The following is a 1088825-nucleotide window of genomic DNA, read 5'->3' on the forward strand; positions in this document are numbered from 1 at the left end:
ATGTCTCACTTCCCCAACAAGAAAATAATTGCCTTGACAATGGTAGTTTGGCCCTTATACCTATCCCAGTGCTGAGCACCACACGGGTAAGTGCTTGACATATATTTATTAAAGGTTACTATGAAGCAGATGCACAGCGTTAGGAATAGGAGCAGTCGACAACAGGAATTCTCGTTCAAGTAATTCCTCTGTGTTCTGAACCTGCGCCCAGGTGGCCAGTCCACAGGAGAACAAGCCATGTGATCTGGGAAGGTGCCCACATGACACAATTTATTTGGAAGATTGGGAATTGCTCTCCTTCCATATCGTGACTTGGCATTCCCAGTTAGTTTCTCACTCCTGTCAAAATTTTCAGTAAGGTTCATCTTTCACTGGGTGATAGGTGTTCCCCACGACCTCTCCCCTCACTCTAAGACCAAATATATTATAATAGTATTTATTAAGGTTGAGTCTAGCGTTTTGATGAGCTAAAAGGCATTTTCTGAAAGGCATGTGAATGGCCCTCCGAGCTGGGCGCCTTGTCATAGAGGATAGTTTCCTTCACCTGAGCGGTCAAGCCGTTTGATAACAGTACGGCAAACCCACCCCCCTCCCAGGGTGGAGGCCGCTGCCTCCTGCGGCCTGTGCAAGTGGTTGTTTTTTGTTATTTTTAATGAATATTTTGTTTTCTTATTTTTTTATTCAAGTACAATTAACATACAGTGTTATACCAGCTTCACGTGTACAATGTATTGATTCAACAATTCTATACATTCCTCAGTACTCATCAGTATAAGTGTACCCTTAACTCCCTTCATTTTGGTGGACAGATGGGTGGCTGGTCTGGTGGGCAGAGACAAGACGTACACTTGCACCCAGCAGACCAGCCTGCAATGACTCAGCGTTATTATCTGGGAGCTTTCGCACCTTTTGTGCTTCACTTGAAGTTCTGGCAAATTCTTTCCTTCTGTAGGTTGACATCAACATTGTTTGGCTTCCCGTTGCTGTTTACAAAAAAAAGCAAACACCCATATATCTGGAAATATAGGATTTATGTTTTACTACTGAGTCTCAACATTAGTTAGGGTGTTGGGAAAGAGCTTAATTTGGCTGCTGAGTGGAAACCAAGGGGCTGTGTCTTTGAAAAGATGACGCCAGTGGGCTCGGTGCCTAAGCGTCAGTGCCCGCGCAGATGGAGATTCCAAGGATACCCAGGAGTCCAGTCTTTGCGCAGGCTTCAGCACGGATGTCATCTGAAAAAGGGAGACATTTTTAAAGAAAGAGCACTAAGAAATATATTATTAGAGCGCAGCAAACCAATGTCTTTTTGTTCATGTTTTGACCGGGGGTGGGGCTGTACATGTATTTTCATGATCCCCAAGTTTTTAGCTATCCTTGTATTGCAAAGGATAGTAATAGCTTAACTTAAAGAAGACTGACAATTCCTAGAAGTGCTTTCTGGCTCTCTTTGATTGATGCTGTGACATTCTGCATTGGGGACCTGCCTGTGTGCTTTTACTTATGAGTACTAATGACCCCTATCAAAAGAAAAATGTCTTAAATTTTTTTTCCTGGAGGGTAAAAATGTCATAAATGCTAATTATTGTCTTTTTTCTCTACCTTCTACTGTTCTGGGGAGTTTACCTTTTCGTGTTCTCCATCTGTGGCCTGGCCTCTCTTTCCCTCTGGCCACTCTCCTGTGTTTGGAAACTTTGCATAAAATGCTAGTAATGACTGTAGTGATACACGTTACCTGGATGAATCAGGGCTTTCTACCTGTTGGTCAGTGCACTCTGCTTGCGCTTTCTAAGACTATCCTAGATTCCTAAATGTTTTTTAAAACTTTTTTGAAGAATAATTGACAAATGTATTTGCATGCATTTAAAGTGTACAAGGTGATGATTTGATATACATGCATATTATAGAATGATCACCAAGATCAAGATAACACATCCATCACCTCACAGAGTTAACGTAAGTAACTTGTTTGTATGTGTGTGTGGTAAGAATGCTTAAGATCTACTCTCAGCAACTTTCAAGTATACAGTACTGTTTTATTGACTCTGGTCACCATGCCTCATATTAGAGAATACAATAGTTTTTCCTTGGCACCCAGGACATTTTTAAATTTCGTCCTCTATGTTAACCCATCAACTTCTCCACCAGACTATGTGTTCCTTAGGGGCAGAGTTGTATTCGTTTCTGCATCTCCCTAACATTTAGCACAATTTCCACACATGGCAGGGGTATGAAATTCCCAAAGTAAACCGAATTGGGTCATGTTCCACGTTGATTTGCATTTCACACAACACCTAGCAGAGCGCCTCGCACATTGGAGCTTTCAGAAAATACGTGATGAAGGATTAATTTATTGGTACTCACGTGTCTTCTCCACCACGTCTCCCTTATACAGGGGGACATGACTGCAGAGCTGCTTGATGGGGGAGCCGAACAGGAACCAGTCTACATGAGTGATCAGAGACTGCAGTGGGCTGTACTTGACCCAGATGTATTTGTCCGAGTACATGTTTGTCAGAGCCTACAGTAGTATGGTAGGAGGGGATAGGATAAAGTAAGCTGACATCAACATGTGTGCCTTATGCTAAACTGACTTTTTCTTTTTCGTTTAATTAAGCAGAAGGCGGTCGGGAATCTCAAGATACCATCACTTTCTGAGCACTTAGTCTGCAGAGGGACCTCATTATTACCAATGTTATTTTACTGCTGGCGACAATAAAACCCAGAGAGGGTAAATCCCACGGCAAAGGTAGCACAGATGGGAAATTAGAGAGGGAGAATTAAACACCAGGTTCCTAGCCTTGTGTAGGGTTTGCTTATTCTCACTATCCTGTATTGTTTCTTCGCACCTTCATGTTGTTGGATATTATAACTTCACTCATTTTTCTGCCAATCACTATTTCTGAGAGTCCTGCTGTTCAGTCCTTTCTACAAAAACACTGGAATTTATTATAGGCTCTTGTATCGGGGGCTGTATGGTAGAAGTCAAGCTAAGAGGGGTGCCTGGGGGGCTCAGTGGATTAAACTTCCAACTCTTGATTTCAGCTCAGGTCATGATCTCATGGTTTGTGAGCTCCAGTCCAGCATCGGGCTCAGTGCTGACAGCATGGAGCCTGCTTGTGATTCTCTCTCTCCCCCTTATTCTCTGCCCTTCCCTTGCGCTCTCTCTCTCAGAATAAATAAATAACCTTTAAAAAAAAAAAAAAAAAAGAAATCAAGCTAAGAGATGCACTCCTGCTCCCAAAAACAATAAATGTGAAAACACTTTAACAGGTGGAAAGTACATAACCATGGTAAGATATATATCACGATCTTCCCCCTTACTCTCTTTGTTCCTGTACAGGTACCAGTTTTCCCCTGCTCAAGAACAGGAAATATGCAAGGGTACCACAGAGTTACCTTCCTCTCATAGATGTATCGTTTTAGTTGGTCCAGAGCAGGGATGGCTTTATGTTTCATGTCCAGGATGTAGCAGGCTCTTCGGGAGAGCACCCTGGATGCGATGTAGCCCTGAGACAGAAAGAGCACAGTTACTGGCCTTCCTGGTTCCCTGGGTTCTGAACTGGTGGGGATGGCATTTGAGCCTTGAGCTTGAACAATGAGTGCCAGTGACTGCTTTTCAATCTGCAATCCATTCCAGCCATGACTTCTTTTACACGGTAGTTTTGTTTTTTCCCTTGCCCTTTCTATCTCTAAAATTGTGCACCCCACTTGTCATGCTTTGCAACGAGGGCCTGTAGTTTGGGTTTAACAATTAAGAAGCATCAGCTCTCCGGAAGCCTGGGTGGCTCAGTCCGTTGTGCGTCTGACTTCAGCTCAGGTCATGATCTCACACTTTGTGAGTTCGAGCCCCACAATGGGCTCCCTGTTGTCAGCGCAGAGCCCCCTTCAGATCCTCTGACCCCCTCCCACCCCCGTCCCTCCCCTGCTTGTGCTCTCTCTCTCTCAAAAATAAATAAATATTTTTTTTTTAAAAAGAAGAAGCAACTCTCTGTCTCTTTCTGTTGATGTTGTTCTGCCTTTTCCTCAATTTGGAGTAAATTCAGTATTCTTTAGAACTGTGCTTTCCAATATGTTAATTACTAGCCACATGTGCTATTTAAATTTAAATTCAAGTTAAAGAAAATTTAAAACATATTTCCTCTGTCACATATCTCACGTGCTCAGTAACCACAAGCACCCAGTAGCTTCTCTACTGGAAAATGTAGATACAGGACATTTCCACCATCGTAGAAATTTCTACTGGACAGCGCTGCTGTCCTTGACATAACTTACTGCTAACACACACACACATGCTTCATCTATTCTCCCCTCCTTCACTGTCTTCTCTCCATCCTTTCTCCACCTCAGACCCAAGCTGGCCAGACAGGTACGAGCTGGAGGAAGGTAGGTTGAAAACAGCAATGGTGCGTGGGGCCCGTGGAGCCAGAAGGAACCAGAAGCCATCTAAGCTTCATCCTGAATGGAATTCTCTCTATGGAGTTCCAAATAATTATACAGTCTGTGAGGCTGTAAGTAATTAAAAAAACAAATTCTTCTAGTTCCTATTTTTCAATTCTCACAAATTGACAGTTCCTAAAATTCAAAAATAGACTGAGGCAAAGCCTGATGACAGTTGAAAAGGCTTAAACCAAGTCTTTACCACTCTTTTTTTTTTAAAGACCTTTTGGGGATTTCCTTGAAATCTGTTTTTAAAAACAACTTCAGTACAGCTTCCTTTAAAACTGTATCTTCCAAAGATTCTATACTTTCAAATGTGTCCTAGAACTCCCAACGCCGATGAGGGGGAGGAAGTAAGGAGGTTTCTACAAGAAAAGGAGAAGGAAAGCGTGTTCAAATGGTCGATCAGAGGGACTACAACCACAGCACATAGCTCTCTCCTGCAGGTCCCTAGTCAGGTGGTCCAAATGGAAAACAAACAAACAAATAAATAGATAAAGGACCGAATAACCTTTCTGAGCACGTTTGAGACTTGTTGTTAATACCAGCAACTGAAACTTGAAAATAGTTTGGAGTTGTTGGTTAACATGCTTTCCTTCTTCCCGAAGAAGTATGATTTATTGCATATCCTACTTACAGAGTTAAATGTGTACAGTTATTCTGGATTTCTGGTGTTCTGTGATGGTTTATTCTATAATCATTCTTTTTCTGCATAAGTGTCTGTATTAGAAGCCCTAAGTCATTCATTTATCCATTCAATGAATATTTCCGAGTGTGCCAGGGCTTGCTTTGGGCTTGGTCACCCTTCTAGGCACTTTCTGAGCCTGTAGTGAGACAATATCATTATGCTTCCAATTTCCACCTGAAAAGATCAAACAAGTGTGTATGTTTCCCGTCACACTTTTTTTTTATAAATGGTTTTGTTTGTTTTTCCATCAATCGCTTGGTTATCTAAAGGGAAAAGGAGAAGTCAGAAAATTCTGAAAGCATTGCCAGGATAGTTCTTGGAATTCAGATGCATAGGAAATGGCTACCCCATCATCCTTGAGAAACCCAGTATTGGGGAATGCAAAAATTCCCTTGCTGCTTACATGTTTATAGTCAAAAACCGTGGTAGAGGAGCATGATCCTGCATGGATGTTAATGATGGCGAAATTTTTTTCATTGTCAACTGTCACTGTCTCCTGAAGATTGCCGCCATTATTGTTTGGGCTGATGATGTTATAAACCTAGATTAACAACAAAGACATAATGGTTTCTCCATAAATCATATGCATTGGAAAGGCAACCCACCAGGTAAAATAAAGTCATCCACTTGCTGTGAATGGGAGATCGAAGCCTGAAACCTCTTCCCTGGCATCCTATACCAAAAGCCCATGCTTAAATAAGAATGTGAGGCTCTTCTTCATCGTTTACTATGTTATATATGGGAGAAGTAATGACATCACAGGAGAAATGAAATTGACCACATTTTACAGCAATGGGTTGCATTTTTGAAGACATTCCAGTTAGAAATAACCAACCTTATTGATTGCACTATTGGGTATTTCTAGGATTCCATCCCAAACAGGGCTCTCTCCTGTCCTTCAGATTATCTTGTATCTTCTTTTCTTCTCCCAATATCTCCAAGATATAAAGTCCATAATGAACCAACTTACCTCGTATCCATGAGATTGTGTCCCAAAGATGGCCAGCACCAGGCATACCACCTGAAAAACAGACCAGTTGCATCCATTCCACTGAGGGCAAAGACATAAGGAGACACTGGACAGGACAAATACAAGTATCTCACAAAGTATCTCACACCTAGAGACACAAGTGGGTGGTCATGAATGGTCAACAGTACATTTCCAAAATGTGAAAACGCATTCACTCATTTGACAGACATTTATAGAGTTCATGCTATTTGTCAAACATAAGATTCTACCTTTAATACCCAATTCCCAACGCTTCCCAACATTATAATCTTCTAGGTAGCATATGTTCTTATGCCAAGAACAACTTGGAGCAGGTGAATAGTGAGGAAGGATTTATTTTACTATGGGAATACCCTGGTGTGAGCCACACTAGATTTGGATTATAGGAGTCAAGTTGTGTTTTCTGGTCAAAAAAAGAATTACTTAATTCCTTGGGGTGGAGAGGGGAAAATAGACTTAAAATGGATTCATGGGTGACAGAAATACAATGGATTCCCAAGGAAAACATGACAATAGGGTGCTTGGAGGCATGGTTAATTTTTGAGGCTGACATTAAGGAAAGTTCTATATTCTTCTTAGTGATGCCATCAGACAAATAAATGTTAGGTTAACCGGCTGAGACTGACACTGAGGCAGTTCTGAAATTTTGCTGTAGTTATGTTAAGAGTTATCCAACATGTTGATCCTAGTTTTGTGCTCTCTTTTCTGAACATCACAGTGTATGGCACTTTCATTGCAAACCGTTTATGAAGGGAATCTGCAGGGAAGCAGATATTTTTAAGAACCATCAGTAGGACTTTTCTACTCCCCTAACAATCACCAATAACATTTCTCTTCTGATGACTGGGGGTGAAGTGTCTGACGAAAACCTGTGTGGAGATATCCAACCTGCCTACCTGCATAGCCACATACCTTCTCTGACTCCAGGCCAGATCTAGTAACCTTTGATGCTCCTCTGGATACTATAAAATGGGTCTACAGAGGTTTCAACAGATGGGTGGAGGACTGACCACCATAGTGATATAATTAGAGAAAGCTCAAAAAGTGTCCCCTGCCCCCAAATAACCACCCACCCAACATCATGATTAATACACCACGGTTACAGCTTTGTTTCGGTGATCGATCTCCTCTTGGAAAATCAAGAGACACCTGGGGAGAGGGAACTTTTTAAGTCAACCATCTTGAACACTTGATGGGGAGGAACTTATCATTTTGCTTTTTCCCTCAACAACTAAATGAAAATAGGGGATACATGACTGGGGAAAGGAGTTCTATTCTGGATCAAAACACAGTCCTCTGTTCATGGAGCACAGCAGTGTGGAACCATGGGAGACTGAGACCAGGGCTGGGATTGGCAGGAGGAGAGGTGGTCATAGCAGGAATGTTCCTGCCAGTGGGGTCTGCGAGGGGTACATTTCAAGTCTAAACCTCACATTTACTGGCATGGGAAAATCACATTCCTCTGTGCCTCAGTCTCCTCATCTGTGGAATGGGGTAATACTACTCAGCTCACAGAGTTGTGGAGTGAATAGATCAAAGTATTTATGTGAAGTGTGTAGCATAGGACCTAGTATGCACTTAGAAAAATGACAGCTATTATCTTTTTTTTAATTACCACTTCTTTTTTAAATAGTAAATGTTGCTGTCCTAAAATGCCTACAATCTTCCCAAGCTAATAATTATTTAAAATTCTCCAAATTAAAATTCTCTAGGTATTTCCAAACTCTTTCCTTGCATTTCTAAATAAACATCTCAGAAAATAGACGATGGAAAAGTAAATATCTGACTTAATATTCAACACTATCACTGCCAAAGACACTATTTAATTCAATCATAGAAGCTTAGAAGCATGCACAGTGTTCATCTAAGTCTTCTGAAATCAAAGGCACATTGGATTTGAACATTCTCTGCAAGAGCCACCACAAGAGTATAAAGAAGCATAAACAAATACTCACGAGGATTTTCATTTTGCCTGATGGGAAGAAGGTGCCCAAGCAAGTGAGGCTACCGGTGCAACTTCCACACTTTATATTAGCTTTAAGGTGTGGAAATCTCTTTCCAGAACAATTAATTTGGAAAAGGCCATGTCCATATATCTGACACACCCCAGCAAACACCTTTATCAGGATTGAGACCCAGTCACATAACCTGATATCAATAAAGTTCATTAGTCAGTAGTAAAAATTTACCACTTGGTCACTCAGTAAATATTCCTTACTTATCTGCATTATGTTGCAGTTAAGATTTCAATTTCCACCCTTTAAAAATATTACAGGATGCTTGTTCTACACCAACATCTTATAGACATACAAGGACACAGTCCTACTATCTGCCCCTAATGTTAAAGTCTTCCCTTAAGAATCTTCAATGTCTTTTCGGGTCTGTCCTGCATTTTGAATTCTTCTGCCCAAAGACTGGACATAAGACAAGAGTTGAACACTGGCTGGGGGAGGGGGTCCCTATGACCTTATTTCTTCTCCCTTTTGAAGTTGGTCCTAATTTCCAGAGATTCATGAGAAACAAGATTCAGATAGCACTCTGCCCAATTACCAGGATTAGCCAAATTTTTACATGTAGCATTGCCCAAAACTCCATAAAAACTGTGTTAAATATCTCTAGTTATCCTGAAATGCACTGAAAATTCCTCAAATTCAAAAAAAATAGAATAAAGTTGGATTTGTGTAATTTTTATAATGCCACGATAAAAAAAAATTTGGCTAGTGTTACGGTAGAATCATTAATTCAGAAGGCGGGGAAATACAAAAACAAACAGTACCTGTAAATGACAAAACTGTTAAATATTGAGAATCACTATGGTCAGCAGAGAAATAACGTAAATGATGTTCCTGTTCTACAGCTGGAATCACTTCCTAACTAGCTGCTTAAAATAAGAGGTTTTTCAAAAGCAGACATTGGGCATTTTGGGGGTTACCGACTTTACTGGAGTTCCCCTACCCTGGCTGGTTAGCTGGCGTGCATGTAAAACGTGCTGCTTTATTAAATCTTTTTGAGATACTGGCAGCAAGAAGGATTATAGTGTTGTAGTACAATTGCAAATTTTCTCCCATATCTGGTTCCCAAGCCCCCCAAAATCAAGCCAGCTCCCACACCTGAGGCAGACAGAGGTATTACATACTTGCATTTCTTCCTATCTTTGTCTGCCTTCTTTGTATTGATAGACTTCACATTCTTTTTTCCCCTTTTATTTCTGGAAGTTTTCAACTTTTTTATTATTTAGTTCTAACTTTGATATTCTAGCATGCATACTTAATTTATCACATTCCTTACAATCCAAAAGGTATCCTGCATTTTCGTCTTCTCAACAAAGACAAGAACTCAGTAACCTTTGACTAATTACTGAGCATTTTTCCATCCCCATATTGGTATATTTGTGCAGCATTTTACCTTCACCTTTATTAATTTATTTTTATTTTTTTTAATGTTTATTTTTGAAAGAGAGACAGAGTGTGAGTGGAGGAGGGGCAGAGAGAGGGAGACATGGAGTCTGAAGCAGGCTCCAGGCTCCCAGCTGTCAGCACAGAGCCAGATGCAGGGTTTGAACTCACCAACTGCGACCAACTGCGAAATCATGACCTGAGCCGAAGTCAGATGCTTAACCGACAGAGCCACCCAGGCGCCCCTTACTTTCACCTTTAAAAAATAGCACAAAAATACTTGTTTCCCATCAATAGATAATTAAATTAATCAAATTTTTGTGCTAATTCTCATTTTTTATATCCCCCAAGGTTTGTTTCCTCTTGGCTTAAGTATATCTTTTATAGTTCTTTTATTGAGATCCAATAGACACTAATTTTTTTTGTCTTTTTATGTTTAAAAATACCTTTATGTTTTTATCATCCAATATTGTATTTATTTAAAAAAATTTTTTTTAAAGTTTGTTTATTTTGAAAGAGAGAGCACAGGCAGGGGAGGGGCAGAGACAGAGGGAGAGAGAGAGAATTCCAAGCAGGCTCTGCACTATCTGTGTGGAGCCCAATGTGGCACTTGAAATCATAAACCACAAGATCATGACCTGAGCAGAAGTTGGACGCTTAACCGACTAAGCCACCCAGGCGCCCCACCCCCAACAAGATTTTATTTAAATTCAAGTTAGCATATTGTTGGTTTCAGGAGTAGAATCTAGTGATTCATCACTTACATACAACACCCAGTGCTCATCACAAGTACCCTCCTTAATGCCCATCATCCATCTAGCCCATTTCCCCACCCATCTCCCCTCCAGCAACCCTCAGTTTGCTATCTATGGTTACGAATTTCCTATGGTTTGCCTCTCTCTCTTTTTTAATCTTGTTTTATTTTTCCTTCCCTTCTCCTATGTTCATCCGTTTTGTTTCTTAAATTCTACACATGAGTAAAATCATATAGTATTTGTCTTTCTCTGACTGACTTATTTTACTTAGCATAATGCATTCTAGCTTCATCCATGTCATTGCAAATGGCAAGATTTCATTCTTTTTGATGGCAGAGTAATATTCCACTGTATATTCCACTGTGTGTGTGTGTGTATATATATATATATATATATATATATATATATATATATATACCATTTCTTTATCCATTCATCAGTCAATGGACATTTGAGCTGTTTCCATAATTTGGCTATTGTTGATAGTGCTGCTATAAACATTGGGGTTCATGTGCCCTTTTGAATCAGTAGAAAATGTCTTTATTTTCTTCTCACTTTAGAATTGTAGTTATAGGTTGACAGGTATTTTCCTTCTAGCACTTTAAAGATGTTACTCCATTGCTTTCTGGCATCCACTGTTGCTGATGTGAAACACGATATCAGCATGGTTGCAATGTTCCTAGTTTGTTCTTTTCCACAGTAATATGCTGTTCTATTTCTGCCAATTTTATTCTCATAATTTATTGTTCTTTTTTACAAATTTAATGCCTTCATTTATATCTGAAAGTATCTTAAACACATCCTTAGTTAATGTCTTTTTCTTACTATTTTGTTGTTCAAACCAAATAGTAAATCCATTTATTTCCACCTATTTACTGGGTTAGTTACCTTTATGTAAGTTGAAATCCACTTTAACTCTTACCTTGTTTTTTATAATCTTTTCTTTATTATGACTCTGGCCATTCTTTATCATGGTGCAGCCAATGAATTCATTACCAGGTCATTTTTGCCATATCTAAGAAAGGGCTGAAAACCTGCTGTTAGGGGGGAAAAGAGTTTCAATTCTAAATGGCCCTGGGATGAGGGTGTAGTTATTTAGGCAAGCTAATGTAGATCCTACCATAAGAAAAAAATTAATTCCAAGTTAATTTTTTAAATACATATAAGCATTGTACATATAATAAAAGAAGTCAAAAACAAAAGGAAAAAGGAACAAACTAGAGGAAAATACAGGTGAACTTTGATCTGATTTTCACAATGCGAAAGATTTCCTAAGCCTAAAAGTATTGGAATATATCACAAGAAAAAAATGTATAAGCCTCACTAATAATAAATGATCATTAGTTATTTAAAAAAAATTAAAGGCACATTTGGGACACCTGGGTGGCTTAGTCAGTTAAGCATCCGACTTCGGCTCAGCTCATGATCTCACAGTTCATGAGTTCAAGCCCACTTCAGGCTTTGTGCTGACAGCTCAGAGCCTGGAGCCTGCTTCGGATTCTGTGTCTCCCTCTCTCTCTGCCCCTCCCCCACTTCTGCTCTGTGTCTCTCTCTCTCTCAAAAGTAAATAAACATTAAAGAAAATTAAAGGCACACTTAAAACTCAGGAAAAATACTTTTAACACATATGAGAGACAAAGAGTAATATTTTCTTTGTTTATTTTTTTAGGATTGAATAACCTTTCTTATTTTTATTATTAAATAAACAGCCAAATGTTTATTAAAAATCTCCAAAAAGTAATAGTTTCAAGTTATAAACGGCTTTTACAAATTCAAAAGAAAATAGTGAATGCATGCAATGTTTTTTAATGGGCAAAGAACCTGATTACAGGAAGGGGCATTAATAGGAGATGATACAGAGTGAAGCTCGGAAAACACTCTGTCCAGATTTGAATTTCGAGTTCTCTAATTTCTCACCATGTGCTGCAAAATCTTCGTGAGGACAGAAGGAGAACAAAGTGCCTCTTCAGAGCATCCTTGGGAACGTGGATGAGCTCATATACACAACATACTTATAGTAGTCACTGGCGCAGAGTGAGCTTGCAATAAAATTTACCCAATATTATTAAACTATTTTCATAAGTAAAACATGTTCAAACTTGTAAATTATTAAATAATTGCAAATTCAAGAAGCTTTACTAAATTAAATATAAATGGAACCAAGACATCTGGAAAATCCCTAATTATCTGAACACTTTTTAAAAAACCACTTCCAAATAAATCATGGGTTAAAGAGGTAGTCACAAGGAAATTAGAAAATATTTTGAAGTTAAGGAAGTGAATATGCAACATATCAGAATTTGTGGATACAGAGAAAATCGTAGCACTGAATACTCATATCGGAAAAAAAAAGGCCTAAAATAAATGATCAAAGTATTCACCTTAAGAAACATGAAAACAAATATCAAATTAAACCTAAAGCAAGCACAAAACAAGAAATAATAAAGATAAGGACAGAAATAAATGAAATTGATTATAGAAAAATCAGGAAAAAAATCAATGAAAGATGCCAATGGTTTAAGTGATCAATCGATAAATCTCTAGCCAGACTGTTCAAGAGAAAAAAGGCATGAATTATTAATACCAGCAATAAAAAGGGAGCATTAATACATCAGTGCTGATTTTATAGCCATTAAAAGAATAATAAGAGAATATTCCAAACAACTTTATGTCCAAAATCAACAATCACATGAAGTCAACAATCTAAATGAAATAGACAAAATTCTTAAAAACCACAAACTATCAAAATTTACTCAAGAAGAAATAAATACCTTGAGTGAGCCTATATCAATCAAAGAAATTAAATTTGTAGTTAAAAACTTTCCAGGGTGCCTGGGTGGCTCGGTCAGTTACTCTTGATCTTGGCTCAGGTCATGATCTCACAGCTCCTGAGATGCAACCTTGTATTGGGCTCTGCGCTGATGTCACAGAGTGTGCTTGGGATTCTGTCTCTCCTTCTCTCTGCCCCTCCCCCACTTATGTGGTTTATTTTCAAAAAAATAAATAAATAAACTTAAAAAAAAAACTTTCCCACAAAGGGTCCCTGGGTGGCTCAGTTGGTTAAGTGTCCGACTCTTGATTTCGGCTCAAGTTGTGATGATTTCAGGGTTGTGAGATCGAGCCCCATGTGGGGCTTCACACTGAGCGTGGAGCCTGCTTGGGATTCTCTCCCTCCTTCTCTCTCAGCCCCTCCCCTGCTCACACATGCAAGCATGCCTGGGTGGCTCAGTCAGTTGAGCATCCGACTTTAGCTCAAATCATGATCTCATAGTGAGTTCCACCCTGCATCAGGTTCACTGCTGTCAGCACAGAGCCCACTTCGGATCCCCTGTCCCCTTCTCTCTCTGCCCCTCCCCCACAGGTTCTCTCTCTCTTTCAAAATAAATAAATAAACTTAAAAATAAAATAGGCAAAAGATTTATATGGTGGTTTACCAAGAAGGTATACAGATGGCAAATAGGTATATAAAAAGATGCTTAACCTCATTGGTAATCAGGGAAATGCAAATTAAAACCACCATACACCTATTTTGAATGGCTAAAAACCACAAACAAGCAAACAAGAGTGAACATTCCAAGTGTTGTCAAAGACTTGGAGCGAATAAAATTCAAGATATTATGACCACTTTGAAAAACCCTTTGGCAATTGCTCATAAAGTTGATGTAATTATCATAAGACCCAGAAAACTCACTTCTAGGTGTTTAACCAAGGGAAGCAAAACTATACGTGCACATTGGAACCTCTGGGTGAATATTTGTAATAGCTTGATTTGTAATCACCGAGTTTAGGAAACAACCCAAATGCCTTTCAACAGGTGATTGGAGAGTTAAACTGTGATATGTTTGTATAATGAAACAATAATAAAGGACCAACCCAATGATACATGACATAGTTGAATCTTAAATGCATTATACTGAGTGAAAATAGTAATAACAAAAAAGGCTCCCTACTGTTTAATCCCATTTATATGACAATTTGGAAAGGTAAGAGTAAAAGGGCAGGAAACAGATGAGTGGTTGACAGGGGCTAAGGATGAGGGGTAAGATTGGCTCTAAAGGGCACAGGGAAGCTTTGGGGGTGGCTCATGTTCTGCACTTGTTTTCCTGGTGGTTCATCACTGTGTGCATTTGCTAGAACACAGAACCATAGAGTCGTAAGGATAAACTTTACTGTTTATAAATTCTATTTCAATAAACCTGATTAGGAAAATACTATTCATTAAGTATAAAAATATAAGCAACATTAAAAACAAATTGAGGGGCGCCTGGGTGGCTCAGTCGATTAAGCGGCCGACTTCAGCTCAGGTCACGATCTCGCGGTCCGTGAGTTCGAGCCCCGCGTGGGGCTCTGTGCTGACAGCTCAGAGCCTGGAGCCTGTTTCAGATTCTGTGTCTCCCTCCCTCTCTGACCCTCCCCCGTTCATGCTCTGTCTCTCTCTGTCTGAAAAATAAATAAATGTTTAAAAAAAATAAAAATAAAAAATAAAAACAAATTGAAAACTGAAATATTCAACATATAACAGAAACAAATGGTACTATTCTCAACTTACTAAATGTTTTCTAAATCCACAGGAGAAAAAAATGAACACAGGTAATTTTTTTTTTAATGGGCAATGACCTGCTTTGAGGGAGCAAAGTAAGAGGAGATGGTTAAGAGTTGAGGCTTCTGACATTCTGCCTGAATTTCAATTTTTTAGGTACTCCCTGTGTGATCTTTGGCAAGTTATTTGGTCTCTGTGTACCTCAATATCCTCATCTGTAGGTAAAAAGCAATAAAATGGCTCCTCACAAGGTTGCTGTAAAGATTAAAGGAGGTCATGCATCTAAAGACTTGGAATAGCAGCTGACATGGTGGGTTCACAGTAAATGTTGTCAATTTATTGGTCACTATTTATTATAAATAAATATTTTTTATAAATAAAAAACATTCAATACCATTAATTATTAAGAAGCTGAAATGCAATAATTTAATAAGATACCACTGGTTTTAATTCTATAAAAAAATACCACACACTCAACATATGCGTGCACATACTAAAAATCAGATTTAAAAAAAATATGCAACTTCAGGTTTTCATTCCAACATATAATAGTGCTTAGACGTGACCACTCCTCTCCTTGCAAGAAATAAGCCAAATGAAGATCAACCAACTTTCCTTGAACCCATCAGAGAATTGAAGTCACTGGGCACACTGCCATGGCAAAATCAGAAGAGACAGGTGAACACAAAGCATCACAGCTGAGATAAGAGTACCTGAAGCTGAAGCCACCAGAGCCAAACTGATGGGAACATCTAAGTGGTAATTTTCACAAGCTTTTGAAGTCTGAGTGTGGACCAGGGTGAGAGTGACAAATTCCTGAACACCAAAACCATTTGTGGGTTTTCACTCCGGGAACCATACCAGGTTCTCATGGTGAAAAGACAAGAAAACCACCTCGGTTCTCTGTCAGGGAGAGAGGAAAAGTAACCATTTTGAAATATGCCAAGAACATTCTCTACAGCAAGACCTGATCTCCAGTGAAAAAAATTTCTCCAGAGCCTTATCTCATCTAGATAGAAAAGGGCAAATACCCAACTCCAGTGCCCTCTCGCTTTCTTGTTTCATCTCATTTAAGGAAAATAAGAAAAGAAAAACCTGGGGTGCCTGGGTGGTTCAGTCGGTTAAGTGTCCGACTCTTGACTTCGGCTCAGGTCATGATCTCACAGTTTCTGAGTTTGAGCCCTACATCGGGCTCTGTGCTGCCAGCCTGGGATTCTCTCTCTCCCTCTCTCTCTCTGCTCCTCTCTCTCTCTCTCTGTCAATAAATAAATAAGTAAACTTAAAAAAAAAAAAAGGCTAAGAAACACTTGTGAAGGTCACAGCCCAAAGACTCAGGCCCACTAAAAGACTGAGATTCAAATTATAGAACCCTTCTCTTTTGCAACTTCTTACTACTTCGTTAACAGGGTTCAAGTTTCACAACAGTGAATTACAGCTTTAAAAAACTGCAAGGCACAGACTCTATTTAAGAAGAAGATTTTAGAGAAACACAAAGGTGAGGGGGGGTGGGGACAAAAACTATGGGACTAAAGAAATTTAAAGCCCCTGAGGAGCAAATCTTAGCAACAGCAAACAGTTAACAGAGCACAACTCCAGCCACATTGACATAAAGCCTCATGCAAAAGGCTTATTTACCTCAAATCCTGATACCTTATGTCCTGCTTTCAACAAACAATGAAACATGAAGAGAAGAAAAGAACTAAAAGAAAAGATGGTGGAGCATATCCAAGAACTGTGGGACATTTTCTTTTTTTTTATGTTTATTTTTGAGAGAGTGCAAGCAGGGGAGGGGCAGACAGAGAAAGGGACAGGGGATTCAAAGCAGGCTCTGTGCTGACAGCAGCGAACCTGATGCAGGGCTTGAACTCACTAACTGTAATTGTAAAGTCTGGACTTTGGGTGATAATGAGTTGTCGGTGTAGGTTCATCAGTTGTAACAAATGCACCACTCGTGTTGATGTTGATAATGGGAGAGGCTGTGGATGTGTGGGAGCAGGGGTTATACAGGAAATCTCTGTACCTTCTGCTCAATTTTGCTGTTAACCTAAAACTTCTGTTTTAAAAAAAAGGCTATTAAATAAAACTGTTTTTAAAAACAGAAGGTGAAAAACAAGAAACAAAAACCAAGGGCGACAAGTGCAAAACACACCTATCTTGATTGTCTAGCAGTTAAAAATGGTAGATAATAGTCCAGCTATACCTATAATCCCTTAAATGTGAAGGATCTAAATACACCAAGTAGAAAACAAAGACTGTTTGAATGGATCAAAAAATAGGGCCCAACTGAATGCAAACTGGTGCAGCCACTGTGGAAGACAGCATGGAATTTCCTCAAAAAGTCACACTATTGGATATTTACCCAAAGAATACTAAAACACTAAGTCAAAGGGATAACTGCACACCTATGTTTATAGCAGCATTATTCACAATAACCAAGATATGAAAGCAGCCAAAGTGTCCATTGATTGATGAATGGATAAAGAACAACTGATACATATATATGTATATATATATATATATATGTGTGTGTGTGTGTGTGTGTGTGTGTGTATGTATATATACATATGATATATATTATGTATATATAAAATAATATATAATAGAATATTATTCAGCCTTAAAAAGGAATGAAATCTTGCCATTTGCAAGGATGGATTTCCATGGATGGACCTAGAGAGTATCATACTAAGCAAAATAAGTCAGTCAGAGAAAGACAAATACCATATGATTTCACTCACATGCGGAATTTAAGAAACAAAACAAATGAACGAAGGGGAAAAAAGAGAAAGAGAGAGACAAGCCAAGAAACAGACTTTTAACTATAGAGAACAAACTGATGGTGCCCGAGGAGAGGTGGGGGAGGGGGGCGGCATGGATGAAATAGGTGATGGAGATTAAGGAGGGCACTTGTTGTGATAAGCACTGGGTGATGTATGGAATTGTGGAGTCACTAAATTGTACACCTGAAACTATTGTAACCGTGTATGTTAACTATACTGGAATTTAAAATTTAACAAATAAAAATAAAAAGAAGACCGAACTATATGCTATATACAAAAGAAAAAGCCCTTTTACTATAAAGACACAGATAGGTTAAAAGTAAAGAGGTGAAGAAAGATGTACCATCTAATGTTAATTTTTTTAAAAAGCAGAGGTGCTTTTTTTATATTAATTTTAGACAAAGCTGACGTCAGAACAATAACAACAGCAACAAAAAAACATGATCAGGGATAAAAAGGGTGAATTCTTCAGAGAGATATGATCTTTGATACACATGTACCTAACAAAAGAGTATCAAAATACAAGAGGTTAAAAACTTAAGAGAAATGCAATGAGAAATAAAGAAACCCGCTCTTCTAGACTTTACTACCTCTTTTTCAGTATTGATAGATCAAACAGGCAGAAAATCAATAAGGAAATATATGAACTGAACAGCACCATCAATCAATTGCATCTAATTGACATGTAGAGTATTGCATTCGTAACATCAGTATACACATTCTTCTAAGCTCTTAGGAAACATTCACCAAGAAAGACCATATTCTGGGCCATAAAACACACCTTACCAATTTTAAAGAGTAGAATCATACAAGGCATATTCTCAGACCACAGTGGAATTAAATTAGTGATCAATAACAGAAAGGTAACTGGAAAATCCCCAAATATTTGAAGCCAAAATGATATACGTCTACATAACACATGGATCAAAAGAGGCTCAAAAGAAGTTAAAAGGAAATATGGTAAGAAGTTAATGAAGATTATTTCTCCATTGTAAAATGATATGTCTATTATTTGCTTTGATAATTTTCCATATTCTCCACAATTTCCTATGAGTTACTTTTATGATCGGGGGGGAAGGTTTTGATTATTTTTAAAAAGAAACACTGAAAAGGTAGCATTTACAGGCTCTGGGGACCAATTGTGTAAGGGAGAGAGGTGGTGAGGAAGCAGAGTTGAGGACAGCTGAGGTGCTTGTCTTGATGCGCTAGTAGTTAAAAATGCTATGAAACTAAATATAAGTTATAGAAACACAGCATGTTGGGGAACTAATGAAAATGTTTTGGTTTGGAGTCATCTAATATGCACATTTGTAAACTCATATCTGAAGCTTGGTAGGGTCTGATCTGTTCTTCAATCACATAGAGGTGGCTCATGTGTTCAGAATGGAGGAGCTTCCAGGGAAAATAAGAGGGAGGAGGATCAAGGGTAGGTCCAACACCAACATTAAAGGGACAGATGGAAGAAGAGAAGCAAGCAATTGTTCGGGTGGTGGAAGGAGCAAGTGGAGAGCAAATAGGAGAAAGGCGTGTCACAGATGTTAAGAGAGAAGAGAATTTCAAAAAAGAAGAGATGATCAGAGCGAAAAGGAGAAAGAGGTCTAGTCACATGAGTACTGAACAAATTGCAACACATCCGAGGTTTCAGGGTCAGGCTCCCTGCCCTGCTCGCTCTGAGCCCCAACATCACCAGCTGTGCCTGGGAGGTGAGGAAATGGAATCAGAAAATCTACATGATTCTTTTAAGAGATGTAAAGGGAAGTGGAGAAATAAGCTTCCTATATGAAGAAGGCAGGGTTAAGGGGAGGTTTTTATGTTTGGCTTTGGTTCATTTTTTTAGTATCAGGGAGATTTTCCATACAAACCAAAAAGAAGTAACAAACCAACAGGCAGATATTGAAATTTGAGGAAAAAAAGACATTTCCTGATGGAGAAAGGTGGGAATCAGCGGTGGAAGAGACAGAAAGTGGAACCACTTTCTGGTGCCTCCTCCATTGTCCCATTGGATTTAGTTATAAAACACAAACCAAAAAAAAAAAAAAACAAAAACAAAACAAAAAGAAAAATTTCCAGATGGTGACTGCAAAGCATTAAACTCAACGTATGGGGCTCTGAGTGTGAGTGCCGTGTGACTGCACTGGTCACATGTCCAGGAAGCCAGCCCTGTCTCTCATATGGATTGTAGGATCTTGGGGCATGAGCACTGGTTGTTTGGCAACTTTGAATCTTCTGTGGCGTTGAATTAGCTGGAGCATGGCGAATTGTATTTAATTAATTATTTTTCAGTATGAGGAAATGAATAAAAGGATTATAGGCTTGGTGACCCACTGCTGAGCAGCAAATGAAAAAATTTTTTCCTGGCCTGGATGAGGGGAGTTGGCTCTTTATTTAAACCCTGTGGGATCTCAGAAGAAAAAGTACACTCCAGAATAAGCCCCAGTGGATACGTTTCGTTAAGCATTTCCAGGAATTGGAGGCTGGGGTGTGGATAGGAAGAGTACATAATTGAATAAACATGGGAGCTCAGAATTCCCTGAGATACCTCTGAATATCCAATATGTTCATCTGAGCATGTGTTCCTCCAGAAGTGAAAACATACACATGTGTGTATATTTTCGACCTGGGATGTAGAAAGGAAAACCATTTCAGGTAAGTCACCCTGCACGAAACAATAATTCACAAAATCATGCTTTGCTGCTCAGTGGCCCTAAGGCAAGTCCTTTGCTTTGGCCTTCTTCTGCCAGGAAAGCCATGGAAGCAGTTCATTGCGGGGGTGCTGGGTCCTCACAAGACCTGGGCCCCAGGCGTGGCCCTCACAGCTGCTGCACGGTGGTCCTCCCCATTTGGGATCAGGTTTGCATCTTCCCGTGTTGAGTTGGGCTCTTCCCACACTTCCCTTCCCACTGCTGTGGTTGAAGGAACACACCTTCTGCGTGAGTGTTTTTACACCACTCTCTCTGAATTACTTCAGGGTGAACACTGAACAGGGAATACTTGTTCTTACTTCTGAATTATCTATGAAAGAATTATAAAAGCAAACATGTTACTTATCACTTTGCGATTCTGTTCCTCATACGGTCATATTTTCTCTGACTCCTTTTTAGGATAGAAGTACTTAACCAGGTTCGATTACCCTTCCTGATGATGAAAATGAAGTTATTTATCAATTTTATCATTATCTCTATTTTCATATATTTTATACAGGTGATGTCATCACTCAGGAGACCTTTTGGCGAGAATTTTCCAAACCATGTTCAAAATACTCTAACGCTCAAGGTTAACGACCGATCTGAGGCATAATATATCATGGGCTGCCTCGAAGAGGATCCCAAAGCTCTGGCAAATGCAACTGGACAGACACGCAAGCAATGACAGAAAGGCAGAGTTACATATATTTTGGAAAGCAGTGGTCTCTTGGAAACAACAAAAAAAGAAGGGCTCTAAGATGCCACAGGGGAGAGCTTCCTCCACTTTGCTGTAATTTGAAAAGAATTTCTTTCCTATACAAAAACAACTATGTAATAAGCATGGCTTTTCTGGAATTAGAAGCTTTCTAGCAATGATTAGTAATATGCTATTTTACACGTCCTTATTGCTATTTTTTTAGACATGACGTTCCTGTGGCCACAAGTACGTATGGAATATTTGACACCATAGAGCACTGGCCAGAGCCCTAGAAGCTGCAGCCATGGAACCATAAGGAGGGTCTGAGCTGCAGGCCAGTACAGAGAGGCTTTGGGAGCAGGCAGGAGATTCCTACTCCCCCGGGGGGGCCAAGTGTGTTCAGACCTCACAGTCACCACCTGACTTGGGACCGTCACAGGAATGTCAAACGGGTGTGCAGGGTGCTCAGAAAACAACAATAAAGGCAAAGAAACTGAAAAAGAATCTTTGCAGGAAGGGGCTTCCACACTCAAGCCAACACATTATAGAGGAGGTCAACTAGGCCAAAAGCTAACTGAACCCTAAATTTTAGAAAATGGAGGAAGGGTTAAAGGGAAAAGCAAGATTACTAAGGACGTCATGGATGCTAATCACTGCAAGGTCCGCCCATTAACACGTCTACACAGGAGAGGAATCTTGAATGAGGAGACTTAATGATGGAAAGGGCCCTGTAAGTAAACATTCTCTTCTACTCAGAGAAAAAGAAGGAAAATAAAAGGTTGATTTCTGGGGGGAAGTTCTGAAAGGCTCTCCAGATCTATGGGATGAGCATATCACATGCAGACTGCATTCACTGTTTGTTCCACATGTAGGGAGTTCCCACCCAGCTTGACACGATAGGGTGTGGGGTAAAATGAGACCTTGGGTGTGTGAGCCCTGAGATAAAATGATGATAGAGGCTTGCTCCGTGATGTGGCTCAGCAGCCAGCTCTGTGGGCAGGGCAGGCCCTATTTACTCATGGGTTGGTTTGCCCCACACTAATCCTGGGGCACTGGGCCACACCATCTTCTGGGACTCCCTGGGTAGGTAACCACAACCAGTGTAGGACAGCACCTCTTCAGCTGACTCCAAAAATCAGAATAAGTAAACATAATGCTCTTTTAATTCTTCTAGCCTGAGCACCCCCTTTAAGCAATTCTGTTTTTTTTTTAATTGTTATTGGGAGCACCATGCATGTGCCAGTATATTCTAGGTTCTATGGAGGTGACAAAAAAAATTCACATGTTCTGTCTTTCTCCCATGGAAGGACAAGAAACATACAAACATAGGTGGGAGGGAGCAAGAGACTTGCTCACACTTCCTTAGGACTTTTGGCCTTAGACAAGACAAGGGTCTTGCGGTTGGGGTTGATCCCCTAACCCTCCATCTACCGCCCAACTCTGCCACATTCATAAATACCACACCAAGTATAGAGGAAGAAGTTCTGGTTTCTGGAGCCATTGAAATAATATTGTATATAGGAGGAACTTCTTCTCTTTTACCCATAGGGAAACTAAGGCCTCGAGGGTAAAGGAGACTCCTAGAAAGGAAGCAGAACAGACTCTAGGTCTCCTGGCCCTTAGTTCCAACCAGTAGCTCCCCAAATGGATTTTCACATCCAGGATACATCCTCAGAGGCAGCACAACTTGTTGTTTCCCTAACGAAGGTACCCCCCAGGGATACTAACAGGTGTTAGGAAAAATAAATCAATAAAAAAGAAAAACAACCAGGTTCTATGGTCCATTAAGTTTAGGGGAATCTGAATGAAACAACATGACATAGATTTCTCCCCTAAAGATTTCACAGCACATTTGATGTATCAATGTAAATTGTCAATCTCTTAGGAGGGGCATTATTGGACTTTGAACACTACCTATCTATCTATCATCTACCTATCTATCTATGTTACTGTCTGTCTATTTCATGGCGTATCCTCCACATCAGCATTTCACAGACCTACTGGAAAAAAATGTCAACCTTGAATCTTTGGTAAGGTATGGCATGCAAAAATTGTACTAGAGTGTACCCATATACCAAAGTGAGCTGGGCTTAAAGCCACCATGCTGTCCCCTCTTTGACTTTGCAGTGATGTGGCAGTTCCTAAGGCAGAAGAAAATCTCTTCACATATGTCTTCACATATGCCTACTGATCTTTCGCAGCTAAAGGATAAGTTTGAAAGAAATTAGTGGACACATTAAAAAACAAAATCTAACCACAGCGATACTAATCCACTTACCTTTTCAAACAGGTGTTGCTAGTGAATCAAGATTTTTAACTATGTAACCCCATCCTAAGGTTCCAGTCCACACAGAAGAGGACAATCATGAACTCAAGAAGGCTTTCAAAGAGGAAACTTATTAATCAGTGATGACTGTAATACAGTTTTCCTCTTTAGCAAGTTGCTTTACTAGGTTCAGTGTATCAGAGAAGGTAGAAAAAAATAAAAACTTTAATTCAACCCCGAGACTGTTTTGAGCATTTCCTTGCTAGCCCAAGTGACAGTTTCTACTCTATGCTTTGATGAAAACATTTTTTAATCATTTTAACATAATTTCTGAAAAGCAAGTTTTCTATAAGTGAATAAAAGAACAGAGATTGCTTTCATAGCTCCAGGAAAAAAAGGAAGGTCCCCCTGAGATATGGGGAAGGTGTGTTGGGAGCAGTGGTATTTAAGCTGGGCTTTGATGAGTGAAAGGAAGTTTACTGACTAAAGAAAGCCAAGCGGGTAGCTCTCCAAGGTGGGAGAACAGCATGTGCAAAAGCATAGAGGCATGAAACATCCTGAATATTCCAGCAATAGTGGGAACTCTGGTGTAGCTGGAATATAGGAGTATAGCATGGAGCGATACAGCTGGGGGAGGGGCTTTGGAAACATTATTAGGGACATTCTATGCCGTTCCAATGAGTATCATGTCCATCTTGCAGGCTGCCAGTGAACATTTCTAAGCTTCGTAGAGTCATGTTTATTTATATATGTACTTTAGAGAGATAACTTTAGGGAAAATGGAGACGAATGTGCTGGAGTATGAGAGACTGGTGACCAGAGTGATTCATCACACAACTATTATAGAAGTTCTGGTGAAGGAAGCTGTAGGCAAGACCAGAGTTGAGAGGCAAATCTGGGACCAAATGACATGGTTTAGCACCTGACTGGATGTGGTGGTCAGAAGAAATTGCTGAAGATAGCCCCCAGGTTTACTGGCTGGAAGTACGGTACTCTCTGTGTACTATGTGTGGTACATGGAACCACTGAGAGAGCTCAAGATTGCAGAAAAGGGTGTAAGTTTGCTGGGAGTAGCTAGTAGAACATAGTTTGCTTACACAAAACCATCAGATGGGTTCGCATAAAGGTACAAAGAGGAAACCATTCCCACATCCTTATAGAAGCTATCTGCAAGGCCCAGCGTGCCCACAATTTCTCATCTGCAGTCTTGTTTGATTTTAGGGATTATTCTTCTCCTGAATCTGAGTGATCCCAATACATAAAATGTCCACACCCACAGCTTCAGTTGACCCAGAGGCTATCATTAATCATATTGAGTTTGCGGTGATATCTTCAACTTCAACCAATGATGAGTCAGCTCAGCTCCATGTCAAAATGCCTTGCTGACCAAGGAGATATTCCCAAAGGCTTCCTGGTATGCTGGATCATGGCACAGATATGGAAGCTGGAGAAAGATAAATCTTTGACCCCACCTAGTCACACCTAGTTTGAGTAAAGCTGGTTAAGTACAAATATGAGAAGGGCTCTCATCTGAGTTCATACCTGCCTTCTTCTCCACTCCATTGCTTTGGTGAAGCCAAGATGAAGCTTACAGTGAGTAGATTTTTCCTTTTGAATTCATTATCTGATGGCTAGAGACTGTTAATATTCTGAGCTAAGTGGGTCTGCTTCTTATGACAATCTCACCATAATGGAAAATTTATTTTGAAAAAAAAAACCTCCTTTCTTTTCATTGAATTGTGGCAAGTAAAAACATCTCTGAGGGCAGCCATAGTTATACTGGGAGCAGACAGCTCTGTGAGCATCGTATACCATGCTATCTTAATAAAATTACCTTTCAGTTCTCCTTGTTCAGGTCTGGTCATAAAGCAAGCAGTCCCTAAGTCCTAGAAAATATCTAATCTTTCCCCACATTGCTGAATACCTCTTTTGACCAAACTCCTGAACATGTTCAGGCAAGATAAAAGCTCATTATCAAATTAGATGGGTGAGAGACTTATTGTCACATTCTCTGCTGTGAAACAGAGGTCCAAGTGAGAAAGATTTGCTTGAACCCTGTCCATAGTCATTTACCCATGAAAAATACCTGAAGCGTGAAGCTAGTACAGTTTCTCACCTATGGCTCCAGATAAAAAGCTAAGAGTGGAGTAGGTACACCGTGAAATTCCACCAAAGGAACTGGTGGTGCTGTGTGTCACTTATAACAAGATGCAGAGGGGCTAGAAACCCGATGAATATTTTCATGTTTCAACATACTAAACACTATGTTACAGCAGTGTCTGCTTCGTAGTGGAGTTGCAAATGTAACATAATTATCTAGAATTTAGTTCTAATAACAGCAAGGTCAAAAAATTAAGAAAAAAAAAAAGTTCCCAACCCGGGTCAGATCTGGTTTCTCTCCTGGTTCTGCCGTGAACAAGGGGTACAATCTTAGCCGATACAACCTTGGCCACGTTACTGAACATCTGAAGCTCAGTTTCCTCATATGTGAATGGATTGTTATGTACTAGAGGATCTCTAAAATTTCCCCCATCTCTCACTGTTTAGGAGACTAATTTTTACCTCCTTCTTAAGCTATCAGGAGAAAAATTAAGCAAATAAAAGAATTACCTTAAATCACTAGAGCAGATCTCAAACCATTTTGTCCCAGGTAAAGGAAATGAGAACAGGTACTCAGAATTGGGCACCTGCATAAAGCTCCGTGTTCTGACAACTAATGTCATGTACCCGATGACAAATGACTAACCTAGGTATCCCCTGACAGTTACTGACTGCCTTTCTGCTAATCACACTTGACAGCCGGACCTCTCCATCCTCGGTCTCTCAATAGCAGCAGCTAGCCTGCTTACCAATCCATTGCTTTAAAAAAATTGTTTTAGATAAAAAGAGTCTTTTTTTATTAGGAGGTCAATGAAGGAAGGAAAGTATCCCAGATCAAAGAGGAAAATTAAATCGTTTTCAGACTTAATTCTCAGAACGTATATCCATCTTCATATTGTATATGCTATTCATTTTCAAATGTACTTTTCAATGTACCGATACTACATCAGTTTTTTATAAGACCTACATTGACAATTATTATTTTTCTTTTTTTAAAAAAATGTTTATTTATTTGGAAAGAGAGAGAGAGTGGGTGTGAGCAGGGGAGGGGCAGAGAGAGATGGAAAGGATCCCAAGCAGGCTCCGCACTGTCAGCACAGAGCCCGACATGCGGCTTGAACCCACAAACCGTGAAATCATGAGCTGAGCCGAAACCAAGAGTCAGATGCTTAACTGACTGAGCCACCCAGGTGCTCCTACATTAACAATTCTAAAACTATATACCACAATAACATGATTACTACAGTAATTAAGCTATAATCTTACATTATCATTAAAACTTTCTATGGTTGAAAAAAAATACAAGGTCAAAGAAGAAAGACAGATCATTTGACAGAGTGGTAAAATCGGTATTTTTTATAAGCTTGGGTAGAGAAAGAAGAGGACATTGTTTTGCCATGCGATAGTAAACCAATGTTATTTATGATTTTTAGATTGTCTTTGCCGGACTTCTTGGAGTCTTCCTGACCTCAGCCCTTGCTTTCACTGTAAGTATTACACTTTTTATTTTTAAAATTTTTTTTCAACGTTTTTAATTTATTTTTGGGACAGAGAGAGACAGAGCATGAACGGGGGAGGGGCAGAGAGAGAGGGAGACACAGAATCGGAAGCAGGCTCCAGGCTCCGAGCCATCAGCCCAGAGCCTGACGCAGGGCTCGAACTCACGGACCGCGAGATCGTGACCTGGCTGAAGTCGGACGCTTAACCGACTGCGCCACCCAGGCGCCCCAGTATTACACTTTTTAAAGCGTATTATTAAAATGCATTTGCAAAGAAATGTGGTCTTAAATCACCGTCAATTTCTTGTAAATTTCAGGATATCAACATTGGCGGTGCCAGCAACAGTGGTACAAGTGGGCAGCAGTCAGTGAGTGTCAACAATGAACATAATGTGGCCAATATTGACAATAACAATGGATGGGACTCCTGGAACGCCCTCTGGGATTACAATACTGTAGGTAGCCAACATGCAATTTCCGTTCTTTACAAATATGATGTTTCTTTTTTTATAACAACAACAAAAATGTCTGCTAACCATAAAAGAATTTAAAATAAAATAATTTCTAACTGCACATAAGCATAGAGTTGTAAGTCAAAGTGCCTACTTTGGTCACCCAGTTTCACTACTAGATATAACACTATTAATGTTTCCCACAATCAGTTAAAATTCAAAGCAATGAATTAGGATCCACTATGCCCACAGAATTGTGGGGCTGTTAGACAAATACAAACAACCTTCTGCCTTCTCTCGAGATACCCTCAGTAATGAGGAAAAACCTGCACAATATTACTGCTCCCTATTTCAGTCTATCTTCAATTTCCTTCCAAAAAGCCAGAGATGGACATTTCACCTGTAACTCGAAAGAAAAAAACAAACAAAGGAAATGTAGGTGACAATATTAACTGGTAAGAGAAACATAAAACAAAAACCAAACAAAAACAACACTTGACTCTGGTTAGGAGACCCACCTCTGCAATCACCAGCTTTGTTTGTAACAAATTTTGTACTTTTAATAAGCCCATTCTTTATTGTTTCAGTTTTATCCATGTGGTCAATTAGAAAACTAATCCCTGTCTTACCTGTCTCCTAGAAATGTTGTGAAGATCAAATGAGACTCAAATGTGATAGCAATTTGAAGTTTATTTCAGCAAAACGGACATATGTAGAATGACTCCATGTTAGAACTTGAAGAGAGAGCAACGAGTTAGACACTAGGTTCTTACAAACGTTAGCTATAGACATGATTGCAAAACAGGGCCAGATCTGATGTTCTTATCTAGGTTCATCCTTGAGTTCTATTTCCCTCTGCTGGTAAAACTGATGTCTGATAAAAAAAAAAAAAAAAAAAAACAACAAAAAAACCCTCCTTGGAGAACCTACTTCCTCCTACCTTTTTCTTTAACAGAACTTTGCCGCGATCAGACTCTTTAAAAAGAAGGTATGCATTGTGCACAGAATGAACAAGGATGTCATGCCCTCTCTTCATACTCTTGATGCAATGGTCAAGGAAAAGAAGGTATAAATAAAAGTCTTTTTGATTTTGTTCAAGGGAGGTCTTTTGGTTGCCAGTAAATAATGAGGTCACAGTCATTTCCTCTTGACCACAGTACATTGTAACGTGCAGCACAAAAAGGGAAGAGGAACTAGTACTTTCCTGAGGAGAGGCAGCTGCCACCACACTCAGTGCTGTGGCTCACACCTGCCTTTACTGTTCAAGGAGCAAAGCTCTGCTCAAGCCAACGGGAGTTGCCTGCACTTCTCCACTTGGAGTTACACAAAGTTACACAAAAGTTGGGTTGGGGTTATTAGATTTAGAAATAAAAATAGAGGATACCCAGTTAAGTTTGAGTTCCAGATAAACAATGGATAAGTTTTTGTTTTTGGTTTTTTTTAGCATAAGTATATCCTATGCAATATTTAGGACATACTTACACTGAAAAAATGATTTGTTTATCTAAAGTTTAAATATAACTGAGTGTCCTTTGTTTTACCTGGCAACCCTAGTTGGGTGGGGACAGAAGATGCATTGCTCTTTAAAATGTTTGCTTGAGTTCATATTTCTGTAACTGACAGATAGGTACCTTTCACCAACACAGTAGAGAAGATAAACTCCATTCTCAGAATCTGATTATTATATAGCTCAATCCAAAAAATGCCAAATGACCAAATGAGGTCCAAGCTTCAGAATAAATTTAGCCTCAGATTTCTGCTTTTATGAGAAACTGAGGTTTCACACCAGCTAAATCTTTTGGGACACAGAAATTCTGAGATACACGGGGTTGGAGTTGGCTCTTCAACTCCAACAGTCATTTTGATTATGAGAAAACGGTAGCCAAGCAATACCTCGTATTGGCCTTGTACCCGTCCCTCATCAACAAACTACTGAGCTGGGCATTCATTCCCTCTTTTCCTTTCCACACTCAGCTTCAGGGTAAAGGACCAGGGGGACCACCTCCCACGAGTCTGATATACTCAATCAACCCTGAGAGAGTCAGTGATCTGGAAAAGTTAGGAAAACCCATCGCTGGCATGTGCAGAGGGATTCCAACATACACAGCTGATGAGATTGAAGGTAAGTAGGCTTTCTATGGTGCATTGTGAGTTATTGCTGCTGATATGGTCAGACTATTCTCGGGCATGTCTACAGAAGACACCGGTTACTTAGCACTTGCTCTGTGCTTTAAGTGTGTGAAATTATTAACTCCTGCCAGCAGTCTTATGTGATAGGTATTGTTATTCCCACTTTCTGGATGAGGAAACTGAGGCACAGGGATAGGTCACAAATCCTTTGTCTGGGTCAGTCCCACGCATTTTGGCGCTGGATTCTGTGCTCTTCACCATTTGGAAATACGACCTTTCAAGAGTGGATCTGGAGTTACCACAAAATATATTTAAAGTGTTGCATGAATTTCTCAGTGAAAAAAGAATGCTAATAGAATCTATTGACTTGTTATAGCTCATTCACTTAATTTCTGGGCCTTCAAAGAATAACTTGCACAAAAACAAAGTATCCACCTACTTAACCTAATGGCAACTTTCCAGATCTCTGAAGTGATTGATTTAATCTAAATAGGTAGATGATAGATAGATCTTGAAATCTGTGCGTAGCTAGTTTGGAAACTGTAACCCCCCCCCCCCCCAAAAAAAAAAGTCCTTGAAAAGACATTGATATCAGTTTCTTTTCTTTTCTTTTTTTTTTTTTTTTAAATCAGGGGCAAGCCTGTTCTTTTACTCAAAAGCATGCCTCCGTGCTGATATACTCTGGATTCTGAGAATTTCCTTATGTGGAGAATTGGAGGTGTAAAAAGAAAAAAAAAGTCACTTTGAATTTAATGATCAGAATATTTTATGCAAAAAAAACCACATTGGGTTCTAAAGGTTTTTATCATGTCATTCTGAAATGTATTCTTCCAGTTATGTTTGGCTTCTTTAAGTTTCAATAAATCTACTCAGCACTAAATTCCTTATGATTTCTGTTTGGAATGCATAGGATCAAAAGTGCCATGTGGTGGTGGGTAGGCCGTCCAAGTGTATTAGACCCAACTGTTAGCCTATATTCAGGGCCTGTCCCTTATAAAGAACCCCTTCAGATGCTTTGGATACGACTAACCACGGTTCTGGGAATGAATCCAAGGCAATCTGACTGCTCTAAAAACTGTTCTACAGTTGATGTGCACAGTAACATTTCAGATCAGCAAGGGCAGAAATCCACTCACACAAGCTTACGCCAGAAAGGGAGGTTTACTGCAAGGATATTGGAGTATCTAAAATAATCTTAGGGCAAGAAAATCAAAGACACTGGAACCAGGAACCATATTGAGATCAAGACCCAAGTCTCCTCTCTCCTGGAAGCCACATATTAGTTCTTCTCTGCTCCTCTTTAAATTCTGCTTCTCTCTCTTCAATAAACATTTTTTTTTTTTTAATATTCTTTAGGGGCATCTGGGTGGCTCCGTCTGTTAAGCATTTGACTCTTGATTTTAGCTCAGGTCATGATCTCACAGTTCATGAGATCAAGAACCCAAGACAGGCTCTGCTCTACAGCACAGAGCCTGCTTGGGATTCTTTCTCTCTCAGCCCCTCCCCTGCTCTCTCTCTCTCTCTCACTCTCTCAAAATAAATAAATAAATAAATAAATAAACATTTAAATTCTGCTTCTATCCTCTTTCAATCTCGCAGATGGCTCTTTCCTTACTCATGCCAGAAGATGGCTGAGCCAAAATGTTAGCCTCATCTCCCATATTTCTACCTTTCCAGCTCAAGAGGTAATGTCTTATTCTTTTGACTCTCAATTCCAATTTTCCTTGACCCTGTTAAGTTCAAGGGCCCACAGCCTCCACTCACTGGCCAGTACAGATACAGCAATGCAGTCTCCAGTGAAGGAAAAAGATCTCAGAGAAAAATAGTCTCCAAATATTGTATGTGACGGTATGAAACTACAATTCAGTAAAAAACAAACAAACAAACAAACAAAAAAAACCCAAAAACTCCTACGCGTACTTTTTAAATCCTGATGCCACAAGAGGATAACTAATCCATTCTAATGTTTTCAGATGGGATACCCCTAAATAGCCATAACAACAACAACAACAAAATGAGGACACTGATTCTCACCATTTGTAAAAATGCAATATTTACCAGGCCTTATTGGAAAGCAATTACAATAATTTTCTTTATTTTGAGGCAATTTTATTGATGTTCACATGATGTGTACTACCAGAGCAGTAGAAATTTCAAAGTACCCTGAAGCCATGAAATGAGGACACCCATCAAAGATCAAGGCTTAGATACTGCCCTATCCCTGTGATCGAGAGACAAAGAAACCTGCGAGTCACAAACTGGATACAGTGTCATGTAACTGACTTTTGGGAGCTGATGAATCCCATGTTTCCTAGAATTGTCTAGTCACTATTTCAGGATAGGAAATTAAATTCACTAGGAAGATACAACAATTCTAGATCATATACACCTCTCAGAATATATTACAGAAAAGTTATACAAATTACAGGAGAATTTAATAACCTTACTGTTCTAGTTAAAGATTTTAACACATATTTTTCAATGACTTACAGATAAAGCAGCTAAGGATATAAAAACATTCAACAAAATTAACCAGCTTATTTTATTTTTTTTAATTTAAAAAAATTTTTTTTAATGTTTATTTATTTTTGAGACAGAGAGAGACAGAGCATGAGCAGGGAAGGGGCAGAGAGAGAGGGAGACACAGAATGTGAAGCAGGCTCCAGGCCCTGAGCTGTCAGCACAGAGCCCGACGCGGGGCTCGAACTCACGAACTGTGAGATCATAACCTAAGCTGAAGTTGGACGCTTAACCGACTGAGCCACCCAGGCGCCCCAACAAGCTTATTTTAGTGAACATATGTATAACACTTCAGAATACATATTATTCTAAAGTACTTATGGGACATTTGCAAATACTGATCATATGCTAAGACAGAAGTCAGATCTCAAAAAATTTCAAATGATTGGCATTATGAAACACACATTTTTCTAACTTCAATTTCATTAAGAGAACAAATATTCCCTTCCAAATAAAACAAGATAGCTGCATTTGTTTTGAAATTAGGCAGCATATTTTTAAATAACAAATGAACCAAAGAAGAATTCATGATGAAAGTGGAATGCATTTGAAACTGTGCAATAAGGAAAGCAGTACGTAGCAAAACCTGAGTAGTGGCTACAGCAAAGGATAAAAGAAATATTATTGTCTGAAATGTTCTATTCATCAAAGAAGAAAAGCTAAAAATTGAGTCAAAAATTCAACTTTAAAAATGAGGAAAAGCATAAAATATCCAAAATAAGTTAGGAAGAAAGAAGTATTATTGACAATATCAGAAGTTAATAAAATAGGAAAAAAATGTGCAATAGTAAGACTCAACAAACAAAGTCAAAACTTGGTTCTTTGGAAAGGCATAAAATTGACAAACTTTAGATAGAATTGACTATAAGTAAAAATAAATAAGTGGAATCTAAACAAAAACAAAAACAGGAGCTCCTCGGTGACTTAGTTAAGTGTCCAACTCTTGATTTCGGCTCAGGTCAAGATCTCAGGGCTCGTGAGATCGGGCCCTGCATCCGGCTCTGTGCTGACAGCACTTAGGATTCTCTCACTGTCTCTCTCTGCCCCTCCCTCTCTTTCTCTCTCTTATAAATAAGTAAGTAAGTAAATAAATAAATAAATAAACATTTGAAAAAAGTAAAAAAAAAAAAAAAAGCTTAAAAAACAAAACCAAAAACAAATGGATAAACAAACAAAAAGCAGAATTAGATCTAGAACTACAGAGAACAAACCGAAGGCTGCCAGAGGGGTCGGGGTAGGGAACTGGACAACACAGAAGGGGAGGGGGTGGCCCAGGCTTCCAGTTCCAGGATGAATAAGTCACAGGAATAAAAGGCACCGCGTCAGGAAGACAGTCAATGATACTGTAACAGCAACATAACAGGACAGAGGGTAGCTGCACTTGCGGTGAACAAAGCATAATGTACAAACTTGTCAAGCTGCTGAGTTACGCGTCTGAAACTAATGTAACATTGTGTGTCAAGTACACTCCAATTTTTTAAATTAATTAATTAAAAAAAAGAAACACTAAAAAAAAGGAGATAATTCGCAAGCAATGCTAAAAAGAAAAAAAGGATGCTGAGCCACAGATGCCATAGATTTAAAGATGTTCATAAAATGATATTGTGAACACCTTTATATCAATGAATTTGAAAGCTTAAGTTGAATTTCTTTTTTTTTTTAATTTCTTTTTGTTTTACTGTTTATATTTGGAAGAGAGACAGAGAGCGAGCAAGGGAGGGGCAGAGAGACAGAAACAGAATCTGAAGCGGGCTCCAGGCTCTGAGCTGTCAGCACAGAGCCCGACGTGGGGCTCGAACTCACAAACCACAAGATCATGACCCGAGCCGAAGTCAGGCTCCCAACTGACTGAGCCACCCAGGTGCTCCCAAATTTCCTAAGAAATAACCTACCAAAGATCACCCAAGAAGAAATATAGAGCCTGAATAATTCTACAACCAGTAATGGAAATGGTTCAGAAGTTTAAAAACTTTACACAAGAAAATTCCAGACCGAGGTGGTTTTTATACTGAGATTTAACAAACATCGAAAATACAGATTATTCTAATCTTACATAACTATTCAAATGTATAGGTTGGGGAGGAGGGAAGAGCGGAGTACTCTCCAATGCATTTCAGGAGAATATGAGTAACTCAATTCCAAAACCTGACAAGGATTGTATGGGAAAAGAAAAATACAAGGCAATCTCTGTTATGAATACAGATTACAGATGCAAAATGCCTTAACAAACGGATAGCAAATGAACTGAGCAAAGTGTTGAAAAGGTTGAATACAGCACGACTATGTTGGATTTTTCCTAGTAATGCAAATGGTCTGATACTAGGAAATTAATAACGTAATTTGCCACATTGAAAAATCAACAGACAACAATCTTATACCTCAATAGTAGCAAAAATAGTAATAAATAAACATAATAAAGTTAAATATTCATCATAATAAACAAGTATTCTCACAAGACTTAGAATTAAAAGAAACTAATCTAAGATTATCTGAAAATAAAAACTACTGTATCATGTAAAACAATGAAAACATTCCTCTTAAGACAAGAAATAAGACAAATGCCCGTCATCAAAACTTCTAGAAACATTGTACTGAAAGTTAGTAAAGAAAAAATAATTAAATATAAAGATTCGAAAGGAAGGAGGGAAAGAAAAAAAAAACTATCCTTATGCCCAAATGACATAGTTTTCTGTGTAAAAATACAAACAAATCTGTAGATTATTTATGGGAATCAGAGCATTTAGAAAGGTCCCTGCATATAAAATTGGCTATCAAATATGAGCTGCATTTCTATATATCAACAAACATATAGAAACTTTATTTTGTTTGGGTTTCTTTTTTAAATGCTTACTAATTTATTTTGAGAGAGAGAGAGCACACACGCACATACACAAGAGGGGAGGGAAGAAAAAGAGGGAGAGAGAGAATCCCAAGCAGGTTCTGTGCTATCAGCAGGGAGTCCGACATGGAACTCGATACCACAAATTGTGAGGTCATGACCTGAGCCAAAATCAAGAGTCAGATGACCAACCTAATGAGCCACCAGGCACCCCCAGAAACTTTATTTTGAAATAGTGTTTATATACCAGGAAAATATACGACAAAATTTGGAAAAAAATTACTTAATTTAAGTAATGTTTCTTAAGCAGTTTCTACATGCATAGCACTATTGCACACACTTGAAATCCATCAGCAAATAGAAATGCAAAGATCCTTGCCTCGTGTAGCTAATATTTTAGTTAAAGGAGGCAGAGATAAACAATCAATACAATTAAAATATAAATGAACAAATACATAAATGAACGGTGGGAAATTTGGTAGGATAGTATACTGTCCTACTATAGGCATGTAATACTATCCTACCAAATAGAAAATGACAAATATTAAGGGGAAAATGCAGAGCAGGGTAAGGGAAATCAAGAGTGACAGGAGGGAAGAGGCAGTTTGCAATTATTAACAGGTATGTAGGATAGGCGTCATTGAAAGGTGACATTTGAACAAAGACTGAAAGAGATTAAGCAGTTAGCCATGCCAATATTTCTGGGAAAAAAAAGCATTATGGGCAAAGGAAATAGTGCTACATGCTAAGACAGAAGTGTATCTGGACAAATTAAAAGTACAGCGTGGAGGGCACCTGGGTGGTTCAATCAGTTAAGCATCTGACTTTGGCTCACTTCATGATCTCCCAGTTCATGAGTTTGAGTCCCATGTCAGGCTCTGTGCTAACAGCTCAGAGCCTGGAGCCTGCTTCGGATTCTGTGTCTCCCTTTCTCTCTGCCGCTCCTCTGCTCACACTCTGTCTCTTTCAAAAATAAAAAAATTAAAAATAAATAAATAAATAAATAAATAAATAAATAAATAAATAAATAAAATAAAAGTACAGCATGGAAGTCAGTGTGGCTGAGGAAAATAAGTGAAACAGAGAGCAGAAGGAGATGAGAGCAAAGAGGCAATCGGGGACCAGATTGTGAGGAGTCCTGTAGGCCAGTGTTAGAACTTCAGGTATTATCCTGGGTAAAAGAGGAAGACACTGCAGGAATTTGAGCCAAGATAGGATATGATCTTACCAAGTAATATATTAAGCAAAATATGTGCTATACTGCTCTGGAAACTTTATTGAGAGACATTAATGTAGACTAAGTAAATGCAGAGAAACCATGGCTATGAATTAGAGGACGTGTTACTAAAAGAATGTGAGCTCTCCCTCAATCTATAGATTCAAAGCGATTCAAAACGAATTCCCAGCAGGCCAAGTGTGTGCATGTGTATGTGTGGACATAACAAGCTAAATTTATAATATGCATTCAAGATCAAGGGGCCAGTTGGAAGACAATTCTCCATGCCTCCTTGATGGTTCTATACATCTTATGAGTAGAAGCACTGACTCCTCTTTGTTCTCAACTTTTTTTTGCAAGGATGTTTGTATGACAAGCAGTCTTGGAAAATAGTGATAGTGTCTCTTTGGAGAGCAAAAAGTAGGCATGTTTACTGCCTATTATAAAATATTTGAGTTCTATAAGCTTACACCCTACTATGTAATATACCCCACCTGTGTGCAAGCTTCCCTCTGGGAAGCTCATGGACATGCACTGCCCTGTGAAGCTCATGGACAAGGAACCCTGACACAGACATGCTCCGGTGCAAACTACTTGCTGTGCTGTGGCTAACAAAGTCCTTTGTGTCTTAGCCAGGGGGCTCATGTCTTCTGTCGTCAACCACGAAACTGCAGCAGGCAACTTTACGGCTTTCAAGTAGGGTAAAATCTCAGACCCTTCTTGAAAGTGTCAAGAATAGCCAAATTACTGCCGTAGAACAACAAAATGGGTGAACTTGACCTACCATAATTATCATAAAGACATAGTAGTTAAGACAATGCAATGTGAGTACTGGGATATACAAATATATCAGTGGAATAAAATAGAAAGCCCGCAGATAGATCCACACATCTATAGGTGACTGAAATAGGATATAGACTGCCTTCCAAGTCTGTGGGGGAAAGATGGGCTTCTTCCATAAGTGATGTTAAAATAATTAGGTAGCCATATGGAATACAAAGAAATGGGAAAATACCACCACACACCCTGCCTTATACCATATATTTAAAAAACAATTTCATGTATGTTAAAAACCTAAATAAAGAAGGCAAAATAAAAAGCCTTAGAAGATAATATAGAACAATAACTTCAGGACTATTGACAGAGGGAAGGATTTGCTAAACTTTACAGAAAAAGCTCTAGCCATAAAGCAAAATATTAATAAATTTCTCTACATTAAAGATAAGAGTGTCCTTTTATCCATAGACACCAAAAATACAGCAGAAAGATAAGCCACAAACTAGTAGAGATAGATGCAACACATAAAGTGGATAAAAGTTCATTTAAAAAATTTCATAAAGAATTCCTACATATCAACAAGAAAAAGATGAATAAGAAGTAGAAAAGTAGATACAGGTATGTTTCTAGAAGAGGAACCCTGGATGGCGAATCTAGACAGGAAGAGATATTAACTTCATTATTAATAAGAAAAATGCATATTTAAATCATAGCGATAGATCATGTTATATGCAACCTATTGGCAGTTGAAAAAGTCTAGTATCGGGTGTTGGAGCGGGGTACAGAGTAACAGTACATGGCCAGGGCAGGCATGAATTGGCATAACAATTCAGCATTGTCCAATAACCTGAAGATATGAATTTCCTGCGATCCAACACTACCACTTTTAGGTATAGACCCCAAAGAAATTCTTGCCTATGGGCATCCAGAAACATGTACAAGAATGCTCATAGCAGCAGTGTTTGGAACAGCAAAAAAACTAGAAACAATCTGAATCTTTGCCAATAGAAGCATAGATAAATAAATTGTGATATGTTTACTTAGCAGAATACTAAACATCACAAAAAGAAAACCAAATTAATCACAGCCATACACAACAACATGCATGACTCTCTGGAAAACAATGTTGAGCCTGCCAAGCAAATCCTATTTACATAAAGTTCAAAAACATGCGAAACTAAACAACACATATATTCTATTTTAGAAATACCTTAATATGCGGTAAAACTATGACTCAAAGCAAGGGAATGATAACACAGAGCTCGCTATAATTGTGCACCCCTGAGGGGGATGGAAGTGTCCATGGAGGGGCAAATGGAAGGCTTCCAAGGTAACGGTAATGCCGTCCCTCTCCCTCAAATTAGATCGAGGGGAGGGGTGTTCGTGGGTATGTGCTGTGTCATTATTCTTTATACTCGGCCTACCTTCCTAAATAGTCTTATGCACTAACTCAAGACTTAAGGACAAGTTTTAAAAGTTAAAAGCACAAGAAGTAAGATAATGTTACGAAGACAAACAAGGGGTACACCTTTGGGAAAAGAACTGCCCTTTCTTTCCAACATAAAGCAGAGACCTCTCGCCTCTTGCTCAGCTCTGAGGCTTGTGGTTCCGAACACGCAGCCTTTGAGTCACGTCCCTGGAAGAGTCAAGTAAGCGAAAATGTGTTCACTCAGCACCAGGATGCCAAGAGGTCCGCGGAGAGAGGCCACCGTCCCTGTGCTGTGCTAGTGCCAAGCCTGCCCTCTGCAAGGCTCGAAATCGCTGCTTGGAAGCTTGTCACACAGGTTCCCATTTGCAGTTTTGTCTGCCTTGTGGATAACCCAAGTGACTCATACCGAACTTTGGCTCGCCCTATGCGCCTCGGCCCACTGGGGTCAGGAAGAGATGTAGGGAGCATGCAGGGCTGGCTTGCAGGGTCTTCAGAAGTTTTAGTGACTTCATAACCCCAAGAGGCACCAGAGAGGAGCAGACAATATCCTGTTACAAGCCCTTGCCCATTATTAGAATATCTTTCTGGACCTCCTCCCAACTGCACTTCTGATGTAACTGAACAGTTTAAACCAAACCTCCGGCGACTGATCCTTCTAGAACATCAACGAATAAATTTTAACCTAAAGTCAAATTTTCCAAGGAACTTTCATATCAAGAGACACATACATCCATTAACTTATTTTTACACTCACCAGATATCCAAAATAACCAATCAAGAATATCAGGAAGTACAACCAAATTAGAGCGAACATATGCCAAACCTTACAGTTAAATCACTGCTACCCAGATGTTCAAATTAGGCTTTCATCATCCTCTTTCCTGGTGTTGCTTTGGTCCACAAGATTCAAATCAGACAATAAAAATCATGGCTCGGCCCCCTTAACTAAGAGCATTATCAATAGCACACCCCATTTCAACTCTATGCCATTTATCTATCTATCTATCTATCTATCTATCTAACAAGTATTATTGAGCACCTCCTATGTGATAGACTTTTCTAGGCATAGAGATAAACTATGGGGAGAAAGCAATTAAAGTGCCTGACTTCACAAAGTTTACATCCAGTGGTGAAGAGAAACGATAAATACATAAGTACACAATACGAATAATGATGAAAACTCTTAAGAAGGGAACAGAATAATATGAGGGAAGAAGAACCATCAATAGAAAGTTGAGATGGGGGAAGGTTGCTGTTTTGTACTAGACAGGCAGGTGTATAATAAAGAATTTGGCTGGCCCCTGTCCCAGTTTCCTGGGAGGTGTTTTTTAAGTGATTGAGCATCTTTGTTATTGGTAGTGGTCCTCTCAGGCCACACCTGATAATTTATCTTAATGATGTGACTCAGGACCAGAGCAAGTTATGCCAGAAAGATTAACTATGTGATTAGACAGTTGGGTCTATAAGTCACATGTTAACAGCCAGGAGGCTAGAGACTGAGTCACATGACCAGTGATTTAATTAATCATCCCTATATAATGAAACCCCAATAAAAACCAGGGACACCAAAACTCAGGTAATCTCCTCTGGTTGGCAATAGTCCACGTCAATGTCACGAGGGTGACAATTTTGACTATTGAGAAAAGCAAAGGTATTAACTCTACTGAGAAAGGACAAAGAAAGCTTCCCAAAACTTGCCTTATGCATCTCCCTTTGGCTATTTCTGCTTTGCATCCCATTGTTATAATAAAACTGTTATAGTAATAATGCTTTGCTGAGTTCAGTTGTTCTAGTGAATTATTGAATCTGTAGGGGCAGTGGGAACTGCTAAATCTGTAGCCAGCTGGTCAGAAGTGAAAAATGACCCAGAGACTCTGGAACTCAGAACTTATATCCAAAGTGAAGTCATTCTTATAGAGATAATAAAATGTACAAATTTAACCATGTTGCTTTCTTTATTACATCATTTATATTCCATCTCTTCCCCCTCCCCTGCCAATTGTATTGGCTAGAACATTAGGAGAAATATAAAATACAAAACTAATAGCAGATATACTCAACTTATACCTCCATTTTTTTCACCATTAAACAGCATGCTAACAATCAGTTTGTCAAAGATGCATTGTTTTGTCTCATTTATGTAATAATTGTTAGATTGCCTTAACTTGGAAAAAAAGAAATTAATAAGATAACTCTAAAAAGTTTATATTTGGAATGAACTATCTTAAGTGATATAGGAGAATAAAACCTTGGTCAAATAGGAAAATGTTTTTATGATTTCAGCATCGTTAAAAAGTCTATTTCACAAAGCAAGATAAAACATGTAACTTAATCAGAAATGGGTCACAGCTTCTAATGAATTGTTCTTACGTAATTTGACTGGCCTGTTATGGGGCAAATAATGGCTCCCTGATCATATCTCAAAGTACCATACTTAAACCCCTCTTCCAACATTAGCAAAATTCCAATCTTTTTATCTCTATGGGGTCTTTCCCCTTCTGTGTCTTGACTGTGCTGGGGGTGTACTCACATTAAAGAGTTTTATTGGTTACTCTTACTTCTGCATGGAACCAGAGCCCCAGACATGCCCCACTGAGCCTAGAAGACTCTTCTATGGCTACTAGAACTTACTGAATTACAACCACCACTGTGCCCAAACAGGAGGTCTGGTTTGATGTGAAAATCTGGATACTCAAAAGAGGTGTCTTTGTCTGCTCTCACTTGCCACCCACAATGGAGTCAGTGCTCAAAGCTGATTCTTCTGAAACTTGTAACTGTCCAATGTGAGGCTAAGGCTGAACCTCCAGCTCTGCCAAGGTTTGGCTCCTGGTGTAGATTCCTGCTGAAGCTGCAATATAGTTCATCCAGATGACTTCTACAACCAAGTATGTGTCATCTAAACATTGGGCTCTGCTCCAAACCAAAGAATTAGCTCTAGGGTTTCTTTATTAGTTCTTCGCTTCAGTTTTATAATTTATCAAATTGTGCTTTTCAAAATATTATTTGGTAATTCTTACTCCCCTTAAGTTTATTTTGTTGCTTTCCTAAATTGTTGAGTTGGCTACTGAATTTATTTTTGCCTTTCTTTTCTTGGTTAAAGAATACAAAAATTTACCATTATTAATTTCTTCCTATCTGTAATTTGACCTCCTTCCTTAATGTTTGATATATATTCTTGACATTGTAGTTATTTATTTAAATAACCAATAATTGCATTTTTATTTCCTCATTGACAAAAAGACAGTATCTTGAATTCTCAGTTTTTTATATGTTATTTGTTCTTTAATTATTAATTTATAGTTTTATTTCATTGTGGTAAATGAATGTACCCTGTGAAATTTCTACTAACTGGAATTAAAAGAGTTTTTTTTTTAAGCCTAGGCTATTAACAACTTTTGAAAACATTCCAGGAATGTTTCTTTTTTTCTTTGTTTTTTATTTTATTTTAGAGACAGAAAGTACATGTGCAGGCACATGTGCAAGTAGGGTACAGGGGCAGAGGGAGAGGGAGAGAGAGAATCTTAAGCAGGCTCCACACTCAGCAGGGAGCCTGACATGGGGCTCAAACCCATAACACTGAGATCATAACCTGAGCCAAAATCAAGAGTCAGACGCTCAACTGACTGAGCCACCCAGGCTCAGGCACCCCCTTGAAAAAGAATGTGTGTCAGCTCCAAGATTCAGAGTAGAATGCAGAGTTATAGAAGGTGGATCCCTTGAACATGGTTTGACTCAGTGACTTGCTTCTAATAAACAGAGCATGGAAAAAGAAAAAGAGTAACTTTACAGACACCACCTTAATTAACTAAGTGATCGTGGTCGACATCACCAGTCATGTTGATATCATGCACCCTCTGATATGATGTGTCTTTCACCAGTCTGGTATTCCTCCCCCAAATCCATAACCCCAGGACAATCATAAGAAAACATCAGACAAACCCAAACTAATGGACGTTTTGCAAAGCATCTGGTCGCACTCTTCAAAGTTGTCAAGGTCTTTGTATTCGTTTTTCAGAGCTGCCACAACAAATGTGGCTTAAAATAGCACGTATTCAATCTTTTATAATTTTGGAAGCCCAAAGTCTGAAATCAAAGTGTCAGCAGGGTCACCTCCTTCCAAAGGCCGTAGGAAGAATCCCTCCTGGCTTCTTCCAGCATCTGGTGCTCCTGGTATTGCTTGGCTTGTGTCTGCATCACTCCAATCCCAGCCTCTGTCTTCAGGTGGCTTTCTTCCTTCTGTTTCTATGTCTCAAATGTTCCTTTCCTTTCTCCTATCAGGACAGCAGTCATTGGACTTCAGGTCCACCCTAAATCCCAAATGATCTTATCCTAAGATCCTTAACTTAATTACATCTGTAAAGACTCTTTTTCCAAATAAGATCATATTCACAGGCATCAAGCGTTAGAGAGTGGCCATATCTTTTTGGAAGACCCAATTCACTCTACTCCAAGGAGTAGGAGAAACTGTGACAGATTGCAGGAGACTAAGGAGATAGATGAGTCAACGCAATGTGGGATCCTGGATTGGATCCGGGGACAGAAAAGGGACATTAATGGAAAAACTGGTGAAAGCTAAATAAACTCTGCTGGTTAATTAATAATATTATGGCAATGTTAGTTTCTTAAATTATTTAATGTCATCTTTTTAATATTGCCTAAACATCAATTTCATGCTTCTGATCATCATGTTCTCTGAAAGATGTTCAGAAAGATGCTCTGAAAGATCATCATGATCTCTGAAAGATGTTCATTTATATCAGAGGAAGCTAAGTGAAGGGTATATAGGAACTCTCTGTACTATCATCACACTCCTCTAAAAATCTAAAAGTATTTGGAAATAAAAATTTTTAAGTGATAATATTAGACTATTTTATTAAAAGATAAAGACTCAGATTTTGTTTAAAAATCCAGGTAGTGGGGCGCCTGGGTGGCTCAGTAGGTTAAGCATCCGACTTCAGCTCAGGTCACAATCTCGCGGTCTGTGAGTCCGAGCCCCGCGTCAGGCTCTGGGCTGACAGCTCAGAGCCTGGAGCCTGTTTCAGATTCTGTGTCTCCCTCTCTCTCTGACCCTCCCCCATTCATGCTCTGTCTCTCTCTGTCTCAAAAATAAATAAAAACGTAAAAAAAAAATCCAGGTATTAGACAAGAAGAAACTAAAAGAAATACTGATACATGAAAAAAAATGGCAACAATATAAAAGTACATTTTAAATAATAAAGTTAGGGGGTTAATATTATTGTCAAAAAAGTACAATTTAGGGCAAAATCAGTAAATAAAATAACAGGAAGTCATTTATGATGCTAAAATATGCAATTCACATTGAAGACCTACCAATCGTAACATTTATTATACACCAAATTATGTAGATTCAAAGTATATAAAACAAACAAAAAACCCTATTGGAAATGCTAATAGAAGTCAGCAAAACTACAAAAGAGGGGAGACCTTATCATACCTATCATTTTTGACAGATCAAATACCCAAAAAGAAAATACGAAAAACTTTAATATTTAGGTGTTTTCACCTGGACATGGAATCACCATGAAATGCAGACTCATATAAATATCTGCAACCAATAGTGGGAATAATATGAGCATTGGTGACATGATTATCCTCAAGTGGCAAACATTTCCTGATAGAATTCTAAACTAAGAAAGTACTGTCTTCCTTCAATTTACACCCCTTCCTGCAAGTTACAGTGCCAACTAAGTGATTACAAAGTATCTTTATGTTTAAAACAAGTAAGTATCCAGACTCAGAAAACCATAAACAATCACATTGGACAAGTCTTCTCGGCATGTGCTATTAAGAACAACTGAATGGGGGCGCCTGGGTGACTCAGTTGGTTAAGTGTCTGACTTTGGCTCAGGTCATGATCTCTCAGTTTGTGAGTTTCAGCCCTGCATTGGGCTCTGTGCTGACAAGCTCAGAGCCTGGAGCCTGCTTCAGATTCTGTGTCTCCCTCTCTCTCTGCCCGTCCCTTTCTTGTGCTCTCTCTCTCTCAAAAACAAACATTAAAAAAAATGTTTTTAATGAAAATTTTAAAAAAAGAAAAAAATGAACTGAACAGAGTTCGCAGAGCATCCCTCCAAATGACTTTAGTATGAGTTTCCCCCAATTTAATTTTGACAAATAAAATTCCCCTACAATTTTCTTTTCTTCTTTTTTTTTCCCCCTTAACTTTCTTCATATGTGTTACCTGTGAGTAGTAAGGAGGGAGCTCCAAAACACAGCCTTAGCATGGTTGGGATATTTCAGTTGGGCACAAGGTTTTCTTTTTATGTCTTACTGCTTGAAGTTACCTGGGTCTTCTAATTAATAGGATTCTCTAGTTAGGGGATCATTGAAGCAATCGACATACTTGTTTTCTTATCATACTTTACCTGGTTGACCTGAGTGTGAAACTCCATCGCACTCTGTATGTCTTTTACTCTTGAGAACTCTGAAATAGCTGGCAGAACCATGCTTTGCCCCAAAGCACCTGCTCTCAGCTCCATCCTCCACCATTCTGAAAATGGCAGCTTTTGCATTGGGATAGAGATCTGGCCAGAGGCAGCCTTGGTTCTAGAAATGTCCACACTCCACCAGATGTTTTCTTTACTAGGCTTTGGTGGTAGTGCTGAAGTTAGCTTGGGCACTGGGCTCTTCCCTGCCTGGAATGGCAGTTTTCATTACAACTCTGTGGTTGAAATGTCTTGCAAGCCATCTGAGTGAAATGGAAACTAGGTTTGTTACTGTAGTCAGATGTTCTTGGGCCAGCATGGACCCATTCCTGAATCATTTTTATATTAGAGATTTGACTACATCTAAATATGCTCCTCATTACACCTTCACTTCCAGCCTCCTGGATTTGGATATTTCCTTATGTCCCATAAGTGCACTGTTTAGGCAATGTTTTCTTTTCTTTGCTGGAATCATGAATTGGTGGGTACTTCTCTCAGTCTGATCCTTTATCATACTACAGGTAACAACATCCTTCCGTCTTTTCTACTGCTAAAACCAACACTAGAGTTTGGAGGAGGACTTGGGAAGGAGAGCCTTCATGGGGTTCCTGCAAGCATTTCTCGGATTAATGTCACAGCTAAGGAGACATTCAAGTATCAAATCCTCTAATGTAAATGTTATCATTTTCTTGAGGGGACTCTCAATGCTATGATTAGACTGAGGGGGTCTGGGTTCCTAATCCCTTCCAAGGACCCCAGTGGTCTGGAGGAGATTGATTGGCTTTCCCAATGTCCATAGAGATAGATAGATAAGGTTTAGAAGTAACTCCTCTGTCTCTGAAACTCAATTTTTTGGATTATTTGGTCAGTTCAAAGGGAATCTGGAAGAGACAGGAGCCAATATATAGGCTTTAAATGCCACCTTGGACCAAGAGCTGAAGAGGAACCTGAGCCAATGTCAGATCCCACCAAGGCCTTGCCAAGGGGCTTTGAGGATGGCAAATGGCCAACGGGCCCAGAACCTAGGACAACGTGTGGTGACTCTGGAGCTGAGAGATGGGAGGGACAATTGTTGGAGCTGCTGATATCTCTGTCTACAGGTCTTACCTGGCTTCAGTGGACAGTGACCATATTAGCATTGGCCTGAACAGACTGAGGCCAGATAACAATAGAGGTAAGCCCCAAATGCATTTAAAAAAATGTTTTAATGTAAAATACGATAATTAAAAATCATCCTTCTGGGTTCTTGATATCCATTAATACGTTTTTTCCAGAAATATACAGATTCATTCACCCACTGGCAGTTTGATGAAGGTTTTATTTCTCCATCCACGGTGTCGTTTGCCCTTCATGGTGTTGGGGAGTTAAGGCAAGCATCATGATGCTTGAGTGGAAACTGAGCCCCCATGAGGTTAAAGGATCCATTCAGAACCAGGTAAAGGGATTTCTCTCACACACTTCATCACATAACATCATTCACTGAGAGAGCGAGCATGAGATGTGGAAAAGAGAACTTTAATCTGCATACATGTTAAAAGCCACGTCTTAGATGAAAGCCAGCTCCTCTGTTTATTCTCATTGTGTACAGTATCAATGTTAGAGCTATAAATTCCCAATCACACACACACAGAGTTATTCTTTATGAGACCAACGCCTTCCCAGGGCGTTCTGAGTCTTTTAGTTAACCACACAAGGCAGTCAAATCAACAATGCTGTCTTTCATGCTTGAGCTCTGTAGACGGGCCCTCCCTCCTCAGCTGTTCATCTCTTCAGTGGAAATTCCTCAGGAAACAACAAAACTCAGTGCAGCATCCCCCCAAAACCACACACACCCCAAGATAAAAGTGCTCAGCAATCTTTAAGAACTTCCTAGGGAAGCAATACAGAGAGGAGCCTTCCCACTCAGATCTCCTCCAGCTTCCCGCTACATGCCCACCAGGGCTGGGTAGGAGCTTGGTCACACTACCTTAGCCCATTTCCCGGAGTATCAGTGTAGCAGACAGTATGGGCTGCTAGATTAAGCCTAGCTGGATTTAAAAACTGATCGGGGCCTCAGGGGGAAAAAAAGGAGCTAATAATGCCTACTCTATTACTCAACAATGACAAACAACCACAGAATCTGAGTAGTATTCAATAATAAGCATTTGTTTTCACCCATCTATGGTCAGCTAGCTGGGAATTGGCTGACCTGGGCTGGGCTGGGCTGAACATCTCTGCTTCGAGTTATGAGTCCAGCTGGCTCTCCAGTCTGTTCCACCTGTCTGCTCCAGCTGGAAGAGGCACCACCTCCCTGGGAGGAATTCTCATGGTAAGGACAAAAGCACCAGAGAGCATAGCCAACCATACTCTCAGAAACAATGCAAGCATATTTCAAACCCCTGTTTGCATGACATCTCCTATCTTTCCATGGGCCAAAGTAAGTCATATGCCCAAGCCAAAAGTCAAGGAAGTACAGGGACGTACAAGCCCTGTGCTTTTGTACAGGGAGATAATCCCCTTGTGCATTTCTCATGTGAGAAGCACTGAAAGGTTACATTGCAAAGAGCTTGGATCCAGGGCCCAGTGAAGAATTGGAGCTGAAAAAAATCAATCTGCCACACTATTTTTTAGGGCTGTTGAAAATGTCAAATGTAATAATGTATGCAAAGATGTTGTTGCATCCTGAGCATTTAATGACCATTTGTTTCATTCCATTCCATACATACGCTGTTACTCTCTGACTGAAGTTTATTCAGGCTGCAGTAGATGCCTGAAATCTGGCCTCCATCAGTTCCTGACGTCACTATTTGGGCATGTTTTTCCTTGCCTCAAAAAGTAGAGCTTAATTCTCACTTTTCAGATCTAAGGTGACCTTAATGACTTCCCTTAACCAACAGAGAGAATCAGAAGTAATGCTCTGAGAATTCTGAAGGTCACATATAAGAAGACTTCCCACCTTTGCCTGAGTCCCTTGGAATGCTCACTCTTGAGCCACTTTCTCAGAGAACCCAGTCACCAAGAAGCGCATGCCACCTGTGGAGGACACATGTATACCTGAGCTCCCAGCCGGCAGCCGTCATCATTTGCTAGTCTTATGAAGGGGCCATTTGGACATCCAGCCCAGTTGATCCTTTCAATGGCTGCAGCCCAGCTGATACCTTGCTGTGACCACATAGGAGACCCCAAATTAGAGGTGCCCAGCTGAGCCCAAGTCAACCCACATTGCTGTGAGCAATGATAATCAATTTCCATTAAAGTCATTACATTTTGTAGCAGTAGGTGACCAGAATGCTGGCCAATGCTAATATCTCCACTGGCCACTGAAGTCAGGTAAGACCATGGTGGACAGAGAACCTGACACTTGATAATCTTCCCTTTCATCTCTGACGCACCACAGTTCACTCCTCGTTCTGGTCCTGCCTCCTTTTTACAGGACTGCCAAGGTTTTAGCACTAGCTCAGCTCCTTCCCCAGCCATTTTACTTCAAAGATAGTGACAGTGTCCACAACGTGCGAAGTAAACACGATTTGTTTGGCAGAACTCAGGGACAAGTGGACACACACAGGTTCAGTCCTCCCAGGAGCTGAAAGGGGATGGCTGTTGAGAGTTCTGTAAGCATGTACATTTCCCCGTCACTCCTCCTACAGGAAGACTCAGCCTCAGATGGACTGAACTGACCCTTAAGGCTTTTGACTCGTAGACAGTCTTTGCCTTTGACCCCAAACATACTTACTGCCATATTCAAGAGGCACTCTGAGAAGCTGATTCTCCAGAATTCTACATTGACCTTTCCTGTTTGATATGAGCTCTGAGAAACACAGGCTGACTTATGCGCAGCCATACTGGGCTCCACGGAGTGTGTGACAGCACCAACAAGGCCCTGGTGGATCTGGCTGCCTCTCAGACTCCATGAGGCCTCACCCGTCAGACTGGGGGCAGGGGCGGGGGTGTCCACAGGAACCCATTGACATTCTTGGAACCTGATGCAATTAGAACACTTACCTTCAAGGGGTTCTTCCCTGTTTGCTTGCTCTGTAGATCTGCTCTGCAGAGATGATTTTGCAGTAAAGAAAGCAGCAACCCCATGTTTGAATTCAAGGATGTTTGGCCCTGAGATAAGCCAAAAGAAGAAGCTTCTTCATCCACTTACCTAAACGCAATACAGTCATTTAAATGATTGAAAACATTTAGGTAGACTGTACAATGACGAGACAAAACCAATGTCCTGGCAGTAGAATAAAGAAATGTTAAAGTAAACACTCTGTTATGCCAAAGCACTGTGCTATAAATGGAATCCAGAAAGCAAGTTCCCAGGAACTCAAGTAGTGGATGAAAATTGCACAAAAAAAGATTATCAGGTTTAAACTTAATCTTTCAAAACGTCTTCTGTTCCTCATCTTCCCTCTTACAGATTTGTCTGCATCCTGCACACCGTCTCAAAGGGTCACACGGTGGAAAGAGCATAGATGAAAAAGCACAGGCCTGCATCCCAGCTCTATTGCCTATGGGCTGCATAGATGTTTAGAGAAAGTTATTTGACCTCTCTGAGCGTCAGGTTTTCACTCATGAAATGAGGATCGTAATGTCGAAGTCACAGTTGTTATGAGTGTGACATAAATACAACATCAGTGACCTCCTAGTAGAATTCCTGACATATACCAGTTCATTTCCTTGGCCCATGCTAACCTCTCCTTCTGTGCTCTGAAGGTCACCTTCCTCTTCATGCCAGCACTGCCTCTCTCCCCATCTCTCTCCCTGGTACTCTTTTTTCTCCTCCTTCTTCTACCTCTCTCTCTCCCTTCCTCTCTCCCTCTCCCTTCCTCTTTCCCTCCCCCTCCCTCTCTCTCCCTCTTTCCCTCTCCTTTCCTCTCTTCCTCTTTTCCTCTCTCTCCTCCCTTCCCTCTTTTCCTCTCTCTTCCTCTCCCTCTCTCCCCCACCCTCCCTTTCCCTCCTTCCCTCTCTTCCTCTCTCCCTCACTCTCCCGCCTCCCTCTCTCCTTCCCTTCATTTTTCTCCCTCCTACCCTCTCCCTCCCTCTTTTTCCCTTCTTTCCTCCCCTTCCCTCTCTCTCCCTCCCTCTCCCTCTCTCTCTCCCTCTAACCCTCAGCTTATACATTCCCTTCCTTCCTTCTCCAGTCCTGAATAGCAACTAAAGCAATCTCCAACTTAACAAAAAATCACATAAATGAGCAAACACAAAATCTCCTTCAACCTTGCAGGAGCGTTTCTTTCCCCCTCCACCTCCGTTACCCCAGCCGTTACCCCTTTACAGCTACACAGTTAATCTGTGACTAACTACATCCACGGTCTCTCCTTCAATTTACTCTTTTTGTTTCCCAAACTATTTGACTTGTAAAACTTACTTTTGTGCTCTTATCTACATGAATATTTTTCCTACTTGCCATCATAACCGACATATATTCTAAATGTTTCATGTAATAATGCACCATGAACACTTCCTCATGTTTTAGTCTTCATGTGTTTTATTTTTAATAGCTGAGTAATATACCATTTTGTTAACGATCCAAAACTTTTTATTTATTTTTATCATATTATTTTTTTTTTATTTGAGAGAGGGAGAGAGAATCTCAAGCAGGCTCCACGATCAGTGAGAAGCCAAACATAGGGTTCGATCCCACTACCCTGGGATCATGACCTGAGCCAAAATCAAGAATTGGATGCCCAACCAACTGAGCCACCCAGGTGCCCCATGATCCAAAACTTTTTAACTTTTGAAATCATTCTCCTAATGTTAGGAATTACTTTATATTTTAATTATAATTGGGTGTGGTTTTGTGTGTGTTTACTTATTTATTTACATATATTTACATACATAAAAACAGTAACTTATAAATATTAAAGGCAACACTAAAAATCATGTATAGAGTCATATATACTATGTATACCTATGATATATATATATAGATAGATTGTTTTTATGTTGCTTTTTAAGGTTGTATGTTTCCTTTAACATATACATATGATATATATGTGTGTATGTGTATAGATATGGTTTTTATTGCTTTAATGTTTATAAATTACTCTGTGCTCCATTTTTCAACTTTTCCATTTTTTAAACCATATTTTATAAATATCTCTGTGTATTGATATCTGATCCATAGGATTGTTACTTTTAAAGACAACATGGCATTCCATTGTGCTAATAACTATATAGAATGAAGCAAACTTAGCAGAATCTTTAGCAAAATCTGAAATATCCCATTTTAAAAAATATTTTAAGTTTTTACTCAAAATAATAAAAGCACATAGTTTAAAAACCAAACTGTCTAAAAGTACTATAACAGTGTTGCTGTTTTTTGTCCCATGAACTCCATGGCTCCCAGGCCCCATCCCCTTTCCACAATTTAGCTAATTCTGGCATTTACACATTGCCATGTTTCCAAATGATATGTACACACTGATCTATTTTGATTCATAAATCTCAAACATTCTCCACTGACTTTCTATTTTAGAGGTAAGATTTAGCTCACCTGTGTCAATCACATCAAGGTAACTATGGGTTTCTTTTTCCTCTGTGGCAGTGTACTTTTAGATCTTTGTTCTCCTATATGGATTGGCACCATCAGCATCCTGGGATGTCCCTTTGCTGTCATTCTAAGAATTCTTTGCCTTTGTCTTCACTTGATCTTAGCCAAAAGGCCGAGAAGCGATCTTTGCCTTTGTCTTGAGTTGGTACATTAGTCAGTGTTCTCCAGAGAAATAAAACCAACAAAATACATATAGAGAGAGAATCTATTTTGGTGAGATTTCTTTTAAGGAATTGTCTCATGCAATTGTGGGGGCTAGAAAATCTGAAATACGCAGAGTAGGCCAGCAGGCTGGAGTCCCAGGATAGAGGCAGAATTTCTTCTTTTTCAGGGAACTTCAATCTTGTCTCTCAAGATCTTTAAATGATTGGATAAGACCTATCCACAATATGAAATGTAATCTGCTTTATTCAAAGTCTATTGGTTTAAATGTTAATTACAACTAAAAAATACCTTCACAGCAACATCTAGATTGATGTTTGACCAAACAACTGGGCACCATAGCTTGGCCAAGTTGACAGATAGAATTATCCGTCACAGTTGGGCTCTGTGTTTCCTTGGTATTACATCTTCCCTCTTTGGTTTACTCCTTTACGTTGTTGGAGCTCCTCCAGTACCATCTTGAGAAAGTATATAAATATGTGGCAGGAAAATTTCTTGATATCTTCTGTGTTTGAACATGTCTTATTCTATACTGATATTTTATTGATAGTTGGCTGTGTGTAGAATTCTGGGCTGTAAATCATTTTCTTCAGAAGTTCAAAGGCTCGATTAACTAATGGATTCAGATGTTACTGTTGAGGAGTCCAAGGCTGTTCTGATTCCTATTCCTCTGTGTGTGACCTCATTTTTCCCTTGAGAGTCCTATGAAACTTTGTATCTGTCCTAAATTTCCTTAAATTTAATAATGAGCTTGAAGTAGATCTATTTTTAGCCCTCGTTCCAGAGACTCAGAGGGTCCTTTCCAAACTCCAAACTCATGTCCTTCATCCAAGAAATTTTCTTTGTGATGATTTCTTCTTTTCTCGCATTTTATAATTCTGTTATTCAGATGCTGGAACTCCTGCCCTTGTCTGTTACTTACTTAGCTTATGTTCTCTTGTCATCGTCATCTCGTTGCTTTTTGTTTGTTTGTTCATTGTTTTTTGGTTTACAGTTTTGGGGGTTTTGTTTTTATTTTTTTATTGTATTTGTTTGTTTTGCTCTGTCTTCAAGACTATTTTCCATTTTTTCTGTTGATTTTTTTCTTCGATTTTACAATTGTGCTTTAATTAGTAAGAGTTTTCTCTCTCTCTCTCTCTCTCTCTCTCTCTCTGAATGCTCCTTTTTTCCTGGCATCATTTCTACCTAGCTCTTTTCATGAAGGTCACCAAAGAACTCCTCGTTGTTAAATATTTTTTAAAGTTTATTTATTTTTGAGAAAGAGAAAGCACAAGTGGGAGACAGGAAGAGACAGAGGGAGAGAGAGAATCCCAAGCATGCTCTGTGCTGTCAACGCAGAGCCTGATGTGGGGCTCGATCCCACAAACTGTGAGATCATGACCTGAAATCCCAAGTTGGATGCTTAACCAACTGAGCCACCAGGTGCCCCTCCTGGCTGTTAAATCTAATGAATAGTTTTCAGTTTTTATATTCTCATACTCTCTACCCCAACTGAGACTCATGACTATTCCCTTCTAGAAATGTCTTATTTCCCTTCTTGTTTCCTCTCTGTGGAGCTCTGTAAGACTGCTAGTATATTCCCCTGGGATCTATCCTTGACTCTCATTTCTTATCATTGTCTTCACTAGCCCAGGGTAATATGCAAGCTTCCACTTACTTATACACTCATGGCTTCAGCCTAAGCATCATCCCTGTGTGTAAGAATCACATATATAAGTGTCTTTCGGATTCTAATTTTCCAATTAAATATGAATGACTATCAATTAAGAGTGAAGGAGGGAATATTGAAAACTTTGAGAGTTTGAGAAAACTTTCTCAGAGAGGAAGGAAGTAACCCAACTAAAGATACATAGTAGGACCATCAGTATATAACTGAACTATCGCAGTGATGAAGACTAAAAAATATAGCTATTGCTGCTTGCATTTTATGTTAGGAGAACCTGGTTTAGGGGAAACTATCAAAATGTGGAAAAAGTATTCCAAAAACGCTACTATATATGCATAGAGTTTGCCAGATTTGGATGCTTTTCTTCCTCTTTTTTCCCCCTCTTTCCCACAGTCTTGGAATTGACCACGTGATTAAGAACAGCATTTTAAGCTGATCTTATTACTAAATTTGTGATGAACTCCCTCCATACTTCAAGTTTATAGTTTCTGTTTTTGAGACACCAAATCATAAACTTTTCTTTTCTACCACTTGATTTCCGCCTGCCTCTGGGCAAATCTGATTTGTAGAGGACAGTATTCTGGGAATGGGTTTTATTTCTTCCTTGTTAGCTCTTAGATTTGTAACAATGACATTGGATTTTTCCTCCATTTCAACTCAAGATAATTCTTCTGTGCTTTAGGGGCTTTTAGTCATTTTATGTGTTTATTGACTGACTTTGCTATGTTCTTTGGCTTAAACTCACACTTTAAGTGCCTAAATTTATGACCATGATTAAGACTTCACAGTAGATCAGTCCTCAAACCTTGATGACAAATATGATTGAAAAGAAAACAAACCTGGGTAGTAGCACCATCCATGTCTTGAGCTCTACCTATTTTGAAAGGAGACGTCTCTAGCTTCGGGGATCAGTCCTATCCTAGCAGGTGTAGAGGCCCTCTCACAATGAATGACATAGGACTTCCCCACTGTTACTTTGGCCACAGTAAGGGCAAATGCTTTCATATTTGAGGTTCCAGGATGAGCCTGCTTCTTAGACATCTACCTTGGACACACATTTAATCGAGCCTGAAAACCTATGCCAGAAAACTAACCTAGGTCTGACTACCTGCCAAGCAGTTCCCTAAGGAGTCAATGCTCAGAGGCAAACTCATGAGGTGAATGCATACCTTGTTACTAGTTACAGCTGTACCCCCAAGCCCTTCTGTACCCTGGTGAGCTGTGATGGATTATGAATAGGGACAAGTATCCTGGGGATTCCTTAAGTAGCCCAGGCCTTGCTCTCTTTGCCATGGGCTCCTTCCTGATCACTTTTGGATCTACTTAAGGAAGGAGTATCTCATTACCAGTAGGAAAAAACATTTGTCATGTCTTAACTCATTCACATCCTGAGACAATCCAAAGAGTTATGGTTCAACAGTGCATCTCTGAAGATTCCATTATGTCAGACCTAGTTATCCTTGGAATTGGCATGGTAGGGCAGAAGGGACATGTTGAGTTTCCTCTAGAAGAGAGATTAAACACACTGTTGTACCAATACCTTCTTATGCATTTGTATATCCCAAGTAAATTATGCAAAGTCCAAGTTTTATTCATCGTTGTATCTTCATGTAGGCATAGGGCCTGCCCTAGAATAGGTATCCAAAAACAATTTTTTTAATGAATGAATGAGTTAATAAAGAGATGGAATAAAGATTCTTTTCTATGGATTGTTAGATCTCAAAAAAAAAAACAGCATCAGAAAAAGTGTCAATTATTATAACATTAGATCTCAAAAACCAGCATCAAAAAAAAAGCACCACTGATTATAACCATTTTCTCAGACATTTCTTTAGAGTTTAGCTATGTAGCATTCTTGGCTAGCAGAAACAGCATTGCTGCCAATAGATTTTTGATAGTTCCAAAGTATTTTTTCTGTTTGTTTTCTGCATGTATCCTAGGAAATCTTCAATTCCCAATAGTTCCTAGATGAGCCCAAATCTTCACCTTTGCATTTCTCAGAGTTGATAATATGAATGTCCGTGGTACAGAAACAGCTTTGTTTCATGGGTGGTAGGAAACTCAAACACCCTGAAAGTGTTTCTTCTAAATTATTCTTCCCAACTCTAGAAGAAATTCACATGCTATTTCCCAGAATCTCACAATAACAATAAAAGCCAACATTTATTGTGTGTTTCCTGAGGGCCACACATGACATGCATGATCTCACTGAAACCACGTAACAACCCAATAAGGTAGGTAGTATTTTTAACCTCATTTTGCAGATGGGAAGCTATGTTATGGACAAGTCATGTAACTTGTTAGTAATGTCACCCTGTTAGTAATTTGCCCCAAATAGGCTGGTGTGCAATTACGATGTTAATTAGTATGCTTTCCTGACCAGTACACAATTTATGGGAATTACCATTAATTCTACAATAAATCTAATCAGAGCTGTGTGTGTGAGGCAAGAGGGAAAAGAAATTGGTCACTTTAAGATTGTGTGTGTCCCTGAAACCCCCATATCTATTTCTGATATTGTACAGATACATGAATCTTGAAAAAGCTTCCATTGGTTATTACAGAGTGAGTAAACTTCTTTGTCTCCATCTTCCCCGTACCCCTTCCAAATATTCTTATCCATACACATATTCACACATGGTGAGAACCACTGGATTCTCTGGCTTGGGCCTTGGACACATTAGCAAAAGTGTCAAAGGAGTTATGGGCTTGACAGGCTGAGGTAGATTTCTTCTGATATCTTCCACAGTAAAGTGGTCTGAAGTCTCTGAATAAGACTTTGGTCTTAAATATGCTTAAATATGCCAGGGTTGAGCAGAACTAGGCCAAAAAAAAAAAAAAGGCTTATATTGGTCTTGTGTTTAGCTTTTTGCTAGCCTTGAGTTGTCTGATATAGTCTTTCATTGGGCATTTGTAAACTCTGGGCTTGTCAAGACCCTAGACTATACTGGTCCATTTTATCCCTCCTCTGGGTTCTAGGTTGGATTGGCCTTGTCTCTGATCTAGATGAAATGAACATTTTATTCAGCGAGGTTTTGAGTCCTTATGAGGATCTGCAATGGATTTTTAGGATATGTTGGCATGAGTTATGGATTATTCTCTTGGTTGAGACCTTGTAGGAATGTACCTTCCTACAAGCAAGCTGTGTTTGCTGTGTTAAGCTTTGAACTTTGGCCAGACTCTAGCTAGATTGGGCTAAGAGTGAGTTGGTGATTAAACTTCATGCTGGGCTTAGATGTGACTTAGGATGGATTGTGATGGTCTATAGGTTTAAGTGAGCTGTGTTGTAAACCAGATTAAACAGGATCTGTCTCTGGGCTGACATTGAATAATATATGAAATTAGCTCATTTTTTTTTTTACTCTGAATTGATCAGAGTTGGGTTGAGGCTGTGTTTAATAAGTTCTACTTATGCATTTGGGTGGCTGTTAACAGGATTTCAGGATGTGTATGGAACTGCCCTAAATTGAATCATGGGAGGTACTGGATTAAATTGATTTTCAAGTTAGACTGGGCTGGGCTTTGGGTAGGGTTATTAATGGAATACTGGATTCAATGAGGCTTTGTTTCTGAGCTGAGGTTGTGAATAACCTGGCCTATGCGATGCCATCAAGGTATTTGCTCTAGGTTACGATTTTGCCCTTGGGCTTAGAGTCATTACTAGCACCTTTGCTTTTCCTTTGACCAAAAGGAATTATTTAGCTAATTTAGATTCTTTAGAAACTTTGTTGTTCTGAATGATAAATTCCTTCTAGGAAGGCTGCCTTGGCTTTTTGCAAACAGAAGTCCTATGGAGGACAAGCATGAAGGAAATATCATGACAATGAAAGACTATTTTTACTAACTGATGTTTTGCCTTAGGAAGTTTTGGGGTGCCACCAAAACCCAAAGACCAGTGGGACCTGCAAGAACTTGGCAAACATTGGACCTACTTGGTTGACCCAAAATATGGTACAGGGTGTCACATATGTACATATTCTGTTCTTATTGTGGACAAATATTTCTAAGGAAAAAATTCCCAACTTTTCTTGGGTAGTGTGTGTTATCTGGAGCATTTTCCAGAACTTGTGTCAAGAACACAGACAAACGATTTAGTGTCCCTGAGACTCTTGAAGGTTTTTTTTAAACTTTTTTTTAATGTTTATTTATTTTTTAGAGAGAGAGACACACACACACAGAGCATGAGCAGGGGAGGGGCAGAGAGAGAGGAGACACAGAATCCGAAGCAGGCTCCAGGCTGTCAGCACAGAGCCTGACGCAGGGCTCGAACCCACGAGCTATGAGATCATAACCTGAGCTGATGTCGGACACCCAACCGACTGAGCCACCCAGGCGCCCCGAGACTCTTGAAGGTTAAACGGCAATGTTATCAAAACAACAAAATTTGCTTTTTGACAGCTTGGCAAAAGGGGCTCAGTCACATATTGGAGGTGGGGGGCAAGTATGGGACAGCAAGTTGCTGGAGGCCTGTAAACAGGCAGGTCATTCTTAATTTCTACCTCAAAGAAGGGAACCTGGAATAGTCAATTACAACAGTAGTGCACGACCAAACCCTTAAGATGATCAGTCTTGTAAGGCAAAAACTCTCCAATCTTTTGGAAGGCAGGGAACTTGAAATTCCTGGTATCCTTAAGTATCCTGGGATCCTTCCTTATAGCATTTAAACATTCAAACATTCACAAGTTACCACCTTATCCCACTCTATACTTGAAAGAGAAGTTCCCCTTCCTAATAACCCAGTGCAGTCCAACATCCAAAAGCACTACATCATTGGAATCTCCTTGGTGACACAATGACACGTTTCACATCATTGGGTTTTTCTTGGGGCTTATGCCCTTGACTTACACAACATGAGACACTCTTGACTGCTTCTTCCTCCAGGAAACTTTCCCTTGCCTTAGTTTCCAGGTTACCATTCAAATGTTTCCATGTACATGATTAGTTTGCCCTTGCACTTCTCCAACTCCAGAAACTTTTCTCCATAGCCTCAACATCACAGTCTATATCATTCTTCCACTGACTTGACTTTGAGGGGCAGAGGAGTTACTTCTAAACCTTATTTACTACTTCAGATTCCATGTCTCCCCCTCTCTCTACCCCTCCCCTGCTCATGCTCTGTGTTTCTCTGTCTCTCAATAATAAATAAACGTTAAAAAAAAATTAAAAAGTGGGGGGGCACCTAGGTGGCTCAGTTGGTTGAGCAACCAACTTCAGCTCAGGTCACGATCTCACAGTTTGTGAGTTCGAGCCCCACGTCGGGGTCTGTGCTGACAGCTCAGAGCCTGGAGCCTACTTCAGATTCTGTGTCTCCCCCTCTCTCTGCCCCTCCCCTGCTCATTCTCTGTGTCTGTCTCTCAATAATAAATAAACGTTAAAAAAAATTTAAACCTTATCTATCTATCTCTGTGGACCTTGGGAAAGTCAGTCAATCTCCTCAGAACACTCCTCCCAGACCACTGGGATCTTTGCAAGAGATTAGGAACTCAGACCCCCTCAGTCCAATCATAGCATTGAGAGTCCCCTCAAGCAAATGATAACATTTGCATTAGGGCATTTGATACTTGGATGTCTCTTAGCTGTGACACTAATCTGGGAAATGCTAGCAGGAAGCCAAAGAAGATTCTCCTTCCTACGTCCTCTTCCACCCCATTTCCCGACATGCTTTAATTATAAGGCTGCTATACCCCAACAACCAAAGGAAAATGTTGCCAGTTCAAAGAAGCTGATGTCTCCCCCTGCAGACTTGTTGAGCCATCATATTGCTAGTATACCAGGAGCTTCATTCACCCCTGTTATTGACTCTGGATATCTTTATTCTACTTTAAAGATATGGAGGAGCAAGAGTTGTGCAGTTTAGAGTATTTTAATCTTCTGCCAATTATTTTTTCCTGAGAGCAGTGATTCCCAAAGTGTAGGTGTCAATAGGTGTTATTTGAAAAGAACAGTTTCAGGATTGAGCAAGTCTAGGAAATACAGTTAAAGTTAAAAAAAAAAACTATCAAAGCTTTAATGTATAGGTATTTACTAGCTATCTATTATTGCATAACAAATTAACCCCCAAATTAGAGGCTTAAAACACCAATAAACCATAATTATCTCAAAATTTCTGTGGGTCAGGGCTCTGAGATTGGCTTAGTTGGGTGGTTGTGACTTGGGGTCTGTCATAAGACTGCAGTCAAGATGCTGACCAGGGCTGCAGTCATCTCTCAGCCTGACTAGGGCCGGAGGGTCCACTTTCAAGATGAGTCACTCACATGGTTGGCAAATTGTTGCTGGCTATCAGCAGGGCATCTAGCTTCTTGCCACATGGATGCCTCCATACAGCTGCTTGAGTGACCTTCTGACATGGCCACGGGCTCCTCAGAGCAAGTTATCCAAGAGAGCTAGAAGGAAACCACAATATCTTCTATGACGTAGCCTCAGAAGTCACACGTCATTTCTGCAATACCTTATCAACTACACACAAGTCAGTCTTATTCAGTGCGAGGAGGGGAGGGTGTGTTTGAATACCAGGGAAGGAAGGACATTGAGGATCATTTCGGAGGCAGGGTAGTGCAATGCTTTATGAATCCCCGAAACTTATCTGACAACAAAATTATTGTTTAATGAAGCATTCCGAGACACTAGGATTCCATGGTACACTGGTGGGGGGAAACCACCATGGATGGTAAGTGTCTTAGAGGATTACAAATGGAGGGGAGAAATCATGCTGGAAAATGGAGTGTAAGTGTGCACTGAGGACTCTCCAGGGGGCATCTATGAAGCTAAAACTGAGTTCCTGCCTTGATCGGCTCTTCCCTGCCAGTCCCAAACTATTTGGAAGGTCTATACTCTTGTGAACTGTTTACTCTCTCTGCCCTAATAGGGTGAAAAAGTCAAAGTTCACAGGCTGAAAAGAAGAACTTCTCACAGACTCTCTAAAATCTGGAGATGGGAGACAATCTAGAATGCCCGGCTGTTCCACGCCGGGAGCAGCCTTTTCTTTGGGACTGTTTATGCTATTCCCAGCCACGTCACTGGACCCCAACAGTCTCTTTTATGATCTGCACTAATAGTGCAGTAAGGTCACTGGAATGAATCAGATCACAAAGGCACCGTTCATCTCTACTTCATTTGCACAATGGCTCCTTTGCAAAGGTCCCAGCCCCAGGGTCGGAGCCAAGGTGCTTGGAGGAAGTAATTTCTCATCAAATGTTTACAGTGACCTTATCAACAGACGCAGCATAGGAAAGCAGAGGACAGGGATAAAAAGGCTAGAGAGTGAGCAAGAAGTAGGAGTGGGGAAGAAATAACGGAGAATGAAAGGGAAGGTACGTGAGAAGAAGGAAAGAATGAGAAAACACGCACAACCACACTCACGCGAATGCCAAAGGGCGCTTTCGCCATCTTCGGCCACAAGGTGGCACCCTTTGAACTTTCTTTCCGCCCCCCAAAAAAGGAGAAAGGGAGGAGAGAGGGGGGCAAGAGGAGGGAGAAAAGGCAAGGCAGTCTCCCAACCAAGAACAATCTGAAAACCCACCCCATAATATTTAAAAGCTGGGACAAAGAAGCGTCAGGACGAAGCTGCTTCCATTGCAAAACGTCAGCGCAGCCTCCCGAGCGGTCCGCCGCCAGAGTCTGGAGCAGCCCCTTTAAAAAAGCGGAGTACAGTATTGGGATTTTTGAAAACTGAAACCTAGAAACAGAATCGAAGCGGAAACCAGAAGGAAAGCCTTGAACTCCTCCAGACAATTGCTTCCGGGGAGTTCCAGGAGCGCGAGGGGGAATAAAGGGCCCGCGAGCAGGGCCCCTCGGATGGCGCGTCCCTGAGGGTCCAGACGAATTCGAGGCGCGTGGGAAGCAGAGGTCCCTACCCTCTCCCTGGGCTGCAGGTCATGGCCACCGTGGAGCAGAAAGCCCTCGGCATTGGCTTCAAGTGTCTCTCCTTGGCCACTTTTGTGCTCATCTGCGCCGGGCAAGGGGGACGCAGGGAGGAAGGGGGTCCAGCCTGCTACGGGGGATTTGACCTGTACTTCATTTTGGACAAGTAAGTGCCATGAGTTGTTGCACCCTGGGCTCGGCTGATGATGCTCGCTGCCGGGCTGGGCTTGTTGGCAGCGAGGCTTTGAGACAGGCACGCGTCTCCAGGGACCCAGAGGGACCGCGGGGGTGGCCGAGGCCCCGCGCTGCGCCTCTGTCGGGGAGCGCGCCTCCCCATCCTTCTTCGCTGCAGCGGGAGCCCGCAGGGGCGTCGCTGCTGGTTCGAGGGGAAAACCTACTTTCCGCCTAGCTTTCTGTGAATGAGGAGCCTGCAAAGGAGTGTGAGGATGTGTTGACCTAATACGTTTCTGTGAATCCTTTCCCTTTGCTTTAGAAACCTGGTGAGAAGGGCGTGCTTTGGAGAGGCAGAACTTCCAGGCAAGGCTGGAGTGGGCTTTTGAAAGTCAGTCCTGTCTTTGAAAACAAACAAACGACAACAAAAAAACCCCACATTCTGTCCTGCATAATGCATTGCCTTTGTTCCTAATAATACAGTGCACGCTGACTGGGCAATTAGTGAAAATATAAGGCGGATTTCTCAACTTAGACACTATTGGGTTTTAGGCTGGGGAATTCTTTGTTGGGCACCCTTGGCCTCTCCCAGTAACCCAGTACTTCCCCGCTCCATGCTCCCTCTCTTCTGCCCCCTTTCCCCCTGTCCCGCATTGGTAACAACCAAAATTGTTGCCAAACATTGCCAAAAGTCCCCTGTGGGTAAATTCCCACCTGCCCTGCCTTGGCTTGGGACCTCGGATACAGACTGAGTCAAGTTCTTGGTAATTCCACTGGTGGGCTACCTGGGAGGTGCAAGAGCCCTGGTTTCCTTAACAAAAAGGATGAGAGTTAGACTTCAGGTCTGCTCAAGGGAGAGCTGAACTCTCACCAATTAAACATTTCCCAAATCCCCTTAGATTTGCCAAGCCCACAGTCACTCCAGGAAGCTTTATGCTATCTACTAAAATCCAGCTTCAACAATAAAAAGCCCCTCAGAGAAGATCCATGCTCATTAAAACTATGTGAGCTCTCCGGTGCCAGGAGAGGCGCTTGCTGTTAACAGTGGTGGGGAGATGAATTTCACAGACTGGAAAGTATTTGGGAGTTGGAAAAAGAGTCCCGCAAAATAAGCTGGCCAGCTAGACACCAAATGTGCTTTGCAGTTGCCCCTGGAGTTTGATTTTTCCGTAAGGGCTGTTTTGAACTCCAGATTCTTTGGATGAAAAATGAAATCTCTTTCTTAGAGATTTATGAGAAGGTGGATACTGAGAATATACTCTAATACTAAGAAATGGAATTTCTTTTGTTACTTCTAGTGGCTGGGGGCAGAAGCTCACAAATTCAGAGACTGTCTGAAAGCAGTCAGAGGTGCCCATCATGGTGCTTCCCCCCCACCCCAAAAAGGCAGTTCAGAAGGACAAACAGGAAGACTTGAAAAGATGGACAGAACCACCATGCCCCTGAATGGATTGACTCCACACGGGAGAGATAATCAGTTCTCCCCCAAATTAATTTGAAGTGAATTAAACATTTAAATCAAAGTTCTGTAGGAATTTATTTTGGTGGTGAGAGGAATTTAATAAAATGACTCCGAGTTTATCTTAGAGAACAAAAAAACTGGTGAAAAAGAGTAAAACATTTTTAGAGAAAGATAATGAAGAAGTACTTATACCTCCAAATATTAAAATGTATTACAAGGCAAATGATTACAAACAGGACGGTAAAGGCCAAAGAATAGGTAGACAGAATAGAAAATCTAGAAGGAAATCCAAGAACATGTGAGCATTTAGTGGAAGTTCAAGTCAGTGGGGAATTAATTTGTTACTTTAAAAAATGATTCTTGGACAAATGGTTGGTAATATGGGGGGGGGGGAGGTGACATTTTTGTTTTACACCACAAACCAAAGTAAATTCCAGAAGGACTGAAAATTTAAATGTTTGCAATGAAAGGATGAAACAACCGGAAGAAAATTTAAACAAATATTACTGTAACCTTAGGTTTAGAGCTTTTAAAACAGGAAGACAGAAACAACAAAGAAAACTATGAAAATATTTAAATATGTTCAAATTTTCCCTTTCTATAAGCGAAAATATGTCAGAAATAAAAGATAATAAGAAGCTACAAAAACTTTGACAGCATAAATTATTGCTTAAAGATTGACCTTAATATATAAAAAGCAGTTTTAAAAAGATGATTCCAGGAGAAAATAGGCTTCGTACATAAATAATTCACCAAAAAACATATGAAAATCAGTAAATAAACAAAAAATTTCAACATCACTAGTAATCAAAGAAGTGAAAAAAGCAAACAAGATGTAATTTTTATTGTTAGTGGAGATTTTTTTTTAATTACAATATTCAATATCGGCCAACTTGTGGGAGGAAAGCACTGTCATATCTTACTAAGGAAAATACAAATTTGCATGGTCTTTCTAGGCTGGTGATGTCCAATAGAACTCTCTGTGATGATGGAAGTGTTCTATACCTGCTCTGGCCAGTATGGTGTCTACTAGCCATAAGTAGCTGTTGAGCCCTTGAAATGTGGCTAGTGTGAACAAGGAAGTGAACTTCTTATTTTATTTATTTTTAATCAATTTAAGTTTAAATAGCATGTGGCCACTGTATTGGATAGTGCAGGCAAGGAGGTAATATGGCAACATGTATCAAATGCTTTTTAAAAAAATGGGGTTCTACTTTTCCATCTAACAATTCTGTGTCCTAAAGGAAAAGTCAAATATACTCTCAAGCAAGTGACTAGATGTATGTTCATGGCAGTGCTGTTTATAATAATAAAGCTGAAAATTACCTAAATGTCTAACAACAGTGGATTTATTAAGTTAGGCATGATATTAGCAAAGCATTGAATATGCAGACTGTGCATGCTTGTAAGATATTTTAGGAGAAGTATCTAATGCTCATGATGTACTCTTAGGTGAATATTATATTATTATGTACTCTTAGGTGTATTAATGTACCCATATTATGTACATTAAGATTCTATCTTTGTAAAAAAAAAAAAAAAAAAGGTAAACACACACATGTGTATTTCTTGATTTACCTAATATGTAAGAGTATTCCTGTCTGGAGGATAAGATTTTTGAATTCTTTCCTTGTGTTTTTCTGAACTCTCAAAATTTTCTACAATGGGCATATGTTACTTCTGTATCCAACAAAAATAAGTTACTTTGACTTAAAAAAAATATTTCAAGTGTGAGGAGGTCTCTAACCAGCGTGCTGAGCCCCAAGCATATGATAATTATAGAGGCTGCTGCTTCTTTTGTATTTAAACCTGGAGAAAATTTCTAAATGCATCATAGGATGCTCTGCAGTGCATTGGGGACCCAGAAATGCTCTATGAAAGAAATGATGGGGGCCCCTTTGGAGGCACCTACCTTTATATTGAGGTGGACTCCTCTGACTTCTTTTAGTTGTCCAGTGGCTTGAAAAGAGAGGGTATTTTTGTGCTGAATGAAAAAATTGCTAGCACTTGATGGTGTGCACACTTCAGCTTGTGCTCTTGACCCAGGCCAATTGATCCGATTGTTGAACATAGGTGGGGGATGAGCCCAAAGGCAGTGATTGCAAGAGGCCCCTGGTGGTCTCTAAGACATGGTCTTCTGTCCTAGAAAGAACAGTGCTGTCCAGCACCCAACCACAGCAGAGCGGAAGGGAAAAGAATGCTGACTCACTTTTTCCTTGGGCATCTGAGATACTTTGGCTGGCTAGACACTGTCTACAGGCTGAAACTAAGGAATCCCAGGGCACTGAATTCACCTTTCTTTTTCCCACCCCTCGACTCCCTTTTCCCTGGTGAATGGTCCTCTTTTTTTCCATGACATTAAAACTCAGCCCATTCCACCTTCAAGCAGGATGCATCTCTGGTCTGGAGAGAACCCAGATTATACATTTAATGGAACGTCGTGTTTTCCCAACCAGGAGCAAGACTTCATAATGATAACCTAGACTACCACAGTAACACAATAGGGCATTATTAGCGGCTTTGGCGATGGGGCTGGTGGACTGGGCTTCACAAGGCTTTATACTGATGGAATTTCATCTTCATTTAAACATGCTTTTCTGGTTACAGTCAGGAAAAGTAGATTGCTGGGAATTCAATCAGGGATTTGAGGAGTCAGATTTGGAAGGCTTTATGCAGAGAAAAACAAGGAGAAGCTAGCTTCCTTTCACTTTTCCAGGGGTCCTCTAAGATTCATGCATCCTGTTGAGTGGTCCATGGACATAAATGTACCTCTCCTCTCTCCCAGGGCTCCCCTGCTATGATACTATACATTTATGTATCATACATTGGTCAGTTTTATAGGGAATGGTTAGTTACTTAAATGGAAAAAGTGGATTTTCCATCATGAGTCTTGGGAAAGTGCTGGCTATATTCATGAGTGCCCTAAAGACTTCAAATAGGGGCAACTGGGTGGCTCAATCTGTTAAACATCTTACCAGCTCAGGTCACGATCTCACAGTTCATGAGTTTGACCCCCATGTCGGGCTCTGTGCTGTCAGCTCAGAGCCTGGAGCCTGCTTCTGATTCTATGTCTCTCTCTCTCTGCCCCTCCCCCCACACATGCTCTCTCTCTCTCTCTCTCTCTCTCTCTCTCTCACTGTCTCTCAAAAAAAAAACAACCACATTTTTTTAAATAAAAAAAAGGACTTCAAATATAGGATGATGTCGATAGCAGGAGGCGTGGAGGAGACAGGGGGCTGGAGGGGACAGTAAGCACCAAATAACTTTATTGATAGGACTTTCCAAAACCACAGCCAATAATATATCCTTACATTTGTAAAGGCTCTCCACAGGCTCAGCATGTCTTCTTTTACCACTAGAGCCCTCTGCTATTTCCTTCCTGTTTGGTAGGAAGGAATTTTCTCTTTCTCTTCTCCCCATACAAGGAGACCCCATTGCCACTCACCCAGAGTTCTACCCTCAGCACCACAATTGGATGATCCCATAGTGGTGATGATCTGTAGGACCATTACCATGTGTTATACTCCAGGGACTTGGCCGTTAAATAGATTCTTGTAGCATTAGACTGGGAACTTCACCACTGGGTATGGTATTGTTTTCCTGAGAAAATACTTCTGGGTTCCCAACTACCAACTTACAAAAGAAATCTTTAGAGTCAAAACTGAAGTCTCCTGATACTTACACATTCTCACAAGTGCCCCAAAGACAACTTTTCTTGGTAGCTAAGGCAAGCACTAGTGTCCTTAGTTTACTGATGAACAAACCGTTAAACCTTTGTTCAACCCACTGGATTAAGTGACCTGCCCGAGGACCTAGGATTAGCTCATGACAGAGCTGGGCTGATGTCTGATCCTGACTCCGAGCCCCGCTTTCTCCACTCATCGCTGCCCTGTGTACTTGGGTTATAATGAGAAGCACATGGCAGTCCAACTAGAGGAACTGGGTGGGTTCCAGGAATGAAAAATCCCTGCATCAGAGTTTCAGTAAATGATGGTACATAAGGCAACCAACATTACTTAATTGAGGAACTACTGCTTTGCTAAATCAGCTATAGTTGATTGAAAGTTTCAAGGACTCCAGCCCCCTGCAGCCCACAGAGATGAGAGCTGATGGATAGGACTCTAAGGTGCATTCAGGATATCTGATTAGGATGCAGTTAACGGTCCAATAAATTGTTAATTTGTTCAGATTGAATCTGATGGAAAAAGGAAATTCAACTCTTGTAGACGTGTTGAATGTTTTCAGATGTAGCTTGTTTTCAGGAATACCTTGAAAGAGGGCTTTGAGTAATAAAAATGCAAAATTAGCTCTGAATAAGGAAAACAAAAAGTCCATTATAAGATATCTTGAAAATGCTACAATAATAGTTATGAGAGGCCTCATTTAAAGAAAAACAAAATTTCCTCAGGGGCCAGGAATCAATCAATCTCTCCCTTTCTCTTCTCTTTCTTCCCTTCCTTTTTCTCCTTTTTTCCCTCCTTCCTCCTCCCTCCCTCCCTCCCTCCCTTCCTTCCCAACTCTTTCTTTCTTAGTTTCTTTCTTTCTTTCTTTCTTTCTTTCTTTCTTTCTTTCTTTCCTTTTTTGTATTGAAATGGACTTTATGGTTGGTTTTAAATGTTTCTCCAGTTAGGCTCCAGGTTTGAAAAGGATGTATTAGACTAGTTAATAGTTGGTAGAACTGCCTACAAATTGGAGATTGGCATATGGGTCAAAAATAAAAATAAATAAGGCATAGGTGTTTTGTTTTGTATTTCTGTATGGATTAGCCAAGTAATTGCTTCTAGCTTCCTTAGCTATGGAGATCTGGTAAAACCCAGTGTCAAGTTGAGAATAGAATCCAAGAGTGTTGGAGGAAGGCGCCTGTCCTAAGATAACCTGTAATTATCTTCAAGTGCTAAAGGACTCCCAGAGGTCCAGAAACAAACTCTGGCATCCCTTAGCAAGGTTTGGCTGTCACATAAATGCAAATGGGATTTTCTCTCTGCTAATTTGGAATGTATGTCTATTTTTGATTTGTGGCCAAGAGACTGGATTTTGCCTTTCCCAGCGATCACTCAGCAACAAAAGACAAAATAAGTATTTGGACATCTCCTGACATGTTTCCCAGACATGCCAGTTTCATACTGAAAAAAGTAATCAGGTTTCTTCATTTTGGCTGATTCTTTCATTCATTTGGCATAAATACTTTCTCAGTTCCAATCACAAGTGTGTACTCAATTAAAGATATAGGTAACACAGAGTCTATTGCAAGCATGTCCCGTTCTGGGAGCTGCAAGGAATGGAAAAGAAGCAGGAAGCAGTTCCAGACTATTTGCTTTTTAGGCAGAAGGATATTAGAAGGATTCTAGGCAGCCAAAGCTAAAGGCTCCTGAGGATTTGGGGCAGGGGGCAAGTAAAGTCAATTTTAGATCAACAATAAAAAAAATAGTAAGTAACATTTACTGAGCCCTTGCTACCTGCCAGACACTGTGGTAAGTGCTTTTCTTGTATTACTCCATTTAGTTTTTACAACCACGTAAGGTTAGTACAGTCATGATCACCATTTGACACATGAGAAAATTGAGGTTTAGAAAGGTTAGCCAAGGTCACTCTAAGTGGTGAAACTCAGCCTCAAACCCAAGCCACTCTGACTCACGATCTACATACAAAGCTGAAAAAAATCTAAACATGCAAATGAACGTTGAATCAATCAGGATAGGTTAAGTTATGCTGTAATAACAAACAATTCCCAAAATCTCAGTGACTGAAAGCAACAAAGGTATAAACTTTTGTTTATAATCTCTGCCTACTCCACATGTTGGATGGGAGTCAGCAAGGGCTCTCTGCTCAGGGTAGTTGTTCTGGGAGCCAAGCTGGTGGAGACGTCATCTTAACACCAGCTTCCACCATGACAGCTACAAGAGAAGAAAGTGCTGGAGGGTCTCTCACTGGCAATGAAATGCTCCAGCAGAAACTGATACACATCCTTCCACTCACAACACATTGGTCAGAACTAGCTACTTGGCCTCAGCCTATGGAAAGAGGGTGAAAACGGTCATCTTCCCATGTCTAAAAGGAGAGGAAAGCCAGATATGGGTGGGCATTAAAAGCCTCTACTGCAAACCTATAATTATACACGGGTTTGGCCTGAGTAAGCAAGAAAGGAGTAGTCACTGAGAGAGGGCAGAGATACATAAGACAGATGGGAAACGGTTGGTTTTGAGCTAGATCTTGTATTTATTCATCAACCTGGGATTCCTGTCAGACATGATAGTTCAATCTGCCCATGAGGCAGTGATGGCTCCTGCTCTTTTCCCCCCTTCCCCATTTCCCACATCTTAGTGGGTAAGGAGTTAAATTAGATTAAATGGAAAGCAGAAATGGAGATTAGACAAGCTTTCCTGCCACCTTTGTATTACATGAACATCTGAAAACTAAGAATCTCTTTTTCCATAGTTTATAGGATATGAGGGAACTTGGGAGGCTGGCAAGGGAGAGCAGCCCCCGGACACTGCAGCAGCTGAGCCCAGAGGATGCCCATGTATTGAATAAACTTATCCAAAGCTTAAATCAAACACCAAATGTGTTTCTCAGTGAGGGTGCTGTTGACAATGTTAGTAGGACATTTTTTCAATGTGGGGATCTGTAGGATGCTTAACATTACTGATCCTTGCTTTGTAAATGCCAGTACCATATTGATCATTGTGATAACCAATAAATAAATGCTCCTACATTTATTTCTGAATGTCTTCTTATGAGATAGTACTGCCCAGGTCGAGAACCCCTGACTGAAAGACGGTCAGGTAGAGCAAGGCATGGCAATGATGTTGATTCCTAGCATCCCTGGACTGCAGCTGAGCAGGACGAGCATTTTGTCTGGAAGAAATGGGAAGGTTTCATTGATAAGGACAAGTGGAAATTGTAGACCTTGGAAATGAATGTGTTCAACCAGTAGTTCTTTTTTTTTTTTAATGTTTATTTATTTTTGAGAGAGACAGAGTGTGAGCGGGGAGGGGCAGAGAGAAAGGGAGACAGTCTGAAGCGGGCTCCAGGCTCTGAGCAAGGTGTCAGCACAGAACCTGACATGGGGCTCGAACTCACAAACTGTGAGATCATGACCTGAGCTGAAGTCAGACGCTTAACCGACTGAGCCACCCAGGGGCCCCTCAACCAGTAGTTCTTAACCAAGGGCCAGATCAAAACCTGAGAAGGCCAAGGCAAGCATGTATATTTTGGAAAAAATTCCCAGGTGATTCTGATGTGGGTCTCCCTCCCATAATAAGTAGTAAGAGTGAACAGGAAGACAAGGAAAGCTGCCCCATAATGATGTCCTTTCTCCTCTATGGTGAGATGTCGCTGAGGCAGCAGGCACCTCAGAACTGGACACCAAGCAGAGTTCTTATTTTAGGCAGTGGTAGAAAAGTCCAACCTGATGAGGAGAAGGAAGAGCAGAGATCAGACTATGCACTGCCCTTTAGTGTTACCAGGCCCTATCATGTGTGCATATATATCTAAGCCGTGTATTTGCCAGTACAGTCCTTTGTTCCCTTTCTATTGAGATGTCACACATGAAATGTGGCTCCAGTGCCTCAGGAGAATGAACCAAGGCTCAGGCATAAGCGTTAAGAAAGCCAACTTTGGAATCAGACATCTCTGGCTTTAAACACCAGCTCAGCCTTTTCACCAAGCTTTGTGACCTTGTTGAAAATTACTTAGCCTCTCTGAACCTCAGTCTTCTTATCAATAAAATAGGCCTTAAATTTCTGCCTCACAGAAGTGTTATAGAATAACATTAGATTAAAACCTGTAATGAAGCATTTGGTATGTGAGTACCCAAATGACAGATGGTAATGGTGATGGTGATGCTGCTGGTGGTGGTAATTACCCCCTGGAAAAAGAGGACGTGGGTCTCTAACAAAATACACCTCCCTAGATTCCAAGCAGGACTACCTGGCTAGGAGAAGGGATACACCAATTTAATGCAGAATTTTCAAACCGTGCTAAACTTCTGGAGATCTCTGGTTCTCAAAGATTTCACATTTTGGTAGAAGAGACAAAGGGCTAGGGAAACAGAGTTGGTAAAATAATTTTGGGTGAGATGTGAGAGGCCTAGGAGGCTTCATAGAGGAGGTAACTTTGGGGCTGGAACTTGAACATTGAGCGGGATTTTGCCAGGTAACCAAGTAAAGAAGAAGACATTGCTCGCAAAGGGGTAACATACAGGATAGCAAAGTGACCCACCTCCCTTGTGGTGTAAACATGACAGGGAGAGTGACAGGGAAAGAATCTAGGAAGAGTGGATTTTTTAATGTCAGCAATAGGTTATGGGATTAAAGTTTTCTAGAGACAAAAGTGGCAAGCTTCTATCTATATCCCACCTATTCTTGTAGTAGGAATGAGGAAGAGAATAGATGAAATTGAGAGCTCTTTTGTAGCAACAGGACCTGATGAACATGGGATGTGGAAGAGGAAAGAGTCTTGAGAGAGTAGGGAGGAGGTTTCAGAAGGAAAGAAGGCTTGGTGTGGATGTGTTGAGTCTGAACACGTAGGGCATTTGGGTGGAGATGCTGAGCAGGCAGTTGGATTTATACCCTGAGACTGAGAATAAAGATTTGAGTGTTGTTAGCCCAAGGGTAGTAGTCGAAAATGTGGATATGAATAATAAATAATACCGAGATGATACCAAGATAATCTCAGGATTTTTAAAATGTCAAGAAGAGGTGGAGTTTATTGACAGAGATGGCCAGGGTCCAACCTTAGAGGAGTTGCCAACAGGAATATCTGTGCCAAAGAAGAAACTCCACTAACTGAGAAGAAGTTTCCAGAACAGTCAGAAGAGAACCAGAGAAGAATTGTACCACCGAGGCAAGGAGAGAGAGAATTCCAGTGGAAGAATAATCCACTGTTTACCCCTTTATATCATCTTTTCCTCTATTTCTAGTCTTGGTGAATGACATCACCACAAACCCCAGCCACTTACACCAAAGATCTGGGAGTATCTTTCTCATACTGCAAGGCTGGACAACACCTGCCCTGACATCTGTCCTGTGATCATCCCACATGACCCCATTCTCTGCCTCCTCGGTGCCTTAGCTCAGGCCTTTCCCTTTTCTCAACCAGTTCGCTGAAATAGTCTCTAAATTGGTCTCCTTACCTGCTTTCTTTGCCCTTCCCCCACCCCACGTATTCTTGACAGTGGCACCAAATTAATCTTTTTAGAACACACATCTAATCTTGACATCATCTGACCCATCCTTTGACCTTTAAACACTTACCCAGAACTCTTTTAGAGTAAAATGTGAACTCTTTAGCAAGGTATTCAAGAGCCTTATTGCTCAGGCCACTATTTCCCTAGTTTCATCTCTTACCACAACCTACACCCTTGTAATTTCCAACAAAACTGTACCATGTGGTTCCCCGAACTAACTCATGCACTTTCTTGCCTTTAGCTAATGCCCTTTATCACCACTCCCATCTTTACATAGGTGATGCCCTCTCACCCTTATGAGATGATCATTAGTACTTGGCCCCCTCCTATCACTAGTTGTGGGCTCCCTGTAGTACAAAAAAAAAAAAAAAAAAAAAAAGAACAATCACCTCTCTACATCACATCTTCATTCAAAATCCCTTCCTTATTCAGAATGCCTCAACTCCATAACAACTCACATTGCACGATAAGCAGCAGGATGGTTGATTATCAAGAGATGGAAAGGAATAACCCTTAGTGTTCGTCCTCTGGGGTCTCATTCAGTGGCCTTATCTTCTTTGCCTCAAATCCTGATGCTCAACCATGTACAGCTCCAGTTAATAAATACCTGTAGGAACCACCTGGAACAGAGCTTTCCCAAGATCTTGGTGGCAAAGGATTATGATCAGAATCATAGTCATTCTGACATCATTTCTCACATACAAGGTAATGCAAATACCAAATTTATGGAAATCACATAGCAAATTTAAAAAGTGAAGTATCCTAACTGTACCTATACACCAGTCAAAATAATAAAAGGAAATTCAAGATGCCATTGGACAGCCATAATCTAACCACTAATCAATAAATCACGGCCCAGGACATTACTGGCTTATGCTTCTTGTCCCAGCACAATTATTAATGGTTTCTTATTTTACTTTTGAAAATGTCTGTTTGGATTTTAACGTATATGGCCATCCTGATTGTTAATTGTTGTAAAAGACAATATCAAAGAAACAAAAGGGGAGATGATTAAAGGCCAAACTGGTGAAGCTCCTTGTATGCTTTACTCCATTAAAATGGTCAACCAATACAGCACTCCTGGTTCTCCCCAAGTGCCCCAATTTTAAGCCCCAATTTTCCTGGGATACCCACTCCCACATTCCCATAAGAATTTGTGGAGATTTTCTAGCACTTCTCACTATTAATAACTAGCATTATAAATTGTAATTGTGCATTTCCTGACCCCTCCATGGGGAGGCAGTGTTGCATAGGTGTTAAAAGCCCAGGTTTAAACACCAGAAAGGAGACTGAACAGTGTTTAGACTAAGAGTGTGGACTCTAGAGCCAGACCACCTGAGTTCAGATTCCAACTCTACCATTTAACTAGTTGTGTGTCCTTGAGCAAGCTACTTAACCTCTTTGTGAACTCCGTTTCCTCATTTGTAAAAAGGGAGATAATATTATCACACGGGGTGGTTGTGCCTAGAACAGAACCCTATGAGCATGTAGAAAGTTCTCATGAAGTGTTAGCTACTATTACTAAGTGGTAATGTGGGTAAAGTGCTCACCACAATACCTGCTGCTTAGTAAGTACTTAATAAATATCAAGCGTTGGAATTATTAATCTTTATAGGTTCGAAAGGACCTAGTAGCATTCAAAAATCCATTTGTTGAAACAATAAATAGAGTGTGTTGTATTTATGCATATTATAAATACATCCAGCAAGATGAGAACTGAGAAAGGCCATATATTCTAGCAGAAATAAAGCATTGGCGACTTTTGGAAGTGCACTTTCAGGGTATCATAAATGCTGGAACTAAAATTTAATGAGCTGATGGTCTTAGTAGGAGATAAGAAAGTTTGTTTAGGATTTCTGAAAAGAAAGATGAACATACACAACTTCTCCTTCACCACCTCCCCCACTATCATCTACAACTGCCCCAATCCCCTAATAGAGAAAGTCTTAAGGAGGCATCTGGGGGCGGCCTGCATCAGGTCCAAAGACTAAAGATAGTGACATTGACATGCAGCACACTTGTAAGAAATTCCACTAGAAACAAAACAGATGGACTGAGTTTGAAGGATGTTAGCCAGGCTCTGCTTTCAACTCTGTTGCCAAGTTGTAGAAAACAGGGAGAGTAAGATTTGGGAGAAGGTACAAAAACAATCCCAAATCTAGAAGTGAGTTTGAAGTAAAGAGTGGGACATAAGAGTGATGAGAACCATCTCCTTGGAGCCCTTCTGCATTGTACAGAAGCCGCTACACTGGATAAGGAAGGGGCAATTAAGCCACAAAAGAGAGATCCCATGAGCCCCAGTCATCTTCATGACCCTGGTTCTGTCCAGCTTCACTGAGTCCTCCCCATAGATCCTGGACCTTCATAGATCCTGCACCTCCAGGGAAATGGCAGAGTTCTGTCTTTGATTCTGTGGATACAGTAAGGGCCAGGAAAGATGTCTGGTACAACAAAATATGAACCTGAAGTGAATACCAGGCCAAAAACCCCTACCAATGACAAGCTGGAATGGATGTAACCATGTCCAAATAAAAACATGCAAACCTTGTGAGGATGAAATTCATCTGTGGCAAATGGTAAGAGTCTATTCCATTCCCTATTCTTCTCTAAGTGATGGAACAATAACCTAAGCTTATTTTAGCCATCAAAAGCAACTCCCTTCTTCCGGATTAAGTTCTTAGAGAAGTTTATGAGTGTGAAATGAGGCAAAACAAAAACAAAAACAAAACACCACAAGAAACTATGTTGGAAGCAAATACCAGATCCAGCAACACCTTCCCACATTCAAGGATGACAATAGGGCCTATAAAATTTCAGCAACTTTAAAAGGGGATTAAACAAAATTCCCAAGGTGAAAGAAGAACATGTTTATACACAAAGAATTTTCAAAGCAAAAGAGGACAGTTTTGGCACCATATGTTTTGTAAATTAAATGATGTTAAATAAAATAAGAAATCTGTGAAATAGATAAAATATGAAACAAGGAGACAAGGAACCTAGAGCAGTTAACAAAATATGAAATAATAGGGAAAAATGTAAACTCACCTTAGAAGCAGTAAAGAGCCAAACCAACAATGGAGAAAATGAAATGAATTGATGAAGCCTTGTTTGAGAAATTCTCCAAATTTGAATAGGAAAATGGGTTAGATAAAGTGGTAAGAGAGAAGGTAAGAAATATTGAATGATGAAAATAGATATCCAATTATCCAACATACTGGATAATTTCAGTTGCTAAAGAATAGTCTAGAATAAACACTCAAAGATTGAATAGAACTTTCCTGATTTAAGAAAAACCTGAAAATGAAGATTGAATAGGCTTATCAAGAAGCAATAAAAGTTAGTTAATTAAAAGAGATGAGTACGTAGGTATGTCCTTGTGATCCTTTTTAATTTCAAAGACGAAGAATTTTACGAGTGGTAAAGACACGGGTTACCTACAAAGGTTCTGACACATTAAATGGTGGAGAATTTTGATGGATAAATTTATGACCTACAATGTTATATTCAGCAAAGATGTCACATGTGAAGAAAATAGGAAAACATTTTCAAATACATATGGATTCTTCTAAAAAAAAAAGGGAGTAGGGATAATTTTCAGGAAATTACCAAAAAGTGAATCAAGATTAAAGAAAACTTTAAATATAATAGTTATTATATAAAAGAAGTGGCAATGACCATTGAAGCCATTTAAGCAAATATATGTCCAGTTAGTATCATCAGTAAATTTTAGATAATAATACATCAACAAACAAGAGCAGCCTGTCAGGAAAAAGGAACATGCTGAAAATAAGAAGATTTTGGAAAGTATATTTCTGACTATTCAAATCCATTGGAAACAATGACCACCATATTGCAGAAAGTAAATTCAGTTCATCAGAAGACAGTTTAAGAAGTTATTCCCAGAACTCAAGCAGAAAGAATATAGAGTTGAAAATGATGAGACAGGAGATAGGTGCTAGGAACAGGATATATAAACACACACACACACACACACACACACACACACACACACATATATATATATACACAATAAAAAATATATCATTATAAACTATATACAATATATTTACTATAAAAATTCTAGGAAGAGAAAAGAGAACATTTAGAGGACCTACCAAATACTCAAACTAATTAATTTTTAAAAGGATCCACAACATACACAACCTTATAGATAAATTCTTAAAATATAAGATTAAATAGAAATGTCTACATTCCTCCAAAAAAGAAAAAAATTAGATTTCCCTCCCCCCCACAAAAAAAGCAAGACTCAGACTGATATTAGATTTTTTTTCTTTTTGGCCTACAACATTAAATGCTCAAAAAAAAAAAAAAACCCTCAGTAATTATAGAGTTCTGAGTCAAATGTGATATTTAAATTTCATAACTAGACTTTCAAAATTCAAAATGTGTGCCATCCACATACGCTTACTGAGAAAAATTGCTAGAAAATATTGACATCAAAATGTAGAGTATATTGGAAATAAAGAGCAAGAAAAAGATGTAGCATAAAAGAAACAGAGGTAATTGGCCCTGGAGAAGTTAATATGAGGTTATACAGACACGTAAAACTTAATGGATAGATTCTCAAAAGAGGAAGTGAAAAATAGAAATTTTTTACTCAGGATATAAAAAAAATTACTTCCACTACATTCATATACAAACAAAACAAAACAACAACAACAACAACAACAACAAACCAAAATGTAGTTTACTTTTAGCTCCCCAAACCCTCTTCTTCCTCCCAGGTCCACCTACTGAGTAGTAAGAGTTATGGAAATCCCTAAATTTTGAACCAAAGTGATAATAAGAGTCCAATGTTGCGATTTTAGAAAATTCAGTTAGGCAAAATGCTCGATCTTTCCAACTTTGCCTCCTCCACCCCCTCCCAGTAGAATGTGGACATTTGAGAGGGACTAGTTTGCCTTTGTGAGTAGGTCCTTTGGTTTTGGACCAGTGGGGTTTCATGGAAAGTTCTAGAAAAGTTCATCTTCAAGGAACAGAAAATTTCAGTATCACACTTTTCCAGAAAACAGAAAAAGATGGAGTCTCCCAGTTTATTTTAGGAAGCTTGTATATATCTGATATCAATATCTACTAAAGATAACATGTTCATATGCAAACCTTCTGACCAAACTGAATAAAAACTTTAAATCCAAAATCAAATATCATCAAAATAATACTAACAGTGTAGTAGAAGAAGAATATACCAAGACCAAGTAAAGTTTATCCTAGAAATGCAAGGGTGCTTCAATATTTAGGGAATGTATTAAGATAACTCTCATCTATTCTTGACTGCCGAAGATGAAAAACAAATCATTTTCTTAGTGGAATCTGAAAAGACATCTCTCTGAATACTTAAGTGTTCAAAGGACATAGAGGGTATGAATAATGAGGCTGTTTTAATACATATATTTTGAACCATATACCCCACAGAGAATAAACTCTCTTTTCAAATATCCATGAAATATTTATTAAGTTGCAAAGAATGCCTCCGTATATATCCCAAGGCACAATTTTTCTAGTGCACATTCTCAGCAATAAATAACAGGAAATAAGTAGCAAAAGTTTAGCTACCAGGAAAAATACACTAAAGTTTAGCTACACTCAAACTTTAGCTACCAGGAAAAATACATAGATTTTTGTGATGAGAAAAACTGAAAGAAAGTCACTGTCTAGGACAGAGGTTGGCAAACTATGGCCTGCAGACTGTTTTTGTAAATACAATTGTAGCATCACCACACTTTTTAAATTTATGTATTATCAGTGGCTGCTTTCAATGGTTGCTTTTGTGCTACAACAGCAGATTTGAGCAGTTGCCATGGGGACCATACTCTGCAAACCTGAAGTATTTACTGTCTGGCCCTCTACAGAGAGTTTGCTGACCGCTGGGCTAAGAAAACATTTGCACCCCAGTAGAAAATGGGCAAAGGATATTGATGGCAGGGTCAGCCTCACGGGCACATGGGACCTGTGCAGTCACCCAGGAGCCCGCACTTACAAAGGTCGGGCACTTGGTTTAATGCTCTGCTGTCACCATCTTGAAATTTTTAGTAATTTTTGAGCAAGAGGCTTTCCTTTTCATTTTGCACTGATTTCTGCAAATTATGTCGTTGGTACTAATTGATATTCAAGGGACACCTGGGTGGCTCAGTCGGTTAAGTGTCGGACTTCGGCTGAGGTCATGCTGAGGTCATGATCTCACAGCTTGTTGGTTCAAGCCCCATGTCAGGCTCTGTGCTGACAGCTCAGAGCCTGGAGCCTGCTTCGGATTCTGTATCTCTCTGTCTCTGTGCCCCTCCCCTGCTCACACTCTGTTTCTCTCTCTCTCTCAAAAATAAACATTAAAAAAAGAAAAGAATGCTTATTGATACTCAGTGTTTTTAAAACAGAAAGTGCACAATAAATATGAAAAAAATCTGTGGCTTATAATTAAGTCCATCCAAATAAAAATTGCAGTGAAGATCCATTTTCATCTATAAAACTTAGAGATATTTCAGAAAGAGGTAATCCCAGGTGTCAGTGATGGATAAGAAACGAGCACTTCAGATCTTACCCCTGGGACTTTAATAATCATGATGGTGGGAAGGGAGGTAGAGTGGCCACTGTCCTGTGTGCTCACTGTGTTTCAGGCAGGATACTTGGCACCTTGGGATCATTAGATTTAATCCTTAAAACAATCCTTATGAGATAGATACTATTATCCCCATTGTATAAAGGAGGAAGCTGAAGTGTAAGAAAGGAAAACATCTTGTTCAAATACCATACTAGTAAGTGGAAGAACAGGAAGGAGTCTGAACTCACATCAGGAGTTTAAACTCACATAGGCATTCACCAAGTCAGTGTTCATAACTGCTGGTCTGAACAGCCTCAAGAGTAAATTCCTGTATAAAGAAATGCAGTAATTACAAATATATGTATCCCAGGGTAGAAAAAAAACCCATTTTTACTGTACTTGGATATATAGAAAATAGTTTAAAGCTGCTTTTTTAATCCAAGAAAGACCTTCCTGCTGGGTGCAGGTGGGGTGAGCAGAAGAGACCACTTTTTTCCAAACTGGAAATCTTAGCCCAGTGCAAGAATTTAAACAGTCAGTATATCAAATTTGAGGTTTTGTCCCTCCCCGCCCTCCACTTCTCTCACTCACATGGCTTATTGTGTCCTCCTGGCATGCATGTGAAGGGCGCCTCTGACTTCCCTGGCAGCCACGTTACTGTCCTTGTCTGGTCATGGTCACCTAGTGGTCATCCACACATCATGTTGGTGGCTTTGGCTGGTAACCTTGGGGGGGGGGGTCTCACCTATCACATCTTAGTGTTCATTTTAATGAGGGGAAATACCTTTTGGACAACTAACCAATTTCTGTTTTCCAAACAACTCTAGTTTTGTGTTAAATTTGCACCAAACGTACGAATAGTTGGTATCAGATAATATTTTAGGTTTTTCCTGGTGTGTGTGTGTGTGTGTGTGTGTGTGTGTGTGCTGGAAAAGTCAAATTAATAGAGATGAAAGGAGTACTTATTTTGCTATAATATCCTTTTGCTCTGATTTGCAAGAGAAAATAACAGTTTACATCTATCTATCTATCTATCTATCTATCATATTACTTACATATAATTGACAAAAAGTTCCACACAGAATTACTTTCTGTTATAGCATGCAATAGATCCTAATATTTCTGTTCCATTCTGCCTCATTTTGTTTTTAATGTTGGCAATATCCTACCAAAATGATTTCCCAAATCACTAATAGGTTGCATTCTGCAGCTTGAAAGTCATTGTTTTTACAGCCATCAGTCAGATTGACTAAAGGAAAAATTCCTCACAAGTCAGCAGGGTGGGGCTGGGTGTCCTGGGCTGGGGTCTCCACAACATAAAGAGGAGCCCCCAAACTCAAAGTGGAGTGCTCAATGGTTTGGTTTGGGTCTGGACTGGTATCTGAAGAAGTTGGAATAGAGGCAAGAGTCAAGGTCAAGCTTTTTAAGCATGAGGAAGGCTTGGCCATGAACCCTGTCAGTAATAGGAGGATAAGGCGTGGGCTGGGTTTCGGGCTCCAGCCAATTTGAGTGCACTGTGAGGTTAGGAGGAATGAGGGAGGCCACGGAAGAAGCTGGGGAGCAGAGGGAGGGGGCCAATGAATGCTGGGCCTTTGACGGACTAACTAATTGCTTGTCCCACTTAATGGCGCCTGAGCCTGCGCACCCTTCCAGGATTAGCTGGGGACCTGGGTGGGTCACTTAGGACATCAGTGACTTCAGTTGGGTGGGGCTAAGGAAGAGTGGGACTGACAGTTTTATAATTTCCATCGTTAGAGCAACTCTCTCTTCCAGGACTAAAAGACTTGTGGGTGATGGCTTCAAAAATAAGCTCTGTTTTCCCTTTCGTCTTATTCTAACCCATGCGCAAAAGAAGGGGAGACAATTTAAACTCAGTTTGGCCCACTTGATTCTTTCTGACTCTGGTTGTGTGTGTGGCTAATGGAAAGAGCCTGTGTTTTCTAAGGAGCTTAACCACAGGGAGGTTTGGAAACTCACATAAGCACAAAAGAATGTATTTCAGAAAACAAATCAGAATGAGATTTAGAGTTCTTATTTTGCTCCTACTCTTTGCATATTAGACCTTTGGAAGTAATTGAGCAGTAATCTGAGGGTAATGCCAGGTTACATGTGAAATCCCTTGCTGGGAACTCATAATGAATGCAATGACACAAAAGTTTGTTGATTTCTTACTATGTTCCAAACATTGGAGAGGGCATAGAAAAACAAAAATAAGTAAGAAACTTTGGAGCTGCCCCCAGCACGCACTTCTTGTGGAGCTAGCAGTAAGGACTGGTGGCTTTGCCATCCCATAATCTGGGAAACCCTTCTCAAAGTCAAGTCAAAAAAGTGGTGTGAAAAAGGCATTGACTCTGATTTTTAGTGGACCCATGTATATCGAATGGATCTTCAAGCACGGAACTCTGTAGGACTGTATTCAAGCAGAATTCCTGGAGGCCCCTTGAATTCCAAATTCTGCTGAGACTTATACTGAACCAAGGCACAAAATCCCAATAAGGAGCCTGAATCCTCCACATTGTCCTGATACCCAGCTGAATTATGGAAATCTTCAGGGACTAGAATTGTATTTGAATTAAGATTTAATTAAGTCAAATATCAGGGACATTCCACATCTGCTGATTTTCTACAACATGGACATTTCAGCTCTCCATGACTATAGTTTGCCACCGACTTTGTCTTAAAAGCAGTTTTTTTAAACCCATGACAGAGTCCAGTGAAACATTTGCAAGTTCCTACATAATCTGGGCTAAGAAGCAGTTTTTATTTCTACCTTGGAGCTTTGGTAACAATGGCTGGGTGAGCCATTACTGCCTGAAGAGAACATCAGGACTCCATAGCTGGGATTTTAAGATCATTAACTATTAAATAGGTTGATATGATTAATGGTATGTTTTATACATTGTAGGGTGGATAGAAGCTGGAATTGAATTCACTCTCTACCATTTCCCCATCTAACACCCTATTTCTGGCTATGACCAGGAGGAATCCACTTAAGTCCTCAGGGTTGAGAGGAAGCCAATGATCCAAATATGGACACACCACCCTGGGTTGTACCTACTAGGTACAACTAGGTACTGGGAGTACCTACTAGGGCATATTCCAAGCCAGAAAACCAATTCATAAGGCAAAGTACAAGTGACACATGCATCTTTTAACACAAAGTCCAAATTCAGTCAAAGACCTATATCTATCCTAACATATCTATCCATGTGGCAGAACGACAGAAGTCTGGATGAGGTCACAGTGGATGGTTTCCAGAGGCCCCATGAATGATGTATTTAGAGTTCAGGGTTAGGAAGTCTAGCTATGACCACTGGGTGGTGATGAGGCAGGGAGCAGGACTATGGCACCAGGCAGGTAAGCCTTTTGCTCCTGCAGATTTGGGTTAAAGAAATACAAGCAGTACCCCCAACAAGCTCACCTCCATGGCTAAAACCACAAGCAACTGACATGGGGTTCTTTCCCTTCCCAGGGGGTAATATAACCTTGGGGTGAGACAGAGTGTGATTTTGCCAGTTAAGAAGACTCAGTAATAAGGACTAGAAGGATTCCAAGGCAGTGATATAGATAACCCTATATTCCTCTGCTCCTTGAGTAGGTTAGACCCCTTGGGGTCCCATGGTAACCCAGAGAAGACAAAACCAGTTTGGTTCCCAGAATATGAGAAGGTTATATTTACCCACACTTGAGGTAACAGACTAGGTACATTTCAAGTGTGTCCCCAAAACGGTATATTTTGGTCAAGGCTTATATAATTGCATAAAGAATGATGATGTTTAAGTATGAAACAACAAACTTCAACAGTCTCAGGGCAATTATTAGCAGAGTTGGGATAGGAGAAGCAAGCCTATCAAATATCTCCTTGCCTCCAGTTTTGTCTTAGGGGTCTCATTTTATTTTCTTCTTGAGAAAATACAGTCCCTGCCCATTAGCAAGAAGGTTTTCAGATAGATACAGACTTTTCTTTAACACCTGAGGTGATTTCTCAGATCTTGCCCTATTTGTGGCATCAACAAATCACATGAATACCAAATTGCGTACATTTTACATGCCAGTCAGATAGAAGAATCATGAAAAAGGAATGTTTTAAGACAGTGTGAAAGTGTGAGTTATTATTGAATGACCTATTTAAGTAAAGGGATGCAAATAGATTTGTAGCTGTTAAATAAAGACCATCCTTGAGAACAAAGAAATGGTAACCTGAGAATTTACTCCAAACCTCTCCTCCTTAGGCAAACAACCAAGAATAGTGCCTCAATTCTGATTCAAGTCCCTATTTCACCAACACTTTGCCTCCTCCTCTCCCTCCTATAGAATTCCCATGCTGTAGGACTTCTCTACTAATGAGAAAATCAAACTTGGGATGAAGAAAGTAGGGGATTCCTCTCTAATCACTAGGCATCTTCCACTATCCCTCAGATAGACCTTGTCCTGGTCACCTGGACCAACATACAACACTACATTTCAGAAGAGGTCACAGATGACCAGTGTTCAAGGAAATCTCCCAGTTCCAGTGAAAAGGATTTGTAGATTTCTAGATCGGACTATGGCTTATCATCAGTCATATGTTGCCTCTTCTGAGGCACTTATATAGCATTAACCCCAGAACCAGACCATTTACCCCATGGCTGAAGGAAAGCAGCTAGGACCAGTCTTTGAGATTTGAAGTATACAATTGAATCCTGTCCAGGATGATGTCCTGGATTCTAATGAAAGAGGATTTCCAAAGTTTTAAAAGCCCAGGGCTAGGATATGCAGTTCTGGTGAGCTCTTGGGAGACTTCCAGCTGCCAGTAGGTTCTTCTGTTGATGATTAGGTAGGTCCATTGACCAAGGAGCTGTGCTCTAGAGTCACTGGCCCATGTGGGAAGGCTTCTCGGGTTCACACAGCGTCACAGGAATTGGCTGGAGCTGTCTGAGTACCAAATTCAGAGTGTTTATCTAAATGAGGGCTGAAGAGCTGGTGTCCAGCTGGCAAAAGATCAAGAGGCTTCCTTGAGCAATCAAGGCTTCTTCTTTTCATGCTCTTCTTTCTTCTGCTGTACAAACAGGTTGATGCTGGAGAGGCAAATATCCCTAAATCCCTCACAGAGAGAGCAGATAGTAATGACTGAGAGATGTACATGGTGCCCCGAGAGCATGGAGCAGGGGCGATGAGCCCCATCTATGTCAGTCAAAGGCAAGAGGCAGAGACTGAGTTGAGTCTTAAAGAATCAGTAGGAGTTTACCAGTGTGGACCTGGAGTGTCCCAAGCAGCTGGAATATGTATAAAGGCTAAGAGGCCAGAATGGAAAAGGTTTATTTTTGAGAGGAGGGGTCCCCACCCCTCTCCTTGCCAGATTCCTTTCGCCATCTGTCCATCTCCTCACCCCCAACTCTGCAGGGCTCTATGCTGCCACCAGAGGAAATTTCTTGTTTTTCCCCAAACAATTGTTTAAATATGTATTTCTGTATTACCTAGAAGAGTTAAATGTTGTTCAAATGCTGATTTACTATCCTTTAGGGGATTGTGTGTTCTGATCCTTTGTCTATTTTTCTATTGTTTGCCTTTTTAATATTTACTTGTACCAATTATTTACACATCCTGGACACAAATTTTGTCTTTTTTATTTGCTGCAGACATCATTCTTTTCTTTTCTTTGAACCTGTTTATGGTACCAATTTTTCATTCAGAATTGTAGATGGTTCAGGTAGTCAAAATTATCCTTTTCATAAAAAATAATTCCTACTTTCTGTACCTGGCTGGAGAAACCCTTCACTAACCTGAGGACATAAAAGTCTCCTTCTATAATTCACTCAATGGTTTAAAGTTTTGTTTTTCCCATTAGGTTTTAATACATCTAGGGTTACATTTGGTATGAGACAGTGATCTAACTGGGTTTTTTCCCCAATTAGAAATCCACTGTCAAAACATCATTTATTAGGGGGTGAGTTCTCTGTCCTCAGTCTGAGTCACTTTTTCACTATATAGCAAAACTTCATGTAAGTTGAGGTTTGGGTTCTCTCTTCTACTCCATTGGCTCTACAGTTATTTCACGTGTCATGCATATGGAGTCATTATATCGGATAGGGCAAGCTTTCCAGCTTTATTATTATTTTTCACAATTTCTTTAATTATTTTTAGACATTTAATCTTCATTTCATTTTTAAAGTCAGTTTTTGAGTTTTACAAAACATCCTTTCAGAATATTTCCTAGAATTGAAGTTACAGATTAAGTTGGGAAAAATGAGATAGCCTTATGATACAGAGTCTTTCACTGTATGACCATAACATATTGTGCCCCTTTCTTCAGGTCAGATAAACACATCATTTTTGGATGTGGGGCAGAGACAAATAAATTCTCCTTATAGAGATGGAATATACTCAATCAGAAGAGAATTCTTGGGTTGTTGTGCCATGAAAATGAAAGCACAAAATCTATTGCACAGATCCATCTTAAATTTCCATAGGCTAGGGATGCCTAGGTAGCTCAGTCAGTTGAACGTCTGACTCTTGATTTCAGCTCAGGTCATGATCTCAGTCGTGGAATGGAGCCCCACAATGGGCTTTGCATTGAGCGTGGAGTTGCATGAGTCTCTCTCTCTCTCTCTCTCTCTCTCTCTCTCACTCACTCTTTCCCTCTCTCTCTCTCTCTCTCCCTCCCTCCCTCCCTCTCCCTTTGCACCTCCCCTGTGTGCATCCTCTCTCTAAAAAAAAAAATAAAATAAAAACATTAAAAAATTTATAAAATAGTCTGAAACAAAGGAAAAATAGCAACGAATAACCCTTTAGAAGTTAAAATTAAGGTAAATGAGTGAATAAAGTAATCTGAAACAAGTGGAAACTCTTTGTACAAAATGTCAGGGTAGAATGAATAAACTCCTAACCTCAACAATTATTAGAATGACAGGCAGAAGTGCAGTGCTCAGCTGAAACATATCCTCAAGTGAAAGGAAGTGGCATCGTAGCTACACAAAGAATGAGTTAGAACAGAAAAACCTACTATAAAGTCACTGCAACAGATTGAGAGTATTGGCATTGTGGAAAATACAAGCTGAAGTGAAGCAGTTAATAAATGATATCAGTAAAACAGAAGTCAATCTTGGGAAGTAAAGAAGACCCCTTCCAAATCTAAAATTCTGTAATTCCATATGTCCTAGAGAAAGCTTCCCTCTGCTTTAGGAAGAAGATTCCTTTTGAATATAATGAAAGGCTGTATAGTTTTTCTTCATTTTTTATTAGTATAAATAGTTACATTAAATGTTCTTAAACGTTGAACCATCCATGCATTCCTGAAATAAACTCCACCGGTTAATTAATCATTATTCTTTTGGATTCCTGCTGGATTTGTTTTGCTATCATCTTATTTAGAGATTTTGCATCTGTATTTGCAAATGAAACCTGACTCTTTGAGGAAGGGGATTTGTTTGTCTTTGTGTCTTTGGGCATCTAGTTTGTGCTAATTTCTTTAAATAAACTGGAATTGTTTTTCTTCCCTAATCAATGAATAATTTAAATTGCACAGAAACAATGGTTTCTTAAAGATTTGAAACTGACCTGTGAATCTGGGTAGGTCCAGGTATTGTTTTAGTGCATTAGTGTGTGGAGTGGGGGTGGAAGGGATGGAAGGGGGAGGGAAGGGAGATTCTTTAACAAAATTTTCAAGAACGCTAACATTGAGTCTAAACACCTTTCCAAATGATTGCCAAAGTTACAGAAGCTTCTGATAATGAGCCCAATTAATGTAAGATAATAGAACATAAAGAGAAATGATACAAGGTAAGGATGAATGAACACTTGATTAAGTGCCATCTGCTTTTGTTTTCCCAGATCAGGAAGTGTGCTGCACCACTGGAATGAAATCTATTACTTTGTGGAACAGTTGGCTCATAAATTCATCAGGTGAGAAACACAATGTATATATATATATAGTGCTCTGCCATGAGTAAAACTAGCCTACGTTTGCTATTCTGCTAACTACCAACTACTTTGGGCATGCTTTTTGACAAAGGTAGACCCTCAGATCTTTGACCAGAGACTTGACTTTGTTTTAATCTTTGCCGTGTTAGAATAACTTTTGGCTTTGTGTTTTCAGAAGGACCCTGATTTGGTTATAAGACCAAAATTTTACCGCTGTCTCTCTTATTGAACAATATATTCTTTCAGAAGGATCATTAACATTTTCTTCCACAGTGCACCACACTGGGCCATTTGGCTTATTCTAGCTGGACTCAGGTGTAAAAGGTGTAGGGTGAAAGGTGACCAATTCATTCCAGTGTGCCCAGAACTTTCCCTATGATAGCGCTGAAAATCTCACATTTTGAGATCTCTTCAGTCCCAAGGAAACCACCATGTTGGTCAGCCTGGCTGTGTGTCCTAACAGGTAGAATTCTCCGAGCATTCTTTATACCACTTTCCAAGGGAGGACAATGCAGTTTTGAACTGCACTATAAACGTTGCAGAGCCTGGGAGGTCCTACTTTCCAGTAAGTATCGATGTCCACTGGTAAAGAAAAGGAGGTCATTTTACCCTCCTTGGGTACAGTCTCCAAGGGAAGACACAACTGTGATAGCTTTCATGGATGTGCTTGAAGCCAGTTGTCAAGGTCTTTGGTAAAATTGTTCTGATCATCGTGAACTCTAAAGCAGCCCCACTCCTGTGTCATGGCATCGGTAAAGTCTTCCAGCCCATGTGAGTAACCATAAACTTCTTCTTTGAATAAGATTCTTTATCTCAGAAGACCCCTGAGACCAAAATAATGACAAACACATTCCCTCCAAATTCAGTTGACCTCTTACCTGCTTGCCTGATTGGAGGGGAAGGGTTAGGAGGTATCCTCTCTGTGATGTCAAAAATTAGAAGCTGCAGCAGGCAGCATCTAAACCCAGATTGTTGGAAAAAGCAGATGCCAAGAGGAGAGAGAGGGAGGGGAAAGAAGCAAATACATGAGTGGTATTAAAATCAAAGTATTTGGGAGAATTGTAGAAGCCTACAATTGAAAACAACGACTTCCCAAACTATCCTGAGACATTCGCTACCCTTAACTTGAATAGCGTTGGTGAGAAACTGCTACCTTTAGAGGCAAACAGCTCAATAGTTGGACAATTCCAGTTTCCAGAAAAGTCTTTTTGTTGTTGAGCCAACATGTCCTTCCTATACTCCCATCTATTATATCCATTATATCCTTTGAAGTGATATAAAACAAATCTGCCTCTAGACACTTGACAGTATCTGCTCTATTTCTATTTGCCCTTCTGGTCTTCTGTTCTTTCTGAAGCAGAGGAGTCTACTGGAAAAGGATTTGAAGTTAGGCAGATGTGGACTTGAATCCAAGCTCCATTGTGCAACCATAGCAATTGACTTACCTTGGTTGAACCCTGGTTTGCATGTGAAAATTAGAAGAGAAAACATGTGCAAACCAAGTAGCCCAGCACCTGGCTTAGAGTGGCCACTCAGCACTTCTCTCTCGCTGTTCCTTCAGCAATTCCAGATGCCTCACTGTCTTAGAATCAAAGACACTGAGAGGTAGGGGTGGAGGAACTAAGAAACCACTTAACCCAATCCTTTCATTTTATTGATAAAGAAACTGAGGAGGAGAAAAGTTGACATGGCTTAATCCAGACCACAAGACACTTTCTTCTGGTTGTCTCCTCTGGCCTTTCTTGTCTATGGACCCCCTCAGAGTGTAGCACCAAGATATCACTGTCACTGTCATGCAAATTCCAAGATTCAGGTACTGTATTTTGACTGCTGCAGCCCAAGTGCCTGTAATAGTATCTGACACATAGTACATGCTCAATCAATATTTTTGAATAAATGGATAGATTTTGAAAAGGAATGAATGATTTTTGTTTATTCACTCTTCTCTGTTTCCTTCAAGACCTCAACCCACACCTCTCACCCATCACTCTCAGCAAAGAACTTCACCTCCCGGTTTCACCAAGAGCCCTGTGAATAACAGAAAAGTGATTTCCTAAAGTTCCAGTCCTACTCTTAAAAGATGCATGCATGTCCTTCCCCTTACCTCTGAGATTCAAGTATTCCCCCTTTGAAGGCAATCCCTCCATTTTAGTCCATTTCATCCCATTGTCTCCAATCTTCTCCAGGTCTTTGTTTTTCTCTTGTATTTTTCTCTACCATTTCTACATCAATAGATGTAAACAAATCTCACCTGCCCCACATCTGAAAAAAAAAAAAACACAGAAAAAAACAAATCTCCAGATTATGTTCCTCTGTAGACACTATAGATACCTATTTCTTTGCTGGTTTCTCACTCAAATATCTTTAAAGACTCAGTATCACCATATCCTTACTTCCTATTCATTCCTTAACCCACTGCCATCTGGCTTCCATCCCCCCCTCCACCTGCTTGCTCTCACCAAAGTCCCTAACTAATACCCTAAGAGGACAAAGACAGAGAGTGTCTTGCAGTGCTTATTCTGCTGGATACAGGAGCTTCGTTTGATTGAGAGCTCCCTCTCTTCGAAATTCTTTCCTCCACCTTCTGGTTCTCCTTTCATCTCACTGACTAGAGCTGGCCCTTTAAATGTTAGTGTTGGTTCTAGATTTGGGTCACTTCCCTTCTCACTGCTAACACTGTCTTCGAACAATTCCACTCACATTAGTATGCTGAAAACTCCCAAATTATGTCTCTAGCCAAGACTCATATATCAAATATACTAGTTGCCTCTTGGAGCTGTACATTACCCACATTTCAAATTCAATTTTTTCTAGAGCTGAACTCTGTATAATTGTTTAGGAGCCCAAGTTCTAGAACCAGGAGCTTGGTTTTAAGTCCTGGGTCCACTACTTTCCCACTGTGTGACCTTGGGAACATTACTTTGTCCTTTAGAGTCTCAATTTCATTTTCTGGAAAACAGGAACAATAATAGTACTGATCTCATAAAGTTGTTACTGGTTTAATGAGCTAATATGTGCGCATCACTTAATGATAGTGCCTGATACATAGTGAGCACTTGATAAGGTTGACTGTTATTATAGTATTATGATAATTATGGTGTTTTGCTGATTAGCTGCAGTGAGGTGGTAATAGGAAGAATTGTGTCATGGACAGAGAACTGAGGTCTGTTTCAAGATACCGGCATTCAATTCATACTCCTTAGGCTCCTACCAAGTATTAAACACCATGATAAGGGTTTCCAAAGATGCATCAGATGTATGGTATTGAATGTAGACTTTATCCTAGAGGCAGTAGGAGCCATTGGAGATTTTTATAGCAGATGGATGACAGGTCTGACTTATATTTTAGGAAAATAGCTCGGGAAGCAGTGTGGAGAATGAATTGGAACAAAGACTGTTGACAGGCAAGGTCACCGGCCAGGAAATAATTGCAGTGGTCACATAGTTGAGGGCAAAGTCCTAAGCTAAGAAATGGAAAAGGAGGGAGGGTTTAGGAAATGTTGGAGGAGGTGGGAACTATAAGATATGGGGGCCAAATCAGGGGTGGGAGGGTAGTGCATGGTGAAGAAACAGGTTGACATTGTGACAGATGAACCAGTTGGCCACCCAGAGACAGTGCCTGACAGACAGCACTCTATTGGTGAATCCACTACAGTCTGATAGTCCATCTTTTCTTTTCTTTTTTTTTTAATGTTTATTTTTGATAGAGAAAGAGAAAGCATTAGCAGGGGAGGGGGACAGAGTACCTGAAGTGGGCTCTACACTGACAGCAGTGAGCCCGATGCAGGGCTCGAACTCATGAACCATGAGATTATGACCTGAACCAAAGTCGGACGCTTAAGCAACTGAGCTCCCCAAGTGCCCCGTCTTTTCTTTTCTTTTTTTTTTAAATGTCTGTTTTGCTTTTGTTATTTCTGGACAGTCCATCTTGCAGACAGAGAAACACGTTTGGTCCTCAACTGAGAGTTGTTCTGCCTCTAAGAGTGTGGATTTTATCCAGGATAAAGCTCCTGAGCACTGCCATAAACAAGCCATGCCACCATGTTCATTAATAATGAGAAGTATAAAACTACCAAGTGGAATAGATATTCTTGTGGCCCATCAGCACCTTCTCTCCTTCTGGGATCACCTGCTTGGGAAATCGAGAAGAAATTAAAAGTTGATGGTGATCCTGCTTTCAGAGCAAAGGGTGTTTATAGTATGATCTTAGCGGCTGATGGCACCAAGCTGCAACAGGTTTAGCCACTCCCCTCGTTAGAGGATACACTGGACTGCCCTGGAGACACTATCAAATTTCACCAATCAGGGTCCCCTTTTTATAAACACCATGCAGACCAGTCGTCTTCTAGAGTTACACTTCTTCAGACAGAGCATGGGGCAGTGATGAATGTTAGCTTTCCTATTTGTCACCCGCTGTCACTGAGCGGTGGTGTCAAATTCGAAGCAGCGCCCCCGAAAGACACTGCAGGTCTTCCCACTGGTCCACAGTTTCAAGTCGGCTACTGGCTAAATACTTGCGACACCAGCTGCGGGGTCTCTCTTAGGGTTGTAGGTCCTCAGCTCTGGCAGCCAGATAGGAGAGGAAAAACAGGGAAGATGACTGGAAGGAAATGGCATTCTACGGTCTTTCTATCTGCCCTAATAGAATTTCTTTTCCTTTCCAGCCCACAGCTAAGAATGTCTTTTATTGTCTTCTCTACTCGAGGAACAACCCTAATGAAGCTAACAGAAGACAGGTAAGGATGCTTCCCTTCCCTGTTGCTAAAAAGCCCACCTTTTCCTGAGTAGTTCTGGTATATGTGCCCTAGTGCCAGCCTTGACTGTCAGTCATTTTAAATTTAAATTTTTTTAAATGTTTATTTCTTTTTGAGAGAGAGAGAGCACAAGCAGGGGAGGGGCAGAGAGAAAGAGGGAGACACAGAATCCGAGCAGACTCCAGGCTCTGAGCTATCAGCACCGATAGCTCGAACTCAAGAACTGAGAGATCATGACCTTAGCCGAAGTCAGATGCTTAACTGATTGAGCCACCCAGGCGCCCCATCAGTCATTTTAATCATATAGTTCTTTCTTTCCACTGAAGCCTTGAACTTTGTACATTGACCCATCTGCTAGTTTACTCTGTGATGACTGATAGAATTTCCTGATGTTGGTGAAATTCTGTAAATGACTAAATCGCATTAAGGTAAATCTTACATTTGATTGGCAACTCAGTCTGCTAACTTCAAGCAGAATGTTAGCAAGCCAAATCCTTGGAGGATTATAGTTTCTTTTATTTAAATTAGATTTATTTTGTGGGTTAAGGTTTCAGAGATATAATAAGCATACTGTGAGAGAAGTAGGAACGTGAAATATTATTAAACATAATTGCCAAGGCAGGGAATAGAAAGGGAGGGTTTATGGTACCATGGAAAAAAGGAAATTTTGAATCAGGTGTGGCAAAATGTTGTTGACATACAAGGATTACTTAGACGTAGCTTAACAAAGATATTATTTGGGGTTTTACCACTTACCCATGAAAACTAGCAAAAATAGAGACATACCATTTGTTCATAATTAGGATGGTATGTTGGAAGTGGAGATAACGGTTTTCTTGAGTTAATAACACTTTTGTCCACTTTAAAAAAAAATGCAATAGTGACATGAGAGAAACATCATGGGGTGGGGGAGACACATGTGGGACTACTGACAGACTGTGTATGGACATGTAGGGAAAAGGAAAGGAGGAAGGGCAAGCACAGAGGACAGGGAGACTTTATAACATTATTCTTCCAGAAATCAGACTAGGACTAACAGGATGGAGTAAGGTTTTCTGGATTTTGCACTAACACAGCAAATCTGAGTTAGTCCTCATTTTTCTCCATGTCTTTGTTTCCCATGTGTAACAAAAAGAATTCTCTGTACCATGTAAAAGTTTTCAAGTCCTATTTCTTTTTTTTAAATTTTTTTTAACATTCATTTATTATTGAGAGACAGAGAGATACAGAGCATAAGCAGGGGAGGGGTAGACACTCCCCTCACTCTCACTCACTCCAGGGGTAGAGAGAGGGAGACACAGAATCCAAAGCAGGCTCCAGGCTCTGAGCTGTCAGCACAGAGCCCAATGTGGGGCTCAAACTCACGAACTATGAGATCATGACCTGAGCCGAAGTCAGTCGCCTAACCAACTGAGCCACCCAGGCGCCCCTCAAGTCCTATTTCTCCTTCAGCAGTATCTATTATTCATGCATGCCATTTGAAACCCCATTTTTAAAACAGGGGTTTCTTATTTCCTATTAACAGAAGAAGAAACTGAGGCCATATCGTATTCCTAAGGATACCAAGTAGAATGCACACTAGATGCAGGCTCCACATTCCTTCCACTCTCCCTTGCTGCCTTCTGTTAAACAGAGAATCCTAAAGCCCAAGAAACTTGAGAGATTTTTCCATCACTATTGGCCAAGGATTTTAAGAAGCTCTGAGAAAGTGTCTCTAGCCTATGAAAGACTCCTACTTTCTCTCAGTCTTTACATGATGACATCCATTATGCAGAGATGGCTTTGTTCAGAGAAGACTCCCCTCTCACCCATTCTTCACATCCTCCTACAACCCAGGCCGCCCGGTGCTGCTTCGCATTGACCCCACTCACTCCATTATTGAGTTTGGCCCAGAGACCTAGATCTCACACCTCTTGTGGGTATTTTGTGTGCTACTGCTCACAGCCTCTGGGAAGTGGGGAGGGCAGCCGAGGGGGTTACAGATTTATAAACGTTGTTAAAATGCTTAGGCTTTCAGACTCGTTTTGGTTATGCTAGCTCAAATTAGTCACCTGAATCCAATGTTTTTCACTTGAATCTAATGTTTTATGCCTTAACTTCACTACTCCTAGTTTCCTGTACCACGGAGAAGACAGAGGTTATGATCTCCACTTTGCTAGAAACAGCATTTAATATTTAAGGGCTGCATATGCATCAAACAGCCAAAAAATGCCTTGCTAAAAAGGATGTTTTGGTTTCATGTGGTGACTGCTTGGCCTAACCTATGGGTCAGCTGGCAAAGCATGAATGGATTACTGACACATCCCCAACATTATCAGCCTAGGGAGAAATGTGGACAAGCCTTCTCTCTCCAAAATACTTTTTCATGAGATTGGCTAAAAGAACTAGGCTTTCGGAGCTTCCAAACTGGTACTGTTTCTGAAAGATATGACTTCCAGTGTTTTAGTTGGCCACAGGAATGTTTACGTTTTTCTCTATATATCATCAGATTTTCACAATATCCCTATAAGACAGTAATAGATGCATTATTGTACCGATGTAATGACTGAGGAACCGTGTAAGTTAAAAAAAACTTGCTCAAAAACAGGACGTGAATTCAGAGACTCTCATTTCCACAAGAGCAAGAGATTGTGGGTAAACCACAAGAAATAATATCAAAGACATATTTGCATCCACTTCTTGGGATCAAATCCATATAAAGGAAACCACAGGAAGGCTGAAGAAATATAATAGAAAATAAATATGGTGTGTTGAGAGGTAGTAAAGGAATTACAATTTGAATAACAATACTTACCATTTGTGTCTTTTATCTGCTGAACATTTTACATATCATTTCTCACTTAACCTCATATAACCATTCAATCTCTAATGGGGTCTCCTTATTTTATATGGAATATACTATTTATCACTAACTGCTTTCAGCATTTTTTTCTTTAGCTCTCCTCAGCAGGTTGATGTGATCTATCTAGGCATGGTTTTCTTGGAGTTTTTCCTATTTTGGATTTGCTGAGGTTCTTGAATGTATAATTTGTCTTTCACCAAATTTGAGAAATTTGCGACCCTATTTTTCAACTATTTTTTCTGCACCACTTTCTCCTCTCCTTCTGGGACACCAGCGACAGAGATGTTAGACCATTTGATATGATTCCACATGTGCCTGAAGGTCAGTTCAATTCTTTTCCAATCTTTCTTCTTGCTATTTTTCAGATTAGATCATTCCTATTGATGTGTCTTCATGTTCACAGACTCCTTCCTCTGTCATCTCCATCCTGCTGCTGAGCTCATCTATTGAATTGTTTGTCATAGACATTGTGATTTTTCAGTCCCAAAATATCTATTTTGTTCCTTTTAAAAATTTTATTCCTCTGCTGAGATCATCTATCTTTCCATTTATTTCAAATGTATTTACCTTTACCTCATGGGAGCATAATTATAAAATAAATATATAAATACTTAAATATATAATATATAAAAACATATAATAAGATATAACATATAATGAAATATATCATATATATTTAGATATACAATGAGATTACATATGAGGTAAATATTTATGAGATCAACCATATGTAATATAATTAAATATAATATATAAAAACTATAAAGTAAACATATAAACCTTATATGCTTTAAATTCTTTGTCTGACAATTTCATAAGCTCAAGATTGGCATCTTAATTGTTTCTTTCCTGAGAATTGGTGCATTTTCTAGGTGCTTTGTATGTCGAGTAATTTTAGATTATATCCTAGAAACTTTTAATATTAGGTTGTTCAGACTCTTGAGTCATTTTCAAATCCTCTGGAGAATATTAATTTGTTTTCTCTGTTTGCACGAGGTTCAGACAACATGTTCTCTCTCTTCTTCTGTGGTTGGTGGTTTTTTTTTTCAGTTAAGTTTTCAAAGCCTTTGCTAAGCAGCTTCAAGCCTGTCCTACACATGTGCAGCTCAGAGATAAGCCCAGGACTTATACAGGTTCATACACAGAATTATTGGGACCCCCTTCTCCAGCTCTCTCTTCTGCAGGATTCCCCACACACTGTTTCCCACTGAGGCCGCCCTTTCCAAGTCCTCTAGTAAGAAAAGTGGGGTTTATCTTGGAGTTTGGCCTCCACATTGTCTCGTGTAGTTCTCTACTGAGGTCACCCATGGGGCAAAGGCAGAAGTAATCAAAGAGAAATGAAAGTTGGGATTCTCTCCACATTCTTTGAGCCACAGGGGGTCCCTTCCCCAGGGGCCTGATATATGGTGACCTCCCAGGCCACTACCATGTGACTGAGACCCACCCTCACGTTAAAGCTATGAAAGAAAAGAGCAGGGGGAATGTAGAATTCGTACTTGTCTGGGTTATTTGTCCAGGTTTTAACTACTCTTCCCAATACATCTGCTTTGTTTACTTTTCATAGTCCTTATTTGTTTGCATTTTTATTTTGTCCAGAGGTTTTGGCAATAATTGCCAGGAGAGATGAGATAGCCAGTAGCAAGTTTACTCCATCTTGCCTGCTATTGCTTCAATTTTGTAGATAAGGGGCACCGAGAATCTGATGTTAGATAACTTGCTATGGCCAAATAACAAAAATGGCAGAATTAGTAGTATGATTCTGGATTCTGGAATCAGTCCGACTCATATGTTTTGCATTATATCATGTTGCTCTTCCAAGATTTCATAGCTTCATCAGTTTGCAAAATGATTGATAAACTGCAACACATTTTTCAGGTTTCTTCAACAGCATCATAAAGGATCTAATGTTAATTTAAGTACTATTGGAATACATTATTTTAATGTTAACTACTGCACATGATTCCCTATGTACTCCCTGGACAGTCTTTTTCCTGATCTTGATTTAAATATTTTAGATGTCTCATCATTTGGAATGAGATCATGTCAAGGAAGTCCAACTCTTCCTTTAAAAGAAATCAGGAATAGATATTCAATTTAATCAAATGCATTTTTGGCATATATTAAGATGATCCTATTTTTTTCTTTGACCTACTAACACAGTGAAATGCATTTAAAATATTTTTTTTAATATTGGATCATTCTTGCATTTCTGGTTACACTTGGTTGTCATAGATTATTATTTTAATGTAGAGTCGAACTCTGTTTTCTGCATTTTATTTAGAAATTTAACATCAGTGTTCATAATTGTGATTGGGCTGCTATTGTCCTTTTATGACTACTTTTACTTACAGTATTTTTTATACTTTTTTTTTTACATGTAGAGCATTACTTCTAGAAATTCATCTGATGTAAGGTATAAGGCCAAGATCCATCCATTTTCTCTGAGTGCTTAGCCAGTTTTTCCAACATCATTTGCTGAATAATCATTTACTACCAATTTGAAAAATTAAACTCTTTGGTAGACATGGATCTACTGCTGTGTTTTCTATTCTGATACACTGCATTTCTGTTCCTAGCTAGGGCCACACCATTTTTATTAGTTTTAGCATCTGGGAGACCAGTCCTTCTTCATTTTTTTTTTTTTTTTTAACGTTTATTTATTTTTGAGACAGAGAGAGACAGAGCATGAACGGGGGAGGGGTAGAGAGAGAGGGAGACACAGAATCGGAAACAGGCTCCAGGCTCTGAGCCATCGGCCCAGAGCCTGACGCGGGGCTCGAACTCACGGACCGCGAGATCGTGACCTGAGCCGAAGTCGGACGCTCAACCGACTGAGCCACCCAGGCGCCCCTAGTCCTTCTTCATTTCTAATCATGAGTGAAAATCTCCCTGGTCTTTTGTAGTTTGTTTTTTTGTTTGCTTGTTTTACCATGGGAATTTACATAATTTGCTTAATGTACCAAAATATTCTTGGGGTTTTCACTTGAATTGTATAGAAAGTACAGAATCACCTTAGCAAAATGGCATTGCAATTTTATTGTATATATTTTCTTATTTAAAGATATATCCCTTCACTTATGTCTCTTACTAAGGTTTTATTGTTTTTTATTCAAATCCGTCTCATACAGTGTTATTAAGTGTTTTCCAAAGGCATTTTTAAGTTTTCCTTCCATTGTGAATGAGTTTCTTTTTTGTTTGTTTTCTTTTCTAAAATACTGGTTTATGTAATTTCTACTTTTAAAATTTATTAATTTTTGTTGGTTGATTAGTAAGTGATTAAATTTTACTTATCACCCATGGATGTTAGACCATATGTATACCTGATGGATAAAAATTTTTATATAGGAAATGTATTGATTAAATTTGTCAAATACCTTATATTTTTGTTTACTTGATCTGTGAGGACAGAGAGGTATTTTTAAACTTTCCACCATAACTTTTATTTGAATCTCCAACACATTGCTTTATAATTTATGCCATATTGTTTAGTTCACATGGGTTTGCATTATGGAGTATATGTCTAATCAACATAGAATACCTTTCTGTTACCTTTCATGCTTTTTAAGTCCTTTGTCAAAAAAATTTTTATAAACTTAAATTTTTAAAAACATTTTTCTGCTATATCTGTGTCCACTCATTTATCTTTTACCCTTCTTTGATATTTTAATTTTGCACCAGAAATTTGAAAAGTAGAATTTGCGGGGCGCCTGGGTGGCGCAGTCGGTTAAGCGTCCGACTTCAGCCAGGTCACGATCTCGCAGTCCCTGAGTTTGAGCCCCGCTTCAGGCTCTGGGCTGATGGCTCGGAGCCTGGAGCCTGTTTCCGATTCTGTGTCTCCCTCTCTCTCTGCCCCTCCCCAGTTCATGCTCTGTCTCTCTCTGTCCCAAAAATAAAATAAAAAACGTTGAAAAAAAAAATTAAAAAAAAAAAAAGTAGAATTTGAAGAAGTATAATTTCATTTTTATTCTAGCAACAGTTCCCAATGAATTTTGCTTGTCTTTACAATGGCAAGAATTAAATAATCTCATTTATTCTCCTTGCTGAATTTCTTTTTTTTTAAGTTTATTTATTTATTTTGAGAGAGAGAGAGAGACAGAGAGCACGTGCATGCAAGCAGGGAAGGGGCAGAGAGAGAGGGAGAGAGAGAATCCTAAGCAGGCTCAGCGCTGTCAGCATGGAACCCGACATGGGGCTCAATCCCAAGAGCCATGAAATCATGACCTGAGCCAAAACCAATAGTCAGAGGATTAACCAATTGAGCCACCCAGGCACCCCTCCTTGCTGAATTTCTTAAGAACTATTTGCATTATGTCTCATAAATACATACACATGCACACATACACATACATAGTTCCTTTCCAGTACTTGAAATTTTTACCTGATTTATTTTTTAATTTTTTAGTTGGCTGAGTCTTTTTCAGGTAAAATCTTCCTGAAAGGTATGTGAATATTAAGCTTTCCAAGTCCCAACTTATTTGAGAATTATTGCTATTCACCTCCATATAAACATTTTAATTGAATATGAAGTTCTTATACTCTGTCTTTTCCCCTAAATTTACTGACAATGACACTATGCCACCTTGCGTATATCCTATTCTACATTGCATACAGAAAAATGCCAATTTAGTACATTTCTCCTTTGTGAATAGTCTTTTTCTGCTTCTGGATGGATGCTTGTAAAAATATACTTCCTTAACCTTGGAATTAAAAAATAAGAACAAATATCTAGGTGTATGTTCTTTCATTAATTTTGGATAATACTTTGTATAGGATTTGAACCTTTTCATCAGGATATAACAAATATCTTGAACTTCAGAAATATTTTTCTATAATTTTTTATTATTACTTTTCTTTCGTCCTTAGGATTTTTAAATGTATTCTAAACTTTTTTGTGTTCTAGGCATAATTTTTTAATCTTTATCATTTTTCTTTGAGTTCTTGGAGAATTTTTCACTCTTGTCCTGTAATTCACCAATTTTTAACTTTGTTTGTATTCAACTTATTGTTTGCAGCTTCCACTGCAATTTTTTTATCATAGTAAAATATGCATGTCATAAAACTTACTATTTTAACCATTTTAAGAATACAATTCAGTGGCTTTACGTTGTGCCACCATCACACTACTATCCATCTCCAAAACTTCTTCATTATCCCAAACTGAAACTGTTGCCAGCTCCTGGTAACCTCCATTCTACTTTCTGTCTCTATGGATTTGTTTACTCTAGTTACCTCTTATAAGTGGATTCATATAATATTTTTTCTTTTCAATCTGGCTTATTTCACTTAGCATGTTTTTAAGGTCCATCTATGTTGTAGCATATTTCAGAATCTCATTCCTTTTTGAGGCAGAATAATATTACATTGTGTGTATGTTCCACATTTTGTTTATCCATTCATCTGTCAATGGACATTTGGCTTATTTCCATCTTTTGTCTGATGGGCATAATGCTGCTATGGACATTGGCATGTAAATGTCTGTTGAAGTCTCTGCTTTCAATTCTTTTGGGCATGTACCTAGAGGTAGAATTGCTAGATTATAGGGTAATTCTATATTTAAGTTTTTGAGGACCTACCAGACTGTTTTTCACAGTGGCTGCACTGTTTTACATTGTTACCAGTAATGTACAAAGATTCCAATTTCTCCACATCCTTGCTGACACTTGTTACTATGTTTCTTGTTTTTGTTTTTTAAATAACAGTCATTCTAATGGATGTGAAATGGTATTTCATTGTGGTTTCAATTTATATTTCCCTAATGTTTAGTGATATTGAGCATCTTTTCATGTGCTCATTGGCATATTTGTGTATCTTTAGAGAAATGTCTGTTGAAGTCCTCTGTCCATATTTTATTTGAGTTTTTTATTGTTGTCAACTTCTAAGAGTTCTTTATATATTCTGGATATTAATCCCTTAGTAGATATATGGTATGGAAATATTTTTCTCCCATTCTGTGGGTTACTTTTTCACTCTGTTAATGGTGCCCTTTGACACACAAAAGTTTTAATTTTGATGAGTCTAGTTTCGCCAGTTCGTTACTTGTTGCCCATGCTTTTGGTGTCATCTCCCAAGAAACTGTCAAATCCAACATCATGAAGCTTTTTCCCAATGATTTTTCTAAGGGTTTTCTAGTTTCAACTCTTACATTTAGGTCCCTGATCCACTTGGAATTAATTTTTGTATATGCTTTAAATAGTGTCCAACTTCATTTTATTGCAAATGGACATCCAGTTTTCCCAGACCATCTGTTGAAAAGATTGTCTTATCCCCATTGACTGGTTAGCACCCTTCTTGAAAGCTACTTGACTATATATCCAAAGTTTTCTTTTTGGGCCCTCTATACATCTGTCCTTATTCCAGTACCACACTATTTTGATTACTGTGGCTTTGTAGTAAATTTGAAATCAGAAAGTGTGAGTCTTCCAACTTTTGTCCTTCTTAGACAATTTTTTGGCTTTTTGGGGTCCCTTGAGATTCCATATAAATACTAGGATAAGTTTTTCTATTTCTGAAGAAAGATGTCATTAGAATTTTGATAGGGATTGAACTGAATCTGTATATCACTTCGGGTAGTATTATCACCTTAACAATTTTAAGTCTTCTGAACCATGAACACAGGCTGTCTACTTATTTATTTATGCTTGCTTTAATTTCTTTCATCTTTCATTTACTGTTTTCAGTGCCATTGCAGTTTTACCTGACAAATAATCTCTATGAATATCTATGAATCAACCCTATGAATGTTTTTCTGATCCTAAATTTTTCCTTTTGTGTATGTGTGTGGCACCCTGCTATTGTGTTGGAAATGGAATATCTTCATCATGAATATGAATTAGAATTGCTTTGTGTGCTCCCCTGTTTTTCAAATGAGTTTCTTTCAAAGGGGAAATTTTCTTAAATTCCTCAAATTGGTCCTCTTCTTCCCAACTCCTGAGACTTTCCTTAGCATAGTGACTCAAAACAGGAGCAACCAGGTTTTTCAGCACTGGCATTTGGGGTGAGTTCTGTCAGGGGTCATGAAAAAATCTTTGTTGAAAATGTGAAGATCCCAGGCGAAAGACAATGGGCTAACTTAGATGTGGTATAATTTTTGCTTGGAAAGAGTAGAGACCCAGTAGTGTGTCCAAGGTAAGAGGGAAGCTGGAGCCAAAAGAAGAATGTCAGGTGTAGGTTTTGGATCACTGTGGTAAGAAATGAACCCATCGCCAACCGCGGGCTTTTCATGTCCTAGAATTCCAGGCTGCTAGGCCCTTCCTCAACCTGATCTCAGCAACTCTACTTCTTGTAGGAATTATCCCAGGTACCTGGCATGTGTGTGGCACTCTTACCTATTTTCCACCACGGAAAAAAAACATTTCCCTGTATTAAACTAGTTTAGCTGTTTCTATAGCCTTTTGGAGGGAAAAAGGGGGGAAGTTAAATGTGTAGACCCAGAGCCACTGTTTTTACCTGGAAATTTCACCTTCCTTCTAAACTTTGCAAGATTAAAAAACAAAGCATAAGCAAACAACCATGAGTCAAAGAATTATTACATCTTATCCAACTCTCTCACTGGCCTCATTTCACTGCTCAGGAAAATTATTCTCAGAGAGATTGAATTATTTGCCCAAATTCATACAAGTCGTCAGTAGTGGTAGGATTTTTTTTTAACCAACAAAATTAAAAATTTTTAATCTAGTGATTTTTTCTACTACATTATTATATAATCCACCCAATTCACTGTGCTGCTATCTTTGGTTTCTTGTCTGTGAAATAGTTAAACAGAACCAGCCACTATGTATATGTGCAAATGCATGAGTAAACTTACTTTTGTGTCTATATACAATCTTTTATTAATGAATTATAATGTACCAATAACCTAGAATACTTTTCTCAACTATAGTAAGAGAAAATTGGTAATACCTACCTTGTTAGGTTGTTATGAGAATCATTTATTACATGTATTATGTAGATGGAGACTAAGTCAATGAATGCACAAGACCACTCTGCTGTAAAAGTGTAGGAACTTGGATTTGAATCCAGGCATGCTGTCCCCAATGTCCACATTCTTAATCACTATACTATAGAGTTTCCCACAGTTTTACAATTACATACAGTTTTAAGTTAAAAACAATTGCTAGCATAGACAATTCACCACCCAAACCCTCAGACCTCTTCCAGAAAACACGTCTCTGAAAACACATGCCCTCCCCACATTTTATCTTCAGGATTTTGTAACAACTTGAGCTTGGAAATACTCCTCACAAAGAGGTAAAGAGGTAGCATCAGCATTTCACAGATGGGGTTAAGAGGTTAAGCATTTTGCCTATTGCTTAAGGAGTTGGAGTGAAAGCCAAGAACTCTTGGCTCAAACTGCTGAGTGGAAACCAAGAGACCACACTTCTCCATCCCTCTCAGTCATCCTTTGGTTTGGTTGAGAGTGTGGTTTTGCCATTAGTGTCACAGGGGAAAATGACATACTCTGAACACATCGCTTGATTCCTGGAGCAGAATGATTACAGGCTGTCATTACCAAGAGACATAGTTCTAAAAGCCTTTTCTAAATTTAAAAATAACAAGAGAGAAAAAGAATCTCCAGATATTTTGCACTTGAAAGAACCTGGATTTGCTCCATTTTTAGGTACTCTTTATTTAGGTACAAGAAGTTTGGATGGCAAAATTAAGAGAAATGGAGGGAAGCATGTGTTTATTCTCTTGTCCTGTTGACTGAGAGAGAATATCCCAGGAGCTGGGTCCATGGGAAAGTTCCTTACCTCTCTGTGCCTGTTTCTTCGTCTATAAAATGAATAGAATGATAGTCTCTACTGCATAGAACTGTTAGAAGGATTAACAGTGCCAGGCACACAATAAGTATTGTTACTGTTGTGGTTCGGGTTTTGACAAACAGCTAAGGAATCACCCCAAATCCTCCTGGACACACCCTACTCAAATCATCATAGTAAACCCAACAGCAATCCAGAGAGCAAGCTCCCAGTTCTCCGTGGCTCACATCCTTCTCCGAAGTTTCTAACATTTGGCCAGTCTATCCCAATATAGCGGGATATAGGTAGAAAATACTGCTTCAGCATGAGGCTAGAGAAAAGGTTTTTTTTTTCCTTTGTGTAATGGTTCTAGCGAGACTTCTTCCAGACAGGAGCTCACAGGCAATATCTCTAGAGGAAGTTTGTCTCAGGCCTCCTTATACTGAATCTCAGTGATGGTAAAAAGAACCCACCTTGAAACAATTCAGCTGTTCTGGGAGCAGACTGATTTGTGAGAGTAGTGAGGTCCTGTACTTCTCACACTCTTCCTCTGGGGGTACAAAGTAAAGTATACCCCTGGGGCCCTAGCATATAGTTTGAATTGGCTTATCAAAAGCAAACTTTTTCTTCAATACCCTTTCATCTTTAAAATGCATGTACATTTGTATCCTATTTAATAATATACCAATGTTTAGATTTTATATAAAAATCATGTTGAGGTCTTTCCCAAATTATAGAGTACAACTTACACTCTGAAAAAAATACATATACATAGTGTGTGTGTGTGTGTGTGTGTGTGTGTGTGTATCCTGTGTCTTTGTGTACAGTAAACTGTCCTAGTCCAAGTATGGACACCCCAGATGCAGTAGAGACAATACAGACTTTGTACCCAGATCAGTTTGGGTTCCAGTCTGGGCTCCCCCAGCACAGCATGTTACTGAACTTCCCTGAATCTCTTTTCTCAAACGTACGATGAAGATAATGACGCCCACCTTGTGGTGTTGCTGTGAGGCTTTTGTAAATTACTGTATGGAAAGTGCCTGGCAGAGACCCTGGCACAGCCCAGATGCTCAGGAAATATCACCTCCCTTCCTCACCTGCTGTCCCGCGTGTGGCAGGCACACAGAAATAATAAAATCTGACAGAGCAGCTTGCAGAAACATTCTTGTCAGGATGAAGCCAGCAGGACAGACGACCCAAGTGGGCAGTGGAACCAGAGAACGGCAGGGTGCTCAGATCTGAATGAAGCAAGACAGCCAAAACCAACTGGTTCTCGGTGGCCTGGCAATGGCAAACCGCTATCAGCCGACATAGGCTAGCGCCACAGCACCGCCTGCCCATCACCTCATAGCCCTTGGCCTCTAGGGCTAAGCCTAAGATGTCCTGCTGCCCTTGAGCAGCTCTGACTGCCTCCTCATGAACTGCGGGCTCAGCCGCTGCTACTCACCCTCCACAACTTTTTTAAATTATTAAATATGTCAAATGTAACAAAAGTATACCAAAAAAGCATAGTAGACCCATTATCCACCACCAAGCTTATGAAACAAAATATTACAGGGGTTGACACCTCTGTGTACATTCCCCTTTCTTTTTCCTCACCAGAGATAATCACCATCCTGAATTTGGGGCTTATCATTCTAACGGATGCTGAATATTTTTGTATACCTGTGAGCAATACATTATATTTTTCAGATGAAACTCTATAATAAATGGTCATATTGTATGTATTTTTCTTGAACATGCTTTTACACGTAACATCATGTTTTTAAGACTTTTTCTGTGAAGATACACATAGCTGTGCTTGGTTCATCTTAACTAATGTATACTTTTCTCTTGCATCATACTGTATGGCTATGAGGTACCATCAGGTACTTATCTGTTCTCTTCTTCATGGACAGTTAGTTTATTTCTAACTCTTTGTTGTCATAAACAAACTTGCAATCAACATTCTTATACCTGTCCCCTTGGGGGTCAAAAGCAAGAATTTCTCTCTGATATACAACTAGGGATTGAATTGCTAGGTCTTGTGGTATGTGAATGTATAGCTTCACTAGGCATGATTTCATTGTTCTCCAAAGGGGCTGCACCAATTTTCATTCTCATTAGTGATTTATAAGAGTTCTCTTTGCCTCTCGACATTTATTTCATCCTCCAACTCTTCTTTTCAAACAGATTGTTCCCACCTATGACTTGTGGGTTGGGTTATCTGGTGTGAACATAACTTCTACCTCCTCCTGCCACCAGCCCAACATTGCTCCAAAGTGTGACAGGGAAGTCCTATCTTTGGAAGAAACTGTAACTTCCACCAGCCTATACTTAAAGAAATGTGGTCTGACCAAAACAAGATGCTTGCCGATCATCTTCCCTGGAGCACTCTCAGCTTCCATCCAAGAAGATGATTCTGGGCTCCACAGTCTCTGTTGCACAGGACTTGGCAGAGTGCCATTCCATCTTATGCCTCTGCAAACACTTGTTGTGGTCAGTGGTCCTGGGCTCAAGTACCTCAACCTGACCATTTTAGTTACTACCAGCACCCAAAGAGACCTAGTCTCTATTGAACTAAGAGGAACATGGAACAGAAGGTTCTCACAGGAGAAAGCTATATATTTGTGAAACCCTGAATACAGAACCCACTTTCCACCACTCCCACCTGCAGAATTTGGCTCAATAGGGGAAAAGGGATTTAGTGATGGGAAAGTTACAGATTCATTTTGAAAGTGAAGTGGTACCATAGGGACCTGCATGGTGAAAACCACTGCATGAATGAATAACCAACCAAAACAGAGTTGTGTAAAGAGGAGTTTGTTTGGACAAATTCATCATGTTGCCCTGTGATTAAACCATCACTCCTATTCTTTATGCCGGCTTAGGCTTAAACCTTTGGAAATTCCCTGATGGACTCCTCTTAGTGAACTTCAGTTACGGGTTTCCACTTGACCCTGTGCCACCCCATGGACTACTCCTATCTGCTGAGTATAGCCTTTCCGGTTCCCAGCAGATGCCCAGGCTCTTTAGTCCCTGCATAAAATCAGATACAGTATTCTGAGCTGGAAGGGAGCCACTAGATCTTACAGTTCCACACCTTCATTTTTACATTTGAGAAATCTAAAGTTGACATCCCTAGGAAGTGGCAGAAGTAAGTTTGAATCTCAAGTCTATCTTCTTCCGCAGGCCATGCTCCCTTGATTAGCACCAAAGTCTTGGGAAGAATGAAATTAACTACCTTGTAAAACAGTGTAGGTGTTGGGAATGGGGGAAGTCTGAGGGGAGTTCTGGGTCACTCAATCTTCAGAGTTCTAGAGGAGAAGGAAACCCTACAAGTGAAATATGAGAAAGAACAACTGATGAGGGAGATAAAGAGTGCACACCATAATGGAAATCAAGAAAAGAAAGCATTTTAGCTTGAAGGAGAGGATAACTGTGTCTGATGTTATAAGATGTTGAGTAAGAAGAAGCCAGAGAGGTGACTATTGGGTTGGCAACGTGGAGATGGTTGGAGACCAGCAGAGACGTGGAGATAAAAGTCAGAGAAGAATGGGTTAGAAGGGAAGGTTTTCCATTTTCGAATGGGGATAAAGACATTTTTACCCTTTCACATTCAGGAGAATGTGAAACAAAACCACAAAGCCCATCTTTGAGGACTCTAAGAAATATGTAAGCCATAAGAACACTATACATATGAGGGCAGAAAGAGGACAGAGGAGTGACAAATGAAGCAAGCAGTGTGGAGAAAAGTCAAATATAATCCTGCAGAATGAGATGCTGAAGAGAAACAAGTCTGAAGCCTAGCAGAACCCTAGAAAGATCAAAACCTGGAACTGTCAGATACTGCAGAAAGCAAGGAAGGGCTAACAAGGTGAAAACTGGACTATTGTTTCAGAGTTTATCTTAGGAGCTGTTCAACCTTCAGAACCACCACCTCCACTACCTGTGAAAATTACCTCTTCTCTAGCTGCACCAGAGAAGAGAGGTTTATTCTCTGGCCAAATTAGACAAGGATGGTTTCACCATCAGACACCAGGCCAGGGAAAGTTATGAAGACATCTGCATAACAAATGTGATTGCTTCCAGCCCTCCCCTTTGCCAATTCCAGACTAACAAGTAAGGAAAGAGTTTGAAAACTACTTTTATGTAGAAATAAACATCTCGGGGTGGGGGGGTGGGGGCAGAGGAATTTACATACACTGATGTTTGAGGGTCCCCAACCAAGAAGCCTGTTGAGAAAAGCTGGCCATCCACCAGTTGGCATGCCCCACCATGCACGCAAAGCTTTCAGCAAGTTTTTCTGTCTTGCTTATGTGCTATGAACAGACAGAACAACAGTAATCTCTGGATCACTCTACATTTGAAGAAAGTCTGCACCAAGAAAGACAGGGAAGTGGGGAAGCAAGTACTATTTCAGGAAGTTGTGCTGTGAAGAGAAATGCAAACAAATTGGTCAATAGCTAGAAGGAGATGTGGGGTCACAGATGATTTTTTTTTTTAAGATGAGAGATACTAGAGTATATTTATATGCTGGTAGTCAGCCTCTAGTTTTTTTCTTCCTGACTTGAAACAAATGTGTAGTCACAAATATTTAGAAAAAGCCTTCACAGTATTTCTGCTTCTGGTTAGGATGTAGAGGAATGTGAAGAACCTTCATTTCCATGGTCAACCAGAGAAGTCCTGATGAAATAAAACTCATATGTTTCTATGGGGCTAGCAGACACACAGGAAGCACTGATGAACAAGCCCTTTATAGCTGAGCAGAAATCTACAGAAGCTTCCATACTTGGTGATGGATGAGGTCTGGGTATGGGCAATTGGAAAAGTAGTTTAGCCATGGACAGAGACTTCTCAGAAATGAGGAAAAGTCAGCTGAACTGACATTGTTAATCAACAATGTGTGCCAGAGGGATGGATTATCTGAAGGAGCCCCAAATGAAAAAAAAAAAATCTGACAATTCTCCAGCTCACCTGCACCTCTGCATTTTTTCCAAGAAAGTAGCAGTGGAACTGCTTTTTTACTTTTTTGCTGAAAAGGAAAGAGAAATTGCATGATCCTATGGATCCTTGCAGTGCTTGAATTCTGGAGTTCTATCAGGGTTGAATCCAAAAGCCAAGCAAAAAAATAACTGAAGCTGTACCCAGCTCATTCCCAACTCAAATACTGAAAAGACCACAAAGGCAGGGCAGGGCAGAAGTCTGAGAATTAGGCTAATAACAGGGAACATACTCTAATTAAAGCTGTGACCCAACCCAAGCTCAACTTAACTCAAGGAGGAATCTAATCAGCTCTCCCAGCCCCCACCACCCTAGCTCACAAAGATAAAAGAGTCTGCAGTGAGTGAACAAAACAAATCAATGTTGTACCTAAGTTTCCACTGTTCTGTTTTTTTTTTTTTTTATTCACAATGTTTGAAACACAAATTAAAGATTATGAGGCATGGGAAAAGAGCAGGAAAATGTGACCCATAATCAAGAAAAAACACAGTAATGGAAGCAAACCACAGATCATTCAATGGTTGGAATTATCAGACAGGGATTTAAAGCAACTATTATAAACATGTTAAAGAATTTACAGGAAAAGGTGAATATAATGGAGACACAGGATATCAGAAAGGAAAAAAAAAAGAAAATTCTGAAGAACCAAGTGAAAACTATGGAATTGAAAAATACAACATCTGCAGAAAAGTGATTGATAAACTTAAAAACAGGTTAATAGAAATTATCGAAACTGAAAGAGACACGGAACACCTTGATGGCAGTCAGTTAAGTGTCTGACTCTTGATCTCAGCTCAGGTCATGATCTCACAGTGAGTTCAAGCCCCACATCAGGCTCTGTGCTGATGTTGTGAAGCCTATTTGGGATTCTGTCTCTCTTTCTCTCTGCCCCTCTCCCCCACTCGTGCTCTCTCTCTCTCTCAAAATAAATACACTTAAAAAAATTTTTTTAACTGAAAGAGACAGAAAAATGATCAAGAGGCAGAGTGGGGAGATGAACCAGCTCCTATGATTTGTGGGATAATATCAAGTGGTCTAATATATGTGTAATTGGAGTACTTTACATGGTATTCTGCACAAAGATTCAAAAATCTCAAAGAACCCCAAGCAGGACAAATACAAAAAATAAAAACAAATAAATAAATAAATACCATCACCTAAGTCAAAATAGTTGAATTTCTGAAAACCAGAACAAAGAGATAATCTTACAACATAGGGAGAAGGGAAAAGATATATTACAAAGAGAGAAGCAACAATGAAAATCACTTACTTTTCATCAGAAAAAAAAAAAAAAGACATGCAACCCAGAAGACAACAAATTGATGTCTTTAAAAAGATGAAATGAAATAAAGACAACTTAGAATTCTATATCTAGTGAAAATAACCTTAAAATTACAGACAAAAATTAAGACATTAAAAGGAAAAAAAGCCTGAAAAAGTCATCACCAGCAAACCTGCACCAAAAAAAAAAAAAAAAAAAGACTACTAAAGGAATTCTTCAGGCTAAAGGAAAATGATACCAGATGTAAACTAGATCTACAAAAAAAGGAAGGAGGAATAACAGAAATGATAAACATTTTCTTAGTTTCATAAAATGATGATTGTTTAAGATAGATATAATGACTGTATTTTTGAGCTTATTTCATATACAAAAGTAGAATATATGACAATAGTAGCATAAGGGGTGAGAGGTGATATATGGAAGAATATTAGAGGGTTCTTTAATTATATGAGAAGTGGCATAATATTAACTTATGGTAGCCTGTTATATAAAGTAAGGATGGAAATTGCAATCCATAGAGCATGCTACAGAGAAGATGTTACTACAGATCCTACAGATGTTAAAAGGTATTGAAGGAATAGTATGACAACTTTATAGAAAGAAATCCAGCAATTATAAAGGAAATGAATAAATATCTGTATGGATTACTGTATATAAATTATAGCTCACTAAAAATATATATACAGAGACAGAAAAGGATCTTTGGTTCAGCATGCATCATGAAATTATTAATCATGTTGGCCTCTCCTTAGGTAAAAGTCCCAAAGAGGCTATGATTTATATACATTATAAACAAATGATTAGAGTTGACTGTAAAACATTATGACTCCAGAAGTAGCAAGAAAATGTCTTTAATTAATCTATGATCTCTTGTTCTGTTCACTCTGTTCTGCTCACTCAGCAACTGGAGGCATAAGTCCATCTGGAAATGTTGTAAAGGCAGCATTAGTGGTAATAAATAGCGATGTGTGCTTACAATATAAGTTGAGGCTCCGAAGCCAATAACTGCCGGACAGTTGAGAAAAGTCCAATTCCACAGAAGCTCTTTTACTAAGAGGCAAGAAGTCGACAATGCAGAACTGATGTTGGGTTATTTTGGGGTGGCAGTGGAGATTGTTTTATAGACTGAAAATGTGGTAGACATTGCATAAGCCCAAGGAGGATTTTGCAGTAGGAACATCACTAGGACACTTAGGAGAAAAGCTTGTTGAATGAAATGCTTCTTGACGTGCTTAAGTGTGTTGATCCTTTAATGTTTTCGTCGGAAAATAATATCTAAATGTCACATCACAACCAGAATCTCGGAAAGTAATCTTCATTAAGTATGGGAAAATTCACTGTTCCCAAGGCAACAGAAAGTACAGCAGACACTGTGACTGTTCCTCCCACCTCCTACCCCTACCAACCAGTGTGGTGACGGGTGCATGGTGCATGCTCAGCAAATAGTTGGGGAAATGAAAGAATGGATGCATGGATGCATCTAAGCTGGAACCATTCATTCGACAACAGATCATCTACTCTGTGCCCATCATTAAGTGTTGCAGGGATTGTACAAGAAACACAAGACATGTGGCCTGAAAACCCTTCACTTATATGTAGGAACACTGGCAGACATGAAACCGCTAAGGAAAACAGGAGACTCTTTAATAGCAGCCTCTCTGTAGGATTCCCTGCCTCTCTCATTTCCCAGGAAGATAACATTTCATTTGGTAATAACCAAATCCTCAGAGAGGTTCTTATCAACCCCTTTCAAAGATCTTTCTCCCAGTTTGCTTCCGTTTCTAAGAGAGCATTTAAAAAAATAGGCCCTTATTAATAGTTCTATTGTCCCACAATTAAAACCAACCCACCATTCCCATGAAACCGTCTGTTTTGTTTGCTTAGATGTTGTAGGTGCTTTTAGAGAAGACGAAGGGAGTAGGGAGGTGGGGGCCGTAAGTCATTTGATCTTCTAACGAGGAAGGGTATTTTATGGAGAGATTGTGATCACTGCCTGGGCCTCGTGAGCTCCTATCTTGCCAGGCACCAAGTGTCAAGGAGAAGGACATTTTCCAAAACAGCTTTCGCTTGTTCTGGTACCAAAAAAATGGAAAGCTCAAGAAAATACTTGTAAAGTAAAGGAAATAGGCTTAGAGAAAACACCCCGGTTCCCAGACTTTATTTGGCAAAGAAAAAATACAATGAAGCCAAGGAACCTTTTCCACACCCCCAGGATGCCTTTTTTAACCCTCTTTTTTTAAGCTTCAGCCTTAACGTAATATTCCAATTTTAGTGTTGCCAAAATGTCCCAAACTTCACAAAGATAAGACCACATTTGCTTTTCTTTTTCACATTTACTTTTAATTCCCAATCTTTCTCACCTAATTATCAGATTAGCCCCTCCTCCTTAGTGCTCCCAACTATTCTGAGGGGCTACATGTGCCACCTCTGTGTGCTCGGGAACAAACCCCCATTTTCCTATCCCAACCTCACCTTCATATCCCAGTCTCACCCTCTTGCCACACTGCCATTGTCATTACCCTCACGAAACTGCTGACTGGCAGGGCAATACTGCTTCCTGCTGGGTGACTGATAATGCCACCCTCTTCCCACCCAATGGTGGCAGCAGTGAGGGACACGGCTTTCATCTTTATCTCCCCTTCTAATGCGCAGATATATGCCCTTTCCTATCACCAAATAACAGCGTTGAATTCGAGTCTAGAACTGGTAAGGGGAGGGTGGTAGCTAAACAAATCATGACATAATCAAATGTTATTGGTTATAAAATGCCCTAAGTGCTATGAAACGAAAATTGTTGGGTGCCATGAGAAAGCCTAATTGAGGGAGTAAATCTGAATAGGGGAAGTCAAATAAAGAAAGCTACTTTGAGCAACTGATATTTAGGTTGGGACTGAAGTCTGGGTAACAATTAGCCCAGTGAAGAGCTAGACAAATGGTATCTTCGGTCCACAGGCAGCAGTGATTGCAGGCGTCAAGGGCCTGTTGAAGAAAGTTGATTGGGAAGACTTGGGTGGGGGGCACGGGGCTCAAGTGAGGAGACTGGGGGCAAAGTCATACAGATAAGGCTGAACAGGGATGCAGAGAAGTCATCCCATATAGACCCTGGAAGCCATGGCAAGGATTTCAGATTTTATACCAAGTGTAATCAAGTGCTATTGAAGGATTTTGAGGAGGAGAGTGAATGGCATGTTTTGATCTGTATTTTAAGAATATTATGACAGCTATGTGGAGAATGAATGGAAGAAGGGCAAGAGGGCAGTCAAAAGATAGCAAGTGTCTTAATGGTCTAGGAAAGAGATGCTGATGGCTCAGACCATGGCATTGGCAGAAGAGATAGGGAAGTAGAGAAGTAGTCTAGAGTAGCACTGATGGACTTGATGACAGATTATGTAGGGGAAAGGAAGGAGAGAGGAGAGCGAAGGTGGACGATCCAGGAAGGCTTCTGGTTTCTGACTTGGGCAACTGGGCATGTGGTCTGATATCTGGGCACTGATAAGAAAAGTAGACAGGAGCACCTGGGTGGCTCAGCCAGTTAAGCATCCGACTCTTGATTTGAGCTCAGGTCATGATCTCATGGTGGTGAGATGGAGCCCCACCTTGGGCTCCCTGCTGACAACTTGGAGCCTGCCCCACTTGGGTTTTCTCTCTCCCTCTGCCCCTCTCCCCTGCTCATGCTCTCTCTCTCCACAAAAAAAAAAAAAAAAAAAAAAAAAAAAGGAAGGAGGGAGGGAGGGAAGAAGGAAGGAAGGAAGGAAGGAAGGAAGGAAGGAAGGAATAAATTACACTTTCTTGCCCTTTGGCAAGCAAGTGCCAAAGGCATGGTATGGAGCTATTTAAAAGACAGGAACATGGATATAGAATCTTAAATCCCAGAGAGAATGGTCCACAAAGATTCATTTTGGTCCCCAGACCATCCACATTTCCCACTACCAGTTGGACGTTTTCCCAGTGCCATAACCACTTCCCCTTTCTACCCTCCCCCACCACCTTGAGCAACCAGAGTAAGAAAACACAGGCACCAGCCCACAGAAAACACTCTTGGTTGTCCTGGAAAGCGTAGATTGCCTGGACTTTTATTTTCAAAGCTGACTACATGGTTTCCTTTGGCACATCCGTGCGGGTGGCAGAGTTTGCTCCGGACGCCCACCACTCCCACCCGCGGTCCCTGTGGCAGCCTTGCCCTGAGCTCTTGGTGTTCCCCTCTTTCCAACTCACATGAGCCATTTGCATCTTGATATAAAGTTGCCTGAGTTGTCATGTGTCCCCTCAGGAGCAGTTGCATTTTAGGATTCATCTCCAATGTAGAATGAAAACTTTATCCTGTTAAGGACAGAAAACTCTTCTGAGCAGGTGGATATTCCTGCAAAAGGCTCCTTTCTCTCAATCCTTGAGATTTCACTTACCCCGCACTACGGCTGACCCTGAATGGATAACTATAACTATAGTCTATAACTTTATAGTCTATAACTTTATAGTCTATAACTATAAAGACTTTTTCTCCGATAGGCTTTTGGGGGACCGTTGGGATAATATGGCAGTACCCACAGAGATAAGATAAAGGTTAATGCATCTGTCTATCCACAGGAAAGCATAAGAGGCTCTAAGAAGACTAACAGGGTGTCTTTGGATTTCAGGGAACAGATCCGTCAGGGCCTAGAAGAACTCCAGAAGGTCCTGCCGGGAGGAGACACTTACATGCATGAAGGATTTGAAAGGGTAATTTTAAAACCGTTTTCCACTCTAAATATAAAGTGTGACAGGGAAACATTAACATAAGGTTGGCTGATGAGATAAGACACATGTACCAGAACAACACCCAATGGCAAGAAGGTAAACAAATTTTTCCCGCAAGCTTGTACACTGTTAACCCTATCCAAAAGAAGTGAGTTTCCTTGATTCTTCCCTGATCCTGGTAAAGGACTTGTTAGCTAATGCTTGGCTGACACTTACGAATCATGCCACACACAAGTCCCCGGCATTCCCGGGGTAAACTTTTCTATATGGTGCATCAGTGGTTGAGACAGAATGTCAATGACTTCAGTCTTAAGGAAGACAGGTCCAAGTCTGTGACAAGTAAGAAATGGATCCACGTTCACAGGTATACGGGTTAAGTGTCAGGGTAACTTCAGATGAATGCCGTCGATTGATATTTGAGCGAAGCCTGGGTGCATCGCATAAAGAATCAAGACCGAGCCAGCCTATATATCGAGCATCAGAGCCCGCTGCCCACTATGGCGCTCGGAATGGCAAACAGAGGCTGTGTGTCTAACGTCTCTTCCGTGTGTTTTTCAGGCCAGTGAGCAGATTTATTATGAAAACAGTCAAGGTGAGACAATAATATGAATTATCCAACTTTTTTTTCTGTGTTTGCTTCTGATAAAGTGTCTCAGTAATTTCATGTTACAACAGGTTTATGTGACATTGCCCATAACCCTACACAGATCATCACATAGAAGGAAATGTATAGCAAGGTGACGCACACCAGGTCAAATTCTGTCTTGTTGATGCCAAAAAAAGTTATATAAAAATAATGAAAAAATTATGGGCCACAGTCTATAATGCCCATGAACAGCTTGCATGTTGAATTCATTAAACTAATAAATACTTGGAAAGGTTAGTAAATCTTGGATTCTTATGTCAAATTTAATTTTTTTTGTCCATTCCCAAGCTCCAAGCCTCTTCACTACTGTGATTGGCTATGATATTAAGATGGAGATACCAGTGTGATTTACATGAAAAAAAATGCATACGATGTACTTAACAGAGTATTTAACATACAGAAAAAATACTTGTTATAATTTTAGCTGTTATTACTATTACTGCAGTGTCCTTCATGGATAGTATTGCTTTATCTGAGGCAAATCTTTTGAAAGAGATCCAATATTACAGTGGGGACTTTTCTCCCAAGCCTGTAGAGGTATCTACTTCCTATTTCCCTCTCAACTACAACAAATAGAACAGACCCGGTATCGACACAAACACTTGTTAGTATAAACCAATCATCAGCAATGTTACTAGAAGTCTAAAAATCACTGAAAGAATTCTAGTAGGTTTTGCCAACTGCTATGATAACTTCCATTCAGCTTGTAAATCATGATGGCTATAACTCCTTGACCACTTCTTCAAGGGGTGATGTATAAGGTCAACTACAGCATGTGAGAAAGACTCCTGAACAGCCCAGGTGGTAGAGTTTCCTCCCAGGCCTTGACCTCAGTCACATGTGCTGTTAATAGAAAATAATAGAAATTTGATTCACTGAAGCTACTCCCAGATATCAGTCCAGGGACCATTCCAGCAGGTTTGGCCATTTTTTGGGATAAGACTGAGAGATCCACAAACAAAACCTACTCCCCCAAGAGTCGTCCCCACACGAAGATGCATGCTTCTCCATGCTGAACTTGCTTCTAGTCCTGAAAAAAAAGTTGCTGGTTCTCACGATATTGACCTCAGGTGATTGAGCTTATAAGAGATCAACTCCAGGGCTGAGGGGGTTTCCCTGCGTGCGGTGGGATGGACTGAGTGGGTCTGTGTTGTGTTGAGCAGGATACAGGACGGCCAGCGTCATCATTGCTTTGACCGATGGGGAACTCCATGAAGACCTCTTTTTCTATTCAGAGAGGGAGGTAAGCAATGGCCTGGCCTGTATCTAACACAGACATGGAAACAAGGCTTCTTCCTCCTCAAATGGGCTGCAATCTTTCTACTCAGACAACATGATCGGTGTCTTTGTAAAATCCCTGGGTAAAAATAGTGTGTCATTTGTAAAAAAAAAATAATAATAATGATAATAGTAGTAATAATTCATTTTTAAAAAGTGAACCCTTGTATCTTACACATGATAGATATTTTTCCCCTTTCAAAATATTTGCCTATTACTCTGTGTTTGGAGGGATAAAAGTTGTCTACCATGACTTTATTGAAAGCATTATATTTATCCGGCAGTTTTGAAATACTATATATCACCTTTAAACAAAAACATTGGTACCATTTTCTCTCCATTTCTACTAAAAACAGGAGGGGGGAAAAGAAGTACTTGACATATGTAAGAGCCAGTCTTGTTAGAACATACTAATCATGGAGATTCTCACTCTGAGAAGCAAAGTCGAACATTAATTGGTACAAAGGACATTGTAATTGCTCCTGCGGTGTTTCTTCTTCCTTTTCTTTATGTTCTCAAAAAGTACTCTTCAAAGCAAGTGAAAGAAAAAAATACTGTTTAAAGCAAGTGAAAGATTCTACATGAAGCCTTCGGTTTGTATAAAGAGTTTCAGGAAACTCTTTTATATTTATGTATTTATTCAGGAATTGAAAAGTAATGCTTATATTTAGGAAATCCTTTCCTTTTTAGTCTTAGATTTGAACTACATGTATAATTGGCCCAAGAAGCTAGTTCACCATTACCGACAAGGTGACAAAGGTTCATTCGGACCAAGTTAGAAAGAAATACAATAAGGAAAAAGGCAGTGAGGAAGGACATGCTGGCCTCTGGGGGAGCAGTTAATTAGAGCATTACACTTACCTCAAGTTCTTGACCATTGTTTGATTTAAATTCAGCTCTCTTGGCAAATAAGTATACATTCATTCATTCGTTTGTTCGTTTATTCATTCATTCAGTGCTAACTGAGAGCTCAGCATGTGTTGGGCACTTTGCCTGATACTAGGGAAATAGGTGAAGTTGCTGCCCATTACTTACCATGTAATGATGTTTGGCTTTTGGAAGCCTCTTCTAGGAAAGGGCATGAGGAAATGCGGTAGGTAAACGCGTTCCTTCCCCCCTACCCATAACTAGTACAAAAGATCTTTCACAATGGGGAAACACACAAGTAAATGTGACAGACCCTGCCTGAGTATTTGGAAAGTAATATATTTCTATATTCTGAAGTTGAAACTAACTATACAATGGGAATGCAGAATGCTTATTTTGGGTGCTAAACAATCATCAAGATAAAGTGAAAACCCTAATAAGGAAGTAACTGAATATAAAATAAATGATGGATGTCAGAGGCTTAAAATAGGGGTTAGTAGAAAAGAATTTTAGGTATGGCGCATACAAATTTGGAAAAATATTTGGAGTGCCAGTGCCAAGAGAAGGAGGCTTTCTGAAAAAGAAAGATAAAGCCCAAGATATATAAAGAAATAAATCATCCCATTTTTGATAATCCTATATAAAATCCAACTAGAGGGGAAAAGTCACAGAAGTTATTACAGATAAGTCTGAAGCTAGACTGTGTCTAAACGTTTGTTTTATCCTTAAAGCAACAAGGCATATTTGGAACATGAAGGAAAAAAAAAAAAAAAAAATATATATATATATATATATATATATATATATATATATATATATATATATATCTGAATACCAAGTAGGTCTGAATACTTAAGTGAGGGATGGGAGAGGAGCACAATTCAAATCAGTATGCATACATTGAGCACCTACTACATGTTTACTACCAATGATTTATTAAGCACCTACTATGTATTCCAATGATTTCCAATTTTTATTTTCTATTCTGAAACATAGAAGAACCTGGAAATAAGATATCAGAGACTTTACTAAAGCAAATATTAAAATCAAGCCAAAATATGGATGTTAATTCATTATGTTGTCCTCACAATACTTAATTGTAAATAAGGTCATGGGTTCACCTATTCAAATATAGACCGTAATTCCCATACCATTAAGCCAGTGTATTTTATGGGAACAAAAAAGGCCTTATTCACAAAGGGTGCTGACATTTATAAGTATCTGTGTTGTTCTAGGACTTGTATAGGGAGTTCTGCATATGTTATCTTGTTGAATCTTCAAACACTTTGCAGAGCAAAGCCAAACCTAGGTATATCGGGTTCCAAAGATCACATCCTTTCTATTAATACCATGCTGCTATTACAAAGGAAGAAAAATATGTCAATAAAAATTCTTCAGAGGAAAAGAATAATAATTTCCCCAGAATATTTTGTAAGACTTACCTTAGCCTACAGTCCCTTTTCCTCCCCTCCCCCTCCCCCCCCCACCCCACCCTGATCTTTTCATCAAGACTCTACTTCTATGGCTCTTTCCTAGTGCTTCCTGTTAGACTAATCACTCCCCTCATGTCCATCACACATTACATTAGGTTGTTATGTTTACTGGAGAATGAGCTCCCTGGGAACAGGGATTGCCCTCCCCACGATGGTATCTGGCACATGGGGAGTGCTTAATAAAAGCTGATCATTGGGGCACCTGGGTGGCTCAGTCAGTTGAGCGTCTGACTTCAGCTCAGGTCACAATCTCACAGTTCATGAGTTCAAGCCCCGCATTGGGCTTTGTGCTGACAGCACGGAGCCTGGAGCCTGCTTCAGGTACTCTGTCCCTCCTCCACTCGTGCTCTATCTCTCTGTCTCCAAAATAAGTAAACATTAAAAAAAGTTTTTTTTAAATAAATAAATAAATACCTGATCATGGAAGTTAGTCTGGTTAACCCAAAAGGAGTATGTTTGCCACTTCTCTTTCTAATGGCTTTTCTTCATTGACCCAGGCTAACAGATCCCGAGATCTTGGTGCAATTGTTTACTGTGTCGGTGTGAAGGATTTCAATGAAACACAGGTATGTGCATGGATTTCCTCAGGTTGGGGAGTATACTAAGCTTGTGAAGATAGAGAACATGTATTCGTGCAGAGGGTATATCAGCAGCATAAACACTCCTTAGATAGGTTATTTTTCCACAAATGTTGAGTAGGTGAGAATTATTGGATGTGTAAGGAACATGAAGCCACGCCAATGCACTTGGGGCCTTTGCACACAGACTATCCAGGCAGCATCTTCCTTGGTTGACTTTCTTGGTAGATATTAAATTGCCAAGGTGTCAAAACAGAGCTGAATACAATTAGAAAACTTGTTGGTTGGGTTTTTTTTTCATTTAATTTAATGAATCTAATTTTGTTTACATGTCAAACATCTCTTTTCTCCCATTAGAAATTCAGTGCATTTTCAATACAAGAAAATAAACATATGGTTGGGTCTTGAACAATGCAGGGGTTGGGGTACCAACCTCATGGCAAGTCAAAAATCCATGGACAGCTTTTGACTCTCCCAAAACTGAACTACTAACAGCCTACTATTGACTGGAAATAATATATAAACAGTTGATTAGTGCATATTCTGTATGTTATATGCATTATATACTGTATTCTCATAACACAGAAGCTAGACAAAAGAAAATGTTGTTGAGAAAACCATAAGGAAAATGCATTTGTAGTATTGTGCTGTATCGATTTTTAAAAAATCACATGTTAAGTGGACCCACTCAGTTCAAACCCGTTGTTCAAGGGTCAGTTGTAATTGGTAAGTGGACAAAAAGTATGTACTAGTATATATATGCAAAATGTGAAATTTTGCTAACAACTTATAAATGTCCCTCGATGTAGTTCATCATTTCTTTTTGCTTTAATGACATGGAAGAATGCTTATAATAAGTTATTAGGTCAATAAAATAGGGTTACAAAATAGTGGGAACAGTATGAGTACACTTTTAAAATAAATGTGTACCTTTGGGTAGGGGAAGTATGAAAGACTACATAGTGTATCAAATTAACAGTAATAGAAAAATGATGGATGGATGTTAGATAGATAGATGACAGATAGATAGGTAGGTAGGTAGATAGATAGATAGGTAGGTAGATAGAAACTTTTTTCCTTTATAACACTCCTGGGTTTTCTGAAACTTCCCATTGATTATGTGTTACTTTTGCAATCAGTGAAAGTCCTGGAACTGACTATGACTTAGCAGTGACAGAACTATAGAGATTTGGAGTAGAAAAGTCCACAGATCAGATTTTCCTTTCTCCTGTCCTCTGCTCCATAAAGCAGGAGAGCCAAACCAACTGCAAGGGTCCTTTCCTCAATGAGCAATTTGGGCAAAAGGTAAGGGTCTCCATTCATTGACCTCACCCAGCACCAAAGCTTGAATTTATTTTTAAAGTTGCTCTGAAAGGAAATTTGAGTCTATTTGATTCAAGCACAGTTGCCAACAGAAATTTGAGTGAATGGGAGAAAAATGAGCCAATGGCCTGTCCCCAAATCCATAAATACATCAACCCAGGCCAAATGTTCATCTAGCTGAGCAATCTTACCTCTTGTCCCAAGGAGAAAAGTATTAAAACAAATGTAAAAGCTGGAGCCAATCCTCTAGTCCTGCTCCAGAGAGGCTGCTGGTAATCTCATTATTACTAAGGGCTTTTCAGTGAGGCTCAAGGCCTCAAGTTCCTCTGGGTTCTAAAAGTAGATGGAGCCCCCTAGACTAAATTCTCTGTGGCCAAGCCTGACATATCTCCATGTGTGTTTGTGCGTTTGCTGTGTTCTCAGCTGGCCCGGATTGCGGACAGTAAGGACCATGTGTTTCCTGTAAATGACGGCTTTCAGGCTCTGCAAGGCATCATCCACTCGGTGAGTAGAGCACTTCCTCTAAAACTGGACATTGGACACATTCTGACCCTTGATCCACTGAAAATTCCCCAATCTCCTCCCTGGTGTTCTCTGTTTGAGACAGCACTCCTCTGAACATCTTTGTTATCTGTTATGTCTCACTTCTCCCTCCTGCCTTTCACGCATGTCTCTCTTCTCATTTTCCTATGCCAATTCTACCCTACAAGGTAAATTAAAAATTGAAGGAAACTGTGCTGTGGCAAGCCAAACTTCAGGTGCCTCCAGTTCTCATACTAGAAACATTGGTTGATGGTGTGCACTTGACCTCAGCTTTCCCAACCATGACTGAATGCAAACTGCCTTCAGAGCATTTGCAGGCTCAATCTATATCTTTTGATCACTGGAGGTAGTTTTGACCAGTGGTTCTTTACCTTGGCTGCCTACTGAGGTCATCTGGAGCAGGATTTTTAAGATCTTCTCAGGTGATGTTCCTGGAACCACAGCTTTAGACCTATCATCCCCACGTATGAGGGCTTCATTGTTCTCCAGGTTTCACAGTCACCATTCCTTCTTTCCACCCCAACCTAGGTTGGATGGAACAATCCCTCACACACAAAAGTGGTTTTTTAGCACCCTTTCCTGTCAGTGAACTAGACACTGGCTTCCATGGTCTCTCTTTCCTACTGCCATACGTAAGCCAGGCCCTTGGTTCAGCTGGACTATTGAATGATGCTGGTCTTGAAAGCCACAGCCAGAAGGCCTGTTTGTGTGCTGGACCTGTAACGAAGTCTAGAAGCACTGTTTCCTCCACTTTTAGGTTTTGTGATTGGGCAGATGGCCAGCAGTTTCTCTAGTGGAAGCCCACCAGACTCTAGACTCAGGGTCCAGAACACAAATTCAGAGCTCAGAGGATCACTATCTCCTTCAGATGTCAAGGGGATCTTAATCCAGAGGTTACTAGACAGTACCAGGATCTGTCCAGCTCCGCCAGACTGACCTAGGAAACCTCCGACGTGGCTGTACCATCAGGCCCCCTCTCTCTCCCTCCAAGGTTTGCAAAGAACTCCTGCAGGGTGAGAAATAAAACCTTTGGAGCTGATCATCTGAGTTTAAATACTGGCCCAATGGCTTAACCATTTGTAGATCCTTGGATGGGTTATCTCACTTGTTTCCTTATTTTAAAAAAAGGGATTGGTGGTAAGTCCTGTTTGAGGATTAAAAGGGATAACACTGGTAAAATTGCCTAATATTTTTCCAGGCACATAATAGGTACTCAAGACATATGAATCATTTCCTCTTCCACTTCCCTTCCCCATCATAAAATGGACGTTAATGTCAACTTCCCCCAAACCTCTAGATTTTCTTGAACATACATAAAAATCACCTGGGAACCTTGTTCACAATACCAATTTTCAGGCCCTACCCCAAAAGATTCTATTGCAGACAGTATGAGATGGTGCTCAGGAATCTGCATTTTTTTAATGTTTTTTGTTAATAAATCCCCCAGGTGCACTTTCAGAACATTGATACATGTGACCTTAAGTTTTCAGAATTGTGAAAAATAATCTCATCTCAGGTTGGGAACTCCTACCTTAAATATGTACAGATGACAGTCATCTTATTCAAGGTGTGTTTATTTATAAGGAACAGAAATCAACTCGAACTACTTTCACCAGAAAGTGGCAATTATTGAGAGATAGAGAATTATCAGTCCCAATAATGGATCCCCAGGTGAGGGAACCTTGCTCCGAATAATTTCTGGGATCAGTGTGGCATACTTGGTAATGTAAGCAACAAGAACTGCAATAAACATATAAAACAATACCCACATGGTGCAAAACATGATTAATAGCAGGTTCGGGGCTGATCATGAAGCTTAGAAGTGGATTATTGTGGGCTTGAGCCATCATGGGAAGGTGGGGCAGACCTGAATCCATAAAAGACCAAGGAGGAATGATGGGTAGCACCAGGGAAGAGATGACATGACCTCAGCCCAAAGTCTGGGAAAAGGAAAGGTATACTCTGAGGATAATAATAATAATAATAATAATAATAATAATAATACCTGTGTGTCTGGGGGTAGAGTTTGGGTAAAGGATCAGGAGTAATAAGAAATAAGCCTAGACATTGGTTTGGAACCAGACTGATAAAAGCTTTGAAGGAGTTTTGATTCCAACTTAGTAGGTGTGATCACTGAAACATTTGGAACATCTAACAAGTGATATTTAAGAAGAGAATCTGATGGTGGTGTCCATGTGTATAGGAAGAAGAATGGGAGGGGGTGGGGGGGGACATCTAGAGGTAAGAGCCCCCTGCAGCTACTGCACAGTCCTGCCTTCAGATGGCCGGATTCTGAACAGGGACAACTCTTACCTCTTCAAAGGTTCCTATGAACCATGTGCCCACATCATTCAAGAGTCAGTTCCTACCCAAAGGATTAGAATTGTTTCTATCTGCACAAATTGATGTTGTCCTTGAATATTTCAAGCTAAGCAACTCACCCAAGCTCAATGTGAGCCCGGATGTTTAGAAAGCTCTTCCCACCCCCAAAAGGAAATAACTCCAAAGTTGTTTAAGGAATTTCCACAAAATGGTCTCCCAAAAACAGGGGGGAAAATAATAATTTGAGACTCCAGTCTCCAAACTTGAGCTGAATGATAACATTCTTATGAGCTTTTATCTGGGATTTATGCTTGTGGTTTCCTTCCTTCCAACACTTGAAACCCATGTTTATGGCAGTTGTTAATTCATTTGCTTGGACAGAGAAAAGGGGACAAGTATGGCAGGGCTCATCTTTCTCAAGCCAGACAGAAATAATTAAGGCCTACAGTTGGCTATTTTTAAGACGTGGGTTCATTTCTCCTCTGGATACTAAAAAGAAAGCTCTTGTTTTCTCCCACCCCCCAATCGGAAGCATCTACTCCAGATTGTTCCCATGGATGTTGTTTTGTGGCTGGTTATTTTCTCATAATAAAATAGGGCTGGGCTTAATTATCCAAAACAGGAGTACGGAGCAGCTCTCATCAAGCTCAGATGGTTCATACGGTTTCCAGCCCATAATGACCTTGTGTTTAAATCCCAAATCAAGATGCAGAAGCTAATATTTACTCTTTTATCCAGTACTCACTGAAAACCTTCTAGAGTACACTCTTGCCATTCAGCTACAAGTAAAGTAGATGGAGCCCCTGGCCTGGTGGAGCGTACCAGCTAGTGGGAGGGATGCATAGAAACAAGTAACTAAACAAATATGTACAGTTAACATTGTGATAAAAGGCATAAAAAGTAGTAACAAACTACCAAGATGGAGAGTAAAGGGGTTGCCAAAGAGCCCAGGCCCCTTTGAAGAGATGACCTGAAAAAAGCGGTAGCACCATCCCACGGAGGAGCATGGGCATGTTCATTCCTGGCCGAGCACAGCCCTATGACGGAGCATAGCAGAATCAAGAGACAGCAGTGCTGAAGCGGAGAATGGCAGGACCGGAAGTGAGAAGGCAAAGGCTCGATCCCACACAGCCTAGAGGGCCATGCTATTTTACTCTAAGGACGGTGGGAACCTGTAGCCTGTAGCCAATACAAAGTCTGACAATAGAACAGTGATGCCTGAAATGAAGACTCTCAGGGAATCTAGAATCGTGGCAGTTTATCCGTATCTCCTCTAAATAATGAATAAACACACACTCAGTATCAATAGTGACGTTAGCCTGTGAAGAAAGGAAAATCACAACGCCTTATAGAGCATCTTCTGTCCACCAGCATTTCTGCTACACGCTTCCACAGCCACTCTCTGAAGAAGGTTTTATCCCAGTTGTACAGGCGAGGAATCTGAGGTGCAGGAAGGTCGGAGAAATTGCCCCAAGTCTGCCTGCCTATAATGGTTGAGAGGGGGAATTTGAACCCCGGCCTGGTTCCAGAGATCCTGCTCTTTCCATAATACTTAGCCGTGAATGTCAGGAAGTGGAAAATTACCACTGGATTACCAAGAGCTGATTATCCAGGGCCTGGATTCAGCAAATCCCAGGATTCTCTGCTTCCACAAACTGGTTCCTATGTTTTGGTCTCTCACCGTTCCCCAGTCCTTTCTACTCTAAGGGAGATGTACTTACCTATTAGATTTGTATAATGTGTTATTTTCACGTTCTCACTTGTTTCCCGTTTTAGTCTTTCTTCATTAGGACATAGGGAAAAGGCAGAGAGAAATCAACAGCTGCAGATAACGTATTTGGGACCAGACGTTGTTCATTTATCCCATTTCATATGATCCCATTTTAGCATCATAACAACACTGTGAAGAAAATGTTCTTATTCCTATTCCACAGATGAAGAAACTGAACCTCGGATAACTTTCCCAAGAACACATAGCTGTTAGGGGTCTGGGTTCGTCCTGCCTCTATTGCCTTAGGAGAGTAAAAATGACAGTGAGTTCTGAGGTTCTAGACACTGTGGAGATCATTTTACATAGGCATCTCATCAGATTCCCACGACCACCATTTAGCATGGATACCATTATCTCTTCTACGAAAGTAGATGCCATAAGGACAGAGATTAACTAGCTTATCCAAGGCCACATGGCAGTGAGCAGTGATCCAGAATACACTCACCTCCATCTCTAATGCCCACAATGTGAATGGCCAAAGGGCTCTACTCAATAGTGTGGGTAGGCCAGGAAGTAGCTCCATTTCAGAGAAGGGGACACTGAGGACCAAAAATGTGAAATGATGTGATGCAGTGCACATAGGCACAGCAGAGGCAAGGCCAAACCCCACGTGGTCTGACCAGAGTGCATAGTGGGTGGGCAGGGGAGCTCCTCAACTTTTACTATTAGATGGGGGAGCACTTTGGAAAATATCGATTTCTACTCAATAGATGAAGTTCTACCACCATGAGAAGCTGGCAGCTCAACACAGGCTGAAAAGAACGTCTTTCCTTCCACACATGCTCAGGACTCTACCTCTGAGGACAGAATTTCTACTTGCTTTTGCAGAATACGGTTGATAAATTTTAAGACAAACTTTGGGTGGTTGAAAGATTGTAGCCTTTAAAGCCAGTAAAACTGTAAAGGAAGAAACTATTCCTTTGCCTTCCCTTATTGTGGCTTCTTCGGGGAATTTCCACTGACCACAACTGGTAAGTGTAGCGCCAGCCCTCAAGCAAAAATATGAAGCAAAGGTCCAGCAAGTCTCCTGGGTCTTTGTTTGCCTTTGCAAAAGTGCTGCAGGCAGTGAAACGGGAACCTGCATGAAAGCTGGGTTCAGACACCACTGAAATAGGTCTTCAACTTTGAATCCCAACACTTGGCCTGGTTACCATGATGCCAGCTCCTCCCCCAAGCTGTGCCCACTTTGTGTGCAGTCTATGAGAAGGAGAACCCAATGGCCGGCACCAAGCCATGCCCATCTAGGAGTATTTCCCTGGAATAAATATTTCAGCCTGTCTTGGGCTTCCTATTAAGCGAGGGTAAATCAGTGCATAGAACATTCTGCATGTTTGATCAACAGTAAACAAGTATTGAGCAAACACAACTATATTTGCAAGGATTTCTCACAAGTTTTGGCACAAACATTCCAGTTATCAAGGAAGCTGTAAGATCAGTGAAACTGAAGAATAAATCTATTCCATGATGCATATGAAATAATTTTATTTATGAAAACCAGATTCTGTGCTGATTTCTCCCTTTCACTCATGGGAACTAGAAGACCTGTACCCCCTAGTCTGGCCCAGGTCCTAACAAAGCTATGACAAAAGGCAAAGCCCATCTTCCAAGACCTTTTCAGGAATTGCTAAGGGTTTTCCTCCAATCAAAATCTACATCGGATTCCCACAGTCCTGGAAAGTACCTGACTTTACTGAACAAACCCTTTTTCTAGAGCTAGCAGAGGGCGAGGCCCAATTCAGCAACAGCAGCCGTCCTCTTAAGTCAGGCTTGTTTGTGATCAGAGGAAATCCCCTTCTTTTCCTTTGCCCCATCTGAATCTTGTCCCAAAGCCTGTCTGGACCTCAAGGCCCTACTGAGTCCTGTCTTCTCCAAGGAGCCTGCCCTGGGCTCTCCTCTACTTTGAACCCTCCCTGCCTTGAACCCCAGTGGCACTAACTGTTGGCATCATTGGCTTGGCACTTGGACCTTTTTCATGCTATCTGCCGTTCATCCTGGTCAGATGCTAAACAGTGCAATCACAGAGACTGCCCCATTTGTTATATTTTTCATGGTGTCCAAAGCTATGCTTTGCATATTTATTCATTAGAAAGCAGCCCAGAGGGCTGCATGGCATTTGTGACCTACACTTCATGACAAGTGGGCAGCTTTGTGGCTGTTTCTTGCAAAATCCTCTCGGTCCTCCCCCCACCCTCTCTTCCAAGACTGCATCTATAAAACGATGGCATTTGGGGCTCCGTTCACATTAGCAGGCCTGGATACAAAACATAAATTAAGAATCAACTGTAGTTTCTGTAGTGAGCAGAAAATCTTTCTAAAAAACATTTGCCTCAGCAGTTACTAATTAGACTCAGGCATTGCAGACATTCAGGCCATTTCAACTAAGCTATTATTTCTATTTGGCTTATTGAAGGGTCCAAATGTAATAAAAATTCCCATAGCTTGACGCAGCTCCCAAGGTTGCAGAGGGGATGTTCGGTTACTCCTCAGGTCACCCCCACTCCTCCAGCGATTCCTCCTCATATCTAGGAATCTGTTAAGACCCATTGTAAAAGCAACACCAGAATTCAGAACAAAAACCGGTGAAATGCTGCAGGGTTCAGCTCTCAAGGAGGGCCACTGACTTCCCCAATATTCAGGAGGTCAGCAAGCTCATCTTCCTAAATAAACCACATTTTGGAGTTCACAGCTATCTGAGCTTTCCTCCTGCAAACAGGAGAGGAAAGTAGTTTAGTGGGGGGGAAAAATGAATTTCCTCAGTTTCATAATCTTGTTTGTGCTATGCTCCTTCACACCAGACCCTCACTGAATGTGAAGCTAATGGAGAGAAGAGTCGTATTTATTTAAGTGGGCTGGGTCCTCTCCCCTCAGACAAAAACTTGTGCATATTTTGAGGATAAGCCTTACTGTCTAAAATCCAGTAATCCATTTAAATTGTGTTTCTTGTGTCTTAGAGTATCTATTCGGCATAATGTCTGAGTATATGTAAAATCATATGTGAATCCCAGAAGGATGAGGGTATAATAGTAGGTTTTTATTTTAAATGCAGATTTTATACAACAGACAAGGATCTAGGATAATATCCATAGTTAACAATAGCTCTGATTATTGGTTTAAAGTGTGGAGTGGAATTTAATTAGGAAAGGTGACTATCTTTTTTAAAAAACACTTTGTTAGAGGGGCCCTGGGTGGCTCAGTCGGTTAAGCGTCCGACTTCGGCTCAGGTCACGATCTCGCGGTATGTGAGTTCGAGCCCCGCGTCGGGCTCTGTGCTGACTGCTCAGAGCCTGGAGCCTGTTTCAGATTCTGTGTCTCCCTCTCTCTCTGACCCTCCCCCGTTCATGCTCTGTCTCTCTCTGTCTCAAAAATAAATAAACGTTAAAAAATAAAATTAAAAAATAAATAAAAATAAAAAACACTTTGTTAGAGATCAAATAAAGTGAAAATTCATGGAGGAAACATTGCAAATCCTGAAGGCATGAATGACACAGTTGTATGTCCTAAGCGTTTTCTAAAAGCAGTGGTCCCCAGGCTTAGCCAATGTGCATTCCACCATCAGCTATAATAGTGTATGTGGCCCTCTGTGAGAGCCTGAGTCTCATCTCCCAAGCCCAGAGCTCTCCATTTTTCTCAAGCAAAGGGGTCAAGGCCTCTTACAAAATGGGCCAGTTTAGATCTTAGACATGGGGACATGATAGACCTATAGCATTACTGTTTGAGAAGATAAGCCATTAAAAAAAAATAGAGTTATTGAAATAGGTCATCTGGGAAAGCAGTGCCCAACAGTGGTGGTGCTTCATAAGAAAAGCGATGTGTGGGGGGCCTGGGTGGCTCAGTCAGTTAAGTAATCAACTCTTGATTTCAAGCTCAGGTCACGATCTCACGGTTTGTGAGATCAAGCCCTGCATCAGGCTCTGTACTGACAGTGCAGAGCCTGCTTGGAATTTTCTCTCTCCTTCTCTCTTTGCCCCTCCCTAGCTCATTCTCTCTCTCTCTCTCTCTCCCTCTCTCTCTCTCTCTCTGTCTCTCTCTCTCTCTCTAAATAAGCATATTTTAAAGATTAAAAATAAAAGAAGAGGGAGGTGTTACAAGTATAGTATATGGCCCTGTTATTTAAAAGACCCTAAAATTGCATTTATAGAGAAAAAGGAAAACCAATACCTAATATGCTAGAATGCCAGTTTATGAAGCCATGTAGATACAGCATTTATTCATTTATTCAATAAATATTTATTTAGTGGGGCGCCTGGGTGGCTCAGTCGGTTAGACGTCCGACTTCAGCCCAGGTCACGATCTCGCGGTCTGTGAGTTCGAGCCCCGCATCGGGCTCTGGGCTGATGGCTCAGAGCCTGGAGCCTGCTTCTAATTCTGTGTCTCCCTCTCTCTCTGCCCCTCCCCTGTTCATGCTCTGTCTCTCTCTGTCTCAAAAATAAATAAACGTTAAAAAAAAATTTTTTTTTAATAAATAAATAAATAAATGAATATTTATTTAGTGCCTCCTATGTTCCAGGTAGGCATTGTGATTGTAGTAATGGCTAAAACAAATGCAGTCCTCACCTCTAGAGTTCATAGTCTAAGGAGAAAGATAGACAATGACCAAACAATCAAAAAAAATAAATATATAATTATAAACTACAATAAGTCCTCTGAAGGATGGCAGTCTATACGAAAATGTGGATGGATGCAAAAATATTTTATTGGTAAAATCACCAGGGCATAGGCGGGGTGGCAAAATCTATATTCGGTTTGAAGGGTGATGGTGAGGTTAAGGACAGCTGCTAAGTTTTTTCTTGGAGAACCACATAGACGTAATCAGTCAAGAGGTGGTTGAACCACACTTGGACCAGCCTACTTCACGCTCCAGACACCTTAAAACCAGAATGTGCCTTTCATGACAATTAAGGCACCAAGGAACATGCTCTGAAAGACTTTCTGACAGATGCATGGAAGCAAAAGGCCCTATACTATGAATGGGTGAAAGAGGCTGGTCTTTATTACAGACACAAAAAAATCTTTTTTAAAAAATGTTTATTTATTTTTCAGAGAGAGAGAGAATAAGCAGGGGACAGGCAGAGAGAGAAGGGAACAGAGGATCCAAAGCAGGCTCTGTGCTGACAGTTGAGAGCTCAGCGCAGGGCTCAAACTGACAAACCTGAGCTGAAGTCAGACACCTAACTGACTGAGCCACCCAGGTGCCCCAACAAAAAAATATTTCAACAGGAAATTACCAAGTAGATAAAAACCGGTTGTTTGTTGGGGAAGGAGGCAGAGTAATTAGGGGGAAAAAATTAGGTGTGTGTATGGTAAGGGAGGGGTTCCTGATAACTCTATGTGAATATCCACAATTATTTAAGGATTCTTCAGAAATCCCTGCAGAAACTGCAAACTTTATAAAAAAAAGGACACTACAGTTTTAGGAACCAAAAAAAATAATAAACCTTTATATACAACCTGGACTGGTCCACAATAGATTTCACTTTAAATATATTAAATAGCTCTTATTACTTGGCAAAGTTCTTTTATATCTGTTGTTCCTCTTACTCCCCCAACAATCTAATGAAGTGAGCAAAAGTAACCATACCACATTGCATTTATATAGTTCTTTGTGGATTTCAAACGTGCCTCCCCATCTCTTCTTTTTGAAATCGGTCCAAAAGGTGGCAGGAAAATACTATTAGCCATCTTTTGGGTTTCTTTTTCAGCAGATATGATTAAGCAGGAGCCAGGGATGGGTGATGGAATAGAAGCATAGAATGAGCTACTGTCTTTGCCCAAGAGAAGTAGAAATAATAGTATTAACAAAAGTAATAATAACAGCTACCATTGTTTGATGGTATATATGTCAGACATTCTCCTAAGTGCTTTACTATTAAGATTGTTCTGATCACATTTCTTGGTACCTTATTTTCATGAAGGACACTTGTTGGCTGGTGGCCCAAGAGTCATTAAATGACTATCTACTGACCCTTTACATCTGTCTAGATCTGTCTGTAAGACCAAAACCCTTGCCAGTTTTCCTTGAACTCACTCCCTTCCTGACTCTCCAATCTGATATGAATTTGACCACCAAAGTCCAGTTGAGTTTACAAACTAAATGTCTCTGCATTTATGTCAGTCATTCATTTTACCATCATACAGCCCTTTGAGGTCAGTGTATTTCTTAATCCCCCTTTTACGGAAAAGGAAACTGAGCTTTAATAACTTGCCTAAGTCCACACGGCCAGTAAGTGGTAGCTCAGATTTGAACATAAATCTTTTCAGAGCTCAAATCTATCTCATCTGTCTCCAGGGCCCAAGTTCTTCAGAGTAATAGTTACCATTAGTTGAGAACTTTTGGGATTCCAGGTACTGTGCTATGGGCACTGCTGGTATTCTCATTTAACCTTCCCAACTCAACAACCTTATGCAGTAGGTACTGTTTATAAATGAGGAAACAGAGACTCAGAGAGGTTATGGAACTTGCCCAAGGTCACACTGCTCATGAGGGAGTTAACCCAAGCCATTTGATTCCAGATTCCAAGCTATCCTCAGTATGTTAAACTGCTCTCCAAAATTGGGATTCAGAGAAGTGAAAGGATTTGTATGACGATAGTTCAGGGCTTACAATCAGGGCCAAGACCCACTCCTCACGTTGGATTATACTTGAGACATATAGTGGTCTTAGCCCAGTCTCCATAAGAAGCCAGTTATACTGTCGCCTCTAACATCACCCTGACCCTGTATGAGTCCATTCCACTCCCTCAAGCAATTTCCCAATGTTCTATGCGAATCCTCCATGGCTACCACTGTTCAAGGTGGGGACAGATCCCCTGCCCCTACCACTCCTATCCAGTCTCCAGACTCTAAGCTAATCTATTGTCTACTGCAGCTCAGACAGACTGATTATAGTCTGGGCTGCTAATAACCAAGGGAACCCCCCAAATCCACCTACTGCCATTGTGACTTCCTACCTTTTGAAACCAGACATTTCAAACTAACATAAGCCGCAGTCCCAGACAAATCCTGCCCATCCCCCTCACTGATAAATTTTGCTCTATTGGCTGCAGTGTATCCCTTCCAGATGTTTCAAATTAAGATTGGGAAAGCTGTGTTTTTACTGGATTGAATCATAGAGCTTGGCTGACATTTTTTGGCCCTTCATACACTCCTTAGATTTATCAACTAATTGCAGACGCTTTGAGAGAATAATACAGCATGTGTTTATTATGACAAAACCTGCTAGTGTGTCTTTGTGGTCAGAGATTCACGGGTGTTTCCTCTACCGACCCCTGATTCAGTATTAAAGTTGGTTCAAAAATGTTGGTTCCAAGTCAGGAACGTACATGGGTGAAAATTTCATTTGTGTGTTTTGATGGAGATTGGGAATGGGGACAGGATAGATCCAATAGCTCAATTTTTATTCTTGGGCTATTTTGAAATCTTTAGTTGTGGATGATAAAACGATTTATTAAGAGATGCCATGTGCCTGAGGAATTTGATTTAAAACATAAAAAAAAAAATAGCTTTGTGTTGTTCTGATGCCACTGTTTACTAAGTTTCTCCATATGGGTTAATTCTGTTTCTTCCAATGTGGCCTGTTTGGAGGTTTGTGCCTCGGGACATGTGGAAAGGGGTGGCTACCTCCCTCAGTCAAGGCATCCACCAGCTGAAAGGAGGAAGAGCCCAGTGGCAGCAAATGTGGTTGGGAGTGGACAGTCATCATGATTCAAGTAGGACAATTGTCTTCTGGGATATGAGTCCCTGCACACCAGTATTCTAGCAAGCCCCAGCCCTAGGATGTTGCTACCTACGTAAGAGACCTAAAGGTCTGGATAAACCATGGAATGGGAAAGGTGGAGAAGCCGGAAGGGAAATACAGATGCCACACATACATCCTCGGGGGCCCTGATCTCAAGTCAAAGTGACAATGAAGGGGACTCAGGAGCTCAGTGGTGATACCAGGTACCCAGAGCCAGGTGTGTGAGGACCACTCACCCTACCCAAGATGGACATAGACGTGGGAATTTCGTTCTGCTGTCGGAACAGTCCCCGGCACTGGTGGGGATCTGAGGCTCTACCTGTGTTTGAGGTGGGCAGGAATGGCTGGGTAAAGCAGAAGCCAGAGAAACAAGGCAAATGCGGACAAAAAGGAACAAATTGCTTCCTACAGTGGTATCCTGTAGAAGCTGAAAACAAATAGAGAAATCAATGTACGACAATGCCTTTAAATTGTACAGGAGCGGGAAGGAATAAAAGTAGCTGGAAATCTGAATTCTAGAATTGTCAAAAAAAAAAAGAGATATTACTTCTTAGGACTTTTGGGTCTATAGAATTACTTAAAACACATGATTGTGAGAAAGCCTGTTTCAATGACTAAATTTTAGTGTGTTGTAATCTGCACATGAGATAAAGATTTTCTGAAGTATGGTCTTCATTTTATTCATTTCCTTTCACAATGCTTCTCTATGAGGATGCCCAGATTTCTCTCTGGAATGGGTAAATATTATCTCTTCTGAGAAACTGATTTGTTTTTTATTCCAGTGATTGAGAATCTCATAAAAATTGCCTGTCCTTCTCATTTGCTACTGGAAAGCTTAGAACTAAATCCATGAGCCATTCCTAGCAAGGACATAAGTTCTTCACAGTATATATTTTTTATGCTCTTCTCATTCTTTACTTCATCTTCCCCTTATTTTTTTTCTTTAACCCATTTTCTCCCCTTTTGTAATTTATTGTGTCTTATGGTGTCTGTATCACTTAAGCTGGGACAAAGAAGCATATATAAATACATCAATGCAAACAAATGGGTGTTTCCTAAAGCCAAAAGAAGCTTTTTTCCTTTTACAGACTTTAAATGTTATAATTTCACTATTAATTCCTTCAACAAATGCCCCTTTCATAAATAGAGACATAGTTTCCTTCAGCCCTCCGAACCATCTCAATTTCCAAATTAAGTAAGGCTCAAATAAGGAGATTTCATTTACTTGGTAAATTAACTCAGTGTCCTATACTTGTTTAAAATGCTTGGATGAAATTTGAGAATCAATATTCAACCAGACACAAGATTCATTAATGGTGGAGAGAAGCTTATGCCCTACCAGTCAGATAACCTGCTTTGACCAGAATCAGCTTTGATTAACTCCCTGTGTGGTGATGGGGTTGGTTCCTTGACACTCTTCTCTCAACCCTACAAGACACTCTTTTGGAGGGAGTGTCTTGCCCTCCTAGTGTTACTAGCCCTCCCTTGGTGATTTTCCCCCATGAACTCCACAGCTCCTAGTATCTGCTCTTTCACCCTGCACCTACCACAATGACAAGGCATTGTTATTTATCTTTTCAAGTGTAAGTCCCATTTCCCCAACTAGATGTTAAACCTTTCATAACCAAGACTGGCATATCTTAGACTCCCTAAGTATCTGCTGAAAGAACAAATGAATGAATAATTCTCATGGCATTTGGGACACCCAGAGGCATCTATCATAATGTTGGCTCATTAAATGTTTGATGTTGGCTCATTAAATGTTTGATGTTAATATTAGTAAAGATGTTACCACTCACCCACCCACTACAACATAATGTCCTTGAACCTTCCTATCATGGTAACTAAAAGCAAAACTCTGCTTCTAATAAAATAAGCTGTGCTTTGACTTTTTGATTTCCTCTCTTTCTAGATTTTGAAGAAGTCCTGCATCGAAATTTTAGCAGCTGAACCATCCACCATATGTGCTGGAGGTAAATTGAAATTAAGTGTTAATTGGTCTCATACAAATGATGGTATTTTGAGTTCAAATCACATGTTTATTTCATTGGTGGGGAGAAGGGGAGGGTGGAAAGAGGAATAGAAATTGCTAAATAAATTTGCTCCTAGGGAAAAAAGAAAAGAAAGAAGCAACATGACAGTTGTTTGACAAAGTCTGTCCAAATTCTCTTCTTTCACGGGAACTAATTACGAGAGTATCGCAGAAATACTGCATTCCCACACATCACCACCAACATCCTGCTCTGACTAGAAGTGGAACTGATCCAGAAGAACCTGTTAAGAAAAAGAATTGAAAAATCCTACCTTCTCAAATTTGACAAAAGCATATGACTACATGTACCCAGTGCCAGGGCCTTCTAAGAGGTCTGTGCAGTGAGGAGCTCAATTAGGGGTCGGGTCATTAGCTCAAGGTAAATCCACCTTCCCAATTTTTATACGTCCTTCATTTTAAAATAATTAGAAAATAGGGAGGTTCCTTAATTACGCAATTACCACATTCATGAAGAAAACCCAGACTTGGAGTTTAGCAATGTGCAAACTAGGTGTGTGGCAACCTTTTTGTGAATCAGAAAGTCTAAAGACAATTAAAACAATTCCTGTTAATTCATAACATAATCAATTCCCCTTCTTTAGGGTTCTTGCAGACAGAGAAAGAATCTTATCTGCCTAACAGAGTACCTGGCACTTAATAGATGGTCAGTCACTTAATGTTGGCTGAGTATCTTGATTCATTATTTCTCCAACAAACAATGCACTGATTTTTGCCTATTTGACCCTTACTAACTCCTTTCACTTAACCACAAGAAATTAACCTAGTACCTTTGAACTAATTAAAAATGAAGCAAAATCAGAAACTAATAGTCAAAGAGAGAACAAGGCCAAAGCAAGCAAACAACAAAAATCCCAACTACTTGGGCAACAGATAATAATTCTTGAATCACAGAGTAGTCAACCAACCTCTCCTTTATATATCACTGAGATTTGAGACAATGAAAATACCACATATATAAACTTGATGAAAATGGCACAGAAATATCAGAGTCTGATCCTAGCAAATTCACATATTTCAATGTTTCTTATAAAATGGAAAAGAAAAATAAGTAATTAAGAATGAAGTAAAAGATTTTTTTTTAAACTAAGGAACTACAAGGAAAAAAATTAAAATGCATTAATAAATTTAAACAGATGAGACCAATTCAACTGCAAATCATTGCAAGAGCTATTTCTTTGGTAGAACCCATAAAATAGACAAATCTCTGGTCAATCCAATCCAAGGGAGCTTTCTTTCGACATTTTTTAAATCTTTGGCATATCTGCAATACTGCATATTTTATAAACAAACAGTAATTTCCTGTATTAGAGTAAACTACCCAATTTGGTTTTCTTTTATTTTTTATAAAGAAAAAAAGATAAGACACAATAATGGAAGCTAGCCCTTGCTGTTGAAAAAGGCAAGCTCCCATCTCTCTTAAATGAGAACCATAAGGATTGAAACATGCTAATTAGAGAATAACGTTACTAAGGAGAAGAGGAAACTTCTGAAAGAAAGATATCCTTACACCAAAAGTTCTTCCATGGATTTTCCTGAAGGGCTACTGCTGATCATTCTCTAGAGTAAGTTGGGCTTTCCTGAAGGACTGGCACCCTTTTTATTGTCCACGGCAGTGAGCACCTGTCAGGTAGACCTGAGCAGACCCACTGTGTAATTTTCATTAGGCTACTGCAAAGACCCAGGGATTTACATCAAAGTGCTTTGAAAAACATAAACTGTTGTACAGAGCAAGGTGACATTATCATCAACATCATTGTAATGAGGATTGAAGGTCAATGCAAGAATCGTGATGTTGATAACATACTTAGATGAGAAAAACATGCCCGTATTTTTTCTTTACTTTATTTCTTTACTTTATTTCTTTCTTTACTGAAAGAAAATTGGGGAGAACATCAATAAAGCTCAGAGTACCTGCAAAAGGATGAACCCAATATGTGTGGGAGGTAAAAAGAAACAAGAAGTAACTGATTGCTCACATTTCTAAAGTAGAATGGTGGGACTGAGCCCTAGAAAAATTTGTGAAAAAAAGTAAAATTCACTTTCACCAGAAATCTTTCTTCTCAGCCCCCTCCCCTCTCTATGAATTGCGTCCCTTCCCTGGTCCCCAGAGCAGCCCCTGCTTCGGAGCTCCACCCAGGCCTGTCCTGGTCAAGGCACTCTATGCTGACAGTCCTGTTCCCCCAAGACAATGATCTCAGCTGGCTCTCACCAACAACTCAGCAACAGCCATAGTTCTGACAGCAAACTGAGCTCTGAGAGAGGCAGAGAGATAATGCACTGGGCAGACAACAAAACTGAGATCCAGCAAGATCTTTATATGTCAGGCTGCAAATAACAGGGTGAAATTTAATGGGGCAGATACAAAGTGTGGAACTTGGGTTCAAATGCCAATTTAGGGAAACCTGACTTAGTAGCAGTTCATGCAAGGAAAAAGAAAAAACAAGGACAGATAGCTATCTTCATAGCCAAAAAGAATACCTCTGAGGGAAAAAAAAAAAAAAAAAAAAGCTGACAAGATCTTTGGGTAAGTGTCCAGGGTAAGAGAGCTAATTTCATGTCTTACAATTCCATGTTTTTTTTTTTAATATGAAATTTATTGTCAAATTGGTTTCCATACAACACCCAGTGCTCATCCCAAAAGGTGCCCTCCTCGATACCCATCACCCACCCTCGCCTCCCTCCCACCCCCCATCAACCCTCAGTTTGTTCTCAGTTTTCAAGACTCTCTTATGCTTTGGCTCTCTCTCCCACTCTAACCTCTTTTTTTTTTCTTCCCCTCCCCCATAGACTTCTGTTAAGTTTCTCAGGATCCACATAAGACTGAAAACATATGGTATCTGTCTTTCTCTGTATGACTTATTTCACTTAACATAACACTGTCCATATTTAGACCATGGCCCAAGTCACACATTTTAAAAATGGCATTGACAAAGGCATGCCCATAGAAAAGGTGGTGGTGGATCTGGAAACAATACTAAAAATTCATTCACAGATTCTTTCCTTCCTTCCTCCCTCCCTCCCTTCCTTTTTTCCTCATCCTTCTTTCCTCCCTCCCTCCCTCTTTCTTTTCCTTGCTTGCTTTTCTTTTCCTTTATTTCTTTCCTTTCCTTCTTCTTTTCTTCCTAGCTTTCTTTCCTCTTTCTTTCCATCGATTCTTAGTGTCTACCATGTACCAAACAACATGAAAAGACATGAGCACACAAATGCATAGAGCTTGCTCCCAACCACCCACGAAATTCACAGTCTACTCTGGAAGATAGTCTTATGTTCAGATACAGTAGAAAACCACACATGAAGCTCTGCCGTGGAGATCTGCTCAAAGAGCAGTGGAACAATAATGAGATGCTGGTGGACTGAGGAAGGTCTGAAGTAACCATGGAGATTCACACACAGGATTGAGACCCTTGCAAGAGCATCTTCAGAAACTTACAGAATCCCCATGTGGAAAGGAATTATTATGCTTACTATGTGTAGCTTCTGGAGACCACCATGGAGAAGCTGGGGAGGAAATCAGGGAGGCGAATTTGGGTTTAACATTTACAAGGGAACATTTACAACTAAAGCTTTCTAGCAATGGAATGGATGGTCTGAATTTTCCACCCTTAGAATTATGTGAGCAGTGGCCATCTGTAACTAGATACTATCCCCCTTTGGGTGTCCTTTATAATTTTAAGTTTCTAAAGTCTTAATTCAATTTCAGCTAAGGCATAATTTCAGCTAATGGCTGATTTTTTTTAATGGCCAAGAATCCAGTATACCTGGAACTATTTTGCATTTTAACACAAAGTCCTAATGGGGAAAGGGAGTGAGAAGAATATTAATCTGCTCTGATCAGAAAGAATTTCATTCAGGGGCACCTGGGTGGCTCAGTTTGTTAAGGGTCCGACTCTCAATTTTGGCTCGGGTCGTGATCTCACATTCATGAGTTCAAGCGCTGAATAGGGCTCTGCACTGACAGCACGGAGCCTGCTTAAGATTCTGTTTCCCTCTCTCTCTTCCCCTCCCCCACTCACTCTCTCTGTCTCTTTCTCAAGATAAATAAATAAACTTAAAGAAAAAAAAGAATTTCCTTCAATGTCATGGGTTTAACTACTTGGAGAGAGAACCTTCCCTGAGGTTATAAATGGGCAGCCTATAAGCCCTCTCTGGTCTCCACACAGGTTCTTTTTGATCCACACTACATTTAAAAAAAAAAATCATAACTTAACTTTATTACCAACATTTAAGAATATGATTTTGCCTAAAAATTCAGATTTCTATCATGTCTTGAAAAATCATATCTAGTAACACTGGGCTTGTATTTATTGCAAGATAAAGATTATCGGAGACTGAATAACTTCCCTTTAAAAGAAGCATGTATTCTTTCCAGTTCACCATACTCCCCACCATTCCCCACTGTCACCCCGAGACACGGGCCAAGCATATGGTTAATATTTAGCATGGTGCATATGTCACTGTATTTATAGTTCGTGTTCTAAAACATGTAGGAATTCATCTGCTCAAGCACCTTTGACATTACCTGCATTTAAATAATTCTGTTTCCCTTCCAACATAGACTCTTTTAAAAAGTTCCTAATCAATATTTTTACAGATTAGCCTCTGTAATTAGGAGAGTTGACCCCTTGTTAGAGTGGCCCTGCCTAATTTAGCTCCTCCTCAGGAAATGCATGCTTTTGCCTAAGTACAATTTTCCTCTGGTCCCACTCAGTTGGCCTCAAACTTGAATAGCTCACAGTGTTCGATATAAGCAAGTTCTCCAGGAAGGAACTAATTGGAATCAAGTGTGCAAACTGCCAACTGTTCTACATTTGATGTTGTTGTACTCCAGAAACAGAAGATCATATTTAACTCCTCACATTGTCCTCACCATTCCTACTGTGCTGCTTCCCACCGTTGGTAGTAAAACTGCATGGGTTCGCACAGAAAGAAGGTAGTTTTAGGCTTCATGTTTGTCATTTGGAATTGGATGCTTAAAAGAGACACATTTAAGCAACATCAAACAGTGGTTTCATTTCTTTGACGTTTCATTGTTTTTCAAAGAGCTCGTGCCTGGCCCTTAGGCACCTCTTGGGAATGGCTTACTTAATTCTCAGCTTGGCCTTTCCTTCTCATTTAAAGATGTTTCTGTTTGGAGGAGGGACTCTCACACACTATTAGTGGAAATGTAAAATGACACAATCACTTTGGAAAGTAGTTCTGACCGTTTTCTTTAAAAATGAAACATACACCTATCATACGACCTGGCTGTTCTACTCCCAGGTATTTATCCAAGAGAAAAGGCAGTCTGTGTCCAGACGGAGACTTGGACACAGATGTTAATAACTGCTTCATTTTTAATAGTCAAGAACTGTGAAGAACTCAAATGTTCATCAACAGGCAATGGACAAACAACTTGCGGTTTATCCATATAGTGAATGATACTCAGCAATAAAAAGGAATAGACTATGCATAAATCTCAAAATAATTATGGGTGAATTTTTAAATAATTATGCTGGGTAAGAGAAGCCAGACAAAAAATGTATTTACTGTATGATGCCATTTACATAAAATTCTAGAAATTGCAAGCTAATCTACAACAACAGAGAGGGGATCAGTGGTTGCATGGTCATGGGGAGGGGCAGGAGGGAGATCTTACGAAGAAGCACTTGAAAACTTTTGAGAGTGATGGATGTGTTCAGTGTCTTGATTGTTGTATCGTCCCATGATTATATACATATGTCAAAATTTGTCAAGTAATATGCTTTATATGCAAGTTACTTATGTCAATTATACCACACTAAAGCTTTTATAATTAAATAGCTATAAAATCAGAAAGTTCTAGAATAATTAAGACATCAGAAGGTACTTCATACACACCAGTCTCTATTATATTTATGTTTCATGTCACATTAAGCATCTAATAGGAAAGAAAATTCAGACTAACTCACAAGGTGAAATATCAGTAACAATAATTTTGCACAAGTCTTAGGCAACCAGAGCAAATGGAGAATGTAAAGATGTCTCATTTTCAATACAGTGAATAATAAGTGATCTTTACTGAGATCATCGCAAAACTATGTGTTCCACATTTCAAAAAGAAAGAAAAGAAGGAAAGGAAAGGAAAGGAAAGGAAAGGAAAGGAAAGGAAAGGAAAGGAAAGGAAAGAAGGAAAGGAAAGGAAAGGAAAAGAAAAGAAAAACAAAGGGAGGGAACAGAATAAATTAAGTTTATCCAACTATTCATGGACTTTATTTTTTATTTTTTTAATTGAGCTATAATTCACATACTATAAAATTCACCCTTTCAAAAAGTGCAATCCAGTGGTTTTTGTTACATACACGAAGTTGTACAACCATAACCACCATCTAATTCCAGAATATTTTCATCACCCCAAAAAGAAACCCTATACCCATTAAGCAGTCACTCCCCATTTCCCTTCCCTCCAGCCCTGGCATCTGCCAGTTGAGTTTCTGTCTCTATGGATTTGCTGAACTTTTCGTATGGAAATGAAATGGAATGGAATCATGCATTATGTGGACTTTCACGTCTGGCTTCTTTCATTTGGCATAATGTTTTCAAGATTCATCCATGTCATGGCATGTGTCAGAACTTCATTCCTTTTATGGGTGAATAATATTCCATTGTATGAATACCATCTGCATAGTTGATGAACATTTGAATTGTTTCTGCTTTTTTGCTATTATGAATAATGCCATTATGCACATACATGTACAAGTTTTTGTGTAGACATGCACTTTCAGTTCTCTTGAGTACATACCTAGGAGCGAAATTTCTAGGTCATAAGAGAATTCTATGTTTACCTTTTTGAGGAGCCACCACACTATTTCACAGAGCAGGTGCCCCATTTCGCATTCCCAACAGCAAGGTAGAAGCGTTCTAATTCACTCACCAATGCTTGTTTTTGTCCATCCTTCTTATCACAGCCATTGTAGTGAGTATGGAGTGATATCTCATTGTGACCTTGATCTGCATTTCCCTAATGACTAATAGTGTCAAGCATCTCTTCATTCATTGACCTTATTAAGCCTCAGAAAACAAACAGGATTAGACCTGACTGTACATGAATAAATGACCATCTTTTCCCTCCTATTTATTCCCTTCCTGTACCAAGATGTGTCATTTATTTATTCTTTCAATACTGAGACTGGCTCAGCCCTGGATTAGGCACAGTCAAAAATTTTAAAGAACTAGGAACGATGGCCTCTACTCTCAGGAAGTTTAAATTATAATTGAGAATGAAGTGAAGAAAGAATCATAATAAACATATATCTTAAAGAATATATATCTTAAAAGATGAGATTAAAGATCATTTCCAAGTAGAAATTCCTCCCTAAAGCCCTACAATCCCTAGGCACTTCTTATAGGAGCAGTTACCCAACAGGCAAATCGCCTAAAAACACTTGGCTGTACATATTGTGAAAGGTGGGTTCGGGGCTCTCTGGATAAATGCACTTAAATCATCTGTCCCGGTTCTCACTTACTGGCAGATTCGCGAGACAGAGTTTTGTTACATAACTTGCATGTGTGAAGAGCTGACATTCCAGTCGGGCTGCAGGGGCAGATGTTTGGGCCCTTCTGGAAACCAAATGTGCGCACGAACACAGAAACCATACCCGGCAGGGTGGGAGCATGCCTCTGCTCTGGTGTGGTTCCCAGAGCGTCATTTCCTCCATCTTCTCCCAGGGGCCGAGGGGGTTAAGTTGTTCGCTTTCCACCATCGCCACGTCATGGATCGCGGCTGCCTTTCTTTCTAAACACCCTGAGGTCAGGCCAAGCAGACATGTGGGCAGCCTTTTTTATAGAGGACTCAGCAGCTGAACTGGTAATGCTAGAACATGGTGTTAGAGAAGAGAGCTTGGCACGTGGCCTGCATTTCCAGAGTCTTGTCTCCCACTGATGTTTGAGGAAACAAGAGAAGTAGCACAGCAGTGAGGCCGAAAACATTTTGCATCAGCAAAAGTGTCCAACTGAGGATTTCTGGATGTCTAACGTTCAAAATAAAAAACAGGAATAGGTTTCTATAGGCTTAAATGAGTAAAGGAGATACAATAAGATTCTTCCACAATGTTTGACACTTAATAGAATGCTTGTTGAAGTAACTGCGTCATCAGTCACATGCCCAGCAGACATCTAGAGAAAATCAAGTCCATCCTTCTAAACTTAGCAATTGCATAAAGATGCATATGTAAATTCTTAGTATTCATAGGACTTGTGGTCCTGAAAAACCATTTGCCCATGACCTTAATTACCATAGTTCAATACTAAAGCAGTGAACACTTGGATAGAGTTCCAGTTTTGCTGCCTACAAATCACATGACCTTGGGCAAGTCATTTAAAATGTCAGAATCTCAATTTTCTTATCATTAAGGTCCTTTTTACTTCTACAAAGCATTCTGTTCTAACTTGTACTCTTTGTGGCCATGTGGTGCCTCTGGGTTCTCTTGCTTGGGTTTTAATTTCTTGCCTCCCTATCCAGGCCAGCCCCACTTTTCTGCAAAACAGCAAACCCGTCTAAAACGAAAATAAAAGAAACTTTTTAAAAATCACAACTTCAGTCTCGAAGCTGATCATAGGTCACAAAACAATGAAGATCCTTTTCAGCCTAATAATGGCTGAGGCCGGGGGGGATGGCATTTGATGCCTGCCTGACAGACCAGGATACCGGCTCACCTCTGACAGCTGCTAGCCTGTGATGCGGGACCAATTACTTAACCTCACTAAGATCAGTTTTCTCATTTGTACCTCTCTGGACTGTAGTGAGGCTGAAATGACATTGGACATATACAAGGCTTATCACAGGGCTTGGCACACAGTGAGGGTGCGATTAGCATCCAGTATTATTATCTTGGCAAACACGATCTTTAAATTCGCTTCCTGGGAATGAAGGGGACTTTCACTCATGACATTTATTAAGTCTGGGAGTGATCCCTATGCTAGTTCTCTAACCCCCTTCTTCCTCCAACAAAAATGTCCATTTCGTATAGCAATTTACCATTCAAGATCCACTTTCACAAATATTGCATTTTCCTCTGACTTTTAGTCTATTTCTTTTTCATATATCACACATTTTTAAAGTTTATTTATTTTGAGAGACAGACAGAAAGCTAGTAGGGGAGGGGCAGAGAGAGAATCCCAAGGAGGCTCTGTGCTGTCAGCTCAGAGCCCAATGCGGGGCTTGAACCCACAAACCTGTGAGATCGTGACCTGAGCCGAAACCAAGAGTCATATGCTTAACTGACTGAGCCACCCAGGCACCCCCTAAGCCCCAATTTTTATACACAAAAGAATGACAAAGAAAGAAAGAAAGAAAGAAAGAAAGAAAGAAAGAAAGAAAGAAAGAAAGAAAGAAGAGCATGGACTATTAGTTACTATCAAACTTACGCAAATATTTCTAAATATTTAGTTAACAAATTAGCTGTTTTTTTCTTTTTGTAAGACTATCATAAAGGATCATGATTTTTACTTCATAAGAATTTTCTCAACCTACATGAGTTCTACATGCATTATGCCAATGTGAAATTGATAGGCAGGGCCAGAGACCTGCAAAATATATTCTTTCTATATAGAGAAAAGCAAGCACTACATTGAAGGGCCAAAGTCAGTTCAAGCAGATAAGGCTGGACAATGACCACTAGATAAGCAAGATTCTAATTTGTCACTAAGTACAACTATTCCTACATAATCCTAGGTGTGCCCAGTAGAGACAGGAGGACCTGAAGCAGCATCAAATAATTCCTGACCTAATGTACCATTTTGCTAGTTGTGGAAGAAAAGACACCACCTGACAGTTACATAATCACCTGCCACATCGTTGAGGACGGACCGTGAATGCCATAAGGCAGTGATTTTCAAAAAATTTGAGGCACCTTGGGCTCTAAAGAAAGCCTTTCAAGGGAACCCAGTATGTAAAACAGACACAAGAAATGCTGAGTTGATTGGAGGAGAGGTGGAGAGCCCCCTCCTCTGTGCCCCCACCCCAGCTGCAGAGATCACGGTTTCTTAAGCTGCCAGGACTTGAGAGATAGGTAAGATTTGAAGGGACAGAGAAGCGGGGAGGAGGGCATTCCAGTAGGAGGGAGAAGGCAAAGGCAAGAAGGCAGGAATTTAAAGCAAGAAATCATACACCTTCCCCATGTGCATCTGGTGAGACAGATGTGGTAAGCAAGTGGTAAAAGGCACTCTCGTGGCTGCTTTAGGTTTCCAACCTGAACCAACTTCCTAATATTTTAAGCCTGGTGAAACAGTTAACAAATGCCCTGCATCAGGGCAGATGGCAAACTTAAGGTTAACGGTCTGCAGTCAGATGACATGGCTTGTCCTTCCTCCTTTCAGAATCATTCCAAGTGGTCGTGAGAGGAAACGGCTTCAGGCATGCCCGAAACGTGGACAGGGTCCTCTGCAGCTTCAAGATCAACGAGTCAGTCACGCTCAGTAAGTTCTTGCAGACTTGTGGGTTTCTTCAGCCAGCTTCAGGGAAGGGTTTCCCAGCTCTCCATCTGCCAGCATGGCCTCCCACAGGGGACCGCACAGAGAAGGGCCTTCCCCGCCAGAGAGGCGTCCCGCAAAGGCACAGGTAGCCCCTAAGGTGTCCCATCAGGAAAGGCAGCAGGGCACTTGTTTCTCAGTCCACTGACGTCTATGCTAAGCTACTCCCTCTTTGGTGGCCATGCCAGTGCTGCTTGGTTAGAGCTTGGGAAGCTTGATGTTCCTGAACAAAGTACTAGGTACTGTCAAAAGTGAAAAATAGATGGCCTAAATTCATTAATTCTGAATAAACCAAAAAGCCAAACTGTTAGGCTTGCATGTGTAGATTCTGGAAGTCTTTCCAATCTGGATGATTCTTGCCTGGAGAAGCCAAGAAACTCTCATCATGGTGAATACCTGACATGAAATACAGGAATACGGAAGTAAAACTAAGGGCATTTCATGCGAACAATGAATTATTATAACACTGGCACTGTTACAAGACATTTGTAGCAGGCAAGTTCTTAATTTAAAGACATGTGTGATTCATGTAGCTGTCCAGGAGAGGTGGGGAAGTCTGGTTATGGAGGGGACAGATGGCCAGGAGCCCTGGTTATTATTCACATCTGGCATCCATCACACAGATAATTATTGATTCAGTATCTACAGTGATAAATGGTAATAATACACTGCATTTTGTATAATGCTATGTCCTTTTAAATGCTTCACATCTTTTTGCCACAATAGCACTAAGAGGTAGAAAGATCAAGGAGTATGGACAGACACATGTTTACTGACTCAGCAGTGGCTCTAGTGTCGACCTGATAGCCTTATAGCACAGGTGCTATTCTGCTTTTAAAAAGGAAGAATTGGGGGTGCCTGGATGGCTCAGTCCACCTCTTGATTTTGGCTTGACCTTGAGCATCCACCTCTTGATTTTGGCTCAGGTCATGATCCCAGGGTGGTGAGATCAAGCCCCACATCAGGTTCCACAGTGAGCCTGGAGCCTGCTTAAGATTCTCTCTCTCTCGGGGCGCCTGGGTGGCTCAGTTGGTTAAGCGGCCAACTTCGGCTCAGGTCATGATCTCGCAGTCCATGAGTTCGAGCCCCACGTCAGGCTCTGTGCTGACAGCTCAGAGCCTGGAGCCTGTTTCAGATTCTGTATCTCCCTCTCTCTGACTCTCCCTCATTCATGCTCTGTCTCTCTCTGTCTCAAAAATAAATAAATGTTTAAAAAAAAGATTCTCTCTCTCTCTCTCTCTCTCTCTCTCCTCCCCCACTTTGCCCTTCTCCCCTGGTCATGCTCTCTCTCTAAAATAAAAAATAATAATAATCAAAATAAAAAGGAAGAATTGAGGGGTATTTTTTTTTCCTCCTTAACATCTTAAAACCCACTTAAATATTTAAACAGAGATAGGCAATGGCTTCCTTACAAACATCTGGAATTCCTGGCCTTGGAATAGTTCCAAACATTTGAAACATTCAGTTAGTTTTCTTGATACTTGCCTTGAAATGCTCTCACATATCTAAAATGTACATGCTATTTGAAAACATTTTGAAAAGTCCCTGAATAGCCATAGTGTGAAAGTTAAATGTGTGCTCTCTACTGAGTTCTTCCTTTTTCTCCCCTTTCAACTGTGATGTTGCTCAAGTACACATTCCCTCTCTTCTTAGCCCAAATCTCAAATCTAACTAAGATCAGAAACTCTTGAGGGTTAACCTCCAAGACATCAAGCCTTCAAAGAAGGTTTCACACACAAGTGAGCCTTCACACCCAGCCCTTCTATAAGATGGATGGAAATGGGGTGTAGTGTTGCTGTTGCCTGAAAGGTTAGACAGAGATGCTATGTTAGCATAACATGAAATGCAAATTTACTTTGGATTTGTAGAGTGACATTCTGAAGGCCTGTTTTTCTAGCTTGTCCAGGAAATTTTCTTTCTTGGGAAACCCAGCTCATTCTCTTTCCCCTTCTTCCCTTCCTTTTCTAATATATCCTTGTAAACACCTGCACAGGCTTTCCATCTCATTCATATTCAAAACAAATAAAGGCCATAGCAGTAGGGATTTGGCTGAGGCCACAAGCCTAACTGTGCTTGCTGCACAATGCTACCAGTTTGGAGCAGAGGAGGGCAGTGACTCAACCATATTTCATCCCGCAAGCAACATTCCCAAACTCAAACATATGATTATTAGAAACATTCCAAGGGGAGGGGGCGCCTGGATGGTTCAGTCAGTTGAGCGTCTGACTTCGGCTCAGGTCATGATCTCACAGCTTGTGGGTTGAAGCCCCGCATCAGGCTCTATGCTGACAGCTCAGAGCCTGGAGCCTGTTTCAGATTCTGTGTCTCCCTCTCTCTCTGCCCCTTCCCCACTCATGTTCTGTCTCTGTCTCTCTTTCTCTCTCTCAAAAATAAATAAACATAGGGGCGCCTGGGTGGCGCAGTCGGTTAAGCGTCCGACTTCAGCCAGGTCACGATCTCGCGGTCCGTGAGTTCGAGCCCCGCGTCAGGCTCTGGGCTGATGGCTCGGAGCCTGGAGCCTGTTTCCGATTCTGTGTCTCCCTCTCTCTCTGCCCCTCCCCCGTTCATGCTCTGTCTCTCTCTGTCCCAAAAATAAATTAAAAAAAACGTTGAAAAAAAAATTTAAAAAAAAAATAAATAAACATAAAAAAATTTTTAAAAAGCATTCCAAGGGGAAAATGTTGGAATTTGAAAAAAAAAAATTGTCCTTCATATATTAATTCACCTGCTCATGTCCATTCAGTAAAGAATATGAACAAGAAACTACAGTGGACAGAAAAGATAAATAAATTTTAAAATACAACATAGTCAAATCTACATTCTTCTCTCAACCTTATGAACGTAACAGTCTCTATTGAGTCACCTCTGTGAAATAAAACAAATTTAGACCCCTTCACTTTTCCCATTCTCCTTTCCTATCTCTATATCCCAAGTTTTAAAATGTTATCCATTTTCATTTTTACAGTATGCATTTCCTCTTTCAAGATTTTTTCCTAAATGCTGCATTACCTTTTGTAACAGAAAGAGAACACAATGCCATTATTGATCAGAAAAAGATTAATTGATGGCTCAGTAATGAAGCTAGGGATGTTGTGACTCCAGCCAATTCAAACATGATTCAGGCCCTGGAGTCCTCCACAAATAACACAAGAGCAGATTATATGAAGCCAAACTGTTAAACAGAAAAGAACAAACTGAAAAATTATATTTATAGTGGGAGATGCTAACATGACTTTCCAAGTCTTTGAATGAATAATAAAAAATTAAAGATAGAGAGCAGATATATAGATATGTTTTTAAATGGCTATGAATATCCTTAAACATTTATGGCACTGACACAAATAAAATGCCAACATAGTAATGCCAAAAAGTAGAAGTTATTTAAATATGGTCTTTGATGATAAACATAACCAGAAAATAAAAATCATAGGTTAATACCTACTTCTCTCCCACTTTCCTTGCTTTCGCTTAAAAATAAAATAAACAAATCAACCACTTAGAAATCTAAAACAATTTCTGGACTTGCATTCAATATAATAGATCCAGGGGCGCCTGGGTGGCTCAGTCGGTTAAGCTTCCAACTTCAGCTCAGGTCATGATCTCGCGGTTCATGGGTTCGAGCCCCATGTCAGGTTCTGTGCTGATAGCTCAGAGCCTGGAGCCTGCTTCAGATTCTGTGTCTCCCTCTCTCTCTGCCCCTCCCCACTCATGCTCTGTTTCTCTCTGTCTCAAAAATAAATGAACATAAAAAATTTTTTAATATAATAGATCCAGAAATTCTGGATGAAATATGATTTTAAAAATCGTAATGTATGGCCCTGCTCAAAAGAAGGAAACCCTCAGGTATAGGAAACAAAAAGAAGGGAATGCAAAATCTAAGCAGAAAGCAAAGCCATGGAAGGTCCAGTCCTAGTGGTCTGAAGGCTGTGATCCCAATGCTGATGCAGACATAGAACATCAGCCTGTGCAAGGCAGTGGGCAAGAGCAGAGCACCCCTGCAGAAATCCAGCTCTAAGGGGCTGTACTGTACGTTAACTAAGACTGGAAAAGTTTCTCAGTGACTCAAATAAGCAGAGGAATAAAGATAAGATATTATATTACTCACATGATACGGAAACACCAAGTCAGGGCACAAACCCCAAAATGTGTCCATGATCATTCTGATCCCTGTGTCCCTGGCCGTGGCAATGCACAGCTAGTCCAACCTCCAGCACTCCTGCAGCCAACAACCCCCTCTGAGGTAGGGCTCACAGCACTAAATGCAAACATATGAAGTTGGATGGAAGAAACAAGAGAACAGGCAAGAAAAAGGGACTGGAGAACAATTTGAAAGAGAATATAAATAAACACATTTGAAGTATGTAAAGCGATTGCTTAGACCAAAGGGGAAGAATGTTCAACAAAGGCAGAACTACAAAGAACCTAGTATAAATTCTAGAGCTGAAAAAATGTATTCACTGTAATACAACTTAATGTATGAATTTAGCAGTGTGATTAGACACAGGTGAAGATGAAATGCATGAACTGGAAGAGAGAGACAAGAAAATCCAGCTAAAGCGCTGAAGCCAGATTTGTTTTACCCAAGTTCTACAAGACTTTAAGGGACAGAAGACCCATATCTAAAACATACAAAAAATAGAGAAAAAGCATCTTAATTCATTTTATAATAATTATATAATCTTCATTTTTTAATTGGACAAACACACTAGAGGTAGAGAATATTTGAGGATCAAGCTCATTATGACAAACATCTAATAAAATACTGACAAAATCCAATGATGTATCTAAAAAGAACCAGAATCGGTAAGACAATTTTGAAGGATGAGTGGGAATTTGTCTCTCACAGAGAAAAACTTTTTCATGCCAAGAAGATATGAAAATTCATTATCCATTCCAAAATTTAAAAATATGTGGTTTTACAAAACTAGGAATAGGGTCAAACTTCTTCAGCATAATAAAAAATATATCTAGATATTTGAATTCAAAACTCAACATCATTTCATAGTAAATCACTATGTAGAGGTATTTATAGTTGGGAAGAAAAAAGCAGGACAACCCGTTTCACCATTATTATATAATGTGGATGTGAAAGTTCTAGTAGCTGTCCAGTAGAACTTTCTGTGATGATGGAAATGTTCTAAAATGGTAGCTAAATGGTCGCCACAAGCCACATGTGGCTACTGGGGACTTGAAATGTGGCTAATGCGATGGAGGAACTCAAGTTTTAATTTCATTTAACTTCAGTGAAATTTAAACTTGTGTCAGTAGTCACGTGGCTAGTCACTATTATCACTAACCAGTAGTCACTGGGCAATGCCATAGGTATCACAAGAACACAAGAAAACTAGTGACAGGTGTCAGTACAGGAAAGAGGTCCAAACATCCTTACTTTAAAATGATGGTTGTATTCTTCTGAAAAACTAAAGAAAATCAATAAACCACTAGACTAGTTTAACAACTGGATGATTTCAAAATAAATACCTCCCTTATAGTAATCAATAGCTTTTCCAGAGTTCAGTAATAATCAGTTAGAAGGCATCCCAGGAGAAATAGAGCCACAACATAAAAAATTTAGTAAGAACTAATATAACCAAACTTGTGAAGATATAGAGGAAGAAAATCACAAAAGTTGGTGAGGGGTAGGAAGAAAGTGTAAATAAACGGAGAAACAGTACAGATTCATGCACAGGCACTGGAACCAAACCACCCAGGAAAAGAATCCTGGCCTAAGCCAATGTGACCATGGCGAGGTATTTAACATCTCCATGCCTCAGTCTCTCTCTCTGTAAAATGAGGATAGCAGTAACCGCACCTCTCTCATGGATTGCTTTGAGGTTTAAATGTGGGAAACAGGGCTTAGAACAGGGCCTTGCACACAGAAAGCAGTCAGTCAATGTTGGCTGCTGGTATTAATTAATAATTATGATTATCACTTTTATTATTAAATTATTATTTAATTATTAAATAGGGCAGCAAATGAGTATTGTGAAGACATCGATTGTCTTCAAATTAATATTTACTTTTAAAACAATCTCAATGAAAATTCCAATGGGACTTTTTAAGTTAACAAAATAATTCTAAAGTTTATATGGAAGAATAAACATTCAAGAATGGCCAAGAAAAATGTGGAAACCTGCCCTTGCTGATTTTAAGATGTATAAAAGAACCGCCGTAATTGAAATGATGTATAAACTGGTGCCACAAAAGGCAAACTGAGCATTGGAGCAGGAAACAAAGTCCATAAACAGAGCCAAACACTTATGTGAATTTCGTATAAAATAAAGTGACCTTTACAATCGGCAGGAAAGGAATGGATTATTCCCCCAAAATGGTGTTGAGACAACTGGCTAACCACTTGGAAAAACAATTCAGTTAGATTTTTATCTCACACCTTACCTCTAAACAAATTCCAGATGAAAATTTTAATGTGAACATGAAACTATAAAAGTTTTAGAAGGAAACGAAAATAAATATTTACATGATTTTCTAGTAGGGAGAGGCTTTTTAAGCCTTGGAGGGGAGATAGAATAAAGGGAAATTTTAATAGTTTGAGTATATATCTTTTTTTTATGTTTCTGTTCCCTCCCCCTCAAAATCTAAAGGAAAAAAGAAAACTACCAAAGTCTCTGTAGGGCATATAACATACAAAGAGTCAATAACCTTAATATATAGACTGCTCTTAAAATCAATAAAAAAACAAACAAAAAACAAAAAAGTAAGCACACCTCTGGGTAAAAGATATGAAAAGGAAATTTACAAGAACCATAGCGGTCAGGAAGCATATGGAAAACGCTTACCATAACCAAAAGAAATAACCAAATTGAAATAATCTATCAACCTGGCAAAGATTAACAAAAATACAATGCCTGGTATTAGCAAAAATATAGAGGAACAGGTGTTTTCATTCATCATTGGTGAGACACCATTAAATCTTTTAGAAGGCAACTCTTAAAATGAAGCAACTCCTTTTATACATTTTTGACCCAGGATTTCCCTTTCAACTTCATCAAGAAGAAATGATTGGGAATGTTTACAAGGACTTGGGTACAAGATGTTCGTCCTGATACTACTTATGATAGCAAAAGGAAAAAGAGAAAAAGAGAGAGAGAGAGAAGAAGGCGGAGGCAGCGGAGAAGGATAAGAAGAAAGAGGAAGAGGAGGAGGGAGAGAAGAAAAAAAGGAGGGAGGGAAGGAAGGAAGGGAGGGAGGGAGAAAGGAAAAACTGGAAGGAAGGCTGACCTGGGAAAATGTTAATAATATAGTTACAAAAGTTACAAAACAATACCTCCATGTTATTTCTGTTTTACGCACATACATTTATATACAGAAAGAGACTTGAAAACACATCAAAATGTTAACAGTAATTACCTCTGAATGAGAACACTGTTAATTTTTTCTGTTTTCTAAGTTTTCTACAATGTGTCTCTTATGTAACAAGAAAAAAATCCACAACAGTTGTTTAAAATTTAATTTTAAAATTCTTCTTAATTATTTAGGCCTAGCACACATCTTTAGCTCTCCAATCACCAGGCTGAACTCACTCCTGTCCAAGAAAATATCTTGGAAATCTTCACACAAACTTTATTTATTCTGGCTGCACTTTTTCCTACTCCAGGATTCAGCATATTGTGCCAAGAAAAGATCCACTTTCAACTGGACATACATTTGCAGAGAGATCAGAATGCTAAAAAGGAGACACTGGGATATGAGCTGAGAAATGATCCACTTTAATAAACAGTAAATTAAAAATGGGGTTTTTATTGATGCAATAATGAAAAACAACCTAGACCATCCCGGTGCTGTGTGGTGAGGTAGGAAGTAGGACTATAAACAAAGAGACTGATTTTTAACAAACTCACTAAAATTCAACTTCTAGGCCATGTGAGAAATCAGTTTCCTGGTTTTGTAGGCACACTTACTTTTTGATACAAAATATTATTTCCCAGCTTGATCTCCAATCTTATTCACTACGCATGGCTCTGATTTACCTTTTGTTCACACTCAAAGGATAAAACTTTCCTCCTTTGAAGATATTTTTTTCAAACTGAACATTGGTCATGGAGGCAGTTCTAAGAGTTCCAAAGAGGGGCTCAGCTTCCCAAGGGGACGAGAGACAACACTCACTCAAATGCAGAAGTTCCAGTGCGTTTGTTTTTTAAAATCTGTCCAATTATCTAGAAGCTATACTTCATCTTAGAAAACATCTGGGCCGTGGGGCTGCAGTGGGCACCCTAAGGAGATCATTGATGTGCACCTACGGTGGCAGATGGGGAGGGAAGACAGAGGGAAAGAGAATATTAAGTTCCCAAGTTTCCCTTCTCACTGGTTAGAGTATTGCATCTGTTGGTCAAAGGTACTTAGTGCAATGTGGATGCGTCCCTGGGGGGTTGATGTCATATGAAGATGGTGGAATGTCACTTTGTGTAACATAAAGGAGGATCTCCTCTCGTGGTGCCAAATCAGGCTGCACATCAGACTCTCCAGAGACCTTCATCTAAGTGACAGCAGCAATTGATTGCTGGGCCCTGTGCATTCACTGTACTATCTCATTCTGTCCTCACAGCCCCCCAGTGAGGGATGAGTTATGTGTATTGCTTTTTGCTAAGTAGGACATGAAAACTCAGAAGTGCCCAAGGTCAACCAGATGGCCAGAGGTAGAAGCAGTTTGGACCCTTGGGTGATCCAGAGGCTTTTGGCTACTTCTTGACTTTGCTTCCAAAACGAGGATCCCCACAGATCCTTGGGTCCCCTGATCCCAAATGCCCACATAACTCTGATGTATACCTGATTGGGAGGTGCTGATTCCCATGACTCCCCCACATTTTGTAGACAGGAAACCTCAGCTCAGAGAGATTTAGCTACTTGACCAAGGTCACAGAGCACATTAGTAGGGAGCCAAGACTAGAACCCAGGTTCAAGAGAAAAAGCCCTGGACCGGGGAAGGAAGAACCCAGGCTTCAGCATGTCAGTGTGTGCAGCTGACTGTATGTTCACAGGTAAAGCACATTCCCTGACTGGCCTCTCTTTCTTGAACGTCGGGAGTTTTGTGTTATCTGGCAGTGTTTCCCTCTTGCTCCCACTTTCAGAATGACTGGCTTTGCCAGTCATTTTGAAGTGGCTCCTGCCAAGACTGTATTAGTGGGTGTTCCCATCTTTAAGGTCCAAACAAAAATGTAGATAAGTGGAAATTTACTGGAGTTTTGCTTGGTCAGACAAAAGCCCCGGTAATCTCGGATGGAGTAGAAATAAAGGAGGAGTTGCTACCGGAGGGTAACTAGGTGGTAAAGATTTTCATTCTGGGGCAAAAGACCTTCTTGCAGGGGTGAGTTGACACAGCCCAAAGTTAGCTACAGCAGCGCCTGATAGACTCACCCTTGACAGTGCCCCTGCTCTACCACGTGTGCAGTTGCCTCCGAGCGAAAATTGTAAGCTACACATGGACTTAGCGTGCAGTGCACTTCTTTTGAGGCATGCCTAGAGGAGAGAATTGCTTGTGAACTTCCTGAGACAGTCATTGCCCCAGCCCTGCCTATCCTGCTGGGGAAAGTTGGCACCCTCGACTTCTGCACCAGATGGCTGGACTTTCATGAACGCTGCTTGTTCTCACAGAACACTGCTCCTTTGACACTTCAACACAACGGGGGAAGAGAAGGTGGCAAACACAGAGCTGGGCCAGACTTGTGAGAACCCCAGGCAGGCTAACAATCCATGCCATCTTCCGAATGACATTCTTTAAATATTTGCCCAACACCCATCTAGAGGAAAAGTTGGGGGCAGCTAAGGGAAAGGAAGAAAAAGAATGTTCTCTGTGGACCTCTTCCCCATGCCATTCAGCTCTTGCCCCAGCATGCACACTGCAGCAGCTTGCTGGCACCCACTATTACTCATATGTGTGCCTGGGGTCTCCTTCCCACCTCTTCTTTGAGTTTCTATATAGGTTTGTGTTCTTTAAAAGCAGTCCACATTTGCCATAATTAATAGTCATGACTGCATGGAGGGCTCTAGCCATTTTGGTAGACTTGCCCCTCAATACCAATTCCAAAGGTAAAACCCTCCCGAACCTAATTGGGCACAGCTGCAAGAGTTTGTGTGTCTGGAGACACATACCTTGTGCATGAAGCCTGAACTGTCTCCAACCAAGGGAAAATAAAGCTTTCAAAAATACATTTACTCTTAGTAAATTATAGCTGTCCTGAGTGCACCACTTGCTCTGACCTCAATTTTTAAAGGTTGGTGCTTCGCTTAGAAGATAATTTGTAAATTTTATAAACGCCAACCAGTCAAGAATTTTTTTGGTGTAGATTTATTGAGAGGACAAAATATTTTGCAAGAGTCCTGGGCCCTGTTACCTTCATTTAGTTTTCTTGCAATAACCCAGACCGCCCCTTTTAACTTCAGATGAAGATGAGTGCCAGATACCACATTATGGGTACTATGATCCCAATTATGCAAGAAATGATACGCATAGAAAACAATTCTGGAATAGTATATCCCAAAGCATTGACAGTGTTTGTCACTGGAAGTTAGGATTACCAAAGGTTTTCATTTCTTTTTTGTAAACTTCTCTGTATATCTCAGACTTCTCACTTCTCACTTCTCTCACTCTTCTTCTGAGTCTTCTATCACTAAACATGTATTACTTTTATAATTAATAAAAATAACAGAAAAATATGAGCAGGAAATAATTTACACCCCAAGAAATCAAACTAATTGTGCCAACGACCAGTTCCAAAAGCTGATGAGCCTAGGACCACAGAGGTCATAAGCATGTGTGGGACTGGGGAATGTATAAGCCCAAAAAAGGCAATCTGGAGGCCAGCAAGGCTGCTGGATCCCATCCCTGCACTCCTCTGGGAATGGACTCATGGTCCCTTGCTATTTACTTCCTCTCTTTCTGGGGCCATGATGTAATCTTGATCCTTATGTACACAGTGACCAGGATGACACTTCATTTTCTTCTAAGACTGCACTCAGCTCTGAGTCCTATATTACTATTTATTGATAAGGTGTTCTGACTCTACAGCCTTCCCACTCACAGCAGCTTAGAACCTTGGGCAGCAATCTAAGCCCCGCTTCTGGAGTGCCCCCATTTCAATTATAAAGCCCCACCAAGCAGAGTGGCTCAGGTGCTATCCCACCTACCTACCACCAGGAAAATCTGGACCTATGAAAGCCTGCATGGAGGCACTCGTCCTTACCCCAACCAAGTGTCTTGCAATAGCACTCAAGCTGTTACTCCCTCCTCTGTCCATCACTTTATGACACCTCTGAACTTGTCTGGACATTCTAACAGTACCCTGGGGGCTGTGAACCATCCAGTAATACCTAAAGGACCCTCTACAATGGGCAAAATAGATATATAAAGCCATGATAGACATTATACCAGGATTTCTGACCTTGGTACTATGGGGCCAGATAATTCTTTGTGGAGGGAAAGAAGGATGCCCTGTGTAGTACAGGATATTTAGCACCATCTCTGGTCTCTACTCACTAAATGCCAATATCACTTCTCCCCCAGTTTGGCAACCAGAACTGTCTCAGACATTGCCAGTTGTCTCCTGAGCTGCCATCAGAGAACCACTGCATTATATACATGTCCACACATCCTATTTGGATAGATGACTTGCCTCTCGTCACGCCTTTACCATATAGCCCTGACACAAGCTTGTAGATAAGTTATAAGACATAGTTTGCGCACGCATTCACATCTCGTGTTGTACAGGTGCCTCAGAGAAGGAGCCTAGTGGTACCTCACTTTAGTAATAATAGTTGACATGCAAGTGCTTATTAAGTGTTGAGCATTTAATCATATCATTTCATTCAAATTTACAACAGCTTATGAAATGAGTATGATTCCCATCTGATAGGCGAGAACTCTGGGTTGCAGATAGGGTGACCTAGGCAGTGGGTGGCAAAGCGGTGATGGAACTGAGCCTTGGCTCTTCATGTGCTCATTATTTCTCCATCCTAGTGCAACCTGCCCCAGAGAACAGGGAGGGAAACTAAAAGACATATCCTGGATACCCATAACCTACAGGAACTGGTAAAATAGTTACACGTAGGTGCACGGGACTTATCCGGGACCTGTGGGCCAAGCTCTTTGCCTGAGCTCATAGTAGTAGCCACTGAAGGCCTCCAAGGAAACCTTGCAACAATTCCAGGCTAGGGAAGGGGTGGGTAGATGTGGGTCATGCCTGAGGCAAAAGATGGTGGCCAACTCAGTTCTGCAACATTCAAGGTACTCCTCTGGCTTCAGCCGGGCATGAGAGGACATGCCAGTGGATGCACTATGTTCTGAGGATTATTCCCAACTTAGTCCCACCCACCTGCGCTTCACTACCATCTCTTCCCATTCTGTTTTGACTCTTGTTTCTCATTGCTCTGACCTCAGAACCCCTGGTCAGCCTCTCCAAGTAGAAGCCACTCTTCCACTTTCAAAATCTCTGCTCTGGCCCCTGATGTAGTTTACTGTTTAATGTCTTTCATCAAAAAATCCATAGGCTTGTTATCTCACCCATTTATGAAAACCTCCCCACCCAGGGCCTGACACGTAGGACATGCCCAAAAAATATTAATCTCCTTCCACTCTAAGCAGTGGGTTCCATTAAGCTTGGCAGTAAGATCCCCGTGTTTGTGAATTATCATCGCAGGAGCCCCAAGAGGGCAATCAACCACCTCCTTTCTGGCTGGGGCTCCAGAAAGCTCAACCCAGATGCTTTGAATTGCACCAACTTGGAGTCCTGCTGAATATCAGTTTATTTCAGGTTTTTGCACAGTATTTTAAAAACTTAACTTTTTAAAAAGCCGGTTACTTGAGAATTCAGTGAGAAGGTAGAAACATCCAGCGTAACTCCAGCCTGTCTATTCTCCATTCAGACACATTCCCAAACCAGCTGATAATTTGGTGCTGAACAGTTATGCTTGGCTCGAGGATGCCATGAAATGCTCTCTAGACCCAGTGGAGATTGGGAGAAAGAGCAGAGTGAGCTCATTTAGTCCCCTAACTTTCATTATTTTGTAACAGTAGGAATGTAAACTCTACTTTGGAACTTACATCAGCTTTTGGAGGGTTTCAACAAGCTCTCCCTGATAAGGCTAAAGGTTTTTCTTGTGCTGTTGGCCAGAAATAAATATTTATATCAAGAAAAGATTGCCAAGGCTTGAAAAGCATTTGAATTATTTAATCAGCCTATAAAAGGATTCACTGTGATTGGTGTTTGAATTAACTAATGAATTTTAATCCTGGTTTTATCTCAAATCTATTAGATAGTCACCAATGGCAGGGAAGAATTCTGGGAATTCCTTCAATCGTCTGAAAAGAATTACATTGATCCAAGGTCAAAACCTGGGAGTGTACATATTTGAGTGTATGATTCTGGAACATGGGTTCATTACAGTAGATCACTGTCTCTCAAAAGGTACCTGAACCTTACCACAGAGCTTTTCAATTCCTGTTCCCCTCTCATAGAAGACATGCCTCCTACGATTATCCAGCCTCACCCATGGAGCATCTTGACCATTTGCCTCCAAAGTGGTCAGGTATAAAAAGACTTAGCTCCTAGTATACTTCAGGCTAGCTATATCACAAAATTAGCTGTGACATTATGACAATGTAAGATGGCTAACTAGTTTAAATTACATCTGTAAAAAAACTAGCTGGGTTGACCTTGGGTAAATCATTTCAACAAAACCTGGGTTTGACTTTCAGCCCTGACATGTACTAGTGGTGCAACACTGATTCAATTAACTAACCTCTCTGAGCCAGTTTCCCAAATTGTAAATAATGAATAATAATAATGTCAAATGAGGCCATGAGTATCGTGTCAGACAGAATCAGAATAAATATATAGATATGGATTTAGATGTAGTGGATATACACATTTGTGGGAATATAGATGTGTGTGTGTGTGTGTGTGTGTGTGTGTGTGTGTGTGTGTGTACTCTGCCCCCCTCTGTGCCCTCTGTACTCATCTTCAGGGATGCCCAGCTCTCAAGCCTTGGGTGTTTGGCAATTTGGTATAATGATACTCATTGATCCCCCAAACCTGGGTTTAAATCAAGCTTCTGTTCTATTATTAGACTCTTACAAGCAAGTGTTTTAGATTAACCTATGTCGAGTGTATGCACTGAATTCTGAAATATCTTTGGTAAAAGGCAAGGAAATTTATATTTACAGATCATCTAAAAATTCCCTTAACTTCTGGTTTCAAACTCCCACCCCTCCCTAATTCTCTCCCCCTGTTGCCAACAAGCCAAGCGCTGGTCTCCTAGGTCCTGGTCTCCACTCCCCTGCCCACTCAATGCTAACGGACAGTGAAATGGCTGCCCACTGGACAGAGGAGCTGGGACTCAGTCGTCCTTGGGGTGGCTTATGGCCCCATAAACACCACTGGCTTTGGAAGAAGTGGCGGCAAGGTTGGCAGGGTCCCTGAGCCAAACGTGGCTCAGCCGAGGGGGAAGGCTTTGTGCCCTGCTTCCCAAGAGGACGTTCCAGGAAGAAGTCAGATGATCTGCGTTATGGAAACCAAATGGCCCTTCTTTGTTTAGAAAGAGAGAGAGAAAGAGAGAAAAAAAAGTCACTCATTTTTGTGGTAAAGTGAAAACAGGCTCCAAATCAAACAATCCCTCTCAGAGCAGAAGATGCCAGCTCCCCAGAGCAGGCCCACAGGCACAGAGCTGATAAACTGACAGAAGGCAGTGTTAAGGCTGCACCACAGCCTCAGCAAAGTGTCCTCAGTCCTCCCAGTGAGGTTTTCTTCTGCTTCGCTCCAGAAATATTTGGTCTCCTAAGCAGGAAAGGAAAATGAAGGGAGGGGAAAAGAACCAACTGATTGACCTAGGCCAGTCTTGTCCTCTCACCCCCTTCCAGTGGGATGGAGGGCAGAGAAGGAGCTGTTCAGAGAAAGCTCTAGAAGTGGCTTGGGCACTAATAGCCACATAGGCATACTGGGCCCGGAGCCTCCCTTGTGTCTCTGACTTGGATGCCCATTCTGTGTGACCAGCTCTTCCCACAGAATGCAGCCAAGAGTCACGAGGCCTCCTGTGGCCACTCTGTGGCTACCCCGTGGCTCCATGGGCAGGGATCTGCACTCCCAGGTATTACTAGCACATGTGAAGCAGGATAAGCCATGGCCAAGAGAAAATAAATACAGTTTCTAGTCAGCCATGCCTGTCCTGAGTTTGGTTTATTGTCTAATATAAGCCTTTCCTGGAATAGAGAGGCTCTTGGCAAGGGAAGAATAATGGAGAATTCACATCTAGTCCCGGCTTTGCCTCTGACTTGCTGTGCAACCATGGGTCACTGTTGCCTCTCTGAGCCTCCATTTTGCATCTGGGAAATGCGCCCAATGCCCTTGCCTTGCCTCAGTTCACAAGATCGTGTAGAAGGTGATAACGCATGGCTCTTATCAAGAGGTGGCAGCCAGACCACCTAGGTGTGGATCCAAGCTCCCCTGGGTAATGTTGGGCAAGTTTCTTCACCTCTCTACGTCTGCTCCTCACCTTTAAAATGAAGGGAAGTGGGGCGCCTGAGTGGCTTAGTCGGTTGAGTGTCCGACTTCGGCTGAGGTCATGATCTCACAGGTTGTGGGTTCGAGCCCTGCGTGAGGCTCTGTTCAGACAGCTCAGAGCCTGTGTCTCCCTCTCTCTCTCTGTCCTACCCCACTTACTCTCTCTCTCTCTCTCTCTCTCTCTCTGTCTCTCTGTCTCAAAAATAAACATTTTTTAATTAAAAAAAATCAATAAAATAAATAAATAAAATAAAGGGAAGAATATTCTTTCCTGGGAGCACAGCTAGCAGGTTATAAGTTCGATTATGTAGTACGCTCAAAGTGCATGGAGAGCACCGACACACAGGATGCCCTGGGAGAGTCTCACTGCCATTATTGTCACCAGAGACTGGGAAACACCTTGAAAATAAAAATGTTCAGTTCAGGATTGTATGATCCACCACTGTCACCATAAAGCTTCATAATTCCATTCAACATGCCTCCACTGCCCCAGCAACATTCCGTAATCTGCGAATGCTAGTTCTAAATATGAGGAGGGACCTCCAGTACCTTCCCGTCGCCCCACCATGGCCCACAAGGCCTTGATCATCTGGCCCTGCTGCCTTTTCTAGCCTCATTTTGAATCACTGTCTCACTCAACTTCAGCAGCCTTGTTGACCTCCTTTTAGCATTCAAAGCTAAAAGGCTCCTTCCTGCCCCAGGACATTTGCAGGGCTTCCTGCCTCACTCCATGTCCTCTTCACCTGACAATGGGTGTTAGCTTATATGGCTTCTCCTCTGGGAAGCATTTCCTGACCTTCTTTCTCTTTCTTTGCGCTCACCACAATTATAATGAAATAGTAACTTGTGTAGTTACTAGCATGTCAGCTCCTTAAGCGAGGTGCTTTCATCTGTTTTGTTCATTGCAAGGCCCTGACATGTGGAAGACATTCAAAAGAATATATTTTTCAATAAAAATGAAAGTACTCAATAACTATCCCCCCCCGCAGCTCCTATAAAATCCATTAAATCAGAGACCATGTTTCTCTTCTCGAAGCCTATGTCTCTAGCTCAAAGTAGGTCTTTAATAAATATTTGTTGAATGAATGAACAAAAGAATGAATGAATGAATGAATGAACAAATTAATGAATGGTTTGGAATAACCTAACTTTTCACCACTTGAGAATTTGCTTAGACATCAGAGGAGACTGTAACGGACCATCCTCTTCTTCCTGCTTCTATGGAGATACAGTGCTTAGCACTCAGACGTGTCCTCTAACTCCCACCCCCAGTGGCTCTGCTCCTTCAACCCAGGCATGGAGGGCACGAGGCTTCCTAATCCCCACTCAGGCAAGCATTTCGTGTCTGCCACAGTCCAATGTCATTAGACACATCAGTTTCATAACATGCCAATAGCAGAATACTGTCCTTCAATTATACATGTATTCCTTTCTGTCTTCTAGTGCAGGCATTCATATTCACAGCTGATTAAAGGGACTCGTTTTATTCATCTCCATCTCACCCACAGGTCCTACCGCAATTCTTGGCACAGAGCATGCACCCTTAAATGTTGCATCATGAAGGAACAAGTGCTATATACTGACTATAGTCAGTAACTTCTCAGCCCTGCTTCTGGCCCCAGAACCTGGGACACAATGACATTTTTAAGGAGCTCAAGATGAAACCTGCTTAAGATTTCCCCAGTCAACCCATAGAATAAGAGCAAGAACTTCCCACCTCTAGTGTCCCCCCACTTTCATCCATCTTTCACAGCTGCATCTGCTGAAACTTCCGAAATCATCACTTCAAGTTTTTCTCCCAAAGTCTCCAAAGATCTCTTCATGGCTAATAGACTTATGTCCAAATGCCTCAGTCTCACTCAAACTTCTTCCTATACTGATCTTTTCAAATCCTACTTCCCTCCTACCCTGGCATATGTCTTCTTTGTGCTCTGCCTTTACTCATGCAATTCCTCTTGCCATTCTCTTCACCAAAGTACATCTCAGGTTTTGTGTTTCCTGTCGCCTCACCACATCACCCACCTAAAGGGAGCTCTCTGTCTCCTGAAGTCAAATGATATTTTGGCTTAGCCACTTCTAATATGTCAGCAAACTTTTTCTTTTTTAAAAAATTGAGATACAATTGATAAATAGGTTTATGTTAGTTTCAGATATACAACACAGTGATTCAATATTTGTGTAGAAGGCGAAATGATCACCACAATAAATCTAGTTAACATCCATCCCCATACATAACTACAAGTTTTTTCTTGTGATGAGAACTTTTAAGATTTGCTATCTTAGCAACGTTCAAATATGCAGTACAGTATTGTTAACTATAGTTACCATGCTGTATATTACATCCTCATGATTTATTTGATAACTAGAAGTTTGTACCTTCTGACCACCTTCTCCCATTTCGCCCATCCCCCACCCCCACCCCCACCCTGGCAACAACCAATCTGTTCTCTGAATCTATGAGTTCATTTTTTTTCTTTTTTAGATTCAACAAAAAAAGTGAGATCATATGATATTTGTCTTTCCTCATCTGATGTATTTCACTTAGCATAATGCCCTCCAGGTCCATCCATGTTGTTACAAATGGCAAGATTTACTTTATTTATGACTGAATGATATATGTTGTGTGTGTGTGTGCGCGCACACACACACACACGATATATCATTGTATATATATATATATATATATATATATATATATATATACACAACGATATATATATATATACACTATATATATATATACACACACAATATATATATATACCATATATATATATATATATATATATATATATATATATATATAATATATATATAATATATATGCCACATTTTCTTTAGCCATTCATCCATGGATGGACAGTTAAGTTGTTTGCTTCCATGTCTTGGCTATTGTAAACAATGCTGCATCAGCAAACCTTCTCCATGAATATGACTTCTCTCTCAAACTAGACTCAGACCTGAAGCTCCCCTGGGGACCAGTCTTGTATCTTCTGGTTTCCCCTTCATTATGCTTGGTCTATGGTAAGAGCTCAGTTTCTATTTGTTCCCTGATTGACTCATCTGGATGTATGAAGTCAGAGACTAGTGTTCTGGCAGGAGACTGTAAGTGCGTTCACTTTAGTGGATTTTATGGCTCAAGGCTAGTTTCTATTTCAAATAGTTACTGCTTTTCTAGTGTCTCCCAGGAGTCGGTCTCTAGGAGTCACTGAATATGAAATTATAAAGTCACTTCACTCCTCTTAATCCAGTGACTTCCTTTTTACAGATGAGAAGCCCTTCACTGTGGAAGATACTTATTTGCTGTGTCCAGCACCTATCTTAAAAGAAGTTGGCATGTAAGTTTCCACCAGCAACTGAACCTCACAGCCAGGGAGGAGAGAGAAGGTAGAGGGGACAGAGGGAGAAGAAAACGTCTCTCTTTATTGTCATAATGCAGTCTTTGTCTAGACCTTTCCAGGTAATGATGATGGTGCCCATGTTTACAGTGAGCAGGGCACCAGGACAAATGTTTCACAAAGGGGATCTCACTTTATCCTCCCAAGTTCCCAAAGAACCAGGTACTCACGTCATCCCAGTTTTACAGATGTGGAATCTATGGCTGAGAGAATTTAAGTAGAATTTAAGTAGTTTGCCCAAGGTCACACTGCAGTAGTGGAACTGTCTAGATTTGAATAAAGGTGTGTCTCACACAACTACATTTCTAGAAAGCTCCCACACTTCCCTCTCACAAACTTTACCTTGCCCCGTCATCGTAATTTCCCTGCTAGATGATTATCTCCTCCTTAGAGATATGGAAGCTCAGAAAGGAAGCTCAAAGGGGCTAAGTGGGTCCAGAGCTGGTTGAAGACCCCAGGTTCAGACCTTCTGAGGCCAAGCTCAGTGCTCCTTCCTCTGAGCCTCTGCAGGTGTTCACCCAGACTGCACAAGGTTCTGTGAACTAATTTATGGGGGGAAATTCCATGGCAGTGCTATTATAATAGGTGGTGGTGAAGTGTGATGAAACTATTCAACAGAAGGAAGACAATTAGTACCCTAAGCAAGAAAAGAACTATGTGGGGAAGCAGAGAAGCTGTGTTTGTCAGAGAACACAAACTCATTTCTCTGTAAACATGTCTACAGCAGGCTAAAGATAGAATGGTGGTCTTGAGGAAACAATACTAAACATTTTCATCTAAATTCTGCTTTCGATCATTTGTTCTAATGGTAAAGCCTCCAACTCTGGTTGCCTAACACTGGTCTCCAAGTCCACTGATTCCACCAACTAACCCTGTATCCATACGGCCAAGTACAAGCAAAATGCAAGCTCAGGTTTCAGTGAGTCTCACAGAGATGGAAGGTGGGTGGAAGGTAACTCACCCACTGCTGTACCTCCGTGAGTTTGCCAGGATGGTCACAAACCCCCTCATCAGAATCAGTTACTGATAGCCCCAATAATAACAACAGAACATTAAGTTTACAGCGTGACAAGTTTATCCCCATAGACTCGAGCCATGTTTGGGGAACACTTCTTCCTATGACAATGTGACAGGTAAATTAAATGGCAGCAGGCTTTTCCCATTCAATGCAATTTGCTGCAATGTAAGAAGGGCCGAATGCAATGCCTTGATACACTAGCCAAGGGTATCCTGACGTCTCTAGAAGGTTACAGTCGATGGGCCCTAGAGACCTCCTCTACATTTTACAGGCCCCAGGGGAAGAGACCACAGTCTTTCCCCTGGGTAGTGAGGAGCAGGGCTTACAGGGGACCTCAGTGTCAGCTCAGGGGCCCCTGCTCTTTGTACACCTTGCTGAGCATCTCTGGCTCCTTTGTCATTGCAGGAAAGCAGCGCTTCAGGTCAGCATGAACGATGGTCTCTCTTTCATCTCCAGTTCTGTCATCATCACCACCACACGCTGTGTAAGTCACTTTCCCTTTCCTGAAGGCTTTATTGTCATTCTCATTTCCCTGGGAAGTTTCCAGTTCTGCATTCTGTTCACTGAGCTTTGATCCCAGCTCCGCAGGGCCAGCTGTAGGCTGGACCCCAGAGGGTATCGGGAATGCCTGTGCTGGGCTTCTCCAGGTTCCTCATCTCTGAGCAAGGGTGAGAGCTGAACACACCTGCATGTCTGGATGGTAAGATAGGGCCATTGTCTGTGCAGTAGTGACGGGAGATATCTGGGTAGACTGTGTCTAGGAGGAATTGTGCAGAAAGAAATTGGATGGCACACACAGAAAGCACATCTTAGGGAGTTTTTCTCTAAAAGGAAGCAGGGCAATAGGGCAGTAACTAAAGGGCAATGTGGAGTATAAGGAGAGTCTTGTTTAGAATGGGAGAAATTGCAGCTTGTTAATATGATGGTGGAAATAATCCTGGAGAAAATGGAAAACTGATGAAGCAGGGTGGGGGCTATGCCAAGGGGATTGTGAGGCAGGAGTGGGATTGTATTCTACCAACTCTTCAGACACTCCTTCTCTGGATCCTTAATGGCAGGTGGTTTTTTTCTGGCTACATATAAAATCACCTGGAAGACTTAAAAAAAAAATTATGATGCCCCCAGACTCGTCCCAGAACAATTGAAGCCAAGTCTGGAGTGGGCCCTAGCTTTGGTGGTTGCAAGGCCTCCTGGGAAGGTTCTTGCGTGTGACCATGGGTGGGAACCCTTGCGTCAGTGCAGCTGCTCCCTCCCGCTGTCAGTATGTCAGAGCTCAGCCCATCAGAGGACTGTCAGGGCTAAGTTAGCTTTTATACAGTCCTCAGCCCCTAGCATGAGTAGTTCCAAAATAACCTTTGTCTGAATATTCAGTTGTTGTCACCAAGTGCATTTCTTCCACTGAATCATTCTAAAGGCTAATGTGTTTGACCTGATGGTCAGCGTGGGCAGATACTATGGTCACATTCTGCCTGGGCACTGGAGGACATGTCATTAGAGCCCCCCACTAATTGGGGCTTGTATCCCTCATACTGTCACAGGTGGACAAGAACTAGCAGGCATGCACTGAAGCCAGACAAAATAAAAATGAGTCATCTCATAAATGAGCAGGAGATCCGGCCTCAGGATGGACAATCTCCCCTCCCAACTTGCCCCTCTGCCCACCTCCCACAACACAACACATTTCCATCCTGTGTTAGGAGCAAACCAGTTTTCTTAAAAGCAGGGTAAGCCAGTGCAATGGGTATGGAAAATGGAAGTTTTACTTTTGTTTTTTAATGTTTTATTTACTTTTGAGAGAACACAAGTGAGGGAGGGACAGAGAGAGAGGGGCAGAGGATCTGAAGTGGGTTCTGTGCTGACAGCAGCAAGCCTGATGTGGGGCTTAAACTCATGAACTATGAGACCATGACCTGAGCTGAAGTCAAACACTCAACCAGCTGAGCCACCCAGGTGCCCCAATGGAAAAGTTTTACTGGACCAAAGTAAGAAATTAGGGTTGTCACAGAAAAGTGTCACCACTGAGAAATGTCTGAGTCTCAGACACCCCTCAGTGGAACATCAAATCTGGAAACCAAATATGAAAACTTTCTGGAGAAGCAGTGAAATTTCAAGTGTACCCGCCTGCTTCTTTTAAAAATTGACCCTTCTGGAACTTGCCAACCTGCAGGAAATGATTAAAATACCCCAAACCTAACAACTCCATTCCAGATTCCTCCCTGCTTTGGAGTGATCCAGCAGTTTGGGCCTGCATTTCTCATTATGTCTGACCATACCACAGAGAAACAGCCATGCCCTTAAGGCCACAAGGGCATGAGGAGGCGGAAGGGAAACATCTCAGGACCAAACTTGTGGTATGGCAGATATAGGACTATGACTGATGGCTTAAGTCCTGGGCCTGTAAGCCAAGAAGAAAGGGTGTCCTCTAAGGTGCTGAAAAATGAAAAGAGCTCAGAGCCAAGTCCCCTCTACCTTCCCATCCCACTCCAGCCTTCATTTACATCTTATATCTCCCTTACCTGAGTGCTCATCGCTCAGTTTTCTGCTCAGTTGACCCTTGATAAACACCACCCCATCACATCTTATGTGCTATTGCCCTTTTCACCTGAAAATGCTATATGTCTACAACAAAATTATGAACACCCTAAGATTTGAGATCCAGGACCATTCGTTCATTTATTCAACAAATATTCATTGATCATGTATAACATGCCAGGCACTGTCCTGGGTATCTAAGTTGACTTTCACTGTCAGTTAGTTGTGTGGCCTTGACCAAGTGATTTAGCCCCTTTGTGCATCAATTTCCTAATCTGTAAAATTGTAATAATACTACTTTATCACTCTTAGCAGCATCATGAATGTTAAATGAAATGAAAAAGTTCTTGGCAGAAGGCCTGGCTCGTAGTAAGTGCTTAATAAATGTTAGCTGCTGTTCTAGTGGAAGCTGAGTTAAAATTATTGAACTCTTTGGAAATTCTCTCCAGAGAGTTGGCTCCCACTTCAGAGTCCCATAATAATAAAGGAACTCTTCTTAGATAAGATGGATCCCTAGGGGTATATGTTTGTTACTCAGCCAAGTCCAGGTGATTGAAAGGAGGTAGGCGAGATGGTCAAAATCATCCAGAGAAAGAAATGGACCTATATTCAAACATAAAACCCCCATCCCCAGCAGGACCCTACACAGAAGCTCCAATTAAAAAGACTGAAGCCACCTCTGGTCAAAACAGAGATGCAGGTGGAACGTGTGGTCATCCAGAATATGAAGTAAGGTCTTGGACTTGACGTTTGTTTCTTCAGCAGCTGGTTTGGAGGACAAGGTTTTTAGATTAGAAGTGATCCCCTGAGTCTGAGTAAAGGGTTAGTCCTGTCTGTGCCAGTCACAGCCTGCCCAGCCCATCACCTGGAACCAAAAATAATTCTAAAATATGTAGTTGAGTCTTTTCTTTTCTCGCTTTATTTGGTGCCCATTTGGATAACCATGCCACAGTTTTCAAGATCCACAATGAATAACTGTCGCCCCTGCCAGGAGCAGAAATTCCATGAAGTTTTACAGGAAAGAGTTTTTTCCATCCAAGAGCTAAAAGATTCCTATACAAATGGTAAACTTTACTGAGCTCCAGGACTCTAGAAAATGGTTTAACATCCAAAGTCCTCTTTCACCAGCATATGTGAATACATCCCCTTTCTTCCCCAACCTCTAAAAGTTGGGAGGGGAGGATCACTACTATGGTGCTGCTTTAGGGGAAATGGTTAAAAGAAGTTTGTCCTTTTTAGAGCAGAGCAAGCAAATGTTAGCCCCTTAAAGAAGTGTTCATGAAAGATTGTCCTCATTTAGATAAATGCCTTCAAATTTGATGATTTCCCAACCAAAGTGTATAAAAATCAGAATCATTCAACAAGTATTTCTTGACTTCCTACTGTGTCATCAGTGTTCCATTTACTTTTACAACATTGCTACCCTTAAGGAGCTTAAAATCCAGTTGGAGAAAGGAGCCCAACAAACACGTAAAAGAATATGTGAATAAAGAACAAAATTGTGTGAACCAGGTGTAAATGCAATAGAATTTCAGAGCAGGGAACAAGGAGTGAATTCAGGAAGAGACACAAGGGCTTCACAGAGGAGACAACCCAAGTGGGGACTTGAAAATGCTAATTTCAGTTCGTGAAGGTGGGAAGAGGCCATCCACTAAACAGAATCCAATCTGAGCAAGGACTAGATATGTCTATGAGCACAGTTTGTTTGTGGTCCCTCCTAGGGACCATTAACTCTTTTTCTCTCATTTTGTATCAGTTTCTGGTGCCTTCTGATTTGGGACCATTTCTCAGGTTGGCAACCATTTTCCTGGGATGCCCTAGTTCACACAGTATGTACAATGAGGCTCAGCTGATGCTCCTCCCTATTAACTATGATCAGGCTTTGATTTGTGTTGGTTTCCAGTGTATTAGAGCATCACCATCTTTGAAGAAAGGAAAGAGACAGAACATAAAGTTCTAAAATCAACACTAAATCAGCCGAGAACTCTGCCTTTTCCCCACTAACTTATATGGAAAACAGCCTGGCTTCAAGGGGCAGCAAGGTTGAGCAAATTTGAGAGGACCCATGTCAAGTCACTGTTCAGAGAAATTCTTTTCGAATGAAAATTAAAATGCCACCTACTCAGCCTTGAGAGATCACAACCAGAACAACTGCTTTGTAATTGTAGCACAATGGAGGAATAAAGAATACAGGATATTGAGTCAAAGTCCTAATTTCGAATCCCAGCCCCTCCACCTTGTAGGGTGATCTTGGGCACATTTGCCTGAGCTTGTCTCTGAGCCTGTCTGGCATGGTTGTTGCAAAGATTAAAGGCAAAGTGTATAAGGGGCTTAAGGTACCTGGTAATAAGTCAAAGAATGACAGTCGTTTACTAGTTTATTAAGATTGTCTTTCCTTGCCAAGTAAAAGTCTAATGGCCTGTCTCATTAAAAGATTTGCTGCTCATGCCCTGCAGAATATAAACAGGCAATGTTTCCCTGATGAAAAGTTATGATTCCTTTTGGGTCTATGATAAGCCTGTAATCTAGGAAGAGGCTAGGGAAAACTTTGAAGATGTTGCCTGCAGGCTAACTAGGGGAAACACCAGTAAATTAGATCTGGTGGTAAGTCAAATAGGATTAGGTTGCAGTCTCTTCACCATTTTTGAAAAAAGATTTTCTCAGTAAATGAATCATGTAAATAGTAACATAAGGGGAATATTTAGACCATTTCAAAGAATGAATTGAAACAACTATTTACTAAGGTTTATGCATTATTACCAAGTAAAAACTATTATCATTTAAAATGTTCTATCACGCCGAGCATGTTGGAAGGCATTTTATCAGAGGAGGTAACATTTCATGCAGAAGAGAAACACAGCTTCAGGAGGCATTTCACAACAGACTGAATCTTCCAGTGTTCCCCGAAATAGCCCCAACTCACCATGGTTTGGGAGTATGGTTTGGTTTCTATGAGGATGAACAGGATATTAACTTATTTCCCAAGGATTTTTTGAACCATTTTATCCTTCATATTTTCATGAATTCACACTGTTCTTTCTGAAGCTAGTAGTATTTTTCTACTTATATTTGTTTGAAAGAGAGAGACATCAACAATGCACAGGAGGGCCCCCACCCATGACAAAAAATTATCTTGTCCAAAATGTCAATCTAAAGAATCAGAATTTCTTGGAGGGAGCCCAGGATTCTGCATTCTTTTTTTTTTTTTAAGTTTATTTATTTATTTTGTGAGAGAGGGAGCAAGAGAGAGCATGAGCAGGGGAGGGACAGAGAGAGAGGGAGAGAGGATTCCAAGCAGGCCCTGCACTGCTAACGCAGAGCCCAACGCAGGGCTTGATCTCACAAACTGTGAGATCATGACCTAAGCCAAAATCAAGAGTCAAACACTTAAGCAACTGAGCCACCCAGGTGCCTCCAGGATTCTGCATTCTAATAAGTTTGCCAGGTAAATCTTGAACACACAGGACTCTTACATTATACTTACCTGACACTAATTGTCCTCCAAAGTTTAAAAAAAAATCATTAAAATCTATTTAAGAAAAATGATTTATTCTCTTGATTCACTCCCAATCCCATTCATTTAAGAATCCCAAGATTTTAAAATCAGACCCTCTGTTTTATGTTGCTTCTTTTGGACAATATTTTCTGGTATAAAAATAGGAATTTGCTGAAAAGGATAATTTTAGCTCAATGTGACCAGTCTAGGATCTTCTCCCTTTTGGGTTGCCAGGCACAGACTGTAAAACTTTGTCTCCAAATGCCCCTTTCCCATGTTCCAAGTCTTCCCTTTGTTTCCACCTCTCACACTAAGGCTTAGGGAGCCACAGACTTGGCTTCTTGTTTCAGGAAGAGAGAACCCAGTTAGCCTCAGTATTGTTTTTAACACTGAATGGCTCCCAATGTCTCACGAGAAAGTGGGCCTCCAACTGCCAAACAGAGATAGATTATAAGTTTGGAAACAAGTGAAGACTTGAAGTAAAACAAACAAAACAAACAAAAAACTCACAGACATTGGAAAGAATAATTGTCTCCCATGCACAGCATAGCACATGTGCTTCTTGAGGAAAAAAAGCAAAGATTGTGTCTTGTTCGCCATTGCAACCCAGCACCTGGCAGAATGCCTGCACATAGTATTCAGCAGATAGTTGATGGTTGAATGAATGAATGGACTCAATCAAGGGTCATACTGAGATCATGATGGTACCTGATGGTAGAAGAGAAAGGGAGCCAGAACACAGCAGGATTAGAACAGGGAGCACTGAGTTGGTTGAAAGATAGTTCAACAAAGAGGATGGCCAGCCAAGGAGCATGGTGCAAGATGCACATCCAAGGAGCATGGGGAGCTTGAGCATGATTTAAGAGGGACAAATCTATCAGCTGAGAAACTACAACCAGTGATTCCAGACAGGGCAATAGTCAAAGACCTCCTCAGAACAGCACCAGCTCCACTAGGAGCAGACTCTTGTCACGGGGTACAGACCTGGAGAAGGGGTCTAGAAATAGCCTTTTCAACTGGATCAAGATTCAGGCAGGCCTCCAATGCATGAAGGTGTATAGTACCAGGCTGGAAGCAAGGCAGAAACATAGAGACTGATACAGAATCTAGGTAGCTACATTTTTTAAATTATTATTTTATTTTTTATTTTTTAAAATTTATATCCAAATTAGTTAGCATATAGTGAAACAATGATTTCAGAACTAGATTCCTTAATGTCCCTTACCCATTTAGCCCATCCCCCCTCCCACAACCCCTCCAGTAACCAAATGTTTGTTCTCCATATTTATGAGTCTCTTCTGTTTGTCCACCTCCTTGTTTTTCTATTATTTTTGTTTCCCTTCCCTTATGTTCCTCTGTTTTGTCTCTTAAAGTCCTCATATGAGTGAAGTCATATGATTTTTGTCTTTCTCTGACTGACTGATTTCACTTAGCATAATACCCTCCAGTTCCATCCATGTAGTTGCAAATGGCAAGATTTCATCCTTTTTGATTGCCCAGTAATACTCCATTGTATATATACCACATCTTCTTTATCCATTCATCCATCGATGGACATTTGGGCTCTTTCCATACTTTGGCTATTGTTGATAGTGCTGCTATAGACATGGGGGTGCATGTGTCCCTTCGAAACAGCACACCTGTATCCTGTGGATAAATGCCTAGTAGTGCAATTGCTGGGTCATAGGGTAGTTCTATTTTTAGTTTTTTGAGGAACATCCATACTGTCTTCCAGAATGGCTGCACCAGCTTGCATTCCCACCAACAATGCAAAAGAGATCCTCTTTCTCTGCAGCCTCGCCAACATCTGTTGTTGCCTGAGTTGTTAATGTTAGCCATTCTGACAGGTGTAAGGTGGTATCTCATTGTGGTTTTGATTTTATTTCCCTGATGATGAGTGAAGTTGAGCATTTTTTCATGTGTTGGTTGGCCATCTGGATGTCTTCCTTGGAGAAGTGTCTATTCATGTCTTTTGCCCATTTCTTCACTGGATTATTTGTTTTTTGGGTGTTGAGTTTGATAAGTTCTTTATAGATTTTGGATACTAACCCTTTATCTGATATGTCATTTGCAAATATCTTCTCCCATTCTGTCGATTGCCTTTTTAGTTTTGCTGATTGTTTCCTTCACTGTGCAGAAGCTTTTTATTTTGATGAGGTCCCAGTATAGGTAACTACATTTGTTAAGTCCAAGGAGCACAAAGATATGAGACATGGGAAATAGACAAGTCTGGAAGGAATTGCAATTTAATGTGATAAGTTCTCTAATAGACAATTTAGCAATGAAGTAGAGTGTCTAGGAAATCCACAAACAGAAGAGATAATAAGTGAACTCAGTCAGGAGAGAGTAGGCATGGGCAAAGGCATGCTTTGGGCCACCATGGCTGTGATTGGTTGGGATGGGGTATTAGAAGAACAGGTCAGAGATGAAACAACTGGGCCCAGTTGGAAAGGCCTTCCTTATCTGCCATAGTTTGGAGTTTCTTTAATATTTAATTTAAACATTATATGTGATGCAGTTTTCATGTTAACTTCCAGTCTTTCCTAATTCAAGAAATAAAAACCTCTTATCTTCAGAAAAAAAAAAAATCTAAATAACTGCAGAAAAGCTGTGACTTGGAGAGCATTGGCATAGCCCGAGCTCACAATGGAATACCAGAAACTTAGGCTATGGCAGTTTACCCAGTCTGGATGCTGCCGGCAATAGCTGAGGGGTGCAGATTGCCCTGGTCGGGGCTGGCCCTGAAGGGGGTGTGCTGGAGCTCACAGGTAGAGGCTGCAGTGGCTTTACCTAAGATAGGCTGCAGAGAGGGGGTAAGGACCATTCCCCAGAACTGTCTTAAGAGTTCTGTCCTAGGCACATTCCCAGGTTCACTTTGTAAATCAGTTCAATTCTGTTACCAATTGCTTTGAAATAACTTGGGAAAATACAAATCCAGCCTGGTTTTGTAGTCATATGGCTATCTAGGTAAACAGACAGTTGGCATGGCTGTCCTTGCCAAAATTTCTTGAATTTCACCAGCCTGTTAGGGAATGAGTCCAGCAGCCTGTGCTGAGTGGCAATCTAGCCTTCCAACATAATAAAATATTATTGCATACTCCTCAGAAAAAAGTAGAAATCATAGAAGACTTTTTTCTTCTATTTCTTTTCCAAGGTCAGCAAAACAGTCCATCAATCAAAACAGGTAGCTATCTTTGGGATAGATACTTCATACCAATAGCTATGTAGGTCTCTTTAGTAAGGAAGGATGGGAAGGAAGGAGGTTGCTGGTGGCAAATGGGGTCAATGATCAGGATCAATGGGTATTAAAACAGTACTATAGGCAAAATGTTAAGGACTCAAAGAAGAATAGCCAGTCAATACCCTCCAGAACCCTACAACATAGGTGCCAAGGCAAGATATACACTCCAAGAGGTAAATATTTTACACTTTGGGGTACAAAAGGCAAATATCACACAGGAATCAGAAATTCCTCCATCTGTTCCAAAGACTCAGGAGGCTCCTCACAGGCCTTTGGAAAACTCACTTGATACACGCACTACACACTTTGAGGAGTGTCTACTTACTGGACCTAGTGCATTACATCACAGTTACCCAAGAATGTGCTCCCCCCATTCTTGCAAGAGAGAGCTGGACAAATGATTCCAGAAATTCAGGGAGAACAAGTAAGAAGCTCATGATTTACTCAGCCCAAAACCTTTACCCCATGAGTGTCCTTTCCCCAGTAAGACCCTCCCCAAACTGTTTCCCAATTCTAGGAAATGGCCCCTGGAGAAGACAAGTCCTTTCCAAACACCCAATCAAGGAGGACAGGACTAGGGCCCACACTCTGACTTTCCCCTATAGGTTTCTTCATCCTAACATTATTCTGGTTCCTGTGCAACTCACTCCCACACCCACCTCTCTCCTTGTTCATTGAGCTGCTGCCTATTCACACGGCCTGGAAGGGTAAGGGGAGACTGGATTGGAGGGAAAATAGGAGACTGACCTTGAAGAGGGTTTGAATGACAAACAGAAGGTGGAGTTTGGACAACGGGAAGTCATTCAAAAGAAGCAAAAAGCAATATTTTAGGAAGATCAGTCCCTAATTTGTATGTTCCAAGTATATTAACAAAATAGCATTAATTTGGATTAATTGATTTATAAATGTGTTCATTTGGAAAGGGAATAGGCTCTAGTTTACTTTTACATTATCTGAAGGGAACTTTGTACCAAAAATGGCCAACCCACAGCCCCAGGGCTACAGGTGACTCATTAACGTTTCATACTCAGCCCTGAAAAAGGATGGCCTTTACTTTATTGTTGTTGTAATTATAGGTAATATGTCCTTTGAAAGATGTGGCTTAACAAAATGTAGGAAACAGACTAGTTGGAGAAGTAAAGTGGGAACAAACTTGGGATCAGATCAATGTGGTGGCTGAAATCCTGGCCCTTAAACAGCTGGCCTGGTACACAATAGATACCCAGAGTTAGCTTCCTTACCCTGATGTTGTAAGCTCTGTGAGAATCAACACAGTGATGTGGTTTCCAAAGAGGCTCTGGCTTCTGAATTAACAGAAGTATCATATCCATGACTAAGAAAGTGACAGAACCTCTCAACTTGGTAGAGGTAAAATCTCATTTGCGTATTGTATGAAATACCAAGACGCTTCAAGGGAGATCCTAGAGAAACTGAATATGTGAAAAGTATTACCAAGTATGGTAGGTTGTGTAGAATATTCTATGGAAAAAATAATAATAGTAATAATAATAAAGAATATTCTATGGAATTGGGACTCTTTGATCTCAAGACAAGGAAAGACTTTGGCTATTTTTAGCATTTGCAGGGCTGTCCTGAGACAGGAGTGTCTGCTTTTATTGTATAGATCCAAGGACTAGAATAGGCTGATAGACAGTTTGTGGCTCAGTTTTTAAAACGGTCTTTATAACTAGCTGCTTCAGGGGGGAGTGAGCTCCCTGTTACAGCTGTAGTCAAGCACAGGTGAGTTGACAAGCTGGCAGAATTATGTAAACACCATTCATGTATCAGACAGGCAATTGGACAGGAAAAGCTCTCAGACTCCTTCCAACACTGAGAGTCTATAATTTTAAACCTAAAAATCAGCTGGTGAAGGAATAAGGTGAACATTATCAGTCCTATATAGTATAACAACTGAGTTTGGTTTTTGTATTCTGAAAATAAATATGAGATCCTTTTGTTGGCAATGCTAGAGACAGTGGGTCTTAGTGCAATTCAAATTGGCCAACCTCCACCTAATACAAAAAGAGATTATACTTCAGACCAAAGTGTGGTCCTTCTGAGCTCCTTCTGAGAACATCTTGTTTTCAAATAACCTCAAAACACACTTTCTAATTTACAAACATTGATATCCTAGTCATAAATCATTCTCATCTCTTTATTAGTCTCAGTAAAGCCATACTTAATTCAAGGTCTTTTTCACAATATCTAGTATTTTTGATTATTATTTTTTTAACAAAATGACCTGTGGTTTCTTGTACTGTCATTAGAAAGGGCAAAAGACCACAGGAGTATCAGAAGGCAGAACTCAGATATCAAATGTTGTTTATGAACTGAAATAAAAATAGTTTGCCAACATCTTTATTTTGATAACCCTTGTATGCATAAAAAATATCTTTTCAAATATGTTTTGGAGGATCCAAGCTGATTTGTTTTTCTTGGATGTTTGAGCAATTGACTTTCAATATTTTTATCTCAAAGTATTTTAAAGAATATGTTTTCCCTAAGTTTGAAATTTCCTTGTGTTGAGAATAAATGAGGGGAAAAAATTTTCTGAATCTATGCTCTTAAGAAACTCTGAGATAAGCACATATAAGATAGTAAAATTTATTTTTAGAAATAAGAGTTAAATCCAAATAATCCATAACCAACATAAATATAAAGGACCAAACTCAACAGTTAAAAAACACAGATTGAGGGGCTCCTGGGTGGCTCAGTCGGTTAAGCCGCCGACTTCGGCTCAGGTCATGATCTCACGGTCCGTGAGTTCGAGCCCCGCGTTGGGCTCTGTGCTGACTGCTCAGAGCCCGGAGCCTGTTTCAGATTCTGTGTCTCCCTCTCTCTGACCCTCCCCTGTTCATGCTCTGTCTCTCCCTGTCTCAAAAATAAATAAAACGTTAAAAAAAAATTAAAAAAAAAAAAAGATTGAAAAGTTGTGTTTAAAAAATATGCCACTGTACACTGTTTACAATAAAAAAATACATTCAATAAAATATAAGGGCACAGAAAGGTTGAAAATAAAAATATTAGAAAATTTATATCAGGAAAATACCAATGGAAAGCTAGTGTGGCTATGTTAATATGAGATAAAACAAACAAACTTTATAGTAAAAAAAAAAAGTTATTGGTATAAAGAGAACCATTACATAATATTAAAAGGAACACTTAACTTAGAGGGTATAATTCTGATCTGAGCTTAATGCTATATCCTCAGCATATATAAAACAAATATTGACAGAACTACAAAGAGAAATTGATAAATCTGCCACCACAAGAGATTTAAACACAACTCAGTAATTTATAAATTAAGCAATCCAAAGAAATTTAATAAAATATAAATGTTTGAATAATGCAGTTAAACATGATCTAGTAGGCACACAATGAGGCTACAGTAAAATGTTCTAAGAAGGGTCCAAAATTTTTTGGTTGCATAAAATAGGGCCTATGCAATTACAAGATTAATGGGAAAAAAACCTTATTTTATACATTCTGAGACCCACTTTTTGCACATTTTAACATCTCTAAAATTAGGATGTTTCAGATAATCAATAATGTATCATGATTTAATTGGCCGTGTTTTTCCCTAATGGCTAATAATCGGTTATCCCACAAGGATGCATTTTAAATTCAATGAAATATTTCCCATCGGTCTATACTGTGCCAAAAGTAAAAGAAAACTTGAACAAACGCTGAACAAAACTGATCAGTCACCTCCTCTCCACCATCCACCCCATCCACCATGGAAAAAGAGAACTCTAGCCACTCTATTTTGGAGAGTGAGAGATAGACAGAGGGCAGGAGCTGATCACCTACCACATTACAGCCAACTTCATGAGATAGCCAGTTAGCACTATTGCAGGGCTTACCATACTTAGGAAAAGCTCACATTTTTTGAAATACCAAACAGACATCTAACTTTTTTATAAGTCAAACCAAAGTCATAATGGAAATTAGGAAATACTTAAAATTAGTCAGTTATGAAGATGCCACATCACAAACCTTGTGCATGCAGCTAAAGTGGTTCTTCGAGGAAAATCTATAGTCTTAAATGTTTATATTAGAAAGGAAGGAAGTTGTAAGTCAATTAGCCAAGCACTGAACTCAAGACATTAGATAACAACAGAGTAACCCCTCTAAAAAATAGATAAAAGTATGAAAGTAAGAACAGATTAGAAAACAAGATAAATGGAGAAGGGGGCACCTGGCTGGACACAGTCAGTGGTGCGTGTGACTCTTGATTTCAGGGTTGTGAGTTTGAGCCCCACACTGGGTGTAGAGATTGCTTAAAAATAAAATCTTTTTTTTTTAAAAAGATACATAGAGAAGTACATAGAGTAGTACATAGAGAAGTAATAGGAAATATTATTTATTATATGTATGTAATAGGAAACTATTAGTTGGGGGCAAGGTAGATAAAAAAGAAAAATAGACAGTGTGTCTGATAACACACTGGTCAGTTCTGGATGGAGGACAGGTCACACTCACTGCTGTTACAAGTTGGATCAGTGCTGGAGGGAGATCATTAACCAAGGGAACCAAGAAAACACATGCTGATTGAGTTTATCTTTCACCTATGTCTGGGTCTATGGAAGCCTTTGTACACAAAATGGATGTTATAAAATACTGTACAGTGTTTACATGTTACTCTCCACCATTCTTATCATGAGCTATAATTTGCCAGGTTACTACAAAACCCCCGATTTCTGAGGCTGTTTGCCCTTCCAATCACTACGGTTTTTGAAGTTTATGGTTCTGCTTTTTCCAGCCTCTCATCTCTCAGTATTATACATGTGTCTTCTATTCTAGATGTCCTCTTTCTAATTTGACAGTTTAAGATATCAGATATCAGACAAGCTTCTATAATTTGTATATAAAGTGAGAAGTCCTAGTCTCTGACTAAGAAAGAACTTGAGATAAAGCGTATGCCCTAAGTATACAACCTTTAGTGTATGATCAGTGTGTCCATTCGTGCCTGCTCCTGGGTTATTGAGGCTATTACGAATGCTTGAGTCTTTTGGGTTGAGTGTTCTAGATTAACGAATCCAGTTGTGACAGACACAATTGTAGGAAGACGTGCACAATTTAAAGAGGATCCAAAAAGTGTGTATGAGTGGAAAGGAGGAGAAGGAGAGGTGGAATGACAGGGAGTGGGAGAGAGAAAGAGAGAGAAGAAGGAGGTGGTGGAGGAGGAGGAAGAGAATAGAGGTGTTGTAAGGAGAAGGAAGGAAGTGGAGGAAGAGGAGGAGGAAAAAGGAGGCGGAGAGGAAGGAGGAGGCAGGAAGAGGTGGAGGAGGAAGGAAGAGGTGGAGGAGGAGGAGTGGAAAGGAGGAGCAAAGGAAGCACTGATTACCAGTTTGGGAAATGGGCCAAAAAGAAGAGAGAGCCTGAAAGGATCTCCTTTCTGCCAACACTGAAGTAATTGCCAGTTCCTTAAATGGTCCAAAATTGGCAAAATCCACGGACTAGGCTATCACAGAACAGGAGGAGACAGCAGCCAAACCCAAACCGTATCATCCTGGTTGGCAATTTATGGTCACATTGCACCAAATCACAAGCTGCGCCACAGTCCTCACATGTCTTCTGATCTGGACATTGTTTGGGACTGATGTGACTTACATCGTTCGCAAGCTCTTCCTTCTGCTCCCTACAGAATGATAAAGTCTCACAAGAGTATATAAACACCTTTCCTTTTTGCAAAGCAACCAGCTCTCACCTATTCAGTAGGAAATTCAAAGGTCAGTGATTTAATTTATATTTCCCCAAAACAAGAGTCAGTCTGTGCCACAGGCAATACATAACTAGCATTCCTTTGCCATTACTGTGGTTGCTAGAACAGATGTTAGTGTAGTGCCCAAAGCAGTGGGCTTAATGTTTTGTTTCTTTAAAAAAAAAAATTAAAAAGTATTTGAATAAGTGACAACTAAAATATTCCTGGGTTTCTTTTACACACAACCCAGTGTCAGGAGAACTACTTCATTTGCAGGCCAAGGAAGTATGAAAGGTAACTTATTCTAAATTTATTAAATTGCTAAGGCAATTTATTTTACCTTCATTGCCCAAATTCATAGAATTGGAAAAAGATATCTAAAAGCTCAAGGTTTTGAGCTTGTGTATAAAAGGTACAAACTCAACCTAAATGAATATATAACAAATGTGGCTGATAGAGTCCAATATGGCAACCTTAGGTGGCCTTTACCTGCTAGGCTTAAAATTTGTCAATGCACTGACTCCTAATAAAGATGTTTGAGGATGATCAAAAACTTATATTCCATACTTCCTCACTCTAAGTAAAGTGATGTCTGTCCCTCCTTCGGTGCCTTTGATCACATTTCACTTTCCTTCTGGAATGCCCTCTCCTTTTCTCCACCTACCCACATTTCACTGTGGCTTCAAGGCCTGCCAAGTACTGCCTGGGCCTGCCCCAGGATGCCTCACTGACCTTGGCAAGCCTCCTGAACGCTCTCTGCTCTGAGCTCAAGCATTGTGGTTTGTAGCATCATTTCAAGTTTAAGCACACATACCCCATACTGCTCCTTGAGCGAGCCCTGTGAATCAGTCCTGAATAACTAACTGGACACTGATGACATCTTCCAAGAGCGGAGACTGACTGTGTTCATCTTTCTGTGTCTCCTGCTGCCGACCATGTGTTAGAAACTCAACAGAAAATGATTAGTTGGTTTCCAGATACTCTGTAATTCAGTTTAGAGACATAGTTTTGAGGAATCAATCATCATGGTCACCAATGGTAAGCATCTATCTCCGTGAGGCACCATCCAAATCATAGGCCTGGCTTCTACCTTTCCAAGTTTATAATCTAAGGCTAACAGTATATAGTAGGTATGCTTACTTGCTGATAATAGGTAATAATGATACTAATATGGGAGGGATGGCCAAGAAGTCCAGTTGAGCACATACATTAAATAAAGAGCTACATTAAAGGCAAGTAGACCAGTCCCTGTAATGGAACAAAAAATGAAAACAAGAAATTAGCCTTTCTTTTCCAGTGTCATCATATTTGAATATTACCAAGTAACTTTCTCTCTAATCCTATTTCAACAGCCCACTCACAGGAACTAAGGCATTTTGAGTACTAACGAGCCACATCTTGTCTGCATTATTCTCTAAAAACTGGTTTTGATTAACGAGCTATATGCATTTTAGGGAGAGAAAAGAAAGTGCTGAATGAATCCAAGATATACTTATTATCACCCTTCCCATCATAAGTGAGATGAAGTGTCTCTACTAGGTCAGGGTGACAAGAAGACCAAGATGATACTGGAAAACCTTGATATGGAGGGTCCTTCCATGACAAAGGACCTCAGAGCTTGAGTTTGAAAGAATATAGCATCAATTTTTCCCTTAATTGCATACTGACGATGGCTTATCTAGTGCTTCTGGTATTATTCATATAAGGCATAAAGCCATAAGATTTATAGCAAACTAGAATTTGCACATCCAAATGATTGCTGCTCCTTCAAAATATTTACCTTGGAAAGCCGTATACTTTGTCCAACAACGCTGTCACAATGCCAACTATGTTCTGCACTCCTGCTCTGAAATGACCATAACTTCAAAGTCACATAACTTTGAATATCCTCAATAGGGGAATAGGGAAACATCATCATCTGATATGAAAACCACCTCTAATAGTTGTGGGAACTGGGTCTAGTGAATGGTAGTTTATCAAGCTGGGAACCTCCTTGGTGAAAAGAAAAGCATGACTAAGAAGGTATAAGATTTTCTTTTCGTGGCCTACAAATTGGTTTCAGAAACAGTTCCAAGGGAGGTGTTTCAGAATGGCTTTGAGCAATGGCTGTGTCACTGGAGAGTCTCCAGCATCCAAAGCCACTAGTTTAGAGGGAATTAGATTCACTTGGATGTGGGGGGTTTGCTACGGCACTATAAGAACAACCTCATTACTTTATAGCCATACTTTTTAAGAAGAGTTCCACTAGGGTTTAGGTAATTCTCACCTCATATTTTCTCTATACTGCTTACTCGGTGGGTTAAGGAATCCAATGTCTTCGATGCCTATCAATTTGATTGCCATTTCTAGCCCAGGTAGATTACCTCTCAGGTGGCAGGAATGAAGCATAATGTTTGCTTATGTTTTACCAACATTAATATTTGATCACCTTTAATGAGAGCTATTAAATTTACCATCGGGAAACCCACTTGGGCTTCCCTTTCCTTGACACTGGTATGGATACCTGAGGGCATGTGGTTTCCCAAATACCTAACCTGCAGCCACCTAGTGACACCATAGCTCCAGCCACAGTTAGCAAGAGATTGTTTACAGGAATCAAATTCATTTGCCTAGGCCAAGCCCGGGCACATCACCAGGAACATGACGTGGTGTTGTGTGAAGCAAGGGGTGAAGCAAGGGGTGAACAGAAAGGGAAATCAGATCTATTGAAGGATGGCCATGTGTCAGGAGCTTTACATCTCTTACCTCATTAAGGATCAAATCAATCCTGGGAAGTAGGAATTATCTCAATTTCATATACATAGGGAAAAGGAAGTTTAAGAGAAGTTAAGTAACTTATCTAAAGTCTACATATTAATAAGTGGAAGAATGAGGATTTAAATGATCTTTTACTGGGTTACCTGGGCAGCTCAGTCAGTTGAGCATGTAACTTCTGATTTCAGCTCAGGTCATGATCCCAGGGTCATGGGATCAAGCCCTGCGTCAAGCTCCACGCTCAGCGTGGAGCCTGCTTGGGATTCTCTCTCTCTCTCTCTCTCTCTCTCTCTCTCTCTCTCTCTCTCTGTCTCCCTCCTTCCCTCCTTCCCTCTGCCCCTCTTTCCCACTTATGCTCTCTCTCTTTAAAAAATAAATAAATAAATCAAATAAATAAATAAATAATCTTTTCCTGATTCCAAAACCCAAGCTCTTTGCAGTGAAGTTAGTTTCCAGGGACAGGGCCATGGTGGGAGAGGTGAGCAGCCTCGGGCGACATCGGCTCCAGTGCCACTTCTGCCACCCACTAGCTATGGAAGGTGTTAGCCTGCTAAATTCTAATTTTCCTCCATCGAATAAATACTTGAGTGACTAGCCCTTTAATGTTTGAAACACTATGCTATGTCTCAAAATTACAAAGATGAGTCAAGTCAGACTTGAGTCATCTAGGGGCTCAGTGAGAGAGACAAATACGTAATGATATCATTTCTATAATATACAGTAGATGCTAAAGTAGACATATAAAATGAGAGCACAGACTCAGAGTTCATTGGTAGTATTTACTTGTCTGTGTTCCCCACTCAACTACAAGGTCTGCGATTGCAAAGACCATGTCCATCTTTTATGCCAGTGCCTGTAGAGGGCCTCACACAGTAGATGTTTAGTAGGTAGGCAAGGGAGGAATTAAAGGAGTGTTGCCTGAGCTAAGACTCGAAAGATGAGAAACAGCTACCCAAACAATACAAGGAATAAAGGGTGTTTCAGGGAGAAGAACATGAGAGAACAGTACAGTAAGGTGTGCCTAGGTTTACTTTTGTCAAAGCACAAAGTATAAGGAGGGAAGTGAAGAGGAGAGGAGGTTGGAGGAATAAGAGAGGCCAGGTGGTGTAGGGCCTTCAGGTAAGGGCCCATAATGAATTCTGGGGATTTGATGGACGCCCTGAAACTGTCATCAAAATTTGTGAGCTTGTGCGTAAACGTGAATGTGTACTTTTCTGAGCAAAGGGGTGTATCACTTTCATCAAATTCTCAAAGGATACAAACCTGTACAGACAATGAGGAGCTGTTAGGGCTATCAGAACAACATTCTAGACAGATGACTCTAGATGCAGCTGTAGAGGATGGAATTTGGGATAGCAAGATGGTGGTAGAGAAACCAGTGGAGAGCTGCCACTGTCCAGGAAAGAAATAATAAGGGTCTAACCCTGACCCGTAGTGTTGAGGGGGAGTAGACAGAGGCAGATCCAAGAAGAGGTTAGGTTGATAAGTAGTGCCATTGAATGAGGAGAGGAGAACAGGCAGGCTTGAAGGGGAGAACAACGAGCTCAGTTTGTTGACTCTGAGGCATCAGTAAGACCTGCCAGATACTTGAATGACCCCGATTGTAACACTGAAGCATAAAGAGAGATCTAGGCTAGAGATAAAGATGCAAGTCCTCAGTATTGAGATGAGAGTTTAAACTCTGAAGGGAAATGAGACAGCCCGTGGAAAGTGTCACACACAAAAAAACCAGCACAGATCAAGAGTGCATCCATGGGTTGCACAACACTGTAGATGTACTGAACGCTCCTGAATTGTACACTTGGAAACAGTTAAAACGGCAAATTTTATGTGTATATTTTTTACCATAATTTTTCAAAGCGAATTTAAAAAGCAGACACACTTCAAGCAAAATAAAAAGTATATACCTTTCTAAAAACAAAAAATGGATCCATAGTGCATGCAAATATTTAAGGGACTGCGTACAAGGAGGAGCCCGTGAGGAAGGTGGGTAAGGGATAGTCAGATAGGAGGAATGAAGTTCAGGACAGTCCAGTAACTGTCACAGATGCCAGAGGAATAGGACTCCAATAAAAATTCAGGGCGGTTTGGGTGGAGATGTTAGATAATCGCTAAGGTTGCTTCCAGAAATAACAGTCAGAATATATAAGCTATGAGAGAGAGAATCTTGGTCTCTGGGGCTTGCCTATCCGGACCGTCTCAGCAGCAATAAAATGACTTAAATTTCATCTTACAAAATAAAACCTGCCCGTGCTCCGCCAGTTTTGTCTGGGCAGGAAACAGAGCTCAGAGCAGCTGCTGAGAATGGTTCTATATTCCACTTCAGAGCACTGGAATGTGACACCTCCCAAGCGCCAGCCTGTGCCCTGGGAGGGAGGAAAGGAGCCTGGAGCCAAGGGGGCTGCAACAGGGAATGTAGGACCCCACCCCCCACCCCCCACAGCCTCCGTGGGGTCTCTCATCTGGAGAGGACAAGTCTCTTTGACTCTGCACATTTCCCTCTCGCCACGATGGCCTCTTCGGTATTTAGAACAAGCAGGTTGCCATGAGATCACAAGGTCATAGACCAGAACTGCCCCTGGAGAAAGGGTCATTTTCCCCTGAGGGCTTTCCAACAGTGTTTCAAACTCACCCTCACTCAGTACCAGAGAAAGAGGGTCGGGGGCTGGGGCGGGGGCGGGGGGAGAAGATGAAGAGGGGCCACTGGGTAGCCTCATGCAGTAGCAAACCCACCTCCCGCGTCCTGGACTGCCCTGTGGCATCATCGGTTACCAACTGAATCCAGGGAAATAGCATTGCCAGCTTTTAAGAAGCTTGAATGGATCATCAGCTATTTTCTTGTCATATTTTTGGCAGGGTTTGGCTGAGAGCCCTTCAATGTGGTAGAATAAACCTGCTAATTCATTCTTTCGTGTTAAATGTTTAAAAGATAGCCTAGTCTAACCACGTGGAAGGATCTGATATCTTCAGTAATTCAGTGTTAATACGCAGGATCTGTTAGACCTGGCATAGATCATTTAGAGCGACCGCAAACCCACCACCGTCACTGAGGCTCTCATAACCACTTGGTTAATAATCCATGTGAGCTGTTGTCAAACATAATAGTTACCAATGCCAGGGCCCATCCTGGGAAAAGTTAAAATAAGATATTAGAGGGGACATTGTAGTGGGGGCAATAGAGCATGTGAACAAACAGAAATGAGGCACCCCCCCCCCAAAATGGTATGTGAACTTCAGTATTGCCTTTACTATGGTAGGCTAAAGACTGACTGAGTGTGGCAGCAAATGGGCTGGAAACTGAAGCCCAGGATTAAATAGGTTTACCAGCCTCATCATGGGCAGGGGGCCTGTCCAGGGAAGACTTCAAGCCAGCAGCAGAGTTACTGGACCGCCGAGGTTTGAGCTGCAAGGTTGCTTATTTGAACGGGTCCCTCCTAGTTCTCCTACAGCTCTGGGAGGGGCCCTCATAATTGTGCAATTATACTTTTATGTTCTTTCTCTTAAAGAGGCACCCCCCTCAAAAAAATTGTATAAGCATCAGACCTCCTGGCAAAACCAGCTTGATATTGCAGAAGAGGAGAGAAGGCCCTGTCTCAGATGGCTAGCTCACAAGTTCAATGGGAGCCAGCCTCCCTGGGGGCTGCTCCCTGGGGGCAGCATGTTCTAGGAGTGACAGGGGGAACAGATCACATCGTGCTTGGTTTACTCTGGCCTTCTTTACCTAATGAGTAAAGTGGAAGAGAAGGTCTGCACACAGAGGGAGCCCTCAACATGGAAAGACGCACAGCAGTGAGGAAGAATGTTCCCTCCTTACCTAAGACACCTCACTGGCCACATAATAACCCATGCCGGGCAGCAGGCAGGATCCCAGTCCAAACCCAACTGTGAGATGAGGAATAGCACAAAGTTTCTTTAATTTGAGTCTCCCCCAGTCTCCCAATGATTCTTCTCAATGTTATCCTCCTCTCTTTACCATGGCAACCCACAAAACAAAACCGAAAGGAGCAGCAATGCTTGGTGCTCTGTTGTCCAGAGGCCTGCTTCTCTCTCATCACAGCACAAACAGGCCCAGGCCAGATCCCTCACACTCATGCCCTGCATCAGAAATCCAAAATTACCTACAACCTACCAAGTAAGAGATGCTTCCATTATTCAGGTTTCCAAATCTATATCCTTGAAGACAGTGCTTCCTTGTCTTAAAAGAGATGCCCTCATTTGGTGAGCTGGCAACAGAAGGAACTAAAGAAATCTATGATGCAGGGATTTGGACTTTCAAGCCAGGCAGCCCCCCGGGTTGGTTACCCTAACAATGAGGACCTGGCTGGAGGGAAGGAGCAGGGCTGAGCACCGCGCCTTCATATTTAAGAAGGCATGAAATTATTCACCGAAGGAAATGGATGATTACCCTCCCCCCGAACTGGAAGAGGCACCACCGCAGGCTGCCTGCGTTCCCACCTGCCTTTCAGCTCTATTCACATACCCCAGAACCCCCCCCCCACACCTGTAATTATTGTTTAATTAAAGGGCCCTGTTGGTGTTTTACAACTTTTCATTTTTTAAATAAAACAAGAATTTAACTTGTGTTGAGATTTAGGCTGTCAGAAAAATCACAGTGGTAGGAATCAATCTTTGCTATTTATCTGCTTCTTTTTTTTTCTCTGAAATCTTTTGAAGGTTTCCGGAAAATTACACACAAGAGCTGCCCAGCAAGGGCAGGCATCAGAGTCTAAGAGTTTGCTAAGCAAGTCAGCTCCTGCTCTCTTTGTGTCATAAAATCAGGTCCCTTCCCCTCCCCAGTGAGGGCTCTCAGAGAGCTTGGAGTATGTGTCTATGTCACCCTGGAGGCTGGTACCTGTTGAAATTACGAGGTCTCAGAAGGCACTTTGCTTTCTGTCAGCTAGCCATCCACAACAGGGCCCGTACAGACACAATTCCATAACAGGGCCACTGACCTAAATGGCCCCACTCAGTCCCGTGGTGCGACCGTGTGGGCCTGGGGGCGAGGGGGTCTCTTCAGTCTTGACCATCTTTGCCCTGGTGAAGGGGGAGAGCAGAGGCTAAGCCCACACACCTGTCCTAAGTCAGGATGAGAGAACAGACAGCCCACGACCCTCCTGGAATCATCCAGCAATAAGCTTTGGGGAGCAGGCCCACAGGGCATGCCAGCAGACCGTGAGCTGGGACACAGGAGGGCAGGCCAGTGGCTAGAGCCCAAGGAGTCAAGGCAATTGGTACCAGAGCAAAAGAATGGAGCCAGGCTCCATTGTGGGGGCTCTGAAACATTCCACATGCCTTCCAGCCAATGGCAGAGCCTGCTCCTTAGCACCCAAGAGGGTTCTTCATTTTGGCACTTGGTAAAGATGCAAAAGAACTGGTTTAGAATAAGTGGCTAATTTCGTGAATGAAGCAAATACCATTTACTAAACAGTGCAAATGTGTACGTGTTTGTATACTATATACTGATACATATTCAACAGGTTCTGTAGGGCCATCCTCACGTATGTTGTCAGTCCCTCCTCAACAAGGTAACGGAGTGAAACTGCAAGTCAAGACTATAAAGGGAAGGCGGGCCCTGCTGTGGTCCATTCCAGTTTTGCAACATTAAAATTGTGGGCATATAAATGTCTGTAAGTGGTTTGTATGTGGGAGGTCCCGGCTAAGGTCTTCGCTGAGTTTCCATTTTCCTCACCTGCAAAAAGGGAGTAACAATTCCTACAAGACTGCTCTCACAAGGCGCATTTAATTAAATGAGATAATACATACATCCGCTTTACATAGCACCAGCAACACAGGCAACACACAATAATGGTCAGCCATTGTTAGTAAAATCAGGGCCGAACTTGTCCATGAAAATGTAAACGTTTCCGAAGGGTGACCCTGTAAAGTGTCATCCTGAAAGAACCGGACAGCATTGCGGCAGGCCTCCACCTGGGCCTTTGACCCCCAATCTCTCCCTCCTTGAGGCCATACTCTAGAATGTCGAAAGCACTTCCTTCCCAAGAAACAAATACAATAACGGTGCACCGGAGTCCCCTTGGCTCCAAATAGAAGCCATGCTCCTCTGCTCAGCTTGCACAGCCTCTCACAGTGACGTCCCCACTTCCCTTCCACTCCTACCCAATGCCTTTCTCTGCAAGAATGGCAGCTTCTCCTCCACCCTGCAGGCCCAGAGCTCAGTGCCACCTCCCCTCGGAAGTAGTACCTCCCAAGAACTCGGTTCTTAGCACTTGCTGAAAGCAATAGACTGCTGGTTACACCTGTGAAGTGTGGAACCAAACATCCCAGGTTCAATTCCGCTTTCTTCCTGTGACGTAGCGAAGTTTCTTTACCTGTCCTCGCCTTAGTATTTCTATCTATAAGATGTGAGAAATAATATTATTAAATTCATTTGGTTGTTAATGAGAATTAAGTGAGGTAACATACAGAAAGCCTGTTAGTGCATACAGTTAGTCCCTGACACATAGTAAGTCCTCAGTTAATATTACCTGCGCTTATAGTAATTATCATCATCATCATCATTCCACAAGAATGTAAATTCTTTTTTTTTAATGGTTATTTATTTATTTTGAGGGAGAGAGAGAGAGAGAGAGCAGGGGAGGGTCATAGAAAGGGAGAAAGAGAATCCCAAGCAGGCTCCACACTATGGGCACAGAGCAGATGAACCATAAGATCATGACCTGAGCCAAAATCAAGAGTTGGATGCTTAATCAACTGAGCCACCCAGGTGTCCCCAAAATGTAAATTCTATAAGAATAGAGACTGTCTATATCGTTCACTGCCTGACACATGAAAGGTGCTCAGTGTACAGCTATTGAATAACACCCAGCCCCCGGCATGTGGTTCACTGTTTCTACAACTCCCTCAGCAGACTATGAGCGCCTTGGTTCTGTCTAATCAATCCTGCATCTCTGAGGTCTGCTCAGTGGGCACAGAACAGATCCTCAATAAACGCTTGCTGAATGAGGATGCAAAGGAACTCTGAGGTTACATGTGCATGCTATATCCCAGGAAAACATTGGCTCCAGGTCTAGGTTTATCAAAAATTCATACCCTAAGTTTGACGGTGACCCTTTTGCACTCGGTATATATGTAATGGTTGCGGGAAGATCTTGAAAAGCAGGCAGTGCATTTGGGGGCTGCTTCTGGGCCTGTCTCCAGAGCAGGACAAAGTGCCTCCAGGAGCTCCTGGCCCTGTGCATGCTCACTGCCCCCCCCCCCTTGCCCCCTCCTGAGCCCCACAGCTGTGCTCCTCCACAGCTGGGGAGAGCTGTGCCTGGTAAGGAGCAGACCAAGCCTGGCTGGAGGGAAGCCAAACATAGGTGGCTTCCTGGTCTCAATCCAGGAAGTCTTCCCCCAGTATGGAAGCCTCCTCTCTTTCCTGGTGGGCCAGGTCTTTCTCCCTCCCTGCTTCACAGGAAACCTTCTCCTTCTTCCAGAAGGAAGTATAAACATTTCCCCACAGTATCTGAGCTTTTCTGCTTCGGTTCTTCTATGTAAAGTGAAAAGAAAATCAGGAGGGTGGAGAGATTGAGTATAATGTGAATAAATGCAGTTTTTGCTAAATTATAACTCAATACCAAAAGACTGCTGTTTTATGAGACTTTCAGTAACCAAAACTATTTATTATTCTAAGTGCAAGCAGATTTATGATCTGAAACGCCCACCACGTTTGCTGTTCTGAGGAACTGGAGGGAGGGCGAGGTACAGTGCAGTGTTTGACATGATAGCCTTCATGCCAGCTGTGCGGCTGTGTCTACCGGCCCCTGAGGTAGCTCATCTGTCTTCCCGTCGGTGCAGTGGGGCAGCTGAGGGTTAGTATCTCCATTTATGGGTGTGGAACATAGAGACTGAGAGGTTAAGAGAGTTGTTCTTGACTAACAGTAAGTTTGGGAAACACACATGTGTCTCGCCGAGAGCATCCCTCTTGCTCATGCATAAGTGTTGTGGGTCCAGCAGCATCCTCCATACCATGGCCATGTCCCTCCTCCGGCCCCTGTGCTCTCTCCCCACCCACTGCCCAGCCCTGCACCTGCACCTGCGAGGGTGCACCTCCCTCAGGGGCCATCTGGCATTCCCAAGCCTTGGCTGGGCGGGGCCAGGGTGTTTAGTTCCCTGGCTTTTTGGTCAAAGACATTCCAGGGAGTAAGAGCTACCTTTAAACGGCTTCCAGTAGCCCCCGCCAAGCGCTCAGAGTGGGAGTGAGTCAAGTCCCAACTCTGCCATTAACCTGCTGTGCTGCCCTGAATAGGCCACCCAACCTCGCTCCTCATAAATGGGCTAGGGGGTGGGGGGCAGCTTGGAGAATCTGGTCATGCTGTGTGCAGTCTCCCCCTGAAAACACAGGCCCTGGAGATCATGAGTGTAATTTTGAGAGGGTCACAAGCTTCCATCCCCTTGAGCCCCTCTGTGTACCCCATAGGTCCACTGGCCCTGCGTAAGAACCTCTGGGCCAGTGAGCTTGGGCACCAAAGCATCCACCTGGAGCCCCAAGTACAGATTTTTAAAGAACAACTTCAGTAGTTTATCTTCTTACTACAAGTTGTTTTAAAAAAAAGAAAACGAGGGGCGCCTGGGTGGCTCAGTCGGTTAAGCGTCTGACTTCAGCTCAGGTCATGATCTCACAGTCCGTGAGTTCAAGCCCCACGTCGGGCTCTGTGCTGACAGCTCAGAGCCTGGAGCCTGTTTCGGATTCTGTGTCTCCCTCTCTCTCTGACCCTCCCCCCCCCCCCCATTCATGCTCTGTCTCTCTCTGTCTCAAAAATAAATAAACGTTAAAAAAAAAATTTAAAAAAAAAAAAAGAAAAAGAAAACGATTGGGACACCTGGAAGGCTCAGTCAGTTAAGCATCCGACTTCAGCTCAGGTTATGATCTCACAGTTCGGGAGTTCAAGCTCCAAGTCAGGCTCTGCTGATGACTCAGAGCCTGGAACCGGCTTCAGATTCTGTGTTTCCCTCTCTCTCTCTGCCCTTCCATCCCCCTCAAAAGTAATGAACATGAAAAAAATATTTTTTTAAAAAAGAAAACGATTTACAAAAAAAGAAAATTATCATAAACCCACTGCCTGCAAAACTACTATTAATAATATCCCTCAGTCTTTCTCTCTCACTAATTTATACATAAATCCACTTATGTCAGAAATGGTTTCACATGTCATTTAACTATTATTTGAAAACAGAAAACAATGTCTATACAGTAATTAGTTGCATGGGAGTTCTGTAATGTATTGTTAGCCATTCCCTAATTCAAAACAACATTTAGGTGGTTTTCCATGGCGATGCTTATGATCAGTTGTCATCATCTGTGCAAACATACCTGATTATTTTGGGGAACTAAAAGTGGAATTTCCAGCTTTACTCAGAAAGGGTACCATGACAACTAATACCTATGACAATTTGCTCCTCAACTTGCCCTCCCCCACCCTCACCCTCAAAAGTTGTGCCCCTTTTCACTCCCGCCAGCTGGAGGTGAGGGCGGGTGGAGGGGGCTTAAATCTGCTTCCTTGAACCAGCAGCCCTAGAATACTGACACCGAGTGGGATCTCTGCTAAAAGGTAACAACCATCTCAGACACAACCGTGTCTATTTGCAGTAACAACTGTGGCAGTAACAACCGTGTCTATTTGCAGGACCGGTCTAGGCACGTTTTGAAGTGGGTAAAATTTGTCTTTGGTGCCTGCCTTGCCCCCTGGCCGGAACTTGACAGCCACTTGATCTGACAGCAGCCTTGACTCAGCCACCACTCCCCTTGCCTCCCGGGTTCTCTATCAGCCGCACCACGCCCCATGCCTGGAATCCATCTGCCCTTTATTTCATCCTATCAGCTGGCTCTAGACTTTGCCTCCTGGATCAGTTCTGGGCATCCCTGGGAACGGGATGGGGGGAGCAGGCTGAATCCTGAGCAGAACTGTCCACAGCGCAAGGCAGGTGGTAGCAGGAACAGCAGACCCAGGGAGTAGGAGGATGTCACCAGGCAGAGGGTGATGGGCCAGAGGCAAAGGCAGTCGTCGGCCACCTCAATGCCTGGTTATGTGGGCAACCGCCCACCCTGGCTTTTGCAGGATTGGTCCTTCAGAATGCTGTTCCTAGAGGGGGCACCTGGGTGGCTCAGTCAGTTGAGCGTCAGAGCCTCTGACTCTTGATTTCGGCTCAGGTCATGATCTCACCATTGGTGGGATCAAGCCCCATGTCGGGCTCTGTACTGACAGTGCGTAGCCTGCTTGGGATCTTCTCTCTCCCTCTCTCTGCCCCTCCCCTCTCACTCTCTCTGTCTCTCTCAAAATAAACAAAATTTATATTATAGATGTAGATATAGATATAGATATACATACAGATATAGATAGATAGATAGATTTTGATATATATCAAAATAAACAAACATATATATAATATATATATATGTGTGTGTTCAGAGACGAGCAGGGCCTTCTGAAAAGACAAATGAAGGGCCATTTCTCGAGAGAATTGGCTATGTGGAGTGTGTTGTCCAGAATGTTCAGCAGAGTTTCAACCTTCTGTGTTTTGTGTTTTTTGTTTTTTGTTTTTGGCAAACTGTGCTCTTCTCTGGGCCTTAAGTCTGCATATCAGTGATGGGAATGCGGGGAGGGAGAGGCTACAGGTGTCTCTGGCTGCCCACATGGCTGACCCGCTGCTGACCACCCTCTTTCTTGGTCCCACAGTCGGATGGCTCCATCCTGGCAATTGCCCTGCTGATCCTGTTCCTGCTCCTGGCCCTGGCTCTCCTCTGGTGGTTCTGGCCCCTCTGCTGCACCGTGGTAAGTGCCCCAAGCTCCTCTTCCTCACCTCAGGCCTCAAGCAGAAGGTGACACAAGGTTAACAGGACCATCAGTAGGAGACAGTGACAAAAAACTACGTAAAGATTAAGGACAAATTTTGCATTGTTTATGTAATTTGTACAAAGTTGGCACAAACTAACATTGCTTGACGGAGCCGCAAGTCATTGGGAATCAGTACGGGTAGGGAGTGAGACTGCCAGCCTTTAGGTAGGGCCGCCCAGGTGGCCGCTCTGGTTCTAGTGCTCAGGAAGGACCCCCAGAATGTTGTAAATGGCGAGTGTTATTTGACATGAATCTCACACACACGCGCATGCATGCATGCACACACACGTTGAGTTGCACCTGCTAATACTCTTTCAAGACGACGCTGGCCTTAGCAGCCAGTCTGCCCATCTGCGGGAGTGCCGTTGACCTCTTTATTTTTAATAACAATGAGTGGCACCTGCCTTCATTTCATTACTTTTAGCTAACATTTATAGGACACATCTACCCCGTGCCCAGACTAGTCTAACCACTTAGGCTACGAGATGGATAAAAATCTGTCCCCTCCCCATCATGCTCGTCAGGAGCCACCACATGGCCCGGGCTAGTGTCTCCCCAAATAGCTTCAGGCCTGGCATAACCTGCCATCACCTGCTGCACCCAAAGGAGGAAATGTGCCGGTTTATCAATTTTTATTCCCTGGCCCCTAGACTAGGAGAAGCCCAAACAAAATCATATCCAAATGAAGGAAAATACCGTTTGTTTTCACATGCCTACTCCCAGCCCACACTCGGCCTTTATGTAGACTCAGAGGGTGCACTGTAAGCCCAGGCGGGTTTGAAGTGAGCGCTGCTGGACTGCCCGCCATCTGCCATTCCCTGTCTCTCAGTTCTTCCCCAGAGGGTCCCTCAGGGGAGGCAGTGAGCCTCTCCAGGCAAGAACTTGTCCTCATTTTCTCTCTGAGCATTCAGTCCACAGCGCGAGGAAACTCACATCTGCGTGTGGAACTGAGCTCAGCAAGGGCCCCAAACTCACAGAGCGCTGGGCTCAAAAAGGCAGGGAGAGGGCTTCGAATGACATTGGAAAGAGGTGGTGAAAGAAGGAGATGAGAAGCTTGACCGGGATGTGGATACATGTGGCAGGGACTTCTGGAAAGAAAGAGGCTCTTGCACCAGCAGAGGCCCTGGGTGTTGAGGGAAAGGGATGACTTTCAGTAGATCGGAACGTGTGCGCAGGCGGGACCCAGGACAGACTCAAGTCTCTGGTCAGCCGGTGCAAGCCAGACCGGACTGACTGGACTGACTCACCGTGACTGTGCACACACTCTTCCAGCAGCAGCCCCAAAAGTGAAATGGTGTTTTCAATACTTAAGGCTACACAACTGTTTTATTTTGAGGATAAAAACAAAACAAAACAAAACAAAACAAAACGCCATGAGTCAGCCAGGGTGCTATCTATGGTGATTCAAAAACAATTTTCAAGTCTGAAGTTCTAAGGAGGGAAAACCCCCCTCAGTGGGGTTCTTAAAGAAAAGGGTGGCCAGGGTCAGTGGTAGTGATGGTGGCCAGCAGTGAGCACCAGACCTTCTACTGGAGGCATCACCCTGTTCACCCAGTCCCTTGCATTCTTAAAAACAGTTAGTCCTGGGTGGGGATAGCTGGGAACAACAGAACAGCTAGCAGTCCTCCATCACGTATTAGCTGTGTGATCTGGGGCAAGTTACCTAACCTCTCTGAACTTGTTTCCTCATTGTATAATGAAGAGGATAAGAGCATCTCCTCCTCATAAGGAGATGGTGAAGATTAAAGGAGTCATATATACACTGCTTAGAACAGTACCTTTGCACATAGTAAATGCTGTGTATTATTATCACTATTAAAAAATATTTACTATAATAGGAATATACTACTGTACGTCATGGCATTCCATTCATATTGGTGCAAAATGTCTCTTTCTGACATATAACATTGCATAAGTTTGGGGCGCCTGGGTGGCTTGGTCGGTTGAGCGTCCGACTTTGGCTCAGGTCATGATCTCACGGTCCGTGAGTTCGAGCCCCGCGTCGGGCTGTGTGCTGACAGCTCAGAGCCTGGAGCCTGTTTCGGATTCTGAGTCTCCCTCTCTCTCTGACCCTCCCCTGTTCATGCTCTGTCTCTCTCTGTCTCAAAAATAAATAAACGTTAAAAAAAAAATAACATTGCATAAGTTTAAGGTATCCAACATAATGATTTGATACATGCATATATTGCAAAATGTTTACTATAATAAGTCTGATCAACATCCATCACCTCACAGTGTCACAAAGTTTTTTCCTTGTGATGAGAACTTTAAGATTTACTCCCTTAGCAGTTCTTAGCAGCTGTCAAATATACCATACAGTATTGTTAACTACGGTCACCATACTGTACCTTACATCCCCAGATTTTATTTATCTTAAACGTGGAGGTTTGTACCTTTTGACCCCCTTCTCCCAATTCCCCCACCACCCACCCCTCCAACCCCACCTCTGGCAACCACAAATCTGATCTGTTTCTACGAGTTGGGGTTTTTTTTAGATTCCACATATAAGTGACATCACACAGTATTTGTCTTTCTTCATTTGACTTACCTCACTTAGCATAATGCCCTCAAGTTATGTCCAGGTTATGGCAAATAGCAGGAGTTCCTTCCTTTTTATGGCTGAATAATATTCCATTATATGTGTGTACTACATTTTCTTTACCCATTCATCTATCGATGGACACTTGGGTTGTTTCCATGTCTTGGCTATTGCAAATAATGCTGCAGTGAACATGGGGGTTCAAGAAGAAGATACTTCTTCAGGATAATGATTTTATTTCCTTTGGAGATATACCCAGAAGCGGGATTGCTAGATCATATGGTAGTTCTATTTTTTATTTTTTAAGGAACCTCCATATCCAATTTACATTCTCACCAGCAGTGCACAAGGGTTCCCTTTTCTCCACATCCTCACCAGTGTTTGTTATCTTTTGTCTTTTTGATGACAGCTGACCATTCTAATTGTTGTGAGGTGATATCTCATTGTGGCTTTAATTTCCAGGGAAATGTCTCTGAAATAATGTCTTTTATTACTGGAAGCAGTGTCACCCAAGGCCAGATGTTTTGCAATATTCAAAATATTTTTCAATGAATTTATCTGGTAAAGTCCATGTTGCTTTGGAAAGCAGCCAAAATGTCTTAATGTGATCTGCTTTTGTAAGTCCCAAAGGATCTCTTTACAAGGGAAGATCTTGGAGATTAATTTTCCTGTTTATGATGTGTATAAAAACTGCCCTCACCCGTATTTCTGAAAGCTGGCCAGGGCTCTGATGCTTGGTGTGCCCCCAGAAACTACTTGTTGACCAGTGGCTTTCTTGAAGAGTGATGAGATACGAGGCGACAAGATAAAGTCATGTGTTTTCTAAAGGGAGTACACAGGAAGAGGGCAAACATCACCTCCCACCCCATTCCAGGATCCTGGTTCAGAAGATGCAGGAAGTTTCTCTCCCTTGAAGGATAACACCTCTAGCCACAGCTCTGGGACTAGCAGAGAGCATCCTTGTAAATGACAGTCCTGAAAGCTTCCTCTGTCATTCTCCCTGCCTTGTCCCAAGGAAATGCAGGAAATGCCCCCTGACCAGGTACTAAAGCAGCATCATGATGATGGGGAACAGCCATGGAGCAGAAGGGTCTTGCGAAATGTGGGGTACAAGAGGTTTGTCTCTGTTGCAAAGTTTTCTCCAGGAGTGATATGCAAAACATTTAACAACCTGCAAGACTCTCCACCCCAACTGAGCCAAATATCAACCCTTTAGTGGCTGGATATGGGGCAGGGGTGGGGGGCAGTCCACAAAATCCTGGAGGGTCGCTGGGGGTAGAAGGGCAGGCATTCAGATTGCTATTTACTGATCATAAGGAGCATTTTAAAATGTAATGACCAGTATGAGCAGACCAGACACAGTGGTTACTATCAGTCCTGCCCTCTGCCTCAGCATTCTTGCTTCTTGCTGGCCTTGTCTGGCAGAAGAAATCGGAGGGTGACCTGTGCTGCCTATTGCATTTTGTCTTTCTTAAAGGACCCCATTCCCTCTGGGCTCTTACCCTCCAGCTGAATGGAACCTGGGGTGACTTACTGCCCACATAGCATAGTATTGTCTATCCATCACAACTGATGGGAAGAGACAGGTAATTGGCTAGATAGATCCTGAATCAAAACTTTTTAGTGTTTCCCGAATCGGCCCTCAGGATCCCCAGGTAAACCTTTGGCTTCTAAGATTTCTACATTGATTCACTGGCACAAAAACACCCACACTGAAAGGGAAAGAGGTATTGGACTATATCACCCTGGACTTATTTGCATTTTCAAAAAGGGAATTCAAGGGTCAATACTTTACCAGAAAGAAATAAAGCTCTGCCTCAGTTCCACAAGGGGCATTGCAGAATGCCCCTTTAAATCATGTGGTGGCCACTCCATCTACTCATAAGTTTGATCCAATATTACTGAAATCTCTAAGTTGAACTTTAAAAAGAAGAAGATTAAGAAACCTAAATGAGAAGAGAATCATGAAAAAAAGAGCTGAAATGTATTAGAAAAGTAAATGTTTTGAATGACTTGAATGTGTAGAGAAAAAAGGTCAACAATGAATCAGTGATATGAGAGCACTACTATTCTAGAAAATGCAGGCAGTCCTGCATTTTATAAATTACATGGATGTTGCAATGTAATGTTTTATATGTATCAAATTACATAACAAAAGACATTTATGGCAGTTTCTTAAATAAAATCGTAGAAATGTGCCCACTTTCTTGGGAGGTTAATGGTATATCAGGAATCCCAAGTAAAAAGATCTTGCTGTATTTTGCCAGATAAAAAATTCTGGTGAGGCAGCTGGCTGATTCAGTCGGTAGAGGATGTGACTCTTGATCTCAGGGTTGTTAGTCTGAGCCTCCTGTTGGGTGTAGACATTACTTAAAAATAAAAATCTTAAAGGGGCACCTAGGTGGCTCAGTCGGTTGAGCATCTGACTTTTGATTTCAGCTCAGGTCATGATCTCACAGTTCATGGAATCGGGCCCCTTGTCAGGCTCTGTGCTGACAGCGTGGAGCCTGCTTGGGATTCTCTCTCTCCCTCTCTCTCTCTCTCTCTCTCTCTCTCTCTGCCCTCCCCCACTCGTGCTCACTCTCACACACTCTCTCTCAAAATAAATAATAGACATTTTTAAAAAAATAAAATAAAAAAATAAAATCTTAGGGGTGCCTGAGTGGCTAGTCGGTTGAGCATCCAACTCTTGATTTTGACTCCGGTCATGATCTTGCCGTTCGTGAGATCAAGCCTCACTTCAGGCTCCGCACTGACAGTGCAGGGCCTGCTTGGGATTCTCTCCCTCTCTCTCTCTGCCCTCCCCCCATTTATGCACGTTCTCTCTCTCTCTCAAAATAAATAAACTTTAAAAAAATAATAAAATCTTTTTAAAAAATTCTGGAGATTGGTTGCATAACAATGTGAATATACTTAACACTACTGGACTGTACACTTAAAAATGGTTAAAAGGGGCGCCTGGGTGGCTCAGTCGGTTAAGAGGCCGACTTCGGCTCAGGTCATGATCTCGCGGTCCGTGAGTTCAAGTCCCGTGTCGGGCTCTGTGCTGACAGCTCAGAGCCCGGAGCCTGTTTCAGATTCTGTGTCTCCCTCTCTCTGACCCTCCCCCGTTCATGCTCTGTCTCTCTCTGTCTCAAAAATAAATAAACGTTAAAAATTTAAAAAAAAAGAAAGAAAAAAATGGTTAAGATGATAAGTTTTAGGTTATGTGTTTTTTATCACAATTAGAAAGAAAAAAAAAAAAGAGACCCTGCTATAAAGTTACAGTTCTTCTGATCTTCTGAAATCCAACTATTTAAATGATGCTCTTTAGATGAAATCAAATCATTATATTTCTGTTCATATAAAGGCAAATATTTTTATTCAGTTTGTTGAGATAGGATAGTGTGCATGCATCCAGAGTTTTTCCCTATATAAGCAAAATTCTGCTCTGTTTTGTTTTGTTTGTAATGGCTTTGTAGGTATCTTATGAACAGTTTTTAAAGCACCGTAAAAAAGATCATGTCTCATTCACTTTATTAAATTTCAAGAACAGTTTAACAAATTAAGTCCCTTCGACATCCCCAATGACAACTTGCAAGGGACAAAAATTAATCAAGAACTTGATATGCCTTATTGAAATAAAGTCTTCAAATAATGCTTTCCACACCTTAAAGTATAATATTTAATTTGTAGGGCCAGGCAGCCAAGCTTAACATCAGCAAAGGGATTTACTGATAGTCTGTTTAATAGAAACCTGACTGGTGCAAACAGCTCCTTAGCCAAGCATCTTGAGCCTAGACTCATCCTGCTCTTTAGGTCCCTTTCCAGCCTCCACCCATTTCCATCTGGACACTCCTCACTCTGCAGCTTACAAGATTATTTCTCACTAGCATACAGAACTCTGCCATGGCCTGTCCTCACCCCTGCAGCTCTACACCACACACCGCATACACCCAGTGTGTTCCCATCTCTACCTTGCTTTGTGGCTTCCCTCATCCCTGCCAGGCTGGCCTTGTGACTTGCCTTATAATCCAGCCACTGCCATCCTCATGCTTGCTGGGTGAAATGAAAAGAGGTGAGCTGTCATTAAAGACAACTGGGTTCCAGTAGATATCTGCCTCTTCACTCACAGGATTGGGCAAATCCTTCCACCTTAACTTCCCCACTTGGAAAATTTAAAAACTGGAACCATATCGTCTCTAAAGTTGCTTCTTTATATTCTTACCTCCTATAAGTAAATCTATTCCTCCCTTTCGAGATTCCCTGGCCTGTGGTTCTCAAAACTGGGTACACATCAAAATGACCAGAGGATCATATGATGTAAGTAATCAGGGACAGCATGTCCAAACTATGTCCATGGAACAATAGTACCTACAAGATGTGAACAGGTATGCTTCAGAACAGGAGTATTTAGACAATGAGTTTGAAAGACACTATTAAACTAAATTGAATAACTGCCTTCACTGCAGGACTTCTCAGAATGTTTCATAAGATAATTTGAGCTGTGAATCCCCAAACTTATTTTGATGCTGGAATCCTTCCTTAGCCTGTCCCTATCCCCCCACCCTTCCAAATACCTATTAACATACAGACACCTGGAAGGGCACTAGTATTCTACCAAACACTGTTTGGGTAACATAGTCCCAGAGAATGCTCAAACAGTAGAAAGAGCAGATTCCTGAGTTCTGAGGGGCTGCCTCCTTCCTGGCCTGCTCAGAGGCTGCATCGAAGCCAACAAGCTTGACATGCTACGAACATCATTATGCCTTCCTGTTCCCTATGTGCCCTGCTCAGATCCTATAGGCACTACTCATGGCTGGAATCACCTTGCACGTAACCCAGGCAGACCAGACACTCCTTCTCCAAGCCTCAGGGAATCTGAATTCATGGATTTCTTTGAACTGTTTCACTTAATAGAGTTTTGTGGTGATGGGGACATATTATCTAATGGGGAATATACACAGTTATTCTTTTAAGTTACCATATAAGCCACATAGGCCTGATTGACTAATGTAAAATGCCTGCCACTCACTACTCTCATTTTAATTATCGAGACATTTGCCCTTTTAAGGCAAATTAGGCAAATAAGACCAGATGAGTCTTAAGAGAGATGAGTTGGGGGTGCCTGGGTGGCTCAGTTGGTTAAGCATCTGACTTCATCTCAGGTCACGATCTCATGGCTGGTGAGTTCAAGCCCCGCATGGGACTCTGTGCTGACAGCTCAGAGCCCAGAGCCTGCTTCGGATTCTGTATCTCCCTTTCTCTCTGTCTCTGCCCCTCCCCTGCTTGCTCTCTCTCTCTCTCTCTCTCTCTCTCTCTCAAAAATAAATAAACATTAAGAAAAAAAAATTTTTTAAGACAGATGAGTTGGGAGGCCAAAAACATTTGAAGTTTGAGTTCCAAATGCAAAAAAAGAAAAAAGTTGACCTCATTTCTTTGAAAATTTCTTGTACTACATTCTAGATCAACACCCTTGGCATTAGCCTTTGCTAAACAACAGGGTAAAATTACTGGGTCCAGGCAGTACTTGGACAGCACTAACCCACTCCAGTCAGCTGTGAGGTTTCTATTACATTTAGGTTGTTCGTATAGTAGAAAGATTGACTTCTCTGCCATTAGCTGGAATATCCTACTTCCTCAATGTTTTCCACATCAAGTTGCTCATTTTCCCTTGTTTTTTTTAGTTTTAATTAGAAGAATAGTTATTATAAAGTTTGGGTATCAGAATGGAAGTCTAGAATTTAAAGCATGAGAGCAAGCATCCCCTTCTACCTGTGAAATTGAAGCCCTTGTTAGATGGCTTTCAGAGCTCGACTGGCATTTCTTGTTTACATAGCTCTGTTCTGATAGCTTCTCCTCACACAGAACCTATGAGGCCATGAGACAGCAGAAGAGTTAGTGCTAAGAGATCAAGCCAGAAGTCTCAAGATAAGCAGTGTTTTAGATCTAAGGACCCAAAAATCTTTAGCCATCTACATACAATATTTATTTGAGCTAACCCCTCTAAGCATGCAAGAAGTAATCATTTGTGAAAAATAAATTACTCTCAATGGTGATATAGTGAGGACTACATAGCAAAACAAAGAAAAAAATTCCTACAAAAAAATATAATAAAAGTTGTTTCAAATATATATCCAGGCTCATCAGAAAACAGAAGACATTTCCAGGGCCAAAATAAAGAAGGATCTGGAAATCAGATGGTTTGCTGACCCTATAGCAGTGGCAGTCCTAGAGGGGGAAGATTTTCTGATCTCAATAACCTAGACATTTGGTTTAATAGTGTACATAAAAGTTTGGGAGTTGGAATGGAGTCTTCTGCCTAAAGCTGGGAACTTGCATATAAGGCTAGGCCATGGGCTTGGTGCATGTGTACATGTATGTCCCTAAGAACTCAAAACCATAATCTCTCAGTTTTAGAGTTCAAATGTGTCTTACCTGTGGTTCTGTAAATTGCAAGCCAAGAAAAGTTGTCAGTTTGGAAGTACTTAGGAATCTGCAGAAGGAAATTCGAATCCTCTGTGGCATGTTGATCCCTCAATGCAATCCTCATAGGATTCCCATAGGTAAATGCAAATTACCCAGGAGCTCACAATCCCAAATTACCAAATACCCAAGGAATATTATTACTCAGATTCCTTGAGGTTTTATAATACACATGGAAAGCACAAGGACCAGACTTTAGATAAGGAAGTCAGGCCCAGGGAGTGGTTCCTTTGTCCTCTCCAGAGTTAACAATGGTTAAGTAGCAGGTACATCAAAAGTTCTCTAAATACCATCATCTCTCCTATAACATGTGTCCCTAAAAATACCACTGCATTATGGAATTTGGGCTGCATGAAAATAACAGGACTAATGGGGGAAATGAGTTCAGAGGAGAGCATTCAAACCTGTGTAGTCTAATAAAACAATACACTTCAAAAAAATGAATAATAAACCCAATAAAACTCCGCCATTTTAAGCATCTTAGATTCTTAATTTAAATTATGCTACAGTAAATATACCACTTTGCCTCAATTTGCAAAAATAAACTCCTGAAGTTTCCCGGGGCATGTGAGTATGATGTAGCACTGTGGCTTTGAGTTACGGAGGCAGAACGGAAGGAAGGACATTCTTAGGACGAAGTGTCACGACACCAGAGGTGGACGGCTGTGACTCACTGTCTTGTTATTCCTTCTGCGCCAGCTTAAAATAGGAGTCCAGCTTTTGTTGTTTTGCCAGGTTCTTCTTTTCATAACAAAAGAAGACAATTTCTGTGGTTTCCAGTCAGACCTCATGCCACGAAAGTGCTGTTCTGCTGCTCACGGTGCGATAACCTTTTCTTCAATCCATGGCACGTGCCTCAATCCTCTTTAAGGCCAATGATGGCTCCCATTGAGTTCCATTCTCCTTTCTTTTGGTTCTGATGGCTCCCATTGAGTTCCATTCTCCTTTCTTTTGGTTCTTCAGTGTGGCCTCTGACGAAGCTCAGTGTGGGCACTTTTACTCGTGTTGGTCACAGGATGCCCCATCTTCTCTCATGTTACAAGCTTCTCCTCCACATGCTTAAGCCTCTCCTCCTTCATTCAATCCCTGGATTCTTATGAGCAGGACACACACTGGTTTTGAGGATGTATATTCAATGCTTTCATGAGGAAAAGCACATAAGCTCAGGAGCAAATATAACTTGCATTGAACAAGGGTAAACGGAAGTGAGAAAGCAGCCACGGTGTGTGGGGGTTTGTGTGTCCCTCCCAGGCCACTGCTGGCAGCTGGACAGCACCTTCACATTCACCCGATCCTATTCAGTGGCACCAAATAGAATTCCCTCACACTTTAATATGTTTAATGTTATGTTATGAGATTTTTACCACACAAAAAAAACTAATATAGGGGGGCCTGGGTGGCTCAGTCAGTTGGGCGTCCAACTTTGACTCAGGTCATTATCTCATGGTTTGTGGGTTCAAGCCCCACGTCAGGCTCTGTGCTGACAGCTCAGAGCCTGGAGCCTGCTTTGGATTCTGTATCTCCCTCTCTCTCCCCTCCCCTGCTTGTGTTCTATCTCTCAAAAATAAATATTTAAAAAGCTAATATATATATTATATATAATAAAACTATAAAACTAATAAAACTATAAAAACTAATATATATATATATGTATATATATATATATATATAAAATATTCTCTTTTGCCTCATGAAAAATCAAATTTTGAGGTACACTGATCTCATAGTTTACTGATTTTATGCCAAGTTTACCTACCACATATGAACAGATTCACATATTACATACCTGTATTGTAATAAAAGAGACTGCAATTGTCACCTTCAAATTTTCAGGAAGCCTTAATAGAAATTTAGTTTGGGACACTATGCTTGGAAAGTGGATTCTTGAACTACAGGCAAGTGAGTTTACTTGGAGGCTGGGGCTAGGGAATAGAATGGGGTATAGATGTATCCAATGAAGTACTATAATTAATATAAATCCAACCTATGACCCTAATGAGATCCTCGTGATGCATCTAAGTGTCACAACCGATTCTCAGCAGTTGGCACTGTTAGCATATTAACTGCTAAAGAAGCATTTATATGGACAGTTGAGAGACCAGTCCTGAATCTTGAATCATTCAAGTGCTTATCTGAGAGGCAAGGAAGTTTAGAATAATAAGGAATGCTTTCTTTATTTACCTTTTCCTCCGTGGGAATGCAAACCCATTCTTCCCAGAAATAGTGACTGAGTAACAAGCATTGAGCCCCATGCCAGGAGATAAAAGATGGCCAAGAACACACATGTCTTCTAGGGGCTGAGAGTCCAGTGCAGAAGAAAGATGCAAAGATGCAAACATGAACAGTTCAGTGAGTTCACTGCTGACAGTGCAGACTGTGAAAGCTAAGATCTGTGTCCTAACTCCCAGGGAACTATCTGGCTAGGATTGCTCCAGGGCCAGGTCCAAGAATCCAGGCCCTGCCAGCTCTGCAGGCAGATGAGCACAAACGCTCACTAGAGGAAGCAAGAGAGTGCCTGCAGGCAGAGCTGAGAGATTCCTCCAGAAACAGTTCCATGTCTTCCCCAATGCGCTGACAAACGGGCAATCGAGATCCCACAGTTCCTGACAATAGAACAGGGACACCATAATTGTTAGACTGAAACATTTTCGAAACCAGTGTTTTTAATCAGCCATAAGCAACTCTCAACAGGAATGTCTGACCTGAAGCAACAACATACCCCTGAATACCTAACTGAAGCTAGCATTGTTAGAAATAAGCTAATTCATAATTCTCAAAGTGTGGTCCATGGACCAGGAACATAAGCGTCATTTGAGAATTCGTTAGAAATACAAGGACCTCGCTCCAGACCAACTAATGAGAAACTACAGAATGCAGCCCAGAAATCTGTGTTTTAAGAAGCCCTCCAGGTACCTCTGACACTCAGTGAAGTTTAAAATTGAGTCCAAATTAGAGGACATGTTCCTAATTTTGTTAACAGAGTAGTATTTTTTAAGCGGTTCTCTTGAACTTGGTCTGGACAACACAACTGGTTGTGCATCAAGGAAGTGTCTCCTTTGCAACAAGAGAACCACACCTTCAGTGTAGAGGGGGTTGCGGGAGATGCTTCTCATCCAGGTTGTGTAAGGATACTGAACCCCTAAATACAGTTTATGGAGAAAGGGAACCCAAAAAGAAGTCCTCTGTTTTGTCCCACTTCTCAAGCCATAAGATGAACATCTGTCTAAAATGAGCTCATACAGCTTAGCCTACAGCCAACTGCTGCCACAGAGAGGAGTCAGAAAAGATAAAGGGGAGAAATGTGAAATGGGGTGGGGACATAGCAGGGGACCACATGGGAATAGCCCGGCCTGGCATCCTCCTGCTTCTCATGAGCATGTTGACCTGACTCACGGCTTTAAATGGAATGTCTGGTGAGCCAGTGTGGTTCTCATCGGGTAGAAGAGAGGTGCCTGTGTGAAAAACTGCGTAGATTACATTCTGCATTCCACTACACAGGACGGTAGCAGTAAAGTTAGCAAGAGCAAACAAAGTGGCAATGATCAAAATATACAAATTAGGAGCAAAACTTGAATACTGCTAGAGGAAAAAAAAAATAAGCAAAATAAACTCACCAGGTGCTATATTTCACCTTAACATTGTATAAAATTAATTTTCAAAGAGAGCATTACAGAGACCTAAACGGTTGAACTTGACTCATAAGACCGGAGTAAGGTTCCTAGGTATCAAACAGGACCTGGGTATATATGATCTTCCTACTGTGTTCATATCATGCCAGCTCTACCTCCACACCTTCATCATTACCATTTCCAGTAGCCAGACTCAGGGGTGTACGCAAAACTTTCATTTGTTTTGACTCAATGAGAAGTCGTCAGTAAGATTTCAGTTTAGTAAGTTTCTACCTGGTCTTTTCTTTCCTTTATCCATACAACAGCCTCTGTCAAATCCAACCCTATCTCATGTCTACCTACGCAAACATGGCTAAAAGTGATAAGAGGGGAGAGGGGGAATTTCTCCCAAGTCACAGCAGACATAGTTTCAAGAAATTCTCAGATAGCAAAGAAACACTAATAGAATTCAGAAGTCCATATTCCATCTCATTTTTCTTATCCCCTTTACCTCAAGACAGAATTTACATCAACGCAGAAGGATTTCCAGGGCAGTTCTCCCAAGGAAGCAAATGGTCACCTTCTGCCCTTTCAAAATACCCAAGCTAAAGACGGTAGTAGGTGGAGAAGTGCTGCCGGCCTCTGGAGGAAAAGCATGTCCCCAGATTTACCCCCCATTCAGTTCTGCCATGTTATTCCATAAATATGTTTATTGAATGTTCTCCTTTGAAACTTTAATTAAGGAGCTCTTCAACCTACCATCTTCTATGTGTCCCCCTAATGGGGAAGGATCTGACGAGCCCACTCACAACCAAGAGGAATCTCCCAGAACCTTCTAAGAAGGGCAGTGGGCCAAATCAAGCCTTCTCTTGGCAGTGCTTAGCGCTGGTTCTAACTTGCGTTCTAGTTAGAAATAAACACTTTCTAGTCACACTAGTTGGAAGCAAAGAAGTGTTGAATTAATCTGTTAATTAAAAGTGCTACAAAAGACACTGGGCTATGTGAGATCCCATAGAGGAGAGCTTGAGGGATAGCAAGCATTTAGGCTACAAGTGAGAAGCAATGGGGTGCATGGAAGAAGCAGAAAGGTGACCAAGACACTGAAGCTCAAAAAGTGAAGGGAAGAGTGAAGAGGGGTGAAGTGGAGAGGTGGGGCCACATCACACGGGCCTTGTGGAGATGCAGTTTGAGTTTTATCCAGTGGGCCCTGGGCCACTGTGCAGCAAGGCTGTGGTGGTACCGCAGGCTCAAGAGCGACACGGTATGTTGCCCGGCTGCTCTTCTAGGCATGAGCTCTGGTCTTCCGCAGGGGTGAGGTGGAGAGGGCCATTGTGCAGAGCACTCCTTTGGGGGGCCCATGTGCCGGTCTTGGCACGGGGCTTTGGCTCATTCACAGACAGCCCGTCCAGCTTCGCAGCTTGGAATAATCATGTCATGACTTCAACTTTGCCTGTCTGGACCAAGCTTTGAAACGCTCTCCTGCTGTCCTATGGCAAGCTGCTCCCTGTCCCAGGGGAGGAGGCTGGGTGGTGGTGGAGCTTGAAGCACCAGGAAGACTTCTTCCTCATTCCTGCTCAATGCAGCCAGACACCCAACCGGTAAGGCCAGATTGGAGGTGCCTAATCCTGTTTACCTGAACATGGTGGCATTTTTCCAGAAGCTCAGGTGCCCATTCACAGTGCGTAAGCATGGAATCTGGATTACAGATTAATACTTAATAAATTTTGTATCTTGGCATTGTCTTGTAGGTCCCCCTTCGGACATTCAATAGTGGATGTAGATGTAGAATTCAATAAATACTCAGTAAGTGACGCTGAATGGCAACCGCAGTTGGGTTGGTCTGAGTGATAGGCCACGTGGTGCTGCACTTCCTGGCTGATGTCATGTGCCTACACATATGTGGTGAAACATACTGATGCTCACCACCCTGAAGTCCCTGGTCACTCTCAAGCCCCCTGACCACTTTCTGAACACCAGCCTCCTGTCTTACTCATTTTATGAAGCTCTGGCTTGGAAACCACCATACATAGTCATTTAGTATATGCAGGGAGTCAAGTGAAACCTTCCTTAAAGGGGTAATAAAGGAGAGACAGAGAAAGGAGAAAGGAAAGAAAGGAAAAGGAGAATAATAATGCACACACCATTTACTGAACACCCACTCTTTACCAGATGTTTTACAAACATTATTGTTCATCATGACGCTACAAGGTCACATTATTCCCATCTAACAGATTAGGAGAGTAGAGCTCGGGGAGGTTCAAGGATTTGTCGAATCTTCACAATCAGAAAAAGGCAGGTCTAGGGTTCACATTGGACAACGATGCTGTACTTCCATGCAGTGAGGGAGGAAGCTGGTAGCACTGTGAAGACAGAAGCCCAGCTGTTCTGCATGGAACCTCTCTGTATGCCCAGCATACTTGCCATGCACACTGCCCACAGCACTCTTGTCAACATCTGTCTGGGTTTCCCAAATATCCTGCTCTCCCTCTCACTCCCCTCCCAACCCTGCCCTAAGAGAAGAGATGCATTCCAGATTGCCATCCCCAGCTCCTCACTCCTCCCTCCAATTTCTGGACATTTCCTGTTTTAAAATCAGTAATGGCCCTCCTCAGAGATTTCCCTTAAGGAATTCAGAGCCTTAATTGAGTGGGTGAGCAAAATCATGGCTTCGTGCTTTCCAAAGACCTTCAGAAGGCTTCCCACAGTGGCCAGGAAGTGGGGGCAGATGAAATGGCAGCTTGAAACCCCTGGAGCCCTTAATCTCTGCCTCTTAATTAATTGAATACCATCCTTTTAGATGGCTGGAGTCTTCGTTCCCTGACTGGTGTTAATACAACGTCAAGTCAGTAGCCTGTCTCAACATACAGAGATGACATTACAGATAATGGTAGTGTGGGTGAGAGCAGTGGGGATCAGAGCCCAAATGAGGCCCCAAATAATCATCAAATCAAAGGAGACATGTGCTCGTGAGGGAAAGGTGAGGAAGACCTTGATGCCCAATAGGCAGCCAGGTCAGCAACTGGGAGAGCTCTCCAACTAGAAGATTAAGGATCTGGTTCGTCCTGTGGGCAGTGCCTGAGCATCCGGGCATAAACAGCCCTGACACTAGGACATCAAGAGATATATAATAAGTCTGTATTTACCAGAATTGCCTAAGGAAAAGACTACACGTAGGGGACTCAAAATTCTAATAAGCATGGGGGGAGAGGAGGGAGCCCCCAGGGGACATGGCCAAGTCGCTATGTAAAAGACTCTAATATAATTAACTACAGGGGCTTTCCTTTTATGCATGGGGTGAGCAAACTGGGGACAAGCAAGAGGAGAAGCTGCTCACTGTCACAAACCATCCTCCTCCCATGTGTCGATCATCCTCTCATTGATTAGAAGGGGTTCCAGATCGCTTTCCCTGCCCAGACTGTCCACATATCTCTCTTCAGCCCTGATGATGGGGAAGTTGCAGCATACAATCTTATAGCATTGTAATGTAAATCTTTGTACCCCTTAAATGTCAGGGTCCTGAAAGAAATCCCTGGTTATCCCTCCTTTGCTGCCCTCTGTCGGGAATAGGTCTGACCATCACACTCTCCCTCCTGGGGCAGGTACCATTTGGGGCCGGCGACAGTTAACAAGACTGTAGTTTGAGTGTGGTCCATACCTGACCCATTTCTTCAGCATCATCTTAACTTATATTGGGTGTAGCTCTTTGTTAAATGTGTAGCAGTTTGGATGGGTAGATAGAGAATTTGATGCATGAATGACTGGATGCATAAGTGAGTGAATACATTTGCAAGATAGCAACCCTGGGATAAGAGATGAAACTTGTGGAATATTTTTTCTCTGTATAAAACAGACACAATTGAAAATGGAACCCTCAGTCTGGATCATGCTCTAACTAACTGAGCTATTCTGCCCAGAAAGACACATCATGGCATTGATTAAGCCTTTCTTGCTTGGGCCCATTGTGGTGGTAATTATGGCCATACTACCAAGGCATTTCTTGAGGACAGGCCTGTTGGAGAGCAGGTGGCCAAATATTTCCACTGACTTGTTCTCTTTTTTTTTCCCCCTTTTCAGATTATCAAGGAGGTCCCTCCACCCCCTGCTGAGGAGAGTGAGGTAAGTGACCAGAGCAGGGTGCAGCGGGATGGACAGAGTGGTAAAGTGGAGCAGAGAGTGGGCTGGGCTGGCCCAGGACTCAGGCCCCTGCAACACAGAGCTGAGTCAGGCCCAGGCTCCCATTGTATCTGAGGTAGCAGGGAGGGAAGTTTTTGGCCCTTCCCGAACCAAGGTTGAACAAACTGAACTGACCAAGGTTGAACAGAAACTGAACTGAACTGCAGCCATGAACAGAATAGTTTGGGAGCGTTTTCCACCTGCAAAGATAAAATCTGAGATGCAAATATAAATATTTTTATCAATACAATTTTTCCCTTTAAAACGGACATTTTAGGTTTCTCTTTTCCCTGCAGAGACTATGCTTCATGTATGTAGATCAGGGCAAATTTGAAACATTCTCCAAACAATTAGTGATTCTAGGAACAGCCTGATGCTGAAGTATTCCATTTTTCTTTAACACAATGCCTAAAGATTAGCCAGGCAGTAATAATAATGTAAGGGAGGGCGGGGGAGGTGGTGGTGGGAGAAGATATGCTAATATCCTGGCCTTGCTCCCAAATCTTCATCATTTGAGGGGGGAAAAACATCTTAGACTCCACCATAAATGGGCCAGTAAGCAGTTCTGGTGCAAGCGTGGCCTAGGGCAGAATATGGTAGAGGCATTAAAGGCTAATGGTGAGAAGGAGAATCCCTGGGCAGGAGTACCCGGCTGGTGGCTTTTCTGATCCTCTGATCACTCTCAGAGCAACAGGCCTCCTTTGGATGCATCACTCACCAATTTAGAAACCAGGGTACAGGTCTGAAAACAGTGGGATCAAAAGACATAGGGGTGACGATTCAAGTTCACAGTCCTCAATCCCTAAGGTCTATTGTATGCAAACTGAGCACTGCCCCCTGGCCATTCCTCTAACCAATGCTTTCATCAAGTTTCCTGCATACAGAAAGAATAATGATTGAATTTAACATTCCACGAGTCTGTTATATCCCGAACCATATGCATGTAAGCCAAGGGATTTAATAGCTGCACTCAATTAAAGCACATATTGTTGGAATGCTAACTTTTTGCCCAGAAATCAAGGGAGGAAATTACATTGCTGTGCAAAGAGGGAGGATAAAACCCTCTTTACATCCACAAAAGCCTTTCTTAATCCTTCAAGAGAAAGCACCATGGCTAGTTCCACGGGTTCCAATTTGGCTGTGTTTCTGTTATGTGCAGCTGTCTCTTATATTCCCAAAGGAAAATAGGGCAAGAGGCTTTTGCTTGATGAAGTTGCTCTGTTTGCCCCGAGGTGAAGAATGTTCCCTCCCCTTATTATGTTCAGTTAAAGGAGCTGTTGCCCTTTTTTCTGGTGCTGACTCTGCATTTGCCTTTGGAAGCAGCCACTGTGGTCGAAACACACCAGGGGATTTAGGTACAAGACCGTGGGGTGTGGTTTACCCAAAACCACCTAGTTTCATCTAATATTTCTATAGAAGTCCTACTTTTACCTGAAGAAGGCAGACCTGGCTTCTGAAACAGAAGGACAACCCTAGGATGCTTGAGATCTAAAGGGTTGTGTTAGACCTCAAGGAGCTTCTGGGCTGGCTGGGGCAGGCTGCAGGCTGTGCTGATCACTCAACATGTGTGTTGGCCTTGAAAGTTCCTTGGCCTTGTGAGTTAAGCAGCCCTAATCTCCTTCCTAATATGTTTCAGCAGAAAAAAAGAAAGAAAGAAAGAAATCCCACAGGAACAGATAACATAATCTATACCTACATAGTATCTTACACAGTGCCCTGAAAATCATAGTCTGAATCTAGACTTCTAGAACCCTCTCTATTCCAGCTCCCTGCATTTAAATCCTGTCAATCCTTCAGGTACAGCTCATGTGCTATTATCTCCACAAAACGCTCTATAATTCCTTCCATCAGGACTAATTTCTCATTTCCCCCTTCTCTGCATTCCCAGGGTATTTTATTGATCTTTTCTTCTGCATCAAAGGTTAAGTTCATTAGCTACTTGAAGGTCAGGATCTATATCTCATTAATCATGGATTTATCCCCGAAGAGCTTAACACAGTGTCTAACACTCAATAGCTCTCTGAAGTCAAATGCTCTGCCATATATGTGAACAAGTTCAGTATTATTTATCCAAGCTTTTATCAGTTCTATAAGCTTCATATCCTAAGGGAGACACATGTACTATTTAAATAGCTAAACTTAGAATGAACACAACTTTATAACGAGCTCTCAGTGGTCCTCTTTAATAAGGAATTATCAAAATGCATAATATAAAAAAGTGTGACTCTTCAAGATTCCACGCAACCAACAGTGATACTTCTATATAAAGAGAGGACAAAGAAAAATTTTGAGACCTCAACAAAAGCAAGAAGGCTCAATTTTAACAACTAAGATGCGTATTTCTTGGGTTGAGAATCCTCTCTAATTGGCAGCAGAGTGAGGATTCCTCATGAAGCCTCTAGCTACTCCAAAATACTGGCAGCTTAAGGGGGAACCCAATAGTGGAGTACTTCATCTGATGATTCAGTTCTAAATCACCTTCAATGGTTTTTCTGTTGGGGAGGGAGAGGGATGCATATTGAAGGCATTGACGGTGGGCATGCAATTAACCATAAGCACCTGGCCTTGAATAATGAACTTATTTTTAGGTTCATTATCATGCTCACTCATCCTAACAATTTCTCTGTGGCAAGAATGTTTTAGATGTGAAAACCGAACTATGGAAAAATTATACAACTTGTCTAGGAACAGACAAGTTGAACCCCTTCACAGCTATGTCTACACAGACAGCCAGAGTAGACCCCCACTCTGAAAGGCAGAAGGCCAAGCTACTGCCAGGCATCTTCTTTCCAGTGGTCATCAAGTACACACTCTCATGCGCACACACACACACACACACACACACACACACACACACGTACACCCCAAGCAGAAGTCCTAGAACAGTCCCAGAATTCAATATTCTGTATGTCAATAGTTTGAAAAAGGAACATCATTATTAAAAAAGTAAATACACTATCCTTCACTGAAGAATACAGGACAATCACAGTGCTGTCCTTAATCATTGCGTGTATTTGAAGAGATAGGATATGGGGTCATGACATGGTAAATGCAACTCAGAAGGGGGAAATCTCAAGTCAGTTGAGATTTTTTGTATTTACATAGAGAAGTGTTGTTGGATTTTTCTGACTTGCCAATTCACTCCTAGGAATTTATCTCCAAGACTGCCATTGAGGGTGACTTCTCTGGCTTCTCCCCAAAGACTTCAGATGAGACAGGATAGCTAGTTCTACCTCAGGTTCTGCCCCCCCAGAGCCTCGTGGGCCTGGGAGTTTCAGTGGCCTTGGTCCTTTACTCATGTCATCATCCTCACCAAACATGTTCCTCTATAAACGTGGACAATCTTGTTGACAGTTGTATTCCTTCCGTTGTCTTTATTTTTCTCAAAATATAGCACTGTGCTGGCAAGCAGTGGGGGCTCAACTCCAGTTGCTTGAGTAAATGAAGGAATAGACAAATAAGGGGCCGTTGTCGGTGGCCATATAGGGCTTATCATAAGGGTTTAAAATGTGTTACAGGTCAATGAAATGTTAAATGAAACCATTTCCTTGGGCTCAATTCTGTTTCAGGTCCATTCTCCTTTCCATAGATCATTCCCACTGGTACGTGCAGTGCAGTGAATTGAGGGTTGAGAGTCTGTTTGGCCCATGATAGAGCACTGAATCAAAGACTTCTTCACAGAATAGGTTACATGCCAGCGATATTCTAAATGATAAGTAGATGTAGAGGAAGGATGTTCTGAGCATATGGAGCCATGAATGCTGAAGCATGTGCTTGTACCTAAGCCTGGTATGACTAGAAAGATGGCAAAATTCAGTGTCCAAGGGCAGCACAGGACAAATCCAATTACGGGCTAACCAAATGCCTGTGTCAGATTCCATGTTCTAGAGCTATTTCTTCTGGGAGCAGGGCTGCCTGAGGACAAGCAGTTCAGAAGGGGCCTCTACCATCTGAGTAATGGTGCAGCCACTTTTACCCAAACAGCAGCCAACTACATGTCTGGGGCCACCACATCCGTTAAGATTTATACACAACTTCCCCTGATGGGAAACCAGCATCCTTCCCTAATCTCTGCGGTTTCTTCCGGCACCACTGACTCCTACCTCTTGCTTAGGCCTTATCTCATCTTCTTCATTTGCCAAACACCATCTTGCAAACCTGATTCCCACACTCCCCCCAAGGCATCCCTGGCACAAGACCGTCTGCAGAAGGGCCTTAAAAAAAGTACAAGGGTGAGTTGCAACACAGTTCACCAGGAGGCTCTTGGGGCCCTCTTCTCAGGTGGACCCTGGCAGTTTCCTGGCATCTCAGCTCCACTCTCTTGTGCCCATTTCTGCTGGCTGCCCACAAACCCTCCATCCCTACTACTTTGCTCACGCAAAGCAATGTGGCTTAGCCTGTCTGTCCTCCAGTAATCACAGAGGATTTGTGTACCAGAAGTTCTATCTCACCCTGCTAATGTTCTTGAAGGGCAGTGTGAGAGGGCCTCTGCAAGAGAGACTTTATACTTCATTCAAGGTAGAGATTCACTTCAGGTGCTGCCGATTTTCTTTGTGGCATTGCTGGGGACTGTGATTTTACTCCATCAGTTTTTGGCCAAATGAAAAGACACATCAAAGATTCCCTTCTCTTCTGAAGATTGCAAAACCCTCCCGTCTCTAGAATGTGTAAACAGAGCCATGGTAACTACAGGGAAATTCTGACTCTCCCGTTGGTCAAACCCTGGCCCTTTGTGTTGTCTTTGCTGTTGTTGTTTGAGTTTGGCAGGCGAGCTCGGGTCAGGGGATTACACGGCAGGCTTGGTGGAGCAGATTGAAGTCCCGGCATTTCCTGTTGTGGGAAGGCCAGCCCCTGCTGCACATGCTCAGGAGAGTGCAGACCAGAGGCTGCAGCAAGTCCGTGGTGGGAGGGAGGATGTAAGGAAGAGCAGCTCTGGGTGCAAATAGGGGGGAGATCCAGGCATCAGGGAACAGGACCAGAACTTCAACTCCACTGGTCCCTTCATTTCTCTGGATCTGACTGTCCTCTCCTGTGCAACGAAAAGGCCCTAGTAAATGGTCTCCAATGTTTGTACTCCTGTTCTTTAAAAAAATTAGGAGACTCATGAGACCATTTCAGTTCCCTGCTGAATAAGTCAGCTTTATTCTTGGAGTTTCTTACATGCTTGGTGCTGTTATGTTCAGTTTTGGGTGATATCATTTCATTTATCTCCTTTGGGAAAGAAACTGCACTAGACCAGGAGTGAAGCCACATTTCCTATATGACACACAGACACATACACCCACCTCCAGGGATACTTGAACCGTGTGTGTAAGATACGTAAGGGTCTTGGTTTAACATCCTAAGCCTTCTGAGATTCTATCATAAAGTAAAATAGTGTGAACGTGTTATTTGGGGCCCTTTGGTGTTATTTTACTATTTTATCATGTGCTACAGTCATAAATCTTCAAGATTAGCAGGTACAAGGGGGAAGAAGTAGAAAAGTAGCATTTATTTGGTACCACCAAATGACTGGAAAAGCAAAACCAAAGGACAAAACCCAGAACTTTGCCAACACTGAGAAACAAACGGGAGTGAGGCTACCTGGACTCGAAAGCAGTTCTGTCACCTATAAACTGGGTGACCTGAGACCCTTAATCTCTCTATTCCTCCTCCCTAAAATGAACATAATAGCACCACCTACCATGCCGCCTGCTGTGAGATTAAAAGGTTAATGTCAAGCACTTGGAAGAGTGACTGGCACATACATGGTAAAGATTTCCTAAATTCAACTGGTTATCATGAATTCGGTATCTGGTTATTGATCACCTCCTGTGAACCAGCTCCATACAAGACCTAGAATACAAGGGTCAACAAAATACACTCTGTGTTCAGGACCCACACTCCCTGGTGAAGAAAGACAGATCTGTTTTAAAGAGACAGAAAGACCAGCCCAGTATCAGCTGCCAAGATGTTGCAAATCCTCTGGTCTGCTGTGATCGTGTCTTTTAAGATATATAAATTTTTTTGATTTTCTAAAAAGAAGCCTGCCCGCCCCAAGCACAGTAAGTCACCCAGAGAGTCTCCATGTGTTACTGTTGTGTTTTGTCATCTCTGGGTCTCTGTATTGCTGACCACTTGTCCTTGCTTTGTTCCTTGCCTCCTGCATGGGATCCCCTTTCCACCCACTGATAGAATTGGCCCTACCTAGGACTCCAGTCTGAGTCCTTGACTCTCCAGTACCACCAACACAGGCTGTGGGAAGCAGGCTTGTTCTGAGGATTTTCAGCCTCTTTGGCTTATTCTTCTGTTTTGCAGACTCCTTTTTTGCAGCTTCCTTTCTTTACCCAGGAGGGAAATCATGCTACTCCTCTGTCACCCACCTGTGACTGTAGACGGTGGAGATTTTTCTCCTCTCAACAGGAATAATTACGGTGCCAAGATAAGGAGCAGTTTTGCTAATTATCCTTCTCTTTTCCATCCATAAAGTTACAAGTTCCTCTTGTTTTTTCCTTTCATCTTAAAAAATACAGTAAGCGCTAGCTTCCTGTCACTGAACTAAGTGGCAGACACTGAGTTAACTGCTTTATTTGAATCACTTCATTTAATTTGTTTGTAAATTCAACAGATAACTCTTGGGCACCTCCCACATTCTAGGTGCCATTCTAAAAGCTGAAAATGCAATGGTAAACATGACGAGTAAACAGAGGCTTCCATGGAACTTACACTCCAGCCAATAGTAAATAAATATGAAGGCATGAAAGGGTCCATAACTGAAACTGAAACAGACTGATGGGATGAGGAGACTGGGGCTGCTTTAGACGGATGTCCAGGGAAGTCCTCTCAAAGAGTGATAGGAAGGATCTGGCCATGAGAAGAGCAGGGCAAGAGCATTCTTGGGTCAGGGGACAGCTTGTGCACAGGCCTCGAGACAGGAATGTGCTCTTTGAGGGACAGAGGGAGGGCAAGCAGGCTGGAGTACAGGGAGGTGGAGTGTGGTAAGGAAGAAGGCTGGAGAGGTGAGCCAAGGCCAGAGCTCACAGGGCAGAGCTGGGTTTGGATTTTCCTCTGCTGCTTTGTGGAGAACGGATTGTAGGCGAGGAGCACAGCAGGGAAGCCAGTCAGTGGCTACTGCGGTATCCTACAGAAAGCGGAGGGGGCTTGGGACCAGTGTGGTGGGGTGGGGATGGAGGTGGAGGTGGAGAAGTCATAGCTGTGGGGTCTTTTAGAAGTAAGGTCAACAGAATCTGCTGGCAAATTGAGATGAGGTGGGGGGAGGGGGGATTCAAGGGTGCCTCCAGGCAGTGCGGAATACTGCAGGATGAGCAAGTTTAAGATGAGGAGATGATGGGGAGACTCCTCTTTGAACATTAGTCCCCTGAAGGGAGATGTCAATGTCGAGTCAGCAGTTGGGTTCAGAGGAATCGGGGATAAAGATAGAAACACAAGTCATCAGCATGTAGATGGGATTAGGTGAACCGCCCTATGAAAGAGTAGAGATGCAGCAGAGAATGGGTTCCTGGATTGTACTACAACCTAAGGAGGCAGGAGTGCTTTTACCCCCGCTTTACTGATAAGGAAGATAAACTCAGATAGCTTAAGTGACTTGCCCCACGGACGACCTAGGAAGCTCTGAGGTTTAACCCAGGCAGTCGATTCCCATCCACTTTGCCAAAGTGGACACGTACGTACAGCAGTGGTGCTTTGCTTCCTTCATATATGACAATCTCTCTGCAGGAAGAAGATGACGATGGTCTGCCCAAAAAAAAGTGGCCTACTGTAGATGCCTCTTACTACGGTGGGCGAGGCGTTGGAGGCATTAAAAGGATGGAGGTAAGATACAGCTTCAAGTACTCACATCTATGTGCCGACTACTCCGTGATGGAAAACCAGATAAAACTGGTGAAAGCTCATACTTGAGGTCTGGTGGGAATTTGGATTATAAGGCGTCAGATGGAGAGATGGCAGGTACACCCCTTTAACTGTGCACCCCCATATCTTGCCCACCACTTACAGTAATTTATCTGCTCAAACACCTCAGTGGTTTCCTCTCCCACTGGAATACAGTCCAAAGTTCTTTCTTGGGCCTGCAGGGCCTTTGTACATGCTGTCCCCAGCCTGGACAATTCCTCCCCTAAACATCCATCTGTGTGATTTGCTCTCCCTGCCCCTTCAAACCTCTCTCTTTCCCTTTTTCCACACCCTCCTCTTCCCTGGCCCTAAAAACCCAAAGGAATTGGGGAGTGGGTAGCACTCACATTGCACATCACACATGTATGTATGATGCCCATCTCCAGAGGCATTTTACTGTATTTTGTCATTTTGTTTTATTATATGTTATTTATTGTAGGTTCGCTGGGGAGAAAAGGGTTCCACAGAAGAAGGTGCTAAGTTGGAAAAAGCAAAGAATGCGAGAGTCAAGATGCCAGAGCAGGAGTACGAATTCCCCGAACCTCGAAATCTCAACAACAACATGCGTCGGCCCTCTTCCCCCCGGAAGTGGTACTCGCCAATCAAGGTGTGTCCCTTTCTACTCAGAAACCCATCATCTCTCCTGATAAAACGCTCACATAGTAAGACTCAGATTCTTTTGACATGATAAAATATCAAACCAAATCCCAGGTATCACAAAGGAACAAATTTCTAAAATCATGGACTTAAAAGTACACGTACTTATTTTCTCTATTTCCACATTATCAAAGTTGAAACTAGGCTTTTTAAAATCACCACAGCTGGGGTGCCTCATGGTTCAGTTAAGCGTCTGACTCTGAGTTTGGGCTCAGGTCACGATCTCACGGTTGGTGGGATCGAGTCCGGTATCAGACTTTGCACCGACAGCACGGAGCCTGCTTGGGATTCTCTCTCTCTCTCTCTCTCTCTCTCTCTCTCTCTTTCTCTCTCTCTCTCTGCAGCTCCCCCACTCATGCTCACTCTCTCTCTCTCTCTCAAAATAAATAAACATTTTTTAAAAATTACCATGGCAAACTAGCAGAATCCAAGTGGACTATGAGTCAAGAGACCGGAGTAGTAACCCCAGAAGATCACATAAATTCCTGTAACATCTCTCAGCTTCATTGGTAGACAGTTCCACTATCTAACAAAAATGGCAGCATTCCTCTTGATGCCTTATCTCTCTTCCTCTTGCCATAACACAAGCCAATTCCCCTTTCTCCAAGCTTCCCGCCAGTGCGTCATGTGTTGGCCATGGATTTAGGACTCACTCGTCCTGTCTGTGAGCAAAACCACCCCCCCCCCCCTTTTCTTTTCTCCACTATCTCTCTTCCCCTGTATATCTCCAGAGCTTAAATCTCTTTGGCTTATTAGGGAATTTCAGCTTATAGAAGGTAGCTAGTGCTTCCTGAAGACTTCTTTTCTCTTCCTCTTGTTCTTCCTCTATTTCTATACTGCAAACAGAAACTGGGCCAATTCCAAGGCCTCAAGTCAGAAAGACCCAGTTTAAGAGCCAGCTCGCATCACGCACATATACACATGCACCCACACAGTCTTACCCTTCTTCCAGTAAGAGCAAAAATACCATTCATCATCATTCACTGAGTTATTTGCTAATTAAAAAAAAATTTTTTTTAATGTTTTATTTATTCTTGAGAGAGGAAGAGAGACAGAGCATGAGTGAGGGAGGGGCAGAGAGAGAGAGGGACACAGAATCCGAAGCAGACTTCAGGCTCTGAGCTGTCAACACAGAGCCCGACATGGGGCTCGAACTCACGAGCCGAGCAGTGAGATCATGACCTGAGGCGAAGTCAGATGCTCAACAGACTGAGCCACCCAGGCACCCCAGTTATTTGCTAATTTTAGAGCAGCACTTCTCCTATGAAATCAAAAGAAATACATTTTTTTTAATTTTCTTTATTGCTTATTTATTTTTGAGAGAAAGAGAAAGAGACAGTATGAGCAGGGGAGAGGCAGAGAGAGAGGGAGACACAGAATCTGAAGCAGGCTCCAGGCTCTGAGCTGTCAGCACAGAGCCCGACGCAGGGTCGAACTGACAAACCACAAGATCATGACCTGAGCCAAAGTTGGACGCTTAACTGCCTGAGCCACGCAGGCGCCCGCAAAAGAAATAACCATTTTAAACAATGGAGTGACATTTCATTGGTAATTGTCTCTTCTCAGCCAAGCTGGCTCATGCTCACACTAATTGCAGTGTATTTTCGTTTTGGTTTGCTGTGTTTAAAGCAAGGAGATTCTTTTTTAAGATAAGTGCACCCACCCCCTCCCACCCCACCCCACCTCACCCCACCCCAGCCAATGGCTTGAACTCTGGAAAGATGTGGGCGAGACGTAGCTTGCTTAACTAACAGCTGGTTGCTTCTAATTATTTTCTAATGCAGAACATGCAATGGCGTGCATGCATGTGCAGACAGGAAGGAGCCAAATAGAACCTCAGAGATGAAGAAGAAAGGGAATTTTCTATTAGGTCGTTTTTAGGCATCTGTACCTTGTGACTAACATGACATATTTGGTTATCGCCAGGTTTTCATTTCTGTAATCCTGGACTTTGAAAGAACATTAATTCTGTTTGAAGAATCCAATTTCTGCTTGAGAGAATGTTATTCCTCCATCACCAGTGGTTTAGGACTGAGTTTTATGAAGTAAATAGGGATATAAACAACTAGATGCATACGTCTAAAAACATTCCCAACACCCACTTGGAGTTAGCATCAACGAGCGTTTGTTGTGTACCTAGTATGTGCTGGGTACTGCCAGATACTAAGTATACAGAGGTTCTCAACCCTGGCTGAGTATCAGAATCACCCTGAGAGCTTTAAAAATACAGATTCCCGGGCCTAATGACTTACTCTCACAAAAGGCTTTCATAGGCACACAGGCTGTCTGTCACAACTTGCTTTGCTTTTTCTCGGTGAAACTCCTTTTCCCCCCAGTGCCTACCTTTCTAACATCAAAACTCCCTAAGCCACACCCCTCTGTGGCCCCCAATTATCGTTACCTCCACAGCCTCTGCTCATGAGCCTCCTCCTTAGTCATTGTGTCCCACTGCTGGTTCTCACAGTGTGGTCCCTGGACCACCAACATCAACATCCCCCAGGAACTTGTTGGAAATGCACATTCTCAGGCCCAACCCAGATGTACTGAATCAACAACTTCAGGGGTGGGGCCCAGCCATCTGGGATTGAACAAGCCCACTTAAGAAATTGTCACCGAAGGGGCGCCTGGGTGGCTCAGTCAGTTGAGCGTCCGACTTCGGCTCAGGGCATGATCTCACAGTCTGTGGGTTCGAGCCCCGCATCGGGCTCTGTGCTAACAGCTCAGAGCCTGCAGCCTGCTTCCAATCCTGTGTCTCCCTCTCTCGCTGCCCTCTCCCCCACTCTCACTTTGTCTCATTCTGTCTCTCAAAAATAAATAAATGTAAAAAAAATTAAAAAAAAAAATTGTCACCTAAGGTTCCAGCCACACTGCCGTATAGAAGGTTCCCTGAGGGCAGGAACCTTGGCACCTGACCAAAAGATCATGACCATACCTCAGTAATTTGTCAGAAGTCTCTGCAAGGAGGCCCACGTTAGATTGCATAGCCTATTTCTACCACAGACGCAACTGCGGGATTAATGTTAAATGGTTGAGAATCTGAGTGTCAAGGAAGCCCCGGACAGCCAGATGGGAAAGACGTGTGATGTCGGTGGACGGGCACAGCCCCTCAGCAGTACTGTCATACTCTGACATGGGAACGGTCACTTTGCCTTCCTGCTGGTGGAGCAGCTCAAGCCAAGGCCTGCTCGGCTCCCTCTATACAATAGTCTGCTAGTGTGATTGCTCATGTGTGAGTCTTCTCTCCACCAGATTTGACCCCCTGGGGGCACCACTTCTGCTTAACTCATCTTTGAACCTGCAGGAAACAGCACTGTACCTGGCATAGCACAGGGACTCTGCCATCTCTTGTTACAGAGCTGACACATAAGTTTAATTACAAAACCACTCCCAGAGTGTCCTGCTGGTGAGACTATCTCCTGTGACGTGCACAGATCGCTTTGGTACCATCAGTTCAAGGAAGGTGACATTCTTCTTGCCATCCCTTTGAGGGGAGGAGAGAAAAAGAGGTCACCTTATGTGTTGAGGGAAGGGTGAGAACAAGGAGGTTTCAGAATAGAAGCACAGAAAGGAATTCAAAAGTAAAATTGTATACTGTCTCTCGAGAAGAAGGGCAGACTTGCTCCCAGAACATCAGCATTCATATTGTTTAACAAGTTTCATGCTCCATGATGAGCCCCATCTTAGCCATGGTGCCTGCGGATGTCACTGGGCCTTGGAGAAACATTTAGCCTCACATAGTGCTGTAAACTCTGCTTCCTTTTCATGAACCCTCTCGCTGGATTTGTCACAGTCTGGGCAGGAAATAGAAGCACACTCAAGAGGGTTGAACTTTTGGTGAGGGCAGGGTTAAGAGAACCCACAGAGATGGCCAGGGATTCAGGGACTGGCAACCAGTGAGAGCTGTTACCTCCCTAGGCCTGAAGGATAAGGACGGGAGATGGTATCATTTGAGCCAGTGACCAGAAGAGGCCACCCAGTGGGAGCTGTGGCCATAGCAAGGGAATCAGCAATCTAAATCTGCCCTACCGCCTGTTTTTTATATGACCCACAAACTAAGAGTGGTTTTTATTATTTTTAAATGGTTTTGTAAGTTCCTATATAATACCCTAGAGTTTGCCTCAAGCTACAAAGCTTAAAATATTTACTCTATGCCCTTTACAGAAAATGTTTACAGATCCCTCTCCTAAAAGAATGCAGCCACCGAGGAAGGCAGGGGGTCAGGGAGGGAACAGAAGGAATAAAAGCCCTGACCTCTCCTTCATCTTGCCCTCATCTCCTTCTGGTACACCTATCGGCCAAACCAAAGGGCAACCAGGTGGTGTTTTCTGTAGAGGTCAGGCCTCTGGGGCATAGAGCTAGGAGGACAGAGAAAGGCGGAGAGTGGATGGGGGCATGCAGCTCATGCAGAATGACCAGTCCATTCTCTGCCCCCACTATAAATAGGGAGAACACTCCCACCCAATGTAAAACTTTCAAGAGACACTGGAAAGACTTAGCTCCCCAGGGAAAGTGGTCAGAATCATACACATCTTTAAATGTATTGCATTCGACTCACTTTTTTCATGCATGTTATAAAATCGATATGAGAAGCAGAGAGGCAGGTGAGCGCATCTGCTAAGCAAACCCAGGAGGAACTCATCAAGAGACGAAGTCTCTGATTTAGGGCACTGACCACAGCAACCACACTTCACCCTTTCCTCATTCCAGGCTCATGACCAGGAAATTTTCCGATATTTGGCCTTAATTTTCCTTTGCTCCGTTTTCACCCCCTGGATTTACAGTACCCCATGCTTCTCATTAAATTGGGACTGACCATTTCAGACAAGTGAAGTAATGCCCAGATATATGGCCTCCAGATAGATTAAAACCAGGACTGTTTTCAGGTTTGCTGGAAGGCTTGCAGCCTTTAGAGAAACCATTTTCTCCCTTTCCAGTAGCTCCTCCACAGGACTGAAAATGGCAGAAGTGACAGCTGAAGGACAAAAGCCAGACCCTGGATGGCCAGGAAGACTGGCTGTTCTTTGCACGAGAGCCAGACCATGAAGGGGCAGGGTTAGGTCATACTCATTGTGAGGCCTGGGAGGGGGTGGGGGGGGTGGTGGTCTTCTGTTCTCTTCATTTTCTGTCAGGCCAACCTTCATCCCTGGCCTACAGCACCTTGACCTTATAATCAAGCAGCATTCAGTCATGAAACCATACTGGATGGAGCCCTATGTAGCCCAGTAAGACATACCAAAGCCTTAAGTATTGTCAGATGGGCTGTTGATGTTAAACAGACGTTTTTTTATCCCTTTCTGGCTACTTTTTATAATGGCTCCAAACTTTTTTTAAACAAAGACCAAAACTAAAAAAGAACAAAACAAAAATCACCCTGTGTGAGTGTGTGCTAGTGTGTGTGTGTGTGTGTGTGTGTTTCCAACGTTATGCATTAATTCATTTCATCTGAGGAGAAGCATGGGCTGCAATATTTACCATAGATTTTAAAGTGTAAAAATTCAGATGTTAGTCTCTAACAGCTCTATCGTTGACCTACCCTCAAAATTCTCCACCTCTGACTAACTTACAAGCAGCTCAGGCAGACAACCCAGAAGAGAAGACACAGCTGCTGCCTGGCCAAATTTTTTAAAAAGGAGAGAAAAAGAAGCTCAGCCACAAACCCCAGGCACCACGATGCTTTGAATGACGGCTGCGTAAACATTCCCCACCCTGCCTTATTGTTTAGGAAGAAACAAAATGGAGAGTTGACCTAGAACTCCCAGTTTGCCTGCCTTTGTGGATTGGAAGGTAGTCTGAGCATGAGGTACAGTGTGGAAGCCTGAAATTGGTAAATTTCTCATTTTATAGTGAAAATGTATCAATTTCCTATGAAAGAAAGCTATATTTAAATTCCAGCTAATATATTCTGACAGAGGGTCCCAAGGTTAATAGGGAAATCTTTATTTCCAGCTTCACAGAAGCAGTTGGGCATTTCTCCTGGGGAGGGACCATGTCTTGAATTGGGTCCTATGTAGAGGCCTGTGCATGATGGTCACTCAAATCTGAGATAAATAGGGAGTCAACTCAAAGTCTCCTTCCCTCCACCCCCAGACTTCGGGTAAATCCCAGGAACCGGTTGGAAAAATCCCCTGAGGCTCTTCACACCCCAAAGGGATATTATTAAAAACCTCATTAGCTGCTGTCTTGAAATGACAGCTTTCTGCCTCCATTCAGAAAAATAAAGGCACCAGCAGCTTTTGTTATGCACTTCTCTTTGACCTTAGGGGGTAATTTTGTATCCTCTTCTTGGTTAGAAACCCACTTTTCTAAAACTTCCTTCAGCTCTTGCATAAAAAGCTATAAAAAGCTGACGAGGGAGCAGAAGGAGAGGTTGGGTGTGTGGATTACCCAGATGGTGTCCTATGCCACAGAGGTGGGACTTTGGGCTCACTGGTGGCACCGCCAGAACTCAGAACACTGAGAATACAACTGGAACTAACTAACTGGTCTCACCTTGGCCAGAGGAACCCAAGGACAGCAGCTCACCTGGGTGAAATGCATACTGCAGGCCGGGCACAATTCCAGAGGCTTCCCACACACCACACTCTCGCTCCTTTATTTTACAACAACCCTCAAAAGTAGAAACTACTACTACTCCCATTTACAAATGGAAAAATTAAGGCACAGAGAGGTTAGGTGACTTGCCTAAATTCATACTGCTAGTAAGATGTTTCCTGGTTTATTTTATTAACTGCAAAGCATCCATTAGAGCTAGCAATGAAATCTATCATTAATCAAACAGGAGAGAGGACTGGGGGGGTGGGGGTGGGGGGGTGCCCGGAGGTAAAGGACCAATCAGGAAACCGTTGGCAGGATGAGTGACAGATGATGAGGGTCTGGGCCAGGCAGTAGCCATGGAGACAGTGGGGCAGGATGGACAGGAAGCAGTGACAGGAGAGCTGTGACAGGGAGAAAGTCCACAAGACATGGTTGGAGTTGAATATGAGGAGGTGGCAGAGGGCAAGGAGGTGACAGTGAGTCTCTGGTGTCCAGCTTGCCCGTGTGGATGTCGGCAGTGCCAGGAACCAAGCAGGGTATGCAAAAGGAGGAACGGGTTGGGGAAAGATAGCTAGTTCCGTTTTTAATACCTGTGATAACTTCTGCATGACAACTAAGATTTGGTAGGTGACTGGATTGGGAGCTCAGGAGAGGACTAAGCTGAAGGTAGAATTTGTGAGCCATCAGCAGAGAGATGGAAGTTAACCCCAGAGACTAGGTGAGAGCCTTCCAGGTGGATCACTCAGCCTGAGGGAGAGGCTTGAAGAGGGCTGAAGGGAGGACCAGGTAGAAGCTGAAGAGGCCTATCCGGGGAGGAAGGAAGGAGCAGGCAGAGGCTGATGGCACTGAGGCCAAGGGAAAGTGTAAAGAAAGGACAAGCCCAATGCATCAGATCGAAGAATCAAGTAAAATGCTGGGGCACCTGGGTGGCTCAGTCGGTTGAGCCTCCGACGTCGGCTCAGGTGATGGTCTCATAGTTTGTGGGTTCGAGCCCCGCACCAGGCTCTGTGCTGCCGCTTGCTCAGAGCCTGGACCCTGCTTCAGATTCTGTGTCTCCTTCTCTCTCTGCCCCTCCCCCGCTCACATTTTGTCTCACTCTGTTTCTCAAAAATAAATAAATGTAAAAAAAAAATTAAAAAAGAAAAATGAGACCCAACGGTGGCCAAGGCACTTGGCAGTTGGGATCCATTGGTGGCCTTAGCAAGTGCAGCTTGGTGAAGCACTGTGGCCAAACGCTGCAAGAGAGGCCAGCCCACAGCATGCTGGAGGGGAGTGAGAAGTGTGGCCTGAAGGAAGTGGGCAGGGGTTGGCCGAGCACAGAATGGAGGATGGATGGATACACGCTTGTCAAGTTCACATTATTGATTTCTTACACTCTATATTGCATTCTTTTCCATCTTTCTTCAGAGCCTCCCAAGTGATCATTTTCATGACTTTGCCATGATCATAGGTAACATTTAACGAATACTTTCTTTGAGCTAAGTATCTAACTTCAATATCTAACTGGGTAGTTACCTGATAGGGTAGATAGTACCATTGTGTCCATTTTAAAGATGAGAAAAGTGAGGCTTAGGGAGATGAAACAGCTCATCCACAGCTGCAGAACTGGGAGGGCCAGACCCCAAATACCAACTCAGGCAGTGTGAATTGTCACTTTTGGCTTAAACGTCACACTATGACCTGTTGCCACAAGAACACCTAACTTACTACCGATTCTCATGGTGTTATGCATCCAGGTGGTCTCTGCTCTTTTGCTCTGCCCATAGCTTCAGATATAAGTTTCTGCAAATATTCTTCCCATCCCCATCTTACTGCTCCTCATTTGTCAAGCAGTTGAGTGATTAGCACACAGAACGCTGTGGGTGGGCTGATTTACAAGGCTGAATACTGGGAGTCCCCCCAAAATAGGGAAAGAAAAAGAGGCATTCATCCAGGAAATCCACCTGGTTTCATCCTGAAATATAAATGCTTACCCCAAGGAACCTTCAAGGAAAACACTTAACTGATGATTGAAATGGCTTAATGCAGAAAACCGTGCTGAACCCAGCAGCAGTCCCCTCCAGCTTTCTAAAGTCATTTCAAAATATTTTTAGAGGCTTTTGTAAATACTTGGCCAAAAGAGATGAAAAACATAACACTTAGCAAGACAAAGTTTAACCCACAGAACTTGAGCAACAGTTGATAGAAGTTCAAGAGCACATTTTATTTGAATCTAACCCACCAGAAGAGAATGCCAGAACATGAAGTCTTCAAGATGACATTCTTAAATTGATGCTTCCTCTACAAAAGCTTTGTATCAAGGAACTTGAAGTCTCTGGACTTCCCCAGCCTCTCAGCACCATCCTTCAGGGTCCTCTTCCAGATCAGTATCTTCAAACATGCCTCACTGAGACCCAGTAGGAAATACAGTTTGGCTCAGTACATAAGTATGTGTGCGTTGAATGTGCGCTAAAACACTCACCAATATACACACACCCATACACATTTAACTGATACAAATTTGTCTCAAAATAATAGTTATCTTCGTTGTGTGCAAGTGACTCAAATATTCTCTTTCCTATTCTATTTTGTTTCTTAAGAATTCTGGTCCTAATACACAAAACTGCCTCATGAGGGATTGAAGAGTTGCAACCTACCATTTAGAAACCCTATTCTAAAGGATCTAAGTCCAAGTACTCCAGCCAGAAGATCTGCACAAGGAATATAATAGAAAGTATATGAGCTCTGGAATTACACAGCCATAGGGTCCAATCACACCTCCCAATTTACCAGCTGTGTGCTTTAGGCAAGTTAGTTGTTAGTCTGACCTTCCATTTCCTCTCCATAATCCTTTGGGAGTTTGGGAGAAGACGCATGTGAAAGCACCTAGCCCAGCACTTATTCAGTAGCACTGAATGCATGCATTCATCCAACCAAAATTTACTGAGCACTAGGGCTGGGGGTACAGCAACTAACAACCCAGTGACACCTCCGCTTTCATGGAATTGACATTCCAGGTGGCAGAGACAGACAATAGGCAAATAAACAGAGTACGTCAGGGATCAATAAAGCCTGTATTTGTTTCCTATTGCTGCTGTAACAAACTGCCACTAACTTAGTGACTTCAAACAACACAATTTTATTATTTTACAGTTCGGGAGGTCAGAAGCTCAAAATAGGTCTCACTGGGCTCAAATCAAGGCGAGGCCAGGGTGGCGTCTCTTTTGGAGGCTTTAGGAGAGAATCTGACTCTTTGTCTTTTCCAGAGACTAGAAGCTGCCCACACTCACTGGTTTATGGCCCCCTCCCTTCCCCAAAGCCAACAACCGTGGGTTGAATCTCACTCACGTGGAATCCCTCTGACTCTGTGTCTGTCGGCACAACTTCTCTGACTCTGATCCCCCTGCCTCCCTCTATCAAGGACCCACATGCTTAGGGTCCACCTGCATAACCCAGGATAATCTTCCCATCTCAAGATCCTGTATTTAATCACATCTGCAAAGTCTTTTGCCATGGCAGGTAACATATTAAGGGTTAATACGAAGAGCAAAATTCAATAAATGTCATTGTTGCATTTTAGTATTTGAGACAGGGGAAATGAGCCTCCATTCAGCATGTCTAGGGGACAAGAATGGCCAAAGGCATTAGGCTCCCTTCATCATATGCTGTGAAAACTTCACTGACAGACTCACCCTTCTCACATTCAGCCAATTACCTACAACTCCAAAGGGGTTGTGATTTTGGGTATTCTGAGATTTTTCATAATCTGTCCCTTGAGCCTGGGATTCCTGAGCAAGTCATAGGTGCCGAGTGAGCCCAGGGATCTGCATCCCAGGGGCCTTCAATTGGTCTGGCCCCATCAATAGTTCTGTTTAGTAGTTTTCCTGAATTTGTCATCATTGTTTCATTTGTGAACTCTGGGCATTAAGTGGGAAGAAAAAAACTTCAGTGGAAGTTGAAAAGATTGACTTTGGTGTGAGGATATGCCCAGAAACACAATGACAGCAAAAGCTGAGAGCCTGAATGCACTTCTCTGCGTTAGCAAATTTGGGACAGTACCGAAGTCTCATGCATGTATCCTGCATGCACATCAGGGTCTTGTTACATGTCTCTCCTGCAGCCCCCATTTTGAACTTAGGGCCTGGAGAGTCACTTATCCCGTTACGACCACATTGCCAGGGGTACGTTGTTCCCATGGCTGAAGAAGCATGGAAAGTTCCACATGTCTATGTTGGCCACTGCTCTGGTTTCACTTGTAATCTTGATGCATTTGGTGTTTTGTTTTGTTTTGTGTTTTCAGGGAAAACTGGATGCCTTGTGGGTCCTACTAAGGAAAGGATATGATCGTGTGTCTGTGATGCGTCCACAGCCAGGAGACACGGTAGGATTCATTAATGGTGTCATACATACTTTGTTTTTCTCTCTCACTCTGAATTTGGTGAGCTAGAATAACTCCAGATATATCAATCTAGCTGTTATTTCCTGTTGTGACAAATCAGATACTAATTTTCAAAATTCTGGGTTCTTTACAAGACCTTAAGTGTTGACTTGCTTTTCTGGAAAGGATCTTGACAGAAATAGGTTGAGTTAAACTTCCTAGGACTTGAGCTTCTTATGTTATAGGTACAGCGAGTGAAAGAGGCAGGAGTGGCCCTTCCCTAGGCTGTGCCAGGAGAGAGGCCTGCTGCTCCCCAGCAGCGGTGGCCGGTGGTGACCAACAAGATGCACAAGATGCCAGAGCCACAAGGTGGGGCAAGGGAATGGAGGCCACAGAAAACATCCACCCTCTTCCAGCAGGTGTCAGACCCAAATGGTCTAAGACCTCAGGAGGTCCTTTTACCCTGGTAAGGATTTGCCCCAAAACTGTCAGGGCCAAGCTTAGAGTGTCTCCAAATACAAGGAGGCAGAAAAGGAGGAGTCAGCAGAGACCGCTAGGAACCATCTAGTCCATCTCCATTTTGTGAATGAGAAAATGAAGGACAGGAGAAGCTGAATAACTTGTTCTGTTCCCAAAGTAACAGTGCTGGAAACAAATCCTGTTCTGCTGAAATCACACTGTTGCTCTGTCTTCTCCCTAAATTTTACAAAACAAACTTGGGACGAAATCCTCCCTCAACTACCAGCAAACCACATCTTCCATCCACTTCTCTGGATGTCAGGCACATAACCCAAAAGCAAAATAAAGGTGTCCGATTTGAAATTCCTTTCAAATCAGGTAGAGAACTTCCTTCTTGGCGGGAAAATTCCAGGCAAGTTACTTAACCTCTCTGAGCTCCATCTTTATAAAGTAAATGATACTGTGGCTGTTTGGAGAAGATACTTGTAACGAATCTGGCCCAATGTTGAACACCTAGGAATGCTCAATGGTGATTATGATGATTATTTACATCACGCTTTTCTACTGCCTGTGAAGGGCTGATACAAAAATTCAAAGCATATTGCAACTGACGTGTATCAGGTAAGCCCACAGCTTTACTTACCCTGCCCACTGTTCAACGAGGCACAGCTCGTAAAACACAAGAGCACAGCCTGTTAGGCAGGCCCCTCTTCCTTTGCACTGATGACAACGGGTGGTTTGTGGCTGAGGGGATTTGGTCTAAAGTTTCATAGCTTGTGCAATTAGCTTTCCTGCCCCCAGGTTGTGGCAAAAAGAAACCAGGTCATATAAATGCGGGGCTGACTTGGCCCTCATGGCATAAGGAATTTGTATTTTGTCTGTCAAAGTCAACAAGAACACACTGCAATGGCAAATGTTAAAGTACAAACTCTCCAGTTAACAAAAATGAGCCCAGGCCATAAACTTTGTACTCAGGGTGGTATTTGGCCTTATAAGTTATACATCTGGTTTCTGTGGGAAATTAAGGAATTGTTTTAGCATGCATGAGACTCATCTAACAGATCAAGAAAAAAACAATAAGATACCCTAAACTCAGGTTCAGCCATACTATTTTTCCGTGGCAGACTATGCTGGTCAAGCGTACAAGAACATTTTTTTCAGAGCACCTGAAAAACATCTCCACTAAAATTTGTTAACGTTCCATTCTCCACTGACCAGATTGGCAGAAACAAATTCATAAGCTGAGTCAACCTGAGAAGGAGTAGGGGATGTTATCACGGATAAGATACAGAACCAACACTGTTTGGCATGAAAAGGCTAAATGGATAAATCCAACAATGGAATGCAAACCGATGGAATGTCCTCCAATGAATCACGCCTAAACTGAATCTCTTGCTTACTAATTTTGACCAAACGTTTGCATTAACACTTGAAGATGTTCTCTACACTTTTGAGAAACACAATACCACCTTGAATTTTCATTCTCCAATCACACAAAATAATAGACTTGAAGTACAGAAGGTCTATGAATTAGGATACCTTTAACCATATGCTCAGCGTTGTCACAAGTTATGATTGTCCAGCCTACTTTTAAATGGGCTTGCTTTATAGAAATCCTGATAAAATGTTAAGACACGTGGGAGGAACAGATGCAGAGAACTGTGTCTTTGTAGGTCACGACACAACGATGGCCACAGACATCTTGATGTACACGGAGTTGTACAACAAAGGTCACAGATTAGGAAGGAATGGGCATTCAAAGCTGCCTTGTGGCAACTCAGGAAAGAGTTCCAGGTGAGGGAGGACTATGTCATAGCTGTGTCTACATGTGTATTCTTTTTTGTCCTGCATAACTGTAGGAGACTCCCTACAGATCTCCATTACTTGCATGGCAATGACTCTGTAAGAATTCCTCAGCACTGATTTATGGGGCTGACCACATTTTCCATAAACTCAAAATGACTACATCTAGGCATGTGCTCGTGAACAAGAGTCACAGGTTCTGAATTTTTCCTTTAAAACAAAAACAAAAACAAAAATCACCTAATTACATTCTCAGTTACATTCTGAATGGTTTCAAACACATGTTGACCTCACAGAAACCTGGCAATGCTTCCTCCTCTGTTCCTGTGTGCCCCATCCTCCCCACAGTTAACCCACCCCAGCCCTACAGATGCAGACAGGGGCCCACCAACAGAGCCTTTGAGGCTGCCTGCCGAAAGGGCTGAGTGCCTCCAGCCTCTACCACAGAGTTGAGGGCTGGGGGTGCCTAAGCCCAGAGCCACACCCTTCCCTGGGACTGGCGCCCACCTCCTCAGAGCCATCCAAGCCCCAAGTCAGGGAAAACACGAATGGGGCCACAGCAGGAGACATGAGCCTTCAGTCTGCCATCACCCTGTCTTCCTTCTTTCCGGGGTGGGCTCACAGTCCTATTGTTCCTTGGTACCCACCAGGAAATCCCTGAGCCAACATCCAACATCAAGTGCCAGAAGAAACCACTTAAATAGCAGGCCAGCAACACATCTGATCCTACAATGTAAAGAGTTCGCTAAGCATTTGCTGAAACCATCCCTCTGCTTCCAGTATATAGCTATGCCATGCTCTTTCTAAAACACATATGTGAACATGACATTCCAAGGCTTCAGACTTGCAAAGACCAGGAAAAAGCCCCCCGAAATTGCTTGATTTAGAAAGGCTCACCTAATTTTAAACAGAGATGTAAGGGAGCTTCAGAAATCAGGGTTCGTGGAATCTAGTGGTTTTCAACCTGGTTGCACATTGTGATAACCTGAAGAGCATTCAAACGCTGATACTGGGATCCCACCTCAAAGGTTCTATTTCACTTGTCTGGGATGAGGTCTGGACATTTGGGATTTTAGAAGCTCCCCAGGTGGTTCTAATGGCAACTGGGATGGAGAATCAGTGATCTGGTCCAATTCCCTATTTTTCATCCAAGACTGCATCTTCTCTTTCCTTCTCCACCAATTTGAAGGCAACTGTCCACACTGCTCCAGAGACAGGCATAAGGGAAATGGATGATTACCATCTTCATGGGCTTCCACCAGTCCCTTTCCTTCTAGGAAGATGATTAACATGGATTCAGGCTACTATCTTATTGTTTCTGCTTAGGGGGAAAGGATGGAGAAAAGGAAATATAACTCTGCCTCACATGTTTGGGTTTTTTTTCCCGGATAGAATTCAATCAATATATGGGCCAGTCTAAACCCTCTCCAGTTGTTTTTACCTCAGTTTGAGCCATCCCACTTCACGTGCTCTGGGAGGGACCCACTGGAGTTGGATGTCTTCTTTGTTTTCAGCTCCTCGGTTTCTCCCAGATCTGACATCAGAAGGCCGGTACATTCCATGACTATCAGCAAGAACAAAAAACTCAGGCACATTCTGAGCTTGTTTTGCAAGGCTGGGCCTCCTTGCAATCAGAAGAGACCCAGGAAAAGTACACACATAAATGTACATAAACAACGTTTGAAACTTATTTGAAGCTCAGCCCCAGAGGTTGTGAAATCCTCTCCTGGAGCTCCAGCCTCAGGCTGCTGTCTGTGCAGCTGCTTCCAGTAAGGGAGCTAGGCCAGTCACATGGGCACCATGTCTCCCTGCTGTCGCTGAGGCCGGAGTGAGCTGGGCAGGTTATCTCGTGCTCAGCCCAGTCCTTCGAAAGCAGATGAGCCTCCCGTAACATAAGCAAGTCAGAGAAAAGTGTCTGCATTCTGTTTCTCTCTGTCTCTTTTCTCCATTTTTCACATTCCCTGTGTTGCCTCTTTCTTCTTCCCTCTTTAACTTGGCTGCCTTCCCTCAAACATTCTTTGATCAAACAGCTATTATGTTCCCACTAGGAACCCATCATAGGGCCGGTACTAGGGATACCAATTAGAACGGGACTGAATTCTGGCTTCCTGGAGTTGAATGTAGGACTTGGAAGAGAAGAAAGGGTCAAGCATTGTCTCAACTGCAGATGCTTATAGAAGCACAAACCCATTCAGAGCAACTTGGGGAAGGATGTCGATCTCTGTTTACAGAGCAGAAACTGGGGCTTAGGGTACGTTATTAACTTTCTGGAGGGCACACTGCTAGTAAGGGGCAGATGAGGGGCTTGAATTCGGGACTGTCAGAGACTAGGGATTCCTAAAGTCCTTTATGCATTCGACAGATCCTTGTTGAGCACTTTCTATGCGACTAGCACTGTGGTTGTGCTGACTGCTCACTTGCAGTGTCCTCGCCCTTGAAGGTCAGGGACAACAGTCAAGTCTCCAAACATCGCCCATGTGAAAGGCTGTGTGATGGAGATGAGCATGTGAGGTATGAAGGATACACCTCATGTGGGTGTGAGGGATACACCTAGGAAGGGCATTTCACCAGACTGGAATCAAAACCGACTTCTGGAAGTGACATTTAAGCTGAGAGTGGGAGAGTTAAAAAGGGACAGTTATCCTAGTGAGAAGGAAGCTTAAACAAGGACCCTAAGGGGTCCTTCTGGGAGACACCAAGAGCGGGGTATGTTGGAAGACAGAGTGTGAGGCAGTGACAGCAGGCCACGTGGGCTGCTGGTTGTGGGGGCCCACTCTGAGGACAGTGGAGAATTACACAAGTGTTTTAAGCAGTGAAGTGATCAGATTTGTGTTTTAGAAAAGTCCCACTGGCTGCAGCGTGGAGACGGTGGCAGTGAGGGATGGTGAACAGAAGCAGTGGCGAACAACGAGGAGAGTCTGGATTCCATCCAGAACGACTGGATTTGGTAACCGGCTGGCTGTGGAGGATGAGAGAGGAGGAAGTGTCAAGAAGGACCCCCAGAGTGTGTCTGAGCCAACAGTGATGCCACCAGGATGAGGGCGGGAAGACAAGAGCTTTGGGGCTGAAGACGAAGAATTAGCCTCATAACTTAGCAAGTTTGAGGCACTGTGGGAGCATCTCCAGGCAGAGATGGCCAGGCATGGGGCCAGGAGGCACTCATTCTCAGGGCCAGCACCTGCTGAGACCCGGGAAGGAGCACCTCCTTCGGGTCTGTGCCCTAGACGCCCCACCGGCCTCATGCTAGTCCCCGCCTGTGTTGGAGGCAGTTCTGCTCAGTAAGAGTTCGGAGCTGGAGGCAAAAATTTGGGAGTCGTCAGCATGGCAGTTGTGACCAGTGTGAGTAGATGGGGAACTAGGGAGTGTGCGTAGACAGAGAAGAGAAATCGGTTAAGCAGTGAACCCCAGGGTCATGTCCTTTAAGTCAGGGTGGGGAAAGAAAAAGGGAACAAGAAGAAAACTAAGAGACCAGCCAGAGAATGAAAAGGTGCAACAGGAGAGTCTGGGATCATGGAAACGGAGAGAAGAAGATACATCACTGAGGAGGTCAGTGTCAAGTGCTATAAAATTTACACACAAGCTGGCACCGGTTCTTTAATTACACAAGGTTATGGTGACCTTGGTGACCTTGGTGACCTAGGTGACTTAGGTTCGGTGGAATGAAAGGGGCAGGAAGGAAGCTTTGTGGAAAATGGGAGGGGAGAGCCAAAGCAGTAGCTGGGATAGCGCTGGAGTTGAAATGTGTCTTCGTTTTATTAAGATGGGGCACTAGAGCTTGATTAAGTGCTCGTGACAGGCCCAGAGAGGGAGAGGTTGAGGAGAAGAGCTCGCTGATGGGCTGGAGCCCTTAAAAGCAGGGCTTAGAGGACCTGGAGCCCAGGAAGTGCCACTCTTCCATGTGAATTAGGTAGCAGAGCCCAGGTGGGCTCTCAGATGTGGGTGAGAGGGCAGGAAGCCGCAGCACCCATTTGATGACTTCTGTCTCTCCCACGATGATGCTAGAGGAGAGGGGTGAGTGAGGGCAGAGTTCCTGAGAAGGTCGGATGAGGAGAACCAGCCATACCTTTGGAATCCCGTCGCTCTTGTGGGTCAGCGCCTTCTTTAGTTCCAGGGTGGACGTCTCCACCGCATGCAAGAAACATGAGTAATTCCAGATGCAGTGTTACAAGCAATTCACTTCAAAACTCCACCCCCAAGCGAACCCCCTTTCTGGTCCCTTGAATATATTGCTGTAGGTTTTATTTCTCACACGCAGAATGGAAATAATGACCTAGTTTACCCACAACACTTAAAGAGCAGTGCTAACTGCTTTGGGGCTTTTTGTTTCGTTTTGGCACCGGAGGTCTCCCCCTGTCTAAGAAGTTAAAACCGTAATACCTGACAACTACTAACAAACTAGTTTCATACCGGTTTATAATCAGCTACGGTATAAATTACTAAAGAATGGGATCCTTGTCGTATATAAATACTGTGACGTAGCACCGTGTCCCACAGAAGAGGCATCAATAACTATTCTTGATCAGGATTAGCTTAAAGCAGCGATTCTGGAATCACTCCATTGCTTTGCCATGTACCAGCTGGGTGACCTTTTCAGCTCACTTTCCTTTTTAAGATCACTTCCATTTTTCCGAGGAGTTGTTTGCAGGGCACACGGGTGCCTAGTAATGCAGGCTGTGCCCATGTCGGAGGGCCAGCCTGTGCACGGCTACACATACAAGCTCCCCGGTACGGGCACACATTCCGCCTCAGACAGGAAGGCCTTTTCCTGATTCATTCAAAGGTACTGTGTGGGTTAGCGGTGGCCCCCACCATCTGAACACAGAAAGCAATTAATTTCCTCCCAAGCATTGCTTTAGATAAACATCGGAAGATATTGCTCAGTCCAGTGGGTTCTCCCAATATGATCATCCCCGGCAACATTTTTTTCACTATTTCTTGTGCTCACCAAAAAAGTGTTTGCTTAGTTAATAGAGTTTTTGCCCTATCTTATCTTTTTTCTTTCTTCAGTTGTGATCATACTGCAGATGAGTTAGTATTACATTCTTTCATTTTATCCTATAGGCATAAGGGGGAAATAATTTTTTAAATCACTTTGTTTCCTAAGCAATTAAAATAATTTAAAACTTTTATGTGTGCTGATAAGACGTCCCTTCCTGAATATTGGCAATTTTAAAGCAGATGCATGTCTGGGTCAAGAAATAAACATTCCCGTTTGAGTTGCTTGTTGGTGAAACCACAGATCCAATTGGCTTATGTGCGGGCACATCAAATTTCTAACACACGCCCAAACAAGCTGGTGAAAATTGATAATGTGGGCATCCAGAATAAAAAGGTTGGTTGACATACTCTAAGAAGTTCACCTAGATCCTGCAGTTCTTTTTTTTTTTTAAGATTTTATTTTTAAGGGGCACCTGGGTGGCTCAGTTGGGTAAGGCTCAGGTCATGATCTCACGGTTTGTGAGTTCGAGCCCTGCATCAGGCTCTGTGCTGACAGCTCAGAGCCTGGAGCCTGCTTTGGATTCTGTGTCTCCCTCTCTCTCTCTGCACCCCCCCCCTCAAAAATAAACAAACATTTAAAAAATCTTAAAAAAGAAAAAAAAGATTTTATTTTTAAATAATCTCTGACTGAGCCAACCAGGCACCCCAAACCTGCAATTCTTGTCTCATTTCCCTTTCACAGAGAAACCTTTTGCATCTGAAACTCCTACCTTTAGTTTTCCTCTGAATTTGCTTCATTGCATCTCTAATAAACTCTATTCTGACAACACTGATTGTTGAAAATAAAATGGAGGGTGGCTCAGTCTGTTGAGCATCCAGCTCTTGGTTTCAGCTCAGGTCATGATCTCACTGTTTATGAGTTTGAGCCCCAATTGGGCTCTGTGCTGATGGTGCAGAGCCTGCTTAGAATTCTCTCTCTTTGCCTCTCCCCCACTCATGCTTGCTCACTCTCTCTCACTCTCTTTCTCTCTCTTAAAATAAATATATAAAAACTTAAAAAAAAAAAAAACGAACAGGGCAAATCCAAAAGCTGGAAATATTTACTCAGTTGGCTAAGTATGATCATTATCAGCAAATGGCTGCTGAGGTGCCAGGAAGGGCTCTGTGGAAAACGCAGACAAGCATGAGATGTGGTCGTGACACCAAAGATTGGTTCAGGATATAGAACAGATGGCGGTCAAGGTCACTCCCTGGGCAGACCAAGAGAGAGCTGAAGGAAAGGAGAGCAACAGAGAAAGGGCAATCACTGGCAGCCTAAGGGGACAGGAGGCCTCCCTGGGGACTGGAAGGACTTGCCCTGGTGTTGGAGGCAAGTTGGGACTTAGTCAAGCAGACAGGATATAGAAGGGCTGAGGTCACAGGTCTCCAGAACCAGGATGCAGCCCATAAGTGCACATGGCCGACAGTGAGGACACATCTCAGGCTGGAGTGGAGGGAGTACATGGTCCCCCTAAGGCTGCAGGGTGCACATGAATGAGATTTCACCACCTTGAAGGTCAGACTAAAAAGTGTGGACCTAATTCTATTACCATTGCGAGCTAATCATCTGGGATAAATATTACGGTGCCAAAGTATATTGTATTTTAAGACATTTTATCTAATACAAGTTTAACTAGGTATTAATAGTGTTTGTAACTTATATATAAAATTTGGCCACAGATGTCTTGTCTTATAGAACAGCCAGATGAAAATTGTTCTACAACTCAGGAACAGTGGGTCTAATAATGTTGGGAACCAGTTAATAGGCTATTGTGATGAGCCAAGCATGGATCATGAGGCTTGAATTTAAATGGTGACACAGGGAATGAAAAGACAGATGGCAATGTCTGAAACCGGCTGCAACATTGCATGGAGAAAGAGATAAAAAAATTTTAGTATCGGGGGTCACCTGGGTGGCTCAGTCAGTTGAGCATCTGACTTCGGCTCAGATCATGATCTCACAGTCTGTGAGTGTGAGCCCCGCGTCGGGCTCTGTGCTGACAGCTCAGAGCCTGGAGCCTGCTTTGGATTCTGTGTCTCCCTCTCTCTCTGCCCTTCCCCTGCTCACATGCTCTCTCTCTCACTCTCTCTCTCTCTCTCTCTCTCTCCCTCTCTCCCTCAAGAATAAATAAACGTTAAAAAAAATTTTTTTTAACTTTTGTAAGAGTAGATCATTTAAGAAAAAGAAAAGAAAAGCAAATTATAGGAAATGTTCCTAGAGGGTGTGATTTATTTTGGCAGAGCACCTTCCCTGAATATTTGAATTCTCAGTAGTATTTATCCAGTTCTCACCCTTGGAAATCTTTCCTTCACTGTCTCATTGGAGAGGGACATGAGTACTTGGAATTCTTGGCTCACTTTCCTGAATTTAAAAGAGAAAAAGTTCAAGACACCCTATGTCCACAGCAAAAACCAAACTGCACCCAAAAGCTGCAGTTAGCTTTTTTCAGAAAAGTCAAACACAAAGTTGATGCTGCAAAATACACCATCAAATATACATCTTGAGGGTTTTTTTTTTTTTTTTGCACCAACTTCCTTCCCTACAGTAGGAGGTCTTTCCAAATAAATAGATGGGGAGGCAGCTGATGTGGTTGAAGACTCTCCCGCCTCCCTCTGCTCCCTCTACCTCTCTCTTCCAGTCCCCCACAACTTAACCTCCCTTTTTCCACATGCGCGCGCACACACACAGACACACACACACCCATCATCATCATCATCATCATCATCATCATCATCATCATATTATAGCTCCTCTTAGGACTTTCATGTTTGAATTGCCTCATCTCCCAAACAGCCGCAGCAACAGAAGCTCATGTCTTGGTTTCAAGTTGCAAATAGCAAACAGAGGAGAAGTAAATACTAGAAGCTGAACAAGACAGGGCTGGGTGATAAAGACATCCCTGTTCAAATTATCTGACCTCACTGTTTCCTTCCAAACAGAATCAGGATTGAGCAGGGCTTGGTTCTAGAGTCAGAATTGCGCCCAAGTACGTAACATTTCAGGAAGTTTGCTACTTTCCTCAAACACGATGTTTATGTCTAGCCACTCGGCTGCCACGAGCCTGTCCCTCCAGCTGAGGGCATTGGGAAAGATCATCTCTAGGGACAGCCTGCAACTCTGCAATAGGCTTCGGTTGAGAATCATCCTAACCCCAGCTGATGAGGAGTTCTGTTCTGGCTAGAAGTGTGGGTTGAATCATAGATGACAAAAGCTGACCCAAGAGATAGCCTTCCAGAATTCACAGTGTGGAGAGGAGCCAGCCTCCTGTGGAACATCCAGCACTCCCAAGTACATTTCTTAGTTTCTCCCTACCACCACCTTACCTTATCTCCTTTTTACATATTGGGAAGATGAGGCTTGGATAATAAGGTCCTTGCTCTGTTCAGGGTCACAAAGGGAATTAGTGGAAGTGGCAAGACTAGACCCCACCAGCCCTATGCTGCCTGGCTGTCCTGTGTCCTCACCCCATGCCAGGAGAGGAGGGTAGGGATCGTGAGTGGTCTTGATCTCTCGAAGAGAAGGTAGGACAAGATCCAATTTTGGAAGGCAGGGTGAATCCATGCCAGCTAACCAACCACCTCCTTTTCTGTCCTTCTCCCTCTCCCACCTCCCAACACCTTTCCATCTGCATCCTGCCTAAGATGACATAATCACTGGTGTTCCTTCCACACTGGTCTGCTTTCCTGCACAGTGTGCTGTGCTCACAAATTACCTCATGTTCTTTGCACTTCCTGATTCCACCTCTCCCTGTCTCCCCTTAACCACCAACACCATGACTAGGACAGAGTGCACCCACTCGTTCAACAATTAGATCTTGAACTCCTACTACATAGCAAGCACCAAGCTCCACAGCAGGGATTTCGCATGAATGAGGTGGAGTCCCGACTACTACAGAGTAGTCAGGAAAGGACTAAGTTATACTCAATGTGATAAGTGGTGTGGAAGGGGAGAGTTGGGGATTCCATGGGAGCATAGAGCAAGGAGAGGTAACCCAGACTAGGGGATCAGGGAAGACTTACAAAAGCAGAGATCATTTGACTGTGACCTGAAGAATGAGCTTTCCCAGTGAAGAAAGGAAAAGGACTTTCTGGTTGGGAGGAATAGCCTGTGTGAAGCCCCAGGTAGGAAAGGAACAGAAAGAGGAGGCCCAGGCTGACCTTGGAGAGAGGAAGGGGAAAGCAGTTCCACCCACCTCCTGGCTCTGGCTTCTCCACCCTTTTGTCTCCTCACATGTTTCGGGTGCTCAGCACTCAGCTGCAGCCCCACTTCCTCAAAGATTCCCCCCTCATCCCCATCTGGCCCCTCCTTTCTCGGCATTCACAGCTACTGCTACAAAGTTCAGCGCCATTTTAGTTTAAAGTCAATACTGACTTTCTTTCCTGGACACGCTGCGATTAGAGGAAAGAGACCAGGGCTTGTTTTCCCCACTTTCTCTCATGGCAGTGAGGATGTCTCACTTTGCCTTCTTGTCCCAGGGATTGTGACTCTCTGCAACCCCCAGGTGGTCACAGCTGATTGTCAACTTTTTTGATGTTCCCTTTGTAGGCAACCGCATTTGTATTTTCATAGTAGGCAAAGATGTTTCAATAAGCCAAATCCTCTGCCTTTTAAAGAAAAAGAAGGTTCACACTGTCTTCTAGGGTTAAGCTTTCTAGGGGGCATCTTCCAGTAAAACGAAGCTTAATAAGGGTTATTAAAACATTAAACTTTCATTACAATTGCTAGTCATATTTTTTGTCACTGCCATTTGTTAATAACGTTGACTTCTTAAGAAGTTTAGCAGAAAAACAACTCTCTGACTTTACTAGTCTCACTTTACAGATTCATTCTTATGATATTTGCTTAACGTTTCAGTGTTTTTCCATTTTTTCTTTTTGGCTAATACCACTGAAAGCAGTCATGTTCAGAGTCCACGATGCTAGCAGAGTTAGGTCCAGGGATGCTTACTCCTCTAGCGTTCGGCACCTCTGTGCCTTCTTGTGTTTCCTCCCAACATCTGGACTGGGATGCCTCATTGAAGAGCGTGGCCTTAGAGGCTGACACCTAGGCACTGGCATATCCACTTTTCAAGGACTCTGACTTGAATACAAGCCCTAAATGGGAGTGAATCTTGAGTAAGCTTTTCCATATTCTCTGCTGCTCACTAAAGGTGATTTGTAATGGCAAACTCTTAAATGTCACAGAGTCTGGAAAATTGGACATCATAACAGACATCCATTCGCCTTAGTGGTACAACTAACAAAAGTGAGACCACTGGAAATTCCACTGTGGGATCATCCCTGTTGCTACACAAGGTAGTGTACCCCTTCTCTTTCTAGCAAGGAAAGCAGTTCTGATTAAGAAAGGTGGAGTTTCTTAAACATGGAAGTAGACAGAAATAGACAGGAGACTGAGTGTCTTGCCCTTTGGTAGTGGAGGCAAGCTTACCAGAATCTATGAAGCCATTGCCTCAATGCCCCCACCACGCCTATAGACCGAGGGGTGCTATGTGGTTCTCCAGAGATGGCCAAGGCACCTGCAGAACTGAGGCCACCTTCCGTGCTTGTAAACAGTAAGCATCCCTCTGAATGAGGACTAAGTCCATGAGAACTCCCCAGAGGCCATGGTCCCCACTGCAGCCCATCAGCAGCACTACACTAGATCCTCTGTTGGTGGCCTAGTGTTGCAGGTGTGTTTGCTAATGGATCAAAGCAGAATCTCTTGGCAAAACTGGGCCTTCCGGGTAATTAGCATCAAGCAAACAACCCACATGTCTGCCATCCACACCAGGCCACTCATAAGCAACGTGAATAGAGGCTTCCGAAAAGGTTAACGTGCCCACGTGAAAATTCCAGGCTCATCCAGCAGGGCAGCTGCGCTTTCAGCTTGCTGTAGACTCTAACGCTGGAATGAGTCTTCGGTCCCTCAGAGGATCATCCATGGCCAGGCTGTGATGCCTGTCCTTTATAAAACTCGCCCAATCCATATCTAAACGGTCCAAGACAATTAATAAGAGACTTTTGTGTCAAAGGTGAACAATAATCTCTGGATAATTTTATTCTATAATAATTTTCCTGCTCTCTCCAGCCCATTCTGTTGATGACATGTTTAGTTCTAATCCATTTCCAAGTTGACTCTTTTTTAATAGCAACAATTTGATTAGTGAAATTCTCTAACTTTGTAAACCATGGAACAAACTGTCCCTCCCTGAAGAAACACGGCTTCTCATAAATCTTCCCCAGAAACACCAGAGTTAGAGGAGAGAAACACAATTTGATTTTAAATGAGTAGTCTTCCCAACTGTCACTTCCAGAAGATAGATAGATACATAGATGATAGACAGACAGATGCAATTTCAAATATAGTTTCACATGCCTTTAAAAGTCCCTGGAGATCAGAAGAGTACAAAATATCTTTTCAGTAATTTTTATATCGATTACATGTTGAAATGATAGCCTTCTAGACATATTGAGTTAAATAAGCTATATTATTAAAATTAACTTCACCTGTTTCTTTTCACTCTTCACAAATGTGGCTATGAGAGCCCTGAAAATTACCCATGTGGTTCACACTGTTTCTTCTGGACTAGAGGACTGACCTGGAAAATACTTATAAAGAGTGGGGGTGACATGACTTCATACAGGCCTTAAGTCCTCCAACCACTGGTATTTTGTGGACACAATGAAATTTTCAGAAATTATGGGCATCTGCCTGCCTTTCCTGGTTTTCTACTAGGTCAGCTGTGACTTTGCCTTTCTGGGCCAGTTCCTGTCCCAAACTTCATTTTCTTAGCCAGAAGTCTTGTATGCTCCAAACCGGCATGTTAGGGTTTTGTTTGATGCAAACAAGCATTTAAGGAGGTCTCTCTACTGCCTCTTTTCTCCACTATCATCACAGGGAAGAAAGGGCTTGCAACATTTAAAACTCTCTTCTAAGTATGTGTATGTCTATGGGACTATCTTTTCTAGCTTTGAAAAATTCCTAGAAAGCAAATATTATCCCCATTTTACCAAAAATGAAACTGACTCGACTTGAGCAATAATGTTAACTAGGACTTGCCAAGAGCCTTATAATTTGCAATTATTCTTTAATGTATTTTCTCTGATAACCTTTTGATGTAGGTGTTCTCATTCCCATTTTACAGATGAGGAAATTCTCCTTACAGAGGATTCAAGAGCGTAGGCTTTACAACTAGCATTTATTCATTCCACATGGGATTTATTTGTCATTCTAAGCCCTGGTGAACCAGGGGAGCTATGGTCCTTTCATGGCATCTATACTCTGAGATTCCCAGCACCCCAGTCTTCTATTAAGAACTAAATTACAGTTGTCTCCCCACCCTAACCCCAGGGGATATGTCCCAAGACCCCCAATAGATGCCTAAAACCATGAAACGTACTCTCTATTGCTTTTTCCCAAACATACATACCTATGATAAAGTTTCATTTCTAAATTAAGCACAGTGAAAGATAAATAACAATAATAAAATAAAACAATTATAATACTATATTGTAATAAAGTTATGTGACTGGTCTCTTTCTCTCTCTCAAAATACCCTATCATACTGTACTTACCCTTCTTGTGATGACATAAGAGGATAAAATGCCTACGTGATGAGCTGAAGGGAAGTGAATGACACAGGCACTGTGACAAAGTGTTAAGCTACTACCAACCTTCTGACAATACATCAAAAGGTCTGTTCTTGGAGCAGTGATTGGTGGAGGGGGTGCAGGGGGGAGGGGACCAAAACTGTGGAAAGCGAAATCACAGAAAAGGGGGCACTACTGGAGGATGACAGGAGAGAAGGAGAATGGGTATCTTGCCTGCATGGTCAGAAAAGCCATGTCTTTGGAGAGTTTGACGTTGAAGGTGAGATCGGAATGACCAGAAGGAACTGGCCATGTCAAGATCACAGGACAAACAACTAGGGCAAAACCTGCAAGGTTAGAGAGAGCGTGGCACGTTGGACAAAGTCAGAGGCTAGTACTAGTCAAGTGTAGTGGGAGACAAATGGGCAGGAAGGCCAAAGAGGAAGGCAGGGGCCATGGCAGGCAGGGCTTGTAAACCCAGGAAAGACATTTGGATTTTACTCTGGGTGTATCATGAAGGCTTCATGGTGTGGAGGATTGGCACAGGAGGGTCATGATCTAATTCATATTCTACAAAGACTGCCCTTGATGCTGTGGGAAGAATCAGTTGTAGGGAGACCAGAATGGAAGCCAGGAGAGGAGGTCTTGCAACTGTCCTGGGTGAGAGGCAGTGATGGTGCCCTAGCAGAGATGGAGTGGAAGTGACCAGGAGTGGATGGATTCTGGAAGTTTTGTGGAGATACAGCTGATAAGACTGGTTGATGGATACTTTCTCTTTCTTTTGACCTGATGGTCCATCCGGTGCTCCTGCACTGCCCAACCTCCTGCGGCTCTCTTCCTGACAGGCTCTGCTCTGGGAAATCTAATCCCCGTTCCCCCAGTAGTGGCCTCGCAATAATGCCTGAAAGCAGAATGAAACTCCAGCAGATCGTGTTGTCTATCACCCCGTTTTTGGTTTTTTTTTTTGCTGTGTTAATTCATTGTCCTGCCTAGCTGTTAGCCTCTTCGTGGTTCATACTGACCTTCAGAAACATATCCATGATGAACGAGGACTTGCTATATTCCAGAATCACTTCAATGGAAATAAAGCGAAGTGATTCCATTCTTTCTGTCTCATTTGGGGCTAGCAGGAGAGTGGATCCCTCGCACATTCACTTGCCCTCAGCAGTAAAGGTACTAGACCCCTGGGGGCACAGCACAGGGTAGGCACTGCTGAACTGGGAACAGAGAGGAAGGGGAAGGGAAATTGTATTTAAGAACCAGGTGGTGTATCATAAAGTGATTATTCGTGGGCTGCTGATAGTAAGATGAAGAAGAGCGAGACTGTGGGTGGAAAGGGCAAGCCAGAGGCCAGGATCAGTCTGCAAAGACTGCAGAGAAGAGAGATGACTTCAGCTTTTCCTTAAAGGATGCTCAGGCTTTGGCTAAACAAGGAAAAGCAGGAAGGATATGAGATCCAAAAGAGTTGTCAGTCAGCAAGTTTACATGTGCATGCGTATGTATACGCAACTCCTCGGGCCAGTGAAAACATTTTCTTGGCTTGTGCATTGAGTTTTCATTAATACCCCAGGGCAATAGATGCTCTCAGTGGTAAAGAAGGAAAACTCGCCCTTCTTCACCTACACAACGCAGTCTCTTCCCAGGAAAACAGAGGGCGATCGACCACTGTGGTAGCAGGTGTCTGACTCATCTGAATACACTCCACACCCACCTCTCAGATGAGAGGGAGTTTTTATTCCTTCACAGCAATGAACTTCGCTCCCTCTGAAACCTTCACTGGCTCCCACCGCCTGCCCACACAAGGTGTGTTTTTGCTGAGTGCTTATTCCACAACTGGTCATAGGATCAAATCAATTTGGAAAATGCCACACTTAACAATGTTAAACAGGGTTTTTCCTTTCCTCTGTCGGACATTTAATAAGCCAGTGTACGGTATTATCATGCAGGATTTCCCAAGCTTATGAATGACCGATCTGTTTTTATAGTACATCACTTGGGACTAATGCCCTTCAGAAGGCACTCTGGGAAATACTGGGCTAATCGGCATTTCGTCCATCACCCTCCACGGTCAGTCAGACCCTGCCTGCTTCTCCACAAGTCCCGACAAAGAAAACTGCCCTCTGAGGCACTGTTTCAGCTGACATACCTTTCGTATCCCCACCTCAAGAGCTTCACCAATGCCGTGCGCTGGCCCAAATTATCCTGGCCCTTCCTCCCCTCTCCTTGTAACTCAACTCAAGTCCTATCTTCTCTAGAAAGCTTCACTGGCCCCTTCCAGGACTTGGAGATGCCTCCTGCCTGTGAACCCCATCAATTGCTTCATGTCCCGTAGATTTAGCATTGCATAGCTGGTTTCTACCCCTTTCTGTCTCTAGTACCTTGCACATGGTAGGTATTAAAGAAGAGTAGAAGCAGGAAGGAGCTAAAGGAAGTGGAGAAGCACAGGGAAAGAGGTCAGGGAGGAGGAGGAGGACAAGAAAGAGGTAGAGGAAGAGCAGAGAAGAGCACAGGTGACAAAGTGAAAGAGAATTCCATAGGATCTTGGACATGGCACTTCCAGTGAGTGCAGGTGGAAGGGACCACTTCTGGAAAAGAAGATCCATAAAGTTCTCTTCTGTGACCCAGGGACATGGATCTGGCCCCAGGCCCCACTTGTAGGGCATCAGCTCTAACCAGAGGTGCTGTATCTGAGAATGGCACCCACTATGGTCCCTTAACCTGTGTTTAATAATAATAATAATAATAATAGTAATAATAATAATAATAACACTGTATATAAATGCACTATTAAGAAAAGTCTATGTATCTCTTTTTGTTTTTGAAAACAACATAAGACAGTATACAATACACGTTCAGTACTAGTCAACCAAATAAATAACCTTCAAAGTAAAAATTATATAATCCTGAAGCTATTGTTTCTGCTAAAGCCAGTGCCTGCCTTTTACACAGGAGAGCCTAAAACTCACAGAGCAGCTTGAACTGGGGCTTAATCCTTGAATTTGTAGACCAGCACACTCACTACCTAGACTGTTTGAAACTCTGCTTCCCATGGCTGAAGAGTCTGTGATCTCTCTCCTGGTCAAATGGCCACCTGCCAGAGATAGAGACACAAGAAACATACCCATGTCTGCTTCACGCTTCTAATTCACACAAAAGTGGCCACTAGTTTAACAAACCTGCTTTCCTAAACCAGACATTCTCTTCTTTACCCCTGTACATTTAGAAAATGCCAAACACAATGGCGTATGTTGTAAATAAGATTAAAAGCGCATCTTCCAAAAGAGCCCATCCTTTGTAAGTTGTCCGTCCACTTCCATTGACTTAGTTACCTTCTGCAAAGGCCAGGGGCCTTGCCAGGGTTCCACCCTGGAAAAGCTCATCCTATGGAAGCATAGCTTGGCGGGTTTACTAGACCCCGTCTCCAACACTCTGTTAAATGCCCAGATGTATTTCTTTTATGCTTGTGCAAAAATTCCATTTCAGAGTGTCAAGGCAACACCTAAATCAGTCTCCCAAATGTGGTTTGTGGAAAGAGCCTGAATGCCAAAAGGCCTGGGTTCCAGTCAACATTTCCTCTGACTTTTACAAGTTGTGAGCAGATGACCATGGCCCAAGTGCCAGCAGCCATGGGACGTGGGTGGGGGCACTGAACCCCAAACATAGTGGGCCAGTGCGGGGCGTGGGAGAGCGGTCGGCCCAGCTCCTCTGGTCCCTCCACCGGTCCCCAGAGGACTCGCAGTCAGGCAGGGCTCCACTAGGGCAGGATTGAGGCCAGAGCGAGAGCAGTCTCCACACTAAGTCACAGCCAGCCATGGAGGAGAAAAAGAGTTGAATGTGTGTGAGGAACTGAGTGTCTGTGAGAGCCTAGTCCCAGAGAGCATTTCTGTGCTGTGAGGAGGAAGAAGGAAAAAGGACACTGGAGTCTTCAGGTTCAAGGAAAGCAAGCCATCCCCCACCCTGTGGGTTAGATTAGTTCCTTGTTACCAGTACCACATAACTGTGGTTCTCTCCTTCTGAGCCCTGCTACCCTGGTATATGGAACAAGAAGACTTGTAACATGATCAAAATAAAACTTTCCTTTGTATTTGCTTGTATGCTTTGTTCGCTGAGAGATTTTTCTCCAGCCATCATATACAAACTTGGCAGGCACCATAACTGTTCAGCCCACTTAGGTTTCAGGCAGGTCCACAATCAAAACCACACTCTAAATTCAGTAGTTAGAAAGTCCAATCTGAGATCAATCAAGACCTCAAACCTGACTTAGCATTAAATCTTCCCTCCTCCCCCAGCTGGGCTGGACTCCCCTTGTAAAGGAGGCCGATGGGTGTCTCTCTGTTTCTCCACTTTGCTTTTCTCCTCCCAGCCCCCGTCCCAGCTTCTTGGCCACTTTCTCACATCTCCTTGGCTGGGACAGGTGAGCAGAGGTAGGGAGGAAGTAAGCTCCTCCTTGAACTGGGACCATCAAGCTGGCTTTGTGCTCTGTGGGCCCAGCACGGGTTTAATGTTGACTTGTTTCTCCTGTGGGGTGTTCTTTGGAGCTTCCTTCTGGGTCCTCTCTCCTGCAGTGGACAGATATCTCTTTTTGACATGGACAGATGTCTCTTTATACCCAATGTTTGCTTGTGGCTGCTTCCTCAATCTCTGGATCTGGTGGTCACCTCTATCTTCTTGCTGCTAAAGTCCTTTTATCCTAGTCAGTGGCTTTGGACAGGATCCAAGAAGACCCCACATTGACCTCCTTCCACACGGCCACCTCTGCTCCACAGGAGACATACACACAACACGTGGCCAGGCTAACCCTGTCACAGCTGTCTCTATCCAGTTCCCACAGGCTGCTCCCGCTTTCTCAGACATGAGACCTCTGTGTTCACTCTGGGATCAGTCTCATTCACCTCCCTGGGCTTGAGGGGAAGCCCATGGAAGCCTGCCCTCCCTAAGCCCCTCTACCTGGTGGCAGAGCCACTGGGGACTCACAGCACAAGGGCAGCTCTCTCCAAGAAGTACCTCTGCCAATCCTCCCCACCCTGACCCCTTTTAATATCTTTCACCTGGCTGAGGGGTCCAAGCTTCATGGGGCCAGTTTACAGACGTTGCCTTGGAATCTGCTTTGGGTGATTAGGCTCCTCATCAGAATTGTTTGCACCTTGGAGCCTAGTCAAAACTTCCATTTTAACATTCATTAGACACTTATGTCAGATTTTTAATTATGTGCTCATTTAAATATAAGCCCCATGGGGGCATGAACTTCATCTGGTTGATTCACTGCTATAGAATAGGCACTCGATGAATAATTGTTGAATTAATAAATTAATTTTTAAGCAAAGTTGGCCACCTTCCCCCAGACTATAAGCTTTGTGAGCAGAGCGACTGCAATTATTTTTACTCAATTTTTATCCCCAGTGTTTAGTAGCGTGCTGGCCAATAGTAGATAAATTAAAAAATAATCTTGAATGAACTAACAAACCTGGTGAAAGCCCATATTTCTCTAAGCAAGATTCATGCAGGCTCCACTGGCTGGCCCAAAGCATCCCTCCCTCCCTTCCTCAAATTCTTCACATGGCCACATGGCTTAAAACTCTATCAGTCAGAGATCCTCTCTGCCATCTGAGTCTTCTTTAACAACATAGCGGCTAAACGGAAGCCATCAGTCGCTGACACTTAAGAAGGCCATTTGCTACAAGGAGCTTCCAGGAACCTAGCTGTTGGGGACCTGCTAGGAGGGAGCACTACCAAGAGAGGAGATGCTGGCCTAGAGGTGGGGACACCTTTAGAGATTTGCCAGAGAGGCCGAGGACCAGGAGGTGAAAGGCAAATGAGAAATAAAGCCAATATTTCTTTGGAGACTGCCTTTAGCATTCTCTCCTCCTCCAGTACAATTTTTAAAAAGCACTTAAGGAGCGCCTGGGTGGCTCAGTCAGCTAAGCATCTGACTTCAGTTCAGGTCATGATCTCGCGGTCTGTGAGTTCGAGCCCCTCGTCAGGCTCTGTGCTGACAGCTCAGAGCCTGGAGCCTGTTTCGGATTCTGTGTCTCCCTCTCTCTCTGACCCTCCCCTGTTCATGCTCTGTCTCTGTCTCAAAAATAAACGTTAAAAAATTTAAAAAAAATAAAATAAAAATAAAAAGCACTTAATTTGGGGGGCGCCTAGGTGGCTCAGTCAGTTAAGCGTCCAACTTCAGGTCATGATCTCGTGGTCCATGGGTTCGAGCTCTGCGACAGGCTCTGTGCTGATAGCTCGGAGCCTGGAGCCTGCTTCAGATTCTGTGTCTCCTTCTCTCTCTATCCCTCCCCTACTCATGCTCTGTCCCTGTTTCTCTCTCAAAAAACATAAACGTTAAAAAAACTTTTTTAATAAAACCACTTAATTTTTAGAGCTAACAGGAATCTTAGATATCCTCAGAGTCTGCAGTTTTCAGGCATTTTTAACCAAAAAAAGAACTCCTTCTTTAAATGAAATCTTACCAGAACCCCAGTATGAAAAACAGATAAGACAGACGATCTGGTTCTAGATGGGCAATGGGCAGGAAACCAAAACACACACATGCAATCTTCCCACAGTAGGTCTTGGTACCTCCCCCTTAGAATGCCTAAGTGCTCATGAAACACAGTGTGTCCTCACATGGTACGAGACCTGTGCTCGTCCTGCCTGGATCATCACCATGACTGCGAGGCTGGGCACCAGAGGCCAAAAAAAAAAAAAGACAGTACTAGACCCAACTTCTCTTTCCCTTTGTCAAGAATCAGACCTGCTATTCCCTCCACCTCCCAAACTCATCTATTCTGTAATGTTTGCTAAATCAAAGAAAGAGCCCTTTCACGGGGCCACTAAAGACCTCCCCGGGAGTTTAATATGACCAACAAATATTTACTAAATGCTTGCTACACCCTTGACCCTGTGTTTGGCCCTCAGTACAAATGCCCACTGCTACATTAATCAGCACTCTGAACCTTCTCGGAACCATCTCAACTGCAACTGCAACATCCAACCCACATCTATCCATCTTTTCTCTAAATGTGCTGTGAGACATCGTGTGAAATGATTTGCTGAAACACAGATAAACTCCATCTGTCAGCCCCCATCTACAAATCTAGTAGGACTTGCAAAACTAAGTGAGGTTTGGCACGATTCTCTCTCTGCAAACCTTTGCTCACAGGGATGACCACCGTTTCCTGTCTTTGGAACTTAGAAGCCATCTGTGTAATAATCCGCTCTAGTTTCCTGCCAAGTTCTGACGTCCCTCTCACCAGTCAGCAGTTCCCACCAGAAATGCTCAGGGCCTCAGGGCCTCCCATCCCTCCACTGCCCCATGTCCAGGTCACAGAAATGGCTCCCTTGTCCCTCTTCATGTAACAAGACTGCAATGTGAAGCGTGGAGAGTTCAGTTTAGTGTGATTATTTCTGTATCAGCTCAGGATCGCTCAGCATAAGAACAGACTTCACCAGGAAGCACGCTAGCTTTGAAATCCAGCTCTGTCACGCATTGTGCAGTTTTAGCTAATTACCCTCCCTCTCTGACTCCACAAAATGAGCGCATGAGAAGGTTGAAGGATTGAACACAATATCGTACATGAAGTGCTTAGCACAGGAGTTGGCACATGTCATTGTCACTATAAGAAAATCACCTATTACATACAGGTCAGGGATGGAGACCAGGCAAGGCACAGGCCCAGAAGGAGGGTGTATGTGGGAGGGGCATATTCACAGGTATGCAATTTACGTATTTTTCTACACGTTAGTAAATCTACAGAAAAGACCCTCTTCCCTATGAAGCCTGGAGTCTCATAGAGAACAAATGATGAAAGATGTCTGCCCCCTTTTAGTCACATGGTTGTGAATTTACTGTCTTCAGGTCAGACTGAAGTCCTCAAAGACTGCCCCAGGCTGGTTCCTGGAACTGCTGTTCAGAAGGGTACATGGGTTATTTCAAGGGCAAGTTCTTCAGGTGGCTCCTAAACACCCAGAGAGCTCAGTACAAGGGATTCATTGCCTTTGAGCACTCCTAAGGAGACACAGAGGAACAGGGTAGAGGCCTCTCAAAAGAATGTCAACCCAAGAGGCAAAAGCTATCACAGGCCATGCTCCCAGTCTTCATGGGAAAACTGCAGAAGAGACATGCTCTGTGCCTTCATTGATTACAGTTAAGTTGGCAGGACTCAGCTACAGTGGATTTTAGAAGGTCTGGGTCTGTTTCTAAAGGTCATTTATCTTAAAAGTACTTGAACTAAAGGCTATAGTAATAGATGACAGCTGGGAATTTTAAATTTCATTTTCAGTTCCGAAAAAAAATAAGAGGGTTGGGTTTCCATTTATATTTTCATACTGAGGATAAGTCATAAGGGAAATTTCATTGTGTTTGTCAGTCTAAAAAACCATCAATTCAGTGTGCATAGTCACAGATTCAAGCTGCTTAGAAAACCCAGGAGAAGCAGCACTCCTCACCAGTCGCCATGAAAGTGACATGCGGAGGGTAAGAGCAGCAGCTGCGGGGAAGATCCTCTGAAGGGCAAGAGTCCCTGCCAGGTCCCTTTTTCATAAAGCTCCTCCTATTCCAGAACACCTGGAGGAGCCTGGAGCTCTGCTAGGAGGGGTGGTACTTCCAGACTTGACTTCGACCAACTTTATCAGGAGCCAGAAATCACAACGGGAACAAAACCACAACAGCCAGGAACCCAGCACCAACAGGGAGCCAGGAGCAGCCAGGTCCAGCCAGGAGCAGCTGGCTGCAGTGACTTACAGCTGTAGTGAAAGGCTAGCAGAAAAGCAGGGCCCTGCCCCACCTAGACTCACCACCTAACTGAGAAGGGGGCTCTCAGGGCAGAAGGGATATAAATGGTCCCAAAATCTAGAGAGCTTGGTCTAAAAGGCCCAGGTCCAATGAAAACAAGCCTGGAGCCTTAACAGCTGCCCTATTTTGATATCAGAAACCCATTCTTAGTTTTTCTAATGGCTGAAAATGTACAAAGTTTATGTTTTTATTTCATGGACTTAATTAATGCTTAAAAGAATTAAACCAGTAAGGCCCAAGACCACAGCTTCCTGGTCCACCATGGATGGGCTACTTTTCCCAGAGCCTGCCTCTTACTGAGAAGTCCTCCTGTTCCTTCTCAGGGTTGTGGTAGCCCTACTTTAAGATTTGAGGTGTGGTCAGAGCCTGCATGAGCCCAACAGGCTGTGGGCCCCTGCTGTGATCAGAAAACTTCTCTGTACATATGTATCTCCTCAAACTAATTACCAGAAATTCTCCAAAAGAAGGGTTCATCTGTTTGACTTAAGGACTTGAGCCTAGCTAACATCCCAGTGTCCACCAGCAGGAGAAATACACACACACACACACACACACACACACACACACACACACACACACACACCACTGAGGAAAATTAGGGTATCAGTTAGTCTCCCTTAACCAACTAGCAGAGTAAATCTTGTTCTTTTATTCATTCACCATTTTTTTATGTAGGTAATAATTGGATCCTTTACAATGAGCCAGGCACTATGCTATCTGCTTAAAAAATTTCATGATCTTCATGTATCACAAAACTTTCTGATTATAAATACTTTCAGAGTATACCGAAGTGACAGATCCCCTTGGTGATCCCGATGCTGTAGGTCCAGGCTTGGGTTTGGGCATCTGCGTTTTTAACAAGGAAGCCAGGTGATGCTTATGATCACGTAGCTCTCCTGGGAGGCTTCTCAGTTTGTCCACCTTGCCTTCTTGACTGAGGTGCCCCCAGTTTCCCAGCAGGTGTGATCTCATCACTGCAGAGCAAAATAAAGAAGGCTGGTCAGCTGAAGGAGGAGAGCCTACCTCCCAGTGTGGTCTGAAAATCCATTGGCTTCTCTTGGGCAGTCACACAACAGCCTCATGTTGAACAGACAGCCTGAAGCCCCTAGATCTTCTTCTCCTAGGCTGGGACTGGGCTGGGAGTCGCCCATAACAGTATCGATTTTCTTTACCTAAGTGGTAGACCTGGCTAGTAATCCTAAATAAAGAGTGGTCTCACAACCTCTCGCTCCAGCTTGTCCAGTTCTCTGCAGCATCCTTACTCCATTCTCCCCTGCATGAGGCTCCTCTCACCGCCAGGAGTCGTCAGTACATGTGGTAGAAAATGCCCATGTACCCTGTTGTCCATCTGAAGCAGGAGCTGAACTTGGCCACAGCCGCCTCCACCATCAGGAACCTGTCCAAAAGCTATCCTTCCTGTGTATTTTTTGAACAGGCTTTTAGCTATTAAAAACCAAAGTAGTACTCTGCAAGGAAATTTTTAATGGAGACAAACTATCCCAAACTGTACATACTGCCTTTTTTGATCTTATTAAATTCTCAGCATTAGTGCCATGATTTAAGGAAACGAGAGGCCAACTCACTTGAAGTCTGTTTTGGTTAACATTTATGTTGTTGATGGTCCCACCTATTGAAAAGGCAAAGAAATGTCTACGGAGGGAGCCAAGACAGTCTCATGGCTGCGAAGAAACCTTGGACCCGTGCCCTACCTTCCTCTTTGTGGCTCAGTTTTTCCAGCCACGTAAGGGAGCGATGATTCCTGTCACCTTCTCCTCATGAGGAACCCCTGAGGTAGCCATACGCAAGGCCGTGCTGGACTTTGAATTTCTGGGGCAAAAATTCAACAGTTGCTGTTGTAGTGTGGTTCCCCGAAACTGGGTTTCTTCATCCACCAAGTGTTACCACTGGTGTCTGGAATGATGAGAAATGCCTCAAAGTAGGTAATCAGGCAATTGAAGGAGACTTTTCCCACATGTTGTTGATGGAGCAACAAGTCATTGGGTCTGAAATCTCTAGGTCTGAGACACTAGGAAAATTACAGCTTGTGTCTATAACAGAAAAGGCCTCTTTGAATTATATAACATTTATAAATTATAATAATTGCTCTCAAAGCAAGTCTGTGTATATTGTTCTTTATTTTTTTAAAACAACTTTTCAACATTCCTTAGCTTCCATTGAATGTACTGCTTAGAATGAATTTATGTAGCAAGCATGTGACTCTCCTCTGATGGAAGGTGAGGCCAGTGTCCACTGTGTTCTCTCTGAGCAGAGACTGTAAGGGGCCGATCCTAGCTAACTATAAAACTGAAAGATGGAGCAGGGGATCCCCGGAGGTCCCTACGCTCCAATGATTCCTCTCCTCTGTATCAAATCTCTTGAAGAGATCATCATTACCTCAAATACAAAGGGTGATTTCATTTGATATGTTCTGGGAATACAGCTTATATGAACCATGATAACAAAATGATGACTGATTAAATCTATTAAATAAAACATCATTCAAGCAATATAGGAGATGGATGGAATGCCACAGGAGACTTAAACAATATTTATTCACTTATACACTGAGAAGTGGAAACACCTGGGAAAACACGGTGTGGGGCTTTTAAATAACACCACACATTTATAACAGCTGCTTGTTGACCAAGCGCTATAAAGAAACCCACCCTCAATTACAGAGGACCAAAAGCCAGTGGACACTCTCCCACAAAACAGTCATCACCCACTGAGACCTACTTAAGTAACCTTCCAAAAGTTTCCATACAATTTCATGCATCTAAAGTACACTAAAATCTCACATTAGGAGATATCAGAGTCTGGAGGTTTTATTAGTCGCTGTACCCAAATGAAAGATTATTTCTTTTAAATTCTCTAGATAAAGCCCCATCTTGTTCCCATATCATAATTCAACTTTTAAATTTTTTAAATTTTATGTATTTATTTTGAGAGAGACAGAGCAAGCAGGAGAGGGGCAGAGAGAAAGGGAGAGAGAGCATCCCAAGCAGACTCCACACTGCCAGCACAGAGTCTGATGCAGGGCTTGAACCCACAAACCATGAGATCATGACCTGAGCCAAAACCAAGAGTCAGACACTTAACCGACTGAGCCACCCAGGCACCCCTCATAATTCAACTTTTAATGTGAGTGAGAGTAAAGAGGGGACCTATATATAAAGTAGAACGCATTCAGTGGGGTCTCAGTCCTAATCCCAGGACAGCTTATCCAAGAGACACTGTCAGTTAGTCAATTAAATTTTGCCTGGACTCAGTTTCCCATCTAGAAATAAAAAAAAAGAAGAAGAAGAGGTGGATCCTTGTTTCCCTTGCATCACCCAAAATCAGTGGATCCACTGAAATGTGAAAATGGTGAGCTGTGGAAATAAACAAACAAACAGATAGTCCCCAAATATTAATAGTTGTCATGTTAGAATAGTGAGCCTGGGGTTTTCTTTTCTTTTTCTCCAAAAAATGTTAATGCCCTTAATTGCTTTTATCTAATGAGAGTGATGGTAATTTAAGAAAAGAGGGAGAAAGAAGCAGATGTGAGCTTTAAGGCATGATTGTAGAACTGGGCCTATGATGTCTGAGCTAGGCTCCCCAGTGGGTAGAAAAATGTTCTGGCTGATTACATCAGAAGGAGGAGGTGTGAGTGGTTGGTCATGCCAGGACACAGTGGTTCTCAGCCATGGTCCCCTCTGCTTACAGCACATCCAGCCTCCAGCACCACCTTTGCTCCCATGGCCCAGGTCTCCTAGGACTCTCATTTGCAAGGTCACTGTCATTAAAACTTATCCTCTGGTCTTCTTGTCACTCTATTTGTCTAGTGGTCTCCACGAGAGCCCCACTCAGAGCTGTGGGATGAAATTCAATCTTCATTCAGTTCATAATTTTTTTTTTCTTTACCCAGGGACAGAGTATGATGAGGTAATATTTTCTGGTGCGCTGGCCCAAGATCTGAACCGTTAAAAGTGAAAAATATTGAGAGCTTAAAAAGCCAGTGTCCAGTATTCTTTCAATGGTCTTGAGTGGACAGTGATGTTTTCCCAGATGTGAATTCCAGAGTCACAGAACCATCATTGTCCCCATCTGCACCCATTGCAAAATGATAGTCATTGTCTATAACAGTAGCAATGAACTCTAGTAATGAACAAACAACCCAAGAAAATTCTCCTTTCCCCCAGAGGCTATTTAGTGGGCTATTCTAATATCAGTCAGAATAATAGCAGACTGGAAGGGAGTAGGGAATGACCCTGAAATCACTTAATGGTGAGGAAGAGGATGAAGAGTGAAAAGGTGCCTACGTAGACCAGTAAATGCCCTACTTCAAAGTTTCAGAAAATGGGCTTGCATTCCATTCTTCTAGAAAGTGCCTACAACCCCCACCATTAACTTGGGCACTCTCTCCACAAGAACATAAGGATTGTCAGATGTCCTGCCACAACCCTGCATAGCAATCCTCAGATGCATACATCTCTTCGTTCATGTCCTGTTCTTCCCTTCTGGAAACATGTAGATGTGACAGCTTTGAAAACGTCCTTTTCCTCTGAAAAATGACACAAGGGGTGGAGGAGTTCAACCCCAATCCCTTTGATGAAAATATTCCTAAAATATTAACAACTTTGTGACTAGTCCACATTATACTGTGTGACTAACATAGGAACAAAAATCTCCTTGGAGATTAAACCAGTCTCTCTTGGGTCTTTGAACAAATTTGGGAAGGTAAGCACTAGATCGAAAGATGCATGGAATCTCTTTGTCCCCCTTTGTCTAGGACTCTCCCAGCCGAGGTGGATGAGCTCATGTGCTAACTTCCTTCAAATGCTCACCTCCCGCATGTGCTCACTCCTCTTTAAGTGCTCTGTGGCACACGTTCATCCTTTGCCTCCCCTCCATTCCCATCCACTGGGTCACTTTCACCACCACCCCCAGATTTAACGATCCTGAGTGACCTTTCCTTGGCCTCAAAAGGATGGCTCGTTGTGCTGGGTGTCAGCATTGAAGGGGTTTTCCCCCCAGGTAACATTTTGGCATTTTAAAAGGGATCTCCATGAGATGCCCACAGAGGACCCCTAATATTGAAAACAGCAGACCCAGTGACAGGCTGGACTTGTCTGGGGTGGAGGGTAGGAAGAGGATGTCTCAAGGCAAACAAGTTGGAGTTCTATTCAGCCGACTCCCAGAGGCATCCACATCCTACATGGGGAAGGCAAAGGGGAGAGGCTGGGGGAGAGAGCTGAGCTGAGAAAGAACAATGAGTTGGGAGAAGCCAACAACACAGGCCTCTTTGCAATGTGGTCTGTAACCCCTGTCAGACAGCTTATTTCTTGAACCCCTAGCAAGTGTCTGATGCTATTCCAGAAGCTTCTTTCAGACCAAATAATATGACAAAGTCTCTGTACTCAAAGAAAGAAAGCTGGAAAACATGGAGGGACCAGGTAGAAATCACGATGGCCAAAAAGGGGATAAGGATTATTGCAATTGCTACTGGGCTTTGTGCTGATTCCTTATTTTACCACTTCACAGCTGAAGCTCCCAGAAAAGCAGATAAGCTGTGGAGAACTGTGGCGTGTCTCCAAACTGCCTCAGTTTGCATTGCATTCTTCTGCCTCAGTCCCAGCCACATCTCTCAGCCTCAAGAATCCTCTTTCTCTCTGAACTGGGAGGAGGTGGTGAGCATGGCAGCAGAAGGGGGAGTGGGCCAAACCACTATACCCCCTGCACATTGCAGGGTCTTTCGAGACAGAACAAAGATGGCTCTTACTCAGCATGAGGTCACCTTTCTTTTCTCTGGACTGTCTGGATTCACAGGGTTTATTTGGGTTCTCTGCCTGAATTCACTCTGGAGCTGATCACTGTGAACAGGCCCGGGACCCAGCTAGGAGGCTCCCCTCCAGGTAGACACACATACACAAACACACACGCGCGTGCATGCACACACACACACACACACACACACAGAGTCTGTAACCAGGAGGCTGGGAAAGTACGAAGGGACACAGTTCAGAAGCAGCAGCATTAAGGGGAAAGCACAGAAGCCCCAGAGTCAGACCGACCTAGGTTGAAACCTGTCCCTGTCATTTACTATTTGTGTGGCCCTGGTCCTAGCCTTTGAGAGCCTCCATTTCTTTGTCTTTGAAATGGGGATAGTAATTCCTACCTTACAAGGTTGTGGTGAGGTTTTAGGATAACATAGATAGGGATTAGATAAATCATGGCTATTATAGTTATAACAGTGACCACCCTGTGCCCATTAGATAGGCTTTTAAGAGGCACCTGGGTGGCTCAGTAGGTTGAGTGTCCAACTCTTGGTTTTGGCTCAGGTCATGATCTCACGGTTCGTGAGACTGAGCCCCACATCAGGCTCCACACTGACCATGCGGAGCCTGCTTGACATTCTCTCTCCCTCTCTCTCTGCCCCTTCCCCACTTGTGTTCTGTCTCTCTCCCTCTCAAAATAAATAAATAAACACTTAAAAAAAGATAAGCTTTTTTTTAAAACATTTTTATTTATTTTTGAGAGAGAGAGAGAGAGAGAGAGAGAGAGACAGAGCATGAGTGGGGGAGGGGCAGAGAGAGAGGGAGACACAGAATCCCAAGCAGGCTCCAGGCTCTGAGCTGACAGCACAGAGCCCAATGAGGGACTCGAACTCACCAACTGTGAGATCATGACCTGAGCCGAAGTCAGACGCCTAACTGACTGACTGAGCCACTCAGGCGCCCCCAAAAAGATAAGTTTTTAAGCTTGTTCACAAGATACAAATAGGATCATAACATTCACAGGGCTTAATGCAGTATTTGACAAATGTTGCCCCATGTTCCTGGAAGCAAGACCTGCTCCTTCATTGCTATATTTTCCAAATGCTTTGGCAGCCCTCGGTGTGCCAGGTCCTGGGTGGTGAGGGGAATTCAATGGTCCAAAAAGGGCTCGCAGTATCATGGCAAAGAGCAAGACAAATAGACAAATAAATTATGACAAAGGTTGAAGAGGAAAGGGGCAGGAAACCATGAGAGAGATTACCAGGTGGGCCTGAATGAGATAGGATGTGGGCAGGCAAAACCTCTGTGAAGAAGTGACTAACCTGAGACATGAGTTATGAGTAGAATTTAGCCAAGCAAAGTTTGGAGGTAGCATGTTCCAGGAAGTGTATACGCAAAGGTCATGAAGCACACATGTCCATGAATTTGAAAGGAAGCCACAGGGCTGGCAGGTGAGGAGAAGGAGGGAGCATGGCAGGGGGTAAGGCTGATCATTCAGCACCTTGTCAGCCATGTTGGCATTTGGGATCTCAGCAGTAGGATGGACTGGGACAGGAGACCAGCAAGGCCTCAGACAGGCTAGCCAGGAGGCAGGAGATGATGGCAGATGGACCAGCTGGAGGAACAGGGTCTTTACCTTATGTTCACATCCAGTGTGGACCAGAGCCCCTTGGAAAACATGCCTTTCTCATGCTCCTCAGAGGTGAAGAACTTGGTCTTTACCTCTTCAGAGGTAAAGACAGCGTCTTGGAGACCTTCGCGTTCACACCTCTTACTGAGTCAGGAGGTGAAGGCTCTGTCTCCTGTGGTCCATGCAGCCTCCCCATCCCCAGCTCTCAATCCTTCCAAATCAGGTGAGCAGGAAGATGGCTTCTTTCCGCGTGGCAACTTACATTCCCAAACTGCCCTCGCCACACCAGCAGATGGATGTGTTTATACAGTCTAGCCTTCCTGAGTTAGATTTAAATTGAAGTAAGAGCCGAGGGGTCACAAGGCACATTAACCAAAAGTCTGGTTTGTCTGTGTGTCTCCGAAGCAGCCTCATTCCCGGCAGGTGAAAAAAAAGCCCCTGCTCTAGCCCAGTCCACAGCCACCCTCCCATAGAGCAGGGCCTGGTGAAAGGCTGGTTGACTGGGGAAGACACAGAGCAGGTCATGAAGCAAGGGGAGGCAAAGCTCAAGCTGGTTCCCAGGGTCTCACCGACACGCAGGAAGGGCAGAACCTGGGAGCCAGAGCAGTGTTCAAGAAGTGTGAAATGTTACCAGTCAGAAGCAGCAACATAACTAGTTGGGAGGAGACTGGGAAGAATTCTGAAGTTAGGCCCACGCAGGCCCCTGGGGTGACTTTTGCTATCCTGACCAGGAGGGAGCATTTAAATAGACGGAAGTGAAGCGGGGGATGCAACTCACGGTCTCTCCAAGTGGAGGCCTCTGTTGAGTCCACTTTTTCTGAACAAATAAGATTAACTGGTTATTGACAACATCTTTGATTTACAGTTAAGGTGCTGAGATCCCCAAAAGCTTTGCTATATTTGATAGTCTGCCTCTTTCCAAAGGATTCAAGGTGTACTATTTCTTCCTCTTAAAGATTCTTCCTACATTGTCACTAAATTATTACTGTAACAGGCCATTTCTTCCAGACCCTACAGAACATAAGCTCAGGTCAGCCTGGGGAGAATTATCACAAATATTTCATTAGCGCAGCCTGAATTCGTGAGATGTTTCCAAAATGGAAAGGAGGCACTTTGATACTGGGTCATGGTCTCACTTCAGATCCAACTCTACATGATCTCGTAATTAGGGAGAATATTGGGTCCCAGTGGAGGCCTGAAACCAATTTTGAGGTTGGATAACTTAAATTAATACTTTTTACTCCTAAATGAAACCCAGATTTTGAGTGCTATAAATTTTCCATTTGTGTGTCTGGCAAGTCTCAAACAGCAGCCATGATATTTCAGGGTTCTGACTACTGTCTTCCTTTAGTTTAGATTTGAGAGGCACTCTGGCAGGATCATACTAGCCCTTACCTGAAGAGAAGATGAGTCCAGGAAAATTGAGAAGGCTTCTCCAGGCCAGCTGGGTAGAGATCAGCCTATGTAAATTTGGACTAGGTACCCAACTACACGGTCAAAACTGAAGGGGCATGCAAAGGCCCAGCTAGCTCCCAGAAGATCAACAGGCTAGCCTGCCACAGCACTCCAAATGCCCAATACTGGGGAAACTCCTTTAGAATACCACACTGTGTTCAGGAGGTTCCTTTTAGGAATAGTATTATTTAGGTTAGAGGTCCGGCTGATCTAGCAAAATCTCAAAATAATATAAGGTTTGAACAGGATAAAACTTTTTTTCTCACACACATAACCCTCTGGGGAGAAGCTGTCCAGGGTCGGTATGATGGCTCCATGCTATTGGGCACCTAGGCTTCTTCTCATGTTTCTTCATCCCTACAGTGTGACTCTCATCTACACAGCCAAAAAAGAAAAAGGAAAAGAAAAAGAAAAGGGGAAGGTATACCCCTTCGATTTAAGGCACAACCTGGAATTTATACACATCACTTCTGCTCATATCCAACTGATGAGAACATAGGTTACATAGCCACACGTCAGTGCAGAGGAGGCCACCCCCATCTGCAAATTCATGCACCACAGTAGGTCAGACCTTTGAGCATCATTCATTGCCTCTTGAACTGATCTGTGCAAGGGAGGCTGGGAAATGTAATCAATGCTAGATGGTCATGTGCCCAATGAAATTCGAGGGTTCTACTACTGAAGGAAGAATGTGAAAATGGATATGGAAGATAACTGGCCATCTCTCTTACATGGAAAGAAAGCACCTTTGAGGAATAAACCTTCATAGTGGATCCAGCTCACGGATCAGATTAGAGATATGTCACATAGAAAGTAAAGAGAAGGAGTGAAAGGGACAGGCACACAGGACAAGCAAGCTTTGATTGAAAGGAAGAGTAAGACTCTGGGGCCCTTTTCCAGGAAATACAGCTGAAGGGCACTGAAATTCTGAAGAAGGAACAACCAGAGACGTGGAAAAAGCTGGAAGAGAATGATGGCAGCGGGGAAGTACTGGGACCCAAAACAAACTCTCCAATGTATATTATTACTGGTGGCCAACTCTTTTAAGTAGCCGTACTTCTTGATGCATTTTGCCCTACATGCATTCCAATCTAAAAGCACATGTTGCTCAAAAGAAAGAGAGTCAAACAGACCTGGATTCAAATCTCTACTCTATCATTGACTTGCAGAGAGACCCTGGGCAAATTCCTTTGTGTTCCAAGCCTGTTTCTACATTTTTAAATTGGGGTAGTAGTACTAACCACTCTTTCTATTAAGAGGGCAAAATGAGATGATGTATATAAAACAACTAGTGCCCAGCATGGCACAGTAGAAGCACTCAGCGAAAGGTAGATGTGGTTAGCATGAAACTTTTTGCTTCATAACCAGCACCAGTCTCTCAGATAGGGGGCTTAGCTTTGCAGACAGGGCTGTGGATAGGAAAATGGCATGTGTGTGAGGTACCGAAAATCTAAAGAACACATACCCATTTAGGATGCCACTCACTGGCACAATACAGTCATCATAGAAGTAAAATTGTTATCTTTTTAAATTAATATTCCCTCCACTCTGGGGAAAGCACTTTGGCAGCAACAGGCATAAGGGAAGAATTCATGCCTCACATTATACAAAAGAAGAAAACAGCCTTCATCCATGATCTTATATAAATGGAGCAGGATGAGGTTGGGGCTATACAGCAGATGAATAAGTAATTTCATAATTTTACATTTTGACAGCCAAGCTAAATAACGCTGTTGGCCAAGCCATCTCTGTCAGCTCATCTTCTGGCACCAATTTTTTTTTAATTTAATTTTTTTAATATTTATTTATTTTTTGAGAGAGAGAGATAGACAGACAGACAGTGCACGAGTCAGGGAGAGGCAGAGAGAGAGAGGGAGGTACAGAATCTAAAGCAGGCTCCAGGCTCCAGTCTCTGAGCTGTCAGCACAGATCCTGACCTGGGGCTTGAACTCACAAACTGTGAGATCATGACCTGAGTCGAAGTCAGAGGCTTAACCAGCTGAGCCACCCAGGCGCCCCTCACACCAATTTTTTAAGGCAAATACATCAACACAAATGAAATAATGATTGTATTAATGACAGTTCTAAGTAGTCAGAGCCGTTTAACTGGGGGACAGGGCAGTAAAACAAATTCTCAGGATTATTAACTGGGAGAGAAGACTCTGAAAAAAATTAGTTAGTCCTGGGTCAGTCTTCCACTCACTCAGCATGACCATGCCGCAGTGTTTTTTTAAATCTTAGAAAAGTACATTAAAACAACATTATTTCTCAGACTCATCCAAAATGTCAATTAAAACCAGGCTCTTTGGAGAAGTCACTGCTGCACTGCTTAGCAGGACCCATGGGGCATACGGTGGACTCCATGCGACCGAGGAAGAGAGGATGGTCAAGAGCAATGGCTGGTTTTTAAAAAGCAAAATGAAGAAACAGTATTTAGAGTATACTACACTGGCTCAGACCTCTCAGACCTACTTCCTCTTGAGCCAACAAACGTTTTCAACGAATTCCACCTCTCAAGCGTATTCTCCATGGTATCTCCGCACACATCTCTGTCTTGCTCTCCTGAAAGGGCTGAATTTTAGAGCCAATCCCACTAACGACACTTTGGCCACCTGATCACTTTTCCTGGATCTCCTGTCTCCAATTCTATTTTGTCTTCTTTTTTTAATTTGTCAGAACCAGACAGATGCAGACGAATGTGCCATGGTTTTATAGGATGATGAGACTTGAAAGAGAGAGTATTTAAGCATCAGAGTGTGAAGATTCATTTATAAAAAAAAAAACACAATTCCTTATGGTACCATGTGTGTTTCTGTCTTTGTCAGCTGCAGTGGTTTACTGAACTTTAAAGACTGTCGGCCCTGAAGGGCAATTTGAACATACGTGTTTCACTTGACTGCAGAATCAGGGCAGACTTTCCAACCTGGAGCTACCCACTGGCAGATAGGGTGTCTCCGGCCCAGCTCATATGAATGCACTTGCAAGTGTGGACACAGGCAAAGTCTTCTCATTATTGCAACACCTTTCCCAGTCCTCCCCCAGTTCAGCCTTTACTCATCATCATAACAGCCTATGTTTCATAATTAATAGCGGGGTAATATCAAGAAACAGAAGGGGAAATGTGTGATAGTTGCCTTTGAGGTACTATCTTTCTCTCATCCAGTGATCTTATCTCTCTCCAGGCGGCCCTTGGATTCTAGCGATGTGATTTTCTAGCTAAGGAGGCAATAAGGAGAGCGCACAGATCTGGCTCCTTCCCAGCAACTTTGGAAAAGGTGCCAAGTTAAGAGTCCAAAAAAAGGGGGGAAACCTACAACACCTCCTATTTTCAGCTCCACAAACCAGGAATGACCCTCCTAGACAAAGACAGGAGTTGCTGCTTGTTTCTGTATTACTCTGTAACAAAACACTGCAAAGCACACTGGCTTAAAACAACAATTTGCTGTTTTCTCTTACAGTTCTGTGGGTTGACCAGAATCAGCTGTATAATCTCATTTGGCATCTCTGATGAAGTTGTAGTCAGAGAGTGGCTAGGGCTGGAGTCATCAGAAGGTTGATTGGGCTGGACGTTCAAGAAGTTGCTTCCCTCACTTCTCTGTCGTCAGTGCTCCTCCACACGGAGAAGAGGAGAATAGAGTAGCCTCAGGGCACCAAATCCAGGAAGCAGAAAATTCCAGGCCTCTTTTCATTTTTTTTTAATGTTTATTTATTTTTGAGGGTGTGGGGGGAAGGGCAGAGAGAGAGGGAGACAGAGGACCCGAAGCAGAGTCTGTGCTGACAGCAAAGAGCCTGATGCAGGGCTTGAATTCATGAACCATGAGATCATGACCTGAGCCAAAGTCGGACACTTAACTGACTGAGCCACCCAGTCACCCCATTTGTTGAAAATTCCGGGTCAGGCACAAAGCTAGCATATCACTTCCATCACATTCCATTATTCAAAACTCTTACAAATCAACCCAGAGTCAAGGGAGTGGAGAAATAGACTCCTTCTCACGCAGGAGAGAAAGAATTAATGGCAGCCATCTTTTCAGACAAGCTACCACCAAACAGGAAGAGAGAAATTTTTAGAACATAAGAAATTCTCTGCCTCAACTGCTCTGAGGGAGGCCCACTCCCTGCTGCTCTTGAGTGGCCCGGTGACTAAACAGCAAAGTAAAATTTGAGCAAATATAATTGTTTAAAATATCAACAGGGAGTACTTAATAAACCCTTAGACTTTACTAGATCAAGCAGATTAAGTAAACAAACAAACAATATAAAGGCTTTACTCTAATAAACAATGATTAATGAATATTTATTTAATAGTGCAGCCATCAAATTAAGAACTCACATTATTTCTTAAATTTATAAAAATTACTAAGTCTAAGAGGAAATCAAAACTATAGTTACTGGGATTCTAGAAAATAATGACAGTTGGAACACCACAATTAAAAACTTCTGGAATTTGAAAAAATCATAGTCTTGAATTATTTCATTATTAAACAAGAAAAATGAAAATAAATGAGCTAAGTATTCAGTTAAAACTTAGAAAATAATATGGAACAAATCTACAGAAAGCAGAAATAAGGAATCTATGAATATAAGAACAATTAATGAAAATAAAGCAAAATCTGTAGAACTGAGAAATAAGTCTTAAAATTTTTTTGGAAATGCCAATATCATTGGCAAATTCTTGAAAGCCAAAAAAAAAGAACATGCAAATATGTATATTAGTGATTACAAAAGAGGTAACACCACAAATAGATTTAACTGTGAGAAATTTCCTTTGTGCAAAGCACAAACCTATGCAAATGCTTCAAAAGTCTTGATAAAATGGGGCAACTGGGTGGCTCAGTCAGTTGAGTGCCCAACTCTTGATTTCAACTCAGGTATAAATCCCAGGGTTGTGGTCTCAAGCACTACTTCAGGCTCCAAGATGAGTGTGGAGCCTGCTTAAGATATTCTCTCTGTCTCTCTGTCTCTGTCTCTCTCTCTCTCTTTCTCTCTGCCCCTCTCCCCCATTTGCATGCTCGCTGTCTCTATCTAAAAAAAAAAACAAACAAACAAAAAAAAACAACCTTGATAAAATGAATGGTTTTCTAAGAAAGGATAAATTATGGAAATGGACTCAGAAAGGGTACAAAACCTGAGTAGGTCAATACCTGTGGCAAAAACTTTTAAAGTCATCAAAGAACTGCACTCTAGAAAAACAGCATGTCCAGGAGCACCTGGGTGGTTCAGTCGGGTGAGCGTCCAACCTCTGGTCCGGTCATGATCTCACAGTTTGTGGGTTCAAGCCCAGCGTCAGGCTCTGTGCTGACAGCTCAGAGCCTGGAGCCTGCTTCTGATTCTGTATCTCCCTCTCTCTCTACTCCCTCCCCTGCTCACACTTTCTCTCTCTCTCTCTCAAAAATAAATAATAAACATTAAAAAAAGAAAAAGAAAAACAGGACATCCAGAACAATTTTGAGAGAATTTTCTCATGCTTTTAATGAACAAAGAATTCTTACACTATTTCAGAAATATAGAATATATTAGAAAATGAAAATCCTCCCCATTTCTTTTGTAAAGTTAACATAATCTTGATGACAAAAATAGCACACAACAAAAGAATAATGGCCAATCTCATATATGAAATTGGATACAAAAATCCCACGTCAAAGGTTAACTGTTGATTCTAGAGCTTACCAGAATTTATTATAGATGTGTTAGGGGAAAATTAGAAATTAGGTGGACTCTTAATGCCCACTAAAGAATTTGATAACTGCATTTGTGCTTTCATATGATAGAAGATTATGCAACCATTGCAAATCATATTGAAAATGGCAGGGGAGAAATGGTCACAGCATAGTATTTTAAAACTGGTTCAGAATGATCCCATTTTTGTAAATACATGCGTGTGTGTGTGTGTGTGTGTGTGTGTGTGTGTGTGTGTGTGTGGCCTGAAAGGAAGAGCACAAATGGTAACTCTCTGAGTGTTAAAACTTAAAATTCTTCTCTCCTCCTCTTCCTTCTTCCTTCTTTTGTACATTTTCCAGATTTTCCACAAAGAAAATGTGTTACTTTGTAATCAGATGAAAAACAGGGAATTTTATTCTTAAATAAGTCTTATCTCAGTAGTAATCCTTAACAAGTCCTATGTTTGCACGTCCCACTAAAGATGAGCCATTTTATTTCTGCCCCTTCGTTTTTCTAGTTTCCTCTTGTTACCAAATATTTCCTTTCTGCTTTCATCTTCCCCTCAGTTTTGGCATCCAAAGAGGTTACTGTGGAAAGCATGCCAGTATGTGTGTCAGCAAAATGAATCAAACAACTGAAAGAATTGACCTTGGATCCTTTTGCATGAACAGCACATAAAAGGCAGGCTGCTGTATGAGATTTATAGACAGGGCAAGTTTGAGGTGGAGGAAAGCAGTCAAAAAGGACTCTGGCATCACCACTCACAACACACCCTTCCCTTTGGCCCCGGCTCCAGCTTTGGGGAAGGGGAAAGAAGCAAGACAGGTGTCTCTGTGGCATTTTGTCCCTGTCATGGGCCCGGGAATGAATGTTGTCAAACAAAAAGCCAGAGTATGGTGGCTTCATTTCAAATGATGGACGAAAGCTGAATGTAGGGTTCAAAGAAAGAGGAAGAAATAGGATGGCTGAAAAAAATGCAAAGGGAGCAGGGACCTGTGCGTGCTGAGGACCTTGGTGATTTTCCTACAGAAAGTGGGGAGGCATTGAAGAGTTTATGCAGGAAGGCAACTTTGAATGTGCATCTATGTATGTATAAATGTTTACATATATAGGCATATGTACATCTTACATACATGTGCAAACATGTATATATGTATGTACATACACATTCTTATTTATGTGTGTATGTGGATACATTTTATATGGAAACCAAAATATAACTGGAAAAGAGAAAGGCTGAAAACAGGAAGGCCAGTTTATGTAGTAGCCCAAGTTATAGAAGACTGGCCCAGGTTGGGAGAAGTGAATGGATATAAAGGATCTTTTTTTTTTCCTTCTATTTAAAATTTTGATTTAAATTCTAGTTAGTTAACATATAGTATAATATTGGTTTCAGGAATAGATGAAGGATCTTTTCAATATAGAATCAGAACTCTGCTTCTCCCTGACTTTGCAGAAGACAACCACCCCAGTTCCTACTTTCATCCCCTCTATTCAACAGATCAAACCTAACCGACTGCCTCAGCTGGTAACTCAGTTGTAATTCCAAACTCATAAGAGAGAATCTGATTGGCCTAACTCAGATTAGGTGCCCACCTCTTGTCCAATCGACTACGGCCAAGGCCAGTGTCACAGAATGCAAACATGGTTGCTAGGGTCCATTTGTTTGTGGGATTAACAGACTGATATCTCTCTCCACCTGTGGACTACATTCTTCAATAGGGCAGGGACTATTTTTGGTTCCTTATCACTGAATTCAGCACCTTATTAGGTACCCGGGATGTAACCGGCACTCGGAAACCATTTGTATTTGTCAAAAGGATGAATGTACAAATAACAAATGGAGAGAAACATAGATGGGATAGAAGGCACTATTAAGTCATCCAATCCAGCCCTCCATCCATTCATTACTCATGTGTCTCCTTTATCACTGGAGCACCAACTTCAGCAGGATTACGTCAATTGCCTTCAATACACCAGTGAGCTTTTGTGGTCTAGTCTAAGGACCAACCCCCATTTGCAAGAGTGACTTAAGTGAGAAACTATGCTCCTAATTCTAAACAACTGACTTAAAACAAACTGTGGAAACCCAATCCATTTGTAACTTAAAAAATACCTCCATACAAGACAATCAATGGAAGAACTAAGCTGGAGAGAAAAGGTATCTGTCAGAAGAAACTTGGCATACATGTTACACTTTTTCCATCTGATTCTTTCAGTATTCTTCCTGTGGAATCCAATTTCCTTAAGTGACCTCTGTTCATAGGAAACTATTTGGTTTAATCTCTGGGAGCCATGGCATATTTTTAACCATCTCCAAAGGCCAGCTCCGTCTCCAATGAGCATGCCTGATACCCAAACAGATGTTTTATAACACTCAGCACACATGAGCTCACCACTGGCAAGTCTTTTGCACACAATCAGCCCACAGCTCTTCTCATTCTCCCCTTTCATACCACAAACTAAATTCAGGGCTCACAGGCAAGCTTGAGTCCTTACCACAGTAACCAAAGAGCAGAAGATGGAGATCCCAATTTTGAATTTTCAACTTATAAATATTTTAGAAATCTAATGATGAACCAAAAACTATGCAATACAAAGAGTTAGCCAAATTCAGGAGTATAAAAAGACTTGCAAACTGGCTGCCCCAAAAGAATTCAGATTCAAGTATCTGGGTAAAAGGTTCAAAAGCAACTCAAATTTTGATGGAGTTATAAAGCATGTTAACATTTCTAGTGTGGAAATCAAGGAGACCACATAGGACTCTTGCCACCCCTTCCCCAAAAGCCTAAAAGATCCCCAAAGAGACCACAAGGGGGTGACTAAGGAGACCTAAATAAACAATTGCAAGCTCATGGGGCTTTGATTCCTTGAGAACCTAAACCTGCAGGGAAAAATCTGAGCTTTTTAAGAAGGCTTGCTCCACCTCAGAAACCCTCAGAGATATAAGCAGTAGTTGTTGAGCACCAACTTAAACTTGAACCTATAAATATTTCAAGAGGAGAAGACCCAGAGGCTGCCTCAGAGACACTCATCCACACGTTGGGACCTATATATAAACTGGCACCTTAAAATGACAGCTATGTCAAGAGCTGATGGCTTCTGGCCAAGAGCTGTACGTTGTGTGATACCGTCTACAAGTGATCAAGAAAATATTTGCAAAAAAAAAAAAAAAAAGGAAAGAAAGAAAATATTTGCGTTTTTAGTCTATATTCAGGATAATGGAGTGAAGAGAGGATAAGTGCCTAAGGCAAGCAGAGCTGGTTTTAATCCCACTTTAACCATTTACCACCATATCATCTTGGGTGCAATATTTAAATAAGCCTGAACCCTCGGTCTCATGTCTGTACAGCAAAAATAATGAATAAAAATGACGTGCCTGGACAATTCTAATAATGCTTTCAACACCATTACATTCAGTCGTATCAAAATGGAACTTTCCAGCCTAGGAGAAAAGCCACCTAGCATCCTGCTAAGCCACCACTGAGCAGGAGATATTGCTGCATTTTCTCCTTTGAATTTAACCAGAGTATTTTGTTGCTAACGTGTGACAATAATTGGCACTCATAACTTTGTAAATGAGCAAACTGAGGTAAACTGAGGTCAAAGCCAAATGTTGGATCTGAATCAAACCACCCAAAAGCAATACTGCAGAGAATTTAACAGGGTTACAAAGACCAGTGTGCAGACTGAGAGCTTCGGTCGTCCTAGCAACCTTTTGAAGCAAACACTGGTGCAGATTTGCTGGCATATATGACACCGAGAACATCTGGTCTTTCTATTATCTTCTCACAAGCAAAAAATGATGTCGTGTAAACTGATCTTTAGACCAATTATATGGTCTAAGTGTTACAGTGTTTGTGTTGGCTCTTCTGGCTCCAGGTTTTAAGAACTTAATTTGTAGCCACACCCCTCCCTGAAGTCCTAATTGCATCTTACTGTAACTGACCCCAAGGATTTGTTTATGCCAAGTCTGCACCTTCCTTCAGGACGATAAGTATGTGTAAATGCATCATCAGTCAACTGTGCGTGCAAAGCGTGGTGGGAGGTCCTATAAGAATCAGTTACAGGAGTTTTGTGCAATGGGAAAGTAGAGACAGTGCCTAAGAGAGGAGGCTCTGGGGACTGCTCTGGTCATATATCCAAAGCTACATTTTTTCCCCTGTATACCAGTTTTGTTATGGAAGCCAGGTGTGGAGTACTGAGGCTCTAGTCTGCAGCTCACTTAGAAGGCACTAAACTAAGAGTCAGAAAACTGATACTACCTCCCACCTGGCCTTCCTACCCTAGACAAGGTCATTGTTGTGTCTGAGCATCTGTTTCTCCATCTAGACTCAACTTCATTTACAAACTCAACGTGGCAGGCACTGTTCCAAGGCCTTCATCAACATCGATTAAGTTAATCCTCATAATGACTCTAACTGGCAAGCAGTATTATTATTCCCACCCAATGTCACACAGCAGGGGCATGGCAGAGATTGTGAGCTTGCCCCCCGCCCTGCTCCAGCTGCTCGCTAAGAGCTCTGGGCTTCTGTGCTCAGCCCTAATGGACTGGGGTCTCTAATGAACCACAGCCTAGTGCTCTGGAGCAGGAGACCCATGGGTGCACCCCTGGACTGGTACTGACCACAGGAAAGGGGCTTCTTGCCTCTCTCCCTCCTCATCCCACCCCATCCTTCTGTTGCTATGGCCAAGAGGCCATGGCGGCAGCTGATGGGGCTGACCTAGGGAGGTCTTTCTCCCATTTCACTCCAACCCTCACCCCTACAGCCCACAGATAGATGTGAGGGGCCATCTTTTATTCTGTGGATCCTTTCCCACCTTTTTGAAGACATCTGGGGATCCTAATCTGGGTTATGAACAGAAGTATTGGTAGAAGAAGGCAGGGAGCTCCTGATTTTGTCTTTGGACAAAATAGCCTCTGGTAAATGTATTAGCATTACAGTGTGTGAAATAAGTAAATAGGCCTCTGAATTAACATGCTTCCTTGATCTACCACAGCCCCTCCCCCATCACTGACCCCTAAATGGAGGAAGGGAGTTGTGGGATGGCCAGCCCTTAGGGAAAACTGAAGCCTTATGGGGACTTGACCCCAGGCACCAGCAGCACCATCTTCAGGACCAGAAGTTTCCTTCGTCTTTAGAGGAAATGAATCTCTCGAGTCTCTTTATCTGACTTAGCATGTCTAGGAACAAAGGGCAGAATATGTAGTACAGTAAATCCCAACTCTGAGTTGTCCATTACAGGAATTTATCACAGATGGTAATCATTAGGACTTTAACATTCTTGAAGGAAAGAGCTTTATCCAGAATTATAAATAAACTATTCCCAAGGCTTAGATTTATAAAGCTGTGCTAAAAAAAATAAAATTCAAGTGAATAAAATTTAAATATCTCATTGGCTTTATTTAACAATTCGTGAATCAGGCTGCATCACATGTAGCAAACAGAAAGGAGCTCCGAGAAGCTGTACTAAATGGGAGACTTTTATAGGCAGAAGCAGGCAGGGATAGGGACAGGGAAAGAGTGGGTTACTTCATATTTCTTTGGGGGACAAAGGGGTCTATCAGGCATATTACCTCATTAATGCTAACCAGGAAATCCCAGATTGACTGGTTTAAGATTACATTTCTAGGAAAGTTTGAAACTGCAATTAGCCTAGATATTGAGTCTTAGTTTGTGGACATGGGGCTTAGCACAAGTGACTCCATTTGGAGCCTGTTGTTTCTCTCTCTCTTTTTTTTTTTTTAACAGCTGTTAGAGAGGGTTGCTTGGACAACTAGGACTTTACAGCCTGGGTTACAAAGTCAACCTAACTTGTGAAAGCTTGGCATTGATCTGGGAGTTCTGGGTAATGCCAAGAGAAGATGGGAACTTATTTTCTGCAGTTAGTGGGCTCCCAATCAGAACCTAACAAGGTTAGGTCCTGGTTTAAGCTCATGAAATGGAAGCTCACAGAAAATGGGTGCCAGCATCTAAATATGGCATTATAATTCCTAAACCAATAGTGGAGCAACAGTGTGCAGAACAAGGATGCTGCCTTCCAGAAGTTTCTCATCTAGTCAGGAAGGTAAGGCATTTACCAACCAAACAACTAGAGTTTGTAGGCTTCTGCATGTGGCATAGACTGTAACTAGAGAATGCAGGGAGGGAAGCAAAGGACACATGGAGGCTGGAGTCATCAAGAAAAGATGGGGCGGTGGGGGAAGGGACTGACTTAGGACTTGGATGAGTGGGGTGTGCACATGTAAGGCAAGGTTTGCTCAGCCCCACACCTCCGACAAACATGCATCACGTCCCTGCTGTGACTCTCAGTCTGAGCCAGGTCTCAAATCACACACTTGTGCCTCCTACAGGTGACTGAGCCTTAAATTCCAGACTCACCCTCTTCATTCCCCCTCGAACCTTCTTCTAAAGGCCTGAAAAGGGAAACTCCAGCCTCTCTGGACATATCCTATGGGGCAGATGCCACAGGATGGGCATCCATCCTGGAGGGTGAAGCCGGGGGAAAAACCCACACGCCAGCCACAGCCCCAGTGTAGAGCTGTATGGGGTTAGGGTGAGCAGGAGAGGGAGAAAGGGACAGGGCAGCCTCAAAGGCATGTGCCCCCCTGCCTCAGCTTCCGTGTGGCAAGATTCTGTAGGCATCCGGGAGACACAGTTGAGGGGACAATAAAATGCCCTGTAGGCACAGGAAGTTTGAAGGGAGGCTAGGACCCCAAAGTGGTCCACAGCCTGTCCAGGCAGTCCAGGAGGTTCTGATGGGAAAAGTGAAGGGCGCACAGGCACCAGAAGGAGAACGTCATCTGTTGGGGGTGCAGGGAGTGCAGGACTAACTTTGAAGCGCCAAGAGGTGACATCACAGAGGAGAATTACATAGGACTGGCTGCAGATTCTGGACTCTCTAAAGGCTGCTGTAGGGGTTCTGGGTATCTTCTCTGCATTGTCCAGTCAGGTGCCCAGGAAGGATGGTGAGAAAAGTAGAATTCAAGGTAGATGTGTGCTTTGCAATAAAATGTCCCCAGAACATAAGGGTGCCTGAGCAGGTGCAGCAGCATCTGGAAGAAGAGGGACTGCCTCAACCAGAGCAAGGGGAGGATAAATTGTTCATTACAGAGCTTTGGAGAAGGCAGGGGCATGGAGGGAGAAGCTGTATCGACTGGGGTCCTATTCACATCAGTAGGGAGAGCTGCCTCCTTAATTTACTACCCAGCACGAATGGTTGAAGGGAGCAGATGTTGATGAGGAGAGACAAATGCATGAGTGCCCCTGAGAATCACCCCAGTTTGCCATATTGGTGACAATGCAGATCACAGATTGATTCAGCACCCTTGAAGTATAGTATAGGAGAAGCTCGTGTTGTTAGCCTTCTACTGCCTCCAGAAGTGTAACTGAAATCAGTTGAAACAAGTTCCTTTCATTTAAAAAAAATTAGGGAACCCTCCTTAGAAGACATTAAAGTGTGGCAGGAAGAAGAGAGGTTCTGGAGCCTATCAGGGATTCCAGTCACCAACCCCACCTCTTCCTGGTTGTGTGGCCTCGGGAAAATGATTTCATCTTTTTGAGCCTCAGTTTCCCCATCTATGAAATGGAACATATGATAAAGGTACCTGGCTGGCAAGGCTATTGAAGAGATTAAATTTGATAACCTCTGTACATAGCTTGACCCCATGCATCCAACCTAGTTAAGGTCAGTCCCCTTCTCTTCTTCCTCTTTGAGAGAGAGACTCCAAGAAAATGAATTTTGACAAACAATTTTACACAGAAAGAAGAAATTTGTTGTCAAGCTCTATGGTATGCCAGAAGAGCACTGCCATAAACATCGCGTCTGCTTTCTACATATTTCTTTCAAGCTGCCCACCGTGCTTCCCAGCTGCCCTGCTCCAAATAGCAAGCATCAGCTCACATCCTTCTCTCTGATTCTCTTACAGGGGCGCTGTATCAACTTCACCAGAGTCAAGAACAATCAGCCCGCCAAGTACCCCCTCAACAACGCCTACCACACCACCTCGCCGCCTCCTGCCCCCATTTACACGCCCCCACCCCCTGCTCCCCACTGCCCTCCCCCACCCCCCAGTGCTCCCACCCCTCCAATTCCATCCCCACCTTCTACCCTTCCCCCTCCTCCTCAAGCTCCACCTCCCAACAGGGCGCCACCCCCCTCCCGACCTCCTCCCAGGCCTTCTGTCTAGAACCCAAAGTTCATGCTCTGGGCTCTTAGAAACTTTGGGGAGGAGGCTCCTCTGTGGTGTTAGAATAAGTCTTTCCAGTTAGGGGAGGCTTCTGCTTTGGAAATGAGTGGTGATAAAGCCCACTGATCTTCACACACCTTAAAAATTGGTTTGTAATGCCAATACATCGACAATTGTGATCAGCAGAAAGAAAGAGAAATTTTGAAATGCCTCTAAACAAATGATGAGGCAACTACAGTCACAATTATAGCCAGCCAGCCATCACCTCTAGAAGGTTCCAGAGACAGTGAAACTGCTGAGATGCTCTAAATGGGATTGTGTCTCATGGAGACCAATAAGAAAATCATTTCTCTGAGGGTGAAATGCAGAGTCGGATGGATGAGAAATAACACTGCTGGGTTTCTAAATGCTGCCTTCCCTCCTCCACTCCACCTCCATCACTTGACCCTGGACCCTTGGCCTAGGAACCAAGGAACCCTCGCCCAAGAAAGTGAAAACCCTTTGCCTACAACTTTGGGAAAAGCTTGGGTTCTCCATTGTGGCAAGAAACTCAACATCAGACAGGTATCTGACAGGTATCTGAACAAAAGCATGTTCGCCTGGGATTTGCAGAGGAATAAAAACATATGCCTTATTTTACTTTCAAATTCTCCCAGTTTCCAAGTGAGGGAGAGAGCAGGTGTTTACAGATGGAAAAAGGTATGTTGCCACGTTGCTGTGTAAGTGAAATCAGGTGTGTGCATTGAAAGGAGAGTACTGATGAGAGCATCAGACAGTTTCTAAAACCCACAGGCCATCAGCAGCTAGAGGTGGCTGGCTTTGGCCCGACATGGTCCGCTAAATCAACAGACATGGCATTGTTGAAGAGCAACCTGTTAATTATTCATCTTAAAAACCAAGATTTGGCTTCAGTTTAAATCACTTAAGATACGAAGAAGTGACTGATCCCATTTTTTAGAGACAAACATGAGTTGATCTTCCCAAAATGGTGTCACTAGCGCCTACCATACAATTTTGCTGGGTTTTTTTTTTTCTTTCTTTTTTGGTAAAGTTGTGTACCAGAGACTTCTATTCCAGCTGAGAGACAAGGGTCCTAACATAATATGGAAACCATCCCCACATGCTTTAATTAACCACCAAAAAAGTCATGTATGTGTAGATGTAAATATATTTCTCCTTGGCTTTTCAACATTCTCATAAATATCAGCTATCAACCCAGGAGGAATACACTAGATGTTCTGCCTGAAATTCCCACCAGGCCTGGGATCCACCCCATTCCTCCAAGTCTTTCTGAATCTGTTGTCATAAGTAAATCCTATAATCACTTTGTAAACATTGGGCTTCATCAACCAGGGTAAAAACAGAGGGCCATTGTTGAGCACCTCCTATACAATCCTATTCAAAATTATCTTCCCCTCCAGCTTCCCACAGGTCTTAAAATTCCTCTCCCAAAGTGCTCAAAGACTTAAATCTTTTCTGGAACAAAGCAGAATATAAAATAAATATGAACCTAGCACTTTGGGTTATGGTCTCCAAAGATCCTTTAAGAACCCATCAAGCCAGCCTGATTCTTGGACCGTACTTAGAGACATAAGGACCTGGTAGGCATTCCATAAACACCAGTTCTTGTAGACATTGTAGATATGGCAGACATTACTTATCAATCACAGCACTATCCATGAAGCCCAACAATTTCTTCAACAGTCCTCAGATCACAACTACAAAGAGCCTCCATTCATCAGTCAGAATTGAGAGAGAGATGAGCCCTATTTTCCATCCCTGCTTTAGAAATCAGAAACAAACAGGAATTGCATGGAGAAATGGGGAACTCTTGGGCAGCAAAGGTACAGTTGGGGGAAAATAGATCTAGGCAGAGTGCCTTATTGGGGGGCCATACGCACTAAATCTGCAGTGCCAATGCCAAACTGACACTTCTCCAAGTGTACTTCAGACCAGCCCTTCTCCTGACCTGCCACTTCCGAAGAATCTCCCAGCCATCGTCTAGAGCGAAAATCAGATATGGTTTCCAGGACTTATGAAAGCAACCTCCCTTTGGCACCCCCTCAACCTGGCCTATATTATCTATTTTTAGAACACTAGGCTTCTTCTTTAGTATAGTCCCTCATGAAGCAGGGGCCAGAATGTCTCAGCCACTTGCAGTGACATTGCTGGACTCCAGAAAACCATTCCATAGGAGAATGGGTTCCCCAGGCTCACAGCGTAGAGACGTTGAGCCCATGGCAACTGTTTTGACTGCTGGCAGTACAAAACGGTCCACCCCCCACCACTAGCCCCATGACTCACTGCGGCCATAAGAAAGTTCAAGCCAAGATGCTGACGTCATACAACAAGATGGCGGGCATCATTCAGGATCTCAACAGCACATCAGTCAGAAGCCCTGTGCAGTTTCCACAATGTTTTGGTGAACTTTTTGATGAATAGGGAACTGCAAATATATGATGATTTTGAAGAGGATTAGCAGGGTTTGTCCTTCAAACTGACTCATCATGTCATCCCTACTCATTTAGAATTACAGTTAAGAAGGTGAAACTTCTAGACTGTATGAACAAGGCAATAGTAGGCTAGTACAGACAAGAAAATTCTTTAACTGGTTTATAAAATCTATCAGTACTTGTGTCATTCCCTGTCAAAGGCAGCAGACATATGATTGTGATCAGACAAGAAAATTCTTTAACTGGTTTATAAAATCTATCAGTACTTGTATCATTCCCTGTCAAAGGCAGCAGACATATGATTGTGATCAGGAAACTGCACAAAACTATTGTTTCAACCCCCATGTTATTGTCCTTGTGAAGTTTTTTTTTTAATAAAAGCCAACTTTTTGTTGTATATATTCGTATTCCATGTGTTAGATGGAAGCATTTCCTATCCAGTGTGAATAAAAAAGAACAGTTGTAGTAAATTATTATAAAGCCAATGATATTTCATGGCAGGTTATTCTACCAAGCTGTGCTTGTTGGTTTTTCCCATGACTGTATTGCTTTTTGAAATGTACAAATAGTTACCGAAATGACGAGACCCTTGTTTGCACAGCATTAATAAGGACCTTGAGTTTCGTGGTCCCCTCTTTTGAAGACCAGCTCACAAGCAGTTTCTGGCCTGGAGCTTTGCACGTATTCCAGTGAGACTGGAAAAGTTCTCTGTTTTACCAAGATCAAGAACAGAGCTGGTGGACAAATTAATTAATAGTCTTGGATATCTGGCCATGGGTAACTTCATTGTAAATATCACTAAAATGGGCAGAGATGATTTTAATGTCTCATAAACACTAGAGTCCAAACACTGTCAGATGAGAAAAAAACCTATCAAAGAACTAGGAAAAAAATAATAATTATTATGAGATAGTGAGCAAGTTTCAGCCCAATGCCAACTCAATAAAAACAATTAATGCTGTGTAAAATGGGTTGAATTAGCTTGCAAACTATATAAAGATATATGCAGTGAAACACCTGTTAATGCACACAAGATGGGAATGAGGTGTTCTAGTCAATTGCCTTTTCTAGTTATCTGAGCTCTACTATATTATCATACTTGGATAACCAATTTAAAACAATTAGAATATGATTTTTTTAAATACACTTAACATTAAACTCTTCCTCTAATTCTTTCTCCTTTCTGTGATAATTCAGAACACAGTTATGGATCTCCAGTGAGTCATTGTTATAAAAAATGAGTTATCACTGTACTATGCTATAAGAGACTGGGCTAACCCTGCACAATGACAAACTCTGGAAGTTGCTTTTAAAAAAAATAATAATAACAATAAAATACTAAAATCATCTCTTTTACGGTTATTTGTCTCTTTGTTATAAAAATAAAGTGTAGACTGTTCAACTACTTAACATCTTGATGATAATAAAACAACTATTGTTATGCAAATTATATTTCTGAAATCATTATTATATTTCCAGTAAGTTCTTTACTCTCTTGATTATTGTCATTTTTTTCCTTAGCTGTCCAACATTCAAAATATTCTTTATTTCTTTTTTTTTTTTTTAATGTTTACTTATTTTTAAGAGAGAGGGAGAGAGGCCGAGAGGGGAGGGGCAGAGAGAGAGGAGAACAGAGGATCCAAAGAGGGCTCTGTCCTGACAGCAGAGAGCCCAGCATGGGGCTCAAACTCACAAACTGTGAGATCATGACCTGAAGTCGGACATTTAACTGACTGAGCCACCCAGGCACCCCTAAAATATTCTTTATTTCTAGTAACAGTTTTAAAATTTTAAATGGAATCCAAGCTAAATGAAAATATAAAGTAAAAAGTCGAGACGGAGAAACACACGGAAAAAAAAAAACGTAGTGGACCAGTCAGGATTGTTTCTGGCTGCCTGTAACAAGATTTGGGGCCATGACTGATTTGATTCTCACAGCAAGGACTCCAGAGGTTTGCAGCTGCTCAAGAAACCAGGCAGCATTACAGCCAGTGCTGCAGTAAGTACCTTTCCTTCCGTATACATCTCAAAATATTTTTATTATATCTGCAATTCTGATACAAACCACTTGATTCCTAGCATCTTCAATCCAGCTCCTTCACTGAAATTTTTGTGTAGGTAAGAGTGTCTCTTACTAGTTCCTGAATTTGTTTCTTTTACAAGTCTTCCTTCATCCCTGAATTCATCTTAATTGGAATAAAACCATCTGCAAACAGAAACCCATGCCACATTTTTTCCCAAGATTGCAATAGTATTTACTTTTTAATAGCTTTTTGGGCACATGCACATTTTTAAATTACATTCTTAATCATTAAATGGTTTTGAGATAACCGGCTAGCAATTTGGAAGGAAAAAGAAAACTTGGAGCTCTACTTCACTCCTTACACCAAAATTAACTTCAGCTGTATTTAATTTAAGTGTAACAAATAAAATGAAGAAAGTACTAGAAGTGGAAAAAATATTTACTGGATCATATGAAGAATTCTTAAATCCTGCATATTACCAACCAACCTTCTCATGAAATCGCTTCAACTACCCTGAGTAATGCTCCAATGCATTAAGTTGAATAAACAACAGAAATAAGGTCATTGATCAGGTACCGTGAACTTGAGCAGATCTACAATTTTCCATCACTAAATCCAATGTTCTGCCCTCAGATAAATGTATGTTTCTCTGGAGTCTCATTTAGGTATAGAACAACCAATACAACACTTTGTCCCTCTAAATACATTACAAACAAGGTCTAAGTGCTTACAATTACCAAGCACTGGGTATAAAGCTATGGAGTTGGTATCCGCAAAACAGATGAGTTTACTCTGATTACAATTGTTTTATTTTATTCTGATTACAACTGTATTATGTTGGCTTGAACCAACACATCCTCATCAAATTTATACCTAAACAAATTAGAAGTAATCTCTGATTCCTCCCCTTTTTATGTAACATTCAAATAGTCAGTTATATAGATTCTCCCATCTCTACTAAAAATGGGACCATTTTAATTGTTGGGGTTCGAAACTGTGCAACATCTCCTTTATTTAGTTTTAAATATCATCTCACAATGTACTTACAAGGCAACAGCTAACAAAGCTCTGCCTAAGTCACTTGAGAGCTCAAAACAAAGTTCTGTGTACCTTAGCTGGCATCTTTAGTTGCTAGTTGCTTATAAACATTAAAATAAATACAACTCGTAAAAGACATTTTCCTTTGTGTAGTGAAGTGGTTTGCATTCTTGCAAAACATTTTAAAGTTTATTTATTATTTTTGAGAGAGAGAGAGAGAGAGTGAGAGAGAGAGAGAGAGAGAGAGAGAGAGAACCAGTGGGGGAGGGGCTGGGGGTCCAAAGGATCTGAAGGGGGCTCTGTGCTGACAGCAGAGAGGAGGATGCGGGGCTTGAACCCATGAACTGTGAGATCATGACCTGAGCCGAAATCAAGAGTCAGATGCTTAACTGACTGAGCCACCTAGGTGCCCTACAAAACTTTTTTAAAGTACAAGAAATGTGGGGTATGAGTGCTAAGAGTCCAGAAAACATTAATTAACATTAATTTTCTTCTGAAAGAGAAGTCATAAGACAGGCCATCTCTCAGCCACCCATCACTAGTCCCTTTCAAAAATGCACCCTCAAGAGCCATGGAAGAATTACAGCCCTCTATCACATTTTTTAAAAAATACAAACATTTTGGGGCGCCTGGGTGGCTCAGTCGGTTAAGCATCCAACTTCAGCTCAGGTCACGATCTCGCGGTCCGTGAGTTCGAGCCCCGCATCGGGCTCTGGGCTGATGGCTCAGAGCCTGGAGCCTGCTTCCGATTCTGTGTCTCCCTCTCTCTCTGCCCCTCCCCTGTTCATGCTCTGTCTCTCTCTGTCTCAAAAATAAATAAACGTTAAAAAAAATTAAAAAAAAAATACAAACATTTTAACTTCCCCCTCCCTCTGAGGCACACCCTAACTTTGCAGGATACAGACCACCTGTCTTTTTGCTTAGTTTTACTCTTGAAAGTATTACAGGACACCTATAGATTCTCTAAGAGACTGGCTCAAAATTAATGATAATCTTCATTTTCAACCAAGATCTTATAGAAACAGATAAATATTCCACATGAATGGAAAGAGTGTTTCATAGATACGGTGATGCAGAAGCACTGACATTCATCTGAACTTGGAGGAAAGGGCTTCTCCCCAGCTGGGGTGGATTCCAAAAGGGAAGCAACCTGTCTCTGCCGCGGGTGGCCCACAGCGGTATTCAAAGGTCAGGCTCCAAAGGGTGGAAGGAAAGACAGCAGGAGCTAGGAAGGTGAGAGGAGCCAATCCAGGCAAGAGAGGCAAGAAGGAGGAAGTAGTGAATGAGGCTGCATAATTTCTGGCAATCCAACAACTGGAATTAAGTAGGGTGCAGATAAACTAGGGCTTGGGAGGTTAGCTCAGCTACATGTCCTGCTGGCTAAAAACAGCAGGCATGGTAATATAGTCACTAGCATATAACAAAAAACCAGGGCACCTGGGTGGCTCAGTCAGTTAAGTGTCCTGACTCTTGGTTTTTGGCTCAGGTCATGAAGTCACATTTCTTTAGTTCAAGCCCCTCCACAGGCTCTGTGCGGACAACATGGAGCCTACTTGCGCTTCTCTCTCTCCCTCTCTCTCTCTCTGCTCCTCCCCCCTCATGCAGCCTCTGTCTCTCTCAAGTAAAACTTAAAACAAACAAATAAACAAAGAACCAAGGGACTATTTTTCTGGCAGCAATAACCATACTGTTGAGTACGCCCCGGCTGAGGACAATACTGACATCTGATGACCTTGAGCAAAGTGAAAGTGCAGACAGACCCTGTTCAATTCCTTTCCTTTCAAATGGTCCTATAAAACCTCAGGTGAATAAATCCAACCTTAAGGGGAGTAGTGTGAGTTCAAGTCATCTCTTTAGGAAGATAATTTTCTTTCCTGCTTCAAACAAGCATGTAAGTTTTTGCTACAAATACTCCCTTCTAATGCCTCTGTTGACTGCCTTCTCCCCTCTCTGTGCAGACCTGGGTGTGGTGATCACCTCTAGGTGCTCACACGGACACATGGTCAGTGTCTGTGTAACACATGTTCCATTTCTGTGCTTTTGCTCCCTGTGTTTCATTAAGGCTATACAGACTTTCAGACCCATTTACATTTGTATCTCCTCCAATGATGTAATCACTGCTATAAGGAATATGACCTGCAGAGCTCCAGGAGAATTTGATTCCAACCTGACCCTTGTCAGACATTTCTGAGAGCCCCCAAAGCTACCAAAGTGAATGCTCACTCTGAATAGGCCCCTCCCACTCCCTATGTTACTTGCTGAGACTGTTGTTTCTTATAGCATTTTGATGTTTAACTGTTTTTTTTTAATTTTTTTAATTTTTTTAAATTTACATCCAAATTAGTTAGCATATAGTGAAACAATGATTTCAGGAGTAGATTCCTTAATGGCCCTTACCCATTTACCCCATCCCCCCCCCCACAACCCCTCCAGTAACCCTCAGTTTGTTCTCCATATTTATGAGTCTCTTATGTTTTGTCCCCTCCATGTTTTTATATTATTTTTGTTTCCCTTCCCTTATGTTCCCCTGTTTTGTCTCTTAAAGCCCTCATATGAGTGAAGTCATATGATTTTTGTCTTTCCCTGACTAATTTCACTTGGCATAATTCCCTCCAGTTCCATCCACGTAGTTGCAAATGGCAAGATTTCATTCTTTTTGATTGCCGAGTAATACTCCATTGTGTGTGTGTGTGTGTGTGTGTGTGTGTGTGTGTGTGTGTGTACCACATTTTCTTTAGCCATTCATCCATCGATGGACATTTGGACTCTTTCCATACTTTGGCTATTGTTGATAGTGCTGCTATAAACATGGGGGTGCATGTGTCCCTTCAAAACAGCACACCTGTATCCTGTGGATAAATACCTAGTAGTGCAATTGCTAGGTCGTAGGGTAGTTCTATTTTTGGTTTTTTGAGGAACCTCCACACTGTTTTCCAGAGTGGCTGCACCAGCTTACATGCCCATTAACTCTGTTTTTATAGGCTTTTCAATATTTTTTTAGGAGGTTCCTATAAGATAATTATCTTTATTTAATTTTGAACCATTAGTAAAAACGAGAAGAGATCCTGTCCAGCACTATGTGCCGGATATATTTTCTTGCTTTTAATTAATAGGAAATGGTAATTGATTTTTAAAAATGACTTTAATTTCCTTAGCAAGTTAGGAATAGGGGAAGAAAAAAAAAAGCTTCCTTAACCTGATAAAAAGGTATCCTCCAAACATTATACTTACTGTCGAATGCTAGGAGTATTCCCTCCACAATAAAAAAACAAGAAAAGATTCTAACCATCACCATTATTGTTCACCTTTGGTTCTAGCCAATGCAGTAACAAAAACAAAATTAAAAAGCAATTATAAATATCAGGAAGTAAAAAACTGTCATTATTTTTGGACAACATAACTGACTACCTGAAAATTCCATGGGAACCAACTTAAAACTTATTACAACTAATAAAAGAGGCCGGTAAGCTGGCCAGGTAAATGATCAGCACCATCACTGACTGTGACCAGTTAGAAAACTATCCATTCAGAATAGAAAAAATACATCAATCTTACATGTTTATATTATTAAATTATATGTAAATTCTATATAATTATATTATATAGTTATATTCTATATGTAAATTATATAAATATATAAATTAATTAGAAACAAACCTACCAAAAAATGTACAAAACCTATAGGAAGACAACTATAAAATTTTATGAACTCTCCTTACTAGATGGAGAGTGGTACTGCATTCCTGAATTGGAAAACTTAACACTGAAATGACATTAAGTTCTCCCACAAATAATCTACAAATCTAAATGAAGGCCAATAAATCACCTAGCAAGATTTTGAAGTAATTTCAAATGCAGATTCTAAGTTTTAATTAGAGGGGTGCCTGGGTGGCTCAGTTGGTTAAATATCTGACTTCGGCTCAGGTCATGATCTCACAGTCCGTGAGTTTGAGCCCCACATGAGGCACTGTACTGACAGCTCAGAGCCTTGGAGCCTACTTTGTCTCTCCCTCTCTCTCTGCTCCTCCCCTGGCTTGTGCTCTGTGTGTGTGTGTGTGTGTGTGTGTGTCTCTCAAAAATAAATAAACATTAAAAAAATTTTAAGTTTTAATTAGAAAAGTAAATGTACAATATAGCCAGTATATGGTAATACAACAGAACAATTTTCAGAAACAGACCTGTAAATATATGGAAGTTTAGTTTATGATAATGGTAGAATATCCAAGGACTAATTCTTTAATAAAGAGCTATCTAACTGGGGAGAGAAGATGAAATTTCTATCTCTACTGCATAGGAAAATAGATTTAAAAGAGAATACAAGAGAAGTACTTCTAATTAATAGTGACTGTGCCCTTAGAAGCACTATCCTCTGACTTGAAGCTTCATTTAATCTTACTAATTAGACAGGTCTCAACTCCTAGGAAAAAGCAAAAAAAAAAAAAAAGGTAGAGAGAAAAATGGAAGGGCAGGAGTTGTCAAGGTGAGAGTAAGGAGGAAAAGAAAAAGGGATCTCTCACCCCCACACTCGGGCACTACACTAGAACATATATTGGTGTAGCCTCTCCAGTAACAATTCTACACAATTGGTGCCTGTCACATGGTAGTTAACCAATGTTAGTTAAATGAACAAACATATAAATGAAGAATCTCAACATGTCCAAATGTTTATGAAAATCAACAATAGGAATGGAAGCTGTATCTGAGACAACGTTTTCTTTCAAGAACCAGAGGTAATAAGCAAGTTCTCATTTCCCCATTGCCTTTGAGCAAATATTCAAAGCATGGACTCTCACTGGGTGGTATTGAATGAATTCCTATAAAAATTCATTAACTTCGTCAGCTTACTGGATTGCTTTTCAATGCATACACATTCTTCCACATGCTATGTCAGTTGAGGTCAAGTCCTTTTTTGTAGTTGGTCTGGGAGGAAAAATAAGAATAGATGCCAGGAAGTTAGGGTAGGTGCCAGAAGGAAAAAAAAAAAGGCGCCAGCCCTGGCAGTCACCAGAACAATCCACTCCAATTTGCCTCGTTTGTTTATCAGATGTCCTGTCTCAGGACCAGATTCCCTGCCATTCTACAAATGCATAGAGCAAGACCCAACAGTTGTGTAATGGCTCATTGAGGAAACAGCAAGGATCCAGAATCAGCAGTCAAGATGTTGTGATCTTCATTAATGCATCCGTCAATAAAGCAGCTGTTTATTTGTAGATTTATCTTCTGATACTTCACAACTACCTGAAAGGGGCTTTGTTGAGCCCATGGTAAGGAGATCTCCTCACCTTGGCTTGCTGAGCACACCATCTATTAAATTCAGTCCCAACTACTGCTAATGTTGTTGCCTCTAGAACAGAAACTGATACTCACTTTCTTTTTTCTTTTTTTTTAATCAAAAGATTTTGGTTTTTTAGAAGAGTTTTAGGTTTACAGGAAAACTGACCAGATAATGTGGAGAATTCCCACATATCCCCTCTTCCCTGTACATAGTTCTCCCTATTATTAACATCTTGCATTAGTGTGGTACATTTGTTATAATTGATAAGTCAATATTAAGAGTCCATAGTTTACATTTGAGTTACTCTTTGTGTTACAAATGCACATGTATCCACCATGCATCACACAGTATCATGCTGAATAGTTCCATCACCATACAAATCCCCTGTGCTTCACCTCTTCATCCTGCCTCCTCTCTCCCCTTGAATCCCTGAAAACCTCTGATAGTTATACTGTCTCCATAGTCTTGCCTTTTCCAGAATACCATATAGCTGGAATCATACAGTGTGTAGACTTTTCAGATTGGTTTCTTTCCCTTAGCAATACGCATTTAAGCTTCTTCTATGTCTTTTCAATGCTTGATAGCTCATCTTTTCACTGCTGAGTAATATTCCACTGTCTGGATGTTTATCCATTCACCTACTGAAGGACACTGACATTCACTTTCTGACTGACTTGAACAGCTCATAGAGAGGAATCAGTGGTGTGGCTTTATGTAGTCCATAAACTACCTAAGATGTGTGTGTGTGTGTGTGTGTGTGTGTGTGTGTGTGTGTGTGTGTGTTTAAAAGATACAGGTTGGGAGAAAATGAAAGTTATCCGTTATTTCAACACCAACACAAAGCCTCTTAAACATCTTACTTTAACCCCTTTCAGTCCTTTTTTTTTATACATATGCCCATTTTAAAATATTGAAATCAGGGGCAACTGGCTGGCTCAGTCGGTAGAGCATGGCGACTCTCAATCTCAGTGTCATGAGTTTGAGTCCTACACTGGGTATGGAGCCTACTTTAAAAAATAATAAAAAGTAAAATATTGAAATAATATTATAAATACATTTTTAACCTTGTGTTTCTTAACATTATGAAAATGTGTAGTGGACAGTAGGATACTCTGCCCAGATCCCCTCTTCAAGGCTGACAAATGGCATACCCACCCCCAGTTGCTGGGAATATCAGCTGCTGTCCATAGTATTTTGTATTCCCCAGTCTCACTGCTATTTGTCTAAGGACAATTTTTGTTCCTATTGCTATAAATTTATTGGGCTTCCTGAAACTAAAAGTATGTATCTGTGTATTCATCAATATGAATAGTTTTCAGCCATTATGCCTTCAAAAATTGCCTTTCTTCCTTTCTCTCTCCTTTCCTTCTGGACTTAGACCTATGTTACACCTTCCCAGCCCGTCCTCCATATCTCTTAACCTGTATTTCATATTTTCTACCTTTTTGTCTCTCTGTTAGGCATTCTAGATAATTTCTTCAGATCTCTGTTCCTGTTCATCAGCATTTCACCTACATCTAATTTTCTCTTTAAATCCTCATTTGAGGTTTTTTAATTTCAGTTTTTACATTTGTCTTTTATTAAAAGTTATTTTTTGTTGGTTTTCAAGTATGCCTGTTTATCTTTCATAATCGCTGTACCTTACCAGTTTTCTTTCTTTAAATATATTAAACATGTTTAATTTGCATTTTATATCCAATAATTCCCATATCTAAAAGCTTTGCTGGCCTGATTCTGTGGTTTGTTGTTCCTGCTGACTTTTGCGTATAGTGCCTTGTCTCCTTAAATGCTTTTTGACTTTGACTCTGAGCCTACATTCCTCAGAACTTTATTCATGGAAAACTCTGAGGTTTGTGTTGTGACTGCATTTCACCAAAGAAAATTTATGTTTGCTTCTTCCAAATATCTGGAATCATTACCAATCCAGAACTGTTTAAAAACAAATTCTAACCTAAAGGTATTTAGAATCATGCAGGTAGAGTAAATTTGGGTTACAAATTTGAGTTAATGCCAGCCTGTGGTTAAGAATTCTCAAGAGAAAATTTTCTCCCTCAACCCAACGCTGGCAAGCAAGCTATTCCTTGCTATTACTAGGAGGAATAGTAGAGTAAGGCAGAGTATATTTCTAGTTCATTCATACACTAAGTTGCCTTATAGGGCCCCAGCTTGTTACGTTGGCTCTTGTCTCCTATGCACTCAACCAACATCGATCATCAAAATGAAAGCTGGTCCTTGAAGAAATGACTTATTCCAGAGTTGGTACACAAAAAAGTGCAAGATGAGCCTGGAACATAGATGTGCAATACAGATAAGTAAATGATGAAGATACATAGATAGATAGATAGATAGATAGATAGATAAAAGATCTTCCCCCCATAAAAGAAAAAAAATATTCCTTAAAATAGAATGTCCACAAATAAATGCCAACTACAGAAAGAATGATATAATTAGACAGTTGGCATTTTGGCAACCACAATAGTAACAATTGTTTCAAACAAGAATGATAAATAGATATTTAAACTAATGAGCAAGAGTATGATTGGGAAACAGGATATTTAGTGACAAAATATATCACCAGATATTCTTAGTAATTACAAATTTATAGTAACTTTACCATGGAGAAACTTGAAAGATACCTTCAGCAAGTAATCACAGATGAAAAGTTGGTATCATGTGCTTCTGTATATGACACACTGAGGACACAACATCGCTTCCGTGATACTCTTGCCAAAAATGTATAAGCTAAATCCAATCATGAGGAAATATCAGACAGACATGAATTGAGGGAAATTCTAGAAAACAGCTGACTGGTGCTCTTCAGAAATGTCCAAGACCAAGGAAATGCAAAGAAAGACTGTAGAACTGTTGTAGATTAAAGGAGAGTATTGAGATAAGAAAAGAGATGCAGCCTGTGATCCTGGGTTGGATACTAGATCAGAGGCTTTTTGTTGTTATTATTATAAAGGACATTATTGAAACAACTAGAAAAAAATTGAATGAGGTCTATATATTGGATAATAGTATTTTATTCATGTTAATTTTATGAATTTGATAACTATACTATAGTTACATAAAAGAATGTCCCTGTTTTTAGGGAAGGTATACATACATATACATATGTATGTATATGTGTATATGTATGTATACACACACCAGTATATATGTATATGTGTGTATATATATACACATACAGAGAGTGTATACACACACACACACATATACACACACAGAGATGGATAATAGATATAAATACAGATATAGATGTAGATATTGGTATACAGAAAGGGAGGAGAGACTAAAGCAAAGGTGGTAAAATATTAACCACATGAACACATGGGAATCTGGTGAAGAACATACTCCAGGATTCTTTGTACCATTATGCTATTTGGAACATTTTTGTAAATCTAAAATTATTTCAGAATAAAAGTTAAAGACATGAAAGCTGATTTGGACAGTCCAAAACCAGGATTGGAATCAGGTCTGGCCTTGGTCTCCAGTCTTGCTCATCTCCCAGGGCAAGACTGTGCCAAAGTGGAGGAAGACTAAGGATAACCTGAATTTTACAAAGTCAGAATCAGTGAAGCTGGAGAATGATGAGACTGAGTGAGCTATGAGGCGAGGGACAATGAGGGGTGCAGGCGGACATGCCACCAATACCTGGTATTTATTAACAGCAAGAGAATCACAAGGATATGCTGACTACAAACAGCAGATTAACAGAAGCTCTCGGAGAAACAATAGTCTGTACAATCATTTCCAAACTATCCAGTTTCTTATATTACCTTCAGATTTCAGGGGGAAAAAAAGCAAATAAATCAGTTGCAATTTAATATGATCTCATTTGATTTATTAAGACTTGTTGAAACTCTCCCGACACATATTGGTCTAAATACAGTAATCATTAGTCCCATGGGGATATTCTAACTTAAATTATTTTTAAGAATTAAAGAAAATTTAAAATTCAGTTCATCAGTCACACCAGCCACTTTTCAAGTACTCAATGGTCACATGTGACTACTGACTAAGAGCTACTGTTCTGGGCAGCATAGCTACAGAACATTTCCATCATTGCAGAAAATTCTGGACATCCTGGAATTCTGCAGAAAACATGGTACCTCACTGTTCTAGAAGCTGAAGAACTCATCACTGATGAAGATGGCTGTGATTTTTTTTTTTTATTTCATTGTCTTTGACTCATGGAAAATACCAGGCAAAACATGAGAAAAAAATCTTCAATAAAAAAAACCCTCAAAAACCTTTAAACATTCCACTTCCTGTAGGATTTAATATTGGGAGAGTTCTTTCTGCCAGATGGGAGAAACTCATCGAGAAGAAGTGGGAAGAACCTTGAGACTGTTGCAAGCATTGTCCAGAAGATTCTGGTGCTCCTATGTCCTCTGACTTCTTGGTTGATCCACATTTCCACCCACCTTCCACACCCACCTCTGCTCTGTGGAAAATATTGTTCATGGTTCATTCACTACACAGAATGGTTTGGCAAGAAAGGCTTGAGCAAGACAAACTACCCATAATAAAGCCTGTAATATTATTGAAGGAAGTAAGGAAATTGACTTAAACATCCAAATTAGGAAGCTAAGAAGTTAGAATCTGGATTTAACAGGACTGGAAGGGAATTGTGAAACATGACCCAACAATGGCTGATTGCTCAATGCACAAAAATATAAACACTTGCATAGTAATAATAAACATCAACTTCAAATAGTAGTTATTTCTAAAGAGAAGGAGGAGAAAAAAACATCAGAAAGGGACATACGGAGAGCTTTAACTGGATTTGTTAATATTTTCTTTTAAAAATCTGATGCAGGGGTAGCTTAAGGTTAAAGTCTTATAGAGCTATCATATGGTATTCTTGGAATGTTCCTCTGTGTTTGAAATATTTCATAACAAAAGAAAAGTTTAATAAAATAAATTCTACTTCTCCTGCTTAGTATTTGTGTGATCCTGAGTTTCCTTTTTTTCTAGCTGCAAATGAGACCAATATAATATCTACTAGATGGGCTGTTGGGACGGGTTCAGGAGACACTCAGAAACCAATCAAGACACCTGTGTGGAGTCTGGCAGGAGGCCTCGGGAGTGGCCGGGCACCAGGCTGTGTGGTGGTCCAGACCAACCAACCGGGCATGTGGCATGGAGTCGTCATGCTCTGCTCCAAAATGTGAGACCAGAGATGGCCCATTTTCCTTTGGACTGGAACAGATTGGAGGAATGAAGCTGGGTCTTGACGTTCCAGTTTAAACAGAAAGGAGGTTTGGATTTGTAAGCCTCTCTGCTTATTTTGGCTGCCTGCGCTTACTGTTTCCACATCTGTCCTGGGGTCCGGGGAAGCCAAATATGTGGATGTAAACGTACACATCAGCACTTCAGGGACCCAGATTCAACGCCACGGATCTATAAATGCAGCGACAGGCAGCCACCTGAGTAACTAGAGGCTGGAAATAGCTGAGAGAAGAGGGGCCAGTTTGGAATGGTTCCCAACCCTCCCTCAGCCACCCTCCATGGTGCCCTCGGTCACTGAACTCTCAGTCAAGTGACCTCTTTCCACCCCAACACTTCTGAACGCTATCCTCCCTTTCTTCTTTTCCCCCTGGAGTCCTCATTTCTGGGAAAACCTCTCTCCATCCGTGCTTCACCCCTGCCCCTTCCCCCTGTCCTTCAGAGACCTAGCTCTCCCCTGAGGCTGCCTCCCTTACAGCCTGGCCCCACACACCAAAGCTCCCAGAGGCAGTTCTGGAATCTTCCTAACTTCTCCCACTACCCAAACCCCTACACCTCTTCTTAAGTATGTCATCAACCAGCTTTTTGGCCATGGTCTTCATAAATTCTGATGCTTCACAGGACTCTGACCTTGGCTTTCTTCGTACCACATACTCTCTTCATATCCATTCCCATGATTTCAATTTTCCTTATGGGTTAGTGAATCCTAAATCTGTAGCGCCAATGCAGATGTCTCCCCAACATTCCAGATCCATCCTTCCAAACACGTCTGGACATGACTACCTGAATATGATACAGTCACCTCAATGGCACATCCTCTTCCTCTCCCATCTCCAAAGAGTGCTTATCTTAAACACCATTGTCTCAGTCACCTAATCTTGACCCCATCTCCTCCTAACTCTCACATCTAGTTAGTGACCAAGTTCTGTTGATTTTGCTTCAGGAATAAATAATAACCTCTTCCACTGCAGCCCCATGTCCCTTCTAAATTCAGGATTCATCATCCATTCCCTGATACATGAAGCAACCATCCCCTACTTTGCTCTCTGGTTCTCTCACTTTGGCCTTCCAAATAGGGGCTCCAGAGTTATGTCTCTAAAACACAACGTTGATCTTGTCTCACCCCGACCCTAGGGCCTGTTTGTAAAAATAAGCCCAAACTCCTTAACAAAACCCTTGATCATCTAACCCCTAAACAAAAAGAATGAGCTCAAGAACCAGACTGTCAGGGATCTAACCCCAGCTACCCCACTTACAAATTGAGGGACCTTAAGGTCAGTTTCCTCATCTGTAAATGTGTATGATAATTGTACATATAAGACATGTTAGCTGCCATTGTTAACTTTCTAGTCTCACTTCTCATCCCTCCTGCACTAGCACCTATGCTCCATCCAGTTACATGGAATTATTACATGTTCCCTGATAGCACCAAGCTCTGTCATGATTCCTGGTACATCTTATCCCTCTTCCTGGAATGCCTTCCCTCTCCCTTGTCAATCTAGAGAACTCTTATTTAAGCTTACATATTACCTCCTCTGTGAAACCTTCCATGATTTCATCTTCCTCTATTATCTGTTACATATCTCTATCATAGCACTCACCATAAAATCTAATTATTTTGTCGCTGCTCAACTCTTACCCCAACTAGCTGATAGGAAAGGACTGTGACTAATTCATCTTTGTTTCTCCAGCACTTAACGCAAAACCACATATGTACCAGAGGTTCATTAATTGCAAGAATGACTTAAAAGTGAGGAACCTGGGCCCCAGAAAAATGAATCGTTTAGCTCACTCTTCTCAGTGCTTCTCCAGTCTTCCACATAATAGCAATGTTGCAGCGAGAAGGGATGAAGTAGCATAAAAATGCACTGAGCTATGTAACTGCAACCCAGATCTGTCAATAAACCCAAGATCTATCAAAACTAACAGGGTTTCCAATCAAGATAGCATACTACTACCTTTCATTCCCTTGAAAGACCTCATTAAAATGACAGTAAAAATATTTAAAAGTTCATCACAATAAAGAGAGTGGGAGTATCCATCAGTGGACAATGGATTGCAATACATTTCTGAAGGACAGAAGACAAATACATGAGGAGCTGGCAAAGGATGAAACAAGATGGAGGATGCTATGGTCTACAGGACCCATGGAGGGGATGGAGCTGAAGATTGAGACCCCTGCCCTGAATAGCCCCAGAGAGGGTCTCAACTCACAAATGCCAGGTGTTAGAGAATGGGAGTAAGATGAAGGGCTGAAAACAAGGAGATTAATGGAAAGTCTGTATACAAAAGAGTTGTCCCCAACTTGTGCAGAACTAGCAGACTTGTATTCTCTAATCATACCCTCTTTACTCCAAACAAACATAACAGAGGGTTCTTCCCTTTAAAGAGTAGACAAGCTGGGAAAAGCTAGGGTGGCCAGAGTAGGGCATTTGGAGTCTCCTTGGTAAGATCCAACTTCCTGCCCACTCTCCTTCTTTAAACAAAGCCTGCCAGTTGAAAAGCTCCTCCCTCACACACAGACTTCCCAATCACCTTTTTCTATTGCTTCATCCTTGAATATAACTAAAACCTCACTAGACTTTTGAGAGAAGCCTAGACTGTGAGAAAGACCAACATAAACATTAAGATATGGGTAACTCAGAGACAAGAAGGTCTCTAACTAGTATCCTCAGTAAGATTTGTGACATCACATAAAATAATAACAAGATACTATGAATAAAGGAAACAATTCAAAAAGAAATTTAAAAATCATCAGAATGATTGGAAAATAAAGAAAACCCCCTAGCAAAGAAAATAAAAGTAAAGGGAAATATTATATAAAAGAAAAAAGGGGCACCTGGGTAGCTCTGTCGATTAGGCGTTTGACTCTTGGTTTCGGCTCAGGTCTGATCTCACGGTTTGAGTTCGAGCCCCACATTGGGCTCCATGCTGACAGTGTGGAGCCTGCATGGGATTCTCTCTCTCTTCCTCTCTCTCTGCCCCTAACCAGGTTGCTCTCTCTTTCAAAATACATAAATAAACTTAAAAAAAAAACAAAATTCATAGAAGATCAATCCATCTGACCCATAGAAGTCCCAGTGAAAAAGAGAGGGAGTATAGGAAACAGAAAGGGAGTAGAATTATTTTTAAAATAGTACCCCACTCACCCAGATTTGAAGGATACAAGCCTTCAGATTGAAAGGTCAACCAAATGCAGTGCCAAAAATGAAAAAGAGAGCAAAATAGACAGAGGTGAAATTTCAAGACCCCCAAGGATAAAAAGAATAATCCTAAAAGCCTCTAGAAAGGAAAAATAAAATTGTCTACAGGGGAGCAGGAACCAGACTGGTATCAGAGATTACATCAGAGATAAGGGTTTCTAGAAAACACTGGAACAAAGCCTTAAAATTTCTGAGAAAAATTTAGTTTCAACATAGAATTATATACCCTGTCAAACTATCATTGAAAATATAAAATTAAGACAAAGATATTTTGAGACCTTCAAGGAAAGAAAATTTTACTACCTTTCTATTAATATACTTGAAGATGAGCTCCAGCAAAAAAAAAAAAAAAGAGTAAAATGAGAAAGAAGATGACACAGGATCCTAGAAACAAGAGATTCAACCCAGGAGGTTAAGGATCCAAGATAAAAACTATTTAGCACAGTGAGAAAGAAATAATTCCAGATTCAAGCAAGATAGCAGAGGACCCAGAGAATGAAAACCAAGGAAAAGGGTGGATTCTATACATATGATACTATTCTTGATTACTTAGAAGAACTTAAGCTTGTAATTCAGAAAGACAATGCAAGAAGAAAAGAAAGTTCATTGAAAATTCCAGAAAAAATTAAAATTGAACAAAAAATATATATAAAATATAATCAGAATGCTCTAGTTGAATATGCAATGAAAATATGTACATATTTATAATATAAACAATTTTTATTATTGTTTTTAACTTTGGGATCAACATATAGGCAAAGCATAAAAATTAATGATGGTTATAGTTATGAATATATTACAAATATATGAATATATTAAAAATACAAAAGGAGGGGCGCCTGGGTGGCTCAGTAGGTTGAGCATCCGACTTTGGCTCAGGTCATGATCTCACGGTTCTTGAGTTCGAGCCCCACGTGGGGCTCTGTGCTGACAGCTCCCAGCATGGATCCTGCTTCAATTCTGTGTCTCCCTCTCTCTCTGCCCTCCCCCCATTCATGCTCTGTCTCTCTGTGTCTCTCAAAAATAAATAAACATTATGGGGTGGCTCAGTCAGTTAAGTGTCCAACTTCAGCTCAGGTCATGATCTCACGGTTTGTGAGTCTGAGAATGTCTGCTTGCATTCTGTCACTTGCATTGCCTCAAAAATAAATAAACATTTAAAAAAATTTTTTTAATAAATAAACGTTAAAAAAAAAATTTTTTTTTAAATACAAAGGGAAAGGGGCACCTGGGTGGCTCAGTCGGTTAAGCATTCGACTTCTGCTCAGGTCATGATCTCACAGTTTGTGAGTCCGAGCCCCACGTCAGGCTCTATGCTGACAGCTCAGAGCCTGGAGCCTGATTCAGATTCTGTGTCTCCCCTTCTCTCTGACCCTCCCCCACTCATGCCCTATCTCTCTTTCTCTCTCAAAAATAAACATAAAAAACCTAAAAAAAAATACAAAGGGAAAAAATGCAAAGGGAAAATTATAGATGACAAGCTGAAAGACATAAGTGAAAGAGAGGTAAATGAAAAAGAAAAGAAGCAAATCATATATATATATACACACACACACACACACACACACACACACTGTTAAGAGATGCCATCTATAATTGATAGAAAAAGAAATAAAAAGGTGACCAAAATCTTTAAAGTTACAAAGATAATTAATGAACTAAAAATAGTGCTATAACTATGTAACTGCGTTCAATTTTCATCTATTATTGCAAGAAGACATTAAATAATGTCTAATTTACTAAATCAGAAAGTGATATGTAGATGTGAAGTAGATGCTCTGATGATATATGACAGATAGAATACATGTGTTAGCCTCCACTAGCTTCCAAAATCCCACTACAGATGCAGTAAAAGACGTTTTAAGGCATAAACACACCAAGAAAAATAAATCATAACATTCTAAAATTGATTGAGGTGATGGAGTCCCCTCTGTGAATATATTAAATCCACCGAATTGTACACTTTTTTTGAGAGAGAGTATGTGTGTACCAAGCAGGGGAGGGGCACAGGAAGAGGGAAGGATATGATATTAAGCAGGCTCCATGCACACGGAGCCCACCTTGGGGCTCGATCTCATGACCACCTGTGACATCATGACTTGAGCCAAAATCAAGAGTCAGTTGCTTAACCAGCTGAGCCACCCAGGCGCCCCCCACTGAATTGTACACTTTAAGTGGTTGAATTGTATGGAATATTAATTATATTTTAATAAATTTTATTTTAAAACAAAAGAATGGATGATGAGAAAATAGTGACAAATTTTCAGAAATTAGCAGATGGATGAGTGAGAAATAACCCAAGGGTCACCTTAAAAAAAAAAACAACTGTATTCCAAGACCACAGTGGAGACAGCCTCAAAACACATTTCACTACTTTTGATGCGTCAAAGATCTAGAAATCAGCCATGCCTGATACTGGAAGTGGGGGTGAGAGAGGGAAAAAAATAGGAGGCTGACCAACTAAGAAACCTTCCTTCATGCCACACAACTGAGCTGCTACCCATGGAGTTTTTGTCCTAATACTGATGTAAACACAGAAAACTGAGCTAACCAAAATATTAATAACACTGTATTAGAAAGATGGAGGATGAGAAGTGTGCGAGTAGAATGGTAGGGGCCAGGGTAAGTAATATGAAAGAAGGTTAAAACCTCATCTTTTTTTAAGTCAATAGTAAATGACTAGGGGTGCCTGGGTGGTTCAGCCAGTGAAGCCTCTCGCTTTGACTCAGGTCATGATCTCACGGCTCATGAGTTTGAGACCTGCATCGGGCTCTGTGCTGACAGCTCAGAGCCTGGAGCCTGCTTGGGATTCTGTGTCTCCCTCTCTCTGCCCCTCCCCTGCTCACACTCCATCTCTCTCTCTCTCTCTCAAAAATAAACACGAAAAAAAATTTGTTTAAATAGTAAATGACTAAAACCGAATAATCAAGAAATAGCATTGCAAGCAAATCAGTTTAGAAACGTGGAGGAAAATATCACACTAATTGAAAGCGGTTGCTTCCGTGAAGTGGGAAAGTGGTTGGTGTGGGGGAGGTGGTCAGGAGACTGCTTTTCTTGGAAGTATTTATTGTCCTCCCTTTTCTTAACAGCTTTATTGAGATATAATTAACATGCCGTAAAGTCCTTCCATTTAAAGTGCACAATTCAATGGGTTTTAGGGTATTTACAGAGTTATGCAACCATCGCCACATTCTAATTTTAGATTATTTTCATCATCTCAAAAAGAAACTTGTACCGCTATTTTAATAACAAGCCTTGTAGAACTAGTTCACCCGTTAAACCTTGATAAAATAAAATAAAATAAAAACTAAATTTAAAAAAGAAACAAAGCAACAATTAAGAGCGGTTTCCTCTGGGAAGCAGGGCTCAGGGTGGGTGGCCATGGCCTGAGAGACAAGAGCTTTCCATTGTTGGCTTTCTGTAACATTGTCTGCTTTTTTATTTTAAGAGCATACATGTACTGTTTTTATTTTATCATTTTCTTCCAAAGTTATAGCAATTCCCTAAGCACAATGGAAAGCGATTACAATTGAGGCAGCATGTGAGGCCTTTCAGAAGCCCTGTGAGGTGAGAATTGTCCCTCTGGCTGACTTGAGCAGAAGTCACCACAACAAAGGTGCGCTTCTCAGAGTTCCCTGGGGCCGGAGTCTGGGTGAGTCTGTCTTTGGAGAGGATGAGGCAGAGGACCGAGCCCCAGAGCACTCAAATGTGCAGCCTCCACCATCAGACACCCAGGCCAGGGACTGTGATGTGGGAACCGAAGATCCTCCTCCCAGGAGGAAAGAGAAATGTAGCATCTGACATCCCAGCCACAGTCTTCTCTCCCCAGAGGCAGTTTTCACTCCTCTGGAGATTAGGCCCTTTTTAAGTTTTGCATTTTCCTACACTTTAAAAAAAAAAAAAAAAAAAGACCAAAGAATGTCACTGGCCACATGGGCATTGTTCTCGCCTCTGCCTTAAGTTCTGTTTCTCATCTGGCTGCAGAGAGAGGTAGCCATTACTTGCCAGCAAACTGTCTCTGGGAAGAAAGGAATGGAAAATGTGAGGATATTTTCTTCCAAAATCCCAAAGAATCCTCACCTCAGCATAACCAATGAGAATTAGCTACCCAACGAACCACACTGGAAAAAAGAAAAAACAGTCATAATTTCTCAGTGCCTGATGGCATCTGAATTTACAGCAAGATCTCTCTTCCTGGACCCCAAGATGCTGCCATGTAAGGGGAAGGCTTCCCAGATAGGACTAAAGGAGTGAATCTCTCGGGTGAGGACCCCTCTGCAGGCAGAGCCTGGATGGAGAGATAGGATGAGCCGCATCAGAAATGACAAGGAATTTGAGACTTGAAGTTAGAGGTGGTAAACTGCTCATAACCTCCAAATCGTGACCAAGCCTGCCCAGTCACGACCGCTTCTCACTTGTTCCTAAGTGTAAACCCCACCACTCCTGTTCCCAGGCTGTCAGCAGTGCAGCGTTTGGGAACCCACTAGGGCTATAACACTATATGCCCCAGGAAAGTTCATCTCATAAATTGTTTTTTAACCAGGATACCTGGGTGAAAACCCTGTTATAAGAATGGGACATAGAACAGATAAGTTTTTACTGGGGAAAAAAGAAAAACAGTGGGTAGGAGACCTTATTAGGTGGCCAGCCCTGATGAGATATGGGTTCCAGCTTTGGGCAATACTCAGTGGAGCAAATAGCAAGGAGGAAAATGGTGCATGAGTGATACAATACAATAAACATGTGATAGGGAAAATAAGAGAAAAGTAAAATGATGTACTAATTTATACATTATTTTTCCTTTATTTCATTTTAATTACTGACAGCCATTTTATCTTAAATATGGTTCTTGAAAATAAGAAATTTATATGCAATGTGAATATGCAACAAAAGGATTAAACACCATGAAGAAGTGGGATTTATCCCTGGGATGCAAGGATGTTTCAACATACATAAATCAATAAATGTGATACATCATATTAAAAGAATGAAGGATACGGGGCACCTGGGTAGCTCAGTCTGTTAAGCATCTGACTTCAGCTCAGGTCTGATCTCATGGTTTGTGAGTTGGAGCCCTGCACTGGGCTCTCTGCTGTCAGCACAGAGCCTGCTTCAGATCTTCTGTCCCCCTCTCCCTCAGCCCCTCCCCCACTCATTCTCTCTCATTCTCTCTCTCTCTCTCTCTCTCAATAAATAAATAGACTTTAATAAAAATAAAAATAAAAGAATGAAGGATAAAAAACATGATCATCTCAATACATGCAAAAAAAAACATTGGTCAAAATAAAGCATACTTTCATGATAAAAACTCCCAACAAATTGGGTACTGAAGGAACATATCTCAACATAATAAAGGCCATACATGACAAGCACACAGCCTACATCATACTCAACAATGAGAGGTTGAAAGCTTTTCCTCTAAGATCAGAAACAACACAAGGGTGCCCACTCACACCATTCATATTCAACATAGTACTGCAAGTCCTAGCCAGAATAATTAAGCAAGAGTGAGAAATAAAATTCATCCACATTAGAATGGAAGTGAAATTGTCTCTGCAAATGATATGATCTTGTATTTAGAAAATCCTAACGAATCCACAAAAAAACTGTTAGAATGAATCAACAAATTCAGTAAAGTTGAGGGATACAAAACCAACATACAGAAGTCAATTGCATTTCTATACACTAACAATGAAATATCTGAAAAAGAAATAAAGAAAACAATCCCATTCACAATAGCACCAACGAAAATGAAACGCTGAGGAGTAAATATAACCAAGGAGGTGAGAGATCTATAGAATGAAAACTATAAAACTTTAATAAAAGAAATCAAAGAAGACACCAATGCATAAAAAGGTATTCTATGTTCATGGATCAGAAGAATTAATATTGTTAAAATGTCTATACTACCCAAAGCCATCTGTAGATTCAATGCAATCCCTATCAAAATTCCAATGGCATCTTTCACAGAAAGAGAAAAAACAATCCTAAAATTCAAATGGAGCCACAAAAGACCATGAAAAGCAAAAGCAACCTTGAGAAAGAATAACAAAGCTGGAGGCATCACATGGCCTGATTTCAAAACTATATTGCAAAGCTATAGGAATCAAAAGAGTAAGGTTTTGGCCTAAAAATAGACACACAGACCAATGGAACAGAATTGCAACCCCAGAAATAAACCCTAACATATACAGTCAGCTAATATTTGACAGGGGAGTCAAGAATACTCAATGGCGAAAGAATAGTCTCTTCAATGAATGGTGCTGGAAAAACTGAATAATCATATGCAGAAAAATGAGATTAGACTCTTATCTTGTACCACTCACAAAAAATTAACTCAAATGGATTAAGGACTTCAACATAATACCTGAAATCATAAAACTTCTAGAAGAAAACATAGGGAAAAGCTCCTGGACATTGGTCTTAGCAACACTCTTTTGGCTATGACATCAAAAGCACAAGCAACAAAAGCAAAAATAAATAAATGGACCTACATTATAAAACACACCTGCACAGCAAAAGACACAATCAACAAAATGAAAAAGCAACATACAGAATGGAAGAAAACTATACTGCAAATTGAAAATTATATATCTGATAAGGAGCTAACATCCAAAATACATAAGGAATTCATACAACTCCTAGCAAACTAACAATTCAATTCAAAAATGGACAGAGGAAATGAATAGACATTGTTTTCAAAGAAGACATCCAAATGACCAAGAGGTACATGAAAAGATACTCAACATCACTAATCATGAGGGAAATGCAAACCAAAACCACAATGAGATAGCACCTCACACCTGTTAGAATGGCTATCATCAAAAAGGCAGAGGCAACATATGTTGTCCAGGATGTGGAGTAAAGGGAACTCTTGTGCACTATTGGTGGCAATATAAATTGGTAGAGCCACAATGGAAAACAATATGGAGGTTCCTCAAAGAATTAAAAATAGGACTACCATATGGTCCAGCAATCCTAATGCTGGGTATATATCTAAAAAAAAATGAAGTCATAATATCAAAGAAATATCTCCACTCCATGTTCACTGCAGCATTATTCACAATAGCCAAAACATGGAAACAACCTAAGTGCCCATCTACAAACAAATGGATAAAAAAAAGATGTGGTACATATATCCATGGAATATTATTCAGTAAAGAATAAGAAAAGGAAATCTTGCCATTTGCAACAACACAGATGGAGCAAAATCTTCACACCCAGACCCCATGGCTTCTTCTTCCCTCTCACTCCAGTGATAACCACTATCCCAACACTGGTATTTATCACTCCCATGAATATTGTGGAATCTGTAAACTTATAATATTGTTTCACACTTTTTTTGAGAGAGAGAGAATGCATGTATGAGAGGGGGATGGGGAGAGAGAGAGAGAGAGAGAGACAGAGAGAGAGAGAGAGAGACAGAGAGAGAGAGAGAGAGAATCCCAAGCAGGCTCTGCAATGTCAGCACAGAACCCAACATGGGGCTCAATCTCATGAACCATGAGATTATGACCTGAGCCAAAATCAAGAGCAGGATGCTTAATGGACTGAGCCACTCAGGTGCCTTCTCACACTTTTAATGTATAAAAAACGGTGGCTTTTGGACTTCTCTACCATATTCATTGTAAGAAATGCATTTTGCATTTTGGTAAACACACACATGTACACACATGTATATGTATCCATATATACCTGTATGTGTGCATGTGGATGTAATATAAAACAACACTGTCATTGAAATACTTACTGTTTACTTCTAACACATTCAGATATTTTCTTTCTATTCTAACTTTATTTTGTAATGCTGGCAGTGACCCATTAAACTGATTTCACAACTTATGGATGAGTCATAATCAACAGTTTGAAAAAATAATAGGATGTAACTATAATATCATCTTACAGGTTATTTTCTCACTTCTAATATTCTTTGAGAGTTAAAACTATCTTGACATAGGAGATCTAGTTCATTCATTTTTATCTAAGTAAGCTCTATGCCCAACACTGGGGCTTGAACTCACAACCCAAGAGTGAGAGTCCTGGGCCCTACCAACCGAGCCAAAAAGGCACTTCTCAAAACTTTATTCTATTTATGGATGATTAGATTGATTCTCTTTTTTCTCTATTCCAAAATGTCCTGTGGTGAACTCTCTTACACATAAACACCAATGTTTGTCTAGAATACATAAGTGGGGATGAAAATGCTTAAGTCAAAGGCTTGCATCTCTTTAACTATAATAGAGACTGTAAAATTTTCCTAGAAATTGGTGTATGAATTTATATTGCCACTATGAAAGAGTTTCTATTTCTCCCCATCCTAACTACCACTTAGTGTTATCAGACTTTGCATTTTTGTCAATCTGATGATATTGTGAAATTATTTTATTTTGCAATCACCTCATTAACTGACAAAGTAAGATTCTTCTCTTATCATCAGCATCCATTCAATTTTCCTTTCTATATATTTCCAATCTTGTTGCCTGTTTCCTTATTACTAATTTTCAAGACTTTTTGTATTTCTGCACACTATTTATTAGCTGTAGATATTGCAAACTTCTCTCATTTTCATGAAAGTTTATCAAAATTTTCTCTTTAACTTTTTTGCCTATTTTGTCTTGTTTAATTTCGCATTTTGCATACCCTGAAGTTATAAAGATATTTTTCTATATTTTCTTATTAAAATATTAAGTTTTACATCCTACATTTATATTTTAATCCAGCTAGAAGTGTGTATGTGTCCGAAAAGATGCTCAACGTCACTCATCATCAGGGAAATACAAATCTAAACCACACTGAGATACCGCCTCACACCGGTCAGAGTGGCTAAAATGAACAACTCAGGAAACCAGGTGCTGGTGAAGATGTGGAGAAATGGGAACCCTCCTGCACTGTTGGTGGGAATGCAAACTGGTGCAGCACCTCTGGAAAACAATGTGGAGATTCCTCAAAAAATTAAAAATAGAACTACCCTATAACCCAGCAGTAGCACTACTAGGAATTTACCCAAGGGATACAGGAGTGCTGATGCATAGAGGCACATGGACCCCAATGTTTATAGCAGCGCTTTCAACAATAGCCAAATTATGGAAAGAGCCTAAATGTCCATCAACTGATGAATGGATAAAGAAGATGTGGTTTATATATAAAATAGAATACTACTTGGTAATGAGAAAGAATGAAATCATGCCATTTGCAGCAACATGGATGGAACTGGAAGGTATTATGCTGAGTGAAATAATCAGTCAGAGAAGGACAAATATCAAATGTTTTCACTCATATGTGGATCTTGAGAAGCTTAACAGAAGACCATGGGAAAAGGGAAGGGGGAAAAGTAGTTACAAACAGAGAGGGAGGGAGGCAAACCAAAAGAGACTCTTAAATACAGAGAACAAACAGGGTTGATGGGGGGAGGGGAAAATGGGTGATGGGCATTGAGGAGGGCACTTGTTGGGAGGAACACTGGGTGCTGTAAGCGACAAACCATGGTAATCTACCCCAAAAACCAAGAGCACACTTTATACCCTGTTGTGTTAGCCAGTGCGACAATAAATTACATTTAAAGGAGAAGAAGAAGAAGAAGAAGAAGAAGAAGAAGAAGAAGAAGAAGAAGAAGAAGAAGAGGAGGAGGAGGAGGAGGAGGAGGAGGAGGAGTGTATGTATGGTGAGGTAGGAATCCTATTTCATCTTTTTTATAGTTTATTGTCCAAGACAATTTATTAAATAGTCCATTCTTTACCTGCTGCTTTGTAATGTTACCTCACATAAGCCAAATCCCTGATATACATGAGTCGAGTCTGTTCCTAACACTCTCCATTCTGTTCCATTGGTAGATTTCTCTATCCTTATGCCAATATCCCACTGTTTAAATCACCATATAGCTTCATATAATTTTTTTTAATTCGGTAGAATAAGTCTCTTATCATCACCACGACTTAAGATTTTTTGGATATTTTTGGCCTTCCTTCTTTTGTTTGAATTTTTGGATCTATTTTGTCAAGCTCTGTGACAAACTCTCCCGGGAATTTGTTTGGAACTAAATTAACTTATTTAATTTGGACAAAAAAAATTGACATCTTTTATGCTACCAAGTCTTTCTGTCCATGAATATGGAATTTTGTCTCTAACTCCTTAGGTCTTATTTTATAATCTTTCAATAAATAGTTTTGATTTTTCCATAACAGTTTTACACTCTTTTATTATATTTATTTCTAAGAGCTCATAGTTTTTTTTGTTGTTGCTGCTGTTATTATAAATAGTATTTTTAATTAAATTTTCTAAATTTTGTTACCAATGATTTTGTGTATCAATCTTGTTCCCAGTGATCTTTTTCAGCTCTCATTGTTTCTAACATTTTGTCTATAAGTTCTCATGGATGTTCCATGTTGGCCATCATACAATCTCAAATAATAATCGTTTTTTCTGCTTTCCCACTTTCTTCTTTGTTCTACAGCCAAAATAATCCCAACCAAGCTCAGGGTACTAACAAGAGTGGACTCTAAATCTAGCAATACTGTAGTGGAACATGAGCTGGTAGGGGAGGTAAAGCTAACACTGATTCATTACACTGATGGTGGCTGATTATCAGGCATGTACCCACATTCTCTACTATGTAAGCTTGAATTGAACAATTATACAATTTTTAAAAACAACACACTAAAAATATATATATATAAATGAAAATCAATCAATCAATCAATAAATAACTTTTTTTCCATCTCATGACTCCACTCAGATTCCCCATTCATTCTCTCCTACTCTATGTTCTTTTGGGGCTGCTCATAGGAACCCTATTGGCCCAGCATTTCCAGATCTTTCCAGTATCATGTCTTTATAATAGAAAGATTATTTTGGTGTCCTAGGCAACCAAGCTTAGTGTCTACATTCTTATCCTCATGATAATCCTAACGCTAGCTAGCATATTTTCCAAGAGTATATAGACCATGCTAAGCCCCAGTGGGTTGAAATATGCCAGGACAAGAATGTATGCCTCCCATTTTCTCTTTCCAAGTTCTGGCTTTTGGACTTTTTTGGTACTTTTTGGTTTTGTTTTTTTGTGGGGGGGAGAGGGACACAGTTCAGAGGATGCTGAACCTTTTGTGTTTTATTGTTTTGTTGGTTAATGGCAACATGTTTTCCTCAGCTTAAGTCTACTTATTTTCAAATCTGAACATGAACGTTAATATGTTTTATTATCAGTGTTACTTCCGATCTTTCCCATTAGTGTTAATATTTCCACTGTGGCTTCTATTTTTCCCTTTTATCTGTATAACTATTGAAACAACCCTGTATCCATGGTCCCTTTCAGATTCTATGATTTCAAGTTTGGGGTTGCTGATCCTCCGGCTCGTTGTGCCGGCAAGTTCTTGTAGTGGATCTTCCAACAGCTGTTTTGTAATTTTTTACTGAAAGCTCATCTTCAACTGAGCTTGATTTTTCAATGGAAATTTCCTATGACGCATGATTTTCTATCTGCTTCTGCATGTGACCTAGCAGTAACATAACCGGGACCAATTTTTATGTGCATCTCTTAATTTAGGATGTCTACAACTCATGAACAGTATACACTCAGTCTCCAGAACCTCTCAAAGCACAATCACAGGATTTCATTTTTTTTCTCAAAAGGCTTTTATTTTTTTCTACTCGGAACCCAACCAGAGGCAAACTTTCCTGGCTTCTTCCTGATTCAATGGCTAGATTTTTTTTCTAGTCCTCCTTTCATGGAGAGTTCAGCCCTGCAACTGCCCCACCTTTTTGCTTTCTTGTTCAGGCCTCCAAATGGCACTGGCCCAAGGCCTTAACTCTCATCTCTGCATGGGCCCTACCCCAGCCTAATAAGAGCAGAGGCAGACACACTCACATCCCTGGCTTGCTGTAGCACCACTCACCACTTCCGGCTATGTTTTTCTATTCCTTCTTCACTTCCAGCAGCTGAACTAATTTGGTTTTTGTTTTATCCCATTTTTCTACATAGTAGGAAGGAGTCCACGTTAGCCCTCTCCTGAGTCCCCCTTTCCTTCACAGAGACCCAGAAACCAACCAGACCTCAAAACCTCTTAGACCAGAAGCAGATGCCTCTGGGGTCTCGGGTAAATCCTACCTGTAAGAGTGTCTCCGGAATTTGACCAGAATCTTTTTGGGAAGAAGGGTCAGGGCTTGTCTGATTACTGACTGGACAATTTCTGCTTAACAACCATCTTTCTGTTCTTGTGCTGGAATGAAATCGGAATGCTTCTTCTCTGCCAATTTCAGAGGGTGAGATCATCCTTACAAAGTCCTTGGAGAGATATAAAGTCAGGAATCCTTTACAAAAGAAATGCATGTAGCATCTGAGACTTGATGAAGGACTGTCATCTTGAGAAACAGACCCAATGGGTCTCTTTGTTGTTGTCATTATTGTTGCTTTGGGAAGGAGGCTCCCCAAGTTGTTTCTTTTTTTTTTTAAGTTTATTTATTTTTGAGAGAGAGTGTGTGTGTGCATGCGAGTAGGGGAGGGGCAGAGAGAGAGGGAGACAGAGAATCCCAAGCAGGCTCTACACTGAAAGCACAGAGCCCAATGCAGGACTTGAACCCACAAACCGTGAAATCATGACCTGAGTCAAAACCAAGAGTGGAATGCTTAACTGACTAAGCCACCCAGGTGCCCTTTTGTTTTTATTTTGTAAACAAACATAGCAATAAACCAGGGAGCTTGGCTCTTCATGGAGGGAACATATGTTTATGGGTCAACAGGCTAACGGGTCACAGCAAAGTACTCTGACAGTGTTCAAAATGATCTCTTTCAAACAGGATTGTTGTGGAAGTCAAGATGAAAGTCAGCAAGTATCTCAGGAAAGGAGAGTCATGAAAAACAGAGCCCAGCTTTTAAAGTCCATTACGGAGACAACTCCCTTACCAACATTCCCAGTGATGGCTTGCTTCCAAGGGACATGAATGTTTAAAGCCCAGTGAGCACCACACCTATGCACCCAGGCTTGAGAGTAATCAGCTGGAGACTAAATGTGAAGAAATCTCCTTAATAGAACTTCTGGCCTTTAGCCTTACTGACGTCTTCCTCTCATGGTATTTCCTCCAGTCCTGTTCTTCAAAGCTCAATACCCTCCTTAGAGTCAGAGCTGGCTCCAAGGGAAAGTTTGAGTAATCAGTCATCCACACCTTAGTGGGAATTTAACCCAATGTATTATCCTTCTAGAGATGCTGTCTCTTGAAAATTATCATCTCAGTGAGATAAAAATTCTCCTGAAATTATATGGTGTAGTATGATGAATCAGATGAGACACTCCAACTCCAAATCCCAACCTCTTTCCAAACCTCACCACTATGCCAGAAAAAGTAGGTTGGAATCTCTTCTCTGAACTATGAGGCTCAGACAGGCCTGTAATCATGAGCTTTCTCTGCCTCAGGGAACTGCAGCTCTGGGCAGACATTGGTGGTGAACATTCACAGGCTTAATTTCTACCAACTTCTCCACCAGTCAGATCTATCTGCTGGAGTCACAGAGAAAATAGGAATGATGAGAAAACTCACTTACTTTTTCTTAGTGAGTTCCACCTCATGGTGAAGTATCTTCAGGGAGCCATCAGCTAATTGCTGAGGGAGAATTTCAGCATCCTAGAAAAATAACCAAAGGAAATTTCCTGAAACAATTATATTCACAGCAATCCAAAGCCTCATGCACTGAACTCTTTTGAGGGTGTTAATCTCCTTAGGAGCCTCTTATATAAACTTGCTCATACACCATCCACAATTTCTGCTGAAGGGCGAGTCTGTGGGCCCATGTTTATAACACTTGACAGGTGGGCCAGAGCTGACTGAAACATGAGTGGACACCTGGCTCAGGAGAAACCAACCCACTGGCTTGGCTGAGCCAACCAGATTCTTCCTTTTATTTATTTTTTTTTAATTTTTTTTAACGTTTATTTATTTGTGAGACAGAGAGAGACAGAGCATGAATGGGGGAGGGGCAGAGAGAGAGGGAGACACAGAATCAGAAGTAGGCTCCAGGCTCTGAGCCATCAGCCCAGAGCCCGACGCAGGGCTCGAATTCGCGGACCGTGAGATTGTGACCTGAGCTGAAGTCGGACGCTTAACCGACTGAGCCACCCAGTGGTGGCTTTTAAAAGAGAGGCGCACACAATCAAAAAGAATGAAGTCTTGCCGTTTGCAACTACATGGATGGAACTGGAGGGTATTACGCTAAGCAAAATTAGTCAGTCAGAGAAAGACAAGTATCATATGACTTCACTCATATGAGGACTTTAAGAGACAAAATAGATGAACATAAGGGAAGGGAAACAAAAATAATATAAAAACAGGGAGGGGGACAAAACATAAGAGACTCTTAAATATGGAGAACAAACAGAGGGTTACTGGAGGGGTTGTGGGAGGGGCGATGGGCTAAATGGGTAAGGGCCACTAAGGAATCTTCTCCTGAAATCATTGCTTCACTATATGCTAATTTGGATGTAAATTTTAAAAAATAAAATTAAAAAAAAATAATAATAAAAGAGAAGCCCACAACTAAGATGAAGGCAGCCACTGGATCTGGAATTCCAGACCCGCCAGAGTTCTGCCATGGTGAGCTAAGCCAAATGCAAGATGCAGACAGATGCCGACAGATCTGAGAAGGGGAGCTGCAGCCTAAGGTCAGCCAGCAAGCAAACTGCTGGGGGACTCATGTGCTCCACCATGTTGGAACTGAGGGGGAAAGGAGGAGAAATCTGAAAGACAAGTCATTACCCCACAAAGGCAAGAGCCCTCACAAGGACAGTGCATCCACTGTGGAACGCTGTGGCAGAAGCGTTCTCTCCATGAGAGGAGAGAGAATGGGCAAATGCATAAAGGGTGCCTACATGGCGAAGAGATCAGGGAGGGATCACAGAACACAGAAAAGTCCCCGTGGCTGCTACTTCTTGGTTCATTTTCCTTCAAACGTTTCTGGTTTCCCCCCTAACAGCTTTTACTAAACTTCTTCCCCACCCCTATTGCATCACTTTAAGGTGGAGATCTGCTTCCTTGTCATTAAAAACTCAAAGCACCCAAGAAGAGGTGCATCCATGCTCCTTGCCCCTGCACAAAGTCCCTGTTTCCTCACTCATCCATCCTTTCCTCTTTATCTGAAGAAACACGCCTCCTCCTTTACAAGTCTGAATCTTCCACATTGTGCATTGATCCTGAGGTCTTGGACCCCTGGGACCCTCCATCCATCTTCCATCTCTCCCTCTCTGACAGAACCTTCCTGTCTGCCTGTAAGCGTGCTCTGGGGTCTCCAACTCTACACTCCCCTTCCTCAACTCCAGGATTCCTTCTGCTGACTGCACAGTTTCCCTCAGTCTCCTCAGAGCTGAACTTTCTGAAGGAGTAGTTAGTCTATGTTTCCCCAAGTCTCATTCAACCCTCAACTCACTATGCCCGTCGTATTTGGGAAATGGCTCTGGGGAAACCAGGAGAGCTCTCCACTTCCTCTTGCAACATCTGACCCTGCGGACCCTCCCCTCTATATTGGTTATGGTCCAAAAGGGACATGGAGGATACACAAGCTTGGTTGCTTTTCTCAAACCAGTGCACTCCTCCACCAGTAATCCCTTCAGTCACAAGGAATGGTGCAGTATACTGGGACCAGTTACAGAGACCTACCAGAGTGAGCAGCTGTGGAGGGGGTTACTGGCAGGAGCAGAGGCCTGTGATGGAGGGGGAGAGCCCGGCAAATACACTCTCCAAAGTCTCCTCCTTCCCACCAGCCTCCTACCTGCCTTCCCCAAGCTTCCCTTGCTGCCGTGTGGCAGGCACTCCTCCCAACTTCTCGACTTCTCACTTGGTTTCCGTCCTCCGACCTGGTTGTTCTCCTAATATTCTAACCACTCCTGGCCAGTCTTCACTCATCACTTTTCTTCCACCATCTTAAATGTCCTGTCTCAGATCCTGTGGCTGTTCTTTCTTCTCTTCATAAACTCCCTCTCCCTCTCCCGCTCCCTCTCCCGCGCTCGCTCTCTCTCTCTCTCCCACCACCTCTAAGCAATTTCATTTCCCACAAGACACCCACCATAACCTCCAAGGTGGTGCTGACCCAGAACTGCATCTTCACTGTTGACTTTTTGCTGACCTCTCGCTGACCTCTCACTGACCTCTCACTGACTTCTCACTGACTTCTCGCTGACCTCTCGCTGACCTCTCATTGAATGCTAACCCCACTAGTCATCATATAATTTCGCACAGGAAAAATGTGAGTGCCCTTAGCACTACACATCCCAAACAAAATTCATTCTCTTCTCCCTCAGACTCTTGTCCATGTTCCCCCTTCATTAACCACAGGCACCTTGCTTCTTTGCCTTTACAAACTTTTGCTACTCCACGAGTGGTCCAAACCCTGTGGAACAGATGTCCTCTGGGAACTCGTTAGAAACGCACTGTGGAACAGATGTCCTCTGGGAACTCATTAGAAACGCGAAATCTCAGGCCCCAGCCAGCTGACTGACTCAGAACATGCACTTCAAGAGACCAAGGTGGCCGATATTCACGGTATGATTTAGATGTGCTAGCTTACAGCATGTGCTGCAGCCATTCCTCCTTCCACGTAACACTGGGATGAATATTCCAACTCAGAGGTATGGCATTCAGACAATTCTGCAACTCGCAGGAACCCCTCTACCCATTCACCACCCTGGACTGGAGGATGGTGTGCTGACAGACTTCCTATTGTTTTTAAAAATCTTCCCTGTCCCCTCAGTCCTTCCTGCCTATATCCTTGGAGCACTCTGAAAGGCACCCAGATTACCCTTTTGTGAAAGAAAGAAAGAAAGAAAGAAAGAAAGAAAGAAAGAAAGAAAGAAAGAAAGAAAGAAAGAAAGAAAGAAAGAAAGAAAAAGAAAGAAAGGAAGGAAGAAAGAAAGAAGAAAGAAAATGAAAAGAGAGAGAGACGATTTGGGATTTCCAAAATGAGAAGCCCATCTGTCTGAAAAAGCCCCAGCTGACGTTTGTCACGGGACACCCTGTAGAATACAGGACACTCTACTCAATTTTATCAGGATTTTTATCTCTGAGCCTCAGTTTCCTCATCTATGAGGAGATTATAGTAGCTCCTTTATAATGTTTCCACTTATAAAAGTGGCTGAACGTGTAAAATATGCCCTCCACATGGAAGGTGATCAAATATTCACTGAATGAAGAAAGGAAGTTATTTAACATATCAAAGCCTCTGGGGCGCCTGGGTGGCTCAGCCGTTAAGGCTCAGGTCATGATCTCATGGTTTTGTGAATTCGAGCCCCACATCAGGCTCAAAGCTGATGGTGCATAGCCTGCTTAGGATTCTCTGTCTCCCTCTCTCTCTGCCCCTCCACTTGCACTGTCTCTGTCTCTCTCAAAATAAATACATAAACTTAAAAAAAGTATTAAACATATCTTTAAAAGAAAAGATATCAAAGCCTCAGTTTACTCAAATGTAAAAGGAAGAATACGAGGGTGACTAAAGGTAGGCTCCCCAGCCCCGCTATCATACCCTCCCACAGTTCCCACACACGCTCACATACATGCACAAGCATGCACTTCAGGCATGCACAACCCACATGCATGTGCACACGTGTGTGCAGGCACATGCACTCACACACATGTACTCGCGCTCATACATGCACGTGTACATGTGTGTACACACAAAACAGCCACAGGAACTCTGGCCCCTTTCCCCTGATGTCTCCCCCATAGCCTCCTGCTCTCCAGATTCACTCACAGGGTCCATTACAGAGCATCTACTGGCCTACCCACTGCTATCCCAACCCTCCAGCCCTCCTTCCACAGTGGACACAGTGATCATTCCAGAATACAAGACTGAATGTTCATTCCTGCTTGAAGTCTTTACACTAGAGCCAGGCCAAACCCACTCTACATTCCCAAATGTGCTGTGCGGTGTCAGGCCTCTGGGCTTTCACACACATTACGTTTTCTCTATTGAAAATCTTTGGCTCCAGGGAGCTAACTCCTACTTGTCAAGACTCAACTTAAGCATGGCCTCCTCTGGCTTTCCCTGCTGCCTCCCACCAGAGTGGCCCCTCGAGGCCCTGAGCACCCGTAGCAAGAGATGTGACACTCTTTTGATGTCACACTGTCCTTCTATCCTTAGACTGTGAGGCTTCTGCTAAAAGGACAGCCTATGCCGGCCGACTCCATCTTGTTCTGTGCCCTTTACCTTGACCACGCCTCCACCCCTGAGTAACCTCCCGCTCACCTGCCTAACAGGACTCGGACCCTTCCCCAGCCAATCGGCTGAGGCCACAGCCATTACCTCACCAACTGCCCCTAGGCCCCAATAAAACCTTTGTCCTTTTGAAACTCGCTCCCCACCCCCCCCCCCCCCATCTCACCGCTGCATCGGTGCAGGTAGGGGATTGAGCTCGAGCTAGCTCGAATAAAGGCTCTTTTGCTTTTACATCGGACTCGGCTCCCTGGCGGTTTTTCGGGATCACGAATTCTGGGCATAACACCGCCAGAGCAAGGACCCACCATCTCTGACTGCGTGTTTCCAGTGTCCACCATCCCAAAGCAGGGAGCACAGTGGGTGCCCAGTAAATGCTGGTTATTAAGTGCTGGTCCCGGGAGAACATGAGGAACACTGCTCCCCAGCCCAGCCCACCCCTCACAACCAATCACAGTCCCAGGAGACCAGGGTTCCACCAGAAGGAGCACACAGCCTCCTGTCCCCGGTGACTAGGGAACAGGACTAGACACTAGGACACATTAGGTCTTATCCCTTGAGTTGGCAGTGCAGAGCTGGGGACAGAATCCACGGAATGAAACTTGCAAGAGGCCAACTCTTATGTCTGCACCACTGCACCCAGACTGCCTTGGCCCAACCCCTAGGCCCCACCTCCCTGCAGCTCTTACACACATTTCCCTCTGCTTCCTTCAAAGCAGAAAAACAACCACCCTTTCCAAAAGGCAGGAATGTTGGGGGAGGCGGGATTTGCTTGCCCAGAAATAAAGATCCAGATTTCCTTTCCCAGTCGGAGAGATTTCTCCAGACTGGGCATCGCCACGAGGGCAGCGCACCCCCAGGCCCTCAGGACAGCAAGTCTGACCGAGATGCCCCACAAGTGCCCGCATCACAGGGACCCTGTGGTCAAGGATGTGTGAAAGGAGCAGTGTGGAATGGAAACGAGTTCTGCCCACAGCACTGCTGCCTGAGGGAGAAAACAGTCCTGTCCCTCACCCTCCTCTGTAACAGGTGCCATCCCTGCAGATGTCACAGACACATCAAATTTACATTAGTTCAGGGAACGCCTGCGGCGGACAGGTGCAGTGCAAGGAGCTTGGGGAGGCTCAGCATATGAGACCTGACAGGACCTCTGCCCTCAAATATCCCTGAGCTCCACCCTGGGTGGGGTACCAGTGCGGGTCTGAAGGAATCGGACAGCAGTTCTTGCCCTGGGGAAGCTGACATCTCATTGGAGGCAGGGCACGAGGCCCACACAGAAAATAAAGAACATCACAAGGCAGGATGTAACCAGGAACTAAACTGGGGGCATGGACGTGAGCTGCTCTAGAAGTCTGAGAAGAGATGGGAGAAGCTATGTGGACAGGGAATATCAGGAAGGTTCATGAAGGAACACCTAGAAGGATGGATGGACAAGGTGGAAAGGACATTTCAGATGGGGAACAGCTCATGCAAAGGCACAGAGAACGGTCTGTCATGGTGCATCTGTAGCAAAGACATGGGTTTCTGCTCATTACATTGGCTATGGCTTATTTTGACTGATGATTCACTTTGAAATCAGCCCTGCCAGGGCTCTATGCTGCCTAGAAGCCTAGGCGGGTTGAGCCATCTTCCTGCCCAGCCATGCAAACAAACCACAGAGCATAGCCAAACCACGGGGAGCGAGTCAGACAAGGAGAGGAAAGTCAGCTTGGGAACAAGCGTGCTCTACCTCTTAAAAGTCCAAAGAGGAAACCTTGTCCTTCCAACCTGTATGCAACGACACCATCTGTGCTTAAAAACACTGAAATTGACGCTAGTGGGAGAGATAGCTGCAGAGAACCGGGGAGAGCTATTCAAAGATTTGTCAGCTTATTTATCCGCCTAGTCTTTCATTGGCTTCACTGATCCATCGAAGTTCCCTGCAAGATGAAATACCCTGAGCTCTGTGGTGGGCAGCTTCTAAAATGGCTCCCCATGACCCCCACCGCCTGGAATTGGTGCTCTGCTGTAGCCCCTCCCCTCAAACGTAGGCTGGACCACATTTTCATACTTCTTTTTTGTTGTTTGCTTTGTTTCGTTTTAAAGTTTGTGTTTAGTTATTTTGAGAGAGAAAGCACGAGTGGGGGAGGGGCAGAGAGAGAGAATCCCAAGCAGGCTCAGCACTGTCAATGTCAGACCCGATGCGGGGCTCGAACCCATGAACCACGAGATCATGACCTGAGTTGAAGTCAGACGTTTAACCGACTGAGCCACCCAGGCGCCCCTCATACTTCTAATTAGGAGAAAATAGTGGGAAAGTGATGAGATGTCACTTCTGAGATTGTATTTTGTCTTGCTCACACTTTCTCTGGCTCCTCTAGCTTGCTCGCCCTGACGAAGCCAGCTGCTACATTATGCGCTGCCCCTCAGAGAGACCCACATGGCAAGGACCTTCTGGTGGCCTCTGGCTGATCAATGAGCTGCATCCTGCCAACCACACTGAGTGCACTTGGAAGAAGATCCTGCCCAACTGAGCCCAGAGGTGCCTCTGGCCCCAGCTGAGACCTTGACTGAAGCTTGTGGGGCCCTGAGCCTGAGGACCCATTCGAGCCATTCTTGACCCACAAAAACTGTGGGTCTTGTTTTTCGCCACTAAATTTGGGGGTCAGTTGTTACACAGCAACAGATGACAAATCCACTCTCCAATCAGGTCTTCGGTGGTTATTAACGAGATCATATGTGTGCCTGAGCTGATACAACCACATACAACTAGAAATGTCCCCTGAAGCTAAATCTTTTCCCTTAAACTCACTGTTAATTAGCATGTCTCCCAGTAAAGTTAGTGCACAGTTTTCAGATTGTCCAACTGGAGAATTAACTTACGTGTGTAGAAAAGGATGGGGGAAGCTGGGAGCTTTACATTATGCTGACGTATGCTGACTCTTTCACATCTAGGCAGATGCTGCACATCCCTTTGGAGAAAATCTTCCTTCTCATAGGAGGCAGAGAACCACCTGTTTCCAGAGAACAGGTACCCGCAGACTCAGGTGGGGTATATTCAATACGTCTAACAGCAGGTGTGGGCATGAGAGCTGACCAAGACAGGTGCCAGCTGATCCATCACATCCCAGGTAAGCCCCTGGTCCTGAGGACAGGGTGTGCCAGAACTCTTGGAGGCTTGACAAGTCTTTCCCCCTCTCTGACATTCTGTGACAGGCAGCATTCTGGAAAAAGGGAGTGCTGAGTGCCAAAGGAGAGCCCAGCTGGCTTGTCCCAAACCTGGCGACATGGACAGGATGGTCGTCTCTGAAGATCAAATTGGGGAAAGACACCAAGGGCTCCAAAGAGGAACTCACCAGAAAGTAAAGAGGAAGCTGCTGTTTGTGTGCTTGTTTGAATGTCTGTCTGTTGGAGGGGAAGTCATCTGGGCTGGCCTGAAGGAGCCAAGGGTCATAGAGGAGGCAGGGAGCTCCAGTCCCTTCTGTCCTGGTTTTGCAGGTTAGTGACTAAACTTATGAGTGTGTTCCCACAGGGCTAAAACTTAAAGCCCAGCATGGGACCTCAGGAGTTCAGTTCTGAGCAGATTTTGGAGGTGAGATCTCCAAGTTAAAACACCCAGCACCTGAAGAAATGGGTCTTGAAGTCATGGGAGCTCAAAACTGGAGAAAAGGACTTTTTTTATTGTGGTAATATATACATAACATGAAATTTACCATTTTAACCATTTTTAAGAGGACAATTCAATAGCATTAAGCATATCCACACTGTTTTGCAATCATCACCACATCCATCTGCAGAACTCTTTTCAGCTTGCAAAACTGAAGCTCTGTGCCCATGAAATAATAACTCACCACCCCTCCCTCTCCCTTGCCCTTAATAACTACTCAGTCCTATTCTACCTTCTGTCTGTACGAGTTTGCCTATTCTAGGATCTTCATATAAGTGGACTCATGTAATATTTATCCTTTGTGTCTTAATTTCACTTAACATAACGTCTTAAGGTTCATTCATGTTGTAGCATGATCAGAATTTCATTCCTTTTCAAGATTTATTCTGGGGCGCCTGGGTGACTCAGTTGGTTGAGCATCTGACTCTTGATTTTGGCTCTGGTCATGATCTTGTGGTTCGTGGGATTGAGCCCCACTTGAGATTCTCTTTCTCCCTCCCTCTCTGCCCCTCCCCTGCTTGTGAACACACTCTCTCTCTCAAAATAAATATTTTTTAAAAAGATGTATTACTATTATTTTGTACATATATAGCTGACCCTTGAACAACACTGGGGAATGGGGTGCCGACCCCCTGCACACACAAAAAATCTACATATAATGTTTACTCCGTGAAAACTTAACTACTAATAGCCTACTGATGTCCAGAAGCCTTACTGATAATAAAAACAATCAAGTAACACATATTTTGTGTATGTATTATATACTGTATTCTTATCATAAAGCTGGAGAAAAATGTTAAGAAAATCATGAGAAACTTCATTTACAGTACTGTATTATATTTATTTTAAAAAAACTGGGGTGCCTGGTGGCTTAGTCGGTTAATTTAAGTGGATGAATTGTATGTAAATAACACTGTGATAAAAAAAAAATAATTAAAATGAAAAAGTGCTCCTTTTTTAATAAAAAATATTAAGAAAAGTAAAACTTTGTTGTTATTTTTCAAGGCATATTTTGAAAAATAAAAAGTGGCAAGCCTATGTGTATCCCAGATTTTTTTCAAAATGTTCAGGTCTGAAAATCTGACAAGCCTGTGCATTTTCTATAGTTATATATAAATTACTCCAAAATTTAGCAGTTTATAGTAATAGACACTTATTATTTGATAATTCCTGTGAGCTGGGAATCTGGATGGGCTTCACTAGCCCTCTGGCTCAGAGTATTTCAATCAAGGTATCTGCTGGGACTGTAGTCTCATCCGAAGGCTTGACTGAGGGAGGGTTCACTTCCAGGCTGACTCACATGGCTTGTGGCAGGACTCAGTTCCTCTCAGGCTGTTGGACTGAGGAAATCTGTTCTTGCTTTGTGAGCCTCTCCATTGGGCAGTTCACAACATGGCAGCCAGCTTCTAGGATAGCAAGCAAGTGAAGGACCAAGAGAGGGCAAGACAGAACCAGAGACTTTTTAAAGGCTGCCTTCCACAGCCATCAGTCTGAATATGGGGGAGCCAGGTTTGTTGGGGCAGCAGACCTCCTCCAGGATGACAGGAGAAAGGGGGCAGAGGCTGGGAGCAACTACTCCTGAACCTGTGTAGTTATGCGGATGGAAGCTGAGGGGGGTGGTTCTATTTTCTCCCAAAATTAGGGCAGCGGCCAAGAATAGAGAGCAAGTGATACGGTAGAGGGTTGAAGGGAATGGAGAGCTTTCAAATAGCTGGTGTGGAGAAGCGGGGACAGACATGAGCACAGCACCACACGGGGTGCTCCAGCCGGGATCTGAGCCTGGAAGCTTTAAGCTCTGGATAAGCTACACCCCAAGGCTCCAGGCAGTTTGTGTCCAAAGGAGAAGTCGGTACTGAAATCCACCCCCGAGGCCGATTTGCCTTCTTCTGAAAAAACCACCTTGTGTGCGGCCAAGGCCCATACGTGATCCCAAGGGGAAGTGGGCAGCCACCAGGAACCTGAATGTGGATGTTCTGGGCAAACGTGAGCTTCACCTGATGGTGAGGGGCTGTGCTCTTGACGTCCTCCATCAGATACGGCCACGCGGCTCGGTGAGCTATGGCCCTGCGGTGCCCATCCTGCAGCGCCACTCTGCCCGGGGGCTGCCAGCCCTCTCCAGAACTGGATGAGCAACCTCTCTGTCAGATGTCCTGGGAAAGCAGATCCACGCACAGGAAATGAGAGGATCTGAGTCCCAAGCTGCAGTAAAACGGCATTTCCTTTCCTCACTGGGCCTGGGAATAGAGTAAGGTCTGTCCCAAAGGTGAATTCAAGTCTCCACTCTCTCTCCTGCTTCAAGGCCTGGGTGCAGCAAACGCAGAGAGGGCCCTCTCTTTGGAAGAAAGAGGACGACTGTCACAACTCTGCACGGAGGCCCATGCTCCCAAGGACAGTCTGGTGGCCCTAAAGAGCCACCATTTCTCGTGGAGGGATACACAGGACACTCTGCATCTCACTGCCCTCTACTTGTCTGGGCCTCCAGTACAGCCCTATTCAATATGTCAGCCTGATCTCAGCCGCATTGCTGGGCATGAACAGAAAAGCTTCCCACCTGCAGGGAATAGCAGGAAAGAGAGCAGTGTCCCATTTCCCAGGCCAGGGCAGCCTCATACTAACAAGGTGTGGAGGCAGAGCCAGGACCACCAGGACCACTCTTACACGACAGCAAGCTGAGTGAAGCTCAGGAGAGGCCAGCCATGCTGCGGGGATGGAGGCGAGGGCCCTGCATGGACAGTGGGCGGTGAAGTTGACTGAACCGTGGTTTTACACTAGCGGGGAAACTGCTATGAGTCACACGTACCGGTCAAACAGTGGCAAGCCGGTCGGGCATTTTGGTCAAGACCAAGGCATGGTCGACCCATTTGTATCTACTGTTGGGTGTGGCCGGCACTCCCTGCCCACATCTTCTAGCCCAGGCCCTTTCACATCACCTCTCAGCCGGACCTTGGCCAAGCCAACTCCTCCAAGCCAACCATAAAGATGAGCGTAGGAGCTGGCCGCCTCAGAGGCTGCACATCTGCCCTTCTCTCCACCAGGACCGTTGCTCACCAAGGAAGAAGCAGGCGTTAAGTAAGACCTAAGGTCCCAAGGCTACCTCCACATCTAGTAATTCAGAATTGTTTTGAATAACCAGATCCAATTTCTAAACCAAGGCAGATTCACTTTGGGCCCTCGTTTTAGGTACAGCCAGAGACTGTGGAATTGTATAAAATTTCTGGGCATAGGAGACTCCATTTTGAAGCTCTGTTTTCTTTTCCAACTAATGAACTCTTGAACCGGGCCAGAAGTGGCAATAGCTTTACAAGCAGTTGCTCATAACATTTCAACACAGTCAGACGCCTGGGTGTCAGTTAAGCATCCGACTCTCGATTTCGGCTCAGGTCATGATCTCACTACTCATGAGTTTGAGCCCCGCATCGGGCTCTGTGCTGACAACTCAGGGCCTGGAGCTTCCTTCAGATTCTCTGTCTCCCTCTCTCTCTCTGCCCCTCCCCTGCTCGCACGCTCTCTCTCTCTCAAGATAAATAAACATTAAAAAAATTTTTCAACAGAGCAACTGGCATTTGGATCATGTGAGGTAGGTAATGTTAATTAATACCAGGGACAGTTTCATTTGATAGCACCGATAATAAAATAATCAATAACAGTAATGAGAAGTGGCTTAATCAGTCAGCACCAAATTAGAAGGGGTTTTTTCTTCTCTTCTTTACCGAAATCATGTCATTACTCCTTCCTTCTTTCTCTTAAAAAAAAAATCCTTGCTTTCCCCCCATGAGCACTTTTCTGGTTACTCCAGACTCTCTGCTCCCCAAACTGCAATTCTGAGACCCAAAATAAAGGCTTTTGTTCTTTTTCAGTTTTGCCTTTTTTTTTTTTTTTCCTTTCAGTTGACAAGACAAAGGTGCTCTGGTCACACCACAGCCCAGGACCTGAGACAGACAACACACTGACCTTGGGGACACCAACATTCTTTTCTTGTCCCCCCTGTAGCTGTGGACTGAAAAATCAGCCCAGCCTTGCTGTGTTCCTTGTGCCAAAGGAGTAGGAGCCAAAGAGAAAACAGGCAGGAGAGAACAATTTTGAGCAAGCTATTTACAGGCAGATTCACTTTCTTGCTTTCAAAACCTGAGCTATAAACCACCAGAAAACTGCAATTTGCAATCAATGGCAAACGTTCATACTTATGGCTGGGGGATGTCAGCTTCCTGAGGATCTAAAATGGTGGGTACGACATGGGCTTTAGCCACCAACAAGTAGGAAAGAGAGAGGGCCTGGGGCTTGGCACAACCGTAGGGGGCCTTTTGTGTGTAAAGGCAGCACCTAATTTAAGGCACGCACCTGAGTGGTCATCCACCAGCCCAGCCGGAAGCCAGAGCCCAATTCTCCGCTGCTCCCTTTTTGGCAGGAAGCCAGGACTCCAGGCCCAGCTTTCCCAGGCAACAGCCATTTGCTGCATCCAGTCAAGGGGGCAGCAAGAAACCACAGAAATCTAAAAGGGCAGAGAGAAAGTTTTCAGTCTAGGGGTCGGTGCCCTGACACCAGCTCGTTTACCCCTGCCCTGACCCTGGGCGGGAGGTAAGATGGCCTCATTTTACGGGGGAATATTTATCTCTTGTGTTCAGAGCACTCTTGGGGATTTTCCGAGCGAGCAGCGGGGAAGGAGCTGGTCCAAAGCGATACCGTGCTTGCCCGGTCACTGTGGCCGACTGGGGCCTCAAAGAACCACTCTGAGAACCACTCTGCTACCAGCGACCATTGCCCTTTTGGAGTCTCCACACGCCCCCTGGTGGTCACTGCGCGCCCCTGCAGCTTCTGTCGCTCGGGTCACAGTCCCCGTTATCCCGGCCACACCCGGGGGTGCCGGAGACAGATGTGGCCCGGCGGGAGGCCCGGTCAACCTTCCTCCCAGAGGCAAGTCTGGGCTGACTGAAGCACCATCCGGTCGACCGGGTGCGTCCGGGGCTCCAGACACAGGTGGAGGCGGCGGCAGCGCGGGAGGAGTCGCGGGACGACCTCTGCCCCTCCCCTCCAGAACCGAAATCCGGGACGGCCGGCGCCCGCGGGGCCTAAGAAGTGCCTGACGCCTGGCGGTCGCTCCCCAGCTTCCCGGGAGGATCGGAGGGAGGCCGCGGTACGTGAGCGCAGGGAGCTGGGGGAGGCAGGGGGCGCGAGGGCTCGGAGGGCGCCCCGGCCAGGCCCGCAGCGCGCGCGGCTCCCCAAGGCGGCCCTGAGGTTCCGCGCCCCCTTACGGCCGGCGCGGTGCGCCCCGCAGGGAAGAAAAGGACAAGAAGACGGAGAAAGGGCCTTGCCTGGTGACCGCGTTTGTCTCCTTCGTCCCGACTCCGCGGTACTTTGCCCGCTTGCGCTGAGACAGGCTTGGGGAGGCAGTGCCCCCTGGTGGCCCCTGGCCGTCATGGCGACTGTCTTCTCCCTGGGCACCACTCGGGTTTCCCCCAGGTTTATTTTGTCCTCCTGAGCAAGCCTGTGCTTCCAGCCAGTCACACCTTCCTGGGGCGCGGGGGTACAAGAGGGGCACAATAACAACACAAAATAGCTTTTTTCTGGTTCAACCCCACCTGCAGAATTGTGGATACTGTAGACCCCGACAGGTTCCAACAATTAGTTCAACATACCCCAGGGAGTCTGGGCCACCTTGTGACATAAGCTGACCCTTTCTCTGTCCATTGGTCTCCCTCTATCGCCAATACTCAGCTCTGACCTTCAACATGGCCGCTGGCGGAGGCCCTCAGGGATAAAGCTCTGGTGCTCTGTGCCCCCTGAACTCAGCCTTACTCAAAAGTTGTCCTTTCCCTCTCACCTTAAGTGACTTCCCTTAGGACCCTCATGCAATTAGCCAGTCAGTATTATTCCACTGCCTCCCATGGGTCTCAAATTAGAATACCAAAACTAAAACCCTTGCTATATTGGCAAGGTACCTTTTTTTAAATTTTAATATTTTAAACCAACAGTGCTCTCGAATACTATTTTTTACTGAGAAAGTGCTAATTGGTTATAGAGGGGAAAAGCAGAGAATGAGGACATCTGGATACCAGCCCTAGTGGTCACCAAGCGACTTTGTGATTCTGGAGGTCTTTCTGTGCCTGGCAGGTCACCTGTTAAAATGGCAGGTAGTGAGGACAGAAGCCTGGAATAGTAGGGCCTGTGGTGTTCATATGGGGAGAGGGAAATGGAGATACCTGGAGAAGGAACTTGAAAAGGAGACGGTAGAGCAAAAGACGACAGAGTGGACATCATGGTGTTGTTTCAGCCCCACCCACCCCAGACACTGAGCCCTGTAGCACATCGAGGATCTGGAACAGTGGGGTGACCAGGGAGGTGCTCATGAAGCCAGGCGTGGCCCTGAGGAGAGGGCACAATATGGCAGACATCCAACCCAGACCTGGCGGAAGACATGGATGGATTTGTCCCCAAACACATGAGTAAAACTCCTGAGAACTTTCAGAAATGCCTGTGTCATTTGGGGGGGTGGTAGACACTGAGGTCCTATAGTTGTAAGGGACCCTGAAGTTGAAGAAATAAAGCTAATGGATGGACCCCAGATTAGCTGCTCCTGAGGATACCCAGGGGACACAGTCAGGTTTCATCTTGATCACTGGAATCCTGGTGCCATGCATATATACATCGTGCACTTTGCCACCCTTGGAATAGAACCAGTTTATTCATCAGGGAATTGCTGGAAGGGCATCAGTAGGGAAGTCTGGTGCCCATAGTTGGACATGGCCCCTCAGTGCTCCCTGCTGGTCTTGGGGACCCCAGAGGCAACAACTGAAGAGCCCCCCACAGGCTGCTGAGCCTCTACACAGGTCTAGAGATGTGTCCAGATATTCAGGAGGGAGAAAAATGCAAACAGCTTTACCCAAGCTTGTGGAGATTCCTGATCACTCCATGTTCCTTGGAAAAAGGATGGCTGAAAGCACTCTATAAGTTTCCTTTCTCAGGCCTTAAGTTTCTAGGACTGTCTTCCTGGAGACTGTGGGGAGCAAACAATATCAGATGTGCCAGAATCTGGGACCCTCTCCAGATAGGAGCATGCAAGCTGGATCCAGCAGTTCCTGAAGCCCACTAGATCCATCCTGCCTTTCCAGTGACATGCTCCAGTAAATCCACTTTTGTGCTTCAGTGCAAGAGAGTAGGATTTTTCTTTACTCATAACCAAACGAGTCCTCTTGCAATATAAGAGCTTGCAGAGAATTCACAAATGATTGGATATGGGCCAACAAGAGGGCGACATCTCAGGCAATGGCAATATGAAGCGTGATTGTTTGGGAGGACCCCAGTGCTCTTAAGAGCGACAGAAAAATTAGGTAGTTGGACTACAAGTCTGTGCTTCTGAATTGTCGGTGTAGGCTGATCCAATAGACTTTAGATCACAAAAGGTCTGTTTTACGCTTTCATCTGGCAGGTTAGTCTCTCTTGCAATCACTAAACCCCTCCCACCCTTGCACTTCAGATATCGGAACTCCACACTTAATTTTGAAGTGTATTGGGTGCCTGGAAACACACACACACACACACACACACACACACACACACACACACAATAATGAAATTCTACCCAAGTCCAAATGGCATGAACTAGCTACACACAAAGAGCAGAGGCCCCTGTGGATTGAGGATTATTAAACATGAAGTATGTTTGTCAGGAAAAACCTTTGTTTATATAAACAGTAGAAGCACCACCATGGTAACCCTGCTTGGTTTGCTCTGCAGCCCATAAAGGCCTCCCCACCAAAATCCCGCCTCCTTTTTCACTGCTAGCCTACATTTTTTAAAAACATCTCCAGCCAAAATTCCATGATCTGCCTGCTTGGTTTCCAGGCTCAGAAAATATCATTTTAAAAGTGCTGGGGAACTGGCTGAAACCACTGCCAAAGCTTCTAAATGAAAGCTCATTTCTCACACACACACACTCTCACACACAAAGACACATTTTGTTTGCCAACTACAGTATGCTTTTCCTTTTTTATGCAACCCAAGTTTCCTTGGGCCCCACAGGCCTGCTGGGCCAATGAAATAACCTTAACATACGGCCAGCAGTAACCCACATTTGCTCTGGGTTTTTCTCCCACCTGCTCACAGAGGGCTTTGGCCTCCAAGGTACTGTTCCTGAGTAAGAGGTGTACTTCCATGAGGCCCTTGAACAAAGCCACTGCTAGACTATGCGGCGCAACCTCTCTCTGTGGTGGCGTCCACCCACAGAGCTCCCCCAACACGTCTATACTCTGCCTGAAAATCAGGCCACTTGGTGATGTGTGGTGAATCTGGGGAGAATCCCTTATTTTCCATTGTGTTCTTCTCAATTAACGCACCCCAAACCAGGCTGTCTTATCGTCTTGTTGACATTTTTAGCAGAAGATGCCCCTGCCTTCCAAAGAACCCAGCCACACATCCAAGGGCTGGCCCACGTGGGGGCACCTGGCTCTTCTCCGGCAGCTCAGCTCAAAGTCATCCTGTCTGATCCACAGGGCCTCACATGAATAGGCTTCTGGGGGACCCAGCCCACCCATTCTCCACGTCCAAACACATCTGACCCATGTATACCCGAGTGGGGATCCCTGATCCACCTAACAAGAGAGACCATTAGGAATGCAGCAGTGACAGCCGCCTTCTCGTCCGCTGCCTGAGGCAGAAGATCCAGGCTCAAGCACTGGGGAAAGGATTGCTCTACTCTGAAGAGAACAATAAATTGACATCAGATCATTTTCCAACAGCTTCTCCCACTTCTTCACATTTGCCACATTGCATTCTACATTCCAATTTCCAAAAGGACAGGAGCATGAATAATATAAGAGAAAGAAAAAAAATTAACTGGAATCAAGAACTTTATCATTTTCAAGCATGAGATTTATGGCTGAGCATCGGGTATGGCTTTTACCCAAAATGTTCTCCTCAAGATACCAGGGAAACCAGACCTGCACGGACACAGTGATGTTGCAATAAATCGAGTTAAAGTCATTTATTAAGTTTGGTCAAATTCCGGGTTTTTTTTTTCTTGGCTTGCTATAGTTTTTGCTTAATTTTTAGAGTTCTGAATTTGATAGAGAATACATAGTTTCTCCTCTATCGATTACCTACTTCCCATTCACATTTCTGGTAAGTTTTACCTTCCATATGCTACATGTATTACATATGTTACACATAGCACAGGATTAAAAGTCCTTTCTTACACATTCTCTCGAGTAATAAGTGTTTAAGAGCTTGAAGGCCCCAGTTCATTCTCAACTCAGGCTTCAATTCACACATTTCCAACTCAACCCAGGGTAGGTGGGAGCCAAAAATGACTTAGAGAAGGGCAAATTGGCTTCCCCTGGTGTGTTTCAGTCCAAGCTTCACACCGAGAAAATGATGCCTCTGCTTAGTTCTAGCCCCAACCAAGGAGCAGGAAGAGAAGGTACATAAATTTCTGCATCAATCAGGCCTTTTCCATCATTACTTTCTTCAAAGTGTAAATATCTATACCAATTCCCACACCACTGCTGGGGGGAACAAAGGCAATAGGAAATGTAGATAAAATTAAATTTCCTTATAACTTGCAGCCCATTGACAGATACTTGAGGCGGGCAGAATATGACCTTCTTCCAGGAACTCCCAACTGTCTTGATGTTAATGCTTTGCTACAGGGAAAAACAACCTGAGCTTGACAATTGCTAGGCCTCCAGGGTTCTGAGTCTTCTTTAGTATATCCTTTCGGGAACTTCCCCTTATCTTTACTTCCCCCAGTTCCCAAGTATGTAATCAGTCACTCATCACAATCCCAGGGCAGCTCTTTCTGCCCATGGGTCCTGTCCCTGTGCTTCAATAAAACCACCCTTTTTGTACCGAAGATGTTTCAATTCTTTCTTGGCCATTGGTTCCAAATCCCAACACTTCAAACCTCGTCATTTCGGTGTCTTATGTGGGGCTTTGAGTCTTCTTGTCTGGACTTTGAGCCTTGGTGCAAATTTGGTGAGTATTTCCTCTCCTCTCTCTTTACTTCCATTTCAGGGGGTTTTCAGGGAGTATGGTCTTTTTGGAACACTTTCACGTCGTTTGCTCAGGCTGCAGTCCTCTAACCCATGGCTACTCTGTGGGGAGGAGAAAGCCTGCTTTTTGGCTGGAAATTAGTACCCTGGCCGGAATGGTAATAAGACCCAGAAACTTGATGCCTCTCTTTGTTTCTGTCCTTATACAAAAAGTGGTCAGTCTCGGTCACAGGACAGCCACCAAAGTCACAAGGATGGCTGCCAATCTTAAGACTCCCGTATGAGGGTTGCCTGGGTGGCTCAGTCGGTTGAGCGTCCGACTTCAGCTCAGGTCATGATCACAATTGTGGTTCATGAATTTGAGCCCCGCGTCGGGCTCTGTGCTGACAGCTCAGAGCCTGGAGCCTGCTTCGGATTCTGTGTCTCCCTCTCTCTCTGCCCCTCCCCCGCTCGTGCTCTGTCTCTCTCTCTCTCTCTCAAAAATAAATAAATGTTAAAAAAAAAAAAAAAAGTTTTCCTCCTCATTGGTCTAATGTGATCCCCTCCACATCTCTGGTCTAGCCGCTTCTGGTCCCAGGGGCCTCCACTCAGAGCTGACCAATTCCCAACCAGGACCATTTCCTAGAAGTTGGTTGTAAAGACGACATGTGTGGGAATATTGCCTAGACCATGATGGATTTCTATCTTTACTGTTTCCTGTCAATGTCCTCTACTGACTACTTAAATGACAAAATTGGGTAATTTCACCTTGTAAAACTTTTCCAGTGTTTTCCATGGGTTAAAAACGGTGGGTTCTTACACAGCCTTCTCAGCAAAGCAAGCCAACGTGCAAGCATGGCCTTCTCAGCAAGAATTCTTTCTCGGCTGTCGGCCCCAAACTCCCAACATTTCCACATCACCACCAAGCAATTAACTCAGTTCTGACGCTGTCTACCCAGAGATAGCATCAGATTCCACAGGGACTAACCTCACTCCAGGTGCCAATTGCATGCCCAGGCTGTCATCCACACTTCCAACAAGACTGGCTATAAATCAGAGGTTCCCACGACCCCTTCCTTGGGTTTAATTGATTTGCTACAGCAGCTCACAGAACTCAGGAAACCCATATACTCGCTAGATAACTGGTTTATTAGAAAGGATATTAAAGGATATGAATCAATAGCCAGATGATGTGATACCTGTACATAGGGCAAGGTATGTAGGGAGGGGCACACAGCTTCCCTGCCCTGTCCGGACACACTGCTCTTGCTGTACCTCTGTGTGTTCGCCAACCTCGAAGATCTCCAAACCACATCCTTTTGTGTCTTATGGAGGCTTCATTGCATAGGCATGAGTAATTCACTAGCCATTTTGACTGATTCTGCCTCCAGCCCCTCTCTCCTCTCTGTAAATCAAGGGGTGGAACTGAAAGTTCCAGTCATCTAATCACATGATTGTTTCCCCTGGCAACAAGCCCCCATCCTTAGGTGACCCAGGGGCTTTCCACATCACCTCAATAACATAACAAAGGACATTTAACAAAAGATAAACTTTAGGACATTTCTCACTTAGGAAATTCCTGGAATTTTAGGAACTCTGTGCAAGAAACTGGACAACCAAACATGTATTTATTATAAATCATAGCACCACAGTATGCAAGGTATTTTGCTCTTATTATTTCACTCAGAGTCATATCTGCAGGGCACATAGTTAGTGCTCCTTCCTATACCATGGTCCAAACAATAGACTTAAGTAGGTGGGTCGAGGAATATGAAGAGATAAGAAGCTATTGAACTGATATAATGAATGTTTTCCCCTCCAGGGAGACAGAGAGCCACGAGGTTGTACAATTGATGTGGTTTGAAGTGGGGCTCGGGAGCCAATGGCCAAGAGAATTCTTGAGACATCTTCAGTGCAAAAAGGGTGTTTTTATTACAGCACAGGGACAGGACCCATGGGCAGAAAGAGCTGCACTGGGATTGTGAGGAGTGACTGATTATATATGATCTTCTAACCTACGGAGGAGAGGAGGAGAGAGTGACGTTAGGGTCCCAGGAAATTGAGTCTATAGATTGCTGGAGATTGCTTTTTTCTTGTAAATCGTTAAGATAGTTCCAAGTTGATGGAGATTCATGTCCTGCAAAACTGTGATCTCTATCAGTTAACCATTTGTTTTTCCCTTTGTTCTTGGGGAGTCAGGAGTGCCTGAGGAATGTCACACATATCCCACCCAAGTGGTGTTGTGGTGTATTAGCTTGTGCTTTGTCCTCAGCTTGCCTTTTGCCGTCTCACCACAATGGACCCAATGAAGCTACGAGATCTAAAGACTAAAGACTGTTTCTTACAGTGTGTGGACTTTTGCCACCTACACACAGATCATCTTTGATGATTGTTAAAAATGCATATTCCTGGGCCACAACTCCACCCGCTGAATCATAATCTCAGGTATTGACCTAAGAAACTGCATCTTTTAATGGGCTCTTCCGACATGTTAAAATTTGAGAGCTACTTTCCCAAAGCCGAACAGGAGACATTGTGTCTAAGGGAGACGCGATAGTCTCTTTTTGCAAAATTGTGCTCTCCTGGGAAACAGTGATGACTGGGTTACCAATCAGGTCCTTTAGGAGTTAGAGTTGTACGGCTTTAAGCCCCAAGTTCACATCACCTAATGGCACAAAATCTCAAACCATGAATGTAGAAAGCAATCCTGGACTGGTTAATTCCTAGGCACCTCACAGAAATAAATGCAGACCTTCTCTGAAGAAAGAAGCCACCTTCAACCTAGGCCTCAAAGAATTCCCAAAAGTAATTCTCCGAGGAACTCACGGCTAAAACGAAAAAGCACACAAAGAAACAAGGCACCAGGAGTGAACATCAGCAGAAACAACGGGCAATCCAGATACAGGAAATATCAGGTATAGACTTAAAAAGATAAGTCTGCATATCATATTTAAAGAAGTAAAAGACAAGGTTCAAAATAGCTTCAAGGGAGAGAAAATAGTGACCAAAGTTGAGAAATAACAAAAAGAATTTCTAAGCATATAGTTGAAATTTGAAAGTCAGTGGATTAACTATAATCAGGCACCAAGGACCCTTCTAGGGAGATAGGCAGAGTTATTTTGAAGGAAGTTTCCATTACCATTTTTATTCAAATTGTACTGGATCCCTCGGGCAGCAGAGTTAAGGCAATTTTTTTTTTTTAATGTGTAAGGATTAGTTGGGAAGAAACAAACCTGGTATTATTCATGGGTAAGAGAATAGTGCACATAGAAAATATCCACTAGAGTTAATAAATCAATTTAGCAAAGTTGCAGTGAACAAAAGTCAACATAGAGAAGTTCATTGTATTTACTTTTTTTTTTAATGTTTATTTTTGAAGGAGAGAGAGACACGGGGGAGGGGCAGAAAAAGAGGGAGACACAGAATTGGAAGCAGGTGGGGTGGGGGGGCACCTGGGTGGCTCAGTCAGTTGAACCTCCGACTTCAGCTCAGGTCATGATCTCACTGTCCGTGAGTTCGAGCCCCGCATAGGGCTCTGTGCTGACAGCTCAGAGCCTGGGGCCTATTTCAGATTCTGTGTCTCCCTCTCTCTCTCGGCCCTTCCCCTACTCATGCTCGCGCGCGCGCACTCTCTCTCTCTCTCTCAAAAATAAACATTAAAAAAAAAAAAAAAAAAAGAATTGGAAGCAGGCTCCAGGCTCTGAGCTGTCAGCACAGAGCCCGAGGCCAGGCTCAAACTCGTAAGCTGTGAGATCATGACCTGAGCCAAAGTCAGATGCTCAACCCTTTGAGCCACCCAGGCACCCCCATTGTATTCTCTATACCAGCAACGAATTGTTAGAAAATGTAAATTTATGTCTTTGTAAAAATATTTTTAAATACCATTTACAAGGACAACAAAAATTACTCGGAATAAATACAACAAAAGAGAATGCAAGTTCTCTGAATCCACTTGCTTGTGGCTACTGTAACAAGTTACCACAAATGTGAAGATTTAAAATAAGAGATTTACTGTCTTAACAGTTCTGGAGACCGGAAGTCCAAACTCAGCATCACTGAGTTGAATTCAAGGTGTTGGTAGGGCCACATGCCCTCTGGAGACCCCAGAGCATCCATTTCTCGCCCCTTCAGTGGCTGGTGGCTGCATCGTTACAGTCGCTGCCCCTGCAGTCAAAATGCCTCACATTTTCTGCATCAATTCTTCCTCCCACTTAAAACGTCTTTACAAATTTGATTCTGTCATTTGCCTTTTTTTTTCTCTCACTTATGATAGCATGTCTGTGATTTGGGATTCTGAGCTTGTTTTTTGGAAAGTGCTTTGAGGCTTATATTGAAAGTTCCCTGCTCCAGAAAAAGATTTGGGTTGGCTTCTGCCAGGTGCCTGGAGGCTCCATCAACTCAGGATCACTGTAAAATAACCTCTCAGTTTGAGGCTTTTTTAGGACAAACAGGTAGGGCAAATGTCTGCACAAAACCTTCATGATTCTAGCTGTGGTAAGGAATTCCCGTGGGAGATTTGTCCCCGATCCACCACAACTGAGGCTGAGGCCTGCCCTTTCCCTTGTCCTAACCCTCTCTGACATATTTCCTGGGTTACTCTTTTGCCAAGAATGTTTTCCATTCTGCTGACTTCCCACCTTTCTCTAGACTGTGGCTTTGTCTCCTGCCCGCCATGGGCAGCCCACTGGAATTGAAAAGATCTAGCCTCCAGGAGAGGAACAGATGCCCCCACCCCCCAGAATTGCCATCAGCTTCCATACTTGTCACTTCTCTTCCTAGTGCTTTCTTACTTTTTGCTTCTGAGAACTTTTTTCTTGATAAGAGATTGTTTTCTTCTGCATTCCCATCCAACATTAACTTCTCTATCCCAGGAATTTCCTGTTATCTAGTCTCAATATTGCCAGAAATTCCTGCTGCCACCTCTCTACATATATGCGCCTGCAGTTTATATACAAGAATAGAGAAGGTAGGGTCCCAACCTTAGCTACAAGAGAGAGAAGCAAAAAGTTCTGGCAGAGAGGCACCACTACCTGGGTGCTCGTGGAGGCCAAAGGAAACACAAAATGGGTAATGGAAGAGAAAATGTATTGGTATGTGTGTGTACACGTATGTATTTAAGTAAACTATGGACTCTTGACTAGTTGTACAAATGAGGGTTTAAGTAGCAGTGCACGTTCTTTCCCTGATATGTATACATTTATATAATTAATCAACTTGGCCCCTCCCCCTTCTAAGTATTCCACTTAAGACTATAAGACTTTTATACTAAGGGGGATTGTGACTAAGGGAGAGAAACGGACAACACATAGAGAGAAATTTGTGAAATTTATCTCCTCTTCTTGGGAAGAGGGTGTGTCTTTATTTCAACAGGGACTCTTGCAACATATCAACCAGAATCATATCCTTTTTGATCCTCCTTGGAAATTTAAATATGGACACAAGGGTGAGTATAGATGCTGGGTAATCCCAAGGGTGAACTGCGCTGGACAATGTCTGTTGAGTATCTTGCGCCAGCCCACCCTTCTAAGTTCTCCTTTCTACTGTATACCTATCCACAGAGATCCAATTAGATTTCACCAATGAGAGCCACTTGCACACAATCTGGAACAGGAAAGTAGAAATAAGTATTCTCCAGTGGTAAACGGCAAACAGGTTAATGGGCATCAGACAGCTAATGTGGGATCTGCCAACAGCTCCCATGCATCTTTCTGGCAGTCACCCACCCTGGTGCCACAAGACCTTCCAACAGTTGTGGCTCCTTGCAATTCCTACACGGGCAGATTGCACAGGGGCCTCATTCCCCCTTCCCGAGGCCTCCTCATGGCTGTGTAAGCCCCAATTCCCCATATTAAATCCTTTCTCACTGGAAATGCCAGTCAGTAGTGATTTATGACTTCTTGACCAAACTCTAACTCAGCAAATAAAAGCACTGAAAGAAAATAAATTAAAATGCTATTTAGAGTGTAACTTAAGGTCAGCAAGTGGTTTATTAAGCAACTGCTATGGCAAAGTCATTGTGCTTAGGCAATGAGAAACACAAATATCGTGTAAGCAGAGCCCATGTGTCCACAGGACCTTCTCATACGGTGTGTGTGCCTAGGAGACCCACCAGGATGCTAGGCAGCTCAAGGTAAGAATGGAAAAGCAAGAGCTGGCTGTTAGTTTTTGTGAAGGGTTATCCATTTAAATAATGATCCAAGTTTTGAAGCATCCTGTTTGGGCCTAAGTCAAGCCGTAACAGATTCTTTAATTTAAAAAATAACTTAGGGGAGCCTGGGTTGCTCAGTCAGTTAAGCGTCCAACTTCCGCTCAGGTCATGATCTCACAGTCCGTGAGTTTGAGCCCCGTGTCGGGCTCTGTGCTGACAGCTCAGAGCCTGGAGCCTGCTTTGGATTCTGTGTCTCCCTCTCTCTCTGCCCCTCCCCTGCTCATGCTCTGTCTCTGTCTCAAAAATAAATAAAAAAAAAAATAAAATAAAAATAACTTAAAAATCAGCCTTGTCTTCTGATAGGATATCAACATTCTCCGAGCTGCCCTTCCTTAGTTTCAGCAATGTTCAGCCCAAAGGAACTGAGTGAGGACCAATAACATAGCAACATCACCTTTTGGGAAGGCCAAGTTGAGGAGACCAATATGTCTACAAGTCAACTAGCTTTTGTCTGTTCTGGGGAACTCCAGACTCCGTGCTTTACTCCTGGAACCAGGCATTCACACACAAATTTACACAAATAGGTCTCTGCTGAGAAAATAACTCAAAGTACTTAAGTTATTAATGTTGTATCAGTAAAATCAATTCTGCATTAAGAAGCCAGAGTAGTTTTCCACTTCACTTAAAACATCAAAAAAAAAGAAAGAAAAACAAAAACCCCCACACACATACATACATGCAAAAACCGTACATATGGAGAAGTTTTAAATTGTTTCTTTCAAAGAAACACTTTGAACTTTAGTAACAATACATGGGTCCAAGTTAAGAACCAAGAACATAAGATAAAAATCTTATAAGGATTTCCCACAGTTCCTAGGTTTCTACACAGCAGCAAAAGTAAATTCAATTTTGGGTTTACCTTTTATTCAAAGGATAAATACAAAATTAGGAAGCAAGAGATAGAATTCAAGGCAAATGTGCTCAACATTTCAAAATAATTCTACATACAAAGTATGGGGGCAAAAAGCCCCCATGAACCAAACTGGTTAACTACATTCAAGTCTAACAGGAACTTGAATTTACTGCGATTTCCCTTGGCCAGGAACTAAAAGCCTTGGCTCAGGTATTTTCCATCTCATTAGGGGCACTGTTTGAAGACCAAGCTTTCCAATGAGTCCATCCCACATTGCACTTGCCATAGTAGAACATCCGTGACTGATGCTGCCACACTGGCATCAGTGAGGACAACATGAGGACAGGAGTGTCACCTGAAAGGGCTTGTTGGCAGAAACAAACTGTAGTGACCCTGATACATCTAGACCTTTGCAACCAGGATGTTATAGGACAACCCAAAACTAATGGGTATCAACCTTTGGGTCTCACAAATTAAGAATGTATTAGGGGCACCTGGGTGGCTCAGTTGGTTACACATCCGACTCTGGATTTTGGCTCAGGTCATGATCTCACGGCCTGTGAGTTTGAACCCCATGTGGGGCTCCATATGGACAGCACAGAGCCTGCTTGAGATTCTCTCTCTCCCTCTCTCTGCCCCTCTCCCACTCACGTGCACCTTCTCACCCTCACTCTCTCTCTCAAAATAAATAAACATAAAAAAAAAGAGAGAGAGAGAATATATTAGTTAAGAAGTACGAGGTCATTTGCCTTCTACTTATAATAAATCCAGAATTCTCAATGAGTACTTCTATCACAGGCTTTGGGAAGTCTGGCAATTCTCCTTCTAAGACCTTACCATATTTATCTCCATTCCAGAACATACAAAGCTGAGTGACAGAGGCAAAAATTAACTTCTAAAGATCCCCAAGGTATGCAATAGCTGTGAGTTCCAGGATATACCTTATTAGGCTCTATTTTTAAACTGCTGGATGCCTCTAAATCACTCTTTATACTGCAGAAATTAAAAGCATATGAAAACATGTCAAGAGCTTTCATCTTAATAAGTATAAATAGTCTTTTTAATCTTATACAAACCAAGGTAGACTGATAAGTGGGTGGAAGGAAATAACTACAATTCTATCCAAAAAGCATTTCTCTAATTGTTTACAAGCTCCATTTTTTATTCCATATTTTCAACTGCACATCCAGACTTCATTTTCAAAAATCTTTTGAAATACGAAAAGGTACATACGGCTACATAACAGCATTAGGAGAAATACATTTGAGAAAACACAATAAGTGAACCTTGGAATTTCAGCCAACGAATCACATTAATAATATGAAGTTCAAAAACATGGCCTTTCAATCTTAGAAATAATCTCTTGTACACATGCTAACCAAAAAAAAAAGAACAATGAATTTTTCTGATTACACGCATACTTCTGGGGAACAGATCAGCTGGTTAAATAACCTGTAACCTGGCAATCTGTCTGTATATTATTACAAGATTAGTTTATAGCTCCAGGATGTTTAAGCTAATAAAGTTCCTACACCATTTTTTTTTTTTTAAAGGAAGAACTATTTACGTACAGAGATCAGTGAGGGAGACTTAACCCTTACTTCTTTCCTCATCCAAAAAACTGAAAGAATTCCTTTTTCTTAAATGCCACTCCCAATGACAAACTGGCCTCTAAATTTTTAGGGAAATTATTTCTTGGCCTTTACTAAGTACTCGGTAAATACTTACTGATAGCCAATTGAGGTGATTTTAAAGATAACCATTTAATAAAAGTAAAGCTGGATTTTATGCCAAAACGTGGCCCATGGAAAAAGTGATCCGTGCTGTGTGGCAGCCCCAGGCTTTGCTGTAGAGCAACACGGAGACAGAGCTGAGAGACTGGGCTCAGTTCTATGCGAAGGCAAAACAGCACAGCTATTCATTCAAACCACCCTGGCGGAACTCTGTCTCCTGCAGAACACAGCGAGTGCTGTAAGCACTAGGGATAGAGATTTTAGCTTGCTGTTTATAAAAGGATCCTGTAAAAGGAAGCTTTGTTCTATAATTAACAGATTGCCAGATACTTCAGAAACTTTAGATTTAGAGGACAGGCTGTCTTGCTACTCACCCATGTTAAATATCCTTCTTTTGCAACTATCACTTAAGCAAAGTGTCGATCACTGTATACGCCAGAAATCTGCTAGAAACACATTCTTACCAAAAAATTCAAAACACTTGAGAAGGTACAGTATCTATGGAGTATGACATCAGAAAAAATAGAGCCTTTGCTTTATCTAATGATTCTTTCTAAAACAATTGGCAAGTTGAAGTGGAGACATGTAACTTTTGATTACATTTATGCAATCATCTCTTCTTTTAAAAAGCAACAGTAATGGATTAACTTCTAGCATTAGAGAAGTTTACTAACAACTAAACACTGGCTACATTCTTAGTGCAATACAATCTTTAACACATCTACCAACATGTACACACTTCAAATATTGGCAAATTGCTTCAAAATGTAATTCTCACTAAGTTTTGGTAACTTATTCACAGTTCACTGTTAGAGTTCTTGGACTTACAATACATGAAGAAGAAATGACCAACTGGCTCAGGAAACTAAACATTCATCTTAAAAGAACAGAAAACTGAAACAAAGCAAGGATTCTAAAATCTCCAGCTCACAAAAAGTATAACTTACACAAATATGAAAAGTTTTATTTAAGCGAAAACAAAATAGCCACAGAACATTTTAAAAAGCTAACAGGATCATTCCCATATTCATTCTGAGTACCGTAAGAAAGGTAATTCAAGAATTTCCTAAAATGTTCTCATTAGCCATTATTTATGGTAGATTCCATAATATTGATTATCAAGCTATTACAGACTTACAAGTTAATACAGCATAACCTTACAGTCTTGCTAGTTAACTATGATGTTCATTTTAACCCTGGAAATGACTGGTTCAAAGCTAATGTCATCAGTCCTATTGGTTGTCATGTCATAGATCTGAAGATAAGGTTAAATTCATCAGGTAGGGAAATACTGATGTTTTAACTATCCTTAAATATTGTGAGAAAAACTCATGTGTTAGTATTTCTAAACTTGAGGTTAAAAAAAGTAATCTGAAATATGTTTTCATGGATAAGACACTCTATCCGGTGGTCTGGTATACAAAATCCACTAAATTTGTGGATATAAGGCTAAAATATCTTCCTTTACCATTTCCTTCCATTTCTTTGGCCTTCACAAATTCTATGCGAGCTATGATTTCTTTTTCAATAAACACTTTCCAATGACATTGTGCTTTTAGAAAAATCACTTAGATTGTAATATACAATAAATAGTTAACATTAGTCTTTCCCTTTTATTGCTACAGTATATCCTAATTTTTTTTAAGATAAAACACTGACTCCAAAAGACTTCTTAAAATGTTTGTTAAAGCAAACACTTCAGCTGGTCTTCCTTCTTTGAAGGTTTTAATATAAATAAGCGCCAAATGAACATCACCAAGGAGCTTTAAAGCAGGGGGGTGGGGGGCAGGGGGCTCCTTTCCCCCTGTCCTCATTATTAGCTTAGGCCAAGAGACCTGTATTCAGAAGGATAAGACACTACCATCTTAAAAACAACTTTCCACAAAACGTGAGACAGAAAATTTGTGTTAGCTCTCTTAACCCCCAGCCCCATCTGCACTCCACCCTGTGTCACCTCCCCTTGAGTGCTATCTATGCTTGCTTTTTACCTGCATTTCGCCTTTGCTATTCCTTGGAGTTCCACAGATACATGGTCTAACCAGCCCGTGATAATAGCTAACTCTACAAAATGCATTTTAATAACCTCTTTTGAACATAATACGCCCCTAAACTTGGACCACTGTCTAAGTGAACAAATCTGCTAACAACATTTAACAACCCAGCTCACCTCCATTTTTCCACTCTCTCACCCTGTGCCTTGCAATCATCTTAATCTTCACCGGTGATAAGACGGCCTGGTGACAAGCAGACTTTACTTTAAACAAGATATCCTTTTCAGTTTCTTGCACACTGACTTGCCCGTAATAGGATGCTGACATATAGCAAACTAAAAACAGTTAACATTAATTTTCCTCTTATCATTTATATCTATGGCATAAGTAATTTAAAAGAGATAGAAAAGCTGACTGACTGCAGAGTAACAATCATTTACTGGGCCACGTGTTAGAGGTTACACACGACCCCAGCCTAAAAAGGGCTCATGGCTGAGGTAAGAAACTCTAAGTTACATATGAATGAATTTAAACTTTAAATGTACTACAAGAAAGAACTTTTTATATAAAGGACTCCTTTTGTAGAATATCTTTCTTGAAAAATCAGGTTTTCTTATCCTAGATTACATTGGTTTTAATTGGGCATGTGTACTTGTTAGTGATTTGCCTCATTACAGTATTTTTTGTGTTCATAATTAATGTGTAAAAGCATTTAAAAATCACTACATTAAATAAAATAAGAAGCAAGAAGGGATGAAGAGAAACCATGTTTATTTGGAAAATACCACTTCTTTGTTAATATCAGCTTTTGATATTCAATTCAGAACATATCCTAGCTTGAAGTGTGTGTGTGTGTGTGTGTGTGTGTGTGTGTGTGTGTGTAAGAGAGAGACAGACAGACAGCCATAGAAGAGAAAAACAGAGAAACTGAAAACTAATGATTGATTTCACATATTTGTTCACTTGGGATGCTGATTCAAACTTTTTAGGCCATTAGGAAATGCCAAACCCATACAAATCAGAAACATAAAATGCATAATTTAACCAACAGAAGAAATGACTCTAAACATATACTAAAATTAGCAAGCCTAAACAAAATAATCTCAGAAACATTTAAAATACATAGATATAGCCATAGTAGCTATATATAAGATGTAAATAGTAACCTTACTTTATTTTTAGAAACAATCAGGTTTCTAGTCTCCATCTATGACAGTCCTTCCAAAGTACCTCAAAATATGCAAAGTACTTTTTCTAACCCTAATACACAAGCAGAACTCTGTGCTGCACTTGCAGCAATTGCTTTTAGAAAATCTTAACCTCATCAAGAAATTCAAACACAGAAAAAAGAAAAAGGCTGAATTTACTTAAATAATTATGCTAAGTATCTTCACAATTTAAAAGTGAAAACTTTAAAAAGAGAAGGACTTCACCAAAACACAGACACGCTGCCCTATAACCCCCAAGATTTGGCAAAAAAACCCCATGGGGAAATTATTACTCAAGACATTTTGGGTGTCAAACCAATATTCTACTCTATTTTAATCTAAATTGTTAATTTCCATTTCCGATGTAAACCAGCTGAAGGCACCTCGATTTCACTTTATTTATTCATATCTTCTTCATTCCTAAATATATTTCAGGAGTAAAACACAGATAATAGAGAAAAATACCTAGGAAGTAACATTATATTTGATGCAATCCTTCACTAGTCTCAGTGTAAAGCATACGGCTTTCTCGAAGCCTAGCCCAGCATACACACTTAGAGTCAAGTGATTAGTCAAAAAACTTGCAAATCTTCCAAACTACAGAGAACTTCCACCTGGCGCAAAGGTACTAGTTTATGCAACAAGGCAGTAAAAAGCTAAAATTCACTACAAGACAATTTTCCTCAGGGCAAAATTAAAGAGAAATCTACATATATCAGTACTGATTTAATCCCAGACATTTGGTAACAACTTTGTGTGGTAATTTCAAAGAATAAGGTAAACTAAGTCATTCAGCAGTCATTAAACAAAACAAAACAAAAAACTACAGATATTAGAAAATAGAAACCAGTTTTAGAAAATGGAAAAACCAGGAGTAGGACACCCCATCTGTATGTCCCCCATCTTCACACTGAAAACCATGTTGTCAGTTGTCTAAAGCAGCTCAAATTTAAAAGTTTGTGCTATGAGATTGTGCAAATAACTTGCTGTTAAGAACTGGAGAAAAACAAATGCACTACACACTCTAGCTTCCTAAGTGAACTCAACTTCCACCTAACAAGCAACAGGTCTGAGAGACTCAGGTTAATGTAACTTACATAGAAATCCCACCAAGAAATTCCACCAAGAAAAGCTTTCACTTTTTAAGTTCTACAGTTTGATTTAAAACCAAAACACAAACAAACTTCAAAACAAATCACAGCATCTTCTCTTTACACGTAAACTTAGCAAGACCTTAATTAAATGTCCAAGTATTAGCATACATTGCTGCTGGCTTCAGATATCCAAATAAATGTACTACACTTTCTTTGAGCTGAATGAATAGAAGCTCGGTAAAACAAAGGCCAATTATTCTAAAAACACACAGTCCTCCCAGGCTGAAGTGGAGGACCCAGAAATCCAACATCCAGCATCCTTTAAAGAAAATGAGAGCTAAATCTCTTTGTGATAACAATTCCAATATAAATTCCATTATTTAAACTCCCCCACAAATTACTGGAAAAATATGAGGTAATTTCACAAAAATCACAAATTGAGTGGAGTAATTATAACCGATATATAAATAAGGATTTACTAAAAAAGGCTTCGAGGGGTGCTATTTTAAATCAAGGTGTTAAATACAAAAGGTGTCTTGTGTTGCTCAATCGCCCAGAGTTGCAGATGCTCCTTATTCTACAGTTACAGATTTGGCAAGGTTCCGGGGGAAATCAACCTGCAAAAAAAAGAGCGATATTTGAATATTGTATAGACTGGGGGGAGAGGAGCAGTTACTCTAAGCAAATTATTTTTGTATATAAAACCAGAAAACAACATGTTCATTAACCATGTTAGTTACACACTACAAAGAACTAAAATGGGAAAATACAATCAAATAATGTATCTCAAAAGTCTTGAAAAGAGGAAAAAGGATCCTGAAGGAGCAGGTTCGGCACAGGAAGTGCTCCCACGGTCCTCCATAAAGGTGGCAGCCCTCTCAGGGGACACTGGAAGTGTGGAAGAGTGGGATGTTCGATGGTCAGAGTGACTGCGAGGCCAGGAATGCTAGGTCCTGTGGTGCGTGGGGGCGTCCCAAACAAGAACTGCCAAGAGCTACCCCAAAAGAAACAGGAAACACAGAGGTGTTCCCCAAGGAGGTCATCTCTAATCTCGGAGTTAGGGTCCAAAGTTCCTTCAGGTTCTATATGTAAGAAAAGGTTACGATGTAACTTACAAATCGGGCCATGCCGCTTTAACAGGTGACAGATAAATATCTGAAGGATTTCCCAAATGCTATTGCTAAAAATTTCAAAGGAAAACGCTGAAAGTGAACTGGGTAAAAAAAAAAAAAGTCCAAGATTTCTGCAGGGGCCCATCACGTACATCATAGCCTCTCAGCACAGCAAGGTGGAAAGCCAGCAACTGTAAGGGGATCACACTGAGAATGCCCTGCAAGCAGTCCACAGAGTGGGGCACCTTGATTGTTCTGTTTGTGTTCTTAATGGTCTCGGTATCTTCCTTATCACATATCACCACTGGGCGTCCCTGGGAAAGAAACACACACACACAGATGCACCATCACTGGTAAGCAAAGGCAGGGCTGTTGCACGTGAATGTGCAAATTTTGCACTGAACATCTGCATGTGGCCTCACTGACTCACAATCCCATGTGGTAAATCAGATTGATCTCACTTATAGCCAAGGAAACGGAAACTTTGTGGGATTCAGTAATGGGCTTAAACTCACACAAACAAGGGGTGCCTGGGTGGCTCAGTCGGTTAAGTATCCAACTTCAGCTCAGGTCACGATCTCACTGTCTGTGAGTTCGAGCCCCGCGTCGGGCTCTGTGCTGACCGCTCAGAGCCTGGAGCCTGTTTCAGATTCTGTGTCTCCCTCTCTCTCTGACCCTCCCCCGTTCATGCTCTGTCTCTCTCTGTCTCAAAAATAAATAAACGTTAAAAAAAAATAAATAAACTCACACAAACAAGAAATACCCGGCTCAGTACTCGAATCCAAGTCGGCCTGCCCTCAAAGCTCAACTTCATGACCACTACATTGTGCTCAGACAGTAATATCTTTGAGGCTTTATATAAAAGCCAAATGATCTGAAGAAAACTGTTAAGCACAGCACCTGTAATATTAATGTAAAACCTAGTTCCTCCTGAAATATACTTTTAAGAATATTAACTTAAGAGGGAGCAGCATACACTAATAAATAGGACAAGATCTGGAGACGAGACCTCAGTTTTGGTCTTGGCTCTGCTTATTATGAGATCTAGGAGCCGGGTCCCGTCAAAACTCTTCAGCATCTCCGATTCTTCACATGTAAACTTAAACATGTTTTCTAAGCCTCCTACCAGGCACTGGATTATCACTTTAAATGTCATAAAATTCAAATAAGCTTTAGTGACCCAACTCTTAGAGAACCCCGGGTCCCCTCACAGCAGCCCCTAACTTACCTGCCTAGCAACCACCTGCTGAAGAGCATTCTGACACTTCGCATAAGTGTGATCTCTCATGATAATCATGATGACAGGCATCAACTTATCCACCAAAGCCAGAGGGCCATGTTTCAATTCACCAGCAAGGATGCCTTCAGAGTGCATATAAGTGATTTCTTTGATTTTCTAACAGGAAAGAACTAGATTAGTCTTCAGTTTGTTTTTCAAAAACCCATTCTTAAGTAAATATTACACAAAACATCTGGTGTCTGAAGTCACTATTTATCCAGAAGTATTAAAGGACCACTGACCTGTAAATACAGGTTAATAGATCATTATTTCTAAACTCTCAACAAGTAACTATAAGTTTTAAAACCACAAAAACTTTTTGAAGATTTTAGGTGACCATGAATATATTCATATTACTCGGTGGCTGTTCTCTACTTGCCTCATGCTTGACCTCAATTAAATCTCACACCTAGAAAAAATTCAATCTTTTATTTATTCATATTTGGACAACAAATTAACCAAGTTACTTGCTAAACCCAAATTACCACACTAAAATGTACTTTTCTTGATTTTCACTTTTGAATTAAGTATTCTGTTACCCTTTCTCAAGATAACAAATCAGAGTACATAAAAACAAAGGCATTTTCAAAAATTCCACCTATTTCATTCCATTTAAAAATTATGGCTACGTGCCAGGTCCTCATGTCCAACAGACTGAAATTACAAGTGAGAAGACTTACTAGTGCCCCTTCAAGACAAGTAGCATAATGATAGCCACGTCCCATTATCAAGACTGACTTCTGATGATAAAGTTCCGTTGCCAGTTTCTGAATTTCATCATCCATGCTCAATACTTCCTTGATCAAATCTGTTAAGAATATTAACAAAGTCTATGAAAGAAGGACAATAAACTGAACTGATATAGTAACAATAATATACTGGTAGCAACCAACAAAAGACCAGTGCTTCTATCTTCTGTGATCTCAGTGAGGGATTTTTAAATACATAGGCAAAAAAGATCTTTTTGACTAAATAGCTATAAACCACAGCGTCAAGGGCAAGAAGAGAACTTTGCCCGTTAGCTACTTCCTCAGACAACAAAAATGTACTGTGTGAGGATCTTCGTACCAGGCAGCCGCTTCAATCCAAGCATGATCTCTTTGCGTCTCTCTTGCATGGAGATCCTGTCATCACACATCATGAGGGCAAACATCACAAGGGACACAAACTGGCTGGTGTAAGCCTGGAACAACGCAAAAAAGCACAATTAGCTGCAGGCTGCAGTTGCATTTTAAGAACTTGGAATTTTTAATGTAAAACGATGAAAATAAAGACTTTCCTCCCATTAGTTTTACAAATATGTATTGCCCATTTTTTAAAATAGCATTAGTAACAGCGAACTGAACCAGTACTTGAGAAATCTATCACTATTCTTCCTTTCTGAATTTGAACAAATGACCTAGCTTTTATTTCCAAAGACAAAAACAGAAGTTCCTTCTAATGCACTAGAAAGGAAAAGCGAGCAGAGAGTAACTCTGCACATGCACGACCAATTTAAGTTTTTGATAGAAGTCAAAAGCAAGGCACTCACTGAAGAATCCCTGAGGTACTTACACTGGTTTGGTTGGATTTTTAAAAAATTGTTCTTTGAGGGGTGCCTGGGTGGCTCAGTCAGTTAAGTGTCTGACTTCAGCTCAGGTCATGATCTCGCCATCCGTAAGTTTGAACCCCGCATTGGGCTCTGTGCTGATAGCTCAAAGCCTGTAGCCTGCTTGAGATTCTGTCTCCCTCTCTCTCTGACCCTCCCCTGTTCATTCTCTCACTCTCTCTCTCTCTCTCTTTCTCAAAAATGAACATTAAAATTTTTGTTAAATAATAATAAATAAAATAAAAATTGTTCTTGGATTTTTTAACCTTTGCCAATATACTTTGTTGCTCACTGCCACCTTCCCCCATCCCCATCCCCAGTTTGGCTAAAAAAAAATTTTTTTGCTTCAATTGTAGAAAGGTAAGTAGAAATAAGAATAATCCTCAATCTTAGAAATAATTACATTTTAATAATGGTATTAATAACATTTGTGAATACTGCCTTCTAATCTTCACTGCCTTTCTTTTCTTTAAATGGTTAAGAAACTTCTCTCTCAAAAATAAACATTAAAAAAAATTTTTAAAAAGGGGGGGGCACCTGAGTGGCTCAGTCACTTAGGTGTCTGGCTTCAGCTCATGTCATGATCTGGAGGTCTGTGGGTTCAAGCCCCACCTCGGACTCTGCTGACAGCTCACAGCTCAGAGTCTGGAGCCTGCTTCAGATTCTGTGTCTCCCTCTCTCTGCCCCTCCCCTGCTTCCTCTCTGTTTCTCTCTCTCAAAAATAAATAAATATTTAAAAAATTTAAAAATAAATAAATAGTTAAACTTAATTAGTAGGTATAATTTTATAACTTGCTCTTATTCTCCATTAAATCACAAGCACTTTCCCAAGGAAGACTGCCTTCTTTCTTGTTTACTACCGTGTGAGGCACAGTTTTGAAACTTGAGCAGCTTTCCATCTCTTTAGGCCTCAGATGGCCCACCTGTCAAAGGGACATTTATTTTCAAAGTTATCATGAGAATGAAATGAGACCAGTGTAAAGCACTCGGCATGACAGCTGACACACAGGTTCAAAACAAACTTTTACTCATAAAAGTTTGAACTAAAAGACATTTATTTTCCTAGGCCATAAAAATGGTGAATGTTTAAAACCTGCAGTCAACTATGGGGCACCCGGGTGGCTCAGTTAGTTAAGCATCCAACTCTTGATTTCGACTCAGGTCATGATCTCACAGTCCACACGATTGAGCCCTGCATCAGGGGCTCTGTGCTCAAAACTAACTAACTAACTAACTAACTAACTAACTAACTAACTAAATAAATAAATAAATAAAACTTTCTGTCAACTACCAAGACTATTTTCATTCCCATTAGCTGTATGAGAATGTGAGAGATGCATAGATGCGTATATGTTTACCATTTGCCTGTTAGGTAATGGCCTCTCAATACTACTTTATCACAAATATCCTGAATCTGACAAGTTAAGATTGTTTTCATGTTCATTGGCCATTTATGTTTTCTCTTTGAAGACTTAATTTCATTGTTCTTCACTTGTTTCTGCACTTGGGGTGTGGGAGTTCTGTTTTGTTTTTTTTAGTTGGTCTTAAGGTCTTTATTGTTACGTTTCAAATACTTTTTTCCCAGTTTGGGGTAAACCTTTTTTTATAATGGATTTATTAACTTAGAAGTTTTATTTTTTTTAACTGTTAAGTAGTACTGTTAGGCTTAGTCCTTCCATTCTAGAATCAGTTAAGTACTATTAATTTTCTTAATTCTGTTGTTTTCGTTGTCCCTTTTTATTCAATTTTTTTTCTTTTCAGTCCATCTGAAATTTATTTTAGTGCAAGGTGTTAACTTGTGTTTTATTCTTACAAATAGCCAATTTTCCCTCCATTTCAGCCCACCCTTCTCTACTGGCTCATGACATTTCCTGTAGCCTCAGTTCTCACAGCATACCAGAGTTATGTTGCAGAACTACTAATTCTGTCCCACAGATCTGTCAGTTGTTTACAAAACAATCTTCCCATCCAGAAACACAGCATTTCCATCAATTTGTGCTAAAAATGTAAAAGTCCGTAAAGTTACAGTTTTCATCTACTCAATAAGTATTTATTAGGGAGCATCTTAGACACTGCTTGGTAGAGTTGTAAGTATTTTTATAGCTATTGAAAACAGAATCCCTCCTCCAAACACACCCCTCATATCTTTTCTAAGTAGCCACTGTCAATTTATAGGAAAATATCTGGTATATATTTTATATAAAGCACTTTGTATGAATTCTTCATTCTAAGAAATCTTTTACTTGGTATTCTTAAGCTCTGCAGGTAGTCTGTCCTGTCGATTGCAAATAAGGAGAACCTTGTTTCATTCATTTTTCTCTATTATTTGTCTCCTGCTATTTTGGGTTTCTTTTTTCTTTTTTAGTAAAGCATTTAATGCTATGAAGTTACTTCTAATGATCATTTTGGCCGCACTTTCTAAATTTTGAACCATGTTTGTTCATTGTCATTATTTTTGCATGAAGTCTTTTTAATAGCAGTTTTGAGACCTTTTTAACTCACCAGTCATTTAGAGAAACTATATTTTATATTTCAGGCATTTGAGGTTCTTATTTATTTATTTACTTTGAAAGAGAGACAGAGACAGAGAGAGCACGCACACATGAGGGAGAAGGACAGAGGGAATCTTTTTTTTTTTTTTTTATGTTTATTTTTGAGAGAGAGAGCAAGCAAGCAAGGGAGGGGCAGAGACAGAGGGAGACAGAAGATCCAAAGTGGGCTCTGAGTTGACGGCAGAGAGTCTGATGCAGTGCTTGAACTCATGAACCGTGAAATCATGACCTGAGCTGAAGTCAGACGCTTAATTGACTGAGCCACTCAGGAGCCTCAGGAGAGAGAGAATCTTAAGCAGGCTCCACACTCAGCAAGGATCCTAGTACGGGACTCTATCCCACAACCCTGGAATCATGACCTGAGCCAAAATCAAGAGTCGGACACTCAACCAACTGAGCCACCCAAGTGCCCCCTTATATTTTATTATTAAATTACTAGGAATAGTGCGGTGTGGTCAGCTACAGTGCTATATATAATTTTAACATTAAGAAATTTATTCCGATTTTTTTTTTTTGTAGATTATAGGCTGAATTTCTACTACTCTTCTCTGGATAAGGAATCACTTCATTAGTGAATATTTTCCTGTCATAATGTGGAAAATGAGCCTCTTGTATAATAAAAATCACAGTCTGCTAATGCTCCTTACCTTCCCAGTAGTTAAATGAGACTCCCTATTGTCCCTTGCTGGACCTCCCAGCTGCTAGCTGCTCATACAATTCCTTCACAGCTACCTGTCCCTGTGTTCCCATGTGTCCTACCAGTAGGCTGTGATTCCCCCCCCCCCCCCCACAACAGCACTGAAGTGGATTCACAGCCCCCAGCCTCCAGGCTAATGAGCACATCTGTATTCTTAAACTCCAGTCCCTTCCAGTCTACCTTTTCCTACTGACAGTTATTTTTCAATAAACCAATTAATCACAAAACATATGATCAGGACAGGGGGAGAGACCCAGTATCTGGGACCCATGGGATCCCTAAACTGTTTCCAATTCAAACCAATCAGATGGTTTTTACCTGAGTAAAAATGTTATTTTACATAGTAACATTGCCTTATTTGGACTTAAGACATCTCAACACTGGTTTTTAAATATAAATATTAAATAGAATAACTTTAACCTAGAATAGAATAACGCACATATTTTTCCATTGCATTCTTATTACAGCTTAATTTACAATTTCATGCTTTTCATTTCATCAATATATACCAGAAAACAAATTATGAGGAAAGCAAATTACACCTCACACTTAGAACTTACTGAAGTTTGAAAGAATTTACCAGGAAAATGTTGACTCTGAACTTTTAAACTTGGTTTTACTTTTTATTAGGCCAAAAAGTTATTATCGGTTTATTTTTAAAATTCAACAAAAGTCAGTACTGTGGTTAAATTTTAAACACCTGCAATAACATACAAAAATTGCTAAACCTGCATATTTATGCCCATCAATTCCTACAGAAACACAAACTGTCTATGATCTGAAATTATGAGAAACTTACCCTCTCTCTAGCCCTGACAGTTTTTTAGGCAAAGTTGGGGATTTGTAATCAAGATTATAGAATTCTTGTGCTAGCTCCATCACGGGGCCAGGGATTAGGACCAATAATAAACGTTTTTGATCACCTATTAACACGTAAACATATCTGCCATTCAGAAACAGCCTATTACTAAAAACTGCAAAACTTGTACAACTCCAAGCCTAGAATGTCTAAGGCAATTGAAGAAAACAAAATTTAGAATCCAAGAAAACTTAAAGAATCCAAGAAAAATTAAAGAAAGACTAAACTGCTAGGCTTACTAAGAATTTTAAGGAAGTCATTTTTTAAAAGAAATTAATTAAAATATCTACTATGAAAAGATGCTTATTTTCTTGCATAAGATGTAACCATTGGAGAAACTGGGTGAAAAGTACATGGACTTCTCTGTACTATCTTTGCAACTTCCTATAAACCTATAGTTATCCCAAAATAAAAAGATTTTTTAAAAGGACCTGCAAAAAAGAGAACTACTGCTAGAAATAACAACATGAAAAAAATCTCAAAAACGTCCTGTTAAGTGGAAGAAGCCAGACACAAAAGGCATGCATTATACAATCCCATTTATAAGAAATTTCTAGAAAATGACATAGTATAGCAAGAGAAAGCAATTATAGCTACCTCAGGCTGAGGCTAAGAGGCGGGAGTAGGGGTTAACTGGAAATGGGCACAAAGGAACTTTTTTTCAAGTAAGTCTTCTAAAACAGGTCTGTAGTGACAGTTACACAAATTTACTAACACTATACACTGAAAATTAGTGAACGTTATGGTGTGAAATTTATACCTCAATAAAGCTATAGAAGAAAAGGTTAATGGTAGAATCCAGGTGATAGGTATATGGGTGTTAACATAAAATTCCTTTAACTCTGCTGTGTGTTTGAAAATATCGTAATAAAATGTTGAGAAAAATTAAAGTTTCTGTGAGAAACAGAATTAGAAATCAAAAAAATTGTACTTCCCCTGGCAGCTCACAGTTCAAGAAAGATTTTAATAAAAAGGAAGTCATAGCGTCCATTCAGTGGTGTGACCCCACATCCCACATATCCCACGGTGAAGCCCTTGTTTCGCCATGTGTTGTGAATAAAGGGGCCTTGGAATGCCAATCCCTGATCAAAGCTGTCTGTCTGGACACTGTTCCAAAACTCTGTATGCTGCTGCTGAGGGCGGCTGGTTATTTATTCAGGCACAGAATGGAAACCCAAGCACAAACAACGTACATGTTTTAATTACCACATGGAGAAAATTCAGGTTTCAGCTTTCTGCAAATTATAGTGTTAGCAACATCAAAGTAACCAAGAAACAAAAAACCTCACTCAGAGTTTTTACAGAAGAATCACAAATTTCTCCTTCCCCCCAAAACTTCTGAGTTTCTTTAAAATGAAAAAATTCAGGGGCGCCTGGGTGGCTCAGTCGGTTGGGCATCCAACTTTGGCTCAGGTCGTGATCTCACTGTTGGTGAGTTCAAGTCCTGCGTTGGGCTCTGTGCTAACAGCTCGGAGCCTGGAGCCTGCTTCAGACTCTGTGTCTCCCTCTCTCTCTGCCCATCCCCCACCACTCACACTTTGTCTCTCTCTCAAAAATAAATAAACATTAAAAAAATTTTTTTCTAATGAAAAAAATTCAAATGTAGCTATGCACACGTTAACATCTTCTTCTACACACCTTTAATTAGAATCAAATTCACTGATACCTAAGTATCTCATTAAACAATCAGCAAGAAATATTACACTTAAGCAGAAAAACAAAAATGCTAAAATCAAAGAGTAATGCATTTGTGCAAAGAGAATCTTTTGCATTTATATATCTAAGATTCCTATTTTTATTACTAATACTAAATTTACATATATCCCAATTTCAAAGAGCAAAGTAGTCTAAGGCCCTAAAAAAAGTGTTTAAGTCTCCACAGATGTAGTATCCAAAGAGGAATTGATACTGTCATAGGATATTCATTTTTATTTTTTTAAATAGGCAAATTTTATACCAAAGGTGTACCTCCCTTACAAACTTTCAAAGGTAGTATGTACATTTTGTCATACTTATTAGAAACTATAAGTGTGCAAATAAAATATGTCAATAAACTATTGTCAAAATGTCAAAAACTATTAGAATTGAACTGGATGTTTTAAAAAAAAAAAAAAAACTGGATGCTTCTAAATTTGTTATTTTTCTAATTCCCTAACTATCCTTAATAAAAGAAGAGAACATCATATTTACCATGTACCCCATGGCACCGGCAGGAGGAAGAGAAGTGATAAATGGATAGCCAGCAGAGGCCCTTTCAACCCCTCAAGATGGGACTGAGGCAGAGAATGACAAGTGTTTTATCTATTACTCACCATGAAGTTGTAAAATAATTACAATGATTAGTAAACTTGATGAGTTCTGTAAGTGCTAACAAATGACCCAGAAGATACAGATTAGTGTGCTCCACCACAACTATGATTAGATAATCATGACTATAGTCAAGACTTACTTTTGTGCTGGCCACACCAATCTCGGGCCCGGCATTAATGTGAACTCCACAGTCTGTCTCCCTTGATATGGAACTGCCCACCGTGTTTGTGATCCCCACAGTTAAAGCTCCTCTCTCCTTACAGTACCGAAGACCCATCAGGGTGTCTGCTGTCTCACCTGTGTAAGAAGGAAGATAAAAGTAACACACAGAGCAGACCCTGTTTCTTAGATGCAAAAACAAAAAACTGACTATACTTTCAAGAATATCATTTAAGTAAAATTTAAAACATGCACTTAAAATAATAAGTTTGCCAAACTTTTAATAAAAGCTTCCTACTTTTTAGGATCTCCTTTCCTACTTTGTCTTTGAAAATTCAGCTCCTTGAGAGTAAAATGTTAATTTTACAAATTCATAAACAATTATGTAATATCAAAATAAACCTGGACTTGTCAAGTCATCTGTAATACCTATTTATCTTCAAATAGCAGTTTCTGCCAAGATATGCTATGATTATGAGCAAGAATGACTTTCCTTTCCTTCAAGTTTTTAAAATTAGCATACCTGACTGACTAATGAAAAAGCAAACATCATCTCGAAAAACTGGTGTGTTTCTATCCAGGAAATCACTGGCAAGCTCCACCATAACGGGCAACTCAGTCAGCTCTTCGAGAACTTGACGTGTCTGCAAGGAAAAGATGACCTGGTCATATGACCTTACTTCACATACTCTTGCTCACTGGACTTCCTTGGATTCAATGTATACTTTTCATAAAAATGATACAACAAGCACTGTTAGAAAATACAAATACAGACTATCCCACCGGCCAGCATACAAGCACTGTTAACATTTATACAAGTCTCTTTAGACAGTTAGCAATGCATATATTCTTATAAGCAAACACACCCACACATATAAAATGTTTTGAAGGTAGAAAAAGCACTGTTCTGAGTTAGCTTGAATGTTATCTCTAACTTCCTAATTCCTAATTTTTTAATGACAATTCCTATTTCAAATGAGATAGCCCCAGATATATAAACACCTCGTGAAAAATTAAACACTTCAAAAATACTATGTATCCACAAAGAGTACCATTTTCCAAAAAAATCAATACATTTTAGAAATCTTGTTTAAGAAAGCTTACTATTTCCAAACTTTGCAGCATGGAGGGTGAAGTAGGGAAGTAGGGGGCAGTGTGCTTCTATTCAAAGAATATCATAACATTTCTTTTACTAATTTCTCTTTCTTTTCTTTTCAAATTTTTATTTAAATTCTAGTTAGTTAACATATAGCTAATTTCTACTCTAATTCAATTCCTTTTACTCTCATCATCAGAAAATGTAAAACAATAGACAAAAATAAACTCTTAGGCAGCAAAATTTTTAGGCCCTACAGATGCATACATTTGGTTGTTGTGGAGACCACCTGCTTCTTTACACAAGCACCCCCTCCCCCATCTCTTGCCCCACCAGTGCATTTCTCCTTCACAGTAATGAAACAACTGTAAAGGTTTCCTCACTTCATAGCCCTTTTTTTTTTTTTTTTTTTTTTTTGAGAGAGAGAGAGAGAGAGAGAGAGAGAGCATGAGCAGGGGAGGGGCAGAAGAAGTGGGAGAGAGACAATCTTAAGGAGGCTTCGCACTATCAGTGCAGAGCCCAGACGCGGGGCTCAATCTCATAATCATCACATGAGCCGAAATCAAAAATAGACTATCAAACACCTCACCTACTGAGCCACCTCACCTACTGAGCCACCAGGGTGCCTCAGCCCTTTAACTTTCTTTTCCACAAGGGCAGACTAAGGGGTACGAGCTCTGCCTGCTTGGGATTATCTCTCTGCCCCTGCTCGCATGCACCCACTTGCTCTTTCTCAGAAAGAAAGAAATAAACTTAAAAAAAAAGTAAACTCAATGGTTTTGTTCTATCATTGGTTTGGCACTTTTTAACAATGTTATAATATCACATACAGAAAGTCTTCAAAGGTAAAATCTTATTTTTAACTAACCTTTTCCATTGATGTATTTTACTTACTAATTATACGCAGTTACTGACCCTAAATGCTAAATGTTTCCCTCAAATAGAAATCAAACCTCCCCCTCACAACACAATATTTATATTGGAATTATATTCTTCAAAATAAAAGGAGAAAGATACAAATCTGGCAACTTACCAGATATTTTAAAATATATCCCACAAAAGTAATCTCAAGATATATATATCTGTGCTAGTACATGTCTTTTTCTTTCAGTGGAAGCAACTCTTTATAAATAGACAGAATGACGTATTTTCATCCTAAGAGACTAATTTACTGTTATAAATTCCACTGACTGCATGTCACTGTAAAAACCCAGTGACAATTAACATTTTGAAAAGCAAACTATACTTAGAATGATTTTAGTTGATTGTTATTGTTCAGGATACACATTACATACATAAAAAAGCAGCTATGCGTATGTGTCATTCATTTTCGACTCCACCAAAAACCACACAAAACCAAAAAACTAGATAGAACAGAATTAATGACACTATTTTGCATGACAAACCACAAAGGGACTTCTAATGTTTGTTAACTACAGTAGTTTCAGTATCTATCAAAAAACAAAACAAAACAAACCTTACATTTTTTCAAATTTCATAATTAGAGAATTCTAACATAGCATAAAATTTCTGTCCTAAAATTCACGTCTAGCATTAGATGAAACATTTAACCAATTTTTTTTTATTTCTGAATAAAGGGCTTCCTCAGTAACAATAGATCTAAGCCACCAGTGAACTGCCCAAGCCCTTCATTTACACTCATGTCTTTAATTCATTCTTTTATTTCCATGATCAAAACAAACACTTTCTTAGGACTCTCCCCTTGAATACTGCCTAGACTTTCCTTTTTTTAGACCATGTGATTTGGGAGTGGGTGGGTAAGAGAACTGCGATGCAAGCGCTAGACAATCATCTAATTTCTGTCACTAGTTAAATGACTGGCTCCCACAAATACAGATAATAAATACTTACGCCCCAGCAAATAAAAAACTACTACGTCATAAACTTCGCGATCAATCCTAGAAGCAGAAACTGAGTAAGGGTCTTCTATACTTATGGGAGTTGACATCAACAGCATGATAAGACATCAACAGTATTATAAATGGTATTTATTATTATAAATGGTTTTCATAAGAAAACTACACATGGATCTGATTTACTGGACTAAAAGACCATTATATTCCTATGCTTCTGCATGGACAACCAACACACATCTTGGATGCAGAATTTCAGCTTCCCAAAAATTAACTCAAAATGAATTAAAGATTAAACGTAAGGCCTGAAACCATGAACTTCCAAGAAAAAAACACAGGAACAAAGTTCCTTGACATGAGTCGTGGTGATGATTTCTTGGATATGACACCTAAACCACAAAAAGCTAGTTAAAAAGTAAACAAGTGGGATTATATCCAACCAAAAAGCTTCTGCATGGCAAAAGAAACCATCAACAAAGTGAAAAGTACACTACAAAATGAGAAAAAAATATTTGCAAACCAGGTATGTGAAAGGGACTAATATCTAAAATATATAAAGAACTCATAAAACTCAACTGCAAAAAATTAAATAACCCAATTAAAAAACGGGCAAAGGACCTGAAGAGACATTTTCCCCCTTGTGCATTGTTGGTGGGATTGTAAACTGGTACAGCCACCATGGAAAACACTATGGACGATCCTCAAAGAGGGAAAAATAGAACTACCATATGATCCAGTAATTCCACTTCTGGGAATGTATCCAAAGGTAAGGAAAACATTAACTTGAAAGGATATCTGCACCCCCCTGTTCACAGCAACATTATTTACAAAAGCCAAGACATGGAAACAACCTAAGTGTCCATCAATTATTGAATGGATAAAGAAGTTGTGGTATACACACACACACACACACACACACACACACACACACACACACAGCAATACTATTCAGCTATGAAAAACGAGGAAATCCTACCACTTGTGACAACAAGGATGCACCCTGCAGGCATTATGTTAAGTGAAATAAGTATCACAAAGAAAAACAAATACTGTATGATTTACTTATATGTGGAATCTAAAATAAATAAGAAAATGAATAATAAAAATAAATTCATTAAAAAAAAAAAAAAGGATCAAACCTGTGGTTACCAGAGGTAGGGGTGCGGAGAGGGGGGGGAACTGGAAGAAGATGGTAAAAGGTACAAACTGCCAGTTTTGTACTGGCAAAAAAAAGCACTAATGATATAATGTACAACATGATGCTACAAGAAACACTGCTGTACAGGATATACAGGAAAGCTGTTAAGAGAGTAAATCCTAAGAGTTCTCAGCACAGAGAAAAATCTCTTTCTATATTCTTTTCTTATGGTATCTCTATGAGAAGATGGATGTTAACTGAACCTTCTGTGGTAATCATTTCAAAATATACCTAAGTCGAGCCATCATGCTATACATCTTGAAGTTATACAATGATGTATGTCAATTATTTCTGAATAGAACTGGAATGCATTTTCTAAGTAAAATTTTTTAAAATTTACTTTCCAAAGTAATTAAAGAACAAAGTCTGACAAAAAGAAGACTTTCTTTGTTTGCAGAAATGTGCCTACCAAGTAAGATCCTGTTGAGGCTCAACACATTACCAGCCATCTGTCTGAGTCAAGAAAATAATAATAAGCAAAACCTAACAACTGCTCCTACAGAAGTTTTTCTTACAGAAAACCTTTCCGACCCTTGGCCTTCCATGAAGTCACTGCAGGTGGTCTACCTGGATATCTAAGGACCTTTCTAAAGCAAATCTTCCGTTGATAAATAATTCCAAGCAGCTGTTAACATTTCTGCCCCGAATGCCTCCTGATTTTGGTCTTGACAACATAATATAACAAAGCATAATTTTACATGGTGTGTTACAGATACCTTCTAATATCCAACATCAAACAGTGAAAATCTTAAGAATCCACTTACTGCTACACCAGCATGATAACTTGTCCCACAAGCAATAAGAATCAAACGCCGACACCTCTGGATCTCCTTAATGTGATCCTTCAAACCGCCCAAATTCACTGAAATAAAAGTTTGTGTATATAATTATTTAGGAAAGAACCATATTGAAATAGGTAATCACTTTTCATGAGTGTCCACAGCCAATCTGGGAACAACACTACCATTTTAAAGAATTTTCACTCCTCTTGGGAAGCACAGTTCTGTATGGTTTTTAAAATGAAATTAAATAGGTCACAACTTAACTGTCTCCCCCAAACTTATAACTAACCTTACCTCTCCGGGATCCCACACACTTCTGGTTTTATCACACTCTACCCTGTTTGGTCATTTTTCCATTCCTCTCTTCAGATTAAAATTTCTCTCAAAGGCAAAAACCACAGGACACAGACGAGATTGCTAGATGGTGATGGCTGGGGTGGGGAAAGAGCTGGCCACAAAGGGGCATGAGAAGGTTTCTAGGGTGATGGAACCGTGCTTCATCTTCATGGCTGTAGAGGTTATGGTTATGATCATGTTGTGGAAGTTTGTCAAAACTCAGAATTATACACCAAAAATGGTGAATTTTATTATATCTGCTTATATCTCTTTAAGCTACCTGGGAAAACACTTAGTTACGTTAGTTTCCCGCACAAACAGTGCTCCCACCCAGAACAGTGCACTGAACACAATATAAAACCCTCTCCTTTCAGTCCTTCCCATCTCAGTAAATGCCACCCCCAAGCACCCAGTGGCAGTGCCCCTCGACTGCCCCTATCCATCCTCACATCCATCCCCAGCAAGTCCTGTGAGCACACCTTCAAAAGGAGCCTCTAATACCATCATGTGGTCTAACATCTCTGCCCTAGACAAGAGCAACGCTTTCCTAACTACTCTCTCTTCTATCCCCACCTCCCAAAGCCTGTTCTCCACACACAGAATAAAACCACCTTGTAGAGTGATTCTTTAAAACCATAAAGTGATCTCAAAACCTTCCAATGAGTCTGTCCTCTTTCTGTCTCTATAGCTACTTATGTGTTCTTCTAAGGGCTTCTTGTGTTAGAAATACTTCAACGAAAAGCTACTTTTCTACCTATGAGAAATTTTCATTCAATGTCCATTCCATTATTCAACTAATATTTCCTGAGCACCCACCAAGTGAATTTGCTACCCAAGATACTGTGGCTACCAGAGTTCAGGGCAGTTCAGGGGATGGCTGAGAAGACAGACCTGCACACCACCGGGCAGCATCCTCTGCGTCTGACACTTTTTTCTGCACACTTTTTTCTACCTTACTTGGACATAATGTAAAACCAAGGCATATGTTTTGCTTTTTATTTCTCTGAATAACTTTATGTTCTCCTTTTTAAATTTCAGTACTGAGAGGGTGTATTATATTTCTCCATTTAAAAAAAAAATCAGAAAATTGGAAAATAAAATAAAACCACAAAAAGCTTCAGCAGCTTCCCAAGTAACCTGGAATAAAATCTAAACTCCTTATTATGGCTTCAAGTGCCCACATGTCCCGTCTCCTGCTTAACTCTGACCTCATCTCCTAGTACTTTCCCTCCCACCCTGGCCGCTGCAGCCAGACTGGCCTCCTTGTGGCTTCTGCACTAGACAAAGGTTCGTGCACCTCTGCCTGCAGAATTCTTCCACAGACCTCGGCATGTATTGGAAAGGTCTGGGAAGAAAGCAGACAATATCAAGAGGTTGTGTTCAGGTCATCCAACGGCAACAGTGTGAAGATGACTCAGTATAAAAGCAGAAAGACTACCAGGGAGACTTGTATTCCAGGTGACCAATGACAGGGAAATAAGATGGTAAGCTCAGCTGCCTGACAACTCGTTCCCTAAAAACCAGCAAATTCCCTGCTGGCTGAGGGAGGTTTGAGGTAGTTCTGGAAGGAGTCACCCAAGGTCTGAATGGATGATGCTTTCGAGAGAAGCCTAATTCTGATAAGGTAGGCCATGCTACTAGAAGCAATTAAGAGTGCCCGGAGGACCGGAGCAGGGATGGAGCATTTCAAGATCACCACTGGACACCGAACCCTAGTCCGGCTCCAAAAGGGACCAGCAATGTGACCTTTGGCAAGACACTCAAACTGACAGAGCCTCAATTTCCTTGCCTTGATAAAAAAAAAGTTAACAGCTATCCTGTTTGTATTACAGAGCTTTTATGAGGAACATAACATTGAGAAGAGTGCTTTTTAAAATCATGAACTTCTCAGGGGCGCCTGGGTGGCTCAGTCGGTTAAGCGTCCGACTTCAGCCCGGGTCACGATCTCGCGGTCCGTGAGTTCAAGCCCCACGTCGGGCTCTGGGCTGATGGCTCAGAGCCTGGAGCCTGCTTCCGATTCTGTGTCTCCCTCTCTCTCTGCCCTTCCCCCGTTCATGCTCTGTCTCTCTCTGTCTCAAAAATAAATACACGTTAAAAAAAATAAATAAATAAAATCATGAACTTCTCAAAGTTTATCTCACTGTCTTCCTTTATGAATTAAATCTTTTCCCCGATCTTCCTTCCATAAATACCATAAGGCGGTCCTTACTACGACGCTCCCAGTCCTTCCAGTGCAACCACCTTTAACAGCCCCACACTGGCAGACGCAGCTTCCGTTTCTCCCCTCTCCTTCCCCTCGCTTCACCCTGGATGGAACAACACCTGAACTGGTGACTGCCTTTCGGCCTCTCATCCCTCCAGTGCACACTGCAGACTGGTACCCAGTTCAATCCAGTGAAGCTCTATCACCCTGGTTTCTAAGCCTCCTGCTAGCTCTACAACTTCTACATGAGGCGGTCCCCCTGCACCTCCCACTTTAGAGCATTCCAGGCCCCCCTTGGCAGCTCCTCCCACCTTCTTTCCCAGACTTAATGTTCCTTACTCCGCTTCAAGTGTTAGATGTGGACAACTGGACCACACGTTATTCCGCCAACAGCTTGCTGATGGTTTTCCACTATCTCCCCTTCAGCTAATGCTGTTCTTTCCAACTGCAAGGCTCCCACGTCATCTCCACCGATTTAAACCTTTCAGATCTTTCAGACTCATGCCTGCCTGCTTCATGAGGCCTTCCCTGGCCCCAAAGCACCTAGCCACAGACTGATTCATTCTCTACTCCTAATTCAACATTAAACTTTGTTTCCAATGCCAGGTATCATATTTACCTTTCTTTAAATACTTATACATTCACTCCACTTCTAGATTTATAAAAACCTCGAAGAGGAGACCATATTAGAAATAATTTCCCTATAGTCCCTGTTATGTTCAGCATGGTGTCCTGAACACAGATGTTGAGTTTATAATTCAGCTTCAACAAATCTCTCCTGTTGAGAAAGTATGATGCTGCTCAGAAAAAATAAAAAAATAAAAAAATACAGAGACAGCATTTACTCAGAGAATTCCATCAATTAACAGGACACAGCATAAAGAAGACACTTAATACCGTCCATATGACACACGGATTTGGGAACAGATCTTTTGCACACTAGCTATTATTTCTCAAAAACTAATTAATGCTAAGAAGCTTAGCCCAGTTGGCTTGTTAAACTGTTTACTAAACTGTCATGATGAACAAGCAGGGTTCCAAAAATGTGATTTCACAATAAATAGTTTATCTTCTGACCACAGAGAGTCCATCTCAAACTCATCTATGCAAGGTGTGCACACTCGTGTGACACAAGGTCCAGACAGAGTGTCCAGAAATACGACCAGAGTGGCACTCTCAGCTCTATCTTAAACAGGCAGGAAGGTACAGGTTTTCTCAAAAGGCATTAAGCAGACACCCGGAAAACCTGTCAGGAAGTTCACACCTTCACTCATCTAGAAACTGGTAAGAGAAAATCTAGGCTGAGCACATACGTGTAAGCTTCCCAACGAGAGGAGAACCAGTGCCCAGAACAGTCCTTGGTATATGGCAAGTGCCCATTAAAGGTTTTCTGAAGTGGAAGGAAGTTCAATGTTTTTAATTATACACTAGAGGACTCCCCCCCCACTCCAGGAAGATCACCCTAATACTCTTTTAACTGACAACTTTCAAATGTGACTTTCCAGCCATTTGTTTTTACATTTTACATTTACATAACCACCTTATTGAGATGTCACATACCATAACATCTCCCTTTTAAAGTGTACAAATAGTGGGTTTTAGTATATTCCGAGTTGTGCAACCATCACCACTACCTAATTTTAGAACATTTCATCACCTGCCCCAAACCCCATCCCCATTAGCAGTCATTCTCCACCCCCTCCCTGCAGCCTCTGGCAACCATTAGCTATTATCTCCCCTGTTTTATTGTGGTAAAATACACAGAACATAAATTTAACATTTTTTAAGGATTCAGTTTAGAGGCATTAAGCACATTCACACTGTTGTGCAACCATCACCGCCATCCATCTCCAGAACTTTTTCATCTTCCCAAACTGGAACTCTGTACGCATTAAATAATAACTCCCTCTTTGTCCACTCTCCCTGCCCCTGGTAACCACTAATCTACCACCTGTCTCTATGAATCTGACTATTCTAGGTATATCTCCTATCAGTGGAATAATACACTGAAGGACTTTTGAAGGATGATTGGACTCCACTGATGGCTGTAGTCACAGTTTTCTATAAAGCTATAAAGGACAATGAACTTTCAGGCTGCCAATGTCAAGCCCCACAGAAGACTCTGAAATAATAACTCGCATGTAGTTACCAGTATAGTCGTCAAAGTTGACTCTTCCTCTCATCGTGTTTACGACGGACTCTGGCTGCTCAAAAATTTCCTTCTGCATAAATGAACTGAAGTTGCCTAAAGTAATATAAATTACATCATTAAAATAACAAATTTGTACACAACTAAAAGTCTGCCTCCTGTAACATCATCTTAGTAAATGAAAAGAGGGCTCATGCATTAGAGTACAATATTCACATATGACATTTTACCCTATGTGAAGAAAAATAAGCAAGTAAGGAGGAAAACTCACTTTATTAACTTCATACCTAAAATATGCAGTGAGAGCAAAACAGGGAGTGGGAAGCTTAAGTTTTAGAGTCAGATCTAGGTTTAAATCATGGTTCTATCCTTTACCACCTAAATGGTTCTGGGGAAATTCTTTATAAAGTAAGAACAGCAACTACTTCACAGCATTGTCATGTGGATTAATATAGGAAAGACCTGACATATAGCAGTTATGCAATAAACGTCAGCATTTATCCCACGTCGACCCCATGACAAAGGAGGAGAATAAAAACCATGATGGCAATAATCATTAACAGTTAACAAGAGCAAACAGTTACGTAGGGTTCACTAAGCATGTCAGGCACTGTTCTGAAGGCTTTACATAAACTAATCCTCAAAACAACCTTAACAAGGTAGGTCCTATTTTCCTCCTTCTGTAAAAGAGAAAACTGAAGCAGAGAGAATAAGAGAGGAATAAAGAACAGAACACAAACTATGCTTATAAAGTATCTTAAAAATATCAAGAACCATTTCAATGACCAATCTGTGTTTTTAACATCAAAAACAACAAACCATGAATTAGTTTGAAGGACAACTACTTTAAGACCAGCAGATAATTTTCCAAAGAAACATCCCTTTCTCTGGTGTTATCCCCTCACTCATCATGTGGAAGGTTTCAGTCAACACCGTGTCATCAGATTCCTACACTACAACAGGAAGTAGAACGTCTCCTTCCCATTAAGAACACCAAGCTATAACACGACAAAAACTTTCACCCTTCATGATCTGCTGGAGTTCCATCTGGAGGGTTTGCACAGCTCGTCCAGGGTGATCTCCTGCAGTTCGTTTAATTCGATGGATAGAAAGACGGCCGTCCACCACCGCTGCAACATCATCATCTTCAAGAAAGATGACGCGATTGGTATGTTCTATGACAGCACTATAAAATGTTCAAGGAGATAATACAGTCAACAATCAAGGATGATTATTACAAATAAAACTATCATCAAGACACAGAAACCATGGTTAAAATACAAACCTATCATCCTGGAGTATCTCTGTTAACTTTCTGGTTACCAAGGCCATTCCCTACAGGGCAATGGGCAGTTAACTAGGGACAATGAATAAAAGGATCTCTGTGCAATACCCTAAACCAAATTAAATTAGATCAGATCAGAAAGCATGGCTATTTCTTCCTCATTCTATCACCAAATCTTCCAATTTTAACTCCTAAATATTTTTCAAAGCTTCTATGTCCACCACCACAAACCAGTTCAAGCTACCATCAGCTCTTGGCTAGACCAAGAGCTAGGAACCTGCTAACTTATCCAACCACATGCCCTCTAATCTCCCTCCATCTGTTTTCCATTTCTGCCAAAATGAATGTCAAAAGGCAACTCCAACCAAGATTTCTCCCTCACCCAACAAAACACTTGATGGCTTCCCTTTGGCTCTTCAGAAAACCACAAAGCACAAAGCATGACCCCACTTTCTTCTCCAGCCTCCACTCCCACCAAACTTCCTCTCTCTATGCCAGCCACACTGCTACCCATCCTGAGTTCTCACATACTGATCAATTCACAGAAAGTGAATGCTCTTCCCTCTACCTCTTCACCTAATCAACTACTAATATGTTTTTATCTCTCAAGTGTCATTCCCTTAGAGAAATTTACCCATAGGAGTGTAAGTCACCCTGGTATAGGCATTCTGTAGCTCTTGTCACAGGTGGAATTCTACACTTGTGTGACTGATTAAAATTTGTCTCCTCCAATAAGAAAGAGCTCCTTAAGGACAAGTTGTGTGTGTGTGTGTGTGTGTGTGTGTGTGTGTGTGTGTGTGTTTAAGGATTATTTTATTTTATTTATTTATTTTTATTTTCTTTTATTTTTTGAATATCTCCACCCCCAACATAGGACTCAAACTCACAAACCCGAGATCCGGAGTCGAATGCTCCACCGAATGAGCCAGCCAGGCACCCATGGGACAAGAATATTTTTATTTTTACTCACCATTATCTCCTAAGCCTACCACATGGCTTTGCTCAGAGTGTTCAATATGAGTGTCTGAGCGAACGACAAAAGGATAAGCTTCTGCAATTTCTAGTTTAAGCCATAACTGTCAAGTCTGACCAACCTACTTAATGACAACAATGAAGCATCCCAGCACTAACTAACCACCTGCAAAAATTAGGCAACAGTGAAGCTTGTTCTCCCACAGAGACAATGCATTCCCGGCATGATCTAACCTGCGACCTATCTCATCGTTAGATCCCCTTAGGGCACAACAAATGACTCCAAATACTTGTTGGCAATGTGAACAATTCTGCTTTATCCTCATCACTATTAGTATTCCATTTATAAATGCATCTAAGCATCCCACAGTATTTTTCACTCAAAATGTCTTAATCTAGTACTATTTCTTTTATAAAAGTGATTATAATCCATATTACTTCTGAATTTAAAAGGTGAGTGTCCTTATTGGACTAAAACTACAGTGGTTTAGCAACTATACTGTAACTGGTGGGACACTAACCCATTCTATTCTAAATTCCAACCTAAAATCTCTCCTCCCTGTAAGACCTGGCTAAGGCTCCAAAAAGAAGACGAAAAATATACAAGATATCAGTTAATATGCTAGAACAAGTCTCAAGTACTGTTATCTTTTCTTGGAAAACTGACCTACATGCTTTGAATTGAGAGAAAAAAAACGTTCTTAGGAAGCCCATTTCTAAAAAGGGCACCTATATTTCCCTAATTGACAAAATTCTCTTACACAGCATAACGAGATATATACAAGATGACTTCTGGTTTCTATAACATGAAAAGTTTTGCTAAGATTCTCTGAATCAAGGAAGGAAGTTCACCTTGCATCAGATGCAAAGTAATATTCCACTGCTTTTTCTTCAACAGGGAAAAGGCAAGTTGTGCTGTCCACACGAGAGAGATTACAGCTTCCTTTCTTGTCCTTCCCTAGAGCACAGAGGTAACACAATCAGCAAACACGTAGATCATGGCCAATATAGAAATACACATAATTTTCTTCAAAATCAACAAAAAAACATAGCAACACAAAATAATTTCAGCAATTTAAAAATGCTAGGTAGGTCACCTTATTTCCATGCAATAAGCCAACAAGAACAGACAAAAAGTGTAGAGTGAAATAGCAACTATCAAAGAGAGCGTGGCAGATAAGTGTTACATTACAAATGTTTTAACTATTTCTTTTCCAGGTAAAAGGCAAATAATTCACTAATATCACTCTTTTTTTAAATCAAAAGTATATATAGGCCTAATCTTAATTTAACCTTATACATAACTTGACAGAATACATATAAGTTTGTGTACCTAAACTTATCATAAAAATTACATTAAAAATGTCAAAATTATGCAATGAAAAATAAAGTGAAGACTAGTGGCATACTGATTTTTACTATCTGATAACAAAACTTCTCTAGGTTTTAAAAGTCAGCATAACAAATCAGGTTGCAGTCTACACTAATTCTGATTTTAAAACAAAGATACTTAAAACTCTCTAACCATGGTATACCATATATAGCACCTACTGCTAAGGACTGGAAATATTATAAAACCAGAATCTCTTCTTTCTTTAAAACTGGATTTTCTTACATTTCTTGTAAGTCAGGATAAAATACGATCCTTCTGCAATAATAATATACTTTTTTTTAAGAGATACAAGTTTATTGAATACACTAAAAAGGACCAGTGGGCAGGACACCAAAGGAGAGACTAGCTGCCTGCAATAATATCCTTTTAAATCTAGAACTTTAGAATTATGGGATCTCTACTTAATATGTCAAGTCGTGAATGAATTTTTTTTCCTTTTTGCCCATTCGCAACTAAAGTCAAAACTGGAAAGCAAAGTGAAGTCTGACACATTAGAAAGATATTTTTTAAAAATCACATAAATTAAAATCTATATTAATGTCAGAGAGACAAAAAAGCACCTTTACCTGAGATCAGGACATACCAGACCTTATAACCTACGGACACAACGGCCAGAGGACACTATAAATATACCTGCAAAAATTCATATTGTGTCTGTCGTCTAAAATGCATGTCTATAAAAGACTTGCTTATAATTATTCTTAGAAATGCACATCCAGGGGTGCCTGGGTGTTCAGTCAGTTAAGCATCCAACTCTTGGTTTCGGCTCAGATCGTGATCTTGTGGTTTCGTGGGTTCAAGCCCCGCATCAGGCTCTGCACTGGCAGCATGGAGCCTGCTTGAGATTCCTTCTCTCCCTCTCCCCAACTTGTGTTCTCTCTCAAAAAATAAACTTAAAAAAAATTTTGTAAAAATGTACACCCAAAGTTCTCCACAATCCATGCTTATTTGGTGTGTTTCAGACATGAAAATAAAACAGCCCTTTCCATCCAAATTCAACAGCAAAAAGATATTACACTTTAAAAAATACGTGTAAGGTGACATCCTAGAAAAAGTAATGCTACAGAAGGGTAAAGCAGATTGGTGTTTGCCAAGGGCTGGGAATGGGAACAAGGAAGGGCTGGCTACTGAGCTACAGCTGGAGGGAACTTTCACAGGACAGGATTGCTCTATACTTTGATTGTGGTGGTTATACAACCATTGGCACTTGACAAAACTCATGAAACTGCACATCAAAAAGAATGAATTTTACTGGTGTAAAAAAAGTAAATCAAAAAACATGCAGAAGGATAGCCCAGCACCTACATTTTCAAAATAAATACAACCAGTTTTGGTTATAAAATGCCCTAAAGGTATCAAGTTTCACTATACTCCTTCTCCAAATGTCATTCTTTGAGTGCCAAGGTATATTTAATTATATTATTTAGAAGGATTTAAGATAGCATTGCCTATTTAAATGAAAAAAAACATTTACCACTTGATACCTATACAACTGTTACAATCCATAAAATGTTTTGCCGTACAATTATCTCATCTGATTTGAGTGGCACACAATTATGACCATCCCCTTTATTTTGTCCGTTGTTACACATGGAGAAAATAGCAAAAGCCTAAAAGCCATCCCGTGTTCTCCCCTTTACACAGCCTCTTCAATAAGAGGCTAAACTCTTTAAATGAAACTTTGCTGAGCCACACGTTATCTACATACTAGCAACCAGAGAAATAAAGGTCACTAAAATACAATGCCTGATCTTAAATAAAATGTCTCATGGTAAGTTTCTTGTCTAACTTCTTAAGACCTTAGCCAATGTTTTTCCGTTATTTCTAAAAGCAGTCTAAGAAAATGTGCAAGATAATAACACAAAGGTAATGTATACAGGAGCAGGATTATTAACAGAAATCTGTAACTCTGGATCCAAAATTCTATACCCTCATTGGTAAACTAGTTTTTCTTCTGAAAAGGGAAGGAGAGGGAGGAGAATGTAAGAAGAAATCCTACCATTTCAAGGTCGAAGGCTATTTAAGGAAGTAACTTTCTGCTTTAAATAAAAAAGCTAAAGCAGCCACTATCTAAAGATGAAGAGGTTTAGAGTCCTTTGCTATTTTTTTTCAAGAAACCAAGAATTATACATTAATAATATGGGTTTCAATTCTCCGAATTTACCACTCCCTATCTTTTACATGGAAAGCTTTTAATAAGTAAATGAAAAGAGCATGCCATTTTGGGGGTCTAATTATATCAATAAAATGATCCATAGTTTGTATGGCTGAAAGTCCTATAAAAAAATAATAAACTTCAAACATAAACAATAAAAAAGACTCCAATTTCAAACAAAGCAATCAAGATGTTGAATACAAATCTAAAAGTAAAGTGTCATGCATAAAATAAAGACCATTTAAACATAATTTTATGAGAAGTTAGGATACAGTATTCAAATAACTACCAATGAATTCGATCTACAATAGCCTAACATACAATGCTCTTTTCTCAATGTAAGCATACTTACAATAATGTATCTTACATGATTTCAACTTAAAACAAAAAAATAAATTTTATAATTTCAATCTCAGAAATTTTAAAGAAACAAATTATTAAAAGCAGTTTTCTAAATGCCAAAAGCAGACAGACAAAATATACTCTGCAAATTAGAAAAATGTCAAAATATGTTTCCCCATTAAAAAAAGCACATTTTTAGAGGCCCAGCACATTCATTCACTCCAAGAACAAAGAATTAGTAAAGAAAGAACAAAAGAGGTAAGATTCCTCCCCATCCATGCAGAGTGCATTTCCCACCTCTTTCTCCCTGTGATCCCCACCGTGAGAATTTTGATCCAATCTGAGTCCTAGCTAAGGATATACAACAGAAAAAAATTCTACTCGTCAGAGAAATTACAACAACAAATCCTTTTCATGTCTAGACAGAACTACATATACATATGTGTGGATCTAACCAAAGAGGCATTCATTTCAATTTAATGGAAACAATTCTTTATATCTACTGCACTCAATTTATACAGTTTCCTCATGGCATTATGTAAGATTAATTTTTACCTGTTCTGTAGAGAATCGGAATGTGATCAGTAGAGAGTTTATGTTCACTTCGTACACCAATCAAGAGAGGGCTACCTCGTCTGTTGGTGCAAAATTAAGACAGAATTAAGCCATTTTCATAAATAATGCAGTGATACAAATTTTAATGAGCCAACATTCTTCAAATAATGTTGAAGACTTCAGGTATAACAAAAGCACAGCATAAACAGAATTTGCAAATATTAGGGCTTCTCACTGTTCTAAAAAGAACATCATGATCAGGCCTAACTAAATATCCTGACAAATGTAGTGATAGTACAATTCTCTAGGAATCTGTTTAGGATGTATGCTTCCAAAAAATATGGAGAAAGTTAAAGTTGGGGGCCTGAAATTAGAGAATATTCAATATCCAAATTCACAAAGTAACCACAGTGTCCCACTAGAGACAAAAGGCCAGTTATAAATGCCAAAATATATTTGCTTTGTGAAGGGGTTGTGTGAAATGGAAGAGTGGTGAAAAATGGATAAGGAAGGGCATATGAAAATAAACAGCGACATATGGCATGCAGATCTAGGAAAGGACAAGTCTTTACAGTAAAGGTTAACCATCATGTACAGAGAATACACTTATAATTCAAATGTTTCAAAATGCATACAATCATTAGTCATTATTAAATCTGCATGTACCTTGTGCCAACTGCTTGGCCAGGAAAATGAACACTCTTAAATACCAGTGCAAAAGCACCTTCCTATAAAGGAAAAAAAATACATTAGCAATATTTATTACCATCAATTACCAAAATGTGAAATGCCTAAAACATACTGGCTTCAGCACAGAAATTTTTTGTTCACATGCTGCTCTTTTTAAAGTTAAAAACAAGTCTAAATTTTAGGTAGACACTCATTCCTGAGCTTTGGTGTATCCAAGACACTTTTTAACCAAGCCCACTCTTGAAATACACTCAGTAGATAGTAGCTCCAAAACAGACTATTACTTAAAACACTATTTTAACACGCTGCCAACACTTTTCAATAGATACATCCTATCTCGGATGTTAGAGTGCAAAGAAGAGAGAATTAGAAAAGACCCCTAGCTCAATATCCAAAAACATTCTCTGGTCCAGTGATTTTATACCACTGTTAACCTCCATGCTTGTTGACCTTGTTACTAGAGATAAAAATATACACAACCACAATCATTAACATGCACACCATACCACTCCCTCAATCCAATCTCCTCAGGGACAGGACCTAAGGAATTCAGGAGTGAATAAAGAAGGAACAAGAGGTAGGAGAGATAAGGGACCACCACAGAACACAAACTGGGTTATATAATGAATAGAAACAAGAAAAGGCTGGAAAGGCACAGTACTCTGTCTTGAGTAAAGAGAAGGAACAAGCCTCTATTTTCTCCATCTTCCTGACTCCTCCTTTTGTTGCAGACATCATAAGATTTGGGTAGAAGGAGGAAGTGAGGGCTGGACCTTCAGAGAGAAGTGAAGGGCTTTTAAATGAGAAAGCTAGAGTTATGAGTGGGGAGGACAGTAATCCCTATGCCTTTGGATTTTTGTGGGTCTCCAATATCCTTAATCTTTAACTAGGACAACTGAGACGGGATCAAAAAGAATGCCATTTTTTTTTTCTTAAGCTGGGAAATACTTTTCTATAGTGTTACAAGGCCAAGGAAAAATCCCCATAAGGAAAAACACAGAATTGACTATACTGGCTCAGAGACATGCAGACATTATACCAGAACAGAGTGTGCATTTCACCAAAGCTACCCTTGTGCTAAGTTACTGACTGAGAAGAACATTTGAGTGAGTAGGAAGAAAGTGATGAACCCCTGAATGCATCTATTGTGTACATGTTTGTGTGGTATCTATGGGTTCATGTGTTTTTAGAAAAACTCCTTGATTTTGGATTATTTTTAATTCTCATGATACAAACTACTGAAAAAGTAGAGTTTTAAGTGTGTGGGAAGGGAGTGGTCAGTCAGAGTCTCTCGAAATTATTCAAGTTGAAGAGCACCTTCGGTGGCTCAGTCAGTTAAGTGTCTGACTTTTGATCTCGGCTCAGGACATGATCTCATGGTTCGTTGAGATCAAGCCCCATGTTGGGCTCTGCGATGACAGTGGAACCTGCTTGGGATTCTCTGTCTCCATTCTCTCTGTGCCTCTCTCTCTCTCAAAATAAATAAACTTTAAAAAAGAAACAAAAAACATTCTCAAGTTGAATAGTAATATATATATGGGAAATAAAAGCCAAAAATACTTAAAAATTAGCACAGTTCCTGCTTACCTTAAGAGTTTGTGATAATGTTGGCGATAATCTTAAAAAGCATGGTTTAGGGGCGTCTAACTCTTGATTTTGGCTCAGGTCATGACCTCACTGTTTGTTGAGATAGAGCCCCGCATTGGGCTTTGTGCTCATAGCACAGAGCCTGTTTGGGATTCTCTTCCCTCTCTCTCTGTCCCTCTCCTGAGCTTACTCTCTCTCTCCTCGCTCTCTCAAAATAAATAAACAAATACATTTTTTAAAAAACTTAAAACTTATAGTTTAGGAGCACCTCACTGGATCAGTCTGTAGAGCATACGACTCTTGATCTAGGGATTACAGTTAAAGCCATCTTAAAGAAAAAAGTGTGGTTTAATACCAATTGTTGGATAACTCTCTCCACCAACGTAGTAAAACTGATATCTTGACTTTCCCTGTTGTCATACATGTACTTAACAAGCTTGGCAATTGTCTCTGTGTCTGTTTCAGATTCAAAATCATAGCCTTTGCTTTCCTGTAATTAGAAAGGAAAAAAATTGACACATTTAAGAAAATGTTCATGATATCCAAATCTATTCTACAGAATTTTTTTCCTCAAAAATTTCACTAACCAACTTCTAATATTTTTTGACCACCATTTCCCATTATCCATTGTTCAAAATGAAGGTCACCATCTAAGTGTAGCAAACCCAAAATAGTGAAGTATTTTGTGCAACTGAAATTGTGCTTTTAATTATATATACTTATAGATGCCACTATAAATTAAGAAAATTATAGGGGCACCCAGGTGGCCAGTTAAGCTTCCGACTCTTGATTTCGGCTCAGGTCGTGATCTCACGGTTCACGAGATTGAGCCCCACATCAGGCTCCGCACTGTTAGATTCTCTTTCGATTTTCTCTCTCCCCCTGCTCCTGCTCTCTCAAAATAATTTTTGAGATTTTAAATAATTAAATAATTTTAAATAACTTCAATTTTATATAATTAAATTTTAAATAATTAAAATATTATGGAATATATAACATCCACAAAACAATAATTCCATAATGAATATAATGATTCTTTCTTGGGTAATGATACCACACTATCCAATACAATAGCCATTAGCTATACGTGGCTATTTAAATTTAAACTGATTCAAATGAGGAGTGCACGGTGGCTCAGTCAACTGAGCTTCTGACTTTGGCTCAGGTCATGACCTCACAGTTCATGGGTTCCAGCCCCATGTCGGGCTCTGAGCTGACAGCTCAGAACTGTCCTCGGATACTCTGTCTCCCTCTCTACCCCTCCCTCCCTCGCTCTCTCTCTCTCTCCCTCAAAAATAAACATTAAAAAAAATTTTTTTAACTGATTAAAATGAAGTAACATTTTAAATTTGGATCTTCAGTCATACCAGCTCAATAACCACATGTGGACAGTGGCTACTACACTGGACAGCTCAGATACAGGCTTCTAACACTGCAGAAAAGTTCAACTGGACAGCCCCAAGAGGCACTCATGAACATATTATATCATCATGATATATTATCATGATATATCATCATCATGAACAATATTATATAGTACATGGCTATTTAGGGCATAGAACCTTCATTTAATCTGTCCTAATTCTTCTTATATACCCTGAAGCTTTTAAAAATGCCAAACAACGGGGCACTTGGGTAGCTCAGTCGGTTAAGCATCTGACTTCGGTTCAGGTCATGATCTCACAGTTTGTGAGTTTGAGCCCCACATCAGGCTCTGTGCTGACAGCTCAAAACCTGGAGCCTGCTTTGCATTCTGTGTGTCTCTCTCTCTGCCCCTTCCCCTGTCTCTCGTGCTCTCTCTCTCTCTCTAAAATAAACACTGAAAAAAAAAAATAAATAAATAAAATAATTATTTTTAAAGTAATTATTTGTAAAGCAATTATTTGTCATTCACATAAGAAACAAAAATATTCCACTATCACAAAGAAAAGTCCAGTAAGCCACCAAACCCTTGTAACCATCTTGGGAATTACTTGATCATACCTAGATGGTGCTGCTGCAACCCCAACAAATAAACTCACTGCTCTCAAAGCCTGGTGTCTTTTCAAGTTACTTTACTTACCAAAAACTTTTTCAAGTCTTTGTAGTTGGTGATAATTCCATTGTGAATAACAATAAATTCTAAAAGAGATAAAAAGTATTGATGATAAAAAATTACAGGTCTAGTAAACACTATCAACAGCCACAACTATCAAGCCACATGCTAGAATTCCAGGTGTAATCAAGTATCTTCTACTTTTCATTATCAGATTATCCTTGAGTAGATCAGCAGCATTATTTACGTGGTTTAGTGGAAGCACACGGTGCTAGAGAAGTGGATACAGAGTATCCAGTATAGAATATAATAAACTGGGGTCTAGAGACATCAATTTCATTTGTGGCTAAACTACTAATCTAATCTCACCCTATGAAAGGGGTAAATTTACTAGGGTTTCTTCATTTGCAAAACAAAAAGGTGACCAATACAACTATTATTTTCGCTTCTTTGTTCATTCATTCTTATGCATAAAAAATTCCTAAATTTAAAGAGAAAGACTTTCAAACTAAAACAATTACCTGATTTACATTAAATGAGCTTAAGAACTGAAGTTAAAGAATAAGAAAAACCAGCTATCCTGAGCATGGAGCTTGCTTGGGATTCATTCTTCCCCATTCTCCCCCAATCTGCCCCTCTCCCTGGCACATGCTCTCCTCTCTCTCTCTCTCTCTCAAAATAAAAATAAAATTTTAATTAAAAAAGAAAAAAGGAAGATCAGCTATCCAGATCTATAGTATTTTTCACTATTTCACTCAGACTATTGTCTGAGATCCAGACAATTCTTAAAATGTCAGATAAATTAATGTTAAAACAGCATTCCAACATCAAATACATATGTGGCAGGATAATTTTCATCTTCTTGATTAGAGGAGTTGGCAATATTTATAGCCCTCAACAGTGTATGTAAAGACCACTAATATGGATTTTTATTTAAAATTCTTAAAAATTATTCTTTAAAATTAGAATACTGGGGCATCTGGCTGGCTCATTGCTAGAGCGTGTGACTCTTGACCTCAGGGTCATGAGTTCAAGCTCCAAATTGGGCATGGAGGCTACTTAAAACAAAAAACAATCGTAAAATTAGAATACTAAACTATCAAAATGTTTTTAAATATACTTAAAGATCTGACATTTGGGGCTGATATTAAATGAGCTTGAATTAAATTAATTACAAATCAAATAATACACATTTTTCACTAGATTTTTAAGTGAAAAAAGATACCACCAAATGATACTACAAAAATAAATCTAAGAAAAACATTTTATTGCTGGAACACAGAATCATAAATAGCTGACTGCTAGATACAAAGCCCTAAAGCTCAAGCCCCGCCTTGGACTCTGTGCTGACACCTCAGAGCCTGGAGTCTAGAGCCTGCTTCGGATTCTGTGTCTCCCTCTCTCTCTGCCCCTCCCCTGCTCTTGCTCTCTCTCCCTCTCTCTCTCTCAGAAATAAAATAAACATTAAAAAAAAATTTTTTAAGGACTAAAAAATGTGTTAAATGGTTATCTACAGATAAGGAATAAGGATGAGGAAATACGATACAAATTAGACTTCTTTTAATATGACTTGTTTTATTGATATGACTTCAGAATTATGCACATAGTTCGAAATAAAATTAATTTTTAAAGATGGTCAATCCCTAAAAATTAAAATAAAACATATCAACATAATGTATCTGATTATACCACGACCACAGAGAATTATTCCAAGTGACTCGAAAACACAGTAATTTGATTATATATTTCTAAAGAGATACACTCTAAGGACAAAAATACTAACAAAAAATTAACAAAGAACAGTAAACATACTTATGGTGTTGGTATTAGGATTCCATTGTATGTAGATGACATAATAAATCAAATAAGTTATGTTGCAGGTGTTAAGAATGGAGTTTTTAGGTGTGATCGGAAGGAAATCTATCAGAGCAAGGAGGTCAAGTAAAAACCTTCCAGCGTTGGATGTGAATAGGAAGTGTTAGTGTAATATTATGCCGTGTTTTATCTTTAAACTTCCACATGCACGCACCCACCCACAGAGCTATGTCCACCTAAAAGGCCTAGGTGCATGAGCACTTCTAATAAGCACCTGGTTTCTAGTCTTTATATACCATTTCCACTAAAAGGAACTAAGGGTCTTTAGAGAAATGGCTGATTCCAAGTCTGGGGCAAAATTAGATGAACCTGAAACATCTCAACCTACCAGAAAATAACAAAGACTGTTAAGCCTACTGGTGTCATGTCAAAAGGACTCAGGAACCAACCTAAATTAGCTCCAAAGGCCAAAGATGGGAAAATTTGTACATCAATATACATTATTACTTCCGTGTTTTTAAAAAATGCAATATTTTAAATCTGAGTTTATAATAATAAAAAGAAACTCGTTTATCTTAGAACATGAGAACCACTTCATCTTTGAAAAATGGTAAAGTGAAAATATCAAATATTTATCCTGTCTCTCGTATATAATCTGTAACTCTGGGTAACTGAGCAGTTGATATGGAGAAGTTTCTTTTTATAGAAGTATTTGAGATAAGTGAAAAATGAATGACAGTATTTGACTATCACCATTTTACAAATCCCTAAAGCAATAATTAATGTTGGCAATGATCTATGGCCACTAATACAAACAGAAAAATGCCTAAACATTATATACCTCCACATGTAAATCAATACCATACCAATTTATAGTAAATAGAAGAGGCAGAGAAACATGTTAAATGACACCATGGGATGCATACAAATAGCAAGATCTAGACTGCAGGAAACTCTACAGGACAAACAACACAGTAAACTGCAAGGGAAAGGGAGAGAAAGGGAGAACTGCCAAAATAATCTGAGTGGAGGAATATAGAGAAATAGAACTGATTTTGTATTGATAAATGTTAAAGCTGGGTAACAGATACATCAGGTTCTACATACCGTCTACTTCTGATTATGTCCGAAACTTTCCAGATTAAAAAAAAATTAAAATAATGAAAACATAAGAGTCTTCATTCTCCCATTAGCCATCTCTCTATAATCATTCCAAAGCATGCAGAATGTGTCCATACCATTATTTTTATCAGAGCGCTGGGGATGGCTATTGACAGGATTGGGTTCTCCATGTGTTGCCCAACGGGTATGAGCTATTCCAAGGTGTACATCAAATTCTATATCCAAATCCATATCCTGTTGCTCTGAAGAATATAAAATGAAAAATTCCAATATTAAATCATGCTGTAGAGATAATGCTAGAATCTATATTTAAATATAATTATTACAGGACACCTGGGTGGCTCAGTTGGTTAAGCATCTAACTTCAGCTCAGGTCATGATCTCGAAGTCTGTGGGTTTGAGCCCTGCTTGGGCTCTGTGCTGACAGCTGAAGCCTGGAGCCTGCTTCAGATTCTGTTTCTCCCTCTCTCTGCCCTTCCCCTGCTTGTGCACTCACTCTCTCCCTCCCTCTCTATCTGTCAAAAACAAAGAAACATTGGGGCGGCTGGGTGGCTCAGTCAGTTAAGCGTCCAACTTTGGCTCAGGTCATGATATCACGGTTTGTGAGTTAGAGCCCCATGTCAGGCTCTGTGCTGACAGCTCAGAACCTGGATTCTGCTTTGAAGTCTGTGTCTCCCTCTCTCTCTCTGCCCCTCCCCCGCTCATGCTCAGTCTCTCTCTCACTCTCTCAAAAATACACATTTAAAAAAAATTTTTTTTTTAAAAAAGAAGAGCAAACTGCTCAGAAGTCTCAAATAGAAAAGTCATGCATTTTACTTTAGCAGTCTTTGTGGTTTTTATACTGGCTAATCAGGAGTCCTTTTAAAACACAAATCTGACCAGGAAACAACGCTTAAAATCCTTGAACAGATTTCCATTGCTTAAAAAGTGGTCTGCATCCCTAGCTACCCATTTCAATCATCTTAAACCTGGTCACAGGGATTTATAAAAAGATCCTCAAATTCTAACATGGAACCAGAGAGCCATTTTCTCAAAAGATAAAGTCCCAGTACCTTTCCATGGGATACAAGGCCCTTCACCATCTGGCCCCTACTTACCTTTACATTCTCATTCTCTCCACCCCTCTACAATTACACATCAAAGCTCTCAATACATCTTTTACAAATAACAACAGCTACCATTTACTGAGAACTTACTTGATGCTAGATACTAACAACTTCTCATCACTCTATCCCTATCAATATGACCCAAGCAACCACCAACCAAACTCCTTCAACAGAATTCTAACTGGTCTCCCGATGTCCAATTTTCCTTTATACAATCTAGTCTGCACACTAACCAAAGTGACCCTGTTAAATCATGTCAATCCCCTATGCAAAATTTTCTGATGGTTTCCCATGGCATATGTAGTAAAATCCATCATTCTTAAGACCCTATATGACCTAGCCCTCAGTCACCTCTCCAGCTCATCTCGTGCCACTCTCCCCGTCACTGGCTAGCCCACTGACTTTCAGCCCACATAGAGTCTTTGCACTTGGTGTTCCTTCTGCCTAAAATCTCCCGCCTTCAGACAATAATGTGGTCTCTGCTCAAATGTCACCTCTACTGTATTTTCTCCTCACAGCACCTATCACTACCTAACATTATATATTTGTTTGTTGTCTGGCCATCTCACTAGACAGTAAGTCCCACTGAGCCAAGGAGTCTGCCTATCTTGTTCTCTACTGTGTCATCAAGGCCTAGCACAATGGCTAGAATATAGTAAGCACTCAAGAAGAATTCATTTTGTTACTGAATCCTCACAATGCTCTACTAGGTACTACTGTCCCCATTTTATAAAGAAACTGAGGCTCTAAGAGGTCAGAGAACCTGCCCTAGGTCATAGCTAATAGGAAGCAGAAACAGGATTGGAACCCAAGTCTGGATGACATCCAGAGATAACAAATGTTAACATATAGCCATTCGTGCTTTACATCTCATGATGTAAAATGTAAAACAATCTTAAATTTTTATCACGTCCTAGAATAACAGCCTTCTTTTGCCACCAAATCTCACTGCCTTTACTATCGACACCACCTAATGACAGCACCTACTCTCTATGACAGTACTTACTCCTGTGTTTCAATTTCCTCATCTACAAAATGAAGATGATAGTTTTACCTACTTCATGGGTTATACTAAGCACTAGTAAGGCACTCAGTGGAATGTCTGGGACACACCAATAATAAATGTTATCTATTACTATTGAAGTCAGAAGTTACTGACAACCAATCTAATGGCCTTTTCTGAAATGACTTCCTTTCTCTTTTGTCTTAATGGGTCAAAAACTGAAACTTGCTACAAGTAACAAGGTGAATACCATAAACATCCAAATACCCACCCCCAGAGTTAACAAATGTTAACGTCTAACCATTTGTGCTCTAGATTTTTTTAAGATCTAAAATTTAAAAAATGCAATTGGTGCCTCCTTTATGCCCTGGCCCCATCCCATTCCTCCCCAGGGAATTCTCAGGTTAATGGAGCACTCCCCCACCTGTGCCTTTGTACGTCTAATAGAGACAGTAACATGTGTCCACAAATGATAGTATTCTTTTGTTTTTTAAATGGTACTAACTTTACACATCTCTAAGAATGCTTTTTTCATTTTTTCACTCAACATTAGGTTCCCACAACCTATCCATGTTCCCATATGCAGAACCAGATCCAGTATACTCCTTTCAAAAGCTACATGTGTTCATTCACTATACCACATACAACTTAGTCTCCTGCTGTCTTACTGGTAGACATTTAGGTTGTTTCTCCATTTTGCTGCAATGAATCTTGTCCTATCTCCTTATCCATAGAGTTTCAAGTATACGCCCAAGAAAGGAAGCACTTGGTCACAGGGTATAGGAATCTCCATTTAGATACTGCCAGCTTCCTCTCCAAAGTGATTTATCAGTTACAAATTCCCCAGCAATGTCTGCAAGTTCCCAATCCTCCACTCTCTTTCTGACTTTCCTTCAGGAGGTGGCAAGTCTCAATATGCTGTTATACAAAAATGGTGATTCTGGTCACAATCTGCCTTCCAGCCTCCCACACTCAACTACCTATAATGTAGAGTGAAAGGACCATTCCATCAAATTTGGCTTCCCTATTCTTACCTTTGCCGACACTCTTCTATTCAGAAGGTCCTCCCTTCTCACCCTCTTTGCCCACATAGAATCAGTAGGCATTCCTTATATATCCCAAGTCTCTCCAACAGTGCCCAACTTCAAGTGGGACCTAGCTCTCCCCTGAATCCTTAAGCAATTTGTTTGTTCTCTCCTATGGAAACTATATAATCAGCCTGGTATACAGGTACACACAGTAGACCGAATAGTTATACTACAGTTTTTGAAGTATAGTTATTTGGGTGCCTGCCTCATCCCTAAACTAATCTTACCCACAATACATGCAACGTAAGTATTGATCTAATTTGTTAAACAAGTACTACAAGGGTAAATGTTTGGCTTATGTGGGAAAAAAAGTGACTAAGTCTATCATTCTCCTCTTCTACCTGCACTCCTTTATCATGACATCCATTTGAGCAGGTACATAAAAAACCTACTGCTTCCTGGGGTTTGTGGAAGATTTTTTTTAATGTTTTTTTTTTTTTTTTTGTCAATTTACTTCAAAGCTTTCGTTTTGTTTTGAAGTTTCCTGTGAAAAATTAAAATGTTTAAGCATAATGTTATGAACTACATATTGAGAAGTATATCCTCTTTAATGCAGCATGTATCTCTGGGCAACTACTTTATACCAGGGAAGTAAGAAAATCTGAAAGAAAACATGATAGTTACCTAATTATAGCAGACCTACTAAAAAGGGCAACATCCAGACTGACTATATGTCCAAACTAGGCATTTACTCCAAAGTGAAGACACTAGAATAAGTGCACCACTAAAAATACCTTTGCCCTATGAAAGGCCTTCCTCAGGGATGGTGGTTCCTTCATTTTCAGATACTGAGCTTGCTGTGAACACAATGTACCTAGCTAATTTCCTCCCCTAGTTACTATGGTCATTTTTGAAGCTAAGGTATACTGCACACTAGCAAAGATAATAACAAAACTACTTTTCTTCCCTTCCTTCCACTTTAAACATCACTTTTCTTAAATGAACCCTAAATATGGAAAGGGAATTTGTTAGGAGAGGGAGAAGGAAACAAAGGGAGGGGAGAGGGGACAAAATTCAAACTAAGTACATTACTGTGAACTTCTTCATCCAGTGCCTTAACTTTCCCTTTCTTCTTAATGAGCTGGATCTTGCAGGCATTGGCTTCCCAATCCTTGTCATTGCCTCCATCAACTCCCACACCTAAATCATTGAGAGGCAGAAAAGCTAGATTTAGAAACTTAGATTATCATCGTGAGACACAACTTTTAATTACAAATTATTTTTTCATCTAATTCATTCATTTGTTCATCAATTCACATTTACTGAAAACCTATTATATGTCAAGAAACATGATAGCTGCTAGAAACAAAAATGAAATTAATTCAATTTTTATCTTCAAATTTCTAATGGGTCTACTCAGAAGAGAGGGAACAAATCATTACAATACAGTGTGGGTTTGGATTATATGATACAAGTACCACAGATTGGGGGGAAAAATAAAAGCACTATAGTTTGGGTGGCACCCTGAGCACCATGGAGAAACCCAGAAGATCGGCACCTACCTCAGAAGCAAAATACACAAGGACAATCAGGGAACACATTCCTCGAAATTCTACTTAAGTTTCTAAAGAATTTGAAAAAGTTACCCAAAGGTACTAAAAAAGCATGGAGTAGTTTTAAGTAGAGAAACTAAAAATGTTTAGAAGACTCTCTTTGGAAACGGAGTAGACTGAAAGGGAGGAACAGCTGTCAGAAGATGATAGCTACAGGAAAGCAAAAGTGAGGAGGCCCTGAACCAAACAGTGGTGATGAAGACAGAGATCAGTGATACTGAGGGTAGAACTGGCTGGATGCAATGTGAGAAGGCAGGCTGGGTCTGGGATACCTTCTAGGCTCACAGGACTTGTTGAATGATTGCTGATAAAAGGAATACAGAAAGAACAGCGTGGGGAGTATGTTCATTTCACTTCTGGGCATGCAAAGTTTATAATATCATGGTTTATCCAGGAAGAAAATTCTAAGAGGCAACTGGAAATACATGTCTGCAGCTTGGGAAATACATATGGGTTATTCATCATCAACATATGGGAGGCTGATGAAGTCAGAGCTCACCCATGACGATACAAAGTAAGAAAAATGGGCGTAGGAAAGAATCTTAAGGAACATTAATATTTAAGCAAAGGTGGAAGAAAAGGAGCCCTCAAAGCAAACAAAAGAACCAGCATATTAAGAAGAGAATATGTGTTATCCAAAAGCTAAGGAAGGAGAGAATTTTATGAACAAAAGAGCTGAGGAATTCACTTTCTATTAACTGAGGAAGTTATGGAAAGTAAGTGCCCATTACATTCGGCAATGTCAAAGGTACAGAAAAGGCTTAACATAGCAAGCCTGACACCGCTTTACACTGCTTTCCTTAGAAAGGTCTGCCTGCAAAGTTGGCCCTTGGCTGGCATCTGGGAACCTGGGATTTCAGGAGGGTTACCTAACTGATAAAGAATGGTTTACTGCACCTTATTAACTGCAAACAATGTGGCTTATACTGAACATCTGCTTCCACTCTGGGAGTCTAGAATTGTGGTACGTGTTAGGCAGATGGGATCTATGCGAGCAGCCTCAAATAAAAGCTTGGGCACTGAGTGGTTTCAGTGATACACATTTCACAACGTTGTCACAGCTGGCTGAATTAAGTGCACAATGTGTGACTCCAACAGGAGAAAACGCTCAGAAGTTGTGCCTCATATCCTCCAGACTTCACCCCATGTGTCTTTTCTCCTTGCTGATTTTGCTCTGGATTCTCTTGTTGGAATAAATCCTAGTCATGAGTACAACTATATGCTAAGTCCTCCTTGGGAGGTGGTCTTGGGGACCCCTAACATGGTTAAGGAAAGGAGCCAGAATACACCATTAAGCTGACAAAAAGGTATTTTTATTTGCTTTGCCATTTATTTAAGGTGGAAGGATCTCAGGCAAGTTTATATGCCAAGAGCAGGGAATCCTTAGAGAAAAAGAAATTAAAGTTACAAGAAAGAAAAAAGATAATTTATAAAGTAAGGCCTTCAAGAACTTTGTTCTACCATGAACATGCCTCAGGTGATTTATGTTTTTATAGTAACATTCTCAACAAAGGAAGATATCCATAAGAAGTAATATAAATGGTAATACTGTTGAAATTACATGAATAAACCCTTTGAACATAATAAAAGATAAAAATTCTTTTTATGTTTACTCAAAAATAAACATTACTAAAGAATCTAGGCAACAAACAAAACCTCTTTATATAGATTCAAGAATCATGTAGAACCTATAATATTTTTTTAAAAGGAAATACCAGCAGAATCATATCCTCTGTACTCCAGTCTCTGAAGGCCTTTGATTAGGGTCTCCAAGATTTCTCGTCTTGTGCGAGGAACATGGTAGTTTAAGTAAGCAAATATACCTGCAAATGAACAAATATTTAATAAAAAATTTGACTAATGAAACAAAATTGACACAATTATGACAAAATCTTCATCTGCATAATTATGTCTAAGATGTGCAGAAACATGAAGCTAGAGTCATCTTTAAAAAAGAGAGGCACATGGGTGGCTCAGTTGGTTAAGCGTCCAATTCTTGATTTTGGCTCAGGTCATGATCTCACGGTTTGTGGGTTCCAGCCCCATCAGTCTCTGTGCTGACAGGGTGGAGCCTGCTTGGGATTCTCTCTCTCCCTCTCTCTCTGCCCCTCCCCTGCTCACACTCTCTCTCAAAGATAAATAAATAAACTTAAAAAAAAATTTTAGATTAATCAATCAACAAATTCGTGGTTTATGTCCTATATATTGAGCATTGTTTAAAACATTTTCTGAAATATTTTAAGCAACACATGGACCCTACAAAACTATATAGATGAAATAATTTTTCTTATAGCCAATGATCCTGGTATCAATATCAGTAACAATAAACAACTTATAAATATCAAAGATGTGAAAAATAAAACCTAAATAATTTAATAATAGGGAAAAATGGACTAAGATATTTCCTTAAGGGAAAATGGCTGGAATCTTTTGTTCACCAGATACTACCAAAGATAAACAACTATTACGGTACATGTTAACACCTACTGAGAATTCACAAAAAAGAGTACTTATTTGGAAAAAACAAAATTAGAATAAAAAGGACTAGTACAATGTGAACTGAACCAGAAAAGAAAACAAGCAGTAGAACATAGGTAAAGGAAGTCTACATTAAAAATAATTCTTTAGGGGCATCTGGGTGGCTCAGTCAGTTAGGCATCCGACTCCGGCTCAGGTCATCATCTCATGAGTTTGAGCCCTGCGTCGGACTCTGTGCTGACAGCTCGGAGCTTGGAGCCTGCTTTGGATTCTGTGTCTCCCTCTCTCTCTGCCCTTCCCCTGCTCACGCTGTCTCTCTCACTCTTAAAAATAAATATACATTAAAATTTTTTTTTTAATTTTTATATGCTTATTCACTTTTTAAAAAAAATTTTAATGTTTATTTGAGAGAGAGAGAGAGAGAGAGAGAGAGAGCAAGCACATGAGCAGGACAGGGCCAGAAAGAGGGAGACAGAGGATCTGAAGCAGGTTTTGCACTGTGAGCGCAGAGCCCAACTCGGGGCCTGAACTCACAAACCATGAGGTCATGACCTGAGCCAAAACCAAAAGTCAACCACTTATCCAACTGGCCACCCAGGGGCCCCCATTTATTCTTTTTTGAGAGACAGAGCATGAGTGGGGGAGGGGCAGAGAGAGAGGGAGACATAGAATCTGAAGCAGGCTCCAGGCTCTGAGCTGTCAGCACAGAGCCTGACGCGGGGCTCGAACGCATGAACCCGTGAGATCACGTCCCGAGTCAAAGTCCGACCCTCAACCGACTGAGCCACCCAGGCGCACCAGAAGTCCACATTTTAAAAACAACAGCATGAGGAATGCCAACCACATCTCATATTTGATTGTTCTGTCTCAAAAGTCTCTCTGAATCCAGAATGGTCTCCCCTATTGCCCTGTCTTCCCCCCAGACACCAACTTACTGGCAAGCTGAGGCCAATTTTCTTGTTGAATGTCTCACCTTCTGGCTGTGTCTAATTGCTTAAGCTAGAAAGAATCTAACCAATTCCTCTATTCCTTGTAGTTCCTGTAGATTGGGAGACAGATCTAAAGACTTGATTGAGTTAGGTTAAAATTTGAGGGCAAGAATTACTCACAATGTACGTATGTATTTTATACTGTCCGTAGGTCCCTTATTAGTGATGTTAAGATTGTCATTAGTAAAGACAATCAGATCATCTAGCCTATCATATTCTGAAAGCATCTTCAGAATACTTTTCAGGGCTTTAGATATTGACAGCACTGATTTTAAGACATTCATATTCTCTTTCTTCGTGATCTATATAATAATGGAGCACTTCCCAATCAGTGGCATCTTAAATTCAATAAAATACTACATATCGTGTTCCAATTCAAAACCTGCTTTTTCCTTGAGAGGAAGCACTACTATTATCGGTAATTATCACTGTCATTTTGGAGCTCACTTTTGGAACAAAGAAAAGAAGACGAGGCATAGAGGAAGAAGTCAGAGCAACATTTCTCCATACATAACCAGGCAGGAATTGAAAGGAAGAAAAGGACAACGTATGTAGAAAAGTTTTCTAAGATCAAAGTAACAGAGCTGGAAAAAGAAAACACAAAGGGGAGGGGATTAATCTAAGTCATCCGTGCTTAGAGAAACGAGAGATAAAAGAGACTGAACCTGTCAATTTTACAGACCAGCCCCTCGCCAGGACTCCTGGCCCGAGACAAGTGCACCTGCTGGCATTGGTGGGTTATGTGTACTCATGGGGTAGCTGGGAAAATATAATGGCAAATAACCAGTCAATCAGGCATACAGGACATGTTCGCAAGGGAGGCATTCATAACTCAAAATGGTGCTTATTCGCATAGAAATCACTAGAATGAGCCCCATTTCAGGTCTTTGACTTGTCTTCTCAAACCTCCCACAAACAGTTCTACTTTAGATTAACTACTAAAAGCCTAAAAATCAACTCTCCACTACTCTTTGGTAACTGCTTCAATACCACACACACTAGTTTTATGGAGCACAGATTTTCCTCTCCTATTATCACCATGTGCTTCCCAAGTATAAGTTTTCTTATTTATTAATGGAATATTCTTGAAATAAATATCCCCCTAAATGAAGTGGATGCTTGCACCTACAGGGATCATTCTTGGAAAATTGCAACTTAAAGTCAATGACATAAAAGTACTAATGAGCACCCTGCTTAACAAAATATTCAGATGCAACCTGGGTCACAGACACACTTGGTTGAAAGGCTGTTAAACGGTACTGAAATGAAAACTGAATGCAACTTAGTTGACTAATTAAATTATTAAAGTTCCTATGCCTGACTGAATTTATGTCCTTATAAATGAGAATACTTTTACATGGTTTTTCCCTTGACACCTTCAATATTTTGAGACTTCAGACAGTATAATTTACCAGTGATAAGTGTTCAAATTCATTCTCTAAATTTTATACTTTCTGTATCAAAATCCATCTGCAATGCCACTTAACTTTCATTTTGAAAGTTATAATCCATTCATAATCATCATTAAAGATTCAAAGTACACAAATGCTACAGGATAAATTGTGTATATCCATACAAGGGAGCTATCCACTGTTAATCCCATACAAACTGTCTGAATCCTTCAGCTATGAACCTCTGTATATGTACAGTCCTTTAGCTATACATATATAAAACTAGATGTACATAGCTTTAAAGGGCACTTCTTTAACACATAAATGTGACGACTCTATATATACTGTTTCTTAGGATGTTGGCTATCTTTTTATGTCAGTATATACGCATCTACCCTATTCTATTTAATGGCTGCACACTACTCCCTAATAGATTTATTTTACCTAATCATTTCCCTCCTGGTTGAGGTTTTTCTGATTCTTCAGTTACAAATAATGCTGTAATTAAACATACACATCAACTTGATGCTTGTCATAAAACATATTCAGCACTATAATCACAGAGGCACACTCTACAGGTAAGAGTCCTTTAAAAGAGGAAATATTTGAGATAACATTTTCTACAATCCTGAAAACACCAAGAAAAAATTATAACATATAGAATGACAAAATGAGGAATTTCAATTAGTAGTGCTTTTTAAGTGTTTAAAATCTTTTCCCTATTTACAAAAATGCTGGTTCAAGTATCCCCAACTTTGTTGTAAATACACGCTGCCGCTGGAAGGAGCTCTGTGTAACACTTCTCTCTTACACATTTAACACTCTGGAACTCAAAGCACTGTTTAAACCCTGACATCTCTAATTACACACTCCCTCACAGCCTACCTATAGCATCATCTTTCTGGAAAAAAAGCACGTACTTCCTGCCCGCAAACCGTCCAACATTCCATCCCTCCCGCTTCTGTCTAACCAATCCCATCACACCACAATTTTTCATCATCCTGACAACCAGCCCCTCTGGGCCCACTGTGTTCTAACTCTGGAGTCCCCGAACAGGCCTACAGCAGAGTCCATCCGCTTCAGGTCCATCCATTTCAGGCCCACTTCTGTAGGGGCCCTCCCAACTGCTGGCCAACCCTGTTAATTCACTGCTGGTCCAACTTTCAAACTTCTCCAGATATTATCCTAAAGCTTAGAATCTAGACTATTCTCCTATCCCCATTTCTCTTCCCGCTTTCTTCCTCAATTTTTAGTAGATCCTCACCTACAGAATTGAAGCTTTCATCTTCATCTTAACAGTATATACTCTCTTATCCTTCCTACATTGTTCGACACGCCAGAGGCTGTTCACCTTATCGACTTACTAGGGATATGGATACAGTCTGGTGAGAGAGAGATCCACACCCTCCCCTGGGTTTTCAAGGACCAGCAAGAGCTCATCAGACACGGCTGCAACATCTTCACTTTCCCAGGCACAGGTCCCCCCCTCATGGCAAACCCACTCCAAGGTGCCTTATTCCTCTATATGAGCTCAAAATAGAGAAACATTTCCCATACTACTCCCTGAAAGCCAGTTTCTCCTACCTGTTATAACTCTTGATAAGCGATTCCTCAACTTTCTACATACAGAACTTTTTATTAACATCAAAATATTTTGAGGACCCTACATAATAGTGGGTTGAATTTTTATTATCCAATGATGTAGAACATCTTTTGTACAATTTTATAGAAAAGGCTTAAAGTATGAATTAAGCAGTGAACGCCCTGTAGTAATTTCACAGTTTACAGGTCAAGAACCACCGCGCTAGAACTCAACTCTTCAACTCTATCAGAGGACCTCAGTTCCACAATACTCCCACCTCCTCAATACAAACTCAGATCCCTCTGCCTTCATACATGCAAGTTTTCTAATAATTTCTTTAGAGCCAAATACAATTTCTCTCTGTAATATTAAACATGAATGACATTCTTCTTGTTTTGCAGACTCTGTCCAAGTCAATACACTACTTTGGAACTCTTCAGCCTCTAAATATGGTTTTTGGCCCTTTTTCCTAGAATTTTTATTTCTTCTTTCAAACCCCATGGCAACAGTTCTCAACCTATTTCTGACTCCATTCACTGTTGGGTAAATGCCATCAATGAGATCTCTCACAGTCTACCAGCTGGCACTATTCCTCAACATAAGAGTACTGCTCCTGTGGTGCCTGGCTGCCTCAGTCGATAGGGCATGTGACTCTTGATTTGAGGATTGTAAATTGGAGCCCCACGTTGGGTACAGAGATTACTTAAAAAAAAAAAAAAAAAAAAAGAGTACTGCCCCATTACCTGAAACATTCTTGGCCTAACTAGTCTCTGAATTTCTATTCATTCCACTCGTAGTCTATAACATGGTAATGAATGATGAACAAAAAATTCCTGGTATCATCCACACCTGTTGCATTCCTTGTATTGCACTGGTGTATTCACTGTTTCTTCCAATCCAACAGCAATTCCTTGAAGGCAATTCCCTTATTTTAGTCATCTCTCTGAAGGGCAAAGCACCAAGTATAAAGCCATCACTTTAAATATCTTCTAATGCTTTCTAGCTACTTGAAACGTACAGTCAAAAATTCCCAAACCACAGAAAAAGAACACCATTTTGCAGGATGCTAAATAGGGACAAAGTGAAAGAAATGTTCCATAATTAAAGGTTTAAGAAATACTGGGTTCAAGTTAACAGGTTTATTTCTAGAACTTTCTAGAAACTTTAATCTTGCTAATTGTGACTCTCCAAAAGCCGAATTTCCCACACTTGTGTTATAAAACTCTCCCACCTTCTATTGCTCATAACCAGCACCTATTAACTTCTCCCTTCCAGAGAACACAACTGAGGAAATACTTACTAAGCAATTAATCATTTTCTTTCACAACTACTTTATATCCAGTATAATTTCTAAGAATATATTAATAGTACTGGTTCTATGATTTACCCTAGCGGCCAGTCTCAGCATCCCTCAATTACTTCCAAAGCTTTTAGTATAAATGCAAAAATCTTTCTTTTAATGTTTATGGCGGGGGGGGGGGGGGGGGGGGGGGAAGCGCGCGCGCATGCACGCACGTAGAGGGAAAAAGAATCCCAAGCAGGCTCCTTGCTGTCAGTGCAGAGCCCAATCTCATGAACTGTGAGATCATGAGCTGAGCCAATACAAAGAGTCGGACGCTTAACCAACTGAGCCACGCAGGCACCCCAATTACAAAAATCTTTTTAAGGAGGCATTTCAGGATACTTTTATTTCTTTCTAAGGTATTTTTTAGGTAACCTCTATACCCAATGTGGGCCTCGAACTCATAACCCCGAGATCAAAAGTTATATGCTCTACCAACTGAGCCAGCCAGGCGCCCCAAGGATTTAAATTATAAGCTCCCTTACTGCGTCTAAATAGGGCCTCATTTACAAAATTCCATTTATATACACCACTGGATCAGAAGGGTATTCCTGCTCTTCCAGGGACAACGTCTAGAGGTATTCAGAATGGTCCTGCCTTTGACATAGCGCTATAGGCTATTCTATAACACAGCCTCTTAACAATGCTAGGCTATCCCAAACCCCTGGTAATATAACTGTTTACCTTTATACCAAGGAGGTTGGAAAAGCCCCAAATTCCACATGTGGTGTGTGCCAAGGCCAACTTTGAGGAGTCTGTGCTGTGAGACCTATAGTTCTTAGAGACTGTCTAAAATGAAAAAAACATGTCAGCGGAGACTGTGGTGATTCCATGTGTGCTGTGTCAGTGACTGGATCAAGCATGCTTTCCTTACTGAGGAGAATACTGTTTTGAAAGCGCGAAAGGAACAAAGAGAGTCAGAAAACTAAATTAAGAAATGCAGTTTTGAGGGGGGCCTGGGTGGCTCAATTGGCTGAGCTTCCATCTTCAGCTCAGGTCATGATCTCATGGTTTGTGCGTTCAAGACCCACATCGGGCTCTGTGCTGACAGCTCAGAGCCCGGAGCCTGCTTCGGATTCTGTGTCTCTCCCTCTCTCTGCCCCTCCTCTGCTCACATTCTATCTCTCTCTCCCTCAAAAAATAAACATTAAAAAAAAGAAAGAAAGAAATGCAGTTTTTATTAATAAAAAAACCAGGCGCCTGGGTGGTTCAGTCGGTTAAGCATCTGACTCTTGATTTCAGCTCGGGTCATGATCTCATGAAAGGTAAGACTGAGCCCACGCTGAGCTCTGCACTGACAGCATGGAGCCTGCCTGGGAGTCTCTCTCTGCCCCTCCCCTTCATTCTTGTTCTCAAAATAAATAAACATTTTAAAAAAGTATTAAAAACCTTTTTTAAAAAAGAAAAGAACAGTATTACCCTACATTTATAAAAAAACAACAGCAAATCTGCTAAAAGTTAGGGGTAGCTTAAGTGACTTTCCATCTCTCACCAAAACAAAGGGTAGTACAAATAAAAAAGGACAAAATGGGGGCACCTGGGTGGCTCAGTCGGTTAAGCGTCCGACTTCAGCTCAGGTCACGATCTCGCGGTCTGTGAGTTCGAGCCCCGCGTCAGGCTCAGGGCTGATGGCTCAGAGCCTGGAGCCTGCTTCTGATTCTGTGTCTCCCTCTCTCTCTGACCCTCCCCCGTTCATGCTCTGTCTCTCTCTATCTCAAAAATAAATAAACTTAAAAAAATATTTAAAAAAAAAAAAAGGACAAAATGTATTCTAAGAACCAAGAGTAAGAAGATAAAATAAATTTGGAAAACAGGCACACTATTCTCTAGGAGATTCACAACACTTAATAGCCCACTAAAGGTTCCAAGAAACTCTCCAATAAAAACAGCCAGTTCAACACTGTTTAATCTATTGCTTACCTCATTTACTTGACCATAGAATCTTTTTTTTCCTGAGCAACACTATTAACATCCCAACACAAGCTGGTAAACATTATGACAGTCTTATCAGTACATCTGATTGGAAAAAGCGTATCACAAAATCTTCATTCTTCTGCTTCAACATTTTACAGTGTTGAAACAAAATAATCTTTTGGGAAAACTAGGCAGCAGGTAATCAGAAGGTAAAACTATGAGTGGGGGGATGGGTAAAATAGGTACTGGAGATTAAGGAGGGTACCCGTCTGTGATGAGCACTGGGTGATGTATGGAATTGTTGAATCACTATATCGTACAGCTGGAACTAATATAATACTGTATATTAACTGTACTGGAATTAAAATAACATGGAAAAAAGATACTTCTAAATTTTCCCATCTAATTTCATTCCCACTCATTTCCTCTGTCTAGAAATTTTATTTCAATGATTGAGATGCGGGAAGAATATAAAGACCATGTCTTAACAGTTCAGTTTAGAATTTACATTAAAAAGGAAATACATTCTGAACCTCGTTCCTAGAATCATGCAAAACTCTGTTCTGGGTTACAAGCAGGACCTTAGAAATGCTTCCAATACTACTTTTTGTTGTTGTTGTTTTAATATGAAATTTGTCAAATTGGTTTCCATACAATAAACCAATTGGGGCATCCCAACAGGTGCCCTCCTCAATGCCAATCACCCACTTTCCCCTCCCACCCATCCCCCCAAAATACTACTTCTTTACAACCCATCGGTTTCCTCAACAGTAAAACTCTATGGAATGGGGATGTTGGCTGTGTGAAAACTCTTACTTATCTAGTCTCCACCCTCACAGCCTCACCCTTATCTGAACCTTTCTAAAGCAAATCTGACTTCTTCTTTTATGGTACTCAGACTCCCTTTTTTCCTGGAACAAGATGACCTGCAAGCAGAAAGCCTGGTATTTAACTAGGCTCACACCTCATCATTCAGGAAAAGTCATCTTGGGGATTAGCCAGTTTTGCAAATTCACTACTTCACAACTACAAACTAATGTGTTTTTCAAAGCCACTCTACTAATCAGACATAACAAAAGTATACATGATCGTAAAGTCAGCTCCAATCCAATAATTTCAGAAACTATTTATAGATGTTTCTGTTTTTGAGGTTTTTTTTTTAAATCTACTCTAAACCTGCTCCTTATTTTCAGAAGCTGAAATTAGCATAAAGTTAAATACAGGAAAAATATAAACTAATGAGTACAAGCTACCTCCTCTAGGGTATTCTTCCAAAAGGCTATAAAGAATAAGTTTCCCAGATAGCTTCAATTCCATTACAATTCTACTTCCCTTCTTAAAAAAGCACTCCTTCTTCCAGGGATAAGGTTAGTTGTAAATTTCAATGAAAGAGGTAAGAATACAATTATTTTTACTGACAATGGCCAAGTTAATACCTATTTGAGTGCTTATCAATCATTTCAGATATAATTCTGACAGTTCCCTTTACTACCAGTTTTAGGTAACAATAAAACTACTAAGTCTCAAAACATAGCATAAAAGGACCTATGTTTTAACTGCTCTTGATAAAACATTTATTAAATGTGCACCAACACTGTTCATAGGTAAGTGTTTTAAATGGGTGCAAATGCACGTGATAAAGCATGTTATGGTCACTTTCAGGTCTCTTCCACTAGAGGATTAGGTCTAAGCCCATTCACCAACTTATTGATTAGCAATGGTTTCTGTTGAGACAGGGAGTAGCAGGAAGTAAGATTGTGTATTATAATGCCATTGTCGTAGCTCTAGCTATGTATAGTTCTGTCTTCTACTGGGCCTGCCCGAAAGAAAGCAACTAAAAATAAATGTATTTAAAAGATAAATCCTAGAAGAATGTAAGATAAGTTCGAGAGATCTCACCTGATGTTCCACAGGTTGCCTCACTCACCTGATGTACTCTTTTGAAGGCAAACCCCTCCACACTTCAGTTCCCTCTACCCTCTCTCCTTTTCCAAGACATTTATCTACCTTCTGTTTCCCTTCTCCGCGCAAAACCGGTCCCTTTGGCCCCCCAGATCCCCTCTAGGGCCCGCCCTCCTCTCAGGTGCCCTACTAGGTCCACCACCCCCACCCCCGCTCGCACAGGCCGGCCTCCGCACCCAGCACCCAGACTTCACACCCTCCCCACTCCGGCTCCCGCCAGCGCCTCCGGCCTCGGCTGCGCCCGCACCGCACCCCAGCACCGCCCCGCAACACGCCCCCCGCCCGCAGCCCCCTTACCGCACATGATGCAGAAGGCACGGTCCGCAGGCGAGCGGCGAGCGGCTGGCGAGGTCAGGTGCGTACACAGGAGCCTCGGGGGCGATCGGCGAGCTTGGGGGTCGGGGGCACGCGAACGCGACTCCCTCGGGGATGCGACGGCCGAGGCAACGACAGCCTTCTCGGCCTCCCGGGCTCGCCAGCAACTGCCGACGGGCCCCGCCCCTCGGCGCGCACCGCGCCGCCGCCGCCGCCTCCCGCGAATCCCATTGGGCCGCGTCCGCGCCGCTCACGCGTAGCTCCCGCCTCCCCGCGCCGCCCCGCCCCGCCCCCGAGCCCACGCAGGCGCTGGCCTGCTGGCGGCGAAGACGTGGCACCAGCCAGCGGCCGCATCCGCTTGGAGTTCCTTGAGCCGCCTGGCCCCCAGGCGAGCAGCTGGAGGAACCACGCTGTGGGGGAGGCAGAAACTCGGTGGCTGGCAGGGAAAGACGGGCGTTAAGGAAACAGGATGGAATTGTTAGCAAAGCAAATAGCCTTGGAGCACGCGCCCAATGCAGCCCAAGGCCCCAGGCTCCGGCACCCCACGAAGCGGCGGAAAAAGGAGGAAGAAAGCGGGAGGCCTGAAAAAAGGGATCCCGAGGGACAAATAAACAAGTCAGGATGGAAAAGGAACATAAGGCTGCAGAAAAATCGCAAAGAAAATTGAGCGAAGTAGGGAGGAAAGGTATCAAAATTCTTGATGCAAAGCGCCATTCAGGTTTGGCCAGTCTTTCGGGTGACAGGCAATTCAGTTACCTACTTAAGCTCTATGTAATATGCTTGGCCTCTAAACGCCCTCCTCACCCTACCCTCACCCTCATCCATTGCCTCCCTAACCCCCAGTTTTTTTGCAGAGGGGGTAGGGTGGGGAAATGTAAGGCAAAACGATACAACACTGCTCCTGGACTTATGAAACTCTGCTGGCCCAGACTTCTGACGGCCCACCTGAGAAGACTAGTAATTGCTTAGATTTGACAGCCTTACATTTGACTCACTGACGATTAATTCTGTGAATTAATGCACCGGTCCTGCCAAGACAGACTTAATCAGAGAGAGATGATGTTTTTGAGAATTTATTACTCAAGCATTTGCTCTAGGAAGATTTAAATGGTATCTTTAGTCAAATGTAGATGGTTATCATAACTATTAATGGCTCCAGATTGGAATCAAATAAAAACTTGACTGGCATACAGAACATGGCATGGACTTCTGACCCCAGATAGCTGGCCTTGCCTCACATTTGCTGTCTTTCTACCCACCTCCCGGCACTTTATATTCCAACAATGCTACTCAGTTTCCCAACTGGGCCAGCATTCTCAAATATTTTGTACACATCGGTTTCTCTTTGTGGAATCCCCACCCCACCTCTACTTAAATGCTACTACTTCTTGGGGAAAATCTATCTTGTCTCCTCAGACAGATTTAAGGACATGTATTAACCTCTCTCATTCTTGTGTATTTCCCTACTGGGCTAATTTTCTTGAGGCTAGACCAAGCTTTTGCATATCCAACACCTAGTATAAACCCTAGCACAAAATAATAGATCAAAAATGTTTTGGGGGCTCCTGGCTGGCTCAGTCTGTGGAGCACGAGACTCTTGACGTTGGGGCTGTGGGTTTGAGTCCCACGTTGGGAGAAGAAATTACTTAAAAAAATAAAATCTTTCGGACTTCAAGCTGTATTACAAAGCTGTAATCATCAAGACAGTATGGTACGGCACAAAAACAGACACTCAGATCAATGGAACAGAATAGAGAACCCAGAAATGGACCCACAAGCTTATGGCCAACTAATCTTTAACAAAGCAGGAAAGAATATACAAGGGAATAAAGATAGTCTCTTCAGCAAGTAGTGCTGGGAAAACTGGACAGTGACACGCAGAAAAATGAATCTGGATCACTTTCTACACCATACACAAAAATAAACTCAAAATGGATGAAAGACCTAAATGTAAGACAAGAAGCCATCAAAATCCTCAAGGAGAAAGCAGGCAAAACCTCTTTGACGTTGGCCATAGCAACTTCTTACTCAACACATCTCCAGAGGCAAGGGAAACAAAAGCAAAAATGAACTGTTGGGACCTCATCAAAATAAAAAGCTTCCGCACAGCAAAGGAAACAGAAAAACTAAAAGGCAGCTGACAGAATGGGAGAAGATATTTGCAAATGACATATTGGATAGAGGGTTAGTACCCAAAATCTATAAAGAGCTTACCAAACTCAATACCGAAAAAACAAATAATCCAGTGAAAAAATGGGCAAAAGACATGAATAGACACTTCTCCAAAGAAGACAACCAGATGGCTAACAGATACATGAAAAAATGCTCAACATCACTCACCATCAGGGAAATACAAATCAAAACCACAATGAGATACCACCTCACACCTGTCAGAATGACTAACATTAACAACTCAGGCAACATGTTACAGATGTTGGTGAGGATGTGAAGAAAGAAGATCTCTTTTGCACTGCTGGTGGGAATGCAAACTGGTGCAGCCACTCTGGAAAACAGTATGGAGTTTCCTCAAAAAATTAAAAATAGAACTACCCTACAACCCAGCAATTGCACTACTAGGTATTTATCCAAGGGATGCAGGTGTGATGTTTTGAAGGGGCACATGCACCCCCATGTTTACAGCAGCACTATCAACAATAGTGCTTCCAAAGTATGGAAAGAGCCCAAATGTCCATCGATGGATGAATGGATAAAGAAGATGTGGTATATATCTACAATGGAGTATTACTCGGCAATCAAAAAGAATGAAATCCTGCCATTTGCAACTATGTGGATGGAACTAGAGGGTATTATGTTAAGTGAAATTAGTCAGAGAAAGACAAAAATCATATGACTTCACTCATATGAGGACTTTAAGATACAAAACAGATGAACATAAGGGAAGGGAAACATAAATAATATAAAAACAGGGAGTGGGACAAAACATAAGAGACTCTTAAATATCAAGAACAAACAGGGTTACTGGAAGGGTTGGGGAGGGGGAGGGGCTAAATGAGTAAAAGGCATTAAGGAATCTACTCCTGAAATCATTGTTGCACTATATGCTAACTAACTTTAATTTTAAAAAATAAATTTAAAAAAAGAATTGAAAAAATCTTTAAAAACATGTTTTTCAATGAGTGAAAAAAGAGCCGTATTTCTTAGCAGAACTGACTCCCTATGGTTGGTTATATGATCAAGTGAACAAAGGACTTTTCAGATTTTCTTAGAGGGAAAAAAATGCCTTTTTATTAGTTGCCTCAAGGAGAGGCTGAAAAATATAACATTTCACTAATCAAAGTATTTATCACCTAAGAGCCCTTTAACATTTCAGGCCCTTAAACAGGTCCTTAAATAACCCCAAAGTTTAAAAAAAACAGCTGTTTGTTAACAGACAACACATTTCTTACTTCAAGACGTAAAACACTGCAAATGTACATCTTAGCCTCAGAACCTTCATCCAAGAGTTTCTAGTGAGACCACAGCGATATTACCAAGGAGTCAAGGTAACAAACAAGAGAAAAGCAAGAGGTTCAATAGTATCTTAGTTTGAACATGAGAACTGTGGTGGTACTGCCAGCACTTTCTTTGTGGCATCAGCAGGTTTGGTAGCAGTGCAGAAAGGTGTTGTTCAGACACTGGAATCATACTTTGACTCCTTGGTGACTATAGTTAATAATACTGTTGGTTCTCCATTTCTTTATAAAAGGCAACTGGAAGCCTTGATGGCCTTCTGCCCATCAGGCTGTATGGCAAGAAGGAGGTTGAGAGAAACTTTGAAAGCCAATATTTTCCTAACCCAGTGCAACAAAGAGCCCTTTATAACTATGCTCCATTCAAGACACTAATGTGAAAGAACTCTGTTTGTCTGACCCCCATCTCTATAGAGCTTTGCCTTAGCTGGACCTTTGGGACTAGGGGCTGGAGAAGAAAATAAATTTTCTGTGAAGGAAAGGGAACATCTGGGTCTAATTCAAACATCTGAAGATATTGATTCTCCTCATCAAAAATTCTAAACTGTACTTAAAAAAAAAAAAACAACCAGGAATGGTAAGGAGGGCGCATTCATCATCTCTTTATGTAAGTCTGTTTCCCTGTTCACAGATTTGTCCTGTTAAACCTGATGGCTCTTGGTCTCCTCTATGCGCTACAGCCTGATGAGCAGAAGGCCATCATGGCTTCCAGCTGCCATTTCTAAAGAAATGGAGAACCATAATTAAAATAGCCTTATAAGGGGTGCCCGGGTGTCTCAGGCAGTTAAGCATCTGACTTTGGCTCAGGTCATGATCTCACAGTTTGTGGGTTCGAGCCCCATGTCAGGCTCTGTGCTGACAGCTCAGAGCCTGGAGCCTGCTTCAGAAAGTATCTCCTCTCTCTGTTCCTCCCATGCTCAATCTCTGTCTCGGTCTCTCAAAAATAAACATTAAAAAAAATTTTTTTAAATAATAAAATACTTTATAAGATTTTTAAATGCCATGTTTGTGAATTTTGTTTCCCTTATTTGAATTCCAATAATGAACAGCAATAAAATTATTAGAATTTAAAAGTCCTAGATACAGATACAAACTTCCAGTTATAAGTCTTGGGGATGTAATGTACAGGATGACAACTATACTGAGTAATACTGTATTGTATATTTGAAAGTTGCTAAGACAGTAGATCTTAAAAGTCTGCATCACAGGGGGACACCTGGGTGGCTCAGTCATTTAAGCGTCCAACTTCATCTCAGGTCATGACCTCAAGGTTTGTAGTTCAAGGCCCGCGTTGGGCTCTTGTGCTGACAGCTCAGAGCCTGGAGCTGCTTCAGATTGTGTGTTTCCCTCTCTCTCTGCCCCTCCCCTGCTCACGCTTTGTCTCTCTCTTTCTCTCTCTCGATTGCTCTCAAAAATAAACATTTAAAAAATTTTTTAAAATCTTGCCTCATAGGAAAAAAATTATAACTGTGTTTGGTGATGGGTGTTAAGATTTCTTATTGTGGCGATGTTTTGCAATATATACACATATCAAATCATTCTGTTGTATACTTGAAACTAATATGTCTGTTATATCTCAATTTAAAAAGAAAGGCCTGTGCAAGACAAGAATGTGGGGAACAGGGACACAAATGTCCTGATTTTTAGTGGAGAAATGTACCCCAGTGTTCAGAGAAGATGGTGGTATCCAAGGAAAAAGAAACAGGTGAAATCACTGACACCTATGAGATAGAAGAAATGGACACAAGAACAAAAGGCAGCAGTCAAGGCCTCAGAAAGACCTCTTAAGTGAACCCCTTTGGTTCCACCATCATCCCAATTCATCATACATACCTTCACACCAAAGTGACCTTTCAAAAACACAAATCTGATTCTGTTTCTCCATGCTTCAAGTTCTGTGGGTATCCTCCACCTGCAAGATTAAGTCCAGACCCCTACGTACACACACATAGTCACTCAGGACTTCATTCCTGCCAGTTTGATCAGCATCATTTCCCACCCCTCTAGTCAAGTGTCTTATGGTCCAGGTCTACCGAAGTTCCCTAAAAAAGGCCTATGATTCTCCTCCATCTTTGCATTTGCTCCTTTTTGAAAGGAAGCATTATAAAGGAGACCAGCTCTTCTTTTCCTTAGCACTTCCTGTGGAAGTGGCAACCATCTCCTACTCAGCATCATGGCCATCCTCAGACCTCTGGTGAAGCCCAAATTGTTAAAAAGAGGACCAAGAAGTTCATTCAGCGCCAGTTAGACTGATATATCAAAATTAAGCACAACTGGCGGAAACCCAGAGGCACTGACAATAGAGTGCACAGAAGACTCAAGGGCCAGATCTTGATGCCCAACATTGGTTACGGGAGCAACAAGAAGACAAAGCACATGCTGCCTAGTGACTTCCGGAAGTTCCTGGTCAACGTCAAGGAGCTTGAAGTGTTGCTGATGTGCAACAAATCTCACTGTGCAGGGATTTCACAATGTCTCCTCCAAGAACCACAAAGCCATTGTGGAAAGAGCAGCCCAGCTGGCCATCAAAATCACCAATCCCAATGCCAGGCTGTGCAGAGAAGAAAAGGAACAGACAGCTTATGTGCATGTCATATAAAACCATAAAACTACAAAAAAAAAAAAGAGAGAAAAAAAGGAAACCAGATGTTAAATAGTTAGGGAATGACTATAGAGAACTAGATAGTCACAAAATGAGGTCTTAAGGGCACCAAAAAGTTCCCTCATCCAGAATTACCTCTGCTCCTTACCTATCACCTTGCTTAAACTATCTGTACTTCTACATTTAATGCAGAGCACCTCCCCTTTCCCCAGGAGATATACATTATGTCATTATCATCTAGTAACACTTTACAGTGACACTACCTATAGAATTAGTTTTCATTTGGATATCAGGTATGAAAAGGTCACTAAGGAAATGAGAGTTTTGATGAGGATGAAGTTGATTCTGAAATCAGTAAGAGGTCAGATGTGGACAGATCACCTTGGTTCATGACACTGGGCAAGAAAGGGACAACAAAAGGGCATGTGGAATTGAGTATGATAGTGTGGAGAGAGGGGGCTAAGATATGGAAGAAGGAATCAGAAATAAGTTGGTAACGAAAGCAAACTTTATCCACTGTAATGGTTAATTTTATGTATCAACTTGGCTGAGCCACAATGCCCAGATATTTGGTCAAACACTATTCGGGATGTTTATGTGAAGGTGCTTTTGGATGAGATTAATATTTACATCAGTGGACCTTGGGGGCATCTGGGTGGCTCAGTTGGTTGGGCGTCTGAGTCTTGATTTCAGCTCAGGTCATGATCTTGCAATTTATGGGTTCGAGCCCTTCATCAGGCTCCACGCCAACAGTGCAGAGTATGCTAGGATTCTCTCTCTCCCTCTCTCTCTCTGCCCCTCCCCCACTCAGGCACATTTTCTCACTTTCTTTCAAAATAAACAAAAACAAAAAAAAAGCTTTAAATCAGTAGACTTTGAGTAAAGCAGATTGCTCTTTATAATGTAGGTGCACCTCATCCAATCAGTTGAATAGAACAAAAGACTGACCTCCCTTGAATAAGAAGGAATTAGCCAGCAGATAGCCTTTGAACTTGAACTACAACACTGGCTCTTCCCTGGTCTCCAGCCTGACAGCCCACCTTGAAAATTTCAGACTTGCCAGCCTCCATAATTACATGAGCCAATTCCTTGAGATAAAGATAGATAGATAGATAGATAGATAGATAGATAGATAGATAGATAGATAGATGGAGATACATACATTCATACATACAATTTGTTTTGTTTCTCTGGAAAACCCTAATACATCGACTTAAAGTTGATCTTACTGATTTCCTCAAGGCTGAATATATGTACTTTTAATTTCTAAAGGATACCTCTCAATGACAAATAACAGAAATCCCCTCCAGGTAGGTGAAGAGGGGATTTATTGGCTAATGTCATTGGAAAGGACAGGGATACAGCTTCAGGCACACCTATATCCAGAGACAAAAACAGTGTTGTCAGAACTCTCTTTGATCCTCTCCCTGACCTTATGTACAGGGAAATGACCCGCAAACAACTCTGGAATCACATGTTAACAGCTTACAATCCAAGGGGAGAGAGGCTATTCCTCCATCCTCCCTTTTCATATTCTAGGCAAGGATTCTAATCAGTCCAGTACAGACTCCTATACCCCACTCACTCCTGTGGCAGAGGGTAGGACGCTGTGATCAGACAGTCCTATCAGCACCGCATAGACTCCGTTTCCTTAAAGGAAAGGGGAAGGTGTTGCTAAGAAAATGAAGAAGGGACACCTGGAAGACACAAACAAAAGATGCCCACTATAGCAGATGAACACAGCCTTGACTGCTCTGCTAGGAAACCTCAGGTTTAGGAATAAAAGATGCGGACTCCGACTAGAACTAGTATACTCCCCTATATTCCTCTCTGGGGTGCCTCCAAATTTTCCTGGTAGGCGGAACCTAGGGCAGAGCTTTCTAGCTCTGCTAGAAGGAAACTCATTCTACTGCCAAAAAATTGTCCACAAATGGGGAACTATGAGATTAACTAGTCCTACGTACTATTTCTGTTCTGTAGGAAGTGACCAGAGCTGGAATGGAAGCAGACCATTCAGGGAGGTGCCTAGAGCTGAAAGAGCACTAAAAATGTAAGGTGACAGAAAAAGAAAAATATATTTTCTAGTTTCTTTCAGGGGACACAAAGGCACTTGTGCAGAGCCTGCAAGCACCCTGTGGAGATTCCACAGATAACTCTGCTGTGGGGAAATGTAAGTATAAAGCTGGTTTTTCCCAAAGGGATGTAAATCCCCACTGGACTGAAGAGCAGCTAGCTTCATATTGCTGGGAAAAGGAAAACAAAAAACAAAAAACAAGACGAAAAGGACACACACGCACATACCACCACTTTGGCCCACTCAGGGTCAGGAGCAAATAAAAGATGGAAAAGACTTGGCCCACTAAAAAGCAGCGGCTATGAAGACAAGGAATGCTCTCTCCTCTCTCAGGTAGGAATACTCAGGAGGGGTATGTGGGTCCAATCCCCTTAAGGCAAAATAGTATAGTAGCAATGCACATAGGCTCTGCAGCCAGAATGCCAGGGTTCATGTTCCTGGCTTTTTCCACTGAAGTTGTATGGCAATGGAAAATGTACTTCTCCCTGTGCCTCATGGGGACAATAATAGTTACCGATCTCATAGGATTAAATGATTTCATAAATGTAAGGTGCTTAGAATAGTGTTTGTCACATAGTGAATGCCAATGAAAGTTTGCTATTTTTAAATATTTTGTTCCTTGTCATTCTGGATAGGGCCCCATCCTAATTTTCATTAGCGAAAAATCCTCCAAGTGCTTGGCTGACTCTTAGCCAATGATCTTAGTTTCAAATACCTATTGAAATGTCCCATATTTGCAAAGTGTTTTCAATAATTATTGCAAGATTTTCTACATTTGGGGGGATTAATTTTTGTGTTCACCAAACACAACTAATGGTGATTATTACTTCCTTTCTTTGGGACTATTTAGGAGAATATTAAGTGTAACTTAAACATCCAAAATAAAAGCTTTTACCTGATAAAACCATACCTTCTACATTAATCTTTGATTAAAAACATGGCTCAATTTAAAAATAATTTTTCTTTTTTTAATGTTTATTTTTGAGAGGGGGGAGTATGTGCATGTGTGCACAAGTGGGGGAGGGGCAGAGAAAGAAGGAGACACAGAATCTGAAGCAGGCTCTAGGCTCCGATGCGGGGCTCAAACCCAAGAACCCCGGTACCATGACCTCAGCCGAAGTTGGACACTTAGCCGACTGAACCACCCAGGTGCCCCAATTTGTTTTAAGATTGGTATTTGGCACTATCTGCCAAAAAATAAAGCAGTAAAATTACGTACCAAGTCCTCCATGTTTTATCAAGGTTCTTTGTTAGAAGGCAGTCAGCCTCAAGTGACAGAATACCTGACAACAGTAGTTGTTAATAACAAGAAACCTCTTATCTCACATGATACTCTGAAAATGGGTGGTTCCCAGGCTAGCTCAAAGGTCAATAATGTCCTCAAGGATCCAGGCCTCTTTTCCTTCCTCTTTGCCATTCTCAGTGGACCGGCTTTTCATGATGCCAAGTTGACTGTCAAAGCTTTAGACATCCAGTCTTCATTCTACAGTATATCAAGCAGGAAAGGAAGTAATTGATGGGGAAACAGCCTTCTTTACGCAAATTAACTATCTCTTTAATCAGGGAAGAAAATCTTTTAAAAACACGCCATTAGGGGCGCCTGGGTGGCTCAGTCGGTGAAGCATCCGACTTCAGCTCAGGTCATGATCTCACGGTTTGTGCGTTTGAGCCCCACCTCAGACTCTGTGCTGACAGCTGGGAGCTTGGAGCCTGCTTCAGATTCTGTGTCTCCCTCTCTCTCTTCCCCTCCCCCACTCACACTCTGACTCTCTCTCTCTCTAAAAAATAAACATTAAAAAAAAATTTTTAAACATGTCATTAGACCCTCTCTTCCAGCTCCTTGGTGAGAGCTGTGTCATATGTCCACACCTAGACTAATGACTGGCAAAGAGAAAAGGAGTTAAAATGGCCGGTTTAGATTACTTATAATTTATCCCCTGAGGTGGGACCTACCTTCCCTGGTCACATCACAATTTAATGATCATTGGGAGGGTCTCTCTCAGTAAGGAGCAGGGGTATATGCCGGGTAGGAAACCAAGTTTCAGCAGCACTCTCCTCCACCCACTGCCTGCTTCTGTACCATTTCCAGGTAAGCACTCAGGCCATACTTAGCTTCTTGCAGTTCCCAAAAACATCTCACAGCTGCCAGATTCTGTTTACACTGCTCTGTATGCCTAGAATATTCTTCCCCCCACTTTTCCTCCTTGTTCCCCATGGCTGCTCCCTTTTGCAGAAAATCTTCCCAGTATCTTGGCCTCTCAGTTCCATGATTTCTTCTCCTCCAGTAATCTAACTCACCACCCCCCACCTCTGCCACCTATTTCATGGCCATACCCAAGACTCGTCATTAGCTGCATCTTCTCCAGTCTCCATTTCCTGTAGCTTCTAAAGGGCATGTTAACGTGTCTAGTCTACAGAGCAATCACCAGAGTCTGACCTAAATTCATCTATACTAGCTCAGGGAACAAATTCTCCAACCCCACTGTCTGGTTCTACGAACCAAAGGACAAAAATACAACCCTTATTCCAGCATTCACAAACGCTGGAGTTCTTCCTGTTTCCATCCCTAGCTTCCTATCCATACTTTTGGAGACCAGAATTCCAGAAATATAAGGTACCACTGTTATTTCCCTCTTTCCTATCCTGATAATGTCTGTGAACTATTGTCTCTGAATTGTTACAAAAAATGAGAGAGAAGGGTAATTTACTACTTTGGCTACCTCTATGGTAAAAAGATAACTGTCTAAATTTCTTGCATGGCACAGTCAGGAGTCAGGAGAAGCCAGTGGAAGAAGGACCAAAGCAGTTTCTCACCTTTTTTTCCACAGACTGTGCTTCATAAAATAAAGGCTGAACATAAGGCAGTTTTTCCTCAATTCAGCCTTATGTCAATGGAAATTCTGTGTATATTCTAGAACTGGGTTATCAGTTTTCAGCATTATGTTTGTTTGTTTGTTTTGGTCTTTTAGTGAGAAGTCATGTCCTATGTACATTGGGAGCTACTAGCCACATACCATTTTTTTTTTTAATTCAGTAAAGATAGTTTCAAGCATTACACAAAAAGCTAACCCATTTTAGAATATTTTTAAAAGCATTCTCCTTATTTACTTCTGTATAAAAAAAAGTAAATGAATTAAATGGGGGCAAATGAACTACTTCACACATTATGCAAAGAAGGAGCCATGAGAAATGAAGAACAAACATTAAAATATCCCTGGATAAAATCCACGTGTACAGAAGATGATTCAGGATGTTATAAATAACTCATATGAGGTAAAGCAAACATGCAATATTTATACATCAGTCTCTGAAAAAAGGGCATATTTTATTAATCCTCAAGTTCCTTAGCAGATTAATAATAAAAGCTTGGTATATATTATCAAGAAGTCCAACTGCTGGGCCCAAAGAAAACTCTAATTATTTCAAGGTGAGTTTGCTTCTTTTTCATCAGATTCATCATCCATAACCTAAAACAAAAAAACAAAAACAAACAAACAAAACAAAGAGAATTTAAGAATTAAGAAAAGGATTAGAAATTGCTATTTTCCTGATTTTTACTCTTACTTGCTTACCTGAAATACTCTATAATAACACATGTCAATCCATTAACCACAAATCTATCAATAGTCCCCAAAGCAAAAGGTCTGTCTTATAACCTGGAATCATAACAACACAAAAGCCAATTTAATATTAACAAATTAGTTAAGTAGTGGTCTCTTTTGCTTGTCCCCCCAAAAATCTTTCAGTAGCAGAGTCTGAGCTGGACACTGACTATAGTGATTAACTAAAGGGGATTTCCTAGCCACAAGACTAATGTAATGGACTGTATGTTTGTGTGTTCGTTTGTTCTTCCCAACAGTATTCTATTTACTTAAATATATTCTGGGGAGCCACACCAAACTGTTATTATAAAAATATATATTAGAAAAATGAATCTCTAAAAAAGTAAAGAAATAAAAGATCATACTAGCAACTAATTACTTTGGTCTTACTCAGATAAAAATTCATTTTAAACCTTAGAAAAATATGAAGACATTTATTTCTATGAAGTTAAAATATTAGAAGAATACTAACAAACGCCTGATTTAAAAAATGAAAAGATTAACATCTTTTCATGGGTTAACATATTACTCAGAAAATAAAGACCAGCTCCTTTGAAGAAGAAAAGAGTTATATAAACCTAAGGAACATTTTTTTGTCTTCAACACACCTACTATAATTAAACACCAATTCAAGTTTATAATGTAACTACCCATTCATTACCCCATCCTGGACAAGTGAACAAAAATGTTCCTTTGTCAATCCACCAAAGTGTCAAATAATCCAATTCTTTAAAAAGACACGTAAGGCACAGAGAAGATAATGGAACAAAAATAAGTTTTTCTCTTTCTTTTTTTTAATGTTTATTTTTGAGAGAGGGAGAGCGAGCGCATGCACACAGGAGGGGCAGAGAGAAGGGAGTAGACAGGATCTGAAGTGGGCTCTGCACTGACAGCAGAGAGCCCGATGTGGGGCTCAAACTCACGAACTGTGAGATCATGATGAGCTGAAGTTGGACACTTAACCAACTGGGCCAGCCAGGTGCCCCAGTTTTTTGTTTTTTTAAATCTAGAAGAATCTGGTTCTGATCCGACACTATCATGGAAAAATAATTCTCTTATAGTTTTTCTTTTGGGTTGAGTAAAAATTACATCCAAGGAACTGATATTTTATAATCAATCTCAGCAATACTCAATTCAGAGAAATTTGTCAATCACTTCCTATTTTAGGCAGAACATTCCTAAATGTGGAAAAATATTTCCAAATACTTATTTAATACAAACAAAATATACAACGTGCATAACACCCAGGGCTAGGTGTTGCAGAGGAATACAAAGACCTGGATACGATTACAAGTCTCTCAAGGAACTTACCCATAAACATAACTCTGAAACAGACACACTGAAAGAGGCTTTGGACCAAAGCAGAGCTTAATTTCAAGCAGAGGACTGATAAGGCCTTCAAAGAGGAAATGGCAGGCATTGAATCTCAACTGTCATATAATATTGGCATACCTGTTCTACACCCTCTACTTCTGGAATATAAAACTGCAGCATGTTCTGAATTCCATTTTTCAGAGTAATCATTGAACTGGGGCAGCTGGTACAAGAACCTTGGAGTTTGAGCTGTACAATGCCATCTTCAAAGCCTTTATAGATAACATCTCCTCCATCTTCCTGCACAGTTGGCCTGCGGTCACGGAATATTTGTGATGTATGTAAAAGAACTGATGTATCCATCAAAAAAATTTAAAACAACTCAGGGCTTAGGTGGTATACTGGTAAAATTCACAAAGTTAGAGCTACCTATACAATAGAGAATGAGAACTGTAGTTAGTCTCATTGGTGACTCTCTTTTTACTCTTGGATAAAATGCCAAAATTCATTCAAACATTTTCCACTTATTATATTTTAATCTTGCTTGTTAATAATCTTTTCAGGCATTTAAGATCTCAAATTTCCAAAAAATTACAGGATTACTTAAAATATACTCATTCATTTCTTTTGAATGAACAGCAGCAGACTGACATGACACATGCTGGCTTTTTTTTTTCCAGGTAAACTAAGTATCAAAATATAACATTAATGCAGAAAAATGCATAAACCATGTATGAACAATTAAATGAATTTTCACAGTGTGAACACACATTTGTCCCAGGCCAACACACAATTTTAGCACCCCAGAAGTCCCCTTTGTACGTCCTCGCAACCAAAGGTAACCATTTCCTAATTGTTATTACCATTGTTTAATTCTGCCTGTTTTTTAACTTTATAATTTATAAATATAAATTCTATTTAAAAAACACACAGTATTTACTTTTTCGTATTTGGCTTATTTTACTCTTTATGAGATTCTTCCACATCATCACATAGTATTCCATTAAGTGAAAATGCCAGAATTTATCCCTGCTATTGCTGACGGACTTCTGGGCTAAATCAGGTTTTGGCTTTTACAGATTCTTGCAGATGTGTTTTGCTATACATATATATGATTGCTGGGCATATACCTGAGCATGGAATTGCTGGGTCAGGAATGCACATACATTCAGATGTAGTAGAAATGGCCATATAGTTGCCCTCTGCCCAGCTTCTCATGCTCTAGCCTCACACCAAAAATCAGCAAAATGTCCCACGGGAAGCCTTAATGAGCTTCCCTTCTCTCTAGGATCTTGTGTGCTTCAGCAGCTCTCTACTGTTTTCAAACGAAAGAAATTTATTGCATTTTATCTAGCTTTTCTGGGAGTTCTCACCGGGACCACTGCTCTGCTACAAGCAAAAGGGTAAGCCTGCGGTTCTCCACTCATTGAAATTTACTCTTTATGGGCAACAGCTTGAAAAAAGTACTTCCCTTTTCACAATCTTCCCGAACACTGTTTAACTCATTTTTTCATTTTAAGAAATTTGGTATTACAACAAATCAAACCTAGATGGTGACTGTGAACAATAAAGTCCTTTGTTATGTTTAGACAGACTGTTTTAACATTTTGAGTGAACAGATACAATGTACAGACTTTAAATTCAACTGCCAGGGTTATCGATTGTGGTTTACATTTACTTGTACTTATTAGAGTTTTGTTTTTTTTCCCTCATGGACAACTAAAAGTAAACTGCTATTATGAACATTGCCTCTGCAGTATATTTGATTTCGGGCAGAAAGATGAGCACATACCGTATTCTGGTATCTAACAGTTCCTTAATCATTGCCACAACTTCATCATCTTCTTCAGATCCTAGAAACGATTACAAATAAAATATATTAACAGTAGAAATTTTATATCCATGCAAATACAAGTATTAAAACAGGATGATTTTAACTTAATGTCTCATTAAAAAATAAAAGCACAGAACATGTAACTTGGTGTGGTGATACAAGACAAATGGAAATGATGGCTGGGGAGATGAAAAGATCATTCATTTGATTCTCTGAAGAAAAATTAAGGAGCACGTCAACTTGACACATGGCAATACAGGTGAGTAACGGACATAACTTGACCTACTAATGATGTTTAGGGTTTGAATTTTTTTTAGTTAATACATTTGTAAACTTTCATCATCTTCAAGGATTGAAAAATGGCAGAGAAAAAAAGACTGACTGGATTCTGATGGAAACTTTGAGACACAAAAGCACACCTACTTCATTAGTTAAGTTACATTTTTAATTTTTAAATTCAGTGGTTTTCAAGATGACAATGACACTAAATATAGATGTAAGCTTTGTGGAAATTTCCAAAATGTGCTACAAATGTGAATAAAAAAAATCAGTTTTTTCATTTTGGGTCATTTTTGTTTTTCTTTTACTTCATAAGGTTATATACCGATCTTAGCCAATGCCTTTTTAAGGGTTAAAAAACATTTTTTTGAAAATAATAAATAAATAAAATAAAATTTTTCTGAGAAATTTACCTTTAGGAAAACTAAAAATACAGGTAATTCAAATTATACTATAATATACACTGGAATTCTGACACCAATGTAAGTAATAATTATCAATATTAAATTATATTAACTTTGCATCTTTTTTTAAAGTTTATTTACTTATCTTGAGAGAGACAGTGTATGCACACGCCTGCACACATGGGAAACGGGCAGAGAGAGGGGAAGAGAGAGAATCCCAAGCAGGCTGTCAGCACAGAGCCTGACTTGGAGCTCAATCTCATGAACCATGACATGAGATCATGACCTGAGCAGAGATCAAGAGTTGGACGCTTAACCAAGTGAGCCCCAACTTTAAATCTCTTTTTTTTTTATGTTCTTTGCTTTTTAAGTCTATTTATTTATTTTTGAGAGAGGGAGCGAGTAGAGAAAGGGTAGAGAGAGAAAGGAAGAGAGAATCCGAAGCAGGCTCTGCTGTCAGCGCAGAGCCCTATGAGGGCTCAAACTCATGAACCATGAGATCAAGACCTGAGCCGAAATCAAAAGTCACATACTTAACTGACTAGGCCACCCAGGTGCCCCTTAAATCTTTTTTTAGTAAAAGAAATGAAATATAATAAAGTTAAAATTCTCTTTTGTCAAAACCTAAATTCCATTCCCCACTGTCACTTCCATAAACCACTACCATAATTTAGTGTGTATCTTTCTAGAATATTTACATTAAATTTACATGTACAAATTTATACAGATGAGATCCCACTACACATACCATTCTATACCTTTTTTCTATCTAATATAGCCTACAGTTCCTTATCAGCATATATACATATGCCTTAAATTTAAAATTTATTTTTATGTTATTTTTAGAGAGACAGAGTGTGAGTGGGGGAGGGGCATAGAGAGAGGGAAACACAGGATCCAAAGCAGGCTCCAGGCTCTGAGCTGTTGGCACAGAGCCTGACGAGGGGCTTGAACTCATGGACCATGAGATCATGATCTGAGGTGAAGTCAGACACTTAACCGGCTGAGCCACCCAGGCACCCTGATATATCTCAATTTTTAAAATAGCTATACAGTAATTGTATAGATTTCTTTTCATTTAGCTAATTTCTCAGTTATTTCAGTTGTTTCCAGTTTGCTACTATTTCTAACAATCTGCAGCATATACACTCTGGTGTAAAGAATGATTAGTGTACTTTTGCAAATGTATCTATGAGATAAATTCCTAGTGGTGGGATATTTGAGTCAACACTTGTGTATTTTTCAATTTGGGGAGCTGTAATCAAGCGGCTCTACAAACACTCTATCAATTTTACATATATATCCACCAAGAACACCTATAGCTGTTTCATGCATTATTTGAAGTTTGCATAAATGGTATATATGTAAGAACCTGTAAATAAGCATATCCTTTGATTTTCCTTTTTCAATTAATATTTTCTTTTATATCTTTTCACATTGTATCTCCCAATCTAGTTCATTCCTTTTAATTGCTGATGTATTTTTTAAATATTTCAATGAACATGCTTCATGTACTGTTTTATGTACATTTATAAGATTCATTTCGGGTATGTATCTAGAAGTGGAAGTGTTCATCTAAAAGTGACTATACAAATATTTGTGTGTGTACATATACATGTATGTAAACACACACATGACAGTATCTTTGTGATACTAGAGAAAGGACAAATTTCATCAACAAACTGCAATAACCACAGCTAATACTTATTAAGCTCCATGTGCACTTACTCTTCCAAGTGCTTTCCACAAAATTAACTTATTCAAAAGGTACAAAAAGCACAAACCACAAAGAAAAAGATGAATATATGTGACTATATTAAAAAGAAAAACTTCTGTGCTTGCTTCAACAGCACAAATACTAACACCGGAATGAAACAGAGAAGATTAACATGGACTCTGAGCAAAGATTATGTGCAAATTCATGAAATGTTCTGTCTTTCAAAAAAAAAGGAAAAAGAAAAATTTCTAAATGACAAAATCCTAAACACAGTGAGAAGGTGAGGAATGGTTAGGGAGGTTATTTGCAATGAATATACCTAACAAAGGACAAACACCCAGAATATTTTTCAAAAACTTGCTAAAATCAACACAAAAGAGACAACTCAATTTTTAAACAATGGGAAAAGATTACGAACAGGAAATTTACTGACAAGAAAAATAATGGCCAGTAAACATATGAAAACCTTCAGGCTCAGTGTTGATCAAGAAACTGCAACTAAAACAGGATATCATTTACACTTAACATACTGATTTAAAAAAAAAAGACAGTAGGTGATAAAGATGTAAGTTCAAATTCTTATATATTGCTAATTAGCATATAAATTAAAATAATTTATAATACAGCAATTCTGGTTTGAGGAACATATTATAACAAAACTTTTCACATATGCACAGACTTGTACAAGGTTGCCCACTACAGCAATGTTTGTAATAGAAATTAGCATAAATAATTCATTTGACCATAAGGAACAAATTAAGTGTAGTTTATTCATATAATAGAATACTATCTAGTACTTAAATAAACTAGAACTACATTTTTTCAAAATGGATGTATTTCAAAATATGCTCAGTGAAAAAAGGCTAATTGCATATAATATACATTAAAGTTTAAGAACAAAAACCAATACTATATATTCCCTGCAGAGACTTTTATGTGTGTAAAAGTTTGAAAAACAAACCAAGTTTCCACAAATCTCTGGAAGTAGAAAGGGGAAGGGATGCGGGTTGTGGAATTTTGGTTGTGTCTTTAATGTTTTACTTAAAAATGGGTATACAGCAATTGTGGCAAAAAACTAACATCTATGAAATCCGAAAAGAGAGAAAATTGATATACATTGTATTATTTTCTGTATGTTTGAAAATTTTTATAATTGAAAAATTTAGTTTTAGATAATCAATTTATACACAAGTTTTCAAAAATAATGGATGAAACTAGTATATGTGAAGTTCTGTTCCGCCTGGAATTGGTTCCAGAGTTAAATATGGTACAATGATAAAAATCTGCATTCTCGTGACTACTTTTTTTTTTAATGTTTATTTATTTTTGAGAGAAAGAGAGACAGAGTGTGAGCAAGCGAGAGGCAGAGAGACAGAAACACAGAATCCAAAGCAGGCTCCAGGCTCTGAGCTGTGAGCACAGAGCCCGATGTGGGGCTCAAACTCACGAACCATCAGATCATGACCCAAGCTGAAGTCGGACGTTTAACCAACTAAGCCACCCAGGCGTCCTAGTATTCTCATGACTTTTGAAATCAAGACAAATGTGAGGAAAGTAGAAACTTTTTTTAGAAAATGAAAATAAATATTAATTATCCAACATATTACCTGCTTCTCCCGAAGATGTTTCCTCAGTAACTAAGGGTAAGCCAGAAGCAAAGAAATCCATGATTGTTGCATAAATATCTGGTTTCAGTAAATTCCAGTCTAACTCTTCACTTTCCTGTAAATATTTAAAGGAAAATGCTATATTTCTAATCAAAAGCAAAGACTAATACCAAATAACACCCTGAATCTTTTAAGAATCGTTTCCTATATATATCCTATACTATGTAATAGCACTCATTTCTGGAGAACACATGTTAATTCCAGTTCTTAATAGATCTGGTCTATACTGACTTTTAGAAGATATAATCTTAGAACATTCCTCATGCATTTATTCATTCATTCATCAAACTTGTGTTAAGTGTGCTGGATATACCATGTCTTGTATAGGGGATAAAGATATTTTTTCAGTGGTGAAGAGAGTTAAAATACTGAATGAATTCTGTGTTTAGAGAGAATGATAAAGAGATTTCCCATTCTTTTAAAGAAAATAGGATACAGTTACTTGACCAAATATACAAGATAACCCCCAAGTATTCAAAGAATTCAACTTACTATCTTACTCAAGAGTAGAAGAAATCCAATGACACAACTGTAGAAGCAAAACATATAATATGGTGTCTTATCTATGGCCGTTGTGCTAGAGGGCTTGTGGACCTCCAACAAGCCTGGCATCCTTAGGAAAGAATACTTAATTATGTGACCTCTGTGTCGGGTCAACTACTTGATTCCATTAAAAAAAGGCAGGATTGGGGCACCTGGGTGGCTCAGTCGGTTGAGTGTCCGACTTCGGCTCAGGTCATGATCTCACAGTTCATGAGTTCAAGCCCCACTACAGGCTCGGTGCTGACAGCTCAGAGCCTGGAGCCTGTTTCGGATTATGTCTCCTCTCTCTCTGCCCCTCTCCGACTTGCACTCTGCCTTTCTCTCTCAAAAATAAACAAACATTTAAAAAAAAAAAAAGGATTATGGGGAACCTGGATGACTCAGTTAGTTAAGTGTCCAACTCTTGATTTTGGTTCAGGTCATGATCTCACGGTTCATGAGATGGAGCCCCGAGCCCTATGCTGGGCTCTGCTCTGACAGCATGGAGCCTGGTTGGGATTCTCTTTCTCCTCTCTCTCTCTGTCCCTACTCCATTTGCACCTGCATTCTTTCTTTCTCTCTCTCTCTCAAAAATGAATAAACTTAAAAAAAAAAAAAAGGATGGGATTATTAAATATCTAAATAGTATGAACATCTGAAAAGAGAAAGGGAGCATGTTTTGTTTTAGTTTTTTAAAGGGGAGCTCTTTAGGAGGAAAAAGTATTAGATGCAATCCATTTAGATTCTCAGGAGATTAACAGCTAGTGCCTATCCTTAAATACTATTAAAAATGAGTCTACATGCATAAAAGGGGCTATTTTTGTCATGGACTAAGAACCAACTTAGAGACAGTACACAGAAGACAAGATAAATGCGCACTGCTGTGGATATAAGAACAAAACTAGTGAGTTGCCTTAGTGATTGGGAATGGGAAATAGTTCTAGGTAACATTTTAATAAATTATTTGGAAGATGGATCAGAGGGCTACCTCAAAATCTTCATCAAATAGTGGGTTCTAGGGAAATCTAGGTGGCTCAGTCAGATAAGCGTCCATTTCAGCTAAGGTCACAATCTCGCAGTTCATGAGTTCAAGCCCCACATCAGGCTGTCTGCTATCAGCACAGAGCCTGCTTCAGACCCTCTGTCCCCCTTTCTCTCTGCCCCTCCTCTGCTTACACATGCTCCCTTTCTCTTTCTCACTCTCTCCCAAAAATAAATAAACATTTAAAAAAATTTTTAAATAAAAATAAATAACAGGCTCTACTGAATAGGGAAATATTGATAATAAAAAAAAGAAAACTATTCTGAAGTTGTCTACATGGGGGAAAAAAAAGCAGTTTATTTATTTAGAAAAAAATAAGAGGCACCTAGCTGGCTCAGTTAGTAGAGTATGTGATTCTTGATCCTGGGGTCATGAGTTCAAGCCCCATGTTGGGCATAGAGCTTACTTAAGAAAAAAAATAAATAAAATACTGAAAGTATCAAAGTTATTTCAAAGGATGGAAGAATAGAAAACTATTTTTACTCTGCTAAAGAAATGAATGATTCAGGGGAGCCTGGGTGGCTTAGTCGGTTAAGCATCCAACTTCAGCTCAGATCATGATCTCATGGTTCACGGGTTTGAGCCCCAAGTCAGGCTCTGTGCTGACAGCTCAGAGCCTGGAGCCTGCTTCGGATTCCATGTCTCCCTAATAAGCATTTTTTAATAAGCATTAAAAAAAAATTTTTTTAAAGGAATGAATGATTCACTTTAAATAAAGGGAAATGGGCAATAGCCAAAGTTATCAAGTAGATGAGATAGTCTATAATGAGGAAGGTAACTGAAAGAAAACAAATCTACTACTCTACCTATTAAATATCAATATATGCCCTAACTTAGATTATTTATTAGTTATATCATGTCACTTAAGGAAAAATAGTGGAGCTAGAGAAATTCCAAAAAGAGTAACTAAATTATAAACAAAAAAGGAAATAAAAGATGACTTATCAAAATCAAATCAAAGAAAAAAAACAACTCTGAAAGACATAATCACATGTTTTCATCTAAAAAAATTTTTATATGCCATGGCCTGTATATAAAAGGACTAAAAAAAACTTGTTAAAATAAATACATAATTTGCCATTTATAAAATGAAGACAAGAATACCTAGTTCTAAGGTTTAAATTAGATAATATATATAAAGTACTTCTGCTATGTAAATGCCATATCAGACACGTTGGAAATATTAAACAAAAGCTGGTCCTCCCCCGACCCTTAAAAAATACCAAAGAAAGCAAATTAAAGAATAGTAAAGATAGGCCAGATGTCTCTAAACTGGTAAAGACATGGGATCAGTCAACACAGATTTATACACCACAATCCTTTTGACAGAAACCTGAAAATTTAATCTACGAAATCTTACATCATTGTTTCGTTCTACAAAAATTTCTCAAAGTGCATAGTATGTGCCAGGCATTGTTCCAGGTGAATTTAACAAGATGGACAATCTCTATCTTTAAGGAGTTTACATTCCAGTATAGGAAAGACAGGTAATAAAATTAACCGAAAAAGAAAGTGACTAAGTGACAAGTACAACGAAGACAATAAACAGGGTAATGAGCTCCTGGACAGATGGCCACTTCAACTAATATGGTCAAGAAAGGACTTTCTGAGAATGTAGGGCCACTAACACTTTCAACAACAGGGAAAAACATTTTACAATCAGGATATCCGCAAGAACTATGGCCATTGGGATTGCCACCACGGAGGAAAACCCTCATTCTCCTCCACACATAAAGAGCTACAAGAGAATCCTGGACTATTTGTACCATGTCACTAAACCAGTCCACTATTATCAGTCCGATCCGTGCATCAAGAACTCAGAGCAATCCTTTCAAATTGCTTAAGAAGAGTTAAATGGAAACTTTCGATTTTGACAAGATACTGAAAAGTGATTAAGTTCAGTGCATACATATCAACGGACAGATATAAAAGTATACATAGTTCAAATTTAAACAATTCATTTCTCACTAATCTAGTAGACTTAAAAATGAAACCACCTCTTCTAGCAGATACCACTTCAGCTGTTGGATCGGGTAGCATATTTACATAGATTTTTTTTTGACACTTAGAGGTTAACCAAGTGCTACAGAACTACACAGTGCACTGCTCATATTACAGCAGGATGTATAATGTGGGAGATGCCATGATGAAAAGAGCCCATTTTGAATGGAGACACATATTCATGCTGTTGGTCAAATATAGAAACATATAGTTTGATTATTTGTTTCTTTTTACTCTCTCATTTTAAATTAAGAACTAGTAAAAATACCAAAGCTACCAATAAAATTTCAATTATGAAATAAAAAAGGATTAGTAAAAAAATAATAATTGGAGCCTAAATTCTAGTTCTGCCCAGGTTGAGTCCTGGCCCTGCTGTAGGGTAGATATATAATCCTGGATGCTGCATTTAACCATCTGAAGCTAAAGTTTTTCTCTTTTGAAAAACAAGGGATTTGGATAATTTCAACTTGAAAATTCTACTTAATAATTAACTTGAGAAATGCGAGAAGTAAATTTAACTTGAGATTTTTAGTACCAATATGCATAAAATACAATAAGAAAGGAAATTCGGAAAGGAATGTTGGACTCGGAAAAAACTAAAAGAACTTCACATCTTATTTTATATAATCCTATGTTTACCTTTGTAACAGTGATGAAATCTGGTCCAAAAAAGACACTTTTTACTCCTTCAATCCTAAATAACTGCCTGTGAATAATAAAAAATAAGAGATAATAAAATGCTTTATTATAGAAAAGTTTAAACATAAAGGTGGAGAGAAAAGTAAAAGAGCATTTACATACCCATCACCAGCATGAACAATTCACAGCCAACAATTATCAATTCATGGCTAATCTTGTTTCATCCTTTTACCCTCTGATCTAGCAATTACTCTTAGGTAGTTACCTAAGAGGAATGAAAACATGTTCCACAAAGATGTGTACATGGACCTTTATAACAGCTTTATTTATAAAAGCCAAAAAAATATCTGGACACGTCCATCAATTAGTGAATAACTAAACAGACTGTGTGTACCTGTACAATGCAGTACTACCCAGCAATAAAAAAGAATAGACTACTGGCACATGCAAAAACAAAGAGGACTCTCAAAAGCATTGTGCTAAATGAAAAGAAGCCAGGGCTGCCTGGGTGGCTCAATTGGTTAAGCATCTGACGTTGGCTCATGGTCTCATGGTTCGTGAGTTTGAGCCCGACATCGGGCTCCACGCTAATGGTATGGAGCCTGCTTGGGATTCTCTCTCTCCCTCTCTCTCTCCCCCTCCCTTTCTCCACTCTGTCCCCACTTGTACTCTTCGTCTCTCAAAATAAATAAATAAACTTAAAAAGATATATAAATAAAATAAATGGGGAAGGAAGGAAGGAAGGAAGGAAGGAAGGAAGGAAGGAAGGAAGGAAGGAAGGGAAGAAGTCAAACACAAAAGACTATATGGTGCCATTTATACGAAACTCTAGAAAAGGTAAAACTGTGGTGGCAGAAAGAAGATCAACAGTTACCAGGGTGACAGATGTGTGAACTAACTTTACTGCGGAAAGCATTCTGCAATACACATGTATATCAAGTCAGCACACTGTATACCTTAAATTTACAAAATGTTTTACATCAATTATATCTCAGCAAAGCTGCAATGCATTGCCATGAAACAAAATAGTTACCAGGGTATGAAAATGAAACAAGAAGAATGAGTGCAAATAGAAATGAGGGATTTCTGCAGTGATAAAAATGTCCCTATGTTTTTATTTTAGTGGTAGTTATACAATTATATATATTTAACAAAACTCTGGACTGTACACTTAAAATTGGTGAGTTTCATTTCATATAAATTATACCTCAATAGGGACGCCTAGGTGGCTCAGTCGGTTGAGCGGCTGCCTTCGGCTCAGGTCACGATCTCGCGGTCTGTGAGTTCGAGCCCCGCGTCAGGCTCTGGGCTGATGGCTCAGAGCCTGGAGCCTGCTTCCGATTCTGTGTCTCCCTCTCTCTCTGCCCCTCCCCTGCTTGCTCTCTGTCTCTGTCTCTCTCTCAAAAATAATAAACATTAAAAAAAAGAAATTTAAATTATACCTCAATAAAACTAATTTTTAAAATCCTCTAAGATAGGAGGAAGGGAGGATTATAATTTGAAAAGCCCCTACGGGATTTTGAAATGCACCTTCCTTCCCGCATCACTGATACATGTGCCATACATATCTAGTATACACTCCAGAGCAATTTCCTTTTTCCCTTATCCCCTTTTAGGAATAAAAGCTGATATACTTCAAAAAAGGTTACAGTTTACCTTTTCTTTGTCTATCATTGAAAGAGTGTTACTGGAATTACTATTTTTTTTTGACGTTTATTTATTTTCAAGAGAGAGAACAAGCAAGCACATATGCACACAGAAGAAAGGGAGATAGAGAATCCCAAGTAGGTTCCCGCTGTCAGCACAGAACCTGATGCAGGGGTAGATCTCTCGAACTGCGAGATTATGACCTGAGCCAAAATCAAGAGCTGGACGCTTGACCGACTGAGCCATCCAGGCGCTCCCTGGAATTACTATTTTTAAATTATTTAGGAATTTGTCTGAAATGATGTCACCCAGGTCCTCTACACAACCATTCAACATTAAATTTATAAGAAGTTACAAGATACTTGGTTGCATAGTATGATCCAATAAACCCAAGCACAGACCTACAAGTAGGTCCTCTGATTGGCTCTGTATATCTGCACTGTTAGCAAAGCTTTTTTTTTTTTCAAATGAAAGGATGGTGAGAAAAATCAACCCAATCTTTGGGCCATGTCAGTCAGGGGAACTGCTGTAGGCAAGAGTTCATAGGTTCTGTCCCTAAAGAAAGAAAAAGCTGGAAAAGTGTCTCAAACAGAGTAAACATGCTTTGCCATTTAGGTTACTTTCCTTAGGACAATTCCAACTCCTACAATGTCCAAGATATGACACCCAGAACTGAACACATATCCCAAACGTAGTCTGACTTACTCAGAGTACAAAGACTGTTACCTCTCTTGAGCTGGACACTAGGACTCTGTTAATGTTTGACTTTTTTGAGTACTGCATCATATCCAATAGAAATAACTGAAAGGTCAGATTCTTCCATCCTGTAATTGTGCTATTCATTTAAAAAATTTAAATAACAAGGCTTAACATTTGTTCCTGTTAGATTTTCCCTTACTTGCTTTACCCTATCATTTTAGCCTAGTGAAACTTCTTAAAAATTCCTCTGAATTTTGCCATGTAACATACAAACAATTCCTCCCACCTGAAAATTGATAATTTTATCATTATTAATGCTGCTGACAAAGAGAATTATTGAATAAACATGGCAACCACAGAAATACTACAGATACTACGGATCCTCTTACATGTCTCTAGAGACAGATTTACACTCGACTTACATTTCGTTGTCGGTGTCCATAAGGATAGTGAGAAACAATTCAGATGCCTCTCTGAAGTAAGATACACTATCATTTACTCATTCATTCAGTTACTCATTCAACAAATATTTGAAAACTTGCTAAATATCTGACACTGTGCTAAATAAACACCAGAGATACAATGATGAGCAAGACAAACTGGTCTCAGTTTTTCAGGAAGCTTACATTCTAGCCTACAGCAAAAACATTCTCTGTTAAAACAACAAAAACGAGATTAGTTTTGCTTGACTGAAGATAATAAATTCTGTGAATCCAGGAAATGAGCTACTAATTTGAAAAGGGCTTTTGCCAACTGAACATCTGACAGAAATAATCTCCAACTTATCTGTAAGTGAACAGAGTCTTCTTACTTTTATATTCTTCCTAAATACAAAAATACATGAATTCATTCTTGATGCAAACATTTCAAACTATTTATATAAAGTGAAAATGACTCTTGACCAACCCTGCCCCCAAGTTCACTGTTACCAGTTGCGGGTACATTCTTCTAGACCTTTATGTTACTATATTTTTGTTTTGTGTTTTTTAGCTTTATATACATAATAATCATATTGTACTCACTGTTTTTTTTTTAATGTTTATTTATTTTTGAGAGAGAGAGAGAGAGAGAGAGAGAGAGAGAGACAGTGTGAGTGGAGGAAAAGAGAGAGGAAGACACAGAATCTGAAGCAGGCTCCAGGCTCTGAGTATCAGCACAGAGCCCGACGCAGGGCTTGAACTCACAAACTGTGAGATCGTGACCTGAGCCGAAGTAGGACACTTAACCAACTGAGCCACCCAGGTGCCCTGTACTCACTGTTCTGCAACATGCCTTCTTCACTTAACTGTATGTCTTAGAGGCCAGTCTGTGATAGTAAATGAGGGTTCTCCTCATCTTTTTTAATTATCTGCAGACTATGGATGAACAAAGTTTACTGAACTCTTCCTATTGATGAATATTTAGGTTGTTTCCAACAGGTTACCATTACCAACAAGGCTGTAAGGAAAGGAACATCCTTGTATCACCTTGTGTACCTATGTGGATGTTGTCTAAAGTGGTTTTCAACCCCACTAGTAACTTGTGAAATCAATTAGGTATTGAACAGGACTTTAATACAATACAACAGAATAGAATAAAGAGAACAAGAAAAGAAATAAGAATGTATTACACACTGTCAGGATGAAAATTGTCCCACTGAATACCTGTGTGTAATCTATCTAAATACATGTGTATATATGTACTGGGTTGTAATATAAAATGTTTCTTAGTGTCACCTGCATCAAAAAGTATGAAAAACAAATGCTCTAAGATATATTGTAATAAGTGGCATCTGTAGGTCAAAGGAAATGTGCATTTTTATTAATGAGAAATTAAAAAAAACACACCTGAGATAAGCATATTTCTGGTTCCCATAAATAAGACATATAAAACAGCTGTGTGTACAGAAGTAGTTAATCTAAGCTTTACTTTCCAAATATCCCTGGCAATCAGTATCAGACTTACATTACCAAAAATTTTAATTGATGTGGACTCTAATATTTTTTTAGGTTTATTTATTTATTTTGAGAGAGAGAAAGAGAGGGAATGCACACACACAATTGGGAGAAGAGCAGACAGAGAGAGGGAGAGAGAGAATCCCAAGCAGGCTCTGTGCTATCAGTGCAGAGCCTGACACAGGGCTTGATCCCAGGAATCGTGAGATCATGACCTGAGCTGAAATCAATCAGATGCTTAACTGACTGAGCCACCCAGGCGCCTCAGGACTATAATATTTCTTATTATAATGTCTCTAGCTATTATTAAAAAGAGGTTCATTCTAATAATTTTATCATTTGTCCTTCATCTGACATACATTTAACATGTCTTAATCTAGTGAATTTTATTTTTTTTAATGCTTATTTTTTTATTTTGAGAGAGAGAGAGACAGACAGACTGTGGGGGAGGCCAGAGAGAGAGGGGGACAGAGGATCTGAAGTGAGCTCTGTGCTGACAGCAGACAGCTTGATGCAGGACTCAAACTCACAAACCGTGAAATCATGACCTGAGCCGAAGTCAGCCACTTAACCAAATGAGCCACCCAGGCGCCCCTCTAGTGAATTTTAAAACGGTCTCCCAATGACTGGTCTTTAAAAAATCATGGCAAACCTGATAACTATTATTATTTATAGTTCTGAATGGAATATTTTAGAAACTATTTCATTTTGAAATATCTAAAAATTTAGCTATCCTTAGGGAAAAAAATTAACAAGTTTTCACTGTTTTTTTTATAAACAGTTTTAAATATTTGGAATGAAAATTTATATTATCATTTTAATAAATTTTTTTAAGTAAAAATACAAATTCTTATTTAGCCATGATATAGATCTCTCAAATACATCACTTTTCAAGGGTTCCCTAATATCAACTATTATTTTCCTTTATCTCTTACCTGAAAAGAAAATAAAGCATTCTTTACGTTGAAAACAGTGCAGTACACATAAAAATGCGATTACTAAATGAGGCTGCCTCACCCCCAAAGTCAGTTATGTTTCTTGGTAAAAGCAAATAAGAAATAGCAATATACCTAGCCAGAGGGGAGCGAAATGCTGCAGCTGGTGTGGGAAAATCCATGGTCCTTGTCTCAAGAACTGGTTTTCCTGGAATAAATTTTAAACTGTTGGGATTTGGGGTATCTTGTGTTTGAATAAACATGTATCTCACTAAAAGAGAAAAAAGAAGAAAGAATGTTACTCCAGAAAAAAATGGTAGTTACGTTTATGGACTATGAAGTGCTCATTTTCAAAGAATCAAAAGAAGTAAAAAAAAGAAAATAAAGCTTTATTGTCCAAGCTGATGAAATAATTTTTAAAGACAACAATGAACTTTATCAATATAGGATAAATGCATTGAATTTTATATTAATACTGATTATTTGGGGCTCCTCGGTGGCTCAATTGGTTAAGCGTCCGACTTTGGCTCAGGTCATGATCTCACGGTTCATGGGTTCCAGCCCTGCGTCAGGCTCTGCACTGACAGCTCAGAATCTGGAACCTGCTTCAGATTCTGTGTCTCCCTTTCTCTCTGCCCCCTCCCCCACCCATACCCTGTCTTTCTCTCTCAAAAATAAACATTAAAAAAAATTTTTTTAAATAAAAGAAAATAAGGCTTTATTGCCCAAGAAGCCAAAATAATTTTTAAAGACAACAATGAACTTTATCAATATAGGATAATTGCACTGAATTTTATATTAATACTGATTATTTAGTTTTGTTACTCAACACTTTCTACCAATATCCTACTTAAAAAAAATTTTTTTTAATGCTTATTCATTTTTTGAGACAGAGAGAGAGAGAGAGAGAGAGAGACAGAGAGAGAGACAGAGAGCACGAGCAGGGGAGGGGCAGAGAGAGAGAGACACAGAATCGGAAGCAGGCTCCAAGCTCTGAGCTGTCAGCACACAGCCCAACGCAGGGCTTGAACCCACAAAGAGTGAGATCATGACCTGAGCCGAAGTTGGCCACTTAACCAACTGAGCCACCCAGGCATCCCAGCAGTATCCTACTTTTAACGAGGAAGGCATATCATCATTCCAGAGTCTTTAATATATTTTATTTGTTGACTTAGTACTAATGGCTATCGTAATCATAAATCATCATCACCATGATATTAAAGACAATAAAATGTTAATTCTTTTCTTTCCAAAGTGCTTCCATTCTTTTATTATTATTTTTTTAAATGTTTATTTATTTTTGAGAGAGACAGAATGAGAGTGGGTGGGCAGGGAGAGAGGGAGGCGCAGAATCCGAAGCAGGCTCCAGGCTCTGAGCTGTCAGCACAGAGCCCGATGTGGGGCTCGAACTCACGAGCTGTGAGATCGTGACCTGAGCTCAAGTCAGACGCTCAACCAACTGAGCCACCCAGGCACCCCTCCATTCTTTTATTTCTTTAAAAAATGTTTACGTATTTATTTTGAGAGAGAGCACACGCATGTGCATGTGTGTGCACAAGGTGGGGAAGGGCAGAGAGAGAGGGAGAGGAATCTCTAGCTGGACTGTGGACCCAATGTGGAGCTCAACTCCAGAAACCATGAGATCATGACCTGAGCTGAAATCAAAAGTCAGATGCTCAACTGACTGAGCCACCCCAGAAGTTACTGGTTACCATTCTTTTAAAGACAAATTTATAATAGTAACTAATATTTATTGTGTATGTACTTACTACATGCCAGAGACAGGGCTGAGTGCTTTATATATATTTAAGCCTTTAATAATACTATGAAGAATCCCTATTACAGTAAAACCTTGGTTTGCAAGCATAATTCATTCTGGAAGCATGCTTTTACATCAAAGCAAATTTCCCCATAAGAAATAATGGAAACTCAGATGATTCGTTCCACAACCAAAAAAATATTCATATAAAAATGATTATAATACTGTAATATAATACAAAATAATACAGAAAATACAAAATATAAGGAAAAAATAAACAAATTAACCTGCACTTACCTTTGAAAACCTTCGTGGCTGGTGTGAGGGAGGAAGGTTATTGTGTAGAATGACTTTCACTATCACTAACAGAATCACTGAGCTGTCTACTGGCTGAATGGAATCTTTTTCTGCCTGGAGGCCAATGTATATGCTCACACGGATGTTGACTACAGTACAGTATTAATAAATTTTTGTCATATACTGTATTTAATGTAACTGGCAATAAAGCAGCTGAGGAAAGGTCTATATCTGCAGGCAGCCTGACCTAGAATGAAGCGAAGCATTCCTAAGCTTACTCTTGTATGGAAAAGCAAAGGACTGTCCCTAGGTGCTTTGAAGTGGCAAAAAATACACTAGTGCCAGCTGTGGGCCACTCCCAACGTTCTGAAAAATCACTGATTTCTGCCAGACACCACGGTCTGAGACTGAGCATGTGAGCATGGGAGACAATCACTCACAATCCCGCAGTGAGAGAGAGAGAGAGAGAGAGAGAGAGAGAGAGGGAGAACTACTGGCTCAGTTGTGATCATGTGACGTCTGGCGTCATGTACTACTCATATTGCAAGACATCGCTCGTTTATCAAGTTAAAATTTATTAGAAATGTTTGCTTGCCTTGCAGAACACTCGCAGAACAAGTTACCCACAATCCAAAGTTCTACTGTATTCCCATATTACAAATGAAGAAACTGAAGCTTACAGTTAAGTAATTTGCCCAATGGTATAGTCAGTGACATTATAAATTATCATGAAAGTGGAAATCTATGTGAATTACTTTCTGGAATATTTTTAACTTATCTTTACATGTTCTTCTTTGCTTCTTCTAGGGCCAAGAAGGAATTAAGAATGAATTCATTAAAGGAGTAAAAAATGAACAGAATCTTCACTCTCCTACCTTGCTATTATGATAATAGCTTGTAGGACAGAAGATAGTACTGGGGTTTTAATAGTCTTAAAACTACTAAACAGGTCCTGATTATTTATTATGAAAATAAACCTTCCAACCAAAACAAGACAATTCTCATCTTAGAGCAGTACACTGAAATAGATTAATTTATTTAATAGTTATCATGTGCTGGGCCACGATGCTAAGCACTCTCTGTGAATTACATAATTTAATCCTTCCATTCTCTCAAGGAAACACCGTTTTTATCCTATTTTATAAATAAGGAAACTAAAGCTCAAAGTCACTCAGCTAATCAAGAGACAGAGACAGGATTCAAGCCCCACCAATCTCCTACCATGGACTTGCTTGACCACTATACATACTGCCACTCCACACTTAGTGTCAAGCATTCAGAGGAAAATACATTTAAGATCAGTCTTCCTATCCTGTCATAATCCTCGTATCATACGTCTAAGGAAAAGCAGTAAAATATCAAAAAGCAACAGTTTTATTTTTTTTTTAAGTTTATTTACTTATTTTGAGAGAGAGAGAAAGCGTGAGTCTGCTTCAGATTCTGTGTGTGTGTCTCTCTCTCTGCCTCTCCCCCACTCATGCTCTGTCTCTCTCTCTCTCTCAAAAGTAAATAGACATTAAAAAAGAAAGAAAGAAAGGACTATCACCAATTTCTATAAATATAAAGACAACAAGCTTCTTTTAACCTTGGTTATGACCAATCATTTGGTAAGGCCTTTCTTAATAATTTATTGGTAACCAAAATCTCTGCACACATTAAACACTCTACCACAATATTTGAAGAATTAAATCTGGCATCTTTCTTTCTTTCTTTTAAAAGCTTTTATTTGAGAGAAAGAAAGAGTACACAAGTGAGGGAGAGGGGCAGAAGAAAAGAGAGAGAGAGAGAGAGAGAGAGAGAGAGAGAGAGAGAGAGAACCTCAAGCAGGCTCTACGCTCAGCTCAGAGTCTGATGTGGGGCTCGATCCCACGACCCTGGGATCATGATCTGAGCTGAAATCAAGAGGTGAATGCTCAACCAACTGAGCCACCCAGGCACCCCATGGCATTTTTCTACTCAGTCCATCTGTGTACAACTATACACGCAGTAAGAAAGGTTTTTAGAAATACTTGAAGGTAATAATTGTAAACATGGGGCGCCTGGCTGGCTCAATCAGAAGGGCATGCCACTCTCGATCTGAGGGTCATTCAACCCCCATGTTGGGTGTAGAGATTACTAAAAACATAAAAACTTTAAAAAAAACTATAAATGTAAAAAAAAAATTAGGACAGCATAATCTATATATACTTTTTGAAGTAGAAAATATATGATAACACAACATAAACTTTCTCTCTTGACAATGAGCAAAGCTATTTCAAAATAGTAATTTGACTTGGCATTAACAAAATCATTCCAATTATAGTCTAAACTGGATTTAATTTGATATTCCAGAAATGACACCCAGGTCCATCATCCAGAAAGATACCCCTGAATGTGTCATAAGGGTTCCAACAAAATAGACTGATCTAAAATAATTTTCCTATTATGCTTGGTCTAATAGGTAATAGGTAGGAAGAAGCTCTTCCAAAACTATAGATGTATGGTGCTTAAAGTTAGTATCAAAGACTATGATCAGTGGGTTTCCAATTTGAAAAGCATGAGGACCACATAATTCCACCCTACAAAATTTAAAAGTCCAATTAAAGTAGCTTAACATGCTGAGTTACTATTTATGCCTAAATTTTCATTCTGTGATTCAAGGAAACATGCAAGGTTCTCCTCTTCTTGCCCCAATATACAGGGGACGTAAGGTCTCTTATCTACCCAGATCTAGATCATGTGGTTAGCCAGAGTCAGCCACCTGCCAGAGTACAGCCACAAGGTGTTCAAGGCAGTGATAGAAATGGGAGAGGGCCCAAGAGCTAAATCCAAACTCTTATAGCTCCATAAGTACACAAAGGCACAGATTTACACACAGACACACAGAGACAGCTCCCAAGGTTCCCTAACCACATGACACTGGTCACAGTTCAATAATTTTCAAATCCTGTCTTATTTCCAATATTAACAAAAATAAAAGAAAAAAAAGCATGTAACATCAACAAAATTATCAAGAAAGCCATAGTTAATTGATTTGGATGAAAAAAAAGAAAAATTACATCAAAAGTACTATTTCCTGAAGCCTTGATGAAAGCTAGAAATTTACTGATTTTAGGTGCATTCTTGTCAAAATAAGAAGGGCAGGAGCTTAAAATACATACAAGTTTTTTAAACAAACCCATTTGTAACTTCTTTTTATATTTTCATTTCAGAAATCATTTCCTGAACAATGCTCCAGAAGATGTGTTATACAAGATACCGAGATTTAATTGATCTCTTGGACACTGTGCTCAGGATTCTTGAAATCTAATGCCAGGCATACCTGTAACAGTCAAGCATGAAGTTATGATACAAAAAAACGCCATGTTCTTTTATGCATCTGAACAGGAACTTTACAAACTCTCATCTTTTATGATCCACAAAATTTTGAGCATAGTTTCATTAGTTTCTGAAACATAATTTGTTTTAAAGAGATGAAATTTTACCTGTGTTACATAAGGTTGCAGGCAGTGGGAAAAGCGGTCTTTGTACAAACTGATGCAGAGGCTGTTTTGTCATGGTATACAGATTCATCATAGGACAGAATCTACATTTAAAAACAAACAAAAATGACATTTCAAGAGATAATCTTCTAAGCTCAGTTTCTACTTCTTATACACACACACACACACATATATATATATATATATAATAATGAAAATAACAACAAAGCTGAATTTTCATTCTCCATCCACATTATTTCCCCTTCTTTAGGCAAGCAATATCTGCAAACAATTTAAAAACATGAGCTCAAATGGAAATTTATAGTCTTGATAACTGAGTGTACACAGGATTGTGCAATATGCAATGTAAGAAACAGAAATGCAACTACATTTGTGATTTATAACCTGGATTCCCAGGCTCTTAGCTATGCATGAAGGATGCAAAGAACTACCAATTGCTTTTTTCCTTCTTTTCAAACTTTAAAAAAAACTAGGTGATAGAGTCACATGGTTCAAAATTCAAAGGGAACAAAAGTAAATACTTTGAAGTCTCCCTCCCTTTTCTGTCTCTACCATCATGCTTTCCTGGAGAGAACCAATACTACCTGTTCTGAAAGGTATCTCAATACTTCAAAAAGTCTAACAGAAAGTGTACTGTTCTCCTCCAAACCACTAAAGAAGGTACTAATCTATATATGCTTTTTTTTTTAAGTTTATCTATTTATTTTGAAAGAGAGAGAGAGAGAGAGAGAGAGAGAGAGAGAGAGAGAATCCAAAGCAGGCTCCAGCTTTCATCACGGAGCCCGATGTGGGGCTCGATCCCACAAACTGTGAGATCATGACCTGAGCCAAAATCAAGAGTCGGACGCTTAACACACTGAGCCACCCAGGCTCCCCTATATATATGCTTCTAGACTGGAAACCTCTTAAGCCAGTGTTTGTAACTTTGGTTATTTCTCTGTGATAGAGAAGTACCAATTGGTTATTTTTTCATGGTTTTAACAAATTAAAAATGAAGGGAGAAGGGAAAACAAATATTACCAAAAAAGGAAAAAAATTTTTCAGTAAAAATTTTTAGAAGTCTGATGCAAGTTACTTTAAAATCCAGTTTACTTTAGAATACTATTGCTATCAGGATGCCTGGGTGGCTCAGTTGGTTAAGCGTCTGACTTGGGCTCAGGTCATGACCTTGCAATCTGTGGGTTCGAGCCCCACATCAGGCTCTGTGCTGACAGCTCAGAGCCTGGAGCCTGCTTCAGATTCTGTGTCTCCCTCTGTCTCTGCCCCTCCCCCACTTGTACTCTGTCTCTCAAAAATGAATAAACATTAAAAAAAATTGTTTTTTAAAGAATACTATTGCTTTCTTCAGTTTTCATTTCACAGCAGTTGTTAAAGAATTTTAAATATATATATGATCACTTAAAAATATTTTCTCTGATTATTTTTATCTGCAAACTCATTAAGGGAAGGGGTGTCTCCATTTCTGTGCCCCTCAGCAGCAAGCATGACGGATGGCCTCAGTTCTTCATTTCTAAAATGAAATATTCACAGCTACCTCAAAGACTGAGCCATAAAAGGATCCAGATAATCCATGTAAAGTGCATACATCAGTGCCTAGCCTTGTAGTTAGAGTTCAGTAAATGTTGGCTACCACTATTATTACGTGATAGGTGCCCAATTAATTACTGAATGAGGTTTAAGGCTTGGGGTGAAAACATTTTTATCCATAGCTCACTGCCTAAATCTTGACTATGCTGGAATATGGGAATACACACTGAAGACCGGTATTCTTATCCCTTAGGCCCACAGAAAAGGCAACAGAATGGATGGATACTGTGACACAGATGGGTTTAAAGTGACAAATAGTAAAGGAGAGGGGGGGCCTCGGTGGCTCAGTCGGTTGAGCCACCAACTACTCTTGATTTGGGCTCAGGTCATGATCTCAAGGTTCAGGAGATGGAGCCCAGTGCCAGCCTTTGCACTGGCAGCATGAAGCCTGCCTGGGATTCTCTCTCCCTCTCTCTGTCCCTCCCCTGCTCATATATTCACTCTCTCAATCTCTCTCTCTCTAAATAAATAAACTTAAAAAAAAAAAATAGTAACGGTAAGTTAAATTCTTCCAGTAAGACATCTACCAAAACAGCACAGGGGGATAGTAGGTGGCTAACAAATCTTTCAGCAAACTTAATGCTTTTAAATTTCAAGGACATCGTTAGCACTAAAATCCCTAACATTCACTAGGTGAAACCCTGTAGGCCCTTTTGTCCTTTTGTTCCAGTGGCAAAATCAGGGTGACACCTACTTAAGTTATCAATCCTTTTCATCTAACCAACGTTGACAGATGTCACTGGGAGGCCAAACTCAAAGGCGGGTTGCACTAAAGGGGAAAAAACAAGGCAACAGGGTGGCTCTAGGTGATACGGGGGAAATCTAGGGGTCTAGATTCTCATCAGAATTCCATCACTTAGAAGCTATATGACCTCATACAGGTCACGTCCCCTTTTCTGGGCCTACTGAGAAAATGAGGAATTGAGGTATTTTCTCCCATTCTGTAGATATTTTGATTTGTGTTTAAAAAGCAGAGGGACTGCACATGATGGAAAGGCTGGAGGGGACCACACTGATTTTTAAAATATCTCCTCCGTGGGGTCTTTGCAGCCAGTCTCTGCGGGCCTCCCCACCGCAGGGATTCAGGCGCCGGATTTCAGCGCCTGGGACCGGGCGCCGCAGATCCCGCCCGAATTGAGGGCGCAGCGCCGCCTCACCGATAGGCGCCCACCTCGGGGCGAGACCCCCCAACTGAAGTGACGGGGGCGCACCCGAAAGCTCGGTCAGGGGCACTTCTGCCCACCCCGCTGTGGGGGCAGCGGCCACTCCGCTGGTTAACTAAGCCCAGCGGCACGCCTGTGCGGAGCTCCTGGCTCGTCACCTACCGCCTACACAGCCTTGCAGCTGCAGCCGCAGCTCCCCAACCCAGCCGGGCCGCCGCTGCCATCTTAGTCCGAGTGCGCAGCAAGTGGGGCAGCTCTCGCCGCTTCGCCGACGGGCGGAAGCCCCGCGCAGGCGCAGGCCGGCCAGAAGCGGGACAGGCTCCGTGGAGAGCGTACCCTGCCGGCGGGGGGCGGTGCTGCTGCTGGTGGGACGGGAACCTCGCTCCCGGCTCCCGGCAACCATTGCCCACCTACACAGTAAGCCTGGACCAGGGCTGGGAGAAGCCCCGGAGACGCTTGCGCAGGCGCCCTAGGTAAGGCACGACTCAGCACACATGCGCGCTGCAGTGCTTCGCTTTTCCTTCTTGATGGGAGCTTCTGCGGAAGGATGTGTGCATCGCAATGCTGCTCTCCAACCGTAAACCTGCCCATTGCCATTAGTAGGATCCTGCTCACCCTTGAGCTGGGGCTCAATGACTGCGTCAAAAGACTCCCTGGAGCATCCCCTCGAAAGAGTTGTCACCTTCAGCGAGATGCCTGCTCTTCTCCCTTGGGGCTGCGGTTGGTTCTCTTATCCTTCCGTTAGGCTGGGCTTATAGACCCACTCATCTTGGACCAGTCCCCACAGGACTCACCTCCTGCAGTGCTGCCCTTTGCTTTATAAACATGAGTATTTGACTAGCTTCCAGAGCCAAGTGCAAAAGCCTATTAACTACCCTCCCAGAACTTTTCTTGAGTATTTCGCTTTCTCCAGGACAATGGTTCTCAAGATGTAGACGGGGGGCAACAACAGATGGGAACACATTGGAAATGCAAATTAGCAGGCCGCGCCATAAACCCACTGAATCACAGTCTCTGGAGGTGGGGTCCAGTCTCTGTTTTAATAGGACCTTCCGCTAAAATTTGAGAGCCACTGCTCTAGAAGGTAAGCACAGTACTGGTTTCTGGACCAGAAACAACACACCTATTGTTGGACAGATTGAAGCCACAGGCACAATAACCTTTGTGGTTTCTATGGCCCAGAGAAGTGTCCAAGAGGGTGGGTGGGGCTGCAGGCCTGCGTTAGGTGTGGGTTTGGACACCGAGCAGGCTGTGCTTCCTTAGTGCAGTTTACATTCTGGAGGCCACAGGTTGGCTTCCAACTGCTGGTTCTTCGCGGAACATTCATTCTAGACCTCAGTGCAGTCCAAGGCTTGCCCCCTTAATCTCTTTTAGATCCTGACTGAAGTGTGACTTTTCCACTCAGGAACAGGCCCTGGGTAGGGGCCAGTCTTTCTTCCCTATCTTTAATTTCCTTCCCAAAAAGAAAACTCCTGCCTTGCTCCAAATCTGCCTCCAGCCACCACTCTCTCTTTTCTTCCCTTCAGAGCCAAATGGCATAAAAGAGTTGTCTACACTTTTAATCTCTAGTTTTTCACCTCTCACTACTCAAACCACTGAAACCAGTTTCTGTGTCCCAGTATTCCCCCACTCCCACCCTGGCTGCTCTAGTCAAGACTGCTCACAACATCCATGTTGCTATACCTGAAGAATCCTTCTCAGTTATTACCTTTCTTGACCCCTGGAACATCGAATGCTGAAGATTTCTCCCGCCTTTTAATAATCTCTTTCCTTGGCAACACAACTGCCAATTTTTCCTACAACTTTAATGGTTACTCCTCTGTCTCCCCCTGCAAGGTTTCATCTGCCAGCCTCTTAAATATTGGTGCTTTTTGGGACCTCCTTCCAGGCACTTTTCTTTCCCCATTCTTTTGTGATTGAAAAACTTCAGGAAGTTTATACCTGTTAGCATTTCTTCTTTTTTTTTATGTTTTTCAAAATTAATTTATTTTTTAATTTACACCAAGTTAGTTAGCATATAGTGCAACAATGATTTCAGGAGTAGATTCCTTAATGCCCCTTACCCATGTAGCCCATCCCTGCTCCCACAACCTCTCCGGTAACCCTCTGTTCGTTCTCCATATATAAGAGTGTCTTATGTTTTGTCTCCCTCCCTGTTTTTATATTCTTTTGCTTCCCTTCCCTTATGTTTATCTGTTTGTATCTTAAATTCCTCATATGAGTGAAGTCATATGATATTTGTCTTTCTCTGACTCATTTCATTTAGCATAATTCCCTCTAGTCAGTTAGCATTTCAATCAGCCATCAGAATATGTGTTTCTTGCCCTTAGAAAAACTGGATTAAAAAAAAAAAACCTTTGCCGAGTATTGGTTATTTACATTAATGATGTGGTGAAAAATAAAAAAATAAAAGTTTAGAAACTGCATACAGTATGATCCCATTTATGTAAAATTATTTGTGTACATATTTGCATAGAGGTGCCAGCTTCCTCTCTTTTTCCCTTTCCCTGGCTGTTTTCAGTTCCTTAATATGTCAAATTATTTCCAACCTCAGTGCCTTTGCACAAATTGCTCCCTCTGTGGGGAATGCCTCCCTCCTCCCACCTCTCTCTTTCTTTTCTTTTCCTTTTCCCCTCCTTTTTTTTTTTTTTTTTTGAATACCTTGTATTAATTCCCCCCAGTCTGAATATAAGGTAGGGATATTTTCCTTAAATATCCTACCTTAGGTGGCCTTTCCTGACGCTTCTTTTCATCCCCATTGAAATAGTCTCCTCTGTTATTCTCTCTGAACACACAGTCTCCTTTTCCTTCATAGCGCATTATCACAACTTAAAATCATGAATTTGGGTATTGATTTTTCTAATGATACTTTTCCCTGCTACACCCTCAACTTTAAGAATGGCATGTCTGTCTCTTTACTCTTGTACCCCAGCTCCTAGTATAATACTTGGCACATAGTAGGTGGTCAAAAAAAGAACTAGTTGAGTGAATGAATGTCATCACCTGAACCCTTTGTCAAATCCAGTACACACATTCAATCCGTGTGATGACTGTGCAGACAGCAGAAAGAGAGGGCCTGGCCTCATTCACCCCCTACCTGGTACTGTGCCAAAGCAGGGTGTAGCATCTATGGAGAGGATTGTAACCACTGGCACATGAAACTGGGGACAGCAGCCAGGTGGACAACTCAGGAACAGATGTGAAACAGCCTTCATTTTTTTCCCCAAATATCCTAGAGGGAGGGTGACTCTTTTAGGAAAAAGTAAAACTACTACTTGAGATATCTGTATCTATTTATGCTACCCTTTTTCCTCTCCCACTGTCTCTATACCACACATGTACACACACACGCACACGCACACACATTCACCATGATAATCAATAAACAACTGATATTTTCCCTAATACCATTTCAATAAGATGTCAATTCTGTTTTAATTATTCCCTGGGATGATTCCCAGACCATGTGACATGGGCCAAAAAGTCATTTATTTACTCATTCACCATTTATTCAATAACTATTTTTTAAGGACGAAACTTTCCATTTCGATGACATGAATGGAGCTAAGGAGTATAATGCTAAGTGAGATAAGTCAGTCAGAGAAAGACAAATACCATATGATTTCATTCATATGTGGAATTTAAGAAACAAAAACAAAGGGAATAAAAAGAGACAAATGAGACAGACTGTTAATTATAGAGAACAAACTGATGGTTACCACAGATAGGAGGGAAGGATGACTTAAATAAGTGATGGGGATTAAGGAGTACACTTGTCATGATGAGCACAGGGTTATGTATGGAGTGTTGAATCATTATATTGTATACCTGAAACTAATATAACACTTTGTTAGCTGGAATTAAAATAAAAACTTCTGAAAATGATTAAAAAATAACTTTTTAAAATGTTTATTTTTTGAGAGAGACAGAGCATGAGTGGGGGAGGGGCAGAGAGAGAGAGAGAGAGAGAGAGAGGGACAGAATCTGAAACAGGCTCTAGGTTCTGAGCTGTCAGCACAGAGACTGACACGGGGCCCAAACTCAAGGACCTGATCATGACCTGAGCTGAAGCTGGACGCTTAACCACTGAACCACCCAGGTGACCCCAAAATAACTATTTTTTAAATAATTAATTTATTTTTAAAATTCAAGTACATTTAACATATATTAGTTTCAGTGTACAATGTAGTGATTCAACAGTTTTATACATCAGTCAGTGTTCATTATGATAGACATACTCTTCATCCCCTTCACCTATTTCACCCATCCCCTCACCCACCTGTCCTCTGGCAACCAACAGTTTGTTCTCCATATTTAAGAGCCTATTTTTTGTTTTTCTCTTTTTCCCTTGTTCATTTGTTTTCTTTCAATAACTATTGAATGCTTTCTCAATAACGGTCCCAGGCTCTATGCTTTGTACTAGGGATTGAGGCAGACGATGCTAGATACCTTCCAATAATCACTTTCCCCTTCTTCTTTACTAGCCAACACTGACTTTACTCAGGTGGCAATGTGTCCAATCTAATAATGATAATGATGATAACAATAATAATAATTCTAACCTCTCTTGCAACTAGGGCTTGTCATGTGGCCCAGTTCCATCCAATGAGACAAGTGTGGAAGACTGTCAGAAATGTCTGAAGAGGTTTTGCTTTCCTGCTGTAGGTGCTGGCCCTTCCTCCTGCTTGCACGGGGTGGGAATACTGGAGTCAAGGCAGCCACGCTTCAGCCATGACATCCCTGAGGAAGTGAACCAACAACTACCGGCAACCACCATCTTCCAGACTTCTTGTCGCATGAGAAAAAAATCGGCCACAATTTTGCCAATGCCACTGGTTAGTCAGGTTTCCTGTTACTTACAAATGATCAAAATCCTTGGTTCGAGGATACAAAGATGAGCAAAACAATTCCTGGTCTCAGGGAACTCCTAGAGGGGAGACGCTGTAAATTAATGAAGGCAGCCCTGGGGAACAAGGGCTACCCAAGGGCTATGTCGAGGGCCCACTGGTGGCAGGTAAGAGAAGTGAATGATGATTTCTGGGTGAGACGACGGCAGGAGGAAGGCCTCACATAAGAGGAACTCATTGTGTTGGGTGTTTAAAGAGAAATAAGACTAAGGTGCTCCTGCCATGGACGGCAGTGCCAGTGCAGACCTGGACCACCAGCACTGAGTCCCGGTTCTGCTGCTCACACTGGTCTCACTAGACTGTGAACCGCACACAGGCGCTCTAAGTTTATCTTCTTCTTGATTCTGTTCCCAGTGCCTGGCATTTAAGAGAGGCTCAAAATATACTTGCTGAATTGAAACCTCTCTGAAGTCCCATATCCCTTCTACCATATTTTATTTCATTAGTCTGCTAATGATTTAAAGTCATTTACTCCCCCTAGAAAGGATACCACACAAGGGTGCCTACCTTGGTAACTGAGATATCTCATCTGCCTAGAACAACGCCTGGCGCACAGTACGTACTCAACAAATACCTGTTGAGTGAATGAGCCCTAACTTTACTGATGTGCAAAATGTGGATAACAATATCTATCAAAAATGGTCAAGTGGAATAGAGAAAAATGCATTTCGAGCGTCTTGCACCGAGCTTGTCATATGGGTAGGTCTAACAACGCTGTTGTCTTCTCCTGTAAAACTTTGAGACCCACTCCTGACACGTCTATAAGCAACAACACCTGAGGTCAGCAGCCTAGTCTGTTCTTCCTAGAACAGGTTTGAGCATTTCTGGGGGCCAATGTGGCAAGTTCCAGCAGATAAATGTTTACCTGAGGCATTGGAAAACCTGCCAGGAAAGAATTTGTCCTGGGAAAGAATTCCTCTCTGGGAAAAAGTCAGTATTCAAAAGTTTGATTCATGGGGCACCTGGGTGGCTCAGTTCGTTAAGCATTCGACTCTTAATTTCGGCTCAGGTCATGGTCTCATGCTTCGTGAGATCGAGCCCTGCATTCTTTCTCTCCCTCTCTCTCTCTCTCTCTCTCTCTCTCTGCCCATCCCCACTAGTGCTCTCTCTCTCTCTGTCTCTTTCTCTCTTAAAATAAATAAACTTTTTTTTTTTAAGTGTGATTTAAGATCAGTGAACTTTGCTGTGCAGACGGTCTTTGGTCTAACACCCATGGACGCTGCCTGAGGCCCAGGAAGGGGGCTTGAAACCAAGGTGACACACAAAATAAGAGAGCTGCTTTGTTAAAACATCCAAGACTGTGTCCAAGACTGTGTGAGCCTTGAGCCCTGGGTCATGCGGCTTTATTAGCAGGCTGCAGCAGCCCGTCTGGACAGGAGTAGTGGGAGGATTCTACATGGTGGGTGCCTTGGCCTTCTGGGGCTGATTTGGCAGCAAGTTGCAGAGCAGTTGAAGTAAATATGTAAATGATAGCAGAACAGAATCTGTTCCAAGCACATGTGATCCCAGGAATAGCTGGAAAGAGATGCAGGTCATTAGAGTTTCTACAGAGATGGTAGGGACAGAGAAATATTGTAATGTGGCCCTATTTTTACCCAGAGATTGATTAAAGTTTCAAGAAATGTTGAAGAGGTAACAACAGAGATGATGCCATCTCCCCCTCCTCTTCCTCACACCCCTCCTCCTCCTTCTTCTTTTTGGAGATAATACCTTCTAATTATCACTCTAATTACATATAGCTCTCTCTACTCTCTGGTTTGTTGCTTAAGAGAAAAAAAAATCTGTTCCTTTTTCTTAAAAATTCTAGAATACACATGTTATTTTTTTATCTTGAGAGAGTGGGGAAGGAGCAAAGAGAGAAAGAGAGAATCACAAGCAGGCTTCTCTCACAAACCGTGAGATCGTGACCTGAACCACTGGTATAAACATTTTAAAAACAAAAGTCGTACTACTTTCGAATTTCCCCGTATCACTATACAAGCCTTGGAATTCCTTTGCTATTTTATGCTCAAAGGCTTATACCAACAGCCACCAAAACCTGGGCTTCCTTTATCATACTGTACCTGTCTGCTTTCATCTCCAAAGCCAGGAAAGTGTCCTTAGATTTGAGATCTGTGAGGAAGAGAAGACATGTGGGTCATTTGGGTTTGTTGCTGTGTATATGTAGCCATAGGAGCTTGGCTTCTGGCCATGCAGGGTGTGCCCTGTATAATAACCCTAGGGGCCACAGTAACATAGGCCTCAATGTGAATCACACCCCCTGAAGTTGTACACCATAATACCCTGTGTCACAGGGTATGGTCTGGGACTTTTCCTGTTGTTTTAGAGTTTTGGCTAAAGCCTCAAAGTCAAGGACGTTGGATAATAAGGGCTCCAACATTTTAAAGTGATTAGAGACAACCCTGTGGACTTCCTAAAAGATGTAGAAAAATGGTGACCACCCCCTCAACTCATCCTGGCAGGCCAACTGAAAATCATATTTTATTTATTTATTTATTTATTTATTTATTTATTTATTTATTTAAAGCATATTTTTTGTAACGTTTTATTTATTTTTGAGAGAGAGTGGGGTGGGGAGGGGCAGAGAGAAAGGGAGACACAGAATCTGAAGCAGGCTTCAGGCTCTGAGTGGTCAGCACAGAGCCCAATGTGGGGCTCAAACTCACAAACCATGAGATCATGACCTGAGCCGAAGTCAGATGCTTAACTGACTGAGCCACCCAGATGCCCCTGAAAATCATATTTTAAGGCCCCAGGGTGCCCACAAGGAGTGTGGTGTCTCATCTACTGGCCGCAGGCTTCCTGAGCTGTAGGAACTCTGGGTCTGCCTCTCCAGTTACTTGGGTAAAACATGGTGAGGGAGTCTTTGGAGTATCCCCAGGAGTTTGGGGGGTGAAGCCTAAAGATAGGAGGCTATCTGGAGCCTCCCACAATGGCACAGCAAAGAGGGAAGGAATAGGGGACCAGCTTGCACTCCTGACATTTGGAGGGACAAGGATGCAGGACTTTCCATGGAACAAGGAGATGCTGCAGAAGTGAGCCAGGTTGAACTCCTGCTCACGAGGGTCCCCGGGAGGGCAAGGGGCTCCAGCTTGCTGCGTGGGTTATACCACCAGTGGCAGAAGGTGAGGGGAGTGGGTTGCAAGAGTGAGTGAAAGCAGGGCTCAGCAAACTCATCTGTAAAGGGCCAGAGAGGATATATTTTAGTCTTCCTAACCATATAGTGTCTACCACAACCACCCAACCCTGCCATTATAGAGCAAAAGCAGGCATGAGCAATACATAAATATATAGGTATAACTGTGTCCCAATACAACTTTATTTACGGACACTGCCATTTTCGTTTTATCTAATTTCATGTCATGAAATATTACTGATTTTTTTCCAGACATCAAAAAATGGAAAAAACCATGCTTCTCTGCTGCTCAGATTTGCCCCGTAGGCCATTGTCTGCCAACCCCCTGAGCTAGAGGATGTGTCACCCTGGACAGGAACAGGGCAGAGAGCCACGGGCAGCCCCAGCCAAGGAAAAGGATGCTGCACCTTGATCCCAAAGCCCCTCCTCCTGCCCCAGCCATAGGAGGCAGGTGTAGAAAGAGGAGGCTGGCTTCTGAGCCCAACCTAGGGAAAGGAGGGAAGCTCTCTGGTAGACGGAAAATGGAAGGTGTAAAGACTTAGCTAGATTTCTTACCACTGGAGAGGACTGTGGGAAATACGATCATGTTTAAAGCTGAAGGAGACCAGAAAGTGATGGGACCTGCAGGCATTTCATCAAGGAGGTGGGAAGATCACAAGGACCGTAGTTAAGCCCTTTCCTGAACTCTTACCTTATCTTACTGAACTGAGTCTATTCAAAACAATGGTTGCAGATATTTTAACAATTCCCTTTACTAGCTACTCCGAACTTAACCTCTTGTGTCGTCGTTCTTAGCAGATTTAAATAAATTTAAAAAATTTTATTTTTGAGAGAGAGAAACAGAGAGTAAGTGGGGGAGGGGCAGAGAGAGAGGGAGACAGAATCCGAAGCAGGCTCCAGGCTCTGAGCTGTTAGCAGAGCCTGACCCGGGGCTTCAACCCATGAACTATGAGGATCATGACCTGAGCTGAAGTCAGACACTTAACCAGCTGAGCCACCCAGGTTCCCCACCCAATTTATTATTTTTTAAGTAAACTTTTTATTCTTTTTTTTTTTTTTTTTTACTGTCCTAAATTGTTTTTTAGGTACGAATTTTACAAACATTACTTATATTAGAGGTAATGGCAGACCTGGAGAGTACTGTGTCTTCTCCATGCCACACAGTGAGAACCACCAAGAACGTGGTGGAACTTGTGGCCCTTTTCAAGGCCACATTCTTTTTTTTTTTTTTTTAACATTTATTCATTTTTGAGAAACAGAGAGAGGTAGAATGTGAGCAGGGGAGGGGCAGAGAGAGAGGGAGACACAGAATCCGAAGGAGGCTCCAGGCTCCGAGCTGTCAGCACAGAGCCCGACTCAGGGCTCGGACCCACGAACTGCAAGATCACGACCTGAGCCGCAGTTGGACGCTCAACCAACTGAGCCACTCAGGTGGCCCTCCAAGGCCACATTCTTATGGCCAGCACATGGCAGCCCTCACAGCTCCCTGTGCTTGTGGACTGGTTTGGTGATTCACTGGGCGTCAGGACTTTTTCTGATAGCTTTACAGAATGGATCGATGAGAATGACCTCAAAGAATCTGTACGTGGACTCTTCACCAACCCGGGACAAATTCAAGACTCTCAGAGCCCCACAGTGGCATCTAGCTCACTCCTCTGTGACAGATTGAAGGCTTCAGGCAAACTTCAGCTGGTCAACACCGTGATGGACAGGCTTGCCATGGGTGGCGCCCTGAGGAACTGGGCATCTGCGGCCACCGCGTCGCACACGAATATGATATGTGACATAACCTTGCTTGGCCTTGTACCCCAGTCTGTGAACTTTATTGAGCTGGGCTGGGTGGGTGGCCCTGTGGAGCACAGAGAGCTGGCATTACTGCCAGCAGCACACACTGAGAAGAAAACGCATCACATGGGACTACTTCTTCCTCCATAGCTCCTGGATGTCATAGTAAGCGCCCATCTTGGCTTGCCTTTGAGCTGATTGCTGCCAGCAGAGAGAAAGCGGTAAACTTTTTATTCCAAAGTCCTATTAGATTTACAGAAAAGTTGCAAAGACAGTACAAATTGTTTCTATCTGTCCCTTAATCGGCTTCCCCTGTTGATAGTGTCTTACGTTACAATTATACATTTGCCAAAAGTAAGGAACCAGTATTACTAATTATTATAACTAAGGAACCAACATTAACAAAACTCCTCCATGGTTTATTTGGATTTCACTACTTTTTCTTTAATTCTTTTTCTGTTCCAGGATCCTACCCAGATATATTACATTTTTCTCGTCATAGCTCCTAACACCTTCTGGCCTATGACAGTTTGTCAGACTTCCCTTGTTTTGGTGACTTGGTGACTTTTACCAGCTTTGAAGAGTGCTGGTCAAATATTTTGTAGAATGTCCCTCAGTGGGAATTTGTATGATATTATTCTCTTGGTTAGACTGGGGTTATGGGTTTTGGAGAGGAAGACCACAGAGGTCAAATACTCTTCTCATCACATCATGTCACGGTTGTCACAACAGTGTCACAACATACCACTGTTGATGTTAACTTTGATCCTCTGGCTGAGGTGGTGTTTGTCAGGTTTTTCCACTGCAAAGTTACTCTTTCCATCTTCCCTTTCCATACACTACTTTTTGGAAGTATAGACAACATTCAAAGTCTGTGGAATTAAGCTCTACTTTGGAGGCAGGAGAGTCTACACAAATTAGTTGAAATTCTTCTATGTGCGATATGTCTTTTCTTCCCCCATTTATTTTTTCAATGACTTTTATATCAGTATGGGCTGATATCAGGTTGGTGCCTGTGTCTCTGTGACTTTTTTTTTTTAAGCACTTCTTTACTTTCTGGCAATACCAGGTGCTCCGAGTTCACCTTGTATATTTCCTGCCCCCAGCCCTAGAATCAGCCATTCTCTGTGGAGTCTCGGTTCCTTTCATTTAGAAACCAAGATCTGGGTGTAGTGCTGAGTGTGCTTGTCCATTTACTTTTCAGTCTCTTGTTCCTTCATCTTCATCTGTTCCTTCTCTACAGGTGGTTTCTCCTTAGCTGATAAGGAACAACCATATTCAAGCACTTCCCCCATTAATCCTCCTTCATCCATGTCCCCCACTGGCAAGCTCCCTAGCTCTCTTTTCATTTCCATTCAAGCTCATAGCATGGTCACATCTTATATGAATTTGAAAGGGCTACATAAAAAGAGTAATAAAGTGTCACCTCATATGCAAAATATGAAAAAAATGCAAATATTAAAAATTGTCAGATAAAGCACAGCTTCAGAGCTGGTAGGCTCAAGGGAATTGTGCCATTACCACATGGTGGTGCCACCAAAGCTGGTGAGTCAAACAGCAATCAGTAATACTGAATGAGCACTTAAAATGAGCCGCTCTTCTAAGTACAACTCGTAACAATCTGTGATGTGGGCATTAAATGTTATCCCTGGTTTACGGATGAAGAAACAGACTCAGAAGTTCAGTGGTTTGTTCAAGTTTACACAGCTAGGAAGTGATGGACGAGGAATGTAACCCTAAGCAGTTTCAACTTGTGTTCACCTTCACTCCTCAACACAAGGTATCCGTTGCCCTTTGTCAGTAAGAACGGTGCTGTTGTTAACTTGTCTTAGAACTTTGGGAGTAGCTTTAGTGACTAGATTAGTTTCCTACTGCTGCTGTAACAAAACATCACCACTGGAATGGCTTAAAACAGCAAATTTATTCTCTTATAGTCTGGAGGTCAGATACAGTCTGATACAGGTACAGGTACAGCCTGAAGCCCATTTTCACTGGACTAAAAGTCAAGTTGTTAGCAAGGCTAGTTCCATCTAGAGGCTCTGAGGGGAGAATCTGTTTCCTTGTGTTTTTCACCTCTGGTGGCTACCTGAATTCTTTGGCTTCCTACATCTTCAAAGTATCACTCCAGACTTTGTTTCTGTCACCACGTTGCTGTCTTCTCTTTTCCTGCATCTTTTTTTTTTTTTTAATGCCTCTTACCCATTGAGCCCATCCCCCCTCCCACAACCCCTCAAGCAACCTTCTGTTTTTTCTCCATATTTAAGAGCCTCTTATGTTTTGTCCCCCTCCCTATATTTATGTTATTTTTGCTTCCCTTTCCTTATGTTCATCTGTTTTGTATCTTAAATTCCTCATATGAGTGAAGTCATATGATATTTGTCTTTCTCAGACTAATTTCACTTAGTATAGTACCCTCTAGTTCCATCCACGTAGTTGCAAATGGCAACTCTTTTGATTGCCGAGTAATACTCCATTGTATGTATATACATTTTCTTTATCCATTCATCCGTCGATGGACATTTGGGCTCTTTCTATACCTTGGCTATTGTCAATAGCGCTGCTATAAACATTGGGGTGCATGTGCCCCTTTGAAACAGCACACCTGTATCCCTTGGATAATTACCTAGTAGTGCAATTGCTAGGTCATAGGGTAGTTCTATTTTTAATTTTTTGAGGGACCTCCATACTGTTTTTCCAGAATGGCTACACCAGTCTGCATTCCCATTTCCTGCATCTCTCTTGAAGCTGTGATTATGTTGGGCCCACCTGACTAATTTAGAACTAATTAAGGGTCCCATTTTAAGACCCTTAATCATCACATGTGCTAAATCCCTTTGGCTATATAAGGTATCCTTCACCGGTTCTGGGGATTATGACATGGATGTAGGAGGCATTTTTCAGCCTACCATAGTGAATACAGTGTTTTGTTTTTAATGTTTTTTTACTTTGTGAGTGCACGTGCATGCTTACACACGGAAGGGACAGAGAGAAGAAGAGAAAGAATCCCAAGCAGGCTCTGTGCCATCAGCACAGAGCCCAACACATGGCTCAATCCTGTGAACCATGAGAGCATGACCTGAGCCAAAATTAAGAGCTGGACGCTCAACCAACTGAGCTACCCAGGTGCCCCCATTTTTTTTTTTTTTTTAATTTATTTTTGGGACAGAGAGAGACAGAGCATGAACGGGGGAGGGGCAGAGAGAGAGGGAGACACAGAATCGGAAACAGGCTCCAGGCTCCGAGCCATCAGCCCAGAGCCTGACGCGGGGCTCGAACTCACGGACCGCGAGATCGTGACCTGGCTGAAGTCGGACGCTTAACCCGACTGCGCCACCCAGGCGCCCCTTTAAATTCACTGATATTATAGTGTAATTTTCCTTTTCTATCCTACAAACATTTATTCTGTGATGTTATTAGTATGAGAACTGGAGGGAAAAAATATCCAAATCAATGATATTGGAATGCAAGTTAGATATAATAAGATATGGAGAAGGCTGTTAATTTAAGAAGGATAAATCTTTTAAGAAAAAAAAAAACATATAATAAAAAAAAAATTGGGGACCAGGTTGCTCTCCTGGGGAAAAGAACAGTGCAGCTGTGGTGCCCTTAAATTGTGGGTTATTATTTATACAAGGTCCTTGTATAAAATAGAATCACCTTGTTCTTTAAAATATATCCTTCCTTCTTTACACCCCACTCAGTCCTCAATGCACTGCAGTCTGCCCTGACTATTTTACTGAAATTGCTCTTGCTTGAGTTCACCTCTGGCCTACAAATGACAAATCCAATTAACATTTTCCTATCTCTTTTGATCTCTCTGTGGCATTTAAAAACTACTGACCACTTCTCAGTCTGGAAAAGGTTTCCTCTCTTAGCTTTGGTATCCCCCTTCTGTTCGTCTATGTTTGTGACTCAGTTTCCTTCATGGCTTTGTTTCTCCACCCGTCCTTGAAGTGTTGTCATTCCCAAAGGGTGTTGTAAATGTTCCTCTCATTCTACATTCTCCTCATCCAAGACTCACTGATAGACTCACTGATGACTTTCCTCTACCAGCAGTCAAGACTTCTCTCCTGATTCATACTACTACTGGCCATCTGGACAACTTTACTTCAACAGCCCATGTGCAGGCACAAGAAAGACATACTGAACTACTGTGGCTGTTTCACCTTGTGTTTTTGAACACATATTTTAACTGGGCTAGCATTGATGAATTTTCATCAAGAAATTCTTCTAAGAAATCCTACTAACTCTATTAGGCTAATTTAATTTTTGATCAATTTCCTAGGCAACGTATTTCCAGGGATCCAGTCTTTCTTTCTTTTTATTTTTATTTTTTTATTTTTTTTTATTTTTTTTTTTTTATTGATTTATTTTTTTTTTTTTAATTTATTTTTGGGACAGAGAGAGACAGAGCATGAACGGGGGAGGGGCAGAGAGAGAGGGAGACACAGAATCGGAAACAGGCTCCAGGCTCCGAGCCATCAGCCCAGAGCCTGACGCGGGGCTCGAACTCACGGACCGCGAGATCGTGACCTGGCTGAAGTCGGACGCTTAACCGACTGCGCCACCCAGGCGCCCCTCTTTCTTTTTATTTTTAATGTTTATTTATTTTTGAGAAAGAGAGACAGAGCATGAGCAGGGGAGGGGCACAGAGAGAGGAAGACAACGAATCTGAAGCAGGCTCCAGGCTCTGAGCGCAGAGCCCGACACAGGGCTTGAAACCACAAACCACAAGATCATGACCTGAGCCAAAGTTAGATGCTTAACCGACTGAGCCACCCAGAAGCCCCGGGATCCAGTCTTTTCTGTATACATTTTATAATGGAGACTTATTAGTCAATTTTTGGTTCATTTCAAATTTTACCAATGTACCTTCTGCTACTAAGTTCTCTTGTGGCTACTAAACCTACTAAATTCAAATTTCCTGAGTCAAGATTCTGATTCAGATTTTGTCAAAATTTCATTCTTCCATCAATTTTCACTGATGCGTGGTTTTAACTGATTTGAATTTTACTTGAACTGAATATTTCTACTAGTAATAGTCATTAGAAACTGAACAAAGTCTGACAGTTTATATTTAATTTTTGGTTACTCCATTAGAAAACTGTGATCAATTCCCTTCCAATAACCTAGGGTTCTCTAAAGAGTAAAAACAGAGTCTGTCCTTGGGTTAAAGGTCCTGCTCAGAAACAGGATGAGGCTGGGGAGATCAGGTAGAAATACTAATTTCACCATATGTGACTTCACCATATTCTCTCAGTGCTAGAGAACTGAGCTGCCTCTGAAGAGTATACTTGGATTCTTTTGGGCCCTCTAGACTTAACTTGCATAAAAGGTTGAGGAATTATTTGTCTTCTTCCATGTAAGCTGAGATGCTAACTGAGGCCCTCTAGACCTTACTACCCCAATATAAAGATAGATAAACTCAAGGAAAAATTCTTATGATGGAAGGAAAAAGATCTCTGTCTCCAAATCCAGAGAGATGGGTCTAAATTATCTGCTCGCGGCTTTTCTCTGGGCCTCACTCGGGTTTTTCCCACTTGGTTTTCGATTAGGGGGTAATACTTCCCTGGCTGGTCTCTTATTAACCAGTCTCAAAGCTAGCAAAAGTAAGCCACAAAAGGGTGAATGCAAACGATAGCGTCCTGTGGGAGCCAGAGTGTCTAACTCTGGCTCTCCCTACAAGGAAGGCAGAGCTAAGTCACTGCAGGTGAGTCGGTCCACATGTGCAGAAGGCTCTGATTCCTGCATCTATCTTAGTGGGAACAATGCATCTATCTGAAATGGCTTCCCCCAGAGCAGTCCAAGTCACAGACAAGGAAGATTGTACTCTTGGTTAATGATACCTTGAAATAGAAAAAGCAAAGGAACTTCACACTGTAGAACTAGGCAGGGCATATATTTAAAGACAGGTGAATCAGATGTTAAATGAATCTTCAGAAAAAGTAGGCACCTTTGGTTTTACTTATATATATTATACCATAACTCTCTGGATCCCTGGATCTTCTTGGAACCATTATCAGTTTGAACTCAGAATTGAACTCAGCCCTTTGCCAATTCTCCCTGAATGATGGATGTCAAACTCGTTAAAGCTCAAATGTTACTATTATTTTCTCAAATTTGGAGAGGAAACAGGCAGGCAGTTTCTCTCCCACAGTATAGATTTAGAAATTGTTAGGAATAACTCATTTCCCCCCAAGACTTCTCTTTGTGTGTGTGTGTGTACTTTTTAATGTTATTTTAATTCCAGTATAATTAATGTACAGTGTTCTATTCGTTGCAGGTGTACAGTATAGCAATTTTACAATTCTCTACATTACTCAGTGTTCATCATGGTAAGTGTACTCTTAATCCTCTTCACCTATTTCACTCAGCCCCCCACCAACCTCCCTCTGGTAATCACCAGTTACTTTTCCATAGTTAAGACTCTGGCTTTTTTGTTTGTTGTTTCCGAGACTTCTTTCTTTGTTATGTTAACGCTGGTCTCTCTTAAGGGATTTTTGTGTGTGTTTTTAAAGACTGAATATTGATGCCGGTCATATTCAAATAACATATTTTAGGAGCTCACAATAAAGTTTACAATAGCAGGGAGCTCTGTGTTTTTTCTAGCTCAATCCATATGGCCCCATTGTCTTGTATTATTTCATTTACGTCTCCATGGAACATCTAGAATGGAAAGAAGTTGTCAGGAAATAACAATGTTGGCATTGGAAACCTAGCAACCAACCAACCAAAAGTTGTCCTTTGAAACTTAAAAACATAAAACGAGGCTTGCTACTATAAAAGGTGCTTATGGAGCCCTTCAATCCTAGGAAGATCTGGCTTAAGAAATAATACAAAATATAAATCATTTATTTTTATTAGGTCCATTTTAATAAAGTGTATAAGAGTTTACAACTCAAAAAATTATTCATAAAAACTATCAGATACATAAGATAGATCACACGAAGAGTGCAATAACATAAATCCAATAGTCTGCAAATAAGAGGTATTGCAAAAACTGTTAAGATTGACTTTATAAATGTCTTTTTCCCTTCCTTTCCCATGTTCACAGCCCTTGAGATTGCATGCACATATTGTCTTCTGAGGTCTGAGAACTTCAGTATTCCTTATAGCTGGGTTGACTTCCTCATTCAGTCAACTCAGAATGTTTTGTCAGCAAGGGGTTTGCCTCTTCTCCATGGAATGAGCATGGTCCTTGGCCTTTATTTGGTTTCTGTCCCCTAATAAATGGCATCAAACACTTTCTCTTTCAAAGGAACATCTTGCAGGCCTTGTGCTGTCTGGTCACTGTTGCCAGTCCAACACCACACATGAGCCAAGGGTTCAGGTCAAACCCTACTGAGTTTCATCTTTGTGGATGAGACGAGCATGCTTACTGTGGAAACAGGCTGAGGCAATGGCTGATTTTCCCACCTTTATCTACAACAACTCCAGTTCTAACTCAAGAGTTGTTGGCCAATGGGACTAAATTCACTCAAGCCAGCTACCTACTGTCACCACTTGGTATTCTTTGGATGCCTTCATAAGGAGGTCTTCACACCATGGCAAAAAGCATGAGGACACCACACACACACACACACACACACACAGACATCGACACAGACACACACACCTTTCTCCATTCACAATCCTCAAATAGGAGTCTTTGGTAGACTCAGAGAATACAACTGGATTTGCCATTTCAGAGTGAAAAGGCTACATTGTTTTCTCTCACTCCCAAAGTCTCACTTTAACTGACATGGTTAAAAAGCACTTCTGCAATTCCTTGCCAAAAGGAATCAGACAGATCCCTTTAACACATATATGCAGTTCTATTACAACGTAATGCAGATAATATTGACTTGATTTCAAGAACAGAACACTGTTACTATAAACTCAAAACAGTGCCACCCATACTGAGACTGCTGGAAAATAGCTCAGACTACATTTCTTACAGAATTATAAATTACCGGAATCCTGGACTAAGCCACCCGTGTGCTGGTTAGCATTTAGCCATTTTTTACAAGCTATTCCAGAGTCCCTTCACACCTAAACTTGCCCCTGCATTCTGGAGCGCATTGGGCCTGTGTTAGATCATGGTGGAGAGATGCCTTTGGGTTGTCTCCAGAGTAAGGCTGGACTTCTGCCAGCCTTCCTTCATCTGTTCTTCTAGTCCATAAGAAATGGGGAAGGTGAGCCATTTCATTCTTATTTGGAATTATTCCAGTGTGGTGAGATTATCATAGGTTAGGCTGAAACTTAAGAAACTGTTTACAGTAACAAAGGCACATAAAAATTAACATGATCACTCGGTCCCACCTCTCTTTCATCCACTTATTGGTATGGTCATAATAGGGTAATGTTAAGTGAGGAAATGAAGGGGTGGGAACAGGTACAAGGAAGGTGAGCCAAGATTTGCAGGAATAAAGAAGCAGGAAAGAGCTGTGTCTGGCTGTGTCTTAGTGATAGGATCTTGGATACCACATGTGGGAGGCCTGTTTCCTAATAAAGGTCAAGGTACAAAGGAGGCAGTAGAACAGGAAGTCGGAGAGGAAGGTGGCACCTGGGGAATCAAGACACCGCCAGTGTGGATTTTCACATCTAAGCTGAGGCAGCTAGTTGTTTGCAGCAACCTAGAAAATTTATTTTTGTAGGAAAAGAACACAAAAACAATTCCCAACCAGATACTACTTTTATTTTCAAGCATCTTGAAACCCTTAAGTGAACTTCACAAGTTTGCAAATATTCTGATGGTTTAAAAAAACAAAAAACCCAAAAACCACAAGTAGTAGTTCACAAAGGGACTGAAAAATGAAGAATTTAAATGACATGATTCCATTTAAACTCTTCATGTTTACTCCATCAGGCAGGATGGGAGGACTGGAACCCAGGAGTGACTGAAGGCATTTACAAAGCGCTTCCACCTCCTCAAAAGCTGCGGTCTTTCCAGCGGCTCTCCTATGTTTCTTTTATCAAAATAACCCGGGTTCTAAATTTCTCAGCTAAAACTGCACCTGTGTGACCAGCAGCCATTCCACAGTTGACTGGCATGTGTTTTCCAATTTCAGTTCCAAAGACACAGCAGAGAATGACATCTTCCTTTATGAAAGGCACCCAATGACTCCATTCTCATGCTGGAGAATGAGTTGGCTCTCACCCTTCTCCCGTTTCCTATAAAATTTCCTATTTGATAAAATGCATACAAATTATATGATCTATGTTCTGATGACGTTTCCTTATGGTATCAAATACAGCATGGTTCAATTTCTATTGTCAGATCACTCTGGCGATTATATTTATTTTAAATAAAACTGAGATCTGCGACTTTATGAGTCAGTGAAATATCCACCAAATAGCTGAAAACACTGATGTACATGTACTCTAAAACTTACTAAATCAACAACGGGCAAATAAGATGCCGATATTTTTCTTGAAAGTTTAGAAAGAAACGCTGGTCACCAGATTAAACTCAGACCTAAAGTGGCCACGTGAACATGTACACACCAGTCCACACATAGGAAGTTTTCAACTCATTAATAATGAGTGAGCCCAAAATGAAATTGAGTTTAAGATCCAGGTTCCCTTAGGCTCTGCCCAGCATCTGCTTCCACATCAAATTTTGTTCATTCCACTTCCCAATCTAACAAGGACTGGGAGCCTAAAGGGTCATATGTAGCTCAAGAAACAGCTATGTTAAATATTTTCCACCACACATAGTAAAACTTCATTAATTTAATAGTGACTGTTAGTCAATTAACATAGATTCTTTAAAAGTTCATCAGTGCATGTTGTGGTTCAATGCTTTACATCTAAATATATTCTGGCTCATCGCGCTCCACTGAAATGAAAGATCACAAGTTCCCGCATTCCCTAACAAATGTGTAAAAGCAAATAACACATAAAAGTAGGAAGTACAGTATTTTGTTGACTATATATCTTCTTTTTCTCTTTAATGTTAACCTGTTGCAGTATAGTTTTTGGAAACATGCATTTGGTACTAACTCAAAGCACCCTGAGCACTCCTAATTCCCTTAATGCTAAATTTTCTAGAATTCCAGATTCAGAATGGCCTCTGGCAAGAATATTTTATCTTTATTTTTTTAAATGTTTATTTATTTATTTTGAGAGAGAGAGAGAGAGAGAGAGAGAGAAGAGAGAATGAGCAGGGGAGGGGCATAGAGGGGAGAGAGAATTCCAAGCAGGCTCTGCACTGTTAGCATGGAGCCCGATGCAGGGCTCAATCCCACGAACCTTGAGGTCATGACCTGAGCAGAAACCGAGAGTCGGACACTTAACCGACTGAGCCACCCAGGTGCCCCAGCAAGAATGTTTAACCTTTAAATGATGCATTTACCCTATATGATCCAAAGATCAGTGCAGAATTTACTAGTTATTAGCTAATGATTAATGTAATTTAGTCAAACAATTTTCATGCATCACTCAATAAAAACACAAAAGTAATTTGCATGTTTTTACATTCATTTCCTATTCAAAGAATGTATTTAGAGTCTCCACCCACAATAGGTCTCCAGTGAGAATAAAAAACGTTGCAAGCCCATGCTTGACAAATGATTCAACTATGTGATAAAATCACCATGATTTTATTGATTTTACCTCGAGAGCTAACATGGCTACTTGATTAGGAAGAAGTGATCAAATAACCAAAGGAAAGACATTTTGCAGGGCTATTACGGAGGTAATCCCGAATATCTGGAAGAGTGAGTGAGAGCGACCTTCTCCTTTAAGAGTTTCTGACAGGGGGTGAGTACCTCCCTGAATATTCCTATCCTCTTAGCTCCTGCTTTTGAGGCCTTTAATTGATAATGGCCAAGGGAAGAGTTTGGGGCGCAAAGTTCCATATGCATTAGCTCAAACTACTTATTCAACTGAAAAAATGATTTTGCATCAATTGTTACACAGAAAAATCAGAAATAGTCACTGGGAGAAAAGCAAACTTTTAGAGGGAACATTTCGCATTCCCCAAAGTGAAAAAGACTGGTGTGGCTGAAAACTCGGTGGAAAACCACTGCTGATAGCCCTGATCCAGTGCCAATGATCAAAGTTTATCTTTTAACATGGACATTTGAAATAAGTGGAGACTACACTAGAAAAAGTCTTGAAAAGTTGCCATTCATATCCTACCACCAAGACCCCTGAGCTTCAAATTTAAACAGTGTGATACCTAATCAACTGCAGTATGAGTCTAGCATTCTGGCTTGAACCTTGGATGAATTTCCAACTCTTTTACACCATTAATTTGGTTTGGTAAGTAACCCTCCCAACTTCTCCAGCTAACAGAGACATCACTAACATCTATTATTACAAGTAACAGGAAGCTTTTGGGTTGAAACACGGCCCAGCAGCTCTTTCCATTAAATTGAACTTCCTCAGCAGAAATCTTCCCATGGAGACACGAATTTCACCTTAAGGCACTATAATAAAGGGTATGAAAACAGCCAGGAATGAGTCAGATCTTTCCAGAAATAGAAGACATTTCAAAACCACAAGTCAGTCACCTACCTGGCCTACTTCAACATCTAAAGAGGACAGAGAATTGAAAGGTTTTCATGGCTAGCTGATTCAGCTCTTTTCTTTCAAACTGACTTACATGTCTCAGATTTCTATTTCCTTAAGAGGCAGTGGAGAAAGAAAGCAAGGAATTGGAAAAAACAAATAAGGAAGCAAATCTAGTTTGTAGCCTAGTCTCATGATGAATTCCATAGTGACAGCATGGAGTGCTCACAGGTTTTTAAGTAGTTAATAAAATATTACTAACACCATATACCCAATGGTTAGAGCTGTAACAAGGTGCTCTTTTCTATCGTTCTGGGGGCGGGGAGAATTATAAAGATAATTAATTTTTCAAGACCATGTACAGGGAATTTGTTAATAGCAAATAGCACATTTTGGAGAAAGAAAAATCTATTCTAAAGCCTCAGTTGCAGCAGGATTTTCCTACACATTCCAATGAATTCAATTTTGCCACAAGAAAAGAAATAAAAACAGGGCTCAGATCAATTAGGTCAGGAGACAAATGCCAGTAAATGAGTGATTGTGGAGGTAGGTATAGTATGACAGGATTTACCTAAAGGAAAAATGCTCCCTGTGCACACACACATGGCACACACATACCTGTGCACTCCTGGTGATTTAAAAAGCGTGGGCATGGGAAGGCTCAACACTGTTAGACATGAGCACAGATATCTCATCTGTTTGCATTTCTATGTAGGAAAGGATCTGACACACGTTACACACCCACACTCATGTGTGAGAGGCCAGCCTGGCTTGCACAGACTCAGAAACAGATCCAGAGAATCCTTGTAGAGTTGCTGGTTTTACAGGAATGATTAGTATCTGCAGGATCACACTTCCTTTTGATTTGCAGGATTTTTATCTTGCATTTCCTTCCAGAAATATGCCCTTTGCAAGAGCATTAAGTCAAGTCCTGAAGGGACTAATCTTGTGTCCTCCAATGAACATGACTCAGAACGGAAACTGCAGGAATAAACCTTGCAGTAACATGGCCCCTTTTGGTTTGGGGTGAAGTATTTCTGGATTCAAGCAGTTTTGGGGCAAACAAAGAAAGCAGAGTTCTGGGTGGAGGTGGAGATGGAAATGCCTGGAAGTCCAGAAATCAATATAAACAAAAGAAATGAGCATAACTTAAAGGGGTTTCAGTTAAGTATCACTGCAACGGAGTTTGTTGAGCACACAAGTTCTGCTGATACGTGGAACTGAAAGATAATAATTGGTGTATTTCTTGAGATAGGCTCAGCTGGGAGTGACGTGGTAGGTACTGAGGGTGGGGTAAAGACAGACGCCTAAGGCTCAGGTTATCGCTCCTAAGGTTTCTGCTTGCCTGATTTTGAAGGAAAGGGTGCTAAAGCAAAAGGATCTGCAGGTGGCAGCTCCATAGTCCTGGAGGAAAGGGATGTGATGGAAACAGAGCCAGCTATCGACTGTTTGTTGGTCTGTGAAACAATTTTGTAGGCAGCGATGGGCTGGGCTTCTGGATTTGGCTCATCTTCTGGGCTATAGTGACGAGAATATTTGGATAAAGACTGGGGGCGGAATGGTTTGCCAGCCATGGGGCCTGAGACAGCTTCTTTCTGGGGCTGAGGTCCTTTGTTTCTGTCGTTAGGATGACCCCCAGGTTCCAGGGAGGATCCCCTGGGAGAGATGCTGTCTAGATGGTCTGCTGCTTGTACAGAATGGGAGGGGTGGTTAGACTGTTGGACAAAAGCAGCCATGGAATACTGAGCTCGGATGGGGGCATACGCTGCCCTCTCTAGGCCTGGGAGCAAAGGAACATCGTCAGTCTGGTTGAGGAGACTGGCCTGCACGGGCAACTCCTGGGAGGCGCTCTGGGCAACTGCTAATTCCTCCATGCTCTTCTTCTTGGTAAAAGGAGCTCTCAAGAACACGTCCGCCTCCTCCGGCTGGGAAGGAGCCACACTGCTCTTGGAGACAAATGGAGCTTTGGAGAAAATATCCATGTCATCAGTTGGAACCCTTGAGCTCCTGAAGGGAGCTGTGGCAAAAACATCTGGCTCCCCGAGACCATCAGTGGTCGGCTGTGTGAGGGCTTGGAACTGGTTCTTTCTTCCACCTTGGCCTGCTTTTGCTTGCTCAGTAGAGACTTCTGGCTGAGTGAATGGAATGGCTCCTCCCAGTTTCCCTTGCGGAGGCCTGCAGCTCTCATCCTCTTCTTCAGACTCCATGAGGAGAGGTCGGGACCCACTGCAGTCTAGCATGTCCCCCTCGAGATCAGTCCCTTCCTCTTCGCTGCTGTGGAATGAACTGTTGCTTGAAGGGCCATCTCGGGCCAAGTAGTCAGATTCTAAATTGTTCTGAGTTTTCATGCCAGGTACTCTGGAGGGGTCTGGATACAAGGGAAGGCCTTTAACACCCGCTGAGTCTTTAAAGTGCTCTACAGTTATTACAGGACAGGGATTGGGCTCTCTCTGGAGACCTAGAAAAGCACAAAATGCAGAATTAATGCACAGATCAGTCCAACTCTCCTTGGAACATTTAACGGTCAACCCGCGGCAGAAACATTGTGGGACCAAATAATAAAGGTTGAAAATGGAAAAGGAAAAACAGAAAAATAAAAGTCAGGCAAGGAAACTGCACACAAACTGGAACACAAGCAATCACTGTATCACATTTTGGAACATGATCGGCACAATGTACAGGAAAGGAGATGAAGATGTTAGGCACACAGACATTCAGCATAACTATGAGCTGCTCCTACTCGCGGGGCCAGACACGGACACCTGCTCTACCTGGCACTGGCTCACGATGGAATGAAAACAAACCCAGTCACTCATGTCCATATACACCATGGCAGTTCTGCATTATGTAGAAGTACTGTCTGGGGACAAATGCCAATTCAGTATCTGACATGTGGTCATCTGCTCCATGCTGCCTGTATCTGAGGACAGATTCCTCCCAAACCACCCCCCTCCCCGCCCCCACCACCACCCTGGAAAAGCAGCAGAACACGGCTGCTTGATAAATACAAGATTTACATCATAAGCACTACTCAAAGAGCACAAGAGTGCCCCAAATACCAACACTGAAGGCACTTTCTAAGGGGAGGAGACATAGTCAAAATCATATTAAACAAATCACCTTCAGCTGGAATTGCTCTGGAATTTTGTTTTCAGTCTTCTAAGTTACCAAAGATCTCCTCTGCTTAAATGAATCTATGATAAAGTCCTTTAAGCAGAAGGAGTAAAATACAAGGATAATTACAGAAATATTTGCAAACTCTAATCTACCAGTCTACTTCTATCTAGATAGAGGTGCCTCAGGGTGCTCTGGCTTTTAAAATCAAATAGACAATTATCAGAATGCAAGACAGCTTACCTTCCAAGAAATATTAGCAGGTTAGGAGTATGTCATTGGGCACATGTTAGCAAGAGGGCAGGAAAAAGGCATATGTAACTAAGCAAGAAGAATCCAGAGAAAGGGTGGTTGGGGGTAAAGATATCATTTCATCATGGGTTTCCCAACCCACCAGGCATTTGGTACAATGGTTTGGATTCTGTAGACGACTTGGAACCTCTGTACAGAGGTAATTCCATCATCCCCTCCCCATATTACCCTCTCCCCTTCCAAGCAAATCATTAGCTAGTAGAAACTTCTGCTAACAATTATCCCCTGCTAAGGTTTCTGCTTGAATTAAGCACACAGAACACAGCAGAAGCGGCATCAAAATCAGTTTATTGGGAAACCAGTCACTTAGAGGCATTACATTGTATGCAAAGAGATGTAGAGAGAGATCGGAACATTTTAGAAGATACGGTACAAAAATACTCGTTTCTCGGAATTCTATTAACTTTTTAGCAGTGCTTCTTTTTAAACAGCTCTCACCTTAAATATCGTTTTCAGAAAGAAAAAAAAAGGTGGGTGCCCCCCTCATTTTCTAAGAGTTCAAATGCATTCAGTGAATTCCTGATTAGAATCTTTTAAGTAAAATTCTGTACTGGTGCCAAATGGCTTTCTGAGTAGTGTTTGAAGAATATGATTTTGAAGAGGATAAGTTTTTTCTTTGAGCGACAGCTTTAGTATGTGTACCTACACGGTGACTTGAAAGCATTAGTCGGCTGACAGGAAGTAAACGGAACACCTTCTTTCTTGCATGGTCAAGCTAATAATGGCATCATAGCCATCAACAATGAAAACTGAACAGTTTGACAGGAGTTGGTGTTTTGGGGAAATTTAAATTGAATTCCGTCAGATCAGTTTGTGTGTAGAGAATGCCAAAAAGCAGCTACCTATAGAACCAGGGGCACTTCGGATGCCTGTGGTCTTAGATTACATTTCAAGAACTATCAGGTACCAAGTAGAGATGCCCACATCCAGAGCTGGACAGGATGGAAGAACATGCTTAACCTTTCTAGATTACTTAAAAAGTGGGTTCTTGGTCGGCTGGAAACCTGGCACACTAGCATATTCTAGGATTTTGATGGCAATAGGAAAACTACACCTAAAACTTCAAGAACTTTTAAAAATTCACAAGCACAGTCACAAAACCCCTATAACATTGAGTTTGCAGGGAAAACTTACTTCCTGTTCTTCAAAACAAGGCCAGATCCATTTCTGTTTTTCAGCATTCTTCTGCCTTCTAGGGTTGGAAAACTAATTTAAAGGATTTTCCTGAGAAGGCCAAGTCTCTGAACCTCTTCATTCTTTTTAGAGAAGGTGTGGTGTGACTACAGCAGAGAGCAACTACCCTTTGCAGCTCTCCAAGCCAGGCATTCTGGAGACCAAAGAATGCCAGTGAGTTTGGGGATGCACAGATATCCACACTCTCTCAGCGCAAGAAACAAAATGGTCACGAGAAGGAGAGGTTCTAAATAACCGTGAGCAGAAGATGGACATTAAGTCTTGTTGGCAGTTACAGGTTCTTTCTGGAATGAGTGTGTTCTAGTAAGGTAGGGAAAGCACATGTTTTCAAGGTGAACAGTCCTTGTAGATGAGGATGGCCTTGCACTATTAGGAAAACATGTTTGCAGAGGTCTGGCTACTAGCAATGAAGGAATTGCACTAATTTAACCTCATGTCTTGGCCCCGTTCCTCTGGTAACCAACCACGCATAGCAGATGCCCCATGACCACAGAGCTCAATGAAGTTAGCCCGTTGTCCCTGAGGGGCGGAGGGCTTAAATCCAGGACATGGTCCTACAGTCTGCCCAAGGGTCTTTCATATCATAAAGCCTAAAGTAGGGCATTTTGTTCTCATTCCCTCAAACTGTGTTACGTCCCTTTTCATTGTGGTTTTGTGCGTTAAATTAAGCAAGAAGGCAAGACACGCTTCTTTTTCTTGCTCTCATGTAGGGCTGCGTGCAAAGTTAAGGTTAAGCACACTTTTTGAAACTTCTATCAGGGATAATGCCATTTTAGTCTAGTTTGAGGCTCCAAATTGTATAGATTTCCCTAAGAGTTCATATGCTTGACAGAGTAGGAAAGAAGTCCCCAAAAGTATCTGATGACTTAGCAACTCTCCTAACTGCCTATTAACTTCCAAAGCAACCATCAGTGTTGAGTGATTGGGGGTATGTTTACCCTCGGAATTTTATGTGATGGACGTAGTGAGAGGGTCATCAGAGTGCTTTCAAAAAAATCAAAATCTGAAGACTTAAATTTTAGGCTGGATACTCTTTAGTGCAATATATCATGCACAATCCAGAATTTTTCTTTCCTCCATACTACAAACTGAAATAACAGGTACAGGGAGTATCAAAGACATAATTCTTGCTAAAAACGGAAAAATGAAGACTTGGGGAGTACTGAGAAACCTTCTCATACATTTAGCAAATAGCAAAATATCCCTTCATAAGAACGCCAGAAATGCAGCACCAATTGAAAGTCACACTCTTGGAGCCAAATCAGGGAATCAAGAGGTGTACATCAAATTAATAATTTCCACGACCTTTTAGCTTCGATAATAAAATTAAGGGTTCTACCATATGTTGTGCAGTGGCATTAAGACCCATGACTGGGGAATAGGGATTTGACGGGAGCCAGCATGGGCCAGTGATGCCGTGCCTCTCAAGCCAGTGGAGCAATTAAATGAGATTTCTCCCTGGGCATAAAACTGCTGTGGCCAACATAAAATGTTTAATTAAACTGGCCTGGGTATATTAAAGATTAAATTAGAGGAGGATAGCTGCAAATCTGTGCTCCGTTTTCAAACCCGCATCTCGTCATATCAAATGCAGGCTCACGAGGGTTTTATTCTCCCTGACTCCATGGTAGCCATGACTCATTAAAATGTCCTCAGCAGGTGTCCGCACTTCCCTTGTGCACAGCTACTTACTGCCACTCAACAATGGGTTTAAATCCTTCGTGCAAAAGTAGGCTTTCAGATTAGGAAAACAGCAGCTATTTTAAGTTATTTACATCTGTGAACATCAGGCTCCTGGTTGAACAGATAAGTCTTTATTCCCCTGTATGTTTACATAATAAATTGTTTACAGACTTTTTTTTATACAATATTTGCGTAGCAGTGTTTAAATTTCATATTTTTACTGTACAAGGTAGCTTCGTGTACCTGTTTGCTTTGTCTTCTTAGGGAGGACATGATAAAGACCTGTGGTAAATATACAACCATGTGATAAGGGGGGGGGAGGTGCAATAGGGTAGAGCAGAATACTCACAGGAAGAAGAGTAAGGTCAGGATACTACCATCAAAGTGGGAACCAAGGAAGTGTCTTCCATTCAAGCAACTACCACCATTTGGCAACTCTGCATAAGTTAGCATTACCCAAAGAAACTCCTTCCTCCACCTTGGTGAAAGGAAACCCGGGATAAACAAAGTAGTATCTTGTTACAGATTATTTGAAATGGAGGCCATCTGGGATTCATTTTGACTCAAGAAACCCAAGTACATCCAACTTCAGGAACATGACTAGGGTGGAAAATGAAAAGACTAACTTTGTGTTGCTAAAATTATAGTCTCTAGAGAGGAATAAAAGACAGTTTTATATTATCTGGAGTGTTTCAGTAAAGATTTCATTTTAAATATCCCTCTGCTAGTATCTCTGTTCTGCCTGGCAGCCTCTAATTCACTTAATTCAGTACTTTGGCCAATCCTATCATTTTTGTCCCCAAACTAAGTTAGTGGCTACACGAGCCTGGTAATCTTACAGTCACAGAAAGTTAAAGACTCCTGGAAATTTAGACAAACATCATCATGGGAGACTTTACTTTGGCCCAAGATACCTACAGTGTGCATTTATTCAGGTGAACTCAGATCCCTCCATGCTTCTGGGCTAAGGTCAACCCAGAAGGTCCTCCCCTTCCCATACAATTGCTGAAGGCAGACTGTTCCTGACTTGGGGAAAACTGTGTTAGTTCAAATCAAAATGATCAATTACCTGTCAGCAGAGCAGGAAAAGAGTATTATAAACAAAACTAATTATTTCATCTTGAGAAAATTTTTCTTGAGTTTGTTTCCCTGTAATTATTAGCAATCCAAGTTCTATAATTCTACTTCAGAAAGAGCCAAGTCCAGTATCAAATGACACTGAACAAAGTGACAACCTCTTTCGGAGGTATTTTAAAATCCACATCTTTCCATTTTCTAAACTACTAAAGACAGGTGAAATTATGGAAGTTCCCTTATTCAGAGGATCAAGGAAATTAAGAATGATAGTTGTCGCTTTCCATTATAAGCTGCTCTCTGGGAATTTTCTGTGGATTATTCCTTTTACTGTCTTTAATAGTAACCACATTTCATCTGAGGTGGGTGGGTGATTTTGTTAAATGTTACCCTAAACCAGGAGTCATGGAAAAAGATCAAGAAAGAGATGCTTCCAGATGCTGAAAGCAATACTAATTAGATAATAATTCAACTGATTTTCCTATACCTTATTACCTTCCTTGATGGTATTTCTAAAGAGAGGAGTTTCAAAATAACTTAAATGATGGCAGCATCATTAGAGTAAGTATTAGCTTCCCAAGTAAAACCAGATGCCTTTGAATGGAACAACACTCAATTAGCTGTCAAAATTCTGGTATGTCTGCTAAAGAAGTCATTAATTATGATCAGAGTTAGAAGTGTCTATTTAAACCTTATCTCCTCCGAGTCCTGTGTTTTTAGAAACACTGGGGCCTGAATTTGGTGATCTAGTTATTTGAATGCTTTAAAGAAAAAAAAAAAAAAAAAAAAAAACGCCAACAATTTGTTATGTGTTCTGGTATAGTTACTACTCTTACACAGTTGGATTAAAGCAAATCAGAAACATATGCTTATAGTATCTGCCCATTTTTAAGTGTCAGATCACTGATTTTATGTTTTAAAAGAATTGAAATCTTCTGACACTGTTTTGTTGGAATAGGTAGGGGTGTGTGAGTAATATTAAAAAAAAGAATCTATGTCCCAAACTGTCCAGTAATGCAGGCTTCTATTCAGTTAACCAAGAGCAACCCAAGTTAGTAAAAAGTCCATTATAATTCTCTAAAATGTAAATACTGCTACAGTAACAGTAAGAACTACAGAAGGTAACTGAAGAACATCCGGATTATACAAATCCTTCATAGTCCTTCCAAAGCATAATAGTATGTACGTAGAAGTCTAGAATTCCATACGCTTAAAGACCATCTAGTCCAAACTCATCATTGTATAAAAAAGGAACAATAGCTCTTAGAAGTGAAGAGCCTGCTGAAGGCTGCTTGGCCAGTGACCGGAAAAGGTCAGGGAGAGATCCCAAGTGACCTGGCCTGTCCTGCCCAGGCCTCTTCAGCTGGCCCGGCCTCAGGTTCCATGTGAAATGAAGTGGATGGACTAGAGACTGGTCTCTCCGATCCCTCTTGTGGAGTTTGTATGTCTACCAGTTATCAGCATACCTCACTCATATCAAATAAACCCTTTTAGCTTAGGGATGAAGCTATAAACTAAGGGAGGTCCCATTTGCTGAGTCACTCACATGGATACCTTAGCAGAAAAATAGTTCTTCTCTTTGAGGCCCCATTCCTAAAGAACAAACCCAAGATGATTTCATGTCATTATCTCCCTCAGACTTCCTCCATCCAGTCTCTGGCTGCTAGTCTGTTCATTTTCATTAACAGTCTCCATTAAGCTTTATTGAGCCAGATGACTAGATAATATATCTCAATGTGATTACGGGTAATACATGAAAGGAACAATTTACAGATACCTAATTTCTAAACTGTACTCTTCATGGTTTCAATTAAATTGAGAAACTAGATATTTCATTATATTTCTAACATGTATATGTATGAAAAAAATCAAATTGGAAAACATAGGCATAAAACATTGTTCTTATTTAAAAATAAACATTTCCTTCATTAGATTATACATTCTTTCTATGTCCAGGAAAAAGAATACAGTTTTGATCTTCAGTAATATTCCTGTCCACAAAGGTGCAAACCGAGTCCCATTTTCACTACTATCCAATCATGGAGAGCTCTTCAAGGATATCTTTTTTTTTTTTTTTTTTATCTTCAGCAGGAAGGTGGTGCCTCCCTCAATTTTGGAAATGATCCATTATCCTAATAGAGGGCTTTACTTAGCTCATCTAGTTTCAGCTGGCACAGGAAGTATTTAAAGTCAGGAGGAAGACTGAAAGATTCAGACTTTTCCTCCGCTGCCTTTCAAAGGCTGCTCTCACATTTCTGGGGTCAAAGCTTGACCTCCAAAGTGCAGTGTTTTGCAGGCTGTTGTTGCTGCTCAACTCCCTCCCCCCCCCCCCCCCCCACTAAAGTGCAAACGTGAGGAAGGAGAAACAAAAGTACTAGATAGAGAAACAGGCAAGTGGGCTTGGAATTTTATTTGTACAAATCTGATCAACTAAGAGTTTCCCTTCTGATCATGGAAAACGGCACTCGAGGAAGAGAACCACAGTGGGTTGCTCTGTGCCCACCTCTTTTTCAAAAGGGCAATTTTATAAAATTGCTTTCTATGTAAGGAAAAAAAGATACACTTCAATGAGTAAGTACATATACAGAGGGTGACCATGAGGCATGTTGTCATGTCAGTGCAGGGTCCTTTATTTATTTTATGAACAATATTCTAAGGTTAGTGAGGAACTACGCTTTGTTTTGTTTTTTAATCTAGGAAGCCAAGGAAAACCAACTGAACATATTTCATTGGCTGCATCCTTCAGTTCCAACATCAGAGAGAAAGAAAGGTAAGTAGCCAGAGTCAAATTGTGCCCAGCTTGTAGGCACACTTATTTCTGATTATCTGAAAATAAACAACATGCTTATTCTACAAAGACAGAGGACCTGCTGAAAGCTTAAAGCAACACACAAGTCTACTCAAAATGATTCCATATGTTACACTGTAGGATTGCTGTGTAGTTATACAAGGGAAAGAGGTCAAAACCCTGTACAGACACCTGATATCAGACTTGAAACGCCAAGTGGAAACAGAACTATTCAGCGTCTTCATTTATACACAATTTACAATATTTGATTCAAAATAAAAATCACAAGAAAAATACATCTGTTTCTGCTACAATTCCTTCCCCTCCCCCATCCACCCCCCCAGTGAAAAGTCTTCTAATAAAAGGTATCATATTACCACCATTGTCTTGTTTTGGTCTAATTCTGAGATCCCGGCTTGGGACAGTTAACATGAAAAGGAATGGCAATACTTGGGTTTTATATAATGTACACATTTTATCCAAGGATCTCAAGTACTTGCAGTCACGTCTCCAGATCTGAGAAATCACGGTTCAATGGAAGCCAGAATGCTGGATGAATGCTGGGCAGGTTGCATGGGGTGTAAAATCCCTTGGCTAAGTCTATGATCAAACAAGGTCAAAGCTGGTTGGCTAGAGCTGGGCTCAATTTCTCTTTTCAAACATATCCCATCCGTCAGTCAGTTTTACCCTCTCTTAAATCACACACTCATCTCCAGGCTACTGCCTAGAGTTAAGACCAACTGAAGAAGCCATGTCCTCATGATAATGCAGCAGCGTAAAAAGCAAAAACAGAGAAACACATTCATCAGCATCTGGCCAAAGGAGACAGGGGTTGGGAGGACTGGCGTGGGAGGCCATTCCTAGCAAGAATGAGACAAAGGTGTCAATTCACTAGTTTCAGTTACAGTTAAGCTTTTGGTGGAGTTGATTCCAGCAGAGGTGAAGCTCATGGCATCTAGCGCTTGATTTAAGATAATGCTATTGAAGAGGGGTAATGAGAAAACACAGCAAACTAACAGGGAGGAACTGGCCAAGGAATATCTGGAGGGCCAAAGTGATTTTCTTTCCTTATCATTTCTACAGGAGAAGGCAAGGGGTAGGAGATAAGGGCTGGAGGGCCCCTTATTAGCAGATTTTTAAAAAAATCATTTTTCTTATAACTCTGTAATGAAAATGTATATTACGGTATGAAGGTTACAGAACTGCATCTGCTACTGGGTCACGGCTACAGGTCTATGAGCTGATCCACCAGCAGTAAAGACCTGGCTAGGTTGGGAAGACTGGACTCAGAGCTCCCACTGCTGTTTCTAGAGTGCCCACCTGGAAGCGGAGAAATAGGAGTTCAGTACAAAACACAGAGGGTTAAGGTTTAGATGTGCAGAGCAAGCAAAGGAGAAACAAAACAAAACCCTAGAGAAGCAACAATTTACATCTGCAAACTCTTACGTGTTGATTTTTAAACATATGAGTCAGATATGCACCACCTCCCACCAGAACTTCAGGCACTGTGTGCACACCATACCACAGGCAGAACACCTTGCAGAGAGGATCCTGTTTTCAAATGCCTATACATTTTGCCTGAGAACTGCTGGCTGTACACTAACTTCCTCATGATATCGACTCATCTCCCTGATAAAGTAAAAATCAACAGCTGTTGCTTTGGGGAAAAATCTGTTATGAAGACCACTGTGATAGAAACATGCTTTAAGAAATATAGAGATGGTCCCATGGTAATTCAGTGTCTCATGGCACATTCAAATGGTTATAATCCATCAAAGAGGAAAAAAGATGCTCCACAAATGTCCAAAAGATACAAATGATATCAAAGCACCATGCTTAATCTCTTTGGGAAGAATATTTATCATAGGTTATTCAAATCGTGCTAAAAAATGTTCAGTGCTTTTTTTTTTTTTTAATATATGTATATATGACTTCAGGTTTCTACTGACTAAAGGTCACTTTATTTTTGGCTTGATACTTTGTAAAACCGGGTTTTAGTCAAAGAGTTAAATACTTTTCTTCTCTCTGAATAAACACCACAGTGATGTTTTAAGATAACTACATCTCCATCTGTATCTGTGTCTCTATCTTATACTGATCCAGCCCCAAGGCCTGTCATTACCCCAGTTCCCTTCACTAAGTGTTGATGCTTTCTTCCCTCTTGCAGATTAGGCACATTACTATTTTGTAAACAGCTGTGATGCCAAGTTCTTCTCTTTTCCCCATCCTCTCTTTCTTACCTTGTGGGTTTTTGGTTATCAATACAGGAATAGGGTCAAACTCATCTTCTGCCACCTTGTCCGAGCCCTCAGGGACATCAAAACCTGAGATGAGATTACTATCTTCTGCAGCTTAATACAGAATGCAAGTACACAAGCAGAAACAACAGAGGCAGAGATTAGCAAATGAGAGAACATGTCAGAGGCATAAAGTTCCACCTATACAATCACTGTTGTTTTTGAAGATGAAAATGCTTATTTTCATGAGTGGAAACAAAGGTAGCAAAACTGAAAAATAGGGAAACAGAAAAAAAATGGTTTCAGGCTGGCCATGTTAAGACTTTCATAAATGATTAGGGAGAAGGGTTATAGAATGATCTCTACTACCATTTTAAGACCTTTAATTGTAGTTATTGTGAAATCTCTCTTCAACGTCAGTAATTCACAAAGGCACAGGAGTTAGTCATTTATCTTCCTTATTGAGCAAACAGGGGCCTGACTAACAAACAATATTCAAGAAACTCAAAGTTAGGGGCAGGGGGGAGGTAATTAGTAGTAACTGCTGTATACAAGGCAAACAAAATCTTTCTGAAAAGACTTGCTGTCCTATGATTGGGAAGAAAGACTTTCCAACAACTCTGATGCCTCAGGGAATGTTGGGGCCCAAGATCACATGCACTGAGATTTCAAGCAGAAGTCTGTTAGATATCCTTCTCCATTCTGATAAAGACTATCCTACCAGCACAAGCGCTAGCTGAGCACCTATTCTGCAAATGATGCTTCTCTGTAATTACACATTACTGCTGACACACTCCTGCCAGACATAATTGGTTAAAAACACATCCTCTATAAAAACATAATCATTTTAATGTTGTCAAGGGTAAAAACAAAACCTCAGCTCTTACCACTGCAAACCATAAACTAATTTTGTTTTGTTTTGTTTTGTTTTTTAAGTAGGCTGTATGCCCAGCGTGAAGCCCAATAAGGGGGCTTGAACCACAGCTCTGCGATCAACACCTGAGCTGTTATCAAGAGTTGGACACTTAACTGACTAAGCCACCTGAGAGCCCCAAACTAACTGTTTTTCAGTCATCTCAGGGAGGCTTACTTCTTGAATTTCCTTCAGAAGAAACTTACATTGTTCCTCTTCTATATATGTGCTCCTTCCAGAAAACCAATTTCACTACCCAAGTACAGAAAGAAGGTTAGTGAATGCCTGCATAGAGTAAGCCAGGCTCTGTGCCTCTCACTTCTATGAACAACTCACTGAAGAGAGCCCAATTCAAGCTACTTCTGTCCAGGAGCATTTCACACCAGTATTAACCCAAGAGTAAGAAGTGAAAATGGTAGATCAGAAAGAGAAATCTAGTAACCAATCATGACTCAAAATTCGAAACTTTTATAAGTTCAATCTTTGAAGACTGACTTTGAGGACTTGGCCTGCTTCTTTAAACATAGCAATCCCTACTCAAAAACTTTAAATCGGATTTGATGAAACAATTTTAAGGTCTCAGGCTAACAAGTATCGTATTAATTAATAATAAAAGGGAGTCAGTGGATAGTCAGCGCAACCATCTACATGCGCGGACCGCAAAGGTACGTAGCTCTGCCTTTAATGGAGACCATGGACTATGTGCATTCCAGGAGACTGCCAGAAAGCAATGCCTACACCAACCTGTTGTCTGAGCCTTATTAGGTACTCTTCCTGAGAGGGATTCTAACACAGAGGCTAAGAGTACAAACTCAAGTTTTCCATACAGAGGAGGGGGCTAAAAAACTTCACTGCCAAAGACTTTTGGTAAGAAAAATTCTCAGAAATCATTCAGATCTCCTTTAAGGATACACGTGCCCCAGAGGACAGGAAAGCATTTACCTTTATGGGCTGGAGCGGATATCGCTATGGGGGCAAACTCTTCCAGCAGGTCAGTAGTAGGGTTAGAAAGCAAGGAGCAATCAATCAGGGAATCTTCCCCGGTGAGAGAATCTGAGTCCAGATTAACAGCATCCCAGGTCAGTGATGGCATTAAATGGCACACACAATACCATGAGATTAGATCTTAGCCTTTAAGTTACTGCATTTACATGTTATACATATAAGCCAAGGTGAGAAAAGAAAACCAAAAGTAACATATTAAGCCCGCTGAATTTTCATCTATAGTAAGATATATTTCTAGATTCTCTTAACATTAACATATAAATATGGAATTATTCTTTGCTCAGAGGTTGCTGGGTAAGCAAGTATGTGATTTGGATGCCAATAAAACTTTAGCAACTTAGTTCTCAGCAAATGCTATTTGGGAAAAAGGACTTTGCAACTAAAGAGTTTCATTTAAACTTTCCCTAAACATTTATGGGAAAAGGTACTATAGGATGAAGTATCTAAGCTGACTAGGAGGGGATTGTCCCTGACTTATTATTAGCAGAATATGACACAGTTAAACAATACTTTCTAGAACTCAACTAGATCCCCATTTGAAACAAAACAATCTTGCTTCTTACTAGTATTCTTTAAATTTGAATTGCTCCTCTGGACACATGACTTTCACTTTTAGTTAAGGAACAGAAGGAAGGCAAAATTCAGAGTTCAAGTATTTTCACATACAAATTGTTCTCTGGGAAAGTTTTCTAAGAGAAAACAGTCAAGTACGCACAAGAGAAAGGAACCACATTATCTTTTATGTTCATTTTTTTTCCACTTAAATGTAAGTTTATTTTCACAGTCCCTAGACTTCCAATGGTTTCTGTTCCAAGTTAGAAAATCAGACTCCTTTACCAAGGTTGACTATGGACTCGATAAAAATGCAGGTTATCAACTCTGTGTTTATGGGCAGTTGAGGAATTCTATTAAGAGTGAATTTTGAAATTTGGGTGAAAGCAATGCTGAATCCAGGGGAAGATTTCAACTCTGCCTACAATTTAACAGCAAACCACCTATCTAGGATTAAAGCACTGTGCTGAGGACAGAATGTCAACACACAGAGCAGTAGCTCCATGAAGTCACTGACACGGTTGTATAGAAAGACTGAACAGACACCTTAGCGGAGGCCATCCTTGTAGCTCAACGGAATTCTTTGGGGAAGGAGGTGGAGGGAACCTGCCACCAGTGAAAAGAATCTTGAATAAATAAACACTGTAACCAGAGAAAGCCCAAGGACCACTCTATAAAGAACATGGCTCCAAAAAGCACTCTGCTCTTTAGCAAGGAAACACGTCACTAAACAGTGAGAAGCTGGGGCTGTAACCATACAGAGCATCCATTCTAGGAGGAACTAACCAGGCTGCAAACTAAGCCCAGGATCGTCTGCTACAGGTGGAAAGGCTGGCTCCGAGGGCCACAACAATGACCAGTCCCTGCAGCTGCAGGACACCTGACTGACCTGTGCGGTTCGAGGTCACAGATTCCGTCTGGGATGGAAGGCGCTGGGGTACTGGGGGCTCCAGTCCCGGTATGAGACTCTCAACAGCAACATCGGCTTTTTCTTTTGTGACAGAGCATTAAGAAAGGAAAACAGATGGTAAGGGAAAAGGAGTCAAAACGTTCTTCAGACAATTCTGTGAAGGCTTCCTTCTACAGGTGTCTAAAATGCCAGTCTCGGGCAAGATGGACAGCACAGTAAGTTACTTTATTTCTGCTGCTTTGAGTGTCTGGGCTTCACTGATTGAGCAGGCATGTGCAAGGTTAACCACTATAACTAATCTTGGTGAGTTTCAGTTTTTATAGATAAGTGTAGAACACGAGTCACCCAGCAGATTTCTTCCATGTCAGAAGACATAGGTTGAAAGGCACCATAGTATCTTCTGGTAATTTTGCTTTTCTTAAGGGATAAACTTGGGGGCAGACATCCTCTGTGCCTGGCGAAGGTAACTAGTCCATTTGAAATCCCACCCCATGATGTGGCCGGGAGGTATTCTGCACTGTGTCACATCCCGCAGCTGAAGGCCCATCTCCACAGGGTCATGGCTTTCCTGGGTTCAAGGACTATGTGCCCTGGAGTACAGGGGCCCTGCACATCTTGTAGTTCATGCCTGCCTTGCTGTAGAAGCACAGGGAAATACCAAACTGAGCAGACTAAGCCCCTGTCCCAGACTCTACTCATGGGGCTTCACCACTGTTTCTGATACGGGGCACATACAGAGGCCTTCTAAAGAATCTGCTAAAGGTAAGGTCCCAGCTTGAAAGCAACTTCTTTCATGAAGCTTTTGTAATTAAATGTGAATTTTTCCATTCCTCCTCATTCATAAGAAATTCCTTTTGGAAATCTCAGGCTATCAAGCAAAGCAAAAATAACAGTGTGGTGCCCCTGGAAAGGCAGGGGAAAACACTTCATTTGGGGTGATAACAAATGAGATTAAAGGAGGCTTTGTGGCATTTCCACTCCCCAGCAGGGCCATTCAATAGGGATCTGTTAACCAGGTAGTTATCATTCTCGAAACAGACACATAGATCATGCAGGGCTGAAGAAACAGAGATGATGACTTTACCAATTACAGCATCAGAAGTGCTACCAAAAGGGTCTGTCATAGGCAAGAGGTCAGGGAGCAGGAGAGAAGTGTCAGGAGATTTGAGTCCCTCAATTAGTTTTTCTAGGTTGGGCAGAGAGGTAAAGAGAAAGCAAAATGCAGTGAGATATTAAAGCAAGCTGAACATTTATCATTTTCTATGCAAACACATTTTGGGGTCAAAATTTTGTATAGATTCATCATAAAAATAAATACTGTTAGTATCTTTTACTGTTAATCACAAATAAGCTTTCAAAGTTCAAAGTTTAAAAATGATTATTTCCCCAACTGAGGTTCATTTTGTAAGTCATTCAAGATACTTCCCTAGGTTTGTTTGTTTTAAAATTTGAGATATAGGGGCGCCTGGGTGGCTCAGTCAGTTAACCGTCGGACTTTGGCTCAGGTCATGATCTCATGGTTCGTGGTTTTGGGTCCTGCAGCAGGCTCTGTGCTGGCAGCTCAGAGCCTGGAAACTGTTTCAGATTCTGTGCCTCCCTCTCTCTGCCCCTCCCCGTTTGTGCTCTGTCTCTCTTTCTCTCTTTCAAAAATAAACAGTTTCAAAAAATTTAAAAAAAAAATAAAATTTGAAGTATAAAAATTTACCCAAAGGATACAAAGATACATATTCGAAGGGGCACATGTACCCTGACGTTTATAGCAGCACTATCAACAACAGCTAAATTATGGAAGGAGTCCAAATGTCCATTGACTGATGAATGGATAAAGTAGATGTGATTTGTGTGTGTACACATATATACACATACACATGTATATATGCATGTGTATGTATATATGTATATGCATATGTATATATGCGTATATATGTGTGTGTGTGTGTATATATATATATATATATATATATATATATATATATATATATAAACAAACAATGGAATATTACTCAGCCATAAAAAGAATGAAATCTTGTCATCTGTAACGAGGATGGCATTAGAGTGTACTATGCGAAGTGAAATAAGTCAGAGAAAGGTAAATACCATATGATTTCATTCATATGTGAAATTTAAGAAGCAACACAGATGAACATAGTGGGGAAGAGAGAGAGAGAGAGAGAGAGAGAGAGAGAGAGAGAGGCAAACCATAAAACAGACTCTTAACCATAGGAACAAACTCAGGGTTGCTGGACGGGAGGTTGGAGGGGGGATGGGTTAAAAGGGTGATGGGTATTAAGGAGGGCACTTGTGATGAGCACTGGGTGTTGTACATAAGCGATGAGTCCCTAAATTCTACACCTGAAATTAATATTACACTGTATGCTAACTAACTGGAATTTAAAACTTGAAAAAGAAAAAAATTTTTTGAGGTATAATTTACACTAAATAAAAGTCAACAATTTCAAGTGCACAATTTGCTGAGTTTTGACAAACGTACACACTCATGTAAGCACCACTGAAATGACGTAAAACATTTCCATCACCCCCCAAAATACCCTTGTGCCTTATTCTGGTCAGTGCCTTCCTTTTACCCACAGGCCCTGGCAACAACTGATCTGCTTTCTGTCCCTACAGCTTTGCCTTTTCTAGAATTTCCTATAAATGGAACCATGCAGTATGTCGTCTCTTCAGTCTGATGTCCTTGATTTAGCATAATGCTTCTGAGACTTCTCCCCGGTGTGGCATGTATTGGTAATTTGTTCTGTCTTATGTGGTAGGAGTGTTCCACTGTATGAACGTACCACATTTTATTCAATCATTCACCAGTTGATAAGACATTTGGTTGTTTCTAATAGTTTTTAGCTATTAAAAATAAAGCTGCCATAAACATATCCATGTACTTAAGTATACGTTCATACCCCTTCCTTAGTTGTGAACATTTTTTTTGGACTTGCATTTAGAAATGGTTTATAACTCAGCAAGTGAATCAAAATATGCCTAAATTAACTTCAACCATCACTTATTGTCTGCCAACGGAGACTGTGTGACAGGCTGGCACTCTTATCATTCTATGGTCAAATCTCATGAAGTTCACATACACCTGAAGATGGATTACTTTTGATGTCATTTGGCTAAGAAACAAAAGGACGTAAGAAGCCATCGGATTTGTCACACCTAATAACTTAATGTGTGATAAGTGCACACATTAAGATTCCTTCATGATTCTTTCAGCCTTGATCCATCAATAAATCTCTATTTACCTTCAACTTATTAATGGTAGAGCATTAACTTGAAACAAAATAATGAGTCGTAGAATCTTACAGAAAGAAGGGAATTAGGTCTCAAACTCCTTTTACTTGCAAGGAGGTCAAGGCCACATAAATTCTATAACTTGCCCAGTTAAAACCTGTTGACATTTTTTTTTTCTATCACAGAAATACCATGCCATTAAGATAAAACTAAAATTAAAATGTTTGAGAAAAAGAAGTGACTTAAAGTTCAAGTATGTGTATATAACGTTTTAATGAATCTGCATTCTTCCAGGCTATCAGGAATCAAGTAAAGACGAAATTGATATTCGTTGAGTGACTGAAACTGAAATTTAGGTGATCTGTAATTTAAGGTGATCTATAACTACACAGATGAAACAAAATAATGGATTTTAGTGTCTTGGCAAGGTAATTTGCTTTCGTCCACTTAATATACTGCCGAAAAAGATATTTTTATATGTGAGACCAATTTACCATCTTTGGAGTATATGGCATGTAGGTTATCTTTGAATTAAATGACAATATGCTACATTGCTCATTTACACCTGATTTATATTGAAGAAAGGAAGGAAGGAAAAAAAACAACTTTTCAACAGCAGGGAAAAAAACCCCAGGGTACTAACCAAGTATACCAGTGTAATCCCATCAGCATTAATCTTGCATCGTGCATAACATTCTATTAGCAGACAAGATGTTAAAAATATCTGACAATTTTTAGCATACTGGCAAAAAGAAGATGTTTCCCCAAAAAGTCCAAATTTTGATTATTCTGAACACTGGCTTTTGTTTTAGTCCCAAAAGAGCCTCTTTCACATACAGAAACGTAATTATTTGCTTCTTTCACTTTCAGCACTCCTATATTTGCAATCTTATGAAGCAACGGATAAAAAGCAATGACCCCAAATTACTTGCTTATCTTTCATACAGCAGTTTATCCAGGTGCAAAACCTTAGGCTAGCCACATTCAGAGTGTGAATTCTAGCCACTGCAGTGACTGGTTGTGACCGTGAGGCTGTTCCTTTAACTTCTGTCATTACCTCAACTGTAAAATGGGAGATACCTCCCACCATCCTTCTGTATTGGTCACTCAAGTATCATCTCTTCTAAGCCTTTCCCTGTCCTCCCTGCCACATCAGGAAACTTCTGGAGCCCTCTGCACTCTCTTCTCTTGCAGCCCTTACAATGTGACTGAAGGCACAGAAGGTATGTTATTAATCTCTGTATCCCCAGTTCTCAGTTTCCTCTCATACCCTATGTCACATGTCTGTGGCCTCACTGGGGAGATGGGGAGAATGGGCGATCAAGTGGAAAGTCAGGTACCTCAGCAAGAATCGACTATTTTCATTAGCCGTTAGCAAAAAGCTGATGTGAGGGGATAAAAAAGTGTGTGTGTGCATACATGTGTGCATGTGTTGTGTGGTGAGATAGAACAGGGTGGGGATGGGCTAAGCTGCCAAATGTAGAGAGGCTTATCTTCTGACCAAACAGTAACATGCTATTCACATGGATGATCTGTGATGACACTCGAATACTGGAATGTGGGAAGGAGGAGCAGGGACAGAGCAATAGCAGACAGAGGACTAGAAGTGGGAGCACAGAGCCACGGCCTAAGTAAGGTGGACAGCATGTACAAAACCAGCCTGTCCCACCCTCAGCACTACTGAAATGACAGAAGACTCTCAGTTACTCCGTGCGGGTGCCCAGGTGCCACCGGAACTACCGTCATCACTTCCATTTGCAGTTCAAGGTCAAACATTTTCATTCATTATTCACAAAACACCCTGGGTGTGGGAATACTGATAGAGTCGAGAAGAATGGACATAGACACCGTGAGAATGTGTGACTTGCCCAAAGTCATAGATGGGACATGGTAGAGCCCGCACTTGATTTCACGGTTTCCCTCACGTGCTGCCTACAGGGTTTGCCTGTCTCCATTGACACAGGAGAACAGGTCTTCACATAGACATGGTCCCATGCCCAACGGCCAAGTTATCAAAGACATGTTGGCCCTGGAAGGAGCCTCGGATCTTATTCAATTAGCCTTCTCATTTATAGATGAAGAAACTAGCTCCAGAAAGGTGAAGCCACCTGCCTGAGAGCTAACAGCGGGTCAGCCACAGAGCTAGCTAGGACTGTGGCCCAGACCTTCTACACACTAGAGATTCAGTCCTCTGGCTTAACTAAAGCTTTGGTTGCTTCAAAATGTAAAGCCATTAGAAGAAGTCACACCTCAAGCTTTTACGGCTCATTTTTGGTCACTGTAAATGAAGAACTTTCTCATGATACCCTTGAGAACAGGGTATCATGGGAGGCACGAGAAAGGCTACAGGAGGCTGAGAGTTTATAGCCACAGCCTGCAGGCCTCACACGTGAATCAAGGGCCAGCCTTGATATCACTCGTGTTAGGACTTCTGTTTTATGAAGACACTCTGAGACTATGTGGCATGAAGGGGATGGGTGGGGAGGAGCAGTGCAGAGAAGAGAGTGGTAAATTTAGGAACGTGTGCAGGAAGCATTAAGATCCCAAACCTCAAACAAGTTCTCCACAGGCATTTTGCAACCTGTTGATATCTAATGGCGCCACAGATGCCTGGGATAACACTAGTGAGAATGGGTGAGACTCCAGGTTTTACTCAAATGCCTTGGTATGAGACCAGAAAAAGCAGAATTCCTTGAATGAAGTGAAATGTGAGAGGAGGCAGCATGGTCCACCAGACAGAAAGAAAAGGCACAAAGAGACAGAGACCTGGGCTCTGCACTAAGTTGATGTGACACTTTGGGCAAACCATCATTGTTCTCTGGATCTAAGTTTTTCTTATTGATAATATGATAAAATGAAGATACACTTAAAGGTCCTATCCACCTCTAAAAGCCAATCGTCCAAGGGAAAAACAGGGAGCAGGAACTAACCAGCTACTTAGAAGACGGACTGCTTAGAGAAGAAACTGGAGATCTGAACTGGCAGCGGCTGTGGGGAAGGACCCTTGGAGGGCACCGTGGCAGAATGGGCAGGAAGGAAGATGACTGCCCCAAGACAGCTGTTCAACACACAAACTCAGCCCAGACACCCATGGCCAGGGGAACAGGGTGAGAAGGTGGGGGAATATTTAAGCTAGATCCTCATTTGAAAAAAGAATGGATGTCTTAAAAAAAAAAAAAAAAAAAAAAAAAAAAGCAAAGGGAAAAAAACCCAGAAACCAAGAAACAGAATCTTTAAAAAATTTTTTAATGTTTATTTATTTTTGGCAGAGAGAGACAGAGAGAGAGACAGAGCATGAGTGGGGAGGGGCAGAGAGAGGGGGCCACAGAATCCAAAGCAGGCTCCAGGCTCTGAGCTGTCAGCACAGAGCCCAACACGGGGCTCGAACTCACAGACAGCGAGATCATGACCTGAGCCAAAGTCAGATGCTCAACCGATTAGCCACACAGGTGCCTCGCAGACTCTTAACTACAGAGAACAAACTGATAGTTACCAGAGGGGAGGTGGGTGAACTAGGTGATGGGGATTAAGGAGTTCACTTGTGATAAGCACCGGGTGACGGAACTGTGGAATCATGATATTGTACGTGTGAAACTAAGGTAACACTGTATGTTAACTATACTGGAATTTAAAATAAAATTACATTTAGAAAAAAGGAAAAAAAACATGTTTCTTGTTTGATCCCTTATTACTTTTTACTTTTGTAAAACATGTTTATTGTGGAAACTTGGGAAATACGGAGAAAACAAAGGGTAAAAGTAAAAACGACCCATAATCTCACTTCGAGAGATACCCGCTATTAACGGTTTTTAGAGAATACCCCTCCAATCTTTCCCTCTAAATTCTGATTGTTTGATAAATATTTCAGCATACCCATATTTTCTCAGAATAATATTTTAGGAAAGAAAAGAGAAAGTAAACTATTAGGATCTGAGTGTAGTCCATTTTATTACACGTTCATCAAGCCCAAGGTGGTGGGGTCTTCACTCTTTACCAAGCTAATGGCAGAGGTTATGGCATCCCATTGTTTCATAATTGTCTCTTCTTGGATTCATCATAATGATGAACTTTAAAATATATATATATATATTGTTGGTAATTTCTATCTCTTCTTTTATGAAGAATATCTACTCATATTTTTCTGTTGGTGGTATTTCTTATCACATTCCCATTACTATACTCAGTTCTTTCTCAAGTTTCTAGGGTTCCCAAATAAGAATGAGTCAGGTTAAGAGCATGGAGTTGGGCTGAAATCACGGTGAAAGGACCGAGAAGGTGGACCCGTGAAGCAAAGTGGGCACAGAGTGAGTTAGCCCGGCCAGTGGAAGCTGAGAATGCTTTTAAAGGAGAGTGTTGCTAGTACTTTGAAAAATTAAGAGCAGACTTAGAAAGAGGATCTTTTGAGCACCTTCCTCTCTCCTCTCAAGCATAATAAGTCAAGTGGCATTGGGGACTAGGGAAGAGAGGAAAAGGTAGGAATCAATCCACTCCAAAGTCTTCTCTTAGGTTTCTCTCAAGACTTACTTACTGAAAGTACCAACCACAAAGCAAGAAGGTAATAAATCCTTCATAAAAGCATCTAAGGTTAGATAATCAAAACTGCTTCCTGATGGGAGACTGGAATATAGTACAAGTTGTGAGCTTTCTCTCTTTCCGAACATCAAAAGAGAGGATAGGTATCTATTTAGAGGCTAAAAAGGTTAAGGGTTTGCTCAAGAGCCATTCCAGGCCTAATGAGGAATTTGACCACGAACAGTAAAGCAGGTTGACCTAACGAACAGGAAAAGCCTGATGCCAGCCCCCATCAGAAAAGATGATTTGGCTGCTACAGCTTTGTGGCTTTGGAAATTTACATCTTGTCTGAAGTCTTGTGATGAGAGATGCTGTTTTTAAAATGCAGTCACTCTAAATAGTTCCTATCATTGAGAAACTAGACACTAAACTGTCTGTAACATCTGCAAGATGGAAGCAAAAGTCAGCCACCATGCCCCATTCCAGGTTCATTTTAGGGAACTGAATCTGCGGAAAGAGAAACTTTCCAGAGCAAAGACACATAGGTGATCAACCTTGGACTTTTCAGTATCATGAAATAGCAGTTGGAAGTGAGGGATATGCCAGGCAGATAGCTCTGAGAGGAATGCTTATCTTCACAACAAACCACTAAGAAAACACAGCTTCTCCTGTGGACTTTTTGAGAGATGATGAACTACCATAAACCAGGAGGTACATTTTTAAAAAGCTGTTGATTCTAGGAAGTGGCACTTATGGGGCAACCAATGCCTGCTTGCTGAGTCTTGTGGAACACTGATGTTGAGAAGTCAGCATTAAGGAGCTGCTATGAAAATCTTTTCCTCAAACTCTAGTGCTCTGCCTGTGGGGATGTAAAAAGATGTGGTCGCTATGGAAAATAATATGGTGGTTCCTCAAAAAATAAAAACTAGAATTACCATAGGACCTGGCGATTCCATATCCAGATATATACCCAAAAGAATCTCGGGTCTTGAAGAGACATTTGCATACCCATGCTCATGGGAGCATTTTCACAATAACCCAAGTGGCTGTGGAAGCAACCCAAGTGGCCAACAAAAGAGGAATGGATAAACAGAATGTGGTACATATACATATACAATGGAATGTTATTCAGCCTTCAAAAGGAAGGAGATTCTGACATATTCTTCAACATGGATGAACCTTGAGGACATTATGTTAAGTGAAATAAGCCAGTCACAAAAAGACAAATACTGTATGATTCTACCTATATGAGGTATCTAGAGTAGTCAAATTCAAAGAGGAAGAAAGCAGAATGTGGTTGCCAGGGGCTGCAGGAAAGGAGGAAGGAGAGTTACAGGTGGAGAGTTTCAGTTTTGTGAGATTAAAACAGTTCCGTGGATGGATGGCAATGGTTGCAAAACAATGTGAAGACTAAATGCCATTGAACTGTCCACTTTAAAATGGTAAATTTTGTGTTATGTGTATTTTACCAGTTTAAAAAAAACAAAAAATTAAACCCTTCAGCCAATTTTCAGAGAAAATTCCCCATTCTCTTCTACTGTATTTTAAATTTGGTACCACCTATAGCTCATCTAACACAAAGAGAAGGAAAAATAAACACACAGCATATGAGCATCAATGAAATACTTTGAGACTCACCAGAGCTAGGCTTCATTTGGCAGCTCTGTGAGCACACAAATGCTCATGGCTGTGATTTTTTTTAATGCCAGATTTTCTATGAAAATGTGTTTTATGATGCTTTGGAAAATAGAAATGGTCCTAAAAAAAATAAAACCCAAACAAATCCAATTACCCAATGCCCCTTTACCCACAGTTTAATAATCATTATATCAAGGAAGTCTATTTCAATGGCTCTCAGTTGTGCAAAAGTCAAAGGTTATAAAGCAAGTTTAATTTCTGTAAGAGAAAAACATTATTGTCTAAGACTTTTCATAACTAGGACTGCCCCATGGGGAATAAGGGCTCAGAACCAAAGTCTACAACATTTCCTATCTTTATACTAATTTAAAGTTTACAGAGCAATTCCAAATACATGCTTCCATCTGGCCCTCACAAGCCACTCCATGAGGTAGGTTTTAAAATAGTTTTAATTTTGAGGAGAAGAACACAGAGTTTAAATGATTTGATCAAAATCACCAAGCCACTATGTGGGTAGAGCCCAGGTCTGAAAAGTTCAAGCCCACTTTCGTATTTCCCTAAACCTTAATTTTAGCTTTGCAGTCGAAGGCTTTATTGACCCCCAGACAGGGAGGTTTCACTGGCTGGGGCCTGGGGCCATTAAAAGGAATGTGTGCAGCAGCACAGTCCCAACAGCACCAGTGTCTCACCTTCTCACCAGGAACATGAGATTATTACTTGACAAACTTACCAGTCAGTCTTCTTTGTAGAATCAGAGGAAATTACATGGGAGGGCATTTTATTTTATTTTTTTAATTTTTTTTTTAACGTTTATTTATTTTTGAGACAGAGAGAGACAGAGCATGAACAGGGGAGGGGCACAGAGAGAGGGAGACACAGAATCTGAAACAGGCTCCAGGCTCTGAGCGGTCAGCTCAGAGCCCGACTCGGGGCTCAAACTCACAGACCGTGAGATCATGACCTGAGCCGAAGTCGGATGCTTAACCGACCAAGCCACCCAGGTGCCCCAGGAGGGCATTTTAAAAGCATCAAATAAAATGTTAAGTCATTAAAAGGCATAGAGTGGTCAGGAGACAAAGATTTCATGACTCTTTTATCATCAGGAAGGTAGAGTGTGGAGGGAAGCATGTATGCAAAACAAACAGCCCTAAAAGTGTGACTGGTACCCACGGTGGTCTGGAAGCAGTGACAAACTGGGTGTTTTAGGGGGGCAGGAAGAGGGGAGAAAAACTTGCAGTTTGTTGAGGTCCCAGAGCCCTACACTCTCAGGCCTCGCCTCAGACGTTTCAAGATGCTAAGGAAGGAGGTAGGGTAATCCCATCCATATCCTATCGATATCCTTGGATTAAAAGGCTACAGAATTGAATGGTGTTACAGGCAGAACATTACAGTACATACATTAATCAGACACAGCTGCAAGACACCATGCTCAGCCCAGATTCTGGAGGGCTCGACAAAGGGCTGGAGGTGAAGAATCTTCTAAACCTAGCTACTGCTTTCACTCCAGGGTTTGTGGGCTGTACCTTCATTTATTCACCCTCCGAGAGTGGGTGAGAGGCCTGGGTGGGAGTTGGCAGAGGCCCAGGTAGAAAACTATGAAGCCAGTAGTCTGGTGTTTGGGAGTTGGGGACACAAATGGAGAGCAATGGGGCTGCCATAAGCCTTTCAGCCTCAGGTTTTACTTTGTTCATTCATCCAATCTGCAAATATTCATAGAGTACCAATCTACCCGCCAGTGTTCTTAGCACTGGCAAAGCAGTGCTGGATCAGACAGCAAGGTTGCTCCCTCAGGACACTGACATCCTGGTGGGGAAAGACAGATAATGGACCAGTGGAAACAATGTCATGACAAATGGCTATGAAGAAAAAAGCCAGGAAGTGTGACTGCGAGTGCTGTGGGATCACGACAGGCCTGAGAAGATAGCATTTAAACTGAGACCCAAATGTCAGATGATAAGAAGGAACAGATATAGAGAAAAAGCTTTCCAGGCAGAGTATCAGCACGTGCAAAGGCCCTGAAGTGGGAACAAGCTGAGACTGTTGGAAGAAAGACTAAAGAAAAGAATATTATGAGCTCAGGTTAGAGGGGTGGCCAGAGAGCTAATCAGATTAGTTAGGGCCTTTTAGGTCTTGGTAAAAAGTCTGGATTTTACTCTCAGTGATATGGAAATTCATGGGAGCACAAAGGAGTGACATATCTAATTTATGTTTTCAGATGAGTTTGGTCTGACAGATCATAAAACAAATAAGATACCCCTGTAATTCTCAATTAGAATATTCCATTAATAGATCTCTTATTAAAATCCAAGAGGAGTCATGGCTTAATTGGCACAAAAGTGTATACCAGTATCACTTTAGCAGGAATCTACCAGAAAAAGAGAAATATGGAGGATCAGGAGACAGGAAAGATAACAATGTAGAAGGCAGGATGGCGGCCGGCTACCTATGGTGCCTCCCAGGCTTATCTTTACAACTCATCTCTACAACTGGGAGTTGATATCCTGAGCCACCTCACGTCTGTGCCTGGCTCGTCACCCCGATCCAGAGGGTACCTGTGACAGTTGTGGGGGACAGCTACCTGCCTGTGGGCCCTCATCTTCTGGCCTGTGCCAAGAGGTGTCCCTTCCAGCGTCTGCAGCCCATGGGCCATCTGGGAAAGAGCAAGGCAAGAGCCTGAGAGGTATCAAAGGGAAAATGCCTCGATAACCCCTTTTCTTTGTCTGATCCCATGACTGCCACGACAGGGAGGAAAAAGAGGCCAGTGGGCTCCAGCCTGAGTTCGCAGCCCATACCTTTCTAGCTTGAAAATGGCTTGTCTAGGTACTGCCCAGCATGCCTGAATGATACAACAGAGAAAAGGACCTCTACTTGATTCCTTCTTCCCTTTCCTTTAACTATCCTATACTGAATCATTTCTCAGCGACCTTAGGTATTTTTGACCTACATCCAGCTCGAGCAAGCTATGAAGTTACACAATACTACTTGATCAAGGCAAGTTTTTGCTTCCCCTAAGGAGGGTCAACAGATTGCCTAAAGAAATAAAAACTGTCATGGTACCCTTGCTGCAGTCTGTCTTAGTACATAGATGATACAAATGTCACAATCATTTCCAATCTTGAATCAATCAAATACCTTCAACATTCTGGGAGAGAAGAAGAACCAAGCAGATCCTATTAGTTTAAAACCAAGAGAATAGGCAAAGGTAAGAATAAGAAGCAAAACTACCAGAAACAAAATGACTGCTAGATGCTTCTAAAGAGTTGGATCTATTCAAAAAGACTGGTAGAGAAAAGAAAGGGTGGCTTCTGTGTCTCACATCATGCTCCCCACCCCCACCCCTAAAAGGATGGGGAAGAGCGTAGGGAGAGAAATCACTGGCAGTCATGAAATGCTAGTATCCAATTGGCAAGTATCCAATTATTGTTTCAAAAGCTATCTCAATCAGAACACACTAACAATTTCTTCCTTTTTTATTTTTTTTATTATTTTTTATTTTTGAGACAGAGAGACACAGAGCATGAATGGGGGAGGGTCAGAGAGAGAGGGAGACACAGAATCGGAAGCAGGCTCCAGGCTCTGAGCTGTCAGCACAGAGCCCGACGCGGGGCTCGAACTCACGGACCGTGAGATCATGACCTGAGCCGAAGTCGGACGCTCAACCGACCAAGCCACCCAGGCGCCCCAATTTCTTCCTTTTTTAGACTGCTCACTTAAAAATCAGATATGGTAGACCTAAAGCGATATTCGAACTCATGCAGTCCAAATTACTTCACTGATGAAGAGTCAAGTCCAGAGGGTTTTCAGATAGGTGAAGTGCCAGGAAGGGAACCTGGGTCTCCTGACTCATATTCCCTTTAACTTTTATTATGTATTTTTATTTAGAAAGTAAAAGCCCATTATAGGAAAATCAGTACTGGCCAGGAAATTATCATATAACCACTATTGGCATTTTGTTCCTTCTATCACATGCTTACAGGTCCCCCTCAACATGTTATAATCATATTAGACTAATGTTCTTTCCAATACACAGGCCCTCCCATTACCAAAAAATATACAATAGAACCTATTAATAGGCCTTGGAATTCACATCCTTTTCATGGAGTGTTTAAACAACTCTCAAGAAACCCTGGAACACAAGAATCAACCTGCTTAGGCTCAGAGCAGCTCTGTTTACCTACCTGGTGCATCAGGTACTTGAAGAGGGATAAAAGGATCAGATACACTTAGAAGTGGGAGGCTAGAGTCCACAGTCTGCCCACCCTTCCTTTTTTCAGCTGGAGTGGGTTGGAGGGGAAGAAAGGGTCAAGGTGAGAAAAAAAAAGAGAAAAGCAGAAAACATCAAGTAAATCTAGATGAATTTAGCATCTATTAACCCAACAGCTCAAATTGCAGAGTAAATCTAAACTTAGAGGCAGAATAAAGATGCATGAGCGGATATAATCCAGGGGAAAGGCAAAATATGTATGAGATATATAATCCAGTCCTTGCAACATACTCAAAGATGTAATTAATGATAAAACTAGTACTATATTCATACCCCTGAAATTCTACTTCTTCTTTGTGTGGAAGCCTATGGTGGTCTCTTCCAGAATTCCTGTAGCGATTATTATCCATATCACACATTTTGGCATATAAACAAACACTGCCTGTTTTGTAATCTAGCACATATGTATACATACTTCCAACGTGCCCTTTACCCTCTTGAGGTCATGGTATCACCAAATGTCTAAGCATGCTAGGCAGAAAGATAGAAAGAAACAGAAATAGACTTCCTGCCTGTTGCAAGCCCTAACCTCTGGACTACATCTAACATTTATTGACATTTATTCTGTATCTGGCAAACTCACAGATTTATAGAAATCTATACACCGTATGGGATATGAGGGCTTAAAGGGATCTTAGGATTTTCTAGCACAATTTTCTTCCTTTACAGAAAAGAAAATGAAGCCCAGAAGTTAAAAGACTAGCCAGAGGTCTATCAGCAAACCCAGGGTCAGAACACAGGTTTGCTGGTTTCTACTTTACTATTCTTTACGCTGCATTTTAATATTCAGGTTGCTCAGTAATTAAAATCTCTATAGAGTGGATTTTTTAAAACTTTTTATTTTCAAATAATTATGAAATCATAGGAAATTGCTGTACATAGAGTCCTGGGAACCTTCTTCAAACAGTTTCCTTCCATGGTGAGATCTTTTACAACTGTAGGACAAAATCACTGACATTGTTAAAATATTGTTAACTAATTTTATTCAGTTTTCACATACACTCGTCTGGGTGTGTATAGTTCTTTGCAATTAGACCGTATGTATAGATTAGCATAGGCACCACCACAACGATATAGAATTGTTCCATCAAACAAAAGGACCTCCTTGTTGTTCTCCTTTATAGTCACACACTCCTTATTCCAGTCCCTACCTCTTGGAATTCACTAATCTGTTCTCAATCTCTATAATTTTGTCATTTTGAGAAGGTTATTAAAGTGGGTTTTTAAGTTGCTTTAAAGGTAGATGGAGGAAGACAGGGATAAAATCACTGCTCTTAAAATCTCTAAAAAATTTTTTAAACGAGACACAATGAAATATATTAAAAGAAAAAAAAACAAATTATATAACTGGATACATTCATCTTCAAAAAAAGTATATATGTGTAGAAATAAAATTATGGACACAAATATTGTAAAATGTCAGCAATGTTCTCCTCTTGGAGTGGGATTGTGAGTTCTTTTATCTTGCTTCTTTGGGCTTTTAGTCATTTTTCCAAAATTACACTAACGAATGTATATAACTTAACAGAAAAATATGTTAAATAAAGAGGCACAATGTCAAGTTCCAGATGTCTGTTGCAACATATGGACACAGTTCATCAACATTTTTGCAGCTTTTACCATAAAAAATGTTTAAAATAACCCTTCTGCCATCCTCCCTGACTTATGAAATTTCCTGTTTATTTCCTTCCTTGTTGATCAGATGGTTTAAAATCAGTGAACAGTCTGAGCTTGGTTAGAAAACTTGTAGAAAATGGTGCTATCCTATATTTCATACAAATGAGGACATATTAATTTCTGGGGTTTAGATATAATTTTCTTTCTTTAAAAATTTTCTTTTAACGTTTATTTATTTTTGAGAGAGAGACAGAGAATGAGCAGGGGAGGGGCAGAGAGAGAGGGAGACACAGAATCCGAAGCAGGCTCCAGGCTCTGAGCTGTCAGCACAGAGCCCGACGTGGGGCTCGAACTCACAAACCATGAGATCATGACCTGAGTTGAAGTTGTATGCTTAACTGACTGAGCCACCCAGGAGCCCCTATAATTTTCCTTCTTGTGCAAAGAATGAAAAGTGTCACAAACACAAAAAGTTTATACCACAGACAAGAAAGAAGGAAAAATACCACATGTTCATTTAAAAAGACTGGATAAGATGAAAAAAATATGAAGATGTTTTATAATGTTTGTAAAAAGCTTAGTGTCACTGATTTACAAAGGTTCTTGAGATATGGTTATGACTACAGCTGCTGGACTGGGCTGTTCGGGTTCAAATCTCTATCCTGTCATTCTCCAGTTGTGACCTTGGGCAGGTCACTTTAATTTCCCATGGGCTGTTTTAAGGGTCACCTGAGATAATGCATAAAAAAGCACTTAACCAGTGGGCTTATTAGCACGTAGCAAGTGCTCAGTACATTTTTGCTGCTGTTACTGTCATAACTCTACTCAAATGTGTTTAAGGTGTTTAAGTCCCTCAAGAAAAATATGGCCATTTATAGACTACAAAGTAAGCATAAAGGGGAAGAAGACGCTAAAACAAAAATAAAAACTGTTTTAAAAACAGTTCATACAGGGGCACCTGAGTGGCTCAGTCGGTTGAGCGACCACTTCGGCTCAGGCCATGATCGTGAGGTTTGTGAGTTCGAGCCCCACGTCAGGCTCTGTGCTGACAGCTCAGAGCCTGGAGCCTGCTTCAGATTCTGTGTCTCCCTCTCTCTCTGCCCCTCCCCCACTCATGCTCTGTCTCAGAAATAAATAAACATTAAAAAAAATTTAAAAAACCAGTTCATACAGACAAATGAACAACAAAACAAACAACAAAACGTGATAAGTAGGAATCAAAGGCACTGAAACTGGGAGCAGATGGGAAATGTGTAGGGGCCTCTGCCATTAACAGTGGTAAATCCAAGCTCCTATCCTTTGGCAAAAAGTAGCTTTTCATTCATTCAACAATCTGTACGGAACCAAACACTATACTAAATGCTAGGATTCAACAGCAAAGAAGACTTTCCTAAAGCTTACTTATTCCATGACCCCCTTTCTGGGGAAACTATATTCTACCCAGTACCATAGCTGGACATTATTGTGATACTTTATCCCAAGGACAACAGTCAATGCTTCATACATTTGGTACATTTAGGCAACTATGTGGCATATCAAACTTTAAGCACTTTAAACCAGATCGAATTATCAGTGCATTTAAAAATCACACAGGCAAGGGGCGCCTGGGTGGCTCAGTCAGTTAAGTGTCCGACTTCAGCTAAGGTCATGGTCTCATGGTCCGTGGGTTCGAGCCCCACATCGGGCTCTGTGCTGACAGCTCAGAGCCTGGAGCCTGCTTCAGATTCTGTGTCTCCCTTTCTCTTTGCCCTCTCCCTCTCATTCTCTCTGTCTCTCTCTCTCAAAAATAAATAAACATTAAAAAAAAAAATCATACAGGCAAGAGAACAAAGCTGAAAATGGAAAATAACACAAAGAGCTTTAACTATTTAATATTAAAAAAGCACATCCCCCAAAGAAGTCCAATGTGCATTCCAAAATAATAACATGAGAATATCATCTGAAGGCTTACAGGATACGGTTAAAACTCCAGTTTTTTTCTGACGAGGGAAACACACACCTATTAGAAAGCACTCTCGATAATCAGTTTAATCTTCAAAGGTCAGGGTGGGGTAGGCAATTAAAGAGAGGAGAAAAGAGAATATTGAAATATCTGTGGAGAAGTCTTCCTGCAGATTATAATTAGTCTCTCTCCCCACTCTCACGCTGGTTGAAAATCACTGCTATAGTGGGAGAAAAACTCTAAACACTTTTATTATATTTTTAAAAATTTTACTAGATGTTCCTTTTAATACTGGCAAAGCAAACCTAAGAAAAACAGGGATCTGTAATCAAAAAAAATAAAAGTTAAAGAATTAGAAGACAGAAAAACGGTAGATTTTATAAATCTAAGAGCTGTCTCTGAAAGATACTAAAACAGCAAAATCTCTACTAAAGTTACTAAGAAAAAGAGAAACACAAATACATACAATTAAAATTGATGTATACAAATATTATAAAAGGTTTAAATGCACTATCTTATTTTACTTAAAAAAATTTAGGGGCGCCTGGGTGGCTCAGTCGGTTAAGTGTCTGACTTCGGCTCAGGTCATGATCTCGCGGTCTGTGAGTTCGAGCCCCGCGTCAGGCTCTGTGCTGACAGCTCAGAGCCTGGAGCCTGTTTCGGATTCTCTGTCTCCCTCTCTCTCTGCCCCTCCCCTGTTCATGCTCTGTCTCTCTCTGTCTCAAAAATAAATAAATGTTAAAAAAAAATTAAAAAAAAAAATTTTAAACTGCAGATGATTTTTAAAAAAGATATTAGTAAATTTGCCTCATTCTGTGGCAGGAAACTTGAGAGAGGAACTTCTGGAGCCAGAGGGTTGGTGTCCCAGCTCTGTCACGTCCTAGCTCTGTGACCCTGGAAAAGAGACTAGACTGTGCTCAGTTACCTCAACTGTGACTAATGTAGAGATGGTGTTGAGGGTCAGAAGAGATAATAGGGTTGTTGAGAGGGTCAGATGAGATGATACTTGTGTAGGACAAATGACAGGCTGGGGAAAATGTTTGCAATATAGGACATACGAAGAGCTCTTACAAATTAATAAGAACAAAATGAACACAGGACCAAAAAAAAAAAAAAAAGAAAAGCAAAAAAGGCAAAGGACATGAACAATACATATCCCAGAAGAAATAAAAACGGCCAGTAGACACTGTCCTCTGTTTACAGCCTCTGAACTGGGCTGGGTGAGGAAATGGCAGAAAAATTACTCTCATTCACTATTGATCAAAATAAAATTTGTATGGCATTCCCAGAGGCCAATTTAAAAGCAGGTACCAAAGCCTTAAAAGACACATATCTTCTGATTGAATAAATAATCTCCTACAAGTTATCTTAAAGAAACTGTAAAGGATATTATGTAATGACAGCCAAAGTTCCAATAAGAAATGTATACATGAAGTTAGAAAAACTATCACACACCTAAAGAAAGCAGGAAGAAAGAAAGAATATATAAGGTTAAAATCAGAAATTAATCCATATAACTAAAATGATCAATTTCAGAAGTATATCACATTCCATATGTACACAGAATATATATATACACACATATACATATATACATACATATAGACGTACATACATATATATATACATACATATACATATATATATACACACACACATACACTCAAAACCTCACACCTGCCGCTGAGGGAAATACAATAGTAAAACACTGAAAGCAAATTAATGTTTAAAAAAGAGGTTACTTGGTTAAATACATTAGGACAAATGCCTATGAAGCAATTTAATGCAGATCTTTTTAAAATTTAAGAGCTTCTTTAACGATGTGGGAAATGTGCCAGATTTAGTAAGTGAGAAAATTTGGTTTTAAAATAGGACTATAAAGATGTACATTAGAGTCTTAAGCTGAGGTTAAAAACTGTGTACAAAACTGTGGTCATGTATTTTCATGAAGGAGAAGATCTATAACTTTCATTAGATTCACAAGATATCTGTGACCCTAAAAATGTCAAATGCCACTAACAGGAACCAAAATGGTATCCCTGAGCTGTTTCTCAGTGGTGAGATTATGGGCATTTTAACTTTCTTCCCTATGCTTTTCTATAAATATTACTTTTATATAATAAATATGTATCATTTTTTTAACTTTTAAGAAATGTTAATCGAAGTACAGTTTACTATGTATAATTTCTGTTAATAAAGGAGAAAATTAATTTTTTACTATTGCTTCTTTAATTTAAAAAAGGCCTAATTTTTTAAAAAAGATATCCCCCTCTCCCCATAAACACACACACATGCACAAAAACACAGCTCAGTAGAGTCTTGGATACAGGATAGAACATCTAATTCTTAGAATTCTTCAAGTCATTCCACAGAACCTAAATAACTAACCTAAAAGAGAGTAACAGAATGATGTTCTTAAATTTAGAAATATTTGCTTAAAGTATGTATGTGAACCAAAGAGAACAAATCCTGTATATTACTGACATATCATCCTGTCATTTGAATTCAAGTGATTCCAGATTTTTTTTTTTCCCCGATCTTTAATATTGGAAATCTTCTGAATAAAAGAAAACACAAGTTAACACCAAGATTTGGGGCTCACTGGTGTGCCAGAGTTATCTGTGGAGGTTAACAACGGTAAGCCCTGTGTTTCACACGTTTGCTATACTAACCTGTTCCAGCAGAAAATGAGGGGGTGGCAAAGGCATCACCTTGAGTTGGTTGAAAGCCTGGGATCAAACTCTCAGCTGAGCCTCCAAGCTTCTCAGGATGTTTGCCTGGAGAGACAAAATACCACTCAGTTCATTCCAGCAAAATCCCATGATGTGCACATACATGCAGGAGATGGAAGGGCACCTTCTGAAATGACTTCTAGACATTTTTTTACTGCATTATGGCAGCACCTCAGCTATTCAGAGGTCTCTGTCTAGTCACTGCAATAACGGAGACAACAGTGAGAATAGGAAGGAAGTTTTAAGAATCAAAGATCGCACATTGGTTTTGCAAGGCAAAAAAGAGTTCTGGAGGTTGGATGCACGACAGTGAGTATGTAACTAACACTACTGAACTGTACACTTAACAATGGTTAAGAAGCTAATGTTTATGTTATGTATATTTATCATCACTAAAAATTTTTTCAAATAAATAAGTAAAAAGCAACAAAAGAGATGGCTGGAGCGAAAGCCCGAAGGTTCAAGCACCTTACTCAGAGCAGGATGCCTCCAGTCCTTATTCCAAATCCATTTATTTTTATATAATTCTAATGAGTTTGCCAATATGTTTTCTGTGGTGGAAACAGTTCAGGAGTGGACATGAGAAGGGGGCGTGGGGGAAACGGCGGGACTGAGACGTCACAAGGGACAGGAACAATGGTAGCAGTTCAATGTGACAGAAGAGAGACAGGAAATTATTAAAAATAGACACAAGAATTTTAAAACCTAGGAGTCTGTTTTTTTTAATGTTTACTTATTTTGAGAGAGAGAGAGAAAGAGAGAGAGCATGAGCGGGGGAAGGTCAGAGAGAGAGGGAAACACAGAATCTGAAGGTTCCAGGCTCTGAGCTGTCAGCACAGAGCCTGACATGGGGCTCGAACCCACAAACCACGAGATCATCACCTGAGCCGAGGTCGGATGGTTAACCAACTGAGCCACCCAGGCAGCCCTAAGCTTGGCAGTCTTTTAATCAAGCGCAAAAATACTAGAGTTTTCAACAGCCCATGAAGGTATTTCTGTTATTCTAGAACAATAACTGGCATACATAACAATGAAATAATTTGACAATGAGTTAGTTGTCTGTCAGAGTTAAATCCTATACCCTATCTTTGGCTTAAAAGGATAAGAAGGCGCACGTGGATGGCTCAGTTGGTTAAGCATCCAACTTTGGCTCAGGCCATGATCTCACCGTTCATGAGTCTGAGCCCCACATCGGACCGTCTGGTGTCAGCTCAGAGCACACATCAGATCCCCCCTCTCTGCCCCTCTCCTACTTGTGCATGCATTTGTGTGTGTGCTCTCAACCCAAAAATAAATAAATAAACTGCAAAAAAAATAAATAAATAAAAGGATAAGAAAGTAATACAAATTTTTTAAAGATATCTATAAAATAATAGCTAAAGTTAAAATGTCCGGTCAAAGTCCGTATCATTCACTCGGTTCTGATCATTCCTTTACCCTGTGCTCTTGTCTAATGCTGAGGTACTCTTCTCGAAGGATTTTCCCAACGTGCTGTTGTTTTCCCAAAGTGCGTGTTGCATGCCTGTGTGTGTATCTGTGTCCTGCCTTCCAAAACAGACTGTGGGTTTTTGAGAGTAGAAATGGTGCCTGCTATTCATTTGATTGCCTTTTCGCAGTCAGAATTCTAATCATGGTGAGAAATTCAATGTTCACGTGAGGGCAGCACACTCTCCTGGGTGAGCAGTAACAACTTTCTGTGACAATAAACACACGTAGGACAAGAAACCCATCACACTTGTCTGACGAGTGACCGTGCTTGACACTACTATCCTGAGCCCTGCTACCAAATCCTTCCTAAAAGAGTCCCACTCTCCGTGCCCCTGCCTGCAACCGGCCAGGAGTTCCTGAGGACGGAAAGACGTCAGCGCCCTGGTAAACATACCAGTTTGCACACGTACTTCGAAATCAAGCCTTTGAGGGAAAGAAAGAGCCAACCCTCCGTTTTCACAGGCATGCCCCTCTGGAGCTAGGGTTTTAAGAATCACAGAAAGACACCAATCGCTCACCTTCCCCCAGCTTGGCAAAGTCCTTGTTCAGTAGTTCTTCAGCGGTGAGTTTGGAGAAATTGTCGTCATCGAAGGGATTCCACGTAGAACCTTCTGAAGCATTATAAACATTTTGCTGGGAGGTCCGAGGAGAGCCTGATGGAGTGGTGGTTGCAGACCTAGGTAGGTTCCCACCCCCACGAAATGAAAAAGTTGAAAAAGGGTCAATCTGCTTTCTCTGTTTGAGATCAGTTTGTTTTCTAGGTCCAACCATTATTAGCAAGCGCTTTCTCCAGCCATCAGACACTTTCCACAGATACTTTTCTCACTGTGTGAAATGAGTGTCTCCCGTTCCTTCATGATCATTTATCTCCCACTACTTCTTTCATCTCTTGCTCAGATTTTTGGTCTCATCTGCAAGTCCTTTCAATCCAGAATCCCAAAGCAACCTGTTCTTAGGCTTGTGCCTCCTATGGCACCCACTGTAACATCCACAATAACTGACCCCACAGGGGCCAGGGCTGGTGTCTTTTCAGGTGCCTCCCATCTGTCAGGATCTAGCCCGCAGAGAATGAAGGGCCACCGTGAGTGGTCATCATCACAGTTAAAGGGAAACAAAGACGGTTATCACTATCTTGTGGTATCATTACCTAATTTTCTTCTAAAGTCTCTCTTGAGACTTTGCATTTAATTAATGACTTAAAGATTTTTCACATTAGAGTACATGATTCCAAGAAAGCTGAGGGTCTGAAATTGCATTTACCTAGCGAGCACTCACTGCTATCTACTTTATTTCAGGCACAAAGCCAGTCACTGGATTTACAAAGGTTAAGACACGGTCCTTGTCTTGGAGGAATTTACAGGCTAGATCAGCTGGATATACAAACAAATAATGATGATACGATGTGATGCATGCTCAAAAAAGGTTGAGACAAACTTATATATGATACCAAGGGGTCAAAGAAAAGGTCATCTCTGCATGGATCTTGATGAAAAAATAAGCATTTCCTAGGTGGACAAGGAGGGTAGTGGCAGTCTGGGGAGAGGGCACAGGATGAACGAAGTGCTCGCGATGATGGAGAGTGACAAGTCCACCAATGTGATACAACAGCCTTTGGTCTGTTAACCAATGAGTTCAGATATAACCCACAGGCAATGGGGAGCCAAATGAGAGATTTTCAGCATGGGGATTTGGTCAGACTACAAGTTTAAAAAATACTCTGTGGAACATGAAATGGGTGAGAGAATAGAAACAGTCAAGCAAATGTGAAATTATTCCTTAAGATCAGTATGGTCTACGTACTACAGGCAAATTCAGTTTCTTAACAAACACAGACACCTACCATTATATGTCCATCTACACACATCGACACGCAGATGCCAAGAATTACACAGCCCTGGCACACAGCAGCCCTGGCCCACAGCAGTAAGAAAGATAAAGAGGAAGCACCGCATACTTGGACTTATTGAGGCTGGCCTCAGCTGCAGCTGCCTGGAGCAGCTGGGTTGATTTGCTGGCAGGGACCCCGAAGACCGCACTATGGGTTACGTCACTGAGAATCCGCCTGTGCCCAGCACGCTGGGTCTTGGGGGATGATGGAGGAGTGAGAGATCCGAGTTTCTGTCCCTGGACGGCAGGAGGTGGGGTTGTTTGAACCTTTGGCTGTTGTCTTACCGGGGCTTGAATCTGCTAGGAAGAAAAATGATAAGTGTTCCCCACCCCCCACCCCCAAAAAGTGGGGGGGGGGGGAGGAAAAACAAATAAACAGACAAGCATAATAAAAAATGCCACATGAGAGCTACTATGGGATTCAAATGGCTGAATTTACCAATAACAACCAGAAAGAAAGAAACCCAGTTTTTGACAATCTGAGCTTTAACTCTGGGACTGATACCAACATGCTATTTATCTGATGCTTCTATGTAAATTTCAGTGTTCATCAGCAATGTTATCCAGACTAATCATGCATACAGTCCAGAGCATAAGACTGCAGAAGCTATTTCTAACTCCAAAAATCGAGAATGTATCCTACAGGACCACTTTCAGCTTCCAAGGTCACAAAGGAACTCATTCAGAATGCCTCCAAAGAGCGTGCATGTTTTAAACAATCTACCACCAGGGTCAGAAGCCAATGACGGCACACCTCCCGCTAAAACACATTTGAGCTGAATAATTCCTGCTAAGAGACCCCCGACTCTGATACAGCTCAGACTACTGGTTAGGAATAAGTTAGGATTCCACTGTGATTCATAAATGGTAGTGCTTTTTTTGTTCATTTTGTTCTTAAGCCTCTTTATTTCATTGATAAGGTGGGTCTACACGATTCTATTTCTGTGCCTCCCCTGAGAAAATGTGTACAGCATCGGGGTAGTGGGGTTAACCTGTTCCACCCTTCAGTTTGGAAAAGGCACTGAAGAACCAGGTAGATAATATTAGTAAGAAATAAAAAATTTGAAAAGCGCTTGATGATAATTGATCTAATAACACGAGGAGTCTCGAGATTTGGGCCATTTTCAGGAGGCAGAACAAACCATCACCACAGAAAAGCCAATAGGAACATCTTTGTGGCCACTTGGTTACACTTGAAGCCTAAGTCACAATCTACAAAGTGCTATTATCAATAAGAGGAACAAAAAATAGTATTAACAAGGTCACCTAACCCTTTAATTTTGTCAGTCCAGAGACAGAATTATTTAGAATCTTGAAGGCCCCAGGTATTTCACTATCGCTTCCCTCTGGTCCCTCATCTCAGATTAAGATGCCCCGTCCATGCTATAGCTCAGTTTTCACATTCTGTGTCTTCGAAGGTAGGTCCTGAGGGGGAAAGGGAACCAGAGGGTCCAGCTACTTGGGTCAGGATGCTGAGCAGCCTGGGACTTTCTGTCCTTATACTGATTCAGAGTCTGAATTTTACTGAGGTAGGTGATGTGCACGTTTGAGTACACAATCACCCACCAATTGAATGGATGACAATATAAAGCTCAAACATCAGTCAAACGAAGGTCAGAGGGTAAAGCAGCTGAGGCACCTCTGAGGGAGAAGCAGAATGCCCTGTAAAGACCAGAGCTCTGGCTCCAAAACTTCCTTCAGGGGTTCAGGATGTGCCTGCAACAGCCAACCTTAAGCCAGTACCCACGGAGACCAGAATGGCTTTACAAACAGAACTGGATTAGCTTATTTTTTGGAGGTTAAGATAATTCATTGCTTTGAGAAAGGTATACTTAACTGTTGAGTCTCTTTATTTTGAAGAGTCCAGACTCCCTGGAGAACACTGTCCCTTCCTCTTTCCTATCCCTGTAAGCAGCACACTGAAGAACAGAGCTTCTATCGTCAGGACACCTTACCTATCACAGCAATCTATGAATATAAAATGACTCCAACCCATTCAGCTACTCCTCCCAACAACCATGTCAGGCAGACAGGTTTTTTTTTTGTCTTATTTTGTTTTTTAATTTTAGAGAGTGCACAAGTGAGCAGGGGGAGAGAGAGAGAGAGAGAGAGAGAGAGAGAGAGAGAGAGAGAGAGAGAGAATCCTAAGCAGGCTCCACGCTCAGCACAGAGCCCAACACGGGGCTCAATCCCAGCTGCTCAGGAGCAACTGACTGAGCCACCCAAGCATCCCAGGCAGAAAGTTTTATTGCCATTTCAAATCTAAGAATGTGAGAGTCAAAGGGACCTTGGAGAGCACAGATTCCAACTCCCACACTTCAAAGGAACCGAGACCAAGGCACCCTAAGGCTATGTGCTTGCTTGTTCAAGGTCACAGGGTCAACTGGGGACAGAATCCTTGTCTCCTTACTAGGCTCAGGACTTTTTTCTTCACCATCATGTCTCCGCCAAAGATTAGGAAGCGGGAGGAGGAACACACAAACCACGGTGGAAGGGGAAGTAAAGCAGACTCAGACTCAGATGTCGGTCTTGCTAAAGATTTTTTTAAAGAACAAAATATGTAATTATACAAGGAGTACAGTCAGATCTAGGAACGCAAGAATACATACAAAAGGGGGAAAAACACTCCAACTTCCATTCCACAATTAGTACTGTATTTCTAATACAACTCTTCTTATCTTCTTGGTATCTTATATTTAAGTCTCTTGTCAAGTACATACTTTCCCCACAATCTCAACATTACCTCATGAGTGCGTTCATACTGTTGTACAGACTTTATAACCATGATTTTTAATGGCTGCACAGTTGGGTTCTTGAACAATTAGGTGACTTTCATTCTTTTGGCTATTACTAATAAGACTGCAATAAAGTATCTACGTTAGGCTGCCATTTTCCCTTTGCAGATTATTGCTTTAAGGCAATAATCTTTTACATGCACTCACTTGCTTCTCCAGGGAAGTCCTGCCAAGGGTCACTGGAGAAAGGCAAATTTGGAAAGCTCTCTGGCTCCTGGCTAGAAGCATGCTCTGCTCCCGTTCCTTCTTCGTCCCCTCAACAGAATACTCTCAAGCCAAGTGCTCAAAGTATGCTTTCAGCCAAGGAACATGGAGAAGGTTCATAATTTCATTCCCAAAAGAGGGACAGCAAGGGGGAACCTTATAAGAAGTGTAGTCAATGGCTGTTGATCATTTCATCCCCCTGGATGAGCATCTTTGTTATTATCCTTGAACGCAGATCAGGATTCTTTGGTTCCTTCCCTTGCTCTGCTGTTGTCAGTCTGTGTGTCTTGAGTAATCCCTTGCTGGCCTGGGCCTAGTTTCCAATTCCATTAAACAAGGGGATTAGACTAGACAATTAATATCTCAACTACCTACATCATATAATAATTTTTTAAAAACCCTTTTTCCATTAACAAAAGGAACTTTAGGTCTTGTTAAAAACACAGAGAGTGGCTGTCTACCACACGCCTGCAGGAAGACTGTGCTGTTTTAGAAACAGAATTACAAATAAAAATGTTCACTTCATCAGTGGCCTAGGATCATCTTTTTTAGAACCTCTATCTTCTACAGAATACTTCATCATGACCTTGGAAAATATCAAGGAAAAAAAAAAAATCAAATATTTAAACTATAAGAATGGGGAAGAGGCCCAGCCTAAACAGAGGCCCCGCCCCAGCCCCCCACCGGGTTTCCACCTTCTCACCCGCCCTCACTGTGTGCTCTTCTGCTCTGAGCCCTGGCTGGCTCTTACCGCTGGCTCCTGGGCCGGTGGTGGCTGTGGGGCTGCGGCCGGCTGTGTCTGGGGCTGCTGTGTTGCTGCCACAGCACTCTTCTGCTGCAAGGCGGCCTGCTGAGTCAGCAGCTGCTGCTGATGCAGGGTCGTGGCCAGCTGCTGCTGCTGCTGCTGCTGCTGCTGCTGCTGCTGTTGTTGCTGGTAGAAGTTCTGTATCAGCTGCTGTTGAGAGCCTCCTTGGGACACCACGGGGAACTGGGCAATTGCTGGTTGCTGGGCTGCGGGGTGTACTGCCTGAAACTAAGCAGGGGGAGCGGCAAGAAAGCAGGAGGTGAAGAAAGCCTGTCTCTGAACAATGTTCCACAAGACACAAATGTCTCAGTCACAACTAAGCCCAGTCCGAGGCCAAAGGCAAGGTGGGCAGAAGTCTTTTAGCTTGGCCTGACAACTCACGAGGGGAACCTTGGGGCATCACAATGGACCCGGCGGCACCTTCCACTGCCAGGCTGCATCCACTGCACGGTGCTGCCTCCTGCACTGCACACTGGCTTCCGGGTGGGTTTCTACGGCGAGCCTGAGGGCTTCCATTTGACTGTGCAGCTTGTGACTCCCCATGCTGGAGTGTAACAGAAGCTAATAAATCATCTCCCAATCACAGAGGTAATCCCGCTTATAAAGGGATTTGGGAGCAGCCACGATCAAAATGCTTCGTGAACAGGATGAAGCAGTGATGACACCGAAAAGAATGACCTAAATCCTAGCCCAGCTAATAGAGTCCTTCCAAGCCCTTCTGAAAATTATGTCCCGATAGCTCTATCTTACTAACTCTTCCACCTTGAAACATTCAAAATGTTCAGTACACTCTACCGCACTTACGGATAATTGATCTTACACTGATAACTAATCGTTTCAAGTTATCTTCTCCCTGCCTCAGGATACAGATACTTCTTATCCATCCCTCTACTCTGCACTGCTAAGCACTGTGTGCTACACACACACACGCACGCGCGCGCGCGCGCGCGCACAAAGTAAGCATACACGCACAGAGGTCAAACAAGGGCCTACTGGTTAACAAAAGTCAAGATCTTGTCTTTGAACTTCCCAAACACTGTTACTTAGTCGTAGAGTTAACTGAGAGGACACTGTTTGCCTCCTGGGGCAAAGGTAAAGGGTTAGCAAAGAAGCTCAGATGTCAATAAATAGCTGCCTGTTTATAACTGCAAAATGCTGGAAACAACCAAATGTTTATCAACAGGGGACTGGTTGAATAAACCATGCTATGTGTCTTTAAAAGGGAATACTCTCAAGTTGTAAACAGGAATGAGGGCTCTCTCTCTCTATTACAGGATGGAGGGGACAGAATTCTGTAGATTTAACTTTGAAATTCTGTTACTGTTTCATATTTTAATGAAACAAAATTAAACCAAAATTCAGCAATAACTATAAATCAAAAGCAAAATGAAACAAATAAACCTGTGTATCAAATTTATAGCCAAACTCTGCAGAAAATAATGAGCTAAACATCCCAAGAATGAAAAAGGCAAAGAAATCTTAATACCACGGATTCATGGTGTATATTCTATTAACAGAACAAAACGAACAAAATACATTTCCCAAATATCCACTGAAAAGGCTTAAAAACAATAACCAACCTATTAGCAAATGAATATCTTTAGTAACAAGATTGTGGTCTCTAAATACGATTTCCATTAAAAGGAAATGGAGCTCCTTCAGAGAAATCCAGGTCGAGGTCAAGGGCAGAGTGACCCTGGAAGGGCTTGTTACACTAAATAGCAAGGAAACCGTTAAAGACAGCTGGGTCACCACCAAAGGACCCAGGAGTCAATCTGAAGAGACTTTCACTGGCCAAAGCTGGGGCAATTCAAGCATCAAAATAAAATGTTTAAAATGGCAATGCATGGAAATGTATCAAATATGTTAAAATCCCCGAGTTCATGATGATGCTAAAACAGAACAGAAACCTCTTGGTTCACCATCAGATGACACTAGGAACAAACCCATTCTGAAAACTGGTAAACACAGGGGAAAAGAATCAAGCATTTTTTCTACCTTTTCCGTATAAACAGTACTTCAGCGTCATCAAGTAGTTGAGAAAAATTCTTCCCAGAAAAATTCCAGCCCCTCAGGGAAGAGGGGGAAGGTTAGCATACCACCATGTTGCCGTCCCTAAGGAGTTAATGGACTTCGGAAATGATCAGCAGTGGCTGCTAAACTGATCAGGGGCATTAAATGAATGGATCAGACAGACACCAAACTCACTGACTGATCTTAATCTTAATAAAAGAGAAGACAACCAGACTTTATACGCCTCCTGATGTGATACAACCAGAAGAACAAAGAATGAGTCAACTGAATCAAATATGGAGCAAGCCTCAAAAAATTACCAGTTTACACAGAGGATGGAGGAACATATTAAGTGACCACACAGATGCATCAGCCAAATCCAGAGATGGAAAATACTACAGGACAAATGACCCAGTTTCTTCAAAAAACTGAATGGCAGAGGGGGGAAAAAAAGAGGGAGGGAGATGGCATATGTGAATAAAAGGAGACTTAAAAGATACGTCAATCATTATAAAATGAATATGTTCATAGTAAAAAAATGTAGAAAAGATATATGAAAAGATAATGATAGAAAAAAGATATATCACAACTGAATATAACATGTGGTGGACCTTGTTTGGATCCTGAGTCTAACAAGCCAACTTAAATCATGAGACATCAGGAAGGGTTAAATGTTACTGGATATTTTATAATAATAAGAAATTATTTTAGTATGGTAATGATGCAGTTGTATTAGAAAAAGAAGAGAGAAGAGTCCTTAAAAATATATTTCCCTTAAATACAAATCAAAACCACACTCAGATATCACCTCACGCCAGTCAGAGTGGCCAAAATGAACAAATCAGGAGACTATAGATGCCGGAGAGGATGTGGAGAAATGGGAACCCTCTTACACTGTTGGTGGGAATGCAAATTGGTGCAGCCGCTCTGGAAAGCAGTGTGGAGGTTCCTCAGAAAGTTAAAAATAGACCTACCCTATGACCCAGCAGTAGCACTGCTAGGAATTTACCCAAGGGATACAGGAGTACTGATGCATAGGGGCACTTGTACCCCAATGTTTATAGCAGCACTCTCAACAATAGCCAAATTATGGAAAGAGCCTAAATGTCCATCAACTGATGAATGGATAAAGAAATTGTGGTTTATATACACAACGGAGTACTATGTGGCAATGAGAAAGAATGAAATATGGCCTTTTGTAGCAACGTGGATGGAACTGGAGAGTGTGATGCTAAGTGAAATAAGCCATACAGAGAAAGACAGATACCATATGGTTTCACTCTTATGTGGAACCTGAGAAACTTAACAGAAACCCATGGGGGAGGGGAAGGAGAAAAAAAAAAAAAAAAGAGGTTAGAGTGGGAGAGAGCCAAAGCATAAGAGACTGTTAAAAACTGAGAACAAACTGAGGGTTGATGGGGGGTGGGTGGGAGGGAGGGGAGGGTGGGTGATGGGTATTGAGGGCACCTTTTGGGATGAACACTGGGTGTTGTATGGAAACCAATTTAACAATAAATTTCATATATTGGAAAAAAAATATATATATATATATATTTCCCTTGAGGGGCACCTGGGTGGCTCAGTCAGTTAAGTGTCGGACTTCAGCTCAGGTCATGGTCTCGAGGTTTGTGAGTTCGAGCCCCACATCAGGCTCTGTGCTGACAGTGCAGAGCCTGCTTTGGATCCTCTGTCTCCCTCTCTCTCTGCCCCTTCCTTGCTCATGCTCTTTTGCTTGTGCACTCTCTCACACTCACTCACTCTCTCTCTCTCTCTCTCTCTCTCTCAAGAAATATCTCCCTTGCTGAGGTTCCTCCATCCAGGTGAAGAGAAAGGGGTGTGAGTGTCCCAGTGACGCCTCCACTACTCAGTGTTTTCTAGTATTTACCTCTGGGAGAAGCAATGATGTCATGTCTAGTGGCTCTCTGCCTTCCCAGGGCTTCTCAAGGAAGATGCCTGTACCTACTGGGCCTTTTCGCAGCACTGTCTCAGACATGCCAAGCAAAAGAAGACTGTGAACAGCTTACCTGTTGAGCCTGCTGAGCCTGCTGCTGCTGCTGCTGCTGGTAAAACGTGCCTGCAGGCTGCTGGGAAGATGGCGGTGGCTGCTGCTGCTGTGGCTGTGGCTGCTGTTGCTGCTTGAGGAAGAGTTGCTGCTGGTGCTGGGGGGTGGCCTGGGCTGGAGTGGGCAGAGCCTGGGCTGGAGTGGGAGGCGTCTGCTGTGGGGTGGGTGGAGCCTGTGGCTGCTTGGGCTGAGACTGCGGTAGAGGCTGGCTGGGTTGGGGCTGGGTTTTGGGTTGGGGAACACTGGCTAAAAGGCCAGGCTGATTGCTGGATCCTGTAATGAGAATAAACTCCATATAAAGGCCCAAAATTCTTCCAGACGAAAACGGCTTGCTTTCTCTTGCCAAAGCAATAAAGAGGGGGGTGATAAGTGGACCAACAGCCCCAAGATCCACATGCTCCTGTCTTCGCACTTCTTCTTGCTAAACTATGTGCTTCATATTTTTCAAAACAAGGTTCAGTAAGATGCCCCTGCACACAAACATGATCTTTGCACTTACTGGCATGCTTTAGGACAAAAGCATTCTTTGATGTTTTACATGTAAGTTATGCAACCCCAGTCTAGATGCCTGGCTATAAGCAGGTAACTACCAAATTCATCAAAAACAGCTTCCTAATAGGGGAAGTAATGACTAAGTTCAGTTACTTGATAATTTAGATCCTCTAAACTAAGTTATCTTATTAGAACCAGAATACCAAAACAGAGTAGTAACAGATACTTTAAGAGACAGAACATTAAAGAAACAATTCCTCTGTCAAAAAGAGGAGAGTCTTGTTTCTTTAAAAGCAAAGAGAAATATAGGAAATAAAAAGGAAGGCATGGGATGAATGACCAAGCCACAAAATCAGGACCAAGACTAGAAAAAATGAGTTATCAGGCTTCAGTGGTCATGGAGGTCCCCCACAAAATTCAGTGAGAGGATTCTCCTTTGAACAGCCACTTGCCATATAATTTCAATGGGAGCTCACCTCTTGTTCCTGAAGGCAAATCATTATTTCTTTTGTGCCTCTGAATTCCATTCCTGAAGCAAGAGTAGGCTTCCCAAGACTTGTGTAATGTCCAGGATAACAAAGAGGTGTAACAAATTTCAAACCAACCTAGTTACTGACCTGCAACCTGGGGCAGGGGCTGAACTGTGGCCCTCTTTCGAGGTGTCAAAGCTGGCTGGATGGGAAGGATTCCTGGGTTTGGCTGAGTCTGCCCAGCCTTAGGCCTCTGACGTGGTGCAATTGAAGTCTCTGTTGTGGGAATGGGATCTGTCAGTCTAGGAATGGAAAGGGGAGAAAACAGATTCGTGTTAAAGTGTGGGAAAGTGGGGGACGGGTAGACAGAGTACTTGGTAGATTGATTGGCTTTCCCATCCACACCTATCCAAATCTTCCAGATCTGCTTAACCGACATCTGCCAAAGGGTGTTCCACAGGGTATTATGTGTTACAAGATGTTATGAAGAAAGGTTTGGTGGGAAATAAGTTTTAACACACTGTTCAAAATATACCAAGCAGACTTCTTTCCAGAAGAACTTTTCACCTGTGAATGTGTATGCAGAACTTCGAAGACAGCACTATACAGAATACAATGTTTCTCTAGCTAATCTGACCTTGGGACCCTTCTAACACCATGTCAAAATAGTCTCTCTACAATAAAAAGCATGCAAATGAGTGAATCCAATAAGGCAACTAAAAGGAATAAGTAAATAGTTTAAGATAAAGGATTTGGGGAATATGACACATATCTATTTCCTCCAATACACGTGTTCTTCTTCTTTCCAGGATAATAAAATGCTTAGCTCTTGTACACATTAAATTTATACAATGTTATATGTCAAATATATTTCAATTAAAAATTTTTTTAGCTGGGCACTGGGCCACAGAGTAAAAAGCACATTGCCTAGCCTCTCTTATAATCAGGTGTGGCCAATGCATCTAAGTTTTGGCCTTACATGGGAAACCAGATTGTTACATGGTAATTTCTAGAAACCTTTAGAAATAAGTCGTGTATGCCATTTGTCTCTCTTCTTCTTTGGCTGTTCCTTCATCCTGTTGCTTGGAGCAGGGATGCCATCATCTTGGTCTGTGAGGTCACGGCCACAATCATAGAGGTGGCATGGACTACTTACCTCCAGACTTTGCTTACTTGAAAGAAAAGGTAAATGTCTATCCTACATGACCCACTATCATTTTGGACTTTCTTTAACTCACAGCCAAATCTAATCCAAATTAATACAGGGAGGACTGCTGTATGGTCTACTTGCTCCTTATGACGATGCTAAAGTTCAGATGGTAACTTCCATTCATTTAGAGCAGTCCAGGCAGCTGGCTACTACCTAACTCAGATCAGAGTAGTTGACTTTTTTTTTTTTTAACATATTTTAAGTTAAAAACATTTTTATTTTATTTTTAAAATTTTTTTAAAAGTTTATTTATTTTAGAGAGAGAGAGAGACAGAGTGAGCAGGGGAGGGGCAGAGAGAGAGGGAGACACAGAATCTGAAGCAGGCTCTAGGCTCTGAGCTATCAGCACAGAGCCTGACATGGGGCTCAAACCCATGAACTATGAGATCATCACCTGAGCCGAAGTCGGATGCTTAACTGACTGAGCCACCCAGGTGCCCCTCCAAGAATATTTTAGAGAGAGAGCATGAGCAGAGGGGAGGGGGAGAGAGAGAGAGAGAGAGAGAGAGAGAGAAAGAGAGAGAGAAAATCTTAAGCAGGCTCCATGCTCAGCACCCCAATGCAGAGCTTGATCCCACAACCCTGGGATCATGACCTGAGCCAAAATCAAGACTCAGACATTCAATCAACTAGCCACCCGGGTACATCACAGTAGTTGTCTTTTGAAAAAGCACTTTAGAGTATAACTAAAGTTAAGGCCAAAAAAGCTTCATGAATATTTCCAAAATATGTCTGGCACAGCCTCCATGAAATGCAAAGCAGGAAGCAAAGCAGCCAGCCCCATGTCCTTCCCTCTGACATATCTCCATTGTGGACCCTGAGGCTTTTCCTCTGAAATCCTGCTAGAAGGATGTTCTTGTGCGGGGTAGAGAACTGATAATATAAAAGCTATTTTATTTAGGGAGGCTGTAACCTGGGGAAGGGTAGGAGGGAAAACAGGACAGATTTGGAGAAGAGGAAAAAGGTGTAAGAAAAATACAGCCAAGGGTGAGAGAGTCAAAGAGATTTCTATAGAAACCAAATACTAAGAACCTCCACACTGGATGGATTTCTCTTAAGGGTAACATCCTAGAGATAAAGGGATTTGGAGTCAAACAAAACTATATTTGAGTTTAGCTCCCCATTAACTATGCAATAATAGGTATGTCATTTTACTTCTTCTTGTCTTGGGTCCCTTATGTGTAAAAACGAGAAAATAATACATCATGAGGCAGATGTGAACATCAAATGCATCAATGACTGTAAACCTGTTCTTAGGAACTGTAGAGTACTCAAATGTTAGTCTATATGACTTCAATGTGCTGTGAAAAAATACAGACCCTGAGGCCAGGAGCTCTGGCTCTACGTTGTCCTATCTATGTGCTTGTGAACAAATCACTGAACGTACAGAGCAGAGTATGGATGCTGAAGTTCTGGGTTTCTTACTAACCACATTGATTAACTGCCTTGGGCCACTTATAATTCGGAGTCTGTTTCCTCATCTGTAAAATGAGAATGACAACAATAACTCATAGATTCATTTCAAGGAAAATAAAGTCATCTTATTTATATAAAGAACTTGGTATGGTCTGGTACACATGATGCCTCAGTGAAGAGTGGTTACTTCAAAACTAGAGTTAGAAAAACTCACCTCTCGGGACTGGGGAGTAAATATGAGAACACAAATGAAATCATTGTAAATTATAGATAACCCAAATCTCTTGGCTGTAAGGTCTGTGTATTCTCGCAGCATTACTGAATCCATACAAACCAACAGCTTGGGCACTCTACAGCTTATAGAACAGTTTCACGGGACTGATGCATTTGCTGTTCACATCTGCCATATGATGCAGGTATTATTTTCTCCATTTTACACTCAGAGCACCACTCAAATGGTAGGTTACTGTCACTGCTATAAATGTGTGGGCTTTGCGGGAATGGATCCTTGCTTAGCCTCAGTACCCACCATATTTGGGCCTGGTGAAACATGCCCATAAACCCAAATGCTCAGCTAATCAAATCAGCCCCCAAAGAAATTTCCAGAGGTGAGCATGGCAGAGTTAGGTAAGAAAGACTACAAAATAACAACATGGATATAGTTTGCTAAGTTTGTTAAAAAGAAGTATTTTAGAGCCACATCAGCATTTATATTTATTCTATGAATATTTAAGAATGTTTTAAAATGTAGAAATTATTTTACTCTTCTATGAAAATTCACATATTCCCATGTAAGGTACCCTGTTGATAGTTTGCTGGTAATGTTTCCTTGGCATAGAAACACGGTAGAAAAAAAAAGGCATAAAACATCTCCTCGACTACCCTCAGCATTTGCCATTTGGAAGCATGGCAGCCATGAGGATATGCCCTGCAGACCTTCAACATGTAAGGGGTGCAAAGACCACGTGCCCCAGCTGCTGTGCTCCTGAAATCCACTGCCATGTTCGCTCTGAGGCCATGCTTCCCACAGGCTGCTGTCAGCCTTCGCACCCCAGTCACAGGGATATTAAAGTTGGCCTGTTTCTGGAACACCGGGACTCCTCTGGTAGCTGACCTTGGCTTGAGGATTCGCGGACACCTTTGGTGAACCTTCTTTAAATTGTGTGGCAGTTTCTAGGTCACTTCCACCCAATCTTCCTTCCTCTCTCTGGTCTAGACTTCCATTGCCTTCTGATGATTCTCCCAGCCTTCTGTGGCTCCCTCCCTAATTTCTCTCACAGCCAAATAAAATCCTAGCTTCTTCAATCCTCTCTTGGCATTTGTTTCTTCAAAGACCCCACACCCCATGGTATGTGATTAACTAAGCTCCACAAGCTCTCCTGCTGTTGTTCATGGAGTCAGTGCTTTAACCTGCACTCTCCTGATATGGCCAGGGCCACAGGAAGTAAGAAAGAAGGGGAGGTGAAGGACTAGGGTGGCGAACCAGGCTACACGAGGGTCAGGACACACGTCTAGGACCCTCTGGTACTAGCAGTATTTAAAGTCTGCTGTTGCCTCATCTCTAAATGCCCCTGTGCCTCTTCCCAAGCAAAAGAAACAGCTGCGGAGTTCTTGATTCTCTTTCAAATGTATATCACTGTGTTTCACTATGTTCCTCCCTGCACTCCCACAGAACAGTTTCTGCCTAGAAGAGACAGAACTTGCTCTCCTGCTCTGTGTGGCCTCGGGCCGCAGCAGTGTAACAGTCACAAGGCACCTTCCCTTGCCACTGTGGCAGCGGGTGCAGGACATGTGCATGCTCAGGCAGGCACTTCTTACCTGGCCTTTGGCTGGGTCTTTTTTGCAGCTGCCTCACTGGCTTTCACTGGTTCAGGAAGCTTTGCAGGAATGGGAGAGTTCTAGAAAATTGAAAGGAAACCAGAAAAGGACATTGCAGATTTCTTTATAAAAGAATAACCAGTATGACTGGGCCGATGGAAAGACATGTCAGGGTGTTCCAGAGGGGCTTCCAGACCCTGATGTCTATTAGAGGGAAGGGAAGTCAACCAAAGGTAGATCGCACCAGACTCAGCCCCACTCAGGGAGGCAGCATATCGGAGAGGAGTACAGAGCAGCCTGTGTGCAGCACACTCCACCCCTGCCTCCTCCCAACCTTCTGGACCCTTCGCTTCCTTGTGCACAGCTTAGAGGTGATGTTACGAAAGGAATGGGAAAGAGATGTCTGTAACCTGTGTTAGCATTTAAGCTATCAGCTAGACCTTAGAGAAGTCAGCGCTAACCATCAGTGCACCCAGCCAGGGTTCACTCTGTCTTCTGCTTGAACGCTGGGAGAAAACCACGGCTACGACCCATCTGGTTGCTGAGCCAGTGCCTCTCACGGTGCGTGAGGCACCCCTCAACCCACAAGGCCAGTAGAACTCCTCCCAGCTGGATTCTGCGCCGGCCACCTAATACTGGCTCTCAAGGGAGTCCTATTGTCCCTGACCACATGACAACTGCGTAGTACTGCTGAGAACCAAATGGCCTGAGACTTGTGAAGTTTTTTCTTTTTTTTTAATGTTTATTTATTTGAGAAAGAGAGAGACAGTGTGAGCAGGGGAGGGGCAGAGAGAGAGGGAGACAGAATCTGAAACAGGCTCTAAGCTCTGAGCTGTGAGCACAGAGCCCGATGCGGGGCTCGAACTCATGAACCGCAAGTTCATGACCTGAGCTGAAGTCGGACACTTAACCAACTGAGCCACCCAGGTGTCTCATGCAGCTGACTTTTTAAAAACTGGTTACCAGTCTGAATGCTTTCAATTATGTTTCAGGTTATTTAACTTTATGAATGGGGAAGGAGGACAGCTAAAGAAAAACAAGGCCATGTTGGGTTCCTGTACAGGATTCCTCATTTTAATCTGGAAACCCAACAAATGGAATACTAGCAATAGTACATATTTAGGCTTTTAGGAGGGACTGCCCATTTCCTTCATGTTTCCAGGTGGGGAGAATTTCTGCTAGAATATCTCTCCTTGCTTCTCTTCCACTCTCCAAACATTCCTCTCCCAAGAGAGGAGCATAACTTATTTGACTGATAGGACCGGGAGAAAAAAGTGAGCTTGCCTGGCTCACCTGTGCACTCCCTCCTTTAGGGTAGAGCCTTCTCTCCAGAATCAGGCACTCCCAGCTCAGTCATGTGGATCCAATGTTAGGGAGCCTGACTGGTCAAGCTACGTTCTCTGACTCAATCTTATTAGTAATAAAGCCAATATTCTGAGTTCTGTCTGAATGATTCCCACATCTGATTCCAAATGTGGGAGTGAAAGAGGAGTGTTCTTTATCAGCACCCTCAAGCCCCCACAGTGACATCAAAAGTACACTATTGGGAAAACTGAGAAGATAATTTCAGATTAGAACTTATTTATTACGGCAGCCATTAGTAAGATGTTCAAGGGAGCTGGATTACAATATGACATGAAAAATATGCTAAGACCATAAAAAGGGTGTTTGCAAGCACTGTACTCTGAAAGCTGCTGAGTGTAGAGCTTAGGATTACTAAAGTGTAGAAAACATTCCTATGGCCTGATGTGTGTGGGGAGGGTGGTGGAAAAGGAGTGTGTTATAGGTGGCACACAGCAGAAGCAGAATCAAGAAAGTTCTGCTGCAATAAAGGAGAAAAGGGACAAGGGACAAGAGGCTTGCGTTCCAGTAGGTATGTGGGCAAGTCCAGAGGCCTGCCTCAGGAAACCAGCCTGCCTTACCACTGCTAGGTAAATACAGTAGGCACTTGGATCTTAGTGAACTGAGGAAGTTGACAAGACAATAAGTTGGTCAATCTTCACCCAAAGTGTTCAACTCAGTCCTGAGGGAGCTTTCTCTCTCTCTCTCTTTTTTTTTTTTTTTTTTTTTTTTTGGTGTAACTGCCTTAGTTTAAATTGCCATAGTTAAATTCTATGGGAAAATTGGGTTCTCTTTAGAGTAATTGCTTCATGCTTAGCTTTGCTTGAACACCTCCTATCAGATAAAAACAAAGGACATCTATAATTGTTAAGCAGCTGGTTAACACCTCAGGAATTTTAAACAACAATTTGATAATGTTTACTTCCCCTAAAAAGCATCTTTCACATACCTGTACATTAGGAATTGGGCATTCTTTCTTGAGTAGTTTGAATGAGAAGTAGGACACCTGGTAAATATCTGGCCTTTTGTCAGGGTCTGGTTCCAACATATACCCTAAGGCAAACATATGTGAATTTACTTAATAATATTCTAATACTTATTATATTAGCTAGGAAGTATAATTTCTGTTACCAAATGTTATTTTCATTTTTATTTCTCATAAAAGTCAGACAGTATAATTAGCTCTTTTCCTCCCCTCTCAGAAATGAAAGCTATAACTTCCCGAACATTTGTAACATCCACAAGAAAGTAACAAAATTTCTGAACTGTAACAAAGATACCTGAAGTTCACCTTCTGTGACTTGTGCAACAGGGACTCAAGCAAACTCTCAATATGAAAGTTACCACCTTCATATTCTGGTACCTAGGAAGTTATGGAGTCTTGCTTCTGCCTTCCTTAGTTCATGATATCTTGCTAAACAAATGATTATCCTTGATAATTATAATCAAAACTCAGTGGGTTTTTTTTTCACTTTCTTTTCTTCTTCCTCTTCCTCCTCCTCCTCCTCTTCTTCTTCTTTTAGTAATCTCTACTCCTTACGTGGGGCTAGAACTCACAACCCTGAGATCAAGAATCTCATGTTCCATTGAATGAGCCAGTCAGGTGCCCTTCAAAACTCAAACTTTAAGAACTGACTATAGACATTGGGGTACAAGTGCCCCTATGCATCAGCACTCCTGTATCCCTTGGGTAAATTCCCAGCAGTGCTATTGCTGGGTCACAGGGTAAATCTATTTTTAATTTTTTGAGGAACCTCCACACTGTTTTCCAGAGTGGAGTTTGCATTCCCACCAACAGTGCAAGAGGGTTCCCGTTTCTCCACATCCTCTCCAGCATCTACAGTCTCCTGATTTGTTCATTTTAGCCACTCTGACTGGCATGAGGTGGTATCTCAGTGTGGTTTTGATTTGTATTTCCCTGATATATACACAATGGAATACTACGTGGCAATGAGAAAGAATGAAATGTGGCCTTTTGTAGCAACGTGGATGGAACTGGAGAGTGTTATGCTAAGTGAAATAAGTCATACAGAGAAAGACAGATACCATATGTTTTCACTCTTATGTGGATCCTGAGAAACTTAACAGAAGACCATGGGGGAGGGGAAGGAAAAAAAAATAGTTAGAGAGGGAGACAGCCAAACCATAAGAGACTCTTAAAAACTGAGAACAAACTGAGGGTTGATGGGGGGTGGGAGGGAGGGGAGGGTGGGTGATGGGCATCGAGGAGGGCACCTGTTGGGATGAGCACTGGGTGTTGTATAGAAACAAATTTGACAATAAATTTCATATTTAAAAAAAAGAGAAAAAAATTTAAGAATTGACTTATTATTCCTTTGTTGGAGATATTAACTGGTTTCCATTCTAAAAGAAATTACAAAATAATAAACACATCTCTACTTTTACATGATCTATAGAACACTTGTTTGTTTCCAGGTCCTTTAAGCTTCTGCCCTGAAGCTGGAAAAATCCCCAGGAAAAAATCTTTCTGAAGACACAGAGACAGACACATGCATACACACCAACAACAATGCAAGGCAATTTACTGTTGAAGGAATCAAATGAATGGTTTGAACACCAAGTGCAGGCAAGACTGATGAGGCTGCAGTCTTGCGGAGGACTTACAGAAGAAGCAGGGTTTGGGCTGGGCTTTGAAGGCACTAAAGCGTTTAGTCAGTCAGGGGAAAGAGGAGAAAAAGATATTCTCGATGAGAGAACAGTCTGTTTGGGCAAAAACAGACTTGAAGAAAGGCAAAAGAGTGCCCTGTTGTGAGGAAATGCAGGTGCCAGAAGGACAGAACAGATTTCCTTGTCAGGGAACACAGGGAAATAAGGCCGGGTGGGTGGGGGTGGGGAACCAGAGTATGAAGGGTCTGAAATGCCACGCTGAGAAGCTGGGCCCTACTGTAGGACCACTGGCAAATCATGACGTTTACTAATAGGGACCTGACAGGGTGGCATTCTGTAAGACTGATCTCATGGTGAAGCGGTACTCGGACGACTGAGGGAGGAGGGAGACAGCTGGCCAGTCCACCAGTACAGGCATGAGTTGGCCAAGTCTCTATATACCGTGGTGACAGTGATGGGAACAGAGAATGGGATGGGACCAGGAGAAACTCCAAAGAAAGAATGCTGCTTAGAAAATGGCTGACTCTTTACTCTGTCTTATGAGCCAGATCTAAACTTTAAACTTCAGTTATCCAGGCTTGAATGGTGACACCACTGATAGAAACTGAAAACAGAGGGGAACTGTGTATTGGGAGTAAATGGGCAATCACAATAAATTTTAGAACTGTGACGTTAGAGAGACCATGGAATCTTCAAGCAGTTTGTAAACTGAAATAGGTCAGAGCTTGGAAAGATGTCAGTGTCAAAGACTTGCTTTTCCCAGTATGAACGTGCTGTCCAAATGTGAAAAAAAAAATGTATTACAAAATTATCCTACCATTCTAGCATCAAATTTTGCCATTTTCTTATCTATCTCCTTCCAACCTTCATTTACGAAGCTGCAATTCTAGAACAGTAGTCCCTCCTTATCCATGGGGGACACGGTCCAAGACCCCCAGTGGACGCCTGAAACTGCGGATAGTACTGAGTCCCATATATACTATATTTTCTCTTCTACACACACACCTATGACAAAGCTCAATTTATAAGTTAGGTACAGTCAGAGATTAACTACAATAATAAAGTAGAGCCATTTTAACAATATGCTGCAATAAAAGTTATGTGAATGTGGCCTCTCTCTCTCTCTCTCAAAACATCTCATTATACTGAACTCACCCTTCTTGTGACAATGTGAGAGCACAACATGCCTACGTGGTGAGATGAAATGAGGTGAATGACACAGGCACAGTGACGTAACGTTAGGTTACTACTGACCTTTCTGACTAGATGTCAAAAGAAGGACCATCTGCTTCCTACTGCAGTCAACTGCGGGTAACTAAAACCGTGGAAGGCCAAACCACGGATAAGGAGGGACTACTCTAATGCTTTACCTCTGAAAACAATTCAACAACCATTAAATGCCATAGTCCATTTGTTTAAATACCCTCTCCCTCCTTTTTTTGGTTAATAAACAGAAGAAGTTGATTGATAAAATTGGCACAGTGGAATAGGTAGTCATCTCAAAGCTGTAACTATGTTTTTATTTTGGGGGTTTTTTGTTTGTTCGTTTGTTTTGAGAAAAGCTGTAACTATGTTAACTTGGGTAAGTTACCTATACTGTCTCAGCCTCAGTTTCCTCATTTGTATAACGGGGATAATTATATTTACTACATAAGACTTGAAGAATTAAATAAGGTACAAGTAGGCCCTTAACAAATGTCAGGTGCTCCACCCCACATTTGCTTCTGTTTTCTTCAGTACAGCCCCACCCAGGACCCAAACTGGGTCACTCAAGATTTATAACCCAAAATGCTTAAAATTCAGATGCTGAATCCCTTGACCAATGCAAAAGGATGACAAAATATCTCTTTCACATTTGCGCACAAGGGCTTGTGCAAAGATTGCTTGTTCTGCCATCTGGTTAATGAATTAGTACATATGCTTGCTGTGACGATGCAAAAGAGTGGGGAATCTTAAAAAACATTTTAAACAAAGCGTTGAGCTTAAATGCTTGTTATCAAAATCCAGGGATTAACCTAAAGAGAGAAAAAAAACCTAGTCCCACAGAGTTATACAGTCTTAATTATGTATTCACTCCAGCCAACGCACAGCAATCATTTCAATTTGAGTTGCTTCCAGTTTTGCAGAGATGAATTTCTTATCACTTGATAGGAGTCAGCTGGACTCTTTCATACTGACTGCAAGAGAACAGAGCGGTACTGTACTGCTCAAAGCACTGTTAGGATTTCTGCTCAAGCCTTAGAGAGCTTAGATTTCTAGCAAAAAGACCTACCGCTCTAACTAGACACTGTGGTATTATCTTTGAGTGACCCACTATTATCGACTTATCTATCTTTGCATCCAACCCATCACTCCTGGGATCTAATCCCTTTGTCCCCCCAGTTCATTCCTAGAGATTGGAGATAAAAATATGAAACCAGAAACTTGAGATACTTACTAATTAGGCAGTGCATGTCTTGGGAATATCGAGAGTTATCAGGAATTGTGAAGTTTCCGTCACAAATTGCCACCTGACTCTCTCCAAATGGCAAAGTGAAGTAGCATAATTTATACAACAAACATCCAAGAGCCTAAAAAAAAATAAAGCAGATTGCTACGAGTGGTTTATTTACCATAACTGCAAATGGGTCTACTGAGACATACTGGCATCATCCACACTTACTGGCAGATATAAAAGCTATGTACTATTAACCTATTAGAAGAAACCTGAATTTAGAACTCGGCACCACTATTTAGCTGCTGAGTTACGATATTTCTACCAGCGTTACCAAATGATGTTCCGAAAAAGAACAAGTATTTCAGTTATTTTGCTCTTAGGAACTAGTAACACATATATGAAAACCACCTAAATAACGGGCAGGTCACCTGAATAATTTTCACAGAGCTCTAAAATAATTTCCTTTGACATGCTTCACGGAGCAGTGGCAGGTCACCCCAAGAATAACTCTGAGAGATAGGGAGACAGTGATATGGTACAGTGGCCACGCTTGCTATGGCACTGCCTGGATTAGACTTGGGAATTTACAGTCAAGACTGCTGGTATCTGAGATGTGGATAGGTTAGTTGACACCTACCCAAATGTCTGCCTTCGTAGTGATGATTTTGCCACTGTACAGGTTGACCATTTCTGGTGCTCGATAGGACAGCGTTGTGTATCTACAATCAAGAGATTTGGTTTTTGTTAAATATGTCAATGCTATCGTTAAAAACCAGGGGTAGCAGAAATACTTTTTAAATACATTCATGTCTATATTAATAAAGTCTAGTTCCCTGGGAGCAATCTGCAGAAGAGAGTAGGAAATAGTAGTGTAGATAAAATGAAAAGCTGTCCTGGGTACACACCCATGGCCCTTTAGAAGCAGCCCTTCTATCTGAGAGCGTGTGGCAACCCAGATGCTAAGGCACTTAAATAAACTCTAAAAGCAACTTTTCTTGGGTCCTCAAATGAAAAAATCTTCTTCTGCAAATCCTTACTGTTCGATATCATGTCTTGCTGATTTGTTTTTAAAAATAGTAATTTCCTTAAGTGTGGCTCAATGCTGATGTGTAATGCTGGCTGAGACACTGCACAACAGCGGAAAGAACAGCTGAGGTGGGAGGTGGACGAATCTCTGCTGCCGGAAGAGGAATGAAGCAAGAGTTTTCCCCTTATCTCTGGCTCAAGGAAAGAGGAGTACAAGCTCCGCTTCAAAGAGCGTCTTGGTGTGGCCAAGCATGTGACTTATGCTGCTTGAGTCTCTAAAGCCCACAGGGCACCGTGCTCTAGGTGTCCACCAGAGCCTTGGACCGGAAGTCTTCCCACCCCAGGCTTGGCCGCCAAGAGTGATGCAGGAAAGGAGACTGAGGGTCAGGATACAGGTGTGCATACTAGACTTCTGGATTATTAGTAGTATTATGGCCTGTGAAAAATCTAACACTCTTGACAATAGGGGAAAATGGGTCAGGTTCTTAACTGGAGCCAGAAATTTAAAGAAGCTTTTTCTCATGGCAGTCAGTGATTCAGTATCTGTAGAGACTTCACATTCCTACTTACCATTAATTCCATTAGATTGGTGACCTCCTTAGGAGCAAGAAGGAATACACAGCAATGCAGGGTTCAGTGAAAAGCACATCCAACTGACTGATAATGTCATAGTTGTGATTCCGCTTAAAAACATCACAGTACCTCTATGGTTTGTGTACCATTCAGCTTTTTAAGGGCTGTGTGACTTAAGTCAAAATATCTATGTACAGTGACCACTGGTCCATTGATAAAGCGCTGTATGATTCCTTCATTTTACGCTATTGACCAACGCTTGCAAACCACTTCCACAGCCTCCTCTTAAAATCAAACAATCCCACTGCCCAACACGATGCTCTGAGACAAGGGGGGCCATGACTAGCACCCTGGTCTTTCCACCCTGACCTTCTCAACCAGAAGCTGAAAGTAATGTTGCTGATCTGCAAATGGACGAAACTCCAAGAGAAGAGGAAAGGCTTACTTCTTAATCTCATCTTCTACTGCATTGACTCCCTCAGTTTGTGGATTCTGAAATTTGTTGGTGGCGCTTCCAAAGTCACACAGGACGTAGTGGCCTCGGTCATGCAAGAGGATATTTTCAACCTGAAAAACATTCCCCAACCACCCGATCCAAGATATTATTTAGTAATGCATATGAAAATCTGGTTCATAGTCACATAAATATTCTATTTCTGATAATCCCACTAATATGCACAGGAAAGTTCTTCCCCACCAAGTATCTCGCCAGGGGTCATCCCAAGTGAACAAAAAGAAAAGCACAGTAACAGGGTAAAATGAGAGTAGAGGGGGTAAATAGAGGAAAGTCCACAATGGGGAAATGAGTCCCACTTACCTAGATTTCCAGCTACATTTCTCACCTTGGCAGAAACAGTCCTAATACTTTTAAGTCTCTGTATCTTTTTTCATGCTTTTCTCTCCATCTAGAATACGCTCTATGACCTCCACCCCCTTAGCCAACTATCAATATCCCATTCATCTTCCGAACTCCAGTTCAGATGCCACCTCTTCTTTGAAGCCTTCCTCAAGCACCCACTCAGACAAATGTCACTCTTTCCCCATGGCCCTTCAGTACTTCATTCTTCCTGACGTCAGTGATTTCACTGGAGTCTTATACGTGCATATATCAATTTCTTTACTACACTAAGTTAGAATTTCCAGAATTAATAAACATTTGCTGTATTTTAGTTACTTCTCAAAGTGATTAAAGGCTTGTGGGCAAATGTCCAGTTTTCCTGTTGAAGTATTACCTTATCTTTCTGTAGATGAATTCTTTGGACAGTGAGTTAGCACTTCCAGGTAGAAGGGAGCTTACAAAGACCAGAATCTACAGAAATCTCTGGTATCAAAGGAGTATGCCAGTGCAAGAATAACTCCAAAATAGTGCGCACTTCTGTACTCAGGATGTACTGAGTCATTTTTGGTCTAGGTGAATTGCGTTGACCGGTATGTTGAAGGACAGACCTAGCTATGCGTGGGCAGTAAAATGGCGGCCAAAAAATCTTGTTGGGCCAGTAAGTCTATAGTCTCCATTGTCTTTTGTCTTCAGCCTTCCAAAGACTGATCACCTTCGGAAAACAAAGGCCAGAGTCTACTATCGGCTCCTTAAAGACAAACACCATCTCGGGGTGGCTCAGCCACCCATCTGGGTGGCTCAGTCGGGTTGGGCGTCTGACTTCGGCTCAGGTCATGATCTCACGGTTTGTGAGTTCGAGCCCTGTGTCAGGCTCTGTGCTGACAGCTCAGAGCCTGGAGCCTGCTTCGGATTCTGTGTCCGCTTCTCTCTCTGCCCCTCGCCAACTTGTGCTCTGTCTTTCTATGTCTCTCAAAAAATAAATAAATGTAAAAAAAAAAAAAGACAAGCACCATCTCTTCATTGCGTTTGTAGTCTTCTCTACCAGTGCCTACCATTGTGCTTGGTACAGAAATGTTGGTTGAATGGTAAAGTTAAAAAAGAGGAACACATTTAATACTGTGTTTGTGTGTATGTATGTCTGTCAGAAGCAAGATGGGAGCCACCAAATACCCAGACCCTATTACTGCACATATTGGTTCTTTAAAAAAACAAACAAACAAAAATCCGGTCAACTGTGATAGTCTCTTGTTCCAATACTCGTTTCTACCTATACTTGCTTTAATTCTCCTAAAAATTACATTATGTATTATAAAAATGTTTATAGTTTGTATCTCCTAAATCTAATACCTAAAGTCTTTGCTGCAAACTGATTCTTTTATTTGTTGTCTCTTACTCCTGCTGAGTCTCACTCCTGGTACTGTTATGAGGGGTTTTGTTACTGTTGCTGTTAACTCATGTTCCTTGGAATTCATCTGGGGGAAGCCTATGAGGCCGGAGTTTAAAGTCTATTGTTCTTCCAGAAAGGATATGCTTTTGCACCTGGGGCACTGTTAACCTACAATCACTTTAACCTAGAATTTTGACCTTGGGATTTTTAGCCACATAAGGCAGTATGAACTACGGCTATCATCTCTCATGGATATGCTCTTGTTCTCCAGAGACAAGGCTAAGGGAAGCAAATATTTCTACCATCTACAGCTTTTCAAAAACTCATCAGTTTAGGGGTGCCTGGGTGGCTCAGTCGGTTAAGCGTCCGACTTCGGCTCAGGTCACGATCTTGCGGTCTATGAGTTCGAGCCCCGCGTCGGGCTCTGTGCTGACAGCTCAGAGCCTGGAGCCTGCTTCAGATTCTGTGTCTCCCTCTCTCTCTGACCCTCACCCGTTCATATTCTGTCTCTCTCTGTCTCAAAAATAAATAAACATTAAAAAAAATTAAAAAAAAAAAACTCATCAGTTTAACCTATTTACACAAAGTAAAACAGTCAAGCTATCCTGAACATATACTCACTTTAGGAATCTAAAATAATTCCGACAAAACAATACTAATATTTCTAATCTACTTTAGAGGTTATAAACAGAACAGCTACGATTTCCTGAGCTTTTACTATTACGAGTACTACTGTACTCATCACTTTACATGGATTATCCTCATAATAATATAATAATATCCCTGTTTTACAGATGTGGAGAGTGAGACTCACAGTGATGAAGCTGGGAAGCAAACCTAGGCAATTTCATTCTAGAGAAAGGCAGGTAATTACCTTTCTGCCAGGGTAGGAAGCAGATGAATTACTTACAGTCCCCACCCATAAGTATCCACCAACTGAGGTGGGTATGATGACTACATTTGCCCAGTGTACTGGATACAAGCTTAAGGACAGGGCTACGTTGGTCCTTTATGTTCACAAATATCCCATAATAGGAATCTAGTCAATGAGGAACCAGGTGTCTAACCACTAGCTAGGCTGCTTTGCTCAGTGTCTCGTAAACATTCCCTGTATCGCCTGATTTATCATTTTATTCAAGTGCTCATTCTCTACCTGTCAAATCGTAGCCATTCTTCAGGGCTTTGCTCAAGTCACAAGTCCTCAGTAAAACCTTCCATGGCTATCCTACAAAATCTGCAGAACTCACTGTCCATAGGAGGAGCTGCCAAAGTAAGACCTTTGGGCCAAATACAGCCATGCCCATTGGTTACTTATCCTCTAGTCTATGGCTGCTTTTGAGCTCCAGTGGCAGAGGTGAGTAGTTGTGACAGACTATCTGGCTGACAAGCCAAAATATTTACTATCTGGTCCTTTGCAGAAGTTTGCCAACTTCTGGTCTATAATTACACTATGCCTGTGTGTCTTCTGCAATACCCAGTCAAGTATTTTACATACACCAGATACCCTTCCATCCCTTATTCAGTATCCATTAGCAGTGATCTTCCTTCCTGGTCTCACGTGAAACCATGCATCTCCCATTATATGTGTTCAGTCCCTTCCCAAATTAGTTTCTATTCTTCTAATGCTAGATTGTACATTCTAAAACACTGTTAAGTGAGTTCACATCAAAATACAAATGAGGTAGTTCCAGGGACCAAAATCACTGGGTTGGGCCAGAGGCAGTGGGGGTGGGGGTGAGGGGGTCAGCGGGAAGGAAAACTGAGTAGACAAAAGACAGAATAACGATGAGGCACATAAGGGTTTTTGTCTTGTTTTTATCCCCCTCACCTAAAAAACTCGGTTTGTATTTCTGGTTAGCTCCAGAGTGGCAGCACTCAGCAGTTATACCGTTATCAACCTTCCCATAAAGATAACATTGCACAAGACTGTATTTGCAGGAAAAGCAGTTAAAAAGTAAAGGTGTGTACAAAAGTGGACCTAAAGCCAGAAATACCAACGTAGGGGAAAGCCTTATCGATATCAAAGAAATACTAATGCAGGTAAGAACCATAAGCCCTGCTCCAGTGGCTCTGCAGGTTTGCTGGGAGGATCATGAGACTGGGAAGGTGAACTCGCTTAGCAGCAGCCACCTCAGCAGCGGCCACACCCTCTGCACCTTCTCAGTCTGTCCCTGTGACTTGTAACACCCGTGGAAACCTCCAAGATCAAGCTGGCCGCTGCCCTTCGTCACCACCAGCACACTTAACACAGAGCCTGGTGCGCGGCAACCACATTGGACCTGGGGGTCAGAAGAGCTCAGGGACTATTTAGATGTCTGACCTTGGACAAACCTTTAAACCTCTTTGGGCTTGTTTCTCATCTGCAAAGTACAGCTAATACTATTTCTATCATGGTTGTTATGAAGCAAGCAAGAGAATGTATGTGAGAGCAAACTATAAGTCTCCCTATATAAACCTAAGAAGTTATTACCACTCATTTTAGAGAGACACACACACATTTGAACTCCTACTATATGCCAAGTAGCTTCTGGAGATAAGGTTATGAACAAATCCAAGTTCAGCTGCTCGTGTCGTGTAGAGTCTAGTGGAAGAGAGTAAGGGAGTAAGTATAATTGCCAGGTGGTGATAACTGTTATAAAAAAAAAAAAAAGGCAACAGGTTAAATACATGTAAGGGGTAAATACTGTGCAAATGGCACAGTTGGAAAGGTCACTGGGATGAGGTGAGCAGAGACCCAAATGAAGGGCAGCCACAGACCCCCTGGGGGAAGGGCACTCTCAGAGGAGAGGAGGGAGCAGGCCTGAGGCATCTGAGGCACAGAAGCAGGCCACCTTGGCTGGGACAGTACTGTGCTGGGCACCAGTGCCACAAAGAGAACTGAGGACATGGGACTGGGCATACTAAGGGCTAGCGCCCTTGTGAATGGGGAGGCCGGATACTGCTGGGCCTTGGGGAAGTGAAGGACTTAGGTGAGTGAAACTCATAACAGAACCAAAGGCAGAGAAGCAGGAATGATGACAATAACAATAGCAATACAATAGCATCAGCAGCTAGCAGCACTCACTAGGAGGCACTTTTACCTACAGGATTTCATGAAATTCTTACAAATTCTTACAAAGTCTTATTGTCCCCAGTTAAGAGATGAGAAAGTGGAGCCCAGTTACCTAACATGCCTGAGGTCACTAGGCTGGTAGGGCAGGATGGGGCTCAGTCTGCCTGCGTGCTGAAGCTACACCCTCACCGCTGCACTGATACGCATTATGCCATCAAGGAATGAGGGCAGTTCACACCGGCAACCATGAAGGGAGAAAGAGAGAGGACCAGAGCAGCTGACAGAGGGCAGACTGAGGAAGGCCACTAGGGAGACACTCAGCAGATGGAAAGAGGTGTTTTAGGAAGGTTAGCATGGTGAGAGAGGAGAAGGGAGAACACGAGGGCGGGTGCAATTGTCTAGAGGGGAGGCGACTCAGGCCAGGTCTAGAACAGGGCCCAGAGGAATTAAGGTGGACAAGGAAGGGAGACAACCAACTGGACATTCGTGTATCATCTTCTGGAAGCTCCAGAGAACTTTCCTAGTGATCTGTTTTTGGCAAAGTCCCTTAGGATGTAAGCCTAATGGTGGTGACCACTGCTTACAATCCTACAGTCTTCCAGCTCTTTGAGGGTTTAATGCTGCTGACCTTATTTCCCAACCCATCGGCTTAAGAGGGTTATTAAAGCTGTCACTCCCAAACTCTGCTTACAGCTGTCGCTAAAAGGTCTGGAAAGCCACCTCCTACTGACCCTTCCTCTTCACATTATTCCAAACAGATATGGCATTCAGGCATTTCAATCACTAGAAATTTTGGAGGATTAGATAAATGTAGGTGTTCAAACTTGTGATTCTAAAAATGGGACAAGAATCTTCATCCTATTGTACTTCACGAAATCAAAATCTCTTTTCTGATGAAAGAGGAGACATTCGTGACTTTCTCAATCTGAATGCACTTATTAAATCTTAACCCCTTCTTAAGTGCCTGGACAGACAGCATGGTGTAACAGAGCAAAAACAAACAAACACCAAAATGGGGAGTAAAAACCCTTGGCCTTTGTTCTAGTTTGACCACAGAATTAGCTATGCAGGTCACAGCCTTTCTGGGCAGAGGATTCCTCATTGGTAATAGGAGAGGGCTGGCTTAGGTGACCTTCCCAGCTCTATGACCCCATGATCTGCAATGATCTCTTTCTTTCCTCAGAGAGATAAAAATTAAACAAAAACAGGGAAATGATTAATATGCTAAATTATCGTATTTGAAGAAAGACCTCCAATAACGAACAGAACTTTGGTAATGGTTATTTTTATAACATAAGCTGCTTCAGGATAGGGACCGCTTTCAGTTTATTTCCCACACATAATTTGAAAGAAAGACCACACACGTGGCAGGCAGGGCAAGAGGGGCTTTTCCTCTGTTCTGCGTGCGAACAAGCAGACCCAGGGTGGCACTGACTCCACAAGGGGATCTGCACCTGGCCTGGCCTATGCTCTTTTCCATGTCGTACTGACTTTTATTCAAGATGGTGCCTCCTCACCAAATGTAAATCTGCTTAGAGAAGCAACTACAGATCAGCAACCAGCACCTCCTCTGGCCAACAGGAGAATTAAGAACTTCTAGGCTCTGGCTACCGCTAGGACTGTAGTGGCTGGACATGAAGCTCAGAGTGTCCGAGACTACGTGATGGCAAACAACAGGTACACAGGGACTTTTTGGTCAGGCCTCAGGAGGCTGGCAGTGCGGGAGGCAAACGGACTGACTGCCCACCGGGCACATATTAGTAGAAATCAATAAAATCTAATTTGCTAACCAAAACAGCTATATGGCACAGAGTATAAGATATGGGGAGTCTGGGAAACCTTCAGTCAAAACAACCAGGAGTCAATAACTGCAATTAACAGCCACAGGACTTTTTGGGAACAATCACAATCGAGGCCTCCTCCCAGGGGCCCCTATTTACATTCCCTATTTCCAAGGTAGAGGAGAAATGGAAACAAAGTCTCCTGAATCACTCCCGGCAGCCCAGCAACAGGCCTGACAGTCTTCACCATGCATTAAAACACAACTACAGAGCCCCACAGCGTGTTGCCAGCGCTGTGCTGACTTTCAGGAGCACCGAGGAGGGTCAAGGGGTACAGGGCTACGGATGAGCTGGGAACCAGCGTGGCAGCCTCTCCTCCAATTCCACTTTGCTCCACGTTCTTCTGCTAAAATATCTCATGGACCATTCAGGGCAGCGAAGAAAGAGTCCGGGGCTCCTACTCCCGTCCTACTTCCTGTCCCCAGGTGGACCCTGAGCTCTGTACTTCAGGCTCCTATCACTGGACGACACTTAACCAACCGCCTCACAGCAGCACTGAGATGCTGGGAATGTGCAAATTAGGTAGGTGTTATTTACAGGTATGCAATGATTCATCATTGAGGCCTCATTTAATCCAGTTAAAATAAAGGAAGATTCTGTTCGAGAACACGGGATCAGCACTCTCTACAAGGGTGCTCAGTGGCCCTCTCTGCCTCCTTCCTTTGCCCTCACCTTCATGCCCTGGCAGGCACTTGCTGTGTCACAGGTGTGCCTGGAGACGGACACGCATGCTCTAAGGCCTCCTTGTCCCCTTCTCTAGGTAGCCCTCAGCATCTGCTCTCTGCCTGACATGTCCTTCGTCCTCTTTGTGACCACTTAAATCCCACAAGCCTGTAAAATCCCACTTTTCCAGAAGATTCCAACTTCCGTTACCTGGTCCCGCGACCCGATCGTACGTTAAGCAGCTTGATAACTCTGCTTGTTCATCACTTTGTTCTACAAAGTTCTGTATTTCACCTGTCTCTGTTTCAAATCTAAATGTTCATTTGTTTCATTTATATCCTGTCACAGATACCAAAGCATCTGGGAAGTAGGAACCGTATTATACCGTGTTACTGTACCCCGTTCCACAGAATTATGTACTTGTACTCTGCTAGGCTCAAAATACTTACTGAAATGTATTCTCCCTTTCCTACTAGAAAAAGGGCTGACTGTGGGTAGAGGGACACTGGAGGAGGCTATCTAAGGCTTTTGAAGTTATGTACCTATGTTCCCTTAAGCTCACTGCTTTACTACAGAAACGCCGGGATGTAAGTACCACTTTTTACTAACCGGGATGGCTAAAATAAAAAAGGACGGTAAGGGTTGGTGAGGATGTGGAGAAAACGGCACCCTCATGTGTTGCTGGTGGCATAGAAACAGCACAGCCACTCCACAAAACAGTTTGGCAGTTCCTCAGGGAGTTAACCGTAGTTACCACACGACCCAACAATTCCACCTCTAGGTAGATGCTCAAGAGAACGGACATGTGCCCACTTGAAACAGGTACACAGGTGTTCACAGTCTCGTTCGGAATATCCAAGGTCAAAACAACTCAAATGTCTATCAGTGACCAGATAAACAAAATGTAGTCTATCTACACTGTGAATATCATGCCATGAGAAGAAATGAAGTGGTGCTACACGCTGCAACACCGATAAGCCTTGACAACATCATTACGTTAGGTGAAAGACGTCAGACACGAGAGGCCTCTTACTGAATGAGCCCGTTTGAATGAAATGCACAGAACAGGCAACAGAAAGCAGATTAGTGTTTGCCTGGGGCTGAGGTGAGGTGGGAGTGAAGAGCGACTGCTGATGGATACACACGGTTTCCTTTGGGGAGACGAAATGTTCTGGAGTCAGATAGTGTGATGGTTGCACAGCCTGGTAAATACAGTAAAAGCCACTGAACTGTATGCTTCGAAAGGGTGAGTTTTATGGTGTATGAATTATATCTCCATTTTTTAAAAAAAGCTAAAAAGAAAAAAAAATCCCTCAAAACAGAAATGCTGGCATGCCCCTTGTGTTCCTCAAACTTTAAAACACACAAAACCCACCCAGGGCGATTATTAAGCCATGAATTCCTGGGCTTCCCTGACACCACCATAAAAATTATAGCCCAACAGATTCAGTGCAGAATCCAGTAGCCTGCACTTAACAAGTACACCAGGGGCTGCTGATATAAGTTATTAGCCATGAAGCGTGTTTCTCAAAACACAGGGATAATGAAAAGAAATTGTAATTTAGAATCAGAAGAGCTAGCTTCACATTCTGGTGCTGCTCCTTCCCGGTTGTATGACCTCAGTCAAGTCATGTGACCTGAGTTTCCTTGATTATACAATGTAAAGAAGAACATCTTCCTCCAAAGAGTGTGCATAAAGCGTCTAGTAGGGTACATGGCACGTGTCAGTGAATCCTACCCGGCTGCCAATGCCATTCAACAAACGCTGTCAAATGACTAGAATACGAAAGGCCGGCTACAAGGAGATGGTAATTAGTAGAACAAAATTTTTAAATAATCACTTAATGGATTTTGCAAAATACGAGAGAGACTTTAAAAACCAAGCATCACTGTTCACAAACCATTTAAACGAGCATATTATTTTCTATAACCCTGGAAAAGTAAAACTAGGACTCTGTCAGGAAAAACAAGAACAGCATGTATTCAGGCAGTGGATGATTATAAAGAATTTCCAAAGGCTACCTAGGTAATAAAAGTGATACCTGTTTTATACTTTCTTTATTTTAATTTCTATTTTCTCTCCCCAGGCAGAATGTAAGACATGTAAGGTTTCCATGCCTTAAGCTTTTCTCTCACATGCCCAAAGCATCTCCCCCATCCCCGGGGCAGATGGAAAATACCCTGAACACACTTCATGAAGCAGTGCGGCCTGTTACCTTCAGGTCACGGTGGATAATAGGAGTTTTGCACTGGTGCAGGCGGGCAACGGCTTCACAGGTGTCACAAAATATCTGGAGCACTTCATTCTCTGTAAAACCTGTCTGCAGGCGCTGATTCATCAAGTTGACCACCTGGCCTCCTGGAGGGGACACAGAGCAAGGGAGAGGTTAGAAACACTCAGACTCACGACTTACCCAAGACAATGAACGGCTGTCCACAGAGAAGCAACCTGGCCCAAGGTAACAGAGCTGATTGCTGGCTGAGGCACCCAAGTGTCTTGGTTCCCGGGCCCATATTTGTCTTCTTGCGATCCAGTGCCTCTTCTAACGCATCAAAAACAGTCTATTTTATAAAGCACTCCAGACGTGAGCTGCCTTCATTACATCTTCAAGATTAGTAGAAGCGACAATATGGTCCTGCTATAACCACTTGGGTCTACTGTCCCCATTTGTACGAGATGAGGCCCCAAGGTTCAACCTGTCATATCTTTTAGTAGGAATCAGACTACACAATAGACTCCAAGAGCAAGAAGAAGACAGCTTTTTATTTATTTTTTTTATTAAAAAAAAAAATTTTTTTTTTTTAATGTTTATTTATTTTTGAGACAGAGAGAGACAGAGCATGAACAGGGGAGGGGCAGAGAGAGAGGGAGACACAGAATCGGAAACAGGCTCCAGGCTCTGAGCTGTCAGCATGGAGCCCGACGCGGGGCTCGAACTCACGGACCGCGAGATCATGACCTGAGCCGAAATGGGACGCTTAACCGACCGAGCCACCCAGGCGCCCCAGAAGACAGCTTTTTAGCCTGTGCTTTAGGAACGGCGTGGTATCTCTGGCTTCACTAACTACTTGCTGCCAAGAATGTAGAAATGCTACCCCAACATTTATTCTCCAGGACAGTAAGATTGATGACCTCACTTACAAAATTATCCAGATCCCTGGATGCTCCTACTGCCACGTCTCTAAATATTTTAACACCCAAAAGGGAATGGACAGGACGAAACAAACTGTCACGTCTCTAAATATTTTAACACCCAAAAGGGAATGGACAGGACGAAACAAACTGTCAAGTTCAAATTTGGTAGTATTTTATAAAATCAGCTTAAGAGTTCTTACAAGACAGGATAAAATTATTGGTTAACATCACATTTTGAGGGTTAACAACATATTTAACTTACGGACAGTATCTTTAAAGGCAAGGAAAATGTCAGTGGAAGTAAGGATGATTATAAAACAGGGCACCAAACAGGAGACAGTGACCCAAGCCTATAAGTGGCAGCTGCTTAAGCCAAAAAAAAGTCAAACCTCCAGGCTGGCTGTTTGAAACGCAGTCAAATCTGAATCAATTCATGCTACAGTCTGGATTTCCGGAGATAAATGTGGCTTGAAACTCCAAGCTTTCAACTACTTAACTCTACTGGTAACAGCAGCATCGTTTGAATGGAGCCTTACTGGCAATTACAGCTTGCAAGCAAGGAGAGGAAAGGTCATTTCCATTAGACGAAAAGGATTATTTCCCACCCACCCCCTCCCCAACACAAGGTGGTGTGGGTGGAGAAGAGAACACAGGAGGGAGGGAGTTGAGAGGCTGAATCGTTTCTTCAGTCCATCTGGAGTTGGGTCTTTATTATGTGCCTTCATCACTTGTTTTAAAGCATCACAAATAACACATTCATTCTCCCCCTCATCCTTTCTCATTCATACACAAGCACCAAACCTTCCTAAATCTAACAAAAAGGGAGTTTTGTATTATCCACCATTTCAAATTGTTTGCCACCATAAGAATAACCAAGACGTGACAGCATGCTCTGTATCTTTTAGCCTCACAGTTTCCACATCTTTAAAATCACAACAACATACATTAGGGCACAGTGCACATTAACTGAAATGACCCCATGCCCTTGACAATCAAAGTTCCAGAGCAATGGGAGCTTAAGGTATGGGACATATACTCACCCCTACAGAAGTCCATCAGAATGAGCACTTCCCATACATCACCACTGCTCACGTTGTTGATACTGGAGTCAATGTAGCCCACAATGTTCTTGTGCCCCGACAGGTCTCTCTGTAAAGAAGAGTAGAGAAATATAGTATTAGTTACAGATACCAATACAGACAAAATGAGCCAGTCAGTTCCATTAGCACAGATAATTTAAATACAAAGAGGGGGAGCCTGGGTGGTTCAGTCGGTTAAGCGTCCAACTTCGGCTCAGGTCATGATCTCACAGTCCGTGAGTTCGAGCCCCGCGTCAGGCTCTGTGCTGACAGCTCAGAGCCTGGAGCCTGCTTCAGATTCTGTGTCTCCCTCTCTCTCTGCCCCTCCCCTGCTCATGCTCTGTCTCTCTGTGTCTTAAAAATAAATAAAAACATTTAAAAAAAAATTCGGGAAGAGGGGAGTGGAAAAAGAAGTGGTTCTATGCGTCACCATACAAACATGGCAGTTTAGACCATAAAAACGGTAACTACCACCACACTAACCAGAGATTTGGCTGCTTAGAGTGATAAATAAAGTCTCTTTTAATTTGAAATTATATACCAAGACAAGAAGAAATCTCATAGTATCAAATGAATATACCTGAACTCTGAGCATCAAAGTTAAAACTCATTAGAACTTTCCACTGAGTGAAGGAGTAAGAATGACTGTTGCCTCAGAAAGGTAGACAAAAACAGAAATGTGACACTGGAACTAACAGTGGAAAGTCACTGGAGCCCTATGAGAGAACAGTTTCAGAGAAGGGATGGGATGGGGGTGGTGAGGAGAGCAGAAATGGACTTGCAAAGAGTTGAGTACATAGAGCTGGTGACTACAAATCAGTCCTCTAGAACATCTCGTGCTTCAGAGAGGAACAGCATGGAGAGAAGAAATTCTTAGGATGGGAGAGAAGTGAGCCTGGGAGAGTGGAAGCAGCCAGGAGCAGAAACCTTTAGCATATAGGAGAGGACAAAGGATAACTGCTGGAAACAAGTCCTGCAGGAAGAAGGGGCAGGGACTGAGAGCACTGTTAAAGGGACTGGTCTTAGAAAGAAGAGCAGGAAGGAAACAAAGATGGATATGCATACTGGTTTACAGCTGGAGACAAGGGAATTTCATTGAGTTCCGATCTATTGTTCTGTTTTTGGTAGAGAGCAAGACCACGTTTGCAGTGTAAGGGAATGAGAAAGAAGCTTGATGAGAGAAATAAAAGGCTTTGAGCAACTACTTTGGATAACAGACAAGGGAGATGATGAAGCAGAAAAGCGGTCTCTCTTCTTCAAGTTCCTCCACAACAGAAAATGACTTCAGGGTTCATGTCACAAGGCCTGTTCTTCCCGCTGCTTTTCAGTCTCATCACCAACTCTTCAAAAACTTGATTTCGTTTACACAGTCTGGGAAGTAGGAAGAACTGGAGAGAAGTTTTTGAAGCCAAAATAGAGCAGAAGATCATGTTCTCCAAATGTTCACAAGACGAATGAAAAACTAATGTTTCCACATTAGTAATTCATCTACATTTAACTGTTTGAAAAAGAATCAGCAGTGTTACCTCTGATTTGTCTCACCCCAAGAGGAATAATAAAAAATCAGGAAGGAAAAAAAGCATTTGGTAGAGCCAAGAGGAGGTCAAGAGCTATTAGAAGACCCAAACTGGATAATTAACATCTGCAGATGGCATCCTAGAACAGTTGCCAAGCTGTCTGCTGATCAGTTCAAGCCCAAATTCCTGTTCATTTGTCTTCTGCAGAGTTCCTGAGATATGCCCAAGCAGAAAAGATCTCCTCTTTGGAGAGAGACGATGGAACTCACTTTTAACGACTTGATGATACAGCAGCATCTCAGATTTTACAGTAAAACCTCACTAGTCTGTAACTGATGGAGAAGATCAATTTGAATGGATGTGAAATGCAGAAAAGGTCAGGAGAAAAATCTTACCGCAAAGTGAGACTGACTCACACAGGGGGTACACTGCTCAGTTCTCCATATTAATAGGCCAGAGGAGGTCCAAGATTCCCCAACTTTCATTACAAGCCCGGTCCTAGGCTTGGAGAACAGAAATGGACATAGAGGTATGGGATGGAACCCACATGGTATTGGAGCTCAAGGCCTCAGGAAAAGACAGGATATAGGGAAGATACCTTGATGCCCTTGGCTACAATTATTATTTGTGGTATTGAGATAAAAGTCTATATGATGAATCTAAGTCAAAACCTGATTTTTAGGGGAGTGGGAAATGTTCAGTTAAATTACAGATCGGATCAGTTTATATTTTACAATTTAATCAGTGATAAGTCTAAGGAGTTTGAGTTGTTATTTTAAACCTTATTTTTAAACTAACGTTATATAGGGAGTTCCTGGGAGGCTCAGTCAGTAAAGCATCTGACTCCTGATTTGGGCTCAAGTCATGATCTCATGGATTGCAGAGTTGAGTCCTGCATCAGGCTCTGCACTGACAGATTCTCGCTGTCCCTCTCTCTCTGCCCCTCCCTGGCTCACTCATGCTCTTTCTCTCTCAAAATAAATAAATAAACTTCATATATATAATGTATGTATATATACATACATATATGTGTAATATATACACATATATACATATATGTGTAATATATACATATATGATATACATACATATATATAATACACACACACACACACACACATAAAGAATGGGAAAAGAAATATGTGCAAATCATACACATGATAAGGATCCAGTATCCAGACTATAAAGAAGCCTTAAAGCTCAACAATAAAAAGGCAACACAATGTAAAAACTGGTAAAGGATCTGAATGTAAATTTCTCCAAAGAGCATATACAAATGGCTGATAGGCACATGAAAAGATGCTCAACGCCATTAATCACTTGGAAAACACAAATCAAAACCATAATGAGATATCACTCTACAACCACAAGGATGACTATAATTAAAAACAGAAATAATAAAAAATGTTGGCAAGGATGTGGAGATTGGGACCTTCATACATTGCTGATAGAATATAAAATAGTGCAGCTTCTGTGGAAAATGGTTTGGCATTTTCTCAAAGAGGAGAGTTACCACTTGACCCAACAATTTCACTTCTGTGTATATACCCAAGGGAAATGAAATATCATATTCACACAAAAATTTGAACACAAATGTCCTTAGCAGCATTATTCATAATACCAAAAAGCAGAAACAACCCCAATGTCCATTAGGATATACAAAATGTTATATATACATAGAATGGAATATGACGTAGCCAAAATGGGTTAAATATACCCACTTTCAATGACACGTTTTTTAGTTGCATCACCATTTTGGCTGCTCCCATGTAAATGCTTTGCTTTGTCTATATCCTTTTTACAAGCATGGCCCCAGTTAATACTCCAGGTGTCGTTGGACTCCTGCAGAGTAGACGAGTACTATCACCTACTATTAATTTTATTAATGTAGCTAAAAATGGTATTCTTTTTCTTTTGGCAGCCACATTACACTACATATTCATACTGAGTTAACTGACCACTAAAATACTTGAGTCTTTTTCCACTTATGCTGCTTTAAATCTCCACCTTCCCAGAACTATGCTTGTAAAATTGTTAAAATAAAATAAAAATCCAAGTGTATGACCTTGCCTTGTTATTTCATCTCATTAGAATCACTCCATTGCTTCAATTGGTAAGGATTGTTTTAGACCCTGATTCTATTACCCAGTGTAGTTGTTATATCTTCCAACTTTGTATTAGGTACATAATTGATAAGTATGTCTTCTATCTCTTTAATTAAGTTCTTTATTAAATGTAAAATAACATAAAGCTAATGGTAAGCTGCAGGGCTTTTTTCTTAGAAAGTTTCTAAGATTAATATCAAATCACTGGTCAGAAATCATTATACACAGTAGCTATTATTCCTGGCATCCAGCCTAAACTCTCCAACTTGTTCACAGATCTCTGGTGAGTGTCCTTACCCAAATGATACGATCCACAGACACGGGACCTAGTGCACAATCCTGAGCTTCCTATCCAGAAACCTTCCCAGAGACACCATGATGTTGATATGACATGGCCTGCTCTTATCCAACCTGAGGGCTCTTTGGATCCCTGCTTATTTACCCAAGTGACTACAAAATAACTTAAAATTTTATTTTATTTTAAAAATAAAATATATTGGGGCGCCTGGGTGGCTCAGTCGGTTGGGCCTCTGACTTCGGCTCAGGTCATGATCTCACGATTCGTGGGTTCGAGCCCTGCATCAGGCTCTGTGCTGACAGCTCAGAGCCTGGAGCCTGCTTTAAATTCTGTGTCTCCCTCTCTGACCCTCCCACCCCCCTCATGCTGTCTCTCTCTCTCTCTCTCTCTCTCAAAAATAAATAAACATTAAAAAATTATTTTAAATAAGTAATACATTAACATTCAAAAAGAAAGAAATATATAGTAGGAAATTATTTTCTACTCCAATACTCATCCCCTATAAGGAACCCTCCCTTCCTCCCTTTTACCTTCCCTCTCTCTCTCTATCTTTCCTTCTCCCTCATCTTTTCAGTGTTTTGTTCAGGCAAATCCAAACAGTATGTATTATGTATGTACACAGACACACACACACACACACAGACACACAAACAGACACAGACACAGACACACACACACACACACACACACACACACACACCTTTTCCTACACAAAAAATAGCATCAAAGCATCTTTCATACGTTCCAGATTCTTGTCCCCCATCTATCTCAATGTCCCTACTGTACTCATTCTACCTTTCTCCCTTTTAGGAATATGGAAACATTTTCCTGCCTCAAATCTTCTGATATCTCTTTTGTTGAAAGAAGGTCTGCAAACATGACTGGTGGCACCTCAGTGTCCTCACTATCAAGCTCGCTGCAGATGTAATCCGTCTGGGCCAGGAGATGTGAACACAGAACAGCACTTGATCCATCTTGAGCTAGAGATCTTATCCCTTTAAGTCTGAAGATAATTAATCTTTTCCTGCCTTTAGGCAAAGGAACCTGAAGCCCAAAACCCAACTTCCAACTGTTCATCAGAAACCAAAATCCTTTTGGTTTCATCAGGGCACATATCCCAGATGTACCCAAAGACTCATACCACACTCTGGTAAATGGCACATAGCATTTGTCAAAATTAAATGTCTCTAGTGAACCACTGATCATTCTTGAGTTTGGGTGAGATGTGGGTATATATCCTTACTCTGGGGTAAGTGCAGAGAGGACTCTGCTTCTTTGATCACTAACACATAAGCTTTAGCATGTTATAAAGCACATTATCCCTTCCACCTCCTTTCACAATCCTGACACCATTTGAGAGAGGAAGGGCTAGGGTATGGCCTACATTGCACAGAAGTCTGAGCCTAGAGGGTTAAAGACATCATGCGGGGCTTTTGATTAAAAATGGTAGGAAAAAAACTGTAAGTAAGTTGAATACTTGCTTTAATCTCTGCTTCCTTCTAAAGCCTTACTAAATGTTGTAATGAATTTGTTTTTTAAAAAGCATAAACTGAAGACTTCCATTTCAGGGAAAATGGAGACATATTTTCGCCTATTCTTCCTTCTAAGAACAACTAAACACTCTGGACACTAGTATACATTTTAAAAAGCATAACAAAAAGGGTCTGAAATGTGGACAGAAAGCAGACAGACTAGAAACTTTGGAACCCAAGGAATGAGATGATGGTGAGCTCTCTGTGTTATCTTCTTGTCCCATACATCCCAGACTAGAAACTGAAGAAGCCGGCTAACTAAAAACATTAATGGGTGTAGATAAAAAAAAAGCCCCAGTAAAAGCCTGCTCTCTCTAGCCAAACCCAGGAAGGGGGCAGCCGGCAAGACAGAAACGTACAGCCACTAACTACTCTACTCCAGCCAAAACCACAGAAAAAACTGCAGCCCCTCCCCACAATGTGCCAGCAAAAGCCAAGTGCAGAGCCTAGACTTCTGTCTTCGCACAAACACACGGTATATGTATAAAACATTAATATATAAAAAACATACATAAGTACATATTACATATAACACATATATCTAATATCTATATTAGATATAACATTGATTAGAATAAATATTTAAAAGTTTTACCAAAAAATGGCTAACAAGTATAGGAAAAGATGCTCAACATCACTAAGCATCAGGAAAATGCAAATCAAAATCACAAGGAGAGAACATTTCATGCCTATTAGGATGCCATCATTAAACAAACAAAAAATAACAAGTGCTGGCAAGAATGTGGAGATATTAGAATCCTTGTGGCACTGTTGGTGGGAATAGCCACTATGAAAAACAGAAAATTAAACACAGAATTACCATATTACCCAGCAATCCCACTTCTTGGTGTAAATCCAAAAGAATTAAAAACAGGATCTCGAAGAGATATTTGCACACCCACGTTCATTACATTATTCATACTAACCAAGGGGCAGAAGTAGCCTAAATGTCCATCGATGGATAAACGGCTAAAGAAAATGTGGCATATACATATAGTGGAATATGACTCAATCTTAAAAGAGAAAGAAATCTTGTCATTTCTACAATACGGATGAACCTCGAGAATATTACAGTAAGTGAAATAAGCCAGTCATAGAAGGACAAATACTGTATGATTCCACTTACATGAAGTATATAAACAGCTGAACTCATAGAAGCTGAGACTAGAATGGTAGTTGTCAGGAGCTGGGGCAGGAGGAGAAACGGGGAATTGCTATTCAATGGTATAAAGCTTCAGTTATACTAGATAAATAAGTTCTCCAGATCTGCTGCATAACGCTGTGCCAACAGTTAAAACTATACACTTAAAAATGGTTAAGTTGCTGGGCACCTGGGGGGCTCAGTCAGGTAAGCGTCCAACTCAGAATTTTGGCTTAGGTCATACAATTTGACAGAGCCCCGCATCAGTGCAGAGCCTGCTTGGGATTCTCTCTCTCCTCTCTCTCTGATCCTCCCCCTGCACTCACGCACCCATGCTCGCTCTCTCGCGCTCTCAAAATACATAAATATTTTAAAAAACGGTTAAGATGGTAAATTTTAAGTTGTATGGTTTTGACCACAATAAAAAAAATATATTTTTAAAAGTCAGAGTAATGGGGCGCCTGGGTGGCTCAGTCGGTTGAGCGTCTGACTTCAGCTCAGGTCACGATCTCGTGGTTCGTGAGTTTGAGCCCCGCGTCAGGCTCTGGGCTGATGGCTCAGAGCCTGGAGCATGCTTCCCATTCTGTGTCTCCCTCTCTCTCTGCCCCTCCCCCATTCATGCTCTGTCTCTCTCTGTCTCAAAAATAAACATTAAAAAAAAAAAAAGTCAGAGTAAAATTAAAATAAAATAAAATTTAAATATTGGCTTACAAACAGAAAGATCTTCAAAATTGAAATAATAATTCCTTAGTTGATAATCTATGAAATATATCCAAATGAGTTGAAAATTTATACCCACACAAAATCTGCACACAGATGTTTATGACAGCTTTATTCACAATTGCTAACACTTGGAAGCAACCAAGATGTTATTCAACAGACCAATGGATGAACTGTGAAATATCCATACAATGGAATATCATTCTGCTCTACAAAGAAATGAGCTATCAAACCATGAAAAGACATGGAAGAACCTAAAATGCGTATTAAGTGAAAGAAGCCAATCTGTTAAGGTTACACAATGAATAATGCCAACTATACGATGTTCTGAAAAAGGCAAAACTAATAGGGCAATAAAATAAAAATCAATGGTTATTGGGTGTTGGGAGATTTGGTGGAATAAACAGGCAGAGCACAGGGGATGTCTAGAGCAGTGAAACTGTCCCATATGATACTGTAATGGTAGATACATGCTATACATTTGTCAAACCCCTAATACAATTCCAAACTCAATGTACAATACCAAGAGTAAACCTTAATATAAACTATAGACTCTAGGTGATAATGATATGTCAATGTGTCAACTCCCACCTCAAGTATCTAGGAAAAGAAGAACAAAATAAACCGAGGGCACCTGGGTGGCTCAGCTGGTTAAGCATCCGACTTTGGCTCAGGTCATGATCTCGTGGTTCATGAGCTCAAGCCCAGTGTTCAACTCTGCACTGACAGCTCAGAGCCTGGTGCCTGCTTCAGATCTGTACCTCCCTCTCTCTCTGCCCCACCCTCACTTACGCTCTGTCTCTCTCTTTCTCTCTCAAAACTAAATAAACATTAAATAAATAAATAAATAAATAGATAAATCAACCCAGAGCAAAAAGAGAGAAATAATAAATATAAGAATAAAAATCAATGAAGTAAAAAATGAAAAAATAGAGAAATCAATAAAACAAAGAGATGGTCCTTTGAAAACATCAACTGGCAAATCTCTAGCAATACCAATAAAAAAAGAAATACAAGATATAAGTTATCAATAACAGGAATGAATCAGGGGATATTGCCATAGACGTGGCACACATCAACAGATAATACAAGAATATCACTAACAACTAACTCTACATGCATACATTTGACTTAAATGAAATGGACCAATTCCTCAAAAATACAAGCTATCACAATTTACCCAATATAAAATGGATAATCTGAATAGCCCCATAACTGGTTTTTTTGTTTTTATTTTTGTTTTTATAATTTATTGTCAAGTTAGCTAACATACAGGGTGCTCTTGGCTTCAGGAGTAGATTCCTATGATTCTTCACTTATATACAACACCCAGTGCTTATCCCAACAACTGCCCTCCTCAGTGCCCATCACCCATTTTTCCCCACCCCCCGTAACTCCCAACCCCCATCAACCATCAGTTTATTCTCTGTATTTAAGAGTCACTTATGGTTTGCCTCCCTCTCTGTATATAACTTATTTTTCCTTCCCTTCCCCTATGGCCCTTTGTCAGGTTTCTCAAATTACACATATGAGTGAAAACATATATCTGTCTTTCTCTGACTGGTTTATTTCATTTAGCATAGTACCCTCCAGTTCCATCCACATTGTTGCAAATGGCAAAATTTTATTTTTTTTTTCATCGCTGAGTAGTATTCCATTGCATATATATACCGCATCTTCTTTATCCATTCATTAGTTGATGGACATTTGTGAATGGCCTTATAACTATTAAGGAAACTGAATTTGTAACTTAATAACTCCCAAAAAAGAAATCCCCAGGCCCAGATGGTTTCACTGGAGAATTCCAACAAATGCTTAAGGAAGAATAAACACCAATTCTACAAAATCTCTCTTCCACAAAACAGAAGAGAAGGGTACACTTCCTAACTCATGTTATAAATCCAGAATTACCCTAATACCAAAACCATAAAAAGCTGAATAAAACCAAAAATCTGCATGCCACTATCCCTCATGATTATAGATGTAAAAATCCTAACCAAAATATTCACAAATAGAATTCAAAAACATAATAAAAATAATTATAGGCCATGACCAAGCGGGGATTATTGCAGGGATGTAAGGCTGATTTAATATTTGAAAATCAGTCAATACAATGCCCTATATTAAAGCTAAATAAGAAAAATCATGAGCATATCAATCAATGCAGAAAAAATATTTAACAAATTTCAACTCCCATTCATGGTAAAAAAAAAAAAAAAAAAACCTCTTAGAAAAATAGGAATAGAGGGAAACTTCCTCAAATTTATTTTTTTTAATGTATTTTTAAAAACTACAGGGGCACCTGAGTGGCTCAGTTGGTTGAGGTCATGATTTCAGGTCAGGCCATGATCTTATGGTTCATGGGTTTGATCCTTGCATCAGGCTCTGTGCTGACAGCTTGGAGCCTGCTTGGGATGCTCTTTTTGTCCCTCTCTTTCTGCCCTTCCCCCAGGCGCTCTTTCTCTCTCTCTCTCTCTCTCTCTCTTAAAATAAATAAATATTAAAGAAAAAATTTTAGGCATGTCTGAATGGCTCAGTTGGTTAAGTGTCCGACTCTTAGTTTCAGCTCAGGTCATGATCTTGCAGTTTTGTGAGTTCAAGTCCCCCATCGGGCTCTGTGCTGGAAGTATGGAGCCTGCTTGGGATTCTCCCTCTCTCTCTCTGCCTCTGCCCCACTCATGCTGTCTCTAACTCTCTCAAAATAAATAAACTTTAAAAATAAAAAAATAAAATAAAGAAAAAATTTTAAAAACTACAGCTAACCATATGCTTAATGGTGAAAGTCTTCTTTCCTCCTAAGACTTGGGAAGAAGAAAAGGATGTCCACTCACCATTGTTACTCAGCATAGTACTGCAAATTCTAGCCAATGCAATTAAGGCTAGAAAAGGAAATTAAAAGGATGCAGATTAGAAAGGAAGAAATAAAACTGCCTCTCTTTGCAGATGACACAATGGTCTATATAGAAAATCCTAAGTAATCTAGAAAAAAATTCAAGAAGTAGTAAACAAGTTCAGCAAGGTTAAAGGATATAAGATAAACACAGAATGATCAATTGGTTTTCTACATACTAGTAACAAACACAGGGACACCAAAATGAAAAATCCAATACCATTTATAATCACTCAAAACAAAACAAAGAAAACCTATGTATAAATCTAAGAACATGTACAAATCCTACATAACACTGATGAAAAAAAAAATCAAAGATGCAAATAAGTGGAGAGATGCACCATGTTCATTTATTGGAAAACTACACAGAAAAGATGTCAATTCTCCCCAAGTTCATAAAAAGGTTTAATGGATTTCCTATCAAAAACTTGCCAGATATTCTGTAGATAAAGATTATTCTAAAATTTATATGAAAAGGCAAAAGAACTAGAATAGGTAAAACAATTTTAGAAAGAAAAAAAAGAAGTAGGTGGAATCAGTCTGATTTCAAGACTTATTATAAAGCTACAGTAATGAAGGTTGTGTGGTACTGGTGGAGGGACAGACATATAGATTAATGGAACAGCATAAAGAAGGGTCTGGAGATGGACCCTCACAAATACGCCCAACTGAGTTCTGACAAACATATTCAATGGAGGAAAGATAGCCTTTCTTTTTTAAAAAAACTTTCTTTTAACGTTTATTTATTTTTGAGACAGAGAGAGACACAGCATGAACAGGGGAGGGGCAGAGAGAGAGGGAGACACAGAATCTGAAGCAAGCTCCAGGCTCTGAGCCATCAGCCCAGAGCCCGACGCGAGGCTCGAACTCGCGGACCGCGAGATCGTGACCTGAGCTGAAGTCGGACGCTTAACCGACTGAGCCACCCAGGCGCCCCGTAAAGATAGCCTTTCAACAAAGGGTGCTAGAGCAAATGGAGACCCATAGGCAAAAAAAATGAACCTCAACCTAAGTCTCATACCTGCCATAAAAATTTATTCAAAATGAATCACAGACTTAAATGTAAAATGTAAAACTATAAAACTTTTAGGAAAAAAACAGGACAAAAATCTTCAGAAGCAAGGTGTAGGCAGAGTTCTTAGAAATGACACCAAAAACATGTTCCACAAAAAGGAGAAATGATAAACTGCACTTCATCAAAATTAAACATAAAACAAAACAAAAACAAACACAAAGGTCTTAAACATTTTAAAGCCTGATAAATAAATTCAACGGCATGGCTGTAAAGCTGAGGAAATCACCAGAATGTAGAGGGGGGAAAAAAGAAAACAAAGAAATGAAAAATAAAAGGGAGAAAATAAGAAAATTAGAAAATCAATTCAGCAAGAACCAACATCTGAATAACAGCAATTTCAGGCAAAAGGAAGACAGAAAAGGAAATCACCAAATGAGACAAACTAAAATTCCTCACAGTGCAAGGATGGGAGTCTCTGGATTACATGGGAACACGATTTATTAATAAATAAAAAGTGTATACAGCAAGGTATGTCATCAAGATATTTCAGAACACTGTAAACAAAAGGGAAATTGATAAATTTCTAGGGAAAAATTTCTAGGGTCACACCCAAAGGGCCAAATATTAGAATGACTCAAGACTTCCTATGTACAACAATGAAAGCTAAAATATGGTACAGTAATGCTTCCAAGAAATATCTAAATGAAATGATTTCTAAGCCAGAATTTTTTTTTTTTTTTAAATAAGATTTCACATGGGATGCCTGGGGTGGCTCAGTCAGTTGGGCGTCCGACTTCGGCTCAGGTCATGATCTCGCAGTTTGTGGGTTCGAGCCCCGCGTCGGGCTCTGTGCTGACAGCTCGGAGCCTAGAGCCTGCTTCCAATTCTTTGTCTCCTTCTCTCTCTGCCCCTCCCCCACTTGTGCTCTGTCTCTCTCTATCAAAAATAAATAAACGTAAAAAATATATATATTTTTTAAATAAGATTTCACATGTGTGAGCATAAAATAAAGACACTTCTAGACCTCGAAGGTCTCAAAACTTTACCTACCATGCATAAGGAAGCTACCACAGGATAAGCTCCACCACAATGAGGAAGTAAAACAAAAAACGAGTCAGGAAATCTAACAAAAAAGTGAGGCAAAGGGAATGACTAAGACATTCCAAGACAAGACTGTAACTCGGGCCTAGAGAGCAACCAATTCAGATTTCATGGAGTTAGAAGACAGATTTCTTCAAGAAGATAAAATGGGCAGAGCACATAAATGCATTTAAAAGTATTAAAAAAAAATGATTTCGACAACCTAGAGAGAGTTTGGGGTTAAACTGCTGAAAAGTACACAGAGAAGACAGACAAAAAAATTGAAAAAGATCGTTAATTCCAATGGAAAGAGAGTTATATAGAAAAGGGATAGTAATCCTAGTCCACAAGAAGATTCTGCAAGAATAGTGTTTTCTTACATGTAAAAACTCATACTACTGTAACTAACACACTGCCAAAATTTAACTGCTGTTGTAGCAGAATGGAAAATGAGAATGACTGCAAGGTATCTGGGGAAAAGGGTATATAGGGGATGAAAAAGCTAAATATTTACATTCCATACCATATAATACCTAAAAGGGAGAAAAAAAAATCAGGAGCTGGCAATATCAGCATGTTATTCAGAAACATATCAAATAAATCAACAAAAAGGGGTTGCCCCTGGAACCTTGAAATGACAGAGGAGGGCCCCTCAGGGAATTGCTTGAAGTTTTTAGTAATAAGCTTAGTTCGTCTATTTGAGTATTTAAGTCTTGAAAAAAATATAAACTAAAAACAACTCAAAACAGAATCTTTCACAACTATTATATGGCTGAGCCAGAATTTGAACATACATATTTGTGAGCTCTAAGGGGCCTGTGTCTTCTTAGTTCCTCTATTCCAAAGCCTGCCTAGCACAAAGCCAGCTCTCAAACATGTTTCTGAATGAGTAGGAGAAAGTTAAAGAATAGGATTACTTTCATAACACTAGAAAATGAATGAGAAGGGCACTCTAGGCAGAGGAAATAGCAGAAGCAAAGACAGGAAACGGAGTGTGTGAGAGCTTAGCAAGGCAGGGACAAGGGGGAGGAGGGGCAAAGAGAAGCAGCCAGAAAACCTAATGCTGCTGAAGGGAGATGCAGTGAAGCTAGTCATTTGGAGTCGTGGGGTAGGGAAGTGGGCGCTCACTGGTGCCTGTGGACAGATCCATGTGGCCCTGAGTATGTACTTGGGGCCTTGGGGTTTTTTGTTTCGCAATCATGACAGCAACACTTCCATCAGCAAATGGTTTCTTCTCAAATGGTTTCAGCTTTTTGAAATCTAAAATAGTACCAGACTCTGTAAAATCCTGAGGTCTTTTTCAGTAGCCCAACTACAGTACAGCTAGTTACTCTTAAGTAGCCCCTGAAAGGTCAACCCCACAAGGGATGGACAGGGCCAAGGAAAGCCTGATGAAATTCCTACAATGGCACCTCCACCCATTTTTTTGGACCCCTTTCTTCTCTTTATAAAAGCATTAAACTCCAGGGCATAGAGAAATCATCACCCCTAGGTGAATATATGCACCTGATATTACCATTATTCATACATTCATTTCATCCAAAGCCCACTAAGTACAGTTAACACTTGAACAACATGAGTTCAGACTGTGCAAATCCAGACATGGATTTCTTCCCCTTAAATACAGTACAGTGCGTAAATGTATCGTCCTTATGATTTTCTTAATAACATTTTCTTTTCTCTAGCTTACTTTATTGTAAGAATACAGTATATAATACATATAACATACAAAATATGAGTTAATTGACTGTTTATGTTAAGACTTGCAGTCAACAACAGGCTATTAGTTGTTAAGCTTCGGGTGATCAAAAGTTAATATGTGGATTTTCAATGGTTCAGGGGTCAGCACCCCCACCCCCATATTGTTCAAGGATCAACTATATTATGTCACACAGTCTGCTGGAATGTAGAGCTCCTGATTTAAAATGAGTTACTTTCTGATGGCAAAATTACTTATAAGATTACGCATAGGCAATATAAACAAAATTTTGCTTTGGTGAAAACAAAAGTATTTTGTGGAAGCAAAATGGAATAAAAGACTATTTAAATTTTTTATGTATAACGTCAAACAGAAGTGAAAGTGAGAAACTCCCACATACCCAGTGATCTGCTTCGATCAGTAACCCTTTGCCAGTTTTGTTTCTCTTCTATATCCACTCATTAACTTCAAGACATCATCTTATTTCATCCATAAATATTTCAGCACATATCTCTAACAGAAATGTACTTTCTTTAAACATCATATGAATATGAATTGTGAAAATGAAGTTTTTAAGATATGAGGTATAATTAACATATAATAAAATGCACAGATCTTAAGGTGTTCAGCTGAGTTCTGACACTTATATGGTCCTAGGTAACCACTACCCAAAACAAGATATAGAACATTTCCATGGCCCAGAAAATTCCCACATGCCCCTTTCTAGTCCATTTCCCACACTCAGATGACCACTTTCTGATCTGTTATCATAGATCACTTTTGCCTGTTCTTGGACTTTTATATATGGGATCATAGAGTATGTGTGAATAAGAGGTTTCTAGTCCAAAAAAGGAGAAAACCATTCCAGGAGGAAAGAACTACATGTATAAAATATAAAAGTGTAGAAGGATATGTTCAAGGAATGCTGAAAAGCTCAAGATGGACGAAGACCAGGTTTGGGAACTGACAGAAGACAAGACTAGCAGACGAGGCTCACTGGAGAGCTGGGGTTTCTGGATTAAACCCCATACTTAATTCTGGGAATGAATTTATGAAAGAAATGTTTCCCAGTGCCCAAACTTCTTCCTCTGACCTAAAAAATTGGTCAGTTCTCTCAATACGCTCCTTTCTCTTCAACCCTCCAGCTAAGGGTGACCAAGATGGGAGAAGCATATTGCACCCCATGACTCTTCATTCTCATTTTGTGTGAGGCTCCTCTGCCATCTCAGGGAAGGGAACAAGACCCACTGCCCCGAGACACACACACACACACACACACACACACACACACACACACGCACACACACGCCTTTCTTATCAGAGGGCACATTTTAAACAAGAAGTCCCAAGTCTGAGGGGCAGCCTTACCATTATCTGGATTTCTCTCTTGCACACCTGGAGATCATGCTCATTGTTGACAAACATGCGTTTCAAGGCACATTTCATTCCATTGCTTGTCCTCACCAGAAACACGATAGCAAATCCACCTGTGAAGGAAACACACATACAAGCTCTTTTGAGTGATGTTCAAAAAGTCAAATAACCACAGTGGCTATAGCTTTCTGCTGTTACTGTTAATGGTACTGATGCCATCATCAGCTAGACCTAGGGCTTGCCTGGGCTAGAAGGCACTCTTACATTCAAGGGACTCAGAGATATTACCATGGGATTGGGTGGCAAGAGTCAGAAAAATTGTTCCTGAACACCTATATCAGGAAGAAGGAAGAACAGTAATTATCTTCCAAAGTACCTACAAATAAACAGATAAAAGAAAAAAGAACTACATTCCAATCACTGTCCTGAGCACTTTGAGCTCTTATTTAATTCTTACTACAATCCTATGAGGCTGGGTATTATTTTTCCCTTGTAGACGATTATTAGCTAGAGAAAACAGAGGCCCAAAGAGATTAGATTCAACCAAAAACTTAAAAAAAAAATTGTAAGTCCAGCACTTAACCAGAGAGGCCTGGAAGTTATTTTAATAATTGTTATAATAATAGTTGTCAATTTCAAGAAGCTTTTTCTTCCTTCCTTCTAATCCCTCCTCAGAGCTAACAATCGACCCTGAGGATTCTTCCTGCCTTTCCTACTTCACAGGCTGTTGAGAAGACACAAAATATAGGTATGAAAGGTTCCTCGACACAGCAGACACCAGGAAAGTATAACTCGATTACAGGGCAGATGTTTTAATGTTCACACTAACCTTTCTCTTAAAGACAGTCCAAAATTCATTAAAAAGTTTTATGTAACTCTAACAGAAATTCTTAAATGCTCTGGATTGGTTATATTTTAGCGTTTCACAAATTCTTACAACTCCTTACTTCAATCTCATCCCCCAAATGCTGTATGAGGTGTTCAGTACCATCGTTAACAGGGGTTATAGATAGATAAAGTGCAGGAAAGCTGTCAAAGCTGAAGGCTTCATAAGCAGTATAAGCAGTGAAGGCAGTATAAGCAGCAGTTATACTGGGCACTTTGTCCATCTACTTGCTCATACACCATCATAATTTAGCTTGAACTATCCTGTGCAATGACCCTGGGGAGCAAAAAAAAAAAAAAAAAAAAAAAAAAAAAAATTCTTTTGCTAGGCTATTATTTGCATATAGGTGATGACTAATTGGATGAAGGTGACCACAGAGGGAAGTCCCTAGTGTGGGAACTTGAGCTGAGGCTGTGGCATAGTGCTAAGGCTAGCAGCCACATGCAAAATTGATAGAGAGCAAAGTAGTGATTCTAGAGACTTCACGCCCAAGACAGAGACTTCGGCCCTGTTTAATCTCTCTGCAACCTCTGAGGCCCAGTGGCACTTCAGCAACTGTCTGTTGATGTCCATAGCATTGCCTCGTGTCTCTTCACAATGTTTACTCTTTTTCAAGTCTGCTTGGATAGGTTTTTCTGCTCCTTGTAACCAGAGAGCCTTAATCATAGAACACTATTGTATGTTTTCATACAATACACACAGAATTCTGTTTAAAAAAATGTTAATGGACTCAAATGTTCCAAGTGTGCATTTTGATAATGATTTAGCAGCCATTGCATGTTTGTGTATCTCTTGCCACACTGTCCTTCTTCAGTATTCAGATAAACACTAAAATTTGCCATGAAGTCTTTTTTCCACTGTCATCTTGAATCTTGTATCTCAGTAACATTTTCCATTTTCTTATAATACTTTAAAGTCTACTTGCACTGTTCAACTGTCAATTTTAATTCTAGAAATTTACTTTAAAAATACGTTTAAGGGCGCCTGGGTGGCTCTGTCGGGTGGGCGACCGACTTTGGCTCAGGTCATGATCTCACCATTCGTGAGTTCGAGCCCCGCATCGGTCTCTGTGCTGACAGCTCAGGGCCTGGATCCTGCTTCAGATTCTGTGTCTCCCTCTCTCTCTACCCCTCCCCTGCTCACGCTCTGTGTCTCTCTGTCTCTCAATAATGAATAAACGTTAAAAAATTTTTTTTTAATAAAATAAAATAAAATAAAATAAAATAAAATAAAAATATGTTTAAACCCCTACCACATATTGGCTAGCAGAGGTCTTGTAACATACACACATACACACAAAGTCTCAATGTTAAGATGCATATTTTTTACATTTTAATTTTTAGGATATCAGAATTTTTCTTGTAATAAGTATGTACATTTAGTGCAGTAGTATTTAATCTTCTTTTCCCCAAAAAGCTGTTAAATTCATGATGTGTCTTATTATCAATCAGAAGTGTTAATTATAAAGTTTCTATGTGTATTCATAATTATTTTGTAAACAGTTCAAGTGAGTATTCATTTTATAGGTATTTGAATTTGATTAAAGAATCACAGAACTACAGACTTTGTACCAATATGCTCTTAGAGAGCATTAAATCCAAGCATTTTGCTTTATGAGTAGAGGAATGGAATGAGGCTTAGGAGTCTCATGGCTAATTATGTAGAACCTGGAATGGTGTCACTCTGCTGGCTGTCCACAACATGTTCTTCCCACTTTACTTACCTTAGAGAAAACCTGTGTCACACCCCATTTAGATAATAAGGAGACATGTGATCGGGCTGCAGAACACAAGTTGGGAATGACTATTTCCTACAGTGGAATGCACAGAACCACTAAAGGACAGGGCAGCCCTTTCAGCAGGCTGATGATACAGCGACCTAAGATACCTGCCAGCAGATGGGAGCAGTGCAGTTTTCTTTACCAGGTAGCAAGATGACCTTTCCAGCCTGCACTCAAGAAATGAGTCAGATGCCTACCACACAATCCAGGCAGGCACAATGGGTTGAGAAGGGCCAGCCGAGACTCTCAAAGCCTATGACCATCACAGATCTAAAGGCAAAGCAATGAACCTGCGTTATCCCTAACACAGATGGAACCACACTGTTTAACATCTATGCCCATAAAAGGGCTTATGTGCAGATGGGACACATTTAAGTCACAGGTCCTTGATCATGAGACAAAATTCAAAGTCTGATAGGATTTGTCAGTTTAAAGATATTGGTCACTATCAATGTGTAACTGACCAACTGGAGATGTAAATAACCCAGTTAGAAAAAAGAGGGCATACAGCACCACTTGAGATACTTCTCTGGCACAGGCCCATGTCCACCAGACAGATCAGGGTATGAAGATTCTCGGCCACACCTAAACAGAGTTCGGGCTGTTAGAGAAGAAGGCAATTATAAGACTGTAAATAGAGAGGCTTGTTTCAGATTGAGTTGCATCCCGAGATCTGGATTAAATGGAAAAATCTAAAGCTGAGCTGGGCATAGTTTGGACAGAGGTAGAAAAGCTAATATTCACTAGAGCCTGTGCCAGTCTGCCCACTGGAACCTGGGCCAGTCCTTCTGCCTACCTGCATGTTTTTTTGAGACGCTAAGATAGGGGCATCTGGGTGGCTCAGTGGGGTAAACGTCTGACTTCGGCTCAGGTCATGATCTCGCAGTTCGTGAGTTCCGGCCCCACTTTGGGCACTGTGCTGACAGCTCAGAGCCTGGAGCCTGCCTTGGATTCTGTGTTTCCCTCTCTTTCTCTGTCCCTCCCCCATTTGCATCTGTCTCTGTCTCTCTCTAAAATAAATAAAAGCATTAAATTCTTTTTTTTGAAAAGCTAAGATATTCCCTATGATTTCCCTGGAATCCCTTTCGGGGGAAAATTCATGAATTTACTGAACCACAAAGGGAAAAAGGATTCATTCCATTATATGAGGTAAGCAAGTAAAAAGCAATGGTTCACGTAAAGGAATAGCCACTCCACAACTCCAGATAGGCATAATAATTTTGACACAGACACACTTTAGCCTCTTAAATATGTGGGAATACTTTTTTATTTCCGCAAAGAAACATGCTTTCTCCCACTTTCCCTCAAATACATAGCACTCTTGGGTCCAACTTTATCCCCCTAATTTTTAATGATATGGATGGGTACTTAACACTCACTATGAAAGCAGAGATTTTGTCTCTTTAGTTCCCCTCTGTACCCTTATGCCCTAGAATAGTGCCTAACACATAGTGGGCACAGTCAAAACTTAATTCATTTTCCTCTCCTTGTTACTACAGAGAATAGAAAAGGTTACAGACAGCAGGCGAGACCACAGGAAATAAAGCAATGGTTCACGTAAAGGAATAGCCACTCCACAACTCCAGATAATGGGTGCCATGGGAATATGGACCCAGCTTTGTCAGATGTGCTAGTATCTAAAGATAAGCTGGAAACCCAAAATTTTATGTGAAATATCTAGATGTAAACACTGGCAACAATCGCATTTTATTTTATTTTATTTTATTTTTTAATTTTTTTAACGTTTATTTATTTTTGAGACAGAGAGAGACAGAGCACGAACAGGGGAGGGGCAGAGAGAGAGGGAGACACAGAATCTGAAACAGGCTCCAGGCTCTGAGCTGTCAGCCCAGAGCCCGACGCGGGGCTCGAACTCACGGACCGTGAGATCATGACCTGAGCCGAAGTCGGACGCTCAACCGACCAAGCCACCTAGGCGCCCCAACAATCGCATTTTAAATTAACACTGGACAGGCCAACACTGCAGAGGCTAAAGGAAACACATCTGAAAGGCTGAGTCTCTGAGCCTACAGTTTCTTACTCTGATCTAATCTAACACCTCATCTTACTGAAGGCCAGGGGATGAAGTGCCACAGCCAGTGGTACACAAAGTGAAAAAATATATACACATATATAAGCTCATACACTGGTTGTCACAGTTCTTGACCCTCTTCCCTGAAGTGGAGTTTTTGGAATTTGCCTCCACCCAGCATTTGTATTTGACTTTATACTTTTTCAAAGGCATTTCAAAATAGGGGTGCCTGGGTGGCTCAGTCAGTTAAGCGTCTGGCTCTTGATTTTGGCATTTTGGCTCAGGTCATGATCTCATGGTTCATGGGTTTGAATCCTGCATCAGGCTCTGCACTGACAGTGTGGAACCCACTTGGGATTCTCTCTCTCTGACCCTCCCTCTAACTCTCCCTCTCTTTCTCTCAAAATAAATAAGTAAACTTTTTTTTAAAAGGCATTTCAGGTGCCTGGGTGGGTCAGTCAGTTAAGCATCCGACTGGCTCAGGTCATGATCTTGCAGTCCATGAGTTCGAGCCCCGTGTCAAGCTCTGTGCTGACAGCTCAGAGCCTGCAGCCTGCTTGGGATTCTGTGTGAATAAATGCAATCATACAGTATGTATCCTTGTGTCTGGCTTCTTCTGTATAATATTTCTGATATTCATCCTCATTGTTACATGTATCAGTAGCTGGGTTGTTGGCTTTTTTTAATTGCAGACTAGTATTCCATTATATAAATATTCCATAGTTAGTTTATCCATTCACCTGTTGAAGAACATTTGAATTGTTTCCAGTTTGGGACTATTACAAATAAAGTGTTCATATAGACGTCCATTTTTTTGTAGATATGAGTGTTTATTTCTCTTAGGTAAATAAGTAGGAATGGAATTTGCTGGGATATATGGTAAGTGCATATTCAGCTTTATAAGAAACTACTAAATAGTTCTCCACAATAGTTATACCATTTTGCATTCCCAACAGCCACACATGAGAGTTCTGGTTGTTCCACACCCTCATCAACACTTAGTATGGTTAATACAATTGTTAATATTGTTTTCTTTTAGCCATTCTAGTGAGTGTGTAATGATACTTCATCATGGTTTTAATGTGCATATCCCTATAGATCCTTCAACATTTAAACTCCTAGGATTAGCTGCTTTCTAACACTTTCCTGCTAAAAGGCTATTAATAAGGACAGGATCACAGAATTACTGATGAAACTACTGCGGTAACTTGGGCTTCTATCTCTCAAGCAAAGATGAGAGAAGTGCCTAATTCTCTTCTGCGAGAGGCAGACAAGTGAGACTTGTATACAGAGGGGGAATTATATAATCTCTAAAAACTCAACTCTGATATCAACAAGAGATCATGGTCCTCAATATCATTACCATGGCTGACCCTTTTTAAGCAGAATGTCGTCAGGAGCCTAAGCATGATATTTGACATCAGCAACGGGGCTTTTGAGGAACTAAGTGCAGTACCTCTCCTGGCTTCGTCTCAAATACTGAATCATGCTAGATAGCACCAGGCCCCAGGGGCTGCTCTGAATGAATCAAGACACCAGTGGCTTCCACTTAGCAAAGAAAAGTAAGGGATGGGGGCAGTAAGGTGACAGGGAAGAGAAGAAAAACACCAAAGCGACAATCTCCATAGCGGTGTGCGCACAGATGGGGACCAGCTGGGCAGACAATGAGCATGATTAGACCCAGGACTGAGATGCAAAAGAAGCCCGGCATGGTGCTGAGACAGGGTTTCTGGATTTGCTGCCAAAGAGGTTTGGGTGGATATTTTAATATCGGGCACAGATTCTAGCCACTAAAAATCTGCTACCTGCTTATTTCCTACAGGGGAAGGAAACTTCATTTCGTAACATAAGTCCCATCTACACTTTTAGAAATGCCTTCTACTTGTCTGAGATGAAAGGAGACACAAACCAAAGGAACCAGAGGGTACTGAGAAAAACCTCGTCCGGATCCATATTCTGCTCCTGTCTTCCAGTTTTTCGCCCCACAAACTCTTGTTTCTCTTCTAAAATAAGATTTAACCCAATGAATGCTGTTGACTTAATGCAATTTCTCTCCAAATGACATGAGGAAGAGAAAATAAGCATACAACAACCTTCAGAAGCTGGTCTAAAGAATCAGACAGAGAACCCAGTTAAAGTGGAATTTATCCAGGAGCTATAAAAGAAAGGGCAATACTAGACAAGTTGCTGGATCTCTTTGGCCTGTTTTCTCAATGGCAGAAATTAAGACTAAATAAGTGGTTTTTAAACAGTTCCTCAGAGCCTTAGGACACAGGAGGTACTTCCAGTGGCCCCAGGAGGAAAAAAAAATATTCCATTTAAGGGTGGGATGCTCCACACAGCTTCCTTTTATCTGTTTAATTCTGAAAAAGACACTGGGGAAAAAAGCGGGGGGCTCCTGCTTTAAAGGAGAAGGAGAAAAGTAGTTCTTTATAAAAGAATGTTCTATAGTTCTATATAAAAGTATTTTATAAAGAAAAAAGGACCACACCACTACTAGTCCTACAACGGGCCCTTGTCTACATGACTACTGCAGATAGAAATAAGTACAGGCAGTTCTGGGGCGGGGGCTGTGCCACTACATCCCCCCCCCACACCTCCCACACCCCCCACACCCCCACCCCCCACCCCTGCTTACATTGAGATCACATAGTATTCCTTTGCAGTCCAACGGGTTAGGCTCAAACAGGCCACAATCTCCATGAAGCCCTGTCCTCACATCTGCCGAGGGTAGCTGATATCCACCTCATACTTTAGGGGAGGATTACATGATAAACAGAGCACCAAGCACAGCAAAGATATGTGATGAATATTAAAGGTTCCATCTCCCCCCACCCCGCCCCCAACACCAAATCCTTTGTATTTGTATGATACCTAATTTATCGTAAAGTTCTAAATCTGGAATATCTTCTGGAGATCAAGGGCATAAATCCAAACGCCAATAGGGGCCAGGAGATCATGCAAAGGAGGGAAACAGTCCAGGTATAGCAAAATGTATAGACGGAGTCCAGGCACACAGACTCACTGTCATAAAGATGATGAAGAAGCATGGGGACTGCACAAACCAGAAAGTGCATGCCCCAGCTCACAGGCAGCCACTCCTCAAATCCAGCCGATAATTGCCATGGAGGAATGTGGGCTGAGGGTTGCCAAGTTTTTTTTACTTCCAAGAAAAGCTAGAGTTTTCTCTGAAATCTCCTGATTTTTAAATCCGGGCAACAAACTTTAAAAAGAAATCTCTTAAACCCTGTGCAGTGAAGGAACTCTATTTCTGGGCTAGGACTGAACTAGAGAACCCTGCTTTGATCTTTGGGAGCCTTGTGAAGTAAGCAGGGCATGTATTACAATCTGCACTTGACCGGCTAGAAAATTGAGGCATAGAGAAAAGCCTAGGTGGCTTTAGTTTTGCCACTTAGTGGCAGGGCCAGGGCTAAAATGCTGGTGTGCCAGTTCCTGGCCCTCATCTCAGTCTACACTCTCCTCTGCCACCATCCCCTCCCTGCAACAGTGAACCACGCAGGCACACCTCCACTATCAGGGCAGGGGAGGGAAAAGACACAGGGAAAGGCCAGGGGGCCTCTCCAGTGGACCAGGCAGGAGAGAGTCCTCTGTTCGGGAAGAATTTGGGTGCACAGTCTGCAGTGTATGTGAGCTCCCACAGGGAGTGACAACCAAGAGGCCAACAAACACCCATGTATCGAATATTCACATTGAGGACAACTTTGTCAAAAGTTGCAGGAGGAACAAAAATTTTCACAGCTCTGTAACAGATGGCAAAGAGCACAGCAAAGATTTTATAAGAGAAAAGGGCAGTCTGCATCAGTTGTCAACACTGATTTCAGTGGGGACCCGGGGTTTGTTTTTTAACGTCAATCTCTCCTCACTTGCTGCAGATTAAAAACCACCATGTGCCAGCTCCTTCTGGGGGAACATGTCTAAGCAGTCCTTTCCCCAGGCAGAAAGAACACCCAGATGGGGGAAGACTAGAGACATTCACCTCCCTCTCCCATCAGGAACCATGGGCACAAAGTCAGAGACTGGCAAACTTTGGCAGCGGCACTGAAACAGCAACCGGACCCAGTAAGCCCACAGCCCAGGCTGAATGTGGGGCAGCTCATATTGGCTCTTCCTTTCCAGGACTGGGACTCTTGGAGAGCATCTCCAGTTCAGGCGGTTCTCTTTAGGGGTTTGGCAAGAGTCTTAAAAAAAAAAAAAAAAAACAAAAAAACAAAAAAACATTTCTAAGGACGGTACCTATCTGCCTGGGAACAAAAAGTTAGAGTTCAAGAATCAAGTTGGCTCACACACACCACAGGCGTGTGAAGTACTGCACATAGGACCAGAACCAGAGCACGTGGGGCCTCATCTGTCACCAGCTCCAGCCAACCAAAAGAGAGCCTTCCCAGAGCTGCCCAGCCCCACCTTCGCTGCAGCGTCACCATGGGGTTAGCTCTCGGACAAAGGGTGAGAGACATCAGTAGGGCCACATTCTGTGTTCACTTAAATCCACTGAGCAGCTTTCCTGGGTCAGAATGAGCCATTTCCTCTTCTCTATACCACAGCCAGGGGGATGATCTTTTAAAAACCAGAAAGTGACTATCATTCCTCTGTTTGGAACTCCCCAGGGGCTTACTGCCCCTCTCTGAATAAAATTCCAAACGCTGGCTCCAGCCCGCAAGGCCCTACATGAAGTGACGTGATCTCTCCGCAGCCTCACTCACACACCACAGCCCGCCACTGCTCACTCTGGTCCAGCCCTGGTTGCGTTCTTTCTTCCTCGGTGTTGCTTATACTCCACCCTCCCTAAAGATTTCTGTGCCTGCTTCACCCTTTGCCCTGTTCATTCTTGGCCTGACCAGCTCCTACTAAGCATTCTTTAGGTTTTAGGCTGTGACTCCGATGAGGCTCCCTTGATGCCCTGGCCCCACCCCCTTCTTCTGATTTAAATTAAATCCCTTGTTACTCACAGTACCCTCTACTTTTCCTTTGGGACATGTCAGGAGTATAATTAAATATTTAGGTGGTAATTCCCGGTTTGATGTCTTCTTCCCCCCAAATCCTATAAACGGCACAAAGTCAGGGACAATGACGGACTTACTGTGCCCTCTGTCACCCAGTACCATGCCCACCGCATGGAAGATACTCAAGTGCGTGTTACACACTGTGTTTGCCTAGCACCATAAAGGATACACTCCCCCCCACCACCGCCGCCAAAAAAACCACAACAACAAAAACAAAACAAGAGAAAACATTACATGGTCCTAGGCTTTCAGAAGGTTAAACTCTAGTTTGGAATAGAAGGGACACACTGGAAGAAAAGTGGTAAAGTAGTCTACCCCTAACGGGAAAAGCCCTGAATGCTCAGCCTAGCACAACCGAGAGCTGTGTGAGACTAGAGCCGACTAGACACTTAGGTCCGCAGCATGCTCACAGTGCGGCGTTATGGAGAGTTGTACAGAAATCTCTGTGCTGTTACAGAGTGACACTTAATTCTGTGCGCTGTCCCTTCTTTTGAAAGTAGCACTTGAGCTGGAAACGAAAACCCTCTTCAGTTAAGAAGGAAAAGAAATCAACACCCCCCTGCTCCATCCTGCGTCATCCCTCACCTGAAGAAGTGGAGAGCCTCTTGGGCCCGAACCGTCTCACTCCCCCTAAGCCACTGGTGCCAGCAATCTTCTAATAAGTGGTGTGCAACCAGAGCAGCTGAGGTCAGATCCGCCAGCCCCTGCCTGCATACACCCAAGCTCTGGCTCTTAATCATCTCCACCAAGCCGTGATGTGTGTTACTGGTCCACACTCTCCAAAGGAAAACTGGGGTTTTGGGAGAGGCAAATATGGCTGACATTCTGTCAGCTCCCAATTGTTCATTCTAGAGCGTTCCATTTTAACTTCATGCTAAAGCCTTTTCTCTGAGGTTAAAGATTTCTGAATGTACTACCCATCACCGCATAGACCAGCCCCTAGGTCGTGGTCCCTCCCCCAGGACTTGTGCACCAGTTCACAATTTCCTCCTCATCCCAACTCCTGCCATCACCAAGTTGATTTCACTGAGACTTAACAATTCTATGCCCTAAACTTCCTCTACTCCATCCTGGGTGCTCCTTCATACTCTCCTCTTTTCTTACCAAGAGAACTAAAATAGAATCCTCGGCTTCTGTGCCTTGGACCTCTTTCTCTTTTAAAATTCACATATAAGAAATCCCCTTAAAAGTATTCACTAGTTCTCCAAAGCCAGAATAAACACCAAATTCTTCACACAGTAGTATGTAAGAACCTTTATATTTTCCCCCATTTTATGAAAAATGTCAAACATACAGTAAAGTTGAGATCATACTTCAAATAGCCACATATCCACCTCCTAAAGTGTACAAATGTTAACATTTTGGTATACTTATTTTATCACATATATATCATCCATGTATGTAAACATAACTCCTCTTACTTTTGACCCATTTCCAAGTAAAGTGCAGACCTCAGTGCTCTTCACCCTAAATGCTTCAGCATGCACATCTTTAACTTGTGTTCAGAGTTCACAGGTATTTTGGTGGGGGGGGGGGGGAGAGTAGAAATAAAAGTCTATTTACAGTGAAATGTACAAATCTTAAGTTTATTATTGGATGGGTTTTGATAAATACATTTATTGTAACCCAGACCCCTACCGAGATATCAAACCTTTCCATCACTCAGAAAGTTGGCTCATTACCCCTTCCAGAGAATCCCATCCTTGTATTCCCCCTAGAGACAACCACTGTTTTGCCTTTATCATCTATTACTGGTTTTGTGAACTTTAGAACTTCATATAAATGGAATCATACAGTATAGACATTTTTTGCATAAGGATCTTTTACTCACCATAATAGTTTGTTGAGTGTATCAGTATATTACTTTTACTGCTGACCTGCTTATCATTTTCCTTACAGAAAGACATTGAGTTATTTCAAATTTGGAACTATTATGAAGGAAGCTCTATAACACATTCTTCTGTAAGTCTTTTGTATCATAAAATAAATATTTCTCTTGGGTAAATACCTAATACTCAAGAGTGTAAGTGCTGGACCACCAGGCAGATACATAATTAATAAGAAACTGCCAGAACTTTTCCCAAAGGGGTTATATCATTTTATACTCCCACCAACAACGTATGACAGTTCTAGACTCTTTAGAATCTAAAGACAGCCCTGCCTCACCCAGCTCCATTTCCCAATGCTCTTTCCTCCTCCACCACCACGGTATCAGAACTTGAACCTTTCTATTGCTTTATTCCCAGGAGGTTTACATGTGCTATTCCCTCTGCTTGGAACATCCTGTCCTAATCTTCTGCTTGATAAAAGGAGTTGAAGATTGTCAAAATAACACCTCTTCTATGAAGTCCTCCCTTTCCCTGACAATCATCCCCAAGCTTTCTTATTACCACCCATTTGGCCATTACCTCCACTGTCTTACTTATCACAATGTACTGTGATTATCTGTGAGACGTTAATCTCTTTACTAGATAACCTGAGGTAAAGAGGGAGCCACTCTTTTCTGCCTTGGTAGAATAATGCTTGTTATGTTATCATAATGCTTTGTGACATACTAAATGATACTTTGCAAAGCATTTTTTTTTACATAAAGTGTACTATTTATACTTTATGATACTTTAATATTATCATTAAACACCAGTTTAAGGACTCTGAATACTGTGAAATCCTAAGGACAACATTCTACATTGTTTTCCACAGGTGGGACGCCTGAAAAATGGATCACCAAAGAAAATTAAAATGGCAAAAGAACTTCTTGGAATCCTCAGGACTAGCACAATGCTTGGTACATGATAGATGATTAACAGATGTCTCATAAATAGCAAATCCAATAATGTTGTTTCCGTGCTTATAATTCTCTGCTAGCTCTCAACCAGCTGTGAGATCAAAATCCCAGTCTTCACGTGGCATACAAGGCCCATCATAATCTGCAGCCCACATTGAACTGAGTTGCCTGGATAGCATCCTCTGATGGATGCCTCTATGCTTTTTCCTTATATTCTCTATCTGGAAAACCTACCTTCTGTTTATTAGTAAACTTGTAGCTGTAAGGACAAGCGTCGCTCAAACCAGGACTCCTATGTGAATGTTCACCTCACAGAATGTCCATCTTCGCATTATTTTCTTACCCTGATTATATCCCACTTGCTTGCATACCAGTCTGTCTCACTAGGACTACATTCTCTCAGACGGCAAAGATTTTACTTTATTATTATGCATTGTAAAAAAACAGTGGTCCGGCTTACCATACTCTTCAACCCATGCTGAAATAATGATTAGATATGTTGTATCAAGTGACCCCCTTCTCCTAGCCACACCAAAGTGGACCAGGAGTGGGCAGCTGGTGCACATTCTCCCTTGAGCGCCCAAGGCAAGAAAATGGCTTCCAGTCATGAAATAAATAAGTTACGAGGATAAAAGATATAACACAGGGAATGTAGTCAATGGTGGTGTATGGTGACAGATGGTAGCTACACTTGTGGTCAGCATTACACAATGTACAGACTTGTAAAATCACTATGTCGTACACCTGAAACTAACGTAACATTGTGTATCAGCTATACTTCAATTAAAAAAAAAAATCCTGGGGGCGCCTGGGTGGCTCAGTCGGTTAAGCGTCCGACTTCAGCTCAGGTCACGATCTCACGGTCCGTGAGTCCGTGAGTTCGAGCCCCGCGTCGGACTCTGGGCTGACGGCTCAGAGCCTGGAGCCTGCTTCCGATTCTGTGTCTCCCTCTCTCTCTGCCCCTCCCCTGTTCATGCTCTGTCTCTCTCTGTCTCAAAAATAAATAAACGTTAAAAAAAAAAAATTTTTTTTAAAAATTCTGTAAAAAAAAACAAAAAAAAAGCAAGAAAATGGAGCACTTGTAAGAAGTTGCAATCCAAGACTATGTGCCTCCAAGGGGAAAGAGACGGACAAAAGAGCCATCTGATAACTTTCCAACACTCATAAAATCCAGCTTCATTTCCTACTGTTGGATTCTGTATTTATGCAATAAATTCCTTGTTACTTAATCTAATGTGGATTAAATTTCTGTGTCTTGACCCTGATGACCCTAAGAAAACTTGTACCAATATGATTATAAAATACACGCTCTGGTACAATCTAAGGTTTAATCATTTTAACCAATTCAGGCTCCTTTAACAAAAAGTATCCAGAAGAGAATGTTAAAACAGAGTACTGAAAACCGCACTTGAAGAGTGAGAATGTTTAAGTTAAGACTACATTTACATTAAAGTAGAACCTGCAATCATACACAAAGATCTATGGCAGAAAGTGGTCAAACCTATTTGGGAAAGGACAGCCACAAGGAATTTGAACAGGGAAACATGGTCTGCATCATAACCTTTGTTGGGCTCACAGATCAGGGTCAGGGAATAGGGGACCCTCAGCTCTCAGAACACTTATTATCTGGGGAAGCCAGGAAGATGGTTTTTACCTGGGTTTATCAGAAAGCAATCATAAAGAAGAGGACTTAGCTCTCCAATGAGAGGAAGAAAACAGGGTGGAACCTTTCGTATCAAGTGAAAAGAAGAGCTCAGGCATGGACAGCCCCGGAGAGGCCTGTCAAAAGATCAGGTGTAACCGGCAGTGACTGACGCACTGAATCACACGCAGGGAAAACTTCCTCTGCTTTGCTGTACAACCAGGGTCGGGACCAGGATGAGCAGAGAGAGACACATGCCATAGACACAAAAGACAAAGTCCATATTGATGATTTTTCCTTTCCACTCAGGCTGTGGTATGGCTGGACACAGCAATGTTATTAAACTGATCCTGTATTTTAAACTCTGATACTTGGTTCATCACTGCATTCATTTTTATTTCTTTAATATTGCATAAAATATTACTTAGGCTGATTACTGAGTTTTAGGGTGCCCCTAAATTCTGTACTTGACATAAGCTCCTCACTGTAGTCTCAGCTCTACATGAAACTGCTGTCTGCCTGGGAGAGAAATCTGCTCGGGCACCAGTGTCCACACTGTCCTTGCACTCTACTCCACAGCAGATCTCAGAGGTCAACACAGTAGCGGGGGAGGGTAGAGAAACTCAGTGAGTGACTCTAAAGGGAGTGGGGGCTGGGCCACAGGAAGAAACGCAGAATTGTCGAGTCTGTTTCTGGCTCTCTGTGGGAACTACCGTGATGCCGTAGAGCTCCGGGGACAGCCTACTCCCAATCCCTCTTGGACACAGTGGGGATCAGACCTGACTCAGGCACCAAACAAACATAAAGAAACCAAGTCTCACTGAAGCAGAGGTCAAGTACTAACAGCCCAGATACCAAATGTGTATAAGCTCATGGACTAGACTAATAACAAATGAGTACCAATCACAGCACAACAGAGAAACGTAAGTTAGGGAGAAAGGTGGGTCTTCTAATAACAAGCCTCTTTTAGCTCTCAACAAAGGGTTGAAAAAAGAGGCTACAGGGTCGAGTGCAACCAGAAGCTTACAGAAAAAATATCTGAAGCTTAATTAGGGAAGTGTTCACTCTCTCAGGAACCCACACAGGGCACTAGCAAAAACCAAGATGTCACAGGATTCCAAGAGGTTTATGCCAAACAAGGAAGGGAAGTAGATCTGAAGACCAGAGGGTCCTACCCGACCTGGAAGAGGAGGACAAGGATCCAGTACTCCTACAAAGAAAGTTGAGGAAAGAGTTCAGCACTCCCTGAGCTACATCAGCGAGCAGGGCAAGTTAGGCAGTCATACTTTCTAGTAGGAATGGCAGCTGGCATGTGGCTAAAAGCAACATGGAAGTAGCATAAAAAAACCTGACAGATCTCTTGACTCATAAGTTTCATTTCTGGGGACGCCTGGGTGGCTCAGTCGGTTGAGCGCCCAACTCTTGATTTCAGCTCAGGTCAGGATCCCAGGGTCTTGGGATTGAGCCCCATGTCAGGTTCTGCACCGAGCATGGAGCTTGCTTAAGATTCAATCTCTCTCTCTCTCTCTCTCTCTCTCTCTCTCTCTCCCTATGCCTCTCTCCTCCACTTGTACACATACTCTCTCTCTAAAAAAAATTAAAAATTAAAATTCAGAAGATTAAAAAATTTTTCATTTCTGGTAATCTTTTTAAAGAAATAATCTGAAATATATTTTGTACAAAATGTGCAAAATGTGTACAAAAATGCTCAAGACAAAAAAAACATGAGAAAAGAACATTACCTAAATGTCCAATAAAGAAAAATTTGGTTAAAAGATTAGTCTGGTCAGACACAAAAACACTGTATAGCTATTAAAATATTTACCATTAAAAAAATTGTTTTTAGTTGATTTATTTATTTTGAGAGAGAGAGAGCAGGGGGAGGGGCAGATAAGGAGAGAGAATCCCAAGCAGGCTCCGCACTGTCAGTGCAGAGCCTCAGTGGGGCTCCATCTCATGAACCATGAGATCATGGCCTGAGCCAAGATCAAGAGTCAGACGCTTAACCGACTAAGGCACCCGGGCGCCCCTATTTAACATTTTTAATATGCTAGCATGTACACAATATAGCAAATTTAAAAAACAAGATAAAAAGTTCTTTGTTGGGAACACAACTATGTGAAAATGCATATGTGGAAAAAAAAAAGAAAACATATACGTATAGCAAAAACACTAGAAGAAAATAAAACGAAATGTTATGACTAAAACACAACAAGATGTTATGACTAAAACACGCAAAAATTTTCCAAGACTGAGTTGCCTATAGATGATGGGGTTACAGATGATTGCTTTCTTCCTTATCCTTTTCTCTATTTTCCAAATTTTTTTATAATGACCACATATTACCTTTCTTAAGTTATAAAAAAAAAAAAAAAAAAAAAAAAAACAACTTCTAGTTGTTTGTTTTTAAAGAAAAGCCTGCCCTCCAAACCTGGGGAGGCATGTTGAGAAGCTAAGTCTCCAAAAAGGACCAGAAGCACACCAGCACCAACCAGTGTACTAAATTACCTGTGGAGAAAATTTTCTCTGTCTTTGATGTAAATCTAGGGCTGGGACTAGGGTGTGGGGAGAGAGGCACCTGCCTGGGGCACAAAATCTAAGGGAGTGCCAAAAAGCTCAGTATTCAAAGTAAATAATCCTTCCCTCCAGCTGGCGCTGCTGGTCACATCGCTAGTCACCAGATGAAGTGAGGGGCTCACCCCAAGGCGGCCTTAGCTTCCTTGAAAGGACGGAGCACCTCAGCAGCGGCTGAGAAAAGCTCAAAGTAAATAATATTTTTAACATACTTTGTAAATGAATATTAATGCAAAAAATTCACAAGTTTCAACTTTTTTTTCAAGTTTCAAATTTTTCAATAAAGACAGGGTCAGTGTTTATTTTTTTTCCTTCTGCCTCAGGTTCCAACATGGCTGGGCACAACACTGTTATTGATCCTGTCTTATTTAAAAGTCCGATGTTTTGCCCATCAGGGATACTTTGCATTAATTTGTTTCTATACTTACCGTAGTCCTGACTGGCTAATTTCCTAGGAAATGCTTCCACCCCTCCGTCACGGTAAGGGCAGTGAGGTGGACCAGTGCCTATCTGGTCTGATGGCAGTACTAAGCAGGAACACAAGAGTGGTGATGGCCTTGAGGGGAATAATCTGGTCCAGAGTGCCCCACGCACTCTCCCAGGTTCCCCTGACTCAACTCTAATCCAGTCTCTCTCTCCAGTGATATTCTGGGATCAAAATAGAAAATGCCTTTCTATTAAGAAAATTTACAATACACAATGACTGACACCCCCATTCAATTATAAAAGGAGCATTAGTTCTTAACAGAATGCTAGTTTAAAATTTTGCATGTTAAGGGACTGCCTGGGTGGCTGTCGGTTGAGCATCCGACTTCCGCTCAGGTCATGATCTCGCGGTCCATGAGTTTGAGTTCCATGTTGTGTTCTGTGCTGACACTGCAGAGCCTGCTTGGGATTTTCTGTCTCCTTCTCTCTCTGCCCTCCCCTGCTCACGCCTGCCTCTCTCTCTCAAAAATAAACATTAAAAAAAATTGCACATTAACAATTATGCTTGAGTCCAATGGTGGTATAAAAACATGATGCACAGATAAACATCCAGGACGCAAGGGAATGACGATGAATTATAATAATGAGCTCAACTAACCATGCTTATGAGAAGTTTATCAAGGCCTGGGTCCTCATGGTGACAAGCAGAGGCACATATCTAGATGAAAATGGCCTCCAGAGCTCAAGAGCTCCAGTCAATGATCACAGAAGCACCATCCCTCTGGACAGCAGTCTGAAAAACTGCTCTGTCAAATATAATGTGACTATAAGGGAAAGAAACATACACCCAATATAATGTGACATGGTCTTTTCTCCGTCAGACCTTCACATCTTCCAGCTACTTCATAGCACATCTGTTTAGAACACATCCAGAAATAGCACTACTGAGATTCAGCTCTGTGCCAAGCACTTTCACATGCATCATCTAATTGCATCCTCATGACAATCCTGTGAGGCTAAGTATTATTATATGCATTTATCCGATGGGGAACCACAGGTTCATTCTGTGAGCAGCAGGACCCCAATAACCTGGGCATGTTTGGGCCCAGTGCCCTGGATCTTTGCCTCATAGGCTCATTTCTCAAAGCCGACCTACAAAACGGGCTTCCAAAGCACCCCCCACCCCAGCATATTCTACTCTTCACCCACTCAGGGACTCAAATCTCATTTCACCAATAAAGACATGTGAGACACAGCAAAGCAGAAACAATTCACTAAACATTCTATGACCTGATCCCTGGTACCATGCACCTAAGAGTGGGCCACTGTGCTGTCCTGAGGAACCAGGGGGAGTGGGATTTACTCCCCCACTGTAAGAAATGGTGCCCTACACTCCCATCGGGTTCCATTCTAGGTAAAAAACAAAAAGGAACAACAAAAAACCCCACACCCCATCGCAAGGAGAGCTGAGTGACAGTATGGGAGAGTGCCAAGTCACCCCCGGTGCGCCAGCTTTCAGCACATCATCTTCTACCTACCAGCACGGTGGAAGAGATCATTTTCCTGGACCTGCTGCACAAGCAGACTGTGGGAGGGACTTGAGCTACAAAGCTTCGGTTACATTCCGTCCTTCCAGGCCCTAACCCCTCTCCTCCTGCCCTTTGTATTCACTCTAACAGCAGGAGGCCAGGTACTGGCAAGAGACCTCTTCTCATCTCTACCACACTTGTTTCCACAGGGGACATAAGAGACCCGGACCCAGCAGCAGCAGCACCTTTGGCTGGGGACTAGCACTTTAGGTGGGGAAGGTAGTGAGATGGTGAAGACGCTAATCGCATTCTTAAATTCTACTTCTTTTCACCGGCCTTGAGTATCTCTCTCACCTTCACCTTCACTAAGGCTCCCTGAGGAATTCAGCCTCCCTGGGCAATGTGGTCTCAGTTGAAGGAGAAGGCCTGCATTCTCCTCCTCCTCGCAGTTCTTCCCTCCCGCTCCCAGGGCTATAGAGGGAAACTGGGTGCCTTACCCCTCTGCTTTCAAGCAGTAATTATGCCAAAGTCAAGGGTTTGGGCTGAAGTAAAAAACAGCGTTAGACAAAATCAGAGCACACACCTCCCAATGGGCCTATATTAGTTAAGAGTATGTGGGGCTGTGGGAACTATTTCCACTGAAATTTTGAACAGATAAAGAAGCCTTTAGACTTTTCTCTGAATGCTGAATATTAAGAGATGCTGACTGGTCTGAGCCTGCTTCATTGTAATTAGTGATTCAATCCTAAGGAAACCTGAGAATCCAATGCTGAGCACATCTACAACCTGGCTCAGATAAGAGTTCAAGTGCAAGGAGATCCTACTCCCGGTGTACTACCTTCCCCCCAACTCCCACTGATCTATGCAGCCACTTTCACTTCTAAAATTATTCTCTGGGTCAAAAGCATCATTAAAAAAAAACCTTAACACTAAAAGGGGCCTCAACTCCTCCCTTTCCACCTCCCCAAACTACCAACAGTTCTAGAGTCCCCAAAAGTCCTGAATCCAGCCAGTGTCCTCGACTTTCACAATCCTCCCTCTTCCAAGTTCCTTCCATCAGCCAGCCTGCCTCCATCCCTCCTCCTGTCTCTGGAGCCCTTCGCTGTGTCTTTAAGGATTTCACGCCAGGGGCTCCTGGATGGCTCAGTCAGTTGGGCTTCCGACTTCAGCTCAGGTCACATTTTCACAGTTTGTGGTTCGGTTTGTGGTTCGGGCCCCGCGTCGGGCTCTGTACTGACAGCTCAGAGCCTGGAGCCTGCTTCCGATTCTGTGTCTCCCTCTCTCTGGCCCTCCCTGGCTCATGCTGTGTCTCACTCTCTCTCTCAAAAATAAAATAAAAAAACATTAAAAAAAATTTAAGGATTTCACTCCAGAAACTGTCTCTCCTCTCCTGTATTTACAGTGGCTCCTCTCCACTGCCTCTTTCCCACCAGTATTTAAACATGCTCTAAGTTTCTCTGATCTTAAAAAGAAAAAAGGAAAAAAAAAACCTCTTCGCCCCCCCCTTTTTTTTTATTTTTGAGAGAGACAGAGCACAAGCGGAGAAGGGACAGAGAGAGAGAAGAGAGGGGCAGAAGATCCGAAGCAGGCTCTGTGCTGAGCCCAATGCAGGGCTCAAACTCAAGAGCTGTGACATCATAACCTGGGCCGAAGTCAGACACTCAACCAACTGAGCCACCCAGGTGCCCCCTTCACCCTTTTCTTAATCCAACTAGCTACCACCTCTTTCCTCTTTTACACTCAGACATTTTTAATGGCCTAATACTCTTCTCTCTCTCCACGTTCCACTTCCCACTCATTCAAAAGCCTCTTGTAACCTGGTTTCTGCCCTTTGCAAGGCCCTCTCCATGGCTCAGTCAAGCACACTGCTTTTCAGGCATTGTCTCACATGTCAGCCACACAGCACATTTCAGTGGCGACACTCTTGAATCATGCACTCTTTCCATTGGGCTTCCAAAAAAAAAGGACATTACATACTCAGCTTTCCTCTTACATCTCTGTCCACTTCTTGATCTGCTTCAGAAGTCCTCATCTTCAGGGTGCCTGGGTGGCTCAGTCTTTTAAGCGTCTGACTTCAGCTCAGGTAATGATCTCATGGTTTGTGAGTTTGGGCCCCGCGTCGGGCTCTGTGCTGACAGCTCAGAACCTGGAGCCTGCTTCGGATTCTGTGTCTCCCTCTCTCTCTGCTCCTCCCCTGCTTGCACTCTGTCTCTCTCTCTCTCAAAAATAAACAAACACTAAAAACAATTAATAAAAAAAAAGAATTCCTCATCTTCCTGCTTCTTAAATACTATAGTGTCTCTTCAGGGTTCAGTCCTGAGCCATCTCTATTCACTCTATAAACGCTCCCTGGGCGAGCTCACCCATTAAGAATCCTTTAATTACATTCTTAATATTGACAACTCTCCCCAGAGGTCCAGACCCATACATTTTTGACTTACTCAATTAACCTGACAGACATTTCCACCTGTAATTTTCATAGGCACTCTCAACTCAACATATTTAAAACTGAAATCAAGCCCCATATGCCCCCCTCACACCTCCCAAGCCCTCCTTCCTGTTTTCCCAGTTACTGTGAATGTGACCACTCCGTACCCCATTTCCCATCTTCAACAACTCCCATTCCCCAATATCCAATGCCTTACCTCAGATCATTCTCATTTTTCCCCTAGAATACTACAATTTATTAGTTGTACTCTCAGAAAAAATGTGGGGTATCTGTCCAACTCAGTGACTCACCTTCCTCTGAACATTCCTTCTCCTCCATCAGTCATGTCTGACTAAATAATACCCTCACCTCCACCTCATTACAGTTGATGGGACCAACTGACCCAAGCTTGGATCAATCAGATTCTTTCTCCCACAGAAGTGGAATTATTGGTATAAGTCTAGGCAGGCAACTTAAAGTGTAAGTGCGAGGTATACAGTAACCATAGTGAGCCACATGAATGAATGAACAGAGAAAGTCCACCTGCAAGAAAGAAAAGACCAACACAGAGGCACAAAAAGGCAGAGATATGAGAGAGAGAGAGAGAGAGCGCCAGACAGCCAGACAGAAACCCCTGAGAGCTTTCTTGTTCCTAATCTCTTCCTAAGGGTCAGCGACACCCCTGCTCCTAGGTTCCAGAACAGACCCCTCCCTACCTTATCTTTTTATCATTTTCCTTTTTAAATGTCAGCTAGTTTAAGTAGGTGACTACTATGTGCCTATAGAAACTCTTGACTAGGGGCGCCCGTGTGGCTCAGTCGGTTGAGCGTCAGACTTCTGCTCGGGTCATGATCTCACAGTTCATGAGTTCAGGCCCCGTGTCAGGCTCTGTGCTGACAGCTCAGAGCCTGGAGCCTGCTTCGGATTCTGTGTCTCCCTCTCTCTCTCTGCCCTTCCCCTGCTCATGCTCTATCTCTCTCTCTCTCTCTCTCTCTCTCAAAAATAAATTTTAAAAAAATTTTAGAAAGTCTTAATACTTTTGGATTAACTTACTCTTCCTTCCTGGGTCTTAGCTCCCCATCCATAAAAGTAGAAGATTGAATTAGATAAACTTTATGAAGACAGTAAACATTAACATGCTACAATTTTCATATTCAGTCTATGTACAAAATCATGGACGACCAAATGAATATTTTAGAACTCTGCTTTCTTTAAATGTTTATTTATTTTTCAGAGAGAGAGAGAGAGAGAAGACAGTAGAGGAAGGGCAGAGAGAGAGGGAGACACAGAATCCAAAGCAGGCTCCACTCTCTGAGCTGTCAGCACAGAGCCTGATGTGGGGCTCGAACTCATGAACTGTGAGATTGTAAACTGAGCCAAAGTCAGACGCTTAACCAACTGAGCCACCCAGGAGCCCCAGGATTATGCTTTTTAATAATCAAGTTTTTAAAAGATGTGCTATTTAAAAGCAAATAAAATATCTAATTTAACTCAAAGGAAGTGTTTTATTTGTGTCAATTTTCTACCTATTTATCATAAGTGTATTTTAAAATTACTTCCTTTTTTTTTTTAAAGCCCTACATTAAAACATTTCTCTGTACTTTGGTGGATAACATTTAGCACATTGCAGGTAGCCCAGTCCATTTTCAAATGGCCCAATTCAAAAGATATTTAGAGAATGCTTTCACTATTCATTCTTACATTATTGCAGAAAAAAATAGATTCACTTTACAATGCCACATTGAAGTGCACTAAGTGTTCTAAAAAAACAAAACCTTTTGTCCTCCCAACAGACTCTAGATAAATTCGTAAGCCACGTATTAAGTACCCAATATACAAAGTACACCTTACATCACTGATAACATACTTGGTAAATAGCTAAATGCTGATAAAGAGTCTGATTCAGTAGGCCTGAGTAAGGCCCTGAGATCTATTCTTTTTCTTAAAGCCTCCCAGGCAATACAGATCATCTGCCATTCTGGGGAACCACTGCCCAGGATCAGAGGCATTTCAGATCTTTTTGAAATAAGTAAAAACTGCAGTATACTATGAACACTTAGGATATAATCAGAGTAACTCTTTATTTGAAAAACGTGTGTGTGTGACCAAATTAAGTAAAGCCTATCAGTGGTTTAAGGGTAAGAGAAGTGGCAAGGAAGTCTGACCATGCTGCCTGTCTTTGTGGAGGCAAGGAAGCTAATGACTGCAAATTTCTATTCTCCTGAAGAGATCTGCCACTGGAGAAAACAAAATATACCATAATCTACATTTTACATAGCTATTCAAGATCCTACAGAGAAACCTCTTTGCTGGATGTTTGCTCAAGCTCAAGTTTGAATGCTAGGAAAGTCAAGCAAAAGAGAAAGGCCATCCCAAAGTTGTTCCAGAAACAGGGTCTGACAAGAAGTGGTGGTCAAAGGGAAGATGAGAGGCAGGCTTAGTTGTGGAAATAAAACTTTCTGTTCCAAAGTCTTGGCAAACTCATGGAAAAAGAATGCTGATGTTCTAGCGCCTTAAAAGTCTTTCCCGCTGGGGCGCCTGGGTGGCTCAGTCGGTTAACCGTCTGACTTCAACTCAGGTCATGATCTCACAGCTCATGGGTTCAGGCCCCATGTCGGGCTCTGTGCTGACAGCTCAGAGCCTGGAGCCTGCTCCAGATTCTGTGTCACCCTGTCTCTCTGCCTCACACCCCCTCTGTCTCTCTTTCTCAAAAATAAATAAACATTTTTTTTAAAATTAAAAAAAAAAAGTCTTTCCTGCTGCTCTGAGAACTGTGCTGGAAGTTGAACCAGTGAGAGCCCTCATAATGTCCAAAGGGTTATGTCCACAAACTGTGTGTGATTACATACTCACTGTGATCAGGTGTGACTGCCACCGCCACAGAAATCCTGGCAACATTTCAAATAAATCTCCACGTGAGAGATACCAACGGGCAACAGAAAGAACAGGCTAGGAGTCAGGAGACCTAGTTGTGGTCCAAGTTCCACAAATGACAAGCTATGACCTTGAGCAAGTCACTACACTTTTCTGGGCCTCCACTTTTTCATCTGTAAAATAAAAATGTGGCACTGGTTTAAAGGGACATGAAAACCTCTGACCCTGGGAGGTGGGTATCTGCCATATTTTGGTGATTCTTTAGGGATATAAAACACATCAAACAACCTCCTCAATTCTGTGCAGGACTTTGAATTATTATTCTTTAGAAGACAGCATTGCTTTCATATTGGAGGGTAGTGGGTGGAGCAGAAGAAAATAAATTTTAAAGAACTCTCTGATAGGTGGAAGTAGGGGTAGGGATTGGCAAAACATTACTCCCTCTGGGATGTTCGCTACAATCACTTGCTAATTGTCCTGACATACGCACATTTCTTAAACCTGAAGGCAAAGAGATTTTCTGTTAAAGATTGTCCTAAAGAGTGTTCGGAAAGTTTGATATTTAAGACAAAAAAAAAGTCTGAAATTTTCCCTATATGTCTAGTATACCAGCAGTGTGTGGATACCCTCCTGGGTCTCAGCCTCATGGCTCATAGTCCAAAGACTCCTTTCCAGCTGAGCACAATACCCACAGCAGGCCCAAAGGCACACTCCCTTCACCTGACACCTTCCTGCTACCTGCATGATTTTTTCATTGATTCTTGGACCTAAGTCCCTTCAGAAGCAACTGACTCATCAGGTGCCCTGAGCACAGTGGTTTACATTTCAGTTCTATATTGAATATTTTTCCTATTTTTCCAGGATCCTGGATTTAATGTTTTTACCCCTAGTAGGAAACCACCCACTGAAAAAACAGCGCATTTCTCATTCTTTCTCCTTCATAGAGAAAAATGTCTCGGTTGGCTCTCCAGGTAGACTTGAGGTCTCTGGCCACATCCTGACAGCCACCTTCACCTGACTGCCCCTCCCCTAATATGTGGAGCCCCTTCTACAAAATAATTAACCTTCCACTAGTGTTCTCTATGCTTACGGGTAACATCTGCTTAGAAGCCCTCCAAGGCTGTTTCGACTCCCTCCCCCCAACAACCTACCAACCTCCTTCAAGAAAAGCATTAATATTTCTAGTGCCATTTACCTACACCACACACACACACACACACACACACACACACACACACGTATACACACACAGCTCCCTAAACAATCTAGCATCCTCCTTGAAAAACACAATCAGGGAACCCTAAGCAGACAGGCGTGACTCCTAAGCAGATGGCAGGCCTCATAATTAGGTCATTACATAATACCTCTTCTCTAACCAGCTTCTCTACTCCACTTGGAGACCCTGGGTTGATGAGCTTTACACTGTGGATACTTTAATTATAATTCGCTCTTGAAAACACAGTAATACCATGTTTTGATAAAAGAAAAGAAACAGGGTGAGAGAGTGTGGGAGACGGTAGAGTCAAATATTGCTTTTAGCTTCAGCTTTGAGTAGTCCCGACTTATATAGATAACTGTCTTGGTACCTTGGTCTTCCAATTTGTCACAGAGACTCATGCCAATCCCCAGTCGCAACTGGTTCCACTACAAGACTCGCATATAAATGTTATAGTACATGATTCAATTTCTATAGGATACTCCAACACGTTTAGGTATAATGTCAGGCTCTCAACAACTCATCACTGAGCTAAAGACTGCACAAGATGGTGTCCACAAGCACATGGCAACAGCTACTTGGAGTAAGACCCCAGGTCAGCATCAAATCAGGTTAAGTCTTTGATCTCCCAAGACCTCCAACTCCGGGCACTCAGAGATCTTATTTACAGCCCCTCCCCCCAGGAAATCTAAAGCTTTCCACCCCACCCCCAGTGCAGCTTCCCACTCTGGTTTTGCTTCTCCTGAAGTATTCACACTCTAAAAATTACTTCTCCCTTCACCCAATATCAAAACCGCTGTCCTTACCAGTCTGTTAGTTTTTAGGGAAGCTGGGGTCTCATACCTGGTATCTGTATGGATAGTCTACAGTTTGCAACAATCATTCACATATATGTTCTCATTTCCTCATTACAATAAACTTGAATTATTTTCAATTAAAAAAATTTTGTTGCTGTTTATTTCTTTTGAGAGACAGACAGTGCGAGCAGGGGAAGGGCAGAGAGGGAGACGCAGAATCTGAAGCAGGTTCCAGGCTCTGAGCTATCAGCAGAGAGCCCGACGCGGGGCTCGAACTCACCAATGGTGAGATCATGACCTGAGCTGAGGTCAGACATTTAACCGACTGAGCCACCCAGGTGTCCCTGAATTGTTTTCAAGATTCAAAATTATTTCAGATTCAAAAACTGAGAGCCAGGTAAGTATTACCAAAAAAGGCAGATATGTAAAAAGTCAAGCTATAATTTAAGAATAAAAGAAAAGACTATTCTATTAAAGGAGAGATCAGTGATCTCTGTTTGGCATAAGGTGTAAAAGGAGATACTTCTGAGATGAAGGCCCATCCCTCCATACCACTATCCCAAGGCCCTCAGCTTAGCATTTATGCTTTGGTCACACTGAGTATTCCAAGTTCTGACACTGGCCTGGGAGCATGGCTCTGTTGGCCGCTGGTTCTGATGGACTGGCTTGTGGCCTCAGTGTCTAGCCTCACCGCAATTCTCAGACTATGACACCTAATGCTACCCTGTCTGGAGTCCCGTCCCAATTACTATATCCCTCCTGGACTGTTAAATCAAAGCCTTGATTTCTAAAACTTACTGAGGATATCAGAAATCAAATTTAGAGTCACTTATCCAAAAAGTAGGTTTGGACTAGAGTAAAAGCTTTACATATGATGTGACATGTGGTATAAGGAAAAGAGCATGGCCCTTAGGTCAGAAGCTTCTAAGGCTGGATTTCTAGCAACAAAACTTGTTTACATAACCTTGAAAAAGTTACTTAACTCCTATAAGGCTCAGTTACTGTCCCTATTTTGCAGATACAGAAACTTTCTCTGCCAAGGCTACTGAGAGAAAAAAAGGGCTACGAAAGAAAAAAAATACACAGAAAAGAGTCTAGCACAGTGCTCGGCACACACATTGCCTTCCTTCCCCCTTCCCTCCCCAGTGACTGGGGGTAATGGCTCTCTGCCCTCTGCTGTGTTCACTGCCCGGAGAGGTCTGGGGAAAACTCTGAAAAACATGCAGCCCACAAAAACACTGTAGGATGAGTCAGATGACTGTGAACTAATTAGAAAGCACAGCAAAGAGATCAGGATGACCACCAGTAGGGCAGGTTTCATCCAAGCATTGCATTTCTAAAATAATCATTCTGCAGCTTTTCAGGCCTTTTCCAGGTGAGACACTTAAAAATGAACCAAGAACAAAGAAGTCAACTAAAAAGCTGTGGGCTTGTGAACCTAAGGCAAAATGGGTGGTTGAATACCAGGCTGGTAATGAGGCAGAAAGGCAGGCAGGAGACTTCTGGAACAGGGAGCCATGGGCTTTGGAGGCCACTTACCACAGTGTTAACGGGAACCATTGACACAGCTTGGAGGGATCTCAAAGAGGACCTGGCAATGATAATATTCAAAAGGCTCTGTAACACCAATGAAGTCAGGAAACCTGGATTCCAAATGTGGCACTCCATTCATCAACTATGTGGCCGTTAGCTAAAAATTCTTCAAAGGCAGAGAAAGCATTTTTTCCTTGTTTTCTGAATCACCTAAAATAACAAACAGTTAATGCTGGGTAAGTGCTATACCAGAAATATCTGGCTTCTGAACTCTCTGGGCCTCAGTTTTCTCTCACAAGATTGTTGGAGATATATCTCCAGGATCACTCCAGGGCTCATAACCATTTCATCGTTCTCCATATATAAACATTTCTCAATCCTAAAAGCACAACAGAATCACCTTGGCAGTCAGCCCCACATCCAGAAACCACTGAGATTCAGAATCCTCAGGGTGGTGGGGTTCTGTTTTTGTTTTTTGAAATCTCCATAGGTGATCCTAACAGCTGGTGTTGGAAACTAACGTACCCTGCTTTCAAATGCAGCAATCTTTACGAAATGAGGGAATTCAGACTGAGTCCTTCCTATCGCCCGCCTTTCTGCCAAAATCAGCAGCTTTCATTTTCAAAAGCAATCCTGCCTCATTCTAAGGAGCAAGGGTTTGTCGTTAGATCTAGAGTCAAAGCCCAGTGCAAACACTCCACAGTAATGTGACCTCAGCCTATTTATACAATGAGGAACCACCAGCTACTCCACTGAGGTGTTATAAAGATTATATAAGATAGCATCATAAAGCACGTAGCACATGTCTAACCACAGAAAACAGCCAACAAATGTTCATCCCCATCTCCCCTAACCCCTTCCTTCCTAAGTAATGTCCATTAGGTGCGTGTCTCACCCTGCCTGCAGCCTTCAGTAAAACTCTGGTTACAGGAGTTTTGCTGATATAAACTTTGCTCCAATTTCAATATTTGTCATGAGCATCAGTTTCTCTATTCCTTGTATTAAGAGGGAAGTCTAAATGACTCTCGATATATTATACTGGTTTGTTGTCAGTAAAAGATGGCTTCGAATGATGCAAGCAGTCAGAAATCCAACTCTCTGAATGGTCAAGATGAGTCCTCGTACTGGGTGGCTGCGGCATCTGAGCATCTGGGAAACGTCCTTGGTGCTGAGCTGTGCAGTTTTGTGACTCCTCAGTTTTGACACCCGTTTTATACTTGCTACCACGGCTACATGCTTTTTTTGTTTTTTCCACACAAGTTTTTATGATGCTTCCATTAAACAGGTTAGTTTTATTGAGTTCATATACATTATTTATTTTTATCAAATGGCACACCTGATCTGTGGATCAAGGTTTACTATTGTTAGTACATTATATGGAAGAAAATCTTACAAAGAGCTCAACCTGGATCTCCAACAGAATAAATGAAAGAACTGCTACCAAAAAAGGCACCTTCTGATTTTCTGTTGCTTTTTAGATGTCTTTTAGAAAAGGCAGACTCAGTCTTGAGAAACATATAAGCAATATGCTCATATGGTATACAATACGGGTCAGTCTCATAACCCAATCACAAAGCCATCACTAGTGTCATCTGGGGTCGGAGTACAGACAAGAAACCAGAATTTTCACTGAATGCCTTGGTCAAGATTGAGGCGCAGAGATGTATCAGGTTGTTAAAGAGTTAAACAGTTCTTAGACTAGTTAACACTAGTTGGGAGACCCGTCAAGGTCAGGAATAAATCAAATAGAGCCCAGACAATTAGCTAATTGTGTGCTGGACAGGGCAGATGATCCAATTACTGGACTCCGAAGCTGGCTAATGGTTAAGCACTGAGGTACTGATCCTAGACCTAGAAAGAAAATCAGCAGGAAAAGGAAGCCTACGGGGTGTGAACAGAATAGATATACAATATTCAAAATTAAAGCAGGCAAAGGAGTATCAGGTCAGGGAAGCTAAGGGTCCTTGAAAGCAGAAACAATCTCTAGGCATGACCCGCCTCAGGCATTCAAGTACAGATAGCAGAGCACCTACACTGGGTAGTTCAGGCACAGGGAAGTTAGCAGCTCCTAGTTTGTTTCAAGGTAGCTTCCATTTTAGCTCACAGAAGGAAGCCAAGCAATATGATTTAAAAACAAAACAAACAAACAAAAAAAGCACTGTCCAACTGGTTTGGATAAAATAATCTATACAAACTAGCTCTGCCAGGCCACAGGAATAAGTCAAAACCTCTACATGACTCTGTTCAATGCATGGGACAACCAACAACAGAGGTCAGACATGTAGACAAGCTGGGAGCTTCATTCTCCACTCTGTGAGCTGAGCTAAAAACAAGGCTTCATCCCCTTACACCGGCAGAGCTATTCTCTGCGGTTTCCACGCTGGTTGAGGCATACTAACTTCCTGGTCAGGGCACACTGGAGCCTGTCCCTAAAACACTCGGTTTTAGCTGGTATCATCACAAAGCTATATCAGTAGCAGCAGAAATGCTGAGGATTAAAGCAAAGGACATTGGGGACTTTGGTCAGCAAAGGTGCCTGAAAACAGGAAAGAGCACACCTTCCAAGAAGGCTTTATAGAGCAACTGTGGTATGATCAGAGTCTGCGTACCCACCCCCAGATTGCTATTCCGCAGTGCCTGTCCTTCCTGGAGGACACAGCCAGGGCAGGAGTGATTCAGCATAAGCCATCCCCACTAACCTTGTACACAGCCTACTTAATATAGCAGGCTTAGATGTCTCAATACTTTAACAGGCAACACTAAGATTCTGTACTTTGCAAACACAATGGCAAATCAAAAACAGTTTTTAGGTTTGAACAATTTTTCTAGTTAGGAATTCTAATACCTAATGGGTACTATCCTTGGTTTAACCAGCTATTAACTGGATAACATTGGATAAGTCTTGACATCTCTAAAACTCCATTTTCACAGTTGTAAAATGGGAATAATTATATCAGTTCTAACAATCTTAAAGTTAGTAGGAAGCTCAAATGATATAAAGTATTAAAGGGATTTAATATTGCATAAAAATGTGATGTCCCTTCCAATTCCCACTCCTACCTCCCTAAAACAAAAACAAAAACAAAAACAAAAACTTGCAGTTTTGTTGGAGAGATAAGACACAAAACATTGAGCAAAAAATGTAAGCCTATGGAAAGACCCATATTAGCTAGAACTGTTAGGGAAAGTTTCTTGAGACAAATGGAACTTTGGATGAATTCTGAAGGACTGGTAAGATTTGGAAAGGCAAATCCATTTTGTATGTCCAGATTTTACAGAGCATTTACTCACACTGCAGTTCGACTATTTATAGTTAAGAGGGTAACATTATAAATATCACTGCAATTTTATTATTCTCAATGACTTTGAGAAATAGGTAGATTTAAGGCATAAAGTAGATAAAGGACTCGATTCAAAAGGTCACAGTCGCAAAGCAAAAAATGAAGTCCGGTTCAGCAACTTATGTTACCTGGCTCAGTTAGAGCATGAAATAACTGGAAATCATCCAAAACTAGTAAGGTCTACCGATCATCCACACCACCACTCTGATCCTACGTGAGAGATTCTACTGTGCGCCACCAGAGTATATAAGTACCATTCCTCATAGTGAACCAAGGCAGGAGAAATAAGACTATGTTTGAGGAAGTCTGTGTAAATGACTTATAAATCACTTTAATCTGGAACCAAAAGAGTTAGAGTTGGTTCTATATTTCAAACCACAACAACCACAGACAGTTTAATGGAGCTTAAATAGGAAAGTTGGGGCAAGATGTCATCAAGGGATCTTCTGATAACTTTCCTAACATTTTATCAATAGCTCCCAGTTACCCTCTCCTGGTTCTCCTATTCCACAGAGGGGTCAATAAAAGAAGATGAGGAAGTGACTCGGGGAATCCACAAACTGGGACAAAAGGAAGACTATTCCTCCAAATTCCCAGTTCCTCCAATCTCTAGACTAGAACACAATTCTCAATAAATGGTCCATTTGGGTATTCAACGAGCCACTGAACTAATCATGTGTCCTGCCAGTATTTCTAGTTCGGTAGTGCCTAAACCCACTTCAAGATCAGTCACACCACTGTTTCTCAAGAGAGGGCTACTTTGCCCGCAAGAGGAGATATTTGCTAAAGTCTGGAGACATTTCTGATTTGGGGGGCATGGGGTGGGTGGGAGGGTAGTAGGGACCTACTGGCATCAAGTGGGTAGAGGCCAGGAATGCTGCTAGCATCCTACAATGCACAGGACAGCACAACACAACAAAAAATTATCCAGCCCTATATGTCAGTAGTCTCAAGGTTGAAAAATCCTGCTCTAGGGGCACCTGGATGGCTCAGTCAGTTAAGCATCTGACTCTTGATTTCAGTTCAGGTCATGATCTCAGGGTTCATATGATCAAGCCCCTTGTCAGGCTCTGGGCTAATAGTGTGGAGCCTGTTTGGGATTCTTTCTCCCTCTCTCTGTGCCCCTCCCCCATTTGCATGCATGCATATTCTCTCTCTCTCTCTCTCAAAATAAACATAAAAAAAATTTTAAATAAAGAAAAGAAAAATCCTGCTCTAGGCAATGTTCTATCACATATATATCCCAGAATCACAAAGCCATTACCTGTTAACTCATAAATGTTGGCAATGACTAGGACAAGCAGGTAATAACTATTTATAAAAACTGAACATATACCTTAAAAAAAAATCCATCAGAGAATTTCTACAACATGTAACAAATAGGTACGTTAAAATGCTTCAAGGGGTTGTACACACTTCTGAACTTGTCATGGGGATAAGCTTAGAGAATTCATTTATCCTTCAAAAGTTTGTATTTAATTGATAATGAGCTTACAGATACATAACTTAGAAAGAGCTCATTCACACTACATCACTAAAGAATGAGTTGTTTTGAGTTTTTCAACTGACTCTTTCAAAGAATGCCAACATATTTGTATTTTAATTATTTTGATGAAATTCTTTTTCAAATTTATTAAACCTATTTTGGAAGTTTAAGTCAATGAGGTTCAGCTGGAAGAAAAACTAAAGAGAGAAATACTGAAAATGTTCAGATCAAATTTCTATTACTTACAGATGATATGGTTGTCTACTTGGAAAACTCAAGACAATGAGATCAGAAACAACTAATAAAAGTTCAGTAAGAAAACTAGTATAGAGGCACATGGGGTGACTCAGTTGGTTGAGCATCCAACTTCAGCTCAGGTCATGATCTCACAGTTGGTGAGTTCGAGCCCCACATTGGGCTTGCTGCTGTCAGCCTGTCAGTGCAGAGCCCCCTTCATATCCTCTATCCCCACCTTCCCATCCCTCCCTGCCTGTGCTCTCTCAAAAAATATATATATATATTTAAAAAATAAAGAAACAAAAGTAGTTATAAAACCAACACAAACACACAAAAAAAAAATCCATAGCTTTCCAAAAGTAAAAGGCTGACAATCCAAGAACTTGGTGAGAATGGACAGCAATAAAAACGTTCATACATTGCTAGCATTAATGTAAAACCGTACAACTTTATAAAAGACTATTTTTCCAAAGTTAAATGTACACTTACCCTATGAACCAGCAATCCCACTCCCAGAGAAGGGAAACAAATAGTCACACACAGACTTGCGTGAGAATGTTAACAGCCAAAACTGGAAGAATTCAACTGTCTTTCAAAAGTTGAATGGATAAATAAATTGGGGAATATCAATATAATGAAATACCACACAGAAGCAAGATATCATATTGATACTGAGTCCATGGGTGAACCTCAAAATGTGTAAAAGTAGCCAGGGAGAAAAAAAAAAAAGTACATGCTAAACACCTCAATTAAAATGTAGAGATTGTCAGACTGGATAAAAAATAAAGATCCAACTATATTATGCCTATAAGGAACCCACTTTAAATATAAAGATACAGATAAGTTAAAGTAAAAGGATAAAAAAGACATGCGATGCTAACACTAATCAAAAGAAAGCTGAAGAGACTATATTAATATCAAAGTCGATTTCAGAGCAAAGCTATTACAGGGCTATTTCATAATCATAAAGAGGTCAATTCACCAACAAATGTCTACCTAATAACAGAAATTCAAAGTACATGAAGCAAAAATTAATAGAACTACAAGGAGAAATGAACAAATCTATAATAATAGTCAAAGATTCTAATACCCTGCCCTCAATAATTGAGAGAACAAATCAACAGAAAATTAATATGGATATAAAAGACTTGAACAACACTACCAACCAACTTGACCTAATAACCATCGTGACCTAATTGACATTTATAGAACACTCCATTTAACAACAGAATACATTGTTTTCAAGTGCCCACAGAAGATCAAGATATGCCATATTCTATGGCTATAAAAGAATTCTCAATAAACTTAAAAGGATTTAAATCAAAGTATGTTCTGTGACTAATATGATCTTAAATGGAACTAAATTAGAAATCAGTAACAGAAAGATCTCTGGGGAAAGCCACAAATATTTGGAAACTATTTAGTTTCCAAATACTCCTATAACTTATGGGTCAAACATGAAATCAAAAGGGAAATTAGAAAGTATTTTGAACTGAATGAAAATTAAAACTAAAATTTCAGTAGGTTACTTTTGTTTTTGGGTGAAATTATTCAAAATTTCACCTAGGAAAAAAAATGCACTGGAATACTGACATAGTCAAATGAGAGCAGGGGTGGGGTCCCACCAGACATTAAAATTTAGAAACATATAATTTAGATATAAAATTATAAAATGTGATTGCTGCAACAACAAACAGAAAAGTGAAAAGACCTCAAGAACATGTAAGAATTTAATATGTATGGGAATTATCCAATAAAAACTGTTGGTACCATTAACTAGTCACTGGGGGGGGGGGGGGGGGTGGAAATTTCAAGTCAATTCCCTCTATCACCCAAATACCAAAATAAACTCTGGATTAACTAATTACGGGTCACAAACTCAAATGTCCTTAAGGATCATGTAGGTAAAATAAAATGTTCAAATCTAAATATGTGAAGTATAAGACAAATAAAGCTGTGAGGACTGGGACAAATCAGAGGATAATCCCAAAGGAGAAAAACACTATGGGGGCAGGGGGAATCAACAACCCCCACCTCTTCTAACCTGTGAAATTCAACCTATTAGAAAAAAATGTTTGCAATTTCTGACATAAATGTAAAACCTGAAACCAGATCAGTACTAAAAGGAAATTAAGGTAATACTATAACCTCGAGATAGGGAAAGTTTTCTATAAACATACTATGAAAGGAATAACCAAAATTTTATTGATTTCCCCTCATTAAAATTTGAAATTTACTTGTGGTGAACAAAACACACTAAGAAAGGGGCACCTGGGTGGCTCAGTCCATTTAGCATCCCATTCTTGATTTCAGCTCAGGTCATGATCTTGTAGTTCATGAGACTGAGCCCTGCATCAGGCTCTATGCTAACAGTGAGGAACCTGCTTGGGATTCTCTCTCTCCCTCTCTCTCTCAGCCCCTTCCCTGCTTGCTCTCTCTCTCTTTCTCTCTCAAAATAAATAAACATTAAAAAAAAGTTAAAAGCAACAGAAAAAAAGTTTTACCATAAAAAAGTTACACAAAAGTCAATACATCCTGGGGCACCTGGGTGGCTCAATCGGTTAAGCATCCGACTTCAGCTCAGGTCATGATCTCATAGTTCGTGAGTTCAAGCCCCACATCCAGCTCTCTGCTATCAGTGCAAAGCCTGCTTTGGATCCTGTCTGCCTCTCTCTCTGCTCCTCCCCTGCTTGTGCTCTTTCTCCCTGCCTCAAAAATAATCATTAAAAAAAAAATCAATACATCCTATCTTGAGACCCACCCATCTGGGTTATGAGAATTAGACTCACTTAAACCTCTTCTTCAAATTCTGAGGCATTTCTTCTCATTCATGAGGACTGGTTCAGATTTTGTATACTCCAAGAATATATGTCTGAAGAGAAAAGTTACCATGCTTGTGCACTGAGGAGTTAATCTGTTAAATTCTTCTTGTAAAGAACCAATAATTTGCTAGTTTATAAACCATAATAATCTCATGCATCCCAGTCCCTAAAATGCATTTTTTCTAGGGGTGCCTGTGTGGCTCAGAGCGTCCGACTTCAGCTCAGGTCAGGATCTCACAGTTTGTGAGTTAGAGCCCCACATCGGGCTCTGTGCTGACAGCTCAGAGCCTGGAGCCTGTTTCAGATTCTGTGTCTCCCTCTCTCTGCCCCTTCCCCACTCATGCTCTGTCTCTCTCTGTCTCTCAAAAATGAATAAAACGTTTTAAAAAATGCATTTTTTCTAATTGACTTCTTTAGCTTTTACTCCTGTTAGCGTATTTTTTGGCATTAACGATAGTATTACATAAACACTGATTTAAAAGAATTCTAACATCAAATACTGGCAGGAATACAACAAAAGGGGCACTTAAACATGGTGATAAAAGTGCAATCTGACAATATACATTGGAAGCCCTGAGAAAGTCCACATCCATTAAGCCAACAAGTCTCCTGGAACTTTATCTTGATGAAAGGTGCAGTTATATATATTTACATATATGTATGTATATGTAATGCTTTATGCAGCGTTAATATCCAAATCGGAAACCTAAATATTTGACAATAGGAAATTAACTCAATTACTGTACATCCACACCCCTTCAAAAATGAACGTCTGTACTCATGTATGGGAAATGTTCACACTATATTGTTTAGCAAAGAAAAGCATACTTCGCAATGTGAATATTGTTAATACTACTAAACTGTACACTTAAAAACAGTTAAGAGGGTATATTTTACATTATGTGTTTTTTACAATTTTAAGAAGAAAAAAGAAAACAAAAGCAGGCCTCAAGTTCTCACAAATTTGGCATAAATATCTATTATATAATATATAGTTCCTATATAATATAAAAATACATAATATATTTTATATTTCATATATTTATACATAGAAAAAGGCTAGAGAGTTAAATACTAATATGCTGTGTAGTAAATCTGCGGATGTAAGATGTGGGCTGGTTTTTGTATTTTTTCTTTTTTTAAAAAAATTTTTAGGGGCGCCTGGGTGGCTCAATCGGTTGAGCAGCTGACTTCAGCTCAGGTCATGATCTCTCAGTCCGTGAGTTCGAGCCCCGCGTCGGGCTCTGTGCTGACAGCTCAGAGCCTGGAGCCTGTTTCAGATTCTGTGTCTCCCTCTCTCTGACCCTCCCTGTTCATGCTCTGTCTCTCCCTGTCTCAAAAATAAATAAATTAAAAAAAAATTTTTTTAATGTTTATTTATTTTTAAGAGAGAGAGCATGAGTGGGAGAAAGGCAGAGAGAGAGGGAGACAGAGGATCTGAAGTGGGTTCTGCACTGACAGCAGAGAGCCGGATGTGGGGCTCAAACCCATGAACCATGAAATCATGACCTGAGCCAAAATCAAGAGTCGGACACTTAAGTGACTGAGCCACCCAGGCACCCCAAGCAGTGATATATTTCTGAAGTCGAATCTATTTTAGCCCACCAACTCAACTGTCTTCTACCATCATACACATGCCCAATAACAGTCACAAATAAGACATACACCCCTGGACATTCACACAAGGGCTAGTTCAAGCAGGAACATCCTGTAGGCTGTGTTTAACTCCTAAGGGGTAAAAGCTGTACCTCCACATCACCCTTTGGTACTCAAGAGAAGTCAAAATGTGAGGGACAGTCAGGTTATGGAAGGGATAACCTTGAATTTATTCAGGTGCCTATACATGACTGTGTTTCAAAATAAACTATAAAATAATTATAAAATAAAATAAAACAAAATTTGGTGTTTTGTATCTAACAACATGACAGAGGTGTGTGGTGACACCATGGCAGAGAGCTGTGTTTTCAAGGTCACATCTATCAGGAATGTGGTTGCTGAACACCATGGAAATTAATCATATCTTACTTCATTGATGTCTCGTGAATAGAAGTCACCAGCTTTCCCCAAAAGGACTCTGGTCCTGGTGAGGTCAGAAACTTACAAATTCTGAGAAACCATGCTCTAAAAAAGGGTGAGGTAGCTTGTTGAGTAAGTGCATGCGTTTGAGGAGGGAGTGCGGCAAAGAAACCAACTTTCTTTGTCTCAATCTGCAATATAACCTCTGGTTCAACTAAAAAGCTGGAAGGCACTACAACCAGAAACCAGAAGCAGTGTGGCTATTACAAACGCCTGCAAACTAGCCCAGAAACAACTAGCATGTGGCTTTCTGAATGTTCCTGGTGCTAGAAGTCCACCAAACGGAAGTACTACCACTCTGCCTCAGCACCCTACTTCTCAGCTTCTGGTTCAGGTGTGCTAGAAAGGATGGATTCCTCTCCTCGTGTAGAGGCTGCACATCCCTACCTTTGTGCCTTTTCTCACATCCCTACCAATCTTATCATTCAAGGCTCACTTTCCCCAAGGAGTCTGCCTTGGTTATTTTTGCTTCACTCACCTCTCTCTTAACTCCTACAGCATCTAATTGTAAGAACTGGAGATTAATTGTATACCACATGTTATCTTTTAAAATTTCTCCATATTACACTTTATATCTTGTGCTGGACTCTAATGTACCAAAAACTGGCTTCTGTGACTCATACAACTGCAGCCTTAGCACAGCATGGCATACGTAACTGGGGCTCAGAACATAGTTGTCTGATTAGAAAGGCCTGGTAGGGGCGCCTGGATGGCTCAGTCGGTTAGGTGTCCAACTCTCAATTTTGGCTCAGGTCATGACCTCAAGGTACCTGGGATCGAGCCCCTGTGTCAGGCTATGTGCTGTTGGCATGGAGCCGCTTGGGAATTTTTCTCTCTCCCTCTCTCCCTGCCCCTCCCATGCTTACGCTCCTTCTCTCTCTCAAAAGATATAAACTTAAAAAAAAAAGAAAGAAGAAAAAGAAAAGAGGGGCACCTGGGTGGCTCAGTTGGTTAAGCATCCGACTTCGGCTCAGGTCATGATCTCACGGTTCGTGGGTTCGAGCCCCGCGTCAGGCTCTGTGCTGACAGCTCAGAGCCTGGAGCCTGCTTCAGATTCTGTGTCCCCCTCTCTCTCTGACCCTCCCCTGTTCATGCTCTGTCTCTCTCTGTCTCAAAAATAAATAAACATTAAAAAAATAAAATAAAATAAAATAAAATAAAATAAAATAAAATAAAATAAAATAAAATAAAATAAAATAAAATTTCTCCATATTACACTTTATATCTTGTGCTGGACTCTAATGTACTAAAAATTGGCTTCTGTGACTCATACAACTGCAGACTTTAGCACAGCATGGCAAACGTAACTGGGGCTCAGAACATAGTTGTCTGATTAGAAAGGCCTGGTAGGGGTGCCTGGATGGCTCAGTCGGTTAGGTGTCCAACTCTCAATTTTGGCTCAGGTCATGACCTCAAGGTACCTGGGATCGAGCCCCTCTGTCAGGCTATGTGCTGTTGGCATGGAGCCGCTTGGGAATTTTTCTCTCTCCCTCTCTCCCTGCCCCTCCCATGCTTATGCTCCTTCTCTCTCTCAAAAGATATAAACTTAAAAAAAAAAGAAAGAAGAAAAAGAAAAGAGGGGCACCTGGGTGGCTCAGTTGGTTGAGCATCCGGCTCTTGATCTCAGTTCATTTTGTGATCTCACTGTTAGTGACATCAAGCCCTGCGTCAGGCTCTGCATTGACAGTACAGAGCCTCCTTGGGATTCTGTCTCACCCTCTCTCTGCCCCTAACCCACTTGCTCACGCGCTCACTCATTCTCTCTCTCTCTCTCTCTCAAAATAAATAAATGAACTTTCAAAAAAAGAAGGGAAGGGAAGGGGAGAAGAAGGGGGGGGAGGAAGGGGGAGGGAAGAAAGGTCTGGTAGTCAGAAGCAATGTTTGTTCACAAGTGATTCAACACATAAGCAATTTACTCTGGCCTCCAACTGATGGCATCTTAATCAGATGCAATGATAAGGGGTCAAAGACCGAATAGAACCATAGGCCAAAGACCCAAAGGGCACTTTTGACCAGATTAACTGGTTGGACAGATCTTGGGCCCTGAGTGACCAAACCAGGAGCCCAAAGGGTATAGGTTACAGCCAACCACTTATTCTCAAGAGTACCACTAAAGTTAAATTAACATATGTAAAGACAAAACTCAAACACAGAAGGCAGTGGTTTAAAAACAAAACAAAACAAAACAAAACAAAACAAAACAAAACATGGCTGATCTGCCTAACTGACTGAATATGTCACTTTCTCCTGGCTTCACTTTAGCTCCAAGGGAAGCAAGTCAATATTCACTTCAATATTCACTTTGAGCATCCTTGCTTGTTGCCTCAAAGATATTTTGCATGCTAAAAATTACTGAGTGAAAGTTTGGTGAGGAACAGGATATTTATAGTCTGTAAAGTACTGTACCACAAAATACTTATTAACTACAAAGTAAAAAATAGTAACCTCACAGTAGAGAAGCCTGGCAGATAGCATTTAACCAGGTGATTAAAGTTAATCACCAGTGACAGGACAAACAGACATCGTGTGTCTCTTGATATGTTGCACTGAGAAGGACACAATGACCCTGTGGTATTCCAGCCAAAAACACGTCATGACCTGTGTCTAATCATAGGAAACATAAGACTTAGCAAATTAAGGGACATCTTACAAAAAAGGAACTTATCTGTACTCTATAAAAATCAAATCATGAAAGCCAAAGCAAGATTAAGAGCTGGCCCAGATTTAAAAAGATTTTAAAAGATTTAAGAGACAGGACAACTAAATACAATGTTTCATCCTGGATTAGATCCTGGACTGGGGGGGGAATATTTTTCTTTTCCTATGAAGAACATTGGCAGGACAACTGGTAAACTTTGAATAATTACATAACAGTATTATATCAAGTTAATCCCCTGATTTTGACAACTGTACGGTGGTTCTTTTTTAATTTTTTTCAATGTTTATTTATTTTTGAGAGACAGAGAGAGACAGAGCATGAGTAGGGAAGGGGCAGAGAATCTGAAGCAGGCTGTCAGTTGAGAGCTATCAGCACAGGGCCTGACGTGGGGCTCAAACCCATGAACTACAAGATCATGACCTGAGCCAAAGTTGGACGTTTAACCAACTGAGCCACCCAAGCGTCCCTGTTTTTTTTGTTTGTTTATTTGTTTCTTTTGCTGTTTTGTTTTTTCTTAATAAAACAAAAAATGAAGTACTTAGGGGAAAGGGATATATCTGTAACTGTCGGATGGTTCAGAAAAAAAATGTATGTATATATAGATAGAATGAAAAGCAAAGGTAGCAAAACGTCAGCCTTTGGTAAATGTGGGTAAAGGGTGTATAGGAATTTCTGCACTATTTTTAAACTGCTTCTGTAACTCTGATTTATTTCAAAATCTGAAGAAGGAAGGGAGGGAAGGAGGGAAGAAGATGGAGGGAGAAAGGGAGGGAGGGAGGAAGGGAAAGACAGACAGACAAGGTGTGTTAGAGACCAGGCCTTCTGAGCACAGAGACCCAGATTCCAAGACTGGCCTTTCTCCTTTGATGTGGGCAGCAATGATGAACTGGAGGAGTACACAGATCTGGGTGCTAATCACTCTGCTTTGCACAAACTAAGCTTACAATAAATGATATTTATTATTTCAAATTTAAAAATAAAACAAAAAATGTAAAGTGCTGACAGCGCTTTTATTTTATGGGAGCAAGTATGTAATTTTACAGAGCAAGAAAGTAAAGCCTTATTACCAAAACTCTGGCTTTCAATACAGGAAAAAAAAAAAAAAACCTACACATTACCCATTTATGAATAAAGATGCAGAGATACTCAATAAAATGCTAGCAAATTGAATCTGACAGTATGTTAAAAGAATAATAGACCATGGCAAAATCAAGTTCGCTCAGAAAGGTAAGGTTGGATGAATGGATGGATGGATGGGTAAATAGATGGATGGATGAAATCAAGAAATTCATAAAAATAATTCATCAGTTATAGAGGTCAAAAAAAAGGAAAGGATTTATAGATTTCATAAAGAGAAATTCTCAATATTTAAACATCTTTTCCCGGTTTTTAAGTGTTTATTTTTCCACTGGGAATATCTGTAACTTTTCTGATTATAAAAGTAATTATGATTATTATAAAATTTTTCAAATAATGCAAAAGCAGGTAGAGTAGAAAGTTTTCTGACTAGTCCATGATAATGTGGAGTAAGTCTTTCCAGTCTGTGGAAGCATACTTATAGGTAGATAGCAAGCCACTGAGCAAGACAGAGAGAAAAAACCCCATTCTGAGAACAAAACATGGACCCTGACCCCACCAATTACTCTGTTAGAACTGGGGGCTCTCAAGAAGCATGCCACTGATAAAGTAGAATCCCATATCCTCCCCCTTCCTGCCTGACCAATCACCATCAATCCAGACAGTAGCAATCTACCCATGAGTCATTTCAGGGAAGCTCTCATGACAAATAGGTCCCCACCACTCAGTTACTAGCCATCCTCAGTTATCAATGAGTTCTGTTGTAAAAAGGTAAGACGATGAAGTTAAAAAAAGAAAAAAAAAAACACTTTTTTTTAAAAGAGAGAACATTTAGGAATAACATTTAAAAGTAAAGATGGAAAAATTAAAAAGAATTAAGGAGATCTTGTATAGTAGAACCCAAGCTAAAATCATCATCTTCATTGTCATCTGCTTTGGGCACTACACAGTGTAAAAAGCATATTATTCTGAGTACACTTGTGTTTCAGGAATAGGAGGTAGTTTCTCAGAACTCAGACAACACACTTTATCATTCAAGTCATGGACAGAAGAGGAAGTGGTCAGGGGAGTAGAAGTCCCAGTCACTGATACTCTTCTCTATCTGTGGCCACAAAATAAGGCATTTCCCAATAATAAAAGGCACAGCATCCAACAGGAAGCATACTACTCACTCCCAATTCCAAATAACTTGCCCTGCAAAAGGTGAAGAGCCTTCTGGAACCAGGGAAGTTAAAGAGTCTGATCTCATCCCTTCAGAACAACCAGAGCTCAAGGTCACAGTAACTTAACTCCCCAGTATTATTTTGACGAACTTCATAAAAACAAAAGCTGCCATTGATACACTTCAATGCCCAGCCACTGCACCAGAGAAGCAGATATTAAAAATTAATCCAGCTAGCAAAGCACCATTCAATGTCAGGCAGCTCTACATAGGAGATGAAGCTCCAAATAGGCTTGGACTGAATACTGATCGTCCGTTGTCAAGAACTTCTACAATTTAGACCATGGCCTACTTCTTCTCCTTGTGGGTCTACTTCTGGTTGGTCAGCTCTGCTGCAGCTGTGCAAGCAAACTTCCGTTTGGCCTCACTACTTTCCTGGTTCTTCCACTCTCCCACTGCTCATCTTCCCTAGGGCTCATCACCTCCAAACGCAGGCTGCTAACTCACCTTCTCTTCATGCCCTTCTGCAGTATCCGTGGCAAAATTCACACACTAACAGAGTGCCAGCCATCACCCCTATTCTGGAGTAGACATTAATGGGAGTAGGATTTTACTATGTGGGAAAGAAAGACAGGGAAGGACCAGGCCAACAGAGACTTAAAAACCATGCTGAGGGTGGATGATTGAGGAAGTAGCAAGTGGTTCAGCATGAATGCAGCTTAACATCTAATACATCTCCACCTCTAGGGTCTGCTTGTCCTGAGCATCACACCAAACACACACCAGGCTCTCCGCATGGGGGTCTTCAGATACCTCAAACCTAACATATTCTTGCCCAAACTTTTCTCCTTCTCTACTCTAAATCTTGGCTAATAGAGCCACCATGCATTCAATCAAGCTCAAAACCTCAGTCATATCGTATCAGACTCTTCCCTCTCTGTCCAGAGTACCTCAACAACTGGTGTCGATACTATTCCAAAATGGTCATGAATCTATTCCCTGTCGCTTTCTACTACCACTAATTTTAGCCATATCTTTCACCTGGACTACTGCAGAACCCAGTGTGTGCTACCCAAACTCCCACTCTTCTCTGAATCCACTCTGTCACTGTGTCACTATGAAGCCTTCCTCACCACCAGCAGTTTGTCCCTTTTCCTTGCTTTCATAGTGCTTCGTCCCTATCTTTACCAGTACAAAACCAGAACATGGTATGATCACTATTTAAAACATGTCTGTCTCTCACAGAGAGGAAGGGAGGCAAACCATAAGAGACTCTTAAATACTGAGAACAAACTAAGGGCTGATTGGGGGGGGGGGGGGTGGGGAGAGGGGAAAGCAGGTGATGGGCATTGAGGAGGACACCTGTTGGGATGAGCGCTGGGTGTTGTATGGAAACCAATTTGACAATAAATTATATTTAATAAAAAAATAATAATTAAAATAAAATAAAATAAAATAAAATAAAATAAAATAAAATAAAATAAAATAAAATAAAAAACATGTCTGTCCCCTTCACTCAATAAATTCCTCAAGGGTAGGCACCATGTTTTATAACTTCTCAAGCATCTTACATAGTATCTGAACATAGCATTTTACAACAAAATATCATTAAATAAATAAAAATCCTAATCAGTCTCCCTGCTCCAGCTTCTCCTTCATCAAATTTTTCCTTCTTATACATTTTTTTCTAACTTTTTACTTTGAAATAATTATAGATTCATAGGAAGTTGGAAAAATAGTACAGAGAGGACCCATGTACCTTCATCCAGTTTCCCCCAAAGGAACATCTTACATAACTATAGTATGATATCAAAGCCAGGAAATTGACATTGGCATAATCTTCAGACCTTATTCAGATTTTACCAATTTTTACATGTGTTAATAGTTCTGTGTAAACTTACTACGTATATAGATTCACATAACCACCATCACAATCAAGATACAGAATTGTTCCATTGTTCTATCACTACAACGATCCTTGCGCCTCTTTACCGTCAATTCATCCTGCTCCCTACCTTCCTCCCACCCCACCTTTGGCACCAACCCTAATTCCCGACAACCACGAATGTTCTCTACTTCCACAACTGACATTGTTTTTTGTTTATTTATTTGTTTGGGGCGGGGGGAGAGAGAAAACAGCAGAGGGGCAGAGAGAGAGGGAGAGACAAAATCTCAAGCAGCCTCCACACTGTCAGCACAGAGCCCAACACGGGGCTCGATCTAACAAACCTGAGATTATGACCTGAACCAAAATCAAGAGTCGGATGGTTAACCAACTGAGCCACCCAAGCACACCTCCAAAACTGACATTTTTAAGTGTCCCACTGCCTACAGAATAAAGTTCACAGATCTCAGCATGGCATTCGAGGCCTTCATGATGTGGTCTGGATCTACTGTTCCAGAGTATTCCTCACCTCCACCCCTATGAAATCACTATTCCAGCAAGAGAAGACAGCACACTCCCTAGGAACATGCTTTGCACTTTCCTGCCTTTGTATCTTTGCTTGTGTTGTTCCTATGCCTATTCCGTTCCCTCCCTGGTTTTTCCACTCAGAAAAAAACATTGCCAAAGGCTCAGTTCAAATGTAATATTTACAAAAAACTCTTCCTGACCTCCAACATCCCCAAGCAATTGACTTTTCTCTTCTCTGTAATCCCTCTGTTATAGAACTCAGAGCACAGAATTGTTGTGTGTCCATGTCTTCCCCACTTTACCACAACCCAGCTAAACACAAGGGATATGGATTATTCATTTCTGTCTTCAAGACCCAGTAGTTTGGTTCAACAGACTTTCACAAATCCTTCCTTTGTGCTGTCACTAGCAGCACTTAGTACTGGAAATGCAAAAATAAATATGCTTTATAAGGGGCTAATGAGCTGGTACCTCAGTGCCTGACTTACTGAGGATATACACCAGAAATTTCTGGAATGAATGAATCCTGAAAATCTGCAGATCAACTGAAAACACTTTTAAGACACAGTGACCTAGAGTAGGAATACATCAGCCATGATCCTGATGCTAAATGACACAGAAGCCACTAATCACTGATCATTCAATAAATGCTTACTGAGTGACTATATGTCAGGTACTTTTCAAGGTACTGGGGACACACAGTCAACAAAACTGACAAAAATACCTGCCCTCATGGAGTTTTCAAGTGCAGGGATACAGGAAATAAAATACATATATAAATTTAAAAGATTAGATTGTGGTATGGAGTGTTTTGGAGAAACACAAAATATGAAGGTTAACAGGGGGTTATGTATGTTGAGAGGAAGGTGGACAACTTTAAATCAATGGTCAGGAAAGGATTCCCTGAGGTGACAGTTGAACAAAATCATGAAGGAGGTGAGGGAGCATGCCATGGGGCTACTTGGGAGGAAGACTATCCCAGGCAGAGGGAAAATCAGGCAGGAGCACATCGATCATATTCAAGGACTAGCAAGAAGGCTCACAAGTGTTAGGAAATGAGCTCAGAAAGGTGGAGGATTGGGGGGTTGGGGGAAAGGGAGAAGGAGGGGATATCATGCAGGACCTTGTAGGACAGTGAAGGACTTTGCCTTGATTACTGATGACACTTTAACTCTTTATTCTTTTCTACCTGTTATGTCTTTGCTATGTAATTTGGCTACTCTTTCCTACTCCCTCAAGCCCCCAAAATACCATTCAGTGGGTATGATAATTTATCAAATACAGGTAACAAATACTACTAGCTACCAGCATGCAAAACCTATTGGACATGGCCATCAAAAGGTGAGAATGCATCATCAAAGCCTCCTAGATTAGACTTACACTAAATCAGCCCATTTCTAAATTCAGTAATTCTTTTCTAAAAAAATCATTATTCCCTGAAATACTGGAGTAATACAGTAGAAGCTCTCTCTTCTACAATTAATCAGTGCTTGAAATCATTGAAGGTGTGGGTATAGCAGAGACTAGACATCATGACCACTCAGTCTGTTGTGAGCAGTCATGCATTTTACAGAAAGAATGAGGGGAGCCTGCTAATCTCATCATGTGGATTAGTTAAGAGAACTTCTATCTAACAGAACGTCTGGGCAAGATGGTAACAGGAGGCAGGTGTCTCCTGCCCCCAGTTTCCTATAAAATAAACTAAAGGAACACAAAAATTAGAGAGAAACCTGTATCTGAGCTAGAAACCAGGAAAAATGCCATCCTGCCTCCCCAGAACATTGAGGAATTTCTGCTAGATATTGTCAAGATGGAGCAGGAGCAAAGAAGGGCTAGCAACCTCTTATGGAGAAACAAGTGTTCTGGCAACAAATGTAGGCAACACCAGCAAAACACACAAGAGGGCAAGAGCAGCACACACAGAACTGCTACGGCATTGGTCAAGGCCCACACTCAAGGGCCTCTCTCAGAGCCTTGGGCCTGAATTATTCCACCCAGGCCAGGAAGTCTGGCAGAGGGGATAGCACAAAAGGGCATGGGCAGCCCCCAAATAAATTCAATCAACCTAAAATGTTCCTTTGTTCCTTTACTTGGATAGACAGGCACTCAGTTGTCTGTGTAAGAATCCGTCCCTCATGAGATTATGGTGATGGTTGCAAAACTCTGTTCATAGTAAGATTTAAAGAATCAATGTAACTATGGTACTAAAATAAACTGTTACTTTAAAAGGAATTTCTAGGGGCACCTGGGTGGCTCAGTTGGTTGAGCATCTGACTTCGGTTCAGGTCATGATCTCGTGTTCACAGGTTCGAGTCCCACCTCTCAGGCTCTGTGCTGACAGCTCAGAACCTGGAGCCTGCTTCAGATTCTGTGCCTCCCTCTCTCTCTGCCCCTCCCCTGCTTGTGCTGTCTCTGTCTCTCTCTCAAAAAAATAAAAATAAAATGTTAAAAAAATTTTTTTAAGGAATTTCTAAACCAGGAAAGAATGAATGGTACTTAAAACTTTGAATGCCAATTTAAACAGTCATAGAGGAAAGGAACACCAAATTGAGATCTATAGAAAATCAAATTAGTAAAGTAAAACTTAAATTCCTCAAGAACTCAGAGAAGTTAAAGAAGATAAAGATGAGGTAGAAAAATGTTAAAAGGACAGGATAGGGAAAGAGCACAGCATGTTAAAAGCCTGGGCTAAACAAAAAAAAGGTTAAAACTAATAACTTCATTAAAGTTGCAGGATACAAAACCAACATGCCAACATCAGCTATATTTCTATACGCTAACAATGAACAATCCCAAAGCATATTAAGGAAAGAATCCCATTTATAATACCATCAAAAAGAATAAAATACTTAGGAATGAACTAAACCTAAACAGTCAAGGAGGTTACAGACTTATAAACTGAAAATTATAACACAATTCTGAAGGAAATTAAAGACACAAATAAATGGAAAGACATCCTATGTATGTGGGCTGGAAGACTTAATATTGTCTTCCAATAGATTTTTACATGGGAAAGTCAATATTACCAAAAGCAATCTACAGATTCAATGCAATTCCCATCAAAATCCCAGTGAAACAGAAAAATTTATCCTAAAATTCCTAAATATTCTCAAGAGACTCTGAATAGCCAACACAATCTTCTAAAAGAACAAAGTTAAGGGCACCTGGGTGGCTCAGTTGGTTAAATGTCTGACTTCAGCTAATGTCATGATTTTGCAGTTCATGAGTTGGAGCCCCACATCGGGCTCTGTGCTGACAGCTCAGAGCCTGGAGACTGCTTTGGATTCTGTGTCTCCCTCTCTCTCTGCCCTGCCCCTGCTCACGCTCGGTCTCTCTCAGTCTCTCAAATATAAAAAAAATAAACGTTGAAAAAAATTAAAAAGAACAAAGTTGGAGCTCTCACACCTTCTGATTTCAAAGCTACTATAAAACTATGGTTAATAGAAACAGTGTGGTACTGGCATAAAGACAGATACAGAAACTGGTGAAATAGACTAGAGAGCCCAGAAATAAACTCACATATACAGTCAAAGAATTTTTCAACAAGGGAGTCAAGACAATTCAAGGGGAAAATGACAGACTTTCAACAAATGGTGTTGAGAAACTGGTATCCACAAATCCACAAGAAAAAAAAAAAAAAGAGTGGTGCCTGGGTGGCCCAGTCAGTTAAGCATCCATCCATTTGAGCTCAGGTCTTAATCTCAGGATCCAGAGTTAAAGCCCTGCGTTGGGCTCTGTGCTAGGCGTGGAGGGGGCGCCTGGGTGGCTCAGTGGATTGAGTATCTGACTTAGGCTCAGGTCATGATCTTGAGGTTTTTGAGTTCAAGCCCCACATCAGACTCTCTGCTTTCTTCTCTCTGCCCCTTCCCTGCTCTTTCTTTGTCTTTCTCTCTCTCAAAAACAAATAAACAAAAAAAAATTTTCTTGAAAAAGGAAGAAAGAAAGAAAATGGAGACCCTTACCTTACAACATATATAAAAATTAACTCAAAATGGAACAAAGATCTAAACATAAGAGCTCAATCATAAAACTTTCAGAAGAAATCATATGGGAAAAGCTTCATGAAAGTGAATTTGGCATCAGGATCTTGGGAATGACACCAAATGCACATAAAGAAATATAGATAAATGGGACTACATCAAAATTAAAGTTTTTTGCATCACATGACCCTATCAACAGAACGAAAAGGCAACCCTCAGAATGTGACGAAATATTTGTAAATCATATATCTGATTGAGTTAATATCCAGAATATATAAAGGAATCTTACAATTCAACAATAAAAAACCAAACAATCCTATTAAAAAATGGAAAAGGGACTTAAAAATACATCTCTCCAAAGAAGATATACAAATGACTAATAAGGCACATGAAAAGATCCTCTACATCATTAGCCTTTTGGGAAATGCAAATCAAAATAACAATGACATACTATTTCACACCCAGTGGCATGGCCATTAAGAAACAGCAACACTAGGGGCGCTCGAGTGGCTCAGTTGGTTAAGCGTCTGACATTGGTTGGGGTCAAGCCCTGCACTGGGCTGTGCTGACAGCTCGGAGCCTGGAGTCTACTTCAGAGCCTGTATCTCCCTCTCTCTCTGCCACCGCCCCGCTCACGCTCTGCCTCTCTCCCTCTCTCAAAAACGAATAAATACTAAAATAAATATTTTTAAATTAAAAAAAAGCAACATAAACACTACACACACACACACACACACACACACACACACACACACACGCACACAGAAAATAACAAGTATTGGCAAGGATGTAAAAAACTGGAACCCTTATGCCTTGTTGGTGGGAATGAAATGGTGTAGCTGTTGTGAAAAATTAAAGAAAAATTAAAGAAAAAAATTGAAGAAAAATGATCATTTGATCCAGCAACCCTACTTCTAGGTATTTACCAAAAAGAAGTGACAGTAAGGACTTGAACAGATATTTGTATATTTGTGTTCATAGCAGCATTATTCACAATAGTCAAAAGAGAAGCAAGCCAACAGATGAATGGACAAACACAATGTTGTATATATGTACAATGGAATATCAGTCAGCCTTAAAGAGGAAACTCTGACACCTGCTACAACAAGGATGAAACTTGAAGACATTATGCTAAGTGAAATAAACCAGATACAGATATCATATGGCTCCACTTACAGGTGGTACATAAAGCAGTCTAAATTCATAGAGACTGAAAGTGGAAAGGTGGCTGCCAGGGGCTAGGGAGGGAAGAGGAAGTTAGTATTTAATGGGTACAGAGTTCAGTTGGAGAAAATGAAAAAGTTGTGGAGATTGATGGTGGTGATGGTTGCACAAAGGGAATGTACTTAATACCACAGAACTGCACACTTAAACATAGTTAAAATGATTAATTTTACAGTATGTGTTTTTTTACAACAGAAAAACAAAAAACAAAAAACAAGCCTTGGGCTTAAGGTCGGCAGTCCCTTTACCCACAATAGATAACTCTGCGGCCTCAGGCAAGTTGCTTAACCTCTCTCAGATGTAAAGTGAGGTAATATCAGTACCTACTTCATAGGGCTGAGATAATTCCAGTAAAGAACTCACCACGTAAGCACGAAAAGTCAGCTCCTAGTATTTTAAGATGACCCTGAGGGTGGCACAGCTGACTCCTGGGAGTCTGACCAGAAAAGGACTGTACGTTTCTGAGTCACTATCTAGGGAAGGATGCTTTCATTCTTGTTTGGTATTTTACTGATTAAGATCCTTTGACCCTTGCCCCCTTCACCATTCAACCCTTCTAGGATTGAACTACATCCTGTATAATTTTTACCCAGCAAGCCTCAATGTTGCCTAAGGAGGCAACACATTCCTCAGAAAAATTAAGAACTGGCACCTTCATACCACAGCGGAAGATATGATCCAGTTTATAAAAAGCAACTCAGTGATGATTTCCAAGCTAAGCAAAGATTTCAGATCCTCTGTGTCCTCCACTCTACCTACAATGTCAACTTTATGGATTTGGCAGTGTTTTGTCAATCTTAAAGTGTTATTTGGAGAAGTGCTGACTAGGTTTTGGACCTTTAGAATAAAAGTAGTATCATCCCTAGGGAAGATTTGCATTTAACCATATGTGATGGCCAAGCTCTGGAAGGGGGTAGGGGGGTTGGAGGGGCAGGAAAATCTAATGGAAGTGGGTAATTCAAGGTCTCTGGAGGCCCATCCCCTCCCCAAATTCAATGGCTCTTTTAAGAAAGGTACTCTTGTCAAGGAAAGTGAGATGCAAACATCTGAAGGCACATGCTTTGTGCAGTCCCAATAGCTCCTAGAATCACATCCCAAATCATGTGGCCAAAGATCAAGACCCTAGGAAGGAAGGCTCTAGCACCATCATCTGCTCAGTCAGCTCAGAAAACAAGAAGCAAAGAGTTACTTAATAAACATTAAAATTGCTAACATGCACACTTCTGTTTCATTTATCAACCATGATGAAGACAGAAAAGTATCAAAGGAAAACAAAATACCAGAGAAAACACCTGGCAAGGAAGGAAAGAGAAAAAAGGAAAGGTTCATAGAAGACAGACATAAGGTCACAAGGAGACAGGTTCAGTAGGTATGAGGCAAGGTCTAATAAACTATCTCTGGTGAAGCCAGGCCTAGTCAGGCTGCCACAGTCCTTTCCCTGTGGAGCTGACATTTCAAGCTAAGAGCTTCCAGGGAGGGTAACAGCAATGTTGCAGTAAAATATGCCACTCGCCATCATAACCTGTCTCCTTCTCTACCAATCGGGAAAACAAGGCTTTCCTGTATTCCCACAACCTTGTCTCCTTCACCCTTAGAGTGAGATGAATGGAGATCCATGTCCTAACCCTAAAATCCTATAAATGTGACCTTATTTGGAAGAAGAGTCTTTACACTGTAATTAAGTTAAAGATCTCAAAATCAGATCATCCTGGATGATAGGTAGGCCCTAAGTCCAGTGACAAGTGTCCTGAGACCAAGGCACTTAGAGGAGAGACACAAAAGAGAAGGTCATGTGAAGACAGGAGCAGAGATTGGAGTGATGCAACCAGAAGCAAAGGAGCCACCAGAAGCTGCGAGAGGCAAGGAAGGATCCTCCGCTCGAGACTTTAGAGTGAGGAAGTGTGGCCCTGTCGACATCTCGATCTCAGGCCTGGCCTCCAGAACTATGAGAAGGTAAAGCTCTGCTGTGGTCATTTGTCACAGCAGCCCTAAAAAAATAATACGACCCCAAGCATGGGAGAAAGAAAGACAAACACTATGCTGTACTCCTTCATGAGCACTATCAAAAGTCTTCCTTCCGGGCAATCTTCACTTACGTGGTCTAGCAAGGAAATTCCATGTTCATTGGTATTGTGCTTTCCAGGTGGACTTGGACCTTGGCTTCGCCTACGTCCCAGGGACCTCCCAGGGGAAAGAAACTCCACACACTAGAACAGTTCAGTCCTGCCAGGCACCTAGCCCACCACATCTCACCTGGACTCTGATCCTTACAGAAGACACAGATGGGGAGAGGGGGGCGGGGTATGCAATTCTGCTTTGAAACCAATTCAAAAGAAAATAAGATTGTCCCGTCTATATTGGCTCAAAAGATAAAAGACATACCACAATGGAGGATGTTCTAAGAACCAGCTTGGGAAGTTTCTAAAGGAATGTGAAACACAGGAATTTCCCAGCGGACTATGGGGCAGGGACAAATGCCACTGCACCAGCCCTCCTTCCTCCTCACTGCTGTGTCTTGTATTTCTCTTCATTTACTCTTTCCCTATGTCTTGTATACTCTGAATATATGAAAGGACCGACACACGCAATGTGGAAACCAAAAAATTGTGACAGTCAAAACTGATGCAGTAGTTACACCTAGACTTTTTGCTGAAACCACTTCCAGGATTTGACAGTTGGTGAGAGTTCACTAAAGTCTTGCCTCTTCAGGGCCTATACCTGTTCTGCTCATCGTAATTTAAGCAACATTTGCCCTCATGAATAAGGCCTCAAAATATGTTCGTTGAATGGCCAGTCTGTACCATAAGGTGAAATATCAAAATGGTAAATTTTATGTTATGCATATTTTACCACAATAAAACAATTTATAGCCACAACGAGATACTACTTGACATCTAGGCTATTATCAAAAAGTAAAATCAAAGAACAAGGGTCGGCGAGGATGTAGAATCATAAGAACCACCATGCCTTACTAGTGGGGAGGTAAAATTGTTCCGCCGCTATGGAAAACAGCTTGGAGGTTTCTCAGAAAGCTAAACATAGAATTACCATCTGACCTAGCAATTCCACTCCTGGGTATGTATTCAAAATAAATGAAAAAGAATTTTGTTTTTCAAACAAAAACATGTACACAAATCTTCACAGCTACATTATTCACAATAGCCAAAGGTGGAAAACAACCTAAATATCCATCAGTGGATGAATGGATTAACAAACTGTGATATAACTATACAATGGAACATTATTCAGGCATAAAAAGGGACAGGCTACTAATACTACTACAACATGAGTGAACCACAAAAATATTATGCTCAGTGAAAGAAGCCAGTCACAAAAGACAATCAGATATTGTATGATTCCATTTACATGAAATATCCAGAAAACGTAAATCCATAGAGACAGAAATCACATTGGTGGCTTCCAGTGGCTGGGGAAGAAGGAATGGGGAGTAACTGCTTAATGGGTACACGTTCCCTTTTACGGTGATGTGAAAATATTTTGGAACTAGACAGAGGTGTAGATGCACAACACTGGGAGTGTACTAGATGCAAATTATTTAATTAATCATTAATTAAATGATTAAATGTGGGACGCCTGGGTGGCTCAGTCAGTTAAGCATCCAACTCTTAGTTTCAGCTCAGGTCATGATCTCAGAGTTCGTGAGTTCGAGCCCTGCATCGGGCTCTGTGCTGACAGTGTGGAGCCTGCTTGGGATTCTCTCTCTCCCTTTCTCTCTGCCCCTCCCCTGCACATGTGCTCACTCTCTCTCTCAAAATAAATAAACTTTAAAAATTTTTAAATGATTATATGTTATATGAATTTCACTCCAATTAAAAAAGAATAAAAAGGGAGGAGGCGGGGGCGGCGGCAGGCGGGGGGCGGGGAGCCGAGCGCTAAAAAAAAAAAAAAAAAAAAAAAAAAGAATAAAAAGAAAAAGGTGAAATAAATCCAACTTTGCCATTTAACCACAGAATTCAAAGTAAAGAATACATACAGGGGCGCCTAGATGGCTCAGTCAGTTGAGCATCTGACTTTGGCTCAGGTCATGATCTTGTCGTTCCCGAGTTAGGACCGCGTTGGGCTCTGTGCTGACAGCTCAGAGCCTATAGCCTGTTTCAGATTTTGTGTCTCCCTCTTGCTCTCTGCCCCTCCCCTACTCATGCTCTGTCTCACTCTCTCTCAAAAATAATAAACATTAAAAAAATTTAAAGAAAAAAAAAGAATACATATAAAACATCTGTTTTAATGACTGAAGTAATCATCAGGGTTTCTCAACCTGAGCACTCTTGGCTTTGGGCTGGATAAATAATTTGTCATGAGGGGCTGTTCAGTCTACTGCAGGAGGTTCAGAAGCATCCCTGGCCTCTACCCATCTGATGCCAGTAACACACACACACACACACACACACACCACTTGCCAAATTGTGACAACCTAAAATGTCTCCAGATATTGCCAAATGTCCCTTGGCAGGCAAAATAGCCCCCGCTTAAGAAACACTGGTCTAAATGGAAAAAGGGTTCTCCCAGCAATTACTAAGAATTTGTTCTTTTTCAATCCCCTGTCAACCTGCCAGTGTGACTCACTATTTCCTGCCAACCCTACCAGCCACAAATGACCTATCTATGAACTTCTGGCACCTGATTATAATGTCCTTTCTTCTAATCCCAAGTTCCCCCAAACCACTCACAAGTGCCCCAGATATGCTGTTTTCTGTCTGCCAGGCCAGAGATTATCCAGTTCCCTCGACAGGTTCCCAGTGTATGGCTCTGGCCTCCATGAGCACCCCTGAGACAGAAGGGCACCCTGAAGGTTCAGGTCAGGGAAAAAGCAAACCTACCAGTTTTACAAGTAGGACAGAACCTTCCTGCATCCAGGCCCTCATCCTCCAATCTCAGTAATTAATTAAAGAATAATGAAAGTCCCACCCATCATCCCATCCCCCAAACAGGGTGACAGGTGAAATGAGGCTGACAGGTGAAATGAGAAGCTAAAAGCCCCTAACTAGGAGATATGATTAAATTTTCAAGAAGTTCAATTATCTCTAGCTTTGGAGAACACAATCAATTTAGGCCTAGTTGTTCTGACACTAATCTTTCAGAAAGCCCCAAACCCTGAGAGGAGAATTGGATTCTAATTCCATCTGAACCTATGTAGCTTTGGACAGGTCACTGAATCCTCTGGGCACAGTTTCTCCTTAGCAAAATGTATGAGTCAGGTTGTTTGAATTCTAAAGGTTTTTGTTTTTTGTTTTTTAATGTTTAGTTATTTTTGAGAGAAAGAGAGACACTGAACCTGAAGCAGGCTCCAGACTCCGAGCTGTCAGCACAGAGCCTGACACGGGGCTCGAATTCACGAACTTCGAGTGGCTCATGACCTGAGCCAAAGTCGGATGCTGAACCGACTGAGCCACCCAGGCACCCTGAATTCTAGGTTTAATGCATTAATTCAATACCTACTTACTAAGTATCTACTTATTAAAAGCACATAAAAGATGGAAAGCTAACCACATCTTTTAGGGGCCCAAGTTGGGTCGGGGTGGGTGGAGAACAGCTTAGATGACAGAGAGATAAATAAATACAGTACTATGGAACAAAAACTAAAGAGATATATGCCAGGCACTCAAGTGTATGAAAGAACAAATACTGGGAACAACTAAACACATGTAATATAAGTCAACAGATATTCCCAGGAGCACCCTTGATCTGTGCAGGAAGTGAAGTGAGGTGCTTGAAGTGTTAGGGGTATGGGGGAGGCAGCATTTAATGGAGATTTGTCAGCTAACTATTTTGGTTCTTGAATAGCTGGAAATATGCAAGATACCATTTCTAACTCACAGACTGAGCATTTTTGCTGACACAGACCTTTTCCTTTATCTAGAGGCTGGCAAAGACTCAGGGAGAAGTGGTCCTTCATCACTCAGCAACCTCTGAGGTAATGGGCTCCCATAAGAGTTAATCATTAATCCAGTGCGACAAAAGAACCAAGTGGCAACCAACCTGACCAGGAGGGCTGAAAAGTTAAAGGTGAGCAGAAAGTCCCAGAAATTTGCAAAATACAAAAGGTAAGTACTGAGGTATCTCTATAGTGACCATAACAAGTCTTTTTTTTTCCCTCAAAGTCAGGACCCAAAGAAGAATTTTTTTAATCTAAATGTAAGTGCATATGTAAATAAAGAAAATGTAAGTAAAAAACAAGTTTATTCCTTTTAATAATAAGAGGAAACACAAAGCTGTCAAATAAATGCCATAAACAACAACTTAGCTCCATAACCTGGCCAAAAGATACGTCATCCAAACTGCTCTGGCCTGCTTCCGCACCAGCCAACATTGCTTGCATCACCAGCCCTCTCATGCCAGATTTTTCTACACCTCACGAATCTCAGGGCAGGAGGTCAGGATTTTCCTTGCTCTCTTACTTAATTCCAGATCATTAGTGCTTCCACCTTCCACTCTCACGTAAAACTTCCTGCCCCTCGGGCTCTTGCCACCGGGCCCCATGGCTTCCACTGTGCCTTGCCTCTGTACCTCCAACCTTCTCCTCATTTCCCCAAATTCACTGAAGATTTGGCATCTTGGCTTCCTCTCTGCCATAACTCTTAACACCATCTTAGATGGTTTCAAAATCTACAAGGATGATTTACTCCTATACTTTAAATTTCTTCACTACAGTGACCTTTGGTCGTTTCAAACACCTACATCCATGGCCACACCTTAGACCTTGTCAACACAAATCTTAAATGTGAGTTGTTTACTTTCTGACACACCTTCCAACCCTTCTGATCTCTCATGCCTTCACTCTGGTCTGATGTGTTCTTCAAACTTATCCATCCTCCAAGCTCTGACTCTTTCCATTTTCTCCCATCAAACAACCTGCTTTTTAGACAGTTTTCTCTCCCCATTCTTGCCCCATGGTTGACAATGTGGACTGCTCCTTTGATTCTTCTGTACCCCTGGCCTCCCATCACATCTCCCCAACCCTGGATAATGTTAAATCCACCTACTCTGCTCCTAACCCCAGTCTCCTGAGTTCTACCAGAGAAAAATCACACAATCTTGCAGAACGATATGACTATCAATTCATGGTCTTCATCGTGGCCTAGGTCCTTTACTTGTCTTTGGATAGCTCCCAGTCCTATTCCTCTCAATGACTAACCCAAACCCTCAGGAGTCTCCTCAGCCCCACACTCATCACTACCCTCTGTGGACAACCTTGCCTCCTTATTCCAGAAAAGTGAAGGCATCTGCCATGACTACCTTCAAATTCCTATCTCCCCCACACAACCCCAGCCCTCCCACTACAAACTTAACTACATCCACACTGATTCATTTATGTCCTCCTGTCTCTGAGGGTGAAATTTCCTCCCCCTTTTCCAATGACCAGCCTTGATCCCATTCATTCATTCACCAATTTAATCAACAAATATTTACTAAGCCTATCCTGTGACAGCCTGTGAACAAGGACACACTCATGAAGCTTACATTCTAAAGAAGGAAGACAATAAACAAATAAATAAATTACAGACCATATAGAAGCAGGGAAAAGGAATAGAGAGCTGAGGGAATGGAGGCTTACGATTTTTAATAGAATAGTCAGGGAATGACTCTCTGAGAAAGTGAAATTTAAACCAACAGGTAAGGGAGAGCAAATTTTGGGGTTACCTAGAAGAAGAGTATTGTAGGCAGAAGGAACAGTGAGTACAAAAACCCTGAGGCAGGGCCATGAATCTACCCTGCTTTAAGGAGCCATGAGGAGGCCAGGGTGAAGACAGTGCAATAACCAAAGAGAAAAGTAATAAAATAGGAGACAGGAGAAGCAATTGTGGGCCAGAGCAGAGCACTTTCTAGGCCCATGTCAGGATTTGCAGTTTTACTTTCAGTGAGATGGGCAGTCACTGGATGGCTCTGAGCAGAGGAGTCACATGAAACGATCTGCATTTTGAAGGATCATTCTGGCTACTTCAGTGGAGTAGACTGAGGAGGCTCAGGGAGAAGTAGAGACCAATAAAGAAACAGCCTGTGCAATCCAGGCCAATGACAGCTTGACCCAGGGAGACAGCAGGTGAGGAAGTTAGAAGTGGTTGGGTTCGGGATGTATTGTGAATGACAACCAGGGTTTTCTTAGAAAGCAGATGACAGATAAGAGGTTTGGGGCCTGAGAATATGGAAGGACCCAGTTAGATCACTGGAGGAAATGTTTTTGACCTGAATAACTAATAGAATAGAGTTGCAATTCAAAAAAATGAAGACGTCATCTCCTCCAGTCTCTTCTGGAACCTCATTCCAATAGGCAATTGCCCTTACTTTTGTTTTAATCTCTTTCTCTCTCCCCCTCTGCCTCCTGGTGCCTTCCTATTAGCCTATTAACATGATCAAGGATCTCCCAATCTAGCTACCATACAATCCGCCCTTTTGTCTTCTTATTCACACTTCTTAAAGAAATAGCATAATCTTGGTGCACCCACCCATCAACTCACTATTCTTCTGAAACCACTCTTGTGGAGGTCAAGGCCATCCCACCATCCAATCCGGAGGACACTTGCCAGTCTTTATCCTAGCCGACCACTGTAGGAGCACCTAATCCTCTTATAGACTCCAGTTTTTTACCTCTGTAGGATCCCATGTATGCAAGACACTGCAATCCACTGATTCTCTTCAAACTTCTCTGGATATTCTCAGTTTCCTTCGAGGGCTTTCCTTACCAAGCTATTGCTTAAATCTTGCTAAACCTCAATTCCATTTTTAGCTTATTGGTCTTCTCACTCTCTACTTTTCAAACTTGAGCACAAGTATCTCCACATGGACAACTCCAAACAAATGAATTTCATAATATTCAACTTGCCTAGGTACTCTCTCCTAAAAATGATTTGCCCAAGTTCCCCAAGGCACTTATCCCACTTTACCAGAAATAAATAAACAAGCAAAATTTTTAAAAGGCACGCCTTCACTCAATTCTCACTGTGGTACATCCCACAGAGTGTAAAAAAACACCAGAGCTCTGTGTATAAAATCCATAGGGTTTCCCATGTTCCTCTAACATATATATTTTTGTTAAGGATACAGCAGGGTGTTAGAAATGTGATGTACTAGTCCATGTTGGGATATTCTGAATCCAGGTATAGAGTGGTAGGAGTAAAGACAATTAAAAAAAAATTTTTTTTTATGTTTATTTATTCTTGAGAGTGACAGAGACAGTGCCAGCAGGGGAGGGGGCAGGGAGAGAAAGGGAGACATAGAATCCTGAGCAGGCTCCAGGATCCAAGCTGTCAGCACAGAGCCCGATGCAGAGCTTGAACTCACAAGCCTTGAGATCATGACCTGAGCCGAAGTTGGACGCTTAACCGACTGAGCCACCCAGGTGCCCCAGGAGTAAAGACAATTTCAACAGATCCCAAATTAGATGAGCAGAACCCCCAGCAGAACCTCAGCTGAGCTCCCAGTCAACCTACAGAATCATGAGAAATCATAAATTATTGTTGTTTTAAGTCATTGGATTGTAGGTAGTTTGTCACACATCCCAGAAAACCCAAACACACCCAAACACAATGCAAACTGATCATATTAAACTCATTATCTCCCTCATTAAACCTGTGTCTTCCCTCTTTCCACCATTCCTCTCTTCCTGAATAATACAGCTCAGCTAGTGCCACTTGTGTCTCATGTACCTAGGCACTCAAACTAGAAGCCTAGAATCATTCTTGATTCTATACCTCTCTTTCAACCTCTAATCCAATCAAGTACCAAGTCCTGACAATATGACCTAAATATGTCTGCCTTCTCCTCTGTCCTGTTACCATTCTGCCACTTAGACCCTCACTGCCTTTAACCTGGATCATGGCAACAGCCTCCCAGATGCCCTATACTCAGCTTCTCCATGTCATCCTCCACAAATCCAACTAAACTACAAATCTGATCACGATATCCCCTCTTAAAACACTGACTGGTTGACGCACCTGGGTGGCTCAGTCAGTTAAGCGTCCGACTTTGGCTCAGGTCATGATTTCATCATTTGTGGGTTTGAGCCCCACGTCGGGCTCTGTGTTCAGAGCTTGGAGCCTGCTTCAGAATCTGTGTCTCCTCTCTCTCTCTCTCTCTCTCTCTGCCCCTCCCCCACTTGTGCGCGCGCGCACGCTCTCTCTCTCTCTCTCTCTCAAAAATAAATAGACGTCAAAAAAATTTTTTTCAATTTGACTGGCTTCCCTACTGCTCAAAAATAAACTTCAGACACACAGAGTCCCTGTCATCTAGGCCCTATCTTTCTCCTCAGGCCTTTCCAGGTATGACTTTAGACAAAAATCATAAAGGAAAAGATCAACATACTTGATTCCACAAGAATTAAAAATATTTACAAAGGGGCACCTGGGTGGCTCAGTTAGTTCAGCACCAGACTCCTGATTTTGGCGTGGGTCGTGATCTCACAGTCGTGAGATCAAGCCCCACATCGCACTCTGCACTAAGTTTGGAGCCTGCTTGGGATTCTCTCTGCCTCTCCCTCTGCCTCTCCCCTGCTTGCACATGCATGTGCTCACTCTCTCTCAAAATAAACAAATTAATATATAAATGAATAAATAAATCTACAAAATCCCACTTTAACAGAAAGTAAATTACAAAATGGAAAAAAAGGCTGCGATGTATACATGTATGAAAGGATTAACATCTTAAATATGTAAAGAACTGTAAATTGTTAAGATGAACACTCTAACAGGAATATGAGCAAAGAAACATAAACAAAAAAATCACCACAGAAAAATATAAAAGACAGATAAAAAGACATACACACAGATGGAAAGAAAGAAAACATGTCCAACCTCATAAAGAAGATACTTCTTATGGGAGTACGTATTGATTTAATCTTTCTGGAGGCTGTTTTATTATATGTATCAAAAGTTAAAATATGCTTATCTTTTAATCCAGCCATTTCACATTTAGAAATTTATCCTAAGGAAGTAATAGAACAAGTGCCCAAAGGCTTGAAAAATACTCATTGTGGTTGTTCTGTAATAGCTATAAATAACTTCTAAATCTCTAATGTAGATTGGCTAAATAAATCACAACACATTCACATGATGAACTAAAATGGATGATGCAGACATTTAACACAAAAAAACAGGTATACTACTAAATGAGAAAGCAGATTATAGGGGATAATGTGAAATATATTCTTAATTTTATAAAAATACACAGGTCTGGAAGGCACACACCAAAATGTTAACAATGGTGATCTTTAGGGTTACAGGTAGTATTTTCTCTCTTAGTCTGACTTTATCTTCTAACTATTCTATTATCTTTATGGATTAACATGTGTTAAAAATATTTTAAGACTTCATGATAGCTTTCTTCCATATCAACCACAGATTATATATGGAACTTGTGTTCATTTTATTGTTTCAAGTCTTCCAGCCCCCAACAACAAATACCAGTTGAGTCTCCAGTAGGACCCTTACTGAGATACAAACATATAGCACTGAACAGTGAATTATAATCCTGGAAACTTTTCTACGGTTTCAAGTACATGGAAACTGAATGACTGGAATAATGTTATAATGGTGCCTAGAACGTTGCCTTACATTGGAAGTGTGGAGAAGGGATTTCTGTGTATGAGGAGGGCAGGTGGGAAAGAGAAGAAGAAAGGATAGAAAGTGAGAAGGAAAACGGAAATAGGTTAAATCCCTATGGCATTGATACTCAACGATACTCATTTTCAGACAAATGCTTATAAGCACATTTAATTAATAAGAAATATCAAGTGGTAACTCGTCATCTCTTCAGAACTCAACCTTTCTGGAACACAAGGCACAAAAAAGTAATTTCTGTGCCAACAGGAGACAAAGCCCATGGTCAGCAGCTCATGTTCCTTAATCACAGACAAGACCCTCAAATTCTCACTAACAGCCTCTTCATTGTTGCACACGGTTCTAGAACAGGCTTAGTCATCTAGTTTCCAAGTCCATAGCAGATTAAAAGCAGCAAATTAGAGAAACACTAATTCAGGAAGGCATGCAGATAGCAGTGAGAGGTAACAAGGGACAGTCTCATAAGAAAGAAACCAGAAACATGAAATTCACAAACATGAAATTCAAAAAGCAGTGCAAGTTTATTCAGGAGCAAACTGCCTAACCCCCATCAAGCAAAGATCCTAAGACATCTAGTAACAATGTATTTGAGAAATAAAGGATGGTGAGATGTTACTCTTGGAAAGAAACTTCATCATCATCTCGTTTTACAGAACAAGGAACATGATAGGCAGGGTGGGGAAGCAACTGTCCAGAGTAAGGCGTAGGGGTCACCAGACAGGCTCTGATCAGGCATATTTTCTACCTATATCATGCTGCCTCTGTGACATATAATCTAGAAGACAGGAAATATATAATGTGTTTCAGAAAAAGTCCTATCCAGGGACGCCTGGGTGACTCAGTCATTTAAGTGTCTGACTTTGGCTCAGGTCATGATTTCATGGTTTAGGAGTTTGAGACCCGCGTTGGGCTCTTTGCTGTCAGCACAAAGCCTGCTTCAGATCCTCTGTCCCCCTCTCTCTCTGTCCCTCCCCCACTCACTCTCTCTCAAAAATAATAAACATTAAAAAAAAAGAAAAAAGAAAATGTCCTATACAAAATAGTACATTTCCAAAATCAATAAACCCTCAGGGGTCAGGAAACCGGTCTTCCGATGGTGACTTATCTTGAATGGGCTTTCCAAATGACCAGGCCACTTTCCTATTTTATCCTTTGTTAGTTCCTCTCTTCATAGACTTAAGGAAAATTCTCCCTTCCTTCCTTACTCTCTTTAAAAACCCCAATTCAACTCCCACCCCACAGCATTCGATAGAAAACAAAAGCCATGAGGCAAGAACTCCTTCAACCTGTCAGACCTTACCAATTTCTTATCTTCTGTATCCATTCTTTCTCCAGTTCCTTCCAAGTCAGTGAATGGAATGCCCTTTCTCTTGTTCAAAGTCCTCTCCTGCACCTGAGTTGAGGATTCTATCCATGACCTGTCACCATGTTCTCAGTCCTATTCTATCAATAATCCCCCTATACTATATTTCCAACCTCTTTCTACTAGCTACTTTTCTGCTTAATGTGCTCAAGACTCTGCCACCATTAAAAATAATAAATCCCTCCATGACTCAGCATCCAACTGACTTCCCATTCTCTCATTTCACTGCCTCCTGACTCCACTCCACTCTACCATTCCACTTAAACTGCGCTAACAAAGCTCATGAATAATCTTCATATTTCCAAATCCAATAAATATACTTCCATCCTTATCATGACCTTACTGATTGCTAACACCCCAAAGTATCCACACCCTCCTTCTTTGAAATCTACTTAGTATTCATTGCCATCACTTATTCTCTCCTGGTTCTGTATCTATATCTCCAATCATTCTTCTGCCTCCTTCACCTGCTTACTCTTTCCTTCAACTGGCTTTCACTGAGTTCCTCAGAGGTGTCAGGCACCACACAGGGAACAGGGGATATACAAGGAACAAGTCAGTGAAGGTCTCTGTTTTCATGACAGTGATATTCTTGTGGAGGGAGATACACAACAACCAAGAAGCAACTGACACAGGCCAGCTGGCAGAATAAAACATGATGAGTTCCTTATATTGGATGGTGAAAGAAGGTCTCTCTGAGGTGAGTCTTAAGTGAGGTCTGAATGGCAAGAAGCAGCCAGCGATGGAAAGATCGGGAAGAAGAACATTCCAGGCATTAAAGACCTAAAGAGACCTCAAACTATAAAACTCCTAGAAGAAAACATGGGCAGCAATTTCTTTGACATTAGTCGTAGCAATATTTTTTCTAGATAGGTCTCCTAAGGCAAGGGAAACACAAGCAAAAATAAAGTATTGGGACAACACCAAAATAAAAAGCTTTTGCACAGTGAAAAACCTTTGTATTGTTTCGTACAAAACAAAAAGACAGCCTACTAAATGAGAGAAGATATTTGCAAATGATATATCTGATAAGGGGTTAATATCCAAAATATATAAATATCTTACATAACTCAACACCAAAAAAACACAAATAATCCAAGTAAAAAATGGGCAGAAGACCAGAATAGACATTTTTTCCAAAGACAACACACAGATGACCAAGAGACACAGGAAAAGATGGTAAAAAAAAAAAAAAAAGCTCAAGAGCAAACATCACTAATCCTAACGCAAATCAAAACCATAATGAGATATCATTACACCTGTCAGAAAGGCTAGAATCAAAAAGACATGAAATAACAAATGTTGGCAAGGATAAGGAGAAAAAGAAACCTTTGTGCACTGTTAGTGGGAATGTAAATTGGTGCGTGCACTGTGGAAAACAGTATGGAGGTTCCTCAAAAAAATTAAAAATAGAAATACCATGTAATGCAGTATTTCCACTATTGGGTACTTACCCAAAGAAAACAAAAATACTAATTCAAAAAGATATAAGCGTCCCATGTTTATTGCAACATTATTTACAATAGCCAAGATATGGAAGCAACCCAACTGTCCATCAACAAATGAATGGATAAAGAAGATGTGATATGTGTGTGTGTATGTGTATATGTACGTATATATATACGTGTGTATGTATATATATGTATACACACACACACACATACACACACACACACACACACACACACACACACACACACACAAAATGGAATATTACTCAGCCATAGAAAAAATGAGATCTTGCCATTTGCAACACGGATGAACCTAGAGGGTATTATGCTAAGTGAAACAAGTCAGACAGAGAAAGGCAAATTTCACTCATATGGGGAATCTAGAAAACAAAACAAATGAACAAAGAAACACAAAAAAACATACTCTTAAATACAGAGAGCAAGCTGGTGGCCGTCAGAAGGAAGGTGGGTGGGGTTGAAACAGATAAAGGGGATCAAAAGGTACAAACTTCCAGTTATAAAATAAACGAACAGCATAGGAAATATAGTCAATAATATTGTTATAACATTGTTGGGTGACAGATGGTGATTACACTCACCACCAGTGAGTGAGCACTGAGAAATGTACAAAATTGTTGAGTCACTATGTTGTACACCTGAAACTGTTAATTATACTTCAATAAAAAATTAATTTTAAAAATAGATTTTAATATATTTTTCTATCCAGGTATCTTTCTTCCTTCTCTCTTTCTCTTTCCTTCCTTATTTCATTCCTTCCTTTTATATTTCCTTTGTTCTTTTTTTTCCCTTCTTCCTTCATTTCTTCCTATCTTAAAAAAAAAGAAAAGAAAAGAAAAGAAAAGATTCCAGGCAAAGGGACCAGCCAAGCCTAAGATGCCAAAGAGGAAACGATGTTAAATGCTCAAAAAAATAAAGGGGAATCACTGTTGCTAAAGAGTCACAGGTTGAGGTAAAGAGAGATACAAGTTCTTGCAGGGGTTTGCAGGTCAGAGTGAGGAGTTTGGATATCCCTCCAGGTGTGCTCCTCTTCCTCCACCTCCCCACAGCCCGCTTCTCTCTTTTTCCACACAGTCTCCTTGTGAGATCTCATTCCATTTCACTTTACATTAATATCATGTGGTTATAGAACAACTCTCACAAAACTTTTCTCTAAAATCCAGGCCAGTCCTATCCACCAGTGTCCTAAACCATATCCACACTTGGATTTTCATTGGTGCTTCACGCTAAAAAGTCCTAAACCAAACTCATCCTCTTTCCCTCATACACTGTTCTTTCTTCATTCTGTTGACACCATTATCCACCAGTCACTTAAGCCAGGATTCATCCCAGCTTCCTCTCACCTCCAACATCTAATTATGAACACTGATTTTTCTAGTTTAAAGGAAAGATATGGAAAAAGGTAAGTAGAAAAAGAATGGGATCTTTTGCCTCACTGATATTGACACATCCCAGTACGGCTCATACATAACCCAAGGTTAACAACCCATCTCAAGAAGGTTGTCTTAGTCCCAGCTACACAAGTCTAACACTTCAGCCTAATCAACCCCATGTCACTGTCCCTCTCAAATGGTCTCAACAGAAACTAGAGAACTTAAAAATCATGTCTTCCAGTTAGAAGGTATCTTTGAGGTCATCCAGTGATCTCCATATTTATATAAGGAAAACCATAGTAGCGGAAGGGAACCCACATGTCCCAGATCACTGAGGAGACTACACAATCTACTTTCCTTACTTTATACAGCTCTTTGTTCAGATGAGCTAAACCTAAAACCAGAACTTGAATATGCATAGACCTGGACATTATTCTATCATACCACCTTCAAATCACTTTAAAATTGCTGGCTGAGCCACTTATATGACCCATTTTATGTTATGAACATAACATTAATATTCTAAAACTATTATTTTAAAAGAGAAAGAAATACTTCATTTTCTGGGAAAGTTTATCTTACCCAAAGTAACTTTTTTCAAGTGAATTCTCATCATTGATCAGAGAGCCACCAAGATCTGATCTTTCAACAAGGTCACAGAACTCATAGGGCAAACCACCAGGAAAGGCTTAAGGACGAGTCCCCTTTTCACTACTCCTCTCTGAAAGCAGCAAGAACAGGGAGAAATGAGTTCCTATCTATGTTCTAAGAGCTACATATAGTGACCAGTTTTAGGAACTACCTCTCTAGACTCAATTTATAACTGAGCTGCTAGTGCCATACCTACAAACCTTTTAAAAACAATATGCCCTCTGATAAACATAAAAGTCTCATATCCTCTCCCTCCCCCCAGCGCTTAAGACTACAATGTGCCTCTCTAAAGAGGGTATACCACCATTCCCCATACTATTTGAGGTCCCTCCTTTCCTACCTAGGCCTGGGGTTAGTATGTGCTTTTTCAGATTATGTATTCCTTTCCTATCTGTCCCCTGCTCCCATGCCCACTACCCTAAATGTAAGTTGAGAATCACTGTCCTAATTTACCACAAGCCAACAACCACCACAAGCTAGAAAATTAATGCATGCTTTGCTTAAAGAGAAACTTTAGTAACTTCTGAGTTGTTGATACTTGACCTAATCTTCTCCATCTTCACAATATAGCACTGAAATCGTTTTAGAATTCTTTTATATAGTTAAGATACTTGTACTTTATATCTCTGCTTTTGAGATTGATAGAATTAGTCATCAATAACTGAATTGAATCAGTAAAGAAATTTACACAATTTTCAGGAAGTCTGGAAGGTGTTCTATTTTGCTTTGAATTTTGTTATTTTTCAACTTTACCAAAAACCTAGATTTGAGAGCTCTTATCATTGTATTAAGGTCCCAAACATAGATCTGTTATGTTATTGGAATAGGAACAGGGAGGCCTATATATCTCACATCTGTCTGGTCTGTAGTGCCTGCCCAGTGAATGTGATTTAGTGCTGATTTACTGTATTATTTCTTCAGTTAATTTATTCTCCAGTACCCTCTGTTACAGTGTTCAGATTTAAGAGTCCTTAATTGGATACAAAATAAACCTAAGGTTTACACCTTGCCTCCTAAAAATTATCTAACACTAGAAAGTAGACACAAATGAAATAAATAGCAAAACACAACTTTGGGATTATGGGCCCAAACAGTCCACAAAGGCAGCAAGTATGACCAGCACCCACAGAACAGAAGGAGAGAGGGATCAAATGTGCTGCGGTTAGGTGGGAGTAAGGTAGGTGAGCAGGGCAGAGCAGGGGATCCCAGGTACAGGGAATGCTACGAGGAAAGCACTGGAAAGAACTAAACCCATGATTCATGGGAGAGGAGGAGTGCACAGGCCTGAATGAAGCAGACGACCTATATTAGAGCCTAAGAATGTGAAGCTGGATAGGCAGCTGGGATCAGGTGTTCCTCAGGGGCAGAGAGGCAGAGGCCCTTCATACTAATCGCAACATGACAGGCTGGGGAAATTTTCCAACACACAGGTGGCTTTCAAGCATGAAAAAAAAAAAAAAAATCAAACCACAACATTCATCTGAGATTCTCTTTCTTATCTTTATTCCTCATCTGTATCTATCTACACAATATAGCATTTATTTAAATAGTTTGAGTCCCTGTATATAGTTAAGATACTCATACCTTACATTTCTACTTTTTAGATTAATAGATTATATATATATATGTATATATATATATTACTAACATTAGTTACATGTATATATATATATATACACACACATGCACACGCACATATATATATATATATCTCTCTACACATATATATACATCTATATGTATATATATATATATATATCCATGACTAACTTCACCAGCTTATTCACACAGCAAAGCAAATACTGCCTGATTAAAACAAAATTCATGCACTCAAATGTTAAGAGTTACCATTTGCAGACTGCTAACTATATGCTAGGCACTATGCTAAGTGCTTTACGTAATTTCATCTAATCCTTACAACCAACCACAACATTATCCACATTTTATAAATGAGAAGCCTGGATGTTAGTTGCCCAACATCACAGGGACAGGTCCAGGATTCAGTCCAAGGGCTGCCTACCCCCAATTCCCATGCTTTTAAACCACCGCACATGGGTCTAACCTTGGAGGTCTTCTCCTGAGAAGAACATCACAGTGCTCCCGTTATTCTGGGGGACAGGGAAGGAAAGACACTACTGGATAGCAGGTTTTTCCCAATCATTACTGAGTTACTCCTTCTGGTCAAACCAAGATTATTCCATAGCTGAAAAGCCAGTTGGAATTATTTCTCCCAACACTGCCCACTCTCCACCAAGTGGCCCAGGCTTCTAAAACTAGAGGACACAGGTCTGAGGAGAAGGACTAGGCAAGTGGAAACTAAACAAATCTAACAAACTGGTAAGATAATCAGCACTTCCTGAACAAACAAGATTTCATGAGCAGGGAAAATGATGAGTTGAGGGTCCTAGCAGGAGACCTGCCCCCTCTGTAAATGCTGCTCAACCCTCAGTCCTCCAGGAGGGGACCAGCTGACAAGGCCTGAGTCCTCTCCTTTTTTTTTTTTTTTTTTTGTTTCTGAAGGGTAATAAAGTCTCCGTTTTGTTCTCAAATTCATGCTCAGTAGCACAGGGACAACAATCTCTCTCTTACCCTAAAAGTCCCAGTACAATAGCTGTAAGCATCCTCAAAAACAGGCAGCAAGCAAAATTACATGGCATTATATTGCTTTCTCCAAGATTCAAGTCCTAGATGAAAGGCATCATTATTTAAGATCATTATAATTACAAATGATAATCTAACATCAATGCTATGCTATGCTAGGCCTTCTATAATAATAATGTGCCATAAACTCTTGCATCCAATAAATAATCTCTCAGCTCTTCAGAAATCATAAATAACAAAGCTTCAATTGGCATTGCCATCCACTGTCTGCCAAGGTTAACTCAGGACCCAAGGAGAAAACTGACCATGGTGTTCAAGCTGATTCACTCACAGCAGCCCTCGAATGAAGCTCCAGATTTGCACTCTTTCAACTTTGTTCCAACTTGAAGAACTTGCCCTCTGCCAGGGTGGAAGTCTCGTTCATAAGAAGGACTCCTCTTTCCTAACAATTGTTCATAACTCAAAAGAAGAACTGAGATTGTTTGAAGTATATATAATACACTAAAAATAAAGATAGCAAACTGGTAATAATAAAGATACCGGAGGGGGGAAGGAGGCACAAAATACTGCAGCCAGTATTGCTGAGTGATTCAAAATCACATGGAATAAAAAGGCTTTTTTGCTTTGGTTATAAGCACAGAACATATGATTTATTTATGTAGGCAATTTTGTTCCTCAAAAGAAACCAAAAATGTTGCAATACTTACTTCAACTTTACTAAGAATATAACATATGCAAACGTGCAGAACTAGATGTGTTCCCTAAATAAAACAAGGTTACTCGAAGAAGGGGTTCCAGAGAAGACTCACAGTTAAGAACAATCCAGCTTCACAAAATCTTCCTCACCAATTCAGTCCTCACTGATCTCTTTCCCCTCAACACCTCCAGAATTTAGAGACTACGCCACCCACCCTATTGTCTTATAGGGCGTTTTTGTTTCTTGTGTGTTGGTCACATTATGTCAACAAAGAGGGCAGGAGCCAAATCTTCCGTTATTTTTCTATATGTCACAGCATCTTAGAGCTGAAAATACCATAGATGCTCAATAAACCTTGCTACTCCTGGCTGGCAGGGCAAGCTGTCTCATGCACTCTACATTATACCTACATCCTCTCAGAGGAAGAGGATGTTTATTATAAATGAGGAACCAGTGGCTCCTATTGGTTAAATTACTTCCCCAAAGCCATACTGGCAAACAGAAGTCAAACAACTTGAACCCACTATCCCTAATTGCAAGTGCTAGACTCTTCCTGAAAATTCTTCCTGTACAAAGGATTATCTACACCTTCTCTCACAACATTCTGATTCCTGTACAAAGGATTATCTACACCTTCTCTCACAACATTCTGATTTTTAATGACCCTTCCCAACTGAACCTCCCTGTGAGCAATTCAAGTCAGAAAATGCTTCCACAATATTTTGGGGTTGCTCAGATATGAGCAATGAGAACATTGGGAGAATTTTCTAAAACTCATAATCCATATTCAGCCAGTGGTAGAGCCTACAAACCCTTGCCGTTCTACCTCCTTTAGTTTACTGGTTTATTTCTGGAAGTAGCTATTTTACACAGAAAATGACATAAAGATTTTTAACCATATTAGGTTAAGAAAGATAACTGCCTCACTGATCCTAAGAAAATGAATTTAAAAATTAAAGGATTTGCCTAAAGTCAGATTAGACCCTTCCGAGCCATCTCTGACTCCTCTCTCTTTCCCCACATTGGTCAACACATCACGTTGTGCCACCTTGGCACAACTGACATTTTGAGCTAGATAATTACTTGTGGTGGGGAGGGAGAGCTGTTGGGTATGCTGTAGGATATTCAGCAATATCCTTGGCCTATACCCACTAGATGCCAGTATTACCTCCCACCTGTAACAATCAAAAATGTCTCCAGACATTATTAAATGTCACCCGGGATAATCGCTGTTGGGTGAGAACCACTGCTCAAGACCAGTGGGGTCTCCAAACAGAGGGCCACAGAACAATCCACTGGGGAAGAAAAAAATATATATGAGACTCTCTACTTACATTAATTTCCATCTTAGAAAATAAGATTTTATCTTTATTTACTAGATGGCCCAACACTAGTGCTGCCATCCAGTCTCTATATCAGTCACATGTCTCATATGGATCTGATGGAATAATGAGCAAAGAGTGGAAGCTCCAAAGCACGGGCTGCACAGTTCATGTGCTTGGTTAAGTGGATTTACTGATTACATCTGTTTTAAGTGAATTAATCTTCATAAAGCAAACAAGGGGCAAAGATTCCTGCAAAGATATATTGGATTAAAGATAATAGGGGCACCTGGGTGGCTCAGTCGGTTAAGCGTCCGACTTCGGCTCAGGTCATGATCTCACGGTCCGTGAGTTCGAGCCCCGCGTCGGGCTCTGTGCTGACAGCTCAGAGCCTGGAGCCCGTTTCGGATTCTGTGTCTCCCTCTCTCTGTGCCCCTCCCCTGTTCATGCTCTGTCTCAAAAATAAACGTTAAAAAAAAAAAAAAAAGATAACAGAAGCATACATGAAGAACAAGATAATGGTAGAGCCTCAATTCTATTTGTGGTATACTTAACTCTCTATCAGTCACATTACGATGTACAAACGGTCACAATCTAATATGACAAGAAGTTTACCAAAACCTATCTAGAGGACTTAAAAGACAGATTCCCATCTATGATCAAAAATGATGAATTTCATTTTAAGTATGTACTGTGCCTTCAGATATTAGTTAATGATAGCAGGACATAAATAAATAAGCATGTACATAATGAAGGAATTAAATGTTTAACTGATAGTGCCATTCTATCCAAAGAGTTTAGAGACTATTGCTCTAAACCAACACTGTCTAATAGAACTTTCTGTGATGATGAAATATCTTCTATCTGTGCTGTCCAAAATCATAGGCACTAGCCACATGTGGCTATTAAGCAACTGAAAAGTGGCCAGTGTGCCTGAAGAATTAAAGTTATATTTTAATTTAGATAATTTAAATTAAACAGCCATATGTGGCTCTGGCTACTTTATTGGACAATGTAGCCCTGGACCACTAATAGATTATGCTATCTCAACACATAAAGCTCCCAGCAAGCAGTGCACTTCCCTAAACTTTTGTCTTGGGCCATGTTATTCTGCCTAGAAAATTCTCTCAATCTTTTCCATCTAGTAATAAGTTCTTGTTTTTGAAGACATACCTCAAATATCCCCTTTCTTCAGCTTTTCCTGACTATTCCTGACCCCACAAAATTCATGGCTGCCTCTTATCTGTTCCCCTCCCCTTTTTACATCCTTCCATTATTGCACTTGGAGGTATTGGCTCACGTACCTGAAGTGCTCTCACTGTGAATTCCTCAAGGCAGTCTTATTTCTCACTGGCTGATGCCCAGCACATAGTGAGGGCTCAGGAACAGTCACTGGATATGGCAATGAACGAACCAACAAACCTTGACCTCCCCACTTATACTCCAGTGCTCCTTCCACCACACCAAAAAATGGCTCCAGAAAAGCAGACTGAAGGCCACTCTTTGCTACTTCACAGTGCCAGATGCTACTTCAATAGACAATACCATTTCTATTATTGTCACTGTTTGGCTCTTTCAGATGCAGATGTCACAGTTATTTCTTCAGCAGGCTTAGAAAGCATTTATCCTTGCAAGAGTGCAAGATGAAGGTACATGGTGGTGTTAGTCCCCTTTCTGAGATGCCAACTTTCAAACACTGTGACGACTGCTCTGGTGCCGTAATGTTTCGTATGTACTTTATGAATGTTTATCAAGCTGTCCCCATGTACTCTACATGCAGTTTTAGCTGCTGAGGTACAAGTATATGTCTCCCCTCATAATCTCCCACTCAAAACCCACGTGAAACTGTTTCTCTTCATCATCTCTCATTAAAGGAGTGTGACTTTGCTAGACCAAAAGAAAGGCTTTGACCATGCAACTAACTGCTTATTCTGGATTTCATTTCTGAATTCTAGATTTGGCTATATTTAGCAAAGCTATAACCGTCATCATGCCTGAAGCCAGGAAGAAGACACCATTCACAAACCACCCCCTGAAAATCTGCAGTTGCCACTAAAAAACCAGACTTCCCAGCAGGCAAAGACATCTGAAGTGGGAGGGATCAAATTGGTGTCTGCGTCAGAGAAGACCTCAGGTGCTTGTAACTGACTCTCTGCCTGGCACTAAAGCTCTCCATAACCTTATTTCCTCTTTTCTCTCCAACCTACCTTCTGCTCTGGTCAATCATCGTCATTATTTCTCCCGTCCACTCTCTTCTGTAACACTGGTCATCCCTCTCCCCCACCTACTTCTCCTTCAAGCTGCCTGCCTCTCACGGAACCTTCAGGACCATCCTTCTCCCCAACACTATCCCCTCCCTTGCCCCACAAATAGCACAGGGTTGAGGCACACAGGGTAGCAGTGCATAATGGAGAGCTACTCAATGGTTACTCAAAAAACCCAGCAAGTGAAGAAAGTGAACAGCAAGGGAATAGCCAGGGAACAAATGCAGAATTTCCTTCTACCATTCTATGCCCTTCTTTCCTTGATTCTGGAAGGGAAACTTGTGCTAACCCAAATGATAACACTGGACTCGTCAGTGTTCCTGAACTCATCATACTGTTTCACCACTCCACACTTGCATAGGCTCCTCTTTCTGCGGGGAAGGCATTGGGCAACCCTCATCTGGACCATCTGCTGGGCAATTTCCATTCCTGTTCAAACCAGACATCATCTATAAACCCTCACCCTCAGGCCCTCTCTTTATCACCTCATAACATCTTTTTACCGTCTAGTATGTACCAAGAGCCATGCTAAGTGCTGGCCACTGATCTTGGGGTTATTTGTTGGTCTGTGAGCACCTGAAGACCCAGGCCCACATCCTGTTCTTCTCAGTAGCTCTGGAACATAATGCAGTGCCTACCACAAAGGCCTAACGAAAATTCACTAAATGAGTACATGTATGTATCACATCAATACCAACACAATAGAATTATGCTGCATACGCATGTGTATACACATACATACATACACGTATACATATGTTTGTTTTAGGTCGTTTCACACACACACTTTTAAGCCTCACTACCTTGTGATGTTGGGAGGAGAAATCGTCAGCTTACTGGTATGGAAACTCACTTAGTAGTTCTTGTTAACTCTAGACCTGAATTCCTTTAGTATAAGTAAGGAAACTGCTCTGCAGGGGCACGTGACCCACCTTATACAGAACTGATGCAGTTCTGGAATGTGGTCTTAGACACAGTAGGAATTCGACAAACATGTACTGTTTAAAGCTTAGAACGTAAGGCCTCACATAGCTAAGGATGTATGACAAAGGCACTACTCTTCAGTCCTTCTCTGAGCACTGCTCCTATTGTCCCATGGAGCTTATTCTGGAAGCTTAAACCCAGTCTTTCCTTGACATCACATGCCCATTACCTCAGACATGATTAGGAAGTCATCATGGCATCTTTACTAAGGAAGCTAAAGAGAAAATATCTCCCTCTACACCCAGCCTAGAGATAGCCATATCCTTCTGAATTCATGGTGTAGAGCCTTCACTTCTTCCAAACAAGCCCTCGGTGACTAGTTAGTGAAAGCAGATGAACAGTGCTGATGCTGCTGATGGAGATGGCAGCCCAGACGTTCTCCTTTATTACTACAGCAGCTCCTCCTCGGTGTTCCTGCATTCCTCACTATAAAGCAGAGACCAACACCCAAATTAGAGAAACAGGGGTGACAGGTGGGATGTGGTGGGAAAAGAGTCTATGTTTAAAGCCCACCCTCCCCATACTGCCTGGCCACTGTCCTGGGCACTCGCACAGTTGTCCTCGGACAACTCTGGCTGGAACTGGTGGTTAGGGCAGCACCTGGAAACTCAAAAAGGTAAGGGTACAGGAAGGAACGTGGCTACCCAAAATATCTATTGACCCTTGAAGGAGCTAGTGAGGCTTCTGCAGAAAAATATCTGACTCTGTCCACCCACAATAGGGAACGGGATGGCTGCAGATCGCTGTAGCCAAACTAGCCTTCACAATGCCCCTTCACTTCCCCTGAACTATATATAGGATGTAATGTTGCTGCCAAATAATGGCTGCCGCTCGTTGAACACCTGAAAAATGTTAAATAATTCATATACATTGCTTCATTTAATCTTCACAACCACTCCATAGGACAGGGGTTCTTGATCTTTTGCTTGCATCAGAATCTCTCCAGAAATCTGTTAAAGCCCCACACTCTTGGTTTATGGGGTGAGGCCTAATTCGCATTTCTAATAAGCTTCCAGATGATGCTGATGCTCCTGATCCAGGCTCTACACTTTGAGAACCACTGTCATAGGGAAACAGATTTGAGACAGGCTTGAAAAGTCTTATCCAAGGTTTCACAGCTAGTAAAGAACAGATGCAGAATTCGAACCTAGATCTGCCTGACTACACAGACACTGCTGGTAACCGTGCTGTACTGTATGTGTGAGTATCTGCCTTGTCTTCCCAAATTGTGACAGCTCCTTAAAAGCAGACATCACCCTTTAGAACTCCCCATATCCCTCTCAGAACCTAGCAGTGCCTTTTTACTTAGTGGACGCTACATAAATACTTTGTATATTGACTCCTACATAGCTATATACTTCTAAGAGCCACAAATGCAAAGTCTCAGTTAAAGAACATAAAAAGAACATTATCACCAGACCCAGTTTTACGTGAGACTCTCTCCTGCTGCTCTGAGTCTTTGTCCATGCTGTCTCCACACTTGGATAACTCCTACTCATTTGGTCAGTCACTTCCTGCAGAAAGCAATCCTTGGCTCGCTAAAACTGAGGGCCGCTGCACCCTAAGCTCATCTCCATAGCACATATCACTCTATCCTAACTGGCTGTTTTCCATCTCTCAAAGTAGTTTGTAAACTCTAGCATCTAGTTTTATGTCATACCTCCAGGGTCTAGCACAGTGCCTGGTACGTCATAGACACTCCATAACTGCTTGTTGAATGAACAAATAAATGAATGCAGAGCTGCAAGCCCTAAGTTCCACTTAAAAATATCATAATGCGTGATGTGTAATTCTCAGGGATGAATTCCAGGGAAGAGGAGGACAGCCTAGATGACAAAGACCAATTTTCCTTTTATCTTCCCCATCATTCAGATTCTGAGAACAGGTACTGCTTAGGGTAGCCCCACGTACAAGGAGACAATATCCTAGCTGAACCAGATGCTCCCGGGCTATACAGTCAGCAGAGGCCACTCAAAGAGAAGGAAAGAGCTCTGTACCCCTCATTCCTCCTGATTTCTCTCTCACACACTCCTTCTCCATTTCTCCATCCCACTGCAGTCAAGGGCTTTGGCACGGGAATGAAGAGACAGATCAGACTCAAGGGTGCGGATCTGGCAGCGGGCACAGAAGCATCTCCCATCCTGCACCAAAGCCCACAAGGAAAGATCCAGAGGGACAGTGACTCAGGACCCGGATTAAGTCCAGCTAGAGCAGTGCTGAGAATGGAAAAGAGCAACAATTTCACAAGGACATTAATTGTCAGATCTTTTTTTTTCTAAAGTGCTTTTAAAGTAATGGCTTCCACCCTAACCCCAGAAAACTGGGCCCGGTTGAACCCAGTACTCCAGTACTTGCACAAGCTGAGAGTCAAACAGCTTTTTCCTCCTCCTAACCCACCCGCCCACAACACTCACCATGACAGGGATCTCCCAGGCCCAGGTTAGGACCCTTGCTTCAACCTTAGCTTGCAAAAAAGGCTCCACTCCAGCTAATAAACTGTCCCCCCACAACCACCATGCTGCAGTAACAGTGGCATCCCCCTTCCCCAATCCCCTCTCAACCGATAACACAACCTACAGCAGGTTGGCCCCATTCAATTAGCTTGAATAGCTTCATGCCAAGGAAATCGCTGCTTTTATTAAAAATAAAAGCACACAAGGCAGGCAATGGGCTGTGAAAAGTATGAGTCTGGTGTAATTATGAAGGTCGAGGTTAAGGTTACCAAAAGAGACATGCAAAGATTTCCAGAAAGCCTGGAGGATAAAAAAACATATATTTACATATCTATAGATACACAGATGAACACACATGTAGGGAATTTACACAGCAGATCTAAATAACATCTTCTCCAACAGAAGAAAAATAAAAATCAGATGTCACTCTCAAGTAATTCTTTTGGCTAAAAAATAAAAACTAAAACAGGAGGAAGAGGGGCCTAGTGGACTGGTTTCAAAATAACCACATTCATCTCATGTAATTTCTGTTATCTTAGCTACATCCTGGGGACCTGATTACAGTTGGGTCAGGAAACAAAACTAGTCAAATTCACCAAGAGCCTTGGCTATTAGAAAAACATATTCCCATTCTTTGAAAATCCTCTCTTCCTCCAGTGCGTGCTCATGGGAGTGGGAAAGTTGGGTAGAAGGAGAAACCCCTCTCCCTTCTTAAAGGTACTCCATCTCCACCCTTCAGCCCTCACATCAAGATTTCAAGTTTAAGGAGGATGACAAGCCCAGCACCCTACATTTGATGTGAAGCTTTACACTTTCACACATACGTTTTCCCTCTGATCCTTGTAATTCAGTGAGGCAGACAAGAATTGGCTTGCCAATTTTTAAAAAATAATAAAAGGTCACTGAGGTAAACAATTTCCAGCAACGTCCTTCCATCCCATAAGCCCTGTCACTTCCAAACCTCAGTTTTAAATTTTTCAAGGACAATGATTCACTGAGCAAGGGAAGGGGGAAGGGGGAAGGGAGGGTCAACTGGTCAAAACCCATTCATACACTGAACAACTAGAAACCAGTCTTGCTGCATCAGCACAAGATTTTAATTCACGGCGCACTGAAAGAGTCCCACCATACCTTCCGCCAACACCTCGTCCACAGTGACCTGCTGTCGCCCAATGCCAAAGACCCTTCCGATGTAGCCACTGCCCAGGCCCGAGGTGCTGCCCCCACCTCCGCTGGAGCCAGAGCCCAGGCCAGAGCCGCCCTGCTCTCGCCGGGAGTCGAAAAACTTCTTCATCTTGAGAATAGGAAGCAGTAAAGCAAAATACCGAAGGTTTCTGGATTTTTTTTTTTTTTTCTAAGAAAACAAGAGATCCAAGGATTTCTTCTCGGATTTCAGCTCGCAGAGGAGCCACCCGAATCCGGCCGTGGGGGTGGGGGCTGAGGGAGGATGCCAATAGGAATATGCGTGTCAATCGCGCCGCGGTCCCCTCCTCCTCAAGAGAGCGATTCGCGTAAGTTTAAACCTGTGATGACAGAAGAAGAGAGGATGAATCAGTAACACACTTACGAATTCAACCGCTGAGTCCTAGAGGGAGCAAAAGCCATCATCCCGGGGAAACGCTTCATGCATTTTCCTAGCGAGAAAAATTCTGGTGCTGAAATCCCGGCAGAGCGCCGGACCCCGTCCCCGCGGCTCGGAAAAAGGAAGGATCTGGCCGCCTCGGGCAGCGCCGACCCAGCCGATCACTGCCTTCCCCTCCTCCTCGGTCTCCCCGCCGCCCCGCGAGGCAGCATCCCGGCGGCACCCACTTGAGAAGGCTCGGCGGCTGGCGCCCAGCTACCAGCCCTGCAACATTGTCACGGCCGCGGGGCCGGCCTGCGACGCGGAGAGGAGGCGGCGCTGCAGCGAGAGCCGGGGCCGCGTTCGGCGCCCGCCCGCCCGCCAGCTGATCCCCGGAGCGCCCAGCGGAGACTGACCCGCCGCCCCTCCCCCGCGCGCGCTCCCGCCCGGCTCCATCCACCCAACCAGGAAGTGAACCGCCGCCGGAAGTGCCTCTCGGGACGGCGCGGCGAGGGGCCGAGGCCCTCCTATTGCTGCCGCCCGGTCGCGACAGACGAGAAGGAGTCGTGGGAGAGAAGGGGACCCAGGAGGGGGGTGTCTCAGTGTGTACAGAGTTTTGTAAAAGAACTTTTATCGCCCGATCCGCAGTGCACCATGGGAAAGGTAGTTCGGCGCAAGCCACCGGCTGGACTACAACTCCCAGGATGCCCCTGACGGAGCGAGCAAAGCGGCTGCGGTGGCCTCCTTGGCCTCGAAGGTGGTTAGTGGGGTGGTGCATTTGTGGGGATTCGGTTATTTAAACATATCCGGTAAAGAAACCGCCAAGGACTAGGAAACTGCTGTATGTTCCACCCTTTTGAAGCCATCTTATTTGCGGTTTGACCTCCCTGCACAAGGGATTCTGGGGGTTGTTGTTTCCAAACGGATCGAGAGGCTGACACCTGAAGGACGCGGCTTAACCGCTTAGCCTCTGGCCGGTCCTGCGGGGCTTACAGACGTCACCTGGGCAGAAGGTGGAAGACGAGGGGTAATCGGGAGAATTTTGCTGGCAATTGGTCCAAAGCCACAGTCGAACGCCAACTCTGAGTAGAACCTGTGCCCTTCCGCCGCCAACCTCAAAAAGCCGTTTTTGCTCCCAGATGTTGAGAGCCGCTCGGCGGTCAGCTCTGAGCTAGGCGCAGTGAGAGCGCTTAATAAGACAGTGTCTCGGCTGGGAATCTACAGGCAGGACTCAAACCGAGAAACTTAAACGTTGTGTTCAGGGCAGATTCTAGGGTACCAGCAGATCCAAGCCGTTGGCTGTGACCCCAAACTGGGGCTGGCTCGTCTGCCGACAGTGACCCTCAGTTCTTCCACGTTTGCTGATGCTGTGGGTGGGCCTTACCTTCACATATCCCCTCACACAAGAACCCAAGACTGATCTGTTGTTACTTCTTTTTCACTCAAGATTCCCTCCTTCCCTGATGCTGATTTTTACTCTGATACCGCCTGAGTGCCAAACTCCACTTGGCGGACAATGTGATTTTCATCTGCCAAATGCAGAAGACTTGGAAGGCCAGTTACTACCCTTCTACATCCCTAGATTTCCTGATGGACGGTGCTTAAGGTAGTTCCAAATCCTTGCTCCCTCCCCATCCATGATTTTTCTAACTACCCGAATATAGGTTCTTTCTCACCTCCACCTGCTCTCCCTAATTCTCCGACCGCGTTCTTGACTTGTACTTCGTCCCAGAACTTTTCAACAAGCATTTAAGGAGAGGAGAAAAGGGTACTCTGGGGGGGAGTGGAGGCCGGGGGCGGGGATGGTTCTTGTTTTCTCTAATCTGAATATTGAACTGAGCTGTGACTGGGTTGGCAGCAGCGTTGCTGTGCTTTCTCTTTTCCTTCTTCCTCTCCTCCTCCTCCTCCCCCCCCCTCTTCCTCCTCTTCCTCCTCCTCCTCCCCTTTTCAAGTAGTGCCTTTGCAGTTAAGCTTCCTGTGTAGAGACAGCATTTCTTCTTCCAGAGGGAGTCAATGTTGTCACCTCAGTTCACAAATTCATGCAGCCACCTCCAGGGTGGAATGCAGCACCTGCTAAAACATTCCCTGAAAGGAAGCCCAGGGAGCATTTCTCTGCACTTGCCTTAAAAGGCTAGATTTTGTCTTAAGGAAGTTTGGAATAGACCTTAAAATAGACGGGAAATCTCATTTGGAATTAGATTCATTGACCTCCAACTTTCTCTACATCAATTGATCTTGACTGACTTTTTAAGTTTATTTATTTATTTTGAGAGAATGAGTGAGTGTGAGGGCTCTGGAGCAGGGGAGGGGCAGAGAGATGAGAGAGAGAGATAATATTCCAAGCAGGCTCCAAGCCCAGTGTGGAGCCCAACGTGGGGCTTTATCTCACTACCGTGAGATCATGACCTGAGCCAAAATCAAGAGTCAGTTGCCCAACTGACTGAGCCACCCAGGTGCCCCTTGACTGACTTTTTTGAAGAACTTCTGTTGGTCCTAGAATCTGTTTCTATCTCACTTTTTACCTTCCTAGACATTCCTGTTACCAGACTAGGCCAGACTTAGGCAAATTCCAACTCTCACTTCTGAGATACAAAACCTTGTTTTTATCTGATAGGATTAAGGTAGCTAACAAGCAGCCATCTGGACGATTTAAGGACGTTTTTAAAGAAGCAAAATAGGGGCGCCTGGGTGGCGCAGTCGGTTAAGCGTCCGACTTCAGCCAGGTCACGATCTCGCGGCCCGTGAGTTCGAGCCCCGCGTCAGGCTCTGGGCTGATGGCTCGGAGCCTGGAGCCTGTTTCCGATTCTGTGTCTCCCTCTCTCTCTGCCCCTCCCCCGTTCATGCTCTGTCTCTCTCTGTCCCAAAAATAAATAAATAAAAAAAAAAAAAAAGCAAAATAAAGAAAAAACCATTAGAACACTGGATTTCTTGCTTTCCATTCTCTCAGAGACTACTAGCAATTATAATGATAAAACTACAGTTTTTCATCCTTTACATATAACAAGTTATTTGTTGGTAATGTTGAAATAAGGTAGTATTGTTTTACTCATTTTATTTTTTTTTTAATTTTTTTAATGTTTTTATTTATTTTTGAAGGAGAGAGAGAGACAGAGCATGAGCTGGGGAGGAGCAGAGAGAGAGGGAGACACAGAATTCGAAGCAGGCTCCAGGCTCTGAGCTGTCAGCACAGAGCCTGATGCGGGGCTGAAACTCACGAACTGGGAGATCATGACCTGAGCCAAAGCTGGACACTCAACCGGCTGAGCCACCCAGGCGCCCCTGTTATACTCATTTTATAGATGGGGGAACTGAAGCATAGAGATAAACGACATGCCCAAAGTCACACAGATAGTGACTGGCAAAGCCAGGGCTCAAACCCAAACATTTTGGCTTTAGAGCCCAGTGCTTAACTAGCTACACTGAACTGTCAACTTAGAAAGAACAACTATAAACTGATTAAAATACTTTAAAATATTTAGAAACATATTTAGAAACAGCAACAGACCAGGAAACAGGGAATCTTTGCCCTCCGTAGCTATGCCCCTAGACCACTTACATCTCTGGACCTATTTTCTCAGCCATAATACCAGTGCTGTCCTGCAACTCTTAGTAATTCTCTTGTTCCTAAGTGTAGAATAATCAGATTTTTTAAAAAATCAAAGATCAGCCACGATAATCTCAAACTCCTACCACACTTACTTTCTGTATAATTTGCCCCACCCTTCCTTGTGTTCCTTCCTATTCATCTTTTCATGTATATTGTCACCTCAAGTACTAAAAGTCAGAGAGCAGTCTTCTACTTATCTCCACTTATCTCCTCGAACACTCAATACAGTAGTTTGTATCCTTACCAGTTCTTAAATAAGCCAAGTAATTGACTTCAAATGAAATGTGACATAGAAGAGAGCAGTCTGATTAAGGTAGAAAAAATTGATTTGAAGTAGTCTGAACTAGGTAAGCTTGAACTCAGTCCAGGAGATACTATGGATAAATAATCAAAAAGAAGAGGGAAAGAGACATTACTGTGTATTTTCCATATGCTAGTTACTGTATTAAGCACTTAAAATATTATCTTGTTTAATCCTCATGTATGCATCTCTGTGAGGTAGATACTATTACCTATTATTAAAGTAGATACTATTATACTATTATCCCCAGTTTTATAGATGAATGGTGAAGATTTTATTAGTAGCAGAGGGATGTGTATGGTTTGTGAGGTTTGCAGAAAATTATTTGTTCTGTGATGTGGCTAACTCATGTCACAGTAAACCCAGTTATGGCAAATGTGTGGTGCATCCTTAGAGGAAATCAAAGGGAAGGGGACCAACATGAATTAACTACCTTAACTAAGGCCCCCACTGTGTTGGATATTTAATTATATCATATCATAATACACCTATGAGGTGTTCATTGCTTTTATTTTGTCAATGTGGAAACAGGCTCAGTGGGGTTAATGTATGTCAACTGTTGCTACATAGAGCCTATAAAGGGCAGAGGCAGAATCAAAACCTGACTCACCTCAAAACCCTCGTAATTTTCACTATACCGTGTAGCCATTCTATATTGCCAGCTTTTAGTCCAATGGAATTTATTAGAAATGCAGATTATCAGGCCCTACTCAGATCATTAACTGTTTGATTATTAAATAATGAACTAATCTAATGCATCACTTAAGGGAAAGAACCATATACATTTTTCTCCACTTTTTTTTAACATTTTTAAAAACTTTTTTAAATTTAAATGTTTGTCCTGTTCAACTGAAGTATAATTGACGTATTTATCATCGTTGTCTTTTCTCCAGCACTAAAAATGATGCACAGGGATACAGTTCTCAGAAATTCATTTTCAGCAATTCCTTAATGCTTAATATGAGAGCAGAGGGTTAAAAGTGAATAAAATATAATCCTCACTTTCAAGGGATTTCAAATATCCTGTAAAATTAAGTGTATTAAAATGATAGAGGGAACTAACTCTGGTAAGAAAGGCACAATCAGAGTAAAAACAGCTAGAATATATTTATGTAGGGACAGGGGCAGTAATCCCCTTTCACCAACCATCCAGGTGATTCTGATTCATATTCAAGTTTGAGAACCACTGTTTAGCAGAAGGGAAATTATGACAACCATCTTCCTCCTTTGAAAAGGACATTCATTGTTTTTTGTTTTCTGGTTAGAAGAGTAATTACATAATCATTGAAGAAAGTAAGTCAGCTCAGAATAAAAATCACTCAGAGATAACTGCTATTGACTTTTTTCTTTTTTTTTGTTTTGTTTGTTTTTTGTTTTTTTTTTTTTTTTTTTGCATTGACTGATTTCTCGAAGCTCAAATTTTTCAGGGACTTTTCAACATATCCAGTCCAACAGCCTATTGGAGGTCTTAATCCCCTTTCTCTTTTTAGTTGCCCTATAAATCTTTCAGCTATTCCTCCTGCTGTGTTTTGCTACTTACTGTTACTGCAGAACTTTGAATGTGCCTCCATTATAGCCCAAATCAGTTTGTACTGTCATTGTTGGTTAACCTGTTTATCCCTTCAGGATTACATTACACTCATCTTTCTTTTTTTTTTTTAGATTTTAAAAAAATGTTTATTTATTTTTGAGAGAGCGAGAGAGAGAGACAGAGTGAGAGCAGGGGAGGGGCAGAGAGAGGGAGACACAGAATCTGAAGCAGGCACCAGGCTTGAACTGTCAGCACAGAGCCCAATGTGAGACTGGAACTCATGAACCCCAAGATCACGACCTGAGCCAAAGTCAGAAGCTTAACCGACTAAGCCACCCAGGCGCCCCCACACTCATCTTTCTGTCCTAAGCAATGGACTCACACATACATAGCAGATGTTTAATAAATATTTTGAACAAATGACTTAGTAACTCAATGGAAAAAAATCTATCAAAATACTGAAATGTATTTAATGCTTCTTAGCAGCGTCCTAATTAGATTTGAGCTCTAATAGTCTAATTAACCACAGAAATGTTCTTTTAGAAGAATTTTTTCTAAAACTTTCTAGACCTGAAAGTCCACGTTTAAGATCAGTAAATCTCAGAGGATTAATAAAGAAAATGTATGGGTTATTCAATCCTCCCTAACAACATAAAAGGCACCTGAGACATTCTAGGTCACTCATGGTTCTACTTTCTCCAGCAGTTTATTTCAATGTCATTAGTTTAATATCAATTTACCTTGAATTTTCATTCTCCCCCAGCAACTACTGCATTTTTCTGCACCTCTTTCCAACAAAGTACATCAGTGCAACTGTCTATCCTTGCCATCTCTACCAATTCTCATTACTATGTCCAATAAGCAGTTCTCAGTCCCTTTTGAAAGAATTCATTTTATTTAAGGGCGCCTGGATGGCTCAGTCAGTTAAGCGGCCAACTCTTAATCTCAGATCAGGTGTTGATCTTAGGGTTGTGAGTTCAAGCTTCGTGTTAGGAATCTATGCTGGGTGTGAAGCCTACTTAAAAAAAAATAAAAATAATTTTAAAAATAAAAAATAAATAAAACTCATTTCAATTTATTTAAACAAACAGACAAAAAACCCAGTTCACCCATTTCTCCCACCCATCACCCCCTGCCTCTGGCAACCATCAATCTGTTATCTGTACCTATGAGCTTAAAATATATGTTTTTTAGATTCCACATGTAAGAAAGATCATATGGTATTTTGTTTTGTCAGACTTATTTCACTTAGCATAATGCCCTCGAGGTCCATCCATGTTGTTGCAAATGGCGAGATCTCATTCTTTTTTATGGATGAATAATATTCCATTGTATATATACCACAATTTCTTTATTCATTTTCCACTGATGGACACTTAGGTTTCCATATCTTGGCTATTGTAAATAATGCCGTAATGAACATGGGAGTGCAGATCTTTTTGAATTAGTGGTTTTGTTACCTTTGCATAAATACGCAGAGGCAAAATTGCTGGGTCATGTGGTATTTCTATTTTTAATATTTTTGAGGAACCTCCACACTATTATCCATAGTGTCTACACCAACTTACATTCCCACCAGCAGTGCATAAGTGTTCCTTTTTCTCTCCTTCCTCACCAACATTTGTTATTTCTTGTCTTTTTGATATTAATCATTCTAACAGGTGTGAGGTGATACCTCATTGTGGTTTTAATTTGCATTTCTCAGGTGATTAATAATATAGATCATCTTGGGGCATCTGGGTGGCTCAGTTAAGCATCTAACTGAGGCTCAGGTCATGATCTCATAGTTCATGAGTTTGAGTCCTGCATGGGACGAGCTTGAGCCCCACATTGGGTGAGCATGAGCCCCACTTTGGGTGAGCCCTGCTCTCTCTTTCTCCCTCCCCTCTCTTTCTTGCACCTGGAGGATTCTCTCTCTGTCTCTCTCTCTCTCTCTCCCTCCCTCCCTCCCTCCCTCCCTCTCTCCCCCCCTTCCCCTCTCCCCCTCTCTCTCCCTCTCACTCATTTGCTCCCTCTGTCTCTCTCAGGAAAAATAATAATAATAATATAGAGCATTTTTTTATGTACCTATTGGTTATCTGTATGGTGTGGGTTTTTTGGAAAAATGTTCAGATCTTCTGCCCATCTTTTAATTGGATTGTTTGAGGGTTTTTTTTCTTTTGGTTGTTGTTGTTTTTTTGATTTTTGTTTGTTTGTTTGTTTGTTTTTTGCTACTGAATTGTATGAGTTCTTTATGTTGTGGGTATTAGCCCAGTATCAGATATATGATTTTCAAATATTTTTGTCCATTCAGAAGGTTGCCTTTTCATTTTGTTGATGATTTCCTTTGCTGTGCAGAAGCTTTTTAGTTTGGTGTTTATTTTTGCTCTTGTTACTTTCGGTGTCAGATTTTTAAAAAAATCACCTCCAAGATCTATGTCAAGGAGCTTATTACCTATGTTTTCTTCTAGTTTTATGGTTTCAGGTTCAAGTCTTTAATCCATTTTGAGGTAATTTTTGTGTATGATGTAAGATAGTGTTCTAGTTTCATTCCTGCATTCTTATGCATGTTTTTCCAACACTATTTATTGAAGAGAGTTTTTTCCCCATTGCATATTCTTGGCTTCTTTGTATTATATTAATTGGCCATATGTGCATGGGTTTATTTCTGGGTTCTCTGTTCTGTTCCAGTGATATGTTTGTTTTAGCACAATACCATACTGTCTTAATTAGTGTAGTTTTGTAACATAGTTTGAAATTAGGGGGCGTGATGCTTTTGTTCTTCTTTCTCAAGATTGCTTTGGCTATTTGGGGTCTTATATGGTTCCATACAAATTTTAGGATTTTTGTTCTATTTCTGTGAAATATGCCATTGATATTTTGATAGTGATTGTCCTGAATCTGCAGATTGCTTTGAGTAGTATAAATATTTTAACAATGTTAATTCTTCTAATCCATGAGCATGGAATATCTTTCCATTTATTTCTGCTATGACATTTTGATCAATTTCCTTTTAGAATTTTTTTCTGTATATAAATACAGTTGGGTTTTGTTTGTTTTTTTTTGCCATATTGAATCCCATTGCATATTTGACATATTCTGTTTTTTCATTTAATAGTTTCTCACTTCATTATATATTCCCCAGAAACATTATTTTTAATGAATGCTTAATGATCAGTTCTTTACTATTGAATATTTGATTGTTTTATTTTCAAATTTTTACTATTTTATGTATATATTATATATATGTATTACATTTACATATTATATTATATATATTTGTATATATGTATTTAATTATGTTTCCTCCAGGAAAATTATACTGATTTGCTCTCCACTCTTTGATTCAGTTAATATATATTAAACACCTACCATGGGTTATACCCCAGAAATTTTATTGCAATGAACAAAATTCACTCCTTGACCTCAAGGAACTTTTGGTCTGAAAAGAAGACATTGAATCCTAGGTATTCCCATACCCTTGCAAAGCACTGAATTTGTACAGTTAAAAGAGAAATCTATCCCATTTTGATAGGTAGACATGGTGCTCATTGTTTTAATTGCCATTGTTTAAGTTAGTGAGCTTGGACACTTTTTCATTGACAGGGACTCTCTTTTTTTTTTTTTTTTTTTTAATGTTTATTTATTTTGAGGGAGAGAGACAGGGTGTGAGCAGGGGAGGGGCAGAGAGAGAGGGAGACACAGAATCCGAAGAAGGCTCCAGGCTCCGACTGTCAGCACAGAGCCAGATGTGGGGTTCAAACTCGCCAATCGCGAGATCATGACCTGAGCCAAAGTCGGACACTTAACGGACTGAGCCACCCAGGCACCCCAGGGACTCTCTCTTTAACTAAATTTAAGGCAAGTTCCTCTGAGTCCTCTTTTTGACTAGATCTCGACCTTGGGCTCTGTGCTTGGCCCACTTAGTCCAGATTTAGCAAGAACCCTGCTGAGTCAGTTTAGAAAAACTCCCCCACCCTTGATATCTGATCAAATTTCTCATCCCGCACTCTCCATATCTTATCACCTTGGCCTGCCTTCAGTAAGAATCCTATTGAGTCTGTCTAGCAAGAATCCCCCTAACCTTGATGTTTCTCCTCATAGTAATTTTCTATCCACTGACCCCCACCCTTGACTATAAATCTATACCTCTCCTGGTTGAATTTGGACTTGAGCTCCATCTCTCTCCCCTACTACAAAACCCTTATTGCAATAGTCCCTCCTGAATAAAATCTTCCTTACTGTCTTTGACAAGCATCATGAAAGTTTTTTCTTTAACATCATATTCATTCATCAGTTGTTTAGTTAAGTACCTGTTACATGCTAGGAGTTGGAAACATGATGATAAATAAGGTAAATGTATCCCTTCCCTTACAGAGTTTATAGTCTAATACTCATTGGATGTGTATATTTCTTCATTTTAAAATTAAATCCTTTTCCATTTTTCTATTGGAGCATTTCTTCTTAATAGTTGATTTGAAAATGTTCTTTATGTATTCAATTCAATCAGTTTACTCAATATTGAGCTCCTCCAGTGTACAAGGCACTGTTCTAGGTTTAGAGAGGATGACAGGGTACAAGATAAACAAGGTTTCTTCTTGTAAGAGAGTTTACATTGGGTCAGGGTGAGAAGAACACAATGAGCAAACAAGTCAAGGAAAATGTTAGATAGGATTGAATGCCATACAGATAATTAGACTAGGGCGATGTGATCGAGTGTCTGAATGACTACTTCAAATTGGATGTTCAACTCTTTATATATTAAAAAAAATTTTTTGTTGTTAATGTTGATTTATTTTTGAGAGAAAGAGAGACAGAGCATGAGCAGGAGAGGGGCAGAATCCCTCCCCTGAGAGAGAGGGAAACAGAATCCAAAACAGGCTCAAGGCTCTGAGCTGTCAGCATAAAGCCAGATGCAGGGCTCGAACCCACAAACCTTGAGATCATGACCTGACCTGAAGTCAGACATTTAACCAACTGAGCTACCGAGGCGCCCCTCACCTTTTTATATATTAACAACATTAATTAAAAGCCACTTCACATAAATGGGAAGCCTTTTTCCCCAATTTGATCATAGGCTTTTTTTTTTTATAAGTTAAGACTTTTTCTAGTTATAATACATAATCATTTTGTAAAATGATTGGAAATATAGAAAAGCAGAAAGAAGAAAATAAAAATAATTGATCTTATTATTCACAAGTAAACCCTACAACAGTCAGATGGATATCCTCCTGTCATTTTCAGTATGCATATAAATTACCTATGTACTTGTGTGTTAATAGTTTTGAAAAGAATATACTGCAGTACAGCCTGCTTTTTCCACCATGCAAGGACCTCTAACAGGCACTGAAAAATTTTTAAGTGATGAAATGATAAGCAAAAATAGACATGAGGTTTACATACTTAAAAAATTATAAAATTTTCAGTTTAGCTTAGATAGAGTAGGCAAGAAGATGGTTGGGCTATAAATGTTAATCAAATAAATAAATGTAAAATTTGAAGGTAAAAATTTTATCTCATTAACCACTCTATCCTCAGCACATAAAATAGTTCTAGGGAATCAGTGGTTTATTTTCATTCATTTGTACTTCTCATTCTCATGAGTATAAAAATATTCTGTCTCTTTTTTATTATATCCATTTCTCTTTCCAATTTTGTATGTTTATGTTTTCTCTCATTTAATAATTTATCAGACCAATTGTGTTTTCAAAGAAACTCGTAGATTTTTAAAAATCAACTGTGGAGAGTTTTCTATTTTCTAATTCATTATTTTCTACTTTTATATATGTTTTTCCTTTAGCTTTACTTAGCTTTATTTTGTTATGTTTCTAATTATTCAGATGGCTATTTGGTTTATTTCCTTTTTTCTTATTTCAAAATAAAACCATTATAAGCTCAAAGTTTCGTTCAATCAATATAGCTTTCATGTGTCACAGAAGTTTTCACTTGTCTCTCATCAAATAAGTTCTAGATACTCTGATGGTGCCTGGACAGTGCCTGAGCCCCACATTAGATGTAGAGATTACTTAAAAAAAAAAAATGTTAAAAAATAACACACACACACACAAGAAACCTGTGGATGTGTCTTTGTTGCCCTTACAAGTTAGAGAGAAGATACATTGGTTAACTATAGAATTCCTGAACATATTTTTTTCCTTCAAATCTTTAGAAATTTCCCCATTGTCCTCTAATGTTTATTGTTACAGAAAAGTCTAAAACCTTCCCTTTTTTTGTTCCTTTATAGTAAATTTTACTGTGGGATTCTTTATCCTTAAAATTCAAAACTTACAAGGGTAGGTCTAGGTAGCAGTTTCTTTTAATTAACCATGCCTATAGATTCAGATGTTTTTTTCTCCTTAAGGAAGTTGTGTTCTATTATATATTAAAATACAATCTTTGATTATTTGCTTTAATTTTTTTAAGTTTTTATTTATATCAAAGTTATATTTGTCATAGTTTAAAAAGTCAAAGAGTTTCCTCCGGTTTGTTGCAAAAAACAGGAGTCCCCCATTCCCTTCCCTCCTATTTCTCCCTTCCAGGAAGTAATTATTCTCACCTCTCTTGGCTGATTGTTTTGGTGTTTGTATTTAAATAATATGCCTTTATTGCCACATTTAGATTTTTTAACTTTTTGTCATAATCTATTAATTTCCCACTATGGTAGAAAATAACTTTGCTTCCTTTTTTCTCCAGCATCCACCACATTCAATTACCATTCCATGTCCATCTTGCAATATGGCTATATCATAATTATGGTTAGATTAGTAGTCCGTGTTTACATTATCATTAATAAGTAAACATTATTCACAGCTGAGCCACAGGGTATGATTACTTCTTTTCTTTTGTCATATAATGTTTTGGTTTTCCTGGAGTCAATAACTGTCTTCTTTTTTCATTTTCTTAGTTTTCTATATACTTTTTACTAATTCAACTCCAAACTCTTACCCAGCTGTCAAGATGATCATTCACTTTAGGCGTCCTATCAATTTCATCTTTCTATATATTTCTAGGAGTCTTCTGACTGCTTTAGTTTGGCCTGCTTGCCTTCTGAGCCTGATAGGCTGTTGACATCCTATGATTTTCCTTCACCATCATCTTGGGAATTCCCTTTGCCCTCCTCCTATGCTGGAACCTCTGTTTTCTGTATCCCGTGTTTTCTTCCTGCTTCATCCTCTCATTTTGATGGAGCATACCCCCAGTACCTTCTCTAGAATAGTGTACAGAAGGTAAATTTTTGGAAAAATACTATGTTTGACATGTTTTTATTCTACTCTGACATCTAATTATTTGGTTAATATACAATTCTCAGACAGAAACAATCTTTTGCAGAATTTTTAAGGCATCACTCTGTTATCTTCTAGCTTTCAGTGTTGTTCTTAGGCAGTATAAAGCCATTCTGATAACTGATTCTTTGTATGTGAATCTTCTGCTCTCTCCCTCTCTCTCTTTCTTTCTTTCTCACTGCCTATATAGGATTTTCTATTTGTCCCCAGTATTATTCTAGAAATACATATCCTGCAGTTTTGGAAATTTTTCTTAAATTATTTCACTGATGATTTTTACTCATCTCTTTTTTCCTTTTTTCTTTCTTTTTTTTTTTTAATTTTCTCCTCAATTTTCTATCTTTCTGTTTAAAAAGATTTTTTTTTGGTGGGGCACCTGGGTGGCTCAGTCAGTTAAGTGTCCAACTCTTGGTTTCAGCTCAGGTGATGATCTCATGGTTCATGATTTCGAGCCCCACATCAGTCTCTCTACCAAGAGTGAAGATCCTGCTTGGGATTCTCTCCCTCTCTCTGCCCCTCCCACACACACTCTCTCTCTCTCTCAGAATAAATAAACTTAAAAAATAAAAATATTTTTGTTTGTTTTATTTTACTTGTAGAATAAGTTCTCACCTTTACCTTCCAATTCTTCCATAGAATATTTGAGATATTTATCATATTTTTAATTTTAAGAACTCTTTCTTATTCTTTTCTTTTTTATATGATTCTGTTCTTATTTCATTAATATAATATCTCCTTGAGGATTAATGATTTTTGTTAGTTTATTTTCTTTTCCTTAGGTGGTCCCTTAGAGAAAGATCCTTGCCTTTTTCTATTTATTTAGCTGACTTGGTCTCTTTATTTCATATCAAGATTTTGCCTAACATGTGATAAACCTTGACTGTGTATTCAGATTTAAGACTGGGGATTTGATAAGCTGACTGGAAACCGAGTGCTTAGATAGGATTTGTTGACTGTAATCAACACTACAGGGTAGCTCTAAAGTTCATTTCTTTAGACCTAAGCTGGTCAGATATCCCCAGAAAAAATGCTTCTAATATACTGCCTGGAGGCAAAGACCAAGTCATCTGTGTTAGAGAACCCCGTCAGGGGAGAGACCGAGAGGAGCCAGAATGCAGCATACAGTTGCTTAATCTCAGCATCAGCGCTGTGCTTTGGTTTGTCAGAGGAGAGCGCCTCTGTTTTACTCTTCTCAGAGAAAAACTGTTAGTCTTTTACCAGGACTGGAGAGGGCAGTCGCCTGACCACTCAAATGCAGGGGGAAGATCCAGACTGCTTCTTAAACTTTCAACCAGTTCTTCCACAGGTATCTTTTACAGCCAACTCCAGAGTCTTTTGGAGACTCGGTAGTATACATAAAATTTATTGTCAGCTTTCTCCACTGCTGCCTTTGGAGGTACTCTTCCCTGGTCTGCTAAATATCTGCTACTGTTTTATTCTCTCAAAAGTTTAGTGCTGTTGTCCCCTGTACTTTTTTGTCTTGCTTTTATGGGTTTATGCCCCTAAAATCTCATATTTTCTTTGCAACAACTGTGTACATGTCAGATCTCCATTCTCTGTCCTTTTGAGTCCGTGATCTCATCTCTCATCAGTGTCATGCCTTTGTTCATTTCCTCTACTTTCTCAAGTTTGCCCAACATACCATTCAGCTTGTTATTGCTTCTAATGTAGCTTTAAATTGTACATTTTAGTTTCCTTATAGGTTCCCCTTACCTTACCTGCCTTCCTTTGATTCTTACCTACCTGACTCCCAGCTCCCCCTTTTCATGTCCATTTGTATGTTTGATCTATTATCTCCTTTTTGTGTGTGTGTCCACTTCTTTTGAATTTTTATTACAAATATAAAGTCGATGCTTTTTTAAGAAATTGCTTTTAGTAAATCTTGTTCAAAAGGTAGCCTTCTACATCTTGAGTGCTGAATTTTCCTTTTTTATGTGGTAATGGGCCATTAGCCCAACAACCTTAAGCGACTCAGAAAAAGATTAAGACTCATAATAACATTGCTTATCTAAGGATAACTAAACAGGAAAAAAAACTCTGATAGGTTTATGAAAGGATTCTACCACATAAAAAAGGAAAATTAAAAATAAAAGGAAAAAATAAAAAAGTCCAATGGGACTTTGAAGGTGAATGGTCTATGTCTAGGGAACAATAGGAAGCTACCCCTCATCCACATGGGCATTAAATCTAGGACTCTGGTCTAAATGCTTGAGCACTATTTGCCTGAATACTCATTGAACACCAACACGAAGGATGTACTCCTAGGCATCTTATTCTGACTGCTTAGAATTGTGATACTGAAAGTGTGGTCTGTATACTCGTGCCACTCCTTTAACCCTTCCTGGTGGGTCCACAATGAGATAAGCCCAGGAATTGATAATCAACACTTATAATATATACATTACACATAATTTACAATATCACCAATGTACATCACCAACACTTTGGAGATGAAAGGGGATATGATTCTGCATCCCCAGTTCTAGTATGTGGTTTTTTTCCCCCACACCACTAATTCTCTGACACCAGCTAGGTATCCTACAGTTTTACTCAATTCTGATCCTATTTACCTACAGATAGCATCGGGTCCCACAGGTTATGGGCTCAGTCCTACAAGACTGCCCACCCCTTCAGATGCCAGTCACAAGCCGGGTTGACCCCTGTGCATATGACTGACTGGTTATAAATCGGAGGTTACAAAGACCCCCCCCTCCTTGGGTTCCATTAGTATGTTAGATGGGCTCACAGAACTCAGAGAAACATTTTACTTTCAAGATCACCATTTATCATAAAAGGATATAACTCCAGAATAGTGAGATGGAAAAGATGTGTAGGGCAAGGTACATGGGAAGGGGCACAGAGCTTCCATGCTCTCTCAGAGTCGTTCTCATGGCATCTCCACATGTTTACCAATATACAATCTCTCTAAAGCCCGTCCAATTGGGTTTTTATGGAGGCTTTATTACATAGGCATGATTGATTAAATCATTGGCCAATGGCAATTATTCAACCTCTGGCCCTGAGCCTATCCCAGGAGGTAAGGGGAGGAGGGTACTGAAAATCCCAACCTTTCAGTCACATGGTTGGTTCCCCTGGCAACCAGCCCCAGTCTTTAGGTGCTTTCCAAAAGTCACGTTACTGACCTAAACTCAGGTGTGGTTGAAAAGGAGTTGTTAGGAATAAAGACACCTTTATCACTCCTATCACTTTGGAAATTCCAAGGGTTTTAGGAGCTCTGTGGCAGAAGCAGGGATGAAACCCAAATACATATTTCTTATTATAAACCACAGTATCACAGGGGACAATTAATACTTATGCCAGAACAGTAGATATCATTTGTGCTTTCCACACAAACTAGAATATGGTTTCTTCATCCTTAGATTTTACTAGTGGTGGAGCCCTGTGGACACACCTATCAAATGACCTCCTGAGTCTGTCTTTTCCTGAGTGTAATATACCCTAATTCCAAAATGCCAGACCCCACACACTGATAATATAGCTCCACAATTACACTTAAACCCCTTGTGCCTACCACTTCCTAAACCATTCCTGGAAACTGACTTGATTGGACACTGGGCCTTGCCCACTGGACCCAAGGAGAGATTTTCTCCAGTGACTGTCTTTCCCCAAGAGGTATCTTTGAGGCTCTAGTCCTTAGCCATACCTCAATGAGGAGTCTTAATATATCATTCAAGGTCATGACCTTTGAATAAACCATTGAATGCTGCATTGACCTCAATTCAAGTGCTTCTCAGAAAATATTTTCCAAATAGTTCCTTTTGGACTTGGTATAACAAGAGAGCAGATTAGACCATGTTGAAATCTATAGTCTTTCAGCTGGGCCTCTGCTAGGAATATCTGTGAAATATCATGCAGTACTTGGGAATTATTACAATGTTCTTCAAATGTTTTCACTGCCATGATCACTAATTTCATTTATTTATTTATTTTTTTAACATTTATTCATTTTTTAAAAAATTTACATCCAAGTTAGTTAGCATATAGTACAACAGTGATCCCAGGAGTAGATTCCTTAATGCCTCTTACCCATTTAGCCCATCCCCCCTCCTACAACCCCTCCAGTAACCCTCTGTTTTTCTCCATATTTATGAGTCTCTTGTTTTGTCCCCCTCCCTGTTTTTATATTCTTTTTGTTTCCCTTCCCTTATGTTCATCTGTTTTGTCTCTTAAAGTCCTCATATGAGTGAAGTCATATATTTGTCTTTCTCTGACTAATTTCACTTAGCATAATACCCTCCAGTTCCATCCATGTAGTTGCAAATGGCAAGATTTCACTCTTTCGGATTACCAAGTAATACTCTATTGTATATATATATATATATATATATATATACCACTTCTTTATCCATTCATCCATCGATGGACATTTGGGCTCTTTCCATACTTTGGCTATTGTTGATAACGCTGCTATAAACATTGGGGTGCATGTGTCCCTTCGAAACAGCACACCTGTATCCCTTGGATAAATGCCTAGTAGTACAACTGCTGGGTTGTAGGGTAGTTCTAGTTTTCGTTTTTTGAGGAACCTGCATACTGTTTTCCAGAGTGGCTGCACCAGTTTGCATTCCCACCAGCAGTGCGAAAGAGATCCTCTTCCTCCGCATCCTCACCAACATCTGTTGTTGCCTGCGTTGTTATGTTAGCCATTCTGACAGGTGTGAGGTGGTATCTCCTTGTGGTTTTGATTTGTATTTCCCTGATGATGAGTGATGTTGAGCATTTTTTCACGTGTCAGTTGGCCATCTCGATGTTTTCTTTGGAGAAGTGTCTATTCATGTCTTTGGCCCATTTCTTCACTAGATTATTTGTTCTTCGGGTGTTGAGTTTATAAGTTCTTTATAGATTTTGGATACTAATCCTTTATCTCATATGTCATTGGTAGATATCTTCTCCCATTCCATCAGTTGCCTTTTAGTTTTGCTGATTGTTTCCTTCACTGTGCAGAAGGCTTTTCATTTTGATGAGGTCCCAATAATTCATTTTTGCTTTTGTTTCCCTTGCCTCTGGGGACATGTTGAGTGAGAAATTGCTGTGGCCGAGGTCAAAGAGATTTTTACCTGCTTTCTCCTCGAGGATTTTGTTGGCTTCCTGTCTTACAGTTAGGTCTTTCATCCAGTTTGATTTTATTTTTGTGTGTGATGTAAGAAAGTGGTCCAGGTTCATTTTCTGCATGTCGCTGTCCAGTTTTCCCAGCACCATTTGCTGAAGAGACTGTCTTTGTGCCATTGGGTATTCTTTCCTGCCTTGTCTGTGGGTCCATTTCTGGGTTCTCTGTTCTGTTCCAGTGATCTGAGTGTCTGTTCTTGTGCCAGTACCATACTGTCTTGATGATAACAGCTTTGTAACACAGCTTGAAGTCTGAGATTGTGATGCCTCTAGCCTCAGTTTTCTTTTTCAAGGTTGCTTTGGCTATTAAGGATCTTTTCTGGTTCTATACAAATTTTAGGATTGTTTGTTCTAGCTCTGTGAAGAATGCTGGTGTTATTTTGATAGGGGTTGCATAAAATCACCTTTTTTGCACCAAAGATGTCTTCAAGAATTATTTCTTGGGCTCTGGAAATCCCCCACCACCACTCCAAAACCCCATCAGTTATATTTCACTACAGCAAAATAAACTTAAGTTTTTAATCTCTTATAAGTTGAAATCTCTTAAGTGTTAAAAAATTCTTCTGGGGGCACCTGGGTGGCTCAGTCGGTTGAGCGGCCGGCTTCGGCTCAGGTCATGATCTCACAGTCCGTGAGTTCGAGCCCTGCGTCAGGCTCTGTGCTGACAGCTTAGAGCCTGGAGCCTGTTTCAGATTCTGTGTCTCCCTCTCTCTGACCCTCCCCCGTTCATGCTCTGTCTGTCTCTGTCTCAAAAATAAATAAACGTTAAAAAAATTAAAAAAAAAAATTCTTCTGGTTGGCTTTTCTGTTTATGATGACAATTATTAGCTTATACAATTGGTTAAAACAACAAATGTAATACAAATTTTAGTAATTTGATAAAAAGCAAAAATGGGAATGCACTTCTTCACAGAGTAAATGGGCTTTTTAAAATTTAGTTCATTAATTCCATCAGTTCTATGCCTGTTCTTTATTTTTAAGATGCAAGCCCTGGGGAAAATTTTTTTTCTTTTTTTTTTTGAGTAGGCTCCACACTGGGGCTTGGACTCATGACCCTGAGATCAAGACCTGAGCTGAGATCAAGAGCTGGACACTTAACCAACTGAACCACCCAGGTTCCCCAGAAAAATTTTGTAAATACATAAATGGATGAGACTTGAAGAAATTTTCCTTTAGCCCTATCACTTATTTCTTTGCATTCCTGAGATATTCACACACACAAAATTCAAAGGGATCTACTCTCAAAAATTACTTCTAACAATATATCAACTTTAACTTAATTAGTTCTCTTAAAATTTGACCAAAAGCAGAAAAATAGAAATTATCACTTATAGAAATTTGTTATTCAGTCATTGGAGCCACTTTCTTCCTCCACTTGTGGGAAATAAATAAAAAAGATTTTACCAAGATTTAGCACAGTACTGCTATTTCTTTCCCTTAGACATACCTTGTTTAACCTAATATTCTCAAAAAGTGTTAAGAAAATGGAAGTAATGTTAATTTCTTTTTTTTCTCTATCCAGAAGTAATATTAATTTCAAAGTACCTTTGCCAATATAATATTTCTTAATAAAATGCTATTTTCATAAGGTGATTTAAATATATTTTTGTTAAAACCATGGATATAAATTTTACTCATTTAATTTATGAAAATATTTGTCACATAATCTAACTAGTGAACTCAGTCCTCTTTGTCAAACCACCAGGTAAGTCAGACTTACTTTGTGAGTCAAGTCTAGCTTCCTTTTTTCCCCAACTTTATTTTCAATACAAATATGTGTTTAAATGTATCAAAAAAGATTATAAAACATTGAGAAGTAAATTATAGATAGTATCTAACAATATTACTAAAAGTAATCAAGTTTTAAATAATATAGGTCTACTATAGCTGGCTTTCCATTTTAGGTTAAAACAAGGTGAAAAGAATACACTACTTCTTTGTTACTATTTTGAAATAATGAACTAAAATGTGTAGCTAAAGTTATAAGTAAGTCTAGTTAACTAACTAGAATTTAAAGTAAAATTTTAAGGAAAAAAATAGACATTAAAAAATTTTTAATTAAAAAAAATTTTTTAATGTTTATTTCTGAGAGAGACAGAGCATGAGTGGGGGAGGGGCAGAGAGAGAGAGAGAGAGAGAGAGAGAGAGAGAGAGAGAGATACACAGAATCCAAAGCAGGCTCCAGGCTCCAAGCTATCAGCAGAGAGCCTGACGCAGGGCTCTAAATCCCGAACCGCGAGATGATGACCTGAGCTGAAGTCAGACGTTTGACAGACTGAGCCACCCAGGTGCCCCAAAATTTTTAAATTAAAAAAAAATTTTTTTAAGAATTTAAAAAATAAAAATAAAAAATAAAGTTACAAGTAAGTCATTTATTAAGCAAGGGGTAGGATAAGAGGCACTGCATGCATTTTGTTAAATTTGTGGAATGTATGAAATATGTGTTTAGCTTTTCAGAATAAGAATCATGTATCAAAATCAGAAATAGCCCTGTTAACTCTTTAGATATCATGTTCAAACTTTGTGTGTATTTAACAAGAGAGAAAGGTTACAAACTAAAAAATTATAGGCCTGGTAGCTAGCATACACTTTAATTTTCTATTTTAAATAAGAGATAGAAAATACTAAGCATTTAATTGGATGAAACAGATATTTCATTGTATTATTTATAAAATAGATTTTAATTTATAGAATCACACTGAATTTTTTTTAAATAAGTTTTTCATCAAAAATCATGTATAGTAGTCCCAGAAAACACTCAACTTATATTTAAAAGAGTTAGTGTCACCAGCTTATCCTGCTTATTCAGTATGAAGATGCCTTTCTTTCCAGCTACTGACGTGTCCTAAGGATGAGTGTTAAGAGTAGCCCAGTGGAAGGGGCACCTGGGTGGCTCAGTCAGTTAAGAGCATCCTAGTGGATGGGGCGCCTGGGTGGCTCAGTCGGCTGAGTGTCTCACTTCGGCTCAGGTCATGATCTCACAGCTTGTGAGTTCGAGCCCTGCGTCAAGCTCTGCTAACTGCTAGGAGCCTGCAGCCTCCCTCAGATTCTGTGCCTCCCTCTCTCTCTGCCCCAACCCACTCGCATTCTGTCTTTGTCTCTCTCAAAAATAAATAAACATCAAAAGAAAAGAAAAGAAAAGAGTAGACTAGTGGTACCTGGGTGGCTCAGTTGGTTAAGCATCCAACTCTTGATCTCAGCTCAGGTCATGACCTCATGGTTCGTGGGTTTGAGCCCACATCAGACTCTGCTGGCAGTGCAGAGCCTGCTTAGGATTCTGTCCCTCCCTCCCTCTCTGCCCCTTCCCCACTTGCGCTGTCTCTGTCTCTCTCAAAATAAATAAAACTAAACTAAACTAAAATAAGAGCAGCCTAAAAGAACTGCTTATGTTTAAAAAGTTCCTTATAGCCTTCAGTATTTTTTACCAACACTTTGTTTTTCCTTCATGGGACTCCTCAAAAGTGATGCCTCCTTTGACAGTGGTGGGGGTGTGGGTAGCAGAGGCAAAGTCATTAAATACAAATTGTCATTACTCCTCCAGACTCATACTGAATTAGGTACTTCCCAACATGAACAAAATATTCCTTTTCTAACCTAGCTTCACCCTTAAAAGAAATAAGTATAAAATACAAAGCCTTCAAGTATAGTTTTGGTGATTTGATTAGTAATTAAACGATGCCTCCTGTATACAGTATTTCCCATCATCCTTTTGTTTGGCTGTCTGGAGAGTTTTGCACAACGAGATAAATGATGACAAGTATGCCTTCCTTTTTGTAAAGTGAGAAAGGGCTATTTTGAAAGGGAAGGTGGGACAGAGTCAACATAAACCTTTATCACAGGTCAATTTTAGGATACAATTCATATGAAAATGGAAACAAGTTAATTCCCCTAAAATTATATGCTCATGACCCCCTTGGCTTACAATGTATGCATTCGTCCCAACTTTACCACAGTTAATGTGTTCCTAAGACATTTTTCAGAAAACGTAGAAATTAATAGGTGCCGATGGTTCTGGAAATATGGAACATCTCCCATTATAAATACTTAGAACTGCTGGATAAAGTATAAGAAAAAGTCTTTAAATAGACAGCTGAGCTTGCAAGAAAGAAAAGCTGCAGATAACAGAAAGGAAGCAGGTGCTGAAATCTGAGGGAAAGGGCCCTAGCTACCATTGCAATTTCTGGGGGTGTAGAGGGGTGGGGAGTGTTGCCATAAGCTAGGGACTTTAAGGCATATGCAAGAATAAGAAACATGGTCTTGGACCTGCTCTAGATAGGGAATTGAACAGAAGTCTCTATGAGAAGCTAGAACTTTCAAACAGTGACATCCTCAATGAAAAGGTAGTAAAAAAAATCTCACCAGCATGGGGAGGTGACAAGAAAATATATATTTCTTTGCCCATGCACAGGGTAAGATTTTTTCACTGAAACAACAGTGATTTTTTCACTGAAAAACAGTGAAAAACAGTGATTTTTTCACTGAAACATCAAAAACCCAGGCCTACTTCTCACACTGGTTTTGGCTTTGACTTAACACTACCCTTGTAGTCAGGAATCCCTAAATTAAGAAATTAACATAATAATTAATCCCAAGACAATGGAAAACCCTGAGGCACTTATAGAAGCAAATGTAAAACCATTCTGGAAGGGTGCTCCTTCACAAGGTCACATGAGAGTCTCAGGTAATAAAACCAATCCAGGCCAAAAAAAAAAGAGTTTTATAATAAAAAAAAAAGCATAAGACACAAAAAGAAATCAACAGTGAGCTCAGTTAGGAGACATAAAACATAGACATAAAAGGAGAGATCAAAACCCTAAGATTAAAGGAAAGACCTTATGAAGAAACATCAGATGGATGTAGGGAACCACCAAAGAGAAAATTTAGAAATGGACAAAATCCTAGAAATTTAAAACAACTGGTTAAACAGCAGATTACACAAAATTGAAGAGAAGTACTAATTAACTAGAAGCTGACTCTGAGGATCTTAGAAGGCAGCAAAAAAGGATATAAAAAATATAAATGAAAAGTTTAGTCATGGAGAAAAGGTGCATACTTATAATAGAAGACAGTAGGGAAGGGGTGCCTGGGTGATTCAGTCTGTTGAGCAACGGACTTCAGCTCGGGTCATGATCTCACAGTTCATGAGTTCGAGCCCCGCATCACGCTCACTGCTGTCAGTGCAGAGCCTGCTTCAGATCCTCTGTCTGCCTCTCTCTCTGCTCCTCTTTGCTTGTACTCTCTCCCTCAAAAATAAATAAAACCTAAAAAAAGAGAAGAAGACGACAGTAGGGGAGACACTATCTTTAAAATGATAATGGCTGACAGTTTCCAGCACTGATAAAAAGATGTAACTCCTCAGATTCCAGAAGCACAATAGGTCCTATAAAGTAGAAATAAAAGTAAATCCATATGTAGCTACCTTCAGTAACAAAGACCTAAAGATTTAAAAACTCAAAGAGAAGAAATAATTATCCCCCAAGACACAGCAATTAGAAGACCATTCACTTATAAAAATTAATCCAGAATTATGTACCCAGCTAATGCATCTTTCAAGCATAAGCATGAAATGAAGGAAACTTCAGACCAAAAAAAAAAAAAAAAAAAAAAAAGTCTGAGAAAATTTGTACTTACAGACCTCCCCCTAAAAGAGCTACTAAAAGTTGTATTCAGAAGAAGCAAATTAGTCTCAGAGAAAGAAAAGGGATGTAAGAAGGTGATTAAAAGAAAGAAGATTAGGACTTTGCCTTTGTAGATAGGCACAAACACCAAAGGAAAAATAAGATTAATTGTACTTCATCAAAATTGAAAAGTTCTTCGAAAGACACTATTAAGAGAATGAAAAATAGCCCACAGAATGGGAGAAAACATTTGCAAATTATATGTCTGATAAGGGACTTGTATCCAGAACATATAAATAACTCCTACAACTCAACAATAAAAAGACAACCTAATTTTAAAATGTGCATAATATCTGAATTGTTATTTCTTCAAAGAAGATATACAAATGACTAATAGATACATAAAAGATGTTAACGTCATTAGTTATTAGGGAAATGCAAATAAAACCACAGTGAGATACCACTATTAGAATGACTAGTAAATGAGACAAACAGTAACAAGTGTTAGCAAAGAACCCTCATATACTGCTGGTAGAAATGTAAAATGTGCAGCCAGTGAAAAACAGCTGGCGGTTTCTCAAAAGGTTAAGCATAGCATATATATCCTAGCAATTCCACTCCTAGTTACATACTCAAGAGATGTATATACATCTGTATACAAAAATATACGTGAATGTTCAGAGAAGCATTATTCTATATTATAATATATATAGTATATAATAGCATATAATATACGTTGTAATATGTATTATATATAATATAGTACATAACAATATATAAGTATATATACTATAAACTAAATACAGTATATTAGTATATATTGTATATTATGTAAATTAGTATATAACATATTAGTATATTATACCAGCCAAAAAGTGGAAATAACTCAATGTCCATCATCTGATGAATGAATAAGTAAAATATAATCCATACAGTGGAATATTATTCAGCAATAAAAAGGAATGAAGTATTGACATGATATACTGTGGATGAGCCTGTAAAGCATTATGCTAATTGAAAGAAGCCAGTCAGTCACAAAGGACCACATATTCATTCAATGTATATGAAATATCCCCAATAAGCAAATCTATACAGGCAAGAAGTAGATTAGTGGTTTCCTAGGGCTGCAGTTGGAGCGTTCTGTTGGAAGGAAATGGGGAGTGGCTGCTCACAGGTACAGGATTTCTTTTTGGAGTGATGAAATGTTCTAAAACTGATTGTTATAAAGGATACACAACTCTGCAAATATACTAAAAACCACTGAATTGTACATTTCAAATGGGTGAGCTGTGTGGTGCATGAAAATCTCAATAAAGCTATTGAAAAAAAGTCCTGTGAGAGTGTTATAGACTACAGGGCACCTGGGTGGCTAAGTCCGTTAAGCATCTGGCTCTTGATCTCAGCTCTGGTCTTGGATCTCAGGGTCATGAGTTCAAGTCCCATGTTGGGCTCCATGTGTCATAGACTAAGATTTAGTCTAACTTACAAAGTACTCCAGCCTGTCCTTAGAGAAAAGGACAGAATATTCTGTAATGTGATGTCTGGGAATGCTGTGACAAAATTTATATAAACTCTCTCTCCTTTTTTGTCTGTTGGTTTTCTCCTCTCTACACAGCATATTATTTATTCTTTGTTGTATCAGTTATCCCTGGACACAATAATCTGATGATAAACCAACCTGAAGACTTATTCTTGTTTCTCACATGTCTATGGTAGCTGAGCCATTATCTGATCTTGACTCATTCATGCATCTGCAGTCAGCCATTGATCTTGGCTGGGCTCTCCCACATGTTGGAGATTGGCTGGCTGTTTTCTGGACTAGGATGGTCTCTGCTTTTCTTCACCTCTCTCTTACATTCCTCAAATGGACAAGCTGGGGCAGGTTCTCATGCTGAGGCAGAGATGCAAAAGTGAACAAGTTCAGTGCACAAGAGAGCAAGCAAAAATGCACAGGTGCTTTTCAAGCCCCTGCTTGTTTACGTCTGTTAACATTCCATTGGCCTAGATAAGTTACATGGCTTAGTTAGAGGGTAAGGGGACTACAAAGTTACAAGGCAAAGGGTATGGAGACAAGGAGCCCTTAATGTGGACCATTAATATAATACACAGTTTGTGTTTGTATAATTTTTGCTTATCTGTTTAATAAACTCAATATAGTTGGGGCACCTGGGTGGCTCAGTGGGTTAAGGTCAGATCTCATGGTTCATGAGTTCAAGCCCCACATCAGGCTCTGTGCTGACAGCTCAGAGCCTGGAGCCTGCTTGGGATTCTGTGTCTCCCTCTCTCTCTGTCCCTCCCCTGCTTACACTCTGTCTCTCTCTCTCAAAAATGAATAAACATTAAAGAAAAATTTAAGTAAAAGATAAAAATAAACTCAATATAGTTTATTTCACATTGTGAATTTAGTCTTGAAGTAAAGAATTACCTCTTGAAGTAAAATTTCTTTTGTTGTTACTTGTTATTACAGAAGTATAATGAACAAAGAAAATATAGAAAAGTGAAATAAGCATAAGGAAATGTGATAATTTCCCCTACCTATAGCGACCATCTCTCTTGATGTCTATTCTTCCAGATCTCTCCTTTTCCATCTCTAATAAAAGTTACATGTTCATTATAAATTTTCTTGAGAAATGAAAAATAAGTATTTAATTTTTTATTAAACCTGCACTTGCTTTTTTTTCCCCCTTGAGCTCATTTTTGGCAAAGAGCTTGTTGCACAAAATAAAAGTGTTACCAAATAGTAACCTAAAGAATGGTTTATCATCACCATACAATGAATGACAAAATCACTGTGCCAAGAGTGTCCAGTCTACTTTCTATATATATACTTTGTTGCAGCGCTGTTCAGCTTCTATTTCTTGTGCATAGTTCACATGATCTCACCTCGAATTTCCCATGTTTCCCACTGACTGGTGGCCCAGCAGGACTGGCACGACTGCACAGTGCACCAAATAGTTGTCAGGGGCAGCAACCTCTAACACTTCTATCCCCACCACCCAAGATCACAAAGAGTTCACTGTCCTTGCCTTTTTAGTCATTTCCCAGCATGTTGTTGAAGGGGAATTAATAGGTATCTTGACTCTGGAAAGGGTTGGAAAAAGACATACAGATTATTGCTGGTTATATTTCTATTTTAACCATGAGTTACAGAGAGAATTCTGTTTGCTGCATATGTCTCCCACACTAGAGATGGCAGAAGCTGAAATATGAAGTGGAGGTTTACCAAGTTCATTCTAGCATATTACAGTGCAACTATTAATGATGGTATGTGGTTTTAAAAAAAGGACAAATCTGAGACAAATGCCAAAGCGGATGGCAGCTGGACCTCAGTAAGCCTGAAGTATTGTTGCTCTCATGATAAAGCTGTAGAAATTAAGACAATGCAGTGTGGGCACAGAGACAGACAATCAGGCCATTGGCACAATCGAGAGACCAGAAACTGACCTACAGATAAATGGACACGCAGTATATGATAGATCTGTAGGGAAAGAGCAAATGGTACTGGGAAATTTGGTTATTATATGGGAAAAAATGAAGGTGGGCCTTTACCTTACACCAATCATAAAAACAATTCAGAATGGACTCAAATGTGAAGGGCAAATGTTTTAAATATTTAGAAAAAAAAATGAATAGAAGAGCTTTATGACTTTGGGGTGAGAAAGAATTCCTTTAAGGAAAACTAAGGGAAAAAAGTGATAAATTTGACTACATTAAAATCAATAACTTCTGTTCATGAAAAGATACCATAAAGAGCAAAAAGACAGACTACAAACTCAAGATATCTGCAACTCACATAACAGAGGTTTAGGATCCAGAATATGTAAAGAATTCTTATGAGTGAATAAGAAAAAGATAACACAGTAGAAAAATGCACAAAAATACAAGTGTCAGTCAGAACACAAAAAGATGATTGACCTCATTCATAGTTAAGGGCATGGAACACAAAACCATAGTAAGATATTTTATCATGGGGCACCTGGATGGCTCAGTTGGTTAAGTGTCTGACTTTGGCTCAGGTCATGATCTCACGGTTTCTGGGTTCAAGCCCGGAATTGGGTTTTCTGCTGTCAGCACAGAGCCTGCTTCAGATTCTCTGTCCTCCCACTCTCTGTCCCTCCCCAGCTTGCATTCTCTCTCTCAAAAATAAATAAACAGTAAAAAAAATTTTTTAAGATATTTTATCAGATTGGCACAAAATTAAAATGTCAGAAAATGCCAAGTGTTGATGAAGATGAATGCTCATTCAACTGTTGTTGAGACTGTACAAGTTTGGAAAATAGTTCGAAATTTTCTGCCAAAGATACACAAACATTATGACTAGTGATTCATTTTTATGGTTATATGTCCTAGAGAAACTTTTGTACATGTGTAACAGAAGACATGTGGGAAATGATCTAAGTGGGGTGCCTGGCTGGCTTAGTCAGAAGAGCATGTGACTCTTGATTTCAGGGTTGTGAGTTCGAGCCCCACATTGGGTATAGAGATAACTTAAAAATACAATTTCTTTTTTAAAAAATGATAAAGAAAACGACCTTAAAGTATTGTTTTTAATAACAAACAAAAATTATCGGAAGCAACCTACTTTTTATAGATTGGAGACAAATCGTGGAATATTCTTAAACTGCAGTTACATGAATCAACATGGTTGAATATAAAACATACTACTGAGTAAAAACAAAAAAGTCTCAAAGAAATAAATAATAATTTAATTACACTTTTACAAACATACATTTCAGGGGCACCTGGGTGGCTCCGTCGGTTAAGTGTCTGACTCTTGATTTTGGCTCAGGTCATGATCCCAGGGTCCTGGGATCGAGCCCTGTGCTCCATGCTGAGCATGGAGCCTGCTTAAGAGTCTCTCCCTCCCTCTCTCTCTGCCCCTCTCCACTGCTCATGCACTCTTTCTCTCTAAAATAAAAAATTAAATAATATACATACATTTCAAAGACAGCAAAAACAATATCGTTTTTCTGCATGGACAGAAATGTTTAAAAGCATACTCATGGGGCACCTGGGTGGCTCAGTCAGTTGAGCGTCCAACTTTGGCTCAGGTCGTGATCTTGCAGTCTGTGGGTTCGAGCCCCATGTCAGGCTCTGTGCTGAAAGCTCAGAGCCTGGAACCTGCTTTGGATTCTGTGTCTCCCTCTCTCTCTGCCCCTCCGCCGCTCATGCTCTGTCTCTCTCTCTGTCAAAAATAAATAAACATTAAAAAAAATTTTTTTAAAGCACACTCATGAATAACACCACTTTCAAAATCATAGTTACCCATGGGGATAGAAGTAAGGAAATGGATTTAGGAAGAAATTAATACACTTTTTCAACTGTGGTATTACTTTATTTCTTTTTCAAAAATCTGAAGCAATTATGGGAACAATAAAAGATTTGATAAAGCTAGCGGTAGATATCTGATACTCAGTGCATTATTTTTTTTCTATACAATCAATTGATGTACATAATAAAAACGTTTTCCAAAGAACAAAATGCAAAAGAGAATAGCGCAGACCTGCTGTCTCCTTCATTGGAAGCTGACTTCCACACCATCTCTCTCCTTGGCCCAGCTGGCCCCCACACCTAGCACCAAACATGACTGAGCTGGAAGGACCCCTTAGGATTCTTTTTTTTTTTTTTTTTAAGTTTACTTTTATTTATTTTGAGAGAGAGAGCGAGCAGGGGAGGGGCAGAGAGAGAGGGAGACAGAATCCCAAACAGGCTCTGCACTGTCAGCGCAGAGCCCAACTCAGGGCTCGAACTCACGAAACGTGAGATCACAACCTGAGCCAAAGTCAAGAGCCAAGCACTTAACCGACTGAGCCACCCTCTGTTCTGGGATTCTACCTCCTTGCAGACTAAGGCGCAAGGCTGGACTGAGTCTAGCGTACCTTGATATTCTGAATGTTTCCCAAGGGTAGCCAGCGGGGCTCAGGGGCTTGAAGGAAACTGGCTTTCCACCATGCTTTTTGCACTATGCCTGGCACCAAGGAGGTGTCCAAGATGTGTTTGTTGAGTCAACCCGAGGATTGTCAGCACTTCTGTGAGCAAGTGGTAGGACATGAAAATAGCTATATGATGAAGTGGTGTTTACTAGCGTCTGTCGCGTTTGCCTACCTCTGCCAGCACTCTCGCTAACATTCTCCGGGAAACCTGCCCCATTTGCAGGAGGCTGACAGCAGGTATTCAGAATTTTTAGGATTTGGGCTTAATTTCAGAAAAGCAGGACAATCTGGGCTCTATGCCAATGAGAAGCAGATTCTGCTGTCTTTTCCTGCCTTTTTAATATTTCAAGCCAAGTTCTTACACCCATCCATCCATATAAAACTTTCTTGTTCAGAAAGTCATCTGAGTAACTGGCAAAAGCACCATCTCAGAGGTTTCTATTTTTATCCCTGTGTGTAATCAATGGGAACATAGTGTGACAAAAATGGAGAATTATGAATTGATAAGAACTATTCACACTTGTTTTTGTTCCTGGGCAAGCTAACAAAGGAAAATGTACCTAATGTGTAGAAGTATAATGGATATTATATGGGTCAGCCTTTCTACAAATATACCCGGTGATTTCTGTGTCTATTTTCAGGAAGGAAAAAAATATATATGCTTTCAACATTCAAATTGGTTAGGCTTGGAAAAAGTTTTCACAAGAGCTGATTTTCTAGAAACATTAAGATATAAGTTACTATTAGTACCTCTAAATTATTAACCTGTGATTTCAGTTATCTGATTTCTGCCATCCTCTTATAATCAAAAAATATCTGTTCTCCAGCTTGATAACACTATTGATAATTTTTTTTAATCTCATTTCAAAAATTGTACCACTTTAAAAATAAGCCATTTTTATTTTCCATGGTCTTCCTTTCCATTCTTGCTCCATACAAAGGTATTCCTTTTACACAGTGCAATCACAACATGTAGATTTGTCTGCTATTTCATTTAGGTGGATAATTTGACTTCAAAATAAAATGGCACACAAACCTCATGACTTTATAGTCATGCTGACATATACATTCCCATAATATAGATAAAAATTTGTATATTTTTGGGGCGCCTGGGTGGCTCAGTCGGTTAAGCGGCGGACTTCGGCTCAGGTGGTGATCTCACGGTCTGTGAGTTCAAGCCCCGCGTCGGGCTCTGTGCTGACAGCTCGGAGCCTGGAGCCTGTTTCGGATTCTGTGTCTCCCTCTCTCTGACCCTCCCCCGTTCATGCTCTGTCTCTCTCTGTCTCAAAGTTAAATAAACGTTAAAAAAAAATTAAAAAAAACAAATTTGTATATTTTTAAGTATCTATGAATTTTATTATATGTAAGTATCACCTTTGTTTAAAAATTTTTGGACTTTTTAAGTTGACTCTTTCAAACTAACAATATTCTCAACCAAGATAGAGAAGAGATTTATTTAGGGCTTAAAACTGAATAGGGGCACCTGGATGGCTCAGTCACTGATTTTGGCTCAGATCATGATCTCACAGCTCGTGAGTTCAAGCCCCCAGTCAGGCTCTGTACGGACAGCATGGAGCCTGCTTGGGATTCTGTCTCTCTCAACCTGTGTCTGTGCCCCTCTCCTGCTCATGCACATGTGCACTCTTTTCTCTTTCTCAAAAAAAACAAAAAAAAAAACAAAAAAAAAAAACAAAAAAAAAAACTGAATAAAGTTGAAGAACCTAGAATAGTGAAATCATAGAGATGGAAAGTAATGTGGGAGTGGTGTGGGTGGCAGGATGGGGAGCTACCATTTAATGGGAGTTTCAGTTTGGGAAGATGAAAAAGTTCTGGAGGTTGATGGTGATGATGGTTGTATAAACATGTGAATATACTCAATGCCACTGAACTTTAAAATGGTTAAAATGGTAAGTTTTATGTTTGTATATTTTACCACAGTAAAGGATGTTAAAAAAAAAAAAAAACCTAAACAAAGTTAATTGCCAAATAATAACATCTGCTGCCTCATATTTATTTTGAAATGTGACCATATGTAAATAATACATTAATGTTAAAATGCATTGCATTTCAGAATAATAGGTTCAGAAACAAATGAATAAAGGAATTTAACCTTAAAATTAAAAATTAAACAGATATGGTTTGTAGAGGCAGGAGAATTGAAGAAGATTTTGAAATTGTGGGAGGCCCAGAATGGATAATTAATTCACTTGTTCAAAATCTTAGTCCATTCAGGCTGCTATAACAAAATACCAGAGTCTGGGTGGCTTATAAGCAACATAATTTTTTTTTTCTTTTTTGAGAGAGAAAGCGCACACCAGTAAGGGAGAGACAGAGAGAGAAGGAGAGAAACCCAAGCAGCCTCCACACTGTCAGCGCAGAGCCCAATGCAGGGCTTGAACTCACGAACCGTGAGATCATGACCTGAACTTACATCAAAAGTCGGATGCTTAACCGACTGAGCCACTCATTAATTTATATCTCACAGTCCTGGAGGCTGGAAGTCAGAGACCAGGGTGCCAGCATGGTCAAATGAGGGCTCTTTTCTGGGTCACAAACTTCTCGTTGTGTCTTCACTTGGCAGATGTGGGTAGGCAGCTCTGAGGGATCTCTTTTATAAGGGCACTTATTCCCCAGGGCTCTCCCCTCATGACCTAATCACCTCCCAAAGTCCCCACCTCCAAATACCATCACATTGCAAGTTAGGAATTCAATGTAGGAATTCTGGGGGGGACACAAATATTCCATCCGTAGCAAAGTCTAACCCTTTGTGAATGACAGAGAAGTGAAAATCCAGGCAATTTTTACTAAACGGTAAAAAATGATTAAGATTTTTAATACTGTCATGGATTCAGATTTTTAAATGTTGTTTTATTGTGTTTAAATTTGTTTTTAAATTCATTAAATATGTATTAGCTTCAATATGTTTTTAAAAAATTATTTTTCTGGTTATAAGAGTATATATGATCTTTGTGGAAAATTTGGGAAATAAGAAAATTTTTAAAAAAATTTTAAATCATCCATACTCCCCCCCCAATAGGTACTTGTTAATATTTTGGTATATTTTCTTCCAGGCTATTTCATATACATAGCTGAAATTACTGTACATAAAATTTTGTGTTCTCTTTTTTTCACTCAATATTATATCTTTAGCTATTAAAGCATCTTTATAAATATAATTTTAAACATCTTCAACATATTCTAACTTATGGCTGCCTCATACTTTGCTTACTCATTCCTTTATTATTGGACATTTAGGCCATTTACAATTTGTGTTATAAATAACATGAAATGCTTCTTTGTGCCGAAAGGTGTTATCTGCATTTCAAATTATTATTTAGGAGAGAGTTCTAGAAGTAGAATTACTAAGTAAAGATTATAAATATTTTTAAGATACTTGGCTTATAGTGAGCTATATTTTATTTTTAAGCCATTTTAAGTGTTATTTATAAATCATTAGTTGCCTATTTTTCTATTGTGAGTTACTGTCCTTTTTGGTTTATATGAGCTCTTTATGTATTAGTACATTAACTTTTGTCATATTTGCTATAGCTAATTTACAAGTTGTTTCTTATTTTTTAATTTTCTTTATGATATTTTACCTTTCTGTGTTATAAAAACTATTGAGTTTTACTTTGTAATTCATCCTTGCTTTTTAAAATGTTTAATTTTATTAATGGTTCAGTAATAATAAAGCTACATCTTACAGGTCTAACTCACTATTTCCATACACTATTTCAAGCTTTTGCAGTAGGAACAACCAAACCAGATTCTTGTGCAAATGTGTTACTTTACATAACTTTGTATTTTTTACATAACAGTTCTTTTGAAGCTTAAAAAAGTTCCTTCTCAACAACCTATATTTTCATCCATATGGAATTGACTAAGTATATGGAACAAACAAAATAAAATGGAAAACTACAGATCCTTTCAAAGTCATGCAATATAGCTATATTTGGTGACACATAAAGATGTTAATGACACTATAGAGGAAGAAGGAAGAATATAATGCAGGAAATAAGGAACATGCCACTTGTGTAAAATTAAACATATAAATACACAGAAAAATGTCTGGAGAGACTTTACCAGAAATCTGTCAATGTTTATTTCCAGATCATGAGACTTCAGGTGATTATTTAATATTTTCTTTGTGCTTTTCTGATTTGTTTCAGTATTTTACAATGAGCACGAATAATTTTTACTAAAACAACCAAGTTATTTTTATTTCTTAATTTTTTTATTATTTTTTTAAATGTTTATTATTGAGAGAGAGAGAGTAAGCAGGGGAGGGGGCAGACTGAGAGGGAGACACAGAATCACAAGCAGGCTCCAGGCTCTGAGCTGTCAGCACAGAGTCTGACACGGGACTCGAGATCATGACCTAAGCTGAAGTTGGATGCTAAACTGACTGAGCCACCCAGGCACCCCTAAAACAACCAAGTTATTTTTAAAAGGGTGTACAAAACTTTTTTACCTACAGAGGGACAATATCTCCCTATTTTTTTCCCAGTCTTAAACTAAATATTTACACACACAAATAACATTTTCCTTAGCATTTGAGCACCTTTCAGAAAGGTATATACATTTCTACACATGATCAAATATACACACATATCAATAAATCATTTTCTGAGAAACTTGGGACTTCTAAATACTAGATAAAACTTCTGAATAAAAAGAACTCTTAGGTGAACTATTCTTCTAATCTGAGACCTTCATACTGTATAACTCTCTGAATGATGTCATACAAACTTCTTCCTGCATCTGGGAATGTTTCCAGTGGCTACACGTGGGAGCTTCCCGTTTTTGTTCTAAGGAGTGATGTTTACTGGAAATGAAGGTGCACTAACAAGATCTCAGTTGAGATTGTTTTGTGGGTGCAGGAAAGAATGATTGTGAGGTTTCCAAAAACTTTTACTTTCTCCCTTGTCATTATCTTGTTTTGATAGGTTGACTTAGTTTTGTTTTGAAATTACCTCTTGTGAAAAACCTAGGAGGAATGGAGCTCCTGGGTGGCTCAGTTGGTTAGGTGTCTGACTCTTGATTTGGGCTTGGGTCATGATCTCACAGTTTGTGAGATCAAGCCCCACCTCCGGCTCTGTGGTGATGGTGTGGAGCCTGCTTGGGACTCTCTGTCTGCCCCTTCCCTACCCGCTCTCTCTCCTTCTCTCTCTCAAAAATAAATAAATAAACATTTTTTTAAATGCCCTATGAGAAAAGAAAAAGAAAATCCTTTGGAGGAATATATCCTATGCCTAAACAGAATCATTAAAAAAAAATTAAATGAAACCTAGGAGGAATTATGGGCTATATTCTTCCCCCTCCTCCTCCTTCTCTCCCTACCAAGACTCTCAACTCAAATCTTTCTTCCCCGTTCCTCCATAGAAAACTTGGACGCTCATGTCAAGTACAGAGAGCACATGGTGATGGCCCAGAACCGACAGACAGGATAGCTGGGTATTTTACTGTTCTCTTAGAGATGAAAGGGACTTACAACAATAATTAGATGTGAACAAAAGAGGGGTTTGTCCAGGATTGTACAGGTGAGTGGTAGAACAAAGTGGAAAACCTAGGTTTCACATTTCTTAGTTCAGGGCCCATAAACATTGTTAGCATTTTTTTTGGAACTGTGCATAAGGGCAACATAGAGAGTTTCATGTAAAAGAATGCCGTATAACAAGAGTTGATTCTGTTAAGAGGTTTTATGTTAAAGATCAGCTAAGTGAAATTAAAGAAAAAAGCACCTAAATATACTGAGTTCTTCTATATTTGCAGGCCCCCTTGATTGTGATTTTGTGATATCAGAACTATCTATAGTTTTTTTGTCAAAAAACTTCAAGACAAAAAATTCCCCAGACCAAATTAATTAAATTCTAAAGATTAATATATACAATGTTGCACTTTAGGAAATGAGGAGCTTGCTGCAAATTCAAACAAGGATGTGATTTCACAACTTCTGAAAAGGTCATGAATCTCTTATCAAATATCTATCCTACCATCAAATTGCCATGATCTGTGCTGGACTATCCATGGGACACATTTGTAAGTATCAGAGAGGCTAAAGCTACGAATAGCTCAAGTTATTCCCAAAGCACAACTTCATCAACTTCATGTTATGTTATTTGGGTGTTCCACTGCTTTTAGTGAAGTTTGAGGAATAACTTCAAGTAAAGAACAGACCTACACCTTGGGGCCCACAGTCAATGGGAGATAGAGAAAACAGAGCTCTTCCATTTTCTTGTGTTACTGATTTTCAGGGTGAGGACACTTCTCCACATGGAATGAGTAAGGTGAAGACGAATAGAAAACGGAATGAACCCAGACTTTAAGCTGTATTACAAAGCTGTCATCATCAAGACAGTATGGTACTGGCACGAGAACAGACACTCAGATCACTGGAACAGAACAGAGAACCCAGAAATGGACCCACAGACGTATGGCCAACTAATCTTTGACAAGGCAGGAAAGAATACCCAATGGAACAAAGACAGTCTCTTCAGCAAATGGTGCTGGGAAAACTGGACAGCGACATGCAGAAAAATGAACCTGGACCACTTTCTTACACCACACACAAAAATAAAATCAAAATGGATGAAAGACCTAACTGTAAGACAGGAAGCCATCAAAATCCTCGAGGAGAAAGCAGGTAAAAATCTCTTTGACCTCGGCCACAGCAACTTCTCACTCAACATGTCCCCAGAAGCAAGGGAAACAAAAGCAAAAATGAATTATTGGGACCTCATCAAAATGAAAAGCCTTCTGCACAGTGAAGGAAACAATCAGCAAAACTAAAAGGCAACCGATGGAATGGGAGAAGATATCTACCAATGACATATGAGATAAAGGATTAGTATCCAAAATCTATAAAGAACTTATAAACTCAACACCCGAAGAACAAATAATCTAGTGAAGAAATGGGCCAAAGACATGAATAGACACTTCTCCAAAGAAAACATCGAGATGGCCAACCGACACGTGAAAAAATGCTCAACATCACTCATCAGCAGGGAAATAGAAATCAAAACCACAAGGAGATACCACCTCACACCTGTCAGAATGGCTAACATAACAACGCAGGCAACAACAGATGTTGGTGAGGATGTGGAGGAAGAGGATCTCTTTCGCACTGCTGGTGGGAATGCAAACTGGTGCAGCCACTCTGGAAAACAGTATGCAGGTTCCTCAAAAAACGAAAACTAGAACTACCCTACAACCCAGCAGTTGTACTACTAGGCATTTATCCAAGGGATACAGGTGTGCTGTTTCGAAGGGACACATGCACCCCAATGTTTATAGCAGCGTTATCAACAATAGCCAAAGTATGGAAAGAGCCCAAATGTCCATCGATGGATGAATGGATAAAGAAGTGGTATATATATATATATATATACAATAGAGTATTACTTGGTAATCCGAAAGAGTGAAATCTTGCCATTTGCAACTACATGGATGGAACTGGAGGGTATTATGCTAAGTGAAATTAGTCAGAGAAAGACAAATATATGACTTCACTCATATGAGGACTTTAAGAGACAAAACAGATGAACATAAGGGAAGGGAAGCAAAAAGAATATAAAAACAGGGAGGGGGACAAAACATAAGAGGCTCATAAATATGGAGAAAAACAGAGGGTTACTGGAGGGGTTGTGGGAGGGGGGAATGGGCTAAATGGGTAAGAGGCACTAAGGAATCTACTCCTGAAATCATTGTTGCACTGTATGCTAACTAACTTGGATGTGAATTAAAAAAATAAAATAAAATAATTTAAAAATAAATAAAAAGCGGGAAAAAAAAAGAAAAATTAAATGAACCTTGGTAAGGGAAGATGGAGCCCAAGATGGAGTAATAGAATGTGACAAAGCCCAGAGCTGCTCCAAGTGAGTTCCAGTGCTCAGCTCTGAGGAATAATGTCATAGAGCCCTGAGAAAATGTTATTATGGGATCACCAAACAATTGTCAGTGATCTTTGGGCTCCGTGGAGAATGTGATACATATCAGAAGACTGGAGACAGTGGTATATTCTAATTTTCAGAAAGAGAAGCCAGAGCCAGAAAAATTGCAGTCACTTCAATCTCAGGCAAGACTTTACAATGCATTACTAGAGAAATAGTTTCAGGCGCTACGTGAAGAAGTAATGATTAAGACCCAGAATGAATTCACTAAGAATAAGTCAAGGCTGATTTATCAACTTCCCTCTTTGACAGGGTTATGAGCCTTGTAGCTTTGGGAAAGCCCATACACAGAGAGTATTTTATCATTGGTTAGATATTTAATGAGCTTTTAGGGGTGCCTGGGTGGCTCAGTCGGTTGGGCGTCCGACTTTGGCTTAGGTCATGATCTCCCGTTAGTGGGTTTGAACACCGCATCGGGCTCTGTGCTGACAGCTTGGAGCCTGGAGCCTGCTTTGGATCCTGTGTCTCCCTCTCTCTCTGCCCCTCTCCTGCTTGTGCTCTGTCTCTCTGTCTCTTAAAAACTAAAATAAAAAACGTAAAAAAAAAAAAAAAAAAAAGGATATTAGTGAACTTTTTATTATATTCTTTAGAAAAAGAAGGAGAAATATGAATTGGACTCTAGCATACTGGATAGATTAGTAACCAGTTGATTATATGCTGACTAATGAATGCTGACTAATGAATTGATACTGACTACAAAGAAGTATATAATGATGAGTGCTAGGGCTGTGCCCTTCCTCTGCCCCTCATAAATGCTTTCGTAATAAATACACAGAAGATATGCTCATCAAATTTATAGGTAACCTGAAATTAGAGGTATAGTGAATACTTGGATGACAGAATGAGAATCAGTGACTTGAATCTACAAGGATGCATTTAAAAGCAATTAATACGAAATCTAAGGATTTAATTGTATCAGTAAGAATGGCTTATACTTGCTTAACAGTAGCTAAGAGCGTTAGCCCAATTTGAGTCGAAAGTGTAATGTGGTTGCCAAAAAAACCCTAAGATTTTAAGCTGTATCCAGTGGTAAATGTTTAACAACTGGCTATCTGGAGGAAAAAGGCACCTTGATTTATAGCACTTGCCAATTTCTGTCATGTAATTGCTTTCATCATGGCCAATTTCAAGCTACCAACATAATGTCACTGAACACAGTTTGGAAGAGATTCTTAGTAGCACACTATTATATAGTATTTCCACCGCAAAAATGCAATAAATGCCAATAAGCTCAAGAGAAGAGATGATAGGAATATGTAGTAAAATAATAAGGAAGTGATGAATTTTAAGGAATATAAGGAAATTTATATTTATTTCCTTTGTTTTTAATAAAATGTATGTAACTGTAAGTTTATGTAATTTAACTTTTAATAATTGACTGCATTTAACAATTGGTTCAAAGAATTCTTGAAAATTTAACACTCAGCTCTTGGAACTTTGTTTATGCATGCTCCAGCCCGTGGTAAGAAGAAATGCCGTAACTGGCACAAGGGAGGCAATAGCCCTGTTGTTCTCTGCAATTGTCAGGCCACACCCAGATCTCTTCATTCCAGAACACATAACTTAGAAGTCAAACTGTTCCAAGATCAGAGCAGCCAGGATGACAGGGGACCAAAGTCATAGGTCTGTGGAACAGGGGACAGAATGAGGGCTGGAGCTCAAAAGCCCTGTGTATGGGATTAGGGGGAGAGGAACAGGTGAATGCCGTTTTCAAATATCTGAGGGACTGTTTTGTGAGGAAGGGCCAGGCCTAAAATCTATGGGTAGAAGAAAGATACAGGGAGACAAATTTCTGCTCAATATAAGAAAGAACTTTCAAAGCTGTCACAGGGGATGGGCTGAGGGCAACCCAGCGGAATGTGGGAAACAAACTTCAGGAACAATGTAGGGGTGGTTCAAGCCTTGGAACTTCAAACTTCAAACTTCAGAGTCTCCCTGAAGTCTATGATTTCCTGATTTTGATCAACTGCCCTTTCTAGGTACATGCAAAGAGGCATCCCCCACTCCTGGCTTTCTTGGCTTATATTAGAAGGGTGGCACTGTGCACTTTAAATAAAGACTTCTTATTAAGGAAAATAAAAGAGTAATATAATGAATTCATCACCATGTTTCTACAAGTATCAATTTATGTCTGATCTTTTACTGTCTATACCCACACCCACCTCCTACCCTGGATTGTTGTGAAACAAATCCCTGACATCATGTCATTATTGCCATGAATACTTCAGTATGTTCTCTAAAATATAAAGACTGTTTGAAAATATACCCACAATACTTTTATCACATTGAAGAAATTAATTTTTGTTTTTTAGAGAGCGAGAGGGCACAAGTGAGTGAGGGACAGAGAGAGAGAGAGGGAGAGAGAAGTGGGACTCGTGCTCACCACAAGCAGGGTGTGAGCTCACCCAGAGCGGGACTTGAACTGACAAACCATGAGATCATGACCTGAGCTGAAGTCAGATGCTTAACCGACTGAGCCACCCAGGCACCCTGAAGAATTTAATATTGATTCCCTAATATCATCTAATATCCAGTGTTTAAATTTTACCAATTGTCTCATGAGTTTTTATTTGAATTCGCTCAAATCAGGATCTAAGGCCTACAGATTGCAATTGGTTGTGTTTCTTGAGTTTCTTTTAATCTATAGGTTTTCTTTTCGTTATTTTTTCCCTTTTCAATTTATTGAAGGTGCTGAGTCGTCTATCCTCTAGATCTTCCCTATCTGGATTTTTCTAACTGCATTATCATGGTGTGTTTAACATGTTCCTCTCTCCCCTGTATTTCCTGTGAGCAGATCCATGTTTGATTTGGGGGAGCAGAAACACTTCGTGGGATGGTATTGTTTATTTCTCATTAGGAAACAAATAATGTCTGGCTCTCTTTTTGCTATGTCAACAGCCACTGATAAGTGTCTAGACCCATTAATTAATTAGGAGGTGATATTCTAATTCTATCATTCCTTTGTTTATTAAAGTACTTCTGTAAAGAGAAATACCTGTTCCTCAACTATTTCTACTCTAAAATGCATATTACACAGAAAACATGAGATAAATGCTTATTTACTGATTTTCAAACTGATGTATTGGTTTCCTAGTATCTGCCAAACTTGACCAGTGAGGTATTTGATTTTTTTTCATGTGTCCATGGTGTAGTTATCTCCTGACTTGCTTTATTTTTTTTAATTTTAATTCCAGTATAGTGAACATACAGTGTTACCTTAGTTTCAGGTGTACAATATAGTGATTCAATAATTCTATACATAACTCAGTGCTCATCAGGGTAAGTATATTCTTAATCCCCTTCACCTATCTCACCCATCCCCTCACCCACTTTTCCCTCTTTAGGATCCTCCCTATCTTCCCTGGAAGTTGGTATTTGATTTTGTTTTAAGTATCATTGTGAACTCACGAATTTTTTTTTTTAATTTTTTAACATTTATTTATTTTTGAGAGAGAGAGAGAGCACAAGTTGAGGAGGGGCAGAGAGAGAGGGAGACACAGAATCCAAAGCAGTATCCAGTCTCTGAGCTGTCAACACAGAGCCTGATGCAGGGCTCAAACCCACGAACTGTGAGATCATGACCTGAGCCGAAGTCGGACACTCAACCAAGAGAGCCACCCAGGCGCCCCTTGTGGATTTTTTTTTTAATACTTATTTATTTTGAGAGAGAGAGAGAGAAAGAGAGCAAGCATGAGTGGAGGAGGGGCAAAGAGAGATGGAGAGAGAGAATCCCAAGCAGGCTCCACACTGTTAACACAGAGCCCGAAATGGGGCTTGATCCCATGAACTGTGAGATCATGACCTGAGCTGAAATCAAGAGTTGGACACGTAACCAACTGAGCCACCCAGGTGCCCTGTGAACTCATGGATTTTTTTAAATGTATTTCAGTCCATTGCTATTTTTATTCTTATTAATATTCAACTTGTGCCATCTTTGACCAGTGGGAGTTTATTCATATTGGCTCCTGAGTATTTTTAACAAGATCCTAGTAATTTTCTTGACTTCTAGTATGAAAGATTCCTTATATTCTAGACTCAGTTTATGTATTTTCTGCCTCAAATGTGAAATCAGCCATTCTCCAAGGACCCCAATTCTTTTTAATGGGGAATGAGATTTAGAGATAATACTCTGGACTCTAGGGTTGTCAAGCCACTGAGTTTATCATAGTTTCTAAGCCATTTCAGTAGAAAGAGTTGGGAAATACTTTTCTTCTCTACCTCCTCCTTTTTCTTTCCTTTTTTTTTTTTTTATGTTAATTTTTTAGTGAGAGAGACAGGGTACAAGTGGGGGAAGGGCAGAGAGAGAGGGAGACACAGAATCCGAATCAGGCTCCAGTCTCTGAGCTGTCAGCACAGAGCCCGATGTGGGGCTCAAACCCCAAGAACCATGAGATCGTGACCTGAGCTGAAGTCAGACACTTAGCTGACTGAGCCACCCAGGTGCCCCTTCCTCCTTCTTTTTCAAGAGAAAATACATAGTGCGTTTACATGACGTTTTCAAACAGGACTGTAAGATGCCTCCTGAACTTCACCAATGTTGCATTTATATTTTCTTTCTCCCTTATCAAAAATCCCAATTCTCAAAGACATTAGCACCGTTACTTACTTGCCTTCTTTCACAATAAACATACAGCAACTGTCTTAGAATAACTGTTCCAACACCATCACTAGTAATATGATTACTGAAATCCATTTAGTATTGTTATGTAGTTATTCTTATTTTTAGGGTTCACAATAATGAAAATCACATTAAAGTCACTTGAGGTAGTTGTTGTGTGGTTATCCCATAGATTCAGAGTATACATTTCAGCTCATTGGTTTCATTTTGATTTTGGTTTTTAGGAATTGCTTTTTATATTTTTTAAGTCTATTATTATTTATTATATTATGATTTTTGAGAGAGAGAGAGAGAGCACGAGTGGGGGAGAGGCATAGAGGGAGACAGAGAAAGGGAGAGAGAGAGAGAGAGAGAGAGAGAATTCTAAGCAGGCCCCACACTCAGAGCAGAGCCTGACACAGGGCCAGATCGCATGACCCCAGGACCATGACCTGAGCCGAAACCAAGAGCCAGACATTCAATTGACTGAGCCACTCGGGCACCACTTTGGGAATTGTTTTTTTTTTTTAATTATAAAATTATGTAAAATGTTTACAAGTTTCCAAATCTATGATACCAGGGGTGCCTGAGTGGCTCAGTCGGTTGAGTGTCCAACTTCGGCTCGGGTCATGATCTCGAGGTTTGTGGGTTTGAGCCCCGCATCGGGCTCTGTGCTGACAGCTCAGAGCCTGGAGCCTGCTTCAGAATCTGTGTCTCCTTCTCTCTCTGCCCCTCCCCTGCGCTCTCTCTCTCTCTCTCTGTCTCAAAAATAAATAAACATTTAAAAATCTTTTTAAAAAATCTATAATACCAGGTGTATTCAGAGGAGTGTGTGTTCTACTCTAATCCTCTCCACCTTGTTCCTCCTCTTCCACATGGATAATCTTTTTTTATTTTATTTATTTATTTTGAGAGAGATAGAGATCAGGGGAGGGGCAGAGAGAGAGGGAGAGAGGGAGTCCAAGCAGGCTCCACACTGTCAGTGCAGAACCCGACACAGGGCTCAAACTTACGAACTGTGAGATCATGACCTGAGCTGAAACCAAGAGTTGGATGCTTAACCGACTGAGCCACCCTGCCCTCCCCCCAGATATTCTTTCTTAAAAACAGTTTTATGGTTTATTCCTTCATTAAAAAAATAAGCAAATATTTTCATATATTGAATATTCCTTCCTTAGATACAGGAGCACGCTATAGATACTTTTATCTACTTTGTTTTCACTAACCATATAGTTTCAGGATTGCTCCCTGTAGTCCTAATTCATTTTACAGTTGTGTGGTACTCTATTGTGTGAATCGAACATAGTGTTATTTGAATGTTAGACACATTTAATCAAACTAGAAATCTAAACCATTTTAGCACGTAGCGTGGTCTGCTGAGATAAAATTTAGGCACCCCTTGAAATATGCCCTCAGTTTCTCACTCCCACGTGTTTAGAGGCCCTGCTTTTTGTCCAGTTCCTGTACCCTTATCCCTGGAACACTCTGTAGCCTGAGCAAATGTCCTATATTTTTCAAATAATTCTTGCAGGCATCTAAGCTAAGCTTTCTTTTTTGTCCATCCCCTTAAAGTCCTGCTCTTTTTCAGGTGACAATGCATGCTGAGGAGTTCATTTAAAAATAACTCCTGCAAAAGCTTTACCCACCTAATGAGTCACCTCCCCAGGGTAACATGAGGCCTTGACTTCAAATGTGCATATGTCAGGGCATCACTGGTTGCTTTATTAAGCACCATATTTTAATTAATAGTGCTTTATAAACAAAGTAACTCACAGTGAAAATTATCCTACAACCTTATTGGGCACAAACATCCTGAAATAACTGATAAATAACAATAATAGTAAATTACCAAATGGTACATTATGAATGCTGGGGATGGAGGTTGTAGCAGCTATTTTTCTGGCCTTTAAATATGGCAAGTTTTTTTGCCTTATGTAGGTAACAGAAATACAAAGTTTACTAATCCTGTGCCCAGGAGAACCACCACTCGGAACTTCATCTTCCTAGTGTAGTCTTTGCACTGGAAAACAGGTGACCCGGGGTGCCTGGGTGGCTCAGTCGGTTAAGTGTCCGACTCTTGGTTTAGGCCCAGGTCATGATCTCATGGTCCCTGGGACTGGGCTTGTGTTGACCGTGCAGAGCCTGCTTGGGATTCTCTCTCTCTGTCTCTCTCTACCCCACCCCTGCTCTCTCCCTCTGCCTCTCTCTCTCAAAATAAATAAACTTAAAAGAAAAAAGAAAAGAAAAACAGATAACCTACCACAGGATAAAGATGAGAGTTTATTCTGCAGACAGAAGAAAAAAGGGAACTAGAATAAAAATTAGAGGCTCAAAGTTAAAATATGAGAAGCCTCAGTGATTTTGCACACGCACACACACAACCATAAGCTACTTCATCAGAACCAGTCACCAAACCCTGAAAGCTGCCATTGGAAGCCAGAGAGCTGTGGAGTACAATCTGGAGAGGCCTGGGGCATAGGGTCTGGAGTAACCCTCCTGAGACATCCAGACGTCGCACTAGAAGGACAGAAGCTAGCAAATAGGATCAGCTAGCAGGGCAAAGCTGCTTGGCTACCATGGCTGGACTTCTTGGCACATGTAGACCTTAAAGGGAAATGGGATAAGTTATGATCCAGTAACTTGTTTTCCTTAAGAAAAGCCCAGACTGTTACCTCAGATGGAGCCACTGTATGGAGATTTAAAACATATGGAGTTCTATATATTAACATATAGAACTCTGAATTTAAAAATATAAATTTGGGCATGATCATTTGTATTATGCAATTTACTACAACATGTATAAAGTTAAGGCATTTAGACCTAGAAATGTCTTAGAAAAATTTTGTGCTTTCGACCTCTAAGCGTTTATACATTCTGTGTACTTAGCTGGGAATTCCCTTTCCCCACATCTTTTCGTCCTAACAAACCCCTGATCATACTTTAAGACCCAACTTAGTGTTACTTCCTCTCTATTCTCCTATAACACTTAGTATATATCTCTTGTAACAGTATCATATTGTATTACAACTATTTGTCTATTGCTCATTTTCTACTAGACTGTGAGTTCTTTTGGAGGAGGAAACTGTTCTTTACACCTTAGTGCCTGGCTAAGTGCCTGGCTTAAAAAACACTGAGTATTTATTAAGTGGCTTTAGAGACCAACTCAGGACCAACTAATCCTCTAAGTATAAGAAGCTGAGACCCAAAGAGTTTCTTTAAATTCAGTAATGCAGCAAGTATCTGCTGATGATCTACCTCCCTCCTAGTTGTAGAGGCTAAATGTCTTTAGTGTATTTTAAATGTGCTTCAAAGTAAGCTTAATTTCTACTTGTCCACAGATCAAAAGGTAAATGCCAGAATCTTACAAGTCCTCAAGGAAAGATTAAATTATATTCAGAATTGGTTTATATCAATTTATTATATTCTAAGTGAGCATGACCCAAGAAGACTATTGCAGAATGCTGTGTGTGTGTGTGTGTGTGTGTGTGTGTGTGTGTGTGAGAGAGAGAGAGAGAGAGAGATGGGGGGGAAGGGTGAATGCCCAATTTAATTTAGGAAACACTGGGTTAGTTTCTTCCCTGAACTTTCAACATACTTAATAGCAATTTATTAAAACCCCAAGAAAAACATCTAATTTGTGGTGTTTCCCAAATTCATTTGACTAGAGAATCCCCCTCTTTGTTGTTGTGCTTATTAATAAACTCCAGAAATGGTGCTCTGAAAAGCACAGAGCTGTTCTTTGAAAACTGCCCATCCATGGTTAGTGAGGACCTGAGAGGAAAACAGGAGCTGGAGTCAAAGGGCTGATGATAAAGCTCTAGGGTAGAAGGCAGAAGGTGGCTGGAGAAGGGGAGGTTTACACCAGAGGCAGGGGCAGGGAGACTGGGGAGGTAGCTGGTCCTATCTAGGGTCTGAGAGAGGGGAGAGAGGCCACAAGCAGACATTTGAGAAGCTGTTTTCTTGCTGAGCTCTGTGAAGGATGTGAGGCACAAGCAGATGAACTCCAGGACGAGATCTAAAATGCGTCACAAAGAGAGCCCTTCTGCAGGAACATGCAGCATGACTCTAGCCCTCTGAGGACTCCAGAGGACATAGGCACCCTGCTTGTAGCTCCTTACAAGCTGCCACACATCCCAGCCACGGTGTCTGTCTGTGGGGGCAGGAGGGGAAGGAAATGCAGTGACACAAAGTAGATGACCAGGTGATTTTCATGAAATCTGTGAAACCCACCCACCAGGGAGCTAGCTGCCGGACAGAATTGGGGTTGGTTTTAACAAGGGGTTGTCACACTCAGATATCACCTCATGCCAGTCAGAGTGGCCAAAATGAACAAATCAGGAGACCATAGATGCTGGAGAGGATGTGGAGAAATGGGAACCCTCTTGCACTGTTGGTGGGAATGCAAACTGGTGCAGCCACTCTGGAAAACAGTGTGGAGGTTCCTCAGAAAATTAAAAATAGATCTACCCTATGACCCAGCAATAGCACTGCTAGGAATTTACCCAAGGGATACAGGAATGCTGATGCATAGGGGCACTTGTACCCCAATGTTTTAGCAGCACTTTCAACAATAGCCAAATTATGGGAAGAGCCTAAATGTCCATCAACTGATGAATGGATAAAGAAATTGTGGTTTATATACACAATGGAATACTACGTGGCAATGAGAAAGAATGAAATATGGCCTTTTGTAGCAACGTGGATAGAACTAGAGAGTGTTATGCTAAGTGAAATAAGTCATACAGAGAAAGACAGATACCATGTGTTTTCACTCTTATGTGGATCCTGAGAAACTTAACAGAAACCCATGGGGGAGGGGAAGGAAAAGAAAAAAAAGAGGTTAGAGTGGGAGAGAGCCAAAGCATAAGAGACTGTTAAAAACTGAGAACAAACTGAGGGTTGATGGGGGGTGGGAGGGAGGGGAGGGTAGGTGATGGGCATTGAAGAGGGCATCTTTTGGGATGAGCACTGGGTGTTGTATGGAAACTAATTTGACAATAAATTTCATATAATAAAAAATAAAAATAAATAAAATAAAAATAAATATTACAAAAATTTAAAAAAAAATCCATCCTAAAAAAAATAAAAATAAAAAAAAATAACAAGGGGTTGTAACAATGGGCAACAAAAGTAGATGGAACCAGAGCCAGGAAACAGGATTGGCTACAGAATTTGCAGGGCCCAAAGCAAAACTGAAAATGCAGACCTCTTGTTTTTACGTTAAGAATTTCATGACAGCCACAGCGGGGAGTTACAAGCACAGGGCCTGTCTGAGTGTGGAGCCTACGTGACAGCATAGGTTGTTCGACCACAAAGCTGACCCTGCCAGAGAGTTATCGCTGGTCCTGTGACCCCATTCAAATCGTCTGGCTAATGTGGCCTGGAGAAATCAGGTTACACATGTGTTCTGTAGAAGGTAGGTTTCCTTCTCTCAAGATACTCGATTATCATGGAAACCCTATTTACCAGTCATGCTGGGTAGGCTTGACTTTGCTGCAAGATTAATCCATGTACACATTAAATTTCAGGCACATATCTAATGCAAAAATCCATGCACATCGAGGCTGTTCCCATATATACTGCTCACATCACAATATCCTTTCTTCTCATGCCAAGAATAAAGACAGCTTTACAGCTGCATAGTAGAAATGTACAACCTTTGACTTTGTCCTGGGGTTAAATACCAGTATTTAGTAGGTGCTGAGGCAGCACTCAGCGCCGTGCTGCGTTCGCTCAAAATGAAAAACAAGCTCAGGTGGAAAATCTGGGCAAGCAATGTCATCTGCTATTTTTGGAGGTGGGGGAGAGAAAGTTGTGGAAAGTGTTATAACAAACAACATAGAGCAGCACATCATGAGTGTGAAATAAAACAACACCCGCATGCTCTTCTTGTTGATTGGATGGAAGCCAATAAGTTAAGGAAAAACCATCCTGGGAGAGCTGGTATCTTCTCGTGAGTGGCCACTGGCCTCTCAAACAGTGGAATGAAAGCATGACTCACCTGACCCTGTAAGATTAATCTCCAACTAACGAGCAACCCTATCTCTGAGATAATTCAGAATGTCCATTGGGGAAATAGCGTGGGGCCTTAGTGGGCATTAGGACCAGCCCCCCAGGGAGCCACTTCACACTGAATGTTTTGGGACTGAAAAGCTGCCTTCACCTCCTCTCATTCATCTCCTTTACACCACCTTCCACCTGCTCCTCCCCATTGTTTCTGCACAGAGAGCTCCAGCTGGCTAAGAGGACAGGCTCTAGTGTAGTAAGCCAGAAGGTGCAGTTACCGGAGAGGAGAAGGAATGCCTATGAGCCTGGGAGCTGGGAGGTGTCACCTATAGAGAGGACGGATCCTAGGGACAAACTGAGTTGTAAGCTCTGACTAGGTAGGGCAGGGCAGGACTTGGTGATGGGTAAGTCTGACAATTTATTGCCCATAATACAGATGGCCCCAGACTTACGATGGTTGGATGAACAATTTTTTTACTTTTTAACTTTACCATGGTGCAAAAGCAATACATGGTCGGTAGCAACCCTACTGAATTTTGAATCTAGATCTTTTCCTGGGCTAGTAATATGCAGCAGGGTCCTCTCTCGTGATGCTGGGCAGAGGCAGCAAGACACAGCTTCCAGTCAGCCACGTGATCACAGGGTCAACAACCCATACACTTACCCCCGTTCTGTACCCATACCACCATCCTGTGTTTCACTTTTCAGTACAGTATTCAATAAATTACACGACGTATGCAACACTTTATTATAAAATAAGCTTTGTGTTAGATGATTTTGCCCAACTGTAAGCTAATGTAAGTGTTGTGAGCATGTTTAAGTTAGGCTAGGTTATGATGTTGAGTAGGTTACTTGAATTTTTTGAAATGTTTATTTATTTATTTTGAGATAGAAAGTGAGAGAGAGCAGGGGAGGGGCAGAGAGAGAGGGAAAGAGGGAGAATCCCAAGCAGGCTTAGCACTGTCAGTGCAGAGCCTGACATGGGGCTTGATCTCAAAAACTATGAGATCATGACCTGAGCCAAAATCAAGAGGTGGATGCCTAACCAACTGAGCCACCCAGGTGCTCCAAGTAGCTTACTTGCATTAAATGCATTTTTGACTTAGGCTATTTTCAATTTATGATGGGTTTGTTGGGACATAACCCCACTATAAGTCAGGAAAGATCTGTACAATGATGGACCGGAGGCCCAGGGACATCAAGAAAATAAATGGTAATATTAGAGTTTGTTTTTGGTCCTTGTTCCTCTAGGACTCATGCTCTTTCTGCCGTATCGAGCTTTATCCCTACTTCCCAACACTGTAACGTAAGCTACAAATGATCTGCAAGGGGTGGTTTTGAGTTGTAATTTCAATTAAGAGTGTAAAGAAAAGATAGAAACTAGCTTTGTTTTTATGACTTGAAACATTGAATAAAGGAGTCAGCATCAAAGGAGTCAGAAGGAAATAAGAGGCTAAGAAGAGAAATCAGGAAAAAAATGCTAAACAACAAATTCTGGAAAATAGACTGTTCTGATATCTCAGAGAGCTAATGAATTAAAAGAAAGACTCTGGGGGTGAGGAAGATACTCCAGAATAAGATATGTATAAGGTGATGGGTAATAAGTTGGTGACCACGCTGGGACTAAACTCTGGTCTGCTGGTTCAGTGGTCCAGGGCTCTTTACCTTGCTTATCCTGAGAAGGGAGCTAACCCACCAAAGACGTGGGAAACCATCCATGAAAGGTTAGAGGATGCCCACACACAAAGCGGTGTAGGCTTACCACTTGCAGTAAACATGACACTACTAAAAACGGAGGGGGCCCTGAGTGAAAAGAGGTGCAGGGCTAAAGTGCGGGGAACAAAGTTTCAGGACTACCGCTTGGAGGCTTTCAAAGCAAGAGCACCAAGAAAAATTCATTTTTCGAATAGGTATTGAACTTTCAGTACATGCTATGCATGTCCTGGCTGTAAGGAGAGCTACAGAAAGTTCAAGGCAGCATTTCCAAAGACGTCCCAGCACAGCGTCTGACAGCCACAGGCAAGGTGGTAGTTAAGTTTAGACAGGGAAGTGAGCACCCAGGAGGAATGGAAGGAGAGAAGGAAAAACAGAAGAAAGGTATTGCCAGTCAAAATAATGTTCAACATTATGATTTTGAAATTTGGCCTTTTTAATAAGGATGGTTAGATAAGACACTCAGATGGAAATACATCTTGCAAACAGTATGCGAAGACTCAGCATCTGAGTACAAAACGCTACGTTTCATTTATACTTAGAAAAACTAAAAACTAATACGTTCAAATGGGGGAGGGGGGAATCCACGCACTACAAAAAGGTTTAATGTTCAGTCTTACTGTCACCTGGACCACCATCACTACCCTTCTCCCCCAATATTATTGATAATTGCAGAAAACTATTTTATGGTTGTATAAAAATTATTATGAATAAATCTCACACACACAGAGCACACATGCTTTTAAAAATGTGTACACATGGGCCATACAACACACACTCTGTGGAACTCTATTGCCTTGATTACATAGTCACATATTCCAGAATTCAATCTACCTTTTAGAAATCTCTGCAGAGGTGCTGTAACATTTATTTAACCAGCTTACTATTGTTGGACACTTAGGCGGTTTGAAATTCTTGCTGTTGGAATGGGAATGAAATACTTTGCATATTTCTGCTTTCTAACATAAGGTAAATGTTTGGAAGTGAAACTGCTGAGTCAAGGGGTATTTTTTTTTCCAAATTTTAAAAATTGTGGCAAAATACGCATAATGTAGAATTTACGGTCTTAAAGACTAAGTGTACAATTCAGTGGTAGTAAGTACATTCATACTAATCTGCAACCATCACCATCATCTACTTCCAGAACTCCTTTCCTCTTGCAAAAACGGAAGCTCTAGATCCATGAAACAATAATTCTCACCCATAAATACAGAGAATGCACTGATGGCTGCCAGAGGGGAGAGGGATGGAAGGATGGACAAAGTGAGTGAAGGGGAATGGGAGATACAGGCTTCCAATTATGCAATGAATAAGTCATGGGGATGAAAGATACAGCATGGGGAATATAGTCAAACTTTTGTAATAGCATTGCATGATGACAGATGGTTAGCTGCACTTGCAGTGAGCACAGCATAAGGTATAAACTTGTTGAATCTCTATGTTGTACACCTGGAACCAATGTAACATTGTGTGTCAACTATACTTCAGTAAAACAAACAAATGTAACAGCAACTCTCTATGACCCCCTGCCTCTAGCCCTAGCTACCACCATTCTGCTATCTGTCTGTATGAATCTGACTATTCTGGGTCCTCATAGAAGTAGAATCATATATCATTTTCCTTTTGTGTCTGGCTTCCTTCACTTAGCATAATGTCTTCAAGGTTCATCCATGTTGTCTTATATGTCAGAACTTCCTTCAGTTGTAGGGCTGAATAATATTCCATTATACATATAGTGGTACGTATTTTTAACATGTTGACATATATTGTGAAATTGTCTTTTTAATAGGTGGTGCCAACCTACACTCCCACCATAGTGTGTAGGTCCAACTATCTCCCTCCTATACCAATACTGCTTTTTATCAAAACTCTTCATGTTTGCCAGCTTGCTAGGTGGGAAGTGGCATCTTGTTACTGTTTTCCTTTGCATGTTTGAGTGAGATGGATCATCTTTTCTCAAGTTTATTGGCTATTTTGTTTCCTTTTCATTGTTCTGCCTGTTGATATTTTCACCCACTTTTTTTCTTTTGGGTCATCTTAGTGATTTTATGAGCTCTTTATAAATTAAGGAATTAGCCCTTTTAATAGCTTATGCTGCAAATATTTGTTTCTAGTTCATCTTTTAAATTTGTACATAGATTTTTTTTCTTGCCATTTATTTTTTTACTTTTTATTATGGAAAAAATCAAACGTAAAAAAGCAGGTAGAAGAGTACCTCATGTACTAATTACCAAGCTTCAACCCCAAATTATTCTTTTTTTTTTTTAATATATGAAACTTATTGTCAAATTGGTTTCCATACAACACCCAGTGCTCATCCCAAAAGGTGCCCTCCTCAATACCCATCTCCCACCCCCCATCAACCCTCAGTTTGTTCTCAGTTTTTAACAGTCTCTTATGCTTTGGCTCTCTCCCACTCTAACCTCTTTTTTTTTTTTTTTTTTCCTTCCCCTCCCCCATGGGTTTCTGTTACGTTTCTCAGGATCCACATAAGAGTGAAACCATATGGTATCTGTCTTTCTCTGTATGACTTATTTCACTTAGCATCACACTCTCCAGTTCCATCCACGTTGCTACAAAAGGCCATATTTCATTTTTTCTCATTGCCACGTAGTATTCCATTGTGTATATAAACCACAATTTCTTTATCCATTCATCAGTTGATGGACATTTAGGCTCTTTCCATAATTTGGCTATTGTTGAGAGTGCTGCTATAAACATAACCCCAAATTTTTCTGAAGCAGATCTCAGATATCATCTCATTTCATCCACAAGTATTTCAGTATACATCTGTAAAGATAAAACCTTTTGTAAAGCAATTATAGTATTAGCACAAATATGTGTCTTTTTAACATAAAAACTGCTGATTTCTATGCAAACGCATCAGTCATTTTTCATTTGACTTGTGGGTTTTGGCTTAGAAATGTCTTTATGAAAAGATTATAAACGAATTCACCCATTTTGTCTTCTAGCATTTTTTTAAAGTTCATTTATTTATTCTGAGAGAGCGTGCACGCAAGTGGGGGAGGAGCAGAAAGAGGAGAGTCCCAAGCTCTGTGCTAACAGCACAGAGCCCAACATGGGGCTCGATCCCACGAGCTGTGAGATTATGACCTGAGCCGAAATCAAGAGTGGGACACTTAACCGACTGAGCCACTGGTCACCCCTCAACCCAAAAACAATATAGTAAGTTTAAAATGATTATCCAGGACATGCAGAGTCCTCAGTTCTTGGAAAAAGGCAGAGTCATGGAATCATCAGAGCCAAGAGAGGTTAATCCCTTTTCTCCCCGGCTCACCTATAAATTGTAACATCTGCTTCTCGAAAACATAACATTATAACATCTGTTTCCAGACCCAGCTCCAGTGTCCCTGACCTAACACCTGGGGTCAGAGTCCCCTGTGGACTCTCCAGTCTCTGGGTTCTTTCTTCTTCTTCTTTATCTTCTCTAAATGTAAGTTTTATTGAAATAGAATTGACATACTATTAAATTTGCTGTTTAAAAGTGTACAGTGCAGGGGCGCCCCGGTGGCTCCATCAGTTAAGTGTCCGATTTCAGCTCAGGTCATGATCTTGCAGTTCCTGAGTTCCAGCCCTGCGTTAGTCTCTGTGCTGACAGCTCTGAGCCTGGAGCCTGCTTCGGATTCTGTGTCTCCCTCTCTCTCTGCCCCTCCCTTGCTTGCACTCCATATGTCTCTCTCAAAAATAAAGATTAAAAAAAAAATTTTTTTTAATAAATAAATAGGGACACCTGGGTGGCTCAGTCGGTTGAGTGTCCGGCTTCAGCTCAGGTCATGATCTCACAGTTTGTGAGTTTGAGCCCCGCATTGGGCTCTGTGCTGACAGCTCAGAGCCTGGAGCCTGTTTCGGATTCTGTGTCTCCCTCTCTCTCTGCTCCTCCCCCGTTCGTGCTCTGTCTCTCTCTCAAAAACAAATAAACATTAACAATTTTTTTAATAAATAAATAAAATAAAAGTGTATGATGCAGTGGTTTTTGGTGTTTCCACAGTTGTGCAAGCATTGCCACTAATTTTACAGCTTTTTCTTTACCCCCAAAGAAACCTCTTATACATTAAGCAGTTATTCCCCATTTCCCTGTCCCCCCAGCCCCTGGCAAATCAGTAATCTACTTTCTCTATGGATTTTCAGGACATTGCCTATAAATGGAATCATACAATATGTGGCCTTTTCTATCTGGCTTCTTTATTGCCGGTACCTTTGTTAGTTTCGTTTTAACATTTTATTACTTTCCTTTGGGAATTTGCTTTGATGAAATGAGTGGGGTTATACAGCTTAATTTTTTCCCCTAAATAGTCCCAACACTGTTTTAAATAATCCATCTTTTCTCCCGTGATTTGGAAATGTCATCTATCATCTACTAAAATCTCATGTGTATTTCAGTCTATTTCTGGACTCTCTATGTTATTCCATTGATCTATCTAAATTTTTTCTAGAACCAAATTTTTTAATCTAGTATCTTTAAAATGCATTTAAGTGGGGCGCCTGGGTGGCTTGGTCAGTTAAGCGTCTGACTTCGGCTCAGGTCATGATCTCCCGGTCCGTGAGTTCGAGCCCTGCGTCGGGCTCTGTGCTGACAGCTCAGAGCCTGGAGCCTGTTTTGGATTCTGTGTCTCCCTCTCTCTCTGACCCTCCCCTGTTCATGCTCTGTCTCTCTCTGTCTCAAAAATAAATAAACGTTAAAAAAAAATTTTTAAAGAATAAAAAATAAATAAAATGCATTTAAGTATCTAATCTGACCACCTTCTTGCCAATATCTTTCTGTTCAGATTTTCCTGTTTACTTCTACAGATAAACTCGGTATCTTTTTTTAATGTTTAAATTTTTTTTTATTGAGACCACACTGAGTTTATAGATTAATTTATCAAGAAATAATATCCTATAATAGAGATATTATATTTTCTTTATTTAGGTCCTCCCTATTTCTGGTTAAGTTTATTTTCAGATAAATTGGTGGTAGTATTGCTATTGTAAATGAGATCTTTTCTTCCGTTGTATTTTCTAAGAGTGTATCAATTCTGTGTATTAATTGTACAAAAAGAAACCAACCACTTTAATAAATTCTTAAATCGGGACACCTGGGTGTCTCAGTCGGTTAAGCATCTGACTTCGGCTCAGGTCATGATCTCACGGTTCGGGAGTTCGAGTCCTGCATCCAGCTCTGTGCTGACAGCTCAGAGCCTGGAGCCTGTTTCAGATTCTGTGTCTCCTTCTCTCTCTGCCCCTGCTCTGCTCACACTCTGTCTCTGTCTCTCAAAAAGTGAATAAACATTTAAAAAATAATAATAAAAATAAAAAATAAACATTTTAAAAAATTTAAAAATTAAAAAAATAAACATTTATATAATTTCTGTTCCAGTTAGCTTTTGCTGCATAACAAACCACCCCAAAGTTTAGTAGCTTCAGATAACAAGCATCTGTTACTTCTCTCAACTCTGTGAGTCAACTGTTGTTCTTCTGGTCTAGGCCAGCTTGGTTTATCTCTTCAGTCAATTGACACCTTAGCTAATATAGCTAGTCCAGGATGGCCTTACTCATTTATGTGTTTCGTAGTTGGTTCTGTGTCCGCTGGGCCTGTGGGGTGACTTAGCCATATGTCTCTCACCACCCAGCAGGCTAGCAGTAGGCTCAATTCACAGAATGGTGGTTTTGAAGTTCCTTAAAATGGTTAAAGAGGGCAAGTTCCATTGCATAATAACTTTGCAAGTTTCTGCTTGCATCATGTTTACCAATGTTCCATTATCCTAAAGAAAGTCAATGGTCCAGCTCGGATTCAATGTGTGGAGAAATAAACTCCACTTCTGAGAAGAGCTGCAAAATAGTGTAGCCATTCTTGCAATTTCCCACAACTTTCTAGTATTTCTTTGGCCTATTCTCTTCAGATTTCTAGTTATTCTTTTGTATCATTTCAAATAATACATCTTTCTTACTTTAAGAAGTACTTTACCTCTTAAATTATTTCCTTACTGAATTATGTTGGTTAGGATCTTCAGAACACTATTAAGGTATGATATCTTCTTCCTTACTTTCATGGGAATTAAAGTATGATGCCAGATTTTTATGATGGAAAAAAAAATCTGGCTATTCCTAAGATACCAAGACTTTCTGGGTTTTGTTTTGATTTGGGGTTGTTTGTTTAATCAGGAATGGATGTTCCATTCTGCTAAGTGGCTTTTCAGTATTTACTGAGATGATTGTATTGTTTTTCTCCTTTGATCTATTAATTCAGTGGCACATTAAAATAAATCCCAGTAATGAGCCAGACTTGCACTTCTGGAATGACACTTGCTTGAGGTGCGTTTTTCTGTTACAACTGGGGTAGAAAACTTTTGTTTCAGTGGATCTGCCTATTCTGGACACTTCATATAAATAGAACCATATAATTTGTGGCTTCGTCTTCTTTCACTTAGCATAATGTTTTCAGGGTTGTTCCATCATTCTTTTTCATGGGTGAATAATATCTCATAAATGGGAATAATAATCCATTTATGTGTGGTATGGATCTGTACTTCTGTGTTGTCTACTGAGTGGTGATCATATCATCTTCTTCTTTTATTTTGCTTTTCCAGTGGATTGCATTCTAGGCATTCTGGTGTTGAAACACCTTTTCATTCCTGGGATAAATCTTTCTATTATTACCATTTTCATATGTTTTTTTTAGAGAGGGAGAGAGGGCATGGGGGAGAGGGGTAGAGGGACAGAGAGAGGATCTGAAGCAGTCTCCATGCTCAGCAGAGAGCCTGATGTAGGGCACAATCAATCCCATGACCCTGGGATCATGACCTAAGCCAAAACCAAGAGTTGGATGCTCAACCAACTAAGCCACCCAGGTGCCCCTCATTCCTAGGATTAATCTTATGTGCTCATAATTATTATTCTTTTAATGAATTGCAAGTTTTGACTTGAACAACAAGAGAATTAGGGGTGCTAACCCCTGTGCAGTTGAAAATCTGTGTATAATTTTTGACTCTCAAAAAACTTACTACTAATAGCCTACTGTTAACTGGAAGCCTCACTAATAACATAAACAGTCTATTGAGACATATTGTGACTGCTATATGTATTACATGTTGTATTCCTTCAATAAAGTAAGCCAGAGAAAAGAAAATGTTATTAAGAATATCATAAGGAAGAGAAAATACATTTACAGTACTTTACATATATTTATTGAAAAAAATCCCTGTATTCGTGGACCCACGCAGTTCAAACTGATGTTGTTCAAGGGTCAAGTGTACTTTATTTAGAATGCTGGGATCTTTTTACAAGTGAGCTTAACTTGTATTTTTAATTTCTTCTGATTTTCTTATTTAGTTCTATTATAAGATGATGCCAGCACAGGAACAGTTGTATAAGATAGGAAACATTTGTTCCTCGAAAGTTTGTTAGAATATAAAATTTTTTTTAACGTGTATTTATTTTTGAGAGAAAGAGACAGAGCGTGAGGGGGAGAGGGACAGAGAGAGAGGGAGACACAGAATTGGAAGCAGGCTCCAGGCTCTGAGCTGTCAGCACAGAGCCTGACGCAGGGTTCAAACTCACAAACTATGAGATCATGACCTGAGCTGAAGTCGGATGCTCAACCGACTGAGCCACCCAGGTGCCCCAAAAGTTTGTTAGAATATAAACGGGGATGTCTGGGTGGCTCAGTTGGTTAAGCGTCTGACTCTTAATCTTGGCTTAGGTCATGACCTCATGGTTCATGACATTGAGCCCCCATATTGGGCTCTGCTCAATGCTTGGGATTCTCTCTCTCTCTCTCTCTCTCTCTCTCTCTCTCTCTCTCAAAAATAAATAAATAAACATTAAAAAAAAAAGAATCTAAACATAGAGCCACAAGATATGGTTCATTTTAGGAAGTAGATCTTTGGCTACCATCTTCTATGGTTATTGGTTTACTCAAAATTTTCTCTATCTTCTAGGGCCCGTCTGATACACAAACAGTAAAGTCTATGAAACAACTTGCTGACATTTCACAAAGCAATACCCAGATCAAGAGTTCCAAAATTGCCAATACTCCAAAAATCCCCAAAGTCATTGCTCCCAATCGGTATTTCTTTTCTTTTCAAAGATAATTATAACCTTAACTTTTGTGATAGCTATTTTCTTGCTTTTCTGTATAGTTTCATCTTCTAAGTGTGGAACCCTAAACAGTATTTTTTTTTTTTTGCCTGTATTTAACTTTATATAAATAGAATGATGCAATATATATTCTTGTTGATCTGGTCTCTTTTATTCAAGAATATATTTTTAAGACTCACACAGGTTATGTATAGCTGTTGTTTTTACTTTGCTTAATAGCATTGTATTATATGAATACACATGCTCTTTGTTTATTCATTCTTCTGTTGATGGACTTTGAGGCAGTTTCCAGTTTGAGATGATTACAGAGATGCTATGATCATTCTTGTATATGTCTTATAGAGAACATGTATGCATATTTTGTTGGGTATATTTCCTATCAATGATATCAGTATTTGTAAGTTATATGTAACTTCAATTTTATTAGATACTATCAAGAATTTTCTAAAGTATCATACTAACTTACACTCCTGTAGCAGCAGATAAAAGTATTCCTTGTTCACAACTTCAGTTGTGGTAGAGCTGGTCTTTTAATTTTAGCCATTCCTGGTGTCTTGTTATATTATTTACATTGCCCTGATTATTAGTGATGTTAAGTATCTTTTCATATGTCTGTTATCCATTAGCTATCCTTTTTTTCTCCTAAAAAAATGTCTGTTCAAGTCTTTTACCCATTTTTCTTTTGGGTTGGCTGTCAGTTTCTTATTGGTTTGTAGAATTTCTTTAAATATTCCATACTTGAGCTCTTTGTAAGTTGTGTTACAAATATCTTATCCATATTCCATATCTTTTAATGAATAGTTCTTAATATTAATGTTAAATTTATATTGTTTATAATGTTAAATAAATGCCAAATTTATCCACCTTTTTCTTTATTATTAGTTCTTTTGTGTCCTATTTAAAAAGTTTTTTCTTATCTTTAATGAGGTTTAAATTTTTAATGTATTCAAATGTATCAATCTTTTTCTTTATGGCTAGTACTTATTAAGTAATCTTTCTCTACTTTGAAGTCATGAAGCTTTTGTTTTATATAGCCCTCTAGAAGCTCTATTTGCCTTTTGCATTTATGTCTATGATACGTCTAGAATGAATTTTTATGTATGGTGTAAGGTAAGGGTCAAGATTCCCCTCATAATTATCCAATTGTCACAGCACCTTTTATTGAAAGTTATCTTTTCTTCACTGCTTTGCAGTGCCTTTTTTTTTTTTTTTTGCAATGCCTCTTTTGTCATAATTAAAATATCCACATATACATGGATCTCTTTCCAGATTTATATTCTATTCCACTGGTCAGTTTGTCCATCCTTGTGCCAAAATTATTTATAGTACATATAAATATCCAGTAGAGGAAGCCCTCCTATACTTTGTTCTTCACAATCGTGTGGGTTATTCTTGGCCCCTTGCATTTCCATCATATCAAGCTTCAAACAAAAAAAAATCTTGGTTAGATTTTATTGGCTAACAAATTTTAAAAAAATAAAATAAACCTCTACTAGATCTTCTGAATAATCATTTAAATATCATTTCTTGTTTTCATGGGTGACTCATCAGCAAACATATATACTGTGCCTGCCTTAGGTAAAGTAACTGACCAAGTTCAAAAATATCTCTGCTATGAGCTGATTCATTGACCTCAAGACATATTACCTTAGGAAATTGCCTTCTTCTGACATCTGAGTTCCTTCTTCTCAATAAACCCAGTAGTAAATGTACTTTCTTTCCAGGCTTCATAAGATAACAACTTCGGAAGGAGAAATGAAAATGAGTAAAAAGTTACAAATTATTTACAGGCTAAGACTTCACAGGTGTAAAATGTATCTACAAAGTTCTGATTCAGAGTCTGAACTTTCTCAGTGCAGAGACCTCTTTGCTTCCATTCTCCATTCTTTCCTCCATTTCCTCTTTCCCCTCCTGTCTGTCCTCTTCTTAGCTCCAATATCTTCTTCAACCCAAGCTTTTCTTTTTGCCTATACTGTGTTCCCTACAGCTCTCTGGGTCCGCATCTCTTTGGTCTTGTTCTCTATTGACAAACACAGATTTTCTCTCTTCTAAATATTAAAAAAAAAGTCATGTCTGACTGCTCAAGGTCTTCCCAAGTCATTGAACATAAGCTCAGGAAGTTTTGCATATTTTAGAGCACATACTTGGGAAGCAGTTCCTCAGAAAGCTACAAGGCAACCTTGCTAGATACTTCACAGTTCTGAATCCCATTTTAATTTTTTTTTTATGTTTATTTATTTTGAGAGAGGGAGAGAGAGAGAGAGACAGAGTGCGAGCAAGGGAGGGGCAGAGAGAGAGAGGGAGACACAGAATCCGAAGCGGGCTCCAGGCTCTGAGCTGTCAGCACGGAGCCCGAAACAGCGCTCGAACCCACGAGCCAAAGTCAGAAGCTTAACCGACTGAGCCACCCGGGTACCCCCTGAATCCCATTTAAAAAAAAATTTTTTTTTAAGTTTATTTATTTTTGAGACAGAGAGAGACAGAGCATGAACAGGGGAGGGTCAGAGAGAGAGGGAGACACAGAATCGGAAGCAGGCTTCAGGCTCTGAGCCATCAGCCCAGAGCCCGACGCGGGGCTCGAACTCACGGACCACGAGATCGTGACCTGAGCTGAAGTCGGACGCTTAACCGACTGAGCCACCCAGGCGCCCCCTGAATCCCATTTTAGATGGGAAAGAGAACTGCCTAGAGTTCAAGGACAGAGCTGGAATTACAGTTCAAAGCTCTTGGGCAGTCTGTGAAGCAATTAACAAACTCACTTGGTACTAATGGTGTCACAAATCATGCCAAAATTCAGATGAGCTTGTGAAGGAAGTGTGAACCACTCCTTTAACCATGTACTTTATGAAATGCTTTTCCTTTTAATTTAATTTAATTTAATTTAATTTAATCTTATTTTATTTTATTTTATTTTAGTAGGCTTCATGACTAGTGTAGAGCCCAACACAGGGCTTGAACTCATAATCCTGAGATCAAGACCTGAGCTGAGATCAAGAGTCAGACACTTAACCAGCTGAGCCACCCAGGCACCCTGAGATGCTTTTCCTTTTTTAACTAAGGCATGCTTCCTGTATAAATCTTGAAAAATATAGAAAATAAGACTATCATTCTTATTATTTCAGCACATACTTCTAGGCTTTTCAAATGCATGGCTGATATTATATGTAATTTTATTTTCTGCTTAAAATTATATCAAAAGCAAGTTTTCAAATCTTTACAATTTTAATATCATTAAATGACTGTAAAATATTTCTTTGAATCATAAGGAAGCAGACAGCTTCATTTTATTAGATTGTAACTTGCTTTCAATTTCATCATGATTGTAAATAACATTCATGGGAAAAACTTGTTCATGACTCTGTATTTCAGGTTACTTTCATAGGCAAAATATGTACCTGATAAAGGACTTATATACAGAATATGTAAAGAACTCTTAACAAAATCAATAATAAGAAAACAAACAACCCAGTGTTTAAGTGAGCAAAGAATCTGGACAATTTACCAAAGAAGTTATACTTAAGACAAATGAGCACGTGAAAATATGCTCAACAACACGAGTCATCTGGAAAATATAAATTAAAAGGACAATGGGGTAATACTACACCCCACAAAATGGTAAAATTTTAAAAACTGATCATATAAAGTGTTGACAATGATAAGGAGCAACTGGAAGTTTCATACATTGCTGGTGGGAATGAAAATAATGGACTCCCTTTGAAAAACACTTTATTCATGTTTTATAAAGTTAAACTACACTTACCATCCAACCCAGCAATTCTTTCCTAGAAATGAAACAAAAATTCTACTCCCAAGAGAAGTGAAAATATATGTCCATGAAAGACCTATATGTGAATACTCATTGCTGTTAATTCACAATAACCCCAAACTGAAAACAATGCAAATGTCCATCAACAGGTGAATGGATAAACAAACAACTGTGATGTTTCTGAACAGTGCAATGTTTCTCAGCAATAAAAATGAATGAGTTACCAATATGTGCAACAACATAGACAAAGCTCAAAAGCAACATGCTGAGAAAAGAAGCCAGACACAAAAGACTACCTACCACTTAATTCCATTTATATGACATTCTAGGAAAGGCAAAACTGTGGTGATAGAAAGAAAACTTTCTGGACTGATGGAAATATTTTATGTCTTAATTATACTGATGGTTATATGACTACATACATTTCTGGAAAATGAGTTAAGCTGAACACTTAAAATGGGCGAGGTTTTGTTACAGGTAAATTACATCTTGATAAAGCAGATTTTAAAAATAAGGAATGATTCTGAGTTTTTTGGTTTTTTGTTTTTTTTTTTTTTAACTTAGGCAGCTGACCTAAAGTGGAACTTGAGAACAGATGGAATTCAGACAGAGAAGTAGGACTTGAGGGCAGGGGATGGTGTCAGGATAATGACTTCTGGTTTTGGAAGTGTTAATGAGGTTGAGTTAATGAGGGCACAGAGAGAGAAAAGAGACGTATAAAAATGAGAAGGGGAAAAAATCCCGAATTCAGTAAAAAAGGAAAAAAGACAGCATGAAATTGAGAAAAGGAAAAACTTGGGTTTTGTACATAGGCTTTTCCATGTTGCCTATCTTCGTCTCAGTTTATTTTCATTTTTTCCTTCTTTATTCTCTTGGTCTTTCCTTTTCCTGGGGTGTGTGTGTCTGAGGTTGGGGGGGGGGGTGGTTACACACCATGTGTTACCATTGTGTGCTTCTAAAGTCTGTCTCCCTCTAAACAGACCACATATAAGCATTCCTGTACACACATACACACATGTGCCCATGCACACACGCACACACACACACACGCACACACAGCAATAATACTACCAAATGAGAACAGTAGGAGGAAAAAGTAAATCGGGCCCCTGGGTGGCTCAGTTAGTTAAGCATCCAACTTCAGCTCAGGTCATGATCTCACGGTTCATGAGTTTGAGCCCTGCGTCAGGCTCTGTGCTGACTGCTCAGAGCCTGGAGCCTGCTTCGATTTCTGTGTCTCCCTCTCTCTCTGCCCCGCCCCGCTTGCTCTCTCTGTCTCTCTCTCTTTCTCAAAAATGAATAAACATTTAAAAAAGAGAAAGAGTAAATCAAGAAAACAAAAAGGTAAAGAAGTTTGGCACCTGCCCTAACATGCATTGGTAGGGAGGGTTCACTTTTGGTCCTTCACATTCTGTGGAGAAAAGCAATAGAAAAAAAGTACCAGGTTATTTAAACCAGCTTACCAACTGTTTAAACTCTGAGTAGGAAAATAGCTTTAACAGTTCCATTAGGATCTGGGCCAAGGACTTTTCCTTTGGATTTGTGGTGAATAATTAAAGGTTAATGGTGGTATTTTTCTTTCAGCCAAGGAAAAGCAACCACACCAGTCATGATCCTAATTTAATCCAACTGGGAAACTCTAGAAAACCTCAGTAACAAATTTGCAATGGTTGAAAGGTTCTGGGCTCTTAATTTGTATCCACAAAAGGCAACGAGGCTGTATTTTTATTTCCATCCTATGGATGAGGAAATTAAAATTCAGAAAAGCCATGGGATCTACCAACTCCCTCATTAAGAAGAACCAAAGACATTAGGGGCAGGATCTCCACTTTGGCATTTTGTTTTTGGATGTGCCTGGAAGAGGCAGACAAGAGAACTTCTTGGGCTTTTGAGGCCTGAGTTCTGCACGAATTGTCAGGCTATCACCTGGATCTATCCACATTTCTGTGGACAATTACCACCATTCAACACAGTGGCTCCGAGAAGGTGTGGGCAGGACGGGCTCCTTGGGACCTGACAAGATTCTCTGAGAGAAGTGATGAACAGAGCATATCATGGTATTTCTCATTCTAACTCTCCTCCACTTTATGCAACATCACATGGAGAGTGTGAGATCTAGGTTGCGAACCCAAATTCTGTCTGACTCCAAAGCCGTCCTCTCAACTGCCATACCCTGCTGCCTTCTATTCTTTTCTAACATTTCCAGTATGTGTGAGGTAAAAAGGAAAAAGAAAGGAAGGAAGGACAGTGGTAGGACACCCTCTATCTCCATCTCATTTGTTTCCATGAGGAACCTTCCAGTCTGCTTTTTAGGAGAGAAGCACTGTTAGTGATCTCTCCCACCCCTGTCACTCATTCTCCCCAAGGAAGGAGCCATTTACCTGAAGAAGATTGGGAAAAGGTCACTCTTGCTTTGGTTTGCAGGTAAATGTTTAGCCAACAAGCTTTGGGACAAGGGCGGAGCCCTGACTTACAGCCAATTCTCCACTGTTGTCACTTCTTCCCTGAAGGCATCGCCTGTGTCTCCCCTTCCCCTGAGGCATCGAACTCTTTAATGAGTTTAGGACTTTGAGGAGTTTAGCCTTTATACATAACACCCCCACCCCAAATAAATTTAAAAAAAAAAATGTGTTTTAGCAGCTTTTGCTTTCTACCTTAACAGCACAACTGCACCTGATGAAAGAACACAAGGGCCTGGCTGCTTTCCTTGAATAGGAGAAAGAGACAAAAGACCCCACTTCAAAAAAACGTTACTTTCCACTGCTCTGTCTTCCACTAAAAAAAGGGGGTATAAACAGCCTTCAGTCCTCATCTCTGCCCCAAATGAAGTCCTAGTGGGACAGCAGTGTCTGGTGGGTGACATCTCTTCAAATTTTTAAAGACACCTGAGCCTGGGACGCCTGGGTGGCTCAGTCAGTTAAGCGTCCAACTTCCGCTCAGGTCATGATCTCATGATTTGTGAGTTCGACCCTTGAGTCGGGCTCTGTATTGACAGCTCAGAACCTGGAGCCTGCTTCAGATTCTGTGTCTCCCCCTCTCTCTGCCCCTCCCCTGCTCATGTTGTCTCTATCTCTCATAAATAAAGAAACTTAAAAAAAATTTAAAAACAAATTTAAAGACAACTGAGCCTAGATTCTGAGCATGTTTCTCCCTCTTTTTGAGACTTCTCCTTCAGGTCTGCCTTCCTATAAGCCCTGGCTCTTTCCTGCTTTGAGGCTGGGGTCAGTGTGGATATGTGAGAACATTGTATTGTCAGCCCCACTCGAATCCCATAGACTTTCTCCAAAGGAGGGGACTATTCTGTTTCCAGGAGGAAGGAAGGATGCTGTGGAACCCAAGGCACCCACCCCAGGATTCAGGTATAAACAAGTCTGTACAATATAAGCACATATTCCTGAGAATCAAAGCAGGAGGAAGCATAAAAAGACTGGACACTGTGGGGGTGCCCGAGTGGCTCAGTCAGTTGGGCATCCAACTTTGGCTCAGGTCATGATCTCGCAGTGCATGAGTTCAGGCCCCACGTCGGGCTCTGTGCTGATAGCTCAGAGCCTGAAGCCTGCTTCAGATTCTGTGTCTCCCTCTTTCTGTCCCTCTCCCACTCATTATTTGTCTCTCTTTCTCTCTTTCAAAAATAAATAAACATAAAAACAATTTAAGAAGACTGGACACTGGGGCTGAAGTGAGGGCATGTGACTGAGACCTCTCACAACACTCAAGCCTCCTCCAGTGCCAGTCTGCTGTCCATAGTGTGTCCACCCCCCCCCCCCCCCCGGCCCACTGCCACCCCTGTGGACACAGGCTTTATCAAATATTAGTATTTTATTTCCTGAGACTCAGGCAGGGTTGAAAGCCTGGCTGGGTTCCCACTGAACATCCTGTGTTGTCTGCTCAGCTCATATGCATGGGAGAATGTTTACACTGGGTAAGGTCCCAGGGCTGGGACATAATTTGTGATGAGATGTCCTGAGAGGACAACCATGGTTCAGCTTGAGCCCAACCAATAGTCAGGCCATTGGTATGATGCTGTGCCTGCTCCAGGTCTAAGTTCAAAACTACAGCCCTTGGATTTCCCAGGGCTTGTTCACAGCGCCCCCTGCTGAACATTTTTTGTTAACCCTGTGTCTTTGGATCCCTGGTCAATTCTGTTCAGGAAATCTGATTCAGAGAGGAAGAAAGAAACGAAGGAAGGAAGAAAGGAAGGAAGGAAGGAAGGAAAGAAGGAAGGAAGGAAGGAAGGAAGGAAGGAAGGAAGGAAGGAAGGAAAAGAAAGAAAGCAAGCAAGCCTTCTGGGATAACACAGTAAAATCAAGTAATAGATGTGAAGGTGCTTTGGAGAATCAAAAAAAGAAGACTACATAAAAATCGATCGTTATTATAAAGCCAAGATTGAGAAGGATAGAACTAAATGGCTCCCTTATCCTCAAAACTTGCCTTATCATACATGCCTTTTCAGTAATGTCTTGGGCAGAAGTGAATTCTAATGGGCTGAATTGTGTCCCCGCAAAATTCACATGACCTCCAGTACCTCTGAGTATGACTGTGTTTGGAGATAGCACATAACACACATGGAGGGAAGACCATGTGAAGACATAGAGAGAAGGCAACCATCTACAAGCCAAAGAGAAAGTCTTCAGATGAAACCAACCCCATCGACGTCTTGATCCCAGACTTCTAGCCTCCAGATCTGTAAAAAATAAATTTCTGGTGCTCAAACCACATAGTCTCTGGTACTTATAGCAGCCCTAGCAAGCTGACACACAAGTCTATGACATATTTGAGCCCTGCTAATATAATTGAGTTTTATTGTACCTAAAACAAGGCCCTGCCTAAAGTAATTCTTGGGCTAGAAGGAGGAGACGGGCAAATACAGACAATTAAGTGTTACAAGTATTAGTAATATTGGTACCTGTTGTGTACCAGTCACTTTGCCTTTGTTGTCTTTAATCCCCACAACTATCCTAAAATACTGTATAGATGAGAAAGTAAAGGCACAAAGAGGATTAAAACTTTTCTCAAGGTCACACAGTTACTGTAAAGCTAATAATTGAACCTATGTCTGACTCAGAAATCTGTTTTGTCTCCCATTGATTCCTCTGCCTCTGCACAGAGGACAATGGGAACAAGAAAGGAGAAAGAGGGAAGGGTGAGAAGGTGAGATTATAGGTAGACATCAGTGGTCTATTCTGTTTTCCTGATAACAGTACTCTCTTTTATTGGAGAATGCCTCCACAACAAAAAGAATACACATTCTCCCTCCCCACGTCAAGAGGAACAGTCCAAGTCCTGGCCAATCATAATGTTTTCCCTCCAGCCACAGGTCAATAGCTGGGTACATGTCTACAGCTAAGCTAATCTTAGATTCTCCCATAATTTTTATAAGCTGAAACCAGGGGTAAAAAAGACTTCATTCTCCCCTGGGGTGACCAAAGTGTATGTAAGCCTGGATCTCCCTTGACCACATTTTCCCCTAACAAGAGAGAATGACGTCAACTCATAACAAGAAGCCAAAATATGTGTGTGTGTGTGTGTGTGTGTGTGTGTGTGTGTGTGTGTGTGTATGTGTAGATGAGACAGAGAGAGCGATAACAGCTTCATTTGAGTATCTGGATCCAGCCATTCCTGAGGCTGCCTCCATCCAGTCCTTACTTATATGAATTACTATATCCCCTTTTAAAAGAAGCTAGTTTGTGTTGGGTTTCTATCGCTCAAAATCAAGAGTCTTGAGAAATACAAATACTGGTCAAACAAGCTTTCATAGATGAAGTGACCCAAGAAAGAAGGGATTCACCAGAAAGGTAAAGCAGAAGAGAGGCAGAGGCTGAGGAATGTAATAGCAGCTACTCTTGGAACTGCAAGCAGCTCAGTATGGCTAAAGCTGAGACGTGTGGAATGGCTAGAGAGGTGGGCAATAGCCCCATCAGCAAAGATCTTTGTGCCCTGCCAAGATAATTTGGGGTCTGTATATGGGGTCGATCAGGATCTGCCGAAGAGTTTTAAGCCGTGGTGTGACATGATCAAACTTGGGTTTCAGGTCACTCGGGAGATGAATCTGAGGGAGAACACAACAGGAGGCAGTTTCAGCAGGAGTCTGCTACAGGAATCCAGGTGAGAGGTCCTGGTGGAAAATGGCTCCCAAGGTCTTGGCTTAGCCATTGGCTGGAGGGAAGGGCAGGCACAAAAAGAATTGCACTTCGGTCATTTCGAGGTTGAAGCATCTGTGAGACATTTAGGGGGAATTGTCCAATTGGTATATCAAAAGAGGGGCCTGAGTTGGAGATTTAAAGAAAATGTTTTTGCATCATTCATTCAGCTATTGACTGCGTGCCTACTACTTGCCAGGCACTGTGCTGAGAAAAGTACGGTCAGATCTCTGCTCCCCCAGGGTTACACTCTGGCAAAGACAAAACAGATAATAAACACGTAAAAAATAAAGAAACAAGGTAAGTGCCTGATAGACAATAAAGCAGTGTCGTGTGGTAGAGGCCGTGGAGTAGGGGCCTCCATTAGTTTGGATGCTCGGCTGGTAGCAGATGCGGAGGCCCTGAGGGTGACAGAGGCAGCCACAAGATGAATATTCTCAAATTCACACAAATATAAACACGTCCATTAAAAAATTCCATCTGTTTTGTGAAGTTGCCTTCTTTGCCTGGTCATGCCCTCAGGGCTGGCCAGGACGTGGTGAGAGGCTTCAGTGCCAAAAGCTGAGGCTGGTACTTGGGAGACACCTACCAGAGCTCCTTTGTTCTTACCCAGCGCCTTTCATCCCACATTCACAAAGCCCATCCTGGCATCCATGCTGTCGGGCCTGGTTCACTGACACAGACAGGTGGCTTTTGATCATTATCCCTGTGTCATAAATAGGGGCAACAAAGGTCTGAGTTTACAGAGCACTGGCCAAAATTATTTGATGAGTCAAGGACTCTTCCTTTGGGTTGGACCAGTAATACCTGATGTCCGGGCCTTCCAGCTTCCTGAAATTTCCAGCAGCTGCATCTTTCTATTACAGTTGTTTTCTCTTTCACTCCATGCATCTGACTAAAACCTTAGTTTTTCTTCAAGGACCCTGAAGTCATGTTGCTTAATTCCACCTACCCCAGGCCTGCTACTCAAGCCAATCAGCTTTTCTCCCCAGAATACCCTTTAAATTAAAGTGCTATGTAAAATTCTAACTATACATTATGACTTATTTCTTTTTTTAGAGCCCTCAGTATGATGGCATAATTTACATTACACTTATTTTTTTTATTTTTAAATTTATTTTATGTATACGTGTATGTGTGTGTGTGTGTGTGTGTGTGTATTTTTTTTTTTTTTGAGAGAGAGAGAGTACGCAGGAGGAGTGGGGGAGAGGAGCAGAAGAAGAGAGAGAAAGGAGAATCTTCAGCAGGCTCTATGCTTGGCACAAAGCCCAACATGGGGCTCAATCCCACGACCCTGGGATCATGACCTGAGCTGAAATCAAGAGTCAAATGCTCAACCAACTGAGCCACGCAGGCACCCCACATTACACTTATTATTTTTTTTTAAGTTTTTTATTTATTTATTTTGAGAGAGAGAGAGCATGCATGCGCAAGCATGGGAGGGGCAGAGAGACAGAAGGAGAGAGAGAATCCCAGGCAGGCTCCATGCTGTCAGCGCAGAGCCCGATGCAGGGGCTTGAACTCAGGAACCATGAGATCATGACCTGAGCCAAAATTAAGAGTTGGACGCTTAACTGACTGAGCCACCCAGGTGTCCCTACCCTTAGTTTTTAAATGTACAGTTTTTAATGTACAGTTTAAATCTTTTTAAATGTTCAGTGTGTTTTAGTACTTGTGTATACCAATATAACCACTACCTCATTTAGAACGTAGAAAATATTTGCAGTCATATATTTGATTAGAGTCTAGTATCCAGAATCTACAACTCAATGGTAAAAAGACAAATAACTTAATTTTTAAATGGGCAAAGGATTTGAATAGACATTTCTCCCAAGGACATATACAAATGGCCACTAAACTCAACATCATTACTTTTTAGGAAAATGCAAACCAAAACCATTTGAGATAGTACTTCACACACACACATGATTAGAATTTTAAAAAATGGACAATAACAAATGTTGGCTAGGATACGGAGAAATTGGAAGCTTTGCAAGTTGCTGTTAGGACTGTAAAATGTTGCAGCTGCTGTGGAAAACAATATGGCAGTTTCTCAAAAAGTTAAACATAGAGTTAAAACATGGCCTAGCAATTCCACTCCAAGGTATATATACCCAGGAGAATTGAAAACACCTGTCCATACAAAAACTTGCACACAAATGTTCACACTAGCATTCACAATAGCCAAAAAGTGGAAACAACGCAAATGTCCATAATCTAAGGAATGGATAAATAAAATGTGACATATCCTTAGAGTGGAGTATTAGTCATCCACAAAAAGGAATAAAGTATTAATAAATGCTACAATTTGGATGAGCCTTGAAAACAATATGCTAAACAAAAGAAGCCAGAAACAAAAGGCCGCCTGATACTCCATTTATAAGAAATATTTAGAATAAACAAATCCATGGAGACAGAATATAACTTAGTAGTTCAGGGGATGAGAAGAGGAAGGAATGGAGGGTGACTGCTAATGGGTAAACGGTTTCTTTTGTGGATGATGAAAATGTTCTGGAAATGGATAGTGGCAGTGGTTTTACAACCTTGTGGCTATACTAAAAAGCATTTAATTGTACACTTTAAAAGCATTTAATTGTACACTTTGTTTTTTTTAATGTTTACTTATTTTTGAGAGACAGAAAGAAACTGCATGTGCATGTGCATATGAGCGGAGGAGGCAGAGAGAAAGAGAGAGAAAGAATGACAAGCAGGCTCCGTGCTGTCCGCACAGAGCCTGACTCGGGGCCCATGTGAGATCATGACCTGAGCCGAAACCAAAAGTTGGATACTTAACCAGTTGAGCCACCCAAGTGCCCTAACTATACACTTGAAAAGGGTGAAATTTGGGGCTCCTGGGTGGGTCAGTCGGTTGGGTGTCTGATTTCCGCTCAGGTCATGATCTCACAGTTCATGGGTTCAAGCCCGGTGTTAGGCTTTGTGCTGACAGCTCAGAGCCTGGAGTCTGCTTTGGATTCTGTGTCTCCCTCTCTCTCTGCCCTTCCCCGGCTCATGCTCTGTCTCTCTAAATAAATAAATAAATAAATAAATAAATAAATAAAAGGGTGAATTTTATGGCATGTGAATTATATACTGATAAAAAATAGTTTAGGGGCGCCTGGTGGCTCAGTCGGTTAAGCGTCTGATTTCAGCTCAGGTCATGATGTCATAGTTCGTTCGTTGGAGCCTTGCATCCGGCTCTGTGCTGACAGCTCAGAGCCTGAAGCCTGCTTCAGATTCTGTGTTGCCCTCTCTCTCTGCTCCTCCCCCTCTCACGCGCTCTCTCTCTCTCAAAAATAAACATTAGGGGCGCCTGGGTGGCGCAGTCGGTTAAGCGTCCGACTTCAGCCAGGTCACGATCTCGTGGTCCATGAGTTCGAGCCCCGCGTCAGGCTCTGGGCTGATGGCTCGGAGCCTGGAGCCTGTTTCCGATTCTGTGCCTCCCTCTCTCTCTGCCCCTCCCCCGTTCATGCTCTGTCTCTCTCTGTCCCAAAAATAAATAAAAAACGTTGAAAAAAAAAAATTTAAAAATAAATAAATAAATAAATAAACATTAAAAAAATTTTTTTAAGTAAAAAAATAGTTTAAAACTTTGCACTTCAAAAGAAATCATTAAGAAATGCAAATACAGGGGCGCCTGGGTGGCTCAGTGGGTTAAGCGGCCAACTTCGGCTCAGGTCATTATCTCTCGGTCCGTGAGTTCGAGCCCCGCGTCAGGCTGTGTGCTGACAGCTTGGGGCCTGGAGCCTGTTTCAGATTCTGTGTCTCCCTCTCTCTGACCCTCCCCTGTTCATGCTCTGTCTCTCCCTGTCTCAAAAATAAATAAAACGTTAAAAAAAAAAAAAAAAGAAATGCAAATACAAAGTAGATTGGGAGAAAATATTTATGAAGCATGTATCTGATAAAGAACTACTATCCAGAACACATTAAGAACTACAACACAATAACAGAAAGACAAACAATCCAATAAAAAAATAAGGCAAAAGACTTGAGTAGACATCAGAGAAGATATTCAAATGGCTAATAATCATATGCAGAAATCTTCTACAGCATTAATCCCAAAGGAAATGAAAGTTAGTACGACAGGGAACTACAGACTCACGAGAATGCCTGTAAGCAAAAAGACTGAAAATAAGCACTGGTGAGATTGTGGAGCAACTGGAACTCTCAGACGTTTCTGGTGGGAATGTAAAGTGAGAATTAACTTGGGAAAAGTTTGGTATTTTCCTAAGTTAAATACAAATACAACCTAGCAATTCCACTTCTATGTATGTATCTAAGAGAAATGAAAATACATGTCCAAATAAATCCTGGCTCACAAATATTCATAGTAGCATTATTCATAACAGCCTCAAACTGGAAACAATCCAAATGTCCATGAATTGATGAAGAAACTGTGTGGTATATCTATACAATAATATATATCTTAGCAATAAAAAGAAACAAATTACTGACACATGCAACAAATGTATGAGCTTCAAAAATATCATGCTAAGGAAAGAAGGCAATGATTCCATTTGTATGAAATTTCTAGAAAAAGCAGAACCATAGAGATAGAAAGCAAATCAGTGGTTGCCTGGAGCTGATGCCAAGAGGGAACTTTTTGGAATGAGAGAAGTGTTCTAAAAGTGGATTGTGGGAACAGTTGGGTGGCTCAGTCGGTTAGGCATCCCACTAGATCTCAGCTCACGTCTTGATCTCAAAGTCAAGTTCAAGCCTCACCTTGGGCTCTGCACAGGGCATGAAGCCTACTTAAAAAATAATAATAAAATAAAAGTGGATGGTGGTGATGGTTACACAACAGTATAAATTTACTTAAAATCAATGAACTGTTAACCAAAAAGAACAACAACAAAAAAAATCACAAGGAAATGGACACAGAGAAGCTTTGGGATAAAGGTAATATTCTTTTCCTTGGCTTGGATGGTAGGTGGCTATTTGGATGCGTTCATTTGATGATAATCCATATGCCTATATATAAATTTTTTTCTCAAATGTATGATTTATTCCCTTTATGTATGTAATTCTTTTAAAAAGTTTAAAATAAAAAATTAACCATTCAGGCAGTCTAAGCGATTCATTGATGAAAGAAAAATCAGGATGAAGTTTATAGTGTATTGCTGATGCCTAGTGGGCCTGATTTGTGCTATCATAAACAGCCAAGATCATCCATTCTACCCATAAATTAACATTAACACATTTTCTACCCATGGTGTCTGTTTACTCTTCTCTCAGGGGGTCATCTCACTACATTTTTTGCTTTATTTCCATACGTACTGACTCTTACCTGTTCTGAATCTTCTAAGAGAGGAGACAGGCAGATGCTTCTCACACAGATTTGTTTGTTTTGGTTTTTGTTTTTTAGATATAACTTGTAGACAATAAAGTGAGCAAATCTGACATGCACAGCAAGGTGAATTTTTATGCATGTATACACCTGCGTAACCATCCTCTCTATAGAAAGTATTTCCAACACTCCAGAAACTCCTTTGTGTCCCTCTCAGTCAGCACATCCCCACCAAGTGTAACCACTGAATACCCAGACCCACCAAGTATAACATCCTGACTTTTGTTATCATAGGTCACTTTTGCCTGTTTTTGAACTTCATTTGAGGATCTAGACATGTTCGCTTCTGTCTTCTTTCATTCAACTTTATGTCTGTGAGATTCATCCATGTTGCTGCATTGTAAGAGCAGTTCACTCTTTTATATTGCTATGTTGTATTCTATTGTATGACTATGTCACAGCTTACTTTGATGGACATTAGGTTTTTCTAGTTTTTGGCTTCACAGATAAAAGTGTGCGTATCTTTTGATGGATATAAGCGCTCAGTTCTGTTGTCACCTAATGATATTTTATACTAGGTTTTATTTTGTTTTATTTTATTTTTTACACGAAGTTTTAATAAAGTAAGGTGCAGCATCCAGATCAGAGTGGGTCCATGGCATTTGGACTTAGAATACCTGATCTCTACCATGTAAGAGTAACACCAAAATGCTACCGATGGCGGTAATTTTGAAAACAGAAATAATACCCATATCGCAAGTCTATATGAGATCTAAATAAGAAGGAAACGGTGAAGATCCCAGCACAAATTGAAATCTGTCATGTCTTTTCTCAGCTAGTATCTAAGACTTATTGCTTCACTAGTGACTGAGCCCAAGACTTCTCCGCTAAAGAGGAGGGACAAAGACAATGGCTTTAATAATGACTCAGGTATCGGTCAGTCCTAGAGAAAATTGTAAAGTAGGTTAGGTGCCTTTAAGGACCTTCTCCACCCAAGCTTTCCTCTTCTTTGGAATATCTTCTCCCCTGTGACCCCCTCCTTCCAAAGCCAGGGTCCTTCCTAATGCCAAGGTCATAATGCCCTGGACTGGTACCTCATCCAACCTGCTCATCTTAGGTGACTCGTAAACTCTGAATCTGCCTGCAACCCTACAGCACACACCATCGGAGCTTGGCTTTCTACCAGGTGACAGGAAATCTGAGAAACTCACACCATCTATGTGATCCCTTTCCTCTAGGATATTTCAATAGGAGTCATCTAGGAAGAAAGCTAGAATTTAAAAGAGCTGTTTTAAGGGTGGACAATCTGGCTGGGGATAAGCTCTCATGGGAACCCCAGGGCTGTGTGTCTAGCTGGCTAGCTCAGGCATAGCTCAGCAGGTCCTGCATTTCATTGCAGATGTTTGGTTTGGAAAGTCCCCCAGCTATTTGGCTTCTGGAGTCCTTTCTCACCATGGGGCTCCTCTGTGGGAGGACAGAACTCATCAGTCACATTCCCCAAATGTCAGGCTCCTGCTGTGTGACCCCAGGAGAACCTTGCTTTCCATCTACATAACAGAAGCAAGGACTCTGCAAGTTTGAACTGTTGGGCAAAGGTCCTCCCTGATGGTTAGAGTTCCCAAACAAGGTGACTGTTGGGAGATAAATTGCAATGTAAATGTCACCTCCATCCTCTGACTGTTTGTCATTTCACCCTTCCTCCTTCTCTTCTCTACGGTCTCTTAAGACATTCTTGGGGATGTAACTCACCAGCCAGAAACTAAATTATATTTAACTTTTTCAATTAGATGCTATTTCAGCTATGTTAAACCAGTACTTGAGGTGGTAAGCCAGAACATGAGATCCCTGAAAAGAGGTCCTGGAATCATTCAGGTTCAGACTTGTAGAATTATTACTTTCACTTTCTAGAACCCACCACCCCTTCCTTTAACTATAAAGCTTTAGATCACCTGCCCCCTTTGCCTGAAATTCCCTCCTTTCCACCAGGCCTATCCAACACACACACAAACACACACACACACACACACACACACCCCACACAGACCTGAGACTTCAGCTTGTCCCTCAGGACTCAATTAGGCATCATCTCTTTAGTAAAATTTTCTCAGATATCCCAAATCTGAGCTAGCTTCCCTTCTTCCCAACCCTTTGCACAGTTTTCTTTTTTTTTTAAATATAATTTATTGACAGGTTGGTTTCCATACAACACCCAGTGCTCATCCCAACAAATGCCCTCCTAAATGCCCATCACCCACTTTCCCCTCTCCCCCACTCCCCATCAACCCTCAGTTTGTTCTCAGTATCCAAGAGTCTCTTATGGTTTGCCTCCTTCCCTCTCCGAAACTTTTTTTTTCCTTCCCTTCCCTTCTCCCCATGGTCTTCTGTTAAGTTTCTCAAGATCCACCTATGAGTGAAAACATATGGTATCTATCTTTCTCTGACTGACTCACTTCACTTAGCTTAATACCTTCCAGTTCCATCCACATTGCTGCAAGTGGCCAGATTTCATTCTTTATCATTGCCAAGTAATATTCCATTGTATATATAAACCACATCTTCTTTATCCATTCATCAGTTAGTACACATTTAGGCTCTTTCCATAATTTGGCTATTGTCGAGAGTGCTGCTATAAACACTGGGGTACATATACCCCTATGCATCAGCACTCCTGTATCCCTTGGGTAAATTCCTAGCAGTGCTATTGCTGGGGCATAGGGTAGTTCTATATTTAATTTTTTAAGGAACCTCCACCCTGTTTTCCAGAGTGGCTGCACCGGTTTGCATTCCCACCAACAGTGCAAGAGGTTCCTGCTTCTCCACATCCTCGCCAGCATCTATAGTCTCCTGATTTATTCATTTTGGCCACTCTGACCGGCATGAGGTGGTATCTCAGTGTGGTTTTGATTTGTATTTCCCTGATGAGGAGTGACGTTGAGCATCGTTTCATGTGTCTGTTGGCCATCCGGATGTCTTCTTTGGAAAAGTGTCTATTCATGTTTTCTGCCCATTTCTTCACTGGATTATTTATTTTTCGGGTGTGGAGTTTGGTGAGTTCTTTATAGGTTTTGGATGCTAACCCTTTATCCGATATGTCATTTGCAAATATCTTTTCCCATTCTGTTGGTTGCCTTTTAGTTTTGTTGATTGTTTTCCTTTGCAGTGCAGAAGCTTTTTGTCTTCATGAGGTCCCAATAGTTCATTTTTGCTTTAAATTCCCTTGGCTTTGGAGATGTGTCGAGTAAGAAATTGCTGCGGCTGATGTCAAAGAGGCTTTTTCCTGCTTTCTCCTCTAGGGTTTTGATGGTTTCCTGTCTCACATTCAGGTCCTTTATCCATTTTGAGTTTATGTTTGTGTATGGTGTAAGAAAGCGGTCCAGTTTCATTCTTCTACATGTTGCTGTTCAGTTATCCCAGCACCGTTTGTTAAAGAGACTTTTTTCTAATGGATACGCTTTCCTGCTTTGTCAAAGATTAGTTGGCCATACATTTGTGGGTCCAATTCTGGGTTCTCTATTCTATTCCATTGGTCTATGTGTCTGTTTTTGTCCTTTGCACAGTTTTCTAATCATTGATGGATTTTCCAGTCTTAACCAATTGGCAGTAAGCCCCCTAATTGTGTTTATAGACCCAACATGCCAGGCACACAGTAAATGACCAATAAATATTCGTATAGTTGAATGAATAAACAGCTTGTTACTGCTACTGTTGTATTCTGACTCTCATTCTGGTTAAAAATGAACCTCCTCCCTAGTTTTCCATTATTTCCAACAAGAAGCTCCACAACAAGGCACCAGGGTATGTCATATCTGATGAAGCAGATTCAGAGAGGCCCGGTGAGAGGGATCTCCATCAAGCTGCAGGAAGAGGAGAGAGAAAGGAGGGATAATTACAGATCTGAGGTCTCAGCACTGGATCAGGAGATCATTGAAGTAGATCCTGACACTTCAGGAAATGTTGAAACTCTCAGACCCTGAGTCTATCTGCAGGTCAGTCAGCCTGCAGCTGGAATGAATCTCAAAACACCACATGGAGCCGATGAATCTTTCTGCTGTGCTGTAATATCTTTAATAAACCTTGGATGATAAAAAAAAAAAAAAGTATGAGTCTCCTCCCAAAATAACCCAGCAGCTAGAGAATATTTTTTGAAAATATAATTCAATTGTATTCACTTCAATTCAGAATTTGCCACATATACTCAAGGCTCGGCCCTAGAGGATTGGGAAAATAGCAATACTAATTATAATCTCCGCCTTTAAGAAGCTTTCCATCTTTGGGGCGCCTGGGTGGCTCAGTTGGTTAAGTGTCGGACTTCAGCACAGGTCGTGATCTCGCAGTTTGGGGAGTTCAAGCCCCGCATTGGGCTCTGTGCTGATGGCTCAGAGCCTGGAGTCTGCTTCGGATTCTGTGTCTCCCTCTCTCTCTGCCCCTCCCCCGCTCATGCTCTGTCTGTCTCTCTCAAAAATAAACAAAATTTATGAAAAAAAAAAAAAAAGAAGAAGCAGCTTTCCATCTTTTTGAGGATGACACTAGTGTTGGTCTCCTCCCTATACCATTTCAGATCCTCTCACCTGCCCCCCTCACCCCAACTACTCTCATGCAGGCTCCTCCAATTGTACATATTCCAAGGCTCATGGGTGAAAGAGTACAGCATGGATCGTCAGAAGTTCAGGGCAGCTGAAATAAAGTGCATTCCTAGTGGGGAGGAGCAGAGACGATAGGGAGAGATGAGGCTGGAAGGCTCAGCAGGGGTCAGAGCTTAAAGGACCTCCCAATCATGCAAAGTAATTGATCCTGATGTCAAGGAGCAACCCGGGCAGGGTTTTGAGCAGGCAAGTGACTTATCAGATTTATGTTTTAAAAAGATTCCTCTTGCTGCAGTGCAGAAAATTAACCAGAAGAGGGCAAAGCTGGAGGCAGAAGTCTGGTTGGCAATTACATACTGTTGATCCTGTCGTACCTGAGAATCACCTGGGGAGCCTTAATGATAAATATCTAGGAGTGCAACCCAGGCATCACCTTTTTTTCCTTCCAGCTCCCCAGTAATTCTCACAGGCAGCCAATGTCAAGAACCACTGCATTAGAAGTATTGGAAGATGTCCAGCAGGGTCAGAGAATAGAGGGACGTAGGACAAGACAGGAGAAACATGCAGGGAGAGAGCTGAGGTCCTTGTGCCCTGTGGGTAGCATCTAGCCTGTTCCATTTTCTCGGATTCACATTCATTTTGGCTCAACTGATTTTTATTTTATTTTAATTGTTATTTTGTACAGCAGGCTCCATGCCAGGAGCATCTGGGTGACTTAGTCAGTTAAGTGTCTGACTTAGGTTCAGGTCATGATCTCATGGTTCATGTGTTCCAGCCCAGCATCAGACTCTCTGCTGACAGTGCAGAGTCTCCTTGGGATATTTTCTCTCTCTCTCTCTCTCTCTCTCTCTCTGCCCTTCTCCCACTTGTGCTCTTTCTCTCTCTCAAATAAATAAACTTAAAAAAATTTACCTGTGATCTTTAAAATTTGGAACACCCATCAGTAAATCAGAGCCTTCATTCACTCTGCAACATAACAATGTTAGACATTTAAAATGGAAGCATCAAGTGAACATACCAGTTAATAATACTTTGCAGTGTAGTTTAGTAAGTGCTCTGACTACCATCACTTCTTAGCCGTTTCAAATCTCACTCCTCAAAAAAGCAGCCACTGGACCTCTTCAACTTTCTGTGTATTCAAAACACAAGGCGTTATGGTTGCAACAAAATATGTCAACAAAAGAAAGCAACTGTTACTTACTCTTGTCCAAGATCAGCCTTAGGAAGAGGACAGAGTTCAGACACAAATCACTTGGGTCTTTCAGAAAGGTGGTGGCTGGATTGGCATGTTTTCCTGGTGAAACACTGAGAGGCAGAGATGGAGACACCCAAAAGCGTCAGCCTGACACTTTCCACTGCGAGATCCCCACCGCTATGATAGACACTGTCTCATGATGGGGCAGATGGAGACAAGAGCTGGCTAACCTGTTAGATTTCTCCTGCATTTAACTTCTCCAACAGAAAAATGAGCCCAGAAAGATGAATCTGTCAAGTCTTCTACTTTAAGAGTGTTTGTACCTATTTTTAAAGTAAATAATATCTGAAAATATACAAAGACCTTGTTCTGTCCTACCCCAGGAGTGAGGAAAGTGAACAGCTCTTTGGACCTGCTTACTCAGTGGAAAATGCTAGAAGACCTCCCCTTTGGCTATTCCATATCCCTTGGATACTGAGTGTCTTCTCTATGGTACATCTTTGCTTCAGAGGAAACAGAAATGGCAGAGAAAAAAAATGAGGTTTAAAATGAAACCTAAATCTTTCAGTGCCTTAGAAGTATTTTGAAGAGAGCTTTGTTTGATGAGAGTACTCATTCATTATATAAACTTAAAATCTGAATTGTATTCATAATGAAAGAAATAATTCACCTGATTGTTAATGATTAAAACAAAAAAAAATTTTTTTTTTTAAAAAGGTAGGCTCCATGCCCAATGTGGGGCTTGATCTCACAACCCTGAAATCAAGAGTCACACGCTTTTCCAACTGAGCCAGCCAGGCACCCCAAGCCCAACTAGGTTTTTGTTTTGTTTTCTTTTGTTGTTTTTTTTAATGTTTATTTATTTATTTTGAGAGAGAGAGAGAGCAGGGGGAGGGGCAGAGAGAGAGAGGGAGAGAGAATCCCAAGCAGGCTCCATGCTGTTAGCACAGACCCCTATGTGGGACTTGATCTCATGAACCATGAGATCATGATCTGAGCAGAAATCAAGAGAGGGATACTTAACCAACAGAGGCACCCAGATGCCCCCAAGGGGTTTTTAAATTTAGATTAGTTGCACAGAAGATTTTAGGGGATGCTATGTCCATGTAGATTCATCAATTATAACAAATACACCACTCTGGTAGAGGATGTCGATAATAGGGGAGGCTGTGCATGAGTGAGGACAGGAGGTAAATGAGAAATCTCTATACCTTCCTCTCAATTTTGCCGTGAACCTAAAATGGCTCTAAAAAGTAAAGTCTATTAAAAATAATATAAAATTCACAGAAAATATCCAAATTTCTGTTTCTCTAAGAAGTTTGAAGATCTGGCCACACTGGGTCTGATTGCCCCCAGGGCAACAAACCAAATACTGGCTGACTGCCTTAGAAGTAGCCCAAGGGAGCCAAGCCATCCCAGTCTCCACCACTCGCTGTCCGTTCCCACCATTGCTGCTGGGTGTCAGGGGCTATGCCACCTCACCCCCGAGCCAGCCCACTCATTTAAGTGAATTGCCTGGTCCCTATCAGGATTGGAGTTTAGAATTTAAGAGCTAGACTCTACAGAGTGGGTAAACTTGTTAAGGTTTTGTGTTGTTGTTGTTGTTGTTGTTGTTGTTGTTGTTTTTCACCTTGGGAGCAGTGTGAAGCCGTTGAAAGCTTTTACACAAGGCAATGACACAAATTTGCAGAGTTAGACGATCAGTCTGGATTGTTTAAATTCCAAGTACAGGAACTATTTTACTAGGGAATGAGGACAAATCAGGACACCTCAGACTCCCCTGCTCTTTTAAAAAACAACAACAAAGAGATGCTTGTATGCTAATGTTCATACCAGCATTATGCGCAATAACTAAAAGGTAGAAACAACCAAAGTATTCATCAACAGATGCATGAATAATCAAAATGTGGCATGTATATACAAAGGAATATTATTCTGCCGTGAAAAGGAATGAAGTTCTGATACATGGATAAACCTTGAAAACATGCTAAGTAAAACACAAAAGAACAAACAGTGTATGATTTTACTCACGTGCAGCATCTAGAGTAGACAAATCCGTAGATACAGGAAGTAGGTAAGAAGTTACCAGGGGCTTGGGGTGAAGGTGGGACTGGGGACTTACTGCTTAATGGGTACAGAGTTTCCATTTGGGGTAGTGAAAATTTGGGGCAATAGTAGTGACGATGGCACAACATTGCATATTTAATTAATGTCACTGAATTTTACCCTTAAAAATGGTCAAAATGTCAAGTTTTATTTTATATATACTTTACTACAGTAACAAGGAATGAAAGACTGACTGACTGAATGAATGAATGAATGGGTCAAAGTTCAACTAAAGACACCAGAAGAACAACAGAATAAATCTAAAGAGAGTATAATAAAAGAAATAACGGGGCGCCTGGGTGGCTCAGTCGGTTAGGCGTCCGACTTCAGCTCAGGTCACGATCTCGCGGTCCGTGAGTTCGAGCCCTGTGTCGGGCTCTGGGCTGATGGCTCAGAGCCTGGAGCCTGCTTCCGATTCTGTGTCTCTCTCTCTCTCTGCCCCTCCCCCGTTCATGTTCTGTCTCTCTCTCTCTCTGTCTCAAAATAAATAAATAAATAAATAAATAAAATTAAAAAAAAATAAAATAAAAGAAATAATAAAAGTAAAAGGCAAAACGAATGAAATAGAAAACAAACAATAACGTCAAGAGACCAAAAGCTCATTCAAAGGTAGAGGAAAGCTAATAAAATAAATAAACATAAACAAATAAAATAGAAGTAACTATATTATGATAAATGCTAAAAGAGATGCACTGTGAAGAAATCCTAATTGGAGGGGAAAGTAGGGGAGGGCTCCACAAAAGATATGCTTGTGGAGGTGTGAACTCAGGAGGGGAGAGAAGCGGTGTTCTATAGCACAGAGTTGGGCTGGTGTGTGTGTGTGTGTGTGTGTGTGTGTGTGTGTGTGTGCTGGGCAGAGGGACTCCTGTTGGAGTCACCATTGTATACCCTTCCTAACCTGGTGTCTCAAACCAGGGTATTTAATAAATGTTTGCTAAATGTATACATGTCTCAGTGTCATATTCTACAGTGTGCCTTTTATCTGTTCATGGGTTTTAAAGTATAAAATTCCCTAAGCCCTTTATCTATCAACTATGGATTTGGGCACTCCATGCTATGCTCTTTCATGACAAAGCTATGTGATGTTATTCTCCTCAGAGGCTCCCAAACTTTTCTTTATTTCACCTGAAGTGAGGCCTTTAACACATAGGCCAGAATAGAAAGCTAAGATTGACAGCGACTGTTTAAAAGAAAACTGAAATTCAAGTATAACAGTGGCTGCCCAAGTACGTATCTTAAGGATGCACATGATGGTGGGATGTGTCTATCTTCTGCCCCAGTTTTTAGGTATTGGTGATTGCTGTGGGCATTTGAGGGGCCAGGAGAAGGTACTGTTGTTGCATCAGGGATGCAGTGCATGGTTGTGCAGGTTGCTCACTGCACAAGAGCTCCTGGTAGAGGTGGGGAGGAGGGCTGAAATGTAGCCTATTTTCCACTTAACAAGCCATGCAGTCTGGGGCTTTGTCCATCCAGATGAAAGAATCCTTTTTTTTTTTTAATTTGGTACAGATGTGTCAGGGATTATGGGAAAATTGCAGCCCTGTTGCCCTTGGTCGTCATCACTATTGCTGCCCTGGTTGGAAGAAGGGTCGGTGCCTGAGAGTCTCCCATCTGTCCTTTCAAAAGAGAGTTCCCTCGATTCTCTTCAGCTTCCAAGCATCTTTTCAGATCTTTTCAAGCCCTTTGGTGGGTGACTAACCCATCACTGGCAATCCATAGATGGAGAATTATCTTCTTCCAGGAGACCTCGTAAGTTCTGTAAAAAAGCAAAGATAAGCTCACTTCCCCCACGCTGCTTTTGGTCCTGTCCCACCACTAGATGGCAACCTCCCCCAGGTACTGGAAGATGACTTTCCTAAAGACTAAACTGGGGAAGCAGGAAGCGGGGAGGCAGGGCTGCCTGTATAGAAAGTACTTTAGTTTGATCTCAGCTTTCTTAGTATGTGATTTGGAAATACATTCTGTCATTCAATTTTATTAAAGTGAATACCAGTTTTACAGCACTCATCAAGCTCATATAGAGCCTCTTCTTTTCTTGTTCATCTGACTCTGTTTCAAACTGTAGATGTTTAAATGCAGGAGACACAGGGGCACCTGGGTGGCTCAGTCAGTAAAGCCTCTGACTCTTGGTTTCACCTCAGGTCATGATTTCTCAGGTTGGTGAGTTCGAGCCCTGCATCAGGCTCTGCATGACAGTACAGAGACTGCTTGAGATTCTGTCTCCTTGTCTCTTTGCCACTCCCCTGCTTGTACTCTCTCTCTCTCAAAAATAAATGAATAAACTTTAAAAATAAATAAATAAATAAATTAGGGGGACACAGGCCAAATTATAGAGAACTCAACTCCCTGAGAACTAGTATTTCTGGGAAATACCAAAGGCCTTATTAGTAACATAATGGGGTATTAGTTAAATAAATTCTGACTCAAGGCAAAACAAAAGCTATTAATTATTTTTAACATTCTTCTTTTTTATTTTACTTTTTAAGCTTTTTTAAAAGTTTGTTTATTTACTTTGAGAGAGAGAGAGAAAGAGAGAGAGTGCGAGGGAGGGGCAGAGATAGAGGGAGAGAGAATCTCAAGCAGGCTCTGCACTGTCAGGGCAGAGCCCGATGCAGGATTCGAATTCACGAACCATGACCTGAGCCAAAATCAAGAGTTGGACACTTAACCGACTGAGCCAGACAGGCGTCCCTCTTCTTTTTTAATGGGGGCATAATTTATGTTATACTCGAAGGTGTAATTTTTAAGTATACAGTTAAGTGAGATTTAATAAATGTATACACCAGTGTAACCACCACCCCAATTAGGACACAGAAGTTTTCTGTCAAGATGGTAAAATCTCTTGTCTGCCTTCAAGTCAATCCCCATGACCTGAAGCAGGCTCAAGGCCCAGAGGAATACAAACAGTTGGTTGAGCAGGGAGTCTGTAGCCTTGAGGATAATGTGCCCTGTAAGAGGCTAAATACAACTCGTAATTACTCACAGCTTTTGCGCTTTTGTGTTTTCCTGGTAAAATCAACCATATATTTTTAAGCAAGAAACGACATTTTAAGAATCAGTTTATTTTACACAGCATCTTATAACATAATTTTCTTCCAAATAGGTAAATACACAAAATTCGCAAAAATATGCTTAGTCCTTGCTTCATGATTTGTTTCTTATGAAGTTTTTTTACTTTGCAGTTGTTAGGCTATGGCTGGGAAATTTATCAAAACCATTCAGTGAGACTATTGATTTGTTTTAAAGGTCTTTTTTCCTGAAGGACCAATCAAAGCATTCTTCAGTCCAGGAGTTAAATTTATTTGTCAGCTTGCACCAGACTGTGGCTTTATTACTATGCTACAGAAATGCATTGATATCTCTTTTATTTTTTATTTAAATCTAAGTTATTTAACATATAGTCTAATAATGATTTCAGGAATAGAATTTAGTGATTCATCACTTACATATAACACCCAGTGCTCCTTAATGCCTCTCATCCATTTAGCCCATCCCCCCAACCAGCACCCCGCCAGCAATCCTCAGTTTGTTCTCTGTATTTAAGACTCTCTTATGGCTGTCTCCCTCTCTGTTTTTATCTTATTTTTACTTCCCTTCCCCTATGTTCATCTGTTTTGTTTCTTAAATTCCACGTATGAGTGAAATCATATATTTGTCTTTCTCTGACTTTGCTTAGCATTATACACTCTGGTTCCATCCATGTAGTTGCAAATGGCAAGATTTCATTCTTTTTGATGGCTGAATAATATTCCATTGTGTGTATACACACACACACACACACACACACACACACACACACACACATATATACCACATCTTCTCTAACCATTCATCAGTCAATGGACATGTGGGTTCTTTCCATACTTTGGCTATTGTTGATAGTGCTATTATAAACATTGGGGTACACGTGCCCCTTCGAAACAGCATTCCTGTATCCTTTGGACAAATCCTTAGTAACACAATTGGTGGGTCATAGGATAGGTCTATTTTGAACTTTTTGAGGAACCTCCATGCTGCTTTCCACAGTGGCTGTACCAGTTTGCATTCCCACCAGCAGTACAAAAGAGATCCACTTTCTCCACATCCTTGCCAACATCTGTTGTTGCCTGAGTTGTTAATTTTAGCCAATCTGACTGGTGTGAGATGATATCTCAAGAAATGCAGCGATTTCTACTAAGAGATTCTTCCTTTATTGTCGACTTCTGATGGAAGCATAACACACATGCAGAAAAGCGCATAGCTCCATGAACTTGCATAAAATGAACACACCCATGTAATCAGCACGCAGGTCAAGTAACAGACTAGTAGAACCATAGACTTCCTTCTAATCACTCCAGAGGTAACCATTACCTTGACTTCTAAAAGCATAGATGCATTTTACCTGCCTTTGAACTTTCCATAATAGAATCATATATTCGGTGCTGTGTTATGCCTGGCTTCCATCACTCAGTGTTTTATTTGAGAAAGACATTCATATTGTTACGTTGTGATTTGTTCTTTCTCTTGCTGTGTAGTATTCCATGGTGTCACCATCCCACCATTTAATTATCCGTTTCATATTGATGGACGTGTATATTGTTTCTGGTTATTGGCTGTTACAAATAAAGCTGCTACGAAAAAATTTTAAACACCTCTCGATGCATATTACCTACATATGGCCAGGATCTACATTTGTTGAGCTTGAACTGATGCTGCCAAAGTGTTTCCCAGTATGGTTGTACAAATTATACTCCCACCAGCAATGCACGAGAAGAGTAGTTGTTCCATTTTGACAACATTTGTTATAACTCATCTTCTTCATTTTAGATATTCTGGTATGTAGAGTGATATCTCATCAGGGCTTTTCTCTGAAACTAAAGCTGAACACTTTTCTCATGCTAGATTGGCTATTTGTATATCTTCTTTTGTAAAGTGCCTGTTCAAGTCTTTTGCCAACTTTCTGTAAAACACTTAAATGGGTACTTTACATATGTTTTTAATTTCTCTTTCATTTTAACTTTTCATTATGAAATAATTTCAGACTTTTGCCAAAATAGTACCAAAAAATCCCATATTCCCTCTACTTAACTTCGTATCTCCATATCTTGCATGACTTTATAATCCGCTTATCAAAATCAAGAAATCAACATTACTCATCTGTAGACCTCTTTAAAGTGTCATCAGTTGTCTCTCTAATATCTTTTTTCAGAACAAGATTCAATCCAGAATTACACATGGCTTTTCATTGTCACATCGTCTTGGTCTCCATTAACCTGGGATAGTTCTTTAGTCTTTGTCTTTAATGACTTTAACACTTTAAAAGAGTATTGACCATTGTGTAAAATGCCCTCGATTTGCATTTGTCTGATGTTGTCTCAAGATTAAGTTCAGGTTATGCATCTTTGAAGGAGTGACGCTGTATTCTCAGTGCATGGTAGCAGGAGGAACATGATGCCAATATATCTTACCAGTGGTGATGTGTACTTGACCACTGGGTTAGGCTGATGTCTGCCAGGTGTCTCCACTTTGAAGTTACTGTTTTTCTCTTTGTAGTTAGTAAATATCTAGTAATGCATTAGGTACATATCCTGTTTCTTGTCATTCTTTTGCTCTACAATGTTTTTAATTTATAGTATTCACTCATGTCTTCTGAAAAGTTTGTTTTTCCTTTCATGTTTGGATCTACAGTTCATCTGCAATCGATTCTCTTTTAGGTAAGTATCAAGATTTATTATTTTCTCATCTGATATCAAATTGACCTGGCACCATTGGTGGAAAATCCATCCTTTTCCTATGGTGCTGCCACCTTTGTTACAAATCAGGTGACTATATGGGTGAAGGTCTCTTTCTGCCCTCTCTTGTTACATTTGTTCATTTGTCTGTCTTTGTGCGACTACCACACTGACTTAAGAACCATATTGCTAATTCTTAATATCTTCACATTTCTGGCTTTGATCTCTTTCAAGACAGACTTGCTATTTTTGGCCTTTTTCATTTCAGTTTAAATTTCAGAATCTGTTTGTCAATTTCCACGTGCACACCATAAACCTCTGATAGGATGATTTGGATTGTGTTAAATCTTTAGGTCGTTTTGGGAGCATTACCTACTGACAATATTGAATCTTCAAATTTCCAACGCAGTACTTCCCTCCATTTAATTAGATCTTTATTTCTCTTAATGTTTTATTGTTTTTGGTGTAGCGGTCTTGTGCAGCTTTCATTGATTTTTTTCTATATATTTGAGGTTTAACAATTAATTTTTGAAATATGACTACCTGAGAAGAGAATAACATAGATCAGTGGTTCTCAGTGGGAGGTGACTTTGCTCCCAGGACAACTCTGGACAACTCAGGACAACTTTTGGTTGTCACACTGGGGATAGTGCTACTGACATCTAGTGGGTAAAAGCTGGGAATGCTGTTAAACATCCTACAAAGCCCAGGCCAGTCTCCCACAATGAGCCTGTCATACAGCCCAAAATGTCAAATAATGCCACTTTCAAGAAACTTCAGTGTAGAATTAAGAAGTTCCAGAAAAATGTCACTTAAGAGTCATTATTTTTTATACATTGTTTATGGATTTTTGTATGTCACGTACATAGCGATCTACAGTGACAGTTTCATCATATTAAAGTTATTCTTTCCTACTGGGGTGTGAATAAAGCTTGACAGTTTCAGAAATTTATGAAAAGAGTTTTATAATTGTTGGGAGATAATTTTCCATGGGTTCTGGGTTTCCACACATTTTCTGAGAGAAAGACATAGGCCGTTTTTTGTTCAAGGATGTTTGCGTAACAGACAGCCTTAGAAACATAAAGATAGGGGTGCTCTCTAGAGAGTTGGAGACAACTCTTCCTGGAGATATTCCAGGGTAATAAAGCTAGAGACCTTGTCCTTCCTTCTCTGGAGATTATTTGCTTACACTCTAGGGTAATAAAAGATAATACCCCCTCCGGGGAGGATAGGCAGGTTTGTTAGCAGTCCCCCACATTAGATTATAAGGGGTTTCCTGGGCTCACTGTTCCTCAGCTATGTCACAGATCCACAGTTTGCCCAGCATCACCTCAGCCTACCTCTTCATGGCCCCCATGGGACTTGGAGGCAAGGTGGAGCCCATGCTTGCCTGCTGTGCTGTAATAAAACTGTCTAAATCTATTTGGGCTGGTTGTCACTTTACTGGCTGAATCTAGCAGGCCTAACTAGAAGCTGCAGTAATCTTGGCTGCATAGGGATTGCTGGATAAAGTCCCGTTAGCAAGGCTTACCACCAACGTAGGAAAAGGAGGAGGCACCATTAATGCCATACATGTATTTTCTCTCTGTTATATGATGATAGGGAGTTGGCAGTTAAGTAAGGCAAAATCATCTCCATGAAAGGTTCCCACGATCTGCCTTTTAGGTAGATGGGTTTGAGGTGCTGGTCCTGAGACAGCCACAGAAACAAACAGCTGCCATATTACTGTCTCTATTCAAATTCACAACATAGTTGTTGTCATCAAAGGCCTACCTGTGTCTTCAAGGATGCTGACGGTGACAATACAAGGCTTGGTTTGATCCCACTCAGTATTTTGGACTTATTTCCTAGAGGCTGGGTCCTAGTTCTGTTCTTGGGGTCCTGATTCCCCTGAAATGACCAGGTCTTTGTTATTTACTTAGATTCACCATGGCCCCTTTTTCCCTCTTGCACGAGGTTTCTTGGATCTTTGGTGGACTTTTCCCACCAATTTGCGACCAACCCAGACTTACCTGAACTTACCAGTGGCCATAACCTCAATTCAAGCTAAAAGCCTAGCCTCTACCAAAACAGAACAAAACAACACAAAACAAACATACTATATATATATATACATACATATGTATATATATACATACATACGTACGTATGTATGTATATATATAGTGTGTGTGTGTTATCATGGTAACCCTCACCTTGTACTATTTATTTGCAGCTGCTGTGTTTTTGTGAACGCTAACTTAACTGAAGTTAACATCAGGGCTGTCCATATTCACTTGAATATTTGCAAAAACAAATGAGACCATGCTGATTACAGCTAATTTTCTAATGATGGTTTGATTTCACAAGGAATATACGGAGCTGTAGGACAGCAGCAGGAAAGGTCCAAGTGAGAAGAACAGACGTTAAAAGTCAACATTCTTTTTTTCTTTTTTTTTAATTAAAAAAAATGTTTATTTCTTTGTTTTGAGAGAGAGAGAGAGAGAGAGCTCATGCAGGCAAGAGTGGGGAAGAGCCAGAGAGGGGCAGGGAGAGAGGGAGAAAGAGAGAGAATCCCAAGCAGGCTCCGTGCTGTCAGCGCAAAGCTGGATATGAGGCTCGAACTCACGTACCATGAGATCATGACCTGAACCAAAATCAGGAGTTGGAAGGTCAACTGACTGAGCCACCCAGGCAACCCAGAAGTCAACATTCTTGAAGTCTTCCTTCTTCTGTAGCTGCCATGCATCTGAGGGGGGTGAGGGGTGGGGGCGGGGCAGTGATCTGCAAAAGCATTGTCATTGGATTATAAATCTTTGTGAAGTTTCTATTCATACGATGCATATGATTAACCTCCATGTGATCAAATCAGGTTTCTATTTTGGTTGAGCTGTAGCAGCTTATGGTAACCAAAAGAGGTTTTGGAGAAGAAGGAGAAAAAAAGGCCTTCTTCTTTGGAAGAATGGAAAAAGGAAAATAGTCAATGTTGCTACTTTTTATTAGATGTATTTCCTATAGAATATTAGACTACTTCTTGATGAAGAACGGGGTTCATAGAAGATTGACTGCCTTTGCTCATGCTGTCAGCAAACACAAATTCTGAGATCCTAACGTCTAACAGTGCAATAAATTGGGCAATACCTCTCTCCAAACACCAGTGAAGTTTCAGGTAGACAGCACAATGATTTGATATTTATATACATGATCACCACAGTAAGTCTGATTAACATCTGTCACCATATATAGTTACAGAAATTTTTTTCTTTTTTTCTTGTGATGAGAACTTTTTGATCTATGCTCTTTTTTTTTCTTGTGATGAGCAACTTTTAAATATGCAGCAGAGTACTATTAACTATGGCTAATAATGCTGTACATTACATCTCCATGACTCACTTATTTTATAGCTGGAAGTATGTACCTTCTGACACCCTTCACACACTTTGTCCCCAGTCCACTCCCCACCCCCTGTAGCAACCACTGAGCTGTTCCCTGCAGTGAGGTTTGTTTTTTAGATTCCACATATAAGTGAAATCATATGGTATTTGTCTTCCTCTGTCTGATTTATTTCACTTAGCATAATGCCTTCAAGGTCCATCCATGTTGTCACAAACAGCAAGATTTCATTCTTTTTCATGGCTGTATAGTATTCCTGTGTGTGTGTGTGTGTGTGTGCGCGTGTGTGTGTGTATGCATATGTGTATGCACACGTGCACACATGCCACATCTCTGCACTCACCTATCAGTGGACACTTAGGTTGTTTCCATATCTTGGCTATTATAAAAATCATGCAGTGAACATGGGGGGGTTCATATGATATATCTTTTCAAATTAGGAAACAGATTTTCTGCATGAGCATCCCTCTTGTAAACCTTTCATATACTGTTTTTTAAGCAAGCCTAATACACTGCTGTGACCTGTGATTGGGATGCCCTGTTATAACCTCAGGAATTGGTGGATATTATGGTCCCCGGATGGGTTTGTGCCTAAAGCAGTACTAGTTGCCTGGCAGAAAGATGGAGAAGAGGAGATGGAACACTGCTGTTCTTGTTGGAACATGCCTTGCAGAACTATTTGCCTCTTAAAATTCTGTACGTTTGCAACTTTGATAAAAATGAAAGCTATCTTTTAAAAAAATTTGGTAGATGGGCTGAATAAAATGGACAGAACTGAAAGTGGAATGAGTGAACATGTAAGGTTAATCCTAAAGAGTCTCTCAAACTCAGAGGTAAAGGGCTAAAGCAAAAATGAAAACAAAAGAAACAATAACAACCAATAAAAGAAAGGTTAAGTGACATGGAGGATAAAGTCAAAAGTTCCTACAGCATCAAACAGAAATTCCTGACCAAAAGAATGGAGATAATGGAAGAGAGATAACATAATAAAAGACCTTTTCTGAATTTGGAAAAGATTCAAGTCTTTGGAGTGAACAGACCTACGAGTGCCAACCAGGACTAGAGAAACAAATCCCACTCCTAAACACATTCTTCAATGGAAAGGGGGAAAAAAATCTTAAATTTTTCTAGTGAGAAAAACTAGATTACCTACAAAGGAACAAGAATCAGTTTAACATCAGATTTTTCTTTGATCCCAGTGGATTCTAGGAGACATGGAGAAATATTTTGAAGGATGGTGTCAAAATTTGTTTTCTCTGGAGTCCCCAAACATGACATTTATATACATATTAGGTAGTAGTAAATACTGTTGATTGAGGAAGGGAGTCATTCATTAAAAGTTTTGTTATTTAAGTTTTATTTAGCTCTGATCAGATAAATAGCCAACACCAATATAAAGCTTATAATGGACTAAGAACTCTAAAAATTTACATATATTAAGTCATTTAATTCTTATGACCCCTATGAGTTAGGTAATATCATTATCCCCATTCTACAGATGAAAAAACTGAGGCACAGAAAAGATAAGTGACTTTCTTTTTTTTAATGTGGTGTATACATACAATGGAATATTATTCAATATTTTTTTAAAAAATGTTTATTTTTGACAGAGAGAGAGAGAGAGAGAGAGAGAGTCAGTTGGGGAGGGGCAAAGAGAGAGGGAGACTGAGGATCCGAAGAGGGTCTGTGCTGAGAGTGAAGAGCCCGATGTGGGGCTCAAACTCATGAACCATGAGATCATGACCTGAGCCGAAGTCAGATGTTTAACCAACTGAGCCACCTAGGTGCCCCAATAAGTGACTTTCTTTAGGCCTCCAGCTAATAAATGGTAGAGCTGAGATTGAAACCCTCATTTTATTTTGGAATTTAATAAGGTTTTCCTTGCAAATAAATATTTTGTCAGTTTTTGTAAATATACAGTAGATGATGGGAATGAAGGTGCTTTCTCTGTAGAACATGTAGTCCAGTCCAGCCCATAACTATTAATTCTACATCATTAAAATATTGTTCAGATTACTGCTATGTTTCTTGGTGTGTTTTCTCTATCAAAGTCATAGCAGAGACAGTTTAAAATTTATTTCCGCTTCATATTGTAAAAACACTTTAAGTTTCTTCTTCTACCTCTTAGATGCTGTTTTCTTTTCTACGTTCCAGAATTTTGTCATAGTTCTAAATACTTTTTTTGTGCTTACTCATCCTCAAATGTTAAAAGTTGTATATATGCTTTGCATTTGTTCCCAAACAGGATGAGCTAATTCTTCTTGGCTCCCAGCCTGTCTATTTGGATGCTGTTAGAATCTTCTTCTCATATCTTAAGCTGAAGGATTGGTTACCTTCTGGCAGCCTGAAGAGATTGTGGAGGGAGCCAGCTGGCAAGGAAGGTCACCCCTGCAGGATTTCTTCCCAGTGTTCTACAAAGCCACTGTCCCAAGGGGCCAAAGGTTATCTGGCCTTTGTCCTTGCCTCTTTCCTGGTTAACAGCCAGACTGAATATCAGAGAAGAGCTTGCTACTCAGGGTAAAAGTTCTCCCTTTTTGCCTTGGGCCACTTCAATAAGTATTGGGAAGGGAGAGTCAGAAGACTGGCCTAAACCCCACTCTTATCTGGAAGTGTTTTGGTTATCTATTGCTCTATAAAATAACACCAGCAATCATTTACTATTGTTACCCCTCATGATTCTGGTGAGTGACTGGGCTCAGCCAGGTGGTTCTTATGTAGGGTCTCTCAGTTGACTTCCATGAGACAGAGAAGATGCTGGAGTCATCTCAAAGGCTCTTTCATCCACATGTCTGGCACTGGGACTGGAGAAGTTCAGACTACTGGGGCTGGAAGAGCTGGGGCTTCTCTGTCTCTCTTCATGTGGTCTGTCCATGTGCTCTCTGCAGCATGGTGACTTCAGGGCGGCTATACTTGCTACACAGCCACCACCCAAGGGTCCTCAAGCATTTGTTCTGAGTGAGAGAACTAGATGGAAGCTGTATCACTTTTTAAGACCCAGCCTTGAAAGCCACATAGCATTACTTTTGTTCTGTACTCACAGAAGCCCACCCAAGGAGCCCACTCAATTTCAAAGAGACCATCTCTTGACTAGGGGTGGGGGGGCAGGGTATTAGAAGAGCATGTGAGACTGAATATATTGTGACCAATTTTGAAAAATACAATCTGTTACAGGAAGTTTAATACAATTTTGTTGAAGTTAGTAAGGGATTGTAGGGGCACCTAGGTGGCTCAGTAGGTTAAGAGCCTGACTTTGGCTCAGGTCATGATCTCGTGGTTAGTGAGGTCAAGCCCTGTGTCAGGCTCTGCACTGTCAGTGCTTAGGATTCTCTCTCTCTGCCCCTCCCCCACTTGCGCTCTCTCTCTCAAAAATAAATAAATAAACTTAAAAAAAATGATGGTATACCATCCATAGTAATACTTATCGGCACCTACTCTATGCAAGCATCTAACTGATAGAGCTGTGAGAATTAATTGATTAAAACTGTATATCTGAAGTACTTGGAATAGTGACTGTCACATGGCAAGTGCTTATATAAATGTTAGCTATACTCTACAGTTAAAGAAAATTAGAGCTCAATGACTATAGTGTCAACCCTGCCATTCATTTTCTGTTGTCCAATCCACTATTCAAGAATTTTTTCAAAAAATCTTCTTGGTTTACCTCCTTATTTTGATGGAACATACCATCTGAAAGCTTCTTAAGAAAAGGCACATGGGGGGCGCCTGGGTGGCTCAGTCGGTTAAGTGGCCGACTTAGGCTCAGGTCACGATCTCGCGGTCCGTGAGTTCGAGCCCCGCGTCGGGCTCTGTGCTGTCAGCTCAGAGCCTGGAGCCTGTTTCAGATTCTGTGTCTCCCTCTCTCTCTGCCCCACCCCTGTTCATGCTCTGTCTCTCTCTGTCTCAAAAATAAATAAACGTTAAAAAAAAAAAATTAAAAAAAAAAAAGAAAAGAAAAGGCATGTGGGAGGGGACCCTCGGTGGTTCAGTTGGTTAAGTGTCTGACTCTTGATTTCGGCTCAAGCCATGATCTCATGGTTTGTGAGATCGAGCCCCACATTGGGCTCTGTGCTGACAGTGCAGAGCCTGCTTGGGATCCTCTCTCTCTCCCTCTCTCTCTGCCCCTCCCCCACTTGTGCCATCTCTATCAAAATTAATACATAAACTTTAAAAAATAAAAATAAAGGAAAGGTGCTTGGGAGATCAATTTTTTGAAATCTTACATGGCTGAAAATATCTTTATGAACCCCCACATTTGACCAATGGCTTGAGTGGCTATGAGAATCTATGTTGGAAATTGTCTCTCAGAATTGTAAAGGCATTATTCCATTGTCTTTCAGTTTGATGTGTTGCAATAGAGAAATCTGATGCCATTCTGGTTCTTGATCCTTGGTTTTGTAGGGGTCAATGGCAGGTTGCTCCAAGATGGGCTGCTTTGGCATGAACATTATTTTCAGTTAAACAATCAAAACCCAGGAGATTTAAGAAAAGCTCTTTACCTCCCCCTCAACTGCCTGCCTGTACCAGGAAGAGAGCTATTAACATATTCCTCTTTACCCAAGAAACTTATCCACATAATAGGGCAACTTTTGTTTTCCAAACACCTCCTCTCACCTTCCTGCTAATGGTCTTTCTCCCCTTTGTATCCTCAGACCCCTACCCCTCTTCTTATCTCATATAAGTGTCATATAACACCACTGTCTTTGGAATTTCCAAGTCTGTGTGGATTTTGTGTATGTATGCTACTAAATTTGACTTTCTCCTGTTAACCTGTCTCATGTCGATTTGATTCTTAGTCCACCTAGAAGGACCCTGAAGGGCAGAGGAAATTCTTCCCCCCTTACAGTACGTAATCTCATTTTTTCCCTCTGGGTGCTTGTAAGATCTTCTCTATATCCCTGGTCTTCTGAAATGTTATCATGATGTACCTTGATATGATTCTGGTTTTTTCCCATTGTGTTGGACTCAATGAGCACTTTCAGTGTGGAAAGTAGAGATAGGCTAATCACATCAGGGACAATAAATCAGTGGTAAAACTCCCAGGGCTGATTCAAAAGTGAAGACTGACCTGATGTAATTCTTGAGTTAACTTTTTAAGCTCTTAAACTCCTTTGAGTTCTCAGATACCAGGCCAACTGGAGCCAGAGAATTGATGATGTTGACCCTTGCCAGCCTTTTTGTGACTTTGAGTTGGACTCTATTACCCAAAGATGACTTTTGACAAAATTCCTTGCTGAATGCATCACTGCATAAGCCCCTTCTGAATGTCTATGAACTCTTAGCTTAAAACTTCCCCAGTGTTGTTCAGGGACACACTACTTGGTGAAATATTCCAATGTTCTCCTTTACATGTTACAAGTAAAACACTTCCTTTTCCTATTCTTTGACCTGGTTGTGTCTGTTGGCTCCACACTCACCAAGAGGCAAACCCAGTTTCGGACAACAATACCCTGTAGTTTTAAAAATATATAATTGAATTATTTAATTGATTTCTTCTCTGTTTCCCAGATGTCTTGGGCTGGCTTTCAAATTTTTTATCATTTCTTACTTCTTTCTCTTCTTTTTGCCTTTTTCTATACATCCTAGAATATTTCTTTATCTTCCTACCACTCTATTGAGTTTTTAGTTTTTGCTATCATATTTTTAATTTACAAGAGCTCTGTTTGGTTCTCTGAGTGTTTCATTTTTAGAGAATCTGTTCTATTTTTATTCTCATTCTTTTTATTTCTCAAAGGAAATTGATAATGGGTTTTTTAAAGTTTTCTTCTCTCTCTCTACTCTGTTTCTTCAAAGTTCCTTTTTTCCATTCTGATTTATGTCAGATCCTTCCCTTAAATTCTGATGACCTTCAGCTGTCTGTTCTGATTTAAGAGTGTCAGAGCAAAACAAAATAAAACAAAACAGGACACCTAGTTAAATTTGAATTTTAGATAAAAGACATACTTAGAGTAGATATGTATTTAAACTTTAGTAAAAAGCTTTTGATTGTTTATTTGGAATTCAATTTAACTAGGTGTCCTCTATTTTATCTAGCAACCCTAGGAGTGAGGTCTTAAATGCTACCTGGAGGCTCTATGCATGCAGGTAGGACTTCGCTAAGGGAAATTCACTAAAGGGTTGTTCCGGTTTCATTGAACACCTGATGACAATCTCTTTAGGTCTTTACTCTCCCCAAAGAAGAATATTCCCAATTCTGTACTCTGGCTACCAATGCTGTAGGAGCCCTTTGAAGGAAGAATACTGACAAGTTCAATATTCATCATATTAAGTTTCATATAGATCGTCAATATCAGTACAGTTTCCCTAGCTAAGTATGGCCACTGTTAAATAGAAAACCACAGGGCCAAAATGGCATCATGTAGGACAAGGCCCCAAGTCATTAAGCCAAGACTTAATACCTAACCGGACTGTAGTTTCCAACCTCCCAGAAATGTAACCTTTAACCAGTCATGGAATTTCCTGGTCAGCACTAGGAAATTTACTGATAGACCCCTTCTGTTCCCCTTAGGAGGGCAACCTTGTCTAAAACAATGGACTCTTTGCTAATAATTTCCTTTTTTACATTCCCTCCCTACCTTTAAAAGCCTTTCCTTTTCTGTGGGCCTTTGGAGATCCCCCCTACTTGCTAGACAGGATGCTGCCTGATCCGTGAATCAATTAATAAAGCCAATTAGATCTTTAAAATTTACTTGGTTTAATTTTTGTTATTTAACATAGCAAATTTTTGTTAGTCCCCCCCATTCAGGGATGGAGCCTAATTTGCCTTCCCTTGAATCCGAGCTGGCCTTAGTGACTTGCACGAATTATAGAATGCAATGGAAATAACATTCAGGGGCTTTCAAGCCTAGGTAATAAGAAGCCTAATAATGTCTGCCTGGACAAAGGATCTCTTAGAGTATCCTTTCTGGGAGCCCCGAGCCTCCCAGTAGGAAATACGACTACCCTGAGACTGCCATGTAGAGAGAGCATGCTTAGATGCTCTGGTGGAGAGTGCCAGCTGAGATCAGCCTCCCAGCTCACTTTGCTATGATACCAGACATGTGAATGAATCCTCCAGAATGGCCTATCTGCCAGCTGAATACTGCTAAGTGACCTTTGCTGATGTCATGTGGAACAGAAGAGTTGCCCAGCCAAGACTTGTCCAGATTCAGACCTGCAAGAACATGAGATACGATAAAATGATCATTGTTTTAGGTTACCAAGTTTTGAGGTACTTTGCTAGGGAAACTTAAATAACCAGAATAACTTGACTATACCTGGTAAGTCCCATTCAAGAGATCCTCTGCTTTATGCCCTCGAGAGAATATATTTTCAGTCTTTTGCCGAAGTATGAGAGGGACAGTGGCAGCTGTGCAGTACTAGGGATTCTACAGACTTAGAAAATATACACTGTTTTTATTCTTAAGTATATATCTACTTTCAGAAGCACATGATACATCAGTACGTATCCTGAGAAATTCTGAGAATCCTGAAATCCTGAGAAATCCTGAGAAATTTCATGTTGCTTCTGTTTTTTAAGTTTATTTATTTTGAGAGAGAGAGAGCGAGCGCGCGCGAGCATGAGTGGGGGAGGGACAGAGAGAGAATCCCAAGTAGGCTCCACACGGTCAGTGAAGAGCCTGACGTAGGGCTCGAACCCACAAATTGTGAGATCATAACCTGAGCCAAAATCAAGAGCCAGAGGCTTAACCGACTGAGCCACCTAAGAGCCCCTCTCATGTTGCTTCTCACGTTTACCTACTCTGGGCTTGAGAATTCTTTTTCTCAGGTCTGCTAAGTCAATTACCACATGTCTATCTGCTTTCCAGCTTCCAAAGTTTTGTTCTTTTTCCTCTCTTGTTACCTTGTTCTTGTGAGATTTTTGTTTTTAATCTGCAGTTGCTTTAGTTGGATTTCAAGAGGGAAATGAGGCAAATGCATGTGCTCATTCTGCTATCTTTAAAGTTTCCTTCCAGTCTTTAATTTCAACAATTACATTAATTTTTAAAATACACTATCTTTGGGGCACCTGGGTAGCTCAGTCGGTAAAGCTACTGACTTCAGCTCCCATCATGATCTTGCGGTTCATGAGTTCGAGCCCTGTGCTGACAGCTCACAGCCTGGAGCCTGCTTCAGATTCTGTGCCTCTAGCTCTCTGCCCCTCCCCCATTCATATTCTCTCTCTCTCTCTCTCTCTCTCTCTCTCTCTCTCTCTCTCTCTCTAATGCAGAACAATTTTAAAAATTAAAATAAAATAAAATACATTGTCTTAGATCAGGCTCCCTAGAAGCAGAACCGGAGATGAAGATTCTTGTGTTAAGTGCCTTACTCAGTAAGGGAGCACTCTCAGGAAAAACCTGTATTTGAGACAAGCAGGGTAATGCAAAGGAAGATGTAGAATACAGGTGTGGTTTCTGCAGAAATTTAGCCCAAGCCTAAGCCCACAGGAGCTCTTGAATATGAAGGGTATCACAAATGTATTCCTGGCCTTTTGTACCCCATAAAGTTAGCTTTGACTATGTCTCCTCAACCTGATGTGAGGGCAGTTATGGGAGAAAGGGGCAGCCGTCAGTAAAGGTGATTTTGGCAGAGTGCATCAGCTCCATTCCCAACCTTTTACTTTTTTTAGAGTAGCCTAATTGTTAATTTTTCAGGGATGCAATAGTCTTCTCTAGTCACTCAAGAAATGAATTATCCCATTTCATTCTTTTCCTCCTGATTTTGTTTCCTCTAGGTTAGTTCGGAAACGGAAGCTCAGAAACTTTAAGTTACCAAGCAGAGAAAAGGATCAAAACCAGGGCTAGAATCTAAACCAGTCTGATCCTAAAGCTCATTTCTTAACCATGTTAAACCACGTCCTTTTGGTACATCTTAATGAAATAATTTAAATGTTACCTCTCCGGCTTTAAGGGTGTAATAGTCTCTTGGATTTGGTCTACTGGAGAGCAAACACACTCACCAAAGCTACCTACCCTCTGTCAAATAGAATCCGTATTTGCCGGTAGACTCAAAAGATTTATTCTGCAAACTTTCACTGAATACCTACTATGCGCTAGAAGCCACACTAGGCGTGTGTGCAAAGACGGCCTAGACTCAGTTGGTGCCTTCAAAAAGCCAGTGTTAACTCGAGGAGGCAGATACGAGCGCACGTGAAACTGTTTTTACAAGGCGTGAGCGCGGCTCCCCGGCCCAACCTAGAGGCTACCGACCAGCACCAAACCTGGGAATTTACCGGGGAGAAGAGATGGGTCTGGGGGTGCTCCGAACTCCTGTTCCCAAAGGTTTCCCCAAGGAAAGGGAACTCCATTTTCCTCAAGGGAGATGTGGAAGTACTGGGAACTTTTTGGGGTATTCGTTTGAGTGTGCAAGAGGGAAACAAAAAGTGCCGCTGAGATTTCACTTCCCACTTTTCCGGCCGCAGGCTGGGCGAGAGAAAGTGCAGTTTTCCGGGGAGGGAGCTGTGATTGGCGGCGGGACTCCGGCCTCTGCGAGCGCGGGGAGGGTGCCGGAGTAGCCCGGGGGCTCAAACCTCCGAGAGTGTAGGGACTCCCGGACGCCGCAGACCCGGAGAGTGCAACTGCTCCGAGTCTGCGGGGGCAGACACGGAGCTGGGCGGTGCCCGGCAGAAGGTGCGATCCGGACGGGCGCCGAGGCCGGGGAGCCTGGACAGCGAGACCTGTCACCGGCGGGGCGCGGGCACGTGCCCGGTGCAGCCTCAGGCCTGGGGGCCAGATTGGCCCCTCGCTGGGCCGTGGGGCGCGGCGTTGCTGGCCCCTGGCCCCAGGTGCGCTACGCCCCCCGGAGGATTTTCCGGTCCCGTGTGCAGAGGGACGACCAGGAACTCGGGCTCAGTCTCCACCCCGAAGTGGGGCGGGTCCGCCCGGAATAAGACCCGCTGTCCGGCCCCGGCAAGGGTGTGTTCTGCGCGGCCTCAGAAGACGAGCGCTGCCCATTCTCCGCAGTAGCGGTAAGGGGGCGCCAGGACGGGGGATCCTGGGCTCGGGGAAGGGGGCGCAGCAGCCTCGGGGAGCCTCGCGGGGACAGCCCTGCGCCGCGCCCAGGAGGGGGTGCCCGCCGTCGGTCTGCGGGCGGGGCTCGGCGGCCACGGGGTGGAGCTGGCGCCGCCGGGCCGGGGCTCGCTCGTGGTGGGCCAAGCGGAGGCAAACGCGGCCCACATCCACCGGTACCTTCCAGAAGGAGCAGTTTATACGGCTCAGAAAGTAGACCAGAGACCACAACAGTTATTCATTGTGCCAAGCACTGTGCTGGCTTTGGGAATTAACTAGAAAGGATTGAGTTAATACTCCCTGCAGCTGACTCCATCTCATACCTAAGTTTTCTTTTGAATTCTTTCTTTCCTCTTTTTAAGAAACTACTCCCTTTCCCTAGTTTCTTACCCTTTTCTTGTCGTGTATCTAATGCCCCCAGCATAATGTCTGGCTGGCACATGGGAATCAGTTGTTATTATGAGATACATGACTTGAGCCTGAGAGTGGCACGGTCTCACTCTTTTGTCTTGGCTTTGACTACCGGGAGATTTGGGGCCGAAGAGGCTATTGCTTTTCAACAGTCTGCCCCACTTGAAGTGTTTCCCAGGTTGATGCAAGTCTGTGAGGTGTAACGAGTAACCCACACCTTTTGTGACAAGTGGCCGGCCATCTGCTCTCTCCCGCTGACGTGGGAAGAATGGATAGGGTCCCCCCCTCCAAATTATCCATCCCACCTCCTCCTTACATTGCAAGTAACACGACTGATAGCCGAACCCTCGCTCTTTAGTTGCCAGGGAGCTGTCAGAAGACAGAGAGGCGAAAGAGCAAGCAGGAGAGGAAGAGAACAGGAACGAGAAAATGGGTACTCACAGCCCCCCGAAATCTGCTTCCTTCCTTCCTTGCCAGAGCCCAGCCCTATCTGGCCAAGGCCAGATCCCTTACATTCAGCTCAGGCCAGATTTCTCTTGTTTTGGGGAAACACACGCACACACACTCAAGCACATGACTATTAGATCAAGGGTGTCTATGACTTTCCCTCCCAAATATTTTTACATTTGGTTAGGGATCGTTTTTTCTCTGAAAGCAAGTTAGAGAGTAACATGCACAGTCAAGTCAAACCACACCAGTCCTCAGCATCTTGAAGACTGAGCCTTCTGGTCATCCATAGACTCCTATCCTTTGGCCCATTTCTTTGCTGATGTCTGGCCACTCATTTGTTTTCCCCATCTTGATCCTCTGCTTGTAGACTAAGCCTGTTCCTCTTAGGGGGATGAGGGGGGATGGAGGTGAGTGTCAGGCACTGCCAGGGAATACTAGGAGCTTCAGAATAAATAAGGGGGGGGGGGTTTCCTTGGGTGTCAACTTTACCCAGACATTTGGGGTTAAAATACTTTTTATGCTAAAACAATCATATATTTTGGAGTAGAATTCAGAATTTGTATACTTTTTAAATGTAAAACAGGAAACTTTAAAAAAATTCTTCTGCTTGGGCTTTGGGCTGTGCTTTGGCCCAAAGCTAGCCCTTGAGGGTTTCTTTTCTTTTTTCTTTTTTTTCTTGAGGGTTTATTTTCACTGCAGTTAGGGCTACAATGGCGGCAATTTGATAGGCACTGTGATGTCTTCCCTGGAGGGACTTTGAATAACAGTCATGCTTGGTTAATAATTTAATCTTCATTTCCACCTGAGGTAGGGTTAGTAACCTTGTGTTACAGATGAGGGGGGCGTGGAGACACGTATTAATAATGCGCCTACATTCTTGAGGGGCTTGGCCTGCGGATGAGAGAATAAACTCACTCATTGTGGCGTTGGGCAGAGCTGGGTTGGATGGTTGGTTCCGTTGAATTTAAGTTGTGGCCTTTGAAACCTGTAGGCTGGGTGGACTTGGAGACGGAGAGCTTTCTCAGCAGAGGTGTCTAGGCAGGGGCCTGGTAGCCCCTTTTGGATGGGGCTGTGAAGGGCAGTAGGTTAAACTAATATGACCTATAAAGCCATATTTTTCCCTTCAGGGTACCTCAGAATCCCTCAGGAAGCTTGCATAGCATACAGATTCTTGCCCTACTCCCCGCAATTCTGATCCAGTATAACAGGGCTGGGTCCAGGAAAATGCATACTTAATAGGTTCCTTGGATGATTGCGATTCAGGTGTTTCTTGGACCTTGTTTTGAGAAACTAAGCTTTGGAAACACTTAAATGAATGTGCATGCCTGATAAATTGAGTAAAGCATTAACAGAAACACAGGACTTCGGGGAACTTAGCCTGTCATTGTGCTGTAAACTCTAATAATGTGGTAAAAGCTGGAATTGTCCCCATTCTCAAGGACAGCTCTTTATTATACCTATTACATCAAATTCACCCCATAGTTTTCCAGTGCTTGACACCCCGAGACCAAATAAAGGGTCTAAACTAAAGGGGTTTTGTTTGCTTGTTTTTAAGCTTAGTTGAAACTGAGATGGATTACTATATTAAGATTATTTTCCCTAATAATTTAGGATTTCTAAGGCCCATTGCTTGTTTAAAAAAAATTTTTTTTAATGTTTATTTATTTTTGAGACAGAGCACAAGTGGGGGAAGGGCAGAGAGGGAGGGAGACACAGAATCCCAAGTAGGCTCCGCTCCAGGCTCTGAGCTGTCAGCACAGAGCCAGACGCGGGGCTCGAACTCACGGACCGTGAGATCTTGGCCTGAGCCGAAGTCGGACGCTCAACCGACTGAGCCACCCAGGCGCCCCCACCTTGCTTATTTTGAAATTAGGAGTGACATGTTAGTGTTCAGTGTTTGAATTGGACTAAGAGCTTTTGCTATGGGAACCTGAAGCACCACTTTGGAAGAATTCTTTTTAAATGTTCAAGATACTTGAGGTCAGTAAATTGCCATACTGCTTCTTGGTCTGTTTTGCTAGGCATAAGAACCCAAGTGAATGTTTGCACTAGAATGAACCATAACAGCAAGAGGGGAGAATTGCAGCTATAGGCCAGACTGTAAATTGCTTTGGAAACACCTTCATCCACCCTACTTCCCCCTTCCCCTTTAAGATGTAGATATAACACAGCATAAACAGGCTGACTTAGAGCAGGAGGCCCGGAGAGTGCCCTTTGTCAGGTCAATAGAAAGACCTCCCTACCCAGTCACTGTGGATTCATTCCTGTGTTGAGGCACTCACCTCACTCCTCCTAAGAGGTAACATTAAATTATTACCAGAAGCTAACATAGAAGGACTGGTTTATGAGTGGGAACAAGTTCTCCTAATTTATGTGTAATTGAGTCATCTCCCCTGGAGGAAGTCCTTAATAGATACAAGCCTGTTGGTATAATCAGTCCCCAGCATCTTCCCTCTCCTCTCCAGGGGGCTTAGAAAGTTTCTGGGTCCCGGGGCGCCTGGGTGGCACAGTCGGTTAAGCGTCCGACTTCAGCCAGGTCACGATCTCACGGTCCGTGAGTTCGAGCCCCGCGTCGGGCTCTGGGCTGATGGCTCAGAGCCTGGAGCCTGTTTCCGATTCTGTGTCTCCCTCTCTCTCTCTGTCCCTCCCCTGTTCATGCTCTGTCTCTCTCTGTCCCAAAAATAAATAAACGTTGAAAAAAAAAAAAAAAAAGAAAGTTTCTGGGTCCTGCCTAGCTTTAACTTCTGCTATTGATGCTTTTTGGTGCTATACAAGAATCTCTTGACTCAGTAATTCTTATCCTTGTTAGTTAGGACCACTTTGAGAATCTGATTAAAGCCATGAAGTTCTCTTGAGAAAAAGAAACACATATTTGACATTGCTCATACAATTTCAAGGGGTTTATAGACATCTGTCTAAACTCAATCATGGATACATAGCAGTTATGTAGGTATACTGTTCAGAATTGCCCTAAAAGTTGTCAGTTTGTCAAAATTTAAAAAATGGTTTTGCCTTTGTTCTGGCAATTTGAATTCTGAACTTATCATAAAGATATACTTGGATATGTATGTAGAGGCATGTGTATAAGGATATATATACTGCAGCCTTGTTTGTAGCAGCAAAAGAGTGGAAATGAACTAAATATCTATCACCAAGGGGCTGGTTAAATTATGGAACATCCATTCAGTGCAATACCATGCAGCTATTAAAAAGTGATGCAGGTTGAGGGGCTCCTGGGTGGCTCAGTTGGTTAAGCATCCATCTCTTGATTTTGGCTCAGGTCATGATCTCGCAGTTTGTGAGCTCGAGCCCTACATTGGCCTCTGCCCTAGCAGTGTGGAGCCTGCTTGGGGTTCTCTCTCTCTCTCTCTCTCTCTCTCTCTCTCTCCCTCTCTCCCTCTCTCCCTCCGTCCCTCTCTCTCTCCCTCTCTCCCTCTCTCCCGCTCTCCCTCTCTCCCGCTCTCCCTCTCTCCCTCCCTCCCCCACTCTCTCTGCCCCTCCCCCCCCTCTTTTTCTTTCTCTCTCTCTCTCTCTGCCCCTCTCCCTGCTTGTGCTCTCTCTCTCTCAAAAAAAAAAAAAAAAAAAAGTGATGCAGGTTGATAGGAACAGATACAGATTGGTATTGAAGATACATTTTTTAAAAAGCAAAATACAGGTGTGCAGTGTATGCTGTTTCTTTTGTAAGAATAATGGAAGCTATTTGTAGTCTATATGCTTGTTAATGCATTAAATATTTCCAATAGTATGCACTATAACAGTGGTTGCTATAACTAGGTAGGGGGTAAAGTTCATCCAGATTTACCACTTTATACCTTTATACGTTATTTGAATTTTTATCATATTTTTTTAAAATAGAGAGTTACAGCTATCATCTACCCATTTAACATTGTTTGTGAAGAGGGAGAATGAAGTAGAAATGAAAAGTAGGTGGGCCAGGTGACTTAGTTAGCTGAGCGTCTGACTCTTGGTTTTGGCTCGGGTTATGATCCCAGGGTCGTGGGATCAAGCCCTGTGTTAAGCTCTGTGCTGAGCATGAAACTTGCTTAAGGTTATCTCTCTCCTCTGCCCCTCTCTCCTCTCCCTCTGACCCTCTCCCCAGCTCCTGTGCTCTCTCTCTAAAAAAAAAAAAGTATATTATCAAATTTTTCCAACCTCAAAATTAATACATGATCATATACTTTCTTATTTGTATACAAAGAGCTAACATGCAATTATGCTTCATTTTCCAATGAGATGTAATAGCAATTGCTCATTCTTGTCATACATTTCAGTTGGATTAATTATTTATTTGACTTCACTCCAGCTAGTTCCAAAAGGAATGTAGGTGCCTTGAACTGCATGGTGGAGAAAGCTCTGATTTAAATGGTCTGATCAGTTCCATGTGTGTTTAGCTGCAGAAGCAGAGAGAGGAGGTAGATGGAATATGTCCCAGCTTGTAGACTAGATAGACCAGCTTGCAGGGCCCTAGGTCGAAGTCCTAGCAGTGATATCAGACCTTGGCACTGAGGGGCCCGGCCTTGGCTCCAGAGCCTGGACCTCGTCTTCAGCCAGATGTGTCTTAGTCAATGAGGGCTCTGCCTCTGCATGTCAGAGCCTCCGTGTCACAGATATTAATAGGTAATGTTCACCAGTGTTTCCTATGAGCCTGACCCTGTGCCAAACAACTGGCGTGTTATTTATTAAATTTTCATCCATATTATGGGGGTGCTACCATTATTGCCCCATTCTATAAGTGAGGAAACTGAGGCACAAAGGGGTTGAGCAATTTGCTGGAGGCCACATACTAGCAAGCGGTAGAATCAAGATTTGAATATAGCAGTCTGATTCAATATTTTGTGCTCTGTCACTCTTTTATACTGTATAATGGATTAAGAATGGGGAATCAGCCTGAATAGGCAGGGCTGGGACATTGAGATGACTGTGGGGCTGGACCCTTTCAGAGGGGAAGAGGTAGAGCCTGTGTCCATACCACTTGTCCATGATGAACTCCATCCTAACCTTGTAAGTATCCAGGGGGTCCCATGTGATAGATGAGTGAGGAGTGTGACAGGCACAGACCAAGGCAGTGTGCTGCTCTTGGTTCCATAGGCCCATCCATGTGGTAGCAACACTTGGGGCAGCATTTAAAGGTAGGAGAGACAGGTCAGCACTTTGGGGAAGGGTCGTTAGGTGCTAGGCAGGCTGTCAGCAGCCCCTGCCACATGGATAAAGTTTCGCTTATTTATTATATAATGTGACAGGCACTAGAGATTCAAAGATATAGCACACAGACTCCATCCTTAGGGAGATAAACAAGCAAATCAATAATTCAAAGCTCCTAGGACTGCGTGATAAATCATTTGATACACTATGCACAGACTGCCGTGGAACAATAGAGGAGGTGTACCTAACTCCATCCATCGTGGGTGGTCAGAGAAGGCTTCCTGGAGGTGGGTAGGAGAAGAAAAGTTTATGTACAGGCTTGAGGATGACAAAGCAAGACCATTATTCACTGGAGGTGTGGCATATTGATCGGAGCTGGTCCCAGACGGAAGAGTGAGAGGGCGCTCAGAAATTAAGGTCATTCTGTAGGCCTGCGGGAGCCGGGACCAATCAGTGTTGGGGGACAGGTCCTAGAAGGTCCAAGGATTCCATAGTTAGAACTTCTATCCTGGATTGTAGATCCCTATTTTCTTTCACATCTGTTCTATTGCTTAGTACAGTTATCTTTTTATTTTTTATGTTTTAAATGTTTATTTATTTTTGAGAGCGTATGCCAGCAGGGGAGGGGGAGGGGCACCGTGACAGGGAGAGGGAGAGGCAGAGAGAGGATGGGGACAGAGGATCTGAAGCAGGCTCTGTGCTGATAGCAGACTTAATCTGGGTGAGGGGCCTCTCCAGTATGCATGCTCCTGTCTCTCTGTGATTCTCCTATCACGGGAACGGTCACACCTTATTGTGTCTAATTCTAGGCCTGGGCCGACCCCTCAGCTCTGAGTTCCTCTGAGGGCAAGAACTGTACAACCTCCATCTCCTGGCCTAGCATATAGTGTGTATTATTGTGTGTGCTGAGTGAGTGTATGATTTCCCATGGCCTGGAAAATTTAGCCCAGCCTCCAAGCTCACAAAATGAACATTTGTGAAAATTCTCTCTCCGGCCTTTGTCTCCCACCACTCTCTCCATGGTCTAAAGCCCCAGCCCCACCCTGAATGAAATATTTTCCAAAGCATAGCTGAAGCTTCATTTTTACTATTCTCTCTCTGCCTGCAAAACTCTTTTGTCATTGGAATCCTATCTGTCCTTGGAAGCGTAAGTCACATGAGAGCATTTGACTGGGGAGAGGGCAGGGTTGGGGTGGGGAGCTTTGTCTTCTCCCACCATGCAACTCTGATAAGTTACCACATGCCGCTTTGTCTTTGAATTGGCTATGTATCGGTTTATTTCTCATACATGCTCCTTGACAGCAAGATACTGTCTCCTCTGTCTTTGTTTCTGTCACAATGCCTGGACCTGATGGGGCAAAATCAGTATTTATGTAAGGACTATGAGTGCCTGCATGCATGGTGAGCGGCAGTTTTGGAACTGGGGTCTCACACAAGGGACCACCTCTGTGAGAAGCAGGGCCTGGAACAGGATTTGAGGGGAGTAACCAGAGGTGCTTATTGTAACTAGATTCAATAAGGGCTTTGGGCCCCACCCAAGATTTACTGACTCAAGCTCTAGAATACAGCAGCTCCCAAATCTGTATTTCTAAACACTCCCCAGGTGATTTTTGTGCTCACTAAAATTAAAGAATTTTTTCCTGGAGATCATGTTTGGTGCTTTACAGTGTGTATTATAATTAGGATCCTTTTGAAGCCATAACTACAGATGCGGTATCCCGACATTATCCAAGGCCAGAAGAAAGGAGGAAGGTGGCAGGCTAACTTTGTCTTTTTAGCCTGGGGGGGAAATCTTTCTCCAAGCCTCTTGGTAGGTTTGTTCTTATTTCTCATCGGTCAGAGTGGGTCACGCGGCCACTTGAAAACTGTTTGTTGCCGTTGGAATGGGGTTGCCTTAGACCAATCATTATTTCTTTCCTGGTTTTCCAAGCCCAACCACTAAACCCATGAAAGTTCTCTAATGAGGAAAGAAGGTATGATGGGGATTGACATTATTACTAATCCTCTCAGAAATCCTGCACAACAGTCACTACTATGTTAAAATTTTATGCCAGAATAGAGTAGCCGTCTTAGGTGAGGTTAAATCTGGAGGGCAGAGCAGAGACTGGAATTTGGCCCTTGTTCTGGATTCCCAGCCTGCTATGTCCAGCACAGAATGAGCTCCATTACAGCCCCTGCCAGCATGTGGGAAGAGAATTGAATTCAGAGTTTCACAGATATCATAAAATAACAGATCGGGTCTGCCAGGAGTAATACATGTTTGCAGTGAATGTTTTTGAGAACTCTACTATTTAAATAATCTTGGTCGAATACATTTCCTGAGTTATATTTATGCAGATATTTGAAAAAAATGTTAATGTTGGGTGCCTGGGTGGCTCAGTCAGTTAAGTGTCCGACTTGGGCTCAGGTAATGATCCCATGGTTTGTGAGTTCTAGTCCCTGCATGGGGCTCTCTGCTGTTGGCACAGAGCCTGCTTCAGAGCCTCTGTCTCCCTCTCTGGCCCTCCCCCTGCTCATATGTGCTCTCTCTTTTTCTATCTCCCAGAAATAAGTAAGCATTAAAAAAATGTTACTTTATGACTTTTCCCTCATTGCTATAATTTTTCCTGTTTTTACCCCCACTCCCTTATGCTTGATGTATGATCATGAATGGGAATCTATACTTAGGAATGACCATGAAGCATTTTGAGGACCTTTCTGAGCATCAGTAGTTGGAATCTAGAATCATTACTGTAGGGCAATAGTTCTCAAGTTTGAGAATGCATCAGAATCACCTGGCGGGCTTCTTAAAAACCATATTGCTGGGCCCTGCCCTCAGAGTTGTAGATTCTGTGGTATTGAGTCCAAGAACGTGCACTTTTAACAAGTTCCCAGCTTATGGTAACATTGGTCTGGAAACCACACTTTCATAAACGCTGAGTTATATGAACTTCTTTTAGATTGAAATACTGGTCTGGTATTTATTGAAAAGATAACATAATGAGATTTTAATTGTGCACGTGGAACATTCTATTCTTTCCAGGTTCTCTTGAGCTCCCTATTATAGCTGCCCTGGGGTCTCCCCACTGAGGTTGTGATTTGGACAGACTGGATTCCCCAGACTTTCTGTGGTTTGGTGAATCTGTGGGAGGGTTATTCCTTAGAAGTGAGAGGGTGGAGTGACACTCACATGCCCTCCCTCCAGGCCAGACATGGTTGTGAAATACTCAAGACACAGCAGTGGAATATGATATGGTTCCACATATGAGATACCTAGTAGCCAAATCCAGAGACAAGAAGTAGAATGATGGCTAACAGAGGCTGAGGTAAAGGAGAAATGGGGAGTTACTATTGAATAGGTACAGGACTTTTGTTTGGGATGATGGAGAAGTTCTGGAAATGGATAGTGGTGATGATTGCATGACATTGTGAATGTAATTAATACCACTGAATTATACACTTAAAATTGGCTAAAATGGTAAGTGTTGTTATGTATATTTTACCACAATTTAAAAAAATATCTTGCTTTCGTTACTGTCTCCCAGTGGTCTGCTGGAAGGTCCTTGTATTAGCCTATTAGAAGTGATTGTTAAATTGTCAGGGGTTTGTGACCTGATGGTTAAATATAGTCACTATTTAAAATTCAATTATATGAATTTAGGAGCAAATAAATTACATTAGGGGCGCCTGGGTGGCTAAGTCCGTTAAGCATCTGACTTCAGCTCAGGTCATGATCTAGCCGTCTGTGAGTTTGAGCCCTGCGTCAGGCTCTGTGCTGACAGCTTGGAGCCTGCTTCAGAATCTGTGTCCCGCCTCTCTCTCTGCCCCTCCCCTGCTCGTGTTCTGTCTCGCTCCCAAAAATAAATAAATAAATGTTAAAAAAATTTTTTTAAAGTATCTCTTTCCCGGGGCGCCTGGGTGGGTCAGTCAGTTAAGCATCCAACTTCAGCTCAGGTCATGGTCTCACGGTTCATGAGTTTGAGCCCCACAGCAGGCTTCCTGCCATCAGCACAGAGCCTGCTTTGGATCCTCTGTCCACCCCTCTCACCTCTCTCTCCAATATAAAAAAATAAACATTTTTAAAAAATGAATAAAAGTATCTCTTTCCCATTGCTAGAACAATCACTTTATTTTATTTCTACTAGTTTTTCTTCCACCCTTTTCATGTTCCAATTGAGGGCACTCCTGCCCAGGATGTTAAAGTAACTCATTTACTATATGACTCATTTTGTTTACCACCCACTCAACTTAACCACAACCTCTTCTTTTCTTTCTTTTTTTTTTTTTTTTACATTTTTATTTTATTTTTGAAAGACAGAGCACAAGTGGGGGAAGAGCAGAGAGAGAATGAGACACAGAATCAGAAGCAGGCTCCAGGCTCTGAGCTGTCAGCACAGAGCCCGATGCGGGGCTCGAACTCACAAACTGTGAGATCATGACCTGAGCCGAAGTCGGGCAGTTAACCGACTGAGCCACCCAGGCGCCCCCAACCTCTTCTTTTCTATGCACCCCAAAATACCCAAAGGCACGGCTGTTTGGAAAGGGCTAGAGTTCAGTTTAAGAAAGTTTCCCTGGAAGATCCCAAGTAGCTGGTGCGTTATTCCTACAAACATATTCCAATCCTGCCCCACCAGAAAGATATGGTAAGGCCAGCAGTTTGCTGATAAACTGAACAGGTGGGCCTCCAAAGAAAGAAAACCCTGATTTATGGCCATTTCTTTGGCATAAATGCCAACATAACTGATTTCAAGTTACCAATGTTAGGTCACTGAATTTAGAACTGGAAATAGGTAGTAGTACACCATTATATTGTGTTTCCAGACAAAATAGACATAAGTAATCACAAGAACATATATGATAATAAAAGGTAGTAAAGTAATTAGAAAGTGATGTGATTTTAGGTATAACTTATCTATAAATATTTATATTTTAATTTTATTTATTTATTTATGTTTATTTTTGAGAGAGAGAAAGAGACAGAGCATGAGTGGGGGAGGGACAGAGAGAGAGGGGGAGACACAGAATCTGAAGCAGGCTCCAGGTTCTGAGCTGTCAACCCAGAGCCCGATGCGGGGCTTAAACTCCTCATGAACTGACTCAGGCTCCAACCGACTGAGCCACCAGGCACTCCAAGAGATACTTTTAAAGAAAGTTTTTATTATGGATGTTTTCCATCATATACCAGAGTGAGAGAATAGTAAAATGTATCTATTCATCACCAAGCTCAACAGTTACCAATCTTTCACCAAAAAAGAGACCTTCCAACTACTGAAGTAATAAGAGGGAGGAGTACAAAGGAAAAAAATGGCTAGATAGATTGAAAATTTTCTTCCAAATTTTGGCTGTACTGAATTAAAAGGATAATGTTAAATTGGTAAAATACTTAATAATACATTTAGATATAAAATATTAAATTTTATAACATAATAATTTCTATAAATGTTAGTAAAGAACTAAGATGCTGAAAATGGGTGAAAAATGCCAACAGATAATACACAAAGAGGGATATGAGTTGAAAAAAGGGAGAAAGATTCAGTGTTCCTATAACTAATCTAAAAAGCAAGTTAGGAGCCCCTGGGTGGCTCAGTTGGTTAAGGGTCTGACTCTTGATCTCAGCTCAGGTCTTGATCTCAGGGTTGTGAGTTCAAGCCCTGTGTTGGGCTCCATGCTGGGCAGGGAGCCTACTTAACAACAACAAAAAAGCAGGTTAAACCAATAATAAGGCTTAATATTACACCCAAATATTATGTTATAAACACATAAATAAAGCAAGCAAGCATATGGCTGGCTGGGCTTTGGATACCCTTGTAAATTTGGAGGACAAGTGGAAATTTTCATAAATATCAGATATCATAAGAAATAGGTCAAAAGAAGAATGAAATATCTCACAAAGATAATTATAAAGATTGTAGCCTTGTTTGTGTGTGTGTGTGTGTGCGTGTACTATTTTAATATATAAATATATAAAATATGCTTCAGAGGCACCTGGGTGGTTCGGTCAGTTAAGCGTCCAGCTCTTGGTTTCAGCTCAGGTCATGATCGAGCCATGAGTCAGGCTCTGCACTGAGCACAGAACCTGCTTAGGATTTTCTCTCTCTCCCTCTCTCTCTCTCTCTGTCTGCCCCTCCCTTTCTATCACATGCTCTAAATAAATAAATAAGTAAATAAATAAATAAACATATCTATCTATATCTACATATATAGATATAGAGAGATATAGAGAGATATACTCTTCCCAGCATGCATTTGTGCAAAGGTTCTTCTCATTGGTCACCTTTCCCTGCATCCATTTTGCCATGACTGTGTCCACCTAACACCTCTTTGCTCATTTGGAGGTGAATAGGGTCAGTAACAGACCCATCTCACAACTCCTCAAGTCGGATTGGTGGGCTGGGATGAGGTTTTCTGGATGGATCCCCTTATCAGACAGAGCTGATAGGGAGTTATAACCCATCTCCCCACTATCATGCACACACATACAAACACATGCACATACACACACTCACTCTCCATCTGTCTTAAATTAGTTTCTATTACTCTTGGCTTCTGACATAATCTCATGTCAGTCCTAGGCTTTTCAGTTTTGCCAGGAGTTTCTTCCTGCGCCTCCCCATGCCTTCATCGGGTTTTTAATGAAAAATTGGGAGAGGCTACGTCAGAAATAGCAAGTTCCCTACGTGAATCAGAATCCACTGTGGAAGAATTTGAACAGTTCTGTTTTTGTATTCTTCTGCCAGAGTCAGCTTGAATTCTGGCAAGATTTGGAAATAGAACCCCGCCCTGGCCCACTGAGGGAGTGGCTGCTCCAGGGGCTGTCAGCTGCCCACAAACTTGCATATTTTCAGGGCATGGGAGGTGACAGGAGAAAATGTGACATTTAAGAGAGCAGTGTTTATTCTCTGCTCACTTCCAGATCTCGGAGGCTGAGCCACTGTAAATCTACGAAGGAAAACTCAAAGCTTTCTCTGTGCATCTGGGAAGAGAGTTTTTCTTCCCTCCTGGGCAAAAAGTGGTGGTGTTGATAAGGAAAGGATTGGACTGCATTGTACTCTGTTTTCCTACCTACAAATAAATAAAACCAGCCAGACAACACGGAGGCTGGCTGCATGTCTGGTTTCTCACTGACTCCTTCTTTCCTGTGCTTCAGTTTCTCATTCAGATCCAGATGTCTGTTCCCTTCCTGCATCGCAAGGCTTTTGTAAAGAAAGATGGAGTGGATTTTAGTTCTCTGGGAAGGAGTGTAAGAGAAAGAGTAGATGCTAGATTCAGGGTTCTTTTTTCTGAAGAGGTCCTCCTCTTGCCTTATCTCTAAGACTCATGCTTGCTGACACAAGAAAAGATACCAAGACCTTGGAATCTGGGCCTTGGGACATGGCAGCCTGAACTATGATTCATAAGGAGAGGCCGGGGTGACCCAAGTGCAGAAGGTCACATGAAGACATGATGCTAGAACAGACCAGAACTGGAGATCGGTGCAGGAGCTTGTGACCAGTTGTGGTTTCTGCATCAGATTCTCACTTGCCTGGAATAGTTTATTTCTGGTATTTCTGAAGAAGGAACATGGAATAAAGTGACCATTCACTTTTCCTTGAAGTCCTCTGATTCCAAAATAACTCTGAAAATGGGTCAGTAAACATAATGTAACCTGTTGGCAAAACCTAACCACAAGGAACAGATTTTCTCTTTAAATAATTGTTATACCTGAGGAGACATGATTTTGCCCATGATGCTGTTCAAAAGCTATATGGAATTTTAGGTTCCACAGAGTGAGGTTTTGCCTTAAAAGTGGGTATTGCTAAATGAAGGGTAAGAGCAACGTGCTTGCCCTGAGAGGGTACTATCAGCATACAAAGCTGAGACCTTGGCCTCTTAAGCTGTAGAGATGTATATTATTTTATTGAGGTATAATTTACATACAATAAAATGCACAGGTCTTAACTGGTTAGTTTAGTGAGTTTTTTTTTTTTTAACTTTTTTAAATGTTTATTTATTTTTGAGAAAGAGAGAGAGCATGAGCAGGGGAGGAGAAGAGAAAGAGGGAAACCGAATCTGAAGTGGGCTCCAGGCTCCGAGCCGTCAGCACAGAGCCCAATGTGGGGCTCAAACCCATGAACCGTGGGATCATGACCTGCACTGAAGTTGGACGCTTAACCAACCGAACCACCCAGGTGCCCCCAAGGAGGTGTTGTTTTTTTTTTTTAAAGACTTCACATTTTAAAAAATTATTTTTAAAAATTTTGGTAAAATAGACATAGGATAAAATTTACCATCCTGACCATTTTAAGTGTATATAGTTCAGTGGCATTAAGCATATTGACAGTGTTTTACAACCATCACCACTGTCTAATCACAGAACTCTTCATTTTGTTAAACTGAAACTTTGTACCTGCTAGACTATAACTTCTTATTCCTTCCTTCTTTCACCACCTGACACTGCCATTCTACTTTCTGTCTTATGAATCTGACTTCTCTAAGCACCTAAAATGAGTGGAATTATATAGTATTTATGACTTTTATTACTGGCTTATTTCACTTAACACAATGTCCTTAAGGTTTATCAATGTTGTAGCACATGCCAAATTTCCTTACTCTTTAAGGCTGAATAATACTCCATTTTGTGTATATATGTACCAGATTTTGCTTATCCATCCACCCGTCAATTGAGACATGGGTTGCATGTGGTTCCACCTTTTGGCTACTGTGAATAATGCTGTTGCGAACATGGGTATACAAATATTTCTTCAAGGTTCTGCTTTTCAGTTCTTTTGAATACCTATGTACCCAGAAGTATATATATTTAGAATATATACCCAGAAGTGGAATTCCTGGACCTTATGGTAATTATTCTATTTTTATTTTGGGAGGGGGGAACTGCCATACTGATTTTCACAGTGGCTGTACCATTTCACATTCTTGGTTTTTTTTTTTAAGTTTTTGAGAGCGTGAGCAGGGGAGGGGCAGAGAGAGAGGGGAACAGAGGATCCAAAGTGTGCTTCGCACTGACAGCACCGAGCCCAGTGCAGGGCTTGAACCCATGAACCGCAAGATCATGACCAGAGCTGAAGTCGGACACTCAACTCACTGAGCCACCAAAGCACCCCTGTGCCGTTTTACATTCTTACAGTAGTATGCAAGTGTCCCAATTTCTCCACATCTTCACCAACACTTTTTTCTCTGTGTGCGTTTTTTATAGTTGCCATCGTAATAGGTATGAGGTGAATTCAGTAAGTTTTGACGAACGCATACAGCTGGGTACTATTGCCTCAGTCGAGATAAGGAACATTTCCATCCCCACCTAAATTTCCCTCTCTCATGCTTCTCTACAGTTAGTATGTCCTCTGCCTCGTCACCACCTCCAACCCCTGGAAAGTGAGGGCCCAGGATGGAAATCTGGTGAGCAGAGTCCAGGGGGGGTGCCATCTTAGAATTCAGACAGCTGTGAGGACCATGATCTTGTCAGAGGACAGACACACACAGACTTGGTGGCCAAAGGAAACATGCGGGAAATGTGGTTTGACGTGTCGGTAGACGTGAAAGCTGAACTCTGTACCTCTCAGGTGTTTTTAATAAGGGTAGAGTTGGTAACCCATACCTTACACAGCTCACTATACAGGTAATGCTAGAATATGTAGATGTGGCAGTAAAGGTTACTTGGAGAGAATAGAGTAATAAAAAGAATAGCTAACGTTGTTGAGTACATAATGTGTGTACCATTCTAAATATTTCATATGATGTAATGACTTGATTAATCTTTGCAACAACCCTATAAAGTAACTATTGTTATGAATTCCATGTTGGCGCACCTGGGTGGCTCAGTCGGTTAAGCCTCCGACTTCAGCTCAGGTCATGATCTCATGGTTCGTGAATTTGAGCTCGGAGCCTGGAGCCTGCTTCAGATTCTGTGTCTCTGTCTGTCTCTCTTTCTCTCTCTCTCTCTCAAAAATAAATAAACATGAAAAAATAATTCCCTGTTACTAATGAGGAAACTGAAGTGCAGAGAAATAATAACTTGCCCCAGGTCAAATAGCTATGAGTGTGTTTAGGAGAGTTATAAACCCAAGCGGTTGGGCTCCAGGCTGCAGCCACTTTGCGATGGAGGAAATATGACATGGTCTTTGAAGGAAGAGTTCCTGCCTGTCTGAAGGCCATCATGTAAAATTAGCAGTTAGACCACGAGGCTGGCTATACCACCCTCACTGTGGACCTTCCTGTTCTGTCTCTCGTCAGAAGGATGGCATGGATTCTCCCGTCCTCGGGGGAACCCGTGCTGCCCACCTCAGGTCAGGCGAGAGAACCCAACCCGTTATTACCGTGCACATTACCCAGAGGCCAGACCCACCACTTACGTGTAGACAGGGCTGTTTCCCATCTGCAAACTGAAGGGGTGGGTTGGGCATTCTCCGAAGTCTTCTCTACCCTGACAGTCCTACACTGTCAGGAATGAGCTCTTTCTGGAGGCAAGTGTTTCCTCCCATTTCTGCTCCTGCTTTCTTTGGGCACTTATATCTCAACCTTGAAATTACTCTCTCACCTGTGGTTTGGTGGACATTTTGACCTGAAATAGGGGAGAATCAACTCTGGAAGATCGAAAAAATACTTGTTTTGAGTCTAGAGGTCACTGCCATAGCACATAGCATAAGTAACTGCCATCTAGGGCTTGAGAAAACATGTCATAGCTGTGCCAAACCCATCCTAGGCTTTAAATGAAAGCCTGTAATGTTTTTGGTTCATAGCGTAAGCCAGAAGAGCTATTTCTGGCATTCCATTTTTCTCTCTACTGGTATGTACTGGATAGTCTTAATATTGCTGGCATTAGGGGGGGTCTGGGTGGCTCAGTTGGTTGAGCATCCTATGTCAGGCTCTGTGCTGACAGCCCGGAGTCTGGAGCCTGCTTCAGATTCTGTATCTCCCTCTCTCTCTCTGCCCCTCTCCCACTTGTGCTCTGTCTCTCTGTCTCTTTCAAAATTAAATAAACATTAAAAATTTTAAAAATATTGCTGGCATTAGGATACACATAACAAAATGGGGTCATTATTTCTAACCTCCTTTGATACTCAATTCAGACTACTCTAAGAGCATGATGCATCCGTCTCTGACTCTGGGGGGTGGGGAAGGTGGACACAGAAGGTGCCTGGTTGGAATCCTTATGTCTCTCCCTAGGGATGGCACCACTTTGACCATGTGTCTGCTCTGAGAGATGTTATCACAGAGCCGTGTTGAGTTATTCTCACACCAGAGAGGCTGGGTGGGTGAACTGGGCAGGGGCGTGTGGGTTAGAAATGTGCTTTCTCTCCAAATAGCCAACAGTCTTGTACAACACTTTGGACTGGGGGTTGTCTGCCAAAGGGTAGCTAGTTTCCACCAGATAAGTCTAGGAGAGGAGTATTTTTGTTGTTACTTTGTTTTGTTTGATTTTGTTTTGCATCCAGCTTGTTAAAGATATAAAGAACAAGAAAGCACTTAGCCCAGCAAAAATGTGACATTTCAAGTTTTTAATTCCATTGTTACTCTAAAAGCTTCTAGCATTGCCACCTGCCTATATACACATGCACACCTGTGTGCGTTTGGCATGGTATAATATAAAGGTCTCTAGAGTCAGGCAGATCTGTGAAAAAACAACTCGTACCACCTACTACTTAAATGATCTTAGGCACTATGCTTAACTTTTCTAAACTCACGTTATCAGGCCCAGTTCACTGGACAGTGAAAGGGCAAAATGATACCATATGGATAAAAGCACATAGGGACTCAATATAACTAAGTGGTCAATAAATATTTATCTACAAATAAAGTCTCTTTAGCTCCAATTCACAAAGTAAGGAATACAAGGCTAGCTTTCCTGGTGCTGAGCCACCCGCAGTGGCAGAGCCCACCCCGTGGCAGGTGAGTCCCATGACCAGAAGAAGGATGACTAAAGGCTGGAGGTGACCATTCAGGAACCTTTTGTAGAGAGTCCCTGCAATGGGAAGCAAGTTCAATGGAATTATCTCTAGCAGCCTCCAGGATTTCTTTTTAAATGATAGACTACTCTTGAATAGGCAGAGCATAGGGGATATTTTCTGCCTGCAGGGTCTATAGGTGGAAATTAAGATATGCCTTTTAGCACCTAAAATGGTCTCTGGAATGGGGCAAGCATTCCAATAATGTTTATTGAATGAATGAATGGACAAATGTGCATGAAACATCAGTGAAACTATCATGTAAGTCCCATGATTAAGAGCAATAATCAGCATTGTCAGTACATCAACTTCTTGTTTCTATGTTCACTGCCCCGAGACCAGGGGAGTTCAAACAGTTTGTTTGCAAGTAAAAGGCGTAAGAGTTAGAGAAAACAAAAAAACACTGCCACCAACAAAAGACCAGCCAGTGAGAATGCCAAATGTCCAGTCCACAGGTGGGACTGGGAGTTGCTCAGATAACAAGAAGAAAATCACTTAGGAAAATCCGAAGCCTTTTACTATGCAGGCTAAATACACTACCCAGAGAAACAAGGCAGGGGAGCTACACATTTACAAAGTTTATCAGAATTTGCTTTGATTGTGCCCTACTCGAAGCTTGTGCCTGGGGAAACTGAGGTATTATGTGAGGTACAGAGACATTTAGCAAGGCAAGCATTGAACTAAGAGTACAGGACCCAGCCAGTCTCCCAGCCAGCGCTTAGGCCATCTCAGCTGCCTTTTTATTTTTCTAATCTTATCTCTTAATACAATATAGAACTCACCATAGGCAGCTTTCATTATTATGTCATCCAGCTGGATTGTAAAGTGGAGATAATAATCATGACTCCAGGGACACCTGGGTGGCTCAGTCGGTTAAGCATCCGACTTTGGCTCGGGTCATGATCTCTCGGTTCAAGAGTTCGAGCCCCACATCGGGCACTGTGCTGACAGCTCAGAGCCTGGACCCTGCTTCAGATTCTGTGTCTGCCTCTCTCTTTGCTCCTTTCCTGCTCGCACTCTGTCTCTCTCTCAAAAATAAACAAACATTAAAAAAAAAATCATGACTGCAAAAGTTACTGGGTAGATTAATTAAGATAATGTAAAGGAGTATTAATAAATGTACCTTCCCTCCTTCCCCCTGCCTTTTGGACAAAGGAATCGTTGGAGTAAAGAAAAAACTTTAATAGACTTTGGCATGACGTGGAAATGGTAGAGGAGTGGGGATATTTTAAATTCAATGTAAAACATGTGTTTTAAAATCATTTGCGGATTGAAATTACTATTATTGTCCCCCACAGTGCTGTGAATAAGTGGCTAAAATTTGGACAAAAGATGTCAGTAAGTTATTTGCCAGGTCCTGGGTTGGAATAGATTCTTCCTCGAGATTGCTTAGCAGACAGGTTTCCAAATTCACCTGCCTTCATTTAGCTTAACACACTTTGTTTTTGATTAAATGTTTGAAAATTCTTATTTCTCCAGACTCAAACCCCATCACGGCAACAAGACTTCCTTTAACTTTAGAAGGATCTAAGTTCCAAGGGAAAAGGGTTACATTCATTTTCCTATTTCATGGACAGTTTTGAAAGCCCTTAGTGCTCGGGCGGGGCCCAGTCACACCCTTCACAAATCCCCAGACTAGAAGTTTAATTTTGTCATCCTGTGGCATGTAAAATGAAACCACGTACCATAGAAAAATGATGAGTGACTCACTCACATGTGATCTTCCAGGGAAGAGAGGGATTCAGTAAGAATGTGCCACAAGGACAGCAAATCCTTTCATAAAGAACGTTCTGGTTGCCTGTCCTGGGACCTGGGTCAATGTCATAAATCTGAATGGAGGCCACCAAGTTAAGGTGGGATCTCAAGGGGAGCATCCGGTACTGGGGTGAGTTCGTCACTGTGCCACATCCAGCAAGACCAGAGCAATTGCATTCATCAGCACACTAAGAAAGGGTTCAACTCTCAGGGGCAGGTTCATATTTACAGGCCCACCACACACATGCCGTCAAATGCAGACACACACATGCTGATAATTTATTTATTACATTGAGAAATATAATTGTTACTTAGAAATACCCTGTACTTTGAAGACAGGTCCACGTGGGAAGCCAAACTCTAGTCCAGGGGTTGCTTTGCAATCACGGAATCAGAGCAAAGGGTATTAGATCTGTAACAGAGCAGGGGGAGATACCTGATTCTGGACCATTGGTTCCTAAGGCCAAGCCACGCTTTCCTCAGTACAGGGCTTTGATGAATATTTCAGAGTAAGCCTCTCAGGATTTTTTTTTTTTTTAATACTCTATGTTTTGTTTTGTTTTTTTTAAGTTTATTTGTTTTTGACAGAGACAGAGTGCGAGCATGAGCTGGGGAGGGGCAGAGAGGGAGGGAGACACAGAATCTGAAGCAGGCTCCAGGCTCCGAGCTGTCAGCACAGAGCCTGACGCGGGGCTCAAACTCACGAACTGCGGGACCATGACCTGGGCCGAAGTCGGACGTTTAACCGACTAAGCCACCCAGGCGCCCCAAGCCTCTCAGGATTTTGTGTGGCGTTTGCATTGCCTATGGACAGAATCTTTCTTTAAAAAGGCTAATACTTTCAGCAAGCCAGCTTTAGTTCAGGAGCCATTTTTTCTCATCGAAATAAATTTGCATATCTTTGTTTTGATGGTTATTTGCTCATTTTGCTAGTCTAGTGCTCAGGAAACAATCTAATTTGCCTGTTTTCAAAATTGTGGGTGAGCGGGGAGGAATCCACCACACTGCTGTCCCCATGAACGGCCTACTGAAATATTACGTGAAATCAGAGATCCTTGTTCCATGCACCTGCATCTGCCGTAAGGGCATAAGAATCTGGCAGGTGATACAATAGGGCAGTTTGTGGGATGGTGTAGTAATTTCCTTTCGTACTTCCAAGCAGAAAACTATATGGATCCGTTCTCGACATATCTAATCTTTCATTAGGAACCCATCATAAATTACTTCTGCAAATTTTTGTAATCTTTCCTGAAGTAAGTTGAACTCACTTACAAATTAGTGTTCCCTTATGTAACTGCTCTTGGGATAGGTCTCTTCCTTATTGTTCTTTTAACGTTTATTTGTGTTTGAGAGAGTGCGGGGGAGGGGCAGAGACAGAGGGGAAGAGACTCTGAGGTGGGCTCTGCGCTGAGAGCAGAAAGCTCAATGCAGGGCTCAAACTCACGAGCCCTGAGATCCCAGCCTGAGCTGAATCAGACGTTTAACCGACTGATCCATCCAGGTGCCCCTCCGGGGATAGGTCTCTTATGTTTAGTTCCCAGCTTTCTTTCAGTTGCTCTAAAACTATGTCTTAAAAATTTCAGGGGCCCTATCATGAGCCCTAGTTGTAGAGTTCAGATAATTATAAAGAAATTGCAGGGGCACCTGGGTGGCTCAGTCGGTTGGGCATCCGACTTCGGCTCAGGTCATGATCTCATGGTTTGTGAGTTCGAGCCCCGCATCTGGCTCTGTGCTGACAGCTCAGAGCCTGGAGCCTACTTCAGGTTCTGTGTCTCCCCCTCTCTCTACCCCTCCCCTGCTTATGCTCTGTGTCTCTCTGTCTCCCAATAATAAATAAACGTTAAAAAAATTAAAAAAAAAAAAAAAAAGAAATTTCAGTTTCCCACCCAGATAGTGCATGACCCTTAGATTTTTTTCAGGTATCACTAACATATGGTCCCTTCAGTCTTCATCTTTCCATCTTGAAGAGTCCTCAAGGTGGAAGGTCATTTGAGCCATGCCCGGAACCTCAGAGTTTGCCTTTTTACTAAAACTGCATCACAGTTACCAATTATTTTGCCCCGCCTATGAGCAGCAAAGAAGCTTTTAAAACCCCAACACTAAGTCTGAGTCCTTGTGGACCTGGTGATATTATTCAGTTTATGGACTTGCAGGCTGGCCTTCAGAGAGACTGAATGAGTGAATCAAGGAAGCTGAGGCAGGAAAGGGTTCCTGTAAAGAGTCCTTGGCTCTGTGAGCTGGAGGAAAATGTGGGAGGACTTTTAGAGGTTGAGCTCGGGGAAGAAGGGCCTGGCATTCTTTGGGAGCTGATCATTTTGTGCTGTTAGGAAGAGGCCCGCAACACTTCTGTACCAGGGGAACCTAAGTGATTCCTTCCCCTCCTTTCTGCTCCCCGCCCATCCTTGCGGAGAGTTACTCACACCCCACAGGTGCCAGACATGCTAGTGAGCGTTTGTGTGGGTTCACTTTACACGTATTTTCTGATACCTGATGACAGAATCAAGGGGTACCATTTTCTGCATTCATTTCTATAATCGACTGAGAAACTCATTTGGTACTAGTGAATAATAAATATACAACAGCTGTCTCTATAAATGGACTTATGCTGTGTGCTGTCCAAGTTTCAAAATAGATTGTCTGGCTAAAAGTACCCTGTTTTCAAGTATGATACATTTTTTTTTCCTTTAGTAAATTATTTCTTGCTCTTTGAATAATGGCTCTCAGTATTTCCATAAGGTTTTGCTCAAGCATTTTTTCCACCTCTTGCTGTGGTCAGAAGGACTGGAAGTATTTATATTAAAGGCTGGCTTTTTGAGGAGGTGTTTCCCTTCCCTGCCCCCTTCCTCACTGCAATTACAATAGTTCCCCCTTATCCATGGGGGATACATTCCAAGAACCCCAGTAGATGCCTAAAACCACAGGTAGTGTGGATCCCTATATATGCTGGTTTTTCCTATACATACAGACCCTATGATAAAGTTTAACTTATAAATTAGGCACAGTAAGAGATTAACAGCAAGAACTAATATTAAATTAAGATAATTATATTGATATACTGTAATAAAAGTTACATGAATGTGATCTTCCTTGCAAAATATCTGGTTGTACTGTACTTACCCTTCTTCTTGTGATGATGTGAGATGATAAAGTGTCTACGTGATGAGATGAAGTGAGGTGGATGATGTAGGCAGTGAAGTGGCATTAAGCTACCACTGACATGATGGCAGGAGAATGACCTCTGGACTGTGATTGAGCAAAACCACAGATAAGGGAGGACTACCTTAATTCCCAAACCACATAGAAACAAAGGGAGGGCAGTTGCTTCTTAAAGCTGGATCTGCTAGGTTGTCCACAGATTAGCAGAAGCTCAATCCAACTCACATATAAATTATACTTAATGAGAGATATGGGCACATTTTGATTATTCAAAGGATATGAAACAAGACCTCCAGACAAATTTGAGGCTAAGCTTCAAAGAGCCCTGCTCATAGCTTCCCCTGGCACATTCTGGACAGACAAGAAATACCCCTTCCTGTCCCCTGTAGATAGTCTTGTCTCTACTCCAACCCCATCTCATGCCACTCTGGTCCTTGTTCATGACGCTTTTGCTCATTCCTCTAACACAGTAACTTCATTGCTGCCTCAGGGTCTTTGCATTAACTGTTTCTTCTGCCTGCAATAGTTCTCCTCGAGCACTTTGAATAGTGAGCCTCTTCTCCTCATTCAGGTCTTAGCTCAAGAATCATCTCCTTGAAGATGACTTCCCTGGTCACCCTGTCCAGGCTAGCTCCTTCTCAGTAACCTGATCACATCATCTTCCAACCCAGGATTCAGCAAACTTTTTCTGTGAAGGGCCAGGTATTAAATATCTTCAGTTCTATGAACCATGTAGTCTGTCACAAACTCTCATTGTAGCCTGAAAGCAGCCATAGATAATATGTAAATAAATGGGTGTGACCACGCTCCAGTAAGTATTTATGAACACTGAGATTTGAATTTTATATTATGTTCATGTGTCATGAAATATTATTCTTTTAACTTTTTGTCCACCATTGAAAATGTAAAAACCATTCTTAACCTGTAGGCCATACAGATTTGGCCCATGAGCTGTGGTTTGCCGATCCCTGTTCTATAGCATTGTCCCGTTGTATTTTCATCTTACTGATCTGAAATTATCCTATTTATTTGTTTATTTGTCATCTGTCTTTCCTTGAAAGCTCCTTGAAGTCACATTCTTTGTCTTATTCGCTATATTATCTCTGTCAACTAGAATAGTGCCTAGAATATAAGAGGTACTTTATGAAAGTTTGGTGATTGAATGAATAAATTCATATAGCTCGTGAGCCACAAAATCCAGTACAGAATTTCTTTCAAATATTTTCCATATATATCCTGTTCCAGATGCCACACCCTGCCCAGGCTTCTGCCTGTGTCTGTTCCTTAGCGCTTTCTCAAGATTTCCTGACCTTCCTATCTCTCACTCCTGTCTACCCTGTAGAATAGAGCCTTGCTGAAGCATGCCTTTTGTTATATCATTTCTCTGCAAAAACCAAAACCTTTCCACTATTTTACCATTACCTACAGATCAAGTCCGACTCCTCAGTTGGGCATAGGAGGCCTTGCCTAATCAATCCCCACCTGCTTTTCCAACCTTATCTCTGAACCTTCCCTCAAATGAGACCTCTGCTCCAGCAGCCTCATCTCTTCATTGTCCCTAAGGCCACTGCTCATTCCCACCTCTGCACCTTTGCTCAGGCTGTGCCCCAGAAGAAGTTGGCATTCCCCTCAGGAAGGAATTGAGCCCCTATGTAGCTATAAGGGAAGTGTGCAGTGAGTGATGGGAGACAAGGAAGAATGGAGCTGAGCCTCAGGAGAGCTGCAAGATAAGAAGTGAAGGTGAACAGACCTGACTCAATTGGTAATAAAATGGGTTAAGCAGGATTTAGTTATTCTCAGGGAATAATTGAAAAGTGCTGCTTGGTAGGGCGGTCTAGGCCAATGCTTTTCAAACTACTGTGCAGACAGGTATTGGGGGAATTTTGTTAAAATGCAGATTCTGGCAGTAGGTGTGGAGTGGGGGCCTGAGACTGCTCCCAGATGATGCCCATGCTTATGGTTCCAGGATGATTCTTTTGAGGATCAGGGAGCTAACAAAATGCTTAGGAAAGAAACCTTTCCCATAGGACTCAGATATGGAAACAGGAAGTCAGTTGGCCTATCCCTCAGAGACCTGCCTATCTATCATGAGGCCAGGACTCGTAGCCTACAATCAAGGCTCTCCTTGCCTTTGAATGACTGAGTACATGTGTGAAGATCTGAGCGACCTTGCTGAAGAGAACCAAACACAAAGCTGAGTGTATAGGGAAGAAGCACCTGTATGTCCTGAGAGAGCGGCAGGGAGAGGTCATCTGGAAATGACAAGTCTAATGTTGGCTGGGCCACTAACCATCACACACACGCACACACACGCACAGAGTGTGGGTTGGAGTGCGATACTTCTCCCTAATGCAGTTGGATTATCTTTTCTCCAAGGAGACACCTCTTCTCCACTAGAGCTTACAGTTCAGAATCCAGGTATGGCTTGAGTACAAGTAATATACTTCATCCTAACAAACAATAGCAATCACTTCTGTAATGTGTTATCTCCAAACAGAAGAGCAGGTAGGGAAGTATTTTGTTGGAGTGATACATTTGCCTGTTTGAGCAGTTTGTCTTTAATTATTACCCTGACCTTTCTATCTTTGGCTCATCAACAGCTGACCTTCTGATGAAAGTGGATGCTATTTCCTAATTGTTTAACTTTGTGTAACTACAAGTTATCCTGTTTAATGATTTTAATGCTACATCTCTCATCACAGTAATTTCCCCTCTGCTTTTATCACAGAGGAACTTCTGCTTGGGTGACTGAACTCTGATCCTGATCTAGAGTCACGGCCATGGTAAGTTGGGGAGTGCCTCACCCTACCTGGTGCCAGGCACAGACAGGTACAGGATGTGTATGCAGGGACTGTTGACTTTACAGAGGATTGTTTGCTTAACAGAGGGGAGAGAGAAGGAAATGAAAAGGCAGTTTCTTTCTTTCCTTTTTTTTTTTTTTTTTAAGCACTATTTTAATTCTTTCAGGGGTGGTGAGTAACTTGACCCTGAAAATTAATTCAAAAGATAATCCATTTAATCTGTGTGACATCCTGAGATACAGAAATAAGTTGTAGTTTTATCTCTGTGGGGGTACTACATGTTCATTTTAGGAATTTTCTGCAAATAAAAAAGAAAAAGAAAAACCCCACAGGTTCTACCTTTGGGAGACAAGTGCCATTCACATTTTGGTGTAACCTCATCAGGCTTATCAAGGGTGTTTGTTAGCCATATGGTCTTGTCATCTGCCTCCTGTTTTTGGCTGTGACTGGACTCCTCAGAGTTTCATTATCTGATCTTTGGGACAGGCAGGGAATTGGATCCCTTTGAGAGTTCCACAAAGTTCAATGCTCTTGTGGAAGCTGAGCCTCCCAGCTGCAAATAGGCTCTACCTGAGGCTGGCCATCTGCTCTCCTTCTCCCACCCAAATAAGGTTATCTGAACAGGCAGGTGGTTCTGGTTCCTGGTCTTCTCAGCAGAAATAATAGCAATAGAATCTTACACCTGGAGAGACCCAGAGTTTCCACCAGTGTTAAATGGCCTCCTTTAGGAAGATAGACGTGTAAACTATCTTGAACAAATGGTAATATACTCATGACATTGTTTTACATTAGACATTCTACAATTTTCTTCATCATCCCTGACAGTCAAAACCTTGCCCATATCTACTCCAAATCCCTATGCATTATTTTAAAATTCATTTCCTTTAGGGGTGCCTGGATGGCTCAGTCGGTTAAGCGTCTGACTTTGGCTCAGGTCATGATCTTGCCATTGGTGGGTTCGAGCCCCGCTCTTTGCTGACAGCTCAGAGCCTGGAGCCTGCTTCAGATTCTGTGTCTTCCTACCTCTCTGCCCCTCCCCCACTTGCTCTCTATCTCTCTCTCAGAAATAAATAAACATTAAAAATTTAAAAAAAGAAAGTTTTACGGTGTCCTGACTTTGTGCCAGATGTGGTACTTGGCTCAGGGGACTCAAAGTTAATGGGACAGTCTTTCTGTCTGCAGTAAGCTCACAGGCTTCCGATATGCAAAGCCTGTAACCAGGTGACCTTTTAGTGTACTTTCCACTCGAGGAAAATTACCTCAGTTGCTCTCATCTTTCCTCCTAGGGCCTGTTTTCCATCATCGCTGTTATTTATTGGACAGATAAAAGATTTTTTAAAGAGTAGGAAAAACACAACATAGTCACAATATTGTAATTCCCAGTTGTTGTCCATCATTTTATTTTAGACCCTACTCACATGTATAATAATTTTCAAACAGTAGTAATAAGCATAAATAACAGTTATGTATTCATTATAATCTTCACTTTGCTAACATGTTTATATTATATTTTGTGGCATATTAAAATCATTTATTCTAGATGGTGGAATTATGGCTGTTTTAATTTTCTTCTTAATTCTTTTTTTTTTAATTTCCCAAATCTCTACAATGACCATATGATACATTTCTAAAAACAAAATGTTTTTGTGTTTATTTTATTTTTGAGAGAGAGAGCATAAGGTGGGGAGGGGCAGAGAGAGAGAGCGAGACACAGAATCCAAAGCAGGCTTCCAAGCTCTGAGCTGTCAGTGCAGAGCCTGATGCGGGGCTAGAACCCACGAACCATGAGGTCATGACCTGAGATGAAGTTGAATGCTCAACTGACTGAGCCACCCAGGTGCTCTGAAAATATATTTTAAAGGCTACCAGGGGCACCTAGGTGGCTCAGTCGGTTAAGCGTCCGACTTTGGCTCAGGTCATGATCTCGCGGTCCATGAGTTCGAGTCCCGTGTTGGGCTCTGTGCTGACTGCTCAGAGCCTGGAGCCTGTATCAGATTCTGTGTCTCCCTCTCTCTCTGACCCTCCCCCGTTCATGCTCTGTCTCTGTCTCAAAAATAAATAAACATTAAAAAAAAATTTTTAAAGCTACCGTATTCAAATATTTAAAAGATTTTTAAAATAGATGTTTAATTTACATATAGTGAAATGCACCACTCTTAAGGTTACTGGTAGATGAGTTTTGACAAATATATGGACCATATAACCTACTCCTCTATCAAGATAGATAGAACAGGGGCACCTGGGTGGCTCAGTTGCTTAAACATCCAACTCTTGATTTCAACTTGGGTCATGATCTCACAGTTTGTAGGACTGAACTCTGCATAGATCTGTGCTGTCAGTGCAGAGCCTGCTTGGAATTCTCTCTATCTCCCTGTCTGTCTGCCCCTCCTCTGCTCATGCCCTCCCTCCCCTCAAAATAAATAAATAAACTTTTTTTTTTTTTAAAGAAGCTAGAACATTTCCTCACTCCAGGAAGTTCATTTATGCTCTTCCTAGTCAGTTCCCATGCTACTTCCACTCCACCCCAGAAATGTAACCTCTCTTCTGATTGTTATTACCATGGATTAGCTTCAACTGTTCTAGAGCATTCTATTAATGGCATCATAGAATATGTACTCTTTTACGTCTGGCTTCTTTTGCTGGGTGTTATATTTTTGGCAATCCATCCTTGTTGCTGTAAGTATCAGCAGTTTGTTCCTTGATTCCTTTTTTATTGCTGATTAGTATTTGTTGGGGGATCATCATCAAAAAAGACATGACCACTGACTGACCCATAAGCTGGACCTGGCCAATCGAAGGCTCCTCACTCCCTCTCCTGCTTTTGGAATGTGGGTCCCACTTATGCTCCCAGAGGCTGCTCCAAGGATATAGCCCTGAGATGGCAATGTGTTGAAGACAGCTGCACAGTGTATGTGACTGAGCCCATTTAGGACCTCTTTATAAACTTTTAAGATTTGGAGGATGAGTGCAGGGATCAGTTTGTCTTGCTGCAGCCCAAGACGAGCCTCATATGTAAGTTCCTTTTGCTAATGTTAAAAGTGTCACCTACAGACGTGGAGTGGCCTGCCTCTTTCTTCAGTCTCTGCCTGTTCTCTGCCTGTGGGGCTAAGTTTCAGATTATACCCAGAAAGCTCCTGAGGAGGTTGTGAACCTACAATATTCCACTGTATTGTATTCCAGTTTTTGACATTATTACCTTCCTGATTATTGTAATAACTGAATAATATTTCATTGATTGTGATCTAACACCTGTTTCTAGCTGCTCATTTTTGTTATTCTTTCCTACATCACCCCTGTTTCCTTTGCTGCCACAAGAATCCCTCCTGAGACTCCTTTGGCTTCCCAGAATGGATAATAGTACATTATGCCTTGGAATTTGATCAATACAGTGACTTTAGGGCTAACCAGAACAAATTTTCTCAGCTTATCTTTTTCCGGGAAGAATGAGTCACTAAGAATGTTAATTGATAAGCTGAAACATCTTTGCAAATCCCTCCATCGATTCATCTTGTTAGATATTAGTTTTAATCCCACAGTAACGTCCCTCAGCAATGCAGTTTGTGTTAAAGTCAACTGCAGAGTTTGGGCACCATCCAAAATTTTTTCAATACTGAAGCTCCAAAAGAACCCTGTGGAGTATTTCACTCGGAAAGCTGTCTCATAGTGGAGCCAGCGGCTAAGTTAGGCCATGTTGGAATTTTGACAGCAAATCACCAGTTTGCTTGTTGCTACTGATACACAGTGGAAGAATTAAAGTACCTGTATTCATTTCCTAGGGCTGCCATAACAAAGTCCTGCAAACTGGGTGGCTTAAAATAATAGAAATTGGATGTCTCACAGTTCTGGAGGCCAGAAACCCGAAATCAAGGTGTTGGCATGGCCAGAATCCCTCTAAAACCTGTAGGGGACTCCTTCCTTGCCTCTTTCTAGCTTCTGGTGGTTTGCTGGCAGTCTTAGGCATCCTTTGGCTTGCTGCTGCTTAACTCCTGTGTGTGTCTTCATGTGCCATCTTCTTTTTTTTTTAATCTTTTATTTTTTTTTTTATGTCTACTTATTTTTGAGAGAGAGAGAGAGAGCGAGCATGAGTAGGCAAGGGGCAGAGAGAGAGGTAGACACAGAATCCGAAGCAGGCTCCAGGCTCTGAGCTGTCAGCACAGAGACCAATGTGGGGCTCAAACTCACAAGCCATGAGATTATGACCCGAGCCGAAGTTGGATGCCTAACCAGCTGAGCCACCCAGGTGCCCATGGTTTTTTCTTTTTTCTTTCTTTTTTTTTTTATTCCTTCTTCTTATAAGGACACCAATCATATTGGATTAGGGACTCACCCTACTCCAGAATGACCTCATCTTAATTTAATTAATTACATCTGCAATGACTCTATTTCCAAATAAGGATACATTCCGAGATACTGGGGTTAGGACTTCAACATATCTTTTGGGGAGGTTACAATTCAGCCTGTAATAGTGCCCAAGGAAGTTAATTTCATTGGTTTCTACTTCCCTCTGTCAGGTGTATAGAGGGAGGTAACTAAGTATTAGATGCTGATTATGTTAGATATCTAATATATCTAGTATTTTACCTAGATATCTAGATAAATATAGTAGGTGAAAGCTTGGATTTTCAGCACATAAGGCCCACACTCTCTGGTACCTAAGGCCTTTGGATGGACTTGATGTGAGCCACAGTGATCAAAGTCTGACTTACTAGAGAACCACCCTAAGGGCATAAAAATCTTCTATTCCTTTATTTTTTTTTTAATGTTTATTCATTTTTTTTGAGAGAGACAGAGCGTAGTGGGGGAGAGGCAGAGAGAGAGGGAGACACAGAATCCAAAGCAGGCTCTAGTCTTTGAGCTGTCAGCATAGAGCTGGATGAAGGGCTTGAACTCACAACTGCGAAATCATGACCTGAGCTGAAGTCGAACGCTTAACCGACTGAGCCACCCAGGCACCGCCTCTATCCCTTTAGATGGTTGGTGTTATACCTTTGGATCAAGTTAAATCATCAGAGAGCCTTAGATATATTCTACGCTGTTTTTGCTACCTGTACAAATGCTCTATTCTGGATTTTGCTTTGGCATCATTGCCACATAAGCTTACGTTAAGAGATATTATCAGAAATAGATATAAGAATCTCACTCTTCTATTTAGTGTAGAGATGTTGTTGAAGTCATATATTTTTTTTTAACGTTTATTTATTTTTGAGACAGAGAGAGACAGAGCATGAACAGGGGAGGGTCAGAGAGAGGGAGACACAGAATCTGAAACAGGCCCCAGGCTCCGAGCTGTCAGCACAGAGCCCGATGCGGGGCTCGAACTCACGGACCGCGAGATCATGACCTGAGCCGAAGTCGGCCGCTTAACCGACTGAGCCACCCAGGTGCCCCGAAGTCATATTTAATAATAGTGGTGATGATGATAGCCATTAAGTTTGAGTTTTTGTTTTAGGGTATTCTGTTTGCTGGACTCTGTGCTAAGTGCTTTGTTATATTATTCTGCTTCATTATTACAACAACTGTGTGAGTGGATATCATTATTCTTAATGTACAGGTGAGAAAAATAAAACTTCCCCTATAGACAACATAGGTAGAAAGGGTTGAAGCCAAGACTCAAAGCCAGGTCTATCCCCACTCCGATGTCTGTGTCCCCTCCTACTAAGCTTTACTACCTCTCACTGTAGCCCACGGTGTCTCCTTTGCAAAGTACCCACAAATGAAATCTCCCCCAATATTAGAATTCCCTTTATAGTGTTTGTGACCCCCAGAATGATGTAAAAGAGACAGAACTGTCTCCATGAATATTAGATTTTACTGGATCATGGGCACAAGGCTATGGGTACATTTTAACCAAGGCTTATATGAGATGTAATACCCTCTCCCTTTGCAGTAATTCATATCATCTCCCTGTTCTGTTGCCTCCCATCACCATAACATCCTACCACCATTTAACAAAAGGGGCATTATCAGGAAAGTCAGGAAAACTAGACTTACTATGTGACCTGAGCCCTAAATTTAGCCTTGGCTATCTCTTCTTACCCTCAGCTTGTGAGCTCTTAGCATCTTAAAAGCACATAGCACCAGTTAAGGACAAAGGAAGGTATTTATCTCAGTGTAAACTCTATTGACATCTGGGCACCAAGAATATCACTTAGGGGTACCTGGGTGGCTCATTCCGTTGAGAGGCTGACTCTTGGGTTTGGCTCAGGTCATGATCTCATGGTTCATGAGATAGAGCCCCACGTCCTGCTTGGGATTCTTTTTCTCTTTCCCTCTTTCTCTGCCCCTCCTCTGCTTGCATGCATGCTCTCTCTCTCAAAATAAATAAATATACATTTTTTAATTAAAAAAAAAGAATATCACTTAGATCCTTCTCCATTGCAATCTAAGCCAATCAAATGCACACCATAATGGCAGACACCTGACAGATTAACTAAAGGAAAGGAGATGAGGCAGAACAATTTTAGTGCTGTTATGAATAATTAGGTCATTTAAAAATTATTGCACTTATTTATTTTGAGAGAGAGAGCAAGTGGGAGAGTAGCAAAGAGACTGGAAGAGAGAATATCTGAAGCAGGCTCCACACCATCAGGCTCTGCACCAGAGTCTGATGCAGGACCTGAACCCACAAACTATGAGATCATGACCTGAGCCGAAACCAAGAGTCAGACATTTAAGCAGCTGAGCCACCGAGGCACCCTAATTAGGTCATTTTTTTTTTTTTTTTTAATTTTTGGGACAGAGAGAGACAGAGCATGAACGGGGGAGGGGCAGAGAGAGAGGGAGACACAGAATCGGAAACAGGCTCCAGGCTCCGAGCCATCAGCCCAGAGTCCGACGCGGGGCTCGAACTCACGGACCGCGAGATCGTGACCTGGCTGAAGTCGGACGCTTAACCGACTGCGCCACCCAGGCGCCCCTAATTAGGTCATTTTTAAAGAAAAGAAAACAGAATTCAGAATATCAAAATATAGGTTGCTAAAGGCCTTTATAATGCTTAGTGTCAGACACAGAGGGAAAGATATATTTAAAACCAAAGCTAGTTTGATTCTACCCCTTACTGCTAAATCAGGGAGCCCAGAGAGCTCTAGTAATGCAGATGTCCTCTCTGTAAACTCAGTACAAAGAGAAGCTGAGCGTTTCTTGGACAACTGGTCTCTTTTCCTTTTATAGACCCAGTGAGTCTCATTGCCGATTACAATTCCCTCTTACTTTGGCTTCTGTGCAGAAAAATCTGTGGCTTCCCTCTAACAACTACACAGGCTCTTAAGGTTTGCATTGTTTTCCTTCCCACCTCCCTAGTTTTACCTTAGTTTTCTGTGTTTTATACCCTGTCACTGAATTTCCACAACTACTTATTTATTTTTTATATTTAGTTATATGTATTTCTTTACACTACCTTCCACCACATAAATCACATATAAATACATCAGTAAATACATTCACAATATCCAGGGCACCTTGATCTTAATCAGTAAATTATCTCTAAATCATAATCCAACTGAGATGGTCCCTACGGGTCATTAGCCTATGTTTTGTTTGCTGATGTTTTTAGTTTTTAATTTTTATTTGAAGAGGGTCAGGCTAACTAATTTTTATTTTTTATGTATTTATTTTAAAAAATTCCAGTATAATTAACATACAGTGTTACATTTGTTTCAGGTGTACAATATAGTGATTCAACAATTCTTTACTCAGTACTCATAATAATGAGTACTCTTAATCCCCTTCACCTATTTCCCCCATCCCCCCCCCCCCACCTCCCCTTTGGTAACCATCAGTTTGTTCTCTAGAGTTAAGATTCTGTTTTTTTGTTCATTCATTTGTTTTGTTTCTTAAATTCCACATGTGAGTGGCATCTATAGTATTTGTCTTTCTCTGACTGACTTACTTAACATAATACTGTCTAGATCCATGCTGCAAATGGCAAGCTTTCATTCCTTTTTTATAGCTGAGTAACATTCCATTGCATTATATATACCACATCTTTTTTATCCATTCATCTGTATGGATGGACACTTGGGTTGATTCCATATCTTGGCTATTGTAAATAATGCTGCAGTAAACATAGGGTGCATATATCTTTTTCAATTAATATTCTCATTCTTTGGATAAATACCAGTAGTGGAATTACTGGATCATATGGTAGTTATATTTTTACTTTTTTGAAGAACCTCCAAACTATCTTCCACAGGGGCTGCACCAGTTTGCATTTCCATCAGCAGCAATGAGGGTTCCTTTTTCTCTACATCCTCACCAACACTTGTTGTTTCTTGTGTTCTTAATTTTAGCCATTCTGATAGGTGTGAGGTGATAGCTTGTTTTGGTTTTGATTTGCATTTCCCTAATGATGAGTGATGTTGAGCATCTTTTCTTGTGTTTGTTGGCCATACATATGTCTTATTTGGGAAAATGTCTATTCATGTCTTCTGCCCATTTTTAATTGGATTTATTGGTGTTCTGTTTTTGTTTTTTGTTGTTGTTTTTTTTTTTTTTTTTTTTTTGGTGTTGAGTTGAATAAACAATGTATATTTTTTGGATATTAACCCCTTAATAGACATATCATTTGCAAATATCTTCTCCCATTCAGTGGGTTGTGGCTTTGTTTTATTGGTGGTTTCCTTCACTGTGCAAAAGCTTTTTATTTCGGTGCAGTCCCAGTAGTTTAATTTTGCCTCATCTCTCACGCTCACTGCCGTATCCCCAGCAGCTAGAATAGTGTCTGACCCATGGTAGGTGCTCAGCAGGTGTGTGCTGAATGAGATGATGGCTCTCAGTCACATCTTTCTCTGTGTGCTCAGGCATCCAAAGGAGGCACCGTCAAAGCTGCTTCAGGATTCAGTGCCACTGAAGATGCCCAAACCCTGAGGAAGGCCATGAAGGGGCTTGGTAAGTGTCCCATGGGGGTAAACACTCTCTTGTGTGTTGTATATCACAGAGTCACACAAAGGGTGCTGTGTCCACTGGCAAAAAAAATGAGGAGGTCTCTAAGAAAATACAGTGGGAACAAGTTGGCTTTTCAAGACAAATGGGACAGGAGAACATTAATTACTCACTTATATTACAGAATTTAACATTTAAGGCACTCATTCTGGATTGCCCCAATTATTTAAATCTGTTTTGCATTACAACCATATGAATCTATATGTAAAACTTCAGAAATGTATTTGTTTTCCAATTAGTGCCGTATATGTACAGTGTCGTAAGGTTTACAAAGCACTTTCACAAATATTATTTCAATGGGTATACACAACAACCCAGTAATTTAGTGAAAGCGGCTATTGCTATTGTTATTTTCACCCCATTTCACAGATGTAAAACTGAGACCCAGAGAAGTTAAGTCGCCTAAGAAGTGAAACGAAGCCACAGCAGGCAGAGGCCTCTGGTGGGTGTAGTCATGTGGGCATACCGCAGGCTGCCCTGGGTTAGCCTCTTGCCTGTGTGGACATTTGGCCAGAGAAGTGCCCATGGTTTGTAGCTGCTATTATAATCTCCTTGAGATATTTGGATAAAACATTTGGTCACACAACTTTATTTCCCAATTTTTCTCCTCCCAAACAGCTCATTTTAGTTAGCCCCAGTGTTACTAACAGTAACAGCGACAACAACAATGATAGAGAATATTTATTAAATTCTACTATGCATCAGACACAATGCATTACATAGATTATCTACAAACACATTATGGGGATTATGACAATCAACAGTTTGTTTTACTGACAGGAAGTTGAGAGTTAGAGAGGTTAGCTAATGTGCCCAACATCTCGGAGCTAGTAAGTGTTAGAGTCAGGATTCTAGGCAATTCCAGGCAGTCAGACCTAGGCAGTCTGACTCCAGAGCTGTAGTTTACGTCACTATACTATCCTGCTGCCCACCTCTGAACAGATTGTTGTTCTGAATCTAACGTCCTTCTCATTTTCCCTTCTTCATAAATAAGATGGAAAATGTCCATGGCCCATCCTTTTTCCATGTTATCCTGCTTCTTTGGTATATAGCAAGAACACTGTAGTTCAGAATGTGGACCACATAGCATTCAGAATTCTCAAAATAAAAGTCAGGAGACATTTGATAGCCAATTCTTGTCCGTGTCTGCTGTGTGAGCCAATGCAAGGCAGACAGTTGGAGGAGAAAAGCATTTTAAAACCTAGTCCAGGGGCGCCTGGGTGGCTCAGTCAGTTAAGCCTCTGACTTTAGCTCAGGTCATGATCTCAGTTAGTGGGTTCGAGCCCCGCATCAGACTCTCTGCTGTCAGCACAGAGCCCCTTCAGTCCCCCTCTCACTCTGTCCCTCCCCCACTCGTTCCCTCCCGCGCTCTCTCTCTCTCAAATGAGTAAGTCATAACCTAAAAAAAAAAAAAAAAAAAAAGAACCTAGTCAGCTAGTCCATGGATGCTAGATGGGTAAGGCATGCATGGAAACAACTATAATAATATGATAATAGCTATCACAATATGATAGTGATAGGAGGGGTGCAAATAAGATCCCATTGGGTTAAGAAAGGAGATCACATTTAATTTGGGAGCATCAGGCAAAACTTCTTGGAGGATGCAGAATTTGAGAGGGACTTTGGGAGATAAGTTGTTTCAGTAGAGATAAGAGAGAATGTGTTTCGGGTGAGTGGAATAGCATAAGCAAAGGGCATGGGGTGAGTGTGAGCACTGTCCCATTTTCCAGTTTAGCTGAGGCTTAGGGGGAGTCACAGTAAATACACAGAAAGGTAGCTTGTGGCAGGAGGTACTTGCAAAGCAGGAGGTGGCTGCTACCAAAGGGAGGTCCTGGGGTTGCTACTGAGAAGACCATCTGTAGAATCATAGGCATGGGGGGGATGGCCCAAAGGCACTGGCCAGGAAACCAGTGCCACAATCATGACACTATGTGGAACAATTAGGGAGACACACAAACCAGTAGACTGTGAATGAAGGAGGTCAGGAGAAAGGAGTGTAGTACAGTTGGATCAAGTATAATAATTGAAGAGCTAAGTCTGTGAATTTGGCTGCCTGGTATCCTTTCGTGTGGATAGTTACAATAGTGAATGGGATATTGCAGAAAGTCTCAAATGCCAGACTGCCATTCCTGTAGTAAATCCAGCAGACAGTGGGGGGCCCTTGTGTACTCCTGAGCAGGGGAGAGACACCATCAGAGTTTTTCTTTATAGGAAAATGAATCTGACAAGACTTTGGAAAGACCAATTAGGAGGGAGGTAAGAATACCAGTTAGCAGACTTTGCAGTTGTCTAAGACCCTAAAATCCTGAATTGGAGTGGTAGTGGTAGGAATCAAAGAGGGGGCAGATGCAAAAAAGATTTTAGACTTAGATTTTGTATGTCTTGGCAAGAAATTTGAATGTGGAGGATGAGAGGGCAGTAAAAAAAAAAAAAAAAAAAAAAAAAAAAAAAGCTATGGGGTGCCTGGGTGGCTGACTCTTGATTTCATTTCTGCTTAGGTCATGATTTCACAGTTTATGGGGTTGAGTCCCACCTCAGGCTCGGTGCTGAGCATGGAATCTGCTTGAGATTCTCTCTCTGCCTCTGCCCTTCTCTCCTGCTTGTGCACTTGCTCCTTTCTCTCCCTCTCAAAATTAAAAAAAAATTTAAAAAAAAATCAAAGCTGTTTTGAGGGTTCAAACTTGACTGACTGAAAGAAGAAAAATGGTGTTTTTTACAGAAACAGGGGTGGGCATAAAATGGACCTTTTCCCGCTGAAAGTTCTGAAGGAGAACAGGATGATTGTATGTACTATACCTGTTCTCCTTCTCCTTCTTCTCCTCCTCCTCCTCCTCCTCCTCCTCCTCCTCCTCCCCCTCCTCCTCCGCCGCCACCACCTTCTTCTTCTTCCTTCTTCTTCTTCTTCCTTCTTCTTCCTTTTAAGAGAACAGAAAGTAGGTCCCTAAGATGTGTAAACAAAGTTTTACAGCTTCCTCCCTATAGCTTGCACTTTTCTGGATCTCTAATCTTGCAAAGAATGACTCTGATAAATCTATATTTTTTCATTTCTCTCTGAAATATCCCAATAGAAGTTCTTCTCTAGTCCATCACAACTCCCCATACAGGATGAACCATGGGGAAGCAGAAAACTCACCCAACATACATGAACATCTAGCTGTTACTAAGACGAGGCACCAGTTTTGAAAAATCAGAATAAAGCACCCCCCCCCCCGACCCGTCTCCCCTGGTAAAAGCTGCTTCAAGAAACAGGCAGGCAAAATTTAAGCCATTGAAAACTTGTAATTCTCATTATAAAGTTTTGGTAGGATATCGCATGGTGGGAACTCATCAGCAGTTATAAAAAGGGAACCATCTGAGGTCAGGAAAGAGAGCTTTGAAATGAAAAACACATTTATGGATCTCTAAGTACAGTGCATTCAATGAGCAACCCATAAAACCCTGCACGTGCCAGGTGAAATAGGTGAAGGGGATTAAGAGTGCACTAGTGATGAGCACTCACTGATGTATGGAAGTGTTGAATCACTATATTGTACACCTGAAACTAATGTCATACTATATGTTAATTATACTGAAATTAAAAAAAAAAAAACTGCAAAGTGCTGAGTGAGAGTCTGAATTGTTTCCAAACTCAGAGGAAATGATAACAAGATTAAAGATAAGGAGAGAAGGGGCAACTGGGTGACTCAGTCACTTAAGCTTCCAAGCTCAGCTCAGGATATGATCTTTTGGTTTGTGAGTTCAAGCCCCATGTCTGGCTGTGCACTGACAATGTGGAGCCTACTTGGGATTCTCTTTCCCTCTCTCTCTGCCCCTCCCCCACCTGCACATGCGTGCGCTCGCTCTCTCAAAATAAATAAACTTTTTTAAAAAATGAGGAGAGAAAAGGCAAGGACATAGAAGATCCAGGAGAACCAAAGACATGAAGAGAATTGCAGAGGAGGGGGAAAAGCCCGATCCCAGTCAGCATTTAGTGAATATTTAGTAACTGTGGGGCATTGTGCTAAGGAAGTCACGTGCTTGTTTTATTGACCACTTGCAGCAGCTCTGTAAGGGAAAGTGCTATGATCGCTTACATTTACGGGTAAGGAAACTAATGCTCAGACAAGTTAGCTTCTTTGTTCAGTGGTAAAAAGTTGATTAAAGGAGGGCTAAGACTCACATCTAGTGTCTGGTTCCCCCAAAAAATAGACAAACCTACTGAACAAGGACCTCTTTTCTTTTTTTTTTTTTAATTTTTTTTTTAACATTTATTTATTTTTGAGACAGAGAGAGACAGAGCATGAACGGGGGAGGGGCAGAGAGAGAGGGAGACACAGAATCTGAAGCAGGCTCCAGGCTCTGAGCCGTCAGCCCAGAGCCCGACGCGGGGCTCGAACTCACAGACCGCGAGATCGTGACCTGAGCTGAAGTCGGACGCTTAACCGACTGAGCCACCCAGGCACCCCAGGACCTCTTTTCTTAAAAAGGTGTAAGTTCGGGTAACGCCAGTGTCCTCGCAGGAACCTGTTTTCTCATTCCTCTCTCAAAGCACCTCACTCACTGTCCCCACTCTCTGCCAGGCACCGACGAAGATGCCATCATCAGCGTCCTTGCCTACCGCAGCACGGCCCAGCGCCAGGAAATCAGGACGGCCTATAAGACCACCATCGGCAGGGTAGGCCGCAGCCTCTCCGGGTCTCTTCCCGATCTAGATTCTTGAAGTGGCCTTGTGTTTTCAAAAGGTGGACCCTTGCCTCATTTAAAGATGTTCTTAAGAAAAAACAGTTTCAGCATGTTACCTCCACTGTCCTTAGCCAGGAGTGATTTCTGGGAGCCCTTGGTTCCCAGAGCTCAAGCCAACCTTGGTGTCTTCCCACCCAGCCTCTTGTAGGGACTTGGTTGCTCGGTGGATTCCACCACCGCCCTTGTGAGCCAGGTAGGGCTGAGCCTCCAGCGTTGCTTTCCTGATCCTGGTCAGCCTTCTTTTAGGCCACGGTGGATAAAGCAGTATTTAAATCTAGTTTGTTTTGAATACGCTCTCCTAGGATTTAGTCTGTTTTGACTCTTCCACATAAACCCATCATTCCTTTGATGATTCTCAGTTGGGGGACACCCCCTCAAATTCTAGAATGGGGTTGTGACTATGTATATAATTTGTTAGCTTATGGATTCACGGGGTGTTCACTCACGCCTTCTGGTTTGAATCCTACACCCCCGGGGGACCCTATTTCAAACTCTTGTTTTCAATAACTCACTCACCAGAGCCATTCCACCCAATCTTTCCTCATCACTGAAAACCTGTCTATGTGGTGAATCTTTTTACTGAGTGAGGAAATGTTATCAATGAGTGTTCTAGGTCTCAGAGTACAGTAACTCTGATAAAAATTTCTATCCTGGAGAACCTTACAGCCAGACTGCAGCTGTTTCTCGAAGACTGGCCCTAAGCTCCTGGCTGGGACAGAGCTGGCTCAGCATTCCCCAGCATATCTGCAAGCAAACTTTGGCTGGGACCCCAGTAGGGAGTGGGATTATTCATAGCTCAGACTATCTTTTGAGCATTTGAAACTCTTCTCCATCCCAGAGTCCTTTAATGACCATAAACGAGTGTGAACATGCATGTAATGCGTGAACTGGAATAGTTAGCCTCAGAACTAAGCTAATCTGATGACAATTTGTTAAGATGACCAGCATTAATGAGTTGAGCCCTAATTTATTTGTTCATTTATTCATTCACTATGTGTGGATGTGACCTAAAAATATGCACAAGAGATTGAAATACAGGGAGGGCTGTGCAGTCAGGTTTGTGAGAATCAGAGATCTGACTTAAACGGTATCTCAGCTCCTTATTTTGGTTGATCTTGAGCAGGGTCTTAAACTCTCTGACCTGTTCTAGGAGGAAATGTAAATGAACATCTTTAGAATTTGGTCCTTTGTCCAAAGAATTACATTTCTTTTTAGGAATTGAATCTTAAGAAATAATCATGAATGATCCCAAAGATATAGCTAAATGCGTGTGTACATAATGGCACAAAAATAGAAACAAGGGACTGATTAAATAAATTATATTGCATCTACATATAGAAATTTCAGCAGCTGTTAAAAATGTCATACGTGATTATTGACTTGGAAATATATTCAAAGTATATTGCTGAGTGAATACATTTAAGTCAGTGTCTACAGACTTTTTGATCTCAAGACCCTTTTACACTCTTATTGAAGACTTTTTTTGTTTTTGTGGAATATATCTATTGATATTTACCATACTAAAAATTAAAACTGAGGCATTAAAAATATGTATTTGTTAATTTATTTAAAAAACAATACATATATTACATATTAATATAAATAACATTTTAATGAAAAATAGCTATATATTCCAAAGCATTAACATTTAGTGAGCAAATTGGCATTCTTTTACATTTTGCAAAGTTCTTTAATGCCTGCTTTAATGGAAGACAGCTGGATTCTCATATATGCTTCTGCATCGTTTGTTGTGATACATGGTTTTGGTTGAAGTATAGGAAGAAAATCTGGTCTTGTACAGATATGTACTTGGAAAAGGGCATTTTAATAGCCTTTTAACAGAATTGTAGAAATGTAGATATGTCAAGTAGCCTTTGCAAAACTCCACTGTACAAATGGGAGAGAATGACAGTGAAAAGGCAAATAATGTCTTAGTGTTATCATGAGGAGAGCTCTGACCTTGCAGGCCTCCTGAAGGAGTCTGGAGACCCCAGGCATCCCAGACCACACTCTGAGAGCGGCCGGGCTGGCTTAAGTTAGCATGGCAGTTAAACAGAGCCACTTGCTTGCCTTGCAGGACCTGATAGACGACTTGAAGTCGGAACTGAGTGGCAACTTTGAGCGGGTGATCGTGGGAATGATGACGCCCACCGTGCTGTATGATGTGCAGGAGCTGCGACGGGCCATGAAGGTGTGTGTCCCTCTTCTTCTGCAGCCACGGACCAGCTTCCTCAAGAAAGTGACAAAAACCCTGTGGGAGTGGGGAGGGAGAAGTTCAGGAGAAAGATTTTCCTTCACTGATGACAACTCGAAAACATGACATTACATTATAGCAATTGTAAACTTCAAAGCTGTTCTCCATAAAGTTATGCAATCATTTGCTCTTTCCTGTGGCTCCACGGGGAGTGGTTAGAGTTGTGCTTGTGGTGCAGCTTCAGGACCGTTCTTGTCATGTTAGCTGCTTTTGAGACGCGAAACTTCATGGCTGACACAGTGGAGCCTCTGGGGCTGCCGGAGGCTCACTACTGGCAGAAAGGGTTCTCAGCCTCCCTCAGTGCTAGATCCACTGTGCCCTAGCCCTAGGCTGACTGTTTTTAATGACCAACTACAAAATTCAAATACAGTTACCCTCCTCCCCGAACATGCCAGTAAATAGCCTTGTGGAAGGTTCTCGGCTAGGCTCTGGGAAAGCAAAGAGGTAACAGTCTTTGCCAGAAGATTCTGCCTTTCAAAGGAAAAGTATGGGGATGGGGGAGGCAGGCAACTGGGGGGCTTAGACTCTTTTTAAATTTTTTAATGTTTATTTTTGAGCGAGAGAGAGAGAGTATGAGCTGGGGAGGGGTGGAGAGAGAGAGAGAATCCCAAGCAGGCTCCACGCTGTCAGCACAGAGCCGCATGTGGGGCTTGATCTCACTAACCATAAGATGATGACCTGAGCAAAAATCAAGAGTCAGACGCATAACAGACTGAGCCACCCATGTGCCCAAGCATTGGACTCTTGATATCATCTCAGGTTGTGAGATTGAGCCCTGTGTCAGACATGGAGCCTGCTTGGGATTCTCTCTCTCCCTCTCTCTCTGCCCCTCCCCTGCATGCACATCTGCACGGTCTCTCTCTCAAAACAAATAAATTAAAAAAAAAAAAAAAAAGTACAGGGGAAGTCAAGGAAAGATTAAGCCTCTAGAGGGCAGACACTGTCCATAACCTGGCAAGATAATCAGCTGATAGAAACACCCCATAAATGTTTGTTATTATTAAAAACAATTATGGTAAACATTGGAATTTGGGCAGGACAACTTAAAAATTAGCAAATCCTGTTCCTAGAACCCAATAGGTTGCTTTTTTCTCTGCAGATTCCTGGTTATATGCCTCTGTGTCTGGGATTCAACATTATAAACTGACTCATAACTCCCTCTTCTCTGGGTTTCGTGTTTAGGGAGCTGGCACGGATGAGGGCTGCCTGATTGAGATCCTGGCCTCCCGAACACCTGAGGAGATCCGACGTATAAACCAGACCTACCAGCTTCGTATGTAGCATTCTCAGGGGCCCCACTGAGGTTTCACTGTGATCTGAAAAGTAAACTAGCAGTGGGTAGTTACCTACTGATTAAACTTTCTTCTTAGAGGGGCACCTGGGTGGCTCAAGTCAGTTAAGCATCTGACTTCAGCTCAGGTCCTGATCTCGTGGTCTGTAGTCCATGGGTTCAAGCCCCATGTCAGGCTCTGTGCTGACAGCCTGGAGCCTGCCTCAGATTCTGTGTCTTTCTCTCTTCCCCTTCCCCACTACACTCTGCCTCTCTCTCTCTCTCTCTCTCTCTGCACTCTCTCTCAAAATGATACATAAACATTAAAAATTTTTTTTAAAAATACTTTATTCTTACAAACACTGACCATGAGGGATCCTTAGTTCCAAGCTCCACTTTTAGGCAGTTTCCTGTCTAGGCAAATGACAATCTGTTTGCTTCTCAAGACTTCTTTTTTTTTTTTTTTTTTTCTCAAGACTTCTTAGGTGAAGATGCCACTCCCAGTGCAGTGTTTTATTACCCTGAAAGTTGTTCCTTATTATCAAGCAGAGAATCAAACATGTTTGTTCAAAAGTGGTGGCACCAATGAATCTTAGCATTTCAGGGAATGCCCTGGAGGGGCTCTCTCGCCCAACTTCTTACCTCCACACTGGACTGTATACCCTCCAGCCACCTAAGAAAGATAGCCATTTATTCCTCTCTTAAAAATCTCCAGAGGATGATGTTTCTGAAGAGTCTTTAAAAGATAATATGCCTTTTTGCCCTAAGAATGTAATTTAAAAAAAAAAAAAAAAACTGCTCAAAGGTTTAGATCCTATAGTGCTTGTTTGGTATTGTTTATATTAGCTAAATATGTCCATCAGTAACAGGTTGACTAAACAAAATATGGTGCACCCACACAATGGAGTATTATGTAGTCATCAAAATGTATATTGAAGGATATTATTAAATTCTGTTAAATGGTATGGTATATGGATAAGTGAAAAAGACAAATCATAAAATAGCATGCTATGATGCCATTTTTTTAAAAAAGAAAAAAATAACAGGGGCACCTGGGTGGCTTAGTCGGTGAAGCATCCTATTCTTGATTTCAGCTCAGGTCACGATCTTGTGGTTCACGAGTTCAAACCCTGCATCAGGCTCTGCACTGACAGCGTGGAGCCTACTTGGGACTCTCTTTCTCTTCCTCACTCTCTGCCACTCCCCCGCTCATGCTGTCTTCCCTCACCCCAATAAATAAACTTAAAAAAAAAAGAATAAAAGAAAAATAACATACGTATATAAGGAAAAATGAGGAAGGAGACTCACCAAGGTGGTATCGATGATTATTTCTGGGTGATTAGATTATGGTGGAGTTTTGTGGAGTCTTTTTCCCTCCATTTTACTTTGTTTTTCCCTGAGTTTTCCATGTACTACTCTGGTAGAAAGGAAACAAAACAGTAAGAGTTTTGGTAAGTGTTCAGGGCAGGAGATACTAAACCTTGGGAGCTTCATTCGAACACTCCAATCCCCATGTCTGCTGAATGGATCTTCTACCCAAGGGCTGTGAAGGGCTGCAACTTCTCTGGGGAAGCTCTTGGTGGGAAGCTGCTAGAATTTGGGTCTGACATGCCCCCTGCATGTCCCCAAACACAGGCTCAGAAACTCTGCTCTGTTTGCCTTTCCATGTGCCAGTCAACAGTCACCGTTCCTTCCATCACTGAGAACCACGGTGGGGGCAGACTCCTGGACAGTAGTAACTGCAGGAGGAGGAGTACAGCCCCAGCCCTCTTGACCTTTCATTTTAAGGACCAGGAACATCTTGTTTCTACTATAATGACAAGCTAAACTTGCCTTGACCATTTTACAAGAGTTCAGTTTTGGAAAAACTGTGTGTGGGGTTGAAAACCCTCATAACAAACTGCTTTGGTAAACTGGCTGATCCTGGGGAGGACAGATGGTTCTGGAGCATGACGCAGCACTGGACAGGACTCTACTCTGATGCAGCTAACTTTGCTCTCTTGCCAGAATATGGGAAGAGCCTTGAAGATGACATTCGCTCTGACACTTCATTCATGTTCCAGAGGGTGCTGGTGTCTCTGTCCGCTGTGAGTCATGCCCTCAGTGGGCTGCTCCTGATGGGGGTTGAGTTCTATCGGGATGCTTGCTCCAAATCCCCTTTTCCAGCCTTGCTCACCCTTTCATCCTGCCAGATGTGAATATTCCCCAAGTGTTGTTCTTGGGCCTCTCTGCTATTTTAATCCTCTCTCTTTTAGAGACTCTGGCTACTCACGCATGCCCATTTATTCAAATTTATATATATAAATACCTAATACATGCCAGGTACCCTTGCTACTCAGTGCATTGAGACAACTTCTAGGCTTTAAGAGTTTATGTTGTCATAAAGGAATATATCAGGTACACAGATTGCTATAATAAAGGCATGAAAAGTGCCAAAGGAGGAGCACAGAGTAAAAGGAAGTTTCAAGGACAGAGTCTGGTTGCAGAAACAAAGAGCAGCCTTCATGACAGAGGTGCTGGTGCAGAGAGGACTCGGAGGGTCTCTAGGATTTCAAGAGGCACAGATATAGGTGAGTGCGTTACAGGCAGGAAGAACAGCCAGAAAGAGGCAAGGAGGCAGGGGACATGGGGTGTGGGGTGTGTTCAAGGAATTGTTGGCTGAGCAGTTGGTTGGTGATTCTAGGAACAAGGTGGAAAGATGAACTGAGATCCCTTGTTGGGAGAGCAGTAGGGAGCTGCTAAAGGTTTGGGATCGCTGGAGTGAACTGCATTTTTAGAAGAGTAATGTAACAGTGATGTGTAAGATCAGTTGAACTGAAGGCTGGGAGGCCTGGTAGGAAGTTACCTCAATATTCCAGATGAGAAGTAAAGCAGGACTGGGCTAGTGTGGGAGGAGGGGTACGAGAAAATAGAAGATGCATACATGTGACATTTCACATGACTCCCCAATTTTGTCTTTATCCTGACGTCCTTCCTGAGTGTAGGACTCTCATTTCTCACTGCTTTTTAAGGTGTTTCCTTATAGTCTACAATCACCTCAAATCAGTCCTCCTAAACTAAACCTGAACTCATTTCCCCCCCAAACCAGCTCATCTTCCTGACTTCCTGTTTCTGTTAATATTGTAAAACAATAATATTGTTTCTGTTAATATTAACAAGGCAGGACCCCAGAAATCATCTCCAACCCCACCACACTCCGCCTGTGATATTTACTTAATAATGCTGACCTGCTTTACTTGTTTCCTTATTTTTTCCTCACTTCTTATTTCTTAGCATTTCTTAACTCATTTTGTTCTTTGCCTTTCAGATTTAGTACTCTGCCAAGCCATGCCTAGACCATAGAATATTGAGACAGCATAGCAATAGAGGTAGTCTAACAAGGGTGCCTGGGTGGCTCACTTGGTTAAGCATCCAACTCTTGATTTCAGCTCAGATCATGATCTCACAGTTTATGAGTTTGAGCCCTACATTGGCCTCTGCACTGACAGCTCAGAGCCTGCTAGGGATTTTGTCTCCCTCTCTCTCTGCCATTCCCCGTGCTCTCTCTCTTCTCTTCTCTTCTCTTCTCTTCTCTTCTCTTCTCTTCTCTTCTCTTCTCTCTCTCTCTCTCAAAAATAAATAAATAAGCATTAAAAAAAATAGTCTAACAGTCCAGAGGAAAGTAACCTGTTACTCCTTACCATTCCTCCCAGACTTCAACCCTGCCCTTCCCATGAGCTGATGTTGGTGAGGGGTGAGGCATTTTCACATGCTCCTTAAGCCCCACTGCTGGTCCTAGACTCTTGATTCTCCTTTGTTCCAAGCCCTTATTTGGCAGAATTGATCAATGTAGATTTGCCGGCTAGGAAGGCCTTGAGTCAGCTGGGAAGACATAGGAGTGGGGTGAGCTGGCAAAGGGAGGAGACAGCAGTGGAGGGAGCAGTCAGCAGGCAGTGTTTCTCTGCTTCCCCTTCTGCTGGCAGAGACTGCCCAGGCAGCATGAAGGAGCCGCTGGCTCTGGTTGGTCATGTTCTCTAGGCACAGACCAGAGCCACAGGAATAATGCAAACACATTCAGAGGACATCTGCCCTGTCTCCCTAGGCTGGAAGTGTGACCTCTGTGGGCATTCTAATTACCGTGTCCTTGGGTTCCCAGACATTCTGTCCTAACAGTGTGCCCCACCACCATCTTCATGGATACTCTCTCATTCTCTGTTTTGCTTTTCTCAGGGTGGCAGGGATGAAGGAAATTATCTGGATGATGCTCTCATGAGACAGGATGCTCAGGTTAGTAGAACTGAAATTTCTTTCTTTTCTTTTGCCAGTAAGACATGCCTTAGTTGGTGGATCCCCTCTTATATTTCAGTGTATATTTCCTGGCTGGGATATATTATAAAAAAAAAAAAAAAAAGAAAAGATTCCCATAGATAACCTTTAATGCAGAAATTTCTTGCAGAGATACTTGGGGCTTGAGGGTGATACAGGGCATCATTATATAAGCCTCCCTGTGTTCTTGACATTGGGACCATGGTGTGGCCACCCCAGAGAACCATGGACCATCTTTGGAATCACTTGAAGGTGAAGGGACCTGCCTTTGCTTTATTTACCTTGCATTTTTACTTCCCCAGAGAGAACATTTGACAGCACCTGTGTTAAACAGCTTGGCGCAGTGTGTACCCCATTGGGGTAAAATTAATATCAAACCCCAAGAGGCAGTTGTTTCCCTGGTGCCCAGCCCACTGATGCTGCCCTGGCACTGATGCCTGATCTATTTACTGCAGCCAGGTAACACTGACAATAAGAACTAATAAAAAGTGGGTCCTTACCAAGTGCCAAACACTGTTGAGCTCTTGATACAAAGTATGTCATTGAATCCTTGCAATAACCCTGTGAACCAAGTATTGCTATCCCCGTTCTATGGACAAGAAAATTGAGGCTTACAGAAGTCCAGTTCCTTGCTCAAGTTCACAGATAATACATGGCAGAACTGGGATTTGAACCTAGGCAATTTGGATCTAGATCCTGTACTCTCAACCAATATACAACCATGGGGAAGAACTGTTCCCATTCATTATGCAAGGTATGAACCACTATGGATTCTGCAGGAAAGAACCCGTTGCTTTCACCAAGAGGGAGAGGGGTATGTGTGTCATAAGAGTTCTGAGGATGCAGGGAGGCCCATCCCATACTAGAGAAATAGGAAATTGCCTCTAAAACAAAAGCTTTGAGGAGGGAGAAGGTATTGAAAACGCTGAACTCCTGGTTGCTTACATGAATTTCAGCTACCTCAAAGACAACATTTTTGGGTATGTTGGAAGGAGCCTCCGTAGCACAGGTGTATCTCAAACTAAATGAAGAGTTAGCAAGCAATTTATTCCTGAGACATTATAGCCACTGTCAATTGTTGGTGCGTTTCTTAGATGCCAGGCATTGCATTTAACTGCTTTGCGCTTTTTCCTCACAACACATCTGTGAAGTAGATATTTTTACTTCTGCTTTAGAGATTAAGAAACTGATGTGAAGATTTAAATAACTTATCCAAAAAAATCATTCCTAACTACGGTAAATGATAAGTAAATAAATAAATAACTTGTCCAAGATCTCATAGCTGGTAGAATTGGGCTCCTTGAATCCAGGTCTGTCTGATTTTTTTAAACAAATGCAGTTCAATCAACTGTTTTGAGGGCTCTTCAAGGAGCCTCTTGGAAGTGATCAGCTGAAAGGGGTTTCCTACCAAGTTTGGGCTGGGAAAGTTGGACGGAGGAAGTAGAACTCAGAGTAGCTTTTTCTGGATCCTTCACCAAGAGGTGAGGAATTTAAGACCAACGCCCACTGATATTTCAGCTCTTGTAGGATAAGACGGTAGGAAAACCTTGTCAGCCTTTGCTGTGGCTTGTATCAGCAGCAGGGGGAGTGGTTGCAACCACTAGGTATTATAGCTGGATTTTGAGGAAAGTAAATGAGTTTGAGATGAGAAGAATGATCAGGGCAGGTGGAATCAGGTCATGGTAACTTACAAAAGGTAGAAATCTTAAAATTTAAAAAGGCTGTTATCCAACGAGTCCAATTTCATCTGTTCTTGGGATGAAACTGGCACTGAAGGACATCATAGGGAGTGCTCAAAATTCCTACTTTAAAAAGAAACTCATGGGGCGCCTGGGTGGCTCAGTCGGTTGGGCAGCCCACTTTGGCTCAGGTCACGATCTCACGGTCCGTGAGTTCGAGTCCCGCATCGGGCTCTGTGCTGACAGCTCGGAGCCCGGAGCCTGTTTCAGATTCTGTGTCTCCCTCTCTGACCCTCCCCCGTTCATGCTCTGTCTCTCTCTGTCTCAAAAATAAATAAACGTTAAAAAAAAATTTTTTTTTTAAATAAAAAGAAACTCATGATATATTAAAACTACCCTAGGGGCACCTGGGTGGCTCAGTCGGTCAAGTGTCCAGCTTCAGCTCAGATGGTGATCTCAAGATTCGTGAGTTTGAGCCCCACATCAGGCTCTGTGCTGACAGCTCAGAGCCTGGAGCCTGCTTCAGATTCTGTGTCTCCCTCTCTCTCTGACCCTCCCCTGCTTGGGCTCGGTCTCTCTTTCTCTCTCAAAAATAAACATAAAAAAAGTTTTTAAACTACAGTAAAAATGCCCTTCAGAGCTTTGGCTGGATGACACATTTTGGTTCTCTTCTCCTGAAAAACAAATAAACCAGCAAATCTAAAAAAGGGAAAATCTGCATCAACACTGGAAACCATGGAGGAGGGCCGTTAAAATGCCAGATGGGCAGCAAACCTGGGCCAAGGATGCAGGAAGGACATTTCTGCCACAGAAAAGAGGCCAATGCCCCCAACCTCAAAGCACAGTGGCTTTGTGCGAACAGGAAGAAATTCCTCAGGGAACTCCTGTGTCTCAGCAGCCCTCCGTGGACTAGCAACTGGTGCTCCTGCTGGAACTCCATCCATATAAAAAGTGAGGAGCTCCGAGAAGAATCCCCTCACCTTGTTCTGGAGGAAAAGAACAGATCTGGATAGACTGCTCATCACTTAAAAATGAAAAAGCGTGACAGTCAGCAAACCCTCAGCTCAGACGCTATATGGCCTGTGAACAAACAGAAGCAGCAAGGGAGGCAAACAGGGCCACACTGTCAGGAAGAGGCAGATTTCACATGGCTTTGGACCCTAAAATACACAAGAGAAAAACAGGTTTCAGTGAAACAAGAGCTAAATAAAAAGGCAGTGAGAAAAGAACAGAGATGAAAACGGAGCCAGATGAAGGGCAAGAAAAGATAAAGGAGCTAGATGAGCCGACAAGAAGTGATCTTAGACAAAACAGGAAAATCTGAATTTTAAAGCTTATTACTTTATTACTTAGATGAACTCTTCGTGCCCTCTGAGCTTTAAAATTCCATGGTTCTGTGAATTGACTCTAAAGCAGTGAGGAAATTAGACAAAGAAATGAAAGAATAGATGAGTAGATGGAGGGAAGCCCAATGAGTGACAAAAATGTGTCAGTTAAGGGCATTTTGAGAAACTTAACAAGCCAGCTGCTGATTATAAATAAACAGTAGGGTTTTAAATTAAAAAAATAAAAAAAAAATTTTAATAAATGTTTATTTTTGAGAGAGAGACAAGAGTGTGAGCGGGGAGAGGCAGAGAGAGAGGGAGACACAGAATCCGAAGCAGGCTCCAGGCTCTGAGCTGTCAGCACAGAGTCCGACGGAGGGCTTGAACCCACGAGCTGTGAGATCACGACCTGAGCCGAAGTCAGACACTTAACGGACTGAGCCACCCAGGTGCTGCAAAAACATTTTTAAAATAAAACACACATAGGGGAGGGGAAGGAAAAAAAAAAAAAAAAAAGAGAGGTTAGAGTGGGAGAGAGCCAAAGCATAAGAGACTGTTAAAAACTAAGAACAAACTGAGGGTTGATGGGGGGTGGGAGGGAGGGGAAGGTGGGTGATGGGTATTGAGGAGGGCACCTTTTGGGATGAGCACTGGGTGTTGTATGGAAACCAATTTGACAATAAATTTCATATATTGAAAAAATAAATAAACAAATAAATAAATAAATAAATAAAACACACATAACATAAAATTTGCCATCTTACCCATTTTTAAGTGTACAGTTCAGTAATGTTAACTATGTGCATATTCCTGTGCAAACAATCTCCAGAGCTTTCTCACCTTGCAAAACTGAAACTCTATACCATTAAACAACTCCTCATTTCCCCCTCCTCCCAGCCAGTGACAACCACTCTCTGGCTTTCTGTTTCTATGAGTTTGACTAGACACCTCATACAAGGTAATCGCACAGTACTTGTGTTTGTGTAACTGGCTTATTTCACTTAGCATAATGTCCTCAGGGTTCATCCAGGTTGTAGCATGTGCCAGAATTTCCTTCCTTTTTAAGGCTGGATCATATTCCAATGTTTGTATAGCCCACATTTTGTTTACCAATTCATCTGTCTGTCGATGGACAGTTGAGTTGCTTCTAACTTTTGGCTGTTGTGAATAATGCTCTGTGAATATGGATATACAGATATTTCTGTAAGATCTGCTTTCCATTCTTTTGGCTATATACTCAGAAGTAGTATTGTTGGATCATATGGTAATTCCATTTTTAATTTCTTGAAGCATAGCCATACTGTTTTCTATAGAGGCTGCGTTATTCTACGTTCTCATCAACAGTGCACAGGGTTCCAGTTTCTCGACATCCTCGCCAACAGTTGCTATTTTCCTGTTGTTTTTTTAAAATAGCAGTGAGGTAATATGAATAGTAGTTTTGATTTATCAGTAATATAGTTAAAGTGGCCAGAGTCAAATTCTTATAGTCCTACCTGTTTGGAATATAAACAATTACTAATGGGGTCCTGGTTCTACTGTGACACCTTGTGTAGCCTTCGGCAAATCACAGATCATTCTACAGTAGTGTTGTCCAGTAGAATTTTCTGCGATGCTGAAAATGTTCTACATTGGCACTCTCATATGGGTGTCCACTGGCTAATTTTAATTAACTAAAATTAAATGAAATTTAAAAGTCAACTCCTCAGCCAGAGTAGCCACAAATGGCCACAGAGCACCTGAAATGTGGCTAGTCTGACTGAGGAGTTGACTTGTAAATTTTCATGAATGAAAATGTAAGTAGTCACATATGGTTAGTGACTTCTGTATGGTAAGCCTAGTCTAGGGCATTCCTTTCAGCTCTGATGATATATACTGTAGTATATAGTCTGTATATAAGGAGTCTGTGTATAAGAAGCTGCTGCTGGTGCTTGCCCTCCCAAGGAGATAGTAAAAGGTCCCATTAGTCATATACCTAAGGAAAAGTCTTGAGTCATTGTTTGCCACTCACCAACACCACTTCCACCCTCATCACCAACAAAATAAAACGCAGCCAGCTCAGCTCTTTGAAGTTCTGGAAATATTTATATATTTCCTGGCACCTTCTCTGTGATGTTTTAAACTTGTGCTTTGTTTGGCTTCAGGACCTGTATGAGGCTGGAGAGAAGAAATGGGGGACAGATGAGGTGAAATTTCTAACTGTTCTCTGTTCCCGGAACCGCAATCATCTGTTGCATGGTAAGGCACTTGCCTCATCTTCCAAAGAAGCTGTTTGAAAGACAGTGAAAACTATATTGTCCATAATTAATTTAGAACCTTTTCCCCTTTACTTGGTACAAAGAACTGATTGCACTGAACTGTCTTAGATATCTTACCTTGGAAATGTAGGAGTGCAACAGTATGCATGAGAGCCAATTTCTGAAATATTAATGATGAATAATTAGTGGATATACAATGTATTCATAGGGGTTTGGCATTCCTGTTTGTAGGAAACCAACGTTCGCGCTCAGTCCTTTTTCTAAAGCAGCCCCATTTAATTAAAAAAAATTTTTTTTTAAAGTTTACTTATTTATTTTGAGAGAGAGAGAGAGAGAAAATGAGTGGGGTAGGAGTAGAGAGAGAGGGAGAGAGAACTCCAAGCAGGCTCTGCACTATGAGTACTCGAACTCACGAACTGCAAGATCATGATCTGAGCCGAGATCACGAGTCAGACACTAAACCGACTGAGCCACCCAGGCACCTGCCCCATTTAATTTTACTTACATAAGAAAAAATCTTCAGTACATCAGTGAGTAATGAAGTAGAATTGTTGGTTGATATTTATTCCTATTTAATATCCAAGTTGTAAAGCTAATAGAAATTATTTCTTTAGGGAGTATGTGGCATAAGATAAATAGTGGATAGTTTCACATTTTATTTCCTATGTGTAATGTTTTTAATTTGCTTCTGGTAATGCTAGTCTTTGTAATGTGCTTTTAAACTTCTTTGGGAAAAAAATTGTGGAACATTTGTCGTCAGGTTTATTTTCTTGTAAACAGCAATGAGGATTAAATAGGATATTTCATCTTTTATATAAGCTCTTTAGGTCTTTATGTTGCAGTACAATTTTATAAACCCACCGTGCTGTATAATCACACACAATTTACAAAACCTATGGGAAATTTGAGGATGAGTTTGCTAAATTGAAAACATAAAGTAATTGAAAATTACAACACATTTGGAAGTTGCAGTGATTTCAGATATTCCACAGTGCCTAAAAATAGGTAATTACACCTGTTAATAAATATCACGGGCTACCATCAGATGCACCAACTTCTGACTCAGCTCCTTATTTCTTCCCCTTGCCAGATTACTAATTACATAAATCTCCACCTGGTGGTATTTCCCCAGAACTGCAGGTCTGCTAAAGACCATGCAAATACCTTTGTAACAATTTTCACTTCTCAGCACAATTGTCGGGAAGTTATAAAATATCTGCTTGTAAACGACTGGAAGAAAATCTAAGCACTATTTGGATAAAGAAAACTTCATAATTTTCTTACCAACAAACGATAATAGTGAGGATTCAAATAACTAGGGTTTTATTAATTATCTTCCCAGTGCAGTGCTAAGCATATGATAAGCATTGTTTGTTGCAATATCCCATTGGAGCAGCCATTATTTCCCCCATTTTACAGTGACTTGTGTCAATGAGATCTTTTGATTCCAAGCAATAGACACTGACTCCAACTTAAGTAAGAAGGAGAAATAATACAGAATGGGACAAGAGGGAAAATGGAAAAAACTGGTGGCTCATAGAATTGAAGGAAGAGCTGAACAATTCCAGGAAGAACAGAAATCAAGGCAGTTCTGGGGATCACAGTGGAAGGGAGTCACGTATTTTACTTGTAAGGCAGAGTTTCTCAGTCTGGTCTTCGTTGAAAATGCTGGTTCTTGAACCCCTACTTCAGACTGGCTGATTTAGAATCCCTGAAAGTGACATTCAGGACGTTTCCCAGGTTCCCCAGTTAATTCTTCTGTTCTCTGAGGTTAAAGCTGACTCAGTGCTTTTGGCCATTCCCATTATCTGCTCATTTATAAAACCCCCAGGAGGGGGAAAGCCTGGGTGGCTCAGTCAGGCATCAGACTCTTGATTTCAGCTTAGGCCATGATCTCATGGTTGTGAAATCGAGTCCCACATCCCACTCCATGCTGGATGTGGAACCTACTTAAGACTCTATCTTTTTCTCTCTCTTTAAAAATTAATTAATTAATTAATTAAATTTAAAAAATCCCCAGGAGGGTAAGACTGGCTGTGGTCCGATGAACTGCCCACTGATTTGGTAGAGCTTATGGTGTATGTTGGGGGGCAGGGATGTCTGTGGGTTGACAGCCATGTGAAAATCACACTGATGGGGCCTGGGGCAATACCCCAAAGAGAGCAATGTTAAGAAGAAAAAACAGATATCCATTCTAAGAAGGCTCCAGAAGGAGACAGCGAGAGGAAAATAGGTTCATCGCATTCGAAAATACTTGGCAAAAAGTGAAAGAAAAACTAATTATGTTACAGTCTATTAAAAGAGGCAACCATTTGTGTCAAATGTGACTCAGTATTCAAGGGGTTGACTTACTCTAGTTTTAAGCCAAAAGGAACACACAGGTGATTGCCAAGGCCAGAATTGCAAAAAGACATGTTCTGCTCATTAAGAGAACAATGAGAAAAGAAAGCACATCTCTCTAGATGTTAGGTTCATTTTATGTGTGAGAAAACAGGGTCCCAAATAAGGGAAAGGACTCACCTGATCTCCTCCGAGAGTCACAACATTCCTTCATCCTCCCCTCGCACCCATTCCACTTGCCTGTGCCTCCTGGGTTCTCACTGACACTGCTAATTACTTTCTTCCTGAGGTATGCCAAAGAATAAATAGTGACTGCTTTGGATTCTGTGTCTCACTCTGTCTCACTCACACTCTGTCTCTGTCTCTCAAAAGTGAATAAACGTTAAGAAAAAAATTTTTTTCGGGGCACCTGTGTGGTTCAGTCGCTTAAGCATCTGGCTTTGGCTCAGGTCATGATCCCACGGTTTGTGGGTTTGAGCCCCACGTCAGGCTCTGTGCTGACAGCTCAGAACCTGCAGCCTGCTTCAGATTCTGTGTCTCCCTCTCTTTCTGCCCATCCCTCACTTGTGTTCTGTCTCTCTCAAAAACAAACATTAAAAAAATTTTTTTAATTAAAATAAAAAATGGGGGTGTCTCAAACGTCCATTGATGGATGAATGGATAAAGAAGATGTGGTATACATATACAATGAAGTATTACTCGGCAATCAAAAAGAATGAAATCTGGCCATTTGCAACTACGTAGATGGAACTGGAGGGTATTATGCTAAGTGAAATTAGTCAGTCAGAGAAAGACAAATGTCATATGACTTCACTCATATGAACACTTTAAGATACAAAACAGATGAACATAAGGGAAGGGAAGCAAACAGGGAGTGGGGCAAAAACATAAGAGACTCTTAAATATGGAGAACAAACAGAGGGTTACTGGAGGGGTTATGGGAAGGGGGATGGGCTAAAATGGTAAGGGGCATTAAGGAATCTACTCCTGAAATCGTTGCACTATATGCTAACTAACTTGGATATAAATTAAAAAATTAAATTAAATTAAATTTTTAAAAACTACTTGTAAAAAAAAGATGGGGGCACCTGGGTGGCTCAGTCGGTTGAACATCCAACTTCAGCTCAGGTCATGATCTCCTGGTCCATGAGTGCCAGCCCCACATCAGGCTCTGTCATGACAGCTTAGAGCCTGGGGCCTGCTTTGGATTCTGTGTCTCCCTTTCCCTCTGCCTCTCCCCCACTCACACTCTGTCTCTGTCTCTCAAAAATGAATAAATGTTAAAAAAAATTTTTTTAAATAAACAGTGATCTCTAGAATGCTCATTCTCTCCATAAATTTCAGTTTCCTCTATTCTTTTTATTATTTATAATTCCATTTTGTTATTGTTTGTAGTGTTTGATGAATACAAAAGGATATCACAGAAGGATATTGAGCAGAGTATTAAATCTGAAACATCTGGTAGCTTTGAAGATGCTCTGCTGGCCATAGGTAAGCTGGTAGAGGGTGGGAAGTAGAGAAACAAATGTTTACCGACTTTTCCCCTTACTAGTTTGTTGTCATGGGGATATAGGTGTTTTCAGGGATTTAAAAAAAAGTTTCAGTCACTCATAATGAGATGCAGAATTTTAAACAAGAAGTATTATATATGATCTGATTATTATTATATTATGTAGCTTTATATATTTTATATTCTCTGTGCCTTTATATCTTAATATACCGGAGAGATAATCCTATACTAGCTGCATCTTGTAAGTCTATGGATGGTTAGAACTAATAACTGTTTCATATGGTAGGCATAGTAATCATTTTGAAACTATATGCTGCCTTTTGCTTTAATTGCCTTTATTAATTATTTCTCCATGGTCTATGTTCATAAAACATAGACCTTGGCTAAAATTCTTCTGACAAGGCAATCAAGAGAATACTACTTCATACCTTGTAGAAACAGAGAGAACAATTGTCACTTTTTTCTCATAGCTTTTATAATTTTTTTATTTCTTTTTTTTTTTTTTTATCTCTTAACAGTAAAGTGCATGAGGAACAAATCTGCATATTTTGCTGAAAGGCTTTATAAATCTATGAAGGTAAATGGCTCATTTTTAGCATCTGAATGACTCCAACATGTCTTATGTCCACCTTCATGTTTACTTCTGTTTCCCATACAAATTAACCAAAATCAGCTTGAGATACTCAGTTCAACTCATCAAATACTTCACCGAGTGCCTGCTAATGATAATACTAGGTAATATTTATTGAGTACTTACAACATGTGATCACCATTCCTAATGCTGTATACATATGGATTAATTTTATCCCTATAACAGCTCTAAGGGGAAGGTCCTATTATTAACCCCCATTTTACAGATGAGGAAACTGAGACATAGGGAGGATGTGCAGTTTGTCCAAGGTCCTCAGTGAGGAAGTAATGGAGCAAGGATGCAAATATTGGCAATTTGGCTTCAGAGCCCAGGTCCCTAACCATGCATCATACTCTGTGCAGAGACTGCTGCTGGGAACCGTGAGAGGTACAGGAGAGATTGGAAGGTAGGAAGGGGAAGACACATGTGTGCAAAATACCAGTAAGAACAAAATAGAATATAAGACAGTAGTTGAGGATCCAAATATATAGGAACACAGAAAGAAGAGTATCTTCCAGTATTTGTTTAGGGGGTGAAGATCAGAGAAGAATATTTAAAGAAGTTGGTATATTTCAGCAGGACCTTAAAGGAAATTTTACAGGGGCACCTGGGTGTCTCAGTCAGTTGAGTGTCCGACTTCGGCTCAGGTATGATCTCACAGTTTTGTGAGTTCAAGTGCTGCGTTGGGCTCTACGCTGACACTTCAGAGCCTGGAGCCTGTGTCACATTCTGTGTGTATCTCTCGGCCTCTTCCCCACTTGTGCGGGCCCTCGCTCTCTCAAAAGTAAGCAAGTAAACGTCAAAAAAAAAATAGATATAGGGAGTTTTACGTTGGAGGATTTCATCTGGTAGGAAGGATGGTAAGGCTGGGGAAGGAAGGATGACATTCAGTGGGGAAGAATCATTGCAGGTGAGGCAGGCAGTCTGAGAACACCAGGTATGTGTCTCGAATGGCAGAGAGCAGTCTCCTCTGGTTCGAACACAGAGTGTTGGAAAGGTAGGTTGTGGAAAGCCCTGAACACCATGGTGAGGAACAGTATTCCACAGGCTTCTACAGGCTTTGTGGTGCAAAAGACGTCATCAGGAGAGCCATGCATAGGCTTGCCTTGATAGGCTAAAGAAGAGCACTGAGAACCAGCATGGATCTTGTTTTCTTCCTTAGGGCTTGGGCACCGATGATGACACCCTTATCAGAGTTATGGTTTCTCGAGCGGAGATTGATATGATGGACATCCGGGAAAACTTCAAGAGGCTTTATGGAAAGTCTCTGTATTCCTTCATCAAGGTAGGTCATGAGAGCCCAGCCTTGGCCCAGGGGAAAGCTCTGAGAAAAGAAATGGGGTTCTGACCTAGGTATTCAGACACTTCTTATCCGTTCCCTGGCAGATAGCACCACTTTTAAAGATCTTACTCTAATTCAGGTATTTCCAGTTTCTTTCCTTTCACAGATGTTTAAATCTCTGCCAGGTTAGAAGCTGGAAATGTTTGCCTTCTAAATATAGTAATTATGTTGACCCCGGACAGAGAAAGAGTATATTGTAATGAATACTTTTAAAAGTGTCACTTCCTTGCCTGCCTGCTTACAGTGGAAGATAAGCAACCAAGTCAGTCATCCAGAAACCCAGGGCCAGCTAAGATCTACAGTGGGAAAGCCTGTTAGTTACCCTGGATTTCTGCCTTTATTTACCTGGCAGCAGACTTCCCGGAGTCCTAACTGGGCATGAGAATGACAAGAAATGATTCACATCCAGGGGTGCCTGGGTGTCTCAGTCGGTTAAGCGTCTCACTTCAGCTCAGGTCATGATCTCAACAGTTCGAACCCCATATTGGGGGCTTCAGGCTGACCGTGGGGAGTCTGCTTGGGATTCTCTGTCTCCCTCTCTCTGTGCCCCTCCCCTGCTCGCGTGCTCTCTCTCTTTCAAAAGTAAATAAACATTTTTTTTAAAAAAGAAAAAATGACAAAAGTAAGAAAAATGTAAGTTATACTTATAAGGAACAACTAGAATACAGTGACATGTAAGCAGCTGTAAAAAAGAGGCCAGGGAAAAGAACATTATGCTATAAGGAAAAAGGGATTATGCTATAAGGAAAAAGAATTTAAGGAGAAAACACATTAAATAGGAAAAAAGTGATCACTTTATATTAATAAAGGCAACTATTCACAACAAAGATTAAGTCAAGAAACTTTTAAGTGCCAAATAAGTGTTGCATTCAAATCTATAAATAAGAAATTTGAAGCTCCAAAAGAAGACATTGATGGAAATATATGCCAGATAGAATTTAACACATCCTTATTCTTTGGCAGATTGATGAGACAAAGCATAAAGAAAGATATATTAAGAGTTAATTTAAGAGATATATATTAAACTTTGAATCCAATAGACAGAGATTCCCTCTTTTCTAGTGCCCATGAAGCACAAACAAAAATTGATCTAATAATTAGACCATAAAACATTATATGTAGAAATTATAGCACCTTTCTGGAAGGCTATTTTGCAACATGTACTAAAAGGCTTAAGAAAATGCACAATCATTGGGGCACCTGGGTGGCTCAGTCAGTTGAGCACCCAGCGGCTTTGGCTCAGGTCATGATCTTGTGGTTCCTGGGTTTGAGCTCCACATCGGGCTCTGTGCTGACATGACAGAGCCTGGAGCCTGCTTCGGATTCTGTGTCTCCCTCTCTCTGCCCCTTCCCCGTTTGCATTCTGTCTCCATCTCTCTCTCTCTCTCTCTCTCTCTCTCTCTCTCTCTCTGTCTCTCAAAAATAAACATTAAAAAAAATGTTCTTTAAGAAAAGGCACCATCATTAATCTGGTAATTCTCATTTTATGAAAATCTATCCTGAGTAAATCATCAAGAAAATGCACAAAAATTTAACTACAATTGCTTATTATAACAGTATTTATAATAGTGAAAAATTAGAAAAGATAGAAATATCTAACAGTGGGGGAGGGTAAGCAAATTATTTTACCTATATAAAACGGAATACTATTTAACCATTAAAGAATGATGTTGTAGAAGAACATTTAATAAATTAAAATAGGGAAATAATCTCTATTATGTAAAAAAGCAGAATACAGAATACTATACCCCCTCACATAGGAATCCATACATATAGAAAAAGGTCTGGAAGGATATTGCACACACCAAAATACTAAGAATATCTCTAGATGGTGGAATTAGGGTTTTTATGTTCTTTTATGTCTTTATTTCCTATATTGAACAGGTATTACTTTTGCAATAAAAAAAATAACAAGTGTTATTAAAAAAAAAAAAATTAAAAAATACCTCTCTGAGAAAAAGCCAGAGAAGACTGAAAAAGTTAACATGGTTGACTCCGAGCTGTGTATTCGTTTTGAAAACCCGCTTATCAGATTGTTCCTTTGCTTCCCTTGCCCCCAGGGTGACACATCTGGAGACTACAGGAAAGTACTGCTCATTCTCTGTGGAGGAGACGATTAAAATAAAATCCAGGAAGGATAGGAGGATTCCCAACACTTTGAATTTTTTTTTCACTTCATTTTTCCACACTGCTATTAGTATTATCGCAGAATGCTTATTTCCAATTAAAACGCCTACAGATGCTTCTTAGGGTATAGACTGTATTATTATTCATCTACAATTACTCATTATGATGCTTTAAAGCTGTACTTGCATTTCAAAGCTTATACAACTTAAAAGGAGATTTTAAATTAGAAATAAAAATGTACTCCATGGTTTTAACAGATTTCTTCCTTGTTTGTGTTTCACAGAAATTGGAATGTATTAAATTTATTTCATGGTTTTGGTGAAAAACTATTAAAGCAGAAGACTCAAAGACTGCTGTAAAATCACTTTGCTTCCCTAATTCTGTTTTCAAAGTGGCTAGTAATTTCTTTATTTGAAATTGTGAGCATGTAGTTCTTAAGAATATCAGTCCGATTAGCTGTTTTACATGGTCATACTCTGAAAACATCCACTAATCTCCTTTGTTTAGATTTTGTCTATACTGTTAGTTGATCTCTACAAAAGTTTGCATGGGAGACTTCCTTTCTCACATCTTATATTAAGATTACTTACTCTCTCCAGGTTGAAGTATACCAAAATCACCAACTCGTCTGAGCAAATTAAATTCTAAGTGTGGTTATACAGGTCATATATGTCTGGTTAGCAAACATAAATGCTGAACATTCCACAATATTATGGTTAATGTCTTAATCCAGCTGGAAGATGAATGGAAAAAAACTAAGTGTCCAACCAGGTATTATACTGGTGATGGTGTAATGTTCTGAATTTACTTTTATTTACAGGAATTTTTTTGTGCTAAAAGTAATTTTTTAAATATTTTTCAATTTTGTTGATTTGTAGTAATTTACATTTGCACTGTGCCTTTCAACTCTAAAATTATTCTGAAGTTGTACTTGATTTTATTCAAAGGTTCAGTTTATATACGACGTGGAAAAATAATTTTAATAAAACATGGTGTCTTTAAAATGTCTTTAAAATATTCTTTCTCTAATTGACTTTTCCACTTTGGAGATTTTTCACCCTGGCCCTGAAAGAAGATATCTTTAAAAAACTTGTGTTAGTCAGTTTCTGTTAGAAACTACAACCTAAAGAAGACATCCAGATGGCCAACGGGCACATGAAAAGATGCTCAACGTCACTCCTCATCAGGGAAATAGAAATCAAAACCACACTCAGATATCACCTCACGCCAGTCAGAGTGGCCAAAATGAACAAATCAGGAGACTATAGATGCTGGAGAGGATGTGGAGAAACGGGAACCCTCTTGCACTGTTGGTGGGAATGCAAATTGGTGCAGCCACTCTGGAAAACAGTGTGGAGGTTCCTCAAAAAATTAAAAATAGACCTACCCTATGACCCAGCAGTAGCACTGCTAGGAATTTACCCAAGGGATACAGGAGTACTGATGCATAGGGGCACTTGTACCCTAGTGTTTATAGCAGCACTCTCAACAATAGCCAAATTATGGAAAGAGCCTAAATGTCCATCAACTGATGAATGGATAAAGAAATTGTGGTTTATATACACAATGGAGTACTACATGGCAATGAGAAAGAATGAAATATGGCCCTTTGTAGCAACGTGGATGGAACTGGAGAGTGTGATGCTAAGTGAAATAAGCCATACAGAGAAAGACAGATACCATATGGTTTCACTCTTATGTGGATCCTGAGAAACTTAACAGAAACCCATGGGGGAGGGGAAGGAAAAAAAAAAAAAGAGGTTAGAGTGGGAGAGAGCCAAAGCATAAGATACTCTTAAAAACTGAGAACAAACTGAGGGTTGATGGGGGGTGGGAGGGAGGGGAGGGGAGGTGATGAGTATTGAGGAGGGCACCTCTTGGGATGAGCACTGGGTGTTGTATGGAAACCAGTTTGACAATAAATTTCATATATTGAAAAAAAAAAGAAACTACAACACTTGATTTCTGCTCAGTCATGATTTAATGGTTCATGTATTCAAGCCCTGCATGGGGCTCTGAGCTGAGTGTGGGGCCTGCTTGGAATTTTCTCCCTCCCTCTCTGCCCATCCCCCCCCCCCAAATAAACATTTTTTAAAAAGAAACTACAACATTAAGAAAAAATAACATATTTAATCTTATGTGCAGTCACTGCTATAAAACTAATGTTTACATATACCAAACACTACTTAATAATATAAAATAAGGTATTTAATTTATTCTCTGGAAATAAGTGATACTCTCTTATAAGTGGAACATTTGTATTAAATAAGACTACTTGCCTTCTGGGGTGCCTGGGTGGCTCAGTCAGTTAAGCATCTGACTTTAGCTCAGGTCATGATTTCATGGTTTGTGAGTTCGAGCCCCACATCAGGCTCTGTGCTGACAGCTCAGAGCCTGGAGTCTGCTTTGGATTCTGTGTCTTCCTCTCTCCCTGCCCCACCCCAGCTTGCACTCTCTGTCTCTCCCTCAAAGATAAACATTAAAAAATTTAAGAAAAAGAATAGCTGCCTTCTTTTTTCCTTCTATAATATCTATTGTATTTTGATAGATGAAATACAAAGATTTTTTTTTTCAATTTGTTTTTACTTGCCCATTATAAGTGCTTGAGCTAATGGTGAAGGCTATTTGTACAAATACTTAGTCATTCCAATTAATTACAGGAAATAGTACTGCTGCTTTGATATGTACCTAGAAGAGTATGGAATCTCCAACTTTATTTGGCTTTGGAAGCATTACAAAATTTTAGTAGTTTTAGCTTTAAATTATATATGATTTAACCAAATTTTTTAAAACAAATTGCATATGGTGACTGGATATTAATATTTGTTGACCGGAAGCAGGATAAAGCCACCTTGGAGGAATGTTTGTTTATTGTGAAGAACAAGCATGACTTTGGAATATAATTATGAGGCAACTTTGTTCTTCTGTCCCACTGTTTATTTACATTTATTCATGAGTCTACTTCTCCTGTCATTAGATGAAAATTCTGATAGTGCTGGGACTTTTCTGGTCACCCTTAGGTTTTAAAAAGTCCTACTGTGCAGTCCCTTATGGTCATTAATTAATATTTAGTAATTAATATGTCCAGTCAAAATTCCAAACTTGATTTATAATTGAGGCTTCTTCAGTTCTGGCCTATTGTTCAGCTCTGGACTATTGCCAGCAGGAGTAAGGAATATGGTGGGTTTCTCTTCTTTCTCCACTTTGGTTTCCTTCCCCACACCCATCCCTCCACCACAGCCCAAACTTAGCCAAAAGAGTAAAGGGGAGCAGGAAAGTTCTTACCCGACTGTTCTTGCTGTGGTGATAGAGGATCAGTACTGTGAAACAGCGGCAGATATTTAAAGCTGAATCTTAGGGACATTCTCCTGGGGTGCCTTTATCAATTCCTTTCTCAGCCCCTAGGAATCTGATAATACTTTCAGGTTCTTTGCTGAAGTCAGTTTGACCTTCCACCCAGGCCTCTGGGACAGAATCTAAGATGATCCCATGCTGGCTCTCTTATGGTGGCCCACACTTGCTCCATGGGAAACACGTGCGCACACATCCCTTGTGCTGACAAATTCTAGGCATGAAGACTGATCCCCTTGCTGCCACCATTGTCTGCTCCCCCCCCTCCTGCCCCCACCACCCCCCACCAAATTGCCTCAGCCAGCTTCTCTTGATTCAAATTTCTCAGGCATGAGTCAGACACCAGTCCACTCAGGCCCCCAAACTACATGTGGTGCTGATGAGAGTATAAATTGGTTTAATCATTCCAGAGAACTTGGAAATAGCTAATAGAGTTGGAAAGTTCCCAGGAAATCTACTTCTAGGAATCTATTTGGTGAATCTTTGTACATGGTGTTCATTGCTACTCTATAAGAACATTAAAGTAGAAACAACCTAACTCCCTCAAAAGATAAACAAATTGTGGATTAGTGACACAATGAGCAATGAAAATTAACTGGAGATTAACTGGATAAGTCTTAAAAGTAAAATTTTGAGAAAGAAGAAAGGTGCAGAATGATAGGTACAATATGATTCCATTTAATTACATGCCTAAATGTGCTAAAGAACATATAGTGCTTATGGGTATATGTTTAAGAACATGCATGGGAAAACGATAAACACTATTCTCAGGATAGTGGTCACCACAGTGGAGGGAGAGACAGAGATGGAGAGGGAACTTCTATCTATAGTGTCCTATTGAAGAGAATGAATCAAAGCTATTTTAATTTTAAATTATCATACGTGTGGTGGGACCATAGGTGTTTACCGTATTACTCTGAGTAATTCATTGTAAACACTTTATTTAAAAAGTAGCAGAATGGTGTCAGGGAGTGAAAGCTGGCTGTCCAAGGCAGACAGCTGTAAATTTTGCTTCGGCCTCCAGAAGGCACTGTAAGCCCTGCCAGTACTGGTACAGACCCTACTCAGACGTTTCACTGCAGCTAGAAGGGAAGCTGGGAAGTGCAGGGAACCTTTGCCATAACCAGTCTAGGGCGGCAGAAGGCCGATATTTATGAAACACAAAGGCCTAACGAAACTCCACATAGTAGGTCCTCCTCCCCGAGGAAGCCTTGCCAAATGCCCGCAAGGCGTGATCCCAGCTAGTGGTGAGCTCCGCTAAGGAAGAGCCCAAACAGCACCATCTTTTTTGCCCCTACTTAGCACAGAGCCTACTAGGTATCCGGAACTCAAGGAACTTTTGCAGAAACAATCAATGAGCTGGAACTCCCGGTCGGGCTAATACAAAGGGGTGTGTGAAGTAACACTAAAATCCAGATTGGCCCCAAATCTCATGGCAGCGCGAGACCCAAGCGGAGAGCAGGCCGCTAGCCGCCTACGCGCCGACAAGCTTCCCGGCTCCAACCCCCTTTACCTTTCAGTGCAGGCCCCACCCACCACACACACTCGCCTTCCCCCGCCCCTTCCGGAGGCTCGCCGCGCGCACGCGCCTTCCGGTCCGCGCTTTGTTGCGATAGCGAGGGGGCGAGGTTCTGCGGTCCCGGCGCGCCGCGCGGCTGGACGCGGCGGGCGGGGCGGAGGATGGAGGCGGTAGCGTCCGCTGCGACGGTTGGGGCTGCGCGTGAGAAGGTGGCGGTGTAGGCACCTGGGCTGGGTGGAGGCGGGCGGCGGCCGGGCCATGGCGGGAGACCGCCTCCGCTGGGCTCCCTGAGGTGCGCTCCCTGAAGTCCTGGGGAGCCGTGGTCCATGGGCTCCCTGAGCAGCCGAGTGCTACGCCACCCGGGGCGAGCCCGAGCCCAGCAGGAGCCGGGTTCTGGGGCGGGGGGCTCGACCCGCAGGCCGGAGTCTGGCGGCGACGCTGCGGGCCACGGCTTCTGTTACTGCCCAGGCAGCCGCAAGCGCAAGAGGAGCAGTGGGGCCTTCTGCTACTGTCACCCCGACTCCGAGACAGACGAGGATGAGGAGGAAGGGGACGAGCAGCAGCGACTCTTCAACACCCCGCGCAGGTACGTGGAGGGACGCGCCCGCACCTGTTGGGCAGCTCCAGGGCCCCGCCTGGGGACAAGCCCGGCGCCGGGTGCGCTTGGGGGTGCGGCGCTCCCCAGCGGGTGAGGAGCGGACGTGCCCTTGACCGGGAAACGTGGGAGCCAGCCTGCTGCAGGGCGGATGGGGAGCGCCTTGGGAGGCGCCTGGTGTTCTAGATTATAAACCACAGACGCTGCCCGAGTGGTGTTACAGCCCCAAGATGAGACTGGCAAACGCCAAGCCAGAGCTCCCGCCTCATTAAACCTTAGGCTCCAAAGGCTGGCTGGCCTTCCGTAATACACCTTTGTCCTCCTCTCTGAGTGGGTGGCAGGAGAAGTTGTTTTGCATCCGGTTACCTTAAGGGGCACGTCCATCAGTGTAAAGGGAAGTTATTACACACACGAGAGTTCTCTTTAACTGTAAAGGTGAAATTTATCAGTAGTGTGCATTTGTTCCTTATTGGGAACAAAGTTAGAGCCTCTAGTACTTGAACGTTGACCGTGGATATGTGTAAGTCAGTGCTGCAGCTTGCTTAACCTTTTTTCAAAGAGTTGAAACACAGGATGTTTACTTGTGAATTAGAAAATTAGAACGTAGTTTATGCATAGAATACGTTTCCACATAAAGCAATCTGACTGCCTTTTTTTTTTAACATCAGTGGGATAAATGCAGTATTTTAAATGAAACTTCAAAAAAAAAAGATTGAAAAACTTTGCTACACAAATGTAACATATTTATTGTGAAATAAAAGTATCATGGATAGCCTCTGTTAATAGTTTGTTATCTAAAAATCTTTCATAGAGTTTTATGTATGAATGCTTGTTGTTTATTTACAGAAATGAACACCACCCACCCCCACCCCTGTCAAATTCTTCAGTTACCTTTTTGGAGAGTCAGTATAGTATAAAGAGCTCAGATTCTGAGCTTAATAGCCTTTTTTCCTCTTAAGTAAAATGGAGAAATTAATACTTGCCTTTTTTTAAGTTTGTTTATTTTTTGTTTATTTGTTACATATTTACAGAGCGTGAGCAAGAGGGGGATGGGGGGCAGAGAGAGGGGGAGAGAGAATCCCAAGCAGGCTCAGTGCTGTCAGCACAGAGTCTGAGGTGGAGCTTGAACTCACAAACCATGAGATCATGACCTGAGCCCAAACCAAGAGTCAGATGCTTAACCAGCTGAGCCACCCAGGCACCCCAATACTTGCCTTTTAGGGTCCATATAATGCACAGTGCCTGGTATTGAAGTGCTCTGTAAATATTATGTCTCCTTGGTAAATTGACCTCCTTTAACATTACAAAATGTCTCTCTTTATCCCTGGTAATATTTCCACTACTACTGGGTGTTTAAAATGTATATCTTTTCCATTGTTTTCTTTTTTACCTGTATCTTTATATCTAAAATAGGTATCTTGTAGAAAGCATATAGTTGGGTCTAGCATCTTTTTTAATCCATTAGGATAATCTCTGTCTTTTAGTATTTAGACCACTTATATTTAATGTCGTTGAAATATATATGTCAGGATCCATTCAAAAGAGAAATCATGCAGCAATTTGAAAAAGGAAAATGTAATATAACCATTAACAAGGAAAGGGGAATTAATTACTGAAGGTAAACTACTAAGGTAAAGAGATTTCTAAAAATGTATAGGAATAGAAGATAGAGGGAGCAATTCAGCACTTCTCAGACTGAGAACATCCAAGGAAGGAACAAATTTTGAATAGAGCCATCTTTCCCAGAGTGAGATTCAGATATTGGAGGAGGTAAGGCTGTAGCCCACTAGATGGTAGAGAAGCTGAGATGTGGTAGGCTAAGGCTGGTAAGCAGGCAGCTGCCCACTGGGATGCCAACAAATTTGCTTAGAGTCTGTCTGGCCCACAAAGCTGAAAATATTTACTGTCCAGACCTTTACATAAAAGGTTTGCCAACCCCTGAACTACATGAGTGGACTAGAATGGAAAGTCTTTAAAGCAAACCTTTATTAGAAAATACATGCAGAATTTAGGGGTGCTTAGATCGTTGAGCATCCAACTCTTCATTTCAGCTCAGGTCATGATCTCACGGTTTGAGGGTTCGAGCTTTGAGTTGGGCTCTGAGCTGACAATGTGGAACCTGCTTGAGATTCTCTCTCCCTCTCTCTCTCTCTGGCCCTTGTGTCAACATGGTCACATGGTGTCTCTCCCTCTCTCTCTCCCAAAATAAATAAATTTTTGAAAATTAATTAATTAAAAAGAAAAGAAAATACATCCAGAATTTAGTATGTTTTATATCAGTGGAAGAGGCCTGGCTATTCAGCCCAGTGTGCTTGAAGTGTGTAAAAAGATACTAAGACCTGGAAATTTGTGTGTTGATGCTAATTATGCTCCCTGAGGTTGTTCTGAGCACTCTCCCACCTCAACCAGCTACTCCATGAAAAGTTTTGGCTACCAAGCCCACCTTCCATTTCATTCATACCTTTTGACAATTGCATATTTTACTTTTACATTAACATGACTGTTGAAACTCACCTGTTCTGCAACCAGATCTTGGTTGTTTGCTGTGCCTTGATTGTAAAATTTGAAACCTAGTAAACAGTATTTGTTATTATAACCATGTAAATATTGTTCACTACAAAGTCAAGTAGTGTGCTAGGATTATAAACCATACTTCCTGGATCCAGTGTCACAACGCTTTGTTTTTCCATGGGAGAAATTTTCTAACCTTGTAGTTAAATGGAATCTTTTTTCTACATTCCATCAAGTTTTCAAAGTCAGACCCTGTTTTCATTTGTATCTTTTTATGATAGTTGGTTTGTTGTTGTTTTTGTATTGCTTTTTAATTTTCCTAGAATTTCTAACTGCCCCCCACCACCATTGACAAAAGAATAATACCCCTTCGTTATATATTCACATTTTCCTATCTTTCTAAACACGCTTGCATGGTGTCCCCCTCTAAACCCAAGACCCCCCTCTTGGGTCCCTTCATCCTCCTGTTCCATTCTGGAACCATTGCTTTCTGGGTCTGTGCTTATCCTGGGGCTTACTTTCATCCCATCTCTAGGATTGGATCTACTGTTTTCTGTAGCTTGTATCTTTTTCTTTCTCACCCATTTTGGAGAACTGTATCCTCATGTATTTTACTCAGAAGGGATGCAAAAGGAGGTAATTTGTGCTTATCTGAATGTAAATTTAGTCTCTAACTTTATTCATCCTTTGAGTATGGAAATCTAATCTAAAATAACTTCATATCCTTTATGATATTACTTCGTTGTTTTCTAGCCTACAGTGTTGATGAGAAGTATGATGCTGGTCTAACTCTCTTTTTAGGTGACCTTTTTTTTTCCTCTGGAAATTTTGGAATTTTTTCATCGGTGTTTTGGAATTTAACTAGAATGTGCTTAAGTATGGGTTTTTTAATGGCCTCAGTACTTGGTTGATTCTTACAATCTGGAGACTAGTTTGGAAAAATTTCCTTCCATTATTTTCTCCATAATTTCCTTTTTCCTGTTATCTTTGTTTTCTCTTTCTTGGACTCCTCTTAAACCAGATTTTGGATTTCTTGGATTGTACCTCTTTCTCTTTTCTTTTTGTCCTTTCTAGGTCTTTTTTGCTTTATGTTCTAGGAAATTTCCTTAACTTTCTCAGTATCCTCTCTTTTGGCTTATTAATTTTAGCAACCATGTTTTTAATCTCAAAGAGCTCTTTTCTTTGTTTCCTTTATCATAGTATCCTGTTGTTTTATAATTGTAATAATCTCAGATATCTATATCTACATGTGCTAATTTTATTTTTTTTTCAACTTTTTTTTTTTTTATTTTTGGGACAGCGAGAGACAGAGCATGAACGGGGGAGGGGCAGAGAGAGAGGGAGACACAGAATCGGAAACAGGCTCCAGGCTCCGAGCCATCAGCCCAGAGCCTGACGCGGGGCTCGAACTCACAGACCGCGAGATCGCGACCTGGCTGAAGTCGGACGCCCAAACGACTGCGCCACCCAGGCGCCCCTAGATGTGCTAATTTTAGAGTGTTTTAAGTTCTCTTTTCCCTGAATTAATGTATTTCCTCTGGGGCCGGTTTGTCTTTTTAATGGTCTTGAATACTCCAGATTCTCCTAATGTTGGGTGATCCTTGGTTGGGTGATCCTTGGTATTTAGAATGAGTAACATGTGCGTGCGTGTGTTTTAATTGAGTAAATTAAACTAAGCCTTCCCTTTAAGTAGAAAGACTGATTACTAAATTGGATATGGGTGGGGCATGCTTCATCTTAGAGCAGAAATTCCCAAATTTTTTTTGTTCACAGCACCCTTAGAGTCTCAGTAGTTTTTTAAATGGTACCTCTGGTCCTAAAGAAATATCTCATAGTTAGTATGACTATGATAGTAGTAGGTAACATGGTATCTCAAAGATCTTGCTGTGTTTCCTTCAAATATAAAATATTCCACACACTTCCCTGAGTTTGGTGCGGTGCTCTAGGTGCTTTAACACATAGTTTGGGGACCATGATTCAGGGTGAATGGGTTAAGAGCTAACAGGCTACAGATTCCCCAAATGTCAGAATAAGGATTGCTTTGTGTGGGGTGCCACCACCTATACTAAAGTCTCAGCTTCTCCTGATAGATTTGTCCTCTCTCTCCTTTCTAGAAGAGCATTGGAATCTTTATGCCTGAGTTGTCTGTGCTCTGGTTATCTGTACTCTGTGTTCATACATTGTGGAGGAGGCCATTAAAGGAACACATTTCCCCACTTTGTGCCTTACTTCTGCCTTTTATTACCCCTGAGATCTCTCCTAACCCACACACACTTCTGAAGGGCAGATGGCCTTCAGCCTTCATCCTAGACCTTCAGAATATATTCTGGTCTCTTATCAGATGATAAACCCACCCTTCCTTTTTGCTATTGTGGGCTTATTCCTTTCTGTACTTTTAATCTTTTAATGCAATCTGGGGATGGTGCTATCAAGAACTAGAAACTATATTGTCTCATTTGTTTCTCATAGTAACCCAATAAAGTGCTTACTATTAATATTCTCTTTGCATCTGGAGTAACTGAGCTGTGGTAGAGCTGGGACTCAAACCCAAGCCTCTACTACCAAAGCATGTGCTGTTTTTACTGTCTGTTGGGAAGACATGTCAAACACATTGGTTCAAGACATCATCTGAAACAGTTACTTCATTTTTAAAAAGACTAAAAATTTTGGGGTGCCTGGGTGGCTCAACTGGTTAAGTGTCCAACTTCCGCTCAGGTCATGGTCTCGCAATTCAAGCCCCACATCGGGCTCTGTGCTGATAGCTCAGAGCCTGGAGCCTGCTTTGGATTCTGTCTCTCTCTCTCTCTGTGCCCCTTCCCTGCTCGTGCTCTGTCTCTCTTTCTCTCTCTCTTTCTCTCAAAACTAAACATTAAAAATATTTTTAATTAAAAAAAAAAAGACTAAGAATTTTTAACTACTAAGAAAGCTTGTCAGGATTGGCCAGGAACACAAAAAGGTATTTATCGGCCTCTGCCTAGGGCTTTTCTTATTCATTGGACCATCTTGAACAATGATTATCAAATTAAAATTATATATATGTATATATATATGTGTGTGTGTGTATTATATATATAATATATATATCATATATATTATATATATAAAATATATATATATATCATATATATTATATATATAAAATATATATATAATACACACACATATATATATACACACACATATATATATAGTTATCTTTTAAATGAAATTTTATGCAGAAATCCTCAAAATGTGATGCTGCCCTAGTTGAAGTTAGTGAGGATGTTCAGAGTTCACTCCTCAGCTATCCCTGGTGGCTCCTAAGACGTTTCTCCATTGAGCAAAGTTTTGAAAACCTTTGATCTAAGGCTGCAAACCATTTGACCAATGAGGGTGAAAATGCTTTTAACGAGTTTAGGAATAGATTGATACCAAAATAAGATTAGATATAAATTATTCTCAAAATTACTTGGATAGGTAAAATTTTTATTCTTGTTCTGCACTTTGTAGTTGCATAGAAGTAGCATTGAAGTTGTACTGAGATCCTCCATAGAACTCTTTTCTAAATGAGGAAATAAGCAAAAATCACATGCTGACCTACAGGTAATTCACTTAGTTCAACAAACACATATTGTAAGAGTGTACAGTGAAAGGTCACCTGTACATGCTATCCCATCTAGCTGGCCACTATTAACCCTCTTGGCAATAGAGTACCCTAGAGATTACTACTATTATTAGTTTCTTATGTACTAATGCAAATTTGAATATATAATATCCCTCTTTCCTTTTACACAATGAATAACTTGGCTCTATTTAATAGAAATTGAACAAAAGGAATATTTTGAGTTTTATGCAAAATCAGTAAAACACTCAGTTTTACACATATGTAACATTTGCATTTCTTTTAACAGGAAAAAATTAAAGAGTACATCCAAATATATTTATCAAACCTTATTTTTGAATGGAGAAAATAGTGACATTAAGATATGTGCTCTAGGAGAAGAGTGGAACTTACACAAAATATATTTATGTCAAGTAAGTATTTTATTTTTCTATTTGAGTAAGCAAGGTAGTCACTTAAAAATAGCTCAAACTCTTTCAAGTCCTGTTCTTTCTTATTGCATTTCACAGTAATTGTTTTGTGTGGATAGTGGTTGTCTAAATCCTATCATCTCACACAGAGTCTTGTTTTATCAAAATATGGCACACTCTGTTAGTGAAAACTTAGTTTAGTCTAGAAAACAGATTTTGAATTTTCATTGTCATACCAGCCTAGCAAATACCTTTTTGTCATTACTTCAATAAGGTTCTTATTTTAGTGCCCTCTGCTGACAAGAGGGGAAGGGGGGGGGGGGGGGGAATGCCTAAAATTAAGATTGTTGAATTTGTTTATTTTGTATATAGTTATTTAAATTGAATAAATTTAGCTGAAATGTTCCTTTGTAGTTATGGTTGAATGGAAAATGCAGTTAACTTAAAGACAAGACCCAACAAATATAGACCAACTTATTTAGCTGATATACCTATTTGGTTTGTGTGCTGAAAATATTACTATCTGCCATCCTATTTTAAAGATTCAAAACTCTCAAAAGGAAAAAAAAAATGTTGCTCTAATGGCTCAAATATTTTACTCATTCTTTCATCAAATCTATCTATTCTTTCTTCAAATCATTGTTCTAGGCATTGGGAATAGAACAGGGAACAATTCAGTTTTTATCCTATGGAGTTTATATTTTCTGTCTTCTTCACTATTTGGCAATAATTACTGGTAAGACAGTATAGTATAAGATTTTCCAGTAGAAGTATTTTAAGGGAACTTTTTCTATAACATTTTAATCATAATCTATAATCATTTTAATCATTTGATCATAATCATTATCGTAATAGTCAAGTTTAATTTGGCCAGAGGTATATAGCCCAGGGAATATATCAGAATATTGCTCTCAACTTGAGAATAGGGTCCTATCTGTTTTTAATCTCAGAGAGCACTTTTGTGAATTTAAGGATGAGAATGCCTCTGTGTAGGCTTTCACTCTCAAGAGAAACTGTACTGATTATAGGACAAACTACATGCTATAGTCTAATAAGCCCCCTGAGGACAGAAACAGTGTCTGTTTTGTTAACTGCTATATTCACAGTGCCTTATACATACTAAGTATTCAGTAAAATTGTTAATATTTGATCTATTCCAAAGTAATTCTAGTTATGAGAGGTGCTATCTAGAAGGTAACTGAAGACTTCATCCATTCTGGTACCTTTCCAAGAATCAGGTTCATTCTGGAATTTTCTGATTAGATAAAACTAGACTTTAGATTTATCCTGATATCTGGGGATCATCCCATTAATGCTAACTTCGGACTGGCTTGGACCCTTTACAGCCCGTAATACAGTAAGGATTAAACAGTATGAAGGTTCTTAGCCTTCTGTCTTCCCCAGTACATGATTGTGTATTCACCTTGTGTGTTGTCATATGTTCATGAGAGACTTAAATATATATTTTCTAAGCTTGAATTTAGAATGCCATTGAGAAGGAAAACATACCTGTAATAGACTCAGAAATTGTTTTAACTAAGTAGAAAGCTAATTGGAGGCTCAAGTAGTAATATAGGAATTCAGATAGTAATACGAGAATTTGATTTTGTTTTCATTAAACTAATACTAAACTGAAAGTATTTTGACATACTTAAAAGTGTCCTTATCTTAATTTCATTTTTCCTGCAGACATATTTAGCAATTCTTTTTCTCCCAAAATAATATGGGTTCATTTTGATAGAACAGTTGTTTGGAATTAGAAATGGGAAAATAATTCAGAAGACCCAGAAAGTACTGGATAATCATTTTGTTTTGTTTTGTTTTTTTAAGTCTGGCTACTTTTCTAGTATGTTCAGTGGTTCTTGGAAAGAATCCAGCATGAACATAATTGAACTGGAGATTCCTGACCAGAATATTGATATAGAAGGTAACCACCACTATAATTACTACTATGCAAAAATTATAACATATCTTTTTTATTCTTTTGGTAGAAAATAAATATTTTCTTCTAACTTTGCAGGCTAGATAAAAGCTCCATTTAACACCCCAGCGTGATAGCTTTGTACTGATTTGCTCCATAGTTCTATCAATTCTGTTCTTTTTTTTTTTTTTTTAAGTTTATTTATTTTTGAGAGAGAGACAGAGCACAGGCAGGGGAGGGGCAGAGAGACAGGGAGACACAGAATCTGAAGCAGGCTCCAGGCTCTGAGCTCTGAGCTGTCAGCACAGAGCTCAATGCGGGGCTTGAACCCACGACCCATGAGATCATGACCTGAGCTGAAGTTGGACGTTTAACTGACTGAGCCACCCAGGCGCCCCTTATCAATTTTGTTCTACCTAGCCTTAATCTACTTAGTCATATGGGCCTTATCGGTCTGTTTATTTATTGTTGTAAATATATCCGCCTGGGGTATTGAGGATGTAGGGTGAAGGAAGGAAGAGTGTGACTGTTTTTTAAAATTACATAGTTAAGGGGCGCCTGGGTGGCGCAGCCGGTTATGCGTCCGACTTCAGCCAGGTCACGATCTCGAGGTCCGTGAGTTTGAGCCCCGCGTCAGGCTCTGGGCTGATGGCTCGGAGCCTGGAGCCTGTTTCCGATTCTGTGTCTCCCTCTCTCTCTCTGCCCCTCCCCCGTTCATGCTCTGTCTCTCTGTCCCAAAAATAAATAAAAAACGTTGAAAAAATTAAAAAAAAAAAATTACATAGTTAAATGTAATGGTTTAGAAAAAGAAAAGCGGGTAAATAGTGTTTATTGATTATTCCCCATGTATGAAGACTTTCTCTGGGAACAATAGGGTATGAATCATGTAATCAATGTTGTTTTAGAGCTATGAGTTCTTAGATGAGGAAGCTGAGGCCCAGAGGATTTAAGGGGCTTACATTCATCAGTCAGCCTGTACTCCTAATTTCTGTTCCAGTGCTCATTTTCTGTTTCCCTCTTTGATAACCCAAGTGGAAATAACCAGTACTCACCACATAGGCAAAGAGAAAAGTTAAGAATATTTAAAACACAAGTGTGGCAGTGGAGAGAAGGAAGGGCAGGCCTAGATAGCTGGGGTGACTGGGGGAGCATGTGGCGTAGATAGGAGCCAAGAGCTATTCCCCACTCCCCAGCAGTGAAGCACTGGAAGCACCAGGGTTAAGATATCATGGGGTCTGTGTACTTACTGATTAGTCTACTCAGAGGTATCTTTATAAAACTTTTTCCAAGAGTGTCTTAACTCTGACCACCAACTAATATCAAGATTAGATGTAGAAGAATCCGGCTCTTTTATTTAGCTAGCATAAATGGAAATTTATAACATTGTTATTAAACTAGCTCCATTAATCAGTAACCATTACTAACATTTTAATTAGTGTACTTCCCTTCTCCTGTTATGTACATCCTAAATTCAGATGCATGCCTGAATTTAGGCATACATCTGAAGAGTGGGAAGATGGTCATTGTCATTTTTGTAATAATTTGTAGATAACATTGTATTTCATTCCATGCCTGTGCTTTTGCTTTCAGCACTGCAGGTTGCATTTGGGTCACTGTATCGAGATGATGTCTTAATCAAGCCCAGTCGAGTTATTGCCATTTTAGCAGCAGCTTGTATGTTGCAGTTGGTGAGTATGTACCTTATTCAAAGAAAGGATCACAGTTGGACCTTTGGTTCAAAGTATCTATTCCAAAAACAAGAAAAAGCTTAGCTCTTTACAGCTTTTAAAATAAAAATGAAATATATAAACATGTCACTTGTGATAAGTCATTTAAAAAGCTTAACCAAAAAAATACTAATAAAATAAAATTTATTTTTTTATTTTTTATTTTTTTAAATATATGAAATTTATTGTCAAATTGGTTTCCATACAACACCCAGTGCTCATCCCAAAAGATGCCCTCTTCAATACCCATTACCCACCCTCCCCTCCCTCCCACCCCCCATCAGCCCTCAGTAAAATAAAATTTAAAAGCAATTTATTATAGCTGAGGGGATCATCATGTCTGTGTAGCATGAATGCAAGGTATTTGGATGTAGATACTGTAGAATTACTATAGTGTGGTAAGAATTTATTTGTCTAGGTCCATTTACAGATTTCAGTTCATTAATGGTTTATCTTGACTGTTAATAAGCAGATTGCTTTGATTACTAATTCATTTAGTTCATGGGTTTGAAAAACATTGAGTGCTTACTTTGTCAACTTTTTCTTAATTATGAAATAGTTGTGGTAAACCACATGAATATATATAATCTGTTGGTAGATTGACAGATTTGTTCATTCAACAGAAGTATATTGAGCAACATGTTAAACTTGCATAGAGATCCAAAGGTAAACAAATATATAGTCTGCTTCAAGGAACTCATAATATAATGTGTGTGTGGAATGGGGGAAGGGAGGGTTGATACACAGACCCAGAGATAAAGTAAGAACTGTCCAGTGTATCATGAGTATGATAATAAACATCCCGTAGGATTTAGCAGGTGAACAAAGGAGGGAGTGGTCAGTTCAGCCTGGTGGTGCAAAGAAGGAAGTTGAGTCTTAAAAACTGGAAATGTATTTATGTTGCAAAGAAAGAAGAAGGAAGGAAGCTTTTTATACAGAGCAAATTAAGACCTGGAGATGTGTGACATGGAGGCCTAGAGAATCTGAGTGGAACATGATGCTAGCACAGAAAAGAAAAAGGGTTGGAGAGAAGGAGGCAGAGTCCAGATCATGAAAATCCCTCTGTACCTTTTAAGAAGTTTAGATTCAAATGTAGGTACTTTTGAAAGATTTTAATCAGAAGACAGTTATGTTTTAGAAAGAATACTTTGGAAATAATGTAAAGGATGTATTGAAGGAAAGAGGAGTACATTAGAGACAAAAGCTTACTGCAGTAGTCCCAAATCAGAGTCTGAAGTAGGGCAGTAGCAGTAAGAATGGAGAGGAGAAACTGGATCACAGAAAGATTAAGCAGGGATAATCCACTGGACAGATAAGATGTTAAGAGGAAGGTAGAGGGGGCAGGAGATGGGTAGTCTCCAGTGACTTCCAGGTAAGTTTAAAATCCTAATGGAGTCAGTGTTTTATTTTGATCTTTAAAAAATGTTAATAAAGTTTCTTTTTATGTGACATTTGTATACTGATTTATTTGGAGTATTAGTTAATAGCTTGCTCAGTATACTTGGCTGAGATCATTTGGTTTTTTAAATGTTGTGATCCTTTCAATACTTACTTCCAACAAGTACACTTTGTTTTCTAACTTTAGTCCTTTTGGTTTTGTCCTAAATCCCATTTTCTGCATTACCTTTATGACTTAACTAACTAATTTAATAATATACTTGCATGATGAATATATTTCAGAAATTTAAGTAAAAAGTGACATTCTTCCCATATATTGAATAAAGTTCATTTGAAATCTTACATATAAACATTTTAGATTAATATTGCAGTGTAAGTTTAAAATAATGTGTTTTAGGTGCATCTCTTAGAAATTGATGAGTGTTTTATACTTTAATAAACACTTTATGATGATTCATACTGTTTACTTGCCTAGCTCCATCACATAGTCAACTGAGTATGTTAAGAGATCTTAATTTAAAAAGAACAGGCAAAACAGACAGAATGCCGCTTAAATTTGCAAAGGTCCCAGAGTGTGGAAGAATAGAAAAGAAAGAGAAAAGCAATATTCATCTCTACATTACTACCTTACTGCTTTTACCCCTCGCCCCCTTCCATTTTTAATTCCAAGTATTCAGTTGAATACTTGCTGGATTTTTTTTTTTTTTCTTCAGTATTTTTACTGGACTTAAAAATTTAGGCTTGCTGCACTTAATGAGTTTTCTTTCTTTCCTTCTTTCTTCCTTTTTTTTTTTACTTTTTAATATGTAAAAGCACATATTTAGAACTAATTTTTCCCATGTGAGATGGGCCTTTCCAGTGCTTATTTATATTTACAGGATGGTTTAATACAGCAGTGTGGTGAGACAATGAAGGAAACAATTAATGTGAAAACTGTATGTGGCTATTACACATCAGCAGGGACCTATGGATTAGATTCTGTAAAGAAAAAGTGAGTTACCTTTTTTATTTTTCCTCCCATCCCACTTTTTGGAATTTGGCTGCTTTGGTTTGTTAAGAGAATGTATAGCTATAAGAAAGAAAGGGGGGGAAAAAAGATAGGGGACTAGAATTTTGTTCTAAAAAGTCCCTTTTTACATTTGGATGAATTAGTAAATTCCTTGAAAGTGTTGTCTTTGTAAGTGACCATGAGTGGGTTATACATGTTTATATGTGGCTTATAAAAACTATGGCCATTCTTTACAGGGAAGTTTCTATTAATTTTTTTTAAGTAGTAGGCATCATAGACATTCTATCAGTACAGTTACTGGCAATGTTTTTAACTCTTGAGAATTGCAGGACCTGTTTTCAAATTATAAAGAAGGTAATAGAAGTTTGTAAGCCCCTTCCTAAATGATTTAACACGAACTTGAAATGAGGTTTTCTTAATTAGAAATGCTCTTATTAATATAAAAGGAATATTTCCTTAATAACTGCTGACAAAAATAATACTAAATTTTCAGTTGTTAAATTTAAAACTTTGAGCATGTTCTAGCAAGACTAATATTCTGTTTTTATTTTAACTGTAAGTCCTACTAAGTAAGTCATAAATGCATATTTATGTATCATGTGATAAATAATTCCATGTTTTTAATTTCAGGTGCCTTGAATGGCTCCTGAACAATTTGATGACTCACCAGAATGTTGAACTTTTTAAGGAACTCAGGTATTTTAATTTTAAATAACTTTGCAATTAATTATCCTAAAGTAATATTTATTTGTTAAAGTGTTTATTTGTTTCATACAAAAACATATTCCTTATGAAAAAGTCAACAATTTAATGAAAGGTATCTTGACTGTATCTATGAACTAAAGAAATGCTTCAAAATTTCTTTGTCATAAATAATGTATATTATGTCTAGTATTTGAGCTAATTTCTATAGAAAAATTAATTGCTGCTATAAAACCATAGAAGAAATCTCAAGTGTTACTTCATTTTTGCTGGGCTCTTAGAGAATGTACAAGTTTTATTTTAAAAACTATCTCTACCATTCATTGTAAAAGTAAGTTTGAGGAAGTTGTTTTAAACTTTTTGCGAAGCCTAATGAAATTAAATTAATAATCAGGTTGGCCTTTTGAATTACCTTTGCTTGTCTTTCCTTCCTTCCTTCCTTCCTTCCTTCCTTCCTTCCTTCCTTCCTTCCTTCCATAAACACTTCCTGAATGTCCACTGTATATAACGGTACTCTGTCAGGGGCTGTGAAGGATGCAGAGATGATTATGTCATGGTCTCTGCCCTTAAAGGGATCATTCCTGTGATGTCAATTTTACTAATTTTTTATTTATTTATTTTTTGTCAGGCGTGGGTGGGGAAAAAGATAAACATTTTTATGTTTAAATACAGTATGGAATATAGAGAATTCTGGAATATAGAGAATTCAAGTTTCTTTGAACCTTAAAGGTGAAATACAAGAAGTAGTAGAAATGTTATTTTTATGGCTAGACCATCTCCTGGATTCTTGGATCCATTCCTTTCCTCTGCCTTTAAGAGGTCCTTTGGCAGAAAAGTTTGAGAAGCATTATTCTACACAGAAAAAAAAATCCTTTCCTAGTGCTATCAAGGTATAAATGAAGTTCTACATTATATTTGGTTTGGAAATCATTAGAAATCATTTTTCTCTTTTATAATTTCTCATTGAGCTTTTTCAAAAAGAAGATAAATTATAGTGGTCTTAAAATCCTAGATGTTTTTCTGGCTTTTTATGGCTTAAAGGAAGGGGGAAAAAAGCTACTGGTGATATCATCCCACTCAATCTAAGTTTAAACTAATATATACTTCTTGATCTTACTGTCTTTAATAGTAATGAAAACATAATTTATGATTAAGCAGTTCTCTTAAGCCTCAATGTTAAAGGTTATTTTGAAGATATAGATGATTCACTGAAATTTGACATTTTTTTTTTTTTAACCAATGAATGAGTAGGAAAGGCAAAAGAGGAACACTGCCACTTTATCAGAGCATACTAAAAGTTACCTTCTTGAGGGCCACCTGGGTGGCTCAGTAGGTTAAGCATCTGACTCTTGATTTCAGTTCAGGCCATCATCTCACAGTTTGTAAGATCAACCCCTGTGTGGGCTCTGCGCTGACAGTGAAACCTGTTTGGGATTCTCTCTCCCTCTCTCTCTCTTGCCCCTCCCCCGCTCATGCTCACTCTTTATCAAAATAAATAAATATTTATAAATAGATAAAAGTTACCTTATTGAGTCCTTGTTTTAACTTTGATTACTAGCAGATCAGTGCTCTTTGTTTTCCTATGAGTTCAAAGAAAGACCTTTCATAGTATACTATCTGAATTAAAAGTGTTCAGATAGGTTATTTCTAAGATTCTTTGTCTTGAGCAAAAAGACTGAGGTAATTTTAAATTCCACATTTGTTTTTCATAAGAAAGACTTAAATTTTTTAATTCTACCAGGGTGGTTTAGCCTGTGCATGAGGAAAACTCACTACTTCTATTTTATCTTTTCTAGTATAAATGTCATGAAACAGCTCATTGGTTCATCTAACTTATTTGTGATGCAAGTGGAGATGGATGTTTACACAGCTCTTAAAAAGGTATTGGCATAATATGTATGTAAGGGTATCACCTCAACATTACTTATAATAGTGAAAAGCTGGAAGCAGCTAGTGTCCATTGATAAAGGAATAGTGTAAAAGTAAGAAAAATAAAAGGAAATATGCCAAAATATTAAAAAGTCTTTGTTTAGAGATTTGTTATCCTGAGTGATTTTAATTGCATTCTTTATACTTGTCAACTTTAAAAATAGAGCCAGTTATTTTACCAACAAAATGGATTTATTTGTGAATAGCAGAGGAATTGCAATTTGGGACATGTAAGCTATGGCAAACCATAAGCAAGTCCAGATCTCAAAGGAGAGGAACATTACTTTGTAGAGAAAAGGAGGAAGTCGGGAGGGGCTGCTTTGAATGAAAGTTGGTTGGAGGAAAGTGAGTTCCTTGTTGTCTGAGTTGTGGTATTTTCTTGTTGGCTGATCTTATAGCTAAACTGGGAAAAATTATTTCTCTTGCTAGACTAGTAAAGTAGGCCTCTTCCGGTTGGGAATGCAAGATACCTCTCTTCCTGTTGGGGTCTGCACTTGAGAACAAGTGGTGGGCCATGAGAGCTCCCATCCTGTTCCTTTATTTGGTTTCACATACTTTTCTATCCTAGGAATGTGGTTGTTTTTTTCCCCCAGATTCTTTTCAACAACAAACATATTATTATTTACATACAAATGTTAAATACTTTATATGGTTTTCAGAAATGTTTTCAAAGTTGAGCTTTAGTTGAATTAATGACTTTATGAGGAAATTTTCACACTTTTTCTAGAAAATGTTAACATTCTGGGACACCTGGGTAGCTCAGTCGGTTAAGCATCCGACTCTTGATTTCTGCTCAGGTCATGATCTCATGGTTCATGGGTTCCAGCCCTGCATCAGGCTCTGTGTGGACAGTGCGGGGCCTGCTTGGAATCCTCTCTCACCCTCGCTCCCTGCCCCTCTCCTGCTTCACGCTGTCTCTCTCTCTCTCAAAATAAATAAATAAACTTAAAGGAAAAAAATGTCGACATTCCTTGAAGACCTTATTTGCACTTCAGGTATATGTTTCACTTCATACTTTTGAAAAGTTTTAACATTTTTAATGTAGTTTTATTTTCACAACTCTGAAGAGACAAATTGGCTATCATTCTTGTTCTATAGATGATAAGACTTAGAATTCTTATAGCTTTTAAGTGGCAGACTTGAGGCAGAACCCAAGTCTTGTGAGTCCTACTCTTACTGCTTTTCCCACTTAATAATTTTGCCTTTAACCCTTTGTCCCCAGCAGCAAAGTCTGCATTTAACACAGCTTTGAAATCTGGGAATGAGACACTGTCTAAGTTGTATCATGGCAATTGTTTGGTTTTGTGGTAGGAATAAGATTCTGTTACTGTTTTGTTTTTTCAAGGAAGTGTAGTAACTAAGTTACGCAATCATTAAAGAAAGAGTAGACAGCCCATATCTATCTCTGAGCCACTGGTAGGATTCATTGTTTCCTGTTGTAATTGCTTTTGTGCCAGTAATGATAAGTGCTTACTATGTGCCAGGCACTATTCAAAACATGTTACACTTGTTTTGTGTAACAAATTCTTTTAGTGCCCTATGAAGTTTCATGCTCATTTTACAAATGAAGAAATTAAGACCCAGAGAAATTGGGTAATTGGTCCAGCTGTTGATTGGCAGGTCCAGGATTTAAAAGTCCATGCTCCTAACTACTCTGCATACTGTCTCAAGAGTAAGAAGACAATAATGAGACAATAAGAAACTCTTTTTTCTTATATAAGATTTTTATAATCTTATACAATATTTAGCAAAATTTAGTTAATTAGTAGAATAGATTAGTGTAAAATTACTAATCTAATATGTATATTAAACCTTTTGATTGTATGAGTGTACTGTTTGATGCCTTAAATACTTTTCAGGAATTAGTTTGTTCCTTCTCACACACTTTTAGTTCAATCATTAATCATTGGACCATGATTAATGCCATGATGAATTTAAAGCTTGTAAGTGTGTCATATGATAGTTCTACTTCTGTCAATTGCATGTACTGGAAATTAAACCTTTTAGATATTATTTTTTAAGGTGGAAGCAGTTTGAATAAAAAATCATAACCTGGTGAAATCTTGTAATTTTATTCTTAAATTTACTTTTTCAACCTAGTGGATGTTCCTTCAACTTGTGCCTTCATGGAATGGATCTTTAAAACAGCTTTTGACTGAAACAGATGTCTGGTTTTCTAAGAGGAGAAAAGGTATGCCTGAAAACTTTATTTGGAACTTGTTTTAGGGGCCTTTTTAAATTGAAATTTATTAAAATCATGTCCTAACTTATTTGTAGACCTAGAGAATTTTAGGTCTGGAGAGGACTTTAAGCAGTTATCTAATTCAGCCCCTAATTTACACTGAGAGAATTAAAGCTGGATAAGAAAAATGCTTTGCCAAATATTAACTGAATTATTACTCCTTGAACTACCACCATAGTTTGATCCCCCAAGCTATTATTTTTCCCATTTTATCACCAACATGTCTTGTGATTAGTTTACAGTAGCAATTCTCAACTTTTTTCTCCTATCCTAAATAGCAGCAGGACTGAGTATGCTCCCATGCATATACCTTGTTTAGTAGAAAACAGGCTAGAGCTTATGCACAAGTTCCTGTTTGATAGTAGTAACACTAGACATTTCCTTTGCACTCATGAAAGCACATTGGAATGCAACTGAGAGTAACTATTTTTCTAGAAATATCCTTAAATTCTCCCTAAAAGAAAAAAATTCATGTACTTCATAAATGTGAATTCCTTTAATAATAAACACTACCCATGTGTTGCAAATCAGTGGCTGCAGTGTCTTTGTATATTATTTTCTAGTTTGAAGAGGGTGAATGTGTTAACTAATGGTGTTCATCTCATGTAGCTAAAGTATAAATTAGATGAATCCCAAGAGACAAATCCATGTCCTGTGTGTCTTATGAAGACCCTTCAGGTTGGCATTTGAGCTCTGGAGTTCCAGTGGAGTGCTCAGTCCCTAGGAGAGGGGATTCTGGAGAGATACCATAACCCAAACTACTATTCTCCAGCCTTCTTTCCCACCTTGCTGCACTGTAAGCTCCAAACCCCAGAAATAAGGTGCACAACTGAAATCTCAGTCCAAGGGTCACTTGGGACCAAAGTTAATTTCCTGGAGCTACTTCCTAAATCTCCCTACGTTTTTATCCATACACCTCAAGTTTATATAATCTTTGAAAACTAGCTTATTTATTTTCTAATAGATGTGTGTGTGTGTATTAAAAACATTTAAGGATAAAATAAATAGATTTGAAAAGAATGCCTATTTAAACTGTTTTTTGTAGATTTTGAAGGTATGGCCTTCCTGGAAACTGAGCAGGGAAAACCATTTGTGTCAGTATTCAGGCATTTAAGGTTACAGTATATTATCAGTGATTTGGCCTCTGCAAGAATTATTGAACAAGATTCTCTAGTCCCTTCAGGTAAGAGAACATGATGGAATTATGATTTTAAGTGACATCTTTCTGATTGTAATCGTACTCTACGTCATTGAAAAGAATAATAAATAGAAATTATCAGGGTGCCTGGGTGGTTCAGTAGGTTAAGTGTCCAACTCTCGATTTTGGTTCAGGTCATGGTCTCACGGTTCCTGAGTTCTAGCCCCTCATTGGGCTCCATGCTGGCAGGGCAGAGCCTGCTTGGGATTCTCTCTCTCTTCCTCTTTCTCTGGCCCTTTCCCCACTCCTGCTGTCTCTCTCTCTGTCTCTCATCTCTCTCTCTCAAAATAAATAAACTTAAAAAAAATAACAATATAATGATGAACCTGTTTTATTTAATTTCATCCCATATTTCTCAAACTCACTTTAGCAGGGATTCTTTTTTCTCAACATTGCATTTGAACCGTGTTCTGTGGACTTCCTTTTGGGCTGCTGGATGAACTACCAGTGACTAGAAAGATTTCCAGTTCAGCTTTTTACTCATTTAGATTAAGGCAGGAAAAGGGAGACAAAACTACGTACCCATTTTTTTAACTTGTTGAAGTGCTTTTAGTTCTTTTTTTTTTTTTTTTTTTTCTTTCAACGTTTTTTATTTATTTTTGGGACAGAGAGAGACAGAGCATGAACGGGGGAGGGGCAGAGAGAGAGGGAGACACAGAATCGGAAACAGGCTCCAGGCTCCGAGCCATCAGCCCAGAGTCTGACGCGGGGCTCGAACTCATGGACCGCGAGATCGTGACCTGGCTGAAGTCGGACGCTTAACCGACAGCGCCACCCAGGCGCCCCGAAGTGCTTTTAGTTCTAAAGGAGATTATTCAAAGGTGGTGAGAATCTTAAATTTTAAAATTAAATTTAAAAAATTTTGTAATGTTTATTTTTGAGACACACACACACACACACACACACACAGTGCGGGCCAGGGGGAGGGGCAGAGAGAGAGGGAGACACAGAATCTGAAGCAGGCTCCAGGCTCTGAGCTGTCAGCACAGAGCCCAACGTGGGGCTTGAACTCATGAACCATGAGATCATGACCTAAGCCAAAGTTGGATGCTTAACCGACTGAGCAACCACCCCTAAAATTAAATTTTAAGACATTTTCATGGGCTATATCTTACATGATATTTGAGAATATATATGTATAACCCTTTCATTCCAATTTTATAAATGGATCATGAAAAACATATTGTTTCTCTAGATCAATGCATTTTAAACTATAGGCATAACCATTAGTGAGTTGAGAAATCTATTTTAATGAGAAAGGATCAACTCTTCTTTTTTTTATAAAATACATTAGAAAATAATTTAAAAATCAGAATGCATTCCAGTAAGATACAGAGTATATATATGTGTATACTGACTCACATAAACTTTACTTCTAGTCTTTACCTACTGAAGACAAATGATCTGTGGCCTAGATATTTAGCAGTTTTCTGCATAATAGCAAGGATATTTTGAGAGAAACATTCCAAGTGTGGTTTCTAGAGAGGTTTAAAGAGAGATACCAATAATTCAGTGCAAATCGTCTGGATACCTTTTTTGAGTAGAGATTTAGGAAGTGAAAATCCAGATTTTAATCATGCTAGGGTTTGCCTTCTTCCTTCATGTAGAGATTGAGAAATCATTTAACTTAAAAAAGTAGAAAAACCGTTCATTTGGTTGGGATTAAATAAGAACAGAAAACCAAATATGGTACTAAGCCAATTCTACCTATATTTTTAACAAATTTTTTAAAGTTTTTTTTGTTGTTGTTATTTATTTCTTTTGAGAGAGGCAGAGAAAGAGAGAATCCCAAGCAGGCTCCACATTCAGCATGGAGCCTGATGCGGAGCTTAAACCCACGAGCTGTGATATCATGACCTGAGCTGCCATCAGGAGTCAGGGGCTTAACTGACTGAGTCACCCAGGCGCCCCTTTAATAAATTTTTTAAAATAAAATTTCAGTTTACTAAGACTTACGGAAAAAAATTGTATGCTCGTTAAAGGAAAAATATAACTTTTATTCCATTTATAATAACTTAAAATGTCTTTTTAATGAGTTACCTAAATCTGATATGCCAAAATTATTTTTGACTATGCATGATTGATCTGATAATTCAGAGATGGTTTATCTCCCATTAATTAGCAATTATTTTTAGGTAATTTAATAAAGATACAATTTAATATCCAGCTTTCTTCTATTAAAAGTTATATAAAAACAAAATACTACTTTAGATATGTTTCTCATAAAAATTAATATGGGCTATGAAAAAGAAGCTATTAAATGCAAGAATCTACTTTCAACTAAAGATTTAAATTCTAATTTAAATGCATGTAATCTAAGCAAAGTCCATCTTAAAGCAAAGCAAAATAACATTTACCACTCTAAAAATCATTAAGCCATATTGTTGTAGCATACTTGTAGAATATAAACTACCAGCTTTATTGCTTTCTATTTTAAACTTGACTTTAGAAGTGGTAACAATTTTATCAACTTCTTAAAATTTTTAAATGCTTTATGTTTTTCCACATTTACCATTCTTCTATCTTTGTTTATTTTTGTATCTTAGAATGGCTATCTTCTGTGTACAAACAGCAGTGGCTTGCTATGCTTCGGGCAGAACAAGACAGTGAGGTGGGGTAAGTATATTAGATGATATCATTGTTCATTAAAAAAAAAAAGAAACTTCTGCTATGAATTTTTAAATGCATTTATTGTATTGAAAAATCAAGAGGTGTTAAAGTAGAGAAAAGATTATTAATCAACTTTTATTCTTACATTTCTATAACATCCATATTATTAATATCTTTCTGATCAATTAATGGAATGTTTGAATAGTCATTTGCTATATTTGTAAAAATTGAATAATTCATATACTTTGTTTCACCTAGTGTTATGATTTTCTTTCAACATACTTAAATATTGCTTAGAATAATGCTTTCACAAAGCATGATTTTCATGTTTATATAATAGGTAAAGCTAATTTCCTTATTTTGTGGTAGTGGGAAATTCTGATTAATTTTTATTAACTAATAGGTGTTTTTGAAGACCTTTGAGTCTGAAATGAATTAACATAATCCAGTTACAAGGCCTCTGTAACTGTAACCCCAAAAGCATATGACACACAAAATATTTCTGTTTTCTTCATTTTAAGGGAAAGCAGATTGTTCTTTGAATGTGCTTTGCAGTTCATAGAAGTACTTCCACATTTATTACTTGATCTTTATACTAGCTCTCTGGTGTAGGCTGTGTGAGGAGACAATCCATCCATGAGTGTATATGGAAGAGGCCTTAAGTTTGGCCTTTTGGGGTGGCTGAGTGGCTCAGTTGGTTAAGCGACCAACTCTGAATTTTGGCTCAAATCATTCAAGCTCCACTGCTGTGCGCTCATTGCACGGAGCCTGCTTCAGATCCTCTGTCTGCTTTCTGGCCCTCTCCCACTCATGCTTTCTCTCTCTCTCTTTCCCAAAAATAAATGTTAAAAAAAAAAAAAAAGGTTTGACCTTTTTTGCTCCTGACCTCTTTTAAAACATTTTTTTTAAATGTTTGTTTATTTATTTATTTATTTATTTTTGAGAGAGAGGGATAACTAGAGCAGGGGAGGGGCAGAGAGAGGGAGAGAGAGAGAATCCCAAGCAGGCCCGTCACTGTCAGTACAGAGCCCTGTGCAGGGCTCGAACCCACAAACCACGAGATCATGACCTGAGCCAAAATCAAGAATCTGATGCTCAACCAACTGAGCCACCCAGGTGCCCCTGTTTTAGCTAATTTTTATACACCAAAAAACTTTCTAAAATATATGACCTAGGTATGTTTATATTCAAACAGTGAGTATATGAAAGTGTTATACAAACTCATGGTAATGATTATGAGGTTGTTATCCAGGACTCTTAGTTTCTATTTTATTTATAATTTATATTCCATCTTTCTCCATATATAGTCACAGCATACTTATCCTGCACAAATAAAGTCAGATTGTTGAAATAGAAATAACAAAAAAAGGAAGTTAACTATTTAATGGAATTCAGATTCAAAGCATTTTATAATGTATGAAATATTTTCAAAATCATCCTACTTCTTTTATATCCAGTTTTGAAATGTTGAGTGTTCTTATTTTTCAAGATTTCTCATCTGTATCTTTACTGAGTTCAACATAGAGTCTGACCTAAGAGACTGAGCTGAAAAAAGTGGGTTTCCTCCCCTCAGAAGTGTATGTATGATTGTAGTAACCCAATGATTTGCTCTGTTTCACAGATACAGAGCATCTGCTCACTGCTGCAGGGCTACTAACGTGAGGAAGACAGTGTATTTTCTGGATGTTAGGTTCTAATCTAATAAAGTCTATCTCCAGGGTTCTCCTCTTCCATACTCTTCCACATTTCCAATAGGTTATCTTTCTGAAGCAGAAGTACAGTTGTGTCACTTCCCTGCTTAAATATGTCCAGAGATTTGATGACAGGGACAATTGTTATTCTTTGTGTGTGATATATATTATGTTAACGTATTTTAAAAGTCCCCATCTTTAAGAAATACATTCTGAGGGGCGCCTCAGTAGCTCAGTGGGTTAAGCCCACAGCTTCAGCTCAGGTCATGCTCTTACAGTTTGTGGGTTCAAGCCTTACATAGGGCTGTGTGCTGACAGCTGAGCTTGGAGCCTGCTTCGGATTCTATGTCTCCCTCTCTCTCTGCCCTTCCCCGGCGCGTTCGTTCTCTCTCTCTCTCTCTCTCTCTCTCTCTCTCTCTCTCTCTCTCAAAAATAAACATTTGAAAAAAAAATACATTCTGAACTATTTACAGATTAAAGGATGTGATGTCTGGAGGATTAACCTCAAAATGATCAGTCAGGAGGGATGTGGGGGAATAGTGGGCTTGGAGTAAAATTGAAACAAGAGTACTGAAGCTAGATGGTGAGAAAATGTGGCTCATTATACTATTTTATTTATATTTTTGTTTGAAATTTTTCCTCATAAAATATAAAAATAATCCAAATATCTTTTACTTCATTTCCTTTCATGCTCATCTTAGGCTCTGGTTCATACATTTGGTATTCTTTTATGCTCCACATTCTTTTTACCTACTATTCCTTCTACCTGGGATGCCCTTCCCCTGCATAGAATCCACTTCTGATCTCTATGCCAACAAACACTCTTCTCTGTGAAGATCTCCCCTCTAATCCCAGACAGTAAATCTGTGCTTTCTTCATGCTCCTAACATCACAACTCTCTCCGCATTATTGTCATTATTACTTATGTCTTTAGTTCTCTACTAGACTGAACTCTTGGGTGTTGAGGATGTGTTTTATTAGGTTTTTTTTTTTTTTACATTTATTTTTTATGTATTTGTTTCAGTATTTTAATTTGATGAAGTTTCTAAGCACTTAATAAATGTTGCCTATGATGAATATATTGTATTACTTTTATCATTTGGAACTCCAAACTAATAATAATGGCCTTTTCTTATCATAACTTGAAATACCAAGTTTCTCTTAGTTGATTAAGGTTTTTAAAGTAGGGAACCAAGTAAAGATCAATTGATAAAATTCTACAGCTGTTAATATTAAATACTGAATTTGCATGGTTATACTGCATAAAAGATGGCTTGGATGTGAAACAGTAATGTCCAATGGTAGTTAATACCAAGTCACATCTTAAATAATAGATTTTAACTTATTTTGCTTAATAGTTAGACTTTTAAGTGTTTTATTTTCTTGATGAGCACAATTTCTTATAGATTCCCCCCCCCCCCCCCCCCCGCCCCCTTCTCTGGTTTAGCTGAGCCCTAATAAAAGTATTCTAGAAGTCAGGGCAATAAATGAAACATTAAAGTTTAATTATTTTTTTTTATTTAGCAAAGGCAATGGACTAAATTTAATCAGTATATTCTAATTTTATACCACAAAAAGGTATTTTTATATCTGTTAGCAAGTTTTTCTCTTCTTTTAATCTTATTCTTTATTTAAACTATTGCCTATTTTTGTGAGATTTCACATCTTATGTGTATTTCTAGGCCTCAAGAAATCAATAAAGAAGAACTAGAGGGAAATAGCATGAGGTGTGGTAGAAAGCTTGCCAAAGATGGTGAGGTAAGCATGGGCTAAGACTCTTAATATTTTCATGAAAATTGTACTATTAGTGCAAAATACACTTTCAGTAACAATCATGACATCTGCCATACCTCAGAGCTTTTTGGTGCAGTTTCTATACCATGATCTCCTAGGCAAGGAGTTAGGTGCTCAGTGGTAATTGATTATTCAGCCCTGCATGAGAATGTTGAGCTTTCTGTGTCCAGCTAAGAGGCCTAGAGAATCCCTCAGCAATCCAGAAATTACGATAAATAAGAAATTATATGGAAGCTTTTATGTAATCTTAAAAGTCCATTCTTTGTATAAGTACCCTAAATCAATGACATTCAATGAGCACTGGGTGTTGTATGTAAGCGGTGAATCAATCATGGGAATCTACCCCCAAAACCAAGAACACACTGTATACACTGTATGTTACGCAACTTGACAATAAATTGTATTAAACAAAAATAAAAACAAACAAAAAAAGACACTCAAACCCTTTGATTGCTACCCACATTTAGACTTTTTCATTTTTTTTTTCATTTTTTCATTTTTTTTCATTTTTTTCATATTTTTCATTACCATATGTGTGTATAAATGAAGCAAAAGTATTATGAAACAGTATCTACTGCTGCTGTGTCCAAAGATCCCATTTTGTATTTAACTTTTTTAAAAGCTAACTGTAACTCATTAAATTGATTTTAATAGGACATGAACTACATTTTTTAAAAATCCCACTCTAATTATAATTGTCATCTTAAGAAATCATTCAGCCTGGGGCACCTGGATGGCTCAGTCGGTTAAATGTCCGACTGCAGCTCAGGTCATGATCTCACAGTCCATGAGTTCGAGCCCCGCATTGGGCTCTGTGCTGACCGTTCAGAGCCTGGAGCCTGCTTCGGTTTCTGTGTCTCCCTCTCTTTCTGCTCTCTCATCTGCTATCTCTCTCTCTCTCAAAAAATAAACATTAAAAACATGTTTAAAAAAATCATTCAGCCTAATTTAGTTAACCATTCAGTTATTTTTCTCCCAGATTTTCCCTCATTTTAACTTTTTTGTTTTTAGAAGTTAATTATTTTATGTTTGCATTCATAATTGTGATGTGTGAACAGCATATGAAAGGGGAATAGGTAGGTGGCTTCTTTATTCCTTAGTCTTCCTTGTTGCCTCTTCCAGACCTTGTGCCTCCCTCATGCCTAATTGAACCACAGCTCCTTTGAAGCATGCACTTTCTACTACACTACTCACTACTTACTATAGCCATCATGCACTGGGCTATCTGCGTTTATCCCTGTTCTTGTTGTCAGTCTTGGTGATTTTTGACCATCTTCCCCACTGTGGTCTTATGCTCTACCCTACCTCAGGCACCCATTTCCTGGAAGCATATCCTCAGTTTTTGCATTAATAAATAATACACCCCCTTCAAAATCACCTTTTCAAGTATACCATTTTTAGACTCCACCTCCTTTTATCTTTCTAACACTCTCTAGTACCTGGACTCCCAGCAATTGTTGAACTCCACAGGGATGTACAACACATTGTTCTTATTCTTTTTTTCCCATTATCCTCTCACCCCATCCCTACTTTCTTTACTTACATTTTATGTTCCATCTTAAAATTGGTCCCTGGCTAATAGTCTTAACTTCCCTTTTTACTCTGTCAAACTTAGCTGACTAAACCCCAATTCTTGTTAAATCCTAACTTTCTTGCTTCCAGACAGATAAATATGATTAAAGAAAAACAGCGTACCCCACAGGTTTCACTTGAATGGTTGTAACTGTAAACTTGAAACAGGTCTTTAGTGCTGCATGGTGATCTTCATTTCCCTAGTGAATTTATCCTGCCATTCTTTGAGTACCTCTTAGACCTTCTCAGAAGGGGCAGTGCTACCTGCCTTATTCTTAATCTGATGACCTTGTTTCTTTCATCACTCAGAAAATAATAGCAATAGGAAGAGAACCTATCCATCCACCTACCAAACAGTTCTGCCAGTCTACCTGCAGCTGTACCTGTGTGCTATGCTTTTCCTCCTATCAGAATGGATGAACCATCCATCCCCTCCCCTCATTACAAACTCCATCCCTTTTCACCTATTCAGAACCTTTCAGTTTTTCTCTTCTACTGCGTCATTCTCACTTAGCATATAACATACTCTACCACCACGCATCTGGGACCACACCCTGACCCCACATTCTTTCCCCCCCACCCCCACCCCAGCGCTCCATATCTCTGCATCTCTTTTAAGCAAAAAACTCATTTAAAAATGTGGCCCATATTTGTCTATACTTCCTGTTTTTTGATGCTCTCTTGAATTCACTCCAATTCATTTATCCCAGTAAATTCCAGTGAAACTGCCATGCTATTTGTTGTCAGTTATTTCCACATTGCCAAATAAGCAGTTTTAAAAGCTTTTTCCAAAAGCTCTGGGCAACGTGACATATCTGCACTCACTCTTGGGGTTTTTCTCTTATTTGACTTTCAAGACAGTGTGTTCTGCTGGTTTTCTTCCCAATTCATTGGTTGCTCCTTCTAAGTCTTTCAAGCCTTCGCCTGCATCCTTCTCTTTCTCAACAGATGTTGGCATGACTTGAGGCTGGGTACTTGGACTTCTTCTCTGTCTGTGCTCACTCTGAAGTGATCTCATCTACTTCCTATGACTTTACACTGATGACTTCATATAGCAGCTACCCACTTGACAACTTTCTCAGAATCCTAATAGCATCTTGAGTATAATAGTCCCAAGCTGAACTCTTTGATTTTTACCCCCAAACTTTCTCCTTCCCAAGTAATTCTCTAACCCACAAATGGCCCCTCTGTCAATCCATTGAATAAGCAAGCTCCAAACTTTGGATTCTTCTCTCTTAAATACCACACCTGGTGTTCATAAAAAGTTCCTCCAGACTCTACTTTTGAAATACATTCTAAGCATGTCTGCCACTACCACCCAAGTCCAAGCCGCTATTATCTCTTGCCCGAACTATTGTAGTAGCCTCACAACTGCTCTCCCTGTTTTTACTCTTGCTCTTCTACGTTCTATTATCCTTACAACAGCCAAAGTCATCTTTTGTAAATGTAAGTTAGATGGTGTTACGTCCTTCCCCAAAACTTTCCATGAGCCTCTTACTGCACTTAGAAGAAATCCATGTCCTTACTGTGGAATACTAAGCCCTACGTTTTCTGGCCCCCAGCTGACTCTCTGAACTCATCCCCACCTTCTGTCTACCTAAGTGATTGCCCTAGTCACATAGCCCTTTTTGCTGTTCTTCAGATATGTCAAGCATGTTTTTATCTCCAGAGCTTTGTACTTGCGGTTCTCTTTGCCTGAGTCACTCTTTCCCCAGATAGTTACTGATCTGCTCCTTAGTTGACTCAGGGCCTTGCTCACCTAGTATCACCTTAGACTTTCTCTGACCACCTGTCTGAACCAGTAGGCTCCCCAGCTACAAGCTCCCCTTCTCTACTGTGTCACTCTCTCCTGACAGTCTATTCTGTTTTGTTCTCTTCCATTCCATTCCATCAATTCCTTCCACACAAACATATACACATATTAAAATACACATTTCCCAGGACAGAAACTTACTGCTATTCAGCCTAGAGCAGTACTTGGCACAGGATATGTGCTCAGTAAATATCTGTGAACTGTTGAATTAATGTTGTAATTCAGAGTGTCAACCAAATACTTGAAGCCCTAACTTTCCTTTGCTATACCATACCACATCACTTCATAGTCTCTCATTAACTATTAGGTGATAGATTAAACAAACAAACTTGTGAACCTCATGATGGTATTTAAAATAACTCAGTTGTGGGGTGCCTGGCTGGCTCAGTCAGAAGAGCATGCAACTCTTGATCTCTGGGTCATGAGTTCAAGCCCCACGTTGGGTGCAGAAATTCCTAAATAAACTTAAAAAAATAAATAACTCAGTCGTGACTCTGTTGGTTAGATATTTAAGAAATTTAGGGTGTTTTTAAAGGTAGATTTTAATGGGTTCTTATTACCTCCATTAACCTCCCAGCCCCCTAAACTATACCTACTTAGAGTTGCGGTGAAAAGTCATATTTCTTTCTTTTTTTAATTTTTTGTTTATTTATTTTTGAGAGAGATAGCAAGCAGGGTAGGGGCAGAGAGAGAGAGAGAGAGAGAGAGAGAGAATCCCAAGCAGGCTCTGCACTGTCAGCACAGAGCCCGATGTGGGGCTCGAACTCATGAACTGTGAGATCATGACCTGAGCTGAAATCAAAAGTCAAACACTTAACCAACTGAGCCACCCAAGCACCCCAAAAAGCTATATTTCTTATGATAGAATTACAGTGTGGAGAGAGAACGAAACAGATCATGAAGAGGTGATATTAGGAAAGTCCCTTAAAGAATGATGACCATAGAGGCTGCTTTTCTGGCTTTGAAATATACTATGCCTGTGTGATAAGCCTTTATATATCTTCACAGATATATTCTGTGTGGTAAGCTTTAAGGGAAAGGGACCCATGAGAGAAATATTTGGAATGAGGCAGAGAAAGAAAAGACATTTTGAACTTCTAATTTGTGACTTGCTAGTATGATGAACTGAAGTAAATCTTTCTCTTTTATATTTCTTAGTACTGCTGGCGGTGGACAGGTTTTAACTTCGGCTTTGACCTGCTTGTAACCTATACCAATCGATACATCATTTTCAAACGTAATACACTGAATCAGCCGTGTAGTGGATCTGTCAGTTTACAACCTCGAAGGAGCATAGCATTTCGGTAGGATGAAATTTCCCTGTCACACTCCTCCTCTAGGGGGGAAAAAAATGAAATAAAACCTGACAATTACACCAACAATAGTAGAGTTTTGGTAATACAATATATATGAATGTGCAGGGAAATAATAAAGCTCCATTCCTGTGAGGTGTTAGTAATAATCAAAATCACAAAGTCTGGATCTAGTATGTCAGAAAGAGTAGGCTGGAATATGAATGATATGGGATTGATAACTAGACTTAAAGCTGTTACCTTGCTGCTGTTCTTGCAAATAAAAGGTCCAAACTGGAAAGACAGCATGGTATTTTTCCAGGAAAACATGTCTGGTATTGTCCTTCACCCTATGGGATTTCAAATGTCCAACTTTGCTAGTTGAGCTGGCTGTCTTTCTGGAGAGGATGCTGACAAATTGGAAAATAGCTTAATGAACAGATTTTTTAAAGTCATGTATTTATGCCTACCTTAACTCAAAATGAATCAAAGACCTAAACATAAGAGATAAACTAAAACTCTTAGAAGAAAACATAGGGGGAAAGTTTGTTGACATTGAACTTGGCATTGATTTCTTCAACATGACACTGAAGCACAGGCCACAAAAGAAAAAAATAAATTGGACTTCATCAAAATTAAAAGCTCTTGTATATCAAAAGACACTGTCGCCAGAGTAAAAAGGCAACCCATGAAATGGGAGAAAATATTTGTTAACCATGTGTCTGATAAGGAGTTAATATTCAGAATATCTAGAGAACTCCTAAAACTCCACAACAAAAAAATAAACAACCCCATTCAAACATGGACAGGACTTACATAAACATTTCTCCAAAGAATATATACAGATGGCCAATGCGCATTGTTTCATCTTTGAAAGATCACTAATCAGAGAAATACAAATCAAAGCCACAATTAGATACTTCCAGACGCATTAGGATGGCTGTTATCAAAAACAAAGCAAAACAAGTGTTGATGAGGATGTGAAGAAATTGAACCTTTGTGCCTTGTTAGTGGAAATGTAAAATGGTGTATGCTTTATGGAAAATGAAATGACATTTCCTCAAAAAATTAAACAGAATTACCATGTGATCCAGCAATCTCTCTTCTGGGTATTTACCCAAAAGCAGGGACTGGGACAGATCATCTTCATACATTCATCATGAACCTGGTACATTCATCTTCATAGCAGCATTATTCACAATGGCCAAAAGTTGGAAGCAACCAAAGTGCCAATCAACAGATACCTGTGTAGATACTGTCCATACCTACAATGGAATATTATTCAGCCTTGAAATGGAAGGAAATTCTTAAACATGCTACAACATGAACCTTGGTGACCTTGTGTTAAGTGAAATAAACCAGTCACAAAAGAACAAATGTTATATGATTCCACTCATGGTACCTAGAATAGACAGGTTCACAGAGCAAGTACAATGGTGGTTGTTAGGGGCTGAGGTAAGGGAAAATGGGGAATTCGTGTTTACTGGGTACAAAGTTTCAGGTGGGAAGATGAAAAGGTTCTGGAGATGGATGGCAGTGATGATTGCAAAACACTGGGGATGTATTTAATGCTGAGAACTATCCACTTAAAAATGGTTAAAATGGTAAATTTTATGTATATTCTACAATAAAAATGACATAAATTATTTTCTATCTTAGATATGTATAATAGCACAATCTTATAAATCTAAAGAGGATCAGTTTAGAATGTGAAAAGACTTAAAAATCTTTTATCATATAAAAGAATATGGAAGATAAAAGTAAATATTAAAGTGAGGGGGAGGGCTTGTTAAAATTAATCTGTGGTTTTAAAAATCATGTTTAAGGGTACCTGGCTGGCTCAGTTGGTGGGGCATGCAACTCTTGATCTCGAGCTTGTGGGTTTGAGCCCTACACTGGGTGTAGAGATTACTTAAAAATAATCCTAAAAAAATCATATGTTTATTTTTTTATTTGTGTTTTTTTTTTAAATCCTAGATTACGCTTAGCCTCTTTTGATAGTAGTGGAAAACTAATCTGTAGTAGAACAACTGGCTATCAAATACTTACACTTGAGAAAGATCAGGTATGTCTGATTACTTTTCTGTTGTTTGGTTATAGTATTTGTCTTTTGAATCCTCTTTTGAAAATTCTTAATTAACATTTGATTTAAAAATCAGTTTACAGTTTTTTTGAAGGTAGAGATGGAAGCACCATGTTCACTTATGCATAATTTACTCCCATATTATTAGAAGTGTAACTAAGACTTGTAACTAAGTGTAAAAAAGAAAACTCAGTTTGATTTGAGGGGCAGGGGAAAGCTGATAATAGAGAAATAATTGTTTACCCTGAATATCTTCCCCCAAAAGTTATGAATTTTAATTGCTTTATCCATTTGTGCATAAATGCATTTATTTATACAAGCAAACACCATGAAGATAACCCAGTGTGTCTCCATAGCTCCTGTATGTTAAGAGAACATTATCCTCTAGCGCAATAGGTTTCTAAAGTAGCATCTGTAATTCTAAGTAGCATTCCAAAATTCTCTCTGAAGCCATTTGTTCCTTTATATATCACATGCATGTAGAAGTTTCAAAATGTCATGATGAGAAAGTAAGCCATTTTCGAAAAGTTACATGAGAGCTGTTAAAATATTAAGGAAGTTTACTTCTATTAAAACTAACCACTGGGGGGCGCCTGGGTGACTTAGTCGGTTGAGCATCCGACTCTTGATTTTGGCTCAGGTCATGATCCCAGGGTTGTGGGATCGAGCCATGCTTCGGGCTCTGCACTGAGCCTACTTGAGATTCATATTCATTCTCTCTCTCTCTCTCTCTTTCTTCCCCCCCCACCTCCCCTTTCTCTTTCTGCCCCACTCCCCCACTCTTGCATGTGTGCTCTCTCTCTCTCTCTCAAGTAATAAAAATTAACCACCATTCCAAGGGACATACTGTTTTAATAAAGAGTTCAGAGCCTATAGTTCACATAAATTATTAGAAGTTAGCAGTTTTCCTCACACAGAAGAGACTTATAGAACATTAGAATTTATGGGGCGCCTGGGTGGCTCAGTGGGTTAAACGTCTGACTTCAGCTCAGGTCATGATCTCACAGTCTGTGAGTTTGAGCCCCACGTCGAGCTCTATGCTGACAGCTCGGAGCCTGGAGCCTACTTCAGATTCTGTCTCTTTCTCTCTCTGACCCTCCCCACTTGTGCTCTCTCTCAAAAATAAATAAATGAAAAAAAAAATTAAAAAAAAAAAGAATTTAGCATTGCAAGGAACCTTGGAGTGATCATTCTGGCCTCACATACCCTGTATGAGAACTCCTTTAACAGCATTCTTAATGGGATCCTCCACTAGTTGTTGCAATTCAGGCCACAGAGAGCTCTCTCACATAGTAGGTAATATTTGAGAAGGTAGATATATAATAAGAAAGTTCAAATCTGCCTTCAGTAGGTCCCTCTGTTGGTCCCTCTGGTGCCCTCTGGAACTGCATGAACAATGGCTATCTTTACCTTCTACCTGGAACATCATAAAAAAATACTGTCATGGCTCAAAGCCAGAGATTTTTTTAAAAAGCACCAGGCCAAGATAATAGTTGTATTCCAGGTGTTCCTTGAGTTGTTTATTCAGCGAACATTTGAGTCCCTACTGCATGCTAGGTTCTGTACTAGCAGTTGGGGAAATAAAGAGGAGCTTATGTTATATAGCTTAGGATAAGTTGCATGGTGGAGATGAGCTCACAGTAGTGTGTAAAGTTGAAGAAGTCTCTAACCCTTACTGTGGGATTGGGGGCAGGTGTGGTTGTTGGGAGAGGAAGAGAAGGGACAACAGCTCATGGAAAATTCCCTCTCCTGGAAAAGTTGAAAAGTAAATGGATACCTGAATCAAGCTTCAGATGATGAGTAAGATAGAAGCAAGGGAGCACAAGAGTCATTCAAAGAACTGAAAGAGATTTGTAAGAGTTCAGTAGGACTAGAGCAAGGGCATGATGGGCTGTGGATGGAGTTTGGACCTTTTCCCGAGATTCTAGTGATCTGTAGAGAAAAATTGCAGTGGGGAGTTGTATATGTGTTTTTTACACAGGTTATAGATGTTTGTTATAGAAAAAATAGAAAATATAAATAAGCAGAAAGGAAAATCATATGTATCCCTCTTACAGACGACACCAAAATTAGATGTATAGAGAATCTGACAGGACAGAAACCTAGGGGTGGGCCAAAAAAGGTAACCTGGTGAGACTTTCAAGAGCTGGGATGGGGAGTCAAAGCCAAATTGCAAGAGTGAATGTATAGATAGCCTATAAAAAAGGAAAGAAGAGGTAGAAGCCAGTAGCTGATGGTTTGAATTTGAGTTGCTTTATATCCAAGTGAGGATTTCCAGTAGACAGTTAGATTTATAGATCCTGGAATTTAGACCTGTATGGTAGAGTGGGGGGGGAATAAGAGAACTATAGTACAGACTAGTGGTGTGAGCCTCAGAGAAGCAGGGATTGGTAAATGAAGATGGAGAAATAATGGTCTGGAAGTAGAAATGGACGTAGAAAGATGCCACCGCTGTCTGGTGCTGTGATATGTGGGCTCCTCAGCTTCCACTCTGTAGTGGAAGAAAGAAAATGGAACTTCATGGTGCTTCAATGCAAACATGGAGGTAAAGTGAGCCCTCAGGTGGAGTTAAAAGTTTAGTAAAGCTAGGATTAGATCTGTCTAGTTTGGGGACTGAGATTGGGAATTAATACAGTCTAATATTCAGAAATCTGTGTGTCCTTTCAGCTCTCAAGTGATGTCCACCTGGCGTCCCTCTTTTCCCCAAGTTGGGAAAAGAACTACCCCCACCCCAGCCTTAACTATATTCAAATACTAGAATCTTCCTTGGAGTCTTTGTTTTGTTGTGGCATTGAATCTTGGTTTTTATCATCAAATATACCTATTGTCAAAGCATATGTCCTCAACAAATTTAGTAAGTGTGCCTTCACCTGGGTTATTGCTACAAACTTCGTCTATGCCAGGGTGACTCAACGTCTAAAGACCAACTATGTTTGATATCATTCCTCTCTGCTAACCCTGTTAGTGCCATCAGCCCAGGTGATCACCTCACTTGACTCATCTCATCCGTCTTGTTCACTAACATTTTTTTTAAAAAACACTATTTTCCCTGTTTGGGGGTATATAGAGATAATGTGTGTGTGGAGGGGTCACATTTGTATTCCGTACCTTCTTTATCCAGTTTATCTGCTTCTCCCCCAACACACAAGCTGTGTCTAGTTAAGCCTACATCAGTCATTTAAATGTTCCAGTATGTTAGTTGCTCTTCATCGCAGGAGCATTTTCCTCGTGAAAAAAACAAAAACTCTAGGTTTAAACAGTGTTTAATGGTATGTTCTTCAAAATGTATAAAATAAGGCAAAGCTGATATATATTACTGCAGAGAATGTATCCCAGTATTTAAAAAGTAGAAGTTCCAGGGGCGCCTGGGTGGCTCAGTTAATTAAGTTTCCGACTTTGATTTCAGCTCAGGTCATGATGTCACAGTGTGTGGGTTCGAGCCCCACATCAGCCTCTGCACTGACATCATGGAGCTTGCTTGGGATTCTCTCTCACCCCCCCTCTCTCTGCCCCTCCCCTGCTCATGCTTTCTCTCTCTCTCTCTCTCAAAAATGAGTAAACTTAGGGGAAAAAAAGTAGAAGTTCCAGTGCTGTCCGTTGTAGTCTGAAGACTTACTCTGTTCACCTAATGCTGTTCATACATGGTTCCAAATAGAGATCTGTAGAATCAGAGATGGCTACATCTGTGTCTGTCAAGTATAGGATCAACTCCTATCTCTGAGATTTCAAGGCATTCTCATGTGTACTGATGTAACTGAACCTGGAATTGATTTTACATGATAATGTATTTTATATTCCAAGAGACAAATAAATAATATATTTACATTAGAGACAGTGGAAGATCTAGACAAGAGTAAGAACCATGCTTGTACGTGCTAATAGTGACTTCCACCTTCTTCTCAACCATTTGCTATATCTAAGGGCCATCAGGAAATGAAGCCAAATGAGAAGTCTATATTTCTGGACCATATCTGTTCATAAGATATGTAGGTACTTGATAGAAATTTTTCAGTAATGAAAATAACTACCATTATTGAGTACTTTGTACATGGCTGGCTTTGCTGAGCCCTCTGTGTGCCTTTTCTCATTTAATCCTCACTATAATCATATGAGGCGGGTATTTTTACTCATTTTACAGTAAGGAAGCTGCAGTTGACAAGTCATTGACTTGCCCAAGGTCACAGCTAGTGGATTGGAGTTTTGAGATTTGAGCGGTGACTTTGAGACTTCAGATACAAGCTCTCTTAACCACCATGTGATCTCCTTCAGTTCACTCAATTCAATAGTTTGGTTTTCTGTTTTTTTGTCTTGTCATTAAAGCTACAAATTTGTTTTATAGGAACAAGTAGTGATGAACTTGGACAGCAGGCTTCTGATCTTCCCTTTATACATCTGCTGTAACTTCCTGTATATATCACCAGAAAAAAGAACTGAAAATAATCGTCATCCAGAAAATCCTGAAAACTGAGGATCTTATCAGTTGGAAACAGTAGCACTTTGAAAACTTTATCGGCCAGCTTTAATTTAATGGCCCTACTGATATTCACATCTAAGGTGACTAACAATGACAAAGGCCTTATGAACTGTACAGATGATACAGAAGACTTTTCTTATGCTCATTACATTTCTTTGCATATATGAAAAACCATTTTGAAGCCAAGAAAATATCTGTCAAACCATTTCTGTGATAAAGATTTTGACTCATGCTTTTAATTTAGCATCAGTAGAAAATTGCTGTAGGTAAATTTCACATTTCTCTGCAACCCAATATAGATTTAATTTTTAGTTTAAACTTTGATCTTACCTGATGTTAATGAACCTCAGTTATCTATCTGTAAACTTATTTTTATTTGGCTAAGACAATGCTGAAGGAACAACTTGGCCAGTTATAAATGCTCTTTCAATTGGTGCATTTAAAGCTGTCCTTTAATGTTTTCACCTGCTCTTTATGATTTCTCCTCATATTCTGATAATGCCTCCAAGCTATGCTTGTTTTTAATCATTAAATACTTTTTTGTGGTTTTGGAGACTAAGCTGGGGAACTTTTTATTTAATGTGAGCATTTTCATGCTATTTTATTTTGCTTTTAATTTAGCTTTGTTAGGATTTTTGACAAAATCAGCTTCAGACTTTCAAATGAACTTGAATGGGAGAGAAAATCCATTTGAATCTGAGGATATTCCTTTGCCTTACATGGTCATTTCTTTGACATTCTATACAACTTTATTCTTAGGTCATGGATTATTTATGTACCAAATATTACACTTTAAACATTTTCATTTTCTCTGGTCTTCGGAGTTATTTATGTTCAAATTTTGGTTGGGAATCCTATTTCCTACTTAAGCTCAGGACCTTATAACCTCTGAATTGAGTGCCTTTGAGTTATACATGCTAATAGAAATTTCATGGTAAATGTAAATAAAGTCGGAGGATCTCATATAGAAGCTTATAATAAAGCATTAATGTAAAAATTGAACTTATTTTTGTCAAAAATGAGATGTATGGTTGTCATGATTTATATATGGTTTGCTCCTTGTGTTTACTGCTATTTTGCAAATAGCCATGCACATCTTCTTTCCAGTCAGAGTAAGTGCTATTTGTGATTAATGTATATTTTTAGTATGTTTTAAAGAATGGGAATCATTTTTATGTATCTGTATAAATAAATACCCATTTGGAAAAAGAATAAATAAGTTCTTATATAAAATGGACAAAAAAATTTAGTTGAAAACAATTTTTTTTTTCTTTCTAGTTAGATTTTTTTCCAATTAGATTTAACTTTTGGAATTTGATAGTTTTCTTCCCCAGTAATATGTCCACAGGTTCATAAATTGCTTTTGTCCTTTCAAAATTCATCCCCTTTGACTTAAAGGAACCTTTTAAATGTCCCCCTTCCCCACTCCCTAAGCTGTAGTTTAAATGTTTCAAATACAATAATGTAGCTATATCAAGAGGCTAATTTTTTTTAAGTTTATGTATTTTGAGATCACATGTGCATGCACTTGCGCGAGCTGAGGGAGGGGCAAAGAGGAGAGAGAGAGAGAGAGAGATAATATCTCAAGCAGGCTCTGCACTCTCAGCGCAGAGCCAGACACAGGGCTTGAACTCATCGTCCGTGAGATCATGACCTGAGCCAAATCAAAAGTCAGATGCTTAACCAGATGAGCCATCTGGCACCCCAAAGGGCTACATTTCTCAGTTTTATATTTGACTATAATTATATCTTTCATGAGATGCTTTTTTTTCTCTTATTCTAGCATCAGAGGTTCCTTGCTAAAAAATATAAGTAATAATCTTAATTTGAATTATGTGATTAATTGAATTTTTAGAGATATTGGGAGAAAGAGAAAGTTTGAATATATTAGTAAAATTAACTATTTCATTTTATAAATTAACCAAATTGGAATTCTGTATGGTTCTTGTCCATTGGTTCTTTCCTAGCCAAATTGCTTACATCATCCGCAAACAATAACTACTTCTTCAATCACAAGTAGGTTGTGTTCTAATCTGAAAAACTGGTAATTGTCAACTAGTGGTAGTAAAGATCTGCTTTTGTTTTTGTTTTCTTAGCAACTTTTCATTCTTTCCAATAGGAATATTTTCACTGAACTATTAATAGTGTCAGCTGAAGGTATCATATAAACCATTATATACAAAAGCTTTTGTGTTTGTCTGCCTTTGCCTTATAGCCTTTGCCAAGCCTTTTTTTTAAGCTGTCAAGGCCATAAAACAATATTTACCCATTAATAATTATTATCTAACTTGGTTATTAGAATCGATTAACTGGATTATCAGTAAAGAAGAGGTCTCTAAGAAAATATTCTAGAGTCTCATGCTAAATTATTTTTTTAAGTTTATTTATTTTGAGAGAGAGAAAGCACGAGCAGGGAAGGGGTAGAGACAGAGAGGGGGAAAGAGAATCCCAAGCAGGCTTCTCACTGTCATTGCAGAGCAAGACAGCAGGCTCAAATCCACGAACAGTGAGATCCATGACCTGAGTCAAAATCAAGAGTCTGCCGCTTAACCAACTGAGCCACCCAGGTGCTCCTCTCATGCTACATTATTAGAGGACTATAAACGTACCCTTTTTAAAAAAAAATGGATTTGCCTTGGGGCGCCTGGGTGGCTCAGTGGATTAAGTGTCTGACTTTGGCTCAGGTTGTGATCTCACAGTTCATGGGTTCAAGCCCTGCGTCGGGCTCTGTGGGGACAGCTTGGAGCCTGGAGCCTGCTTTGGATTGTGTGTCTCCTCTTTCTGCCCCTCCCCTGCTCATGCTCTGTCTCACTCTCAAAAAGAAATAAATGTAATAAATTTTTTTAAAAAAATGGATTTGACTTGAAACTTAGCAAGATATAGGCAAAATTAAAATAACAGTGGTAGTCAGTAGCTTTATTTATTGAGTGTTCAGTGGCTAACGCTCTATCACATTTTAAGTCTTTCAATGGGATTGCCATTATATAAAGATAATTTTCAATATCAAGTGCAAAAGGTTACCAAGAGTCACTGTGGCTATTTAAATTTAAGTTAATTAAAATTAAATGAAAGTTAAAATTTACTTCCTCAGTCACACTAGGCACACTGTGACTAGCACAGGTAACTAGTGGCTACAACATTTCCACTAGTGGCTGCTAGTGGAAATACAGAATATCTCCCATCTAGTTGCAGAAAGTTCTATTGGCCCAGAATATTGGTCTATTACAATATTTGTATTTAATGTAAGTTAATTATAAGTTAATATTGGACTATTTATGTTGAAACTGTATCAGTTATAGTCCCTTAAAGATGACCCATGTAAATAATAGAAAAGATAACAGAGCCAGGGGTGCAAATGATAGATAACTTATCAGTCACCTGAAATGATATGTTGAGTCATGATTTCAAGCAATGTGGACCTAAAAAACAAAAGGCATAGTACATTTCCTCCCCAGCCAGAGAGTTTGACATTTTTCCCAAGGTCCAGGCATATATATATATATATATATATATATATATATATATATATATATATATATATATATGCAAAAGAGTATGAAAGTATAAGAGTATAAAAGCAAAAAGCCTCAAACATCATCAGTCACTGTTAACTAGTGGCCAGACTGCATCTAATTAGGGAAGAGTTAGATGACTTAATCAACAGCATGCATCCACATGTAATGATAAAGTAGGATATTTTTGTAAAAGCTGGTGATTCCTTGTTAAATAAGATTAGCAATGCAAAACAAAATTCAACCAAGGCTAGAAAATAGTACATTTGAGACAATCACAGATTGTTAATGTTGGTTCTAATGTAAGGGACATGTGTACTTTAAATACAGTTTATTGAAAACTGTCTGGTTGGGGAGGGAACTTAAAAGTGTGATCACAGGTGTTGACCTGGCCCCACTGAAATTCCATTAAAATGGAATGGGGGAACCTCAAACTATCAAAAATATAGAGGATTTTCTTCCAGATGCTGTGCTGAAAGAGACACAGTGCTCAATAATCTACATCCTGAGAGAAGGCAACTTGATCAGTAAGGAAGCCCTGCTGAACCCAATTTCTGTCCCACATATTAAAGGGGAAGGAGCCTTTTGGAGACACCCATCTCTTTTCCCACATAAGGTTTAGTCTCAGGACTGTCCCTTTAGGGAACTTATTCCTTTGGTTTTTTCCTTTTCTCTTCTGTATCTTTTTTTTTTCTCTATACTAACTCACTCACATGAATACTTAAATGCGCTTAAATTTCTCCCATCTTTGAAAAAAACTTCATTTACTTCCACCCACTGCCATTATTTTACTTGCATCAGCTAAACTTCTCAAAGGGTTCTTCAAATTTCCATCTCCACTTCAAAAGCCATTCACAAACACGGAGTCAACAACTTTGTTGCTAAATTTTATGTTAGATGTGGTTTTATTGGGTTTTTTTTAACAGTTAAAATTTACCACTTTTTGGGCGCCTGGGTGGCTCAGTCAGTTAAGTGTCCAACTTCAGTCATGATCTTGCAGTTCGTGGGTTTAAACCCTGTGTCCGGCTCTGTGCTGACAGCTCAGAACCTGGAGCCTGCTTCGGATTCTGTGTCTCCCTCTCTCTCTCTCCCCCTTCCCTGCTTATGCTCTGTCTCTGTCTCAAAAATAAACATTAATTTTTTTTTTTAATTTACCATTTTGTCCTTAAAAAGGAGCCTTTTTTTAAACTTCTCTGACATCACACTCACCCAGTTTTCATTCTGTTTCTCTGGCCACTCCTTAGTCTCCTTTTGATGACTTGTCTTAGTCACCTCTGGCTGTCTCTAGGCCCTTTTCTGTCCTGAGCCTGCACCAGGTGATTTCATGCACTCTTATGGCTTCAAATGAACCTCTATATTCTGATGATTTATTTTTCTGTAATTCCAGGCTGGATTTCTCTTCAGATATACATCTAGTTGGCATCTCCTCTTGTGTGTTCAAAATGGCACCTTAAATTAGCTTGTCCGTATCTGAACATCCTCTTTCTCCAGAATTTATCATATATGCCTTATCTTAGCAAGTGATGCTACCGTCTATCTACCCAGTTTCACAAGCCAGAAACCTGGATGTCATTGTTAAATCTTCTAATTGGCTCCTCCACTGTAGCCAAAATCATCAAATTTGTCCAGTTGTAGCAACTATTTCTCAAATTCGGCCACTTTCCACCTTACCTACTGATACCATTCAAGTACATGCCACTGTAATTTCCGATCTAGATTATTTTGCCAGCCTCCTAATATATTCTGCCTGTAGTCAAGTATCCATTATCAAGTGTTCTCTGAATACTCAAATCTGATTCTCTCCCATCCTTACAACCCTTCGAAGATTCCCTGTTTCCTTTGCCTCAGGATAACACTTTACCATAGATTATGAGCCTATTCTAGCCTCACTTGCCTCTCCCTTGCCCCTTATCCTTACACATTCAGTGTCCTCTGCCTGAACAATCTCTTCCATTTCTCCACACAAATGTCACCCCATTTCCCCTGGCTAATTTCTACTCATTTTTAAGGTCTTGTTTGGACATTATTTCCTCTTGGAAACTTCTTGACAACCCTCCCCCTCAAAACCAGTTAGGGATCTGTCTCGTGTGTCCTCACAATCTTGTTTTTCCCCTATCAACGCACTTTTCACACTGTTTACTTGTTTGTATCCCTCACTGGACTGCAAGCAGCTCAAGAGCAGACTTTTGTCTTTTCACTGATCAATCCTCTGCTATATAGGTGTGCAATAAATGTTTGGGTGAAAACTGTATTTGCCTTTTTATTTCTTTTTTGATGTTTTGCTATCTGGGGCCCTGCTGAGACTGCCCTTCTCAGGGCTAACTGTTCCTGGAGATAGCAAATGTCTCTCCTTCTAGCCAATAAAAGCCCAAACACTCTGACCACCTTCTTTATCAAACTTTCACAAGTGAAGGCAATATGGCTCTGCCCCAATGACCTCAGAGCCAGGTACCAAACAACTCCGGATAGCCCCAACATCTCAAAGCTGGCTGAAATTTTTCTAACAAATCTCAAACCTCTTAGTCAACTTACCGTGTCTCTGCTATTCCTGCCTGCAAAAACCACAATAAAGTCTCTCATCCATGCCTGGCCCTTGCCCCTTCTGGTTCCTGCCCCACCCTAGCGCTTGCTTGTGTGGACTCAAACTTTGCATATGTTATGTTTAGAATTGGTTTGATATAAAATGTTTTATGCATGTCGGGGCGCCTGCGTGGCTCAGTCGGTTAAGCCTTAGACTCCTCATTTCCACTCAGGACATGATCTCATGGTTTGTTAGATGGAGCCCGGAATCTGGCTCCACAGTGCCGAGCTTACTTGCCATTCTCTCTCTACCCCTCCCCTGCTCATGGCACTCTTCTCTCTCTCAAAATAAATAAACTTTAAAAAAAAATGTTTTATGCATGTGGACAAGAACTGGGAAGAAAAATGGGGGTGGGAGGAATAAGAACAGTATCGGGTGTAGTATTCCGCTTTACCAGGCCTTTCCATGATATCTAGCACATTTCAACACCCATCGTGGACACAGAAGATGGGGAAGCCACTGGGAAAGTGTGGCTGGAGGAGCGGAGAGGACAATTCTCTTCTCACCAAAATCTTGTTACCAAAGTGGCAGGGCTTTTTTTTTTTTTTTTTTTCTTTTCTTTACTACTCAATACCGTTTGCCAAATAACCAAACATATTTGATGGGAAGCAAGTTAATTTATTCAGTGGCCAGAGAATAGAGAAGGGGAGCTCATGCTCCAAAGTCACTTTTTCCCCATTTGGTCTGATGGTCAGGGTTTTATGGGGTTGGAGTAATTACGGGGCTGGTAAACAGCTGACCTGGAGGTTTTGAGGGGAAGGGAGAGGAGTCCTCTCAGAACCAGAGTGCCAACTCTTTTCTTCCCCAGAATGGTGCCCTCGAATCTATCAAGGCACTGCTAGCTGTGCTTTTTGTTATTACGATTAGATGGTAATGATCCCGAGGCCATCTGGAAGGTTCCCAGGTAGGCTGCCCTGAATCAAATCGGTGGGTGGGTCACGGGGCGGGAGCAGGAGGCTTGTTTGTGGAGTGTGTGGCTTCCGGCATTTGGCCTTAGTTTCTGGTGGCAAGCAGCACCTGTAAGCGGGGCTCAAAAACTGGGCTTGTTTGGAACTTGTTAGCGAGTCCCTAGTGACAACCTCTGGGCTCAGGAGCCGTGGAATCCGGGCAGGCCGCTTGATTTCTGGGCAGGCTCAGCGCAGCCTGCCTTCTTCAGACGCCGGAACCTTCCAGAGAGACCTTTCTACGTTTTCCAGTCGGCGGTGAAAGCTCAGCGCCCGGCGCTCCCGGAAGTTGTTGCGCAATCGTTTCCGGGGCAGGGTGAGGTGGAGGAAGATTCCCAATGGGTCGTAGCCGCAGCCGTTCTCCACGGAGGGGTGAGTTCAGAAGGACTTGGGCTGGTCTGGGGCTTGGTCGGAGACGTGTCCTCCCTCTTTCCTTCTGCAAGTACGAACGTAACGGAGACAAGGGCCCTTTTCTCCCGAGAAGAGTGAGAGTGGACAGGGGAACGAGGACCTGAGCCTTATACTCCAGCGGTTTGAAGGCAGTTCCTCCCCAGCCCCTAAGTTAGAGTTCGTGGACACCTTGTCATCCTCATACAGTAATTTGTTATATTTGTGACTGAGGGATTTGAGTCAGACCACGATTCGCTCAATTTCTGGTGGCATTGTGCAAGTCATCCATCCTTTCTGTGTCCGAATTCCCGTAATTGGACATTGGGGGTGGGGGGTAATACTACCCATCTTTGAAAACTGACTTGAGAATTAATGTCACATGCCATAACACTCAGCACGTGATAATGCCTGGTTCTTGAATGTTCAATGTTAGTTTCCTTCCCAGTTTATATAATAGGAAAATCGACATTTAGAATTTTGCGTTCAAGGAGCTCACCTCGTAATATCTTCTGGCTCCCACCCCCATAAATGAAGCAGTGGGATGTAAAGAACCCAGGACTTCGATCAGGAGATCTGACTTAAACCCTTGATTCTCCCCCTTTCTGGTTAGTTTTTATCACCTTCAACTAGTCAAGACTTGATTTTTTAAAAAGTTAATGAGGCCACGATGCACATACGACGATTGAGCACTTAAAATGTGCTCAATCCGAATTAAGAAGTGCTTTTTAAGTGTAGAATACACTCCAGATTTCCTTTTTAATACGGAAATAAATGTAATATCTCAATTTTTAATATTGAGTACATGTCGAAATCATAGTTGGGATATATTTGGGTAAATGACATAGTGTTAAAATTAATTTTACCTGTGTTTTTTAAATTTGACTATTAGAAATGGCTGGCATTATATTAATATTGATGGCACAGCTCTAGATATTTGAGGTAATATTTCGACTCTGCAAAAAGATTTTGTGTGTTTGTATTAAGAGCGCAGGCGGTCCAGGTCCACGTCTCGTGAGAGAGAACGCAGGCGCCGAGAAAGGTCCAGGTCCCGGGAGAGAGATCGTCGAAGGAGCCGCTCTCGATCTCCGCACAGAAGACGCTCCAGGTGAATGCAGAAAATAACCAGAAGTTTTACCACAAGTCCCAAAGAAACTAGTCGCTGCCCTTAATTTTGTTTTTTTATCACTAATAAGGCATTTACAGTTTCATGAAATGAGGGGAACTTAAGCCCACCTTATTTTATTTTATTTATTTTTAATTTTTTTAACGTTTATTTATTACTGAGAGAGAGTGAACAGGGGAGGGGCAGAGAGAGAGGGAGACAGAATGGGAAGCAGGCTCCAGGCTCTGAGCTGTCAGCACAGAGTGGACGTGGGGCTGGAACCCATGAGCCACCATGACCTGAGCCGAAGTCCAACGCTTAACCGACTGAGCCACCCAGGCGCCCCTTATTTTATTTTTTTTTAATAATTTATTTATTGTTTAATTTACATCCAAGTTAGCATATAGTGCAGCTATGATTTCAGGAGTAGATTCCCTAATGCCCCTTACCCATTTAGCCCATCCCCCCTCCCACAACCCCTCCAGTAACCCTCTGTTTATTCTCCATATTTAAGAGTCTCTTATGTTTTTGTCCAACTCCTTGTTTTTATATTATTTTTACTTCCCTTCCCTTATGTTCATCTGTTCTGTATCTTAAAGTCCTCATATGAATGAATTCATATGATATTTGTCTTTCTCTGACTAATTTCACTTAGCATAATACCCTCCAGTTCCATCCGCTAGTTGCAAATGTCAAGATTTCATTCTTTTTGATGGCAAAGTAATACTCCATTTTATATATATATATATATCACATCTTCTTTATCCGTTCATCCATCGATGGACATTTGAAGCCCACCTTATTTTAAACCCAACATTTCCATTGGTAAAATTGGGTTAATAACACCCTGACCTAGAGTTGCCTTGAGGAGTAAATAAGAAATAGTACATGAAAAACATTAGCATTGGGCTTGGCGGGAGTAAGAAATAAGTGTATTGTATATTGGGGGTTTTCTTTTTTAATTTTTTTTTTTTAAAGTAATCTCTACACCCAATGTGAGGTTTGAACTCATAACCCCAAGATCAAGAGTCACATGCTCCACTGACTGGGCCAGCCAGGGGCCCCTGTTTTGTTTTTACTGACTTTTGGGTATTAAGAGTTTATTCAAGTATATAGCCAAGAATGTGAGATCTTGAAAGAACCTTAGAAATTGACTCTTGATTCTTAATAAGTGTCAGTTGCTGTTTTAGTCAACTTTTTGTGTGTTTGTAATTATTAGAAACTTAGTTACATTTTCTGCCTTAAAATTTTTTTTTAGCCCTAGCTGATGATTAAAGCAGTAAACTATATTTTTGGGTTTTGGTTGACAATCAAAGGGCCTAGGCAGAACCTTCTTCCTTATTCTGCTATGGGGAATGGACTCCTCATTCTCTGGAGCCTGGCTTTTGTTCAGCCTTTACCTTTTAGGAACTCATGTATATCATTGCCAGTCAACACAAGTGACCAGGTATATCTCTGCTTCTGACATCTTCACTTCTTCAATATTAGATCCCCAAGACGGCATAGATCCACATCTCCTTCCCCTTCTCGACTAAAAGAAAGAAGAGATGAGGAAAAGAAAGAAACAAAAGAAACAAAGAGCAAAGAACGTCAGATTACTGGTAATGTTATTAGATAAATAACTGTAGGAAGAGTACAGCCTTGTTTAGATAACTTTAGTCATGATAAAATTATATAAGTATAATTTGGGCACATTTTAATATTAAATTTTTTATACAGTTCATTGCATATGGTTTTGAGATTTTGTTATCATTTGTACCTTAGTGAATTCGTATTTAGCTGTGGTGCTCCTGAGATAGGAAGGACAGTTAAAAACATGAGAATATTCCATTTTGGAAGTACCTTTAAAACTAGTGTCAAATCTGATATTAAAGTCTCCAAATATGTCCTTTTAAAGCAGACCTCTCTGGTGGAGGATAGAGAGCACATTCCTTCTTAGCATCTTAAGTTATATTGTGTCCAGACTGAAGAAGAATTTTTTCCATTAGACCCAAGTCTTTAGCTAATTATTTTGTGTATTCTCTGCTGCTGAAGTGGAATGACTATTAACCTATTGCTACCTTTTTATACAGATGTCCCCCTCCCCCCATACAAAAGTCAAGCATTCCTATGAAACCTTACTTAAGCTGAAATGGCATAAAGCAAAGAGTATCCCTTACCTTCTGAAAATTTGTGATATGCCAGTTTGCTTTTACAAAAGACCTACATTAGCACAGTAATTGCTTTTTTCTTAAAATTAAAAATCCTCTTTGGGTGTCTTTTGGTTAGCGAAAATAAGTACTAATGTAGGTCTTTCATAAAAGTAAAGTGTTGTACCACAAACATTGGGAAGGCGGGATACCTATATATAACGATGATAGAGTTTTCAAAAATATTTTATTTTTCCGTTATTTTTGCAGAGGAGGACTTAGAGGGCAAAACAGAGGAAGAAATCGAAATGATGAAGTTAATGGGATTTGCCTCTTTTGACTCCACAAAAGTAAGTAAAACATGCAGCCAGTTAAACATTCTGATTTGAATTAATCTATTATGATTATCACATTTTCCTATATTCTTTTGCTGTTGCTTGTAATGTCTTCCATTGATATGAGTCTTGTCTTTAGAAGACATTAAGTATCTATGTGAAGGGCATTGAGAACACAAAGAAGGAAGCAATGAACTGCCATTAGAATTCAGGGACTGTTTGCCTGATATTTGATTTTGATCTTAAAGGTGATCAGATGAAGAGGAGGAAGATCATTTCAAGTAGAGGGAAGAGCTCCTAAAAATGCCATGTAGGCATGAAGAAGCATAGTATATTGCAGGAATTTCAAATTCAGTGACTGGTAAAAGGGTGCTGATGGGATAGTGGCTATGAATGAAGCTAGAAAGAGGGATGGGGGTGCCTGGGTGGTTCAGTCAATTCAGCATCTGACTTCTGTTCAGGTCATGATCTCACAGTTTGTGGGTTCATACCCCATATAGAGCTCTCTGCTGTCCCCGTGGAGCCCATTTCGAATCCTCTGTCTCCCTCTCTCTCTCTGCCCCTCCCCTGCTCGCTTGCTTGCTCTCTCAGTCTCAAAAATAAACGTTAAAAAATATCTTTAAAAAAAAGAAAAGGATAGGAAGCAAATCGTGGAAGGCTTTTGATACTCTTAGCCATGCTAAGGAATTTAGAGTTGATTCTTTAGGTGTTGAGGAAAGGAAGCAATGATTTTTAAGCAGGATTACATGTGTGTTTATTTTTTTTTTCAAAGTTATTTTCTTTAATGTTTATTTATTTTTGAGAGAGACAGAGCATGAGTGGGGAAGGGCCAGAGAGAAAGGGACACACAATCTGAAGCAGGCTCCAGGCTCTGAGCTGTCAGCCCAAGACCAACGTGGGGCTCAAACCCATGAGCGGTGAGGTGACCTGAGCCTAAGTTGGACACTTAACCAACTGAGCCACCCAGGTGCCCCTATATGTGTGTTTAGAAAGATGAGCCAGGAGGGGCACCTGGGTGGCTGAGTCAGTTAAGCATCCAACTCTTAATCTCAGGGTCATGAGTTTAAGCCTTGTGTTGGGCTCCGAGCTGCGTGTGAAGCCTACTTTGGGAGAAAAAAGAAGAAGAAAGAAAGATGAGCTAGGACAACATGGAGGACAGATGGGAGACAGACGGTTTAGATTGGAGGCAGGGAGAACTGCTGGGTCATGCAAGTGAAAGATGATGAAGGTGTGAACAGAGACCAGAATATTGAGTCCCAGTCAGGAAGCAGAGTTGGTGGTGGTGGTGGTGGTGGTGGTGGTGGTGGTGGTGGTGGTGGTGGTGGTGGTGGTGGTGGTGGGAGTGGAGTGGGTATGAGAGTGAGTAGTCATTGATGACTCTCAAGTGACAGGCTGAGAGACTGGGGGATAGGCTTAACCAAGAAAGGTCCTAGGAAGGGGAAGTGTTGTTAAGAATTAAATTTAGCTGTAGAGAAAGATGCCATTGGGTAACTGCATGCATATCTCCTATCTCAGAAGAGAGGAAGATTAGAGAGTGAATGCTGTCTAGCCTTGATCATAACACTGGAGAGAATAAGGAAGTGGGGGAGGAAAAAGAAAGAAGGTTTGTGGAGAAGGAGATGAAGAGGGATAATAGGGAGGGAGAGGGGAAATGGAGAGAGGATGTGAAAGGAGAGAAGGGATAGAGAGAGGGAGCTAGTAAGAATAAACAGGGAGAGGGCTGCCTGGGTGGCTCAGTTATTTAAGCATCTGACTTTGGCTCAGGTCATGATCTCACTGTTTGTGGGTCCGAGCCCTGCGCTGGGCTCTGTGCTGACAGCTTGGAACCTGGAACCTGCTCTGGATTCTGTGTCTCCCTCCCTCTCTGCCCCTCCTCCGCTTACACTCGGTCTCTCTCTTTCTCTCAAAAATAAACATAAAAAAAAAATTTTTTTTAAATAAAATAGGTGAGAATTCATAGATCCCATAAAAATTAAGGAATACCATGAAGACAAATGATATCAGTTATTTTTGTAAGGACATCTACAAGGATGTTAGTTTAGTTTGTATGCAGTTGCCTTTATGGCTGTCATCTATAAAGTCTGCTCCTTTGTGTTTTTCAGTAATGTTTTTTGTGACATTTCATCATTGATCTATGGTGATACCTTTTCATATGCCAATGTATTCTCTTATTTTCCCTTTTATTTTCACATTCTGGAAAGCTTCAAAGTTTGGTTATGTTTATTAAATGATAATTTTCTATTTCAGCATGTAAATCAAAACAGGCTAATAATATACAACTCTGCAAATAGTTTTCAAAAGTCAGTAAGCCTTTAGGAAATGAACTTAGTAAAAAGGTTAGCATCGTTTACTTTTTTCTAAGCCAGTCTTTCCAAGTCATGCCTATTACCTATTCTTGGGAAGGCAAAATTATATACCTCACGTAATTTCTCCCTCTCCCCGCCTCCCCCCTGCCTCCACACACAATATAGTGAAAACAGGAATAGAAAAATAAGACCAAGGGGGTGCCTGGGTGGTTCAGTTGGTTAAGCATCCAATTCTTGGTTTCAACTCAGGTCATGATCTCATGGTTCATGGGTTCAAGCCCCACATTGGGCTCCGTGCTGACCGTATGGAGTCTGCTTGGGATTCTGTCTCCCACTCTCTCTACCCCTCCCCTGCTCACTCTCTATCTCTCTCTCAAAAATAAATAAACATTAAAAAAATTAAAGAAAAGTAAGACCAAATATATTCATTTTTAGCTCCACCTCAAATATGTAGCTTACCTGTGCGTGCCTTTAGGCTAGTGGATAAAAATCCTGTTTAACCTAACACAGAAACCTGGTAAGTGTGCTACACAGAAAGGGTATACTCTCATGAGCAGTAATGGGGGAGGGAGGGAGTTGGAGGTCGCATGTGTTTATGCGTGCATGTATGTGTGTGTGTGAGATGGCATTACCCAGTGATGGTCATATATTTAATAGTCATTGTCTGAGCACCTGCAAGTACAGTGGCCTAGGATGTGAGAATGCAAAGGTGACCCACATCCATATCCCTCCATCAAGGAGCTTTCAGTCTCATAGGGGAAGTAACATCATGTATATATGCATCATGATAATGCAAGGTAGAAATGGAGGGTATTGTGAGGGAAGCACAGTTAACATTCTGCGGAAGGGTAGAGTGTGCTTTCTGGCAGCTGAATCATTTGAACTGGGCCTTGAATTATGGATAAGAACCAGATGGTTGGGGTTCTTGGATGGGGGTTGAGAAGGCAATTCAGGCATGAAGAACAGCAAATAGTAAGTTAACTTGGCTAAATCAGAAGACCCATAAAGGAATTAGTGAAAAAGAGGGTAGATGCCACCTAAGAAAGGCCAAGATGTAAGGTGACACTTAACAGTAGCCTCTATTACTCTGTATTCTGATTCTTTTTATTTTTTATTTTATTTATTAATATTTAAAATTTTTTTTAATGTTTATTTATTGTTGAGAGACAGAGCATGAGTTGGGGAGGGGCGGAGAGAGAGGGAGACACAGAATCCAAAGCAGGCTCCAGGCTCCAAGCTGTCCCCACAGAGCCTGATGCAAGGCCCGAACTCACGAACTGTGAGATCATGAACTGAATCAAAGTTGGACAGTTAACCGACTGAGCCACACAGAAGCCCCTAATGTTTATTTTTTGAGAGGGAGCATGAGCAGGGGAGAGGCAGAGAGAGAGAGAGAGAGGGAGACACAGAATCTGAAGCAGACTCCAGTCTCTGAGTTGTCAGCACAGAGTCCAACATGGGGCTCGAACTCGGGAACGTGGGGCTTGAACTCGGGAACGGTGAGATCATGACCTAAGCCAAAGTCGCACGGTTAACCAACTGAGCCACCCAGGCGCCCCTCTAATTCTTTTCAAAAATCAAAATTTGGGGGCACCTGGGTGGTTCAGTTGGTTGAGCGTTTGACTCTTGATTTTGGCTCAGATCATGATCTCACTGTTCACGAGTTCGAGTCCCACATTGGGCTCTGTGCTGACAGCATGGACCCTGCTTGATAGTCTCTCTCTCTCTCTCTCTCTCTCTCTCTCTCTCTCTGTCTCTCTCTCTCTGTCTCTCTCTCTCCCTCTCTGTCTCTCTCTCTCTCTCTCCCTCTCTGTCTCTCTCTCTGTCTCTCTCTCCCTCTCTCCCTCCCCGTCTCTCTCTCTCTCTCCCTCTCTCCCTCCCCCTCTCTGCCCCTCCCCTGCTCGCACTTTCTCTATCTCAAAAATAAATAATACATAAAAAACTTAAAAATCAAAATTCCAAGGCTATTCAAGAAATGGGATATCAATGAATGGTGACTATTCCAGCTGTGATTTGAGAATGCTATGAGCTAAAGTCGTAAGTTAAATTTTACGTGAATATGAATTTTCCTAGAGAAAATCTATAACTGGTATTTGGTTTCAAAGAATTCTTTGACCAAAAAAGGTTAGGATCAGGGGCACCTGGGTGGCTCAGTCAGTTAAGCTTCTGACTCTTGATTTCCGCTCAGGTCATGATCTTATGGTTCATGAGTTTGAGCCCCTTGTAGGGCTCTGGTTGACAGTGTGGAGCCTTCTTGGGATATTCTTTCTCTCCCTCTCTTTTTCTCTCTCTCTCCCTCCCCCTCTCCCTCTGTCTTCCCTCCCCCCTTCCTCTGCCCCTCTCCTGTTTGCTCACTATCTCTCAAAAATAAACATTAAAAAAAAAAAGGTTAGGATCTGTTACCCTATTTCTCTGCATGCCTTGCACATAATCTATACATCATGAATGTTTGTTGGCTTGAATATTTGAATATGTTGCATTATGTGACTAAAATTGTGAACAGAGTTGTAACACTTGAGAATTCATGGAATATCATCAGGATTTGAAAATTCTCACTACCTTATTCATAAGTGGATTTTGCCATGTAAGCATGTCTATAGGATCTAGCTCTTTGAAGCACTTAATATATCCTTTCCATTTTTTATATTTGTTTATTGCTTTTCTCCAGGGGAAAAAGGTGGACGGCTCTGTAAATGCCTATGCCATAAATGTGTCTCAGAAGAGGAAGTACAGGTAGGCTTAGCCCCCATTATTACATTTGAACTAATGATACAAATTATGTGCTTGAGAAAGAATTTATTTATGGGATAATCATGTTTGTAGGAAATGTACCAGTTTCCATATAGTCCTTTGTTTTAATATTCTTTGCTTCTATTCTGGTGTGTGAAAATAATTTCCAATTTATATGTGAACTAATTAACTATTATGGGGAAGGATAGTTAGCTTAAATGTTTTAAAGCTCTACATAGTTCTTCAAAACAGCATAATCTCAATTCTTTAAGCTTTAATTTCATTATAATTATAGGTTTAAAATAGATCCATCCTGAGTTATTTACCTAGATTGATTGTTTAAGGATTTCAACTATAAATATATTTTTCTGTTAAGTATAGGCATATTTTATTAATGCCACAGAACAAACGAGTCCATATGTGAAATCTCACAGAATTCCTAATGAATTGAAAAGTTAAGACATTATCAAACATTGCCTTTCTCTTCTACCTTTACCATGGATAAAAGACTAATATTCTGATTAATTTAGAATATGAATAATGTAATCTGAGGATGCTGTGAGTTAAAGTGATGACCAGAATCATCATTAACTGTTCCTTGTAAAATTATCTTCAAATAGAGTCTTATGAGGAGAACTAGTACAATATGCAGTTGAATTTACTTGATGGATACCTATTTTGGAGCACTTCTTCATTTCTTAAAACTAGGTGTTTATAGGTAACAACCTATAAATATGGGTAACAACCTATACATACGGATTTTTTTCAGTCTGTAAAATCTTTCCAAATAATTTTGAAAGTATGTTTCCATACTTCTATTTGGATTTTAAAGAAATCTGAAAGGCTTTAGATTATTTTGAAAGTGAAATAATATCCTTAATTTGAATTAAATAACCATGAATACTTTTTACCCTAGGCTTTGCTATTTTAAAGATGATTTATGTTACTATTTTTTTATAAGAGGAGTTCAGAATTTTTTTTAAATAAACAATGAGTTTTCTCTTCTCATCATAGGCAGTATATGAATCGAAAAGGCGGATTCAACAGACCTTTGGATTTCATTGCATGAGAACTAAAATGTTAAAGAATGGTTTTTTTTCCCTCATCTTGCTCAGAAGAGTGGATTTTGTATTTCGTATTTAATATTCATAAAAAAACATGATCACAGTCTTTACTCCCTGTAAAAGTAAGAAAATGTTATTTATGATGTGTGCATTTCACTTACCCTGACTCAAAAAAAGAAAGGTTAATATTTTTTCCTTTTAGGAAATGTCATTTGGGGCAATCATCAACCCCAGTTTTTTGTTTTTATTGTTGTGGAAGCTGTGTATGTTTTCTTCTTGGATGCTCGTTAGGACTTTTGAAAACACATAAAAGTAATTTGGATGTAAGTTTCTCAAATAAAGCAATATTTCTACCCTTTTGTATTTGATAAATATTTTTATTACTAAATAAAATTATCCCCCTACACATTTTCTTTTTTCCTACATAGATTTATATTTCATTAGTAATTTAAAAATAACTAGATTTTTGTATCTTCTGTGGTTCTTTCCCCAACTATTTACCCCATTTATTACCTTTTCCCCAGTTATTATTTCCCTCATTTATTTTTTCCCCTTTTCAAAAGCAGTACATGCTTATTATATAAAAACTTAGAAGAAACCAAAAACTAAACAGAAAGGCAAAAATCGCCTATAATCTACCCCCAGAAAAATCAATATTTTGGTATATGTCTTTCCAGCCTCTATGGTGTATATTTATTGACACCACCCATGATACTGGAATTTATATGCTGTTCTCTTGCTAATCTTTTTTCTCCCATGTACTGTGAACATTTTTTAATATTCTTAGATATTCTTTAGAAACTTTTAGTAGCTACTTGGTTGTATAATAATTTATTAACTAATCTTTTATTAGTAAACATTGGCTTCCCTCCCATGACTTGCTGTTTTAATTAAAACTGAGTAGTATCCCTGTTACATATATCTTTTTGTGCTTGTTGCATTATTTCCTTAGGTTCATTTCTTAGAAGTGGCATTGCTGGGTGAGAACAGGGGTATATGTGCATGTTTTAGGAGTATGTGTGTATATATATATATAGTTAGAAAGGTAACAACCAACTCTCACCAGTAAAATATGAGCATTCCCATTTCATATATGTACACCAATATTGGGTGTAATAAATTTTTTTTTTTTAATTTCCAACCTGGTGGGTAAAATAATACTTGGTTTAATTTGCTCAGTTTCTTTTTTTTTTTTTTTTAATTTTTTTTTTCAACGTTTTTTATTTATTTTTGGGACAGAGAGAGACAGAGCATGAACGGGGGAGGGGCAGAGAGAGAGGGAGACACAGAATCGGAAACAGGCTCCAGGCTCCGAGCCATCAGCCCAGAGCCTGACGCGGGGCTCGAACTCACGGACCGCGAGATCGTGACCTGGCTGAAGTCGGACGCTTAACCGACTGCGCCACCCAGGCGCCCCTAATTTGCTCAGTTTCTAAGGAGGATGAACATTTAAAAAATGCGTTAGCCATATATATTTTTTTGTGGAATGCTAATTCCGAATCTTGGATCCACTTGTCTTGTGTCAAGACTTTCTTTTTCTCATTTGAAGGAAGCCCTTTTTATATTGAAGATAATAGCCACTACTCATTCTGTTTCATATCTTGCTGATATTTGAGGCTCTGTGGTTGGATTTTATTTTATTTTGAGTAAATAATACAAACACATGGAACACAATTCAGGTAGAAGAAACGGTATATAGTGATGAGCTAATTGTGTATCCTTTCAGAGATATTCCATATATATACAAACATGTATATATCTTATTCAGATGTAAGCAGACTCTACACCCTTTTGCATCTCACCTTTTTTTACTTACTAGTACATCTTAAGATAGTTTCTTATCAGTACATATAATACCACCTCTTTATTAAGGGCAGGAGTTCTAGTTCATTATAGGATGGGCTATAATAGTCCCCACTGATGAGCATTCATTTTTTTTTTAATCTTTTACTATTTTTTTTAAGTTTATTTATTTTGAGAGAGAGAAAGAGCACAAGCAGGAGAGGGCAGAGAGGGAGAGAGAATCCCCAGCAGGCTCCGCACTGTCAGCACAGAGCCTGATGGGGCTTGAACCCACAAAACCGTGAGATCATGACTTAAGCTGAAATTAAGTCAGATACTTAAACAGCTGAGCCACCCAGGTGCCTCCTTTTACTATTTTTAAAAATTCTAAATAAACCTTTTTTTTTAATTCTATAATCACTATTATATGTAAATTATTTTACAAGACTTTTTAGCTGGATTTTTAAATCCTTATTGCATCTGAAATTTGACCGCCTACTGTAGTTCTTCAAAAACTTTCCTGACAAGTTCATTTCCTATAAAGAAAATAGTAGTACAGGGGCTCCTGGGTGGCTCAGTTGGTTAAGCATCTGACTGGCTTAGGTCATGATCGAATGGTTTGTGGGTTCAAGCCCCACATCAGGTTCTATGCTGACAGCTCAGAGCCTGGAGCCTGCTTCAGATTCTGTGTCTCCCTCTCCTATTTGTGCTCTCTCTCAAAAAACAAGCATTTAAAAATTAAAAAAAAAAAAGAATAGTATGACTACATTATATAATATAGTGTACAAAGCACCTTGGTTTATATAATCCTTATAAGATAGAGCAGGTACCATGATCTCCATTTCCCAGATGAGAAGGCTGAGGCTTTCAGACCAGATATTCAGACTATAAAGCCCAAAATATTGGCACTTATGCTACATAATGCCTTCAGTGCTTAAATATTTGAATGTGTTACATTAGTTGCACAACTTTTAGTGCCCATTGCACAAGTGTCACTGTCCCACGTGGTTAGATTATTTTGCTTGGAATTTTTGCCAACTGAGCTAAATAATTACTACCCTACCCCTACTTACCAAAAAAGCTGTCTATCTCTAAATTATCCATGATAAAGACTATTTCTGACCACATTTGTGTACACTTAAGGAAGGCAAATCCAACTGTGGTTTTAATAAGGAAGCTAAAACTTCTGAGATAAAATAATATACCCAAAACCAAATTACAAGTTTTTGGATTGTCATCTTAGTGTGGTGTTCATAGGGATTTGACCTGAGATCCTCAAAGCAGCATACTTTGTGAAGTATGTGAAGGTTGGCTGGGTGGCTCAGTCAGTTAAGCATAGGACTTGGCTCAGGTCATGATCTTACAGTTTGTGAGTTCAAGCCCCTCACTGGGTTGTCTGCTGTCAGCACAGAGCCTGCTTCAGATCCTCAGTTTCCCTCTCTCTCTGCCCCTACCCTACTCACATGTACACTCTCTCTCAAAAATAAACAAACCTTTTTTTTTTTAATTGAAAAAAGAAAGAATGTGAGAATACCTGGTAGGTGAGTAGGTTTGCTGTCCATAGCTAACACCAAGAAATGGAAGAGGAGGACATCTTTGAACATCCAGAGATAAGACACCTATGATCCTAAGGGAAGTCCTGGTTTAAAGGAACTTTTATCCATCAGATCATCTGATTCTGTAAGAATAACAAATAAGGAGCATCTTTGTCTTCCTGTAACAAGTTGCTACCTCTCCGAGACATAAATTGTGCCATATCTTCTGTTTCCGAGTGTCTAAATATTGAAATTCTCTGGGACTCAATTCCTGGACTCTCCATTCTCTCCCTTAGTGAGTCTTCAGTGTGCCTTCAGATGTCTTCTGTCACGGCTCTCAAATTTATACTTCCAGCCTGGCCATTTTACTGAATTACAGGCTTGTATGTGCACCTAGATTATTAGGCACCTCAAAGTTAAGGTTAACTGAATTCTCATTTCCCTGCACAGCCTTCTCTGATGCTTCCCCAACTCAGTAAATGGCCCATCCGTTCACTCCTTGGCTCAGACCAAAATCCTTAGGGTCATCTTTGACTTCTCTTTTTCCCGTGCCCTACATTTGGTTCATTAACAAACTTTTCGGCTCCAACCTCAGAGTATATATTTTGAATCCAACCACTTTTTCCCCCCCAATTTATTGAGGTATAATTGACGTATAAAATTTTAAGAAATGTAAGTATCCCATCACAGTGATTTGGTAGGCATTGAATCCAACCATTTACTATCTATACTAACGTAAGCCATCTCTCTTGCTCGGACTACTGCAATAGCCTTCTAACAGCCTTCCTTCTTTTACCGCCTTAGTTTATTTGTATTCTTCACCTAGCAGCAGAAGCGAACCTTTTAAAATGTGCACGAGGTCACGTTGCTCCTGGCTCCAGTGGTTTTCTGTCATTTAAAGCCAGTCCTTACTGTAGTGTACAAGCCTATACAGTCTGGACCCTGGCTTCCCACAGCCTCATGCCCTTGCTATTGCCCTTGGCCATCCTGCTGACCTTGCTGTTCCTTGAGAACAAGTGTAAGTCTACCTCAAGAGTCTTCCCACTTGCTCTTCCTCCTGGAATGTTCCTTTCTGCTCCCCCACCTCCACCCCAATTTGTGTTTGTAGCTTCTTTAGGTCTCTGCCCCAAATAAGGTCATTCCTGACCACCCTATCCAGAACAGCAACCCCCTTCCCTCTCTGCCTTTTTTTTACTCTGTTTTACTTTTTAAAAATTACATTTAAAAATTACATTAAAAAAAATTGAGATATACACATACCACAGAATTCATCCTTTTACAATAGTCCCATTTCAGTGGTTTTTAGTATATTCAGAGTTCTGTATCACCACTGTCTCATTCCAAAATATTTCATCACCCCAAAAAGAGACCCAATACTCAATTAACAGTCACTCTTCAGCACCTGGCCTTAAACAGGTCTATTGATTCCTTCCTCAGGAATTTTGACACTGGAACTGAGTGGAACACATCCTCTCTCTGTAAGTGGCTGCACTATAAATGTTAACTTGGACACCTTCATCCCCCACCCCAGAAATTGCTAATGTACTTTTTGTCTATAAGATGTGCCTTTTCTGGACATTTCGTATGAATGGAATCATACAGTGCATGGCCTTTTATATCTGGTTTCTTTTACTTAACAATATTTTCTAGCTTTGCTCATATTGTGTCACTACTTCATACCTGTTTATGGTCAAATATTCTGGGAATATACCATATTTTTATAATTCATCAGTTGATGAGCATTTGTATTTCACTTTCTGGTTTTTATAAATAATAATGCTGTTGGGGTGCCTGGGTGGCTCAGTCAGTTGAGCATCCAGCTTCGGCTCAGGTCATGATCTCACAGCTCGTGAATTCGAGCCCCGCGTCAGGCTCCAGCTCAGAGCCTGGAGTCTGCTTCAGATTCTGTGTCTCCCTCTCTCTCTGCCCCTAGCCCACTTGCATTCTGTCTCTGTCTCTCAAAAATAGAAAAACATTCAAAAAAAATTTATAGTAAAATAAATAATGATGCTATGAACATTAGTATGTTTTTGTATGAACATGTTTTCAGTTCTCTGGGGTATAGAACAGTGGAATTTCTGGGTCAGGTATGGTTTGGCTTTTTGAGGCATAAACCGTTTTCCAAAGCAGCTGCACTGATTTTCCATTCCCACCAGCATGTGTGAAGGTTCCAGTTTCTTCACATGCTGTGCGAGGCTTCCTTTTCCTTAGAGTACTTATCATTCACTGCCCGACACACTGTATTCATTTATTACAGTCTGGTTCTTACACTAAACATCCAGCTCTGAGGATTGGGACTTTTATCTTGTTTGCTGCTGTAGTCCCAGCACCACACAGTGCCTGGCACCAGGTAAAGCACCCGATAAATATTTGCTCAATCCATGAAAATAGTTCAGTAATCTTTTTTTCTCTTAACCACTTCCTTTGATTTTTATGTTAACCCAAGTAATAAATGGACACATTTTTCCTAGAAAAAGTTTAAAACATGATGACAACGCCGAACGCCTTTTAACAGTACCCATAAGTCCCGGTCCTTTTGCCCCATCTTCACTATGAATCCTTTGCGGTGAATCCAGACCTTTGTCTATGCAGCTATGTATGTAACAAAGTTGCAGATAAGGAAAATGCATAGTTTGGACTTGTTTTTTTTTTTTTTTTTACATAAATAATATACTGTAGGAACGTTTTGCAGCTTACTTACTCAACACCGTCTTGTTTTGCAGCTTATTTACTCAACACCGTCTTGGAGGTCTTCCCATGCCAATATATATCTCTACTGTTTTAAACTGCTACAATAGTGTTTTGTGTAATATACCAGCACTGTTTAGCTATTGCTCTGTTTTTAAAATCACAAATATATGTGAGTAACCAATTTTTGGAAAGCAGAATTTTAGCTTTTTTTCTTTTATATTTATTCAGTTTTTGAAAGACAGAGTACAAACAGGGGAGGGGCAGACAGAGAGGGAGACACAGAATCTGAAGCAGGCTCCGGGCCCTGAGCTGTCATCACAAAGCCCGAGGTGCCCGAGAATTTTATAGGTTTTTAAAGCTTAACATCATGATACAAGATCATCCAATAATATAATATGGGAGCATCCGAAGTAGCCACAAAAAGGGAATTACTATTATGAAAGTTGCAAATTTTGGTCCTGATTTTTACACGTCAAAGAATAAAATCAATTCCTCAGAAACGTATAAAACAAAATTCGCTATTTAATGTTTATTTTATTTTATTTTATTTTATTTTATTTTATTTTATTTTATTTTATTTTATTTTTAAGAGAGAGCAAGACAGAGCGCAAGCCGTGGAGGGACAGAGAGAGAGGGAGACAGAATCAGAAGCAAGCTCCAGGTTCTGAGCTGTCGGCACAGAGCCCGACATTGGGCCCACAGACAGCGAGATCATGACCTGAGCCTAAGTCGGACACTTAACCCACTGAGCCACCCAGGCGCCCCTAAAACACAATTCTTTTTAATGTCATAGTGGTTAGGTGTCAAACTCAGTTATAAATAGTTTTTTTAAATTCCCACAGTTTGGGAACTTTTTAGACATTTTGGGATTATAATACAACAGTTGTCTTCCCTGTCACCCTGAGGTACTCACTGAAGAGCCAGCTCAGCGTCACAATCCCCGTAGCATTTTTAATGGACCTGCCACTGGCACTGGCATTTACATACTATCCTATGCTTACCTGGAACATAAGCCCCTCAAAAGAAGGAGGCTGGGTCTTAGCCTCCTAGAAGATGCAGTAAAGGTTATCTAACAAGTATATCTTCTGTGTTCGTGCTTCCCCATTTTCAACATTTTCTTTTTCCTTCCCAATTCTATTAGTTTATCTTGACGGCTGCTTGAAAATGTGAACTATTGTTGGACAGCCCATGTTTATGCATAACTTTTTTAAAGTATTTTTTATTTATTTTTGAGAGAGTGCAGGCAAAAGAGGGACAGAGAGAGAGAGGGACAGAGGATCTGAAGCTGGCTCTGTGGGCTCTGCACTGACAGCAGTGAGCCCGATGTGGGGCTTGAACTCACGAACCTCCAGATTGTGACCTGAGCCGAAGTCAGACACTCAACCAACTGAGCCACCCAGGTACCCCTGTGCATAACTTTTTATTTAAAATTCTGGTCACAAAATGTAGGTTCAAACATTCTGGAATTCCCATTTTTTATTTTTGGGTTTGTGTCTCTTGGTCAATGCTTTTGTAATACCTTTGAGGCTCTGTGTACTGGGGGTCACCACTTATACTTTGTCTTAGGATTTTCACTTTTTTCTTCAAAATTTGTACTTTTGGAGCGCCTGGGTGGCTCAGTTGGTTCAGCATCCACCTTCGGCTCAGGTCATGATCTTGCGGTTCGTGAGTTTGATCCCCACATCAGGCTCTGTGCTGACAGCTCAGAGAGTGGAGCCTGCTTTGGATTCTGTGTTTCCCATTCTCTCTGCCCCTCCCCTGCTCATGCTCTGTCTCTCTGTCTCTCTCAAAAATAAACATAAAAAAAAAAACTTGTACTTTTAGATGATCTTAACTGCATTGTATACATCTGTGTAAGATAATTTCTAGAAAAAGTCTTTGTTTTATAACTTACTACTTGACGTCCAGTAGATGGCACTAAATCCCTTTGAAATTTATGACACTAATTCCTAGTAGGTGTTACTGGCTAATGGATAATTCGTTCCACCACAGCCAGGGAACAGAAAGGGTCCATTCTTTCATCTAATTCTGTGATTGTTATATAACTTAGTATTTTTGTTCACGGTTTAAGATAAACCTGGTGATGGGCACCTGTTGGGCTCAGTCGGTACAACATGCATGTCTGGATCTCAGGGGTATAAATTCAAGCCCCACGTTGGGGGTAGAAATTACTTAAGAATAAAATCTTAAAAAAAAAACAAAAACACAACAAACGTGTTGGTATTTAAGTTATTAATTTACTATTTCTGACTCAGATTTCAACCTTTTTTCCTTTTTATGTGTGGTTTTCAATCAAGTTGATTCAAGGGGAAGGATCATGGTATTGAAATAAGACTGGGCTAAAGGAGTTGAGGATAAGAGAGAGGATAAAGAAATATGCTGAATATTCATGATAAAATCACAGAGAAAATATAAAAGTATACACAATCCAAATTTAAGATAATGAAATCAAAGTGTTTTCCTATTGTCAGTTTTGGTACTTTAGTAAAATTGTATTCATTTCATTATGATTTTCAAATTTGTTTTACAAATAATTTGCAGTTAAAAAATACTCATTAAGGGCCGCCTGGGTGACTCAGTTGGTTAAGCGTCTGACTCTTGATTTTGGCACAGGCCATGATCTTCTGGTCCTGAAATCGAACCCCACATAGGGCTCTGTGCTGTCAGCATGCAGCCTGCTTGGAATCCTCTCTCTCTCTCTCAGCCTGCTTGGAATCCTCTCTCTCTCTCTCTCTCTCTCTCTCTGTCCCTTCCCCACTCATGCTCGTTTAAGTAAACATTTAAAAAATATATAAAATGGCCAGTTAAACTTCAATTTCACATAACAACAAAAATACTTGTAAAAAATGTTATATCTCCATTCTCATTTCTAGTTCTTTGTGCTTTCGTGAAAACCTTTATCTTCACTGTGTTCATTAGCTTTCATAAAGAATAACCTTTTAGATTCAATTAACCATTAAAACCAGAAAATGTTTCCTATGTGTCAGGCATGATTTACTACATTTATTCTACTTGTTAATTCTATTGAGTTCATTTAATTTTAATGGATTTGTCAAACATTAAAAAAAACACGTTTAAAAAATTCCCATCATGCCTACATGCGCATGTTTTTCGCCCCGCCCCGCCCCAGCGTTTGAGTGTCAGTGTTCTGTAACTCGGTCTGGAAACCTATTTCTTAACTCTTGTTTTTAGAACAACTACCAACCGAAGCATTGGTAGCATGGCCTCTAGGCGAAACAGACCTAGGTTCAGTCTCCATCTTTGGCAGAATGGATGACAAGGAAAGCCATTTAGCGTCTCTGGGCCTCAGTTTCCTTGTTTGCAAAATGTAGATAATTAACCTAATGGGGTTATTTGGAGGATTAGCGATAATGTAGGTGACACATAGTAAGCTATTATTTTCATGTATTAGCAACAAACTTTTTTAAAAAGCTTTATGAAATATGTTCAAGCTTACCAATACATTTCTTTTAAAAATGGTGATGTCCATATATTAATGTAACTTGGGTCTCAAGATAGTTTTCATCTCAAAAATCTTGATAGGCTTAGGGAATAATACTTAAATTTCTTAGTTAACGGGGGGGCGGGGGGGGGGGGAGGGTAGGCTCCATGCCCAATGTGGGCTTGAACTCACCACCCTGAGGTCAAGAGGCGCATGCTTTACTGACTGAGCCAGCCAGGAGCCCCAGTTCTGTATTTTTATATTGGTACCATAATTTATAGACTTGAACAGAGGAAGTTTTTTGTTGTTGTTGTTTTGTTAATCTTTTCATCCAGAATTAGAAGGTAAGAAAAGACCCTGAACGAGATTTAGGTCAAAGAACCTCGGGATTCGACGCCACTCCGCAGGTACAGTAAGTTTTTGAGCTTTAAAACCCCCTCGTGTAAGGGAGTGATTATGCCTGCACTTGGGGGTAGGGGAGGGGGGTGCCATTGAAGAGACGCACAAGACTGTATACAGCCGCCCGCGATTCCACTTTATAGGGAGAGAAAAAACGCTGCGCGGCGAGCATTCAACGAAAGCCAAGCTTTTCCCTCCTCAATCCCAACAGCCACGTGGCGCCCGAGGGATCTCCGGGCCCACCAGCTTGCAGGCGTCGCTCTCCCTTCAGGGGGATTCGACGCGGGGCCCACCACTGCCTAGGTCCGGGGAAGCCTGGAACCTCTGGGACCGTGGCCGCCACACCACGGGCTACAGCCCGGAACCCGACTGGGAGAGAGCGTCCGGCCAGCCTTCAACTCTAGGGATACACGGCAAGCCCTCAGAACTTTTCCCCGGGGACAGGTCCCGGCAACAGGTCCGAGGCGGGACCGGGATGGGCCGGATAGACCATAGCTCCGCGGCGGCCGGTGAATCAGCGCCGGCGCCCAGGTCAGCCCTCCCCAGCCAGTGCCAGATCTGGGGAGGAGTAGCGGCGCCGCGGATCACGGGCCACTTAAGGCTCGCCGGGACTGGAGAAAGGTGACGTCACCGTAGCTGGGTGGGGGGGGTGGTGTTCAGCTGGCTCCACCAATGGGAAACAAGCAAAGTGGCTTGCTTTCTGTAGCTCTGAGCCAATACTAACAAAGCAAAAGGGGGTTGTCGGTATAGAACCAATGGAAAACAGGGAAGGAGCACGAGGCGGAGTTGCGAATCCTGTCACCAATTGGAAAGAGGGGGTGGAGCCCGGGCCTTGTCAAGCGCAGCCAACCAGAGAGAGGAGCGGACTCTAGGGGGCGGGGCCGTAATGTTTTTCCCCAATCGGACAAGGCCAGGGGCGGGGCATTCTCTAGGGTGCCCAATGAGGAACGCAGCCGAAGCGGGCCTGTCAAGAGAAGGGGCTGGGGGCGGGGGGGATGGTGAGTCGGAGATAAACACTCCGCGGCGGTGGCGGCTGCTGCTCTTCTTCGGGTTCTGTCACGGTGTTGGCGGTGCCCAGCTCACCGGCCCCCCTCCCCCTTCCGGCGAGCGCGGTCGCCAAAGAGGCTTTCTCAACCCTGCTCTGCGGGGTCCACAGCAGGGTGCGGGTGTCCGGCGGCGGCGGCGAGCCCGTGGGCAGTGGGGGTTGGTCCCGCGGCTCCGGCCCCCGGTGCAGAATGGCGGCGGCGGTTCGGATGAACATCCAGATGCTGCTAGAGGCGGCCGACTACCTGGAGCGGCGGGAGAGAGGTGCACGGGGATGGGAGGGGTCCGTCCCGAGCCGGGGCCGGGGGCTTTGAGGGGCCCCGCCGCGGGTAGGGGCTCCCAGCCGCTCTGGGGGTGGTTGGAAGCGCGGAGAGCGCGACCGCGAGCGCTCCCAACCCCTCCAGCTCTCCCCACGCGCGGTCCGAAGGGAGGCCACTGCTGCCCCAAAGGCGATGAATGGAGGTGGAAAAGGGGCCGCTGCCCCCCGGGGTCCCGAGCTCCGTCCCCACCCTGAAGCGAATGGGGTGCCCGGGGTCCCCTCGGCCAGGCCCTTGGTTTACCTCACCGGGGCTCGTCCCGACCGGCCCCCGAGTGGGCCTGGCGTCCCGTCCCCCAGCCGGAGGAGCAGCGCCTGCCTTACGCGCCCCCTTCCCCGCCCTCTGGGCTCCGGGTGTTTGCCCTGCACCTTTGCCTGAGGCTGGTCCCACTTAAAGCACACCAACCTGCTGGACTTTGCCAGTGGGAAACCCAGGCACCACGAGCTTAGCGACTTGCGGTGTCTTTCTCAACAATGAGCAGCTGGAATGCTCCTTACACCTGCTCCGAACTGAGGGTATTCACACAATTTTAAAAAACAATCATTGTTCTAAGAATTCCACCTTGCTTCGTTTATTTCTTTCTACGATATTCTTGTATTGAAAAATAAAATTTAAAAAGGAAATGCTGTGGAGGGGAGAGAGTATTGAATGTTCTAGGCTCATTCATTAACTGGATCCTTCGGTTTTCTAGAAGCTGAACATGGTTATGCCTCCATGTTACCATACAATAACAAGGACAGAGATGCCTTAAAACGGAGGAACAAATCCAAGAAGAATAACAGCAGTAGCAGGTAATTTGGTAAATATTTCTTTTTCTCTTTTAGATTATACTGCAGATGACACAAACTGCAGAATGGAAGTTGCCTGTTGTGATTATAACTCTGTAAATACATTAAGTAGCAATCATGATTCAGTGAGGCACACATGGTCTTAAGCCATTGGAGGAAGCAGCCCTTCTGTTTGGGTTGAGCGGACTGAAAAGAGTAATGGGAATGTTTTACATTTCTTTATGAACTTTTAAAATTAATTTTGCTTTTCTTCCCTTTGGGAACAAAAATTTTTGGAAACTTCCAGTGGGATTAGTTAACGGTAACTGTATTTTGCCTTCAGAAGTTGCAGATTCAGGGCAAGTTTTCTGTAATTGAAAATGCTGGATATTATCCATTTCTTTTACTTTTCATAGTGAAGATTTTATAAACATGTTAAAGTATCTGATTTATCATAGGTGGTAGGATTTCATATTCAACATGTAAATTAAATGCAGTTATTTGTCTGATAATCTGTCAACATCTATTTATAATGGCAAAGAGGAATGGTTGACGTTGAAGCCTGCCTTTTTGGTGATGGAAGAACGAATAATATTAAAATATTAATATGCCACAGTCCTTTTAGGTTAGCCTTATAGTTCTTAAAAATCTGTGAATCTCTCTGGGGAGTATGTGGTTAATGTCCAGTGAAGTCACATTAAAGCCCTGAATATAGTTTTTCTTATTAATGATACTGCCCCCTTTTTTCCTCTCTTTCCCCTTAAAATATGTTAGCTAGGAAATCTTCTAGATCTGTTTAATTACACTTTTCATTCCAGTAAATTAAGTCATTCACATCTTCATCACTGATTTAGAATCCTTGTTCCTCTCCCGTTGTCATGAATAACTCCCTGCAAGTAACTGTATTTGATTAGCCTCTGTGGCATAATACAGACCACTTAAACCTAAAACTTGTTCTTGCTGTTGCTTCTGTCCTTGATTCACCCCATTGTTGGTAAAAACACAGGATGCGAGCAGCACACATGTGCTGAGCTCTTGAATAGGAAGGCACGTGAAGGATGAACCTGGTAATTAACTACCCCTGTGGTTTTTCCTTTCCCTCCCATCTTTCACATTACCTGAAGGTGGTGCCCAGTAGATCTGTGTGTGGGTCCTAAGGGCTTTTAAGAAGAATGTTAATACTGATTTGTATTGTGCAGCGGTATAAAACAATTCAGCTGTCTTGCATTTTGTTACATTATTTTTAAGCTTTTGGAAGAACTTTGAAGGCTTTTGGTTTATTTTTCTTCAAAAATGTAGTCCATTTGTTGCTTTTATGCTTATCCACAGGTAATTTGGGAGGAATTGTCCACACTAATAGTCAAGGTTTAATCCTTAGCACTTTCTTTTTCCCTAAGTTTCACAGGAAAGTTGGAGGAGGTTCAGTGGTGGGGAGAGGAATATGATGTTGTTGAAAGAGAAGGAGGCCGGTCCCAAAAGGTGATTAAGAAACAAAAATAATGATAGTTAAGAATTGCAAGCCAAGAAACAGATTCGTTCTCTTTAATATCCAGCGTTATTATTGAAGAAATAACTGTAACTTCTGTTTTGGAAAAGCTCTTTTCTTTTAATGAGCTTGGTTTGCTTTCCATGGTTATCACATGTTTCCCATATTCTTGACTAATCATGAATTAGTGTAATACCCTCAGTGGTGCAGGGATCTCTGAGAAACCATGATTAAACCTGGAGATGGCACCAAGCAGATGTGAAGCAAGAGCAGGTTGTTTTAAATGTGATCACTTCCTTCATGCCCTGTTTAGAATGACCCTTACTGAGCAGTGAGACATCTCCCCAGAGAATGCAGTTTGACCCCTTGATTTGAATTCGACTTCTATCCAAGGCCATGTATGGTCAGGATTTTGAACTGAGGTGAGGGCTATGGAGAGATTACTTCTGGTTTACATAACCACTGGATAACAGTGTATTCTTGTTAATTCAGGTTGAAATGCTGTGCTCATTGCTTGTAGAGTCAGGGGGCTACTTTTTTCTAGGACAATTAAAAAAAAAAAAAAAGATTTAGCCACATATCCAGCTTCTTGGGAACTGAAAATGCAGATCTTAATCCAGTTTCTCTAGTTGCTTGTTTAAAAAACAACCAAATGGGGCACCTGGGTGGCTCAGTTGGTTAAGTGTCCGACTTCAGCTCAGGTCATGATCTCACAGTTTGTGAGTTCAAGCCTCGCATCGGGCTCTGTGCCGACAGCTCAGAGCCTGAAGCCTGCTTTGGATTCTGTGTCTCCCTCTCTCTGTTCCTCCCCCACTTTCTCTCTCTCTCTCTCTCTCTCAAAAATAAAGGTTAAAAAAAACTTTAATAAACAAAACCAAATGAAATTTTGAAATTTTGAATATTGATTGTTTCAGAATCATCCAGAGAACTACTGGAATATAGGGAGGTGGAATCTTTTTCTTTTTTTTTTTTTTTCTTTCCTACTGATTTTTGAAATGAGTTACTAATTATTTAGAATTGAAATCCAGAGTTTTTAAAGGTATATTTTGTTAAATTGGTCAAGCAGGCTTTGGCATTCATGTGAAAGAGGAAGTTCACACCTGCCACCTAGCTCTTTTACGCAACCATGGCCATATAGCTGAGCTGATGTGGAGTCTTTTTGAACCCAAGGACTTTTTCCTATTCTCATACACTCTGTAATCTGGCTTAGTTATCTTTTTGTTAGAATATATTTTTAATGGTGACATTCGACCTTTACCAGTGATTTCAGAGTTATCAAACATCTTCAATAATCACATGAAAAATAATCTTGACACAAGGTATCTATGTGTTCTTATAATGCTTTAATTAAAAATGTTTACCCATTAACAGAGTTGGCAAGCAATCTCTGGACTGAGGATTTTTGAAAGGCTTACTTTTATTAAAGACACACTCCGTTCCAGTCACCCAAATGCACTTCAGTATTGCTGTAGCCATTAAATAGAAGTCCCCTTGTAAAAACCATGATGTGTTCAATACTCTTAAGTAATCGAATAAGATCTGTAGTTTCAAAAACTGTTCAAAGTTTGGAAGGAGTTATACTTCCTATGGAATTTGTTAACAAGTTTCTCTTGGGGATTCAGAATTTTTCTTATTTGTATCTTCAAAGAATCCAGAAATTTTTGGTAAGAGTGCCCTGTGTGCTATTTTCTGTAATCAGAGATTCTGTTTTCAAATATTCACCCTTCTCTACCACTGTCCTGGGATGGTCCTTGTCTATAGTTAAACAGGGAAATCCTGACCAGCTGCTGTTATATACTTTAAAAAATCTGTCAGACTTTGAACTTGCTATTCCCTGTTAAAACTAAAATGCCACGTGCTTTAAAGCCAAAGGTTTGCGGTGCAGGCCTGACTCTTGTTAACTATGATATCCTGCTGGCCGTTGCAGGAAGTAAACCCTCAGAAAAATGTAACTAAAGAAGGCTGAGGGAAAACCAGGTGAATCAGTGTAAATCTTTTAAGGCAACTAATTGTGAGGTCCTTTATTTAGAAAACAAATATTCTAAAACTTAAAATGTTGTTGTTATTTTCTTGGTTTTCTTCGTGAATAAAAATTGGTGTCCCAGATCCTTGTGGAAGAGAAGTTTTAGTGCTAGATTGAAAATTTCTCTTCCCAAGACTGCAAACCCACATGTACACCCGGCTCCCCTTCTCTGGTGTGAATGAACTTGGTGGTGGTTGTCCACCTGATACAAATGAGTGGCTGAGTATTCGTGGAGGTCCTGTTTCTCCGTGCTTACTGTGAGAAGTTCTCTGTAGGCCCAGTAAGGTTCTGATTGTGGCCACATAGAATTCATGTCCTGAGCCAGGGTGTTATCTCCTGAACTGGTTAGATTCCACAGAGTTTCCATTAAGAAAGGTCAAGATTCAGCTCCTTTATAATGCTGGGAGGTTCCTCAAGCTTATGATTAGTTAGGGAGGAGTTGTGTAAGGATAACACTGAAGTGGCCATGTTGACTGGCTTCTCGGGATTTCTGTGTAAACCTGTCCACAAATTCTTTGACCAGACCTTATATTCAAGGTCAGCTATAAACACATTAATAATGGTATTTCACATTCACCACAGCTTTCGTCCAAAGCTCTCTAATCACTTTTACAGTTGCTACCTCATTGATCCATGCATGTTCAGTAGATAATTGACAGTAATTTTTACTCCCATTTTACAGAAGGGTTAACCAAGGACAAGACAGTAAAGAATGTTATTTCTTCTACAGTACTGATCAGTGACAAAACTGGACTTCAGATTTCACCCTAACTGTTGCTTTAACCAGTCTATGCCATCTTTAGGTTGAGCTGAGTTTTAGAAGCCCCTTCCTGAAATCATTTGGTAGCTAGTCATCAGTAGCATTTGTCAGGTTGTACGTGATCAAATAATTACGTCAGGGAGTAGAACGATTGAGGGAAGAGGTATTATTTTTATCCATTTAAAATTGTGTCCTCTTGTCAAACAACATAAAGTTTTGGTGTATATACCTCACCTAGAAAAAACTGCAGGACTAGGAGGGGGCTCCACCTCCACCGTTGTAACTGCAGGCTGAAAGCTTCGGTGTTCTATAACCCGAATTCGTATCCCATTGGGCAACTGCTTTCTTCTTTGTACATAGAGACCCTTGATATTTCCACCAGGGATTGCACACCTCTTAAGTTTGTACCTTCTCCTTGAACTCTATTTTAGATATTTACATTTATCTAACCCCTCAGAAGGACTAATTTCTTTAGCAGAGCCCACCGAGTTTTTCTCCCTTTGTCAGTTTTCTCTACTACCAACTTTGGAGAGAAATTAAAGAATTGTTCTGGTGTTGAAGTAGTCCTTTAAGACAGGAAGAATCTTACTCTTTTCTTCTTGTTCCCTCTTTCAGATCAACTCACAATGAAATGGAGAAGAATAGGTGAGTTGGGGATTTTGCGGGTGGGATAGGGGCCATTTTGATGTATACTCTGTTCGTTGAGACTTGGTTGCTTTTCTTGTCTTTTCCCCACAAATAGCACCTGATACGAGAGTTTACTCAGGCTGTCTAAGCAACACTGCCCATAAATCACTTAGGTAGATGAAGGGCTTGCAGGTTCCAATAGACCACACCCCACCCCTCACTCCTGCAACCTGCTTCTCCTGAGGAGTGCCTTTCCTGGTGACTGTTTCACAGGCCAAAGCATTTTAGGTCATGAGCAGTGTTTCACAAATAGTGTTTTTAAAAAAATTACATGCTACTGAATATAATTGGTAGTTCTGTCTTTAATCATGTACACACCCAGATATATATAAATACACATACATATGTGTGTGTGTATTTACAGTTGTGAATAAAGATTCCAAAATTCAGGCAAATCTATGCATAGCACAAAATGGTGATTCACTAGAGGAGGCCTGCCACCCTCACTGGGATCCATCTGGCTGAGCCTGAGTTGATCTCTCTCACCTGGATTGCCTCTTTGCTATTTGTTTAAATCTTTATTTTCTAAATCAGCTTTGCCCCACCTTCAATAATGTAGCCTACTGGTTCTTGACTCTGGTCGTACATTAGAGTCGTTTGCAAAGTTTTTATTTTAATGTTTTTCTAAAAATATTTTTGGGGCGCCTGGGTGGCTCAGTTGGTTAAGCGTCTGCCTTTGTTTCGGATCATGATCTCGCAATTTGTGAGTTCAAGCCCCACAGCATGCTCTTTGCTGTCCATGCAGAGCCCGCTTCAGATTCATTCTCATTCTCTCTTTCTCTCGAATGAATAAATAAATAAATAAATAACTTAGGGACGCCTGGGTGGCTCAGTCATTTAAATGTCCGACGTCAGCTCAGGTCATGATCACACAGTCCATGGGTTCAAGCCCCACATCAGGCTCTGTGCTAACAGCTCAGAGCCTGGAGCCTGCTTTGGATTCTGTGTCTCCCTCTTTCTCTGCCCCTCCCCTGGCATGCTCTGTCTCTGTCAATAACATTTAAAAAATTTTTTTAATTAAAAAATAACTTAAAAATATGTTAAATACATTATATATGCATTTATATATTTGGGGAGAAAAATTTTATTTCTGCTGATTTTATAAAATAACTTAGAGAAATTTTCAGACACATGAGAATGAATAATGTAATCAAGTCCTATGTGTCCATCACTCAACTTGAACAATTACCAACATTTTGTAAATCTTATATAATCAAAACCACCCTTCTCCATGGAGTATTTTAAAGCAAATCTTTTATCTCTAATAAAGACTTTAAAAAAAAAAAGTAACCACTTGCTTTTACCATGCTGGGGGTGGAGGAATTAATGGTAATTCTTTGTAGAGCTTTTAAAAGAAAGAGAGAAACCAATGCCCAGACCTCACCCCTAGCAATTCTGATTTAATTGGTTTGTGTTGAGACTCTGCTCTAGTATTTTTAAAAGCTCCCCAGGTGATTCTCATATGCTGCCAGGGCTGAGAACCATTGAGCAAGCCTCATTCTGGTCTCTGAGCGCCCATCAATTTGAAATACAGGCTACCCGTTCAGACTGAGTGGCTTTCTCAATGCTCTGCATGAACAAGATGATGATGTGTAATAATGGCTCTGTAAATACATATGGTTATTTCATGCAAACCTTCTATGAAGAGGGGGTCTGACTCTGAAAGTCAGGATCTGAATGACCTGTTTCGTCAGTGAAAGGACAGACCAGACTTACTAGGAAAGAGAATCTTGGAACAGAGTGAACATTTAGCATTCTTCCACTGAGGAATTTTGTGTGTGCACATGCGCGGGGTTGAGGGGTTGCATGTGCCTTGCCGCACATTTGCCTCTCCCCAGCCCTCTTCTTCCCTTTTAATTTCTCTGTGATTATGACTGACTGTTGTAAGTCAGAGCTTCCTTTATGCTTTAGGGATTTACATATCCTGAATTGGGAACTCAAAAGTATCTTTTAAGGTGGAAAAGTAGTCAAATGTGGCTTCCCTTTCTCCTCTTTAGATTTTCTCTCAACTTTATGCCTTTGGGTGAACTGGGGACACTGGGACTCTTTGTGCTGAAAAGTCTTCCAGTTCTCCTCCCCCATTCCCAACCTCTTAGGCATTTATTTTTTTATATTTCCATTAGGCACTTATTTTTATTATTACTAAGATTTTAACCCTTCAGATCAGGGCTCTTACACTTACTACAACTCCATGCCTTTTACCTCTGCAAGAATGTCACACGATGTCAGTCATAAATAAAGGTCACTTGGACCTTTTATTTTAGCAGTTCGGGGATATTTCTTTTTTGCCTACAGTGTCTCAAGAACTTGTGCTCCATACTAGGTACTAAATGAGTTCACGCTGGGGTATTAAATCAGCATGGTCCCCATCCTAGAGAAATGTAGTTTGTCTAACGAGAAAGACACAGAGACCGTTTCAGTGAGTATACTATGTGCTAAGATGGAGGTATGCACAAGAGGCTCTGGAGGCAAAGAATCTAGGAAACTGGAGTGGAAGTCACCACTGGGCAAGCTGCTTTTAATTCAGACTGCTTCTGTATGACCAGTCAACTTTTGCTTGTTGAAGGGTTAGATATCTGGTTTCCATATTGTCCTTTCTGTTCTGGAATTTGGTCTTTTAAAGTCTTGATAATTCCTTCTCTAGTCTAGAGCACATGAACAGAAAAGAAGGAAGTAAAGACTCAAATTTCTTTAACCAAGCATTGGTTGCTGCAGTCCAAGTGAAGAACAAAGTTATCAGGCTCTTCTCCCCTTATTAGTGTAGATGCTTAAGAATCTTCCGGTTTTGAAGTCAGTTGAATAGTTGCTCTTGTAGTCTCCCTGGTTTTAGTGGTTGATTCCTGTAAAAGAATCCTACCTAGCTTCATGCGTATACACTTTAGCCATTCTTTACCTTAAAACATCACATAAAAAAATTGACCTGTCTCTCAAAACCTTAGGAAAAGAACTTCTAATGATGGGAATTATTTTTCTCTTTGATATTGCAGAGTTGATTATACTTGGGTTAGATTTTTAAACAGAAACCTTTTCTGTGACACTTCAGAGATTCTGAATAATTATATTTGGTGTTCCTTTGGACTCTACTATGAGAATATTAGACTCAGCACCACCATATTGATAACCTTTGCATTGGTGAGAAGATAAAAGCCTTCTAGAATGGTGGAGGTGGGGGTATTTTCCATTCACTAGATTAGAAGATGTTAGAAGAAGCTGTGTACTAGGTGCTGGGAACACAGAACCGGATGAAGACGAAACCCCTGGGGTGGAGGGTTCAGTAATATCACTATAGATAGGAGTGCCTGTCCCTTAGCCTGTGTTTCTCTTAACTGTAACGAATTTTGTGGCTCTAGCCTCCTAAAGAAACACCCTTAAGTGAGTGTGTGGTGTTTTTCTTTGTAAAACTAATCTTCTAGAAAATTTTGAGAAATATAGAAAGTCTTTCTAAAAACAATTTATATCATCCATAATTCTATCAGCCAGAGGAAACCAGTGAATTTTGAAGTGTATCTCAACAGTTGTTTTGGAAGATATAAAAATCACCTGTAATAGATCTTGGGACAGTTGACAGCTGCTGACACTCTTGCTAAGTTCCATATCCATCTAGACTTTTGTGTATACTTTTTTTCATCAACATGGGATCATATAGTAAATATTTTGTATCTTCTTTTCAAGCTACATTATGAATATTTTCCAGTGTCCTTAAGTCTCCTTTTCTAACATTACTTTTAGCAGAGGCCAGTATTTACCTCAGACGGATGTGCCATAACTCGTATAACCAATCCCCTGTTTATGTTCTTCCCAGTATTTTGCTAATATGAAAAGCACTTCCTTAAACCACCTTGTAGATAAATCTCTGTCCAATATCATAATTATTTCCTTAGGGTAAATTTATAGTTGTGAAATTAACAATAATATACATTGTTCTAATTTTTAGTGTTGACAGCTGGATTGTCCACCAGGCAAGTTATAGGCTGTATTTTCTGTATACTTTCACAAGGTGATACTCTAAGACCTTTATGAATTTGGTAAATAAAAAACAAAAACAGACAATTTGTTTTAGTTTGCATTTCTTACATTATTAGCATAGTCAAATAATTTTCGTGTGTGTATATCACCTGTTAAATAACATTTGCCCAATTTTCTACTCTGACGTTTCTTTTTCCTTCTTATGAAGAGATTATATAATATAAAGGATATATATGAAAGAGATTGCCCCTTTGCATATCACATAATTTTCTAATTTATCATTTCCTTTAACAGAATATTTTCTCACTGTTTTCTCTCACTGTTTGAAGTTGCTGCCTCTATTGTATATTAAATTCTTGTTTACTGCTGAGTCTGTTTCTAGACGACTACTTCTGTTCCACTGGCCATCTGCTCTTCCTGTGCCAGTGTCCATTGTTTTAGTCACTGAGGTTTTGCCATGCACTTCAAGATCTGGTAAAGCAAATCCCTGCTCTTCCCTCCTCCTTTTTTAATTTTACCATGATCTTAGCTATTTTCACTAGTTTTTTTTTTTTTTTCCCCTGATGAATTTTATAGTCCATCCATCTCCCCATCCCTCAAATTCTTTGGGGATTTTCAAAATAAATAAAAAATTTAATAATTTCAATATAAATTAACTTTAAAAGTTCACGTCCACATATTAGCTCTTTCCATCCAGGATGTGATGTGTCTTCAGTTAGATCTGTTTTCTGTCTCTAATGTTTTATGGTGTTTCCCCATAGATCTTGCATACTTCTTTTTTTTTCTTTAATTTTTTTAATGTATGTTTATTTTTGAGGAAGAGAGACAGCATGAGCAGGGGAGGGGCAGAGGGAGTGAGGGAGACACAGAATCTGAAGCAGGCTCAGGCTCTGAGCTTATCCGCACAGAGCTCAACATGGGGCTCGAACCCACAAACCGAGATCGTGACCTGAGCCCAAGTCGGACACTTAACCGACTGAGCCACCCAGGCGCCCCTTGCATATTTCTTGTAAAAGGTATTATTGCATTTATGTTTTTTAACTTTTATTTATTTATTTTGAGAGAGCGAGCCTGTGTGTGAGTGGGGGAGGGGCAGAGAGAGAGAGAGGGGAGAGAATCCCAAGCAGGCTCCACACTCTCAGCAAAGAACCCAATATGGGGCTCGATCTCACGAACCACGAGATCATCATGTGAGCCAAAATCCAGAGTCAGATGCTTAACAGACTGAGCCACCCTGAAGCCCCTACATATTTTTAGATCACTACTGGATTCCCAATGTAATTGCTAATTAATTCTTGTTGGAATATAGGAAATCTTTGAATCTGTTGTTGTTATTATATGGCTTTGTTGATGATAATTGTATTTCCTTCTCTTAGCTGGGAATTCCTCTGGTCTGAATGCCTTTCAGTAGCATTTCAGCAAATGGAAACTGAGGGAATGTATATAAGCTGCAGCCAGTGGGTCAGGAGTCAGGTGCTAGAATGGACTCCTCCCTTCCCCCACCCAAAGAAGGCTCTGGTATCTTCTTTAATAATAGACACTCATTTTTCTGGAATGGTACGTATGCAGGCCTTGCTGGAATTAGGCAGCTGGTCTAGAGAGATTACCTCTGCTAGAGTCTTCTGAGCCTATGACAAAAGATTTTTGTGTGTGCTCTGTGGGGAGGACTCAGCAGCCTGATCTAAGCTATTATTTTCATTTGGTCTAACAGTATTTCAGTGGCATCTGGTCTGGCATGAGAAACCATTGCAATCAGGTCTCTTCTGGCAGGATATTGTAATTGATTGCAGATCCCTATAGTTATTTCTTTTGGGTTTTGGCTTTGCAAATGGCCAAGCTCCTTATATCAGAAGAGGGTAGGGGCGTAGCTTTTGCATCGGGTCCAAAGTTGTGGTAGGCATTGCACCATTCTTACTGCTTCTGAACTTTCTTGACCACGTTCAGATTGCACTCTAGGGTGTTGTAACAAATCCACATTGCTTTGTTGCCACATGAGGCTAAGGGCATGGCCCGGTTATTACAAAGAAGGGATGTAGTTATCAGTGTACAAATCTGGTCTGTGTTGATGGTGTGGAGGAGCCCCCAGATTTGTACCACTAGAATCTTTCTTTCTTGGACTATACCTCTTGAATAGATGGCATCTGCCCTTGGAAGAACTTGGGAGAAGAGACGTATGCTGATTATCCAGTGCCTACTGGAGCACTGGGAGTATTCACTGACCTTTTTGTCATAGTCATTAATACTCAAAGGGTGAGAGAGCTATAGCAAGTACTGACTATAATATGTACTTGGATGTTTTTAAAATTGGGCTCCAGAAAGGAAATATTAATGGATATACTTATGTATTTCATACTTTTAGTAGAGAAATGATTTTATAGCTTTAAAATGTAACCGCCATGCTCCCATATAGCTATAGCACATATAACTACCTTTGTGTTTTTAACAAGGATTACTTTCACAATTATGAGAAAACTTCAAAACCTTCCAAGGTTCCAGTTAAGTTGGTAATAATGATGCTTTGGGCAATTATTTATAAAGGGATCAGTTTAGAGAAAGAAGGCGAATACTTTTTTACCTTAAAGCATGACCTGTGGTCTTCACGTGGACTTTTTGTTTAACCTGGCGAGGCTCTTTCTCAACCCCAAACCTGGCGAAAGTTAGTATCTCTTGTGACATAGAATCACTTTTAGGGTCTAATTTTTGACCCCTTAAGATTATTTGTTTCTTCTTACTCTATACTAAACCTGTTTTTCTCACTATATAGCTTATATGTACCATCTCTGAAATTTTTATTCAACCCCCAATTATCCTGTAGGATTTATGAAGCTATTTAATTGGCTGGATCTGTACCTACACAAAGATAGGAAATAAGAGGGTGAAATTTCAGCGTTAAATAGGCTATTGTTTATCGTTTGGTGTATTTTTTCTTCTTCGGTTAAGAATCTGAAGCCCAGGGGCGCTTGGGTGGCTCAGTCACAGTTAAGCATCCAACTCTTGATTTCAGCGCAGGTCATGATCTCACAGTTCATGAGTTCGAGCCCCACGTCGGGCTCCATGCTGGTGGTGAGGAGCCTGCTTAAGATTCTGTCTCCCTTGCTCTCTGCCCCTCCCCTGCTTGCATGCCTGCACGCTCTCTCAAAATAAATACACCTTAAAAAAAAAAATCCAGTCCAATTTTAATGAAAAGTAGTCCTCAGTGAGGTCCAGTGTATTGTGTTTAAGTGGGGTTTTTCTCAAAGAGAAGGGGCATGAATTGCCTAAGATACCAGTTTCTACTCTTGGATCAGCACCTGCAGATGCATTGTTATTTCTAGGCTCCAGTGGGTTAACAGGAGGTAAAGTCTTGGTCTTTTCCATTATTTGATAATGAAAGAATAGTCAGATACATAGGAGGGCTGCAGTGTATGAATGAGTGAAGAAATGAAGGTGATCAATTTGGAAAGGGGAAAACAGGTGATGATAGTCTATGAAAGCTTGACAACCTTTGCGAAGAAGTTAAGTCAAACGAGATATGGGTGAGGGCAAAGAATAGGTTTGGTAGAGGGCCAAGAGGACCCTGTTCTAGAACTTTCAGTGGGAGCTGCTATTTGTCATGGTCTGAAGGTAGCTCAGATCAATAATTCTGCAATAATATGTTTACATGTTTGATCCCCAACTAAATTTTAAGCTTCAAAGGCCAGGACTTGGTCTAACTCGACATCATATCCCAGCACCAAGTAGCAGTGCATAGTAATCCTTTGGAAACGCTAGTGGAATAAATGAATGAGAGAGCCAGGTGTGTGTCTTTAGATTTCCACCTATGAACTTCTTTACTTATCTACCCTTTTCACTGGCTGCCTAGCCGTACACCCTGCTCTGACCTAAGTCATCTTTGTTTTCTGCGCTTTACTGTGAAAGGAGAGTGTTCAGTTATACCTTCGGTTAAAAAAAAAAGTAATCTCTGATAACCGTGCCTCCCTCACAACACAGACATGTGCCTGATTTGATACCATTCCCAATCGTGATCACATTCAAGTCAGGAAGGACTTTTGGGATAACAGCAAATTCAGGAGCACTGTCTGCAGATAGCACAGTCCACCTATAGTCTTAGTCTTTTCTCATTTATTCCCCAGTTTACAAATCTGCTGGCCTGAGAGGGAGAGAGACCCAGATAGAATTGAGGAAGCTGAAGTCTGGAGGCAGAAATAAAAAGAGCCACATTCAGAGCTAAGGGCACGCCACCTAGCCCAGATGCCCTCTGTCTGTGCCAAAGCTCCAGTAGGAGGTAGTGCCTCTTCGTTAATGACTTCCTTTCACTTGGATATTTAGTTTCCCATAAGTCATGGTCGAACAGAGTTAAGGAAAACTGACAACAGAAATTGTGGTATCCAAAAATATTTTATTTATTTAAAAAAAATTTTTTTAACCTTTAATCATTTTTTTGATAGAGGCAGAGCGTGAGTGGGGGAGAGGCAGAGGGAGAGGGAGACACAGAATCTGAAGCAGGCTCCAGGCTCTGAACTGACAGCACAGAGCCCGATGCGGGGCTCGAACTCACAGACTGTGAGATCATGACCTGAGCTGAAGTCGGACGTTTAACCGACTGAGCCACCCAGGCTCCCTGACCAAATATATTTTATATTTAAATCTTTAATATATATTTGGAATGGATTTTGATGTTAATCTCCCCACTCTCCTATTTTCTGAATAATCCATTCTTTTCCCAAGGACCTGCAGTGTTCTCTCTGTTATAGGTTCAATTCATACCTATTCTTAGGTTTATTTCTGGGAATTTTTTACTCTGTGCACTTGATTTGTATATCTATTCCTGTTTTAGTGTATACTGTTTTGTTTTTTTTTTTAATTATTGAAGCTTTATAATACAGTTTAAGATCTGGTACAGCACATTCCTCCTCATTCTTCTTCTTTTTCAAAAAGTTGGTAATCCCTCACACATTTATTCTTCTAGATAAAGTTTAATTTCCCAGCATTAAGAACACTGTTGGGATTTTTTTTTTCTTGGAATTATGTTAAATTTGTGGACAAACTGGGTAACAATTGACATTTTTACTTTTAGGTTTCATATCTAGAAATGTGCTTTTTTCCATTTAGATTTTCTTAGATCTCTCAGCAAAGTTTCATGCTTTCCTTCCTAGACCTCCTTCCGAAGCTGTTTTAAGTTTATTCCTAAATATGCTATCCTTTCTTCTTGCTATTGTATGGGAGATATTTTAGGTTCTTTGAATGTAGATAGCACATTCAGAGATGTGCTTGCATTTCCAAGGTCAGTATTTGCCCCTGTATTTTCCTTTGGCTGTTGTGGTGCTGCTGTAGCTGGGAGAGGAGTGGGTACGCTTCAGACACTTCCCTCCCAACCTTTGGGTCCCTTCTATCCAGGCCTCTACATGATGTGTGGCCATGAAAGAGTCTTTCCTTTCACATGAATTAGCTGTATAAGATCCTTGCTTATTTTTATTTTTATTCCAGCATAGTTAACATACAGTGTTATATTAGTTTCAGGTGTGTAATATAGTGATTCAACAATTCTTTACTCAGTGCTCATCATAAGTGCCCTCTTTAACCCCCTTCACCTGTTTCACCCATCCCCCAATCCACCTCGCCTCTGGTAACCACAGCTTTGTTTCTAGAGTTCAGAGCCTGGTTCTTGGTTTGTCTCTTCTTTTTTTTTTTTTTTCTTCACGCGTTTGTTTTGTTTCAAATTCCACATGTGAATGAGATCATATGGTATTTGTCTTTCTCTGACTTATTTCACTTAGCATAATACTCTCTAGCCCCATCTGTGTCATCGAAAATGACAAGATTTCATTCTTTTCTATGGCTGAATAATACTGTGTGTGTATGTGTGTGTGTACACACACACACATACACACACCACGTTTTCTTTATCCATTCATCTGTTGATGGCCACTTGGGCTGCTTCTATCATTTGGCTATTGTAAATAATGCTCCTGTAAACATAGGGATGTGTCCATCCCTTTGAATTCGTGTTTATTTTGGGGGTAAATATCCAGTAGTGCGACTACTGGACCATAGGGTAGTTCTATTTTTAACTTTTTGAGGAAGCTCCATACTGTTTTCCACAGTGGCTGCACCAGATTGCATTCCACCAACAGTGTAATAGGGTTTCTTTTTCTCCACACCCTTGTCAGCACTTGTTTCTGTTTGTTTTAGCTATTCTGACAGGTGTGAGGTGACCTCCTTGTGGTTTTGATTGGTATTTCCCTGATGATGAGTGATGTTGAGCATCTTTTCATATGTCTGTCAGCCATCTGTATGTCTTCTTTGGAGAAATGTCCATGTCTTCTGCCCACTGTTAATTGGATTATTTTTGGCGTGTTGTATCAGTTCTTTATATATTTGGGATACTAAGCCTTTATCAGATATGGTATTTGCAAATATCTTCCATTCTGTAGGTTGCCTTTAAGATTTGTTGATGGTTTCCTTCTCTGTCCTTGCTGATTTTTTAAATGTAAAAAATAGTACCTTTAGCATAAGCAAGCTCTGTATTTCCATAGAAAATAGGTTAACATTTTCCATTAAATTTCTTTAATGACAGAAGATAGCTTTTCTTTAAGGAAGAATTGGATTTTACCAGATAGCCTCTATCTACCTAGTGAGACACTTTGAGTTAACTATTGATTTTATAAGTATCTGTTTGTTCCTGGTAATTATCAGTCTACAGAGGAAGCTAGGATTGAAAGAATAACTGCTACCAGCTAGAGAGCACTCCTGTCAGACCCTGGCCAGGGGCTTCCATACCTTGTCTCCATTAATACACTGGCCCTCTCAGGTGTGGCCATCCTCTATCTGCTGCTGAGGAAAGTTGTTATCTGCTGAAGGTCACACAGGGAGTGAGTGGCAAAGCCAGGATCCTAAACCCTTACTCTTACATATGACACTAACGCTCGGTTGTATAGTGACTGACCTATTCAGAATACTAAAATAACTAAAAACAAAAACGGAAATTGAGATCCTTTTCAAAACCTTACTGAAGAAAAGCTATAATTTGATCTAACTTAGTTATCCCTAGTTATAGGGCACACTTGATTCTGAGCTTTAGTGATTATAGCTCAGATCAAAGATTGGCCTCTTTATGCTACCATAGACCAAAGGTATATCAGTCCATTCAGAGTAATTAAAGCGATATTTCTGAAGAGTCAGCACATGAAGTTTGTCAAAGTTCGTGACCTAGGTACAAAGCAGTTGGATCAACGTAAACAGAAGAGGCAGCTGGGAGCAGGAGGGAGCCAGGACCTGGCACAGCCCTCCTGTGCTGGGGGTGGGAGGCTGGTAGGCAACTCTTGGCAACAGGAGGAGGACTGGCTGAAGAAGATGGGATGAGAGAAGGTCTAAGTAGGGATCAGACAGGAGTATCGAGTGGCTTCCTGTTGAGTCCATGTGGCAGAACCTCTACCGGTTCCCCAAAGGGGAGTTAGACCAGGTCCAGAGCAGGACATGAAGCCCCTCCTGGAGGACCAGAGTCCCGGGCAGGGGAACAGTCAGTATTGGGGAGGAGAGCTGAGACGGGTGTTTGTGTTACTTGTTTTGGATCTCGTGCTTCACGGGTACTGTCATGTCAGACTTGGCTGAGGGATTCCAGATCCCAGGGTGCGTGTGTGTGTCTCAGGGTCAAGGAGCTGCAGAGGGGCTATTTGCTTGCTTATCTGGTTCAGGAATTGACTTTCACGACTATGTGATAGAATTGAGACTGCCCCTGTAGACCTCACCCCTTCCCTGCATTGGCCTAGGTTCCAGCCTGTGGATGTCTGCAGGCAGGTGGCAGGTGGGCAGGGCAGCCATCGGGCTGGAGCAGCAAGGCGGCGCCGGAGGAGGCCAAGGCAGGCACTGCCAAAGACAGAAGTTGGCTCTGGATCGGGACAAAAATCCAGAAAAGGCTCTGGTCTTATTTTCATAGAACCAGGCCAGAGAACACTGAATGAACATGTATTATCCTTAGCTTGAATTATCAGATGGCTTATTTCTAGTTTCACAACTGGAAGCGTTCTTTGGAAAACCCACATTTGGGTAGTGAAAATTACACTTCCTGGGCCAGACTCCTTGTGTAACTAGAAATGACGATGCATGGAAAGATGACTTTATTATTTTATTTTTATCAGTAGACAAACTTCCTAAAAAATTTACATACTCATATTTGTAGATAAACCCACATCATAAAATGACTAATAGGACCCTGTTCTGAATCATGAAGTCTTTGCAGATAACAAGCAAGCTGAAAAATGTCTAAATCTAATTTTAATTTTTAAACTTTTTTCCTAACTTGACAATTAGTCTATAAACTTTGGGAAAAATAAGTTGGGTAATTGTGTGACTAGTTTTACTTTCTCATGGTGTTTCTAATATGATCTGTTTTCATGGCTCTTTTTGAAGAAGATCTCCTCCAAGGTGAACACGGACATTTTGCACACAGGTTCTGCTTTTTTCCCCTCATGTAGTAGAGGGAGGAGCAAACCTCTCATGTGAGTCTTCGCTTGTGGCCATTCCACATGGACAGGTTTTTAGGGCAAGTGGAAGTCTTCTAAAATAGTCAGGCATTTTTGTCCCATTAAATCTTCTAGCTCAGGAGTGAAGGCTGTACTCCAGTTTGTTTAGGCTGAGCGGGCCCTTGGAGCGTCTAGGACTGCTCCTTCGAGAGCTGGACAAGGAAGGAGGCTTGGAAGCAGATGAGGCTGGGGGCAGAAAAGGATGTCTGATGCATCACTCGTTAGATCTACCTGGGGGGAACATCCTGAAGTCTTGATGAGAAGGGTGAGAATTGCCTTCCTTGGTCATTTTCATGCGTATTGAGCTCTTAGAGCTTTCTGAAGCAGTTTTCTTCTTTTAGTCTGCATTCCCAACTTTCACTAATAGGTTCAAAAATGTTAAGGCGGGGGAGGGCAAATTAAGCTTTAAGATTGTCTCCCCGTTCCACTGGAGGGTAGCCTCGCAGGCTCCCAAGAGCCCTGGTCCAAGTGGTCGTGTATGGGCAGTGGGCATGTATTTAAAACCCCAGGAGCCTAAGCACTGTTGGTGGTGCAGGTGTAGAGACAGACCCTATCCTCGAGGAGCTTACAGCCTAGTTGAATAGGTGACATGAGCCATTCAGCAAACATTTATTAAGCAGGTGGGAGGGAGAGGCCCTGTGGTAACTCAGCAATGATTAAGTGGAAGTCCAACTTTCTAAGGAGTTTCTAATGAATGGTTAAGTACCAAATACCAAACAATTCAGGCAGAACAGTGAACTTCCTGATGAGTAGTATGAACAAGTGCTCAGAAAGCGGAGGAATCAACTGGGGGTTGGAATGGCCTGTGAAGGCTTTAAGGACCCAGTAGGCTGAAGCAAAAGCTCTGAATTTTGGCCGTTTCTCCCATTCTTGGGATCTGCTAGGTTCTAAAAGCACAAAGAAGGGTTTCAATGAAGTGTTAATTTCTAAAACTGGAGGGACTCTTGTGCTCCTGGCCAGCTTGCAGTAAAGGTTCTCTCTGGTGGCTTACTGCGGCTCCTGCTTCATGTGGCCTTGCTTTCTCCCCTCTGTCCTGCCGCACCATTCCGCCCACTTCAAGACCTGTGTGTGGTTGTCTCTAGCCGTTCTGTGTGCCTGTTAGTGTAGCAATGCCAGTGATGTGCATTTTCCTTATCTAAAAAAAAAAATAAAATAAAATAACTTTTTGAATAGCAGTTTACATAGTTGAAAAACCAGAAAATATATTCAGGAAAAATCTACTCCCTTGTCCTTGCCTATTCCCTGACTTCTCTCTCCCTGCCACTAAGTTTCTTATTGATCACTCCAGACTTTATGTTCACATAAGAGAACAAAAATATATTTTTCTTCCATTTTACCAATATACAGACGGCATAGTGGATGCATGGTTTGATATCGTTCTTTTCCCAATATATCTGAGAGTTCTTTCCTCATAGTAAATAGAAAACCTGCTGCTGCTTTTCATAGCTACATCATATCCCACTGTCTAGACCTACCATAATTTAACCAGCTCCCTATTGATGGCGAGTTGGGTTGTTTTGTTCTTTGCATAAAGCAAGCTGTGATGAATAACCATATGTGTCATTCACATGTATAAGTACTCCATATAGCAGTGCTAGAGTTCTAGTGATCCTGAGTGGGAAAAGAGGAAATATGGGCTGAAAGGATTCTCACCTTGGTGTGTTCTGTCAGGTCACATCATAACCCAAAAAACTGGAACTAACCTGGTAAATGTGCCTCATAAAAGTAGACAGGAGTCCCTGCCCTAACACTTGTACTATAGAGACACTTTACAAAACCCGAGTTTTTGCTTCTTTGTGGCTTTCACCAGAGTTATCCAATTTCCAAACATGTTTGGCCAGAGATTTTTGGTGGCATTTGCCATTACTGGGTCTGGGCAACCTCATACTCTTTAAAAAAAAATTTTTTTCTGTTTATTTTGCGAGAGAGAGAGAGAGGAGGGGGAGAGGGAGGCAGGCAGAGCAGGAAAGGGGGACACAGAATCTGAAGCCGGTTCCAGGCTCTGAGCTGTTAGCACAGAGCCTGAGGCAGGGCTTGAACTCACAAGCCACGCGATCATGACCTGAGCAAAAGTTGGACGCTCAATCTTAGTGCTACTGTGACCTTGTTTTCATAGGCGGGCCCATCTTCGCTTGTGCCTGGAGAAGTTGAAGGGGCTAGTGCCGCTTGGACCTGAATCGAACCGACACACTACGTTGAGTTTATTGACAAAAGCCAAATTGCACATAAAGGTAGGTATATCCTTGGGATTCCTTTCAGCTTAACCTTCAGTAAAGGTTTGCCTGTTGATGCAGGATAGCAAACATGTATCTCTAGGACAGTCCTTTCCCCTGAACTCCTCCACCTTGCCTCTTAGATGAATCCCAAGCATCCCAAACCCAACATGTCCAAGACCCCAACTGTTTCTCACTCCTATGTAGCAGAAATTAAATGGCCCATCCAGTTGTCCATTTGATTAAGCCAGGGTCACCCTTGCTAGCTCTTGCTGTATAGCCACGATGTCTAAGTCACCTCTAAGACCTAAACATTTCATGGGCTCGTTTACTTCCATTTCACCCTGCCATCATCTACTGTGGTAAACTCCAGAGAAGCTTCCCTGTATCCCTCTGGCTACTGCTGAGCTAAGCTCCATGTTTCCCAAGAAGAATCCTTCGAAAGATCAAATCAACATGTCCCCCTTTTTCAGATTCCTCAGTGGCTCAGGACATACTCTGCAGCAGGCCCCCCCCAGGCTGTCCGACCTGGTCCTTACCTGCCTGTACAGCATCTTGTGCCCTAGGCCTTTTCAGCCCTTTGCACTTGTGCTGTCCTACACAGGGCCTTTGTGCTGTTCCCTCTGCTTGCTAGGCTTTCCCCTCCCTTCTTCAGCCAGTTCACTTCTTGTCATCCTTCAGACCTTAACATAGGTATCACTAGCTCAGGGAAACCTCTCCTGCCCTGCTTACAGGCTTCCTGCCCCAGATGGACCTATCGTTGGAGAGTGTACTCTCTCAGCGCTGGTCACAGCTGACATCTGACCATGATTTGTATGACACTTTCGTGGTGGTCTCTGTTCTTGGAGGGGACCAGGTCTTTATGCTCACCTGCCAGAGGGTCTGAAAGAGAGTCCTTGCTTGGTAGTAGCTTGAATAGCAAAGGGGAGGGGAGGGGTATTCAAACTCCTGAGAGCCACAGCCAAACTCACTGTTTAGCATGTTTTTGTAATCCTTTAGTCACTATTGGACAAACGTCACTTTAGTTGTGGTTAGAGGCCTGTATACAGGACAATTCTGGGGGGCGGGGTGGGGGAAGAACCTCTATTCAGAGCAAAATGACTACAGTTAAACAGACTTGTAAAAACAAATGGTCTACAGAAACGTGTTTAAGCTCTTATGTTGGACCGTTTGGAATCAGGACTTCAAAAGGGACCGTTTGGTAGCAGGAAACAAACAGAAGTTAATTGGGATTTGGCACGACTCAAAGTGTTTCTCTAATCGGAATGTGTAGCTGAATACCCGTACTTGTAAATGGCAGCGCCTCACGGCTGCCGTTGCACACAGCGCCCCAGCTCGGAGAGGCGGTCAGGGCATCCCCCCCCAGCCAAGGGGGAGGGCTGCCGGCCGTGCCCATCCCCAGGGCCCCGACAGTGCAGGTACCCGCGGCTGAGTCAATACGGAAGAGGTTAGATGAAGGCAGGAGTCACTGGCCAGTTTCCTGCCCTGTGAGAAGCTAGATAAGTGACCCCAACTGGCTTTGGGGAAAGGCTGGCACACAGCTCACTGCGAGAGGGGAAGATGCAGAGTCATTGCCAATTTTGAAATCTGCCCATGAGCTCCAACAGCTACCCCTTTGGCTTGCAGAAACTTGAAGATTGTGACAGAAAAGCCATTCACCAAATAGACCAGCTTCAGCGAGAACAGCGACACCTGAAGCGGCAGCTGGAGAAGCTGGGCATCGAGAGGATACGGATGGACAGCATCGGCTCCACTGTCTCCTCTGAGCGCTCAGACTCCGACAGGGGTGAGCCCCCCACCCTGCGTGTCCCCCGACCCGGCCCAGGCAGCGCAGGGGAGGAACTCGGAGCCCACGGGTGACTTAGACTCGTTGAGTAACGTGACATCCGGTAACAAGTCCCTTTTTCCTTTTTGCACTTAGGCACCAGGTCCAGAGAAGGGCCTGGTGGGGCTGGCTCGGATTTCCGGCCTGAGCTTTCAGAAGCATGGCTTCACCAGTGTCTCTTGTCCTCCCCACAGAAGAAATCGACGTGGACGTTGAAAGCACAGACTATCTCACGGGGGACCTGGACTGGAGCAGCAGCAGCGTGAGCGATTCGGACGAGCGGGGAAGCATGCAGAGCCTCGGCAGTGACGAGGGCTACTCCAGCTCCAGCACGAAGAGGATAAAGCTCCAGGACAATCACAAGACGTGTCTGGGCCTCTAAGAGAGCGTGGTCTCCTCGGCTGCCTCCCGATGGTTCTCTCGGCGGACGGGCTTAGGTAGTGTATTGGACCCGCCCACAGCCCCCCTGCACGTAAGCTTCCGTGTACCACCTCTACCAAACTCAGCTTTGTAAACGTTCTCGCGGAAGTGCTTAGGATTGTGGGTTTCTGATTGCATCCACTAGCTTCTCTCTCTGTCCCTAAAAATTCATCCGAGAGACTGTACATTCCAATCAATTTGAAGCACCCAAGAATTCTTAGACCGAATAAGCAACTTTCACATCTCAGCAGTTTCCCCCTCTTCCTTACCATCCCCGTGTAGTCTAGCAAACCTTTCTTAGAGTTTTCTGGCTATATTACTCACCTAGCAGAAATGTCCGAATGTGTCTTGTGCTTAGGAACCTGAAGGAAACAAACTTTTAAAGTCGAGATCCTGATCTCAGAACTCCAAAGCAAGCTTTGAAAGCGGCGTTTAAGAGCACTTAACTGTGGACCTCACCCCCCGTGAGGAGTCAGGAATACCTCCAGAAAACACCCCCTCACACACACCCTGCGCTGCTTCCCCGACCCGCGACCCGTGACCCGCGTGTGGATGGGAGCAGTACTTCTCACTTTAGAATGGACATCTTGATGGCAGGTCTCTGGGGCTGCACAGCTTTATCAGAGCTCCAGCGGCGCTCGTTCCCACCCACCAGACGGTACAATCTCTGCGATGTGCTCTGGGCCGCGCCGTCCACTGCTGTCCCAAGACCCGTTTTCCCCTCCAAGTTTGTTATGCTACTTGTCTCTGGAACATTTTTTTTTCCTACCTCAGAGATAAATGAGATCTCCATTTCCCACTTAACACAAAGCGATTATGCCTTTTTTTCACCCCCCAAATAAGTGACACTTGGTCCAATTCTAATCTATTTTCCTATCTAACTTTCAGCAATAACTGAGCTTTGGCACTAGCTGAGCTAGTGTCCATCATCAGTGAAAGGAAAAGTCCACATTTCTACTCTGTTGCAGGTGAACAGGAGGGGAGGGTACAGTGTTATTAGAATTCCTCTCCTTATTTTTGGATACACCCAGAATCTTCTTAATGGAGGCTTTTGGGTTGCTAGTTTAAAAGGCTGATCTTTCTTTTTGGTTATGATTTCCCCCTTAAGTGGTCTCCCACTTTGTAGCATTTTTATTTAAGCTAAAACAGAGCACATGTATATGTACATAAGACACATTAAATCTATAAATACTATTTATTCATTTTATATAAACTAATGTAATGGAAAACAAATTCTTATGACTTTGTGCTTTTATAGATGTTCTAGAAACTTTGTATGTAGGTATCTACAAAATTGGTTCGTTCCCCTTAATATTTTTGCATTCATATTTTTGACGTCGAGGTTTTCCACCTCTGACGAGTCTTTTTCATTGAATTTGAACCATTTGTAAACCCTGTGACGCTGAAACAGAGTGTGTGTCACAAAGTGACGAGAACATTCCTAAAATCCACAGACGCACTGCAACCTAAGGGCTCCAAGGCTGCACCAGCCGGCGGAGGGGTGGGGGGGCGGGCAGCCGCCCAGCGCTCCCCGCCACCTGCGGTCTCTGGCCCCCTCCCAGCCTCACCATGCCTCCAGCGCCTCCGCCTTCCACACAACTCAGAGTTCAAACGTGCTCCACAAGGAAGCTCATTCTGCACGTGAAGAGCGGGCCAAACAAAGATTACTTTTGTTTTTTCATTTTAATGATTCTCTATTAAAAAAATTTTAATCGGAAGTAGTCGATTCCTAAATGCTTCCAAACTCATCTGTCATTCTTCTGTTTTTGTTTTCTTTTTTTTTTTTTCTTCATTTCAGCTTTGGGTGGGGGGGGAGGGGCAGGTGACACAAAGGATTTTTTTTTTAATTGGAATCTTTTCCAATGACCAGCTGAAGATTTGCACTGAAATACAACTTGTATGCCTTTTGCATTTTTAAAGCCTGCTTCCTGAATTTAAGCAGAGTGATAGTGTTGAAAGAGCCAGCTCAGCCTGTAACATGTTTGAAAAGATGTATCTGCACTTTGAGGTCCCTTTCGAATGCCATTCACGAGACCTCTCAAGCATTTTAATTGCTACATTCAAGCGCCTCACAAGTCCAAGATGCCAGATGCCTTAAGGCATCGAAAACTCAAGACTTTGGGCAAAGCTTGTGGGCTTGCATCGGGGGAGGGAGGGGAACAGAATTTGTGTATTTGTTTGATTTCAAAATAAGGCATCTGAGAGATGCCATTATTTTCTGTGTTTAAGTTAAACTGCATTTTTGTCTTTTGGTTGAAATGTACTGTCCCAATATAAAACAGTAATTATTTGACCTTTGCACTGTTTGTCTGGTCCTTTTCAATTTGATTGCATATAGAAATGTGGAATTTGATCTATTTTTAATGCACTTGTGATAAACTGACACCAGGGTTAGACATTACTTTTCAAAGCTCGAGGTAGACCGAGTCCGCGTGCCAGATAGGCCTCTAACCAAAACTGTAAATTCAGGACCAGCAAACTCAGCCCAAGGCAGCTAATCCTCTTCCCTATGAGGGTGATCGGCAGCCCTCATTTGCCAACCTACCCTCTCATTCACTGATCCACCAGCGTGACTGTTAAGAGCTATAAAGTCTTTTTGGTTGTTTTGGTTTTTTTAAGCAAAATGAAAAACCTTTCTATTAGGGTTGTTGGGGGGAGGGGAATGGGCAAAGATATAAACCCCAGCCTTTAAAACTTTGACAATTGTACGTAAATAGAGATGTGTGTAAATATAGGCACATGCATATTTTTATGTAAAATTGATTTTTAAAAACTGAAAAGAAATCTATACTCTTACTGATACCATTGCAATGCAGATGGGAAGGTAAGAGTATGTAGTCCAATTTCATGCAGTGAGAAAATACCGGTGCGTGCTGTTAACATCCCAGAACACAGTTTTCCACGCCTGTTGGCTTAGAATGGCAGGTGAAGCACCCAGGGTATTTTGTTTGGGTTTCTTCTGCTAAGCAAAGATCTTGAATTCTCCAAGGTGCTGATAGTGACTGCTGACTCCTTTCTCTAGTCACAGACCTAATGTTAGTTTGTGATGCTCTCTGAATCACTTTTTTGAGCAGGACCTAAATTCTCCTCCCAATAAACCCAAGACTCCAATAATGCCCAGGACGATTCAAAATTGAGCACTGTAATAGGCCCCTGACCCTGCAGTTGGCCACTTGAGTGGTTTTAGTTTTTAAAGGAAGCATTTTCTTTTATCCTCTAAAAAAAAAAAAAAAGAAAAAAGAAAAAAAGAGTCCTTACCTGGGTTTCCTATGGGCCTCTCTGATCCGTCCCTTAAGTGGCCAAGAGCAAATGCTGGGGTGCAGGGGGAAAAAATGTCAACCTAGGATGGTGATGCTCAAAGTAATGGTCAAGTGGAGTCCTGGGGCTCACTATGGGTATTATGGGCTTTTTTTCTTCTTGCCTCTGCCCCATCCTTTAAAGAAAAAACCTATTTTTAGACAGCATATACACATTATTTAGGCTTTTATACCATGCCATATTGGCAAGAATACCACTTTCATTATGCTTTATAACCTATTCCTGAATCTGTGTTCTCTTCCTCCTCCACTTGCTCCTCAAGCTTCCTCCTTTACCTGCCCTGAGTGTTGAACCCCAGGAAGTCAATGGCTGCAAGGTGATTTCCTGCAGGTCAATCTGTTTTTTGTGTGTGTATGTCTAACTCTTGGATGCAGTATGCTTAGGTAGCTGGCTACTGAGTTTTAAAATCCTTTCTGGGAGAAGATGACCCAAAGACCCTTTTAGAGGGGGGTGGCTTTTCTCATTCAGATCTCTGTGACTATGGGATATTTTGTTTGCAAAGATATCCGGGGGTGGGGAGGGGTGTGTGTACTATATGTGACTTATCATGATTTCTTCATTAATATTTATTACATGGATGATTTTCTTATACTACATTCTTCTGAAAGAAGACGACACTGCCTGGCACTGCCCGAGTCAGCTATTAAATGGCTGAAGAAATTGAGTATCTTGGTCTTCTCTCAAAATCATAAAATGAGAATTAGTAAGGCACCCAATTCCAAGATTTATCCACATTTTTAAGTTTGATTTCTTACTCTATGGGGGGTGGTGACTTAATGGGGCATTCTTCAGTTTAGCTTTTACCTGAGAACCAAACTTGCCTTTACCCCCCCATCCCTAGAATTGGTGCTCTGGGAATATTGCTGTTAACCATCAGTGTTGGGGGCCATCTTCCTAATGGTAAACACAGCCTACAGAGGGGAGCAGCAGATGAGAGAGTATGGAATTCTGTTTCCAGATGTTTATTTCTTTATGTAAATATGACGCCAATGTAAATCCTGTGTCAAGATCTAGAGAATGGTGCTTTTTACTACAGTTAGCACATGCATTTTTAGAACTACTACATGTTTTAGAGAATCTTTGCTGTGTATATGTAAACTTCTGTATCGTTCCACCGTTCACAAATAAATTATTTCATTATTAAAGAAATTTGGGTCTTCCTGTTATTTTGTGCCCTCTCGGGGTTTCTTTCTACTTCCAGAACTGAGTTAATCAGACTTTTTAATTTCATGGAAAATTCACTGGCCAAAAGTTTTGAGCGCTTAGGCTCTGTGAGAAGACTTCAGATTGTGTGGCTCGGGCTGAGCTCATGTGTTGATCGGAACCGATGCTGGTGTAGCTGCCCCTCTTACCTGTTTCCTGTTCCACACTCGCCCTTGGGTCACTGGTTACCACGCAGTCACCTCTGCTGATGTGGGCGACCAAGATGGCTCCCGGTCTCTCCAGCCCACGCTCTGCTGGGAAAGACGGAGATGGAGTCACAATTTAATACCACATAGTTGTGGAATAAAGTTGGGCAGGGACAGTGCCATGAGAAGTCACAGAGGTGGTGCCATTCAAGTTGGGCCCTGGAGAAAGTAGGTGTCAGCGAGGACAGGAGCCTAGAGCAAAGGCAGGCGTTAGGAAAAGGGGGCAGCCCCGCAGGGCTGGGGTGTGGCCTGGAGGCCAGAGCACGTGGTGAGCAATGGGACACGTGCAGGGAGGACAGACTGTGAAGGACACATGAGATTTACTGAGAGGAGAGAAGGCACCTGCTTTAGGGCATTAATTTACCTTCATTCATTCATTCAACATACAGGGGTTGAGCACCCTCCCTGAGCTGGGCTCTGTCGTAGAGCTGAGGACACAAAACCCTGACCTCTGGTAACACTTTCTAGTGTCACTGGCTCTGGACCTCAAGTCCCGCCCAGCTAGCCTGATTCTTCTTGTTCTCTCAAGAAAGCACTTGTTCAGAGTCGAGTGGAAAGAAAAAGGTGGCTTTCTCCTTCTTTACTAGGGACCTCCTCTTCTTCAAACCACCTAAAAATTCCAGAAGGTTTCTGTGGGGCCCTGGAAGTTATCCATGATGGTGTACACTCTGCAGGGCTTATAAAAAAAAGGATCTTCCTGGTGTTTCTACTTGGGAGAAGTAGCCTTTCTCTTCCGCTTTCTCCAAAAAGCATGGGCCGAGCACTGAGCCGGTCTAGGATGTGAGATTCTAGAACCCACCTCTGTGGACAGACTCCAAACTGAACCCACCAGGCAGTGAACTGTCAGCAAATGGACAAAAGCTGCGCTGACCCACAGCACCAGGCCCCTGCTCACTGTGGCTGAGGGAGAGGAAGCTCTGGGCTGCAGATAATCACGGAGGCAGCTCTCACATAAAGAGCAGCCCCCACAAGATGACAAATCTTATTCCCAAGGTTTCCTGACTTTGCTCGCTCACGGCAGCCTGGTGAGGTGTCCTTCTTTCTGCCGTATGGGTCCGCATCACCAAAATGGTCAACTCACGGGTCCTGAGGGCTCTGCCTCCGCGCCTCGGGGAGCTCCGACATCAGCTCTGCTGGTGACTGCGGCCACTGTCCCCGTCACTCAGAAGAGGATGCAGGCAGAGGGAGGGGAGGCATTTGGCCCCGAGTCCACAGAGCTGGGGGGCTCGAACACCAGAGCCCACCTTCCTTTGCCTCAATTGTTGCAAGAGCAGTGTCAAACTCTAATCAGTTTTCCATACATAGCATTTTCTTTTTTAAGCCTTTGGATGCGGCCGTTTTCCGAGAAGGGGCCTTAGGCCCCAGTTAATGAGGCAGAAACTGGGAAGGCACAGGACAAGTGTGGATCGCCACTGCTAAGTCATCATCCTCACCTTCATCTTAACATCCCTCTCTGCCTCTTGTGAGGAATAACCCCTGACCCTTGAAACTCATGGGGGTCTTGTGACAATAACCCAGCATGCTCCTAGAGGAGGACATTCTGTATAGGACTCGAAGGCATTCTTTCTACACCAAGTCTTCTTGGTTGTAGACCCTGTGACATCATTTCATTCAACTGTTATTTACTTAACACACTTCCACGTAGGCCTTGGAGTTCCCCTTAATCAAGTGCCACTTTGGTCCACCTCTTAGATGTCACCATGACCTAGATGAGGAGGAACACGGCAACCCTCTCTGTAAAGAGACTCTGGAATAGCAGCCTCTTGTTCCCATCGCCCACTGGGCCTTCCCATTAATTAAGGGCATCGGGCTTCCCATGGCTGAGGGCTCCAGAGGCAGGAACCCTGTAGGAAAGCACTGTTCAGGGCTTGACATGGACTAGGCGGCATGTCGGCCCTCTGCCCACACTGTCCCATGTGGAATTCAGGGGACATCCTTGTGGGGACCACACAAAGCAGATGGGGATGCTCAATGACTAGGGGTGAACGCTTGCCCAGAGGAACAGGAAGCTGCATGCTGGAGGACAGTCACTGACACCCTTTCAGCAGACAGGGGGGCAGGCTGTGCCAGGCCACAGCTTCCGGGACCCTCCCTCAATGTGCACAAAGGCAGCATCTCTGGTGAAGACAGGCTCAGGATTTAGTGGGACAACTGAGGCAAGAGCCGGTACAGAGCAAAGGGTATAGCCCCAAGGCCAGGACGGGGCTGGTGGACTGGGGACTCAAGGGCTGGAGAGGTTCACTGAGGTGCTGAGGGAAGAGAGAGGAGTGTTTTATCAGATGCTCTCGGCCTGACCTGGGGCAGAGGTGAGCGATGACAATCACGGTAGGGAGCTCTGTGTCAGAAATAGGTCTACCTTTAAGGAAACCATGGGCCTGGGAGAGAAGACACGTGGGAGGGCCTGGTGGACAGAGGAAAGGGAGAAACAGTAGCCCAACCAAACTTTCTGGCCAGGCTGGATAACACCCAGCAGCAGTCCCCAGCCCTGCCCCAGAAGGTCTGGGAGACCCAAACCGTCTCCTGGAAAGGTCACTTAAAAATGTCTGAGAAATTCTTGCCTTGCCTTACTGATATTCCCATCGCCCAGAAGGGATAGGATGCTGTTATCATGGAGCACTGGAGTGAATTCTGATCAGCAGTGGAATGAGAGATCGTCTGGGGGAATACAATGTCCTTTAGATACCCTGGATGGGGGGGGTCAAGCACACGGACTCTGGTCAGATGGATCCAAGGGCCAATGCCTGGGGCAATTGTCCTGGACTCCTATTTTCCCTGTTCCGTAAAGTAAGGATAATAATAGTATTTATTTCCTGTGGCTGTTGGGGGGATTATGTGAGACAGGGTATGGAAAGAACCTAGCCCCATGCCTGACTTTCAGGAGCATTCAGCACATGGGAGCAATCAGGATTATTTTACCAGCAAGGAGAGAAACCCCGCACTGTCAGAGACATAACTAAGGCTTTCAGAAGACAAAATTCTAACATTCAGAAAAGAAATCAGCCTGGAAGGGAAAATTACATGAGATGGCAGGGAAGTGTTCAAATATGTTGTTCTGACTGTGCTATTTAGACAACAAACAGCAGGCAGGAAGTGGCTAAACTGACAGGAGAGAGAGGAGAGTGACTCAGGGATAGAATATGGCCAAAGGTGGGGAAAGGGGCTTTTTTTTCAGGTTGTACCTCACCTAGATGCTGTTCAAAAAGTCAAAACAAATCCTAAAACCCCTCTAGCTCTGCAAGGCGGCTCAGAGACTCTCAAGGAGAGACCAGGAAGTACAGGACTGGTTAAACCAGAGACACCCTTGCTAAAATGCCTACATTTTGCAGGCACCTAATCAGAAGAGTGGGAGGCGCCTTAGAGACTAGGTCTGCAGGTGTCTTTCCAAAAGCAAATTTAGAACAATAGTAGTTAGAGTGCTAGCCAGTCAAAAAAGACTCCACATTTCAACTGTGAACTCTGCAACTGCCAGGGCTGTGACAGTTCTCCACAACTTGGCAATTAAAAGCTTTGGTCAAAGCAGCTGCAGGGCAAGCACAGACCAGCACAGGACACGGAACAGTATGGAGCCTAGAAGAGGCATTAGTGGAAACAGATGGCCAAGAGAGGACTTGGGTGAGGCACTGCTTTCTCTTTCCCACACTTAGATCCCTCAATGATGGGTGAAACCACTTTTCAGAACTCAGAGCAGGAATCTAATTGCTTTTCCTGAAGAATGGGTGTGTGTTTCCTCAGGGAAAAGGTGAATCATTAAATGGATCACCTTCCTCTTATTGCTTAGGCTGCCAGGAAGCTCAGAGCCAAATTCACACCTTGCCTTTAGTAATTATGTGAGACCTTGAGATTTGTATATCTAAATTCCCCCTAGTCTTTTCCCTGACCTTGATTTTTATTTAAAATTTCTTTTATTTTAATATATGTAATTTTGGAAGTCATTTAAGTTCACCTTTGCAGAGAATAGGGAAGACACAGCTGTATAAGAGTGCTACCTATGTATGATAATAATTTTTTAAAAATGTTCTGTTCCTCTCTTCAGCAAGCAGAGAGAAGGGAGGTTGACTAAGCAAAGGGTAAGGTTATTGGGGTCCAGAGTGCGGAGAGGGAAGGTTAGTATGGGTTTTTGTTTTTGTTTTTAAGCAATGGAAATAAACTTGCCAAAGGCTAGTAGGGAGCTGCATCAAGGCTGAAAGCAATCCTTACTTGTCTATAGGAACTGGGGCTCCTCTGGGGGTTTCCACAGAGGCTGGAGGCAGCGGCAGAGTTGGCCTGGGTCTGAGTCACCTGTCAGAAGCAGAAGGAACACCACCCTTTCTCCCCAACTCAAGAAAGTTCATTGAATTGCAAGTAAATGAGAAAATTGTTTTCACCCCACTAGCCTGGAATCTGCTCTGTTGTGTGTTTCCAAAGAGAAAATCAGTATTCAGTAAATTTCAGTATTAAAAAACTCCCTGTGGTCCCACGGAGATTAAATTAGTGGATGCAGGTCTATCTACAAGAAGGCATCCAGTGGCATGAATGGAACATGTTCCCCAACCCTGTCCCATTCAACATGAACACAATTTGGACTCAGGTATGGATGGCACGTTCTCCACATCGGAGGATGACCCCAAGGTGGCAAGATGGCACTCAGATTGCCTAACAGAAGCAGGATCCAAAACTTCTTGAGCACTAACGTGAGGGGGCATCTCAGATAAGTGCATCTGAAGAGATTAAGTGCAGTCCCCCACCGCATCCTTGGCTGTGGACATGCCAGTCCCAGAGGGGAGTGCTACCTACTGCCGCGGGTCAGAGAGGAAAGGGGTCTCAGTGGCCAGTGTCTAAAAGTGAAGGGGCCACCACAGAGTGAAGCCATGGGGAGGTCACTGGGAAGCTGGTCTCCCCCTGTCTGCCCCCAGGATCTCCAACAAACACCATTATCCTTTTAAAACAAACCTCAGATCCCAGCCTTCCTCAGTGCAAAAGGCAGCTGTGGAACTCTCTCAGTGGAACATTAGAGCCTCCTCAGTGGCAAGTACCCACCTGACCTGGCCTTGGCCACCCTCCTTGACCTCAGGTCCTGCCGCCCTGCCCCATGGGCTGTTCCCTAAACACCCCTGGCCTTTGCACTTGCTACTCCTTCTGCCCGGAATTCCTTCCCCCGACACCTCCGTGGCTTTCCCCTTCCTTCACTCCTGTCTTTGCACAGAGGTCACCTTATCCACGAGGCCCCTGACCCCCTCTGTATAAAACTACATATCCCTCCTCACTTTCTAATCACTATCCCTGTCATCCAGACTCATCTTTTCTTACCACAGGACATTGTTTTGTCTGTCTGATATTAAAATGGGATTCTATAAGAGCAAAGACACAGCTCTCCACACCAGTGGCGCCCCGGTACCTACACCCGTGCCTGGCACACGGCATGTTCAGCTGTCCACATTTGCACACAGATGGACAAGGAAGTGAATAGGAGCAAGAGACAGACTTCAAGCTCCCAGCTGAGGCAGGATGAGAGTCTCTGGGGCCATGTGGCCCAGAGGGCAGATGGTAAAACACGGTAAGTGAGGGGTTCACTACAAATGAAGGACTTTATCACGGGCGGGGTCAGACGAAGGAGGGCAGAGTGCCACGGAAAGTACCTGTGCTTTAGAATAATCCGCACGACTTGGTCAAAAACAAAAGCAATTTGATAGAAAACAATCTGGTTTGAGAACAAATTGGTAGGAGTGCGGGGAACAATTCAGCCCAAAGGACAATTCGGTAGAAAAATATAGTCCACATTATTTTTCAAAAATTGGGATTTGGGGGTGCCTGGGTGGCTCAGTCAGTTAAGCATCTGACTTGGTTCAGATCATGATCTCACAGTTCATGAGCCTGAACCCATCATTGGGTGACCATGAGCCCCACTTTGGGTGAGCCCCGCTTATCTCTCTCTCTCTCTGCCCCTTGCTCACTTGCACCTGCTCTAAGTAAATACACTAATTAATTAAATAAAAAGCTTAAGATCAACTTTTTTAAAATGGGATTTTGATGTAGAATGGAGGTGGCATGCATCATTTTGTACCATCTCAAGTATTTTGCCTTACATTTCTAGTTAATATTCTAGCAACCTGTCTTAATACTGTTCATTTTTTTTTTAATTTTTTTTTTTTAACGTTTATTTATTTTTGAGACAGAGAGAGACAGAGCATGAACGGGGGAGGGTCAGAGAGAGAGGGAGACACAGAATCTGAAACAGGCTCCAGGCTCTGAGCCGTCAGCACAGAGCCCGACGTGGGGCTTGAACTCACGGACCGTGAGATCATGACCTGAGCTGAAGTCAGACGCTTAACCGACCAAGCCACCCAGGCGCCCCAATACTGTTCATTTTTAAAAATGTATTGTGAGGCACTCCTGAGTGGCTCAGTCAGTTAAGCATTGACTCTTCAGCTCAGGTCATGTTCTCAAGGTTTGGGAGTTCGAGCCCCACATAGGGCTCTGTGCTGACAGCACAGAGCCTGCTTGGGATTGATTCTCTGTCTCTTCCTCTCTCTCTGCCCCTCCCCACTCTCTCTCAAATAAACATTTTTTTTAAAATGTATTGTGAAATGCCATGCACATAAAGGTGAAGAGAACATAAATGTTCTGATTAGTGAAGTATTGTAAAGTAAATGCCCACATAAACCCCATCCACTCAAGAATCAAGACACGGCTGGCCCCCAGATGTCCCCAGATGCCCTTCCCGACACATCATCACAGCCACCCTGCTTCTGTCGTAAAAGCATATACTTTCTCTTGCCTTTATAAGTCTGCCTCAATGGGTATCTCTACACACCATGGCTTCATTCGGCCTATTTGTTTTGGATTATTATCTAAATGGAATCACACTGCACATGTTGGTGTCTGGCTTCTTCTACTTACCGTTATGGCCGTGAGGTTTGTGTGTTCTGTGTGGCTGCTTTGCATTCCATTTCCTCACTGTGTTGTGAGGTTTGTAATGGCAAAATGTTGAAAACAATCTGAATGTCCAAGATAGGGGATTAGTTACATAAAGTATGGAGAAAATACTACGTCATCCTATTTTTGCTAAAAAGGAAGAAAGAAAAAATAACAGAAGAATGAAGGAAAACGCATCCCTGTAAATGTCCATAATAGAGAAGGTCTGGAAGAATAGGTCATGTCTGACCTTGGGAGGGGGGTGGCAAGTGGGTATAAGGTCTCTCATGGAGTTTCTTTATAGATTTCTGGATTGACCTAATTTTCTGGTTTTCCCATAATGAACACTCACTGCTTTTGTAAAAACACCAAAAACAAATTACTAAAAGGAATTTAAACAATGAAAAAAATTAACCAAACAAGTAACAAAAGGATCCGAAATTTGGGGGAGCAGTTTAGGGGAGTTCTTCCACCCAGTTTATTCTCAGCCAATTATGTCTCTTCTACTTGTTTGGTAATTTTTATAAATTTTTACAAATTGGCAAAACAAAAAAAAAAAAAAAAGTTTTCTAACCACAGTGAACATGTTTGGAAGTTTCACAAATACCTTACATACTGTTTAGTTAACCAAGACCTATTTATTGAACATTTCAGCTTTTCACATTCGTTTCCTCCCACTTTGTCTTTCCTTGCTCTATTTATAATAGATGAAAACAAATTCGTTTTTACCAAGTCTTTGCGTGGACTGCCCCAGCAGAATGAATTGAATATTCTGGAGTAAGAGGGCCTTAAACTCTAACTCAGCTCAGCTATTTACCATTTGAGCAATGTTGAGCCAACTAACCTCCCCCAATGTCAATTTTCCCATCTGTCAAATGGAGATAAAACCTACATTCCGGGGGTTTTGTAAGACTTAGAAAGAAACTGCCAAATCAGCAAACTGTGAGTTACCTCAGGCCAGTTTCTCAGCCTTGGCACTGCTGTTGACATCCAGGCCTAGAGGATTCCACATTGGGGGACCACTCTGTGCATTGTGGGAGGCTTAGCAGCAGCCCTGGCCTCTATCCACAAGATGCCAATGGCACTGCCCCCCACACCTCTCTGAAGTCTGTGACAGCCCAAGAGGTCTTCAGACATTGTCAAATGTTCCCTGAGGGGCAAAACCACCCCTATTACCTCAGAAATTGGTCCCCCTTCCCCACTGACCCTGCTTATTAGCCTCTTCACCCTGTACCTGGGCCATTGCTGTCTCCCCAACAGACAACCCCTTCCATCCGGTCTTATGCCTGTGCCCCTTCCACAGGATGCTGGAATGTGCATCAGAGCAGGACATGAAAACAACAGTGTGTGCTTTTGCTCCAGATTCTTCTCCTGACTCTTCCATCTCAGGCAAGTAGCCTGGCCTTTTAGGGTTTGCTTATGTTCCTGGGCTAAAAGCCAGTGTTACCTGTAAGATATGGTACTTTTCCTCCCCAACTTTTGTATCTGCCTAAACCCATGGATGAGAATCTGTCTGAGCTCCCTGGACAGGGAGGTGTGGGATGGGCTCAGGTGCATATGAGATGAGGAAGACAGATGTGCCACAAGGGATGGATGGCGGTCAGTCTTGGAGTGAACAGGCACCCATATGTCACTCAGTGGCCTCACCCTAAAGAAGTGGCAGGACATCACAGGGAGGGGCTGCCTGGTGTCCCTAGGAATGCAAGACCTGAGACCCAGGCTCCTAGTACCCCTGTGCCTAGCACAGAAAACAGCACAGCCACGTGGCCTAAAGGGATCACGTGAACAGGACATGGGCATCTCCATGATAACAGCATACCACGTGTCCATGACTAGCCTCCCCTCTCCCCACAAGGCTTCAATGCTGCATAAGGTTCTGAGAAGGCCCCCAAAATGACTGAGACTTCTCAATAGTCCAGATGTAGTCAGCTTTAATTTTGGAAAAACATTTTAAACTGTCATTTCCCACACATCTCTGTGTTTGTGAACTGGGGCTCAGATGCATCACTCATGGAGATGTCATGTTAACTGCCTCCCTATAACACTTCCACAGCTCCCCACTACCTAAGGATGAACGCCCTGATTGCACACAGTAGAAGAATCAGGTGCTCACTCTCCACGCTGGCTCCCAGCATGTTCTGTCTCAGAACAGACATCACTAATCGATCACAGCATCTTTCTGGCTGTGTCTGAACACAGGCAGGACCAGGATGCTTTGCAGCACCACCCACCAGACAGCTGCACGGATCTGGTTGATACTAGAGATGAAATCAAGTATTTTCTCTACTTTAGACCTACATCCACCACCACCTCTCTCTCTCCCTCTTTCACACACACACACACTTTACTGCTTCTTGAATTGGGATATACCATTGGCACATACACTTATGTTTTTTTTTCAAAAATAATTATTATATTTATAATGTACTTTTTAACTGAGTGCATCTTAAAGCTGAAGGAATCCATCATCAATTATCCCTGGCCTTCTGGAGCCACCTCAAAAGTCATACAAGACCCTCCACGCCTGGTTCTGTGTGTCTCCCCATCCCCAATCACTCGGTTAGCCAGCCCAGCCCCACTGGTCCTTGCTCCCTTTCCTCACCCTCCTCCCTCCACCCCACCTCTTCTTGGGAACAGCCACTTGTCTTCAGCTTATAGATCTCCTCTGTGAAGCCCTTCCTGATCCCCACCATGTGATCTTGTGCTCCCAGCCCTGCACAGATGGGAGTGGGGAGGGGACACAGCACGGAGCCACTCTGAGGCCTGGGGTTCCTTTACAGAGCTGCCTCCTTCCTCAGACTATAAATCCCCGGAGCTCAGGGCTCACTTTGCACACTTTCTAGGGTAGGAAGATGCTCTAATAGGGGCCCAGAGAAGCAGGGCGAGGGGAGGCAAGGCTGGCTGAGGACAAGCCTCACAGACGGCATGTGCTTTGGAGAACTGCCCCACTCCAGGCTGAGGGGAGGCTGGCCCACAGTATGTGAGCAGGCAGAACTTGAGAGCCAATGTGTGAACTCACACGGAAGAACACAGCAGCTAGTTGGAAGAGGTGGTAAGCGTGGCCTGACCAGAGTTTGCCCTCCTTACAGCCCAGCCAGGGAAGCCACATTCATTACCTGGATTGCTTGGCAACAGTGGACTCTGGATAGGACAGTGACTGATGGAACTAGAGCGTGTGGTGGCATCAGCTGACAGCTGCCTCAGTAGCTCTTCAGTGGCTGGGGACCAGGTGGGCAGGCCAGGTGACTCCTCTGGGGCATGGAGGCCAGCTACTCCCTCAGCACTGCCACAAGACGTATGGCCTCCAGTCTCTAACTCCAGCTGCCCTAACAAACACCTTGTGTCCTCAAGACAAACTAATACCTTCAGGCTGACACGTAGGGCCTCACACACCTGGGAGCCTTAGGTCTCCTTAAGATGACTGCAGTCTGATTTCATAATTTATTTTTCTTATTTGCTGCCAAGGACCACCCACACCTGAGTAGGTGATTAATAAGTGGTTGCTTGTAGGTTTGTTTTTCACAGTCATATGGGCTAACAATTCTGAAACTACTTTCTGGGTATTCTAACACTAAGAAAGTAGGTCACTTGGAGTCAGATTTCTCATTGGAGAAAGAAGTTGCAAATGTGGAAAGGGAGAAGGTTAGAATAAACCCTATGGTTCTGGGTTGAAATTGGAGGTATCAGTATGAACTCATTTTTAATACAGAGATAGAAACACATAGAGATATACTGGTTTTTTTTTTTTTCCCCTTAGATCTGACCACCCCAGTAGCAATGTAATAGAAGGGTATCCCAGTAACAAGGAACACACCTAACATCCAGATCCTGGTTTCTGAATATCCGACTCCACCAAAAGGAACAAGGGTTCCTTGGAGAAATGGCCTATTCCAAGGCTAGTACAGTGAAGATAGAAGATGAACCTGGAATATCTCCTTACAGAAAAGAAGTAAGGGCCCAGATCATGATGGGGATATGGCCCAAGAAGACAGAAGCCAATTTGAAGAGGTTCCCAAGGCCAAATCTGAAATAATTTGAGGGCCAAAATAATGGTAGTAACCGACCATAACTCATGGAATAAAATAAGAGTCTGAGTCTATGATGACATGAATAATAGACAGTAAGGGAAAACTCAGAGTTGAAGGACTGCATATAAATGTAGGGAGCAGAATTGGAAACATCATCGGCAGACAAAGATCATCCATGGATCTAGTGGTTAAGTCTGACAAGACAAGAAACAAGCTATTTGTATAGTCTCACAGGATCAACCCAGAAAACATTAATTATACACAACAAAATAGTCCACAGTGGATAAACCTGGGCAGACACTTTGACCAATGGATTTAAGTCATCACCAGTAATGAACCAACAGGCACCTCGAGGCTCCTGATGTGCACTGGCAAGGACACATCATCACTTTTCTGGGCATTCCCACCAAAAATGCATGACCCGAATCTAAGCCCAAGAAAGCATCAGTCCGCCAAAGGTAGACTCATGTTCTACAAAATAACTGACCTGGCCTCTTCATAAATGTCAAGGGCATGAAAGACAGACTGAGGACTCATTCAGGTTAAGGAGGCCAAAGAGGCATGGCAACAAATGCAGTGTGTGGCTGGACTGAGTCCTGGACCAGAAAACAGTGGTTTTCTTTTGCTATAAAGGTCACTATTGGGATAATTGGAAAAATGTAATAAGGTCTGCAGATCAGGTAAAAACAGTGGTATACCAACGTTAGTGTCCTGATTTTGATCACTGTATTGTGGTTATGTAAGAGAATCCCTTGTTTTTTAGGAAATAGACACTAAAATCTTTAGAAGTAAATGCATGTCTATTTGCAATCTTCAAACAGTTTATACACATCGATACAGACAAGGAGAGAATGAGAAGATAAGATTAATTGGTAAAATGTTACTATTTGGGGAAACTAGGTGAAATGGATGGAAATTTTTTGTACTGCTTTTGCAGCTTTTCTGGAAGTCTGAAATTATTTCAAAACCAAAGTTTAAAAGTAGAATAAATGTTTGCTGGATAAGGCATGAGGAATTATGTAGCATAGTGTGGGGAATTAGTAGCCATTTAGGGTGTGATGGTCTTATTTGAGAAGTGGGTACCTTGCAGGAGCCAGGAGTTGCCCCTTAACTAGATTGTTCTCGGCCAGAGCTTTTCAAACATTCCCGTGCATGAGAATCACCTGGCAAGCTTGTTCAGTGGAGGCTCAGGTGCGGGTCTGGGGGGGATGGGTAGAGATTCTGCATTTCTAACATGGTCTGGGGGCCACTGATGCTGCTTTTCTGCTGGCCTGGGTGTCACCCTTTGGGTCACAAGGGGACATAGACAGGTGGGATGTAGACCACAAATTCTGCAGCCTGGCTGCCCGGTAGGACCCTGAAGAACCAGCTTTAATTGATGCTCCTAGGTGATCCTAATGTGCAGCCAGTATTAAACCTTTACAACCTTCCCTGTCTCCTTCCTATCATCTCAAATTCAGACCCTAAGTCTGAACAGTACCCTAGCTTCCAGAGCTACACTCGCCGCTGCTGCTGTACTCCCATCACACACTCAGAAGCTGGAAGGGTCTTTCTGATCCTCCACGGTTTAAATGTTTGTGTGCACGTTACGCACAAACTCCTCACAGGCACAAAGCCCTCTGCGATGTGCCCACAACCTACTTTTCCTAGCTGCTCTCCAGGGCTCCCCCCTTGATGCTCTTCTCCCAGAGGCTCATGTCACCGGTCTTGCAGCCCAGGCTCCACCTTCACGTATTTGCATTTGTAACCACACGCACAGCATTTGTCTCAGGTCTCTGGCCCCCAATCCCCGCCCAGGTTAAGAGCCACCGCTTAGTTCCTTCCTCCATGGGAGCCTGTGCTTCAGAAGTCACCGATTTCCCCTCTGGCTGGACCCACCTTGGGGCTCATTTTTCTCCATGGGAGAGAGCTGGTGGCTCAGACCGGCTCCCCTCACTCAGAACAGGGGAGCAAGCATCTCTGCAGCAGAGATACAGGTTACCCTGTTCCTGTTCACATAGGACGGGGCTCAGCAGCTGCTGTACCTGGGGAAGGGCAGAGCAGGGACAACCTGGGTGTTGGCCAGGAGTTCCAACCTGGCACCCAACTCCCCATCCCCTGTCCACCTCCCTACCCTCCCACGGCTCACCCTCCCTCCTTCAGGCTCACCCTCCCTCCTTCAGCCCCGCATGTGCTTCGGATCTGAAGGACCTGAAGGAAAATAGGTCACAGGGAGGTGCCACCTGGGTTGTCCCCTGAGGGGAGGGCTTGGCCTAGGAGAGAAGCCACATTTGTTAGGAGCTGAAAACCAAACTTGAGAAAGGGACCTGGGAGGCACAAGGAGACCATCCCCTTCCCCAGTCCTCCTACCTCCTTCTGGAGTTCTCCCACCTCCACAGCCAGGCCTCTCACAGGGCACCCCCTCTCCAGGCCTCACTTCACCGGAAAAAGACTTCCTTCTGATCCAGCACCGCCCACCGCCTCACGTGCCCTGAGCCTGGAGCCAATTCCTTTTAATACGCTTGGCTGCGCAGGGATGGGCTGCAGTAATCATGAGGATTAGGGCTGCACCTGGGCCTCAGTTTCCAGGAGAATCACAGCTGGACTCTGAGAAGGAAGCAAGCACCCCTGGCTCAGAGCAGCTTCAGGAGGGCCAGGGTCAAGTCCCCAGGGGCTTCTGAGAAAAAAGACTCATCCCTGCCTCTGGCTCCTGCTTAGCTATTTGTCTCTCCCCTGGGGACGGATGTCTGGGTGGAAACTTCCAGGAGAGGCTCATCCCACCCTCATGAAGGGAAGATGGCCTTCATCTTCAACAGCTCTTGAGGCTTTGCACCCTTGGTCTCCCTGCAGATCTTTTCGCCTGGGTGTTTCCAAATTTCCAACCCTACTGAGTTCCAAAGAGAGAGGCAGAAACCTGGGAGCAGATATGAGGTAGAGCCCTAAAAGAGATGAACACCCCATTCCCAGATCTAGGAATGTCCTCCCCACTTCATCCCATCTCTCTCTTTCAGGCCCCAAGTCCCTCCAGGAAGGAGCTGTCCTCCTGATGCCAGAGCGCCCACTGCTACCTGCTCCTCTGTCCTCCAGACTCCCTTGGGCTGCCCCGTGCAGGTCAACACTTGTCCCCTCACCTTTCTGCCTCCAAGGTCACCTCTGTTTCCCCGGTGGCTGTAAGAACTATTTGTCAGGAAGGTACTTGCCCACTTGTTTACAATAACCATAATCTTCCTATCTCCAGTCAGCACCTCACAAATAACTTTAGGGTCACTCTTGGGGATAAGAGGCAATTTGGATGCAAACATATTGGAGTTTGAAATAATTAGAGGAATTATGGAAGAAATAAGTAAAAATATTTGAAACTGAGGCTATCTTAGAAAATCCAAAACATATATACAGTCACTGTGTATATATTCTCTTACATCTCCAGGCTAGTCACTCACTGACTAGATCTTCCTTCTCTTTGACATTTTCTCCCTGTTGTACCCAGCCTCTCACATCCATTCCATTCATCCCCAGTCAACACATTATGTGGTTTTTCCATGAGTCAATTTTTATTGGTTTTTGAAGTAATGAATTATTGGCATAAGGCTCGATGGGTTTCAAAGCAATGACAGAAGGAAACTACATCATACATGTAGGTGGGAAGACCCAACAGGAAAGAATCCCAGAGCAGCTGTGACCCTCATCCGCAAGCGCTGGGTCTTGCCTGTGAGGGTCTTGCAGCCAGGACCCAGCCCAGCTGAAATAAACTGCATGCACCTCAAGGTGACTGAGCCATAACTCAGGGGATCGATCTGACGGGGTGCCCCAGTTCTCTCTCCAAGACAGTCACTTCTAGCCTTCTTGGAACCTTCTTCCAGCCTTAAAACTTTGGCAGCAATAACCGCTTGACCACCAAGAGGACTCTCCCTCCCACTGAGATGGCCAGCCTGTTCTCCCTCACCTGTGCCTTTTCAGATAGAAGCCTCCCCCACCAGCGGCAGCTTAAGGCCCCTGCAGAAAGAGGAGGAGGCAAAACCCAGAGGGCTGGCAAAACCCAGTGACCCCAGTGGGGATATCTGCCCTTCCCCTCCGTTGTGGTGGGTCTTCCAACCAATGTTTGGGGGGTAAAGAAAAGGGGGCTTCTCAGTAGGAGAGCTGCTGTCCCCCCTCCCCTGAGGAGGGCTCCTCCTCTATGAGCTCCAGGTCGAACTCATCTTCCAGGGACCCTCCAACAGGCAGGAGCCGGAACTTCTTCCCCTTCAGGGTGCACGTGCGATGCTCGAAGTCCAGGACGGCATTGTGGTCCTGGAGCACATCGGTACCAATGATGGCTTCTTCAGCACTTGCATTGGCCACTAGGAACTCTGCCTTCAGCTTCAGCTTGCCCAGGGACACCACTGTATCCCAAATGCCCAGGATCTTCATTTCAGCCCCATTGGCCACTTTTACCACATTCTCAAAGGGCCGCAGAGTGTCCAAGTCACCATCTGTGACCTCCTCCCACAAGTTGGGGTGGACCACAGAGACCTGGGCCCCCGAGTCCACCAGGAACCTCACGGGCACTTTGCCAATTTTCCCCTTGAGGTAGTAGCCCTTACCCATGCTGTTGGCAAAGACGATCTCCTTGGGCAGGTGGCTGTGGGTGGCCTCGGGCCCCCCGAAGGCCTTCAGGAGGGTCTCTTTCACAGCCCCATAGTCTTCCTGGTCCTTGGGGCTGAGTCCACTGTAGACCTCCAGGGCATCTCCCCTGAGGGACTCTTTCAGGAACCTTAGTTTGGTGACATGGTCCCAATGGTTGAGGTCATTGATGGCCTCGAAGCGGTGCAGCCAGAGGTGTGGGGCTACGTTGGCTCCATCAAAGGGCTCCGGGATGAAGGCATGCTCCCGACGGCCCTCCCGGCTCCTGGCTCCACTCTCAGCCATCCCTCTGCCCTCCTCTGGAACTGCAGCAGCAACCCACACCAAGTAGAGAAAACCACAGAGCAGTGTGGGCGCAATCACGCTGGAGAACAAGGCCTCTCTAAGCAGAGTGTTGTTTGGTGCCCGTCTGGGGCAGGCAGAAGGGACCGGCGCAAGCTGGCTGACTGACTGCTGGACACAGAGGCAGGCAGCTGCGATAGCCTGCTCACTCTGCAGAGCCTTTTTGATGCCTAGCCTGGGCCCCCAGGGCTCCCCATTCTCCTTTGTTCTGGAAGCCCCGCCCCTGCTCATCCCCGCCCTCCTGCCAGCATCCTGCCCAACAAGCAGGATTAGTGCCTCACCCTTCTGCATCCATCCTGGGACTGGTACAGGGAAGCCCACGGTGCAAGAAAGTCCATCCTCTCAGTCAGAGGGGACCTACTCAGGTACCCTCCCCAGCCTGTGTCCCAGAATATACAGGTGAGGACACGGAGTATGTTATGACATCCAGGTATCTGTCCTCAGCTGGAGAGGGAAGAAGGAGGGGAGGCAGGGACCAAAGGCCCATCAGCTTCTAGGCTGGGGAAGCCCCTTTTCCCTCAACCCCAAGTGACCACTTTGAACGGCTAAAGAAAAGGCACATGCATTCACTAGGCTCCTACTTTGTGCACAGCACGGGGTGGGTAGGTGTTTTTCCTACATTCTAAACCAAGCTTGGAATCCCATAAAATTCTCCAGAGAGGCAGAGAGAGGACAGTCCCAGAATCAACAATGCACAGAGATTGTTTTTTAAATGAGGGGACACACACACAAGCATTTGCCATGAACTCAATTGCTACAGTCATTTTCCCTCTTTCATCACATCCGATCCAGAGTCAGCACTTTGTGGGGGACCAGACCTCAGCCGGAGCAACCTTTTTAAGGCCCTAAAGTGGGTTGGTGCCAACCCTGAACTTCTGGGAGGGTACACCGGGATCCAGATGGGCTCCAGCTCTGGGCAGACCCCATCCTCTAGGCCACAGTATTGTCTCCTCCCCTCCTGTTCCCTCTCACCTTCCAGGAACTTTCTAAGAGAGCCCCTTCCCCAAGTGCTACAGCCCTCCTTCTCCCCCCTCACCTGCTCATTCATGGAAAGAGCAGCCAGAGAATCTCACTCCCTTATGTTCTGAGAAGGGGAAATGTCCACCATGTTGGCAAAGCCAGTGGTGAGGTTCTGGAAGGCTTTGGATGGAGGAAGTTGGCTGTGTGATCTCTTGCTGAGGAGGGCAGGCTGCCTTGGGCCACTCCAGGGATTCCCAGAAGGCAGATCTGTGAGTCCTAGGGTTGGGGCCAGTCTGTGCAGAGAGACTGGGGCTATGGAGGTGGGGGGGGGGGCCCACTTTCATGACCCCATTCAAATGGTCAAGGGGTCAAATGACCCCTCCATGGAGTCTTCTACTCTGTCTCTCACATGTGTGCCCACTCCCAGCCAAGCATGTGTTGCCGTGCGGTGTGCTGGGTCATTTGTAACTCTGTCTCCTGCAATGACGTGGAGTGTGACGTTCACAGAAACCAGACACATGTGACCATCTCCATCCCCCATAGAAATTTACTCTCAGGTCACCAGGTGTTCCCTGCTGGTCTCCAGGCCTGGCTGAGTGCTGTCACCAAACAGGAGGGATTAAGACAGGAAAGGAGCAGGAACAGCAGAACACCTGTAGCTCTGGGCTGTTTTTCCTGGCCCAGAGCCTGTTTCTCATCGGCTCCCTGTACCATTCATCACCCAGTGTCTGGCTGACTCCCAGAGGACCCTGGCCCCAGTCCTGCCTCCGGACAGTCCCAGGGTCCCTGGCCATACAGAAAGATATGGCCCTGCTGCTCTCTCAGCCCCATCCACCTGACACAGTGAGCTAGCAGAGGCAGCTGGGTCAACACCTCTCATCACAGCTGCCTGGCTAAGTAAGGTGGGGCCCTTGTACCATTCCAGAAGCCCAGAGGAGGGAGAGATGGAGTCACTGGGAAGGAGTCAAGTACAGGTGGGTCTCTGAGAAGATTGCACAATGAAAACCCTGCACCCAGAGAAATGGCCTGGCCACAATACCAGGAAGCCCCTTCTACAAGTGGACTTTTGTGGATAGATTCCCAACCCCTGGGATGGGTGTTGTGTTGTTCTGTGGTTCAGGGAACTGACCTAGTGGCTTCCTGGCTACCTGGTGTTCATCACCCTGCACACCTGGTCTCCTGGAAGTGGGAGTGTGTGAGGCAGCTGCATGTGACTGAGGGAGGGGAGAGGCAGGGTGGCTTGTCAGATGGCAAACTGCTAGATGCTCCAAACTAGGGCTTGTCAAACCATTGTGGTTGGCATGGAGTCAGACTTCCCCACTGCTCCAGATTAGAAATAGGTAGTCCCTGGGCCTTGGGCTGTGGCACTTCACTTGACTAGGTTTGCTGTTCACTTTGGCAAAGTCATTTCACATCCATCACCTCAGCAGCATCATGGTAAGCCGCAAGGCTGACCAGCCAGCCTTCCCCCAGGACTGAAGCACAAGGAGCATGAAGGGCTAAATGGTCTGTCTCAAGCCTGGGCTCATGCACTGTCCAATGCGTGCATAACATTTTGCAATACAGCCAGGGAAGCGGGAGCCTGGGCTCAGAGAGGCATGCGGATGGGTCCTGGGGGCTTGTGCTGTTGACGGCCTCTGGTGGGGACAGTGAGCTAATGGGAAGTGAGTGAGAGCTGGCTGTTAAATATTCAAGAATTCTGTAAGCCAGTTGTTAAACCAGTGGCAGCTTGAAATTGGACTTGGTGGGAGTATTTACACCACAGACATTGGAAGATTCTTAACAAGGGCTTTTTTTTTTTTTCCTGGAAAGCCAGCTGGTCATCACACCCCTGCATGGGGGCCTTTGTCACTCCCTCTCTCTGGGGCAGGTCAAACCCCATGGCCAGTGATTAACAAGTTTATTGAAATCTCTACTCCTGCTCAATCACTTGGGCCGGAATCCCCCTTCTTGCCTACCTTGCCCTGTACACTTGCCCAAACAACCTTTACACTCCTGGGTCCTTTGGCTTAAGGCCATTGGCTTTCCTCAGGGAGGCCCTCCAGGCATTCTGTTCACACAGTCCCATCTGGAATCCCCAGGACAGAAGACCACAGGAGTCCCATGGTTACTAGGGGAGCTGGAAGGGCTTGAGTTTAGGGACCGGTCTCTGGCTAGGATCAGGAACATGGTGAAGTAACTTCTCAAATTCCCTTAACCCTTGGGAGAAGCCATACCTGGAATACCCCCAGGTATGAGTGGAATACCCCACTCAGGGACCTTGGAATTGCTATGCTAATGCTACAATGATGAGTTAAACCAGCTGGGGCAGGCCGGGTGCCATTGCCTCCTCCCAGAACCTAGGAAATCATTGCTAATTATTGACAAGTATAGGTATTGGGGCGGGAACACCCTCTTTATTATCCATTAGCATCTCCTGAGTGTGCTCTGAAGCAGGCACACCATACTTAACTGGAGAGGAGGTAAATCAGGGCAATAAACAGGAAGGACTTAAGGAGTCCCCACCCTCCACACCCCCTCACTGAGAATTCGGGGCTGTGAGCTCTGCTGCCCCAGTGCTGCCCCAGCAGCAGCTGATCCCCTTTGCCATCTCTTCCCCACAGGTAGTTGTGGTATGTGGCACAAGATCAGTAGAGGGCCCATCAGGGCTCCCAGGAACTGAAGCCCTTGATGGGCAGTGGGGGGTCTTGGAGGGGGCGTGCACATCCCCAGGAGACTATTTTTAGCAAGAAGCAGAGAGACACCTGATGGTACCCGTGATGAGGTCCAGACTGAAATGTAAAGAGGACCAGGAGATGCGCAGGCCACCTGCTATAGCTCCTCTCTGGGCTGCCTCTGGCTAGCACCATACACTCCCCAAATCACCCCGGGAACTAGATGGGGAAAGAGCAAAGGGATTCAAGGACTTACCAAGGTAGTAAAGGAAGGCTGAGGGGAGAAAGGAGGTGCACACTCTCCAGCCAGGGATCGTGGGCGTTCAACCTATAAAGTCATATGGGGCTCCACGCTCAGAAAGGCCAAGCTCGGTTTGACGTGCTGTTGCAGCTGTCTTGAAATTCCCAGTAATTTTGAACAAGGGGCCCTACACTTTCATTCTGCACCAGATCTTGTAAACTATGTAGCTGGTTTTTTCTCCAACCGATCTGACGGAGACTTCTTTTACATACACACACACTCACACACACACGACACAAACATATACGTACACACACATACCCCTTACCTCACACCACGCATATATAGGCTATCCACAAAAAAACACTCCCTTCACCCTGTACACACATTTTGTAGTCCAAAACCTATACCATCCATACACAGTCACACTACAGTTCTTATTTCAAAACAGCTAAGAAATTGTGCAACTTGCATATAGAATTCAGCTCCCGCCTTTCATTTCACAGATGTATTTGCACACACATTTACACTGAGTATTAAAATCATATTTATTAGAGGCATCTGCTGTTTATTAGCCTCTGGGCACACTTGTTAGCTCAGAGAACTAGACAGGTCCCCATCACCATGGCTTACAAGCTAATGAAAACAGGATACAGATGTTTAACAGCCCCTTTTGAAGAGTTTAAGACTGACATGTATATGCAGACTGACCATGTGAAGCAGTCCCAGTCACAGCCACGCCACTCTGAAAGTGGGTCATCCTGCCCTCTGCCTCCCCCTGACTGTGTGAGGCCAAGGACATGATGTCCTCCCTTCTTCCTCTCTCTGGGTACTCACCACCATGAGCTGGGCCCCGACTGCCTGCCCCACTCCTGCACAACCCCCCCAGCCTAGGCTGAGGCCTGGGCCCTGGGGTTGGTGTGGGTGTGTGCATGTGTAGGGTGGGTGGCACAGCTCCTAGGAGCAGGGGCCACAGCTGCTGCTGGCATTCTGCTTCAGTGGGGCATGGCATCAGGTCTTCAAGCTGAAAAGAAGGGCAAAGATGTGAATGCTGCACAAAAATCTAATTAGGGATTCAGATCAGAGACCAAGAGGGTCTGGTGGGCTCTGAGCAAAGCAGGGCATATGGGGAAACCCAAGACACCAGCAGGTTCCTATTTCCAAACCACAAACCCTCAGACTACAAACACCACTGTTCGGAGCAGGAACTACCCAGCACTCACACCAGTCATGGCCAAAGGTACTTAGGAAAGATAGTTTTTCCTTGACTGGTCCCCCTTCTTGGTCCCACTGCCCTGACTAAACGGTACTTCTGCCTGTAGGGCCCTTCCCCAGTTCTCCACTGTTCCAGAACTTCTTTTTTTCCCATTTGAATTGCCCTCCACCCTCCTTTGCCATCCAGTTCAGAAGCCCTCTAAGAGGAAGTCACCCAGCTTAGCCCACCAGTTGAACCCACTCTGTCAACAGGCAGCAAGATGTCTGGTGCCAATCGTGGAGGGTCCTGAAGAGTTGTGGAGGTGTTTAGGGAACAGCCATCTCAGGCCCCAATGCTACTGCCAGTCCTCCAGGCCCAGGGTTAGGGCCAGGGCCAACCAAGAGTTAGAACAGATTGCTGGCTAACTCCCTAGAAGTCCAACATGCCAAAAGTGGTTCTTTCCCTGTTTTTATCTTTCAATCAAATATGAGTATCACTTAAGATGTTCTCAAGGCCTTCCTGCTCCCCTCCTCACAGCCTGGCCCTCCCAGTTGGGTTCCCACCTTCTTCCCAAGTCCTGATGCCCCCACCCTAAACCAAGCCCTCATCTCTTCCTGTTCTGATTTCTGCCACCCTCACTCTGGGCCTAGGGGTTCCACCTGGCCAGAGGGCCTGGCTCTAAGGAAAGACCCTCTGCAGACCCCTACCTCTTCTCCCATCTCCATGGTCCCCTTCACTTAATTGAGTGGGAGAGTAGGACGTGTAAGACAGTCTAAACAGCCCTGGGGGCATTGGCCCACTTGTGACAATCACCCCTGAAATTTATGAAATGTTCAGGCAATCAAAATATACAGATTGGGTATTCTCCAAATACAAGTGGGCTTCTAATGACACCAGGAAACTTGGTTTAGAGCTAGATACATAGAGGACTTTGGTCCAACTTAAAATACCTCAAAGACAGCTTTGAACTGATCCTGAAATAGTTTTAATTACTGCTAATGATAATTGGTATTGTGAACAATGCAAAGCCTCAGAGCAAGGAACTGCTTCTTGTGAGTCCACTGCCAACTTAGATCTACTCCCAACTTACAGAAGACAGGGGGACAAACAGGGGGCACCTTCCCTCTGGCATGTTGAAATGGTATCTTTTCTTTACCATCTGGAAGTAGGGGGAGGCAGGAAAGGGAAGAAGGAAAAAACGGCAGAGACCTAACATGTATAGAAATCCCCATGTTATTGGTAGCGGCAGTAACATACATTTATTGGGCACCTATTGTATTCTAGACACCATGCTGGTGGGTGTAAATTAATATAAGGCAAGAGACTGCAGCATAGATGGGACTGGGCAATGCCAAATAAATGGGCTGATTCAGTTCCATACATATTTCTTGAGGCCAGCTGTGCCTTACGTTGAGATGAATCAGCGGAGCCCTACCCTCAGAGAGTGCTCAAGTGAGTTGGGGAGAGAGGCTCAGACACAGATGTCCCAAATCCAGAGATGAGTGTGGGAGGCAGGCAAGATGGTGGTTCAAGGAGCACTGGACAACTCATCCCACAGAAATCAACCAATATTACCCAAGAAAAACAAAAATGAGAGGAATGTTAAGAGGAAACCTGAATTAGCACTGAAACCAAGGAATGAGGGCACCCACAAACCACAAACTTGGATCAATTGTTGCTCTCTGCAGTCTCTGTGGAGGGCTTTGGGGGTGAGGGCCCTGGGACTGAGCCAGTTCATATGGACACACCAATCAGGAAGGTTTTGAGGAATGGGGTTATTTTCTGGGTAAAAGAAGTCCAATTAAAAATATGTACATAAGGGGCACCTGGGTGGCTCAGTCAGTTAGGCATCTGACTTCAGCTGAGGTCATGATTTCGTGGCTTATGAGTTCAAGCCCCACATTGGGCTCTGTGCTGACAGCTCGGAGCAGGGAGTCTGCTTCAGATTCTGTGTCTCCCTCTCCCTCTGCCCCTCACCAATTCACACACACACTCTCTTTCAAAAATAAATAAATGTAAAAAAAAAAGAAACAGTTATCTTTTAAAAATATATGTACATAAAATCACAGAAAAAAAAGACCGGAAGGAAATACACCAGAAGAGTGATAGTACTTACTTTGGGGTGGTAGGGTCATGAATGATCTTAATTTTCCTCTATATACATTCTGAGAACATATTCTCTAATAAGAAAAACATGATTTAAAAATAAAGAAACTTGTCCTTGCAATTTCTGTAAGCTTAAAATTATTTCCAAATAAAGTTTTCAACCAGGGATATATGGGAAATCTCTCTGTACCTTCTGCTCAATTTTGCTGTGAACCTAAAACTTCTCTAAAAAAAATCTATTAAACAATTTTTTTTAAAGTTTTTAAAAAAGTACTTACGGGGGGGGGGGGGTCATACAATAGTACTGACAATCATTATAATCACTGAAGTCTAATGATAAGAGGGTTCGTTTGAGTTTCCCACAACCTTTGGGCGTGTTTGAAAATTTTCCACAGTAAAAGGTAAATTAAGTAAACTAAAGCTCTGTGCCAAGACCCTCTCCAGCCTGGTCTGCCCAGTTCTCGACCCAGAGCCTGCATTCTAGATGTCACCCGGTCCTGGGCACCGGAACCACTGGTCCCCCGGGACTGGCAGTCTCAGCTGTGTCTCAGGATCCCTGCTCAGCTGCAGAGATTCTCAGCTGACTCTTGCCAGCAGGAGTGGCCTGCACACTGGGCCCCAGGCTGTGGGCTCAACACACAGCCCTGCTCCTCCTCAGTCCCTTCCCTTTCTCCATGGCAACAACACCAGCCTTGCCCCTAGCACACCAGAGGCATGCCCCTTCCTGCCTGTCTGCCCACCTGCCCACCCAGCCTATTGCAGATCTCTCTGTCTTGTCACAGGTTCCCCTCTCTCATCCAAGTCAACGTGCACCCGTGTCTCACATCCTAAAAAAATAAACCCCTCACGTGGTCTTGGTCTATGACCAAGCACTCTCCTTGGTCAATGACTCCTTCTCTCCTTCTTTCCTATTTCTGGAAAGGCTGGCCTACACTCAGGGCATTGGCATGTTGATGGTGGGGCACACAGGGCCAAAGCCCAGCCCGCATCCTCTGGCCAGGCCAGCATGCTGGGATGAGGGGGTTAATCTGCCTGGAGGCAGGGGACCCCTTTCTGATTTGCACAAAGGTGCAGCCCTGCTTCCTCCCTGCCTCACTGTGTTACCCCACTCTCTCCCAAAGCCTCTGGCTCCTGCCCCACCACCCACCTCTGCACCCTTGATGGTGCATCACTGGCCTCCCAAATGGCCACATCCCATGGCTCCTTCAGGGAATTTGGTTTTCTGAACCATTTGCATGACTGGTTTTCCCCCTAAGTCTTTTCTGCCCCATTGGCTCCTGGGACCCAAATTTCTGGATCTTGTGCCTCAAAGACCACTCCCCTCAGTCTCTCATGAGCTCCTTTCTCCCTGAGGCCCCCTTGATAGTGCTTTCTCCTCACTCTGCACTCTCCCCAGGCTGTATCCCTGGCCTAATCTCTCACCTCTATTCCAGCAGAGAGATTCCATTGTCATGCCCACCTATAGGTGCCATTTTCTTTTCTTTTCTTTTTTCTTTTCTTTTCTTTTCTTTTTTTTAGTAATCTCTACACCCAACATGGGGCTTGAACTCATGACCCTGAGATCAAGAGCCGCACACTCTACTGACTGAGCCAGTCAGGTGCCCCTTTCAACAGTGAACATGTTATCTTGTCCCTCGGACCCTCTAGGCCCCCTGTGTTCTTTTTCTGGGCAAAAAGTACCATCACCCAGCCAGTTTCCTGAGTCAGCCACAGTGGGGGTCACCCTTGCCTGCTCCCTTCTCTTAGTGCCCAATCCAATCACGGACGGGTGGCCAAGTTCTGCTGGCTCCTCCTGAGTCTCCCCCCTGCACCCCCACTGCCTTCCTTCAGGCCCAACTATTGCAGTAATGGTCCTGCAGGTATCCTCTCCATTAATCTACTCTCCTCAGGTTGCCAGAGTCCTGAGATGTAGGAACATTCATGTCATCCTTCTGCTCAAAATTCCCCCATGGCTCCTCATCCCAAAATAAAATCTCAACTTACAACACAGCACATGAAGTCCTCCTCCCTAATTCATGCTCCACCTATACCAAGTGGCTCATGGTTCCCCAAACATGATGGGCTTTCTTGTGCCTCTTTATAAGATCCTCACTTGACCAGGCTTTTTCCACATGCCTGTTGTTCTGGCAAACCCCAACTCTCCTCATCTAAGGAACTGCCACCTCTGGGAAGTCTCCCTGATTTCCCTGGCAGACTTATGGGCTCTGTCCCCTAAGCTCCTATCACAGGTACTACAACTCTTATGCTATCTGCAAGTCCCCAGTGGCATGACCCAGGCCCTCTTGGAGTTGGACACACAATCTAGGCATGAAAGTCATGGTCTTTCTGACTTTGCTAATACTGTTCCCTCTGCTCATCCATAACCTGGACATCCTCCAAACCCAGCTCACCTTTGCTCGTTTCCCAGGAAGCATTGCCTGCTCTTCCTCAGCAATCACTCTCCCCCTTACACTTGGAACACCAGGCCTGGCAATGTCATCTTTATCTGCAGACCAGTGGCACTCAAACATTTTTATTTACCGTGATCATAGAAAGACAGACATTTTCCATCATACGCTAGTACAAACATGCATTATAATATATGAAATATATAACTAAATGAAACAAAAATGTATTTACTACATGTAATATAATCTGATATCTTCTATTTCACTTGACTTCTTTTTCTTTTTTTTTAATGCTGGTAATGACACATGTAATTAAGTTCCACAAACCAGTCCCCACCTACCATCTGAAACCTCTGCTACAGCCAGCACGGATCACTCAGGGTTTCTAGCAGAGGAGCAATGTGATTAGAAGGATGGGTTAGAACAGTGCTTCTCAAGTGTTCTAAGGGGAAGGACTGATTTTCTAAGTTCCCAGTCTGCATGTACTTTATGTTTTAAAAGTACAATAAGAATGAGTTATTAGGAAACAAAGTAACAAAGAAACTTACAAAATGCAAGCCAATTCATTATCATTCGCTTTCAGTAGACACTGTGGAGTGGTGGCAAGAATGTGCTGGCTGGCAAACACCAGACGGGCCACAGGCTGAGGAGGCTTTGCCAGTACTTTTGATGCCCTGAAACCCTTGCCAAGTGGCTGGCCACACCTACCCTGCCGATCTCTGTCCTGAAGAGATTCCTATTTGCATAGTCTAAGGGGCTTTGCCAAGGAGAGATGTGCCACTGTGCAAGCTCCTGCCTTGTCAACAGAGCCTAGCTGCCTCAGTTTGCATCCTGACTCAGCCGCTAACTGGCTCTGGGCCTTGGATAAAGGACTTAACCTCTCCCAGCGTTGATTTCCTCCAGGATTGTCCCGGGAGATAAAATAGCAATCCTCACTGCAGGGCTTGGCCTATGGCCAAAATCTAGGTCACTCCCCCACCTTGTAACCCACATGGTTACAGTTCTGCCACTATGGTCATCCCCTGGCTTCCTGAGTCAGCCTCATCCTCCCAGGTCCCTTCTCTGTGTCCCTCACTGATCACTTGGGCCAAACCTTCACCCCGCCTCCATTCCTCACTTGTCTGCCTCTCACTCTCAGGACACAGCTTGCATCCTACTTGGCAGAGGAAATAGTGAAGCCCAGCTGCCTCCCACCCCAGATTCTCCTCACCCCTGCATCCTTTCTCAGAACTCTCTACCCCTCCAGCCTAATCCCTGTACCTAAGCCTCACTTACCCATCCCTCCTCTCTCCATTGATGGAAACGTCTTACCATCGATGAGTCCCTCCCTCTTCTGGGAATCTTTCCAAAGAGTCCAATCTGGTCTCTGGTCTCTCCTCAGCCTAAGGCAATTTGCCCAGTGGTGTGCTGGTAAATATATAACAACAGGCCCTCTGGAGGAAAAAATGCAGGCACATATGAGTTTATTGTAAATTTTACTGACATAAAATATGTTTAGCAATTTACAAGTAGTAGTAAAATATACAGTAGTCTATACTGTAAATCGCATATAGTAAATTGAATCTTACAGAATACTTTCATTGATTTTTACCAACCTGCTAAGTCCATAACTAACCTATAATTGTAATTGACAAATGAATATAGTTCTAACATGAATATTGGTTGATATTTTTGCTTGTGCCAACTTACTGGTTGAAACAATGAAAGTGAAACAATGAAGATACATGTTGCAACTTCACTCCTTTGTCAATGGTATAAGCAATTTCTTTACTGAATCAGGTAATATTTTTTGAATACTGGAAGAACATCTGCTCAATTTCTCTGTTCCATTCACAATGTAATAGCTACAGGCACAATATGTATATAAGTTCAATGTGCATATTAACATTTTCTCCATAATTTTAAGTCTAGACAGTCAACAAAACAATAAATCAAGCCCTGATGTTTGGTGTTTATCAATTTCCATGGTGCAAATATTCCTACCATGGCTGATTTCAAACTACCAATGTGATGCCTCTGAATGCAGAGTTAGGAAGAAAAACACAGTAACACAACATCATATAGTATATTCATAGATATAACAGATGTAAATCATCTTAAAAGCATAAACAAAATACTCTGAAATCCTTAGAAGTGATGAGTTTCTGTTTTTAATATAATTTACTTAACTTTAATTTTATATAATTTAATTTTTTAAAAATAGCCAAATTTAACAATTGTCTCACAAAATTCCTGAATATTTAACTTCAGCTCTTAGGATCATCTGAGCACACTTGGATCTGACCCCATCCCTCTAGCTCTGCCTTGAACTCACAAAGCTCTCCAAACCTGATGGTCCCTTCCAATGTACATTTTTCATGTCTTTTTTTTTTTTCAATATATGAAATTTATTGTCAAATTGGTTTCCATACAACACCCAGTGCTCATCCCACAAGATGCCCTCCTCAATACCCATCACCCACCCCCCCTCCCTCCCACCCCCCATCAACCCTCAGTTTGTTCTCAGTTTTTAAGAGTCACATTTTTCATGTCTTATAAGCAAAACTGAACTCATTCTCCTGCTCTTGAATCTGCTCCTCTCCAGGCTGCCATTTTGGTGAGGGGCTTCACCACCCACACAGGAACTCAAGCCAGAAACCATGGAATCACCATCCCACAACCCTCAAACCTCCTCTGACTGCAGGTCATGGCCATCCAAGCCCCACTGGAGTCTGCCCCTGATCTTTGTCCCTTGGCCTGCTGCTCTGCTCACACCCCCATCACCTTCTTCCCAGTCCCCCACAGCGTGGCACTGCCCGCTCCTGTCCATCTTCCTCATGGCATCAAAAGCACTATGTCCTGCTCTGTTCTGTACTCAGCAAAGTCAGGCTTCCCAGAGCCCAACAGTCATTGCCCCTTGTCCCATCTCTCCAGATCCACCTCTGGCATATCCTGCATACTCAACCTCTGCCCTAGCTGCAGAACTAGCTGCAGTTCCCTTAATGCATATCACTCTCCCAAACCTCCATGCCTGGCACATACCATTCCCTGTCCCTGAAATTAAAATTCCTGCTTCACAAATTCTTAAGTCATTCTTTTGGACTCACCTCAAATATTATCTCCCTAGTGAGCACCCCCTACTCCAAGCAGAATTCATTCATTTGTTCACTAATGCATTCCTTCATTACTAATTTTTATTTATCACTAACTATGCGCCAGATTCTACGCTAGGTACTAAGGATGCAAAAATGAGCCAGGCTCTTGGAAAACTCTAATAGGAGAAATACAACTAAGGCAATCAGCCCCCTGATAGAGCTCTGTGGAGGGTTCTGGGGAAGAGCAGAAGGGGGACACCTTTACAAAGGCTCCTGGGAGCTGTAGCCCTTGATCTGAGCTTTGTAGGCAGGAGTTAGCTAGGGGAGGAATGTGAGAGAGTGCTCCAGGAAGATGGTGCAAAGGCCCTGAGGCATAAGAATGCAGGCCACTATATGTGATTCAGTTTGGCTAGCCTTCAAGGGTCAAGAGAAGACCATGAAGGAAGGCAAGACCAGATCTAGAAGAGTTTTAACTGGCATATGGAGAAAGCTTGATAAATAGTGATTCTGACAGTGATAAAGGCAATGGGGAGCAATGGAAGTCTTCCCAGTCTAGAATTACAGGCCTTTCAGAAGGATCGATTTGAGAAATAGAAGGGAGAGATACAGGGTAAGAATCAAGACACTGGGTGATAGAATTGGCCACTGGGTTCTCAGAGCAGCTGTGGTGGCAGTTTTCCTTGGAAGCCAAGATGACTGGACTGAGATGTGAGGAAGGAAAGGGGTGTTCTAGGTGAACAGGGGGGATGGTGAAGTGGGATCATGAGTGAGGCACACAAAGAGATCCCACTTACCCATCAAGAGCCCAACCTGCAAACTTGCCTTTCCTTTCTTGTCACACTACCTTCCCTCAGTTTTTTTAAAATGTTTATTTATTTTGAGAGAGAGAGAGAGAGAGAGAGAGAGAGAGAGAGAGAGAGAGAGAGAGAAAGTGCACATGCATGAGCAGGGAAGAGATAGATAGAGAGAGATAGATTCCAAGCAGTCTCCATGTTGTCAGAGCACAGCCCTGAAGTGTAGCTCAATCTCACAAACTGTGAGATCTTGACCTGAGCCTAGATCAAGAGTCTGACACTTAACTGACTGAACCACCCAGTAGCCCCTTCCTTTAGGTTTTTAAAGGGGCCTTGCTCCCTTTAGCAGAGGGCCTTTGACCATGCTGTTCCTCTCCCTGAAGAGCTTCCCAGCCTCCTCCCCCATTCTTTAGGAAATTGGTAAGTTTGGAAAGCACCCAGAATTACTTGAGGAAAAGGATCTGTTTGCAGCAGATACATTTGAATTTGCCAAGAGACTTTACTACCAGTTTCACTCACTTAGAGACAGAAGCCAAGTCACGGTTTTCTCCCTGTGGCCCATGTCTTCATAAATAAAACTTGGGCCGTGTCCTTCACTGTGCATCACACAAAGCAAATGCCCAAAAATTATTTGCTGAATGAACAGTCAGATGAATGTAAGAGCCTGGCCAAGGCTGCGTATATAATGTACCCCTAACCTTTTCCCCATGGTCAGCGAACTTATTTTCGATTAGAATTTCCAGATGTCCTTAGGGCCACAGGCATATATGTTGGAGACTGCACACCTCAGGACACAAAGGGTTATACCTGTTTTTGCTCAGAAAGTAGAGGAAGTTGCTAAATGGACCAAAAGAAGAACAGCATGCTTGCTGCTCTCCATCTCTCCTCTGGTCCCCAGCTGTTGCCTCATGGAGGGTCAAAACAGGCCAGATAAAACCTGTCCAACTCACAGCTCCAAAATAACAGGAGTTAGAAATGTGACCCAACCGAGGTTCTGTCCCACCCAGCCCTGTTTCTCCCCACTTGTGGCCCAGGGAGGCTCTGACCCAGGACTGGCCACCTCAGGCCTGCCCCATTCCTGCACCAAGTTCCCCAGATTTCTGTTTTGAGACTCTATTCTGATCTCTCATGAGATCCAAATCTGTGTTCACTTTTGGGTAGTGGGCCCGGTTTTCATCTTCTCTGACAAAAAGTCAGGTGTAAGTCAGGGAAGGATGGAAACCTATGATCCTCCCACCCCTGCTTCTCCACCCACTAGCTTCTCAGAGGAGCTACAGTAGCGACTGTCCTTAAAAGCCAGACTCAGCCCCACAGTACCTCCCTCTCTCCAATCTGATCTTGGTGATGTAGCAGTGTAGATGAGCAGTCTTCACCCTCATCCCAAACCCAGAAGGCGGAACCAGCCAGGACTCAACCCCAGAGCCAGTGAGGTGGAGTTGGGAGCCCTCATGCAGGCCATGGGACCTGAAGGAGACTGATTCTCTCCCACAGAGCAGAGACCAACCAAGACCTATCCCTGGATATAGAACACATCCTTCCTGGAACCTGATACAGGGCCTTTGCCCAGAGGTGATTTTAGACCATTATGTATTGAACGTTCTCCAGAATTATTTGAGTGAATGAATGACTGATATTAACACTGAGTCAGGAAGCAATCAAAACCTGTATACTTCTGGGTTAAGAAAGGGGCAGTCATGCAGACCCCCTTCTCCCTCCAGGTTCAGAATGTCACAGTCAGTAAGATGGCATGACATCTCCTTCCCTCATGGGCGCAAGTTACCTCTTCCCCATACTTCATTCCCACTTTCCTCTTTGTCACTGTGCCCTGTGCAAAGCATACATGGAGAGCCCTAACCCAGATCAACCTATGTGAAACTGTCTGAGGACAGGAAGTCTAGAATACCTCCCATAAAACACACACACACACACACACACACACACACACACACTCTCTCTCTCTCTCTCTCTCTCTCTCTCCCTCTCTCTCTCTCTGAAAAAGCACAAACTGGGCAAAAATCTGGGAATTCAATTTCAACAAATCATTTTTTTAAGTTATGGGATTTCCCAGTCTCTCAAAAGAAAATTACACCCCCAGACAAACATATATAAGTAAAAAACATAAAGACACTGGCAGCAAGCCAGTGGGTGGGAAATCACCAGCAAGGGGATCTCTGTTCCCCTTAGAGTTCTATAATTGTTCCAAAGCCATTGTTCCTGCTCCTGCAACCAACCATACTGTAAGTTGTGTAAGACGCTGTCGAAAGAGCACAGGGCTGAAAGGCAGGAACCTCAAGTTCCAAACCCACAACTGCCCCAAGTAGCTGTGTGACCTTAAATGAGTTCCTTAGCATCTCTGGGTTGTCCTATTTCCATCTATAAAATTACGGATGTCCTTTAAATCTTCTGTCTTGGATTTCAACTATATTCACAGTTCCTGGCCCAGCGCCACCCAGGAAGCGATTAACAAGTACAAATGAGGAGAAATGGTCCAACACGATTTTTGCATCAATATAACCTCAATATGAATTAAGATACCATTTCCCAACAAGTTCATCAGGGAAGTTGCACAGAAGGCATCTTTGGAAGGTCACAATGTCTTGGGATTTTCTCCTTTTCCATAGCCAATTTTTAGCCCATGGCATGAAAAAGAGAGAAGTAGGAGTAACTCTGTGGGGACAGTGAAGGGATTAACTTTACAGAACCACTAAGGCAGAGGCTTGCTTGTGTCAGTCTGAGCTGCACCACTCCAGGCCCTCTTGGACCTGTCTCTAGGTAATGAGCCCTAAATGTGGGTCCCTGCCGTTGAGTGGCAATGACAGTGTCATGTGTCTGCCCAGGGAGTGGATGTAAACCCAAACCTCATCAACCCCACCCCAGCCCAGGCTAGGGTACTCTCAGACCACTTTTGCATGAACACAACTAGTGCCTGTCCCCAGCCACTGGAGAAAGGAAGACAGCCCTTTGCAGGGTTGGCATGCAGCCAGGGTCCTGGGCCTGAGTCCAGGTAGCGACCCCGAACTCAGAATATTTCCTCAGAATGCTTGCTCTCATCTCCAGAGAACCCTAGGGAGAGAGTCCTTGTGTTCCTCCCAACACTCTCTCCATCTCTTCAGCATCCAGGGAGACACAAGCACCTGGGAGTTGTTTGTTTCAGGGTGGGTTTTCCTAGGTTAGTTCTGAGGATGGTCACACAGTGTTCCCAGGACATTTGCCTTCTGGTCCCCTCTGCATCCCTGAGGGGACATAAGCCAGTGGGCTAGAAAGCTTGGCTTCAGAAGGACAGCTCTGCCCCTCACCTACCATGTGGCTGTGGGAAAGCTACTTGACCTCTATTTCCTCTTTCATGAAATGAAAGTTATCTGGACTGAATGAGCACTCAGGCCAAGCCCAGAGCTAGCTCATATTTACTGTGATGATTACACAGACCTACAAGAGAAACCCTCATAGATTAGACCAACAACAGGCCTCAGGGAAAATCCATCAGAAATGCTGCTAAAGGGGTCCTGGTCAGGTCACACGATAGGGACTGGGAAAGGTCAAGAATGTCAAAATAAAAGAAAACCTTGCCCCCTCCCAAGAAGACTCTGGGATGGTGAGTGTCCAGGGCTGCTTTAGAGCTTATGGAACCCATCCCCTCACTGCACAGCTGAGGAAATAGCCTCAGAGACAATGTATGGCATGCCTGAGGACCCACCACAGGTTTGTGACAGTATTTGGACAAGAGGACATATCTTCCAATTTCTTCTCAGTGTGGCCAGATTATTTTCTCAGACATTAATTTGTGTTTAGATGACTGCATTTTTTTCTTTTCCTTCTCATTGCAAGAAAGTCTTAAATCTGTCCTCTTTTGAGTTTCAGAACTAGACAGAAGTCACCCTGGGCCCTTTTCTCCTTTGCATCTATTTTCCTGAGCCTGAGTTTCTTGCAGACTCAGAGGAGTGTCTTGAAGGCCACCCTGGGAGGGAGAAAATGAAAGTAGAGAGGGAAGTGGGACCCTGAGGAGTAGGAAGAGAATCCAGACCAGTGCCCTGCACCTTCAAGAAGCAGTGGGCCTCAGAGGTGGGGAGGTAGGGTCCAGGGCACAAAGCCTCAGGCATGGCCTGAGGGCAGAGTCTGAGCCTCCCAGGCTACCTGGGCCGTGAGACAGAGCACAGCCTACAGCAGTACCTCTTTCCTGGGCACCATGAGCCTCCTGGATTCTGGGGTGACCCTTATCAGGAAGGGGCCTATAATGATAGCAATAGAATTTCCTCCCCGTCAATACAATTGGAGCTCAGGGTTAGAACTGAGTCAATCCCAAGAGCATTTCTTGTCCTTCTGGGATGGTGAACTGAGATTCATACTATCCACATAAGGCACTGCTCAGTCCCCTTCATGACATCATTCCCTATAACCGTATCACCCACCCATACAGTGCTTTACAAAGTGCTTCACAACAGTCCATTCAGTCCCTGAGATCCTCACCATTAACCAGATGAAAAAGAGAGAGCCCAGAAAATGGACCAGATTTGCTCAAGTTCACATAGGTGGTAAAAGAACCAGGACAAAATCCTCATTCTCCTGACTACTGGACAGAGCTCTTTATGTCACTGCCTACCAGTACTGCTCTTTGTACACAGCTGGCCTCGGGTTACTAGCAGAGCTTGCTCTCTCAGAGAACACACCTCACTGTCACCCAGGTTCCATAGCTCAGGGCAGGCCTCTTCAGGAGAAACAAGGCCTGCAGGGAACATCCGGCAGTCCAACCCTTCCTGGGTGACACTGCCTTGGTGACTTTGCAGGATGCAGTGATGACTTTCTAGATGCTTACCTGACATTGGCTGTATGTCAGGTTGAATTGAAGCTAAAAGCTTAGACATTGACAAAACTCCCTATCAATGATTGGGAAATCAAAAACAAAAAGTATAAGTGATTACCAGACAGATGAAAAGAGTCTATACACCCACTAGCCATTAAAAAATGCTCAACTTGGATGCCTGGGTGGCTCAGTCAGTTAAGCATCCAACTCTTGATTTTGGCTCAGGTCATGATCCCAGGGTTGTGGGATTGATCCCTATGTCAGTCTCTGTGATGAGCATGGAGCCTACTTGGGATTCATTCTCTCTCTCTCTCTCTCTCTCTCTCTCTCCCTCTCTCTCTCTCCCCCCACCTTGGCCCCTCTCTCTGGCTCACACTCCCAAAAAAAAAAAATTTTTTTTTTAATTATTAAAAATAATGCTCACTGGATGCCTGGGTGGCTCATTTGGTTATGCGTCCAACTTTGGCTCAGGTCATGATCTCATGGTTTGTGAGATCGAGCCTCACATCAAGCTCTGTGCAAAGAGCACAGAGCCTGCTTCGGATCCTCTGTCTCCCTCTCCCTCTGCCCCTACCCTGCTCACACATGCTCACTCCCTCTCTCTCTCAAAAATAAACATTTAAAAAATGCTACCTTAAAAAATGGCCAGAAGACATGAAAAGACACTTTCCCAAATAAGACATCCAGATGGCCAACAGACACATGAAAAGATGCTCGGTATCACTCAGCATCAGGGAAATACAAATCAAAACCACAGTGAGATATCACCTCACACTTGTCAGGACGGCTAAAATGAAAAACACAAAAAATAACAAGTGTTGGTGAGGATGTAAAGAAAAAGGAACTCTCATGCACTGTTGGTAGAATGCAAACTGGTACAGCCACTGTGGAGAACAGCATGGAGGTTCCTCAAAAAGTTAAAAACAGAACTGCCCTATGATCCACTAATTACACTACTGGGTATTTACCTGAAAAACACTAATTCAAAGGGATACATGCTGTTTATAAGCAGCATTATTTACAACAGCCAAATTATGGAAGCGGCCCAAGTGTCCATGGATAGATGAATGGATAAAGAAGATGAATAGATAAAGAATGGATAAAGAAGTGTAATATTATTCATCCATAAAAAAGAATGATATCTTGCCATTTTCCATAATGTGGATAAATCTAGAGGGTATAATTCTAAGTGAAATAAATCAGTCAGAGAAAAATAAATACCACAAGATTTCACTCATACGTGGAATTTAAGAAACAAATGAACAGGGGCACCTGCGTGGCTCAGCTGCTTGAGTGTCAACTCTTTATTTCAGCTCAGGTCATGATCTCACAGAGAGCAAACCTGCGTCCATCTGTGCTGGGCATGAAGCCTGCTTGAGATTCTCTATCTTTCCCTCTGCTCTTCCCTCTGTTCCTCCCCCACATGTGTGCTCTCTTTCTCTCTCTCTCTCTCTCTCTCAACAAACAAAGAAACAAATGACCAAAGAAAAAAAGACAAACCAAAAACCAGACTCTTAACTCTAGAGAACAAGCTAATGGTTACCAGAGGAGAGGCGTGGGAGGGGATGGGTGAAATAGGTAAAGGGGATTAAGAGTACAATTATCTTGATGAGCACTAACATATGAAATTGTTGAATCACTGTACTGTACACCTGAAACTAATATAACACTATGTTAACTATACTGAAATTAAAATTAAAAAAAATTTTTTTTCATTTTTTTTAATGTTTATTTTTGAGAGAGAGAGACAGATCACGAGCAAGGGAGGGCAGAGAGAGAGGGAGACACAGAATCCAAAGCAGGCTTCAGGCTCTGAGTTGTCAGCACATAGCCTGATGCGGGGCTGGAACTCACGAACTGTGAGATCATGACCTGAGCTGAAGTTGCACACTTAACCGACTGAGCCACCTAAGCGCCCTGAAAAAAATTTTTAATTAAAAAAAGAAAGAAAAAATCCAGAAAGAACAATATTTAAAATTTTTTTTAAATGTTTATTCATTTTTTGAGAGAGAGAGTGTGCGCACAAGTGGCGGGGGCAGAGAGAGAGGGAGGGGCAGAGAGAGGGAGACACAGTATCTGAAGCAGGCAGCACAGAGCCTGACACAGGGCTCAAACCCATAAATGGGGAGATCATGACCTGAGCTAAAGTCAGATGCTTAACCAACTGAGCCACCCAGGTGTCCCAGAAAAAAACAGTACTTGAAAAGTGACAGGGGCACCTGGCTGGCTCAGTGGGTACAGCATGTGACTCTTGATCTTGGGGTCATGAGTTTGAGCCCCACTTGGGGGCTTACTCAAGAAAATAAATCTTTAAAAATGAATAAATTCATTAAAAATTAAAAAAAAAATAAAAAGAGTGACAAAACATTGTTTCCAAAACTGTATGCTTATTTCTATAGCTGGCATCATAGCATTTACATTACATTTATCATTCATGTAATGATATATGTTTTTTAACTTCTTGCATATATGATCTAATAAAATATTCATATACTTAAAAAAAGAAAAAAGAAATGCCCACTAAATTCACACTATTATTGCTGCTGTAATACCTATTAGCTTGGCAAAGTCCTTCCCCTATACTACTGGTGGGAATATAAATTGACACAACCTTCCTACACAAACATCAAAAGCCTTGAAAGTATTCACATGCTCAAATACAACATGGTATCCCAGACTGGATCCTGGAATGGATAAAGGACATCAGTAAGAAAACTAATAAAAGTCAAACTCAGGGGGCATCTGGGTGGCTCAGTCGGTTAAGCATCTGATTCTGGGTTTCGGCTCATGTCATGATCTCATGGTTTGTGAGGTCAGGCTCTGCACTGACAGCAAAGAGCCTGCTTGGGATTCTCTCCCTCCCTTCTCTCTGCCCCTCCCCCCCCCCACACTGAAGCTTAGTTAATAGTAATGTACCAATGTTAACTTATTAGTTTTGATGAATATACTCTGTCTGGTTAGATAAGATATTAACATTAGAGGAAGCTGTGTGAAGGGTATGTAGGAACTCTGTACTATCTTTGCAACTTTTCCATAAATCTAAAATTATTTCAAAACAAAAGGTTTATTTCTAAAATGTTTATAGATTCTTTTACCCGGAAATTTCAATTTTAGGATTTTACCTCAAATCTTATCACAGATGTATGGAGCACCTGGCTGGCTCAGTCAGTAAAGCATGCAACTCTTGATCTTGGAGTCTAGGTTGGGGGCACAGAGCTTACCTAAAAAACAAACAAACAAACAAACAAGCAAACAAAACCCTTAAAAAAACCACAACACCTAGCACATTAAAAAAACACCTATTAAAAAAAACCCACAAAACTTATCAGAGATGTAGATGGACATTTACATACAAAGATACTGCACCACCTGTGATAATCGCAAAAATGTGGAAATTATCCACATGTCCAAGAATAGCAGGTTAATTAAATAAATTGTGATGTATCTAATGATGACAGAATGTGGTCAGAAACAATATTACAATATTTGTTGACATGAAAAATGCTTACAATAGAAAGTAAAGTGAAAGAATTAAGACACAAAACTGTATCTATTTTAAGCTTAATACAATTTTTTAAATGATGTACATAAGCAAGATATGAAGAAATACACAATATATTAAAGGTAGTTATTAATGGGTTATATAGAGAATCTTATTTTCTTCTGAGTACATTTGTATACCTTGTAAATGTTCTACAATGAACATATATGGGGTTTTTGTTTCGTTTTTTGTTTCTTTTTATTTTTAGAGAGAGAGAAAGTGCAAGTGGGGGAGATGGGCAGAGAGAGAGAGAGCCTTAAGCAGGCTCCACGCTCAGCACAGGGCTTGATTCCACAACCCTGGGATCATGACCTGAGCCGAAATCAAGAGTTGGACACTCAACTGACTGAGCCACCCAGGTGCCCCATGAACATATGTTTATAATCCAGGAAAAAAAGGTATCAAAAATCCCCAACCCACAGCACTTCCTCAAAAATTTAAGCACAGAATTATCATATGACCCAGCAATTCCACTACAAGTATATATTCAAGAAAACTGAGAACATACATCCACAATAACACCTGTGCATAAATGTCCATAGCGATATTATTTATAATAGCCAAAAAGTAGAAACAATCTACACATCCATCAGGGTAAATAAAAGTTGTATATCCATACAATGAAATACTATTCAGCACTAACCAGAAATGAAGTACTGACACATGCTGCAACATGGATAAACCCTGAAAACATTATGTTAAGTGAAAGACACTAGACACAAAAGGCCATTTATTACAGGATTCCATTTATATGAAATGTTCAGAATAAGCAGATCCACAGAAACAGAAAGTAGACTAGTGGTTGCCAGGAGCTAGGGGATAGTCTGTAACTACTAAAGGGTCCAAGGTTTCTTTTTTGGGTCATGAAAATGTTCTGCAATTAGTGATGATGGTTGCACAACCTTGAGAATATACTAAAAAGCATTAAATTGTATACTTTAATGGGTGAATTTTGTGGTTTGTGATTATCTCTCAAAAAAAGGAAGGAAGGAAGGAAGGAAGGAAGGAAGGAAGGAAGGAAGGAAGGAAGGAAGGAAATTTCCCTATCCAAATGCTACATTTCACTGCTTCTCATAATTTTCTTTCAAAAAACTGTTTTCTTACCTTTAAATAATGCTCAGGCTGGTGGAGTCCAACTGGCCCACCCCCCAGGCCAGGCCTGTGTACGCAGAGCAGACAGCCATCCATTTATGTGGTGGATAGAATCCTCAGAAAGTAATTGTAATTGTGAATCTCCCCCCATCAGTTCCTTCCTTCCTCACTAGTTCATTCACCTGTCTGTCCATCCTTCCCTCCCTCCTTCCCTTAAGCACTACAGCTATACTACCCAGGGGGCCCCCACAAGGAGGAGCTAATCCTTATAGTTACCCTCTGAAACCGACACTCTGTCCTTTTATATCTCCCCTATAAAATACAAGTTTTCTGGGATTTTAAATTTACCACAACTGTGGAAATTAACTGATCTAACATACAGCAGTCTGAAAAGACAAGAGATACAGAAGAGAGAAGCTTTAACAGGGGAAAGGGGAAGGGGAAGTCTTGCAGCAGGCAATACTGGAATACTTGGAATGGACAAGCCTTGGTGAGGTATGAGGGCACCGGCGGTAGGAATCTTCCAGGAGAGAGGGGAAGACAGGGCACAAAGGCAAATAACTAATCAATCCTGAGAAGATAGGCCTGCTTCTTTCCCTTATTGGGCCTGAGACTGTTTGCCATGAAATCTTACACCTCTGAAGTGTGTCCCTCACACCTAGAGGCCTTTTAGATACCCCGAGTAGATGGCATTGTTGTGGAAGAATACTGGGAGCAGAAAAGGGGAGAGGAGGAAAGCAGAAAATACTGGCAAAGCTAGGGTGTCAGTCCCTCCCTGGGGCCCTGTGGAGGGCTCAGTACTTAAGGACACTTGGCAATTCTCAGTATTTGTCTCTATTTGTCTCAGTTGAGCCTTCTCATCCTACTGGAAACCCAAGATCTCCCAGCAGCCTTCCTAAGAACACATTTCTTGCAGGTCTGGGACAAGAATAGAGTCAAAAGAAAAATCAACATTGAAAAAGTAAAAGTAGGAAAAAACAAATGAAAATTTCAAAACTGACCGGAGGCTCTTTTCTGTAGGGTGTATAGAACTTTGTAAACAGCAGGTGAGGATTTGGGTCTGGAACTCCTGAGAAGGATTGGGGAGGAGGCTGGAGGCTCCGGAGCAGGGCAGCCCTTTGGGTAAAGATGCCACCCTCCTGCTCAGGGTGGGGCTGGGCTGGGCCAGCAGACAGTGTGTTGAAATTAAAAATTGATGGAGGAATTTGAACAAAGTCGGTGGGGGAAGCAGTAGTTTGGCACATGAGGGCTCACCTAGCAGGCCTACATACATAGACCACCAGGGTAGGGGTGGGCGCTGAGGATGGAAGGGGAGTCTCATGTGTGATAGTCAAAAGCTCTGCCTGTCTAGCAGTCTCCCTTCCTTTCTTCTGGATACAGCACCTCACTTTTTTCTTTTTTTTTTAATGTTTATTTTTGAGAGAGCATGAATGGGGGAGGGGCAGAAGGATGGAGACAGGATCTGAAGCAGGCTCCACATTGACAGCAGAGCCCAATGTGGGGCTTGAACCCACGAACCATGAAATCATGACCTGAGCCGAAGTCGGATGCTCAACCGACTGAGCCACCCAGGCACCCCAGCACCTCACTTTTCAGAAAGAGAACTCCATCTCCCTCAATCTCCCACGAGACTGTTAGCACAGGATCCAGACCTGCCAATGAGACTGTCGCAATCACACAAAGAGGCTGGCACTGCCTCTACCCAAATGCAGCCTTCCTTTTCCTGAAAATCCAGGCCCAAGTTTCCTGGCCTTCCTGAAGCCTCAGAGTCGACCCTTTCTTCAAGGCTATGAGCTAGGATTCTTCAAATAAATGATCTTTTTTGGCTTATGTTAGCTGGACCCTCACTGACAGCCTAAGATACATGATGCTATGGTACTAATAATTCTCATTATTTACTGAGTGTCTACCATGTGCCAAGAATGGCATGGGGCCTATCACATGTATTAACCTAACTCTCATTCCACAGATGCAGAAACTAGGACTCAGAGAGATTAATACCATGTCTGGTAGTTCTAGATTTAAAGGAGATGAAAAGGCGATTCAGGCCCACTTTGATCTAGCTTCCAAGCCCAGGTTCATTATTTCTCCTTCCTTCCTTCCTTCCTTCCTTCCTTCCTTCCTTCCTTCCTTCCTTCCTTCTTTTCCTCCTTCTTTTAAATTTGGATATTGGGGGCGGAGAGCTTAGTTAACCAAATTCCTCAGTTCCTGGCCCTTGAGCACCAATGATCCTCTCCCTGTTTCACTACCTAAGTTTTTCCCACCTCACCACGCTACCTTCCGAATGCCCAGCATCATAGCTCACACGTGACAGGGTCTGACCCCTCCCTAGTAGGCACTCCAGATATTGGAATTTGGTATTTTTTTTCTCCTTGAGGATCAAAATCTAGTTGGACCTGAGAAACTTTTCCAGGTGACTCTCCAGCACTCCCACCCAATAGCCAACCTATTAGCCTTATTACTGGTTCAGCTCTGGGCTAGACTGAGATGTGGGATTGATAAGAAAGGGAAAGACTCAGTCTCTACCCTCAAGAAATTTAAAATTCACACATTGGTCCACTCCACAAAAACATACGGAGACCTGACCTCATGTGCCAGGTCCAAGGATAGAAGGATGAATGCAACAGTCGCTGCCCTCTGAGAGCTAAGAGTCTACTAGGGGAGAAGACAATTAATTAGACTTTTGCCACAAGGCTATGGTAGGGGAGATGCAGCAAAGTGGGATAGACAGAATCCAGACCTGGGCATGGCTCAGATAGTAACATTAATCCAAGAAATCATTACGAAATATAAATCCGTAAGTACATTTATTTCTGCTCATTTGCCTCAGCATCTTGCAGCAATGGTGGATAGAGTTTTCATCACTTGGGGCGCCTGGGTGGCTCGGTAGGTTGAGCATCTGACTTCAGCTCAGGTCATGATCTCGCGGTCCGTGAGTTCGAGCCCCGCGTCGGGCTCTGTGCTGACTGCTCAGAGCCTGGAGCCTGTTTCAGATTCTGTGTCTCCCTCTCTCTCTGCCCCTCCCCTGTTCATGCTCTGTCTCTCTCTGTCTCAAAAATAAATAAACATTAAAAAAATTTTTTAAAAAGAATTTTCATCACTTGGAGGGAAAGTGTGGGACGGCTAGAACTAAACTAAAGACAACGTGGCATGCAGTAAATTAAGTGTGAGGAGTTCAGGGAGACACCTCAGAGAAGGAAGCAGTCATCCTAGACTAGACCTGTGAAGACTGGGATAAGGGAGTCCTGCCTATCGAATGGGGCACAGATGTCCCCATACATAGATACCTTCACTGGAGAAAACAAACAGGGTATCTAATATAAATCCCAATCAAAAGGCACAGCATAGGGGCACCTGAGTATCTCAGTCAGTTGAATGTCTGACTTTAGCTCAGGTCATGATCTCACAGTTAATGAGTTCAAGCCCTGTATTAGGCTCTGTGCTGACAGCTCACAGCCTGGACCCTGCTTCAGATTCTGTGGTCTCCCTCTCTTCTCTGCCCCTCCCCCACTCTCATTCTGTCTCTCTCAAAGATAAACATTAAAAAAAAAAAAAGGCACAGCAGATAGGAGTCATGGTTGGGCTGCTGCTCACATGGGTAACTTTTTACATGGCCCAGGATAGGTGGCAGTGGGGGCAAATTAGCTAACAGTGGTGAATGGTCTTCCTACACAGCCCAGCTGCCAAGCAGGTAAGAAAGCAGCACTGAGAACTCCCACCACCACCTCCCCCATCAGGTTAGGCACAAGTGTGCCCAGGACAGAGTCTGTTCACCAAAGGCTGCCCCCTGGGGAGTAGGTCGAGGCCACCCAGATCAGCAAGTGCATGTGGGGACTCTAAAAGGTTCTTTAACTTGGGCCGTGGTATCCCCAGCCCAGCTGTTGTTGAACAGCAAAAAACCCACACTTGTTAGTGGGATGACAGTTTCCCAGACCTCAACCAAGCAGACCTCAGGAGGTGGTTCTGACATCAGTCCCCAGCTCCTCCTCACTCAGGGCCTGGGGACCACTTGACCCAGATGATCAGGGACATGAGGGCCATGAGAAGCCCCTCCGGGGGTCTCACAGCTGGCCTCATGCTGACTTGAACACACTGATTGGGGCCCCTGCCATGTGTGTCTCTCACTGGGAGCCAGGAAAGTAGGAGGGGATTGTGAGGTCACTCAGTGGGGAAGACTTTTGTCCTGTGCCAAACTGGAACTGAAGAGGGTTCCCCATAGGTGCAGTGTCACAATACATGCCAGGAACACCATTCTTCCCATCCCTGCTGGTCACAGACAGTGCAGGGCTGGGCTTGGCAGGGATGGGAAGTCAGAAAGGTAGGGAAAGCCTCATAGTGAATATGGGCCTTCCTTTAGGCTTTGAGGGATGAGCCACCCTGGGTTGGGAAGAAAGAGAAAGGAGCAGGAATGATGTTCCAGGGAGGGCGAACAGCCTGGACAAAGATCTAGAGGTGGGCCAGTCTGAGTAAGAAGAAGAAACCAGGAAAAGGATTCCTGGTAAGACTCTCTTCCCCACTCCCAGCCCTCTGGCAAAAGACGCCAACGTTTCCCCAAGTGTCATATCCTCTAGGCATCTCCTGTTACTTCTATCTCCAACCTCAGGTCCAAACAGCCAAGCTCCAGGATCCATAGAAAACTAGGGTGGGTTTTCCACAGTCTGTCACTGCCTCCCTTCCTTCTGTTCCTCTAGACCTCCTGACTCTGATCTTTGCCCTGGATGTACTTTTCCTTTCATGTAAAAATAAATAATTTCTCTCAACCTGTCTCTCTCTCTCTCTCTCTCTCTCTCTCACACACACACACACACACACACACACACACACACACACACTCACTGCTACACCTGCTTAAACTCCGGTGGCTTCTCACTGCCTTTAGGATAAAATCCCAAATTCTTACTCTAGGCCTGTCCCACCTTGTTCCTGGGCCCTCCCTGAGCTGGCTCAGCCACACCCACCTCCCCTTCTCAGCTGCCTTTTGTTCCAGGGTCTTCTGGGAGCCCATAGCCTTTCCTCATGCTGCCACCTCTGTGGAGAAGGCTCTTCACTTGCAGGTGGCAACTTAACCATTATTCCCTCACAGAAGCCTTCCCTCCTAGTCTAAACCAGGGTACCTTTCTCATAGGACTCTGTTATTTTCAATCACACTGCTCATGTCACTCTCTATAACCATTTGTCTCCGTGTGACTCTTACTTCATACCAGCTCCCCACACTGGGGTGATGGCTTCTCAGGTTTCATTCACCCTAATTCCCCAGAGCCTAGTACACATCCTGACAAGTATTTGTCTTCTAAATATTCAAAAGACACCCCTCTGGCTGTAGGGTGAAAACCTAAGCTCTTGACACAAAGACCTTTTCATATCTGAGCTTTGCTTGCTCTTCTGCTCCATGCCCCCCAAGTTGCCCCCCCCCCCACCTCTGACCTCCTTAGGACCCTGGACTCCGGCCAGACCAGGTTACTTGCCATTTTTTGAACATAATCTGCCCTTTCTCATCTCCATCCTTTCCCATAAGCTTTTCTCTTAGCGGAGAATAGCAAATTCCTATTCACCCTCCAAGGCTCATTCTGGCTCCTTCCTGGACTCCCCCGGGCAGCATTCCCATCCCTCCATTCCCACATCAGTCTATCCCTTTCTTCTTCTCCTACCTGTCTTCTCCATTAACTCCTGTAGGCACCCTCTATTCCTCTTCATCTCAAGTGCCTATTACAGGTTCTAGCATACAGTGGGACCTCAAAGGAAAGATCTGTCAGCTGAATGGTCTCCACTCAATAAAGGAGGAATATTCCAATGTTTCAGCAACCCCCCAAGCAGCATAAGTTTACTTGTGAGGCAATAAACTCCCTACCACAAGGAATTCTTTAAGCAGAGGCTGCATACCCTATCCAACAGTCTTTTTCAAATTCTTTGTGATCCATTACAAACATACATAAATATCACATTAAAAACAAAGTTTCACAAAACGATATTTACTTTTTCTTCCATGTGGTATACCCTGATTTTTTTTTCTATTTCATTTTTCATAAATGCTGGTTTTAACCACTAAAAATGGGGTTTCAGGAGCCACAAATAAGTTGAGACCCACAGTCTGACAGACTCCCATGCTGGCCAGCATGTTAGATTCACTGATCTCCAGTGAACCATTTCCTCTTTGACACCAGTGGGCACATTTAGGTAACTTACCTCATCAAAAGGGTGATCCTCCTAGAGCTGAGAAGGGACTAGAAGGAAGTCTCTGTTGACTGCTTAATAGGTAGGAGGGCTCCCTGGTACAGCTGCCCAGAGACCAAGGCCTCCCACTCATTCAACTCAACAAATATTTTTAAGTCCCTACTACATGCTAGGCACTGTCCTAGTCTCTGCAGATACAGCCATAAACAAGATATTAAAAACTCCTGGGGCACCTGGGTAGATCAGTCAGTTAAGTGTCCAACTCTTGATTTCAGCTCAGGTCATGATCTCACAGTTCATGAGTTTGAGCCCCACGTTGGGCTCCATGCTAATAGTGCAGAGTCTGCTTCAGATTCTGTCTCCTTCTCTCTCTGCCCTTCCCCTGCTCATGTGCTCTCGCTCTCTCTCAAAATAAACAAACTTTTTTTTAATGTTTGTTTTTTAATGTTTATTCATTTTTGAGAGAGAGAGCATGAGCAAGGGGGCAGGCAGAGAGAGTGGGGAGGGACAGAGGATCCAAAGCAGGCTCTGACCTGATAGCAGCGAGCCTGACGCGGGGCTCGAATTCACGAAACATGAGATCATGACCCGAGCTGAAGTCAGACGCTCAAGTGACTGAGCCACCTAGGTGCCCCAATAAATAAACTTAAAAGGGATTAAAAACTCCTGCCATGATGGCAAGGCCGTAGAGAAATTGGAACCCTTGTGCATTGCTAATAGGTATATAAAATGGTGCATCTTCATGGACAATGGTATGATGGTTCTTCAAAAAGTTAAACATAGAATTATCATATGATCCAGCAATTCCACTTCTGGGTATATACACAAAAGAATTAAAAGCAGGCATCAGAACACATATTTGTACACCGATGTTCAGAGCAGCGTTATTAACAACAGCCAAAAAATGGAAGCAACTCAAATATCCATCAACAGATGAATGGATAAATAAATGTGGTATATACATATAATGGAATATTATTCAACCTTAAAAAGGAAGGAAATTCTGACACATACTACCACATGGATAAATCTTGAAGACATTATACTAAGTGTTTGATTCCACTTATGAGGTACCTAAAATAGGCAAATTCATAGAGATAGAGTAGAATGGTGGTTGCTAGGATCTGGAGGGAGAGAAGATAGGGCATTATTGTTTAAAGGGGTACAGAGTTTCAGTTTGGGATGATGAAAAAGGTCTGGAGATGAATGGTGGTAATGGTTATAAAACAATATGAATATACATAATGCCACTAAACTGTACAGTCAAAAATGGTTAAAATGGTAAATTTTATGTTATGTATATTTTACCTTTTTTTTTTAACCTGGCACTTGGAACTTAGGTTCTAGAGGCACAGACTGGGAAAACAGCTCATTAATAGAGTAGCATTATTTCTCCCCACCTCAGAGCAGGAGCCATAAACTACATCTGGGTTCTGGAGAGTCTGCGTACGGTAGTAGGAGGGGGTCAGGAAATGGGAGGCATGCACAGGTTTCCCCACAATCTCTTGGCACAGAATAGTTCTCTTTGTATCTGTTTTCAATTTTAAGCATATTAAGATGAAATTTTGTTTGGATAAAAGGGCCACAACACAGATTCATCAATTCTAACAAATGTATCAATCTGGTGGGGGGTGTTGATGACAGGGACAGCTCTGCATGTTTGAGGGGCAGAGGGTATATGGGAAATCTTTGTACCATCCTCATAATTTGCTGTAAACCTAAAACTGTTCCCCCAAAAATAGTTTTTACAGGTGGGAAAGACCACTGCTGCCTAAAAACATGTTTCTAGACTACAACCTTCCTTTTCTAAAATGACCACTGGTTGAGAGATGTTTTCATGAAGAGTGGGCAAGGACCACTCTGCAGGAGGGGTCCCCTAAGCATTTCACAGGCAGGTGTTGGCTCTGTGGGGCAGGGGGAGGAGTGGGTCCCATGAATGGACAGTGATCTGAGGAGAAGACTGACCTGGAAGCGTAGGCCTCACAGAACCATTCTAGCCTTTCCCCTGGGCTGAGGTGGTCAGTTATTGGACCTCTGGCTCCATCTCCTCCCAAAGGCAGGTTTCTCAACTGAGTCACTTCCGGTCTTGCCCAGGGTGGGGTATGGAAACAGCACCCGATTTTGGCCTTGAAAACTTTGGCTCCAAGTCCTGGCTCTCCCCTTTATAAGACACTTAACGTCCCAGCCTGTTTACTTAGTTATAAAATGGGGATGACCTGATACCAACCATCTCCCAGGATATGATGAGTCATGACACCACTGGAGAACGTCCAGCACAATGCTAGGCACAGAAGAGACACACACAGGAAGCTTTAGTGTTTGGGCCCTGAAGCTCAGGAATGGTGTTGTAGGCCCCATCTGTGGGGCAGGGCCCCACACCCTTAGACCTGCCAGGCCAGCCTGGCCAGTCCTAGCACTTGCTCTGGGTGCACCTTGTGCACAGCCACCCCCACAACAAATAGCCAGGGAGAGCACTGGACTGATAAAGACAGCAGACCTCATGCCTTCAGAGCCAAGTCACAGTTTCAGGAGCTGGTTTCCAAGGAAGGAAGCCTCTGCCTGCTGCCCCGACCCACCCCTTTCCTGAGGGACCACACCCTGCACTGCCGTGAACTCATCTCTACATATGACAGTTTCTACATTGGGGTGTGACTTCTTGAAGACAGGTGAACTTTGCCCCAGGCAGGGGTTAAGAATATTCCACTAACATCTCCTCTACTATTGGGTACTTCATTTCACTCCATATGATCTCTGTTGTTACTCCTCCCCCCCACACCCCACCCCCCACCATTCAACGACTATTTTCAAGGACAACAAAGTTGGAAACAAATGGAAATAGGGCATTTTTTCTTTCTCTCTTACATTAACACTCTGTGTCTCTCCCTGACAGAGGGCCTGTTTTTGCCTCTTTGCCTGTTCATCCTCTTGCTCATAACAGACTTCAATAAGGAAGCAGACAAGCAACCTCTGTGCTAGACGGGCTTCCTTTACAATCACTGCTAATTCTGGACTTCGGTCCTTCTGGACATTCTGACATGGGTGTATCACACACAAGGAATCACATACATGAGAAAAATCAGTAGGAAAATCTAAGCTCATCTGTCTTTTGCTGCTGCTGCCCACCCTTCTCCCTGTTAAAATCGTTTTAATTTCATCATAAGAATCTAATTTCCACTAGTTAGAATTGGGTGATTTTTCTCTACCCCTCACATTATATTCCTCCTGAAAAAAAAAAAATTTTTATTATGCAGTTTCTTAGAACCACCACTTGACCAAACCCTACTCCACTTCTGGCCTTGGGGACACATCAATGAATGGCTCTGCAAACCTCTGAAATCTTTTCAAAGACTTTTCATATTGTTATTTTAGTTTACTATTATTATTATTATTATTATTCTCCCCCATTAGGAGAAATGTTTCATCATTTTGTAATCAAACAGCATTTGCAAATATCAACAAGAGAATGTGTAATGTATTATGCACACACACTATATAACCATCTATTGTTAAGACAGAAACCTCCTGGTGGTGGAACACATCTCTAACCCCACTGGCTTCTACTTAATGTTCGCTTTCTCAGATGGCGTGGAATAAATAAATAATCTTTGTCTCAGAAATATTTGGCTTTTCTCTGAGGTCCCCTCACTGATTGGAGCACCCTTGCAGTCATTCGGGGTGACTCACAGCAGCAGATCTGGGGACTGGGTGGCCAGGGAGCCTTGAGTGGACAGGCTACAGAAGAAACAGATACCTGGCTCTGCCTCAGCAAGTAGTCCATTTTCAGGCAAAGCAGTGAACAGGGTGGAATTGGTCTTCCAAGTCCATCTCTGCTACTCTGTAAAAACTCATTCCAGACCAAATCCCAGTGGCTTTGTCCTGTCCTCTGGTCATTTAGGCCACTCCACCCAGGCCTGCCATCCCCAGGGAGTGTCCATCTCAGAGTGTCCTCTCTATACCTATCTTCAGGGCATCAGGGAGCCACTATCAGCAAGCTTTCAGATGGGAAAGTATTTATGCACGATTTCACTCTGATGAACAAAGGAATCCAACAGTAACGGAGAGATTTTAGGCTGTGAAGCAGACTTAGAGCTGGGTGGGGAGGATGTGCTCTGTGAACCTGAGATCAAACCCATGAGGAGTATGGCTAGCCCTAATCAGGATCAGCTCGACAGCATTGAATTTATCCAGAATCACTTAGGTTCCAATAAAATACTTTTCCTAAAAAGTGAAGCTTCAATTGCCAAAACAGTATTTTAATCACTTGGAAGGGAAATGTTGCTAAAATATGGCTCACAGTCCCCCGGTGCCTTAAAAACTATCCTTTTCCCACTGAAGTTGTCATCATTACAAGCAGTCACTGTGAAACTAGACAACAACATGATTTTTGTTTCCTCACTCTTCCTCTGTCCTTTCCCATGGCTTTCACTTTCCTGTCATCTACATGTCTGCCTCTAAAAACTACCTACCACCACCACCCTTTCAGGCTGTTTCTTTTCTTCTGCAGGAGTTAGGAAATCAGATAGCCACTCTTGTCAGAATAGTGTGCTGTCAACAGACTTGAGGCCCTCAGAAGGTTAAAATACACCTGGTTTAGATGCAAGGATTTTGATGCAGTTATTTCTGCAGGTCCTATTTTCAATAACTTCCAGATCAGGGTGTGAGTCCAAAGGGAAATGAGGCTTCAAGACTTAATTCCACCCGGAATGTTCCTGCCATGTATTTGCCATCCATCCTCTGGCTAGTAACATGTTTCTATGGTTGTGGCCTTGCATACAGAGCTCCATGTTTTGCTCTTACTCTAGTTGTTATTTCATAGCCCTACTAAGTGAGCAGCACTGATGAGCCCCACGAGGCCTGGAAGCTTTGCCTCCCTGAGGAGCTTCACCAAGAGGAATGAGATATACAGCCCTGTGATATCTGACACTGAGCTGCCATCTTTCTTCCAGGTTTCTGGAGCGCTTTACAGACTTCAGCCTCCTGCCACAGCACTGAGACAGCATCTGTGACCATGGCCACTTTATGGTATGACCAACTGGGACTCTGGTCCACCACCAGGTAGACCACCACCACGGGCACGTGACTGCCAGTGCCATCATGAGTTGGCTCTTTAAGGAACCCAGTGGGTAATGTCTAGACAGGGTCACTTGGCCTGTGTTTGGAACGATGATCTCACTCTGCATTTTTTACCCTGTGGGTTGTGACCCATTACTGGGTTATGAAATCAGTTTAGTGGGTCACAACCAGCAATTTTCTTTAAAAAATAAATAGAACAGAAAATATCCAAGTGCATCACACACAGTGAGGGTGTTATTTTTAGAAAACTTATGCTTCGATTTTATAGATCTGTATGTGTGTGTGGTAGCTGGGACATGAAATATATTTCTCACAGGGAGTGGTGGTCAAGGAAGTTTGAAATGCAGTGATCTAACACACATCCATCCTGCACCTACACCTTCCTGACACCCACCCCTGCTACTTGCACCCCTAACGAAAAGCCAAAAAGAATCTGTTCAGGGTCCTAAAAATGGCCTCATCTGGAAGGCACCGGAGTCAGGAAAGCCTTCTTGGAGGAAGTGGGGCTTGCTGTGTCATGAGCAGGAATAGGGAGGGGGCAGCATGGCAGAAGGAAAGGCATGGACAGTGTACTGTGGTAAGAAGGAATGAGGTGAACAAGGACCAGGGAAGGCCTACAGGGGATAGCTATAGATACCTGCCTTCTGAGGGAGGCAAACTGAGGGGCTGAAGCTAGAGGAGTGGAAGAAAGAAAGCTGATTTGATTCCAAATACCCATTTTCAAAGTTACCTTTGGGGGACATGTGATAGTGGGGAGTGAAGTGGCGTGTCAGGCCTAGTGCCCCTATCTCTCATTGATCCAGTGATAGTGCCTGCTTTCTTTTATCTTTGTAAATTTAACTTTTAATCAATTAAAATGAAAAACCTTCAGTTCCTCAGTCACAATAGCCACATTTCAAACACTCAATAGCCACATATGACTAGTGGCCATATTCTACAACACAGAACATTTCCATCAATGCAGAAAGGTCTACTGGACAGGGATGTTCTAGAGTGAGCAAATGATTAATTCATTCCAGGACTTCCTTCCCTCAGGAATCCAACAACTTCCATTATTTCTATTACACCCATACTTCTAAATGCAAATATCTCTGGGAGAGGTACTGGGATGGCTTGAAAGAGTAACTGGTTGATATTAACGGCCTGAGGAAAGCCAGAGTCTAAGAAGCCATCCACCATAGGCTGAGTATATGTGACAGACAGAATACGGGATGAAGGGATGTCAGAAGATAAGACACTGCCGTAGCCAAATGTGCTGTCTGAGGATACTGAAGAGTAAGGATAAGCTCCTATATCAGGGGATGTGGAAAACCTAGAAAACTGTGAGGAAGTGACCCGCAGTTATTACTCATCTTCAAGTAAGAGTTTATGCCCCAATAGTCCTTGGCAAGGGGGTTACTGTATGGGAAACAAGCACTTCTCTACTTCTAGGGAAGGAGTAAGAAAAAGTGCATGCAGGCCTTCCCTATGAACTTGGCCCTCTTCTGCCCTCTGTATGTGCTCTATGACCACGTCCATGGTTCTATCTCCTTTATACCAATGACTCTCTGAAAAATATCACAGGCCCAGGCCTAGAGACCCAAATACTAACTTGTTATTTCTACCAGGAGCCTCCATTAGCAATCCCAATGTGAATTTTAACAATCTCTGGCCCACTGCCTTCCCTACCCCGCTTCCTGTATTCTGGCTTCTGGCTCACCCTCCACCTGCTCACTCCATCATCCAGGTCAGCACCCTATGAGTCACCCCAGACTCCTCCCCCTTTTTCTTTGCTCCCCACCCAAGGTCACATCTTGGCCACTTCTCCACTCTGCTATGAATCTGCCCAGCTCTGATCCTCTCCAGCCCTCACTATCACAGGGACCACCCGCTGGTCTTCCTGCTTCCAGTCACAGCCACCTCTAGCCTAGTGTTTCTTAACCACAGATAAGCAACAGAATAACTTGGAGGCAGTTAAAATATAGATTCTGACTCAGTCGATCTGGCCAGGTTGAGCATGTGTATTTTGCGAAAGTGCTCCAGGTGATTCTGATGTGCACCCTTCATTAAGAACCACTGCCTCCTCCTCCTCATTACTAATAACAACAAAAACAACAATTAACATTTTTTGTGTACTCACATGCACTGCCTCATGTAATCTTCATGACAACCTTGTGAGGTAGGAGCTATCATCTACTCCCATTTTACAGTTGTTGAAACTGAGGCACAAAAGTGTCATAGTTAGAGGCAGGACCAAAACATGACCCACCACTTCTAACCATTCTGCTCTCTACACCACTGTATAGACATGACTTGATGTGTAGCTCCCTCCTTAGCTTGGGGACACACTCATGATACCCTTCTCCATCCAACCTCCCACAACAGCTCCTTCATGCAACAAGAAAAATCTTGGGGGGTGGCGGGGAGAGGGGAAAATGGGTGATGAGTATTGAGGAGGGCACTTGTTGGGAGGAGCACTGGGTGTTGTATGTAAGGGATGAACCACGGGAATCTACCCCAAAAAACAAGAGCACACTTTACACACTGTATGTTAGCCAATTTGACAATAAATTGTATTTTAAAAAAAAGAAATATCTTGATCATGGTGGTGGTTATAGAGTGTACACATTATAAAAATTCACTGAGATGTGTGCTTAGGATTTGTGAATTTACAGTACATTCACTACTCTCAGTAAAAAAGATCCTGAGGGGCGCCTGCAGTTAAGCATCCGACTCTTGATTTCGGTTCAGGTGTAAGATCGAGCCCTACGTTCGGCTCCATGCTGATAGCACGGAGCTTGCTTGGGATTCTCTTTCTCCCTCCCTCTCTCTCAAAATATATTTTTAAAAATCCTGGAAAAGTCACTTAAAAAAGGACTACAAAAATAAAGAAATAAAATAAAGGGGCACTTGGGTGGTTCAGTTGGTTAAGTGTCCGATGCTTGATTTCAGCTCAGGTCATGATCTCATGGTTGGTAAGATTGAGCCCTGCATGGGGCTCCATGCTCAAAACGGAGCCTGCTTGAGAGTCTCTCTCTCCCTCTCTCAAAATAAATAAACATTAAAAAAAAAAAAAAAAGAAATAAAAAGAAAGACCCAAGCAAATGTGAAATCAGTAAAAACAGGCATGCACAGAAGAAACTAGGAAAAAGCCATCACAGTGCTGGTGATTATGAAGAATTCTTTCCGGAACAACACATTTAAGAACAGATTAAGAAAAGATTCTCAGAGCTAACCCACAAGAAATCCTTAGAGGAGACCAGGGTTGAAGACAGCACTACCTGGAGGCAGGATCCCCTGCAAGATGGACAGGAAAACCCCAGTATAGGATGGCTTGGCTACAGTGGGGAGCATGTGGCTAGCCACAGCAGCAGAGACACAGGAGCTCTGAAGGTCCACAGGACTGTCTTTGGGTCAGAGACTGGGGAATACCCCCAAGTAGAAGTCAATGGCAGTGAGGGGCTTCTTCCTTAAAGGACCATGTGATTTCTGCATCAAGAAGTCCAGCCCCATCAAATCCAGCTCCTGTTATGGTTGGATAAGGACTCCACTGGGATCACTCATGTTTCTAGCTCCCCTGTGCAGTCATTTGGCACATTGATTTTGAAGTCTATCCTAAAAGAACAAAGAAAAATCTGAGAAAAGAAGTGTGATGAAGTATACCTCACACTAGCACCTATTAAGATATATTTAAAGAAAATGTGATCAAAACAGACAGTAGGAACAGACAATTCATTGGAACAGACCAGAGAATCCCAGGTATACATGGAAATGTAAGATGCAATCAGTATTTCAGACCAGGAGGCTAAGAATAGGTATTTTAATTATTAGTGACCAGGAAAAAGAAGTTAAATCCTTAACTCTCACAATTCACCAAAATATGACAAACTCCATCTAGACTAAGAATTAAATGTAAATTAAAAAAAAAAAAAAGAAACCATTTAAGTATTGAAAATTTATGTGAACATATAACTCTGTAGCAGATAAAGCCTTTCTAAGCCTAACACAAAGACAGAAACACACGCCAGGCCTAGAGATCCAAATACCAAGTTCTCTCCACCAGGAGCTTCCATCAACAATCCCAAGGAGAATTATAATAATCTCTGCCCCTGTCCCCCACCCCTACTTTTTCATGCATTCCCAATTCTGGCTCATCCTCCAATTGCTCACTCTGCCATCCAGGTCAGCACCCTGTGAATCACCTTACACTCCTCCTGCTCCTTCCTCATTCTCCCCCTTCCCAAGGTTACCACTTCTTGGCCACCTCTCCATTCTGTCTTGAATCTGTCCAGCTTGATCTTCTCCAGACTGACCCCCACTGAGGGCCTCACCTGTCACCCCTGTTACCAGCTCAAGGATTGCCCATGGGCCTCTCTGCTTCCAGTCACAGCTGCCACCTCCAGCCCAATGGTATGGAAAGCCTATAAAGACTACCTTGATTACATGGACATTTTAGATTTATGAATTCTTAAATAGTGAACAAAACTAAAGGACAAATGACAATCTAGGATAAAGTATTTGTTATATAAGAAAGAAGAAGAGTTAATAGCCTGAATATGTATCAAGTTCTCTCATAAATCAAAAAGACAAAAAAATAACATACACTAAATAATAAAATACTGCACAAATGAAATGAAAACAAGAAAATAATATACCAGTAGAAAACTGCACATAATCAATTCTTCAAAGAGAATTACCAATGACTAATTGGCCTGTAAAAAGAGTCCAAGTAATAAAATAATTTTTTAAAAAGAAAAGCAAAATAAAGAAGCAACAATGAAATACTATTTTTGCTTATCAAATTTGCAATTTAAAAAAATAATAATGCCTAATATTGGAGAGGATGTAGTCAAAAAGATGCTCTCATAGGACTGGGGTAAGAGCCTAAGCTGATACATCTGGAAGGCAACTGGGTAATATGTATCAAAATCTTTGAAAATGTGCATATTCTTTGATCTAGCAATTCTACTTCAAGACTATATCCTAAGGATAAAAATAAAGATGTACACAAAGTCAGCATTATGTATAAGCCACAGCTGTTAGGAACTTAAGGGGCAATAATAAGGGATTAGTTAAATGTTGGTAGGTACACAATGAAATACTACAGATCTATAAAAAGTTTATTGCCAAGGAAAACCATTTACAACGTATTGTTAAGTATAAAAAGCACGTCATAGAACAGTATGTACAATATGGACCCATTTATGTAATGAAATGTGTAAGGGTGTATACATCCATATATATGCACACAAAAGAGATCTACAGGCATGTAACTAAAACAGTAATAATAATACAAACCTTGGTCTAGTATTTTACTACGATTTCTTATTTCCATCTTTGTTCTTTGTATTTCCCACTTTTATTTTTTTTAATTTTATTTATTTTTTTTAAATTTTTTTTCTAACTTTTTTTATTTTTGAGACAGAGAGAGACAGAGCATGAATGGGGGAGGGTTAGAAAGAGAGGGAGACACAGAATCTGAAACAGGCTCCAGGCTCTGAGCTGTCAGCACAGAGCCCGATGCGAGGCTCGAACTCACAGACTGCAAGATCATAACCTGAGCCGAAGTCGGACGCTCAACCGACTGAGCCACCCAGGTGCCCATATTTCCCACTTTTAAAAGAAACCCGGTGGTATGATATAGACCTCCTTCTCTACCATCCACCTGGTATGGGGAATTCCTATCCAGCATTCCCACTTGACTCTGAGCATCTACATCCCTTACATGTGACATATATGGTATTTCTTGTGTTCCTGTTTAACTTTTCAAACTTTATCTTGTCTCTTCAACTCTCTAGACCATGGGTAAGAGACACCATGGGTGTCTTACAGTGCCTATACATAGCAAGTTCTTGGCAAATGGCCCAAGAAAGACACCTCTGTGCCCATGCCCCTGTGGACTGCCAGAGCATGGACTGGTTGGCTCCACAGGTGTGACATTCAAGCTCAGCTCCAGGCCAGGCTTGAGGCTGCATGTTGTGGGACACCTGTCAATCTGGTCCTGTTGAGGTTGCTTATTGTTGCTGCTAATTATTGTGGAGTGATGGAACTGTTTGTTTAAAGCATAGGCTGCTGCCCCCACACCCAGAGGCAAAGCCAATCCTATGGGCATCCTATAATTAATGAGCCAGTAAGTATTTCCTCTGGTGTGAAGTTGGCTTTGATCCAACAGATCCCTTCCCACTTCTTCCACCACCTTCACCCCATTTACGACTTCCCATCTTGGCTGCTGGAGGCCTTCATTGGAGAAGCACCCCCTTCATCAAAACTATAGGCCTAGTCAGAACAGTCCTGTGTCCCTGGTGTCCCAAGCTTGATTCACCAGCTCCTCCTTGTCCTCCTAGGTGACCAAGTTTGCTCTCATATCTAAGGAAATCTGTTACCCAAGCAGCCCAGCCTGTAGGCCAAGAAACCAAAAAAGCCCTGGGAGACCGCTGTAGGAAAGACACAGGATTTTTTCATGCATATTCAATAAGTCAACCTTCACAGTTGTCCACAATCTCTGTGATCAGTACTCACTTTGATCAAATTCTCTGGAGAAAAAAAATACAAAAGCCATCGGACATGGAAGAGTCAGGATCTGGGAGAAAAGGCCGTCAACTGCTTTTTTTTTTTTTTCTCTCCCTGTATAGATCTAAACAATCTCTGGTGCTCCCAAGGCTCTAGAAGGAGCAAAAAGAGAGGTCCTGGATGGAGTGCTTGCCATGAGCATGTGTAAGAGGCATATGGAGACCAAGCCTAGACTGCCACCATGGAAACCTTGGGCTAGGTATTTTACAGCTCCATGCCTCAGTATCCTCATCTGCAAAATGGGATGATAATAGTGGAACCTGCCTCACAGACTTGTTGTGAGAATTAAATGAGTTAATGGATATAAAGCACTTAGAACAGTGGCAAGCTACAAGTGAACAAGGCATAAGTGTTTGCCACTGTTAACAGAAGCAGGAGGAGTCATACGGTGACAGCCATATGCTCGGCACTGTCTGCCCTTCTGTACCTGATGGTTTCTCAGCCTCAACGCTATTAACATTTTGGGCTGGATAAGTCTTTGTTGTGAACAGCTGTCCTGTGCACTGTAGGATGTTTAGCAATATCTCTAGCCTCTCTCTACCCAATATTCCAGTAGTATCTCCCAGCTCTCCAATACCAATTTGTGACAACCAAAAATATCACCAAACATTGCAAAATGTCCCCTACTAGTGGGTAGAGGCGAAATTGCCCCATTTCAGAACCAGTGGTCTAGTCCTATAAAAGCCACTGTCACGCGGGCACCCAGCTGGCTCAGTGAGTGGAGAATGCGACTCTTGATCTCAGGGTCATGAGTTCAAGCCCCACACTAGGCATAGAATTTATTTAAAAAAAAAAAAAAAAAAAGCCACTGCCATGGAGAAACTATGTCTCACACTCTGAGCAGGTCTGGTGTGGATCCAGACCTAGAGGTCCCACAATGGAGCCCCTTGTGGTTTGATGCAGGAGCTGCAGGTGGGGAAGTAGAGAGCAGTCAGTTCCGGATCTGTAGGTGGCTGCCATTTTCTCTCCTTGCAGATGGAATGGGAAACTGGGGCCTAGGCAGCATTCTATTTGGGAGGTACCTCACCCATGAGAGACTAAGAGGGTGCAGAGAGAAAAAGAGTCGAGGAGCTGACTTCTTTGGCAGGCTGTGTCTATAGCCTTAATTAGAGGGAACCCTGCTGAGTCCAGAGGGGAGAAGGCCAGACAGGATTCAGAGCTAAAGCCTTGGCCATGGCAGAAAAAATTCCCCTAACCTAGTGAGGCCTCTGGGCATAGGAGCCTCTGCAGCCCCTCTCTTCTCAGGAAACAAGTGGGCTCTGCACTTGGTTATGAAAAGAAATACACTGTTCCTTTGATAAAATAACCTCCTGACCATTTAGCACTATTAAAGCTTAACGTGCATTTATTTTGACATAGGAGTTGCTACAAATATATTCTATGGTTACATTAGCACAGATGCACAGCATCTCTGCAGGGACCTCACTGCCCAGTTCAAATCCCAGGGTTCAAATCCCAGATCTACCACCTAGCAGATACGTGACTATGGGAAAGTTATTGATCTCTTTGTGACTTAATTCCATCATTTCTGAAGCAGGGGCAATAACAGGACCTATGTCACTAGACTGTTACAAGGGTACTTGTACATGAGCTACTACATGCAAAGAACAATGTGGTCAACAAATGCTATAGTTATTATTGTGTTCACTGTGTCCTTAGCTGGTAATAGCTAAAAATTTGGAAATTTATGCCAGTCAACTGGTTAAATGCATGTGGCACATCTATTCTATGAAATACTAAGCACCATCAAAAGAAATGAAGTTGAGGGCGCCTGGGTGGCTCAGTTAAGCATCCAACTTCGGCTCAGGTCATGATCTCATGGTTTGTGAGTTCAAGCCCCACATCGGGCTCTATGCTGTCAGCTCAGGGCCTGGAGCCTGCTTCGGATTCTGTGTCTCCTTCTCTCTCTGCCCCTCCCCCACTTGTGCCCTGTCTTTCTCTGTCTCTCAAAAATAAATAAATGTAAAAAAAATTTTTTTTAAAGAAATGAAGTTGAACTGTATCTAGTTACATAATAGAATTCATTTAATAAGATCAAATTGCTAAATAAAGAATCGAACATGTTACAGATAAGTATATACAGTTTGGGATTATTTGTATATAAAAAGAGCTATACAGAAATACATGTATGTCACTTTATCTACATAGAAAATTTCTAGAAGCACCCTCAAGCTGTTAGCAATATTATATCTCGGGATTGGGAATGGAGGACTGGAGAACTTTTGCTTTCTCCTCTGGTACTGTTAAAATTTCCAACTATGATGGGGCACCTGAATGGCTCAGTCGGTGGAGCATCTGACTTCGGCTCAGGTCATGATCTCAGGGCTCGTGGGTTCGAGCCCCATGTCAGGCTCTGTGCTGACCACTTGTTCAGAGCCTGGAGGCTGTTTCAGATTCTGTGTCTCCTTCTTTCTCTGCCCCTCCCCTGCTCACGCTGTCTCACTCTGTCTCTTAAAAATAAATAAATGTAAAAAACAGATTAAAAAAAATTTCCAGCTACAAGCCTGTATTTTGTTTAAATAATATTGTTTAATTTTTTAATGTTTATTTATTTTGAGATAAAGAAAAAGGGAGAGAACAAGTGCGTACATGAGGAAGGGGTAGAGAGGGAGAGTGAGAATCCCAAGCAGGCTCCACGCTGTCAGTGCAGAGCCTAACCCAGGGCTCAATCTCACAAATGTGAGATCAAAACCTGAGCCAAAAACAAAAGTCAGATGCTTAACTGACTGAGCCACCAGGCAACCCGAAAATAATAATGTTTTTTAAAAGGAACAAGATAGGGGTGCCTGGGTGTGTCAGTTGAGTGTCCAACCCTTGATATTTGCTCAGGTCATGGTCCCAGGGTCATGGGGTCAAGGCTTAAGACTCTTTCTCTCTCTCCCTCTGCCCCTCTCTGCTATTTGCAGGTGATCTCTCTCTCTTTCTGATAGATAGATAGATAGATAGATAGATAGATAGATAGATGATAGATATCTACTGATGTGGAAACATTTTTAAGATACTGCAATTTTTTTTCAAAAGTAGAATATGAATAGCACAAGCCACAGGAATGAATCTCATTAATAAATTCAAGTATGCGGGAAACCAAACTTTAGTTTCTATAACTCAACTCAATGTTTATGGTAAGTTTCCATCGTGCCAACAGGAAAGTTAATTCTAGGTGTGTCTGAGTTTTCCAGAACACTGAGAAGTGCCAGTCATGGGACAGAGGAGGTGGCTGTGAGGCTGGCTGAGGCCAGATATAATAGCCTCCGCTACTCTGTGCCACCCATGGGCAGCCAGGAGTCTTGCACTTGGCCCCACCATATGGGGCTCTCTTAGCTCTTACTCCTGCCTGCCCAGGTGATCTGCTAGAAGGCAAGGTGGGACTCTGGACACCACAAGATCTTTCTCCCCTGTCTCTCCTGCCCCCACCCCCAGCCAGTCTGGGGAGGGGAAGTCTACAAAGAGTTAGAGGTCTTTCCACTCCAGGTGAAATCCTTCTTCCATCTTGTCTCTTGCCAAGGTATTGAGTCTGTGAAAGAGAATCCTCTTTCTTTCTTTCTTTCTTTCTTTCTTTCTTTCTTTCTTTCTTTTTCTTTCTTTCTTTTTCTTTCTTTCTTTTTCTTTCTTTCTTTTTCTTTCTTTCTTTCTCTCTCTCTCTCTCTTTCTTTCTTTCTTTCTTTTTCTTTCTTTCTTTATATTTATTCTTGAAAGAGAGAGACCAAGAATGAGTGGGGAGGGTCAGAGAGAGAGGGAGACACAGAATCTGAAGCAGGCTCCAGGCTCTGAGCTGTAAGCACAGAGCCCGATGTGGGGCTTGAACCCACAAGCTGTGAGATCAGGACATGAGCCAAAGTCGGACGCCCAACCAACTGAGCCACCCAGGCGCCCCAAGAGAATCCTGTTTCTTCACTGAGCTATTCAGCAAACCCTAAAGTTTTCCTCAGTGCGTAAACTTTTGGCATACAAGTGCCAGAGATACCTGAAACTTGATTCCATTTTCTAATCTGGGGAGCTAGCTCAGGAGGAAATGAGCTCCAAGAATGTGACAGTGGGAAAAGGGAAAATCCAAAGGGAGGAAAGAGATTTATTTCTCAAATATTATGCCAGCCACACATATGTGTAAATGCAGAGCAAAAAGTCTGAATATTCCCATCAAAGAATTAATAGTGTCTACCAGTAGAGTAAGTTTCAAGACAGGGGAAGGGCTAGAAGGAGAGCTTTACCTTTTTACTTTATGTATTTCTAAACTGCTTTTTATGCTTTAAAGATGAAGTTCTACTGAGTATTGCTTATATAATCTACTATTTTAAATATATAAATACGCATATATCTTTTGCCTCCAGGCTGAAGTTGGGAGGGTGATGCAGGTCACACCTATCTGGCCCACTGATGGGCAGAACCTTGGGGGGTGTATTTGCATGAAGAGTTGAGAGACTAATGTTAGGAAAAAACTCTTTCTAAGGGAAGAAGGCAACAAGCACAATAAGCTGACCCAAAGCCAAAACTTTGCTCAGTGGAAAGAAGGAAATAATTCTGAGCTAAAGTGGTAGTTGTGATGTGCACGTATCAGTGGAACCAAACCTCAAGGCTCTCTCTGTAAGGCAATGGGGGTGCCAGCAGCCTCACAGCCCTGCTCCTACAGTAGAGCCAGCTGACCTCATGCCAAGAGGAGTGTCAGTGGCTCCCAGCAGGCGTCGAGTGTCTGATGGGTGTGGCAATGTCCAGCAGAACTGATAGCTCCATAGGGTGTGGCAGGGGCAAAGGGAGGTTGCAGAGCTGGAGGAGGGGAAAAGATAGCTGGGAGTGGGGAGGGTGTAGCTGTCTAACCTTATCCACCAGCACATGGGAGACATACACCCTGGGGACGCCCAGAATGCTCTCAGGGTGAGGGTGTGGGAAGTAGGCAAGACCTGGAATTCTACACTGGCAGGGAGGTAGGGGTAAGAGTCAGAGATACACGTGGACGAGCTATAATGATGTAATGAGTGCACAGGTGTTCAGGTGCATGCACAGGCGGGGAGCACAGAAGAGGGAGCCACAAAGTCTACATGGGAGGAGGGGTCAGGGAAGCTCTCCTAAGTCAACTGACGTTGGTAATTCAGAGTGGGTGGAAAGGGTGGAGGGCATGAGGAACTGTGTGTGCAAAGGCCTGGAATACAAGGGAGCTAGCCAGAGTTTGGGGGAACTAACTGAAAGCAGCTCAGACTAAATACAGGGGAGTGGTCAATGAGGCCACAGATTATGTTCCTTGGTAAGGAATTTGGACTTTATCCTGCTGGCAACAGTGAAACTCAGAAGAGGGCTTTATGCAGGGAAATTAGATGAACAAATTAGCAAGAAAGCTTTTCACCGTTATGCTCCCACCACTCCTAGCTAACTCCCCCTGGTCTCAGAGGGCTGCTTCCTCCAGTTAAGTGTTCCCTGACCACCTCTTGGACTCAGGCAGCCCTCAGCTCAGGCTTCTAGAGGTTCCCAAGCACCTCCTCTTTCCCTCTCCATCACACTGTGTCTTGTACGTTTTTCTCTCCCCTCATACACTGTGAGGGCTGGAAACCAATAACTATGTCTATTGAGTTCTACATTGTATCCCCAGCACCCCACACAGTGCTTGGCATAAGTATTCCATATGTATTTACTTAATAGGGAAAAAAAAAAAAAAAAAAAAAAAGCCCATGAGAAGATAATCCTGTGGTTTCCAGCCAGGGCTGCGGATTATAGGTTGGAAAGGGGAGACAAGGGGACCAGGGAGAAGGTTTTTGCAGTAGTTTAGTTAAGGAGTGATGAGGGCCTGACCTCAGGCAGTGGTGGTAGAACTGGAGAGCAGAGAGAGATTGAGAAAATATTTAGGAGGCAGCACTGGTAGGCTTGAGTGACTAGATGAGGGAAGTGAGGGGATCAGATAAGGAGAGGAGGGCTCCTGGGCTTCTGATTTAAGCAGTGGGTAGATGCCAGATTAACCAACACTGGCTATTCTGGAAGAAGAGGCAATGTGTTGAGGAAGATGATGAAATCACAGTTTAGACATGTTGACTTTGACATGCCTGTAGGGCACACAGGTGGAGGGGTCCCAGGGGCAGCTGGAATCATAGCACTGGAGCCCAGGACAGACATCAGGACTAAAGATAGAAATTTGGGAGCTGTCAGCCTACAGCTGATTAAAGATCAAGGAGGGGACAAGATACCCCAGGGAGCAACAGAGAAGGGGAAACAACAAGGAGGATCCCCACCTATAAGAGGTAGGCTCAGGGGGAGCTATGGAGGGAAAAGGAGACATGAGAGAGGGAGGGAGAAAAGAAAGCAGTATCACAGGGGAGAAGTGACTTTAAGGACTAGTAAACAGGGTCCAACAGTGTGTAGAAACTTAGAGCCAGCCCCAGCTCTGGTCTCCCTTAACAGTTGAGAAAACTGAGGTCCAGGGACACTGAGGTGTTCAAAGCCACAAGCTATTATTGCCCATAGTCACATACATCAGTGGCTCTCAACTATGATCCCTGGAGTCCGGGGCGGGGGTGGGGGGGAGTCCCAAAGACCCTTTCAGTGTGGTCCAAGAGGTAAAGAACATTTTTATAAGAATACCAATACTTTTTTTGCAGTATTCAGTTTGTTGACATTTGAACTGATAATGCAAAAGCAAAAGTGGGTAAAACTGCTGGGGACCTAACACAAACCAGTGAAGTTATATTCTTCACCGCAGGCACTCTGGTTTAACAAAAAGGCTAGCTTCACATAAGAATGCCCGTGACAGAATAATAATTACTGATTTTTTTAAAAACATGACCCTTGGGACACCTGGCTGGCTCAGTCAGTGGAGACTGTGACTCTTGATTTCAGGGTTGTGAGTTCAAGCCCCACGTTGGGTGTAGAGATTACTTAAAAAAAATCTTAAAAAAAGAAAAAAAACCATGACTCCTGAGTACATCTTGTTAATGGTCTATGCATAAAGCACTTCTGTTACATATCAGGACATACCAAAGTACTACATACATGTATGTGATTGTTTGCATTGAGAAGTGAACCACCTGCTTTTTTCATGAAACATCATTTTATTAGAAAAGCAACAAAAAGAAAAAAGGAAAGAGCGCTGACAAACTGTGATTACTCAGACTTGGGTATCTGCAGCCATTTTCTCAAAAATGAATGAAGTGAGCTTATCACGTCAAGGAAAACTGATAGTATTTTTTTGCCAATGATAAAATTTGAGCTGACAAGTGAAAATCAGAATTATAGAAAACTTGTCCCCACACCATGAGCTTCACAGCTTCCTGGTACTTAAAGACTTTGCTGAGGAAATAAGTGGTAATATTAATGAATGTAATACTATGGATTGAAATGTGTCTACATTTGGAAGATCTGCATAAATCACTGATCCATTATTTTCCAAATGACTAATGCATGATGTCACAAAGAATGAACAAAAGACCCATTCAAACTACAAGACAGATCAATGGAGTTGAATATAGCTGAGGATGAGAAGTTCATTGATATACTTTCAGATCTCACATGGTGATTAACCTTTCAGAAACTGCCATTAGTCCTATTTTGGTGAAATATCAAAGAAGATATCCACAATTATCTGAAAAGTCTATAAAAAATACCAAATACAGGGGTGCCTGGGTGGCTCAGTTGGTTAGGCGTCCGACTTTGGCTCAGGTCATGATCTCATGGTTCATGAGTTTGAGCCCCGTGTTGGAGCCTGGAGCCTGCCTCGGGTTCCGTGTGTGTGTGTGTGTGTGTGTGTGTGTGTGTGTCTTTCTGCCCCTCCCCTGCTCATGGTCTGTCTCTCTCTCCCTCAAAAAAAATAAACATTAAAAGATTAAAAAAAAAATACCAACTACAAATCTGTATGAAGCAGGTTTTTAGCAATGTATCATAAAAGACTGGTAAAGAAGCAGATATGAGAATCCAACTGTCTTCTTTTAAGCCAGTCATTAAAGAAATTTCCAAAACTGTAAAATAATGACTCACTGAGTTTAAAGTTTGTTTTTTTTAAAGTTTTATTTATTTAAGTAATCTCTACACCCAAAGTGGGGCTCAAACTCATGACCTCGAGATCAAGAGTTGCATGCTCCTCAGACTGAGCCAGCCAGGTGCCACTGAATTTTTTTTATTTTAGATGATATATTTTTATAAAAGGTATGTTGGGGCACCTGGGTGGCTCAGTTGGTTAAGCATCTGACTTCAGCTCAGGTCATGATCTCTGGCTTGTGGGTTCAAGCCCTGATCTCATGACTTGTGGGTTTGAGCCCTGTGTTGGGCTCTGTGCTGACAGCTCAGAGCCTGGAGCCTGCTTTGGATTCTGTGTCTCCCTCTCTCTATCTACCCCTCCCCACTCATGCTTTGTCTCTCTCTCAAAAATAAATAAACATTAAAAAACATACATACATATATATATGTGTATTTTAATATATAAAGGATTTATTACTGTTATTTTTATATAATTAATAAGTACTTCTAAAGCCTGTTTCTAATGTATGTTTCCATATTTGTATTATGGTAAATATCTACAGCTACAGAACACATAAAGGCATCTGAAGTCTTCATTAATTTTTAAGAGTGTAAAAGGGTCCCGAGACCAAAACATTTGAGAATGCTGATACAGACCACCCTTTCCTGCCTCCCAGTTCTTGGATCTTATTTCTAGTACACCCACCCCTCCCATGCATTTCTCCACAAAATACAGAATTATAAAAACTAAAAAAAAAAAAAAAAAAAATCAAAAACGAAACTTAGCTGAGGAAGAGATGAGAGAGCAGGCACTGTGAACTAAACAGACAATAAGACCCTTTCCTTCCCTTCAAAATAATGTTCCTTTAAGGGCCAGGTCCTGTTAAATAGCCCTGCCAGGCTAGGCTGGGTTCCTCCAAAAACCCTTCCTACTGCCACCTGTGGGAGAAGAAAGACTGGGGGCAGAGGGCTCAATGGGAGTTCAGGTGTCATCTCCTTCATGTTCAGTATCTGAACATGATGCCTCTCTTCCCCACTCAAGCCTAGAGGTCCATCAATCATTAAAGATGCATTATTTTACTTGCAACTAAGGTCTTCTCTTTAGTTTATAAGCCACATAGGTTTCTTTTTTATCCTCTGTTCATTCTTATGGGTAACTGGTCTTTTTATAATAATTTGTAAGAAAAAGTGACTCTATTACTTTTCAATTGCAAAATTAGTTTTAAAATGATTAAAAGTTGGGGCACCTAGGTGGCTCAGTCAGTTAAGCATCTGACTTCAGCTCAGGTCATGATCTCACCGTTTGTGCATTCGAGCCCCACGTCAGGCCCTGTGCTGACAGCTCAAAGCCTGGAGCCTGCTTCAGATTCTGTGTCTCCCTCTCTCTTGGCTCCTCCCCTGCTCACACTCTGTCTCTCTCTATCAAAAATAAATACACATTAAAACATTTTTTAAATAAATTTTTAAAAATGATTAAAAGTAAAATTAATGAAATAGAAGACAAAGAAACAATAGACATAATGCAAAAGTCGGTTCTTACAAAACAGACCTCTAACAAAATTATCATGAAAAAAGCATGAAGCATTAAATATGCAATATTAGGAATGAAAAAGGGAAGATAGAGTACAATATAGGAAAACAAGACTAGGAAAATTTTATGCTAATAATTTTTTTTTAAGAAAAATTTTAAATTACCAAATTACTTGACTAGAGGAGGAGAAGTAATAGCTTTACTAAGATTTATATAGTAGTAGTAGTAGCAGTAATATCCTGGGGTCTCCTCTTAAATGCAAACCCCTCAGGGAAGTGCTAGTGAGTTCCTTCTCAGGTTGCCTTTTGTGACACAAAAGATGGGTCTTTGGAACCTAGGCCTATCTGGATGGAAGGAAAGAGGGTGCTGAGAATACAGAGAAGGTGCTGGCACTTACCCTTGTTTGACATCCCTGGTTGGCCTGAAGTCAGATTACCAGGTTATACCACGATGCCAAGACATCCCCTGCTTGCTTCCACAAGACTCAGCACCTCAAACATGAGATTTTGCCTGCCCTGTCAGCCTACAATCCCCTCTTCCTTACCTGCTTCCTCCTTCCCTCCCCTCCTCACTCCTTCCTTTCTCCTTCTCTTCTTCTTCCCTCTCCCAACCTCCTCTCCCCCATCTTCTGTTGGAAGACAGAGTAGCTTCAGGTGTGGTTGGAGTCCTATCAGGTTCTGTACCACCTCTCCCCATATCCAGTCCTCTACCTATGCCCATCGCCTGGTACTTCTGGCCACAGGAGTTGCAGCAAATATGTGGAGGCCTGAAGCCTAACCCTCAGCCTGTCATTGCCCATTCCCCAAACTCATTTCTAAGTCTGATGTCAGAATGGGATAGAGAAGGTGTCCAAGGAGTGTGATGGTATGTGCAGTAAAGAGAAGTAGTTGTCTAGCTCTGAGTCCTGGTATTGAAGTTAATGCAAGAGATCTATCATTTATATCTTATACTGTCTGTAGCTCAAATGAATGTCTGAAACATATAAGCACTACTGTGTCTCTAATTTGTCAGTTGGATGAATAAAAGTTAGATCTATTTAAATGTGTTACTCTGTCAGGGCACCTGGGTTGATCAGTTGGTTAAGCGTCCAACTCTGAGTTCAGGTCATGATCTCACAATTTGTGGGATCAAGCTCTGTGTTGGGCTCTGCACTGTCAGCATGGAGCCTGCTTGGGATTCTCTCTCTCCCTCTCTCTTTGCCCCTCCTCCACACACACTGTCTCTAAATAAATGAACATTAAAAAAATAAAATAAAAATGTGTTACTCTGTCTATACCAGCTTGTGACCACTAGCACTATCTTAAGCAACAGACTCTAGAAGCACCACCACTACTGTGTGTGTGTGTACACAGTGTGCGTGCACACGCGCATGTGCATGAGCACACGCATGCCCTCACATTGGCAGTGGAAATCCATTAAATATTTTAATGACAGAAAAGATGACCTCCTTCAGAATGGGGATGACCAATGTATACAACATTGCTGTGGTCAAGTTGTGAGGTCATGGCGAGTAGGAGTGGGAAGGAGGCCACAACAGAGAATTTAGTTTAGCTAGAAAAGGTTCCTTGGTGAACTTTGCAATGATTTAGTCTTGGATTGACCCTAGCCCCTAGCAGCCCCTAGGGCAGGTACTTCAATGGACTCTTAAACATTGCTCAAAGCCTCAGGGGTGGGATAGGATGTGGAGGACAGATACTCACTGAGACCTACAACTTCTGCTGACTACCTGGGTCTTGAGTAGCCAGCCTGTCCAGATAACAAAAAACTGATGCTGTAGTGACACTGACCACACCCAAGGGCAGGACACTTGACCGCGCATGTTCAAGTGCATTAACAGACACAGTGAGTTGGAACAATTTAAAATCTGGACCATACCAGATGTTCAGTGGTCCTTACCAAAGTCAGCCTCTGGTGAGAATGTAGATAGGAACCCAGCAACAGAGAACTAAAAACCTACAGGAATAAGGAAAAGGTGCCACAACATGAGCACTTCCTAGTCCAGATTGGTATTATGATTTGAAAGGCCCTAAGGAAGGTCCCCAAACCCTCCACCTATTTAGTAAAATGATGCCTAAAATCCCCAAATTAGAGTGCTCTTCCTTTCACTGCACTTCCACTACTTGGGGCAGTGCTGGGTGAAGCTGGGACCAGTGTTACTCTGAGCTGTTGGCACTCTTCCACCCCAGATCAGATGAAGATTCTGAGAAAGAAGTGTGATGGAAGTAACAATCAGGACACAACTTTCTAACATTGCCTGCAACTGATTCTATTGCCAATCTAGACTTTCAGGTCTCTCTCCCTAATTCCACCAAACCTATCTGAGTTCAATATTCACCAACATCAAGGTGCTTCTTCAAAGTACCCAGCACTCCCTGCCACCTGAGACCTACTAAGTAGGGTGCTCTCAGCATGGGCTCTATGTGGGTCCAAGGGCTAGAAGTGAGTAACTCCAGACCTCCCTCTGCAGCTGCCTCTCTATCCAGTATGAGGTAGGGACTTTGGAGGTGACACAGTAGGAAGCCTGGTATATTTTGGTGTGATCTGTCAGGCCCTTAGAATAAGTCCCCCTTCCAAAAATATCCCTCCTTCTCCAGACCCACCTGGCACCTAATATTTCACCATTAGACGGCCCTTAAAGTTACTCAATAAGTCTCCAGAGAAACACAGAGATCTCTTAACTTGGAGTGGGGGTGGAAGATTAGTGAGAAGTCACATAAAAACAAATCAATGATAGCCCTGGAATTCCTAGATGAGGGGTTTAGAGGTGGCAATCCAGTGGGAAGAGGAGTGAGGGTGGGGAAGTCAGAGGGTCGGGAGTATCTATAATAAAAGCATGTTTTCATAACAAATACAGTTTTTAATTACATCAAAACCAGTCACTTCCCCCCTGGGTCATTTTGCCTGTCAGAGGCAGGCAGACACTCAAGGCTGAGCTGAGGAATATTATAATTCTCTGCAAAGTCTCCTCCCTGGAGGAGGCTGAGGAAGGGAGTGCAGCCCCTTGGGCCAAGAATGGCAGGAAAAGAGCAAAGTTGTAGGCTGGATTGCCTAGTCACATGATGAGATCTCACTGCTTCTTGTCACGTAATCTCTTTTTCCCTCCTCCTCTGGTCTCTCCCTCTCCTCCTTTCCCCTCCCTCTGCTCTGTTTTGATTTGGTTAAAATAGATGCAAACGCTGGTCTTTTCTATTTTTAATACCTAGCCATTACATAATCCACAACGTAATTGCTGACTTGAAAAACTACTGGCAAGAGTAGAAAATCCCCAGAGTTTTAAAACAGGAAAAGGATTATTACAGCACAAAAGCCTCTGGCAGTTTTACTGACTGGTAAACTGTCTGTAATCGTCACTGCCAGTGGAAGTCACATGGGCCCTGGGAAACACTCTTCCCACCCCAGGAAAAGCAGGCTGGGGGAAGGGATGAGCCACAACCTTAGCTAGAGGGAGGCTGCTTTTTTGGGGGGGCGGGGGGGGGGGGCGGAGGGGGGGTGGATCCTGGAGCTCCTACCAGCCCAGACACCAGGGCTGACGGAGTGAGCTTTAGGTTATCTGACCTCCCCAGGACTCCATTTAACTGCTTTTGTTTCTTCCTAGAGAGTGAAGTCTCCAGCAGTGGACATCCCTCATTAACTTCCTGGGCCTTCTACAGCCTCAAACATCCAGCCCCTGAGTGAGGGTGGACTATCCCAGTTAAATATATGAGTTTTTAAAGACAGAGGAGCAAGGAAGACTGCTTGTTAACCACTGAGACCTGACCCATTCCTCTGCTTTCCACACATTAGGCCAACCCCTATACTATTTAATTATTCAATAAAATGAACCAATAAAAGTATAATAACTAGAGACTTGGTAAAGGGTTGGAAGGGAAGAAGATTTTGCCGCCCCAAAATATGTCTCTGGCATAAGGATTTTTCTGAGCTAAAAGTAATCAAAATGTGGGGCACCTGGGTGGCTTGGTCAGTTAAGCCTCCAACTTTGGTTCAGGTCATGATCTCATGGTTCTGAGTTCGAACACCACATAGGGTTCTCCACTGTCAGCCATACCAAAATTATCTCATTAAGACAAAACTGTCTAGGGGCACCTGGGTGGCTCAGTCGGTTAAGTGTCTGACTCTTGGTTTCTGCTAAGATCATCTCTCACAGTTTGTGGGTTCGAGCCCCACATCAGGCTCTGTGCTGTCAGCTTGGGGCCTGCTTGGGATTTCTCTCCTCCCTCTCTCTCTGCCCCTCCCCCACTCACACTCTCATACTCTCTCTCAAAATAAATAAACTTAAAAAAAAAATAAAATTGTCTATGTGTGTTAGGGGTATGGCTATTGCAAAAGATACAAAGGGGACACGGATAGCTTTCCCTGATTTTGGCAATTCTGCCACAATCCCAACCCCAATAATCAAGGTCAGTCCAATTTAGGTACTTACAAGTGACAATTCCTTCAAAAAACGTTTGCTGAATGCCACACACTTGAACTAGTTGCTGTGGACATAACAGTGAGCAAAATCACTGCCCTCATAGAACTGCCAATTCAGGGGCACCTGCATGGCTCAGTTGGTTAAGAGTCTGACCCTTGATTTCAGCTCAGGTCATGATCTCAGGGTCATGAGTTTGAGCCCTGTGTCAGGCTCTGCACGGACATGAAGCCAGCTTGGGATTCTCTCTCTCCTTCTTTCTCTGCACACCCCCCCCCCCCACCCCCGGACGCACATGTGCTCTTTCTCTCTCTCTCTAAAAATAAACTTAAAAAAAACAAAAAACAAACAAAAAAAAAAACCTGCCAGTTCAGTGAGAGAGATAGGCATTAATCAAAATATTACATAAACATATCATTACAAACCATGATAAAGGCTTATGAGGGTAAAGTATAGAGTACTAGGGGCATTTAGAACAGGGGGGCCTGATAGGGCTTGAGGGTTCTTAAAAGATTACCTTAGGGACCTCAGGGTCCTTTTAATTCAGCACCTGATCTTCCTTCCCTTCCCCCTCCACTCCCTCCTTCCTTGCTTCCTGTAGTCAGTATTTACTGGTTTTTTTCCCCCTATGTACAAAAGATAATGCTAAGTTATTTATTTCTTTTTCAAAACGTTTATTATTTTGAGAGAGCGTGCACATGCGCACAAGTGGGGGAGGGGCAGAGAGAGAGGGAGAGAGAGAATCCCAAGCAGGCTCCATGTTCAGTGTGGAGCCCAATGTGGAGCTCAATCTCATGATCACTTTGCTAAGTGATCTAGTGCTAAGTTCTTCTTCATATGTATGGTCTCATTTGATTCCTACAACAAACTTACAAGTTAGCACTTTTTTTTAAAAAATTTTTTTTACATTTATTTATTTGTGAGAGACAGAGAGAGACAGCATGAGCAGGGGAGGGGCAGAGAGAGAGAGGGAAGAGACAGAACCAGAAGCAGGGTCCAGGCTCCAAGCTGTCAGCACAGAGCCCGATGTGGGGCTCGAACCCACGAACCATGAGATTGTGACCTGAGCTGAAGTCGGACGCTTAACCGACTGAGCCAACCAGGCGCCCCATAAGTTAGCACTTTAAAAGGGTCTGATGAGAAAGGCCAAATCATACTTTGTAATGACAGCTATATACAATTCATAATATGAATTAAGACTCTACTGGCTGCAGGTGACAAAAATCCAAATCACACTTTCAAAAATAAAAAAGGAGAGCCTGGATCCATATAAATGAAATGTCCAGAGTGAGACTAACATAGAGTACGGTTAGATCCTGGTACTCAAAAGAAGCCATTCAGGCTCCAACTCCATCTCGTAACTCAGCTCTCATCTGTGTTGGCTTCAGCATTCCCCTTGGGGTGGCAAGATGACCACTTAGGAACCTCAGAGTTATTCACATTCTACAGGCTTGGCAACCCAGTTGGAAAAAAAAAAAAGAGAGAGAATTCACTTAATGGTTCCAACAAAAGTCCAGAATCGTAACTGGCCTGAATTTGAGATCATGCCCATACCACCTGCTGTTCTCTGATTGGCATAATCATGTGTCCTCCCTCTGGAACCAAGGGATGGACTCGACTCCACCAAAACCCAGTCTGAGAATGGAAAAGGACATGGTCCCCCAAAGGAAAATCAGTATGTTCTAACCTAAGAAGAGAGAAATCATGCTGAGCAGTCAAAGTCCACTAAGCACTATTGTCCTCAAAGTTTGGAATAAGAGTGGATTTTAAAACTATACTGTAAGTTCTTCCATCAACTGGGTCTTCCTCCCTAAGGCATGAACATGAGTCCTCATTTAGTGTGACAGTGGCTGGATTTGCCATGGTCCTACTCCAGCTGTTCAGAGAACTTGGCTTCTTGCTCTAGGGCACTTATTGGAGTCTTAATAGATACTTACATACTTACTCAGAGCAGTCTCTAAGTCCCAATACTTTGTGGAAGACTTTTCTGCCTCCCTTCAACTCCCAAATGAAGTGCCCTACTCAGTGCCGCTGTGGCCAGCGAAGCTGCAGCTCTCTAGCCCTTTGACCAGCATCACAGGGTCTATGTAAATTATGAGGAAGAAAGGGAATAACAAGCCCTTTGTTGGGAAGTTCTCCTCCCCTTTTGGAGTCTGAACTGAAAATGGCTTCCATTGAGCAGAAAGAGGAATATCAGGGTAGTTCCTGAACTATCTAACAAATAGATCTCCATAAGAAGGATCTTGGGGGAGGATCAAGACTAAACATTCTATGAGTTGTACAGCAAGTACTACAGCAGCAATCAGATGTCAGCTGCAACCACTTTGTGAGCATGTTTTTTTTTTTTTTTTAATATTTACTTATTTTGAGAGAGAGAGCACACAAGCGTGGGAGGGGCAGAAAAAGGGAGAGAGAGAATCCCAAGCAGGCTCCACACCATCACCACAGAGCCCAACGTGGGTCTTAATCTCATGAACCGTGAGATTGTGACCTGAGCCGAAATCAAGAGTCAGATGCTTAACCAACTAAGCCACCAGCATCCCCAGGCATGTTTTAAAATCAGCCTGGATCCCCCCCATCCAGTGACCCTCCCACAATTTCTGTGAATTCCCAGCAGCTAATGCTTTTGGCTATGATTCCAGCTCCTGTTGCAGGAGTCCTTTTTGGCTACGACTCCAGCTCCTGGTGGATTTTTTATCTCACTCACATCACACTTCCTGAGGCTGATCTCTTTCTTCTGCTCTGAGCTGTCCCCCCAGAGGTGGGACTCAGCTCCCTTCTTCCACGCTTTATCGAAAAGAAAAAAATATGCATACACAGACAGATTTAAAACACTGTGTGTTCATCAGACTTTCCTAAATTTATGAAGAGACAGAGGAGTTTATTGTTATCATGCTTCTTGGCTCCTTTACCCTCTCCAAACATTGCCTATATTTGGGGGGGGGGGGTCTTCCCTTCCCTCAGGAAACTAAATTCCCCTTATATTATTCAGAGACTTAGCTCTCTATCCCCCTTCCTCTGACATCCAATGACCCATACCTGGAGTCAGCCCCACTGGGAACCATCCACTCCAGGTTCCACTCCTGACCAGCACTGAGGAACAAAAAGAAAATTCGAACTTCACTCTCTCACCACCACCATTCTGTACTGGTGAAGAGAATGGAACGACTTTTTTCCCCTATGAATATGAATTGGCCCACCTTCAGAACAGAACTGGCTGGAGTCAGTTTTGGTTTTAAATAGGTTTCTATTAAACCACTCTATGTAAACTCTCCAGCTCACAGAAAAACCTATGTTACATGTCAGAAACAATTCTCATACACCCATACTGGGGTCTACTGACACTGGTAATGTTATTATGGAAGGCAGTGTTTCTGTCCCAAAATGTTGCCTGTCTTTGAAAGACAAAGAGGGGTTTTTGTTTTTGTTTTTGGCCTTGTGCCACCCTCTGATGGCATTCCTGATGCTTCCAAGCTAGAGTTCTAGAGCCTCAAATTCCAGGGAAATAGGCAAAACTATGGTGTGCACTTCAAGGTCTCCTTTCACCTAGGTTGGCAGGAGCCTGAGACGAAGACTAAAACTGGCTGAGAGGCTTCCCCAAAGGAGAGGCAAGGACAAATGCAAAGAGCAGGTTTCCTCCCAAAATTCAGGCTGGCTCTAAGTCTTGCCTACCTGGGCCAAAAAAGGTAATTTTCTGTTTTCTTCCAAGGTAATGAGCAAGCAAAGCCTCTCAAGCAGAGGAGGCCCCAGCCCTTTCCACTGCATCAGAGGCAACAGGAAAAGAGATTCTACAAGGCCATGAATACTAAAATGCAGCCAATCCTGGGAAAAAAAGAATTCTGAGCTTTGAATTCCTTTGTTCCTCACACCAAGAGGTACAACTGCAGACACCATGGCCCAGTAGCCTCATTTTAGTTTCTGGGAAGGGAAAGGTAGCGAGGAGTCTCTAAATTCTTCTCAGAGGCTAAGATTTATAATACTAGATCAATCTTTTACATAAGAGGAAGACAAAAGTGAACATTTCATTCGTTAATGTTGTAATTAGCAAAATACAGCCTTGGAGTGCCTGGGTGGCTCGGTCAGTTAAGTTCCCAACTCGTGATTTTGGCTCAGGTCATGATCTCATGGTTCGTGAGATGGAGCCCTACATTGGGATCTGCTCTGCACTGACAGCGAGGAGCCTGCTTGGGATTCTTTCTCTCCCTCTGTCTCTGCCCCTACCACTCCTCCATGCACTCATGAGCTCTCTCTCAAAATAAATAAATAAACATTTAAAAAATTTTTTAAAAATACATCCTTAAATATTTTTTAATTCCAAGGAATCTTTTAATAAAATTTAAAACAGCATAAATACATTCCAAATCAAATAGGAATGTTTTTTAAAAATAAATGGCAACACTGTATTCATATTGCTCTGCACCTGCTCCTTTTGCTGATAAAGTTACTTCAAAGTTTTCACAGCCACACAATATTACATAGCACCATATTAATGGATATTTACCAACACAGTGAACATTCCTATCCAGAGGATTCTGTGCTCATTTCTTAAATGAAATTCCAGTTTCATCTGGAATAGATGAAATAGATAAGCTTTTTTAGATGAAATTACAGTTTGCCCTGCTGTGTCTCACCTATTGTATTCTTCACCCATTTTCTATTGGGTTTTTTTTTTCCTTACTTATTTATAGAAACCTTTTATAGATTGTAGACATTAATCCATCATTACATATATTGCAAAAACTTTCTCCCACTCTGTTGGTTGTCTTCTAACTTTGTTTATAATGACTTTTTTTGCCAGACAGAAGTTTCTCATTTTTGTGTGGCAATACCAGTTAAAAACAATTTAGAAAGTACTGCCATGGGAACAGTGCACCCTGAGATCTGAGCCACACAGCCTCTTCTGCTGGGGGCCACACAATCTTGTTTGGGTTCCTGTGCTGAAATGGCTGATTGGGCAATCATTTTCTGAGCTGTTCACTTCTGGCCAGGGTGGTGGTGTAAATGAATCAAGTCAAGAAGGAGCAAAAAGAATTGCTAAGATTTGGTTTGTTTCCAGCTATTTGGAGGCCCTTTCTTAAATGTTTGGAATCATATACTAACAATGTCAAAAGAATCCTGAAACATCAAAAACCCCAAAACATCTTCATAAACAATAATCTGAGTGTTTCCAGACTCTTTTCAAACTGTGTGGGCTTTAGGGCATTGTTTGCTGTCACTGTGCAGGGAAAAATAAATTCCAGACCCCACAGGAACAAAAAGGCTCAAGAGTCTACTGACTCCTAGAGTTTTAAGCAAGAAACCCTTAGTTTCCTTTCAGCCTCTCATAGATAGCACTGACTCAATCTGATCCTGAACAGTTCAAAAACCCCTCGTGGCCAAATAGGATTTTCCCTGCAAGCATTCTTAGCCTGCAAACTCTGCCTAAAGGCCCAGTACTTTGTGGAGATTGTCCCACTTGGCCAGAATCTCTCTCCTCCCACAATTCCACAGTATTGAGGCACACAGTGCAGGCCTAATAGATGGTTCTGGCCTCCTTCCCCTATCTGGGACCTGGCATTCCTTGAGGAACTTGGTTCCAGGCAGTGAAGGTTCTGCCATAAAATCATTTTTCAGTACCCAGTAGTACCAAGAGGAGAAACAGATGGTCTGTCTCAATGTGGCTTCAAAGCCATTACACCTACAACCTTACCAAAAAAATCCTTTCTTTGCCAAAGTCTGTACCAAACAACCACACTCTTCCTCACTGCTGTCAGCTCCTGACCTCTTGGTCATCAAGACCTTTGGCTCCTTGATCACAGTCTGCCTTTACACTCCAAGTCAGACCTTTTGCCTGGTAATGATCTCCTATATCTTTCTACATTTCTACCTCTCCTTGTCTTTACTTCTACAGCTTCATTCTTCAACTTCATTGAGATTTCCAGCCCCTTGACACCCAACCCCATCATTTAGTTGCCTATCAGTCCTTCCCTAAATTCAGTCCGTTCTCTAACCAACTGGACAACAACCACTTTATTACCAATATCCTAGACCCCATTATTCCAAGTCTTCCACTTGCCCCACAAAACACAGCTCCCAGTTGAATACAAATGTCCTCTGCTTTAATCCTGCTGAATACTGCTAAAACCACGATTAAGTCATGAAGGCTGCTTCCTCTAAGAAGTCATTGTCTGCAACATTACCTAGACCTTCAGTGCTACTCAGCTATCCACCTACATGTCTTCAGATCACTGTCATTGGCTCAACAGCTTTTAAAAACTAAGTCATTGTCCCCACTATACCACCTGCTCCTATCAGATGACTTTAATTTCTTCTGTCCAGAGAAAACAAAGCCAAACAGAAGGAAACTCCAACTTTCTGTCTCTCCCAAATCTCAACAAATCCCTCTGCCCCATCACATCCTTTGTCCCTATTAAATGAGACTAGAAAATGCTCAACGGAGTGCTAGCAAAAGGTAAGAAGTTATAAATGGTGGTGATGGTGGTGATGGAGTTAAATTCAGTGGTAGCCTTTGTCCTTTCTTTAGTTCAAGTTTAATCTCCCCACCAGTGTTCAGGATATAGTAGACCCTTTCCCACAGGGGCCTTGCTCAATTTTTTTTTTTCTCTTTTCTACCTTCAACTTCTCCCTCTCAACTGGCTCTTTCCCCCACAGCACAGGGACATGCATGGATCTCAAAAAATAAATAACCCTCCATAGACCTTGCATTCCCCCTTCACTTTTCTCATTTCATAAACAAGCTTCATGTAAGACTGGCCTCCCTGACTGGGTCCATACCCTTGCCTCCATTTGCTAGCTGCAGAGGTACTGTCTAGTAAAAGAAAATGGACTGCTCTTATTTGCCAAAGGTCTGCTCTTTGGGAAACTGCTTTAGAGATTAGCAAAGAAGTAAAGAAAATACATTATGTTGCTATTAATTCAAAGTTTTAATAATATGAATAAAAATAAATTTTAATAATATAAATGAGAATAGACTTACCTTTGTATCAATACTACCTCCAACTAGAGTATAAGCTAGATTATTTAAAATGTTCTTTAAAACAAAGAAACCTGGGACGCCTAGCTGACTCAGTCAATAGAGCATGCAACTCTTGATCTCAGTGTATTGAGTTCAAGCCCCACGTTGGGCATGGAGTCTACTTAAAAACAGGATAGGATAGGATAGGATAGGATAGGATAAGATAGGATAGGATAGGATAGAATAGAATAGAATAGAATAGAATAGAATAGAATGGGAAAAAAAAAATAAAATAAAATAAAATAACCTGTTTTCACAAAAGCACCCTGATTCTCTAAATCTAAAAACTAGAAACAATCTCTCCTCTGAGTTCCCACAGCATTGTCTGTACCTGTAATACCCTACCACTTCATCTTCAGTTATTATAGAACTCTCTGCCGTTAATATATATTTGATAAATTAATATATTTTACAAGTACCTATTCAGATAATTCTAATCAAATAAATTCAAATCAATCTAATCAAATCAATCTAATATTGCCTAATTAAATCAGCCCCCCTGAAGAATCTCTATTGACATTTTGCTAACTTAATATAAGGCTTTTTTTTTTTTTTTAACACATTGGATTTAATAAAGTTGCATTCAATCACTCACATCCTGCAATTTTTCACTTACTTAAATGTGCCTTGCAAAGTCTCAAATACTGAGGTCATTATCACTTTGGGTCCAGTCTGAGAAGACAAAGGTAAAAGTCAGTGAGGTAGGAATTACCCAATCCAAAGACTGTGAGTGGGGCATTCAGGGGGAAGGAATGCATTTTTCCTCTCCCTTACCTAAAAAATACCCAAGAAATGCTCCTCCTGGAGGGACTGAGACTTCCTTTCACACAATGTCTACTCCCTTCTGCTTCAATTACTTTCACATAATCTGAATGTCAGCTCAACAAAGACACAGCTTTGCCCTGCTGGACCTCCCAAAGTTTGCTCCTATCTGAAATAAGGAAGTTTGCCTAGAAAATCTACAAAGTTTTTTATGTAAATAACTGCACATTACTTACAGTGTGAAAATCAAATTTTACTTTGAAAAGCAAGTTCAATGCTTAAAGAAACCCAGTTGTAAATTCTTTTGTGATACGGAAGAATCTTCACATCCACAACCACCCCCAACATAACTGTTCGATTATCTACATGAGACCAATAATTCTCCTAAAGCAGGACACTGAGATGGGTATTAGGAGCTTCTTCCAAAGCACTGACATTCCTGCCCACACAGTCCCTCTGTAGAAGCCAGTCCTTAATCCTTACCAAGGCAGAATTATGGGCTTAAAAGACTGTGCTAAGGGTAAAAAAGGTAGCCAGGAAGCACAGGCCAGGGCCAGGTGACAGGCTCCAGTCCCTATGGAGCCAGAGCCAGAACCTCCCAGTTTGCTTTACCCTTGCAGAGGGTGTAATTTCCAGCAGGCTAAAAATCGCCAATGGCATACAGCCAGAGGGCAGGGCCAGGCTGGGTAAGCAAAAGTCAGCGATGAGCCAGAGAGACTCCAGATTTAGAATGTAAGCAGTAAAGAAGGGTAGTAGAGAGCCTCCTACAGAGGACTTATAAAGTAGCTGCCCTCTTTGGGTAAGATCCAGGTTGCCAATAGGAAATCTCCTACCTCTATGGGCCTCATCACTTGCTCCAGAGACTTTCTCAGCAGCCTCATGTTTTTTAGAAAGAGATCAGCCTACTGATTTTAGAAACATCCCTCCCCTGTGGAGTCAACAGCTCAAGAGCAGAAACTTCCCATGGTACCTCTGTTTCCTCCCTCCCCAATACAAAATCCATGTGATAAGATTAGTCCCAAAACCACCCAAGCCAACCTATAGTATCAAGCTGTCGGAAGATTGTTTTACACAGTTCAACATGCCTCAGGGATAAAGATTCCTTCAGTCCTTGACTTGCTCACTCACTCATTCAGCCAGAGCTGTCTGACTGCCCACTATGCTCCAAGCACAGGGCTGCAAAGACACCTTACAGGATTCTTAGCAGATACCAGTCTAGCAATTACCCAAGAACCTCTCTAAAGTAGACCCTGTTGGTTCAGAATTTCTGACAGGAGATAACTTCTTTTTGTGTTTGTGCTATCAGGAAGGGGTTAGCAAAAATATGTAATTGCATAAATATGATTATCAGTTGGAAAACTGAAGTAACTTAAGAGAATTCTGATTTTCTACTCATTAAAGCACGTCGTCTTAGGATCTCTACTAGTTAGTACATATATACATAAGTGAATTAACATGTGACTCCAAAAGTAAACAAACTTAATGACTTCACAAAAAAATTTTTTTTCCACATAATTAAAGCAGACAAGACCTTCCCTCATAGGTCTAAGTCAATATGCTTCTACTATATTTCTTTCAAAAGAATGAAGCCAGAATTCAATAAACTACTAAGTCACCACACCAACTTGGCTGTAACCAAATTGGCCAACCTTACATCCAAAACACCTCCAGCTATTTGAAAAGATCAGGACTTCTTTTTTCCCCTTAAGTTCAATAGAACACCCGACATTCTCTGGTTTAGAGGAATGTCAGGACCTACAAGGGCCAAGAGGATAGGACAATGACCATGAGTAGCATGGTATCTTCCCTGGCTGTCTTCTTCCTCCCAACTCTTCACTGTGGCTATCCCTAGCTCTAGGCTGCCACTTTTGCTCCAGTCTTTTTCTCCTTGGAAAATTCATCTCTAAAATGGAAAGTGGAGAATGAGAAACGGAATCTGAGGCCTCAATACCTGAGGTTTGAGTCCTAATTCTACTCTCTGAGATTCAGTGTCCACATAAAGGAAGAAAAAAAATAATGCATAGCATACAAGACTGTGTTAGCCAAGTCACTATACAATGGCCTTTGTAAATTGCAGAGTGATCTCTAAACAATGTTGTGGCTGCTGTTTTACTATGGTGATTACTGCTCACTCCTACCTCCTCCCAAGCTCTACTCTCAGGTTCCAGTTGACACCAGTACCACACACTCCTCTCCAGAGTCTGTTAAGACTACCAACAAGAAAGGGAGAACCAACACAATACCACCCTCACCCAAACATCTCAAAAGGTCAAATCTAGAGTCCCACTCATACTTATTACCTCTGCTTTAGAAGTACCTTTTTCTCTAAATGGGAATTCTTGGCCTACAGAATACTTCTATTGGCCCTTGAAATTCAATTCCAAGAAACAAATTTGTCTCCCCCTTCTAGAAGAGTGGTTCTCCTTTCCAGCTACCCCCTTTTTGTCATGTCGAGTAATTTTCCAACTTCAAAGGGTAGACACACACTTTGATATAATATAACTAACTGTCTGGTTTCAACCAACCCACCACCTCAAGTCAGAATCTGTTTCCTTTTTCTAAGATTTTATTTTATTATTTTAAATTTCTTAAAAATGTTTATTTTTGAGAGAAAGAGTGCAAGCAGAAGAGGGGCAGAGAGAGGGGGAGACACAGAATCTGAAGCAGGCTCCAGGCTCTGAGCTGTCAGCACAGAGCCCGACGTGGGGCTCGAACTCACAGAGTGTGAGATCATGACCTGAGCTGAAGTTGGACACTCAACCAACTGAGCCACCCAGGCACCCCTAAGATTTTATTTTTTAAGTAATCTCTACACTCAATGTGGGGTTTGAATTTACAACCCTGAGATCAAGAGTCACATGCTCTACCAACTGAAAAAGCCAGGCACCCCTATTTTTTAAGTGCCTTTTTTTTTTCTGAATCAGAAAATTTCTGTTAACAATGTGTTGTATGATTTTTTAAATATATACACATAGCTACAGCTGTATTTATTTCAATCAAAACAGGTTCGTTTGCTACATATTTTTTCCTGTATACACTGTAGGCACCTTTCTATGTCAATAATTATATATTGGGGAGCCTCAGTAGCTCAGTTGGTTGAGCATCCAACTCGTGATTTTGGTTCAGGCGATGATCCCTGGGTTGTACTGAGCGTGGAGCCTGCTTGGGATTCTGTATTCTGTTTCTCTCCTTCTGCCCGTCTCTCCTGCTCATGTTCTCTCTCAGAAAAAAAATAAATAAATAAAATATATATATATATACACAACTTATATATATTATATATATACATTATATATTAATATATAACATATTTATTGTAAATATATATTATATAATATATAGTTTATATATATTATAAATACATATTATATATAACATAAAAATATATATATTATATATATGCATATGTATGTATTTACTTAATTTATCATTGTATGGACTTACCACAGTTTATTTGGCCAATCTTCTGATGGCCATTTTGACTGCTTTATAAATTCTGTAGTGACAAATATCCTCATAAACATATCTCTGTACACTTGCCATGGGGATAAATACCTAGAAGTCAAATTGCTAGTTTAAGAGTGTGTACTTCAAATTCGATACATACTGCCAAACTGAACTTCAGAGAGACTACATGAGTTCCAAACTGTAGTCAGTAATAAGTATTTTTTTTTCTTTTTAATATGTCTCAACCTAACAGCTGGAAAGTGAGGTCTCATTTCTATTTGTATTTTCTATATTGTAAGTGAAACAGCCTTTTTCTATAAGGTTTTACAAGTCATTTATTCACCTATGACTTTGGTCCATTTCCTTTTTGTTTTTACTTTTTTCCTATTGATTTATAAGAGCTTTGTGCACACAGATATGTTGAAAACTCTTTTTAACCAGTTTGTCAACTACTTTTTATTTTGCTTATGGTGTTTGTTTTAATTTTTTTTTAAGCTAATACCCCACACTTTTTCCTTTATCATTTCTGCCTTGGGTGCCACACTAAAATAACTCTTTTCAAGGGGTGCCTGGGTGGCTCAGTTGGTTGAGTGTCTGACTTCAGCTCAGGGCATGATCTCACAGTCTGTTGAGTTCGAGCCCCGCGTCGGGCTCTGTGCTGACAGCTTGGAGCCTGGAGCCTGCTTCAGATTCTGTGTCTCCCTCTCTCTCTGCCCCTCCCCAGCTCACGCCCTGTCTCTGTCTCAAAAATAAATAGAAACATTAAAAATAAATTAAAAATAAAATAAAATAACTCTTTTCTGCTATACTTGTTACTTTAGTTTTTGTTAAGAACCTTTAACTGGGGTGCCTGGGTGGCTCAGTCGGTTAAGCGTCCGTTTTCAGCTCAGGTCATGATCTCGGGGATTCACAGTTCGAGTCCCATGTCAGGGTCTGTGCTGACAGCTCAGAGCCTGGAGTCTGCTTCAGATTCTGTTTCCCCCTCTCTCTGCCCCTCCCCCCACTCACACTCTTTCTCTCTCTCAAAAATAAACATTTAAAAAAAAAAAAAACACCTTTAATCTATCTAGAATTTATTTTGCTAGAAAGTGACAGGGGTTTTTTTTCCCCGCCCAAATGGTTAGACATTTATCCTAAACACTATCCTTTCCCACTAAAACCTAGATCTGGACTTCCTAATCTACTTTGAGCTCTGCTCACCAAGAAAAATTCTTGTCTCCAGTTGGAATACTTTTTTCATCGCCCACAACAGGTTTTACGTAGGCTGCTGCCTATACACACATTGTTGCCCTTGCCTGGAACATCCTCTCACCTGCCCTACACAGTTCCTTCAAAACAAAACCATTTCTGAGATAAGAAGTAAATGCTGGGGTGCCTAGGTGGCTCAGTCAGTAGAGCATGTGACTCCTAATCCCAGGGTCCTGAGTTCAAGCCCCAAATTGGGCACAGAGCTAGAAGAAGAAGAAGGAAGGAAGGAAGGAAGGAAGGAAGGAAGGAAGGAAGGAAGGAAGGAAGGAAGGGGAGGAGGAGGAGGAGGAAGAGGAGGAGGAGGAGGAGAAAAAGTAGTAGTAGTAAATGCTATTTAAAACAAGAAATGCTTTCAAAGGAGAGATATAATGTAAAATAACACATCAGATACTTTGTGTGGCTAAAGAAGTAGATGAACTTTTTACTCAGCTGAGCCATTCAGTGGGCTTTGGACATACAGATGTGAGTTTGGGAGAAACAGTAGAATTCATTTATTTTGCATAATAGAGTAAGAAATATCTGGAATGTTTAGTGGCAACAGAAAAAGAGAAGATTTTAAGCGATCAAAACCATATACATGGGTGATATGAATAGTAGTGAATCCCTAATGGAGAGGTAGACAAAAAAGGACTTTAAGGGACAGGGACAGCCAATATTAGAATTCAAGTTGCTTGCTTTGCTGCAATATAAAGTCTGCTACACACATAAAGGCTTTAGCTGGGAGATATTTGAGTTCTACATCTGGGTCAATATGGATGGAAACAGGTACAGCATGCTTGAGACGGTAAGACCATCTATAATCTGAACTAATTTGGTGGAAGAAAGAGCTCAAAATTAAAATGACCATCAATACATGAGCTCCCAGGAATTTGAAGAATCTGGGTAAAGGAATCAGACCCTACATCTAGACTCCAGATGTAGAATGGCACTTTCAGCCAAATTTTTAAAGGAAAAGATAGCTCCTGCTAACTAATGGGTTACATAAGGATACTCAATCCTTAGAAGCTTTTAAAAAGAACCAAGTGAGTGAGGTTCAGTGCTGATTTGCAGAAGAAATCAGTGGGGGAGGAGCCAATTACTCTGCTTGCACAAGTAGTAAACTAAGGATTATACCCCATCCCTTCCTCACTCCACATGTTCCCATAGGGGTGTTTTGGTCCCTACACCACTTAGGGTGTCCTTGGTCAACTCTCCCCTCTTCCATGAAAGTTTCTCCTAAGGTTTTAGCTCTCAGATGATTCCTTTCCAAAATGTCCATTTACTTAGAATCTGAACCTCAGTGTAACCTTTGTGGGTTTTTTTTTCTATTTGTTAACTTCTCTGTTGAATTCAGCTATAGATGCCTTGTAGACAAGAACTCCAACAAGAAAGGAAGGAAGGAAGGAAGGAAGGAAGGAAGGAAGGAAGGAAGGAAGGAAGGAAGGAAGGAAGAAAGAAAGAAAGAAAGAAAAAGAAAGAGGAAGAGAAGGAGAGAAAGGGAGGGAGAGAATGAGAGGGAAAGACAGAGGGAAGGATGGACATTCTAAACATCTTCCATTATACTCAGAGCTTCCTTAATTCCTGGTGGACAAATAGTGGAAGATAGTGATATAGAAGTAAGCTTACTAATGACCATGGATGGTGATGCTCTAAGTCAAGAACAAAGGAGGAATAGGTATAGGAAGAAATAGGGGAATGGGGAAAGAGGATGGCATAATGAAAATATAATTTGGCTTGGGACATGCTAAGTTTAAAGTACCTAAGGGAAGTCTGAGTGGCTCAGTTGGTTATGCATCCAACTCTTGATTTCAGCTCAGGTCATGATCTAAAGGTCGTGAGATTGAGCCCTTGTCAGGCTCATGCTGGGTGTGGAGCCTGCTTAAGATTCTCTCTCTCCTTCTCCCCTTCCCCTGCACATGCTCTCTCTCTCAAAAAACAAAAACAAAAAAACAAAATGATAATAAAATACCTAAGAACCAGGTTATGATGGCAACTGTGTTTGGTCATCACGAGTCAGGAACTCAGAAGAGAGATTTAAGAGTTTTTAACATATCAGTGGTAGCTAAAACCATAAGCACAGGTGACATCACCCAGGGATAGTATATAAAGGGAGAGGGGAGGGGGCTAAGGATAGATTCTTAGGAAATGTCTTCATGTAGGAAGCCTGTAGGAGAAAATAAGCCTTTGCAGTTATAGGAAGTTATGGTTATCATGTCTGTAAATAGTCATGTGCCAATACTTATAAATACCTACGGATGGACCAAATAACTGGCTCTACAGAACACCTCTAAAGGCCCATTTCAAGCCTTCTTTCAACCTTGCTGTGAGCCCACTCCCTGATCTTCACAGTTAAAACCAGAGTATTTCAGAGGAAGTGGCAGAATGGACAAGAGCCATGGACCAAGGCCTCCAGAGTGGGGCTTGTGGGTGGAAGATGCTATGTTGGATGTTCAAAGAACATCATACCTAAGGGCAGGATCAAAGCTAAGCCTTTGTGTACAGTTTGTTTCATGATTAGCTCATCCAACCGAGTTAAGTTTGGTCAGAGATCTCACTCATGACAGTAAAGACACATACATCAGGGTCTCAAAGAAATTTTTTTAATCAGGAGTCTTAGTTGGAGATTTCTGTTTCAAGCGGTCTTTTCCTGGTTGTCCTGATTGACAATAGCATACAGAGGAAGTGGCTAGCTTCCTCTTTGGTTACCAGCTCTGCAGGCTGGAGCTCCTGGCACTTGGTCACCTACCTGCCAGATTTAAATGCTCTCCACCTGAAAGACTGCCCTGCCCACAGTGCATGGGTTTATCTCCAGTGGGGAGATAAGGATTGGGGGAAAAAAAACAGTCTGGCATGCCTATGAGCTATAGAGGGATTTCACAGGAAAAGCAGAAAATTTACAATGTCATAATCATTCTATCCCACTTGGCACTGATCTTATATGTGAAGTCGAAGTCCTAAACTAGCAGTGAGACTTGAGACTGACGCTAAGATGAATATTGCCAGAGTGGGAGCGAAGGGGTGTTCAGGAGTGCTAGAAAAATCCTTGAAGACTTCAAACCTGCGGAAAAAAGCCTTAGAGAAGCCTCCTTCCTTGGATTTAGAAGCTGATGATGGTATCACCCCATTCACTACTTCCTGTATCTGAAGGAAAAAGGAAGAAGATCCGAACATCCGAACTTGTTCTCCGAACAAGGAGAAAGAATGTAGAATCCTTACTCTTCCCCACCTTAGAGCTCCACTCCAGATCAGAGCTGTCTTTATGCAGACACACAGTTAAGTAGTCAAATACATGATGTGATTCCATCAGAAAGACTGGTAAATAGTAGGTGCTCAGTGGGCATTTGTTGAATGAAAAGCACCAGGAGAGATTTACTACTTCCAAATAATGTTTTTTCACTGACTGTTCACATTACCTTCACCTGGAATTCCTCCCATTTGATGTCCATTCCTTTAGTATAAAGCCTCATACTTTCCAAAACTGTGTTCCACCAAACACCATATCCTGTGAGATTTTAATATTCCTTCAAAAAAATGGTTCTCTGGTTAAATAAGTTCGGAAAATGTTATATTCTCTATTTCCCTTTTGAAGCCTTTTTTTTTTTTTCTTTTAACGTTTATTTATTTTTGAGACAGAGAGAGACAGAGCATGAACAGGGGAGGGGCAGAGAGAGAGAGGGAGATACAGAATCCGACACAGGCTCCAGGCTCTGAGCGGTCAGCACAGAGCCCGACGCGGGGCTCGAACTCACGGACCGTGAGATCATGACCTGAGCCGAAGTCGGCCGCTTAACCGACTGAGCCACCCAGGCGCCCCTGAAGCTTTATAAATACATATTAAAAGCTGTTTTTGAGGCAGAGGCAGTAGGAGAACTTGCATGAAATTCAGGACTGGGCCTGACTAAGCTAAGAAGCTTGTTCCAGAAGTGCAGCTGAGCAGACCAGCATGACATCCAATTAGCCCAAAGAGCAGTAGGCAAAGTTCAGGGTGGTCAACAAATGGGAGATCTGTGCATGGGCAAGACTCTACCTACCAAAGCCTAGATACAAGAAAAGTCTCGGGGCGCCTGGGTGGCTCAGTCGGTTAAGCGTCCGACTTCGGCTCAGGTCATGACCTCGTGGTCCGTGAGTTCGAGCCCCGCGTCGGGCTCTGTGCTGACTGCTCAGAGCCTGGAGCCTGCTTCAGATTCTGTGTCTCCCTCTCTCTCTGACACTCCCCCGTTCATGCTCTGTCTCTCTCTGTCTCAAAAATAAATAAACGTTTTTAAAAAAAAATTAAAAAAAAGAAAAGTCTCTAGTATCAGAGAAGTGACCTGACCTTAGAGAGGCTGGAAAGCAAAAGCCCCAGCCCCTGTTGAGGGGTTGACAGCAGAGTTCTAGTCCAAGATAAGACTAGGGGGTCAAGGCAGGACAACTGGACAGATCTTTGTCTTCTTAGGGAAAAGACAAAATAAAGGTGAGATGGAAGAGAGGCAGAGAGTAGTGGACATAGGTGTCGTTCACAGTATAGTAAACCTATCCAGGAGTCCCTCCCTGCTGGGGGCACTGGCTACAAAGTCCTGGTGATCAGCAGATCCTAGCTACATCACTAGATCTTCTGCATGGGTGTGGTGGTTGGGGAGACAGGAAGGGGTGTGATATATCCAGACACTTCTACAGAGTTGCACTAATTTCACAAAGAAGAGAGGTCCAGACCCTGTCAAATTTCAGGAGGTGAGGGGTGGAGACCATTCCTAGAATAGCCTTCTGGGAAATGTGTTGGAAGGACCCCAGAGGCCTGAATGAAGCCAAAAGTCTGATCCAAAACAAAATGCTCTACACTTAGGGTAGGAACATGGATAGAGTAGAAGTTGAAGCAAGTGGGTGAAGGGCATCCTCTGAACCCAACTGTGAGGAGCTGGGAAAGGCATGAAGATTTAAGTTGCTTCTGTCGAAGACTCCCTGGGGGAGAAAAGATGTGAGAATTAGATTACTAAGGCAGTTTGAGAGCAGTGCTAGAAGAAAGATGATGAACAGTCAACTAGAAAAGCTCTCTTTGGAGGAATTCAAGCCAAAAAAGCTGTAGATCTGAATCAAAGGCTCTATGCTGGCAGCCTCTGGATTAGTTATTCTGGCTCCACCAAAGTTAGTGGACAAGGGGGAACTGCACCTTTGCACGGACACCCCAAATGCTTTGTCATTCCTTTTTATGTGGCTTATTTTGCTTTCTGGTAAAGCCCTATCTCAGCACAACATATTGGGAAATCAAGACCAGAAGTTGTCTGCGACCAGCAGCCTCTGAGGAAGTGCCCTGCCCATGTTGTCATCAGCAGCCTCTTTTGCGCCACCATTTTACATCACTTCTGGGAAGCTGCCTCCTACTTCCTAAGATCTATGCCAGTCTTGTCTGAGGACATCACAGCAAACCACAAACCATCACACTCCTTGTTACATTCTGCCTGTCAGCTATTCTCCAGACAACATCATGCCTAAATTCTTCATATCTTCGTTTTTAATAGGGTCTCGAAGACTTAAATTAAGGGAAATAAATTTCACTTGCTGAATTCCAAGCACTAGCAAAGAGCTGAAGTAAGTCTCAGAGGGGCAGGACACATTCTTGGTGCCTCTGAAATTATACCACTTGACAATCCAGCCTTGTTTCTTCTTATTCCATCACCTGACACACTCAAGCTGTCTCCTCTGCCAGCCCAGAGGCCAGGCTCCCCTGGACCTAAGCCAGCAACCACTGCCATCTGGTCTCCCTTAGAAAGGCAAAAGAGAGACACCTCTTGTTTACTCAGTAATAATTCACCGTAATAGTCACATAACAGGTGCCACCAGCTCCAGTACATACAGTAAGGGCACACCACACCCTCACCTCTGCCCCCATCATAGCTTACTCCTTGGGTCACATCAATAAATGTTATCTGGAGAATAGGATAAGTGCCTCTTAAGCAGTAAACCAGAGTTACCAGTGGTGTTTTGACACTTGTGGATTACACTGCAATGAAGACCTAGAGGTAAAGAACAAAGACTTTTTTAAAATCCTCCCCTAGAGCCAATTGGTATCTTTCCCACATATGTTGTTGCAGCATCTCTATATATAGAACCTAGCATTCTATAAACAAGATGCTCTGGCTAAACACGTCTCAACAAGTAAAACTGTGAGGCAGAGAAAGATGGCATCTCTCCCATCTTCTCTGCCTTCCCTACCCTCTTTCCTTAAATCTTGTCAGAGACAGACAAGCTCTGTGAAAACAGCATGGGCTTTGGAACTGGACAGACCTGAGGAGAAGTAAATCCTAGCTCAGCCTTTTATTAGCTGTCTGACATTGGGCAAGTTACATAACTTCTTTGACTATCAGCTTGCCCATGTGAAAAAATGAAGATGATACTTCATTGGTTTCCATTATGATAATTAGGTAAGAAAACATATGAAAAAGAAAAAGAAGAAAAAAAAAAGAAAACATATGAAAAGCGTCTAACATATGCCTGGCTCTCCAGGGATAAAGAGTTTGTTCTCTCCCATCTAGTTCATCATGTACCTGGTGCCCTAATGTTATTCTCTAGCTGTCCAAGGCCAAGGTGTGTGCCCCACACAAACCTAGCCTTCTTTTCCTAAGCCTTATCAGTTTCCATCCCTTAGAACTGATCTAATCACACTATTAAAAGGAAAGCAATTCTGATGAAATGAATTCAAGTAAAATGTGGATGTTGCTGGGTTCCTATATTAATTCTGTACGTGTAGGATTTCTACACTTAAAAAAAAAGAGTTACAGAGGTGCTTAACAGGCTCAGTTGGTGGAGAGTGCGACTCTTGATCTCGGGGTTGTGAGTTCAAGCCCCACATTGGGTACAGAGATTACTTAAAATAACAAAAATCTTTAAAAACTAAAAAAAATAATAATAAAATAAAAATAGAACTAGAAATTCAAATGAAAGGCAGGACACCTAATGATGAGCTTTTCTAGATCACAATGCCAGCCTCTCTCTCTACAAGCATGGCCCACCCACATCACTCTGTGCTGAAGATGAGAAACCATGAGAGCTAAAGGACATCATCTCCGATTGTCAAATGTCTCACCTCAAATCAACAGGTCCAGAAAATAACTTGGGAGCCTTTGCTACCACATCTTCTCTGGCCACCATACACCACTTCCTTAGCCAAGAAGCTACAGTGGTGCTTTAATCCTATGATGTTTCCAACACTATTCTAAGTTCTTTTAAATGAAGCAGCAATAGATTTGATCACGGTTACAGCCTTAGAATAGCCTATAGGAGGCCTGGGCTCTACTTCCAGAAACATACCTTGCTTCTCTGAATGGTTTCAACAGTCAGATTAATACAGGTGGCAGAGTGGGACTGTGTCTTGACTTCTTAGTGATCCAGAAACGAGGACCACAGAGACACTTCTGGGCTTTCCACATACAGCATCACAGAAGCAGATTATTACAACTAAAAAAGGCCTAAGTGTAATCACTTGGCACAATGTACTATGCTGCCTATAAATCACAATTCAGTATGGGAGTTCTCTGAGGTACTCTTTAGCAACGTGCATGTTCTACTTACTTGACTTTCTTGGCAAGCCCCCAGGAAGCATGAGGCACTAGCATAGGCTGGGATTTCAGGAGCCGGATCCCCCTCTGGGGTGAAAGAGGCTGGCTGGCAACTTTAGCAGATAGAATAAAGAGGAAAAGAAGGTGAAGTCCAAGGTGAGGAAAGGACTGATCCAGGCAGGATTATCCAATAGCATGTGCTTAGAGAACTGGAAAAGCAGAGACAAAAACAGATATTTCAAATTATATTGATCTAATTAGTCATCATGGTAAAAATCAGAATTTTGCTGGATTTTCCTTATACTTATTTTGTGTTTAATATTGTTTCATTTCTTCATTCAATATACATTTCTTGAGGGGCTAGTAAGTACCAGGTTTTTCCTCATTCCTAGGATATAGCAGCAAACAAAACAAATATGGTTCCTGAGTTCCTGGAGCTCAGCCTAGTGAGAGTTGTTAAGAGTAAGAGCAGGACCCAAAGCAAAAGGTCCAAATTGGAAAATAGGCAAAATTCTGCAGCCAGCAATGAGATGCTGAGGAAGGAGATCCCTTCTGGGATGCCAGCAAAAGAGACCATGGGCAAATAAGGAGCTGTTTAGGTAGCTGGGCTGGGTCAGAGAACATCCTTATCCCCCACTCACTTTGGCAAAGGACAGAGCCACTGTGGTATGTTCGGTTTATCAAAAACAGGTGACCAGGGCCCTCAGAGCCAATGTGGCCATGATGCTGCTCCTTCTCTGCTCACAGCCATGAACTGTGGTATGTGCCATCTGAGCTGTGTGTGATATCCTGAAGCTCAAAAACGAAAACAAAAAACCACACCAAGACTTGAGTCGTCTACTGACAGGAGTTCTAGGAAGTATAGCAGGCCAGAAATGGGAAACATAAAAACTGTTAGAAACTGAATGACACTCCCCCCAAATGTCACCCACATTTCTCTAACACTGCATGGAAATGAAAAATAGAAACCCAGGGGCACCTGCGTGGCTCAGTTGGTTAAGTGTCCAACTTCGGCTCAAGTCATGATCTCATAGTTCATGAGCTTGAGCCCTGTGTTGGGCTCCATGCTGACAGCACAGAGTCTGCTTCAGATCCTCTGTCTCCTTCTCTCTCTGCCCCCTCCCCTGCTCATGCTCTCTCAAAATAAACATTTAAAATTTTTTTTTTTATTAAAAAATAATAAAAGCCTGGTATCACCTGGAGGAGTGGGGCTGGGAAGCAACCTGCGGAAATGATCAGGCTATAGTCAGAAGCCTCCTGAGAGGAGTTTCTGCTTTAGGGTATGAAGAAGGCAAGAATGGGGAAGGGCTGTGGCCTGCTGTGTTAGAGGAGGAGCCATTCCTTCAGCTCAGCCCCAGCACTACCAAAAGGTGTAACGGTCGTGGTGCAGAGCTGACAACAGCAACATGAGGAGCTTCAGAGTAAGTGCCCAGCCAGCAGAGCAGTGGCCTACAGAGATCTCAAAGTATCTAACCTCTCTGGGCCTGTTTCCTTATTCGAAAAAGAAGATGATAAAAGAGCATGTTTGGTTTCTCAGGGCTGCTGTAATAAACACTACAAACTGGGTGACTTCAAACAAAAGATATTTATTCTCTCATTGTTCTGGAGGCTAGAAGTCCAAAATCAAGGTTTCAGCAGGGTCATGCTCCCTCTGAAGGCTCCAGAGGAGAATCTTTCCTTGTCTCTTCCAGCTTCTGGTGGTTGCCAGTAATCCTTGCCATCCCTTGGTTCGTGGCAGCACAACTCCAATCTCTGCTTCCATCTTCATACGGACATCTTCTCTCTCTGTGTCTCCCTCTTCATATAAGAACACCAGTCACTAGATTAGGGCCCATCCTAATCCAGTATGACTTCATCTTAACTTGATTACATCTACAAGGATCCTACTTCCAAATAAGATCACATTTATAGGTTCTGGGTGGACATGAATTGTTGGGAAGACACTATTCTACCCAGTACAGAACACCTATCTCATAAAAACTTTATATGTGTAAAGTGCTTGGAACAGCTGCTGGCACATAACATATGCCCTGTAAGAATTAGCTACCCTTCTTCATCCTCTTTAGCAGATGACAGCTGCCATGGGATATGTGAACACTCTGTTATATAAGACCCACTCTCCCTCCATCTTGAGTCAGAGGCAAGAAACTAGATGGAACAAGAGTTCTTTTTTTTTTTTTTTTAATTTTTTAACCTTTATTTATTTTTGAGACAGAGAGAGACAGAGCATGAATGGGGGAGGGTCAGAGAGAGGGAGACACAGAATCTGAAACAGGCTCCGGGCTCTGAGCTGGCAGCACAGAGCCCGATGTGGGGCTCGAACTCACGGAGTGTGAGATCATGACCTGACCTGAAGTCAGACGCTTAACTGACTGAGCCACCCAGGCGCCCCATGGAACAAGAGTTCCAAAAAGAGCTGCTCTACCTGAGGGCACAGGTAGAAGACAATGGGTTCATTACCATTCAATACCCCCTATAAATACACTACCAATACTCTGGGCTGGAGTGAGGAAACATCCACTACAATTACTTCATTTGTTTTTTGAAAGACACAGAATTTACCATTCCAAATTATCAATAGCCCCTTCAAAGCAGTCCTCAAAGTAGGACCTATTTAGAAGGAGCCTCCAAAGAAGAGCCAGCAGAGAAGCCTACACTAGTGAATGCAGCAGTCTCATCACTTAGAGTCAAGCTGTGAGTTCTGATCCCAAACTGCTTTACACAGCATATTCATCCCACAGCTTAGCAACTGAATGACTACTGAGTCCAAACATGAAATTCATTCTCTGAAATGGAGATTTGCTATCTCTAGGATATCTTACTTTCAAATTAGGGGAAGGAAGATTAAAGATTAAAGGCTGCTGCTCTTTCTTTTTTAATAAACAGGTTTGGGACAGTACACAACTGAAAAGAAATAGAGCCAGATATCTACTGCTATCTTCATATCAAAATAAATTCCAGATGGATCAAATACTTAAAGATTAAGTTTAAACACACACACACACACACACACATGCACACGCGCGCACACACACACACCCCAAGTATTCAAAGAGAATGAATAACTACTTTTATAATTTTCAGGTAGGGAAGCATGCCTTTTCTAAATATTGGCCTAGCAGTAGGAAAAACTATAAGAAAAGATTATTTTGACCACCTAAAAATGCAGAATTTCCCAACAACAACAAAAAACTGCATAAACACAGTCAAAAGACAAATGACAAACTGGGGACAATTCTGCACCATATATAATGGTCAACACTTTAGCTCTTATGAATTATTAAGAAAATAATACTGGAAAAATGTGCAAAGGACATGGATCAATGACTCAAAAAATATAAACGTCAAAAATACATTTGAAAAGATATTCAATCTTTAATATACAAAGAAACATTAAAACATACTTAGTGAGGGGCGCCTGGGTGGCTCAGTCAGTTAGGCATCTGACTTCAGCTCAGGTCATGATCTCGCAGTTCATGGGTTTGAGCTCTGTGCTGACAGCTTGGAGCCTGGAGCCTGCTTCAGATTATGTGTCTCCCTCGCTCTCTGCCCCTTACCCACTCATGCTCTCTCTCCATCTCTCAAAAATGAATAGATGTTAAAAAAAAATTTTTTTTAAATACTTGAGTGACATATCTCCATGACTATTTGAAACATTTTAGATTAACTGATTTATTCTTCACGAAATAGGAGCTATTATTATACCTACCTTATCAAAGATGAAACTGAGGGATAGAGAAGTTAAATGACTTACCCAAGGTCACACAGTAAGTGGTTATGTCCGAATTCAGGCCCCAGCAGGCTGGCTCCAGAATCATATACCATATCACATCACATCATATCAGAGTCACATTCTCAACCACCATATTTACAGTGACAAGACCACTTTTCACCTGTCAAATGGGGAAGATGAAAAATATACAACCCAGTATTACTAATAATGTGGAGAAATAGACAATCTCATGTTCTGTTGGAAGAAGTTAACATTTTTAAAAAAATATTTATTTTGAGAGAGACAGACAGAGAGAGAGAGAGAGTGAACACACATGCACAAGTGTGAGAAGGAGAGGGAGAGAGTGACAGGGAGAGAGAATCACAAGCAGGCTCTGCACTGTCAGTGTAGAGCCCGAAGTGGGGCTTGACCTCACCAACCAAACTGTGAGATCATGACCTGAGCCTAAATCAAGGGTCAATCACATAACCAACCAAGCCACCCAGGTGCCCCTAGAAGTTAACATTCTTAAGGGCAGTTTGGTTCCATGAACCAACATTTTAAATGTGTATATCCTTGGGGCACTTAGGTGGCTCTGTTAGTTAAGTGCCCAACTTCGGCTCAGGTCATGATCTCATGGTTGGTGGGTTCAAGCCCTGTGTCGAGCTCTGTGGTAACAGCTCAGAGCCTGAAACCTTCTTTGGATTCTGTGTCTCCCTCTCTCTTTGCCCCTATGCTCTCTCTCTCTCTCAAAAATAAATAAACATTTTTTAAAAATTTAATAAATGTGTATATCCTTTAAATCAGCCATTCTATTTCTTAGAATTCATCCTAAGAAGGTAAGTAGACAAGTGTACAAAGATTATGTACAGGGTGTTTATCACAGAATGCACATAATGACATAAATGCTGCAAAGAAGGCTCCTGGCTGGCTCAGTCGAGAGCGACGCATGATCTTGAGGTCGTGAGTTGAAGCCCCATGCTTGATGCAGAGATTACTAAAAAACTGCAAATAAAAAGCCCATCAGGGGTGCCTAAGTGGCTCAGTCAGTTAAATGTCTGACTTTGGCTCAGGTCCTGATCTGGCAGTTTGTGAGTTTGAGCCCCACACTGGGCTCTGTGCTAATAGCTCAGAGACTGAAGCCTGCTTCAGATTCTGTGTTGCCCCCTCTCTGCCCCTCCCCTGTTCACATTCTGTCTCTCTCTCTCTCTCTCTCTCTCAAAAATAAATAAACATTAAAACAATTTTTAAAAAGCCCAACAAAGGGGAGCTTGGGTGGCTCAGTCAGCTCAGTGTCTGACTCTTGATATTGGCTCAGATCACCTCACCACTCGTGAGATTGAGCCCGCCATAGATCTCTGCATGACAGCATGGAACCTGTTGGGATTTTCTCTCTCCTCTCTGCCCCTTCCTTGCTCGCACATGCATGTGTGCTCTCTCTCAAAATAAAATAAACTTAAAAAAAAAAAAAAAAAAAAGCCCAACAAGTACACCAAAAGTCCAACAAATTCATTCATTCAACAAATATTTATCAAGTACCAATTGTGTACCAGGAACTGTTTCAAGCAACAGCTACAGAGCAGTGAATAAAAAAAGAAAAAAAAAAATCTGTCTTCATGGAGCTTACATTCTAATGGAGGGTGGTGGGCAATAATAAATAAGAAAAGTATGTACCAAATGGTGCTGAATGCTATAGACAAAAATAAAGGAGAGAAGGGAGAAAGGAAAGAAAGGGGGTTTGCTACAATTTTAAGTAAGGGGGTCAGGGAAGGGCCCATTGATAACAAATGAGATAAACATATTCAATACTGAAGAATAAAATGCATTATGGTACATCCATACAACAAAATATAATTTAGCGGGGCACCTGGGTGACTCAGTTGGTTAAGCGTCCAACTTCGCTCAGGCCATCATCTCAAGATTCATGAATTCGTGCCCCATATCAGGCTCTCTGCTGTCAGCACAGAGCCCACTTTGGATCCTCTGTTCCCCCTGCCATGCCCCTCCCACACATGGGCCTGCCTGGCAGGCCCTCCCTACCTCTCTCTCTCTCTCTCTCTCTCTCTCACAAAAATAAACTTAATTTAAAAAATAGAAATATAATTTAGCCATTTATTCTGTATTTATTTACATGATAAAGTGTCTATAAAAAATTATAAAATGACTCTTACCACACACACACACAAATAGGTAACTATGTCAGGCGACAACCATATTGTGATAATCATTTGTCAATTATATCTCAATAAAGCTGGAGAAAAAATTAAAGAAAATTACAAAACAGTGTAAGTAAGAAAAACAGTATTAAGGTATGATTCCACTGACATGAAATTACATGTGCATACACACTTATGCTTTAAAAAGGAGAAGAGAAACAACACAGAAAGAACATGATAATACTAAGCAGGGGTCCAGGCTGAGTGCCAGACAAGTGGTACCAGTAGCCTTTATTTATTCTCCCCACTCACTCACTTCCTCCTCACACCTACACTTCGTTCCAGAAAAGATTTAAGGACCACAAATCCACCTACCCCCCCACAAGTTATTTAACTCTCCCCTTCCTTCCTCATCCTTTTCCCTCTCCTTTCCAGAAGCCAGGTCAGTGACAGGGGGAAAAGGATAAAAGCTTAAGATCAAGGCAAGTTGATGGAGCCTAAGAAGGATGAAGGGACACCCCCATACATCTGGATGGAATTCCTTACTTCAGCATGTAGGAGGTGATTCAGAGGACTGAGAGATCCTGAGAGGCACACTTCCTTCCTACAGATCTATAAGATCTGAAGCAAAGCTATCTGGGATTCAGATTTCCTATTTCATCTCCTACTAAATCCCAAATGCCTTGCAGGGCAGCCAGGAGTAAACCTGACTCTCACAGCAGGCCAGAGCTCTGCCCCTGGCACACAAGTGCGTACACCTTCCTACGAGCAGAAAATTACAAAGAGTTGAGCCCATTTTGCTCCCTATTTTATCCCTTCCTCCATGTCTGCACCCAATAAGCTATCCTGGCTAAGTTAAACTCATGTTCGACCCCCATACATTCACCACCTCGCATGACCATCCTAGAGATTCGCAGTCTTCCCCACTAAGATTCTCAAGCCTAGGTACCTACCAAGAAAGTTGCCCAAGGTAACATTTTCAGTCTGGGGTAAGATTTTGAGTAATCTGGTGGACAGGGTCCAGATATATATGCTCTCAGATATGTGGAAATCAATTACACTTCTTGCCTAAGCATAAAGCCACCAACAAGGAATCAGCAAGTTCCCAAAGGTGGAATCCATGTTGCTATCTCCTATTTAGCCTGAGGGTAGGAGGCACAGGAGTAGAGTTAAGGGACCTGGGGAAAGACTTAACAGTTTCAAAATATTTCTCACATACTCTGTCACCTGTTGGAAACCTACAGTGTGCAAAAGGCCCTGTGTTAAATGCTTTCATATACTATCACCAAAAATGACAAATCACTGTAATCAAACATTCCTACCATATGCTACTAAATTTAGGAAGCCAATGATACATACAGGTCCAAGAGGCCCTGCTGACAGTTGAATACCCAGGCTTGAAATTAGGAAGAGGTCAGAAATCTGAGATTCTCCTCAGGCCTGCAACACAGAAGCCTCATTACACACCATGGGGCCACAGCCTTTCATGCACCATCTAGCTTCTGCTCTTTCCTGGGCTTTCAACAGGGAACATCCCTCCCACACATGCATGCACACACGCACACACATGCATGCACGCACACACACACACACAAACACACACTTTCATTACCTAATTAAAAACAACATCTCTTTCACTTCAGTGTCTCTAGGTCTCTTTGGTTTCTTTTAGAGCAAGCAAGGTGGATTGAGTGATGGCTCTACAGATACATAGGGGTTTGAATCTCAGTTCTAACCGCTTCCAAGTTAATCCACCTCTCACAGCTTTTGGTAAACCAAGGGCAATACCATCTATCTCTTACACAGATAAAATCACCACACAGGGCAAAAAGTCCATTTGAGAGGACCAAAGTGCTAACTCTATTGAACTAGCACTGCCTGGGAAAGTCAAAGACTTGCTCAGAGAAGTGGGAAAGGACAAGAAAAAGTCTGACCAGCTGATGAGAGTAAGGGTGCTTCTGGCAGAGGCAACAACACATACAAAGGATGAGAGTTTGTGCAGAGCCACAAAGAACCCACATGGGTACTGACAAGAAGGTAAGGAGTAATTTAGTCATCAAATACTTCCTGAATGCCTCTAGGCACTGAAAATACAACCTCTAGCAAGAAGGTCCCTACCTTAATGAAATTTATAATCTGGTAGGCAAGAAAGACAAACTATTAAAAAAGCAGTAAGGGGTCTAATGAAAGCAAATGAGGTACTAAGAGAGTAACATGGAGTTACTTTGTATTGAGTGGCTGTACATTTTGTATAAAGGGGGAGGGAAGAGGGGAACCGAAGGGGCAGAGAGAATCGCAAGCAGGTTCCACACTGTCAGCGCAGAACCCCTTTCAGGGCTGAGAGCGTGACCTGAGCTGAAACCAAGAGTCAGACACTTAACCAACTGAGCCACCTAGGTACCCCTATTTATTTTTTATATTTTTAAAATGTTTATTTTTATTTCTTTTGAGAGAGAGAGAGAGAAAGCAAGCAGGGGAGAGACACAGAGAGAGAGAAAGAGACAGAATCCCAAGCAGGCTCCACACTGTTAGCACAGAGCCTGATGTGGAGCATGAACCCACGAACTGCAAGATCAAGACCTGAGCTGAAATCAAAAGTCAGATGCCACTGAACCACCCAGGCACCCTTATTTTTTATAAGTAATCTCTACACCCATTGTGGGGCTCAAACTCATGACCCCGAGATCAAGAATCACATGCTCTTCCAACTCAGCCAGCCAGGTGCCCCCCGGAATTTGCATTTTTTTTAAGTAGGCTTCACACCCAGAGCTGAGATCAAGACCTGAGCTGAGATTAAGAGTCAGACGCTTAACTGAATAAGCCACCCAGGTGCCCCAGAAATTTGCATTTTATTTATTTATTTTTAATGGTTATTTATTTTTGAGAGACAGAGACAGAGTGCAAGAAGGGGAGGGGCAGAGAGAGAGAGGGAGACACACAATCTGAAGCAGACTCCAGGCTCTGAGCTGTCAGCACAGAGCCTGACATGGGGCTCGAACCCATGAGCCATGAGATCATGACCTGAGCCAAAGTCGGATGCCCAACCAAGCCACCCAGGCACCCTGGAATTTGCATTTTAAGTAAGTATACAGCAACCTCCTCCTTTGCCTGCATGGGTAATTCTGATGCATTAAAGCTTCAAAATCATACCTCTACGAACAGGGCTCATGGAGGAAGGCCCACACTTGAAGCTGACTGGCAATGTCAAAATTAGAGGACTATGTAGAACCAAGAATCAAGCTAGGCATGGAGTAATCTAGAAAGAAAAGTCAGAATGGATTATGAAATTTGAAGGTACCAAAGCAGAAAACAGAAGGCAGGTCATCAGAGCATGGGGCTTAAACAACAGAGGAGTCAAAGATGGGGAGCATTCCTATGGGAATCACTAAGAGTGGCCATGATCTCTGGCCCTCTTAGGTTGGTTTTCCCAGCAGAGCCCTAGGAGGGGAATACAGATACCTTGCCTCACACAGGCAAGGTGACTGGGCCTTAGACTGCCCAGGATGTGCACATAATCACTCCATCCAACCTTCAAAAGAGAATATATCCCTCTTTAGTAAGTACTGCTCCTATCCCCGTGATTCTCCCCAGGTACCCACCGTGATGCCAGCTACTGGTCAGTCTGTAGAAGACTTCCAGGCCACACAGAAAAGCATATAGAATGCCTCTAAGGGCTAATGACTGGCACCAATCACCAAGATTCTCTATTTGGCATATATTAGAGCACACTAACACTGCCATACATTCAAAGACCATTCCAGGTCAGAAACTTTGAAGCCCACTGCCTATACAGCTTCAAATCTCTCATCTATGCACACCCACCCAGTCTTCCACTACTACTATGCCTCACCAACAGAATCTACACTCCCATGTCCTTCCCCACAATTCAGACAGAAATTTCACAGATTCAGGCTAGGCAGAGTCCTGAATTCCTGAGACTGCTGAAGCCAGTTCCTATGCATGGTTTGGTAGGAGATACAGCCTGAAAGAGTGATCATTCTATGTAAAGGGAATATCCTCAGCCTACCTAAAGGGAGCACCAAGATTGCTACAGGCTTCTGTACAGGAAACTTTTTTTGAAAATTAGCTAGTTAAACTTAGTGTATTTAAAAGGAGGGAGGAGCTCCTGGGTGGCTCAGTCAGTTAAGCATCTGACTCGATTTCGGCTCAGGTCATGTTTTCACAGTTCGTAAGTTTCAGCCCTGCATCAGGCTCCATACTGACAGTGTGGAGCCTGCTTGGGATTCTCTCTCTCCCCCTCTCTCTCTGCCCCTCCCCCGCTCATACTTGCCTTCTCTCGCTCTCTCTCAAAATAAATAAACTTAAAAAAATAAAAAAATAAAAGGAGGGGAAGTCAGCTCTTCGGAGCAGAAACTGAAGTGTGGAGAAAGGTACATGGTTGGATTTCTGAGGATTTCACATTCAGGTAATTAACTTCTAAAATACAAACTAATGTGAAATCTAGCTCAAACCTTTATATGTCAACTACCTGATTCTTCTTTTAATCCAAAAGCTGGTTCCACACTAAAGAGATGAGAATGCCAAAAGATGATTTACGTAATCCCCAAGATTATTTATGGCCTTAATCTTGAATTGCTTGCCCTGTCCTTTCTTACACTCCACCCACCATCCTGATTCTCTAAGTTTCTGACTTAATGATTCAGCTTCCTGTTTCATCTTTGCCTCACCTTATCCCTAAGGCCTTTTGTTTCTTTCCTTGCTGAGGATTGCATTCCACTCTCAGTTATTCTGCCCTCAGCCACTCAAGAGTAAATAATCTGCCTACCCAGATCCCCAACTTTTATCCTCAGCACTCATGCTCCCTTCCACGGGCAAGTTCTCTGCCAGACCTACCCTGATTTTGTGAATATATCTGAGAGAGAGAGAGACAAGTGTATTAGATGATTCATCTCAAGCATGTTAGATGGCTCATTCAAGAAAATACTGGAATCACCGAAGATGGAATAAGGAGAATGACAATGAGCTAGGGCCAAATGACTAGACCTTACTCTGACATTCTAAGGCACACTTCTTAGTCCTCAAGTACTACTCTGGGTACTCCTACCCAGCACCTCATCTCAAGAGATGCTTCCAGCCCAAAGCAGTAGCACTAAGAATACATAGTAAGCAAGACCTAGGCCTTTGCCCAACAAAACTTACCATCTAGTAAGGGAGACGAATAATTACAGTATGTATAATTAAAGGTAATGCACATAGAACTGGAAGACTAAGGACAGTCATGGGGCACCAGGGTGGCTCAGTTAAGTGTACAAATCTTGATTTCAACTTAGGTCATGATTTCATGGTTCATGGGATCAAGCCCTGCATCAGGCTCTGCACTGACACACAGTAGAGCCTGCTTGAGATTCTCTATCCCTCTCTTTCAAAATAAACAAACATTAAAAAAAAAAAAAAAGACAGGTGAAGTTACACCTAAGCTGAAACTTGAAGGATGAATAGGAGATACCCAGGCAGTGGCAGAGCACTTGAGGAAAAGTGATCCTTTTTTCTTTTTTAAAGCTTATTTACTCTGAGAAGAAGCAACTGTGAGCAGGTGAGGGGCAGAGAGAGAATCAGAAGCAAGCTCTGAGCACTGTCAGCGTGGAGCCCAACATGAGCTTGATTTCACGAGCCAAGAGATCATGACCTGAGCTGAAATCAAAACTGTCACTTAACCTGAGCCACTTGGGCACCCTGAGGAAAAGTGTTCTAAGTAAAGGGAACATAATATAAAAAATTCTTGCAGCAAGAAAACACATCTGAAGAGATGGGGGGGTAGGGAAGCCAAAGTAGAAGGTGTCCTGAAGCAAATGATGCTGGGGAGACCAAAAAGGGACTCCTGAGACATGCAAAGTTGTTTTGTAATTCACTTAACAAATATTCACTGAGTGCCTACAACGTGCCAGGCATTGTTCTAGGCATTAGGAAGAGAATAGCGAATAAAACAAACAATACCCTCATTCTCAGAAAATTCTTTTTTTTAATATAAATTTATTGTCAAGTTAGCTAACACACAGTGTATACAGTGTATTCTTGTCTTCAGGAGTAGATTCCCATGATCCATCACTTACATACAACACGCAGTTCTTATCCCAACAAGTGTCCTCCTCAATGCCCATCACCCATTTTCCCTGTTCCACCAACCCCACACCCCCATCAACCCTCAGTTTGTTCTCTGTATTGAAGAGTCTCTTATGAAATGCCTTCCTCTCTGTTTGTAACTGTTTTTTTCTTCCCTTCCCCCATGGTCTTCTGTTAAATTTCTCAAATTCCACATATGAGTGAAAACATGTATCTGTCTTTCTCAGAGAATTTAATTCTAATTGAAGGAGACTAGGGATGCCTGGCTGGCTCAGTTGGTAGAACATGCAACTCTTGATCTCAGGGTCATGAGCTCAAGTCCCACACTGGGTGTGGAGCCTACTTTAAAAAACAAATTAAAAAAAATTAAAAAAAATTAATTGAAGGAGATTATAAACAAATACATGAATAAGCCAGAAAAATAACATATTAATAAGTGTTATGCAAAGATTAAAAAAGGTAATGTGATAGAAAGCATAGGAATGGCTACTTTGGAATAATTAGGTGGTCAGGGGAAGGCCTCTCTGAGAAGATGACATTTAGAAACAGGTATATCGAAACAACAAACAAACAAAAAAACAAACCACCATGCAAAGACCAAGGAAAAAGCATTCCAGATGGGGGTGACAGTACATGTAAAAGCCCAATAGCAAAATCACCGAAGTTTTTTTAAGCAGGAAAGTTAGACCATGATCATTTGTATATATTACAAAGATCACTCTGGCTACGATGTGCAGAATGGAACAGAGGTAGGGAAGGATAAAATCAAGACTGGAGGTAGATATGAGAATGGATTATGTACACTAAGATGAGAAGACCCCAACAACAACGGTGACGATGATGATGACAACAATCAATATTCACATAGCACTTACTGGGTGCCAATCTATTGTTCTAAGCATTTTATGTGTGTTAATTTATTTAGTACTCACAAATACTCTATTTTATAAATCAGAAAACTAAGGGACAAAGTACCCGCAATGAAGAAGGAAAGAAAGCAACTGGATCCAAGAAATAATGGGGAGGAAAAGTCCTAGTGATAGGCTGGTTGCTGGCTGTAGGAGGGGAAGGGAATGACTACCAGGCTTTGGGCCTATCAAGAGTGTGCTACTTACATGTGATGAGGACAATGGATGAGGAGCAAGTGGGGAAGGGCAGGAGGCTGCATTTTGCCGAGTATGCAAAACATCCTTGTGATGTTGTCTACATGAGCAGTTGGATACTGTGGTCCACAGAAAGATCTGGACATCATCCATGTGTAGATGGTTAAGTGGAGCTGTCAGAGAAGTTGAGATCACCTAGGAAGAGTATGAGGAAAAGGAAAAAAGAAGCCCTAGGAAAGAATGCTAACATTTAAAACACAACAAAAATCACTTATAGCATCAAAATGGAAATACCTTAATGTCTCTCACTAGGAAAGTAGCTATACACAGTGTATCTATTATACAAAAAAAAACTACACAGTAGCCAAAATAAAGGAGAAGTTATCTTTATGTATCAACATGAAATATTATCAAGGTACATTACTGAATCAAAGAAATACTGAAATAATACATAAAATGTGACCCCATTTGTATAAATAAACACAAAAATAACTCTTTTTCTGGGTTCATACACATGTATGTAAACACAAAGAAAAAAGTCTGGAAGCTACATTTCAAACACTAACAGGTTACCACCTTTGAGGAATACAAAAATAAGTGAAATGAGTATGGGAGGAGAACAAGAGAATTCAAAATGTCTACCGATTTTCATTTTTTTAGATTATATTACTATATTCCCTATAAAATTAAAGATCAATTTTTCAAAAATAATGGGGACCTCGGGGTGCCTGTCTGGCTCAGTCAGGTGACTGAGAAGAGAAGGTGACTCTTTTTTTGTTTTGTTTTAAAGAGAAAGAGGATGGCACAAAAACAGACACATAGACCAATGGAATAGAATAGAAACCCCAGAACTAGACCCACAAACGTATGGCCAACTCATCTTTGACAAAGCAGGAAAGAATATCCAATGGAAAAAAGACAGTCTCTTTAACAAATGGTGCTGGGAGAACTGGACAGCAACATGCAGAAGGTTGAAACCAGACCGCTTTCTCACACCATTCACAAAAATAAACTCAAAATGGATAAAGGACCTGAATGTGAGACAGGAAACCATCAAAACCCTAGAGGAGAAAGCAGGAAAAGACCTCTCTGACCTCAGCCATAGCAATCTCTTACTCGACACATCCCCAAAGGCAAGGGAATTAAAAGCAAAAATGAATTACTGGGACCTTATGAAGATAAAAAGCTTCTGCACAGCAAAGGAAACAACCAACAAAACTAAAAGGCAACCAACGGAATGGGAAAAGATATTTGCAAATGACATATCGGACAAAGGGCTAGTATCCAAAATCTATAAAGAGCTCACCAAACTCCACACCCGAAAAACAAATAACCCAGTGAAGAAATGGGCAGAAAACATGAATAGACACTTCTCTAAAAAAGACATCCGGATGGCCAACAGGCACATGAAAAGATGCTCAACGTCGCTCCTTATCAGGGAAATACAAATCAAAACCACACTCAGATATCACCTCACGCCAGTCAGAGTGGCCAAAATGAAGAAATCAGGAGACTATAGATGCTGGAGAGGATGTAGAGAAACAGGAACCCTCTTGCACTGTTGGTGGGAATGCAAATTGGTGCAGCCACTCTGGAAAACAGTGTGGAGGTTCCTCAGAAAATTAAAAATAGACCTACCCTATGACCCAGCAATAGCACTGCTAGGAATTTACCCAAGGAATACAGGAGTATTGATGCATAGGGGCACTTGTACCCCAATGTTTATAGCAGCACTCTCAACAATAGCCAAATTATGGAAAGAGCCTAAATGTCCATCAACTGATGAATGGATAAAGAAATTGTGGTTTATATACACAATGGAGTACTACATGGCAATGAGAAAGAACAAAATATGGCCCTTTGTAGCAACGTGGATGGAACTGGAGAGTGTTATGCTAAGTGAAATAAGTCATACAGAGAAAGACAGATACCATACGTTTTCACTCTTATGTGGATCCTGAGAAACTTGACAGAAACCCATGGAGGAGGGGAAGGAAAAATAAAAAGAAAAGAAAAAGAGGCTAGAGTGGGAGAGAGCCAAAGCATAAGAGACTCTTAAAAACTGAGAACAAACTGAGGGTTGATGGGGGGTGGGAGGGAGGGGAGGGTGGGTGGTGGGTATTGAGGAGGGCACCTTTTGGGATGAGCACTGGGTGTTGTATGGAAACCAATTTGACAATAAATTTCATATATTAAAAAAAAATAAAATAAAATAAAATAAAGAGAGAAAGGGACAGCGTGTGCAGCAGGGGAGAGGAGCAGAGAGAGAGCATGTGACTCTTGATCTCAGGGTTGTGAGTTTGAGCCCCACACTGGGCATAGAGCTTACTTAAAAATAATAATCATGGGAATCTCTGTTATCTTCCCCTCAATTTTTCTGTGAACCTAAAACCGTTATAAAAAAACTTAATTTGTAAAAATTTTTTTATTTTTATTTATTTATTTTGAGAGAGCGCAGGCGTGCAGAAGTGGGAGAGGGGAAGAAAGACAGGGAGACAAGGAGACAGAGAATCCCAAGCACGCTCTGCACTGTCAGCATGAAGCCTGACGCAGGGCTCAAATTAACAAACTGTGAGCTCACGACCCAAGCTGAAATCAAGAGTCCGACATCCAACTGACTGAGCCACCCAGGCGCCCCTTAATTTTTTTCCAAATGAGCAGAAGAGGGAACCTACAAAGGATATTCTTTGCTTCAGATGCTAAATTTTCTCTGTCCCTTCCACCCCAGATGGCTCTGGTGTTCAGATCTTACAGTTTCCCATCTGCCCACATCTGAGATGTTAACACCAAGCTCCCTAATTCCACCGTCTACCCTGAATCACTAGACCCAGGCCAAACCTGACCACCAATCCCCTAGCCTGGGCCAGAGTCCCAGGAGGAGAGGTCAAACACTAAAATTTTAAACAAACATGGGAGAATGAGGGGCACCTGACTGGCTCAGTCAGTAGAGCATATAACTCTTGATTTGGGGGTTGTGAGTTTGAGCCCCATGTTGAGTACAGATGCTAACTGTACTCAAGGACAAGGATCAGGTAACCTTGCTGGCCAGCAGAAGTCTCAAAGGTGGAAAAGTATTTGAAAGTCTGGAAGCAGTTTTGCAGTGCTGAGGGATGTGGCTGGGGGACAGTCAGGTAAAATCAGGGGGAAGTGGTATGGGGTGAGTTACAGAAAGAGCCAGTACCACTTATAAAGATTCCAAGCAAAGTGCTATAGCATCATGGAAACTAGTTTCACAACAAAGGGAAAAGGGGAAGCTAAATTCTGTGAAGGGGTTGGGGCAGGGCATGTGTGTCTAGGGGTATCTAGAGGAGACACTTCACATCAAAGCAGCAATTCCAGGAGGCACAGTATAAACATTTAGAAGCTGGAGCAGCAGAAAGAGGCCAAGGACTTGGCTCCTTCCTGAAAAGAATGGAGGTTCTAAAAATGAGGCGAAAAGACACTGAAATAAAACAATGTCTTTCCTTCTGTAGTAACCCAAGGCAGAGAGATCATGGCAGATCTCTGGTGACTGTACTCTTAAGTTTCAAGTGTCTGAGGATGAAAGACAACATATTTGGTCTACATGTTTTCCTGGTTACCCAAAGAAATGGCACTACCTGGGCCCTACCCAACAGGTGATTCACCATCAATTAGTCTATATCACAGCCTGCTGAACCTTACACTTCACACAGTCACATACCAGACTCTAGAAAAAAAACAACCTGGTATGAGCTGTCAAAGTTCTCTCAGTACCTGACCTCACCCGGTGGGGTAGGTTTCATTTCAAAACTGAAAGGGACTGAGGGCTGGGGAAATCCAAAGATCAACAGAGCCAGGGACAGGTGGTTCCCAGCAGAAAAGGGTCCCAGGCTGGAACTCAAAACAGAAACCAGACCACTGATAAGACACAATTTATGATGTCTGTCTCCAAGCCTTCAGATACTCATATGTTTTCCAATATTTACAATAGGGCATGACCATACTTATCCAACTCCTGACAACTAAGTATCTAGTTATCCAAGTGTTCAATAAACTTCCTGGCTTTATCAAGTTTTTCTCCCTTGCAAAACTAGCTTTATTAAGTTTTAGAGCTCTGGGTTAACTCCAGTAACTGGGATACCTTGTGAATTTTATAGTTCTTCAAATGGGCCACATTTTTATTTATTTATTTTGAGAAAGTCTCAGAGAGAGAGAGCTTGCAAGCATGAGTCGGGAGGGGAAGAAAGAAGGAGAAAAAGGAAGAATCCCAAGCAGGCTCCACACCGTCATTGCAGAGCCAGAAACATGGTTCAAACCCACAAAACGTGAGATCATGACCTAAATTGAGATCAAGAGTCAGATACTTAACCAACTGAGCCACCCAGGAGCCCCCAAATGGGCCACATTTTAATCATAATTAATTTTATCATCTCTTTGTCCTTCTTCATGTCCCCACAGACCCTCAGCAAAATTCGTGTCTCACTAAAAAATTTCCCAAGTTTTTCATGTTGGCCCTCTCAACAGAGCAATATTCAGTACAATGAAAATATAGGTCATCAAAGAAGTCAAGTTATTTGCTTGAAGTTCATTTTTAACTAGCTGCGTGACCTTGAGTAAGTCACCTTTCTGGACAGTTTCTTCTTCTGTGAAGGTTGGAAACAGATGGAAACTTCCTTGAGTTAAGAAAAGACTTAAGGGGCGCCTGGGTGGCGCAGTCGGTTAAGCGTCCGACTTCAGCCAGGTCACGATCTCGCGGCCCGTGAGTTCGAGCCCCGCGTCAGGCTCTGGGCTGATGGCTCGGAGCCTGGAGCCTGTTTCCGATTCTGTGTCTCCCTCTCTCTCTGCCCCTCCCCCGTTCATGCTCTGTCTCTCTCTGTCCCAAAAATAAATAAAAAACGTTGAAAAATTAAAAAAAAAAAAAAAAAAAAAAAAAAGAAAAGACTTAAGTTTTTAGATCTAAAAAAGGTTAACAAGGGGCAAGCAGAGTTACTTTAAAAAGAAACACACCCAAAGCATATCATGATGAAATCTAAGCATGAAGAAAAAAATTTACAAACTTCCAAAGAAAAAGGACAGGTAATTACTTACAAGGAAAAACAATCCTATTGGCACTGGACTTCCCATGTGTATCACTTGAAACTGAAGACAGGAGAAAGCTGCATGTAGACTTTGTAGTGGCAAGAACGACTATTTGAGAATCCTAAACCAAGCCAAGACATCATTCCTACATTATGATAAAATACAGGAGCACCTGGCTGGCTCAGTTGGTAGAACATGAGACTTTTGATCTCAGGGCTATAAGTTTGAGCCCCACGTTGGGTAGAGATTACTTAAAAATAAAACCTTTAAAATATACATATACATAATTGGGCACAAAAGAACCTTGAAAGTACCACCCAGGCCCCTTTTCTAAGATCACTCAGAGAAAGAAGTACCCTATTCAAATTAATATTTAAAATTGGAATAAAGCTGGGAAAGACAAAGTATACACAAGACATGTTTCCCCTCCCCCATCCCCAAAAGACCTTTTAATAAGGTTGTACCAAATGAGTTCTGATGGCCTTTCCAACTACAATCTAAAACTGTCCTGTATACAACTGCCCCTGAAAGTCTGGGTTTGTGAGTTGTTCATCACCTAGTGGCCTGATGAAGTAAATGCAATTTTGTCAAATGCCCGGATAAACTTCCAGCCATTTTGTGAGCTCTAACAGTGTGTACAGGGCAACAGTCTAATGGACATTAGATTACAAGAGTAGGAAACTGCAAACCCTTCAGACTCATATACTATTGTAGAGACTCAGCTCACCATTTATTCGTTCTCCAAAGATGTGGAAAGAGCCCATACTTTGTGCCTAACCATAAGAAGTGAAGCATAGATCTGTTGCAAGGCTGCACTTGCAAAGCAATAAAAAATAGAGACTGCTTTGTGCAGACCAATCCAAACTGAAAGCAAGTTTAGATGCTATGAGAAAACTACAAATGACTTATAAATAGGAAAAGGGTCTTCAAACATTAACAAGATTGGTATATGGAAGATGGATCATAATTATCCTAAATGGTTCCAGAAGACAGGCCTAAAACTGGTAAGTCATCTCAATTAGATTTAATTTCAAAACAAGAAATAATCTCTTACCCAAGAGAACAAGTCACATATAATGGGATTCCTCAAGAAGTAATGAGCTAGCTCCCCAGCAATGGAAGTATTCAAAAAGAACTTGGGTGATCATCTGTCAGGGGGATGATGGAAAGCGTTCCTGTAACCAGATGGCAGATAGTAGGCAAGGAGACTGACTATGGTAAAGGCTCTTTCCAACTCCAAGAGTCTACTATTCTAAAGAAAACAAAAACAGGGCACTTGGGTAGCTCAGGGGTTAAGTGTCCAATTTGATTTCGGCTCAGGTCATGATCTCACAGTTCATGAGTTCAAGCCCCACAATGGGATACTCTCTCTACCCTCTCACTCTACCCCTACCCTGCTCACACTCTCTACCAAAATTAATAAACTTAAAAAAAACTTTTTAAAGAAAAAACAAAACAAAACACCACCAATAAATAAAGAGTCCTCCCTTTGCTTTTTTTTTTTTTTAAGTTCCTACCAGGCAGTACAACATAGTGGGTTGAATACCACTTTCCACTTGAGTAACTATGGACAAATTATTTAACTCTATTTGCCTCACTTTCATTAACTGTATATTTAGAATAGTACTTACCTCATAAGATTACAATAAAGATTTAAATAACAAACTCCTGTTAAATACTAATATATACAAGTGTATCAAACTGGGAGCATGAAAAGGAAAGGTAGCTGGGGGGGGCGGGGTGGAAAGTGAAACCTAAATGTGCTGCTTGTTTTAGTTATCTGTAGCCAACTCTTAACCAAAGCATTCCTGACAGTTGCTGGCCAGAGGCTAGGTTCCCTAGGCAACCACCCTCAAAAAAGAGCCCAGACCTACCTTCTTCAGGAAAGCAATGTTCTCTGTCCTAAAATCTGGCATCTTCCCTTACACAAAGCAGACTCCCTAAAACCTCACAAATACCACCACTCCAAAATCAAGGAGTTGAGCAGGTGTTATTCTCCTTACTTCATACGGTCAATCAGAACATTAAGAGTTAGAAGGGATCTCAGAGACCATCTAGAGTGACCCTTTTGTTTAATGAATGAGGACAATGAGGCTAAGAAAAGTGAAGTCCTGGATGTGGCAAGTTGGTGACAAGGTTAGGACAAGATCACAGGCCTCCTTATTTCTAGCCCAATAGTCAAAATCTTCCCATTTTTCAGATGGGAAAATAGGACTGGACCTACTAAGCCACCTACCATATACTATATACTTTACACAGGAAAGAATAGAAACAATAGAGTGTAGAGATCAAGAATGTGGACTCTAGAGTCAGACTGTGTATTCAAATCCCAGCTCCACCACACACACTATGTGAGCTTAAGCAAGTTTCCTAATCTCTCTGTTTCTATAAAATAGGGTTAGGAGTGACTACCTCATACGGTTACATTAAGGACTAGATGAGATAATCTATGTCAAATGCATGGCACATAAAGTGCTCAATGTAGGGGCTCCTGGCTGGCCCAGTTGGGAGGGGATGCAACTTTTGATCTCGGGGTTGTGAGTTCGAGCTCCATGTTGGGTGTAGAGATTACTTAAAAATAAAATATTTACTGGGTGGCTGGGTGGCTCAGTCAGTTGAGCACCCAACTCTTGGTTTTGGCTCCGGTCATGATCCCAGGGTTATGGGACTGAGCCCCGAGTTGGGTTGTGTACTGAGCGTGGAGTCTCTTTGAGATCCTCTCTCTCCATCTGCTCCCTTCCCTGACTCGCACAAAAGAAAGAAAGAAAGAAAGAAAGAAAGAAAGAAAGAAAGAAAGAAAGAAAGAAAGAAAGAGAGAGAGAAAGAATTTTAAAAATAAATGAATAAAATAAAAAATAAAGTGCTTGATATATACACTGCTCAGCTTCTCATCATTACCAGTTGTATAAGGAGTAACAATCATAATAACAAAAGACAGTAGACAAGCTCCTACTTAGGTCCAAGAGCAGTGGGTAAGATACAGGTGTTTATTCAGCTCCATTTCCTGGCCCCAGCCAGGGAACACTCAACCCCTCAGCAGACCATAAATAACCCATCACTCATTCATTTGTTTGGATCTAAGGAACAATCACTTCAGAGAATAACCAGTACATGCTACAGTGTTAAGAGCACAGATAAAGGGGTCCCTGGGTGGCTCAGTTGGTTAAGTGTCTAACTTCAGTTCAGGTCATGATCTCCTAGTTCATGAGTTCAAGCCCTGCTTCAGGCTCTGTGCAGAGCCTGAAGCTGCTTCAGATTCTGTGTCTCCCTCTCTCTCTTCCCCTCCCCTGCCCTCACTCTCTCAAAAAATAAATTTAAAATGTTAAAAAAAAAAAAAAGAGCACAAATAAAGCTTCCATAGGTCTGAACCCAAGTGTGACCTTTAGATCTATGCTCACCTCAAGTTGGACAAAATGTGGTTCTTGTCCAGGCTCTCACCCTCAATCCATAATGGCGGTACAATGTAATGGTTAAGAAACAAGAGCGCTGAATGGGGTGCCTGGCTGGATCAGTCAGTGGCATGCAACTCCTGATCTCAAAGTTGTAAGTTCAAACCCCATGTGGAGCCTATTTAAGGAAGGAAGGAAGGAAGGAAGGAAGGAAGGAAGGAAGGAAGGAAGGAAGGAAGGAAGGAAGGGAGGGAAATGGAGTTTGACTTCCCAAACACAAATTACTGTTCTGTCATTTATATTTGCTGTGTCACTAAGGCAAATTAACTTCCCTCTTTCTAAGCCTCTGTTTCTCCATCTACTTTTATTACAATAAAATTTGGTGAGCACTTTCTATATGCCAAGTACTGTGCTTTACAGGGCTTACATCATTTAATCGTTACAACCTCATGAAGCAGTTACTATTATTACCTTCATCTTACAGAAGAGGAAGAAGAGGCAGTTTTCTCACTCAAGACCACACAGCTAGCTACTGGCAAAGCTGTGAAGTCAGTATAGAAAGTTTGACCCCAGAGTCTATGCTCTTTACTCCTACACTGCTGTACTTCTCAAGGCACCAGCCTTCATGTGGTTGCTATGCTATTAAAATAAGACAATCTACATAAAGTGCCTGGTTCATCAGTTAGACACTACTATTATTGCTGTTGTTATCATCATCAATCCCTTTGAGCCTCTTCAAATAGTACTTCCTGAACTCCAACTTCACCTAAAAGGAAATGGTTGTTTGCCTACGTAGACACCAGCTCACTGCACAGCCTGGGGTGGGGTTCTAGTATTTCACTGCCCTTCTGTAATACAAAAGTAATTACCTGAGTAGAAACACAAGGAAATATTTTCTAAAAACCTGTTACTCTATAGAAAACAATATATTAATGTATTTTTTTAAATAATCATTTTTTTTTAACGTTTAACCCTAAAGCCCAAACCCAGGACCCTAACATCTTTGTTTTTAAAAATAAAATCTTTATGGGGCTCCTGGGTGATTCAGTTAAGCAACCAACTCTTGGTTTCGGCTCAGGTCACGATCCCACGGTTTGTGAGATCGAGCCCCACGTCAAGCCCTGTGCTGACAGCGTGGAGCCTGCTTGGGATTTTCTTGTCTCCCTCTTTACTCTTCCCCTGCTCACACTCTCTCTCTCTCAAAATAAACAAACATTTAAAAATATATATATTAAAAAAAATCTTCACTACTCTCGGTAGAAATGAAACATAAGCGTATTAAAAAGTTTTTTGGGGGTTCCTGGGTAGCTCAGCTGGTTAAGCATCTGACTTTGGCTAAGGTCATGATCTCACAGTTTGTGAGTTCGAGCCCCACATCGGGCTCACTGCTGTCAACGCAGAGGCCTCTTCGGATCCTCTGTCCCCCTCTCTCTCTCGGCTCTCTGCCCCTCCCAAGCTCACACTCTCTAAATAAATAAACATAAAGAAAAAAAAAATTTTTTTTTCAGTGGCACCTGGGTGGCTCAGTTGGTTAAGCATCTGACTCTTGATTTCGGCTCAGGTCATATTCTCACAGTTTGTGAGTTCAAACCCTGCATCGAGCTCTGTGATGATAGTATACAGCCTGCTTCAGATTCTCTCTCTCCCTCTCTCTCTGCCCCTCCTCCACTAGCACACACTCTCTCTCCCTCTCTCTCAAAATAAATAAATAAACTTTAGGGACACCTGGGTGGCTCAGTCAGTTAAGTGTCTGACTTCAGCTCAGGTCATGATCTCACCATTCACGGGTTCAAGCCCCACATCAGGCTCTGTGCTGACAACTCAGGGCCTGGAGCCTGCTTCAGATTCTGTCTTCCTCTCTCTGTTCCTCCCCTGCTCTCTCAAAAATAAATAAAAGATTAAAAAAATTTAAATAAATAAACTTTTAAAAAATACTTTATAAAAAAAAAGGAAATTGTTCTCTCTTTCCCTTCTCTACTGCCCCACTCTCAAAATCAGTATTTACTCATTTCATCCTCATAAGAAGACAGACTGATGTCGGGGTGCCTGGGTGGCTCAGTCGGTTGGGCGTCTGACTTTAGCTCAGGTCATGATCTCGCAGTTTGTGAGTTCGAGCCCCACATTGAGTTCTGTGCTGGCAGCTCAGAGCCTGAAGCCTGCTTCGGATTTTGTGTCTCCTTCTCTGTTCCTCCCCCACTCGCACGCTGTCTCTGTGTCTCTCAAAAATAAAGATTAAAAAAAATTTTTTTTAATTTTTTAAAATTTTAAAAATTTTTAAAAATTTTTTAAAAAGAAGAAAGACTGATGTCATTTATCATTATCTCCATTTGACAAGTGCAGAAACTGAGGTTCTGAGAGGTTCAAGACCAAACAGTTAGTACATGGATGACCACAGTTTCTGGAAAAGAACTTTCAGATATGGAGGAAGGTAAAGATAGTAAACTCCTTCACTTATCTTGAAAAAAGTGGCTGTGACAGAGGTTCCTAGAAGATATCTAAAAAGAACCAAGACTGATAGCAGGATTTTAAAGAAGCTCCTGCTCTAATAAGACAAAACTAAACAGAAATTATAATCCAAAAAGCCAGTAATGCAGTGAGCTATCAGCAATCCTGCCCTCCCAGAACCAGTACACAAATTATTGATAAGCCTGATAAAGCAAGACTTCACCTCTGGAGAGATCCATACCCTTGCACACTAGTCCTTACCTCCACCTCCCCAATTCCAAAATGATGTAACACTTTATCCTGTTAGAGAACACAGTACTGTTCAGGTCAAAATAAGCATATTTTAGACTGAGCAACTTGAGGGCAGGAACAATATATTATTTATACATATCTTTCCCTCATTATCTGGTACACAATCCCCTATACATTCAATACGTTTTTGTTTAAAATCTGAATAAATGTATTCATTCAACTGCAATGTGCTAGACACTATTCTAAGAGATGGCAATATAGCAACAAGCAAAACAAAGTCCTAGTCATCAGGAAATTTACATTCCAGTGGCAGGTGACAAATAATAAACAGACTATAGTAGAGAGAGTCCCCAGTACAGTGCTTGGCACATAGTAGGCATCCCTCAATAAATATGTGAAGAATGAATGAATGAATAGTACCTCAAACAGTGATAAGTTCTGTGGAGAAAAATACAGCAGGAAAAGGGAAGAAGGAATGAAGAGGGCAGGAGATGGCTTTTACTTTAAATAGGATGGTCAAGGAATGTTTCACAAACTAGGTGACAAGAGCAGAAGCCTGAAGGAGGTAAGGGAGGAGACCATACTGGTAACTGGAAGAAGTATTCCAGGCAAAGAATACCACTAAGAAGTTCAAGGCTTGGCATGCTGGAGCAACTGCAAGGAGACCAATGTGTCCAGAGCACAAGGAGAAAGTGATAAAAGATGAGGTCAGAGCAGCTGGGGGAGCACTGAATATGCTATGTGGCCTCTTAGATCACTGTAAGGACTTTAATTTTTAACATGGGTGGGACCCAGTGAATAGTTTTCAGCAGAGGAGTGGAATGATTTGATATAAACTTAACAAAACGACTCTGGTCACTGTTCAGATTAGACTGAGGGAAGACAATTTAGAAGGCTATTCTAAAAGTAGCAGGGGAGGTGGTGAGAAGTGTTCAAATCCTGGATGTTTTTTAAGGTAGAGCTCATAGGACCTACTAGTAGATTAGATGAAGAGAGCAAGAAAAGGAAGAGAGTCAAGGGAGAGTCCTCCATATGTTCAATACAACTGAAACTAAAATGGGGAAGAATTGGCAGAGGTACATGTTTGAGAAGAGAAGTTCCAGAATTAATTTGCTGAATACGTTAAGCTCAAGAAGCTATTAAATAACCAAGTGGAGATGATATCTTGTAGGCAGTTGGATAGGAGTCTTGAGTTCAAGGGAAGACATCCAAGCTAGTACTATACACTTGAGAGCTGTCAGGGTATAAATGGTATTTGAGGTCTTGAAAGAGAGCACCCAGGGAATGAGTATAAACAGAGAAGGGATGCAAGGACTAATCTGAGTACTCCTTCATTAGAGGCTGAGGAGATAAGGAAGAATCAGCTAAAAGGTGGGGGGGGGGGGGGTGAGAAGGAGGGGCTGGTGAGGAGGGGGGAAACCAACAGAGTGGCATCCTGGAAGTCAAACGAAACTAATGTGCAAGGAGGGAGTTTCAGGTGCTACAGGGTCAAGAAGATGACTGAGAAATGACCACTGAATCTGTGTGCTATTTTCCAAGCATGTTCTTCCCTACTCTACATATAGTACTTTTTTTTTTCTTTTACTCCAGGTAAAATCCCAGTATTGTCCAATGAATACACATAAGGTTTTTATTTAATGCAGCTATATCCATGTCCACAACAGATTTTACATAGAGAATAATGTTAAATGCTTTGTCTGGTTGAATTAACTGTCTAACAATGTTCCCTAAGTCTTGTTTGTGCTCAATAGGGGAGATCAGAAAAATGAGCTTTAGGGGCATCTGGGTGGCTCAGTCGGTTAAGCGTCGACTTCAGCTCAGGTCACGATCTCGCGGTCCGTGAGTTCGAGCCCCGCGTCGGGCTCTGGGCTGATGGCTCAGAGCCTGGAGCCTGCTTCCAATTCTGTGTCTCCCTCTCTCTCTGCCCCTCCCCCATTCATGCTCTGTCTCTCTGTCTCAAAAATAAATAAACATTAAAAATAAATAAATAAATAAATAAATAAATAAACAAACATTAAAAAAAAAAGAGCTTTTTAAATGTATTTCTTTTGTTCTGCCATAAAGTAGCAATTATTCTTGAAATCCTTTCCCTCCCCCCTAACTCAAAGATCCTAACCAACTAAACAAAGACCCTAAACTTCCACACATACACCTCCTTAAAAACAAAGCAGAATACAATCAAATCCAAAAGTTGGATAAGAAAGGGATATGCTGGGGCGCTTGGCTGGCTCAGTCAATGGTGCATGCGACTCTTGATCTCAGGGGTTGTAAGTTTGAGCTCCACATTGGGCACAGAGATTAGTTAAAAATAAAATCCTAAAAAAAAAAAAAAAAAAAATGGCGGGGCGGGGGGATATGCTATGCCTTGCACCTTCTTTCCTTTATTGCACAGAAGTTTAATAACCATTTGCTAATTCAAAGACTGTGCTTTATTTACATTTTCTTCTTACAATCTATAGACCAGAAGTACAATTTCTGATATCTTCATCTTTTACAAAAAAATTTTTTTTAATATTTGAGAGAGAGAGAGAGAGAGCGAGCAAGCAGGGGACAGACAGAGAGACAGGGAGACATAGAATCTGAAGTAGGCTCCAGGCTCTGAGCTGTCGGCACGGAGCATGACACGGGGCTTGAACCCACAGACTGTGAGATCATGACCTGAGCAGGAAGTCAAGACGCTTAACTAAGCCATCCAGATGTCCCTCTGATACCTTCATCTTAAAAGAGAATCCTGCTACAAAATAAGGATTTAGACTTTCTGTGCTCTAGTAAGCATAATCAAGTCTCAATAATGTACACTTCTAAAGCAGTACAACAATCACGAAAAACTGGATCATGCAAACATCCTTCATACCTTCCTGAAGTGGCTTCAACTTCTGAATGGACCGCATACTCTCTGCCTTTGGGCTTTTGCTTCCCTGCCTGGAGTTACTCTTTCCTGCCCTCCACCTTGTAATCTGCCAACTTGGGACTCAGCCTAAATGTCACCTTCGCTAGGCAGTCATTCTGGATCCCCTCCAAGGCTGAATCAAGGGCCTTCTTCTAAGCCAGTAACATCCTCTGCTTACTTATATCCTAATACCTTAACATATTGTACTGCAAATCTGTTTACTTGTCCGTGTCCCTTTCCAGATCATAAACATCTTGAAGGCAAGAACAGGATCTCATTCATTTTTATATCCTTAGTGTCTGGGACATATCAAGCAATCCATAAGTATTTGCTGACTGGGGTGCCTGGCTGGCTCAGTTGGTAGAGCATGCAACTCTTGATCTTGGGGTAGTGAGTTCAAGCCCCACACTGAGAGTAAAATTAAACTTAAAAATAGTAATAATTGAAAAAAAAATTGCTGACTGAATGAACAGGATAAAATTTGACCTGGAATACTTTAATGTGATTTTTACAGCACATTTTCCTTGATAAACCAATAGGACTAAAGCTAATATTGAAACTATTGGTGTCTAATCACATCCCCAGCTGATAGTAGAAACAAATTTTCCCTACTTGATATTAGAAAAAGAAGATTCAAAAAGAGACATGGTGGTTCAGATCAGTTCATGAGTTCTCATACCAGCTGTTCTTTCTTGGTGCAAGCCTATGCTTCCCACATCACATAAGGAGCAAATGAACCTCGGAATTGTTCTCTTCATATCCGTTCCACTGATCTTGTTTTCTCCTCTTTTCTCTGCCCTTGTCTTTTTCCTTTTCTTATCTTTTTTCCTTCCTCATTTTCTTCTATACTTTACATTTGTACTCTGTTCTCATTTTTCCTTTAATTTTTCTCTGCACTCCATTCTCCATGACTTATTTCAGTCAGAGTAACCCTTGGGAATCCACAGGCATTACTTTCCCCAACCAGGAGAACTTAGACCAAGGATGTTGCTGTATTTCCTGGGCACTTTTGTAAGGCACACCAATATATTTCTTAAGTTTCTGAGAAAACTCAGTATTAACCCCATAACGGTAGCACAGGGTCACCAGTATATGAGATTATTATTGTAACTATTGTTCCTATCTACAAAGTGGGCAAGAAATATTTCGTAGGTTATACTTTGTAGTATCCCAGAAAGTGATAGGGTAAAGATCCTCTCAATTTACTATAATTTCAAATAAAAGAAAAATGAGAAGCTAAATCTGAAAGAGTAAGAGAAGAAGAAACCATGTTGGTTTTTTGTTTATTTTTTGCAAAACTGCATGTTGGTAGGGCAAATTTAAAAAGCTGTAGTACAGGGGCGCCTGGGTGGTGCAGTCGGTTAAGCATCCGACTTCAGCCAAGTCACGATCTCGCGGTCCGTGAGTTCGAGCCCCGCGTCAGGCTCTGGGCTGATGGCTCGGAGCCTGGAGCCTGTTTCCGATTCTGTGTCTCCCTCTCTCTCTCTGCCCCTCCCCCGTTCATGCTCTGTCTCTCTCTGTCCCAAAAATAAATAAAAAACGTTGAAAAAAAAAAAATTTTTTAAAAAGCTGTAGTACATTTGCTGGAAAAGGTATATTGGGGGGGCGGGGGGAGGGGGAGGGATGTGGTCCCTGCCTCCACAGCCTCATCGAGGAATAATTCCCACCACTTCCCAAACCCATAAATGTAAACATTAGACAAAAAGAGGAAAGAGCTTTTCTTAAACCAAAAGAATCAGGAACCTAACATAAATGGACTAGATGCTCTGGGACAGAAAAATAAAGGCTGGATTGAAAGCTTTCTGAGTTAAAGATAAAACTATTCCATGTGTCAAAGTTAGTGCAACTAGCATCAAAAGCCAAGGAGAGGAACAATCCACAACTAGAAGTCAAGAGACCCAGCTCAGGTCCTGACAAGCTGTGTAACCTTGGGCAAGTCACTTCATTCCTCTGATCTATAGATAGCTCTTCCATAAAACAGGCATATTTATACTTTCATGGCAAGGGTGTCTGTGATGATTAGTAAATAATGTGAAATCACTTTAAAACATTTCATAAACATGCCAATGTGAGGTAAAAGGAAGCAAAAATCCCTCCTCTGAATGGAATATAAATCCTGTGGTTCAATTTCCAAAGTCTAAGCCTGACTCACCTTCCCAAACTCATTAAACCCCTTAACTAACCTGCAGTCATTCAAATGGGAGGAGAAGAGTCATGTGTGAGGCTCCAGGGGTGGGTCAGTGACTAGTCAAATGTTCCATATCTCAGTGGCTTCATCTGTAAAATGGGTGGTGTGGAATTCAATCACGTATACACAAGATACTGCAGGTCTGAGGAAGGGAGGGGGAAATTTACCATAAGTAAAATATTTACATAATCCTCCTCCCTCCCAGAGATACCCAAGATCATCAAGTATCATCACTCCCTGGATAGAATTAGAAAACATCATTTAATCTGTTGTTTTACACGTGGGAAAACCAAAGCCCAGTTTTGAACTGGGTTGTAGACTTCTCAAAGTTAGACAGTGGGAGAGCTGGAGCTAGGGGCCAGAGCCACAGATTCCCAAGTCCAATGTCCTCTTTACCAGATCTCTGGGTCACCCATGACACCAATGCCCTGTACAACACACTATCAACACCAATGCAGATTACAATTTAATTAACAGCCAAACGTAGCCTTCAGGGGGGCGTGGGGGCTATAGGACTCTGGGGGAAACAGAGAGGCTGGGAAGGGGAAGTCTTTATTGAAGGAAGAGGTGAGTAGAATCAGGGAGGTACTCAGATAAGAAGGAATTAATGGAAAATTTCAGGCAAAAAGGCTTTAAATAGACAGGAAGAAAGACCCAACGTGTACATTTTTCTTCAGGGGAAATAAATATGTGACAGATTTAGAGACCAAAATATTTTGTTTTGTTTTAACTTTTTTTCACATTTACTTATTGTTGAGAGACAGAGAGAGACAGAGTGTGAGCAGGGGAGGGGCAGAAAAAGAGGGAAACACAGAATCCAAAGCAAGTTCCAGGCTCTGAGCTGTTAGCACAGAGCCCTATGCAGGGCTTGAACTCATGAATTGTGAGGTCATGACCTGAGCTGAAGTCAGATGCTGAACCAACTGAGCCACCCAGGCACCTCATACAGACCAGAGTATTTTGAATAAGGATATAACTCTTCATTACATAGAATTTCTCTTGTTGCCTCTTCAGTTTGTTTGTAACATTTACTAATAATTTTAATTCCCTAAACAACTCTGTCTCCCTTAAAGACAAGGCCATCTGCAGAGACCACATCTAGCTCAGTGGTAAATATACAGGCTCTGGGCTCAGACTGCCCAAATTCAAATCCATATTTTACTATTTAATAACTGTGTGTTAGACAAAATCCTTCACCTTTCTGTATCTCTGTAAAATATAAATTGCATCACTTTCATCTCAGGAGTTTTGTGAGGATTAAATGTGTATATTAATCATTTTGGTCACAACCTTATAACGGTTTGTCACTTCAGTTGTGATATACCTTTTTATTTCACGTAAACAAACAGAAATTACCAGAGTACACCACATACAGTAAAAATAAATACTGTTTTACAAAGATTTGGTTTCTGTTACATATGTCTATGCATATATGAATTATTTTGTAAAAATGTTATGTCTTGATGGCTTACTTTTAAAACTGTTGGGGTGCCTGGCTGGTTCAGTCAGTGGAGCACGTGACTCTTGATCTTGGGGTTGTGAATTCGAGCCCCACAATGGGTATACAGATTACTTAAAAATAAAATCTTAAAAAAAAGGAGGGGAGGACTTGGGTGGCTCAGTGAATTAAGCAACCAACCCTTGATTTTGGCTCACGTCATGATCTCATGGTTGGGTTCATGAGATCAAGTCCAGCTCCATGCTAACAGTACAAAGCCTGCTTAGGATTCTCTCCCTCCCTCTCTCTCTCTCTGCCCCCCGCCCCCAGCCACACACACACATACCCCTACCCCACTCAGGGGCTCACGTGCACACTAGCACACTCTTTCTCTCTCAAAATAAATAAACTTAAAAAAAAAAATGTGAGAGCCACTGAAATAACATACAGAATAAAGCTTCAAACAGTGCCAGTCACAAAGTTAGCACTTAATGCTAGTACTGCCATTGTTGCTATAATGTACCCACCAATTAAAGTTGGTTACAGAATTACACAAAGTAACGCAAAGGCACTTTGAAAACTATGATATATGACATTAATGTAAGTTAAAAGAAGCAAAAAGCCCTTCTCTCCATCTCTAACATCCACACAAGTAGAGCCCTGTTCAGGCACATATTCCTTGCTTGACCTACAAGTTATTCGTTACACTGAACTGAAGAGTTCATAGACCATGATTTCCTTAACACTGTCATGCTCTGTCAATATTTGCAGAGAAATGGAGGCTTGGCGCTAAAGTGAAATTATTTATTTTTACTTGGTTGGGACACTGGGGTGAGGAAGGCGGAAGTCGTGCCCATGGGTAGCTAAAGGAAGCAAGTGAGTCAGAGAAACTGCTTGCTTCCACAGAGCCAGGTAGACTTGAATGTGCCACAGACAAGGCTGGACTGACACATACTTCAGCCTTTGGGTAGGGCTGAATCATTTCCCACTCCCAATTCTCACCCAGACACCAATTTTTTAATTAAAAAAATTTTTTTAAATAGCATTTGAGCCAAGGTATAGTTCACACCAGGAAAAGCTGGGAATCCCCAAAAGATACAAACGGGGTGACTATGCACCAAAAGGTTACCTGAGAGGTTCTTTTAAATGACAAGCTCACCTAAACTTCAAATAGCACTTAAAGTTTAAAACACTGACTTACAGAAAAATTTGAGAAAGTGCTCACCAATAAAGAAATCAGAAGGTCTGGAATCCATCCTCCACTGTGTGACCTTGAATTAGTCACTTCATCTCTCTGGGCCTAAGTGAATTCATCTGTTAGAAAAAGAGAGAGAAAAAGATAACACCTACCTCAGATCACTGTAAAAATTAAAGATAGTATGCAGTAAAATGCTAGCACAGGATCTTGCGCTGGTAAATGCACAATAACATCTGTCCCTCCATACTGAAAGTTAATACCACTTGTGGTAAACTTAGGTTCACCGGTCAGCTAGCCTCTGAAAATGGTCACAGGTATCCAAACTGCTTCATGGAAATTCTAAGAAATTTTATAAGACCATTTCTCAGTCTCTCCAGCACACCAGCCTGTGCTAGAGGTCTAGGAAATCAGTAACTTCCCATCTTATTTCTTAAAGCAGTGATTCCTAAATGCTTTGGTAACTGGGGGCCCAAATCATCCACTGGCACTGCCCCCCCATTACCCATTATTAAACTTAAGACTATGAGAGACTCGGCATCACACCTACATTTTACAGTTATAAACATTCCCATTTCAAATTAATGGGGGAAATGCATTCAAATTCGGCAGCTTAGGTTTGGACCAGAGTGGTTAGAGCACTGGCTGCGAGGGAAAGGCGCTGGCCAACACGCACGGGGTGGGGAAGTGGGGGCATTTTGGAGCTTTCGGGTCGACCCCAATTTCTCGTTGGCAACGAATCCAGGCCACGTGTCGCCATTTTGTGTTCTGGAAACATGGCGGCCACCCCGTGGGGAAGGAAAGGGGCGGAGGGACCGCCACGTTAGCTGCTTTCCCTGAGGGATCCTGAAGCACGTTGTGCACACGTCTGTCTGTGTGCCTTTTCTGTCTGGCTTAGCCGCAGGAAAGAGAAAGGGCTAGAAATAAACGTACACGAGCCTCCCAAGCGACCTTTCTTTGGCGAGAGGGACGTGCGGTGGCGAACCGGCAAGAAAGGCCTTCCAAGATGGCGGGGCCCGACAGGGGCCGCCCCCAAGGGGAGCGGGGCGAGGCGATCGCACCAAAAGGGGAAACGGGGGAAAGGCCGAAACGCAGAAGCGGGAAAGTGAGGAGTGTGGGGGGAAATCGCAAGAATTCTCCAAGCACTAGTCAGCAACCCTGACTAAATGCGGTCCCAAAAGGAGCACACCATTGTCCTAAATGCCTGACGAGACTGCCACGACTAAAACGACACTGTGGGATTTCTGTAGGTTCAACCGAAAGAAACTTGCAAAATGCAAACAAAGCATTATGTAAATGGACGCCATTCTTTTTTAAGGCCCTGTTTCCAACACTTCCCAGAAGTCATCAACAGAGCCGCGACTCTAGCGGTGGCAGGGGTGGGTTTCGGTCTTTCTCCTCACCAGCTGCCGTGGGGAGACCAGGACAGGGGTGGGGGGCCTGGTACGGGGCGCCCGGACGCCTGGGGCGAAGGGGCCCCACGTGCCCACGCGCGCGCGCGCGCGAGCACGCGCCCACCACACAAGCCTCGCCTCGCCGCCCCTCCCCCCCGGAAGACCGCGGCTGCCCCTCCCGTCTCCCCACACCCTCGCGCACGCGCTCTAGCCACCTCACGCGCACGTTTTAAACCGGCGGCGTCCCAGCTGCCGCCTGCAGTTACCGCCGGGGCTGCCCGTGTCGCTCCGCATCCAAGCCCTTTTTGTAAGGCGGGAAAATAATATGTCGCCCCCACTCACAACATTAACATTCCCAAACATCTGCCTGTGACGCTGGAGTTAATAAAATGCACGTTGGTTTTAAAACCTTGCCGGACTCACAGATTCTGCCCATCGTGGCTTTATCTTCAACGCTAAGCTGTTAAAAGAGTTTTTTTTAAACTACCATGCGAAGGTTGGCGCAATCTTGTGACCTAAAAAATACGGGTCCTCAGTTTTTTTCAAGGGGTCCTGCGCGGCAAGCACTTCCGGGGTCAGAGGGTACGCGGGGTTGAAAGCGGGCTTCCCGCCCCGCCCAGACCGCCGAGGCTGCCGCCGGAGTCGCCACCGCCGCGCCCTCGCCCACCCGCCCGCCCGCCGCTCCCGGCCCCGCTCGCCCCCTCCGCCGCCGCCGCCCGCCCCTGCGACGACGCCGCGGCCTCCCGCCCGCGCCCGCTCGCTCCCGCGGCCCTCGCTCGCCTCGCGCCGGCAGTTTTGGGCCTACACCTCCCCTCCCCCCGCCAGCCACCAAAGACTTGACCACGTAACGAGCCCAACTCCCCCGAACGCCGCCCGCCGCTCGCCATGGATGCCGGTGTGACTGAAAGTGGACTAAATGTGACTCTCACCATTCGGCTGCTTATGCACGGAAAGGAAGTAGGAAGCATCATTGGGAAGAAAGGGGAGTCGGTTAAGAGGATCCGCGAGGAGAGTGGCGCGCGGATCAACATCTCGGAGGGGAATTGTCCGGAGAGAATCATCACTCTGACCGGCCCCACCAATGCCATCTTTAAGGCCTTCGCTATGATCATCGACAAGCTGGAAGAAGATATTAACAGCTCCATGACCAACAGCACGGCGGCCAGCAGGCCCCCGGTCACCCTGAGGCTGGTGGTGCCGGCCACCCAGTGCGGCTCCCTGATTGGGAAAGGCGGGTGTAAGATCAAAGAGATCCGCGAGAGTACGGGGGCCCAGGTCCAGGTGGCGGGGGATATGCTGCCCAACTCCACCGAGCGAGCCATCACCATTGCTGGCGTGCCGCAGTCTGTCACCGAGTGTGTCAAGCAGATCTGCCTGGTCATGCTGGAGACGCTCTCCCAGTCTCCGCAAGGGAGAGTCATGACCATTCCGTACCAGCCCATGCCGGCCAGCTCTCCAGTCATCTGTGCGGGCGGCCAAGATCGGTGCAGCGACGCTGCGGGCTACCCCCATGCCACCCATGACCTGGAGGGACCACCTCTAGATGCCTACTCGATTCAAGGACAACACACCATTTCTCCGCTCGATCTGGCCAAGCTGAACCAGGTGGCAAGACAACAGTCTCACTTTGCCATGATGCACGGCGGGACCGGATTCGCCGGAATTGACTCCAGCTCTCCAGAGGTGAAAGGCTATTGGGCAAGTTTGGATGCATCTACTCAAACGACCCATGAACTCACCATTCCAAATAACTTAATTGGCTGCATAATCGGGCGCCAAGGCGCCAACATTAATGAGATCCGCCAGATGTCCGGGGCCCAGATCAAAATTGCCAATCCAGTGGAAGGCTCTTCTGGTAGGCAGGTTACTATCACTGGTTCTGCTGCCAGTATTAGTCTGGCCCAATATCTAATCAATGCCAGGCTTTCCTCTGAGAAGGGCATGGGGTGCAGCTAGAACAGTGTAGGTTCACTTATAACCCCTTTCTGCTGTTTTCCCATGATCCAACTGTGTAATTTCTGGTCAGTGATTCCAGGTTTTAAATAATTTGTAAGTGTTCAGTTTCTACACAACTTTATCATCCGCTAAGAATTTAAAAATCACATTCTCTGTTCAGCTGTTAATGCTGGGATCCATATTTAGTTTTATAAGCTTTTCCCTGTTTTTAGTTTTGTTTTGGGTTTTTGGCTCATGAATTTTATTTCTGTTTGTCGATAAGAAATGTAAGAGTGGAATGTTAATAAATTTCAGTTTAGTTCTGTAATGTCAAGAATTTAAAAATTAAAAAATGGATTGGTTAAAAAATGCTTCATATTTGAAAAAGCTGGGAACTACTATCTTAAACTCTTTGTTGGTGCTTTTTTTTCCCTTCCCTGTTAGCGTTAGGCCTTTGTAGGGAGAAGGTTGGGCCCATCCTTGGTGTTCTGTCTAGCCCTTTTCACCTATTGGTAAGATTCCATTCCCTTTCTGTCCCAACAAAGGAACATGGCAGGCTGGGCCTGCTTTGGGATATTTGCAGAGACAGAGGGGTTCTCCCGGAGAGTGACATCCCTCCAGCCAAGTTCCAGAGAGAGATCTCTGCCCATTTCTCTGGTAGAAAACCTGGGTTTTCTCTGAAAAAGTATGGCCATTCGGTATAAATTCTGATGAATGGCAGTGTGTCCTCCCCTCTTGCCAGCCCCACCCCCCACCCCAGTCTCACTGGGAAAACTCTTAGCCAGGAACAAAAAAATGTTCTGAGGTGGGAGGAGCCTGGGGGGACCCAGAGAAGAGGTGGGGGAGGGAAAAGGGCTGGGCTGGAGCTGGGATGGGAGGGAAAGGGGCAAGGGTGGGTTTGAGGATTTGGAAGAGGGCAGGGGTGGTGGTAGGGATGGAGGGGTCTTGGGCACCAGGACAAAATGGGGGATGGTACCAGCGGGGCGCATGTGTCGAGCATGCACCTGTGGCAAGCAGCCTGTCAGAGGATGTTATTACACCTGCCAAGTGGTGAATCCAGAAACAAAAGAGGCCCAGCTTCTAACTCTTCAGCTGTGTGCAATGTTAGAGAAACCATACCAGGAAATAATCCTGCCTGAATGGGGCAGGCCTCACAGACAGGATTGTAGACAGATCCATTGACTATAGTCTGAAATGGTGTTAAAAATGCAGATACCTGGGTCCCACCCCCCAAATCTAAAAAGAAGACCATTTTTAACAAAACCCTGAATCGTTCTTAGATTTGAGTGCCACTGATTTCACCGGTGGATTAGGAAGATCTTGCTGCGAAGGCCTAGTTGCCTTATGTCCACACCAGCCAGTAGGATTAGGCTAGACTTCATGAGAAGAAAAATTCTCTACCATTAGGCAAAGACACGCTAGAAACAGCAATACAATATAAGATAGTGAACGATTAGGTGCCAGAGTGATTAGTTCAAACCCCAGGCACTGTGGGAGATCACTAACAGCAAAGAGAAATTCCTGTGGGAGGGGAGTATTCCACACAATATTTGTTGAGGCTTATTCTCTACAGGATATCTGTTCTTTTTTTCTAAACTACAGACCTGGTTCCAAGAGTCCCTGGAGGTAAGATTGGGGCCTACCATACATTTTATACACAACTGTGGAGTCAGACAGGCAGTCACTGAAGGGAACCCACATTCTGGAGTTAAACCTGAGTTCAAATTTGAGTTCTGCCTGTCGTGGCCTTGGGCAAATTAGTTAGCCTCTATATAAAATAGAGGTGTTAAAAGTACACATCTCTTGGGCTTGTGGAAAAAAATGAGAGCGTGTATGTAAAGCACAACACTGCTTACAAAGTAAACTTCAATATACTTAAGACTAAAAAACCAAAGGCCCATTTCTGTCCACAGTGTCTCTGGACAGAAAGGACAAATATTTAAAAGTTAGAGAACAAACCAGTGTGTACTAAATGACAAGCCAGGAGAAGACCATTGGACTGAAGGACCAGGACAGGAAAGGGATGACCTAGTGAGGACCCAGAAATAGGTTCATTGTCCTCTGGAGATAATGAGCACAAATCATGTTTTCATAGAGTAGGGTGGGAGTGGATAATTAAATTAATCCCTCAAACCCAGGCCAAATGGTCTTTGAGGAGTCCCTAAAATTGGTTAGGTGAAGTGGTTTAAATGCCAGATCAAAATTAGGCCTCAAATTTCCCTCAATGTCTTTCCCCTCCCATCCATTCAAAGGCAAATCTGGCAATAATTTGTAAAATAATGAGTTAGGCTGCAAGGCACAGAATGAATGGCAACTTGGATGGACTAAAGTCGGGAACAGCAGTTAGAAAACTACCTCTAGATTCTAATACAGGTTGGGAAGTGGCATCACTAGGAATGCATGTAGAAAGGAGCCAATGCAAGGGAGATTGAAACCGAATGTGGAGGCCAGGAGAGATATAAGGAGGGGAGCAATGAATTGAGACCTGAGGATGGTAGTATTTGCAGGGAGGAATACTCAACAAGTAGCTAGAAATAGACAAACTGAAAGAGTGAGCTACATGGAGACAGGTAAAGGAGGAAGATTAAGCTTTGGGGTAAGGGACCTAGTCTACTTGTTCACCATGGTATTTCTGGTGCCTGTCACCATAACATATTAGCAGTATTTGTAGAATGAATATAGAAGAAGTAGCCAATGAAGAAGTAGTCAAAGCAGCAGGAGAAAAACCAGGGTAGTGCCCTTGAGAGGAGTCAAGAAGGAAAATTTTAAGGAAATTTTCAATAATGTTACAGAGAGATTTAATAGATTTGATTGAACATTTACTTTGTACAAAATACTTTGACCTAAAATGATGTTTTGGTAAAATTGGAAGATGTGTAGTAGCTAATTAAAAGCATGGTATGTGATAAAGAGAGGGAAAAGGAGTAGAGGAAGCCACAAAATCATTTGAGGCTAAAGTAGCCTTGAATGCCAGAATAAAGGGTTTGAGCTTTATCCTGAAAAGTCGTGAGCCCCAAATAGTCTTTAAGTGTACCCCTTCAGTAAAAAGTCTTTAGCATATACACTATTACATGTTTATTTCTAAATTACTATATGTATATTAGTCATGCTTACTTATAAACTTAATACAAGCATAATCCTAAATATTATATAGTTAGAAAACAAAAATTTTATAACAGTTCAGGTAAACAAATTGAAATCTAATTTCTAATCATTTTTTGTGGTTTTTTTTTTTAATTCCTTCCACTCATTTGTAGAGACCACTTCAAGGTGATACTGAGGAAGACACTTCCAATGTCATGGATATCCTTGGGAAGCAGAATGTCAGAAAAGTGATGGGAAGAAGGCAGATTACACCAGGAGAGGAGGGCCTGGGAGTAAGGAATTGGAGACAGGAGTGTAGATCACTCAAATGCTGAGAGTGCAAGAGAGAAAGAGAAATAGTACAATAACTTGAGTCAGGGAGGATTGGGGAAAAGATTTGGGGTTGGGGGGGGGAGTGGTTTGTTGTTTTTGAAAGGAGCTTCACTAAAGGCAGATAATAAGGAACCAATAGGAAGCTGAAAATAAAAGCTAGGTAAGAAAGGACTATGGAGGGGCACTTGGCTGGCTTGGTCAGAGGAGTGTACAGCTCTTGATCTCGGGGTCATGAGTTCAAGCCCCACATTGAGTGTAGAGAGTACTCAAATAAATAAAACTTAAAAAAAAAAAAAAAAAGGACTATGGATAGAAGAGGGTCTTGGAGCAATGAATATCAGGTGCCAGGCCAGTCTATTAGAATTTAATCCACTTTGTCCCCTTTCCTATCAGGACGTGCATTTCAGCACTCTTCTCTTGTCTCTTTGGGGCAGTCTGAGCATGTCCCATCCTCTTCTGGATTGAGGACTGGAAATCAATAAGCCCCCTCTGCAGTTGCTGTGTTTCTTGCTGCAGCCCTATCCTACCACCAGCTGTTAGGCCACAAACAATGCCACAGTCGAGAAGACTGAACAGGTCAACAAGCACCTGTTGGGTCATAGCCATAGGAGTTGTCCCATGTGTTTAGAAGTTTTCCCCAATCCCCAGGCCCCTCTCTTGCCCCACTCAACATACACACGTGTATACTACCACTACATATGCCACCCCAGCCAGCAGTTTGGGCAATGAATCACCACTCAGGTTCACCCCATCACCACTCAGGTTCACCCCAAGAGCAGCTACTTATTCTGTCACCTGGACAGTAACATTGTTGGCTAAGGGCTTGCGGTTTGTGAGTTGAACACACCTCACTCCTGCTTCTCATGGCTACCCTTAGTAGTGAACCACGCACTGTCCAGCATCGCTAGGGTTGTCACTTCCTGCCAATGAGGCAGCACCTAGCCAGACATATAAATAGGCAGTCACCACCAGAGAAGCATTCCATTGCCAAGTCCTCTGGCCACCTTGCCTGGCCTGGCCACTGGAGGGGCCTTCCTAAAATTCCAATCTGACCACATCACTCCCCTACTTAAAGGCCATCAAGTCCCTCCTCCACCCATGGTCTACAAAAAAAAAATCCAAACTCCTCAGCATAGCTTATAGATCCTCTGGATCTGTTCCCCCCAGCCTCACCAGTGCAAGGCCTGCCAGTCTCTTATCTCTGTCTTCATTCTCCCATAGAGTATGACCTGTCATTCCCCAAAGTCACTCTGTTTGGGCATCCCTGCACCTGGGAAATAATGGTTTCTCTATAATTCTAACCCTGGCTGTCCTCTTTGTTACCTGCCTGGGGTTCTGGGACACCTAACTGGGGCTCCTGCTCTTGAGTATCAACATTCTAAAAGGAAAATTACACTCTGCTAAGGATCAGGAGAGCTGAGTTCTAGTTTTGGCTTTGGCATCAACTCCCTGGGTGATCTTGGACAAGTTTTATGGGTCTTTCTGGGTCTTAGTCTTCCATCTGGGAAGAATGAATAAGATCATATCCACAATTCTCTGGCTGCCTTGGGAAATAATACTGCCTTTGTGGGCACCCATCCCTGCCTTTGCCTCTTGCCACAGGGCTGACTTCTGACACACAGACCTTCTATAAACACTCTAAAAGAGAAAAACAGAAGTTAAAAAAAAAAAAAAAAAAAAAAAACTGGCTGCAACAAGCCCCAGCTTGCCATTTTGGGTAACTATTCATGGGAAATTGATTAAAGAGGAAGGAGGAAGGAAGGAACTACCAGGAAGATTTGCTTTGAATCTCCCAGAAGGTGCTGTCACCTTTAGATGTTACCGGGAAGAGGAAAGGACAGTAGAGGGGAAGGCAAAGGGCGCAGACAAGAGAAGGCTAGTCCCCCAGGCAAAACCCAAACTCCCTTCTCCTCTTTTCCCCTGCTCTCCTGCCCTAAATATAAGGGCTCTGTGAGGGGGCTCTGGCTCCCGAGTGCCCCCTGGACCCAAGTTCACTAAAGTAGGGAGACAGTGGCTTAGCTGTTCCCCTTCTCCCAGCAGCATTAGCACTGGAGACATCTGCCACCAGGCTAAGTACACCTTGGTGGGGAGCTAAGGCAACAGTACTTTAGCAACAGCAAACATACTAACTACACCATTCACTCCTGGGTGGTGGAAGACATCAAATTAGTTATTCCCTGAGAAGTTCAACCATAGTGAGGGGACACACTTTCTTAAATCTTACCTCTACATAGATGAAAAGCTGTGCCTGCATTTGTTAGTTCACCTCTACTTCAAAAAGCATTTTCTAGGGACACTGGCTGACTCTCAGAAGAGCATGGGACTCTTGATCTCAGGGTCATAAGTTTGAGCCCCAAATAGATAAACTAAAAAAAGAGCATTTTCTATTGTGTATCAGCTATATTTAAAGTAAAAGATAAAATAAATATCAGGGGCACCTGGATGGCTCAGTCAGTTGAGCATCTGACTCTTGATTTTGGCTCAGGTCATGATCCCCCGGTTGTGGGATTGAGCCCCATATCCAGCTCTGCACAGAGCTTGCTTGGGATTCTCTCTCTCTCCCCCCTCACTCTCTGCCCCTCCACAACTTGCACTCTCTCACGCACATATTCTCTCTCTCTTTCAAAATAAATAAAGATTTAAAAATAAAATAATAAAAAATAATTTAAAAATAGAAACGATAAAAACAAAATTCCCTTCTTAATTAATTAATTAATTAAAAATTTTAAAGCATTTTCAGAGTTTGTTCAGTATGCCCATAAAAGAACCTTCTCTCACTGGCTCCTGACTTTAGTGCGGTTAAATGTAGTCATTCCCCATCCTGGAATCTGAGCCACACCAAGCAACATCTCCAGGACTGGCTAACATGTATGAAAAGCTTACTATATGCAAAGTGCTGCTCTAAACACTTTAAATGAATTAACTCTGATTCCACCAGGCCCTGTACAGTAGATATTTTGATGCCATTTTACAGGTGAGGAGACAGTCACACAGCAATTAGGTGATATGTCCAATGTTACAGAGCTAGTCAGTAGCACAGCCAGTATTTCAACACAGGCAATGTGGCTCCCAAGCTGCTTTCTAATTTTTTTATTCCCCAAGCTGCTTTTTTAATCACTATTCTGGACTGTCCCACCAGGCCAGAAAAACTGCCCCTGGGAGAGTCTAAATGGACAGATAGTGTGCACATTATTTTGTCTTCGATAACTTTTTTTTTTTTTTTTTTTTTTTTTATTTTTGGGACAGAGAGAGACAGAGCATGAACGGGGGAGGGGCAGAGAGAGAGGGAGACACAGAATCGGAAACAGGCTCCAGGCTCCGAGCCATCAGCCCAGAGCCTGACGCGGGGCTCGAACTCACGGACCGCAAGATCGTGACCTGGCTGAAGTCGGACGCTTAACCGACTGCGCCACCCAGGCGCCCCTTCGATAACTTCTATTACCCAATTTTCCAATTAAGATGGCAAAACATATTTTTATAGAACGTACATGAATATGCAATGCATATGAAAATCCATGCTGTTAACAACCTCTATTTGTTTTATATACTCATCTTTTATTTATTTTTATTTATTTACTTTTTTAGAGAGAGAGCAAGTGCAGGGAAGGGACACAGAGAGAGAAAGAGAATCCAAAGAAGGTTCTGCACTGTCAGCACAGAGCCCAACTCGGGGCTCCATCTAATGACACTGAGATCATGATCTGAGCGAAAATCAAGAGTCAGATGTTTCACCAACTGAGCCACCCATGCTCTATATTACTTTTTTTAAAGTAGCATATATATGCTACTCTTTTTTTTTTTTTTTTATAATGGGATAATACTCTACACACTAATTTGTATGGTGGTTTTCTTTTAATTGAGATATCATTCAGATACCATAAAATCCACCATTTTAAAGTGTGAATTTAGTGGTTTTAGTATATTCACAAAGTTGTGCAATCATCACCACAGTCTTACGCCAGACATTATTATCTCCTCAAAAAGAAACCCATATCCATTACCAGTCACTCCTCATTCTTCATCCCCTCCATCCACCCCCATCCCTGGCAACCAATAATCTACTTCCTGACTCTATGGATTTACTTGTTGAGATATCATATAAATAGAACAATACGATATGTGACCTTTTGCATCTAGCTTCTTTCATTTAGCATGTTTTCATGGTTCCTCCATGTTGTAACATGTATCAGTACTTCGTTCCTTTTTTTGGCTGAATATAGTCCATTGTATAACTATACCACATTTTGTTTATCCATTCATCAGTTGATACACATTTGGATTGTTTCCACTTTTTAGCTATTATGAATAATGCTATTATGAACATTTGTGTACAAATTTGTGTGTGGATGCAGATTTCATTTTTCTTGGGTATATACCTAGGAGTAGAATAGTTGGGTCATATGGTAACTCTGTGTTTAACTTTTGAGGAATGGCCAGACTGTTTTCTACAATGGCTACACCATTTTCTATTCCCACAGTTGGGTATGAGTTTTCCAATTATTCTACCTTCTTGCTAATACCTTTTTTTTTTTTTTTTTTTTGGTAGTTATCCTAGTGGGCATGTGAAGTGGGACCTCATTTTGGTTTTGATTTGCATTTCCCTTATGATTTGCATGTCATTCATTGAGCATCTTTTCTTGCACTTATTGATCATTTAGATATCTTCTTTGGAGATACATCTATTAAAATACTCTGCCCACTTTAAAAATTGGGTTGTCTTATTTATTGTTGAGTTGTAAGAGTGCTTTATGTATTCTAGGGGCACCTGGGTGGCTCAGTGGATTAAGCGTCTGACTTCAGCTCAGGTCATGATCTCGTGGTACATGGGTTCGAACCCGGCATCGGGCTCTGGAGAGGGTTTCGGATTCTGTGTGTCTCTCTCTCTGCCCCTCCCCGCTCATGCTCTGTCTCTCTCTCTGTCTCAAAAATAAATAAAACATTAAAAAAAATTTTTTTGAAAAGAGTACTTCATGTATTCTATACACTGGATTCTTCTTCTTTTTTTTTTTAATGTTTGTTTATTTTTGAGAGAAAGAGAAAGCATGAAAGCAGGGGAGGGGCAGAGGGAGAGGGAGATGCGGGCTCCGAAGCAGGCTCTGTGCTCAAACCCATGAACCCTGAGATCACGACCTGAGCTGAAATCAGCTGCTTAACTGACTGAACCACCCAGGTGCCCCTGTATACTAGATTCTTATCTGATAGATGATTGCAAATATTTTTTCCCCATTCTGTGGGTTGTCTGTTAACTTTTTTTTAATCAGAATTTTTTTTAAGTTTATTTATTTTTTTTTGTAATCTCTCCATCCAACATGGGGCTCAAACTCATAACCCCAAGATCACGAGTCACATGCTCTACTAACTAAGCCAGCCAGGCACCCTTGTCTCTTAACTTTCTTGATGATGTCCTTTGAAACACAAAAGTGTTTAATTTTGATGAAGCCTAGTTCATCTATTTTTTCTTTGACTGTTGTGCTTCTGGTGTCCTAAGAAACTACTTAATCTAAGCTCATGAAGACTTATGCTAATGTTTTCTTCTTATTATTGCCCCAACCAATCTCCTATTTAGACATTTAAGTTGTTTTTACATTTTGCTGTCTTAAATAATACAGCAGTGAATATACTTACAAAAATATTTGAGATACATCTATTTCCTTAGGACAAATTATTCAAAAAATGGAAGGCTGGATTAAAGGGTAACTCTGTGGGGCACCTGGCTGGCTCAGTGGAAAGAGCATGTGACTCTTGATCCCAGGGTCATGAGTTCAAGCCCCATGTTGGGTGTAGAGATTAAATAAATTAAAAAAAAAAAAAAAAAGGTAGTTCTACCTTCAAGGCTTTAGATGCACATAATCTCTTTGCTCTAGAGCAACAGTTCTCAAACTTTTTGGTCTTGGGACCACTTTACACTCTTAAAAATTACTGAGGTTTCTCAAAGACTTTGTGTGGCTCATTTCAATCCCTATTGTCTGTCTTAGAAGTTAAGCCATGGAAAAATTTTAAACATTTGTATATTTACATACTCATTTAAAAATAACTATAGTGAACCATTAAATGCTAACACAAGCGATACATATTTTAATTAAAAATAACGATTTTCCAAAAGAAACAAAAATATAGTTAGTGAGAAAAGTACCCCTTTTACATTTTTGCAACTTTTACCTTATTTGCAACAATAGAATATGCTGGAGTCTCATATCTGTTTTTGCATCAATCTGCTGTGACATCACACTTCATCCAGATTCTGGAGAACTGTACTCTACACTAGTGAGAGGGAATGAAAAGGGCAAATAACATCTTAGTATTGACATGAAAATAATTTTGACCCCTCAAACCTCTTCAAGTCTCAAGGAGCCCTAGGGGTCCCTGACTGCTCTGAAAAATGTTGCTTTATAGAAAGAATTAACCAAAGTACACTCTCACCAATGTTTCCTTTTCCCTGCACCTTCATCAACACTGGGCATTATCATTTTTTTTTTAACATTTGTAATTTGTGAAACAAAAAGCAGTCTCTTTTTGGGATTTAATTTGTATTCTGTAACTTCTAATAATGTTGAAACTTTTTTCCATGATTTTTGCAATTTATGTTTTTCTTTTATAAATTGCCTCTGTATCCTTTGCACTTTTTTTTTCCTGGGATGGGCATCTTTTTTTTTTTTAATGTTTATTTATTTTTGAGACAGTGCAAGAGACAGAGTGCAAGCAGCCGGAGGGGCAGACAGAGGGAGACACAGAATCTGAAGTGGGCTCCAGGCTCTGAACTGTCAGCCCAGAGCCTGACGCGGGGCTTGAACTCACAAACCATGAGATCATGACCTGAGCCGAAGTCAGACACTTAACCCGACTGAACCACTCAGGCGCCCCAGGGATGGGCATCTTTTATTTTAATGATTGTAAGAGCACTCTTTTTATTCAGGATATTAGCCCTTTGTCATAAACACTGAACATATTTTTGATGTGCAAGAGGTTTAAAAGTTATGATTATTTTTATGTAAAAATACCTATCATTATCTTTTTAAGTAAAACCTACGCCCAACATGGGGCATGAACCCATGATCCTGAGATGGAGTCCCATGCTCTGCAGACTGAGCCACCCAGGCAGCACCACCCCCCCATCAGTATTTTTACTGGTTTCATCCTTTCCTTTTGCCCAACACAAAGATAAATAACGTCCTCTAAATTAATTTCCTTCCAGCAGTGTGTGAATGTGCTTGTTTGGCCTAGGAAGACATCAGGAGGAACCCGATTAACTTTTTTTTTGGTTTGTTTATTTATTTTTGAGAGAGACAGAGCATGAGTGGGGGAGGGGCAGAGAGAGAGAGAGAGAGAGAGAGAGAGAGAGAGAGAGAGAGGGAGACACAGAATTTGAAGTAGGCTCCAGGCTCCGAGTGGTCAGCACAGAGCCCGATGACATGGGGCTTGAACTCACCAACCTGGGGATCATGACCTGACCCGAAGTTGGACACTCAACCAACTGAGCCGCCCGGGCGCCCCCCGATTAGCATTTTTATAGTATTAATAAAATGTTCCTATTTTTATTCTATTGATTATTGGGGTATTACACAATAAGAGTGAAATCGCATTTGAGCCAGAATGAAGATGATCTTGGATGTCACAATCCCAGGACACTTCCCAACCAAATGTCCCTGGGAGAAAACTGCTAACCCAGAACAAGGTGACAATGCTGGGGTTTACTGTTTGTGTCAGATGAGGTGGGTTTCACCTGCTTAGAAGGGTAGAGACTTGTGAGTCTCCAGTTCCACACAAGAGAGGAGACAACCCACGAGGGTGGGCCCCCTGGCCACATGCCAACATTGTGGTGCCCAGCAGGGGGCTGTCTCATCGTATCCTGAGGTGGGGCCAGTTTATACCCAAATTTAGCAAGGGATTTGGGTATCCAAGCAGTTAAAGCTTTATTAGGGGACAATAGCCTACACACTCATGACCCATTTCTTAGGAAGAGACATTTTAAAATAAGAAAAGGAAACTAGAACTTAACAGTCTGACAGGATATTCTAGCTAACCACAAATTTACAGAATTATAGTTTAGCTACAAAGATCTTCTTTCACAACTTTTCTCAGATCTCTCCAGTAAATGCTACCTGTAATAGCTTGACTGCTCTCTGAAAAAACTACTCAGAAACCATTACAAAGTGGATTTTGTGCAAAAAGCGACTAGGCCCCATTAGCTGGGATTTTCTCAATATTGTTTCCCACATTCTTCACCACACTAGAGATTTTTCTTTGCCAGTCTGGCAGGTGAAAAAAAAAAAAATGGCATAGCACTGTGTTCATTTTCATTCCTTAGATTACTGGTGAGTAAAATAAAATTTTTATGTTTCTCAGCTGTTTGCACTTCTCCTTTGGTGAATTACCTATTAACAACATCTTTTTCACCTTTTTCTATTGGTGTGTTCATACTTTTCTTAGTGATTGAAGGCCTCATTATGTAGTAAAGTATTAACCCTTCATCAGATATGCTGCATTTTTTTTTCTTAATGTGCCAGTTCCCATTTAACTTCTGCTTTGCAGAAGTTTCTAATGACTAAGTAGCTAAATCTATCAATGTTTAACTTTATGGTTTCTGTCTTTAGCATCACGCTTGGGAAGTCTTTCCCTCACCACAATAATTACTTTCAAAAATTTTCCTCTTCTTTCTTCTAGTATTTCATACTTTCATTTTTTTACATTTAAATCTAATCCATCTGAAATTTATTTTGGTATATACAATAGGAAAAGCTAGTGATTCCCCTCCCTGCCAAACTGCTAGCTAGTTGTCCCAATGATATTTATTGAATAACACAGGAATGAAAAATATGTGGTCTGAGTGTAGTCTTCCCCTCCTGGGCCTCTGGAAGACATTTCTAATCAAACACAGAACCCCTGGCTAAGCCTAGACTAGGCCTCACAGCCCTCCTTGAGCTTCAGGCAGCCACCTCCAACCTGTGAGATTTGGCATCAGGATGAAACTTTGTGTCATTGCTAGACTAATCCACCCTTTACCCCATTGATGTGAGAGGCCTTTATTAGATAACACATTCTTTTTTATTCTACACTTTCCTTGTATCAATGTGCCTGTCGTTTCCTGTGCCAGCTCTGCCCTGGTTGGTTACTGCATCTGTGTACTAAATGGCAATAACTGGTAGCATAAGCCTTACTCCCCTTTCAACATTTTCTTGACTATTTTCTCTCATCTAAACTTCTGACTAAACTTATTGCATCGAAGAACATTCAAAATTAATTAATTAAAATTAAAATTCGCATTAGATTTTCCAATCTAGATACATAGTATTTCTTTCCATTTTTAAAGATTCCTTTATGTCTTAGAATGGTTTTATTCTGAGAGGTCATACACAGTGCTGGTGAAGTTCATTCCTAGAGATTTTATATTTGTCGTGGCTATTCTAAATGTCATCTTTTTTAAAAAATATAATATCTAACTTATTACTAGAAATAAGCTGCACGTGAGCAAAGACCAACATCTTTTGTTCATAACTGTAGCCCTAGAGCTTAAGAAACGTTGCCTTCACATTGTAGGCTCTCAATAAAAGTTTTTATTTTTATTTTATTTTTTTAAATTTTTTTTTTCAACGTTTTTTATTTATTTTTGGGACAGAGAGAGACAGAGCATGAACGGGGGAGGGGCAGAGAGAGATGGAGACACAGAATCGGAAACAGGCTCCAGGCTCCGAGCCATCAGCTCAGAGCCTGACGCGGGGCTCGAACTCACAGACCGCGAGATCGTGACCTGGCTGAAGTCGGACGCTTAACCGACTGCGCCACCCAGGCGCCCCTCAATAAAAGTTTTTAAATGAGTGAAGGAATAATGCCATAAAGCAATGCCGCTTCTTAGTATGCCATTCATTTGTAACAAGCAAACTTGCCAAATTCTTTTATCAACTCTGTTTTAAAAGCAATTCTCCAGGAGCGCCTGGGTGGCTCAGCTGGCTGAGTGTCAGACTGGCTCAGGTCATGATCTCAGGGTTTGTGAGTTTGAGTCCCACATTGGGCTTTGTCTCCCTCTCTCTCTGCCCTCCCCTGCTCAGATTCTCTGTCTCCCTCTCTCTTTGCCCCTCTCCTGCTTGTGCTCTCTCTCTTTCTCAAAAATAAATAAACATTTTTTTAAAAAGTGATTCTCTGGAATTTTCTACATCTGCAAACATTGATAATTGCCCCATTTCCAACAAGTATTGCTCTTATTTTTCTCTTAAGACTTACTGAATTGAATAGATTTTTCTATTCAGATTTCTATCGTTCCTTCAGAACAATTCTAAATAACAGTCATGACAGCAGGCACCTTTTGGTGTTCCGAACTTTTATGGTAATACTTTAGTGCTTCGCTGTTAAGTGTGATGACTATAGGAAGAGCAAATTTGCTGGGAAGAATATAATGGGTTCCGTTGTGGACTTGTTCAGAGGGGTATTAGTGTGAAGATGTCCAGTAGACAGCTGGACATTCAAGACATCTGAGCTAGAGACAAAGATTTGACACTTAACAACAGGCGGTGGTTGAAGCCTTGGGATAGAGAAACTCACATGGAGAGAAGGCCAAGGATGGAAGTGGGGGACACAAAGCTCAAGGCTGAGCAGAGGAAGAGGAAACCATCCAAGAGATAAACATTAATTAGTAAAGAGAAGAGTCACAGGGAACCAAAGATGAGAAATGATGAACACAGCCAAAGAGTAAGGGGGGGTGGGGTAGGGATGGAAAACAGGCCAAGGATTTAGTATCTAGGTTACTGATGACCCTAGTGAGTGTCAGGTGTGTCAGTGTTATGATAGGGCTGAAGTCACCTGCAGTGATTGAGGTGAGGTGACAGGCTACTATAAGGAGTACTATAAGGACTCCTTCCAGAAGCATAGCAGGGAAGAGAAGCCAAGAGATGAGGTACTAAACTGACAGGGAGACAGAATTGAGGAAAGGATTCGGATTTTGCAAGTAGTAGTGACACAAAGCTATTTATAAGCAGAAAAAGAAGACAGTGAGAGAGACTGAAAGATGGAGAAAGAGGAGGAAAATCTAACCAAGCAAAGAACAAAGGGTGTGGAAGAGATGGGCTCCCATGTAGGCGCCCTATTAATCTCCATCTCTGCATTCTCTGAAGTGGGAGGGAAGGATGTAAGATGGATGAGGATTGGTGTCTCTAGAGAAAATTTCCAACCTCTGACCTTTCTCCACCGAACTTGCAGTTAGGAGGTGGTAGCCCTGAGAACAGGGGATGTGTGGAATCACTGCCCTAGGGCCCTGCTGACTGGGGAGGACTTCAGGGCTGCTGGGCAGAGCTTAGGGTTTCAGATGAATCTTGAAATTGTAAATATACCTGGTCAGAGTAAAGGCCTTAATAAGAGAGCCTGATTTAATCGGTCTGATTTTTGTCCTGGCTATCAGGAATTTAAAAAGCTGCCCCAGTGATTCTAATGTGCAACCATGGTTGAGAATTGCTGAGGTCAAAAAAGTCAATTTGTGCGTATGGAGGCTGAATCTCCACCCCTGGGTGGGAGGACCAGGAGAGGCTCTGCTGCCCTGGCTGAGGCAGCGGGTTCCTGCGGGGGCTGTGGACATCCCCCCAGTCAGAAGAGGATGAATTCCTGCCTTGTTCTGCTCTTCAGTTAGGATCTGAATTATTCTCCAACCTCCTGCCTTAAGTTCAACCGCAGACAGCTTCCCTAACAGGGAAACCCAGAGACCCCTGGAATAGCAGTGGAGGGCCAGGTTCAAGGATAGGATGGTAATTATGGCAAACAATACGCTTTTCCGCTTAGGAACCACGCCCTCGGCTGGGTTCACCGCGCGTGCGTGTGCGTGTGCGCGTGCGTGTGTCTGTTCTGGGCTGCCTATTCAACTGAAAAACAAAAGCGGCTCTGAGACTGGAGCGAAGGTTTAACGAGTGACCACGATGACTCATGCTGCTGAGCTGTGAGGGCCACGGGGCTGCCACCCCCAGCGGGGCGGGGCCTGAGTGGTAAGAGTCACAGGTACAGCAGCTCCTGTGAACTTCCTGCCCTGTCCCTCCCTGGGCAGATGCCTTTTTTTGTGTAAAAATTCAGACAAAATGTAACTTTCCTTTTATGGCCACAAATGTCCCAGTGTCAGCAGGCAAGCTGAAGCAAGGATGAGGCCAATGGAACTTGCTAAGGCATGTTGATGTTCACACAAAGATTAGGGTTTACAGTATTAGGCTAAAAACTGTGGCCTTTTTCAGAGTGGGCTCAGGTTAGAACAAGTGGCCTGGGCAGAGCATGGATGCCCCTGTGAGCAGGGGTCAGGAGACGGGACCAGCCCAGAGGTGCACAGTTAATGGAAACTTACAACGTGCAGATCTGGGGACATGAAACCTGTGCTGTCCAGCACGTAGCCACTTGCCAGGAGCGTGTGGCTGCTGAGCATGTGAAATGTGACTGGTCTGAATTATGATGTAAAATATCCACCAGATTTCAAAGACTTAGTATGGGGGGAAAAGCATAGAATAACTCAGTAATTTATGAATACTTTTTTACACTGACTACATGTTGAAATAATATTTGGATGTATTAAGTAATCTGTGTTATTAAAATTGATTTCATCTGTTTCATTTGTCATATTAAAATATGACTGCTAGAAAATTTGTAATTCTATCTGTGGCTTCCATGATGTTTCTGTTGGGCAGTGCCACCCTATGCCCACCAACAAATGAACTTTTACTGAACACTTACTTTGCTCATGGAAGCATGAAGGTATAAAGCTATATATAATAATAATAATAGCTCCAGTTTTTACAAGGTTGACTACTTGCCAGGCACTTTGCACTGATTCCGTAATTTGCCCTAGGTAAGAAAGAACCTCCATTATTAACCTATTGGCCAAAATGCCTCCCTGGTGGCAAAGATGTTGGTGTCAGGTTGGGGTGCATCACAGATACATGCCCTGATACAGTAAAGGAGTTGTCACATGGCAGAGAACATCCAAGTTAAAAACTCACCCTCAGGAATACGTACATTTTAAATGGTTTTTAATGCCAATGAAATACACAGCAATCTATCTGCATTCTTTCCCAATTTCTTTTTTTAAGATTTTATTTTTAAGTAATATCTACACCCAATATGGGGCTCAAACTTACAACCCCAAAATCAAGAGTCACACGCTTTACCAACTGAGCTACCCAGGCACCCCTTTCTCAATTTCTTTTACAAAGATTGCCAAACTGTTTTGGCATGCCGGTCAGAGTATGCCGATCACCATCCCACCTTGGCTGCCTAATATAACCACGTGGGGGGCTTTAAAAAATCCTGAGTCCTGGGACCTATCCCCCAGGCATTCTGATGTAATTAGTCTGGTTTGGGGCCTGGGCTTTGGGATTTTTAACAGCTGCCCAGGTGATTCTAATATGCAACCAGAAATGAGAATCACTGGAGTAAAAAGTTAACTGGTCTAGGAGTACCTGGGTGGTTCAGTTAGTTAAGCATCCAACTCTTGATCTCTGCTCAGGTCATGATCTCATGGTTTGTGAGTATGCGCCCCTGAGTCAGGCTCCATGCTGACAGCATGGAGCCTGCTTGGGATTCTCTCTCTCCCCCTCTCTCTTTGCCTCTCCCCTACTTGCATTTTCTCTCTTTCTCTCTCTCAAAATAAATAACCATAAAAAAAAAAAAAATTAACTGGTCCTGGGCTGCCTGGGTAGCTCAGTCAGGTAAGCGTCTGACTTTGACTCAGGTCATGATCTCCTGGTTTAGAGTCCCATGTCAAGCTCTGTGCTGAGCCTGGAGCCTACTTCAGATTCTGTGTTTCCCTCTCTCTCTGCCCCTCCCCTGCTCATGCTCTGTCTCTCTCTCTCTCTCTCTCTCAAAAATAATAAACATTAAAAAAAAAAATTACTTGGTCTAATGGATACTGGATTCCCCAACTGCAGGCTCCCTCATTTACCCTCTCCCAGTCCATTCTGCTGTTCTGACTATAACCATTTGAAGCTGTGCCAGTGTTCCAAATTCATGACAAGGGGTTTCCCAGAGTGAACAGAGTTCACTACAAGGAAGGAAAGGGGACAGGCCTTTTTTTTTTTTTTTAATGTTTATTTATTTTTGAGAGAGACAAAGAGAGAGAGAGAGAGAGACAGAGCATGAACGGGGGAGAGGCAGAGAGAGAGACACACACACAGAATCAGAAGCAGGCTCCAGGCTGTGACCTGTCAGCACAGAGCTGGACACAAGTCTCAAACTCCTGAGCTGTGAGATCATGACCTGAGCCGAAGTTGGACGCTTAACCGACTGAGCCACCCAGGCGCCCCAGGCCATAAGCTTTCTTAAAGGCTGAGCATTTTGACTCAGACTTTTTCTGAATTGCTGCATTTAAAAAAAATATTTTTTTAACGTTTATTCACTTTTTGAGAGACAGACAGAGTGTGAGCAGGGCAGAGGTAGAGAGAGAGAGACACACACACACAGAATCCAAAGCAGGCTCCAGGATCTGAGCTGTTAGCACAGAGCCTGACACAGGGCTTGAACTCATGTACCATGAGATCATGACCTGAGCTGAAGTCAGACGCTTAACCAACTGAGCCACCCAGGTGCCCCTTGAATTGCTGCATTTTAAAATTGTAGCTACTTTAGGGCACATTATGTTTAGTTTTATTAATCTCTCAAATGTTATTTATAAGCTTATACCCACATATACACATACTAGTGGGATGAAAGCAGCCAGGGATTGTGGAAAGAACACTGGACATAAAGCCAAAAGCACTTGCAATGAGTAGTAAATAAAACCCTAGAGATCTAATGCACAGTATGGGGAATACAAACAACAATATTATATTATCATCAATGTAAGAGACTAGAACTTAATGATTCCAACCACTAAAAAGAAAAGAAAGGATAATTATGTATTGTGATAGAGGTGCTAATTATTGCTACAATGGCAATCATATTACAATATATAAATGTATCAAATTAATCAAATTAACTTGTTGTACACCTTAAATTTACATAGTGCTATATATCAAATAGTTTTCAATTAAAAAAGAAAAGCCAAGAACATTTGTCTCTAGGCCTGGTCTGCCACTTCCAAGATCTCAGTTTCCCCATCTGTAAAATAGGTGGGTTGGCCTAGACAGGCCTAAGGCCCCTTCCAGCATAGCCATTTCAGGATTCTATATTGAGGTCAGACTCTGCCCTAGATTTTGTGTCTGATACCACAGCCAGAGAACAGGGCTGGTTTCCTTGCTAGTGGCAGCCACAGTGGAGACTTCACCTTTGAAACAGAAATTTCCATCTGCAGCCTCTTGGCAGATCTGCCTATCCTCATCCTCCCTACCCCACCCCCTCCTCATGTAAATCAGCCCGGGGAATCAGATCTTGGAGAAACTTTGATCTCTTTATCTGAAGACACAAAGATAGCATTGCGAAGCCTGCTGCTGGTGTGGAGGTGGCACAGTTAGGAATGCTTCACATTTTTCTAGCAAGTTTCATTCCTACTATATTCTCAGAGGAGGGACTTTCCTCTGGCAAGGCTGGGGGGAAACTGGCAATTGAATGAGGGGAAGAACATGACAGGGTGGGAGTTGTCTTTGAAAGGAAGTGTCAGCAAATTCTGATATGCAAAGTTTTGAAAAATCCTACATATGCAGTTGCTTAAAAAGAACCTGGGACTGGGCTATGAACTTGGTTCTGTCACCGAGTAATTTTAAAAAGACCCTTCATGTTACCAAGCCACCAAGTGCAACAGGCCACTCACTCAGCCCCCAGTCCCATTTTGCACCCCTCCAGCCTACCATCTGTCTGCACTGCCACCCAAGCTCGCTCTGACATGCATGCATCTGACTGTATTACTCCCTAGTCTAAGATCAGACTCCAGTTCCACAGCCTCTGTTACCTGTGGGGGGAAAAAAATAAAATCTAAACTCTTCTCCATGGCATTTAAAGTCCTTCAAAATCTAGCCCCAGGCTACATTTTAATCTCATCACCTGCAGATCTCTGCTTCTCTCCTGCCCTCCAGCCCATTGAACCCACTGCCCTATGGTGCGATTTGTCATGTTCACCTGTGCACAGTCATGAGCTCCACTGGGAAGGAGGTAGCTTGGTCACCCTGGCTGTGTCTGTCCTCCAGCACCCATCCCAGTTCCTGGGACACAGGCTCAGTAAAGATTTGATGCCTGAATGACCACTAAATGGGCAAGCATGTAACGTAAGGCCCTTAGACTGGATGATTCCTAAATTCTCTTGTAGCACTAATTTCTGAGAACTGTTACCCTGCATAGAGCTCAAAATTGCTTAGGACTTGACCCAGTTCATACTAACAGTCATAGTTTTCAATCCCGAAAATAGAGACAAGCAGTCTGACAAAGAGTTTTAAAGTTTTTGTTCATTTTTGGTAAAGTTTTAGTAAAGCATACAAATTAAATTATAATGCAAGTAAATATTTTAGATCACAGTAAAAGAAAACCATCTTATAGTTGCATAACAATGCAAATACAGTTAATGCCACTGAAGTGTACACTTAAAAAGGGTTAAGATGGTAAATTTTATGTTACATGTACCTCGCCTCAATTTTTAAAAATGGACCATTCCAGGGGTGCCTGGGTATCTCAGTCAGTTACGTGTTGGACTGTGGGTTTCTGCTCAGGTCATGATTTCACAGTTCGTAAGATCAAGCCCTGTGTCAGGCTCTGCACTGACAGCCCAGAGCCCACTTGGGATTCTCTCTCCCTTCCTCTTTTTCTCTGCCCCCCCCCAAAATAAATAAATAAACACTTTTTTAAAAAGAAGAAGAGGGAGAAAGAAATTCCCGATTTAATAACATGTTCAAATATAACAATACCTAAGTTACCCTAATATCACTAATTTCCAGTAGCTACAGCTGTCATGCATCCCAGGACTAGGAAATAAGCACAAATAGCCTCTGAATGACACAATAAATGTCACTTGACTAATTAAAGAACATATTTTATGAGGTAGGTGATCTACATTTCATAGTCAAGAAAATTAAGGCTCAGAAAGGGTAACGCCTAAATTTATCCTGCTGGCCAGTTAAAGAATCAAGATTCAAAATTACCCTGGGCGTGGAAAGAGTAAAAAAAAGAAAAACACGCTCTTTCCATTTCACTATGCCTCTGCTCCTTGGATGCTGTAATATTTCTAATAGTTTTCTTGTTTGGCTTGGTTTGGTTTAGGTTTTGATTTTTTTTTTTTTAGTCTTCCCAAAGCAATTTTAACTACCTGATCCAAATGGGACTTTACTGGAAGGGGAATGTGGTGGCTCAGAGAACGGAAGGCAGAACTAATAGATAGGACCAGACCAGCAGGAATGGGGCAGCTGGGGGACTTTCTCTCTAGAATGCAATGGTTCATGTGATGCAGCTCCAATCTTGCCAGGCTCGGAGACTCTCTGTTCAGGTTTCAAATTTCCAGGAGAGAGAATCTAGTTTGCCTGCTTGGGTTAGATGTCTTTAGCCCTATCAGTTTGCTCTGCCCAGGGAAATGGAGTCCTGAATCCCAGACTGGGCCAGTGGGGCTCATTTTAAGTGTTGGCTCTTCCTAGAGAAGGAGAGATCCCTGAGGGCCAAGTAGACCCTCAGGTATGTCCCCAGCAGGAAATTTTCTGGGAGAGGGGAGAAGGGAACAGGAATACCTTGTCATCCAGAAAAGGCTCTATAGAAATATCCTAAGTTACCAATTCAGCCTAAACTTTGCATATTGTTCCATTCATAGTCTCACTGTTATCCAGGTTTGCAAACTTTGGCAGCATATCTGCAGTTACAACCTCAACAGCCCCCTAAAAGTATTAAAACTCATCTTCACTGCACCAAGGTAGCCACTCTGGAGCTTGTCTTCCAAAGGCACTCTTGGGTGTTTAGTAGGACAGAGGGTGGCTCAAAGCAGGGAGAGATGAAAGCATACAATCCAGAAAGCTCAGAGCTTGCCTGGGAGGCAGGCTGTGTCTCTCTCCAGGAACCCCTGAGGCCGCTCTAAAAAAGAAAATTAAAATTTATGCCATGCATTTGACTCCATTGACTGCGTTTAGGCTCATTGCATAGAAACTTGCCCATGCACAGCTAATCCTAATAAGCAATAGCCACAGTGCCTGGCCTAAATTCTAAAACTCATTTAAGGCTATTAGAACCATTAGTTCTAACTCAACTTCAGCTATAGGCACAAATCACTAACCAAATTAAATGGCCAGCAGTTCAGCCAGCATTTCAAAGTCAGGAAGGCCTATGTGTGAACAAACAACAACAGCAACTCCCATATCACACAGCACCTTACTGAGAAAGCTGCTATTATTATAACCACTTAGGGATAAGAAAAATGAGGCACAGGGGAGTTTTGACTTAGACTAGAACAGAATATTGGGAAATCCCAGACAGAGTGGGGACTTAATTTCAGGTCTTCTGACCCAAATCCCAACTGATGTATCTTATGAGGACGTTCTTTTTCTTTTTCTTTATGTTTATTTATTTCTGAAAGAGAGAGAGACAGGGAGGTGCAGAGAGAGAGGGAGACATGGGTCTGAAGCAGGCTCCAGGCTCTGAGCTGCCAGCACAGAGCCTGACACGGGGCTCGAACTTGTGAACCATGAGATCATGACTTAAGCTGAAGTCTGACACTCAACTGACTGAGCCACCCAGGCGCCCCCTCTTATGTGGACTTTCTAATGGATTCATCACTTCTTTATTTCCTTTATATTATCACCCTTCTGTCAGAGTATATTACTGAATGATTCTCCACCTTTACATGGAAGGGCCGGCTTCTCCATGCCAGTCTAAATGCACATGCAAAGAATGCACTGGATTAGTTTCTGCCTAAGAAAATCGTGTCACCCTTCTCTTGGGCTCTAATTTTAAGAACAGCTGAGTTGGAGCAGATCCGGTGGACCATTTGTTGCCAAATCCCGGATTACACAGAGGACAAGAGGAGTTTTCTAGGACTACATTAAATGGACTTTAGTTAAGGGTGAGGATTTCAGGACCATGGCACTAGAAAGAACCTTATTATAAACCTCAAGATTGAAATCCAAACCCAGAGTTTTTGCTTTTGCCTGTTAGATGTCAATCAAAGCTCAGTTCAGCCTCAGTGCTTATACACGGGTCTTCACTGTTCCTCTATGGACTGATGATTGGCCTCTCCATCACCCTCCTGGAGCAGGAGATGAACGCAAGTGGCATTGAAGTGGGCAAGATTTGGGGAGAGAGAAAATCAGCCTCTTCATGGTTTCGATCTGTGTTTTGCAAACTCTGGGGCAAGACTCCATTAATGTGTTGTTAAATCAACTAAGTCAAGACCAACACTTTTTTAAATGAAATAAAATAAAATAGAAGTAATCAAACAGGAAATATCAGGCTATATCACATGTAGGTAGGGTAAGTAATATTTTGTGAAACATTTTAATTTTTTAATGTTTATTTTTGAGAGAGAGAGAGAGAGAGAGAGAGAATGAGAGAGCAAATGTGAACAGGGGAGAGGCAGAGAGAAAGAGACAAAATCTGAAGCAGGCTCCAGGCTCTGAGCTGTCAGCAGAGCCTGAAGTGGAGCTCGAACTCACAGACCACTAAATTATGACCTGAGCCAAAGTTGGACACTTAACCTACTGAGCCACCCAAGCGCCCCTTCATGAAACATTTTAAAATAATTTTCTTTAGGGGTGCCTGGGTGGCAAGGTCGGTTAAGTGTTCGACTTTGGCTCAGGTAATGATCTCGCAGTTTGTGAGTTCCAGCCCCATGTCAGGCTCTGTGCTGACAGCTTAGAGCCTGGAGCCTGTTTCAGATTCTGTGTCTCCCTCTCTATGCCCCTCCCCTGCTGCTGCTCACTCTCTCTCTCTCTCTCTCTCAAAAATAAACATTAAAATATTTAAAAAATTTTAATACATATTTTTGCATGTCATATTTTGCAATATAAACTGTGTATTTTTACTACAAATCACAGGGGGAAACATTTGAAAGCCATTGATAGGTAGACTGAGAGCTGGAATGTCTAGGTTTATAATCCTCTGCAGTTAATACAAGATCTCAGCTGTCAGGGAATATCACGGGGGCTATTTAAAACTTGCCACCTAGAAGCATGAAACCAAAACCAAAAGCTGCAGAGAAAAAGATTTAGAAACCCATAAATATTTCTGAATTTTCTATGTTAAAAAGTGTAAAATAGAATTAAAAGGTGAAAAACAAACTGAAAAAAATACTTGCACACACATTTCAAATAGTAAGTTTGTTTAAAATATTTTAAGTAATCTCTACACCCCACATCTCATAACCCCAAGACCAAGAGTTGCATACTCCACCAACTGAGCCAGCCAGGCAACCCCAAATAGTAATTTTTTTTAAGAGCAAAAAAAATTTTTTAAGTAATCTGTACACCCAACGTGGGGCTCAAACTCACAGCCTTGAGATCAAGAGTTGTGTGCTCTACTAAGTCAGTCAGGTACCCCATAAATATTCTTAATATAAAAATAAGGATTCTAAACCAGGAGGAGAAAAAGCCTAATATCTCAATAGAAAAGGGCAGAGGCAAACCATTTTTTTTTAAGTTTATTTATTTTTGAGAGAGAGATAGAGCGCGAGTGCACAAGTGAGGGAGGGGCAGAGAGAGGGAGAGGGAGAATCTCTAGCAGGCTTTGTGCTGTCAGCGCACAGCCTGATGTAGGGCTGGAATCCACAAACTGTGGGGTCATAACCTGAGACAAAATCAAGAGTCAGATACTTAAGGGACTGAGCCACTCAGCCACCCAAGACAAAACATTTTTTAAAAAGAGAAATAAGGGTGTCTGGGTGGCTCAGTCGGTTGAGCCTCTGACTCTTGGTTTCAGCTCAGGTCAGGATCCCAGGGTCAGGGGATCCAGCCCCGCATAGGGCTCCGGGCTGAGCGTGAAGCCTGCTTAAGACTCACTCTCTCTCCCTCTCTGCCCTTCTCTGCTCATGCACTCTCTTCCTCTCTAAAATAAATAATAAACATAAAAAAGGAAATTAAAAAATAAATTGAAAGGGAAATAAATAAAAAGATGTCCAACTTCACTAATGATGTCAGTTAAGACAATATATAATTTTTTCATCTCCCAGTGTTTTTTAAACACCCAGTTTTGCCAGGGATGTAAGAATATAAAAGTCATCACATACAGCTGATGGGACTATAATTAGATAAACTGGAGGAAAAATTGGGAATACACATGAGAAGTCTTAAAAATCATGTACCCTTTGGCTCAATAATTCCTCTTCAAATAATTTATCTCAAGGAAACAATCATGGGTGTGTTCAAGGTTGCCTATAGTAATAAAAACTTGGAAAACATCTTAACTGTCCAACAATAGGAATGTTATGGTCTCCTTTGTGTAAAAAGTATAATGAATAAATAAATACATAAATGCATGAATAGCAGAGTTCCCCAGCAAAGTCTGTCCTAGGCCATTTGAGCCATTTGTGGGATGGCCTGGTGGCTCCTTAGGAGTTCCTTTTCCTGAACTGGCAGGTGAAGACAGTAGGAGGGAGGAGTTTGGGGAGCATAGGCTTGGGGGTGGGGAAAAGCAGACAATGGGCCTGTTGAATATCAAGAGAGAGAGGTTTGAGACAGAAAAGATGTTTTCAAGAGAGGTTTTGTGAGTTTTTAAATCTGGGGGTGGGGGCGGGATTAACAAAAGAGATATCATAGGTGTGGCAGTGAAAGGTGTCTGGGAGAAAAGTAAAGCAGATAAGAGGGTACAGCAAATGTGGGACGTGAGGGAACTTTGCAGGTTTATTTAGGGTGGTCAGGAAAGACCCCTCTGATGGGTTGCCATTTCTCAGAGACCTGAAGGAAAAGTGAGAACTACCAAAGAAGTCTAGGCAGAGGGACCAAGAGCAAAGGCCCTGAGGCAGCAACATGCTTGCTATGTTTGAAAAATAACAAAGAGGCAGCATGGTTGGAGTGTGGTGAGCAGAAAGGAGAGTGGGAGAAGACAAGGTCAATGAAGTAGCTAGATCAGTCATGTAGGGCATTGATTTGCCTTTTTCTCTGATTGAGACGGGGAGCCATGGAGAGATTTTGAGTAGAGAAAAGACATGACCTAATTTATGCTTTTAAAGGATCACTCTGGAAAGTGCAATGTAGAGAACAGACTTGGGAGTCAGGTGTAGGGACTGAAGATAGAAACTGGAACTAGCTGGGGCGCCTGGGTGGCGCAGTCGGTTAAGCGTCCGACTTCAGCCAGGTCACGATCTCGCGGTCTGTGAGTTCGAGCCCCGCGTCAGGCTCTGGGCTGATGGCTCGGAGCCTGGAGCCTGTTTCCGATTCTGTGTCTCCCTCTCTCTCTGCCCCTCCCCCGTTCATGCTCTGTCTCTCTCTGTCCCAAAAATAAATAAAAAATGTTAAAAAAAAAAATAAAATAGAAACTGGAACTAGCTAGGAAGCTACAGCAATAATCCAAGCAGAACGCAGTGGCTGGGACCAGAATGACAGCAGAGAAGGTGGTAAGAAGCGTTTAGATACTAGATATATTTGAAGGTAAACTGGTAGGATTTGCTAATGGATGGGGTAAGCTCTGTGTATGTGTGTGTGTGTGTATATATATACACTGGGATCCCACCTCATTCCAAATGCATCAGATTCTCGGCAGATAGTTCATAGTATTACTTAAAGCTCCCCAGGAGAGAGGCACTTGGCTGGCTCAGTCAGTGGAGCATGCAACTCTTGATCTTGGGGTTGTCAGTTTGAGCCTCATGTTGGGTGGAGAGATTACTTAAAAATAAAAAAATTAAAAAGAAAAAAGCTCCCCAGGAGATTTTTTTTTTAATGTTTTATTTATTTTTGAGAGAGTCAGAGACAGAGCACGAGCAGGGGAGGGACAGACAGAGAGAGGGAGAGACAGAATCTGAAGCAGGCTCCAGGTTCTGAGCTGTTAGCACAGAGCCTGACACGGAGCTGAAACCCATGGACTGCGAGATCTTGACCTGAGCCAAAGTCCAGAAGCTTAACCAACCAACTGAGCCACCCAGGCCCCACTCCCCGGGAGATTCTTTTTTTTTTTTAATATAAAATTTATTGTCAAATTGGTTTCCATACAACACCCAGTGCTCATCCCAACAGGTGCCCTCCTCAATGCCCATCACCCACTTTCCCCTCCCCAGGAGATTCTAATGTGCAACCAGGGTTGAGAACCACAGCTCTAGGTTGGTAGGGTTTGGGGAAACTTGTATTCTTTTTCTTATCTTTATTTTCCACACTTTCTACAATAAAAATTGAAATAAAGTAGGAAAAGATATTTTAAACAAAACATCTTCCCTCCCCCATCCTGGGATACGAAATGAATAAGATAATAGCCATTGAGCTTTATTTTTTTCCATATATATATGTATATGGAAATATACATATTTACACATATATATATTATATATATATATATTTTATATATATATTTATATATATATAATATATATTATATATATATTTTTATATATATTTTTATATAATATATATTATATATATATTATATATATTTATATATATAATATATATTTTTATATATATTATATATATTTATATATAATATATATATTATATATATATTTTATAATATATATATTTTATATATATATAATATATAATATATATATATATTTTACCATTTTATTTATTTTTTTAATTTACATCCAAGTTAGTATATAGTGCAACAATGATTTCAGGAGTAGATTTCTTTTTCTTTTTCATTTATTTTTGAGAGACAGTAGAGGGAGAGAGAGAGTGAGTGTGTGTGGGGGGGGGAGGGGCAGAGAGAGAAGGAGACAGAGAATCTAAGCAGAGTCCAGGCTCCCAGCTGTCAGCACAGAACCCAATGCGGGGCTCGAACCCACAAGCTGTGAGATCATGACCTGAGCTGAAGTCGGATGCTTAACCAAATGAGCCACCCAGGCGCCCTTCCAGGAGTAGATTTCTTAATGCTCCTTACCCATTAACCCATCCCCCCTCCCACAACCCCTCCAGTAACCCTCTGTTTGTCTTCCACATTTAAGAGTCTCTTATGTTTTGTCTCCCTCCCTGTTTTTATATTATTTTTGTTTCCCTTCCCTTGTGTTCATCTGTTTGGTATCTTAAAGTCCTCATATGAGTGAAATTATATGATATTTGTCTGTCTCTGAGTAATTTCACTTAGCATAATACCCTCTAGTTCCATCCACATAGTTGCAAATGGCAAGATTTCATTCTTTTTGATTGCTGAGTAATATTCCATTGTGTGTATATATACATATAAATATATATACATATATATATAGTGCCGCTATAAACATTGGGGTGCATGTGCCCCTTCAAAACAGCATACCTGTATCCCTTGGATAAATACCTAGTAGTGCAATTGCTGGGTCGTAGGGTAGTTCTATTTTTAATTTTTTGAGGAAGTTCCATACTGTTTTCTTTTTTTTAATGTAAAATTTATTGTCAAATTAGTTTCCATACAACACCCAGCGCTCATCCCAACAGGTGCCTTCCTCAATGCCCATCACCCACCCACCCCTCCTTCCCACCCCCCATCAACCCTCAGTTTATTCTCAGTTTTTAAGAGTCTCTTATGGTTTGGTTCTCTCCCTAACTTTTTTTTTTCCTTCCTCTCCCCCATGGTCTTCTGTTAAGTTTGTCAGGATCCACATAAGAGTGAAAACATATGGTATCTGTCTTTCTCCGTATGACTTATTTCACTTAGCATAACACTCTCCAGTTCCATCCACATTGCTACAAAAGGCCATATTTCATTCTTTCTCATTGCCAAGTAGTATTCCACATACTGTTTTCCAGAGTGGCTGCACCAGCTTGCATTCCCACCAGCAATGCAAAAGAGATCCTCTTTCTCCACATCCTCGCCAACATCCATTGTTGCCAGAGTTGTTAATGTTAGCCATTCTGACAGGTGTGAGGTGGTATTTCATTGTGGTTTTGATTTGTATTTCCCTGATGATGAGTGATGGTGAGCATTTTTTTCATGTATCAGTTGGCCATATGGATGTCTTCTTTGGAGAAGTGTCTATTCATGTCCTTTCCCCATTCCTTCACTGGATTACTTGTTTTTTGGGTGTTGAATTTGATAAGTTCTTTCTAGATTTTGGATACTAACTCTTTATCTGATATGTCGTTTGCAAATATCTTCTCCCATTTCGTTGGTTGCCTTTTAGTTTTGCTGATTGTTTCCTTCTCTGTGCAGAAACTTTGTTATTTTGATGAGGTCCCAGTAGTTCATTTTTGTTTTTGTTTCCCTTGCCTCCGGAGATGTGTTGAGTAAGAAGTTGCTGCAGCCAAGGTCAAAGAAGTTTTTGCCTGTTTTCTCCTTGAGGATTTTGATGGCTTCTTGTCTTACATTTAGGTCTTTCATCCATTTTGAGTTTATTTTTGTGTATGGTGTAAGAAAGTGGTCCAGGTTCATTTTTCTGCATGTCGCTATCCAATTTTCTCAACACCATTTGCTGAAGAGACTGTCTTTATTCCATTGGATATTCTTTCCTGTTTTGTCAAAGATTAGTTGGTTATATGTTTGTGGGTCCATGTCTGGGTTCTCTATTCTGTTCCATTGATCTGAGTGTCTGTTTTGTGCCAGTACCATACTGTCTTCATGATTATAGCTGTGTAATACATCTTGAAGTCTGGGATTGTGATGCCTCCTGCTTTGGTTTTCTTTTTCAAGATTGCTTTGGCTACTCACGGTCTTTTCTGGCTCCATACAAATTTTAGGATTGCTTGTTCTAGCTCTGTGAAGAATGCTGGTGTTATTTTGATAGGGATTGCATTGAATATGTGTATTGCTTTGGGTAGTATTGACATTTTAACGATATTTGTTCTTCCTATCCAGGACCATGGAATCTTTTTCTATTTTTTTATGTCTTCTTCAACTTTTTTCATAAGCTTTCTATAGTTTTCAGCATGTAGATTTTTCACCTCTTTGGTAAGATTTATTCCTAGGTATTTTATGGGTTTTGGTGACCATACAGCTGTATGTTAATGATCATTTCCCCATTTGCAAATCTTTTTTTAAAAATATTTTTTTTAGTGTTTATTTTTGAAAGGGAGCGAGCAAGCAGGTGAGGGGCAGAGAGAGAGGGAGACAGAATACCAAGCAGGCTCTGCGCTGTCACACAGAGCCCTATGTAGGGCTCAAACTCATGATCTGAGCTGAAACCAAGAGTCAGAAGCTTAACTAAGCCATCCAGGTGCTTCCCCACTTGCCAACTTCTTACCTTCTTTCCATGGTCAGAATAAATGCTACCTTCTCTCTGGAGTCCCTTGAGCTTCCCCAGCTGTCTGTGATGGCTCATTTCTGCCCACTTCTATGGCTCATGGCCCCACTTTTTGGAGCCTAGTTCTTCAGTGTTTGTGCTTGGAGTCTACTTTTTGGTTGGAGGAGGACTTTCCTGTGAACCTACTCTGGAAACTGTCAAAGCAGGCCCTTAGAAGTTCTATTTGTCTGAAGTCCCCAGTCCGGTTGGGAAAAATGGTGCAAAAAACCCTGGAATATCAGGTCATGGGGAAACAAGCAGGCCAAAGTCTGTCCCTGGAACTGGGACATGCTGTGGCCTCCCCTGAGGCACTAGCTTCCTGGTTCCTTGTCCTGAATCCCTTATTCTTGGGAGGCAAGGAGTGAGCTATTTGTGTAAGAGTCAGGCCTTGGAATGTGTCCCAAGTTCTCTGGCATCAGGTGCCCTGTTTGGAGGCCTAATAAAAAGCTATGAAGAGTGGTGGAGAAAGCCTCTTCTCCTCTTACACATCCTCTGCCCACATACTATTTAGTATCTGGCTTTTATAAAAACATCTTTTAAGTTATAGGAGTGCTTGGCTGGCTCATTCAGTAGAGCATGTGACTCTTGATCTTGAGGTTGTGAGTTCAAGCCCCACACTGGATATAGAGATTACTTTAAAAATTAAAAAAAAAAAACAAAAACACTTTTTATGGGGCATCTGGATGGCTCAGTCGTTTAAGTGTCCAACTTCGGCTCAGGTCTTGATCTTATGATTTGTGAATTTGAACCTTGAGTATGGCTCTGTGCGGACAGCTCAGAGCCTGGAGCCTGCTTCAGATTCTGTGTTGTGTCTCCCTCTCTCTGCCCCTCCCCCACTTGCTCTCTCTCTCTCTCTCTCAAAAATAAATGAACACTAACACATTTTTAATCTTTTACGTCACGACTAATTATATTTTGCTCAAAAATATAATTTTGATGACCACACATTATTCTCATTAACCATAATTTAATCATTCCCCATTGTTCAAAATTTAGATTATTTTTAGCTTGTACTACTATATGTAATGCCACCTGGTAAATGATCTAAAAGGAATAATTAGAATGCAGTCCCCATATTTTGAGACTTCAACTAAGAGGAAAATCTCATTTTCCACAGTTTTCCCCACCTTCTTTTTTTATTCTGCTTTGGAAAGGCAATCACTGTTGCCAGCATCTGAATAATATTTATCTTTATTATTATTATCTACACTTGTAGATAGCTTTACAGTTCACAAAACACATTCTCATACATTATCTAATCTAAACACAACTATAAAATAGGTTATTATCCCCATTTTACATTTGGGTAAATTGAGGCTTAAAGAAGGTATATGACATGTTCAACATGACACAATTACTTAAAATTTTTTTTTTATTTGAGAGAGAGCACGGACACATGAGCAGTGGAGAGAGGCAGAGAGAGAGAGAGAGAAAGAATTCCAAGCAGGCTCCACCTTCAGCACGGATCTCGACTCAGGGCTCGATTCCACAACCCTGGGATCATGACCTAAGCTGAAAACAAGAGTCGGATGCTCAATGGACTGAGCCACCAGGGCCCACCCAAGGTAACGCATGAGAAGTTATCTGGTGTCAGAGCTGGGACTTGGGCACAGGTCTGGGACTCCCAAAACCGTATCCTCCACCATGTACAAAGTCACATGCTAGAAGTCACGGGAAAGAGGTGGATGGTGGCAGAAGGAGAGGTAAGGAACAACTCTACAAGTTAGAGTGGTCAGTGCCATCAGTGGAATACAAATACATTGCTACAGCTTGTAAGGACAAAGCGTTTCTTCTCATTGGGGACCACTGCTGAAAGTTTTTCAAGAAAAACAATGACTGAAAGTCAGGTCTTCAAGGATAAGCAGAATCTGTATATTCAGAATAAGGAGGGCTTTCCAGAGGCACAGTGAAAGGGAAAGGAAAGTGTGGCTGGTTGAGAAAAGGCCAGCACAGGGAGTAAGAGATGCGGGAAGAATGGAATTGTAGCCTCACAGAGGCTAGAGCCACAAGGCCTTGGAGATCATCTGTAAGGACACAGAGACTTAGAGCAATCCGCTGAAGGAGGTACCAAGCAAGAAAGGGCAGGGTCCTGATTTTACCCTGGCCTCTGGTCACCAGGACCAGTGTTCCTTGCATACAATAAACTTTATAAACCTCCTGAAACTAAGGGTTCATTTCCTTGGACTAATATTTGCTGTGGAGTATGGGATCAATAACCAATGGGAAGATGAGAGATCAACATCAGATCAGAAGGCTACTGCAGTGGCTTGGCAAGGTGACAAATGAAGCCCAAAGAAGGTGGAGTCAGAGGAACAAAGAGGTGGGACTGGAGAAGTAAATATTGCAAAGGTTGCACCATTAGCGCTGGTACCTGATCAAATACGGGAGGCAACACAGAAGAAGGGACTAGACATAGGTTTTCAGCTCCTGAGAGAAAGCAGCTTCAGTGGTGTGAGAAGGGCAGAAGGGCAGGAGTGGTAAGAAGTTGGTGAGGAGCCAGAGAGAGCAGGTAGACTTCCAAGAAGTTGTGCGCCATTGCAGAGCATCTGCACCCATGCTTCTGCTGTTTGTGAAATATCTATCTCATATATATATATATATATATATACACACATATATATATATATACACACACATATATATATATATACACACACACACACACACACACACACACATATATATATATATATATATATATACACACACACACATATATATATATATATGCAAAATATATATATTTTGGGAAAACACACAAGTGATGTCACTCGTGGCCTGGAGGGTAGGGGTAAAATAGGTGGTTCGTAGGCAAGGGTCAGCTGTCTCTCCTTTTTATATTACACTTTTAGATTATGAACCATGGGCACATAATATTGAATAGCAAACTAATTCGAAAAAGTCTTTCAAGTTGTGTAGTAAATGTTAGGAAAGAAATAGGGCAATAACAGAAGGGAGTGGCAAGTTCTCCTTAAAGCACCTTCAGAAGATGAAACTGAAAATGTGAGGGGGAGGGGTTAGGTGGAACAAGGCCCGGAGTGGGAGGAGAGAGGCCCAGGGCCCAGAGGAAGCTCTTGCAACAACGGAGGAGAAAGGGCCTTCTGTGGTGGCGGGTGGAAAATGGTGAGGAGGCGGCGAGGAAAATGGAGAGGGCGCTGCCAGGATTCCATCTCGGCCGAAAGCAGGCGTTGATGTAGTGATATTTACACTCGTCGGACATGCAAAATGCTATGCAGAATGCTCGTGGGCCTGAAAAGAACGAGTTCTCAGACCTTACTGGTGTAAATGGGAATTGTTCCGGCGTCGGGGGCTGAATATTCCAGGCAGCCACGTTTATGGTGGTAAACACAGTAAACAAAGAAAAGGACATGAACAACATAATTATTAGATGAGCTGAGGCGCCTTCACGCCGTGCATCAATATTCAGCCATTAGTAGGGTAAACCCGGACAGGACTTCGGGTTTCCAAGGTGTGCTAGAAAAGCAAGATGCCAGTGTAGTATGCTATGCGATGCCATCTTAGAAAACAAAAGGAAACACCGAGAGAGCGAGAGAGCGAGAGAGCGAGAGAGAGAGAGAGAGAGAGAGAGAGAGAGAGTGTGTGTGTGTGCGCGCGCGCCCCCGTAGTTTTACGTGAACATGGGGGTAAATACTCTGGCCAAAATTGGGATGGCGGAAGCAGAAGGAGAAGGAGAGAGGGGGAAAATCCTTAACACTTGCAGAGTAAAACGAGCAAGTACAAAATAAAAAACAAAAAAGCTACGTAGGGCGCCAGGGTCGCAGGTAAAGACCGTGAGGCAGGGCTGATCCCGGCGCAGGCCAAGCGGCACCGGACCAGGGGCACCTCCGGCTTCTCCGCCGGTGGCTATACTTCCAGGTCCGAGGATGTCCGCTCGGCGCGCGTACCTCGGTGCGAGATTCCCCCGAGCTCTTTGTTAACGGAGGGTGGGGAGAAAGCGGGGCAGGCGCCTAGTGCACGGGCAGCGGCAGCTTGGGGGGTGGGGCGGGGACGGCCCAACGAGTTGCTTGCCTCGCTTCCCTTCCCCCACCGCCCGGCCGCAGCCCCTGCCGGCCGCCCAGGTCTCTTCCCGCCTCACGCCCGGCGCTCCCCGGCCCGGGCCGCTCCGCACGCCTCGCCGCCTGCTGGGCTGCTGATGCCCTCCATCCACACAAAGACGCGTGCGCCCGGGCGGGGAGCGCAGGGGCTGGCACGCACCACCCGCGGGCCTTCTGTCTGCACCCCCTCTCCCGGCCGCCGCCGGCGCACTCCCACGGCCCCCACTCCCTCGTCTCTCGCCTGAGCCGCCATTTGCTCCTCGCCTCCCCGACTCAGCTACGGGTAATCTCAGATCTACTTTCCGTCTCTTCGTAGGTATCTCATGGAATTTAAATCCTACAGTATTTATACTTTGTTATCAGGTTTATTTTGCTTAGCATGTTTACAGGGTTCGTCCATGTTGTAATATGTGACCATTTTTTTTTTTACATTGTACATAAAATGTACATAACAAAATTTATCATTGCAACCAAATTTAAGTGTACAGTTCAGTAGCACTAAGTACATTCACATGGTTGTGCAACCATGGCCACTATCGATCTCCAGAATGTTCCCAACATCCAACTGAAACTGTGTACCCATTAAACAATAATCCCCCCAACCCCTGGCAACCACCATTCTACTTTCTATTAATTTGGGGACATTCACCTTTGTATTTGCCAAGGGACAAAGCCACGCACTGGAGACTATCCAGATGCGGATAACAAGTTAGTAAAGCCTGGTTGTATGAAAAAGAGTGGCGGGAACTGAGAACGTTCAAGAAAGAGGTCCTGGGACGCCTAGGTGGTTCAATCGGTCAGTTAAGCATTGGACTCAATCTCTGCTCAGGTCATGATCTCACTGTTAGTTCCAGCCTCACACTGGGCTCTGCACTGACAGTGTGGAGCCTGCTTGGGACTCTCTCTCCCCTGCTTTCTGCCCCTCCCCTGCTCTCTCTAAATAAATGAATAACTTAAAAAAGAAAGTGAGGTCCTGGGATTATTTTAGTTCATGTAAACAAAACAAAACTAGAGGTTTTAGTTTAACAAATAGAAAGGCCAATACTATGATAACTGGTAAAGACTCAAGGGACCATGAAGACTGCCTTCACCCTCCTAAAGAACAACAGTATAGGAAAGTGGAACTGTCCTGTGGTTCATATTTAAAATTTTCTAGTAGCAGGCATCTGGGTGGCTCAGTCAGTTGAGTGTCCAACTTAAGCTCACAGTTCATGAGTTAGAGCCCCATATCAGGCTCACTGCTATCAGCATGGAGCCCACTTGAGATCCTGTTTCCGCCTCTCTCTGCCCCTCCCTCGCGCTCACTCTCAAAAATAAAAAAATAGTAATAAAAAAATAAAATATTCTGGTAGCCACATTAAAAAAATAAAAAGAGGGGCACATTGGTGTCTCAGTTGGTTGAGTGTGGGACTCTTGATTTTGGCTCACATCATGATCTCAGGGTCATGGGATCAAGCCCCACTGAGCATGGAGCCTGCTTGGGTTTCTGTCTCTCCCTCTGCCCCTCTTCCCCACTGGCCCAATTGCTCTAAAATAAAAAATAAATTAGTTAATTAAAAATAAAAAGAAACACTAAAATTCTTAACTTAGCACAATGTATCCAATATATTATTGTTTCAACATATAATCAACTTTAATAAGATATCTCCCATTCTTTTTTACCATACTTGGTCTTTTTTTTTTTTTTTAATGTTTATTTATTATTTTTGAGAGAGAGAGCAGGGGAGGGGCAGAGAGAGAGGAAGACACAGAATCCAAAGCAGGCTCCAGACTTTGTGCTGTCAGCAGAGCCCAATGTGGGGCTCAAACTCACAAACCATGAGATCATGACCTGAGTGGAAGTCGGATGCTTAACTGACTGAGCCACCCAGATGCCCTTCATACTTGGTCTTTCAAATCAGGTTAGCCACATTTCAAGTGCTCAACAGCCATTTATGGCTACTATATTGGACAGTGCAGGGTTGGAACCTGGGACATAGGTGTCAGACAGGTTTAGGATCAAGATCCATATTCCATTCCTTACTAGGCTGTGTGATTGGACAAATTACTTACCCTCTCTTATCTGTTTCTTCACTTACAAGGTGGAACTGACAAAGCCCCCCTCTGTAGGCTAATTGTGAGGACTAATGGTATGTGAAACATTTAGTACATGCTCACTAAGTGTTGATAATTATTAGTGGTAAATAAGGTGATTATTAATTTGAAATAATGAGATTTCAGTATTACTGTTAGTATGACCTCATTCACTTCCATTAGATGTTATGGCTTGGAGACATTCCAGGGGGACAAAGTTAAAAGACAATGGACAAGGGGCGCCTGGGTGGCTCAGTCGGTTGGGCGACCGACTTCGGCTCAGGTCATGATCTTGCGGTCCGTGAGTTCAAGCCCCACGTCGGGCTCTGTGCTGACAGCTCAGAGCCTGGAGCCTGTTTCAGATTCTGTGTCTTCCTCTCTCTCTGACCTTCCCCCATTCATGCTCTGTCTCTCTCTGTCTCTAAAGTGAATGAATGTTAAAAAAAAATTAAAAAAAAAAAAAAGACAATGGACAAATTGGGAAAACCTATTTGCAACACATATAACAAACATTATTTTTAATATGTAGGAAGTGCTTGCAAATAAATAAGAAAATGGGGAATATGAATGGGAAATTCAAAAAAGGAGACAAACATCTAAAGTGATTTTTTTGGGGGGGGCGCCTGGGTGGCTCAGTCAGTTGGGCGACCGACTCCAGCTCAGGTTATGATCTCGCAGTCAGTGAGTTCGAGCCCCATGTTGGGCTCTGTGCTGACAGCTCAGAGCCTGGAGCCTGCTTTGGATTCTGGGTCTCCCTCTCTCTCTGCTCCTCCCCCACCCACACTGTGTTTCTCTCTGTCTCTCAAAAATTAATAAATGTTAAAATTTTTTTTAAAAAAATAAAGTGATTTTTTTTTTAACAAAGACCCATTTGATGTAAGTTCAATTCTCCTAGGAACTGAATAAAAATAAACACATGAGACCATTGTTGAGTAATAAATTGCCAACGACCATAATTTTGCAGCACCTAATATTGAAGAAAGTGTGAAGAGATCAAATTTCTTTTCAAATCAAGATTTTCTGAAGTTTTGATAGTCAGATCTGATTCCAGATTATCAGGATAAACAAGCTGAGTTCTTGCTTCAAAGGGTGGGGGGTGGGGTACTACCCAGACAGCCTATTCTGCCCACCTTTTTCCTATTCCAAATGAAGCTGGACAGCCAACACATACCTAGCAAGTTTGAGTTTTCTGCCTTATCACATGTGCAGTCACTTCACATTTGCTTTGCTAATAGTCCTTCAAAACTAGTGTTGACATTTCTCAAGGCTTGAAATAGTCCCAACATTGTTCCAAATTTGGGCAGGGCTAACTTACATTCTTACTTAAGCCATAATACCCCCAGAATATTCTTAGACTTCTGGCTAACTCCTTTGGGAATGCCTTATCTGCCAGCAGGGTCAGCTACGTAATTTGTGGGGCTCAGTGTGAAATCAAAGTGTGGGGCCTCTTTTTTCATAAAAGGGAAAAGGCTGTTTACGTTCTGCAGTTGCTGTCTCAGTCTCTCATGGTGTTTTTTATTTGCTATTTATTGTTGTGCTCTTAGGTATGGGGACACTTGAAGGACAAGTGCAGACCCTCTGAGGTGCCAGGTGCCACTGCCCTGCCCTGAGACAGCATCCATATCCCAGTCTGGGAAAACTTGACCCAGTGGGCTTGGGGGGTGGGGACTAATCAGACTCGTCTAAGTCTTTCGTCTTCTGTTCCCTGCATTGTGCTGTACAGTGGTGCCTTGAGACAAAAGATGCCTCACAGTACAGGCCATCTCAAAGGGAGGGAGGGTTAGAGGGTAAGAGGAAACTGAGAGTAAAAAACACATTGGTTAGGAGATCAAAATACTAACGGCTGCACCTACATCAGTGTCTGAGAGCTGGGTTAATGAGTCAGCCCCCGGAGAACTGATCCACTCTTTGTGTGTTAATAAATCAGGTCTTGAGCCAGGCAAGGCTGAGGGCCAGACTAAGCTCTGAGGTGAGTTGACACCAGGGGGATCTTTGTGGGTGGCCAGCCAGTCTTACCACAGTGACCCCATTCTGTCTCCCTGCATGTACTTCTAGAAAGTTCCTCGAACTGTTCAGGGGCTCGAATGGGAGAGAGGATGTGGTTAGTTATAGGCTAGAGGTGGGGTCTCACCCTTTTTCCCTCCCTTCCTTTAAACTCTTACTACATCACAAATCGCCTCTCTTCAGGGGTACTTCCAGGCCTCTGCCTTAGAGGGTAAGCCTACAGCCTTCTGAACATTTGGAAAAGGATACTTACATATGAAGCCAGTGCTAAGAATGCCTTCAGTTAAAGTTTAGGGGCCAACCTGCTGCATTCCACGTAAAGCCAGATTCTACACATGGGTTTCCCCTTCCTCCCCCACTCACTGGAAATCCAGCATTAAAAGAAACCAACACAGGTCCCGCACTTTAGTCAGACAAAGGATGAGAAATGGTTCTTTCCTGACTCAGAGGGAAGGGCTCAGCACCCAAACACTGGTAACTACATGAGCCAAAAGAGGAGGGCTGGAGTGGGGCAGGAAAGCACCAGGCTGGCTCATCTGGTGTCCTCTCCAACAACAGCCACCTCAGTGTCTTTAGCCAAGACAACTTTCCCACTCTTATCACTTAGGAAAGTTAAAGGGTTTTAGAAATGGGATAAAGAACCCCCTCCCCCCAAAAAAAGAAAGGAAAAAGAAATGGGATAAAGACCAAATATATACTTCTTATTATAAATCACAACTGCAAGGGCGCCTGGGTGTCTTAGTTGATTAAGTGTCTGGCTCTTGATTACAGCTCAGGTCATGATCTCATGGTTGGTGGGACCAAACCCCACGTGGGGCTCCATGCTGATAGTGAGGAGCCTGCTTTGGATTCTGTCTCTCCCTCTCTCTCTACCCCTCCCCTGCTTGTGCACACACTCTCTCAAAATAAATAAATAAACATTAAATATAAAAAATATACATAAATAAGTCACAATGGTAAAGATGTCAATTTTTCCCTGTGGTAAACTGAAAAATGGTCCCCCCAAAAGATATCCATGTCTCCATCTGTGGGATGTGTAAATGTTACCTTATTTGGAAAAAAGGTCCTTGCAGAAGTGATTAAATTAAGGATTTTTAAATGAGGGAACTATCCTGGATTATCTGAGTGAGCCTAAATGCCATCAAAGGCACACTTATAACAGAGAGGCAGAGGATCTGACACTCAGAGAAGAGGGGATAATGTGACTATGGAAACCGGAGCAATGCAAAGAGATCAAAAGTTAGCAGTTTTGAGTGGTAAAACCATACATAGGTAATTTATATTTTTCTTTTTAATTACCTGGTCTTTTTAAAACAAACATGCACTGATTCTAAAAAGATGTACTTAAATGTATATGATTGCTCTCTGTTTCAATAGGAGCAACCAAAATGTCTTCTTTTTCAAGAACATGTTTTAGTATGCCTAGTTGCAAGGTACATTGTTTTCACCGAGCACCTACTATCTCTTAAGTTCATTGTATATTATATTATTCAATCTTTCACAGCGATGTTATGGGACAGGTAATAAAAATATAAAATAATTCCCATTTTACAGATGAGGCAATGAAGCCCAAAGTCAATCATCTATTAACATCAGGACTAGGATTTGAAAGCACATTGGTCTTTTTTTTTTTTTTTTTTTTAATTTTTTAAATGTTTATTTGAGAGAGAGAGAGAGAGAGAGAGAGAGAGAGGGATCCCAAGCAGGCTCCTCACTGTAAGCATGGAGCCCCATGTAGGGCTCGATCCCACCAACAATGAGATCATAACCTGAGCTGATATCAAGAGGTGGACACTTAACCAACTGAGCCACCCAGGAGCCCCAGAAAGCACATCTGTCTTTAAGGTCCATGCCCTAATTTGTAATTTTGAAATAACCTAAATGTCCCTCAGTGGGAACCAATTAAATTACAGCATATCCATACACTGTAAAACTCTATAGCCATAAAAATAAAAATGACAATGCTCTCTCCATATTGATAAGGACATGTTTCGAAAATACAGTGTTAAGTGGGCAGAAAAAACCAACAAAGTGCAGAAGGTGTGTATAACATGGTACCATTAAAGTTAAAATGCAATAAAGAGTATATTTTTGTTTCAGCTTGTATATACATGAAAACAACATTAGAAGGATAAACAAAAACCTAAATACAGGGTTATCTATATGGGGTGGGGGAAATGGGCAGATGGGGCATAGGAACATGACAGATACTCTTCACTCTATACCTTTATATATATATATTTTTAGTTTTGAGTCATGGAGTCAAATTACCTATTCAAAAGTAAACATATAAACCTTTTAAAAGCAAAATATAATCAAACATAGCTCTTTTGTTTTTCTACTCTTTTCTACTCTTCCACACACCTCAGACATCCGTGGAGGGCAGTGTGCATCCCCTTTTCAATGAGACTCCTCTAGTGGTGCTGACAACAGCATCAGCACACAGACCAGGAGAGACTGCCTTGCTAGCAAGCAGTGCCAGACCAACCACACTCTTTCCTTATCCCTGACTTAGAAAAATAAAACCAATAGGCAAATACACTAGTCAGCATTTCTGAAGCCAGCTGTTAACCAATCCTCTTCTTGCCCTTTACTTTCTTTTCTTCCTTTTTCCAGAAAAACCTGGAAAGCTCTGCAGAACTTTGCAAAATGCTTTAGTAGTGCTGGCTGCCTTGTTGTTTTCCTTCTTTCCTTTGGCCTGTGTCATCCTTGCAGGCAAGGACCGCAGTCTGACTTCCTGCCAGCTCACCCTGCTGGGTTCATCTCAGTGCCTTAAAAAAAAAAACAAAACAAAAAAACCCCTGCATTTTCCTAAACCTACAAACCTCAAATTAGAGGTCATTTTGTACAACTCTCCACCCAGAGTAGAACATTCCAGTTGTAAAATTTAGCAGAGTAAATATATTTGGTTTTAAAACACAATCGCTTGATTTCACTTTGTCTAACCAATCAAGTCGAGTGACAGCTCTCATAAAATATCTGCTCTTGCTAAGGATCCCACAGGGCAGGTCTATTTGTGTGTGAAGTCTAACAGTGCAGAGAGCCCCAGTAAATTTCCATTTAGTAATTCAGTGACTGTTAATCGACACCTAATGTGTATCCATGGCTGTCTGAGGCCCTGTGCTGGGGATAGAAACAAACATGAGACTCAGTTCTTGCCACCGATCTCTAATAACCCTGTTAGGACACCATCAGCTCATAGATGTGTTGGGACTCACTAGTTTTGTTCTTTAAAGCCATTTGCAAGGTATCAACTATATCACTGAGTTATGGACATTTTCGTGGTTAGCTGTTGTCAGAAATATGATTTATATGAACAGTTTTCTCCTTTTTTAGGGTATTGGGGAAATACCTTTTCTATTGCAAAGATCACAACCAGAGGTTGAACTCTAGGTAATGTAATCCATATAAGACTCACTAACCTTTTCAGGGTGTTAATTTAGTCATAACAGTGTCATAGCTTTCAGTTTCCAGCTTTCATTAGCTGGAATTCTTTCGCTAATGTGCAGGAAATTTGAGATGTATGTATGCCAGATGTGTTCAATGAAAGGTTCTGCTTAAATCAGATGTGAGTCTAAAAGCAAGCCATTCCCAGCGATGCTAAGCTTGGCAGGGATTCAGGTGTCTAGAACCATACCACATACATCCCCTGAGCGTGCTGGGCCAGAACACTACCATCCAGCGTTGCTAAATTCACTAGGGCTCAGAGCAGAAGGCCCCATGGAGACTGCATACCCACTCCTTATTACACATGTACAGCATCACCAGGAGTGACACCACGAGATTCATTCTGTATTGGGTTATTCTCAGAGGAAAACCCCAACCAGGTTGAGGATAATGAGCACCATACACTGTAAAAAGCATCAAGAAGCTATGTGGCTTCCACATATCCACACAGAACACATCAGCAGGAAGAAGGAGCATTATATTACCAGGTTTCCTGTCAGGACATCCTGGCTCAAAACACAGTTTTGTCACTGAAAAACAAGATAACCGGCAGATGTGAAACTGCAAGATTGTATCCTTGAGGCTCTCAGAAATCTGTCAGCTTAAAAGGAGAGCTCAGGGGTGCCTGAGTGGCTCAGTCAGTTGGGTGACTGACTTCAGCTCAGGTCATGATCTCACAGCTCATGAATTTGAGCCCTGCATCAGGCTCTGTGCTGACAGCTCAGAGCCTGGAGACTGCTTCAGATTTTGTGTCTCCCTCTCTTTCTGCCCCTCCCCTGCTTATTCTCTCTCTCAAAAATAAACAAAAAGAAAAAAAAAAAAAGGAGAGCTCAAAAGCAGGTATGAAGATCACTCATTCCAATTACTGAGAGGTAGTTTGTTTTTATTTCCAGGCAAGAGGAGCATGGGAATATGGAGACATGAACTGATTCAAGGAATCTGGCCTGGGGAAGGCCTCATGCACAGATTCTGAGCAGACAGGGTCTTGTCTTAAAGAGCCTTGGACCAAATTTACTACCAGCCTTATCCCGACCCCATTTCCCCAGCTTCAAAGAGAATATAGGTGACCACAGACTCCGAAGTCTTGCAGGTTGGTGCAGACTTTTGAGAACCTGTTGTACATCTCTCACCCTTGTTCCAATGGGTACTATTTGTTAACACTAGAACTCATATTGTCCCACATTTGATCTTTCCTTCCTCAACCACAAACTTCTACTTCCTTCTACTATTGTCTTCAGAATGCCAATATTTTGTGTCCCAGTTTCATCTTGGGCACCAAGGAGTAGGATGAACTTTATAGTTCTGAAATTCTAGGTTCAGAAAATAGTGCTGTGGAGCACAAGGTGGGTGGGTTTCACTGTCACTCATGCCTGCACCTGTGAACAGGGAACCTCCTGAGGAAACACATATGGTCTCATCATATTCCACAGCCACCCAGCCACATCTCTCAAGGCCTGACTTCCTTTCCTCCCCACGTCCCACCCTCTGGGCAGAAGTAGCTGAGAAGGTGCTTCTCCAGCTCTTTCCTCTTTCCTGCTTAGCTCTATTATAGTTCACTAGGCCAACACTTTTCTTAGAACCAAAGTGTTTCTATTTAGGGGTCTGGGGAGCAATTCCATTTCCCTCTATCATCTCACCTGGATTTTCTGGCTTTCAGAAGAAAATACTCCACTCAGAGATCTTGACTTATTTCTTCCCAAGCAGTGAGTCATATTCACAGACAAACCTTATCTCCTGGGCCACAACCTGGTTGGCTCCCAACTCACAGAATATGATCAAAGACTGTGTGTCTTTGTATCTATATTAACTTGCACATAATTCATTTAAACTTTGGAGAAAAACGCCTCATCATATCCTCCTACCTCCCCACCACTTGTTTTAATTTTCTCCACAGCTCATCCGACATACTATAACCATCCTTCCTCCCTCCCTCCCTCCTTCCCTTTCTTCTTTCCTTCCTTCCTTTCATACTCTTTTTCTCTCTCTCCTCATTGGCCTATAAACTTTTTGAAGGTAGGGCTTTTGTTTGTTTTGTTCATTTCTGTATCCATAGGACCCAGCTCAATGCCTGGCACAGGGTACTCAATAAATGTTGAATAAACAAACTGTTGAATGAATAGTTGCTTATCCTTACTTTTCTCTGGGTCCTACCACTCCCTCTCCTGCCACAACAATGTTTTTACCTTGGCTTAACAGCTAAGGGATCATATGACTATATATGTTACATCAGCTCTGGAGGGGAGTGTACTTCTCCACCTCTGACATCTCCATCTGCTGAAACCACATTCACCTGGCAAGTCCTACCAACCTTCTTGTGGCACCATCCTTTAACCTCCCACAATAATCTTACCATGGTGATCTAGAGCACTCCAAGCCTGCATCGCTCAACTACAGTTTAACACTTTCTGCCTTGTGCTGAGAATATAATTTTCCTGGATGCAATTTTCCTGATGCAACAGGGAAGTCAACAATAAGACAAGGGTAGTCTTTCCTTGGCGAAGCTAGCTTCCCGCCCCTGCTCTCTCGTCTCCTACCCCTTTTCCACAGGTCCCCCTAGGCAGTACTTAATTGCTGAATTAAAAGAAGAACCCAGATCTGGGCCTTACACTTTCAGGCTGGCCAACTGCAAGGGAACCCATCTCTCAAACACTTATTAACTAAGTTCACACAGAGGCCAAGGCACATATAAACCAAATGCCAATCAATGTATGGATTCAAATGAAGAATAACAGACATTCTGAGGCTCTGGAATGGTTGAATTGACTTGACTGGCTGATCTTTTCCTCATGGCCTAAAGACTGCTTGGTAAATATGGAACTTAGAATAAAAGTAACTGGGGCTCAGTCGGTTGAGTGTCCAACTCCTGGTTTTGACTCAGGTTATCATCTCACGGTTTGTGAGTTCAAGCTCTGTGCTGACGGTGCAAATACTGCTGGGGATCCTCTCTCTCTCTCCCTCTCTCTCTCTGCCCCTCCCCTGCTTCTGCTCTCTCTCAAAAATAAATGGGGGAAAAAATTAACTTAAAAAAAAAAAAAAGTAACCTGAAGTCACATCTCTCCTTTAGGGCAGGGCCCTTCTTCCCTGCTGTAAGAGCAGTCTGACCAAGGAAATCATGGAGCTCAAGTCCCCTTAGTCAAGACCTACCCTTCTTTAGGCAGTGCTGGTGCTTCCAAGGATGGCCAAAACCCTTGTGTTCAGGTCTCCAAAACACTTTATAACACAATTGATCAGACTTAACCAAAATTATGACCATTTTCCAGCCCTTCCTTCCTGAGATTGCTCTCAGTCATCTGATCAATGTTCTGGGTGTCCTCAAACTTTCAGGCAATACACTTGAAATTTCATGGTTTACTTTCCTGGATAGTTAATCACCCATCACATGTAATTTTACTGGTCTGAAGGGAAACTCATTTCCTGTCACTTAGGTGTGCATGCTGTATTAGACAAAACAAAAGACATTTGTCCAATTAGACTATAAGCACCTAAGGGTCCATACCTTGTAGGTTTTAATAAATATGCCATGAGTCAGGACAGCAAGGATTGCTTTGCCAGCAAAGAGAAAGAAAAAAATGAAAACAAAAACAAATGCCTATTCAAAGTGACCCTGAATCAAGTAGGCTCATCTGTTCTCTTGATTGGAAACTACCTGCCTTGCTCAAAACCATGGAGTATTTACTTACAAAGTTCTGGGTTTTAAGGAATTACTCCAAAATACCTGAGTCCTTATTAGCTTGCCTCATCTTGGCAATTTTTTTAACTATTGTGCTAGCCAAGTTCAAGAATTAAAAGAATGAAAATGGAGAGGGGACTTCTGCCTTTGTTGCCTTTCTCTTGTCTCTTGCAGTTCCACGTACAACTCAGCAGTGAGTATGAGCCGCCACTCTCACAACATAATATAGAGAACACAGCCGTCCCCGAGGTACATTGGATCCAACTTACTCAGACACCACATTTCTGCCTTTTGCCTTGCTGACTGGCAAATGAGCAATGGTTTGTAGAAGCAGCAGGTGCAAGGAGAGGTGGCTCCTGCCAGGTGCTAAAAAAAGACTCAACTCTGATACACAGGAGTCCTTCCATTAACACATCCATGACTGAGGCAAAGTGGGGGGAAGTTACCCCTTCTCTGTCTTTTGGAGTCACAAATGCTGCCCTTTGTCATTTAACCTGGTTTTGCTTTGATACAAATGGCAGGAGTGGCCAAGAGAGTGGGGGTATGGAGGTGAAGCCCACACTGTAACATGCCTTCACTCATACCCTCTAGGATGGTCCTGGGCATCACACATCCTAGAGAAAGGCTGCCCAGGTACTACCTGTTTCTTGCCACTGCCACAGAACCAAACTTTAGTATGGAATCCCAAACACATGACTCTACCATATCCTTGCTGTGAGTTATGTCACTTAACCTGGTGAACCACAGTTTCCTCTTCTATGTAAAGGGATGATAATTCCACCTAGCTCATAGGACCGGTTGTGGAAATCAAATGAGATGGTAACTTGTGTGAAAAACCTAATACATGGGAATGCAAGCGGGTGCAGCCATTCTGGAAAACAGTATGGAGGTTCCTCAAAAAACTAAAAATAGAATTACCCTAAGACCCAGCAATTGCACTACTAGGTATTTATCCACAGGATACAGGTGTGCTGTTTCGAAGAGACAGATGCACCCCCATGTTTATAGCAGCACTATCAACAATAGCCAAAGTATGGAAAGAGCCCGAATGTCCATCGATGGTTGAATGGATAAAGAAGATGTGGTATATATATACAATGGAGTATTACTCGGCAATCAAAAAGAATGAAATCTTGCCATTTGCAACTATGTGGATGGAACTGGAGGGTATTATGCTAAGTGAAATTAGAGAAAGACAAAAATCATATGACTTCACTCATATGAGGACTTTAAGAGAGAAAACAGAGGAACATAAGGGAAGGGAAACAAAAATAGAAAAACAGGGAGGGGGGCAAAACAGAAGAGACTCATAAATACGGAGAACAAACTGAGGGTTACTGGATGGGTTGTGGGAGGGGGGGGGGCGCTAAATGGGTTAGGGCCACTAAGGAATCTACTCCTGAAATCATTGTTGCACTATATGCTAATTTGGATGTAAATTTTAAAAAAGAAAAAGAAAAACCTAATACAGTTTGTGACACATGCTAAATAGCACTTCAGGATACATTAGTTTTCCTCCTTCAAGAAGATAGTCTTGCACTGTTTACTCAGACCAGCCTCCTACATAAGCTACTGGAAGCTAGCTTGTCCCCAGGGATCAGGCCATCCCAGGAAAAATGACTTGGCCACAGCAACGTAATACGAGACGAAAGATTCTGACAAGGCACAGCAACAGGAGAGAGACAACTGAAGGGTACCTGGCAGTGTGTGCCCTAGACAGGGTTCCCAGCAGGAAATCCTGTGGTGCCTCAGTTAAGTAGTTTCACAAGGGCTGGGGCCCAGAGAAAAACTCCAGTAACCACCCGTCCCTAAACTTTCATTAGGCCCCATGTTCAACTCATCAGGTCGTGGATGAACCCCTTGCCCCCTTTTCTTTCAAAGCCACTGGGCAGGCTGTGGAGTTCACATTAAGAAAAGGGAAGCGCTTCTCTTAAAAACCAGTACACGGAACTACACTAAGCCTTCTAAGGGCTACCGAGGGATTAATGGCCCTGCAAACTGGTTCTAAGGACCCAATGGCAAAAGGTGGATTTTAAGTTTCATATTTTGACTGACCACCTACCCTGTGTTAGGGACAGACTAATGCATCTCTTAAGTGGATGGTACAATCCGTATTTTACAAAGGAAGAAACCGACACTCGGAGAACTGAATGACTCGCCCAAGGCCAAGACTAAGCGGCGGGTCGGGATTCAAAGCCAAGTCTCCTTCCAGAGCCCACATTCCTCCTCTCTCCCGGCGCAGGCAGGAACGGCAAGAGTGGGGGCGGACCAATACTGGGAGGCCGGGGAGGAAGAAAGCCTGAGCCACGGCGGGGAGGGGCCTGGGCGCGGCGACTCCTTCCCCGAAGAGCCGCGCGGTCGCAGCTGGTGTGCGGCCCGGGCCCACGTGCCCCGAGTCCTCTCCGCTGCCCTGAGGGCGCGCCGGCCGCAGCGCAGGCTTGGACCCGCCCCCACGAGGGTGCCAGGAAGTCGGTGCTCGGCTTAAAGTTGGACCCAGAGGCGCCCGGGGCACGTCTGAGGGCGACCTGGGCGAAATAACGACCTCGAAAGGGCCTCGCGCAGGGACGAGTGCCCCTCCCCATCCAACCCGCCTCGTCAGCACCTTTCCAGCAGTTCGGCCACACTGTGGGTCACGAGGTGGGCGTGGCCCAGTCAGCCTGCGCGCGGCGCCACCCGCCCTCCCCTCTCCTGGCGCGCCACGTCCCCGGCCCCGCCCCCGCGAGCCACGCGGGGAACCCCAATGTCGTCACCACCCTCCTGCACTCGCCTTCCCGCGCTCTCCAGAAAAGACGCGAAAGTGGTGACGTGTCCCGGGCTCCAGTGAGGCTGCGCAGAAGGCGTCGGCAACAGAACGTCCTGCGGCGCCGCCTGGTGGAAGAAAGAGCTGCCCAACCGGCCGGAAGGAGCGGCGAGGGCGGGAGGGGTACGTGACTTACGTCACCTCGCTGAGGAGGGGGAAAGGGGGCGGACGCCACGTGACCGGCCCCCGCCCGCGGCGCCAAGGCGTCTTTCTTTTTCTTTTCCACCTTTCTGTGGAGTAACCTTTATGTCCTTTGTTTTAAGGGTAGGACTTTTCCTTTTTGGAACTTACCGAAGTAATACTGTTCATCGGAGAAATTTTGAAAAAAAAAAGGGAAAAAGATAACGAAGAAAATGAATGCCAGCACTACACACACCCTTTCATATTGATTTGTAGCTTTTCTGTTAACATTAAACAAAACATTCCAGTCTCAAGGCCAAGTTAGAAAAACACGACTGAAAAGGAAGGGAGAGCAAACAATAGGCAAAAAGGTAATAGATGGTATTTAACGAGGATTTCACACACAGTACCTTATTTAGTACACACATCATCCAGGTGAGGTCACCGGACCATAGGGTTGAATAACTTGCCCAAGGTTGCATAGTTAATAAGATGGTGGCAGAGTCAGGGTTTGAACCCAGGGTTTAAAATCTGAACCTTAAGGTGGTGTGAAGAGGACAGTTGAAAAAGTGCTGGAGAGAAGGGAGGAAAACCGCAGGGAATGTCGTGGTGGTTACAGATAACACTTTTTACTTCTGAAATTGTGGAGTTGGAACCAGTTGGTAGGAGGAAGGCCAGTGCCTCCAAGGGTTGGAGCAACTTCGTGGGAGCATACCATAAAGCATCTCAACCTAACACACTGCCTTGAAATGCTTAGGTGCATGCTAGCTATTGCTCTAGCAGCTGCTGCTGATTGCTTTGTGTCACCGACCTCCAGCCCTGCCCTCCCATTAGTGGCAGTGAGAGGTGGGAGTCACAGTACCAAGTCAGGCATTAGGTCTTGCTATGGAGAGTGCATTCTGGAGTCCAGCTGCATTTGTGCAGTCCAGTACATGCTGCATCCAGTTTGAGGACATAAATGCAGAATCTTGGACCCCACCCTAGAACCTCTGAATCAGAATATGCTAGATTGTAACTAGATCCCTGGGTGATGCCTATGCATAGAGCACTATGGTAAAACATGGTATCCTATTCCCTTGGCGAGGCTGGTGTGATGGTACAAAGATGTGAAGGGAGCTTGCAGAGCTGGATGGTGGGAAGGCATGCAGACAAGGAGCAAGGTCTGTAAGGCAGTTTTTAAAAAAGCATCCAGGGGTGTCTGGCTTGCTTAGTCAGTGGAACAGATGACTCTTGATCTCAGGGTTGTGAGTTCGAACACCAAGTTGGGTATAGAGATTACTTAAAAAAAGAAAAAAAAACTTAAAAAAAGCATTCAATAAGGAGTATCAGAAAATATCACAAAATAGGAAGAAAACTAGGAAGCCAGAATCTGGGAGATGAAAAGAGAAATAAGCCAAGGGGGTGAGAAGGTTCATCTTGGGAAAATTCACAAAAAAAAAAAAAAAAAGACCCAGGAATTTTTCTCTGTGGCTAACTTTTCTGTGTTGTATGTGATGAGTACTTGAGAGGGTTCAGGTCATTCAAAGGGCTGGAGGAGGGCAGCCCCTGCCCATTCTCTCACCTTTAGCAGACACAGTGGGATTTCCCTTGGTTATTCTAATAGAGAGCAGGTTTTGGGCTCTGACCTGGGAGAACCAGATACTGACAGAATAGTGCCTCTTAGATGATGTACACAGGCTGCATTCTGTAGGTGGCCAGAGCTAGATGAGTAGGAGGCCAGAGTGTTATGGTGTGTGTGCATATATATGCATGTACACATGGGTTGGAAGGAAGGGTGGGTTACTGGCAGAAAGGACATAATAGGAATCAGTGAAAGGGTGAACTTATGTGACTGGGACCGATGACATCTGGTACCATGAAAGAACTAGGTGGCAGGCCTACAGACCCTCACTTATGCGGGTGGTTCTTAGAGTCAGATTTTCAGGAGGTCTCTGAGTGGCTTATCGTTCTTCTAAGCCAGCGAGCTGTTGAGATGACAGTAGTTCTGGTAGAAGCAGGGACATGATAGGTTAGAACCAAAGTGATCTGGGTGGAGTGGCAGCAAGTTGTTCTCATTATGCCCACAACATTAGGGGCCCAGCCATTTTGTCTGGAGGGGTTAAGGTGGCATCCCTCTCGTACCTATTAATATTGTCTAAGGATCGTCAGTCCGTGCACTAAACAGGTGACTACGTGGACATGGAGGTTTTTGAGCTGTTCACTCCGAAATACAAATGGTGGCTGCAATGTTGAAAGGCATTAGCTTTTCTCCCAGAGATGGGAGATTCCTATGACTAATGGAGGTATGCAATGGATAGCAGGTGGGAGCATGGAGAGGTGGGGAGGCAGATGTGTGCAGAGTTTGAAGAGCCTTTTTCTGCTGGGAGTATCTGGGATCACCCTGGGGTGGTAGTGTGGGCTGAGTCTGAAATGAGGTCAATGCTAGTGGTGTCCCAGAGGTCTGGATGTTGAGAGTGGGTACAGTACTCTTACTGGTACTTGTAGGCCCATGCTTGACCTGTTAGAGAGAGTGTCAAATTAGAATTATTGGTCAATGTAACTCTGAACCCCATTCCAGATTTTGATGGACTGTGAAGGTGGGTTGGGGTGGTCCAGGGTAAAGATCTTAACACTTGAGTACTGTTCCTCTTTGGGTGGATCATTTGTCCCAGCCATGTGTTTTATGGCCTTTGTGGGTATTCTCATCCGTGGCTATAGTCAAGTACTACTAGATCCAGGCATTTGCCTGTTACTCACAGGTCTGTCTTGGTCAAAAAGCTGTAACCAATGTCCTTAAAGTACTCAGGTTGCAGGATTTCCTGAATGCACCAACCACTGTGTTTCCTTGGGTGGTCTTCCTTTCCAGCAGGCTCTGCTTTACCTAATTTCTCTTCTCCATATCTATAGAAACCCTTTCTCCTTTAAAGCCCAGTACAAGTTCTAAGTTCTCTGTGAAACTTTCTGGAGTCTCCCCAAGGAATTCCCCCACTGTCGAAAGCATTTGTGAGCTCTCCACACAAGCTATTCCCTCAATCACACAGGATAGACAACACTTAATTTGCCTACCCTTTCCCCCTTGTAGGGACACAGCTCCCCTTTTACCAAAAATGCCAATCAGAGTCTTCCTTGTGGGTCTTTGCCCTTCGGAGGAGAGAGAGAGTAGAGCAGCCAATCCCGCTCCAGTGTAAAAGTGTAAGTCTTACTTTCAGGTGCCTGAAAAGTCGGAATTCTGGCTAGAGGGTGCTGCTCTGTGCTAAGAGTGAGTGAAGCCCCAGGAGAGACAGTGATGGGTCAGATGGACCTTGGCTCCAGGGTTCCTGAGGCCTAGTTACACCCTAGTGCCACCCAGGATGGATGGCTGTCCAGCCCTATGTTAAAGTCCATGAACCATTCATTCCCATTTTTGCCTGAGCTGGTTAGAGTTGGGTTTTTGTTACCTGCAGTCAAAAGAAAACCAGGAGTCTCCTTTATGTGGGATTTTTCTTATGTTCCCAAGGACAATGGTTTACAAGGAATTTATATCAAAGTAAGATAATAAAGTAGAAACAACATGCCCTTTACACTAAAATGAAACATTTTTAATGCCGTTTCCAGCAAGAAAAACAGGCTGTCTCTTTAACTTAAAAGAAGAGGTGATATCTAAACTCAAACAGTAAGGACTAAATGAGAAAAATGGGAATATAAATGAAAGTGTCTGGCACATAGGAGGCATATAGGAAATGGTCACTCCCTTCTTTTCTCCCTGAAGACAGGCTTCCACTTCTCTGTCCTTCAGTATCACCATTCTGTGATCAATGAGCTCAAAAACAGGAATTGAACCTACCAGCTCTTAAACTTGTTGGAGAATAAAGAAGGAAATAAATATCTAGGGAACAAGTAATTAGAAGCATTAGTTTGAAATGTCAATAATCCCTTGATACCTGGACTTCTTTTTCCTATTTCACTGTTACTTAAATCTCCCCAAAGGCTTATAATTTTATAATCAGGCCAACATGAGATATACTTTGGAAAAACTAGTGACATTGTGCTTTTATTTGAGAACAAAATAAATGGGCATGACTGGAACTCTGTCAGGATGGTCCTTAACATTCTGCCCTAAACAGGGTATTATTAACTTTCCAACACTGTTGGTGTAAGAAGTGCTGCGAACATCTTAGAGAATTAGAAAAAGTTTGAAACAAACTCTAAAGGTGAGTTCTTTAAGAAGGAAAGAGAGCTGGTTTCCTTTTTGTTCCTTTAAAAATTCTAGCCAGAAATATCACCCAATTTATAACGAAGACCATACACAGCAGCACCAAAAGGCCATTTACAAGAAGAGTTTTTCTTCAACAGAATCCACTTGAATGCGATAAGAAATTGCATCTTGGCTAAGAGCAGTTCACTAGGTGACAGAGCCATCTAAGTGCCTAACTAGTATTTAAATTGTCAAGGGTTGGGAATGTGCAAATTTAGCAGCAAAAGACTCTTGTTTTTTCCCTTGTCATGGGAAAGTGATGGTGGTCAGAGGCGCCAGTTCCAAGGGCTGGTCCAGCGGTGGCCGCTGGTCTTGGTATTCCGCCACATGCCCATTCCGGTGGTGACCGTACTCAAACTTGATCCGAAGCTCACCAATCTTGGACTGAGGAAGGATATCTGGAATCCACTCAATGATGAATGGTGTTGGCTCCTTTTGATCTGGGGAAGTGTTGCCTGAAGACCAAAAAAAAAAAAAAAAAAGAACATTGATTAGTACCATTCCAAAATTTGAGGCTGGACAGATGTAACTCTGTTCAGTAATAAAAAAAAAAAAAAAAAAAAGGAGAAAAAAATTAAAACAACAACAACAAAATAGGAGAGAGAAACAGTGGAGAAGAATCAAGGGAAGGGAAAAGTGATTACTGGTGTATCTATCCAAATAAAAATTTCAGGGAACTGTCTGGTACCCTCAAATGAAATAAGACCCAGCCTCCATGGAAATAAAGCCAAAAGAATACTAAGGAGAGCCCAGATTAAGGAGAAAAGATAGCTGGATGAGATTAAAAGGGAGACTAGCAAGAAAAGGTCAAGTTTCTTTTTTTTTTTTTTTTAATTTTTTTTTTTTTAACATTTATTTATTTTTGAGACAGAGACAGAGCATGAACGGGGGAGGGGCAGAGAGAGAGGGAGACACAGAATCGGAAGCAGGCTCCAGGCTCTGAGCCATCAGCCCAGAGCCTGACGCGGGGCTCGAACTCACAGACTGCGAGATCGTGACCTGAGCCGAAGTCGGACGCTCAACCGACCGAGCCACCCAGGAGCCCCAGGAAAAGGTCAAGTTTCAAGGAAACCAGAAACAATTAAAATTACATGGTTCTAAAACATACTACAAACCCATAATAACCAAAGGAGTGTGGTACTGGCATATGTCTAGACGGATTAAATGAACAAAACAGAAAGATCCAAAGTGGACACAAATAGAACAGGAATTTAGCATAATATAAAGGTTGCATTTTCAATTACTAAAATTAGTGATTAGTAATTTCAGTTAGTAAAATACAAGTGTTTCTTATAATAGTGTGCATCAATTAGATAACTATCCGGAAGAAAATAAAAGGTGGCAGAATCATACCTCATACCTTACATCAAAAGAAATTCCAGAGGATCAAAGATTTAAACATGAAAAACTCAGGTTACAGAATGCTTTCAAAAAAATATAAAACACTAGCAGGGTCCAACTCTTGATTTTGGCTCAGGTCATGATCTCACGGCTCACGGTTCATGAGATCTCTCTCTCTGACCTTTCCCCCACTTGCATTCATGCACTCTTTTCTCTCTCAAAATAAATAAACATTTTACTAAAAAAAAAAAAAAACTAGCAGAATTTAAAATAATACAATATACCTTTCAAAACTATGGGGCATCTGGCTAGTTCAGTTGATAGAGCATGTGAATCTTTTTATTTATTTATTTATTTATTTATTTAATGTTTATTTTTGAAGGAGAGAGAGAGAGAGAGACAGCGTGAGTGGGGGAGGGACAGAGAGAAAGAGAGACATGGAGAATCTGAAGCAGGCTCTACGCTCCAAGCTGTCAGCACAGAGGCTGACAACAGAGCTCAAACCCACAAACTGTGAGATCATGACCTGAGCTGAAGTCAGACGCTTAACTGAACCATCCAGGAGCCCCAGAGCATGTGAATCTTGATCTTGGGGTCCTGAGATCCCATGTTGGGCACACTGCTTACTTAAAAAAAAAAAAAAAAAAGAAAAAAAGGGCAAAGAAAATTTGACACTTGCTACAACATGGATGAACCTTGTAGACATTATAGTAAGTAAAATAAGTCAGAGAAAGGAAAAATACTGTATGATTCTACTTACATAAGCTACCTAAAGTAGTCAAATTAATAGAGACAGAAAATAGAATGGTTGTTGCCAGGGACCAAGGGTGAGGTGAGAGTGGGGAGTTACTAATTAATGGTACAGTTTCAGTGGAGGAAGACAAAAAAGTTCTGGAGATGGATGATGGTAATAGTTGCACAACAATGTAAATGTGCTTCATGCCTGAGAACTATACACTTAAAAATGGTTAAAATGGTACACTATTTTATTTAAAAAAATTTTTTAAGTTTATTTATTTATTTTGAGAGACAGAGAGTGAGCAGGGGAGGGGTAGAGAGAGAGAGAGGATCCCAAGCAGACTTGGCACTGTCAGTGCAGAGCCTAATGTGGGACTCGAACACATGAACTATGAGATCACGACCTGAGCCGAAGAGTCGGACACTTAGCCAACTGAGTCACCCAGGCACCCCTAAAATGATAATTTTTATATTATGTATGTTTTATAAAATTTTTAAAAAGTTAAAAAAATATTGTTTAAGAGGCATCTGCGTGGCTCAGTCGGTTAAGCATCCAACTTTGGCTCAGGTCATGATCTCACAGTTTGTGAGTACGAGCCCCACGTTGGGCTCTGTGCTGGACCCTGCTTCAGATTCTGTGTCTCCCTCTTTCTCTGCCCCTCCCCCACTCATGCTCTCTCTCTTCCTCTCTCTCTCTCTCTCAAAAATGAATAAACTTTAAAAAAATTTAAAAAATAATGTTTAAGGTAGATATGGAAAGCTGTCATGATAATATTTTTAAGTTAAAAAAGTATCTGAGGTATGAGCCCATGTTTTGCAAACTCTTTTCATGTGTAGAACAGAGTCTAAAAGGAGATATGCCAAATTCTTTTTTTTTTAATGTTTATTTTTGAAACACACACACACACACACACACACACACACACACACACACACAGAGTGCGAGCGGGGGGAGGGGCAGACAGAGAGGGAGACACAAAATCTGAAGTAGGCTCCAGGCTCTGAGCTGTTAGCACAGAGCCTGTTGCAGGGCTCAAACTCACAAACTGCGAGATCATGACCTGAGCCGAAGTCAGAAGCTTAACTGACTGAGCCACCAGGCACCCCTAAAATCTTAATGGTGATGTCTTCTATGGTGCATGAGCTTATAGGTGGTTCACTTTTCTCCTTTATGGTCTATAATGAAATCTATGATTTCTCTATAATGAATATGTATTACTTCTATTCTATTCTATTCTATTCTATTCTATTTATTTTTAGAGATTTTATTTTTATGTAATCTCTATACCCAACATGGAGCTCAAATTTACAACCCCAAGATCAAGAGTCATGTGCTCCACTGACTGAGTCAGCCAGGTGACCCTTATAATTTTATTTTAAAAGCATTGTTTCAAAAGAAACAAAACACTTTATTCCATGATGGCCTTTACAAGATGAATGCATGTGTCTTCTTTGTTTAAGGTCAAGATCCAATGTCTAGGACAGTTCAATGCACACAGCTAATCTTCAAAGGAAAATGCTCTATTGAAAGCACAATTTCACTTACCAACTTTGAGAAAAGTTTTTAGTTCCAAAGGTCGCAGCACAGGTTGCTTTTCTATACGACCATAGGTTTCTGCTATGCTCTCTACTTCCACTTTAGGGCATTTAAACAGCTCATAAGTCCCATCCCGGTTCTGGATAAAACTCCGAGTGATTTCCAAGGGCATCTGGACACGAAGTCAATACCAAGAAAGGTGAGAAAGGAAAAACTTTCAAAGTAGACAAACATTTGGATGACAACAGATCTTTCACTTATTCTTTTTTGTTACACTAAAATTAATGGAAACCTCCTCTTGTATTTTCAAGTAAATGCTATCAAGAAATCTGCCTTTTCTCCTTTACATCATTCATGACTTTCCTTTTTTCTCTATAACTTTAATTTGAACCCCAGCCAAACTATCTATGAACTGAACCTCTAACATCTTCATGGCTATGCAATGGCTACTGGCATAGACTTGCTCTCAAATCAGTTTTGTTCCCTTCCCTCCTGCTCTGCTAGCATGATTCTTCTCCTAAAAGCTCTACTGACAGCATCTACAGCTGGCCTAACACCTTGTATGCTTCACACCATCCTTGGGACTAAGCCAGACAGAACTTGAACTGGTCTTTGCCACTAAACAGCAGGGCATATAGCCTGTTTCTCATCGGCAAAATTCAGTTAATACCAACACATGGTTGTGAGTTTGAATGAGGCGATGCAGGTAAGTAATGCCCAAACAGACCGACACTCCAAGATTATCAATTAGTTCTCTTCCTTTACTTGACAGTGACAGTGCCTCCCTGAACACTTGCTCCAGGCAAGAAGCTATCTCTGTAACATCCAACAATTAAAGAGGTTCCTCAGTGCCTTTAGTGCTAACACAGGGCTTTTCTAGGGTTCACATGTAAGTTTTATAACTACCAAACAACTTATTCTTTTTCTGAAAGTAACAATGCCTTGCAATTAAGCTAATCTTAATGTATCAAACCACACTATGCTGAATTTTCTACAATATTCCATTACTGTAGGAAGGGAAAAGCCTCAAATTTTCAGGATCTGCTTGAAAAAGAAAATGTTTAAAAATGTCTAATATTCCTCTTGTAAAAAAGAATGCCAAATAATTAAAGGTCATTTTTCTAATGAGAACTAAATTGCAGTTTGTGGAGAAGCATTTAATTGTGCTGAGTTCATTGACCTCACAAATAGTATATTATCTCAAATTATTTATATAATTTCTAGCTCCCTGCCGGTTAATGTAGGGCTCACCATAGCTAGTAGGGGTTCATTATCTAATTCACAAGAAAAATGATCTCTGTTTTCTGATCCTAAAGGCAAAGAAAAAGGATATTCCAATTTAAGATACTTTTTCAAACCACAGGGAATACCCATTAAAATCACAGTCAGAACTATACGCCATGAATATTTCTGAATAATCTTTTAGTATGAAAAAAAGGAATTCTCTTCAGTGTCTATAACTCAAGGAATTGGTGCAAACATACTTCCTGCACTTGCTTCTCTTTCTTCCCCTCTTTGCCCTCCTACTATTGTAGAAATACACTCTTACCTCTGGGGTATCTAAGATTTGTTTAACTTGCAGGATATTAGTGATATGCCAGGTATACTTGGAAAAGGTTCCCAGTGGCAAGGCGTCTTTCCGAACAAAAGCTTCAATGTAAGAAGGGAACAAGATTAGACTACCAAAAAAATAACATTCTCTTTCATTGTATTTGTTATCCAGTTTTTAGAAAGTTCAGTGCAGTGCTATCCTTTCCTTATAGAATCTCAGAACTTTTAAAAAAGAAATTCTAGAGGCAAATCTGTAATAGGTTTGGCAGAAATGTGGTAAATCAAATGATATGGATTTCTGCTAACAGATGTCTCTGATGCTTCTTTGAGATGCTACTTATTTTTGCTACCTTAGCAACTGATTTCTTTGTTTGGTATAGCTACATGCACAGGACTCCATTATAAAACAGCACCTTACAACCTCTCACAACTTTAGATATACCAGAGGTCAAATTATAGTTCTTAAAAGAATTACATGGAGTTTAGGCCAGTTAACATGGTTGCCAACCTGTTGCCTTGCCTGAAGGATTATAAAGGGGTTTCACCAAAAGGCCTGCAAAAATAGCTAAAGGATGGGTTGAAAGTAATGTATTAGGAGGCCTAAAGTTTAAGGTGAAAGAATCAACACTGCCTCAGATAGATAAGCTGTGAAGACAAAGATTTTTATAGCCCTAAACAGTGATTCACAGATAGAATTCAACCTCAAAGATAGAATTAAACCTCAGTCCCTATTATAATCATCAAATAACTACTAACTAAAGAAATAGCATTGATGTCCAGCTATAGTTACTCTTGGGCTATTTATCACTGAGCCATCTATTCTTCCTCCTCTCTCCCTCGTTTCCTTACACTACCTAGTTAAGTATCATGAAATTTCTAGTAGAAGATGTAATAGAAAACCAAGAAATAAGCACCAGAATAATGTAATTATAAAGGGTTCCAAGCCTAAGAATTACTCTAAAAATAAAATCTTCCTTCATCAAAATTGGGAACCATGAAAAACAAGTTTTTGTTTTTGGTACAGATTGTAATATGCTTCCAAGAAGCCAGTGCAAATAACAACTGGAACTTACAATGCTTTTGCTGAAATTGGTTCATATCTAGAAAATGTCACACTTCTTAGTGGGCACCCTCATTACACTTCACTGTCCTTTTACCAAGTTTGTGCTTTCTGAATTTTTCCATTAACTCTTACTGGAATAAGTATGGTACCTTTGAGGGGAGTGATCATTATTCCAAGAGCTGACTGGCTAAGGCTTCATGTTCTGAGCATGTGACTAGAAGTCCTAATCCTGAAAATACCACACGGTTTCTCTAAGCATAATTCTCTAAGGTCAAGATATCTATTGTTGTTCCTGAGGAAAAAAATCCCATACCTGTGGTGGAGTTGGGAAGCCGTTTCTTTGCACTTCCTATAGATATTCTTTGTTGCAGAGCATCAAAAAAGGACTGAGGAATGTGGAACACCAGTGGCTCTGGTTTGCCTGTATCAAATAAGAAGAAACTCGTTTAAAGAAGCTCAGTGGGCTTTCTGACACGTAGGGAGAAGTGGAAGAAATGGAATTGGATGGCACTAACAACTAAAAATGCCACTGAGACTGCTTTATACAGAGGCAAAAAGAAGGCTTTGATTGACCTTTATGAGTCAAGCACTGTCACCAGCCCTACTCTTGATCTCTATTATGACAAATACAACAGACCCTTGTCATCTGCCAAAGATAACTTTTCAGTTCCTCAGTTTCCTAAACACCAGCATAGCCCAGACTTTTCCCTTTAAAGAGTATCTGAAATGAGGTGAGTACAATGAGGCTGAGTTGAGAAGGTAAATTTGATTCAATCCTGCTCACTGTCTCCAAGCATTTGCTATGTGCATTTATGTCCAAGCAAAGTAACTGCAAGGTGTCACTCAGATGGTCTGGGCCAAGAGTGCCACAAAGTCAGGACACTGTTTATCCAACAAGCATCTGTCTTTCTCTCTGAATATGATCTCTAAGAAGACAAAATGTTTTGAAAATACGTAACAAACCTCTTATAGAAACTTGCAAGACACTAACTAAGGTCAACAAAAAGTCAGCAGAAACCATGTTAGCGGAGGGGTTGGAAGAGGTCAGAGTTTTCTTTAAAAACTGTCCATGAGGAGGGTGCCTGGCTGGCTCAGTGGTAGAGCAAGTGACTCTTGATCTCAGGGTTGTGAGTTCAAGCTCCACATCAGGTATAGAGCTTACAAACAAAACAAAACACAAACAAAAAAACCTGTTCCAGAACTACTATCTGGCTAGATACTACTTAAAGAATGGTTCTTTTTTTTTTTAATTTGAGAGAATGCGTGCAGACACAGGAGTGGGGTGTGGGGGAGGAGCAGAGAGAGAGTGAGTATCTTTTTTAAAAAAATATTTATTTATTTTTGAGAGAGAGAGCATGAGCAGGAAGGGGCAGAGAAAGAGGGAGACAGAGAATCCCAAGCAGGCTCTGCACTGTTGGCACAGAGCCTGATGTGGGGCTCGAACTCATGAACTGTAAGATCATGATCTGAGCTGAAATCAAGAGTTGGACACTTAACTGACTGAGCCACCAGGTGCCCCTGAGAGAGAGAGAGAATCTTAAGCAGGTTCCACATTCAGTGTAGAGCCCAACATAGGGCTCAATCCCACGACCCTGGGATCATGACCTGAGCCAAATTTAAGGGTCAGACGCTTAACCTCCCGAGCCACCCAGACATCCCAAGAATGGTTCTTAAAGAAGACTCTTAAAGACAGTTCAGATGCCTTTTTATTTAAAGAAGTTTTTGTTGTTGTTGTTTTGTTTTTTGTTTTTTTAGGTAGGCTCCATACCCAGTGTGATGCTTGAACTTACAACCCTGAGATCAAGCGTCTCATGCTCTACCAACTGAGCCAGCCAGGCACTCCTCCGATGCCTTTTTGAAACAAAGGTCAAACCAAGAAAAATAAAAATAAAAGGTTTTCTAGAAGTCCACGGAAAGACTTTACGTTCTTTCAAATGTTTTTATATACTTTATTGAATGCAGAATGTCAATGACAAAACTGTCACCACTTCTGAGTAACTAAAACAGTGATATATGGACAGTTTGGAAAAGTCACCATACAAAGGGATCTTAAAATTTTTCATCTTGAACTTAGATTGTGGGCTACATGCAGAGATCATGACTGGTCTAAAAGAAGTGCTAACTAACTAGAACTCAGGTGATGTGATGCCAGGGCTTAGACGTACAAATTACTCTTGAAAAGCCCACATAAAACATACAGACTCACAGTCCAGGAGAGATGATGATGACTTTGACAAAGGTAGTGGTAATGGAGATGGTGAGGAGGAGTGGTAATGGAGAATGGGACAGAGAGGGACCACCGTGTGCATCTTACATTAGTGTTGGCATTCTGTCTTTGATTTGGGGAGGTCGGTTTATAGGTACTTATTACATTACTTCAAACAGTAAATAAATACAATTTTAACAGGAAAAAAACAGACTATTTTATTTATTTATTATTTTTTTAAGAGAAAGAGAGCAGGGGAGGGGCAGAGAGAGAAAATCCCAAGCAGTCCACATGCTGTCAGTGCTGAGTCCAATGCGGGGCTCAGTCTCATGAACTGTGAGATCAGGACCTGAGGTGTGATCAAGAGTCAGACACTAAACTGAGTGAACCACCCAGGCAGACCCAAACATAGACTCTTTGAAACTCTTAATTTATTTCATATTTCTAAAAAGTTACTTCTGAAGTTTTATTTATTCTGAGTTAATATAAACAAAATTAAACATGTATTGTAAGATCTCCATTCTTGTCTCTTCCCTTACCATGAAGCCGTAACTATTATAATCTTTCAAAACTCATCTGTTGATTGTCTCCTTTCGAGCTACTATTCACTTTGGAGTGTCTTATTTATTTATTTATTTATTTATTTATTTATCTATCTATTTATTTATAAATAATTTTTTCAAGTTTATTTATTTATTTTGAGAGAGAGACAAAGAGAGGGAGTAGGGGAAGGGGAAGGGCAGAAAGCAAGGGAGAGAGAATCCTAAGCAGGCTCCGTACTGTCAGCACAGAGCCTGACATGGGGCTTGAACCCACAAACCGGGAGCTCATGACCTGAGCCAAAACCAATAGTTGGATGATCAACCGACTGTGCCACCCAGGTGCCTCGTATGTATGTATGTATGTATGTATGTATGTATGTATGTATGTGTGTATGTATGTATTTATTTATAAAAGATTTTATTTTATTTTTTTATAACTTTTTTTTAATGTCGATTTTTGAGACAGAGAGAGACAGAGTGGGGAAGGGGAAGAGAGAGAGGGAGACACAGAATCTGAAGCAGGCTCTAGGCTCTGAGCTGTAAGCACAGAGCCCAATGTACAGCTCTAACTCATGAACTGCGAGATCATGACCTGAACTGAAGTCAGTCACTTAATGAACTGAGCCACGCAGGTGCCCCTAAAGATTTTACTTCATTTTATTTATTTATTTTTAGAGACAGAGAGAGAGTATAAGTGGAGGAGGGCCAGAGAAAGAGGGAGAGAGAATCCCAAGTAGGCTCCACAGTCAGCATGCAGCCCGATATGGGGCCTGAACTCACGAACTGTGAGATCATGACTTGAGCAGAAACCAACAGTTGGACGCTTAACCGACTGAGCCACCCAGGCGCCCCCCTAAAGATTTTATTTTTAAATAATCTCTACACCCAATGTGGGGCTCAAACTTGCAACCCTGAGATCAAAAATCACATGTTCTACCGACTGAGCCAGCCAGGCACCTGTTTCATTTTTCAAATGACAGTCATTGGACGCCTGGGTGGCTCAGTCGGTTAAGTGTCTGATTCTTGATCTCAGCTCAGGTCATGATCTCATGGTTCGTGAGATGGAGCCCCAAGTGAGGCTCTGCGCTGGCAGTGTGGAGCCTGCTTGGGATTCTCTCTCTCCCATTCTCTCTGCCCCTTCCCTGCTCACGTTCTTTCTCTCTCTCTCAAAATAAATAAGTAAACTTTAAAAAAAGATTAAAATGATAATCATAAACTGCAACATATTCAGCAAAGAACATTACGATTACATGAGGTCTGCAAATATGCTATGAGGAGTGTTTGAAGACCTAAGATGTATCACTTGGAGAAAAGAAGACCTATCAGGCAGCATGATAGCTATGTGTGCAGTGGTAGGGACTGTCACTTAGAACAGGCCTACTCCATGTGGCTAGAGTGAACCAGAACCAACAGGAAGTATTAGAAGCAAATATTTCTACTTAGTGTGAGGAACACTTTCCTCCCAGCTCTCACTGTCCAGCAATGTTATGAGCTGCCTGAAAAAGTGGTGAGCGCCTCACTACTGGACAAAGCCTGGAAAACTAGCCATCAAGGATGTTTTTAAGGCTATGGGCCAGGACTGGTTGGCTGGTCCACCTCTGAAATTGCTGAGGTCCCATGAAGTTATCACAATCAACCCAAATCCAGCCTGTATTCTCCAATCTTCCTTAATATGTCTATGTAATTTTATATAACTATCTTAGTCTCACATATTTAGATTTTTCTCTAAACGTTTTCCTCCCTTGCTCTGATTTTAAGTTTGAGAGTTAGAATGATCTTCTAAGGCTTTGGCATCTCTCTCACCCAACACACATCCATATACGTGCGTGCACAGACAGGCATACCCTAAGACCAAGGCCATCTACCTTCACTTATTATTTACTATTTGCGCTCCTCCATCTCTAAATTCATTCTGCTAGTCCTGTGTTTTAATGATGTGATTATTCCTTTATTTCATTTAAATCTCTACTTTCTTGTGGCCTAATGCACGCTGGACTGAAGCCTAATTACTTTTCCTATCAAAACAGAACAGAACTACCATTTGCAACAACATGGATAGAGCCAGAGAGTATAATGACAGGTGAAATAAGTCAGTCAGAGAAAGACAAATATCATAGGATTTCACTCTAATGTGGAATTTAAGAAACAAAACAAAGGAAAAGAAGAGACAGAGAGAAAGAGAGAGAAATCAAGAAACAGACTCTTAACTACAGAGAACAAACTGATGGTTACCAGAGGGGGAGGAGAGTCGGGGGATTGGTGAAATATGTGATGGGGATTAAGGAATGCACTTGTAGTGATGAACACCAGATGATGTATGGGATTATGGAATCACTATATCGTATATCTGAAACTAATATAACACTGAATGCTAACTATATTGGAATTAAAACAAAAACTTAAGTCAAAAAAACCAGGATAGAACTACAACACAATTACTTTAATTCTTCTACTTTCAGCAATAGCTAAGTTGGGCGACCAATACTTACCATCAAACTGATAGTGCATGGTTTGATGGATGCGTTCCGTGACACTGGCCAGCCAGTCTTGGAAGGACAGGGTCACTTGAGCCTCATCTAACAGCTGACCACAGGCTAGGAAAAACAAACAAAAAACTTTTCAGTAATTTTTATGGGTTTTTTTGCAAAAACAACAGTTAACTGAAGTCTGAAAAAGCTGCGGATTTTGTACAGAAAAGAGCAACAAGCTGAAATTTAAAGAAATTAGATACATTAAATGAAATGGAAAATTCTAGGATTTTTTTTTTTTAAACATTTATTTTATTTTTGAGACAGAGAAAGCATGAACAGGGGAGGGTCAGAGAAAGAGGGAGACACAGAATCTGAAACAGGCTCCAGGCTCTGAGCTGTCAGCACAGAGCCCGACGCGGGGCTCGAACCCACGGACCGTGAGATCATGACCTGAGCCGAAGTCGGACGCTTAACTGACTGAGCCACCCAGGCGCCCCTAGGATTTTTTTTTTAAGAATCCATCTAGAGGGGTGCTGGGTTGCTCAGCTGGTTGAGCGTCTGACTCTTGGTTTGGGCTCAGGTCATGATCTCATGGTTTGTGAGTTCAAGCCTAGCACCGAGCTCTGTGCTGACTGTACAGTGCCTGCTTGGATTCTCTCTCTGCCTCCCCCCCTGCTCACTTTCTCTCTCAAAATAAATAAATAAACTTAAAAAAAAAAAAGAATCCATCTAGAAAAAAATTGAAAAGTTGTGATTATTAACCACAGAAGGTTTGCAGCCTTTCAACATTAAACTGCAAATTGGAGGAGAGCCTCGCTGGCTCAGTCAGTGGAGCATGTGACTCTTGACCTTGGGGTCATGAGTTCTATCTTTACATTGGGTGCAGAGATTACTTAAAAATAAAATCTTTGAAAAAAAGAAACTGCAAACTTAAGAATGGCGTTGTATAATGGTTGCTTTAGAGATCTATAAATCAGGAGATAAGGATGCCACAACTACTATTCATTTGAAACTAAAATTCTCATTAGGTAAATGTATTTAGTGATAATTTGGATGAAAATCTATTTTATTTTATTTTATTTTTCCTTTGTACCAAAGGAAGTGATGAAAATCTATTAAAAATCTTCTACCTGATATTTTTGATTTGTTTACTTCTTGACCTTCCAAAAACATTTATTCCTGGAATATGTCAGTTCTTAGCTAATTGGTTAATTAAGATTTGGTTTTGTATTATATGCTATTTATGTACTGATCTTGTCTTTAAAACCACAGTATGAGTGCAGGGATGATATCTAGTTTTTAAGCACTCAGCCATAATATATGAGAGTTAAGAAAATGTTGATCCCCAAATGTATGGGCCTAATTATGCTGAATAGAAAAGCAAATATATAGGCTATGTTCAAATTAAGTTATTTTGTCTCATAAGTTCAGAAAGATAACCATGCTACTGCTTTTAGGTATGTTTTCAAACTTCATTTTTTTTTTAACACATGTTGACTTTTAATTGATTGATTGATTGATTAAGTAATCTCTATGCCCAACATGGGGCTTGTACTCACAACCCTGAGATCAAGAGTCACATGGTCTACTGGCTGAGCCAGCCAGGTGCCCCAAACTTCAACTTGGGAGAACAGATTATATTTGCCTTTCTCAGCGAATATTTATCCCTGCAGAATTATAAAATATATTTCTTCAAGTTTGAGGCTCCACACCAACTGCATGTGGGTAACAGGCAACAAAAAGAAAATATCTTATAGAACATGTGCTGCCAAAACATGAAGGAATCTTTGCTGCATTTGTTGTTAAAAAGACACGATTTGGGTCTGGGTATGATTTGAAACCAGTGGAACAGAATAGATCGCAGCCTCAGTGCCTGCTCGTGTTTATCTTACCACTCTTTGGGGGATAACATGCAACATTTCTTTTGATTATATTGCTTTGGGCTTCTTTAGGATGATTTTCCACCTCTTTAGCCTACCCTGGCTAAGGGAAACTTACCCTGCCTTTTTAATGAAGAAGCAACCACAGGTTTTTTCAGGCCACTTTTCCTTAGATTACTGCTCACTGCATCCTGAGGCAGCAGTGAACTGTTCGTCTGTGCACCTAAACCACACATCATTATAGTGATTTAATAATTTAATAATATGTCTGCAGAATATAAATCAATTCAATATTAATTTCTCAAGAGTCTAAAACATAAAATGTCTTTGCTAAGGTCTAAGTTAGCTTCAGCTTCTAGAAGGAATTAACATTAGCATTAATAAATACATAACATTTTAAGTTTTATATGCTCTTTACTGGAAATTGGGATGTGGGTGTGGGACCTAGAAGTGAAAAGAAGAAAAAAATTCACCCACTGTTCCCACTTCTCAATCACTATCAATTTTCTGGTGAACTACCAGAAAAATTGTGTGTGTATGTGTAGCTGATTTTGCTGGTTTAGTGATTTTAAGTAACTGTGATTATCCCAGGATCACCAAATTTAGCAAAAAAAAAAAAAAAAACAACAAAAACTAAATTTCAAATAAATGGCTTTTTAATATAGGTATGCTCCAAATATTGCATGGGACATACTTATACTAAAAATTATTGTTTGTATGAAAATCAAATTTTACTGAGCATTCTGTATTTTACCTGAGTTATCTAAACATTTCTTTATACTTCTTTATAATAATTTTTAATGGCTGCCTAATATTCTATTAAGTTAATTTATTATGGTTTATTTAACTACCCCTAGCGGTTGGCCCTTTTTTGTTTTTAATTTTTCAATATTATAAATAATTGTAAAGTTAACATCTGTGGACAAAATGTTTTTCCTGTATCAAGGATTATTTCCTCAGAATCAGGACTACTCAGTCAAAGGATAAGAACTTTTTTTTTTTTTTTTTTTTTTTTTGCTTTCAGGTTTTCTTGGGAAAGACCAATAAATAAACATTTAACAACAGTCTCTGCTCTATATTGCTGCCAGAATTACTTCTCAAAAACAGAAATGCCCATGTCACTTTTTTCTCCATCTTTCTCCAACATCCCAGCATCAAAACTCCTGTGCATGACCATTTGACCCACTTCCAAAAATACTCCCTCTCACCACAAAAATGTTCCTACTTACATGTGTTGACTGGTAGTATTTTTCTTTTGTTTAGAGTCTAGGACTTACAACACTTATTTACAAAAAAGAAAAATATATATATGATGCCACATGTTGAAAATACAGATAAGAAACTATACTCTTAAATTAGTGCAGAAGATATAATTAACCATTGTCACAAATTTTTAAAAATGCTCTATGGATGAAAACTTCATAACACTATCCTATGGCAAATTAAGGTGTAAAACTGGCCCAAATATTTAAGGGATAAATAAAATATACAATAATAAAAGGAGAATCTGGTTGGATCTTATACTCGGCCAAAAGAACCAACTCTTAGCTCAATTTCACAAAGAATTATCAGTGAGGGATAAAACTTTTTTCAGGAAAAAAACATAACAAACATTATTTCTGCATTTGCTAAGACTGAGTGAAATACATAAAATACAGTAAAACAATCTCTAAAGACAACACCACCAAACAAATGAAACAGCTGCTCACCAGGTACTTCCTCTTTTTTCCTCTTCTTTGGCTTAGAGGCAGTAGACTCACAAGCTGATACTGTCGATTCTGAATGGCAACCTAACTGGGGCACAATAACCTCTTTAAGACCTAAAATATAACACATTTCTTAGTTATTAATACCATCCAAGAGTAAGTATGGGACCCTACCTAGAGAAAAATTAATTTATAAAACACAAATTATGGAGTGATTGCCTGCTTTAAAATAAATTCCTATTTATTTATTTATTTATTTATTTATTTATTTATTTATTTATTTAGAGAGCACATGCATGAGCAGGGGAGGGGCATAGGGAGAGGGAGAGAATCTTAAGCAGGCTCCATGCTCAGCATTGAGCCCAACTTGGAGCTCAATCTCGTGACCATGAGATCACAGCCTGAGCTGAAATCAAGAGTCGTTGGATGCACAACTGACTGAGCCACCCACCCCTAACATAATTCCCTTTAAAGAACTCCCCAACACATAGGTTTTTGTTCATGGACCATTAACATGATAAAAGACTCTACAGAGAAATAACACTAAAAAGTTGGGAGTTACTGCCAACTAAAGATCATTAAGAAATGAAAATAAAAAGCATCTATAAGATAAAACTATGTAAAAAACCACAACAAAAGATGATGTAGTCTTTAAATGTCTTTTGAGCAAGGTATTAGTTTTCCTCATCTTCAAAGATGAGAAACAAGCAAGCAAGCCAAAATAAAAGTGTTTGTTTGTTTGCTCTTTGTTTTTATTAATATAGGGCATCTATGAAAGAGTTTAAAAAACACAACAAAAAAGCAAAGCAAAGTTAACTTTTGCTAGATTGATTGTCTCAGTGAAAATACCCAAGTCTCTTGATCATTAATTTCAATCGACGAACCAACCAGCCAACCAACCAACTTTATGCAAGTGTGCTTACTGGGATTAAAAGAAGGAATGCTTTTCATTTGAATTATCTAGCAACTGCTTCTGAAGGTTGCTAGGACAATCTCCAAATGCCATCAGGGAACTCTTTCATTGCCATTTTAGAAAAACAGAGTAACTGTGTCAACACACCACCTACCGCTGGAATCAAAATTTAGGAAGTCTGAGAATTCCTGAGCCAATGTCTCGTCACTGGCAAAGGCACAGATGCAAGCAAAGAAATGAATACACCTCTGGGCCACCTCATCCTTGGAGGCATTCGACTTATGCGATTTCAGAGCCTGGCAGGAGCAGAAGAACCGGCGCTCGGGCAAGCTTTTGGCACTGATTTTCTGCACAAAGGATGTATGCAAATACCCCAAACTATGCTTCTGGCTTGCCTTGCATTTCACCACCAAAATGTTTTTAGTAATCCTCTGTACAAGGGGACCTGTGGGCTCTGTGGCCAGCTGCCAGATGGTCTGCTTGGTTTCTGGGGAGGCCTGCATTGCATTCAGGACTGAGCTTTTCAGAGTCAGAGGGGTGGCTTCTGCCTGGCAGTTCACTGCCAGCTTGATGTGCTGGCACTGATTCTCCACAACGCTCTGGGTGGCAGCTTTCAGGCATGAGGGGACATAACATCGTCCAGAGCTCAGCTGAGTGATGATTGTCCCATCCACCGTCTGGATTGTCGTCTCTGACACACCTAGCTCCACAAAGCACCGGTGATCGGGGCCCCGGTCTCTTTGCCGCACCGAGTAAACCTGCAGATCAGAGCCTGTTATGATTTTGACAGCTTCAACACTAGGCTGCTTCCGTGCACCGTAGCGGAATATGGTTCCACATGTCTTGTTTTTACAACTCAGTCCCCGGGTTCCATTGTATGTGCCGCATCGGGGACACTTTCTGATTCCCCTCAGTGTGGCCTTCCCCAAATCAGACAAGAAAGCTGGGACTTTAGTCCTCAGAGAGTTTGGCTCCATTTTTCAAAGGCCCTAGAAAGAGCAATAAACCCATCAACATGAATACACACTCATACATACACACACACCAAGTTAAAATCATTTATAAGATTTAGTACAGAAAATAAAATGTAAAGAAATAATCTACCATTTTCAAATTGTACCCTCATAACAGAACATTCACTTAAGCCATCAAGCAAAAGGAAACTTTGCCTTTCACATTATTACATATTTTTAAAAACCTAACAACTAAAGCATTTCTCTAGGTTCAGCACTGTTTTCTACAACAACCTAGATTAGTTAACCTAATTTTTACATGCACAGGTGTTTAATTTGAATAAGAACTGGAGAGTTGGAGAGATGAGTTCTTTCCTTTCCAACATTTCCCATAAAACACAAGCCTATCCTACCTGTATCAGCTGCCACAGCATCCAGAATACAGTGTAACCTGAATCCATAAGACCTGAAAGGTGTTTCATTAGTTTAGGATGATCATAGAAGACAGGCAAAGACACAATCATTTGCAGAGTAAATGATACTGTTTAACCCAAAGTCTTTTGAAGTTTGAACTCTATGGTGTAACAATGCAGACATTCTGCCTCCCCTTTCTTGGCCAGCCAATGGCAAAGCTCCTGCCCAGTGTTCCAGAGTCGAAGATTCCCAACTGCCCTAAGTGGAGATCTTGGCAGTCTACAAAACAAGAAAAAATGTTAAAGTTATACAAAAGTCTCTCCTCTTAGAATAGGAATCTAAGTCTTCCATAGATATTTGAAAAATATTTGACAGAAATTCTTATGGAAATGCTTGGCTTGTACTTCTAATTTAAAGCAGGTAAAACAGTGCTAATGTCATTCATTACACAGAGAGTTGTCAAGAACACCCAGAGCCATGATACATAATCAGCCAAATACTCATCCTTCTTAATAATAATGTATTGCATCTTAGAGTGCTTTATGCTAGTCAAAGCGCTTTCACATTATTTCATCAGAACCTCACAATACTAGGATCTCATTTGAGCCAAACAACCACCACTCTTCACATGAAAATTAAAAAGCTAAGTAACTTGAGGCACCTGGCTGGCTCAGTCAGTAGAGAATGTGATTGTTGATCTTGGGGTCATGAGTTTGTGCCCCACACTGGGCATAGAGATTACTTAAACAAAACAAAACAAAATAAAACAAAACATGGCTCAGCTGGTTGATCCTCTGACTCTTGGTTTTGGCTCAGGTCATGATCTCACAGTTCATGGGATTGAGCCCCGCACTGGGCTCTAAGCTGACAGCACAGAGCCTGCTTAGGGTTCTCTCTCTCTCCCTCTGCCCCTCTCCCCTACTCTCTCTCTCTCTCAAATAAGCTTAAAAAACAAACAAACAAAACGCTAAAAAAACTTAAAAAAACATTTTTTTAATGTTTATATATTTATTTTTGACAGAGAGATAGATAGAGAGCAAGTAGGGAAAGGGCAGAGAGACAGGAAGACAGAATCCCAAGCAGGCTTTGCACCATCAGCCCAGAGCCCGATGCTGGGCCTGAACCCACGAATCGCAAGATCATGACCTGAGCCGAAACCAAGAGTCGGATGCCTAACCAACCGAGCCACCCAGGCGCTTCTTAAAAAATTTTTAAATTTATATAAAAAGTAACTTGCCTGAGGTCACCCAGCAAAATCAGCAATGTGGTTTCCAGTGTCTGTTAGGAAGAGTGTGAATCTCTGCTTTTAATTTCCCTCTAATATTATGAAAATTTTCAAATATAAAAAAAAACAGAATTATACAGTGCACCTCCATATGCCCACCCACTAGATTCTACAATTAACATTTTACTATATTTGCTTTATCACATATCTATTTATTCCTTTCTCCATCCATCAATCCCTCTTATATTTTACTGTATTTCGAAGTAGTTTGCAGACATCAATTCAGCATGCATATTATTAATTAAAGTTCAACATTAAAAAAATTTTTTTAATGTTTATTCATTTTTGAGAGACAGAGCATGAGCGGGGGAGGGGCAGAGAGAGAGGGAGACACAGAATCAGAAGCAGGCTCCAGGCTCTGAGCTGTCAGCACAGAGCCCAAAACGGTCTCAAACTCACGAACCAATAAAATCTTTTTTTTTTCTTAATGTTGAACTTTATGGGGAGCCTGAGTGGCTCAGTCGGTTAAGCGTCCGACTTTGGCTTGGGTCATGATCTCACGGTTTATGGGTTCCAGCCCCTCATCAGGCTCTGTGGTCCAGCTCAGAGCCTGGAGCTGGCTTCGGATTGTGTCTTCCTCTTTTCTCTCTCTACCCGTCCCCCGCTCGCATTCTGTCTCTCAAAAATAAACGTTAAAAAAATAATAAAATATTTTATTAAGATGGGGGGGGGGTGGCAGGCACCTGGGTGGCTCAATTGGTTAAGCGTCTGACTTTGGCTCAGGTTATGATCTCACGGTCTGTGGGTTTGAGCCACGCATTGGGCTCTGTGCTGCCAGCTCAGAGTCTGGAGTTCAGATTCTGTCTCCCTCTCTCCCTGCCTCTTTCCCACTTGTGCGCGTGCTCCCTCTCCTTCTCTCTCAAAAATAAATAAACATTTAAAAAAAAAAAGTTTTTTTTGGGGGGGTGCCTGTGGCTCAGTTGGTTGAGTGTCTGACTCTTGATCTCAGCTCTTGTCATGATCTCATGGTTTGTGGGTTTGAGCCCTGCCTCAGACTCTATGCTGACAGTGCAGAGCCTGCTTGGGATTCTCTTTCTCTCTGTCCCTCATCACTCTCTCTCTCAAAAATAAACTTAAAAAAAATATTTAAAAAAATCTTTTTTTTAAAGTTTGCCCAGGGGGAGGGGAGGGGCAGAGAGAGAGAATCCCAAGCAAGCCCCACATTCAGCTTGTAGGCTGATGCAGGGCTCGAACTCACGAATGGTGAGATCATGACCTGAGCAGAAATCAAGAGTTGGACACTTAACTGACTCAGCCACCCAGGTACCCCTTTAAGTAATCTCTACACCTAATGTGGGGCTTGAACTCACAACCCTGAGATCAAGAGTCATGTGCTCTACAGACTGATCTAGCCCGGTGCCCCAAATTTCAATATATATATATATTTTTTTCAACGTTTTTTATTTATTTTTGGGACAGAGAGAGACAGAGCATGAACGGGGGAGGGGCAGAGAGAGAGGGAGACACAGAATCGGAAACAGGCTCCAGGCTCCGAGCCATCAGCCCAGAGCCCGACGTGGGGCTCGAACTCACGGACCGCGAGATCGTGACCTGGCTGAAGTCGGACGCTTAACCGATTGCGCCACCCAGGCGCCCCTCAATATATATTTTTAAGGCAATCTGCTTGTGGTGTTGAAATTGGCTGTTAGTATTGCTCTTGCCCCCTGACCCCAAAGGATGATGTTGATGAAGTATTTTCCTTCCACATTTTCTATAGTCTATTTGCTAATCAACAAATTGTAAAGTACAAATAAGGAAAGTCTAAGAATGCCCACGTTTTCATTAGTGCTATAAATTAATGGCCCAACTGTAATATGTGTTGTGATGTATCCACTAAGTGAATAAAGCTTTGTGAAATATAATCTATTGCAGTTTTCCACCTTGGCACTACTGACATTTAGGGCTGACATTCTTTGTTGTAGGGAAGAGTTCTATACATTGTAGAATGTTTGGTAGCATCCAGGGTCTCTACCCACTAGATGCCAATAGCAGTCAACTCTTCCTCCCTATGTGTTAAACAAACAAACAAACAAACAAACAAACAAACAAACAAACAGTTTCCAGATATTGCTGAATGTCCTCTGGGAGGCTAAGTCACCCATTAAACACCCCTAATCTAGGAGAGCCAGGGTGGCTCAGTCTGTTAAGTGTCTGACTCTCGATATCGGCTCAGGTCATGGTCTCACAGTCCGTGGGATCAAGCCCTGCATCAGGCTCCATGCTGACAGCATGAGCCTGTCTGGAATTCTCTCTTTCCCTCTGTCTGTTCCCCTCCCGCCACACACGCTCTCTCTTTCTCTCTCAAAATAAATAAGTGGGGCACCTGGGTGGCTCAGTCGGTTAAGCATCTGACTCTTGGTTTTGGTTGAGGCCATGATCTCATGGTGAGCTCTGTGCTGCCAGTATGGAACCTGCTTGGGATTCTGTCTGTCTCCCTCTCTCTGCCTCTCCCCCCGCCTCTCTCAAGATAAATAAATAAACGTTTAAAAAAGTTTAGAAAGGGGAACCCTCTTGCACTGTTGGTGGGAATGCAAACTGGTGCAGCCACTCTGGACAACAGCATGGAGGTTCCTCAAAAAAGTAAAAACAGAATTACCCCATACCCAGCAATAGCACTACTAGGAACTTATCCAAAGGATACAGGAGTGTTGATATGAAGAAACATATGCACCCCAATGTTAATAGCAGTGCTATCAACAATAGCTAACATATGGAAAGAGCCCAAATGTCCATCAACTGATGAATGGGTAAAGAAGATGTGGTGTGTGTGTGTGTGTGTGTGTGTGTGTGTGTATACACACACACACACACACACACATACACATACATATACATATACACATATACATATATATATACAATGGAACACTACTCGGTGATGAAAAAGAATGAAATCTTGCCATTCGCAACTACGAGGATGGAACTGGAGGGTGTTATACTAAGCAAAATGAAGTCAGTCAGAGAAAGACAGATACCATATGATTTCACTCATATGTGGAATTTGAGAAACTTAACAAATGACCATAGGGGAAGGGAAGGAAAAATAAGATACAAACAGAGAGGGAGGCAAACCATAACAGACTCTTAAATACAGAGAACAAAATGAGGGTTAATTGGGGGTGGACGACTGGGGGAGTGGGGATAATGGGTGATGGGCATTGAGGAGGGCACTGTATTAGGGTGAGCACTGGGTGTTGTATGTAAGTGATGAATCACAGGAATCTGCTCCTGAAGCCAATACTACACTGTATGTTAGCTAACTTGACGATAAATTAAAAAAAAAAAAAAAAAAAGTTTAAATAAATAAATAACTAAGCTTTAAAAAAACAAAACCCTAATCCAGAGACATTAGTTTGTTTACACAGCATTTCCTTTCTAGGCCAATAAACTTCTTTAGCAGGTATTTTCATTCAGCCACACGTGGGTTCTTAAGAGAGAATGTTGTTCCAAAGTCAAAAGATAGAATATTTAGTTTGCTCTTTACCACCAGTTATTTCTTTGACCAAGTTTAACTTCTGAGTTTCAGGTTGGCTTTCATTTGCAAAATAAAAAATATATATGTATATATAAATAAAATATAAACATATAAAAAATATATAAATATATAATATATTATAATATATAATATATAAAATATAAATATATACAAACATATAATACACAATATATTAATATCAATATAATTATTTACATATTAACATATATTAATATAGAAATATATTAAAATATAGAATATATAAAATATAATATACGAATATATATTTGTATACATTTATACAAATATAAACAATAAATATATATTATATATAAATATATGTATAAATAAAAATATATATGAAAGAGCTTAATAAAAATTTATTTCTATTTTTAAAGAATTCTTTTTAATTTTTTAAATTTATTTATTTTGGAGAGAGAAGCAGGCATTCCTGTGCACATACATGAGCAGGGGAGGGGCAGAGAAAGAGAGAGAGAGAGAGAGAGAGAGAGAGAGAGAGAGAGAGAGAGAGAATCCCAAGTAGGCTTCATGCTGTCAGCTTGGGGCCTCACTCAGGGCTTGAACTCACAAACTGTGAGATCATGATCTGAGACAAAGTCAAGAGTTGGACATCCAACCAATGAGCCACCCAGTCACCACCGGAATTAATCAATTTCCAAATTACATTGATGATGATGACTTAACATATCATTAAAATGGGAAAAAAATAACTTTGTTCATTAAGGGAGGAACTGGTTTGCCAATTATACATGGTGAAGCCTTAAGGTGCTGTAGTTTCAGCATCATCATAGGAATTCCACTCTCCTTTTATTTTGTATTTTACTTTTGGGTTATTCTCTGAAGAGGGCAATTTGTTAGTATCTTTCAAAATAAAAAATGCACACTTCTTTAAAAATAACTTTTAATTTGGGAATAACTTTAGATGTAAAGAAAAGATAAAAAAAATCGGAGAGATTCCTGTATACCCACCCAGCCTCCCCAAGTGTTAACATCTTATCGAATCATGAGAGATTTGTCAACACTAAGGTTTTAATATTGGTACAATACTATCAACTCTACTACATACAGACTTTATTAGGATTCACCAGTTTTTCCACTAATGGCACTTTTTTTTTTTTAAGTTTATTTGAGAGAGAGAGCACAAGGAGGAGAGGAAGAGAGAGAGAGGGAGAGAGAGAGTCCCAAGCAGGCTCTGCACTGACAATGCACAGCCCCATGTAGGGCTCAGACTCAGAAACTGTGAGGTCATGACCCTAGCTGAAAACAAGAGTTGGATGCTCAACTGACTGAGCCATGCAGGAACCTCCTAATGGCACTTATTTAAGAATAATTTTTTTTTTAAAGATTTTTTAAAAGATTTTTTAAAAATTTAATTTAAAGTGATCTCTACACCCAACATGGGGCTCAAACTTAGAACTCTGAGATCAAGAGTCGCATGTTCTACTGACTGAGCCAGCCAGGCACCCCAACAATAAACTTTTTATTTTAGAATAATTTCACATTTTCAGAGAAGTTGCAAAGATAAAATAGAGAGTTCCCAGATACCTTTCACTCAGTTTCCCCCAACGTTAACATCATATGTTATTACCACAGGACATTTGTCAAAACTAAGAAGCCAACATTAGTACATTATTATTAACTAAACTAGACTTTCTCCTTTTTTCTGTTCCAATCCAAAATACCACATTGCATTTGTCATGTCTTCTTAGTCTTCTTGGAGCTGTAGTTTTGTCTTTCCTGGTTGTTCATAATCTCGGTAATTCTGAAGAGTCAGGTATTTTATAGAGTGTCCCTTAATTTGGAGTAATCTGATGTTTTCTCTGCATATTTAAAAATTTTTTTTATTTTATTATTACTTTTTTTTAATGTTTATTTTTGAGAAAGAGAAAATGCAAGCAGGGGAGGGGCAGAGAGAGAGAGGGATGGGGGATCTGAAATGGGCTCTGTGCTGGGGCGCCTGGGTGGCGCAGTCGGTTAAGCGTCCGACTTCAGCCAGGTCACGATCTCGCGGTCCGTGAGTTCGAGCCCCGCGTCAGGCTCTGGGCTGATGGCTCGGAGCCTGGAGCCTGTTTCCGATTCTGTGTCTCCCTCTCTCTCTGCCCCTCCCCCATTCATGCTCTGTCTCTCTCTGTCCCAAAAATAAATTAAAAATGTTGAAAAAAAAAATTAAAAAAAAAAAAAAAAAAAAGTCCTTAGCATTCTGGACTGATTTTTGAAATGGGCTCTGTGCTAACAGCAGAGAGCCCAACATGGGGCTTGAACTCACAAACTGTGAGATCATAACCTGAGCCAAAGTTGGATGTTTAACCAACTGAGCCACTCAGGTGCCCTTACTTTTCTTTTTTTAATTAAAAAAATTTATTTATTTATTGAGAGAGAGAGAGAGAGAGAGAGAGAGAGAGTATGTGTGTGAACAAGCAGGGGAGGGGCAGAGAGAGGTGAGAGAGAGAATCCCAAGCAGGCTCCATACTATTAGTGCAGAGCCTGCCACGGGACTTCAATTCACAAACCTATGAAATCATGACCTGAACTGAAATCAAGAGTTTGAGGCTTGGGGCACCTGGGTGGCTCAGTTGGTTGAGGGTCCAGCTTCAGCTCAGGTCATGATCTCACAGTTGGTGAGATTGAGCCCGGCGTGGGGCTCTGTGCTGATGGCTTGGAGCCTGAGGCCTGCTTTGCATTCTGTGTCTCCCTCTCTCTCTGCCCCTCAACCACTCATACTCTGTCTCTCTCTCTCAAAAAAAAAAAAAAAAAAAAGAGTTGGAGGTTTAACTGACTGAGCCACCCAGGCGCCCCTCTGCCCTCTGCATATTTCTTTTGACACAGTAATTGCACTAATTAGAATTTATCTTACAGATATTCTCCCACATATGAAATGTGGGATATATAAGGTTATTCACTAAAGCACTTTTGTAACAACAAAACATTAGAAACAACCTAACGCCCACCAAGAAGGAACTAGTTGGGGGCACCTGGGTGGCTCAGTTGGTTAAGCGTCAGATTTTGGCCCAGGTCATGATCTCACAGTTTGTGAGTTCGAGCCCTGCGTCAGGCTCTGTGCTGACAGCTCAGAGCCTGGAGCCTGCTTCATATTCTATGTCTCCCTCTCTCTGCCCCTCCCCGACTCATGCTCTGTCTCTCTCCATCTCAAAAATAAATAAACGTTAAAAAAATTTTTTTTAATTAAAAAAAAAAAAAAAAAAAAGAAAAGCAAGGTATAGAACAGCCAAGTATGATATGCTGTCAACATATCAGGAGAAGGAAGGAAACATACATACACAATATACATATACAATAAGATAATTTCCTAAAATTTCTTTTTTTTTTAACTTAAAAAAAGTGTCTTAAAATTATACAATATAAAAGCAAAATTTAGGGGCAAAAATTATCATTAAACATATCTTATCCTATCTCACTTTATATACTCAAATAAATTCAAGGCAGATTAAAATGTTCAAGTATAAAAGTTGGAACTGTTAACATAGTAGGACAAAGGGAGGGGATTTAACATTTTTTAAGGATATCAGAATGATCATGGCCTAAATGACACAAACCCCAGAATCCTGACTGTATTAGTGTGTTTGTGTGTTTTTTTAAGAAACCTCTTTATTGAGGTATATTTTATAGACCACAAAATTCATCCATTTTAAGTATACAATTCAATGACAGTCATTATACTTACAGAGGTAGGCATCCATCACTACAGTCAGTTTGAGAACACTTCTATCACCCTAAAAAGACCCCTCTGGCCATTTGCAGTCAATTACCATTCCCACCCCCAGGCAATCACTAATCTGTCTTATTGTCTCTACAGATTTAGATTTTTTGGACATTTCATATAGATGGAATCATACAATATGTGGGATTTTGTGTTTGTATTCTTTCATTCAACATGCTGTTTTTAAGGTTGAACCACATTGTAGCATGTATTAGTAATTCATTCGCTTATATTGCTGAAAAGCATTCCATTGTATGGATATATCATTTTGCTTATCCATTCACCAGCAGACAGATAACTGTTCTGTTTCCAATTTGTGGCTATTATCAACATGCTGCTGAGAACATTAACATGCAAGTCCCCATGTAGACAAGGATCTTCATTTCTCTTGGGTATCTAGATACCTAGAAGTAGAATTACAGGGTCATAGTTTAACTTAAACTTTTAAAGAAATGACCAAACTGCTTTCCAAACTGAAAAGCATTGTTATATTCATACCAGCAACATAAGAGGGTTCCTGCTTCTCCTCTTCTCTTCCTGGCCAACATGTATTATTATCTTCTTCTTTCAAAAAAAATGTTTATTGATTTCTTTTGAGAGAGAGCGAGAGAGCAAGGGAGGGACAGAAAGAGAGGAAGAGAGAGAATCCTAAGCAGGCTCCTTGCTTTTAGCACAGACCCCTACATGGGGCTCACTCGCATGAACCACGAGGTCATGAACTGAGCTGAAATCAAGAGTCTGATGCTTAACCGACTGAGCCTCCCTGGAGCCCCTTGTCTTATTATGGCCATTTGGTTACAGTAGGTGTAAAGTGGTACCTCCCTGTGCTTTTAACTTGCATTTCTCTAACGAATAATGATGTGGAGCAACATATTACATGCTTCTTTAGCCACATCGATATCTTTGGGGAAATACTATCAAAGATTTTGCTCGTTTTACTTTATTATTAATTTTTAAAGTAGGCTCCACGCCCAACACCAGGCTTGAACTCACAACCCTGAGATCAAGAGTCAGACCCTCCCCTGACTGAGCCACCCAAGCACCCCTCGCCCATTCTAAAATTAGACTGAGGGGGTTTGGCTGGCTAAATCAGTAGAGAATGCGACTCTTGATCTCAGCATCATGAGTTCAAGCCCCACATTGGGTTGTAGAACTTACTTAAAATAAATAAATAAATACATACATACATACATACTGATTATATTTGAATACATAAAAATGAAAATTTTCTGCATGGAAAAATATATCATAAGCTAAGTACAAAGGTGAAAAAAAACTTGAAGAATAAAAGAAGTGCAAGGCTTGTACACTGAAAACTTCAAACGTCATCGAAAGAAATTAAAGACCTAGCAAAATGGAAAAGCATCTCATGCTTGCAGACTGGAAAACTAATATTGTTAGGAAGGCACTACTCCCCCAACTGATCTACAGATACAACGTAGTCCCTATCAAAATCTCAGATTTTTTTTGCAAACTGACAAGGTGGTCCTAAATTTTATATAGAAATGCAAGGCACCTGGTAGAGCCAAAACAATCTTGAGAAAGAAGAATACAGTACAAGGACTCACACTTCTTCTTCTTCTTCTTTTTTTTTTTTAATGTTTATTTGTTTTTGTGAGAGAGAATGAGAGAGAGTGAGCAGGGGAGGGGCAGAGAGAGAGGGAGACACAGAATCCAAAGCAGGCTCCAGTCTCCGAGCCACCAGCACAGAACCTGATGCGGAACTCGAACTCATGAATCGTGAGACCATGACCTGAACTGAAGTCAGATGCTTAACCTGAACCGAAGTCAGATGCTTAACCAACTGAGCCACCCAGGCGTCCCTCACACTTCTTGATTTCAAAACTTACTATAAAGCAAATTAAGGCAATGTGGACAGAGAAGACAAATACTGTATGATTTTACTTATATGTATAATCTTAAAAAGCCAAACTCATAAAACAAAGGATGGAATGGACTGCCAAGGATTGAGGGGTGAGAGAAATGGGGAGATATCAGTCAAATGGTGCAAACTTCCAGTTATAAGATGAATAAATTCTGGGGATCTAACGTACAGCATGGTGATTATCGTTAATAATAGTATATTATATTGCTAATATATGTCAGCTAATAGCTGAAAGCTGCTAAGAGAGATGTTAAACGTTCTCACCATACACAAAAATGGTAATTATATGACACGATGGAGGTGTTAGCTAATGCCTTGGTGGTAATCATTTTGCACTGTGTAAGTGTATCAAATCACACCGATTTATGTTATGTCAATTATATCTCAAAAAAGCTGAGGGCCAAAAAGACAAGAAGGCACTGGCACGAGGGTAGATATACAGAGCAACAGCATATAATTAATTAATCAAGCATATAATTAAGAGGTCAGAAATAATCTCTCACATTTATGTTCCACTGATTTTTGACAAGGATGCCAAGATCATTTAATGGGGAAAGAATAGTCCGATGAACAAAAGGACTAGGACAAGTGGATATCCATCTCTAAAAGAATCAAGTTGAAAAAAAAAAATTAAGTTGGACCCATACCTCACACTGTATACAAAATTTAACTCAAAATGGATCACAGACATAAATGTTAAGAGCTAAAACTATAAAACTCTTAGAAGAAAACGTAAGGGTAAATCTTTGTGACCTTGGATAAAGCAATGGTTTCTTAGATATGCCACCGAAAGCATAGATGACAAAAGAAAAAAAGAGAAAAATTGAACTTCATCAAAATTAAAAACATCTATGCTTCAACCAACACCATCAAGAAAGTGAAAAGACAACCACAGCCTGAGAGAAAATATTTGCAAGTCATATGTATGATGAGGGACTTGTGTCCAGAATAGATTACAAGACTTTGTTACAAGTCAACAATAAAAAGACAGATAATCTAATTTAAAACCAGGAAGGGGCACTTGGGTGGTTCAGTCAGTTTAGTGTCTGACTTCAGCTCAGCTCATGATCTCATGGTTCGTGAGTTCAAGCCCCACATCTGGCTCCATGCTGACAGCTTGGAGCCTGCTTGAGATTCTCTCTTTATCCCTCTCTCTCTGCCTCTCCACCACTCATGCTCGCTCTCTCAAAATAAACTATAAAAAATAAAAATTATAATAATAAAATAAAACCAGGCAAAGAGGGGTGCCTGGGTGGGTGGTTTAGTTGGTTAAATGTCTGACTCTTGATTTCAGTTCAGGTCATGATCTCACAGTTTGTGGGGTTGAGTCCTGTGTCAGGCTCTTTGCTAACAAAGGGAGCCTCCTTGGGATTCTCTCTGTCTTCCTCTCTCAAAATAAATAAATAACACTTTAAAAAAATCTATAGGGGTGCCTGGGTGGCTCAGTCAGTTAAACATCTCACTTTGGCTCAGGTCATGATCTCATGGGTTCATGAGTTCTGGCCCCACATGGGGCTCCAGGCTGACAGTGCAGATCCTGCTTGGGATTCTCTCTCCCTCTCTCTGCCCCTCCCCCGCTAGTGCTTTCTCTCTCAAAATAAATAAACTTAAAATACACACACACACACACACACACACACACACACACACACACACACACAAAGGATCTGAATGGATATTTCTCCAAAGAAAATAAATAGCCAAGAAACAACAAATGAAAAGATGTTCAACATCATGTAATCAGGAAATTGCAAATCAAAACCACAATGTGACGCCACTATACAGCCATTAATAACTAAAAAAGGCAGACAATAACAAGTATTGTCATGGATATTGAATAACTGGAGCCCTCACACATTGTTGATGGTATTGTAAAATGGCAGTCATTTTGGAAAACTGATTGTCGGTGGTTCCTCAAAATGTTAAACAATGTTACCATATGACTTCCAAGAGAATATATATCCAAGACAATTGAAAACACACAAAAATTTGTACATGTATGTTCACGGTAGGAGTATTCATAATAGCTAGAAAGTGGAATCAATCCAAATATCCAACAACTGACGAATGGACAAACAAAATGTGGCATATCCACACAATGGGATATTATTTGGCCCTAAAAGAGAATGAAATTGATACATGCTTTATGAACCTTGAAATATACTAAGTAAAAAAAGCCAGACACACCTCTGAACTGTGAGATCATGACCTGAGCCCAAATCGAGTTGGATGCCTAGCCGACTAAGCCACTCAGGCGCCCCCCCAAAAAGAAAAGTGATTTTAAACATCCAAAATTATGTCTTACAATAAGCAAGAGGCAAATTAAAACAAGACAATACTTTGGCAAAATGACAAAAAGGATAACTGTTATTACTGTGTTCATGAGGATGTGGAGAAGCAGGTATTGCACACTGTTGGTAGGGACATAAACTGCAACATCCTCTTTAAAGGGATGTAAATAAAATAAATGTATAACATATATTTTGACATAGCAATTCCACTTTTAAGATTTCATGAATTCTACTCTCACATGTACACAAAGCATGTACAGGGGCACTCCATGCAAAGTTATCCAGAACCGCAGAAGAATGGAAACAGTCTTAAGAGCTGACTAAAAAATTATGGTGCAGGCATACGACATGCTACTATAAAGGGATTAAAAAGAATGAGACAGATCTATTATGTACTGGTAAGGAACAAATATCAAGATATACTGTGGGGTGAAAAAAGGCACTTCATATATGATACTCCTGGTTTAAAAGAGAAAAAAAGATAGGGTGCATGCACACACACGCGCGCGCACACACACACACACACACACACACACACACACAATATGTCCATGGTCCAGAAGTGACTTAGAACTTGGGAAATAGTAGGAGGGAGACTTACATTTCACTGTTCTATACTATTTGAATTTTAAACATGAACTAGTATTACTTATTATAGATTCTATATTGCAAGCATATACAAACAGGTAACACAACTTGTAAAGAAACTGTATTTGCCAAAGAAAATGAAAACGCTAATTTGAAAAGATATATGCAGCTCTATGTTCACTGCAGTATTATTTATAATAGCCAAGATATGGAAACAACCTAAGTGTCCATCAATGGATGAATGGATAAAGACTTGGGTGAGCGTGTGTGTGTGTGTGTATGTGTAAAATGGAATACTACTCAGACATAAAAAAGAGGGAAATCTTGCCATCTGCAACAATGTGGATGGACCTCAACAGTATTATGCTGAAATAAGACAAAGACAAATACCATGTAACTTCACTTATATGTGGAATCTATAAAACAAAACTCATACATATAAAAAAAGACTGGTGATTGCCAGAGGGGAAGGGGGTGAGAGGGTAGGAGAAATGGGTGAAAGCGGTCAAAGGTACAAACTTCCAGATATAAAATAAGCAAGTCATGGGAATGTACTGCATGATGACTACAGGAGATAATAGTATATTGAATATTTGAAAGCTGCCAAGAGAATAAATCTTAAAAGTTCTCATCACAAGGAAAAACAATTTTTTTTTTTGTAGCTTTGTATGGTGACTGATAACCAGACTTACTGTGGCCATCACAGTGTATACAAATATTGAATCATGTTGTACATCTGAAACTCATATGTTACACATGAATTTTACCTCAATTAAAACAAACAAACAAACAAACAAACAAACAAAGCACCTGGGTGGCTCCGGTGGGTTGAGTGACAGACTCTTGATTTTGGCTTAGGTCATGATCTCATGGTTAGTGGGTTTAAGCCCTGCACCTGGGTCTGTACTGACAAGTACAGAGCCTGCTTGGGATTATCCCTCTCCCTCTGCCCCGCCCCCCCCGCCCCAAGATAAATAAAAAAAAAAAAAAAAAAAAAAAAAAAAAAAGGTAAGAAAAGAACCTGTATTTGAATCCTGCCTAAAAAAAGAGGTCTCTTTTCGCCAAGTTCACAAAACAGCCTCCTCAGCAAGATGGTGTAAAGGCACTGGTGCTGGCAGAGCTAACCCACCCACGATTCCTGGAAGTGGTGCATTTTCATCCAGGTACTGTTCAGCTGCAAAGCCGTACAGTTTAGGGGATGCAGTTTAATGCTTGTGAAGCAACAGTAACTCAAGAGAACAAATGATTATCATGAATAAAAAAACTTGATAACTTTTACTGAGTACACGTAAGCCCTTCCCATGCATTTACTCAGGTATTGCTCACCACGATCCAGTAAAGTGGGTACTATTTACCATCTTACAGTTAAAGAAATTGGCTCAAAGATAGTGATTTGATGAATGCTCACTGCCAGCAACCAATCTAACGAGAGTTTGTAACTGATAGGATTCCTTGTCAAACCACAAGAGGAAGGGACATGCCTAGTAGCCAGGACTCCCGACTCCTGCGCCAGACAGCTTCTATCAGACCCGCGCGGCTTCGGAGTAGCAGAGGAAGGCCAAAGCAGCCCTGCGGGCACGAGTCTGGGAACCCCGCTTCCGGGAACCGGCCCACCCCAAGAAGTACCACTCGGGGACCTGCTTCCCGGCATCCTTCCCGCGCGACTGCTCACTTCCGGCCCTAAGTGGGCCCAAGCATAAGCATCACCTGGCCAGCACCCTGCTCCTTGGGCACGCTCTCCGCCGGGATTCCTGGCTTTACACCCTCGTCCCACCGCCGCCCCCGCCTTCTGTCAACACAGCCCCCTTTCCTGCCCTGCGCCCCCCGCCCCGGCCCCAGGCCCCGAAGCTGATGACCGCCCTCACCTCCTCTCTCTTCGCCTGCCGCGGCCTTTTACAAACGCGTCCAAACTGTTCGCTGTAACAACAGTCGTTATTGGTCAGGACCGCCCACGCGCGGTAAATACCCGCCCACTCCTTTCGCGTTGTCTGATGGGAGTTGTAGTTTACTCCTGTAGGCGGGTAAGAATTGCGGCGGATTGCCTTGGTGGAGTCTGAGCTAACCTGGAGGCTGTAGCGCTCAGTGGGGCCAGAGTGCTTCTGGCCGACCCTGCTGGGACAGAAGGCACCGATAGGGTTCTAGGGCTAATCATGACTGCTTCAGCCCTGAGAGAACCCTGTTTCTGGTAGAATTCATTGGTAATTGATTTAAAAACTCGCCTAAGATGATCTGTATTATTACTGTGATTTATCGTTTTGTCAAGGGAGGTCATGTTCCAAAGTATTCACTGTTTCTAATACTTGTGTGTTTATATCAAGTTATCTTTTTCTACCTTCATCACATGCTGACATACTAGAACGTTTTCCCTTGTAATGAATTGAAATCGGCTTCCTATGTGTTTTAGTTCTGTTCCTTGGAATCACACAGAATAAATCTTTGTTCATTGTTGAAGAAAGCTTCTGAGTGCAGTGTGTTAAGGATGAGGCCTGTGTGTTGGAGAACTCTGGAATGAAATTTCCTGAAGTTTTGGGCCTTGATTCTGTTACTTATAGGGGTGGCACAGTGGGCAGGTTGTGTAAGAACCTTAGTCTTCTCATCTACTAATAAGAGAAATGGTTCTTTCCAGGACTCTAATTTGCTATATTGTTTCTCAAACTGGAGGAAAGTGGATTAGGGCACACTTTTCCAGAGTATTTTTCCAATTTTGTGACTCTGTTTTGATTATAAGCTTTTAAAATGATGATCAGTATATCCTGGGTCATCTGGATGATCACCTAATAATACCGTAGAGTTTCAGTCCCGGTTTGTGTTTATGATTGTATCCGTGCAAAGTGATTCTCTAGAGCAGTTGTTCTTTTTCTGGGAGCATTGCTACAAGCATCTAGTGAATAGATGCCATGGATGTTATTTAAGATCCCATGGGGCATCAGACTAGCTCACTCAGTAGAGCCTATGACTTTTGATCTTGGGAGTTGTGGGTTTGAGCCCCATGTTGGGTGTAGAGATTACTTAAAAATAAAATCGTAGGGCACCTGAGTGGCTTAGTCACTTAAACATAAGTCTCTTGATTTTGGCTCAGGTCATGATCCCAAGCTCATGGGATCAAGCCCCAAATCAAGCTCTGTGATGAGCATGGAGCCTGCTTGGGATTCTCTCATCCTCTCCCTCTCTGCTCCTCCCCCTCTCCTGCCCTCTCTCAAAATAAATAAACATTTAAAGAAATAATAAAGAAAATAACATCTTTTTAAAAATCTTACGGTACACAAAACAGCCGAGCCCTCACAACAAAGAATTATCTGGACCCAGATATCAATAGTGCTGGGGCACCTGGGTTGCTCAGTCGGTTAGGCGTCTGACTTCGGCTCATGTCATGATCTCACAGTTCATGAGTTTGAGCCCCACGTCGGGCTCTCTGCTGTCAGTGCAGAGCCTGCTTTGGATCCACTGTTCCCCTTTCCCCCTCCCCTGCTCTGTCTCTCAAAATAAATAAATAGACTTTATTAAAAAAAAATTTTTTTTTTTAATTTTTTTTTTCAACGTTTTTTTAAATTTATTTTTGGGACAGAGAGAGACAGAGCATGAACGGGGGAGGGGCAGAGAGAGAGGGAGACACAGAAAGGGAAGCAGGCTCTGGGCTCCGAGCTGTCAGCACAGAGCCCGATGTGGGGCTCAAACTCACAGACCATGAGATCATGACCTGAGCCAGAGTCAGATGCTTAACCGACTGAGCCACCCAGGTGCCCTAAATAAATAGACTTTAAAAAAGAGTTAAAAAAAAAAAAAAAGTCACTAGTGCCAAAGTTGAGAGACCCTGTGTTAGAAAGTGGGGAGAAGGGACTGTAAGGTATCCTCCAAACTGAGAAGGCACTTTGAAAACAAAAAATGAAGCAGGCAGGCAACTCCATACAGTTTACAGAATTTTATTCAGGGTGACTTACTGACAGGGAGGATCCAGAGGGTGATGATCCAGGCAGCTGTGCAGCTAGTCTTTGCAAAGTCCAGATCTAAATTTGCAGATTTTATAGAAAGGAGGGATGGTCAGGAGGGCACTGAGGTGAGGTCAAAGGGTCTGCCTACAATTCATTGATAGCTAACCTTTAACAGACCTCATGGTGCCATCTGTGCATCGAGGAGGTAGGTGGAGGGAAACTGTTATCTCTACTAGTTATCTAAACAAATTTAGGGAAAGCAAGAGCAAGCCTCCCCACATTCTGGTCATGGCATACATCAACCTCTAAGGGGCCTGAAACGGCCCCAGGGGAGGTCATCACAGGTACATGGGTAGGTGGTGGGGCCAAAGATGGAGTCAGTAGTATCAGAGCTCCTACACTCTGTTTTAGAGAGAGTGTTTACAATGTTTTCAATGGAATTGCCCAAATGTGTCCTAAGAGATTTGTGGGTTTTCAGTTTAGATATGTTGTATGTTCCAGTCAGGAAGGAAGCTATCAAGCAACCCCAGTCTATTTTTAAGTAGTTAGTTTTTTAAGTAGGCTCCACACCCAATGTGGTGCTTGATCTCATGACCCCATGATCAAGAATTGCATGAGATACCAACTGAGCCAGCAGGGAACCCCTAAGCAACCCTATTCTAGAAGAGGTTTCTTCCTTCCAAGCCACACACTCAGGGTTCTTCTAAGAAGAAGAACCAAAGAAGGGCCTTTGAAGAAGCATTACCATCCTGGAAGTCCTTTCTGCGCCTTCTTATAAATAGAATTCTCAGATTGCATAATATTCTCATTATGGTTTGACACAATGAGACAAAATGAGGACACAATGAGGCCTTCCTTCTCTATTCTCTGAACATCATTTTTTTCAGCCTCGAGGTAGATTTTTTCTTAGTTTATTTTATTTATTTTGAGAGACAGAGAGGGAGGGAGGGAGAAGGAGGGAAAGGGAGAGGCAGAGAGAGAAAGAGGAAGAGAGAGAATCCGAAGCAGGCTCCTCACTTTTAGCACAAAGCCCAGTGTGGGGCTCAATTCCATGAACCTGATCATGACCTGAGCTGATATCAAGAATTGGACCCTTAAACCAACTTGAGCCACCCAGGCACCTCCATTGTGATTCTTGAATCTGAGAATTCCTAGCTTTCTACAATTGTGGAAAATTCTCAATCATTATCTCTTCAAATATTATGTATCTCACGTTGTTTTATTTTATGGAAGTCTAGTTTAAATGTATGGTAGGAGTGCCTGCCTGGCTCAGTCTGTAGAGCATATGACTCTTGATCTTGAGGTTGTGGGTTTGAGCCTCACATTGGGGTAGAGATTACTTAAAAACAAAACCTTTAGGGGCGCCTGGGTGGCTCAGTCACTTAAGTGTCCAACTTTTGATTTCAGCTCAGGTCATGACCTCATGGTCATGAGATGGAGCCCTGCATGGGGCCTTGCATTGGGCTCCACACTGGGTGTGGAGTCTGCTTAAGATTCTCTCTCTCTCTCTCTCTCTCTCTCTCTCTCTGCCTCTCCTCTGCTTGTGTGCACTGCTCGCTCTGTCACCCCCAAAAAGGGGAAAAAAAAACTTTAAAAAATGTATTTTAGATTTCTCATTTTATTCAGTCAGTCCACTGAATTTTTAATTTTGGCTGTTGTATTTTTAAGTTTATTTTATTTATTTTGAGAGAGACAGAGAGAGCATGAGCTGGGGAAGGGCAGAGAGAGAGGGAGAGAATCTTAAGTGCGCTCAGCACAGAGCCAGAGGTGGAGCTCAATCCCAGAACTTCGAGATCATGACCTGAACTGAAATCAAGTTGGTCACTGAATGGACTGAGCCACCCAGCTGTCCCTCAGTTATTGTATTTTTAATTTCTAGAGGCTTTATCAGTTTCTTTTAAATTCAAGGGGTGCCTGGGTGGCTCAGTCCGTTGAGCATCCAACTATTGATTTTGGCTCAGGTCATGATCTCTTGGTTCAGGGGTTGAGCCCCACGTCAGGCTCTGTGCTGATAGCAAAAGGAATCTGCTTGGGATTTCTCTCTCTCCGTCTCTCTCTCTGCCCCTCCCTTGCTCTTGTTCTCTCAAAATAAATAAAGTTAACAAAACAACGTTGAAGCACCTGAGCTTATCCTCCATCATTTGCTAACTCTAGCATCTCTCTGGGCGATTTCCATCCCATAGATCAAACTATCACCTAAATGCTGAGGACTCCCATCTCTGGAGTATTCAGTCTAGATCTCCCTTCTAAATTCCGTACCATTACCTACTGGTTATTTGTCACACACATTCAAGCTGCCCATGTTGAAGGCTGGAACTCATTAGCCTTCCTCTCCTGCCCTCTAAGTAGCTTCTATCCTTACCTGCCCTCACAAACTTCTCCTTTTCCTTTTACAGCCCCAGTAACTAGCCCCACCATCCATCTGATTGCTCAAGCCAGGAGCCTGGGAGACATCTTAGCTAAACACAAATTAGATCAACGGCTCCCTGGGACCTTTACAATAAAAAGTCCGTCTCACTTGGCATAGCATAAAGAATTGGCCTTGATTTGGTCTTTTAGTTTTAGCTCTTATCACCTCACACCTAGTACTCTAGCTGGCAGTACTATCAGCACATGGCAGAAAAGCCATCTGGTCAAAAGCAGACTGTACAAGATAACAATTTGATTGATTTATTAAGTTCAGTAAACATGTATTGAAAATGTATTATTTGCCAGGTACTGGCCATATATGGTATTATAGAAAATAGTCACCAGCTTTGGGTTTAGTGAAAAACTTTTTTTTTGTTTTTGTTTTTGTTTTTTTAAAGAACATAAGTTTTAAAGATATAATCATACAAATAAATATACCAGTTGGCCCTTGATCATGGGTTTAAACTGTGTGGGTCCTCTTATAGACTTCTTCCAATACAGTACAGTACTATAAATATATTTTGATTTTTTAAAAAAATTTTATTTAAACCCAAGTTAGTTAACATATAGCGTTAATAGTGGTTTCAGCAGTAGAATTTAGTGTTTCATCTCTTACATCTAACACCCAGTGCTCATCCCAACAAGGGCCTTCCTTAGTACCCATCACCCATTTAGCTCATTCCCTACCCACCTCCCCTCCAGCAACCCTTAGTTTGTCTCTTATTTTCTTAATAACTTTTCTCTAGCTTACTTTACTGTAAGGAAACAGTATATACTTATAACTTACAAATTATGTGTTGATTGACTATATTATTGGCAAGTCTTCCAGTCAACAGTAGGTTTGGGGGAAGTCAAAGGTTATACACAGATTGTCGACTGAGCAGGGTGTTCCTAACCTTTGTATTGTTCAAGGGTCAACTAAAAATTGTGACAAATGCTTATAAAGGAAAAGCTTTATAAGATGGTTTGAGAAGCTGACTTATGACTTAGATTGTGGGTAAAGGAATGCCTTTTAAAGGAAGCCACATTAAAAAAATTTTTTTTTATTTTTTAGAGGGAGAGAAAGAGAGAGAGATCGCGAGCAGGGGAGGGGCAGAGAGGGAGACACAGAATCTGAAGCAGGCTCCAGGCTCTGAGCTCTCAGAGCCTGACTCAGGGCTTGAACCCATGAACTGAAACAGGAGATCATGACCTGAGCCAAAGTTGGAAGCTTAACTGACTGAGCCACCCAGGCGCCCCTAAAGGAAGTGACATTTAAGTGGAGACCTGAAGATACAGCAGGCAAAAGGCATTTAGGTGGCAAGACCCTATAATAGGAGTCTCTCAGTCCCCAATCCACTTCTTTGTTTTGTCCAACATGTCTCCTCTCCATCATTGAGCCAGTTGGCTCAATGTTAGGGTTTGTCAATAGAGGGCACTGGGGGAATAATGTGAGGCAATGGTGTTGGGAAAAGCACTTCCCTTATGGGTGCTGATTCTCTTCTCTTTTTCAGTGTGGGAGCCAGTGGGTCAGTGTATGGAAGACCCAGTGATGCTCCTCAGTGGTCTTTGGGATCTGAGATCCCACCCTCAGACCACTCTCTCCCCTGCCTGCAGCTGCCTTCCATGGGAGTTTTGGCTGTACCAGCTTACAGATGTTTCTAGGAGTGACAGATAAAATACAGAATGCCCAGTTAAATTTGAATTTCAGTTAAACAAAAATGTTTTTAGTATGCTACATGCATTATTTTGGATTGTGGTTTTTTTGCTACATCTGGCAACCTTGGCTGTTTTCCCACCTGGTGGACTATTGCTACAGACCAGCTCTAGCTGGTTCATGCTCTCTGGTAACAGATGCTTTCTATGGACCAGCTATGGCCCATGCCCTCTGGCAGGTTTCTTCACCAGGCTGCACATTCCTGTGGGAACCAAGTCTTCTTTGAAGAGGTCAGAATGTCAGGGCTCTCCTAAAACCCTAGTTCTTTCGTTGTCCACTCTGTTTATAAGTAGTAGCTTTTTTCACCTGTGACTTCTGGATCCCTTTAACAAAGTCCTTGTTTTACCCCATTTAGTAGTTAACCACTCTTGCTATTACTATTAAATTTCCTTTTCAAATTTTTAGTGTTGGTTTCTGTCTCCTGACATAAGGTGTTAAAGATGAGTGTGGAACAGAAGGGCTTACGGGACAGTGAATGGCCTGCTGTCAAGATGGAAAGCACAAATCACACAAATGGCAATGCAAACCATATTAAAGATTTTTTAAAAAAAAGATTTTAAGTAATCTCCACACCCAATGTGGGGCTTGAACTCACAACCCTGAGATCAAGAGTCACACGCTCTGCCAACTGAGCCAGCCAGGTGCTCCCTCATATGATAAGATTTTAGATTACATCCCAAATGCAATTGGAAGCACATTTCCAAGGGGAATGGCGTGTGTGTCACAATCA

The 1088825-nt window shown here is 41.4% G+C and overlaps 13 protein-coding genes, 3 long non-coding RNA genes, 1 other non-coding gene and 2 pseudogenes across 45 annotated transcripts; 11 read left to right on the plus strand and 8 right to left on the minus strand.

The window, feature by feature from the left end:
- Positions 1–481: 481 nt before the first annotated feature.
- Positions 482–308402, minus strand: GKN2 (gastrokine 2). 4 transcript variants are annotated; one of them, XM_019440599.2, is made up of 7 exons: positions 64416–65225; positions 48638–48745; positions 6096–6146; positions 5529–5666; positions 3397–3507; positions 2362–2518; positions 482–1232 (listed from the first exon to the last, which is right to left on the minus strand). In XM_019440599.2, exons 1-7 carry the CDS (start codon positions 64572–64574, stop codon positions 1150–1152), a joined length of 807 nt encoding a protein of 268 aa, XP_019296144.1. In that variant the 5' UTR covers positions 64575–65225; the 3' UTR covers positions 482–1149. The 4 variants fall into 4 exon arrangements, with proteins under 4 accessions (XP_019296144.1, XP_019296173.1, XP_019296183.1 ...); XM_019440628.2 differs by lacking the exons at positions 48638–48745; positions 64416–65225 and adding exons at positions 112957–113061; positions 308322–308402 and having other exon boundaries at positions 486–1232; XM_019440609.2 differs by lacking the exons at positions 48638–48745; positions 64416–65225 and adding exons at positions 112957–113061; positions 232983–233252 and having other exon boundaries at positions 489–1232.
- Positions 24728–30312, plus strand: GKN1 (gastrokine 1). Its single transcript, XM_019440653.2, has 6 exons — positions 24728–24844; positions 26785–26838; positions 27168–27305; positions 28258–28368; positions 29277–29424; positions 30065–30312. The coding sequence occupies exons 1-6, from the start codon at positions 24833–24835 to the stop codon at positions 30154–30156; spliced, it is 555 nt and encodes a 184-aa protein (XP_019296198.2). The 5' UTR covers positions 24728–24832; the 3' UTR covers positions 30157–30312.
- On the plus strand, positions 60492–279365 carry ANTXR1 (ANTXR cell adhesion molecule 1). Its single transcript, XM_053890755.1, has 18 exons — positions 60492–61036; positions 86053–86124; positions 90807–90878; positions 113376–113457; positions 114034–114067; positions 115285–115364; positions 118257–118325; positions 120084–120164; positions 133944–134004; positions 144417–144515; positions 163347–163416; positions 164900–164978; positions 192898–192993; positions 209743–209784; positions 217558–217653; positions 218171–218338; positions 229202–229282; positions 275305–279365. Exons 1-18 carry the CDS (start codon positions 60885–60887, stop codon positions 275563–275565), a joined length of 1695 nt encoding a protein of 564 aa, XP_053746730.1. The 5' UTR covers positions 60492–60884; the 3' UTR covers positions 275566–279365.
- A 12749-nt stretch (positions 308403–321151) lies between the features above and the next one.
- Positions 321152–325596, plus strand: LOC109262261 (uncharacterized). 2 transcript variants are annotated; one of them, XR_002077688.2, is made up of 2 exons: positions 321152–321751; positions 324991–325596. It is a non-coding gene; the product is annotated as an uncharacterized LOC109262261 (long non-coding RNA). The 2 variants fall into 2 exon arrangements; XR_002077689.2 differs by having other exon boundaries at positions 324994–325596.
- A 9188-nt stretch (positions 325597–334784) lies between these two features.
- GFPT1 (glutamine--fructose-6-phosphate transaminase 1) lies at positions 334785–390733 on the minus strand. 2 transcript variants are annotated; one of them, XM_053890756.1, is made up of 20 exons: positions 390520–390733; positions 380280–380387; positions 378044–378151; positions 373931–374056; positions 370905–370963; positions 369198–369332; positions 367232–367293; positions 366566–366645; positions 366308–366361; positions 362973–363078; positions 360886–361049; positions 359864–359959; positions 355158–355255; positions 350749–350869; positions 350206–350363; positions 343129–343243; positions 342741–342868; positions 342010–342177; positions 340934–341095; positions 334785–340286 (listed from the first exon to the last, which is right to left on the minus strand). In XM_053890756.1, exons 1-20 carry the CDS (start codon positions 390524–390526, stop codon positions 340242–340244), a joined length of 2100 nt encoding a protein of 699 aa, XP_053746731.1. In that variant the 5' UTR covers positions 390527–390733; the 3' UTR covers positions 334785–340241. The 2 variants fall into 2 exon arrangements, with proteins under 2 accessions (XP_053746731.1, XP_053746732.1); XM_053890757.1 differs by lacking the exon at positions 366308–366361.
- Positions 390734–396180: 5447 nt separating this feature from the next.
- Positions 396181–396606, plus strand: LOC109276133 (60S ribosomal protein L32-like; annotated as a pseudogene).
- A 5381-nt stretch (positions 396607–401987) lies between these two features.
- Positions 401988–427941, minus strand: NFU1 (NFU1 iron-sulfur cluster scaffold). Of its 4 annotated transcripts, none has more exons than XM_019440704.2 (8): positions 427823–427941; positions 424440–424540; positions 419055–419190; positions 413705–413771; positions 409441–409555; positions 405392–405452; positions 403738–403912; positions 401988–402150 (listed from the first exon to the last, which is right to left on the minus strand). In XM_019440704.2, exons 2-8 carry the CDS (start codon positions 424528–424530, stop codon positions 402106–402108), a joined length of 690 nt encoding a protein of 229 aa, XP_019296249.1. In that variant the 5' UTR covers positions 424531–424540; positions 427823–427941; the 3' UTR covers positions 401988–402105. The 4 variants fall into 4 exon arrangements, with proteins under 4 accessions (XP_019296249.1, XP_019296240.1, XP_019296233.1 ...); XM_019440695.2 differs by lacking the exon at positions 427823–427941 and adding an exon at positions 427370–427625 and having other exon boundaries at positions 419055–419127; XM_019440688.2 differs by lacking the exon at positions 427823–427941 and adding an exon at positions 427370–427619.
- Positions 407951–408057, plus strand: LOC128773555 (U6 spliceosomal RNA). Its single transcript, XR_008417921.1, has one exon. It is a non-coding gene; the product is annotated as a U6 spliceosomal RNA (small nuclear RNA).
- Positions 427942–436362: 8421 nt separating the features above from the next.
- On the minus strand, positions 436363–437212 carry LOC109276742 (60S ribosomal protein L15-like; annotated as a pseudogene).
- Positions 437213–443885: 6673 nt separating this feature from the next.
- AAK1 (AP2 associated kinase 1) lies at positions 443886–615019 on the minus strand. Of its 10 annotated transcripts, none has more exons than XM_019440758.2 (22): positions 614850–615019; positions 614172–614563; positions 536288–536406; positions 520884–520992; positions 518924–519066; positions 509372–509493; positions 507965–508046; positions 507328–507460; positions 503212–503315; positions 500922–501001; positions 496625–496779; positions 495478–495788; positions 491387–491668; positions 487704–487933; positions 486268–486425; positions 484202–484306; positions 477885–477980; positions 465398–465499; positions 464293–464394; positions 462789–462899; positions 460937–461047; positions 443886–450989 (listed from the first exon to the last, which is right to left on the minus strand). In XM_019440758.2, the coding sequence occupies exons 2-22, from the start codon at positions 614332–614334 to the stop codon at positions 449860–449862; spliced, it is 3948 nt and encodes a 1315-aa protein (XP_019296303.2). In that variant the 5' UTR covers positions 614335–614563; positions 614850–615019; the 3' UTR covers positions 443886–449859. The 10 variants fall into 10 exon arrangements, with proteins under 10 accessions (XP_019296303.2, XP_019296293.2, XP_053746733.1 ...); XM_019440748.2 differs by having other exon boundaries at positions 487704–487936; XM_019440839.2 differs by lacking the exon at positions 443886–450989 and adding an exon at positions 452227–460016.
- A 663-nt stretch (positions 615020–615682) lies between these two features.
- On the plus strand, positions 615683–775823 carry ANXA4 (annexin A4). Of its 3 annotated transcripts, none has more exons than XM_019440871.2 (14): positions 615683–616207; positions 682140–682213; positions 740043–740097; positions 748914–749001; positions 753615–753709; positions 755855–755968; positions 757214–757304; positions 759309–759388; positions 761511–761567; positions 766752–766845; positions 770601–770696; positions 771234–771292; positions 772509–772631; positions 774749–775823. In XM_019440871.2, exons 3-14 carry the CDS (start codon positions 740095–740097, stop codon positions 774806–774808), a joined length of 960 nt encoding a protein of 319 aa, XP_019296416.1. In that variant the 5' UTR covers positions 615683–616207; positions 682140–682213; positions 740043–740094; the 3' UTR covers positions 774809–775823. The 3 variants fall into 3 exon arrangements, with proteins under 3 accessions (XP_019296416.1, XP_019296422.1, XP_019296405.1); XM_019440877.2 differs by lacking the exons at positions 615683–616207; positions 682140–682213 and adding exons at positions 713997–714442; positions 747286–747383; XM_019440860.2 differs by lacking the exons at positions 615683–616207; positions 682140–682213 and adding an exon at positions 713998–714442.
- A 3941-nt stretch (positions 775824–779764) lies between these two features.
- On the plus strand, positions 779765–817259 carry GMCL1 (germ cell-less 1, spermatogenesis associated). Its single transcript, XM_019440889.2, has 14 exons — positions 779765–780271; positions 786682–786805; positions 788633–788729; positions 790314–790411; positions 792727–792839; positions 793488–793553; positions 795356–795440; positions 797589–797679; positions 798776–798913; positions 801475–801544; positions 804912–804987; positions 809567–809712; positions 811678–811765; positions 816123–817259. Exons 1-14 carry the CDS (start codon positions 780012–780014, stop codon positions 816249–816251), a joined length of 1581 nt encoding a protein of 526 aa, XP_019296434.1. The 5' UTR covers positions 779765–780011; the 3' UTR covers positions 816252–817259.
- A 6295-nt stretch (positions 817260–823554) lies between these two features.
- Positions 823555–834271, plus strand: SNRNP27 (small nuclear ribonucleoprotein U4/U6.U5 subunit 27). Its single transcript, XM_019440903.2, has 6 exons — positions 823555–823666; positions 824669–824789; positions 826275–826387; positions 827186–827265; positions 832225–832289; positions 833301–834271. The coding sequence occupies exons 1-6, from the start codon at positions 823633–823635 to the stop codon at positions 833353–833355; spliced, it is 468 nt and encodes a 155-aa protein (XP_019296448.1). The 5' UTR covers positions 823555–823632; the 3' UTR covers positions 833356–834271.
- Positions 834272–844191: 9920 nt separating this feature from the next.
- Positions 844192–869509, plus strand: MXD1 (MAX dimerization protein 1). 2 transcript variants are annotated; one of them, XM_019440919.2, is made up of 6 exons: positions 844192–844507; positions 845252–845351; positions 850212–850241; positions 864867–864981; positions 866590–866749; positions 866986–869509. In XM_019440919.2, the coding sequence occupies exons 1-6, from the start codon at positions 844435–844437 to the stop codon at positions 867168–867170; spliced, it is 663 nt and encodes a 220-aa protein (XP_019296464.1). In that variant the 5' UTR covers positions 844192–844434; the 3' UTR covers positions 867171–869509. The 2 variants fall into 2 exon arrangements, with proteins under 2 accessions (XP_019296464.1, XP_019296460.1); XM_019440915.2 differs by having other exon boundaries at positions 844200–844507; positions 866983–869509.
- Positions 869510–885971: 16462 nt separating this feature from the next.
- On the minus strand, positions 885972–995565 carry LOC109262393 (uncharacterized). Of its 7 annotated transcripts, XR_008417882.1 has the most exons (10): positions 995104–995565; positions 994201–994289; positions 991533–991679; positions 975346–975528; positions 966032–966174; positions 962923–964076; positions 962295–962490; positions 953520–953630; positions 937660–937778; positions 926963–930880 (listed from the first exon to the last, which is right to left on the minus strand). It is a non-coding gene; the product is annotated as an uncharacterized LOC109262393 (long non-coding RNA). The 7 variants fall into 7 exon arrangements; XR_008417883.1 differs by lacking the exon at positions 953520–953630; XR_008417884.1 differs by lacking the exon at positions 937660–937778.
- ASPRV1 (aspartic peptidase retroviral like 1) lies at positions 886358–887971 on the minus strand. The gene has a single exon (XM_019440931.2). The coding sequence runs from the start codon at positions 887736–887738 to the stop codon at positions 886959–886961; it is 780 nt and encodes a 259-aa protein (XP_019296476.2). The 5' UTR covers positions 887739–887971; the 3' UTR covers positions 886358–886958.
- A 669-nt stretch (positions 995566–996234) lies between the features above and the next one.
- Positions 996235–997907, plus strand: PCBP1 (poly(rC) binding protein 1). Its single transcript, XM_019440941.2, has one exon. It carries the CDS (start codon positions 996450–996452, stop codon positions 997518–997520), a length of 1071 nt encoding a protein of 356 aa, XP_019296486.1. The 5' UTR covers positions 996235–996449; the 3' UTR covers positions 997521–997907.
- A 32841-nt stretch (positions 997908–1030748) lies between these two features.
- Positions 1030749–1040797, plus strand: LOC109262408 (uncharacterized). The gene is made up of 2 exons (XR_002077754.2): positions 1030749–1031468; positions 1039574–1040797. It is a non-coding gene; the product is annotated as an uncharacterized LOC109262408 (long non-coding RNA).
- An 8008-nt stretch (positions 1040798–1048805) lies between these two features.
- CUNH2orf42 (chromosome unknown C2orf42 homolog) lies at positions 1048806–1082035 on the minus strand. 3 transcript variants are annotated; one of them, XM_019440993.2, is made up of 11 exons: positions 1081927–1081948; positions 1075796–1075861; positions 1066798–1067077; positions 1065586–1066420; positions 1064522–1064632; positions 1062931–1063035; positions 1060951–1061055; positions 1056027–1056134; positions 1054649–1054749; positions 1053109–1053271; positions 1048806–1049938 (listed from the first exon to the last, which is right to left on the minus strand). In XM_019440993.2, exons 4-11 carry the CDS (start codon positions 1066406–1066408, stop codon positions 1049730–1049732), a joined length of 1725 nt encoding a protein of 574 aa, XP_019296538.1. In that variant the 5' UTR covers positions 1066409–1066420; positions 1066798–1067077; positions 1075796–1075861; positions 1081927–1081948; the 3' UTR covers positions 1048806–1049729. The 3 variants fall into 3 exon arrangements, with proteins under 3 accessions (XP_019296538.1, XP_019296563.1, XP_019296548.1); XM_019441018.2 differs by lacking the exon at positions 1081927–1081948 and adding an exon at positions 1075262–1075701; XM_019441003.2 differs by lacking the exon at positions 1075796–1075861 and having other exon boundaries at positions 1081927–1082035.
- Between the last annotated feature and the right edge of the window lie 6790 nt (positions 1082036–1088825).

Source organism: Panthera pardus, unplaced genomic scaffold, assembly GCF_024362965.1.
Source record: "Panthera pardus isolate Hobbes unplaced genomic scaffold, ASM2436296v1 HiC_scaffold_25, whole genome shotgun sequence".
In the NCBI taxonomy this organism is placed as follows: domain Eukaryota; kingdom Metazoa; phylum Chordata; class Mammalia; order Carnivora; family Felidae; genus Panthera; species Panthera pardus.

Coding starts and splice junctions, on each gene's coding strand:
- GKN1 (XM_019440653.2), top strand. Junction 27,306..28,257: donor CCCTCTGGGATTACAATACT/GTAGGTAGCCAA, acceptor TTTCTTTAACAG/AACTTTGCCGCGATCAGACT. Junction 28,369..29,276: donor CAATGGTCAAGGAAAAGAAG/GTATAAATAAAA, acceptor TTCCACACTCAG/CTTCAGGGTAAAGGACCAGG.
- ANTXR1 (XM_053890755.1), top strand. CDS start 60,885: ATGGCCACCGTGGAGCAGAAAGCCCTCGGCATTGGCTTCAAGTGTCTC. Junction 61,037..86,052: donor CTGTACTTCATTTTGGACAA/GTAAGTGCCATG, acceptor TTGTTTTCCCAG/ATCAGGAAGTGTGCTGCACC. Junction 218,339..229,201: donor AGTGGTACTCGCCAATCAAG/GTGTGTCCCTTT, acceptor TTGTGTTTTCAG/GGAAAACTGGATGCCTTGTG.
- GKN2 (XM_019440599.2), bottom strand. CDS start 64,574: ATGTTCAACAATCGGATCAATTGGCCTGGGTCAAGAGCACAAGCTGAA. Junction 5,667..6,095: donor CACAATCTCATGGATACGAG/GTAAGTTGGTTC, acceptor TTGTTAATCTAG/GTTTATAACATCATCAGCCC. Junction 1,233..2,361: donor AGACGTGGTGGAGAAGACAC/GTGAGTACCAAT, acceptor TCCCTTTTTCAG/ATGACATCCGTGCTGAAGCC.
- GFPT1 (XM_053890756.1), bottom strand. Junction 342,869..343,128: donor TGGATTGAAGCGGCTGCCTG/GTACGAAGATCC, acceptor TATTCTTAACAG/ATTTGATCAAGGAAGTATTG. Junction 340,287..340,933: donor CTGTGCTGAGAGGCTATGAT/GTACGTGATGGG, acceptor TTTTTTTTGCAG/GTTGATTTCCCCCGGAACCT.
- NFU1 (XM_019440688.2), bottom strand. CDS start 427,431: ATGGCAGCGGCGGCCCGGCTGGGTTGGGGAGCTGCGGCTGCAGCTGCA. Junction 419,191..424,439: donor TGCAACCTTATGTAACACAG/GTAAAATTTCAT, acceptor TTTCTCTTTTAG/TGAGATACATGTTTATTCAA. Junction 403,913..405,391: donor CTGTTAGATACCAGAATACG/GTATGTGCTCAT, acceptor CCGTGACCGCAG/GCCAACTGTGCAGGAAGATG.
- AAK1 (XM_019440748.2), bottom strand. CDS start 614,334: ATGAAGAAGTTTTTCGACTCCCGGCGAGAGCAGGGCGGCTCTGGCCTG. Junction 501,002..503,211: donor GCCCAATTCCTAATGTACAG/GTATGTGAAAGA, acceptor TCAATTTTCTAG/AACTCTCCCATTCCTGCAAA. Junction 450,990..460,936: donor GATAACCAAAAACCCACAAG/GTAAGAAAGAGA, acceptor GTGCTTTTCTAG/GTCTCCAGAGAGAGCCCAAT.
- ANXA4 (XM_019440871.2), top strand. Junction 759,389..761,510: donor TGCTGGTGTCTCTGTCCGCT/GTGAGTCATGCC, acceptor TGCTTTTCTCAG/GGTGGCAGGGATGAAGGAAA. Junction 771,293..772,508: donor GGCTTTATAAATCTATGAAG/GTAAATGGCTCA, acceptor TTTCTTCCTTAG/GGCTTGGGCACCGATGATGA.
- GMCL1 (XM_019440889.2), top strand. CDS start 780,012: ATGGGCTCCCTGAGCAGCCGAGTGCTACGCCACCCGGGGCGAGCCCGA. Junction 790,412..792,726: donor CAGCTTGTATGTTGCAGTTG/GTGAGTATGTAC, acceptor TTATATTTACAG/GATGGTTTAATACAGCAGTG. Junction 797,680..798,775: donor GTTTTCTAAGAGGAGAAAAG/GTATGCCTGAAA, acceptor TGTTTTTTGTAG/ATTTTGAAGGTATGGCCTTC.
- SNRNP27 (XM_019440903.2), top strand. CDS start 823,633: ATGGGTCGTAGCCGCAGCCGTTCTCCACGGAGGG. Junction 824,790..826,274: donor CCGCACAGAAGACGCTCCAG/GTGAATGCAGAA, acceptor CTTCAATATTAG/ATCCCCAAGACGGCATAGAT. Junction 826,388..827,185: donor CAAAGAACGTCAGATTACTG/GTAATGTTATTA, acceptor TTATTTTTGCAG/AGGAGGACTTAGAGGGCAAA.
- MXD1 (XM_019440915.2), top strand. CDS start 844,435: ATGGCGGCGGCGGTTCGGATGAACATCCAGATGCTGCTAGAGGCGGCC. Junction 844,508..845,251: donor CCTGGAGCGGCGGGAGAGAG/GTGCACGGGGAT, acceptor TCGGTTTTCTAG/AAGCTGAACATGGTTATGCC. Junction 864,982..866,589: donor AAGCCAAATTGCACATAAAG/GTAGGTATATCC, acceptor TTTGGCTTGCAG/AAACTTGAAGATTGTGACAG.
- ASPRV1 (XM_019440931.2), bottom strand. CDS start 887,738: ATGGCTGAGAGTGGAGCCAGGAGCCGGGAGGGCCGTCGGGAGCATGCC.
- PCBP1 (XM_019440941.2), top strand. CDS start 996,450: ATGGATGCCGGTGTGACTGAAAGTGGACTAAATGTGACTCTCACCATT.
- CUNH2orf42 (XM_019441003.2), bottom strand. CDS start 1,066,408: ATGGAGCCAAACTCTCTGAGGACTAAAGTCCCAGCTTTCTTGTCTGAT. Junction 1,063,036..1,064,521: donor GAAAAAAGAGGAAGTACCTG/GTGAGCAGCTGT, acceptor TGTGTGGTTTAG/GTGCACAGACGAACAGTTCA. Junction 1,053,272..1,054,648: donor AAATCTTAGATACCCCAGAG/GTAAGAGTGTAT, acceptor CTTCGTGTCCAG/ATGCCCTTGGAAATCACTCG.